Source organism: Tursiops truncatus, chromosome 14, assembly GCF_011762595.2.
Source record: "Tursiops truncatus isolate mTurTru1 chromosome 14, mTurTru1.mat.Y, whole genome shotgun sequence".
Lineage (NCBI taxonomy): Eukaryota > Metazoa > Chordata > Mammalia > Artiodactyla > Delphinidae > Tursiops > Tursiops truncatus.
This window is the reverse complement of record NC_047047.1, coordinates 27,377,449-28,209,792: the sequence shown is the minus strand read 5'-3', so window position 1 is coordinate 28,209,792 and position 832,344 is coordinate 27,377,449. Positions and strand designations below refer to the sequence as shown.

The following is an 832,344-nucleotide window of genomic DNA, read 5'->3' as shown; positions in this document are numbered from 1 at the left end:
GGCCCAGAGAGAAGCTGTGACCTGTCCAAGGTCTCTTCTGGAACCAGAGGGAAGAGCTGGACTTAGCACTTGAGTCTCCTGCTTTTTGTGTCAGGGTAGGCAGAGATGGAGGAGGGAACGCAACTAGGAGAGGAGATACAATGTTACTCTGGCCTCCCAGCTGCTCTCCTGAAAGGAGGGAAGCCAGTGGCGGCTTCAGTTCAAAAAGCAGGTGGTCTGGCGTGGGTTCCCATGGGGGCCCCTAGGAGGCACTCACTCCAGACCGCCCACGGTCTTGCTACCCCACCTACCCACATTAGTTCTGATCTCTGTGTCTTTCTCCTGTCATTTTAAAGTGGTCTTCTAAACACTGCACCGTCTCCAAGCTTTCCTCTAGGTCACCAGAGGGGACCTTTTAAAGCAAAATGTTCTTTTCTCCTTAAAAGCGGTCAGCAGCTCCCTGTTGCCCTCAGGATGGGGCCCCGGGCTGGCACTCTGACTCCAGCCCCTCCCCCAGCCTCAGCTCTGGGGCTCCCTCCAACTCACCCAGCCTCTTCCGTGGCAAAAGCATGACATACACTTTTACACTTCTAGGTCCTTTATTTGGACTTCAGGGGCAGGAAACTGATCATCATACCCGTCAGTTGCTGTATATTTCAGTCAGCGCAGGCTTCACTCGTTTCCCTTTCCCCTTTGATCCCCAGCCCTCACCTCCAGACCCGCAATCCATCGTGGTGGTATGTGCGCAGGTGATGTGTGTGCATCTTTGAAAATAGTGCGATCTTTTGTATGTATGCATTTTTAACTAACATAAAAGATCTTGCAGTATAGATCTTGTTTGTTTTGGGTTTTTAAAAATGTAGCACTGTCTTTGATATCTGTTTATGTTGCTTTATGTACTTCTAGTTTGTCACTCTGACTGCTGTAAAATATTCCAAAATATGTATCTACCACATTTTACCCTGGACACCTAGATTTCCTCCAACTCCCTATTTCTACAAACATTATGCAGTGAATGTCATTTTCTCTGGGCGTTTAACCGGGAATGAGCCTACAGGGTCCTACGGGATGTGCATTTTTAAGTTAAGTTCTGCTGTGTGACTCCAGACAGGCTGCACTGGTCCACATTCATCAGCTGTGAACAAAGATGGCTGGTTCCCCTCATCATAAACAACACTTGCATTATTCCATTTTCTAATTTTGCCAGTCTGATCGGTATAAGGTAACCTAAGCCTGTACACATACCAGTTACCACTGTTTTGAATATCCTTCTGCTTTAAATATCCTCCTCTCATTGAATGGTAAACTCCTACTTACTTTTTTTTTTTAATGAATTTATTTATTTATGGTTGTGTTGGGTCTTCTTTGCTGCACGTGAACTTTCTCTAGTTGTGGCGAGTAGGGTCGTTGCAGTGTGCGGGCTTCTCTTGCAGTGGTTTCTCTTGTTTCAGAGCACAGGCTCTAGGCATGTGGGCTTCAGTAGTTGTGGCACGCGGGCTCAGTAGTTGTGGCTCGCGTGCTCTAGAGCACAGGCTCAGTAGTTGTGGCGCATGGGCTTAGTTGCTCTGCTGCATGTGGGATCTCCCTGGACCAGGGCTCAAACCCATGTCCCCTGCATTGGCAGGCGGATTCTTAACCACTGCGCCACCAGGGATGTCCCTCCTACTTATCTTTTAAAACCCAATTCAAGTATCATATTATTTGTGTGGAGTTTTCCAGTTTGTTACCCTTTCCTTGGTGCTCCAGAACATTCTGTACATTGTATCCTAACGTTTATCATCTCACTGTAATCCTTTCTCTCTTCCTCATTCACACACTACCCTCTACCTTGGCCATTAAGGCAGATATGGTTCCTGCCTTTTGGAACCATTGGAAAGAGGAAGGAAGAAGAGTGAAGGAGGGGTGGGCTATATCAGTGGGAACTGGGAAATCGGGCAATTCACGACATGCTCATTTTTCTTGATAGATTAAAATTATATCAAGTACAGAAACTGTGCACTCTTGCTCTTCATGGTCCTAGTGTCTGTGCTCTCAAAAAGTGTTTTCCTGAATAAGTCCTGTCTTGTGTACTCCAGGACCTCACTCACTTCAACCAACTTTATTCTAGCCATTTCTAAACATTTCTTTCCTTCTGCCTGTGACCAAGCCAATATCTCTCTTAGCCTGAAAAGACTTTCACTTGATGCCAACGAACTCTGGGCTGATACCTTATAAAGCACGCATTGGAAAGAACATGATCATCAGAATTAAAAGACCTTGAAGAACTCAATCTTTCCAGGTCTCCAGTTTACTGATCTGTACATCAGAGGTAAATTAGTTGTGAGGATTACATTCACCATTGGACAGCACTCTGTGCTCAATCTGTTTCCTTCATCAGGCTTCTGAAGGATATGTCCCAAACTGAATTCCTCATCTTCCCTAAAACCAACCCTCCTCTGGAATCTCTTGTTTCCAGCAACCTTGTCATTTTTTTACAATAAATCAAGGAGACATTAACTTGACATCTCCCACCTCCCTGGCTGTTTAGTTAACCAAAGTCAATTGGTTCACCTTCCATGTGGGTTCCTGAATCTACCCCTCATCTCTGTTCCCATTTCCACTGTCCTCGGAGTAGAGGAATCTTCAGGATGGTTAAGAGTTTGTTTAGAGACAATATATACAAACTAAGTATGCTGGTAACCTATGTTCTCAGGTTACTTCCCACCCTAACTGCTTCTCCCCATCCACACTCATCTGAGGGCTCATAGGAATCACAAACCTCAATGACCAGCACTCTAGCTACTTCCACCTACCCCAGATGAAGTTAATTTTACAAGTTATGTCAAGGAACAGATAACCCTTAATACACCAAAGCAAAAAAAAGAAAAAAAAATAAGATTGCTCTCAAAAAAAATTCTTCCTGAGTACCAAAACAAACATTTTGAAGGCAGCACAAACACAGTGTTAGTACAGACGAATCTTACTTATGAATATTCATACAAAAATCCTAAATTAGATGGTACTAAATAAAATTCAGAAGTTCACCAAAATAATAATATATCATGACCAATTTATGGTTGAACCCATAAATGAACCAAAAAGATGTTCCAACATTAGGACTTTACTATATGAATAGGCGAAGGAAAATGCTGAAAAAAGCATTTAGTAAAGTTCAACACTAATTTCTTGTAAAAGCTTATAGTAAGCTAAGAATAGAAGAAAACTCCCTCAACTTTATAAGCCTATAGCAAACCTCATATTTAATAACTAAACATTAGAAGCATTTTGATTAAAGCAAGAAAAGAGACAAATTCTTACCATTACCACTAATATTCAACACTGTCTGGTTGCCTTAGCTAATTAAATGAAGAAAAAAATCAGACATGCAAGGGTAAATAAAAATTATGAGTATAAATGCTCTTATAAATACTCTCGCTTCCTGGGTCAATCTTGGTAATATATATTTTTCTAGAAGCATCATCCATCTTTCTTTAGGTTTATGGACTTATTTCCACAAAATTACATAGATTATTCTCAACGTTACCTATATTTAAACTATTATTTAAACTTCCTTTTCTGTGGTAGTTTCCATTTTCTGATTCCTAATTTTGTTTAGAAATCAAGATAGTATCTGTACTTTTTTACATTGTTTTTCCTTGATTAGGTTTGCTTAGTGATTTGTGTGTTTCATTCCCCCACCAATAAAGTTTTTGATTTACAAAGGAATTGGAAATTGTCATTATCTACAGATATTAGGACTGCCTACAATAGCATATCCCAGATAATCAACTGAAAACCTATTTGATCTAATATAAGCATGCAGTAACTTGTTCAGACACATGACAAATATATAATCAATAGCTTTCTTGAATGTTAGCATTAATAAAATTGAAAATTTAATTTAAAATATGTAGTGAATAATATGAATATTCATGTGGATTTATATGAGTAATGCAAATAATGTGAATTCATGAATAATGCAATAGTTACGGGAAGAAAACATAAAACTTTATGTAAGACATAAAAGAAGACTTAAACAGAGACTCACCATGTTGGGAGTCAGTTTCTCCAAAATTGAATAAATTCAGTGTAATCTGAATCAAAATCCCCATGGGATTTTAAAAATAAAACTTCACAAAATAATTCTAAAGCTCATCTGTGAGAATAAACATACAAGAAGAGCCAAGAAATTTTTGGAGAAGGTCAATGATGGAAGAATTTCCCTACTAGATATCAGAACACATTTTAAGGTTACAAAAACTAAAATGTTTCCTATCGGCACAGAAATAGACAAATAGACCAGTAGAATATTGAGTCTAGGAATAGACCCATGCATTGCAAATCAGTGAGAAAAGGATTGACCAATAATATGTGTTTAGGACCTTCAGATAGCCATTTGAGGAAAAAAAAAAAAAAAGGTAAGATCAGCATGTTATATAACCCCAAAATAAAATCCAGAAAGGTTGAATATCTAAATGTAAAACAAAACTATTTTTATAATATGGGGGTGGGCGGTGGGTAGGAAAGCCTTTCTAGGTTAAAGGAAAGGACTGACAAACTAAATCAAATTTCAGAATTCTGTATGAGGAAAGCTAGTATAAACAATTAAAAATAGATGAAAGTGAGCGTATGGGTTAACAATTCTGAAACTGTGTACTGGGGTTGAATAAATAAGTAAATGGCTGGTAGATGGCGGGAGCCAGGTTCTCACTGAACCTGTGTCCAATGATATATGTATCATACCATACACACATATACACATAGATGTATAGATACAGAAACAGTTATAGATATGTGTGTATATATGGGTTATCATACATAATAAAGTATCTAGCTCTGAATGCTGAGAGCCAAAAAGATGACATCTCAATAGCAATGAGCACACCAAGCACCCAGATCTTGGTTTCTAAATATCATTCTCTCATAAAATGAACCAGGGCTCCACGAAGAACTGGTTAATTCTAGGGCTGGAACATGGAAAGGACAAGATAATCTTAAAACATCTTGTAGTTTTATAAAGCAAGGAAATATTTTTAACAAAAGAATGGGGGGTTATCAAAGGTACACTGGAGCCAACGTGAAAGAGCTCCCATTACCAAACCTGTAATTATCTGAGCAATAAAATAAATAATATAACACTGGATTATAACACAAAAGATAAAATAAATATATAAATCCAATGGATAGATGTATAATCAATGGAACAGAACTGAGAGTCCAGAAATAAACTTATGCATCTACAGTCAATTGATTTTAACAAGGGTGCCAAGACTATTCCATGGGAAAAGAATAGTCTTTTCAACAAATGTGCTGGGACAACTGGATATTCATATGTAGAAGAATGAACTTGGAGCCCCTAACTTATACCACATAAAAAAATCCAAATCAAAATGGATCATCAGGGGCTTCCCTGGTGGCGCAGTGGTTGAGAGCCCGCCTGCCGATGCAGGGGACACGGGTTCGTGCCCCGGTCCGGGAAGATCCCATACGCCACGGAGTGGCTACGCCCGTGAGCCATGGCCGCTGAGCCTGTGCTCTGCAACGGAAGAGGCCACAACAGTGAGAGGCCTGCGTACTGCAAAAAAAAAAAAAAAAAAAAAAAAGATCATTAAAAACCTAAGAGGTAAAATTAAAACATTCTTGGAATAAAGGCATAAATTTTCATGACTTTGGACTAAGCAACAGGTTTTTTTTTTCAATATATAAAAATCAATTTTCTTTTCTCTTTTTAAAAACTTTTTATTTTATATTGGAGTATAGTTGATTAACAATGTTGTGATAGTTTCAGGTATACAGCAAAGTGATTCGGTTATACATATACGTGTATCCATTCTTTTTAAAATTCCTTTCCTATTCAGGTTGTTACATAATATTGAGCAGAGTTCTCTGTGCTATACAGTAGGTCCTTATTTGTTATCTGTTTTAAACATAGCAGTGTGTACATGTCAATCCCAAACCCCCTAACTTCCCCCCTACCCACCCTTCCCCCCAGTAACCATAAGTTCATTTTCTAAGGCTGTGAGTCTGTTTCTATTTTGTAAACAAGTTCATTTGTATCATTTCTTTTTGGATTCCGCATATGAGTGATATAATACGATATTTCTCTTTCTCAGTCTGAGAAATACTTTCTCTTCACTCAGTATGACAATCTCTTGGTCCATGCATGTTGCTGCAATGGCATTATTTCATTCTTTTTAATGGCCATTGTATATATGTACCATGTCTTCTTTATCCATTCCTCTGTCAAAGGACATTTAGGTTGCTTCCATTTCTTGGCTATTGTAAACAGTGCTGCAGTGAACATTGGTGTGCATGTATCCTTTCGCACCATGTTTTTATCCAGATATATGCCCAGGAGTGGGGCTGCAGGATCAGACTTTGAATAACCAAAGCAATCTCAAGACAGAACAACGGAGCTGGAGGAATCAGGCCCCCTTACTTCAGACTATACCTACAAAGCTATAGTCATCAAAACAGTATGGTACTGGAACAAAAATAGAAATATAGATCAATGGAACAGGATAGAAAGCCGAGAAATAAACCCAAGCACCTATGGTCAATTAATCTACAACAAAGGAGGCAAGACTGTACAATCGGGGAAAGACAGTCTCTTCAAAAAATGGTGCTGAGAAAACTGGACAGCTACATGTAAAATATGAAATTAGAATATTCTTTAACACCATACACAAAGATAAGCTCAAAATGGATTAAAGACCTAAATGTCAGACTGGACACTATAAAACTCTTAGATGAAAACATAGGCAGAACACTCCCTGACATAAATCACAGCAATATCTTTTTTGATCCGTCTCCCAGAGTAATGGAAATGAAATCAGAAACAAATGGAACCTAATTAAACTCCAAAGCTTTTGCACAGCAAAGGAAACCATAAACAAAACGAAAAGACAACCCACAGATTGGGAGAAAATATTTGCAAATGAAGCAACTGACAAAGGATTAATCTCCAAAATTTACAAACATCTCATGCGGCTTAATATCATCAAAACAACCAACCCAATAAAAAAATGGGCGGAAGATCTAAATAGACATTTCTCCAAAGAAGACATAAGATGGCAAAGAGGCACATGAAAAGATGTTCAACATTGCTAATTATTAGAGAAATGCAGATCAAAACTACGAGATATCACCTCATACCAGTCAAAATGGCTATCATCAAAAAATCCACAAAAGGGGCTTCCCTGGTGGCGCGGTGGTTGAGAGTCCGCCTGCCAATGCAGGGGACACGGGTTCGTGCCCCGGTCCGGGAAGATCCCACATGCTGCGGAGCGGCTGGGCCCATGAGCCATGGCTGCTGAGCCTGCACTTCCAGAGCCTGTGCTCCACAACGGGAGAGGCCACAACGGTGAGAGGCCCGCGTACCGCAAAAAAAAAAAAAAAAAAAATCCACAAAAAATCAATGCTGGAGAGGGTGCGGAGAGAAGGGAACCCTTCTGCACTGTTGATGGGAATGTAAATTGGTACAGCCACTATGGAGAACAGTATGGAAGTTCCTTAAAAAGCTAAAAATAAGCAACAGTTTCTTAGAGTCTTAGCTATCACACAAAAAGCACAAGCAACAACAAAAACAAAAGATAAATTTGGACTTCATCAAAATTTAAAACTTTTTTGTATCAAATGATTTTTTCCATTGAATGATTTGCAATATAATAAGGGTCTAGTATCCAGAATATATGAAAAACTCTTATAACTCAAAATCAAAAGACAAATGACCCAATTTTAAAAGGAACAAAGAAATAGACATTTCTCCAAAGATAATATACACATGACTAATAAGCACATGGAAAGATTCTCAGTGTCGTTAGTCATTAGGGAAATGAACATTAAAACTACAATGAGATAGCACTTCATACCCACCAGGATGGCAATTATTTAAAAAAAAAAAAAGTAAACCAGAAAATAGGAAGTGTTGGCAAAGATGTGATGAAATTTGAACCCTCATACATTGCTGGTAGGACTGTAAATAATGCTGCCACTTTGGAAAACAGTTTGGCAGTTCCTCAAAAAGTTAAATATAGAGACCTAGCAGTTCCTCTAGGTATGGACCTAGAGAATTAAAAACACATGTTCAAAAAAAATTGTACACTAATGATCATAACGGCATTGTGCATAATAACCCCAAAGTGGAAACAAGTTATTTGTTCATATTTTTTGGACTTATCTGTCCATTTGTTGATGCACAAAGGTCCATCAACAGATGAATGGATAAACAAAATGTGGTATATCTATACAATGGAATATTATTTAGTCATAAAGGGAATGAGTACTGACACATGCTACAACATGGATAAACCTTGAAAACATTATGCTAAGTGAACAAAGCCAGACACAAAAGGACACATATTACTCTTCCATTTATATGAAATTGTCCAGAATGGGCAAATTAATAGAGAAAGAAAGTAGATTCGGGGGATAGGGAGAGAGGGGAATTGGAAGTGATTGTTAATAAATACAGCTTTTCTTTTGGGGTGATGGAAATATTCTGAAACTAGACAGTGATGGCTGCACAACATTGGGAGAAGACGAACGTACATTGAATTGTACATTTTGAAATGATGAATTTTATGTTGTGTGAGTTATATCACAACAAGAAATTACAAAAAATTTAAAAAGCCTAAAACCGGTGCAAAAACATGTACATGAGTTCACACTGATATAAATAAATGATTTAAATTAATACATGAGGATGAAGAGACAAAAATTCCTTTTAGAAGAATTCCAAAGAATTTATTTAGATACCCTTTCTAGAAGGTAAAGCTTAACACCCCACCTCTCCCTGTCACCATCTTAAGTGTGGGCTGTAATTAGTGACTTGCTTCTAATAAACAGAATATGGAAAGGGATAAATAGCAACTTTACTGTGGGGAAACCTAGCAGACGCTGCCTTACCCAAGTGATCAAGGTTCACATCATTAGTGATGTCACATGGACATCATGTAACCTCTGATATATAATGGGAAGAACACTTCAGCTGTGTGGTATTTGCTCAAAAGACCCATAACCCCAGTCTAATCAAGAGAAAAACATCAGAGGAATGTAGACTGAAGGATGTTCTAACAAAATACTTGACCAGTACTCCTCAAAGCGGTTAAGGACATGAAAGACAAGACTGAGAAACTGTCATGGACCAGAGGAGACTAAGGAGCTAGGAAAACTCTGTTGGTTTTTAACATTTTCACAAATGCACATGGTAATATGTTAATGGAGGAATCTGGGTGAGGGATATAGAACTCTGTACCACTTTGCAACTTTTCTGTAAACTTAAAATTATTCGAAAATTAAGTTTAAAAAATGAGTGAAAGGCTGGGAGAAAATATTTGCTCATATATAACAAACACAAAGCATCAACTGGATCACTGGATTGAGGATATTAGACCCCCTCTCTTGACAGCATTCATTCCCCATGACTTCCCTGCTATCAGGACTCAGACTGGCTCAAATAGTGGTCCAGATCCCTTGATCTCCCGTCCCTATCCCAGCTTCATTTATCTTTTCATTCATGCATACAGTTAGTTGATTCAGCAAAATTTATTGAACATATTCTATGTGGCAGAAAGTCTTCTAGGCAGTGAGGATAAAGCTGTGAACAGAACCCCTTGCTCTCATGGAGCTTACAGGGAATGAACCCTCATTGCTCTAAATCAGACATCATAGTCTGGCCGTGATTGGTTTGGCCATGATTGGTTTAGGGGTGGCTATGTGATTCAATTCTGGCCAGTAAGATGTAACTGGAGGTTGGGACTTCCCTGGTGGTCCAGTTGTTAAGATTCTGTGCTCCCAATGAAGGGGGCCTGGGTTCGATCCCTGGTCAGGGAACTAGATCCCGCATGCTGCAACTAAGACCCAGCACAATCAAATTAAAAAAAAAAAAAAAAGATGTAAGTGGAGGTAATATAAAGGGATAGTGTTAAATAGCAATTTAAATTTAAGTAATTCTGAGAATACATAATCTTAGGGTAATAAATATTCAAACGTAAAGAAAGATGAAAATCACAGGCTTCTAAGAAAGGGACAGATTCGATCTGCACAGGCCTTTATCTCTTTGTTTTTCCTTCTTCCTCCTGCCTGGAAAGTGGATGTGATGTCTGGAGGTGATGCAGCTGCCCTGTGCCTGTGAAGTGATAAGCATGCTAAGGATGACAGAACAGGAAGACAGAAGATGCCTGGGTCTCTGCTCCTCAGATGCTCTAGTCCTGTATTGCTTGTGCTTCAACCTCCAGAATTCTTCTTATGTCAAAACGAAACACCAAACCAAATAAAGAACGACAAAAAAACCCTACCTTATTCTTTACCGTACTCATAGTCCATTTTCAATTACTTGCAGCTGAACATACTTCGAACTGATAAAAGCATCAACAGGCAATTTCTTGAGAATACTATAAATGGCTGATGAGACATGAAAAGATGATTCAGCCTAATAGAAATTAGCAATTGCAAATTAATAAACCATTTCTCCCAACTCCGGTTTGACAGTCTCACTGAGGGTGCTGGGAAATAGGCAATCTCCTATGTTGTTGGTGAGAATATAAATTAGTACAGCCTTTATGAGAGACAGCTGGCATCGTCTAGCAAAATATAAAATGTATACCCTTTACCTAATAATTCCACTACTAGGAATTACTAGGAATCTTATAGAAATGTTTGTACATATGCAAAAAGATATCAAAGGTGCTTGCTTCAGCAGTTTGGGTTATAATTAGTAAGTGAAAGCAAGTTAAATAAATAATAAGGAAATGGCTAAATTAAGGGGTAGTCCCACCACAGAATACTATGCAGCCACTAAAAAGGTTGAGACCATTATGTAGACTACAAATCTATTTGTAAAAACATTTCAACATTTTGCCGTGTTCATTTCAGATTTTTAAAAAAGAAATTAGACTTTATAAAGTAAAAAAAAAAAAACCCTCTGTACTCCAGTGAACCTTATTTTGTTCCCTCTGCAGAGGGAACTTGGTGTTTATCATTCTCCTGCATGTTTTCAAAGTTTAAATTGTATTGCACTGTCATTCTTCAACTTGCTTTCTTACTCAACAACTTTTTAAAGATGTTTTCATGTTGACACATGTAGCTATAGTTCATTTTAACTGCTGTATAGTATTCTATTAGATGAATATATCACAATTTATCTATTCTCTCCTTAGTGGACATTTAGGTTATTTCTAACTTTTCGTCATTACAAACAATGATAGAGTGAACAATCTTATACATGTCTCCTTGTGCACATGTGGATAGATTTCAAGAGAGTAAGACAATTTTTATTAATATTTATAATATTTATAGGCTTTAACCAATCAATTCCACTCCTGAAATTTTATGCTATAGAAATACCTAAGCAAGAAGGCAAAGATGTATACAAATGTCTTGAAATATTGTTTGTAATTGTGAAATACTGGAAACATCCTAAATACCCATTGATTCACAATTAAATAAACTCAAGGTATATACAATGCAATGGAAATACTTATGGGTTTCACAAAGGATAAGATGTCCTATATGTTGCTACTAAAGATGTTTAAGATACATTAAGTGTGGAAAAAACCCTGTAATTTAATACACTATAATTATAATTCTTTTAAAGAAAAAAGTCAGTATATATGTAGTAAAGTGATCTGAAAGAACATCACCATCCTGTTAGCAGTGATTATATGTGGAAAATGGGATTAGGGCTCAGCGGGGAAATCCTCCAGTAGTTCTGTCAGATACCTGTGTACACACGTACATATACATGTACACACACGTTCAACACCACCACCAGGACCACATTCTGCCCATCAGGAATTAAACTGCTACTCTGATTTCTCACCTTGCTCAATCTGTTTTCAACCTGTTCCTTATTCCATGGCATACCAAGAGTGGAGTGGTACATATCTGCAGAGAATTTTACACGATAATAAAACTGGCTTAACGTTGGTTTGCTTTTTATTACCACCATATGCTTTCTAAAGAACGTCAGTGACAAAATATTCCTCCTAGCAAGGAGTGCTGCTTGCACAGTCCCCTCCCTTGGTAGCAAATCACTACCAAGTGTGGTTGATGTGGTCATGAGTGCCCATGTGCCATTGGCTGGGCAAGGTGCTGCAAGAGTTTGACAGGCGTGTGATGTCTTTCCTGCCTTTGAAGAGCAGGGGTACCAGACAGGTACTCAGACACTAGAAACCATCAGTCTCTCTGTGGTTCAATTTACTGCCTGTATGACCCGCTTCCCCAAAGCAGCTTCTCTGCCGGCTGCCCTGGATGGGCCCTATCCTCACCCTTCCTAACTTGATGCCCTCAAGCTGCCCTGCACTTGAAGCCTTACCGTTTTTCCTCATCCTGGGAAAGAAAGAGACTCTGACCCTTTGGTCTTACTTTCTCCCATGCCCATATTTGCCTCCCTTTGTCTCCAGTGTCCAGATCACCACTTAACCCTCCTCTTTGCTCCTGAGTGGTACCTGAAAATGCCTTCCCTAAAACCTTGGAAACATACCTGGGGGAACAAAAGTGAAATGGTTGCTCAGAACTGGCTACCTGAAAAACCTATAGCTGGGCAGTCTGAGGCCCCTTTCCTGTGCCCATGGAAGTGGTGTTTCCCCAGCAGTCTTCTCTGGAAAAGAGGTTCACTGGAGAGGGCAGGGCGTTACTCCATCAGCTTTAAAAATAAGCACTCCGTGGAATAGAAAGAAAGAAAAGCCATCCACCCAGCTTAACCTGAGCCTTGTAACAGAGAGGGGAGTGTGTGAGGAGAACAAGAGGGAGATACAATTAATTACCCTTAGAAGCAAAGGTAAAAGTTGAAGATTACGAGACCCATTTACAGGAGGAAATAGACCCATCATTGAGCCTAGAGAATGGAAGGATTGTTTAGGGCCAGAAAAGCGTCTCAATGTTCAGATTTCATTCCTTTTCTGGAGCTTTGGAGAGAGGAAGGTCACAGCTTGGGCTTGGAAGGTACACTTAGCAGTGGGCTCAGACCGGGAGGGGGGCTGCTGTCTTGGGCTCGGTTCTGGGCCCACAGACTGCCCCCTCCCTGAGGGAACAGGAGCTGGAATCCTCTCCAGGAGCCCATGTGGGCTGGCCGGCGCGAAGGGGTAACCCTGTGTGAGGCCCCTGCATTAACATCACAACAGCTGATGTCACAGACCCCGCAGAGCAGCTGGGGCCCCAAATGCAGGGTAACCCTAACCCCAGCAGTGATGGAAACAGATAGAGGGGTGGTGCCCCCCGCACAATGCCTGGCCCCCACCTCACCCCTCCTCCTCCCTGCACTTCCTCAGGAGCCTTTGTCTTCTGGTCTCTTGGGCCTGGAGTCTCTCTCATTCCCAGCAAATATTGTCCATTAAATTCAAAGCTGAGGCCTCCGGGGAAAGGGTCTGGCACTTTTTCTCCTCCCTCCCCTTATCTCCCACTAGCCATTCCCCACCCTCATCTGCCTGGATCAGATGAGACAAGGGGCAAGCTGGTGACGGCTTCACATCTGTCCCTGGTTTGGTTCCCCGCAGAGCCCTCTCTGGACAAGGCCTTGGGCAAGACATTGTCCCGGTCAGTGCTGACTCAGAAGCTGTGGGAAACATTCGGGGGGGGGGGGGATGAGTTGGGTTCAGTTTGGCTTTGACAGCCCACGCCTCTGTACTGGACCCTCTGGTTTGCCATCCCCTCAACCAGGTGGAAGTCTCTGTATTCTTAGAAGTACAGGGTCCTCGTGCCTCCCTCAGTACCTTGAACTGGTTTGGGGAGATCAAGCTTAGGAACGGTGGTTGTACCGGCCTTTAGGTGTGACCTGGGGATCGTGTGAGGGTTCCTGGAAGAGGGGGGCCGCAGGGCTGCAGGTCTTGAAAAATCTCCCTGCCAGAACTCTACGAGGCAGGGAGAGGAGGTAACTGCTCGGAGTCTGGCTTTTCCTCACGGGGAGATCTATACTTCCAGAGGGATTTGGTTATTATTCAGGATTTCAGTCCTGAATCTTCCTTAGACATTGATGAAAGCCATGTACCTTCTAGCCAGAAAAATGAGTGGATGCAAGCCTGCGCGCCTGTACGTGCATTCACACACACACACACACACACACACACACACACACACACTCCAAGGGTTCATGGACCTCTGGTCAAGAACTCCTGAATTCTAAAAGGAGGAATACATTGTGGCAGAGAAGGTCCCAGGTGGAATTCAGGGGCAGATTCTACCCGAAGGACTGGCTCAACTCTGAGCCAGGCAACTGGCTGGCTGATGTGAAGGGCTTGTTCCTCTGTGTCTACACAGGTGCTCGAGGGGCCTCAGTACCATTAAGCCTGTGATGGGCTTGGGGAGTGGAAGCCAGGTGGCAGAGAAGCTGTGGACACTTCTGTCCAATGCTCAGCTACAGCATGTTGTGGAATCTGAGGGGAGGGAGGGAAAGGCCTGAAAGAGTTCGTGTGCTGTGGCTAGGAACTGGCTAGGCATATCGACCACGCATAGGTCATTTACACTTCACAGCACGCCTGTCAATTAGGCACTAGGTTCTGCTTTCACTGAGGATTACGAGATTTAGGGAGTTAATTGTTCAAAGTCATCCAGCTAGTAAGTGGCACAGCAGGAAGTGAAGCCCAGGTCTCTGAGGCACCAAAGCCCAGTTGCAGTAGTCAGACTTGTTAATAACTGAAGAAACTCTCTCCAGCCTATTCCCATGGCTTCCATGCCAGCCTCGGGGCCAAGAAGGCTGGGTGTTGTTACACAGACATTTCGGGCCTTACTCACCATGGTTTCAGATAGGCCTACCAGGTCCCCCACTCTCCTCCCAGCGTACACCAGACTTGTGCCAACTTTTCACTCTCATGTGGTCGGCACCATATTGAATTTAATTCCTTCAAGGCCCAGCTGATGAACATCCTGATTTCCCTGTGCTGTCTTCCCTGACCAGACCCGTTCCTACACCAGACCGTGATGCCTGTCCCTCTCCGCCACCGAGCTCTAAGGCGGGCTCATTTCGCTCCTTCCTCTAGATAATCCCTCCTGGCTCCATCTTACCCAGGAGCCTTTCCACGGCAGGGCTGGTGTTCAAAACACACTGAGCCCCCAGTTGCCTAGCCCAGCTCCCCACAAACCAGGCATGTCAAGGGTTATTCCTCTTGATGATGATGCCAGTGTTAACTGTAGAGACAGGAAAGCCTGGCCCAGTGATTTGGAATGTTTCCAAGGCCACAATTCGACTCCTTGCCTTGTCTGGCAGGCAGGCTTTCTCCTCCCCACCAGGCTTCTGCCTGCTCTAGTCCTCAGTCCGGTTCAAGGGGCGCAATGGCCATCATCCCGATCGCCAACCATGGCTGCAGTGAGCAAAAGGGGCGGGAGAACAAAACACCGTGAGACGACACCGTGGCTTTTGAACAGGTACGTAGGCTGTCTTATTTAATAGCAGTTAAAAGAGGAAAACGTACAGGAGGAATAAACATGCTCTTTCCACGTAAGAGGTTTTCTACTAACCTTGAGGCCCATCTGTATCAGTAGCTTTACTGGTTTTAAAGAAAAAAGTTCCCTTTAGAGTTAAAAATGGACTTTCCTAAATATCCCCCATAAATGTGCAAAATAAAAAGGCCATTTCCAACACATTAGTGAAAAGTAACTGCAAACTCAGGCAAAAGAAAGAAAAACAAAAGAGGCAGTGGAAGCAGCCAGGTGGAGTCTTGGGAGAAGCGAGGCTACGGTGAGGGGGATTTCTGCAGCAGGCCCCAGGGAGTGTGCTCGGAGGCCTCATGGGGAGAGTCATGGGCAATGCCAATCTTGGGGATAAAGGGCCCTGGGCCTGGGATTTGCTGAGCAAGCACTTGTCAGGTGTGCAGGCTGACTTGGAGGCCTGGGAGACAATGAAAATACTGGGAACTTCTCCCTGTAGGCCTGTATATTCCCTTTACCAGTGGGGACTCTCTGTTGTTTCCAATTTCCAGGTCCTGTTCTTCCCCATCCCCAAGAGATTCATGTACAGTCTACTCAAAGGGATTTTGCTATGAGATACGTTAAAACTGTACCAGCTGCCTAAAGTACTACTGAAACCCACTAGGGTCCCGAACCTGACTGTCCCTTCAGGAATATGGACCTGGTTTTCCCAAGAACTCGGCCAACTAGAAGACGGAAAGACCTCCAGGCACCCATGTTCTCGCCTCTTACTGAGGCCTCCAGGGCACTTCTACACCTCTGGGCATTTGAGCCCAGATGTCAGGAGTCTGAAGGGCATGGACACCCATGCTTTGTACAAGTCCTCGCAAGGGCTGGCGCAGCTAGAGGCCTACAGACAAAACTGAAAACTCCTACTTCACCAATTCAAACAGCTTGGACATTGCTGGTCCCTGTTGTTTTACCTTTCTCTGCTCACCAAGAGTGCGTCCCCACAGACAACTCAGTAGCTGCATGTTGGTTTCATTAGGGAAGGCTGAGGCAGATCGAGAGGGAAGAAGGGATCTAGCAAAGGATCCACCCTGTGAGTCTTGGGCTGGAATAAGCTTTCTCTGTAGAGGGACCTCTGTGTGCAAGGGGCAGAGTAACCCCCGTTCCTCCACCCTGTTCACTTTCTCTTCTATAGCACTGTTTCTCCAGGGTACAGGTTTTTTTTTGTTGTTGTTGTTGTTTTTTTTGCGGTACGCGGGCCTTTCACTGCTGTGGCCTCTCCCGTTGCGGAGCACAGGCTCCGGACGCGCAGGCTCAGCAGCCATGGCTCACAGGCCCAGCCGCTCCACGGCATGTGGGATCTTCCCAGACCGGGGCACGAACCCGCGTCCCCTGCATCGGCAGGCGGACTCTCAACCACTGTGCCACCAGGGAAGCCCCAGGGTACAGGTTGGAGACCAGGCCAGCAATGATAACAGTTGAAAAATATTGTGATATGCTTAAGGTTCTCTCCATTCCACTTCAAAGTCTCAGCACGCAAAGCGGAAGAGATCTCGCCGTAAACTGGCATCTAGTGAAGGAGGGTGCTGGGGGCCCTTCTGAAGCAATGGGATTAGTGTGGTCGTTTCTCGTTCTTTTCTAATAAAGTCCAGAGCCTGAGAGATGGTAGTTTGGGTCTCATTCCCATGGACCCCTGTGTTTCCTTGGCTATGGAAGTTCTGGGTAGCAGCACTCATCTCTGAGCCTCGTTCTGAGACCTGGGCAAACTGCCTAGCCCCTAGGATGAGCCTCAGAGGGCTTCTGCAGAGCCCACACGCAGCCTGGTCTCCAGCTTTGAGGAAGCCTGCCTGTCGGTGTGCATATTCCCTTCCTCATGGTTTTTAAGTCGTGATACAATATTTGGTGGGGGTGTGTGAAAAAGGAAGCACTGCCTTCCCTAGAAGCAACTCAGCAGCTGACAAAGGGAGTGAAGAATTCTGTCTGATGAGTCTTTCCTTCCACTAACCCAAGCTGGAAATGACTGTGTGGCTTATTTGTCGTTGTTTGGTGATGCACAATTATACTTTTGCCAGCAGGCTTAGTAGCATCTTCCTGAAATGTCTTAAAGGGCAGATTCCTCTGCCTGACCTCATAGTGAAGCCCTTGCATTAAGTCTCGGGAGCCCATTTGGGACAGAGGACACAGCCTCCAAGCTAGCTGGTCCAGGTTCCTTTGCAAACTCCAGAGCTTGAGGGATAGGATTACAGGCAATCCTTCTCAGATGAAGCCAAAAGATAGCTATGGGGATCTCAAAAGGGGATGGAAGCTTTGGGCTAGAGCAAGAAGAGCTTATCCAGGATATGACTTAGTGAGGGACAGCTGTGCCATGGGTAACAAACCACTAGCCACGGCTGACCCGCTCTACTTCACGGTGACAGTGGTTCCATCCCTAAAGGCATCCAGTCCAGCTACAGCTGTCCCCACAGTTCAGAGTTGATGACATTTCCTTTAAAGATGGTGGCCAGAAAGTTGGCTTTAAAACACAAAGGAATGATTCCAAGGTTTTACCTAAGGGTAAAGTAAGGGCCATTTTCAGGCTTCTGGAATCTGACTATCCCAATGACACTGCTGGAAGAGGCCAAGTCTGAGACTCTCTGTCTATGGAATAACTGTTGACCTATGCCCTGAACCAAGTACCCTGACCCTGAAAGAAGGCAATGAGAGGAATGGGGAAGGGCTGGGGCTCTGATTCCATTTGCACTGGCTTTCAAGATCTCCTCCTGGTGTGGGGCAGCCTATAGTTAGTCATGAGGTCCAATTCTTCCCGCTGCATACTCAGCTCTACCGGGCCCCAGAAAACTTAGAAGTAAAAGCATTGGGTCAGATCTAGGCTAAAAAATGCCATCCTTGCGGGGACTGGAGCGAAGCCGTCATCTTGCCACACAGCATGCTTGTTCACTGGTCAGTGAAAGTCAGTGGACTGAAGAGATGAACCTCCAGAACTGTGTGCTGGTCTTTGATAGACTAAGTAGTAATGTTTTCCAGGCCCTTTCCTTGCATAAAGAAGAATCGGCCTCACCTACACGGTGAATGGGGCACCAAGGAGTGAACAGGATGTACTTTATTATCCTTCTGCCTACTCACCTTACCTCCCAGTGCCAAGTACCCATTTTGTTTGTGTGGTTTCTGAGCCCCAGATCTAAGCTCTAGAGCCACAGATGAAAGGTGGTTTATCATACTGGACCGATGACACCGCCATCTCTAGGAAAATACAGACAGTGTAGTGTGACTTCCCCTGAAGCCTAGCAACAGCTCGTGGACTTGCTTACCCTCGTGCCTCTTTCACTATAGGGAAAGGTTATGCGAATACTGTACATAGGTTATTAAAAAAATACATTTGCTCTCTTTGAAGAAGAATGCACAAATGCAGGGCCAGCCAGTGCTGGGGTCCGGACTCTGGGGCTGCAGCCAGCAGCCTCTGTGGGCCTGAGGCCTGCCTTCATGAGTGGTGGCTGCTGATGAGTCCCCGGAGTTGCTTGGCCACAGTGTCAATCAATTTCTGCTTGTCTCGCTCATTTTTCCGAAATTGTGCAAACATGTTGTTCTTGCGGCTAGTGTCCTTCATCCTAAACAGAGAAGGGAAGAAAGAGAGCAAAGTGTTTGAGGCGGCAATGGTGGCTAGTGTGTCTTAACCACCACCCGGAGTTGAGAGAGTCCAGAACACTTCCCTGTCAGGCGCATGCTCACCTACTACTGTTCACGACGCTGCCCTCCTGGCACCCAAAGGCCTCCCCACTTCAGTCACCTTTGGAGAACAGTCAAGAGCCGGCCATGGCCGATCGCCTCCTCATCCATACCCACCCTACCTACTTCCTTCCCTTCTATACCCCGGTATGCCTCTGTTGTAGGTATCTGGCACCTGCTGCAGCCCTAACGGTCAACAGGACCTTAGAGAATGTCTAAGGTCTTCTCATCACCTCATAAACCTACTAAATCCTGCTGGGACCTTACAGCTGGTATTTGAAAGGTAAAGCAGAACGCTGCTCTTAACTAGCAATTCCGAAAGAACATGAGTAACTGAAAGCCACTGTGCATTTCCAAACCCTACTCTACCTGGTTGGTCTATCCTACCGCTAACAAAACCAAGGGCTTGACTGATCTCTTTTCCTTTGCCTCGGGGTAGGGGCCCAGGGGCAGTGAGGTGGCCAGAGGGCATGGCGCTGAGGAGAGCAGGTGCCAGAAGACTGAGCCAACCGGGGCTTTAGGCAAGGCAAGCCCCTAAGTTCTCAACGGCTGCTATGTCTTCAGATCTTGACCTTTGGAAAACTTTCTAACTGGCTCATGCTAAAACTCCAGGGATGGAATATCCCTAGAGCACAAACCATGGGCAGTTCTGGCCACCAGTTCCACCAGATGGAAAGACCTAACTGGGAAGCATGGATGGAGAAAGTCAAGGCCAGGCTGAGGTCGCCAGAGCAGCCCCCAAGCCCGACTAAGCCATTGTGACAGATCCCAGGAATCTGTTATTCCCCAAAAAGGGCCCAGAGCCCCTGACATCTGTTGGTGATTGTTAACTCTGGCCCCAGCCTCTGCACACTGGACCTCCAGCCCACGGCTAGTTCTAGTGGTAGAGAATTAAGGACACTGCCCAGACTCATTTCTCCTTGGGGTCAGGCTAGGCGGTTCCTCACCACCGTCCCCCAGGAACTTGGCCAGCTCTGACTTCACAGTCCCCTGGCCTGCACGGAGATAGGCTAGGAGAGGGGATGGAAGGAACCTGGCACTGGGGAGTAAACTGCTTTCAGGCAGACTTCCCAGGGCCTTTGGCCAATCCTGGCCCATGTTTTTTTTTTCTGTGGGGTGGCCATGTGCAGAGGGACAGACTAGAGGCCAGTCAAAAGGCCAGAGAGCCCATAAGGACATTTATATCCATATGGTAGGGAGGTTCTAATGAGCACCATTGCTTTATGGCTCTGGCTGACAGTGACAGCCACAAACGAATTGAGACTTCTCTCTCTGACCTAAGCTTTAGGGCCGTCAGCCTGGAATTACTCATCAAGCACGCTTAGACACTGTGAATAAGGTACAACCACCCACATGTGGAGGCCTGTGCTTGGACGGGAGGAAGAAGGAGAGATGACAGAGGTTTAGAGGTTTAGGTTGTAAAGAAAGCACAAAGGTCCCCAAGGCTATGATGATTATTGTATTTGGTCCCTTAAACATGAACTGCACAATTATGTTTGTGGAACTGGCTTGATTTAGTATTATTTATCCCAGAGAACAGCTCCTTTACCTTTTCTGGATATACCATAAATCTAAATAAAACCAACACAAAGCAAAACAGAAAGAAACGATAAGGGAATAAAAACACTTCCTACCTTTATAAGACATTTCATTTAACATCCTATGTGATCATTAGTTTCATGACTCCTCAAAGCAGCCCAGAGATAGGCAGCCAGAGCCGGCTTTCAGCTCCCATAGGGAAGTTCCAGAAGTAAGGGAGGAGAAAGGGAAAAAGAGGGTGGTCTCCAGGCCCCAGAGGCCAGGATGTTTTAGCCATGAAGACCTGGAGTTGGGATTACTTGAAAGAGAAACTCAGGTGCCCTGAGGGCTGATGGTGGCCTGCTGGTTTGTACCCTGGAACGCTCTAAAACCAAAGGAGAGCCCTCCCCACGCCCCACTGCATTCTGTAAGCCTAGGATCTGGGTCTACTTTGGCTACGGCCACCTCTCAGTGACCAGGGGCCTCTTCTCTTTCCTGAAATGTCCTCGTCAGGTCTTTGGGTCTTTCCATGTCTCACCCTGCTAAGAAGTGTCAGGTTGAAAAGGAGAGAGTGTCAAGGGGAAAGCAGGAATGGGTCAGGTAAAGGGACTGATTCCTATGAGGCTGGGAAATACAGATTTTAGTGACCTGGGTGGCCTTTGGCCCTGTTGTGTTTGGAAGGGAGGTTTTAAACCCTGCTGATCGCTTGGGCTAAGCACATGGCTCTATTACTGGCTAGGCCTCCAGAATGCTCCCGAGAGGCTGATTATTTTAGCCTATTGTTGATGCACAGGAAGTAGATGAGCAGTACTTCTTGGATCTAGAGATTCTCAGGAACAGAGGAGTAAAGGACGGTGGAGAGGCAACGGGCCAAAGGGAATCCTAGAGCCCGTTTAGACACATAATGAATATGACATCTAAGCACCAACGCAAAAGCCATTTCAGCTGGGTACTGAGAACTCTGGGATGAGGCCTTGCCTCTAGTAAAGGGTCTTCGACGGGAGATCTTAAAGCCATGGGCCTCACCACTGGGAGGGAGGGGAGACTGCTGAGGAGCTCCCGTGTGTCAGGGCTAGGCCCTGGACTAGCAAGGGTTTTGCGTGTGCCAGGAAGCTGGCTGGGAACAACCCTTCACCTGGCACCGATGGGGGAAAATCCCTGTTACCACTCCCAGCCCCAAAGGAACTGGTAAGCCAAGGGTCACTCTAAGGACCAAGGAGAGAGGAGGCGGCCAGCCAGTTGGCACCAGACTGGTTTAGTAGATTAGTATGTCAGGGTGGGGACAACTCACAGGGTAGGGATATTAGTGTAGTCATTAGTGTCAACGAAAGAGACCGGAAGGACTTGCCTCAAAGCGATGGAAAAGGCCCAAGTGAATAATATACTTACTCTCTAGATATCCTAGGGAAGAAGGTCATTGGGAGAGAGAACCATGGGAAACAAAGTCAAAATGGAAACATCAGTCTCTGTCTTGACCTGGAGAAAGTCAACTCTGGGCTCTTAGTTTCTTGGCTCCAAACACACACCTCTGCCCCTCCCCTTCTCTCCCCTGTCATATTGCACAGTAGGAAGGTACACCTCAGCCTCTGCTTCTGTCTAAGGCTCCACTCTGGCCTCCTGGACTCTGATCCTTGCCTTGCTAGGATTTGAGGCCTGCTTGGCTGGCTATATCCGTAGACTTGCTACACTGTCGAGGTGCAAGGCACTCTCCTAGGAAGCTGCTAAGAAGCCAGCGGTTATCTAGTTTGATGACAAGAAAAAGCTTCCCTTTTACATGGGTCTTAGTCTCTGGTCTGCCAGCTCTCAACCAGGTAAGCTAAAGCCAGAGCCAGGCTACAATGAATAGCAGATTCCAGCATCTGGGTGACTTATTGGTTAGTGAGATGCTCCGGACCTGGCTAACTCAATCTCAGTGGAAGCATCTCTCCGTCAGAGATGCTACAGCCCTGTAGCAGGACTTCTGCGGGCCAGTGACTGCCTAAGGCAAGAATGAGGCACCTCCAACACAGCTTTCTTGGGACAGTCAGCACAGTAAAGCTCAGTCTGGCAGGGGCGGGGCTTGGAGGGGCAGGTGAAGGTTTCAGTAATTTCAGGAGCTTCTCTGCTAGGAACCAGAAGCCGTCTGTTCTGTGGGGCTGTCCTCTACCCATCATCATACTCTAGATGGCTGGGGCCAGGCTCACTCTGTTCACAGGCTGAACTGAGCCCCAAACTAAGGCATCTTCCTTTCTCCTCTTGTCATCTCTAGGTAAGCTCTGAGGTAATGTCAGAGCCCAGTTGACCCATACTTGCCCTAGCTTGTCAAGGCTCAGGAATTAAGAGGCCACAAGAGGAAGACTGGCCTGCCAAATCCAATGATGGAGACTGCCGAGAGCACCTATGGAGACTTTAAGAATGGGGCCTCTTTGCGGTCTTTTCAAGGTATTGGCAAAGAGAAAATTATCCTCTATACCAACCCGCCATCCCCATTTCCCCACCCCCCAACACAGACCACTGGATGGGTACTCACTTCTCAAGCAGGGTCAGAGCTGTCACAGGGTTTACCCGGAGGTACTTGCAGGTGGGCTGACCATAGTCAGCAAGGTAGGTTGACCAATCCCACTGGAGGAAGAGATCTAAAAGCTGTAAAATATCATCAGACAGATAAGACAAATCAGGATCTCAGAAACCCCTCACATCCTTCACTACCATCTACAGTAGACTTGAAGAATAAAATTTAAAACATAGTAAGAGAAAGAATGGCTACAGACTGTATTGCAATTAAGAAAATAAATGAGTAATCACTATAGGCAGAGTCATCTCTTCCATAAGCACTGTAATGTTGCTAAGAGTACACGCTGCTAGCAGACAGCTCTCAGAGGCAGGCCTGTGATGAAACTAACATCGGACTGAATCAAAACACAAGACTATCCTAATAATCACTCATTTGCTTAATAAATACTTGTGAAATGCCTTCCATGTGCCAAGCACCATTCTAGGAGCTCAGAATTCAACAATGAACAAATAAAGGTGGATGTGTCCAGTGCCACATATGCAACTCTATGAGCTTTCAGGTTGGAAGGTCTGGGTTCAAGTACGAGTTTCAGGACTTGCTGCGTTGACTTTGCCCAAATTACTCCGTTGATATAGACACATGCACATGCCAGAAACAAACCAGACACACAGACAACACAGAAACACTGAACCAAGGCATAAATGGGCCATGCAATATTTACATGAGGCAATATATTACACCTATGTGGACACTGGCTGAACAGATGGAAACCTGTTAACTAAATACATTTTGTCAAAGGCTTTCTTTCCCAGCCAGCTTTAGCCGCAGGTATCACTCTAATAAATATTTTAAAATTGTAACTGAATAAAGCTAAAAAAGAAAAATGAAATCAGTGCCTTTCAAAGGCAAGGGTGATGAAAGGGAAGGTGCTAGCTCCCCTCTATAAACTTCTAGAGGGGTCACCATCCCAGACTCACATCATTACATAGAAGAAGGGCCTTCAAGCTGGCTTTCTAGCAATGAGATACATATAAGTGCTTTTGGACTCAAGACATTTCTTTACTTCTCCCTTTCCAAGAGATAACAGTTGATGAAGATTGTAGATGGCTATCACTCTGTGCAGAACAAAGAGAGGCCTAGAGTCAATCCAATGCCAGAGCCTGGGCTCTTAGGCACACCTTCTTCCCTTGTCTGTCTTCACTGCCCAGCTGGGTAAATGGGCAGTGTGGGCCTTGCCCTACTTGGCCAAGCTTCCTCTTCTATCCACTCTCTTAGAATGGCTGTTATGAACTTCCTCAGACAGGATGGGAATTGGCTGAAGTCCCCCAAATTTTGCTAAAACAGAGAAAAGCCCCTACACCCTCAGCCAGGAAAGGGATGCTAAAGATGAGAGGAGAGGGGGAGAGAGACAGACACGTCGGTTGGCCTGGGTCAGCACGGCCCCAAAAGGCCCTCTCAGGTCTCTTTTAGGTCACGCCTATGTTAGTTGGCAAGTAAAAGGGCTTCTACCACTTCCTTTTGCTGTCCCCAGGCCTTGCAGGGCTCTCCTTTAGAAGAAATATTTCCTTGACTTCCTATTCTAATCTTAGTATTTCTATCCTATGGTGTCCAAAGACCCGTCAAGACAGTTTCTCCTAGGGAGCGTGACAGACACTTGGAGTGTCCCTTGTTCTAAAGGTTGTCTACAAATATGATTACGCTTTTCCTCCAAATCCCAAGGAAAAAACTATGAAAAAGATAGCATTTTCTTAATTAAATTTTTTTCTCAGAAAATTTAAAAAACCTTTTACTGTTTGCATGCTAGGGAGCTAACAAAAGAAAGGTGAAAGAAAAACAAATAAGTTTAATTGGAAAAACATGATTTCTTAAAGCTATTTCAGGTATTACTTTTCAGATGTGGACATATATATGCATTTAATAAAACTACCTTCTCTACTATCGAATTCCTAATTTCAGTGATGGAATTAATGGTATCAGTATTTTCTGATTTACTGAAAAGAACACCATGTCTTTTGGGGCCGATGAAGCCTGGGTAAATCACCAGTGGGGTGTGGAGGGCAGTTCATTACTCAGCTCTAAGTTTTCTATTTTTAAATTCTTGCTAAAGTCTCTCAATGCCAGTACTGAGACTAAGAGCTCTGGGATGACAAGCTACCTAATTTATCCCACTCCAGGCATGGAAGCTACACAAACTCTATTAAGCTCAACCAGTATGAGCCTGTAGCTCACACTCTGCGTCTGTGCTGCTTTCTACAGTTCTTTTCAGTGGTCTGTACCTAGGTCTGATGGCCTCCTCTGAGACAGATGGACACATACTAGAGTCTGGGTGGGACTTAACTAAGTTAACTGCCTTGGGGTGCAGTTCTACTGGATTCCTTAGAAACAGTGTTAGAATAAGAGAACAAGAAAACTGGCAGGCCTGTTTATCAATACAGCACTTTGGTCTCCAGACTGTGACTTTCAGAGGTGAACCAGGCCCTCTCAGCCTAGTTCTCTGCATGCAATGGCCTTGTTAAATCTCAATAAAGTCTCTCTCAAGGATGCAGAACATTCAGTCATCACTAACGATCACATTCTTTTTTATTTTTAAAATTTGTCATTTGGAAATAATTTTCAATTTATCAGAAAGTTCTAAGAATAGATGTAGTATAAGGAGCACCATATACCCTCCTCCCAGATCCATCCATTGTCAACATTTTACCCCATACGCTCCATCATTTGTGTTCTCTCTCTCTTTCTTTGCACACACGGTGTCTCTTTTTGGAGTCTCTTGAGAGTAAATTACATATATCATGACCCTTTATCCCCAAATATTTCAGTGTTCCTAAGAATTAGGGCTATTCTCATACATAATCACGGTATGGTTTTTAACTTTAATAAATTTAATATTGATACTGTCCATACCCTAAGTTTATAAGTTGACCCAATAAAATCCTGCATAGCCTTTTTGTTTATTTAGGATTAGGTATTACATTTAGTTATCTACTGAGCCTACTTTAATCTGGACTATTTCCACAGTCTGTCTCTTTCTTATATGATATTGACATTTTTGAAGGATGTCAACTCTTCAAAAGTTCCCTGTCTCCTTTTTCCCCCCTTAGTTTTGGTTTTTCTAATGCTTATAATAAGATATAAGACATGCATTTCGGGCCGGAATATCACATGTGATGTTATGTCCTCCTCAGGGCATCACATCTGGAGGTATACAATATACAGTGTTCATTTGTCTCTCATTGGTGATATTAATTTGGATCACCCAGTCAAGACGTTGTCTGATTTCTCTACCGTCTAGGTATTATATTTTCTTTTGCAACTAGGAAGCAATTGAGGAGGCAATTTAAGACCATGTGAATATACTGCTCCTGGTTAAAATTTCCCCTTAGATTTAGCATCTATTGAGGATTCTTCTTCGCTTTGGTCTTTACTATGATGGTCTCACACTGATGACATTCCAATTCTATCCTTCCCTCCACGTTTATCAGTTGTCACTCAGCATTCTACCATAAGCAAGTGCTCTCTCCTTCTCCCCCATTAATTTATCTATTTTATTATGGGTATGGATTCATGGGTTTCCATTTTTTCAATGGTTTATATTCATTACTATACCTAATTACTTTGATGCTCCAATTGTCCCAGGTTTGGCAAGTGGGAGATCTGTCAAGCTGCAGCCTGTGTCCTTGTGACATGCCCCCATGATTTTTTTTTTCAGGACTTCCTTACTTTCTGGCATAATAAGGTGTTGCAGGTTCATCTTGTATCTACCATGCCCAGCTCTGAAATCAGCCATTTCTCTGAACAGCCCTGGTTTCTTTTAGTGGGAAGGTTATTAGAGATCAAGATTTGGGTGCTAGGTGTGCTCATTGCTACTTGGGGACAATCTATGGGGAGTTAAGCCCTCTCAGCGGACAGAGCTAGGAAATATATGCATATAATCCACATATACACACGCATACATATACATACGTACATCCATGTGTACTTATATAAGCACGTATGCACACACATTTTAGAGATCATGAGTTTACACCAATACCTCCAATTCTAATCATTCTCACAGAGTTCTTTTTTGCCTTCCTCTATCCCACATATGCTTTCTTCCACAGTGAGAATCCTGGCTCTCAATGACATCATCTCATTCACTAATTTGCTTAATCCTATAATATATCTAAAATCAGTTCAGAATTGTTTGTATATACCACTACAAAAACAAAAAAGCCTGCTAAAAAGAGTTTGAGATTTGTTTGCAATTTCCTCTCCCAACTTGAGTGTGTATCATCAAAGCCTATGCTCGTAAGCCACTTGGATTAGTCCTTTTTAAATTTTCCCTTCAGTTTGGTTATGGTATTCATCTAAATACAACTGGGTTCATTTGTTTCCATTTGCTTTTAGTTTTAGGCTCCTCCCTCCCATCCTTCTTAATTTTTTACATATGTAGGACATTAACATGCTTCCAAAAGTCAAAACAATACAAAAACGTTAACTCAGAAAAGTGTCACTCTTTCCTTTGTTGTATCCCTTTCACCCCAATTCCTACCATGCCTTATAGGTACCCAACTCCATTGTTTTTGGATATGTCCTTCCTATGTTTCTATTTGTAAAGATATGCAGATACACGTATGCTTTCTTCTTCCCTCCTCTTTCTTTCACAGAAAGTAGCATACTATATATGCATTTTAAGGCATCTTACTTCTTGATGTTTGTAAGTAGGTGGTGGATGGAGAAGAAGAAAAAAGAGGAGCATCAAAGGTGGGACACTGAACTTAAGATCACTATTCCTCAAACTTTATTGAGTATCACTTTTGCAGTTTTTACCACATCCTCATGCCACATGTGTTATTATTAACTTAACATTTTTGTTTGTATTGATTCATATTTTGGTCATAAAAATTTTGTAAACAATACTTTACATCATTTTCACAAATGGGAAACCATTCATACTTGTCAGAAATAGAAGATAACTCAAATACTAGCACCACAATGAGACGTTCCCTTTGGCATCACAAAGACTATAACATGATTTAGTGTTTAATGGTTATTATTTTGAAATAATTTTAGACTTACATACAGGTTGCAAAAATAGTTTAGACAGTTCCTCTATACCCTTCACCCAGCTTCTCTAATGTTCACATATTATATTACAATGATCAGAACCAAGAAATCAACATTGGTACAATACTATTAACTAAACTATGATTTCATTCCATTTTCACCAGATTTTCTACTAATGTCCTTTTTCTGATCCAATCCAGTATCCCCCATTTCATTTAATCATCATGCCTCCTGAGACTCTTCCAATGTGTTATAGTTCCTCATTCTTATTTTTCAAGACCTTGATACTTACACTTTACTTTCAGTCATTTAATTTTTTTTTTTTTTTTTTTTTGTCTGTGCCACACAGCATGCAGGATCTTAGTTCTCCGACCAGGGATCAAACCTGTGTTCCTTGCAGTGGAAGTGTGAAGTCTTAACCACTGGGCCGCTGCAGAAGTCCCCAGTCATTTATTTTGCAGAATGTCCCTTAATTTGGGTCTGCCCAATATTTGTTTATGGTTAGATTGAGGCAGTAGTTCTCAACGAGGGGAGATCTTGCCTCCCATAGGACATCTGACAATGTCTGAGACATTTTGGGTTGTAACAAGGCTGGGTGATGGTAGTGGAGGTGATGCTCCTGGCATCGAGTCAGTAGAAGCCAGGAATGCTGCTAAACATCCTACAGCGCTCAAGACAGCCCCACAACAAAGAATTACCAGCCCCAAATGTCAGTAGTGTTGAGGTTAAGAAACTCTGGATTGAGGTTATGCATTTTTTTTTTTTTTGCAAAAATATTGTAGAAAAGGAGTGATACTGCCCCTTTCTCAGTGCATCATATCAGGTATATATGATGCCCACATACATATCTCATTATTGATCATTTGGTTAAGGTGGTGAGTTTCTCTACTGCAAAGTTATTACTTTTACCTTTGTAAATAATTAATACATTTCCTATGGGAGATATACTTTAATACTATGCAAATATCCTGTTTCTCCTCAAATTTTTGTCCACTAACTTTAACATCCATTGGTGGATCCTGCCTACAACAATATTTATTATTAATATTGATAATATTAATAATTTTAATATATGTAGTTATTAAATGGAATTCTCCTGTGAGGAAAAGTGCTGTCCCTTTTCCTCCATTTATTTATTTGTCCAATTATTTATATCAGCATGACCTCACAGGTATTTATTTTATTTCGTGGGTTATAATCTAATACAATCATTATTCATGTTATTGTTCAACTTATTCTGGCTTTGGCCATTAGGGACGCCTTCAGACTGGCTTTCCTGTGTATTTTCCACCTGTCCCTATCCTTTCTTGAACAATTCCTTACTTGCTGGCACTATAAAATGTTCCAAGCTCATCTTGCACTTTCCCTGCCCTTGCTTTGGAACCAGTTACTTCTCCAAGGAGCTCTATCTAGTTCCTTGTTTTGGGGAATGGTTTTTAGAAACCAAGATCTGAGCACTTAGCATGCTCAGTTCTACTGAGGTGTTATTGCCTCTAGGCCCTCTCAGTGGACAGAGCTAAGAAACATATGTATGTTTATTAACACATCTATATCTTTTGTGAATATATTTTAAAGTCATGAGTTCATATTTGATGTCTATGATTCCAGGCAAACACCTGAGGATTCATTCTCTCCTTCCCTCTTTCCTTATTTATCACTTCTTTCTCTGACAATGAGAAACCTGGCTCTCATTATATTTTACTTATTGGTTCAGTCCTAGTGCAGTATAAAGTAGTTTCAGAATTGCTAATCCACACCCATGTGAGAAAAACAAGTTTACTAACTAGAGTATAGTATTTTCATACAGTTCTTTTTTGTCTTTAGCCTTACAGTTGCCAGTCAGAATACTGGTTTTAATTTTTTTAATTTTTAAAATTAATTAATTACTTAATAGCTTTATTGGAATACACTTGCTTTACAATGGTGTGTTAGTTTCTGCTGTATAACAAAGTGAATCAGCTATACATGTACATATATCCCCGTATCTCCTCCCTCTGGCGTTTCCCTCCCACCGTCCCTATCCCACCCCTCTAGGTGGTCACAAAGCACCGAGCTGATCTCCCTGGGCTATGCGGCTGCTTCCCACTAGCTATCTGTTTTACGTTTGGTAGTGTATATATGTCCATGCCACTCTCTCACTTCATCCCAGCTTACCCCTCCCCCTCTCCGTGTCCTCAAGTCCATTCTCTATGTCTGGGTCTATATTCCTGTCCTGCCCCCAGGATCCTCAGAACAATTTTTTCCTTTAAGATTCCATATATGTGTTAGCATACAGTATTTGTTCTTCTCTTTCTGACTTACTTCACTCTGTATGCCAGTCTCTAGGTCCATCCACCTCACGACAAATAATTCAATTTTGTTTCTTTTTATGGCTGAGTAATATTCCATTGTATATATGTGTCACATCTTCTTTATCCATTCATCTGTCGATGGACACTTAGGTTGCTTCCATGTCCTGGCTATTGGAAATAGAGCTGCATTGTGGTATATGACTCTTTTTGAATTATGGTTTTCTCAGGGTATATGCCCAGTAGTGGGATTGCTGGGTTGTATGGCAGTTCTATTGTTAGCTTTTTGAGGAACCTCCATACTGTTCTCCATAGTGGCTGTATCAATTTACATTCCCACCAACAGTGCAAGAGGGTTCCCTTTTCTCCACACCTCTCCAGCATTTGTTGTTTGTAGATTTTCTGATTATGCCCATTCTGACCGGTGTGAGGTGATACCTGTAGTTTTGAGTTGCATTTCTCTAATGATCAGTGATGCTGAGCAGCTTTTCATGTGCTTCTTGACCATCTGTATATCTTCTTTGAAAAAATGTCTACTTAGGTCTTCTGCCCATTTCTTGATTGAGTTGTCTGTTTTTTTGATATTGAGCTGCATGACCTGTTTATATATTTTGGAGATTAATCCTTTGCCCACTGATTCGTTCGCAAATATTTTCTCCCATTCTAAGGTTTGTCTTTTCATCTTGTTTGTGGTTTCCTTTGCTTTGCAAAAGCTTTTAAGTTTCATTAGGTCCCATTTGTTTATTTTTGTTTTTATTTCCATTACTCTAGGAGGTGGATCAAAAAGGATCCTGCTGTGATTTATGTCAAAGAGAGTTCTTCCTATGTTTTCCTCTAAGAGTATTATAGTGCCCAGTCTTCCATTTAGGTGTCTAATCCATTTTGAGTTTATTTTTGTGTATGGTGTTAGGGAGGGTTCTAGTTTCATTCTTTTACATGTAGCTGTCCAGTTTTCTCATCACCAGATATTGAAGAGACTGTCTTTTCTCCATTGTATACCCTTGCCTACTTTGTCATGTATGAGTTGACGACAGGTGCATGGGTTTATCTCTGGGCTTTCTATCCTGTTTCATTGATCTATATTTCTGTTTTGGGGCCAGTACCATACTGTCTTGATTACTGTAGCTTTGTAGTATAGTCTGAAGTCAGGGCGTCTGATTCCTCCAGCTCCGTTTTTTTCCCTCAAGACTGCTTTGGCTATTTGGGATCTTTAGGGTCCCCATACAAATTTTAAGATTTTTTGTTGTAGTTCTGTAAAAAATGCCATTGGTCATTTGATAGGGATTGCTTTGAATCTGTAGATTGCTTTGGGTTGTATAGTCATTTTCACAGTATTGATTCTTCCAATCCAAGAACATGGTATATCTCTCCATCTCTTGGTATCATCTTTAATTTCTTTCATCAGCATCTTATAGTTTTCTGCATACAGGTCTTTTGTCTCCTTAGGTAGGTTTATTCCTAGGTATTTTATTCCTTCTGTTGCAGTGGTAAATGGCAGTGTTTCCTTAATTTCTCTTTCAGGTTTTTCATCATTAGTGTATAGGAATGCAAGAGATTTCTGCGCATTAATTTTGTATACTGCTTCTTTACCAAATTCATTGATTAGCTCTAGTAGTTTTCTGGAGGCATCTTTAGGATTCTCTATGTAGAGTATAGAGATGTTATCTGCAAATAGTGACAGTTTTACTTCTTCTTTTCCAATTTGTATTCCTTTATTTCTTTTTCTTCTCTGAATGCTGTGGCTAGGACTTCCAAATCTATGTTGAATAATAGTGGTGAGAGTGGACATCCTTGTCTTCTTCCTGATCTTAGAGGAAATGCTTTCAGTTTTTCACCATTGAGAATGATGTTGGCTGTGGGTTTGTCGTATATGGCCTCTATTATGTTGAGGTAGGTTCACTCTATGCCCACTTTCTGGAGAGTGTTTTCATAAATTGGTGTTGAATTTTGTCAAAAGCTTTTTCTTCATCTATTGAGAAGATCATATGGTTTTAATTCTTCAGTTTGTTAATATGGTGTATCACATTGATTGATTTGTGTATATTGAAGAATCCTTGCATACATGGGATAAATCCCACTTGATCATGGTGTATGATCCTTTTAATGTGTTGTTGGATTCTGTTTCCTAGTATTATATTGAGGATTTTTCCATCTATACTCATCAGTGATATTGGTCTGTAATTTTCTTTTTTTGTAGTATCTTTGTCTGATTTTGGTATCAGGGTGATGGTAGCCTCATAGAATGAGATTGGGAGTGTCCCTTCCTCTGCAATTTTTTGGAAGAGTTTGAGAAGAATGGGTGTTAGCTCTTCTCTAAACGTTTGATAGAATTCACCTGTGAAGCCATCTGGTCCTGGACTTTTTTTTGTTGGAAGATTTTTAATCACAGTTTCAATTTCATTACTTGTGATTGGTTTGTTCATATTTTCTATTTCTTCCTGGTCCAGTCTTGGAAGGTTATACCTTTCTAAGAATTTGTCCATTTCTTACAGGTTGTCCATTTTATTGGCATAGAGTTGCTTGTAGTAGTCTCTTAGGATGCTCTGTATTTCTGCGGTGTCTGTTGTAACTTCTCCTTTTTCATTTCTAATTTTATTGATTTGAGTCCTCTCCCTCTTTTTCATGATGAGTCTGGCTAATGTTTTATCAATTTTGTTTATCTTCTCAAAGAACCAGCTTTTAGTTTTACTGATCTTTGCCATTGTTTTCTTTTTTTCTATTTCATTTATTTCTGCTCTGATCTTTATGACTTCTTTTCTTCTACTAACTTTCGGTTTTGTTTGTTCTTCTTTCTCTAGTTCTTTTAGGTGTAAGTTTAGATTGTTTATTTGAGATTTTTCTTGTTTCTTCAAGTAGGCTTGTGTTGCTATAAACTTCCCTCTTAGAACTGCTTTTGCTGCATCCCATAGGTTTTGGATCATTGTGTTTTTGTTGTAATTTGTCTCTAGGTATTTCTTGATTTCCTCTTTGATTTCTTCAGTGATCTCTTGGTTATTCAGTACCATATTGTTTAGCCTCCATGTGTTTGTGTTTTTTACGTTTTTTTCTCCTGTAATTGATTTCTAATCTCATAGCGTTGTGGTCAGAAAAGATGCATGATATGATTTCAATTTTCTTAAATTTAATGATGATTGATTGGTGACACAAGATGTGATCTATCTTGGAGAATGTTCTGTGTACACTTGAGAAGAAAGTGTAATCTGCTGGTTTTGGATGGAATGCCCTATAAATAGCAATTAAGTCCATCTTGTTTAACATGTCATTTAAAGCTTGTGTTTCCTTATTTTCATTTTGGATGATCTGCCCATTGGTGTAAATGAGGTGTTAAAGTCCCCCACTATTACTGTGTTACTGTCAATTTCCTTTTTTATAGCTGTTAGCAGTTGCCTTATGTATTGAGGTGCTCCTACATTGGGTGCATATATATTTATAATTGTTATATCTTCTTCTTGGATTGATCCCTTGATCATTTTGTAGTGTCCTTACTTGCCTCTTATAACATTCTTATTTTAAAGTCTATTTTATCTGATATGAGTATTGCTACTCCAGCTTTCTTTTGATTTCCATTTGCATGGAATATCTTTTTCTATCCCCTCACTTTCAGTCTGTATGTGTCCCTAGGTCTGAAGTGGGTCTCTTGTAGACAGCATATATATGGGTCTTGTTTTTGTATCCATTCAGGGAGCCTGTGTCTTTTGGTTGGAGTATTTAATCCATTCACGTTTAAGGTAATTATCCATATGTATGTTCCTACTACCATTTTCTTAATTGTTATGAGTTTGTTTTTGTAGGTCCTTTTCTCCTCTTGTGTTTCCCACTTAGAGTACTTCTTTTAGCATTTGTTGTAGACCTGGTTTGGTGGTGCTGAATTCTCTTAGCTTTTGATTGTCTGTAAAGCTTTTGATTTCTCCATCGAATCTGAATGAGATCCTTGCCGGGTAGAGTAATCTTAGTTGTAGGTTCTTCCCTTTCATCATTTTAAATATATCATGCCACTCCCTTCTGACTTGTAGTGTTTCTGCTGAGAAATCAGCTGTTAACCTTATAGGAGTTCCTTTGTATGTTGTCATTTTTCCCTTGTTGCTTTCAATAATTTTTCTTTGTCTTTAATTTTTGTCAGTTTGATTACTATGTGTCTCAGTGTGTTTCTCCTTGGGTTTATCCTGCCTGGGACTCTCTGCACTTCCTAGACTTGGGTGGCTATTTCCCTTCCTACGTTAGGGAAATTGTCAACTATAATCTCTTCAAATAATTTCTCGGGTCTTTTCTCTCTCTCTTCTCCTTCTGGGACCCCTATAATGCGAATGTTGTTGTGTTTAATGTTGTCCCAGAGGTCTCTTATGCTGTGTTCATTTCTTTTCATTCTTTTTTCTTTATTCTGTTCCGTGGCAGTGAATTCCACCATTCTGTCTTCCAGGTCACTTATCGTTCTTCTGCCTCAGTTATTCTGCTATTGATTCCTTCTAGTATATTTTTCATTTCAGTTATTGTATTGTTCATCTCAGTTTGTTTGTTCTTTAATTCTTCTAGGTGTTTGTTCTTTAATTGTTCTAGGTCTTTGTTAAAGATTTCTTGCATCTTCTCGATCTTTGCCTCCATTCTTTTTCCGAGGTCCTGGATCATCTTCACTATCATTATTCTGAATTCTTTTTCTGGAAGGTTGCCTATCTCCACTTCATTTAGTTGTTTTTCTGGGGTTTTATCTTGTTCCTTCATCTGGTACATAGCCCTCTGCCTTTTCATCTTGTCTATCTTTCTGTGAATGTGGTTTTTGTTCCACAGGCTGCAGGATTGTAGTTCTTCTTGCTTCTGCTGTCTGCCCTCTGGTGGATGAGGCTATCTAAGAGGCTTGTGCAAGTTTCCTGATGGGAGGGACTGGTGATGGGTAGAGCTGGGTGTTGCTCTGGTGGGCAGAGCTCAGTAATACTTTAAAGTGCTTGTCTGCTGATGGGTGGGGATGGGTTCTCTCCCTTTTGGTTGTTTGGCCTGAGGCAACCCAACACTGGAGCCTACCTGGTTCTTTGGTGGGGCTATTGGCAGACTCTGGGAGGGCTCACACCAAGGAGTACTTCCCAGAACTTCTGCTGCCAGTGCGCTTGTCCTCACGGTGAGCCACAGCCATCCCCTGCCACTGCAGAGGACCCTCCAACAGTAGCAGGTAGGTCTGGTTCAGTCTCCTATGGGGTCACTGTTCCTTCCCCTGGGTCCTGATGTGCACACTACTTTGTGTGTGCCCTCCAAGGGTAGAGTCTCTGTTTCCCCCAGTCCTGTCAAAGTCCTGCAAGCAAATCGCACTAGCTTTCAAAGTCTGATTCTCTAGGAATTCCTCCTTCCATTGCCAGACCCCCAGGTTGGGAAGCCTGACATGGGGCTCAGAACCTTCACTCCAGTGGGTGGATTTCTGTGGTATAAGTGTTCTCCAGTTTGTGAGTCACCCACCCAGCAGTCATGGGATTTGATTTTATTGTGATTGCACCCCTCCTACCATCTCATTGTGGCTTCTCCTTTGTCTTTGGATGTGGGGTATCTTTTTTGGTGAGTTCCAGTGTCTTCCTGTCAATGATTGGTCAGCAGTTAGTTGTGATTCTGGTGCTCTCGCAAGAGGGAGTGAGCACACGTCCTTCTACTCCGCCATCTTGAACCCATCTCATCATCTTTAATTTCTTTCATCAATGTCTCATAGTTTTCTGCATACAGGTCTTTTGTCTCCCTATGGAGGTTTATTTCTAGGTATTTTATTCTTTTTGTTGCAATGGTAAGTGGGAGTGTCTCCTTAATTTCTCTTTCAGATTTTTCATCATTATTGTATAGGAATGCAAGAGATTTCTGTGCATTAATTTTGTATCCTGCTACTTTACCAAATTCATTGATTAGCTCTAGTAGGTTTCTGGTAGCATCTTTAGGATTCTTTATGTCAGTCAGAATACTGGTTTTTAAATTACTTAGTTTAGTTCTTTTCTTCCTCACTCCTTTCAGTGTGATTATGCTATCCTTTCATAATTTATTTAGATTTATTTTTCACTGCTTGTATTCAATTTGGACCCCCTCCCCACCACATACTGGTTGGTTTAAATCATTTATTTTGGGGAATGAGTCAGAGCTACATAAAAAAGTATACTCAGGGGGCTTCCCTGGTGGCGCAGTGGCTAAGAGTCCGCCTGCCGATGCAGTGGATGTGGGTTCATGCCCTGGTCCGGGAAGATCCCACATGCTGCGGAACGGCTAGGCCTGTGAGCCATGGCCGCTGAGCCTGTGCGTCCAGAGCCTGTGCTCCGCAACGGGAGAGGCCACAACAATGAGAGGCCCGTGTACTGCAAAAATAAATAAATAAATAAATAAAGTATGCTCAGAAGTATCGTTCCCTCCTCATCCCAGCTAAGCTGTTCTATTCTCCCCATTTCTTTCTACATCTTTCCTATCGACCCTTCACAGGGTTCTGGTTTGTCCTTCTTTTACTTCTTTTGTACAAATGAGAAGATACATGTGAATTTTCTTATATCCTCTTCTTTCTCACCTGAAGGGTAGCATGCAATAGATACTCTTTTGCACTTCTACTTTTTTCACTTAACCGTCATCCTAGAACTCACTCCAAAAGATGCTAATTCCTTATTAATGATCGTATTCTTGATTTATTCATATACATGTGGTTTTTGTAAACTAGATAAGTCATTTTCAAGGGACACATCAGACATTATGTTTGGGGGCATTTTACCATTTAACTGGTGGAAGAGGAGTGTTAGATATTTTCAGAGTAGAACATACTGATAAATGTTATGGCTACTTCAATCAAAAGCAAACTCAACCAATCATTAATGATGCTTTGACCTCAAACACAGGGTTATTTGTTTATGGTATTTATTGGAACAGGAGAATTAAACTCATGTAGTAGTTGATGTGACATCTTATAAACTACATAGGTTAATAAAAATTGTAAATTATGTGATTATTGGTTATTATACAAAAATGTGTACAAGTAGGAAAGGATAGGACAAGGAAAGACATTTGAATCAGGTTATACTAAACAATCTACTATGATGGAATATCTGTTTTCTTTTTTTTTTTTTTTTTTTTGCCTCCTCTATGACTTTTATGTCTTCTAACTAGGGCTTTGGCAGTTCTAAAGCTGCCTCTAATATATTTCTGTTATTTCAGAACATGCTCATGGCTTAATAGGACTCAAATTACAATTCTGATTTCATGCGGGTGGGGGAGAGGGAAGGACAAAGACCCAGAAAGGATGAGCAAAGTGCTGAAAATCACAAAGTAGACAAGTGGTAGAGATGGCTTGATGGTTTACATTCCCCAAGACACCATAGCTGTTTATTTTTCAAAATCTTCATTGATTCAGCCTTTGGGTAAGGTACTTGCCTAAGGCTAGGTCAAACTTCTGAACAGACTTTCTTTTGTGCAATGGTAGCTAAGAAAGACTAGCAAAATCCAAATGAGTCAAAGTGAAAACTAGTCCAAGACCAGAGAGTGAGTTAACTGGACAGAGTGCAGATAGCATTAGAATAGCAGAACAATTGCAAACTTCTAGGAAATACCTTCGAAATGAGATACTAAGATAAAGTAGGACTCGTTGATCCTTGTTCATGCGTATCAACATACATACTTCTCCAACAGAAGATGTAGAAGTGATTTCAAATAGATGAGTTGTTCACAGGTGAAGGAGAATTATAGATTAATATGCAAGCAAATGAACCTGAGGGTGCCCCTGTGTTCTCATAGGCAGAAAGGATTACCCACAGAACTCAGAAAGTAAAAATGAAAAGACTGGTGAAGAATGCCCAGCTTGTTCCCACTACTAGACTAGTATTTGTTACCAAAGCAGTTCATATCATGCCTAATTTTGGTGAGGAGAATTGTTTTATATATTCTCCCCTTTACCACTAATTCCTGAGATGTGAGCCTCATCACCCATGTAGACTGGGAGCTTCCCAAGGATGGGGATCATGTTTTCTCCTTCGACTACTCTACAGCATGGGCCAGCATAGGGCTAGATTACTAGCAGGTAGTCAGTAAAAACATGTTACATAGAATTAAAGTAGGTAAACTGACAATGTTATAGGAACAACATTGGATAGATGGTGGGAAGGACTTATAATCTGTGTTTCTCGCAACAATCTTTCCAAATAGACCAAACCTAGGGTCCTTCTGACCAGCACTAGAAGGAAGGTTGTCTGAGGAAGAAGGAAACATCAAACAGGGTGATAATAGCTACGACAGATGAGTGGGAACCCAGCCCTGGATATTTGGCTCTAAGGTCCCAGGGGAAGATCCTATGACTAGTGAATGGGAATTCAGCAGATGTTTGGCTTCAAGGAGTCATCGGGGCTGGCTCCTAGCGGGCAGCATGGGGCCTACCTCATGTTAGGGAGAGCCACCTCTTAAAGATGCCATGGGAAGCAAAGGACCATAGGAGCGAAGGTACACACAGACAGACACAAAGACACACTGACAATAGCCATACCTCTTTCCCCCAGGGGTGATTTTCTTTACATGTTTTCTTTTGAACAGGCACACTGAGTCCTGTAGAGAATTGTGTTCCCAAAGTAGGTATGTCCTTGAAGTAAACTTGATTTACGGAAATCTGAACTTGCACTTTATATACATTCCAGAAGAAATCTTCATGTTAAACAGGTTAGACGGCAGAACGATTTCAAATAACATGCTCCTCTGGAATACTTAACATATAATCTAAATGACAAAATTCTAAATATGCTACCTCTTCAGAACACAGCTACCATATAAAGCATAGTCTACTTACTTACTTAAGAGAACAGTAAACATACAGAACACTAAGCCAGGAGATTGTTTTTTTTGGTCCACTCCCAGTCTTTGACAGGATGAAACCAATCGCACCATTTTAAAGTATTTTTCATAAACACTAATGCACAGGTGCCTTTTAAGAGGCAGTTTAGCACAGCAAGAAGACCCTCAGGCTGGGGGTCCCCTGACTGACAGCGTGACCCCAGATAAGTCACCAAATCTGTTTTTCTCATTCGGATATGGAAACATAACAGCTCCTATCAATAGCTGAGGACAGATCAAGAGGACAATTGTGGGAAGTCCACCAAAAGGCATGGACTTGACTAATGACTCATTTGTGTTTATTGCCCAAGTTTCCCCCAACGCCTTGTCCCTGGTGCTGGGTCACTCTCATTCAGAGAAGACCATCTGTCTGCCTCCCACGTATCCTCAGGAGCACTTCCTGACACAGAAATCTAGGCAAACACAGGAAAGAGAAAGCAGCAATTATTTTAACAAACACAAACTGAGTACCAACAATGTATCAGGCATTCTTCTAGGCACATGAAAGGATGAATAAGACATCTCTAGTCTTGAGGAACTCAGTCTAGTAAATAACAGAGTGATGTGAGCGCTCTGAGATGTACTCTAACAAGGTGCAAAGAAAGTTCAGAAGAAGGGCATCTAAGCTTGAGTCAGGTAGGTGGGGACTGCCTTAAGAATAAGCAGTACGAATGAAGCAAATGATAAATGGCCTCATATGCTAACAAGCTAAGGAGATTGAATTTTAGCCTGGAGGCTTCTCCACTTGTTTTCATCAAAGCTGCTATGTGCTTTCTTCTAGATCATGGGCAGGAAAACTACAGCCACCACTTGTTTTTGTAAATAAAGTACTGGAACACAGCCACGCTCACTGGTTGACATATCGTCTATGACTGTTTATGTGCTGTAACAGCTGAGTTAAGTAGTTGTGACAGAGACCATTATAGGCTGAAAAACCTAAAATATTCACTATCTAGTCCTTTACAGAAAAAGTTTGCCTCTAGATCCAGGCCAGGGAGGGCAGTGTGGTCTGAAATTCTCTCAGATGTAAAATGTCTAATAGCCACTAAATTAAAGAAAAGAAGGAAAGAAAATGGTTTCAAGGAGACCATTCTGATTATAATGAGATGGCAAAAACTTCATCATCTTAACATTGGGCATTGGAATTCTTTTAGGATAGAGAAACCTGTTTGGGGGAAATATCTTGCTCTGTAAGATCCCCAAGGTGCCAAGACATATGGTAGAGAAGGGGGATGGAATTTGTTACTCTGGTTCTTGAGAGGCAGAGAGCTAATCTAAAGAGAGGAGACTTAACTAACATGTATGAGAAGGGTTAAGAAGGGAATTCCTATTGCTAGTATGGCCCCAAACATCTTTGGAGATCTGGGATGTCTGATAAGTGACTTTAAAAAAAATAAATTTATTTATTTATTTATTTTTGGCTGCATTGGGTCTTTGTTGCTGTGCGTGGGCTTTCTCTAGTTGCAGCTAACGGGGGCTACTGTTTGTTGCAGTGCGCAGGCTTTTCATTGTGGTGGCTTCTCTGGTTGCGGAGCACGAGCTCTAGGCATGCGGGCTTCAGGAGTTGTGGCACGTGGGCTCAGCAGTTGTGGCACGTGGGCTCTAGAGTGCAGGCTCAGTAGTTGTGGTATATGGGCTTTGTTGCTCCGTGGCACGTGGGATCTTCCTGGACCAGGGCTCGAACCCGTGTCCCCTGCATTGGCAGGTGGATTCTTAACCACTGCGCCACCACGGAAGTCCTGATAAGTGACTTTTTCAAAGCTGTTTGCTGTGTAGTATGTGATATAAATCCCTAAAAATCCATGCCCTGAATCCCATTCTTTAGGTAAATCTACTGGGTTCTTAATTGCTTGGGTGAATGATTTTTTTTCCCCCTCTGAACTCAGAAAGGCTGAGTTTCACACTTAGAAAGCTGAAAAACTACACCGTGTAAAGGGGAGCCCAGGAAACAAGAAGACTGGAGGTCTAGGGATTCACAGAAATTTGAAAGAGCCCTTTGGATATTTCACAGGCTATGAAGCTGGGGTGGGGAGAGGTTCCAAGTTTCTCTGGATCTCTATAGGTTAAAGGAATCTGGCTTATACCTGAGTTTTGCAACAATGGCCACTCCATAAGCTGGCACCGGGGCCTCCCAGAAAGCTCTGCCCTCCTCCTCTTTTTCCCCCTGGCTGAGTACAGGCAGGCAAAGGGTAAGCAGTGGCTGTGCTGATCCCTGATTTCCCTCCAGCCCAGCTGCCAGGTGGGTTCATTCAGCTCTTTATCAGAGACCAATTGCAAATCGGCAGCTCTGCCTGAAAGGAGATGTCGCTCTGAAAAATATTTATTTGCCTCATAAATGTTGGTTTATAGGTTTGCTATCTAAACTTTTCACCTCTGAGACTACTCTGGTAAAGAGAAAAAGAAAAATAGGGAGGCTTAAGGCTCTCCCACTGTCATCAGTTGGTGTCTGAGGGAAGATTTCCAAAATTTAAAAAATCGAACACCAAGCATTCCATTGTGTCAGAGGCTGTCCTATAAGGCCATTTCTCATTGATGACAGCATCTATCCTGCTGCAGGGTGATAATAACCATACTGTACATACATGTTCAAGGGGAGGATGGGAGACCTCTGCCCTGGGCTGACTGAGTTGCCCCATGTTGGGGTGGGGAAGCGGGGAGGCAGGCAGGTGTCAGTTTGGGATGGAGCTGCTGCCATAGATGTGGTAGAAGGAGGCGGGAGCCGTGGGCCAGTTTCCTTCTGGGATATTGTGATTTGTTAAAGGTTGCTAGGTGAGCGGACTAGGGACTATACTACTGAGTTTTAACTAAACTACCCTCCCTCCCTCTCTGGCCAAAATAAATAAGTGGTTTAAAAATACCCCTGCAACTAAAGCACTTATACTCCAATTTTAAAAATAAATAAATAAAATAAAAATACCCCTGCAAAGACACCATGAATTGAAGACAATATTAACAATGTAAGTATGAGCAAACATTAAGAAAACGGCAGAACTTACAAGTCTCCACATCACGTGCAAGCTCTTCGTCATCCACATTACAAAGTAAAAACAATGATGACTCATTAGATTTGATAAAGTAGTCCTCCAAACTTGAAATTATAAAAAGGCGATTTAAAACACGATTTGCATCCACTATTGTGAGCAATGAACTTTACTTAGCTTAAGTACATATTGTGCCTTGAAATAGTAATGATAGTAACATGAGTCTGTACATGCACATGGGCATACACACAAGCCGACTTCCAAAGGTAATAATAATGTTCTGTTTCTTTTTTTTTTTCTTTTGCGGTATGCGGGCCTCTCACTCTTGTGGCCTCTACCGTCGCGGAGCACAGGCTCCGGACGTGCAGGCTCAGCGGCCATGGCTCACGGGCCCAGCCGCTCCGCGGCATGTGGGATCTTCCTGGACCGGGGCACGAACCCGTGTCCCCTGCATCGGCAGGCGGACTCTCAACCACTGCGCCACCAGGGAAGCCCAATGTTCTGTTCCTTAAACTGAGGTGGGGAGAAGGGTGCGTGTAGAACTATTTCATAGCTGTTCAGTATCTAATACGGCGTTATATAGTGATGGTACCTGGTTGGTGATTGTTACTGGCTGGTCGCTGTTTATTGGTGTTGTGGTTATTATGATTACTCCTGGTAATTAAATAAAAGCGTGCTAAAGGTGAGAGTAACAAGGAATGACAGGAAGTATAGTCTGATAAGGACTTCTTTGCTTGAGATCAGTTTGGGGAACTTAAGTTGAATAAGGGATGTGGTTTTCGGTAAAATGTTTTCTAGTCGCATTAAGTCCAAAAGGGAGGATGCTGATTTTTGGCTCATTGATAGGTTTAGGTGAGGAGGCAGGCGATGCATGATGGTGGGGAAATATCCTAAGAGACTAGAGAATGTAAGGGTATTTGAGGGGTAGATAAATTTCAAGTTTTGTGTGTTCAGGTTAATGCTGAGTGCCAATATGAAGCCTAGGATGGTTACTGCAAGGGCCGTTAGTTCTAGATGTAAGGGTATGGTTATTAGGGGGACTGTGGTTGGGGGGATGTTGTTGGAGATAATGAATCCGGCAAAGACACTTCCAATTAGTAGGCGTTTGATGGAGTTCATGAAGAGGGGGTTGTTTTCATCGATAGAGGTTAGGGGAGAGAAATGAGGTTGTCCTAATAGTGTGAAGAAGACAATTCGGGTACTATAGACCGCTGTGAGGGAGGTGGCAATTAGAGTTATTAACAGGGCTCAGGCGTTAACGATCAAGTCTTTAGAATACAAGTCGGTGAGGAACGGCATTCCTGTCAATGCCAGACACCTGATATTCAGGGCTGTTGCGGTGAAAGGTATATATAGCCTTGAATAGGCCTCCTATTTTTCGAATATCTTGTTTGTCGTTCAGGCTGTGAATAATGGATCCAGATCATATGAATAGCGTGGCCTTAAAAAAAAGCATGTGTGCAGATGTGTAAGAATGCTAGCTGGGCTGGCTGATGTCGATTGTTACCATTATTAGGCCTAATCGGCTTGAAGTGGAGAAAGCAACACTTTTTTTAATGTCATTTTGGGTGAGAGCGCATACAGGTGTGAATAGGGTGGTAAGGACTCCTAAGCACAGCGCTATTGCTTGAATAAGTTTGTTGTTTTCTGTTAAAGGGTAAAATCGAATAAGTAGGAAGACTCCTGCCACAACTATTGTGCTTGAGTGGAGCAGGGCTGATACAGGGGTGGGGCCCTCTATTGCTGAGGGGAGTCAAGGGTGAAGTCCAAATTGGGCTGATTTTCTGGCTTCTGCTAGTATGAGTCCTATAACGGGGAGGGTCTGAGGGATTTAGGTCGAGTATAAAAATCTGTTGCAGGTCTCCTGTGTTTGAGTTAAACAGGAATCATGCTATTGATATAATGAACCTGATACCCCCAATGCGGTTATGTAGGATTGCTTGGAGAGCAGCTGTGTTTGTGTCTGCTCGCCCATATCACCACCCAATAAGCAGGAAGGATATAATCCCAACCCCCTCCCAACCAATAAAAAGTTGGAAGAGGTTATGGGCAGTAACAAGGATTAGCATGGTGGTGAGGCAGAGGAGTAGGTACTTGAAGAACCGATTAATGTAAGGGTCTAAGTGTAGGTATCATATTGAGAACTCCATAATGGGCCATGTAACAGATAATGCTACTGGTATGAATATTATTGAGAAGTAACCTATTTTGAAGCTAAGTGTTAATTTAAGGGTTACACTTAGTGATTGAATGTCAGTTCGAAATAATTATTTCTTGGCCTGTGTGGCAGAATATTACTGTTGGAACTAGGCTGGTAATAAAAGCATATGAGACAGTATTTTTTACATATGTTGGATATTTGTTGCTTTTGTAGAAATCTGTGTTAATTATTATAATTGGGATGATTAGTATAAGCAGTGTGACCAGAGCAAAAGAGGAAAATCGGTTTATTACTTTTACTTGGAGTTGCACTAATTTTGGGGCTCCTAAGACCAATGGATAACCATTATCCTTTAAAAGCCCGAAAAAGCCATACTGTTAGGCATGGGGGCATGAATTAGCAGTTCTTGCAATACTTTCTTGGTGAATAAGAAGTCTCAGTCTTCTGTTACTAGATTCACAATCTAGTGTTTTTTTTTTTAAACTATATTTACAATACAGGGGGCCTAGGATGATTTTGGGATTTAGTGACAAGAGTAGGAGGGGCAGAATGTGGAGGGTTATAAGGGCATTTTCTCATGTGCAAGAGGGTGTAATATTATTAATATGGTGTGTGTATTTACTGAGTTGTGTCGGAATTAGTATATATATAGAATATAGGGCTGAACTATTTCCAATAGCCAGGATATGGAAGCAACCTAAGTGTCCATCGACAGATGAATGGATAAAGAAGATGTGGCGCATATATACAATGGAATATTATTCAGCCATAAAAAGAAACGAAATTGAGTTATTTGTAGTGAGGTGGATGGACCTAGAGACTGTCATACAGAGTGAAGTAAGTCAGAAAGAGAAAAACAAATACCGTATGCTAATACATGTATACGGAATCTAAAAAAAAAAGAGAAAAGGTCTAAAGAACGTAGGGGCAAGACGGGAATAAAGATGCAGACCTACTAGAGAGTGGACTTGAGGATACGGGGAGGGGGAAGGGTAAGCTGGGACAAAGTGAGAGAGTGGCATGGACATATATACACTACCAAACGTAAAATAGATAGCTAGTGGGAAGCAGCCGCATAGCACAGGGAGATCAGCTCGGTGCTTTGTGACCACCTAGAGGGGTGGGATAGGGAGGGTGGGAGGGAGATGCAAGAGGGAGGAGATATGGGGATATATGTATACGGATAGCTGATTCACTTTGTTATACAGCAGAAACTAACACAACATTGTAATGCAATTACACTTCAATAAATATGTTAAAAAAAAGAATATAGGGCTGTAATTACAATGTCAGTTCCTATTAAGATAATGGTAAAATTTGATCATGAGAAGGTTGATATAACTACGAACTGATTAGATTAATAGTTGGGGGTAAGGCTAAGTTTGTCAGGTTTGCCAGTAGTCATCGAGTGGCTATTAGTGGGAGGAGAGTTTGTAGGTCTCGGGCTAAGATTATAGTTTGGCTGTGGACTCGCTCGTAGTTTGAGTTTGCTAGGCAGAATAATATAGATGATGTGAGGCCATGGGTGATTATTAAAGCGGTGGCTCCTACGTACTTCAAGGAGTCTGGATGAGAATAGCTGCAATAACAAGTGCTATGTAGCTGACAGAAAAATATGCGATAAGTGATTTTAGGTCTGTCTGGCGTAGACAGATTGAACTGGTTATGATTATTCCTCATAAGGAAAGCATAAGAAAAGGGTATGCTACGAATTCTGTCTGGGGGTTGAGTATCGCTGTAATTCGTAGTATGCTGTAGCCCCCGCGTTTTAGTAATACGGCTGCAAGGACTATAGAGCCTGCGATAGAGGCTTCTATGTGTGCTTTGGGTAGTCAAAGGTGGAGGCCATAGAAGGGTAATTTTACCATAAAGGCTATTATGCAGGCTAGTCATATAAAGACGTTGGATCAGGAGTTGGAATGCTTGGGTTCAATGTTGGAGTACTAGGAAATTCAGAGAGTGTTTTGGATATATACTAATGCCACTAATGGTGTTTTGGATATATACTAATGCCACTAGCAGTGGAAGTGATCCGACTAGTGTATAGAATAGAAAATACAGCCCTGAATTGAGGCGTTCTGTTTGGTTACCACATCGAGTGATGATGATGAGTGTAGAAACTAGTGTGGCCTCGAATATAATGTAAAATAGAATTACTTCTGTGGTGGTAAATGTTATGATTAAAGATGTTTGTAATATGATTAGTATAGTGATGTATGGTTTTTTTCAGGTCAGCGATTCTTTGAGCAGGTGAGACTGACTGGATGTTAATATCAGAGGTAGGGGTATATTGTCAAGAGTAGTAGTGGTGCAGATAGGGAGTCGGAAAGAATATTAATGAGAAATTAAGGCTATTAAACTAGCTAAGAAGAAGCAGGTTTGTGAGGCTAATCAGCAGGCTATGGGTTGTAGCATTAATTCAAATGATATTATTTTTTGATAATCAAGTCAGGGGTATTAGTATAGTAGGGATAATACATTTTAGCAATGGAGGAGATAAAGGTTTTGTACATAGTGCCATACGTATTTGATACTATTACTAGCAAGGATAATCTGAGTGTGGCTTCGCAGCCTGCGAACACCAATAGGATGATTGCTATTATGCTGGCTAAGGTGAAGTGTACGTTTAGGATTATTAGGGATGCCATGACGAATAGTGATAATATTATGCCTTCTAGACATAATAGTGAGGGCATTAAGTGGGATCGATATATTAGCAGTCCTACAAGGGATATTGTGAAAGCTATAATAATATTTGTGTACACTAAAGACACTTGGTAGTTATGAGTTTAGTCATAATCTAATGAGTCGAAATCATTTGTTTTGTTTGAAACTAAATACCATATTCAGTTCATTCTAGTCCCTTTTGAGTTCGTTCATAGGCTAGGCTAATTGCCAATAATGAGATTAGAAGTAGAGCTACCGTGAGTATTGTTTTTAGACTATTTGTTTGAGTTGCCCAGGGGAGGAGCAGAGGAGAGCAATTTTATTTATTAACAATTTGTTAATAAATTGTTATATATATACATATATTGGGGGTGAGTCCTAAGATTTCTTTGTCATCAGTAGTGGCCAATCAAAAAAGTCTGGAGACACTGGTTAGATAATCTGCAGGAAAAACTATCACAAATTCATAATGAAAATGGTTTGGGTTCTTTTTTGTAAATGGATAAATTAGAAACATTAGTTGTCTTGTCTAATATGAGTCATTACAAATTACAGTCCAGGAACTTCATGATCGGCATAAGAAAAGATATCTGACATCAAAAGGACAGTTAAGCAGGGAACATCCTTATACCCTGGATAAGTTTAGAAAAAGCTAGACTCTCCATGGCCCGGGAAATGAGCGTGCATCTGGACAAAAGGCTCAACACTAGATGGCTAACTTCTTAAGACCCTTAGCCCAGTCAGATACCCATTTAAAATCTATTTTGTTCTGTGCGTGAGGGGTTGGAGACTGAGTAAAACTGCAACTCAGATTCCGCTGTCAAATTTTGGAACTAATCAATAGACCAGTTAAAGAGGTATTTGATGATAAATGGTTCTCAACCACCAAGGGTTGCTTTTTGTTTGTTTGTTTCCCCTCTATAAGCTCCAAACTCCAAAAGGTTTCCGCCTCCCAAAGACTGTGTTAAGTAAACACTAGCTCCTAGGAAGGCTAGAGACTCAGCCCCATGGGGTTGGTGTAAATATTTGCTGGTTCCCTTTTCATTAAATTTCTTTCCTTCCTTTCAATTCTATTTTCCTAATTATATTTTATGTACCATTTTAATGAGTCACCTCAAGGCCATTTTGGAAATAGGTGGAATTAAACAAATTTGATAAAAAGTGCTTTGAGCATGGCACTTGCGCTTAGGAGCCAAATGAAGGGCCCTGGGGAAGCGAGTGCAGGATGCATTCAGGACAAGGAAAGATGGGAGAGATGGGAGAGGCCCAGAAGATTTCAAGTTCTAGTCTTTCAAAAGGATGGGCACAATTTAGATGAAACAGAGAAGAGGACGGAAGGAAACAAAGAGACTAGTGGAAGCCAAGGTGCAGAAAGCGGAGTAGCTGAGATGTGCTCAAGGGAAGAAGGAATGGGGCATTTCTTGAACACCTACTACGTGACAGATGCTCTGCTGGGCCAGGCAACTTACTCATCTATTTCATTTCATTTCCAGGAAAATCAACAGCCTAAGAGGTTAGTATCTCTGTTTTACAGATGAAGAAATGAGGGCCCCGAAAGGTTAAAAGAATGGACCAAAAGGAACATATTCAGTAAGTGATAGAGTCAAGACCTAGACCCAGGATAGTCTGACCCCCAAGATGGGGCCTTTCCCTCTTTTCCCTTTTGGGCTTCTCTCAAAGGCCTAGACGAGCAGAGGTGGCATATAGAGGAACAGGAGTGGGAACACTGAAGAGGCAGTAGTTGAGTTAAGACTACGAAGAGTGCTGATTGCCCTTATAAGGATTTTTTAAAAAATTTATATGCCATGGGGAGTGGTAACATTTCAGTAGCAATTTATTTATTATTTTTTGCGGTACGCGGGCTTCTCACTGTTGCCGCCTCTCCCGTTGCGGAGCACAGGCTCCGGACGCGCAGGCTCAGCGGCCATGGCTCACGGGCCCAGCCGCCCCGCGGCATGTGGGATCTTCCCAGACCGGGGCACGAACTCATGTCCCCTGCATCGGCAGGCGGACTCTCTACCGCTGAGCCACCAGGGAAGCCCAGTAGCAATTTATCAGTAAGCTAAATGGACTTGAGGAGAAAATTTTCAGGCAGGAAGATCTGAGGTAATGAGGATCTAGATTAAGATGGCAGTAATAGGACGACAGGATGGCTACTGACTTTATCGGGTCCAACTGAAGGACTGAAGGCTGGCTGAGTGTTGGAGGGGGACAGGGCAGACTAAATGGTGATCACAAAGCAGAGTTTTCAAAATCGGTATCCTCCAGGGACCAGGCAAGTCATACAAATGAATGAATCAAGCAGGTGCTTCCTATAACCATTCTCATTCCAAACAAAAGCAGATGAATCAATATGTCTCTGAGTTCTCACACCTGCCTTTTGCTTAAGCTATGGAGGAGGGAAATACACGCCCTGCATTTCCCTTCGTCCTTGCTCACTGTGAGTTTTACAGGTAAGAGGGTCAGGCTGGCCAGGGGCCTGTGGCAGGTTTCAGTGTGACTAAAGTCAGTTAAGGCGGAGAGAGACAGGGGAATCTTAGAAATTATCTAAACCCTAGAGAGCCTCTTCTCCACCTCCATTTCCACCCCCGTCCCCAACAACCATGAATGGCCTTCCTTTTTCTAACAGAATCTCCTTCTAAAACTGTCCTCATGTCAGAAACTGTCACAAAGTTACTTCTCAGAATTTTCCTCTGAAGGAGGAACAATTTTTGCCTAAATTATGCCTGGCATTTTAAAAACACTCAGGATCCCAAACCTTTCTGGTTTGTTCTATGTTATCTGCCTCTTGGTTAGTAAACATACCTTTAGCCACCCTGCTTTCCTTTGCCAGCTTTAGATGTATTCCTTTGGCTTTTGAAGGGTTTTCATACTGCCAAAATAAGAGACAGACGCCTAGCACTGTAGCCCTGGATCTACCACTAGCAGAGAGTCCTACTACTAAGTAGGACTCCTCTAAAAATCACACTTGCTGATGACCAACGACATTCATGTCCCTTCCAGCTCCAAGATTCTAAATCTAGATAATTCCTTGTCAGGAAGTAAATAGCTACAGGACAGAGAGAGTAATTCTCATCACTTAGCAGGAGAGAGCCTGCTAAAATGGCAAACTGTGAGGAATCGCAGAGAATAGGACCGTCCTTTCACCTTACAGAGGAGGAAACTGAGGTCCAGAAAGATTTCATGATCATACGCAAAGCTACTATGAATGGATGTGGGATTAGAACATAAGCCCTTGCCTCCTGGTCTGCTTTTCTTTCTACTATGAGGTGCAATTTAACCAGCTGGTGAAGAACCAAAACCTATGAGAACAGAATGCAAGTCAGATGCCTAGAGAGATGAAGGAGAAGGAAGAGAGGCTTTTTTTTTTTTTTTTAATTAAAAAAATAAAGTAGGGCTTCCCTCGTGGTGCAGTGGTTGGGAGTCCGCCTGCCGATGCAGGGGACACGGGTTCGTGCCCTGGTCCAGGAAGATCCCAAGTGCCGCGGAGCGGCTGGGCCCGTGAGCCATGGCCGCTGAGCCTGCGCGTCTGGAGCCTGTGCTCTGCGATGGGAGAGGCCACAGCAGTGAGAGGCCCGCATACGGGAAAAAAAAAAAAAAAAAGAGTCTTGGCCTGGACTGAGTTTCCTCTGTGCCACTTGCTGTGGTATCAGATTCAGGGGGTATTTAAGTTGGCCCATTACGTGACCTGACATTTTTACATCATTTCAGATACGGATGGACTGATAACTCCTTTCTCACTATACTCACCTAGAATGCTGCCTATTCCCTGGGTACAGGCAAGCCACTGCAGGGATTCCCTATCAGCCAGAAACACAATTGTGCAAATTCTCATCATTAATGAATTTGATAAATACAGCGTGTATATTTCAGTACACTTATACCGTGGAGAATACTGTTTAGCCATCAAAATCAATGAACTAGGTTTACATGGATCAACGTGGATAGATCTTGAAAATGTAATATTGAATGAAAAAAGCAAGTTGCAGAATGTTGTGTACAATATTATAATATATATGTAAAATAAAACACAAAACATTACCATTTCTCTAGTAAAAGCATGAAAACATGTAGGAGACACATAACCAAATCATGATAGTGGTCTGTATCCTCCAAGAAGGCAGAAGGGAGGGGGATTTCACCTTTATTTATAATGTTTTCTTTCTTAAAAACAAAGGGAGGATCTAAAGTAAATTAAATGCTAACAAAATTTTAACATTTGTTCACTAAGTCACTAAGATGGACTTTATATTCTTATTTACTTTATTTATTTATTTATTTTTTGCGGTACGCGGGCCTCTCACTGCTGTGGCCTCTCCCATCGCAGAGCACAGGCTCCAGACACGCAGGCTCAGCGGCCATGGCTCACGTGCCCAGCTGCCCGCAGCATGTGGGATCTTCCTGGACCAGGGCACGAACCCGTGCCCATCGGCAGGTGGACTCTCAACCACTGCGCCACCAGGGAAGCCCAGGCTAAGACTCTTAAAGAGATAACTAAAAGGATCTCCATCTCTCCTTGAGAAAAAACATGCAGAGGAATAAAGAAAGAAGCACGCCCACTGTGACTAGAATTAAGATAAACACAAAATATTCCTTCTCTGAATAGTAATGTCAGGAACTTACATCCCTTTCTGAGTCTTTGGGAATGGATCAGGAAGTTTCCACAGGATTTTCAAAGATATTTGAGGTTGACCTGGGATGGTAGAGAATGGCAAACTCTGCTTCCATAGCCATTATCCTCTATCGCCTTAAACTTGGAGCATCTGAATGCCCATTAGCTAGTGTTTGAGTTGGGTGGGAAGGAGAAATTAGGAGAAGAAAGAAGCCTCCTTGTGGGAGAGTTTGGTGTCATTCTCAGAGATCCTAGAATGGAAAAATTTCTTCTTTTATTTTTGCAAAGATAAACTCAGTCTTCTGATTCCTTGTATCGCCAGAGTAATAACGTCTTTAGTCCTTGATGGCATGGGAGCCTTTATCCAACACTAGATCTTTGTGTTTATCATCTCTGGGTTATAGTATGGCTTGTTGTGAGGTCTCAAACAAATCATTATGTTTTTTTGACTCAGTGACTCAATCATTGATGTGAATTTGTTAAAAAAAACACCTTCTTCAATTTATTGCATAAAGGTATGAAAAGAGATATAGTATGTGAAAACACTTGAAAATTTCACATTGTTATAGTTAATAACACTCTTATCACAGCGTATCATTACTATTCAAAGACATTTTTAAAAAGCAACTAAACATTACCCTTCATGAACTTTAGAGCAACAACAATTGTCTGACTTCTGCTTCAATGTAACATTGGCTGGAGCCCCTGGCTTTCATTCAAGCTGCAACTCTCTTCTCCTGACCCCCGGGCCATCATGTCCATATTCTCTGTGAGCCAGGGGCAGATGGACATTCTCCAGATTAGCATTTGTCCATGTGGCTTGTTCCCTGGGAGCAGAGTTCCTTCAAGGGCCAGATCATAAGCAATGGTTTTTAGGAGGGGACCACCCACATTTTAAACACCCTGGGCAAGCTGTGGGAAAAACAATCTACTCTTTTACCTATATAAATAAAGTATATTTACTTTATTTATAAAGTAAATAAATATATTTCTATATATAGTAAATAAAGTATATTTCTATAAGAAAATAACCCCAAAAGAGATACCACAGTGCACTGGCAAATCACCATCATCTTGTCACCCCTTAACTATTCCTCTCCATGGACTAACCCCTTTCCTGACTTGAAAGTGTCCTCTTTAACAGCTAAATTTTCTCAACACCTTCTCCTGTCCCCTTTGTGGATCTCAAAAACAAACACTTTACAACACTGGGCTGGGGGCAGAGGGAAGGGGGTTAAGAAATCTTCAGAGTTATAAAGATGAGTGGTGTTGAGGCAAATCCAAGTCATTCTGCCTCGGAGCTATAGTTCAGAATTTTCACTGTTTCTCACTTCTATGGCCCCGGGGGAGATACCAGCCTCTCATTAAAGTGGAAATAATAATACCTACCTTGGTAAAGTACTCAGCATAGTGCCTGGCACATAGTAAGTGCTCAGCAAGTATTAGTTATGATGATGACAATGACAAAAGAAGGAGAAGAAGAAGACAATGAAGCTGACCAACTCATTTCTGCCCTCACAATGCCTTCATGCTGTTCTCTGATTTGGAATACCTCCCCTTTTCTCTTTGTCCTATCCAGATCCTTCCCTTTCTAAAGAGACCCTTAAGAAGGCTTCATCGCAATATTTCATTTGGTAGTATCATAGCCCATCTTAAACTCCTAATTATTATTAGGTGCTCCAGGTATAATATCTCACTTGATAGTACCAAAGCCTATCTTAAACTCCTAATTATTCTTATTATTATTTTTGTCTTGCTTCCTCAAGGAGGTTATAAGTTCCTTAAGGACAGGATCTTTCTCTCTGCTTCTACCTGGCACAGGTCTGGGCCCATGTTAGCTATGAAATACTCAGCATCAAGTGTAGTTAAAGAGGTTTCTATTTCCTGGTCACAGAGTGGTCCCAAGCACAGTACAAAGGGAATTTCACAGCTGAAGACTGTATCTTCTTGGCGGCTCAGGACCTCCTTACTACCTCATACTACTAAAATGGTCCTATGTTGGCTGAAAGCTGGGAAAGTCCACGTTCCCTAAATACTCCTCAAATGAGTAAGGGGTTCTAAAAGCTGGTTTGAGGTTTAACACTTGCCACAGATAACTCACTAATTATTAATTCCTGCCCTGGATACTGGAATACTAATTACACTCCCACATTCCAAGAGGGTACAGCAGAGGTATGTTCCTCAAGCACATCTGCACTGGCCCAGAGGCTCTGGACTCCCAAGGAATTGGGCTTATGGCAAGTGAGAGTTGGTCACAAATCATCAAGCAGCCACGGCTCTACCAAAAGCTGTTGATGCTCAGACGATGGGCCCCCATACTGCCCGCATATACTGCCTCTGTAAGCTTCTGGAATTCTCCGGCCTGGAGACATGTCTGCAAATGGGATGGAAACCAAACACAGTCCTACGATGGAGGGGAACTTCTGACAGGGTCCTATCCAGAAGCTGTCGTCACCTTTCTCTGGATACCAGCAAAGTCCCCTCCTTCATCCTCCTACCTCTAGGGCCAGATCATAGGGCCTCTCGCCTTTCAGCCTGTAAGCACCTTAGGGCTCATCCGTGTTTGTCTTCTTAGTGTTTAGCACTGTGTAGCGGGGCAGAAAAGAAGCTCAGTAAATGAATGCTGACTGACGGTTGTCAGAAAGCAGCACAAGAGGCCAGAGTGCTGGAGGCCCTGCATGCATGACAGCAAACACCTTGGTCTGCGGTCTTCTCCAGGGCCTCCCCTGGGCCCCTGGTGGTTCTCTGGGGGCACTGGATGCTGCCTCTACTAGGTGCTAGTGTCTGCTTTCTGTTCCTTCATGCTCTCCAAAAGGCGGAGAATGGGTGGAAAGACTCAGCTACAGGATATTGGACTGTTTACAGTTGGCCAGGCCAAGATTAGCGTGAGCACAACATATGCCAAGTTCATTGGAAGTTACATTTTCCCTTTGTTTACACATTAAACGGGAGAAGACCAGAGGAAAAAAAAAGCAGGTGACCTCCTGTTAACCTCACCCGTCTGCAAGGCTGCTGCCCTCACCTCTGAATGAACTTTCAGATTATCTCAGACAAGATTCACCTTGCGCTGAACTTGTACGCCTGCTCTGAAGCCCCCAGTCACGTAGCTGTGATTAAACATTACAGAGTGGCCATAAATTTACAGAAGTATTATTGTGGCTTGCTTTCCTCTTTCTTCTTTGGGAGAGGAAGAGAGCTATGGGTTTAGGGTGGAGGGAGTTAAAAAAAGGGAAACTCATAGTCAAACAAACAGTTCCTTTTCACAGCTCTGAACAAAGGAGAAAACATTGCATAGGTGTCCCAGAAAGAAGGGGAAAGAAATTAGGCCATGTGAGAGAAATTAAAGCTCTAGAAGGCTCAAAAGCCCCCAACTCAACAGAAGAGATGAGTTGCTCTTGGTCCCATTTCCAGGCAATCTGCAAGTTTGCAGGTGAACACAAACCTGTTGTACCCTTGCTCTGGCTCATCGTGAAGGGTATCCCTGAAGTCATACTTCTGCCTGTGAGAGAGAGATGCTCTTCCTTGGGTTTGCTATAAAGTATGGGGCAAGCTGACAGGGCAGCAGGCAGGAGAAAGAAGCCTGCAAGAAAACACTGCTTGTTTTGTTCTTTGAGCTGCTATGAGATGAAGATGCCCTAACATCTGGGACGTTTAAACGGCGACTGTACAAAGACTAGATCGTACTCTAACGGAAACACCCTGTAGCTGTACCCGGGAGGCTGACCAGATGACCCAAGAACATTTGTTTCTATGATTCACTGTTTCATGCTTAAAGTAAGAACAAAATGGATATTCCACTGAAGTAAAGTTTGGCATCTAGGATTCCAAAGCCAAGATATGCTTGCAAAAGGCCTGTACTAACCATTAAACAATGAGACCTCTATAATCAGAAAAGGCCATGGAGTACTCTATTTGATCCAAAAGAATTGTAAAAAGTGGTCAGGAAGCCCAGACTGAGGCGATAGGCTCTGGCCAGCAAATTCACCTTTGGAAAGGAGTTGTTCTGTCTCTGGTTACCCTACAGCAGAGACAGGGGTGCTAAAGAGGCTCATTGTTCCTACGGTTGGCAAGGCCTTGACCATAAAAGCAGCAAAGAGCAGGGTCCATCACATGAGAAAAGCAGCTGACGGCTTAGCTCAACTTCTACTCTAGGCAAGATCTCTCTCTGCTTGTAAGAAGAATGAGGCCTTCGGAAACGCTTCGGCATTGCCTCTGACACACAGAGCTGAGTGGGGAAGTGAAATGGCCATGGAGCCAGGACAGTACTGGGGATATTTAAGTTTGGCATGGGAGTTCTGAAGTCATCATCTGTTCTCAGGGGGCAACTGGTGTCCAAAGCTTTAGGCTGGACTTGGAGAAGAAAGAAAATAGGTTCCTGCCTCTCAATTCAAGTTCTGTGTTTGGTGGTGAGTCCAGGAGTCTGAACATATGGAGGCTGGGATATGAGAATCACAGGAAAGTGGAGTGAGCAATCAGCGGGCTGTACTGAAGCTGACAGTCTGAGATCAGGCAAACAGTTGCACAACACATAGATACCGGCCAAGGGCGATGAGACAGACTCAACAGGGCAGCTAGGAACTGAAAAGGCAAACCTGAGAGGAAGAAAGGCAAATAAATCTGTGCCAAGAGATAGAAAATAGGAAATAAGACCACTGGGTGGAAACTGGGGGATGAAGGGGTGGGAAGCATAATAAAAGTTACGTTTGTTGAAAGCTGAAAGTGGGCCAGGCACTATATTAAGTGCTTTTGGGGCACTGTCTCATTTAATGTTATTCTAAGAGGAAGATACTCTTACCATGCCCATTTTAAAGATAAGGAAATTGAGGCATAGAGCAATTAAGCAACTGCTCGAAAGCTCACTGCTAATAAAGAAGTCAGAATTTGAACCCAGGTTTATTTGATTCAATGCATCTTTAAATATGAGAGTAGAATCTTAGAACCAGGAAGGAAACATACAAAAGTTCATGCCGGTAAGATTGAGTAAAATGTGTTCCTCCTTTTCCTACCATCCTTTAAGATCCTGCTTAAGTCCTTATCTCCTTTAGGAGAGCTTGAATACTGCTATCAGCTTCTTAGATTTATCCTTTCTCTGAACTCCACTTGTACGTATTGTTTATGGTGCACAGGAAGCACTGTATCACATATTTTTCTATTCTTCCAACTGTTTGTCCCTCACAACTGAACAGTTGATTATGTCGGTAAACCAGATGTTGATATAGAGAGAAACCCAAACCTAAGGGAGATAAAGTCTCCCAGAATAAATAGAAAGTCAATTCTTTGCAGTCTGAGATCCACAATGCCTAATACAGCAAGGGACACACAGTGGGGCCTCAATGCATTTGTGACTAAGCCCCCAGAAACCAACAAAAAACTCAATGTACAAAATGGGGAAGCATTTTATAAGGAAGAGAGTTGTTCGTCAGTGGAATGTGCTGGAGTGGAGGGTGTAAGGGATATGTATGTGAGAGTAGAATGAGACCTACTTCTTTTGAGTATACTTTTTTCCCCAAATGATGTAGCTTTATTGTGTATTTCTTCATAAAAGCAAAAAATGCTCTCTGTAAAAAAATTGAAGAAAAACTTCTTTAACTCAAAAAAGCATACTGGAAAAACTACCATCCATAATCTCATCTCTGAGGGATAATAATTGTCAATGATTTGGTAACTAGCCTTAAAGACTTTTTTCTCACCAAAATAGAGCAAATTACGCGTACTTTCAAAAGCTGATTTTTTTTTTTTTACTAATACAGCACAGACATCTTTTACATGTAAGAGAACTTATATAGATGAACGTAATCATTTTAAAGACACCAAAGTATCTGTTTTTAATGGCCATACACCATACTAAGTTGAACAAATGCCTTGCTGGTAGCTATTTTGGGTTCCCCCCAATCCTTTCCTGTATTACTCAATACCTTGATGAAATACTTGAATATACATCTTTGTGCGTTTCTTCAATTGTTTCCTTAGGAAAAAACACAAGTTACAATATAGTACAGTGGTTAAAAGTGTTGACTCTGGATCTAGACAGCCTAACTTAGATTGCTAGCTCTTCCACTTACCAGCTTTGTGACCTTGGGCAAGTTATATAACTTCTCTATAATCCAGTTTCATTATCTATGTAACAGGGATAATAATAATACATATCATAGCATTGCTGTGAGGACTGAATGAGTTACTTCATGCAAAGCACTTAGAACAGTGCCTTTCACACAGTAAATGCATGACAAACGTTAGCCATAATGATGATGATACTTGATGATAATTTCCTGGGAGCAGAATTCTCAATCACAGCTTTTGATATCCATTGCTAAACTGCCCTCCAGGATAGTGTATCAATTTACTCTCCCATTAACATATATCAGAGTATTTTTTGAATGGAAATACCTGAATAGAGCCTAGATGAATGAAAAGCTTTAGGGACCTCAATGATTCTTATCTACCATAAGATCCCACGTTTCCTTGCCCTAATTCCTAAATCATATAAATGTACTGAAAATCCAAAGAACCCATTGAAAATACCTGGAACATTTTGGAAGGAGAGTACTAACTTGCATTTATATAGTGCTTTATAATTTGTAAAATATTTTCGAATATATTCTTATTTTGTAGTAAAAACAATACGTTTCCACAGTAATAAGTTATTGGCTATGAAAACTCATACTTTCCAACTGGGACAACTGAGGGATGATTAAGTTACAAAATAAAATGGATGCCAAGTCTCCTCTTAACTCAGTTTTCTAGATCTTAAGACCCAGCCCTGCACCTCATAATGCTATAGGCTCGGGGCGCCTCTGCCCTTCACCTCACATCAAAAGCTCTCTAGGGTTCTCTCGCCTTTCACTGCCACTAATCAGGCATTCAGAATCGTCTTCTCTTTGGATCTTATCTTGCAACCACAGCTATTTCTCTCTATTCCATGGTAACTCATATATCAAAGGGACACACAGGCAAGGAGTTAAAAAAGATACAATCTTGTTTCCTGAAGTAGCTTGAAATATTTGAGTTTACTTGGTTGTCTCTCCCTTCATCAAGGGTGAGCATTTACTAGAATTTAACAAGTGAAAGTTCCTTAGTTGCTTCTCTCCTGATGCTCCCTGCTCCTCCCAAAGCCCTTCTTTCTTAATTTTTCAGGTTCTAAAGAAGCAAAGCTCAGCCTGGTGTCTTCAGGACCTCTCTAAATATCTCTACCTCAGCACCCTCCCCTGCTAATAGCTATATGTGTTTCAGCCAAAGACCCAATGCAGACTTAAGCTCATAGCAGAAAAGAACAAGTGGCTCATTTAAAAACTGGGCTGTAGGGCTTCCCTGGTGGCACAGTGGTTGAGAGTCCGCCTGCTGATGCAGGGGACACGGGTTTGTGCCCCGGTCCGGGAAGATCCCACATGCTGCTGAGTGGCTGGGCCCGTGAGCCATGGCCGCTGAGCCTGCGTGTCCGGAGCCTGTGCTCCGCAGCGGGAGAGGCCACAACAGTGAGAGGCCCACGTACCGCAAAACAAAACAAAACAAAAAAACAAACAAAAAAACCCTGGGCTCTAGTTACATTTCTGATCATTACAGTATTCTCTGAAGTAAAGACTTAGGTCTACATTAGAGCATGAGTGCTATAACGTGTGTCCTGAGTGTTAAAATCAAGACAAGTGCACTGAAAATATAATTGTGAGCATCTGAATACAATGGCCACAATCAAGGCAATCCTTCTTTCTTAAAATACATGGTATTTAATTTTGGTCTTCAATGATAATGTATTTTATGACTGCTCTTCACATTCAAATACGATGCACCTCATGATGCTGTTATGCATGGATTATGCAGACTTACATTTTAAAAAACTACTGTAAATAGTAAAGTTTTCTTTTGGTGGGTATCTGGAGGTGCCATCTCTTTTGGGTCCTAAACTTTTGCCTGCTATCAGCCTCCTCCCTAATTCTCTTTGGTTGTCTACAGATATGATTTTTTAGGATCTAGTTCATCACCCTTTGAGTATTTTCTCTGCACTTACCATCATGTGAAACGCTATGAGGACTACAAAGGAAAAAGTACTACCTCTGCCCTCAAGGAGGCTACCATTTAATTGGGGATCCAGACCAACATATTTAAGTAATAAAAATACTATGTTTATGGATGGCATATTGTTAATTTTCCATTGATGCTAAATAAAATGAGCACATTGGTGTGCCGGAAGGTATGGATCACCACAGGTTTAGAAGAAAGAGCAGTGGACAATAACACTATTTGGTTCATACCACATACCCATTTCCTAGAACAGTGCCTGACACATAGTAGATAACCAATAAGTATTTATAGAATGAATTCCCCTCCCTCCTGACCTGCCATCTATTTCAAAGCTAAGGGACCAGATGTTTCCCAGGACATCTACCTTCCCCAAAGGGCCTCTGAGTCATTACAATTTCCATAAGGTTGTGCAGTTTTCTGGCAGCCATCCCAGAGGGGGTATGCCTCACGTAGCAAGTCAGTGTATGCTGCTTCTCTGGGGACAGTGCCCATGGGAGCTTGGTTTGCGCTTCTAATGAGACTGGGATTTTTGGTGGGTGGTGATACAGGTTTGCAGTGGTGAGGCTTGTTTCCTCAGCAAAACATGCACACATCCCCATGGAAACCCTGTGACTTGTACCCCTGTCAGCCATTTGCTGACCGGGAGAGGGTATTCAGCCATGAAATCTTTGATATTATAGCTGAGTTACAAGACAGCCACACTAGTTTACGAGGGCTTTTTCTCAAAGTGTTTTCACTGAGCACTTATTTGAGGGTGCTGATTAAGAAAGAGAGCAGCAGGCTGAGTCAAATCGTCTCTGTAGAAGGCAAATACACCACCTCTCACCCTCCCGAGGCAGCCACAGTATCCTCTTGCCAGAGCTGATGCAGGAAAGGGTTAGCAGTTTTACTCTCCTCCCTCTCTACCTGAAATGTGTCCTGTCTGCACCAAATGCCCGGGCACCTGTGACCTCTAAGACTCAGTCCTCTGTGGACCAGTTTACATGCCTCTCTTGCAGAGATTCAGTTACAGATGTACTGACAGGCGATGCTGGAAAAAGTCATAATATTTCTGGACTCAATTTCCCCATCTGTAAAATGAAGTTTGGGGGCTAATTGATTTCTAAGGGCCCTTTAAATATGCCGTATTCACCAATGAGAGATTGAGGTGGGAAATTGAGCCTTCCTCTTCTGCTAAAGCTGTACTGCCAGGGAAAGTAAAGCCTTTCGAGAAGTCAGGTACAAGGTCAGGACTAAGGTTGGCAGAGTTATTTCCACACATGCATTCATTTTCTCATCTACTCGTTAATGAAGACCTATAATGAATGCCTACCATATGCCCCAAAGAGTGCAAAGCCATAACAGAAACAAAAACCTGGTCGCTGCTTAAGATGGAACATTACACCACACCCACCATAGGACAGGTTTTATGGAGATTTGAATGAGGCATCATGCATCGCAAGGTTACTAGAAGGTGATGTGCAGACTTATGGATGATTTTTAATTATCCAACTCCCCACTTCTCACTGTAAATTTATTATGTTGTCAGGTAGCATAATCAGGGATTACTATGAAACCAGTGTGATTTTGGATAAAAGTATTTTTTGTTTTGTTAACCTCAGAGGCTGTGTGAAGGATTTAGGAGGTTGTATATATATCAGTTTGGTTGACCTGTTCCTTTGGTTTGGCTTTCTCTGCCATCCAGTGTTACCTTAAACTGTTTAAAGTTTTATCCCAGTGATTCTCAATGGTGGACTCTTCCCGAACCACAAAGCCCTTCACTGCCCTAATGAGTCTCTACCACTGACAGGAGTGTGTGGAATCCCTTAGGTGTGTTGAGGTGGAAAAAAAGAAAAAGGCTCCATTGCTTTGGAATATGTTTCTCCCTTTGGCCCAAGAATGCTGAGTCAAACGAGTGCTGTTTCAGAGGTAGTTGTCTGGCTAGGTTGGTGCCTCTCTTTGTAGAAAGGTGGCATTTTTGCCCGCAGGGGGACCTGAAGCACGTCTAGATGCAAGGAGCAGAAACTGTTTCAAAGGGTGTAACAGGCTGGATGTATCAGCTACCAACACAGCTTTTTATCTTTGTCTGATTCAGCTCTTAGTGCTCTCCATAGTTCCACTTTCTTGGGGCAGGTCAGGCCGTTTTATGGCTTGTTGTAGAGATTTGCTTTAATTACTAACATGTCATAGAGATAAACCCAATTTCTAACACACACAGGAATAGAATAGCCCTAGAAAATAATAGCCCTATAAAAGAGGACTTGGAGTTGCTGGTCCTGAGAAGGGATAATAGAATAGGGTAATAAAATAATTAAATGTCAGTATCAAGCATATTAACTGAACTGAAAATCCCTGTGTGGATAATAAAACACCTTTAACTTAATAATAATAAAAATGCATTTGACTTAAATAACGGGGAAAATGAACCAAGAATTTGCATCTAGTTTCCTTCCAAGTTTTTCCTCACAACTCCTAGTCTTACTTAAGCAGGGTTCAAGCCTATTGGATAATCAGCCTTTCAGGGACGTATGAAGGGATAATGACTCCCATATTCTCCATTTCCAGTAAAAAGTGAACAAAAAAGCATGAATGCCAATTGCAGTACACAATGCTTTGGTTACATACAAAACAGTTCTTGCCAGAGCAGAACCTGAGGCACTGGAAGGAGTGCATTAGGTGGTGTAGCAGATTGTGTTTCAAAAGATGGTTACAACAATATCTCCCATGCCATGAGCTCTTTTGAATAGTAACCTTTCCACTCCTGCATGAAGAAGTGGAGTCTATTCTTCTCCCTTTGAATACAGGTTAGCCCTAGGACTTGTTTTCATCAAAAGACTACCATGATGCTATATATGTACCTTCTGTAGTTGGGCCTTAAGAGATCATAGCTTCCTCTTCACCACTTGGAATACTCATTCTTGGAATCCAGTTGCCATGTAAAGGTTAAGCTATCCATGTGAAGAAGTAGAGAGACATCCTAGCCTCCTAGCCAGCTCTCCCAAGGTGCCACACTTGTGAGTGAAGCCATCCCGGTACTCCAACCCCAGCTGCCATCTGACTGCAACCTCATGAAAGACACTAGCTAACACCATGTAAAGCAGAAGAACTGCCCAGCTGAGCCCTGGTCAAATCTTTGACCTACAGAATGGTGAACAAATAAAATGATTGTTTACTGAAGTCACTAAATTTGGGGTAGCTGGTTAACATTAGCAAAAGATAATCAAAACAGGTGGAAATCTCCCTCCTAGATAAATTCTAGCAACAGGTTAGATAGTCACAGTTTTGGGAACTCAGTCAGAGAGAGTCTGAAGTCTCAAATTCACCCTTCTGGTTTTAACAATCTACTGAACATGGGGAAAAAGGAGGAATGAACTCCCTTAGATTCTCTATAGTAAGTCTTGTTAGGATTTCTGAATGGCACTTACTGAAAGGAAGCCTTCAAGGGAAAATTGACTTTTCTCTGTAGGCTGGTAGCTCTTGAAACAGAAACTCTTCATTCTTGCTCAAAAAGGGGCTCCAGGGCTTCCCTGGTGGCGCAGTGGTTGAGAGTCCGCCTGCCGATGCAGGGGACACGGGTTCGTGCCCCGGTCCGGGAAGATCCCACGAGCGGCTGGGCCCGTGAGCCATGGCCGCTGAGCCTGCGCGTCCGGAGCCTGTGCTCCGCAACGGGAGAGGCCACAACAGTGAGAGGCCCGCGTACCGCAAAAAAAAAAAAAAAAAAAAAAAAGGGGCTCCAATAATGCTCTTTTGCCCACCACCCCCTAGAGCCTCTTCCTTCTGCGGAAAACTTAAGTCAAGAATGAGTCATTTCTGTTGATCTTGTCATTTGCTATTATTGAGAATTGTTACTGGTGCCTGGGGCACAGGATGTGCTCACAAGTACCATCCCTGATGACCATTTGTTACCACATACCACTGTGGTAGCCCAAGCCCCTTTTCAGTTCTGTTTCTGACTAAGATTCCCTAGCCAAACAACCCCGCTTCCATGGAATCATCTCTTCTATTTCCTTCCTGCTAGCCATACTTTCCACTCATCACCTGATGTGCAGTTAGACTGCATCAGGCACATGGAGAGGAGGCCACTTGCAGGCTTCCTTCTTTAAGATCATACCAATGCCATAGGTGGAAGAGTCCCACCTACTCTAAAGGGTTGATTTGATTTAATGAACAGAAGCACAGGCTGAGGGCTCAGGAGAAGCTTTCCCAAAGGGTTTGGTTCATGCTATGTTTTTGTATGTGAAAATTTTGCTTTGGGGTTGTGAACTCTTTAAAACAAACAGTTGAGGTCATTGTTAATGGGAGACAGGATGACTCGCATAGCTTCTGTCAAGACTGACTGCTTTTAGGGAGGAAATGCAGCAAACAGGGTTGGGCCTTTTCACAATGATCCATCTTTTAAAAGCATTAGTGAATGCCCTATCACATTAATCACAGGAGTCTGGCTTACATGGGAAATGGGGAGCAACAAGAGCTACTCATGAGGACATCACATGTGTCCTCTTGCTGAATAGTGAGAGGAGGCCAAATAGTCTCATCTCCTTCCTACTTGCCTACTCAAGAACACCTCTCTGGCCTGGCTGGGCACAGAAAGAAGGCACAGATGTTCAAGTTAATAAGTCTTATAGTATCATGTTTCTCCTCTGAGGTAAGATGTTATGGAGGAGAAATCTTGTTTCACTCTGGCATTGCCCTGGGCTGGGCACAGGTTCCATCATGTCTCTTTGATTTACCACCTTACCATCACCCAGTAACCAAGAAGACCAAAGCAGATGTATCTTCTGCCTCACATCACCTATGTAACACGTCTTACTCCCCTACTAAACACAGTGCTTATTAACTAAACTTAACTTCCAAGAAAGAAACCCTTATACTACATAAAAATGACCAAGAAAATCAAAGCAGAGTAAAAACTTCGAAGGAAGGAACAACTCTTGAACCTATCAGACAGCTGAGGTTGCAGAACCAACTCACCTGAAACCTAAAGAAAGACAGGCACCTTCAAGCAGATGGGGGACACGGACATGAGCATTTACTTACCTGGAGCAGAGGCTGGGTGCCAGGCAAGCTGGTAAGAAGTCAGCTAAAATTGTTAACACATCCTTAAAGGCTGAGTGTGGAGGAGCAGGAGAGTATGCAACCTCTGGGAGCAACATATGCAAGAGGAATTTAGGAGACTCTTTCTCACAGACCTCACCACTCAAGGGAGATTGGGAGCAGAACAGGAGAGACTAGAAAAGGTTTCTTTCACGGTGGAGGCCTGGGGAAGATGTGTAGTAGCCACTTCAAGAAAGGCACAAAGCCCTGCCCTAGGTGCTTCTACCCTTTCTCCACTACAAAGCAAAAACCTTAAGCTGTTTAGGAAAGAAAGGGCAGCATCCAGGGCACAGGAGATCTAGTACAGCTGGGGGAAGGGAACAGAAAAAAACAAAAAACAAAAAACACCCTGTATCCATGGGGGAGAGAGAGAAAAAGGATCTTGTATCCACGATCATTAGAGATTCCTTACTGCTGAGGGAGGGACAGGATTACTGAGAACAGAAAATGTGAACACCTCCACCCCTCATCACCAAGCTAGCAAATAATGAATAACCAATGCCTGCACAATGCCTGCAGTAAACTGCTGGAGGACAGACACTCTGAGATGAAGCACAAAGCGAAGACCTAGAATCAGGATGGCCACTCCTACAGTTCTCTTCGACACTGTAGTGGAGGTTTCTGGCAAGGCAATAGGGGAAAGGAAGGAAGGAAGGAAAAGAGAAAGAGAGAAAGAAAAGAAAGAGAGAGAGGGAAAGAGAGAAGGGGAGAAACAGCACTACTCACATATGATAAGATTATCTACATAGAAAATCTCCCCAAGATCTACAAAAAAGCTACTAGTACTAATAACTAAGTTCAATAAGATCACAGGATACAGGATCACTATACAAAAAGATCCACCCTACTGCTGTATGCTAGCAATAAACAATTGGAAATTGAAGTAAATTTATTAAAAAACAACACCAAAAACTGTGAAATACTTAGGTGCCAGAACTGTATGATGAACACTACAAAATGATGAAAGAAATCAAAGAAGACCCAAACAAATGTAGAGATATACTGTGCTCATGGATTGGAGGACTCAAGGTTGGTAAGATGTCAAATTTTCCCAAACTGTAGGTTAAACACATTTCCAATTAAAGTTCCAGCAGGAACTTTTCAGTAGAAATTGACAAGCTGATTCTAAAATTTATATAGAAAAGCAAAGAAACTAGAAAAGCCAAAACTATTTTGAAAAAGAACAAAATTGGAAGATTCACGCTACCTATTTTCAAAACTTACTATAAAGCTACAGTGATCATGACAAAGTAGTATTAGTAGTATTAGTGAAATTACAGACACACACGTCAGTAGACCAGAATAGAAAGTCCAGAAATAGACCCAACACATACGTGTGGTGATTGGTTTTCGATAAAAGTGCAAAGGCAATTCAATAGAGAAAGGAAAGCTTTCTCAACAAACGCTGCTGGAAGAAGTGGAGAGTCATTATATTAGTTTCCTATGACTACTGTAATAAATTACCGCAAACTGAGTGGCTTAAAACAACAAAAATTTCTTTCTTCTCAGTTCTATAGACCAGAAGTCCAAAATCAAGTTGCTGGCAGGGCTGTATTCCCTCTGAAGGTTCTAGAGGAGAATCTGTTCCTTGCCTCTTCCAGCTTCTGGTGGCTCAAGGTATTCATAGGCCTATGGGCACATCACTCCAATCTCTGTTGCTGTGGTCAAAATACCTCCTCCTCTTTGTGTGTTTCAAAAAAAAATCCCTCTGCCCCTCTCTTATAAGGATACATGTGATTGCATTTAGGGCCCACCTGGATAATACAGGATAAACACTTCCTCTCAAAATTCTTAACCTAAACACATCTTTTGCCTCATAAAGTAACTTTCACAGTTCTGGGGGTTAGGACATGGACATATCTTTTTGGGGACCACCATTCAGCCCACCACAGATGCATACAAAAAAAAAGAGAAAATTCCAATCTATACATTATTACACCATGTACAAGAATTAACTCAAAATGGATAATGCCTAAAAATAAAATCTAAAACAATAAAACTTCTAGAAGAAAATCTTTGTGACCTTGGCTTAGACAAAGATTTCTTAGATATAATACAAAGTGCATAATCCATAAAACTAAAAAATTGATAAATTATACTTCATCAAAATTAAGAACCTCTGCTCTTCAAAGGAGAATGAAAAAACAGCCACTGACTGGGAGAAAATATTTTCAAATCGTATGTATGATAAAGGACTTGTATCCAGAATTAAAAAAAGACCTTTCAAAACTCTATAATAAGAAAAACAACCCGTTTTTTTGTTTTGTTTTGTTTGTTTTTTTTGCGGTACGCGGGCCTCTCACTGTTGTGGCCTCTCCTGTTGTGGAGCACAGGCTCCGGACGCGCAGGCTCAGCGGCCATGGCTCATGGGCCCAGCCGCTCCGCGGCATGTGGGATCTTCCCGGACCGGGGCACGAACCCGTATCCCCTGCATCGGCAGGCGGACTCTCAACCGCTGCGCCACCAGGGAAGCCCAACAACCCGATTTTCAAAATGATAAAAAGATTTAGATGGACATTTCACCTAAGAAGGTACACAGATGACAATAAGCACATGAAAAGATGCTCAGCATAATTAGTCATTCGGGAAATAGAAATTAAAGCCACAGTAAGATCACTACACACCTATTAGCTCAAATTAAAAACAAAATTGTACATCCATTTTGGAAAACACCTTTGCAATTTCTCATTAAGGCTTAACATACAATTCATACATACAAATCCTACTCTTAGGTATTTATAAAAGCTAAATGAAAACTTATTTTCAGAGCAAAACCTGTACGTGAATGCTTAAAATGGCTTTATTCATAATTGCAAAAAACTGGACACAATCCAGATTTCCTTTAACTGATGAGCGGATAAACAGACAGTGGTACACGCATACAATGGAATACTGCCCAGCAACAAAAGGCATGAACTACAGATACATGTTACAATATGGATGAATTTCAGATGCATATGCAAGTGAAGAAGCCAGAATGAAAAAGCTCCATAGTGTATAATTCCTTGTTTTTCTTTTCCATTATGGTTTATTATAGGATATTGAATATAGTTCCCCATGCTATACAGTAGGACCTTGTTGTTTATCCATTCTATATATAATAGTTTGCATCTGCTAACCCCAAACTCCCAATCCATCCCTCCCCCACCCCTCCTCCCCCTTGGCAACCACAAGTCTGTTCACTATATCTGTGGGTCTGTTTCTGTTTCGTAAATAAGTTCATTTGTGTCATAATTTAAATTCCACACATAAGTGATATCATATGGTATTTGTCTTTCTCTTCTGACTTACTTTACTTAGTATGGTAATCTCTAGCTCCATCCATGTTCCTGAAAAATGGCATTATTTCATTCTTTTTTTGTGGCTGAGTAGCATTGCATTGTGTATGTAACACACACACACACACACACACACACATATACATATACATGTGTATATATGCTTGTGTGTGTATATATATACATATATACATACCATATTTTCTTTATCCATTCATCTATTGATGGACATTTAGGTTGCTTCCATGCTTTGGCTATTGTAAATAGTGCTGCTATGAACATAGGAGTGCATGTATCTTTTCGAATTATAATATTGTCCACACATAGGCCCACCAGGAGTGGGACTCCTGGATCATATGGCAACTCTATTTTTAGTTTTTGAGGAACCTCCATACTGTTTTCCATAGTGGCTGCATGTATAATTCCATTTATATAACATTCTGGAAAAGGTACAAATACAGGGACAGAAAACAGAGCAGTGATTTTCAGAAGCTAGGTGTTGGAAGTGGGGGCGGGAAGAGAAAGGGTTTGACTACAAAGCAGATGAAATAATTCTTTAGGGTGATGGAACTGTTCTATATCTTGATTATGGTGGTGGTTACATGACCCTAAGTTCTTGTCAGAACTGTACAGTAGAAAGATTAAATTTTGCTGTATGTAAAATATACCTCAATAATACTTTTAAAAAAGGACAACATAAAAGTTGTGCCAATTTACACTCCAAGTAGTAGCGAATGTGAAAGCCAGTCTCTGTACCTTTTCCAGGATTAAATATTGTCTTTTAAAAAATTTGCTAATTTGATAGAGAGAAATGTTATCATTGTTTTTATTTTTACTTTCTCAATTATAAGGGACCTCATATACTTCTTGGCTTCTTATTTTGTGACTTTCCTGTTCACATCTGTTGCACACTTTTCTGTGGACTTTTTCCTATTGATTAGTGAGAGCTCTTTATATATTCTGGATATTAACCTGTCAATTACAGATATCGAACACATTTTCTTCTAGTCTGTTACTTGTATTTCAACTCTGCTTAAGTTCTCATCAAACTTCAATTAGTTTTCAATTTATTCTTACGTTTTATTAGCAAACAATTATATTGTTTATAATTGAGGACAATTTTTTTTTTCTTTTCCTTGCCTCTTATTTCTGCTTGTCACATTCATTAACCAGAATATATAGTACCATGGTACTGGTGACAGTGGGCATTCTTGTTTTCTTACCTGGTGAAGAAGTAAGTATCAGTACCATCTACTGATAATGTGAAATATCCTTGTGTTTCTCAGATAAATCCCATTTGGTCAAAATAGATTATTCTTTTAAAATGCTGTTGAATTCACTCAGTGTTGTTTTATTTGAGATTAAAAGAAATCCATGTTCTAATTAAAAATGATAGTTTGCTTTTCTGTATGTTTGTTTGGAAATGTAACTTTTAGAATTAGGCTAATTTCATAAAGTGAACTGGGAAAATGTTCTATTTTTCTTAAGTTCTGATATAATTTAAATAGTGTTGTACAGGAGTACATTAAATAGAATTATTCACTAAATATGTAGGAAAAAAACCTCATCAGAGCACCGTTCAGCCCTCAAGTCTCTATTACTTATTTTAAATTAGTTTCTTTCTTTTAGTAAAAACTTTGTTCCTAATAACAATCTATTAAGTTGTTTACCTATAATATACATAAAATTGATTCACAGTATAACATCAGTATTACCAACTATAATGAACTTATGAGTAAAATTTAAAAGATTTTTTGCAGTCCTTTTGTGGAAAGAACAGAACTGTTTTCAAAAGTAATTTGAAATTATTATTTGTTCTACATGGTTATGTTATCAATTTAATATACAATTAAGTTATTTTGGTTTTCATATAATTTTTGAATCTGCTTTATTTTTTCCCTTTTTGAATTAAATATTTTACACTTTGAAATAATCACAAACTTACAGAAAAGTTGGAAGTACAGTACAAAAATTTTTTTTTTAATTTCCTGAACGGTTTGAGAGTAAAATGCCAATCTGATGCCCTATCTCTAGCAAATACTTTAACATATATTTCCTATAAACAAGGACATTATTCTACATAAGCACAATACAACCAGCAAATTCAGAAAATTACAATGATAGGTTACTATCATCTAATCCTCAAATCCCACCTAAGTTTCACCAGTTATCTCACTGTCTTTTAGAATGGAAGCATCCAGCTGAGAATTACAAGTTGCATTTAATTGTCATTTATTTAGACTCCTTGAATTTGGAACTGTTAGTCCCTTGACTTTACTTGACTTTCATGACCATGACACTTTTGAAGATTACAGACAAGTTACTTTATAGAATGTCTCTCAATTTGGATTTGTCTGATGTTCTCCTATGATTAGATTCAGAAGATTCATTTTTGGCAATACTGTACCAGTGATCTTGCTTTTTTCCTCAGTGCATCCTATCTAGCGGCACCTGATTTCAAACTGCCCTGTTACTGATGATGTTCACTTTGATCACTTGATTAAGGTGACGTCTGCTAGGCTTCTCCAATGTAACGGCATAGTTTCTCCCTCTTAACTAATAAGTATTTTGTGGGGAGATACATACTTTGAAATTACAGAAATATTCCATTCCTCATCAAACTTTCAATGTATTCAGTTTTTTATTTGTATCTGTATTGACTTGTGATTTCTTATCTTTTCAATATAATTTGTTACTCTAATAATTTATTTTGGTGCTCAAATTATCCCCAGTTTAGCCAGTGGTGGTCCCTTCAGGCTGGCTTCTGTATCATTCTGACATATCCCCATCATTCTTTGAGCACTTGATTTCTGGTACAAAAAGATGTTCTAGGCTCATCTTGTACCTTCCCAGGAAATAGTCATTTGTCCAAAATGCGCTGGTTCCTTTTAGTAAATTATACTGAGAAGCCAAGATATAGCACTAGACATGCTTGCTCATTGCCATGGGGGTATTACTGTTCCCAGACCAGCTTAGGGAACATATGTATTATATATGTTCCTATGTACGTATACATAACACATATACTTATTTACTTCTATATTTATTTCTATATTTATCTATAATAAAAAACCATGAGTTCACACCATAGGGTTCATTTGACTTTTTTCCCTCTCCATATCTGTAAACCCCTTCTCTGACAGTTAGAAACTGGCTTTCATTATCCTTAATGTATTCACTTATTTAATCAATTTTCCTTTATATAATGAGTTTCTACCTTCTCCGTCATGCGCATACCCTCCTTTTTGTGTTGGGCTCTGACTCCCTTATGCTGCCCCTGTGCTCTGATTGCCCATGCCACGCCACTCCTCCAAGTGTGTGCTTTCCCCTGCTAACGTGGGTTCTGACACCTGGAGCCAGACTGCCCCCATGCACACACTCCTGCCTCACCCTGCATGGGCTCTGACAGCCCACCCCAGGCCAGCTCTCTGTGGGGAGGCCTTCCTCACCCTCCTGCGGCCCGGGTCCTTGCGCCAGGCTACCCTCCAAACGGACAGCCTTCTCAGCCTGCTCAGACTGATATGCCTGCCAGGCCAGTCCTCTGCAGACGCCTCCTCACCTTTAATTTTATTTTTTGAATATACAGATGCTTAAGGACTACTGGAAAATAAGAAGCATGGAGTTGACCAAATGTTGTCTCAACGTTTTTCAAAAAAGGGAAGAAAATGGATGCTGAAAACTAAAATTGACATTTCATATACTGTCACTGATATTCTCTGACGCCATAATTTTATTCTTGATAGCTTATAGTACTAAACCACCTGACATGCTTTGAAAAAAGCATTACATACCAAAATGATCATTACAGATTTTATTCATCATAACTTAAAATGGGCAACATTCAACAATAAGGGAACGTTAATGTAATTTACAGTACAGCCATGACAATTTTAGTTATGTTTGTAAAAATATAGGAGAAAATGTTCTTAAAATAGTCGGTATATGAAAACCAGCATATAAAATTATATATACAGAATGAGCTCAATTATACATATTACATATTAGTGAGGAAAGAAGATACACCAAAATATTTACAGTGATCATCTCTGTGTGGTAAAACAATGGGTAATATTTTTTCTTTCTGAATCACACCTTACATTTTCTAAGTTTATTTAATGAGTATTTATTAGCTTTAAAATTGGAAAAATAAATCTTAAGACATTAATTAGCATCTATTTCCACAGCACTGTAACGAATACAGAGTTAAGTAAGGACAGATTCTGCTTTTTCAGAGCTGGTACCGTAGCAGGTACTCTTACCCATGACCAAGAAAGAGTCTTCTTTACGGGAAGGTTGTCACCTTTGAAGCAAGCACAGAACCTCAGAAGCCCTGAAGAAAAACACTGTCATCTGACTAGTAGTAGTAGTAGTAGTAGTAGAGTAGTAGTAGCAGCAGCTTACATTTATAGACTATTAACTACATGCCAGGTATTGTTCATGTATCTCCTTATTTGATCTTTAGTAGCTCTACAAGAGTCTATTATCATCTTCTTCTTATAAATGAGGAAACGGAGGCACTGAAAAGTTAACTTACTCATGATCAGACAGCTAGCAGGGCCAGGATTTAAATAGAGGCAATTGATTCCATAGACTACTATAGACCGCACAGCTCATAAATGAAAGAACCCTGATAATCAAAGGAGGGAAAGATATTGAAGCACAGTGACCTTATAACCTTCTAATCTGGCAAAGACAGGATACTCACACGCAGTTCCACGTACAAGGTAGAACGCAATAACTGTCGAAAGAGAGAACTATGGTTATGGGATCTTTGATCAGCAAGAGATGACTTCCACCTGACAGCAACATGGAACATATCATCCAGCGGACAGTAAGGCTGGCAGCAGGGAGATCATGAAGAAAAGTTGTAGCAAATGAGGTAAGGGAAGAAGGTGGCCTGAACTGAGGTGTCTCTCTCTGCTCCTATAGGCCTAGCTTTGGGGATTAAAGGTGTACACTGTGCGCCTCCATAGACTCCCACGATTATACCCTGTTTTCCCACTGCAGGCATGCCTTGGATAATACCGATATTTGCAGGTCATGAGAAGTTAAGGATTAAAAACATTATGCAATTCTGGTACCTAAATCGCACAATCTCTCCCTCCTGGCTACTTTTTCTTTACTCAGATTAGGATAAGGAACGAGCATACAACAAACACAGAGGAGGATCAAGAAGTTGGTATAGCATGGCTACCGAAGTTGGACTTGCAAACTCAGTGGCGTGGAATGAAGGTATTGATTATCTCTGCTGCATGTAGTCCCCTCAGCTACAAAATGGAGCTGGTGTAAAAGGAGTGGGTGAGCTCCGTTTACATTCAGAGAACTCACTGTGGGCAAGACTCACGATGTACCAAGTGCCTGCAGTGCAGGAAGGAAAAGTTCCCCAACCGGGGAGATTCTGACCTAGTGGCCAAGACACAGTCTTTTACCGTAGGGGTATTCCTTGTTCAAAGTAGGATAGAGGGAACTTGACTTCAAGAGGCCAGACAGAAGAGTGGAAGATGGGGAAAGAGATACAAGACAATCACAGTGTGAGTATGGGTGCCTGAGTGCTCAGGCACATTGGGTCTGCTTCAAGGGACTGATATCAGGCGTTTTTAGTTAGGAATTTCCAGGAATTGAAGAGAGGATGAGCATCTTGAAGGTTCCTTGGTTATGCTTTATTTTCTTTGTGCCTCAACTGCCTTGAAAAGGACCTAGCAGACAGCAGGCATTCAGTAAGTGCTAAGTGTTAATACGGTTACTACGTGCCAGACACTGTGCTAAGCATCTTTATATCTCGTTTTAATTATCCTCAAAACAACCCTATGAGGCAGGGTTTATTAATAAGCCCACTTTACAGTTGAAGAGAATGAGGCCAGAGAGGTTAAGTAACTTGTTCTAAATCACTGAAGGACTCTTTGGAAAAGGAAAATGCATGCTACTAGGAACAATGAAGGTAGAAACTTTTGCCGTTAACAAGTCGGTGTGTACTCAGAGGAAAAATATTGTGTGCCTTGTGTCAACCAAGAAAACACCTCATAAATGTGTTTGTTATTTGTGGATGTGCGCAGTAAGGCTTATAGAATGGCTACTTAGTGTTCAGCTCCTCAGCAAGGTGAATTTTTCAGGTAGCTTCCTGCTCTAGTAGCTATAGAGCTTTAATTCTAAGCATAAAGACATTTTACACTTCAGCTTTTATGGATATGAATGAATTCTTCGATCCTATCTTAATTTCTAGGGACTCAACCTAGAATAAGGAGGCCACCTAACAAAGGTCTCATAACATGGCATATGTGTGAGTGTGTATGCACAAATGCATGCGTATGTATGCATTTTCATCTATAACAAATTAACCTGATTAGTAATGATTTATTTGTCCACTGTCCTCCAACACTGCTCATCACCTTGCTGAGTTTTTATTTGTTCCCAGGACCTTTCTTTTGCATCTATCCCTCATCACTTACTCCAGTTTTTATATTTCCTTACAACTTCAATTCTACTCTTATATGGCCCAACTTTAAAAAAACAAACAAACAAAAAAACCAGAGGGGATGAAAAGAAGGCTGTTTTAGCAACTTGACTGTACCTGCAATTGCTTGTATCTGGGGGCCTTGCTTTATACAGGCAACAAGAGGCACTGGCATTTGCCAGTGATGATACTGAAAGAAAGGGCTGGTCTGGAATTCTCAAGGCCAGACTAGAGAGGGACGAAGGGAACGCCAGCTGCAATCATCAAGTGGTCAGCCAGTGCGTGGATACTGACAACCAAGTAACGGTCTCATTTTCTAAAGCCTGGCTTAGGCAGCTGCAGGAGGGAGTGGGGTGGGGAGCGGATTGGGAGGGAGAGAGTGCAGGACTACATGATCTTGAAAGATCATTACCAGATCTGGGACACAGACCAATGGTTTGGACAGCAGAATCCAGCTAGCATCCTCTGCTCTGGAATTTGAAGCTTCTCCCTGTATGCTGCAATACTGCTTGAATTCAGATAATGATTCTTAGGTCGAGATTAGCAGTTTACTGCTAATCTTGGGAAGACTCGTAATTTTACCTCTTTCATTTCTCTCCTCCTAGCATTACTCACTCTTTTAATCTTTAGTTTACTACTTTCTGTTTTTCTTCTCTTCCCTACTCTAATCTAAGCTGAGTCAAACAAGCAGAAGGACTCAGTTTTGTTAAAGGGTCAGCGATAGGTTGTCTCTTTTTCCATTTTTTCCACTCTGGCCCCAAACAAGTAGCACTCCCTAAATATTAAATACTGAGGTTGCTGATTCCTTCTGCCTTAATCCATTACCTAATTATAACGAGCATTATAGCACTTTCAGTTTGCCTTGTTTTATTTTCACAATCGTTCTTTGGAATGGGTGGGACGAAGATCATTAGTGTCTCATACATACATGAAAAACTAAGGCTCAGAGAGGTTAAGTGATTTGTGCTGGTGGGACCATGGTTGAATACTAGCTCACATACTGTGGAATTACTGGGGACCTGACTCACGGTACAGCCTCAGGTAAGCCACTTAACCTATTTGTGTCTAATCTCTAAAATGGGGATGAAGGTACCAACTTGCTTCCCAGGGAAGCTGCAGAGCTTCATTAGCCAATACATAGTTGTAAAGGGTTGTGGAGATTCCAAGTGTTACATATATGTTTTAATAAACTCTGGTGAATGTTAAGGCTCTATTAGGTACCCAAGTGTGGAAATGAGATGAATTTATCTGTGAGTGCTCATACTTTCCAGGGTCTACGAAGTATATAAACTGGACTGAGCTTAGGGAATACACCCAGATCTTTCTAAACTGCTGCTAGGTGATGGCCCTGCTACTTGCAAGTCCTCTCTCTGCTGGCCCTCCTCACTTGAACCAAAGCAGATGGCTGCCTGCTAACCGGCCAAGACGGTGAGAAAATACCAGAGGAGGGCTGGCTCTTCATGCCCCTTGGGGCAGCAGAGATGATCACAAGCAGATTCCCTACCGACCTTCCAGATGGGCACTCTGACCTCTAGGAAAACATCCTAATAATTTCCAGGGCATTCAAAGCATGTACAGTGTGGCAAAGCTGCTAAGAAATGACCAGACTTATGTCTAGGGTCTCCATGCTATAGTTTCCCCCTCTTCATTTAAATTCATTTAACTTGTTTTATAACAAGTGTAAGTACATAATATCACGTAGGGAAACTGATGACAATTTAATATATCAGAGAAAATATCTGAAATCAATTTACAAGGGAAGAAATCTATCAGCCCCAAGGAAGACAAACCCTGTGATGACATATTAGTGCAGTGCTAATCTAAAAGATTGTGGCCTGCTCCATGTTGTTCAGTTTCATGACTCTAAGGAATTTAGTTCCCCTTTCCTTTATGTGTTTTACTTTTCCCAATCTGTAAAACCAAGACAACGGCCTCTGTCTAAAATCTACCTCAACGGACGGTTGCTTTAAGCCAAAGCTGATATTCAGCTGGTATAACCAGTTTCTTCATTTGAAAAAGAAGAAGAAAACAATCTACATCAAATTGCTAAATTTAAAAACGCCTGCAAACTTTAAATGATAAACCATGGCTCTCCCGTCACCTGGAACACTGCTCTTCTCTCAGGTACCTGCTTGGCTAATTATATCATCTCCCTCAAGGTGTTGCTCAAATCTCACCCTCAAGGAGGCTTACCCTTTCTTATTTAATACTGTGACCTGTCTCTCCAAATCTCCATAGTTTCACCCCCCTTTCCCTTGTTCTACTTTCTTATTCTTTCCACAATCCTTATTACCCACCTGCAAGTATACACTTGATTAATTATTCTACTTATTTATTTCCTCACTCCTCTATCCTAAATTGTAAGCTCCATGAGGTCAGAAATCTTGGTCTGTTTTGTTCACTGATATATCGCAAGTGCCTGGCACACAGCAGAGGCTCAGCAAATATTTATTGAATAAATGAACGAATGAACCTCTAAGAATAACTTACTTTTAAAGTACTTAAGGGCAGAGGCTACCTTCTTTTTTTTTTTTTTTTTTTTTTTTGCGATACGTGGGCCTCTCACTGTTGTGGCCTCTCCTGTTGCGGAGCACAGGCTCCGGACGCGCAGGCTCAGTGGCCATGGCTCACGGGCTCAGCCGCTCCGCGGCACGTGGGATCCTCCCAGACCGGGGCACGAATTCGTGTCCCCTGCATCGGCAGGCGGACTCTCAACCACTGCGCCACCAGGGAAGCCCCCGAGGCTACCTTCTTTTGAGTGTCACTGTAATCAACTCAGCGTTTCGGCCCAGAAGATGTCTGAAAACACATCCTATTTGACATATGTATCTGAAACCCATAAATACTCTGTGACTGCCTTCCTTTATCTGTCTTCTCCTTGGTTTGGGGAAACACTTATGAATTAACCAGCTGGTAAGAGGGTCAAGCTGGGGAGGTGAGGCTGGGCAAAGGCAAGGGATATGAAGCAAAAGGTAAGGGATAACTGAGCAGAGATCCAGAATAACTGAGAAACAGCCGGTATTCTCACAATAATGAGACAAGTCATTAAGAGCTTCTCAGAATCTGGGAGATTCACTAATGAAATAGCCAAAGAAGATGGTATTTCCTTTAAACATTTACAATTTCTGTCCTTTTGTTGTCTGGACCCCACTACCTGGTGTGTTCTGGGCACTTGAATAACAAGTCCTATAAGACACAGAGAATTCTGTGATTGCCACTGGAAACCAGAGTCAGATCTAAAAAAAGAGAGGCAAGTGCTATATCCCAAGCTGACAAACACCTACTCACTGCAGTAGGGAAATGCCATATATGAGAAAAGTTCAAAAGGCCATCTTTGTGTCCAGAATTTATCAGAGAAACCTTTCTACAGGAAAGGTAGGCCTTAAAGTATGGAAGGAAATATTTCTGTGCAGACATGAGAACAACTATGTAATAATTATATTTTTAAGGCATTGGACAATTTATTCAAGAAGCTTCTTAATCATTTTTAATATAAAAACGTTACGATATATTTGAGTAGCACTGTACCTAGTTATAGAATCTCAAAGTCAAACAAACAAACAGCCCTAGGCTAGAAACTGAGCTAATTATCAGCTGGGAGAGCACGCAGAGCACACAGCCTTTCTTCTTGTGATAGAGTATTTTGTAACTGAGTCCTTCCGGGTACACTAGTAGCTTTCTCAGAAGTATCTGATTCTGGCCTATGTCAGAGAGAGGTCATGGGGTTCCCTGGACTACATGAGTAATTCTCCTGGAAAATGCTATTATTGCACAATGAGTTGTGTATATCATTGAACATATGTACAACACTTCAAATAACTCATCACAAGCTACTCTGAACCCTAACTGGGCAGAGGGGACTTTCATGCTAGGGGTCCCTTCATGTATTTACCATTCCTTAATAACTCAACCAATAAGATGAGGCTGGTGGCTAAGACACTAAGAGGAGAAGAGACACTTACTTTCATGTGAGACCTTGCAGTACACTCACTCTCTCTTCAGAGACTAGCTGCTTTCTGTGTGAGTCACCAGCACAGAAAATGTGTGGTGGCAGCAGCATCTGTGTTCAGTATGTCTAAGGTCCATCTCCTCTGCCCTGCATCCCTCCTGGCAAAGAATACCACTGTCTTTTCCTTGGTCACCAGGCTCCACTCTAATTTTGTGAGACGATAGAAAGAGCCCCATAGGCAGATAAAGTTATAAGGGTTAACGGATTGCAATAGCTAATAGCCACTGAGAAACCACTATTCAGAAAATGCAGTGGGGAAAAAAAAAACCCAAAACAAAGAGATGCCTTCAACTTGTTTTAAATCATTGGACCAAACATTTAAACTTTGGGAAAGTGAGTAAAGCACCAAGTTATGAGTGCAGTTTATAAAAGATAAAGATCTGAGTCATCCCTTTGTGGTTACAGATTATGAAACCATTTCAGGCTCTCCCTAGACAGTATTCCCCATGAATGTCAGATTGCAAACAGAGCAAGCAGAAGGGATAGCATCTTTGATTACGGCCGCTGTTAAGGTCTTCTCCTAAGCATCCTTGTATAGTTTACAATTTAATTTTTTTCCTTTGTAATCTTTAGCCCTTGTGTATATATCATCTAATGAAAAGGCCTTTTTTGAATTAACATGGTATTTGGAAAAAGAACATGTGTTTCTATTTTATTATTAAATACATTTATAAAGAGAGAAAATGTTCTCAGATCTAGTAGATGCCTGTTTTTTGTTTTTTGGTTTTTTTTTAAGAGCCAGAATGCTGTAACACTTCAGGATAACAGAATCCTTAATGTAAACATTTAGATGGTGAGGGCCATGGTAAGTTTTTGGGTAGAGAGTAATTGTGGAGCTTAGGAATTCAGATTTGCCTCATCTGACCACCTTGGGGGTAAACACAGTGCTCTGCCTTTTCCCAGCTAGCTGGTGAGCTTTGCATCTATTAAGCAGGACATTCTGGGATACAGACCATTCCAATTACCACAATGGTCTTGTGTTTCAAGACTGCTTGTTTATAAACACAGCCACTTTCTAGTTTAATTTCTCTCCTTTTTTCAGTTTGTTTAAGCTCCAAATATTTTCAGAGTGCAAAAGCCTAAATAAGGATTTTTTTAGATTAATGTCTGGTGATCTGCATTATCAATCTAAATAGCAATAGTAGGTCTGACAGCACACAGAAAACTAGAAAAAGCAATTCAACAACAATAGTTAATGTTTATTGGGTACTGTGGATCAGGTATTGAGCTAAATTCTTTGCATATATTATTCTTCATTTAATTTTCATATTCCTAGGTGACAGAGTAGTTTTTTACATTGATGTAAAAAGTCATTATCAGAAACAGGGAGTAATGAAAAATTCATTTGGTTGTCCTAGCGTGCAGGGAAGTGCCTGAAGCTTGGGTTTTCAAGCCCACATGGGGACTGGAGACAATGACTTGGACCTGTCTATGCAGCCTGGTTAGAACTGAGATCGCTGTGAAAAGACAAGACTCCTCACAGGCTGAACCTTAGTGAAAGGGCAGGCCAGAAAACAAATCTAGTAGGAATAAGGAAACCTTTTATCAAAGCATATTAAATACACTGTTCTGAATTTTGCTTCCCCGTCCCCACTTAATAATATACTGGGCATCATTTCCTATCAGTATATAAAACTTCTTCATTCGTATCCTATTAAACAATTATAAATAATGATGTAGTAAATAACCTAGTACATGTGCACAAGTATATAAATCTGTAGGACCGAGTCACTGGAGGGGAACTGCTGGATTAGAAGATATACACACTATATTCCCTCCTTATAAGTTGTACCAGTTTATACCACCACAGCAACATATGTGACAGTCTCTCCATATCCCAGGAAACCTGGTGTGTTGGTAAGTTCTAAAAGAACAGAAATAGAATGCAAAACCATCAAACTAAAGGGAAAAAGACGGAAAGGAGATTTAAAAAAAACAATCAAATAGAAGGCAGAGTCTAAGGAGATAGGATGACTAAATGCAATGCAGTATCCTGGATTGGATCCTGAAATAGAAAAAGGACACTAGTGGAAAAACTGATGAAATTTGAGTAAAGTCTATAGTTAGTTAATAATAATGTGCCAATGTTGATTTCTTAGTTGTGACAAATATACAATGGTAAGAGAAAGGATGTTAACATTAGGGGAAACTGGGTGAAAGGCATACAGGAACTCTCTGTATTATCTTTGCAACTTTTCTGTAAATCTAAAATATTTCCCCCCATACTTTACACAAAAAACAGGGGAAAGGTGAAGGACATCCCAGCAAGGGAAGAGGGTAGTAAAAGCAAAGACATGGAGGGGGAAACAGCACTATCCATGCAAGGAACTAGAGGTAGCCTCGTGTTGCTGGAGAGTAAAGGTGCATCCCTGAATGTGTGAGTTACTGAATTATTCCTTTTTCTATAACATCCCTTTAAAATATCTTGATCTTGGGACTTCCCTGGTGGTGCAGTGGTTAAGAATCCGCCTGCCAATGCAGGGGACACGGGTTTGAGCCCTGGTCCTGGAAGATCCCACATGTCGTGGAGCAACCAAGCCTGTGCGCCACAACTACTGAGCCCATGTGCCACAACTACTGAAGCCTGTGCGCCTAGAGCCGTGCTCCACAATAAGAGAAGCCACTGCAATGAGAAGCCCACGCACTGCAACAAAGAGTAGCCCTGCTCGCCGCAACTAGAGAAAGCCCGCGCGCAGCAACGAAGACCCAACGCAGCCAAAAGTAAATAAATAAATAAATAAATTTATAAAAAGTAAATAAATAATATAAAATATCTTTTTTTACATCTTTATTGGAGTATAATTGCTTTACAATGGTGTGTTAGTTTCTGCTTTATAACAAAGTGAATCAACTATACATATACATATATCCCCATATCTCTTCACTCTTGCGTCTCCCTCCCTCCCACCCTCCCTATCCCACCCCTCTAGGTGGTCACAAAGCACCGAGCTGATCTCCCTGTGCTATGTGCTGCTTCCCACTAGCTATCGGCTTTACATTTGGTCGTGTATATATGTCCATGCCACTCTCTCACTTTGTCCCAGCTTACCCTTCCCCCTCCCTGTGTTCTCAAGTCCATTCTCTAGTAGGTCTGCATCTTTATTCCCGTCTTGCCCCTAGGTTCTTCATGACCATTTTTTTTTTTAGATTCCATATACATGTGTTAGCATATGGTATTTGTTTTTCTTTTTCTGACTTACTTCACTCTGTATGACAGACTCTAGGTCCATCCACCTCACTACAAATAACTCAATTTCGTTTCTTTTTATGGCTGAGTAATATTCCATTGTATATATGTGCCACATCTTCTTTATCCATTTATCTGTCGATGGACATTTAGGTTGCTTCCATGTCCTGGCTATTGTAAATAGAGCGGCAATGAACATTGTGGTTCATGACTCTTTTTGAATTATGGTTTTCTCAGGGTATATGCCCAGTAGTGGGATTGCTGGGTCGTATGGTAGTTCTCTTTTTAGTTTTTTAAGGAACCTCCATACTGTTCTCCATAGTGGCTGTATCAATTTACATTCCCACCAACAGTGCAAGAGGGTTCTCTTTTCTCCACACCCTCTCCAGCATTTATTGTTTGTAGATTTTTTGATGATGGCCATTCTGACCGGTGTGAGATGATACCTCATTGTAGTTTTGATTTGCATTTCTCTAATGATTAATGATGTTGAGCATTCTTTCATGTGTTTGTTGGCAATCTGTATATCTTCTTTGGAGAAATGCCTATTTAGGTCTTCTGCCCATTTTTGGATTGGGTTGTTTGTTTTTCTGATATTGAGCTGCATGAGCTGCTTTTAAATTTTTGAGATTAAACCTTTGTCAGTTGGTTCGCATGTTTTAAAGAAAAAATATGAATTTAGGTTTTATGTTCACTTTGATTAGCTCTTAATACCATCACCAAAGCACTGTCATTCTGGTAGTAACTGCAAAGGGACTAACTTCATTCAATAAGTCAGCAGACTAGGTACATCAGTGAATTGGTATTCACATTATGTAAACAGCCAAGTGGTGTTGATTATATTAAATCTGACATCTCTGTCATTCAAATAAATAATGGCAAAAGGAAAAATGAATATCTTGAAATTAGGGATTTTTCTGCCTTCTTAACTAGAAGCAAGTTGTCAGTGTATTTGTCAAGTAAATAGGAAGCAGTAGAATTGACAGCCATTATATAAAAGCAAAAAAAGATATAATCCTTGATATGTGTGTAAAGACTGAAAGTGATTCCAGGTGTAAAATAGTTTAAAAAAATCTGCGTTCTATAAATTCATATTTGTAATGCTAACATTTTAAAACCAAAATATAAAAAATAGAAAGCAGGAAAGGATAAAAACAAAAAGAAACAAGGAAAAGGCACGGTAAATAGCACAAATAAGATGTTAGAAACAAAAATGTGATTGCAGTGACCTAAACTAATCAGTTAAAAGATAGAAGTTTTCATGTATTAATAAGCAAATACAACTGTATGCTGCTTATAAGAGATAAATCTAAAAATAACTATGAGGACACAGAAAGTTCAAAGTCAAGCAATGGAAAAAGACATACTGAGCAGATACTAAAAACAAAAGAGAAAGTAGGTGCAGTATAGACTATAAGACAAAAAAACAATATGCAGGAATAAAGAGGGTCACTATATACTGGTAAAAGAATAATTCACCAAGACATAAAATTTCTAAACTTTTATATACCCAGAGCACAGTCTCAGAATATACAACAAAATATACAAAATAAAAACTGACACTATTATTAAGAATAAAATGATACACCACAATAATAGAGGGAGGTTTTAACACTTTTCTTTTGGTAATTGGATAAAGCAGGTTTTATACAAATTAGTAAAGATGCAGATGATTTGAATAGCACAGTTGTTAAGTTTGATTCACTGGATCTGTAACCCTGCATTTATTTATTAGAAAATACACATTCTTTTCAAGCACGTGTAGGGTGTTTACAAAAATAGATCACAAAGATGCCCCTAAGCAAACCTCGAAAACTACCATATTCTTGGAATCAGTGCAATAAAATCATAAATAACTTGAAGCTGCCTGTATTTATTTTTTAAACAAGACAATCTTTCATCAGGAAGCTAATAATTTTACTCAACTTAGAAAAACAACTTGGTCATTTCAGCATTACATAAGTAATGTTGCTCACTAATAGTATTCATCACACCAACAAAAGGGGTATTGCTGGTGGAGGAACACTTTATAAAGGTAAAAAGATATGAACGAGCAAGACATTCAGGGTGAAAGTCTGATTGAAGCATACATAGGATGAGAGGGAAAAGGTAGAAAAGAGGCTGTGAAAGTAGACTAGAGTCAGCAAGTTTGGATTCTATACAGGAGAAGGAAGTTTGGATTTTATCATTTAGACAAAGGGAAGTGATCAAAGATGTCTAAGTGTGGAGTTGATAACTTTGGTCATTCTACTCCATTGTGGAGGATGGACTACACTGAAGAAATAATGAAAAAAGTGATAAGTTGAAAGAGCTTTAATTGGGGTTAGAAGTAATAGAGATACAGAGTAAACAACTGGTTTGAGATGTGGTAAGGGCATAGCGTTGACATCACTTGAAAATCTACCCTATACCCAGGAGAATGAGTAGTAAGTGGGAGAAAAAGAGGAATCAAGGATAAATTTAAGATTTTTTAGTTTGAGTGATGGATTGGGTAATGATGCCATCAAAGGGGAGAAGGAATGGAGAAAAAAGGAAAAATAAAGCATGAAATTTAGGCTATACTGCATTTGAAGTACTATTGGGACATCCTGGAGAAGATCGAACTCTGACAGTGATGGGAGAGTTTACAGGAAGCAGCATCAAGCAACGGAGGAAGCAAGTGGAGATTACAGGTTAGAAAGATTCAAGTTGGCAGAAACGGAGCAACCAGAATCAGCCTGCCATTTGCAATCTTTATGACAACAGGACAAGTTTAGTCCAACAATTTATGGTCTATAATAAGCAAGACAACTCTTTCCAGGCCTGGAAGAAATCAGGTATTTATCAGAGGGGTCAAGGCAGGGAGTTCCCCAATGGAGGCTGCGGAACATCACACAAAGGGAAGAAAGGAGGAGAGAGGCAATTCACAAATTCAAATATCTGTTCCATTTTCATTCTTCTATAGTTAATACTGCATGAAAATGTATATTATAGAGTCACTTGCAATAGCAAAAATGATAAATCATCTAAATTCCCAACAAAGATTCAAATTGGTAAATTTTGATATACTAACTCAAAACATTTCTTTTAGAAAAGCTGTCTGTTTCAAAGCAATAGATACCACATGCCACTTAATAACATTCCTTAAAATGATAAAGCTTTGGCTATTTTTGTGGTAGTACATGTAATTATATCAAGACAAGAGATTCTTTCTGACAAGCATCCCCATCTCAAGGCATCTTATAATGGCAGGATCACCTTACTGCACAATATACCCTAGATAGAAAACCAAAAAAGGAATATAAGAAGCAGGAAAGAAAGGGGTGAGTGCAGAGAGAAAGGAATAGAACAGCACTATTTCCCAAAGTACGTTCACAGATTCTTTGTGGGAAAAAAAAAAAAAAAAAAAGTTCTGCAGGCAGTAAGTTTGACTCACTACCTTAAGTACCATATTAAGGATTCTGAGAATTTCTGCTGTAAAGAAGCCCATTTGAAATTTGTTAAACTCTGCATGTCCCAAATTTATTTACTATGGAACTCTTTCATTGCAAGACACTTATTAGCATGCTATGGAACTATGGTTCTGTTGAACATACTTTGATAAATACAAGCTAAATTTTAAAAATTATTTGGCAACAAAGTAGCTTTGGAAAGGTAGCTAGTAGCTAGTAGAAAGACAAAAGTAGCTAGTAGAAAGACAAAAGGACTGAATTTGGGAGGTCTTACTTCTGAGTGATGTCTTTAAGTAACCCATGGTACTTTTTTGCATTACAATTCTTTCTTTCTCGTGTCAAGTGGGGAAAGTAATTCATTTTGCCTTGGTCTTATAGAGACCCTGATACTAGCTGTGTGAGATGCTGGCAGAGAAGGTGGCAAATACATAACAATGGATTCTCTGCATTCTAATGTTTTAGCTGTTGACCTGATCCATATATTTAAATGAGATTAAAAGAAAATCTCAGTGCTAGGTATGAAGGAAGATAAGAAATAGTCTCTGCAAGAAGCTTACAATATCTGGTAAAACAAGATTTACATATGGGATAAAATGAATGAAAGGGTTCAATTGTTACGTATAGATTATCAGTGCTACTGGAGTTAAGAGGACCAAACAAACCTAGCTGGAAGAATTAGGATCTGATCTGGGTATTGAGGTTCTACTGGGAGACGACTAGAAAGAGGGCCTTTCAGGCAAAAAGCACTATGAATGAAAGCAGGAATAAAAATGACATATTCCTAAGAACGAAGAAACAGGCCTTACAGGTATGTGTCAGAAAGTAAAGGTTAAAAAAAAGGAGTCAATACGGAAACAGTTAAAATCTTTTCCCATCAATGAGAACAGCTGGAGATAAAGAATAACACTGATTTGACAAAATCAAACCCACTGAGAATGTTTGATTTAAAAGTTCCCACCGAAAATAGAACCTAGTTCTGGTTTAACATGGTGGAAGATTTTCCCAACTTCCTATCTTCCATGAAAACAGCACACACACACACACACTCTTTAAGTAGGTAGCACTGTAAATTTAAAAGACAGGGTTGCCAAATCTGGGGAAATGGATTAATCAACAATGGTGCTGGGAAAATTAACTGCATGAAACAAAAATAAATTAAATCCTAATTTCAGACCTTTCCCCAAAATAAATTCTAGATGCATTTACAATATAATTTTCAAAAAATGGAACAATAATGAAGAAATGGTGGTATTAGTCTTACTTCTGATCGTGGAAGGACTTTTGAAGAATAAAATAAGAGAAATTTCATATTACTACATACAAATTTACAGCTTTAATATATGTATATAACAAAAATAAAAGGCAAAGAAACCATGGAAAATGTCTTCAGTATATATGACAAAGAAGTAATTACTCTATGAAGAGCTACAACTGATAAGAATGTAATGCTCCTATGAAACATGGGTAAACATATTTTTCAAACTTTCTATAATAAACATGTATTACTTTTATACTCAGGGAAATAAACCTTACTAAATATGATACACTTAAAATAGGACAATGCAACCAAGAACCTCAAAAGATCAAATGACTGTGGGATCATATTTTGTTTATTAAATGAAAGGGACTAGGAAATTTAGGCAGAATGGATAACTATGGCTTCTAAATGGTGCTATCTAGAAACGGAGTGAAACATAAGGATAATCTCACTTCACAGGTGTATGGGGCTTTCGGTTTATAACTTCCTTTACTCCAGCCCTCTTTCCCAACCATGCTTTTTGGATATGTTGTCCTTTCTACAGGACAGTCCTTCTCCTCCCCACTTGCTGCATGGTTAAGGCCCTTGGTCTCTCCAGGCAGTCTTTCTACACCATTGCAGCCTTTGCTATCACCTCTTCTTCCCAATGCTTGTACCACTTACTTGGCATTTATCATACACCACCTTGTATTGTGGCTTATCTTTTTACAGGTATATTTTGCCTCCTTCATCAAGAGGACTGTAAACACAGCCATACAAAAGTGCTTAACAGGTATCAGTTGATGACACAGCTTAAAACATCTAAGAAATACTGTATTAACCATTTCTGACCATTCCTGAGAAGAAAGGATTCCTACTTACATTTTTTTTTTTTTTTTTTTTTTTTTTTGGTACACAGGCCTCTCACTGTTGTGGCCTCTCCCATTGCAGAGCACAGGCTCCGGACGCGCAGGCTCAGCGGCCATGGCTCACGGGCCCAGCCGCTCGGCGGCATGTGGGATCTTCCCAGACCGGGGCACGAACCTGCGTCCCCTGCATCAGCAGGCGGACTCTCAACCACTGCGCCACCAGGGAAGCCCCCTACTTACATTTTATGGAAGTGAAAATTAACATCTAGAAGAGTTAACTTACTTCCCTTAGATTCTCGAGCTGAACCCAAAAGAACTAAGAATGCTTCTCTCCTGACCAGATCAGGCAGCCTATTGGCAAATCAAAGTATCTGATCCCTTCAGTACCACTGCTTGCTTACCAGCATAGCTGGTATTGACTTATGTTTGCAGGCACATGGCAGTTGGAGAATAGGTCTGTAATATTAGGCTACCCCATACACAAGAGGAGATGAAATGGTTTGAAATATTCAGAATCCTGGTTTTCTCTGAGCTTGGAAAATAACTCTCTGTATACACTATTTTGAAGGCAAGGGGAAGTAAATCACATCCTGGCACTGACTTGTCAGTACTGTCTTGAACTTAGACTTCTAAAATCACTAAATATTTTGGCTTTCAAATACAATGTAACTTTCAACACACTTTCCTGCAAGACAGCTACCAACAAATTCAAGTATTCTTAGGTTCTGCAGAATGCCCTGGAAACTTCATACCAGCATTGTCCCTGTCTTTGAATTGTTTTGACATGTTTGGCCCATGATGACTCAATCAGTTAGTGATGCTATTCCACGGCAAAGTGGCTGGGATTTCTGTGACTCAGCAGAAGAGTCTTGTAAGATGTAGTTAGTTTCCTGGCAACTTTTGACTTAACTATCATTTAGCCAGATCTAGTGCAAACAGATATACAGTGGAATTGCCAGCAAAGAGTGACATCAAAATTCAGGAGACCACAAGGGTCTCCATTTCTCCTATACAATTTCAGGTGATTCCACTGCTCTTTGGCAAAGTCAATGCTGTCTCTGGTCACTATCAACAGCAGATGACTAGTCTCATATTTAGACACAGAAGAGTAGTAATCATGTTTTTCTTTTCTTCCAGAATGATTTTCTACTTGCAGGGTAGACAGATGACATGGCTATAAACTCTAAAGAGAGTCAATATTTCCTGAGACTTCAAGGCAGAAAGGCAGGCTTGGAAATGAAAAAGGCATAGTGGCCCAGAGAAAAGAAGACAGTGGAAGCATCAGTACTAGGTAGAGGCTATCCAGGTAGCTCATTCATTAATTCATAAATATTTATGGAGCACATTAACAGGGGTTAGGCATTTTGTTAAGTAGTGGAAATGGAAACTATTAAGCTCCTAAAGTTAAATATATCACTAAGATGAGTAAATGCCAAGACCAAACTAGGAAAGCATGTGTGCTGTGTGACAGGCAGCTGGTAATTGAGACTCTATCTCCTTTACTTCTGATCGATATTTTTATCATTGGCCAAATACACTTTGCTCTCTGAGAATACAGTCATGAATTTGAAAATATAAGCATGCAAATTTCAATCATACATGTTTCCTAGAAAAAGAGGGCAAATACTACAGGGGCACAAAGAGTCAATAGATATGCATAATAAAAATATGCAAAGAACTCAACTTGTAGATTAGGAACAAAACACACAAAAACTGGAAACTGGAGTATAAATGAAGTAAAGCCTCTAGCAGACAATATAAAGCAAGCTACATGGCAAAGAGAATTTAAACACATTCCAGAGTCAGCCTGTCCTTCTTCTTACCCTCGCCCCCGGCCTAACCTCTAAGTGTCTGTGCAATTGCCAGTTTGTGTCGGACTTCACATACTATGACTTTTTGATTTCTGATCTGCATGACATATTTCTACAGAGTTTGACATTGTGGCAGCAGGGGCTGTAAACTGAGTGCTCCTTGGAGGCTACTGGCTTGAAGTATGGGTGGAGAAGAAGCAGGAGAAAGCCAAGGCCAAAGAAAGAAGGAAACAAAAATTTCTCTCACTTTTGGACTTGAGGAAACATTTTTTTTTTTTTTTTAACAATTTAGCTAAGATACAACTCACACACCATAAAGTTCCCCCACTTAAAGTGTACAACTCAATGGTGTTCAGGATGTTCACATAACCGTGTGCCAAGCACCACAATCACTTTTAGAACATTTTCATCAGTCCAGAAAGAAACCTTGTAGCTATTTTCAGTAGTCATTTTGAAATACTCCTAGAGCATTCTGTTCTTAGCAAGGCTTGCTCTCAAGAAAAACTATTTTGTAAGAACCTAACTGGGGTTTTATCAAAGCCTAACAATCCTGGGGAAAGGAAATGCTCCAGACTGTTCCCAGCTTTTCCTTCCAGCCTGGGGGAAGGAAAATACTGGACTCCAGCCCTCTCTAGCCTTCCTGTTCCATCAAAGTTGGTGGGGAGAGCTGAGATGTGCTTGTGAAGGTAATATCCCAAGAGCAAAGGCTCACTAAAAGACTAAGACCAAACTCCACGACTGTAGAACACTTACCCTCTCCCCACACTTTGTGACCATATCAATAGAGCTCCTGCATAATAAAAGAGGAATATAACTGAATGAATAACATATCTCAGGTGTTATTTAAAAAAAAAGTTTCTAGGGAAAACCAAAGACAAGGGAGACAAAAACAAGGACACCAGAGAAAATTTTAGCCTCTGACACACCTAAAGCAAATAGTAAACACAACCTAACTCCTATCCAGATATTCATAAAACCTGACACTAAAGGCATATTACCTCAGTTTATTTTGCCCTGTACATAATGTCTGGCTTACAACAAAAAAATTACAAGGCATACTGAAAGGCAAACCACACAGACAGATGAAGAGACAGAACAAGCACTGGAAACAGACTCATATGACAGAAATGTTGAAATTATCAGACAGGGAATAAAACTACTATGATTAGGATGCTAAAGGCTCTAGTGAGGAAAGTAGACAACATGTAAGAGCAGATGGGTAATGTAAGCAGAGAGATAAGAACTCTGAGAAAAAATCAAAAGGAAATGCTAGAAATCAAAAGCCCTTTGGAGCAGAAATGAAGAATGCCTTTGATGTGCTCATCCCTATACTGGATATGCTGAGGAAAGAATCAGTGAGCTTGAAGAAATGTCAACAGAAACTTTCAAAATTGAAATGTAAAGAGAAAAAAAAATGAAAAAGAACAGAATATAGGTCTATTCCACTATCTGAAAGCAGAGCATTCCTATGAAAACTTTTATAAGCCAAAATGGCATAAAGTGAAGACTTATCCCATGCTTGCCAAAAGTTCGCATCATGTCACTTTACTTTTATGAAAGACCTATGGTAGTATGGTAACAGTTTTTTAATTTGTAAAACCAAAAATTCCCTTTGGATTTATTTTGGTTAGTGAAAACAGGTTCTAATGTAGGTCTTTTGTAAAAGCAAAATGGTGTAACATGAACTTTCAGAAAGTGGGGTGGGGGTTCCGGTATCTAAGAACTGTGGGACAATTACAAAAAGTGTAACATATGTGTAATGGGACCACCAGAAGGAAAAGGAAGAAGGAAGAGAAGAAATAGTTGAAGTAACAGTGATGAGAATTAAAGACAGACATAAAACCACAGATACAGGAAGCTCAGAGAACACCTGCAGGATAAATATCTAAAAACCACACTTAGGCATATATTGAAACTGCAAACAATCAAAGACAAAGAGAAAATCTTGAAAAAAGTCAGAGGAAAAAACATCTTACCTATAGAGGAACATGGACAAGAAATATTTTGAACTTCCTAAAAAACAAAAAACAAAAAACCATGCAAGCAAAAAAAGAGTACAATGAAATATTTAAAGCATTGAAAGAAAAAACCTACCAACCTAGAATCCTGTACCCAGTTCAACTGGCCTTCAAAAAATGAAGGCGAAATAAAGACTTTCTCAGAAAGATAAAAATGGAAGGAATTTGTTGCCAGTAGTCCTGCTTTGCAAGATATTTTAAAAGAAGTTCTTAAAAGAAAGAAAATTATATACATCAGAAAATCAGCTCTAAATAAAGAGCATTAGAGAAGGAATAAATTAAGGTAATATAAAATCTATTTTCTTAACCTTAACTGATCTAACAGTTTGTTCAAAACAGTAATAGCAACATCATATACCTTATGGGTAAGTGACATAAATTGACAGAAATGTTACAAGAAACAGGTGGGGGAAACTGAGAATACTTTGTTATGATGTACTTGTACTACCCATGAAGGGACACTGTTATTTGAAAATGGACTTGGAGTCATAGTAAATTTATATTTCAAACTCTAGGGCAACCACTAAAAAAAGTAGTATAATTGATATGATAAGACAGGAGAGAAAAAGGAATCTTTAAAATGTTCAATTACAACCACAGAAGGCAGAAAGAGAGGAAAAAACCCACAAAAATAAAAATAAAAAACAAATACAGAACAAGGGCAATGAGTAGAAAACACCAACAGATACGGTAGATATTACTCTAACTATATGAATAATCATTTCAAATGTAAATGACCTAAATATCGATTAAAAGGTAGAGATTAACAGAGTGGATGAATTTAAAAGATGCAAATATATGTTATCTATAAGAAACTCACTTTAAATACAGACACAGACAGATTAAAAGTAAAGAGATGGAATAAAGCATATTAATTTCAGACAAAGTAGACTTCAGAGTCAAGGAAAATTATCAAGAATGAAGAGGTCATTCAAAGCAATCTACAGATTTAACACAATCCTTATCAAATCACCCAGGGCATTTTTCACAGAACTAGAAAAATAATTCTAAAATTTATATGGAACCACAAAAGACCAAGTATAGCCAAAGCAAACCTGAGGAAAAAAAAGAAAGCTGGAGTCATAACCCTTTCAGACTGCAGACAATACTACAAAGCTACAGTAATCAAAACAGCATGGTATTGGCACAAAAATAGACATATGGATTAATGAAACAGAGTAGAGTGCCCAGAAATAAACCCACACACTTATGGTCAATTATTCTTCAATAAAGGAGGCAAGAATATACAATGGAGAAAAGACAGTCTCTTCAGCAAATGGTGTTGGCAAAGTTAGACAGACACATGTAAATCAACAAAGTTAGACCACTCTCTCACACCATACCCCAAAATAAATTCAAAATGGATTAAAGACTTAAATATAAGACACAACACCATAAAACTCCTAAAAGAGAACATAGGCAAAATATTCTCTGACAGAAATTGTAGAAATGTTTTCTTAGGTCAGTCTCCCAAGGCAAAAGAAATAAAAGCAAAAATAAACAAATGAGACCTAATCAAACTTAAAAGCTTTTGCACAGCAAAGTAAACCATAAACAAAATGAAAAGACAACCTACGGAATGGGGGAAAATATTTGCAAATGACTGAAAAGGGCTTAATTTCCAAAATATACAAACAGCTCATACAACTCAATATAAAAAAACAAACAACCCAATCAAAAAATGGGTAGAAGACCTAAATAGACATTTCTCCAGAGAAGACATACAGATGGCCAACACACATGAAAAGATGCTCAACATCGCTAATTATTAGAGAAATGCAAATCAAAACTACAATGAGGTATCACCTCACATTGGTCAGAAGGGCCATCATCAAAACATCTACAAATAATAAATGCTGGAGAGGGTGTGGAGAAAATGAACCCTGCTACACTGCTGGTGGGAATGTAAGTTGGTACAGCCACTATGGAAAACAGTATAGAGGTTCCTCAGAAAACTAAAAATAGAGCTGCCATATGATCCAGCAATCCCATTCCTGGGCATATATCTGAAAAAGATGAAAACTCTAATTCAAAATGATTCATGCACCCTAATGTTCATAGCAGCACTATTTACAATAGTCAAGACATGGAAGAACCTAAGTGTCCCTGGACAGATGAATGGATAGAGATGTCACACACACACACACACACACACACACACACACACACACACACACAATGGAATATTACTCAGTCATAAAAAGAATGAAATAATGTCATTTGCAGCAACATGGCTGGAACTAGAGATTATCATACTAAGTGAAGTAAGTCAGCATGATATCATTTATTTATGGAATCTAAAAAGATGATACAAATGAACTTATTTTGTGAAATCAGCTATACTTCATACTTCAATTAAAAAAAAAGAATAAAGAGGGCATTGCATAATGATGAAGAGGTCAATTCTCCAAAAGACATAGCAATCCTTAGTACATACGTGTCAAACAACAGAGCATAAAATATGTTTGCCAAAAACTGATATAACTACAAGAAGAAACAGACAAATCCACTATTATAACTGGAAACTTCAACATACCTCTATTGGTACTGACAGATCCAGCAGCCAGAAAATCAGTAAGAAAATAGTTGAAGACCTAAATAGACATTTCTCCAGAGAAGACATACAGATGGCCAACACACATGAAAAGATGCTCAACATCGCTAATTATTAGAGAAATGCAAATCAAAACTACTATGAGGTATCACCTCACACTGGTCAGAATGGGCACCATCAATCAAGTGGATCTAATTTGTATTTACAGAAAAATTCGTCCAACAAGAGCAGAACAGATTATCTTCTCAAGGTCATATAGAACACTCACTAATATTGACCACAGTCTGGGCCATAAAACATATATCTTAACAAATTTAGAAAAACAGAAATCATACAAAGAGTGCTTCAAGACCATACTAGATATCAAAAACAACATACCAAAAACAGAAAAATGGCTGAAAAATCCCCAAATACTTGGAGATTAAATAACACATTTCTAAATAACATTACCCAAAGAAGAGGTCTCAAGAGAAATTTAATATTTTGAATTAAAGGAAAATACAACTTTTAAAAATCTGTGGGATTCAGTGACAGTAGTTCTCAGGGGGAAATTTATAGCACTGAATGAGGATATTAGAAAAGAAGAAACAACTAAAATTAATAATCAAACCTTCCACCAAAGGAAACTGGAAAAACAAGAGCAAATTAAATCTGAAATAAGCAGAAAAAAGAAATAATAAAATTTAGGAAAAGAAACCAATAAAATTGAAAACAATAGATAAAGTAATGAAAACTTGGTTCTTTAAAAAGATCAATAAAATTGATAAACCTCTAGCCAGGCTAAGGAAAAAAGATTGAAGACACAAATTGCTATTATCAGAAATGAAAGACATACAGATGGCCAAGAGGCACATGACAAGCTGCTCAACATCACTAATTATTAGAGAAATGCAATTCAAAACTACAATGAGGTATCACCTCACACCAGTCAGAATGGCCATCATCAGAAAATCTACAAACAGCAAATGCTGGAGAGGGTGTGGAGAAAAGGGAACCCTCCTACACTGTTGGTGGGTATGTAAATTGGTACAGCCACTATGGAGAATGGTACAGAAGTTCCTTAAAAAACTAAAAATATAGCTACCATATGATCCAGCAATCCTACTTCTGGGCACATATCCAGAGAAAACCATGGTTCAAAAGGACTCATGCACCCCATTGTTCATTGCAGTGCTGTTTACAATAGCCAAGACATGGAAGCAACCTAAATGTCTATAGACAGATGAACGGATAAAGAAGACATGGTACATATATAGAGTATTACTCAGTCATTAAAAAGAATGAAATAATGCCATTTGCAGCAATATGGATGGACCTGGAGATTATCCTACTAAATGAAGTAAGTCAGACAGAGAAAGACAAATATCATATGATACTGCTTATATGCAGAATCTAAAAAAAGTGATACAAACAAGCTTATTCATAAAACAGAAACAGACTCAGACTTAGAAAACAAACTTATGGTTTTCAAAGGGGAAAGGTGAGGGGGAGGGATAATTTGGGAGTTTGGGATTGATATACACACACTACTATATTCAAATAGATAACTGACAAGGACCTACTGTATAGCACAGAGAACTCTGCTCAATATTCTGTAATAACCTATTAACAATAATGGGAAAAGAATTTGAAAAAGAATAGATATATGTATATGTATAACTGAATCACATTGCTGTACACCTGAAACTAACTCAACATTGTAAATCAACTATAGTCCAATATAAAATAAAAATTAAAAAAAAAAAAGAAATGAAAGTGAGGTTACCACTACTGATACCATTGACATTAAGAGAATAATAAAAGGTCAGCAAAATGGCAGAACAGGTGGTCTCTGACTTTAGCTCCCTCACGTAAAGACAAGTGGCAAATATGCAAAGACAAGACACCTTTGTGAAAATCCCAGAACTCAAGGTAAGGCTGAAGAACCCCTTGGACACAGAGACAAAGAAGGAATGCAGTAAAAGAGTAAGAGGAGTGGTCTCAGTTTGACTGCATCACCCTCCTGCCACAGGCTGGCACAGTGCCACCCTGAGAGGGCCTGCCTGGACCTTTGGTTTCCCCAGTGGGAAAAAGAGAGCCCAAGATGGACATCCAGTTTCCCCAGCATTGATGGACGATTCCCACGAGACCCCCCTTGGGTGTTACCCCACCTGGGGAATCTGGGGGAATCACATATAGATGAAGAAGAGGGTGCCGCTTAAAGCAGCCAGCGTTTTGATCTTGGCAGATCATGTTCCTATTGGCAGTGGCAGCACTCAGCAGAGATTCCAGCCAGTGACTCTGCGTATTTGCATAGCTGTGCTGGTGGCTCTGTCTGGCCAGGGAACTCAAGTGGCATTTCTGCCTGGTTTTAGTCCCCAGTAAATGAATCGTACAGGCTGTGGAGCCCTTTAGACAGCACTACCTGGACAGGAAAGCAAGTCAACAGCTCCACCCAAGTTCTGAGTATATAGTCTCAGCCCTGCCCAAACAGGAAGCCTTGCCAGAGACCCCAGGCAGCCAAAGAGCAAATCCTACAGCTCCTCTTGGGGAAAGAAGAAAACCAGCTGTCCTTTTGCCTACCTGACCAGGGACACTGAAGAGTCATCCTGGGGAGCCTTGAAGGCCAGCCTACGGCCCCACCCAATTGCTGAGCAGACTGCAGCCTTACTCAGGCAGGGAGATGAGCCAGTGATTCACCCAATCGTGCACAGCCTGCAGTTCGACCTGATCAGAGAACCTGGACAGCAACACTGCTTGACCATGGAGCACAGCCTCTACCCTCACCCAAATGCAATGTATAGCTGGAGTCCTTGCCTGACCAGCGGGTGCAGCCTTAACCTCATCCCACAGTGGAGCACAGTCAACAGCCCTTCCAATAATGGAACCCAGCCTGCAGCTCTGCCCAATTTTAGTGCACAGACTGCAACCTCACCTGATCACAGACCACAGCCTGAAGCACTGCTCTATTGTGAAGCCCTCCCTGTGGCCCTTCCTGAACCCTTGAGTTCAGCCTGTGACACCACCTGGACAGGCAGCACAGCCTGAGGCCAAGAATGACTGCAGAGCACAGAATGCAGGCCTGCCTAATCACAGTGTCCGGCTAGTGGTGCTGCCCTGCCAGGGAGCACAGCCTGCTTCCCTGTCCAACCACAGTTAACTACAAGGCTAGCTACTGGCTCCATCTGACCACAGAGCACAGCTCCTCCCAACCAGTGAGCACAGATAGTGGCTTTGATTGAATGTGGAGCACAGCCAGAAGACCCTCTCAATCATGGATCCCAGGCAGTGCCCCGCCTCCCTTGAAATCACAGAGCACGGGTAGAGGCTTCAACCAACTGTAGACCTCAAAATCAAGCCTAGCCTGCTCACAAATGCTATCAGATGACCTGTCCAGAACACCAAGCTGAGCTGATTGGTGAAGGCCTTTTCACAGAAAAGTGAACACGTGAAGTATGGAGGAGGAGACCACTTCCTCAAATGTATGTATACCGACACAAGGATACAAGGATCACCAAGAATCAGGTAAACATGACACCACCAAAGAAAAATAATAAGCTCCAATAACTGACCCTAAAGAGATGAGGATCTATGAACTGTCTAACAAAGAATTCAGAATAATCTTCTAAAAAATTCAGTGAACTATAAGAACACACAGATAGACAACTAAAAGATTAGGAAAACAATGTATGAACAAAATGAAAAGTTCAACAAAGAAAAAGAAACCATAAAAAAGAAACAAAACAAATCAGTGAAGAATGCAATGACTGAACTGAAGAATTCAGTAGAGCTTCACTAGCACACTGGACCAAGCTAGTGTGGACTAAGAAGAAAGAATCAGTGAACTCAAAGCCAGATCATTTAAAATTAAATAGTCAAAGGAGCAAGAAAAAAACCCGAAAATTGTAAAGAGGGCCTACAGGACTTACAGAACACCATTAAAACAAACAATAGGGACTTCTCTCGTGGTCCAGAGGTTAAGACTCCATGCTTCCACAGCAGGGGGAAAAGGTTCGATCTCTGGTTGGGGAACTAAGATCCCACACGCACAGCCAAAAAAAACCCACCAAACAATATATGCATTATGGGGATCCTGGGAGAGGAGAAAGAGAAAGGGACAGAAAGTCTATTTAAGAAAAATAATGGCTGAAAACATCCAAAACTTGGGGAAGGAAATGGGCATCTAGATTCATAAGGCCCAAAAATCCCCAAATAGGTATCCCCCAAAAAGGATATAATGAGACATATAATTAAATTGCCAGAAGTTAAGACAGAAAAAAGAAATTTGAAGGCAGCAAGAGAAAAGCAACTTGTCACATATAAGGGAGACTCCAGGGACTTCCCTGGTGGTGCAGTGGTTAAGAATCTGCCTGTCAATGCAGGGGACATGGGTTCGAGCCCTGGTCTGGGAAGATCCCACGTGCCACGGAGGAACTAAGCCTGTGTGCAACTACTGAGCCTGAGCTCTAGAACCTGTGAGCCACAACTACTGAGCCCATGTGCCACAACTATTGAAGCCCACGTGCCTAGAGCCCGTGCAACAAGAGAAGCTACAGCAGTGAGAAACCTGTGCACCACAATGAAGAGTAGCCCCCACTCACTACAACTAGAGAAAGCCCGTGTGCAGCAACAAAGACCCAATGCAGCCAAAAAAATAAATGAATAAATAAATAAATTTAAAAAAAAAAGGGAGACTCCAAAAGACTATGAGTGGATTCCTTCAGCAGAAATCTGGCAGCCATGGAGAGAGTATGATGATGTATTCAAAATACGAAAGAAAAAATTGGCAAGCAACAATACTGTCCTTGACAAAACTGTCTTTCAGAAATGAAGAAGAGATAAAGACTTTCCCAAACAACAAAAGCTAAGGGAGTTCATTACCACTAGATCACCTTTATAAGAAATAGGAAATTCTTCAAGCTAAAATGAAAAGACTCTAATCAACAACAACAAAACATAGAAATGTTTAAATTCACTGATAAAAGTAAATATATAGTCAAAGTCGACTCTCTGACATTGTAATTGTGGTGTGTAAACAGCATTTAACGCTAGTTTAAAAAATACTAAAATAACTATTACTCTAATAATTTGTTATTGGATAAATAATATAAAAAAGATGTAAATGCTAACACCAATAACCTAAAATATAAGGGCCACGTGGAGAAGTAAAAGTACAGAGTTTCTGTATGCTATCAAATATAAGTTGTTATCAGCTTAAATTGGGACGTTATAAGATAATTTGTATAACCACAAAGGAAAAACCTGCATTATATACATAACAACTAAGATAAAAGAATCAAAGTATACTGCCACAAAAAGTCATCAAATCACAAAGGAAAAATGTAGTAAGGAAAAAAGGAGCAAAGGAACTACAAAAACAATTGGGAAATGACTGACAAAATGGCAATAGTAAGTCCTTATCTATTAATAATTATTTTAAATGTAAATGGATTAAAGTATCCAATCAAAAGACACAGAATGGCCGTATGAATAACAAAACAAGATCCAACAATACACTGCCTACAAGACATTCACTTTATCTTGAAAGACCCACATGGGCTGTAAGTGAAGGGATGAAAAAAGACATCCCAAGTAAAAGGTAACCAAAGGAGACCAGAGGTACTTAGATAAAATAGACAAATAGGCTTATAGCTAAAAATGGTCACAGGTGACAGATAAGGTCATTATATATGATAAAGGAGTCGATTCATCAGTAAGATATAACAATTGTAAATTTTATTCACCCAACACTGGAGCAGCTAAATATATAAATATAAAGCAAATACTAACAGACCTAAAAGGAGAAATAAACAGCAATACAATAAGAGTAGGGGATTTTAATACTCTACTCTCAACAATGGATATCATCCAGATAGAAAATCCATAAGGAAAGAGTGGATTTGAAGAACACTACAGACCAAATGAAACTAACAGACATATACAGAACATTTTTCCAATAGGAGCAGAGTATACATTTTTCTCAAGTGCACATGGAACATTCTCCAGATTAGATCATATGTTAGGCCATAAGCCAAGTCTCAGCAAATTTAAGAAGACAGAAATTATACCAAGTATCTTTTCCAATCACAATGGTAAAACTAAAATTCAATAACAGAAGGAAAGTTGGAAAATTCACAAATACATGGAAACTAAACAACACACTCCTCAACAACCAATGGATCAAAGAAAAAAATCAAAAGTGAAATCAGAAAATATCTTGAGACAAATGATCATGGAAACAACATACAAAGATTTATGATACGTAGCAAAAGCACTTCTAAGAGGAAAGTTTATAGCTATAAGTGCTTACATTAAGAAAAGAGAAATGAAATTGAGTTATTTGTAGTGAGGTGGATGGACCTAGAGTCTGTCATACAGAGTGAAGTAAGTCAGAAAGAGAAAAACAAATACCGTATGCTAACACATATATATGGAATCTAAGAAAAAAGAAAAAAAAAAGGTCATGAAGAACCTAGGGGTAAGACAGGAATAAAGACACAGACCTACTAGAGAATGGACTTGAGGATATGGGGAGGGGGAAGGGTAAGCTGTGACAAAGTGACAGAGTGGCATGGACATATATACACTACCAAACGTAAAATAGATAGCTAGTGGGAAGTAGCCGCATAGCACAGGGAGATCAACTCGGTGCTTTGTGACCACCTGGAGGGGTGGGCTAGGGAAGGTGGGAGGGAGGGAGACGTAAGAGGGAAGAGATATGGGAACATATGTATATGTATAACTGATTCACTTTGTTATAAAGCAGAAACTAACACACCATTGTAAAGCAATTATACTCCAATAAAGATGTTAAAAAAAATAAAAAAAGAAAAGAGGAAGATTTCAAATAAATAATTTAACACGGCATAATAAGGAACCAGAAAATGAAGAAAAAAACAAGCTCAAAGTTAGCAGAAGAAGAAAATAATAAAGATTAGAGCAGAAATAAGTGAAATAAATAATAGGAAAATACTAGAAAAGATCAATGAAACTAAGAGTTGGTTTTCTGAAAAGATAACCAAAACTGACAAACCTTTAGCTAGACTAATGAAGAAAAAAAGCAAATTCAAATAAATAAAATTATAAATGAAAGAGGAGACATTAAAACTGATACCACACAAATACAAAGGATCATAAGGACTACTATGCACAATTATATGCCATTAAATTGGACAACATAGAAAAATGGATAACTTCCTAGAAACAAACAATATATCAAGACTGAGTCATGAAAAATAGAAAATCTGAACAGACCAGTAACAACTAAGGAGACTGAATCAGTACTCAAGATCTCCTAACAAACCCAGGACCAGATGGTTTCACTGGTAAAATAGAAAATCCTAGAGTCCACTAAAAGACTTAGAACAAGAAAATTAATTCAGTAAAGTTGCAGCATACAAAATCAACATACAAAAGTCGTGTTTCTATAAAGGAACAACAAAGTATCTGAAAAAGACATAAAGAAAACAATCCCATTTACAAGAGCATTAAAACTACAAGACACTGATAAAAGAAACTGAAGAAGACACAAATAAATGGAAAGCCAACCCATGTTCATTAATCAGAAAAATTAATATTGTTAAAATGTCTGTACTACCCAAAGCCATCTATAGATTCAATGAGATCCCTATCAAAATTCCAATGGCATTTTGTCAGAGGAAAAAAAAAATCCCCAAATCTGCATGAATATAAAAGACCTGAATAGCCAAAGTCATCTTGAGAAAGAAGAAAAAAGCTGGAGGTATCACACTTCCTGAATCAAGCTATATTACAGAACTACAATAATCAAAACAGTATGATACTGGCATTAAAACAGATACATAGACTAATGGAACAGAATTGAGAGCCCAGAAATAAACCCAAGCACATATGGTCAACTAATATTTGACAAAGGTGCCAAGAATACTCAATGAGGAAAGGGAAGTCTTTTCACAACCAGTGCTGGGTAAACTGGATATTTACATGCAGAAGAATGAAACTGAACTCCTACTTTACACCACTCACAAAAATTAACTTGAGTTGATTAAAGACTTAAATGTAAGACCTGAAACCATAGAACTAGAAAGGACCTAGGGAAAAAACTCCTTGTGGCAATGCTTTTTTGGATATGACACCAAAACCACAAGCAACAAAAGTGAAAATAAACAAGTGGGACAACAGCAAATTAAAAAGCTTCTGTACAACACAGAAACAATCAATAAAATGAAAAGGCAACCTATGGAATGGGAGAACGTATTTGCATACCATCTATATGATAAGGGGTTAATTTCTGACATACATAAGGAACTCATACAACTCAATAGCAAAAACAAACAAAAACCTCATTAAAAATGGGCAAAAAATCTGAATAGACATTTTTCTAAAGAAGATTTATAAATAGAGAACAGGTACATGAAAAGGTGCTCAACATCACTAATCATCTGGAAATGCAAATCAAAACCACAGTGAGATATCATCTCACACCTGCTACAATGTCTATTATCCAAAAGATAAGTGATAACAAGTACTGGCAAAGACACGGAGAAAAGGGAACCCTTGTGTACTTTTGGTGGCAATGTAAATTGGTACAGTCACTATGGAAAAGAGTATGGAGGTTCTTCAAAAAAATAAAAATAGAACTACCATACAATCTAGTAACCCCACTCTGGGTATATATCCACAGGAAATGAAACCACTATCTTGAAAAAATATTTGCATCCCAATGTTCATTGCAGCATCATTTCCTATGGTCAAGACATGGAAATAACCTAAGTGTCTGTCAATTGATGACTGGATAAAGAAAATGTGGTGTATACACACACACACACACACACACACACACACAATGGAATATCATTCAGCCATAAACAAGAAGGAAATACTACCACTTGTGACAATATGGATGAACCTTAAGGGCTTTTTGCTAAGTGAAGTGAGTCAGACAGAGAAAGACGAATAATGTATGACCTCACCTATATGTGCAATCTAAAAAAGCCTAACTCATAGAAACAGAGAGTAGATTGGTGGTTACCAGGGGTTGCAGAGTGAGAGAAACGGGAAGATGTTGGTCATGGGTACAAACTTCCAGTTATAGCATGAAAGAATTCTGGATATGTAATGTACAGCGTGGTACTTATAGTAAACAATATTGTATTGTATACTTGAAAGTTGCTTACAGGGTAGATCTTAAGTGTTCCCACCACACTCACAAAAAAATAGTAACTATGTGAGGTGATATGTGTGTTAACTAACCTTATTGTGGTAATCATTTCACAATACATATGCATATCAAATCATCATATCACACATCTTAAACTTATACAATGTTTTACGTCAATTATATCTCAATAAAGCTGGGAATAAAGGAATAAGAAATCAGTATTATAGGAACTAATAAGCAACTGTATAGCAATTTTTTTCCCTAATATACCAGAAATGATGAATTAAAATTTCAGACTAAAAATACAATACATTACACTTACAATTACATTAGCACTTCAAAAGTGAAATACGTACATATGAATGTAACAAAACATGTACAAGATTTGAATAAGAAAAACTATAAAACTCTGATGAAAGAAAGCAAAGAAGATATAAATAATGTAGAGATATTCCGTGTTCATGGACGGAAAGACTCAATATTGCCAAGTTGTCAGTTCTTCCCAAGTTGATCTATAGATTCAGTGTAATTCCAGTCAAATTCTTGCAAGTTATTTTGTGGATATCAACCAACTGATTCTAAAGTGTATAGGAGATGGAAAAGCCCCAGAATACCCAACATAATAGTAAAGAAGAACAAAGTCAGAGGATTCACATTATTTGACTTCAAAACTTATTTTAACACTATAATAAACAAGACAGTCTGGTATCAGAAAAGAATACCCAAGTATAATAGATCAATGGAATGAAATAAAGAGCCCAGAAATAAACCCACATAAACATAGTCATCTGATCTTTGAGAAAGAAGCAAAGACAATTTAACAAAGAAACGTTAGTCTTCTTAACAAATGTTGCTAGAATAACTTGATATCCACATGAAAGAGAATTAATCTAGACACAAATTTTACACACTCTATAAAAATTAATTTGAATAGATTATAGACCGAAGTGTAAAATGCGAAACTCTAAAATTACTAGAAGATATAACATAGTAGAAAATCTAAGTGACTTTGGGTTTGCCAGTGTCTTTAGATACAATGGCAAAAGCATGATTGATAAGTCGCACTTCATTAAAATTAAATGCTTCAGCCCTGCAAAAGACATTTTTAAGAGAATGAAAATATAAACCACATATTGGGGTAAATATTTGCAAAACACGTTTCTGATAAAAGACTTATATCTAAAGTATATGAAAAAGAAAGAAATAAAAGAAAAAAAATTATATGAAGAGCTCTTAAAACTCAGCAATAAGAACACCATCAACCTAATTTAGAAATGGACAAAAGATATGAACAGACACCTGACCAAAGAAGATAAACAGATGGAAAATTAGCATATAAAATGATGCTATATGTCATCAGAGAATTGCAAATTAAAACAATAATGAGACACCAATACAGGCATACTTCGGAGATATGTGGGGTTGGTTCTAGACTACTGCAATAAAGCAAATATCACAATAAAGTGAGTCACAAAAATTTTTTGGTTTCCCAGTGCATATAAAAATTATGTTTATACTATACTGTAGTCTGTTAAGTGTGCAATAGCATTATGTCTAAAAAACCCAATGTATGTACCTTAATTTAAAAGTACTCTATTGCTAAAAAATGCTAACCATCATCTGAACCTTTAGCAAGTTATAGTAGTAACATCAAAGATCACCATAAAAAAAATAATAATGCGAAAGTTTGAAATATTGTTAGAATTACCAAAATATGACAGAGACATGAAATGAACAAATGCTGTGAAAAATGGCAGTGACAGACCTGCTCATCGTAGGTTGCCACAAACTTTCAAAATACAAAAAGGTCAGTGTTTGTGAAGCACAATAAAACAAGGTATGTTTCTATACATCTATTACAATGGCTAAAATCCAAGACTCTGACAAGATGTGGAGCAATAAGGACTCTCATTTATGGCTGCTCCGAATGCTAAATCATATAGCCACTTTAGAAAACAGTTTGTTTCTCGCAAAACTAAACATAATCTTAGGATACAATACAGCAATTTTGCTCCTTGGTGTTTACTCAAATGAGTTGAAAATTTATGTCTATACAAAAGCCTCTACATGAATGTTTATAGGAATTTTATTCATAATTGCCAAAACTCGGAAGCAACCTAGGTGTCCTTCAATAGGTGAATGGACAAACATACAGTGGTACATCTATACAGTGGAATATTATTCAATGATACAAATAAATGGGGTATCAAGCCACAAAAAGACATGGAGCAACTTTGAAAGCATATTGCTAAGCGAAGAAATCCAATCTGGAAAGTCCACATGCTGTATGAATCCAACTGTATTACATTCTGGAAAAAGCAAAACTATGGAGACAGTTAACAAATCAGTGGTTGCCAGTGGTTCGGATGGAGGGAGGAAAGGAAAAAACAGGTGGAGCACAGGAGATTTTTAGGGCAGGAAAACTATTCTGTATAACATATAATGATGCATAAATGTCATTATACATTTGTCAAAACCCACAGAATGTACAATACAAAGAGAACCCTAACGTAAACTAGGTTAATCATAATGTATTCATATTCGTCCATCAATTTTAACAAACGTACCATACTAACAAAAGATGTAAATAATAGAGGAAGCTATGGCAGGGAGAGGAGAGAAGGAGGTGCGTGGGAACTCAGTACTTTCTAATAAATTTTTCTATAAATATAAAACTCTAAAAAATAGCCTTCATTTTTTTTTTTTTTTGCGGTACACGGGCCTCTCACTGTTGTGGCCTCTCCCGTTGTGGAGCACAGGCTCTGGACGCACAGGCTCAGCAGCCATGGCTCACGGGCCCAGCCGCTCTGCGGCATGTGGGAACTTCCCGGACCGGGGCACAAACCCGTGTCCCCTGCATCGGCAGGCGGACTCTCAACCACTGCGCCACCAGGGAAGCCCTTCATTTTTTAAAAGGTGAAATATTTCTGTTTTATATCTACCATATCTCTTTTAAATATTAGATATGAATAATCAAGGAATCAAACTCGCATTCTCCTTAAATATTTTCCTCCTTTTCTGTTCCTTATCTAAATAAATAGCATCACCCTTAATCCAGTTGCTCAAATTAGAATCCTGGATGTATGATCATGTGTTCATTTATTCATTCAAACATTATTTAAATACCTCATATATGCTACATACTAAGGATACAACAAAAACTAAACACATCTTAACAAAGAAAACAGAGCCTTCTCAGAACTCATGGTTTATACACTATACATCATCCTTGATTCTTTCTTCTTCCCTGCTTCTCAGTCTTTCACCAAATATTGTCAATTCTACTTCTTTCTAATTCACCCACTTTTCTTTACCTCTATTGCTATTATAGCAGTTCAAGCTTTCCTTCCTTCCTCCCTTTCTCCCTCCCTCTTTCTTTCTTTCCTTCCGCCTCCCCTCCCCTCCCCTCCCCTCCCTTTCCTTCCTTCCCTCCCTCCCTCCTTCCCTTCCCTTCCTTTCTCCTTCTTTCCTTCCTTCCGTTTTTTTCTTTCTTGCTTTCTTTCACATTTGACCTACTGCAAAAACCTCCAGATTGGTGTCTTACATTTATTCCTTTTTTTTTATTTATTTTTTTAAAATTTTATTTATTTATTTATACAGCAGGTTCTTATTAGTTATCTATTTAATACATATTAGTGTATATATGTCAATCCCAATCTCCCAATTCATCCCACCACCACCCCACATTTATTCTTTATTTCCCCAATTTGTAGTTATAGTGATTTTTTTTTTTAAATCATATTACATCAGTGCCTTGCTTAAAACTCATCAAGGGCTTATTGCTTTTTGGATAAAATTTTTTAAATTTTAAAAATTTAACATGGTCTACAAAGCCATGACCCATATGCTGTCTATAAACTCATCATCTATCCATCTCACTGAGCTCTAAAGATACTGCATTATTTTAGCTCCTCATACGCACCAGTCTATGTCACCCTTCATTCTGAAGACTCAGTTTAGACGTCTCTTTTTCATAAAGGCCATTTCCAACTCCTCCAGATTAGGCTAGGTAATTATAAATTACACTTCTGTAATTTACACTTCTGCTTTTATAGCGTTTGTCATATTCATCACATATTGCCTGTTTTATTTTCCAGAATGTAAGTTCCATGAAGGCAGGGCCTGTAGCTCTCATTGTTATATCTGTAGTGGCTAGCAGTAGGTACTCAGGACTAGTTGACTGACTGACTGACGATTTGACGTTCTGGAATAGGTTAATTTAGGAAGCAGCTGATACCCTCTTCCTGGGGACAGAGCTAAACAGATCTGAAATACTGGGTAAGAGACTGAACAACATTTCTCTGAGATCATTTTCCATTGTAAATCTATGAAAGCAGGGAGCTGAAAGATATGACCTTCTAAAAACCTGTTTTGTTGAGGCTTTTGAGTTTCCACAACATAGTTCCCCATAGGAACAATTTAACAGTTATTTACCTACAAAGGAAAGTGGCCCACATGGTACCAAACACACATTTCTAGAAGAGGGTAGCAAAAACTGCTACCTAAAAATGCAGTAAGGCAAACATCAAGATGTCATCAAGAAGATGAAGAGAATGTGTCTGATAAATGTTTTAAAATTAACGAAAGAGATTCTGTTCTGTGGGGTGATTATTTGGTCAATCTTACCCCTGTCTCAGGAATGAAGTGGAAAGGCAAGACATGGGCAGATACCAGGAGTTGTACTACTGATACCACCATGTGTACAAGATAGGGAATTATGACCCCTCCTGTGAGAAGCCAGAAGTCTTTGAAGGATTCCCCTGAAGTAGTAGCGGAAAAAATTCAGCAGAGACTACTGTCTGAGAGAACAAGGACACTTGAGGATGCTATCATTATCATACAAATGCTGTTGTTTGCTTAGTGCGTTTTAAAAGTTTCTAATCTTCCTCTAGCTCTTCTTCCAGGGTTTCCCAAGGATAATATACTGTGCTGACCTGATGGTGTGCCTCTGGCCTTTCCAGCTCCGTCCAGATGTCAAAGTCCTCCCTCTTAGATCTGCTATGAAATTGAGACACTTTTTGGCAGGCTGAAGTTTGTGACTGTAACTACTCATGTAAACTCCCATCTCCTTTTCTACAGCTGCCTTGGAAGGCAAATATGGGAAATTTGCAAATTTATCAGAACATGATGATTGGCTCATAGATGAGATTCTTTTTGGGGGGAGAGAGGGGAAGGATGGCTAGTAGTTTTGTCAAATAGAAAAGAGTTAGATTTAAAAAAATTTAAAAATAGGAGAGAAAGAAAGATGAACTGGGAATCTGGGTAAATTTATCACTGTAATGGAGAATTAAACAGCTTTACTGGCTTCCTAGTTGCCAAACAAAGAGAAACACACTAAATTTCTAGTTTCAGTAGAGTTCATCTGAACAGTCAAACATTTTCATGGTATTGAATTCTAGGAGAGAAATTTTTTTGCGTGGTGGACAAAAAAGTATACAGGGTTTCTGACTTTAATTTTATAAAAGATTTGTAAAATTGTTTCCAAATGGATATTTCTTATATCAGCATCAAAAGTCAAATGTATATGGTTTATTTTCACCATAAAACTTATCACTACCTGATAATTTATTGTTTATTTGTATGGTCATTTGTTTGTCTCTTTCCATCAGCTTGTAAACAGAGTGGGGATTGTCTGTCTTGTTCAGCATTGTATTCCTGCCTCATGAAAGAATGCCTGGCACAGAGAAGGTGCTCAATAAATGCTTGCTGAAAATACAAATAAATTTAAGTGGGTTAACTATTAGCCAATGGCTTTACTTGTTTCTTATAATCATTTCTAGTTTATAGAAATAATGCTATTTAAATAAATAAATAAAGCTTAAATAAGTTTAAATAAACAAAAGTTTAAATAAATAAAGCTATGTTAATGGCACAGAAAAAATGCACACTTTCTTTGGTATGGTAGGTAGGCATTCACCCAATTAATAGCTGGTTAAGCTGCATGAAATTGGTGTTTTCACTGACTATTGGTGGTTTTATACGGTTCAACCTAATATAATAGCTGTAGCAAGTTATTTAGGTTAAACATCAAGAGTGAGTAAGATCAATTTTGATTGATATTATTTCGAATGTAAGCTTCCTGAAAATAATGATTTGGCTTTGCTTGTTTACTGCCAAATCCTTACTGTCTGGCATATAGTAAGTATCCAAAAATGCTTTGTTGAATTAATGAATGTTCTACTCCTTGAGTTATTTCAAGGAAATCTTCCATTCACAAAGTAACATAAAGCTTAAAGGACAGGGTAAAAAGATTGATGATCAAGCTTCAATCAGTTTTTATAATTCTGGGGATAAAAGCAGTCTCTATATAAGCATGGCAATCAAAGTCAGAATGTGTCGCCCCTATACAGTCTCTATTATGTTGAACCAAACAGATTGGTACCTTTCTGATCTTGACAACACTGTCTAGATATGCACATACTCTGCAAAAGTCAGATTTTTGTAAGTGAATACATTTATTTGGTTTTAAATCTATTATGATTTGGGGGAAATTTTATGGTTCCTTTTCCTCTTATCACTTATTAAAGACTCAATTTCAATTTGTTTTCTGAAGATGAAAGAAGCATGGGTCTTCATTATTTCACATGCTTACTTTCTATTTGATATTGCCAGTGTCTTCATACTTGCCTTTCCCCTCCACCTCACCCATCTACTTAATCCTTAGCATGCTTTTTCCTGATCTTATTCTTTGATGAACTTTTCCTACTTGGATTCCAAGTCTTTCATCATAAACTAACCTCTTAGTATAGGTTTTCTAGGCACAAAGAATGGTTCAAAGTGTACATGGGAATTTATGTTTAGGTAACAAAATTTCTTCTTCACCAGAGTCTAATAATCTAAAAGAAGTAGCTAATTTAAATGCCTTATACAAAAGGAGTAAGTATGATGATGACATATCTGCTGTCAAATGTGAACTGGGTTATTTCTCCATTGGTAAGCATAGATATGAACCAAATCCATTCCCACTGTTATTCATTTGAAACTAAAAGTGTCAAGAGGTTAGTTAATGAGATATATGTGTAAGTTTGAGGATAGCATTTTAATTTTAATTTTTCTAAGTAGGACAAATGACGTGGATGAGGTTTGAAACCACTTCAAAATCACTTGAGATAACTGGGTCTCAGGAAAATATACTTTACCCATATTGTGATACTCCCTACAGAGAAATGTATAAATATACTGGTCATTGGGTGTGACGAACACTTGACTTAGCATTTCCTCAGTTCTACTCTTTTGTAACTTTATTTATTAAGCCTAATCATGATTAACACAGCTATAACTGAAATAAAATCTGACTTTTCATTTAACATTTAGCAAATGTAAAGCTTAAATAATTTCACACCTGATCAACATCAACATTAGACAACTATTTTTGTTTATACCATTTTATCACCACCAAATCTATTAGCACTTGCATCCGTATCCATACCTTCTGCTTCTTCCTCTGTTATAATGAATGAACTATCCTTGCTCCTTCACTTGCACACTAATCCCACTCTTTTTTGTCTATTAAAAAGCTTTGTTCCTGCCATTATCCCCTCTTTCGCTCTAGAATCAACTCTTCCCTCTTTATTAATCCCATCACCATGTAAACAGTGTTGTATTATCTCTCAATCTGATAACTCCTGAGTAAAATTAGGGCACAGGAAAGGGGAGAAGGGCATTGGAGCCACAGAAGGGGTTTTAGCTATTTTTGGAAGTTATACAACTTTATTTAATTGTATTTATATAAACAAGGATGAAATGTCTGTCACTGTTGCCTTATGTAGACATTCTTTCTTCTTGCTCAATCCTGTGTGTGCGCGCGCGCGCGCGTGTGTGTGTGTGTTTTGGTTACGGGGGACTGGTGGGGAGAGATTATTTTCACAAAAAAACATGCAACTCATCTACTCTTGATTACCACTGGCTCAATCTAGATTTGTACCCACTAGCCAGAGGCGAAATACCATGAAAAAAGAGGGCCCACCATAGATCTTTCCTGGTTAACCCATTTCTATTTCTGCTGGCTTCTGCTGAGATGGTTGAATGGATCAATGAGTCACATACAGAATCTCTTCAGCAAAAGGTTATCCAGGCACACCCTTGTCTTTTTCCCAAGAGCACACTTTCCTAACAGTAAATTTCCTAATTTTGGTATTCTTTTTGGAATGGAAATGCTTATCGTGTGCCTGTCCCACCATAGTATTCTGGAAACAACTTATTTTCTAGGTTCATAGAGCCATAGATAGGAGTTTTGCTCCAGTACGTCTCATACCCAGATTCTCACCCACATCTGATACAGATGATTTAGATGATGAAATTTGGGACTTTTGAGCTGATAATATTTAAATGAGATTTCAGACCTAGAGTAAATGTTGTAATGGGTTGAACTTTTGGAGATGTTGGAGTAGGGTGAATGTGTTTTACATGTGGGATGGATTTGAAGTTTTTAAAGCCAGAAGGTGAAATTTAGTGGGTTAAATGATGATCCACAAAAAGATATGTCCAGGTCCTAATCTCTAGTGTCTGTGAATATGACCATATTGGAAAAAGGATCTTTGCAGATGTAACTTAGTTAAAGGTCTTAAGAAAACATCATTCCTGGATTAAACAGATGAGCCTTAAATCCAATGGCAATTATCCTTATGAGAGACAAAAGAGGAGAATACATGGGGAGAAGAGAGGCCATGTTAACACAGAGGCAAAAATTGGAGTAATGCAAGCCACAAGCTAAGGAACCCCTGAACTACCAGAAGCTGGAAGAGGCAAGGAAGGATTATAGGCTATAGGCTGTGGAGACAGCATGAGCCTTCTGACATTTGATTTTGGAATTCTGGCCTCCAGAAATGTTAAACAATAAATTTCTGTTGCTTTAAGCCACCAAGTTTGTGGTAATTTGTTATAGCAGCCACAGGAAACTAATACAGCAAATAAGATAACATTCTGCAGATAAGGTAACTAAAATTTAAAGAACTTAAGTGATTTCAGTTTAAAGAAAAAGCATGAAACAGATGGTCTCTGCAACTGTTGCTTCAAGGTAGAGTGAAAAGGCACTGGAATGAAAATTAGGAGACTGGAGCTCTAGTTCTGGCTTTAGCTGTAGGACTCTGGAAAAGTCATAACTTCTCTGGGCATTAGTTGCCTATTTGAAAAACTGAGAATGAGAATGATGAGTACTGGTGAATACAGTTCAAAACTGGCTGATCAACTGAATCACATGGGAAGCTTACATAAAACTACAGATTCCCAGCCCATATCACACCACCCCTGTCCAACCTGCTAACTCAGAATCACTGAAGCTCTGAAATCTATCTATCTTTTAAAAGTTCCCATAATTAAAGACCACTAAGTTTGGGAATCACAGGGAGAGATGATTATTAAATCCCTTCTAGTGCTAAATTTTATATTGGATTAGAGACCTATTCTCATAGTTTTCAACACTTAAATGTACGGATGGTGTGGACTGTGTGTATCTGTGAACATAAAGAGGCTGAATGTAAAAGCGAGTATCTGGAACCTATTTATTCCAGGTTCCAGGGGCATGGAATTTGGGCCTAAAGTAACCCTTAATATCCTTTGTTCTACATAACTAGTCACTGTCCCTAGGCTGACTCCCTCCTGTCCCATCTCATCATGTTCTGTGAACAAAATGACTATGTATTTTCTCTCCACAAAGGGAAAGTACATACGTGACACAACACGGGCCAAGTGAAACAGGTATTGTTCAAAGTGTCTGTATATAAACTAGTACTGCCAACGTGGATTTGTCACATCTGAGAAGAATATTCACAAAATCTTTTCCATCTTTCAGAAGTCACACAGCTTTAAAAAAGAGAATAAAACACATCTTCCTTCTTAGAAAAAAGGTCGAGTTTGACTAAATATGGTTTTGTTTGTTTGTTTTCAAACCCAGGCTTGAGTTATCTTCTTGGCTCTCAAGTTTAACATTTTTTTTTTCTCCTGAACTTAATGTCTAACTGCAATAGTAGGTATGGAAAAATTATATTTGTATTAGAGCCTAAAATTAATCATTAAAGCTTGTTGATCCTGAGTGAACCCAATCTTAGCAGAATGAAAAATCACTATGAATCCCTGGTCATTAAGTCAACAAGGAAGGAAATGTATTATTCTGATGTTTACCATTTGCTGAATACCATGTGTTAACAAGGCCTGTTAACATAGAGAGCCTGAACTACGTGTCTGTCAGCTACAGAAGATCACAGGATTTGTGAATTCTGCAGAATTAGGAAGACCTAGAAAGATCAATGAAACACGGATGCCTCCTTATCTTGAGGAAGATCAAAGCAGGAGTTACTTCTTCTGTTTGTTCCAACCACCCCATTTTCCAGGGCTGGGCTAGTCACCAAAACCTACACAGTCACAGGACAGTATGAGGCTGATGGGGAGGAATCACATCATCCCAGACAGCATTCTGATTCCTACAACTCCAGTCTCTTTGAAGAGTTAAAGTTAAATGGGCACAGAAATATCTCATTCAGGCAACTGGGACTCTTCCCACGGTTCTGTATTCAGTCCTACAAAATGGACACCCTCTGGGAACTTCTATCCTGAGATTTTCAGAAGGAGGCTGGTTCACTCACTAGATTTCACCTTTAGAGTCTTTAAGTACTTTACAACTAAAATCCTACTTTGATTAGATTCTTATGCATTCTTTTTTAAAAATCTTTATTGGAGTATAATTGCTTCAGAATACTGTGTTAATTTCTGTTGTACAGCAAAGTGAATCAGCCATATGCATACATATATCCTCATATTCCCCCCGCCCCCGCCTTGAGCCTCCCTCCCACCCTCCTTATCCTACCCCTCTGGGTCCTCGAAAAGCACCGAGCTAACCTCCCTGTGCTATGCTGCTGCTTTGCACTAGCTATTTTACATTTGGTAGTGTATATATGTCCATGCCACATATATGTCACTTTGTCCCAGCTTCCCCTTCCCCCCCACCCCCAACTCCGTGTTCTCAAGTCCATTCTCTATGTCTACGTCTTGGAATCTAAAAAAAAAATGGTACTTATGCATTCTTTAAACCTAAATGGCTTAGCATTCTTTCAATTATTTATTATTAAATTCTCAGACTACTAAGACAAAGAAGCAAGGAAACAAAGATGTTTTTCTTTCAGAAAGTTAAGTATGAACAGCATGGAAGCATCTCTTATCTCCCCTATTAGACTGTGCGCTCTTTAAGGGCAGGGTTTGTTTCTTTTATTCTGGTGTTACCAGCAATTAGACCAGGGATTGATGCAGAGTGGGTACTCTACGAATGCTTGTTGAATAAGTGAATGAGTGAATATAATAATAATATTAATAATAATAATAATATTAACAATAATAGTATTAGAAGGCCCTAATATATACAGACTGAGACAGTAATTACTCCATTGAAAATTTTAAGGTTCGCTTTTCTTGTCATTGTGTCTATTAATGTTTCTCAACTATCCGTACCAACATTTTATAAAAATTTTCAAACATATAGAAAAGTTGAAACAATTTAACAATGAACAACTATATACCCATCCGCTAAATTTTACAATTTACATTTTATTATAGTTGTTTTATCATACACATATTCATCAATTATTCTATTTTTGGTGTGTTTCAAAGTATTTGTAGACAATTTCATCATGCATATCATTCATTGGAGTTCGATATTTGTTTACAATTCTACTTTTTTTTATGAGATAAAATTTACAAGTAATGAAATGCACAAATCTTAAGTGTACAATTTAGATGAGTTCTGACAAATACAAACACCTGTGTAACCCCAATCCCTATGAAGGTAGAATATTTCCATCACTCAGTCCCTACCTCTCAGAGGCAACCACTGTTTTGATTATTTTCCCACCTTATTAGTATTGCTTGATTCATGAATATTGTAAAGTAGATAGTCATCTGTTGTGAAATTTCACATAAACAACAGCATGCAATATTCTCTCTTTTACATAGGATTTCTTTCGGTCAGTATCATCTTTTGGAAATGCACCCATGTTGTTGTATGTATCAGCAGTTCCTTTTTACTGAAGAATGATATTCCATCACATGAATATACTACAGTTTATTCATTCTCCTATTGATGGACACTTGGGATGTTCCAGGTTTTTACAATTACGAATACAGTTGCTATGAGCATTCCTTTTAAAGTCTTTTTGTGGACATATGTTTTCGTCTTGGATAAATACCTGGGGGATTGGAATTGCTGGGTTATAAAGTAGGTACATGTTTACTTTCATAAGAAAGTGCCAAACCATTTTCCAAAGTGAATATCATTTTACATTCCCATCAACAATGTAGGAGCATTCTGGTTGCTATAATCAGCCCTTTTTTTTTTTTTGCGGTATGCGGGCCTCTCACTGTTGTGGCCTCTCCCGTTGCGGACCACAGGCTCCGGACGCGCAGGCTCAGTGGCCATGGCTCACGGGCCCAGCCGCTCCGCAGCATGTGGGATCTTCCCGGACCGGGGCACGAACCCGTGTCCCCTGCATCAGCAGGCGGACTCCCAACCACTGCGCCACCAGGGAAGCCCATAATCAGCCCATTTTTTACTGAACAATTTAGCTCCAGCTAGTGTCACCCCAGTATGACATTCTGGACTCCTTTGTCTTAGAAGAGTAGCAGTGGTTGAGATCCCCCTTAAGTTTATAGCTAATAAAGTTTATAGATAATAATAAAGCAGTACCTTTAATTATACCTTAAAGAAATGCAGATATATGAAGGGAAATTTAACTGTGTGTGCATATCCAAGGGGAATGCTGGGGTCCATGGAGACTTTCAGGCTTTCATCGATATCATAGGGTGAGGTAAGCCTGATTGGGGCATTATGAAAGAATGGCAATCTACTTTTGAAAATTTGCTTTGGAGCAAGTCTGTAGGATAACAGAAATCATATCCAGTTTTGATTATGTGAAGCAACAATTGTGAGCAGAGGGTCACTAGCACAACCTCTGTGAAGTTGGAAGAGATTGTTTTAAAATATGTTGCCACAGAGATCAAGTTCAAAGATTCCCTTTCCCTGCCCCATGGCCAATAATCTAGACAGGATTTCAAACACCCGGAAAGTGTAATGGGAAAGAATCTCATATAAAATGTGGGCTCCAGCAGATTTCAGAAAGGGGAGTGGGGGAAGTAAAAAAAAAAAAAAAGAAAAACCCAGCCATCCAGATAATTTGATAAGAGAACAGAGAAGATCTTGGCAATTTCCTTGTAATAGCTGCAATTCTCGGTAACTTAATCCTTGGGGGGATGGTGAGGTGAAGATATTCCCACATGCAAGAGCATATTCCAACAAATTTCCTATTAGAGACACTGTCCACCAAAACAAAAGTCTTACTTTCTATCTGGTGATAATCTATAGATTTTTTTTCCCTAAAACACTGACTTAAGAATATGTTACTAAATTTATCCAGTTTAGAGACTACTACAATTCTGCTTGACTCTGTGTCTGCTGCATGACATCTGTGATATCATGAACCTCCTCTGTCTGTTCTTCAGAGAGATGTGAAGATGAATAAAGAGTTTATGTTGACAAGGACTATAAACTAATACAGCTCCAAACACACTCCCCCAGGCACCCAGAATACAAAGAAAAAAGTGATCACTCCAAATGACCCCCAACTATTTAGAATTTCATACCATCAAGTCAGATGAACCAAAATTGCTACCACCTGTAAAGATTCAAAGAAATACAAAAATCACTAAGAAGAAGAAGAAAAAAAAAAAAAACGTGGCAGATGTGCTTGGAGGGAGAGAGAACAAGCAGAGGAAGAACAAGCTTGGAGCACCCCCTCCAGGGAACATGTGATCATATCAGAGACTGAGAAGTTCTGCCAGATTCAAAAGTAATAAAACAACATGTTTTATCTATTCTTCCCATGATTTCAAGAAAAGTTTGTTAAAACATATGGATCTTTTAGGATGATAGAAGTGAAGGGTGGAAGGAGTTTGACTTTGTCTACTCACAAAATCATGACTTTTAGCTTGGGAAGGGACCTTGGCAATCATTTAGTATAATTTGCTACCCAATATAAAACAGCCCTTATAAATGTGAATCTGTTTTCTGCTTGCATGCCTCAAGTTATAGGAAATGTGGTCTGCTACAATTTTTGAGCTCTCTAGCTGTTGACAAGTTTTTCTCTGAGAGGAAATCTGCTTCCCTTTAACTTCCAATCATGGGTCCTAGTTAGCAAAACAGAAGTAAGTCTACTCACAGTTCTCTTCAAGTTAGGTCCTCATATATTTGAAACTGGATATCATAAATTTCCTGAGTCTTCTCTTTTCCAGGTTGAAATACCCACAGTTCTTTAAATAGGTTTTCCAGATTTCTTGATAACCTGATTAATTTTTTCTTCTAAATGTACTTTATCAGTGTCCTGCTTAAAATGTGGTATTCCAAATCAAATGCAATGCCTTAGGTATGGGCTTATTCTCACAGCTAACTGTCTCCAATGACAATTGACAAGAAAGGTTAGATTACTTGTTCCCATTTACTCAAGAAGGTAGTGGCAGAGACAGAAATAGGAAATGAATCTATTTATTCTTAGGTCAGAATTCTTTCCATATATCATATTGAAAATAACCCGTTGGACAGAAAAAATATGTTTCTTCAACATGGATAACAGAGTTTTTGTGATGACAAAAGGAATGAATGGAAAACAATGAGTCTTAGGATCAAGAACTTCCTTCTTCTAGGCCAGTTTAATTTCCTTACTTGGGTCTCCACTCCTGTCCACAAAGGAGAAGAAAATATAGGCTTACTTAACCTCTCTGGATAGAGGTCTTAAAGGATCTAGTAGCAGAGGATCAAAACATCTGAGTGAGCATCCCCTGGTCTTTGTTTCAGAGGTCGAGTACAGCCCAGATGGGTTTCCTGCACCTCCCAACTGAAATCCCAACACTTACTCCCCGACATTAAAGACAGATCATAAAGAAATTCAAGACAATTAAATATTGGCCCAGGTGGTAATAGGTGAAGTTCTGGGATATAAACTATACTCACCTTTTAATCAGAATTTTGAATATAAAATATATATAGCAAAGGTGCAGAATGAAATGATGTATATTACCTCTGGGGTAGTAGTTAAAATTAAGTTTGAGAGCATTGGGCAAAATAGCATTCTGTTGCATACTGGTTGAGTTTTGGCTTATGTGCTTTCTTTTTATCTTTCCTACCTCCCATAAGTTCTGAATTCATCCCTCAAAATACATATGGAATTAATTCAATATATACTTACTGCAAATCAACAAGACAAAAGGCACTGAGAATTGAAACTCACAAAAAAGAGAATGAGGCCTGCCTTAAAGGAACTTAGCAACTGATGTTAAAAAGACAAACATGCAGACAATAAACAAGCTATGCTGATATGAGAAAAAAATGGATGCATAAAATATAAACACACCTATACTGAAGCTTTTCCTCCGAAAGCAAGATCCAAAGTTGGGGGATAATTTAAAATTGGGATTAATTTATATTTGACATCAGATTGAAAATTACATGAAAGCCTCTGAACACAAAATATCCAGAAACTGCTCTTCTTCTATCAGTGGAATAAACTTGCCTTATGAAATTAACTGGTCCCTAGGATGAGCAGGTTTGTACAACAGGCTGCTAGAGCCGGTTAACAGGAGGACAGCAGCCAGTGTCAGACTTGGCCTGCATATCCCAGTATGGTCAGTTCTGCAGTACTTTGACTCTGATATACCTGAACTTCCTATGACTGAAGATGGGCTGCTGTGAAGAGACTATGCTCCATGGTCAAAAGTGACACTCAATCCTTGTTTGTTTGGGAGTGGGGCACTGCTATGTTTGAAGTAGAATATGAAAAGAACAATAGAGATAGGGCCAGGGCAAGCCATGTTGTGCTTCCCCTCCTGTCACCAGGTAGACTAGTAAGCAAAAAGCTATTATGCTGGACACAAGCCATTCTTATCCCCAAAGTGATGGATTTTACAAGCTGAATAACAAATAGAAACCAAATCTAGGAATGTTCAATTCACTTTGAGAAATCCAAAAGAGAAACATCAATCGTCAATTGTTTCCCAAAGGGGTTGGAAGGAGAGCAGAATAAAGCAATTCTATAAAATGCAAACCAAAAGCCCTCATTGTTTACTGCATGGTAAATCATAATGGCAGGAGTGGTCTTATCATGTTACGCTGGAAAATGAGCTAAAAGAAGATAAAGTCATAGCCACAGCCACTAAATAAAGTACATAAATACTTTATAAATGCAGCAGAATGCCCAGACAATGCACAATCTTGCCTTTCTCAGCCACTCCTGCAAAGGGGAATTCTCTCTTTCAGGTTCTGCTGCAGACACCACAATAAAGCATTCTGATGGACAGCTGGAATATTATGAAGATCCCGAAAGCAGTTTGCTTAGAACACCACAGAGCTGGCTGATGTTTGAATCTGGGGCATAAAACATTTTATTTCCTTTTCCTGAATTAAGGAATGGGCCTATCCCCACGTGTATAAAAAAGGGATAATGGACCAATAAAGATGACATATATAATCCACTGAACCATGTTGATCTCTCCTGCCTATAGAGCTGAAGACTGACATTACATGTTGAATGGGAACAATGCTATAGACAGCCATAGGAGCCAGTCTCTCGTTTCTACACTCTGCATTGACACTATCCCCACCTTTCTTCTCTTACTGTAAACACACACTGATGGTTTCACTTGGGTTCATCTCAACATATAAAAATCTCATGTGCGTCAAGACAAGACAACTCAATGAGCCAGTCATTTTACTTCTAGGTATGCTTTTAGGTATAAACTCTCAAGAAACACACATATGTATGCACAAGGAAACAAACAAGAATGTTCCATGAAATACTATTTGGAAAAAAAATAATAAAGTGGAAACAATTGAAATGTTCATCAATAGCAGAATGGAAAATAAAATATGGCATAGCAATTAATGGAATACTACATAACAGATACAAGGAACAAATCAGATCTCATTATTAGCATGAAGAAATTCTGAAAATACTACTGAATGAAAAAAATGTTGCAGAATGATACACGGCATGATCTACATACATTAACTTAGAAAACACACAAAGCAACATTACATATAATACCCAGGCACTCATAAATGGCTTAAAAATATTAAAAAAAAACTGAAAGGATAAATGCCAAATTCATGGCAGGAATGGGCTTGCCTCGGTATCAGGTAGGATGTTATCTATGCTACAATGTTTTGCTTTCTTTTATTTATTTTCATGTAACTATTTTTCCTTTCTTTTTCTATTTCTTACCAATTGTATAAATTTTTAAATAAAAATAAAAATGACACAAACAAACAAAAATGATAATTTTCCAGTCTGGATAGTAGGGATATAGTATTTGTTATATTTAAATTTATTTAAAAAATTAGGTCTCAAAGGGGCCAATCACTTGACTGTATTTACTTTGAGGTATGGAAAAATGCATCTGTGGGATGTCAGGAATTCTAAACATAAGTAAAAACTTAACACCGTTTAATGTTTCCTCTGAAACTTAAAGGTGGAGAGTTCATGGCTATCTGAATGAACATTTGCTACTTCAGACATGGGCCAGCCATTCAGCTATACTAGTTCTAGGCAAGGTCATTGGCAAGAGGAGGCAGAATAGCATAACAATTAAGTAGCTTTGGCATCAGACAGATCTGGGCTCAACTCCCGGTTCGGCCACAAAGTGTGACTTTAGCTATGCTGCTTAACCTTTTTGAGCTTCAGTTTCCTCATCTATAAAATGGAAATAATAATTCTTATCTCACATAGTTTTTGGAAAATTTTCTGAGCTAATGTATGAATACACTGCTAAGTTTTTGCCTAGCACATAGGAAATATTCAAAGAATGGTCAGTGAAAATGAAAGGGATGAGGGACCATTTATTGTAATATATGGGCTTTTTAAAGTTAACCATTCTTTTATTAATTTTACATACATGATGAATATGAGAGGTTTCCATCATAATAGTGGGAGATATGAAGGGGTGAATAAGTAAGTATAGGATGTGAGCTGGTGACCAGAGACAGGAAGTCTTCTAGATGTGCCCCAACCCCCAACCCCCACCCATCATCACTGAGAGTCACTATTCTAGTTTAGCAGAATCCAGGCCTGGGAATTTTAGGCTTCTAGAACAACAGAGGTGTAGCTGGTAGCTAGGTACTCTGGATCACTGCTCCCCTCTGGGAACCTGGATTCCAGAGATCACAGAAATGTGATACTTTCTGTTGGCAGCAGCTGAGTCCCCTGGGTGGACAAAATTCTGGGGCACTGGAAGGTGATGGCGGCTGGTACTCTTTCTAAGCAGCCTAGTGGTCTCAGGGGATCCCACCCTGAATTACAGGGGAGGAATCCCAAATGAAGGCCAACAGATTGTCCTAAGATATCTGTCCGCTCCAAGTCTCGCTTTCCTCCTGAAAAGGGACAATACTCTATACCTCTTTCCTCCAAATATCAATAAAGGTTCAGAATAAAAACCTAAAAAAATTTGAGCTCTTCAAACATATTAAATCACAAAATTTGAAGAAGCCTCCAAAGGAGTCCATCTGTCTACCTATCCTTCCTTTCCCACCTTCCCGCCTGTGCTATCCAGAACACATCACAAGCCACTGTCAAAAACATAATAAAACTGCTTTTCTTAGCTGTTTACATTTTTCAACAACATTTTCTGTCAATGAATCCAACTTTGCCCCAAAATTATCAGTAGCAGGTACCTATTTTCCTCTATTTATTAATCTTCAAAAGTCACAGTGATCAGAAAATGAATAAAAGTTACTTTCTTGTGTATTAAGCCTCACCTAAATGGCTCCTTCCCTAGACAAATAGGTGGCAGGGCATTTCTAGGCTAATCTAAGTATTTCTTGCTGAAATTTAAACCTCTGCTCTCTTAATTGTCTTTGTGTGTACAAAATACTTTGGAAGGAAGAAATCAGCAACCCAGCAATGTTTTTTAGTAATTCTCAAGACAAAATTGCTCGAGCAATACTCTCCAGATTTTCATCTTCGTCCAGAGACAGTGCCTATCATTTTAGCAGCCAGGTGCTTTGACATGTTTCCTATTACGTTTAGAAAATGAGGTAACAGATGGTGGGAGGGATTAAGTGACATGATTGAGGCCAAGAGTAAGGGTTTTAGAACTCTCTTCCTTTCATTCGTTGGGATATGTTCTTTCTGCACACTGGCGTGCATACTCTCAAGAGTCTAAATTAAGTAGGCAAAGATCGTGGTGAATGCTGACTGTTTGTGAGTAAGAGTTAAAATCCCAGCCTTCTGAATATCTTGCCTGTCACTGAATCTTTGAGTGAGTCTGCCTACATTAATCAGTATCTCCTGAGGAGGGAACCTTGAGAGTCAAGAGTTGGTTTGTCAAATGAGGTTTTTCACAACAGAGAAGCATAGTCTATCAAAGGAGGGGGTGAAGGAAGGAGGGAGTGAGAGAAGGTGAGAGAGGAAGAGAGACAGATTGAGGGAGGAAGGGAGGGAGGGAGAGAAAAAGGGAGGGAGAGGGGCAGGGGGAGGGAAGGAGAGAATGCTATTTTATCCTTCCATTTTTTGGGGAAAAAACCCACTTATGTTGTTGGTGCTATTACAATGTAAAGTGGTCTGTGTACCTATGAGGAAAAGCTTCATTTTCGTCTTGATAAATACTTCTGGGTTTGCACATATACTGCAACAGATTATAGTTCAAGATCAAAACTGCACCTGCGGTTCACAATGACCTATTTTTTGCCCCAGTCCCCCAAAGTTGCTCTGTAGCAAAGCCAAGTCAAAACAATGCTCAACAAAAGACTGCAAGTTCCTGGCAATTTCCCTTCTACTCCACATGCTGCCAAGGTCACCTAGAGGTGAAGCTGAACTCTCCATTTGCCTTTTGTGCTTTTTCCTCCCGATTTCCCCTCCCTCTACTTACGTACATACTGATATGGTTTATAGCCTGTACCTCAATAGCATTATCACCCTGATTTCTAACAGACCTGGGGTCAGGGGAAGCAGGGAAGGAGACTGGATGTGAGGATGGGTGTGGCAAGGTCCTGCTGCCTTATCAGGGAGGTAAGAACGGGAATCCACCTGGTATGCTTCTGGCTATGAAGTATGGTGAGGTGAGCCAAGGTGCCAGGGGGTCACTAGGAGTTCACTTTGGATAAGTGCCCAATGTTTGCAGGACTTAGCGTATCAACTTTTCTAATTTGCAAAGATATATTTCCTGTTGGGTTTCTTCTTCCCTGTCATCTAGGCAAAACAATCCAGTGTGCAGCTTGTTTGGTGTGTACAGGAAACATCCCCCCCTTAATTAAATCCAATTACGGTAATTCATTCAGAAAATCTGTGGGATCACTGGCACAAGTTAAACTGCCCAGGGTGGAAGTGTTGGGTGTTTAGCCAAGGTTATCTGTCAAGGATACCTGGGTGCTTTCCTCAGCACTGCACTGACCTGTACCTGAACCTTCCCATCATCATTTCACAAACTACATGACCTTGGCATGCCTTGTTCTACTCTTCTGTAAAATGGCAGTTCTCACTATTTATTCCTAAGCTGCTTCTCTTACCTGCTTAGAGAGCCCTGGCGGGTAGAACTAAGTCTCAGTGACAGAAAAAGAAACACAAGATCAAATTTCAAGTTTGTGCTTTCAGTTCTGGGGGCTGAGGGTTGGCTGATGGAGAAGCCCGGTGGTTGGCCCTGAATAGGATGTTAGTGGCATTCTTCTCTTATGCTAATTTTGGATAGAATTGGCCATTGCTTGGGTCTTACTGGAGAATAATTACAAAGCAGGTGGGAATATGGACTAATTCCCTCCTGTTAAGGTCTTGGCTGAAAATATTTCAAAACACTAAGGAACAGTGTTCATTTTCTGAAGCTCACATTGCATTAAACAGAAGGTAAAAGGTGAGACTAAAGACTCTACCCTTCTTGTTACAGTCAAATTGTGCTTACACCTATCTGACCTACTTTGCAATCTAAGTGTGATCAACAACAATGGTAATAATCACTTCCACTCAAACTAGAAGACTTTCTCCAATCAAAGTATTCATGGTCAAGACACATTTCAAGGGACTGGATTCTCTGCTGAAATACAATAGAGCGGTGTGTCCCCAGGCCCCTTAGCAAGTAGTTCATATATTGACATAAAAGAAGGACATTTATAGATATAAAATAACTTTAATTTAAAGCATCTCTCTCATTGGAGATTACTTGGCTTTTAAAAAATTTTCATTTAAGAAAGTTCATTTGTTCATTCATTCATTCATTCATTTGACAAACATTTATTTACTGAACAGCTGCTATGTGCCAGGAACCAAGGTAAGGATATAAAAACGAGGAAGGCAACAGTTTCTATCTTAATTAAACAGTGCACAGCTAGTAGTGGAGACATATAGGAAAATAAATACAGTATAGTAAGATACGCTGTATCAGAGCATTGTGTAAGGTGTTAAGGAGGTGCAAAGAGCAGGCCAGTCCCTGCCTGGGAGAGTCAGGGAAGGTTTCCAAGGGGAGGAGACATCTGAGTCTTAAAAGTTGAGTAAATGTTTGCCAGGGGTATAAGTGCCTAGCTAAAAGGAAGACACTTTGCTATGTCATGTTGGGTGAACGGCAACAAATTTTGTGCGGGTATACCAAGGGAGTGGTAGAAGACACAGCTGGAAAGGCAGGTAGGAGCTGGCCTAAAAAGATAGTTATATGCAAGTGCTTTCTCTGGGCTTTCTCTTTCTTCCCTGCAGATGATGGGCAGATCCAGAAGAATGATCAATCAAATTTGTATTTTAGAAAGGTCACTTTGGCAATAATTGGAAGGGAGGGGCTAACATGAAAAAGTAGAGGAGTCATTGAGACAAATATGTAAAATAACTACGATAAAGTTTATAAGTGCTGATATTAGTGTGGATACTTGCATAAGTTATGTCATGTATCTGCCACCATTATGAGTGCTACAGAAAATCAATATAAGAGTTCAGAGGTTGGAATGGGATGCTAAGGAAAGGCTTCACAGAGAAGGCAGGCAGACAGATACAGTCGAAGCTAGGATAGGGTGAGCATCCCAGATTGCAGAAATGGCACAAATAAAGTGTGATGCTTCTAAATACAGGATAGAAACATGATGTACCTGTGAACTGGAGAACACCTATCAGACTGTTGGGGAAAACAAGAGGAATAAAATTATCTGAGGCCTTATACATTTAGGCAGGTATTTCAAGTTACACCAAAGTCCATCAAAATCTATATGGCACCCCAAAGTGGGACTAGGCAGTCAATCACTGTGGACAGTGAGGCAGTCAACCTCTGTTGACACTGAGCTGACATGATCATACCTAAAACTATGGTAGAGGGTTTAGTCTATTTCTAAGTTTGTGCACTGGATTGAGATTAAACACGCTGGGCAAATACAAAGCATTTTCTTTCAAAAAGATAGATCCCTCTGGTCTGTTAGCAATGTTGAACCTTAATCACCAACCAAGTGAAATGCATTAAGTTGAGATGAGCCTGGATTACTGGTTTTGTACCTTGTGAAGTTTCTTCTTCATTTAAGTATACTATAAGAAATACAAGTGTATATAACATAGGCTCCTACTAAAAAAAAAAGTTGGGAAGGCCAAGAGTGTTTTTATATGTGTCCTAACTGAAACTTGTTTTGAAATAGGAAAACCTCCATGTTACCTATACTTTATTGCTTAAACTAGGCAGAGGTGTGAACAATTAGATCATTCCATGAATGAGTAATCCCACCCAGTAATAAAACCCCATTTTGGATTATTATTCTTTGTTTAATAAACCAACAAGAGCATTCATTCTAGCCAGTCTGTCAAAAGCACAAAATGAACCAAACACTTTGTTTAGTCTAACAATAGGTACTCTCAGCTAAAACAAGGAGGATCCCCAAATTTTTGCTTTTGTAAAATGTGACTTTACCATGCACTGATATTGTATAATGAGAGGGAAGAGATGTGAAGACAGAAGTAGCAGAATAATGCAGTTCGTTTTTACTCAGTGTGACAAGGGATGACATGGATTTCTTGCCAGTTTAAAGGCACGACAGGGTACACCTTATAACCAACTCTGTCAATAAATTAATTGTTTATGGTATTCCCTTAACCTAGGACATACTTGACAACTGCAGTACCATTATTCAATTCTGTTGATTATATAAGGCAGTAAGCTGCACACTTCCTTTAAAATAATATTTCATGGACAAGAGAGAGTTAAAGTTTATCTCTGACTCATTCATTCAACACCATAAATGAACTCACCATCCCTCCTTGTCATTAACAATGCTAAGTTACTGCTGTATAATTTTACCTACCTCATTTTGAATAGTTCCATAAAGTTGTCCAAACCATGTGTCAACAGACCACTTGGACTTCGAGCAACACTTCATAGCTCTCAGCTGGTAATTACAATGTTTTCCTAAACATGTAGATAATATATGATTTCCAAATTGCAATAATCTTCCTAGGCCACTATCTGGCTTAGTAATCTTTCATCACTTCAGGAATCAATTCACCAAGTGGGCAAGTCATTTTCCTCAGCAGTTGTAACAAATTTTATGTTTCACATAGACATGGATGGTCAAAACTCATTTTTATTTTCTGATTAATGCTGCTCAATTAATCCTCAACTCTCTTAAAACAGGCACTAAAAGAGACATAACCTTCTTTCTAAAAGTACAACTGGCCCTGGACATATCCTGATTTCACCTGTTCAGGTCTCTGGGTATTCAATAAAGCAAGTTCAGCCGCTGTGCCAAGAGGCCACACAGAGTTCAAGGTAACACCTCACAGCCATCAGCAGGTTAATTATAATTTCATTTTCAAACACACCGACTGCATGCTTGTTTCAACTCCAAATGACCTTACCTGCTTAATTTTTTTGGGGGGGTGGGGGGTTGTCTACATGGAGTAAATTTCTGTCAGCAAAGCTGAAAGGCCACTTTGAGTTCATGGTAACAATTCATATTTTTAACAGGTTGCTCAAACCTAAATCCTCACCTTCAAACATTCCAGAGGGAGCACTTAGTAGCTATGAAGGTAGAAGGGAGTGGGGGATAAGGAAGGGAGAGGGTAGAAAAGGGAAGCAGAGCTATGGCTCCTGCCTTCTGGAGTTTTGAGACGTTTGCTACCGATGGTCATCTTAGCTGATTCTGGCTCGTTGGGGAAGGCCCTGCACTTTTGGGGTGGAGCCTTACAGGAGTTTCTAGATATTTCCTTAATGATTACATCACTGCCAGAAACAAAACTGGGTCAAAAGCAGCCTTGTATTTTCATTTTTAAGTGATCACAATGGTGGAAGCTTGATTCTGCATTGGAGGCAACTGGGACAGATGCTGATTTCCTTTTGCTTCCTCAGTGAGTAGGAACAGAAAAGGAAGTTTCCAGAGGGATGAATGTTTTCTACAGACAAGCGCTCTTTTTCTTACAAATCAGGTTGAAGGAGCCCAGGTAACATCAACGAGAGGAGTCATTTCAGATGTGATTTTTCTTATCTCTGCTGCCTATATTGTACCACATGTCAGAATGACAAGTTTTGTGGGAATGTTTTATAAGACCAACTGACCCATTTTCCCACTTAAAAATAACCAAACCAAACCAAAAACAAGTGGCCCCAAAGCTTTTGCTCAGGAATGATTTATGCATAACTCATCAGTCATCTGCATGGAAATCTTGTTTTCCATTTCACAGAACTTAGCCATGTTTTGTTTGTTTTGTTTTAATTCTTTTATCTTTTCAAACTATCTAAATGACTGAACTGCTTAGTGTTTATTCTTCATACTATGAACTGTCTTGGAGAGACAAAAAATAAGTAGAGACCCCACTAGCATATTTCATTCTTGGCCATTTACTCCCCTTGAAACAATTATTAGTTGCATGGTACTCTGCCTCAAATCGTTTAAGAGAAGTCTTCCCTGGCATTTAGATCCCACTTGGCTGGGCTGCATCTGCCTTCTTACAGCTTGATCTATCTTGTCAATCCCTTTTGACAAAATGAAAGGACAATTTCTATAATGTTCACTCATTCCCTCTTCAGAGGATCCTTTCTTGGCAAATAAGTGGGCGGTGAAACAACCCTTTTCACTCTCAAAACTTAACCGCAGATTATCTCAATACTGCTTTTCAAATGAGGGAAGTAATTTCTGGTTGCTGCAGGACCACAAAGAATTTAGATGAGTGCCCCACCAGAGAGCCTGAATGTTTTGTTATTGTTGCATAGCAATATGATTTAAACTTTTTAGTTGCAGAGCCTGTTTACTTCTCCCAAATGAATCTTACGAAGAAGCCCAAAATACAAAACATATAATATCAAAGCTGCTTAGGCGAATTTAGGATAAACCACCCAGGAACCTATCAGCTCAGCCTGTCTACCTCCCCCATTTCCCCAACTTCTACCATCACAGCACAGAATCACACCCAAGGGAGCTCAACAGAACCGTTAGCTGCCACGCAATACAGCTTAAAAGCTACTAAGACTTGGTGTTGGTAGGAATTAGAAAGCAGGTATTTGTAAGTGGCAAATCATTTCCTCAAACTTAATTAACTCAGAACTATGTGAATGATGATGTCAGAACTTTTTTTTTCCATTAAATGACTATCTCTTGAAGACCAGAGCTTCGGCTTGTTTATATTATACCCCCCACAATACCTAGCTCATCCTAAATGTTTAATAAATGTTGCACTACAATGCCTCAGATTGGAAAAAATTATTTTCGGTGCAGAACATGTTTTAAGGGGGCAGAAATGATATCTGCCCCCTCTCTCACTCTGTATTCACCCAGAAATCCTAGTCATCATATCAGACTCTCTTCATCACTGAAACACTCCATCTCACCTTCAGACAAGGTGACAACCGCCACACATCTCAGCTTTCCTTACTGAGAAATGTAGAATGACAACTGAAAGTTGAGGCCTTCAATAAAGCTTATTTGGTCTCGACTTTCCCATTTATAAATGGCAATAATCAAACTAATCATTTCCCTTGGCTGGCATTCAAAAAGGAGGTAATGAGTGTTAAACTGAAGCAAGGAAGTCATTTGAAGTCTGCCTTTTATTTTAGGAAAATTGTTCCTTCTCAGTCAACAATCAACCAAGTATTTACTGATATCCTTTGTGTTTCTAAAAAGAGCACTGAACTTGACGTTAGAACACTGGAGCCCGAATTTAAGATTGTTACTTCATAGCAGTAAGATACTGCTTGAGAGCACCTTGAGTATTTGTTTTCTCACCTCTGTAAGTAGAATAACATTTGCTACCTCACAAGATTATTTTCAAGATACAAAAGATAATATTTATGACAATATCAAGCACTTTTCCTGGTATATAACTGATTCAGGATCCTGTGCGGGATCCTAAGTACGTCAAGAGTAAAAAGAGAGATACGAAGGAAATGTATTGTGATTTTGTAAATCAACTGCCATAAGGTGAACATCCAGGCAATTTGTATTTTAATACCCAAGGGGCTCAGGGGTACAAGTTTAGCTTTAGGGGATTAAAGTTGTGCGATGGGGGTGGGAGGGACCCAGAGCTCTGGGTTTGTTCCAAAGTAAGCCTCAGGATATATCAAATTGAACTGGATTCAGTTCAATTACTAAGATTAAAGGCAGAAGCAGAGCCACATTTACTTTGTAGGGAAATCACACTAATAGTTGCTCCACGATATGAAAAGTACTTTCATTTCAATCCCCACAGCTTTCCCATCCTGACCAGGGATCGAACCTGTGCCCCCTGCAGTGGAAGCACAGAGTCTTAACCACTGGACTGACAGGGAAATCCCTCTCTTTCCTTCTTTTATACCTGAATCAGGACTGACCTGGAAGTAGAACAGAGTCTAGATATTCTCAGAAGTGAAGAAGTCATAGGCCTATTACCAGTGTTAAGATCTGTTCCTTTAGTTAATTATTCCTCTGCCAAACTTTCTGGAGTCACAAAGTCACATTTTTAGATTCCGCTCAGGGATAATCTGACCCAGTCCTTTAGATCAGAGTCAAGACGGCTATGGTAAGTGACCTGGTGGCTTAGAAAATCTGACCTTGATCCACACAAAAATTATATTAGGGTTCAAATGCTAAAGAATTGCTTTTTGTATATGATAAAATATAATTCTGAGCTGGAAGCCTTTTTTTTTTTCTTTTTTTTTTTGCGATACGCGGGCCTCTCACTTTTGTGGCCTCTCCTGTTGCGGACCACAGGCTCCGGACGCGCAGGCTCAGCGGCCATGGCTCACGGGCCCAGCCGCTCCGCGGCATGTGGGATCTTCCCGGACCGGGGCACGAACCTGTGTCCCCTGCATCGTCAGGCGGACTCTCAACCACTGCGCCATCAGGGAAGCCCTGGAAGCCATTTTTTATTCCTCTTAAAGTTCTGATGACAAAGGAACTTTAGCTAAGCTAAGCTTACCCTTTCCCTCTGGATCAACATTAGTGAACTAGCGAAATAGATAATTTTCCTAAAGGTACTAAGTCATCGAGAAACAGATGACTGGGGAACAACGTCATTATCAACAACAATGACGACAACAACAACAACAAAACCCTGCTTTACTGAACCAAGCAATGCTTCCTAAACGTACATTTTTCATTTGTCTCATAGCAAGCATGTATCAAGTACTTAATCTGCATAGGGTCCTAGTCATTACAACCTCTGGTCATCATTAATTTCATCTTGTCATTCTAGTTCAATTTTGCTATTTTCTCCTTTCTGTACTTTAAAAAAATGGCATGAGAACACAGCAATTGTTTATGAGATAGAATCAAAGAACATATCCTGACATTCCTTTTTGTACTTTTATTTCCCTATTACATCCCATAATCTTTTTTGGGGAGACTTCATTGCCTATGACTGGTTCACAAATTAATTCAAATATGTTTCAACCATGGAAACTCACTATTTTTTCTTTCTATTCACATGTTTTGTGCTCATAACCCTTTTTCTAATAAAGTACCCCAAGATAAAACAGATGTTAGAATTAAGCAAAAGAAATGACCATTTCCCATACACCATTAAAGTCCATGACGTTTACATGAAAGAATCATTGGAAGTTAAAATTAAATATACCTCAGAAATCATTTAGTCAGAGACATGGCTGGGAACCCCTGAGGCTTCAAAGTGTTCAAGGTGGTAATGGCATCACTAAGAATTTCTATTTTAAATCAATAAACAGGTTTTTGAGTATAATGAAGTAACTTGAAGCAGACCAACACTTCTGCCAAAAACAATTAGAAAAGCCAGAAGCTAAATTAAAAAAAAAAAAAAAGCATCAGCTAACTACTGAGGCATCCAGATGACAAGATTTGGAAGAAAAAGAAGTTTTTTGAGATGAATCCAAAATTCTGTATACCAGGTTCTTAGTGTTGGAAGAAAGGCAGAGAAGCCAGGAGAACTTCCGGCAAACTCACAGGGCTGGAAAGATGAAAACTGAAGTCTGGTGCTACCAAGGGAGAAAGAATTTAAGTAATCAAGATGGCAGAGGGAAGCGAGGGACAGAAAAGTGAACCTACTGGCATGTGCTGATGCTAAGCTGTAGAAGGCAGGGGGCTGAGAAGCCAAACAGATAATGGCTGAGAAGTAGAAAAGAGTTTTCTACAGACTCTTGGTGCTGAGGAAATAAAAATTAGAGTTTAGGTCCCGCCTAGGAGAGGCCTGACTAAAATGTCCTAGGCTCTCAGTTAGGACACAAAGAGCAATACCTATAATGGTAGATATGAACAAAGTGTAGGCTGAACCTCATAAAAACTGCATCCCAGACACAAGTCTGCAAAGTTTGTGAATGGATCATGGTGATGTCCCCCACACTCTAGATACCTGCCAAAAGACAAGATGAATCTCTGGAGTAGAATATCATCATCCAGAACCACTAACATTTTTTCACTCACAATGGCTGGGATTCAATAAAAATTTAGATATGCCAAAAACAGGAGTAAGAGAAAACTAGACAATAGAAACAGTCCTACAGGTGAACAAAATCAGAAATGGGCTTTAAAATAACTGTGACTAACATGTACAATAAAATAGAGGAGAAAATGCAGAATTTCACCATACAATTGAAATATTTAAAAAAGAAGAAATTCTAGCATTGAAAAATAACTAAAATTAAGAATATAGTAGTGGATTGAAGAACAGATTGTACATAGATGAAGAGAAGATTAATAAATTGGAATAGTAGTGAGTACAAAATATCTAGATTGAAGCAAATTCATAGATTGAAGCTAAAAGATAGAACATATGGGACATAGTGAAAAGAGCCAAAATATGAGTCTCTGGAGTCCTAAAAAGCAGGAGCTAGAGAATGGGAGAAGGAAAATTTGAAGAGATAATAGCTGCAAAATTTATAAACTTATAAAAGGCACCTAGTTACAGATTCAAGAGGCACTTTAAACTCCATAGAGGAAAAACACAAAGGAAACCCCACCATGCACATTAGAGTAAAATTGCCAAAACCAAAGACAAATCTTCAAAGGAGTAGCTACAAGACTTACACTTGACTACATCAAGAAACATGATGGAAATCAGCAAACAATGGAACTGCACATTGACATGTTAAAAGAAAATAACTGGCAACTTAAAATTCATTACCCAGTAAAAATATTCTTGAGTAATGAAGGCAAACCGCCCCCCCCACAAAAAAAAACATTTCAAGACAAATGAAAGCTGAGATAATTTATTATCAGCAGACCTACACTAAAAGATATATTAAAAAGAATGTGCAAAGAGACAAAAGGTTAAATATGTAGATACATATAAACAAATGTTATCAGTAATAATACTAATGTTCCTTTGGATTTAAAATATTTGTGAAGTTAAAATGATAGTAAAAATAAAAAAGTAGGAATGGAGTAAATTAAAGTTGTTTTAAGTTCTAGCATTTTTGTGGGGTTTAAGTTATATCAGACTCTTAATAAGTCAAAGGTACCTGTTGTAGTGTTTAGAGGAACCACTTAGAGACTATAACAAACAAGCTAATAGAGAAAAAAAGTAGAATAATAAAATATAATTAAGTTTTAAAAGGCAAGAAAGAAGGAAAACATGAAAAAAAAAAAAAACCAAGAGAGGGCAAAAAGAGAAAACAAGAAGTAAAATGCTATGTATAAATCCCAATATATCACTAATTAATTGAAATGCAAATTAACAAAATACTCCAATTAAATAGCAAAATTTGTTAGAACAAACATTCTACATGCCACTTATTAAAGCACACCTTAAACATAATCTTGAAAAGTTGAAAGTAAACTGATGAAAAAACATGTACCATGCAAATACTAGCCAAAAAGAAAGCTGATGTGCCTATGTTAATATCAGACAAAGTAGACTTTAAGGTAAAGAGCATTATTAGAGATACAGGGGGACATATTACAATGTTAAAAGTCAATCTAACAAAAAGATGCAACAATCTTAAATTTATATGTCCCCAGTAATATATGCTTCAATATACTTGAAGGAAAAATGGAAAGGACTAAAAGAAATAAATCCACAATAATAATTGGAGAGGTGCACAAAACTCTCAAGGACTGACAGAACAATTAGAATAAAATAAAAAAATCAGTAGAAATATAGAAGATTTACTCATTATGATGAACAAATTTGATCTAATTGATGTTTATAGAACACTGCAGCCAGTAACTGTAAACACACACATTTTTAAAGGGCATGTAGAATATTTACCGACATTGATCAAACACTGAACCAAATGTCAGGTCTCAACAAATTTCATAGGACTAGAAGTCATTCTATTATGTTCTCTGACCACAGTAGAATCAAGGTAGAAATCAAAAACAAAAGACAGCTAGGAAAAAAAGACAAAAAAAAAAAAGACAGCTAGGAAATCTAAAAATGGAAAATAATGCCCTACTGAATAACTCATGTGTCAAAGAAGCAATAAAAATGGAAATTAGAAAATATTTTGGGCTAAATATTAATGAAAATATTATGTACCAAGATCTCTGGGACAAAGGTGTCTCAAGGGAACTTTATTGCCCTAAATGAATACCTTAAAAAAGAAGAAAAACTGAAAAAGAAAGAAGATAGATCTAAATATGCATCTCAACAAGTTAAAGAATAGCAAACTGCTGCTGCTTGTACTGCTCATAGCAGAATAAGAGAAGTAGAATACATATGAAAAGTGGAATCAATAAAGTCAAAAATGGCTCTTTGAAAAGACTACTAAAAATGACAAAACTCTGCATCAACAATTATCAAGAAGAATAGAGAGAAGGCACAAATTACCAGTACTCAGAATGAAAAGGGGAATATAACTAGAGATCCTACAGATATTAAAATTATAATGAGAGAATATTATGAACAACCTTATGCCAATACATTAGGAAATTTAGATGAAACAGACAAATTCCTAGAAAAACACAATTTTCCAAAACTGACAGAATAAATAGAAGATCTGACTAGTCACTCGTGTATTAAAGAAGTTGAGTCTATAATATGTTTCTCAGAAAGAAATTTCCTGGTCCATATGATTTCACTGGTGAAAGCTTTATAACACTGAAGGAAAAAAATAAATAATACTAATCTTACACAAATTCTTCTTAGGAAAGAAAATGAGGGAAAACTTCCCAACTGTTTTTAGTAGATTGGCATAACCTTGATATCAAAACCCCAAAAGGCCATTATAAGAAAGGAAATCCAACAGAAAATTGGGCAAAATAGTTGAACTAGCACTCCACAAAAGAAGATATCAAAATGGCTAATTAACATATGAAGAGGTTGCTCGATATCATTAGTATTAGGGAAACAATACAAATTATCATGTTATACAATATATTATAATATTATACAAAATAAACTCACAATGAAATAGCAGTACACACCCACCAGAATGGCTAAAATTAGAAAGAATACAATACCATGTGTTGTTGAAGATGTGGGAGCAAGTTGAACTATCATCACTCTTAGTGTAAACTGATTACAATCACTTTGAAAAACTAGTGGTATCTACTAAAGCTGACATATATATCCTAACATATGACCAGCAATTCCAACCCTAGGTATATTTCTAACAGAAATGGGCACATCAAAATGCATCTACAAGACTATTCAAGGCAGCACTCTTCGTAAAAACCCCAACCAAGAAATATCCCTAACGTCCATCAACAATCAAACAGGAATGAATAAATTGTGGCATATTTGTATAATGGAATGCTTCACAGCAATGAGAAAATGAACTATTGCTTCATGCAACAGTTTAGATGAATCTCATAAACAGGTCAGACTATTCAATGCTGAAAGAAATAAGCAGAGTGACTACTATCGGATGGGACGTATTAGGGACTGGGAGTAGGTATAATGGGAACTTCAGGGTATGTTAGTAATGTTTTATTTTTTTAATCTGGGTTTCATGGGCTCATTCACCTTACAAAAACACATCAAGTTGCATAATTATGATTTATAGCTTTTTGTGTTCTACAATAACCTTTACTTTAAAATGTCAATAAAAGGAATAAAACTTTCCTCCTTTATTTTTTTCTTCACAGGTAGAATTTATTAAGAAGTAGATGTGAATTGTTTGTTTTTCTAAAAAAATTTTATTGGAGTATAGTTGATTTACAATGCTGCGTTAGTTTCTGCTGTACAGCAAAGTGTATCAGTTATACACATACATATATCCACTCTTTTTTAGATTCTTTTCCTGTATAGGTCATTATAGAGTATTGAGAAGAGTTCCCTGTGCTATACAGCAGGTTCTTATTAGTTATCTATTTTAGATATAGTAGTGTGTATTTGTCAATCCCAGTCTCCCAGTTTATCCCTTCCCCACCATCCCGCTCTCCCCTCTGGTAACCATAAGTTTGTTTTCTACATCTGTAACTCTATTTCTGTTTTGTAAGTAAGTTCATCTGTAAACTTTCTTCCTTTAAATCTGTATTGCTTGAGATCCTCTAAGTGGGTGTAGAGTAAGTCACGAGTAGCAGCAAAAGGAATTCAGAAGATTGTGTTCACGATCCAGTCACTTGGCTGGTTTTCCCCTCCCCTGAATGCAGCTAGGTTCTGTGATATCTGAGTGTGTGTGTATGTATTTTTACCATCATAAAATTTGAAAATGTCTTCATTTTTACTCATTGTGATGGTTAATTTTATGTGTCAACTTGGCTGCATCAGACGTATGGTCAAACATTACTCTGGGTTTGTCTGTGGGAGTATTTCTGGATAAATATCAACATTTAATCGACAGACTTAGTAAGGCAGATTGCTCTCCCTAATGTGAGTGGGCCCTATCCAGTCAGGTGAGGAACTGAATAGAACAAAAAAGGCTGGCCCTCCTGCAAATAAGAGGAAACTCCTGTCTACCTGCCTTGAGCTGGGACATCAGTCTTTTCTGGCCTTTGGACTGAAATGAAAACATCAGCTTTTTGGGTCTCAAGCCTGTTAGCATCTTATGGAACTATACCTGTGTCTCCAGCTTGCTGACTGCAGATCTTGGGACACTTGCCAGCTTCCATAATCACATGAGCTAATGCATTATAATAAGTAAATAAGTATATACACATACATACACATACACCTTACTGGTTCTGTTTCTCTGGAGAAGTCTGACTAATACACTCATATATTGCTTAATTTTTGCCCAAAATAGATTATTTGTTAAATGCAGAAAACATGAGAAATACTGAAAAAATAAAAATATATAGACTATAAAAATGATTATAATTTTGCAAATAAGTCTGAAATATGATCTTGAACTTGTAGTTGCATTCATTGATCAAACTCCTTATAAGGTACCTAAAAATATTCTTAGTCTTTTAAAAACTGATATTTAAAAAGAGGAAATGTGTTTAATTCAATTTGACTCTGTATTTATTAGGATTTAAGATTATCAAGGTGACATTTATTTTTGAAAAATACTTGCACTTACTAGCATGAAATAGCTTTTCTTATTTTATTTAGAAACACAACTTGAAATTTAAAAAAATCGGTTTTTAATATTCAAAATTAAAAATTTCAAACAACACATCATATAAGTAGATTTGGATCTAATGTCTACCCCTAAATTTTACAGATAAGGAAATCAAGACCCAGAGCAGTTAAGCAATCAACTAAGAATACAGTTTTAGTTAGTGGCAGAGTCAGGGTAAACACTCAAGTGTCCTGATTATTGGGCCAGAATTCTTTGCACCACAGCATTAGATATCTGTCCCTTCTAGCACTATGGGTCATATTATAGCTCCTCAAATGATTTTTTTTTTTACATGCACAAAAAGAATCTGGTCAACTCTAGCTATTAAAAGGTTGCCATGTCTGACTGAGAAATTCACAAATATAATGGTTCTTTACATTTTCCTCCACCTTCAGTAAATTTGGCTTTCACCAGCTAATGTCTGAAAACATCTTTGGATAATTTTCAGTGAAGAAACAATAAATCAGGGATGTCAGTGGCTGAGAGGAGAGGGCTCTTCCAATTTTCATAAACAAAAACTTCAGTGACAGCCGCTTTCAGGTTTTGGATGTAATTTTCCTAACTGATGTCTTCACTGTGGTGTGCCTTGGCTGTCTTCCACTCACTAGCCAATCTTGGGGGAAACATGATTTATGTTGATGCCACATCAATGTGAAAATCTAATCAAGTAAAGTAGAACTCTGTAGCCTAACTGGGGAAAGCTGGAAGCAAGTCACCATTCACATGTAGATAAGGCAAAGACAGGGACCATCTATAAAAGTACTACTGGGCTTCCCTGGTGGCGCAGTGGTTGAGAGTCCGCCTGCCGATGCAGGGGACACGGGTTCGTGCCCCAGTCCGGGAAGATCCCACATGCCACGGAGTGGCTGGGGCCGTGAGCCATGGCCGCTGAGCCTGCGCGTCCGGAGCCTGTGCTCCTCAGCGGGAGAGGCCACAACAGTGAGAGGCCCGCGTAACGCAAAAAAAAAAAAAAAAAAAAAAAAAGTACTACTGCCCTGCTTCTGGTTTAAACTGCCAACTGATTAGTAGCTAAAGACACAGCCTCAAGACACTTCCCATTGAAATGGCTATAAAAACTCTGAAAAAGGTAAAAACTCTTAACAATGTTAAAATCTAAAATGAATTAAACTATTGGTTAAACTATTGCCAAAATTCAGAAGGATTTTCAAACTAACAAGACTAAAGCAGAATTGAGAATCACAATACAGGGCTCATACAGAATAAACCTACCCCTGCCTCAGAAACCAGGCTCTATAACACTGTTTTCCAAAACTGGCCAATTTTCTGCAAATACAGATTCCTTGGCTCCATTTCTAGAGATCCTGATTCATAGGTCTGGTGTTGGGGATGGGGGCAGGGGGAGTTGTCCAGAAGTGAATACTTTTTTTATAAAGCACTTTACATGATCTGATGATCTCCCAGGTTTGAAAACTACTGGTCTATACGAATTACAAAAATTGGGTGGACATCGCTCTGTTGCATACTTGTTGCTTTTTTTAAAACCTAATTTAAAAATTTTGAAATAGACTCATGAAAAGTTTCAAAAATAATACAAAGGGTTTCCATAAACCTTTCAACAAGCTTACCCCAATGATAATACCTTATATAACCAGAATACTTTGTCAAACACGGCAAACTGACTCTGGTATAATACCATGAATTCAGGTGTAGACCTTATTTGGATTTCACCAGTTTTTACACACATTCTCATATACATGTGTTTTATACGCACTTGTATGTGTGTATGTTGTATACAGGTGCATAAAAATTTATCACATGGAGATTTATGTAAAGAATGCAAAACTGTTCCATCACCATTAAGGAGCTCCTTTGTTTTACTTCTCACAAGTCAAACCTTACCCTACTCCCAGCCCCAACCTCTGGCAACCACTGATTTGTTCTCCATCACTGTAACTCTGTCACTTAGAGAATGTTATATAAATGAAATTCTACAGTATATAACCTTTTGAGATTGGCTTTTACTTTTTACTTGGCATAATGCCCTCAAGAGCCATCCTAGCTTTTGAATATATATTAATAGATCAGTCCTTTTTACTGTCAAGTAGTATTCCATTGTATAGATGTATCACAGATTGTTTATCCATTCATTCTTTGAAGTACATTTGGACTGTACATTGGAAGTACATTTCCAGTTTTTGGTTATTACAAATAAAGCTGCTATGAACATTCATGTACAGGTTTTTTTGTAAACATGTTTTCACTTCTTTAGGACAAATGCCCAGGAGTGTGATTGCTGGTTTATATGGTAAGCATATATTTAATTTTATAAGAAACTGCTAGGCTGTTTTCCAGAGTGACAGTACCATTTTATATTCCCACCAGTAACGTATACATGAGAGATCCAATTGTGCTGCATGCTTCCCAGCAGTTCGTTTACCAGTTGCGGCTTCCTGAGGTGCGCAAAGCTGGATATCTTTTTTTCTCAGCCCCTACCTAGTACTTGTGTTTTTATAACATGGCAGAAGGCAATAGGACTTGAGTGATGCAAAGCATTATGGAGTCACAATGTGGATACAGATTAAAGATCTCAGTAAGAGGACACATTGGGGCAATGCATTTTCCTTCATCTTCTGGTTAATGTCAGAGAAAGAGACAATGTGGGTATAGGCTTATGATAAACCATGTTGCATTTGATGATAAACCATTCATGTTGCATTTGATGATAAACCATTCATGTGGCATTTGATGAATAATTGCTAATGGTGAGTTACTTGGATAGGAATTGTGTATATCAATGTGTTCTCCAGCTATGGACCTGAGATGAGGCTAATCACACTCAAGAACAGGGTAAACAGGTGTCTGATTTTTAAAACTGAAAGTCTGGTATTTGAGCTTTTGGCCTAGAAATGACTTATGGTGATGTGGCCTATGAGAACATTTTTTTCCCTCTAGACTTATAATACATGCTACTGTGCTGACTCCTAACTTAGATACAAGAGCATGAACGTTCTTTCCTGATATTTCTTGGGATACTATATGGCAAACAAACCCAAGTAAACAGGACCATAGTGAACTATGTATCTTGTCTGTTGATATACAGAATGCATCTAAATATTCCTTCCATGATGGATAATCAGGGGAAAAAAAGAACTACGGAAGAATACTCTAGGATCGTAGAAGGGACTATCATTCTGAAGTAAAGAGAAAAGGCGTATTTCTAAAAAAGGTTTAATATAGAAACCAGAAAGAAATTTAAAAAGCTAATTTGCATTCTTAATATAATGCAAGGAAGCAGAAGTCCACAATGAAAGTAATCATGATAAGGGAGATAGTGGAAACTGCAAAAAAATGCAATAGTAGAATTTCAATAAATATTAAAGGTAGTAATGATCATAACTTCAGCAATTTAAATAATAGATATGAAGGACAAACCTGAATAACTTTCATAAGAGTGCTGAGATGAAAAAAAGAGATAAATAGAAAGAGAAAATGATTTGTATGGGGAGACAAGACCTAAAAATTGAATGAACAATTATTTATTGTTTACTCTCCAAAGTTAACATTAGAGTCATTCTCTTCTCCTGTCCTCAGTTTGACTCTTCACAATAGAAACAGACCATTGAGAATTTGTTAACAATTGCTTAGCTCTAGAATTCTGACCAGTGTGGCTCTCATTTCAAGGAATTAGGAAGGCACATGTTGAAGATAGGCAATAATCACCTGTGTCTGACTTTCTTTCCTCAGAAACTTGGGTATATTCTGCTGCTCTTTACTAGACTTTCTTATTCTTCCACACATTTATGCACTAACCCAAAAGCTAATATACTATAACCTCCAGAGAGTATTTACATGTTTACTACAATGATAGGCCTGAACAATTTTGCTTCGTCAATAACTCAGTAACAATGTTCAGTGAAATTAAATGTAGTTGCACTTAAATTTCTTCAAGTAAAAATCAATATACTAACTCCTAACAAGTTAAACAATTTTAAGACTACAACTTACACTTTCCGTTAAATTGTATTTGCTTCAATTTTTGCCTTTCATTTGTCTTTTAACATCTCCAAGTTACTTTTTGATATCTGGATATTTAAAAAAAGCCAGTCTGAGTCTTTCAGTAGGGACATTTAATCTATTTACATTTATTATAATAATGAGTATGTTTAGTCTTGTATTATCTGTTTTTGTGCTCTCTGCTTTGTTTTCTTCTTTGTTGTTTCCTTTGCTACACAGAAATATTCTTTGATTAGTTTTTGCTAATGATTTAGAATGTATACAGTCTCAATTCAATTTTTTAAATGTAAACATAATTATCAGTGTCAAGAATAAAAGAGCATTTATTAACCCTACTCTTCTTCTCCCAATATGATTGATATTATTAGGGATTTCAGACCAGTTTCTTAAAGTATTTTTAAGTATTTACATATAAAAATATCTTAAATATTAAAAATATGTCTCTCAAAATTTATTCAGACATCATGCTTAAAAATACTTTAATGTTCCCTACCAGTCCTTTTACACAATCACATCCTCTTACTTAAAAAAAAACACACACACATATTTCTATCGATCAAAAACATGAACATGAGGACACCGGGAGTGGGAAGGGTAAGCTGGGACGAAGTGAGAGAGTGGCACAGACATATCTACACTACCAAATGTAAACTAGATAGCTAGTGGGAAGCAGCTGCATAGCACAGGGAGATCAGCTCGGTGTTTTGTGACCACCTAGAGGGGTGGGACAGGGAGGGTGGGAGGGAGATGCAAGAGGGAGGAGATATGGGGATATATGTACATGTATAGCTGACTCACTTTGTTATAAAGCAGAAACTAACACACCATTGTAAAGCAATTATAGTCCAATAAAGATGTTAAAAAAACAACAACATGAACTTGATTATTATTATAGAGACTTTTTTCCTTTACCAGTTTGTAAAGATTTTCACTTTCTTGCATTTAATACTGTAAAGGCAGGAGGAGGTGGCAAACCTTTTTTGTAAAGGGCCAGATGGTAAATGTTTTAGATTTTGTGGGCCATATATTTAGTCTCTGTATCAAGTCCTCAATTCTGCCATTGTAGTGTGAAAGCAGCCACAGACAGCAGGCAAATGAGTGAGTTCCTATGTTCCCATAAAAATTTATTTCTAAAAGCAGGCAGTGGGCCACAGATTGCCAACTCTTGCTACAGAGAAAAGGTGTGGGACCAGTCTAGTTGAGTTCAACCTTCCTCTAATGTTAGATGATAGTACGTGAAATGAGAGGCACAGCTCTATCTATGCTCTCTACTCTTCTGTTTCTCTTATAATAGAGACTGGACCATAAGCCTAGTAGATCTTGTCATTATTTACTGTGATTTTTTTAAAAAGTAAAACCATAGCTTCAATGAGTTAAAACCTAAATGACCAAATATGTTCTCTTTAAAGCACAAAATCTCTTGAGAGTCTGCTTAATTTCTTTTGACATGCTCATTCTACCAGTAGAAAACTTGGTTTTTCTGTAAAATAAAAGCAGGCCTAAGAGTCTGTCCCATGTCCCATTCTGATGACTACAGAAACAACAGGGCTTTACTTTAGGATGAATCCTAAAGGTTCTGTAATTCTTTATGAGTAAGACAAACCCAGACCGGTATACAGAATGAAGAGTAATAACTTCAATCTTGTCTGCTTCCTGAACTTGACTGGAAAAGGAATATAGAAAGATTTGCACGCATCTTGCAGTATAATGATATGTATGAAGCTTTCAATGATTCTAATGGGTGGGGTTCTCATTGTCACCAAATCGGAACTGTAAGAAAGAAATTGGAATTGAAATTATATCAGGAGATGTATGTCTTCCAGATGGTAGGAGGAGAAAGGGGGAGAGATAAGGAGTCAGTTACCAGGAAAGTAGAGCTTTGGGACTCCTAATAAATCCAGAGAAAGATGCATCACAATCTAGTGGGACCAGTGTACACTGCAACTGGATGCACAGCCAGGACAACGCCTCTGAGTTCAAAATACCATTTAAAAAAAGTACAAGGACACTCTCTTGATTTTCAGAGCAGATATCCTTGGTTTGCCTCTTTTTTCATCTCTCCTAAATTTATAGCAGATCTGCCAGAATAAAATTCTTATTAGGTGTTTATATCTATGTACATATTTCTCTATATACATTTGTACCTACCTATCTATTTATATATTTGAGGGGATGTCTAGGACCTATATTATAAAAATGTAATCCTGTAATCCCTCTGTATTAACCAAAAAAAAAAAAAAAAAAAAAAAGAGTGAGAGACTGGATAAAATGGATTGCAAACAAAAAGCAAAACTAACTTTTATATGAAATATCTGTAAAAATACCTGAAATTAAGGCTGTCAGAACCACAGAGGTAGAAAAAAACTACACTAAAAATTCAAAGAATGCCTTAAGCCACATGGTTTAAGAGATAGAACACAGATTCTAGGAAAGGCTAATGAAGTTGGGGAGAATTGAACCTTGAGAAGAAAGGATGAAAGGAAAATTCCCTAAGTGTATGTACCTGTTTAGGTATATACAGTGGTATGTGTGTCCATTTCCAATTGTGATCCAAAATTAAAGCAATAATAGTTTTGAATGGCTTGTGAGCTCAATCAAGGCCAGAATAACAAGAAACAGGTTTCAAGTGAAGGGCTGAAAATACTGGAATAAAGTTACCATGAGACTGCAGAATCTCTTTTCTCAAAGACAGTGAAAACCATTCCCTCCCACCTAATAAACTGCCACCCTAATTTTCTAAGATAGGTAAACTTCAGGATGACCGAGAGAGAAAGAGATTCCCTTGCTTTATTCCTCAAGAAGCCCCCTTCCTTACCAAAACTGATCTGATTTGCTTTCTTGTTTCATATGTACATCTTCCAATGGTAACAGTGTTCCAATGGTAACAGTGCTCCAGGACTGCCTGGTTACTGCCTGGTTCATTACAGGTGGTCATTACAGGTGATAACTTTCTGTAGGAGAGAAATAAGCCTAGCTTTCAACATGTATTGATCTAGTTTGAAAGTGAAGATGTTTCATCATCTACATGAGTTTCTGTATTACTTTTCAGACACGTGTGCCTCGGTTTATCTTTTATCCAACCTTTTAGGTCTAGAGGAAAGAGGAAGACATGAGGAATATTTGGTTTCAAGGTTCTGCCAGGTGATTTGCTGAATCAATCCCTAGTTTGAATCCTGGCCCTAGGTATGAATTCGGCTGACTACAGATTGGTATAGTTCTTAAATCTCTATAGCTAGAGGTAAAATTTTTTGTTTTTGATAAGAAACAACTGGATATTTGCTGTCATGTGTCTGGTCATGTCAGCAGGTAGGTTATTAGTACTTCCTTAAACCCAGACTAGAATAAAAAGGTAGAATATGGGAAAAGTGAGGGGATTAGGTTCCAAAAGACCGACTTCCGTCTTGCTATCATACTCTCTTACCCATTCACTTGCTTGCTCTAATGAAGCAAGCTGCCATGCTGTGAGATGCTCTAGGGAGAGGATCATGTGATAAGGAACTAAAGAAGGTCTGTGGCCAACAGCTCTTGAGGAACTGAGGTCTCAGTCCAACAACCTATAAGGAAATGGATCCTCCAATAGACAACTACTAAGTAAGCAAGGAAGTAAATCTTTCCCAACAGAGCTCTGAAATGACTGCAGCTTTGTGGGAGATCCTGAGCCAGAGAACCCAGATAAGCCACACTCATTCCTGACCCCCAGAAACTGTAAGACAAAAGTGTTATTTCATGTCACTAAGTTTGGAGTAATTTGTTATGCAGCAGAAGATAACTAACAGAAATGATTAAGGGGTAAGTTAAAATTGTCCATTAAGTCTAAGGAATGTTCATACGAGTAGATACTGAGCTGTTCTCTATGGTCAAGGAGCACCTGAGTAAGTGTTTATTAAAACAGTAAGAACTGGGACAGGGCTTAAAGAACTACTTCCTCAATCTCAGGGGTCTCATGCTAAATGACTGAAAAAGGAAAGATGTGAAGTTTTCATCTTCCCAGGTTTTTCAAAAAGAGAAAAGATGACTGTCCTGGGTTCTTGAAGCACCTGCTTACCCAATTATTAGAGCAGATGACATTGTGAAGTCACTTCTAGTATATCTATTTTAAAAGATTAGATGCCTGAATATAAAACAAATTAAGAAGAGAAAAGCAGACTTACAGTATGTATTTTTTCTAGAATATAGCGAAATATACTGTATAAAGGAGAAGGTAGAAGTTAAATCTTTATAAGGAGTCTTTGTAGTAAGAATTATGCTTCATAATTTCTCTGTGAAGTAAATACAAAGATATCCTCTTAAAGATGAAGAACTGAAGGATTAGAGCAGTTATGGGTTTGTCCAAGGGTACACAGAAAGAGAATCATAACAGAATCCTGAACATGTATGTCTCAATTTTACATGATATTAAATAAAAATATATTAAATAAAATATATTTCCTTCAGAATAAATGAGTATGTACTACTGAAGTGCTGAATATAAGATTATATTCATTCTGGCAGTTTCTAATATAAAACAGGAAGTTTCTAATGTAATATAGCTTGAGCTAGCTGAAATGATACCTTGATATGCTTGGGGGAGAAGAAACATGTGTCTTTCAGATTTTTCCAGTGGAAAAGCTTTCTGAGTTGCCAAAACCATAAGGTCAAATTTCCTTGACCTTCCTAATAACAATACCACTGTTCTCTTTATAGCACACATGGACAGGGAAGAAGGGGAGTTCAAGAGAGTCCCCTAAATATTTAAAGATGATTCATTCAGTGTTTATTGAGGGCCCCTTTAAATAGTAGATGAGAGTAGAGCAGATAGATGAAGATATCATGATTTATTATGGCTATTTACCTATTTTGTCTGTTCCCAAAAAGTGTTCTAGGTATTTCATGATAAGAGATATGTGTACACTATACTACAAAGCTACAGTAATCAAGACAATATGGTACTGGCACAAAAACAGAAATATAGATCAATGGAACAGGATAGAAAGCCCAGAGATAAACCCACGCACCTATGGTCAACTAATCTATGACAGAGGAGGCAAGGATATACAATGGAGAAAAGACAGTCTCTTCAATAAGTGGTGCTGGGAAAACTGGACAGCTTTCATGTAAAAGAATGAAGTTAGAACACTCCCTAACACCATACACAAAAAGAAACTCAAAATGGATTCGAGACCTAAATGTAAGACCGGACACTATAAAACTCTTAGAGGAAAACAGAGGAAGAACAATCTTTGACATAAATCATAGCAAGATCTTTTTTGATCCACCTCCTAGAGTAATGGAAATAAAAACAAACAAAAAAAAACAAATGGGACCTAATGAAACTTAAAAGCTTTTGCACAGCAAAGGAAACTACAAACAAGACGAAAAGACAACCCTCAGAATGGGAGAAGATATTTTGCAAATGAATCAATGGACAAAGGATTAATCTCCAAAATATAAAAACAGCTCATGCAGCTCATAATTAAAAAAACAAACAACCCAATCAAGAAATGGGCAGAAGACCTAAACAGACATTTCTCCAAAGAAGACATACAAATGGTCAAGAGGCATATAAAAATATGCTCAACATCACTAATTCTTAGAGAAATGCAAATCAAAACGACAATGAGGTATCACCTCACACCGGTTAGAATGGGCATCATCAGAAAATCTACAAACAACAAATGCTGGAGAGGGTGTAGAGAAAAGGAACCCTCTTGCACTGTTGGTAGGAATATAAATTGATACAGCCACTAAGGATAATAGCATGTAGGTTCCTTAAAAAACCAAAAATAGAATTACCATATGACCCAGCAATCCCACTACTGGGCATATACCCAGAAAAAAACATAATTCAAAAAGACACATGCACCCCATTATTCACTGAAGCACTATTTACAATAGCCAGGTCATGGAAGCAACCTAAATGCCCATCGACAGATGAATGGATAAAGAAGATGTGGTACATATATACAATGGAATATTACTCAGCCATAAAAAGGAACGAAATTGGGTCATTTGTAGAGACGTGGACGGACCTAGAGACTGTCATACAGAGTGAAGTAAGTCAGAAGGAGAGAAACAAATATCGTATATTAATGCATATATGTGGAATCTAGAAAAATGGTACATAGGAACTGATTTGCAAGGCAGAAATAGAGACACAGATGTAGAGAACAAACGTATGGACACCAAGGGGGGAAGGTGGCGGGGAGGGTAGGGTGGGACGAATTGGGAGATTGGGATTGACATGTATACACTAATATGTATAAAATAGATAACTAATAAGAACCTGCTGTATAGAAAATAAGTAAGTAAAATTCAAAATTAAAAAAAAAGATATGTGTACAGTAATGCTTTTAAAATGGAAATAGAAATGACATGATCGTATGATGATTCTCCAGGTATTTAAAACGTGACTGTCAAGGAGGAGAGAAGAGTAAAACATCTCAAGAGACTTTAACTAGGTGTAATGGGATGAAATTAGGCAAAAGAAAAGGCAGGATAAACAGAATGTTTATTTTTCCTAAGTTTTTTCCTAAGTTTCTACTTGTGAACTAAATTCCCTGAGGAACACGGTTTGCAGTCATGTGAAAGACTGCTCTTTTCGTACTATTCTACAGAGAATACACCTGCAGAAAAAAGAAAGAAAAGAGATGAACAAAATTATTCTACAGAAATTTTCCACCTCTAAATTTATCCTCTATACTTAATTGCATTTTGAAAAAGTATGCAAGGAATATGTGAACAAATTCTCCAAAGTTTAAAGAAGGATAACAAGTAAAAGTTGAAATTCTCCCTTTTCTCCCTTCCTCAAGAGGAAAGGATAATTTAACTGTTAACAAATATAAATATGCATAATATAAACAGATTTTTAGGTGTAGATGGGATTTTACTCTAAGTATTGTTTGGTGACTTATGTTTTTAAACTTGATTATGTCTTGGAGATCTTTTCATGCCAGTATATATATGACTGTTTCAACTTTTTCAAGGGATATATAATAACCCAATTAGAAATGGCTCATAATTTAACCATTCTCCTACTAATGGATATTTGTTCTAATTTCTCACTCTTACACAGAATACCTTAATGAATAATTTATACTTATATTCTTGATACATGACAGTTTCTCTTTAGAATAGATTCTTAGAGGTAAAATTACTAGAGACCAAATGGAAGGTGTAATTTAAAATACTGATAGTTGGGACTTGGTGGTCCAGCGGTAAAGAATCCACCTTGCAATGCAGGGGATGCAGGTTCCATCCCTGGTCAGGGAACTAAGATCCCACATGCCGCGGGGCTACTAAGCCCGTGCACCACAACTTTTGAACTCGGGCACCTCAACCAGAGAGCCTGCGTGCCGCAAACTACAGAGCCCACGCGCTCTGGAGCCTGTCCGCCACAACTAGAGAAGCGAAAACCTGCACGACACAGCTAGAGAGAAGCCCGCCTGCCACAACGAAAGGTCCCGCGGGCCTTAATGAAGATCCCGAGGGCTGCAACTAAGACCCGACGCAGCCAAAAAAAATAAGTTAATTAAATAAAATTTTAAAAAAAGGGAGATTGAAAAGTGTTTAAAAAAATAAATAAGATGAAATAAAATACTGATAGTTACTTCCCAAACTGTTCTCAAACATGCTGCACCAATTTATACCCTAATTTACAGCTTCAAATAGTATCAGTTTCTTCACTCCTTTCTGAAATGCTAGATATTATAAATTAAAACTTCTTTTCTAATCTGATAATCAAAAAATGATACTTCATTATTATTTAGTTTCCATTAATAATGAAGATAAGTATCTTCATTTGGGGTGGGGGGACTTTTAGTTCCTATTTTAAGTACTGCCTGTTGATTATCCTTTGATCATTTTTACTAGGTTGTTAGCATTTTTTTCTAATTGAGTCCACAGAGTTTTATCTGGATATTAATCATTGTTTCATTATAGATATTGCCATTATTCTCTCAGATTGTGATTGAACTTTGTTTACACTGTCTTCTGCCATATTAGTCTTAAATCTTGTCAATCTTTTATTTTATGGCTTTAGATTTTGTATTTTAGTTAGAAAGTCTTTTCCCACCTTGAGCATATAAAAATATTCTCCCAATTTTCTTAAATACCTTTTATGTTTAGGTCTTTAATACATTTGGGATTTATTTTGGGGAATGGTATGAAGCAGGGATTTAACTTAAGGTTTTCCCCAAAGAGATAGTGAGTTGTCTTAGTACCACTTACCAACATTTTTCTGATTGATTTTAAATTGCCCCTTTATCATAAATAAGTTAAATTCCCATGGACCTAATTTATTCTATTGTGCTAACTTTATTCTTGCATAAAATCATAATTTTTAGTTTATAGCTTTATATGATGTTTTGATATCAAGTGATGAATCTATTCCCTTAGTATACAAGCAGTAGTGTAGTGGTTGAACAGGGGCTAGAATCAGACAATTGAAATCTCAGCTCTGTCATTTACTAGTTGGGTGACCTTGGGCAAATTACTCAATCTCTCTGTACTTTTCTAGTAGATATGATCTGAAAAATGGTGATACTAATAGTTTCTACATTTTATTACTAGTAGGATTAAAAAAGAAAAGATATGTAAAGTACTTAAATCAGTACCTAACACATAGTAAGAATTCAAATATGATAAGCCATTATTCCAAATTTTTTGGCTATTCTCACACATTTTACCTTCAGGATAAGGTTGAGAATCAGTCTATCAAGTTTCATAAAAAAATTCCACAGGGTATTTGTTTAATATTCCACTAAAACTATCTCTTGATTAGTTTCAAGGAGCAAGTACTGACAAAAATATTGACAAAATTCCTAGATCTTCCAATCCAGGAACATGCTGTGTCTCTCCATTTCTTCTTTTTTTTCCTTCAGCAAAGTTTTATAATATTTTCCCTACAGACGTTGTACATTTCTAATTAGGTTTATTCCTCAGGATTTTTATGGATTCTGTTTTTTAAAAATATATATTTATTGGAGTATAATTGCTTTACAGTGTTGTGTTAGTTTCTGCTGTACAACAAAGTGAATCAGCTATATGTATACATATATCCCCATATTCCCTGGATTCTGTTCTTATTATAAACGGGACTTTTTTCCCCTCTACTGGTATTTTCCATTATATAAGAAAGCTATTTGTCTTAGTATATTAATTTTATGTCTGACCGTCTTGCTCACCATTTTTTATTAGCATATTAATTTTCAATCAATTCACTTGATATGTTTAGGCTGCTGATGATATACTCTGTTAATAAGGACACCTTTGTTTCCTCCTTTCAAATATATATATATATACATATTTATATTTAGTCAAAAATGCTGAGATGGGCTTCCCTGGTGGCGCAGTGGTTGAGAGTCCGCCTGCCAATGCAGGGGACATGGGTTTGTGCCCCTGTCCAGGAAGATCCCACATGCCGCGGAGCAGCTGGGCCCGTGAGCCATGGCTGCTGAGCCTGCGCGTCCGGAACCTGTGCTCCACGACGGGAGAGGCCACAACAGTGAGAGGCCTGCGTACGGCAAAAAAAAAAAAAAAAAAAAAAAGAAAAAAAATGCTGAGAAAAAGCCATTATTTCTCCCTGTCTTTTGGTTGAATGACAGTAGTCATAGGGTGACAGATACTTCACTAGAACTTCTGCTCCATTTAAATACTGCATGGCTCAAAAAAAACACACAAGCATCAAGAAATGTATATAGTGCTTACTATATGCTAGGTATTCTTCTAAGTGCTTTAAATATATTAATTCATTTAATCCTCACAACAACCCCATGAGGTTATCTAACTGGAATTAGTCTCCCCAGATAGCATTCTCAAAGAAAGGAGATTCTGACAGTTTCCCCTTTAAGGAAATCTGTTAGTTATATCTGAACACCCCCATCTAAGGTGTGTTAAGCAAGTTGCCACTTGTCCTCTAACCCCAAGGCTCCTTAATTCCAAGTAAGCAAGCCTAATCAGTTTGGGCTCTAGAATCTCATCACTCTTACTCAATCAGAATAAAAACAAGGCCCATAAGAATCTACTTTGACAGCCACATGGACTAAGAGGAGCTGAGGTAAAATCCTTAAAACTCACCACCATTAAATAAATCTCCCAAGGTCATATATAACCCAATTCTGACTTATTGCCAAGGAAGCCGGGCGTTAGAAAAATCAGGCTGTATATCTGGCTCTGCACTTTTTAACAAATATTTTTAATATATCTCTCCAGACCTTTTAAAGTGACATCATAGATAATTGTGTTATGACCTATTTTCTGTCTTAACAATATATTGTGATCAATTAGAAAATAAATAAAAGTAGATTTAAAAGAATCATTTTTAACAAGTGCATCACATTCTGTGATTTGAATTTACCATTTTATAAAAGCATAGTGATTACTATGTACTAGACACTGTTCTAAGCGCTTTATAAATATCAACCCACTTAATCATTACATCTGAGGTATGTTCCATGCCATACCATATGGTATATATGTATCATAATTTATTTAATCAGATTAAAGAAATCAAATTTTGATTCAATAATTTAATCCAAACTTGGATTTAATAAATCAAATTTTAATTTAACTAAATTAAAATTTAATCAAATTACTCCAAATGTTTGTCATTATAAACAATACTGTGACAAACTTCTTGGTACATACAGCTTTGTGCAGATGTGTGATTATTTCCTTAGTCTAAATTAAATGGGTGCCTTTTCAATGGATTGAGATTAGTGGCAAAGAGAGAAGAGAGAGTAGAGACATGAAACCAGAAAGGCACAAAGTGTGCCTGGGAAACCACAACTGCAGAAAAGGGAAAAAATAAACAGTTAATGAACATTTACTATTTACCAGACACTATGCTAGACGCTTTGACATACATTGACATGCTCAATCCTCACAAGAACTATTTGCAGTAAGGTACAATGCCCTTTTTATAAATGAGGAAATTGAAAAATAAAGAGGTTAGTCATTTGAGAAGGTTACACAGCCAGTAGGTAGCTGCGGTTCTGCAATTATCAGCTAAATTATGTTAAACAAATTGCTTAATCTCTTTGGCTACATTTTAGTTTAATTGTAAAATGTGACTCAAAAGAGTAACATGGAGATATACATTAAGGTAATGTGTGTAAATTATAAACTAAATACTAGAAATGATTCAACACTTTAAATGATTAAAAAAGGACTGAGCCCAATCTCTCTAAGAAGGTCAAAATCTTAAAGTAAAACAGTATTTATAGTTAAACACTGTAAGATGTATGCATTTACACATTTTCACTTGATTCCATGTTAGAGAGAGGTACATAAACTGGACTACATGCAACAAAAGGACCACCAAATGATAATATGTTTGGGTGGGAGGATACCTCCAAGTCACCCATGCAATCTTCCATCAGTGAGGAATTCTTCATACAGCATTCTCAAATATGGCCATCTGGCTCCTGCATTTTTATAGTGAGGATTCCTCAGACAATGATGGGAATGTTAACAATGCCCTATTTGCCCTTCCTCAGCTTCACATTAAAATTCTCATGAAACTACAGTAAGTGATGACAAGTTTCAACCTGATTAGAAACTAAGACACTTATTTGTCAGGAAGAATTCACAATATTCAAAGCATGGATACGGCCTTAAAGCATGGACAAGGGCATTTCAAGACTATGATTCCCAATGAAGCGGATCAGAATATGCCACTCCAAAGTATACCACTTTAGTATTATTTAGGATTGTTTTGAGCTGAAGGCAAATGAGAAACAGCTTACACAGGAAGAACACTCTGCCCTCTCACTTTCAGCCTCAGAGCAGGGCATAAATTTTCCTTTGTAAAGATGACATAAATTTCCATTTGTAAAGGTGTCCCCCCTCTCCCACACCCAGAAGACCAGATACGACACCAGATGAGTCTGCGTAACAAACCTTGTTAAACAACCCTTAACTATCATACATTTTCAAATCACTGTTCCGCAAGTCACCACCCCTAGGATCCCAAATTCCCTTTCCTTTACCTAGTCACTTCTCCACAACTTATCACCCTTTGTTAAAATGGTATATAAGACACTGAATCTAGCTGCTTCTTCCGGTTTTCCATTCTTTTCTGTGAAGCCTCCACGTATGTAAAAATATTAAAAGTGAATGCCTTTTCTCCTGTTAGTCTGTCTTTTGTCAGTTTAATTTGTAGGCCCCCAAACAGAACCTGAGGGTATAAAATAAAAGTATTTCCTCTTCTACACCAGTAATACAACATAGTTTGAGGCTGAAAGAGCAAAGGGGTACAGCTTTACCTCTGAGTGAAAAGTTGTCAACAAGGAGATGAGCCTGGAAAACCCATGAGAGTAGTGTATTCTGTAGGTTATTGATTCCTGCTCCTCCCCCAATTTTTATAGCAAAAGAACTACAGATTGCTTCCCTATATAAAAATAATCAAGCAGTTAATCAAATGGGTCTAGGTGATGCTTCTATCAATCATCCCGGAAACTTGAGATTATATGTATTCTAATAGCATTAATGTAGACTTGTGCTTCTTAAACTTTAATATATATATCAATCACCTGAGTATCTTGTTTAAGTAAGTCCAGAGTAGGGCAAGAGATTCTACATTTCTAACAATTCCTGGATGAGAAGTGTGCAGACCATGCTTTGGTAATTATGTGACAACCTGTTCACAAGCAAATAATAGATCCAAACAGACCTTTCTTTTCAGAGTTAGGTATACAGTTTTAAGGAAAAGGAAGAAAAGAAACATGGAACACATGGAAAAATTTGGTAACTTAACAGAATATACATGGAGTTTATAATAAAAAGAAAGTAAACTATAGAAATAAACTTTAGCACAGAAGAAAATTTTAATGTTTTCAATAGATTTCAAGGAATGATAGATTCTATGTGGGGAAGAGTTGAAAAATAAAAATACAGAACACAACAGAAAGAGTATTAGTTTCATGGAATTCTAAAATGAGGTAGATGATACAAGAGATGGTAAAGAAATAAAAATGCAAGTAAAACTACAATCTGCCCTACAAAGTGAAGTGTAGAATCAATATTGAAAATAGAAAAACCCAATAGATTTAACCATTTGGTTGGAGATGTTTCCTCTGAAAGCAGAGGAAAGGACAGAAAGAACATAATAGTGAATATAAAGTTTTGATGACATATAGATTATTCAAATCTATGAAGAAGACAAGAGCATGGAAAATAAATTAATAAAATAGAAAAAATAATTGAGCAGTGCAAAGCCCTAAGCATACAGAGTAGAAAGATTCACCATATAACTAGCAAACTTAATGAAAAGAGATCAATACCTGGATATATATCCTGGGGAATCTGTTAAACTTCAAGGATAAGGAAATAAGCTTATAAATACGTGGGCAGCAAAAGAGGTAAATTACCAAGTAACAAAAATCAGGCTGGCCACAAAGCAATGTCCAAGAGGAAAAAAGGATATGACCCAAGAAATTTATACTCTTCAAGTTGTTATTTCCATGTGACACTAAAAAAGAGAGATTTTCAAGTAAATAAATACGTACAAAATCTACTTCAATCTACTCCTGAAAATATTACGCAAAGACACCCGCTAGTCTACCAAGAATTCATGAATGGAAAAATCATGTTATCAATGTGGTCTGTGTTCTGATAATGAACACAGAAATCAGTCAAACATATTAAATCTAAAAATTGTTATAAATATAACTATAAAACAGGACACGAATGCCAATACTATTTCCTGAAAGGACTCCCATCCCTAATTCAGGTTAGGTGTGTACTGTGTGCCCTGATTTCCTTTTATAGCATTTGTCATACTGTATTGTCATCTCCCGTTTAAACTTTCTAGTTCTCTCACTAAGCAACTGTCACTTACCTACCCCTCCTCTCTCCAGGTTTCTTACTGACAATATATATATTTTATATATCGGTATACTACTATATGTATACTACTGTAGTATATATACAAGTATCAATAGCAAAACCAAGGTTGAGGGAAACGACTAGGAGAAGAAAAATCATGCTTATTTATTCAGATGGGAGAGGAGCATGAATAAATAGATAATGTCTCATACATGAATGAGAAAATAAAATTAAGTATGGTAAAACTAAAAATTAGTAGAAATAAAAGTATAACACATATCTTCTGTTTACTAGAGAAAATAAAAAACAATGAAAACATAGTAGGCCAAAGAGCAAAAAGAGCGGAAACAAGCAAAATAGCAAGAAAATATAAAAATATTAATATAAAACAAGATAACAAAAGCTAGTCATTCATGTACTTTCCTTCCACTAAGGAGAGAACAACAAAGACCTAGTCACTGCCTCCTCACCCAGGAGGTTTTCTTTGTGATTCGGGTCCAAAACTGAGTATTGGGCAAGGGTGGGGGTGGGAAGCAGTTCTGAGCAATAATTTTGGGGAAATATTTATGATCAAATATGTAGTGGAAATATCAGGTTCAGTAACCAAGAAATTGATCCTTTATCTCCAAATTAAAAATATCTAGATTAAAATAAAATACCAAAACAAAGAATAAAATACCTACCATACCTCTAGAACAGTTATGCCTCACTTCACTGTGGGCGAAGAGTGTATCTCATGCCCTAATTTGCCATAGCACACCTTGAGTTCTAGACTGCTGCTTCTGAGAGATGCAGAAGACCTAAGTCCAGCTGATCCAAACTAGGACAAATTAGGTAACTTCTCATTTTTCTAATGCGGTAAAATTAAAACAAACACATACCTTTCAGTGTTATGTGATGATCTGTCTGTTGCCTACGACCCATCTCTTTCTAGCCTGTCAGTAAGTAGGGCTCTCAAAAGTCACGCTAAACTAAATAGAATGGAGTAGATGGAGTGAACTTTACATAGCAGAAAGTCAACTTGAAGATGAACCCTCTAACACAAAATCCTTTTTGTGATATGAAAAGGTTAGTCAGCTCTGCACTCAACAGGACGCTCACTTTTGGTCACATCAGTTCTATTATAATTAACCTCCTTTACCCAAAATGGGAAACTACTGTTTTGGAACCTGACAGCTTTTAAGTTGCAAGGGCTCCTAGACAACAAGGAACAAATTCAGTAAGACTGAAGCTAGGTTATTTGGGTCAATATCAGGCAGCTGAGATTGAGAACAAGGTTTCTTAAGAAAAGTAGGCGGGGCTTCCCTGGTGGCACAGTGGTTGAGAGTTCGCCTGCCGATGCAGGGGACACAGGTTCGTGCCCCAGTCCGGGAAGATCCCACATGCCGCGGAGCGGCTAGGCCCGTGAGCCATGGCCACTGAGCCTGCGCGTCCGGAGCCTGTGCTCCGCAATGGGAGAGGCCACAACAGTGAGAGGCCCGCTTACCGCAAAAAAAAAAAAAAAAAGAAAGAAAAGTAGGCGTTCAGAGGCACCTGGTAGAGAGGCTGGGAGCAGATGTATCATACATTTTTTTCTTTCAATAAACCCAATGTGTGCATATATCTAAAGGATGAAGGAGTTTCTGAACAGAACAATTACAAACATTTTTTCAATGTTTATCATATGACAAGTAGTATGCTAAGCACTCTGCATGGATTAGCTTATTTAATCATGACAACAAGCATGTGAGGTAGCTACTGTTATTATGTATACTTTACAAGTGAAGAAATCGAAGCACAGAAAGGTTATGAACTTGTTCAGAGTTATATTGCTAAGTTTATGTAGGTGAATGCCAGGTTAGCTTTGGCTCTGAGGCTAGTGGGGGAATGATTTCGTGGGAATGCCTAAAACAATTAAGTTGAAAAAATATATGGTGTAAGAGTGAGTGTCTGAGTGTGTGTTTGTAGGTATGTGTATGACGTTTTTTTGTTCCTCTCCAATGTTTGATCAGGTTATATGCTTTATACAGTTGTTCCCTTTGAACCCTGTGGAGAAAGGTTAGGGGATTTGTCTTCATGGAATGTTAACTGTGTTCATGTGAATACTAAAATTATATAGTCAAATTATCCACCTAAGACTGCAGCGTTAACTAGATTACAGTGCTAAGATAGACAGATTCTGTGTTCAACATGAAGGATCTATACGAAGATACTTCCAGCATATAGTTACACAAAGCTTCCCTCTAATGTATTCCACCAAATTACTTGTCTGCTCTAATAAATAGCAAGTTTCAATATATTATTATGCTCCTAATTTTTAGGAAACTAATTTCTACTGATTCTTCAAATTAATTTAGGTTTGTTAAAACTCTGAACACTAGCTGATTAGATTCAAACTATCTCAAGAAGCCAGTGAAATAAAAAGATTATATTTCTAGGGCTCAGAAATCTGTTCTAATTTTTATATATAGACATGACTGGGCCTCCTGTCTTGTTCTTCTATTCCAAAAGGTGGAGCAAGCAGCAGGGTCCCAAAGACCTAAAAATTCTGAATGTTTTTCCTCTTGGGAAGAGCAGGCCCAGCTGAAGGAAAGGAAGAACTTTTCCTACTCCCAATAGGCTGACTCATATTAAGACATATCTCAAGATATATTCATATATATTGCCCACTTAAATATATTTACAAAAAAGGGGGTAAATAATTCATAGATCAGAATATGTATACCTTTATAATCCAATATCCTCATTTCACAGTTAACAGAACTGAGTCTAAGAAACATAAATGACATAAATGTTTCCTATGTTTACTACTAAAAATACCTTTTATATAATTGTATCATTATGGATGTGCCATTTTCTGATTTTTAAAAAATTCCTTTGTTGTACATTTTACGTGTATTATTCCCCTCACATGCACTAACACAGTCCACAATTTTGTGATTTTAGTTACAATATTCAATTTTGATTAACACACAACAGTTTAACTCCTCAACTGTTAGATATTTATACTGTTTCTCATTTTTCTTTATTAAAAATATTGATGGTGCAGCTACAAATATCTTAACGTATAACAGTACTCCTCTTTTACCCCCTGTGTGTAATTTTATGAAAATAAAGAGTATTTTTAGGTCAAAAATAGTGGTCATTTTATGATCTTCATTGTATACTGCTAAATTCCTCTCCAAAACGACTGGCAATTTACTCAATTACGTCTAAGCCTACATCTCCAAAAATCCTAGTCTTTTCTTGTAGCTGGTAGTGAGTTTCCATATGCTCTCAATCTCTATAATTCTGGGAAAATGTGATAATGGTTCCTAATTACTAGTTATGAATTTCTAGATAATGCCATTAAAACTGAATTTGATTTTATTTAAGATATTTACATCTATGTTTATAAATGAGATTCCTCTCATGTCGCTTTTTTAGGTGCTCACTTTAGCACACATTTTAGGATCAAATTTATCTCACATAATAACTAAGGAACCTCCTAGTTTGTTTTCCCAAGTCTGTCAAGCCCTCCTTCAATTCCTCCACGTTGCAATCAGAACGACCTTTTAAAAACTCAAGTCTCACAGACCTACTAGAGAATGGATTTGAGGATACGGGGAGGGGGAAGGGTAAGCTGGGACGAAGTGAGAGAGTGGCATGGACATGTATACACTACCAAATGTAAAATAGATAGCTAGTGGGAAGCAGCCGCATAGCACAGGGAGATCAGCTTGGTGCTTTGTGACCACCTAGAGGGGTGGGGTAGGGAGGGTGGGAAGGAGGGAGATGCAAGAGGGAGGAGATATGGGAATGTATGTATATGTATAGCTGATTCACTTTGTTATAAAGCAGAAACTAACACAGCATTGTAAAGCAATTATACTCCAATAAAGATGTTTAAAACAAAACAAAACAAAACTCAAGTCTCATTATATCCCTTTCTTAATATCTTTAATGGTCTCCCATCCCGTTACTTTTATGATACAGTCCAAAAATCTTAACTTGGTCTATACAGTTCTGGAACATCTGGCCATGTATATCTCATTCTCTCCTACTTTGGGGTCTTCAAATGCATGCACCTTGGGACTGCCACTCCCTCTCCCAGCTAAATTTTATGGAGCTACTCTTAAATGTCACTGAAGTCCACCACTAATTTAGAGCTCCCTCACTATCCAGCTCACCTTATTCAAAATTACTTATTGAATGTCTGATCCCTCTGGTAAACTGCAGAAAAAACTATAAGAGCAAAGACCCTTTTCTCAGGTGAGCAGTAAGCAGGCATTCTTTATCTCAGGAGTTTGAGAACTTGATACTGTATATACTGTCTCCCTACCAGTGTATATACCAAAGATAAGGACGAGTTCTTATGTATCTTGCACCCAAAGTTTAGCACAGCATCTTACACTCAATTAAGAGTTCAACGGATTTATATCAACATGTAATACAAAGAGCAAACTTAGTAAAGTCTGTGTCTGGCAAATACTCCTTAATATTATAACATAGAACATTATAAATATGTTTATACAATAGAATATAATTAGAAGAGGCAACCACACATCACAAAAACATAGCCATACGGACTTCTAGAGTCCCTTGTTGAAAATTCATCAGAAATGCTGAGTTAAAGTAGTTGACTCATTGGAAAGACTTATAAAATTGAATAAGTTAAGTTCTTTAAATACTTTGAAGTGAAGAAATCTCCTCTGCAGAGACTTCAAAGAAGAAAAACCCAGCAAAGATCACAACACCTAAATATTTTCTGCTTTTCCCACTTGCTTTATTATGTCCAAATAATCCTAAAGTCTCCAGGAAATGCCCATGTGTCCACTGGCATATGCCCAACCAGAACTATCAACCCCAAACACTACCTCCTTTCCACGACAGTGGATCATCTCTTTAAACATCTCATCCTTGGATTCTAATGTTTTATGGCATTATTAACTTTCAAAATCAACTCTCATTTATTGTAGATACACTGAAAGCCTAAACAAAGAGATCTAAAAAGGTAAAAGAGGGACAGCTATGGAATAAATAAGTAATGGGATGGCTATGGAACAGGTAAGTAGCAGGGAACACATTAAAGTAAAACAATGTTTCTAACTGATCAACTTCTGCTACCAAAAGCACATCTGTACAGTGACAATAACAGAAGTATTCACCTCACAGAGGTATTATAAAAAATAAATGAGTTAACACACATGAAATGCTTAGTGTCTGGCACTACTATCATGTTATTTTTTTATTTCTCATTAGGCAGCTAGAAGTTATAAAGTAAGTTAAGTAAATAAAAACCTGGGCCAGCATTCTGGGCCAAGAAGAGACCTCCTAGTTTATTCATGGCTGACAACAGCCTCTATATATGTACATTTCTAGGGAAGTTCCTGATATCCCAACATTATTACTTTCCCCATCCTAATAGGCAGGAAGTTCCTCATAACATCTAAAACTATTTTAGTTAAAATTTTTTGTCTACTTCTTTTATTTTTTATTAGTAGGAAAAGAAAGGTGGTTTCTGTCATTTAAATGAAAATGATGACTTTAAATGTATAAGGGAAGTACGTAAATCAAATTGCTTTTATTGTCATTAGAAAAAAATAATTTCTACTAACATAAAAAGATGGCAAATCTGATAGAAAGAAAAGTAATAAAAAAAACCTTAGGAAATAAGTCACCTCAAGCAGAATCATGGGGAATCAAAGAATAACCTTACATTATAGACTGAATGTTTTGCATCTCCCTGTCAATTCATCCTAACCCCTGATGTGATGGTACTGGGAAATGGGGCCTTTGGAAAATAATTAGGTCACAATGGTGGAGGACTCATTAAATGGAATTAGTGCCCTTACAGACAGCTCCCTCATTCCTTCTGCCATGTGAGGACACACCAAGAAGACGACCATCTATGAACTAGGAAGCAGGCTCTCACCAGACACCAAATCTGCCAGTGCCTTGATACTGGACTTCCCAGCCTTCAGAACTGTAAGAAATAAATGTTTGGGAACTCTGCCTAAGGCACTGTGGTAACCTAAATGGGAGGGAAGTCCAAAAGGGAGGGGATATCTGTATGTGCATGGCTGATTCATTTTGTTGTGCAGTGGAGGCTAACACAACACTGTAAGGCAACCACACTACAATAAAAATTAATAATAAAAAAAGACATTATGTTAGCCTTGTTAAGAAACTGAAACTTGATTTTAAGTGCAATGGGAAACCACTGGAGGATTCTGATCAAGAAAGTGACATAAAATGTTTTTAAAAAAGGAGAGAGAAAATTGGTCATAAATTAGATATAAACAAAGGAAAAAACACTTGAAGTTCATTTTTTAAAAATACAAGTAATTTGTGTTTTAAGACTGCAGAACCTATTGTACAATAATCTAATCTACTAAAGTTGTCACTAAAAACAGGTTGAAATAATTTCAATTTGAAGTTAGATGAATTGCACTGATTAAGCTCTTACTAGTACAAATATATTACAACCCAGGAGGGCCCTGAGTGAGAACAAGCAATTGGCATCAACCTAAGGAAAATACCTCTTACTCAAGAAATTTAATACCAATTGAAAGTACTTATAAGATACGTACTGGTAAGAAAACAACTGAGATAAATTTGAAAGCGCTCAACTAGCCTGTTTTGAGCACTGACTGACTTTGGACAAGTTGCTTAATCTCTGTATGCTGTTTCCTATAAGTTGAGACATACTAACAGCCTGTAGAAGAGTCAATGTATATAAAGTACTCAAAAGAGTATTTGGCACAAAGCAAGTGCTCAATAAGTATTAGCTGCTGCAATTTAAAAAAAAAAAAAAAAGAAAGAAATTGTTGTTTAAGTGATCCGTCTGTGATATTTTTGTTATGGCAGCCCTAACAGACCGAGACTCCCTCTGACCAAGAGGTGATGTTGCTTTCTACAGCAACACAAAACTGCCCTGAAGTTTTCCTGCTTTCATTTTTCTCTACTTCTGTGATTGATCCTAAATGGCCACCTAATGATTTTTATAGAAGAAAAGACATACAAAAAACAGGTAGATTGGAGAGAGAAGTTGGAAGGAGGAGAAGATGATTTGGCTACTATAGGGGATTCATTTGGCTCCATTTGGTGCCAACATGATGATAATCTTCTAATCTCTTCAGAAACGTTGCCTTCAAGTGAACCTCTCGTTATATACCCCTCACTAAAATGTGGAGTTATTGAAAATTAGTCTGAACATGCATCCTTACATTTTTGGTTCCTGCCTAGTTCCTTTTGCTTTCTGTCTCTATGAATTTGGCTACTTTGGATATTTCATATAAATGGAATCATACACTTTAGGACCTATTGCATCTGACTTCTTTCATTTAGCATAATGTTTTCAAAGCCCCTCCATGTTGTACCAGTATCAGTACTTCATTCCTTTTCATAGCCGAATAATATTCCATTGTATATATAATACATTTTGTTTATCCATTCATCAGTTGATGGGCATTTGGGTTGTTTCCCCTTTTGGCTATGGTGATATTGCTGCTATGCATAATCAGTACACGTTTTTGTTTAAACACCTGTTTTCAATTATTTTGGGTATGTACTCAGGAACAGAATTGCTGGGTCATATGGTAATTCTTTTTAACTTTTTGAGGACCCACCAAACTGTTTTCCACAGAGGTAGCACCATTTTACATGCCCACCAGCAATGTACAAGGTTCTAATTTTGCTATATCCTCACCAACGTTTGTTATTTTCCATTTTATTGATTAAAGTTATCCAGTGGGTACAGAGTAACATTGCACTGTGGTTTTAAATTTACATTTCCCTAATGGTTAATGATGTTGAGCATCTTCTCAGGTGCTTATTGGTCATTTGCATACCTTCTCTAGAGAAATATCTATTTAAATCCTTTGCCCATTCTAAAATTGGGTTTTTTTTAGTTAGGTTGTAAATTCTTTGATATATTCTGGATACTAGTCCCTTAGCAGATATATGATTTGCAAATATTATCTTCCATTGTATAGGTTGTCTTTTACTTTCTTGATAGTGCCTTTTGAAACAAAAAAGTTTTAATTCTGATGAAGTCTAATTTATCTATTTTTCTTTTGTTGCTTGTTTCTTTGATAGCATATTTAACTATGGTGCTTCTTTTGATAGCTAAAATATGTCAATGTTGGCTTTAATTTTTATTATATTAATCACTATAATTATCAACTTACTACCATATGCCAGGCATTTTATATGTGCTCTTTCAGTTCCTTCTCTCCCCGCCCCCCCGCCCCTCTTGCTCTTACTCTCATTCTCCCTCTCTCTGACCTAGTTGGTATTGGGCCATTTTCTAGAGAAAAAAAAAAAGTTCAAAAGGGGAATTTTCTCAAAGTCATTCAGTAGGATATTGATAGAGGCAAGATTCAAACCCAGCTTTGTCTAATTGTACAGACCCTACTCTTTTTTCTCTACTGCACTGCATTTCATTATTAAATAGCATAGTATAAAGTTTTTGATTTTGGCAACAAAAGAGGAAATGCATGTTGTATTAGTTTTCTATTGCCTCCATAATAGACTGCCACAAATTTAGTGGTCTAAGCAACACAAATTTATTATCTTACAGTTCTATAGGTCAGAAATACAACACGGGTTTCCACCAACAAAAATCAAGGTGTTGGCAGGGCTGCATTCCTTTCTGGAGCCTTGAGGGGAGGACTGGTTTCCTTGCCCATTTAGGTTGTTGACAGAATTCAGTTTCTTGCGGTTATAGGACTGAGATCCCCATTTCCTTGCTGGCTGTCAGCTATTCCTAGTCATTCCTAGCCTCTGGAGGCCACCTGTACTCTTTTGCTCATGGCCTCATTCTTCTACCTTCTAAACCAACAAGGTTGGTCAAATCCCTCTCACACTTTGAATTTCTCTTTTTTCTTCCATCTTGTCTCTCTCTTCTGCTTTTAAGGACTCACAGGATTAGATGTGACTCACCCAGATAATTCCAGGATAATCTGCTCAAGGTCCTTAACATCACAACATCTGTGAAATCTCTTTTGTCCTAAAGGTAGCATGGACAGGTCACAGGGATTAATACGTGGACATCTTTGGGGGAACAGGGCATTTATTCTGCTGTACACGCACACACACACATCCCCTTATATTTTTTCCTCAGCTAGGTAAATATACAGAGTAAGAAGAACAGAGAACTAACAGAACTGATAGAACAGAAGACTGGTAGAGCCCTTGAAGTACAATATTAAGGGATAGGCAGAAGAAAAGAAACCCACCCACTCCCGCCCCTCAAAAAAGAGCCTGAGAAGAAGCAATTGAAGAGGTAGATCCAGAGGTATCTTAAAGATTCTTGTGTGAAGTTTTGCCTGCTCTTGACTTACTGATTTCCTCTTTAAACTTGGAAACAATTCTCTCAAAGCTCTTTTGCCCAGTCTTTTACCTCCTAATCCAGCCATCGGTAATAGTGCTGATTCTTGGGCAGTGACCAGACAAATTTCAATTCTGCACATAATATCCTGAAATATCTCAGAACACTGAGCCAATGAATTGCTAAATTGGCTGAACATTCAGAGACCTCTTTTCCAGGAACATCTTGCTCCAGGCAATAGAATAATAGATCATGCTAGAACTCCCTAAAGCAAGGTAGCTGTGGAAAGCTGCAATACCTTGATGGCAGATTCCACTGCTGGCAAGTAAGATCCTGACCTCAGGTTTTCAAAAGGAGAAACTAAGCAGGGAATCTCCTGGTGTCAATACTTTTTCCCCCCAACTGAGTCAATAAGTTCTATGAGATACAGACTTGTGGAGTGATAAGTATTAATTTAACTAAAAGATTTCAGTGGATCCTGTGTTATAAGCTGAGGATAATCAGTGACAGTAAAGCCAAAAAGCTTCCTATTAAATACATGCTATCTTCTAAAATTGAAATATAGGCATATAGGAATTCTAAGCAAGTACATATGGGAAGTTAAGGAAGAAACCATCTTGAAGAGGACAAGTTTAAAGCTAGTAAGGATGAACCAAAATCAGAGGACACGAGAGATCAAACAGAACATGAAGATTAACCTAATCTTTTCATTTTACTTTGGGGAAATTAAAATACAAGCAAGCGACTTTCCCAAAATAACCTGGTTGCTGGCAACATCACAGATATCCTGACTTCCCCTTCAATATTCTACATCCTGGGATGGTCCATAGTGGGTGGCTCTACTATCAGTTGCTAAATGGATTCTTTTCTCAGCCACTTTATCCTGGGACCTCAGTGAGGATGACAAAAATGTGGGTGAAGCACTGCCACTCACAATGCTTTAACACTGTGAGCAATTCTAGCCTCGCTCTACTGGAAACTCAGTTCTATGACCTCTGAGGCTAAACAACATCTTTTCAAATGTATTAGGGGATGCCTTAGGAAAACCAATGAACTGTAGGTCGCTCCCAGGGGCTAGCATGCCTAGAAGACCAGGAGACAGTACACAACTCAAAACTCAATAGCTCTGCATAAGAGATTTTGAGGGGTGTGTATGAATGTAAAATTACCACTAGATTCTGGGGAATGAAAGTGGGAAAGAGGAAGTAGGAAAAAAGGTGAATGGTTTCACCTCTGCCACTTCTGATCTGTGCCAAGATTTTTTTGGTTCTATTACCTCATAAAAAGCGGGAGCCACAATAAAGAAATCTCTGAAACTTACGCTCCCCAGCACACTACAGGATACAACTAACATAAAACCACAGCTATTTTCTTCTGTTCCAGACTGGGAAATTAAAAAAAACAAAAAAACCACATTTTAAGGAGTCAGTTGGCCTATCTAGGCCACCCAACCCTAGCATCTATGCAATTAGCCAGTCACAGATTTAACAATTAAATCCTATGATCCCTGTCCAGGCAACTTGCTACTTAAGGATAGTGAGCTGTTGCCAGTTGCCTTTTGTAAAAGAAGTGGGAGATCTCAGCAGGCTAGATCCTCCACAGATCACCCTCCTTTCTCTGGGTTTTTGTGGGCCTAAAGCCCTCCAGACACAAACAACTGTATTGAGAAAGGACATGAAGAAAAAGGACATGAAGAAAGCCACAAAGGGACTAAATAGCCTTGAATATCTTATTTCAGATTTCTCTGCCACTTCTCAGGATGAGCTACTGAATTTATAGATTCTAATTGTAGGTTACACAGTTAAAATATCTCTTGCTGTTGTTGTTATACAAAATACTGTATTTGGACTACCACAGTGCCTCTCTCTCCTTGGTACATTCACACTCATTATCCAGGGTGTCACATTCACCTGGTATCCTTTGATTTCCCAAACTCTCCATATCTCATCATACTCTACTGTACTCTGCTGGAAAAAGAGGTTACTCTGCCCCTTCATAACACTAAAAGTCCTCTGTAAAAGTCACAACACGCTTTTGCAATCAGGAGTCAATTTTCCATTTACCAAAACAGTGCTCCCCAACATGTTCTGTTGACTTACTTTGACCATTTTTAAGTGACTTCTGCATTTCTTGATAAGCTGGGTTGTCTCAAGTCTCACTGCCAACTTGTGATCAGAAACTGTGGCACCCGGCTCACAGTTTACCTCTCCAGACTTAATATCATCATCATCACCAACATCTGGGTAATATGTGATTAGAGAGAGACACTTATCAGCAGGTATCTATCAATCTATATTATGAAGCAAAGAAATCCATAACCAAGAACACTTTTAGGAAATATCCTTTTTCTACTTCATTGAAAGGTAGAGTCCAACATGTACAACGCACTTTTAAACTGCTGATTAAAAACTTTCTGGAAAAAAAAAAAAAAAAAATCTGAAATCCCTACTTTTAATGGTGTATATCAGGTTGCTTTGTAGAACAATTCATGTCTAAAGGTTATTAACCTGTAAATACTTAAAACTAAGGCAAACATGTAGAGATTACATTTTTTGCCTTCAACAATACTTCCTGAAGCCCTACCATATGCTAGGAATTGTTCTAGGCACTAAGAATAAAGTTGTTCACAAAACGGGCAAAATCTCTACCCCCATGAAATCATTTTCTAGTGGAGGGAAAACGAATTAAATAAGATCTGTAAGATATATAATATACTAGAAGATAATAAATCGTTCAGAGAAAAATGAAGCAGGGAAAAGGATAGAGTTTTGCTTTGGTTTTGGTTTGGTGGTGGGGTGGCAGGGGTAGTGGGAGAGTGAAATTACAACCTTAAATAGGAAAGGCCTCTATGAAAAGGTGAACTTTAAATGACTTGAATAAAGACCTGAGGAAGATAAAGGAGCAAGAACTACAGGTATCTGGAAAAGGGCCTTCTAGGAAGAGTCGATATCAAGTGCAAAGGCCTTGAGATGGGCCTGTACCTGACATATTTGAAAAACAATAAGGAGGCTATCAGAGCCAGAGCAGAGTGAGGAGAAAAGAAGTAGGAGATGAGGTCAGACAGTTAAGAGGTAGTATGTGTGTGTGCCTGAAAATTCTATAGTATCTTGTAGGTCATTAAAAGGACTTAGGCTTTTACTTAGAGTGAAATGGGAAGTCATTGTGAGGTTGTGGACAGAGGACTGATGTGATCTGACTTCTGTTTTAACTGTTTCATGCTGGTTGCCATATTGAGATCAGTCTATAGAAGGGCAAAGTCACAACCATGGAGACTAGTTAAGAAACCACTGCAAGAATACAATGAGAAATAATTATTACTTGAATCATGAGAAAAGAAATGATAGTTATAAATGGCTGGTTTCTGGATATATTTTGAAGGGAGGGAAAACACGGCTTGCTGATAGACTGGATGTGGGATGTGAGAGAAAGAAAGGAGTCAAGGATGACTTCAAGATTTCTATTCCTAGAAGAAAGACCAGAATTGCCATTAATTGAGGTGAAGAAGACTGCAGAAGGAACAGGCAGGAACTTAGTTTTAGAACATTTTAAATTATAATAGGATATAACACATTAAGTTTTTTTTATTATTTATACAGGATGAAGATAAGTATATTTCTGGCATGGAGAATAAGGCCATGTTACATTTTCAACGCATTAATCACTTTCATTCAAAATTCCTAACTGCCTCAGCAGGAATTATTTGTAAACAAGAAGTCATTCTAAAAAAGATTTCAACATCTTGAATTGGTTTCAGAGTTTGGACTGACATTCTGGCCTAATTTTGGAGCTCAGTTAGGTGGGATACATGCATCTCAGACAGATACAACAAGGATGAAATGCTGGATGAACTCTAAGGGTGCACATGCATTAAGAAAAATGGCCCCCATCTGGGCACAGACATAGAAAGGGAACACCTGATACTTGAACCCAGGTGCTCACCAGGGTTGGAAGAATATGACCAAGTGTTTCATCTGAGAAGTTATCTCCTGTTGAAGCAGTGAGAATAATTTACCAGGTGAGGAGCTATTTTCCTTTTCAGCATGAACCTTCTAGCTGCATGGTGCTGTTCCTAGGTAGGCTTCCCTCTTGACTCTCACTATAGAACGTCCTCCCTATGCTAGGGTACAGGGACTACCAGCTAAGTTCCCTTTCCCCATATTTGCTCCTTCCTTTCCTCAGGGTTGTGACCTCTGCACTTCATTTAACAAGATTAAAGTGAAAATGAAGAGCATGGTGTGGGAGGAAAATAATGAACACTATTTATTTAAGGGAGTTTGAGTACAAATATTATTCAGAAATTCAATCTAATTCCATTTACTTCTGAAATGACACAAAACAATATTAAGTCAATGCATTCAGAAAGCAGTTATGAAAGCATAATACCTAATAGGAACTATGTTACCCACTGGAGGAGGGGGAATTTGAGGATAAATGAAACAGGGATCCTGCCCTTGGTGAACTCAGAATCTAATGGGGAAGGCAGATGATTAAACAAGTAATTACAAAGGAATTAGTAATGAAGGGACATATAAAATGTCAGGGATCCAAAGGGGGAACAATTAAATCTGTCTGAGGAGGTTGGGAAGAATTTATAAAGGAGATGACATTTGAGCCAAGCAGTTTAGGAAGGGAAGGAGTTTGTCACTTTATTAAGGGAGAGCACTCTGTGACAGGTAGAGGGGGCCTAAAGCTTGTCCAGTTTTTGGATCAGGGAGGTGTAAAGAGTGGTCCTGGTAGAGATTACAGGGGGAAAAATGACAGGAAAAGGAGATGAGAGAGACAAGCTGGGACCAGACTTGCTTTGCTAGGAGTTTGTCCTTTGTTCACTGGGCAACAGAGAGCTCTCAGGCTTTTTAAGCAAGTAAATGACGTAATCATAATTGTGTTTTTAAAAATCAGTAGGTAGCAGAATGAAAGAAAAGAAATAAAAGATGCTCAATGGTAGTAGCATAAGACAGATCAAGAGAAGAAGTAAGAATAAAATAGTTTCATACTTAATAGAAAGAACCATGAACATACCCACTATCCACTTCCATTCGCCTTCCCCATTCCCCAAGCCTATCATTACCTCCTCCAATGAAATTAACTGTCTTCTTTCACTATCATTTCATCAAGCAGACAGGGAAAGAAAAGAGGTTCACACAGATAGATAGATGTAGGAAGGCAGCATTCCAGAGAAAACACATGTAAAACCACCTTCTCTCTTTTAATGATTTCAATCAGAGGCTTTAAGGGAAGGAAAAATTAAGAGCATCATATGGAACTCTAATCACACTTGGATTTAGAACAGGGAAGCACACACACTACAAATGCTATATTGACAGATGATTAGCAGTATACACTCTAAAAGGAACGATACGTCTCCCCTTGCCTCATAACACACATTCACTTTCAGTGATGTTGTTAATTTACTACTGCCTGAGATAGTCCTTTTTAATATAGCCTTGGTGTGTACCAGTAGCTTCTGAGAACCACTTTCTCCCCACTGTCTCTCCAAGTCTCTTGCGGTGCTAAGTCACAGAATACTACAGACTATACTAGCAGTAGCTTTTAAGGCAGCCAGAACATTGCTGTAGAGAACCTGCTACTTGTCTTCATCAGGCCCAAAGCATCAGAACTCTGGGAAGAATCTGGGAGGCCTCTTTCTGGTTGATGTTTAGCTTAGGTGAACACCCACACCTCAATCTTCAGATTAAGTCTCTAGAGCATATTTTTTTAGCATACTCTGGAAAATAGAGACCTCACACCTTAGCTCTTCTAGCCAATAGCCGGCTAATTTGCTCTTTCTATAGTAACACTGGAGACAAACAATGGTTTGAACATTTTTTATTATTAGCAGGGAATTAAATTTCACACACAATTTTAGAGACATCATGAAGAGTGAATCTCAAATGTTTTGGTCACAGAATGCTTTTATAAAACTAAATAAACAAAAGAAACAAAATCAGCTCCTACTGACCCATTAACCAGAAAGGCAAGAATCATCACTTCTAATGGCTCAGCAATGTCTCCCTCTTTCAAACTCATGCAATGCTTGCACAATACTTAATTTGTTACTTAAACATATACATTTTACTAGTAGTTAACTTTTATAAATATCAGTCTTGTATTTCTTACTAGATTGTAATAAGCTAACGTTAAATTAGAGGTGCATCAAATCAGATTGCAAAAAACCTACCACAGGACAGGGCAATAAGAATTGAAAACCAGACATTGATAAATTCATGCCCTTACTGATGTTCATGGGCTACTCAATTTTTTTTAATGTGTAGCAAAAAACAGACATGGAATAAAAAAATAAAGGTACCCTCATACCTATCGTATTAACCAAACACTTAAAATTTATAATTTATAGACTCAGTGTTGGTCAGGCTGCTGTAAAACTAGTGCACGAATACACTGCTAGGTGTACTTTAATTGGTATAATAACCCTTTGTTATAGGAACCAACAATACATTTAAAAGCCATAAAAATGTTTTTATAACTCTTACATAAAGAAAAAAGAAAAAGAAAACATTAGAAATAACTTGTAAGTTCAAAAATAATAGTGGCTAATTAAATGATGGGATATAAAACTGATGTACCATTCATAATAAAAACTCTAAGCAAATTAAGAATTAAGAGAAACTTCCTCAACTGATGAAGAGCATAAAAAACTTACACCTATTATTATATTTAATGGTGTAAGACTGAATACTTTCCCATTAAGATCAGGAATAAGCAAGGATATCTGCTCTCAGCACTTCTATTTAACATTGTACTGGAGGTCCTGGTGCAACAAGGCAAGAAACAGAAGGCATCTACGTTGGAAAGGCAGAAGTAAAACTGTCTTTATTCACAGATGTCATAACTGTCTACCTAGAAAATCCCAAAGAATGTATAAAATACTACTAGATCTAATAAATGAGTTCAGAAAGTTTGAGATTCAAGATCAACATACAAAAACCAATTGTGTTTCTATATACTAGCAATGAACAATTAAAAACTGACATAAAACAATAGCATTTAAAATGTACATGAAATACTCTGATTAATTCTAACAAAATATTTGCAAGATTTGCTGAAAAACTACAAAGCACTGATAAAAGAAATCAAAGACATAAATAAATGGAGAGATAGACTATGTACATGGATTAGAAGACTCAATATTGTCAGAATGTCAATTCTCTCCAAAGTGATCTATGAATTTGATAAAATCCTAGTCAAAATTCCATCAAGGTTTTTTTGTAGGAATTGACAAGCTGATTCTAAAATATATATGTAAAGGACCTAGAGTAAATAAACAATTTTGAAAAAGAAAAAACAGTTAGAGGACTCATACCATAGTACCTGATTTCAAGATTTAAGATAAAAGTAAGATCAAGACATAGCAAAAGGATAGACACACAGATCAACGGAACAAAGTATAGAGTCCAGAAATAGAACAATACATATATAGTCAGTTGACTTTTGATAAAGGTGTCAAAGCAAATCAATAAAAATACATACTCTTTTTAACAAATGGTGCTGGAACAACTATACATTCTATATAAAAATATGAATCTTGACCATATTGTACATTATATTGAAAAATTAACTCAGAATGTGTCAACAGAGATGAAATGTAAAAAAACCTAACACTATATATAACAGTCCTAGAAGAAAAATAGGAGATAATCTTTGTGACTTTGGGTTAGGCAAAAATTTCTTAACATAGGACACATGGAGCAGGAGCCATGAAAGAAAAAAATGATGTCACTGAGAACTGTATTTTATTAAGATAAAACACTCAAACTTTTAGAGAAATACTATTAAGAAAATTAAAAGCTACAGACTAGGGGGAAAATGTTGTCAAACACATATCTAATAGTGAACTGTTAATCACGATATATAAAAATCTTTTACAACTCAATAATAATTATTTTTAAAACTGGATGAAAGATTTGAACAAACACCTCACAAAAGAAGAGATACAGATGTCAAATAAGCACAAAAAATAATGTTCAGCATCAACAGTCATTACATGAATGCAAATTAAAACCACCACAAGATACTACAACATACCTACTAAAATGGTAAAAATGAAAAGAAAATTGACAACACCAAATATTAGCAAGGGTGCAGAGCAACTGCAACTCTCATATATCGCTGGTGAAAATGTAAAGTGGTAAAGCCACTTTGAAAACAGTTTGATAGTTTCTTATAAAGTTAAAAATATACTTACCATATGACTCAGTAATCCCACTCCTAAGTACTCTAGAGAAATGAAAACATATGTCCACATAAAAACCTTTACACAAATCTTTATTGTGGCTTTTTTTCATGATATCCCCAAACTGGGAACAATCCAAATATTCATTGACTGGTAAATGAGTCAACAAATTATCCCCATAATGGAATATTATTCTGCAATAAAAATGAAGAAACTACTAATATATGCAACAATATGAATGAATCTCTACTAACATATGCAACAATATGAATGAACCTCAAAAGCATCATGCTAAGTGAAAGAGGCCAAAATGAAGAGTATGGTTCCATTTATATGCATTATTCCATTTAAATGACAAAACTGTAGCATCAGAGATCAGAACAGTCATTGCCAGGAGCTGGGAGTAGAAAGAGGAGACTCATTGCAAAGAGGCATAAAGGAATTTTCTGAGTAATGGAAACATTCTGCATATTGATTTGGGTGGTAGTTACACAACTGCACAAGTTTGCAAAAATTTACAGAGCTGTATGTCTAAGAAGGATGAATTGTACTATATGTTAATTATGACTCAACAAACCAACAAACAAATAAAAGACTGTCACACCAAGTGTTGAAGAGAATGTGGAACAACTGGAACTCTCATTCACTGCTGACAGGTATGGAAAATGGTACAACCACTTTGGAAAATAGTTTGACATTTAAAAAAAAAGTTAAATGTATACTTCAACAATTCCACTCCTAGTATTACTCAAGAGAAATAAAAACATATCAATATATCTACACAAGCACTTGTACATGAATGTTCATTAGCCTTATTCGTAACAGTGTGAAATTGGACACAACAAAATGTTCACAAATTTAGCAGATGAATGACCAAATAAAGTATGACATATCCATATAAAGAATATCACTCATCAATAAAAAGGAATGAACTATTGATACATCCAATACCATGGATGATCTTTTTTTTTAACCTGTGTATGTTTATTTATTTATTTTCTTATTAGTCATCCATTTTATACACATCAGTGTATACATGTCAATCCCAAACTCCCAGTTCATCACACACACACCCCCACCCCTTGCCGCTTTCTCCCCTTGGTGTCCGTGTTTTTTCTCTACTTCTAGGTCTCAATTTCTGCTCTGCAAACCGGTTCATCTGTACCATTTTCTAGGTTCCACATATATGCATTAATATACGATATATGTTTTTCTCTTTCTGACTTACTTCACTCTGTATGACAGTCTCTAGATGCATCCATGTCTCTACAAATGACCTAATTTTGTTCCTTTTTATGGCTGAGTGATATTCCATTGTATATGTGTACCACATCATCTTTATCCATTCATCTGTCAATGGGCATTTAGGTTGCTTCCATGACCTGGCTATTGTAAATACTGCTGCAATGAGCACTGGGGTGCATGTGTCTTTTTGAACTATGGTTTTCTTAGGGTGTATGCCCAGTAGTGGGATTGCTGGCTTATATGGTAATTCTATTTTTAGTTTTTTAAGGAACCTACATGCTGTTCTCCATGGTGGCTGTATTAATTTATATTCCCACCAACAGTGCAAGAGGGGTTCCCTTTTCTCCACACCCTCTCCAGCATTTGTTGTCTGTAGATTTTCTGATGATGCCCATTCTAACTGGTGTGAGGTGATACATCATTGTAGTTTTGATTTGCATTTCTCTAATAATTAGTGATGTTGAGCAGCTTTTCATGTGCCTCTTGGCCATCTGTATGTCTTCTTTGGAGAAATGTCTATTTAGGTCTTCTGCCCATTTCTTGATTGGGTTGTTTGTTTTTTTAACATTGAGCTGCATGAACTGTTTATATATTTTGGAGATTAATCCTTTGTCTGTTGATTCATTTGCAAATATTTTCTCCCATTCTGAGGGCTGTCTTTTCGTCTTGTTAACTCCTCCCCAGTTAAGAGGCTGATATAGCTTTTGCTGTGGAAAAGCTTTTAAGTTTCATTAGGTCCCATTTGTTTATTTTTGTTTTTATTACCATTACTCTAGGAGGTGGATCAAAAAAGATCTTGCTGTGATTTATGTCAAAGAGTGTTCTTCCTCTGTCTTCCTCTAGGAGTTTTATAGTGTCTGGTCTTACATTTAGGTGTCTAATCCATTTTGAGTTTATTTTTGTGTATGGTGTTAGGGAGTGTTCTAATTTCATTCTTTTACATGAAAGCTGTCCAGTTTTCCCAGCACCACTTATTGAAGAGACTGTCTTTTCTCCATTGTATATCTTTGTCTCCTTTTTCATAGATTAGTTGACCATAGGTGTGTGGGTTTATCTCTGGGCTTTCTATCCTGTTCCATTGATCTATTTTTCTGTTTTTGTGCCAGTACTATATTGTCTTGATTACTATAGCTTTGTAGTATAGTCTGAAGTCAGGGAGTCTGATTCCTCCAGCTCCGTTTTTTTCCCTCAAGACTGCTTTGGCTATTCGGGGTCTTTTGTGTCTCCATACAAATTTTAAGATTTTTTTGTTCTAGTTCTGTAAAAAATGCCATTGGTAATTTGATAGGGATTGCATTGAATCTGTCCATGGATGAATCTTAAAACATTATGCTGTATGAAATTCCCTTTCTGGAATTTTACATAAATTTGAGAGCTGGATGTATCAATAGTTTATTCTTTCTATTGACGAGCGATATTTCTTTATATGGGTATAGCATAATTTATTTAGTCATTTACCTGTTATATTTATGAACTAACCTACTGGAAACATTTCTTAGGCTATAAAAATAAAGGTTTTATAGCTTATAAGACTTATAATCCTGGAGTAAGCATTAAATATTTACTGGAATTTGCAGCTACAGGAGTCCCATTTTCCTGATGTTTAAGGAGTTGAGACAAAGAAGGGAGACACTAGAAGTTTAATAGGCCAAAAAAGAGTTTTCTTTCTCCATCCTTAAGGGGTTTGGAAAACTGCTTACATAGCAGTTAGAAGAGACTCCAAACAGCTCTCTGCTAACCTACTGGGAACAGATCCTAAATCCTTGGATCGATTGGGATCTTGCCTAGATAACTAGTCACCAGAGCCAGTTTTTCTTTTCCACTGGATATTCTTAGCAAATGTTACAGTGTAAAATATCAAAAGGCAGTATCATAAGCTATTCTAAGAAAGTGAGCTGTCCTTTGACACCAATGCTATCCAGAAGGGCTTCAAGCCCAAGTTTAATTTCATTTCATGTGTAAGAATCCCTTAGTCACATCTTAAAATGCCGTATCATCTCTCTCTCTCTCTCCATATTTGCAAAGAGTTATTTTGCTCCTGAAATGAAGAAAGACCAAGAAGGAAATAATCCTGGCTAATCAAGGAGGGACTATTTTAAGAGACAAGCGTCCCATTGATATAGCTGTGTGATTGTGTAGGAAACTTGTTCCTTTGCAGCTCTCTGCTTGCTGATAGGTGTCCTACAGAAAGACTCCTTCCTGGGTATGGCTGCCTCAGAATCAGTCTTTCTGGATTGTCCCTTTGCCTCTTCAACTCACTCACTCTGGCTTGCTTCCCACTGTAGTTCTTTCTTTCACTTGGTTCCTGTTCCATCTTTGCTTGCCCCCTTGGGACTTGACACTTCAGTCCTTTTGGTTCCCTGTCTTTACTGATGCTGTCTGGTTCCCCTTTCATAGTTTGTTCTACGTCATTTCTTTACTGGTTTCTGAACTTGCCTAGTAGGAGGGTTTTAACCCTCAGATCAGGGTTCTGGACACTCTTTTTGTTCCTTGTTCCCCAGGCGCCTATGCTTGTAATGGTGGCTCCCAGATAGCTAATTCTCTTACAGCTATGGGGGGCTTCTTTCTTGGCAAACTGAAATATGCCCCAATTCCCTACATCTAGCCCTTTGTTGTCACTCTCTGCTGCCCTCCAGCGGCTATCAGTAGGATACACTTGTCAGAAATTAGTTCCAAGGCCTGGCTCTACTGTCCTTTCTGTGGCCTATGAGCGTCCTCTAATAGGACACTAGACAGTGTAGTTAATGCAGATGAGATTTGTGTTCAGAACCCAATAGGCTTTAACTCAGCCAGCACTACCACAACAGCCTCTGATTCCACTGCTACTCCCAGGGAAATTCATTGGTGATGACTTTCCTGTCCTTTCTCTTGAAGATGTGATTATCTGAGAAATTCACAAATTCCAGGTTTATGGGTATGCATATCCATGCTGTGTTGGAAGTAAGAAAGAGACCTCCTGAGTTTCTGAGGCTTGGCTTCTTGGGAAAGCAGAGAGCAGTGCAGTGGCTCAGGCTAGCCTAGCAGCTGGCCTCACAGACTACCTAGGTCTTTTATTGTTTAGCACGAGGATCACAAATGCTGTCTATGAGCTAAGGTAGAAATAACCAGGTGGCTTACTATGCTACGCTTATTAGCTCTTCACACAAGAGTTGAAATGGAATGCAACTCTAGCCTCTGAACTGAGAGACTTTACTATGAGGCTATCTGGAGTGATGCTGGCACCATGCCCACATTAAAAGTTACAGCTGTTTTACTGGACCAAAGGGGTAGCAGGGTTGTCACAGACTAGACTCACACTTCTGGAAAAGGTCCTTCTAGCCACTGCTGGAAAGGCTGTTCTATACTCTGGTGAAATCTCTAGGTGGCAGATCTCTCTGCCTCCAGTTTAAAGTCGGAAGTGGTGGACAACTCTGTTGACCAAGCTTTAGATTAGGTTAGCCATCTAACCCAGGACTGTACCAATATGGGTTGCCAGTAACAATGGATAATCTTAGCCTGGGAGGCCCATAAGTCAAAGGCCAAATCCAATGCATTATTCATGGGAAAATACATCAAAAGTCTGGTGTTTTGTCTCCTGCTACCCAAAAGATTGTCCACAACCCCTCTAACTGAAGGTTCTTCACCCATTGCTTATTTCCACATATCTGCCATTAATTTAGTTTAAAGACCCTGTCATTAATGATTCAGCATTTCCAGACACACCTCCTCCCCAGTTAAGAGGCTGGTATAGGTGAGACAAAGTCTCAGCAGTTCTAGAATAAATTCTCCTCCAATCAACCAAAAACACTCAGTAAATCCCAGAATGTGTTACGTATTACTGGCAATTCCTTCTATAAATTTTCTATGGTGGCTCCAGTTAATAATGTCCCAAGCAAAGTAAGGGGATCTATCTGATTTGCAGAAGCTGCAGCCACATCCCATAGCTGAAGACCTTATTCACCTGTGCCCTATCCTTGTGTATGCTGATCTAGTGTTGGCTTATATGAGGTCAAAGGTCTAGCTCAGTGGAATCTATTCTCAGAAATGTTCCCAATTTTCCTCTTCTTCTTCTTATTCTACAAAACCGGACCCAAAGGTGTTAGCTCTTTTCTACTTGGCAATAGGAATTATTTGCTGTCAGAACTTCCTTTAAGGTTAGAGGTATCACTGTGAAGGTTATAAGTGTCTGTCAAAACAACATGGGCAAAACAATTTTGTTAATACAGCCAGAAAAACCTGCTTTCAAAAACCAAAGGACTACCTTTGGAAAGGAAGTATTTCAAGCTGACCATCTTATTTATGCCAGGCTGCCAAACATAGCTAAACGTTTTTTCTGAAAGCCTGCTTATCAGTATACAGCACATTTGGCCTTGTCCTGGGGATCTTTCCAGAAAATTCTGCAGCTGTCCCTAAAACTGACTAATAGAGCATCAATACAAAAAATAAAAATCTAGACAAAGTAGCATTTCCTCAAAGCACCAGGGCCTCCTGAAGAGAGATTTTGGGAAGGGCAGAATGTTAAAAAGGCCTATGTTACAAGCATGGGCAAACTACACCAGAATGTAAGCTCCACAAGGGCAGGGACCATATTTTATTCACTACACGATACCCTCTATGCCACTGTACCCACTACAACAGTGCTAGGCATAGTGTTGAATGAATGAATACTTCCTGATTAAGGAGGTCTATATCTACATTTAAGCGCTTGCTGTGCCTATGTCAAGGCATGGCCTATAGTCTGCAGGAACTTTTAGTGGCTCTGTATCAGCAGAGATTTGTGCAGGAGTTCTAATATATTAATATTACTACATCCTCTTCTAATCAACAAATGCCTTTGGGATATGATAACCTCAGATTTCATTTCGGAAATGACATCTACCCACATATACATGCTATATATGCTACCATATCAGTTGTGCAGATAATCTTTTCCAAGATAATGTGCTTTATGGCTTAAACCATTCCTTCTAACCCCACCATTAACATCAGTTATAGAAATGACATCTTCTAACTTCATGAGTTATCAAACTGTTTGATTACTAACTCTGGTGCAGATGACTCCCAGTTTTATAGGCCATTATTCAAGATCAACAAAATATTTCAGTTGAGCACCTGGAGAGTATTTCTACTGACAACATTACTGATCCACACACTTCACTACTAGAGGGTTCATATACCACTATATTTTCCTCCACCAAGAATATCCTTTCATAAAAACTTTCCTCTACTACCTACACCCACACCTCCCTTCTTTACCATGACTCACTGACAACTGCTCAGTAAATACTTGGGAAAACTACAGGCCACCACCCTTCCCTACTAAGAAGTACATGTGGGGGATGGCTTTCTTCCAGTTTAATATAGCTTAAGGGTTGTGATGAAGACTGATCCCTGAGGCCTTTTATGTGGGCCTGCCCTACCCCCACCCCAGCCTCCTATGTAATCGCCTGGTTAGGGTGAAATATTATAAAAGAAATTCTATTGAGCCTCATTTTGATATGTGCCATATCAGACAAAATCAGTTTTTGATATAAATGGATGTTCTACTGAGGCTAAAATATAAGCACAGTTAATATTTTTTCCATAAGCGCCAACAGCAGTCATGCAAAGGGGACATGTTCCTCTTAATGGGAATATTGTTCATTAGACTTGAAGGTAAGGCGAAAAGAAGGGAAGGCAATTTTATTCAAAAACCAAAATTTTATTGAATAGGATCAAGATAGGAGGGGAAATAAAAGGGGAGGTGTCTACACAGTCAGATTCTTGAGTGGTCCTCAGGTTTCCCTACCTGATGCTGACTAACTGAAAGTACTGATTTTACCTTTATACCTCTAATAGGCATAACATCAGAATCTGTTCAACGTCTCCAAAGAAATATACAATTATTTCTCTTAGGTTCTATAGCTGTTTTTAAGGCAGTTTAAGTGCCTGCAATGGAAATGCACTGCATTTACTTTAGACTGACGGTTTAGAAATTGGGGAATAAGTGGCCTAGAGGGAATGTCACCAACTCAATCTAAAAAAAGCCACAGATATCTTGGGATGGCTTTGCTGTATAAGAGTTGTTGCCAACAAGCTCCATTCAGGAGATCTGATGCAACGTCACAACCTAATTCATTCAGCTTTATAAAAACTTACGTATATTGGAAGTAAAAAACTGTTGGTGCCAAGGAACAGAAACGTTTCTAAAGAACATATTCAAACCTCTTCCTGTTGGTCAGACATGGAAGGTGAACAGCTAAAATTTAATAAATAATGTAATAATTATCTGGGGAAGTTAAGATTCTCTCACAATGAATGGAAAAACAGAAATGTGAAGTGTTTCAGGGTAGCCTGTAATAAGCAGCATTTGATGAGGAGATACAGAACATAAAAGAGAGGTCCATGAAGAAGCTGGAAAGTAAAAGCAAAGAACAAAGAAGAGGAATTAAGAAAAGGGGATTTAAAGAGATTAGCTTAATACTTAAAGGTGGCAAAACAGTCTAGATCCTGGTTAAATCAATACACACACACATGCACACACACACACAGACACACACAGACACATGCATACAAACACGCACACACATTTTTACAAACAAAACTTAAATCCAGCTCTTCTCCATGTTTGAAATACCTTTACCCCTCATCAACACCTAACTTCTTCTCAGTTTAACTCTCCACATTTTCCATGAAATATTTTATAACTACTCAGGCCTACAAAGACCTCTGTACTTCATGGCCATTTTTTGTACTTAGAGATTCAATCTTGCTCCTGATTTGCATTGTTTATGTCACATGATTATATAAAAGTCCTATATTCCAACTAGAGTGTAAGTTGGAGTCTCTTTTCCCATTCCTCGAATTTGGGCTGGCCTTGTGACTAGCTCTAGCCAACAGAATGTGGAAGAAGTGATATTTCAAGCATGGGCCTCAAGAGGTTTTCACACTTCCTCTTGCTCTCCTGGAACCCTGCCAGGAGGCCACGTGAATAAGCCTGGACTGGGCTGCTGGCTAGTGCGAGATCACAGGGAGCAAAGAAGAGTCGACTGAGCTAAGGCACGCGACCTCAGGCAAGCCAAAGCCCAACCGGCAGCTGATCTCAAAGTATGAGTGAGCTCAGCTGAACCTAGCCAATCTGTAGAAACTTGAGCTAAATAAATGGTTCTTGTTTTAAGCCAATGTTTTTGGGTGATTTGTTATGCAGCAAAAGCTACTGCAATAATTGAAACATACACAGTTGTTTTAGCATTCCAATGAAATACTTAATCATACTGTGCCTTATATTAGAATCAAGTATTTGCTGTTCACCTCTTTGTTACTGGAGGGCAGAGACTGTATTATATTCATTTGTGTATTCCCACAACACCTAAGTTGTGCTTTGTTCACAGTAGGCACTCAGAGTTTGATAAACTGAAATGAAAATCATCTGAAGTTCAAATTCCGGTGTTCATCAGCATAATTTACTTAATGTTTAACAACAGAAGAAAATACAAACCATAGTACTGCTTAAGAATCAAATAACTACTGAGGATCTACTATTGGCCTTGTGTTGTTATTCTCAATTATGAACCATTAAGGGCCAGCAATTATCAGTACTTGGAATATAAATGCTACTTCAAGATAGTTAATAAATGAGCCTTTAAGTTGTCCTTCTCAAGATTTAGCATTAACCCAAATTTGGATTTTCATAGAAATATGCACATAGATTTGATACATGAATGTGAAGTTGTACTGCAATCGTACTTTTATGAGCTTGGGAATATAGAAATTGTAAAGTGGCAAAGAAGAAGATTTTGATTTGCACTAATTCACATTAACAGCTGGTTTTCTAAACCCAGAAACCTGACAAATGAGCTATGTAGGTAAATATACTTTAACTTTGACGTGCTATAAAAGTGTAAAATATCATGAAAGCTGTGTATTCAAAATGTCATTTCACTTTTTTCCTTAAGAAGTAGAAAAATTAGAATAGACAGGACGGCTCAGAAAGGATGAATAGTTTTGCTATCCACATCTAATTTGCTTCCTAATAAAATTCTATGGCTTTTAAATGACACTCTGCTATTATAGTCTATACAGAGATGAGTTCATCAAATATTCCATGTTTTGAATATTTTAAAAATTATCATTCAATTGATAGAGCCTGAAACACTGTAAAGCAAAAGAACATGAAAGCATGATCAGAATGAATATATTCATAAACCAATGAAGAAAATACACTCAATGACAGTAAAAGAATATCCTTGCTGCACTGCACCGGGGACAAATCCCCTTTTTGCATGGGTGCGTGTATGTATCCTATAACTTGCCTTAACTTTAACTTCTTCCTTTAACTTCGGCCATTCCTGATTAATACTGTTATCTTTGACTTATAAAGGGCATAATGGTTAAATCAGGTAGTAAGGTGGATAACTGAGTCAGGACCTTAAAAGGTTTAGACAGGCTAAATAAATAAGAATGATTAAAATCTGGTTTGTTAATAGAATGTCAAAAAGGAAAACGCAGACCAAAGAGAGTAAAGTCTTCAATTGTGCTGTATAAAATCAACCACATAAAGACTAGATATGGAATGAGTAACAATGCTACACGTGAAAAAGATTCAACTACTAGCAGATGGAAGCTCAATAAATCAGGATAGAAAGCCTGTCCCCCAAATTGGAGTGCATTAATAAAAATACAAAGAGTGAAAGGGTCAAAGTTAAGTGAGACATATTTTAGCCAACTTAAGAAATACGTTTCTTTTTTTTTTTTTTTTTTTTAAGAAATACGTTTCTTATAATCAGATTGTCTTGAGGTGGACCCTGCTGCTTTGGGGAAGCAAGTTCTCTTCAAGGAGAATATTCAAGCACAGTCTAGGGTGCTGTACAGGGATTCCAAGTATCAAGCCAAAGGTTATATTACATGATTTTTAAGATTAGCACCCAGCCCCCAAATTCCATAACTCTATTTTAGGATTGCAAAGAGTACAGGCAAAAGGACACATACTCAAGGACACCTAGTCATGTCTCATTTGAGGTCAAGCTATCTCCTTTGAAACCACACTTCCAGACTTTCTATTATAATCGGCACATCTCTTATAGTTCATTAGCTGCTCACTTTAAAAATGATGGTCACTTTAAGTTATGAGAATGACTAAGATGAACTGCAAAGAGATAAATATTTTCAGCACGGGATGTGGAAAGATAATTTTTGTCACACTGATTCAACCTACCTGAGGCCTGCTAATAATGAGCTAGGCAAGTTTTTCAAATGATCTAAGAAAAATGTAAGCTGCTTTAATAGAGACAGACATGAATAGAAATTAAGTGATAGATTGAATAGCAAGAGGCATATTCTTTCATGACTCAGTGAAATTTTGGAGTTTTGGTTTCTACTACTAAAACTTCGTAATCGGAACCCTCAGAACAAAACTGTAACAGAAAATAGGAACTTAAGCATAAGCAACAGTGCTCACTGAGAGCTCACAAGTACTTGAGCATTCATCCCCAGCTCAGATCCACCTTATTTTGGCTGTGTTTTCTAACTTACTCCCTTAGTTAACATTTTCTGTGTTGCTTTCCATAGGGACCAAAACCACAAACTCGAGAGAATGACCACACTTCCTTTCCATGAAGAGTGAGAAGGGAAAAATTTTTCCTTGGATGTGTTTTTCCAATGAAATTCAATTTCTGCTTTCCAAGAAACGCCAATTGGCTCAGAAGTCTCTGAGAAGAAACAGTGCTGGGAAAGTCAAGCAGATACCACTCCACAAAACCATAAAGCAAAATCCCAATCTTTCAGGTTTACATCAGCCAAGGGGTTAAAACCTGAACATCTCGGTTAAGTGGCTGAATCCACAGGTGGAAGGTGTTAAGTGTGGAAAGAGATACTCAGCTGCATTTGGGACCATGCTGGGAAAGCCTTTATGTGTAAGAGAACCCCCACCTCAACTCCTAAATATTAAGTTGACACACGTTTCTGGGACGCGGCCTGAATCCTCAAACTTTGGCGGGTCTATAGAGACACAATTTTCTGTTTTCTGCTTAACAGGGCTTTCCAGAATTGTCATCAGATGACAGATTACACCACCCATCCACAAGGATTCAGGGGTAGCTCAGGCCATCCATTATGGGTTAAAAGCTGTTCTAGCATGAATCGAGTCACAGTAGTAAGGAGACTACCAATACAAGGGGTCCTACAGCTTTAAGAAATACCCTGGGCATCTAAAAGTTCTCAGAATGCAAACTTTGTCAGCTCTGAAAACAAGAGGCACTGCATCATTATGGCAGGAGAAACAAAGCCAGCCCCCTTTTAAAAAACAGACAAAAAAAAAAAAGATTGTTTTAATAGGAGAGAAGCATCAGTCATTGATTCTTACTTCATTCACACTTTCTATCCAACCCCATCCATCTTCAGAGTGAAGAGATGACAGAGCCCAGTTAACTCTCTCCCTTTTTCGGCCCCCGCCCATACTGCTCCTCTATACCCAATCCACCAAGGCCTACCAACCCACCCTTTTCAATCTGCAAGCAACAGCTCTATCGCACGACTCTTTCTATCTAATGGGCTTGCAAAGCTCAGGTATACCTAAGTACCAGCTTTCATCACATTACTTCAGTAGGGTCGCCTGTCAGGTTAGCATGACTGGTCAGGGCCTTTGCTAAGTATCTAAAATGACCACTTAGTCACTCATGGCTGACCGCATTCTACAAAGGAGGGGATGGGAAGACTTAAGGCAACAGAAAAAAGTCAACAAACCAAACCAACAATCCAGAATGCAAAATATTTCATCTTTCTTAAATGCTACTGCCCTCATTATCTGCAAACAAAAGTCCTCTGGGCAGGCAGTCTCTGCATCAGTGCACCTGCTTAGCATTGGTTTGCTGAGCTATCTTTTTGCTGTGTCTGCAGAAGCCAACTATAGCACAATGGGTCACATCACTTGAGGGTCACTTGAGTCCCTCTACATTCTGGGTCCCTCCTCCCACCTCCTGCCTTCCCTTCCACCCACAAAACCTTTAACTCCACCATAGCTAAGGATCCCAGATAGCTAAATAAAAGAGGTGGCCTCAAACACAGGGAAAAACCCTTAGGTCTCCAGTGTGAATCGCCAACGCCAATCCCCCTCCCCTCCCCTTTTCCTTAAGACCTGATGGTCTTCAGTCACACATCTTAAAAGAAAAACAAAAAACAAAAACACAAAGACTTACTTGTCTCAAGTCGATGAAGGCCAACTGCAGCGTGTCCTCCTGGAACCCAGGCACCGGGCCGGATCTGGCAAACTCTGTGGGAAAGAAAAGAGGATAAAAAGCGCCTTTAACTAACCATGGACAGGGAGATTGGCAGACGGATGACAGGGAAGACAAGAGAGGCTGGGGGAGAGGAGGACCAAGCTTCTAAGGAGTCATGTCTCTCTTCCTTCAGCTTCTTTGTTTGCCCTTCAAAATTCGTGTCATCAAAACACCATTAATTCCAGCATCCTGACAGCAAGGAAACTGTACTAATTCGACCTGAAATTTATTCCCATGAGCTGCGCTGGGCTTCAGAGTATTTGTTTTGTGAATGGACAAACAACTTGCAAAGGAGGAGGGAGTGGGGGAGAGAAAAAAGTTTTTCCTCTCAACACAATAAAATCTTCAGCTGTGAAACTCTTTTCAGTTCCGAAAGCTATTTATATTTTAGATCGCTGAAGGAATTTTCTAATTTCACGCCTGTCACCTCATTCCCCAAGCATTTATCAAAAAATATTCCCTGCCACATCATTAATTATTCCCTCACTGATTATTTGTATTATCTCATGAGTGCATTATCGCCAACACACACACAGACACACACTCACACACACACACACCAGCAGCAGAGGCTGCCCCAATCTAGTGCTTGGCTCTTCAGTAAAAGAGTACTGCAGATATGAAAAGATCCATCTAAATAAATCTCACAGCAAAAACTTAGGAAACATTTGTACATGTCCATCCTTCTAGTGTATTCTTTGTTCTTGACTTCTATTCCACTCTCAAAAATTCTTTTTTCTCTTCCTTCTATCCCAATTTAGTCTTAGGTCAAAAGAGACCACATGAATGCTATTTGCAATTTACAGTAGCGCCTTGGGTACATGCTCAGTTTATGACTCTGGCTTCTACATTGTTAATAAGAAGATAACTGCACAGGGCTATAGGGACAAATACTAGTAACAGTTAAGAATGTCAGATTTTATTGTCCCTAAGCCCTGCTTATTATGCAATCAAAAGGTCTTGTTTAAGCCCCTACATACTCACAAGACACACACACACACGTACATACAGAGCAAATTCAAAAGTTGGACAGTTACTAACTATGCCTTGAATTCTCTCTGTGAAGCCAAAGTATGATAAACATTTAACATCAATCTATTATTTACCTCAAAAATAACAAGTATCTGCTCAAAGCAAATATGAAAAGGAATGTTTTCCTTTCAATTATATTTTTCTTCAGGAATGAATTTAAGAAATTATAGAAAGTTGGTATCATATTAGTCTTTTGAAATTAAATAAAATCCATCAAGATATTTGCATATATGTCTGGAAAATTACTTCAAACAACTAGTAACTGCACAGATTCAAATGATGATTTATGAACAATGACAGGAATTTCTGTTCTTTAAAAATATTTTCCATCTAGGAAATGTCTACTAGGTTTTCATAAAATCCTTGACCTACTTTAAAAAATGTTATCAAGGTAAGTTGCAGGGAACACAAAAACATTATGTGAAATGAAATTTAAAACAAGTTATTAAATGAATTGTATAGAACACAAAGTGTTGTACAACTGTAACACAAAATATTCTTCTTCTAGAGATTTTAAATAAAAATGACTCAAATGGAAGGAGATAAACGATATAGAATGATTAGCACATTAAGTTTCTATTTACTTTGGAAAGAAAATTTATATGCCATTTATAAATGAATTCTATATGTATAGCCCAAATGATTAAAGTTTTAAAAAAGTAAAGTTCTAAGACTATACAAATACATGATGAGAGCCATGTTAATAAAAGCTTGACAGAATCCATCCTTCATATCTTACAATAGCCATTATCTGTGATAACCTTGTATATGGCCACTGCTCAATTACAAGTACAACTTTCCCATACTATGCTCCTGTAGAAAGCAGTTCTTTGAATTATAGCCACAGCCACTCTTTTTGTCTTGATTGTCAGGTGGTCAGCTTAAATAAGCTTCCCATGCCGGGTAGTTTCATCCAAGGTTGGTAGATTATCACTGTTGCTCCCGTATGACATAACAGCTATGCTGCATCATCTGAAGTCCTCTCTGTCAGTAGGAACCCTACCTGAGTCAAGATGCAGCAACTATCACGGTGTTCTGCTGCCCTACACATGTTCAGTTCAACAGGATTGCCCTATGATACATGGTTTGAATGCTTGAGAGGTGGCTACACATGCTTGAATCTCCTTATTGGGCATGCCCCCTGGGGTTGACATCATGCTGATGAAACCACTCAGGAATCTGGATGTGATACATATTTAGTCAGAGCTGTACTTTATAGACCTCATTTTATGACACACTGAATCTTCCAGGTTCCCAGAGGACATGGTGGCCTTTTAGATTTGATTTTCCTTTTATAAATCAGGGAATGAAAATTACATCATGTGTGACAAAGTAAAGAGATTAATTTTTGTGTATAGCTTATGGAAATGTTTAATTACTATATATTCAACTTCATATTTACATTTTGTTCTCATTGTTTTATATATGTAATTCTTGTCTTCCCATGTAGGCAGTAAAGTCCTTAGGGATAAGGACCATATCACAGAACGTAGCAAGTATTAAAAACAGTAGATGTCCAACAAATACTTATATATTAATTTACAGAAATAACAAGATTAACTAATTACACATATTCTTTACTGCCAAGGAAAATCTTTGGATTGCAATAGTAGGGTGCCTTTAACCTGAGTATCAATAAGTAGGCTTTAGGAATTTATAAGCTCCCTAAAATTAGATGCCCAATGATTGAGGAGATGGGCTTTGGGTCATAAAAATCAGTTTGAGCTCCAGTTACTAGCTCTAAGGCCATGTGCAAACTACTTAATCTCCTTAAAGCTTCAATGTCTTTATCTCAAAAATAAGGGTAACAGTATATTCCTTATAGTGCTGCTATGAGGATTAAGTGAAACAACTATGTAAAGCAGTTGGCAGAGTACCTGGCATATCATAATTGATTATCATTACAATTAGTTTTTTGTGGGAATATGTGTTTCTCTGTGAAGAAGGTTCATATCTTTTATTGACTTCTCAGAGGGTTGGTGACCAAACAAAGGTCAAGAGACATTATTCTATACCCAGGACAAAACATTAGAAGAAATTCAGCTACTATTCAGTTATGAGTTAGTGAGTTGGTATTGAAAATTTATAGGCAAATATTTAAGTGCTTCACTTAAAGGAAGCTGATATGACTAACTACTAGTGTATTAGCCACAGCACAGTAATTTTCACTGGTATTATTTTAGAAATCAATAAATGCATGAAATAGGTCTCCCATAATTTTGTGATTCAATTATTTCCTTTAAAACATGACTGTTCTTCTACAGCCAATTTTTTCCATATATGAAAAATGTTAATAGTGTAAGAAAGTGTGAATATTTTTTTAAATTAAAGTTTGTATTTAGTCTGACGTCAACTATGTAAAATACAATATGAATAGAAAACACGACAGTAAGCATTTATTTCATAATATTAACTGAGGCTGTTAAAGAGAGGAAGATTACAAGGGATTTTATTATTCTTTACATTTTATAAACTTTAAAAATGAGTAGAGACCACTTTTATAATCAGAGAAAAGGAAATAGAAGGACACACACACACACACACACACACACACACACACACACACACACACCCCTAAAAATTATTTAGTGCTATTTTCTCTAGTAATAAGAGATAGAACTTGTTCAAGATTTAGAATTATAGGCAGCTGGGATTGATTTGCACACCCATGTCCTCAGAGGCTGCTTGATAGAGAGAAGGAAAACTGCACATGGGAGGGGACAAGGAGCCCCAAGTCTGCGGACACATATACAAACTGATTATATGTACACACAGAAGCTTTTCTTTAGAATCATGAATAAAAACTTTCCTTCTTTTGACATCATAAAAAGGAGTACATGTCTGTACTAGTGGCCAAGTGGAACCAATGGATATATGGGGCACAGTGAAAAAGTCTCTTTCTGGACTTGTCTCTGGATTCCAAGGTCTGTGGTATGTTTTCAGTCTCTAAGTGGCTTAAGCCAGTGCCAAAGTTTCCAAAGGCTGGAGTTTGACAGAGTGGCCCTCCACTTAACACAGAACCAAATCCTACCTTTGACTACCTTATGTTGTGTGGGGACTGAATCAAGGTTCCAATGAGGCTGGCAAGAAAGCTTCCTCTCGGAAAACTTGTTCAGGTTAGTGGAGCCCCTGACCAGCACCCAGCCATCCTTCAGAGAGCTCGGCTCTCCCCAGCAGCTCTTCCCTGCCCTTGTCCAATCACAGTATGGACAAGAGTTGAAGCTGGGATCAGGGCCTGCCTCCAAGATCCAATTTGCAAACGTGAAAAATCTTTTAATGAGATAAATTTTCATTTTAAAAAAATTAAAAGGAGGTGTACAAAGTTATAGGAAAGAAGGCATATTGTTAAGTGAAGGTATAAAGAGGGAAAGAAAATAAGAGGTATAAAGGTATAAAGAGGGAAAGAAAAAACCCCTCACTTAACAAATATCCAACATTCCTTCACATTCTCATACACACTTAAATCGATGAGGTGTGGCAATTGTTTTTAAAGCAATATTAATTTCTCAAAAGTATCCTATAGTTTTACATTTCTAATAATCTTCATATAATAATGAAATAAAATTGCCAAAGTAGAAAAAGGAGGGATTCCACTAATTTCAAAATGCTTTCTACACTGCTTGAAGGCTGGTCTTAAAATTAACTGCCGCTTAGATGGGGGGAGGAAAAAAATGTTTAAATCAATTTAAAAATTATCTGGTACATTCATATTTGGCTGAGGAAAACAAAATATAAATTTTATAAAGAGCAGAGAACCCTAATGAGAATAAAACGGGAAAGTCAGAGTTAGAAGGGGCTTTGAGGAATCAAAATGACTGCCTTACAGCCAGAGAAAAGTACTCTGGTTTTTCAGAGTTCAAGGCCTTGAGAGAGAAGAGGGAAGTGAATGAAACTCAGAAAGGTTAAAAGGCTATAGGGAGGGGGAAGAGTAAGCTGGGACGAAGTGAGAGAGTGGCATGGACATATATACACTACCAAACGTAAAATCGATAGCTACTGGGAAGCAGCCGCATAGCACAGGGAGATCAGCTCGGTGCTTTGTGACCACGTAGAGGGGTGAGATAGGGAGGGTGGAAGGGAGACGCAAGAGGGAGGGGATATGGGGATATATGTATACGTATAGCTGATTCACTTTGTTATACAGCAGCAACTAACACACCATTGTAAAGCAATTATACTCCAATAAAGATGTTAAAAAAATAAATAAATTTAAAAAATAAAAGGTTATAGGTGAAGTTGGCTGGTGAGGACCTGGAAAAGCTTGACTTATGCATTCGTCTCACTCTTTTTTTTTTTTTTTTGCCCCTACTTGCATGTAGGGTTCCCAGGATACAGGACTTTTGTTTTTGTTTTTTTTTTGCGCTACGCGGGCCTCTCACTGTTGTGGCCTCTCTCGTTGTGGAGCACAGGCTCCGGAAGCGCAGGCTCAGCGGCCATGGCTCACGGGCCCAGCCGCTCCTCGGCGTGTGGGATCTTCCCGAACCGGGGCACGAACCCGTGTCCCCTGCATCAGCAGGCGGACTCTCAACCACTGAGCCACCAGGGAAGCCCAATACAGGACTTTTAACACTGGTGTGGTAAAAAAACGTTGCCTGCTATTTCAGTAAACAAGAATGTTGCCTGCCATTTTGGTAAACAATGAATGTTACCCACCATCAGCCACCAACCATTGCATCCACCCTAGACAGTGTGCCCTGAAGAGATTTCAGGATGAAGGAAAACAGGATACTGGCCCTGGATAGTTAAGATGCATATCAAAGGAATAATTTCTATGAGTCCAGACTCTTGCATCTTTCCATACATAGAGAAGCACTAAAATCATTAATTTGAGATGTTTGCTTTTTGTGATTAGCTATAATCTATTGATGTTTGACTCCATGTTTGTTTGTTTGTTTCCAGCAAAAACTCCTATATGCCCTGACTCCTCCCTTTACCTCTTTGGAACAGTTCTATCTGAGAGGTGTCTCCCGGGCTTTAGTTCTCAGTAAGGTCACCAAATAAAACATAACTCTCAAAAAAAAAAATGACTGCCTGAGTCTGTAATCTGTATATCTAGACAGGACATTTGAGAATTTATCAAAAGCAAGCTGTTGGAAACAGAATATAAAAGTAATTCTTCTGAATCTTTGCAAATTGTCCATAGAACAAGAATAATTTTCAAAGGAGATGAGCAAGGTAAAATTTATTTCAGAAAATCAAAACTAGTACAATATCTGGGAAATAGGTAAAATAGCAATTCTTAGAGGAAAAGCTAATTTGCTCAAATAAGAGAAAGTTGAAAAGGTAGTGGGCAAAATTTTAACCAGGTTCCTGGTTAGTATCATATACTATTGCTCCCAGTGAAGTTCCAGGTCAGACAGTGGACAAGATAGCATCACCAGCCTTCACTGAATGGATTAAGGGTTTGGTTTTTGGCCAAAATGTCAGGTAAGAAAGAAAAGTCAGTACTCTGGAGCCCAAAGTATGTTGGGTACTTGTTTATATCTTAAGATCATGTCAGGTCACATGTGGTTTTTGTGGGATTAAAAAAGTAAGAGCTGCTGTTGCTGTATTAATATAATGGTTTCCTGGTATCTGGGTCCCTGGAGCAACAGATAAGGAGTATGCTAGACTACAAAGTGTGGCTCCGGGGAAGCTAAAACCTTCTTGCATCACTTCACAGTGGCTCCACTAAGCTAATTAAAGAGAAGAGTTGATGGACTCCACAGGGACTTCACTCGAGGCCCTGCTGGTCAGAGAAAGGTCAGCCAGAACATAAGGAAGTAAGTACTAAGGAGAGAGCTATCAAGGAGACAGAAAAAGGGAGGGAGGACTGGTGGGAGGGAAAAGTTCCTTGGAGATTCAGCTGACTATACTTGTATAAGTTTACTTGTATGAACACGTGATCATAAAAAATAGTTACCTTAAAAAAAAAATAGTTACCTTTAATTATCTAGGGTACAATTCTGTGATGTAAATTTTTCTTTGTTTTTACATATTTTAAATAGGTAACTCACTAGATCTCCTACCTCAAGAAGGGCAGAGAAAAGTCCAGTCTAACTAACCTATTCTGAGTTTCCGTGTGAGAAATATGATTAAAACTGATAATAACAAAGTCTGATAGCAAATGCCAAACCAGTACTCTAAACAGATTTATAAATTGTTTTCAAAGTTTAATTCTCCTAACTCCTTTTGCTCTAAAAGACAACTGAAAACTAGGACAGATAGACATAGCTTTTTAATTAGTAAGGGATTAATCCCCTACAAGCTAGGAAATGGCCACAAGCATGAAGAACTTTCATGATGATGCTGAGTAAATAAGCCAATCAGTCTCCATCTGGCTGTCCTTTATACTGTACCACTGAGAGGAAATGAGGGTTCAGGTACTGGCAGTGACTGGTGTCAATGACAATATACATTCCCCTGGAGAGAGTAGCTGTCTTATGTGGAATAAACCTAGAAAATTCGAGAAGCTGATTTCTATGCCTTGCCTAGCGTACCTAACATATAAGAAAAATCTGTAAACAGTTTAATGAAATTAATTGGTTGAATCTAGCAAAGCAAATTAGAAAACAATTTTATTCGAGATTTAAAAGAAGGAGATGACATAAATTCCTACCATGTCATGGAGTCCAGGAGGCCACTGGGTACTGTTCTTTGTTTAAGGAAATAATATTTTAAATGGTGGATAAGAATACTTTAGCTGTATTCACCAAATTAAACAGAGTATCTTTTGCACTGCAGAGGAAGAAGGTTAAGGAAAGCCAAGACCATAACAAGTGGCAGAACAATGTCATGCCACATGGCACTGGACTTTCCCTTAATATTCCACAAATAATCACCAAAAACATAGCACAAGATGTCCTAGCACTTGCGTTTACAACCTAGAATCCTAAAGCTGAAAGGAGCATTTGTAATTACTGAGGACGTTTACAGAAGAAAAAATTAAAAAGCAAAAAAGGTAAGTCAGTGAACCAGATAGAACCTAATCCCTCTGTCTTTCTATTATTTCAATATGCATCCCTGATCTAGAATGTCTAAAAGCAAATATTCACTCTACATGTTCCATATATATGTATATATATATATATATATACACACACACACACACATATATGTATATATGTATGTATCTATATCTTTTTCATTTAGAGAATAAAATCATAAAAATATATAGATCTGTGTAAAGCCACATTATTCCTCTGAAGTTCCCAAATGCTTTGCAATTTTGCAAAATAAGGGCCAATTTCATAATAGATCTTTTAAAAGTATAGTGAAAAGAAGCCTCTCCCAATTAGCAATCAGCAGTGCTTCTGTGCATCTCTAAGAAAACTGAGGATCTGCCATGAAAGGCGTGGGTTTCCTGAGAGATGAGAAAGACTTGTGTTCTGAAGTAGTAACTTTGTATCCTTGATATTTTTACTCTGCTTTCAATGACTTAATCTTATCCGTGTGTTTGTTCAGCACTGATTATTCTGCTGTATGAACATAGACTCAGAGCTAAGCTATCTGAAATTTTACATTGAGAAGGATTCTGTAGGGCATTTAACATAACGGTGAAAATCAATTCTCTAGAAAAGCACTGTCCAAATAGAAGTGTGAGCTGCATGTGTAATTTCAGAATTTTTAGTACACAGGTTAAGAAAACAAAAATTAATTTTAGAATTAATAATATTATACCTTGTTTTACCCAATATACCTAAAATATATTAATTTCAACATAAAATTAGTATTTTAAAAATTTTTCATGAGGTTTTTTCAAAATCCAGGATGTATTTTACACTTAGAGCACAACTCATTTCTGAGCTGCATGTCAAATGCTCCAATAGCCACTTGTGGCTGGTAACTATAGTACTGGACAGCACAGCTTTAGATGATGTTGACTGTAAAGAATGAAAACTAAAATGAAATGTGCAAAGAATGATTTCAGACTTTGAAATGACAAGGAAAGAGCACTCCCCAAATTCATAACAATATGAATTCCATTTTTACATTGGCTATGAAATTAGTATTGAAGCAAATATTCCTGACACTACACAATGTCTTCTATGCAGCCCATATTTTAAAAATAGGTCAACCTCTGAGAGAGCTATATACTTTGTATGCTCTTCACTGTGCCTGTCAATAAATTTTTATATTACCTCTCTATTAATTCTTATGCTAGTATTCTCACCTTTCTTCTCTTCATCCCATTTTCTTTTCTTATATCTAATTTATTATTTTTTTCAACTTATCCTACTGAAACTGGTCTCAAATCATTTTTGGAATGATTCGGGCATAATTAAAAAAAAATAATAATAGTTGAGCAGCATATGTTTCTGGACAAAGCTCTTGGGTCCTCCATTTCCCCAGCAAGTGATACCAGTAGCAATCCTGATCTATAACTGCAAAATGTTTTGTAAGTATACAATACAAAACAAATGCTGACTCATTAAAAGGAAAAGTATCAAGACACTGTCAGCGCTCTTGAACAGGGTGGAGGTATGTCACACAAAGCTATGAAAAACACTTAAAGAGAAATGATTAAGGTAGGTTCCACATAGGATGTTTCCCAAGCTAAAAGAGCTAGATTTTTTAAAAAGTCAATTATGATTCTTTCTAAACTGAAAGCAGATAGTTAATGCTTCTTTGGTATACATATCATGGATAGTCTCACAATTTGCCAGGAAAACTGAGTCTCATAGTCTAAGCTGATGGATGTCCACAGAAAATGGATATACTAGCTAAGGTAACTGGGATTCCAATCCTTTCTAGAATTTACTTATGTGACCTTGTGCCAATCACATAAGTTTTTAGTGCCAGATGTCTCCTCCGTAAAATGAAATTAATAATATTTCACTTGCTTAAAGCTATGCGACTGAATCAAATATACTCTTGAGGTCTATTGTATAACAAGGAATATATCTGGTCTTTGGTCCCAGTTCCTGACACAGAGTTTCAAATACCCTTGAAAGGTCCTGAGCAATAGGAAAGTTCCTGAGCAATTCACAATCAGCTCCTTTTGACCATACCTAAGTTTATGCTGAAATGACTCCTGTGGGCCCCTTGGTAGTTTTAATGGAGGGGCTGGACAAGCCAGAAAGACCAAGCCTGTGACTAGAGGTTTGAAACTTTAAGCCCCACCCCCAGTCTCCAGGGAGGGGAGGGGAAGGTGATTGATTTCAATCATGTGGCCAATTATTTATTCAATCATGCCTATGTAATGAAACCCCCATATAAAAACTCTGGACACTGAAGCTCAGTGGATCAGGAATTCCTGATGGGTGAACATGCTGATGTGCTGGAAGGTTGACATGCCTGGAATCCTAAGGACAGGTCATGGAAACTCTGTTCTGCCCCCTCCTCCCTAGGATCCTGTCCTATGCATCTCTTCCATTTGGCTGTTGCTGACTTACCGCCTTTATAATAAAACTGTAATCATAAGTACAGCATTTTTGGTGAGTTATGTGAGTTTTTCTAGTGAATTACTGAACTGAAAGGAGATGTGATGAGCCCCAAATCTGTAGTCAGCTAGGAAGAAGTACGGGTGGCTTGAGGTCACCTGTGACTTGTGGCTGATGCCTGAAGAGGGGCAGTCTTGAGGGACTGACCCCTTACCCTGTGGAGTCTGCACTAACTCCAGGTAGTTAGTGTTAGAACTGGATTAAATTGTAGAACACCCAATTGGTGTTGGAAAACTGTTGTTGGAACACAAGGTCCAATCCAGATCAAGCACATTACAACTTGATATTGAGTCCATTTTAATATCTAGGTTATAGCCAGATGTGTCCCAGCATAAGTAATGTGAAATTTACTGGAATTGGATACAATAAAATAATACTATGCTTTTTTTTTGCCTACATGGTCACTTCTTCAATGAATCAAAAAATTTAAAGATATTACACTAAAGCAAGTCTTCATTATGAGAGATCATTTTTTAAAAATTAATTAATTAATTAATTTATGGCTGTGTTGGGTCTTTGTTTCTGTGCGAGGACTTTCTCTAGTTGTGGCAAGCGGGGGCCGCTCTTCATCGCGTGGTGCGCGGGCCTCTCACTATCATGGCCTCTTGTTGCGGAGCACAGGTTCCAGACGCGCAGGCTCAGTAATTGTGGCTCACGGGCCCAGCTGCTCCGTGGCATGTGGGATCTTCCCAGACCAGGGCTCGAACCCGTGTCCCCTGCATTGGCAGGCAGATTCTCAACCACTGTGCCACCAGGGAAGCCCCAAGAGATCATTTTTGATATGGCAAAATAAAAAGTTCTGCATATCTTGCCCAGAGAAAGATATTTTCTATATTCTCTAGCTTTGCTTCATATAATTATTCTAGTATTAGTTGGGAATTCCACCCCCTCAATGGAATTATAATGTAAAGTATTAAAACAATGGTCAACATCCATGTTAAATGTTTGTGAAAGATCAATATGAACATAAATACTGGTCTGCCATTATGGTTACACAGACTAATGAATTTATTTTCAGAGGTCAAGATCTATCTTAGTAGAGAATATAAACTTTGCCACTAAGAGCTCAGTTTGGGGTGTGTTTTCCTTTTCTTTTTTTCCCCTAAAACAAACAAAAACAAAAGAAGGAGAAAAAGAGAATCTCTGTCAGTGAAACCCGAGACCTTAAGCTGGTAGTTACAAGATCAGGGAATTGACTGCAGACACAACAGGAACGCTAGAGGAAGCATTAGGCATTTTTAACTCCTAGGCACTGGTAAGAGAGGGGGAGATTAGTGTTTTAAGAGAATTTAGGTTAGTTGGAGAAAAAGGAAATGAAAATAGTTGTTTCTTAAGGTACCTAAGCAACTTCTTTCCATGATAAACGGGTGCTTTTAAAGGAATATCTTAACTACTAGGAAGTATAGGAGATAAATGAGCATCTCAAGTATTAAAAGCACTCCTGTCTTTAAAATGTTTAAAAGCCCTCAAAAATGCTTTTCTACAGAAGAGTACAGAACCTCATCCTTTCCCCTGGTTAATTGCCTGGGCAGGGGCTGATGCTACACCTTGTTTCCATCCATTGACAGGCAGACAGCTGACAAAGAGATTCCTGTGAGTCAGAGGGGAAGGGCAGGCCTTAAGCCATGTGACTGCTGGGATGTGGTGAAAAACTGAGGAGCCTTGAATTTCTTCAGAAAGGCACATCATTCAGGAAGAAAGGGCAGAAAAAGACAAAAAGAAGAGAAAGATTACCAGGCAAATTTTACTGACACCCACAAAGAAAATAAAGTGTTATTTTTCTCCTATTCTTGGTTACATTATATAAAATATTTGGTGTTATTTATAATTAAACAGTCCCAATTATTAGGCTTAAGAGAGGCAACTAAATAAACAACCTTTTCTTTCCTCTCTTTCCATGTCAATTTCTGAGTCTTTTACAAGCACTGATTCAGCTTCTTTATCTTCCATTCATCCTTCAACTCTCAGCAGTCTGGTCTATCACCCTACTTCCATTAAAAGTACTCTCTCTAAAATCTGCTTTGGATCCACTAACAATGATTATGTCTCCACATTTCCTTCTGGCTACCCCACTTCATTTCACCCTATTCTCTAGTCATAATGAACTAGTTTTAGTTCCCTAATATGCCATGTTCTTTATTTCCTCCCAGAATTTATACAAATACTTGCTTTTGTCAGAACACCCTTCCCAGCCTACCTCATCGTACTCGAATGGCTAATCCCTAGCCATGCAGTCCAATGGGATACCCTAGTCCAAACCACTCACATATAACAAATGGGTAAAAAGATTTTGAAAGATTTTTAAGTGTGTTGTCCAAATTCACAGCTACTTAGTGATCAAAGACAAAGGCCTCAATTCACCCATACAAGTGTACATTATCCTACCAGAGACCCTACCATAAACCACCTTCTCCTCCCAGGAAAGGAGTAGAATATAGAAGTAAAATATAGATCAACCATCATTATAGAACATTATAGGTAAGACTTTAAAAATTCTATAAATTGACTCACTAGTTTCTGAAGACTTCAGCTTTTCTAAATGGAAGTGTTGGCAATGATATTTTCTTCACGTTTTCTAAATTCCAGTCTTAGAAACATGAAATTGGGAATGCTAAGGGGATTTTGTGGTGCCTCTCTCTCTCTCTCTCTCTCTCTCTCTCTCTCTCTCTCTCTCTCTCACACACACACACACACACACACACACACACACACACGCACATAAAAGGGAGGAAGAGAGAAAGGATAAATTTCTAACATTTGTAATAGAAAAAGTAGACTACATAGATGATTTAATTAAAACAACAGAACTCAAATCAGAATTTGTTAACTGCTGAAATACTAGAGCAGGTAATAGTGGAAAGGACTGAAATTTATTTCTTTTAAAATGTCTCATAAAAATTAGGACTTTAGTCAGTTTTTTAAGATGTATAAGGTACTGTTTCCACCTAAAGGCAGCAGATGGCTAGAATGTTACAGGAATTTCTTGTAGGCTTGAGTAGAAGTCTGTCAACTTTCAACTATTATAATAATTTTTAAATAGACATGGTATTTAATATGATTTCCTGGTTTACACCTTATAAAATGGCCCAGTTAAAATAAATAGTTTACTGGCCTCAGCCCCAAAGACATGAAGTGAGGGCCAAAGAAAATATAAAATGTATAAAATGTCCCAGTGTAAACACCTTGAGACAAGAGCAGTGAATGCATCAGATATTCCTGGGAGAGTCTGGCTTACTACAAACATTAGGATTTTAGCCTATGTGAGTAAAAGGGAGGTGCAAATGGCTTGATGGAATGAGGTAGCGGTGCTAAAGAAATAATTTTCAGCTGAGGTGATGTTTGTAGCTAGCTGATATAGCAGAAAGAGATGGCCATACGTTGCTCTGGTGCTAATGGTGAGGTAAGGTCTCTGGTTTGCAATGATTAAGACAAGCTATTGTTTCAATGGGCTCATTTCTCCATGAAAATGCTTCTGGGTGTTTTCAAGCAAATCATGAGGATTAATGAAAATTTTTAAATAATTGTTTTATAAAGTTTCTAATAAAGGAATAGTAAAAAGGCTTCGGAGATTATGAAATTGTTATAACATACTCCTTTAACTTTAGGGAAAGTCTTTTTACCAAGTCTGGAACCAGGCTTAAGTAATAGGAAAACAGCAATAACCACAATATATTTTTAAACTTTTTCTTCTTTGAAATGGCATTTCTTAATCTTTCTAGTCCCTGAAACTTCCAAAGTGTGTAAGGTCTCAAAGAAAAATCTAAACAGTTTCTAAGAGGAATCAGCCACTGTCCTTATTTAGAGCTGGGATAAGTACCGCATTTACCAAAGAGCCAAACAGAATTTAGGGTATTGGGAGGTTTGCCTCAGATAAAGAAGCTTAACTGGGTATTATGATTCTTCATGTAGCAGGTCCTTTGTACTTCCTCATCACTTAAATGCCTCACAAACAATCCAAGGTAACATTTGCTACCAGAAAAAGTACTTTGTCTCTGTTGGCCAATCTCTGGAAGCCAAGAGCAGGGTTTGACAGTGATATATAACAAGGTTAGAGCAGCATGATCCATCTCCATTCGCTTGACAAGGATGGCATCTTAGGCCATGGTGAGGAAGAGCAGGTTGCCCGCCTTCACTGCTCAGGTTGGCAGCACCTACTATCAAATGACTGGGTGTCTGGCAATGGGTTCAGAGAGACAATGACTGCCTTATCTCCTGGAATTCAAGGAACTTCAGCTCAAAGACCAAAATAACTGCTGAGTGGGCACTACTCACTGATCCATGTCTGAGAAAAGTCCTTCCGGAGGGTACAGGGTCCATCATCCACAGTCAAAGAGAAGTGACATGGCCATTTAAATGGCAGGGAAGCCCTCTGTTTGGGTTTTTCATGGCTAAGAAAGGCACATCATAATAACATAGCATAATAGCATAGCACCTAGGATGACAACTACTGCCTGTTTTTGACAGAAGGAAGATATTTGCAGTTTGTGCTCTTCCCACACCATTTTAGAGCTGAGAATCCAAGCTCAATCCTGCTTTTAAAAAGAACGGGTAAGGGCCTGGGAAGTGGGAGAGAGACAAAGCCATACAGTCCATAAGTATCTGGGGAAGCTTTTGCATAGATTGACTGAGAGCTGTGTGTCTGAGAAAGTACCAGACTATGGCCTCTATTTTCATCCTACAAATTCCCACTGCACTTGAGTTTTAAATCTGGTTTCTTGTATAGAATATCTACAGTGTTCCAGGTCTTGCAGAGAAAACAAGGAATGAAGAGAATGAATGAAATGTTGATAACCATAACTATATATAATATATATACATATATAATTGCCAACTTAATGATTCTCCCTTCCAAATTTGTAAGTTTCACTGCAAATACTGAATCAAAATGAGAATTAGAAACAAGAATACAGAACATAACTGAGAAAAGGGGAAAACAAATGATAAAATAAATAAAGAAGGATGTGCTCTAACAAAGACTGGCTACCCAAATCCCTATATCCATTTAGAGAATAGAGAATGAAAGCATTTTTGTAAAGAAGAAACAAAAAATATTTTTTCTGATTCCATTAACCAGTCAATCAACCAAAAGACAAAATTCATTAGCCATAGAGCTTGTCTCATAGAACAAGTTATCGTCTCCATCACATTAAAGCAACAATAACTAATTATCCTTAGATTTTCACATGTGCAGAACACTGCAAATTATAGGAAGCAAGTTTATTTTTCTGCATACAAACTCCAAGTCTATCATCAATCTTTTTACCTTAATGTTTCTCAGATGGAAGAAGGCAGAACAGGAAAGCTTGTTTTAAAATTATAATTCAGAAAGATGAGGCTGAGGATAGAAGCTAAGGGATCTGAAATCAATGATACTGAAACACACAAAATGTCCTTGAGTAGTCTACAACAGGAAATTTGCATCTTCAGGAATTACATATCCTCAAACGAAGGAGGCATCTGTTATTTTGATATAACCTAGGAGATGAGGTTTAAAATTTTACTGGGCTCCAACTTTTTCCATTTGTCTCTCTTCAAACCCTATATTCTTAAAATGGCTCTCTTTTTAAGACTTGCAGAGGTACAATTAAGATAATTAAGATACAATTTGAAAAGTGTTATTCTGATAAAATATAAAATATATACTTTAATTGGAAAGGAAGTATTTAAATTCAAAACTTTTCACAAGAGTCCCACAGTATGTAATGATACCAGTTGCTACAACAATTTAACATTTCTAAGATTGAAGTATATCTCACAGAAAGCCAACTTGTCTTCTTTAAATCTATCTGTCATATCAGTATTATATTAGTACTCATGTCCTAATAACTAAGTTTCCAAAAGAAATGTATTCATACTCTTTAGACTCTTCTGAAATTCAGGACTGCTTAAGTAACACGTTTCATCATGGCAACCCTGATCTTATCCACAACCACACTGACATTTCTACAGGATACTATAGTGCTTTAGGTCTTCACTAGACAGCTTGCTTTCTTCCTAAACTAATATTATCCAAAAGTAAGTACCATAAAGCAGACTCTGAGAACAATTATAGAGAAAGTTTCTTTGAGAAAAAAAATTACTGACCCTATTCCAATGGTCATTAAATTTATGAGCTCCTGATGGTAATCACTCAAAGCCTGCTTTCTGCTTCCATATATTCTAAGTCTCTGATGAACATGTTATCATAATAACTATAATTAAAACTATAATAAACATACTTAATATTTACTAGTGGTTACAAATATATGTGTATTAGGATCTGTAAAGCATTTCATATGCATTATCTCATTTAATTTTTAAAACAACTTTCCATACACATGAAAATATCCACACAATCTTCCCTCCCATGATAAACTGTAATGTCTTAGAACTAAATGGAAACTCAGAAATCATCTAGCCAAGTGTTCCCATATTATAAATGAGAAGCCCAAAGCCCAAACAGGTTTAATGAATTCCTAAGATCACACAGCAAGTTGGTGGCAAAACTTGGCGGCAAAACAGCTTTCCTTCCAGCTTAGTACTCTTTCTGATGATGATGATGACACTTGACAATGAGGATGGCAGCTAGCAGTTACTGAGCATTTGTTATGTGTTACTTAATCATCTCAACAAGTCTGTGAAATAGTATAATTGTAACTTCATTTTATAAATAAAGATACGGTTAAGAAGAGGAATAAAGTATGCCCAAACTACTAAATATAATATATGATAACAAAAATCAGAGATGATAGAAACAGATTGGTTTCAAAGGTCAATCTGTTTTTATTACCTCTGATTTTAATTATTATATATTATACAGATGATATATTGAGAATTGACTGTTGGTGGCAAGAACGGCTTGATAATCCATAGAAGTTGGTGGTAGGATATGTGTACTCAAGTTGCCAATTGTACATCCTCCTAAGAGAGTATTCCTTAGGATTCCAACTACATCCTTGCTATTCATATCACATGACTTCCATCCCAAGCCACTTCCTACTTCTACTCCCTTCCATCTTCAGAGCTGACCAAAAAGATCCAGAAACTTAGGTAGTTGCTAATTGAGTCATTTTTATTCATTCAACAAATATTTATTAAGCAAGTACCATATGTCAGGCACTGTGCTAGAGGCTAAGGAGACAGGAGTGTGCAGACATGATCTGCTGTTTACCTTTTTCTTGGATCCTATGAAATCCATATATTCAAAATAAGCCCTCCTCTTTTCTTGAACTGTTTTGAATAAATTTTTGTTCCTTGCAAATAAACTTAATTTAATTAAGACAGATTATTATGGATTGAGCTGGCAAAACAAAGACTTCAGAGAAAATGCAGAATATTTGGAACTCGTTAACAGGTGATGGCAGGGAAAAGGGCATTAAGACATCATTTCATTTCCCAGGATGAGAAGTCAACAGTCAGTGGAATGTGGCAGCCAAGCTCATAATTAAGGTATTATCTTATGTCACCTGGGAACAAGTTCCCATTGAGGGTGAAGCTTTGGAGGACTAGGTTGTCCTGCCATTGCTCAATTTAAAGAAACTGAAGAATATGGAAAGCTTTCATGTGAAAGCTTTTAATAACACTGGGCAACTTACAATGAAAATGGGGCACTCTGGTCCTTGCTAGAATGCATAGCTCAAAAATCCAAGAAAACACAGAACCATCATGAGGCACTACTATAATAATCCCCTTCTGTCTGCAGCTGGATAGCTGGGTGAGCTGAAAATCAAGAGCACAAACTGATCTATGAACTGATACACCAGCTGTCTTCATACTTTTACCATATTTCCTTGATAAATGCAAGGGTGCTAAGCGAAACTGTGAAAGCTTGATCCCTCAGCCTTCTCCAGAATGCTTTCTATTGTATCTCCCTTGCCAGAGAAGGGTAGCACTCTGCTCTGCTCTATCCCTTATTGAATCTTGTCCTGTGACTAGGACCTAAACACAACATGGGCTCAAGGGTGATAGCAAAATAAGAGTAGGGGAGAAAAGAATTATACTCAGAAGGGAATGTAAGAGTTTTCTAAGGAATTGCAGGAAAAAAGACCAAACAAACCTGTGTGGGTACGCATTTTGTACTAGTTATTCAAGGATGACTAAACATAATTTTGAATGACAAATTAATTACTATTGGGCATCTTATCGGAGAGGCTTGATTTAATGTACGAGCTGGTAGTCACTTTAACAGTTTGTTTGGTAGGCTGATGCAGTTTGGGTTTAGTACTGGCTTAGTTATTAAGGACCAAAACTCCTTTTGCAAAATGTAAACTTCAAAGGCTGCAAGAGAAGAATGATAGTAAGACCTGTCACATTTGCTTCCCTTACGCTTCTGACCAGGGTCCTGAGGACTCACTTCTCTTCTGTCTCCCTCACATCAGGAAGAGATTGGTAAAGGAATGCCTGAAGGCTTAAGACAGACTCTTGTGGGGAATGACCAATGGTGGATAATTAACTATATGGACGTGGAGAGTCAAAGATAGCTGGGATCAAGTAATGGAGAAAATAAAAATAAGTGAATACAGTTACCCCCAAATGGCAGGTGTTTGGGCCTGGTACTTAAGGTTCAGAGAGATCGCTTTACAAAGATTCCTTAGTTCAGAAGCCCCAGTGCAAAATCATAAGCAAGCCTATTAAGGTTTGCCCGATTAAGATTTGCTAAAACATCTCACACCTGAGTCAGAGGAGAGCCTGCTATACCACACAAGGGAACTTGCAGCCATTTTTTTTTAGTGAATATATACTAAGAGTTGGAAAATTCAAACTTCTCAGTCCTGGACTATTAGATCCTGACTTTTTTTTTTTTTAGCCTTGAGCTAAAACTACTTCTCTAGGGATGCAGAAAGCAATCTGATCTTTCAGTTAGAGTGGGGTCTATGGAATTAAGTGACAAATGGTGTTCTGCTAATATTTTATATCATAGTAGGCTCAGTGAGATCATGAATCTACTCTAAAGTTGTTTCATTAAATCCTGAGCTTAGGCAGATTCTCCACATTGGTTTCCTGACCTGTAAAGTAAGGGCTATTATGGTAAGAAGGGTGAAATGGAAGGCTTTGGAGTCCTTGTTCCCAAGCTCATATTAACTTGACCATCAAAGAACTGAGAATTTGCCAAGATGCATTCTATTACCTTTCTGTACAGGGACTCGGTCTATTCTGTGCAAAAGGCGATGGGCCCTGCGAAAAGATGGATTACACTAAATTTTAAAAGATGCAATTGCTGCTTCATTTCCTCACAACCAAATGTCCCCTGGATTTGGATTAATTATATTATATTTTAAATATGCCAATCTTTTGAATAATATAGGAACCTGAGCAGACAACTAAAAACTGAAATATTTAACATTATAAACCATATAACAATGGAAGTGGGAAAGAAAACAAGACAAAAACACATGAAAGCATATGCATAAAGAAGTGAAAACTGTAATAAATAAAATTTCCATGGCTGTTGACAAATGATTTTATGCGTAGTATCTTATTTGACTTCATAACAATACTGTGAGAAAACTATAGCAGGGATTAATATTTCTAGTTTACTGATGGACTCAGGGAGGGTAGATGAGTTGATTTATTCACTCCAATGGCTTGAATTATGATGCATAAATATGCTGAAGCTTCCAAATCATCTCCATCATGGATTACTGCAACAGCCTTATAACTGATCTCTGAGGCCCCTGATAAATTGCAGAGTTCCTTCCAAAAGCACAAATCTAATCAAGTCACTCTCCTATTTAACACCAATGGTTTCCCATTTTTTTTCAAGCTTCCAGCATGGTACTTTGCATGTAGTATCATGCAAAGTAGGGGTAAGGGCTCCACATATATTTGCTGAATAAATGAACAGATTACTGAATAAGCGCCGTTAACAAGTAGGTGAGCTGGAATATGAACCTAGACCTCCTTATCTTTAGAATATACAAAGAAAAAGGTTTGGAAATTCCAAATCCAGACACAGACTGAACATCCTAGTACATGAATGCTACAGTAGCCCAGGTCTGATCAAGGAGGTAAGTATTAGGTCATCAAGACCTGCTAGTATTTAAAATCCAGTTTCCGAACATATGGAGATACAAGATGAAATTCATACAGAGCAGAAATACCCAGAGGTCACTGTCAATTTTTAAAGGGAAAGGAATATTTTCTTCACATCTCCTAAATCCTAATAATCTTCACCATAAAGGTACTTGGTTTGATTAGCCTGTCAGTAAGAATCAACAACACTCCTATTAGATAGTGGTATCCAAAGCAGTAGTTACCATCTCTAGTAAACATCTGAGCCAACTAATTGATTTCTTGCAAAAGCATAGGCTGAGAATTAGAAAATCATCAGTTCTGGATGGTAACTTTCAGAACAACTACAGAAGTTCGACAGATAACTACAAAAAGCAAAACTTACATTGAATAAAAGGGCATCTCCAAACCTAACTGATTCACAAACTACAGACAAAGGTCTGCGTGGTCTGCAAAAGACCTTCTGAGAGTTGCTGTATATTTATTACTGCTGTTGTTACTGCTGCTGATAATGATAACAGGAGAAGCTACTCCTTATTGCATATTTAATGTTTTGCCAGCCATGAAATAAACCCTTTTATGCATTATCTCATTTAATTCTGACCCCATTCCTGTGATATGAGGTTCTATTATTATTCCTATTTCATAAATGGGGCTGTGAGAGGTTAAATAATTTATATATGGTCACACTAAAAAGAAGTGGTGACTTGAACATCTGACTGAGCTGACTCTCAAATCTGTGTTCTTAATGACTACACTATACTAGCTGAATATCTCAGGCTTGCATGCATATAATTCCTGTATGTATTTGGGATCTAACAAAGCGGCAGCCCAGGCCTCAGAGTCAAACACTCAAGATACATTCACATTCTATCTTGTCCAAAGTTTTATTTCTTTCAGGACCTATACACAGTTCTTCCAATGACTCACAGACAATAGCAAAAATACCTCACGTACACACCACTGGGTAGAAAGATGTAAGTGTTAATTATCTTGTCATTTGGGGCTGCTTTTATACGCCTCTGTATAGTTATGCGAATCTTATGTATCATTTCTTTAAGATTTTTTATAGACCACTGAGCATGTAAAGAAGAAAATGAGGGGGATGGTATAGCAAAAGACATAGAATTCTTTCTTTTAAATTAAAATAAATGTCCATGGAAAGTTTTTTGACAGACAAATTAATGCCAATCAGAAATGAAACATTCAATTCTAAATCAATGAACCTTAGTGGCTCTAAATATATGGGGAAAAAATTTCAGTGGTAATATGGTTATTAGAGACACTGCCATGCCTCACAAATGTTAGTGTCAAGCTGATCCTAAGTCTGAAAGGCTATTACAAATATTGAATGGCTTTTCAGGCAAGACACTGGCTCTCTGGAAACCCTCTGCCATAGTTAACAAACTATTTTCATAGTTTCCACCTTTTCATTAAATGATCTCTCTACCTCTTAGTCAACTGAAAGCTGGCTCTCTGCTAAGGATACCAATTCGCCTATAGTTCTCTAAAGTAGAAGCTGTTCATTCTTCTACAAAAAATGTACTTCAGAATCAGGCTATAAGATGGGCATTTTCCTTATTCATTGGTGCTTCTCTCAGACCATTACTCCTCTTCCTCAAGGCTCATATATTTTAGCTTATTACCCTCCATCCCTCTTTACCTTTTAGCTCTATCAAAAATGCAGTCACTTTGATTGAGTTATCATCAGGCTTTGCCGTTCAACCATTGGTAATGGTTGGTCACCTACCCCAAAGCCTTTTTCTCCCTTTTATTTATATCAAAATGAGGTTCTACTATTCCTCAAGACTCGGAAAATGATGACTTTGTATTCAACATTAAGAATCAATCTTGACTGGTTTAGCCAACCATTATGTTTTCATTCTCCTGGGAAGTAATTGGTTAAGACAGAGCCACGTAAAACAATTCTGGTTAACTAGATGCAAAGAATCCAGTGGATGGCTTCTAGAAACAATTCTGTGGCTGTTGGATGTTATCATGTCTGGATGTAATCCCTGTAATTGTACTTATTTCTTTTTTTTTAAATCTCAGATACCAGTTCTTTTTTTTTTTAAATTAATTAATTTATTTAATTAATTTATTTATTTGGCTGTGTTGGGTCCTCACTGCTGCGTGATGGCTCTCTCAAGTTGAGGCGAGCGGGGGCTACTCTTCATTGTGGTGCACGGGCCTCTCACTGCGGTGGCCTCTCTTGCTAAGGAGCACAGGCTTCAGGCGCGTGGGCTTCAGCAGTTGTGGCGCACGGGCCCAGCAGCTGTGGCTCGCCGGCTCTAGAGCGCAGGCTCAGCAGCCGCGGCGCACGGGCCCAGCTGCTCCGCGGCATGTGGGATCTTCCCGGACTAGGGCTCGAACCCGTGTCCTCTGCAATGGCAGGCGGACTCCCAACCACTGCGCCACCAGAGAAGCCCTGGAATTGTACTTATTTCTGAATGATGAGATAATTTTTTTGTTACTTTTTTCTCCCAAAATTTCCACAAAGAGCAGGTATTACTTCTATAAAAAATAAAATTAAAAAAGAAAAACCGGGCTTCCCGGTTCTAGGAAAAGAGATATTGTGGTAGACATCTTTGAACAATGTAATCTGCACTGTAGAGCTGGGTTGACATCTAGTATAATTTCCTTTCAACGTGAAAAACTACCTTTTAAATGTGTTGTGGTATAGATCTTCTGGTGACAAATTTTCTCAACTTCTGTTTATTTGAAAATGTCTATATTTTACCTTTATGTTTGAAGGATATTTTTCACAAGATAGAGTTTTCAGGTTAAGGTTAACAGGCTTTTTTTTTTCTTTCTTTCAGAATTTTAAAGATGTTCCTCTACTGCCTTCTGGTTTGCACTGTTTCTGATAAGAAATTAGCAGTAATTCTTATCATTGCTCTTTATTATATAATGTGTCTTTTCTTCTGCTATTAAGATTTTCTCTTTTATTGCTGTTATTTTTAGCAATCTGACTACAATGTGCCTGGGTGTGGCTATATGTTTATCTTGCTAAAGATTTGTTGAGCTTTTTGAATCAGTGAGTTAATACTTTTTTTAAATCAAACCTGGAAAAAATTTCCTCCAGTCATGCATTATATCCATTTTTTCCTTTAAGTTATTGAATATATTTATATTCAGTTTTTTAAAGGCCCTGTCCACTATTTCTAACATCTGTATAATCAGTGGGTTTATTTCTATTGTTTATTCTTTTCTTCTGTTATGGGTCATATTTTCCTACTTTTTTGAATGTCGAATTTTAGTTTTTTGATGTGAAATTGTAGATGCTATACGGTTGAGAATCTGAAAACTTTTTCACGTTCCTCTTCCTTCAAAGATTGTTGAGTGTTTTGGCAGGCAGTTATTTTACTGGCAGATTACCTTTATCTTGTCAAGTCTTCTTATTAGACTTTATTAGGGTGGCTCAAGATTAGCTCTTACTCTAGAGCTTGAATAGCATTCTTAATGCCTAACCTTCTGGGGTATTACTGAATGCACAATATGTTAAGGTGGTCTCTGCACTCTAGTTGGTCAGAATTCCAGTGTTTCCTAGCACTCTGTGACTACTGGCATTCCTATTCAGCTCATAGATCCTCAGTGGCTATTCTCCGCTAAGCCTCCCAGAGTTTCACACCACACATGGCAACTTGGTTTTTGATCAAAGACTCAAGGGCTCTCCAATGCAGATTTCTGGAGCAACTTCTTTAAACAACTCCTTGCTCTCAGGTACCTTTCTCCACAAACCTAAGCTGCCTCAACAGCCTTATAAGCCAATTCCTGGGTGGGGGGGGTTTCTGTGCAAAACACTGCTTTTTATTGGAGCTGTACTTTCCTGTGCTGTGTTTGGATAGTGCCCCCAGACAGAAAACAAGAGTAAATGTCAAGCTTACCTTGTACATTTCCCCTCTGAAGGATCATAGCCTTGTGCTCTCTGCTGTCTAATGCATGAAAAGAGTTGTTTCATACAGTTTATCCAGTTTTATAGCTGTTTATGGCAGAAGGGTGACCTTGATACCTGTCACTCTGTGATGGCTGGAACTGGAAGTCTTAATTAATTAATTAAAAATAGTATAGCCAATTAAGCCTTAATTTCCAGCCATCAAAAGTCAACCAAGCAGGAGAATTCCCTGGCAGTCCAGTGGTTAGGACTCCGTGCTTCCACTGCAGGGGGCCCAGGTTCAATCCCTGGTCAGAGAACTAAGATCCTGCAAGCTGTGTGGTGTGGCCAGAAAAAAAAAAAAAAAAAAAAAGTCAACCAAGGGAAACCAATAAACAGTAAAAAAAATTAAAAGGTGGGGCAGAAGTATTAGCAGACTCATGTAATTTTCCACTATGTTAATTTTCCTAGAATCAGAAAAAAGTTTCCAGGAATCATATCATTTTTGTTCATTTTCATTTCTCACTGATGGCACAAGCACCACAACACTCTTCATTTGTTCCTTCTTTCTTGCTAACCAGAGCCTGATTTTGTGTTTAATTCCAAGTAGACAATTCATGATAAATCAACTATGTCAATAATGATGCTCCTCTTTCTCTTTGCCAGATACTCAACCTCCCAGTCTCCCTGAGAGCTGGAGGCAACCACACAACTATATTTTGACCAATGAGACACACAGGGAAGTTTGTTAGGGGTTTACTGAAAAGATTTTAATTTTTTTAATAAAAAAACAGGTGATGCTGGCACCTCCCTCCTGCATTGAATGTGAGTCCCTTCTGACTATAATATGTATGAGGAGGAAAATTCTAAGTATGACAGAAGAGAGGGAACAAAAGAGCCTGGGTCCTTGATGACATCACTGAGTAACTAAATTAATACAGCAACTCACTGCCTCTAAGAAAAATAAAACCTATTTAGTTTAACCACTCTCTCTAAGGTTTTCTGTTTCTACCTGTCATAGAAAGCATTTCTGACTGATAAATGCATACTCCATTTGTTCTTTAGACTAAGAAGAGTTTGCAGATAAGATGAAAAAATAGTTTTCAAATACAACATAAAAAGGAAATGGTTGAGAACTGCATTCTTTGAAGTCTTTGAACTAATCAGGTTTTCTTTGGTGTGTATTAAATGCATGTCTGCCTTGTATCCCCCTCTAGACTGCAAACTTCCATGCCAGGGATCTTCTTTGTTCTACATATGGGCCTAGGCACTCTTGGGTGTTCAAATTAGCTTGGTGACAGACTCTTATTTCTAGTACTCTTTGACTCCATTAGGACCAAAACCCCACAGACCTAAAACTTTTTTTTCCACAGAGGTGAATATGCAGGTAAAACAAATAAGCGAAGAGATGGTTTACTGTCTTACGTTCACATTCTCTGACATCCAAGTTGAACTGCTGTAATGCTCCCAGGGTGAGCTGCCTTACTTCAGCTTCCAGCAAAAGTTGCATCAAGGACGTGGCTAAATGCTTGCAAGCTGACATACATGCTGTCTGGGCCACCTTTCCCTGAAATACAAGAATGTAAATCATAAGGCTGATGGATTAAAATCAAATTCCAACGAAAATTAAAATCATTTATTTTTCAATTAGCAATTTCTTTGAAGGTTTTCTCCATCATGATAACCCTTGCATTCAAATAACTTTGAAATTAATAGGACCTCATGGCAAAAATCTTAAATATTTAGCTCCATTACCATCAGTCATGTCAGTATAACACTCAGCTAAAATTCATAAAGCCCAGCTATTTATTTACGAAGTGCTTTCTTCCTAAATCAACAATAGATTAACAATATTCAAAATCTTAATTAAACTGAGAAGGAATGTTTCCACAGAGAATAAATTTCAAAGAGTCCCTTCTAAAAATACCATAATTCTTAAAAAGCGAATGTAAACAATTCCTAACTTATCTTGAAACCAAAGTGTTTACTACTTTATGATTTAACACATATAAAATGAAAAGAATGGTTTAAAACAAAATGGTTTTCTGAAAAAAATAATTAAAAGGATAAATTTTGTTTTCTTAAAAAATAAACACTGAGGTTTATGAACACGCACTCTAAGCTAATTTTTTAAATACTGATATTAAAATTAGTATTTTACCATCTTCTTTAAAAGATTCACTTTACACTAGTGAATTATATCTTAGTTCCAGGTCTGAGTTATACATCATGAAAGATATATCTATTTCTTCCCCAGATATATACCCATTTTATTTTTGTTATCATCTAGTCTGAAAAACAGGATAAGTTTGAAAAAGTCTGAGTCCTCATATTAGTCAGTGGGTCCTTCTTTTTTGAAATCATGAAATACTTCAGTCATTCAGAAAGATATATAGAATTATATGATGAACACTTATGTACATACTAAACATTACAAATATAGTTAAAGCCCTTATATGACCTCCTTAAATCATTTTATTCCTTCTCCCCAGAGGTGACCGTTTCTTGTGTTGAGTATACCATTTGTATTATAAAAATACTATATGACAAGTATATAATAAGAAACAATATTTTTATTATTTTATGTATTTGAAACTTTCTGTATTACAAAGGATGTCCTTCTACAACTTGCTTTTTTGGTTCAATGTTATGAATGTGAATGTTTATAAATGAAATACATGTGGTTGTAGTTTATTCCTTTAATTATTCCACAGTATTCCATTTTAGGAGTATACCAGAATTTATTTGTCCATTCTTCTGTTGTTGGAGATTTAGGTTGTTTCTTTTCTTTTCTTTCTTTTGCTCTTATAAACAGAGTAGCTCATAGAGTAATGTCAGTCTTCATGAAAATGCCAGATTCTGACTGTAGTTTTTTTTTTTTTAATATATATATTTTTCATATGTTTCACTGGGTCAGGACCTTCCACAAAAGTTAGCAGGCTTTAAATGGAAAAACATATAACAAATAATACCAGAATGAATTTTAAAATTTGCATGACTTTTTATATACTTTGGATAATTCCTTTAAGATTATTTCTCAAATCTACTAGAATGAGGGGTATCAATGTACTGTGATTCAGAATGCACATGTGTATACGTGAAGAGGAACACAGGTGGAAGCCAGATTTCCAAATATCTAACTATAAACTGCTTTGCCTACGGTATATTCTGATTTACAATGTCCCTAGATATTTCCTAGAGTATCACTTAATTGCATAATCACCAGCACTGAGTACTATTACAAATTTTTCTACTAATTAAACAAGAGATACTTTATGATTTTTGTCTTTGATTATTTTGTGAGATTGAATATCTTCTAAATTTTCATTTGACTAAAATATTTTATAGAATAAAAATAACAGTAATAAACAATGATCTATTATATTACACATTCTAAAAATGTTTCTCCTCTATGGTTCTGTTTGTAGGTTCTGAAGACCCACACTCTGTGGGTGATTTAACACAACAAATGGAAATACTTAAGTAGGGAATGCCGTAGAGACCAAGTCGAAACGAGGCAATGGAAGCGTAAAGAATCCTAAAGAGAAAAGTTACGTAAAAGAAATCCATATTAAATGGCATGCTTTCAACTAAACCCACTGGAGACCTGGAACAGGTATCACCAAGGAGCCATAGAGTTCAACATAATTGTCAGGCTATGCCCCATGAGAAGAATCAGAGGGGGCAGATCAAAGTTGTGAGAAGCCCTATGGCTTTTCAACAGTGAGAGTGGGAGTGCAATGAAGAAATGAGGATAGACTAGAGCAGATGTCCAGAGACAACACTGCAGATCAGAAGGCAGAGAAAAGGGGAAAGAAACTACTGTCTCTTGGACACTACTATATGCCCAAGATGTGCTATACTTAGGCAGCTGACATCTTATGTTATTTCACTTAATTCTCACAATCAACCCAAGCAGTTGGTATTATTCCTTTCCTGTAGATGAATAAACGAAGGTTCTCCGTAAGGTTAAGAAATTTAGACAAAGTCATACAGCTATTTGTTACTTCTACCCAATCCTAAATCCGTATCTTTCCAGTAACTCATCACCTAAAAAGCAACACTAAATTTTATACTGTCTTATACTGGAACAGCTGGGGAAAAACAGATCCAGATAATAACAGGGTTAACAGGTTATCCAAGACATAAAAACTAGGTCCAAACAGGTAAGACAGTTGTAGTTCAGGAGCCAACTCTTCAAATACTGAGTATCTGCTGGGGCATGCTTTTTAACTGTGGTCCAGCATAACTATCTAGGCCAAGGCCAACACTTAAAGGTCCTAACAAACTGAACATGGAGATGTTGTAAAAATCAAAGAGCTAAAAGCCCAATTAAGCTGGAGGCTGAGAAGACAGCATTTGAAAGGCTTGTTTCCAGTGGTCAAAACAGATTGCCAAGGAGAAAGGAAACTGGCCTAATAAAATGAAAATAAGATAGCTCACAGTCAGAAAGTCCCAAGTTTGAATTTTTATCTCTACCACTCATTAGAAGTGTAATTTAGTGTAAGTTAGTTGACACTTCAGACTCATTATTCATCTCAAAATATTAAGCAGCTTATTAACTTTAACATGAAACAAATCTATATCAATCAATAGAGCCAAAGGCACCTATACATGATCATATGTTATACTACCCTAACATACTGAGTTACTTAACTGTCCTCCAATCATTTTCCACCCTACTTCCCCTCAAGCTAATTCTTTATTTCCAAACACAGTGATAATTGCAGAAATGTATATTTTCATTGTTAAATATTTTTCTAATTCTAGAAAGCATTTTGGAGCTTTGCTAATTCACAGTCTGCTATCCATTCTCTTTTTCACTTCTGGTTTCCATTACTACCATGGTATCCATAGATTTTCTAAGAAAGGATAAACAGAGACCCAGGCAATAACTATCAACACACTAAGCAATAAAAATTGGTGGTTTCACCCTCTTCATGGAGCAGATTCTTTCTAGGAACAAACTGCCAATCTCTAGGACAGGGTAAGAATTTGGAACAAAGCCTAAACTGACCCAAACCGCCTTTGCGTATACCTCCAGGAACAGTTTCAAATCAGTGATAATCACAACTAGATTATATCTTATGAAGCTATGATAGTCGCAGTGTACAGAGACTACACAAGAAATAGAAACAGAATGCCAAAGCTGAAAAATGACCTAAGTATTATCATCATATTTTGAACATATGAGGAACCTGGCATGCAGGGAGATCTGAGTCACAGTATCTTACAACTAGCTCTACAGGCAACATCATACTGCCTCTTAATGCAGCTACAATATTTCTGTATTCCAAGACAGCCAATAAATATCAACTGAATGAACTGAAAGTCAACTACCAAAGCACTTAAATAATTCATACTACTTCTCAAGCCTGTTAAAATACCTTTTTAAAAAAAGTTTTGGGAAGGGAAGAAGAGTACATTGGTGACTAAATTCATGTTGTTAATTCAAAGTCAGGCTTATGACCACAGTGAGAACCATCACTGGGCATGAGTCAAGATCTATGAAAATACTTTTTTGATTTTCACCACGTACCTCTTTGGTAATCAACTCATTTACTTCAAAAATATACCCAGATTCATATCTTCTAATTTGAATTATTCCATCTACCTCCTATTCTCTATTTACTGTCTTAACTTGTACCATAAAACTTTGCACTAGATGATTTACTGCACTGTCATTTCATGCATTTATGTTTCCTTGAAAAGTACATGATTTGCAAGGAAAGAAACTATTGCATTTTTATTTTGGTATATCTAAATGAAGCATAGCTCTAGACTGCAAAGTAGGTACACACTGCCGCCCAACTTTACGCCTTGGAGGTATCTCATTCTCTTCTACACAGAGGGAGATATCATCCATTGTTTCTTACACAAAAGCACAATTTAACACAATTAAGACAAATAGGAATCTTATAAATTCCTTCTTCAAAATACAGAAAGCTCAGTATTCATTACTTTCAATTACTATGTACTTCAATTACACAATACTAAGTGTTATGTCATAGTACTAAATACAAGTGAGCAGAGGTGAAGAGCTTAGAGAAAGCATTATCATCCTCAGTATCACCACAAACTCTACCACCATCACCAGAGCAGCTGCTTCCATTTATTGAGCATTGACTATGTGCCAAATGTTTTGAAAGTATTTTCTCGCATAATTCTCACAAGAACCCCATGAGGTATTTAACCCTCTACTTATAGATAAGGACAGAGAGGTTAAGCCATCTGAATATACCTTATAAGTTGTGGACCTAGGATGTGAATCCAGCCTTGTCAAATTCCAAAGGCTCTTAACAATCATTTGATCCTGCCTCCCAGTAAAAGGCCTTGGGGTAGTTGCTACATTGTCCTGTTGCTTTGCGACTTTGGGTAAGGGAATGAAGAGGACGAGAAGAAAACATTTTTTTTTTCTCCCTTCTCCATCTAAGGAAGCATCAGAAGAATGCTGGATTCACAGCAGATATTTAGAATGGACTCCAACCACAGCTCTCTGTCAACCTACTGGGGTCAGATCTGAGTTCCAGATCATCAAGAATCTTAACTAAATGACTTAAGGGGCCAAAGCCAAATTTCTCTTTCTCTGGATAATCTTAACAAGTTTCACAGTAAGGAATGTTTAAAGAGAGCCAGGAAAGACAGCTGTCTTTTCACACCAAATTTCTCCTCTGCTTTCTGAGTAACACGCCCTTGCTTACATTTTGGTGTGTCAAATTTTATCTTTCTTTAGTTATTTAATGAGTTATGTCACCATGAAATAGAGAAAAGTTCAGACACAGAAACTGATCTAGCAAGGCAAGTAAGAACTACTCAAAGTAAAGTAAAGCCACCCTATAAATTGCTAGTTCTTTCTGTGTACCTATACCTCTAATTCCTTAACCTTCTACCCTGACCACTACTGTAGACAGTTTCTTTGGCCTGCCCCTTCCTTCACTGAACAAGGAAGCTGTCTTGTTCCTTTTTCCTCAATATCCCATGGCTATGGGTGAGGCCACTTCATTCCCATAGTACTAAGCCTCCTATTTACTTAGGATGGACATTAAATAAGCCACATTCAGAGGATAGAGTTCTGGATCTTCCCATATGTTCCTGTTATCTGGGACCCATGCTTGGAACTGTGGTTCCCATGTGCTGCAGAAACCCTATGACAAAGTCTTACTTTATCTTTATACCTAAACAACCTTAAAAATCACATATCCTCTCCAAGTTGATTTTCCCACAACTGTACCCATGTCTTAGGAAGGATTACAATCCTACTTAAAGAACATTCTTAAATTTAAATTAGAGAATTTATACAAATATCCACTCATTAAAAGATTCACAAATCCCTATTTTAGACAAACAAATGTTCCCTAACAGCTAAAGAAAATGAAGCCCAAGGCTGACAGTTAATATATCTTGGGCAAGATATTTGGTATTATTTGATGACTTTAGTAGAGCCTACAATGAGATGGTGAACCTCTAATAAATCAAAAATAAGAAAAACTAACAAAAAGTAAATAGGGCTTCCCTGGTGGCGCAGTGGTTGAGAGTCCGCCTGCCGATGCAGGGGATGCGGGTTCGTGCCCCGGTCCGGGAAATCCCACGTGCCGCGGAGCGGCTGGGCCTGTGAGCCATGGCCGCTGAGCCTGCGTGTCCGGAGCCTGTGCTCCGCAACGGGAGAGGCCACAACAGTGAGAGGCCCGCGTACCCGAAAAAAAAAAAAAAAAAAGTAAATAGAGGTAAACAATCCTTACTTAATTTGTCATGAAAAAATTAAGAAGCTCGAAGGAAAAAGCATAATCAAAAGAAAACTGGAAGTATATACTCAGGATGTAGATGGAAGGAGGTGTCAGAGGAGGGATGTAACAGATGGCATAAACCTGGTTCTCAGACTTATCCACTTGTTTCGCTTTCTTATTCAGTCATTTTTCAAGAAACACAGAAATCTTTTTAAAAACACTTTTTGCTATGCATGCTTTTATTGAGGTATAATTACAAACAGTACATATGGAGCTCTTAAGAATATACAGCTTGATGACCTTTACATATGTAAAAACCTATAAAACTGCCATCCAGATCAAGATAGGAAATATTTCCATAAACCTGAAAGTTCCTCATGCCCCTTTCAAATCAGTAGATCCACCCACACCATGAGGTAACTTTTCTGACTTATAGCCCCATAGATTTGTTTTGCCTCTTTCTTGAACTTCATATAAAAAGAACCCTACAGTGGTGTCCTCTTTTATGCTTAGCTTCTTTTGCTCAGTATGTTTTTGAGATTCATCCATGTTGCTGCATGTATCCATAGTTTCTTCCTTTCTATTGCTGAGAAGTATGAATAAATCACAATTTGTTTATTCATTTTTCCTATTGATATCTATTTGGGTTATTTCTATTGGGTGCTATTATGAATAGTCTTTAAGTGGAACTATTTATTTTCCTTGGAAAAATACCTAGGATTGAAACTGCTGGATCATAGAGTAGTTGTATGCTTAATTTTATTAGAAACTGCCAAAATTTCAGAGTGATAATACTATTTCATATTCCCACCAGCAATGTATGAGAGTTGTTCCATATCTTCTCCTATACTTGGTATTATAAGTCTTTTTTTTTTTTTTAATTTATTTTTGGCTGCGTTGGGTCTTCGTTGCTGTGTGCAGGCTTTCTCTAGTTGCGGTGAGTGAGGGCTCCTCTTCGTTGCGTTGTGCGGGCTTCTCATTGTGGTGGCTTCTGTTGCTGTGGAGCATGGACTCTAGGCTTCTCTTGTTGTAGAGCACAGGCTTCAGTAGTTGCACCACGTGGGCTCAGTAGTTGCAGCATGCGGGCCCTAGAGCACGTGGGCTTCAGTAGTTGTGGCACATGGGCTCAAGAGCACAGGCTCAGTAGTTGTGGCACACAGGCCCTAGAGCACGCGGGCTTCAGTAGTTGTGGCACGTGGGCTCAGTAGTTGTGGCTCGTGGGCTCTAGAGTGCAGGCTCAGTAGTTGTGGCACACAGGCTTAATTGCTCCACAGCATGTGGGATCTTCCTGGACCAGGGATCAAACCCATGTCCCCTGCAGTGACAGGCGGATTGTTAAACACTGTGCCACCAGGGAAGCCCCTAGAAGTCTTTTTAATTCCTGCTATTTTACCAGAGTATAGTGGCATCTTACTGCAGTTTCAATTTATATTCCCTTATACGTAATTCTGTTAAAAGCATATTTTCATGTGCCTATTGGTCAAATGGATATCCTCTTTTGTAAAGTACCTGATCAAGTTTATTGTCCATGTTGGGAGTGGGTCAAAGTGCAGACTGTCTGTTTCTTTAGAGATTTGTACAAGATATTTGTCTTTTCTGGATGACTGCTTTGTCACATAGATGTATTGCAAATACTCTCACATGTTCTGTGGCTTGCCTTTTTGCTTCCTTAATGGTGTTTTTTGATGATCAGAAATGTACAATTTTGATAAAGTACAATGTATCAACTTTTCTTTTCATGGCTCATGACCTTTGCGACTTGTCTTGAAGATATTCTCACACATTTTTAAGACAATTTACTGTGTTAGTTTTCACATTTAGCTCTATAATCCATCTTAATTTATAGTGTAGGGTAGATGTCAAGATTAATTTTCTTTTCAATTCAAATACTGGATTGCTTGAACACATCTATTGAGAAGACTCATCCTTCTCCCACTGCATTGCATAGGCACCTTTGTTGAAAATCAAGTGACCACACAGGTGTGGGTCTATTTTGAGACTCCCCATTCTAGTGCACTGATCTTTTTGTCTAATTTTATGCCAACACTTCACTGTCTTAATAGCCAAAGCTTTAGAGTAGATATAGAAATCAGGCAGCATCAAGTTCTCCAACATTATTCTTCTTTTTCATGATAGTCTTAACTATTTTAAGCCCTTTGAATTTTCATATAGATCTTAAAATCAGCTTGTTAACATCTACATTCATTCCCTCAAGATTGGTATAGATAGTATGATTTTACATGAATATAAGAAATGTTAATTTATTATATATAATGGATGCCTTAGAGCATTAAGGCTTAATTCCCACCCAGAAGCCTGGTGAAGAGCTGCCATAGATTAGTTTTGGGAGAACTGACATTTTAACAATATTGAGTCCATAAATATAGTATACTTTTCCATTTAGTTAGATCTTTAATTTTGCTAACAATGTTTTGTAGTTTTGAACGTACAAGTTTTGCACATATTTTGCTTATTACAAAGTACTTCCTGTTTTTTGATGCTATTTAAATTATACTGATTTTTTAAATGCCAGATTCTAATTATTTCATTATTAGTACATAGAAATAGAATTGCTTTTTGCATAGTGACTTTGTATTCTTTGATCTTGCTAAACTATTAGTACTAATATCTTTTTTTTGTAGATGTCTTAGGATTTTCTACATAGACAACAGTGGGTTTTTCTTGGTTTGTTTTTTTGTTTTGTTTTGTTTTGTTGGTTGGTTGGCTTTATGTACTGCAAGGCTTCTATGACTTTGTAGCTTGATTTTTTTTTCACTTTGTGTACTGTGTATTTTTTTTTTTAATAAATTTATTTATTTTATTTTTGGCCACATTGGGTCTTCGTTGCTGTGTGTGGGTTTTCTCTAGTTGTGGCGAGCAGGGGCTACTTTTCTTTGCGGTGCGCGGGCTTCTCATTGCGGTGGCTTCTCTTGTTGTGGAGCAGGGGCTCTAGGCGCACGGGCTCAGTAGTTGTGGCACACGGGCTCAGTAGTTGTGGCTCACGGGCTCTAGAGCGCAGGCTCAGTAGTTGTGGTGCACGGGCTCAGTTGCTCTGCGGCATGTGGGATCTTCCCCGACCAGGGCCCGAACCCGCGTCCCCTGCATTGGCAGGCGGACTCTCAACCACTACGCCACCAGGGAAGCCCCTGTACTGTGTATTTTGTAATGCAGAAATTTTAACTTTTTATGTAGTCCAATTTGTAAGTCTTTTTCTTGTGGTTTACTTATTTTTTCAATAAATATTTTGTAAGAATAAAAAAAAAACCAGTGTTATCTTTAAAAAGAAGAATAAAGTTTAATTCTTCCCCCTTTCAAGTATCATGCTTTTTATTCCTTTTACTTGCCATATTGCACTAACCAGCTCCAATAGGATGCTGAACTGAAATGGTAAGAGCAAACATACTTGCCTGTGGGGTAAAAATTTCAGTCTTTTGCCATTAAGTAAAATATCAGCGGTAGGTTTTTCATAGATACCCTTTATCAGATTAGATAAGACTAGATTAGTCTGCTGATAGTTTTTTTCATGACAATTAAATGCTTCCTCTGCATCTATTGAGTTGATCACATGTACACACAGACACACACACAAACATACACATTGAATGAGCTTATTTCTAATAAAGAAATTGAATTTGTATTTTAAAACCTTCCCACAAAGAAACTCCAGTCCCTGATTATTCCCTAGTAAATTCTATTGAATATTTATGGAAGAAATTAAACCAATCCTAAACAAAATCCTTCACAAAAGAGATGGGGGAGAAAACATTTCTAAACTTATTTTATGAAATCAACATTACCCAGATAACAAAATAAAAGGCAAAGACAAAACAAGAACAGAAACCTATAGACCAGTATCTCACATAAACGCACACAAAAATTTAACATAATAATAGCAAGTCAAATCCAGCATCATATTAAAAAAAGATGATGCACTATATCTATATAAATGTGTCTATTACTAATTTTCAATTTATTTCTGTTGTGGATGGCAAAATAGTCAATATGATTTTACTCCTTTTAAATTTATTGAGACTTGTTTTATGGTCCAGAATATGCTCTAGCTTAGTGAATGTTCCGTTTACACTGGAAAAAACAAGGCTGCTGTTGGTGGTGGACTGTCCTATAAATGCCAATTAAGTCAAATGGTTTGATATTGCTGTTCAAGTCTTCAATATCCTTACTGATATTCTACTTGTTTTATCAGTTACTGAAGGAGTGTTAAAATAGCTAACTGTAATTGTGAATTTGTCTGTCTTTGCAGTCCTCAGCTGTTTTTTGTTCATGCATTTTCAAGATCCATTGCTGAGTGCAGACACAGTTAAGATTGTAATATATTCTTGATGAAGTGGCCATTTTATTGCTATGAAATGTCAATCTTTATCCCTAGAATATTCATTCTTCTGAGATTTACTTTACCTGATATTAATACAGAAACTCAACTTTATTATGACTATTGTTTACTTGGTATATCTTTATTCCTTCCTGTTACTTTTAACCTATCTGCGTCGTTATAATTTAAAGTGAGTTTCTTATAGGCAGAATATAGTTGAATAATTTCATTCATCCAGAATAATCAATCTCTGCCATTTATTCAGAGTGTTTATACAATATAAATTATAGAAACAATTTATTGTTTTGGCTGGATTTAAGTCTATTACCTTGATCTTAGTTTTGTTTTCATCCAATCTGCTCTCCCATTTTCCTATTTTTCTGCCTTCTTTCGAATTAACTGAATATTTTTATGAATCTAACTCCACTTTTGGCTTATTAACTACAGCTCCTTGTTTTATACATGTGGCGTTACTCTAGGCTTTATAATATGCATCTTTAACCTATTGCAGTCTCTATCTTGCTGAATTTCTTTAGAGAGTGTTGACTTCTGTTGTGGCAAACAATTCCATTTCTTTTGTTTCAGTTTGAAATTTTGAGGTTTGTTGGCATGCACTTTTATGTAGGGATTAGAATCATCTTTTCTCTAGTTACTTCAGGCCCAGTATAAATGATATTTTAGAACCCTCTACTAGTCACTCTTCTGGCAGCTCTACTGAATGCTTCAGGAGTTCAGTGGGGGCTTTCCCATCTTACAAGTTGGAACTTGAACATCTCCCTTCCTTCTGTGAATTCTGGCAATTGTGCTCAGCTTCTGTGCCCTAGAAGTTGTTTTTTGCCTGACCTCATGGATTTTTCACCCTAAACATGAACAGTTAGTATTCAGCCAAAGACTCAGTGGGATCCCAATGCTTGTCGAACTTCCAAAATCTGTGGATTGATGCAATTCTTTAGATATAGAAAATGCTCAAGCATTCTTTCTTTAAGTAGTGCTTCTGTAACATTTTCATTCTCTCCTCTCCTTCTGACACTCCAAAGACACATATGTTACACCTTTCAACTACGTTCCATTTCTCTTTTATGCTCCTTGTCATTTTTAAAATTAAAATTTTTATTTTTTCTCTCTGTGTTTAAGTTTAGATTTTTTTTTGGTAGATCTTTGAGTTTACTAATCTTGACTTCTGCTTTGTTGAGTCTGTTGCTAAACCCATTTAACGCATTTTTAAAACTTCACCTAATGAGTTCTTCATTACAGATTTTGTATTTTGCTATTCTAGAATACACATTTGCTTCTTAATATCTGTACAAATAATTTTTTTGGTATTTTGTCCATTCTTTCGTCTTTAACATATTAATCATAGTTATTTTGAAATCACTGTTTGCTAGCATAAATATCTGGATTATCTAATTATCTGCTTCTATTGACTGTTTTAACTTTTGATTATAGTTCAGTTTTCTCTGCTTATTATCATGTTAAGAAATTTTGTTTTATATGCCATACATTGTAGATAAGAAGCTATAGAGGCTCTAGATTATCTTATCTTCCTCAATAGAGTTTTGAGTTTTGTTTAGGCAGGCAGTTAAATTATTAGTGGACCATACTGATTTTGTCAGGCTTGTTTTAAAAGTTACACTGATTTTGCCCTTACTCTTAGGACATTGTCCTTAATCCCTGAAAACGGATTGACTGATATTTAAACCGAAAGGCCACAATGTTCATCAGGTCTCTCTGTGAGTCCAATCTGCAATGTCTCTGCTGTGCAACTTCTAGAATATTTGTTCAGCTATCACTATCTCAGCAACTGATGTCTTCTAAAGCCCCATAGTGTGCCCTATCATATGAAGCTTAGAAATTGACCAAGGACTGAAAGGGAATTTTATAAAGACACTGGTGGGGGTGGGGTGGGGTGGGAGTTGGTCCTTTTTCTGTGTTTCTTTCTTCTTTGATATTCTATTTCTCTACAACCTATTCTTATTGGCATCCCAAGCATTGATTCATTCTTTTGACAATACCTGACTTTATATTTTGTCCAGTTTTTATAAGGGTTTATGACTAGAGTATAAGTCTGATACTAGCTATGGCATGACAACTAGAACCCCCAAACAACCTTCATTTAACAATACATATCAAGGAGAAAAAAACTGTAATAGCCATTTAAAGAATTTCTCTCCAGCCAATTATTTTATATGCCCTAGTCTTGATTTCCTTTATCAGCCTGTCAATCATTTTTGCTTTATAAAGAAAATGCATACATATATGTGTCTTTTGAACTCAAATTTACAACAAGGGATAATGGATATAGCCAATAATCAGTACATGCCCATTACAAAACAACAATACCACCATCAGCAAAAATCTTAACTTGTATGTTCTACTGCCATAGTCCAAAACAGTGTCAGAGCAAAACAAAGAAAAATATGTAAACGTAAATGGAGAAAGTACAGATATGTGGTTTAATGAAAATCAATATACACATTAAATACAATGCCCCATAACAGTAACTTTAACCTTTGTCTCAATTTCATTATCTGTAAAATAGGACTGTTATAATGGTTAAATAAAAATAATTCCTGTGTAGTATTTACCACAGTACCTGTCTTATATTAAGTATTCAGTAAATGTCTTATGATTATTATAATTTTTATTCCTATGAGCCTGAATAGGAAAAACAGTAGAAAAAAACATTGGGTATACTTGCTTAAAATGTAAGTATTTCATGAGTGCATAATATTTTCTAACCATTTATGCATTTTATAGAGTCAAATGACTTTCTTCTTTTAAGCCAAAAATTCTGTCATGAAAAAAGTGGAAAGTGTATTCCTATTCTATAGCAAATCAAGGACAACATGCAATTAAGTGCAAAATAGAGCAGAATAAACTCTAAGTACTATATGATTTTAGAAGAAAAGCTTATGAGGCCAAAATAATCAGAGAAGTCTTCACAAAAGTGGTAGGATTTGCTGGGTGACCTTCATTGCATCCCAACAACAACAACATGGAATTATTTAAGTGACTCCCAATTTGAAATGAGGTAATATACAGTACTCTACAAATAACAACAATTATTACTATGCAAACTTCCATAGAATAAAAAGTCCTCAGAATGAGAAATAAGAACTTTTCCTTTCCCTTTTCTCAACTGCTATTCGGGTTAAAGGTCAATTTCATCAAGTCATCTCATGAACACAGAAATATCTTTAAGGGCATTCAGTCTTTGCCATGCTTGACATTTCACCGTACTGCAACCAAGATGCCAAAGAATCAGATTCAAATATTAATGAGCAAAAGGTCATGATGAGGTAATCTCCAAAGTTCTATTAGTTCCTGTTTTCTGACCCTATCCAATTCCCTCTCCCTTTCCAGAGTCCTCTCTTACTACATACATTTACAGTCACTGGCTTAGTTTCAAGATATACCCTCTAAACAGTAATTTCACTTGAAGTGCATTTTAAGTGGAGGCCTCCCAGATGCTGAATTCCCAGTCCAAGGGTGATTTGCAGAGGTATAAAGTTAAAATAAAAAGAAGAGCAGGAATCAGCTAAAAATTACATCCAATTTTGATATTTAACTACTAGAACAGAAAAAGAGAGGGAGAGAAAAAGAAAAATAGGAAAAATAAAAAAGAAACCCTCTCTTTCAAACCTTCCAATAAGCTATTTAATAATGTGACAAAGCAGAGCATATTAAAATATTAACCAAAGCTTCCAGGAAAACCTCTATAATCTCAATTGTTTATTCAAGACCTTTACAAACCTCATAAAAAATTAAGTGGGCTTGGAAAAAACACACCACAGCCATAGGAGAAAGTTTACAAAACACAATGCTACAGACGCCTGACTGTCTGCCAGCCAGTCGCTTTAACTTCCACATACAACTTATTACTCAGTTCTCTAACTGGTCAATACCCTAAATAAAAGCATTTCTCCACCCAAACACCTCATTAGCCTGAGTTTCTTTTTTGCTTTTTTGAGCTAACATATCCTGTAGGTACTTTGGTTCTTTACTTTGTGCCAATAACAAATTGTTTCATTTCAATGCTTCATTTCAGAATATTTAAAACCTTAGGTTTCTCTGAGGAAGATAATTTAAGATCTTCTTTACAAGAATTTAATTAGCTCTATAATTAACCTCACTATTGGGAGAAAAGTGCATGAACCATCATATCCATTTTATGGTAAGTGGTAGTGAAAGCAAGATAGGACTAGAGTAGAAGTGAAACATAGATAAAGAACTTTGGTTCATATTAACTTAGGCTCAAATCCTGGCCCTATCACTTAAGTGACCATTAGGAAAGTTGTTTAATCTTGGTTAGACTCAGCTTCCTCATCAGTAAAATGAATATAATGATATCAACTTTGCAGAAAATGTATGCTATAAATAATATAATATAGAACCCTATACAGTGTCTGGCACATAGTAGAGGCTCAATGAATGGTAGGTACTTTATGATAAAATATTCCTGTCATTTTGAGGAGCACTGCCCATAGTTCGAGGAAAATTTATTTGGGTCCCAGGCAGAATTAAGTGTGCCACATTTCTTGGAAAGTGGTTATATAAAAATTCAACATACAAATTCTAATGTGAGCTGGACTAAATCAACTTTTATACAACTAGAAATTCACTCCGAGTTACTCATATTGTAGGAAATTGAGCATAAAGTAAGACTATGTCTCAGTTTGGGAGGATAAATGCTCTTAAACCATTTATATCTCAAGGAAACATGCTGCATATTCTTCCCATCCCTGTCTTTTTCCCTTCTCAATGGCCCTACAGGAGCTATAAAGGAGGAAACTTTTCATCACAGTGTATCTGTGAAAGCACCAAAATATGTTAACAATTAGAGAAGAGGAAACCTGAAAGACTGCCTTGTTAATTAAGGAACTTGCTATCAAAGAACTCATTAAGAGGTAATGAAACCAAATGGCTATTAAAATAAATACCCACTGAATAAAGGTTGCCTGGCTAACAGCCCCTCAATATAGCTTTTTACAAACACTTCCAATAGTAAAGACCCAGAAAAAGATGAAAAGCCACAATAATGCTAAAACCGAGACTGACAAACCCAGAGATGAAGTTATCCTAAGTAGAAGGCAGAAGATGACTTAAAAAAGCCTCTTAGAAATTCAGAATATAAGACATCAAGCATTCTTTTAAAGTCCTCTACCATCTATCCCTTGCTCTCAGAGACTCTGATCATTGCCTAAAACAGAGCTAGGCAGCTGTTCCTCTTTATACTTTGCTATGCCTAGCCATTAAGTTAGAATGTGGTTCTCCCTATTCCTACTGAGACCCTCACCTACTACCTGCTGCCTGGTTACTTTCTTATTTAATCAGAAGCTGCAAATCTTGGCAATGGCATAAAGTTTGGTTGAAAAAAAAAAAAAACTAGTGGAATGGAATGTGATCTCAGAGTAAAGTTCCTTGAGCAAAGTAAGAACAAGAACTGAAGGGGCTTCCCTGGTGGCACAGTGGTTGAGAGTCCGCCTGCCGATGCAGGGGACACAGGTTCGTGCCCCGGTCCGGGAAGATCCCACATGCCGCGGAGTGGCTGGGCCCGTGAGCCATGGCCGCTGGGCCTGCGTGTCCGGAGCCTGTGCTCCGCAACAGGAGAGGCCACAACAGTGAGAGGCCTGTGTACCATAAAAAAAAAAAAAAGAACTGAAGGATCTCTATAACAGGACATGCTAGATATTGATCATTCACATCGTATTCCACAAGTTCAGAAAATTTCCAGAGAACCAAACATTGGTGATAGGAAGAAGATGCCGCCACTGAAGAAAACAATATACCTGCAGAATGTTAGTTGCCTACTCATTATCCATGCTCCCTTCTACCTTAACAAAATAATACTTGGCAATATAAACAGGATAATTAATCGCTCAGCCTCTCGTCAGATGTGGAAGGCAAATGAATTAAAAGTAGAAATGTCTTCAAGAAGCCCTCTGGCCTGATCTTTCCTTCTTTCTGCTGTCTAAATGTGGATGTGATAGCTAGAATTCTAGCTACCTTGGAACTTTGAGGAAAAGATCAAGAGAAAGGCAAAGACCTTAGCCCTGATATTCCTGAGCCTTTAAGCCATTATCATTTCTGGAGTTGTTATTATATGAGGAAATACACTCTCAGGTATTCAAACTACTGAAGTTGGTTAGCTGTTATTATTCATAACTTATAACCAAATGAAAGCCAGTAGAATCAGGAAATTGGATGAGAGATGTGTACATCATTATGCACATAAATAGTTTGGAGAAAAGGATAAAAGGATACCTACTTACCTTGTTTTTTGACAAGTATACAGTGTGTAAAGGACTTCTACATCTGAGGTCAAGTAAGGAGGAAAGTAAAAAATTAGCACACAACCCAAGTAAAAACACTGCAAAACAAAGGAAAGGGCACAAAATCTGCAATGGTTAATTTCATGTGTCAACTTGACTGGGTCATGGGCTGTCCAGATATTTGGTCAAACATTATACTGGATGTGTCTGTAAGAGTATTTTTGGGTGAGATTAATATTTAAATCAGCAGACTAAGTAAAACAGATTGCCCTCCCTATTGTGGGTGGGCCTCATCCAATCAGCTGAAGGACTGAATAGAAAAAAAAGGCTATCCACCTGTAAGAGGGAACTCTTTCTGCCTAACTGCCGTAAGCCTGCACATCAGTCTTTCCAGCTTTCAGACTCAAACTGAATCATGGCTCTTATTGGATCTTCAGCATGCCACCTTTCAGTCAGGAACTTATACCGACTTTGAGCCTCGAGCTTGCCATGGCAAATCTTGGGACTCCCCAACCTCCATAACTGCATGAGCATATCCCTCATAATAAATCTCTTAGATATATATACACATATCTTATTGGTTCTATTTCTCTGGAGAACCCTGACTAATACAATATCCAAAAGACTAGGAGAATTATCAAGCCTCAGAAAATTGTATATTAGAGGACTGATAAAAATTTTTTCAAAAAACTCTTTGGCATCATCAGCTAGAGTATAAAATAAAACATTTCCAGTAAAAGAGAAGCATCGACCACTGAGAGGGGTGGGATAGGGAGGGTGGGAGGGAGGGAGACGCAAGAGGGAAGAGGTATGGGGACATATGTGTATGTATAACTCTTTCACTTTGTTATAAAGCAGAAACTAACACACCATTGTAAAGCAATTATACTACAATAAAGATGTTAAAAATAAATAAATAAATAAAAGTGGACAAATTTACATTAAAAAAAGAGAGAAGCATAAAACAATAAGGAGAAAATAATGTGAGGTGAAATGACAGCATGATAAATCAAAAAGTCAGTTAGAAATATAAAGGGAGATGAATAAGATAAGAGTCATTAAGAAAACCAAAAGCATAGTAATTAGTTTAAGATCCAAATGAGAGAGAATAAGTTTAGGATTTATGCTGTGAAAAATTACGCAAGTTATTTGAAAAACAAACATGAAAAAATTTCCCAGAACTTAGAAAACTAGTATGAAGCTAAAAATCATAATAGAGAAGATGATCAGTTTGAAGACAGAAGATTAAGTTAATACCAGGTCAACTGATGGTTGTAAAGGGGAGCCAAGAAAAAAATTAAACACCAAGAATAATCAACATATCAGAGGAAAAAATTTACAAAATAGTACAAATATTCAGGCAGAAAAGTTGGGTTGATAACCAAAGAACAAAATTAGATTGCTCTACTGCAACACTAAAACCTAGATGACAGTGAAACAAAATGTACGGAGTATTGAAAGGAAAAATGTAACATAAAAAATTTTTAATCAAGCTAAAAGGGGAGAAGAAAGCATTATGAAATACATAAGAAAGGCCTCATAAAATATAAACAAATATCTTTACTTGAAGGAATACACTGTAAAAGCCATGGTCTAAAGTATGGAAGTTAATTAAAAGTGAGATGAGTTTAATAACTGTCTTAAAACTAAATATAAGTTTCAGTGTTTACTGTTGAAAAAAGACATATAACAGAGAAAACAATGCTGTAATAATAACACTCTTGATCTAAAACAACTTAATATATTTAAAAATATAGGAGAGGAAGAGTGAGAATAAAAATGTATTATAAACCACTTATTTACTATGTCACAAATAAAACTCTGCATGTTTAATTCCAATGCTTAGAGAATTATAAGTTGAAGAACACTTTGAAAAAAATTAAAGGACTTATGTCCCTCAAAGCTCTGGGGATTTGCAAAACTAAAAAATATGGCATATGAAGCAGAACAAAGGAAACAAAAGAAACATTAAAGAGAGAAAGAGTAAAACAAAATAACACAGTTACAGCCAATAAAGAGCACAATAATTGTATATTCTTTAAATTATCTTATTAAAAGACAAAGAAAGACAAGACAAAAAAAACTGATGAAACTGACAAAATAACGGGTAAAGGCATAAAAGAGAAAAGCAAATACAAAAGAAGAGATAGTAACATATTAATAATAGATAAGCTCAAATTCAAGGCAAAAGTTATTAAACAAAAGAGTCATTTCCTATTAGGATTCTGCAAAGATCTGACTACCACAAGCCCTAAGACAACATATATATTGTATGAAAATACATAAAGAAAAAAATTGTAGGTAAGAGAAAATACCAATAACCATGGGTAGCACAATGATAGTAAAAGGTCTTAACAAAATATACTGAGACTGACAGATCAAGTAGAAAAATTACAATGATAAGTGATAACTGAATAATAATGCAACAATATGGATTTTAAAAATATACATATATTGAACTTTGTATATCATGGTCAGGAAATATGTCTTCTAACTGATAATTTCCAATGAACTACTAAAGGATTTTTCAGAATTAATGCTCGAGCAAGTAGATAACCACATAGCTAAACATAAACCTCAACTATTTTTTCAATGTTATACAAAAGTAAATATCTAAATGGATCTTATATGTAAAGCCAAAAAGTTAGTTATAAATCTTCTAAAAAAAAATGTAGGAGAAAAATTTCTAGAACTTGGAATAGATTTCTTAGATAGGACACAATAAAAAGGCAAGGACTCACCATATATAAAACTGAAATAGAACTGGTATATATAAAATATTCTTATAACAATAATTAGAAAAATAAATTAATTTAAAATATGGGGAAGGATGGTGGGAGAATAACAGAAGTAGATGAGGGAAATTAAGAGGTACAAACTTCCAGTTATAAAATAAATGACGTACAGGTAAGAAATGTACACTATGGGGAATATAGTCAATGATTATGTAACGTATGGTGACAGATGGTAACTTGACTTATTGTGGTGGTCATTTTGAAATGTACAGAAATATCAAATCATTATGTTACATACCACTAACTAACAGAGTACAGTAGGTCAAATACACATCAAAAACAAATAAATTCATAGAAAAAGAGATCAGATTTGTGGATAAGGGTTATGGGGAGGGAGAACTGGATGAAGGTTGTCAAAAGGTACAGACTCCTAGTTATAAGATAAATAAGTACAAGGAATATAATGTACATGATAAATATATAGTTAACACTGCTATGTTATATATGAATGTTGTTAGAGTAAATCCTAAGAGTTTGTATCAAAAGGAAAAAACATTTTTTCTTTTTCTTTTATTTTGTAACTATATGAGATGATGGATGTTCATTAAACTTATTGTGGTAATCATTTCATGATTTATGTAAGTCAAATCATTACACTGTATACCTTAAACTTATACAGTGTTGTATGTCAATTATATATCAATAAAACTGGAAGGAAATAAAATAAAATAAAATATGGGGTGAAGATTTGAACAGGGACTCGACAAAAGAAGATATATGAATAGCCACTGAGCACATGAAAAATGCTCAGCATATTAGGTATTAGAGAAATGATAAAACCACAAGGAAATGCCAGTACATATTCATTAGGGTGACTAAAATTAACAACAAAAAAAATGACAATACCAAATGTTGACAGGAATTTTGAGCAACTGGAACTCTCATACATTGGTTTTGGGAACATAAAATTGTATAGATACTTTCAAAAACCACTGTCAGTATCTTAAAAAGTTAAAAATATACATTTACCAAAAGACACAAATGCAAATTAAAATAAAGTTGAACCCATGGATTAATTTTAACATTACAAAAACAGAGAAAAACGAGACATGAGTCTCCAAATTCAGTGCAATTAGAAATACACACAAATATCTATAAAGAATTTTTGCAAAGTTACATCTAACCATCTGTTTAAAGGAAATACAGAGCACACAAGAATATGTTAAGTAACATCACAGGAATGCATTATTGGAAACCTTATAAAACAAATAACTTAGTTACTTTAACAAATAATTGGCAAAGCATTAAAAAAAAGGTAGACTACCTACAGACAAAAAGAGACTTAAAGAGCCTTCATTGACAATGCAGCTTATATAAAACAAATCTTCCCACCAAGACCCACTGTAAAACTTGATAAAATAACAGAAACAAAAGAAAGAGAGTTGTTTGAAAGCATCAAAGAGCAATCAAAAACATAAGAATTTAGGGAAACAAAAGGCAGAAGTTAAACATGAGGTGACCTGGAATTTCTCCAATGTTTCTTCCCCTCAGGGAATTTTCTTATTTCCAACACAGGCCATGGAAACTGAGAAGAAAATAGGAGCCTTTCAATAATGTGGAATTGAAGAATAATGGAGTTCAGTACTCTCACCCCCAGGTCCTCTCCCCAGCAAAGGCAGTCAAAATTAGGAAATAGGGCTTCCCTGGTGGCGCAGTGGTTGAGGGTCCGCCTGCCGATGCAGGGGACACGGGTTCGTGCCCCGGTCCGGGGGGATCCCGCGTGCTGCAGAGCGGCTGGGCCTGTGAGCCATGGCTGCTGGGCCTGCGCGTCCGGAGCCTGTGCTCCGCAGCGAGAGAGGCCACAGCAGTGAGAGGCCCGCGTAGCGCCAAAAAAAAAAAAAAAAAAAAAAAAGAAATAAAATGATGCTGGAGTACAGTGCATTGTAGAGAAATAAGAATATTCTTTATATTGTTTGCCTTTATTTAATCCTAAATGAAATATGAGGTATGAAACAACAGTAAGGAAGCACCTGCTAAGAGTTGAGAAAGCTAAGCAGAGTTTAAGCAGACTCACAAAGCTGGGCAGAAAATTAGAGATCAGGTTCTACCAAGGAGCAAGGACCATGGTATACAGCCCAGGATTCAAGCTGAGATCCCAGCAGAACTATGCCCTATGACTAAGTGTAAACCAGAAATAGACCAATCTTTACAAAGCCATAAGGATATCTTACTTTGCAGGGAGAGTACATGATCTAGAACTATAAAAAAAAAAATTTATACGGGCTTCCCTGGTGGCATAGTGGTTGAGAGTGAGTCCACCTGACGATGCGGGGGGCACAGGTTCGTGCCCTGGTCCAGGAAGATCCCACATGCTGTGGAGCAGCTGGGTTGTGAGCCATGGCTGCTGAGCCTGCGCATCCGGAGCCTGTGCTCTGCAACGGGAGAGGCCACAACAGTGAGAGGCCCACATACCACCAAAAATAAAAAAAAAAATGTATAGATGATTTTCTGTATTCAATAGACAAAATTATCAGAGTTGAGAAAAGAACTCTGATAATTTTGTCTATTGAATACAGAAAATCATCTATACATTTTTTTTTTTTTGGCGGTATGTGGAAGGTGGTGAGGTGAAACAAGATAAAAAATGTGATTCAGTGGAAATCAACTATAGTTCAATTAAAAAATGTGATTCAGATATTGTAATTATTACACAAAATAATTTAATATGTTTACAAAATTGGTAACAAGATAGAGAATTTCACTAGAGACTTGAGTTCTATAAATATAAAATCAATGAAATTCTACAACTAAAAACCACAATTTCTGAAATTAAGAACTCAAAAGATGTTTTTAATGACATATTAGCCATAGCATAAGAGACGACTGGAACACTGGAAGATAGGTCCAAAGAAAATATTCAGCTTCAAGCACAGATAGAAAATCAGACGTAAAAGACAGAAAATATTGTAAGAACATACAAAACACAGTAAAAGATAAAATATGTGTGTAACTAAAGTCCCTGAAAGAAAGTAAAGAGAGAGAGAAAGGGACAGAAATAGCTGATGGGATATTGGCTGGGAATTTTCCAAAACTAATGAATAACATTAAGCTCCAGATCCAAGAAGCTCTATGAATGTCAAACAAAATAAATAAGAAGAATCGCACATCCAAGCATCTTAATACAAATGCAGAAAAGTAAAGACAAAAAGAAATAATAAAAGTAGCTAGAGGAAAAAAATTATAGCTACAATAATATTGACAGCTGACTTTTCAATAGCAATGATTGATGTAAGAAGATAACTGGATTACCACTTTAAATTGCTGGGGGTGGGGGTTTTGGGGAATGAGGTGTGAACAAGTGGCAACCTAAAATTTAAAAAAATCCTTCAATTTAGGTCTTCCACACTTTTTTTTTTTTTTTTTTGGTACATAGGCCTCTCACTGTTGTGGCCTCTCCCGTTGCAGAGCACAGGCTCCGGACGCGCAGGCTCAGCGGCCATGGCTCACAGGCCTAGCCACTCCACGGCATGTGGGATCCTCCCGGACCGGGGCATGAACTCGTGTCCCCTGCATCAGCAGGCAGACTCTCAACCACTGCACCACCAGGGAAGCCTTTCCACCCACTTTTTGATTAGGTTGTTTGTTTTCTTGATATTGAGCACATGGGCTGTTTGTATATTTTGGAAATTAGTCCCTTGTCAGTTGCTTCATTTGCAAATATTTTCTCCCATTCTGTAGGCTGGCTTTTTGTCTTGTTTATGGTTCCCTTTGCTGTGAAAAAGCTTTTAAGTTTAATTAGGTCCCATTTGTCTATTTTTGTTTTTATTTTCATTACTGTATGTGGTGAATCGATAAAGATCTTGCTATGATTTATGTCAAAGAGTGTTCTGCCTATGTTTTCCTCTAAGGATTTTATAGTACCCGGGCTTACATTTAGGTCTTTAATCCATTTTGAGTTTATTTTCATGTATGGTGTTAGGGACTGTTCTAATTTCATTCTTTTACATGTAGCTGTCCAGTTTTCCCAGCACCACTTATTGAAGAGGCTGTCTTTTTTCCATTTTATATTCTTGCCTCCTTTTTCACAGATTAGGTGGCCATAGGTGTGTGGGTTTATCTCTGGGCTTTCTATCTTGTTCCATTGATCTATATTTGTTTTTTTGTGCCAGTACCATACTGTTTTGATGAATGTAGCTTTGCAGTATAGTCTGAAGTCAGGAAGCCTGATTCTTCCAGCTCTGTTCTTCTTTCTCAAGATTGCTTTTGCTATTCAGGGTCTTTTGTGTTTCCATACAAATTGTAAAAATTTTTGCTCTAATTCTGCAAAAACTGCCTTTGGTAATTTGATAGGGATTGCACTGAATCTGTAGACTGCCTTGGGTAGTACAGTCATTTTCACAATATTGATTCTTCCAATCCAAGAACATGGTATATCTCTCCATCTATTTGTGTCATCTTTGATTTCTTTCATCAGTATCTTATAGTTTTCGGAGTACAGGTCTTTTGCCTCCTTAGGTAGTTTATTCCTAGGTATTTTATTCTTTTTGATGCAGTGATAAATGGGAGTGTTTCCTTAATCTGTCTTTCTGATCTTTCATTGTTATTGTATAGGAATGCAAGAGATTTCTGTGTATTAATTTTGTATCCTGCAACTTTACCAAATTCATTGATGAGCTCTAGTGGTTTTCTGGTAGCATCTTTAGGATTTTCTATGTATAGTATCATGTCATCTGCCAACAGTGACAGTTTTACTTTCTCTTTTCCAATTTGGTTTCTCCAAAGAAGAGATATAGATGGCCAACAAACAAATGAAAAGATGCTCAACATCACTAATTATTAGAGAAATGCAAATCAAAACTACAATGAGGTATCACCTCACACCGGTCAGAATGGCCATCATCAAAAAATCTACAAACAATAAATGCTAGAGGGTGTGGAGAAAAGGGAACCCTCCTACACTGTTGGTAGGAATGTAAATTGATACAGCCACTATGGAAAACTGTATGGAGTTTCCTTAAAAAAACCTAAAAATACAGCTACCATATGATCCAGCAAATTCCACTCCTATCCTAGGCATATATCTGGAGAAAACCAGAATTCGAAAGGATGCATGCACCCTGATGTTCACTGCAGTACTATCTGCAATAGCCAGGATATGGAAGCAACCTAAATGTCCATTAACAGAGGAATGGATAAAGAAGATGTGGTACATATATACAGTGAAATATTACTCAGCCATAAAAAGGAACAAAATAGTGCCATTTGCAGAGACGTGGATGGACCTAGAGTGAAGTAGGTCAGGAAGAGAAAAACAAATATTGTATACTATTGCCTACATGTGGATCCAGAAAAATGGTACAGATGAACTTATGTGCAAAGCAAAAATGGAGTCACAGATATAGAAAACAAACTTATGGTTACCAAGGGGGTTGGGAGGTGGGATGAACTGGGAGATTGTGACTGACATATATCCACTACTGTGTATGAAATAGATAACCAATGAGAACCTATTGTATAGCACAGGGAACTCTACTCAGTGCTCTGTGATGACCTAAATGGAAAGGAAATCTAAAAAAGAGTGGATATATGTATACGTATAACCGATTCATTTTGCTGCAAAGCAGAAACTAACAAAACACTGTAAACCAACTATATCCAAACAAAAATTAATTAAAAAGAATCAAGAATGAAGAAAAAATAAAAAAAACTTTTGACACACAAAAATAAGAGAATTTGCTACCAGTAAAGCCACACAGACAAAAAATACTAAAGGGAATTCCCTAGGACATAAATAATACCAAGAGGGAAGTAAGATACTACAAAAAGAAATTTAAAATGAGGTTAGTGCATAGACTGTAAAAATAGTAATAATAAGGTTTTAAAAGTTTTGAAATAAATGTAAAATTAACATACATGACAACAGTACCACAAAAGGCAGAAGGAAGGTAATGGAGTAGTAGTATTACAACATTCTTGCACTATTCAGGCACTGGCAAAATTACTTATTTGTAGTACATTTAAAGAATTATTTATTTATTTATTTTTAAGATTTTTTTTTTTTAAAGTGTGCCATTTTTAAAGTCTTTACTGAATTTTTTACAATATTGCTTCTGTTTTATGTTTTGGTTTTTTGGCTGCCATCCATGTGGGAATCTTAGCTCCCTGACCAGGGATTGAACCTGCACCCCCTGCACTGGAAGGCGAAGTCTTAACCGCTGGACCGCCAGGGATGTTCCCAAACAATTTTTTAAATGCATGTTGTGATCTCTTGAGAAACAACTAAAAATAGTAAACTTATGTGAAAAGCTAATATAGGAGTACAACAGAATACTAAGAATTGATTAAATCAAAAGAAGACAAAGAAGAAAATGAAGAAACAAAAAACAGGGGACAAATAGAAGCCAAAAAGTAAGGTAGTAAATTTAAACAGAAATGCTACAGTAATCATATTAGAAGTATGCTGAATAAACAGTACAATTTAAAGAAAAACTGTCAAAATAATTTTTTAAAATACATAGCAATACATACATAATATGCCTCTTGAAAGAGATGCACCTTTAAGTAATGACACAGAGATGGAAAAAGATACACTATGTAAAAATTAAAAGAAAGTTTGTGTACCTTAGCAAACATCAGAAAAAGATTATAAGGTATGAAAATATCCGCAGAGATAAAAGGGTTAATCCAACGAAAAGATATAATAAATCTAAATTTATATGTACTTACAAGCTTCAAAAATATTAAAGAAAAATAACAGAACTAAAAACAAGATTAATCCAAATAAACCAGAAGAATATAGAATATTCAAATGTCACAATGAAAAAACTTAACCTAATTGTCATATATAAAATAATGCAGCACCTAACAACTGCAGAATATACATGTGTTTCAAGTGCTCATATAAGTAATGGGTCATAGCATAAATCTCTATGAATTTGATAGTATTAAAATTTAATAATGATTTTGGTCACTGGCCATACTGGAATTAAGCTAGAAATGGATTTTTGAAAAAAGACACCAAAAAAAGAAATCCCCTCCCGACAGCAACAACAACAAAAATTGAAAATCAAGCATATAATCTATTGGCCAAGAAATAAATCACAATGTAAACTAAAAAATACTGTGAGCTAAACTAGGATAAAAATATAATGTATCAAAATTTGAGGAATGCAAGTAAAGATATGTTTATAAGATTTACAGCCATAAACATATATAGGTTTTAAAAGGCTGTACATTGGTCATCTAAGAACCCATCTCAAAAAGCTAAGAAAAAATAGGAAATTGTATTTTAAAATATATCAATAGGAAATAATAAAAATAAGAACAAATATAAATGAAATGGAAAAATATACAATAGAGAAAACTGACAAAACCACAAGTTGGCTTTTGAAAGCATAAATCAAGTTATAAACAACTTGATGGCTGGCATAAATAATATCAAGAGGATTTAAGGCATCAATAGTATCAGTAATGTTGAAAAACAGGACATCACTATAAATACTGACACTAAAAGGAGAATATTATTAACAAATAAACACCAATAAAATTAACAAGGTAGATGAAATGAATAAATAACACAACTTACCAAAATTGACACAAGAAGAAAATCTGAATAGCCTTAACGTGTAAAATACATTGATACTGTAATTAAAAATTTTACACCTAATCAAACTTTCCTTGAAAGCAAAGGCCCAGGTGGCTTCCCTGAATCTTCCAACAGTAAAGAAACAAATAATATCTATCTTACACAAATACTTCCAGATAATAAAACATTTCCTAACTTGTTCTGTGAGGCAGAATAACTCTAATACCAAAGTCTGATAAAGACATTACAGGGAAGAAGCACAGGGCAATCTCTCACATGAATATAGAAACAAAATTCTAAACAAGATATTAGCAAATGAAACCTAGTTTCAGATAAAAATGTATCACAATCAGTTTATTCCAGGATTGCAAGAGTCATTCATTGTAATTCATCTTATAACAGAATAAGGGGAAAAAAATCACATACTTTTTTTCAATAAATGTAAGAAAAGAAAGTGAAGAATTCAATAACAACTGATGATAACAACTATTCATAGTCTTCGAGTATCAGGAAATGTATTAATCTGATAAGTGTTACTACCAAAAATCAAGCAACCAACAGCTGCAGAAATATAGAAAATATCATACTAAGGGTGAAATATTTAAAGACATTGTAAATGGAATGGCTTTCTTGCTTTCCATTTTGGATTGTTCACTGTGAGTGTATAGAAACAAAACCGGTTTTTGTATGTTTATCACGTACCCTAAAACTTTGCTGATTTTGTTGTGAATTCTTTGGTTTTTCTATATAGAGAACCATGTCATCTGCTGATAGAGATACTTTACCTTCTTTCTTTACAATGTGGATGGCTTTTATTTATTTATTTTCCCATCTAGTTGATCTGGCTAGAACTTCCAGTTTAATGTTGAACAGCAAGAGTGAAAGCAGGGATTCTTGACTTGATCCTGCTCTTAGGAAGAAAGCTTTTAGTCATTCACCATTGAGTATGATGCTAGCTGTGGAATTTTCATAAATGCTCTTTATCATATTGAGGATGTTCCCCTCTATTCCTAGTTTTCTGATTTTTTTTTTTTCCACAAAAAGGTGTTGTATTTTGTCGAATCACTTTTCTGCAAGAATTGAGATGATCATGTGGTATTTTTGCTTCATTCTATTAGTGTAGTGTATTACACTACAATGATTGACCCTCTTACACTGAACCACTATTGCATTCCTAGGTAAGATCCCAGTTGGTAAAGGTGCATGAAACTTTCAATATTCTGTTGGATTCACTCTGCTAGTATTTTGTTGCCCTGATCTCAGGAGGACATAAGGCCAGAATTACCTAACAGCTACATGTTGGATTTTAGTATCAGCACAGGGATAGGCCTTGGGTTCTGCAGAAGGAACAGGGATATAAACTAGGCTCCTGCTTAGTCACCTCAGATTGCTACAACAAAGTACCATAGACTGGGTGGCTTGTAAACATCAGAAATTGATTTCTCACAGCTCTGGAGACTGGAAGTCCAAGATCAGGATGCCAGTATGATTGGGTTCTGGTGAGAACCCTTTGCCAAGCTGCAGACTGCCAATTTCATTGTATCCTCAAATGGTGAGCAGAGAGCAAGCTAGCTCTCTGGGTTCTTCTTACAAGGGCACTAATCCATTATTCATGAGGGCTCCACCCTCATTCCTAATTACCTCCCAAAGGACCATCTAGAAATACCATCACATTGGAATTTAGATTTCAACATATGTATTTTACGGGGACACAAATATTCAGTCCATAGCATGTGCATATTTTTGAGACCTCAAAAAGGCTATACTTTCAGTGAAATGGAATCAGATTAAAGTGACATGGAAGCTTCGTTTTACCTGTGCACTTGGCATTGGGAAAAAAATAGTCTCCCATGAGAAATCAAACTCCAAGTGTTGATGTGCTGTTAGAATTTACAAATTTACAAATTTACAAATTTACAAAATTACAAATTTACAAAATGTAGTACAGGAAGCCCTAGGCTAAAATATGAACAAAAAAACTGGTCCTAGATCAGTGAAACCTCTGAGAAAACCAGGAAAAACAATTGTAAAAGAGCTCAACATGGACACTTTTATAATCTAAGAAACATAAATGAGTTCCCAAGGAAAAACAATTCATGTTAAAGATAAGCTCACAGTCAAAATTAAAAACTGCATAAAGAACTGATTTTTCATGACGTAGAGTCTAAAGATCCAAAAGAATAAAAAGCAATAGGCAGAGACCTGAGATAAAAGAACTTTTTGGAAGTTAAAATAAAATACCTATGTTTAAGGTGATAAAAAAGATAAAAGAAATTCAAATCATTACAAAATAACAGAACGCTATGGAACAGACAGATATGAAAAAGAACAAAATAGGACTACTAGAAAAATACTGTCACTGAAATTTAAAACAGATTATACAAACAATAGACTGGACTATAAGACAAAAGATAAAGATACTTTTAAGATAAAAATCTTAAAAGTAACAAGAAAGAAAAGACAAACTGCCTACAAAGGAACAGTAAATAAGACTGACAGCAGCAAGAGGCTGGAAGACAGTGAAATAATATCTTCAATAGGCAGAAGGAAAATAAGGTTTAATTCATAATTCTAAGTCTAGCTAGAGATGAACAGAGGTGAAATAATAACATTTTCAGATAAGAGAGGTTCATATATCACTTAAATCTGAGAATACTGCTCTAGGTAATAACCAGAAGCTCACTGAGAATATGGTAACGTAGTGCAAGTCATAGATATATACTAAGTATAGAAAAGACCTTAGTTAGCAGCATTCGATTCAAACCACTTCACAAATGACTACTACAGCACTGCCCTTAAGAGGGTGTGCAGAACTTACACAAATGCCTCCAGAGAAGTGAAGGTCACTAAATCACAGAGACATCAAATAAAACTTTTGCCATGTTTTTTCAGCTAAGTCTTACCTTCTGGAGCTAAGACAGCCCTTTAGCTAACTGAAGGTCACAATTATATGCCTCAAGCCCCTAAGTTATCTTTTCTCTAGGCTAAGTAAACAAACATCTTTTTCAAATATCCCTATAGGATTTAGTTTCTAGTCCTTTCTATACCACAGCATTTTCTTTTAGAAGACTCCAGCTGGTCAGCATCTTTTTTAGACTACAAAATAATTGATCCAGAAATGCTCTGATTAGCATCAGAGAGGATTTTGTTCTAGATCAGTAGTTCTTAAACTTTAGCATACATCAGGATTCCCTGGAGGACTTATTAAAATACCCATTGCTAGGGCAAAAGCCAAGTTTCTGATTCCATATGTCTGGGATGGGGCCTGAGAGCATTCATTTTTAACAAAATGCTGACACTGCTGTTCCAGGTACCACATTTTGGAAACTGTTAGATAATATTCTTCTATAACAATATCTTAGAACGGTTTAGCTTTTTGGTAGGTCATCTTGCTTACTAAACCTGAATTTGTAGTCAACTTAAATTCTCGAGCCTTTTTTTACAGGCACAATTGATTTGAATAACCAACTAAACATTCCCATTCCTTGTTTTCTATCTCTATTGAGAAAATCAACAAAATGCATGTTACACATGGTAGACCAATAATGACATTCATATATGAAGGAGAGTATATTATTTTCTTATATTTTAGCTTTAGTTCATCAAGCTAAGAGGAGTTCCAGACCTCCATCATCTCTAATTTATAAGCAAGCCAGTTTTTTAAGATCTCTTGGTGTCCTTTACCCGACATTAAGAGAACTCAAAGGCTCTGGACTGAGCATTCTACAAATTATTTTTAATTCCATAACAGAATTGCTAATGATGTCAAAAGACAATGAATCAACCATATAATGCTTTCCAAAAACCCTTGAAAAATAAATGTTTCCTTTACAACTATATGAATAGTTTAACTAATTATGAGTCGTCCAAAAAACCAGTTTTATAAATGCTTACCCAAAACTGAAAAAAAAATTACTTTCAAATTTGAGCGCTTGACCCCAGTTAGGTAATGTGACATGAAGACAAAGAACCCTACCAATTCCACATAATATTGACAGAGGCCCTCTAGGCAGCGATATTAATATACTCGGAAAACAACCTTTCAAGACCAGATGCACTCAGTGTCAATTTGTTAAACTTTAGAAATTAATGACCTTCACATAGCTTGGCTTAGTTATTTTTTGTGCCAACATCTTGGGCACCAAAGTTCAATTCAAGTCAGTCTGACAGACTTAAGATAAATCCCAAGATAAATCCAAAATCTTCAAGTCTATAAAAATTTACCAGCTCATTGAAATGGCCCGCTCTGCTCATACTTACCTCAATTCAAGATGCTTTGGTTAGCAGAGGATCAATAGTCAGACAATTTATTAGATTACAATCTAAACTTTTTTTAACATCTTTATTGGAGTATAATTGCTTTACAATGGTGTGTTAGTTTCTGCTTTATAACGAAGTGAATCAGTTATACATATACTACAATCTAACTTTTATGACAGTCCTTTTTTCCTGGCCTAATTTAAGACTCCATGTCCACAGTCTTGGCTGAATTAGCCTGATAATAAACACTCCCCTCTCACTCACTTGGTAAAAATGTTTTTGTAAAGGATATGAACATGCTGTGTTTTTATATACCTTTCTTTTATGAAACATAATCAATGGCTGTAGCAACCCTGAAAGATTCTTAAAACTCAGGTATTCATTCATATTTTGAAGTGAGGAAAGATAATGAACCTTAAGGCTCTACAATTCAGCTAAATTAAAGAAACAAATTTCCTGTCTGCAGCTTTTGCCCCAATCTTCCAAACTCAGCTACGGAGTTCTGAAAACTTACAAGTCAAAGAGCAAACAAAAAGGAAAAAGATGCTGAGCCTGGGGTCCTCCAAAGAATACACTGATCAAAAGCCAAATCATTGTAGCTGTGGCAAGAGAAAGCAGTGGGGGAAAGTAGCAAAGTCTTCTCAGGGTACAAAAAACAAAAACTTAGTGTGAAAAGGATCCTGAAAACTCTTCAAAATGTACTGACACTGTAGTTTGAAAAGTATGGAGACATTTCCATGTGTTTTTTGACTGTAATCAATCATAGACAGCTTCTACAACTCACTGTCTCTAAGTGTCCAAAGTATGACAAACAAATGTAGATCACAGCTTCTAGAATTAACCATGCCAGTATAAAATCTAATTGAATAAAACTGTTGCAGAACACTGCTTCACTCCACTAATGAGAAGGAATAGGTAGCACAAAGTGAAATTTCTGACCTTATGACAAGTAGCCTTAAAGCAAGGTCAGCCTTCTGACCTTAAAGCAAGTAGGAGATTGGAACCATAAAAAAATAACAATAGTATACACGGTATATATGAAACAGTGCCAAATAGCAGTAATAGTTTTTACTCTATATCTTCTGTTAGTAAAGTACAGAGAAAAAGCAATTTCTAGGAGATTTTGGAGTCTTAGCATCTTCAGGATTCTAGCAGTAAACACAAAAACTTCAACCAATACTGATTTGTCAGACAGCTTATACTAGGTTATGCTGCAATAACAAATAACTCCCAAATCTTTGTGGCTGACAACTACAAAGATTTATTTTTTACTCATGTTACATGTCAGCTGGGGATCAGGCTGAAGAAGCAGCCCCTTTCTGGGACATGCTAACTTCATAGCAAAGGGAAGACAGCCATGGCAGAACAAGGTAATGCTTCTAACAGTTCTGCTTGGAGGTGACATCCATCCCTTCTGTTCACATTACACTGGACACAGGCAGTCATATGCAGTTATTCATATGAATTCTGAAGTTGCAAGGGACACTTGCCCTGAAAGTAGCAAACATTCCTTACTTGGGCCCTGGTTTTACGTTCTTGGGGTAGCTTCCTAATTCACTGTTTTCTGAGGCTGCTGGCTCTGCCCTCTAGGAGGTCATTCATTTTCCTTGATCCTCATTAGATCCACAGATAAGGTATTGAAGACTATGCTTCACTACTACTACCTTGGTGGTTGAGCAGTGAGCAGCTTTCTCAAGCTACTTCCCATTCACAGAAGGTAGGAGGCACACAAGTCATGAACAATCACAACCTCTTTTAGTAGAACCTACTAGCTCATTTGGCAGTACAACACTCTCAAAATCTTATTTAATTGCAGTCATCTTGTTAGGCCAATAGCCAGACTCACAAATCTTTTAAGGATATATATACCTCTTACTCTAGACTTAATTACAAGTTCCTTGAGGTCAGCAAGTTTCTATGGGATAACCACACACCCAGTGCTTTTTTTCCCTTCTGAGCCATGTCAATCAAATGGAGCAATTTACTGGGTACCTACTTTAATTGAATCTAAGTTTTTTTTAAAAAAATATGCTGCTTCTAGCCCTCATGTGGTCTTTGATAGATGGCTGAAATATAATAGGCTTCTGTCCATTCAAATAATTTTTCAATTATATAATTACCAGTTGAAAATGAGAAAGTTACGTATTTTGACCCTTCAATTCTTGAAATTTCTAGACTCTCCCCATTCCCTTTACACTCTGATTATAAACAGGCCAATTCTTTCCTGAGATCATCTCTATTTTGTAATCAGATGAAGCCAATAGCAACCAAAGAATATTCGTCAGAATTTTGTTTCCCAAACTCTTGTTGCTCAATATTGAGATAGGCTAGAACCCGGGACCATTTGCTGCAGTGCTGAATGCTTGCACCTGGACAAACCTCTCCTTGAGCAACAAAATACAAAGAAACTATATGGAACTAAAAATAACTGCATGCATGCACAGTTGGGGCAAATTCTGGACAAAAGATACAAAGAGACCAAAAACCCAACTGCCACTTCTGAAGAGCCAGGAGCAAAAACAGGGTGTTGGGAACAAAAGCAGGGTACTGTACATGTCCCCTGCACACACCACCACCTAAGGGGTGGGCAAAACACCTAAGCCATCCCTCCAGCCTGACCCCTGGGCACACCCCTACCCTCACCCCATATAAGGACCAAGCTGCTTCCCCCTCAGTGAGCAAGCGAGCAAGGGAACCTGTCGCTTGTTCTCACTTCCCGCTGCTGCAGCAGGGGCCCCAATAAAGCCTTGCCTGAATTTCTTGTCTGGCTTCTAGTCAATTTCTATTGATGGGGGAAGGCCAAGAACCCTGGTCAGTATCAATATTACATACTCATCTGGTACATTATCTGATTTCCGGCTATCTCAAGGGACAACTTCACCAGAAGTTTTATCCTGAGAATCACCTTTTGCCTAGTCCCAAAGTCAATGTCATTTATTTTAGGTATTTTTGTATGTGTGTTTATTACAGTAGTATCTCATTCAGTTATCAATTTCTGTATCAGTCACCTTATACTCAGTTATGATACAATAACAAAATAACCACTAAATCTCAGTGTCTTACAACCAAGGTTCAATCCTCCCTCAATATTGTTGGCCGAGGATCAACTGCTCTGCTTCATGACATTTTTATTCTAGAACAAAGTTGGAAATGAAGCAGATACTCTTTAGGACATTCTATGCACATAGCAGAGGGAAAAGAGTGATGAAGAACCACAAAATGGCTCTTAAAACTTCTTCTGAAAAGTAACGTAAGGTATTTATTTCACTAGCCAAAGCAAGTCACATGGCCAAGCCTGACACAGGGAAGGGAACTAATAACTGAAAATAATACAATCTACTAAAACAATGTAACACAACAGACTGAATGTAAAAGGATGTATAAGAATTCAGCTGTCTTCTCTTAAGCCAGAAAGTAAAGGGATTTGCAAAAATGTAAAATAGTGCTACTCAAGAGTAAATTTTTGCTTAGAAAATAGTAATTTTTCATTAAAGTGTTATTTATGTTAACACATTGGATTTATTATTGCTCTTTTAAAATAAAATACCACAAAAGATGTCTAAGACAATTTATAATATGGCATATATCGGTACATACAACAAAAATAAGCAAAAGTTCTTTGGGTTCCCTGATAATTTTTAGGAGTATAAATAGTTCCTGAAACCAGAAAGTTTTGAGAACTGCTGCTCTAAAGGACAAACAATAGTAGTGATCCAAGGATTTGGTAGGATTAAAGTACGTTATATACCTTTTTTATCTAATTTTGAGGTTGTCTGCCTTAAGTTCTATTTTATATAATGCCTTGCAGGACATCTGGTTTTGTCCAAAATGACCATAAGACATTTGGTCCACGCCAAAAGGTCCTTGAAATATGATCCTATCCAAAACACCCATAAGCATGCCAAATGATTTTGAATAGGACAAAATATCAAGGACCTTTTGGCATGCACCTAATGTTGTATGAACATTTGGAAAAGGACAAAATGTCTGCTAACCATATAATGTTAATATGCTTTCTTTGTCTTAGCACCAGCCTCGACTATTTCTCACATTTATTTTATATTGTTCTATTTTATGTTATTGGTAGTATCTCTCGTAAACAACACAAAGCCAAATTTTTGTATAAAGTAAATCTGGCAACCTCTATGTTGAAAGGAAATTTTACTATTTTCATATTTAGTGTGATCTTTAATGCATTTTGGACTTATTACTATTACCTTATTTCACACTTTCTCTTTTTTTAAATTTAGTAATGAAGTTTAATTTTTTTAATATTTTAATTTTACTGCAGTATAGTTGATTTACAATGTTGGTTAGTTTCCTAGGTACAGCAATGTGATTCAGTAATACATATACATGTATTCATTCCTTTTTTTAAAAATCAGTACATCATTCCTTTTTATGGTTGAGTAATATACCATGGTATGGATGGATCACATTTTTTTTTTTAACATGTTATTGGAGTATAATTGCTTTACAATGGTGTGTTAATTTCTGCTTTGTAACAAAGTGTATCAGCTACATATACATATATCTCCATATCTCCTCCCTCTTGCGTCTCCCTCCCATCCTCCCTATCCCACCCCTCTAGGTGGTCACAAAGCACCGAGCTGAACTCCCTGTGCTATGTGGCTGCTTCCCACTAGCTAGCTATTTTACACTTGGTAGTGTATTTATGTCCATGCCACTCTCACTTCGTCCCAGCTTACCCTTCCCCCTCCTCATGTCCTCAAGTCCATTCTCTACGTCTGTGTCTTTATTCCTGTCCTGCCCCTAGGCTCTTCAGAATCATTTTTTTTTTTTTAGATTCCATATATATGTGTTAGCATATGGCATTTGTTTTTCTCTTTCTGACTTACTTCAATCTGTATGACAGACTCTAGGTCCATCTACTTCACTACTATATTCATTCTTTATTAGATTCTTTCTATATTAGATTCTTTCTTATATATATTCTTTCTTATATTTCTGTTATCACAGAATATTGGGTAGAGTTCCCTGTGCTATACAGTAGGTCCTTGTTGGTTATCTTTCTTATATATAGTAGTATGTGTGTATTCAACCCAAGTGCCTGATTTATCCTCCTGCCGATGTTTCTTGTTTGGTAACCATTTGTTTGTTTTTTTTTTTTGATATCTACAAGTCGGCTTCTGTTTTGTAAATAAGTTCATTTGTATCATTTCTTTTAAATAGATTCCACATATGAGTGAAATCATTATTTGTCTTTGTCTGACTTACTTCACATAGAATGATAATTGCTAGGTCCATCCATGTTGCTGCAAATGGCATTATTTCATTCTTTTTCACAGCTGAGTAATATTCCATTGTATATATGTACCACATCTTTATCCAGTCATGTATTGATGGAAACTTAGGTTGCTTCCATGTCTAGGCTACTGTAAACAGTGTTACAATGAACACTGGGGTGCGTGTATCCTCCTGGATTATGGTTTTCTCCAGATATATGCCCAGGAGTGGGATTGCTGGATCATATGGTAGTTCTATTTTGCTTTTTAAGGAACCTCCATACTGTTCTCCATAGTAATTGTACCAATTTACATTCCCACCAACAGTGTAGGAGGGTTCCCTTTTCTCCACACCCTCTCCAGCGTTTATTGTTTGTAGACTTTTTGATGATGGCCATTCTGACTGGTGTGAGGTGATACCTCATTGTAGTTTTGATTTGCATTTCTCTGATAATTAGTGATGTTGAGCATCTTTTCATGTGCTTTTTGGCCATCTATATGTCATCTTTAGAGAACTGTCTGTAGATCTTCCACCCATTTTTTGATTGGGTTGCTTGCTTTTTTGATATTGAGCTGCATGAGCTGTTTGTGTATTTTGGAGATTAATCCCTTGTCAGTCGCATCATTTGCAAATATTTTCACCCATTCTGTGGGCTGTCTTTTCATTTTGTTGATGGTTTTCCTTTGCTTTGCAGAAGCTTTTATGTTTAATTAGGTCCCATTTGTTTACTTTTGTTTTTATTTTCATTACTCTTGGAAGTGGATCATAAAAGATATTGCCATGATTTATGTCAAAGAGTGTTCTGCCTATGTTTTACTCCAAGAGTTTTATATTGTCCAGCCTTACATTTAGGTTTTTGACCCATTTCTAGTTTATTTTTGGGTATGGTGTTAGGGACTGTTCTCATTTCATTTTTTACATGAAAGCTGTCCAGTTGTCCCGGCACCACATACTGAAGAGACAGTCTTTACTTCATTTTATATTCTTGCCTCCCTTGTCATAGATTAATTGACCAAAGGGGTGTGAGTTTATTTCTGAGCTTTCTTTCCTATCCATTGATCTATATTTCTGTTTTTGTGCCAGTACCATACTGTTTTGATTACTGTATCTTCGTAGTAGAGTCTGAAGTCAGGAAGCCTGATTCCTCCAGCTCCGTTTTTCTTTCTCAAGATTACTTTCACTATTCAGGGTCTTTTGTGATTCCATATAAATGTTAAAATTTTTTTGCTCTAGTTCTGTGAAAAATGCCCTTGGTACTTTGATAGGGATTGCACTGAATCTGTAGATGGCCTTGGCTAGTACATTCATTTTCACAATATTGATTCTTCCAATCCAAGAACATGGTATATCCTTCCATCTGTTTGTGTCATATCTGATTACTTTCATCAGTGTATAATAGTTTTCTGAGTACAGGTCTTTTGCCTCTTTAGGTAGTTTATTCCTAGGTATTTTATTCTTTTTGATGTGATGATATATGGGATTGTTTCCTTACTCTGTCTTTATGATCTTTCATTGTTATTGTATAGGAATGCAAGAGATTTCTGTGTATTAATTTCTTTTTTATTTTTTTTTGCGGTACGCGGGCCTCTCACTGTTGTGGCCTCTCCTGTTGCGCAGCACAGGTTCCGGACACGCAGGCTCAGCGGCCATGGCTCACGGGCCTAGCTGCACTGCGGCATGTGGGATCTTCCCAGAACAGGGCATGAACCCGTGTCCCCTGCATCGGTAGGCGGACTCTCAACCACTGAGCCACCAGGGAAGCCCGGCAGGTGGATTCTTAACCACTACGCCACCACGGAAGCCGATCTTGTACATTTTTATTGGTAATATTTTAATTTAATATGTAAAAGCATCTTATATGCTCTTAATATTACATGCTCTTAATATATAAGAGTATTTTGTTTTTTAGGAAATTAGCCCTGTCTGTCCCTACCGGACTTCTGACTGATTATGGTAATTTTGACAGAGAAGTACTGAGTTTTCATAATCAAATTTAACAGACACTTCTTTATGGCCCCTGAGTTTTGTTCCATGCTGAGAAAATCTCCACTCCATTTCTTCTAGTACTGTTATGACTTTTAAAAACATATATTTAAATCTATGGTGTAAGGGCAGTGAAAGGAATCAATTTTTCCCCATCTTAACTTGGTTGTTACAACATTTATTCCATAGTCCACCCTTATTCCCAGTGATCTGAGACATCTCGATCATATATTAAATTCCTGAATAGTATTGGATCTATTTCTGGATTATCTACTCTATTTCCAGGAACTATATATTCATATCCTTGCAAGTGCCTAATGTTTGAATGACTCTAACCTTCCAGATTAGGTACGAAAATGGTGTTCTCCCTAATTTTCTTTCTTAGAATTCTACTGATCATTCCTTTTCTCACATTCCTTCTTCCAAATAAATTTTACCTAATTATAAGTTCCAATGCAATTCCCACTAGAATTTTTATTGAACTGTACTGGATTACTGGATAACAGACATTATTACAAACATCTCACCACATATAAAAAGATTATTTTATGATACTCAGAGTTTTATAAATTCCCTATTATTCACATATTTCATGTTTATTACTAAATGTTCCAATCATTTTGTTGCCATTTACTAATGCAATCCTTTCACTCTTACATTTTGTAGGTTTTGGTTTATTCACAGGAAAACTACAAATTAATGTGTTATTAATTTATGTAATTTTTTGTTTCTAATCAATTATTCCTTAGGTAAGTCTCATGGTAGTCCAGATACTGGACCATATAATCAACAAGTAGTAATAATTTTACCTCTTCTTTTCCCAATATTTAAATTAGTTGCTATTACATAATTGCTTTAGCTAGCACCTCCAGAGAAAAAAAGCATTTAATAATAGTGTTTGTCTTGTATTAAACACACACATTTATTTTAAGGTATTATTTATCCATCCATGGAAATATATAAAATCTAAGGGTTTTATATAGAAATGAATATTCAATTACATCAAGTGTTTTCAGGTATCCAAAAATTTAATCTTTTTTTTCAATATAGCCTGAAAATTATACTGAACTAACCCTGCATCCTAGAATGACTCTTACTCGGCCATGGCCTATGTTGCTTTAATACAGCACTGTATTGCATTTGCAAAATTTTTAAAGATTATCTTCATCAATATTGTGTGAGGTGGACTTGCAGATTCTTTTTGCTTTTCAACATCATGTTTTTGTATCAATATTACGTTGTCTCATAAATGTAATTATTAATTATGCCTTCCATCTCCATTATCAAGGACAGTTTAAACAGCATTAATATTATCTGTTCCTTGATAGTTAAGGACAATTCACCCACAAAGCCATCTAGAAGGCATTTTAATTAAGAGGTATAAGCTATTCTTTAGAACAGCTTTATTCTTACCATTATGGGTTTCTTTTTTCTGTTTAAATATTCTATCTCCTTTTAAATTTGCTTAAAATTTCCCAGAAAATCATCTATTTCCAACTAAAATTTCAAATTTGTAGACAGATTTGTGCAAAGTTGCAGCATTCAATGTTCTCCCAATTCTTACTTTTATAATTTTGTATATTTTGTGCTTTCTTCATTTCCTCAACTTTAGACTAATGACTTTTACATTATCAATGAAAAAGCTATTAAATCTATCAATTCAATTGATATTTAATTAATTAATGGTTTTGTCATTATTAATTAGTTCCTGTTGCTTTCCTTTTGTTTCTGATTTTTTAAAAAAATATTCATTGGTGGCACAGTGGTTGAGAGTCTGCCTGCCAATGCAGGGGACAAGGGTTCGAGCCCTGGTCTGGGAAGAGATCCCAAATGCCACGGAGCAGCTGGGCCCGTGAGCGACAATTACTGAGGCTGCGCGTCTGGAGCCTATTCTCCGCAACAAGAGAGGCCGCGATAGTGAGAGGCCCTCGCACCACGATGAGGAATGGCCCCCACTAGAGAAAGCCCTTGCACAGAAACGAGGACCCAACACAGCCATAAATAAATTAATTAATTTAAAAAAATATTCATTTTGAACTCCTGTTAGATTAAAACTGGAAACAGTCAGGTTATGAATTTTCCTTGAAGAATGCTTCTAATTGTAGCTCATCGGCTATGAGATATTTTGTTTTTATTACCACTAGTTTTAAAATATTCTGAAGTTATATTTTTGATTTCTTTTACAATCATAGAATTGTTTAGTAGAAAATTTTCTAATTGTCCATGTTATTATTACACAGATAATTTGATTGACTTTGCAATTTAAACACAAGTCAGTGTGACTCCATAGAAGGAGCTCTCAACTTATTATTTTCTATTGTCTCCTTTAACAGCATTTCTTTTGTTTTCAATCTTTTGTTTTATGGTCTGTATTTTATTTTGTTTTATTTTTAATACTTTTTTTAAAATTTTTGGCTGCGTGGGGTCTTCATTGCTGCACATAGGCTTTCTCAAGTTGTGGCGAGCAGGGGCTACTCTTTGTTGCGGTGCGAGAGCTTCTCATTGCAGAGGTTTCTCTTGTTGTGGAGCACAGGCTCTAGGCACACGGGCTTTAGTAGTTGCAGCACATGGGCTCAGTAGTTGCGGTGCATGGGCTCTAGAGTGCAGGCTCAGTAGTTGTGGCACATGGGCTTAGTTGCTCCGAGGCATGTGGGATCTTCCCAGACCAGGGCTCGAACTCCATGTCCCCTGCATTGGCAGGCAGATTCTTAACCACTGTGCCACCAGGGAAGCCCTGGTCTGTATTTTATTAATTCTCTTATTCCCCTTATTCCCTTTAATCATTAATTTAAATAGTACAAAAAATTGTCAGTTTTAGTTCCATTAGTGATCACTTTAACGTTTAAAATATATATTTAATGCACTCAAAAATGTGAATAACTATAAGATGCATTGTTATTTTAAAATGACCGTGAAAGAAAATATGGTGCCAATTATAACTGTTAACTCACTATTGATTAGGAGATATATTCCAATTCCAGATATGTTAAAATGTAAAAAAAAAAAAAATATTCTTTACAACTGATGACATACACTAGTATGCTGAAGTCACATTTTTCCATTTATATACTTCAAAAATAAACTCCCCTAGGAATGATGAAGTAATTAGCATGTTAATATGACCTTTGTTTTCAACCCCATGCCCTAAAAAATCTCCATTTTGCTGGCTCTTTCTGAACTTTTAATCCCTGTTAACTAGCATCACATTTTTTCTAAATTATATATCTTCTATTTAAGAATTCAAACATTTCATTCCTGTTTTCCAAGTCTGTTTGATTCTGTGTTTAACATGTTCACCACCAGTCTTTCTATATGATAATTTTACCATTTATGGATTTCTTCTTTTGATTTACCTTCCAAGTAAATTTTTAGAAAGGGTTCATAAAGGCTGTAATTGCTTACTTTTTAAATTGTCATTTTTTTTCTTCAACATTCTATAGACATTATTACAGTGTCATTTGGGGTATGAGAAAAAAATATGAGGCCAACTTTAAAAAGGTGGCTTTGTTTTTTTTTTGCGGTACGCGGGCCTCTCATTGCTGTGGCCTCTCCTGTTGCGGAGCACAGGCTCCGGACACACAGGCTCAGCGACCATGGCTCACGGGCCCAGCCGCTCCGTGGTAATGTGCGATCCTCCCAGACCGGGGCACGAACCCGTGTACCCTGCATCGGCAGGCAGACTCTCAACCACTGCGCCACCAGGGAAGCCCTGTTTTTTTACTATAGTAACATTTAAGGAATTTTTTTAATCTTAAACGTTACCCGGAGAAGTCTAAGTCTTTATTACTTTTTCCTGGTATTTAGTAAACTCTTTCAACCTGTAGGTTGAGGTCCTTTATTTCAGGGATGATTTTTTTCCCTTCTGTATCAATAAATTTCCACTAATAGTTTTTAATCTTTCTCACTGTATTTTGTGTGATTTTTCTCAAGCATTTCCTTTAAGTCATTAAGTCCATCTGCTGCATCACTGACTCTACATCTTCCTGTATCTAATGTGGTTTTAATTATTTTTATAGTTTTACCCATCCCCCTCTGCCTGCTCTCTTTTAATCTAACTTTGGTGTCCTTTTATCTGTATCTTAATCTCTTAAATCTCTTCTTTGATCTCTTATCATAGAGTCTATGGTCACTTTTATCCCCTTGAGAATGTTGAAAATTATTTTTTCTTTAAGTGTTCTTTAGTTTCTTGAGGTAGTTCTTTCAAAATATATTCCTCATTTGCCTTTTATGTTCCATGTATTTTATTTATTTTTGGTAGCACTCATCTACAGGTTCTAAGCTGTGCCTGTCATTTAGCTAAGAAAAGGAGCAATTTGATTCTATCTGCTATTTATTATGATTAGCGTGGTTGGATTCTTCTGCTTCTCAGTCATTTTTTAAGACATACTTTATACTCTGAGCTGGAAAGCTAGAAATTGATTGGCTATAATGTCTGTGTTCACTCCTTTATATGCCCTGCAAAGGGGCGAGAGGTTCGTAGAAAAGAGTGAATCTAGTAGAGATGACCTAATCTCAAATATTTTATCTCCAAATACTTTATCAAATTGGATAACTCTCTTGTCCTGAATTGATTACATGTGGGTAGTTCAGATTTTAGCCATTATCTATTTCAGAGCTAGCAGCACAAGTGGAAGGATTTTTCTACAAAAGGAAGTTAGGTTGAGAAAAACATAGTACAGCATGACCCTCTAACAGCTTCACCCCCTGTCATCTCATATTCTGAAGTATGAAAATCAGCCCCAATTTGGTATTTGCCACTTGTATCCGTAATGCTTCTATCTCTAAGTTAATATCTAGAAAACAGTCTTTGCAATAAATAGAATGGAGCTAAGGTTACTCCTATAGTTTCATCTATAGCTGAAGCTTACATCTCTATTTTTGCTTCTTTATGTCCATTTCAGAGTGTTTCAGGTAGGGCAATCAGCTCAATCAGCCATCTTTCCTAGAAATCTCAAATTTCAATTTTCACATAAAAGTTGATGAAGCCAGATTTAAGGATATCAAATAATAGGTCTTTGTAATTAGTGGTAATTATATTTGAATTTTATGCTGATTTAGAGCGTTTTAATACAATTTCACTAATTTCATACCTTTAAGAGCAGAAGCAAACAACAAGAAAAAGTTATTTTTAGTTTTTGTTTGCTTCCAATGACACTGTCATCATTCTAAGAACTTTTCTAAAAATCATCATGGAGTCACATATCCTGATGTCATTACATTTGATGCTTAGAAATATTCTGGTACTTTCTGTCAAATGAGCACCCAATTGTTTTCAGTGGACTATTCCTGCCCTTACCCCAAATGGAAAAGGCAGATAAAAAAAATGAAGATATTGGAAGATAACTGAAACATTTTTTAAGTTAAAGATTGTTTTAGATGATTAAACAAGTCTGATTAAAAGCAAACAGGCCACATTAGGAGAAATGAATAAAGCATCGAGGACAAGTAATGATACAATACAAGCATAAAGTGGTCTAGTTCTTTTAATACACGTTTCAGAACTTAGGTAATGACAGGAGGTTATACAATAGTGCTAATCATTCTCCCAGTGTTCCTGAAACTTGTCTTTTAGAACAGTTTTCATGGCCATTGCTTTTATCATCTTCAGTGGTAGCAATTACTCACTGTCTGTGGGTTTTTTTTTTCCTTTTTAGTTTTTAATTCAGACATTAGAGCAGAGATTCCCAACTGGGAATGATTTTGCTCTCCAGGGACATTTGGCAATGTCTGGAAACATTTTTGGATATCACAATATTGGCAGGGGGACTACTGGCATCTAATGGGTAGAGGCCAGGGATACTGTAAAACATCCCACAGTGCACAGCCCCCTTAGCAAAGAATTACCCAGCCCAAAATGTCAATAGTGCCGTGGTTTAGAGCCAAGACTGAAGAATAAGATGGGAGATCGCTTAAGCATGGTTCCTTGCAATCTATAGGCATTTAACAAATATTTCATGGATGAAGAAATAACTAAACTGAATAACACTCTTTGGGATAATAATTACAAAATGACACGATTCACAAAGTGTCTCTAAATATACTGTTTTGGAGAAAACTGTAATAGCTTTCCAAGAAGACTATAATGAAGGACAAAATTTATTTAGAAGTATGTTATGATATGATTGCTTTAAAAACCACACACACACACGCACACACACTCCCCTGAGATCAGGTTAAATTTCTTCATCTTCTTACCTGTAGAGTTTTATAAGAAACCAAAAATAAACTGTTGATGTAGTCAACATCTTCTGCTCATCTATATAGTTGGTCTTTGCTTCCAAGTGTATGGATGGAAGAGATGTTTCTCCCTACAAGTCTTGAATACTCTTTATGATAAAGTCTGAGAAAAAAAGATGTAAATGGAAAATAGAACCTATAGAAACTCCTTAGTCTTGAAAAGTTACACCAGAGGGAAGTTTAACTTTGTAACTCACTTAGATATCATCTCACTAGCAACCAACGTCCACTGAACGAAATGAAAAATCTTAATTAAAGGGAAAATTTTAAAAGCAAGAAGAAATCTTGAATTTCTCTTTTGGTAAAACTGTTCAAAGAAACTGAGCTGCCAATAATGCCAATCCTGCCAATGAGCACTATAATACATTGTGCACTTAAGAGAACAAACTTTAGAGCCAGAGATTTGAGACTGATTTGGGGGCCAACCAATTCACGGCTATGGGAACAAGGTACTTTACCATAAGTGTCCTAAGTTCCTCCACTGTAAAAGAGGGATACTAAAATCTGTCTTGTCAGGTGTCGTGTACTATTATAATCATAAATCATAGTAGAGACCAAAAGATCAAATAGTTCAGCCTGCCTGATTTAACTTCCTAGAGCATTAAGAAGACCACAATACCATTTTTCAGTTATTGAGTACTCTTACCTAGTACAGAAACTCTCACTTTGTACATACTTTTCCAGAATTATTATCATGGCTTCAAATAAGTTTCACCAACAATTTCATAATAAATTAAAAAAAATTATTTTGAGGACTAGCTTAGTCCTTTAACTTTTACTGCACATTACCTCTACCAATACTGGACATGGAATTAAGGAGTTGCTCTTTTCTGATGTGGCTGTAAGAACAGAAGCAGGATCAGGTTGTGCTCTTACCTAGATCTTTAGTGAGGGCAAAGAATTAAACCCCAAGTAAATCTCTTTATTTACTGATATCAGCTTATCTTAGTGATGAATTACTTTTAAACGGCATCTTTAGGATTACTGGATTACAAATGCATCCTGTGCAGTTAAATCAGCAATACTCAAATCATTACACTATATTCTTCCTTGGAAAAGAGATTTCGTCTTTATTACCAGGCAGCACAGCATATCACTGAGCACGTATCAGGTGTTCAATAAATATTCGTTGAGCTAAATTTCAAATTCTAGGAGCTCATGTTATTCTAAAGTTATGCACATAATAATAAAATAGACTAAACAATGCAAAGGAAAGGTAATTGAATTAGAACTGCATTATTAGTAATTTATCTAAGGCATTAGACTATGAAGATACATTAAAACTTGATTGGAAAAACACCAGAGGGAAGAATATGATAATTCTGAAATTTGGGTCTGTAGTTATCAATATTGAGAAAGATATGTTCTTATAGACCAGTATATATACTTTTTCCTTACTCTTTTAGAAATCACCTTCAACTCACATTTAATGCATTCTCTTCTCATTAACACTTCAAATCCAAGTTGTTTTTTTTTAATTTAAGTATAGTTGATTTACAATACTGTGTCAGTTTCAGGTGTATGGCAAAGTGATCAAGTTATGTATAATTTTTAAGAATATTTTCCATTATAGGTTATTACAAGATATTGAATATAATTCCCTGTGCTATACAGTAAATCCTTGTTGCTTATCTACTTTACATATAGTAGTTTGTATCTGTTAATCCCATATTCTTGATTTATCTCCCCCGCCTCCCTTTCCCGTCTAGGAACCATAAGTTTGTTTTCTATGCCTGTGAGTATGTTTCTGTCTTGTATATAGATTCATTTGTATTATTTTTTGGATTCCACATATAGGTGATATCATATAATATTTGTCTTTCTCTGTCTGACTTACTTCACTTAGTATGATGGCCTCTAGGTCCATCCATGTTGCTGCAAATGGCATCATTTCATTCTTCTTTATGGTTGAGTAATGTTCCACTGTGTGTGTGTGTGTGTGTGTGTGTGTGTGTGTGTGTGTGTGTGTGTGTGTATGCATGTGCAGTTTTTAAGGAACCTACATACTGTTTTCCATAGCGGTTGCACAAATTTACATTCCTACCAACAGTGTAGGATGGTTCCTTTTTCTCCACACTCTCTCCAGCATTTATTATTTGTAGACTTTTTGATGACAGCCATTTTGACTGGTGTGAGGTGATACCTCATTGCAGTCTTGATTTGCATTTTTCTAATGATTAGCAATATTGAGCATCTTTTCATGTGCCTGTTGGCCATCTGTATGTCTTCTTTGGAAAAAGATCACAGTTTAGAGTTTTGCTACATGGATATCTGAAGCAAGTATACAAACACAGAGTCAAAGGACCAGAATTTTCATTTAAAATGTTTTCTAAAGCCTAATTTTATTTAACTTCCACAATGTTGTCTAGAGAAGCATTGGTTTTTAAGAAACACTAGGTTAATTCTGTAAAAGGTTGATGATGCTTTTACTCAGGAACTAGAGGAGCAAAATCCTACCTCTTCCACTTACCAGCTGTGTGACCTTGGGCAATTTAATTAAGTTCTCTACGCTTTAGTTTCCTCATCCATTAAATGAGTAAAATGCTACCAATCTCACAGGGTTCTAAAACAATTAATATTTGTAAAGTAACTTAGAACAGTTGGTGTATACTGTAGGTGTACATGTTTTTGTTAAATAAATAAAATCTATTTGGGGAGAAACAACCTCAAAAGGCTTATTTCCCAGATAGAGCAATGTAAAGATTATTGTAAAATCTATAAATCAAAACATTTCCACTTAACTCTTTCTGTTTTTGCATTTGGCCTCATTTAAGATATTTCTTTTTCTAAAATAAAAATGAGAGCCTTGAGTGCTATTCTGATCTGGAATCCTATTCCATCTCTTGTAAGTGAAAAAAGATACCTGGAATCATAATGACAAAGGTTAGTAATTCTTGCTATATAACCTACCACCAACAATATATAAAATATAGATGCTACTCACATCCTACAGAGTGAACACATTTAAGAAATTTCAATATCAAAAATATGCTTTCATTAAGTACAAGGCAATAACCTCTCCACTAGCTTTTCTGTAAAAGGACAAAGTTGAAAGACATAGAATCATATCAGTAAAAGGAACCATTTAGGTCTGTCTATTCCAAATATTTTACAAAATGCCATAAGCATAACACTGCAATCCTAAGAATAAGTACATATTAAACGACCTCACAGTTATGTCCAAATATAAATTCATTACCTAGTCCTAAAATTGCTCTTCTTTATAGGTTATCTATCTTATTGATACTGTCACCATCTCAACTACTGGATCAAAGCTTTCAGTCATCTATAACTCTCCTCTTGCTCAACACATCCACTCATTATCCACTTATATTAATTCTACCTCCATAATATCTCTGTTACTAATTCTCTCTTCATTTCTGTTCTGTCAAGTCAAACATTCTTCAGTCTAAACTAGATGTACTAGGAGGACATTCTGCAACTAACTCTTTTTTTAAAATATTTATTTATTCATTTTTGGCTGTGTTGGGCCTTCATTGCTGTGCAGGCTTTCTCTAGTTGTGGCAAGCGGGGGCTTCTCATTGCAGTGGTTTCTCTTGTTGCGGAGCAAGGGCTCTAGGTGCATAGGCTTCCGTAGTTGTGGGGCATGGGCTGAGTTGCTCCACAGCATGTGGAATCTTCTCAGACCAGGGCTCGAACCCGTGTCACCTGCATTGGCAGGCGGATTCTTAACCACTGCGCCACCAGGGAAGTCCCTGCAACTAACACTTAATTAGTTTTCCTATCCGTAATCTGTTCCACCTCCAATCCAATTTCCTGCTATCAAATTAATTTTCCAGAAACAAAGCTATTATTTTAACACTTCCTTATTAAAAACCTATCAGTGATTCTCCATTTTTCCTTTACTTGCTAGCTAGGGTCTTCCACAGCCTGGACGTTGGCTTTTCTGATTTATTTTTCCCTGCTGTCTTCCTTTACATAACCTAAGTGCAGGAAATATCAAAATGCTCATTATTTCCCACACAGACCCCAAGCTTTCAGTCATTATTACTTTTTTTATGGGGTTACTTCTATCTTAAAAGACCTTTTCTAAGTATTCTTCAAGACCTACTGCAGATGGCATTTTCTTTATAATTCCCAAACTTCCTCTTTCTCAGCTAAAGTCTCCTTGGACTTCCATTGTGCTTTATCTGTATCACTCTTAGGGCACTGATCACATCTTACATTGACCTATCATTATTAAAATACCTGTGTAGTGCCTTTCACATAGTAGGGGTTCAATGAACTCATTTGAATGATTGCTGAAAAATCACATCTATTTTAATCAGAAAATGGAGGTAAAAAGTTTTGAAGTTACCACTCCAAGAATAAATGAAGTGTTTACTTGCAGGGGACTTAACATATCAGTTATTTTCCTTTCACCTAGACCCTATCTATCTATCTATCTACATCTATATACATAAACACACATACACATACTACATATACGCACATATTATATACATATTCTCTTCACATATACATATATGCACATACATACACACATATGTGTGAATACACACACATATCACAGCTGAAAAAAATCTCAGAAGCAGTATAATACCTAAAAAGAGTTCTGGAGTAACAATCAGGAGATCTGGGTTTTAATATTTTTTGTTTGCCAATAAGCAATTATGATAGCTTGAATAAGTCACTTAAGGCCTTTGAGATTCATTTTCTTATCTCTGTGAAATGAAATATGCTAAATATCATGCTAGATACTATAGTAATATGAAAAGACAGAGGCTGCCACATTAAAAAAGACAATATTTTGCTGAATTCTCAACATCTAACACACAAGTAAGGTTGCCTTTTCCTTTATCTTCTACAAGATTATACAGTATATGAAACTGTACCTAATTTTTTGGATCCTCATCTTTTTAAAAAACATAGTTATGTTTGTCTACCTCTAGCTACAGAAGAATACATCCCATTCTCTATTTTTTTTAATTTTTATTGTATTTTTTTTGAATTTTATTTTTTTTAATATAGCAGGTTCTTCTTAGTTATCCATTTTATACATAGTGTATACATGTCAATCCCCATCTCCCAGTTCATCACAGCACCACCACTACCACACCCCGCCGCTTTCCCCCTGTGGTGTCCATACGTTTGTTCTCTACATCTGTGTCTCAATTTCCGCACTGCAAACTGGTTCATCGGTACCATTTTTCTAGGTTCCACATATATCCATTAATATATGATATTTGTTTTTGTCTTTCTAATTTACTTCACTTTGTATGACAGTCTCTATTCATCCACGTCTCTACAAATGACCCAAATTTGTTCCTTTTTATGGCTGAGTAATATTCCATTGTATATATGTACCACAACTTCTTTATCCATTCGTCTATCGATGGACAATTAGGTTGCTTCCATGACCTGGCTATTGTAAATAGTGCTGCAATGAACATAGGGGTGCATGTGTCTTTCTGAATTATGGTTTCCTCAGAGTATAGGCCGAGTAGTGGGATTGCTGGGTCATATGGTAATTCTAGTTTTGGTTTTTTAAGGAACCTCCATACTGTTCTCCATAGTGGCTGTATCAATTTACATTCCCACCAACAGTGCAAGACGGTTCCCTTTTCTCCACACCCTCTCCAGCATTTGTTGTTTGTAGATTTTCTGATGATGCCCATTCTAACTGGTGTGAGGTGACAACTCATTGTAGTTTTGATTTGCATTTCTCTAATAATTAGTGATGTTGAGCAGCTTTTCATGTGCTTCTTGGCCATTGGTATGTATTCTTTGGAGAGATGTCTATTTAGGTCTTCTGCCCATTTTTGGATTGTTTGTTTTTTAATATTGAGCTGCATGAGCTGTTTATATATTTTGGAGATTGATCCTTTGTCCATTGATTCGTCTGCAAATATTTTCTCCCATTCTGAAGGTTGTCTTTTCATCTTGTTTGTAGTTTCCTTTGCTTTGCAAAAGCTTTTAAGCTTCAGTATGTCCCATTTTTTATTTTTGTTTTTATTTCCATTTCTCTAGGAGGTGGATCAAAAAAGATCTTGCTGTGATTTATGTCAAAGAGTGTTCTTCCAATGTTTCCCTCTAAGAATTTTACAGTGTCCGGTCTTGCAGTTAGGTCTCTAACCCATTTTGAGTTTATTTCTGTGTATGGTGTTAGGGAGTGTTCTAATTTCATTCTTTTACATGTAGCTGTCCAGTTTTCCCAGCACCACTTATTGAAGAGACTATCTTTTCTCCATTGTATATCCTTGCCTCCTTTGTCATACATTACTTGACCATAGGTGCGTGGGTTGATCTCTGGGCTTTCTATCCTGTTCCATTGATCTAGATCTCTGTTTTTGTGCCAGTACCATATTGTCTTGATTACTGTAGCTTTGTAGTATAGTCTGAAGTCAGGGAGTCAGATTCCTCTAGCTCCATTTTTCTCTGACAAGACTGCTTTGGCTATTCGGGGTCTTTTGTGTCCCCATACAAATTTTAAGACTTTTTGTTCTAGTTCTGTAAAAAATGCCATTGGTAATTTAACAGGGATTGCATTGAATCTGTAGATTGCTTTGGGTAGTATAGTCATTTTCACAATATTGATTCTCCCAATCCAAGAACATAGTATATCTCTCCATCTGTTTGTATCATCTTTAATTTCTTTCATCAGTGTCTTATAGTTTTCTGCATACAGGTCTTTTGTCTCCCTAGGTAAGTTTATTCATAGGTACTTTATTCTTTTTGCTGCAATGGTAAATGGGAGTGTTTCCTTAATTTCTCTTTCAGATTTTTCATCATTAGTGTATAGGAATGCAAGAGATTTCTGTGCATTAATTTTGTATCCTGCAACTTTACCAAATTCATTGATTAGCTCTAGTAGTTTTCTGCTGGCATCTTTAGGATTCTCTATGTACAGTGTCATGTAATCTGCAAACAGTGACAGTTTTATTTCTTCTTTTCCGATTTGTATTCCTTTTATTTCTTTTTCTTCTCTGATTGCCGTGGCTAGGATTTCCAAAACTATGCTGAATAATAATAGGGGTGAGAGTGGACATCCTTGTCTTGTTCCTGATTGTAGAGGAAATGCTTTCAGTTTTTCACCATTGAGAATGATGTTTGCTGTGGGTTTGTCATATATGGCCTTTATTATGTTGAGGTAGGTTCCCTCTATGGCCACTTTCTGGAGGGTTTTTATCATAAACGGGTGTTGAATTTTGTCAAAAGCTTTTTCTGCATCTATTGAGATGATCATATGGTTTTTATTCTTCAATTTGTTAATATGGTGTATCACATTGATTAATTTGGGTATACTGAAGAAGCCTTGCATCCCTGGCATAAATCCTACTTGATCATGGTGTATGATCTTTTTAATGTGTTGTTGGATTCTGTTTGATAGTATTTTGTTGAGGATTTTTGCATCTATATTCATCAGTGATATTGGTCTGTAATTTTCTTCTTATGTAGTATCTTTGGTTTTGGTATCAGGGTGATGGTGGCCTCATAGAATGAGTTTCAGAGTGTTCCTTCCTCTGCTATTTTTTGGAAGAGTTTGAGAAGGATAGGTGTTAGCTGTTCTCTAAATGTTTGATAGAATTCGCCTGTGAAGCCACCATCTGGTCCTGGACTTTTGTTTGTTGGAAGATTTTTAAACAGTTTCAATTTCATTACTTGTGATTGGTTTGTTCATATTTTCTATTTATTCCTGGTTCAGTCGTAGAAGGTTATACCTTTCTAAGAATTTCTCCATTTCTTCCAGCTTGTCCAGTTTATTGGCATAGAGTTGCTTGTAGTACTCTCTTAGGATGCTTTGTATTTCTGTGGTGTCTGTTGTAACTTTTCCTTTTTCATTTGTAATTTTATTTATTTATTTATATATTTTATTTATTTATTTTTTTTTGCGGTACGCAGGCCTCTCACTGCTGTGGCCTCTCCCGTTGTGGAGCACAGGCTCCGGACGTGCAGGCTCAGTGGCCATGGCTCACGGACCCAGCCGCTCCGTGGCATGTGGGATCTTCCCAGACCGGGGCAGAAACCCGTGTCCCCTGCATCGGCAGGTGGACTCTCAACCACTGCGCCACCAGGGAAGCCCTGTAATTTTATTGATTTGAGTCCTCTCCCTCTTTTTCTTGATGATTCTGGCTACTGGTTAATCAATTATGCTTACCTTCTCAAAGAACCAGCTTTTAGTTTTATTGATCTTTGCTATTATTTTCTTTGTTTCTATTTCATTTATTTCTGCTCTGATCTTTATTTCTTTCCTTCTGCTCACTTTGGGTTTTGTTTGTTCTTCTTTCTCTAGTTCCTTTAGGTGTAAGCTTAGTTTATTTGAGATTTTTCTTGTGTCTTCAGGTAGGCTTGTATTGCTATAAACTTCCCTCTTAGAACTGCTTTTGCTACATCTCATAGGTTTTGGATCATCGTGTTTTCATTGTCATTTGTCTTTAGGTATTTTTTGATTTCCTCTTTGATTTCTTCAGTGATCTCTTGTTTATTTAGTAACATATTGTTTAGCCTCCATGTGTTTCTGTTTTTTATGTTTTTTTCCCTATAATTGATTTCCAATCTCAGAGCGTTGTGGTCAGAAAAGATGCTGGATATGATTTCAATTTTCTTAAATTTACTGAGGCTTGATTTGTGACCCAAGATGTGATCTATCCTGGAGAATGTTCCATGTGCACTTGAGAAGAAAGTGTAATCTGCTGTTACTTGATGGAATGTCCTATAAATATCAATTAAATCTATCGGGTCTATTGTGCATTTAAAGCTTGTGTTTCTTTAGTAATTTTCTGTTTCGATGATCTACCCATTGGTGTAAGTGAGGTGTGAAAATCCCACACTATTATTGTGTTACTGTCGATTTCCTCTTTTAGAGATGTTAGCAGTTGCCTTATGTATTGAGGTGCTCCTATGCTGGGAGCACATATATTTATAATTGTTATATCTTCTTCATGGATTGATCCCTTGATCATTATGTAGTGTCCTTCCTTGTCTCTTGTAACATTCTTTATTTTACAGTCTATTTTATCTGATATGATTATTGCTACTCCAGCTTTCTTTTGATTTCCATTTGCATGGAATATCTTTTTCCATCCCCTCACTTTCAGTCTGAAGTGGGTCTCTTGTAGACAGCATATATATGGGTCTTGTTTTTGTATCTATTCAGCGAGCCTGTGTCTTTTGGTTGGAGCATTTAATCCATTCACGTTTATGGTAATTATTGATATGTATGTTCCTAGTCCCATTTTCTTAATTGTTTTGGGTTTGTTTTTGTAGGTCCTTTTCTTCTCTTGTGTTTCCCACTTAGAGAAGTTCCTTTAGAATTTTTTGTAGAGCTGGTTTGGTGGTGCTGAATTCTCTTAGCTTTTGCTTGTCTGTAAAGATTTTGATTTCTCCATTGAATCTGAATGAGATCCTTGCCGGGTAATCTTGGTTGTAGGTTCTTCCCTTTCATCACTTTAAATATGTCATGCCACTCCCTTCTGGCTTGTAGATTTTCTGCTGAGAAATCAGCTGTTAACCTTATGGGAGTTCCCTTGTATGTTATTTGTCATTTTTCCCTTGCTGCTTTCAATAATTTTTCTTTGTCTTTAATTTTTGCCAATTTGATTACTATGTGTCTTGGCGTGTTTCTCCTTGGGTTTATCCTGTATGGGATGCTCTGTGCTTCCTGGACTTGGGTGGCTATTTCCTTTCCCATATTAGGAAAGTTTTTGACTATAATCTCTTCAAATATTTTCTCAGGTCCTTTCTCTCTCTCTTCTCCTTCTGGGACCCCTATAATGCGAATGTTGTTGTGTTTAATGTTGTCCCAGAAGTCTCTTAGGCTGTGCTCATTTCTTTTCATTCTTTTTTCTTTATTCTGTTCTGTGGCAGTGAATTCCACCATTCTGTCTTCTGGGTCACTTATCCCTTCTTCTGCCTCAGTTATTCTGCTATTGATTCCTTCTAGTGTAGTTTTCATTTCAGTTATTGTATTGTTCATCTGTATTTTTCTGTTCTTTAATTCTTCTAGGTCTTTTATAAACATTTCTTGCATCTTCTTGACCTTTGCCTCCATTCTTTCTCCAAGGTCCTGGATCATCTTCACTAACATTATTCTGAATTCCCTTTCTGGAAGGTTGCCTATCTCCACTTCATTTAATTGTTTTTCTGGGGTTTTATCTTGTTCCTTCAGCTGGTACATAGCCTTCTGCCTTTTCACCTTGTCTATCTTTCTGTGAATGTGGTTTCTGTTCCACAGGCTGCAGGATTGTAGTTCTTCTTGCTTTTGCTCTCAAAGTGTTTATTTTATAATTCTTTGTCTTTCATTCCATTCTTCTGTGCTTTTGTCTGGCTAATATTCCCATACTCTATGTTTGTTCTGCTTTCTGGTTCTTTTTTGAAATTTTAATCAATTAAAGTATGAACAGGCAGATGTTGGAGACATTACAGGTTCAGTTTAGACTGATGTAGATTCCTGTAGTTTCTCTCTTTTCCTCTTTTTTTTCTTTTCCTTTCAAAAGAGAGCAATGTGTGTGGTGAGCCTGGCCTCCAGCTGCTGGGCCCGACACTGACCCCATTCTCTATTAATTTAACTAACTGGTATTCAAATTGTGATTAGGCAACCATTTCAAAATCAACTCATGATGTAACAACTTTCAAAGAGACAACTAATATATTTTCTACATTTTCAACATATTTTCAATATTTTTTTATTTAATGCATTTTCACTTAAGGTTTATTTATTTATTTTTATTTTTTTGACCACGTCGCACAACATGTAGCATCTTATTTCTCTGATCAGGGATCAAACCTGCACCCCCTGCAGTGAAAGTGCACAGTCTTAACCACTGGACCGCCAGGGAAGCTCCCGAGGTATATTTAAAACAATAACTTGTGGGAGAAAAGTTTAGACATCTATTATCATTGATTCTCAATTAACAAAAGGATTTTTATTTTGGGATCACAGAATAAAAGAACAAAATGTTACACCTAACATATCATCCTAGACAACTAAAATAATGGCGTAAACATAAAATGAAAGTAGAATATAAAAATTAGCAAAATGACAATATGTTGTGATATAAAAACAATTCCCTTGATTTGAAGCATCTGGCTAAATCAATAATACGTTCACATCTAAACTGCTCAAATCTAAGTTCTTTATAAATATTGAATTCACTGCTGTCTTAGAACTTCTGGACAGGAGACTAACCATGGATCAGTTCACTTCAGGATAAGCTCTGCCCAGTATTGGAAAGGACACTGTGATTGTCACAACTGCATCTGGGAAGATGGCTAAGGACTTTGAGAAGAGAGTAAGTGTCATCAGCATTCTTTTATATATTCACAAATTTGAAAAGGTCATATGACATTCCATAGTGCCAAAAATGAAATAAGAGAAAAGCATACAATTTTAAGTCTATTGTTTCACTTATACTTAAGTCTAAAAGGAAAATAATCCTCAGCTTACATTATATAGATTTTGGAAGTCTTATACCAGAGCAGTAAACTATACATTATGTTCTCAGTCCTTTACCTTTGGTGTTTATGTTCCTCACTTCACTTTCCAATTTGTCTTATAGCATTTTTTCCATTGCAGTTATTGGAGGACAGAATTATAATGAAGCTTTAGAAGAGATCCCTCCCAATATGAAGTTCTATAACTATGTTGGATCAAATATAAGTATTTAATAACTAAATAAGAGTAATACAAGAAATATAAGGTGAAAGCAACTCCAAATTCAGGTCAATCAAAATTTATCTTTGCTATTAGTATAATTTCTAATATGCTTTTCAAGTTATTGGGTTGGATGACCTCTAAACATTATGCAGACACCATGATAAATTATACACCAAGTTATTCGTCATTTGTGGTTCCAGCACATAGAGGTAGAAGCACAGGAATCTCAGGGTTGGAAGACTCAGAGTCCTAGTCTAGCACTCTGTCCTATGCATGCACTGCCTTTACAGCAAGTGTCCCATAAAAATATTATCCTCTATTTTAATGCTGACCATGAATTAACTAGTTCATGCTCTATTTAACTTACTTCTCTCTAACTTCTACTTTTTAGATCCATTCAAAACAGGTCTAATCTATCTTCCATACAACCACTTTTTCCAGCATTTGGATTTCCCATTTCTAGAAGAGGAAACAGAGGTTATCCAAATTTTATTCTAAAATAAAAAGGCAGCAAATTACTGGTAAGAGTCAGGAACAATATTCATAGCAGCAAGCTATAAACTGCTTTATTTCTAAAACAATGTGAAAGTCTATCCTTTGGAAAAATAATAAACTCCAGAAAATTGTGGCAGGCTCCTCAGTATTCACATACTTTGTTACTACAGAGAGGGTAAAACAGACCGCAGAGAAATCTGAAGTAAAGAGGAAAAAGAAGCTAAACTCTGGTGTTTGGACAAGATCACTTTCTCAGAGTGCCCCCAGGCTTTTGGATAGAAGCAACTGAGCCAAATATCTGCTCAGGTTCCATGAAATCAGAGAAAGCATGTTTACCAGAGGGCCTTCAAAGGCAGAGATCATATACTGTAGATGGTATAAACATATTAAAAGTTAATCATCGGACTTTCACATGATATTTCAAAAGCAAATGAATTAAACAGTGACAGAGATTACTTATTAACTCATGGCAAAACAGAGTCAAGGTAAGTCATAAGAAAAGTAAATATTTGTGAGTTATCCATAAAGACATTGTGGTTCGGTAGTTTTCGGTAGTGGCAGTTTTTACTCAAAAGCAGATCAAATGCTATGTAAAATAGAGGAATTCATTGAATCAGACAGAAGATTACTAGATGTTCCTCATGACTCTCCACAGTTAGCATCAGTAATAAAATCATGCCAGGTCTAGCAATCTTCCCTCAATATCGTAGAATAGGTATGATTAGGGCTAATCATTGCCATATCATTTGCAGTAGACTGGGGCCATGAACTAAGATCAGACCTGAACTATTGAAACTCAACATGCTATAAAGCTTATGCTCATCAGACTCAGTCCCTGTCCTACACATGGGAGTCCAGGTTCCATGAGGAAGGTAAAGAGGTAAACAAAAACCACTGGATGCATCCCTATGGACCACTGTTAAAGGAAACCCTAAAGAAAGATCACAATCAAATGTCCCCTCAGTAACTGACCTTTCATATTTCCTTTATGACAAGGTAGCATATCAACACTATTCCTTCAATAATCTCAAATTAATGAATGTTTCTTATATACATACTATAGAAGAATTTTAAAGTTTTAATAATAATATGTTACATCTATTACATAAGATTTAGTATTATTTATTACAAACTTTATAGTTAATACTTATTAAATGTTTACCACATATTAAGCAATATTATTTACTCCATAAAAGTTTTCATGGTTTTAGGATAATCCTGAATAAATCATTACCTGAAATAAAACTTCTGCAGGCCTACAACTGTTAATGAAAAACTATCTGTGATCTAGAGGAACCTAACTTCACATAAATCGTTGAGATATAATTTTATAATCTTTCCCTTTTCCTCTCCAATCTACCAGTTAATATCATGAATGCTTCAGGTTACCTGTGATGTTTGAACCATAAAGTAAAATATAGTAAATACATATAATTAAAGAATGCAGACCGATAAGAAGAGAGATCATACACATCAACAGTACAGAATGGAAAACTCAATATCACCAAGAAAACAGATGTGGCACAGAGAAGTAGAATAGGGAAATGATAACATGAACAACTTGTCATGACCAATACTTCAATCCCTTAGGGAGAAAAAAGGTTTAATTTTGAAAATTATATTTAATAAGAAATGTATACTTCTCAAAGAGCAATACGTACCACCAAAAGACATCATTAAGAGAGTGAAAAGGCAAGCCAAAAACTGGAAGAAAATATGTGCAGTACAGGTATAAAAGACTAGTAACTAGAACAGTAGTTCTTGAAGTGTAATCTGCAGATGCCTGGGAGTCTTTCAGACTCTCTCAAGGGTCCACAAATTCAAAACAATTTTCACAATAACATTAACATGCTATTTGCTTTTTTCACCATGTTGAAATCTGCACTGATGACATTTCCCTCGTGTTGACATTTGCAAAAGTAATGATGGGCAAAACAACTGGTGCCTTAACATGAATTAATGGCATGGCACCAAACTGTACTGGTAATTCTTGTATTCTTCAATGCCAGGCATGCACAATAAAACAAATGCCAGTTTTGTGTAAGAATGTCCTTGAAGAAGCAGTAAAAGTTATTAATGTTATTAAATCCCAACCCTTGAGTACGTACGTCCCTTTTATATTGTGACAAATTGGTAAGTATGCATAAAATATTTATGCTGCATACTAAAGTATGATAAAGAAAAGCACTTGCATGATAGTTTGAGTTGCAAGGTGAACTAGCTCCCTTTTTCAGGGAACATCCTTTTCACTTGAAAAAATAGCTGACAGAAAATTTATGGTTATTCAGACTTGGGTTTTTGGTAGGGATTTTCTTGAAAATGATCAGAATGAGTCTGCCACTTAAAAGAAAACAACTGACAGTATTAGTTGCCAATGACACAATTCAAGCTTACAAGCAAAATTTTGAATTTTGAAAAACTAGTATCTGCCATCATGATATAGCTCACCAGTACTTAAAGACTTTTTAAATGAGACTGGTAGTAATAATACTGAGTGTGATTTTTTTATATTATATACTAAAATATGTCAACATTTGGAAGATCTGGATAACTCAGTGGACCAATATTTTCTAAATCAACAATGTATGATGCTACAAAATCATGCATGGGTAAAAGATCTATTCAAAGTACAAAATAGACCAATGAACTCTAAGGTTACAGAATATGAAAAATTCATTGATAAGGTTTCAGATTCTACATTGCAACTAACCTATAAGAATCTATTATATGTCAAGTTCTGCTATAGTATCAAAAAGTATAAAAAATTATCTGAAAAAGGCTGTTAAATACTCCTTTATTCAACATATCTACGAGGCTAGATTTTCTCATATACTTCCACCAGAACAATGTATCACAATCGACTGATGCAGAAGTAGATTTGTGATATCCAATTGTCTTCTATTAAGCCAGACATTAAAGTTATATATTAAAAAAAAAGTAATGTCATTCCTCTGACTAAATTTCTTTGGTTTTGGAAAACAGAATTATTTTCTTGAAAAATGTATTATTCACATTAACAATAATAGGTGTATTGTTATTTTAAAATAAATAGATAAATATTTTTAAATTTCTCAGTATTAATTTCAATATGATAAATATTGATAGATATGAAGAGCATACAAAAAAGCTCTTTGGATTCCTCAATAAAAAGGAGTCTGAAGACCAAAAGTTTGAGTACAGCTGTATTAGCTTCCTACTGCTCCTGCAGCAAATCAGTACAAATTTAGTGGCTTCTTACAGTTCTGGGGGTCCGAAGTCCAAAATAGGCCTTATAGGGTTAAAATTAAGGCAACTTCCTTCTGGAGGCCCTAGGAAAAAATCTGTTCCTTGCTTTTTTCAGCTTCTAGAAGCTGCCCACGTTTCCCAGCTCCTGGCTATATCACTCTGACCTTTGCTTCCATCATTACATCTCCCTTTCTGACTCTGACACACCTACCTCCCTCTTATAAGGACCCTTGAGATTACACTGGGTCCATCCAGATATTACAAAATAATCTCCCTAACTCAGGAACCTTAGCTTAATCATATCTTCAAAGTTCCTTTTGCCATTAACATACCACAGCTGCTTAACTAAATATATCCTGAACAGAAAATCTTTAATAAAAAGGCAGATAACCCAGTTAAAAAATGGGCAATAGACTTGAACAACACTTCACAAAGAAGTATATACAAGTATATACAAGTGGCCAATAAGCATGTGAAGTGTTGTTCAATTTCAAATGAAATATCAATGCAATACCACTATATATCCAATAGAAAGATTAAAATGATAGAGACAAATAAACCTAAATACAGATCATATAATTCTTTGGAAAATTGTTTGGCAGGAAACTGAACATTTTCATACACTATGACACAGCAATTTCATTCCTAAGTATGTACTCAAAAGAAATATGTTCACCAAAATACATAAACAAGAAGTTTCAAAGCAACACTATTTCTAATAACCAAAAACTGGAAACAACTCAAATGCCTAAAAACTTTAGAACAGATAACAAATTATGGCATATTCATATAATGGAATATTATATAGGAATAAGAATGAACAAATGCTAGTTATCACAGATTAATTACGGTGAACCTAAGAAATGACACAAAAGAATACATATGACACAAAAGAATGGAATTTGTATCATTCCACAAATAGGCAAAATCAAGCTATAGTATTAGAAGTACAGATAAAGATTACCCACAGGGAGAAAGGTGAAGATTTGACAGGGGAAAGGCTAGAACGGTCTTCTGGGAAACTGGTAATATTCTGTTTCTTGGTCTTCGTGCTGATGACACAGGTATGTCTACTTTGTGAAAATTCATCAAACTATGTACTTATGATTTGTTTACTTTTCTATATGTTTGTTATTCTTCAATTAAAAATAAGTAAATAAACTTATTTCCTTTTCTCAAGGATGGAGTATTTTTAAAAAAACACATATCTTCAAGGGCCTCTTACATAAAACAATGAGCTATAGGGGTCACCATGTCTGTTTTACAACAGCAGAAATATAGATATGGTCAACATGGCACCAAAAATACAGTTCTAGAGAACAATCCTTAGATTTTACACAGTTCCAGTTGGATCTATATTCACATATAGGAGAAACAGGCATAGAAGAAAACTACCTTCACAAAGGGTTCATGTTAGACTCCTTGAGCCTACAGAGTTGGGGCCTGTTTGTCTATTGAAAGACAGCTTCCCATTTTCAGGTCCTCGTCAGTTCTTGATCCTAAGACTATCTTCCAAAGGAGTTATCAAGATACGAAACAATGAAACTTAAAATAAAAACAAAAGCCAGCAATTCACCAAAACAAAACACTCATATTCAAAGACACGACATAAAACGTCCTCACTTTGTTAGTTTAATTGTCACTGTAAGTGTTGAAAAAAGTCTCCATCTTGGAACAAAGGTAGTAAATAATTCATTTGCAGGAATATTGTAAGGGCAATCAAATTATCCTAAACGAAATGAAAAGAAAAAGTAGATAATCTTAACATAATCAGAAATGCATTGTTATATTTTTAAAATATATTGTAATACATTCAGGGAAGTATTTCAGGGTAGAAAATTCATTTTTTGGCTTTGTGTGTGTATATGTTTGTCACAAAAATAATTTTTCAAGATGGCAGTTTTTCCCTAAGAAGAGCCTGGACCTCATCTACAACCAGGGAGCTAAAAAGCAACAAGCCTGCAATTCCTAATTCAAAGTAGGAGGAGTCCCCAGAGGCAAGTATGCACTGTGTCTGATTTCCAATAATGTGTGTTATTTGTTTGGAGAAGTTCAAGCACTTACTAAACCATATTAAAACTGTGGCTGTAAACCACCATGAAAGTACTGCAGAACAGTGGCATGTGCCAGATTCCTGTTAATTTAACTGTGAACTCCTCACCCCATAGTATGTGCACTAGATGTGCTAGAGTATCTTGGCACCAAATGGCAGGCTCAAATTTACCATCTTGTCAAAGAAGTAAAAATGTAGTTTATAATGATCTAACTGCAATATTCCTAAGCAGCGGTGATTTCTTCCTTGGGAACTTGGATAAATACATTTTCACTGCTTTCCCAACCTCATTCTTATGAAATGGAATTGTAAAGCAAAATAAATTGTAATAAACAGCTGTAATCAGAAAAGATGTCATGTGATGGCGAACAGTCATTTGAGTTGGAGGTCACTGTTCCATACATGATGTCCCTTTTAGACATATCCAATCTCTTCATGATATTCACTGGATACTTACTCAGTGTTCGATATATTAAAAAGTCTAAGACATTTTCTTTCAAAGAACTTGTAATCTGAGTTGATGATAATGGGAATATATAGAAAAAGTAATAATTAAAGATAATATATCTTAAATTTCAAATAGAGAATGGACATAATAAGATCTATAGATGTTTACAAGAAAGTCAAACCCTTGGGATTTTTCTCCCTCTGGAGAGGAAGGGGACCAGTCCTGAAAGACTTCATGGGGAAAATAGGCTTTGAATTGTATTTCAAAGGAAGGAAATATTTTAAAGTGAGATGAGAAGTCCTTCCAAGGAGAAAGAAACGTATAAACAAAAATCCACAGCCAGGAATAAGCATAGTATGTTTAGGAACAATGAATAGATACACTTGGCTGAAGTCAAATGGTTTATGTAAAGGAATTATGGGAAATATACATAGTATGGACAAGAGTTACACTAGAAGGCATACGAATCACTAAAAATTGATGAAAACAGGGCATGACAGACATCAGTGTTTCTGGAGTACACATCTGGAAATACATTGGCATAAAGAGAAACTCTGCCTTATGCTCTTCCTTTAACAACCACATACCCTCAGTTGTCCTCAGTTATGATTTATTATCCCTGATCTAATCTTGATCATGGTTCTCAGTCCTCTTGCCTAGAACTTTACTAGGATACCTCAACTCTACAGCAACCCTACATATTCCAAACATCTTCTTTAGTCTGAAATTTTAGGAAAAAGCAACGCGTTTACTCTAGTAAAGGATCATGGGCTTCAGCATGAGAGGCCTCTCTGTTCTACCATGTATTACTTGTATGATCTTGGGCAATGATTTACTGTCTATACCTAAATTTAATCTGTAAAAAGGGGTTAATCTGCAGATTGAAATGAGCTAAATGAAGAAGACCAGAACATAAATAAACCTTAAAATGTGGATTTTTTTTTCTTTCACTGTTGTATGAGCAATGGCAAATATGAACTGGAAGAGGAGCTATGAAATCTCAAGATTTTTTAAAAATATTTTTTAAAATACCAATAACAAAAAATTATAATATACACACAATTTGAAAAAGATTAGGAAGCCCTACTACAAACACAAATATTTACATTTAACATAGTTCCTTCTGAACTTTAACATGTTTTTAGAGTTTTACATACCTGTAATCATTTTGCTTACAAAATTTTCATTCTGCTTCTTTCATTTAACATTATATTATAAATATTTTGCAATGTTATTTGATATTCATAAAATTCATTTTAATAAATGCATAATAGTTCATTGAGCAACAGTATTATAGTTTATATAACCATTTACCTATTATACAATTAAGGTTGTTTTTAATTATTTGCTATTATAAGCTATATAGAAATAATTGTTTTGTCCTCAGAAAATATCCAGTTTCCCATTACCCCAGCACCAATGAGAAAAATCAGAGCAGCCTCCTTTCCATTTTATAAAGGTATCCAAGATATTAAGATGGTCAGATACAGCAGTAGCCAAGATGTTCTCACTGGTATCTCTGACTCTTAAACAGCATATCAGATATGGAGCGTTAAAGTTGTAGGATTTTATAGTCCTTTAAGCTCTAGATTCTCCTTATTTTCTACTTTATCTCATCACCAAATAAAGAATTAGAAGGATTAGTATTTGGACTCAAACTTTCTTACTCTTTTATTTAATAATTATAAGAGCAGGAGATAACCCAGCGACCAATATCATTAAAGGGGCAAAGGACTACTGGCTGAATACTACCGGAAACAACGGCTATGGCTATTGCTAATAGTAGTTTTATGGGGGGAAAGTGCTAAGTAATAGCTCATACAAAGATACCTCTGTAGAAATATGAAACTCCTAAGGAATGTAAGTGATTAACTGAACTCACAACTCCAATACCACACTAATAATGAGCTAATTTTATTTCAAAGTACTCTATGCAGCTCAAATAGCCAAAATCTTAACCGCACAGAAAAAGGGAACAATTTCTCAATAGACAGAGAAATCATCAGTAAATCTGTAAATTTTGCTCCAAGAGAGGAAAAAAATACATGTCTACACTTATATATACACACGTACATATATGATATACATACATTCTCATTTATTCCTTGCAACAAATTCATACGCACAAACACACACACACACAGAAAACATGCTTAATATAGTACCTGGTACATGATATGTACTCAAAAGATAGTAGCTATTATCAAATATTGAGAGACAGTTTTATATGGTGGAGAAAGCATGACTCAGAGTAAAAAAACCTAAGATTTACCCCTACTAATGATTCATTTTCTGACCTTCCGCAACACCACTTTAGGTCTCAGTTTCCATATCTGTCCACAAGGAAAAATAATAACTATTCATACATCATAGAGGTTGTTTAAAAAACCAAATGAGACAATGAGAATATGCAAAAGAAGTTTGAATATAATAAAGTAATACACAAATGCAAGGCATTATAAAAATAATTAAAATTCTGTCACTTGAAGAACAATTACCTTCTTTATTTGGGTAAGCAAGAGAGAATATGGAAGGAAAAAGACCAATTTAGAATTTTAACCCAAACAAACCTTTGGTCCTTATCTCAGAATAATAGTTTATGACTTTTATTTTTAATAATTAAATGATTGCTTTTAATAATGTATATGATCCCAAAATGGTTTTTGATCCCCAGGTAGGAATTTACTTATTTTATAATTCAAAACAAGAACTCTACAAAAACTTACTGTGTACCATTTCATGGGAGATGCTGAACTGTACACAGAGATAGAGATGAATAAGACAAAGTCTCCATCTATCCAGAGTTCAGCCCTACATCTGGCAATCAATCTAGTAGGTAAGATGGTAAAATGGAAAAGTTTTAAATTCAAATAAATCAGTTTAAATCCTGACCCTGGCACCTATATGCTGTATCTCTTACAAAGTACATTACTTCCCTGAGTTCATGTTCTCATTACTAAAATGTAAAACTTATCTGATTGAGGCATTTTGAGTCTTCATTAACTGGATGACATATAACACATGTAAAGCATCTGGCACACATACATCTTAATTACCACCCTCCCATTTCTTGAAGTAAGCACACAAATGAAGGACACAACCCACCCAAGACCGAATTAGGCTAGTGCCGTAAAAGGAGTGCCACAGAAAAGGAAGATGTCACATCTGGTTAAGTGAACTGGAGAAGACTTCATGGAAGGTGTGGGATTTCAAATGAGTCTTGAAGGATGGGTAAGATTTCAACAGATACAGGTAAGGGGCAGAAGCAGTAAAAGTAGACAAAAGCACGAAAAAACACCAAGGGTAGAAAACAGTAGAGTGTGCTTGACAAACAGCAATACTTCAGTCTTGGGCTAATAGAAAACTGAGACAAAGACAAAAAGGTAGTGTGGGGGTCGTATTATGGAAAGTCTTGATGGTTACAGAGCAGATTTTGTACTTAATGGAAGTCACTGACAGTTTCTAAATAGCAGAATCATTTGGTTAGTCTTGAGATGGCAGCAGTTCACAGAATTAAATGGTGTGCCACCAGAAATGCCTGTTTTTAAAGGGTTTTAGACAGGAAAAATTTCAGGAACTTGTATGTAGAAAATAACTTTCCCTTAAAGATAAGTCATCAAGTAACTGCCCAGGAAGGATGACCAAGGACAGGTATCACTGTATTTTCAGACAAAGAAACTAAGGCAAAACAAGGTGGGTTAACAGAGATCTTGCCCCAGGTCATATAAATTAACATTAACAGCAGACAAAGAAAACTAACTCAAGATTCCCTCCTCTGGGTCTGTTACTTGAGACAGTATTTCCTCTCTCTCAAGCATTTCTGAAAGATAATTATCAGAATAACAAGGATAAGCTCTCAAAAGTATGTTCTTATGCTGAGCATGCAAAATGAGTGGCTATGCATGCAACTGTAAATTATACAATTGGAGCCTGATAAAATGCTTGTGTGCTTACCTCATCTGTTAATTCAAAGGATACAGCAACATTTTAGAAGTCTAACTGTGGAAACCTTATTATTACAATGATTTGTGGGTGCCTCATGAAAAGAGCTAAGCTACCCTGGTCACCAAAACTTCAAGGGGAAAATAGTTACAAATTTCAATAATTTTCCCCTAATCATTCACGGTCTAATAAAGTGTAATCTAGGATATCATCTCTCTCTCTCTCTCTCTCTCTCTCTCTCTCTCTCTCACACACACACACACACACACACACACACATTAACATACCCCTTTAGCTTTGTCGCTATTGTGGTGACAAAACATCCCTGAGAAGTAAGAAAAACCGGGGATTTCAAAATGTAAGAGAACGAGACAGTCTTTGCTGTTTTCTTTACAGTTCTTTCCATATCCCTATTTCCTATCATTCAATCCTCTTTGACAGAGAGTCACTATTGCTAGGGAATTTTTTAAATGAAAAGAAGTATTTATATTTATTAAAAGACAAATGACTCTGGTTCTTTCTCAGAAATAGCTAGCTCCTTCCTCTCTCATCTTTCGCTAATAATGTACAAGAGTGAATTTTAGACACAGCTCTGTTTTGCTAATACATTCTACTAAAATGAGGTTCCATGAAGAATTTATCTAGCATGCTGGGGAACATGAACATATATGCTGAGTCATCTAATTTGCTCCCTGAGGAAAACCAGAACAAGGGACAGTTTTAGAAATCATACTAATTTGATTCTAATGAATACAATAGTTGGTGAATATGACTACTTTTTGAACGTGTGGTTTCAGAAAGACATCTGTATATTAGACAAGACAAAAACATGGCAATTATGAAAGCCATATTGAGGATTCAGGGATGTGAATTACCTCTGACTTCAATTCTGAATGGTAAGTGGTAAGGTGATTATGAATGGTAGGATCAACTCAATCTACACTGAGAGGTTACTGTATAGTATTTAGGTAGCAATGGTAGCTTAGAATAAAAAAAAAAAAAAAAAAGGAAAAAACCCTCAACTAATTACTTACAATATAACCCTGTACCAAAGATCACATCACTATAGGTGGAAAAAGCATGTATTTGGAGTTAGACAAACATGAGTTTAACTCAGAGGACTACTTCTAAATTGCCTGGATGTTAAAGTAAGTATGGTATTGACATATGATAGCTCCTGTATATATAGGAACCACTGTATTATATGACATGTATGAACAGTAACACTTAGTATGAGGGTTGTTTTCATATTTTAAGAATAGAGAAATAAAAAAAACAAGAAATTTGAATATTAAGAATACCTATACAGGATGATTTTGACTTGCAGTATTGCATTTTTACCCTATGATACTCTAAAATCTTACTCACTCAAATAACTGTACAATGCTGGGGGAGACATAATGACCAAAATACTACTGCCCATTTTCCTTTCAAAATATGAAACACATCTAAAAAAATCTTTCATCAATAAAAGTGGTTTTTTTTAATATAAATTAATTATCAAAGACAAAATAATCTTGAGATAGAGAATAATGCTTCTAAACATCACCTTCTCCCAAGCCAGGATTATAAATATTTCATGACAGGAAAAAATACTTTTAACACAGATAAACAAAAGGGAAAAATTACAGACTAAAGATGAGTACAGTAAATCAGGGAGTATTTAATTCTAGATTTTTACTATATATAATGTAGATGAATAATGCTCCTATATGTATATTAATAAAAATGAGATCATATTGTTACAGTTCGGGGTTTTTTTTTTTTTTTTTAATTGTGGCCACGCCAAGTGGCTTGCAGGATCTTAGTTCCCTGACCAGGGATTGAAACCGGGCCCTGGCAGTGAAAGTGCTGAGTCCTAACAACTGGACAGCCAGGGAATTCCCTTTTTTATTTTCTTAGGTCCCAGGCTTCTCTATTTAAGAACAAGGTGATGGGAACTTCCCTGGTGGTCCACTGGTTGAGAATCCATCTTGCAGTGCAGGGGACGGTTTGATCCTTGGTCAGGGGACTAAGATCCCACCTGCCGCCGGGCAACTAAGCCCGAGTGCCACAACTACAGAGCCCATGCACTCTGGAGCCCGAGTGCCACAACTAAGACCCAATACAGCCAATAAATAAATAAATAAATATTAAAAAAAAAAAAGAACAAGGTGATGAGTGATGTGGGGATTAAAATCAAGAGCATCACTGAACTTCACTTTGCCTCCAACCAGTTTGAAAAGCAATCTGCTTTTCAAATTAAGAGATGAATAATATATTTTTAAATGAATAAATATCATCTAAATTAATTTAGTGAATGACTGACATCACATTATGTGAATATATAATACTTTATTTAGCTAATAAATCTGTTACTGGACTTTTAATTTATTCCCAAATCTTTACTATACAAAAGATAACACTATGATGAACATATTTATATCTGAATTTTATAATATACCTATGATTACTTCAGTTAGATTGCTATACATGTGATTGCAGGATAAAAGGTAAACAAATTTTAAAAGATGAGAGATATTGAAAAACTAACCACTAAGAAGACTATACCCATTTACACACCTACCAGAAATGTATCAGGAGAGCTATTCCCTGAAATATTAATCATAAATATTGAACGTTATCATTTTCTTATTTACTTTTGGCAAGTTTATAGGCAAAAATACACCACAAATTTATATATATCTTATTACTAGAATTACATGCTTTGTTCATGTTATCACTAGTCTTATTTTTCTTGTCTTCTGACTGCCTTAATACAACTTTTGTAAACTTTTTCATCAAGTTGTATCTTCTTATTAAATTTGAAAGAATGTGTGATTTTGTTATATATTATAGATATTAACCTTTGGGAATATTTATTGTAATTGTTTTTACTGATAATCTTACATTCTATTTTCTTAATTAATACCATTTAGGTGCATTAAACCTAACTGGTTAAAAATCATTTTTTATAGTCAAATTATTAACCTTTTCCTTAATGATTTCAGTCTTTGGTGTCATCCTTATGATGGTGAGTCACTTTCAGATTATAGAAATATTTGCTAATATTTTTATTGGTTTCCCCATAATTTCTTTCTTTTAAAAATATGAACACAAATTTGATCTAGAATTCATTTTGATATATGAGACAGAGTTAATATGCTTTTTACCCAAATGAGCAGATAGTATTGGTAACAGCAATTGCTAAATGCCATCTTTATCATATACTAAATTCTTACTTATACTTTGAAATATTTATAGATTTTGTATTTAACTATTCCTTTAATCTACCAGTCTATTCCAGTGTAAGAAGAATATTAAGTTATTTTGGTTCATAATAACCTTTCTATATTTGAAAAGACCACACTCATTAATTTTCTTTTTCATATTTTTTTGGCAAATATTTTCCAATTTTGTCTCTGAATGAACTGTAGAATTATTTTGTTAAGATAACCCACCACCATCAAATCCACTTGATATTCATTGCAGTTAGATTAATTTCAGAGAAACTCTGTACAATATGAAATATTCTCATCCTAGAACACATATATGTGTACATAATATGCATATATTTGTACATAATGAAGTATCTTTTAAATTACTCTGTGACATGTTTTTCACATTTGTGTTATACATTACTTGTTAAGTCTACTCACAGAGATCTTATATCTTATGCCTCAATAGCAAATAGGGCACTTTTAAGGCAATACTTATATGAGGGTTTGCTAACATAAGAGAAGCTGATTTGTTTTTTAAGTGTACCATGTAACCAAAAGTATTATTGGTCCTAATTATTTTTCAGTTGATTTTCTTGAGTTTTCTAACCACACAATAATAACCTATGAATAATGATAAGATACATGGCTCATTGTACTATTGGTAATTTATTCTTTTTTTTACCATAGTTATTTGATAAAACTTCTAAAGCAGTGGTGAGAACAATCTTCACCATTCTTCTGAAGTTGATGCAAATAAATGTTTTTAGTTTCCACTGCTAAGTCTATGGTGGCTGCTGAATTTCACATAGATGCTCTTTAACATGTTATTGAAATATTATATTGCTTGTATTTTAGTAACTTTTTTTAAAAATCAGAAATGCAGGCTGGATGTTATACAATGTCTTTTTAGAATATATAAAAGTGTTCATATACTTTATCTCCTTCACCTAGTACTGTGATATTATTAGATTGTTAAATATCAAACCATCCTTGCATTTCTAAACTAAATCCTACATCCTAATGCTAAATTACTTTCTTAAAATATTTTGGAATTGACTTGCTAAATTTGTTTTCATCCATAATTGTGAGATTGGTTTGTAAGTTTTGTCTTTTGTGCTACTTTCTCTGGCTTTGGTATCAAGATGAAGCTTGAGGAAATGACCTAGTTTTCTACAGGCCAATACTCCCACCCAAAACTAGAAAAGGTAGTAAAAAAAAAAAAAAGAGAAAACATATATTTAAAGACACCAGAAGGCTGGGAAGCAATGAAAACTAAAGGGAATAAAATTGCAAAGAAGGCAGACCTGTTAAAGGTGAGCTAAGGATCTGAAGCTGTCCCTGGAGGCATTTGGCAAACCTAGGAACAGAAACAGACTAAGAATCTGGGTTAGGTCCAGGCAGAGAGTAGCTACCAGGGTGAAAAAAAAAAAAATCACTGAATTTTTGTTGCTTCCATGGGGCTGAAGTGCCAGAATTAGAGATCTCAGAGCCAGCTTTCTCCTCAAGACATTTTCTGAATTCTAAAGCTACACAGCTGAGGAAAATAAAGGTCTAAGCCAAAATCTTTCAAAAGCAAAGTAAGATTTCCTGCAGTCTCACAGAGTTTGAGAAAAAAAGACTCACTAGTGGGAGGATTCATGAGAATCTCAGGTGGAAGCTTGAAAGCTCTTCAGGGAGTAATGAATTGATATTGACAGTCTCTAACCACATTTTTTCCTGTGGGCAATTGCTGACATGGGTAAGACTCCTATTCAAGATATTTGCCAAATTCTAAAATTGAAAAAAGCAGAAGGCTGAAGAGATAAGTTTATCTGAAAAGGAGAAATTTCCGTAGTCCTCTCAGTACTGAAGAGACAATAATGTGCCAGGCTCATATTAAAAACTCAGAAAACCCACATCCCAGCAACAAAGGTAAACCAGAAGAGACATTCAAGATGGCAGAAGAGTAAGAAGGAGATCACCTTCCTCCCCACAAATACATCAGAAATACATCTATATGTGGAACAACTCCTACGGAACACCTACTGAATGCTTGCAGAAGAACTCAGACAGCCCAAAAGGCAAGAAACTCCCCACGTACCTGGGTAGGGCAAAAGAAAAAAGAAAAAAAAGAGAAAAAAGAATAGGGACGGGACCTGCACCACTGGGAGGGAGCTGTGAAGGAGGAAAAGTTTCCATACACTAGGAAGCCCCTTCACTGGCAGAGACTAGGGTGGCGGAGGGGGAAGCTTCTGAGCCATGGAGGAGAGCTCAGCAACAGCGGTGCAGAGAGAAAAGCGGAGAGATTCCCACAAGGAGGATCCATGCTGACCAGCACTCACCAGCCCGAGAGGCTTGTCTACTCAGCTACCAGGGTGGGTGGGTGCTGGGAGCTGAGTCTCGGGCTTTGGAGGTCAGATCCCATGGAGAGGACTGGGGTTGGCTGTGTGAACACAGCCTGAAGGGGGATAGTCTGCCACAGCTAGCCGGGAGTGTGTCGGGGAAAAGGTCTGGAACTGCCGAACAGGCTAGAGACTTTTCCTTGCCACGTTATTTTGCGGTGCGTGAGCAGAGGGGATTAAGAGCACTGCCTAAACGAGCTCCAGAGACAGGCGTGAGCCGCACCTATCACCGTGGACACCAGAGACGGGCATGAGATGCTAAGGCTGCTGCTGCAGCCAGCAAGAAGCCTGTGTGCGAGCACAGGTCACTCTCCACACCTCCCCTCCTGGGAGCCTGTGCAGCCCACCACTGCCAGGGTCCCGTGATCCAGGGACAAATTTCCCGGTAGAACGCAAGGCGCACCTCAGGTTGGTGCAATGTCATGCCGGCCTCTGCCGCCACAGTCGTGCCCCACATTCTGTACCCCTCCCTCCCCATGGCCTGAGTGAGACAGAGCCCCCTAATCACCTGCTACTTTAACCCCGTCCTATCTGAGTGAAGAACAGATGCCCGCAGGCGACCTACACACAAAGGCGGGGCCGAATCCAAAGCTGAACCCCAGAGCAGTGCGGACAAAGAACAGAAAGGGAAATTTCTCCATGCAGCCTCAGGGGCAGCAAATTAAATCTCCACAATCAACTTGATGTACCCTGCATCTGTGGAATACCTGAAAACACAACGAATCATCCAAAATTGAGGTGGTGGACATTGGGAGCAACGATATATATATAAATTTTTTTCCTTTTTCTCTTTTTGTGAGTGTGTATGGGTATGCATCTGTGTGTGATTTTCTCTCTATAGCTTTGCTCCTACCATTTGTCATAGGGTTCTGTCTGTCCGTATTTTTTTTTTTCTCAAGTAAAGTTTTTAGCACTTGTTATCATTGGTGGATTTGTTTTTTGGTTTGGTTGCTCTCTTCATTCATTCTTTCTTTTTATTATTTGTAATAATTATTTTCCATTTTTTATTTTAATAACTCGATTTTATTTAATATTTTCTTTCTTTCTATTTTTCTCCCTTTTCTTTTGAACAATGTGGTTGACAGGGTCTTGGTGCTCCGACCGGGCATCAGGCCTGTGCCTCTGAGATGGGAGAGCCGAGTTCAGGACATTGGTCCACCAGAGACCTCCCAGCTCCACGTAATATCAAACGGTGAAAATCTCCCAGACATCCCAGTCTCAACGCCAAGACCCAGCTCCACTCAATCACCAGCAAGCTACAGTGCTGCACACCCCATGCCAAGAAACTAGCAAGACATAACACAACCCCACCCATTACCACAGAGGCTGCCTAAAATCATAATAAGGTCACAGACACCCAAAAACCACCACCAGATGTGGACTTCCCCACCAGAAAGACAAGATCCAGCCTCATTCACCAGAACACAGGAACTAGTCCCCTCCACCAGGAAGCCTACACAACCCACTGAACCAACCTTAGCCACTGGGGGCAGAAACCAAAACCAAGAGAACTACGAACCTGCAGCCTGCGAAAAGGAGATCCCAAACACAGTAAGTTAAGCAAAATAGGAAGACAGAGAAACACACAGAGGATGAAGGAGCAAGGTAAAAACCCACCATACCTAACAAATGAAGACGAAGTAGGCAGTCTACCTGAAAAAGAATTCAGAATAATGATAGTAAAGATGATCCAAAATCTTGGAAATAGAATACAGAAAATACAAGAAACGTTTAACAAGGACCTAGAAGAACTAGAGCACAAACAAACAATGATGAACAACACAATAAATGAAATTAAAAATTCTCTACAAGGAATCAATAGCAGAAAAACTGACGCAGAAGAACGGATAAGTGAACTGGAAGATGAAATAGTGGAAATAACTACTGCAGAGCAGAATAAAGAAAAAAGAATGAAAAGAATTGAGGACACTCTCAGAGACATCTGGGACACATTAAACGAAACAACATTTGGATTATAGGGGTCCCAGAAGATGAGGAGAAAAAGAAAGGGACTGAGAAAATATTTGAAGAGATTATATTTGAAAATTTCCCTAATATGGGAAAGGAAATAGTTAATCAAGGCCAGGAAGCACAGAGAGTCCCATACAGGATAAATCCAAGGAGAAACATTCGAAGACACATATTAAATAAACTATCAAAAATTAAATACAAAGAAAAAATATTAAAAGCAGCAAGGGAAAAGCAACAAATAACACACAATGGAATCCCCATAAGGTTAACAGCTAATCTTTCAGCAGAAACTCTGCAAGCCAGATGGGAGTGGCAGGACATATTTAAGGTGATGAAACAGAAAAACCTACAACCAAAATTACTCTACCCAGCAAGGATCTCATTCAGATTTGATGGAGAAATTAAAACCTTTACAGACAAGCAAAAACTAAGAGAATTCAGCACCACCAAACCAGCTTTACAACAAAAGCTAAAGGAACTTTTCTAGGCAGGAACAAAAGAGAAGGAAAAGACCTACCATAACAAACTCAAAACAATTAAGAAAATGGTAATAGGAACATACATATCGATAATTACCTTAAACTCAAATGGATTAAATGTGCCAACCAAAAGACACAGACTGGCTGAATGGATACAAAAACAAGAAGCGCATATATGCTGTCTACAAGAGAGCCACCTCAGACCTAGGGACACATACAGGCTGAAAGTGAGGGGATGGAAAAAGATATTCTATGCAAATGGAAATCAAAAGAAAGCTGGAGTAGCAATTCTCCTATCAGACAAAATAGACTTTATAACAATGACTATTACAAGAGACAAAGGAAACTACATAATGATCAAGGGATCAATCGACGAAGAAGAAATAACAATTGTAAATATTTATGCACCCAACATAGGAGCACCTCAATACGTAAGGGAAATGCTAACAACCATAAAAGGGGAAACTGACAGTAACACAATGATACTAGGGGAATTTAACACCTCACTTTCACCAATGGACAGATCATACAAAATGAAAATAAATAAGGAAACACAAGCTTTAAATGATTCATTAGACAAGATGGACTTCTTTGATATTTATAGGACATTCCATCCAAAAACAACAGAATATACTTCCTTCTAAAGTGCTCATGGAACATTCTCCAGGATAGATCATATCTTGGGTCACAAACCAAGCCTTGGTAAATTTAAGAAAAATGAATTCGTATCAAGTATCTTTTCTGACCACAACACTATGAGACTGGGTATCAATTACAGGAAAAAATCTGGAAAAGACACAAACACATGGAGGCTAAACAATACACTATTTAATAACCAAGAGATCACTGAAGAAATAAAAGAGGAAATCAAAAAATACCTAGAAACAAATGACAATGAAAATACGATGACCCAAAACCTATGGGATGCGGCAAAAGCAGTTCTAAGAGGGAAGTTTATAGCAATACAATCCTACCTTAAGAAACAAGAAACATCTCAAATAAACAACCTAACCTTACTCCTAAAGCAATTAGAGAAAGAACAAAAAACCCCCAACGTTAGCAGAAGGAACAAAATCATAAAGATCAGATCAGAAATAAATGAAAAAGAAATGAAGGAAACAATAGCAAAGATCAATAAAACTAAAAGCTGGTTCTTTGAGAAGATAAACAAAATTGATAAACCATAGCCAGCCTCATCAAGAACAAAAGGGAGAAGACTCAAATTAACAGAATTACAGTGAAAAAGAAGTAACAACTGACACTGAAGAAATACAAAGGATCATGAGAGATTACTATAAGCAGCTATATGCCAAGAAAATGGACAACCTGGAAGAAATGAACAAATTCTTAGAAAAGCACAACCTTTGGAGACTGAACCAGGAAGAAATAGAAAATATAAACAGACCAATCACAAGCACTGAAATTGAAACTGTGATTAAAAATCTTCTAACAAACAAAAGCCCAGGACCAGATGGCTTCACAGGTGAATTCTATCAAACATTTAGAGAAGAGATAACACCTATCCTTCTCAAATTCTTCCAAAATATAGCAGAGGGAGGAACACTCCCAAACTTATCCTATGAGGACACCATCACCGTGATACCAAAACCAGACAAAGATATCACAAGGAAAGAAAACTACAGGCCAATATCACTGATGAACATAGCTACAAAAATCTTCAACAAAATACTAGCAAACAAAATCCTACAGCACATGAAAAGGATCATACACCATGGTCAAGTGGGATTTATCCCAGGAATGCAAGGATTTTTCAATATATGCAAATCAATCAACGTGATACACCATATTAACAAACTGAAGAATAAAAACCATATGATCATCTCAATAGACGCAGAAAAAGGTTTCAACAAACTTCAACACCAATTTATGATAAGAACACTCCAGAAAGTAGGCATAGAGGGAACTTACCTCAACATAATAAAGGCCATATATGACAAACCCACAGCCAAATCATCCTCAATGGTGAAAAACTGAAACCATTTCCACTAAGATCAGGAAAAAGACAAGGTTGCCCACTCTCACCCCTATTATTCAACATTGTTTTGGAAGTTTTAGCCACAGCAATCAGAGAAGAAGAAGAAATAAAAGGAATCCAAATCGGAAAAGAAGAAGTAAAGCTCTCACTGTTTGCAGATGATGTGATACTATACACAGAGAATCCTAAAGATTCTACCAGAAAACCACTACAGTTAATCAATGAATTTGGTAAAGTAGTAGGATACAAAATAAATGCACAGAAATCTCTTGCATTCCAAATACTAATTATGAAAAATCTGAAAGTGAAATTAAGGAAACACTCTCGTTTACCACTGCAACAAAAAGAATAAAATACCGAGGAATACACCTACCTGAGGAGACAAAACACCTGTACTCAGCAAACTATAAAACACTGATGAAAGAAATTAAATATGATACAAACAGATGGAGAGATATACCATGTTCTTGGATTGGAAGAATCAACATTGTGAAAATGACTCTACTACCCAAAGCAATCTACAGATTCAGTGCAATTCCCATCAAACTACCACTGGCATTTTTCACAGAACTAGAACAAAAAATTTCACAATTTGTATGGAAACAAAAAGACCCCGAATAGCCAAAGCAATCTTGAGAAAGAAAAACGGAGCTGGAGGAATCAGGCTCCCTGACTTCAGACTATACTACAAAGCTACAGTAATCAAGACAGTATGGTACAAGCAAAAAAACAGAAATATAGATCAATGGAACAGGATAGAAAGCCCAGAGATAACCCCACACACATATGGTCACCTTATATTTGATACAGGGGGCAAGAAGATACAACAGAGAAAATACAGCCTCTTCAATAAGTAAGTGGTGCTGGGAAAACTGGACAGCTACATGTAAAAAAATGAAGTTAGAAAACTCCCTAACACCATACACAAAAAGAAACTCAAAATGGATTAAAGACCTAAATATAAGGCCAGAAACTATCAAACTCTTAGAGGAAAACATAGGCAGAACACTCTATGACATAAATCACAGCAAGATCCTTTTTGACCCACCTCCTAGAGAAATGGAAATAAAAAGAAACAAACGGGACCTAATGAAACTCAAAAGCTTTTTCACAGAAAAGGAAACCATAAATAAGACGAAAAGATAACCCTCAGAATGGGAGAAAATATTTGCAAATGGAGCAACTGACAAAGGATTAATCTCCAAAATTTACAAGCAGCTCATGCAGCTCAATATCAAAAAAACAACCCAATCCAAAAATGGGCAGAAGACCTAAATAGACATTTCTCCAAAGAAGATATACATATTCCCAACAAACACATGAAAGAATGCTCAACACCATTAATCATAAGAGAAATGCAAATCAAAACTACAATGAGGTATCACCTCACACCAGTCAGAATAGCCATCATCAAAAAGTCTACAAACAATAAATGCTGGAGAGGGTGTGGAGAAAAGGGAACCCTCTTGCACTGTTGGTGGGAATGTAAATTGATACAGCCACTATGGAGAACAGTATGGAGGCTCCTTAAAAAACTAAAAATAAAACTACCATATGACCCAGCAATCCAACTACTGGGCATATCCCTGGGAAAACCATAATTCAAAAAGAGTCATGAACCACAATGTTCATTGCAGCTCTATTTACAATAGCCAGGACATGGAAGCAACCTAAGTGTCCATCGACAGATGAATAGATAAAAAAGATATGGCACATATATACAATGGAATATAATTCAGCCATAAAAGGAAACGAAATTGAGTTATTTGTAGTGAGGTGGATGGACCTAGAGTCCATCATACAGAGTGAAGTAAGTCAGAAAGAGAAAAACAAATACCATATGGTAACACATATATATAGAATCTAAAAAAAAAAAAAAAAGGTCATGAAGAACCTAGGGGCAAGACAGGAATAAACACGCAGACCTACTAGACAATGGACTTGAAGACATGAGGAAGGGGATGGGGAAGCTGGGACAAAGTGAGAGAGTGGCATGGATATATATACACTACCAAATGTAAAGCTGATATCTAGTGGGAAGCAGCTGCATAGCACAGGGAGATCAGCTTGGTGCTTTGTGACCCCCTAGAGGGGTGGCATAGGGAGGGTGGGAGGGAGGGAGATGCAAGAGGGAAGAGATATGGGGATATATGTATATGTATAGCTGATTCACTTTGTTATACAGCAGAAACTAACACACCATTGTAAAGCAATTATACTCCAATAAAGATGTTAAAAAATTAAATTAAATTAAATTTTAAAAAGGTAAACTAAAGGTACATTACAACTGCAACCCAAGCTCAACCCTGATCAATCCATGATTGGATTAAGATGATAAGGCCCAAACCACAACCCACCCACTCATTCTAGCTACTTAGTAAGGGAAAGGATGAATTGATTCTGGTGGCTGTTGATATCATTTGGAACCTCTACATATTTTAAAGACAATGTCTAATATATACCAAAAAATGGTAGGAAGAGATAGGACCATATGACTGAAAACAACAGCAAAAAAACCGAAAAACCAAAACCTCAGAAACAAATCGAACCAATATGTAGGTGAACTACACATAGGCATTAATAAATGTCTTTAAAAGAACTGTAGAGGAGGATCAGGATAGTGGATTAAGAGGACATGGAGCTCACATTTCCCCATGAACTCATCAAAATACATCTACATGTTGAACAATTCTCACTGAAAACTAACTGGAAACTGGCAGAAGGAATCCGGTACAAACAAGGCTGTAAGAAAGATACACAGGTAGTCAGGCAGAATGGGAAGAACGTGACCGGGTTGGGCCCTGTGTTCCTGGGAGGTGACTCAGAGTAACAGGAAGAATACATGGGTGGACACCTGCCCTGGGGAGTGAGTGGTGAGAGCCACAGATTGGATGCCCAAGTCTGGGGTCCTGTGCAGGAGAGACAAGACTCCTTGGCTGGTTGGAGGACCACTGGGACTAACAGGGGAGTAGTGGGAAGCCTGAACACTGCTCATGAAGAGCACATGAGTGCTGGGTTGCCCTCAAGGCAGGGTGGAAAGAGTTCTGCTCTAGTGGCTGCCAGGTTTCCCACAACCGCCTCAGTGCGTGCCTCAGCCTGAGCTGAGCCAATGCACCAGTGCTGCTCACTCCATGTCACAGCAGGGCATTAAATCTGGGGTGGTCATGACCAGGGAGAAAACTCGATCTTGGGATGCAGAGACAACCTGGCCTTTGGGCGGAGCCTGGGTGGGATTGGGGTCATTGTTAATGCTTACTCAAGCAGAACATCACAAGCAGCCCAAACCTCTGATGGCAGCACTCGAACATAGCTCAACTCCTGATACTGAAAGTCCACATAGACAACAATAGCTCTATAGTGTGGTTCCACAACAGGGCAGGGGCAGCAGGGACGGGGGCAGTAACCAGCTGTGAGGGAAACAATTGTGGGAACCTATACAGGCAGTGTATCAGCGACAGCTTGAACCTCTGTCTGCAATCAACACAGGCCAAGAGACCCTATGGACCCAACTTACTTCAGCACTTCCCGCCACTTGGGCAAGGCTCTCGTGTGGAAAAAGGGGGAAGCACAAAGGGAACAGAGCTGGCCCAGGCCAGACCCTCAGGGCTTCTGCTCCAGGAATTTGGGATCAGACCCCACCCCTCATAGGGTGGTCATGGCCATTGAGCAGAGGGGAAGTCCCACTTCACACCTGGTGCCAGCTCTAGCTCCTCCATCTCTAGCCCCACTCCCTACCAAGCTGATAGCTACCAGCACATCCTGAGGAAAGATGTGACTTGTTTCCACACCAAATCCAGCTCTCCCACCAAAGGCACTGGGCACACATAGGGATGCTGCCACATAAGAACACCCCTTCAAGACCACAATAGGTAACTGTTTCACCTAAACTCATAGAAACAGAGAAAGTTAAGCAAAATGCAATGGCAGAAGAACTGTTCTCAATTGAAAGAGCAAGAAAAAACAGCTGAGAAAAAAATGAAACATAAATAAACGATTTACCTGAAGAAGAATTCAAACCATTGGTTATAAAAAATGTTAACTGAATTAGGGGAAAGAATCTATCTATACACTAATAACTTTAATAAGAAACTAGAAAGTATTTTAAAAGACCCAATCAGAAATGAAGAATTCAACAGCTGAAATTAAAAGCACACTAGGAGGAATGAATAGCAAACTAAGTGATACAGAAGAATGAGTAAGTGATCTGGTAGAATAATGTAAATCACCCAATCAGAACAGCAAAAGAAAAGAGCAAATTGTAAAAAATGAAAACATCTAGGAGTTCTCTGGTATATACTACTAAAGAAAATCAACAAAACCACAAGGGAAGAAACAAAGAGAAGAACTACATGAACAAGCAGAAAATAAGTGACAAAATGGCAATAAGTACATAACTATTAATAATTACTTTAAATATCAATGGACAAATGCTCCCTCAAAGGACACAGGGTGGCTGATTAAATGAAAAAACAAGACCCTTCTATATGTCGCCTAAGAAACTCACATACACAAAGAAGGTGAGGAAATGAAAAAAGATATTTTACGCAAATGGGAACAATAAGAAAGCCGGGGTAACAATACTCGCTTCAGACAAAATAGACTTTCAAACAAAGCTATCACAAAAGACAAAGAAGGGCATTATATGATGATAAAGGGATCAATACAAGACAAGGATATTACACTCAGTGTAATATTAGGGGCACCTAAATATATAAAGCAAATATTCACAGACATAGAGGGAGAAATTGATGACAATACCATAACAATAGGGAACTTTCATACCTCACTTACATCAATGAACATATGATCCAGACAGAAAATCAATCATATAACAGTGGTCTTAAATGACACACTTGAACAGTTAAACTTAAAAGATATCTACAGGACATTTCATCCAAAAACAGCAGAATACACATTCCTTTCAAGTGCACATGGAACATTCTCCAGGACAGATCACACACTGGGCCACAAAATAAGGCTGAACAAATTTAAGGAGATAGATATTAATATCAAGCATTTTCCCCCACTACAATGGTATAAAATTAGAACTCAATTACAGGAAGAAAAATGGGGAAAAGCATGAACATGTGGAGACTAAACAACATGCTACTAAAAAACCACCTGGTCAATGAAGAAATCAAAGAGGAAATCAGAAAATACGTTGAGACAAAGGAAAAAGGAAACACAACACTCCAAAATCTATGAGGTGCAGCAAAAGCAGTTCTAAGGGGGAAGTTTATAGCAATACAGGCCTTCCTCAAGAAATACGTAAAACCTCAAATAAAGTACCTAACCAACCACTTAAAGAAATTAGAAAAAGACAAAGGCCAAAGTCATCAGAAGGAAGGAAATAATAAAGATTAGAGAGGAAATAAATAAAATAAAGATCAAGAAACAACAGAAAAGAGGGAAAGAGGGAGGGGCAAGACAGCAGAAAGGGATTAAGAGATACAAAACTACTATGTATAAAATAGATAAGCAACAAGGATATATCATATAGCACATGGAATTATAGCCATTATCTCATAATAACTTTTACTGGAGTAAAATCTGTAAAAATACTGAATCACTATGCTGTACACCTGAAACTAATATTGTAACTTTTTTTTTTGGCTGCACCGTGAGGCATTCGGGATTTTAGTTCCCTGACGAGGGATCAAACCCATGGCCCCTGAATTGGGAGCACAGAGTCGTAACCACTGGACTGCCAGGGAAGTCCCTAATATAATATTGTAAATCAACTATACTTCAATTTTTAAAAGTCTGTGATAAATATGCTCAAGAAAATAGAGAAAAGATAGACAAATTGGAAAAAGGATGGAGAATTTCACCAGAAATTTGAGGATATAAAAAAATTTAAATGGACATTCTAGAATTAAAAAATACATATCTAAAATTCTAACTCCTAATTTTCTATTCTACTTCTACCAAGGCATTCATTATATGTTTGTACTAATTACCTTGAAGTTAGGAGGGATATAAGTAGCATAATATTAGGAACCATTTCCAGAATAAACAAAATGCAAATGTCAATGAGAAAATGAGAAAGAGGTCTTTAAATCTTGTTAAGGGATGATAATTATAGTGTGAGCTTTTATATCCACAGCTTTCTGGCTAGTTAAAGCAGAAACAAACATATTTTACCAATCTAGATTTTAAGAAACCTTTTTTCTATATGATGGACAAAGTAAAAGCAATGGTCACTTACAGGAAGGTGTGTGAAGACAGCAAAGGTGCTACGGAGAAAGGCAATGAGGTCTACTAGGTAATCACTAGCTTTGTTGCCCAAATCTCCTGTCATCCAGTCATAGTCAGCCAGCTGTAGAAACTGGTCAATCTTCTGGTTTAAGTTGGTATAAATCTCTTCTTCAGCTGCATGTCTGGCATCCTGTGAAATACGAAATTTGAATAGTCATTCAAAATTCCAGTATAAGCAAAGCAGAAATCTCTGCTTGGAGACATCTCAAACTAAGTAACATAATTGAGAATATCAAGTAATATCACAGTCTCCATTATTTTTCTTGTTTTCAAAAGCTCAGTAGAGTCCTTTCTATTTTGTATCTGCAAGACAAATTATTATATTGATTCACCAAATAGAGAAACTGCCTTCACTGCCCTCAGCTATCTGCATCCTGTACCTTCTTACCTATGTTTAAAACTACACTCATTCTCAGGATCCTGTTCTCTTTCTTCTCTTCTGGAATTCCAAGAACCTCCCTTCCTGCAATATCAACCTCTCTTATAGTTGCTAGTCTCTTCACTTTGCTTATTTTAAGTATCCTGAAGTTTCTAATTTAATGCTGTATGTTCCCACTAGTTACTATCCTACCTTTCTAGATTCTTTATAATCAAGTTTCTTCAAAGATTGGCACACATTTCCTAAAATATGCTCTAATTAACAACAGTCCTGAAAAATGCTTAAATGACAGCAAAAAAGTTCCTAGATCAATTAAGTCTGAGAACCCCAGTTTAAAAGAGTCTTGATTTACACTGGCATATAAAAGGCTCTAAGAAGTGTTATGGGACTAAAGCTCCAAGCAAAACATTTTTAGGAGAAAACAGTCTACGCTGCAATCTAACAATCCATCAACATGGACTGGTCCAGGGTAATCCATGACCGCCAGGCTACCATATCCAATATCCATTTTTCAGTCTCATCTTACCCTGTTCTCTGTTGGCTTTCAGGACATAGTTTTACTTTTACTTTTCTGGTCTCTAATCCTCTCACTTCCGCTGGATGATTTCATCACCTCCTATGGCTTCCACTATATCTGTCCAAACCCTTTCTTCTTAAAGACCCATATTTCTGATTGTTTCCTGCACTATGGCTCACAGAAACTTTGAATATTGTAAGTCCAGGACAAGAATAATCATAATTCCCACTCTTCACCTGTTCATTTCAGGCCAAGGCAGAGATTTAAGCAACATATTAGATTCCATTCATTCCTTCATAGGCACGGTGTCCTATAAATTCTACCCCCAAAACTTTACTCGAACTCATACCCGCCTCTCCATTTTCACCTTTTTAATGGCTGCATAATTTTACAGGTATTTACATACTATAATATAGGCATTGACTATGTTTACTTATATGAACACAGTTCTAAGAGCATTTCTCTGCTTACATATTTACTTACTTGTATGATAATTTAATATTGTCCTTGAATTCCCATTTTACTAAGTTTTCTTTTAATTAATAAACATTATTTTCTAGAAATCTGGGCTTAAAGAAAAATTGAGCAGAAAGTACAGAGCATTTCCAGATACTGCCCGCCATCCCCTTCCCACTGTTTCCCCTATTTAAAAAACCTTGCATTAGTGTGGAACATTTGTTACAATAGATGAACTGATATTGATATTTTATTATTAACTAAAGTTCACAGTTTGCATCAGGGTTTACTATTTGTGTTGTACAGTTCCATGGGTACTTACAAATGGATAATGTCATGTATTCACTATTACAGAATCGTACAGAATAGTTTTCTTGTCATAAAAATCCACTCTACTCTATCCATCCCTCCCTTGCTCATCCCCCAAATCCTGGAAACAAACCATCTTTTTACTTTCTCCAGAACTTTGCCTTTCTACAATGTCTTATACTGGGAACCATGTATGTAGCTGATTGGCTTATTTTACTTAGCAATGTGCAGTTAATTTTCCTCCATGTCTTTCTATGGCTTGATATTCATTCCTTTTCATCACTGAATAATATTCCATTGTCAGGACGTATCATAGTTTGTTTATCCATTTACCTATTGAAGGACATCTTGATAGCTTCTAAGTGTAGTCAATTTTGAATAATGCTACTGTAATGATTTATGTGTAAGTTTTTGTGTAGCTTAACATTTCAATTCACTTGGATAGTTACCAAGACGCATGACTGGTGAATTGCATGGGAAGACTATTTCTGTTTAGCCTTGTAAGAAACTGACAAACTGTCTTCCAAAATAACATTACCATTTTGTATTAGCACCAGCAATGAATGAGAGCTGCTATTGCTCCAGCATTTGTTGTCAGTGTTTTCAGTTTTAGTCTTTTTAAGAGTTGTACAATGGTATCACTGTTGTTTTAACTTATAACTCCCTCTCCATCCTTTGGTGTGGTATCTATTCAGATCTTTTGCCCATTTTTAAAGTGAGCCCACATTAAACCCACTTTTTAATTTTCTTATTGTTGACTTTTACCCATTCTTTGTATATTTTGGATATGTCCTTTATTAGATATGCATTTTACAAACATTTTCTCCTTCTTTTCATTCTTTTAACAGTGTCTTTTCTACAGCAGAAGTTTTTCATTTTAATGAAGTCCATCTTATCAGTATTTTCTTTGATGGACTGTGTTCTGGTTGCTGTACCTTAAGTCATAGTGAAACCCAAGGTTACCAACATTTTCCCTTATGTTATCTTCTATGAGTTTTATAGTGCTGTGTTTCACACGTAAGTCTGTGATCCCCTTTGAGTTAATTTTTAACTCAATTTACTCAATTTTTTTTGAGTTTAACTCAAACTCAAATTTTTAACTCAATTTTAAAGTGTAACATCTGTGTCTAGGTTCATTTTTTTTTTCTTTTTTGCAGGTGGATGTCGAGTTTTTTCAACATTTATTGAAAACACTTTCATTTCTCCATTAAACTGAGTTTACTGCATGTCAACAATCAGTTGACTATATTTGCGAGAGTCTATTTCTGGGCTCCTATGTTGTTCCCTTGACCTAATCATCATTTTTTTTTTCCCCCAATACCACACTGTCTTGATTACTGTAGCTTTATAATAAGTCTTGAAGTCAGGTAGTGTCAGTTCTCCAACATTGTTCTTCTCCGTCAATATTGTGTTGACTATTCTGGGTGTTTTGCCTCTCCACATAAACTTCAGAAACAATATGTCAATATCCACAAAATGAGTTGCTGGAATTTGGACTGGGACTGAATCTTTAGATTAAGTTGAAAAGAACTGATATCTTGATAAAATATTGAATCTTCTTATCCACGAATATGGAACATATCTCCACTTATTTAGATCTTACTTCTTTGATTACTTTTTATCAGAGTTTTACAGGTTTTCTCACATAGATCTTGTTTATCTTGTTAGGTTTATATCTATTTCTTTTTTCAATGTTAATGTAAATAGCATTATGTTTTTAATTACAAATTCCAGTTATTTGTTACTGGTATAATGATAAAGCAAATAACTTTTGTATACCAATTTTATATGCTGAACCTTGCTACATTCATTTATTACTTCCAGCAGTCTTTTTGTTATTGTTAATTCTTTCATATTTTCTACTTAGACAATCATGTCATCTGTAAACTAAGTCAGTTTTATCTCTGTCTTCCCAGTCTGTAAGTCTTTTATTTCATGGCTTACTGAATGTTGAATAAGAGTGGTATAAAAGGACATTCCGGCCTTTTTCATGATTTTAGCAGGAAAGTTTCTAGTTTCTCACTATCAGGTATGATGTTATTTGTAGGACTTTTGTAGATGTTCTTTACCAAGTTGAGGGCATTCCCCTTCTATTATAGTTAGCTGAGAGGTTTTTATCATGAACAGGTGTTGGATTTTGTCAAATGCATTTTCTATATCTATTAATATGATTCTATAATTGTTCTTCTTTAGCCCATTAATGTGATGAATTACAATACTTGATATTTGATGTTGAGTAAGTCTTGCAGACCCACTTGGTGGTAGTATATAATTCTGATACATTGTTGGATTCAATTTCATAATATTTTGTTGAGGATTCTGCATCTAAGTTCATGAGAAATATTAGTCTGTAGCTTTCCTTTCCTGCGATGTCTGGCTGGTATTATGGTAATGCTAGCCTCATAGAGTGAGTTACGTAGTATTCTCTCTGCTTCTATTTCCTGGAAAATATTATAGAGAAGTGGTGACATTTCATCCTTAAATATTAGGTAGAATTTCTTTCAGCTTAATTAGCGTATAACTGCCAAGTTGTCAGATATTTAAAATGAAAAACATAATGACTAAATATAGGTATACACTGCAAAAGGATTCCCGACATCAAGTTAATTAACACAGCTATCATCTCACATGTTTACTTTTTTGTTTGTTTGTTTTGGTGAGAACACTGAAGTTCTACTCTCTTAGCAATTATCATTTATACAATAGTGTAATCAACTATAGTCACATTGTTATATACTAGATGCTCAGACTATTCATCTTACAATTGAAAGTTTGTACCCTTTTATCAACCTCTATTTCTTTACCCCCCAGCCCTGGCAATAATGTTTCTACTCTCTGTTTCTATGACTTCAACTTTTTTTGTTAGATTCCACATATAAATGATACCATGAAGTATTTGTCTATCTGGTTTATTTCATTTTGCATAATGCCTTCTAGGTTCATCCATGTTTTTGCAACTGATCAGGATTTTCTTCTTTTTTTAATGGCTGAATAATATTCCACTGTGTGTATGTGGTGTGTGTGTGTGTGTGTGTGTGTGTGTGTGTGTAACTTAGCTATTCATCCATTAAGAGACACTTAGGTTGTTTCCATATCTTGACTACTTTGATTAATGCTGTAATGAATGTGAAAGTATACATAACTCTTCAAGATACTGATTCCTTTGAATATAGACCCAGAAGTAGAATTGCTGGATCATATGGTAGTTCTATTTTTGATTTTTTGAGGAACCTCCATACTGTTTTCCATAGTGGCTGTACCAGCTTACATTCCCACCAACAGTACACAAGGGCTCCCTTTTCTCCACATCCTTGCCAGCATTTGTTATCTCTTGTGTCTCTTTTTCTTAATAGAAGTATAGTCGATTTACAATGTTAAGTTAGTTTCTGGTGTACAGCAAAGTATAGCTATACATATATTTTATACACACACACACACACACACACACACACACACACACACACACACACACATATATATTCTTTTCCATTATGGTTTATTACAAGATAGTGAATATAGTCCCCTGTGCTATACAGTAGAACTTTTTTATCTATTTTATATATAGTAGTTTGTATCTGCTAATCCCAAACTCCTAATTTATCCTTCCCCCATCCCCTTTCCCCCTTGGTAACCATAAGTTTGTTTCCTATGTCTGTGGGTCTACTTCTGTTTTGTAAATAAGTTCATTTGTATCATATTTTGGATTCCACATATAAGTGATATATGGCATTTGCCTTTCTCTGTCCAATTTACTTTATTTACTAGTATGATAATCTCTAGATCCATCCATGTCGCTGCAAATGGCATTATTTCGTTCTTTTTTATGGCTGAGTAGTATTCCATTGTATATATATACCACATCTTCTTTAACCATTGATCTGTTGATGGACATTTAGGTTGCTTCCATGACCTGGCTATTGTAAATAGTGCACTATGAACACTGGGGTGCAAGTATATTTTCAAATTAGAATTTTCTCTGGATATATACCCTATCTCTTATCTTTTTGATGATACCACTCTACATGTAAGGTAATATCTCATTGTAGTTTTGATTTGCATTTCCTTAAAGATTTGTGATGTTGAACATCTTTTCATTTACATGTTGCTCATTTGTATGTCTTCTTTGGAAAAATGTCTATTCAGTTCCTCTGCCCATTTTTTAATCAGATTGTTTTTTTGCTATTGAGTTGTATGAGTTCTTTGTGTTTTTTGGATATTAACCCCTTCCTTACCAGATATATGATTTGCAAATATTTTCTCCCATTCAATTGGTTGCTTTTTCATTCTGTTGATGGTTTCTTTGCTGTACAGAAAGTTTTTAGTTTGATGAAGTCCCACTTGTTTATTCTTGATTTTATTGCCTTCGCTTTTGGTGTCAACTCCAAAAAATCATCTCCAAGACCAATGTCAAAGAAGTTACCCTCTATGTTTTCTTCTAGGAGTGTTATGGATTCAGTCTTACATTCAAGTCTCTAATCCGTTTTGATTTGATTTGTGTCTATGGTATAAGACAGAGATCCAGTTTCATTCTTTTGCATGTGCCTGTCCAGTTTCACCAAACCCACTTATTTAAGAAACTATCCTTTCCTCATTGTATATTCTTGGCCCCTTTGTCATAAATTAATCGACCATATATGTATAGGTTTATTTCTGGGATCTTCAATCTGTTCCATTTATCTATGTGTCTGTTTGTAGGTCAATACCATACTGTCTTCATTACGATAGCTTTATAACATAATTTGAAATCAGGAAGTGTGTTGTTTCCAGCTTTGTTCTTTCTCAAGATTGCTTTGGATTTTCAGAGTCTTTTGTGGTTCCACACAAATTTTAATATTTTTTTTTCAATTTCTGTAAAAAAAAGTACCATTTTGATAGGGATTGCATTGAATCTGTAGTTCACTTTGGGTAGCTTGGACATTTTAACAATATTAATTCTTCCAATTAATGAACATTGAATATCTTTCCATTTACTTGTGTCTTGTTCAACTTCTTTCAACTGGGCCTGGTGTTTTCTATTTTCGAAAGCCATTAATTATTGATTCAATTTCTTCAACAGATATAAGGTTATTTAGATTATTACTCCTTGTGTGAGTTTTGGTAAATTGTGTCTCTGAAAAAATTATGTAGGTTGTTAATTTGTGGATATAGAGTTGTTCATAATATGCCCTTATTAATATTTTAATGTCCATGGAATCAGTAGTGATGGACCCTTCTTCATTTATGATATTAGTAATTTGTGTCTTCTGTCTTTTATTATTGGTCAGCCTAACTCAAAGTTTATCAATTTTATTGATCTTTCTAAAAACCCATGTTTAGTTTCATTGGTTTTCTCCTTTGCTTTTCTGTTTTCAATTATTTCTGCTCTAATTTTTCTTTTCTTTTGATTATTTTGGATTTAATTTGCTCTTCTTTCCCTAGTTTCCTAAGGTAGAAGCTTAGATTACTGATCATGAAATTTCTTCTTTTGGAATTTATGCAGTTAATGCTATAAATTTCCCTATAAGCAGTGCTTTCACTGATGCCACAAGTTTTAGTAAGTTATACTTTATTTTAATTTAGTACTGTTTAATTTCTCTTGAAACTTTTTCTTTGACCCAAGTGTTTTTCTGAAGTGTGCTGGTTAATCTCCAAATATTTGGGGATTTTCTAGCTATCTTTCTGTTATTTATTTCCAGGGTTTAATTCCATTTGGTCTGAGAGCAAGCTTTATATGATTTTTATTCTTTAAAATTTTTTAAGATGTGCTTTAATACCCCAAACGTGGTCTGTCTTGGTGAATGTTCTTATGAGCTTGAGAAGAATATGTATTACGCTGTTGTTAGATGAAGTATTCTATAAATGTCAATTCGATCTAGCTGATTGATAGCACCATTCAGTTCAACAATATCCTTACTAATTTTCTGCCTCCTTGATCTGTCAATTACTGATAGAGGGGTTCACTAAGAGATTTTATCAGGAAGAGATGTGGCCTTACATAAAATACCTTTTTAGTATCTTTTTAAATACTCATGCATTTTTCCTCACCTGATCTATTACAGTAGTGAATAATTTTAAACAACTTTCTAATACTAATCATCCTTGCATTCTTAACATTACTTTATCCCTGCTTTCTATGCACTTCTGGATTTTGTTTGATATTTTATTATTTATGATTTTTACATCAATATTTGTCTTTAATTGCTCAGGGATTTTATGGTTTCTCTAGTTTTCTTTTTAAACTTAATTTCAGCTACTATATTTTTTTCCATAGTTTTAACACCTTTATTAAATCTAATAACTTTCATAAAGAGCCTGGCACACCTGAGGGAACCATGAGCTTATTAAATATTAGCTAACCTCATTTTATGACCAAATCTCTCTTTTTCTGTTGCTCTAATATTTATTTTATCAATTGCTATTATCTTTTTTAAAACATCTTTATTGGAGTATAATTGCTTTACAATAGTGTGTTAGTTTCTGCTTTACAACAAAGTGAATCAGCTGTACATATACATATATCCCCATATCTCCTCCCTCTTGCATCTCCCTCCCACCCTCCCTATACCACCCCTCTAGGTGGACACAAAGCTCTGAGCTGATCTCCCTGTGCTATGTGTCTGCTTCCCACTAGCTATCTATTTTACATTTGGTAGTGTACATATGTCCGTGCCACTCTCTCACTTCATCCCAGCTTACCCTTCCCCCTCCCCACGTCCTCAAGTCCATTCTCTACGTCTGCGTCTTTATTCCTGTCCAGCCCCTAGGGTCTTCAGAACTTTTTTTTTTTTTTTAAGTTTTGAATCATTGTTATGTTGACTTCACAAAAATTAACTGAGATATTTTCCATTTTTCTCTACGGTATGGAGTAGTTTAAATTATACAGAAATTATCTGTTTCGTGAAAGCCTGAATGAATTCACTGGTAAAATCATGTGAATCTTCCCCAGTTTTAAGAAGTCTTTAACAACTTTTTCATTTTTTTCATAGTTATGTCAATTTTCTTTATCTTTTCTTTTTTTAATATTTATTTATTTAGCTGGTTGCACTGGGTCTTAGTTGCAGCATGTGGGCTCCTTAGTTGTGGCTCATGGCTCCTTAGTTGTGGCTCACCGGCTCCTTAGTTGCAGCACACAGGCTCCTTAGTTGTGGCATGCAAACCCTTAGTTGTGGCATGCACCTGGGATCTAGTTCCCTGACCAGGGATTGAACCCGGGCCCCCTGCATTGGGAGTGCCAAGTTTTATCTACTGCACCACCAGGGAGTCCTCTTTATCTTCTTGAATCACCTTTTTAATCACATATTTTCCTATAGATCATTAAATTTATTAGCACAGAGTTATACAAAGTATTCTCGGTATTTCATTTCCTCTGATTATGAATTTCAAGTAATTGTGATTTATTTATTCCTTCCTTTCTTTTTTCTTGTCTCATTCCTTTCCTGCATTCCATGCTTTTATCATTCCTTCCTTCCTTCTAATTAGGCAAAGTAAATGACTATTTTTAAAATTGCAACACATCCTTGCTTGAAGTCTCTCAAAGACTTTAGTAGGATAAAGTCCAAATTATCTATCATTATAAAACAAAGTGCTTCACAATTGATATTTACCTACTTCTCTATGTCATTGCTACCCTTATTCTACACCAGAGAAGTATGATTTTATTTCATTATTTCATCATTTTACATGAAGTTGCCTCACCTAAAAATGTCCCTTACTCCCTCCTCATCCTTTCTCCACCTGGACACTTCCTGCTGGTCCCAAGATACTCCTGCTGGACACCTCCTACTGGGCCTTTTCCAGTAAGTCTTCCCTGAAGGTCTCAGAACTGAGATAAGTACCACTCACCTCTTCTTCTAGACCTGTCAACGTTGATTTCCCTTGGAGCTCAATCCTCACACCTTTTCTCTATCTATATTAAATTCCCAAAAGACAGCCAGCTCCATGGCATAAAATACCATCTTTACACTTATGAATTCTAAATTTTTATGTCCAGCTAAGACTTTATCCTGTCAATTTAATCGCTATGATAAATGACTAATAAATACCTCAAGCTTTATATGTGAAAAATGGAAATCTTGATTCTACTGCCACTCCCCAAAACTTATTTTCTTGCTGTTCCCCATCTTAGTTAATCCAGTTTGCTTAGTTTAAGTATCCTGGAATTATCCTTGACTCCATTCTTTCTCTTATTATCTCATACCTAATCTAGCAATAAAACTTGCCATCTCTATCTTCAAAAATATTTCATACCACTTCAAACCCTACCACTGTAGTCCAAGTGACCATTATCTCTTACCTAGACTACTGCAATGACCTTCAAATTGGATTCTCTTCTTCCACTCTTGCTGACCTATAGTATATTTTCCACAAAGCAACTAGGGTTACCCATCATAAATCAGGTTACCACCACCATTTCTAATCTTCTAATGACCTCATATTTCATTTCAAAATAAAATAGAAAGCATTTACTGGGGCCTACAAGTCCAGAAATCATATGACTCCTGACGATCTTGTCTCTTATCACCCTTACCAATGATAAATACTTCACGGCCAGACTGACCCCCTTGCATACTGATCACCTTGAATACACCAATACCTTCTACCATATTGTTACCTCTGACTGGACTGCTTATCTATCAGAAATCCAAGTGATTCAATTTCTTATTTCATTCAGGTCATTTATTTTTCTTCCTAGCTCTTACCACTACCTCACATTATATTAAATTTTTTGTTTCTGTATCATCTATCACCCTCACGAGAATATATGCTGTGTAAAGTCAGGAGACTGGTTTATTGCCTGGTATGTAGCAGATGCTTTATAAAAACTTGGAGAATCAGTGAGAGATTTAATGTATTTATTACATTATTCCAGCATTTTTTGCACAGTTCTTTATAGAACTTACAGTGTCTGTCTTCCCCGTAGATTATAGACTCTAAATCCAAGGACTAAGTATTTTCTCTTCCATATTTTATAGTAGGTACACAAGCAATATTTGTGATGGGGTAAATTAATAAATACCTTCATTCTATTTTGAAGTGAGGGAATTCTTATAAACAAGGAAAGCTAAGGATACCAGCTTGATTAGGTCACATATGGTAGAAACAAGAAGGAACTCTGCAAGAAAATACCTTGAAGACCTTCTGATTGTTTTTGCCCCTTTTTCAGCATTAAGGTTTCCATCTGCAAGTGAAAGTTTTCTGGAAACAGTAGCTTAGGAAAATACACAATATGTAGCTGTTATAATTGCCATGTTTATACTGAGTTCTGGGTTAGTTGGTCTGAAACAGTCCTGGTAAAAATAAACTTTCAATGTGTTTTAAGCAATCAGTGTTTCCAATAAGCACTGTCAACATGACCTTTAGTGGTCTCCAGAACTTCTCCTTTACTAAGTATTTAACTAGCTGCTCAACCTCTATGGCTTCCTGTCTGCCTTTAATTTTCCCTCAGCAATTTTAATGCTGGAACAACAAAATACACAAGCCACCCTTTGGGAGGATTTCTGACCATAATTTGAAAAGCCCTTGAAATAAGAAAATTGAGATGGATTAGGGGAAGAATAGCAGTACATATTACATATTCCCCATAGGATAAACAAGTATAAATGAACATCATATTCTAACTCTCTAAATCCTATTTCCTATTGAACACTTAATTATAAGCATCTCCCTCATTTTCTTTCCTAGAGAAATTTTGGCTTCCACATGTAGAAATCATGTAGAAATATTTTTGATAAAATTATTACCCATGCTCCATAATAATGCTAATATTAAGAGTACTTATAATTCCTTTAAACTATCTAAGGAAGGTCATCCTGAAATTCTTAAAGCTCTTGTCATATTTTCATACTAATAATTGGGGCCTCTTTATGAAATAAGTCTTTCCCTCAGTAAAATTGTATCAGTATTACTACAAGGAGACATCATTGAAAAGTTTACAAGTAAAGATACCAACATAATATCATGCATAATTAATTCTGTTGTAAGTAATTTTATAGGGAGTTTTAAACAACCCATGGTCACATCATGAATGTGTAACTCATCTAGCAACTAACCTAATCATAAACAGATAAAGAATATCTTGTTGTTACACATCTCACTTTTTCCATTTTTTCAGCTTCACTGAGGTACAATTGAAAACAAAATTATAAGACATTTAAAATACATATTGTGGTGATTTGATATACAAATATATTGTGAAAGGATTTCTTTTCTATCATCTAGTTATTTAACACATTCATCACCTGACATATTTATCTTTTTTTTTTTAGTAAGAACATTTAAGTTCTATCCTCTTAGCAAATATTATACAATATGGTATTATCAACTATAGAAACCATGTTTTACATTAGAGCCTCAGACCTTATTCCTCTTATAGCTGAAAGTCTGTACCCCTTTTACCAACTTCTCTCTTTTGCCAAACCCACTCTCCCAGTTCCTGGCAACCACTTTTCTACTCTCTGTTTCTATGAGTTTGAATTTTTTTAGGATTCAAATGGCAGGATTTCCTCATTTTACATGACTGAATAATATTCATATATATATCTATATACACACATATATATGGATACATATATGGAGAATATGTATGTAACATTTTCTTTATCCATTTATCTGTTGATGGATACTTAGGTTGTTTCCATATCTTGGCTGTTACGATTAATTCTGTAGTGAACATGGAAGTATACATAACTCTTCAAGATAATGATTTTGATTCCTTTTAATACACACTCAGAAGCAGAATTGCCATATCACACAGTAGTTCTATTTTTAATTTCTTGAAGAAGCTCCATACTGTTTTCCATAGTGGTTGTACCAGCTTACATTCCCACCAACAGTGTACAAGTTTCCCTTTCTCCACATCCTTGCCAGTATATGTTATCTCTTGTATTTTTGATGATAGCCATTCTAACATGTGTTTATCTCAGGTATTATCTCACTGCAGTTTTGACTTGCTTTTATTGAAAAGACTATCCTGTCCTCATTGTATATTCTTGGCCTCTTTGTCATAAATTAATTGACAATATATGCATGGATTTAATACTGGGTTCTCCAATCTGTTCCACTGATCTATGTATCTGTCTGTATGCCAATACCATACCGTTTTGATTACTATAGCTTTATAATATAATTTGAAATCAGGAAGTGTGATGCTTCTAGCTTTGTTCTTCTCTCTCAAGATTACATTGGCCAGGATCTTTCATATTTTTTTTCTTGGAACAGAAAAAAGAGCAGATCATACCAACAATTTTTATATGTCTTAAAATATAATAAGCAATATGAATCAAATTGGGTTTCTTCTGTTAAATCCATTCTCAAGGGAAGGTACCAATAAATAGGCAAAGAGAACAAAATGATCAAAAAAAGGAGATACCATAAACATAAATCATGATTTCAACTCTACCACTTCATATCTATTAACAACTTCTAGATTTCAAAAGGGTGACATAGATTTGTTTCAGAACTAAAATAATCAAACAATAACAAACTCCCAAAGCATACATGTTGGCCATTATGTCAGAATCTACCATTTTAGTTTAAGATATTGCCCTGCTTAATATTTATTTAAAGCTCACATGGCAATATAAATGAGTTTCCTAAGGCTCTTTACTCTCCAGAAACTCATCTACCATCAAGTCTTCTTTTGCTCTATAAGAGCGTCATTTTTTCATTTAATCCAACACTGCATCAAAACTAGTCCTGTGGCCTTGTAAGATGATTATAAAATTGCTAACTACAATAGCAAGGGACAGAAATTCCACAATGAAATGTAAAGTTAAAAGAAAAAAAACTGGACCCAGGACACAGAAAAGAAAGGATAGCTAAATTAAAATTTTTAAATTGCTGTTGATTTCAGCTGCAACCACTCTTTTCTAGACCATATTTAAAAATACTTGCCTGTCAGGTGGTCAACTGAGGAAACAGTCATTTTCATGAATGAAATATAAGGAAGATTTAGTGGACACAGCTGTAGACCATTTTTAGTTTAAACACCCCAAAATTAGCACTGAAATTTGTTTTTCTAAGGAAATCATAATCAAATCCTTTTTCTAAGGAAGACCATATATGACTTATGGGAGAAACAAAGTCATGTTAGGTAGAATGCCCCAGCACACCAGAAGCACTTCTACAGTAATGTAGGGCTTTCTCACCTTAAAAGTCGTGGTGCCATACAGTTTGGTGGTGTGGACTGTCTCTGGAAGCACATTAGTGATATTGGTGATGAATTCTTCCAAGTACTTACAGGATTTCTCCAAGTGTGTTGTATTGATAATAATCTGGACAAGCTGGAAAATAACAAGAACATGTAAGAGTAATTTGACTATTCACCCTACGATGAGTGGCTCAGTATGAATCTGATGGTACAACAAAAACAAAAGACATAATGGCAGAGGCCATCTGTATTCTATAAAAAGTTAATGTTAGAGCACAGGCTTAGGTATCACTTCCTCTGTGAAGACTTCCCTGACTTCCCAAAGCAACTTGTATTTCCCTCTAATATAGGGGGAACAATAGGAGCAAGTGTCACTATTTTAAACTTGTCTTCTTCTGTTCAAAATAAAGACTAAACTAAGATCAAAAACTGAGAGTGTTTAGCATAGTACCTGGCAATAAATAATTGCCAAATGCATGAAATAAATGAACTCCAATTAAAAGAACAAGAATGACTGAAATGTCAAGAAGTTTCAAAATTAGGCATGATGAACAAAGGAATGTTGGAACAGGTTGCAGTATATTAACAAACTACATTAGTTTGTGAAAGAAAAAAACATGAGCACTGAAGTCAGAGAAACCAGGGAGCAAATACTTATAAAATTATTGATATTGAGAAAGTTACTTAACTTCTCTAAGCCTCTTTCTTTAACCGTAAAATGTTAATAATAATTTCTAAATCACAGACTTATTATGAAAATTAAATATTCTTTAGTTAATACTATTTTCCTTTTCTTACAGAGTAGATCCCTAAACAAGGCAGTACTGGTAAGATAAAAACTCATCTATAAATTACTTTGAGAGGAGGATAAGGAAGAATACTACTGTCTGTATAGAATTAAAGTCTATAAAGCACTGCACAATTCATTTTCTTAGATCACCTCCCAGCAACCAGAAGAAGTAAGTTAAGTGGGCATAATTATTACTTCCATTCTACTATAAGAGAAAAAAGAAAAAATGAACTGATTTACTCTAGATCATGTAACATTAAAACTGGGATTCAAATCCAAGTAATCAACCTTCAAGTTATGGAGCTCTTTCAGATTTGACGGAGAAATTAAACCCTTTACAGACAAGCAAAAGTTAAGAGAATTCAGCACCACCAAACCAGCTTTACAACAAATGCTAAAGGAACTTCTCTAGGCAGGAAACAAAAGAGAAGGAAAAGACCTACAAAAACAAACCCCAAACAACTAAGGAAATGGTAATAGGAACACACATATCGATAATTACCTTAAATGTAAATGGATGAAATGCTCCAACCAAAAGACATAGACTGGCTGAATGGATACAAAAACAAAACCTATACATATGCTGTCTGCAAGAGACCCACTTCAGACCTAGGGACATATACAGACTGAAAGGGAAGGGATGGAAAAAGATATTCCATGCAAATGGAAATCAAAAGAAGCTGGAGCAGCAATTCTCATATCAAACAAAAGAGACTTTAAAATAAATACTATTACAAGAGACAAAGAAGGACACTACAAAATGATCAAGGTATCAATACAAGAAGAAGATATAACAATTGTAAATATTAATGAACCCAGCGTAGGAGCACCTCAATACATAAGGGAAATGCTAACAGCCATAAAAGGGGAAACTGACAGTAACACAGTAATAGCAGGGGGCATTAACACCTCACTGTCACCAATAGACACATCATCCAAAATGAAAATAAATAAGGAAACACAAGCTTTAAATAACATTAAACAAGTTGGACTTAATTGATGCTTATATGACATTCCATCCAAAAACAACAGAATACGCTTTTTTCTCAAGTGCTCATGGAACATTCACCAGGATAGATCATATCTTGGGTCACAAATCAAGCCTTGGTAAATTTAAGAAAATTGAAATCATATCAGGTATCTTTTGCGACCACAGCACTATGAGACTGGATATCAATTACAGGAAAAAATATGTAAAGAATACAAACACAGGGAGGCTAGACAATACACTATTTAATAACCAAGAGATCACTGAAGAAATAAAAGAGGAAATCAAAATATACCTAGAAACAAATGACAATGAAAATACGACGACCCAAAACCTATGGGATGCAGCAAAAGCAGTTCTAAGAGGGAAGTTTATAGCAATACAATCCTAACACAAAAAACAAGAAACATCAGAAATAAACAAGCTAACCTTACACCTAAAGCAACTACAGTAAGAAGAACAAAAAAGCTCCAAAAGTTAGAAGAAGGAAAGAAATCATAAAGGTCAGATCAGAAATGAAGTAAAAAGACATGAAGGAAACAACAGCAAAGATCAATAAAACTAAAACCTGGTTCTTTGAGAAGATAAACAAAATTGATAAACCATTAGCCAGCCTCATCAACAAAAAAAGGGAGAAGACTCAAATCAATAGAATTAGAAATGAAAAAGAAGAAGTAACAACTGACACTGCAGAAATACAAAGGATCATGAGAGATTACTGCAAGCAACTATAAGCTAATAAAATGGACAATCTGGAAGAAATGGACAAATTCTTAGAAAAGCACAACATTCTAAGACTGAACAAGGAAGAAATAGAAAATATAAACAGACCAATCATAAGCACTGAAATTGAAACTGTGATGAAAAATCTTCCAACAAACAAAAGCCCAGGACCAAATGGCTTCACAGGTGAATTCTACCAAACATTTAGAGAAGAGCTAACACCTATACTTCTCAAATTCTTCCAAAATAGAGCAGAGGGAGGAACACACCAAAACTCATTCTACAGGGCCACCATCACCCTGATACCAAAACCAGACAAAGATGTCACAAAAAAAGAAAATTGCAGGCCAATATCAATGATGAGCATACATGCAAAAATCCTCAACAAAATACTAGGAAACAGAATCCAACAACACATTAAAAGGATCCTACACCATGATCAAGTGGGGTTTATCCCAGGAATTCAAGGATTCTTCAATATACGCAAATTAATTAATGTGATAAAACATATTAACAAACTGAAGGAGAAAAACCATATGATCATCTCAATAGATGCAGAAAAAGCTTTTGACAAAATTCAACACCCATTTATGATAAAAAACTCTCTAGAGAGTGGCATAGAGGGAACCTACCTCAACATAATAAAGACCATATATGACAAGCCCACAGCCAACATCGTTCTGAATGGTGAAAAACTGAAAGCATTTCCTCTAAGAACAGGAACAAGACAAGGTTGCCCACTCTCACCACTCTTATTCAACATAGTTTTGGAAGTTTTAGCCACAGCAATCAGAGAAGAAAAAGAAATAAAAGGAATCTAATTCAGGAAGGAAGTAAAACGTCACTGTTTGCAGATGACATGGTACTATACACAGAGAATCCTAAAGATGCAACCAGAAAACCACTAGAGCTAATGGATGAATTTGGTAGAGTAGCAGGATACAAAATTAATGCACAGAAACCTCTTGCTTTCCTATACACCAATGATGAAAAATCTGAAACAGAAATTAAGGAAACACTGCCATTAACCACTGCAACAAAAAGAATAAAATACCTAGGAATAAACCTACATAAGAAGACAAAAGACCTGCATGGAGAAAAATGTAAAACACTGATGAAAGAAATTAAAGATGATACAAACAGATGGAGAGATATACCATGTTCTTGGATTGGAAGAATCAACACTGTGAAAATGACTCTACTACCCAAAGCAATCTACAGATTCAGTGCAATCCCTATCAAACTACCAATGGCATTTTTCACAGAACTAGAACAAAAAATTTCACAATTTGTATGGAAACACAAAAGACCCCGAATAGCCAAAGCAATCTTGAGAAAGAAAAATCATGCTGGAGAAATCAGGCTCCCTGAGTTCAGACTACACTACAAAGCTACAGTAATCAAGACAGTATGGTACTGGCACAAAAACAGAACTATAGATCAATGGAACAGGATAGAAAGTCCAGAGAGAACCCCATGCACATATGGTCATCTTATATTTGATAAAGGAGGCAAGAAGATATAATAGAGAAAATACAGCCTCTTCAGGAAGTGGTGCTGGGAAAACCTGACAGCTACGTATAAAAAAATGAAATTAGAACACTTCCTAACACCATACACAAAAATAAACTCAAAATGGATTAAAGACCTAAATGTAAGGCCAGACACTATAAAACTCTTAGAGGAAAACACAGGAAGAACACTCTTTGACATAAATCACAGCAAGATCTTTTTAGGTCTACCTCCTAGAGAAATGGATATAAAAACAAAAATAAACAAATAGGACCTAATAAAACTTAAAACCTTTTGCACAGCAACAGAAACCATAAACAAGACGAAAAGACAACCCTCAGAATGGGAGAAAATATTTGCAAACAAAGCAACTGACAAAGGATTAACCTCCAAAATTTACAAGCAGCTCATGCAGCTCAATATCAAAAAAACAAATAACCCAATCCAAAAACGGGCAGAAGACCTAAATAGACATTTCTCTGAAGAAGATATACAGATGGCCAACAAACAGATGAAAGAATACCCAACATCACTAATCATTAGACAAATGCAAATCAAAACTACAGTGAGGTATCACCTCACGCCAGTCAGAATAGCCATCATCAAAAAGTCTACAAACAATAAATGCTGGAGAGGGTGTGGAGAAAAGGGAACCCTCTTGCACTGTTGGTGGGAATGTAAATTGATACAGCCACTATGGAGAACAGTATGGAGGTTCCTTAAACAACTAAAAGTAGAACTACCATATGACCAAGCAATCCCACTCCTGGGCATATCCCTGAGAAAACCATAATTCAAAAAGAGTCATGTACCACAATATTCATTGCAGCATTATTTACAATAGCCAGGACATGGAAGCAATTTAAGTGTCCGTCGACAGATGAATGGATAAAGAAGATGTGGAGATATGTACAATGGACTATTACTCAGCCATAAAAAGAAACGATATTGAGTTATTTGTAGTGAGGTGGATGGACCTAGAGTCTGTCATTCAGAGTCAGTAAGTCAGGAAGAGAAAGACAAATATCATATGCTAACACATATATATGGAATCTAAAATTTTTAAAAATTGGTTCTGATGAACCTAGGTGCAGGACGGGAATAAAGTAGCAGATGTAGAGAACAGACTTGAGGACACAGGGAGGGAGAAGGGTAAGCTGGGACGAAGTGAGAGAGTAGTATTTACATATATACACTACCAAATGTAAAATAGACAGCTCTTGGGAAGCAGCTATATAGCACAGGGAGATCAGCTGGGTGTTTTGTGACCACCTAGCAGGGTGGGATAGGGAGGGTGAGAGGGAGACGCAAGAGGGAGGGGATATGGGGATATATGTATACACATAGCTGATTCACTTTGTTTTACAGCAGAAACTAACACAACATTGTAAAGCAGTTATATCCAATAAAGCTGTTAAAAAAATAGTTTGAATTTAGAGACTTTGAGTTTTGGACACAAATTCTATCACCTATAAAATTACCCAAAACATCAGCTTTTTAACTTTAGAGATAAAAAAACACCCACCAAAATAAGCAATTCCTCACCTTCTTCCTTTCAACATGTTTCTCCTTCAGAGGAGGACAAAATTTTTAATATTTAAATTTAAAAATTTAAATTGTCTACATTAAATCACTCTTCTTCATGAGTGGGAAGGTGGCTAGTGGCAAGGTTGTCATGATAGGGAAGCCAGAAAAGTAAGAGAGTTAATTTGGGGAACTGAAAATTTTCTATTTTAAAATGAGCATTACCTATAGGGAACACATTCTATCTATCAAAAGAAATCCTAATAATAAGGAGGAATCGTGTCATGTTATAGAAATAAAAAACAGTGGCAGTCAAAGAGAAAATTGTCGTGTTTTGCAGGATATTGGCAGTTAAAAAAAAAAATAAAGAGGCAGCTTCACTGGGTACAGTAGTAATTTCCCATGACTTTTTAAAGATCTGTCAACACAAAAGATCACCATGAATTACATCAATTGGCTGTCAGTCACTTTTGAAATGTTTCATTGCTGAGCATAGAATAGACTATTAAAACACTCTAGGATTACAGTAGATACCATGTCATTTTCAAAGGGAATATTGTCTGTTAATGAGGTCTAAGTGATCTCTACTCCTGAATGACAGCTAACCAAAATCCTTAAAACGGCATTTACAAATGTGAAGCCAGATGCTTTGGGGGTAATTTTGAACTTAAGGGTGAAATGAAGCAATTTCAAGTATCAACTTCCATCAGAGTTTGAGCTCCTTTGATATTTTTAGCCCCTACTTCCCCCTCTCTTACAAAAATATATCACTGTAGCCATCCAAACTGTCCTTATTGTTTCAAGGACATGGAACTAACAATGTATTAAGATACTGGTTATATCTTATATAAAGTGGAGTTCTGTGAAACCTGTCCAGAAGAAAAGAAAACACTATAAAGCAAACAAACACCTCTCACAGCTAAATGACAGAAGTCACTTAGGCTAAAAACCATTAAGAAGCAGAAATTTTTTGTCTCTCCTTCCTAGTATCAGAGAGAATCTAATAAGGAAGGCACAGACTAGACTGTGGCAGTCACTTCTTTTCCAACCCTGCTCCGATTACCACAGCAGAGTCTGAACCATGATCACAGAAGATATTCGTATTTTTGACCAACTCCAGGGAAAAAAAAGGCTTCATCTTCTTCAATAGTTCAAAACTAAGCCCTAAATTCCACAAATTTAGGTGTCCATTCCCAATTATAAATTACTTCTGGGGTATACACATCTACTTGTAATTAGGATCAGTATTATATTGTTTCCCAAATCAGAGAATTTAGTACATTGGAGCTCCAAATAGACTAATCCAAACCAAGAAAATGACTCCTCTCCACACCACCAATGCCTCTCAAATGGTGATTTGCAGGAAGATGAAGAACTAAATAACAGCCTTGGTTCTCATTCACAAAAATAAGCTATCCATAAGACTTCAAGGAATTTTATCTCCATTTCACCCCAGCAAGGGTATAAAAAGCTGTGTCAGCTACTCATTTTATACCCTCTCCAAGGCAAATACATAAACTGCTAAAATACTTGGAACTCCTGGTTGCAAATTCAAAGGTCTAGTACAGAGCTCATATTTGAAAAGACTTACGTATAAAATGTTTTAAAATACTAGCAACATCACTGCTGTTAACAATTGGGGATGAAGACAAATGGTATGTGGGAGATATGGTCATCAATCCAGACTATAATAAAAACAAAGGGTGAATACAAATCATTGGTCATTTATTCAGGTCTTCTGGGGCATTATTATAATCATAAAAATATAAGTATTCAAAATGGTGTCACTACCAGGACCTCTAAATTTCTTTAACTTTGCCCTAAGAACCTACCTACCTACTTCTTTTTTTTCTTTCTTCTCTCTTTCATTAATTAATAACTCCTATGTGCCATGGAACTGGGATAGAGCTGTCCACAGTTATACACAAGACAAAGTCCCTGGCTTCATGGATATTACAGTAAACACATACACATCTAAACATATAGTATGATGGCAGATGGTAATAAACACTGGAAATAGAAGGGAGGATAAAGAGTTACATGGGGATGTTAGATCTGAGCTATTTTGAGATAGGGTGGTCAAGGAGGACTCCTTAAGGAAATAACATTTGAGTAGGGACTTAAGTGAAGGTATTCTGCTATCATCTGTAATAAATTAGTTCTTTTAAATCTAATTTATATTTTAAGACTTTCTATCAATACATTCTTCACAAAGAACCAGAGTATCCTTTGATTCATTGTAAACCTTCCAAATTTAACTAATTCTCTGATATTCTGAGATTAATAAACTAGTGGTTTATTTCCTTTGTCTCCATGATATCATTTTCAAATTAGTCTGGTGAAAAAGCAAAGGTTTAGAAAAAAAGAAATCTTATTTTAAAACTTACTTCAAATCTTTTTTTTTAAAATTATAGTTGATATACAATGTTGTATTAGTTTCAGGTGTACAGCAAAGTGATTAAGTTATACATACTTATATATATATTTTCAGATTCTTTTCCCATATATTGATAGGTTATTACAGAGTATTGAGTAGAGTTCCCTGTGCTATATAGCAGGTCCTTGTTGATTATCTATTCTTTATATAGTAGTGTGTATACATTAACCCCAATCTCCTAATTTATCCCTCCCCCTCAACTTTCCCCTCTGGTAACCATAAGTTTCTAAGTCTGTGAGTCTGTTTCTATTTTGTAAGTAAGTTCATTTGATTCATTTTTTTAGATTCCACATATAAGTGATCATATGATATTTGCCTTTGTCTGACTTCCTTCACATAGTAGGATAATCACTAGGTCCATCCTTGTTGCTGCAAATGGCATGATTTCATTCTTTTTATGGCTGAGTAATATCCCATTGTATAAATATACCACATCTTCTTTATCCATTCATCTGTTGATGGACATCTAGTTTGCTTCCATGTCTGGACTATTGTAAATAGTGCTGCTATAAACACTGGGGTGCACGTATCTTTTCAAAGTATGGTTTTCTCTGGATGTATGTCCAGGAGTGGGATTGCAGGATCATATGGTAGCTCTATTTTTAGTTTTTTAAGGAACCTCCATACTGTTCTCCATAGTGCTGTACCAATTTATATTCCCACCAACGGTGTAGGAGGGTTCCTTTCTCTCCACATTCTCTCCAGCATTGATTAATTGTAGACTTTTTGATCTTATTTTTTTTTGCGGTACGCGGGCCTCTCACTGTTGTGGCCTCTCCCATTGCGGAGCACAGGCTCCGGATGCGCAGGCCCAGTGGCCATGGCTCACGAGCGAGCCCAGCTGCTCCGCGGCATGTGGGATCCTCCCGGACCGGGGCACGAACCCGTGTCCCTTGCATCGGCAGGCGGACTCTCAACCACTGCGCCACCAGGGAAGCCCATAAATATCATTTTTATGCTCCCAACTTTTTATCTCCCAGCCGAACTGCCTTCTCAAACTCTAAACTCATATATACAACTGTTAACTCAGTATCTCAAACTGTATGTCTAATAAACACTACAAATTGAATATGTCCAAAACCAAATTCCCAATCTTCCTCCACCCCAAATTTAGCTCTAATTGAAGATTTTGCCATCATAGCACATGGTATATGCAGCCTTCTAGTTGATCAGATAAAAAAAATTGGGGGGTTATCTTCAATTCCTCACTTTCTTGCTTCCTCTACTTTTAACCATCAGGAAACTATGCTGGCTCTACAGTCCAAATAGGACCACTTGTCACCACCTCTATCACCCAAGTTTCCATCAAGTCTTGCTGGATTACTGTCATAGCTTCCTAACTGGTCTCCCTGCTTATACCCTACAGTTTATTCTCAATACCTCAGTCAATGTGATCCTTTTTGAATATGCCAGATGATGCCACTAATCAAATGCTGCCATGGCTCCCACTTCATACAAAATAAAAGCCAAACTCTTTATAATGGCCTACCATGAACCCCTGGTACCTCTCTGATCTAATCTACTGTTTCTCTTCCCCTTACTCACTCAATTCCAGCTACCCCAGCTTCCTTATTATTCCCTAAACTTGCCAATAACTTAACTACCTTCAGACCTTTGCTCTAGTTCTAACTTCTGTCAAAAATGCTCTTTTCCCTTCAATAATAGCTTACTGTCAAGATGTTGCTCTTTTTAATAAGACCAACCTTGAACCTCCACCAGATTCCTGATTTCCTTAACCCAGGTTCTTTCTCTTTCTCCACAGCATTCACGACCTTTTATCATACTAGATGATTTACTTATTTATTTTCTGTACCATTTATTACCTGTTTTCTGCCACTAGAATATAAGCAAGAATCTCTTTTGTTGATGTTCTTGTTGTTTACTTATTTATTCTTAAGACTTAGATCAGTACCTGTCACATAGTAGGCACTCAATAAATATTGTAAAGTTAATTAACAGGACACCTTATTCTAATCTTCTGACTTCTCTTATTTGAAAAACTCCATTTCTATACTAGCCCTAACAACCACTGTTTACCTGCCCAGATCTCTTTCTTAGTAATAGGCAATATGCACTGAGTATTTACTGTGAACCAGGCACTATTCTAAGCACTTTACAAGTTCATTTAATCTTCACAGCAATCCTATGAAATACATGCTACTATTGTCCCCATTTTACACATAAAGCCAAGCAATCTGCCCAAGAACACATTTATTAAGGGGAGAACCAGAACTGGAACCTGGGCAGTCTGCTTTAGAACATATACTCTTGACTGACCTTCTTCTCACAGACTTGGAAGAAGCAGCCCTAGGAAAACAGCTGTGTCTGCTGACTGAACTAGAGATCATCACTTAGGGTCTGAGAATACAAGGCTTTCAAGTTACAGTAGGTGGTAGAACTGAAAGGTAATGCAGAGTTGGCTTAACATGGGAAAGTAAAGAAGCCATGAGAAAAGCATGAAAGCCAGTATATAGAGAGAAAGATAAAAGAATAGAGCATATGGACAGAAAAAATAAGAGATAAGATACCATATAACCTCAAATCAAGACAGGCAGAAAGACATTAGCTTATACAAACTTTTAAATACTAAAAGAATTGTTTATCTGGTAACCAGAAATAGGATTCTGTGAGTTTTGAGTGCTTATAATACTTTTATCATTTGAGTGGATATCTGCTCCCTGTTACAAAATCACCTCTAACTAGAACAATTTCAATGTTACTATGGACCTCCTGTAAATATCTCTATCTTTGTTATGACAGAATAATTAAATCAATATGGAAAGTAGTACACTATAGTAAAAGTGAGTAAGTTTGGGGAAAAAAATAACCTGAACTTAGGTCTCATTTCTATCATTTTGCTAGCTTGGGCGTTCTCCTTGAACTTTAATTACACCTTCTATAAAATGGAAATAATAACACATGCCCAGCCTGCTTCAAATGTTATTGTAATAAATAAGGTGATTATCTGTGAATGGACACTGAAGAATATAAATTGTTCCACAAACACTGCCCATTACTGATGATGATTCCAGATGTGAAATCACTTTAGTTACCTATAAAGAAGGATATAATGTCCTCCCTTTCATAAAAGGTGAATAATAGAGTTAGTCAAAGATTTACTCGTTGGTGATGAAAAAAATCACTGGTTTTGTACGTGTCTATACAGGTACACACCACCATCATAGCCAAAATAAATAAACTTGTGTGGATGTTCCTTCATTCATATGTAAAGATTTTGATAACAAAAGTATTTTTGCCGAAACAGCTCCAATGACTTAGGAATAACATTTAGCATTCACTGAAATTATGTCAAGAACTATGATACAGTACTTCTTGATAAGCTCCTACTGCTTCTTCCTATTGTTACTTGATCTGTACAGTGCCTTTGAAATGGACAATGGAGTCAGGAAAACTGAAGAACTGAGGAGTTAGGTCTTCTTTTAAGATGCTACAGTAAAACAATGGCATAGTCACATCTAAATTCCAGAGTCTTCTGTGTCCAAAGCTGTTTCTATCACACCATGTTCCTGCTATGCTACTTGTTTAAAACAGATTTATTTTTGTACACCTGAAACTAACACAATATTGTAAATCAACTATACTTAAATAAAAATAAATTAATTAAATAAAATGGCTTTTAAGAGATTGATAGATCAAATGGCCTAAGAAGAATTATATCGAGAGTTTTAATGTAGAGGTAGTTCACAAAATAAATTTTCTGTCCTACTTGGGATTCAGAAAAGGAGAAGAGAATAATCTACAAAAGCATAAGAACCTCCAAATTTTCAATCCAACTTTGCTTTTCTGTAGCATTCCTGATTACAAAAGAAGTTAGCCTATTCTCAGACACATAATGGCAATGCTTAATATTTCTATACCAGGCAAGAGAAACGAAGCTCTGCAAAATGAGGGGATTGTCCAAATAATGTCGAATGTGACTTTAAATTATAAAAAAAAGTTGGTTATAAGTAGAATTCAATCACTGCCAATGTCCCATATTATAATACAGTATTTAACAGTGTTTTTAAATCTTAACACAGGAAAAGAAACAATCATTCCAAAATCAGAAATAGATGTTCACCTGTCTTCCAGCTGTACTCATCTATGGGTCAGCATCGTTAACCACTTACTGACGTTCATCCTTGATAACGTATATCTGAAAATGTCAATTTTTCCTAGACCAACTGACTTTGAAACTATACCACCTCTAAAAACAGATGACCAACAGCCCTTCCCTTCACCTGTGAAGAAAAGTCCTCCAAGCTCTCTCACACTTGGCACTCTAATTTCCATAAAATGAGAGGTTGAGGCTCCCATACAAACCTGGGTTTCTAAGAGAAGAGAAACGTCGCATCTTTCTAAGTTTTAGGACTTAAGCCAATACGTCAAATCTTCAGTTTGCCAAGATACTGTTCTCAACCTATGTACAATAACTCTCCACCCTTTGTGAGATTGTGTAAGCTTCCACAGAAATGTAATGACTGCCTTTCTCTCACATTTCCTCAATCCCAAATCCCCAGACTTACATGCTAATAAAGAGTAATTTACCACTCATACATGTGATGTATCTCAAAAACAAAATCTAACGCTAACCAGTGACTATGAATGCCAATATCCCTGGCATCAATGACTTACGTAGGCAAAATGTGATTTCATGCTGTATGTTGTATTTGAACTGCCGTTATTTTAAATAGGACACTGATGTTGACTCTATTCTCCAACTAACAATTTTTTTATATAATCAATGGCAAATAATACAAATTTAACCCAACAACCTCAGAAAAGAGAACCAGTTAAACTAGAGAAGACAATGAGAGAGAGAAAAAAAGTGACTTTTCCAAAAAATAATGGATTTCTCCAAGGCACTGAATGAAAAACACAAGGAATTTATTTTGCACTTTCACCGTGAGTCCATCAGAAAGAACATGACAGAGCACATAGAAAATTATAATTAATTCACACACAAGCCCCAGAGCTTAGGACATCTGTTCACAAATTGCCTTGCTGCCTCCAATAAGAGCAGCTTTACCTCAGTAAGTCCAATATTCTTCCTTTTAATGACATTCTGCAGAGAGCTGCTCAGAGTCCTAGTTAGCAACAGGTTTGTAGATTTACGAATCATGTCATCAACTTCAGTTGAACTGAAAAGGAAATGTCAAGAGTCAATCATACCAGGTAGGAAAATTATTTTGCAAACAAACAATGTGCCAGTGGTACTCATGGTAATAATAATAGTGATAATAATGGCAACAAGAAATAACATTTATTGTATATCAGAAATTAGATTCCAAGTATTTTAATGTATCAAAATTCATTTAACCTTCATAATAACCATATGAATTAGTTTTAGTATTATCTCTACAGATGAGGAAATGAAGGTAAAGAGAAGTTAAGTAACTTGCTGAAGGTCACACAGTGAGTAGATAGCAAAAAAGGATTTTAATACAGGCAGTGTAGCTCTAAAGGCTACAGTATTTAAATACTATGCTATACTGCATCTCAGGACAGAGTTCTCTAACATGATTCTGCATTCTGAAACCATTATTTCTCCCATACATTCAAGTTCCTTCACAGTTAATATTTATAATTTTCAACCTGATCTCTTTGTAGACTTTCTGCACAATTAGCTGATAAAGTCCCTAAAAAAAAAAAAATCTCTGCTCTTATGTCATCATCTTTCATATAATGTCTATTTAGCTCTCATTCCAAAATGGATGTTTCAAGCCAATAGTTACTTTTTTTGGACTTTTAAAAAAGTGATTTACAAGATTTTATAATTTTCAGGTGTACAACATAATGAATCAAAAAATTTAAAGATTATACTCCATTTAAAGTTATAAAATATGGGTGATATTCCCTGTACTATATAATACATCCTTGTAACTTATTTGTTTTATACATAGTAGTGTGTACTTCTTAATCCTCTACCTCTATCTTGCCCCTCCTCTCTCCCCTCTCCTCACTGGTAACCACTGACTTTGAAACTAAACCAGTAGTTTAATTCTGCATAAATGTTTTATAACCCTTACTATTCCAAAAATGATCGATAATGACATTTTCTATTCAGTAAAGGAAACTAAACGTAAAAAAAATGATTCCAAAGCTATCTTTATATGCAAAGTTTAAAAAAGAAAACAACAATCTTGCAATCAACAAATGAAATTCTAGACCTATACATCCTTCATAAGCCCCTGAAAGCATCACCCAAGATGGTTTCTATAAAAGATATCCTTTTGAGACAAATATTTCTTCAATAATAAAGTTAGTATTGTAATGATACTTCTTTATCAAGAAATAAATGTAAAGATTTGTGAGCAGTTCTTTTTCAATAATTTATTGCTTGTGAACAATGGTCACAAATTTTATCTCATTGATTTTTTTCTACAGAATAAAATCAGAGGCTTAGTATAGTTCAATTAAAAATCTTAAAATACTAAATATACAGGCTAGCTACATTGTCATGCTATGTGGAGACAAAAATATTAGAAATAAATAAGACTACAGAATGCAAGGAATTCAGTTAGGAAATTCAGTTAGAAAAAACGATACCTCAAAATATTTTTACAGGGTCCATGTAAAGATATATTTAATTGAACAATAACCTCTGGCTTATTGCTACCCTTTCAAAAACTATTACTGAATTTAAAACTTCATTCCAAAAATATATAAGGTGCTGGGCATTGTGTTGATGGAATATTGAAATTACAGTGGTGAAGAAATAGTCATGGTTCCTACATTCATATGTTAAACTCATAATTATATCATATCAATTGTAATATGAGTTATGAATAAGTACAGGCTTCTATAAAAGTGATTAACACAGGTGTCCAAAATAATCTGGTGCCCCGATATTAATCACTCTCCTGGCATCTCTACTTATTACTTATTTCTATTATGCTTTATGAAGATCTAGTAGAAGTTCCATTCTTGGATATGATGTAGAAGATTAAGAAAAACTGTCCCTACCTTCAAAAGCACAAGAAAGCTAGATCTAAGCTAAAAGCTGTATATTCCTTTAATGTTAATGAAGTATAATGAACACAAAAAATGTATAACTGAATTAAACTGCATACTGGGATAAAGCCCTTGAAAGATAAGCAAAGAGTAGCAGCTACTTTCATATCTAAGGCCAATTGCCTAATCTGGGTACACATAGATGAGGGAGTGAAATACTCATAGGCTGAGAGACTCTGGTGGGACAAAAAAAAAATCATCCAACCCCTTAACAGTGTGGGCTGCTATTACAGATTGGAATCTTGGAAGAGCCCCCAAACAAAAATAATAGGAGAGAGTTGCACAACAGCTCTCGCCTATAAGAATTCTGTTCCATAAGAAATGGTAGGGGTAGTGCTAGAAATCAGAGAGAAGTCTTGCAAATTTTGAAAGGGATTTAGATTCCAAGGGATTTGCAAATTTTGCAATTTTTGAAAGAGATTTAGATTCCAAATTTTGAAAGGGATTTAGATTCTACTCGAATTCAATCCAAAGGAGAGTAAAAACTAACTAAAGCTGAAACCCAGCCCAACTCAAATCCTGTTAAAATAAAAGATAAGTCCCTGGATAAAAGCTTTGGAATTTCAGAGTCTTAAAGACAAAAAGACTTCTACCATAGCATTTGTAGAATTGAAATCAGAAGTAATTTGAAACTAATAAAAACTGAGACTCACATTCAGTTCACTCAAGTAATGATGAAATCTGAATGATACATCAAGTAGCTAGGAATTGCAGAAGAGGAAGAAATGAGAAAAGAGACATATATAAGGATAAATTGGCAACATCATCTCCAAACCTAATAAAAGATCTCAACCCACAGATCTCAGAAGTTTAACAAAACCCCAACACAATTAATGCAAATAAAACCTCACACAGGAAAATCACAGTTAAATTGCAAAATGCAAAGACAAAGAGGAAACCTTAAAGGCAACCAGAGAAGAAAGGCAATACAGTTAGAGGAACAACAATAAGAATAATGGCTTATTTCTCTTCAGGAACAATGAAAGCAAACAGAGGAATAACATCTTTAAAGTGTGGGGAAAGGGAGGACTGCCAGCCTAGAATTCTACATCTTAAAAAATATATTTTTGAAAACAGATGAAAAAAGATTTTTACACAAACAAAAGCTAAGAAAATCTAAACCAGCAGATATATACTAAAAGAAGAGCTAGAAGAAATTTTTCACACTGAAGGAAAATGATACCAAAGGGTAACACAGATCTGTAAGAAAGAAGGACAAGGCTTGGAAATAGCAAATATGAGGATAAATATAATGAACTACTTTTCTTTCTTAAATTTTAAAATACTATCAAATGTTCAAACAAACAATAACATATTTTAGTGTTTAAAAACAAGTGTATAAGTAAGTATATGCCAACAATATCAGAAAAGGAAGTGAAAAGATAAATTACACTACACTGCTGTAAGATTCTTAAATTACATGTAACTGTGATAAGTTAAGGATACACACTATAATTCCCAGAGCAAACACACAAACAGATAATAAATAAAACTAAAAGTTATACTCCAGTAAGCCAATACGGAAACTAAGTCATAATACTAATAAAACTTAATCGAGAAGCAGGAAGGAAAAAAGGAAAAAAAGGAGCAAAAATAAAAATGAATGGAACAAATAGAAAAACAACAGCAAGATGAAAGGCTTAAATCCAAACAAATCACTAAATATATTAATGTAATGGAATAAACATTCCAATTAGGCAGAATGAATAAAAAACCAATACCAAACTACTTGTTGATTCTAAATGACACACATTTAAATACAAGGAACATGTCTAGATCTTACTGTCAAGATGCCATTCAGCACTAAAAAGAACTGAGCTCCTTGAAAAAATGAGTAATATCATGGTTAAGTTAGGAAATGTCCCCAAAGTGATAAGAACACATCAACAAGGCACAGGAGCCAGCATGAAGTGGCTCACACTAGCTACATCTGGGACAATTTGAGTATCAAAATGAATAAGGTCATTAAAGGAATAACCCAACTGAATGAAGTAAGAATCCATGAATCTGATATGATAATAGGAAATGATAGGTAGGTAGGTAGGTAGCTAGCTAGCTATATAGATAGATAATGGGGAAGGACTCCTTAATATGGAATGCCAAGTAATACATATAAAAGGAATAAAAAAAAATAAATTAGTTAAAATCATATATTAATGATTACTAGAGAAAAAAACTGATTTCAGGCAAGAATCACTAATGAATACTATAAGAGGTAAAGAAGTGAAGGACATCTGGTAACTAACAAAATAAATACATGGTCTCAACGTATTTCAAAACAAACAGTACTTATTACAAAAGGAAAAATTATAACTATATGGAGAAAACAGACAACATCTTAAATAGTTAATCAAAATGAACATAAACCATAAGGGATTGAAATACTACACACACACACACACACACACACACACACACACACACACACACACACACACAGAGACAGACAAAGAGAGAGGGAGGAAGTAATAAAGCAAACATGGCAAAAAGTCAAAAATTGGAGAATTTCAGTTCATCACAACATTTTCGAAATTCTTCCTTAATGTTGACATTATTTGAAAATAACATGATAAAAAAAGAAGAAAATGTTATAAGTAATAGAACAGACAAACGTATACCATAAAAGAAAGTAATGGTTATATTAATATTAGGCAAAGAAGACAATGATTATTTTAATTTTTAACACAGATAAAGAGGGACATTTCACAAAATTAAAAGGATGAATACAATAAGAAGATATAACAATCAAACTGTGTATGAACTTAAAAAGATATATTCAAAATAAATGAAGCAAACTTGAGAGATCCCACAAAAAAATAGACAAATCTACAATCATAGCTGGATAGTTTAACACTCCTCAGTAATTGACAGAAAAAGTAGACCTAAAAAGGGAAGGATACAGAAAATTTGTACAATACTATTAATAAACTTAGTCTGTCATTTAGAGAATACAACACTCAACAACTACAGAATACACATTCTATTCAAGTGTACACGAAACACTGTTGTAATTGGATTTAAATTTACCACCTTGATGGTTGATTTCTGTTTGTTCCACCTGTTCTATATCCCATTTAACTCTCCTTGACTGTTTTTAGATTGAGTGTTCTTTTTATGATTCCTTTTTATCCTCATTATTGGCTTATTACTTTCACCTGTTTCATGTTTTTTTGACCATTTTTTCAGTGGTTGCTATACGTTATACTATATATATAGAGAGAATATAACAGAATATATTTTCAAATAATATACCACTTCATGTATAATGTAAAAACCTTAAACAGTAAATCAAATTCCTCTCTCATATCATTTGTCCTATTATTACCATACATTTACTTTTACATTTACTTTTCCTTTACTAGACACTGTTACTTTTTTTCCTTTACACAAGCAATTTTCTTTAAGAGCAATTAAAAATAAAGGCATGACATTAGAAATGACAGAACAGGAAGTCCTGCACATATATCCCTTCTCAGCAACAATAATTTGGCAGCCAAGCAGAGACAAAAGTACTCTTGTGGAACTCTGGATTCAGGAAGGAAGACTGCAAAATCTGGCAGAGCCCAAGACTAAGGAGGGTTGCTTTCAGAAGGCAAGCCCAAACTCAAGCAGGTGGCATACTTGCTAACCATAGTCCTAGCTACAGACACAGGAGCTGACTCTGGCCCCTGACCACCTATGGACACAGCCTGTTTGGCCTTTCCATCATCACCATTTGCCAAAGGATGCGGTAACAGGCATCCAGGGTAACAGGGTAATAGGCCCACCAAACTCAGTTCTACCTGTAAACACTGAATTGTTCCATGACCCAACTCCAGACGCTATTAGCTGTCAACCCTGCCTGCATATGACTGGGTAGAGACATGCCTGCCCATGAACCTAGGCAAGTTCTCCAACCTCAGTCTGATTGCAAATACTAAAAAAATCCCTGTAACTTGACCCCATGTTCACATAGCCACAAACCAGGAGTACTCCAGTCCACTCAAGGACCTGTCGGGCCACATACCCTTCCATGCACCTGGAGGTAGGGCTGCCAACCTCAAATCTGACCATAGATGTTGAAGTGCCCCATGACCTCACTCCAGCCCCTTGTAGCCATGGATGGGAGGCAGTCCTGCCTGCCCAGGGATCCAGCAGGAGACACGCTCATATGTGCCCCTAGAGAGAGGCCCACTGACCTCAGTCTCACTGTGGATCTTGAAGTGTCTCTGGAATCTGGCACCAGCCACTCCCAACTATGGTCCAAGAGAAACCCTATTTGCCCAGAGACGCACCACAAGGAATCCCCATAAGCACCCCCAGATGAATCCCTCAATGCAATTACACAGCTGCAATCTATCAGTCATTCTAATTGTGAAACCTGAAGTGGTCCTGTGTTTTGACTCCAGACCCTTTCAGACATGGTATAGGAATAGTCCTTCAACCCAGGGACCTGGAGGGAGACACATAACTCCATGCCCCCAAAGACAAGCACAAAGGCAGAGCCATCAACACAAAGCTACATGGATCACAAAGACTTGACAACCCATCTGACACCACCAAACAAACCAAATAATGTTCTAGTAATGAATCCCAAAGAAACAGAGACATACAAACTGTCTAACAAAGAATTTGAAATATCATCTTAAGCTCAATAATATGCAAGAAAACACAGAAAGACAAGAAAATTATATCTGGAACACTATGCACAAACAAAAAGAGAAGGTTAATAAAGATATAGAAACCATAAAAGAGAACCAAACTGAAATCCTGGAGCTGAAGTATACAATGATAGAACTGAAAAATTCAGCAGAGAGCTTCAAGAGAAGACTAAGTCATACAGAAGAAAGAATCAGGGAATTAGAAGACAGGCCATTTGATATCAGAAAGAGGAGCAAAGAGAAAACATAAATAAAGAAAGCATAGGGACGTATTGATTACCATTAAAAAACCAAATATACACATTATGGGAATCCCAGAAAAAGAAGAAAGAAAAAGAGAAAGATTACTTAACGAAATTATAGCTGGGAGAGACCTTCAAGATGGTGGGGGAATAAGACGCGGAGATCACCTTCCTCCCCACAAATACATCAGAAATACATCTACATGTGGAATAACTCCTACAGAACACATACTGAATGCTTGCAGAAGACCTCAGACAGCCCAAAAGGCAAGAAACTCCCCACGTACCTGGGTAGGGCAAAAGAAAAAAAGAAAAAACAGAGACAAAAGGAAAGGGACGGGACCTGCATCTGTGGGAGGGAGCTGTGAAGGAGGAAAAGTTTCCACACACTAGGAGCCCCTTCACTGGCGGAGACGGGGGCTGGCAGGGGGGAAGCTTCGGAGCCACGGAGAAAAGCACAGCAACAGGGGTGCAGAGGACAAAGTGGAGAGATTCCCGCCCAGAGGATCGGTGCCGACCAGCACTCACCAGGCAGAGAGGCTTCTCTGCTCACCTGCCAGGATGGATAGGGGCTGGGAGCTGAGGCTCCGGCTTTGTAGGTCAGATCCCAAGGAGAGGACTAGGATTGGCTGTGTGAACACAGCCTGAAGGGGGCTAGTGCACCACAGCTAGCCGAGAGGGAGTCCGAGAAAAAGTCTGGACCTGCCTAAGAGCCAACAGACCATCGTTTCAAGGTGCACGAGGAGAGGCGAGTCAGAGCACCGCCTAAATGAGCTCCAGAGACAGGTGTGAGCCGTGCAGACACCAGAGATGGGCATAAAACGCTAAGGATGCTGCTGCAGCCACCAAGAAGCCTGTGTGCAAGCACAGGTCACTATCCACACCTCCTCTCCCAGGACCCTGTGCAGCCTGCCACTGCCAGGGTCCCGTGATCCAGGTACAACTTCCACAGGAGAACACACGGCACGCCTCAGGTTGTTGCAACATCATGCTGACCTCTGCCGCTGCAGGCTCGCCCCGCATTGTGTACCCCTCCCATCCCGTGGCCTGAGTGAGCCAGAGGCACCTAATAAGCTGCTCCTTTAACCCCGTCCTGTCTGGGTGAGGAACAGACGCTGTCAGGGGACCTACACGCAGAGGCAGGGCCAAACCCAAAGCTGAACCTCAGGAGCTGTGCGAACAAAGAAGAGAAAGGGAAATTTCTCCCAGCAGCCTCAGGAGCAGCAGATTAAATTGCCACAATCAACCTGATGTAACCTGACTCTGTGGAATACCTGAAGAGACAACATTTCATCCCAAAACTGAGGCAGTGCACTTTGGGAGCACCTGTAGACTTGGAGTTTGCTTTCGGCATCTAATTTGTTTCTAGTTTTATGTTTATCTTAGTTTAGTATTTAAAGTTTATTTTCATTTGTATATTTGCTTATTGATTTGGTTGCTCGCTTCTTTTTTTAATATATATATATATATAGGTATATAAATTTTTTTCCTTTTTCTCTTTTTGTGAGTGTGTATGTCTATGCTTCTTTGTGTGATTTTCTCGGTACAGCTTTCCTTTTACCGTTTGTCCTAGGGTTCTGTCTGCCTTTTTTTCATATAGTTTTTAGCACTTGTTATCATTGGTGGATTTGTTTTTTGGTTTCGTTGCTCTCTTCTTTCTTTCTTTCTTTTTTAAATTAATTTTTCATTTTTTTACTTTTAATAATTACTTTCTATTTTAATTACTTCATTTTTATTTTTTCTTTCTTTCTTGATTTCTTTTTTTCTCTCTTTTCTTCTGAGCCACGTGGCTGACAGGGTCTTGGTGCTACGGCTGGGTGTCAGGCCTGAGCCTCTGAGGTGGGAGAGCTCAGTTCAGGACATTGGTCCACCAGAGACCTCCGGCTCCATGTAACATCAAATGGCGAAAGATCTCCCAGAGATCTCCATCTCAATGTGAAGACCCAGTTCAACTCAATGACCAGCAAGCTAAAGTGCTGCACACCCTATGCCAAACAACTAGGGAGACAGGAACACAACCCCACCTATTAGCATAGAGGCTGCCTAAGATCATAATAAGGTCACAGACATACTAAAACACACCACTGGACATGGTCCTGCCCACTAGAAAGACAAGATCCACCCTATCCACCGGAACACAAGCACTAGTCCCCTCCAACAGGAAGCCTACACAACCCACTGAACCAACCTTAGCCACTGCGGGAAGACACCAAAAACAAGGGTAAGTACGAACGTGCAGCCTGCGAAAAGGGGACCCCAAACACAGTTAGTAAGGAAAAATGAGAAGACAGAGAAACACACAGCAGATGAAGGAGCAAGGTTAAAAACCACCAGACCAAACAAATGAAGAGGAAATAGGCAGTCTACCTGAAAAAGAACTGAGAGTAATGATAGTAAAGATGATCCAAAATCTTGGAAACAGAATGGAGAAAATACAAGAGACGCTTAACAAGGAACTAGAAGAACTAAAGAGTAAACAAACAATGATGAACAACACAATAAATAAAATTAAAAATTCTCTAGAAGGAATCAATAGCAGAATAACTGAGGTAGAAGAATGGATGAGACCTGGAAGATAAAATACTGGAAATAACTACTGCAGAGCAGAATAAAGAAAAAACAATGAAAAGCATTGAGGACAGTCTTAAGAGACCTCTGGGACAACATTTAAATGCACGAACATTCGAAGAAGAAGAGCAAAAGAAAGGGACAGAGAAAATATTTGAAGAGATTATAGTTGAAAACTTCCCTAATATGGGAAAGGAAATAGTCAATCAAGTCCAGGAAGCGCAAGAGTCCCATACAGGATAACTCCAAGAAGAAACATGCCAAGACATATATTAATCAAACTATCAAAAATTAAAAGCAAAGAAAAAATATTAAAAGCAGCAAAGCAAAAACAACAAATAACATACAAGGGAATCCCCATAAGGTTAACAGCTGAACTTTCAGGAGAAACTCGGCAAGCCAGAAGGGAGTGGCAGGACATATTTAAAGTGATGAAAGGGAAAAACCTACAACCAAGATTACTCTACCCAGCATGGATCTCATTCAGATTCAATGGAGAAATTAAACCTTTACAGACAAACAAAAGTTAAGAAATTCAGCACCACCAAACCAGCTTTACAACAAAGGCAACAGGAACTTCTCTAGGCAGGAAACACAAAAGAAGGAAAAGACCTTCAATAACAAACCCAAAAGAATTGAGAAAATGGTAATAGGAACATACATATCGATAATTACCTTAAATGTAAATGGGTTAAATGCTCCAACCAAAAGACACAAACTGGCTGAACAGATACAAAGACAAGACCTGTATATATACTGTATACAAGAGACCCACCTAAGACCTAGGGACACATATAGACTGAAAGTGAGGGGACGGAAAAAGATATTCCATGCAAATGGAAATCAAAAGAAAGCTGGAGTAGCAATTCTCATATCAGACAAAACAGACTTTAAAATAAAGACTATTACAAGAGACAAAGAAGGAAACTACATAATGATCAAGGTATCAATCAAAGAAGAAGATATAACAATTTTAAATATTTATGAACCCAACATAGGAGCATCTCAATACATAAGGCAAATACTAACAGCCAAAAAACAGGAAACTGACAGTAACACAATCATAGTAGAGGACTTTAACACCACACTTTCACCAATGGACATATCATCCAAAATGAAAATAAGTAAGGAAACACAAGCTTTAAATGATACATTAAACAAGGTGGACGTAATTGATATTTATAGGACATTCCATCGAAAAACAACAGAATACACTTTTGTCTCAAGTGCTCATGGAACATTCTCCAGGATAGATCATATCTTGGGTCACAAATCAATCCTTGGTAAAGTTAAGAAAATTGAAATCGTATCAAATACCTTTTCCAACCACATGCTATGAGCCAAGATATCAATTACAGGAAAAAATCTGTAAAAACTACAAACACATGGAGGCTAAATAATATACTACTTAATAACCAAGAGATCACTGAAGAAATCAAAGAGGAAATCAAAAAATACCTAGAAACAAGTGACAATGAAAACACGACAACCAAAAACCTACGGGATGCAGCAAAAGCACTTCTAAGAGGGAAGTTTATAGTAATACAATCCTACCTCAATAAACAAGAAACATCTCAAATAAACAAGTTAACCTTACGCCTAAAGCAATTAGAGAAAGAAGAACAAAAAACCCCCAACGTTAGCAGAAGGAAAGAAATCATAAAGTTCAGATCAGAAATAAATGAAAAAGAAATAAAGGAAACAATAGCAAAGCTCAGTAAAACTAAAAGCTGTTTCTTTGAAAAGATAAAATTGATAAACCATTAGCCAGTCTCATCAAGAAAAAAAGGTGAGAAGACTAAAATCAATAGAATTAGAAATGAAAAAGGAAAAGTAGCAACTGATACTGCAGAAATACAAAGGATCATGAGAGATTACTACAAGCAACTACATGCTAACAAAATGGACAACCTGGAAGAAATTGACAAATTCTTAGAAAAGGACAACCTTCCGAGACTGAACCAGGAAGAAATAGAAAATATACACAGAACAATCACGAGCACTGAAATTGAGACTGTGATTAAAAACCTTCCAACAAACAAAAGCCCAGGACCAGAGAGCTTCACAGGTGACTTTTACCAAACTTTTAAAGAACTAAAACCTATCTTTCTCAAACTCTTCCAAAATAGAGCAGAGGAAGGAACACTCCCAAACTTGTTCTACAAGTCCACCATTACCATGATAACAAAACCAGACAAAGATGTCACAAAGAAAGAAAACTACAAGGCAACATCACTGATGCATAGATGCAAAAATCCTCAAAAAAATACTAGCAAACAATCCAACACCATATTAAAAGGATCATACACCATGACCAAGTGGAGTTTAACCAGGGAATGCAAGGATTTTTCAATATACGTAAATCAGTCAATGTGATAAACCATATTAACAAATTGAAAGAGAAAAACCATATGATCTCTCAATAGACGTAGGAAAAGCTTTTGACAAAATCAACACCCATTTATGATAAAAACCCTTCAGAAAGTAAGCATAGAGGGAACTTAACATAATAAAGGCCATGTAAGACAAACCCACAGCCAACATCATTCTCAATGGTGAAAAACTGAAAGCATTTCCTCTAAGATCAGGAACAAGACAAGGATGTCCACTCTCACCACTATCATTCAATATAGTTTTGGAAGTTTTAACCACAGCCATCAGAGAAGAAAAAGAAATAAAAGGAATACAAATCGGAAAAGAAGAAGTAAAGCTGGCACTGTTTGCAAATGACATGAGTATCATAAAGAATCCTAAAGATGCTACCAGAAAACTACTAGAGCTAATGGATGAATTTGCTAAAGTAGCAGGATACAAAATTAATGCACAGAAATCTCTTGCATTCCTATATACTAATGATGAAAAATCTGAAAGTGAAATTTAGGAAACACTCACATTTACCTTTGCAAGAAAAAGAATAAAATACCTAGGAATAAACGTACCTAAGGACACAAAAGACCTGTATGCAGAAAAATATAAGACACTGATGAAAGAAGTTAAAGATGATACAAACAGATGGAGAGATATACCATGTTCTTGGATTGGAAGAATCAACATTGTGAAAATGACTAAACTACCCATGGCAATCTACAGATTCAATGCAATCCCTAGTAAACTACCAATAGCATTTTTCACAGGACTGAAACAAAAAATTTCACAATTTGTATTGAAACACAGAAGACCCCAAATAGCCAAAGCAATCTTGAGAAAGAAAAATGGAGCTGGTGGAATCACGCTCCAGGAATTCAGACTATATGACAAACCTACAGTAATGAAGACAGTATGGTACAGGCACAAAAACAGAAATATAGATCAATGGAACAGGACAGAAAGCCCAGAGATAAACCCACGCACATACGGTCACCTTATCTATGATAAAGGAGGAAAGAATACACAATGAAGAAAAGACAGCCTCTTCAATAAGTGTTGCTGGGAAAACAGGACAGCTACATGTAAAAGAATGAAATTAGAACACTCCCTAACACCATATACAAAAATAAACTCAAAATGGATTAAAGACCTAAATGTAAGGTTAAACACTATAAAACTCTTACAGGAAACAAATGCAGAACACTCTATGACATAAAGCACAGCAAGATCCTTTTTGACCTACCACCTTGAGAAATGGAAATAAAAAGAAAAATAAATAAATGGGACCTAATGAAACTTAAAACCTTTTGCACAGCAAAGGAAACGATAAACAAGACGAAAAGACAACCCTCAGAATGACAGAAAATATTTGCAAATGAAGCAACTTACAATGGATTAGTCTCCAAAATTTACAAGCAGCTCATACAGCTCAATATCAAACAACCTAATCAAAAAATGGGCAGAAGACCTAAACAGACATTTCTGCAAAGAAGATATACAGATGGCTAACAAACACATGCAAGGATGCTCAACATCACTAATCATTAGAGAAATGCAAATCAAAACTAAAATGAGGTATCACCTCACACCAGTCAGAATGGCCATCATCAAAAATCTACAAACAATAAATGCTGGAGAGGGTGTGGAGAAAAGGGAACCCTCTTGCACTGTTGGTGGGAATGTAAATTGATACAGCCACTATGGAGGTTCCTTAAAAAATTAAAAATAGAACTGCCATACGACCCAGCAACCCCACTCCTGGGCATATACCCTGAGAAAACCGTACTTCAAAAAGAGTCATGTACCACAATGTTTATTGCAGCATTATTTACAAGAGCCAGGACATGGAAGCAACCTAAGTGTCCATCAACAGATGAATGGATACAGAAGATGTGGCACATATATACAATGGAATATTTCTCAGCCATTAAAAGAAACGAAATTGAGTTATTTGTAGTGAGGTGGATGGACCTAGAGTCTGTCATAGATAGTGAAGTAGGTCAAAAAGTGAAAAACAAATACCGTATGCTAACACATATATATGGAATCCTAAAAAAAAAAAAGTGGCTCTGAAGAACCTAGGGCAATACAGGAAAAGACACAGACATAGAGAATGGACTTGAGGACATGGGGAGTTGGAAGGGTAAGCTGGGACGAAGTGAGAGAGTGGCATGGAGTTATAAATGCTACCAAATATGAAACAGATAGCTACTGGAAAGCAGCCGCATAGCACAGGGAGATCAGCTTGGTGCTCTGTGACCACCTAGAGGGGTGGGGTAGGGAGGGTGAGAGGGAGATGCAAGAGAGAGGAGATATGGGGGTATATGTATATGTATAGCTGATTCACTTTGTTATAAAGCAGAAACTAACATACCATTGTAAAGCAGTTATACTCCAATAAAGATGTTAAAAAAAAAGAAAGAAATTATAGCGAAAACCTCCCAAATTTTGGCAAGAATATGGACATACAGATACATAAATCTTAAAGGACCTCAAGCAAGATCAACCAAAGGAAGATTACAGCCAAAAGTATTATAATGAAATTATCAAAAGTCAAAGACAAAAAGAGAATACTGAAAGAAGCAAGAAAATACGTGCAACACTGCAGCTAAGGAAGCAGTGGGATGATATACTCAAAGAACTTAAAGAAAAAAACAGCCAAACCAAAATGGTATATGCATCAAAGCCGTCCTTAAGAAAAAAAGGAAAGCTAAATATTTTCCCAAACAGAAGTGGAGGATTTTCATCACCACTACACATATCTTATATGAAATGCTAAAGGGAGTTCTTCACATTGAAATTTTAAAAGGCAAAGTAACAACATGAAAATGTATGAATGTATAAAACACACTGGTAAAAGCAAATACACAAATTCATAAGAGCATAACACTGTAATGATGGTACATAAGTCAGTTTGAAATCTACTGTAAAAGTTAAGAGACAAAAATATTAAAAATTATTATAAGTACGACAGTCTGTTAATGGATACATATTACCAAAAAATATACAGAATGGTATCAGTAGCACAAAATGTGTTGCGGGGGGAGAAAAGGGGTAGAGTTATTGGATTCAATTGAAGCTAAGTTGTTAACAGCTTAAAAGAGACTTTTTTTTTTTTGCGGTACCGGGCCTCTCACTGTTGTGGCCTCTCCCGTTGCGGAGCACAGGCTCCGGACGCACAGGCTCAGCGGCCATGGCTCACGGGCCCAGCCGCTCCGCGGTATGTGGGATCTTCCCAGACCGGTCACGAACCCGCGTCCCCTGCATTGGCAGGCAGACTCTCAACCACTGCGCCACCAGGGAAGCCCTTAAAAGACACTTTTTAAGATGTCTTATATAAACCTCACAGTAAAAACAAACAAACAAAAAAAAGCTCAAGAAGCCAAACTAATGTTAAAGAAAAGGAATCAAAGCATACTTCAAAAAATCAACAAACCTACAAGGAAGACAGCAAGAAAGGAACAAAGAAAATACAAAACAATGAGAAAACAATTAACAAAATGGCAATAATTACTTCTTCTCTATCAGTAATTACTTTAAATGTAGATGGATTAGATTCTCCAACCTAACTACACATCATTGCTAATGGATAAAAAAACAGGATTCAACAATATGCTGCCTACAAAAGATTTTCCTTATTTTTAACAACACATATAGGCTGAAGTGAAGGGACAGAAAAACATACTCCATGTGAATGGTAACCAAAAGAGAGCAGGAATCACTATACTTATATAGAACAATATACACTTTCACTCACAATCGGTCACAAGAGACAAAGAAGATCACTAATTAATGATAAAGGGATTAATTAATCAAGGGGATATAAGAACTATACATATTTAAGCACCCAACATTGGAGCACCTAATATATAAAGCAAATACTAAAAGAACTGTAGGGAAAAATAAACAGCATTATATTAATGGTACAGGACTTCAATATTTGACTTTAATCAATAATCAAGATAGAAAATCGGTAAGAAAATAGTTGACATTAATGACACTAAAGATCAAATAAAGTTCACAGACATACAAAGAACATTTAAACCAACAGCAGCAGAACACATATCCTTCTAAAGCATAGAAGAAACAATGTCCAGGATATATTATATGTTGTGCCACAAAACAAGTTTTAAGAAATTTAAGAAGACTGAAATCTTGTCTCTTTTCCAGCCACAATGGTATGAAATGAGAAATAACAAAAGGAAAATTGGAAAATTAACATTAAAATTTAAAATATTTTTTAATCCTAGTACCATCTAAATAGATGCAGAAAAAGTATTTGACAAAATTCAACAACCTTGCAAGGTAAAAACTCTTAAAACATTAGATACAGAAGAACATACCTCAACATGATAAAGGCCGTTATATGACAAGCTCACAGCTAACAACACATTCAACAAAGAAAAGCTGAAATATTGCCTTCTAAGATCAGAAAAAAGACAAAGGTATGCACTCTTACCACTTCTATTCAGAAGTCCTAGCCAGAGTCATTAGCCAGAATTTAGAAGTCCTAGCCAGAGCAATTAGACAAGAATAATAAATAAAAGGTATGCAACAGAGAAAGGAAAAAGTTGTCTTTGTTTGCAGATAACATGATCTTGTATATAGAAAACCTTAAAGACTCCACCAAAACAATATCAGAAATAATAAACAAGTGCAGTAGAGATGAATGATACAAAATCAATATACAAAAGTCTGTTGAGATTTTACTCACTAACAAGAAACTATATAAAAAAGAAACTTAAGAAAACAATATCATTTAGAATAGTATCAAAAATAGAGGGGCCAAGATGGTAGAGTGGGGAGACCCTGAGGATACATCCTCACAAAAGCCCAACAAAATTATAACTATATATAAAGCAACTATCTATGAGAACTACCTAAAGACTAACAGAAAAGATCTGCCACAACTAAAGATATATAAAGAAGTGAGACAGGTAGGAGGGACAGAGACTTGGTATAGTCAAGACACACAACCACAGGGAGGCAACCCACAAATCAGAAAATAATCACAAGTGCAGAGGATCTTTCAAAGAGGCAAAGGGTCTGAGCCCCACATTGGGCTCCCAAGTCTGGGGGTCCTGCACTTACAATATGATACCCTAGAATGTCTCATTTAAGGCCAGTGAGGCTTGTGTATGGGAGAGCTAGAGGGCTATAGAAAACAGAGACTTCACTCTTAAATGGCACACACAAAGTCTCTCATGCTCCAAGGCCCAGTGAAGAGGGAGAGATTTGAAAGGAACCTAGTCAGACATACTTGCTGATCTTGGAGAATCTCCCAAAGAGGAAGGAGGCAACTGGGACTCCCTCTGGGAACTGAGACACTGGCAGGAGCCATATTTGGAAGCATGTTGTACGACAAATACATTGGTACTGGCAAGCACCATTTTGGACTCCTCCCTCTAACCTATTATCCATGGGGGCTTATGCCCAACATCAAAGCAGCACGAGCCCACGGGCCATGGAGTCCTCAAGACAGCTGCACTGAGACACTACCCCACCCACAAGCCCACCAGTCTAGGGACCCCTGGGGCCAAACAGCCAGCTGCCTCAGGATGCCACTCCACCAACCAGTAGGCTGGCGTTAGTCCCAAGACGCTTAAGCTGAGCAGCCACTGACACCAGGAACCAGGCCTGGCTACCAATAGGTCAGCACCAGCCCTGTAAGATCCCAGGCCATACAGCTAGCATTGCCAGAACCTAGCACAGTCCATCACAAGCCAGCAGCCACTAGACAAGTCAGGGCCTAGCAGCCAACTGTGCCAGGGGTCAGCCTTTCCTGACAGAGTACCCACTGCAGTCAGCTGCAAAAGAAGGGTCCACTTAGTCCACACAGGGGGCCGCCCTAGAGCATATATCTCAAGTGAACACATGGGAGTGTGCTGCTGGGCCCCATAGGAAGTTCCCTACGTGAGGCCACTATAAGATTGGGAATGTAACCAACCCACCTAATGTATAAAAATAAACAGATAATAAGACAAATTGAGGAGGCACAGTAATGTGTTCCAAAGAAAAGAACAAGACAAAACCTCAAAAGAACAAAAAAAAGCAAAGTGCTTATCTCAAGCAATCTACACAATAAGGAGTACAAGGTAATGGTCATAAAAATGCTAAACGAACACTGAAGGAGAATGGATGAACACAGTTATAGATTTAATGAAGAGTTAAAAAAATATATGAACAACTGAAGAATAAAATAACTGAAATAAGAAATACAATGCAAGGAATCAACAGTAAATTAGATAATACAGAAGAACAAACCAGTGAACTGGAAGAAAGTAATAGCACTCAAAATGAACAGGAAAAAAAGAAAAAAGAATTCGCAAAAATTGAGTATAATTTAGGGCTTCCCTAAATTATATATGGTGGCGCAGTGGTTGAGAGTCCGCCTGCTGAGGCAGGGGATGCGGGTTCGTGCCCCAGTCTGGGAGGATCCCATATGCCGCAGAGTGGCTGGGCCCGTGAGCCATGGCCGCTGAGCCTGCACATCCAGACCTGTGTTCCGCAACGGGAGAGGCCACAGCAGTGAGAGGCCCGCATACCACAAAAAAATTAAAAAAAAAATTGAGTATAATTTAAGAGACATCAGGACAAATAATGCATACTAACATTTGCATTATCAGGGTCCCAGAGTGGAAAGAGAAATAGAAAAAGGCACAGAATTTATTTGAAGAAATAATAGCTGAAAATTTCCCTAACCTGGAAAAGGAAACCTAAATCCAGATCCAGGAAACAAAGAGAGTCTCAAAAAAGATGAACTTAAAGAGGACCACACCAAGACACACTATAATTAAAATGGGAAAAGTTAAGGAGACATTATTAAAAGCAGCAAGAGAAAAGCAACTAGTTATTACAAGAGAATTAGTAAAAGACCATAAGCTGATATTTTTAGCAGAAACTTTGCAAGCCAGAAGGGAGTGATGATATATTCAAAGTGCTGAAAGGAAAAAAACTACAACAAAGAATACTGTACCTGGCAAGGCTATAATTCAGATTTGAAGGAGAAATGAAGAGTTTCATAGATGAGCAAAAGCTAAAAGACTTCAGGACCATTAAAATTGCTTTAGGAGAAACAGTAAAGGGACTTCTTTAAGCAGGAAAGAAAAGACCACAATTAGAAACATGACAATTATTAAAGAAAAACTCTCATTAATAAAGGCATACATACAGTAAATTCAGTAGATCAATCACTTATAAAGCTCATAGAAAGATTAAGAGACAAAAGTAGTAAATATCATCTATATACACAGTAAGTAGTGAATGGACACACAAAACAAAAAGATATAAAATATGATGCCAGAAACATTAAATGTAGAGGAGAGGAAAAATGAAGGGTTATTAGAATGCATTCAAGGTGAGAGATGTTCAATTTAAAATAATCGTGTGTGTGTGTGTGTGTGTGTGTGTGTGTGTGTCTGTGTGTGTGTAGTCACATATGAATCTCATGGAAACTACAAACCAAAAACCTATGATAGACACACAGGCAAAAAAATATAAATGAATCCAAACATAACACTAACACTACTCATCAAATCACAGGCAATAGAGCAAAAGAAGGAAGAAACAACAACAATAAAAAAAACTACAAAAACAACCAGAAAACCAAAAAAACCACAATGAATACAAACCTACCACTAAATACCATAAATGTAAATGAACTAAACTTACCAATAAAAAAACACAGAGTGAATTAATGGATTTAAAAAGAAAGCAAGTGATCAATGAAGAAATCAAAGAGGAAATCAAAAAATACCTAGAAACAAATGACAATGGAGACACGACAACCCAAAACCTATGGGATGAAGCAAAAGCAGTACTAAGAGGGAAGTTTATAGCAATACAATCCTACCTTTAGAAACAGGAAATAAACAACCTAACCTTATATCTAAAGCAATTAGAGAAAGAAGAACAAAAAAACGCCCAAAGGTAGCAGAAGAAAAGAAATCATAAAGATCAAATCAGAAATAAATGAAAAAGAAATGAAGAAAATGATAGCAAAGATCAATAAAACTAAAATCTGGTTCTTTGAGAAGATAAACAAAGTTGATGAACCATTAGCCAGACTAATCATGAAAAAAAGGGAGAAGACTCAAATCAATAGAATTAGAAATGAAAACGGAGAAGTAACAACTGACACTGCTGAAATACAAAGGATCATGAGAGATTACTACAAGCAACTCTATGCCAATAAAATGGACAACCTGGAACAAATGGACAAATTCTTAGAAAGTGCACAACCTGCCAAGACTGAACCAGGAAGAAATAGAAAATATGAACAGACAAATCACAAGCACTGAAATTGAAACTGTGATTAAAAATCTTCCAATGAACAAAAGCCCAGGACCAGATGGCTTCACAGGCGAATTCTATCAAACACTTAGAGAAGAGCTAACACCTATCCTTCTCAAACTCTTCCAAAATATAGCAGAGGTAGGAACACTCCCAAACCCATTCTATGAGGCCTCCATCACCCTGATACCAAAACCAGACAAAGATGTCACAAAGGAAGAAAACTACATGCCAATATCACTGATGAACATAGCTGCAAAAATCCTCAACAAAATACTAGCAAACAGAATCCAACAGCACATTAAAAGGATCATACACCATGATCAAGTGGGGTTTATTCCAGGAATGCAAGGATTCTTCAATATACGCAAATCAGTCAACGTGATACACCATATTAACAAATTGAAGGAGAAAAACCATAGGATCATCTCAATAGATGCAGAGAAAGCTTTCGACAAAATTCAACACACATTTATGATAAAAACCCTGCAGAAAGTAGGCATAGAGGGAACTTTCCTCAACATAATAAAGGCCATATATGACAAACCCACAGCCAAAATCATCCTCAATGGTGAAAAACTGAAACCATTCCCACTAAGATCAGGAACAAGACAAGGTTGCCCACTCTCACCATTCTTATTCAACATAGTTTTGGAAGTTTTAGCCACAGCAATCAGAGAAGAAAAAGACATAAAAGGAATACAAATTGGAAAAGAAGTAAAGCTGTCACTGTTTGCAGATGACATAATACTATACATAGAGAATCCTAAAGATGCTACCAGAAAACTACTAGAGCTAATCAATGAATTTGGTAAAGTAGCAGGATACACAATTAATGCACAGAAATCTCTTGCATTCTTGTACATTACTGATGAAAAATCTGAAAGTGAAATTAAGAAAACACTTCCATTTACCATTGCAACAAAAGAATAAAATATCTAGGAATAAACCTACCTAAGGAGACAAAAGACCTGTATACAGAAAATTATAAGACACTGATGAAAGAAATTAAAGATGATACAAATAGATGGAGAGATATACCATGCTCTTGGATTGGAAGAATCAACATGGTGAAAATGACTCTACTACTCAAAGCAATCTACAGATTCAGTGCAACCCCTATCAAACTACCACTGGCATTTTTCACAGAACTAGAACAAAAAATTTCACAATTTGTATGGAAACACAAAAGACCCCGAATAGCTAAAGCAATCTTGAGAACAAAGAATGGAGCTGGAGGAATCAGGCTCCCTGACTTCAGACTATACTACAAAGCTACAGTAATCAAGTAATCAAGATAGTATTAGCACAAAAACAGACATATAGATCAATGGAACAGGATAGAAAGCTCAGAGATAAACCCACACACATACGGTCATTTTATCGTTGATAAAGGAGGCAAGAATATACAGTGGAGAAAAGACAGCCTCTTCAATAAGTGGTGCTGGGAAAACTGGACAGGTACATGTAAAAGTATGAAATTTAGAACACTCCCTAACACCATGCACAAAAATAAACTCAAAATGGATTAAAGACCTAAATATAAGGCCAGAAACTATCAAACTCTTAGAGGAAACCATAGGCAGAACACTCTATGACATAAATCACAGCAAGATCCTTTTTGACCCACCTCCTAGAGAAATGGAAATAAAAACAAAAATAAACAAGTGGGACCTAATGAAACTTAAAAGTTTTTGCACAGCAAAGGAAACCATAAGCAAGACCAAAAGACAACCCTCAGAATGGGAGAAAATATTTGCAAATGAAGCAACTGACAAAGGATTGATCTCCATAACTTACAAGCAGCTCATACAGCTCAATAACAAAAAAACAAACAACCCAATCCAAACATGGGCAGAAGATCTAAATAGACATTTCTCCAAAGATATACAGAGTGCCAACAAACACATGAAGGAATGCTCAATATCATTAATCATTAGAGAAATGCAAATCAAAACTACAATGAGATATCATCCCACACCAGTCAGAATGGCCATGATCAATAAATCTACAAATAATAAATGCTGGAGAGAATGTGGAAAAAAGGGAACCCTCTTGCACTGTTGGTGGGAATGTAAATTGATACAGCCACTATGGAGAACAGTATGGAGGTTCCTTAAAAAACTAAAAATAGAACTACCATACGACCCAGCAATCCCACTACTGGGCATATACCCTGAGAAAACCATAATTCAAAAACAGTCATGTACCAAAATGTTCATTGCAGCTCTATTTCCAATAGCCAGGACATGGAAGCAACCTAAGTGTCCATCAACAGATGAATGGATAAAGAAGATGTGGCACCTATATACAATGGATTATTACTCAGCCATAGAAAGAAATGAAATTGAGTTATCTGTAGTGAGGTGGATGGACCTAGAGTCTGTCATACAGAGTGAAGTAAGTCAGAAAGAGAAAAATAAATACCGTATGCTAACACATATATATGGAATCTAAGAAAAAAAAAAAAGGTCATGAAGAACCTAGGGGTAAGACGAGAATAAAGACACAGACGTACTAGAGCATGGACTTGAGGATATGGGGAGGGGGAAGGGTAAGTTGTGACAAAGTGAGAGAGTGGCATGGACATATATACACTATCAAACTGAAAATAGATAGCTAGTGGAAAGTAGCCGCATAGCACAGGGAGATCAGCTAGGTGCTTTGTGACCACCTAGAGGGATGGGATAGGGAGGGTTTGAGGGAGGGAGATGCAAGAGGGAAGAGATATGGGAACATATGTATATGTATAACTGATTCACTTTGTTATAAATCAGAAACTAACACACCACTGTAAAGCAATTATACTCCAATAAAGATGTGAAAAAAAAAAAAAGCAAGGTGCATATATATGGCACCTATGAGAGGTTAACTTCAGAGCTAAAGACACACACAGAATGAAAATGAGAGAATGGAAAACATATTCTCTGCAAATGGAAATGAAAACTGGGGTAGCAACAGAGATCAGACAGGAGAGACTGTAAAATAAAGATGGTAACAAAAAACAAAGAACATTATATAATGACAAAGGGGTCAATCTTGCAAGATTTTAAAATTCTCAATACATATGCACGCAATGTAGGTGCATATAAATACATAAAGCAAATATTAAGCAATAATAATAACAGGGGACATGAACACTCCACTTACATCAACGGACAGATCATCAAGACAAAATCAATAAGGAACCACTTACTTTAAACAACACATTAGATCAGTTGTACTTTATAGATATATTTAGAACATTCCATCCAAAAGGAGAATACACATTCTTTTCAATTGCACATGAAACATTCTCTAAGATAAATCACATGCTAGGCCACAAAACAAGTCTCAATAAATTTAAGAAGACTGAAATCATGTCAAGAATCTTTTCTGATAACAATGGTATGAGACTAGAAATCAAGTACAAGAAAAAAACTGCAAAAGAACACAAACACCTAGAGACTAAACCATATGCTACTAAAAATTCAATGGATCACCGAATAAATGAGGAAAGAAATTTAAAAATACCTAGAAACAAACAGAAACAAAACCAAAACAATCAAAAATCTATTGGATGTAGTAAAAGCAGCTCTAAGAGGGAAGTTTATAGCAATGAAAGCTTATCTCATGAAATAAGAAAAATTTCAAATAAGCAACCTAACCTTACACCTAACGAAACCAGAAAAAGATGAATAAATAAAACCCAAAGTAAGCAGAAGGAAATAAATAATAAAGATTAGAGCAGAAATAAATAAAATAGACACTAAAAAACAATCAATAAAACTTAAGAGTTGCTCCTTTGAAAAGACAATACACCATCAGCCAGATTCATTAGAATAAAAGGTGAGAAGGCACAAATAAATAAAACAGAAATGAAAGAGGGAATCTTACAACCAACACCACAGAAATTAAGAGGATCATAAGAGACTACTACAAAAACTTACACAGCAATAAAATGAACAACTTGAAAGAAATGGACAGATTCCTAGAAATGTACAATCTCCCAAGAGTGAATCAAGAATAAATAGAAATATGAACAGACTGATTACAAATAAAGAAACTGAATCAATTATTTAAAGAAAGCCCCCTACAAACACAAGTGCAGAACCAGATGGCTTCACAGATAAACTATAACAAACATTTTAAAAGAATTAACACCTATCCTTCTCTATCTAGTAAAAAAAATTGAAAAGGAAGAAACACTTCCTAAATCATTCTATGAGGACAGCATAACCCTGATACTGAAACAAGACATAGACACCACAAAACACCCCCCACAAAATTACAGGTTAATTTCACTGATGAACACAGATCCAAATATATTCATTAAATTATTAGCAAACTGAATTCAATAATATATTAAAACGATCATACTCCATCATCAAGTGATATTTTCCCCAGGGATGCAAGGTTACCTCAACATCTGCAAATTACTCAGCGTGATATACCACATTAACAAACTGAAGAATAAAATTCATATATGATTGGGAAAGGAGATCAAGATGGTGGAATAAAAGGATGTAGAGCTCACCTCCTCCCATAAATACATCAAAAATACATTGACATGTGGAACAGTTCTCACAGAATATCTGCTGAACTCTGGCAAAAGATCTCTTGCAATCAAAACTACAAGAAAGATGACCACGTAACGTAACAGGGTAGGAGGAAAGGGAAAAAAGGAACGTGCATCTCTGGAAGGAAGCTGTAAAATGGCAAAGGTTTCCTCACCTGGGGCACCCCCTTCACCAGCTGGAGATCAGCAGGAACAGAAAGGGCATGACATAGGCTCAGAGAAGAGTGTAGCAGCCAGCTGGCAGCAGGTAGAACATAGAGAGACCATGACAGGTGGTCCTGGCCACCTCCCTGCACTCCCCAAAAGAGATGTGCACACACCAGCAGGTGTGTGTGATGCCTGGGTGTTGAATATCCAGATTTAACAGAGAGACCCAGGAAGAGGACTGGAGTAGGCTGCGCAGAGATACCCTAAAGGGGCTAGAGTGTGGTCCAAGCTGCAACCAGGTGTGTGCACAGGACGAAGCCGAAGTTTGATAATAGAAGCTCCATTGTTAACACACATGAAGGGAGGGGTGGGGGCCCACCAGGGCAGCATCATTCTCACTTTATTTTTTATTGCAATATAACTGATTTACAATGTTGTGTTAGTTTCAGGTGTACAGCAAAGTGATTTAATTATACATATATGTGTATCTATTCTTTTCCGGATTCCTTTACCCTATAGACTATTACACTGTATTGACTAGAGTTCCCTGTGCTATACAGTAGGTCCTTATTGATTATCTATTTTATATATAGTAGTGTGTATATGTTAATCCCAGCTGCCTAATTTCTCCCTCCTGCCCCCCACCTCCCCCCTCTGGTAACCATAACTTTGTTTTTTAAGCCTGTGAGTCTTTTTCTGTTTTGTAAGTAAGTTCATCTGAATCGCTTTTTAGATTCCACATACAAATGATATCATATGATATTTGCCTTTCTCTGTCTGACTTCATAATCTCTAGGTCCATCCATGTTGCTGCAAATAGCATTATTTCATTTTTTTTATGGCTGAGTAATATTCCATATGTACCACATCTTCTCTATCCACATCTCTGTAGATGAACAACATTTAGGTTGCTACTATGTCTTGGCTACTGTAAATAGTGCTGCAATGAACACTGGGGTACATGAACCTTTTCAAAGTATGGTTTTCTCCAGATATATGCCCAGGAGTGGGATTGCTGGGTCATATGGTAACTCTATTCTAAGATTTTTTGGGAATCTCCATACTGTTCTCCACAATGGCTGTATCAATGTACATTCCCACCAACAATGTAGGAGGGTTCCCTTTTCTCCACACCCTCTCTAGCATTTGTTGTTTGTAGACTTTTTGATGATGGTCTTTCTAACCAGTGTGAGGTGATATCTCCTTGTAGATTTGATTTGCATTTCTCTAATAATTAGTGATGTTAAGCATCTTTTCATCTGCTTTTCAGCCATCTGTATGTCTTCTTTGTATGTCTTCTTTGGAGAAATGTCTATTTAGATCTTGTGTCCATTTTTTTAAAAATTAATTAATTTATTTTTGCTGTGTTGGGTCTTCGTTTCTGTGTGAGGGCTTTCTCTAGTTGTGGCAAGCGGGGGCCACTCTTCATCGCGGTACGTGGGCCTCTCACTATCGCGGCCTCTCCCGTTGCGGAGCACAGGCTCCAGACGCGCAGGCTCAGTAGTTGTGGCTCACGGGCCTAGTCGCTCCATGGCATGTGGGATCCTCCCAGACCAGGGCTCGAACCCATGTCCTCTGCATTAGCAGGCAGATTCTCAACCACTGTGCCACCAGGGAAGCCCTTTCTGCCCATTTTTTGATGGGGTTGTTTTTTTGATATTGAGCTGCATGAACTGTTTGTATATTTTGGAAGTTAATCCCATGTCAGTTGCATCATTTGCAAATATTTTCTCCCATTCTGTGGGTTGTCTTTTCGTTTTATGGTTTATTTACTATGCAAAAGTCTTTAAGTTTAATTAGGTCCCATTTATTTATTTTTGTTATTTTCATTACTCTAGGAGGTGAATCCAAAAAGATATTTCTGTGATTTATGTCAAAGAGTATCCTGCCTATGTTTTCCTCTAAGTGTTTTATAGTATCCAGTCTTACATTTAGCTCTTTTATCCATTTTGAGTTTATTTTTGTGCATGGTGTTAAAGAATATTCTAATTTTATTTTTTTTTTACATGTAGCTGTCCAGTTTTTCCAGCACCATTTATTGAAGAGACTGTCTTTCCTCCATTGTATAATCTTGCCGCCTTTGTCATAGTTTAATTGGCCATAGGTGTGTGGGTTTATTTCTTGGCCTTCTATCCTGTTCCACTGATCTATAAGTCTGGCTTTGTGCCAGTACCATACTGATTTGATTACTGTAGCTTTATAGTATAGTCTAAAGTCAGGCAGCCTCATTCCTCCAGCTCCATTTTCCTTTCTCAAGATTGTTTTGGCTATTCAGGGTCTTTTGTGTTTCCATACAAATTTTAAGATTTTTTGTTCTAGATCTGCGAAAAATGACATAGGTAATTTGATAGGAATTGCATTGAATATGTAAATTACCTTGGATAGTATAGTCCTTTGGATAATATTGATTCTTCTAACCCAAGAACATGGTATATCTTTCCAGTTGTTTGTGTCATCTTCTATTCCTTTCATCAGCATATTATAGTTTTTGGAATACAGGTCTTTTGCCTCCTTATGTAGGTTTATTCCTAGGTATTTTATTCTTTCTGATGCAATGGTAAATGGCATCGTTTCCTTAATTTCTCTGATATTTCATTGTTAACATATAGAAATGCAACTGATTTATGTCTGTTAATTTTGTATCCTGCAACTTTACCGAATTCACTGAGAGCTCTAGTAGTTTTCTGGTAGCATCTTTAGGATTCTGTATGTATAGTACCATGTCATCTGCAAATAGTGACAGTTTTACTTCTTTTCCAATTTGGATTCCTTTTATTTCTTTTTCTTCTCTGATTGCTATGGCTAAGACTTCCAAAACTTGTTGAATAAAAGTGGTGAGAGTAGACATCCTTGTCTTGTTCCTGATCTTAGAAGAAATGCTTTCAGTTTTCACCACTGAGTACGATGTTAGCTGTGGGTTTGTCATATATGCCCTTTATTATGTTGAGGTAGGTTCCCTCTATCTCCACTTTCTGGAAAGTTTTTTTCATAAATGGTTGATGAATTTTGTCAAAAGCTTTTTCTGCATCTATTGAGATGATCACATGGGTTTTATTCTTCACTTTGTTAATGTGCTATATCACATTGATTGATATGTGGATACTGAGAAATCCTGGCGTCCCTGGGATAAGTCCCACTTGATCGTGCTGTATGAGCCTTTTAATATATTGTTGGACTTGGACTGCTAGTATTTTGTTCAGGATTTTTGCATCTATGTTCATCAATGATATTGGCCTGTAATTTTCTCTTCTTTGTGGTGCTATTTTTGTCTGGTTTTGGTATCAGGGTGATGGTGGACTCATAGAATGAGCTTGGAAGTGTTCCTTCCTCTGCAATTTTCTGAAACAGTTTCAGAAGGATAGATGTTAACTCTTCTCTCAATGTTTGATAGAATTCTCCTCTGAAGCCATCTGGTCCTGGACTTTTGTTTGTCAAGAGTTTTTTAATCACAGTTTCAATTTCATTGCTTGGTTGGTCTGTTCATGTTCTCTATTTCTTCCTGGTTCAGTTTTGGGAGACTGTACCTTTCTAAGAGTTTGTCCATTTCTTCTAGGTTGTCCGTTTCGTTGGCATACAGTTGCCTGTAGTAGTCTCTTATGATCCTTTGTATTTCAGTGGTGTCAGTTGTAACTTCTCCTTTTTTCATTTCTAATTTTATTGATTTCAGCCCTCTCCCTTTTTTTCCTGATGAGTCTGGCTATAAAGGTTTATCAATTTTATTTATGTTTTGAAAGAACCGGCTTTTAGTTTCATTGATCTTTTCTGTTGTTTCCTTCATCTCTATTTCATTTATTTATGCTCTGATATTTATGATTTCTTTCCTTCTGCTAACTTTGAGTTTTGTTTGTTCTTCTTTCTGTAGTTGTTTTAGATTTAAGACCAGGTTGTTTATTTGGGATTTGTCTTGTTTTATGAGTTAAGATAGTATTGCTATGATCTTACCTCTTAGAACTGCTTTTGCTGCGTCCCATAGGTTTTGGATTGTCTTGTTTTCATTTTCATTTGTCTCTAGGTATTTTTTGATTTCCTCTTTGATTTTTCCAGTGATCCATTGGCTACTTAGTAGCATATTGTTTAGGCTTCACGTGTTTGTGTTTTTTACAGTTTTTTTTTCTTGTAGTTGATTTCTAATCTCATAGTGTTATGGTCAGAGAACATGCTTGATATGATTTCAATTTTCTTAAATTTCACAAGGCTTGCTTTATGGCCCAGCACGTGGTCTATCCTGGAGAATTTTCCATGTGTACTTAAAAAGAATGTGTATTCTGCTGCTTTCAGATGGAATGCTCTATAAATATCAATTAAGTCCATCTAATGTGTCACTTAAGATCTGTTTCTGTATTGATTTTCTGTCTGGATGATCTGTCCATTGATGTAAGTGTGGTGTTGAAGTCCCCCACTACTATTGTATTACTGTCAATTTCTTCTTTTATGGGTGTTAGCATTTGCCTCACATATTGAGGTGCTCCTATATCTCTCTCCTTCTGTTGGGCCATTAGTATAAGTAGTTGAACTGGGTTTGGGTTCTACTGTTGCTATGATTACCGTCAGTGCTTCATAGATTTCAATTTTTTCTAATGATAGCATGGGCCTATGTGTGATTACTGGGGTCCCAGAAGGTTTTTCAAGTTTTTCAAAAAGTTTCTGCATCATCCACATTTTTCAGCTATACCTACATGCCTACAATACAGAATTGATCTCTCTTTCCCTACATTCTTGCCCATCACCTAGTGGTGCTACCACTTGTTACTTAGTTCTTACTGGACTATTAGTGGAGATCAAAGGACTTACTCTGCTGTCCTGGCCAGCTTCAGTTTTAGACTGGTCATGTGTCCTGATGCTAAGGGATGGAGCTTGCTCAACATCCTTGTCCTTCCTTCCAGTGGCAGCCAAACTCTGCCTTGTATATGTGGTGGGTCTAATGCAGAAATTTTCTGCCCTCTTCCAGTATTAGAAGACCTCTAATGGTACTGGTATAAGACCCTAAGCCCAGGACTATTTTCTGTCCTTCTCCCAAGAGTTGAAAGGCTTTTTTTCTTTTACCTTCTCCACGGTTTTAACAATTGGTCTTTACCTGTGTTCTGCAGAAAGAGTTTGCTGCCCATCCCCCAGTGTCACAAAGTTTTTGGTCTACATGAGTGAAGGGTCCAAACTGGGGGCGGCGGGGGGGCCTTCATGCCTTTTTCAGAGCAATGGCGGATCCCATCCTCTATGCCTGTAACATCACTGATGGCCTTCTCTGATCTCTTACCCAGCTCCCAGTCTTTCTCATGAGCACTCAGTGGAGGTCCATGGAAAAGGCCATATGAATGAGTTAAATTCCTCCTAGATCTTAGCTCCAACTAAGATATTACTGATCCATTAACTCTTTAGTTGATTTCCTCTTTCTCACCTGTGTGATAGCTATGCCTTTCTTCTTTGCTCTGTCACAAATGAGGGAGATCAGGGCATCCTGTCACTCTCTCCTGAGAGGGGCTAGTCTCAACTTGGATTTCCAGGTATTTGGCCACTCCATAACTCCAGCTCTCTAATGGGTTCCAGAAAAGTTTTCATTTTGTAGTTTATCTGTTTTGATTGGGAAGAAGCAATACTCTTTCCAGCTTTCTATACTGTAGACATAAGTAGAAGTATCTCATAGCAATTAGCTTTAAAAAGAAAAAAAGTGCTGTGCATGTATTCACAAGGAAGAAAGACTAAAAAAAAAAAAGAAAAAAGAAAGAAATTCTCATATAGAAAGAGTGGTTATTAATGTGGTAGACTTTTGGGTCATTTACATTTTTCTTCTATGTGCTATTCTATATCTCTCAAGTTCTTTACAGAGATCTAATTTTATAACTTAAAAAAAAGATCTGCATATATATATGTGTATTCTATTTTTTAAGTCAAGTGCAAATGATAGATTATTTTACCATAGAAATGCCATTTACTTGCTGTTTTTAAAATAAACTTTCAAATAAATTTTGTGTCCTCAGAATTCATACAATTACATATGTATTCAATATCTGTAATCTTTCTCAGTATCCTCTGTTCAATGTAAAAGACAAAATTCTTGCTAGGAAAAGAAATTAAAGTTTGATTTATGAAAATAATTATGCTTAAAGCTTCATAAGAATCTATCTTTTTCTTATAAATTTATTTATTTATTTTTGGCTGCGTTGGGTCTTTGTTGCTGTGCGCGGGCTTTCTCTGTGGCGAGCGGGGGCTATTCTTCATTGTAGTGTGCAGGCTTCACAGTGGCTTCTCTTGTTGTGGAGCACGGGTTCTAGGCGCATGGGCTTCAGTAGTTGTGGCATGTGGGCTCAGTAGTTGTGGCTTGTGGGCTCTAGAGCACAGGCTCAGTAGTTGTGGCACATGGGCTTAGCTGCTCCATGGCATGTCGGATCTTCCCGGACCAGGGCTCGAACCCGTGCCCACCACATTGGCAAGCGGATTCTTAACCACTGTGCCACCATGGAAGTCCCCATAAGAATCTCAATACAGTAGTTTTTGCTGTTTTGAGAGCCTTGTGTTAAAGAAAACTAACTGTTTTTATTCATATTATGTCTTACACCTCATAATATAATCTCCCCACAATGACAGCTACGATTGCCAAAGTGATTTCTGTCACTCCAGGTTATAATGTAAATGTAGCCCAGGAAATAAGATAAACAGCAATTGAAGAGTAAAAGGCATCTGTAAACCAACCCCCGCCAAACTGAATATTTTTTTTTAAACTGTCAATGTTAAACATATCAAAGGAGTTTTCAGGCAAAAACTTAATATAGTTAAGCAGTAAAAAGACTTCTGAACAATTTACTCAGATTGTCCCTTTACCATATTACCTTTCCTCCAAAAAAGGATAGAAGAAGTCATCATGCAATGAACTTGTAATAATTTACATACAGTAACGTACCAAAAAGTACCTTAGAGACCATTCTCTGGTACTAAGTAATTTGATGGTGGTCATTTGAAGGGTAAAAAAGTTTTGGTTTATAATTTCCAAAGATAATCTCATTTCCAAAAGAACATTTCTATGAAATCAATCTCATTTTCAGAGAAAAGAACTAATTAATTACACAAACCTTGTGTTTCATTTTTTTACTTAGTAAGAATGGCTATCAAGCAAGTAACCAAAACTATTTTCCAATTGTCTATTTTCAGAGTTGTGTGGCACACCATACATCCACTCACTTCTTTCTTTCCTTCTTTCTTTCCTGTTCCTTCCTTCCTTCCTTCCTTCTTTCCTTCCTTCCTTCCTTCCTTCCTCCCTCCCTCCCTCCCTCCCTTCCTTTAAAATTTACTAAGCTGGGTGCAGAGGATATTGTGCTGAACAAAACTTAAAATGTTTCTACCCTTCAAGAGGCCTTTTCTTACATCCTCAATTTGTCTCAGACTCGGTTCTTATTTTGTTGCTGTATATTTTCATCACTTAATAATAATTGCACAGTTCCTCAATTACAGTAGGTACTCTTCGAAGACATGCATTTTCAGCAACTTAATGTCCTTACTACCAAGCACCATCTCACAAATAATAGATTACTCACAATGCATGATGAATAAAACAAATAAATAAACAAAGGAGCTTATAGTCTAGCACACACAGAAACGCATAGATACAATAAACGCATAGAGCAATAAAATCTAAGATGAGCTCTAATGACAGTATTCAGAGATTACCGAAGTAGCACAAAGGAGTCAGCAAATCAACTCCATTAGGGGTGGAAGTGGTCAAAAAGCTTCATTCAGCACATGATATTTAAACTGAATCTTGAAAGATGGTTAGAAGTGAGTCAGGAGCTTCAGAAGAGAAGAAATAACTTCAAGTAGAGAGAAAATCATGAGCAAATTAAGAGAGTTAAAAATAGCATGTTATGATCAGAAAATAGCAAACAGGCTGGTATGACTGAAGCATGGGGTGACAGGGAAATTACCCTGAGATATGAATCTGGAAAAGGTACAGGGGACTAGGTCAAGGAATGGGGGAGGAGGCAGACAGACAAATATGTCAGGCTAGAGTATGCCATGAGAAATCTCTGCAAAGGTGAGAAGAATAAAGTTAAATGATAAGATTTGATTTTAGAAAACTTACTCTAGGGGACATACAGAATAGAATAAGGAAAACGAAAGGACAGATGGTTGGGAAAGTAAAGTTAGAGGTAAAAGAACAATTAGGAGACTACTTAAATAGTCCAAGACAAATATGACTACAACATGAATTAAAGCTGCCATACTGGGAAGAGAAAACTTTAAAGAAAAAAAAGAAAAACTGAAAAAAAGAAATCGATGTAATTTTGTCCTCAATTAGATTTAGAGAGGCTCATTTACAAATGAGTACTGCCCTCATTTGTTAAATGGTAATAATTAGTGCTTACCTCAAAGAAATATTATAAATTCCTGAGATAATGCATGTAAAATACTTCACAATATGATTGCCAAAGAATAAGGTTTATAAACATGGTAGTAATTATTTTGTTGATGCTGATGCTGATTGGATTTGAATCCTGGCTTGAATACTTACTCCCTGTGTGACCTTCATGAAGTTACTTAATCTCTCCTTCCCTCACATTCCTCCTCTGTAACAATGGAGTATGCTCCCTAGTACCTCATAGATAAGTACTATTTTGAGCTTTATAGATGTAATAACATATTCATGAAGGGTTTATAAAAATTTAGACCAATATCTGAAACTTTATTTTTAAGAAAAATAGTTATTAATAGAAAATAGGAGTTGAAAATGATTCTCGGATTTCCAATATGGGCGAACGGTGATACTCACTGAGAGGAGGAGGCTCCTTTAAAAAGCCAATCATTCTCCTTCAAATTCTTTAAGATGAATTAAGTGTTCTTCTCAGTGTTTTGCAAGCACACTATACATATTACAACACTCACCAGGGTATATTTTAACTGTCTATTTTCATGTCTATTATCCTCAGTAAATACTGATGATATCTAAGGGCAAAAAACTGTCTGTTAATCCTGCATCCCCAAAAAGCAGGATGCTTCTGGTATATAAACAGGCTCAATATACGTTAGTGAAATAATTAAACTTAAAGGAGATAAGAATTCCTTTAACAAGTCCAGAGAATATTTGGAAAGAATGGTATTTCCAAAGAATTTTACATGCTACTCCCCTACAGGCCTTAAATTTTCATCAAATAGAATGTAAAAAATAGTATATTATACTATTCTTTTCTAGTGAATTCTCACTAGATAGTGTTGAAATGCAAATCTGTAAAGAAAATAGCAGAGAATAAAGTAAATAATATAAACAAAAAGAAATTATTCAAGAGTTTCCAACTTTCCCTTTCACCATGACCATATACATATAGCAGTGCCACACTGTAAAGGGTTAATATTAAGACTTTCAAAATAAGAGCTAAGGGAACATCAAAAGTATTCCAGAATATTTATGTATATGGAGCCATAATCTCACTATCTGTTGTATTTCCATTGTTTCATACTATACCTTAGATGAAGATCTTCTGAAAACTTCAGACAGGCGTAGATAAATTCTTTAATTTGGTTGTAAACTTTTGGCACAAATTCAGAGAATGGAAACTTTTTTGGAAATGGTTGCTGTAAAAGCAAGAATTAATGAAAGCCAAGTCACAAACCAACATACATTGAAAATACCTATAAATTAATTAAAATGCAAAGGAAATTTTCTTCCACACTGTGAACTGCCTGCTTAACAATCTCAAACTAAAAGAAATATATTTGTGAAAGTTTTCTGATACTAAAAAGAATAAGATTAAATTAAATAAACAATAATTCAAATGTCCTCCAAAACCTGATAAATAAATTGTGATACATTTTCAGCAATAAAAAGTAATGAGTTACTGATACATGCAACAACTTAGATGAATCTCAAAAGCATTATGTTCAGTGAAAGAAGCCAGTCTCAAAAGGTTACATACTATATGATCCCATTTATAAGGCATTCTAGAAAAGGCAAAAGTGATGGATAGCAACAAGACTGGTGGTTGGCAAAGGCTGGGGGTTAGAGGAGGAACTGATTAAGAAGGTGTAGCATGAGGGAATTTTTTGGAATCATGGAACTGTTCTGTATCATCATTGTAGTAGCACATACATGACTCAATGCATTGTCAAAACCAATACAGTTATATAGTATGGTAAATTCTACTGTATGTTTTGGGGATAAAATGTCCTAAAAGTATAATAAAAGAAAGTATTTGAAAGTGTAAGCCAAAATGGAACACTTCCAGAAATCCCCCAAACACTTCAGAGGTGACAATACCCCAAAGCCATTTACTGATTCCCCAAACAGGAACTTCTGCTCTTCTAAGCCCTTCTAAGCCCAAAAATCATCCTTTGAAGGTGTTTTAGATTTCTAACCCATTGAGTTAGAAGTTATGCCTTTAATGAGACTGATACAAAGAAAGTTTTAAGGGGATGCCAAATCAGAGAAATTTATTTTAAAGTGTTCCTTACCTTTTCCAGCTCTGTATCTTGGAATGGGAATTGTCCTACCACCTTTTTATATATCTCTTCACTTGTTACTGGTATAGGACTGTAGTTGTCAGAATCAAGTATGTTTCTATAAAGAAAATAAAAGAAGAAAGGAAGGGAGGAGGTAAAAAGGAAAGAAGGGTTAGTTGATCACTACAGTGATCACAAATAATTTTCAGATGAGCTCCAAGAGTTGTATATCCACCTCAACCCAAAATAAATATTTCCCAGTCCCTAATCTATTCCTTTTATAATACAGCTATTTGGTCTCAGGAAAGGACATCTTTAAAAAAAAAAAAAAAAAAAAAAAGGAATATTACATTCTAAAACAAATGGAACACAATTATAAACATGACCTCATAGTATTTGAGATTTACAGGTCAGACAGAAAATTTTAAGGCAACATGTTGAAGCCTTAAGGCAAGTGAGAAGTAAATAATAAAAGAATGTGAGCTCTGGAGAAGGCAAAGAGGTTTTATTTGCTTTTATTAAAAAATAAGACATTTTTGATTATGTTCTTTAATTCTGTACTAGATCTAACTTTCAAAACTGGCAGATGAGGAGAAGCAAGTTCTATAATAAATCCAAATTATGTTCATTTACTTCATCTACTGCTCTACATTAAGAATGACTTTTTCTTCATCCATAGCTTTCGCCTCCTTAACTGGACTGGGGGTTCTCTAAAAGCAGAGAGCATACTACCAAAATCAAAAAAGAAATTTACTGAAGGCATCAGATCAGATGCTCTTAAAACCATGGATATATCATGTTACTAATTTTCAAGAGATAATCCTCCTCTAAATAAAACTGTATCATTAATAAACTGGGCTTTTAGAAACACAAATGCTTATATTAATATATAAATGAGTTGCACTACACGATTATCAGAGACATGTTCATAAAATGTGAAGAGTAAGATTAAAGGGACAATGTAATATCTTAAAGCTATACGAACCTGAAAGTAGGGAAAGCTGATCTGGGGAAGAGGTCTTACAGTAAGCAGAAAGATCACTTTAAGGAGTAAAGGTGCAAAAGGAGAAGAAACAAGTGAGCTGACATGAGTTGTGTGCCAGGAAAACAGTGCAAGGAAACATTTGTAAGTGGAGGTGTAATACAATAATTTTCTTATTGTTGTATGCATGCTGCAGTAACTATTTAAATAATATGCTTCAAATACTGGATTGTAATAAATCTCTTCTCTGGGTATAAGAGAATAAAGATGATGAGGAATCACATGAGTGAGTCTTCAAAAAAGTTCCAAAAAAACTAAATTACTTGAAAGGGCTCAAAAGCCACTACCTTACAAGTGAGACATAGACTGGGCATGATCCTCAAAGAGAAAATCAAAAAACAGATTAAGAAGACACAAGGTGATCTGGTTGGTATGAACCAAGGTATATGACATTCATTCAAGAAAACAAAAAAGCCAAAATGGGATCTGGGGACTCCTCACATAGTAGGTACTAATATACTGAGACTGGATATCTCAGGAACTTTATTTGGGACACCACTACACCTTATTTGAATTCTTAATCATAACTGGGATCAGAGCTAGAAAAAATAAGCCACATATACTTATTGCTTATTACATCTGAAAAACCTTATGTATAAAGACGTGTGTACACACATGCATGCACACACGTGCGTGCGCACACACACACAACTAGAGACAATTTCTCACCTGAAAATACCTGACCACTTCTTTAGCAAAGTTTCACTATATTGATCTCTGATTTCTAACAGCATGTCAAAAAGCTGATTTACAGGAAAACCATACACCTGAAACAAAATAAGAAAATAGCTTCATTTCATAAGGTGATTTTTTTAAGCAACATGAGAGATTAGGCACTGAAAGATGTTTTTGTTCTTTGGCCAACAATTTAAATAAAACCATGATAAGAAAAATCTTTCATTCCCACCTAATATCTAGTGTTCATTCTTAAGAATTAAAAGATATATACCAATATAAGCCAGTCAGAAAAAAATTAAAAGATGAACATTAAAATTAATATATACTGGGTATAAATGTCAGCTAAGTTTTCCCTACAACTCCTTCTGTAAATCTTAGCAACCTTCAGGAATAGGGAGAGAAAATGAGAATGCTACCAATCTCACCCACTTCTAATGCTATTCTATTGAATATAATACGTGGTTCATTATTTAAAACAGTAGTTATGAAACTCCAAAATCACTTAGACATTAGATCTGAATTAAGGACATTTTGAAGAACTAAGGTAGTGAGTTCAATTAATTGATTTGCCTTGAGAAAAAAAGGGGGATGAGAACAATTTATGAGAACATAAACGGTCAAGGTGATGAGCAGGAAATGCTACAAAGAGATAAAAAGTTCTAGCTCTAGGAAAAGAAGAAACACAACTAAAAACTGAAAGTTACTTACTCAAGCTTAGATAGACAATGAAAAGATTTAGAGATGATGAAACACTCATCTAGATAAGTCTGTGTAAACATAAACCACAAACCTGAAGTGTGTCAGCAAAAAGCACAATGAGGTTCTTCAAATCTAACACGAGGTTTGGATCAGAGCAGTAAGACTAAAGGAAATAAAAGACAATGAGGAAAACCACCTTTATTAAAAATAAAAGTAAATTTTAATTTACTCAACTGCTTAATGCTGCACCTGGTAAAGGCTCTCTGGAAAACCTTCCTGGTTTAAAGTAACACCAGATTCAGCCAGGGAAGAGTGAGTAAAGACTCCAATAATCCATGATCTACATTTTTAACACTTGGAAATTTAAAAACACACTTCTAAATAACTGTTTGGTTAAAGAAGAAATCAAAATTGATATTGCAGATTATTTAAAAATGAACAGCAATGAAATAGTTCAAATCAAAACCTATGGAATGCAGCTAACACCATTTTAAAAACAAATTACATCTTAAATGTGAACATTAGAAAACATAAAAGATTTAAAATAAACAAACTAAGCCCTCAACTCATGAAGCTAGGCCAAAAAAGCCAAAATAAACCATAAATGAGAGAACAAAACTGATAAAATAAAAAGCAGACATTAATGACATAGAGAAGACATGAAAGATTTGATCAATGAAACCAAAAGCTCAAGTTAAACATAAAATCAATAAAATAGACAAATCACAGTTAAGTCCAATTAAACAACAAAGAGAAAACAAAACAATACAAAGAATACAAAAACAAACATAAATACAGAGGAAAATACAAATTACAAATAAAGTCTATGTATAATCTCTTATCAACAAATTTGAAAACTGAAATGACATGGAAGATATCTTCTGTGGACAAGCTACAAAGATGTATATGGCACTATTTTTCAGTGACTTTGATAGTCAAATTCTCTTAATTATAGTTTGATTACTTGCCCTCTACTTAATTGCTCAGTTCCTGAAGGAGTGTTAAATTCTCCCACAATGGTGTGGTCCCTTGGTTTCTCTTCCTACTACTTAACAGTTTTTGTTTATATACATACTGATGCTTGCTTGTCCCCAGTAAATGGGTTATTGTCTTTTTGGTGGGTTAAAAATAATATCAAAACAAATGTTCCTCTCTTCTCCCATTTAATGGTCTTTAACTTCAATCCAATTTTCTTGAAGAATATTGCCCTTTTTGCTCCCCATTCTTTATTTTCAATCTTTCTGTGTAATCTTAATGTATGAATCTCTCTTAGTAACCAAACTATAATACTTTCCAACTCTGGCATTTCTCATGAATACTTACATATTTGGACCTATTCTAGCCATCTTATTTTAAGTTTTCTATTTTCAATGATTTCTTCTTTCTTTTTTGTTTCCTTTCCTGTTTTTCATTGGATCAGTGTTTTCAGATTATCTTATACTGGTTATTAATGTTATATACTTTCTGCCCACTGTTTATTTGAAATAATCTGGGGTTTTCATCTAAAAAATGTTTTAAACTTAAGCTTCTCCTCTTTTAGGGATTCTTAATAGCATAAACTTTACAAATAATCAAACAATCAGTTATTTAGATTTATCTATGAGTTTTACTCTCATTTTTGCACCCATTTATTTACTCCCATCCCATCTTGCATTTAGAATTTCTTTTTCATCTTTGGTAAAACATCAGTAAGACAGGATGGGTGAAAAGTAAACTTTGAACCCTCATGTGTTTGGAAATGCCTTTCTTTTGCAGCGCTCAAACTAAAATACACAATTTCAGATGCGAGAAAACTGTCTGCCCTAATTTACCCTGCCTGACCAAAAAAATGCATCCTTTCAACTGTAATAATCTACTCTTTCTTTAATGCAGGGAAATTTCCCTCTTTTATTTAATTATTTAAGTCCCCTGCTTTGTGACTGTTCTTTCTTTCTAAATCCCTATTAGATACAACCAAAAATCTACATCAATTATCCATGTTCCTTAACTTTCCATTCATATTTTCCATCTCTTTGTGTCTTCACTCTATATTTGGGGATATATATTTGATTTTGTCTTCTTGATCACAGAATGATATGCCGTTTTATCTATTTAATCTTTGAATTAAATTTCTCTATTATGGTAGTCATAAATTTCCAAGAAAGCAATGTTTATCTTTGATTTCTATCCTTCTGTGGCTTGCTTCCTTCCTTTTCCTCCTTACCACGTTTTTTAAAATTGTGAATATAGTATACATAAAGAAAATAATAAATAAAACCTATATGTACAACTTCACCAGGCAAACAAAACTAAATAGCACCAGCATGCCAGAAGCTCCAAAACAACTTCTTTCCTCTCCATTCAGGAAAACATTATCATGACATTTATGATAATCATTTCCATGTCTTTCCTTCATGTTTTTGCTTCTTTGTACTTTTTAACTTAATAAACTTTATTTCTTAGAGCAGTTTTGTATTTACAGATAAATTGAGCAGAAAGTACAGAGTTCCCATATATCCCTTCACACAGAAATTCATGCACAGATTCCCTTATTATAACATCTTGCATTAGTGCGGTAACATTTGGTACAGCTGATGAACCAACACTGACACACTGTTATTAACTGAAGTCCATAGTTTACATTAGAGTTACTCTTTGTGTTATATAATCTACGGGTTTTAACATATGTATAATGACATATTCCACCATTACAATATCGTAGAGAATAGCTTCACTGCCCTAAAAATTCCCTGTCTTCCACTTATTCATCCCTCCATCCCTCTCCCAAATCCTGGCAACCCTGATCTTTTTACTGTCTCCATAATTTTGCCTCTTCCATAATGTCATATAGTTGGAATCATATGAGTATATACCCTTCTCAGATTGGGTTCTTTTACTTAGCAATTGCATTTAACTTTCCTCCACATCTTTTTGTGGATTGATAGACCATTTCTTTTTTGCCACTGAATAAATATTCAATTATAAGAATGTACCAGAGTTTATCCATTCACCTGCTAAAGGACATCTTGGTTGCTTCCAGGTTTTGGCTATTATGAATAAGCTGTTATAAACATGAGTGGGCAGGTTTCTGTGTTAACATAAGTTTTCAACTAATTTGGCAAATACCTAGAGTGTACTTGCTGGATCATATAGTAAGAGTATGTTTCATTTTGTAGAAACTGCCAAACTCTCTTCTAAGCTGGCTGTACCATTTTCCATTCCCATCAACAATGAGAGTTCCTGCTGTTCCACATTCTCTTCAGCATTTGGTGTTGTCAGTATTTTAGCCATTCTAATGGGTGTGTGGTGGTAGCTCATTGTTGTTTAATTTGTAATTCCCTGAGGACATATGTTGTTGAGCATCTTTTGTATGCTTTCCTGCCATTTGAATATCTTCTTTGGTGAGGTATCTGTTCAGAATTTTTGCCTGTTTTTTAATTGGGCCCGTTTTTAAATTTTTTTCTTACTGTTGAGTGTTAAGAATTCTCTATATATTTTCAGTACCAGACCTTTATCACATATGCCTGTCAGTTCATTCTCTTAATTTCATTGCTTTGTAACCATCTAAATACTCAGTCTTACTCAATATTTTCTTTCTCAATATGATGTAAGTAGAAAAAATCTGTATGTATAAATTTCTGTCTTGCTTTTATAATTCAACATTATACTTGTGAAACTCATCCATGCTACTGTATACAGCTATAGTGTGGGCATTTTCATGCTGTATAATATTGCATGTTAGGAGTTTAACCCAGATTGTTCATTTTATTACCAATGGACATTTAAGTCATTTTTAATTTTGAAAATTCAACAATGCTGGAATGAATATTCTTGCATGTGTATTATGGTGCATTAGGGCAAGCTTCTCTAGGGAATATAGTTAGGAAAAGTATTTCTGGTTCATGAGGATCTTCGATTTTAAAAGATGATGCTAATTTTTTTCAAAGGGGTTCTGAATACTTCATATCCTTATCAACATTTGTGTTATTAATTCTTACATAATGTTATCTCATTTGGTTTTAATTTGCATTTCAATGATGCACTAAAGTTGAGCATCTTTCACGTTTCTCAGCCAAGCGAATTCCTTCCTTAGTGAAGTACCTGTTTAAATCTTTTGCTTGTTTTTTCTATTGTCTGTCTCTATTGTCATGATGAATAGTGAAATTTTTGTATTTTTTGTTAGTTCTTTGCTGATTTTGTGTTGAAAACATCATTTCTCATCATATAGCTTGTTTTATCTACATCTTTCATTTTTTTGTTTTTTCTTACAGCTTTAACGCAGCTTAATGTTTAATGTATGAATCTTTTCCTTTCTGGTTAGTGCCTTTGGTATTTTAGTTAGGAATTCCTTCCCCAACCTGAATCATAAAGATATTCTCTTATACTATCTTCTGAAAGATTTATGGCCTTACATTTTACATTTTGATATTTTATCAACCTGAAACTCATTTTTTGGTATATTATTTCCCCCATACTGATAGTCAACTGTCCCAGTACTATTCATTGAAATGTCTGTCCTCTACCCACTGACCTGCAATACTATCTCTTTTATAAATATCAAAGATCTTTTTTGGAGGCCCTATATTCTGTTTCATTATTTATCCAATGACAGTACCGGAGTGTCTGGTACTCATTTAATAAGATTTCTAAATTAAGTCTTGATATCCAGCAGAGAAAACCCACCAACCTTATCTCAGTCTTAAGGAGTCTCTTAGCTGTTCCTGGCTTTTGTACTGGCTTAAGACCATAATTCAAAAAGAGCCACGTACCAAAATGTTCATTGCAGCTCTATTTACAATAGCCAGGAGATGGAAACAACCTAAGTGTTCATGATCGGATGAACGCATAAAGAAGATGTGGCACATATATACAATGGAATATTACTCAACCATAAAAAGAAACGAAATTGAGTTATTTGTAGTGAGGTGGATGGACCTAGAGTCTGTCATACAAAGTGAAGTAAGTCATAAAGAGAAAGATAAATACTGTATGCTAACACATATATATGGAATCTAAGGGAAAAAAAAATGTCCTGAAGAACGTAGGGGTAAGACAGGAATAAAGACACAGACCTACTAGAGAATGGACTTGAGGATATGGGGTGAGGGAAGGGTAAGCTGTGACAAAGTGAGAGAGTGGCATGGACGTATATACACTACGAAACGTAAAATAGATAGCTAGTGGGAAGCAGCCGCATAGCACAGGGAGATCAGCTCGGTGCTTTGTGACCACCTAGAGGGGTGGGATGCAGAGGGTGTGAGGGAGGGAGACGCAAGAGGGAAGAGATATGGGAACATATGTATATGTATAACTGATACACTTTGTTATAAAGCAGAAACTAACACACCATTGTAAAGCAATTACACTCCAATATGTTACAATCAGATTGCAAAGGTACTCATCCTCCCAAAAATAAGATTATTGAGATTTTGACTGCCACTGAATTAAATTTATAGATCAATTTTAAGAGAACAGATATCTACAATAATAACTCTTCCAATCAATGAACATGCTATTTCAATTTTATTTAGGTCCTCTTTAATTCCTTTTCGTCTCTCAAAAACATTTTAGAATTTTCTCCATGGAGGTCTTGAACATATTTTGCTAGATATATTTCTACTACTTTTAATGTATGCTATTGTATCAATTTTATCTTTTAAAAATTTTAACTTTTCAACTTTTACTCCTGGTTTATAAAATGACAGTTGATTTTGCATAATGATTTTGTATCAGGGAACATGCTAACCTTTTCCATTAATTGTAATAAATTTTCTGTAAATTCTTTGAATTTTCAATGTACAAAAATATATCATCAGCAAAAATGACAATTTTGTTTCTTCCTTTCAAAGTTGTATTTTTTAATTTATTTATGTTTCTATCTTTACAACAGTAAGCACGACTTCAAATACAATACAAAATAGGAGTAATGGTAATTAAATATGATACTTATTATAGGTTTTTGAGGATAGATTTTTATCAGTTTAAAGAAATTCTCTTATGTTTTCAATTTACTAAGAGATCTTACCATGAATTTATGGTGTGTTTTATTAAATGCTGTTCTGTATCTATTGAAATGATTACATAATTTTTGTCCTCTAATCTATTAATTCATTAAATTATGTTAATAGACTTTGTAATATTGAACTAAGCTTGCATTTGCAATGATAAACTCAACATATTAATGCTTTTTGTAAACTGCTGAATTCTGTTTTCTAATATTTTATTTAAGATTTCTGATCTATATTTATGAATAAGCCTGTATATTTATGAGTTTATGAGTTCTTATACTATCCTCATCTGGCTTCATTATCAAGATTACACACACCTCATAAATGAGTTGGTGTTTCCTCTTTTCTATTCTCCAAGAGTTTATGTAAGATAGGAATTCAAGAAAAAAACTCCCTAGACCTGAAGATTTCTTTAAGGGAAGAATTTTGACTGCTTTTTGTTTACTTCTGATTCAGTCTTAACCTGAAAAGAATAGTTCTTTCCAGTTTAATGTGGGGGAGGGCACCATATTAGACTCTCCATCCCAGATAGGCCCCAGAGACTATCAAATCTGAGTACAAATTGCCTGGACTAACAAGTAACCTCAAGGCAAATGCAGCTTAAGTGTTTAAGTCTATCTTTCTGGACCTCTGGACTCTCAATCTCCCCTGGATTTGGCCTGGTAATTCCTTAATAACCTTACTAAGCACTCTAGATTTAAACAACATCTTATATGCAGTACATAAAGCAGTACTTTTAGTTGTTTCAAGCTGAACAGCTGCTATGAATGACCTAGCTTCCTATATTCCTAAAATGAGAAATAATTATTACTTTATAAATTTATCTCCCAGTCCATGAGTTATTTGTATTTGCTAAAGAATAGCTATGCAATTTGTTTATTATTGTCTTCTATTTGATGTAACTGGTTTTCCTCAAATATTCTACAACTCGGCATTTGTTTATGTTTAGAAATGAAGGACTAGATTGACTAGTATGTATAACCGGTATGGGTTTCACCCTCTGCAGCTTTTAAGTCTGTTTTCCAAAAACTGACTACAGGCTCTTTGTAGGTGGGTGGGGCAGATGAATCACCTTGCTCAAAAAGTAGTACTAGAGAACTTCACTAATCATGTTATCATCTCTTTATGTTGATGGTAAGGTTGGCCAAAGGAATTGGGTAACCTGCTGTCTAGCCAAGATTTTTAGAAGGTAGACCTCTAAATAATTTCCCTTAAGATTTCTCGCAGCCTCATTCCTGCTCATAACATTTGCTGACTGAATTTAGAGTGTTCCTAGATTCCATTTGGAACAATGTTTCCTACTTTGACAATACCCTCTACACCATATTTAATGCAATATTTTCTTTTCTCAGGTGGAGTCATTATTCTGATTCCTTCTGTTTTCTAAATTCAAAGAAATTTTTCAAAACTTCTGGCCTACAGAGGTACTTTGCAGTGTTTCTCTTTTTAGTTTTTCTTACATGTTATTTCAATAGCAATTTGGTTAGAGAGCTGCACGACATATATGCTTAGTACACCCTTTGACTCAAAGAAATCTAAAATATGTGTGTCTGTGGGGGGGTGGGTATGGATGTGGGTGTGTATAAAACCATATTACAAAGCATGGAGCTGATCTCCCTGTGCTATGCGGCTGCTTCCCACTAGCTATCTATTTTACATTTGGTAGCGTATATATGTCCATGCCACTCTCTCACTTCGTCCCAGCTTACCCTTCCCACTCCCTGTGTCCTCAAGTCCATTCTCTACGTCTGTGTCTTTATCCCTGTCCTGCCCCTAGGTTCTTCATAACCTTTTTTTTTTTTAGATTCCATATATATGTATAGCTGATTCACTTTGTTATAAAGCAGATACTAACATACCATTGTAAAGCAATTATACTCCAATAAAGATGTTAAAATCAATCACACACACACAAAAAAACCCCACTATTACAGTATACACTCTTGTCTGCCCATCACATAATAAGAAAAAATGTCCAATATTTAATAGCTACAAAACATGAGGAGTTTTGGCCACACAAATTATATTGTTCCATAATTTTAAATAGTAAAAAGATACCTCTGTAGTATTATCAGATGATCTGTTTATCATTCTATTGGCAGTCATACTAGCAATTATATTAACAGATCTTCTAATATTAAACCATTCCTGATATGAATTCTTTGTATTAGAATATTATTCTTTTAATATACAGGTACTGCTAAATTTGAATTCTAAGTTAGATGGATTGTATAAGATTGCATAAGATTTTTATCATGTTTTGAAATCAGCACTGAGAATATTATATCTTTCAAAATGTTTCCAATTTATGCAATGACTGATAATTCAATCAGAAAATATAAAAAGTTTTAATTAGTGACACAGAAAGTTAGAAAAATATACAGATTTTTTATAAAAAATAACCACTCAGATATAATGTTTCCTTTTCAGATTTGTTTTGATGTTTAGGTTGTTCTTATTTTTCTTTCTTGCTGATAACGTAACACAATAAATAGTGTCATAAAATAGAATTGGTATCTGTGGCATCAACTACTTTGTCTCATAATGGATAAAAATGGTTCAGTCAGTAAATGTACGTGATGCTGAGTTCTATTTTAATGGTTCTGTTGAAATACAATTCCCATACCATACTACTCACCCATTTAAAGTATGTAATTCAACAGTTTTTAGTTTTTTAAATATTTTTGCAGACATGTGCAAACATAACCACAGTCAGTTTTAGAACATTTTCTTCATCTCAAAGAGAAACCCTGCCCCTTAAGCTATCACCTACTTATTCCTCGTATCCATTCCCAGCCCTAGGAGACCACTAATTTCTTTCTGCCTCTGTAGACTGATGCTAAACTATTTTTTTAAAGGTATTTTTGTTATTTATTCTTCAGTTCAAAAGAATACACAGTAGATCTACAAGGAAACATTCCATTAAGATTAATTTTCTCCATAGATATACACTTTAATCAGCACATTGTAAAGTGTCCTATTCTTCATGACAATAAGTATGGTTGCATAATGAGGAAAACAGTATATTTTCCTGCTGAGAGACTCCTATAGATTTGTCACATTCTCAAATGTGAAAAACCACTGCTTTAAAAGAAGAAATTGTTTGGAAGAAATCTAAGTTTTCTAAAAGAAAAACACCTTTTCCCAGGAAAAAAATAAAATTGGTGAAATCAGGGAAATGGACAGATATAAAATAAACAAAATCAAAGACTTCTCTCCCACAGAATGACAGTAATACTAGTTAATAAATATGAATCAGAAACAAACCTTCCTCAAAATACTACCTGAAATAAACCATAAAATACCAAAAATAGGACTTAGATAGGGAGCACATAAAATATTTTACCAAAAGATATAAAAGCAGGGCTTCCCTGGTGGCGCAGTGGTTGAGAGTCCACCTGCTGATGCATGGGACACGGGTTCGTGCCCCGGTCCAGGAAGATCCCACATGCCGCGGAGCGGCTGGGCCCATGAGCCATGGCTGCTGAGCCTGCGCGTCCGGAGCCTGTGCTCCACAACGGGAGAGGCCACAACAGTAAGAGGCCCGCGTACCGCAAAAAAAAAAAAAAAAAGCAAATAAGTGAGAAAAATACATATATTCCTGTTGAAAAATACCAGATGTTGAAATATGTCAATTACCTCCATTTAAATTTGCAGATTTACTGCATACTAACACTATAGGTCAGTTTTAGGGGGAGGTAAGAGGTGCAAGGGATGTGACAAAGTGATTCTCAAATTAACCTAGAAGAATAATAAGGAGGTAAATAGTATATTTTAAAAAGAGGATTTTATAGGACATATATGTCATATAAGAAATTAAAGCATACTATATCAGATGTAATAATCAAAACAATGTTGTACTGGTTCAAGACATATAGAGAGAAGGAAGGGGGCAGGCAGCAATCAGAGCCTAGAAACAGATCTTAGTATTTATATAACATATTATGATAAATGTGGCCTTCAAAATAGGTTGGGAAAGGACAGACATTTATGAACTGAATGCTGCATTCCCCCCGAAATTCTATTTTGAAGCCCTAGTGCCAGTGTAGCCTTGTTTGGAGAAGAGGCCTTGGAGAGATAATTAAAGTCAAATGAAGTCATATGGGTAAGGTCCTAATCTGATGGGATTGGTGTCCTTATAAAAGGAGAAGACACTAGAATACATGCTGAGGAAGGGCCATGTGAGAACACAATGAGAATGTGATCATCTGAAACCCAGGAGGGTCCTTACCAGAAACCATGATGGCACCTTGATGTCAGACTTTCAGCTTCTGGAACTGTGAGAAAATAAATTTCTGTTGTTTAAGCTACCCAATCTATATATTTCATTATGGTAACCTGAGCTGAATAAAACAACAGATTATCACAATAATGTTATTGGAGGTGATGAGTCATTTTCAAAATAAAGTCCAACCTCACACACAACACTAAAATAAACTTTTAGTTTATGAATTATATGTTAAACAAGTAACTACAGAAATACTAAAACTAAACATAGGCAAATAATTACATTTATTTGGAATAAGGAAGACATAAATAGTAAGGTTAAAGATCAATAAATTTAACTCCATTAAAAATTTTAAACTTCTGTAAAGCCATGGAAAAGAAAATCAAAGGTTAGAAACACATGAAACTAAGGAAATATTTACAACCTATACATCAGACTAGAGATTAACATTCAGATTAAGGTTAATGTTAAACATTAACATCCATGTGTTACTAATAAATATAAAATAAAACGATTAAAATACAAAATAAAGGCAATGCATAGGAACAGGAAATTCTAAGAAGATATACAAATAACTAAAAAGGTGTGAAGAGATTTTTAATATCAGTATTAAAGAAAACCATTAAATTAATTTCTGACATTATTATTATATTGAGAATGACTTATTGTTTTTAAACGTAACTTTCTGCGGAATAAAAGGAATAGGGAAATAGGAATTCTAACAGATGATGCTTAGTGATGCTAAATGGTTCAATCTTTTTGTATAGCAAATTAGCAATACACATCCAGAGCCTCAGAAATATACAGATCCTTTAACTCACTAAATTCACATCTAAGAATTTATCCTAAGTATAATTAATGTGCAAGGATATGTTAATAAAAATATTTACTTCAATGTTTATAACAGCTTAAAAAAACTTTTTAAAAAAGTATATCAAGTGAATTAATTTTTTAAAATGGTGCATTCCTAAAAATGGACTATTATACAAATGCACATTAAAACTAATACAAATTCATTAGATATTAAATGAAAAATACAGCATGTTTTACGTAAAATATATATTGTATATCATGTATTCATTCACAGAAAAAGGGGTCTTGAAATTTACATATAAGAAAGCTAATAATAATCATGCCAGGGATCATGGCCAAACTCGTTACTATTAATAATCAATATTTCCTAACTATCTTTTAATAACCATGTTATCTTTGTATAACTTTATTATGTAAGAGCACACCATGCAATGGAGGAAAGTAAAGCATTTAAAAAATGATCCTAGGGGCTTCCCTGGTGGCGCAGTGGTTGAGAGTCCGCCTGCCAATGCAGGGGACACGGGTTCGTGACCCGGTCTGGGAAGATCCCACATGCCGCGGATCGGCTGGGCCCGTGAGCCATGGCCGCTGAGCCTGCGCGTCCGGAGCCTGTGCTCTGCAGCGGGAGAGGCCACAACAGTGAGAGGCCCGCGTACCGCGCAAAAAAAAAAAAAAAAAAAAAAAAAAAAATGATCCTAGGACAATGGATATACTATTGCAAGAAAAAATAAAACGAGATCTTTAATCATACTCTAAATGACAATAAGAATAGGTGGTAGTAACTATATAAATGTGTAACAATCAAGCCATGAAATAGTTGAGACTGTTTTTTAGTCTCAGAACAGGCAGAACTTTTAAAAAATATTTTTTAATTTTTCCAGACTTTATTATGACACAAGCATATTAATGGTAAAAATGTCAGGTCAAGTCCTTGGACACAAATAAGCAATGGGAGACATTTTAAAATAAGATAAATATAATTAGATACATAAACATTTAACATTTTAAATACTAAAGAAGAAACCACCAACAAAAATAAAAGGAGAAAAATATTTGCAACACATTCAATAACGACATACCCTCTTTGGTTTCAAACTCATACGTTAATCAATCTCCTAGAACCTACTGCTTGAACAGCACAAAAAGTATCTCAAAGTAATCACAGCCAAAGATAACTTACGACTTCCCCACTCCAAACCATCAAAACCAACACTATCATCCAAGGAAGGAAACTATAAACCTAGGCATTAGCTTGATACTTCTTTCTACCTTACCTCTTGTATATTAAACCATCAGAAAGTATAATTAATCTTACTTCCTAAAAATCTCTCAAACTCATCCACATCTCTCTATATCTACTATCACCTTGGTTCAGCAATCATCATCTCTTGTCTGGAATACTAGACTAGCCTACTAACTGTTTTCCCCACATCCATTCTCAACCCTCATCTGTAATTTAGCCAGAACAATCTTTTAAAAATAGAAATCTGACTTTCTCACTCCAATTTACCCTACTCCTGCCCCCAACACACACATACTCACTCAACCCACTGCTTAAAGGGTCAAACAGGTCCTAAATAATATGACACCTACCTACTTCTTTATTCTCACTTCCTACCTTAGTTGCCTAGCTTTCTATGTTTATGTTCTAACCACTCGGGACATCTTTCAGTTTCCTAAAATGGCTACAATCCCTTCAATTATAGATTTTACACATGGTATTTACTCTAGAACACTTGCTAATGACTAGATAAAGAGAGTTGAAGGGTTATGAATGACTTTTAAGTTTCTGGCTAGCATAACTAGATGTATACTATTCTTGAAATTTTTTAAATACCAAATTATCTTCTATTATTAACTCCTCACTATTATTCCTCAAACACTTCAGACATAAAAGTACCTCAAAGTCCTTGTACTACTGTTCCTTTCACCTGGAATGATCTTTTAATTGATCTTTACACAAATAGTTACTCCTTGATATTTAGATCTCAGAATGCCACTTCAGATCAACCAGTCAAAAGCAGGCACCTTGTTGCCCTAATCTATCACTCTATTTTAATTGTCTACATTGTATTATCACTGTCTGATATTCCTATTTATTTGTTTATTGGGAATCTCCCCAATTAAAATATAACTCTCTGAGAGCAAAGACTTTATTCTTATTCATTCTTGTATTCCCATTGCCAACATGTAATCCTTGTTTAAGAAATATTGAATGAATGAATAATTCAGAGCCAGCATTCTCTGCTTGTAATAAAGTAGATTATCATCAACAATTGATGCTATCATAAAATATATCAATAGATCATGGGAACTCATAAGTAAGCAACTTACTGAAATGTTGTAGAGTAAGAATAAATCTGTGAACTCCAAATCAGTATTAATAGGCATTACGAAGGCAATATGGAGTAGTGGCTAAGAACATGGGCTCTGCAGTCACACAGTCGCGGTTTGAATCCAAGCTCCACCACTTACTGGGTGACATCAGGCTGGTTACCTAACCTCTCTGAGGTTCAGTTCCCCAGGCTATAGGGTAAATATAACAATAGCACGTGCCTTATAGGGATGAAGTGAGGATGAATTATATATGCAGTACACAATAACAATATAATAACAATGCCTGAGACATAGACAGCAATCAAATGTTAGCTGCTGTTTTCTTATTGCAAAGAGCATTCACAAAAGTGGGCTTAGTGTTAGAGAACATGCAGTTTGAAGTGACTACTTCCATACATCTTTGAAGAAGATGACTCCAAATGGGTGATTTCAAACAATACACATATGATGATTTTAAAGCAGTAGAAGACTGAATAGCGTATAGATAATTAGCTTGAAGTAAGAACTTCTCTCGTGCTTCTTACATACCGAGTGAGTACGGAGTGCTGCGATGGTTTTTGAAAGTGCCATTTCCCACAGTTCATCGATGTAGGCTCTATTTACTAAACCCTGGGTTGTATGTAAAATGTGATCTTCAACCACAAAAAAGCTAAGATTGAGGAAAAAAGAAAGCACAGCTGTCAGAAATTACAGTTTGACTACTATCATAAGGGGATGACAAACATTAAGAGTTGTCATCAAATTGGAAGTTAATACTAGTCATTTTTTCTTAAAGAAAGCCGTTTGGTATCACAAACAAAATCAGATTTCTTAGACTTGGAATTATACCTCTGATCATGATATCATCTTAACCACTTCTTTAGAAATTGGAGTTACATTCCTATTAAATGTTAATCATGGTATCTAGAAATTTTAAAGGGAAGAAGAAAAATGTTTATAGGTAAAGAAGGCTAATTTCACTACATTAAAATCAACAGCCCATTAATACATTTTAAAAAACGAATAGAATCTAAAGAGATAATGAAAGTTAAAGCACGCATTTTTTTAAGAATCCAACACACAAAATACCAAAATAATTCCGCTTATATAAACTTTCTCATCAAAGTGCTGAAAAGATATCTTACAAAGGTAAAAAAAAAAATACACACGTATTTTTTAACATTCTTCTGTGGCTTCTTAATTTTTATGCATCTAAAATGTATCTTCAGCTTTCTTGCCTAAATATTCATACAAATTAAAACAATTCTTTAAATAGGGAATTGTTATGATACATTTTAATCAAAGGTATCAATTACATTGCAACAATCTAAACTTGGAAAAAAAAGAAATTTCATGGAACAATCCAACTTATTTCCCTTCTTTTTAACTGCAAAGTCACTATTTTGCAATTAGAATAAGCTGTCTATATTTGGGATGTTTATTTGGGAACTGCAATTCCATACTAGTATATATACTCCAGATGAGGATGGCAAACTATACAGTCCATGGAACAAATCTGGCCCACTGCTTGTTTTTATAAACAGTGTTTTATTGGAACACAGCCATTGTCTTTCATTTACATATTGTCTATAGCTGCTTTCGTACCACAACAAAGCTGAATAGTTCTAACAGAAACCGTATGGCCTGCTGAGCCTAAAATACTTTACTATTTGGCCCTTTTAGAAAACAACTTGCCAACTTTTGCTGATTATTTGGTTCCCTCTTAACAATAATGAAAAAACAGAACATCACATATAATGACTACAATTCAATATTTTTCTCCCTTTATCCATAAAAAGGATTCCTCAACAATATAGAATTATGTTCCCCAACATAATTCTATGAAACGAATAGACATTCCTTTAAAATCATCAGATATTCAAAACAAATCTTGTCTTAAGAATTTAGAAAAGAAAAAAAATTTCCCAAAGAACACGATATACTTTTCCAAGTCTCACAAAAAGTGTATAAACAATTGAAAGTGTATAAATTTAAAACACACACACACATACCCACCCTACAATTTGATTAAAATACTTCCTGTAGCCATCTAAAGTTTCATGCTGCAACAAAGCAAAGAGAAAAAAGTTATTGTTTCTGTTTTGACACATTAAGACAGTTAAAATCAGCTAATTAATTTCTTAAGGCTCAATTCCAAAGACTATAAAGTAAATATAATAATAGTACCTACCTTATAGGATTACAGTGAGGATGAAATGAGATAATACATATCTAGTACTTAGAACAATGCCTGACACATAGCAAGCAACAGATGTTAGTTGCTACTTTCTTAATGCAAGTCACATCCAGTGGTCCCAGAGTGACAGTTTGGGGTGGAGGTGGGGGGAAGCCCAAATGGAAAATAATTAAAAGATACCAGAGAAGAAAAGTGAAAAAGGGAGAAAAGTAAAGGTGGTGATCCTACCATGTTAGAAGGAGGCTGGAGCACCAAACGAGCCTGTTTTCGCCTCTGTTTTCGGTAGTAGTTCTCAAACGTTTCCCGGGCACCCTGTTAAACAAACAAAAGGAAATGGGTTGATACATTTGGACCAATTACTCTAGTATTTTATGGGAAATTCCCAGGTCAGGAATTGAGGCAGCCCCACATTTCTCAAAATCTGCTACTTTAACACTGATAATCTTCGGAAAAATAAAAATAACTTATTGAACCTTACTTACAAATACCAATAGAGATCGATACAAAAAATTCTTAAGAGGAAACTACCAGAACTCAGCCTCCAACACACCAAAGCTGGTTTCTGAATCAATTATCACAAATTCACAAGAAAGACAAACCAACATTCTCATAGGTTATAACAACAGTTTAGAAAATGGTTCTTAAAAAAAAAAACCTCACAGAACATTCCAGAATAAAAACTAGTCTCAAATAAATCATGACCAAAAGGCCAAAGGGAGGCAGGAAAAAGGCAGGAGCTGAGAACATTAAGTCAGTCTTCTCAGACAGAATATAATCTAGCACAGGATTAATACCAAAAAGGAAGAAACAAAGCCCTGAAAAGTCTTAGCACACAGTTTCTACTTTTCATTTAGGGTTTCTGGGCTTAAACTGAAAGGTGCTCTAGAGAACAAAAGCTAACTCATGAGCTCTATAACTAGGGTTGAATAGTGTCCTCTCAAAATTCATGTCCTTCCCAGGACCTCACAACATGAACCTATTTAGAAATAGGGTCATTACAGATGTAATTAGTTAAATTAAGATGCAGTCATACTACAGTAGGGTGAGCCTTAATCCAATATAACTGGTGTCTTCATAAGAAGAGGAAAATGCTATATGAAGGCAGAAACACAGGGAGAACACCATATGGTGCCACAAGCAGAGATGGGACTGATGCAGCTGCAAGCCAGGGAACACCAAGGACTGCTGGCCACCACCAGAAGCTACAGAAAGGCAAGGAAAGATTCTACCCAGAATCTGAGAGGGAGGATGGCCTTCTGTCATCCTCATTTTGGATTTCTAGTCTCCAAAACCGTGACAGAACAAATTTCTCTTATTTTAAGCCACCCAGTTTGTGCTACTTGATTATAGCAGCCGTAAGAAACTGATATAAGCTCAAAGCTTTTAAAACATGATGCTTCCCATTATTAAACTCTACTCTCAACCCAAGACTTTTCTAAATAAACAAGAGTAGAAAGGGAAAGACAGCATTACACAGTGGTTAAGAGTACTGATTTTAGAACCAAATGATTTTATTCAAACCATGGCTCTGCCCCTTACTAGCTGTATAACTCATATGACTAGCTATATAGCTTCCCTTTCATTATTTTAACTTCCAGTATTTAACTCTTTACCTTTCACTAATAGATGTGCTATGGTTTACTCATTTGTAGAGATGCCAAACTCACATGGTTGTAATAAGGATTTAGAAGAGTTATAAAGCTTTTAGAATAGTACCTGATAAATAATAACCACTATGCAAGTACTTATTTAAAACATAAATAAGATGAAATCAGTGATGAAACAGAAAGCCCAGCCCATGTGAACATAAACTCCATGAAATACCTGGTTCAGTTTTCTTCACCTTCCCAAAAGTCTGAAGAATTTTACTCAATATGACTTCTTTGTTAGATCCCTAAACCAGGAAAACTGTTTAAGGTACTAAATCATGCAGCCTCAATAGTGTAGCTCAGGCGTGGGCAAATGTTTTCCATAATGGGCAGGACAGTAAATAGGCTTTGGCGAGCCATCCAGTCTCTGATGCTACTACTCAACTCTGCTGCTGTAGTGCAAAAGCAGCCATAGACAACTCATAAATGAGTGTGGCTGTGTTCCAATAAAACCTGATTTGTGAAAACTGAAATTAGAATTTCGTATCATTTTCACCTGTCATGAAACATTACTCCTCTTATGATTTTTTTAATGAATACCAACCATTTAAAAATGTAAAAGTTCACCCAGGTCATACAGAAACAGGCAATAGGCTGGATTTGGCCCATAAGTCACGGTTTGATGACCCCTGGGGTAGCTTAAAAACAAAGGTTTTAAAACACTAAAGTTATTATAACTGTACACATCTGAATTTTTCTGCCTAAAAAATGAAAACAAACATTAAGACAGCTATTTCAAGGCTTTCTTAGTCTATAAGTTAGTGAGGTAGCAAATAATTCTATTTAAGAAATAAAAAGTGGAAACTGCCTCTTGGTTTGTTAAAGCTGTTCCCCACTTGTCACCATTTCACAGCATAGAGGTATTATTAAATGTCAATTACATTCTATACACACTGAATGGCTTTTCATTTTAAGGTTAACAGCCCTAAAGGCCCTTTATTATTTTAGTGTGACGTTACACTTTCAACATGCTTTCTAGCCAAGATACACTTAGCTGAGAATTTAGGGAAAGCCTTCTAATTAGAACACACTATATTAACTTAATTATTTGTTGTAAATGGTAGAAAATAAACAAGATGAAATTCTATATAAAAACCAAATCATGAACCTCTACTTAATTCTAAAGTATATACATTTTGCTTTTTCAATAAAATTAAAACATAAGAAAAAACCAATTTATCTAATAGGTCTGGCTTCCCCATTTACAAAAATGAGCTAGATTTTCCCTAGTGGGTGCTAAATAAATTCACCTCTGATTATTCTATTTCCTTTGCCAATTTTGTCAACTCAATGCTTATTGGAGAAATTTGAGAAATAGAGGTCTGACCAATCCAGTTGAGTAAATGATGAAGTGCCTGTCTATTCACAAATAAGTCAACAGACAGTGAACTATAGAGTTCTGCCACTTCAGTCTCAAGCTCCTTTAATCACTCAAATGAAAAAACAAAACACAAACCAAAAAAGCCACCTCAAAAGCTACTGAAGGTATAAACAAATAGATATAAAACAATCGGCAGGCAAGCAAAAGTTGTTCTGTTTTTCATTTTATGTCATTAGTATGACAGTGCTACAAAGGCTGTATAATAATTAATGAACTAATACAATGTCACAGAAAAATTAGTCACAGTGTTTATAAAGTGCTCACCATGTGATAGACACTGAGAATCTCCTCATTGAATTTATAGTCTATGGTGGAAGACTAGAAATTAAACAAGCAATTATATAAAATCCTATTAAAATTATATTAGAATCCTATGTATTGAAGTGGGATGTATGTCTGAGTGTGTGTGTGTATGCGTGTGCGCACGTGCACCTAGGGGGTGGGAGGAATGTTAGAGAAAGATTCTCAGGAAAAAAATGACATTTATACTCATAATTGAAGAATGACTCAGAAGAATAAGCCAGGTAAACAGAAAGAAAAAAAAAAGTGTTCCTTGTAGACACAGAGAAGTTCAAAGAAAAAAGGTATCACATTTCCCATGAATTGAAAGAAGTTCTTCATGGCTGGAACTTCAGGGTGTAAAGGAGAGGGATGACAAGAGACGAGGCTGGAGGACTTTGTAAATCGTGTTAAGATATTTGGACTTCAACTCTAGGTTTAGACACCTGGAAGTTGTAATATAGTGAGTAGAATAAAGGAAGGAGAAATTAGCTACAAAAAGATCAGTCAGAATCTGATATATATTTAGGAGGCATAAGCCAATTGGATATATGTGGTAAAGGACATGAAGGAAAGAAGGCTGATGTGAGGTTTCTAACCTAGTTAACTAGTTTGGTTGGTGGCGTCATTTAATGAGAGAGGAATCAGAAGAAAATACAGTTGATTATTACCCATGGTTTCCTAATTTGCAAATTTGCCTACCTGCTAAAATTTATGTGTAGCCTCAAAATCAATACTCGTGGCACTTTCATAGTCATTCAAGGACGTACACAGCGTGGGGAAAATTTTGCGTTGCCCGATGCACATGTTCCTAGCTGAGGCCGAACAAAGCAACACTCTTCTTTCTTATTTCACTTCACACACTATAAACAATTATTCTTTTCATGGTCTATCTAGTGCCACATTTTTCAAATTTTTGTGCTTTTTTAAAATATTTGAGGCATAATTGACATAACATTATATTAGTTTCAGATGTACAACTTAATGATTCAATATTTGTGTATACTGCAAAATGATCACCAAAATAACTCTAGTTAACATCTATCACCATGTAGTTATAAATACTTTTTTCTTGTAATGAGAACTTTTAAGATCTGCTTTCTTAGCAAGTTGCAAATATATAATACAGTATTATTAACTATAGTCACCATGCTGTACATTCCATCCCCAGGACTTATTTATTTTATAACAAAGTTTGTACCTTTTGACCACCTTCATCCAATTCCTCCAACCCCTACTCCCTGCCTCTGGCAACCACCAATCTGTTCTCTGTAACTATGGGTCCAGATGGGTTTTGTTCATTTATTTAGATTCCACATATAAGTGAGTTACAACAGAGTGTCCGTCTTTCCCTGTCTGACTTATTTCACTTAGTATAATGACCTCAAGGTCTACTCACGTTGTCACAAATAGAAAGATCTCTTATTTGAAATCTTTATATGACTGAATAATATTCCATTGTGCATATATGTACCACATCTTTATCCATTCATCTACTGATGGATATTTAGGTTGTTTCCATATCTTGGCTATTGTAGATAATACTGCAACATGGGGATGCATTTATCTTTTCGAGTTAATGTTTTTATTTTCTTTGGATAAATGCCCAGAAGTGGAATTCTGGTTCATATGGTAGTTCTATTTTTATTTTTTTGAGGAACCTCCACACTGTTTTCCAGAGTGGCTGAAACAATGTACATTCCCACCAACAGTGTAAGAGGGTTCCCTCATCCCACATTCTGGTAGCACGAAAAAGGAGAATCCATGCAGTAGAGGGGTGAACAACCAATCTATTCATCAATTCAGGATTGTATTTTCAATCCAGAAGGCATACCATGGAAAAGGGATAAACTGTCTTTTGACTTTTAAGGTTTGCTCTGTTGATGACAGCAAAACACACATCACTCAACAGGTGGATTTCTCAATCCATTCTACCAGCTCTAAATGTAGAGAAAATTTATTCCAATTTGGACAACGTCGTGAATTATCAGCCTTATTTATCAATGAGTATTGTAAATTTTCAGACTTTAATATATCTAAAGTATATTAGTACTAAGTTAAGAAACACTTAGGTTTGCAGAGAGACCTTCAAGATAGCAGAGGAGTAAGACGTGGAGATCACCATCCTCCACACATCTACATGTGGAACAACTCCTAGAGAACACCTACTGAATGCTGGCAGAAGACCTCAGATTTCTGAAAAGGCAAGAAACTCCCCATGTACCTGGGTAGGGCAAAAAAAGGAAGAAAAAACAGAAACAAAAGAATAGGGAAAGAACCTGCACCTCTGGCAGGAGGTTGTGAAGGAGGAAAAGTTTCCATGCACTAGGGAGCCCCTTCACTGGCAGAGATGGGGGCTGGCGGGGGGGAAGCATCAGAGCCACGGAGGAGAGCGCAGCAACAGGGGTGCAGAGGGCAGAGTGGAGAGATTCCCGGAAAGATGATCGGTGCCGACCAGCACTCACCAGGCTGAGAGGCTTGCCTGCTCAGCCGCCGGGACGGGTGGGGGCTGGGAGCTGAGGCTCGGCTTCAGAGGTCAGATCCCAGGGAGAGGACTGGGGTTGGCTGTGTGAACACAGCCTGAAGGGGGCTAGTGCGCCACAGCTAACTGGGAGGGAGTCTGGGAAAAAGTTGGGACCTGCCTAAGAGGCAAGAGACAATTGTTTCGGGGTGCATGAGGAGAGGCAAGTCAGAGCACCGCCTAAACAAGCTCCAGAGACGGGCATGAGCCATGGCTATCAGAGCAGACACCAGACAGGCAAGAAATGCTAATAAGGCTGCTCCTGCAGCCATCAAGAATCCTGTGTGCAAGCACAGGTCACTATTCACACCTCCCCTCCCGGGAGCCTGTCCAGCCCGCCACTGCCAGAGTCCCATGATCCAAGGACAACTTCCCTGGGAGAAAACACAGCATGCCTCAGGCTGGTGCTACATCACGCTGGGCTCTGCTGTTGCAGGCTCGCACCGCATTCCGTACCCCTCCCTCCCCCTGGCCTGACTGTGCCACAGCCCCCTAATCAGCTGCTGCATTAACCCCATCCTGTCTGGGCAAAGAACAGACGCCCTCAGGTGACCTACACGCACAGGCGGGCCAAATCCAAAGCTGAACACCAGGAGCTGTGCAAACAAAGAAGAGAAAGGGAAATTTCTCCCAGGAGCCTCAGGAGGAACAGATTAAATCTTCACAATCAACTTGATGTACCCTGCATCTCTGGAATATCATCCCAACATAGAGGCTGCAGACTTCGTGTGACTTTCTCTGTATAGCTTTGCTTTTACCATTTGTCCTAGGGTTCTGTCTGGTGTTTTTGGTTTTTTGTGTTTTTTTAGTATCGTTTTTAGTGTTTGTTATCACTGGTGGATTATTTTCTCGTTTGGTTGCACTCTTCTTTCATTCTTTTTTTTATTACTTTAAAATTGTTTTTATTTTTAATAATTTTCATTTTAATAACTTTATTTTATTTTTTTCTTTATTTTTTTCTTATTTTCTCCCTTTTCTTCTGAGCCATGTGGCTCACAGGGTCTTGGTGCTCCAGCCGGGTGTCAGGCCTGTGCCTCTGAGGTGGAAGAGCCGAGTTCACGACATTGGACTACCAGAGACCTCTCGGCTCCATGTAATATCAAACGGCAAAAGCTTTACCAGAGATCTCCATTTCAATGCTAAGACCCAGATCCAACCACCAGCAAGCTACACTGCTGGACACCCTATGCCAAAAAACTAGCAAGACAGGAACACAACCCCACCCATTAGCAGAGAGGCTGCCTAAAATCATAATAAGATAACACATACCCCAAAACACATCACCAGACGTGGTCCGGCCCACCAGAAAGACAAATCCAGCCTCATCCACCAAAACACAGGTACCAGTCCCCTCCACCAGGAAGCCTACACACCCCACTGAACCAGCTTTACCAACTGGGGGCAAACACCAAAAACAAGGGGAACTACAAACCTGCAGCCTTCAGAAATGAGACCCCAAGAGCAGTATGTTAAGCAAAATGAGAAGACACAGGAACACATAGCAAATGAAGGAGCAAGGTAAAAAACCACCAGAACAAACAAATGAAGAGGAAATAGGCAGTCTACCTGAAAAAGAACTGAGAGTAATGATAGTAAAGATGATCCAAAATCTTGGAAACAGAATGGAGAAAATACAAGAAACGTTTAACAAGGAACTAGAAGAACTAAAGACCAAACAAACAATGATGAAAAACATAATAAATGATATTGAAAATTCACTAGAATGAATCAACAGCAGAATAACTGAGGCAGAAGAACACATAGGTGACCTGGACCATAAAACAGTGGAAATAACTATCGCAGAGAAGAAAAAAGAAAAAAGAATGAACACCATTCAGAACAGTCTCAGAGACCTCTGGGACAACATGAAATGCACCAATATTCAAATTATAGGGGTCCCAGAAGAAGAGAAAAAGAAAGGGACTGAGAAACTATTTGAAGGGATTATAGTTGAAAACTTCCCTAATATGGGATAGGAAACAGTTAATCAAGTCCAGGAAGTACAGAGAGTCCCATACAGGATACACCCAAGGAGAAACACGCCAAGACACATATTAATCAAACTATCAAAAATTAAATACAAAGAAAAAATATTAAAAGCAGCAAGGGAAAAGCAACAAATGACATCCAAGGGATTCCCCATAAGGTTAACAGCTGATCTTTCAGCAGAAACTCTGCAATCCAGAAGGGACTGGCAGGACGTATTTAAACTGATGAAAGGGAAAAACCTACAACCAAGATTACTCTACCCAGCAAGGATCTCATTCAGATTTGATGGGGAAATCAAAAGCTTTACAGACAAGCAAAAGCTAATAGATCTCAGCACCACCAAACCAGCTTTACAACAAATGCTAAAGGAACTTCTCTAGGCAGGAAACACAAGAGAAGGAAAAGGCCTGCAATAACAAACCCCAAACAATTAAGAAAATGGTAATAGGAACATACAAATCAATAATTACCTTAAATGTAAATGGATGAAATGCTCCAACCAAAAGACATAGACTGGCTGAATGGATACAAAAACAAGACCCATATATATGCTGTCCATAACAGGACCACTTCAGACCTAAGGACACACACAGACTTAAAGTGAGGGGACAGAAAAAGATATTCCATGCAAATGGAAATCAAAAGAAAGCTGGAGTAGCAATTCTCATATCAGATAAAACAGACTTTAGAATAAAGACTATTAGAAGAGACAAAGAAGGAAACTACATAATGATCAAGGTATCAATCCAAGAAGAACATATAACAATTGTAAATATTTATTCACTCAAAGAGGAGCACCTCAATACATAATGCTAACAGCCATAAAAGGGGAAATCGACAGTAGCACAATAATAGTAGGGGACTTTAATATCCCACTTTCGCCACTGGACAGATCATCCAAAATGAAAATAAATAAAGAAACACAAACCTTAAATGATACATTAAACAAGATGGACTTGATATTTATAGGACACTCCATCCAAAAGCAACAGAATACACTTTCTTCTCAAGTGCTCATGGAACATTCTCCAGGATAGATCATATCTTGGGTCACAAATCAAGCCTTGGTAAATTTAAGAAAACTGAAATCGTATCACCTATCTTTTCTGACCACAACGCTATGAGACTAGATATCAATTACAGGAAAAAATCTGTAAGAAATACAAACACATGGAGGCTAAACAACACACTACTTAATAACCAAGAGATGACTGAAGAAATCAAAGAGAAAATAAAAAAAATACCTAGAAACAAATGACAATGAAAGCAGGACGAGCCAAAAGTTATGGGATGCAGGAAAAGCAGTTCTAAGAGGGAAGTTAAGAGCTATACAAGCCTACCTTAGGAAACAAGAAACATCTCAAATAAACAACCTAACCTTACAGCTAAAGCAATTAGAGAAACAACAAAAAAACGCCAAAGTTAGCAGAAGGAAAGAAATCTTAAAGATCAGATCAGAAATAAATGAAAAAGAAATGAAGGAAACAATAGCAAAGATCAATAAAACTAAAAGCAGGTTCTTTGAGAAGATAAACAAAATTGATAAACCATTAGCCAGACTCATCAAGAAAAACAGGGAGAAGACTCAAATCAATAGAATTAGAAATGAAAAAGGAGAAGTAACAACTGACACTGCAGAAATACAAAAGATCATGAGAGATTACTACAAGTAACTACATGCCAATAAAATGGACAACGTGGAAGAAATGGCACATTCTTAGAAAAGCAACACCTTCTGAGAGTGAACCAGGAAGAAACAGAAAATATGAACAGACCAATTACAAGCACTGACATTGAGACTGTGATGAAAAATCTTCCAACAAACCAAAGCCCAGGAACAGATGGCTTCACAGGTGAATTGTATCAAACATTTAGAGAAGAGCTAACACCTAATCTTCTCAAACTCTTCCAAAATAGAGCAGAGGGAGGAAAACTCCCAAACTCATTCTACAAGGCCACCATCACCCTGATCCCAAAACGAGACAAATATGTCACAAAGAAAGAAAACTACAGGCCATTATCACTGATGAATATAGATGCAAAAATCCTCAACAAAATACTAGCAAACAATCCAACAGCACATTAAAAGGATCATACACCATGACCAAGTGGGCTTTAACCTGGGAATGCAAGGATTCTTCAATATACCCAAATCAATCAATGTGATAAACCATGTTAACAAACTGAAGGATAAAAACCATATGATCATCTCAATAGATTCAGAAAAAGCTTATGACAAAATTCAACACCCATTTATGATAAAAACTCTCCAGAAAGTAGGCATACAGGGAACTTACCTCAACATAATAAGGGCCATATATGACAAACCCACAGCCAACAACGTTCTCAATGGTAAAAAACTGAAACCATTTCAGTTTTTCAGGAACCAGACAAGGCAGTCCAGATTTACTGTGGCCCTGAACCAAGATGGTGGAGTACAAAGGCATGCTCTTACTCCCTCTTGTGAGAACACCAAAATCACAACTAGCTGCTGGACAATCAACAGGAAGACACTGGAACTCACCAAAAAAGATACCCCACATCCAAAGACAAAGGAGAAACCACAATGAGACAGTAGGAGGGGTGCAATCACAGTAAAATCAAATCCCATAACTGCTGGGTGGGTGATTCACAGACTGGAGAACACTTATACCACAGAAGTCCACCCACTGGAGTGAAGGTTCTGAGCCCGTCATACTTCCCAACCTGGGGGTCCGGTAATGGGAGGAGAAATTCCTAGAGAATCAGACTTTGAAGCCTAGTGCGATTTGATTGCAGGACTTAGACAGGACTGGGGGAAACAGAGACTCCACTCTTAGAGGGCACACACAAAGCAGTGTGCATATCGGGTCCCAGGGGAAGGAGCAGTGACCACAGGGGAAACTGAAGTAGACCTACCAGCTAGTGTTGGAAGGTCTCCTGCAGAGGCGGGGGGTGGCTGTGGCTCACTCTGGGGACAAGCACACTGGCAGCAGACGTTATGGGAAGTACTCCTTGGCATGAGCCCTCCCAGAGTCTGCCATTAGCCCCACCAAAGAGCCCAGGTAGGCTCCAGTGTTGGGTTGCCTCAGGCTAAACAACCAACAGGGAGGGAACCCAGGCCCACCCATCAGCAGTCAAGCAGATTAAAGTTTTACTGAGCTCTGCCCACCAGAGCAACAGTCAGCTCTACCCACCACCAGTTTCTCCCATCAGGAAACGTGCACAGGCCTCTTAGACAGCCTCATCCACCAGAGGGCAGACAGCAGGAGCAAGAAGAACTACAATCCTGCAGCCTGTGGAACAAAAACCACATTCACAGAAAAACAGACAAGATGAAAAGGCAGAGGGCTATGTACCAGATGAAGGAACAAGATAAAACCCCAGAAAAACAACTAAACGAAGTGGAGATAGGCAACCTTCCAGAAAAAGAATTCAGAATAATGATAGTGAAGATGACCCAGGACCTCAGAAAAAGAATGGAGGCAAAGATCAAAAAGATGCAAGAAATCTTTAACAAAGAACTAGAACAATTAAAGAACAAACAAACAGAGATGAACAATACAATAACTGAAATGAAAACTACACTAGAAGGAATAAATAGCTGAATAACTGAGGCAGAAGAACAAATCAGTGACCTGGAAGACAGAATGGTGGAATTCACTGCCATGGAACAGAATAAAGAAAAAAGCGTGAAAAGAAATGAAGACAGCCTAAGAGACCTCTGGGACAACATTAAATGCAACAACATTCACATTATAGGGGTCCCAGAAGGAGAAGAGAGCGAGAAAGGACCAGAGAAAATATTTTAAGAGATTATAGTCGAAAACTTCCCTAACATGGAAAAGGAAATAGCCACCCAAGTCCAGGAAGCACAGCGAGTCCCATACAGGATAAACCCAAGGAGAAAAATGCCGAGACACACAGTAATCAAATTGGCAAAAATTAAAGACAAAGAAAAATTATTGAAAGCAGCAAGAGAAAAATTACAAATAATATACAAGGGAACTCCCATAAAGTGAACAGTTGATTTCTCAGCAGAAAATCTACAAGCCAGAAGACAGTGGCATGATATACTTAAAGGGATGAAAGGGAAGAACCTACAACCAAGATTACTCTATCCGGCAAGGATCTCATGCAGATTTGATGGAGAAATCCAAAGCTTTACATACAAGCAAAACCTAAGAAAATTCAGCACCACAAAACCAGCTCTACAACAAATGCTAAAGGAACTTCTCTAAGTGGGAAACACAAGAGAAGAAAAGGACCTACAAAAACAAACCTAAAACAATTAAGCAAATGGTAATAGGAACATACATATCGATAATTACCTTAAACAGGAATGGACTAAATGCTGCAACCAAAAGACACAGGCTTCCTGAATGGATACAAAAACAAGACCCATATATATGCTGTCTACAAGAGACCCACTTCAGACTGAGGGGACGGAAAAAGATATTCCATGTAAATGGAAATCAAAAGAAAGCTGGAGTAGCAATACTCATATGAGATAAAATAGACTTTAAAATAAAGAATGTTACAAGAGACAAGGAAGAGCACTACATAATGATAAAGGTATCAATCCAAGAAGAAGATATAACAATTACAAATATATATGCACCCAACATAGGAGCACCTCAATACATAAGGCAACTGCTAACAGCTCTAAAAGAGGAAATTGACAGTAACACAATAAGAGTAGGGGACATTAACACCTCACTTACACCAATGGACAGAGCATCCAAAATGAAAATAAATAAGGAAACAGAAGCTTTAAATGACACAATAACCAGATAGATTTAATTGATATTTATAGGACATTCCATCCAAAAACAGCAGATTACACTTTCTTCTCAAGTGTGCCCAGAACATTCTCCAGGATAGATCACATCTTGAGTCACAAATCAAACCTCTGTAAATTTAAGAAAACTGAAATCATATCAAGCATCTTTTCTGACCACAACACTATGAGATCAGAAATGAATTACAGGGAAAAAAACGTAAAAAACACAAACACATGGAGGCTAAACAATACGTTACTAAATAACCAAGAGATCACTGAAGAAATCAAGAGGAAATTAAAAAATACCTAGAGACAAATGACAATGAAAACACGACGATCCAAAACCTATGGGATGCACCAAAAGCAGTTCTAAGAGGGAATTCTATAGCTATACAAGCCTACCTGAAGAAACAAGAAAAATCTCAAATAAACAATCTAACCTTACACCTAAAGGAAATAGAGAATGAAGAATAAAAAAAAAACCAAAGTTAGCAGAAAGAAAGAAATCATAAAGATCAGAGCAGAAATAAATGAAATAGAAACAAAGACAACAATAGCAAAGATCAATAAAACTAAAAGCTGGTTCTTTCAGAAGATAAACAAAATTGATAAACTGTTAGCCAGACGCATCAAGAGAAACAGGGAGAGGACTCAAATCAATAAAATTAGAAATGAAAAAGAAGAAGTTACAGCAGACACCGCAGAAATACAAAGCATCCTAAGAGACTACTACAAGCAACTCTATGCCAATAAAATGGACAAGCTGGAAGAAATGGACAAATTCTTAGAAAGGTATAACCTACCAGACTGAACCAGGAAGAAATAGAAAATATGAACAGACCAATCACAAGTAATGAAATTGAAACTGTGATTAAAAATCTTCCAACAAAAAAAAGTTCAGGATCAGATGGCTTCACAGGTGAATTCTATCAAACATTTAGAGAAGAGCTAAGACCCATCCTTCTCAAACTCTTCCAAAAAACTGCAGAGGAAGGAACACTCCCAAACTCATTCTATGAGGCCACCATCACCCTGATACCAAAACCAGACAAAGATACTACAAAAACAGAAAATTACAGACCAATATCACTGATGAATATAGATGCAAAACTCCTGAACAAAATACTAGCCAACAGAATCCAACAACACATTAAAAGGATCATACACCATGATCAAGTGGGATTTATCCCAGGGTTACAAGGATTCTTCAACATACGCAAATCAATCAGTGTGATACACCACATTAACAAATTAAGGAATAGCAACCATATAATCACCTCAATAGATGCAGAAAAAGCTTTTGATAAAATTCAACACCCGTTTATGATAAAAACTCTCCAGAAAGTGGGCATAGAGGAACGCTACCTCAACATAATAAAGGCCATATACGACAAACCCACAGCAAACATCATTCTCAATGGTGAAAAACTGAAAGCATTTCCTCTAAGATCAGGAACAAGACAAGGATGTCCACTCTCACTACTATTATTCAGCACAGTTTTGGAAGTCCTAGCCACTGCAATCAGAGAAGAAAAAGAAATAAAAGGAATACAAATTGGAAAAGAAGAAGTAAAGCTATCACTGTTTGCAGATGACATTGTACTATAGATATAGAATCCTAAAGATGCCAACAGAAAACTACTAGAGCTAATCAATGAATTTGGTAAACTTGGACGATACAAAAGCAATGCACAGAAATCTCTTGCATTCCTATACACTAATGTTGAAAAATCTGAAAGAGAAATTAAGGAAACACTCCCATTTACCATTGCAACAAAAAGAATAAAACACCTTGGAATAAACCTACCTAGGGAGACAGAAGACCTGTATGCAGAAAACTGTAAGACACTGATGAAAGAAATTAAAGATGATAGCAACAGATGGAGAGATACACCATGTTCTTGTACTGGAAGAATCAATATTGTGAAAATGATGATACTACCCAAGCAATCTACAGATTGAATGCAATCCCTATCAAACTATGAATGGCACTTTTTATGGAACTAGAACAAAAAAATCTTAAAATTTGTATGGGGACACAAAAGACCCCAAATAGCCAAAGCAGTCTTGAGGGAAAAAAACGGAACTAGAGGAATCAGACTCCCTGACTTCAGACTATATTACAAAGCTACCGTAATCGAGACAATATGGTACTGGCACAAAAACAAAACATAGATCAATGGAACAAGTTAGAAAGCCCAGAGATAAACCCACACACCTATGGTCAACTCATCTATGACAAAGGAGGCAAGGATATACAATGGAGAAAACAGTCTCTTCAATAAGTGGTGCTGGGAGAACTGGACAGCTACATATAAAAGAATGTAATTAGAACACTCCCTAACACCATACACAAAAATACACTCAAAATGGATTAGAGACCTAAATGGAAGACCAGACACTATAAAACTCTTAGAGGAAAACATAGGAAGAACACTCTTTGACATAAATTACAGCAAGATCTTTTTTGATCCACCTCCTAGAGTAATGGAAATAAAAACAAAAATAAACAAATGGGACCTAATGAAATGTAAAAGCTTTTGCACAGCAAAGGAAACCATTAACAAGACAAAAAGACAACACTTAGAATGGGAGAAAATATTTGCAAACGAATCAATGGACAAAGGATTAATCTCCAAAATATATAAACAGCTCATGCAGCTCAATGTTACAGAAACAAACAACCCAACCAAAAAATGGGCAGAAGACCTAAATAGACATTTCTCCAAAGAAGACATACAGATGGCCAAGAAGCACATGAAAAGCTGCTCAACATCACTAATTCTTAGAGAAATGCAAATCAAAACTACAATGAGGTATCACCTCTCACTGGTTAGAATGGGCATCATCAGAAAATCTACAAACGACCAATGCAGAGAGGGTGTGGAGAAAAGGGGACCCTCTGCACTGTTGGTGGGAATGTAAATTGATACAGCCACTATGGATAACAGTATGGAGGTTCCTTAAGAAACTAAAAATAGAATTACCATATGACCGAGCAATCCCACTATTGGGCATATACCTGGAGAAAACCATAATTGAAAAAGACACATGCAACCCAGTGTTCACTGCAGCACTATTTACAGTAGCCAGGTCATGGAAACAACCTAAACGACCGTCGACAGACGAATGCATAAAGAAGATGTGGTACATATATACAATGGAATATTACTCGGCCATAAAAAGGAACAAAATTGGGTCACTTGTTGAGCCGTGTATGGATCTAGAGACTGTAATACAGAGTGAAGTAAGTCGGAAAGAGAAAAACAAATATCGTATATTAAGGCATGTATGTGGAACCTAGAAAAATGGTACAGATGAACCAGTTTGCAGGGCAGAAGTTGAGATACAGATGTAGAGAATAATGTATGGACATCAGGAAGGGAAAGCCGCAGCAGGGTGGGGATGGTGGTGTGATGAATTGGGCAACTGGGATTGACATATATACACTGATGTGTATAAAATTGATGACTAATAAGAATGTGCTGTATAAAAAAACAAAAGAAACTTCAAAAATTAAAAATAAAAATAAGACAAGGTAGTTCACTCTCACCACTATTATTCAACATAGTTTTGGAAGTGTTAGCCACAACAATCAGAGAAGAAAAAGGAATCCAAATCGGAAAAGAAGAATTAAAGCTGTCACTGTTTGCAGATGACATGTTACTATACATAGAGAATCCTAAGGATGCTACTGGAAAACTACTACAGTTAATCAATGATTTTGGTAAAGTAGCAGGATACGAAATAAATGCACAGAAATCTCTTGCATTCTTATACACTAATGATGAAAAATCAGAAAGAGAAATTAAGCAAACACTCCCATTTACCACTGCAACAAAAAGAATAAAATATCTAGGAATAAACTACCTAAGGAGAGAAAAGACCTTTATGCAGAAAATTATAGGACACTAATGAAAGAAATTAAAGATGATAAAAAACAGATGGAGAGATACACCATGTTCTTGGATTGGAAGAATCAACATTGTGAAAATGACTATACTACCATCCCAAAGGAATCTACAGATTCAATGCAATCCCTATCAAACTACCAATGGCATTTTTCACAGAACTAGAACAAAAAATTTCACAATTTGTATGGAAACACAAAAGACCCCGAATAGCCAAAGCAATCTTGAGAAACAAAAACAGAGCTGGAGGAATCAGGCTCCCTGACTTCAGACTATACTACAAAGCTACAGTAATCAAGACAGTATGGTACTGGCACAAAAACAGAAATATAGGTCAATGGAACAGGATAGAAAGCCCAGAAATAAACCCACACACATATGGTCATCTTATTTTTGATAAAGGAGGCAAGAATATCTAATGGAGAAAAGACAGCTTCTTCAATAAATGGTGCTGAGAAAACTGGACAGGTACATGTAAAAGAATGAAATTAGAACACTTCCTAACACCATACACAAAAATAAACTCAAAATGGGTTAAAGACCTAAATATAAGGCCAGACACTATAAAACTCTTAGAGGAAAAAATAGGCAGAACACTCTATGACATAAATCACAGCAAGATCCTTTTCTGCCCACCTCCTAGAGAAATGGGAATAAAAACAAAAATAAACAAATGGGACCTAATGAAACGTAAAAGCTTTTGCACAGCAAAGGACACCATAAGCAAGATGAAAAGACAACCCTCAGAATGGGAGAAAATATTTGTAAATGAAGCAACTGACAAAGGATTTATCTCTAACATTTACAAGCAGCTCATGCAGCTCAATATCAAAAAAACAACCCAATCTAAAAGTGGGCAGAAGATCTAAATAGACATTTCTCCAAAGAAGATATACAGATTGCCAACAAACACATGAAAGGATCCTCAACATCACTAATCATTACGGAAATGCAAATCAAAACAACAATGAGGTATCACTTCACATCAGTCAGAATGGCCATCATCAAAAAATCTACAAACAACAAATGCTGGAGAGGGTGTGGAGAAAAGGGAACCCTCTTGCACTGTTGGTGGGAATGTAAATTGATATAGCCACTATGGAGAACATTTTGGAGGTTCCTTAAAAAACTAAAAATAGAACTACCATATAAGCCAGCAATCTCACTACTGGGCATATACCGTGAGAAAACCATAATTCAAAAAGAGTCATGTACCACAATGTTCACTGCAGCTCTATTTACAATAGCCAGGACATGGAAGTAACCTAAGTGTCCATCGACAGATGAATGGATAAAGAAGATGTGGCACATATGTACAACGGAATATTACTGAGCCATAAAAAGAAACGAAATTGAATTATTTGTAGTGAGGTGGATGGACCTAGAGTCTGTCATACACAGTGAAGTCAGAAAGAGAAAAACAAATACCGTATGCTAACACACATGTATGGAATCAAAAAAAAAAAAAAAAGAGGTTGTGAAGAACCTAGGGTCAGGACAGGAATAAAGACGCAGATGTAGAGAATGGACTTGAGGACACAGGGAGCGGGAAGGGTAAGCTGGGATGATGTGAGAGAGTGGCATGGACATATATACATTACCAAATGTAAACTGGATAGCTAGTGGGAAGCAGCCACATAGCACGTGATGATCAGCTTGGTGCTTTGTGACCACCTAGAGGGGTGGGATAGGGAGGGTGGGAGGAAGACACAAGGGGGAGGAGATTCGGGGATATATGTATATGTATAGCTGATTCAATTTGTTTTAAAGCAGAAACTAACACACCATTTTAAATCAATTATACTCCAATAAAGATGTTTAAAAAAACCCCACAAAAACACAAAAACAAAAAGATACATGCATCCCAATGTTCACAGCAGCATTATTTGCAATTCCCGAGATATGGAAGCAACCTAAATGTCCATCAACAGATGAATGGATAAAGAAGATATGGTATATACATACAATATGTATGTATGGTATATACATATATACAATATGTACAATACATACATATTGCTCAGCCATAAGAAAGAATGAAATTCTGCCATTTGAAACAACATGAATGGACCTGGAAAGTATTATGCTTAGTGAAATGAATTAGAAAAGGGAAGATAAATATTGTATGTTACCACTTATGTGTGAAATCTAAAAAATAAAACGAATGAATATAACAAAATAGAAAAAGACTCACAGATATACAGAATGAACTAGTGGTTACCAGTAGGGAAAGGGAAGGTGGGAGGGGCAAGAGATAAGTGTAGGGATTCAGAAGTACAAACTACTACAGTATATATAAAATAAACAAGCTACGAGGATATATTGTACAGCACAGGGAACATAGCCAATATTTTGTAACAACTTTAAATTGAGCATAAGCTATAAATATTTTTAATCTCTATGTTGTATACCTACAACTAACACAATATTATAAATCAACCTTCTTCGATTTAAAAAAGGTCATTCATAATCCCCATCACCTGGAGATAACTACTGCTTACTGTTTGGTGTACTCCCTCACAAATGTTTTTCTATTCTAAATAGACAGATATTTTACCTACACACATATGTGCATATATACATATATAAATAGGATCATACTATACATACTCTTTTCACTAACCTTTCCATGCAGAAATCTTTTTTAGAACATCATAATTCAGTATGATCCACTTTTACTGCACAACACTGTTCTAACTCCCTTTCTTCACACACATGCTATAAACTGTCATAGAAATGCTAGAACAAACATGGGCTTTGAATAAATGTTCAAAAATAAAAATAAAAACACAGTGATGACTTTGAAGTCCCCATGTATGTAGACACTTGTCTGGATATAAACATAAGATAACAAACACAGTATTGCCACTCAATGTGAGCAAATGAGTGAAGCCTTTTGTTTTTGTATATAAAAGTGTTAAAATTCATTGCTAACAAAGCTCAAAGTCAAATTTTAGTTGCTATAGGTCACAAACATGCACCAGTAATCAAGTAAGTCAGGATCATGTGATCCTTGCTCTTCCTGGGGAAAGAGAAGGCCAGATGAAAGACCTTTCCTGGATTTCTTTCCTTCTTAAAAGGTAACAATGTACCCTATGTACACAAATATCCTGAACATTTCATACAATTATTGATCCCCATGCCTCCAAACCTTAGTGGAATCTACATGTCTAGCTTCAAAGAAATAAAAAAAAAACTTACGCTGGGACACTACTACTTCGTATGGGCAACATGTCTACATAACAGGGAAAGAGGAACAGACCTTGTATATTCTTCATTAAACATTTACTATGCCATTATTTGGCTAAACAGCTCTTCATCTAGTGTATCTTTCCTGGTAGAGATTGATATGAGGTCTGCTGGAAAGTAGGCAGAGACCTTCCCATCTATCACAATAACAGAAAGTTAACCCTTGGATTGAGAAACAGCTAAGGACAAGTACACAAAGACAAGAGGGAAATGGAAGGAGGGAAGCACACACCATTGTTCTTCCGGCTTTGCCTACAGGAAGCAATATTTCCATTTGGTCTTAGGCATAGCCTATAATTTCACCACCCTGACTGCAGCTGGAGAACTCCCTTTTAACTGTCCCAGCATCCAAGTGAAGACAGGTTTATTCAGAGTGTTTAAAAAAAAAAAAAAAATCTGAAAGGGCCATTTTAATTTGCTTCCATGCGAAAAGGGGAGCACATATCACAGGGCTCCATAATGACATTCAACGGGATATTACACTTCACCATATGGCTAATTTGCACAGCAGGCCCAAAGCAGGACTTTCTTTCATTAGAAGTGCCCTAAAGATCAGACTACAGAAACACATATAAAGAACAAACCCAAGATGCCCCCTATTGCTTAAATCTAGAAACATTTATTTGATTCCCAGATGTAAAAGCCCATTCGGAAAGTTTCCATGGCAAGGTCATTCAAGAGTCATGAAAGTGGTATGTGTCACAGCTCTGCTTACCTATATTAGGGCTCTGAAAAATGTCTAAAATTCAAGAACCACAACAATGTCAAACACCTCAAAAAACATCTATGTATGAGGAAAGGATAATTACTCTGGTAGATAATTTATTATGAAAAAAGAACACATTACTTTCCAAATGCCCCAATTCTTTATATCACTCAATTAGCCTACAAAGTAAATCTACATAAACTTCTGATCCTTTTTGAAGAGGAAAGGCAGTCTGACGTTCTAACAGAATCCTGTTTATTTTTAAGATGCCCCTTTTAACTTATGTTTGTCTTGGCATTTCCTCTTTCTGCCATACCCCAAGCCTGAGCCATAGAAAAGAACATCCCCTCCGGGAATGACCCAAGTCTGCAGAATTTTAAAAAAGAAAAAGAAAGAAATCTGATGCCTAATGATTATGGAGTAGTTGAGTCTGTGCTTTTGAAGAAAGTAAACATTATGATTAACAATCTTGGGCTTTGTAATTAGCTTCCCCCCTTCCATGAGAGAGTGTTAATTTATTAAATATTTTAACAAAGAGTCTTTTATTATCAGATTCAGTTTGGCTGGCTCCTTTCATAGCATTACCAATTACAACCAATAAAGCTTTAATTGATGACTACTTTTTATAACCTTTGACCCAAGATGATAAACAGTTGTACCTTAGAAGTGAAAGGGTAAACCTCAAAGGGAACGGTGTCTTAATCATGCTTAGCAAACTGCTTAAAATTACAACCTACCTACCTGGCTAGAACAAAAACCCAGACTTCCTCTATGATTAAGGTAATTGATCAGGAAAAGACTTGGATTTCACTTTTAAGATGTGTCCCTTTTGTTAGAAAAAACTTAGCTTGCATAAGCTGCAGATAACTGTGCACATACAATTATATGCACAAATAATATGCTAATTGTATATTATAATATGATTTAATCAATTTGTAGATAATTAGCAAGAGAATGTTCTTCATATTTTTTTCCAGTTTTACTGAGAAATAATTGACTTACATCTCTGTATAAGTTTAAGGCATACAGCATGATGGTTTGATTATGATGTTTAGAAGCCTCTTCTAACTCACACTTGTCAATCTTTTAAACAGCTGAAGTGCTTCAAAATTCGGAAGTTTAAACCTCTTAATCTGTTTCATGTTTCCAAAATGAATAGGACCTCTGAACAATTACTAAAGAGAGCACAGAAAAATGTAACATCTAAAATTGTAAATAAAAATAATATCGTGATGTCACAGTTGTTACACACAATCACTTCAGGGAGATGAAAGGCAATGAGAACTAATAGTTCTCACTGTTAACAATAAGTAAATAGAAAGTGCTGGCTTAACAGAAGACACAATATAAGATTTTATACAAGAAAAACTAGACAAATAGCTTTTAAGTGACTTCCCATGTATATTAAAGGAAGTCAATGCCAGGAAAAGCACAAAATCTGAGGCTCAGTCTAAGTACTTTATAAACTGAAAGAGCTATACACGTTATTTTTATGATATATAAATGTATGTAATGGCTGTTTTATTAAAGACACATGGCTGCTCCTTGCATTTCAAAATAAAATTTGCCACACACACACCCCAAAATAGCCCTTTATATAGTTAAGTGAGGATTGGGGAAATTCTACATAAATAAATCTATGCTTTTTCTCCCCCATTAACAGAAACTGTACAGAAACAGACAACTTTAGAATGTAAGAATGAAAAAAAATTGTCATAGTGAACTTCAGATGTTTAGAAAAACAAACAGAATATCTAAAAGCAAGAAAAAGGACATATATTCAGCTGATATTTGGTAGAAAAGAAAAAGTAAGAATATAGCTTAAGAGAAAAAAGGAAACTGAAAGTTGAATAAAATTTGCTTCAATACCAATTTTTTAATTAAACTTTTTATAATGAGAAGATTGTAGATTCACACACAATTATAAAAAATTAGAGACAGGGACTTCCCTGGTGGTGCAGTGGTTGAGAGTCTGCCTGCCAATGCATGGGACACGGGTTCAATCCCTGGGCCGGGAATATCCCACATGCCGCAGAGCAACTAAGCCTGTGCGCCACAACTACTGAGCCTGCGCTCTAGAACCCACGAGCAACAACTACTGAGCCCGCGTGCCACAACTACTGAAGCCCACGCGCCTAGAGCCCATGGTCCGCAACAAGAGAAGCCACCTCAATGAGAAGCCCAAGCACCGCAACGACGAGTAGCGCCCGCTCGCCGCAACTAGAGAAAGCCTGCGCACAGCAAAGAAGACCCAATGCAGCCAAAACTAAATAAATAAAATAAATTTATAAAAAGAAATAATAGAGGCAGATCCCTTGTTCCTTTACCCAGGTTTTCCAATGGTGAACATCTTAGAAAATTATAGGCCACTATTGCAACTGGGACACTGACAGTCAGTCAAGGTGCACAATTCCAAAACTACAAGGATCCCACAAGCGTCCTTTTTATAGCCATACCCACTTCCCTCCATCCCTACCTCCTACTGAACTCTTGGTAAGCACTAATGTGTTCTCCATTTCTATAATTTTCGTCATTTTAAGACTGTTATATAAATGGAATTTTACATTACCTCAACCTTTTGAGATTGGCTTATTTCATTCAGTATAAATCTCTGCAGATTCATCCAGGTTGTTGCATATATCAGTAGTTCTTTCCTTTGTATTACCGAGTAATATGCCATGCTGATATGGTATAAATGTACCACAGATTAACTATTCACCTACTGAAATATATCAGATATAATAGTTTGGTGCTATCATGAATAAAGCTGCTATCAGGTATGTAAAATACCTGAAATAATTTTTCTTTTCTCTGGGATAAATGACCAGGAGTGCAACTGCTGGGTCACATGGTTAGTTTTTTAATCTGCCAAACTGTTTTCCAGAGTGACTGCACCATATTATGTTCCCACCAGCAATCGTAATGGTATTTGGTGTAGTCATTACACTGATAGGAGTGTAGTGATAGCTCATGGTGGCTTTAATCTGAATTCTTTTTTTTTTGTGGTAGACGGGCCTCCCACTGTTGTGGCCTCTCCCATGGTGGAGCACAGGCTCCGGATGCGCAGGTTCAGAGGTCATGGCTCATGGGCCCAGCCGCTCCGCGGCATGTGGGATCTTCCCGGACTGGGGCACAAACCCATGTCCCCTGCATCAGCAGGCGGACTCTCAACCACTGAGCCACCAGGGAAGCCCTGAATTCTTTTTAATGACTAATGATGCTAAACAAAAGATGTTCCCATGTGCTTATTTGCCATCTGTACATCTGCATTGGTGAATTATTTGTGTCTTTTGTCCATATCCTAACTGGATTATTTTTTATTGTTGAGTTTGGAAAAGTCTTTATACATTCTAGATACTAGTCCTTTGTTGGATATGAGGTTTGCAAACATTTTCTCCCAGTCTATAACTTGGCTTTTCATCCTCTTAACGGGGCCTTTTAATTTTGATGAGGTCCAATTTATCGATTTTTTTCTTTTGTGGTAAGTGCTTTTGGAGTAAAGTCTAAGAACTCTTTGCCTATCTCTAGCATCTGAGAATCTTCTCCTATTTTTCTCAAAAGTTTCACAGTTTTGTATTTCACATTTAAGTCATGATCCACTTTGAGTTACTTTTTGTACAAAATGTGAGAAGTAGCTCAAGGTTCACTTTTTTGGTGTATGAATGTTCAATTGCTCTAGCACCATTTGTTGAATTGCTTCTGCAACTTTGTCAAATATTTTTTTATTTCTGAATTCTCTATTCTGTCCCATTGATCTGTCTAGCCCTTTTCCAATTCCACACATTTTTTTTTAAAGAAAGCTTTTTATTGAGCTATAACTGATACATAACATCATGTTGGTTTCAGGTGTACAACATAATGATTAGATATTAGTATACATTGTGAAATGATCACCACAATAAGTCTAGTTACCATCTATCACCATACAAACGTAATTCTTAGGATTTAATTTCATGGCAACTTTCAAGTATGCTCTACAATATTATTGACTATAGTCACCATGTTGTACATTACATCCCCAGGACTTATGTTATAACTGAAAGTTTGTACCTCTTGACCCTCTTCACCTAATTAAACTTAAAAGCTTTTGCACAGCAAAGGAAACCGAAACAAGGACAGCCTTCGTAATGGGAGAAAATATTTGCAAATGATGTAACCAACAAGGGCTTAATTTTCAAAATATACAAACAGCTCGTATAGCTTAATATCGAAAAAACAACCAACCCAATCAAAAAATGGGCTGAAGACCTAAATAGACATTTCTCCAAAGAAGACATACAGATGGCCAATGGGCACATGAAAAGATGCTCAACATCACTAATTATTAGAGATGTGTAAATCAAAACTACAATGAAGTATCACTTCACACCAGTCAGTATGGCCATCATCAAAAAGTCTACACATAATAAATCTTGGAGAGGGTGTGCAGAAAAAGGAACCCTCCTACACTGTTGGTGGGAATGTAAATTGGTGCAGCCACTATGGAGAACAACCTGGAGGTTCCTTAAAATACTAAAAATAGAGCTACCACACAATCCAGCAATTCCACTCTTTGGCATAAATCCAAAGAAAACTCTAATTCAAAAAGATACATGCACCCCAATGTTCACAGGGGCACTATTTACAATAGCCAAGACATGGAAGCAACTTAAATATCCATCGAGAGAGGAATAGATAAAGAAGATGTGGTATATATATATATACAATGGAATATTATTCATACATAAAAAAGAATGAAATAATGCCATTTGTGGCAACATGGATGGATCTGGAGATAATCATAGTAAGTGAAGTAAGTCAGACAGAGAAAGACAAATACTATATGATATGACTTACATGTGGAGTCTAAAAAAGATACAAATGAACTTATTTACAAAACCAAAATAGACTCACAGACATAGAAAACAAACTTATGGTTACCAAAGGAGAAGGAGGGGAGTAAATTGGGAGTTAGGGATTAACAGATATCCAGTGCTATATATAAAATAGATAAACAACAAGGACTTCTGTACAGCACAGAGAACTATACTCAATATCTTATAATAATCTATAATGGAAAAGAATCTAAAAAAGAAAATATATATGTGTATATATCTACATACATGTATGTATAATGGAATCACTTTGCTGTACACCTGAAACTGTCACAACTTTGTAAATCAACTATACTTCAATTAAAAAAACAATTTTGTAAAAAAAAAGAAAAAAGAAAAATGTCCACAATCAATAGTGATTTTTTAAATGCAAATGAAATTCACCAATGTACCCTTTGTTTTCCTGCAACCAAGTTAGCAAAAGAAAAAGGACAATACTCAATATTATTGAAAGTATGGTAAAACCGCACTCCTAAATTCTTTTGTTAAGGAATGCAAATTGTTACGAAGTTTTGAGAGATTAGGTATCAGGAAGCTTAAAATGTGTATGCCCTTTAACTCACTTTAATAATCATCAGACCAGTGATTTTTTAAAAAATGCTTAAAATGTACACAGTTGAAAGAACTTGGGTTCATATTCTTACAGTATGGGTTAGAATCCTGGCTTATTCCTAACTCTGTGATCCTAAGCAATTTATTTAATCTAAGTGTCAATTGCCTCACCTGCAAAATAGGGATATTAATATATATACTTGTCAGAATTGCTATGAGGATTAAATAAGACAGTGTACGCAAATCATATAATATGATGCCTAGCATATACTAAGTTCTCAATAAATGGCAGCCATCATCATTATCATCGCTGTCATGATTGTCATGATTAATTACATTAGATTAAGTAAACCTATATAGGGAAAACAAAAACAATAATGTTGGATCTATATTTATTGACATGTACAGATTTTTGTGATATGGTGTATGTTAAGGGGAGGCGGAAGCAAAATATAAAGAAATGCACATAGTATAATTCAATTTATGTAAAAAGTATATCAAATGTGTCCAGAGAATAAGGTCTGCAAGAAGTATACCAAAATTGTGGTATTGCACAACTTGTGAAATTGCAAGTAATTTGGTTTCTTCAAATTTTTCAAGTTTTTTAAACAATGACATTTAGGTGAAAAAAGATATTTCTTTAGTTCCCTTTTATCAGAGGCATCACAGTGTCCGCTGACTGATCTCACCAGGTCAGGGCAGAAAGAGCCTAGAGCAGACAACAGTGGAATGATAAGTATAGAAACTTTCAGATCCCAAGATAAAGAACACAAGAAGAGAAAAAAATCAGTGCTTTCTCCAAAGTTGATAGGTGAGAATAAAAGTGGCTCCTGTGCTACGCCTAGATTTCGACACAGTTAGAGTGACAGTGCTGGCACCTGGAAAGGAACTCACTGTCCTGGTACCAATAAGAAAACCATAAAACAGATACTTTATGGACCCTGTCATCTACCACTTGTGACTACAGACAAGGTGCCTGGCTATCTGAAGACTTCTCCCTGTAAATACCAAGTATGCAACTCTACAAGGATGATTTCAGGCAACAGAAGACATCCTGCACTGTAGAAACTTTCAACAAAAGGTCTTTTGAAATAGCCAAATATCTGAAAGCTTCCCTTAAGAGAGTAATAAAGCTATGCCTGGAAAAAGGGGAAATTTTTGCTCTTTTCTGAATGGGAGGGTCCAAAAGAAGCTTGTTCCTGGAACAAACTGCACAATAACCTGGCACTATGAAGGGCTATTTGGCAGCTCAAGGAGGGATGATCTACCCTAAGACTAGTCCAGAGTGAGTTTGGCTTTGCCTAACTTAGGGCTGTCAATGATCCTTTTAAAACAGCCATATTATCACCTGACCCTCCCCTCTTGATTTTCCCAAGCCAGGTTTAGAGTAAAGAGCAGAGAGAGAGCACAGGATAATTTCTAATTAAAAATAACCCCTTAGGGGGCTTCCCTGGTGGCGCAGTGGTTGAGAGTCCGCCTGCCGATGCAGGGGACACGGGTTCGTGCCCCGGTCCAGGAGGATCCCACATGCCGCGGAGCGGCTGGGCCCGTGACCCATGGCCGCTGAGCCTGCGCGTCCGGAGCCTGTGCTCTGCAGCGGGAGAGGCCACAACAGTGAGAGGCCCGCATACCGCAAAAAAAAAAAAAAAAAAAACCCTTAGGATGAACTGTGGAGAACTATCCCAGCAAGGCTGCAGTTTTACATGACAGTTGCTGAACCCTGACAGGCCCAAAGACACCTTGTATGACGACATTAACACATTATTAGAGTTCCTCATACGCCAATACTCCTAATCTAAGGAGCAAAATATTAAACATACTTTGTCCATCTTCTCTCTCCACCCCAGTCATTTTTCTAAGTCAAAACCTATGTGGTTTATATGACTGAGTTTCTCCAGGTCCTTATATCTGATTTCCAGGTCTTTGCCAATATTAGAAGGAAGGGCATAACTATTATTTTCAAAGTAGTTTTTTTCCATAAATTACAAGAGCATGGCTTTCTTAATTAAAACTTTTATAAATTTTTCTTTCTCCTCAAACTTCAGAGACCAGATATTAATGCAAAACAATGCCAACGTGTTTATTTTTTAGTAGTATGTTCAGAATGTATAGTTATGGAAAAAGTCTTTTTACTTACTGCACAAATTTTGCCCCTGAAACAGAAACATTGATAATACAGAAAAGTAATAAGAGGTTTCAAATACAACTCAAAAACAAGCTTGGCTCCTATTTCTGCCAATCACTAGTGCTGTGATCCATTGGGCAGCTAAATTAATCTTGCTGAGCTTCAGTTTCCTCAACCACCAAGTCAATATAAGATGCTCACTATAAAACCTGCTATGTCAGAGTGGTATTCTGAGGCTCAAATGAGATAGTGTGTGTGAAAGTACTGTGGAAAAACACAAGGCTCCTAAACTCAAAAGAACTTAGCAGTTTGGGGTGCTGACTGTAGAACACGTTATGGATACAGCTAATGTTGTCAAATGGAGAAAAAACAAAAACTAACCTTCCTTCTAATGAGGATTACAGTTTGATCCTTTTCTATTTTCATACTTGCAAGCACTGTTTGAGGAGAAGACAGATATCGCTCTAAAAGTTAAACTGGATCCTCTGTGCTTGCCATTTTCGCAAAGGATATTTCACAGAAGCCACAAGGAAACAAATATTTTTAATTATTTTGAAAAACAACAATTGAAAACTGAAATAATCTATGCTTCAGGTTTTAAAAAGCATATAATAAAATTTTCTCTTAAAGATGGTATGTTTTAACTATATACTTCATAAAAATAAACTTCACCTAAGAGTCTTGAACAGGTACGGGTTGGATTTAAGACTTGATGAAATGAAAGAGGCACGTGTACAGATGCTTTAAGAAATATTTATTACAAAGAATTAATATATACTGAGCAACGACTACACCTACTATATGCTTTGTAAAAACAATTTTATTATCTCATTTATTATTCTCAGCAATTCTTTAAAGTATATTTTCAGGGGTGAAGTCAAAATGGCAGCATGGGAGGACACAGAGTTCACGTCTCCCCACAACTAGGGCACCTGCCAGACGCTGGTGGGGGACCTCAACGCCCAAGGAGATGGGAGGAACCCCCAAGCAACTGGGTAGGAACTGGTGGGGAGCGAGGGGGGAGGAGAAATGGAAGCCAGACAGGACCGGTGGCCCTGAGGGGTGGCTGTGAGAACGGAGGGGTTCCCATGCCTGGAGGGACCCTCAGGGGCTCAGAGGATCAGGGGGAGGTGTGGCTAGTGTTTCCCCTGCCCAATTGGCCCCGGGGAGCCTGCTGGGCTCTCGGGCCTGGTCCTCCACCCTAGGAGGCCCCTTCAAGTTGCATAGGTCCTAGAGGTGTAGGAGGCAGGGAGGAGGCGGGAAGAGGAGGAGAGGTGAAGGGGTTGCGGGGGGACCTTCTGGGACCAGAGGGCCAGGGGAGGTGCAGCGGGCATTTCCCCCAACAACTAGGGCTCCGGGAAGCCTGCTGGGCTCCCGGCCTGGGTCTTCCGCCCTCCAAGGACCCCTCCAGGCCACGTTGGTCCTAGAGGCATAGGAGGGTGCGGGGGAGAAGAGGAGAGGTGGACGGGGAGGGGCCCTCTGGGATCGGAGGATCACAGGAGGCATGGAGCGTGTTTCCCCTACCGACTTGGGCCTGGGAAGCCTGCTGGGTTCCCAGGCCTGCTCCTCGGCCCTCTGGGGCCCCCTTCGGCCACGTGGGTCTTAAGGGCATGGGAGAGAGGGAGGAGGGGGGGAAGAGGAATACAGGCGGACTGTGGAGGGGGGACCCTCCAGGACCGGAGGATCAGGGGAGGCACAACGGGCATTTCCCCCACCCACTCGGGCCCCGAGAAGCCTGCTGGGGTCTTCCACCTTCCAGGACCCCTTCCAGCTGCTTGGTCCTAGGGGCATGGAGCAGGGAAGATGAGAAAAGACAAACAGGGAGAGGCCCTTTTGGATCGGAGGATCAGCAGGGAGCATGCCTAGAACTCCCCCTACCCACTCGGGCCCCAGGGAGCCTGCCGGGCTCCCAGGCCTGGTCCTCTGCCCTCCAAGACCCCCTCCAGCCACATGGGTCCTAGGGGCATGGATGGGAGGGAGGAAGGGGGGAAGAGGAGGAGAGGAAGACACGGGAGTGACACTCCAGGACTGGAGAATCAGGAGAATTGCTGTGGACGTTTCCCCCTCCAACTTGGGCCCCGGGAAGCCTGTTGGGCTTCTGGGCTTGGTCCCCTGCCTTCTGGGGCCCCCTCTGGCTGCGTGGTCCTAGGGGCACAGGAGGGCAGGGGAAGAAGAAGAGAGACCAAAGGGTAGGGACCCTCCAAAATCACAGGATGGGGGAAACGTGCCTAACATTTCACCTGCCCACTTGGGCCCAGGCAACCTGCTGGGGTCCCAGACCTGGTCCTCTGCCCTCCAAAGCCAGAGACACTCCTGGGTCCCTCCTGCCGAGCTGAGCCTAAGCCCCACCCCCGACACCCCCAGGGCCTCTTCCGGTCCTGTGGGTCCTAAGCATAGGCCCCACCCCCTGCCTAAGCCCCACTCCCCACAGCCAAGGCCTTTTCTGGCTTTTTTTTCCTTTTCCTTTTTCCTCTTTTTTGCTACAGTGGCTCTGTTTTACCTTCTGGTTGTTGTTTCAGCTATATTTTTATTTTTTATAACATACCTGTTAGTTTTTAATCTTACTTTATTTCTTACTCTTTGTGACTGTTTCTTCTCCTTTTCTTTGGTGGCTCCATGCAGCTTGCAGGATCTTGGTTCACGAGGCAGGGGTTGGGCCTGAGCTTCTGTGGTGAGAGCTCTGAGTCCGAACCACTGGACCAACAGAGAACCTTAGACCCCAGGGAATATTCATCAGCGTGAGGTCTCCCAGAGGTCTTCATCTCGGCACCAAGACCCAGCTCTACCCAACACCCTACAAATTCCAATGCTGGAAGCCTTAGGCAAAACAACCAGTAAGACAGGAACACAATCCCACCCATAAAAAAAAAAAAAAGAAAAAAAAAATGAGACAACAAAAAAATATGTCACAGATGAAGGAACAAGGTAAAAACCTAAAGACCAAATACACGAAGAGGAAAGAGGCAACCTACCTGAAAAGGAATTCAGAGTAATGATAGTAAAGATGATCCAGAATCTTGGAAGTAGAATGGAGGCATGGATGGAGAAAATACAAGAAATGTTTAACAAAGGTCTAGAAGAAATAAAGAACAAACAAACAGAGATGAACAACACAATAGCTGAAACGAAAAATACACTAGAAGGAATCAATAACAGAATAACTGAGGCAGAAGAACGAATATGTGAGCTGGAAGACAGAATGGTGGAAATAAACTGCCAAGGAGCAGAATAAAGAAAGAAGAATGAAAAGAATTGAAGACAATCTCACAGACCTCTGGGACAACACTAAATGCACTAACATTCAAATTATAGGTGTCCCAGAAGAAGAGAAAAAGAAAGGGTGTGAGAAAATATTCAAAGAGATTATAATGGATAAATTCCCTAACATGGGAAAGGAAATAGCCACCCAAGTCCAGGAAGCGCAGAGAGTCCCATACAGGATAAACCCGGAGAAACACACCAAAACACATATTAATCAAACTAACAAAAATTAAATTCAAAGAAAAAATATTAAAAGCAGCAAAAAAAAAACTTACAAAGGAATCCCCATAAGGTTATCAGCTGATTTTTCAGCAGAAACTTGGGAGTGGCAGGATATACTTAAAGTGATGCAGAAGAAAAACCTACAACCAAGATTACTCTACCCAGCAAGGATCTCATACAGATTCGACCGAGAAATCAAAAGCTTTACAGACAAGCAAAAGCTAAGAGAATTCAGCACCACCAAACCAGCTCTACAACAAATGCTAAAGGAACTTCTCTAAGTGGGAAACACAAGAGAAGAAAAGGACCTACGAAAACAAACCCAAAACAATTAAGAAAATAAGAATAGGAACATACATATCAATAATTACCTTAAACGTGAATGGATTAAATGCTCCAACCAAAAGACACAGGTTTGCTGAATGGATACAAAAACTAGACCCATACATATGCCATCTATAAGAGACCCACTTCAGACCTAGGGACACATTCAGAATGTAAGTGAGGGGATGAAAACAGATATTCCATGCAAATGGAAATCAAAAGAAATCTGGAGTAGCAATACTCATAGATAAAATAGACTTTAAAATAAAGACTGTTACAAGAGATAAGGAAGGACACTACATGATGATCAAGGGATCCATCCAAGAAGAAGATATAACAACTATAAATATTTATGCATCCAACATAGGAGCACCTCAATACATAAGGGAAATGCTAACAACCATAAAAGGGGAAATCGACAGTAACACAATAATAGTGGGGGACTTTAACACCCCACTTTCACCAATGGACAGATCATCCAGAATGAAAATAAATAAGGAAACACAAGCTTTAAATGACACAACAGAGAAGATAGATTTAATTGATATTTATAGGACATTCCACTTGAAAGTGGCAGAATACACTTTCTTCTCAAGGGCACATGGAACATTCTCCAGGATAGATCACACCTTGGGTCACAAATCAAGCCCCGGAAAATTTAAGAAAACTGAAATCATACCAAGCATCTTTTCTAACCACAACGCTATGAGATTAGAAATCAATTACAGGAAAAAAAAAACTCTAGAAAACACAAATACATGGAGGCTAAACAGTGTGCTACTAAATAACCAAGAGATCACTGAAGAAATCAAAGAGGAATTAAAAATACCTAGAAACAAATGACAACAAAAACACCATGACCCAAAACCTATGGGACGCAGCAAAAGCAGTTCTAAGAGGGAAGTTTATGGCAATTCAATCTCACCTCAAGAAACAAGAAAAATCTCAAATAAACAATTTAATCTTCCACCTAAAGCAACTAGAGAAAGAACAAAGTACACCCAAAGTCAGTAGAAGGAAAGAAATCATGACGATCAGAGCAGAAATAAATGAAATGGAAATGAAGAAAACAATAGCAAAGATCAATAAAACTAAAAGTTGGTTCTTTGAGAAGATAAACAAAATTGATATACCTTTAGCCAGACTCATCAAGAAAAAAAGGGAGAGGATACAAATCAATAAAATTAGAAATGAAAAAGGAGAAATCACAACTGACACCACAGAAATACAAAGGATTATAAGACACTACTACAAACAACTATATGCCAATAAAATGGACAACCTTGGAGAAATGGACAAATTCTTGGAAAGGTACAATTTTCCAAGAATGAACCACGAAGAATTAGAAAATATAAACAGACGTGTCACAAGTAATGAAATTGAAACTAATTAAAAATCTTCCAACAAACAAAAGTCCAGGACCAGATGGCTTCACGGCCGAATTCCAACAAACATTTAGAAAAGAGCTAACACCGATCCTGCTCAAACTCTTCCAGAACATTGCAGAGGGCAGAACACTCCAAATCCGTTCTACGAGGCCACCATCACCCTGATACCAAAATGAGAAAAAGATATCACAAATAAAGAAAAGTACAGACCAATATCACTGATGAAAATAGATGCATACCTCCTCAACAAAATACTAGCAAACAGAATCCAACGACACATTAAAAGGATCATACACCTTGACCAAGTATGATTTGTCCCAGCAATGCAAGGATTCTTCAATATACACAAATCAATCAATGTGATACACCATATTAACAAATTAAGGAATAAAAACCATATGATCGGGACTTCCCCAGTTGCGCAGTGGTTAAGAATCCGCCTGCCAATGCAGGGAACATGGGTTCAAGCCCTGGTCCGGGAAGATCCCACATACTGTGCAGCAGCTAAGCCCGTGCACCACAACCACTGAGCCTGTGCTCTAGAGTCTGCGAGCCACAACTGGCTCTGCGAGCCACAACCACTGAGCCTGTGCTCTAGAGTCTTCAAGCCCTGGTCCGGGAAGATCCCACATACTGTGCAGCAGCTAAGCCCGTGCACCACAACCACTGAGCCTGTGCTCTAGAGTCTGCGTGCACCTAGAGCCCGTGCTCTGCAACAAAAGAAGTCACCACAATGAGAAGCCCACACACTGTAACCAAGACCCAATGCAGCCAAAAATAAATAAATAAAATAAATTTATTTAAAAAAAAAACCATACGATCATCTCAATAGATGCAGAAAAAGCTTTTGACAAAATTCAACACCCATTTATGATAAAACCTCTCCAGAAAATGGGCAGAGAGGGAACCCACCTCAACATAATAAAGGCCATATATGACAAACCCACAGCAAACATCATTCTCAACGGTGAAAAATTGAAAACATTTCCACCAAGGTCAGGAACAAGACAAGGATATCCACTCTCGCCACTCTTACTCAACATAGTTTTGGAAGTCCTAGCCACAGCATTGCAAAGAAGAAGAAGAAATAAAAGGAATCCAAATTGGAAAAAAAGAAGTAAAACTGTCACTGTTTGCAGATGACATACTACTATACATAGAAAATCCTAAAGATGCCACCAGAAAACTACTAGAGTTAATCAATGAATTTGGTAAAGTAGCAGGATACAAAATTAATGCACAGAAATCTCTGGCATTCCTATACACTGACAATAAAAAATCAGAAAGAGAAACTAAGGAAATAATCCCATTTACCATTGCAACAAAAAGAATAAAATACCTAGGAATAAACCTACCTAAGGAGGCAAAAGACCTGTACTCAGAAAACTATAAAACACTTATGAAAGAAATCAAAGATGACATAAACAGATGGAGAAATATACCATGTTCTTGGATTGGAAGAATCAATATTGTGAAAATGACTGTACTACCCAAAGCAATCTACAGATTCAGTGCAATCCCTACTTAAATTACCAATGGCATTCTTCACAGAATTATAACAAAAAATTTTACAATTTGTATGGAAACACAGAAGACCCCGAATAGCCAAAGCAATCTTGAGAAAGAAAAATGGAGCTAGAGGAATCAGGCTCCCCAATTTCAAAATATACTATACAGCTACAGTAATCAAGACAGTATGGTACTGGCACAGAAACAGAAAGATAGATCAATGGAACAGGATAGAAAGCCCAGAGATAAACCCACGCACATATGGTGACCTAATTTATGACAAAGGAGGCAAGAACATACAATGGAAAAATGGCAGCCTCTTCAATAAGTGGTGCTGGGAAAACTGGACAGCTACATGAAAAAAAATGAAATTAGAACACTACCTAACACCATACACAAAAATAAACTCCAAATGAATTAAAGACCTAAATGTAAGACCAGAAACTATAAAACTCTTAGAGGAAAACATTGGAAAAGTACTCTTTGACATAAACCACAGCAATATCTTTTTTGACCCACCTCCTAGAGTAATGAAAATAAAAACAAAAATAAACAAATGGGACCTAATTAAACTTAAAAGCTTTTGCACAGCAAAGGAAACCATAAACAAGATGAAAAGACAGCCCTCAGAATGGGAGAAAATATTTGCAAATGAAGCAACTGACAAAGGATTAATCTCCAAAATATACAAACAGATCATGGAGCTCAATATCAAAAAAACAAACAACCCAATTAAGAAATGGGTAGAAGACCTAGACGTTTCACCAAAGAAGACATACAGACGGCCAAGCAGCACATGAAAAGCTGCTCAACATCACTAATTATTAGAGAAATGCAAATCAAAACTACTATGAGGTATCACCTCACACTGGTCAGAATGGCCATCATCAAAAAAATCTACAAACAATAAATGCTGGAGAGGGTGTGGAGAAAAGGGAACCCTGTTGCACTGTTGGTGGGAATGTAAATTGATACAGCCACTATGGAGAACAGTTTGAAGGTTCCTTAAAGAACTAAAAATAGAAATACTATTTTTAGTACTACTATAAAATAGAACTAGAATCCCACTATGGGGCATATACCCTGAGAAAACCATAACTCAAAAGGACACATGTACCCCAATGTTCATTGCAGCACTATTTACAGTGGCCAGGACGTGGAAACAACCTAAATGTCCAACAACAGATGAATGGATAAAGAAGATGTGGTACATATATACAATGGAATATTACTCAGCCATAATGGTACAGATGAACCTATTTGTAGGGCAGGAACAGAGACGCAGATATAGAGAACAGACGTGAACACAGCGGGGAAGGGGAGCGTGGGACAAATTGCGAGATTAGGATTGACATATATACACTACCATGCATAAAATAGATAGCTCGTGGGAACATGCTATAAAGCACAGGAAGCTCAGCTCTGTGCTCCGTGACGACCTAGATGGGTGGGACGGGGGTGTGGGGTGGGAGAGAGGTCCAAGAGGGAGGGGATATAGTTCTGATTCACTTCATTGTACGGCAGAAACACAACATTGTAAAACAATTATACTCCAGTTTAAAAAACTTATATTTTCTTTCCCCTATAAGGAAACTGAAAGCCGAAGTTACAAAATTCATGGATAGCAATACAAATTTGTCTGATACCAGCTCATACTGTTTGCAATATACCCTTTTCTATACAGGTTTTTCTGTCTAGTTCCATAGATTCTACTTGCAGGAACCTAATAAGGGTAGGGTTTTTTTTTCCCCTCCATGAATGGATGAAGATTTTCTTGTGAAACTCTCCCTTCCACCAAATCAAACTTTCCAGATTAAGTCACATTAAAGTTCAGGGGAGGTAGACAGGTCCATTGTGGTTTCAGGAAACTTCCATCAAATCGTTTTAGTGAAAGAATGTTTTACGCATTGGTTAGAGATGAAAAGCTTAAAAAGAAAAACTTGCTAATCATATCATTTACATCTCTTTCCCTCTTTAAGAACAAGGACCTTCTCAATGTCATTTACGTTTAGAAAGGCGCTGAGACTTTCAGCAAGTAACTTTTTTTTTTTTCCCAAAGCAAGAAATCCCTGATGTACCTCTTCAGAGTCTGGTGTGTTAATTGGTTTAAAACTCACTCTTAAAGAATAAAATATATTTGTAATAAATATTTGTTGAATGAATAAAGTAGACTGTATTAAAGCATTAGTTACTTATTTTTTGGTATACTTGTTTTCCTTTGAAAGATTGACCTTTAAAGAATATATGATGACTAAAAATCACTGTAGGAATACAGATGTGTACACACTCTTTGCTGTAAGCATCAAAATCTTTTCTATTTTGATTCTACAAAATAGATAAAGAAAACAACTTTCTGTGGTCTGACACGTACATTAATGACCTTAAAAAGAACTACTGGTTTTCAAGCTGCAGAAAAGAAAAAGAAGTATACAAAACCTTCCACCTGCGTTTTGTGGCAATTTTGTCAAGATTTTCAGGGTAAAATAGTTCTACAGGAAATTCCCAGCAGCCTTTTGATAAATGCTAATGGAATTTCTCTGATAATGTGACATTCAGGTAGAAGCAGTTTAGAGCATTTTATTAAGGGCATCACTTGCAAAGAACTGACCTTATAATACTACCCCAGCTCAAGACATACTGTTGAAGTACGCAGTATTACTCATTTTGATTTTTTTTCTTTTATACCCCATTCCTAATTTCATTCCCTTTATCAACACAAGCACCCATCCTACTACATATGACATGTCATTCAAATGAAGCTTTTATAGTTATTTACGTGTGTCTTTGAAATAAGTATGTATAGTATTAGTTTATGGATTAATTTTAATTTATATAAATAATATTAAGCCATCAATTATACTGTTTCTTACTCCGATCCCCAGCACCATATTTGAAATCTTTACAATATATTGTTATATAAGAATATTGTTCGGGCTTCCCTGGTGGCGAAGTGGTTGAGAGTCCGTCTGCCGATGCAGGGGACACGGGTTCGTGCCCCGGTCCAGGAAGATCCCACATGCTGCGGAGCAGCTGGGCCCGTGAGCCATGGCCGCTGAGTCTGCACATCCAGAGCCTGTACTCCGCAACGGGAGAGGCCAGCGTACCGCAAATACATATATATATATGTGTGTGTATATATATATATATATATATATATATATATATGTAGTTCATCATTTACAATGCTTGGTATGTGTTTCATATTACATTCAATCATATGTAACTACCAATTTTACTCATCTAGTCCCCTAGTGATGAATACCTAGATTGCCTCCACTATTTGCTACCTTAAACAATGCCAAAATAAACACTCTCATAAATGTACCCTTGTGGAAATAAAGGAGAGCTTTTTGTGGGGTAGAGGCCATCATAATGTGGCCTCAAGTATTGACAGCAAGCCATTAGTCTATACATATAGCACAGCAACTTTGATGAATTACAAGAAGGACCACAAAGTTACCAGAAACTTCCTATATTGTGATTATTATAGGAATTTCATTAATTTTACTAATTAAATTAGGGAGAAATTGACAATTTTACAATGTTCAGACATCCTATTAAAAGAGTATCTATCTCTTCATTTATTCAGTACTTTCATCATAAAGGCCTTGTACATTTTTCAGGTTAATTTCTATATAACCTATTAAAGGGTTTATTTATTTTCAATTGTAATTTCTTGATGGATATAATTGATTTAGAGAACTGCTATTGGGTATGCTGTACAAGTTTTTAAATCTATCTTCTTCTCTTTTTTATCTTTTTTCCTTGGCCTAGAACCTTGGGAATAATGATCATGATGGCTGGCAGTCGGCATCTTTCCCCTAGTATTTGTCTTTGTCTTCTTCTTGACTTATTGGGAATCATTGTAAAGTTTAGTCACTATGTATGAACTCTGCTGTGGATTTTTCATAGATGCCTTTCACCAAATTAAAAGACTTCCGTACATACTGGTAGTTATCTCTTGTCTTATCTATATCAATTTTTCTTTTTTTTTTTAAGGAATTTATTTCACTTTGTTTTATTTTTGGCTGCACCACACGGCATGTGGGATGCTAGTTCCCCAACCAGAACTCGAACTCATGCTCCCTGCATTTGAAGCATGGACTCTTAACCACTGGACTGCCAGGCAAGTCCCAGTATATCAATTTTTCTTGAATGTAAGAATATGTCTCATACTTCTTTGTCTCTCCTCAATGTATAAGACATAGTAAAAACAATATTCTCAGACTGACTGGTCTTTTTCCCAGTAAGCTCATTGCAAAGATATGTCACTACCAGGTAACAAAATAAACAAAAACAAAAATGAAAGAGAAAAAAAGGATGATAATTCCCATTCTGGCTTCCTATTGTAGAGCTCCAGATGAATATGATTCTTCTTGGCTAAAATCCATGCTTCTACCCTCTGCTTAAGCAATTCTACAGCAGAAGTTTGTTTGTTTCTCCCCTCCTTTAAAGTTGCCCACAACTTCATTCCTCATCAGAACTGTTCTCTGCTGGGGCCTCGAGTCATAGAAGTCCCTACAGCCCTGAAAAGTATCTATACCACAGTTGAGACTTAGAGAGGTTAAAAACTTTCCCAAGTTCATGTATGCCACTAACACCAAATATGACTTACCCAATGAAAGACAAACTAAATCCAAACCATGGGTCTATGATGACAAAAGATGTTAATACTGCCACAATCATTTGCAGAGCTCCAAAACTAGTATATATACATTGTAATGTAAACAATGAAGATTTGGATTCAAGCCTCTAAAAAATAAAGCCATCTGTAGGGCAATGAAATACTTATATCTTGGCAGCCTTCCCAGGCCATGAAAGAACCAACATTTCCAAAGATGCAGCCAGGCAGCCATCAAAAACATTTCCCCAGTCTCTTCTCCTCAAAGCAGAATGCACCGTGGATTTCAGCAACAAAAAGTAATCTTTACAAATAAGTATTAAACATGCACTGCATCATTCTGTACTCACTTATCATTTTATAAATTACTAAATGTTCAAGACTAGAGATGAGTTCTTCTTTCTTTCATATTTTACAACTCATGCAATTACCATGACCTTACTTCCCTGTAGCTAGAATAGTTAAAAAAAAAACAAACAAAAACAATGGAAACTTTCCTTAAGGTTTTAGTAGCTTATATAAAAGTTCTAACAGAATTCATGAGAACACTACATTTAAGATTTCTGACCAATAGTTACCATTTTTACAAATGTCAGCTTGTTATTAAGGTATTTAAATGCTCAGAAACATTCATCAAGATTCCAAATTTATTCATAAATGACATACCAATTTGACAAGAACTGATGGTATTTTTGAGATGTACTGACCATCATCAAAATTGAAAGAAAAAAAATGAGGGTATAGTAATTGTGGCTGATTAGTCTTTTATATAAAAATGCTAAACATACTAATATTAGAAATGACCAGAATCACTTCATGTAAGAGACGGGAGAAAAAAAATACTCAGGGTTCATATTTGATGAGCAACAATGTTTGAAGAAATATAATACAAGTCATAAATGTTAGTCACATATGCAATTTTTAAATTTTCTATAAGCCACAGTAAAAAAAGGTGATATAAAATTTAATTTATTGATATATATTATAATTAATATTTAATAATATACTTAACCCAATATATCTAAAATATCATCATTTCAATTTGTAATCAATATAAAAATTATTAATAAAGTATTTTGCACTTCTTTTGTACTAAGTCTTTGAAATCTGACGCGTATTTTATACGTATATCTTGATTCAGACTATCCATTGTTTCAAGTGCTCAACAGCCACATGTGGCTGGTGGATACCATATTGAACAGCACAAGTCTAAATCACCCAAAATGAAAATCCTACCCAAAGGCAAAAAGCTGGATCATGTGCTCTGCATACAGTAAGTATGCAATAAATATTTGTTAAATGGATAAATGAACGAAATGAGTAAAGTGAGACAAAACCCTGAAGCAACAAAAAAAGTGCAACACAAGCATATAAACGGAAAGATAAGCCATCAAAGAGGACTTGATTCTACGTGGAGTCCTCTGCATCAAGCATCTCTGGCCTGTTATGCTATTACTATAGTTCTTAAGTTATAGAAACTGAGCTCTGTGGATAAGCCTCTTGAGTTAGGGGTAGACACTGAATGAAATAATGACTCCCAGGTCATGACCAGAGAAGCCAGTGAAATATAACGATGTCTCACTAAACCCCAAATACCATTTTTTTATTAATGGGATAAACTCAAAGTATCTAATTCACTAGAACACACCACTATCCATAATCGCTAGAACACACTACTATGCATAAAACTGAAGCACAAAAGCTGTCCCCAAAGCCCAGAGTAGGGCAAGACCTCCAGCTGACAAAACAGCCTGCCCAAAACTGCTTGATTTACCAGTAAAGCAAAGGCAAGGAAAAAAAGGTGTGTGGGGGTGGTATCTAACATACTTCTTCTGCCCTGTTATTTTTACTCCCCATGATGACAAGACCTTTGTGAGCAGGCAAGCGAGTTGAGAAGAGAGAACTCAATCTCTGCAGTCCAGGCTGCTTCACATTTTTCAGAAATTACTGCATGTTCAAACAATGGAATATTTGTCAAAGTACAACTTGATCACCAGAATTCATCTGTTTTTCATAACCACATTTGACCTAAACTGTGCTGACTAAACAAGGTAACCTGTGTTTCACAGTCTGGAAAATGTGGCTCCCACCATCATTTTCAGACCACACTAAAGCCTCTGGCCCCTAGACTACAGCCGCTTGGTAACTAAGTGCATTCAGATTAGGCCAAGGATGATGTCTGCTGGCTTCCCTTGTTACATCAACCACAGATTTTCATTTTCAATTCATGTTTTGGTTAATTTCTCCTTTTAGGTATCTATCAAGAGAGCATAAAGAAGCTACCAAATCTTTTATATTTTTCTCTCCCTATGGGCTATGTGCATGCATATAAATTCACATATATAAACACATATACTCTTTTAACTTTTTATTTGGCAATAATTTCAATTTATAGAAAAATTGTAAGAATAGTATAAAAAAAACCCATATACTCTACCCAGATTCACCTACTGTTAATATTTTGCCCCATATCCTTTATCATGTGCTCTTTCTACATATTTTTCCTTAGCCATTTGAAAGTATGTAATATACAGCAGATCTCTTTACTCCTAAAATACTTCATTGTGTATTTCCTGAGATTAAGAATAATTTCTAACAATAGAATATTTATCAATTTTGGAAAATATAACATTTTCCTAATCTCCTGTCCATGTTCTAATTTTGTCAATGGACCCAAAAATGTTCTTTATAGCATGTTTTCCTTCAAGCACAAGATTCAATCTGGGAAAGGGGTTGGTAAACCATGGCCCATGGGTCAAATGCCATTACCTGTTACGCAAATAAAGTTTCATTAGAATACAGCCACTCTCACTTACATATTGTGTCTTGGCTGCTTTTGAGCTGTAACAGTAAACTTGAGTGGTTGTGACAGAGACCCTATGGCCCTCAACGCCTAAAATATTTACTGTCAGACCCTTTGGAGAAAATGTTTGCCAGTCCAAGGTCTAGGACATTTAGTTAGTTCATGCCTCTTTAGCTTCCTTTAGTCTGAAAGAGTTTCTCAGCATGTCTTTATCTTTTATGACTGATATTTTTGAAAAATATTCCCTCCCTCCCTCCAACTCTTTCTTTCTTTCATAATAGAATGCTCCTCAGTTTAAGTTTCTGTTATGTTTCCTCATAAATTGGATTCAGGTTATACACTCCAGGTCAGAATAGTACATAAGCAATGCCATATCCCTCTCAGGGCTTCTCATTCAGAGGCACACAGTGATCCTCAATTGTGATGTTAATTTTGATCACCTGGTAAAGATGGTGTCCAGTTACAATTTTTGTCTTGTTATTAATAAGCAATCTTGGGAAGACAATTTAAGACCACACAAATAAACTACTTCTTACCAACTTCACCACTAGATTTAGCATCTATTGATGATTCCTGCCTGAATAAGTCTTTATTATAATGACTGCAAAATGAAGAACCATAAAGAGTCTGAGATTTTACCCACTTGCAAGCCAACAAATTAGCATGCCACAGTTTCAAGGATGCTAGCAGAAGGCAAAAAAAACCCTGGATCCCCGGATCAGAGACAAAGGACTTTATTACTAGTATCAACAGCATTTATACTTGCACCAATTCCCAGAGTCCCAATTTCCACATGGCAATGCAAAGGAATCCAGGTGACACCTGCACACACAGTGGTTTGCTCTAAAGGTGAGGAACCCTGAGGGTAGAGAATCAAAATATCTTTATTCCATAGAAAAACACTATCTCAATCTTCCAAACATGGAAGCACACCTGCTTTTTCCTCTGGTGAAAGACATTATCCCTACCTTATAAAGCCACTGACTACCCATTCTTGAAAAGAGGGTCCAAAACAAAGTCAGTGCCTCTGCTCACAAGATGTAGAGAGATACAAGACATCCATAATTGTCTCCCAAAAGTCGACATGCAGCACCCTACTATGAGTAAGATCACAGCCGTCTTCTCTATTTATGTATGTACTTAATGTATATATGTAATCATTCATTTATATACCTGTTTACTACTAGTATAGATTCACGGTGTTCTACTTTTTCCCCAGTAAAAATACCCATACTCACAAATTTTCCTATTTTTCTATTTTCCATTAAGATTTTAAAGCCCAACTATACTTTATTGTGTCATTTGATGGAAGAAATTATGCTTGTGAATAATTTCTGAATAATGTAGGAAAACCTAGAAAGACAATAGGCCAAATGCAACTAAAACTTAGGGTAATGTCCTCAAGGCCTTCCTAAAAACCTGAATAATAGCTTAAAAAAACTCACAAGTAGTTGCTGTTGATAGCTTAAGCCCCAAACCAGTTGCAGCCAACTGTGGTCTGGTGTGGACTATTCACTCTATTATAGATACCGGTTTCAATGGCATCTTTTTATATTACAAGAAAAAAAAAAAAAAGAGAACTAGGAAGCAAACAGACCATTTTTATGGACGAAAAGTAACTGACCTTACTAAGAAAGGAAAATCCTGTTCTTTTCCTTACAACAACTATGGTCATCAGGCCTTCCCATAAGATGGTTCTGGACAACAGAGTAAGAATTTTGACAAACACAGTCACATAAAAACTGAGAGTACAGAACTGTTGAAGTATATACCAAAGGCAATGCTGAAAAAGAAAAGTTTTTTTTCTTTTTAAGATAGACTAATAAATATATTATAGAAAGCTTTCCCACCTCCATCCCTATTTGCAATCATTACTGACAGGAAACCAGGTCTAGTCCATTACTGTAGTGGAATAAGAAAAACCATGGGTTAATTAGGTTTATAAAGTTCATATATCTATTCTATACCATATTTGGGTACAATATCATATACTGATTAACTTAACACTTTTAAGTGCTTAGAATAGGACATCACACAAAGTATGATAAATTTAACTGCTTTAATGATAATGAAAACTGATGGAGTAAAGAACGCAAGACAGAGAATTTTTAGTTCCAATTCTGCTATCTACCACTAGGTGACTTTAGGTGAGTAATTTAACTGCCCTAGGCCAAGGTTTCCCCTTCTGTGAAAAGAGATGACTAAAAGGAAGGGTATACAAAGGCCTTTCTCTCCCTAATATATCATGGCCTTTAATCTCTAGATTAGAATTTTTATAAATGTAACATTAAATGGGGATGGGCTGTGGGAGGAAGTGTACAGGTTTTCTTGTATTGTTTCTTATATCTGCATATGTATGTCTACACATGCATTAGTCTAGTTCCTAGTCCCTTACTCCTTCTGCATTGCATTCTTTAAAAGTCCTTTTTATAATATAAAAATTTGGTGATGGGGGATGGTGAGCAGAACATGTACAAGTTAGAAGGAGAAATATTTCTTTAAGATTTGGCTAGTATGCCAGGTGTTTTTACATATACTCTTTCATTTCATTTTCACAGAAACACTGTGAGATAAACACTATTATTTGCCTTTTTAAATGGGGAAATTGAAGCTATGAGAAGTTAAGTAATGTATGTAGATCAAGATCTAGATTCAAGCTTATCTGATTTGTTCCCAATTTTTAAAAAAACACCATGTTGACTAGAAATCAATAGGCTTTTAATTTTGTTTTTAAAATTACAAAAGAATTCAACATTTTTACAAAACCTTTTATTTTTTGACTGAAGCTACTGTTTTCCTGACAACAGAAATAGACACAGATGGAATGCAGCTTCTGCACTTTGGCCTTCCCACCTGCTTTCTTTCTGAAATATGAAAATGATCCACCTTGAAAGAATGAAGACAAATTAACTACATGCTAAAGAAGGAGGACTGGAACAACTAAAAGAACCTAAGTCTTTGCTGACAGTGTGCAGCCACCATACCAACAGTGAACTGCCTACATCTGGACTTCTTGTCATATATAAAGAAACTCTGGGCTTCCCTGGTGGTGCAGTGGTTAAGAATCCGCCTGCCAATGCAGGGGACACGGGGTTCAAGCCCTGGTCCAGGAAGATCCCACATGCCGCGGAGCAACTAGGCCCATGTGCCACAACTACTGAGCCTGCGCTCTAGAGCCCACAAGCCACAACTACTGAGCCCGCGTGCCACAACTACTGAAGCCCACGTGCCTAGAGCCGGTGCTCCGCAACAAGAGAAGCCACTGCAATGAGAAACCCGCACACCGCAACGAAGAGTAGCCCCCGCTCGCCACAACTAGAGAAAGCCCGCGTGCAGCAAGGAAGACCCAAAGTGGCCATAAATAAATAAATAATAAATAAATTTATTTTTTAAAAAAACCTCTGTATTCATTTAAACCATTATAGTTGGGTTTTAGTTACACATAACCAAATACAATCTGAACTGCTACAAACATCACCATTAAACATCATACATGACCTAATTTTTCACATCTAAAATAATACATTAACACATCTCACACTTTGTTTCAGGGCAACAAGAAGTCCCAAATCTTAAATAATAACACTCTATATAATAAATCAATTAACTATATTAATCTTAATCAAAACAACTAAATCTTCTTAGACTATGGCATATTTTATAGTCCTTTTATAGGTCTCTATTTTTTACTGTATTTTCTTGAGGTATTTTGACAATTCATTTGTTCATTCATTCATTCCACAATTATTTGTTAAGCTCCTTCTATGAAGTGGGAATGACACAGTACTCTGAGATTTCCAGAAGCTCTGAAGAAAGGAACTAAAATGAATTCTGCCTACATTCCCTGAGAAACTCTGAGGTGTGGAGAGGCAAAGAGTTTGAGTTTCTACGCCAGTGTTAAAGTCCTACACTACTTCACCTCAAGATTGTGGTCTGAGTTTTGGAATCAGAAAAAGTTAGAGAATCTACTTCAGTTTCAAACTCAGCTTTTCAAATCCCCCACAATTTAAAATAAATCATTTACAGTCATACATTAAAAACAAACTCTTCATTACACCTGCTACAACCAACCACAGAAAAACACAAGCTCCAGTATTTGTTTCTGATTAGAAGATCATTTTGGCACATGCAGCTTACATAAATGAATGACCAAATTTCCCCTACAAAACAAAAGGAAATTCCTTCCCTACATGCCCTTTTGCTTAGATCACAAGGTTCCGGCAACAGTTATTTATGCCCCCCACAAACATCCAAAACTATTGGGGCAATGTATTAAACTAAGTACCTAGTATAGAAGTCATTTTAGAGAAGGAAACAAAAAAAACCTAAAATTTTAAATTTAAAAACTGAAAACAAACAAAAATCCTGGCAGGCACAACCAAGAAAGAAAGGAAAAGGAAGAAAAAGATGTAAGAGATCTGGATGGATATATGAGATGAGGGAGAGAAGACTGTAAATGCCAAATCCAGAGATCATAGCAATGAAGAAATTTGGCATAATTAATAGGAAGGAACATCAAAAGAAAGAAAGAAAATATGAAGTATGTTTCAGGAAAGAACTGCCTGTGCAAAGGCATCATTATGAAAGAACACTGGGGCTGTACATCTGGAGCATAGACTATGAGCAGGAAGGAGGAAAGGAGCAACTAGGAAGGAGGTAAGAGAGATAAGCCAAGGATACAATATGGAAAACTATATAGACCAAGTTAAGAAGTTTACTTTATTCTGAGAACAGTAAGAAAGTAAAGTATTTAAAGCACAGTTTTGACATGATTTCAACTGTGTTTAGGAAGATTACTGGGCATTATGCGGAAAGTTAATTATTTCTTGTTCATTTTGTCAGGGCTTAAAAAATAGTTATATTATTGTGGTATCTAAAGCTGTTTAAAACGTGAGATATTCCTGTTTAAAAAAAGTAAGCACACTTGAGAAGTTCAACGTTCCCAAAGTAAGCATTTTGAAAAAAAAAATGCAAGCATGTTTAGAAAAAAAAAAAATTTTATTACTTTTTTTTGCCTCTTGTTTTATTCAAAGCCAAATGATATGTATGCCCATGGGTAATAAGGTCACCAGGTTAAAAGAGCAATATGACAATTATAAAAAGTTAGATTACAGCTACTACAAACCAGGGCCCATTAGCCCATACTACAGGAAAGTTATCACTATAAATGGCTTTTCCTGTGTCCTTATCAATGCAGTGCACAAAGTATCTCACCCTCAGCTTTTCTCTATGATCTATGTTTATGCCTATCTAACCTCACCAGGCACTGGTAGGTCAGTAAAACTAGGAGGCAGTGAGATATGGCAGGAGAGTGATGAGACAATCTGTTAAGTGTCAAAGATGGACTAGGAGTCACCAAATACTTCAGGGCAAAACTTTCCACATTAAAAAAAAAATATCTCTAAAGAAAATACTTAAAATACATTCTTATTGCTCAGAAGTACTCAAGGTCACCATGGAAACAATCAGGAAAGCTTCTAGCTCTGTTCTAACAGCATAAAGATGTGAAAATAGTACCTACTCATTTCAAATTACAGTTCTCAGGAAGGCTTTTTGATTAAAAGTTCAATCTTTCTTTTCGTATTTCCCAAATAAACATGATAGATTAAAAAAAAAAAAAAAAACAGGCCTCTTCAGAGTCTCTTACAAAGGAGATTTGCTCTAGATCCATTAAATTATAAACTTTTTGATCATCAAAACGTTTGATAATCAGGAAACATTCTGATCATCTTTACATCTTTCACTGTATTAGGAAATGCTTGCTTGAATAAAATATAACATGTTCATTTTTTGCAGATCTTCTCAGAACATACTCGAATATACTAGTGTGAACTGTAAAAAACTCAAGACAGAAATAAAGTACACACAGCTTCAATGACATTTGAAGTAGGGCTCCCCTCCTTTTTTTTCAAACAGAAAAAAACAGATCAACTGATGAAAGTGGTGTTCCCCAGAAATACAGCTCCAGAAACAACTTTAAGGAGACCTAGATCATTAAGCTATCTGCCTCTGGCTATGCTGAAATTCCATATCCAAAATTTCCAATTTCATGTGACCAGCAAAATCAAGTGATGTTTCCTTCTCTCTGTACCACCATCTTTGGAAATGTCAAATAAGGGGAAAAAAAACAAAACACCTTATTCACAAACTCTAAGCATCTAGAATTTTGCATATAGGCCCTATTCATTTGTCTTAATTTCTACCATTGGAGTAGTAAGTGATCCCACTTGTATTTACACCCAAACCAAAATTTAAATATTCATTCAAGTGTCTTTGTAAAAAACTGAAAGAGTTTAAATAATGGATTTTTACTACAGTTATATAAATTAATAAAAATCAATAGTCTGTTTAAAGTAGAATCAGGATAGCTTTAAAACATAAACCAGGTTATGGTAAAAGTACAATTCTAATGAACACTAAAAAAATCAGTCAGAGCTCTATTTATTTATTAGCATTCACTGCTAGATCAATGGTCTGTGAGAAGCATTGTCAAAAGTCATGTGAAGTTGATGTATGAATATCTTTTTTTTCATTTGCCAATCAACTATCTTAAAATCAAGATGTAGCCGAGTTGTTTTGCTGTTTTTTTAAAGGGGGTCTCATTTTTTTAAATCAATAACAACAACAACAAAAAATCTGACCATCAAAAATACACCCAATCCTTCAGATTTGCTTTAAGTCTATGTTCCAATTCTTGCTACTAAATTTACTTGGTTATTAAAGAGCTAAAGTGCCTTTTGATAAAAGTACAGAAATAAGAATCCTAAAACCTTACCTCTGGTAGCAATAAAAGAACTATTTTGGAGTGAGGCTAGCCTCTACCAAGTGAGATGTTTTCCTCATTTAATGCAGTCAAATTTATATAGCACTATGAGACTGCTGGACAAAGTACTATATAAAATCCAAGATAATATTATTATAAATACATGCATAAGAAACAACACTTCAACTACCACTACTCAAAAGGATCTCGAAGTCTAACCTTGAGAATGCCAAAACTAATCATTTTTCTTTAATTGAAAACTTCAATAGTGTCTTAGACCCTTCAAATATTTATTCCCCAAGTACTTTTATATAATAGCCAATTGTTACCACAAAGTTCTTTAAGTAATTTCATTAATTCCCTTAACACTGCAGAAAACTCATGTCACTTAGAACTGCTAATATCTTTTCCTTTTTCCACACTCCAAATCCTTTCCTTGCTATATCTGTAGTTAATGACGATGGATTTTGTAAATTCTCCCAGCTGCCAGTACAGACCATACCAATAGATCGCAAAGGGATTATATCAGATTATAAAGGGAGAAACATGTTCCAGGAATATTACTGCCCACCCAACCTTCCCCATCCCCTGCCTCAACAATAATTATGAAGGACTGTAAAGAAATTGTGGGTAAATTCTAACTCTTCTGCTTATTCACCTCTCCTAATTATAGCCAAGTACTTAAAAAGAGATATTATTAAACGCAAGTAAGAGGTAAAATATTCTGAAATTTAACACAGTTAGTTATATTCGGGGAGATAAACTACTAACTCCAGTTCTCATAATTATTTATAAATCTCTGCTCTGAACCCTTCTAAGCAGAAGAATTCAGGGGACAACACTATTAGTTTAGATGCTGAGGCTAACTTACTCTTAGCAGAAAAACAGGTCACGAGCTTGACCATATATAATGGTCCCAGGGAATAAAGATTTAGGACAAAGAAATAAGGTCACTTTGAAATAGGCTTTTAAATTTAGATTTTTGCAAGGTTTCCAAATCTAAGAAAAAGACAAGGTGGTAGGGAGTCCCTAGGAGGCTTATAAAAGGGGATACTCAAACGGAATGGGGTAAACCATTCTGGGGCATAGGTCTATGGTCAGTAGATACCTGAAACCTAATTCAGCTTGTAGTTCCCTTTAGACGAGGAATTCTTTCTAGGCCTACGGATAAGATTCAGGAGTTAGGGAAGCCTCTGAAATTCGAAGCAAAATATCAGGTGCATGTATATACGTGCATTTTGTCTGCAGAAAGGGTTCACAGCTCTCATCTAATTCTCAGAGGCCTCTTGCTGAAGAAAGTTTAAAAGAAATACTGTACTTGCAGTATTATATTGCCTTTTTAATAATGAATTCACGGAACAACAACATTCTTCTTTCCTTATATCTTAGGCTGTTTTACAGTGTCCTTTAGTGACTGAAGGAGAATTAGATAAAACTAAGGTTCTGATGATTTATGTAATACTGAGGGGTTGCTGCCTACTAAGAAAAAATCCATATATTGCTCTAATAGCTATCCCTAGACCCAAGATGTCAGAAATCTTTAAAGTAAACTTTTCATTATAGTATAACACACGTGCAGAAAAGTACATAATCAAAGGTGTACATTTGTCAACATTTTTTAATCTGGGAATTTTTTTTAATTGTTCATGAGCAGATGATCATTAACAACAATATAACACAAGAAGATCATAAATGAGGCACAAACTAGGGGTAAAGTTATACTTACAGGTTTGCTCCCCCAATCTCTTAATGATACCCAAGATCCTTGTTAGGGGACATATATACACCCTTTCAGTGACAGAAGGGTGAGTGAGCAGCAAATTTGGAGAAAAGTCAGAAAAATGTTATAGTAAATAGAGAAGCTTAAAGTACATACAAATCTTTGTCCAAATTGACTGGAGTTCGAGGCTTGGAGCCCATAAACATGGCTGACATCACTGGATAGAGTTTTTTAAAAATCTGTAAGACACACTGGTTTCTGTCTTCATTAGACAGATAGTCCATCCATCTTTTTAACTACAACTACACTATGTACAAGAACTTCAGATTATTATTATTCATCATTCCCCTTCCAATAAAATTTTTACTTTATGTTATTTTCTCCCTTCCTAAAAAAATTATCTATAATGACTGTAAAATGCTTCATATCCTGTCCCTTACCTGCCCATCTCCAAACTGTACAGGAAGATTTAAACAGTATAAGTTGTTTAAAACAATTCTATAAAACACACCTACCTTTGCCCTGCACACTTCCATTTGCATTACTACATCAAGGACCAAGTCTCAATTAACCACTATCTGACCCTTGTTCACTTTCTTCCCTCCCCTCCTTCTGCCAAAGTTTGCCCTTCCTGCCAAAGTTCAGCACTTCCTAGAAAAGTCTCACAGCCTGTTTGATATTGTACTTCACTTTAGTCACCAAAGGAAGAATTTACAGGTGCTTGCCCCATCTATAAGACCATGACCGAAATCTGACCTCCTGTTACAATACGTGAACTCCTGCCCTACTGATAAGGCTGGCAGATATAAGTAGGATTTTTCAAATAATCCTTTGGGAATTTATAAGCAGCACAGCCATAAAAGGGGGGTGAATGGAAGGTCGGTTTCACTAAAAATAATAAATATTGCCATGTTTATTCAAAGTGTGCCTTGTTATCCTCCAGGCCAAAAGTTCAGATAAACACTATTGTAAATGACAAATATTAGAACTTTTTGTTACTTCTGTTATGATCCTTCCGTTGGACACCAATAGAACTGTTTTCCCTTGTATAAGTCCCAGCTCTGATATTGTATAACACTGACTGAGACTAGAATGCTGGATTCATTTGCAGGTCAAAAGGAGGGTAGCTATCTTTCAAAATAAAAAACAAACATTTATTTAGTATTATATACTACTAATTCTAAGTGCAAAGTGCTAGGACTAAAAAAAATGAATAAAATATGGTACCTGCCCTAAAAAAGCTTATAGTCTATTGAGGAAAAAGAATGCCTATTTAGAATACAATGATATAATACAGTAAGCACTAATGTAACTATGTACTGAGTCCTATAATAGTGCAAAGAGGAAGAGGGTCCACTGTGCTCAAAGTGAAACATCAGGAAAATTTGCTAGAGGACATAAAAAAGAATTAAATATGAATCAGTAAAATAGAAATGGGAATAGTAATTCAGGCAGAAGGACTAGCATGAAAAAAGGATGAGATGCATGAAATAACATAGTACATTCAAAGAACTGGAAGCAGTTCAGTATCATTAAAGCACGGTGGTAAGCAGCAGGAAATATGGCAGACCAGACATGGATATGTACTTCCATATGCTGTATCTTCTTCTATATTTTACTCCACAGATGACCAATTAGAGCATTTTAAGGAGACAACATTGGTCAGATTTGTGTGATAGATAGATTATTAACACTACAGTGAGAAGTGAGTGAGGGGGTTATGATACAAGGTAGGGAGAACATTTAGGAGACTGTTTTCAATAATCCTGATGAAAATCTGCACTAGGGCAATCATTTTAGGATGGGGAGGATGAAGTAGAACTACATTTAAGAGGTAACATTTGCAAGATTTGGAGATCTGGATATGTTATTGAGAAAAAAGGAAGGGATTAAGAGTTTTAAGTGGTAAACTGTCAACATAAGTCAAAAGCAGCTGAAAAGTCCAGTAAGATACAGAAACAGCGTAGTGGTATGAACAAAGATAAATATCCTGGTTTGATGGGAGAATGAAGAGTAAAGAAGTAGAGACAAGTATAGGAATGGAAAGGAATGAGAGAGAGAAAAACTACTTTCTCCTCAGTCCTCTAATAAGCTTCTCTATTTCTCTATTCCTAAATCTCTTCTTAAAGCCTAATGTTAATATTAAGTACATCAGGAAATAAGAAAATATTACGAATATTGATATTAAATATCTTTGTCATTAACATTATGAGGAGCTACCTTTCATTATACAATAATACAAATTAGTGATTTGAGAATGGGGAAACAAATACAGAAAAGTGATAAAGTACTGCCCCCAAAAAGCTGTGAAAAGTCAACCCTAGAAGTTATACATGCTGTGGCCCTCGCTTTAGCAAATGAGATATTTGAGTTATTTAAATTCCCTATAGGAATGGAACAGCGACATCTAAAAAATAAACATGTATTCCAGAAAAAATAGAGCTGAGTTCTTATCACCTTAGTTGAGACAGGGTGTTTCTTCAAAACTCAAGAAACGTTATGATTGGGAGAAGAGGCCAGTTTCTGCCATATAAACAATGCTTTAAAATTTATGAACAATAAATATTTTAATATTATTGAATACCAGTGTATAGAATTTATTTTGAAGTGGGCAGTTTAAGGTCTCCCTGTTTTGTCCTCACAATTTAAGATTATATAGGCTTTGTATATTTAAGAATGTGTGAATTTTAAATAATTGATAAACTTTGCATGTTGATGGCAGAAACTACAACCTCTATCAACATGTCTATACTTTGTCATATACTTTGAAAAATACCAATAACATGTCTAATGACCACATCAGAGACACATAATTTTTGCCATATTAACTACCATTTATTAAATGCCAACTATGTGCCAGAGATAGGCACCGTTCATACAATATCTATAACTGCACTAAGTGGTAATTATTATTGCATTTTATAAATGAGAAAGTTAAGGTTTGGGTGACTTGCTTAACACCACTAGTGTGCAAATAAATTACCTCAGTACTCTTATGAATCACTACTAGAATTCTCACTTGAGGAAAATTTGTTATATTTTCTATATCATTAAATCTTAATAAAGCTTAAAAAACTAGCATACACACAGTGATGATATAGTACTGTCATATTATAGTCATTCAAAGGTTGTAACTTCTTTCCTGATATATTATAGTTTTGTAAAAGCATAAGTCCTTGACTTATCCATCTTTAGGTACCCCTTATTTATCTATTCATTCAACTAATATTTATTGAGTACCTACACTAAGTACTGTTGTAAGTACTGAGGATATAGCATTAAACTAAACAAACTACCCATTTTCAAGACTTTACACTATTTGAAAGGAAATATGCACTTGATTTTGCAATTATGAGGCTTATAAAACTTTATATGAGCAAATATGGTTCTTTAACCATACATACTATTGAAGAGACTAAACAAAATCATGCAGCATGGAAGCAAGATAATAAGGGAGAAAGGAGAGGGAAGTACATGGCAAAGGAAAAATGTGTATTACTGCATATGTGATTTCTATTCAACTTTCAATAAATAGATAACTTCTATCTTACACAAAACATTTTATAAAATAGAAAAAAGGGAAGAATGTTCAACAATTCTAATGAGGTTAAAATAACACTGACTTACAAACCACATAAAGACAATGCAAAAAAAAAAAAAAAAGAGAAGAAAAGAAAAGGAAACTATGGCCAGAAACACAAAAAAGATTAAAAATAAAATAAATAAACAAAAAGCAGTTGAATTCCACAGGGTGTTAAAAAAAAAAAGGCAGTAATACATCCTCATCAAGTTGGATTTATCTAAGGAATGCAAGGATTGTTTAATATCAGAAATATCTATCAATGAAATCCATCACCTTCATGAATTAAAGGATAAAAACCATAGCATTATATCAGTATATTTGGAAAACAAAATCAATAAAATTCAATACTCATTTATGGTTTTATAAAAAATTATAAGAAGTCTAGGAATAACTAAAGAATATTTACCAAAATCCTATTGCAAACATCAAGTTAATGGAGAAACTTTAGATACTTTCTCTTTGAAATTAGAAAACAGAGAAGGATGTCCACTATCACTTTACTAGACAACAAAGTAATGATGATCCTGGTCAATACAACAGCACAATAAGAACAAAGAGATATATGGCTAGGAAGAAAAGAAACAAAGTCAATATCTGCATATATTATGATCAACTACACAGAAAACCTATCATAAACCAAAAAAACAAACTACAATAACTAGCAGAAGAGTTGAGCAGGTTGTCAGATGTAGGTTAACTTACAAAAATCAATAGTGTTTCTCAATATCAGCAATAATATTAGAAAATAAAGTAGAAAATAGCAACAAAAACTATAAGCATTTTCTTGTTAACTTAAAAAAAAATGCCCTAGGCTATTAACATAGAAACACATCTTAATTAAATAACTTTAAAGTAGATCTTATTCTTCCACAAATGGGATAACTTACCATTATAAAGTGGTCACTTCTTCCCAAATCTTATCTATAAATTCAATTGATTCAAACAAATATTCTAAGAAATTTTTTCTTATAAAGTCAAACTGACTATAAAATATATATGGAAAAATAAAGTTCTATAAATAGTGAAAGCAATTTAAAAGAGGAAAAATTAGAAGGTACTTCTTTTACTATATATGTAGATATATTACAAAACCAAATATAACAAACTATAGAGCTGAGAAACAGATTCACATAAATATGAATATTTAGTGTATGCCAGATGTACTACCAGGAATTACTGAGTGATGTACAGATTATGTAATAGATGGGATTAATAAAACTGAATTCCTCACATAGAAAACAATTGAGTTGGACCCCTACCTCATACCTATACATACAGCAGTGAAAACAAGATGGATCAAAATCAAAATGTGAATGATACAATGTTAAAGGTAATGGAAGAGGAATGCTCTATGACCTTGAAAGAGAGAGGGATTTTTTAAAAACAAGAATCAAAAAGTACAGATTCTAAGGTTAATACTGATTGACTTGATTATATTAAAATCAAAGAGTTCTGTTTCACAAAAGATAACACAGACATAGTTTAGAATCTGGTGGCAAACTGGAAAAAAGATATCTGTAATATCTTAAACTGTTAATATCTACAATATTGGAAGAATTTCTGAAATGTCTCTTTCCGGCAAACAGAAAAGACAAAAACAAGAAATCCAATTAAAAAAACTGAACAAAGACCAAAAGTAGGCCGTTCAGAGAAGAAAAATCTTAAATGATTAGTAAGTCTATAGAGAGAAGCATAATGTTACCAGTCATCAGAGAAATGCAAATTAAAATGATATCAATATCCATCAGGTTAGCAGAAATTAGAAATTGGTGAAATTAAATATTATATTGATACATATACCTTATAACCCAAGAATTTCATGCCTAGGTATAAAAAACATAGAAACTTACACACCAGTCCATAAGAGGGTACTATTTGTTACAGCAGAATATTATAGGCAATTTAAGTGTTATCACTAAAGTAATAGATAATTAAATACAGCAAATACAAACCATCAATTAACTATCACGTTTAAGTGGGAGGCAATGAACTAGATATACAGACTATAAGGAGGACAGATATTAAAAATAGCGCTAAGCAAAAGATATAAGAAATAGAACTAGGTCCATAAGACAATACTATCTGAATAAGTTAAAAACAAATACATATACAAGTCACTATATATTTTTCAAGGACACAAACACAACCATGATCATATATTAAACATATTAGAGTTAGTATACTTGGGGATGAGAGACAAATGGGCTTATGGACATGGGATGAATGGAAAAAACATGATAAAATAAAATACAACAGGGGCCTTGTATGAAATGATGAAAAGAGTGTGTCACAAACCAAGATGTTTATAATTTATTTAACTCTCTGTACGTGATATTGAAAAGAAACTGTGACTTATTTTAGATGCCTTGATACAATTTTATCTATATCTTGCTTCATCTATATATAGCAAGAATGATAAATGGAGAGAAGAAATAGAGAGTGAGAAAAGAGGGAGAGGGAAAGAGGGAAGCAGAGAGCAAGGAGAAATGGGAGGAGGAAGGAGAGGAGAGGAGAAGAAACTATCAGTTCTTTGCTCAAACTACTGGAGATCACCAAAAATACTTCAGGCCATAACGTCCACCCAAACCATCTGCAGTAATGACTAAGTGACACTATGGTAAATATATGAGGAAAGAAAATGGATAACACACTGGGCAATAAGACATATTCAAATATACTAAAAACAACATGATAGAAGTTTCACTGAACTTTGCTATAAAATATATCGATAATGGACTTGTCTCATCAATTTGTCTTTGATGATACTTTAGCTTCATAGTTTAATTTTTTTATTGAGCGTATGTATCTGTGTGTCTGCATGTAGGTGTACTACCAAGAAGGAGAAAGCGCCTTTCTTAGAATCCCATTAATACCTATAATATTTCTCCCCAGAGAGGTTCCTCTTCCCATATGTGTTATACGACAAAGGAAGAATTATCAGGAATGATAAAGCAAACAGTTTTTACAAACATTATTTTAATATGTAAAGATAGGCTATTGTATAAATAACTACATTATTAAATTAAGAATAGAAATCTGAATTTGTGTGTCACTATTTCTAGGTATAATCTAATAATCTATTGATGACTGATAGAAATTAACATTACTAGCTATAGCATATCACATGGCAAACACAAATAAAAGATTCAAGAAGAAAAGAATTATTTTTTTAATAATTGATACTCCTTAAGTAACAGTTTCTTATTCCTTACTCTTAATACTAAACAGAAAAACTATCAAATATGAGAATGCAGAGTTTTGAATTCAATATAAATTTTTATTAGGCAGAGCCAGATAAAGACTCACCAGGACAGAATATATGTGTAGACATCGATAAACAGGAGAGAAATCAACCAAATCTTGGGCCCCAGGTACCTGCAAAACAACCAAGACTGTCATAAAATATTCAAACAAGGCTATTAAGAGCAACTGTACTCATTTTTAATACTCAAGTGCTAAAAAAAAAAGTATGCTTCCAGACACCTAGTTTTGGCATTTCAGCCATGGCATTAATAAGCAATGAGGATATCACCAATGTTGGGACACAGAACAGAAACAGGTGTAACTGGTCCTGCATCTGCTTTTAGAGACAATTTGGAGGCTGCAGGAAAAAGAAGGAAAAGAAAAAGGTGGAAATGTGACTTTGCTAACTTGACTTTGTCTTCTTAGATACATGGTACCCTACATAAAAAAACTAAGTTTCAGTGGTCAAAAACAAAACTTGCCACTTGAATGGCCTTCCAGGCAACTTCTGAAGGGCATAAGAATCAGTGAATATTTAAGTCAGCATGCAATCAAAATACAGAAATATGCCAGGAAGAGGGGGAGATGATTTTTTTTTAAAATTTTAGTTAGTTAGTTGTGCCAGGTCTTAGTTGCAGCCGGCGGGCTCCTTAGTTGCGGTTTGCAGACTCCTTAGTTATGGCTCGCTGGCTCCTTAGTTGCAGTACACATGTGGGATCTAGTTCCCTGGCCAGGGATCGAACCCGGGCCCCCTGCATTGGGAGCTCGGAGTCTTAACCACTGCGCCACCAGGGAAGTCCCTATATTTTTAAAAGTAAGATAATGAATGGAAAACCAAACCTAGAGTAATATCAAAAAATTGTAATATGAACAATGCATACAGATTAATCCTAGACATCAAAAGAGAAAGTAAAACAAAAAACATCAGGTAAGAACTGCAGTATAGTCACAGTGCTAAAACTGATTTGTTACAATCGTGACGATGAATAAGTCACACTTTACTTTGACCTCAATTTCCTCATCTGAAAAAAAAAACTATCAAACTATCCAGTTGACCCATAGAAATTTAACAAAAATAAAAGGAAACACTGAAAGCAAATATTAAACAAAATAAAACAAAAAGGACAAAATCACATAAAGAAATACAGTAGTCAAAATAAAGACCTAGCTGAAGTTTTTACTGTAACACTAGTAACTGTATCATTTATCAGAATATAGGCAGCAGGCACATCTAAATTGGGTTGGGCTGATTCATGATTACAAGGTCAGTTTCCTTTACTTCATAAAGTAAGCCTCATATCTTCTTTAGGTAACAGATTCTTCATCAAGATGCTGTTCCTAATGAAATCTACTCATTCTGCAATTCAACAGTACAATACCTACTTTCTCTTCCCTCCAAAACCATCGCATCTCTCTATATATTGGTTCAAGTTTATTGACTATTCTGTTCATTTGCTTTGCATCCATGAGAGTAGAGATTAAATCTCTATGTTTGGGAACCTCATTCTATACAGTGTACACTCTGTGAGCACTCAAAACAAACTTTTTGTGAATCCAAAGATGATAAGGTGCTTAAGATCCTACACCATGGCCAAAGCGTAGTTTCCCTTTAAAAAAAAAAAAAAAAAAGGCATTTAGAAAAGTTAGTAAGCATTGGACTTCCCTGGCGGTCCAGTGCTTAAGACACCATGCTTCCAATGGAGGGGGCGTGGGTTCGATCCCTGGTAGGGGAACTAAGATCCCACATGCCGTGTGGTGCGGCCAAAAAGAAAAAAGAGAAAGAAACAGTTAGTGAGCATTGCCAAATTACTGAGAAAAACATTTTATGGACAGATGGGCACCATGTAGGCAAAGAAAAGTACGACTAAAAAGCATGTAAAATTTCTAACTTTAAGAGTACAATGGATACTCATTTTCATCTTAACACAAAAAGAGGCAGCAGGTGATCATTTCAGGCATTCTTATTTGAAATGACCACAATATTAAAGCACGTTTACAGTCACTCCTCTATGAAGTGGAGATTTCAAGGAAAGTTATTTTATTTTTCCAAAAAACCAGAGCCTACTAGTGAAAACTAGAGCTAAGTGGAAAACAATCTCAAAAGAAGAAACAATAGAAAATTTCCATTAAATTATATTTACAATAGTATTTAAATTACCTAAAAATTACATGTGCATATAAAAAAAGACAAGAAAGAAATGCATAAAAAAATTTTTTTTGATCTGTATAGAAAATGAAACTTTTTCCCTTTATTTAGAATTAACAATTATAAAGTTATTTTTTAGAAATATATACTTTAAAAAAGTTTAAGAAAACTTTACCTAATTTTAAACAAATTTCATCACAACTTTGTTTATATGCTCTTCTTCATGCAGTTTATTTATTTTGTTTTGCTTTGAACTCAGAGCCCTGGTTTCATTCAAAAGGAAACTGCTTCTAACCATTGCTCAGACAGAGCCTTGGTCCTTTCACAAGTCAGACCCATCCTTACAGAATGAACATCCACATTAGGGGACAGTTTCCCCAGAAATCTGTGACAAATAACCTAATGGGGCCCTTTACTAATGTTCTGAGAAGACTGGTTTCTGGGCCAAATAAAAAATAAATATAATTAGAGAGGAGTCAAAGGCTTTTCCTGTCATCTCCACCAAATATTTATCAAACCTATTTTCTATGAGGCTGTCTTGACATCATCATATTCAGCTTCAAACTGTTTAAAGTACTCTGACCTGGAAGTACTGGCTCTGCTATTTCTTAGCCTCTGAAATCATAATCCAGTTAAGTCCTCCTAAGCAGCACATGCTTTCCTGCTTTGAAAGTGGTACACAGAAATCTAGACAAGAAGGAGCAGAATGGGGCAAACTTTATTTCCACCCTCCAAATAGCCTACTGTTTAGAAATCATTTTTCCTCCATGCTCCCTTCTGTGAGGAACACTAGGAACACTGTGAGGAACCCAGAAGAGTGCTGTGAGAAGAAAGGTATGTAAAGCATGCACTGACTCATGTTGCTTTGAGCTAGATGTGTTTTCTCTGCTTCCACTAATGAAAAAGAATCACTTACATCTTCAGAAAGGTGGAAGGAGGAGAGCAACATACACTGTACGTGAAGGAATGCTACACGTTTGAAAGGATAAGAAATGAACTTTCAAAAACCTAAATAAATGAGAGTGGGGAAGGAGTACTAGAACAAAAGGCAATGTTTCCTAACTCACATAAATAGTCTATTTCAAGGTCCACATTTTGCTCCCTATTTAAAAAATGCTAAATCTCTGTCAGAGCTGTCTTCATTCTTCTCCATTGCCCCTGCCTCCCCTCAGGTTGCAAAGAATGATCCAAGCAGGTTTAGGTTTCAGCTGGGGCAGAGGGAGGGGTCCAAGGACACTTTCCTAAGCTAACAATGACTGCCTCTAATGGTTTCTGTCTCCTAACAAAAGCCATGACTCCGTCTTTATCAGCTTCATCTAATTTTTCCTTTCCAAAGTAAATAACACAGCCCTTGCATTTTACACATGTCCAAGTTTGACAAATCATTATCGACTGAGACTATAACTGATAAGAGATAACTTTGTGGTAGGACATTGTCATTTCCTCTCATAAGGGCTTTCTTTCTGAGATACAGAAACATGATTAAAATAGTTAAACATTTCCTCTGCATGGCAGTCAGGAACTCAAGACATTAAGATACTGGAGTCTGTATTTTTCTAGTTCAGATAGATCTATCTTCATACCAACAGTAGCCACAAACAATACACTTAAGATTATCCTGCTTTTTTAACTAGTTGTTTTCCTTAAGAATTCACATGAAATGATTTCATCACCAAGGACAGCAGCTGCCTAATTCCCTATATGGTTTCTGAATGGAGTGCCTTCTGCCAGCTCAAACCTCTTTATTTTCAGGGAGAAGCAAATAGTAGGTAAAATTTTAGATTATGTACCTAAGAAATCTATGCCTGAGAGCGCATTATAATATTATATAAATTACAAGAACTTTGATATATTTTAAAATAACAGATAACAATAAGCTGTTAAAAGAATTTACAGGTGACTGTCCTACAACATCCATAGGCAGATGTCATGGAGGCAACAACTACGTTCGACAATTAAACATTCACATACCCACTAGAGATTGTGTACTGTTAGATACCAATATATATGGCTAATCTGTCTGTTTCAACCTTATATTTCTATGATAAATATTAACAGCTTCAGTCAAAGAAATACTCCCTAATTATTGTCTATAGACTATTTGCTGTTAAATAGCATTACATCCGTCAATATACCAGCTATCACATGATGCCACTAAATAGATGGCAAAAATAGTCCGGACAGAGGATGCTGCAAAGTAAGAAAAGTAAATTTATAAATAGAACTAATGAAAAGCACCCTGAAAAAAATAGGCTTTTGAACCTCTGTACACAATATACATTAGAGAAGATATAAAGATTCAGAGGAAAAACGGGAATATTAGATGTCAAGAAGAAAAGAAACATGAGTATTTCTGATTATGAAAATTCTTGCAAAACATCAGGATCTGATTTTTATATGTTTTTCTTCTTTTCTAATACATCTTAGTTCAAGTCAAAGGAAGTTTCTGAAAATGGAAAGGTTAGTGGGTAAGTTCGTCTCATATATGATAAGGAAAATGTTAATTTTTTTAAAAAAGGAGATTTTGATTTTAAAATAATGACATTCAAGTTTTAACAGATACACTCATTTAATATTTATTTTCCAAAAAAAAGGAGTTAGAAGTTAGTTCTTTCCACTACCTTTAAAGGCTCACTAACAACCTGGTAAATCTACCTGCTTTACTACTGGGTAAGCACATCATTAGAAAAGGGGAATAGAGTACAAGAAACCATCACTTGTCTCCTTCCACTCAAGAAGAGTAGCAAATGTACTAAGAGAGATTTACCTAGGCTGCTGATAAAGACAGTACATGAAAACAGAAATGCATTAGGGTGCTCTAGTTCTGTTGTTCACACAGCTGTCCGAGGAGATACTGACACACAAACACACACACACAGAGGCCATTTATTTTTCTCTTACGAACCCTTTTAAAGTAGGTGGATCTTCCAAAAAGAGTATGATAGAAGTTCGCAAGGAATTTAGATATGCTTCTCACTAATTATTTGAATCATTCTCCATCTTGAAAATACTTTTGATTACCACTTAAAACAGTATTTTGGTATTTTGGTTTCTTGGTATTGGTAAATGAATCTAGGGACTTGGTGCCTATCTCTGAAAATTAGTTGGATCTCAAGTCATTAAAATACACCAGGCATTTTTCTCAAAGGAGAAAACAACAAATGATTAGCTAAAGGGGCATTGCCTCTGAATTCAGAGGATCAAATTTGACTGCCCATATTATGTTTGGAAGCCAGGAAATACCCGTCAAACATTTTCTACCAGTGTACTTTTCTGAACTACTTGACTTCCAAATTTCAGAGAAAAGAAGGGTAGAATTCATTTGGACATAAGCTTTAATAAAGCTGGACTAAACACCACAGACACACAAACTAGAAGGCACAGGATTCTAAGTGACTAGAATTGGCTAAAGTATAAAAAATTTTCCAAGCTTTTAAACATATAAGAATACCCTGACCAGAGCCCTATCCTGAAAAGTACAGTATTTTTCTATTGAGCTTCTCACAAATTATTAGAATTCTTCCTGAGAAATCCCTCAGTAGATTACCACTTAATTTACTCAAGTACTTGCACTAAACAGAAGAAATCAGGAAAAATATCGGCATTTCTCCTTACTGAGACATTGCAAAAAACCTTGTGGCCAAAATTAAATGAGGGTCCCTCAAGAATTCTCTGCTTGAACCTGAACACTTAGGAAATAAAAATTCAACTGGTCTTTATTTAACAATGGTCTACTATATGCTAAGAAACTCTAAACTATTAGGCAAAAAGGAAATTTAGCACGAATATGGTATTAAATATAAAAAGTTCTAAGAGAAGGAAAAGTTAAGGTGATCAAAAGTAGGTAGAAGAAAATAGTATAATATTATAGATAAAGAACTAATATCCCTAATATATAAGGAAATCATAAAAATTGAAGGGAAAAAAACCCAAAATCATCAGAAAAAAATGGGCAAAAAAAAAGAGCAGATAGTTTTTTGGGGAAAAAAGATACAGATAGCCCTCAAACTTATCAGATACTACATTTCACCCACAGTAAAAGGAATGCAAACTCAAACTATACCATTTCTCATTTATGCAACTGGAAAAATTCAGTAACTTAACAAAATGGTCTCAAGGAAGCTATAAGAAAATAGGCACCTCATACATTGCTGGTAGGGTGGAGGTATAGAAAATGTTACAACCTCTATGGAGCACAATTTGACATTAACAAAACTACATATGCATTTACCCCTTGAATCAACAATCTAGAAACCTACCCTGAAGAAACATCTCCAACTATATGGAAAACAATTCTCAGGTTTTGGGGTTTATTATGAAACTTTTTTTAAGTTTTAAGGTGTTTTACATAGAGTAAAACCCATCCTTTCTAGTGAACAACTCTGTATGTTCTAAAAAAAATCCATATAGTCCTGTAATCACTATCACAATCTAGATTTTAAAAAAGGGTTCCACCACCCCCAAAATTTCCCTCATGCCCCTTTGTAGTCAAATTGTTCCCTAATGCTCAGCCCTTGACAAACACTGATCCATTTTATGTCCCTAGAGTTTTGCCTTTTCAAGAATGTCATATAAATAGACTCATACCATATGTAGCATTTGAATCTTGCTTCTTTCATTTAGCATAATGCATTTGAGATTCATTTATGTTGTTTCATGTATCTATAGTTCACTTCTTTTTATTTCAGAGTGATACTCTAATTATGGATATACCACCGTTCATTTATCCCTTCACTCATTGGAGGACACTTGGGTTGCTTCTACTTTCTGGCAATGTATGAATAAAGTTGCTACAAACATTCAGGTAGAGGTTATTGTGTGAATATAATGGGTAAATTCCTAGGAGTGAGACCGCTGGGGTCATATGGTAAGTGTATGTTCACCTTTATAATACACTAACAGGCTGTTTTCCAAACTGACTGTACCATTTTGCATTTTCACAGCAATATTTAATTTGTTCAGCACCCAGCCATTACTTGATTTTGTCGGTATTTTGTTAAGCTAATTCAAATAGCTATGTAGTAGAGACACTACACTTTCATAGGAAAAGACTGGAAATCATTAAATGCCTACCTATAAGAAATTGGCTGAATAAACTATGGTTCATTCAAATAATAGAGTACAATTTGGCAATAAAAATAGAATGAGAATGATTTCTATGAAGTGATATGAAAATTACTATTTTCAGGATATATTTTCAAGTGAAAAAACAAAGTACAAAAAATATATATGTATGATGCTATTAATGTTGTGTAAGGTATGAGAAAGGGTAAGTACACACACCACAAACACACACAAACTCAAAATACTGATTATTTACAAAGGGTGGGTAGGATCAGGAAGGGAGAGATAAAGAGGAAAATGGGATTTCACTGAACATATCTTCTTACATAATTCTGCCTTTTGAACCATGTTCATATTTTACATAGTCAAAAAAATTAAATTAATAAGGATGGGGAACCCCAAAAATAACACAAAAGAAACAAATGAACCTAAGAATATATAAATTTGGTAACAATCACACACAAGAAAATAAAATAGCCAAGAAACATCTGAACAAAATACTCTGAACTATATAGCTCTACTGTATTGTAAGATGAGAAGAACTGCAAAGAAATCTTGAACTTAATAAGTTTATTGCTTTTAGTGACACATGCATAGAAATTCTGAAACTATTTTGTGTTATATGATTAGGCAAATGAGTAAATATATTAATACTCTGGGAACCAGGATTCTCAGAGATACAAATATGGAATAGAAGAAGAGGAAGAACTATGATATCAGGTTTAAATTAGAAGCATCAGGTTTAACTCACAATTTATAAAAATGCCTATGTTGGTATAGCATGTGTATTTCTTAACTCTGTCCACAAAAGGAGCATACCTAATGCCCACATCTCAGTTTCTAAATATCACTATCCAGTAAAAGGAACAAGAACTCTTTGACAAAATAGCTAATACTGGGGGCTGGGGCAAAACCTGGAGTAGACCAGGAATATCTTGTGCCAGAAAAAAAAGGAAGTGCTCAAAAACTGATGAAGACAATGGATGAGACTCCCACTAGCCAAATTTGGAACAACTGGAGAATCAAAATGAAAGACAAGAATGGACTATAACCCTTGTATATAAAAAAGAATATATGTGACAACAATGACACAAAAAAAAAAAAGAAAGGGAGAAAAGTAAAGTTCTTTAAAGAATAATGTCAACTAATCAATGTGAATGAAATGATAAAGATAGAAAAATCACTATTTTTATAATCACCACAGTAACATATGATTCAGGAAAAAAATATCAATGAATTCTAAACCAACAGGTGAAAAACAGGGAACAGGATAGCTGCATGATCTAAAAGTATCACTCTATAGATCACTTATTAATTACGAAGGAGGAAAGGCACCTTTACAGTGGAGAAATCTGGTAGACACCACCTTAACCAATTGTGTACATCCTGATATGATGCACTGAAAAGAACATAATACTACTTTTGTTATATTCCTGCCAAAAATGATTAACCTGAATCTAATCATGAGGACGCACCAGATATGCCTAAATAAAGGGATATTAAAGGAGAATAAATAGACATAAAAATTAAATGCAATGTGTGATACTTGTCTAGATGTGGTTGCAGGAAAAAATAAAAGAAAAAAAACTGCTGTGAAGGACATTATGGGGAAATTTGTATACAAGTGACATATTAAGTGGTAGTATTATATCAAAATTAAAATTCCTGAGTGTGACCATTGTATTGTGGTTATGTGGAAGGATATCATTCTCAGAAAACTAGAAGTTTCTGTATTGAGAGTTCAAATATGATGGATGAAATATGCCACTTTCTTTCAAATGATTCAACTTTAGCTGGGGCAGTGGGAGAGGGTGGAGAATAAAATTGACTTTCAAAATCAATTTTTTGAGAGAAAAATCTCCAAATCTAATAAGTATTTAAGTGAAGGTATATGTATGTTCATCTTACCACTCTGGTAAGTTTTCTAAAGATTGAAAATTTCTTTTAAAAAAGCTTTTTAAAAGAAGATATTACTCAAGAGGTGGGAGTTGGGGATGGGCAAGATGAGTGAAAGAGGTCAAAAGGTACAGATTTCCAATGATAAAATAAATGTCATAGCATGTAATGTACAGCATGGCAACTATAGTTAATAATAATGTATTATATACTTGAAAGTTGTTAAGAGAGTAGATCTTAAAAGTTCTGATCACCAAAAAAAAAAAAAATTGCAACTATGTAGGGTGATAGATTAACTAGACTTACTGTGGTGATCATTTTGCAATACACAGAAATATCAAATCATTACATTGTACACCCAAAACTAATATGTTATATGTCACTTATACTGTAATTAAAAATTCTTATAAATAAGTAAGAAGAGGATGTTACAGAAGAGGTGAGATTGACCTAGTCCTCAGGGAAAAGTAGAATTTGATATTTTAGACAAGGAGTGGTGGGGGAGTACATTCCCTAGTTGGGGTTATTAGCAACTTAGCACAGAGTGAAGGTGGTAGTTGAATAAGCAATGAGCACATAAAGGAGAAATTCCAGAAGACCTGAAAAGGCAAGTAGACTTTTATAATTAAGGCAAATAATTTCAAAACAAGAACTTTATACTATCAGAAAATGAAAAATTTTTAAAAATCTTAAATCAATGAGAGCCATAATAAATCTCTGCCAATGGACAGACCCAAAAGATCAAAAAATAGGAATAAGAAAAGCAAAACAGAATATCTAAGCATGTCATAATGTTTTCATTCAACTTTTTCAATTGTCTTTATTGCCATTTGGTTATAAATACAGGTACCTACTTTTCATCTGACTACATTTATCCTTAATAGACCAGCTTTCATCAAGAATCGAAATGGAGGGCTTCCCTGGTGGCACAGTGGTTGAGAGTCCACCTGCCGACGCAGGGGACGCGCCTTCGTGCCCCAGTCCAGGAAGATCCCACATGCCGCGGAGCGGCTGGGCCCGTGAGCCATGGCTGTTGAGCCTGCGCGTCCGGAGCCTGTGCTCCACAACGGGAGAGGCCACAACAGTGAGAGGCCCACATACCGCAAAAAAAAAAAAAAAAAAGAAAGAATAGAAATGGAAAACTCAAAGGAGACAGGGGTCAGCGGGTACAGGGAACCAGCAAAGCAGGCCAGCATATTAAACTGTATTCTTTTAACAGACATACTTTGTATATGAAATATCTAGGACTACTACTTATTTTTACAATGGAGTATATTCTCATCTTTTTTTTCCAAACATGTGGTCCTGCCAGTGTATCTTCCATTTTGCCATTTTTTAATACACACTCAGTAAAAGTAATATTTCCCTCAACAACTGCACAAATATGATAATAAATGGCAATATCCAATGTGCAGACACAACCGGGATTGTGGCTTAGTGGAAAAACCATATCCTTGGTAGCAACCTTGAAGCTCAGGACTAGTATATTACTACCATGCTTAGAAAGAGACTAGGTTGGAAATACAGATTTTTTTATGTGAATTCAACTAACTTTTAAAAGTTTGAAACTAATTTTAAAACTTTTAAGCACTGTACAAGCCAACAACCATTCTGTAAGCTGTTTCTGGCCCATGGGCTGCCAATATACAACCTCTAATTTAAACTCTAAAGTCCTAACGGCACCTTTTATTTCACTTTAACTTGTTGAGAAATAACCCATTTTGTTACCTTCCCGTCAATAGAAAGTTCTGCAATAAACAATTTGAAATTTGGATCAAATATCATAACCAAAATTTTACATAAGCAATTTGACATTAATTAATTATTGTCACTATTTTATAGGTGAGAAAAGAGATGCTTAGAGAAATTATAGGACTTCCTCCAACAGCACAAAAGCTGACAGAACTTACACTTTCTATAGACAAATCTTGTGTTTTTTTTACAATCACCTTATTATGGATTGAATTGTGTCTCCCCCAAAATTCATATATTGAAGCCCTAACCCCCATAGTGACTGCATTTGAAAATAGGGCCTTTAAGGAGGTAATTAAAGTAACATAAAGTCATAGGGTGGGACCCTAATACAATAGGACTGATGTCCCTATAAGAAGAGGAAGACACACTTGGGGCGTGCAAGCAGAGAAAAAGCCATGTGAGGACACAGCAAGAAGGTAGCCATTTGCAAGCCAAGAGGAAAGGCCTGAGGATAAACCAACCCTGCTGGCAATTTGATCTTGAGAGTATCACCCTCCAGAACTATGAGAAAACAAATTTCTGTTGTTTAAGCCATGCAAACTGTGGTATTCTGGTATGGCAGCTCTAGCAAACAAATACAACTTGTTACCTCAAAATTAGTAAAGTACCATAATCAAAAAGACATCTCAGAAGGCTTTATATTAAACACATGACATTTGTATGTAACTTAGCACTTCCATCGTGTTAATTACATATTTCAAAAAAGACACCAAAATCTTAAGAGTTAAACCTGACATGGGTCATTTGTTCAACAAACATTTATTTGATCCATACTCTATTAAGAGTTTTGTGGATAACACAGTGACCACTGGTCACTAACAGTATGTAAACAAATTAAGAGAGATATGTGCCAGAAATATGACACCAATGAAGTGTTCTAAGAATACAGAAGCTCTGAAGTAACCTAGAAACAAAGAAGAAATCATAGGTCCTGCTTCTTCAAGCTATTTCTTACTCAATACTGCTTTATTTCAGTAGATTTTTTGTTTACAGTAGATTGTAGTCACCACTCCATGTAAATATACATCATCAAAAACTAGGTCAAGATATATTTCACCTTTATTCCAAAAAAAGCACACAGTCAGAATGCCATAATAATAACTATTATATACTGGTAGCATTGTATGTGCCAAGCACTATGACAGAAGCATCATATAAATTACTTCAGTCAATCCTCACAACGACCCTACCCTTAGAAGGTATTACTGTCCCCTTTCTCACAAATAATATATCACCTTAAGTGGTTCTTTGTACTATGTGTTCCAATATTTCAAAAATAATATTTCAGAAAAATCTAATATATTCTCAAGCTAAAATGTTCACTACTTCTAAAAATATTTTTTAAGTTCTGTCTAGACATGTAGAGAAAAGCAATAACATCTGCATATACCACAGTATGACATAAAGATTCAAAACAGATTTCCAACATCAAAACCAGGCCGGCCAAGTGCACCACTCCCCATCCTCCCCATGAAGCAGCTGAGGTCCCACCACAGCTGGAGGGCAGGTGCAGCCCACATGAGGGACAACCCTTGAGCACCTGGCTCTGGTGGCCAGGGAAGACTGTGCTTCCAGGCCCCAAGGATCATACCTTATACAAGAACACTCCTTTAAGACTGAGAGAGACAGCTGTTTCACCTAATAACATATAGACAAACACAGAGAGCCAGGCAAAATGAGGAGACAGAGGAACATATTCCAAACCAAAAAGTAAGACAGATGCCCAGAAAAAGACCTTAATGAAATGGAGATAAACAATCAACCTGATTAACAGTTTAAAGTAATGGTTATAAACATACTCACCAAACTCAGGAGAGGAATGAATGAACACAGTGATATCCTTAACAAAAAGATAGAAAATATATGAAAGTACCAAACAGCAGTTATAACTCAACTGAAATATACACTTGAGGGGTTCAACAGCAGATTGGATGAAGAAGAATGAATCAATGAGCTGGAAGAAAAGCATGGAAATCACCTAGAAAAAGCAGCAAAACGAAAAAAAAATTTTTTAAGTGAATATACCTAAGGGACCTCTGAGACAGCATCAAGCAGAAAAACATTCACATTATAGAAGCCCCAGAAGGCAAAAAGAAGAGAAAGGGTCAGAAAAATTATTTGAAAAAGTAATAGCTGAAAACTTCCCTAATCTGGGGAAGGAAACAGACATCCAGGTCCAAAAGAGTTCCAAGTAAGGCAAAACCAAAGAGAACCACACCAAGACACATTATAATTAAAATGGTAAAAGTAAGGACTAAGAGAGAATCTTAACAGCAATGAGAGAAAAGCAACTTACTACATAGAAAGAAAACCTCATAAGGCTTTCAGCAGATTTCTCAGAAGAAACTTTGCAGGCCATAAGTGAATGGCATGACATATTCAAATTACTGAAAGGAAAAATCTTCCAACCAATAATTCTCTACCCAGCAAGGTTATCACTCAGAATTAAAGGAGAGATAAAGAGTTTTCCAAATAAGCAAAAGCTAAAGAAGTTTATCACCACTAAACTGGACTTATAAGAAATGTTACAGGGAATTCCCTAAGTTGAAAAAAAATGGCACTAATTAATAAGGAGAAAACGTAAGAAAATTCACATCTCACAGGAAAAGGTAAATAAGAAGGTAGCAGATCAATCACTTATAATGCTACCATGAAGTTTAAAAGACAAAAGAAATAAAATTAGCTAAAAATACAATAATTTGCTAAGGGAACATAAAATAAAAAGATGTTAAATGTGACATCAAAAACATAAAATGTAGTGGGATAGTAAAAAATGTAGAATTGTGGAATGTGCTCAAAGTTAAGTTGCTATCAACTTAAAATAGACTGTTATATACATGGGATGACACATGTGAACCTGATATACATGGGATGATACATGTGAACCTGATAACTACAAAGAAAAAACTTAGAGTAAATACACAAATGAAAATGAGAAAGGAATCTAAACAAAGGCACTAAAGAAAATCAACAAACCACAAGGGAAGAGAGAAAAAGAAACAGAGAAACTATAAAAATAGCTAGAAAACAAATCACAGAATGGCAATAAGTACATACCTATCAATAATTACTTTAAACATAAATGGACTAAATTCTCCAATCAAAAGACAGAGTGGCTGAATAGATTAAAAAATAAAAACAAGACCCATCTATATGCTGCCTATAAAAGACTCACTTCATAAGTAAGGACATAAACAGACTGGATGTAAAAGGATGGAAAAACACATTCCATGCAAATGGAAATGAAAAGAAAGCTGGTATAGCTATACTCATATGAGACAAAATGGCCTCTAAAACAAAGACTGTAATAAAAAACAAAAAGAAGCACTACATAACAATAAGGGGGTTCATACAGCAAGAAGATATAACGTTTATAAATATGTGCGAGGCAAATGTGATAACCACTACACTACGGAAACAACACTTAAAATATGTATGCACCCAACACAGGAGTACCAAGATATATAAAGCAAATATTAACGAACTTAAAGAGAAAATTAATAGCAATACAATAATAGTAGGGGACACGGACACCCCACTTATAGCAATAGATACACCATCCAGACAGAAAACCAATTAAGAAAACATCAGCCTTAAATGACATATTAGATCCGATGGAATTAACAGATTTATACAGAGTACTCCATCTAAAAGAAGCAGAATACACATTCTTCTCAAGTGCACATGGAACATTCTCCAGGATAAATCACTTGTTAGGCCAAAAATCAAGTCTCAATAAATTTAAGACGACCAAAATTATATGAAGCATCTTTTCTGGCCACAAAGCTATGAAAATAGAAATCAATTACAAGAGGAAAACTGAAAAAAAAAAAAAACCCACAAAAATGTGGAAATTAAACAACATGCTACTAAACAACCAGTGGGTCACTGACGAAATCAAAAGTAAAATCAAAAAATATGTAGAGACAAGTGAAAACAGAAATATTACATACTAAAATCTGTGGGGTGCAGCAAATGTAGTTCTTAGAAGGAAGTCAACAGCAACACAGGACTACTTCAAGAAACAAGAGAAATCTAACTTTACACTTTAAGGAACTAAAAAAAGAAGAACAAACAAAGCCCAAAGTTAGTAGAAGGAAGAAAATAATAAGATCAGTGCAGAAATAAATGAAATAGAGACTAAAAAGACAATAGAAAAGATCAATGAAACTAAGAGATGGTTCTTTAACAAGATAAACAAAATTGACAAGCTTTTAGACTAAGCAAGAAAAAAAGTGAGAGGGCGCAAATAAAATCGAAAATGAAAGAGAAGTTAAAACTGATACCACAAAAATACAAAGGATGATAAGAGAATACTATGAACAATAATATGCCAACAAATGGGACAACCTAGAAGAAACAGATAAATTCCTAAAAACATACAGTCTACCAAGATTAAATCATGAGAAAACAGAAATGTTAAATTGACTGATTACTAGTAAGGAGATTGAATCAGTAATCAAAAACCTCCCAGCAAACAAAAGGCTTAGACCTGATGGCTTCACTGGTGAATCATCCCAAATATTCAAAAAAGATTTAATACCTATCCTTCTCAAACTCCTCCAAAAAAAATGAATAGGAGGGAATGCTTCCATACACTTTTTAGGAGGCCAGCATTACCCTGATTCCAAAACTAGACAAGGGCAACACCAAAAAGAAAACTACAGGCCAATATCTCTTATGGACATAGAGGTAAAAACCTCAACAACATATTAGCAAACTGAATTCAACAATACATTAAAAGGATTATACACCACAATCAAGTGGGATTTACTCCAGGGATCAAGGATAGTTCAACATCCACAAATCAATTGATGTGATATACCACATTAACAAAATGAAGGACAAAAATCATATGACTATCTCAGTAAATGCAGAAAAAGCTTTTAAAATTCAAGAGTCATTTATGATAAAAACTCTCAAAGTGGGTATAGAGGGAATATACTTCAACATAATAAAGGTGATATATGACAGACCCACAGCTAACACCACAGTCAACAGTGAAAAGCTGAAAGCTTTCCCTCTAAGATCAGAAATAAAACAAGGATGCCCACTCTCACCACTTATACTCAAAAAAGTATTCAAAGCCATAGCCACAGCAATTAGGCAAGGAAAAGAAATAAAAGGCATCCAAATTAGAAAAAAAAAGAAGACAGACTGTTACTGTTTGCAGATGACATGATACTATATATAGAAACCCCTAAAGACTCCACCAAAAAAACATTAGAACTAATCAATGAATTCAGCAAAGCTCCAGGATACAAAATCAATATGCAGAAATCTATGACATTCCTTGTACAATAGTATTGAAATATCAGAAAGAGAAATTAAGAAAACAATCCAATTTACAATTACATCAAAAAAAAATAAAATACCTAGGAATAAATTTAACCAAGGAGGTAAAAGGCCTATACACTGAAAACTCTAAGACTGATGAAAGAAATTAAAGAAGACACAAATAAGTGAAAAAACATTCCAAGCTCATGGATTAGAAGAGTTAATATTGTTAAAATGTTCATGATACCCAAAACAATCTACAGATTCAATGCAATCCCTATCAAAATTCCAGTGGAATATTTTACAGAACTAGAACAAATAATTCTAAAATTTGTATGGAACCATAGAAGATCCCAAATAGCCCAAACAATCTTGAAAAACAACAAAGCCAGAGATACCATGATCCTAATTTCAAACTATACTACACAGATATAGTAATCAAAACAGAATGGTACTGGCCTAAAAGCAGACACACAGATCAATGGAGCATAATTAAGAGCCCAGAAAAAAATCCACACATATGTGGACAATTAATTTATGATGAAGGAGCAAAGAACATACAATGGAGAAAGGACAGTCTCTCCAATAAGTGGTATTGGGAAAATTGGACAGCTACAGACAAAAGAATGAAACTGAACCATTATCTTATACCATAAACAAAAATTAGCTCAAAATGGTTTAAAGACTTGAATATAAGACTTGAAACCATAAAATTCCTGGAAGAAAACATAGGTGGTAATCTCACTGACTTCTGTTTAGTGATGTTTTTTGGATCTGACTCCAAGGGCAAGGGAAACAAAAGCAAAAATAAACAAATGGGACCATATCAAACTAAAAAGCTTCTGCACAGCAAAGGAAATCATCATTAAAACAAAAAGGCAACCTACTGAATGGGAGAAGATATTTGCAAATCGTATATCCAATAAGGGGTTAATATCTAAACTACACAGAGAACTCATACAGCTCAACAACAAAAAAACAAACAGCCCTATTAAAAAATGGGGAAATGATCTGAATAGACAATTTACTAAAGAAGACATACAGATGGCCAAAAATCACATAAAAAGATGTTCAAGATCACTAATTACTAGAGAAATGCAAATGAAAACCATAATAACAGGTGTAACCACCTCACACCTATTAGAATGGCTTTAACAAAAAGTTAAGAAATAACAAGTGTTGGAGAGGATATGGAGAAAAGGGAACCCTCACATACTGTTGGTGGGATTGTAAATTGGTGTAGCCACTATGGAAAACAGTACAGAGATTCCTCAAAAAGTTAAGAATAGAACTACCACATTATCCAGCTATTCCACTTCTGGGTATATATACAAAGAATATGAAAACACTAATTCAAAAAGACATACGGGGCTTCTCTGGTGGTGCAGTGGTTGAGAGTCTGCCTGCCAATGCAGGGGACACGGGTTCGAGCCCTGGTCTGGGCAGGTCCCACATGCCGCGGAGCAACTAGGCCCATGAGCCACACTACGAGCCTGCACGTCTGGAGCTTGTGCTCCACAACAAGAGAGGCTGCGACAGTGCCCGTGTACCATGATGAAGAGTGGACCCCACTCACCGCAACCAGAGAAAGCCCTCGCATAGAAACGAAGACCCAACACAGACAAAAATAAATAAATAAAAAATACAATTTGCTAAAAAAAAAAAAAAAAGTAGAGGAATTAAAAAAAAAAGATATATGCACCATGTTCACTGGAACGTTATTTATAATAGCCAAGACAGGGAAAAAAACTAAGTGTCCATCAATGGATGAATGGATAAAAAAGATGTGGCATATAGGTGTAGATAAAGGTATAGATACAGATCTAGAGATACAGATATACCCACAATGATACTATGCAGCTATATAAAAAGAATGAAATCTTGCCATCTGGGATGATATGGATGGAACTGAGGGTATTATGCTAAGTGAAATAAGTCAGAAGTAAAAAGACAAATACTGTATGATTTCATTCATATGTGGAATCTAAAACAAAACAAAACAAATAAATAAAACAAAAACAAACAGTTACAGGGAACAGATTGGTGGTTAACAGAAGGGAAGGGGGCTGGGGGATGCAAGGCATTAAGGGGGTCAATTGTATGGTGACAGATGTGACCATTTGGTGCGTGATCACTTTGTAGTATATACAGATCTCAAATTATAATGTTGTACACTTGAAACTTATATAATTTTTTTTAATTCCCCAAATCACACATATTTCCACTGAAAACCAATTGAATTAAGTTGTTGATGAAAAACGGTCAAATATCAGTAGTTTATATAGTTCAACTGTAATATAAGACAAGTTAAAAAAAAACTTACCTTAACTAAGGCGACCCTTTCATTAGTTTAGACAAAAATAAAATACAAATAGGAAGAGAATTTACAGGGGAGCAGTTTTCCTGCAACACTTCTCAGCAATCAAGAGACTGACTCTGTCAGTCAGCTCAACATGTAGTCAGTTTTTTATCCAAGATGACAATTCACTTCTATGACTTCATCTTCAGTTCCCCAGGCTATTAAGTTTTTCCCATCTCTGGCACAAACTTTATTTCAGTTTAAAAATATATTAACTATCTGTTTACTATGTGCAAAGCTATTTTCTAGGTGTTTGGTTTTCCTTACCCATCTCATTCTATGGTCTACTATTAAGTATTATCAAACTAAAAACATACTAAATAATGTACAAATGTCACTTGGCTCAAAGAACGTATTAAGTACACTTCCATTAAAAGCACAGGAAAGGGCAAAAAGTTCTTCAGAGAATGAAAAATATACCTAAACTTAAGTATATTAAATCAGAATCATAAAATTTCATAAAAAATAATGCAGGTAATCTATTACAAGCAACAGATTTTAGAAGACAAAATATAACTTTCTCTTCAAGTACTGTATTCATTGCTGGAAAAATGTTAGGACATGGTAATGAAAAAGCAATAGGACACCTAAACATTCATGAGTTTGTTTGCTTTATGTACTAAAAATGCTTCCTCGTGGTCCACTATAGCCTTGCAACTCAAAGTGTGCCCAGGGTCCAGAAGCACCATCCTTACCTGGGAGCTTGTTAAAAATGTAGATTCTCAGATTCACCCCCCAATCTGCAGAATCAGAATCTGCATTTAAAGATGATTCCAAGGTGATTCCTATGCACATTTAAGTTCAAGAAGCACTTTCTCTACAACATGGCTCTTAACTCAGGTCCTAAGGGCAACATGAGTTTCACAAATTCCCTGAAATTTCATACAGAACTTTCTGTGAGTGAATATACATAGATTTTACTGGGTAAAGGCTCCATATTTTTTATCAAACTCTCACAGGAATATAACGATCTCCAAATAGATTAAGAACTACTAGATTCTATGGCACAGTTTAAAAGTCAAAATATTTCAAAAACTATTTACGCTACTCTCAATGAGGTCTGTTGAAGAATGACAAGAATGAAGGTCAGAACGTCACAGTGGGTCACGGAAGACCTTATCTGAAGAATTTATTCACACCATGCAAGAACTATGCCAAGAAACCAGTTTGGAGACATCTAAATAAATAATTCTCTACATGAGGTTTGAGATTAAGAATGTGCACTTGAAGAAGATTCAAACTGAGAAGTAAATAAATATAAGGTAGGATTTTTTTTTTAAGATAGGATGCCATTAGATGACAGCAAAGTGCTGAATTCTTGTTGTAAGAGCTCAATCAGCAAATCTCTAATACAAATTCTGTTTGATTTGGGATACAGAACCATTTTAAAATGTTAACTTCCAAGTACATTCTTACAATATTTCCTTTATGAGGGATCCCAACACGTTTTACTAGTCGTACTTTCTTCATCCTCTTTGGACCTCAGAAGACAAAACAATGAAGAAATATGGCACAAAAATTAAAAAGGACTTGCCCAGTATCTTCAGTGAGCTAATGATAAACAGTAGCTCATATCCAGAAGGTTCTCACTAATATATGAGAACTGTGTACGTTTCATGCTTTCATCTTATCACATAACCATCTCTTTGGGGTGTGTATTATCCAGGGGCACAGACAATGTTTAACTTGTTTCCTTAAGCCATAGTGCCTGATAGAATTTAATTTCCTTAATGGGCAACCAAACTGTAAGTTTACAATGTTAACTGGATTTATCTTGATCCTGATGTTTTATTGTACTACTACTGTAATTTTTCATCTGTGATGGGTCTAATCCCTGACAATCTTATCTCCAGGGTGGATCCATGTCCAACCATACCAGTCATTCCAGGCAAGAGAGAATGCTAAAAAATATTCAGGGGATCAAGATTACCCTAAGATTACAAAGTTAGACAGTGAAAAGTTTGGGGCTGTATTTTGGCATGGAGAGGAGAGTAAGAAGGTTAGTAAGTGCATAACAAAGAACAATGATGGAGAAGAAACACTGAACCCAGTTTTATCTGGAGAAATGAAACAATGAAAAGGAGACAAATACTTAAAGATAAAACAGATTACTGAGAACAGGAGTAAATGGTTCCTTGCACATGTCAGTGAGCATTTGATAATGTAAATAATATGATCATTAATGACAATTTTTACAGTAAAATAAAATAAAATGGCAAAACCAATATCTGAATGCAGTCTGTAAGTCTGCAAAGCTCATGCACCTAACCACTATACTCACAAAAAACTGATCCAGTTTATGCAAATGATAAGTAGTTCAAAAATGTTTTAACTGGAAATCTCAAATGTCATAGTAGTTTTATTTTTAAAAACACATTAAACATATATATTTCCAACAACAAAGAAGGATATAAAAAAATGTACTAGTTAAGCCACTTAATCTTATTCTTTACCTGAAAGTGTCATAGAACTAAGAGGTTAGGGATATATCACAAAATTCCCAGATACCCTATAATTACTCATACATTTATTTCCTCCAGAAATGTGTTCTCAACTTTCTGGAACCTTTTTACAATTTCAATCTGAACCATTTCTCAAGCCTAAGAAATCTCTGTTTACTCCTACTGTTTAAAGTAACATCTTTTATTTGTCTGAAGTAACTTTGTTCCAGCTTCAGTGGAGATCATCTATCAATAGATCTCTTTTTCTAAGTCAGGTAAACTCTACTCTTCCCTTAATGTAGTACCCAGTCAGTATACAATCAACAAACCCTGAAACTTAAAAAAAAAAAAAAAAAAAAAATGGATGAGTATATTTAAAGTCTAAAGAATTAGAATCTAAGATATCTTAGTACATCTTCAGTTTCCTTAAATCAGGGAACATTTGTATTTAAAATGATATTTAATATCCAGAAGATAACACAGCTATGTTATATGGACAAATTCTTCATCACATCTCAAACATACCATATTGAAACGTAACAACAGGTTCACTTCCCCGGTTCAAATGTTAGTTACCTCTTCATCATCTTCCTCATCTTCAACATCCAGAATTCCTGAATCCTGTTCAGACTTGGGGCTAGTGCTTCCTATCTCTGTATCAAAAATTGTATATGCATCTTTCTTAGGTTTTCTCTTGCTACCTATCCTGGGTTGTTGAAAGATGATGTTATCCAGGTTTCTTTGTTGTTGGGCCTAGGATAGAAACACATACACGCAAATAAACAAAAAAAGAAACAAAAGAAACAGAACTTAATTAAGTATTCAAAGAACTTCTAATTTTGAACTAATTGGTATCTTAAAAAAAATACAACAAAATCCCTTAATACATAAAGTTTTAGTGCCAGAAATAAAACCAAACATATTAATGTATAGATTTTTAACCCTGGAGCTACCTATCTTTATTCGTTTCCCCAGTTTCCATAGAAAAAGAGATAATCGGTGAATACTATCATGAGACTTTTCAAATACAAACACTAAGTCATCACAAAAAAGAAATCTACTGATTTGTACCTAAGTAGCCAAAAGATTAGTAAAAATGACTGAATATTTATCTCTTGAAAGATAAGTGCTATACTAGAACCACTGTGGTTGGGAGAAGAGGGACAGGAGCCTTTAAGCTTAGGGGACTCTTAGAAACACATATGTGGATACAAGAGACAAATAAATTTTAATCAGGATGATAAAATATCTTAATAGAGTAATCTGAACTAACTAATTAAACAGGATCTCATGAGCTTAGTCTGTGGAAAACAGAGTTTTAAGCATTTCTTTTTCTAAACTTTTATAGAAAAGTATAATTCCCTCAACTTAACAAAATAGACTCAAATGATGGTGTGGTTTCCATAGATCCAAAGAGGTGGAAAGTGTGACTATACAGACTCAACAAAAGAAGCTAAACCAAAGTATTAGAGCTGGAAGGGACCTTAGTCACCACTCAGGAAATAGGCTAGAAGACAAAGGATTTGTTTGAAGCTACAAGGCTAGTAAGTGATAAATCAGAAGCCCAAAGTGTGATCTCCTAAATTCCATATCAGTGATCTTCCCACTATACCAACAGTCCCTCAAAGCATGACGAAAATGTTTCCCCAAAAACAAGAGTTCTGTGGTCAAATAAACGGGAAACACTGCATGTTATACAAGCCTTCTTGTAGATATACGATGCACATTAACAGAATAAAAACTGGGAGAAGTCCTATTTTAAGGAAACTTCTTTAATATGGTTTAACCCAGCACATTCCAAAAGTATTTCACAGTGGAACTTTCCTTTTCAGAAGAAATAATACTAATACTTAGTATCATCTGAAGATACAAAGCTTAAGAAATGTGACCTCCCAGAATATACATTGCTTAATCAATATATGATATTTCTACTCAGTGACAAGTAGAAATTAGTTCAGGAGAAAAATCAGAATCTCCAAATATTCTGAATGAGATTAAGGAATTCTAGATAAATATTCAGTATAAGGTGTTAGTCCAGGTACTGGTTAAATGAGACAATTATAACAAGACAGAGAAAAACTTGAACTATGTGAGCTAGTTTCTGCCAAGAAAATGAAAAGAATCTACATTCCAGAGATTTGAATCAATGGACTAACTTGTTTCTCTGCATAGTACTTGTTGATATTTTGGTTTGACTTACATAAAATACATGGCTTCAGTAACAAAACTGAGAGAGAAGGTATCCAAGCACATTTATGTTTGTACACAAGACATACATACCCTCCAAGCATTTGAGACCTCAAATTAGATAGAACACTCTACTTCTCTCAAAAGTAAGAAGTTCTCCCCCACTTACTTCCAATGCAAACCACACAAAAAGGGATCCAGGACTCTAGAAATCTAACGCTTTCATATTTAAAAAAACAAGCTCTCAACTAGAGAGTAATCACTTGTCTCTTTATCCTCTCTTTCAGTACAGCAAAACCAAAAGCTTTCATAAGTTGGTCTTATTTTATTGAATCCAAAGTTAAATATTTTTCCTTCACAATCACTAAAATACTATCAGTGTACCAAAAGCAATCAAAAGGAGCCACACTTAAGCACTATCATTTATACTTGAAATGATACAAATCTGAAAGTATCCTACGGAAGTAATTTTAGATCATCTATGATTTGTTCTTTTTAGGTGTGTCTGGTTTACCAATCAATTTGATGGAGCGCAAAGCAGTTTAGGCCAAATCAGCAAATTAAAATAGCAAACCCTATGCTAGAAATGAGAGCACGGCAAGTTTTATTCCAAATCTCTATGAGAACCCGGGCTCTCTGTCAAAATTATCAAGGCTTCTCCAGTCTATAAATGAGCAGTCAGGGCAGATCTGCCAAGAAAGAACTGGCCAAGTTGGAAATACTAAAACAGGTAGAACAACTAAATAAATACTCAGTTATAACCCATTAGGAAGCAAAGGAAAACTACCATCTATTCAAAATGTATACTATGGGACTGGCAGGAAGTGGAGAAGAGTAAACGTAGATATAAATATGTAAATATATGCAATATATATTAAAATTAACATGTGACTCTAAAGTCCATAAAAAAAAATAATAATAAAAGCTCTTCAGAGCTCTTTTCTAACATGCTAAGCCACCTCACCAGGACCATTTATTCTGTCCCTCCAAAGACAACCTTGGAGCCAAAGAAGCAGCTACTGATTTCTGCTGCCTAGGTTGGAGTAGAGGTAAAAGGGTATCAAGCACACAAATAGGCTTAAGAAAGCATTTAGGCTTTTTTTTTTCTTGGTTGTTCATTCTCTTTGTGAATAATCTTTACACATTTACCCACCTCTTCCTCAAGATTCCTCACATGTGTTCTTCTCTGGTTTCCTAATACACAGAAATTAAGCAAGGTTTATTCCTCAGCCCCTACTCTTCTACCACTCTTTCCCCTCTCCCAAGATCCAATAGCATATCTCTAGTTTCGTATTACTACTGTGTGTTCTACCATCACTTCACTTCCAACATACCTAAAATGGAACTCATCACCTTCTCATTAAAATTCCCATGCATATTGCAGCCAGGCTCTTCTTAAACCACATCATTCATCGCACCAATTAAACATGAGGTAAACTGGGGAAAACAATTTGAACAAGTACAAATTCAAACTCCATAACCTTATCACTAAGACTCCACAATAATGGAAGCTGAACTTAATTTTCCAATGTATTATCCAATACTCTCCAACGTGAATCTTCTACTTGGATCAGAATCTACCTCATAATATACTAAAATTATTTCCACTACTGTATCTTTGCTTATGCCATTTCCCTTCTAGATGACCTCTCCCTGCCTGTATCCAACCTTTCCTCCAAAACCCAAGTAAAATTATTCTTCCTTTAGGAAGCCTCCTCTCACTGTTCTAACTCACAGTGTTTTCTCTCTGTATCCCTACTTTCAGGCAAACATGTATTGAATATCTACTTGGCACCAGATACTGCACTGAGTATACAAAGAATAAGATGGATTCTCTGACTCTTGAACCTCACATCATTCTATTGTAAGAAGTAGGTAAGCAATTGAGGGGCTGAAATTCAGTGCAAAGAGTATAAAGATAGAAATAAATACAGGTGCAGTGATTAGACAAAGGAGAAAGTAATCATATCTGCTTGTAGGGATGTAAGAGGAAGAGGTAGCAAACTGTGCTCTTAAAAGATGAATATGGGGCTTCCCTGGTGGCGCAGTGGTTGAGGGTCCGTCTGCCGATGCGGGGGGCGCGGGTTTGTGCCCCGGTTCAGGGGGGATCCCACGTGCCACAGAGCGGCTCGGCCCATGGGCCATGGCCTCTGGGCCTGTGCGTCTGGAGCCTGTGCTCCACACTGGGAGAGGCCGTGGCAGTGAGAGGCCCGCGTACCGAAAAAAAAAGATGAATATGATTTTTCCAAAGGGAAGTACGTAGAAAGGGTAACCATTCCAGAAGAAAGAAACCAGATGAGAAAAGACCACCACATGTGAAATAACATTATCCACACAAGGAATAAATAATTTTGTATAAGAACATAGGTTATGAAGGACTAACAAGAGATAAAGTTAAAGATGCCATACAAGGCAGTTTCAAGGTTAGCTAGTAGGCAATGGAGAAACAACAGAAGAATGTGAGCAGGGGAAGAACAGGATCAGCTTTACAATTTAGGCAAATCCCCTAGGAGCGGAGGAATGGTCAACTAGGAGAAGATAAAAAATAGAAACAGGAAAACCAATATAGATCATGAAAGGAGTCCAAATAACAATGATGAGGACTTGAATTAAGGTAGCAGCAGCTACAGAAAAAGTAGAAGCAACAGAATTTACTGATTTAAATGTAGTACATGGGAGAGGGGAAGGAAATAAAAATAACTCCAAGTATTCTGGTCTTTATGACTAGATGGTGGGATCATTCCAAACAATAGGAACCGTAGAAATAATTAGTTGAAGGTAGGATAGAGAAGATGAGTTCAATAAACCTGTCAGATATCCAAGTAAAAAATAACAGTATGGCACTTCAGTGTATAACTCTTCTCTTCTTTAGGACAGGAAACATACTTCACCATTATGAGAATCCCACAAGCTCAGATACAGTGACACATACACAGTAAATTCAGATAAATGTTTACTATATAAAGGCAAAAGATAACAAAAGAAACTTATTTAAGAATGAGATTTGGCCCAATAAAAGAGAGGGATATCTGTAAAAGACATGATTTGGATATTCTCCTACCTATTAGAAGGTGGATGGGGGGGCGGGGGTGGCAACCCATAAGAATTACCTAACCTGAACTATTCACCTAAAAATGTAGCTACTAAAACTTTTACAACTGTCATTACACATGCTATTAAATAAAGTTTTGTTGTGAATACAACTTCCAAGGGTTCCTAGCAATAAGACTCAGAGTTAAAATTCTGTGAATCAAAAGCCAAAGGCTCCTTTCTTTATCAGCCCAATACTGACCTCTAGTGGACTACAAGAATACATAAAATTGAGCTTGAAAATCAGAAACGGGTTGAAAAGGGAGAGAGGTGTAGGCTTATAGGTTCAAGACCTGATATAATTAACTACATGGACTTCAATTACAGGGTGCTATACCAGAAAAGAAAAAAAGAAGAAGAAGAAAAAAAACCTTCTTGGAGTAAGACGGGTCTTTAAATCTAAGCTCTGCAACATATTAATTCTATAACCATGGGCAGGTTCTTTTCAAACCAACATCCCACCTATTAAAAAAAAAAATAGGTTAATAAAATGTACCTCAGAACTGCAACAAGGATTAAATGAGATAATACATGTAAATTATCTTGAATTAAAAGATAAGTCAAAAGAAAAAAAAAGACACTAAAAATTTAAGTTCCACCTGTCTTCCCTCTGAATATGAGATAGGAATCTTGTTTCACCGTCTATTCTGGAAGAATTGAAGATCTAGCAATACTTAGATACATAATCATTAATGGCATCTAATACTGCTTCACATTGCCATTCTATTTTGTATTTGTGCTACATGCCAAGTATTAGATATCTGTACTGCACACCTCTTGTGCTCCATTTCAGATCTTCTCAGCCTCAGCTCTTATTCCACGTAGAACATCAGCAACCTGTTCTGGGCAGCCCTGGAAGTGTCATATAGGGTAAACTGAAACCAGCTCTAGCATTTACACCACACCTCTAGCTTCCTGCCCAGAGGTTTTTCAGGCATCACAGTGTGGAATCCCACCAGAACTACTTAGCATTCATGATTCTCAACCCAGAAGTGAGGCAAACCTTGACCAAAGAACTGACAGATAAATGCTCCCCATTGCATCCCTCCCACGGTGAGTTCCATATAGCTTCTTAATGGATTAAGGAACCAGACTGCCCTACAGTGTACCACGGTAGTTACTCTACAATTTTTCTTTTCACTCCTCCTGACCCTTATGCTTGTATATGCCACTCAAACACCAACTCCTCAGGTTTCTCCAAGGAAATCAAGGTTAAAATAACATCCCATACAAAAATACAATGAAGTAGGATTATGACCCCATATCTGAAGCCCAAAGGATGTCCATTAAAATAACTGGCAAGACCAAGATATAAAGACTCCAAAGCTACCATCTTCACTTCTCACCAATCAAAAGAACTACAAGACCTGTAATTTCAAAAAGGTTTCTTCATGCTTATTAGCACTAGCTCTGGCAACTAGTATTCTTCGGCGACTAGCTCCAATATCAGATCTTGTTCAAACAAAATAAAAACAAAACAAGGATAGTGAGTTAAAATGAAGGAAATAGAACATATCAAGACCATATCCAAAAAGTTATTTACATATTAGTGTACATAGGGGTGTATACATGCATTATATATGTGTATTTTGTGTAATATTTTAAAAAAAAGATAAAGTTTTTCATACAACTTAATCAGGTTCCAAAGAATTTCCATCAGTAGAATGAGAAATCTAGGATTATGATATTCATAGAAATTTTTTTTTAATGGAAAAAGGTAACTGAGATCCTTAGCTGTTTGAAAGTCTACAGTTCATATTTAAACGTATAGGGCTTCCCTGGTGGCGCAGTGCGTTGAGAATCTGCCTGCTAATGCAGGGGACACGGGTTCGAGCCCTGGTCTGGGAGGATCCCACATGCCGCGGAGCAACTAGGCCTAGGAGCCACAACTACTGAGCCTGCGCGTCTGAAGCCTGTGCTCTGCAACAAGAAAGGCTGCGATAGTGAGAGGCCCGTGCACCGCGATGAAGAGTGGCCCACGTTTGCCACAACTTGAGAAAGCCCTGGCACAGAAACGAAGACCCAACACAGCTCTAAATAAATAAATAAATTTAAACCTATATTTCATAGAGGGGAAAAAGTCTTTGCACTAACAAAATTCATTTCAACAAGATGTACTAGACGTAGTGTATTACAATTTGTATAAAGCAATAGTAAAAGTTAAAAGAATTCTCTTGTGAATTAGGATAATCCCAGCTTTTTAAATACTATCTTTTTCTTTTGTCAACATATATACACCACAAGCACAATGTTAATTGTAGTTAACTGTAAATTACAAAATAAACATAAAGAAAAAAATGGAAAAAAAAATCTAAAATTTCCATTCAGTAATAATCAGTTACTTGATGAATTACAACCCAGCCTATTTTCTGTACATATATAAAGATTTCTCTTTTTGCTCATCTGTATTTTCTATTTATCTGCATAATTGCTAATACATTTATATTGGTATGCCAAAAAGTATCATACTTAAGTTTTTAAATCTGCTTTTTGCTCAAAAATATTTCGCAAATATCTTTCTTGACAAATAAAAATACTTACGATAATATTTGCATTGTACTACATTTCAAAGAATGGATATTTATTTGAATATATTCTACTATAGGACATGCATATTGCTTCTAATATTTTGCTATTTAATAACTGCTGCAAAGACTAACTCCAGAGCTAAAATTATGTGGATATCCTTAATTATTTTATTAGAGGAAGAAAACTACTCCCTCATATGATTATTCACCCCAACTCAACTTTACAGTACAATTTATCTTTTCCCAATTTGTTTTATTTTAAATGTCTGCAAAATGAATATAATTTCATGGTTTAAAAAATCTAGTAATACTGAAAATATTGTAATAAAAAACAGTAGACTCCCTCTTATGCCTTTTTCAATCCCCAATCCTGCTCTGTAGAGTTAATATTTTTATACCCATGTTTCTAATAATACCCTTAATTTCTGTTAAAAACTTAGATCATTTAAAAATATAGACTCCCTTACACTACTGCTTCTTAAATTATATTCTCAACAAAGTATTTTAAGTAAAAGCAATAATCAATATTAATCATCATGTCATGTAACCAAACCATCTTACTACAGAGTCAAGTATATATGCAATGATTACATAGTTGATTATAGTTCCTTTCTGGTACAGCTTTTTGTTTTTCTTGGAGTTTCAAATTGCCTACATTTTCAAAAAATTCTCTAATATTCTAGCTACAACAATCTTGATTTTTTCCAAAAAGCTCATCATAATAGACATTCTATCCAAACCTTATTATTCCTAAAGGCATAACTTTGGGTGACTGTCCTATAAGGACTGTCCTATAAGTCCTATAGTAGTCTATATTCAAAAAAACATCCATTCTTTGAAATGTAGTACAATGCAAATATTATTGTTAAGTATTTTTATTTGTTGAGAAAGATATTTGCGAAATATTTTTGAGCAAAAAGCAGATTTAAAAACTTAAGTATGGGGGCTTCCCTAGTGGCGCAGTGGTTGAGAGTCCGCCTGCCAATGCAGGGGACACAGGTTCGTGCCCCGGTCCGGGAGGATCCCACATGCCGTGGAGCGGCTAGGCCTGTGAGCCATGGCCGCTGAGCCTGCGCGTCCGGAGGCTGTGCTCCGCAACGGGAGAGGCCAAAACAGTGAGAGAGGCCCGCATACTGCAAAAAAAAAAAAAAAAAAAAACAACTTAAGTATGATACTTTTTGGCATACCAATATAAATGTATTAGCAATTATGCAGATAAATAGTCATTCTGGAGGGGACTTACTTTCATTTCAGTTTCAATAATTCCATATCTATATTTCACTTAATCCAGACTCTCATTTTGTTGGCACACATCTTCAGATAATTCTTAAGAATTAAGAATTAAATTTCTTGAATTCTTCCATTCTAAAAATGACTTTAATCCTTCTCCAAATAAACTATAGAGTTCAAGGTTGACAATAATTTTCCCTTAGGTTATTGAAGGCATTCCTCACACTACTGTCCTATATTACCCCCTATTGCTAGTGGAAAAAGCAATGATATATTGATCTTCATTCCTTTATATATTACTTTTTCTGTCTGGAAGCTTTTCAAACCTTTTACTGTATATGTTCTCAGTTTCTCAGGGGATGTACCTTGGTGTAGGTCTTTAACTTATTCATTATACTCAGTAAGCAATACATGTGGAAGTCCTGAGATTTTCTTATATTAATGCTCTGATGATTTTCTCCCCTTGTCTAGAACTCCTAATCGATACTGAATTCTCATATAACTCCTCCTGATGATCTTTGTTTTTTTTAATTGAAGTATAGCTGATTTACAATATTGTGTTAGTTTCTGGTACACAGCAAAGCGATTCAGTTACACATATTTATATATATTTGTTTTCATATTCTTTTCCATTACGGTTTATTATAGGATATTGAATATATTTCCCTGTGCTATACAGTAGGACCTTGTTTATCTATTTTATGTATAGTAGTTTGTATCTGCTAATCCCAAACTCCTAATTTTCCCTCCCCAATCCCCTTTCCCCTTTGCTAACCATAAGTTTGTTTTCAATGTCTGTGAGTCTGTTTCTGTTTCGTAAATAAGTTCATTTGTGTCATATTTTAGATTCCACATATAAGTGATATTTATTATACAGTATTTGTCTTTCTCTTTCTGACTTACTTCACTTAGTATGATAATCTCTAGGTCCATCCTGTTGCTGCAAATGGCATTATTTCATTCCTTTTTTATGATTAAGTAGTATTTCATTGTGTATATATACCACATCTTCTTTAACCATTCATCTGTTGATGGACATTTACATTGCTTCCATGCCTTGGCTATTGTAAATAGTGCTGCTATAAACATTGGGGTGCATGTACCTTTTCAAAGTAGTTTTCGTCTTTTCCAGATATATGCCCAGGAGTGGGATTGCTGGACCATATGGCAACTCTACTTTTAGTTGTAGTTTTGCTGCATTTCTCTAATCATTAGCAATGTTGAGCATCTTTTCATGTGCCTAGTGGCCATCTATATGTCGTCTTTGGAGAAATGGCTATTTAGGTCTTCTGCCCATTATTTGATTGGGTTGTTTGTTTTTTTGTTATTGAGTTGTATGAGCTGTTTGTATATATGGAAAATTAACCCTTTGTCAGTTGCATCATGTGCAAACATTGTCTCCTAGTCCATAGGATTTTTTTGTTTTGTTTATGGTTTCCTTTGCTGTGCAAAAGCCTATAAGTTTGATAAGGTCCCATTTGTTTATTTTTGCTTTTATTTCTATTGCCTTGGGAGACTGACCTAAGAAAACATTGGTACACCTCCTGATGATCTTTGTAATATTTTTCTATAACAAACTTAATTTTTGAGGATACCAATGAATTTTTCTGACATATTATTTTGTTTTCTGCATTATTTGCTCCATCTAGGTACTTTTTATTGTTGTTACTTCTTTTCTCATATTGGTATTTTTATCTCTCTCTTTCCAGTTGGATATTTTCCTCAAATATCTATTGATCCTTGGCCAGTTATTCATATTTAATAATAAATCACTTAAGAGTTTACAGGAAGGTCTATGGGCATAGGAAGATTTGTCAAGTAGCAAGCTTCACTTTAGGGAATTCTACAAAGGAAATCAACTCTTTGATGGGGAAATCCAAATGGCACTTTGTGGCAGTCCTTTATTAATTTCTCTAGAAAAGAATTTTCCAATCTCCCACTTAAGAATATAAGTACAAATATTCCATGCAAGGGAGAGGAGAAGTAGAGGAATTAACTGCTTTATACCCACATCATCTATAATAATTCACACCTCCAAAGATTCAGCTTGTCTGGAGTTGTCTGTATTGAACTGTTTCCTCCATTCCAAATGAACCTGTTTATACTTTCAGTTGTGGCTTAATACACCCTGCTATATATAGTGGTAACTATGTATATTTACCACTCTTCCCTCCACTTTCTTTTTTGACCTTCCAGCTATATTACTGACATGTAATTAATACAGAAGTTAACATTAAACAACGTGCTGACTTGACACACGTATATATTGCAAAATGACTACCAGAGTAAGTTACCTTATATCTCTATCCCCTCGTATAATTATCATTTTTGTATGTGGTGATAACATTTATGACCTACTCTCTTAACAACTTTCAAGTATATAATAAAGTATTGTTAATTATAGTGACCATGCTGTACATTAGATCTTCAAAACTTACTCATCTTATAGCTAGCTGTAAGTTCATATCCTTTGACCAACATTTCCTTATTTCCTCCACCTCCCAGTCCCTGGCAACCACCATTCTACTCTATTTCTATGAGTTTGGGTTTATCGATTCAACATCTAAGAGACACCACGCAGTTTTTGTCTTTCTCTATCTGACTTACTTAACTTAGCATAATGTCCTCAAGGTCATTCCATGTTTTGCAAAAGGTAGGATTTCCTTGTGTCATGGCTGAAACATAGATATATAGATATATACATATAGGTATATATAGATATATATTCTTTATCTGGTTATCTGTCAATGAACACTTAGGTTGTTTCTGTATCTTGGCTACTGTGAATAAAGCCTCCAGCTTTGTTCTTTCTTAGAATCTCTTTTCTATCCAGGGTTTTTTGTGGTTCCATACAGATTTTAGAATGTTTTTTCCTATTTTTTAGAAAAATGCCATTGGAAATTTGATAGGAATTTCATATAATCTGTAGGTCACTTTGGGTATTATAGACATTTTAACAATATTAATTCTTCTGATCCATAAACATGGGATATCTTTCCATTTATTTGTGCTTCTTCAATTTCTTTCATCAATGTCTTATAATTTTCAGTGTACAGATATTTCACCTCCTTGGATACATTTATTCCAAAGTATTTTTTTATGTTTGATGCTATTATAAATGAGATTGTTTTATTTCTTTTACAGATAGTTCACTGTTAGTGTATAGAAATGCAACTGATTTTGTGTATTGATTTTGTCTCCTACAACATTATTGTATTTATTTATTAGTTCCGGTTTTTTTACGGAGTCTTTAGGATTTTCTACATATAAGATCATATCATCTGTAAATAGAGAATATTTTACTTATTCTCTTTCAATTTGGATACATTTTATTTCTTTTTCTTGAATAATTTCTCTTGCTAGGATTTCCATTACTCAGTTGAATAGGAGTGGTGAGAGTGGGTACTCTTGTCTTCTTCCAGATCTTAGTGGGAAAGATTTCAGCCTTCCCCACTGAGTATGATGTTAGCTGGGGATTTGTCATATATGGACTCTATTATGTTGAGATATATTTATTCTATTCTAATTTGCTGAGAGTTTTACTGATGAAAAGATGATAAATTTTGTTAAGTGCTTTTTCAGAATCTATTGAGATGACCATATAATTTGTATCTTTTCTTCTACTAATGTGGTATAGCACATTAATTGATTTGCGTATGTTGAACCATTCTTGCATCCCAGGAATAAATCACACTTGATCATGATGCATGATACTATTAATATACGGTTGATTTCTGCTTGCTCGTACTTTGTTGACAGTTGTTGCACCTCTATTTACCAGGAATACTGGCCTGTAGTTCTGTTTTCTAGTAGTGCCCTTAACTGGCTTTGGTATCAGGGTAAGACTCACCTTGTAAAGTAAATTTGGGAGTGTTCCCTCCTCGTCAATTTTTAGAGGAATTTGAGAAGAACTGATGTTAATTCTTCTCTAGATGTTTGATGAAATCATCCAGTCCGGGGGTTTTCTTTGTTGGGAGGTTTTTGATTACTGTTTCAATCTCTTTACTCATAAATGATCCTTTCAAATTTCCTATTTCTTCCTGTTTCATTATGGCTAGGTTGTCCAGGAGTGTGTTGTTTACTTTCCACACATTTATGAATTTTCTAGTTTTCCATCTGCTACTGACTTCTAGTTTCATACCATTGTGACCAGAAAAAATATTTAATATGATCTCAATCTTCTTACATTTGCTAAGGCTTCTTTTGTGAACTAATGTATAATCTACCCTGGAGAATGTTCTGTGTACACTTGAGAAGAATGTGTATTCTGCCACTGTTGGGCGGAATAACCTGCATATGTTTTTTTAAGTCCATTTGGTCTAAGGTTTAGTTCAAGTCCTGTGGTTCCTTACTGATTTTCTGTCTAGATGATCTATTCATTGTTGAAAGTGGGGGTATTTAAGTCCCCTGTTATTATTGTATTGTTGTCTATTTCTCCCTTCAGAGCTGTGAGCATTGTTTAACATATTTAGGTTCTCTGATATTAGATGCACCTCCACTCTCTTTCTGCCAAAGATTTATTATGCCCTCTTCATTCTCATTATGAATTAATGAAAAGACAGTAAATATCAGCAGAGAAATAAAAACTATGTAGAACAACCAAATGTAGATTCTAGAACTAAAAACTGTACTACCTGAAATAAAGAATTCATCATTTAATGCACTTAACAGTCAAACAGAGATAACAAAGGAAAAGAGTCAGTGCACTTGAAGATATATGAACAGAAATTATCCAGTTAGGAAAAAATCAGATTAAAAAAAACAAACAAACATGAAAAACAGAGCCTGAGGAATATGGGGGATAATATCAAAAAGTCTAACCTAAGTAGAACTAGAGTCCTAGAAAAAAAGGAGAAATAACATAGTGAAGAAAAAATATCTGAAAGAACAATGGGTGAAAATTTCTCACATTTTATAAAAGACATAAAGTACCAGAGTCAAGAAGCTCAGTGAATCCCAATGTGAACATCATAGTCAAACTATTGAAAATCAAAGATCAAGAGAAAAATTTGAAAGCCATAAGGGAAAGAAAAACACCCATTACATACTGTGGAAAAACAATACAAATGACTATTGATCTCTCATCAGAAACTACAGAGGCCAGAAAGCAATAGAAATGAAAACAAAATTGAAAAATTATCGACCTAGAATTGTAAATCCAGAAAATATCCTTCAGAAATTGTTATGTGCTGAACTGTGTCTCCTAAAAAGAAATGCTGAAGTTCTAAACATCTTAGAATGTGACATTATTTGGAAACAGGGTCACTGCAGATGTATTCAAGATCAAGTTATACTGCGGCAGCCTGAGCCTTTAATCCAATAATGACTGGTGCCCTTATAAGAAAAGGAGAAGACATACAGGAGAACATCAGGTGATAACGGAGCCATATACTGAAGTGCTGCAACTGCAAGCCAAGGAATGCTAAGATTGCTAGCAAAACACCAGAATAAAGGAAGACACAAGGAAGGATTCTCTCCTGCAGGTTTCAGAGGGCGCATGACCCTGCTGACACTTTGACTTTGAACTTGTAGCCTCCAGACCTGTGAGAGAGTAGATTTTTTTTTTTATTAAGCCACCCAGTTTGTGGTGCTTTGTTATGGCAGCCCTAGAAAACTAATACAGGAATGAAAGCAAGAGGAAAACATTTTCAGATAAAAGAAAACTAAGGGAATTTAAGACCAACACACCTGCACTATAAAAGTGCTAAAGGAAGTTCTTCAGGCTGAAGGGAAATGATTCCAGATGGAAACTCAGATTCTCAAGAATGAATGAATAAATGAATGAATGGCATCGAAAATGGAAAATAGTTTAGCAATTATAAAAGAAGAAAAGAGAAGCTGCTTTTTTAATACAGAGTGATCAAGAAGAGTATCTTTCATAAAGTGGCATTTGTGTTTCAGACATTAGTGTTTATTTACTTAATACTGGTAGAGATTTAAGAGACATACATGTAGTTAATATTTTAATCCTGAATTCTTACACAGATTTTATACTATTGTAAACATTATAATATATTCTAATACCTGGAAGGACAATATCTACCATGTTAATAATATTTCAAGAACCCCTCAGTCATTTTCAAATACAACATTCTTTTAGAACGCCAATAACCTAAGACAGGAGCATTATGGTAGGCTTGCTAAATGTCTAGCACACTAAAAGATCACTCGAGATCATATATGCATCATTCTAAGATAGGCTGGTCAATGGATAAAGTAAATTTCAAGATAATCTTTAACATTATTTTTGAAAATAGCATTAACTTTTCTCCACAATTTTTTACCACATATCAGTTTGAGTTTTACATCCTTTACCAATGTCAATTTTTAGGTGATTATAAAAATGACCCCCAAATATCAAAAATGTAAGTAAAGTTGGGAAGAAAAATAATCTAGGGTAGGAAGTAGTACTAGCTTCTTAGTATTTTATTAACCGAGTCTCCCAAGAAAGATAAGTCATATATAAGCAAAGTTTCCTCCAAGGACCACCCCATCTCAATTGAAAAGGGCCAGAAATAGTTCTAATTTAAACTACTGGTTCAGTCCATTTTTCAACTGAACCAATAGTTTCAATTATAACTATGGTATCAACAAAGATGCCAATTTTCCATCTGACTTCTAGGCTTTCATTACAACAAAGAATAAAATTATACCAAAAAAGTATTACTTTTATGGAACCTATTTTTGGTTCAGAAGACAACTGCTAAAATTGGGGGAGAAAATTATAGGCATATATCCCTCTACACCTATTCTGTGGTCAATTTTAACAACTCACATAACTTATAAATAACTCCTCTCAGTCAACCCAAACTAAAGGAGATCTAAAAAGTAAACACCTAATAAATATATTACAGGGAGTCCAACCTGGCAGCATATGAAGATCCTGAACTCACCTCCTCCCGTGGACACACCAAATCTTCAGCTACATATGGATCATTTCCCTATGAAAAAGATCCGAAAATGAGATGAACTTTTCTCCACGATAAAGGATAGAAGAACCACATCAAGATGGATAGGAAAGGCAGAGACATAGTCTTGGCAAAAACCACAGCTCAGTGCAGCAACACACAAGATGAAGGGATCTCACCAGTCCAGTGCTTCTCCTGGAGGAGGAAGGGGTTGGTGCCCCACATCAAGCACCTTAATCCCTGGGATCTGCACCAGAGAGACAAGCACTAAAAACATCTTGCTTAGAAAACCAAAGGGACACAAAGTGCTGTAGGGAACCAAGATTCCCCTTTTAAAGGGCTAGCAGATGGGCTTACTCACCAAAGACCCAGCAAAAAAACAGCACTTTGAAAAGCACCTGGACTATATGTGAAGGATACTCATTTACTAATCTAAAAGCGCCTGCAGGAGGGGCAGGAGATGCTTGAATCTCTCTCTCTGGAATTAAAGGAACTGGTAGATGCCATTATTGTATTCTCCACCTACCCTGCTAGCACAGGCAGGCAAGTTTGGACAGCACCTTCCCACCACCTTGCTAAGACAGGCAGGGGCAAGCGGTCACAGCACTATTTTGTTGCCTTCCTGAAGCTGAAAAGCATGGGCAGTTGTAGCACACCCCTACTCCCTGGCTCGGATGGGACAGTAGAAGCAATTGTGGCATTCTCCCACTCCTGGCCTAAAACTGGCACACATCCACAGACAAGGCATTCTCCCACAGCACTGCAGAAACATATGCAAGTACCACACAGTCAAGATATTTTCTCACTGCTTTTCTGAAGCTGGTTAGCATGACTCAGCCCTTTTAGCTATTAGCTGCCTTTGCTAAAGCCAGCGGGTGCATGCAATCCACACAGGGGACACTACTTGATTACCTGACCTTGGTGGCCAAAGAGACTTGAGCTACAGAGCTCCACAGAACAGTAACAATCAGAGAGACAGTTCTTGGCAGGTCACCACTCTCAGGACACTACACAGACAGCAAACTGAAATACAACTCCAGTCTTCCTGTGAAAAAGGTCTATTTACTTAGCCTGGAGCTTCAGTCTGAGGGACAAGTTTCAGATTTCACATACATCCAGGGATAAGAAGGCACTCCCAGGTAATATAAGCAGAAAGACACAAGCCCTGGGCATCCCTCTGGCCATGATACAGCTCAACAAGACCTCCCAGAAAGGAGATTATAAACTCATCTGGAGCCCTGAATTTTGCAACTGTCACCCAGGGGACATGTTCCAGATCTCTTGGACTGGTGGCCAGCAGGGATTACGATTCTGGCCCCAAAGGAATGTATACATTTGCATACTTTAAAAGCTGCTGCCTGAAGATTTGGTTGCCAATGAGCCTGAAAATAGGTGCTAAGTGATATTCCTCCCCTGGGCACACACTTACAGGCCTTGGTACACTCTCATCAATGAGGACACATCAAGAATAAATCAGGCAGTTCAGACAACTGCAAAGGTTTGAAAGACAACGAACAGCTAAGGCAAGGTTGAACAAGAAGGTTCCTCACATCCACAAGTCCACACCTTCAAGACTGAGAGAGTTATCTGTTTCACCTAATATAAAGAAACAAATACAGAAAGTCAGGCAAAATGAGGATGCAGAGAAATATTCTCCAAATGAAAGAACAAGACAAAAACCTCAGGAGAAAAACTTTAATGATACAGAAGTAATCTACCTGAAAAATAATTCAAAGTAATGGTCATAGACATGCTCACCTAACTCAAGAGAAGAATGGATGAACACAGTGAGAACTTCAAACAAGGAGATAGTAAATATAGGAAAGTGCCAAACAGAAGTCACAGAGCTGAAGAGTACAATAAATGAACTGAAAATTACACTAAAGGGGTTCAACGGCAGGCTAGATGAAATAGAAGAACAGATCAGTGAACTGGAAGACAAAGCAATGGAACTCACACAGAAAGAACAGTAAGATGAAAAAAAAAATGTTTTTAAGAAAAATAAGGGACCTGTGGAACATGATCAAGTAAAATAACATAGGCAATATAGGTGTCCCAGAAAAACAAGAGAAAGAGCAAGGGCAAAACTATTTGAAAAAGTAATGGCTGAACCCTTCTCTAACTTAGGGAAGGAAACAGACATCCAAGTCCAGGAAGCCCAGAGAATTCCAATAAGATAAACCCAAAGAGATCCAACCAAAACATATTATAATAAAAATGTCAAAAGTTAAGACCATCAGCAGATTTCTGAGAATAAACTTTGCAGGGCAAAAGTGAGTGGCACAACATATTCAAAGTGCTGAAATGAAAAAACTTACAACCAAGAATACTCTATCTGGCAAGGTTATTATTCAGAAATGGAGAAAAGATGAAGAGTTTTCCAGATAAGCAAAAGCTAAAAGAGGTCTCTACTAAACCAGCCTTATAAGAAATGTTATATGTCACTTCTCTAAGCTGAAAAAAAAGGCACTAATTAATATCGAGAAAACTTATGAAAGTAAAAACCTCGGGGGAAAGGGTAAATATATAAGACGGTAGACCAACCATTCATAAAGCTACCATGAAGCTTAAAAGATAAAAGAAGTAAAATTAGCTAAAAATACATTAATGTGTTAAGGGAACACAAAATAAAAAGATGTAAAATGTGACATCAGAAACATAAAATGTGGTGGAGGGTAGTAAAAATTGTAGAATTGTGTAATGTACTCAAACCTAAGTTGCTATCAACTTAAAATAGGCTGTTATATACATAGGATATACATGTGAACCTCATGATAACTACAAAGAAAAAACTTATAGTAAATACACAAATAAAAATGAGAGAGAGAGACGAGTCAAGATGGTTGTGTGGGAAGACCTGGAGTTAGTGTCTCCCCACAACTAGAGCGTCTGCCAGCTACTGGTGGAGGACTCTAACCCCCAAGGAGATGGGAGGATCCTCCCCCCCAAGTGAACCGGTAGGTTGAAGAGGGACCGACGGGGGAGGACAAGTGGAGGCCAGACAAGATTGGTGTCCCTGAGGCCGGGGAGAACAGGAGAGGCAGGGGAGATCAGGAGAGGCAGGTGGGAGGGACTCTCCGGAAAGAGCGGGAGAGGAGCAGAGGGTGATCACCTGTCCCACAGGGGCCAGGAGGCCTGATGAGCTCCCAAGCCAGTCCCCACCCCCCCCCAACAAAGCCCTATCCAGGCTACATGGGTCCTGGGGGTATAGGAGGGAGTTCAGGGAGATCAGGAGTGGCAGGTGGAAGGGGCCATCCAGGAGGAGCGGGAGAGGAGCGGAGGGCAATTACCCTGCTCACTGGGGCCCGGGGAGCCTGCTGAGCTCCCAGGCTGGTACCCTGCAATCTAAAGCCCCCTCCAGGCCATGTGGATCCTGGGGGCATAACAGGGAGGCTGGGGAGATCAGGAGAGGCAGGCAGGAGGGGCCCTCCCAGACGCCAGGCCAGAGAAGCAGGAGAGGAAAAGAGGGAGTTTGCCCTGCCCACTCAAGGCCAGAAAGCCTGCTGGCTCCCAGGAGAGGTCCCATATCCTCTGAGATGGGGGCGGGGAGGCGGGGGGGGGGGGGGGGGGGCGGTGAGAGCATGTGTGGGCCTCTTCTGTTCCTTGAGCCTAAGCCCCACCCCCCACAGCCCCCAGAGCCTTTTCCAGCCCTGTGGGTCCTGAGCATCGGCCCCACCCACCACCCAAACCTTGCCCTTGTTTAGGCCCCCACTCTCCACAGCCAAGGCTTTTCCCCCACCTCCTTTTCTTTTTTTTTCTTTTTCCCTCCTCCTCTTTTTTACTATTGTGGTACGGATGTACCTTCTGATTGCTGATTCATCTATATTTTTATTTTTATATTCTTGCTAACATATCTGTTATTTTCCTACTCTAATTTTATTTTTTACTTTGTTATTGTTTTTTATCTTTTTTTTGCCACCCCATGCGGCTTGTGGGATCTTGATTTGCAAGCATGAGGTCGAGCGGAAGCTCCTGCAGCGGGAGCTCCGAGTCCAAACCACTGGACTAACAGAGAACCTGAGACCCCAGGGAACAGACATTAGAGTAAGGTCTCACAGAGTTCCTCATCTCAGCACCAAGACCCAGCTCTACCCAATAGCCTACAAACTCCAGTGTTGGAAGCCTCAGGCCAAACAAACAGTACAACAGGAACACAATCCCACTAAAAAAAAAGAAAAAAAAAAATGAGACAGCAAAAAAAAAATATGTCACAGATGAAGGAGCAAGGTAAAAACCTACAAGACCAAATAAATGGAAAGGAAATAAGCAATCTACCTGAAAAAGAATTCAGAGTAATGATAGTAAAGATGATCCAGAATCTCGGAAATAGAATGGAAGCACGGGTGAAGAAAATAGAAGAAATGTTTAACAAAGATCTAGAAGAACTAAAGAACAAACAGAGGGCGTCCCTGGTGGTGCGGTGGTTGAGAGTCCGCCTGCCGATGCAGGGGACGTGGGTTCGTGCCCTGGTCTGGGAAGGTCCCACATGCCGCAGAGCAGCTGGGCCCATGAGCCATGGCTGCTGAGACTACACGTCCGGAGCCTGTGCTCCACAATGGGAGAGGCCGCGGTGGTGGGAGGCCCGTGTACCGCAAAAAAAAAAAAAAAGAACAAACAGAAATGAACAACACAATAACTGAAATGAAAAATACACTAGAAGGAATCAATAACAAAATAATGGAAGCAGAGGAACGAATAAGTGAGCTGGAAGACAAAATGGTGGAAATAACTGCCGAGGAGCAGAATAAAGGAAAAAAAATGAAAACAATTGAAGACAATCTCAGAGACCTCTGGGACAACATGAAACGCACCAACATTTGAATTATAGGGGTCCCAGAAGAAGAAGAGAAAAAGAAAGAGTCTGAGCAAATATATAAATTATAGTGGAAAACTTCCCTAACATGGGAAAGGAAATAGTCACCCAAGTCCAGGAAGCACAGAGAGTCCCGTACAGGATAAACCCTAGGAAAAACATACCAAGACACATATTAATCAAACTAACAAAAATTAAATTCAAAGAAAAAGCATTGAAAGCAGCAAAGGAAAAACAAAAAATAACATACAAAGGTGTCCCCATAAGATTATCAGCTGATTTCTCAGTGGAACATGTGCAGACTAGAAGGGAGTGGCAGGATATACTTAAACTGATGAAAGAGAAAAACCTACAACCAAGATTACTCTACCCAGCAAGGATCTCATTCAGATTCGATGGAGAAGTCAAAAGCTGTTCAGACAAACAAAAGCTAAGGGAATTCAGCACCACCAAACCGGCTTTACAACAAATGGTAAAGAAACTTCTCTAGGGGGGAAATACAAGAGAAGAAAAAACACAAGAGAAGAAAAGGACCTACAAAAACAAACTGAAAACAATTAAGAAAATGGTAATAGGAACAACATATCGATAACCTTGAATGTAAATGGTTTAAATGCCCCAACTGAAAGAAACAAACTCACTGAATGCATACAAAAACAAGACCCATATACATGCTATCTACAAGAGACCCACTTCAGACCTAGGGACACATACTGACTGAAAGTGAAGGGATGGAAAAATATATTCCATGCAAATGGAAATCAAAAGAAGGCTGGAGGGCTTCCCTGGTGGCACAGTGGTTGAGAGTCCACCTGCTGATGCAGGGGACACGGGTTTGTGCCCTGGTCTGGGAAGATCCCACATGCCGCGGAGTGGCTGGACCCGTGAGCTACGGCCACTGAGCCCGCGTGTCCGGAGCCTGTGCTCCGCAATGGGAGAGGCCACAACAGTGAGAGGCCCGCGTACCACAAAAAAAAAAAAAGAAAAAGAAAGCTGGAGTAGCAATACTCGTATCAGATAAAATAGACTTTAAAATAAAGACTGTTACAAGAGATAAGAAGGGACACTACATAATGATCAACGGATCAATCAAAGAAGAAGATATAACAATTACAAATGTTTCTGCACCCAACATAGGAGCATCTCAATACATAAGGCAAATGCTAACAACCACAAAAAGAGAAATTGACAGTAAGACTATAATAGTAGGCGACTTTAACACCCCACTTACAACAATGGACAGATCATCCAAACAGAAAATAAATAAGGAAACACAAGCTTTAAATGACACAACAGACCAGATAGTTCTAATTGCTATTTACAGAACATTCCACCCTAAAGTGGCAGAATATACTTTCTTTTCAAGTGCACATGGAACATTCTCCAGGAAAGATCACATTTTGGGTCACAAATCAAGCCTCGAAAAATTTAAGAAAATTGAAATCATATCAAGCATCTCTTCTGACCACAACACTATGAGACTGGAAATCAATTACAGGAAAAAAACTGTAAAAAACACAAACACATGGAAGCTAAACAGTGCACTACTAAAATAACCAAGAGATCACTGAAGAAATCAAAGAGAAATAAAAATATACATAGAAACAAATGACAATGAAAACACCTATGGGATGCAGCAAAAGCAGTTATAAGATGGAAGTTTATAGCAATTCAATCTCACCTCTAGAAACAAGAAAAATCTCAAGTAAACAATCTAACCCTACACTTAAAACAACCAGAGAGAGAACAAAGAAAACCCAAAGTCAGTAGAAGGAAAGAAATCATAAAGATCAGAGCAGAAATAAAGAAAACAGAAACAAAGAAAACAATAGCAAAGATCTATAAAACTAAAAGCTAGTTCTTTGATAGATAAACAAAATTAACAAGCCCTTAGCCCGACTCATCAAGAAAAAAAGGGAGAGGACACAAATCAATAAAATTAGAAATGAAAAAGGAGATATCACAACTGACACTGCAGAAATACAAAAGATTATAAGACACTACCACAAAAAACTATATGCCAATAAAATGGACAACCATGAACAAATGCACAAATTCTTGGAAAGGTACAATTTTCCAAGACTGAACCAGAAAGAATTAGAAAATATAAACAGACCTATCACAAGTAATGAAATTGAAACTGTAATTAAAAATCTTCCAACAAACAAAAGTCCAGGACCAGATGGCTTCACAGGCGAATTCTATCAAATATTTAGAGAGGAGCTAAAATCAATTCCCTGTAAACTCTTCCGGAAAATTGCAGAGGAAGAAACACTCCCAAATTCATTCTACGAAGATACCAAAACCAGAAAAAGATATCACAAATAAAGAAAATTATAGACCAATATCACTGATGAACATAGAAGCAAAAATCCTCAACAAAATACTAGCAAACAGACTCCAACAGCACATTAAAAGGATCACACACCATGATCAAGTGGGATTTATCCCAGAGATGCAAGGATTCTTCAATATACACAAATCAATCAATGTGATACACCACATTAACAAATTAACTAATAAAAACCATATGACCATTTCAATAGATGCAGAAAAAGCTTTTGACAAAATTCAACAAACATTTATGATAAAAACTCTCCAGAAAATGGACATAGAGGGAAACTACCTCAACATAATGAAGGCCATATATGACAAACCCACAGCAAGCATCATACTCAATGGTGAAAAACTGAAAGCATTTCCACTAGGATCAGGAACAAGACACGGATATCCACTCTCGCCACTCTTATTCAACATAGTGTTGGAAGTCCTAGCAACAGGAATCACAGAAGAAAAAAAAATAAAAGGAATCCAAATTGGAAAAGAAGTAAAACTGTCACTGTCTGCTGATGATATGACACTATACATAGAAAATCCTAAAGATGCCACCAGAAAACTACCAGAGCTAATCAATGAATTTGGTAAGGTTGCAGGATACAAAATTAATGCACAGAAATCTCTTGCATTTCTATACACTAACAAACAATGAAAAATCAGAAACAGAAATTAAGGAAACACTCCCATTTACCATTGCAACAGAAAGGATAAAACACCTAGGAATAAACCTACTTAAGGAGGCAAAAACTTGTACTCAGAAAACTATAACACACTGATGCAAGAAATCAAAGATGACATAAACAGATGGAGAGATGTACCATGTTCTTGGATTGGAAGAATCAACATTGTGAAAATGACTATATTACCCAAAGCAATCTACAGATTCAATGCAATCCCTATCAAACTACCACTGGCATTCTTCACAGAATTAGAACAAAAAATCTTACAATTCATATGGAAACAAAAAAGACACCGAATAGCCAAGGTAACCTTGAGAAAGAAAAAAGGAGTTGGAGGAATCAGGCTCCCCGACTTCAAACTATACCACAAAGCTACAATTATCAAGACAGTGTGGTACTGGCACCAACAGAAATATAGACCAATGGTACAGGATAGAATGTTCAGAGATAAACCCACGCACATATGGGCACCTAATTTACGACAAAGGAGGCAAGAACATACAAGGGAGAAAACAGAGCCTCTGTAATAAGTGATGCTGGGACAACTGGACAGCTACATGTAAAAGAATGAAATTAGAACACTACCTGACACCATACACAAAAATAAACTCCAAATGGATTAAAGACTTCAATGTAAGACTAGACACTATAAAACTTTTAGAGGAAAACTTAGGAAAAACACTTGTTTTGACATAAACCACAGCAAGATCTTTTTTGACCCACCTCCTAGAGTAACAGAAATAAAAACAAAAATAAACAAATGGGACCTAATTAAACTTAAAAGCTTTTGCACAGCAAAGGAAACCATAAGCAAGACCAAAAGACAACCCTCAGAATGGGAGAAAATATTTGCAAATGAAATGACAAAAGATTAATCTCCAAAATATACAAATGGCTCATGGAGATCAATATCAAAAAAACAAACAATCCAGTTAAAAAATGGGTGGAAGGCCTAAATAGACATTTCACAAAGAAAGACATACAGAGGGCCAAAAGGCACATGAAAAGATGCTCAACATCATTAATTATTAGAGAAATGCAAATCAAAACTACAGTGAGGTATCCCCTCATGCTGGTCAAGATGGCCCTTATCAAAAAAGCTAGAAAAAATAAATGCTAGAAAGGATGTGGAGAAAAGGGAACCCTCCTACACTGTTGGTGGGAATGTAAATTGATACAACCACTATGGAAACCAGTATGGAGGTTCCTTAAAAAGCTAAAAATAGAACTACCATATGACCCAGCAATCCCACTACTGGGCATATACCCTGAGAAAACCATAAGTCAAAAAGAGACATGCACAACAATGTTCACTGCAGCACTATTTACAATAGCCAGGACATGGAACCAACCTAAATGTCCATCGACAGATGAATGGATAAAGAAGTGTGGCACATATATACAATGGAATATTACTCAGCCATAAAAAGAAACAAAATTGAGTTATTTGTAGTAAGGTGGATGTCTAGAGTCTGTCATACAGAGTGAAGTTATAAAGAGCAAAACAAATACTGTATGCTAATGCATATATATGGAATCCAAAAATGAAAAAAAAAAATGGTACTGATGAACCTAGTTGCAGGGCAGGAAAAAAGAGGTAGACATAGAGAATGGACTTGATGACATGGGGTGGGTGGGCGAAGCTGGGGCGAAGTGAGAGTAGCATTGACATATATACACTACCGAATGTAAAATAGTTGGCTGGTGGGAAGCAGGAGCATAGCACAGGGAGATCAGCTCGGTGCTTTGCAATGACCTAGAGGGGTGGGATAGGGAGGATGGGAGGGAGGTTCAAGAGGGAGGGGATATGGGGACATGTGTATGCATATGGCTGATTCGCTTTGTTGTGCAACAGAAACTAACACAGTATTGTGAAGCAATTACACTCCAATAAAGATCTATTCAAAAAAAAAGAAAGAGAGAGAGAGAAAGGTATCTAAACAAAGCACTAAAGAAAATCACCAACCACAAGGAAAGAGAGAAAAAGAATTGAGAGAAACAATAAAAATAGCCAGAAAACAAAAAACAGAATGGCCATAAGTACACACCTATCAATAATTATTTTAAACATAAATTGGACTAAATTCTCCAATCAAAAAAAAAAAGCCCCATCTATATGCTGCCTACAAAAGACTCACTTCACACATAAGGACACAAACAGACTGAATGCAAAAGGTTGGAAAAACACATTCCATGCAAATGAGAATGAAAAGAAAGCTGGAATAGCTATTCTCATATGAGACAAAATGGACTCTAAAACAAAGACTGCAATAAATGAAAGAGAGGCACTATGTAACAATAAGGGGGTTAATCCAGCAAGATATAACATTTATAAATATGTATGCACCCAACATAGGAGTACCAAAATATATGAAACAAATACTAATGAACTTCAAGAGAAAATTAACAGCAATATAACAATAGTAGGGGACTTTAACACCCCACTTACAGCAATGGATACATCACCCAGACAGAAAATCAGTAAGAAAATATCAGCCTTAAATGACACATTAGATCAGATGGGCATAACAGATTTATATAGAACACTCCATCCAAAAGCAGCAAAACACACATTCTTCTCAAGTGCACACAGAACATTTCCCAGGATCAATCACGTTAGGCCAAAAATCAAGTCTCAATAAATTTAAGAAGACCGAAATCATATCAAGTATCTTTTCTTACCCCAATGGTGTGAAAACAGAAATTACAAGAAGAAAACTGGAAAAACCACCAAAACATGGAAATTAAACAACATGGTACTAAAATACTTGCCTCACAAAATAAAAGCCATATATGACAAACCCACAACTAACATCATATTCAACATTGAAAAGCTGAAAGCTTTTCCTCTAAGATCAGGAGCAGGACAAAGATGCCCACTCTCCCCACTTTTATTCAACATAATATTGGAACTCCTAGCCACAGCAATTAGGAAAGAAAAAGAAATAAAAGGCATACAAGTTAGAAAGGAAGAAGCAAAATTGTCACTATTTGCAGATGACATGATATTATATGTCAAAAAACCTAAAGAGTCCACCAAAAAACTATTTGAACTAATAAATGAATTCACTAAAGCTACAGGATACAAAATTAATATTCAACACTCTGTTGTCTTTATACATAAATAACGAACTATCAGGAACAGAAATCAGACAACCCCATTTAAAATTGCATCAAAAAGAATAAAATATCAAGAAATGAATTTAACCAAGAAGGTAAAAGATCTGAAAACTAAAAGACATTGATGAAAGAAATTGAAGAAAACACAAATAAGTAAAAATCATTCTATGGTCATGGATTAGAAGAATTAATATTGTTAAAATGTCCATACTCCCCAAAGCAAGCTACATATTTAACACAATACCTATCAAAACTCCAATGGCATTTTTCACATAATGAGAAGAAATAATTCCAAAATTTGTATGGAACAATAAAATATCCTGAATAGCCAAAGCAATCTTGGGACATAAGAACAAAGCTGGAGGTATCACGCTCCCTGATTTCAAACTATTCTACACAGCTGTAATCATAAAAACAGCATGGTATTTGCAACAAAACAGACACATAGATCAATGGAACAGAAAAGAGAGCCCAGGAATACACCCATGGATATATGGTCAATTAATTTACACAAAAGAGGCAAGAATATACAATGGGGAAAGGATAGTCCCTTCAATAAAGGGTGTTGGAAAAACTGGACAACTACACACCAAAAAATGAAACTGAACCACTATCTTATACCATATACAAAAAATAACTCAAAATGGATTAAAGACTTAAATATAACACCTGAAACTATAAAACCCCTAGGAGAAAACACAGGCAGTACTAAGCTCATTAACACCAGTCTTAGAGATTTTTTTTGCATCTGACTCCAAAGGCAAGGGAAACAAAAGCAAAAATAAATAAATGGGACTACATTTATTAAAAGGCTTCTGCATAGGAAAGGAAACCATCAAAAAAATGAAAAGGCAACCTACTGCATGGGAGAAGATATTTGCAAATCATATATCCAATAGAGGTTAACATCCAAAATACATAAAGAACTCATATATCTCAACAACAACAAAAAGCAGCCCAATAAAAAAATGGGCAGAGAATCTGAATAGACATTTTTCCAAAGAAGACAAAAAGATGGCCAAAAGGTGCATGAAAAAATGCTCAACATCACTAATCATCAGGGAAATGCAAAGTAAAACCACAATGAGATATCACCTCACAACTGTCAGAATGGCTACTATAAAAAAGACAAGAAATAACAAGCATTGGCAAGAATGTGGAGAAAAGGGACCCTCGTGCACTGTTGGTAGGAATGTAAATTGGTGCAGCCACTATGGAAAACAGTATGAAGGTTCTTCATAAATTAAAAAATATGTATGATCTAGCAATTCCACTTCCGGGTATTTATCTAAAGAAAACAAAAATATAATTTGAAATGATATATGCATCTCTATGTTCATTGCACCATTATTTACAATAGTCAAGATATGGAAACAACCTAAGTGTCCATTGATGGATGACACATCAATGGATAAAGATATGGTGTGTGTGTGTGTGTGTGTGTGTGTGTGTGTGTGTGTGTGTAATGGAATACTACTCAGCCATACAAAAGAATAAAATCTTTCCATTTGTGACAATATGGATGGACCTTGAGGATAAAGTTATGCTAAGTGGAATAAGTAAAACAGAGAAAAACCAATACCACATGAATTCACTTATATGTGGAATCTAAAAACAAAACAAGCAAAGCAAAACAAAACCCAGACTCATAGCTACAGAGAACAGATTGGTGGTTACCATGGCGAGGGAGGGAGGAAGGACTGGGATAGAGTTGGGGGGATCGTGAAGTACAAACTTCCAGTTATAAAATAAATAAGTTATGGGGATGTAAAGTACAGCATGGGGAATATAGTCACTAATATTGTATTAACTTTCTATGGTGCTGGATTGTAACCAGACTTACGGTGTTCATTTTGCAATGTATACAAATGTCAAATCACTATGTTGTACACCAGAAACTAATATTGTATGTCAACTATATTTCAATGAAAGAAAGTGTTACTAGGTAGCACAGTCATAGTATATCACCAAAGTAGACAATAAGCTATTATTCTCAATGAACCTTTCATTTCTTCTACATTAGACAGGCTTATGGAAAAAATGTCTTCTTTTTTTCTATTCCATTTACAATACTTACAGTCAAAAGCCACTTAAGGAAAACAAAAACACAAGGATAAAATGAAGAACTGTAGTGGTAGAAAGTAAAATCAATAGCAACTTGAGATCTATTCCTGAACAGGAAGAATTATTCCAAAATTATCTCTTCTACTGATTCGACCTTTCAGAAAAATAAAAATTCTTTATATATCTTTATCAATCTTTATCCACTGTCTTCCTTCTAGGAAACTAGGTAATTCTTGCCTTTTGCCCATACCTTTAAATTCTGGAATGCATTTGTAATAAAATCCAGAGTCTCAAGAGCTCTCAGAAACAGAGGAGATACCAATTTTTCAAAAATGTCTGAGGTACAAGTCATTTATTCAAAGGCAAGTATTGTTACCACATTTCTTCATCCCTTCCAAACTCTAATGATTGTTTGTTATTTGTTTGAGTACAGGTGAGAGCAAGAAGGAAGCTGAGAAGGGTAGGGAGTAGGAGGAGAGGAAATGTTAGGTAAATCTAAAAAACAAAATATCTAATATCACTACTAATAGAACCCAAAGGACAAATGCTTCTCATTCTATCAACATTACATTGAAGATTCCAATCCAGTATAATACTTCCTTTCAAATGTACCATTAGGGTTTTCTCTCTGTAGTAACCTATCATAAAAAGAAGAATCCAATTAGGCCCCAGTTTTTAATTGTCTGTCAGAAAGAATTATTCTTCATGATAGATTTCTTCACAAGTTAAAATTAAGGAATTAGTAAGACAAAACAACAAAACAGCATGACCAAAAAAAAAAAACATACTGGACAGAGTCATGAGATGTAACTTGTAGTTCTAAGCACTACTCATTACTTGTATGACCTAACATGATTTTGGTTTGCTTGCTGAAAAGAAAATGAAAATTTTGAGTCTCTAAAGATAATTCTAGCTTGAAAATTATAAATACATTTATTATTTCAACACCTGAAACAACATAAGCTCATTAAAAAAGGGGTAGAATAATTATCCAACTTTGAAAATAAAAAAATTTTAAAAGGGATCAGTTTTTTTAAGTACCGTAACTCTTTCTGACAAGATAGAAGATACAAAGTTAATAACTGCTGTAATAATTAATATCTAAAAAATCTGAATCAAAACTAGTCACCATAGTTCTAAGTAAATGGCAAATTTTTCTCCCTTCCATCTTCTTCGACAAAATATTACAAAGTGCTCTGAGTTTCTTAAATATTATCAAAATGGAAAATATTCAATAATATACACTGAAAATTTGAAAAACTTAAGCACATTGTCTAGATGAAGAAAACTATTCTTTTGTTTAAAAAGTAAGTTTTAAATTTTGGAAAGGAGCAGGATGTTAAGGTATATCTGTAATTACTTTGTACCCAATAGATCCAGTAAGACATACTGTCTGCCTAAAAATTAATTTTCCCCTAGCAAAATTAAGAGAAGTCTAAAAACAAGTTGCTCTAAGTACGTGCACTGAGTTACCAGAATTACTTCCCCATGTCTACCTACATATGCTCTTCTCCTCATGGCTTTGCATCAAGAAAATGATTTCGCAGATCCAACATAACTTACTTGACATGGTATTGAATGAAAAAAAAATGATGTGTTAGAAACCCACATTTGGATTTAAACATTCTGTTTCAAATAAAGGCTTCTGTAAGAAGTCCAATGCAAAGAAGAAATTTAAAGACCACATCAAAGTGAAGGGCAATACTCCAAACTGCCCTCTAAAGAGAGGAGAATGATGAAGGAAGCCAATTTTTAGCAGAGGAAACCCATACCTTTAGTGTGGTTTACTAGGAAAGCCAGGGTATGCTTCTCCTATCCTGTAAATTACCTTGACTTTGGGGCATGATCTTGGGACTGTAGTAAAGTTACTGGATATAATTCATTGGCTATGTGGAGTGCTAACGAGACCAAGGATGGGGGAAGGCAAATACATATAGGACAATTACCCATACAGAAAAACTCCATAGAAGGAAAAACTTGGTTATGGTCCTACTAAAATTTATGCATTGTATTAACGACTGGTAATAAAGCAAATCTGGAAAAATAATACAGATAACAATGTAGTTTATAATATAAATAGGAAAGTTATGAAAATACTAAACATAAGTCCATTTTCTAACACAAAGACTGTTTAAAGAAAAGCTACTAAGAGATCCAATCTATGAAGTATGGGAATATTTGCAAAAAATTACATATGTTACTATTCTGTACTTGATTCACATCTGCTGGAAACAATAAAAATTACAAAGAAAATACTGCACAAATTAACTTTCCAAAGCTAAGCTTCAACCACTTTGAAAGTTTTCATTAAAATGTCAAAGGTTCTAAGCAAATCATCTAGCACTGTAACTGGCACACAGTAAAATGTGAAATGACATTTGAAAAATAACAGTTTCTTTCTTCCTTCCATAACATAACATTTCCTTGCTTTATCAATTGCTTTCTATCAACACAGAAGATACGTTTTTCATGAACCACACTAGGCAGGTACGAAGAATATCAGGACAGCAAGAGCATATCTCTACTACCCACTTCTTTAAGAAGTACCATAGGAAAAGAAGCAGCATAATTGCAATTTAGTCACCCTAAGAAAGACGGTTAAACGTAACAACCATGAGCTAGTTCATAAAAACGAATTAGAAAACTGAACCCAATTTCCCACAACATTTAGTTTTGAAAAACCACAGTAGGCAGAGTGTTATGGAATAGAGAGAACATATCTCTACCTCCTACTCTTAAGAAAGTGCCATAGGAAAAAGAATAGCAATAATTGCAAGTTAGCCAATCTATGAAAGACCAAACATTACAAATATGATCTAGTTTATGAAAATAAATTTAAAGGCTGATACAAATGTTACACAAAAACTGAGTAGTAAACTGTAAGATTTAATCTCAATGACATTATTAAAATTTCCAATTTGGACTGTCCATCTAACAAATGTGATTTTAAATGCCTCATTCTTACCCACAAAAGAAGCTAGAAATGCTAGTTTAAAAAAAAAATTAATTTGCTGTTTTGTGATGATCATTGCAAGATGATTTACTATGAATAGCTAGAAGAGGGTTAAGATTAACTCTGTGGTTCTAATTACTGCGTATTTTGTGTTACGATGTTTTATGAGTCTTTTTAATGGGCTGAGACACACTATTTTAAGACACCCTTTTACAATATATATGGAATCGTATTTTTTTTTAAATATCAATAGTACAAAAAGCAGGCATTCTATAAGAAGAAAAAGAGAACAAAGTTAATAAAAAAATGACAGCAAGAATGGCTCAGGGCCAAAGACCCATTTGAAACTTATGAAATCTTCCTAAGATCAGACCGACATGTGTTCTCTTATTGCTAGGTGTAAAACTATACATTTACACAAGCTTCTGTTTCCAGTTTTAACTTAAAAGCCAGGTGTTTCTCAACATATTAAAGGTTCCCAGGCATCCTCCCCCAAAAATTCAATTTTTTATCACAGCACACATCACAGCACATCTATCCCAGTAAGGATGACCAAGTTTATATTTATAACGTGTAAAGTAGAGGGTCTGTAAATAATTTTGAATCTAGAAATAGCACTATGTAGCAAATAAAAAGAAGGAATATAAAATGTCTACTAATAGGGAATTGGATCAGAAAAACTAATGGGAAATTATATAGCACAAATGTGAAGAAATATTATTCAACAAATATTTTTTTTTGAAAAAATTTTATTCTGTGGGAGGGCTTTCTCTAATTGTGGCAAGCGGGGGCCACTCTTCATCGCGATGTGCAGGTCTCACAGGCTCCAGACGCGCAGGCTCAGTAGTTGTGGCTCATGGGCCCAGTTGCTCCACGGCATGTGGGATCTTCCCAGACCAGGGCTCGAACCCGTGTCCCCTGCATTAGCAGGAAGATTCTCAACCACTGTGTGTGGTTGAGGGAAGGCCCTCAATAAATATTTAAAAGACATGTCTTTAAAGAATATTTAGTTACACAGAGAAATATTCTTTTTTGTTTGTTTGGCCACACTGTGAGGCATGCGGGATCTTAGTTCCCCAACCAGGGATTGAACCCGTGCCCCCTGCATTGGGAGTGTGGAGTCTTAACCACTGGACCACCAGGGAAGTCCCCGAGAAATATTCTTAATATTATGTTAACTTAAAAAAATCAATATATAATTTATATATACAATATTAAGATTTTATAAGACAGATGCGGATATAAACAACTGTAAAGGAATATCCACTTCAGACAATGGTAAACTAGATAATTTAGATAAAATTAACTAAACAAAATATAAAAGCCATCTGCTTAAAGACTTCAGAAAGCTAAATGATGGTGAAAACTTATTAGGTAGGCCAGAATCCAGGAAAGGGAAGTGGCATGAGGAAGAGACACCAACATCTGCAGCCATTTTTCCTTTGAGAGCATTTACCAATACTGAAAGGGTAACAGACTGGCTAAATGGCAATCTTTGCAATACCAAAACATTAGAAAACAGGAATAAAAGTCTCCATCAGGGAGGAATGGCCTTGGGTATACCTTTCTTAATGGCTGAAACCTTGAATGTTGCACCCTTTGACAAGGTTAAGTCAGGATCAGACAGGCCCTTGTAGAGACTCATACTAAGCATTAATTGGATTAAAGTGAACCAAAGAAAAGACATAAAATCAAAAGACAGGCTAATAATATAATTTTTAAAATAAAAATAATTTTGTTAAAAGAAAATTTTTTCAAAAAATAATTTGATGTAGTAAAAGAAACAGTAACAGAGAAATTAAGAAAACATAAGTACTATAAAACAAGTGCTCAAAGAAGAGAAACAACATGCCAAAAAAAGGGAAAATGTCAGAAGAATATTTTTTTTTAAGAGTGATGAGTGTTAGTGGAAGAAAGTGAGTAAAATATTAAAAGCATTACAGAACTGAAAGCATATTAGAAGCCAGAAGCAATACACCATGTTAGGGGCAAGAAGCAGAGAACTGACATAAATTAAAGGACAAATACACATATACATAAGATAACAAAGATATGAAAAAATTAGTGAAATGATGATAAATATAAAGAACTAACAATGAAACGCTAACGAAATGGTAAGTACTATTTCAGATTAAGAAAAAAAACAAGTAGAATATAAAAATGTTGAAGGATAAAAAATTTTTAAAGTTCTAAATTTCTACGTCAAAGAAAACTACCACGTTCCCCCCAAAATAATCAATACCAAGATACAGCTTAGTAAGATTCCAAAAGTTTAAGTCTAAAGATCTTATCATTATCAAGTCAAAAGAAGTCAAGCAGATCTCAGGCTTCTTCTCAATAACAAAAGATAAGGGGGCATTAGGAGAGAGAAAGCCCAGGAAGGACCTGTTCAAAGATAATATAAAAAGCCAAAATGGAATAGACTTCCAGTTTCAGCTCTGAAGGGCAAAGAGCTTAGAAGTTGTTACTCCCGTCCTCATAACAAGAAAAAAGCTAAAAAACAAGAAAACAAACCTACTCTTCTAAATCCATTAGCGAACTGAGGTCACAAGGCAGACTGCCACCCAAGAATTAGAGAGGTAGACACAGAGAATCACAGCTTATCAGAAGGAGAAGTGCCTAAAGCCTACCCAGTAACTGGTAGGAAAACTTAAATAATAATTGAATTCCTGGAGGCTTGGGTTTGAGATAGCTTAAGAGTTGAAACTCCTGGGGACCCGGTGATAGGAGGGCCCCTACACATCCATGAGTTTTACCTCCAGAAGCCGTCCAAGGTTCTCATGGAGAACATCCAAGAAAAACTCCCTCATACTTATGACAGGGGAAATGGAAAAGTAACCATTTTGAAATATGCCCCCTCTAGCCCTGCTTTATCACAGAGGGGATTAAAAAGAAAGGGTAAGAAACTCTGAAGGTCACAGCTCAGAGATTTTGTCCAATCTAAAACAAAACAAAAATGGAGATCTAATCATCAAACTACAAACTACTTCCCTTCCCCAATACCTTACCACCACATCAACAGGGCTCCAGTGTACTTACAGTGAATTACAACTGAGAGAACTACAAGAAAAAGACTCTATTTTAAAAGAAGGAAGTAGGGGGCTTCCCTGGTGGCGCAGTGGTTGAGAGTCCGCTTGCTGATGCAGGGGACACAGGTTCGTGCCCCGGTCTGGGAGGATCCCACATGCAGCGGAGCGGCTGGGCCCATGAGCCATGGCCGCTGAGCCTGTGCGTCCAGAGCCTGTGCTCCACAACGGGAGAGGCCACAACAGTGAGAGGCCTGCGTACCGCAAAAAAAAAAAAAAGGAGGAAGTAGGGAAACCCAAAGACAAAAGGTCAAACAAAAGCAAGACAAAAATTGAAGCCTCTGACAACTACAGTTATAGCAAACATTAAATACAGCCTAACTCCTACCCAGATAAACATAAACACTCATTAAAATCCTGTTTTCCTTAGTTCCTATTATATGATACATCACGTCTGCTAGAGAGAGGGTAAAATGAGGAATAAATGGGTACAGGGTTTCCTTTTGGGATAATGGAAATGTTTTGGAAGTAAACAGAGGTGGTGGTTACACAACATTGTGAATGTACTAAATGCCACTAAATCATTCACTTTAAAATGGGTAATTCTGTTATCTGAATTTCACTTCAATTTTTTAAAAAGATTTTTTAAAATTTTATAATAATAGGTAAATGTATTAGGTTATTACAGTTAATGGGTAAGGGAAATGTACAAAAGCAATGATGATATATGGGACAGAAGGAGGACCTAGGAATACTCTGTTTTAAGATATCTTCCCAACCTGTGAAGTGTTATTTGAAAGTGGATTTGATTAATTATAAATGTATATTGAAAGTGCTAGAGCAACCAGTAAAAAAATTTTAAAGAAAGTATAATTATTTGTTGAGAGAAGAGAGAAAATGGAATCATAAAATACTCAAAACTATAGAAAGCAGAATTAGAAAAAGTTTTTCAAAAACAAAGAACAAATGCAATGAATTGAAGAATCACAAATATGATGGATATTAAGCCAACTATATCAATAATCACTTTAAATGTGAATGGTCTGAATATACCAATTAAAATACAGAGACTGAAAAATGGATTAAAAAACAAGACCCAACTTTATGTTACCTACAAGAAACCCACTTAAAACATAAAGTCACAGGTTAAAAAGTAAAGAAATGGAGAAAAATATACCATGCTAACACTAATCCAAAGAAAAATGAAATAACTATATTATGTTCTAAAGCTGACTTCAGAACAAGGAAAAGAATAAAGAGGGTATTACATAATTACATACTTCCTAAACTTAATAAAGAACATTTATTAAAAACTTACATAGCACATTATAGTTAATGTTGAGAAACTATATGCTTTCCTCCTAAGATCAAGAAGGAGGCAAGGATGTTCCCTCTTATTCAACACTATATTGGAAGTCCTACCTAATGCAATATGGCAAGAAAAGGAAATAAAATGTATACAAATTAAGAATGAAGAAATAAAACTGTCTTTGTTTGAAGATGACGTGATTGTCTATGTAAAAATTTCCAAAGAACCAACAACAACCAAAAAACCTCCTAAAACAGATAAGTGATTACAGAAAAGTTGCAGGATAGAAGTAAATGTACAAAAATTAATTGCTTCATAAATTCCTGAAATGAACAATTGGAATTAGAAATTTAAACACAACACTACCTACATTAGCACCCAAAAGAAATACTTAGCTATAAATCTAACTATGTAAAACCTATAGGAGGAAAACTACAAAACTCTGATGAAAGAAATGAAAGATCTAAATAAATGGAGATATAGTCCATGTTCATTGATAGGAAGATTCAATACTGTTAAGATATCAGTTCTTTACCACTTGTTCTATAGATTCAATGCAATACCAATAAAAATCCCAGTAAGTTATTTTGTGGATATCACCAAACTGGTTCTAAAAGTTGTAGAAAGGCAAAAGACACAGAACAGTCAGCATAATACTGAAGACAAAGAACAGTATAAGAGAACTGATAGTGTCCAACTTCAAGATTTAGTATAAAGCTACTGTGATAAATACAGTGTGGTATGGGCAAAAGAACACACAAATATTGGGTTGGCCAAAAGGTTCGTTCAGTTTTTTTCCATAAGATGGCTCTAGTAGCACTTAAGTTGTATTTAACTTCATTCGAAACAATTTTGTTAGATTGTACTGTGACAACTGTCATATCAGTGTGCATTAAAAAAAACAAAACAACTTATCAAAATTAGTGAAATTTTGTGTAGACATTTTAATATTGAAGATGTTAGAAAAAAAGCAACATTTTTGGCATATTATGCTTTATTATTTCAAGAAAGGTGAAAATGCAACTGTAACGCAAAAAAAGATTTGTGCAGTGCGTGGAGAAGGTGCTGTGACTGATCGAATGTGTCAAAAGTGGTCTGTAAAGTTTCATGCTGTAGATTTCTTGCTGGACAATGCTCCACAGTTGGGTAGACCAGTTGAAGTTGACAGCGATCAAATCGAGACATTAATTGAGAACAATCAACATTATACCATGTGGGAGATAGCCAACATACTCAAAATATCCAAATCAAGTGTTGAAAATCATTTGCACCAGCTTGGTTATGATCATCACTTTGATGTTTGGGTTCCACATAAGTTAAGAGAAGAAAACTTGCTTGACCGTATTTCCACGTGCAATTCTCTACTTAAACTTAACGAAAACGTTCCATTTTTAAAACGAATTGTGACAGGCGATGAAAAGTGGATACTGTACAATAATGTGGAACACAAGACATCATGGGGCAAGCAAAATGAAGCACACCAACCGCACCAAAGTCTGATCTTCATCCAAAGAAGGTGATGTTGTGCATATGGTGGGACTGGAAGGGAGTCCTCTATTATAAGCTCCTACCAGAAAACCAAATGATTAATTCCAACAAGTACTGCTCCCAATTAGACCAACTGAAAGCAGCACTCAACGAAAAGCGTCTGGAATTAGTCAACAGAAAATGTGTAATCTTCCATTACAATAACGCAAGAACTCATGTTTCTTTGATGACCAGGCAAAAACTGTTACAGCTTGGCTGGGAAGTTCTGATTCATCTGCCATACTCACCAGAAATTGCACCTTCAGATTTCCATTTATTTAGGTCTTTACAAAATTCTCTTAATGGAAACAATTTCAATTCCTTGGAAGACTGTAAAAGGCACCTAGAACAGCTCTTTGCTCAAAAAGATAAAAAGTTTTGGGAAGATGGAATTATGGGACTTCCCTCGTGGTGCAGTGGTTAAGAATCTGCCTGCCAATGCAGGGGACACGAGTTCGAGCCCTGGTCCGGGAAGATCCCACATGCCGCAGGGCAACTAAGCCCGTGTGCCACAACTACTCAGCCTGAGCTCTAGAGCCCGCGAGCCATAACTACTGATCCCGCATGCCACAACTACTGAAGCCCATGCACCTAGAGCCTGTGCTGCGCAACAAGAGAAGCCACCGCAATGAGAAGCCCACACACTGCAATGAAGACCCAACACAGTCAAAAATTAATTAATTAATTAATTTTTTAAAATTAAAGGTATAATTGATGGTCAGGGAACAGAGAATATTAAAAGAAAAAAAGATGGAATTACGAAGTTCCCTGAAAAATGGCAGAAGGCAGTGGAACAAAATGGTGAATATGTTGTTCAATAAAGTTCTTGGTGAAAACAAAAAACGTCTTTTATTTTTACTTAAAAACCAGAGGAACTTTTTGGCCAACCCAACAGATCAATAGAACAGAAAATAAATTCCAGAAATAGACCCACACAAATATAGTCAACTGATCTTTGACAAAAAAACAAAGGTAATTCAATAGAAAAGGGAGAGTCATTTCAACAAATGGTACTAGAACTACTGGACATCCACATGCAAAAAGAATGAATATAGACACAGACTTTAATAACATTCACAAAAAAAAAAAGAAAAGAAAAATCAAAATGGATCATAGATCTAAATATAAAATGCAAAAATGTAAAACCACTAGATGATTAGAGAAAAATCCAGGTGACCTTGGGCTTGGTAATAACTTTTTAGTTAACAATACCAAAAGCATGATCCATGAAAGAAGAATTGGCAAGTTGGAGTTCATTAAAATTAAAAACATCTTCTCTGTGAAAGGCCCTGTTAAGAGAATAAGAAGACAACTTGCAGATTAGGAGAAAATCTTTGCAGAACACATATCTAATAAAAGGATTGGTATCAAAATACATAAAGAACTCTTAGAACTCAACAAAAAAAACAAACAACCCAACTTAAAAATGAGCAAATGTTCTGAATAGACACCTCACCAAAGAATATATACAGATAACAAATAACCATTTGAAAGGATGCTCAACATCATCTGTTATTGGAGAGTTGCTAATTAAAACAACAACAAGATACCACTACAGACCTATTATGGCTAAAATTTAAAAAAACAAAAAACTGACAATACCAAATGCTGGTGAAGATGGGGAGCAATAGGATCTCTCATCTATTGCTGTTGGTAATGTAAAATGGTACAGCCACTCTGGAAGACAGTTTAGTGGTTTCTTACAAAGGTAAATATAGTCTTACCATATGATCCACCCAGAATTTACTCCTAGATATTTACCCAGAAGAGTTTAAAATTTACATACACACAAATGTTTATAGCAGCTATATTCATAACTGCCCAAACTTGGAAGCAACCAAGATATCCCTCAATAGGTGAAAGGATAAAGAAACTGTGGTACATCCATACAATGGAATATTATTGTAAAATCAAAAGTAATGAGCTATCATGCCATGAAAAGACACAGAGGAAACTTAAAGGCATACTGCCAAGAGAAAAAAGCAGTCTGAAAGCCCACATATCATATGATTCTAATTATATGACATTCTAGAAAAAACAAGACTATGGAGGCAATAAAAAAATCAGTGGTTGCAGAGATTTGGAGGTGGAGGAAGGGATAAATAGTTATGAAGCACAGAAAATTTTTAGCCTGGTGAAACTATTCTGTATGATATTACAATTATGAATATGTGACATTACGCATGTCTCAAAACTTACAGAACTGTACAACACAAAGAATAAGCCCTAATTTAAATTATAAATCTTATTTAATAATAATATATCACATTGTCACAAATGGTAGGATCTCCTTCTTTCTCGTGGCTGAATAATATTCCACTTTATTTATACACACATACACACACACACACACACACACACACACATACATACATACATACATACATACCACACCTTCTTTATCCATTCATCCACTGACAGACACTTAAGTTGTTTTCATATCTTGGCTACTGTGAATAAATCATGTAATAAACATGGGAGTACAGTTATCTTTTTGATATCTTATTTTCATTTCCTTTAGGTAAACCCTTGCTAAGCAAGATAAGTCAGACAAAGACAAATACTGTATAATATTACTTATATATGGAATCTAAAAACCAAAATCTAAATTCATAAAACCAGAGGATAGAATGGTGGTTACCAGGGGCTGGGGGTGGGGGAAATTCGGGAGATACTGTTTAAGAAAAGAGTACAAACTTGCAACTAGTAAATAATCACTGTAGCATAATCACTAGAGCATAGCACAGTGATTATGGTCAGCAATACTGTATTATAAACTTCAAAAGTGCTTAGAGACTAGATCTTAAATGTTATCACCACGAAAAAAGAAATTATAATTATGTGACATGATAGAGGTGTTAGCTAAAGCTATGGTGGTAATCATACTGCAATATTATAAATGGATCAAGTCCACACATTGTACACCTTAAACTTACACAATTACATCTCAAAAAATCAATACTGATTCATCAATTGTAACAAATATACTCCACTAATAAAAGATATTAATAACAGGGGAAACTGTAATGGGGAGAGAAGGGGTATATGAGAACATTCTATTTACTCAATTTTTCTATAAACCTAAAACTTACCAAAATAATACAGCCTATCAATTTTTTTAAAAGCCAAGAAGTTATTTTAAAATCACATATATTAGGGGGATGTATTCATATTTTTTAATCCCTGGGGAAAAATCACATTTTATGAGTCCTTCTTGAAAACCCTACTTGAAGTTAGAAATGCAACTAATCTTGATTTAAAATAAAGTACTTGTGACTGAAGAAGTTGGCTATTAAAGGATTAGTAGAAAGACTAATTCTTTTAAAATTGAATTAGCTCTAAATAATTTACCACACATTGATAAGACAACATGAAACTGCTATATCTAGAAGCTTTATATTACATAAAGATTATAATATATTTTAAAACTTCATATTACATAAAAAGAACAATTAATTATAATTATAACCAGAAATTATGCCCTCCAAAACAAAAAAGGTAAGAATAAATAAGATGAAAAGAAAAAGGATATAGTATAAGAGCATTAATTTCTTTATCCTGCATTGGGACAGTCATCAAATATTCAACAATAAGAGTGTTGTGAAAAGTGAAAAGCCAAGTTGTGGGCACACTGTGAATGCCAGGGTAAACTCCTGTAGCACTGAGTACATATCTCTATTAAAGCATCTATCACTTAATATGATAACTAGACGTACTCTTCTTCACCAACTGGAATATACATAAACTCGTAGAAGACAGAGGCCATAACTCGTTCACCTTTGTGCTGAGCACACAGTATGCAGGCCTCAGTAAATATAGAATTGAACTGAAAAACATCAAAAGTATCACTGCTAAAGCATTAAAAAGAACTATAAAGCTAAAGTTTCATTCAAGAGGGAAGCATGACTAGAAGAATTTTCTTTTTTTATTCTTTAATTATTATTATTACAGAGTACAACACCAAGTTTGTGGGCAGAGGGAAAAGGGCCAACTAAGGGACTGAAAATGTAAGGAAGAGGGATATACTATTGAAACAATGTTTTAGAAAAATCAGGAAGAAGCAAGATCAAAAAGCTTGTAGCTATTAGCCTCATTATGGAAGCCAGGCACTTCTTTCTCTGAAACAGGAAAGGAAGGGTGATGACCCAGAGGGAATTTGAAATAGAAAAAAAGAAACTTGAGAAATGGCCTAGATCTCTTTTAAACTTCTACCTAATCACCTCCCTTTTCTAGGTAAAACCTCACCTGCTGAAATACAGAATAGAGGTAAGGTCGTGGGATTGAGTAACATAAGAAAAGTTTAGAATAGTCACCCCAGGAAAAGTAATCAGGACTTGTGAGATAATTATAAGTATTTATAAGTAGACATAAATGTCTAGGTTAGTTCAGGTAGCATGATTATAATGGATACAATCTGGATAATTATATTACCTTTTCCAGGAATAAATTCTCAGTAGCAGTAATTTTTTTCTTGTTATGGAACTTCCTGCCTAAATCTCTTGTTTGTTCAATAAAACCATCATACCTCATGTGAGGAAGAGAGGGCAACAATGAACATAGTGGTTAATAGTAAGTAGAACATTCTCTCACCAACAGAACAGACAAACCATGTTGACAGCTCCATATTCTCATGCCTGTCAATTAATTAAAATCTTATCAAATAACTGGTTGTTACTTCAGAACCCATTTGCTATATAAAAGACTGCTTATATAGTATAGCACTCTGATAGGAACTTTAATTCCTACTAACTCTTAGTAAATTCAGGCCCAATGTGGTTTCTTTTAATGCCCAGTGTGTTTTTTATTATAAATACTACATACAATTCCTGTTGTATATATCATCTTTTTATCACACAGATTACTGACTTCTGCTAACATATCTGAGACATACAAACAGAAATGAGCCCCATATTCAAAAAGAACAGTCTGCAGAGACTAAACAGCAACGCAGCCTTAGATCAAAATTAAGCATTCTTCCTCCCCATTCAACATCCATGAATATGGATTAAATTAATCAGAGACATCAATGTATAAAAATGACAGCTTCTAAGAGATGGTGGCACATGAATTTTGTGAGAACAAGGATCTGGCTTTAAACTGAGTCTTTGACCAAAAAAGTGGGAGGGGAGGAGAAGAAAAGGAGGAGAGAAAGAGAGAGAGGAAGGAAGGAAGGAAGGGAGGGAGGGAGGGAGGAAAGAAGGGAGGAAAGAAAAAAGGAGTAAGAATGAGAGAAAGGAAATAATAATAAATAGTCAGGGTTAACTTGTACATGGACAGATGGATTTTTTTTAAGCACTTTCTTTTCCACCAGGGAATATCAATAGCCTTTAAAGCAGTCTCGCATTTATTTAAATGTGTGTTCTGACAGTCATGTCAGAGCCTGGGTAAAAGCTTTTTCATGGAAATCATTAAAATGAAAAGATCCAGACAAGAGGCCTGTTTTTTTCCAGGGAGTGAGTGTGGAACAGAATTATGTCAGTTTTAAAAGATGGAAGTACCTTAAATACCAATGGGATAGATGAAGCACTTCCTTCTCCTCCCATCCCTCCCCTGCCCCCTTAAGTCCCCCCACACCTGAAAAGTTTTACCTGCTGCTGGCTAGAATACTCTGTTATAAATAGTTAAGGAACCTTGGGGGTAGGGTTAAGAGTGAGAAGAAAAAGCCTACAACTGTACATCAGCCTGTGATTCAAAGCAGAAGGGAATAGAGCAATCCCAGAAGTATTCCAATGGAGCTGACCCTCCTGGGTCCTATGTTTCCAATGTGGTAACTCACAAAGTCTCACAGCTCTCAACTTTAAACTGCTGAATCATTTCAGCAAGTGATGTGTACTTATCTGCTGGTGAGAAATAACAGTCATTCCCTGCTTCAACCATCATTTCCTTGCTTCCCACTGATAAGTGATATGCTGCCCACTGTCAAGCACTAAAGCAATGCTGACTGACTCTCCTAGGAAAACCTGAAGTTGAGCCAGCCAGCCATGGAGGTCAGTTTATATCTTGGCTCAAATGCAAGGCCCTCTGCAAAAGATGTTTTTTGTTCCTGAAAGACCACAGAGATGCTGGTATTTCCCTTACCCAAGTTAACAACTTTTCAAGGACTTCCCCACCCACTACATTTTTCCCTTATAGTCTTGGACTATTTTCCCCCCTTAATATCAGGAATGGATTCTTGATATGTTAAAATGTTTTCTTTACATTTATATGTTCCATCAAGAGAGTTTCTGAACAATTATTAATTGTGCCAGAAAAAAAAAATCTTAGACTTATTAGCATCTGGTCACTTGGTGCTGATGTAAGTTTCTGTCACACTGATCTTCTAGATTCCCCAAATGACTTACTGACTCTAACCTTCTTAGGAAGAAGTATAATACAAAATGCAAAATCAGTGTTACTGAAATAGATCTCATAGATGTCTGGAGATTTTCCCATGAGAGTTAGTGTTATTCATAGTCTTAAATTCACTACAAAAAAACTTGTGAATAAACTCTGGTTTCGGGTCCTTCAAAAATACTTTAAAATTTTCACTCTACCCTTAAAATGAGGAAAATCTCATCATTTTTTGCCTTAAAAAATAATTACAAACAGGAATCCTATAATGATAATAAAAATGTTTATGTATGCTCTTTATACACCAGGCATTATACTAAACTCATAACCTGGATAATTTTATTTAAACCACAAAAAACTCTATATAAAGTAGATACTTTTGTTATTCCCACTTTGGAGAAGAGGAATCTAAAGGTTAGAAAGGTTCTTTAAGTGACCACAGATTACAAACCCCAGAGAGTGGCACAACCAAGATTTGAAGGCCAACTAACAATAATGGCTGTATACTTAATCATTACAACTATATTCTCATGTGCATAATAATTGGACATCTCTTGCTGATCATATCAGGCTATCTTATATTAAAATTATTTAATTCCAAATCTGGCATATATTATACCAAAGAGTGAGAGAAATTATTTAAAAAGAAAAAAGTCTTTCCATTCTGTAAAGATAAGCCTTTACACAAATTATTTCTTCAGAATCACTCATTCATTTACTCAATTTCCCAATCATTGACACCATAAAAAAAGTAGTGGTAGCCCTATGTATTTAATTATTCAGTGGTATGTGTATAAAAACACAAGCATCTCTTAATGCACTTAAGAATCTCATAAAATCTGAAAGCAAAACACTACCTATAAAGGTTACAATTAATCTCCAATTCACAGAGAGGAATACTAAAACCCCAAGATAAGAAAGCATGTCACTTAATCAATTTAAATTGTGAAAAGAAAGTGGGGAGGGCTTCACAACTTCCAGTCCCATCTAATAGTCTCTTCCCATTCTTATTTTGATTACATAATTGTTCTCTTAGGACACAGGAAAAGCATATTGTAAGTTTTTACTAGTTCTCACTATATCATATTAACTTGTCTCAGAAATAAGAAGAACTAAACTGTTTTCTTTGCATTTTAAGTTCACAAAATGTCTGCAATAAGAAAAAACCTTTACTCTTTTTGTTGTTGTTCTTCAGTGGGAAGGATCACTCAGGTGGCATTTCAGGAAAGGTTACACTAGTACACCTATGTAAAAAGCCTGATTCATTAACTAACCCATTCCAGGCAAACATCTCTTAGGAAGCTTTATTTATATGTTCTCAAAATTCCTTTAAGCCTACTTTTTTCATTTAGCCCTCACAAAAGATGAAATCACAGTTAATGAAAAATATTACCATAACCAAAAATTCATGGTAATTAAATTAATTCACAGTTTCATAACTATCTTTTATCTCAATCCAATATCACTAAAGACAATAATATTGGCATTTATGTTATATCGTAGAATATGTGAATAATAACTCAGAACCTATTCACCTTGTACAACGACTTCAGATTAAAACTGAAAACACAAAGCTGTATTTACTATTCATGTAATGCCCTCTACAGGCCATCAGTGGATGAACCAGAAAAAGAGAAATAAAGATTTTTCAGATTATTATGCATTAGTACAATTTTATTTTCTAGATAGGCCAACAGTTATTGCTCTCATTTTTAATCTACATAAATTTCAAACAAAACATTCTATGTGCTTTCAACTCTTTAAACAAAATCTTTCAAGGGTTCAATTAGGTAATTTACCAAGCTTAAATTCAGTGTCCTATTAAGATAAAGGGATTTATATATACTACGTGTGTGTGTGTGTGTGTGTGTGTGTGTGTGTGTGTGTCTGTATATACACACACATATATACACACACATTCCACAAATAAATACACACACATACTACTGGACAGGCCTATGGACTAAACATTAAAAATCTACTCCATATTAGTAAAATCTTCCACCCACCCTCCTTCCAAAATAAACCAAATATTAGTAATGATTCTGTAATATAAAGTTTAGAAGATAATCACTTCCCAAAAATATAAATACAGTACATTCACATTCTTTTAACCTAATGTTACCAAGATTTAATCTACCAAATATTCCAAGTATCAAACTTAACAAAATCACCCTCTTGACTAATACATATAACACAACAAAACAAGAATTTATTTCAGTGAAATTATTTTCTCATGTCATTTTAAACATATTGCCATTCTCAGAACAGCATTAAGGAAAGAGACTGAACACAAATTACAGTATAAAAAAGTTATTTCCCAAATACCATTAGATTTGAACCAAATCTAACTCTAAATCTCAAGTTATTTCCCCAAATAATTAGGACAGTCTTGTGTCTCATAACTTATTGAAAATATGACTATCCCCACCCAATTTTTAAAATCACCTATGTTTTAGAAACTCTCTCAAGACCTAACATTTTTACAAATACATTATAATGCTCAATCCAAGTCTTTAGGTGGATGCTTGAAAAATATATGTTATACCTTAGAGTGCAGTCAGTCATTCCCTGGTCCACAGATGGAAAAAAAAAACAGTCTTCCCTTTTAATGAGGTTTACATGGTAATTGGATGATTAATAACATGATAAATTTTTCTAACTTCATAAAAATGTATATATAAGTTAACTTTTCTAAGATTCTTCAAACATACTAAGTCAATTAAATGCCCATGTGTTGGTATCACTTATATGTGTAACTTAAAAAACAAACAAAGGGCTTCCTTGGTGGCGCAGTGGTTGAGAGTCCACCTGCTGATGCAGGGGACACGCGTTCATGCCCCGGTCCAGGAAGATCCCACATGCCGCGGAGCGGCTGGGCCCGTGAGCCATGGCCGCTGAGCCTGCGTGTCCGGAACTTGTGCTCCGCAACGGGAGAGGCCACAACAGTGGGAGGCCCGCGTACCGCAAAAAAAAAAAAAAAAAAAAAAATCATACTCGTAGAAATGTGGTTGCCAGGGACTGCATGGTGGGGGTGGGGGAAATAGGAAGAGGTTGTTAAAAGGGTACAAACTTCCAGTTGTAAGATGAATAAGGTCTGAAGATCTAATTTATAACATGTCTATAGTTGACAACACTGCACTGTATAACTGAAATTCCTAAGACAGTAGAATTTAAATGTTCTTACGAGAAGGAAAAAAAAGAAGTAAATATGTGAGGTTATGGATATGTTCATTAACTTGATGGAAGGAACCCTTTCACAATGTGTACGTATATAAAAACATCGTGTTTTACACGTTAAATATCCTACAATTCTGTTTAACAATTATACCTCAATAAAGCTGAAAAAAATGTCCATTTGTGAAGAGAGAAATATATATGTTTAAAAAAAGAGCCAACACATGATAAGCCAAATATTTGATTGTATTCAATGTGACAACCTAAGAAAACCTGGTTATAATACTGTTAGAAAGCTAGCCTGCTAGCTGACAGGTCACATCCAACACATCCAATTTTTGAAGACATCAGATAGAACTATCGTAAGATTTTCTGGTGGGTGGTCAAAAGCCTAAAACTGAAATATTCATAACTGTTGGATGATGGAATGAAAAGACTAAGTATGAAAGTTTTACTATAAAGAAAGAAAAAGATTTCTAATTCAAAGTGAACAAAACACATTAATTACCAGAAAAGAGCCAAAACAAATGGAATATTATTTAAAGAAATGACAGTTTATATAGGTTCAGCAAATATGAAAGAAGGGCATCATCAAAAATAACAAGTTTAAATTAACTAAACAATGCTATTTAGACCTGAATGCACAGTGCTAAATAAATGAAAACAGAAAACAATATAAAAGATTCTAAAAATTCTCTCCCTGAAATCTTGAGTTTCATGTATCTCCGAGTAGAGCAGTAATATTTAGTACAAAAAAGCCCAGAGCTTTAAGGAACTTTTAAAACCCTTAAGGACTTAATAAGTTACTCAGTACCATCACAAAGAAGGTATTAAAGGGAAACAGGTGTAAAAAGCAGAGAATAAGGGACAAACAATAAAGTCTCAAGATTTCTAGATACTAAAGATAATTAAATTCTAAAAGTCCTTCTTGTAAGGAGTAAAAAATCTTTGATCTTAGAAATCATTGAGTAGTTTTACTGACTAATGAATTTTCACTCATTAGAAACAACTGAGTAAGATCTTTGTATTCCTTAGATTAATGGTTTAGTTCTTCCTGTGAAACCCAGCCTCATATCTTCTCCCCAAAATAGTCACATATGCTCAAAATCATTACTGAACCAAAGAGCCTTTACAATTTCATTTTTTATTGTATATACATAGACACACACACACACACACACACACACACACACACACACACACACACAGGAGCCATGAGATTTGGGGCTATTTTCCCTGTACATTAATGTTTTTACAAGCAATGTGAAATCTGAAAGAAATTTTTAAAAACTAAATTCAAAGAAAAAAAGGAGTTTCAATTCTAGTTATGCTATAGAAGGCCACAAAAGACCACTGCTTTCACCATACCAATAACAAGAGTAAAAACACATACCAGAAAGTTAATATGTATTTTTTTCTTTAAAAACATACAGGAGATGTGCATGAAAAACATCTAAATGGACAAAGTACCAGAAAGAGACAAGCTCTTCTCAAGGTTAGCAAACAATTGCATCCATTATCCTCAGCAGGGAAAGTTGTCAAGTCTGGGTCACAGGTGAGAAGAGGAATAAGCCTACCACAGATAGAGGCACATTGCTGGAACAAGGAAAAACCACTCAAATTTTTAATATTAACACTTAGGCTGATATGAGGGGTTGGAACCTAGAGATGTTCCAAACACAAAGCTAGTTATCCTCACCCATATGATTACCACTTCACACCCTACCTCTGCTCACAGAGTTGCTCACATAACTAAGTAAGCAACATGTGGGAAGACATGGATGGTATTGGAAAACACAGGGAAATCTAGAGCCTCACAGTTCTTACATCCTAGAGCCCTGCTAGAAGAGCAAAGAATCAAAAATTACGAGACATGGAATAACAAAAAAAGAAAAAAAAAAAGGACCTCACATTCAGAACTAATGCACATAGAAGACCCATAGATAACTTAATTATCCAAATTAGCAGACAAAAATTTTAAAATAAGTACTACGAATATGTAAAGAATTTAGAAAACTGGAAGAAATTCAGCAGAGAAATGAAAACTCTACAATGAGACAGAAACCTTTAGCCGGACTCATCAAGAAATAAAGAGAGAGGACACAAATCAATAAAATTAGATATAAAAAAGGAGAAATCACAACTGACACCACAGAAATACAAAGGATTATAAGAGACTACTACAAACTACTATATGCCAATAAAATGGACAACCATGAAGACATGGAAAAAATCTTGGAAAAGTACAATTTTCCAAGACTGAACCAGGAAGAATTAGAAAATATAAACAGACCTTTCACAAGTAATGAAATTGAAACTGTAATTAAAAATCTTCCAACAAACAAAAGTCCAGGACCAGATGGCTTCACAGGCAAATTCTATCAAACATTTAGAGAACAGCTAACACCAATACTCCTCAAACTCTTCCAAAAAATTGCAGAGGGGAGAACACTCCCAAATTTGTTCTACAAAGCCACCATCACCCTGATACCAAAACCAGACAAAGATATCACAAAAAAAGAAAATTACAGACCAATATCACTGATGAACATAGATACAAAAATCTTGAACAAAATACTAACAAACAGAAACCAACAACACATTAAAAGGATCATACACCATAATCAAGTGGGATTTATCCCACAAATGCAAGGATTCTTCAGTACATGCAAATCAATCACTGTAATACACCATATTAACAAATTAAGGAATAAAAACTATACGATCATCTCAATAGACACAGAAAAAGCTGTCAAGAAGACATACAGATAGCCAAGAGGCACATGAAAAGATGATCAACATAACTAACTATTAGAGAAATGCAAATCAAAACTACAATGAGGTAGCACCTCACACTGCTCAGCATGGCCATCATCAAAAAATCTAGAAAAAAGAAATGCTGGAGGGTGTGTAGAGAAAAGGGCACCCTCTTGCACTGTTGGTGGGAATGTAAATTGATACAGCCACTGTGGAGAACAGTATGGAGGTTCCTTAAAGAACCAAAGATAGAACTACCATATGACCCAGCAATCCCACTACTGGGCATACACCCTGCGAAAACCATAACTCAAAAGAACACATGTACCCCAATGTTCACTGCAGCACTATTTACAGTGGCCAGGACATGTAAATGTCCAGGACAATCTAAATGTCCAACAACAGATGAATGGATAAAGAAGATGTGGTACATATATACAATGGAATATTACTCAGCCATAAAAAGGAACAAAGTTGGTTTATTTTTAGAGATGTGGATGGACCTAGAGTCTGTTATACAGAGTGAAGTAAGCCAGAAAGAGAAAAACAAAAAACACATATATGTGGAATCTAGAAAACTGGTACAGATGAACCTATTTGTAGGGCAGGAATAGAGACGGAGACGTAGAGAACGGACATGTGGACACAGCGGGGGAAGGGGAGGGTGGGACAAACTGGGAATTAGGATTAACATATATACACTACCATGCATAAAATAGATAGCTAGCGGGAACATGCTAAAAGCAAAGGAAGCTCAGCTTAGTTCTCTGTGATGACCTAGATGGGTGGAATGGGGGGAGGGAGGTCCAAGAGGGAGGGAATATAGGTATACATACAGCTGATTCACTTCATTGTACAGCAGAAATTAACACAACATTTTAAAGCAATTTTACTCCAATAAGAAAAAAAAAGAATCAGAAATTTTAGTGATGAAAAATACAGTATCTGAAATGAGGAATGTATTAGATGGTCTTAAAAGCAGACAGAACGAAACAGAAGAAAGCACTAATGAAATCAAACTATCAAAGGTGAAAAAAAGGATCAGAGATCAATGATCAACATCTAACAGCATGACAGATGTATAACTGGATTCCCAGAAAGAAAAGAGACATGAATGAAATATGAAGCAGAAAAAATATCTGAAGAGATGCTGTAGAAAAGTTTCCCAAAACTAAAAAAATATTTCAAACCCGAGATCCAAGAAGCTCAGTAAACCCCAAGAATGAAAAAACTGACACACACACACACACACACACACACACATATCCAAAAACCCTCACCTGCACACTGCACAAACTCAACAATAAAAAACATATTAAGAACTGCTAGAAAAACAACACATACTGCATTCAGGGGAGGAATAATTAGAATAGAACTTTTTTAAAATTAATTTTTATTGGAATACAGTTGCTTTACAACATTCTGTTAGTTTGTGCTCTACAACAAAGTGAATCAGTTATACGTATACATATATCCACTCTTTTTTAGATTTCCTTCGCAATTAGGTCACCATAGAGCACTGAGTAGAGTTCCCTGTGCTATACAATAGTTTCTCATTAGTTAGCTATTTTACACATAGTAGTGTATATATGTCAATCCTTGTCTCCCAATTCATCCCACCCCTCCTTGCTCTCTTTGTAACCATAAGTTTGTTCTCTACATCTGTGACTCTGTTTCTGCTTTTCAAATAAATTCATCTGTACCATTTTTCTAGATCCCACATATAAGCATATATGATGTTTACAACTGACTTCTCATCAAAAACAATGGAAGCAGAAAACAATGAAATAACATGATTAAAGTGATAGGGAAAAAAACTAAACTGACCTAGAATTTTATATCTAGTGAAAAATACACTTTTAAATGAAGGTGAAATAAATGCATACTTAGACAAGTAAAAACAGAAAGAAACTTGCCAGAAGACCTGCACAATAATAAATATTAAACTAAGTTCTTCGGGCTGAAGAAAAATGATCTTTGATGGAAACCCAGTTATGAAGGACAAAAAAAAGCACCAAACAGTTTAAATAGGTGGATAACTATAAAAGACTTCCTGTAAAATTTATTTAAGAGATTATTGGCTTTAAAAGAAATATAGCAATAACATATTAAGGGATTTGTAAAATATGTAGGAATAAAATACAACTATAGTACAAAAAAATGAGAGTGCAGGTAAGTGGAATTATACTGTTGTAAGGTACAAAAATTGTTAACTAGTACTATATGGGATAGGCTATGATAAGTGAAACATACATATTAAAATTTTAGACTTACCAATAAAAAATTGGTATATAGCTAAAAATTGAGACTACGGCCAAAAAGCCCATTGAGAAGATGAATTGCATTTCTAGAAAATGCTGAAAGGACCCAAAAGAAGTTAAGAAAGGAGGAAAAAATGAATAAAGAACAGATATGACAAGTAAAAAAGAAAAAAACAAAGATTTAAACACAACTATATAAGGATTTATGATAAATGCAAATGAACTAAGAATACCATGTAAAAGTTACTGTCAAAATGGATTTACTAAAACAAAACAAAAAAAAAGAATGACTAAAACTTGCTATCTACTAGAAACACACTTTAAATAAAACAACACAGAGAGGCCAAAGTTAAAAGATGGAGAAGAGATCAGTCAAGATGGCAGAGTAGAAAGACCCAGAGCTCACCTCCTCTAATGACACACCAAAATTACAACTACTTCCAGAACCCACTGATGAAAATGATTGGAACCTATCAGATGAGATCTTCTATAATTAAAGATATAAAGAAGGAACCACAACAAAATGGGCAGGAGGGGCAGAGTCACAGTATAGTCAAGTCCCATACCCTGAAGTGGGTGACTCACAAATGGGAGAATAATTACAATTGCGGATGTTCTCCCCAAAAGTGAGGGATCTAAGCCCTGCAGCAGGCTTCCCAACCCAGGGGTCCTACACCAGGAAGGTAAGTTTCCAGAACATTTGGCTTCTAAGGCCAGCAGGGCTTACTTCTGGGAGTCCCAGAATGCTAGGGAAAGAGACATCACTCTTAAAAGGCACACACAAAATCTCATATGCTCCAGTACCCAAGGCAGAAGCAGTAATTTGAAAGGAGCCTGGGTAAGACCTACCTGCTGATTTTGGAGAGTCTCCCAGACAGGTAGAAGGCAACTGGAGCTTACCCTGGGGGAAAAGAGTGGCAGCAGCCATTCTGTGGAGCTTGTTCTACCATGTGGACATTGGTGTTAGCAAGCACAATTTTAGAATCCTCCCTCTAGCTTATTAGCCTCAGAATCCAGATCCATGCCCACCCAATGGCCTATAGACACCAGTACTGGGACACCTCAGGCCAAGCAATTAACTGAGCAGGTGGGCACATAGCTCCATCCACCAGCAGAGAGGCTGCCTTAAGACTCCCTGAGCCCACAGCCACCCCTGCCCAACAGAAGGGCCCAGGACCAGCCCTGTATACCACTGTACAAACACTAGACCTGGGACCCACAGGAACCTGCTGACAGAGACCACAGAACCCACCTACACACACCAGTGGGCAGGCACTAGCCCCAGAATTCCTGGCCCTACCCACCAGCATGTCTTCTCTAGCCTCAGAAGTAGTCTCACCTATCAGCAAGAGTACACCAGCCAGAGGACAACTACAACCCCAAAACCTGAGGACACAGCTGACCAACCATCAGGCCAACACCAGATTCAGGAACCCTGGACCCCACAGCCAGTTACGTCAGGACCCAGTCCCACCCACTAGCAGTCCGACACCAGCTCTGGAACCCCTGGGCCCTGCAGCCAGACCCCAGTACCCAACTCTGCCTGCCAGTGGGCCAGCACTAGCCCCAGTGCCTGGCTTCACCCACCAGTGGGCAGGCACCAGCCCTGGGATCTCCTGGACACAAACTCCACTCACCAGTAAGCCAGTGCTAGCCCTGGGTTGCTCCAGGATTCCTCAGCCAGCTGCAGTATGACCCAGTCCTGCAAATGAGCTGCCAGCAGCCTCTGCACAAGGCAGGGCCTGGCAACCAATCAGACCGGGAGCCAACCAAGCCCACCAGACCACCCATAGTAGTCAGTCCCACAAAACAGAAGAACCCACACAGACCACATGGGGGCATCCCTAGAGCATATAACTGTGGTAACCAATGGGGAGTGGGCTGCTGGTAAACATAGGATGTCTCCTACAAAAGACCACACCTCCACAGTTGGGAAACATGACCAACCTACCAAATACATAGAAATAAAACAACAAGTTAGGCAAAAATGATGCAAGAAAGAAACATGTTCCCAACGAAGGAACAAGATAAAACCCCATAAGAAGAACTAAGTGAAGTGGAGATAACCAAACTACTGCAGAAAGAGTTTAGGGTAATGATCATAAAGATGACCAAAGAATTCGAGAGAAGAGTGGACACACAGAGGGAGAAGACAGAAGTTTGTAACAAAGAGTAGGAAAATATAAAGAGCAACCAAACAGAGATGAATAATATAATAACTGCAATGAAAAATGCACTAGTAGAAATCAAAAGTAGAATAAACAATATAGAGAAGCAAATCAGTGAGCTGGAAGACAGAGCAGCAGAAATCACTGATGCTGAACAGAAAGAACGAAAAAAAATAAAAAGAAATGAGGACATTTTAAGAGATCTCTGGGACAATATCAAGCATACTAACGCTTTATAGGAGTCCCTGAAAGAAAAGACAAAAACGGGGTGGGGGGGGGAGCAGACAACATATTTGAAGCCATAATAGCTGAAAACTTCCCTAATCTGGGAAAGGAAACAGACATTCAAGTCCAGGAAGAACACCTAGACACATTTTAATTAAAACGGCAAAAGTAAAAGATAAAGAGATTATTAAAAGCAGCAAGGGAAAAACAACAAGTTATGGATAAGGTAACTCCCATTAGGCTATCAACTGACTTTTCAGCTGAAACTCTGCAGATCAGAAGAGAGTGGCACAATATATTTAAATTGATGAAATGAAAAAACCTACAACCAGGAATACTCTACCCAGCAACGCTCTCATTCAGATTTCATGGAGAGATGAAAATTTTACAGACCAGGAAAAGCTAAAAGAATTCAGCATCACCAAACCAGCTTTACAAGATATGTTAAAAGGAGTTCTCTAAGCAAAAAAGAAAAGGCCAAAACTAGAAACATGAAAATTGCAAAAGAACAAAGCTCATCAGTACACACAAATATACAGTAAGGTAGAAAATCAACCACATACAAAGCTAGTAGGAAGGCAAAAGGAGTAAGATCATCCATATCCACAATAAGCAGTTAAGGGAAACACAAAACAATTGGATGGAAAATATGATGTCAAAAAACAGCAGTCATGAGGGGAGGAAACTACAAATGCAGGACTGTTAAAATGCATTTGAAGTTAAGAGATAAGCAACTTAGAACCTCACAGTAATCAAAAACCAAAAATCTATAATACACACACACACACACACACACACACACACACAGGGAATGGAATCCGAACAAAACACTAAAGACAGTCATCAAATCCCAAGAGAAAAAAACAAAAAGAAGAAAAGGAACCAAAAAGAACTACAAAAACAATTTTAAAAATGGCAGTAAAAAGGTACATATCAATAATTATTTTAAATGTAAATGGACTAAATGCTCCAATCAAAAAACACAGAGTGGCTGAATGGAAAACAAGACGCATATATATGCTACAAGACGCATATATATGCTACCCACAACAGACTTATTTCAGATGTAAAGACACACAGACTGAAAGTGAGGGTAATGGACAAAGGTTTTATCATGAAAACAGAAAGGAAAAGAAAGCTGGTGTAGCAATACTTATATCAGACAAAATGGACTTTAAGACAAAGACTGTTGAAAGAGACAAAGAAGGCCATTACATAATAATCAAGGGATCAATTCAAGAAGAAGATATAACAATTGTAAATATATATGCACCCAACATAGGGGCACCTAAATGCATAAAGCAAATATTAACAGACATAAAGGGAGAAACTGACAGTAACACAATAATAGTAGGGGACTTTTAACACCCCACTAACATCAATGGACAGATCACGCAAACAGAAAATCAATAAGGAAATACTGCCCTTAAGTGACACACTGCATCAGACAAACTTAATAGACGTATATGGAATACTGCATCCAAAAGTAGCAGAATACACATTATTTTCAACATGCATATGGAACATTTTTCCAGAATAGGTCACATGCTAGGCCACAAAATGAGCCTCCTTAAATTTAAGAAAACTGAAAGCATATCAAGCAACTTTTTCAACCACAATGTTATGAGATGAAACCAACTACGAGAAAAAAAAAGCAAAAAACACAAACATATGACAGCTAAAAAAATCTGCTACTAAACAATCAATGGATGACTGAAAAAAATCAAAGACGAAACCAAAGAATACTTTGAGACAAATGAAAATAAAAGCATAGTGCTCCAAAATCTACAGGACACAGTAAAAGCAGTTCTAATAGGGAAGTTTATAGCAATACAAGCTTACCTCAGGAAACAAGAAAAATCTATAATACACAGTCCAACATTACACCTAAAGTAGCTAGAAAAAGAAGGAACAAAACTCAAAGTTACTAAAAAAAAAAAAAATTAAAAAACCAATAGAAAAGAATCAATGAAACTAAGAGCTGGTTCATTAAAAAGATAAACAAAATCAATAAACCTATAGCCAGGCTCACCAAGAAGAAAAGAGAGAGAGCCTAAATCAATAAAATCAGAAATGAAAAAGAAGTTACAACCGACATCACAGAAATACAAAGGATCATAAGAGATTACTATGAACAACTATATGTCAATAAAATGGACAACCTAGAGAACTGAATGAATTCCTAGAAATGTACAGTCTCCCAAGACAGAAACAGGCAGAAATAGAAAATGTGAACAGACCAGCTACCATCAATGAAACTGAAGAGAAATTTTCAAAAATTCCAACAAACAGAAGTCCAGTACTTCTGAGATGACATCTACCAAACATTTAAAAAAGGGTTAACACCCATCCATCTCAAACTATTCCAGAAAATTGCAGAGGGAGGAATGCTTCTGAACTCATTCTATAAGGGCACCATAACTCTGATACCAAAACTAGACAAAGATATCACCAAAAATAAAAAATTATAGGCCAATATCACTGATGAACATACATCAAAAATCCTCAACAGGCAGACGAGGGGAAGATGGCGGAAGAGTAAGACACGGAGATCACCTTCCTCCCCACAGATACACCAGAAATACATCTACACGTGGAACAACTCCTACAGAACACCTACTGAACGCTGGCAGAAGACCTTAGACCTCCCAAAAGGCAAGAAACTCCCCACGTACCTGGATAGGGCAAAAGAAAAAAGAATAAACACAGACAAAAGCGTAGGGACGGGACCTGCACCAGTGGGAGGGAGCTGTGAAGGAGGAAAGGTTTCCACACACTAGGAAGCCCCTTCGCGGGCAGAGACTGCGGGTGGCAGAGGGGGAAAGCTTCGGAGCCGCGGAGGAGAGCACAGCAACAGGGGTGCGGAGGGCAAAGCAGAGAGATTCCCGCACAGAGGATCGGTGCCGACCAGCACTCACCAGCCTGAGAGGCTTGTCTGCTCACCCGCCGGGGCGGGCGGGGCTGGGAGCTGAGGCTCGGGTTCAGTCTGAGCACAGGCACAGGACTGGGGTTGGCGGCATGAACACAGCCTGCCGGGGGTTAGCGCACCACAGCTAGCCGGGAGGGAGTCCGGGGAAAAGTCTGGACCTCCCGAAGAGGCAAGAGACGTTTTCTTCCCTCTTTGTTTCCTGGTGCCTGACGAGAGGAGATTAAGAGCGCTTCTTAAAGGAGTTCCAGAGACGGGTACGAGCCGTGGCTAAAAGCGTGGACCCCAGAGATGGGCATGAGACGCTAAGGCTGCTGCTGCAGCCACCAAGAAGCCTGTGTGCGAGCACAGGTCACTATCCACACCCCCCTTCTGGGGAGCCTGTGCAGCCCCCACTGCCAGGGTCCCGGGATCCAGGGACAACTTCCCGGGGAGAACGCACGACGCACCTCAGGCTGGTGCAACGTCACGCTGGCCTTGGACACCGCATGCTCGCCCCGCACTCCGTACCCCTCCCTCCACCCGGCCTGAGTGAGCCAGAGTCCCCAAAGCAGCTACTCCTTTAATCCCGTCCTCTGTGAGCGAAGAACAGATGCCCTCCGACGACCTACACGCACAGGCGGGGCCAAATCCAAAGCTGAGCCCTGGGAGCTGTGAGAACAAAGAAGAGAAAGGGAAATCTCTCCCAGCAGCCTCAGGAGCAGAGGATTGAAGCTCCACAATCAACTTGATGAACCTGCATCTGTGGAATACCTGAATAGACAACCAATCATCCCAAATTGAGGAGGTGGACTTTTGAGAGCAAGATTTCTTATTTTTTCCCCTTTTCCTCTTTTTGTGAGTGTGTATGTGTATGCTTCTGTGTGAGATTTTGCCTGTATAGCTTTGCTTCCACCATTGTCCTAGGGTTCTATCCGTCCGTTTTTGTTTTGTTTTTTCTTTTGAAAATAAAATTGTTTTCTTAATTATTTTTTATTTTAATAACTATTTTATTTTATCTTCTTTCTTACTTTCTTTCCCTCCCTCCCTCCCTCCCTCCCTCCTTCCTTCCTTCCTTTCTTTCTTTCTTTTCTCCCTCTTATTCTGAGCCATGTGGATGAAAGGCTCTTGGTGCTGCAGCCAGGAGTCAGTGCTGTGCCTCTGAGATGGGAGAGCCAACTTCAGGACACTGGTCCACAAGACACCTCCACATAATATAAAATGGCAAAAATCTCCACATAATATAAAATGGCAAAAATCTCCCAGAGATCTCCATCTCAACACCAGCACCCAGCTTCACTCAACGACCAGCAAGCTACAGTGCTGGACACCCTATGCCAAACAACTAGCAAGACAGGAACACAACTCCACCCATTAGCAGAGAGGCTGCCAAAAATCATAAGTCCACAGACACCCCAAAACACACCAAGAGACGTGGACCTGCCCACCAGAAAGACAAATCCAGCCTCATCCACCAGAACACAGGCACTAGTCCGCTCCACCAGGAAGCCTACACAACCCACTGAAACAACTTTAGCCACTGGGGACAGACACCAAAAACAATGGGAACTACAAACCTATAGTCTGAAAAAAGGAGACCCCAAACACAGTAAGATAAGCAAAATGAGAAGACAGAAAAACACACAGCAGATAAAGGAGCAAGATAAAAACCCACCAGACCTAACAAATGAAGAGGAAATAGGCAGTCTACATGAAAAACAATTCAGAATAATGATAGTAAAGATGACACAAAATTTTGGAAATAGAATAGACAAAATGCAAGAAACATTTAACAAGGACCTAGAAGAACTAAAGATGAAACAAACAACAATGAACAACACAATAAATGAAATTAAAAATACTCTAGATGGGATCAATAGCAGAATAACTGAGGCAGAAGAACAGAGAAGTGACCTGGAAGATAAAATAGTGGAAATAACCACCGCAGAGCAGAATAAAGAAAAAAGAATGAAAACAACTGAGGACAGTCTCAGAGACCTCTGGGACAATATTAAATGCACCAACATTCAAATTATAGGGGTTCCAGAAGAAGAAGAGAAAAAGAAAGGGACTGAGAAAATATTTGAAGAGATTATGGTTGAAAACTTCCCTAATATGGGAAAGGAAATAGTTAATCAAGTCCAGGAAGCACAGAGAGTCCCATACAGGATAAATCCAAGGAGAAATATGCCAAGACACATATTAATCAAACTGTCAAAAATTAAGTACAAAGAAAACATATTAAAAGCAGCAAGGGAAAATCAACAAATAACACACAAGGGAATCCCCATAAGGTTAACAGCTGATCGTTCAGCAGAAACGCTGCAAGCCAGAAGGGACTGGCAGGACATATTTAAAGTGATGAAGGAGAAAAACCTGCAATCAAGATAATTCTACTCAGCAAGGATCTCATTCAGATTTGATGGAGAAATTAAAACCTTTACAGACAAGCAAAGGCTGAGAGAGTTCAGCACCACCAAACCAGCTTTACAACAAATGCTAAAGGAACTTCTCTACGCAAGAAACACAAGAGAAGGAAAAGACCTACAATAACGAACCCAAAACAATTAAGAAAATGGGAATAGGAACATACATATCGATAATTACCTTAAATGTAAATGGACTAAATGCTCCCACCAAAAGACACAGATTGGCTGAATGAATACAAAAACAAGACCCATATATATGCTGTCTACAAGAGACCCACTTCAGACCTAGAGACACATACAGACTGAAAGTAAGGGGATGGAAAAAGATATTCCATGCAAATGGAAATCAAAAGAAAGCTGGAGTAGCAATTCTCATATCAGATAAAATAGACTTTACAATAAAGACTATTAGAAGAGACAAGGAAGGACACTACATAATGATCAAGGGATCGATCCAAGAAGAAGATATAACAATTGTAAATATTTATGCACCCAACATAGGAGCACCTCAATACATAAGGCAAATACTAACAGCCATAAAACGGGAAACAGACGGTAACACATTCATAGTAGGGGACTTTAACACCCCACTTTCACCAATGGACAGATCATCCAAAATGAAAATAAATAAGGAAACACAAGCTTTAAATGATACATTAAACAAGATGGACTTAATTGATATTTATAGGACAGTCCATCCAAAAACAACAGAATACACATTTTTCTCAAGTGCTCATGGAACATTCTCCAGGATAGATCATATCTTGGGTCACAAATCAAGCCTTGGTAAATTTAAGAAAATTGAAATTGTATCAAGTATCTTTTCCGACCACAACGCTATGAGACTAGATATCAATTACAGGAAAAGATCTGTAAAAAATACAAACAAATGGAGGCTAAACAATACACTACTTAATAACGAAGTGATCACTGAAGAAATCAAGGAGGGAATCAAAAAATACCTAGAAACAAATGACAATGGAGACACGATGACCCAAAACCTATGGGATGCAGCAAAAGCAGTTCTAAGAGGGAAGTTTATAGCAATACAATCCTACCTTAAGAAACAGGAAACATCTCGAATAAACAAACTAACCTTGCACCTAAAGCAATTAGAGAAAAAAGAACAAAAAAACCCCAAAGTTAGCAGAAGGAAAGAAATCATAAAAATCAGATCAGTAATAAATGAAAAAGAAATGAAGAAAACGATAGCAAAGATCAATAAAACTACAAGCTGGTTGATTGAGAAGATAAACAAAATTGATAAACCATTAGCCAGATGCATCAAGAAAAAAAGGGAGAAGACTCAAATCAATAGAATTAGAAATGAAAAAGGAGAAGTAACAACTGACACTGCAGAAATACAAAAGATCATGAGAGATTACTACAAGCAACTCTATGCCAATAAAATGGACAACCTGGAAGAAATGAACAAATTCTTAGAAATGCACAACCTGCCAAGACTGAATCAGGAAGAAATAGAAAATATAAAAAGACCAATCACAAGCACTGAAATTGAAACTGTGATTAAAAATCTTCCAACAAACAAAAGCCCAGGACCAGATGGCTTCACAGGCGAATTTTATCAAACATTTAGAGAAGAGCTAACACCTATCCTGCTCAAACTCTTCCAAAATATAGCAGAGGGAGGAGCACTCCTAAACTCATTCTATGAGGCCACCATCACCTTGATACCAAAACCAGACAAGGATGTCACAAAGAAAGAAAACTACAGGCCAATATCACTGATGAACACCGATGCAAAAAACCTCAACAAAATACTAGCAAACAGAATCCAACAGCACATTAAAAGGATCATACACCATGATCAAGTGGGGTTTATTCCAGGAATGTAAGGATTCTTCAGTATACGCAAATCAATCAATGTGATACACCATATTAACAAACTGAAGGAGAAAAACCATAGGATCATCTCAATAGATGCAGAGAAAGTTTTTGATAAAATTCAACACCGATTTATGATAAAAACCCTGCAGAAAGTAGGCATAGAGGGAACTTTCCTCAACATAATAAAAGCCATATATGCCAAACCCACAACCAACATTGTCCTCAATGGTGAAAAACTGAAACCATTTCCACTAAGATCAGGAACAAGACAAGGTTGCCCACTCTCACCACTCTTATTCAACATAGTTTTGGAAGTTTTAGCCACAGCAATCAGAGAAGAAAAGGAAATAAAAGGAATCCAAATCGGAAAGAAGAATTAAAGCTGTCACTGTTTGCAGATGACATGATACTATCCATAGAGAATCCTAAAGATGCTACCAGAAAACTACTAGAGCTAATCAATGAATTTGGTGAAGTAGCAGGATACAAAATTAATGCACAGAAATCTCTGGCATTCCTATACACTAATGATGAAAAATCTGGAAGTGAAATCAAGAAAACACTCCCATTTACCATTGCAACAAAAAGAATAAAATATCTAGGAATAAACCTACCTAAGGAGACAAAAGACCTGTATGCAGAAAATTATAAGACACTGATGAAAGAAATTAAAGATGACACAAATAGATGGAGAGATATACCATTTTCTTGGATTGGAAGAATCAACATTGTGAAAATGACTCTACTACCCCAAGCAATCTACAGATTCAATGCAATCCCTATCAAACTACCACTGGCCTTCTTCACAGAACTAGAACAAAAAATTTCACAATTTGTATGGAAACACAAAAGACCCCGAATAGCCAAAGCAATCTTGAGAAAGAAAAATGGAGCTGGAGGAATCAGGCTCCCTGACTTCAGACTATACTACAAAGCTACAGTCATCAAGACAGTATGGTACTGGCACAGAAACAGAAATATAGATCAATGGAACAGGATAGAAAGCCCAGAGATAAACCCATGCACGTATGGTCACTTTACCTTTGATAAAGGAGGAAGGAACGTACAGTGGAGAAAGGACAGCCTCTTCAATAAGTGGTGCCGGGAAAACTGTACAGGTACATGTAAAAGTATGAGATTAGATCACTCCCTAACACCATACACAAAAATAAGCTCAAAATGGATTAAAGACCTAAACGTAAGGCCAGAAACTATCAAACTCTTAGAGGAAAACATAGGCAGAACACTCTATGACATAAATTGTAGCAAGATCCTTTTTGACCCACCTCCTAGAGAAATGGAAACAAAAACAAAAATAAACAAGTGGGACCTAATGAAACTTCAAAGCTTTTGCACAGCAAAGGAAACCATAAACAAGACCAAAAGACAACACTCAGAATGGGAGATAATATTTGCAAATGAAGCAACTGACAGAGTATTAATCTCCAAAATTTATAAGCAGCTCATGCAGCTCAATAACAAAACAACAAACAACCCAATCCAAAAATGGGCAGAAGACCTACATAGACATTTCTCCAAAGAAGATATACAGACTGCCAACAAACACATGAAAGAATGCTCAAAATCATTAATCATTAGAGAAATGCAAATCAAAACTACAATGGGATATCATCTCACACCAGTCAGAATGGCCATCATCAAACAATCTAGAAACAATAAATGCTGGAGAAGGTGTGGAGAAAAGGGAACACTCTTGCACTGCTGGTTGGAATATGAATTGGTACAGCCACTATGGAGAACAGTATGGAGGTTCCTTAAAAAACTACAAATAGAACTACCATATGACCCAGCAATCCCACTACTGGGCATATACCCAGAGAAAACCATAATTCAAAAAGAGTCATGTACCAAAATGTTCATTGCAGCTCTATTTACAATAGCCCAGAGATGGAAACAACCTAAGTGTCCATCATCAGATGAATGGATAAAGAAGATGTGGCACATATATACAATGGAATATTACTCAGCCATAAAAGGAAATGAAATTGAGTTATTTATAGTGAGGTGGATGGACCTAGAGTCTGTCATACAGAGTGAAGTAAGTCAGAAAGAGAAAGACAAATACTATATGCTAACACACATATATGGAATTTAAGAAAAAAAAAATGTCATGAAGAACCTAAGGGTAAGACAGGAATAAAGACACAGACCTACTAGAGAATGGACTTGAGGATATGGGGAGGGGGAAGGGTAAGCTGTGACGAGGCTAGCGAGTGGCATGGACATATATACACTGCCAAACATAAAGTAGATAGCTAGTGGGAAGCAGCCGCATGGCACAGGGAGATCAGCTCGGTGTTTTGTGACCACCTGGAGGGGTGTGATAGGGAGGGTGGGAGGGAGGGAGACGCAAGAGGGAAGAGATATGGGAACATGTGTACATGTATAACTGATTCACTTTGTGATGAAGCAGGAGCTAACACACCATTGTAAAGCAATTATAGTCCAATAAAGATGTAAAAATAATAATAATAATTGAAGTGCGGAACGTAACAGGTGAAAATTGATATTGATTTCTTTCCTCTAATATTTGGAGGAGTTCTAAAAGGTAAATAAAATGAGATAACAAGACAAAAAAAAATCCTCAACAAAATATTAACAAAGCAAATTCAACAATACACTAAAAAGATCATACATCATGATCAAGTGGGATTTATCCCAGGGATGCGAGGATGGTTCAATATCTGCTATGTACTAACACAACATTGTAAATCAACTATACCCAAATTAAAAAAATGTTTTAAATACCTGCAATGTTAATGATATACCACATTAACAATCTGAAAATAAAAATCATATAATTATATCAATAGATGCAGAAAATGCTTTTGACAACATTCAACATCCATTTATGATAAAAACTCTCCAGAAAGTAGGTATAGAGGGAACATATCTCAACATAATACAGGTCATATATGATAAGCCCAGAGCTAACATCATGCTCAATGGTGAAAAGCTGAAAGCATTTCCTCTAACATCAGGAACAAGACAAGGATGCCAACTTTCGCCACTTTTATTCAACATAGTTTTGGAAGCCAAAGCAATCAGACAATAAAAAGAAGTAAAAGGAATTCAAATTGGAAAGGAAGAAGTAAAACTGTCACTGTTTGAAAACTACATGAAACTATACATAGAAAATCCTGAAGACATTACCAGAAGACTACTAGAGCTCACCAATGAATTCGGTAAAATTGCAGGATACAAAATTAATATACAGAAATCTGTTGCATTTTTATATACTAACAATGAACTATCAGAAAGATAAATTAAGGATACAATCCCACTTACAATCACATCAGAAAGAATAAAATACCTAGGAATAAACTTCCTAAGGAGGTAAAAGACTTGTACTAGAAAACTGTAAGACACTGATGAAAGAAAACAAAGAGGACAGAAACAGATGCAAAGATATACCATGTTCATGAATTGGAAGAATACTGTTTAAATGACCATACTACCAAAGGCACTCTACAGGTGCAATGCAATCCCTATCAAAATATCAATGGCATTCTTCACAATACTAGAATAAATAATTTTAATATTTGTATGAAAACACAAAATACCCTGAAACCAAAACAATCTTAGGAAAGAACAGAGCTGGAGGTATCACATTCCCTGACTTCAGACTATACTACAAAGCCACAGTAATCAAAGCAGTGTGGTACTGGCACAAAAACAGACACATAGACCAACGGAACAGAATAGAGAGCCCAGAAATAAACCCATACACTTATGGTCAATTAATCTATGACCAAGGAGGCGTGAATACATAATGGAGAAAAAACAGTTTCTTCAATAAGTGGTGCTGGGATAACTGGACAGGTACATACAAGAGAATGAAATTAGAGCATTCTCTTACCCCATATACAAAAATAAACTTGAAATGGATTATAAACCTAAATGTAAGACCAGAAACCATGAAAGACCTAGAAGAAAACATAGGCAGAACACTTTTCTTTTTTATTGACATAAATCCTAGAAATTTTTTTTGGATCTTTCTCCTAAGGTAAAGAAAACAAAAGCAAAAATAAACAAATGGGACCTAATTAAATTAAATTAAAGGTCTTTACACACCAAAGGAAACCACCAACAAAATAAAAAGACAACCTACTGAATGCGAGAAAATATTTGTAAATGATATGACTAACAAGGGGTTAATATCCAAAATACAAAAGCACCTCATACAACTCAATACCAAAAAAACAACCTGACTGAAAAATGGGCAGGAGACCTGAACAGACATTTTTCCAAAGAAGATATACAAATGGCCAACAGGCACATGAAAAGGTATTCAACATCGTTAATCATCAGAGAAACGCAAATCAAAATCACAATGAGGTATCACCTCACACGTGTCAGAACGGCTGTCGTCAAAAAGACCACAAATAACAAATGCTGGTGAGGCTCTGGAGAAAAGGAAACATTTGTACACTGTTGGTGGAATGTAAATTGGTACAGCCACTGTGGAAAACAGTATGGAGGTTCCTTAGAAGACTACAAGGGAATTCCCTGGCGGTCCAGTGGTTGGGACTCTGCACTTTCACTGCTGAGGGCCCTGGTTCATTCCCTGGTCAGGGAACTGGGATCCCACAAGATGCATGGCATGACCAAAAAAATAAACAAAAAAAAAAAAGAGAGAGAGAGAGAGACTACAAACAGAAGTACCAAATGACCCAGCAATTCCACTCCTGGGTATATATCTGAAAAAAACAAAAACACTAATTTGAAAAGACACATGCACCCCAATGTTTGTAGCAGCATTATTTACAATAGCCAAGATGAACGGATAAGAAGATGTGGTAGATATATACAATGTAATACCACTCAGTCATATAAAAGTATGAAATTTCACCATTTGCAACAACATGGATGGACTTGGAGGGTATTATGCTTGTGAAATAAGTCAGGCAGAGAAAGACAAATACTGTATGTTATCACTTATATGTGGAAACAGACTCACAGATCTATATAGAAAACTAGTGGTTACCAGTGGAAAGAAGGAGGAAGGGGCAAGATAGGGCTAGAGGATTATGAGATACAAACTACTATGTATAATAAATAAGCTGCAAGGATATATTATACAGCACAGGGAATATAGCCAATATTTTAAAATAACTGAAACATATAATTTTATAAATGAACTATATCTCAATAAAAAATAAACTAAAAAAAGATGGAAAAAGACAACACACAAACAGTAATCCTAAAAAATAACTAGTGTGTCTATATTACTATCAGGCAAAATTAATCTCAAGACAAAGCCTACTACCAGAGATAAAGTGGTAGATTTCATAATAATAAAATGGTCAAACCAATTAAAATACATAATGAAACTTAATCTACATGTGTGTATTCATTGGTTCCACACATACACAGTGCAGCTCTTTCTACCGAGGGACTAGAAGCAATGATACCCTAGCAGCAATGAGCAACCAGATCTTGGTTTCTAAATGCCATTCTCCAATAAAAAGGAACCAGGGCTACCCAGAGCAATGGATGATTCTAGGACTAAGACAGGAAAAATAAAAGATGAGATTGGAACATCTTGTGGTACTAAAAGGTAAGAAACTGCTAAAAAAGAAATTTTAATGGGAGTATATCAACAGGATATAGAAAACAGCCTTTAAAGAATTTACAATGACCTAAACCAGAATGATTTGAGAAACTAAATAAATAATACACTTTTGGATTACAGTTCAAAGTATAAAATATACATGAGTCCATGCTGATATAAATAAAGGATTGAACCAATAAATTAATGATAGGGGAATGAGAGGGACAAATCTTCCTTACAGAAGAATTCCAGATAATTTATGTAGATACTCCTTCCAGAAGGTGAAGCTTAATTTGCTCTTCCCCACCCCACCCCACCACACAATACCACCTTAAGTGTAAGCTACACTTAGTGACTCACTTCCAAAGAAGAGGAAGGAAAGGGAAAAACTGTAACTCTTCAGTGAAGAAACCTGGCAAACATCACCTTATCCACGTGATGAAGGGTCACATCACCCGTGATGCTATGTGGATACCACACATTCTCCGATATGATGAGATAAAAAGGGAAGTTGACTTATGTGGTATTCTCTCCACAAACCCACAACCCCAGTCTAACTATAAGAAAAATATCAGACAAACCCAGATTGAGGCACATTCTACAGGATACCTAGTCAGTAAGTGTCAAGACTGCCAAGGTCATGAAAACCAAGGAAAGAGTGAGAAATTATCACAGATCAGAGGAATATGGGGAGACAGGACAACTAAACAATGTGCTACCCTCAACTGAATCAATGAACAGAAAGAGGATATTAATGGAAAAACTGGTGAAATACAAATAAACTCTGGCATTTAGTTAACAGTGATGTGTCCATGCTGGTTTCTTAGTTTTGATAAGTGTAAATGTAAGATGCTAACAATGGGGGAACTGGGTGAGGGGCATACAAGAGCTCTCTGTATTATCTTTGAAACTTTTCTGTAAATCTCAAACTATTTCCCCAAAATTATAATTACATTAGTAAAAATCAAACTAACTAAATAAATGTTTAATAGCAAGAGAACTGGTAAACAAATTATGGTACACCAATATCATGGGATACTATGTGTAACCTTTAAAAATGTTTATAAGGAATTTTAACAATGTGGTAAAATCTTACTAAATAATGTTTCAAGTGTGAAAATCAAGATTAAAAACTGTATAAGTAATATCTAAATCTTATAAAATGTACACACACACTGGCAATAATGCACAGAAAAAGGAACAAAGTAAATTAAAGAAATCTATATATTTTCCACATAATAGATTTTTAAAAATTCTCTTCTTGGTGTACCAAGTATGATGAGCACCACATGCCTGAAGGTAAAATTTTCAATTCTATGACCTCTCCTTTGAGGTTTCTACAAAAGTATCATCCTAAATGAGGCAGATTTGACATTTGCCTATCCGCGATCAATTCTCTCCTTCCATTCTAAAAGATTTCCAGTTTTATTAAAAATAGCAGTGTGCTTAAGTAAAAAACTACATTTTGATTGTATACAAAAATCATCTAGGAACACTCTTTAAAAGGGTAAAGACCCAGCTAAGTTTGTGTTCCCCTTTACCTCTTACCCTTCTCTTCTTGACATTACACTGGTAACAGAACAGTCATCGTGAAATTATGAGAAGAAAACATGTGGGTAAAATCTACATGTTACGGATTTCTGAGCAGAAAGACAGAAGAAGCCTGGGCCCCAACTGCAACAGCCCTGAACTGCCTACCTCCCTACTTTGTGTTACAAAACAAAAATAACCCCCCCACCTTTTTTTAAAGCACCACTGTTTCAAGTTTTCTCTTCTGAGCACATGTATACAATCCAAACATTAAAGAACTGATTCCTGTACCCAAATTTTTCTTATTATATGTCCTGAAAAGAGAACAAAATCTACTTTTAAGAAAGTCATTCAGCTCAGTAGTATTTGGTATTTTTCAAGCCACAATAAATACTGGCTTAGGTTCCCTGGGATAGGTAGAAGAGGAACTGTTCCATCCTTGTTTGGGGGAAGGCTAAGGACAAACAACTTGAGTTGTTTTATTATTAAAACAATGACAATAAAATCAGAGTTAAACCTCTCAATTTACTTTAACTTAATGAGTAGTGTTTATATAACAAAACACTTTATTGAGCAGGCATTTGTTATGCAGAGGTCATTTGGAGTGAAAAAAGAATAAAATAAGATCTTCTCTTACTTTCTCTTCAAGAAGCTCCTCCCTTTAAGTGCTTTAAACTGTCTTAACAAAATGAACCATGATGGGAGACAGAAACTATTTCCACTTTTTTTATTTGCTATACTACTCAGTTACAATCAACAACAAAAACAAATAGCTGAGGGGAAAAAAAACCAATTCCCAAATAAGGAAGTTAACTGAAGAAACTGTAGTACAGTAAGACAAAGAATATTATATATTCATTAAATAATAAGTACGGAGATTGTGAATAATGTAAAATAAGGATCAGAAAGGGTCATAAAATCTCAAACAGGGAATGTTTTGCCTTTTTGTTCATATTTCACTATGTATTACTAAATATGAAATGATAAAATAAACATGAATCTGGCCATATGTATATATACTCTGAAATGTTCCTACTGCAAAACACCTAAAATGCTGGATAGAACAGAAAATGTACTTTTTAAATTTCATATTAAAATGAATATTAAGCTTTCCTGGAAGTGAGAAAAATTCTAAAAGAGCCAGGAATGAGAGCAGCAGAGAGGAAAGCTATCTTAATGGCCTAAAGCAGGGGTTGGAAAACTATGGCCCACAAGCCAAATCCAGCTTATAGTCATAAGCTAAGAATAGTTTTTAAATTTTTTAATAGTTGAAAATAAAAAAGAAGAAATCTTAACAAAATTTATGAAACTCAAATTTCAGTGTCCATAAATGAAGTTTTTTACAACACACCTATGCTCATTCATTTAAGTATTGTCTACAGCTGCTTTCATATCACAACAGCAGAGACTGTATGACCTGCAAAGCCTAAAATATCTTCTATCTGGCCCTTTACAGAAAAAGTTTGCCAACCCTTGGCCAAGAGCTTCACTTTTAATAAATACACAAAGGGGACAGGAAAGAAAGCCTCTGGCTCACACAGGGCAAGGAACTAAACTGGAGATGTGGTAAAAAGGCAGTAACAACAAAGGGCTACACACTTAATCACAAGTGAACTAGAGAAATATATATCCCACAAAATCATATAGCATGGACCCATGCCTGCTTCCACAATAACTATTCATGGACAGGGGACCAGGGAATAAGAAGAGGACTTTCCCTGAGCATTTGTGGCCACTACACAGCCTGCATATAGATCTGGGGCTCAAAAAATACCAAGCTGAAAATTTAATTTACATTGGAATTAAATAATCAATGTCCCTCACCCCACGAGCAGCTGCTAATACAATTTTCTCATAAGGACTATAGCATCCATAAATAAAGGTCCAAAGAAACTGAGTTAGCACTAACAACAACAACAAATCACAACAGAAATTCTATTTTTAGTACCAGAGAGCTTGGTTACTCAAACCAACATTTCTTCTTAAACAAGTAAATGTTAGCTAAAACATTTAAAACATCACGTAAAAAAGCAATGAAGTGTTAATAAGCTACTGTGAAAACACCAGGACAAATTCCAGAAGAAACCTGATACCCAGAGAAGTAAGGAGAATACCAGAGCACCAAACTGATTTTGAACTGAAGACATTTCCCAATTACAATTCTAGAAACTTGAGGTTCATCTTGGGAGCCTGAAAGGGCAAGGAAGGCAGAATGACTCAAATCCATCCAAGAATCCAAGATTCTCCCCACAAAGAGCTTCAAAGGACAACTACACCCTAGAAGTAAGGATAGATCACTAAATCCTTACCATCCAGAGGGGAGTCAAAGGCAAGATACCTTGGTGCAGAGCAGAACACAATATTAACAACAACAACAAAAATAAGGCAGGGAGTTAGGTCAGGGAGTAGAGGAGGAAAACAAAAACAAGATGCTGAGGAAGGTGTAATCATAGCCAAAGCCTCACAAGAATTTGAAGCCCATACCTTGATGGATCACGTGAGTTTGGTTTAAGAAACTCCCTCATTGGCAGTGCTACTAGGTACCTGACAGACCTCAAGGAATACACACACACACACACACACACACACACACACATTTTTCCAATGGTAATAGTCATGACAGAGTCAAAGGAAACTAGGCAAAAAAGAAAATCAAGATCCATGAGTATGAACAAGCAGAAAAATACCCACAAAGACTTCAGGTATTAGAATTAATAGGCACAGATATTACAGCTATTCTTTATCTGTTTTAAGAAAATAAAATTGTTGACAATATCTTATAAAAATAGAAAACTATTAAACTGGTATATACAGAATGGATAAATAACAAGGTCCTACTATATAGCACAGGGAACTGTATTCAATATCCTGTGATAAACCATAATGGAAAAGAATATGAAAAAGAATGTACATATATATGTATAACTGAGTCACTTTGCTGTACAGCAGTAATTAACAACATTGTAATTCAACTATACTTCAATTAAAAAAAAATTTTAATAGAAAACTGTTAGGAGGGGAGATTCCACATTTGGGGAAACAATAGAAATCCTAGAAATGGGAAAAAAACACAAATTTTAAATTCAGTGTATATCACTGGTAATAAGACACAGCAGAAGAAAGAATTAATTAACTGGAAGAAAGATCAGAAGAAATTATAGAGAATCAAGTCAGAGAAAAATGATGAAAAATATAGAGCAGGAAATAACAAACATGGAGTTTAGAGTGAAATTAATCTAATATGCGTTTAATTAAAATTCCAGAAAAACAGAGAGATTGAGGCAAGGAAAATATTTTAAAAAAGAACAGCTGAGAATTTTCCAGAACTGATGAAAGACACTAATCAAACATGCAATAAAATCAAAACAGTATAAATAAAAAGGAATTTACTCACAAACATTTCACAATGAAGCAGCTGAAAACCAAAGACGCGAAGAAAATTTTAAAGAAGACAAGGGGAAAAAAGAAAAATTACATTCAAAGTGGGAGTCAGACTGACAGCTAATTTAAAACCATCAAAAAAAGAAGCTAGAAGACAGTGCGCTACTATATGATAAGTACTAAAGGAAAATAACTGCAATCTCAGAATTACATTCCTACTTTTAAGAATAAGGGTGCCATGATCAGCTCAGTGCTTTGCAACCACCTAGAGGGGTGGGAAAAGGAGGGTGGGAGGGAGATGCAAGAGGGAAGGGATATGCAGATATACGTATGCATATAGCTGATTCACTTTGTTATACAGCAGAAACTAACAACACTGTAAAGCAATTATACTCCAATAAAGATGTTAAAAAAAAATAAGGGTGAAATAAATTTCAAGCCAAATAGCAGAAAACAAAACTAAAAATGTTAGTTGCAGACAGACTTCCATCAATGGAAATTATAAAGGACATTCTTCAGGCAGAAGGTAAGTGATCTCAAATGGAAGGCTAATATAAACTAACATTTATTTTATGAAACTACAATAATGTCAAGCAGGAATAAAAAGAAAATTAAAATATAGAACAATGATACCACAAATCAGGTGGAAGGTAAACGGAATTTAGGTGTTCTGAAGTCCTTACCCAGGAGGAAAGTAAAAGTTTAATTAACTTTAGATTTTCGGAAGTTAAGGATGTATGTTGTAATTTCTAGGGTAACCACTGAAAGAACAGAAAGTGTGTATAACTTTCAAAGAGGGAGAGATAATTGAGGGACAGTGAATAAAGGATTTTTAAAAATCAATCCAAAAAGAGGCAAGAAAAGGTGAGAAAGAAACAGAGAAGAGCCAAAAAACAGAAAACACAAATTAAAATGATAGATAAAATTTTGAATGTACTAGTAGTAGACTAAATGTAAACTGAATGCCTCTGTTAATAAATATAGACCTAACAGGACTGAATACCTCTGTTAATAAATATAAATAGCACTGATAATAGATCAAACTGGATTGTTTTAAAAGTCCAGCCATATGCTATTCACAAGAGACACACCTAAAAACTTATTTTCAAAAAAACTGAAAATAATAAAAATACTAACCATACTTACATATATACTAGCATAGTTCTTTTAATATCACACAAAATATCAGGCAAAATCATTACTAGCGATAAAAATAATATTACAATGAGATTCGAACACCTAATAACACAGCTTCAAACTAAATAAAACAAAAAGTGATAGTAAGCACTATAATATAATACACACACACACATAACCTTTATATATATAATTTTATATATCAAACCATACTATACTACTTTGAGGTTATCAAACTTGAGCCATCCTCAAATGTCCACCTTCAGATGAATGGTGAAGTACCTCATGATATTTTGATAGAGCAAAAAAAATAAATGAGCCACAAAGACACAGACGATTTGTAGCAACATAATGTTGAGTATAAAATACAAGCCTCAAATACGTTACCCTTTTCGTAAGGATCAAAAGCAAGGAAAAGTAAATAATACAGTATATATGGTTAGACACATAACTACAAAAAACAGAAGTAAATGATGTACACAAAATGTAGCATACTAGTTATATCTTGTAGAGGAAGAAGCAGGGATATGATGAAATTGATCTACTCAGAGGGCTTCAAACTTGCTGATAATATCTATCTTAAGCTGGAGAGCAGGACAAAGATGTTTATCTTACTTTTATGTTTTATAATTTTCATATATTATACATTTATTATATATTTTCATATATTATATACTTTAATGCATTATATATTTTATAACAAATGAAAAATATAGTCTAGACATCCAATAGTCTATTTAAAAATATTATGTCTGTTTTTAATAAATATGTGTCTTTATATATCTCTCAAAAAAGTATAATCTGTTAAAATGCTAACAATCTCTTTCTGGCTGATACATCATTATTGATGTGTATTTATTCATTGTACCTCTTAACATTTTCCAAGTTCTCTAGAATGAACATATATTACTTTTATAATCAGAAAAAAAGTTAGTTTCCATAAAATTAAAAATAGAAACAACAGCTCAAGGCAAATGTTTGGAAAATTTTCTGACTTATTGTTCACTGGAATTGCAACTGATTTTAATAAAAAAAATATGGTTGCAATTTTAAAAACAACAACAATGACACTTTTCTGTTCTACATAAGGGAAGTTCCAATAATGTAGCTTTTGGAACACTTTAAAAAATAGTGGAATACTGAAATGGTCACAATGTTCTTAGGCCAAGAGCCCCATAAAAAACCAAAAGATGTGGGTAACAAACTATTCCAAACACCCACAACTGAAACTGGATGTAGAAAAAAATTAGATGTAAAAAAAATTTTACTTCTGTCTTTTATAAAGCCAAAAACACATGACCCCAAAGAACATATTGTGCAAATTTATAATTAACTGTCTACAGATGTTACATAGCATTTATCATTTCCATGCAAGACCAACAAAGGTCAAAAAACAGGTAGGCAACTTACTAAAACTAAGGTATTCTCAAGAGATAAAAGGTGAAACAGAGGTTGACATCTTCCTGTCTTCCTTCTTTTTATCCCCTGGAGTATGTTATATTCTCATAGTCATGGAAGGGGATAAAATCACAGAAGCAATCATTTTAGTGTCAGTTATCATAAGAAGAAGACTGCGGCTAAGAAAAATCATGTTAAGAAAATGCAGGTACATGTAAAGAATAAGAAGGCCAAATTTAAATAGAATACAAAGTCAAGTGACAGTGAAGACTGAGCCTAAAGGTTTATACTAGAATCTACTGTTAAAAGATCTAAAAGGTCAGGGCTCTCACTCTCAAAGTATTTAGCAAGTATTCTCAGAATTGCTGATTCTGCTGGCAGTTCTCATAATTTTGATCTATTCTAGAAGGTAACCACATCACGTGATGGTTGGGAAAACACATTGAAGAAGTTTAAATGACTTCACTAAAGTCACAAGCAAGACTAGGGCAAAACTAGAACCTAATACACTCATAACATTCTTCTTCACATGTTAGTGCAAACTGCTTAGGATCTACACACAATCTCTATTATATACTGACTCACACATATTCTCATGTGAGTAAAATTGGAAATGACTGCAAACAAAAACAGTAAAAATTAATATGGTAAAAATTTCACTCTTGGATAATACCACTCTCAAAGAAGGCAGAGTAAGCACAGAATGGAAAGCTAAACACTTTTTTTTCTTCTTACTGACAAATTTGGTAAGCACAAGGCTAATCCTGTCATTTTCTCATCCTATCCAATATAAATCATAAAGATGTGACAGGGATTAAACTGTCAATGCAAAGCACTTCGAACACTAGTAGATTACAGCTGTGTAACAAATGTGTAGGGTTGTTTTCAGAGTTCTACTTGCCAAGTGTCCAAAAATGCAGGGGGTATTTTTCTTTCTTTTTTTTTTTTTTTTTTTTTTTTTTCAGTATGCGGGCCTCTCACTGTTGTGGCCTCTCCCGTTGCGGAGCACGGGCTCCAGACGCGCAGGCCCAGCGGCCATGGCTCACAGGCCCAGCCGCTCCGCAGCATGTGGGATCCTCCCAGACCGAGGCACGAACCCGTGTCCCCTGCATCGGCAGGCGGACTCTCAACCACTGCACCACCAGGGAAGCCCCAGGGGGTATATTTGATCAGATTCAAAGAGCTGTAAAACAATTTGGCAGGATATGGTAGGGATATTGTTAGACTACAGGAATAAAGTCCTGACGTCATCAATGTCAAAGGGAGAAAACTGACAACAACAACAACAACAGCAACAACAAAAATACAAGGGCAGGGGCAAGAATTAGCCTGTATAGAAAATAGAAAGAATCACCAAAGAAAACATAGGCTAAATGAATTCCCAAGAAACCTTAATGAAACCCAGTGGTATGAACAGGTGATCATAAGAAAAAGCAAAGTATGAGAGAATACACGAAGAACAGATCAAGACAAAAGGTAAATATTTATAAAAGTATTGATGATGGCCTAGCAATTTCCAATAACATGTATTTACATTGGTCCATGGAGACTCTCCGCATTAATTGCCAGCATTTCCAGATGAGAAAACCAAAGTTAAAAGATACATATTACTGGTCCACTATCACTTAGAAAAGCAGAAACAAGATGTGAACCACCACATCCAATATACCATGCTTCCAGTAAAATACTATAAAAAGTATTTTACTTACCTTAAAATTACTGATTCCATATTTAGAAGAATAAATGAAACATTTCAAAATGGGCTATTTTAGCAATGAACTTGTCCACATGTACTTCTGTTTAGTTTCATTTCTGTGTGCAGTGAAAAAACTCACAGCTTCATATCAACAAATTGAATTCATGTAACACCTACCAAGACAGCAACAAGTATATGACACATACAGTGGCTAATACTAGAAATATAAAAGTGAATATAACAATTCAGCTCAAACACACAAACGTCTATTAAATACCTACTGTGTGTGAGGCACCCTGTCAATGCTATATGCCAATATCACTGACATGGTCTTACCCTCAAATAGTCCAACTGACTGGGCAAGACCAACAAAAACGAATCAGTGCACTGAAGACTAAGTGCAATGACAGAGGTATGTACAGGGTACCACACTAGCCCACAAAGGGAGGAAATGGGAGAAAGAATTCTGGGAAGGTTTCTAAGATAAGGTGACCTGGAACTGAATCTTCTAGGTTTGTTCAGCCAAAAGGGAAGAATATACCAAGCACAAGAGAGAATATGAGGAAAGGTACAATGGCAAGAACACAGAAAAAGAAGATTCATGGGCTAAGGCAGGACACCAAAAGTGGATGACAAAGGAGCCCATGAAGGAGTTAAAAAAACGAATGCTCACATAACCAGTTTCTGTCTAAATAACTTCAGAAACCATCAACTTTACAGGTGCTAGAATGAAAAGAGGCACAAGAAGTGACAGGAGAAGAACAGGAACTAGACAGGAACCAGACAGTAATGGACAGCCTTGGATACTGGGTTAAGAGCCTGGATATTATTCCCAAGTGTTGGGAACTACTGCTATTTGAAAAACGTTGCTCTTTAGTGCTGTCATCCTAATGACTATGTAGAGAATGGACCTGAAGGAGGAAACAACAGAAGGCTGTAAAGTTTGTTAACCTAGGATAATAACCTAGTCTAAACTGGGGCATTAGTAGTATAGGTGGATATGAGGTGGAAGATTCAAAAAATATCTTCAAGACTTGGTAAGAGCAGACACCTGCTCTTAAAACCTGCCAAGCTCCTCCACTCTCTAGCTGTATGATCTTGGGCAATTTCTTCATCTGTAAAATAGGGATGCACCTACTTCATAGGTGTACTGTGAGTATTAAATGAGTTAACACATGTAAAGAGCTCAGAATAGTGCATGCCAAAGCATGAATACTGAAAAATGGTTTGGCAACTGTGGCAGTAGCAGCAGTAGTAATGGTGGGGCAGACTGTAATAATGAAGTGCATGTAAAAAGAGGAAGAGAGAAAGATGAATGTCTAGGTCCCTAACCTGAAAGACTAGTTAGTGCAGCTACCAAATGAGAAAGAAAAGAGAAGAGAAAGCTTTGTTCAGCCGTACAGGGTGAATGAATATGAGTTTAATTTCAGACAATTTGAGTCTTAGGCACCATTTTGAGTTTTGAGTTTCATCAAGATGAAGCTGTCCTGCAGTCAAAAAACAGGAGTGGAATTCAGGTAAGAGTTCAGAGCAGACAAAGATATTTAGGAGTCAATGATACATAGATAATAGTTGAAGTCCTGACAGTTTTCATGTTTCCTTAGGCAGAAAGCCTACAGTACAAACCAAAAAAGTGGCCAACGACAAAACCTGGACATTATTACAAGTGCATCAAACCAGGTTGTAGAGCCCTTTGGGGGACAAATGCCCTATATATTTTTTTAAATGTTCTTAAAATAGCTTAAACCACTAGGAAATCATGGAGAAAATAATGGAAAGACGGGAAAGGCAATGAAAAGGGGGAATAGAAAACATGGTAGCCAGAGGGGCATAAGTGGGAGAGAGACTAGGAAACCCTAAGCAGTACCTAGCACAAGACTATTAAGAACAATATACAATGCCAAACCAAGCTGGTTATGGAAAGAGGAAGAAAGAGAGAGAGAGACAGAGACAGAGGAAAAAAGAAAGGAGGAATAGATAGAGATGAAGATAGAGATGGAGATGAAAAGAAGGAAGCCCACTTCTGCCCATAACTCTTTGTTTCCATTCAACTGCCCTTATCAAAAACATCATTTTACTCCTTCCATCTTTCCTGCCAACACCTCCTACAAAAGAATCAAAATGTACTACTCACTGACACTGATATAGCCAATCTGAAGCAGTAACATAAGAAGGAGACACAAGCTATTCATTTAATGCAACGTTTTTAAATACCAATTATGATCAAGACATTGGACAAGAAACCAAAGATGAAATGAGGCTCAGGAGGATAATCATTCATTGAAAGAATTTAAAACCTCATTATAGAGTCAAGGCAAATACATAAAGAAATAAGATTCAATTTTTAGAAAATCACATGAAGATTACCAAATTAATGATCAGAGAGTAAATGCTATTCTCATTCAAATGAAGGAGGATTACTATAGACTGGAGTGACGGGGAAGCAAACTAGTAGAGTGGAGGAAAAAGAAATGTAGAACAAGAATTGCTGAGTTTCTAATCTGAGCTCTGTTCCTCAATTTCTTTTTAAACCCCTGAGCTCAAATCTAAATCTATTAAAAGTAGAAAATAATACCAACAGCTATACCCCATAAAATTCTTATGAGAAATCAAGTGAGATGATATATATAAAAGTATTTTGCCAACTGCAAGTAATGTACAAAAGTTAACTAACGGAAGATTAAGTTGACCATGCTTCTCCCTATTCCTTCAAATAAGTAGAGCTAAAAATTTTGGATATTATGTATAAAACAAACATGAAGATTCTGAAAGGTACAGAGAAGGAGAAAGGCTGCCTAGGGACCACAGAAACTGAGGAACATCACAGAGGTTAAGTTCCCTGGGGTTTTTTGTTATTATTTTTGTTTTTGTTTTGTTTTGGTCTCATATATCCCAGAGCAGGTATAAGAGAAACTAATAACCAAGAAAAACCAACCAAAGCAGACAAAGTCAAAGAAAAGCCCCTTCTCTCTAGCCAAAGGACTAGGAAAGGGTCAATCTAGCAAGATAGTACACTTTTAGAAAGTAAGAATCCCACTCCAGCCAAACACCCTGGGGGAAAAATGCAAATTCCACTCCCACCCCAACAGAAAAGGCCAAGTTGGGAAGAGACTCCCACCCTCATCAGGCAGTAACAAGGCCCCTCCCCATGGTGTCAGTGGAGGTTATGAGGGGATCCTAGATTTCAACCCCAATAAAGTAACAGTGAGGTATTCCTCTCCCGCACCCCAACAAGGTAGTGTCAAAGGAGGCCCAGTGGGGAAAGTCAGAACTTTTACCATCATCCAGTGGTAACAAATCCTTCTCCCACTGCAGGGTCAGTACAGGCCACTTGAGGAACATTATCAAGGTGTCTCTCCCCTTCTCAGCCAAGAAAGTGTCAGTGAAAGCCTGGGGGAAACCTGAAATCCTACCTTCTTCTATTAGTAACAAAGCACTCTTCTTCCCAGGGTGTCAAAGGAGGCCAAGTGGGGAACCCAAATTTCTACTACAACTGGCAGCAAAATGTAACCAACTTCTCTGTTGAAACAGTCCAGCACAGCTAAAAATATCTGCTAAAATTGAAAATTTAAATAAGATCTAACCTCATAATATGTAAAACACACATAATAAATAAAAAATCATGCATAATATCAAGAATCAGGAAGCTTTTAACTTGAACTTAAAAAAAAAAAAAGGACAACCAATAGACACCAAAAGTAAGATGACACAGGGCTTCCCTGGTGGCGCAGTGGTTGAGGGTCCGCCTGCCGATTCAGGGGACACGGGTTCATGCCCCGGTCCAGGAGGATCCCACAAGCCACAGAGCGTCTGGGCCCGTGAGCCATGGCCGCTGAGCCTGCGTGTCCAGAGCCTGTGCTCCCAACAGGAGAGGCCACAGCAGTGAGAGGCTCACGTACCGCAAAAAAAAAAAAAAAAAAAAGTAAGATGACACAGATGTTGGAACTATCTGACAAGGATTCTGAAGCAGCCATAAAAATGCTTCAACAAACAATTATAAACATGCTTGAAACAAATGGACTGTCAACTGTAAAGTACTACCCAAAAGCTAACTCATGAAAAGGATGCACTTCTCCTCATTCCTCTCACTACGGAGAGCTAAAAACATTTTTAGAACTAAAAACTACAATAACCAAGAAATTTAAAAGTCTCAATGGATAGGCTCAATGGCTAACTGGAGAAGACAGAGGAAAAAACAATTAGTTAACTTGAGAAGAAAACAATATATACAACAGAGAGAAAATAGACTATAAACAAATAAATAGAGCCCCTGGGACACCTGGAAATATATTCTTAGCATTGGAATCCCAGAGGAAAGGAGAAAGACAGTGGGGCTGAAAAGTATTTAAAGAAATAATGACTAAAAACTTCCCATATTTGGCAGGAGACACAAAATGCAATTCAAATAATACTACTGTATATCAGAAACTATGGAGGACAAAGGAAATGATACAATATCTTCCAAGTGCTGAAAAAAAAGAACAGCCAACCTCAAATTTTATATCCAGTGAAATTATCCTTTAAGAGTAAAGGGGAAATGAAGAGATATATGCACCCAAAGTTCACTGAAGCATTATTTACAATAGCCAAGATATGGAAGCAACCTAAGTGTCCAGCAACAGATGAATGGAAAAAGATGTCTGTCTGTCTGTCTCTCTCTCTCTCTCTCTCACACACACACACACACACACACACACAGTGGAATACTACTCAGCCATAAAAATGAATGAAATTTTGCTATGTGCAACAACATGGATGAACTTGGAGGGTATTATGCTTAGTGAAATAAGTCAGAGAAAGACAAACACTATATGCTAACACTTACATGTGGAATCTAAAAAATAAAACAAACTAGTGAATATTAAAAAAAAAATTAAAGATATCAAGAACAATCTAGTGGTTACCAGCCGGGAGAGGGAAGGTGGAGAAGGGCAAGATAGGGGAAGGGGATTAAGAGGTACAAACTATTATGTAGAAAATAAGTAAGTTACAGGATATATTGTACAGCACAGGGAATACAGCCAATATTTTATAATAACTAAATGGAATATAAAATTTAAAAATTGTGAATCACTATGTGGTACACCTGAAACTTTATACTGTAAATCAACTACATCTCAATAAAAAATAAATAGATAAATAAATAAATAAATAGCAAAAAAAAAGTCAAGGGAAAATCATGTCAGATATTGTCATCAGAATGTCTCAAAACATAAAGATGAAGGAAAACTAAGAGAATCTGTCACCACAGACCTACCCTAAAAAATGCCTAAAGGATGTTCTTAAATAGAAAGGAAATGATAAATGAATGAATCTTGGAACATCAGGAAAGAAGGAAGGAGAAAAAAGAGAAAGAGAAAAAACATGAATAAGTACAATAGACTTTCCTACTCCTCTTGAGTTTTCTAAATTATATTCAATGATCAAAGCAAAAATATAATATGGTATTGTCTGGTAGGGATTTCAACACATAGAGAGGAAAATTTTAAGACAACTATACTATCTTCAAGGGAGAGTAAAGAGACATGGAGAGGAGAGATTTCTACACTTTAACTGGTAAAACACTGATACCAGGAGATCTCTGTGGTGATGGAATAGTTCTATATCCTACACAAATGATAAAATGACACATACTCATCCATACATACTCACTGTACCACTGTCAGTTCGCTGGTTTTAATACTGTGCTATAATTATGTAAGATGTGACCAATGGGAGAAAATGGGTAAAGGGTACACAGGACTTCTTCAAACTATCCCTGCAACCTTTGTAATTCTATAATTATTTTAAAGTTTAAAAATTTTACGAAAGTTAACTGAAGATACCAAGAAACCTATATGAAGAAGGTAGCAATTGACTGGGATCTGAATATAGTGCTAGGTTTTACTTACAAGCAAAGGATTTAGGAGGCCAACTGAGGTCCTGAGATGTTCACAGGACAATCTGGGCGGGAAGAGAATGTTTGAATAAAGGAGAAAAGGACAATGAGATAAGAGAGAGAGGCTGTGACAAGCTGTGGACAGCATTGATGGCTGGTCTATGTAATATGTAACTATTCTATAATCAATAGGAATCTTAGGAATAAGTTCAAACACTTATGAATAAAGTTTCATTAACAGTATGGCAAAACTAAGATTTAAAACAAAGCAAAATACCACTAAATATAGGAAATATAAATGATGTGGCTAAAATACATATCAGAGTATCAAATTTTAGGCAAATTTCAGTAGGTACTGAAGATTGAGAGAAGCAAGGACTCCAGCCTGAGAAAATCTGAGGAACACTCACAATGTGATAAAGCAGTACCCTGTTCTACTATAAAAGCAGTAATATCCCTAGAAAGTAGGTAGCATTAACCTTTTCTTTTCCCTATGTCTCTTCTACATATGTGTCCAAATAATAAGAATCTCAAAGAAGAAAGATCAAAAAACAAGAAATATTTTTAAATAATTATAACAGTGAAAATACTAGATATTTAGAGAACCTAGTATGATGAAAGAAGTATGTGATACCAGTTTAAGATGGGTCTGAATTCTTGCTGTACTAACTACCAGGTATGTGACTTAGATCAAGTAATGTTTAACTTTCAAAGCCTCAGTTTTCACCTTTATAAAAATGAGATAATATCAACCTCACAGAGTCACTGTGAAGTTAATGAAATTATGTGGAAAGCAACAAACACATAGAAGGATAAATAATTCAGTGCCTGTATTATTTTTCATCTGCATACTTTATGTTTTTATGACTCAGGTTTTAAAAAATCTAAGGGGCATATGAATATAAACTCCATAAAATTTTTAAAGGACAAAAGAAATAAAGTGAAAATTCTTTGTTAACTAAAAGAAATTAGGGTGATTTTTTTTAAATGGTCAAAAAAGCCAAAGGTCAAAAGAGGTCTAAGCTAGATATCAATGAAGATGGCGTTATCTGTTGATGTTTAATAAATGTTAATTAATATAAAGATGCAAACATTATTCAGGGTAACCAAATTCTATGGGCTGAGTTTTGTGTACCAAATTATCTTTCGCTTGCACCTAGACTCATAAATAGAAAATCAAAATTTGGGGAAAAGCTCTAATCTTACTGTCTCATTTATAGGAATGGAAACAGTGATAATGTACTATTTAAATATGATCTGCTTAAATATTTGGATACAGTCCAGAAAGGAGGCACAACACTACAGTTTCATATATATCCTCTTCATTAGTCTTTGAATCAAAAAAGGTAAAAAAACTTTCCACAGGAAATAACTATAATTTTTTCTTAATTTTGCAATTCACTGGCTCTTTCAAAAACCACAGTTCATTTCTGGGAATAAAGTTCAATAGGATAGAATATAAAATGAGATATTCTTAAGGTTAAAAAAATTGATTTTGTTTACTCAATCTCAATTAAAACCATCAGAGATACTTTTTTAAATTAATTTTTATTGGAGTATAGTTGCTTTACAATGTTGTGTTAGCTTCTACTGCTCAGCAAAATGAATCAGCCATACATATACATATATCCCCTCCCTTTTGGATTTCCCTCCCTTTTAGGTCACCACAGTGCATTAAGTAGAGTTCCCTGTGCTATACTGTATGTTCCCATCAGTTGTCTATTTTATACACAGTATCAATAGTGTATATGTGTCAATCCCAATCTCCCAATTCCTCCCACCCCACCCCTTTTAAATTAAAAGCATATCTGTATGAATATTTAAGTCAGATTAAGATCCTGTTTTTTACAACTTTGTAATATATTTATAAGATCTTTGAAAGAGCCATTTGACCCTAATATTTAGATTGGAAATAATTTAAATGCCCAATAGTAGAGAAATGGTTCAATAAATTGTGGCACATTAATATGATGACACAATCACTTAAAAATATACTGTGTTCGGTCCTCAGTAGAATGAAGACTGAAGATATAAAGAGTAACTCTATATTTTCTCCCCTTAGAACAAGGTCAGAAAATCTTATTTACTGTATTTTACTTTAAAAAGCATTTATATATAGTACTGACCATTTGCAAGGCACCATTCTAAGTACTTTACAGTATTACCTTATTTAATTTTCATATCAACCCTATGAAAGAAGAAACAGACACCAAGAGGTTAGGTACCTTCCCCAAGGTCACACATAATGTAAGTGGCAGAGTAAGGATTTGAAACAGCTTGTCTGGCTGCAGAGTCCATACAACATTAACCACTACACTCTTCTACCTCCTAATCAATGATAACAGCCTGGTGGTCTGTCTTTCCATATCTTTTTCCATGCTCAGGAACATATAAAGTTTTTCTTTTCTATAAAAAGAGACATAAAAAAAAAGACTGTTTTAACATTCGTTCACTTATGAAATTTCAAATGAGACAGTCTTTTCATATTTGTCTGTAATTATATAGTCAAGTACATGTCCAGAACCCTGAATATAGCTCTGCTAGGTTCACTAATTTCAGTTATCTCTCACACAAAATTTATTTCCAGATTCCGAAGAGGGACTGGCCCCCTCTCCTAACCATCAAAGGAGGGCAAGGAAACGTCAGTTTCTTGTTTCTCCTATTGTCCTCATTCCAGCAGCTCATGAAAAACTCTCCCATGTAACACATCTGGAAAAAGGACTTTTTTTTTCCCCATAATTTGCTAACATATGCCAAGAAAGGCACCAGGCCATACCAATTACCTCCAAATTCCTGCAGTCTTGTTAAAGATCCCAAACGTCATGCATTCTCTTGGGATTCTTAGTCTTACTGAATTGTATAAATATCAGTGGGTATTCCTATTCTCCTTCCATTGCTTCAAGACCACCACAGCAGATCCATTACAAATCTAACTTCAGGAATACCCTCATCTCCAATTCACATTTGGTCATCATTTACAGTAAACAATGGTTTCAAATGAATTTACTGTGGATTTTACAAAATTATAACTCTTCCATGGTTTCAGAGACTAAACTTACATGTTCTGGCTACTCTCTAAAGTTTCTACTAATCTATCCCTCCCTTCTGAATTCACCTTCATTCAGAATTTAAACAGTAGTCCTTCCTTTCCTACATCAGGACTACTGCATAAATCAAGTAATTTAAAGATATACTTCTCTCCATCTCCCAGAACACCTCACCAAATCTAGAAAAAAATAATTTAAAATTCCAAAACACATGTTTTTTCACTTTAAAAGAATAAGGCATGATGGAATATGAAAATATCCTAAGTTCACTCTTATAGATGAACTCATTCATATTCAACAATAGAAATGCTTGGGTTTTTCAGCATTTATCTAGCTGAGAAGAAGAGAATAAACACTAAATGGTTATAAAAAAGAGAATACCAAAGACTCTTCATAGTATATAGTTCCTCTTAAGATAATAAATAGGTGGCATAATAGCTCTGAAATCTATTTTGAGGAATATTTTATGATTTAGCCTCATCCAAAGAGGTAAGTTTCCAATCTTTAGAGGTATCTGACTGTATGGTCAACGCTTAAGTGGGTTATTAGACAAAATGATTTTTGGGGTCCTTTCAAACTATGAGACTGTGAATTCTCTGATTTAGCTTTCCTTGACCATTCCACCAACACTGTTAGAGAGATCTAACAGTGATCTCTCCCTGTACTGATAACCTTTACTACACATTGCCTATAACATTTATTTGCTATTTATATACTACCATTTTAGTTTCTTTCTATGTATAATAGTTTTGTCTTCCCACATAGACTATAATAATATTAAAGACAACATCATGACCTTTTAATAAATTTTTTGGCATCTAACTTGCACAATACTTTACACATACTATTAAACATGCTAAGTATGAGGAGGAGCTTTTTCTCTTCCTGATACCCTATAATCTACTTAAATGGGAGAAAACCTCTTTTTGCTTTTATATTATTTTTAAATATGTTTGTTTTTATTTTTGTTTTTTTGCGGTACGCGGGCCTCTCCCTGCTGTGGCCTCTCCCGTTGCGGAGCACAGGCTCCAGACGCGCAGGCTCAGCAGCCATGGCTCACGGGCCCAGCCGCTCCGCGGCATGTGGGATCTTCCCGGACCGGGGCACGAACCCGTGTCCCCTGCATCGGCAGGCGGACTCTCAACCACTGCGCCACCAGGGAAGCCTTAAATATGTTTATTTTAAATACGTGGGCTAACGTTTGCTCCCTTCTGGGCAATGATCTTAATTAAGATGATTCTGATCTATGCCTTATTAATATTCAGAAGCAATTTTAATTTCTATTTAATGAGGCTGATGGAGTATTCTACTGCACAGGGTGGGCTGATTGAAGATTTAAGGAAGAGAGCAGTATCAGACGAATATCATATGTTTTGTAGTTGAGTAAGAAGAGACTGTGCTCTCAGCTATTATGAAGATAGGGTGGGGACAGAATTCATGCACAGGCTTTTAGTAAGCAAAATGAAAAGTTAGAGTCTTATTATTTCTCTTTAGCTGTTCTGCATGCAAAATTGTTCCTTTCTTCATCTCTGCTTCTCAGGTTACTAAAAGTCAGGGCAAACTACAAACTAAATTCCTTCTCTAATTGAGTCTAAGACCCTACGAATGCACATATTAAAAACACTCTCCTTTTCAGCAGTGCTTCCTTTACTGGTGCCACATTAGAGATCACTGCCCAATTGTATAATAACTCGCCACTCATAGAACAGAACCTTTGTAATTTAACAGACTATGCTGTACACTCTTATGCAACCAGTGCTCCATCCACAACAAACATTCCTGAGGTAGAAAAGCTTTTGGATGGAGCTAGCTTCAAGTATTTAGAATATGTTATGTTTTTATATTCAAAGAAAAAAATCATTAAAGTTACTAATAAAAGCTCTTACATGAGCTGTTAATGAAAAGCACTGGTTGCTTCTGCTTCTGTTATTCAATTGCCATGCATAATTTGGCTACCTTGGAAGCATGTGCTCTGCAAAGGCCTGGCAGAAGTCTTTTTTTTTTTTGAAAGAAAATGATATAGCATATCCCTGGTACTTTAGGTCCTTGTAATCAGAAAATGCCAAGATTGGAAAATCTGCTCACAAGAAACACAAAGATGTAGTGTATAGAAGGTTGAGGTTCCTCGGTTTCTTATTTTTTGTTGAGGTATTTTTGTGATAAATGTATCCCTGTAATGCATTTTTTGTTCTTTGCTAGTTTTGTAAAAGCAGGATGTAGAAGCCATTTGATGTAGAGGATTAGCTTTTAAATGTAATTTTATGCAAATGTGGAATTAGCAAATTTGTAAAAATATTTTATATTATAAAAATGTTTATACACAAAATTATTCTTAAAGTAATATTTAACGTATAGGGTGTTATAAGGATTATATGATGTAATACATTTAAAGTATGAAATGTCAGTTCCTATCCTTTCGCTTTCTTCCTGCACCCTAATCTTTCCCCAAACCCAAAGCTTGTAACCATCTGATATGATGCCATTATCGGTGCCAAAACATTACGATTCTAATTAATTTTCCATGATTAACGCTTTCAAAATACAAAGCCATATCGATGGCCCCCAAAGTTTTCTGTTTTCCAAATTAAAAACACCTTTTAGTCCTTTAACTACTCATCATATCCAACAGTGTTTTGTTGGATAGCTACTCTCTTTCCATTTCCCTGAAGATGTTCTACTTCACTTGTAGCCTATTAGAGTGCTGCACCAAAAGCTGAATATAACATTCCAGATGTATTCCAAACAGAATACCCTCATTCATTAATAAACTACTCATGCATCCTTGGCTTTTCTGAATGACCAGATTGCTACACACACACACACTGCTTACAAAATTTTCTCATACTTTTCTTAACAGTTAATTATTATAGATTTAAGAGCAGTGCAACGTACTCAAGATAAAATTTCAACTCAAGACAAAATTTTACTCTACTGGATGAAGGCAGATTCATCACCCTATAAAGAGCCTTCAGAATCTTGTTTCTCATATTCATCCTATTCATTACATCTTTATTCTGATGAAAAAGCCAATACTCAACACAAAGGACCCTACTATACAATAGCAGCCATCTTCTATTTGTACAGATTCATTTATCACTGCACTTTTTATTCAACCAGTTATCTATTTATTGGTCTTTTTACGCAACTCATAGTTCACTGTGTATAAACAGTAACTAAACTGCCAATGATATAAAGCAATGTGAAAAATGAGGGATAGTTACAAAAGTGAACTACTTTCCAGTTTCTAAATGCACCATCTTCTCTAGACTTCAGGCCTTTATAAACTCCGTCCTCTACACACAACAGGCCCTACCTACCACCCCACCTTCATCAGACTTCTTTGTCTCAGTGAATACACCTCTTTTTATGGGAGGTCTTCCTTGATCACCCAAATCTAGGTTAGTTATCCCTCTTCTGAGATTCAGACACTTCCCCTATTACAACATTCACTGTACTTTGTTATAATTTCTTCTTTACTTGTGTTTCATACTCACCAGACTGCAAGCCTTTATTTGGAAGCACTTTTAGCTATGGTATCATTACATCAGGCCAAGCCTCAAAGAGCCAACAAATTCAGAAAGAAAGATTCCAGACCAGAGCAAGAAATCTAATTACCCACCATCATTTCATAGGCTTCATGTACAAATTCTATCATGCCTCACATCTATTTACCTCAGTAATGAAGCCTAACCTTCTTTAATCATTCATCTCCCTCTAGACTGTCATCCCCAAATGCTCTCTAGATCTCCTGAAAGATCACAAATGTATGACCTGCCAATATTTAGAAATTAAGAGAATTCACACAACATCTGGTAACACTGAGCCCCACTGAAACAATCAGCTAGAGCTAATAGTAGCTAATCCCCTTAGAACCACACAATCCTCACCATACTCATTTACACACCTGCTTAATTCCTGGAGTTAACTGAATATGCAATATCTGTCCTGGTACAATCTAGTCCTATCCATGTCCATGACCTCTTCCCCCAACCCTTCCACTGTGACCTCCGAAATCTTATTCTGAGATCACCAAACTCTTACATACTCTTCTGCATTGTACAATAAATGTGTGTATGTTTTTCCAAACAGAAAAAATAAATAAATAAAACATTTTACATTTTTGAAAATAATAATGCTGTCAGAAGTTAGGAAATATAGGATTACTTCTCAAGCTAAATAAGAGAGGAAGGAACTCCCAAGCTAGCTAATTAAACAATTACAGTAGAGAAATGACAATCCTAAAGCATATTAACTGTATTTTTGCACTGGAAAAAAATTTCTAATGCTCAAGTGAAAATCTCAGGAGGAGGTAGCAATATGACTAATAATGCTACACTAGTCAACCCTAAAGGAGAAATGCTGGCACCATATCTAATCACCAAACGAAACTAAATAATCCCAAAGTGGTGTCCTAACATAGCAAACTACATAACAGCACATTCATCATGACTTTGCATTACTATCACTAATCAGAACATCCGACAAAAATTAACTTTTATTTATAATGGAAAATATATCACAGTGTGAAAAGGTAATATAGCACGGTTAATATTCCTTCAGAGTTCTAAAGCATAAAATTATGTGTGTGTGTTTATGGATGTATGTGCATATATGTATATCTGTGTGTGTGTAAAACAATGTAACGTAAATGAGTAAAGGTGAATTATCCATAATCCCACATCACCATTATATAGAACCCTACTGCTCTACTCTAACTCCTGACATCAAACCAGTAAAAGTTAATGCACAAACACATGGGCATGTACAGGAGTCAAATTCATAATAGAATGTAAGGATAATCCAATAATTTTTACTTTAACCGCACAACAAAATAAATTCCAAATGGATTAAACAGTTAAATTAAGGGAGAAAAACACTCAAAACTATTTTAAAAAATAGGATCAAATATAAATATCCAAACATAAAAACAATAAGAAATCCCAAAGAAAAAAGAATAGAAGATACTACATGGAGTAAACATAAATTGATGATTTTAAAAAAACAAAAACAAAAAACCTAGGTACTATGTCCCAACAGAATAGAAGAATGAGCAAGGGAAATGAATACACAATTCACAAAAGAGAAATATAACTAGTGGATAAACACATGTTAAAATGTTTAGTCTTACTAGTGATTAGAGAAGTGCAAAGTAAAACAATGCCTATTAAATTTTAAAATACTGAAAAAATAATAATACACTCTACCGACAAGAGTACAAGGAAACAGAAACTCTCTGAAAATATCAATAAAATGAGAAAAATCAATTTAGAACACAATTCTTTAATATGTAGCAAGAACCTTGAAGATATTTATATTGTTTAACTCAATAATTCCATTTCTCAGAATCTATCTTAATGAAATGATCTTAATATGGAAAAGGCTAGGGCACATCGTTGATATTTTAATATTCAAAAAAACAAAAAATAATCTAAATATCCATCATTTAGTAAAAATAATTAATATATAGCATAATGACTCTCTAGATGAATACAAAACATTCATGGAAAGTGAAGTTTGCATGGAATAAACAATGTGAAAATACTTATAAGTAAATGTATAAAATAAGATACACAACTGCATATACAGTATGATTGAGAATATGCTTTTAAAAGCACAGCCATGGAGACAAAAATTCTAGAGGAAAATAAGCAAAAATTCAGTAACAGTAGTTCTTACATTATTAGTTTACCCCCTACTTCTTAGTACCCAATGTTACATCTAGTAAGAGACTACACTAACCGGCCCCCAGGAAGTAAATCCCAGACACCACCTTCTGAATTTACACCCTAGCTTCCCAATGAAGGAAATGGGATGTGAACAAACTTCTTTAAACTGTCCAGCTAGAATGAATTGTACCCTCCTCAGTATATCCATTGATATATCCTTTTTTATTTTAGCATTTATTTAACTCTGCCTCATTAGCAAATTATAAAACACAAAATTTGTCTCTCAGACCAAGTATTAAGCCGCTTAACAAAAAGTACTCTGTCTGCCAGCAGGTGGAGGTGCAGGGATTCTAAACACAGGAGCACATTCCTGGCCACCTGTCTTCCTGCCCCCAAACTGGGGAAGGAAATAGGATCATATAGCGTTTGGTTTTGCTGTTGTTGTTATTTTAATATCACTTCTCCATTTCCTATTGCCATCAAGATTCTGAGGCCTCAGTGAGAACCGCTGGTGTAATTAAAAACAAAATAAGTCTGGATTCAGGCTACCACCCAACTCTGGTTGGTTCTACCTCTCCAACCTTAAATGTCTTTAGCTCGTAGAGGTTCAGCATCCTCACTTATAAAAAGGAATAACAATGTTTGCCTTACAGATTTATATAAATAGTAAATTAGCAAACATAGGTAAAACACCTAGAACAATATCTTGGAGCTGAGTCAAATGAAAATTTCAACTTCCCCTTAATAAACTGCTGAAGTGTCAACTACCGGGTTAAGCACTGAAATATTGTTCTAAGGGCAGTGTAAGGTGGTGAATAAAACAGACTGGCGGCGGTGGGGGGGGGGGGTTCAGTTCCCCCCGAAGAACGTACAATTTTGTAAAAATAAAAACAGGGTTTAAACAAACAGTCACACTTACAAAATTTAGAATAAGATATCATCATAAGCACTATAAAAGAAAAGTTTAGAATACTGTCATAAGCACTATAAAAGAAAAGTTTAGAATAATCATCATAAGCACTATAAAAGTTAAGAATCGTCATAAGCACTATAAAAGAAAAGTTTTATGAAGTAGTGTAGGGAATCTAACTTAGACTGCTAAGGGTCAAAAAAGATTGCTATTAAAAGGTGATGTTTAAGCTGAAGTCTAAAGGATAAACAGGAGATATGGAGGGGAACAATGGAGGTAAGAATGAGACCCATTAAGAAAGTGCATATTTGAAGGTCCAAAGACAGGAAAGAATTGGCAGGTTTAAAAAAAAAATCCAGTGGCTGCAATATACTGAGTCACCAGGAGAAAGACTCAAGATGAGACTTTAAAAACAGAGGCAGCTATCATATTGGCAAACTACAACCCATGACCCAAATTCACTCCATAGTCTTTCATATAGTCCTAGAGCTGAGAATGTTTTTTAACATTTTTAAGGATTGTACAAAAAAACACCATAAAACAATGAGATACCACTACCCACCTATTAGAATGGCCAAAATCCTGAACTCTGGCAACACCAAATATTGAGAAGGGTGTGGAGCAACAGGAACTTTCATTCATTACTGATGGGAATACAAAATGGTACAGCCACTTTGGAAGACAGTGTGGCAGTTTCTTACAAGACTAAACATACCCTTACCATACAATCCAGCAATTGCACTCCTTGGTTTCTATCCAACAGAGCTGAAAACTTATGTCCACACAAAAACATACATGAGTGTTTACAGCAGCTTTATTTATCACTGCCAAAACATGAAAGCAACCATGATGTCCTTCATTAGGTGAATGGATAAACTGTGATACAACCAGACAGTGGAACATTATTCAGCAGTAAAAAGAAGTGGGCTATCACGCCATGAAAAATCATGAAGGAAACTTAAATTTATATTATTAAGTGAAAGAAGCCAATCTGAAAAGACTACATACTTTACAATAACAACTATATGACATTCTTCTGGAAAAGGCAAAGTTATGAAGTTAATAAAAAGATCAGTGGTTGCCAAGGTTTGCAGTGGTGAGTGGAGAATAGACAAAGCACAGAGGATTTCCAGGGTAGTGAAAATATCCTGTATGATACTATAAGAGTAGATATATATATATAAGAGTAGATATAAGAGTAGATATATTCAGTAATCAAAGTGATTACTGAACTACTATTGAGTGATTATGATGTGTTAATACATGTCCATCAGTTGAAACAAATGTGCACTCTGGCGGAGGATGCTGATAATGGAGGTGGCTACACATATGTGACAGCGCCATATATGGGGAATCTCTGTAGCTTTCTCTCAGTTTTGCTGTGAACATAAAACTGCCCCCAAAAAATGTCTTAAAAAAATTAATAAGAAAACCAAAACAAAAAACAGGCTTCCGGGCTTCCCTGGTGGCGCAGTGGTTGAGGGTCCGCCTGCCGATGCTGGGGACACGGGTTCGTGCCCTGGTCCGGGGGGGTCCCGCATGCCGCGGAGCAGCTGGGCCCGTGAGCCATGGCCTCTGGGCCTGCGCGTCCGGAGCCTGTGCTCCGCGACGGGAGAGGCCACAGCGGTGAGAGGCCCGCGTACCGCCAAAAAAAAAAAAAAAACAGGCTTCCACTTCCAGTAAGATAGAATAAATGTATTTTTCCTACTTTTGCTACTAAGTACAGCTATAAATTCTAGACATTACATACAGATTCTGAGAGGAGGAAAGAAAGCAGCAGACCATCTAGGGAGCCAACAAACAACATGGCAGTGGGTTCCCTGGGTTTTATTTTGACTCACATACCATACTGGATACTAGGGAAGCCAGCAACCTGGAAAAGCCAATGAAAGCTGATCAAAAGAAGTCCAAAAAGTTCCCTGTCTCTAGCCAAAGGACTAGGAAAGGAGCAGTCTACCAAGACAGAAAAAGAAAACTTACACAGTAACCACTCTACCCTAGCCAAACACCGCAGAAAAAACTGCAGTCCCACTCATCACTGCCTCATCAAAGGCCTAGTGAGGAGCCAAGACTCCCACCCCTCCAGACTATAATGAGGTGCTCTAACTCCTCCCTCATTTAAGGATGCTGTCAGAAAAGGCAGAGTAGGGAGCCAGAGCAGTAATAAGGAACCCCTGCACGGTGCCAATGGAGACCGTGTGATAGAATGGAAAAGAGAAACAGACAAATTCACAGTTATAGTTAGAGATTCAACACCCCTATCTCAACAAGTGATAGAACAAGTAGACAGGAAATAAGCAAGGATATAGAAGAATTCAAAATGTCATCAACCAACAAGATCTGACATTCATAGAACACTCCTCACAGTAACAGCAGAATACCCACTCTTTTCAAGTACTCACAGAACACATACTAAGACAGACCATATTCTGGGCCATAAAACGCATGTCAACAATTTTAAAAGAACTGAAACAGGGTGTAATCTCTGAAAATAATCAATCTCCCACACCTTGGAAACTAAGCAAAACACTTCTAAACAACACAAGAGTCAAGAGAAAGTCTCAAAGGAAATTCAAAAATATACTGAGCTGAATGAAAGTGTAAATAAAGTGCATCAAAATTTGTGGGATAAAGTAGTGGGGAAATCCATAGTACTAAATGTATACATTAGAAAAGAGGAAAAGTCTCAAATAAATTAAACTCAAGAAACAAAAAGAGCAAAATAAACCCAAAACAAGCAGAAGGAAGAAAATAATGATAAATGCACAAATCAACTAAATTGAGAACAGGAAAATAATAGAGAAAAGTCAATGAAACAAAAAGGTGGTTCTTTGAAAATATCAGTAAAACTGACAAACTTCTAACAATACTGACAACGAAACAGAAAAGGAGTAAATCACGAAGGAACCGGGGGATATCACCACACACTATGCAGGCCATACTACAAACAACTCTACACAACTAAGGTGAAACTAAGATGAAATGGACCAATTCCTCGAAAACTACACACAATAAACAAACTGTGGTGTATCATAACATAAAACACTATATCTCAAGAACAAGGGAAAAAATCAATCCCAAAAAATCACATGCTATATCATTCTATTCATATAAAATTCTCAAAATGACAAAAATATAAACAGATTAGAGACTTCCAGGGGTTAGGGATACTGAGATGAGGAGGTGGGCATGACTATAAAGGAGTAGCATGAGGGAGTTCTTTGCAACTGATCAGATAATTCTGTATCTTGATCGCAGATTGAGGTGGTAGGTACAGGAATCTACAGATGTGATAAAATAACACAAAACTCTACACACACATACCAATGTCACCAATATATGAAGTGGTGAATTACAATGTGAAATTAATATAATTATGTAAGATGTAACCACTGTAGAAAGTATGTGAAAGGTATATGAGACCTCTCTGTATTATCTTTACAACTTTCTGTAAATCTATATTTATTTCAAAGTAAAAAGTTAGAAATATATATATTTATGACAGACACTGTGCGGCCCCCAAAGCCTAAAATATTTACTATTAGTATTTACTCTCTTGCCCTTGAAACAAAATATTTGCCCACACCTGATGTAGGATATTTGGAGAATGGATAGAAGAGTGACAAAAACAGAAACAAGAAAATAATTTAGGAGAGTATTTCATCTTTCTTGAAAATCTTACATATATGCTAAGCAATAAAATCCAGAATCCTTAAATTTAAGAATTAATGTTATCTAAAGACTAGTATTACCCAAGTATTAGTGAATGAATCAAACCAATGATTAAGTAAATGAATAATAACAACAGCAGCCAATTTTTACTCAGTGTTACTATGCACAAGGAATTACACTAAACACTGTCTATCTGCTTTAAACCTTCAACTATCCTTTTAAATTAGGTTTTTTACCTTAAACTGTGGATCACAGAAGTTAAGTCGCTTGCCCAAAGCCTCACTACTAAGAAGTGGGAAAGCCAGGACTCAGAATTCATGTAGTCTGATCACAAAACCTGCAGTTCTGTTCCATGATTCAATACTACCTCTACTATACTACCTTCCACTTTTATCTGGGAGTGAACAACCAAGTAAGATGCAAGAAATTAAATTTAAGACTGAGGTAAAATAGCTGGACCTGAATTGATATAAATTTAGTTGACCTTTGAAAAGGAACTAGAAAGGAAAACCTCTGAAGATACAGTTGTCATAAGTATAACTAACTGGTTAGTAGAAGATGTTACAGTAATTTCTTATTTAGTGGGCATTACATTACAGTTTGTAATCAGACGCCTATGCTTATTAAGTCTTAAAAAACTATGATTCCATTCTACTCGAAGACAAAATATAACTATGACACAGTGATACATAGATCCAGTTGTAATTTGGGCTGCATCTGGCAAGGTTATGAATTAAATACCTTCTAAAAATCTCTCTTCCTAAGCGATCCAAAATCTATAATTAGAATTTGTTAATTTTATAAATAAGTAAATATTTGTTACTTTTGCAAATTTCTATAAAACAAAACCACGCATTGCTAGGAAGAGAATTTTGATATACACTTATATTAAATTTCAAATCTGTTCCCCAAAATAAGAAAACAAAACGATTATACCTAATAAACACCGTAGTGGGAAAGTCAATCTTTAAAAGAAGAAAAGGGGAGTGGGGGGGGTAAAAAAAAGTGTAACCATCTGGCAACCATACAATATTTGAGAAAATGTTAATGTTCTAATTGAGATATAATTGAGTTTGATTTACTTGTCAAGATAATTGCTTCAGTATTAATTAAATATGTCTCCTGCAGCTGCACAGAAAGCTAAAGCTTACATTCTGCTGATTATATAGGATACACATCACTCACTCACATTCAAGTCAACACTGCTAGGCTCATGTTACCCCCAGAATAGCTCTCTATATATTGATTATTAACATCTCAGATTTTGACAGAATTTTCTCCATACATTTAAGACTAAAATTTCTTGAATCTTGAGAGGAAATTGGTGAGGCTACCTTAGAGATTAGTCAGAAAACTATTCGGTATCAACAATATTCAAGTCTGAACGGCTTTTTTGGAGGAGAAATTTTAGTTTTAAATTTCCATAGTATCTGAGGCACTATGATTATCTGTATTTTATTGACTGACAAAATAAACACCAGAAACCACGTTTACAAGTATTTTACAATACTTCTCTACTTACAAGGATTTTTACAAATTAAAACAAAAGTTGGCACTTCCCATTGCTTCACATAGTAAATAATTCCAGGATTTACTAGCAGTCATTAAGTTTTCCCCCATATATTGAATTTAAATTCTGCTACAGAATCAATCAAATTATTTTTCCTCATGAAATGGTGGCGAATAGTTGATCAATATTCTTAGAAAATTAATTGTGCATGCATGTACTTAAATACAGCTTTAGACCATACTGCTAACATTCAGGCTACTCATAATTTTCTAATTCCTTTAACTTTGCCTCATTGTTTCTACTTTCTAGCTCTTTAAATATCAGGGTAATTCTCCAAATTCTTTCCAAGTTTAACTTCTCGTAGCACAAAGAAGTAAAGAGAATTCTAGTCTAACCAGAGCAGGTTACATGAGTTATACTTAATGGACCATACATCAATGCATCTCTACATCTCATCTTCATGTTTCATTTTTCATCCATTCATTCATTCACTCAGTCATCAACAATTATTTCTGAAGCTCCCACTCTATACCAGGCACTGATCCCTACCCTCTGAAGGTTTATAGTCAAATGGGTAATACAGACAAGAGGCAACTAAAATGCAGTGCGGAAGGTCCTATGATAAGAATGCCATGTAAGTACACAGAAAGAGTGCTTAATGTAGAATTAGGAAGTAGTAGGGGAGGAAGCACCTTAGAAAAAGCTCCCCAGAGGAAACATTTATGCTGAAGTCACTAGGAGTTAGTTAGGTCAGGGGTGAAGTGGAAGGATAAGCCCCAAAAATCATGGGGGGAAAAAAAAGTATTCAGACCTGAATGGTGAAACTAAAATACATCTTACATGATTTAAAATAAAAGGAGCTCAGAATGTCTGGAAAAGTAGAAGTGGAGAACTATGAAAGATAAGCAAGAGAGGTAAGAGTCTGGATTTTACTCTGGCAGCTAAGGACACATTAAGTGCTTAATGATTCAATTTTTAATTTTATAAAGATTATTCTGCCTGTTGAGTAAAGAATGGATTGGAGGGGAACCAGATTAGGAGTCTATTCCAGAAACGGAACAGTGAGATTATAACAGACCAAATTGAAGTAATGGCTGAAGGAATGGCAAACAAAGGAAAGATTAAAGAAACATTTAGAAAGTAAAATTGATACATCTTTACAACTGATAGCATGTGGGAGATGACAGAGGAGAAAGGAATCACCTATAGCTTAAGCTTTTAGTTCTCATGTTGAACCTGAAAAGAATTTAAGTCTTCTTCTACCTTACCTTTTTGTTTTTTAAGTTGTTTCAATTTTTTCCTTTATTTAAAAATTTCATTATGTAAAGTTTTAAAAACACATTAACAAAAGAAGAATAATCACCCATATCTCCGTCATACAAAACAACCACAGCAAGCATTTTGCTGTATATTATTTCAACAGTTTTACAAATGAATGTTACTTATTTCACTTATAAGAGTGGAATCACATTATAAACACTTTTATAATCTGTATTCTTTCCTTAAATATTTCTCTTAAAAAGTGGTTCTCAAAATATGGTTCCCAGACCAGCAGATGCTGATCAACTGCAAACTCATGGCCCCCACTCCAGACCTGCCAAAACAGAATTTCTGAAGATGGCGTTCCGGGGATCTAGTAATTCTGAAGTACATTCAAGTTTGAAAATCACTGGTCTAGAAAACCATTTCAGCATATTTTTCTACTGTATAAACATACAATAATTTATTTAATGGTGGGACATTTAGGTGGTTTCCAATTTTTAGTGACATAGGGCAGAGTATAACCTTATAACCAGATCTTTGCACACACCCTTGATCATTTTAACTGGGATAATCTGTCAACCTTTAAATTCTAGACAAAGGCTTTAAAGCGTTGATGTGTGTCCTCAAATTTTCTTTTACTCACTAATATTGATACTTCCTCCAATCAGAAATATGTAAAAAAAAGGTTGTTTCTCTATATTTTGGTCACAGTACATTATCACTTTTTGAATATCTCTGCCAACTCCACAGGCAGCAAATAACATCATATTAGAACTTTAAAGTACATTTCCATTATTTCTACTGAACTTGCCTTCTTTTGTTCATATTCTTTGCCCATTTTATGAGGCTCTTTGTCTATAGAGTTCTCTAAAACTAAAGATATTAACTATTTTTTTTACATTCTACAATATAAATGTATTCCAGTTGTTCTGCCTTTCATTTTTTTAGGCATTTTTTTGATTGAAGTTAATTGATTTACAGTGTTGTGTTAGTTTCAGGTGTACAGCTAAGTGATTCGGTTATACATACATATACATCTATTTTTTTCAGATTCTTTTCCCTTATAGGTTATTACAAAATATTAAGTATATTTCCCTGTGCTATAGAGTAGGTCCTTGTTGGTTATCTGTTTTACATACAGTAGTGTGTATCTGTTAATCCCAAACTAATTTATCCCTCACCCCCCTTTCCCCTTTGGTAACCATAAATTTGTTTTCTGTGTCTGTGGGTCTATTTCTGTTTTGTATATTAGTTAATTTGTATCTCCTTTTTTTTAGATTTCATATATAGGTGATACCATATGATATTTATCTTTCTCTGCCTTACTTCACTCAGTATAATAATCTCTAGGTCCATCCATGTTGCTGCAAATGGCATTATTTCATTCTTTTTTATGGCTGAGTAATATTCCATTGTATATATGTACCACATCTTCTTTATCCATTCCTCTGTCGATGGACATTTAGGTTGCTTCCATGTCCTGGCTATTGTAAACAGTGGTGCAATGAACACTGAGGTGCATACATCTTTTCGAATTATTATTTTCTCCGGGTATATGCCCAGGAATGGGACTGCTGGATCATATGGCAACTCTACTTTTAGTTTTTTAAGGAACCTCCATACTGTTCTCCATAGTAGCTATACCAATTTAAATTCCCACCAACAGTGTAGGAGGGTTCCTTTTTCTCCACACCCTCTCCAGCATTTATTATGTGTAGACTTTTTATAATAGTCATTCTGACCAGTGTGAGGTGATATTTCACTGTAGTTCTGAATTGCATTTCTCTAATAATTAGTGATGTTGAGCATCTTTTCATATGCCTTTTGGCCATCTGTATGTCTTCCTTGGAGAAATGTCTATTTAGATCTTCTGCCCATTTTTTGATTGGGTTGCTTTTTTGGTATTGAACTGTATGAGCTGTTTGTATATTTTGGAGATTAATCCCTTGTCAGTCACATCATTTCCAAATATTTTCTCCCATTCTGTAGGTTGTCTTTTCATTTTGTTTATGGCTTCCTTTGCTGTGCAAAAGCTTTTAAGTTTAATTAGGTCCCATTTGTTTGTTTTTGTTTTTATTTCCATTACTCTAGGAGACGGGTCCAAAAAGATATTGCTGTGATTTATGTCAAAGAGCATTCTGAGGCATTTTTTTTTAAAACTAACATTTTGCATTGGTGTGGTACACTTGTTACAACTGATGAACCAATAATGATAAATTATTATTAACTAAAGTCCAAAGATTACATTAAGTTTCACTCTCTGTGTTGTACGGTTCTGTAGGCTTTGACAAATGTATAATGTCATGTATCCATTATTATAGTATCATACAGAGTAGTTTCATTATCCTAAAAGTCCCCTATGCTCCACCTATTCATCCTCTCCCCCAGCTCCAATCCCTGATCTTTTTTATTGTCCCTCATAGTTCTGCCTTGTCCAGAATAAAATATAGTTGATGTATGTAGCCATATGTATGTAGCCTTTTCAGACTGGCTTCATTCCCTTAGCAATATGCATTTAAGGTTCCTCCATGTCTGTTCATGGCTTGACAGTTCATTTCTTTTTGGTGCTAAATAGTTTTCCACTGTATGGATGTACCACAGTTTATTTATCCATTCATCAATTGAAGGACAACTTGGTTGCTTCCAATTTTTGGCAAGGATGAATAAAGCTGCCATAAACATTTGCATGCAGGTTTTTTTGTGCGAACACAAGTTTTCGACTCATTTGGGTAAACACCCAGGCACATGATTGCTGGATCATATGGTAAGAGTATGTGTAGCTTTATAGGAAACTGCCAAACTGTCTCCCGAAGTGGCTGTACCATTTTGTATTCCTACCAGCAATGAATGAGAACTCCTGTTGCTTGACATCACCAACATCATTTGGTGCTGTCAGTGTTTTGGATGTTGGCCATTCTGTTAGGTGTGTAGTGGTGTCTCATTGTTGTCTTACTTTGCAATTCCCTAATGACATACGATGTAGAGGATCTTTTCATATGCTAATTTTCCTGTGTGAATGTCTTCTTTAGTGAGGTGTCTGTTCAGCTCTTTTGCCAGTTTTTTGAGTTGTTTTACTGTTGAGTTTTAAGAGTTCTTTGTATATTATGGATACAAGTCCTTCATTGGATATGAAATATTCTCTCCTGGTATGTGTTTTGTCTTTCACTTTTGATTTTAATAAATAAGACACAGGTTTTTAATTTTATAATGAAATTTACTAAATTTTCCCCAAACGTTGTTATACTTTCTCTGGTATCAAGTTTAGAAGCCCCTCCTGACCCCAAGACTAATAATAAATCATATTGTCTGTTACTTTGGTGGACTTCTTTTTATATAAATTTATTTATTTAATTTTTTTTTTGGCCACGTTGGGTCTGCATTGCTGTGTGCGGGCTTTCTCTAGTTGCAGCGAGCTGGGGGCTACTCTTCGTTGTGGTGCGCAAGCTTCTCATTGCGGTGGCTTCTCTTTGTTGAGGAGCATGGGTTCTAGGCACGCAGGCTTCAGTAGCTGTGGTGCACAGGCTCAGTAGTTGTGGCTCATGGGCTCCAGAGTGCAGGCTCAGTAGCTGTGGTGCACAGGCTTAGTTGCTCCGCGGCATGCGGGATCTTCCCGGACCAGGGCTCGAACCCATATCCCCTGCATTGGCAGGCAGATTTTTAACCACTGTGCCACCAAGGGAAGTCCACTTTGGTGGATTTTATATTTACTTTTTCAATCCACTTGTAGTGTCTGTGTGCCACAGCGAACTCCTTCAGTCTTCCTACTAGTAATTTAAAATGCTTCCTATCATATATCAACTTCTTACACGTACTAAGGTTTGTTTATGTACTTTCTATTCTAGTCTTATGTTCTGTCATTACTGTATGTTATAGCATTATATATTTTCATATGTTAGCACCAAATCACAAATACATACCACAAAAGCCATACATCCTTATTCAGTAATGTGATTCCAGTAATATGACTGTAGTTACTCCACCAAGTGAATTCTGAAATCACTTTTTCATTTTATCCAAAAGAATTTCACATTTCACTGCAATCTTCATTATAACTATGTTAATTTATGATTTCCCATCCATCAACATGGTCTCTTCATTTATTAAAGTCTTATTTTATGTCCCTTAATAGTGTTTTATTCTCTTCTTCACATAGATTCTGCATCTTCTTTGTTAGTTTAATTTGTTTAATTGTGTCTTATTTTTTCCAAGGAAATATATACTTGAGTACACATAGTTCTTGTCAGTGCACTTGTAAATGGCATCTTTTTTCCCATTTTATTTTTCTGTTATTTCTTGCATATGGTAAAGCATAGAATTTTATATATTTACAGCTAGTTACTACTCTGTATTACTAGTTCAAATCATTTTCCAACTGATTTTCTTGGGTCTATCCCATAAATGGCATTACATTGCAAGTTTAAAACATCCTGTTCCTTCTTCATTTTTTACACAACTCATTTCATATTATTCTTTTATTGCAGTGATCCAATTTCTATTAAATGTTGAACAGTGGTAATGATAAAGAGTACACTGTCTTATAGAGAATGGACTTGAGGACATGGGGAGGGGGAAGGGTAAGCTGGGACAAAGTGAGAGAGTGGCATGGACATATATACACTACCAAGTGTAAAATAGATAGCTAGTGGGAAGCAGCCACATAGCACAGGGAGATCAGCTCAGCGCTTTGTGTCCACCTAGAGGGGTGGGATAGGGAGGGTGGGAGGGAGACGCAAGAGGGAGGAGATTGGGGATGTATGTATATGTATAGCTGATTCACTTTGTTATACAGCAGAAACTAACACACCATTGTAAAAGCAATTATACTCCAATAAAGATGTTAACAAAAAGAGAAAAAGGGTACACAGTCTTATTTCATAAAATTAAGGATTTGTATTCTATAACAAACCCTACGTAGTTTTAATGAAATCATCTTTTAATAAACCATTGAATTTGTATATAGCTTATGCCTAACCTATACACATTTCCTTTCTCTCTATTCTTATTAAGTTTGCATCTATGTGTCTTTCTAGTTTGTTCTGACTTTATAATAAGTTCAAATCCTATTATCCAGTGATGGACCTGCCAGCCTCTTCAATGTGATATCATACTTACATTTATTTAGCTCAGTAACAAAATTACCGACCAACCACACAACGATTACCAACTCCTTGCTACTGCTTGTTCTGCAAATATTAAAGTTAGAAAACTAAGGGAAATTATAACACAGAGTGACAGTTTCTATAGAAAAAGAATTCTTCCTACCTATAATTTTTCCTGATTAATCAAGTGAAACTTTGCAATTATCAGCAACGACCTAATGATAAAATTTTTCTTATTTGTTGCTACACCAAATAAGCTAATTATAATCTCTATTGCTTACCTAAGTGAAAAAAATTCCACAAAAACAATCTATATATATATATATGTATACATATTCTTTAAATTTTTAATTCTTTAAATTTATAGGTTTTTTAAAGATAAGCTAAAAGGAAAAATCAAGCAGACATAAGACTTCTACCATAAATGCAAGAAGACAATGGAGGAAAATAAATACATTATGAGGTGGTAGAAACATGTGACACAAAATTTCTATTTTCAAGAAAGTTGTTATTTGTGAGAGAAGGAAAAAGGGTTGTGTGTGTGTGTGTGTGTGTGTGTGTGTGTGTGTGTGTGTGTACAGAGGGACGGTGGGGATGGGGGAGGGGAGGGCCCACTTTCGCTAACCAAAAGAAACCGGAAGATTTTCACTTTTATGGAAAAAAGCCATTACCATACTTTCCTAAAAGCAAAGTGGTATAATGTGAACTTTCAGAAAGCAGAGTACATATTCTTCACTTTATAACATTTAGGCTCACAAAGGTTTCATAGGAACGCTGTATTTTCAGATAGTAGGGGGAACCTGTATATACATATATTATGTATATATCATATATAATTATAAAACATTTCATATAAGTGTATGTAATTCTATAGAGAAAAGGAAAAATTACTTACTCTTTTATAATCTGCTTTTTTCTAGAAAGCAATGTGAGAGCAATACCTTTCAACTGACACTGAGTTGAAAGACACTTTAAAAATCATCTAATTTTACTCCCTAATCCTGAATATATAAATACTGTCTAAAGAAGGAATAACGTTAATGGGCTGAGCAAAGTTATTAATTTGATACTTAACATTTGAGCCTAATATTTGGCAGAGGCTTTATCAAATATAAATCTTCCTATATATGTGCTTCAGTGCAATATTCCAAGCTTCTATAAACAATGGTCGTAGCATTGTTAGAAATGAATCTAAAAGGATATTAAGTATTAATAACATTGAAAGGATTGTAAGGCTATCTTTGAAAACATACCACTGCACAACATCCTGCATTTAATTTTTAAAAAACACTTTTAGACATCAGATTTTCTTCCAGCTTTCAATCTACATAGAAGTCTTTAACAACTGTCTTCTAACAAGTCTTATCTTATTCCCAAAGGGTTCATATATCGCATATAACTGAAGTCAGTTTCCAAATTTCTCTCATGTTTATAATTAGCTAGGTTAACGAAGAAAAAAACCCAAAGGATTTAACAACAATCATTTGGGTTGAGGGGGAGATAAGATTTTTAAACTGACATATAGAGTTTGTCTGATTTTGTCTTATTATTTTTGACTCCTCCAGAGATGAAAATTAAACAACTAGGTGCCTTTCTTCCTTTCTGAATACATGAAATATTTACATGCTGAACACAAGGATGAGTAATTTCTTTTTCTTTCGCTTTCTGTCGTTTTCTTTCTTCCTTTTTTTTCTTTTTTTTACCTTTCTTGACCACCCAACTTTATGCCAGGATTATTTTAAATTCAAAGCCCTCAAATATAATTCTCAACAGCTGTTATCACCCACATATCAATATAGCCACAAATGCTCCAACCACAAAACTCTCTCAGCAAGTTAGCAGGCTGTATGATTTTATAGGTTAATTGAGCAGAAAACAGGTTGAACATGTTTTCTTGGGTTTTACTCTACATGAACTACCTTAAACACTTTCCAAAAAAGAACAGGAATATACTGATTGAAAACAAATAGTACCACATATAAGTAGTAAGAAATAATTACTTCATTTTTTTTACTTACAAGTATATTTATCTTTTGAAAAACAAATCTGGTTTTCTTACTGACTCAGTATCCAGAATTACTGGATCAATGATTCAAACAACTAAGCAGATTTTAGTAACTGCTCTACACAAAGCACTACTAGGAGCACTGAAGTTTATGCAGAAATAACTGTAACTATGATCACCTCAGTAGCTGGGAAATATGAAGGTCAATAAAAAATTTAGAAGTACATATTACAAATAACTGTATGCTAACTTATTCAAAACTAACCAGGGTCTTTTCTTTTCTTAATTCTTTACATTTATAGATATTTTTAAAGGCAAGCTAAAAGGAAAAATCAAGCAGATAAAAGCCTTCTACCATAAATGCAATGAGACAATGGAGGAAAATAAATACCTTCTGAGGTGGAAAAAACATGTGACACAAAAATTCTGTTTTCAAGAAAGTTGTTATTTGTGAGAGAAAGAAAAAGGGGTAAAAAAAATTATACAGCTATACAATAGTTCCAAAAGATTTTCATCCATGTAAATTCCATTCCATGTACACTTAATGAAAAAGTATTCAAAGATGCCCTCCCATATATAAAAACTAATCAAAATAAGAACCCCAACGTGGAGAAACTCTAGTATCCAACGTCTGAATATGAACACCAAAATATTTAACAAAATAGATTCCAAAAAGTTATTGAAAGCATGATGACCAAAATTACAAATTTCTTTTTATGTATAAAGTGCCTTTCTAATTTAGTAATACTGAGCTAGTTAACTATCCCTGAGATATTTTGCAAAGGTTCCCAGTTTAAACTTACATATTTCCTGATAATATCTTGGTCTATAAAACTTAATAGACATAAAAAGTCCAGAATAAATGAAGATACATATTCTTGGATGTGATGCCTCTACTGCAAAAAGTCTGTTCATCCACAAGTTAAATTAGAAATATAAGGTAATTCTTTTCAAACTTTTAACAAAGTCCTAATGAAACATGACAATGTTTTCTAAGACAATGTTGGAAATGAAGAAATAAATAGATGAAAATGCTCAAAATCATCTTGAACTGAATAATAATGAGACGGAAGCTAAAATATCAGATGTTAGAGTATACGTAAAGCGATAATAGTTAAAATAGTGTGCAATAGACAGGAGAAAAAAATGAATAGACTAGAAAGTCCAAAAACAGCCTAAAATTATAAAGGTAGTATCTCAAATCAGTGAAGAAAAGGTTAATTATTTAATAAATGGAATAAATGAATAAACGTTGGTGAAAATATACAATGCCAGGTTTCTATCTCATACTAAAACAAACATACCATAAAAAAAAAAGGAGAATAACTTTTTCATCTCATAATGGAGAAAGATTTCACAAGAGAAAACAAAGGAAAAGCTCATCAAATATGATTACGTAAAACTAAAACATCTACAAATAAATTTAAGGGACCAAAAAAAGGCAATTCACAAAAGAAGAAATAAAATAGTCAAAAAATTGCAAGTCAAAAAATAAGATATCAATTTTTCCTTCTTATATCACAAAAACGTTTATTTAAAAAAACAAAAACAATGCAATCGAAAAACAGACAGAGGACCTAAATAGATATTTCTCCAAAGAAGACATACAAATGGCCAATAGACACATGAAAAGATGCTCAACATCACTAATTATTAGAGAAATGCAAATCAAAACTATAATGAGATACCACCTCACACCAGTCAGAATGGCCATCATTAAAAAGTCTACAAATAGGGGCTTCCCTGGTGGCACAGTGGTTAAGAATCCACCTGCTAATGCAGGGGACACGGGTTCGAGCCCTGGTCCAGGAAGATCCCACATTTGGCGGAGCAACTAAGCCTGTGTGCCACAACTACTGAGCCTGCACTCTAGAGCCCGTGAGCCACAACTACTGAAGCCTGTGCACCACAACTACTGAAGCCCACGTGCCTAGAGCCTGTGCTCCGCAACAAGAGAAGCCACTGCAATGAGAAGCCCGTGCACAGCAACGAAGAGCAGCCCCCCAGCTCACCACGACTAGAGAAAGCCCACGTGCAGCAACAAAGACCCAACGCAGCCAAAAATAAATTAATTAAATAAATAAATTTTTAAAAAATAGAGATCAAAATTTAAAAAGTCTACAAATAACAAATGCTGGAGAGGGTATGGAGAAAAAGGAACCCTCCTACACTGTTGGTAGGGATGTAAGTTGGTGCAGCCACTATGGAAAACAGTACAGAGGTTCCTCAGAAAACTAAAAACAGAATTACCATATGCTCCAGCAATCCCACTCCTAGGCATATATCTGGACATAACTCTAATTCAAAAAGATACATGCATCCCTACGTTCATAGAATGACTATTCACAGTATGCCACAACATGACTATTCACAATAGCCAAAACATGGAAACAACCTAAATGTCCATCGACAGATGAATGGCTAAAGAAGATGTGGTATGTATATACAATGGAATACTACTCAGCCATAAAAAAGAACAAAATAATGCCATTTGCTGCAACATGGATGCAACTAGAGATTATCATACTAAGTGAAGTAAGTCGGAAAGAGAAAGACAAATACCATATGATATCACTTATATGTGGAATCTAAAATATGACACGAACCTGTCTACAAAGCAGAAACAGACTCAAAGACACAGAGAACAGACTTGTGGCTGCCAAGGGGGAGGGAGGGTGGTTGGGGGTGGGGATGGCCTAGGAGCTTGGGGTTACTATTACATATAGAATATGTACTATTACATATAGGACAACAAAGTCCTACTGCACAGGGAACTATATTCAATGTCCTGGGATAAACCATAATGGAAAAGAATATTTTAAAATGTATATATATGTATAGCTGAATTACTTTGCTGTACAGCAAAAATTAATACGACATTGTAAATCAACTACAGTTCAGCAAAAAAAAAAGTCTGCCAACAGTGTAGATAAACAGCCACATTCATTCACTACTGATGAAACTAAAAAATCTTCATTCAAGGATGTTCATCATAGAACTGTTTTTAAATTTTTTTAATATATAAAACTGCCACCCAGAGATGAGTACTACTATCACTTTGGTGTATGTCCTTCCAGACCTTTTTAATCTGTGTGTGTGTGTGTGTGTGTGTGTGTGTGTGTGTGTGTGTGCACACAAATACAGTTGCATACATACATATACTAATTTAATCGTCCCTTGGTATCTGTGAGGAATTGGTTCCAAGACCCCCTACATATACTACAATTCATGGATGCTCAGGTCTCTTATATAAAATGATGTAGTATTTGCATAAAACCTATGTACGTCCTTCCGTATACAGGCATACCTCATTTTATTGAGCTATGCCTTTATTGTGCTTCGCAGATAATATGTTTTTTACAAACTGAAGGTTTGTGGCAAACCCTGCATCAAAGTGAGGTTATGGGTGCCATTTTCCAGTAGTATTTGCTCACTTTGTGTCTCTGTATCACATTTTGGTAATTCCAGCAATATTTCAAACTTTTCATTATTATTAAATTTGTTATGCTGATCTGTGGTCAGAGATCCATAATATTACTATTGTAACTGTTTGGGGACACCACGGACTGCGCCCATAATAGACTTAATAATTCTGTGTGTTCTGGCTGCTCTACTCATCAGCCATTCCCTGTCTTTCTCCCTTTTCTTAGGCCTTCCTATTCCCTGGGACGCAACAATATTGAAATTAAGCCAATTAATAACCTTACAGTGACCTCTAAGTGTTCAAGTAAAAGGAAGAGTCGCATGTCTCTCACGTTAAATCAAAAACTAGAAATGATTAAGCTTAGTCAGGAAGGCATCTCACAAGCTGTAACAGGCCAAAAGCTAGGCCTCTTGTGCCAGTTAGCCAAGTTGTGAATGCAAAGGATAAGTTCTTGAAGGAAATTAAAAGTGCTATTCCAGTGAACACACAAATGATAAGGAAGCAAAACAACCTCACTGCTGATATGGAGAAAGTTTTACTGGTCTGGATAGATATAATTGAAGAAGATGCCATCTAGGACTTCCATAGTTCAAGAGGAGAAGTCAGTGCCTGCTTCAAACCTTCAAAGAACAAGCTGACTCTCTTAGGGGTTAATGCAGTTGGTGACTTTAAGTTGAAGCCAATACTCATTTACCTAGGATTCTGAAAATCCTAGGATCCTTAAGAATTATGATAAATCTGCTCTGCCTGTGCTCTATAAATGGAACAACAAAGCCTGGATGACAGCACATCTGTTTACAACATGGTTTACTGAATATTTTTAGCCCACTGTTGAGACCTACTGCTCAGAAAAAAAAGACTCCTTCAAAATGTTACTGCTCATTTACAATGCACCTGGTCATCCACGGGCCTGATGGAGATGGACAACGACATTCACATTATTTTCATGCCTGCTAACATAATATCCACTCTGCTGTCCATGGATCAAGGAGTAATTTCAACGTTCAAGTCTTATTATTTAAGAAACATTTTGTAAGGCTATAGCTGCCACAGATAATGATTCCTAGAATGAATCTGGGCAAAGTAAACTGAAACTTTCTAGAAAGGGTTCACCATTCTCCATGTCATTAAGAACATTCTTGATTCATGGAAAAAGGTCAAAATATCAACACTAACAGGAATTTAGAAGAAGTTGATTCCAACCCTCATGGATAACTTTGAAGGGAGGAAGGAACTGCAGATGTGGTAGAAATAGCAAGAGAACTAAAATGAGAAGTGGAGCCTGAAGATGCGACTGAATTACTGTAATCTCATGATAAAACTTTAATGGATGAAGAGTTGTTCTTATAGATGAGTAAAGAAAGTCGTTTCTTGAGATAGAATCTACTCCTGGTGAAGATGTTGTGTAAATTGTTGAAATGACCTCAAAGGATTTAGAATATTACATAAACTTAGTTGATTGATAAAGCAACAGCAGCTTTGAGGGAACTGAGTCCAATTTTGAAAGAAGTTCTACTGTGGGTAAACTGCTATCAAATAGCACTGCATGCTACAGAGAAATTGCTGGTGAAAGGAAAAGTCAATCAATGCAGCCAACTTCATTGTTGTCTTACATTAAGAAATTGCCAGAGCCACCCCAACATTCAGCAACCACTACCATGATCAGTCAGCAGCCATCAACATCAAGGCAAGACCCTCCACCAGCAAAAAGATTATGACTCACTGAAGGCTCAGATGATAGTTAGCATTTTTAGCAACAAAGTATTTTTAATTCAGGCATGTACATTTTTTTAGACAGTGCTATTTGCACACTTACTAGACTACAGTATAGTGTAAACATAACTTTTATATGCACTGGGAAACCAAGAAATTCGTGTGGCTTGCTTTATTGTGATACTCCCTTTATTGTGGTGGTCTGGAACCAAACTCACAATATCTCTGAGATATGCCCATACTTTAAATCACCTCTAGGTTCCTTATAACACCTAATACAGTGTAAACGCTAGCTATATAAATAGTTGCTAAAGTACAGCAAATTCAAGGGTTTTTTTTGAAACTTTCTGTGGTTGTTGCCCCCAAATCTTTCGAACTGCAATTTGGTTGAATCAGAAGGCCAACTGTATATACACGCATTATTTTATAACCTGTTATTTTTTAATTAACAATATACATCAATATCTATTTTATTAACTATTTAGCCATATTACCATGACTGTTCAACATTAGGTCTTTCTTTTTTTTCTTTTGCCATTTTCAACAATTCTCCTCCTGGCTGGAATATGGCTAAGACAAATAAAATTCAGATAGTCATCTTCAACCTGAGGTAGCACTGACAGATGACAGAGCAGCAAGCTAGAAAAAGACTGGGTCTCTGATGATTTTGTGGGCTAAAGTCATTACATTAGTCTTGGAAAGCCTACCATAAGAATTTTACATGAGAAAAATAAAGCACTCAAGAAATATTAGCTATTATTTTTACAGAAGAATATTTTCTTACATTAAAAAATGTTCACACTACTAGATTTTAAAAGGTGGACGTATAAAGAATCATAAGAACACTATGAGAATATTATCAGTGGTAACATCTAAGTATTAATTATATGCAATTTTTATTTTATTTACTTCCCAGATGTCCTGCACTAAACAAGTATTACTTTCATAATCTGAAAAAAAAGATGTACAATTAAAATAAGGCAGTAAGTATTGGAAAATATCTAAAGAGCAGGTTAACTATCCGGTCCTGCTCTTTAGTTCTAACTTTCTCTATAAAAAATAAAGGTGAAGGTCACCTTCACTATACTGAAGGTCACACAAAAACATCTTCCAGGAACCAATACAGATATGTTCTTGACCTTTAAAAAATCAATGTACCCTGAGATAACTGAAGGGAAGGAGCAGCAGACAGACAAAATCAAAGATATCACAGTAAAAGCAAAACTAGTTTTTAAAAAAAATACAAAATCAACTGAAAATTTTTAAACCAATAAAGGTTCAACAATATAGAAGGACCAAAAAAAAACTGTTGGCAAAGTGCAACAAATTGTTTCTGTCTTTTAAAATAATTTGTAATTGTTAGTTTCATAGCTGAGCTCTCTTTTTTTCAAATATTATAATGGATTCAGGGAAAAGCAAAGACTCAGTTCCAGTTGCAATGTTCCCTCCCTCCCACTGCCTTTCTCCCATCACCTAATCCCTTGGCCTTCATAGCCCTGACACTGCGGTACTAGAGCCAAGAAAGAGCTTTTGCTTGCCTTTCGTATATGAATGGCCATTTGATGGTTACAATTCTGATGGGCAAGAAAGGGAGAGATCGAGAAAAAAAAAACACTTTCTAATAAATGTATATATTTTTATTAAGAGTTAGTAATTTTCATTCTTTTCACAAATATACCTTTACTATTTTTAACCACTGTTATTGTGTACCCTTCCCCCAATGATCAAGAGTAATATAGAGTTTAAAAACAAACAAACAAAAAAAAAACCCTCTCCATTCTCTTAGAAACTTCCAGGGGAAAAAGTTATACTTTTTATCTGATAATGATGAAAATTATGCAGCCCATGTTGACTTTTTTAACCTTAGCTGATCCTGTAGATCAATTTCCTGGTATAATTATTTCCTCTTCCTTTTCATTATGCCCCCTATCCACCACCATTTTCATTACTATATTACTGTTCATTTAACCCCAGTATTTGTAGGTCTATGCCTTTTCCCAAACGTACCTCAAATTTTTTTTGAAAGTAGGCAGAAACATACAATAAATTAATAAACAAACTGGAACATACACAATATGAAAAACATGCAGTCTTTTGACTATAGCCCAAATTCCAAAAAACAACCTAAAATGAGATATTATCTTCCCATCTAAAGACGATAAAGTCACACAAGAAGCAAATCTCTCCATGGGATCTCTATCCCCTCAATGAAGCAACTGCTAATCTCTTACCCACTGTATAACAAGCAAAATCCTTTCCACATACCCATGATTCACTTTTCACTGAATTGCTACAATTTTTAATTCCAATTCCTAATTATTTTACCATAAAAAAGAAAGTGAAAGAACTGTGAGCACAACTATATTTTACTGCCCTGAGCCTACATAAGGGTTTTTTAACTTGTTACTCAAATGCAAACAGATTCTGTGAAGATTTTTTTTGCATCCAAAATTTCTCTATTGCAGTGACCACAATGCTGGCAAAAGCCTCTTGAGCTGGAAGCAGAACAAGATTTCAAATAATTTATAAATAATCATTTCAAGAACATAATCTTTTCTTCTTTTATCCCACAAAAGAAAGTATTTTGTTCAAGACCCACAAGCTGTCAACTTCTCAGCATACCCAAAATCCCACTTAGTTCTCTATTGTAAACAGTGTAGTATTTCACTACCACATCAATAAATAAAATTCTTGAAAGAATCAATTTTGTGTTTGATTCACATTTGTTCTGCATATGCCAATGAACCTAAGGTATTTGTAATGTTAAACTCTTAAAAGCCTCAGCTTACTAAAGGGCAATCTGAAAACAGCAAAAGGTCTATCCCATGTAGATCAGTCTGGACAAACCCCAAAATGAGCAATCACAGCATAAACTGGTACAGTGGTCTCCTTTACTAAACACTATCTCACCCTCTCCTTTTAGTAAACATTTTTTAGAGTAAGAGTGAAGGATTAGCTTTTAAAACTCAGTCTGCCGATAGGCAGTACTATCCTAATTCTTTAAAACTATGACTGGGACTTCCCTGGTGGTCCAGTGGTTAAGAATCTGCCTTCCAATGCAGGGGACACAGGTTAAATCCCTGGTCAGAGAACTAATATCCCACACGCCGCATGGCAACTAAGTCCACGGGCCGCAACTACTGAGCACGTGAGGCACAACTAGAGAGCCAGTGTGCTGCAACTATAGAGCCTACGTGCGCCACAACTACAGAGCCCATGCACCACAATTAGAGAGAAGACCGCACGCCACAATGAAAGATCCTGCGTGCCACAACTATGACCCGATACAGCCAAAAATAAATAAATAAACATTTTTTAACATATACCATGTTCTTGGATTGGAAGAATCAATATTGTGAAAATGACTATACTACCTAGAGCAATCTACAGATTCAATGCAATCCCTATCAAATTACCAATGGCATTTTTTACAGAACTAGAACAAAAACATCTTAAAATTTGCATGGAGACACAAAAGACCTCGAATAGCCAAAGCAATCTTGAGGGGAAAAAACAGAGCTGGAGGAATCAGACTCCCTGACTTCAGACTATACTACAAGGCTACAGTAATCAAGACAATATGGTACAGGCACAAAAACAGAAATACAGATCAATGGAACAGGACAGAAAGCCCAGAGATAAACCCACGCACCTATGGTCAACTAATCTATGACAGAGGAGGCAAGGATATACAATGGAGAAAAGACAGTCTCTTCAATAAGTGGTGCTGGGAAAACTGGACAGCTACATGTAAAAGAATGAAATTAGAACACTCCTTAACACCATACACAAAAATAAAGTCAAAATGAATTAGAGACCTAAATGTAAGACCAGACACTATAAAACTCTTAGAGGAAAACATAGGGAGAACACTCTTTCACATAAATCACAGCAAGATCTTTTTTGATCCACCTCCTAGAGTAATGGAAATAAAAACAAAATAAACAAATGGGACCTAATGAAACTTAAAGGCTTTTGCAAAGCAAAGGAAACTACAAACAAGGTGAAAAGACAGCCCTCAGAATGGGAGAAAATATTTGCAAACGAATCAACAGAAAAGGATTCATCGCCAAAATATATAAACAGCTCATGCAGCTCAATGTTACAGAAACAAACAACCCAACCAAAACATGGGCAGAAGACCTAAGCAGACATTTCTCCAAAGAAGACATACAGATGGCCAAGCAGCACATGAAAAGCTGCTCAACATCACTAATTATTAGAGAAATGCAAATCAAAACTACAATGAGGTATCACCTCTCACTGGTTAGAATGGGCATCATCAGAAAATCTACAGACGACCAATGCCGGAGAGGGTGTGGAGAAAAGGGAACCCTCTTGCACTGTTGGTGGGAATGTAAATTGATACAGTCACTGTATCAACTGTATGGAGGTTCCTTAAAAAACTAAAAATAGAATTACCATATGACCCAGCAATCCCACTACTGGGCATATACCCAGAGAAAACCATAATCCAAAAAGACACATGCACCCCAATGTTCATTGCAGCACTATTTACAATAGCCAGGTCATGGAGCAACCTAAATGTCCATCGACAGACGAATGGATAAAGAAGATGTGGTACATATTTACAATGGGATACTACTCAGCCATAAAAAGGAATGAGATTGGGTCAATTGTAGAGACGTGGACGGATCTAGAGACTGTCATACAGAGTGAAGTAAGTCAGAAAGAGAAAAACAAATGTCATGTATTAACGCATATATGTGGAACGTAGAAAAATGGTACAGATGAACCAGTCTTCAGAGCAGAAATAGAGACACAGATGTAGAGAACAAACGTATGGACACCAAGGGGGGAAAGTTGGGGGGGGCGGGGGGGCGTGATGAATTCGTAGATTGGGATTGACATATATTCACTAATATGTATGAAGGATAACTAATAAGACCCTGCTGTATAAAAAAATAAATAAAATTCACACAAAAAAAACTATGACTAATCTAATCAAAAAGCTGGGAGGAAAAAGCCTGAAATAATTTAATTATCTTAAATATAGTTAACAATACATACTTATTGCACATACTTCCAGGGACATTTGTAGACTGGTATTCAGAAAACACTCTCCTTTCTCAGCCTTTTGACAATTAGGCTTTTTCTATTCTCTTTAATTAGTAAAAAAAATTATGGGGACTTCACTGGTGGTCCAGTGGTAAAGAATCCGCCTTACAATGCAGGGGACGCAGGTTCAATCCCTGGTCAGGGAACTAAAATCCCACATGACGTGGGGCAACTAAGCCCACGCGCCACAACTACAGAGCCCACACGCACTGGAGCCTGTGCGCCACAATTAGAGAAGAACAGAAAACCCGCAAGCCACAACTAGAGAGAAGTCCGCGCGTCACAACGAAAAGCCCACATGCTGCAGCAAAAGATCCCGCAAGCCTCAACGAAGATCCTGTGTGCCACAACTAAGACCCAATGCAGCCAAAAATAAATAAAATAAATAAATAAATCTTTTTTAAAAATTACAGAAACGTAGCTCTTTCTAATGGCACAACAAAGATGAATTATCTACAGTATCCTTGAAATTCCCCTCAGGAGCAATGTACAAATGCTATTCTGATCCAATGTCTTCTAACAACAACTTTGTCTCCATCAATGTATTTGCCTATTAATTGATCTATCACAGAATATTTTGTTATAACTATGGCAACATCATGAGTTTGTTCATTCTTGATTATTTAGTCTGTACACAAGAGAGATGGCTTAGCTCAATCTCTGTAAAATTCCATTAATGGAGTCCAGTTCCAGGTAAAATGGAGTAAACATATTCAAACCTATCTCTCCTACTTGCATATAGCTATAAAATATGGACAGAAGGCATACAGCAGCTATTTGAGGACTTTGAAAAGTAAATAGTAGCAGGCTGTACTTTTTTTTTTTTCCCTTCTGGTATCTCCTAGCCTGAACTCAATGTACCATAAACTTGGAAGTGGGCCACGAAGCTTCAGGATCTGCCCTCTGATTTTGGCCCAAGAAACAGGAAAGGGACTACCTAAAGTTCAGAGAGTACAGAAATATCCCATCTTTTTTCTCTTTCTTTTCTCCATCCCACCATAGCCTATAAGCAATTTCTAAACAACAGTGGCACTGGTCACTAATGAGATCCTACAGGAGCTAAAACCCTTAAGCGAGAAGAACCTTTCCCTCCATACAGTGGAGCTGTGGTTCTTAGAGGGTGGGGCCAAACCAAGTGCTTTTTTCTTTCTCTCTGTCTTCCCACTGTTTGGCTCAGGATGAGAGGGCAGGTGGGGAAGTCCCACAAGAAAAGCCCCAGCTTTCTAGCTAGAGGATTAAAAACAAAAGCCAGGGAACTGAAAAATAGCTAGTCAATGCAATAAAACAAGAATGGGAAATTAAAAGCATACAGATTAGAAAGAAAAAAAAAAAACTGTTGCTATTCACAGGTGACATGATTATCTACCTAGAAAACATCAAAGAATCCTTAAAGGGCTTCCCTGGTGGCGCAGTGGTTGAGGGTCCGCCTGCCGATTCAGAGGACATGGGTTCATGCCCCGGTCCGGGAAGATCCCACATGCTGCAGAGTGGCTGGGCTCGTGAGCCATGGCCACTGAGCCTGCGTGTCCGGAGCCTGTGCTCTGCAACAGGAGAGGCCACAACAGTGAGAGGCCCACGTACCAAAAAAAAAAAAAAAGAATCCTTAAAAAAGAAAAATCCTACGACAAAAAAGTGAGTTTGGCAAGCTTGGAGAATGTACTATCAACACACAAACATCAACTGTACTTCTATAAACTATCAATAAATAATTGGAAAACAAAAAGTTTAATATCACTTACAATAGCTTAAAGTAACTGAAATATGAAGTAACTGGTATAAATCTAACAAAATATATACAGGCTCTGCATGTTGAAAACTACAAAATGCTAATGAAAGAAATCAAAGGAGACCTACATAAATGGAGAGACATACCATATCCATGTATTATTAAAAGAGCCAACAATATAAAGACATCAATCCTTCCCAAACTGAACCACAGATTTAATGCAATTACAATTAAAATCCCAGTGGGATTTTTTTGTAGCTATTGGACAAGCTGATTCTAAAATTTATGTAGAAAGGCAAAGGAACTAAAATATTTTTTTATTTTGGAAAAAGAAGAGTAAAGTGAGAAGAACTATACTACCTGGTTTTAAAGACTTACTTTAAAGCTACAGTAATCAAGACAGTATATTATCGGTGAAGGGATAGACACATACATCAATGATCAGAAATGACAGAAATAGACTCATATCAATATGGCCATTTGACTTTTGAAAAAGGTCCAGAAACAATTCACTGGAGAAAAACATAGTCTTTTCATCAACTGGTGCTGGAACTCCTGGACATTCATATGTACCCCTCCCCCCCTCCCAAAAAAAAGCTTTGCACTTAACTTTTTACCTTATACAAAAATTAAAAATGAATCATAGTCCTAATTGCAAAACCTAAAACTATGAAATGTTTCATAGAAGAAAATATTCACAGCCTAGAGTTCTTAGACATGACACCAAAATCATGATCCATTTGTTTAATCTGAAAAACTGAACTTCATCAATATTAAAAACTTTTGCTGTGTGAAACACACTGTTAAAAAAAAAACTTTTAAATGAGCTACAGACTGGGAGAAGATATCTGCAAGTCACGTATCTGACAAAGGCCTTGTTTCCAGAATACGTAAAGAACTCCCAAAATCCGAAATAAGAAAACAACCAACCCAATTTAAAAATGGGCAAAATATTTGAGCAGACACTTCACCAAACCAAACCAAACCAAACAAAAATCACCTGGATGTCATGAAAAGATATTCAAGATCATTAGCCAGTACAGACAGGCAAATTTAACCATAACATATCACTATATATCTAAGACTTCTAAGGGTGGGGGTGGGGTGCAGGGGGAGCTGACAATACCAAGTACTGTGGAGGATGTAGAGAAAATGGAATTTTCAGACATTGCTGGTGGGGCATATTCTAAAAACAGTTTGACCGTTTCTTAAACAGTTAAACATACACCTACCCTATAATCCAGCAATCTCATTCTATAGCATTTTTCCTAGATTTATCCTAGAAAACTTATGTTCATATAAAATCCTGTACCTAACTGTTTATAGCAGCTCTATTTAAAAAATGAAAACAACCCAAATTCTTTCAAAAGTTGACTAAACAACTTGTGGTACATCCATACAATGGGGTAATATTCAACAATAAATAGGAGTGAACTACTGACACATGCAACAATTTGGATGAATATCAAAGACATTATGCTGAATGAAATATGCCAGTCTCAAAAGTGTACATATGTATGATACCATTTATATGACATACTCAAAGAGATGAAACTATAGTGCTCTCAGGGGGGAGGACTATAAAAGAACATCACAAGGGAGTTTTAAAAATCAGTAACAGAAAGATAGATGGAAAAATCCCAAAATAATTGGAGATTAAAAAACACACGTCTAAATAACATATGGGTCAAAGAGGAACTCTCAAGAGAAATTTAAAAATATTTTGTACTAAATGAAAATGAAAATATAACTTATCAAAATTTGTATGCTGCAGGGCTTCCCTGGTGGCGCAGTGGTTGAGAGTCCGCCTGCCGATGCAGGGGACACGGGTTCGTGCCCTGGTCTGGGAAGATCCCACATGCTGCGGAGCGGCTGGGCCCGTGAGCCATGGCCGCTGAGCCTGTGCGTCTGGAGCCTGTGCTCCGCTACGGGAGAGGCCATAACAGTGAGAGGCCCGCATACCGCAGGAAAAAAAAAAAAAAAAAAAAAATTTGTATGCTGCAGAAAAAGTAGTGCTTACAGGGAAGTTTATTTCTATATGATTCCAAATTCATGACATTATGGAAAAGGCAATATGGGGACAGTAAACAGATCAGCGGTTACCAGAGGCTGGAAGAGGGAGTGAAGGAGGGATGAATAGGTGGCGCACAAGAGATTGTTAGGGCAGTGAAACTCTTCTGTACGATAGTGAATGGTGGATACATGTCATTATATATGTGTTATTTATACTGTTGAAGAAAAAAGCCATAGAATATACAACACAAAGAGTGACACTAATGTAAACTATGGACTTTAGTTAATAATAATGTATAAATTTGGCTCATCAATTGTAAAAAAAAAAAAAGTACCACACTAATGCATGATGGAATTTACGGAGTATATGGGAACTCTCTGTATTTTCTGTTCAAATTTTCAGTAAACCTAAAACTGCTCTTAAAAATAAAGTCTATTAATTTATTTTAAAAAATAAAAAAGAGAAGAAGCCACCCATTATTCGAATACAGAAAAACAGTTATAAATCCTGGGAACATGAGTGATCAAGAACAATGCAGCAGGCAAAAGTTCCAACCACTTCAAGAGGCCAAGAAATCCTCACAACGCTCAAAAAACAAGTGGAAGGTTCACTGTCAAGCTTCTCTTACCCAAATGTAACTGTAATCTAAGATAAAGACCATTCAATTTTTAATAAAATAAGAGATAAAAACTAAGTCAAAGAAATGATTCTGATTTATAAAGAGAGTGGGTACTGTTTTCATCAATTTGTTTTTACATGTTTCAGAGCTCAAAACAAAATATGAGGAATTAATACTACAATAAATATATCATTAACCCTGGGATCAGAAACTATTTAAATGTGTATCTATACAATTATAGAAACACCAAACCAAACAGTACCATTTCCTGATGATTCATAAGAAGTTCCAACATGACACTATAATTCACCATAACTTTCTCCTCAAAGTTCTATAAAAAAAGAAAGAGCACCAGACACAAAGAAATCAAACATGCTATTATGCCTTAAACTAGGGATCTCCATGCTGTGTGAGTGTTGAGGATGAGGCATTTAAGAAATCTGTGGAGGAGGTCTGGTTATCACTATATCCAGACACTACTGGCCATCAGTGAGCAGGGTCAGAGATGCTAGACATTCTGAATGTGTCAAATAGTCCTACAAAAGCAATGTCTGCGGTCCCAATCACATTCACGTAAGCAAAAACTGTAATTAGTTATCAGAACCCATAACTTGAAGGTTTTAAACAGCTTTAACATACACTGAACTTTCACAAATGCAATGACCATGTAAATTAAGGGAAAACTGTGTTCTGTGGTTTGTCCAGAACCTCACAAAGAGTTGTTCTCCAATTCAGAAAATTAAGCATCAATAGTAATGCTGCTTATGGTATTTAAGTTGCACACACAGTGTGCTGGTATGAGTCTGCATTTATAGATATAACATACAAGGTTAACAAGTATCTAACCATTTCATTATGCCTTCAATATATTCCACTATGTCTTCAAGCATTTTTAGATAAAAATACATAATTTTTCACCTATGGAACTTTTTGTGTTTATTCATTAGAAGATCCATAAACAACATTTTATACAAATCTTAAGCAATTCTTTTACAAACATGTCCAGAATTCGTAATATTTTATAGAAACAATATATAACAGACCTAAGAAAAGGAAACAGCTTCAGATTGCTGGGATAAAAATAAGACCCCCATCCCTAAAGCAAAGACCTCACAGAGGGAGGAGCAGGATCCACCACAGTAATACTTCCTACCCTCATTTTGTAAACACTCAACTCCCAATTACTAATTGTTTCCTCAAGGTTGTAGTGTCAGAAGAGACAAAATGGAGAGATGTCTGGTAGGAGCCCCACTGGAGTAAACTGCTTAATAAACATTTTTTTAAATACACAGGCTCAGATTCACATCTGTAGGAATTATACAGTCTTAATGGTGCCTGCTCCAGAGTCACTCATGCACACCTGGATGAGTTGTAAAAAAAACACTTTACAAGTCAATAAGTTATATCATAATACAATTTTTATGTTATGATAATATTTTATTATGTTACTTTCCTTTTATTTCTCCTTTATATTACAGTTAGGTATTATATTAGTTTTTGAATTATGTACAGAGGTAGATTACATTATCTACTTATTTTATCAAGAACTGCAAAGGGGGCATTACAAAATATTCCTTATAAAAAGGCAGCATTAGCTCTGACAGAGTTGAACCAGTATATTAAACTATACCACCTCTCCCTTGAAATTCTTCAAGTCTCTCCTTTTTCGTTTAACCTGGCCATCACACTGCTTACCAGCAAGCCTACCCAAAACACAAACGTGGTCATGCCCATCTGATGCTTATAAACATTTTACAGAGCTAAAGGAAAAAGCCCAAATTCCTCAAAATGGCATTCAAGACCCTATATAATATGATACTATTATTTGCCCAACAATATTTCTTTTTAGGAACTTTCTCTCTCTCCCCTCATACTGAAAACTTTCTTCATTATAAAAGAACCTGTAACACCTCTCTCTTCTGGCTCTCCTACTTCTTTATTGAATGCTATAGTTAATCTGTTTTGCTAGCTTCACCTCCTTTCCTCATCCTCTCAATTTTGGAGAAGTTCCTGTGCTTAGTCCTTAGACATCTTCTTTATCAACACTTTCCCTTCAGGTGATTCCATCCAGTTCTGTGATGAGTCTCAAAATTATATTACAAGCTGAGGCCTCTCTCCTGAACCGCAGACTCATAAATCTCCCTACTCAACATGTGTACTCATAAGTCTTACAGGCATCTCAAACTTAACATACCCAAAATCAAACTCTTGACTCCCTCTCCCAACTCCTCCTCCCCCACCAAAAACCTGCTCCACCCACATTCTTCTCCATCTTGGTAAACAGCGATTCCATTCTTGGAGCTATTCAAAACAAAAGCCTTACAGTCATTCTTGATATCTCTCTATGCTACAACCCTACTTAATCCACCTACTGGTTCTACACTCAAAATATATTAAATCCAGAGTATAAGCCTTCTCCACCACTATAGTCTTATCTAAGCTACAGTCCTCTCATGCCTTCATTATTGAAATTGCCTCCTACCTGGTCTTCTTATTCTACTTTTACCCTCTCTGTCTATATTCCACACAGCAGTGAGAGTGATGTACCCAAGGGTCAAAAAAGTGATCAGGGCTTCCCTTGGTGGCACAGTGGTTAAGAATCTGCCTGCCAATGCAGGAGACACAGGTTCGAGCCCTGGCCCAGGAAGATCCCACATGCCGCGGGGCAACTAAGCCCATGCACCACAACTACTGAGCCTGCGCTCTAGAGCCCACGAGCCACAACTGCTGAGCCCGCGTGCCTAGAGCCCGTGCTCTGCAACAAGAGAAGCCACCGCAACGGGAAGCCCGCGCACCACAACAGAGAGTAGCCCCAGCTCACTGCAACTAGAGAAAGCCCGCATGCAGCAATGAAGACCCAACGCAGCCAAAAATAAATAAATTAAAATAAAATAAATTTTAAAAAGTGATCAATTCTTTCCTGGTCAAAACCCTCCAGGGCCTTCCTTCTCACTCAAAAGTAAGTCTTTATACTAATTTTCAAGGCCTACATCAGCATTAATCAAGACTGGATACTTAGAATCAGTTGAGAAGCTTTTAAAATATACCATTGCCCAGGCCCCATCCTCAGTGATTCAGGTTCAACTGGTCTGGAGTGTAGGGTATTGGTATTTATGGAATGAATGAAGTGACTGTCAGTGATATGCTCCACCCCAACGGTGCCCATATGACACGGGCTAGCCAGAGTACCCCATTCTTCTGGTAATAGTTTAAGACTGAGCATATGACTCAAGCTGAGTCATTTTCTGAGCTTTTATTGAAGTTATCTGGAGAAGTATTGGCTGTTTAATATTATATAAGCCTAGAGCTGCTGGCAGCCATCTTTGCCACCTGGTAGAAAAAAATCTCCCTAAGTCATCACAAAGAAAAGCAGATATAATTAGCACATTAGATCCATCTGTGGATCCATTCCTGGAACTTTCAACTATGTACACCAGTAAATTCCTCCCCACTGGCCTTTTTTTTGTGAAGGTAATTAGAGTTAGTTCTCTATTACTGGAAAGAAAATAGTTCTTGGGACTTCCCTGGTGGCGCAGTGGTTAAGAATCCGCCTGACAATGCAGGGGACAGGGATTCGAGCCCTGGTCTGGGAAGATCCTACATGTCGTGGAGCAACTAAGCCCATGCACCACAACTACTGAGCCTGCGCTCTAGAGCCTGTGAGCCACAACTACTGAACCTGCGTGCCACAACTACTGAAGCTTGTGCACCTACAGCCCGTGCTCTGCAACAAGAGAAGCCACCGCAACGAGAAGCCTGCACACCACAACTCAGAGTAATCCTCACTCGCCGCAACTAGAGGAAGCCCGCGCACAGCAATGAAGACACAACACAGCCAAAAGTAAATAAATAAAATAAATAAATTTAAGAAAAAAAGAAAATAATTCTTATCACAAAATTATAAGCATGTATTTAGTTTTTAAGTTCCTAAAGATTATTCTTTCTACACCATCAACACCCAATTACACAGTAAAATTCATGAGAAGACTGTATTTCCTTCACAACTACATTAATAATACAGTGTCTGACACATAGCAGACAATAAGTCTTTATTGACTGACCAAAGGATTTCTTTTTTTTTAAACATTTAAAACTTCCCTTCAATCATTAGTAATACTGAAGAAGGACTTTTGCATTGGCAGAAAGTTTAGATTATATGACTTAAAAGATATCCTTTACCACTTTGATTTTATGAAACTATGACTTCTTTATTTCAGTGAGTTTCACTAGGAAGTCCCAGTTACCCCAATTCCCTATTTCCCGAGTTTGGTCCTTTGTACCTCTATCAATCAAGCATATTCCCAATCTCCCTTCAACAACATCACCCTTCTTCTGAGATTTCTCTCAGATCTTGTTATATAATTAGGAAAGTCCTGTCTCTTATAGACGATCAAGCTCTCCACCTTCAATATTCTTTCAAATGCAGAGTCCCAAAGCATTTCATTAATTAATAGTCTTGGAACCAGTGCTATCTCAACTTCCAATGTTCTCCACTTACTTTTCACACTCTTGTACACACAAAGATGCATTTCTACAGATGCCCATTTATTTTAATCATTTATATCTATCCAATAGTAATGATTCATGTACCTTTAAAATGGCTGTGCATCTGACTGAAAACCAACATTAAACAATGTTTATCTGTTTTAGCTTACAAAGTCCTAGAAAACAGATACTGTCAATTTAACTATCTAAATTGCCCAATACACAACAATAAGTGTGTTTAATAATGATACTTGAATGCTTCTTAAATATATTCCTTTCATATCTTTAGGTTAACAGCCACTTCAGTTGTATATCCCATCTACAAAATCAGGTTGACCATGTTTCTTTATATACCACTCAAAACAGGCAAAACTAAAATATCTTGCTCTGCCATAATTTATACAGATATGTACAGAGCATAGTCCAATCCTGAGGAGTGTTATTGATAAATGTCATATGATCAGGGCATATCACTAACTGGTTCTTTGAACTTTGTTTTGACTTTCATACCTGGAATTCCATAATGCAAAATTTCTATAGCTGATTAAAAAGTTAAATAGATAGAATAGAATAGAATAAAATAAAATAAAAGCTGAACATGATCTCTCCCAGTTTAAAGATAGCATTTAAACATTCCACTAGTCTGATGTCCTAAAGCTGGGATTCTAAAAAAAAGCTGGGATTCTCTATAAGTAACTGATTATGCAAAATGAGTCAATTACTTAAATACTTATGTTGTGGAATTTTTATAGCTCATAAGCTCCCCTGAGGCAGTTTCAAGCAGCTAAATGCCTTCAACTCACATGTCAAACATGAGGATCAGAAAAAACAATGTGCAAAACACAAACTTCTCTACGTATACTCTATCTTTGGCTCAATACAGACACCTACATAGTGCTTTCCTCTATGTTCTACTAGTATGTCCCTAGTACCTGAATCAAGCTATAACTTCCTCTGCAGTAGAATTTAAACACAAACACACACACAAACACACACACCCTCAATGGCTTTTTCCAAAGAAATTCTCATTGACTAGAAGGTAGACTCTGGAAAACAACCCTTATGAAAGGGCTGACATGAATAAACAAAGCTCTGAACCAATATGTATTCATCTCATTCTAGTTAAAAAAGAAGTAGGTTTTCTATTTTTGAGGGAAAAAATTAGCTTTGCTTATGATAAGCCATTCTTAGTCTTTAGAGAATGCCCTGGCCATTTTCTGTCTCTCAACTCAACCTTTCAAATAATTTTTTTTAAAGGTTCAAACACTACAAAGCATCTGATTTAGTGAAAAGCACTTTAAATACCTCTCCAAGTACTCCCCACTGGATCAAAATGTCATAGAAATGTTGTAAACACTATCAGTCATGTTCCAGAGAACAATTTAAACAAACATTGTTTTGCTCTTTTGTCTGGAAAAGTAATTTCTGAAGTGAAGAGTTCAAAACTTTTAGCCCTACGTACTATGCAGTAAGAAAAAAAATACATCTTTTAAGCATCAGAAGCAGAGTACACAATAGGCTTTGTCTTGTTAAACAAAAGAACAGGCTTTTCCTTTCGATCATTTCCAGCTGTATGATCTGGCCTTCATGGAATCAGAAATTAACAGCATATGGCATCTGGCTACCTGCACAGGCTGCACATAAAATCTCAAGTCTTCAATAAGGTTAACAGGTCTAGTGGTTGAGAGTAAAAGGGGAACCACCAAATGCTATTTCCAAAACAGAGGCAATAGCTCTAACTAAAAGAAGGCAAGAAAAAGCATCTTTATCTAATCAGATGTCAACTGTATTCAGAGAAACAGTCAGATCACAAGATCTTCTGCCTCCTAGACAACTGAAAAAGGTAATACCACTGACTACAAAACTATCGTGGTTCTCAAACAGGGAAAGAACTATACAAAAAAAAAAACACCCAAAACAAAACAAAACATAACCCCAAAACAAAGAAGTTCTGAGTTAGCCCACATGATGACACATCAGAGTTTTGCTTTGGATCCAAATGAGCCAGAAACAAACAAACCAAAAAAATTCAAATGACTTACTGTTCTTACCATAAGGTCCACTAAGTCTTAGTACCAGAATATCAAAATACATAGAATCTTGGACTAAAAGATCTTCAAGGATCTTCTAAAATAAAACCATTCCAGACAAAACATTAAATTTACCTTTCTTATTAATATCCCTGGACCAAAAATCTGCTAACTTTTGGAATATATTCCAGTGTTTCAGAATCCATACAGCCCTAATCTCTAACCTGATTCTCAACTATCAGAGCACAAACCCTACACCTTCCTTTCTGCAGTTCAGCAAAGTGGAGACAATGAGTGCACAAGAGTAAAGAATAATTAAGTACCTTCAAACTTATAAGAAATAGATCCTTATAACACTGATAACTGATCCTTTCCAGCCCCTCCCCAATTCTTTCTTTTACAGCTTCAGGCACTCAACACCTTCAAGCCTACTCTTCACACTTTTAATCCTGTTTAACAGTTTTATCTGGACCCTCTCCAAAGCATTACACATTGAGCTTCAGTGGGCCCGAAAGTCAAACAGTGGTATATTCCTTGACAGTTTACTTCATAATTCCTAGAGGAGAAAGAAAATATAATTTATTAATAAATATTATGAGAAGTGGGCTTAAAGTAATTTCATCAATAAAGTTTCATTCTGCCCTCAAGCATTTGGATCTCATAAAAGAGTTCCTCAACAGTGCCTTAAGTGAAGACAGAGGAGGAAACCCAAACACATTCAAAGGAGAATTAAAATCTCATAAAGGCATACAATCCAGAATAGACAAAATTTTAAAATGGGCAATCCATGAGAGAGATAACTGCTTTAATATTTTTAAGGCATACATGGTCTGAGAACAATCAACTATTGGAATTTCTATATCAAAAGCTCTTTCACTGACTATGGGAATTGCTAGATTCCAGTAGGTCTATCTAGATTTTAAAAAAAAAAAAAAACTTAAAGGAACAACAAACCTATTTTCATCTCTTAGATTCTCCCTCTCTCCATACTTCTCACCAGGACCCTGACAGCCTGATGACATCAATGTATTATACACCCTGAGGCGCTAGGTCAAATGCAGGAATCTATCTATCACAGCTGCTAATGTTTTATCTTCACTTGAAATTTTAGAAATGCAAATGCAATGCACCAACAGCTGTTTACACTTTCAACTTTTTCTTGTAAAGCTGGTCATGAAATGTGGCTTGCTGAACATTTGTAACACAATCACCAATTTCTGTTTCAATGCTTATAAATGCTGCTGCCACTAGTGTACAATCTGATTTCACTGCCCAGTAGTAAAACAGTGTGGCTGGTTGGGCACTGGTTCCCTAGAAGAGGTGGCAATGAGAAGGAGACAGTGCTGCTTATTAAGGAACTGAAGCAGGCTAACAGCTAAAACATACACAATAGCAGTCTGTTTAAATTAGGAACATAGAAATACTAACATGTACATGTGTACCTATCAAATTGACATGCAGTATGAATTCTCAAAAAGTGCACTTGATTAAAATTTGCTAGGACCTACTGTTTTGTTGTCTACTAGGATTTCATAAGACACACACACAAAAAAAAAAAACCCCAAAGATGTAATTTCTCTCCTCTAGAAATTAACAAACTAACAGGAAAATTCTTAAAATCATTCTGGGCTATCAACTACTTTAAAACCCCAATGGAAGGTAAGATCACTCTGTCCAGAAATTATTTGCAAATACATATAATATTGCAGAGGGTTAATGGACCTACAGATCATGGACCACAGACTAAAATTCCAGTAGGCACACGAAAAGATGCTCAACATCACTAATTTTCAAAGAATGCAAATCAAAACAACGAGGTACCACCAGTCAGAATGGCCATCATTAAAAAGTCTACAAATAACAAATGCTGGAGAGGCTGTGGAGAAAAGGGAACCCTCCTACACTGCTGGTTGGGAATGTAACTTGGTACAGCCACTATGGAAGACAGCACGGAGGTTCCTCAGGAAACTAAAAATAGAATTATCATATGATCCAGCAATCCCACTCCTGGGAATATACCTGGACAAAACTATCATTCAAAAAGATACATGCACCTCTATGTTCATAGCAGCACTATTCACAATAGCCAAAACATGGAAACTATTTAAATGTCCATTGACAGATGAACGGATAAAGAAGATGTGTTGTGTGTGTGTGTGTGCGCACACGTGTGCATGCATGCATGCGTGTGTGTGTCTATAATGGAATACTACTCAGCCATGAAAAAGAACAACATAATACCATTTGCAGCAACATGGATGCAACTAGAGATTATCATACTAAGTGAAGTCAGAAAGAGAAAGATAAACACTGTATGATGTCACTTATATGTGGAATCTAAAATATGGCACAAATGAACCTGTCTACAAGACAAAAACAGACTCACAGACATAGAGAACAAACTTGTGATTGCCAAGGGGGAGGAGGGGACGGAGAGGGATGGACTGGGAGTCTGGGGTTAGTAGATGCAAGCTGTTAACATTTATAATGGATAAACAACAAGGTCCTAATGTATAGCACAGGGAACTTTATTCAATAACCTGTGATAAACCATAATGGAAAAGAATATAAAAAATGTACATATGTGTATAACTTAGTCAATTTGCTGTACAGCAGAGATTGGCAAAACACTGTAAATTAACTATACTTCAATTTAAAAAAAAAAGAATTCCAGTTCTAAAAAAGGACATTTTAAGGTAAACAAAGGAAATGTGGGTCTCTTAGTTGTAATCTGTCAAGATTATGTTTTTAGAAGTGTATTTTCCAGGAGAGAAGAAAGGAAGTTCAGGAGAAAGAATAAAATTTCTAACATTAAAACATCGGTGGGGCTTCCCTGGTGGCGCAGTGGTTGAGAGTCCGCCTTCCGATGCAGGGGACACGCATTCGTGCCCCGGTCCGGGAAGATCCCACATGCCACGGAGCGGCTGGGCCCGTGAGCCATGGCCGCTGAGCCTGCGAATCCAGAGCCTGTGCTCCGCAACAGGAGAGGCCACAGCGGTGAGAGGCCTGCGTACCGAGAAAAAAAAAAAAAAAAAAAAAAGGTAATTTCATGGGACTTCACTGATGGTATAGAAAATGTGGGAGAAAAGGATGGAAAAGGTAAAGTTTACATTTATAATTGGAGAAAAAATTCTGAAAAAGAGAAAAACAGAACCTTGAAATTATTAAATCTTTGAATTGATATAAATGGTGACAGAAGATTTCAAAAGAAAAATCGAATAGAATCAATATTTGGCTGGAGACAATGATTCTGATAGTACTAGCAATGGTGAACAGCCCGTGGGAAGGCTGTACAGTATAGAGATTAAGAGCACAAACTCTGAACAGGTGATCGTGGACTGGATTTGGGGCCAAAACAAATGTTTTTCTTTTATAAAATTTTAGAGAGCTCCTGTCTATCTGCTAGATTGGATGCTGCCTGATTCATGAATCGCTGAATAAAGCCAATAAGATCTTTAAAATTTTTTAATTGAATAAGGTTTGTAGATTGGATAATATGAATATTAATTCCCTGATTTTGATAATGTGATTTTAAAAGAGAATATATATAAGATATATATATATTATATAAGAGAATGCATTTTTAGAGGAGGAGTTATGTCTGCAACTAATCGTTTGGAAAAAACTAATAATATGTGTAATTATATGTAGAGAGAGATGGGTAAAGCAAATATGGTAAAACGAAAACATTTGGGCAATATGGATAAAGTGTATATATACTTATTTGTACAACTTCTGTAACTTTTCAAGTCTGAAATTACTTTAAAAAGTATTTAAAAATATGTGCTCTGAGCGTGGCTGTCTAGGTTCAAATTCTGGCTCTGCCACTCACTATGTGACATTAGACAAATAAGTTTTTTAACTTTGTCTCTGCTTCTGTTTCCTCATTTGTAAAGTAGGGATTAATATAATACTACCTCAAGTTGTTGTAAAGAATAAAATGATAATGAAATAATTCATGTAAAGTGTTTATTAAAACAGTATCTGACAAATAAGAAGCACTCAAATCTTAATCACTATTGTTATCATTCCTTTCCAAACATCATTCTTATTCCTGCCCCATTTCAGCCCACCACTCTCTGCCTTAGACTAAGCTAATTACAGAAAAAAAGAAACAAACTGGGAAAAGTCATGGTTTTTCATCTTTAGCTTCAAGGTTATTGATCCTTTGTGTGGGCTCCCTGTCTCCAGGCTGGTCATTCTTTAACCTATTCTCTGATGGCTGTCAAGCGGGATTTTTATACATATAATTCTTTATACATACAATCTGATAAGTTGATACCATCCTTAAAATCTTCAATATTAGCTTTAAATAAAATTGTAACTCTTTTAACTTATTATATAAAGCCCATAATGATTTAGTTACAGCATACCTCTTTGTTCTCATCTCTCAACACACTTCCACAAATATACCCTTCACTCAGGCCTCAGCGTAGTTCTCTGAATACAAACCTTCAATCCCTAAAACAGATGATTTTTTTCTGCCTAGAAGAGGACCTCACCCTTATTCATCTAGCCAACTCATATTCTCTCTCAAAACTTATCTCAGTATGATGTAAATGCCTCTCTGAGCAGGCAAAACCCTACATGCACACCTCCACCACGGTATCATACTATAATCACTGATTAGTCTATCATGCTCATTAGGTTCTAAGCTTCTTAGGGGTGGGAATTCCCTGGCAGTCCCGAGGTTAGGACTCTGTGCTTCCATTGTAGGGGGCCCAGGTTCGATACCTGGTCGGGGAACTAAGATCCCACAAGCCATAGCATGGCCAAAAAAAAAAAAAAATTTAAGCTTCTTAGGGGCAAGAGCTATGTATTTTAAGTTTTTTAATTCCAAGCACAAAACCTGATATAATATAGGCTTTCAATTAGTGTTGAGTGAATTAATCTCTTGATAAGAATCTTGACAAGAAATTCCAGTATGTCAGTAGACAAAGGATAATCTATTGAGTAGCATATGAAAGCATTTGTCCAAGGCAGAGGACTAATGTTTAAGTAAAATCTATACTTTTAACCAAGTATATAAAATGTTAGCCACGCAAGTTTTCATCTTTAAAAACCAGCTACATGCCTCAAGATCTCAGGAAAAGTAGACGGCAGTGTAGTTTGGTAAGAAAGGGCATTTCCCCTAAAAACATGTTCACTGATTTCCTAATATACACCAGTAAAACAATATTGAGTTCTTAATTTATTAAAAACAATATTAATAATTGAAAATACTTTTGCTGCCAGAGGCATACACCATATGAGATGACAACTTTCTAAGTTCCTTCTCTCCACTAGCAGTGAAACAGGATGGCCTAATTTCAGTTCATAAAGTTATTTCTAAAACTAGAGTATCTAAAAAAAGAGAACTAACACAATTTGTCTGTGAAGCCTTTTAATCTTGCTAGTCACAATGCCTGGTTAATTCCTATAATCAAAGTCTTGACCAGAGTTCTTTTTGCACAATGAGTTGGGAAAAACACATGGCCAAATAAAAAAGGTGCTGGAAATAGGCCCTTGAGCTGTATTAAACACAATGGAAATAACATTTGAAAATAGTATTCTTCCCAGCTGGGTAAGAAACACAATGGCTCCAACCATCTGCTCTTTCTTCCTAAGATTCCTTTTTCACAAATGGACAGGCTGACATTATTTATTCCATTCAAGAAACAAGATCCCTGGAGTTGAAGATCACAATTTAAACCAGATAAAATTCAGACAGTAGTAAGATTAGAAGTGTACAAACTCCTAGACATATTTTATCTTTTTTCTATTTATATTATTTTCTCCACCTCCTTTGCTATCCCTTCTGTAAGAAAACTCTGTAAGAAGATTCTTGGAAGAAAACATGTTTTGGAGTACTTTTGAAAGGAGAGATGATGGACCTGAAAATAAACCACAGGGTAACCGTAAGAGATAAGGAGAAAGCACAGGAGAAAACCAACTGTTCACTTATTCAATGATTTTAAAAGACTTATGTGATCTGGTAACAAAGTTACCAAATAGTAATATTTGAACTGGTTTTGTTCTGACTTTATAAACATAACTAAGAAGAAAACTATAAGGAAGAAATCCATCTTGATCCCATATTAAAGTAGAAAGGCTATGAAGCTATTCTGTGGTATTGTTTTATAACCTAGATCTTCAAATACTATCGTGGGATTATATGTAAACACGGGAAAAGACACACCCTCTAAAATTGTTCTTTCTTTCAATGAGCCCCCATAAAGTTCTCATGCAGTTCTAGGGTTCTGTGGAACCACATATGAAAATCGCAGGAACAGTTTTTTACTCCTAACTGCAACTAGTTTTTACAATACTTCTTAGAATACCAAACTCTATCAAGATTTGGCAATCTTTCTGCCCAGGTATATCAACAAAGGACTGAAAAGCAATTGAGTCATATTAAACCTGACTTAAAGAGTTTTTGCACAAACCACCACACACTCAAAGTAAGAAAAACACTTACTTTGAAAGCTTTTAGCATCTGATTCAGTTTCACTGGCTTATGAGTTCCTAGAAGGCAGAACTATGTCTTTTTCATTTTAGATTCTCTGCCTTCCTTAACCTTGCCCACCCAGTGCCTAGTATAAAGCTTTGCATATTAAGAAAAAAAACGCTACTTTAAAAATATTAGAAACAATGCAATGTCCAGAAACAGAGGAAAAGTTATATTATGGTATTTATATAATTATATAATAACTATTTAACTGTATAGTTATTATATAATTATATAAATACTATATAAAATATTTTAAATGATTTGGTATACTTATGGACATTATGTCTAAGATGTGAATAAAAGGCTATATAGTTTGTATATATAGCTTAAGTTCATTTTTGCAAATATGTATATACTCACATGTATATGTATTATACAAATGATTCTCATTTATCCATAGATTAAAAATATAAAATCTTTTCACCAAAAGATTATCTGTGAGTAGTGGGATTTTTGAATGATTCTCACATTCCTGGTCACATACATCATTATAGAGTATATGAAATTTTTAAATAACAAATATTAATCCCTCCCATGGATATCAAAACAATTTAAATGTTTTTATGTTGGAAAAAAAAGTCAACTAAATTTATCTCTCTAAGCTAACTACTATTCTTTTTCCCAAATCCCTGAAGTGACTTCAGCCCTGGTAGCCCTCAGGTCCTTTGTCACCTGCCTTATCACTCTACCTTTCTGTCTTACTGTCCTTTGTGTTTTCTTTACTCACAGCTCCATCCACATCCAACAGCAGGGCAGAAAATTCACTAGGTAAGCTGTTACAATTTGGTTTTATGTCCCTTCCATCTCTTATTTATCATTCCCACATTAAAACAAAAATAAATGTTGAACACAATGAGAATACTATACACCCATCAGAATGACAAAAATTAAAAAGGCTGGCCACAACGAATGTTAGCAAGGAGGTAGAGCAATTGAAACTTTCACATATTAATAGAATGTAAAATGGAACAACCACTTTGCAAAAAGGTTTGGCAGTCTCTCACAAAATTGTGACCCAGAAGTCCACTCCCAGGTATATTTACCCTGGGAAATGAAACATGTCCACAAAAGACTTATAAGAGTGTTCAGAGTACCTTTATTCATAATAGCCAAAAACAGAAACATCTTGAGCGTCCATCCATAGGAGAATGAATAAACACTGTTCAATTGATGTAAAAGAATAAAATTCAGCAATGAAAAAGAATGAACTACTTAAACATGTAACAATATAAACGCATCTCAAAATCATTATATGTGAAAGAAGCCTTATATAAAAGAGTACATATTATATGAATCCATTTATATCAAGTTCTACAACAGGCAAAATTAATCTATAGTGGAAAAAGTGGTTGTCTCTGGGGAGAAAAGAGTAGAGGACCGAACAGAAAGAAGCATGAGAGAACTTTCTAGGGAGATGGTAATGTCCTATATCTTGACAGGGGTTAGGTTAAACAAGTGGATATACTTATCAAAAACTCACTTCAAATTTGTGCATATTATGGTATTTTAAATTTATCTCAAAAAGAATAATCAAATGAATACTGAACTCTAGCTAATGTTATGCATCCTGAAGTATTTAGAGATTAAGTGTACTGATGTTTCACACTTACTTTGAAATGCATAAAAAAAGATGTGATGGGTTGAGGAATAATAGATGACAAAACAAGTATTGTAGAATGTTAACTGTAGAATCTAAATATGGGTGTTAACTGTACAACTGTACAATTCTTCCAGCTTTTCTGCATGTGTGAAATTTTTCAAAATAAAATGTTAAGAAAAAAGTAAACTTTGACCTGCAACTCAAATTACTTTTTGCTCAGTCTCCAGAGATAGCCTTATTTGGGGGCAAGTAAAGTCCAATTTCCCTCTACTGAGACCATTAGACAGGCACACTCAATATGCTACTTAGTAGTGGAGTCAAAGTGGTAAATCAGCAAGCATGCCTGGAGGGAAGACCAGTCCCAAAGGATGAGCCAAACAGGAAACTCACTGGTGCAAAGCAATCAAAGAGCTTCTACACTACTACTAACTGTAACAGCACCTTTGGTGACTTCTTTCTTGCGCTAAAAAATCAAGAGCACTTTCAACCAGTACAAATCCTCTTTAGGGGAGTCTGCCACCACCACCCAAACGTTCTTAGGCAGCTTTTCTTCCTAAGTACAACCAGAAGTACCTTCTAACAAAAACACACACAGCTTTGAATTGCAGCATGGGACAGATTTATGGAATATGGAAGACATTAAAGTATTCACTTTCTCTCTGAAAATAAAGAGCACAGACTCATAAACAATGCCTGAAAGGCATTTCAGCAGCTTAATCCACGCAGGACATGTTTTGCTTTTTGAGACAATCAGGAACTGTTGGGTACAGGAAGCCATAAACAACAAGAATTTGGCTTAAGACGGAGAACAAAATAAATGTTTTTTATAGAGATCACTTAACATTTTTTGAAGGGGTTTATTTATGTGTGACAAGGTCTACAAGACACAACTTGTACATAAGCAGCAGCTCTTACAATACATCTAATATTGATTGACTTCTTACAACAGTGGCACCAAGCAGGACCAGTCTGTCAGCATTTCCATCAATAATTACATTTGCTGGGCTTAATAATTCCCTTTTTCCAATTTTCTCCAGACAGAGAAAACCACTTAGCTGGTTCTCAGCATTCAAACTCAGCCAAGAGCTTTTCTTTAAGTTCCATCACACTTGAAGCTAGAGTTTTGGAAAGTGGGTTTCCTGAGGAAGGCTCACGCTTTTAAGTCTAAGAGACAAAAGAGTCATGATAGAAAAACCACCCACAGAATTCTGTAACTTAACAAATATGCCACATACAAAATTCACTGAGTTAATACAGTCTAAAATAGAATAAAACACACAATACCATGGGTGATGGAAGAAAGATATTCTCTTAGGGAAAAATTACTAATCAACAGGTATCTTAGAAAGTACAATTATGATCTGATAATCCTACTAAAGTAAAACAATTTATGCATATGGCACAGATTTTTTTGCCAAGGAGTAGTATCTGAAAAAGTCCAGGTTTCAGAAATGAAGGATTAGAGACTTCTATGTAACCTGTTTGGAGACTTCTGTGTAACCAAAGCAAGATTCTGAATTCTTTATTCACCCCATCAATAAAATTAACCAAACTTTCTAAGTTATTTATGTTTAAAGACTTTGAATTTCTCATATACGTAACAGTAAATAAGTACTACTGCTATAGTCCTTTCTTCCGACTACAAAAGAGGCCCTGTACAATATACGTAAGTACATCCCAAACAATGAAACTCAGCACAAATATCCTACACAAATAGAGAACACATATCCCATGCCACTAAAACTGTAAGATCTTAGTTTCTTCCCCAGCTTTCACTTCTGTGTTTTTCTTACTCAAGAGCATTTTATGAATAGTCCGAAAAGAAATAATCGCTTGGAATGTTTTCCCTCAGATGCTCAGAAATATATAATTTGTTAACTACTGGGGCACTATACACAACCTACCATTTTATTCAATACTGCTGGCTGTACAGCCTTCTTTTATTATATTTTCTTTAGTGAAAACTACTTCTATGATGGCAGATTGAGCATGCACTGAGCTAAACTCCTTCCTCAAAACTCCACTAAAATAAAACTGAACAGCCTTTTTTTTAAAAGGCACAAACGTACAAAAATCAAAGAGTACAGAAGAACAAACAACAACAAAATGCTGGAAGCTGGAAAGTAGAGGGCCCAGTTGGTAACCAGACCAAGTAAGTAATGGGGAAAACCAAGTGGCAGCCTGACTTGCACCATATCAGTAGCACTAGGTATCTCTGGAAGGGAGAGTAGAAAATGAAGCTTGAATAGGCTTAGTTGAAAGTATGCTTAAGAAGCAATTAGACTCTCAGATTCCCCTTTCTAAATTCATCTGGGCACCACCTATCCTTCCCTCATCACAGCAAAAGGCTAGAAAGTCTCTGGACTGGGGAATAGCTGTCACAATTGAGAACATAAGAATCATTCTGAAAATGGGAGATTAACCATGAGAGTTTACTTACTAAATGTTGAGATCCCCAATCTTTTCCTCCCACTTAGACTCCTTAAAATGCTGGCAAGCAAGAAGGATTCTAGAAGCTCCTACTTGGGATAATTTGACCAGCCGCCCCCCCCAAAAAAAAAAAATCACCAAAAGATACTGACAAAGGAAGTTTCTCCCCAGAGAAATTGTCCATCCAGATCACCCTACAGGTGGGGGGAACAGAAGAGGGAACAACTTCAATGGGAGTTGGAGTTAAGTGGCTATGTAAGTATGCTTTGTCTTGGATCTACTAGAAACTCACATTTATTGCTGAGTATGTATAGAAACAGGTTCCAGACTTCTCATTGCTATTGATTATTGTCTTATTTTAAGATCCCCCAGAGACAAGCTTTTCAGTCCAAGGAATTTATCTGGGAGAAGACACCGGGAAGGATTAGTAGGGACATGAAGAAGTGAGACAATGAAAAGAAAGAAGCCAATAAAGGGTCTATTATCAAGCAAGTTAGGTCAACTGAAACTTAATTCCGTGGAGTACTCAGATATAGTATAGAATACTTACCTCAGAAGTATTCTATACCATCCTCCCACCTGATGGTCAAGGGAGCTGACGTATTTACACACCAACTTCCATCAGCTATTGATTGAGGGCTACTGGGACCAGGGACATTGGGGTGGGAGGAGTGGCATTAATTCCCTGTCTCTGGCATCCAAAGAAAACCCTTAGGCAAAGAAATGCAGGTGCTGAAACTGGAGGTTCAGTAGGCACACACTGAAAGCGTAAGGTCTAAAGGGATATAAACAGGGCACAACTGTATTTGCTACATCCATCATGATAACTGAGCTTATTTGTGTCACTATCTTATCCAATGTAAAACACTGTCTCTTGGAAGTTCACTCTTGAATCCTTTTCTTAACTGTCTTTTAGAAAGCTAATAACTTAGTAGTAAGTGACAGGGGTCCCAAAATTATCAAGCACTTTTACAAAATTATCTAGTCAAAGCTGTACATTATTTTGGTTAATGATACTAACCTCATCACTCTGTATGGTAATCATTAACCACCCCTACTTCACCAACGAGAAAATGAGTCTAAATCAACAATGTGATACATTAGGTCGAAAAGTAAATTAAGGTGAAATTTAAGGTCCAAATTTAAATTAAGGTCCAAAAGTAAATTAAGGTGAAATTAAAAGTTAAACTCATGGCACCCATTTTATTTTGTTTTTTTAACATCTTTATTGGGGTATAATTGCTTTACAATGGTGTGTTAGTTTCTGCTTTATAACAAAGTGAATCAGTTATACATATACATATGTTCCCATATCTCTTCCCTCTTGCGTCTCCCTCCCACCCTCCCTATCCCACCCCTCCAGGCGGTCACAAAGCACCGAGCTGATCTCCCTGTGCCATGCGGCTGCTTCCCACTAGCTATCTACCTTACGTTTGTTAGTGTATATATGTCCATGCTTCTCTCTCATATGGCACCCATTTTAAACTTTCAAAACATACTGCCTGCTAACTTTCACATTCACATTATGCCAATTCCCAGCTCTAAGAATTTTAGCCCAGAGCAGCTAGCTGGCCAGAAAGGTCCATTACTTTATTTCACAATTAAGTAACAAAAACTAAAAAGTACACCTGGCTGCAACATTAAAACTCTGAAAGGTAAAGGGGCGGGTGGGGAGGGGTTGTGGGGCTGGGGCCTCGCTTCCCCTCCTCCCCCCTCCCCTGGTCCCCTATCCCTGGGGCCGTTTGTTAAAAAAGAATAATAAAAGGATTAAAAAAATTAAAAAAATAAATAAAAAAAAAAAAACTCTGAAAGGTAAATGCAACCTGAATGTCCCCTAAGCCCATTAACTGAAGTATCCTACTAGGCTATTCTAAAGATATTATATCTCTAAACCCAATGGCTCAAAAACTTCACTTATCAAAGTGGGAACTTCAGTTGCCACTCATACTCTCACTCACAGTCCACTTTGTAGGAGTCTCTCTGTTCTTTATAGAAATGCCTTCTCTTTTAATATCTAGTTTGTTTAAAGATGGGTACCTCACAGTAGAAGAACTGGGAATCCTAATGATATAATCTTAAAGTTTCATATCCTAAGGTATACAACTGCTTGGCTCTAGAGCAAGGTTAGGAAGAAGACTAGGTCAGAATGGTTGGATCAATGCTCCTTTCTAATATTCAGGTCCTGTACCAAAGTCTGGCTCACTGTGCCAGGATCCTTATGCACATGCTTGTTTCTCCTAGGGGCTCCAATGTCTCTCCTTGCAATCTGATCACCTTATCCCAGTTTAAGTATGCACAATTGTGCACATGTGGTCCATAATGTACCAGACAAATAGGGGACATAGCTAGGTGCTGCTTAAGTGTCCCTGAGATTTCTGGGACAGTCTTAAACAGACTGTCTGCCCAAAACACATATAAGACATCCAAGGGAATATTGCCTAACTTCTCATTCTAGCTCTGACTCTGCCAAGACAACCTGTTATACAAGTTTGAAATCTTCGTGCCAGGGGGGCAGAGGTGGTTTATTAAAACCCAGGAATTAAACCTTCGATTCAAATCAGTTTATTATCAAGTTCTATAGCCAGCCTGCCCAGATAAGTTGCTTTTCCCCACAGCCTAAGGCAGAGAAGGAAAAAACACTGACCTACTTCACAAAAATAGCCAACAGTAACCTCTAAACAGATGTTTCATATCATCAGTAAACTTTTCATCATTTGAGTACCATCTGGGTACATGATAGCCAAGAAGAGCAACATTATAATTAACTAATGACAAGTTAACAAATGGCTTTCTTCATATCCCCATGCATATTCCAATAATTTCATTTCCATGAGACAAGAAATAAAGAGGAGTATCTTATTTTCTAAATTAAACTAACCTAATCATTCCTTTATTCCCAAGTTGCCTCAATAGTTTTATTAGTTGATCATACATCAATTCATCTTCCCTGAAAAGGTTCTCAAGGGATTCTTTCTTTTGAGCCTTTTGACAATACCTAATGTAAGTCCTTGTACTTAATGGTCACACAAAAAATGTCAATGACTACTACTGATTTGTTGACTGAAGTTAGGCACAGCTTGTTGATGAACACTAGTAACAAATCATGAATCAGTCTTTTTAATCAATTTGACATCTTTGTGTATACTGTATTAGCCTGAGTTTCTTAATATAGAGCCTGTTATGCCTACTTAGTTTTTATCCATTTTTCATAAAGTACAAAGTTTCTTATGCTAAAAATTTCTGGTGTGTTTAGAGCTCATTCCTTGTGGCATGACAATACAGAGAAAGCTGCTAACAAGGGCATGCCAGGCACTCAATCAACTTAAATTCTACTTTCGTGGGTTAAATTGTGTCCCCCCCAAAATACATGTTGAAGTCCTAACTGCCAACCTGTAAATATGATCTTATTTGGAAAGTGTCTCTTTGCAGACATAATCAAGTTAAGATGAGACCATCAGGGTGGGCCTTAATCTAATATGACTGGTGTCCTTATAAGAAAAGGAAAAGGGACACAGACACACAGGGAGAATGCCATGTGATGAAGGATGCAGAAACTGGAGTTATACTGCCACAAGCCAAGGAATGCCGAGGATTTCTGGCAACTACCAAAAACTAGGAGAGGCATGAAACAGACTCTCTAAGGCCCCAAGAAGGAATTAGCTAACCCTGCCCACACCTTGATTTCAGATGTCTGGCCTCCAGAACTGTGAGAGAATGAATTTCTGGTTTTTTTAAAGCCACCTTATTTGTGTTACTTTGTTACAACAGCCCTAGGAAACTAATACACCTACCTTAAGAAATTTAACTATAAACTGAGGGATCACACTAAAAAGAAAAAAAAAAATTAACACACAATACAGTTTAGCTATAAAACTTATAGAAAAACTATGATGAATATGCAGTTAAATGTACAGAGCTCTAAAAAGAATGTCAATTGATAATATGTTATAAATAACTTTTATTCTATTTCTGATTAACATTTCAGACAACTTTAAAATGCAAGGGTAAAGATAAACAAAATTTTAACAGGAATGCTTGCAAAAAGAAAATATAAACTAGCAAGGCTTCCTAGGGATAAATACAAATGTTCTAGAGCTTCTGAGAAGCATTTCTACATATGAGTCCTCTGGGATCCAAAGAATCCCTTAGTTCCCACAGAAGGAGGGTCAGTAAACTTGCTCCTAAATAGCCAGATAGTAAATAGTTTAGGCTTTGCAGGCCATACAGTGGCTACTGCAACTATTCAACTTTGCCTTGGCAACACAAAAGTAGGCAACATGTAAACAAATTAGCAAGGCTGTGTTCCAATTAAGCTCTACTTAAAAAAACAGGTGGTTCACCCATATGCTGTAGTTCCAACCCTTGCTACAGAGTAATGGTTTTTAATTGTCCTGGAAACAGACACATAGTTGTAATGAGTCGACTTGGCTAGGCCAAACTACATGTCCCCCAGTTGCCCTCCCTATGTGTTTCTAGTTAAGGTGAGGCACAAAAGATATTCCTGTGCAAGATGTAGGGAGTGGAAAGGGAGCAGCAGCCATTTTGTAGCTCCCACATGTTACACTTATCTGCTAGTTAAGCTTGTTGGCACAGGACAGCAGCCAAACCTGCCAGTTACTCCACTTTCCCCCCGAACTGCCTTCGGCTCCTCCTAGGCCAGGTGTGTTTAGCTCCAAGATGAAGGGCACCATTTCTCCTGCAGTAATATGCAGATCATCAAAATCAAAAGCAGCCAGAATTAATGGGTTTCAGTCCATTCTCCTGGGTTCCAGCTCGTACCTGTGAGTTCCAGCTTGTCTTTGCTCTCCCCTATTTTATATCTTCTTTCCCTTCCTGACTACCTTCCCTTTGGATTTCAAACTCCAGCATCAAACACAAAGATAACAGCTCTGCTTAGGGACTGATTTATGCAATTGTGGGAACTGGGTAAGTACTCTCCTAGTGGTTCTACTCCTCTGACTAAACCTGGACTGATACATAGACGGCTTTGAGAGGATATGAAAGTTAGGAACCAAGATAATGCACATACACACACAAGGACAAAATATTGAAGGCACTTCAAGGGGTTCAACAAATCCATCTCAAAAACCCTATTACAGAGTAGAAAAGTAAAAACTGCAAGTATCAACCAAAAGACGGACTGGTTTGAAACTTTTCAGCCCTGAAATAAAATAGTACAACATAAACGTGTCTACCAATCATCTAAAAACTACAACAAAAAGAGGAAATACATCCAAATCCACTTTTCACCTAATATATAAATTTATAATGCATAAGAACTTCTTTAAAGTTTCAAGTACTTCTTTTTTAAAAAATTGGATATTATTATTTGGTGACCTGCTGTTGTATTTGGCTTTACACTAGCCAAAGGTACTATGAAAAACACGGACAAATACAAAATTTTATACCAATTTACTTAAAAATAGCTGCTTATAGTCAGAATCTGGGCTACTGAAGAAGCAGAAGCATTAAGTGCTGCCCCCCAAAGATAGCCTAAACTCTAACAAGATAATGAGTTTTGGCTGATGTGAAGAGGCAATGAATCTTGAAAATACAAAATTTAATTTTTAAGTAGCTATAGAACACTAAAGGACAGAACACCTTATCCAATCTCAAAATAAACAGCTAAACCTTCCCCCTTCCCCGCTTGATTTCTCAGCATAGCAAATATCACTATTTGACAAACTAAACTGACTTGTTTTTAATACACACTCAATAGGTATTTATTGACTGAAATAATAAATGAAGTGTAAAGCTATTAATCTTGACGTTATACAATTGTGGGAACTGGGTAAGCACTCGATATTAATCTTGACTTCTTTAAAACTATTCAAATTCTGAGATATTTCTAAATAAGGATAATCTTTGACACATAAAATAGTGAAATGAATGTGTTATATAAGGAGAATACTATGTGATTACTAACAAGTTCCATATTCCTTTTCTATTATTCTTCCTTCTGTTTTACAACTCTGACTACACAAAGAAGTGTGTAGAATCTTCCTCTTCTGTTTTCGTAGAATTCTTTATCAATTAAGATTACTTTACATAAAATGAACCTTCCATTTAGTAACTGACCCAGTGAAACTCTAAGATAATCCTTGGAAAGAAATGGCATTCACTAAGATTGGTGGCTAACTACATTCCAGTTGCATTTTTCTCCCTGTGCAAAATATGCTACAAAAGCCCAGGAGAGGAAGTTAAGTGGAATCTTAGGTTTCACACTTCTTTTACATGAAGTCAATACTAATATCCTCAGGGCAAATCCTATTTGACCCTACCAAAACTCTAGCAAAGAGAAAAACAGATTATCAATCTCCCAACCCCAAACCACTCAAATAAAAGTTCTGTGGAAAATATCCTTTAGAAATAAGTATCTTCATGACTGAAACAGTGAGCTTTAATACCAGAGGAAAACAAAGAAACTGTATGAAATTCAACAAAAGCTCCAAAATAGTAGGCAAACAGCCAGCATTTTCTTTCTGTTCCCTGCATATTCTCCACCCTTGTTTCAAAAGAGTACAAAGGAGGAGAAGCATGAGGAGGAGGGGAGGACAAAATTTAACAAAGAAATAGGATACATGATAGAAAACACTTAAAAGCAAAACAGATCTGATGGTCTCACCTGGAAAACTGAAATATATCCATATGTATAGTGTTTGCTTTTTTTGTGTTTGTTTTTTATATAGAGTTTATAAAAGCAAGTTCTGAACAATAAAATGTATTTGTTTTCCCAACCCAGGATCTGCTCTACACAGTGCTTTTCTTTGCCTGTGAAGTTGTTCAACTTATGCTTCCCCACCTCAAATATAACCTGGGTGATAACAAAGTTCTATACTAAGTCCCCAAAGCCATCTTTTGGGCCATTCTGAGAAACAAAAGGATACTGCAAAGGATCAAACAATTCTTCATTCTCTAGAGCAGGGAATGAATGTGATGAAATACATCAATGTCTAGTGGGGTTATTTAAATCCATAAATCGATATAATTGTGGCTACTTTTTGTTGATATTTCATACCCACTCCACCTTTTGTAATCCCTAATATTTGTTCCCTCTGATCCACCCATGAATTAGAAGCCTGACTGATCTCTTTATTCACCCTCCTCTTTCTACCGATTTCTTCAATTCTTTCTCCTTCTTCGTTTTTTATTCCTGCATGTGTGCCACTTACCCTTCTTACTCCTCTAAATTCCTTACCTTTTCCTAACAAAATGTCTAAATCTCTTGAAAGAACTGATGGTCTCTCTATCCTAACTCATAAAAGTAGGGCAAGATGTCTAAGGAAATGTGACCTGAGATACTAATGTTGTTTATGTTCCCTCTGGGGAAGTGCTGATCTACACATAAGATAAAAATACATACTTCTTTTTAGAAAGAAATCCTGAGGAGATCTTGAACCTAAAAACCTCTGGACACAAACAAAAACCTCTGGACACAAACCTGCTTTGTAAAAGTTTGCTTCCTTCAACAATGACATTCATAAATCTCATCCCAAAGACCCATAAATCTAGCTTCAGAAGGTAGATAGTTCTTCCACCTCTGTCTTTAGTCCAAGTTAGGTTTTTAATAAATGTTCAATGGGAATGGCGAAGTGAAGGACATGGTAATAAGAACTATTATTTCCATGTGGATTTTGCTGTTGTTGTTTAAAGGAGAAGGAAAATAAAAAGGCTTTCGTTCCTGTTAAAATGCGATAGGAACAAAGAAGTTACTAAAGAATCCTGGATGCTCCACAGGCTGTGTATGTATTCGTGCCCAGAGTCACCTTTCCTTCTGCGGGCTTACATATTGCTGAGATAGAATTCAGCCCTTCCATTTGTAGCAAGACATTTCTCTGTATGTCATTTGGCAGATGCAGTTGTGGGGCTCTGCCAATTCACCCTGGAGCCCTCTATTTTAATCAGTATCACATAAAGTTTAACACATGCTTTGAAATGTGCACCAGATCCAAAGCTTTGCCTGGGGACGGGGGTGGGGGTGCTTGCTGCAAAAACACATACCATCGCAGCCGCTACTCCACAAGCAATTATCTTTCACCTTTGGCTGAACCAGGAGAACTGTCAACACCAGCACACTGCCAACCAGAAGAGAGGTTATGGGGTCAAAGCAGGAAAGAAGGTTGAATGCTTTAGGTTCAGCTTGGCTATTTGTTAATCCTGCTGGCTGCATGGAAGAAGCACTCTCCACAGTCACCAAGACACAGAAAAGCACACTATAAGAGAAGTAGCTGTGAGTACACCAGAATTTTAAAAACTCTTTTCAAGCAGTAAACTCTTTAGTAAAAGCACAAAACTCCAGCAGTACAATAGGACAATCATATATCAAAAGCTAAAGAACTCACATCAGCAAACTCTCATACATCAGGAAACTTCAACTGTGAACTGAGTTTTGTAGAAACAAAGGATTAAAACAAACCTCATATGTTAGACATAAACACTTGTTTTCATCTCCTATCTAAACATAAGTTTAAAATATTCAATATATTAAAATATTATTAAAGTTTCTTTGAATATGGAAACCAAAGGAAAGTTACCACTGATGATTAAACAAAAAAGACAATTACTAAAACAGAGATGGAAGGCCATTATCTCCCCAAGTTCCTCATACAAACCCCCAAAACACACACATACTGTTGATAAGATCTTCCCCAAATGCCAACTACAAAATATATGAATATTCTACCTCTTCCACAAGTACAATTAATCTCTTATAACCAGAATAACAGCCACATTTTATCCCATGTGCCATCTATGATCCATTTGTGAAAGATGGCCTAGATCACTGCTGGCTTAGTCCACTGAGAAGGACTCTAACTTAGTCTAGTACCGCGGCAAGACTGCCATGCTGAATCACTGATTTCTATCAGAGTGGACACTAACAGGCACAGATTTGTGGCACATAACTGTTCCACATCAGTTAGACTGATCGTCTCCAGAGTGGGGCGGTGTCTACCTGGAAGGTTATGCAAGAACAATACATTAGTACTTATATTTGTTTTTATCTTAAAAAAACAAAGAAACTAAGTTACTAATATTTGATTTAAGAAATGACACTGACACCCTCACTCTCTGACAAAGAGTCAAGTACCAGATGTGGAATTCACAATATATATACTGAGGAAAAACAGTGCAGAGTGGTTGATAGTAATACCCTCATTTGTTGATTTTCTTTCAGTTTATTGTGATGTGTTGCAGACTACATGTGCTCAGTTAAATAAAATTAGATTATACTATCTAGTTTTAGTTAAACTTGTAGAAAATGGGCAAATGGTTTTAATGTTTCCCTAGATATACACTGTGGTTTGAAATAATACTAAAAAATAGGGTTAACACCTGTCTTCATCCTGGTGTGGTAAGACCATTATAATATTGGTCCCCAAGAATCAAGCCTCCCTGTGTGCATGCCCCTTAGCAATGTGACTCCGCTGCTTCTATGAAGAGGTAAAGACCATTTCTCCATGCTCTTCAATCTGGACTGGCTTTGTTACTTGCTTTTGGCTAGCAGAAGGTGATGGACATTGCCAAATTCTGGACTCTGGGTCCTAAGAGGCCCAGCAGCTTCAGCTCTCTTTCTCTGTCTGAGCCCATGCTATGAGGAATGCTATGAGGAAGACCACCATGCTATGAGGAAGCTCAGTTTAGCCTACTATGGGGTGAGAGTTCAGGTACAGAACCAAGACAACAGCTGGCACCAACTGTCAGCTAACCACATGAGTGACTTCAAGGTGAGGACAGCAGACAAATGCATGGAATCATAAGAAAAAATACATCAGGGAATCCCCCGGTGGTCCAGTGGTTAGGATTCCACGCCTTCACTGCCAAGGGCGTGAGTTCAATCCCTGGTTGGGGAACTAAGATCCTACAAGCCACATGGCACAGCCAAAAAAAAAAAAAAAAAAAGCCGAGAATTAACATGAACAAACCTCTTTTTTAAGCCTCAGCTATGCCACTGAATAAATATTTTTTAAAAAGAAAAAATATATCAATATTATCTTTAAGCCATTAAGTTTTGAGGTAGTTTGTTAAGAGCAATTGATAGCTGATACACCTGGTAAGAGCCCCCTGTCAAATATATCATGTGGCAAATATAAGGATGATCAAAGCAGATCTGACCGAAAATAACACCCCAAATTTGAAATATAAAAATGACTATTTGAAAGGGGAATTTAAATGCATTATTAACAATGACTCTCTCCCTAAATATACATCCTGCCCAGAGACAGTAGCTAATAAGAGTAGTACATATGTATACCACTTATAAGAAATAACATATACATATATAAGGTATATATGCACAAAAATGTTTTACTGAAGGCAGTCCATAATCAAAAAAGTTTAGAACCATATGTGTATTACTACTGAAATTAATATACATATATAATTTTTAAATACAAATATACAGCTACTGGGTATAAATGTTCAATTTCGTTTGAAGATAAGGGTGTCAAATTTTTTGGAAAAGTTTCAGTGAGCTGTCATGCTCTAGTACGTGTAGTAAAAGTTGAAAAAAGAGCCTCATCAAGCTATTTAGTCCACCTCTATTTCCAGACATTACAAGCTCCAAACTATCCCAGGAAGTAAGAATCTCCATGGTTCTAATATTCTGCTTTTACTAATACAATGCATTTTTACTTTACAATATTATGAATCCTCCCCCCATCCCACAATATTTTACTTACTATGCTACTTACTACACTTAGATTACCACCCAACTATCAAATTCCTTAGCATCGCAGATTTCTATCTTGGATGAACAGTGATATCTTTCAATAAGACAGGAAATATGGAAGAAAAGCATTGGATGGTTTGGTGACAGGGAGAGGGATTACAGTGGTAAAGCCAATGAAAGGGAGACCTGAGCATGTCAACTGTAAAGTGGAAGGAGTCAGTGAAAGGGAAAGGTTGAAGAAAAAAGGAAGGAAGAGAAAGATGGAACATTTGACAGAACAAAGAAATAAGACTGAGCACAAGTGGAAGAAACAGTCTTAAACAGGAGGAATAGCCTCTTCCTCTGAAACTGGAATTGAAGCAATAAAGAATGGTGGAAACATATAATTAAGCAGTAAGAGTACTGAAAGCCAAGCAAATTTCTGCTTAAAAGTCCTGTTTCTCTAGGACATCGGTTAAGGTACAGAAAAAAGGAGTATTTTCTCTATGAAGAAAAAGGTGAATCTTCACCGAAGTATTATAAAATGCCTTTTTATGTCTACTGAATATGACCAATTTTAAGTGTAAGTCATACTGAATATGCCATTTTAAGTTTACTCATATTATGCTATCACTAGCTATTTCAAGTTAAAATTTATTTTCATTGTTATTTTGCCCTTCTCTATTTCTTCTGTAGTACCTATACAACAGAAGTAAGAAGAAAAAAGAAGTAACAAAAGCACAGGAGAAATCACAGGCAAACCAAAGTTTGGAAATACAACCTTATCCAACTTTCACAGTATACAATATAGGTCAACGTATTCTCAGACACCTATCTACTATCTAAACTGGGCAAGTCAGAAAAATTTACCAACATCTTGAATCTACCTGTCAGTGTGTTAGTAAAAATAGCATCCATTTTCACTAATGATGTAAAATTGAACTGTGAGACTGTTATAATTTTATTCAAGCTTTTCCACTATGTATTCTTCACAAACCATGATGAAACTAGAAAAGGAGCATCTCAGAATACACTACTGAATCTAATACTCATACTGGATCTTAACAGTCCAGATGGCTCCCACAAGGATATATTTCACAGAGTACTCAAATCCTCTGACATTTTATGAAAAATTTGTGTCCACACAATAATTTTTCTGAGGAGAGGGTTCATGACTTTCATTGGATTCTCAAAAGGTTTACGTCCCTAAAATGTTTAAGAACTACTGCTATAGATATCTCTCCTCTCCACTGTTAAAAGACCAACTCTGCTTTAAAGACTTACCAAGAAAGACAAACATAACACATGCCCAGATAGACCACAGCCTCTTCATCAGGGCAGCTAAGAGATTCATATGTTTAACAAACTGAGGAGAGCTGAAGTCATTCTGTTGGAAAGTAGGCCGTACTATTTTTTGACATTTGCTTGTTTTCTTATATGGGAAGTAAGGGAAAGGTACAAATTAATAACAGACTTCAGCCTAAGTCAAAAAATAAGATTATAGTACCGAAAAAAAAGATACTCCTTATCCTTAAATTCTTTGACACCAGAATAAAATCACCATACTCAAGGGCACAACCCTCAAAAGAAGATTAAGACCACCACGGTTCAAGCCAGCAAGTAATTACACGAAAAACAAAACCTAAGGTAAAAATATAGCTTTCTATTTGTCTTGTTAGTTACAAAGACTACAAAAATACACACACACACACACACACACACACACACACACACAGACTAGAAATACTTTCAGAGAATAAGGGCTACTCCAGTTGTTGCTTCTGAACAAATTTCTCAAGGAAACTAAAGAAGAGAAAAACCTATCTATAAAATTCAAGAACTACAATCTATTTCTTATTAAATTAAAAAGCTATTGTGTGAATTCCGGTTTTGCTTTTCGCCTTTTTTTCTTCCCTGGAAAGAGATCGCAAGTTCCTCAACACATATATAAAAGATTTTATTTGTTCAGTCAGTACTGGAGCACAAATCATAAGCTTTTAATTCACTGGTTACAGGGTTTCAGTTTTAGAAGATGAAAAAGTCCTGAAGATGGATGGTGGTGATGATTGTACAACAGTGTGAATGTACTGATTAATGCCACAAAACCGTACGTTTTAAAATGATTTAAGAAGGTAAATTTTATGTTATGAATATTTTACCAAGAAAAAATAGCACTGGTATACAGAAGTGAGAAAGTTTCACTGGAGGAGAATCAAGATAAAATTATACCTAAGTGAAAAAGTTTCAGCTGGTTCTTCAAAGATAATTTGCAACCCGAGATATCAAAATTGAACATAACAGTTACAGGTTTCATCAGCAAATTAAGAGCCTAAGAAGACCAGGAAAATATTAAAACTCTTACAATATCCATGGAAATTCTCTGTCCTTAAATGCAAAAGTGCCCTGCCAAAGGAAAAAAAAGTGTATGTATGTATAATATAACAAAAATTTGCTGAATGCCTAGTTTGTACAAAGCAGTGTGCTAGGTTCTATGCGAACAATAAGATGAAGCCAATTCAGACATATGCCCTCGAGAAAATGCCAGTAAATGATTATCATCTTAGTTCCACTTCCTGAACTCTATCCTAGCTATAGGTTCCCCTCCTCCAAACAAGTGTCCCAGATCCCTTTTATTACCTAGTATTCTACAAGTGAGTCCTCTGTGATTTATGGTGGTGTGCCACAGAACACATCTTAAGCACTGGCATTGCAAGACTTTAAAAATAAGGGCTCTTAAATTCCCTACTTCCTTCCCAATCTCATTAACATCTCAACTGGTATAGGGTAATCATCTCCCCTGACAGCCCACCCTGATTTGTAAAACAGAATTTTCTCAATTTTAAAAATTTCCAAATACTTAAACATTTATATAAAGATCCATTATCACTGTTCTGTTTTAATAGCTAACCACACTAGAGGCCTCAATGGTTGGCTGACTTCTGAGTTTAAGCAAACACACACATGCAAGTAGGCACTACAACATGACAAGGCCTTTTCTTTCCCCCCAGACAACTGCCCCAATCTGCAGAGCATTTTCTCCTCTGCATGCACACACAAAGTAATAATTGAAAGCTGTTCTAAATCTGCTGTAGATGTGCAATTAGAAAATTATGTCAGGAAGGTAAAGTAGCCTGAACTTGTCAACAAAACAACTTTTTTGCAAGCTTTCAAAACAAATAAAATGTAGTCGGTTGAAAACTTCCGGCTCACAGTATAAACTCTTGCCACTGCTTTGTTCAATAGCCTCTCACAAAGAACAAAGAACAAAAGAGTCTATGAGTGAAAAATTCACCTCTAATGATCTAACCACTTCCCATACTTCCCAGTCCAGAGTTTTATTCCCTAGCCATCTTGGTGCAGGCATTTATCCATTCACCTCCTAATGAAGACAGAAAGAATTCATCCCAGTACAGTCAGGTTCAGAGGTCATAAAGCCTCTAAAGCTTAGAATCACATAGACCTAAAAAAGCAGCAACTTAGGTGGTCATCTGTCACTATTCAATTGCAAAAATTTAATTTTTCTGCGTTTTTAGTTTGGGGTTCATTTCTCTGTTGAGATCCTAAACAAGAAGGAGTAAGAGAAATGTCACATTCTCAATCAGTGAGATAATAATTAGCAATAATTAATTAACTGAAGTTTCTGGTAGTCCTCATTACCTGTTCAATATGCTTCCCAACCTATACTTTTGATAAACTTCATGACCAATGGCCAAGGGGTTAGGAATAGAGAGATGGTTTGACTACAAAGGGGTAGCACAAAGGAATTTGGGGGGGTGATGGAATTGTTCTGTTTGTGGTGGTGTTTACGTGAATCTATGCATGTTTAAAAAGTTATGGACACCAAAAGAAAGATATATTGTATGTAAATATTTTTAATTTTGAAGCTACTCTAGGGTTACTTGCTAAAACTTTTTAGCAGGGAGATCTAGTAGGATGTGAGAAAATAGATTCCTCTTGTTCTAGAACATCCTTAGGTCCACATCTCTGGCCCTCCTGAATATATTTGAATATTTCTTTTTCTTCCTTTCTTTTTATTTCCTCACATACCAGTTCCCTTACCATTATTTTGATGGAGTTTTTTTGCTCAGTAAAGAAAACATCTGGCAGAGGACAAGAATAAAGCACTCACTGAGAGCACAACAATCCTAGGAATTCTCAACTGGATTTCTCCAGGGCCAGTAAGAACTATCCCCCAGGTCAAAGGGCACACCACGGGGATTCGGGGAGGGCTCTAAATCCAAACCTCAAACTTGGCTCCACTACACTCTGCACACGTGGCAGGCATCTAGAATTGTCAAAAGGGAAGTACAGCATACCAGTAAACTGACTTGTTCATACCAAGAAGTATCAGCACAGGAGATGAGAAAATACACTGAGCTCAGAGTATAGCTCAATCTAGTAACTGAGAAACACGATCACCACATGCATAGTGAAGTTACTTCAAGAGACTGTAGAAAGACTAAGAACCCAAAATACAATTTCCATCAACAAAATAAAGATATCCATTTAAGTCTCACTAATTTCTAAGGTCTGAATTGCCCATTTAAGCAGATGTAAGGTTTGGTTTCTCACTGACATTAAAGCAATTATTGCAATATAGTACAAAAAACAAAACAAACAAAAACCCTGCATTTCTTAACACTGAAGCCTGAAAAAAATAAGGAAAACCTTCAGGTTAAAAAAAATTTTTTTCCCTCTAAAAGTAGTGGCTCATGCTTTCCCAAATCAGTTTGTTTAAAACTACTTATGAAAAAAATGTAGTTGCAATGATTTAATGAGAAGATGGAGAGGCAGAAAGACAGCTGGTATTAAGCTATCAATACCCAAGCTACCCCAACTGAAGACTAATTGCCTGATAAAATCACATAGATCTCAAAACAAAAAAATCCAAAAATGCCATATTTATTAAGTGCCTACTGTGTGTCTAAGTACTTTACATACATGATCTTATTAGACACATTAATAAAAGAGGAAAATAAGGCTTAGATTAAGTGTTTTGCCCATTATAAGTGAGAAGTTTCAACCCAGCTTTCTTGACTCCAAACCTATGCTCTTTAATATTGAAGACACTACAAAAGAAATTTTCTACAAGAAAGACTTGACTACGAATGGATATGAGCTAATTTTCTCTAAAAATTATTACAAAGAGAGTTGACTGCTGCTCTGTATTCTCTATTATCACTACAACTGCATGACAAAGATAAGGTAAGGCACCACCTCTCCTAGTCTGCAATTAGTGCAAGCCAAGTTGATAATAAGTAAATGCCTATGGTCCTTGAGAGAGTCAGCAATGGATCCAGTCTCCTTTCTCCCATTTAAGGGTCTACATTCTAAGACCACTATCTCGAAGTGTTCTTATAACCAATATAATCAAACTCAACCTTTTTAAAGTAAAAGTAGCTTTGATTGGTGCTAATGCCTCTTTGATTATAACATTTTATAACTCATAATTCTCCTACTTATAAAACGTTACAGTAATTTTTATAGTCAATTACATGAGACCAATTTTCTTGGGTATTAATGATCCCTGCTAGCCCAATGAAAGCATTAAAAAATAAAAGACAGTTGAAATGACCAAATGGCCAGATCTCTATGAGATCTATTTTATAAAATGATATTAAACAGATCTAAACTTGGGGTAAAGAAGCACGAAATGTGAGAAAGCGTTCGCCAAATTTAAGATGCAGTTCAAACAGTAGAATAAATTACTATCTGTAGGCAGGGCCCAAGGATTAATCACATTTAAGTAAAAATATGCAAGACTTAACAACCATTTTAAAACATGTCTTTAGTGTCCTTGTTTGCTTTGTACATTCACTGTGTTAATATAAGATTAGATATTAGAATCTAATTAGAATTACTAGTGAAAGCATATCAGAACATCAAGAAAATCTGAGATCTGGGAAGAACCAGAACTGATGAGTTCTTATCCTTGAATTTAAACCCTTTAAAAATGTCAAACTTGGAACTGTTCTTTAGACCAAAGAACCATTATCCACACAGCTAAACATACACATAATAGAGAGCAAATACCACGATTCTCAAACTTTATTATGGTTTCAGATCTTATATCATGGTTGACTTTTTAAAATAAAGATTCTCAGTTGGGGTGGTCAGCATGTAAGGCTGCTCAAGATGAAGCTGAATTCTCAGGTCTTACAAGCAGGATTTCTAGAACTAAGAGAGAGGCAAACAGAGAAAGAGAAAGAGAGAGAGAAAAAAAAAAGAGAGAAATAGAGAAAAAATAAGAGAAGAAAAAGGAAAGGAAATGGAGAGGGGGACCCCAACCATATAAAGAGATGCAAGTAAAAGAGAAGCAAGTCTTTGTTTTAAAATATCTATTCCATATTTCAATCATGCAGTTGTTATATCTGACTTGAGAAAACATCATCCATACACAAGCAGAGTAAGATAGTACGCTCCTCGAAAAGGCAGAGGAGTGGCGGCTGCCCGAGCTGCGCACCACAACGTGCTCCTTCCCGCTCCCCCACGCCGGCACCGGCCCACTGACCCCCTCATCTCACCGACTGTAGAAAACGGTGAAAGAAACCACTTATGATGTTTTGGGGGTCAAACCCAATGCCACCCAAGAAGAACTGAAAAAGGCTTACAGGAAACTGGCCTTGAAGTACCACCCTGATAAGAATCCAAATGTAGGAGAGAAGTTTAAACAGATTTCTTAAGCTTTCGAAGTGCTCTCTGATGCAAAGGGAATTATATGACAAAGGAGGAGAACAGGCAATTAAAGAAGGTGGAGCAGGTGGTGGTTTGGGCTCCCCCATGGACATCTTTGATATGTTTTTTGGAGGAAGAGGCAGGATGCAAAGAGAAAGGAGAGGTAAAAATGTTGTGCATCAACTCACAGTAACCTTAGAAGATTTATGGTGCAAAAAGAAAACTAGATCTGCAAAAGAATGTGATTTGTGACAAATGTGAAGGCCGAGATGCTAAGAAAGGAGCAGTAAAGTGCTTCTCAATTGCCGAGGTACTGGAATGCAAATAAGAATTCATCAAATAGGACCTGGAATGGTCCAGCAAATTCAGTCTGTCTGCATGGAGTGCCAGGGCCATGGGGAGCAGATCAGTCCTAAAGATAGATGTAAAAGCTGCAATGGAGGGAAGGTAGTTTGAGAGAAGAAAATTCTAGAAGTTCACATTAACAAAGGCATGAAAGATGACCAGAAGATAACATTCCACGGTGAAGGAGACACCAAGAACCAGGACTGGAGCCAGGAGATATTATCATCATTTTAAATCAGGAGGACCATGCTGTTTTTACTCGACGAGGAGAAGACCTTCTCATGTGTATGGACATACAGCTGGTTGAGGCATTGTGTGGCTTCCAAAAGCCAATATCTACTCTTGACAACTGCACCACAGTCATCACTTCTCATCCAGGTCAGACTGTCGAGCGTGGAGATATCAAGTGTGTGCTAAATGAAGGCATGCCAATTTATCGTAGACCACATTAAAAGGGTCGCATCATCGATGAATTTAAGGTAAACTTTCCTGAGAATGGCTTTCTCTCCCCTGATAAACTCTCTTTGCTGGAAAAACTCCAACCTGAGAGGAAGGAAGTGGAAGAGACTGATGAAATGGACCAGGCAGAACTAGTGGACTTTGATCCAAATCAGGAAAGACAGTGCCACTACAATGGAGAAGCATATGAGGATGATGAACATCATCCTCAGGGTGGTGTTCAGTGTCAGACCTCCTAATGGGGCCAGTGAATAACACTCACTGCTGGCATTTTATTTGCAGTAGTGATTGAGTGAAGAACTATAATCATAATATGCTCACTACTTGCTATTGTTGGTTTTAATATTCAACTATAGTAGTGTTTTAAAAGTTAAATGAAGAATAAACTCAAATATAAAAGCGCTGACTTTGCCCTGTATGTATGATGACTTCAGTGTGCAAGATAAGTTGAATACTTGTAAAAACTACTTTAAAAAATTTCCCCTAGCATTTGTTAGGCCATACTTTGTAACTGATTTCAGCTATGTACATGGAATAGCTTAGACTGAAATGCCAGGTATATGTATTGACTTCAGTGTATGACCCTTAATTGTTCAGCTATGAAGTTAAAACTGGATTTAACTGGCAGTCAGAGAATTTGTAGAGAAGTGTTGGTCTGTACAGTGGTATTAAGTGGGATTCATTGTGATGCCTCTGCCTTTATTCTATTGCCTCAACTGTTACTTGAAGATGGCATGCTATATAATTTAATTTAGCCTGTGGTATCAGTGATAGAAATGATACCTTTCTAAAGAAGGGGTTTATCATATAACATGCTGCTTCTTGAGGGCTTGCATTTGTTGAACTGCATTCCCTTCTGCTGGGCCATCTTTTTTTAATATATCTAGTTATTGGTCCTGGTTACTTTTTTTTTTTTCCTTCTCTTTGGACCACAGTAAGCCTTAAGAGTAGTGACTTCTGGAGCAGGGTAACTTAGAGGCTGGAGTGATAAGACCTTTACATGAAGAAGTAATTTGCATGTATGAGTTAGGAAGGTGTTTTGCAGGTATATTACAGGCTTACTTTAAACCATTTAACTTATGCTCCAAAGAAACTGTAATTTAATGTTGGTAGTATAGCAAACTATGAATAGCTTTAATTGTATGTTTAAAGTCATATTCTCACAAGCTTAAATCTGGATATCAGAATTAAGCAATTCTTGAAATGTATGAATCTCTCCTTAATATACTGATTACAAAGCAAAAAAAAGAAAGAATACTAGTTCGTTCAGACCTGTAGTGAGAGATCACTACCTATTAAACATAAACTTTAATAGTTCATTCCAATGAGATGAAAATACATCTTGCTTCCATTCATCATTTAGAAAGGCAGAGAGAGGCTGTGTCTGAACAGATCTTAACTTCATCTGATAATGGGAATTCCCTGGTGGTCCAGTGGTTAGGACTCCGTGCTTCTACTGCCAAGGGCCCGGGCAAGCTGCGCTGTGCGGCCAAAAATAAATAAGCAAATAAATAAAGGCTTGGGGCTTCCCTGGTGGTGCAGCGGTTAAGAATCTGCCTGCCAATACAGGGGACACGGGTTCAAGCCCTGGTCTAGGAAGATCCCACACGCCACGGAACAACTAAGCTCATGCGCCACAACTACTGAGCCTGCGCTCTAGAGCCCGCAAACCACAACTGCTGAGCCCACGCACCACAACTACTGAAGCCCACATGCCTGGAGCCCTGCTCCGCAACTAGAGAAGCCACCGCAATGAGAAGCCCGCTCACCCCAACTAGAGAAAGCCCGCGCGCAGCAACAAAGACCCAATGCAGCCAAAAATAAATAAATAAATAAAATTTGAAAATAAAGGCTTTTTAAAAAATAATAATAAACTTAATCTGATAATAAAGACAATAAAGTGGTTGTTCTTGGCCCCCTGTACAGTAATATTTAACAGCACTTAGGCTGTATATTTACATATTATATTTAAGGCATCATTTTAAATAACCTTTCATATCATTGCATATTTCAGAGGCTAAATTATATAATAAAAACACAAACAGGTAGCATCTTATTTATGTCAATAAGATCAATTCATTTCCACCTGATAAGTTAGATTGAAAGTGCTGGTCTCAAGTTCAAGTCAAAAGTGAGTTCAGGGGGCTTCCGTGGTGGCGCAGTGGTTGAGAGTCCGCCTGCCGATGCAGGGGACGCAGGTTTGTGTCCCGGTCTGGGAAGATCCCACATGCCACGGAGCGGCTGGGCCCGTGAGCCATGGCCGCTGAGCCTGCGCGGCCGGAGCCTGTGCTCCGCAACGGGAGAGGCCACAACAGTGAGAGGCCTGCATACCGCAAAAAAAAAAAAAAAAAAAGTGAGTTCAGTGACCTGAATTTCATTTCCACATTAGTGTGGTACAATTTTTCATGATACTTGGAGGCTGCAGGAAATCCCAGGAATATTGTAACGGAATGAAGTTCAGTTATTGTACGAACTACCGAAGAAAAACTTCATAGTGTAGGTCATTTTCCTTTATTGTAAATTTAACAGAAAGTTAACACTGGCTCTCTCCCACAAAACTCTGAGGCCAAGTCAAATTATATGTAAGCTAGCCTATCAGCACTACTTTCCTTCACTGCTCTTTTAACTCCCTCTTTCCCCATCTTCTCCTGCAGCAGCACAGGGACTACTCATTCACCAGAACACATGCCCAAGTATGAAATGAGTGTGAACCTGCAACAGTGGCAGGGGTGAGGTAGTGTGACATTTTGCAACCAAAGGAAGGTATTGAAGAACTCATATTCTCTTCTGAACAATGGTAAATATTTAACTTAAGAATTCAAGGCAAGGGAAAGAGAACATTCTGGTGATCACAAATTTGCAACCTTTATCATCACTTTCAAGATTTTTATATTTTTTTTAATTTGCTTTGTTGCCTATTAAATCAAATTTATCTGTTCACTTCTTTAATAAGGCACACAATACAACAGAGATTTGAATGGACCTCAGTTTAAGTTACAACTAACAAATAATTCCTTTCCCACCTTGTTACAGCTATGAATCTGAAGACTGGAGACTCCTCAATTACCCACATAAAACAGAAAAGAAAATCAATAATGCCATAGATAGGTATAAATAGTCCCTTAAATAAGGGAACGCTTCCTCTGTACCCTGAGAGTTGGAACATTTACTACCTCATATCCAGTCCACCAACAAATCCCATGTTATACACATACACCTAATCTGACTTAAGTTTCTCTTCTTTTTGTGTGTGTTCAATATATCTTCCCTAAGTTATACATGCAAAACTATGCACAGTTAAGTTATACATAAAGAGTTTATTATGAGAAACAACCGTTTCCTCCTCTCCTCTTTCTCCCCAAATCCTGCTCCCCAGAAGCAACCACTCTTTTGATGCTTACATCTTTATCTCTACATACCATGCTTATGTGTGCTACTGCTTACTTCTGTAGGTTTTTTTAATTGTGGTAAAATTTATGACATAAAATTTTCCATTTTAACCATTTTTAACTGTACAGTTCTGTGCCATTAGGTACATTCACCTTGTTGGACAACCATCACCACCACCCATCTTCAGAACTTCTTCATCTTCCCCAACCAAAACTCTGTACCCATTAAACATTAACTCCTCATCCCTTTTACTGCTAGCCCCTGGAAACCATCATTCTACCTTCTGTCTTTATGAATTTGACTACTTCAGAACCTCAGATAAGTGGAACTATACAATATTTGTCCTTTCATGCCTGGCTTATTTCACTTAGCGTAATGTCTTCAAGGTTCATTCATGTTGTAGCATGTGTCCAAATTTCCTTTTTTAAGGCTAAAAAATATTCCATTATATGTATATACCACATTTTGTTTATCCATCCATCAATGGACACTAGGATTGTTTCTGCCTTTTGGTTATTGTGGGGTTTTTTAGTTCTAAGCATTATCTATTGACTTTCCACCATGGAAGACGGGGGTTTAAGGTCTCTTTCACATTCCTTTTTTTTTTGCGGTACGCGGGCCTCTCACTGTTGTGGCCTCTCCCGTTGCGGAGCACAGACTCCGGACACGCAGGCTCAGCGGCCATGGCTCACAGGCCTAGCCGCTCCGCGGCATGTGGGATCTTCCCGGACAGGGGCACGAACCCGCATCCCCTGCATCGGCAGGCGGACTCTCAACCACTGTACCACCAGGGAAGCCCTCTTTCACATTCTTAACACACCAGCACCAAATATCTGTGCAGTGTCCATTCACATATCCCTCTACAACAGAGATAAACCAATGGATTAATTACCTATATTAACTTTTAGCATTTAATTATTATAACTGTGTAAATGCAATACATAGCCAAGCCATATAAGATATTGTTTTTAACCTCTAAAGACATTTAGGATTTTCACTTTGACCTCTGGCTTCTGAAAATTCACAATATGGCTTTATATAAGCCTCTTTTCATGCCTTTTGTTGGATACTTGGTGGGTCCTTTAATCTGCATGTTCATGTCTTAGAATTTTGGGAAATTTTCCCATATTATTTCTGTGATGAATTCCTTCCCTTCATTTTTGCTTTATTTTTCTAAAATGCTTAGTATTCAAATGCTGGATCGCCTAGACTGCCCCTTAATATTCTTATATCTTTTCTATTTCCCATGTTCTATCTCTTTTTCTTTTTACTCTTCTCTCTGGAATATATTTTTAACTTTATTTTCCAAACCCTCCTTTAAGCGTTTTCTGCTATCATATTTTTAATTTCTAAAATTCTTTTTGTTCTCTGCACTTCTCCTTTTATGCAGCATTCTGATCTTGCTTTTTACATGTAATTTATTTTCTATTATCTTTCTAATGCTACTGACGATAGTTTGGGTTTTTTTGCCTTTTAGGTTCTCCTCTTCTTGCATAGTCCCTATCTTCTCCAAGTTGCTTCTTTGTATGTGTTTGTTCTGACTCTACTTTCATGTTAGAATCTTTTCTCAAATATCTGCTGATCCTTAGCCATCCGCTCAAATATTAAATTGGGAAACTAAAAAGCTGACTGAATGTACATCAGTCTAGTCTACTGTGGCCTTCAAAGTGATCTGACTTGCCCTTTTTACTAGGGACTACTCAGTGGACATATCTTTAGGATACTTCTCTTGGGCTAATCATATTATTCAGAGTATTCAGATTATCTTCCAATCTCACACCTGAAGGGTATAAGCCTGGTTCTGGGAACCAAATCAGAAAAGAGGGCTGTGAGATTTAGGATAAATCTCAGTATTTAGTATATAAACTTTCACTGTTTTCAGTTTGTGTCTATTGTTCTCTGATCTTCAGCTAGAGTTGAGATCAGGTAGTTAACTGATAGGAAAAAGCTGGGTAAGGAATCCAGATGTCTAACTGGTTCTGAAATAGACATTCAACCAATCTTCCTGTTTGGCCATCAATTTTACCCCCTTTCCCTGATGCCAGCAATTTCTTAAACATAGGGGTTCTGCAAAACACTAAAAATTGGGTTGTTCTCATTTTCTTCTACTACTGGTTTAGGACTGAGTTTTCTTGGATATGTTAGGACAATTATCACACATCTTTTTACTTTCCAATTTCCAAAAAATGTTGCTATCACCTGCTCTCCTAGAGTCTTTATGTTTGGGAGCTCGTGTTTTTTAAAAAAATTCCCTTAGCTGTTGTTTTTATGAGTTTGGAGAGGTGGAAGATAGAAATATATGTGTTCGACCCACTATCTTTAACAAGAAGTTAATTTGATCACTTCTTAGTACCTCCACAGTATTTTCAGATAGTTTCAAAATCCATTCAAAGTGCAATTTTAATGTTTTCATATACTTAAGAATATAATTGGAATAAGCGATATACCTTAGAATATTAAAAAAAAGGATGGCTTTTCCTGAAAAATGTTAAGGTGTAGGTACATTAAATTTAATTAAATACACAATTAAGAGTAATTAATTGATTTATTAACTATCTACTATGACCAAGCACTATGCTAGCAAGGTGCTGAAGATATAAAGGTAAAAAACATACCTCTGTCCTTACAGAGACCATAAACTGGTTGGGAAGACAGATAAGTAAAGCAGCAGTCATGCTAACAGCATTCCCTAGTGCCATGAGATGCTACCTTGGAGGGCCCTAGTGGCTCTCTACCTTCCCCATTCTCAAAGCTTAGCAATGAACTGGTAAAACTAGTTACTAACTCAATAGACTGAGTCAGCTCATCTGAAGAATACTAAGTCTCTTTAGCTAATCTAAGAGGCATTGATAGAATTCCCCTAGCCAAGTCATTTCTCTGACCAGCAAGGATCCACCTAGTACATATTGACTAGATGTTCTTGCCCTTCTCCCAGCTTCCCTATCAATATTACAAGAGCAGGGTCCTTCTCCTGAGGCATGTCCCACTGTTTATACAGCAAAGTTGAACCCATCAGGCCCCTCCACAAAATGACAGGAAGATGGTATTCTCAGGCACTGTTCTGACCTTTCTGCCTATCAGGTTTACTGAGGAAAAGTTACTTTATACCTATATGGCATAATACTAATGTGTGTGTGTCTATGCCTCTTGTATAACACTACCTTTATCACTTATTAAATTCTTATACTATACATTTGGGTCAATTTCTGAACTTGTATTCTGTTCTACTCAGCAGTTTATTCTTATGATACCATATTGTTTTAAATTAAGTATTACTGCTTTCTAGTACAAGCCAAGGCTCAGTAAAAGGAATATTCTCAAAAGAATTTAATCTTAAAATAACTGAAACATATATATATATATGCATATATGTAGTATATTTGTGGGAGATGGTGTAAGTATTGCAATAGCTGCTGTTCCTCTAAAGTAATGGTCTATTTTAGGATGAGCACACTAAAAATCCATGTTCACAAATTATACTGAGAACCCATATGACAATTTTCTCTTAGAATTTAATAACAAGAAAATTTCTCCTGATAAGCTGGTATGCTTTGCTTAGCCAAAGCAAATAAATAATATGTTTATTATATATACACACACCATATAGTTTCCTTTTTATCCTGAAGAAAACTCAAAAGCAAACTGTAATATTGCCATCAAATTAGATTTAAGGAATAAATTCTCTTTCTTCTTTCACTCAACATGAGTCAAGGGTCATTGATCTTTTAAATTTAATTGTCATCTTTTTAACTGAACTCAGGTTCAAAATATTTTAGAAGTGTATACAATAGAAATAATTTTTATGGTAAGGAGAAAAAAACTGATTAAAAATGAGATCTAATTCAAGGCTGAAAATTGTCACCGAAAATTGAATTTTAGGAATAAAATTAAAAGTAGTTCAATCATCAAGTTTAACTCTAATTTTAATCTTCTCCTTCTCCATACTCTTAGAATCTATTTACGTTCACCATTCATCTAGGATGGTTCTTTTTTTTTCTTTCTTTTAATTTAACATGTATTATAAGCCTGGGACTAAGCTAAGTACTTGATTTCCCTAAATATTTCCACATCTTTTCAAAGAAGATTAAAAATTCCAACTGTACAGTTGTGAAGACTGAATGTGATGTTTAGTAACTTGCCCACTGTCATACAGCTAGCAAATGACAAATCTAGGAGTTTAATCCAAACTCCAAAGTCTATTCTGTTAACTATCATATTACTGAACAGTAAACTAAATCCCTACTATCCTCTTCAGATTCTAAAATTGTACTATCTATCATAAGCTCAGATTCTAAAATTGTACTATCATAAGCTCAGATTCTAAAATTGTACTATCTATCATAAGCTCAGATTCTAAAATTGTACTATCTATCATAAGCTACTCTGATTGTTGCCTACTTCAAGAATCCCATATAACACAGCTCTCACATTCCCCCACCTTACCCGCAGGCCATCCATATCATCAAAGAATAAGGAGCAAGAATTAGTACAAACACAAAAATACCAAAATCAAGAAGAAAAGAAAAGAAAAAGTAAATCCAGGAACACCAAACCAAGTGAGCACCAACTTCTTTGACTCCAAAGGCCATATTCTGTGGAAGTTTTGCATAGCATCCAGCGCAAAAGAGATTTCAACAGCAATAATGCTTTTATTTGGCAGTCATTGCATGGCCTATGTGAACTCAGTTGGTAGTACTATGCCTGATCTAAGTCAAAGATGTTCTACACAATAAATAAAACAACACATTTTGCTCTAGTCAAGACTTAATCAAAGAAAGTCAAGGGCTGAAAGAACCACGGTGACAGTTAATCTCACCCAAGGAGCAGTTTCTTTAAAACTAGTTACTAAAGGAAGAATGCCTGGGGAGCCTTCCATTTCTTTTATAAGCAAGCAGTTCCTTTTCTAAGCATCAGTCATATAACCTATATAATTTGGCAAAGCCAAGTTAGAATTTTAAAAGCAAGTAAATCCTTCCCTTTGTTAAAGGGCCCCACATAGAAATCAACCTAGCCAAGAATGTTTACCTTACAAATGTTATTTAGTCCCACAAAGCCTAAGGCAAACTAACCAAAATAACAAATACAGAACTTCCCTCCTGCACAAATCAATTCCATAACAAGTGAATTACAGAAATCAATTTCAAAAGGAGAACTAAAAAACAGCAGACAATTAACGAAGAACTACTTTAGACATTTTTTATAAAACAGTTCAAGCTAAGTTGATTATTCAAAAATAAGACATACACAGTATTTTGGAAGCACACTGTAAGAATATCAACACAGAAAATGGAATAGGATAAAAGGGAGGGTTTTTCTACTTGCTTTAACTATGGCTCTACTTCCCATGGCAGACTCATAGGTGGGTCCATTAAATGCTTTCATTACAATACCATGTTAAAAAGATATATACAGGAACATGAAACGTTTTTTTTTTGTAAAATAAGACCGCTTGACTTAAAATTCGATATGGTAATACACAGTAGAATGGACAATTTTTAAATTCCTCCTCAGATTCTGCTATATGATTGAACTTCTATCCTAGTTTTCATACTTATACATTTTTCTTACTTTTCTGCAGCTTCCCAGGTATTGTATATTGGAAGACAAGTGAAAGACTCAGAAACTTCTAGCTTGACACCTTTTAAACCAGACTGACTATACCATTGTTTCCTAGACCCAAAGGCAAAATTAAAATAAAAATGTACAGTTTAGTAAAAAGTAATTCTATTCAAGACCAAAGTAACAGAGAGTATTAGTTTTCTACTGCTGTGTAACATACTACTATAAACTTAGTGACTTGAAACTACACACAATTATTATCTAAGTTTCCATGGGTCAGGAGTTCAACATGTTTTTGCTGGGCCTTCTGCTCAGGGTCTTGACAGGCTGAAATCATGATGTCAGTCAGGTCTGTGGTTTCATCTGGAGCTCACAGTCTTCTAAGTTCACTCATACTGTTGGCAGAATCCAGTTCCTTGTGGTTGTAGAACTCAGGTCCCCATTTTCTTGCTGACTGTCGGCTGGGGATAGCTCTCAGCAACTCAAGGCTGCCTACAGTTCCCTGCCGTGTGGCCCCCTCCAAAGCATGGCATTCTGTTTCTTCAAGACCAATAGTAAAGCATCTGCTGCAGTTTTTAATCTCTCTAACTTTATATCTGACCTCTAGACCCTCTTTTAAAGGTTCTCACCTTACATATTAGGTTCACACGCTCAAGGGAGAGGATTTTACAGGATGCACAGACCAGGGGGCAGGAATCCTGGGGACCATCTTAGAATTCTGCCTCCCACATGTAATCAAAGCAAAAAGCTTCCTACAGATAAAGCTTTATCCAGAGACAATATAATAGTTGGAATACAGAGAAATGTATAAACTACGTATCCTTCAGGTCTTCCTCAAACACTATTTTTGCATCATCCTCAAATAGTATTTTTTGCATCATATCTCTTGATAAAATTGGACAACTAACAGTTTGAGATTATAATCTCAGGTAAAAGTCTGGAGCCAAATTTGCTCATTAAACCCTAATTAGGGTGGAGTCCTTCTGGTAGTTTAACTGGTATATCCCAAAGATAAGCCAATCTACCAACTGTCTCCATCATTTCATTGTACTAAGGACAAAGCCCCACCCATCGGTCAATGCAGCAACTCAGGATAGGGTAAGTGGAAAAAGAAAACGGGAGATGTCCACCAAGAAAAAGCACAATCATTTACATAATTTCCAGAAGCTCCCAGACCAACTATCAATGTTAAGTGATATTTTCAAATCTGTTTTCTTGTATGATTCTAAAGGCTACTTAGAATTTTTTTTAAGGAAAAGAACACATTTTTAAGGCCAAAACTGCAGTTGCTGAACTAAAACTGATGATGATGATGAAGTTCTGAATAGTGGCATAGACAATGCTAAAAACTGGATTAGTAAATTAGAAAGCAAACATATGGGGGAGAAATGTCAAAGAGATGAAATTGTGAAGAAAAACAGACAAGAGACACGGAAATATGTATTTTTCTAAGCTCTGTAATAGCAGGTTGTAGCAGACTAGCTAGGTATTCACCAAACGTATTTCCTCTTTCTCCTGGTCACACAGATAGACTATATTTCTAATCCTCGCTTGCAGTGTATGAGCTTCTGCTGATGTAATGTTGGCAGCAGTCATATGTATCACTTACAAGCCTGGTCAATTAAAAAAAAAAAATCTCCAGGCATTATTTACTTTTTTCTCTACTGCTGTAACATTGAAAGCCACATGTTGAAGTGATAGAGCCACAAGTTGGAAGAGTCCTGGATCCCTTCACAGTCACTTAAAGAAGAGCTACCCAACCAGGAACATCCATTTTGGACGTCACATGAGCGAAAAATAAAATTTCTACGGTGAGATTTTAGAGTTTAGCTATTACAACAGGCATCGTTATTTAAAGAAACAGGCACTGGCATTGGAAGAATGGTGTTGCCATAACAAAAAAAACCTAAAATAAATGACACCAGTTTAGAGGTCAGGCAGTAGGCCACAAGAATATATATTTAGCAAGTCAAAGGCCTGAAAAGCCCTGTGATATAGTGGCAAAACAACTGGCAAAACCGGAACCTGTAATAAATGAAAAGGCACACCGCATGTCTATTGGGTCTGTAGCTCTATATGTGAATGTAGAGAGAGAGTTATAGTGTATATTGGCATTTGCTTTCTGCTTTTACCAAGGTTTTACACAAAAACGATGAGCACAGAATTTCCTACTTTGAAAACTGAAATTACAGGGAATAGCACAAGGCCAGAAACTTGGGCCTCAGAGGGTTAGAAAGCTGAACACATATAGATCCCAAATAGTAAAAGAAAAAGATGGTAAATTTTGAGCAATTAAGTCCAAAGGAGACCTTCTTGAACAAAGTGACTTAATCCTGAGGCAAAAATTAGATTCAGGTATGGTTTTCTTACCCGTTATTTCATATAGCCTCCAAGTAGGGCCTAAGTAAGAAAGAGACATGAGGCAAGGGTTATGCTCCCCCAACTCTACTACCTCCCCAAACAGGGAAGAAGAAAAAAAATCATTCCTGAAAATTATATTTAGAAAAGAACAGTGGGTATGGTATCTAAATAGAACCTATTGGAAAGAGACAGATCAGAGGTCTACTAAGTTTTGAGTTAACTGTAATGTCAAAACCCCACAAATCTGGACTAAATAAAACTCTGTTCAGAACCTTAAAACAACCCTTGGGCTCCTAAACTTGTAGAAGCAGAAAGTAAGCACTGAAAGATAGAGATATAAATGTGGTTGTAGATATAAGTGTAAATGTAGATGTATGTGTATATCTACAGAGAGAGAGAAAGAAATCTTCAAATGAAGGTATATTCCCCAGCACACACTTCAGAAATGTACACAGAAAAAAATAGGGAAAGAAAAACTAAGATGCAGCCAAGAGCCCAGGAGAACAATGCGCAAAGGAGTTCTTTCCACAGAATCAACATCTAGACAAGGAAGTTCCCCTACTACTAAGGCAGAAAGATTTCCCAATGATGGCCCAAAAGGATTACATGATTTGCTATGAAGCAGGTAATACTGCACATCTCCTGTTCTTCCCTTTTCTAAATGGAAGTTTTTGTTGTAGCTATTCTGTTCTAGCTTCTCCATGGTATACTGAGGGTGGGAGGGCCACAGGTGCAGATAACCTATCTTAGTTCCTGGTCATCAGCCCACTGAAGAGCCACATCTGGATCTGATGGAGAGTACTGAGCATCCCTGGAAGGTATCGTACTTTGAGATGGATGTAGTAACTAGATGGGATATTGGGTTGTATTCCTTAGGGAAGGGACAAGTATGTTCTATGGATGAGAGGAAGAGTGAACAGATATGGAATTCCCTGACGGCGCAGTGGTTAAGAATCCCCCTGCCACTGCAGGGGACACGGGTTTGAGCCCTGGTCCGGGAAGATCCCACATGCAGCGGAGCAACTAAGCCCGTGTGCCACAACTACTGAGCCTACGAGCCACAACTACTGAGCCTGTACACCTAGAGCCCATGCTCTACAACAAGAGAAGCCACCACAACGAGAAGCCCACACACCACAATGAAGAGTAGCCCCCACTTGCCACAACTAGAAAAAGCTCACGCGCAGCAACGAAGACCCAACACAGCCATAAATAACTAAATTTATTTTTTTAAAAAAAAGGAGCGAAGAAATATTTGATGACCAAAAGGGTAGAACTGTGCCAGAGACTAGCTACTATGCACCAAAACTGTGTTCTTCTCTTAGACAGAGTGAGATTATATTCCCCAGCATCTCTTACAGGTTGCTATGGCCATGTTATTAAGTTCTGGCCAGTGAAATCAGAAAAGTGGTGATGTGTCACATCCATGCCTAGCCCTTAAAAACCCTACCACATGCAATACTCTTTGGTCTTTCCCCTTTTGCAGCAATCTTCAAAACCATATTAAAAATGACAGACCCATATAATGGAAACTTTCCTTAAATCACCATTGCAAAGAAAACCATCACAAATCAGAAACATCATTTTGGGCTTGACATAAGTGAGAAATAAACCAGATCTCTCCCTCTTTTCTAACATCCATGAATTCAAACAAATATGTACTGAACACCTACTACGTACAAAGTATATGGTAGTTTCTCTCCCTCCTACTTTCCTTACTTTTTAGGTACTACAAGATTTTAAAATGTGTAAGATATCTTTATTCAATGATCTTATATATCCCATAGCATAGGATAGTAATACATGCAATAAGAGCTATACTTGAGATGAAAAATGCTATAGGAGGAATAAAGGGTTATCAGTTAATTAAAAAGTCCTGAATTCACGAAAGGTTTCTTCACCGTTTCTTTAAATGACAAAAATACAGCCAACAGTTAACAGTTTACACATTTTGAGTGCCATAGCAGACAAATTCATCTCAGTCTAATCTGAATTCTACTACAGAATCTGACCTTTACAAGCTGTCTGAACTTGAGCAAATCACTTCCCTGGCCTAGGCCTTAATTTCTTCAGATAATTAGGGGAGAGACCAGATATCTCACATTAAATGAAATAACAATATTCTTCATGGAATCCTCTCTTTCACCAAAAAGGAAGTAATTTCTCAAGCAAAGGCCTAGAAAAAGCAACTTTGTACTATACTCTTGTATATTTTGAAAAATTAGTAAAAATTTGTCAACCACAATAAAGACTTGTCTTACAAGATACCTTCATTCCTGTACTCAAAATATACACAGCAAGGCAAAAGTGTATTTTCAATGATTAATTTTGTTTCTTCATCACTAAAAAAAATGACATGATATGATTATTTCCATCAGGGTTTATCATCAACTAGTTTTAAGCTTTCCACTTCGTAAAGTATAACAATAAGGAAATTAAAAGAAGAATTGGGAAAAGAATATGTGTATTCCCTTAGGAAAGGGATTTCCAAAGAGGCAGATCTCTTTTGCAGAATCAAAGACATATCTAAAAGATTACCAAGGCTAGTTGAGACCAAAAATATGACCTACTCCCTCATTCCTCACAGAATTAAGAACTACAAATGACTTATTCAAGAACACAGTTGTTTATAGAACCAAAAAAGACTTTCCATAAACAGCTGGATCTTCTACTTATTGTTACAGGTTACATCATAAGGTATACTGAGAAATTTTAATAAAAGCAGTGTGACTTAAATTTCAAAAGAGCAAGTAATACTGCAAATTATTACTGTTCTTTATTCATAACGACAAAGTACTTCTGGACGTTCCTTGTGGCTTTCATAACTTAGAGATGAAGTTATTGAAAGAAAAAAATCAAAACACTTTCAACACATTGTTAATTTATAAGCTATAAACAAATTCCTTTCTGTGATCATAATTCCCAGCATTTCCCAAAAGGTCTTTTTTCATTGATACCCATTGATATCAGAAATAACAGTTATAGAAATATTCATATATAACATGACATCTTGCTTAATTACATAGTAAATAATCAACCAAAGGTACCTGCAGCACAATTTAGCTCATTAACTAGAAAGAACTTTTAAAAATCTTGGGGGGAAAAAAAATCTTGGGCTTCAAATCATACCCAAAGTCAAGAAAAGTATTCAAAAAACAGAAAAGCCTCTTCAAAGCACCAATATAAACCATCACAATCAATCAGTATGTACTGAATATTCACAGAGCAAAACAATATACTAGTAAATAATTCACTGCTCTGCTAAGAAAATAAAAGATATTTTAAAATCATGTGTTCCCATAAAGATGAAGGACTTCCCTAAAATGACAAGAAACAATTAAGACATTTAGCAAAAAGAAATCTGTGTTTAACAGAATACTTGCAAAGTCATTGGCCAACCTATCATAAACCCAAGACCTACTTGCTTCATGGCAGTCTCTCCAATTTTGTCTGAATGTTTGCGGATACTCTCCAGAAAGTCTTTGAGATCAGACATAGAAACATCCTTAATTTCTTCTCGAAGCTTGGGGATATTGTCCACCATCACCTTGCAGAATCGATAATGGCTTACTTGAGGCAGATAGGTATGCTCTAGATGTTCCAGAGTTTTCAGTGCAGGATAATGCCTATAAAAGGAATTGCATCACCTTTAGCTCAACTCAGTCTTCTTTAGGGCCACAGATATATTCCTCAGGCAAAATTTCTAGCCTGAATTAGTTTTCACTGTACATTAAGACAAATCCAGGATTAAGTTTCAATAAAAACATGAATGGAAAAATTAATGTAAAATTATTAAAAATCAATATATATATTACAGGACTTAATAAATTATAATCAAAAAAAGATTTTTCCCAAGAATACAGAAAACTTTGAAAATCCACCAATGAAACTCATTACATAAAGAATAAAGGCCATTGCTAGGAAAAAATAAATAAAGGGAAATATAAAATGATCATATCAATGCCACAAAAATCATCCCATAAAATAAAGTACCCAAGGATAGACTTCCAACTATGGCACACAGAAGAGCTTAGCAAATCTTCTACCCAAAAAGCAAATATAAACTAGACAAAACTGTCCCAAACAACCATTTCAAGATTCCGGAAATTGGAAAGGACTCTGCAGAGGAGAACAACAAATTGAGAAGGGTTTATTCATGAAAACTGCTAAATAGAGAGGGACTTTGTGGTATTCTTGCCTGGGGCTACCTCCATCACCCTCTCCACCTCCCCTCACCCCATCACTGGTTATGGCTTGTCAGGAAAATCAGCAGCTTCTCTTCAGTTAGGGGCTGACATGATTTGGAGCAGAGGGTGAAAATCTTATATGGAGTGGTGTTGTTAGGAAAAGTAGCAAACTCATTTTAAAAAAGGAAGAGAGTGGGGGGAACCTCCAGCTCTAATGGGCTGAAGTTCGTCTAGGTTGGAACAAAGAGCAGACTGGAGGACTAACCAAAAACTTAACAGGGAAGTCCTGGAAATAAGAGACCCATAGAATAACCTGATAGCTCTCTGAATATCCCTAGCTGACTGAGAAGCTGTGCACAAATGCAGGGGACACCTAAAAGGGCCTAAGCACTCCACACATCCTTAGCTGACTAGGAGACTGCAGGCCTGCACATAGGAGAAGGCTTGGCAGAATATAAAAGCTCAGCAGACTTGAAAACTTGCCTGAATTTTGAACACACTCCCTAACCCACATACAAGTCCACTAACAAAGGGTAGACACCTTTCTCAGCTCAAGTTTCTTTGAGCACCCAGGACCAACCATTAGCTGATGACTAGCCTTTAAAAATGAAAATGAATTATATTCCCAGATAAACAAAGACTAATAGAGTTCCTTGCTAGCAGATCTGCCTTACAAGAAATACTAAAGAAAGCCAGAAAGGAAATGATAGCAGATAGTAACTTGAATTCAGAGGAAAAAAAATGAAGAATATAGGAAAGAGTAAATATATGCTAAATATAAAAGACTGAATAAATGTGGGGTTTTTTCTCTTTTCTTCTTTGACTATCAGTAAAAGACAATAGTTTTTAAAGCAATGATTATAACACTGTATTGTTGGGTTTATAAAATATAGAGATATAATATAAATGACAACAATAGCACAAAAGAAGAGGGAAGAAATGGAGCTAAGATGAAAGCAAAACTACTTCTATATATTATATCAAAACTACACGAGCAATGACCTAAAGTAGACTGTGACAAATGAAGAAGATTATAATCCACAGAGTAACCTCTAAAGAAAAAAAACCTCAAAAAATACATTAAAAGGTTTACGGAAGAATTAAAATAGTATACTACAAAATAATACAAAAAAGGAGTAAAAGATAAATAAGAACAAAAAAGACATGAAAAACATAGAAAGTAAAGAGCAAAACCCAACCATATTAATAATTATATTAAATGCAAATGGACTAATAAGCACGCAAATCAAAAGGCAGACACTGGGGCTTCCCTGGTGGCGCAGTGGTTGAGAGTCCACCTGCCGATACAGGGCACACGGGTTTGTGCCCCAGTCCGGGAAGATCCCACATGCCGCGGAGCAGCTGGGCCCGTGAGCCATGGCCGCTGGGCCTGCGCATCCGGAGCCTGTGCTCCGCAACGGAAGAGGCCAAAACAGTGAGAGGCCCGTGTACCGCAAAAAAATAAAAAAATTAAAAATACATGTTCAGGGACTTCCCCGGTGGCGTGAAGGTTGAGAGTCTGCCTGCCAATGCAGGGGACACGGGTTCGAGCCCTGGCCTGGGAAGATCCCACATGCCCTAGCAACGAACAGTGGCTTCTGCTCGCCATAGCTAGAGAAAGCCTGCATGCAGCAGAGAAGGCCCAACATAGCCATAAATAAATAAATAAAATTAAAAAAAAAAAAAAAAAACATGTTCAAAAGGCAGACACTGTCAGACAGAATTTAAAAAGCATGATCCAGGGACTTCCCTGGCGTTCCAGCGGTTAAGGCTCCATGCTTCCACCGCAGGGGGCATGGGTTCAATCCCTGGTTGGGGAACTAAGATCCCGCATGCCGCACAATGCGGCTAAAATAAAATAAAAAATAGGGCTTCCCTGGTGGCGCAGTGGTTGAGAATCTGCCTGCTAATGCAGGGGACACGGGTTCGAACCCTGGTCTGGGAGGATCCCACATGCCGCGGAGCAACTAAGCCCGTGAGCCACAACTACTGAGCCTGCGAGTCTGGAGCCTGTGCTCCGCAACAAGAGAGGCCACGATAGTGAGAGGCCCGCGCACCGCGATGAAGCGTGGCCCCCGCTTGCCAGAACTAGAGAAAGCCCTCGCACAGAAACGAAGACCCAACACAGCAAAAATAAATTAATTAATTAATAAACTCCTATCCCCAACATCTTCAAAAAAATAAATAAAAATTAAAAATAAGTAAATAATATAAAAAGCATGATCCTGGGCTTCCCTGGTGGCGCAGTGGTTGAGAGTCCGCCTGCCGATGCAGGGGACACGGGTTCGTGCCCCAGTCCGGGAAGATCCCACATGCCGCAGAGCATCTAGGCCTGTGAGCCATGGCTGCTGAGCCTGCGCGTCCGGAGCCTGTGCTCCGCAACGGGAGAAGCCACAACAGTGAGAGGCCCGCGTACCGCAAAAAAAAAAAAAAAAAGCATGATCCAACTATACGTTGCTTACAAGAAACCCACTTTAGAATCACAGATACAAACAGACTGAAGTAAAAGCTAGAATAAGATATACCCCAAAAGTAACCATAAAAGTGCTTGAATGGCTATATTAATATCAGACACATTAGATTTTTTTGAGGGATTTTTTTTTAAGCAATGAACGAAGAAAAGCCACAAAAGAGCCCCCAAAATGGCAAACACGAAAAAAAAAAAGTTGAACTGATGTGAAGAAATGAAAATAAAAAATAAAATTTTGTCACTCAAACTGCCAACAATTTCTTAAAAAATAATGGATATTATTATCAGGGGTTTTAATAAATGAGAATTCACAGCCTGCTGATAAACATATTTATATTAATGATTCACGTTTTCAATGAAAAATCTCACCAAACAAGTATTCTAAGCAGTTGCATTCTCCCCCACAAAAAAATTACATGTACAAAAATATGTATAAGCCTCTTGAACTGTAGTTATTTATATTAACAAATAAAAAACTAATCTAGAAGTCTATTAACAAGGAATTGGTTAAACGCATTATGATATATCCATGTAGTACCTATGTATATTCAAAGAATAATAAAACAGCGAAGTGTTTACAATATTGTTGAGTGAAAATTATTTCAAAAAAATTGAACTTACAAGTATGATAATGTTTTTCAAAATTACAAATATTATACATGTGTAAATTATGTATACATATGTATGTACGAGCTACACAGTACTAAATATAAACACACACACAAATATAAGTACATAGAAAATGACTAAGAAAATATATACAAAAATGTTAACCATGATTTTTCTTTCCTTTGGATAGGAACATTATGGGTAATAGTTTTCGTCTTCACGTTTTTAATTTCTACATTTCCCATATTTAGTATAGGAAAAACTCAGTTTTGATCCTGTAAGTAAAAGACTTATAGTTCTATTTCAGGTTTTAAGAATGAATTCCATGGGAGATACTTAAACTCTTCTTACTCCAATGCACGTAATACCACAAACACTAAAGATTAGAGGTTGGATTTACTTGTTTTCTTTGCTTATGTTTTTCCCTTCTGTGTTCCAAAAATCAAAATCTTAGTCCAAATAAATGAAGGGAAGAAAGAATTATTTCCCCTAAATTAAGAAATAAAATTACAAATATAGTTTAATCTGAAATGGTTGCTTTTATTAAAATTTTACAGACTCACAAACAATACAATTCACATGGTTTAGTATAAACAGAATGGTGTTTATACTACAATTAGGTACAAAGAGCTATGTGCAATAAAATGCATTTCCTCTAGAGAGAAACTTTAGAATGGATATAAACCTAGAAATTAAGCCAAAAAGATAAACACACTTTAGGGTTTAGTTATATTTTGGAACATTGTTTATAGAATGAGAAAAATCTAACAATGTTGCCTGCAGACACAAGGCACATTCACTGATGAGACACATGGCTGCACAGTGAAAACATCTGGTCTGTCAAATAACTCCACATTTTTCAAGGCTAATTAGTACAAAACCCAGTGATTTCTGGCAATAAAGAATGTTACTTTATTTCCCCATTGTCCTTTCCCTAACACACTCATACTCCAACTGTAACAGATCAATAAGATTCATTCAAATTTCTAGTGTACTTCAATATCAGTGACAGGTTAAAGAATGACAGCCAATTAAACACCTCTATAGCAGACACCAAAAGAAAAGAATTCTATTTCCAGGGGCCATGGAAATCTAAAACAAGATTTTGACATTACTTTTGACAACCTCTAAACATTAAAACTGAATCAAAAGCCAAATGTGCTAGCTCTCCCCCTCCCCCCACCGCATGCAGGCTCCCTAATAGAGATGTGAGCAGAAAGAAAGTAAATGAAATAAAACCAAGAAATTTTTTAAAATAAGGCAGGAAAAGATGTCTAAATAATCCTAAAAATTGGATAACTTAAGGTCAGAATAACTTAGACATGGTTGAATGCTATCCTGAGAAGAGGGATGTTGATTCTAGGCAAATTAAATTTTGGAACTTTTTTGTCATGGTATGGAACTCGTTCGCAATGATGGTTTTTAAAATTCTAATAAGTAATCTTTCAAAGTGGATTACAACTACCCATGAGAAATTTCTTAAAATTCAGAGTATGATAAGAATATAAAACAAAATCTTTCTGCACAGAAAATATTAGTGTCTTTCCTAATTAAAGAGCATCATTAAGAAATATTTAATCCCTTCTATGTGCTAGAGCTAGAAAGATGGTCAGATATCTTTCCTCAGGGAACATAAAACCTAGTAGTATAATGAGTATTTATAGCTTAAAAAAAAAATAACTAGGCTTCCAGCCATTAAGGAATAACAAAGAACAGACATGAACTCTCACTCTTAAGAAGTAAAATACTGGCTAAAATACATAAAACAACTGCTTTCACATAGTGAACATCAAGTAACACAGAACTGTGATCTCCGAAAAAAGAGAAACAAACAAGGTGAATTTAATAGTTATCTGGGGGGCTTCCCTGGTGGCACAGTGGTTAAGAATCCGCCTGCCAAAGCAGGGGACATGGGTTCGAGCCCTGGTCCAGGAAGATCCCACATGTCTCTGAGCAACAAAGCCCGTGCTCCACAACTACTGAGTCGGCACTCTAGAGCCCGTGAGCCACAACTACTGAGCCCATGTGCCACAAATACTGAAGCCCATGCGTCTAGAGCCCGTGCTCCGCAACAAGAGAAGCCACTGCAATGAGAAGCCCGTACACCGCAACGTTGAGTAGCCCCTGCTCACCACAACTAGAAAAAGCCCAGGCGCAGTAACAAAGACCCAACACAGCCAAAAAATAAATAAGTAAAATAAAAAATAGTTATCTGGGTTATCTGACTGAATGTGATTTCTAGATCATGGACACAGTCAGAGAAAACCCAAACAGAGCCCAACAACTTAGCAGAGTTAGCATCAGAGACAGGAGTTCAGGAAAGCTTGTGCACCTTAAGGTTGTGCAGCAGAATTCCAAAAAAAAAAAAAAAAAAAAAAAAAAAGAAGCAATGCAGAAAAAAGATGCAGAAATTTACATAAGGGTTCCCTTGAGTCTTTGCTAAGTACTAGGCCAGGCATAGGAAAAGTGAAATTCTGCATGAACAGGCATAAAGAAGGGAGGGAAGGAAGAGAAGGAAGAGAAGGGAGGGAGAAAAGGCAAGGAAGGAGAGACAGACAGACAGCAGCAAGATGTAAGAAAAACACTTCAAGGAACTCAGACAAGACAGAGAAACATCTGAACTCTGAACAGCCAAAGTGAAGAGTCCCTGGGGGTTTCTGAGTTTTTCAAAGTAGATGAATACTACCCACAGCAACCCCTGGAATGAAGGAGGGCCTACCAAAGCTTAAAAATGGGGTCTGATGGGATTGGGATCAAGTGGATCTGAAAACAACTAAACTATTTGCCAAAACAAAGACCAACACCCTCTAAGAAAAAAAAGCTCCCCAAAATCCAGACACTCAACAACATAATATAATGACAATTATCCAATCAAAACTTATAAGACATGATAAGAACCAAAAAAATGACATGTAACTAGGAAAAACAAAATAATCTTCAGAGAAATCCAAAATACCAGAAGTGACAGAACTAGCAAAGAAGTACATAAAAACAGAAATTAGAGCTCTGTTACAGGTATTTTTTAAAGATGCAAAACTAACAAAAGAAATTAAACATAAAAAACTAAATGGAACTCCTAACGATGAAAAATATATCATCTGAAATGAAAATTTCACTGGATAAGATTAAAAGATTAGACAATGAAAAAGAAAGAACACAGCAATAAAATCTATCCCATATAAAGCACAAAGAAAAAAGACTGGAGAAAAAGAAGATCCTCAAGTCACCTGTGGGATTATGTGAAGTTGTCCAACATAGATATAACTGAAGTCTCAGAATGAGGATGGAAAAAGGACAAAAAAAAGGTTTGGAAAAATAATATCTGAACATCTTCCAGATTTTATGAAAATTTCAAAAAAAAACCAAGCAACTAAACAAACCACAAGCAGTATAAATATACACACACATTCATGCATACAAACATATTACACCAAAGCATATCAAAATCAAATTGCTGAGAACAAATTATACAGACAAAAGTTTTTAAACAGCTGGAGAAAAGACACATTAAGTAGAGTGACAAAAAAGTTAAGGCTGTTCATATACTTCTCCCTCAGAAACTACATAAGCCAGAAGACAAAAAAATGATATCTTAAGAACTAATGAATCTATAAACCTAGAATTATATGCCCACCAAAAATATATTTCAAAATTAAGGTGAACAACGAGATAGCATTTCACACCCACCAAGATGGCCATAATCAAAAGACAGACAGTAATAAGTATTGGCTAGGATGTACAGAAAATCGAATCCTCATATGCTGCTGGGGGAAGGTAAAATGGCACAGCTGCTTTGGAAAACAGGCTGGCAGTTCCTCAAATGGATAAACAGAGTTACCATGATCCAGCAAAATTTCATTCCTAGGTGTATATAGCTAAGAGAAATGAAAACATATGTCCATACAACAACCTGTAAACAAAAATGCATAGCAGCATTATTTGTAAAAACCCAAAATTGTAAACAACCCAAATGCTCATCAACTAATGAATGGATAAATAAAATGTGGTAAATCCATACAGTGGAATATTCAGCAATTAAAGAGATGGGACTTCCCTGGTGGTGCAGCGGTTAAGAATCCGCCTGCCAGTGCAGGGAACATGGGTTTTAGCCCTGGTCTGGGAAGATCCCACATGCCACAGAGCAACTAAGCCCGTGCGCCACAACTACTCTGTACTCTAGAGCCCACAAGCCACAACTACTGAGCCCACGTGCCACAACTATTGAAGCCCACGTGCCTAGATAGAGCCCGTGCTCCGCAACCATCGCAATGAGAAGCCCGCACACCACAACGAAGAGTAGGCCCCGCTCACCGCAACTAGAGAAAGCCCGTGTGCAGCAATGAAGACCCAACGCAGCCCAAAATTAATTAATTAATTAATTTAAAAAAGAAATGAAATACTGATATATGGTACAACATGGATTAACCTTGGAAACATCATGTTAAATGAAAGAAGCCAATCACAAAGAACGATATATTATATGATTCCATTTATATGAAATGTCCAGAATAGGCAAATCTGAAGAAACAGAAAATAAATCAGTAGTTCCCAGTAGCTGGCAAGGGGGGCAGGGGACAGGAGAAAATTGTGTGCTGATGGCCAGGGGGCTCAGAGTTTCTTTTGTGAAGAATAAAAACATTCTACAATTGATTGTGGTGATGGTCACAGAACTCTGACTACACTAAAAGCCACTGAATTGTATACATTAAATGAATGAAGTGAAAAGTAGGTAAACTGTGTCTCAATGAAGCTGTTAAGAATATTTTAGAAAAAAGGATATTAAAAACAGACAATGTAAAAATTAAAAAGAAAGCAGCAGTGGCTGGCTGCATTAATACCAAACAACACATATTTCAGAAAAAAAGAAAAAAAGAAAAACAACACATATTTCAGGGATAAAGAAGAACCTTCCATAATTACAAATGGGTCCTTTCGTCAAGAAGATACAACAATGCTTAATGTATATGCATCCAATAAGAGAGCTTCAAAATACACATAGCAAAAACTGAAAGAACAGAAAGAAGACATATGCAAAGCCAGTTATAATAGGCAACTTCAACACTCCTCTGTCAACAAATAACAAATACAAAATCATAAGGATAGAGAAAACCTGCACAGCACCAAGTATATCTAAATGACAGTTAAAGAATGCTCTCCTCAATAACAATATATATTATTTTGAAGTGTGTATGTAATTTTCACCAAAACAGACCATATGCTGGGGCGTAAAACAAGTCTCAAAATATATAAAAGGTTGCAATCATACGTTTTACATTTATGAACACAATGAAGTGAAATTACAAATCAATTTTGATAAATCTGGAAAATCCCCTAATATTTAGAAATTAACCAATGAACTTCTAAATAAGTTGGTGAAATAAATTCTAAAAATTACAAAAGAAATTAGAAAATATTTGAAATAAATGTAAAAAAAAAACCCACAACATCAGAAAACATGTAAGATGCAGTCAAAACACTGCTTAGAGAGAAATGTACAGCTTTATACGGCTACATTAGAAAACAGAACCAAAATCAATGCCCTAGGCCTCCACCTAATAAAGCTAAAAAAAGAGCAAATTATTTACAATAGCCAAGACATGGAAGCAACCCAAGTGTCCATCAAGGGATGAATGGATAAAGAAAATATGAGATATATATTATGAGATATATATATATATATATATATATATATATAACTGAATCACTTTGATGTACACTTGAAACTAACACAACATTGTAAATCAACTATACTTCAATTTGTAAGAGCAAATTAAACCCCAAGTAAGCAGGAGAAAGGAAATACTAAAGATACCAGTGAAAATCAGTAAAATAGAAAAACAAGGAAAAAAAACTCAATAAAACCTAAATTACTATTTTCAAAAAAATCACAAAATTGACAAACCTCTAGCCAAAATAATCAGAGAGACAGAGACAGAAACAAAGAGAGAAAAGACAAATTATCAACATAAGCAATGAAAGAGAAAGTATCACTATAGATCCTACACTGTTAAAATAATACAGGAATATCATGAATAACTTTTGTTAAGGAATTCAAAAACTTGGATGACATGGACAAATTATTTGAAAGATACAAATAAGCAAAATTTACTCAAGAAACACAAAATGCAAGCAGCCATGTATTTATTTTTATAATTAAATTTTCAGTTAACAACTTTCTCACCAAAAACAAACAAATCTCCAAGGCCAAGTGGTTTCACTGTTAGATTCTACCAAATATTTAAGGAAGGTAATTGCCAACACTGCACAAATTCTTCTGGAAAACCAAAGAGGGAAAACTTTCCAAGTTATTCATGAGGCCAGCATTAATCTGATACCAAAAACAAAGATATTACAAAAAACAAAACTACAGACAAGTATTTCTCATGAACATAGATACAAAACTCCTCAACAAAATTTTAGCAAATCAAATACCACATCATATTTAAAAGGATAATTTACCATGACCAAGTGGGATTTATTCCATGAATGCAAGTTTGGTTTAACATTCAATATAATTTATCATATTAATAAACTAAAAAAGAAATATAAAAAAAAACATATGATCATCTCACTGACATAGAAAAAGCATTTGACAAAAACAATATTCATTCCTGATAGAAACTTTCAACAACTAGAATTAGAAGGGAACTTCTTCAGCCTTCTAAATGGCATGTACAAAAAGACTGTATCTAACATATATGACTTAATGGTTAAATGCTTTCCCCCTAAGATCAGGAACAGGGCAAAGATATCTACTCTCACTACTTCTATTCAACATTGTACTGGAGGCTCTAGCCAGTTCAGTAAAACAAGAAAACCAAACCAAAAAGAAAGCATCCCAATTGGAAAGAAAGAAATATACCTGTCTTTATTTGTAGACAAGATAATCAGCTACATAGAAAATCCAATGGAATACACAAAAATGCTACTAGAATTAGTAAGTGATTTAGTAAGGTTGCAGAATACAAGATAAATATACAAATTTAATAGTATACTAGTAATTAATGACTGAAAATTGAAATTTAAAAAGCAACAGCATTTTTTTTAAATTTTTTTGGTTGCACTGCTGCAGCATGTGAGATCTTAGTTCCCTGAACAGAATTCAAACGCATGCCCCCTGCATTGGAAGGGCAGAGTCTTAACCACTGGGCCACCAGGGAAGCCCCAGCAATACCATTTAAAATAAGCATCAAAAAATACAAAATAATAGGGATAAATATGACAAAAGATAAGACATTCACTAAAAACTAAAAACATTGCTGAAAAAAATTAAAGAAGACCTATATAAATGAGAGCATTCATACTGGTGGGTGAGGGGTAAGATGGACCAGCATGGGATACAAGAGACCTAGTGAGGTAAGACTGTCTGTATAGGAAGGCAGCATTGCATGGAATGTCAGAGCCAAAGAGGGATGAGGAGGGCATTCAGGGAAGACAGAAGCATAACACAGGGTATGAGAGCCCAAGTAGAGTAAGGAGGATACAATATAGGAGGGCAACTCAGTGTGCAGTGTTGATACAGCTCAAAGGAGCCCAAGACATATAAACCTACTCTTTGTGCCAGAAAAAGGTTGAGCTAGAAATACTGGTGAACAGTACTTATGACAGCCACTCAAATTAAGAGGAGAAATGTGGGTTGTTCATATAATGGGACTACTATACAGCAATTAAAATAAGTGAACTAGATCTCTATACATAAATTTAAAAGCTCTCCACTAATACGTAAGCCCCACAGCAGCAGATATTTTTGTCTATTTTGTTCAGAGCTATATTCCCAGCACTAAGAGCAATGCCTAACAACACAGTAAGTACTCAATTCATTTTTATTGAATGAATGATTCTCAAAAAAACAAGGACTGAGAACTATTCATGTAAATGTTTCTAAAAACACAAAATACAACATATGATTTATGGGTATTAAAAACATGGACTAGAAGGACACACCAAATTTATGATACTAGTTTCCCCAACAGAGTAGGGAAAGGGATAGGACTGAGGAAGGGGATATGAGTTTTATCTATAATTTTTTAAAATGTACATTTTACCTCTTTCTGTCCATATGTGTTTATATATATGTCATAAATATTTACATATATATGAATCAAAACTGGAATTGTTGCTATCTGTTAATTCAGAGAAGTTGATACTGAAGCTTTTTTTTAATCTCTGTAATTTTCTATAATTTTAGAACTTCACAAAAAGGTTATCAGGGAAATAATATTACTTTCTATCTCACTGAACAGAATTTCTCATACTGTTCAACCTATGTTCTCTTATATGAATGTATCCTCCCAGGGAGAAGGCAGTCTGGGAAATAATCTTAAGAAATTCCAAAAATATTGATGCCTCATGCTTTAATGTTAAAATTCTTGAGAATTTATCATTTTTATTCACAATATTTTTAATCTTATTTCAGTATTAAATACATTTTAATTCCATACTTTTCCCCTCAAAACTAGGTAAAATTAACATTCCAGGAAGATGTGTCCTGTTTATCTTATAGCTTCACATACCCCCATCATACCACAGGGTACTCCAGGGCAGAGAGGGTGGAGATGCTTACTCTAGTTTGGGAAGAAGAGCCAAAGGTCACTATCAAGTTTCCTGTGGAATAAAACCAGATGAAAATAACACACAGGAAAAGACTCCTCTGAACTTAACCTTGACCTTGTTCCTTGTGATGGTTAATTTTATATATCAACTTGGTTAGGCCATAGTACCCAGAGATTTGGTCAAATATTATTCTGGATATTTCTGTGAAGTTATTTTTTTACATGAGATTATTAGCACTTAAATCAGTAGACTGAGTAAAGATGAACATTCTCCATAATGTGGGTGGGCCTCGTTAAATCAGTTAAAGGCCTTGATAGGAAAAAGACTAAACTCCCCAGAGGAAGACGGAATTCTGCCAGCAGACTGCCTTCAGACTCAGGCAACAATAGTTACTCTTCCCTGACACTAGCCTATCAGCCTACTATGCAGATTTGGACCTCCATAATCATGTGAACCAATTTGCTAAAAAAATCACTCTCTCTCTCTCTCTCTCTGCACACACACACACACACACCACTGGTTCTATTTCAACGGAGAACCCTGACTGATCCACCCCAGCAAAACCAGTAACTATTTTTTCTACTATAATACTAAACCAAAGCATGTTTCTCAAATTAACTATCACTAAAACAGTTACATGCTTTTCCCCTAAAAAGCTGGGTCTTCTAAAAATCAAACTACGTGTAGTGTTTTTTATTAAACATAATACATGACAAAATACATCAGCATATGTAAATAACTCTCAGGATGAATCAATAGATATACAAAAGGCAAGAGAAGATGTTATATGGACTTAATTATTTTTTGAAAGGTTATGCTAAATATGGACTTTTAAAAAAATTCTAAATAACAGAAATTTTAGATAATACAAAGTATTCAACAAAAAAATATCTTACCTTTTAGTTTTCATCTGGTCCCTCAGTTTGCTATACATCTCCAGGACTTGAAAGAGAAGGGGAAAAAGAGCACACAAGCATTATTTAGAGAAAGTGAAAAGACTAATTAAAGCTAAAGGAATTGCATCAAGAATTCTATTCTATTTCCAGTTCCTCACCTGGAAGACACAGCATTAATTTATCAACAGTGGCAGAAATATTTCTCTGTTGTAGTCGACACTGCTTCAGCTCTTCCATTGCTATTACCAGCTTAGCAAGAGGGGAAAAAACTGAATTATGCCAACAGCTGTAAATAAAAAGCTTTCAGTCACATTTTTCCACCCTATGTTCAATTCATCAGAAAATCCCAGACAGTTTCATAGTAAGATCTGCCAAGTGGACTACGGAACTGCCTTTCTCAACCAGTAAAACATCCCTGTATGGTTTCCCACTTTCTCCCCAAGATGCATACATACTACATTAGAAAAGGCTAGGTGAAATGAAATCTTAAAATTCAGGGGCTATCCAGGAGAAAAGAAAAAGCATGCATATTTGCTCCACACCCTCTTCAGACTCTTCATGATTTATATTTCATCAATCTTCTAAGAAGATCCTATATTTCTGTCATCAGTGCTAGACTCCTAGAGGAAAACAGTTCTTCCTATACAGCTTCAAATGAATCTTGAAAATAATCTGCAACTAAATCTGTATTTCAACAAATAAACCACACAGTTAGAAGTTGTGGCTTTTCCAAGAGTTCCAGTTTAATGAAGAGTAACTCACTTTTCTTCTCACAACATTTTAAAGTCTTCCATCTGAAGTCATACCACAATAAAACTAGAAGAAACTGCATTCTTTGCAAAAACTTAAAATATGTGAGACAAATTTTTAAAAAGCAATAATCTACATGGCCTCTTGTAGTATTTATCCCATACCCTTTCCTAAAAGTTATCTACTTAGATACTACGCAAAAAAGAAAAAAGGGAATGGTCCTGATTAAGTTACTGATAAGACAATCAAAGGCTAATCTTAAAGATTATTAAAATTAAACATTAAGTAAGTATTAGGCAATGAGGAAGGTATATGATACAGAGAACGGTAATAGACTGTAAGTCAGAAAACTTGGGTTTTAGTCCCAGCCTTCCAATTACTATGTAAACTTTAGCAAATCATCTGTTTTAGTTTCCTAATCAATAAAGTAGTGATAATACCAGTCCTGACCTTGTCATAGGTCTGTCATGAGGATTAAGTGAGAAAATGGATGTAAAATAATCTTATAAACTATGATGATTTAAATGGTGAGTATATCAATTAACAGAATCAAAGATTCTTTTTTTTTTTAAACAAATACTTATGCATATTCATGTTGTGCCAGTCACTGTTTAGGCAGGTAGAGGGGATATGGCAATGCAGTTAAAAAAAAAAAAAAAATCCTGACCTCATGGAGCTTAATTTCTAATGGAAAGAGACAAACAAAAAACAAACATATAAGGAAAACTGTATAATACCAAAGCATGATAGGTGCAATGGAGAAAAATAAAGCAGGAAAGATAAAAAGAATACATGGCGTGAACGTGAGACTGCAATTCTAAATAAGGTGGTTAGAAAAGGCCTCATGAAGGAGGTAACATGTGAGGAGCAAAAGTCTGAAGTAGGTAAACATGTGGGAAAGAACATTCCAGGCAGAGGAAACAGCATTGGCCATATTATGACTACTCAAGTGATTTAAAAACACAGCTAAGGAAGGCGGCTACATACTCTCATTAAGCTTTCTAGTGCTATATTCATTTACTTCAGATAAACATTAGGAGAAGCAAAGATAATGTCCAAGTTCCTCCAACATGCTGCTTATGGTCTTACAAGCCACTAAATCAAGAACACAGTTATCAAAGAGAATGACAGGAAACAGAAAAGATTTTTTCAAAAGGTAAACTGGCCTTACTTCCTTTCCCTCATGTTGTAGTTTTCTATTAGTATCCGTCACTTGATTCTGTGGAGAGAAGACAATTTAAACTCATAAAAAACACTTAGATAATAGTTGGATAAGATCAAAATTTTAAATGAAAAGACTAAGAATAGGTATTCAGATTGTTTCCATATTCCACCACATTTTGGTTTAGTGGTGTTCTCTTGGGATGAAATTATATCAACTTTTCTACTGAACATTTGTATGACCTTTTGAACAATAAAAAAATTACTAAAAAATATGTTCAGTTTGAAATATTACAAACTAAAATAACATAACTAAAGATCACACTTTCATTTCGAAAGGAAAGAAAAAATATAATAGAAAAAATAACCCACAAAGAACCTTACCATCTCTACTATGTGTACAAAGAACAAATTTTTTCATAGATAGTCCTCACTTCACCAATGTATTCCTGGAAAACTTGAGTATAAATTGAACTTTTTAACTCAGGTCAAATATTTCTACTTATCTAATTTTAGAAAACCTTTTATCTTAATTTTTTGGATTATTAATTCTTAATAGTTTCTAACACTTCCACATTCCCATTTTTCTAAATTAATCTCTCGATCACACAGTCAAAATCAGGTGAACAAGCTTTAAAATTAGGTACAGTTCATAATTTAAAGGAACTGGCACCACTTATTTTGGTAGCCACTTTTGAAGAATCAACTGATATAAAAAAATTAAGTATATAGAATAGTAATTTCCTCACTTTCTTAAACATTATCAAAATATGAGCAACATTAACTTCTAAAGCTTTCTTTAATAGAAGCTTTCCATACTTCCACCAATAACTGCGACTCCTTACGCTTTTAAGACACTACCTTAACCCAGCATTTCCTATTATGTCTCTTGGAACACCAAGAAATGGTAGTTAAAAGGTACTCTGCACTCTGTACATACACACACACACACACACACACACACACACACACACACACACACATCGATATGTATGGGAAATACCACTAAACAGGTTAGTTTATTCAGGACTTCCTGAAGCCCAAGGAGATATCATACAGTGTTTTCCAACTTATTTTATGTAACATCCTTTTATTGAGGATCATCTTAAGAAACTAGTTTTTCAGGAACACACCTTTGAAAACTTTGCCCTAAACTATACACTATACACTATACCTGGACTATCACTTTCTGAGCAGATTACCACATGCACTGCCATTGTAGCAAAAATGCAGCCATAAACATAACATAAATGAATGGGCATTGCTGTGTTCCAATAAAACTTTATTACAAAATTAGGAGGCAAGCTGGATTTGGCCTCAAGATATAGCTTGTTGATCCTTGGTCTAGAATAAGTGAGATTGAAAAGTTTATTATTCAAACCAATAAATGAATGTTATTCAAAAATGGGATTAATATCAGCTCAATACAAGAAAAAGCTTTTAAGCGATGTGAATAAAAATGGGGTGGGTTGCCTTGAGTGATCATTGTTCAAGAATAGATTTTTTTTCACATAAACAGATTTCAAGAAATTCAACCTTCCATAAATACTACTAAATTCAGCATTGCTGTTTCTACTAAAATAACTTGTTTACCATTTCTGAAAATTTTTTTACCTCAAACTCATTGTAAGAAATATATTTTACATTGCAACCCAGTACACAAGTATAGGGAATGCAGACGCGTGCACACACACACACAGAGAAACAAAATTTTTAAGAAACAATGTTTGGACTTACTGCATGTAATACACTTCGTTGCTTCCTTTTTTATTCTATTTCAATTTTTATTAAAAATACTGATCATGGCCCACTAAATTGATTTCATGCAAACCAGAGTTCTAAAACATCCATAGGAGCCTAACCAAAGCTTCTGATAAGAAAGGTAATTACTATTTCAATACTATTTGAACATAACAATGGGAGGAAATCTATACTGCCTGTCTAGGATGCTACTTGTTGCTTCAGAGAACATATATATGTATGTGTGTATATATACACACACATGTACCAACATACATACTGTGAATCAAAAGAAATAATGGACATCCTAGAGAGAGTAGGATTTTTCATTGTTATGTTCAAATAGTACTGACAGTAGGTAATACTTAACCTTTTCCATTTTCTAAACTCTTTTCTCAAGTTCAAGAATTTCTAAGTTCCATAGGCTCTTAACACAGGTTGAATGGATGTCCCCTAGAGCAGAGTCTCCCAGGTGTTAATGGTGAGCATTATGGGCAATATTCAGGTACTTAACCACATGACTACTTCAGTAACCAGACACAGAGCACCCCGTTGCCCATCATGGACAAAGAGCCCAAGGAGCAGAGGGAGAGGTTTTGGAATACAGGCATCAAGAACAGCCCAAGGTGAAGATGGATGGGAAGCTGGGATGGCTGAGTGAGGACAAACAGCACACACAGCTCCTGGCAGAAGCCCTATCTTTGTTTTCACATATTTCAGATACTTCTGTCCATCTGACGCTTTTCAGCCCCCCAAAACTCAGTATAACTTTTTAAATGGAATCAAATTGTTCATACTTTTTAATCTGCTTTATACATTAAGCAAACATTTCTAATGCTTTCCCATGTCAGATATCCTTCTACAATATATTGTAGTTTATTACTCTTTTAAATGGATATACCATGATTTATTTTACTAATCCTCTAGTACACCACTTTCAGGGACATCTTAAAGTTTTAGTCATTAAAAAAAAAACACATGAACATCTCTGTACATGCACCTGTAGCTGTAGAATAAATCTTAAAACTATGTGGTGTTTTTAGTATTGATAAATAAAATTGCTCTCCTTAAAAGTTGTAACAGTCTACATTCCAACCAGGCATTCCCAGGTTGATAGGTATCATCTCCAATCTTAATATTTGTTTCATATTTGTCATTTTATTAGGTGGCACTTTATTGTTTAAATTTGCATTCCTTTAATTCTAAATTGTAGAGTCCCCTTATATTTCTTCTTATGTAAACTGTATATTAACATGTATTTCTCAGTTTTCTATTAGAGTGTTCATATTTTTCCTATTAATTTGTAGGCTTTTTCTATGTTAGGATATCAATCATTTGTCATGTGTATTTGTAAATATTTTTATTTATTATTTACCTTTACATTTTTAACTTCTACGTAGAAAGTTCTTTCATTTTAATGTTGTCGTACCTATCAATATTTTCTTTCTGGCTTAGGAACTGTGTTTAGAAATGTATCCCTCACTCCTAAAAATCACATAAATATTCATCTATATTTTCTACTAGTTCCTCTATGGTTTTTTTACATTTAACTCTTTAGTTCATCTGAAATTAAATTTGGTACATTGACTGAGAAAGGAATCTAAGTTAATTTCAGTTAAAATAGTTAAGCATTAAAGAACATTAAGAACAAATCAGAAGAGTTGTTACTTTTGGAGGGGAGGGTGGAGAGAGTCACTGAGAAGGATAGAAAAGAGAGATTTAATTTTGTTGGCAATATTATATTTCTTATGATGATTGGATAGTTGTTGTACAGGTCCATAAACTCTTATCTGAAATCTTGGGACCCAATGTGTTTTGGACTTCAAAATTTTGGAAATTTTATAAAGATAATATGGTATATATTGTTTATTATGTAACAATGGGCACTAGGACAGCATCCCATAATCAAATACAGTAATATTTCTGTATCAAAGTCAGTTACCCAAGATACGTGAATTTGCTATGCCAGGGACAAAACCAATATAGCTAGCCTCTTTCCTGAACTTAAATCTGTCATATCAAGAAAGAACCTTCATGCTTTGGTAGAAGACATTCCCCAACTAACACTAATTTTATATTTCCTTTGGCTCAGATTGCCTTGCTGCGAAGACTTCTACAGCCATGCCTTGCAATTCTGTCATCCAATAGTGATGGCTTTCATCTAGCAAGGAAGCAGACAGATGACATGAAGAGTCAACCGAGTTTCTGTGTGAAAGAAACTGATTCTTGTCATTGGTTCTCATCCACACATAGTTATCCCAAATAAATTTTAACTTAAAACAGTATCCTTTCCAGCTAAAAGCCATAATCCCAGTTATCTATGTTGCAGTATAAACTCCTTTCTTACTATTCAAAAATGTTTAGTACAAATATGTCACCTGCAATGTATTCCCCACTCTTAATGTTCATCAAAACCCCAAGACAGAGAGAAACAAGTCTTAGAGTCTCCTTACTTTGAGTTTCTGGGCTTCTCCTCTTACTTTCAGCAGTTCCGTTATAGAGTCCACAAAGCCCTGGTAATGAAAGTTACACATTTTCTCAATTTCTCGGTCATGATTGCGGATGCGAGTTTCAAGCTTCTCCATGAATCGTCCATGTTCCTCACCATCATAGACAGACCTTTTAAAAAAATGGCATGGAGATTATACCAGATTTACAGCTAAGAAAGAGAAACAGAATTACAAACCCAGAAGCAAATTTATTTGGAAATCAGGTATTTAAGTTACATAAACCACAGAGTAATCCAATTGTATTAATGTTGCCCCAATGCTAGATGAGTATTTTTTTTAGGAAAATCCAAAATTTTGTTTCCTTATTTACTGAAAAATATGTAAGTGTTTGACAGTATCCATCACAGAATTCTCATCATAAAATGAAAGGACTGAATTACAATTCCTCCGTACCTTTCTTTCTCAATTAAACTAATCTAGAAAAACTTAATTTTGGATAAACCCAACTATACATTTACTCCAAGATTATACCCAAGAACCTGACACTGCTGGAGAGAAATCACGTAACTGTGCTGCTAGACTCAGTTTAGCTATCTTACGACAAATTTAAATTGGGCAGCCAGACACCAGTTAAAAATAATGAAATTATCCCGCCAAATACCACCACCAAAAAATCACTTTGTAGTCTCCAAAATGTGTGAAAACCTTACTTCTCCTCTCCTCAAATGTCTACCCTCTCTCTGGCTCTCAGCTGCACTTCACAGGAAAAAAAAATTCCTCTCCTCAACCAACCTACTTACATCTGAAACTCCTATTCTGTCCACCCTCCTATAACAATGGAAAAAGTATTTCAAGCTCTTATCTACAGTCATTCTTGTTGTCTCTAAGAACTTTACTCCTGCAGTTATTCCCTTTTATCCCTATCCTGTATTATATATTTCTCCCACTCCACTAAGTCATTCTCATGGCTATTTAAACATGACTTTAAGAAACCTGTCCTTACCTACACATTTCCCTCCAGCTACCATCTCATTTCTCTGCTCCCCTTCCCAGCAAAACTTCTTTCTACTTCCTCAACCCCCATTAGTTAGCATCCATCCTACTGTACCTAAAGGCAGCATTTGTTATGGTTTAAATATACCTTCCTTCTTAAAACACCATTTTCTCTAGACTTCAATGATACCACACTAAGAGATTTTCATCCTTTTACTGACATGCCTTCTCAATCTCCGTCCTGGGCTCCTCCTCCTCTATTCTTTTTCTAAATATTCGTAAAAGCTCTTCTCTTCCCTACCTATGCCCTCTCACCAAGAAATGCCAGCTAATCCCATGTCTTTATAATACTATCTATTACAGTGGTAGACTTCCTAATCTGTACCTTCAATTCTGAGCACTAGACTCAAATACCCAGCTATAATTTAACAACTCCAATTGGATTTTCAAAAGCCATCTCAAATTTTAACATAGAAAAACAAGAAAATCATCTATCACCAAACTATCTCCACTCCCAAACCTGATGCTCCCCACCACTCAGCTACCCCATCTCAGCTAATGGTACTATCCAGTTGCCCAAGTCAAAAATGCAAATCCAGGAATCACTCCTCATTTACCTCTTTCCATCATACACCCCATCCAATCCATTAGTAAGTCCTGACAACTCAACCTCCAAAACATATCTTAAAATTGACCACCATCCCTCCATTTCCACTAAAACCCTAGTCTAAACCTGTATCATTGGCACACTGGATCAATGCAATAGCCTCCTAAAAGTAAAAGTCTCCGTTCTGCACTCTTCATCCCCTCTACTCCCTGTCCCAATGCAGATACTCTCCACACAGCAGTAAAAATGGTCTTTATGAAGCAATAGTTCAGATGTAGCCTCATGCTTAAATCGCTCCAATTCGTTCTCTTTACAAAAGGAATAAAAATCACAAATCCTTACCACGGCCTATAACATACCACATAATCTAACCTCTGATTAGCTCTCTAACCTTGCTTCTCTCTAGGTCCCACCCCCTAACCTTGCCTTCCTCCATCCTCTATGCTCCTGCTACAGAGGAGTTTTTTTTAGCCTCTTCCTGCCTCAAGAATTTTGTTTTTACTGTTCTTAGGCTAGTAACACTCACCCCCTATATCTTCAAGCAACTTTCTCCTTCTCATCATCCATAGTTTGTTATCTATCTTCCCCCCAACCCATCCCAATTAGATTGTAAACTCCGGGGCAAGAACTTTGTCTGCCAATTCACCACTGTACCTCTACAACAGTGCCAGACAGGTAATAGGCAGTGAGTAAACGTTCATTGAGTAAATAAATAACATTATCTCTAAGAACACTTTGATCTCTGGTATTTATTCAACAAATATACATTTGCTCATTACCAACATTTTCTGGTTCTATAATCATTTGTAGGTACCAGATCACCACCCTGGTCCTGTGGATAAGAGAGCACCCACTCCTCAGCAGATCACTTCCACTACCCAGAACTCAAGCAGTAACCATAGAAAATATATATACAAGTTTGGATTCCGGGAAGAATTCTGAACACTTACTTCAGAAAAACCAGAGCAATCCAGATTCATTCTCCTTCATTTCAAATAAAGGGACAAGATCTTCAAATAAATTATAAACAATCCCGGCTTTGACAACTAAGACATACTATAGCATAACCACTTGCCTAGAAGAGCTATTGGGAAACACAAGACAGAATCTACTATTGACATTTCAACTAACCTCAAAAAAAACATAACTTTTCCCCTTCCAAAGGAAAGGAAAAGAAAGATTTCCAGGTAAAGGCACCAGTATTCCTTGCCATTTGAAGAAGAGGAATAACCACGGAAAATTCATCAGTCTAAATGGCATAAGAAGATTATTATTCAATACTGAGACAAGCCTCTTGGTTTCAAATTCAGTTATATCTTGACCCATTAATACTTTTAAGTTAGGTAGTAAGTATACTTCCTTCTACAATGTAAAACTTTTTATTTTTCTCCCTCCAAAGATCTACATTAATATGACAAAAGATAACCTCAAGGAGAAGAAAATCTCATAGCTAAGAAATTCATAATTTATCCTAGCTCCCTGAACTTTCTATAAAAAAAAAAGTATAAATCAAAGAAAGGAAGAGTGGATTTTTGCTGCCTGACTGCATGGCCTTGGTGTTTAGCAATGTAATTAACTAGCTATGAGTCTTTGGTCAATTCAGTTAATCTCTCTCACCCTCAGCTTTCTCATTAGAAAATAGGAAGCAATCAATTAGAAATCCTCTTTAGCATCAGCCTAGCTCTAAATTTCTGCAATTCACTTCCACTTTCAAGTCCAGTCAGCAATAATGTAAAGATCATACATTTTTCAGAACAGTGTAAAGAGGTAGTTCAAAACAAGTTAATGAATTTTCTACATCCTTATCACTAGGCCCCACCTGTTTCTCCTATTTTAGGGTCTTTATGATTCTAATAGTCTCTTCAATTATAATAATGTTGAATAACATGAAAGATTTATAGTGAATCTCCTGAATATCTTGAGAATTTTAAAAGTTAGAATAAAATGTAAAACCCACACATCTAAAACAGGAGTTTTGGACTATATTTAATTAACCTGTGTTCCATGAGTATGCATCTGGAAAACCACAATTTCCAGATTTTATGTGTATAAGCAGAAGCACATATGTGTAATTTTTAAGGAAAACATCCACAGTTTTCATCTGGTTATCAAAGGGTTAAAAACCACTGATTTAAAGGTTTTGTTTCAAACTGCCTAACAGGAAAAGGCAACTATAATTAGTACCTAACAGTTCAACTCACATCAGCATTTCACCTGTATCTCAGACTTAGTGCTAACCAGCTATCAGATATAAAATGCTAAAAACAAAAATAAACAAGTCTTAAATTCTGGAAAAGTCATAGATCTCCTGAAATTAACCTAATATTGGTAATCAACATTGCACCTGAACAGTTATCTCCCTCCCCCACAATAAATGGATTAAACTGGAGAAAGACTGCCATCTAGTGATGGCCCATTTCCAACATGCTTTGAAACTTAAATTTGATGTGACCAAGCAAAGAGAGGCTGCTTAAAAATCTAAAAACTATATTCTATAATACTTGCTAGCCAAAGTCTTATAACTTGTCATTAAATGATATTTTACATAAAGTACTCTAATGTTTAAACATCCGTTTCTAATAGAAAGCAGGATCTTGAAAACAGTCATATGCTTTTGACATGTGTGCCATAGGTATGTCACAATTAAACAAGACTACAAAATAAACTGCACCACTGGTTTAATTATTTGTGATAATCCAAAGAATATTCTGGTACCTAGTGAAATGTAAACAATAAGATATGTTTGGAAACTAGCAACTTTTAATAGCCTAAATTTTTACTCAACTACATAAATGCTGCCTTGTGGAGTCTAATTTCCAAAAAATCCCAAGTAAACCACAGGTTTTTGCAAAAAGTAAAATGTTTTACCCTAGTGTCCATATCTGACACATACTTCTAAACATTCCACCTAGATTAAGAGAGAGATTTTAATTTATAAAACACTTCAGGAATTCTATTCAACAAAAATATTTATGATTCCCAAGTACTGAATCATTACAGGATTATATCACTTGCAAGAACTTAACATCAGCTCCAATCTGTCAAAAGAGAAAATAAATAAATAATGTAATGAGCATGTGTTATCTCATTTAAATCCTAGGCACCTTATAAATTAGACATTATTCCCATTTTATAACTGAGGAACTTAAAACCCAAGAAGATGAAGTAATTTGCCAAATCCACACAGCTAGAAAGTGTTCTCTGTAGTACATCAGTCTGTCTCCTTTTAGAGCAAAGGAAAGTAAGAAAGTCACATGGACCCCTAAAACGTTAGAGTTGAAAGAGGTCTCGGGGATGGAATACAAAGCTTTTATTGTACAATGGAGGAAACTGAAGCCAAGAAAAGTTAAATGCCTTAATCAAAATTATATTGCTTGTTACTGATACACCTGGGCCTGACTCCCAAAGAAAACAGGAAAAACTAATGCAATATGAAGCCTGACACAAAGCTAAGTGGTTTTTTAAAAGACACACACACACACACACACACACACACACACACACACACACTTTATGATGAGTTTGCTCCCTAGCAGTTGTGCCTACACAACAGCTATTCTATTCTTCCTGCTGGAAGAGTTCCAATTTGTTCTGGTATTTCACCTTTCCATCCTACCGCAAGGGGTAAATACTAATTTAGACCAATCATGGTAATTCCATTCCCCTTGTCAGTGACCAATTAACAGATGACACAAGTCACTGATGGAAGTAAAGGGAATTTTGGAAGTGAGGATCCAAGGAAAGGTTTCTTTCCTGAAGGATGCAGGAAAAGAAACTGCTTTTCCTACTTTGGACATTGTCCTATACAATGCTTAGGGATGAAGCAACCATCCTGAGAAGAGAGGAGATATTGCCAATAATCTGAGGATTGCAAAGGGGAAAGATGGAAAACAACTGGGTCCTTGATGATGAGCCAATCCTGAAACAGTCCTATCTCCAGCCTTCATGTTATGTGCATTAATAAATTTCCTATTTTAAGGGAAACTTCCTATTTCCACTTTGTCTCAATAGTCTGCTACTTTCAAAACAAAGTATCCTAAATGCACAACACTGTTCATTCTTCAAAGGTAGCAGGCAAATCAAAGAAACAACCAGCAACCAGTCAAAGTCTAAACATGGCTAAGGAATCCTGTTTCCAGGACCTAGACTGCTCTTTCTGGTTTTCTTCTTAGTTAAGAGTTAACTCTCAATCCACTCTTCAAATCTCAGCTTGCACCTTACTTTTTCTGGAAACCTTCTCTAATCACATAGACTCTGTTATGTGTTCCTCCTTTGTTATTAATGCCATCACAGAATCTATTTAACTATATTCTGATTACCCATTCACTTGTCAGTTTCCCCACACCAAAATGTTAATCTCCTGTGTGTTGAGACTGTGTCTTACCCATTTTATCTCCAGCTTATAGCACAGAGCCTGGCGCAGAGGAGATCCTCCATGTATGCTAAAGATAGAGAAAGAGAAGTAAGGGTAGGAAACTAACATGTGGGTTTCTGACTGCCTCAAAGATGGATGCAAAAGAGTATCATATCAAACACAGTTTATCTGTTGAGATGTTTTCAGAACCAAGGAGAACTTCAAGACACAAAAGACTGAACATTTTGCTTTTGTTTTTGATTAGTCCAAGAAAAAATTCCAGAATTTTTGTTCTTTTCTTTTTCATATATATGTTTTTTAACTTCTGTCATGGTTTTAGTCCTGAAACATTTTCTTCTTATTAAGCTCCATAAAAGCATCATTAGTATTTCTGTTTATTCCAAAAGTTAAAAATAAAGTAGAAAAACAGATTTGAGCAGGATGTTGAAAGAGAAACTGCAGGAGGTCAAGAGGATTTTAAAGTCCCCTTCCCTTCCTTACTTCAGTTTGTCTATCAACTTAATTCAGACCTTACTATGGTAATTTGGATGCTCTGAGTGCAAAATGTGAAAGTAGATCACTGTATATCACCATCCATGACAGGGGAAGCATATGCTAATTGATGAAGTCTAAGCTGAAGACTACACCCAAATGTTTTTGTACTGCCACAGGAGACCAAATACATTCAAATCCTTTTCCCACTTTGCAAATACCAAGGTATCCAACTGGCTTCACTAAGATAGCCCACGCAACCAAAAGTTGTGATGGAACTCTCCCTCAAGGCAGGAAGGGAACCCCACACTTCCAGGATGGCTATTTTCAAAGGGATAAAAACAGGGTAGAGAAGTTTCAAATGGCACCTAGCCAAAGAGCCTACTAAAACCCAGGTATTGGTTAAATAGCACAGGAAAGTGGAGAAGGGGACCTTGTCACAAAACATCAGTCAAATCAACAACAGACTATTAGGAAATAAACTAACGAAAGCAAGAAAACTCCAAATTAAGGATATGAAGACTGCTCTAACTACTACCATGATAATGTCACACTGTTAGAACAATTAATCAGCATAAGCAACTGAAGACACAAAAGCACTACAAGATATGTTAGTGGCTTCATCTTGGCCTCTGTATCAATTTGCATTAAGTGCAATAAGATTTATTTCATTGCAGCTTTCAGTGGTGGTCATAAAATCTGACAGCTAAAAGTTGGGTTTCAGATGCTACTGCCAAATAAAAGAAATACTCCATCTACAGCCTGGTGATACTGATTGAATCTAATACGGTTGGTATATACAGGGTTATAATTAACACTGGTAGATTAGCTCCAGTTTCACTGCATGGAATTCAAAGTGTCAAGTTTAACACTTAAACAGGTAAAGCTAGAACAAAATGAAACTACTGATTCACTTACTATCCACCACCATCATAATGTGTCTGAATCTAGTGTATGTTAGTAGAACTCTTCAAGATCCTTTACAAAAGATTTAAGTATTTAATTTAAATAATTGCTCTGAAGAGCTATGAAAATATTGTAAAAGACTGCCTATTAATTGAAGAAATGCTTCAGATTCTCCACACTTAAAATTATCATTATGGTTCCAGTGACAGCGATCATAAAGGTATTCACACAGAAAAACAAACCAATGGGGGACAGGTATTAGAAACACTTAAGTGAATAGTCCTGGTCTCCTTATGCATGTAGATTTAATGTGGGTCTAACAAAATTAGACCAGCCAAGTTTCCCAGAATCACTAAATCAAACTATAATAAATGTGACGTCATTTGTAAATGTGTATGTTGTGTATAGTATGTATGTATCTACATAAGTACACATTATATACACATATATGTATGTTATATAGTGTGTATGCTATATGTATGCATCTGTGATACACACACACATGCATGAAACAAACACACACGCACATACTTTTCTGATTTTCTGAGAAAGAACCAGACTTGCCAACATCACATTCAATTCCTGGTCTAATTTCACACCCCATGGCCATAAATGATCACAATTTAAGACACCTTAAGTCTATAAGCAATGAAGACCCTGAAAGGAGGATGGATAAAAGGTATGAGAATAGTTTCCATCCTAAAACATGATGGAGAACTAAGTAGGCAAAACAGGATAAAGTTCCATGGACAATATGTAAGACTGGATATACCATGAAAAACCTTTCTACTACTAAACTTCTAAAACTGCTGCATTAAGTTTCTAAATCTTTTTTAGTGCGTGGCTAAGCAAAAAAGAAAATAAGGAAAATTTCCAGAGGCTAAAACAAAACTAGAACAGGACTCCAGATTCTACCAATCCCTTATAACCTAATGCTTCTTTTTTTTTTTTTTTTTTTTTTTGCTGTACGCAGGCCTCTCACTGTTGTGGCCTCTCCCGTTGCGGAGCACAGGCTCCGGACACGCAGGCTCAGCGGCCATGGCTCACGGGCCTAGCCGCTCTGTGGCATGTGGGATCTTCCCAGATCAGGGCACGAAGCCGTGTCCCCTGCATCGGCAGGCGGACTCTCAACCACTGCACCACCAGGGAAGCCCCTAATGCTTCTATTTTATAGCTATATAGAGAACAAGAGACAAAACCTAGGGCCCACAAGAGACGGGGAGTCCAATGAGAGGCCTCCAAGTGAATAAAGCCAAGACACCCAAGGGCTACACCCTTAGTGAAAGATGTAGAAAAATTCTTCCCCATAAAAGGTGGCTGAAAGGAAACTTCCTTGTTTTGGGCAGGGAAGCGGGGAGACGTACTCCTGGGATAATTTGAAGCCACAACCTGGCCTTCTCACCCAAAGTGAGGGCCCATGTTCATACTTAATATTACCTGTGTGGTCTGAGATATCTCAAATTGAGAATTTATTTTAAAAGTCTGGTTGTTAGTACCCCAGAAAACTGACTGAAGAAAAGGAAAAGCTTCTCTAGAGGAATACATCTTAACAATAGTTCTAATTATTTTCACAAATAATAACATTCCTTTGAGCTGAACTCAAGTATCAAAAACCATGAAACACACAAGGAAACAAAGCATATAAACAAGAATCAACAAAAACAACAGAATCAGACCTGCTTGAAATTAAATATGTATAAATTAAAAATAAATGTGTAATATATTTAAAGAAACATGAGGGAATTACCAAAACAAAAACAGACACACTGGAAAAGATAGAACTTTCTGAATAAAAACTATAATTACTGATATTTAAAAATTTAATAAATGGGAAGGGACAATATTTAACTAGGAAGTATGCGTAAAACTTATACAAAATGCAGCACAGAGACAAAAGATGTAAAATGTCTTAGTCTGTCAGGCTGCTATAACAAAATACCATAGATTGGGTAACATAAACAACAAAAATTTCTCTCTCACAGTTCTGGAGCTGGAAGTCTGAGATCAGGGTGCCAGCATGGTCAGGTGAGGGCCCTCTTCTGGGCAGCTAACTTGTATCCTCACAGGGCAGAAAGGGCAAGCAAACTCTCTGGGGCCTCTTTATAATAGCCCAGAAAACTAATCCTGTCCATGAAGCCTCCACTCTCTTGACATAATCACCCTCAAAGGTCCCATCTCTTAATCCTCTTAATACCATCACCTTGGGGGTTAGGATTTCAACATATGAATATTGATGGGACACAAAACACTCAACCTATAGCAGGAAACAGTAAAGAAAGGTTAAGAACATGGAGAATAGGATGGGTTTAATGGGAGCTCTAGTAAAAAATAACAAACAGCTTCCCTGGTGGCGCAGTGGTTAAGAATCTGCCTGACATCTGCCTGCAGGGAATACGGGTTCAATCCCTGGTCCAGGAAGATCCCACATGACTCAGAGCAACAAAGCCCGTGTGCCACAACTAGTGAGCCTGCACTCTAGAGCCCGCGAGCCACAACTACTGAAGTCCGTGCACCTAGAGCCCGTGCTCCACAACAAGGAGAAGCGACTGCAGTGAGAAGCCCGAGCACCGCAACGAATAGTAGTCCCACTCACCGCAACTAGAGAAAGCCCACATGCAGCAATGAAGACCCAATACAGCCAAAAATTAAATAAATAAATAATTTAAAAAAAAAAAAAAAAACATGTAATATTCGGAGAAATAGCTGAGGATTTCCCAGAATTGATGAAAGATACAGGAAGTTATCCTCAAAGTAAAAAGACAAACCTATAAGCCTCACCAAAAGAAGTCCCCCAACAGAGGAAGAGCACTCTTCTCTATTCAGCTCTATCTACCAACATTTAGAACTGGCTGCCATTCTCTTTATGACTCAACTACAGTTGTGTGTAGAACCTTATACTGATGGAGCTAATTATACAAATACATGAACCGTTAGCAGCATCCAAACATCTGGTGTGTCTTTTGCCAACTCATTCTTCCACGACTAGAACATTTATTCCAAACTATTGCCATTCTCTTTAAGAGTCCAACCTTGATCCAGCAACTTACTTTTGCCACCTAATTTCATAAAGAAAATACAAGCTTATTAGGCATGAATCTTCTTAATTCCCTGCATTCCAATATACAAGTCTATCTATATCTCTATCTACCCTTACATTTGTGCATTCCTATCTCAATAAAACAGACAACTTACCTTACTTATAAGACTAATCCTATGTTCTAAAAATCTCCTTTCCCCTGTACCCCATCAATACTTTTTTAAATGTCTGTACTTTTCATGTTTTAGCTCTACTGACTTCTTTTTCTTAACAAAACATGTCCCCTCTTAACAAAATAACTTGGCGCTTTTTGTGTTTTTTAAATGAAGTACTATTAAATTAAAATCTCTCTTCCAATAATTTTAATCTGGTATCCTTTCTCTTTCCCTCTTTCTCCTTTCACAGTTAAGATTCTTAAAAGAGCAGTCTATACTCACTTCCTCCATTTCCTCAAATTGGATTTGCTCTTCGATCCAGTGTAACCTGTTTCTTACCCACATCCCCCCAATGAACCTATTCTTGCTAAGGTCAATAAAAGCCTACTAATTGTCAAATCAAATCATTTACTTGACTCCTCTTTTATATGTGCCATCGCTAACCACCTCCTCTTTCTTAAATATCTACTCCCAGGGTTTCTATTACATTCCCCTTCTCAGTCTCCAATAATTCTTCGTCCTTCTGGCCCTCAATACCTGCTTGGACTTCATCTCTTCTCATTCTTCATATTCCCTCGGAGATATCACCAATACTTCAGCTTTCACTGTTAATTAAACATCGTTGGTTCCCAAATCAATAACAAGGCATATCTTTCAAATCCTGTAAACCTGAATATTCAACCACCATTCATCCTCAAATACATCTCAAACAGTGCATGTCAAAAGTTAAAATCATTAACTCTTCTACCCAAACCTGCACATCCCTCCTATATTCACCATCTCAATTGAAACAACCAGAGCCACCCAGTTACCGACACTAGAAATACATAAGTTATCCTTGACGCCTCACTCAACCTCACACCTCCCTCCAACTAATCAATCAATCACTAAGGCCTCCCAATCTAATTCCATAATAGCTTTTCTATGTTTTTCTTCCTCTCTATCCTCCTCTGCTACTGCCTTGCCCTGCGTCATTATCTCTCCTCCAAGCAACTGTTTTCACCTCCCTCTCCTTACTTTCCTAAAAATCCATGTTCGATACTTCTCTCACAGTAATCTTCTTTAAATGAAATATAATCATGAAACACACACACCACACACACACACAAACACACACGCACACCACAATTTAGGATTAAGTCCTGCCTCAGGATCAAGTCCAAAGTCCCTAGCATAGTATGTAAGACCCCATCCATGTACAGATTTATCTCTGAATACTCCCCACACTCACTCTACAACTCTGCTTGAAGTTCCCTGAGTGTGCTATGTAGTCCCTCTGCCTAGAATCTCCTTATTATCACTTTATCTGGGAAATTCCTCCTCATCCTTCAAGATTCAGCTCATAACACACCCCTACTATAAAACCTCCCTTCCTACTACAACTACTATACCCTAATATAGAAACTCCCCTCCTTACAAACTAGGCAGAACCTAAGAAACTGTTCATAAAGCCAGCAAGAATTTAAGCTTGCACTCTCTGGAGACATTTACACCAAATAGGACTGTGAGTCCATTCTTTGAAGATTCATACTGAAGGCTACTTTTCTCCTGCTTACTGATATGCTGATATTAGGCATTTTTTCCCAAAAGAAGCCAACTTCAACTACATTAAAAACCCGTTACATCAAAAAATCTACAAACAATAAATGCTGGAGAGGGTGTGGAGAAAAAGGAACCCTCTTGCACTGTTGGTGGGAATGTAAATTCATACAGCCACTATGGAGAACAGTATGGAGGTTCCTTAAAAAACTAAAAATAGAATTACCATATGACGCAGCAATCCCACTACTGGGCATATACCCAGAGAAAACCATAATTCAAAAAGAGTCATGTACCAAAATGTTCATTGCAGCTCTATTTACAATAGCCAGGACATGGAAACAACCTAAGTGTCCATCAACAGATGAATGGATAAAGAAGATGTGGCACCTATATACAATGGAATATTACTCAGCCATAAAAAGAAACGAAATTGAGTTATTTGTAGTGAGGTGGATGGACCTAGAGTCTGTCATACAGAGTGAAGTAAGTCAGAAAGAGAAAAACAAATACCGTATGCTAACACATATATATGGAATCTAAGAGAAAAAAAAAATGGTCATGAAGAACCTAGGGGCAAGATGGGAATAAAGACACAGACCTACTAGGGAATGGACTTGAGGACACGGGGAGGGGGAAGGGTAAGCTGTGACAAAGTGAGAGTGGCATGGACATATATACACTACCAAACGTAGATAGCTAGTGGGAAGCAGCCGCATAGCACAGGGAGATCAGCTCCGTGCTTTGTGACCACCTAGAGAGGTGGGATAGGGAGGGTGGGAGGGAGGGAGATGCAAGAGGGAAGAGATATGGGGATATATGTATATGTATAACTGATTCACTTTGTTATAAAGCAGAAACTAACACACCATTGTAAAGCAATTATACTCCAATAAAGATGTTTATAAAAAAAAAAACCTGTTACAGCATGTAATAGCCTATTTTTAAGAAATATATTTAAAATTCTATTTTAAAAAGATGAAGAAACAAATTCTGTTAAAACACCTAGACCTATCCTTGATAAGTCATATAAGATAAATGGTACCCCTTTACAGTCACAGTATCCTCATTTACCACCTGTCTCTCATTTTGACACTGTGCAAATCTGAACCATCCTTGAACCTATGAAACCATGTGTAATTTGAGGTAAATTTCACCAGAAGTACTATCATCCTGTTTTGCCTTAAAGTTCTTGAACAAATGCATGATAATATCCTAGAAATTAATGGGCACCACCACTATTGACATTCACTGATGGAAAGCTGAATTGATACTCTTTTGTTTTGAAATGTTTATTTGTTCATATTGTTGAAAGGGTACTACACTGAGCACTCTACACAGTAATGATTTATTTACATGTCTATATCCCCTACAGGACCATGAGTAATGCCCACCTCCCACAGAGAAGACAAAGTGACAAAGGGCCTAAAGCAGTGCCCAAAAATGTTTCAACATTTAGACTTTCTCCAAAGACAAGCACTAGAGTTAATAATAAACATTCTTGCTTCAAAAGTAAATTCAAGTTCTAGCAGTGCAAATAATTTGTACTTCAGCTAAAATGCTAAATAGAAAAGGAAGGAATTAGAGGAAGAAGGGACTTAGAAGGTTCAAGGAAATCTACTGTAGCAGTGTCTGGGAATAATTTATTTCCCTAGCTCTCCTCAAACCTTCTCTGGAAGCTAGGAAAAGGAAGATGATTAAATTGCAACAAGACCTGGCTCTGAAGGGAACTGGTATTTCTGGCCCTTGTTGCCAATAGAAGGGGAAGGGTGACAGCAGTCCCTAAGGGCTTTTAGAAAAAAATTGCTTCCAGGTGGAAAGTTTTTATGGTACTCTGCAGCCTGGAGCCATTTTTTGCTTTCTTTCTTAACTACTGATGATTAAACCATGGACAATCAGACTGCAACAATGGAAACAGCTCCCAAACATCATGGTTATATGCTCCAAATTACCAAGCTAACTCTCAAAGGAGAGAAAAAAATTTGTTGGCAAAGTCTTTCTTTATTTAAGGGGGAGGGCAGGGTGGAGTCTGTTAAAGATTTTTATTTGGTAGAACATAAAAGTAGTCAAGAATTCTGTACCATAATGATAAACATTAGTCTCATACCCAGACTAGACACCATAATGTACAGTCACGGAGAGCTGAACAAAGGGCAATGCTAAATGCCCTGCTATTTAGCAACTTTTCATTATTCTATTTTGACCTGGATCAAGTGTTCTATTAAATGGTTATCACAGGGGTATGCAGAGAAATCCTACCACACATCATATGGAACAGGTAAGTTGATTTATACCTGATCATGGTTTTGAAAAAACTCTGAGGTGCAAGTCTGAGTTTGTAATGATGGCTCAAGAACATGAGGGGGAAAGTTACGTATAGTACCAATTCGTAAGAAAATTAGAGGCCAATCATTCAACCACCCAGCAACTCTGTCTAGGAAATCTTACTATACCAATATCACCCAGAACATTAAAGGATAAATCCAGCTCAAAATTACAACAGTAAACATAAGCATTTTAAAAATAATGTACCAAGCCCTCTGTTGAACATTTTACATACACTAACTCACTTACTGCTCAAAAATAATCCTACTGGAGTAGTTACCAATATCATCATTTCACGCATGAAGCAACCTTTCTGACCTTGCCAGTACACAAAAACATCTACCTTCCCCAGGTTGCTACAGTTATATCAAGGAAAAGATGAAAGAAAAAGGATGAGAGGGAAGAAAAGGAAAATGGGACAGAGGAAGATGAGCACAAGAGGGAGGAGGCAGAGGAGAAAATCACCAAAATAATACAAATAATACAAATGGCAAAATGGTTTGAATGGTTCAAATGGTTTGAATAAGGCAATTGTGACTTTCTTGTACTTCTCTAACTTTTTATTTTCTTAAACATGTATTGCTTTTATAATTGAGAAAAGGAAGTGCATTTTTAAAAGTCTAGAATAGTACCTGGTTCATAGTAGATGCTCAATAAAATATTAATTAAAATTAAAAACCAAACAAGAACAAACACTTCAGAGTAACCTGGGGCCTAGTTTTTAATAATTATTCAAAAACAATTATGTAAAAAAATAGAGAAGAATTTCTTCTCACAATCTATCACCTACAAACCCAAGAAGCAATCACCACTGATCAGAATTTGTGGGTTTTTTTTGGTCACGCTGCCGCAGCTTGTGGGATCTAAGTTCCCCGACCAGGGATCGAACCCATGCCCCTCTGCAATGGAAGCATGGAGTCCTAACCAATGGACTGCCAGGGAATTCTGGAATTTTAAAAATTCAGTATCTCTTCTATATTCTAACCTTCTCATTACTGATCATAACTTCAAAATGTATTTAAAACATACATATATTTGACACACTGAAATTTTTTATTCGAAAACTCACACAGCAGTTTCCTAGAGCCCTTCCATAGCAACTATGAACCTCACCAATTAATGTTCTTTCATGATCCTTCAAATGGGAGGGGAAGGGGGGGGGCCTCAATGGTTATTACCATGGAACCTCTGATCTATTACTCAATTTAAGTAACTTGATTTGTGAATTGGAAAAGTAAGCTATTTTCTGTTGTTTCCTATACCACTAACATGATATGCAAAGAACTCCCTACCAATATCATAAAGCTATTTACAAAAAACCCTTCATGTTTTAGATGAAAATAAATGAGGACACACCCCCTCCTCTCACACCATGTTTCCATTAGGAATCATTACTGTGCCTTTTTTTCACAGAAGCATTTGCTTAAGGGCAGTATACACTAGGCCATTTTAAAGATCTCTCTTTAATATGGAAATATAGAAATGTACCAAAAAAAGGAACCTCAGAAATGATTGGCCTTAATTCACAAATACAAGTTCAATTTTTTTTAAACATCTCTATCACATACTTGTGTCTAGCTTCCACTGAAACAGCTCTAGTAAGGGGAAGTTCATTACAAGGCAACCAATCCCATTTCAATAGCTGTTGCAAAGTTCTTATAAAAAATAAAATTTGCCTTCCTATAATTTTCACCAATTATCTTATTTTTGCCCTCAAAGGACCACCAAAAACGAGTCCTTGGTCCCTCCTTTCCCTTCTCCAGACTCAACAATCCAAATTATTCAACTATTCTACATACAGCCTTTCAATTCAGGCTTTTACCCTCTAGACACATTCTAGTAGTCAACATTCTTAAAATGCAACAAAACAGGCAGTGTAGTACAGTAGTCAAGAGCACAGGCTTCAAAGTCAAACTTCCTGGATTCGTCTTGGTTATTAATTTTGTGACCTTGGGAAAGTTATTAAACTTCTCTATAGTTTAGTTTCCACGTCTATAAAATGTAGATAATAATAAAAACCATTTCATACAGTTGCTGTGTAAAGATTAAATGGCATAATGTAAGTAAAGCATTCAAAACAGTACATGGCACACAGAAAGCACGCTATAAATACAAGCAATTTTCAGATCAAACATGGTCAAACTAGGAAAATAAGACTCATCTCCTTTAACTTTGTTACTCGGCCTTATTAAAACAGCCTAATGCTTTAGTGTTTCTGGCAGTTATACTGTACATTGAGCTTAAAGTCACATCAAATCTTTTAATTTGTTTTTATGATACATTGCTATATTCATTCAGTTGATAGTCTGAATCTACTACTTACTATCTATTACAATTATAATCCTTTTTCCAGTCTTCTGAGATCTTTTTTTTTTTTTTTGCGGTACGCGGGCCTCTCACTGTTGTGGCCTCTCCCGTTGCGAAGCACAGGCTCCGGACGCGCAGGCTCAGCAGCCATGGCTCACGGGCCTAGCCGCTCCGCGGCATATGGGATCTTCCCGGACCGGGATACGAACCCGTGTCCCCTGCATCGGCAGGCAGACTCTCAACCACTGTGCCACCAGGGAAGCCCTGAGATCTTTTGAGACATAATTTTGTCATTAAACCTTCCATGTTCATGTTTTGCTTTGTTAAGTAGGTACATGAATATTTTCACAAAAGAAAACTCAACTATGAGGAAGGGCAGAAACCCAAGCAACTCTAGGACCTAAGAAAGGAGAACCCTGGAAAACACCAGCATATGAGAGATTTTCTGGTTCCATTTTAAGGGGGAAGGAAGAACTGTTAATCACATAAGGTCAAGTAGAGAGCTTGAAAAAGTAAATGTTCAATTTCAAAAAAAAAAAAAATCCAAGATACAAAAGAAATCACCAACCCCACTTTCTTTAGCCAAGATTCAGCCCCCCAACTGTGTCCAACTTGGAGAGAACTTGCTATGAGCCAAAGCTTTTAATGTCCCTCTTTTTTGAAGGCACAGTGGAAACAATTCCCTAGAACAAAGGAGTTGTGTCAGCGAGCTCTCTGCTTTTTCAAGTTGGAAGGACAGTTGATTCACACCATGTGTCAGCAAGAAACACCAGCTAGAACCAAGTGAGATAAATTTTAGGGCTCCTGAGCTGTTTAATATTAAACTGTAATAAACCGTCTTTACAGCAAATTATTAACAAAATATTTGTTTACCCTCCCGTTTATATGCTTCCTTCCCTTGAAAAGAAATTCTAAGACAATTCATAATTCCAAGGTCACATATGCACCACCAAGAAATCATTTTCAAATGTCAGCATCCAGAACCAATGATCTGGATCATACTCCCAAAACATTGCCCTGGCATATCACAGTCAGCCTTGCTATACAGTCCTTTGTGTTCCAAGATAGGGCTAGAAATGCTGGTCACTGTGTTTGATTAAGACTTTACTTCTGTCATTAACTCTCTCTACATAGAGTCATTTTAGTATCCACTCTAGTCAATAAATTTACTTTATGCCTAGACCAAGAAATAAAATACATGTTCAACTACATAAATGACACTAAAATGATCTTATTTTTAATACTTTGAAAGATAAAAAAAGATCTGAAACAACCTTGATCTATATGGACTTATATGGAAAAATGGTTCTAAAACAATCAAAATAAAATTTAACAGAATGAGTGACACCAAAACTCACACGATAAAAAAAAAGACTGGAGACAGACTAGCTTAACATGTTAAGAGACATTTTTCTGAAAACAGAGGTCACTAAAGCCAAATGATTGGTTCAATACAAGGAATTAAGTAATTTACAATGGGTAACTGGGAAAAATTAATTGCCTGCCTTTCAGAAATGACCCTATGATTAAAGTTTGTTATATAATTCGTTAGATATCTACCTGAGGCCTAATGCATATTTTCATTACTTATCTATCATCAATTATATATTATCATTTAATCTGGCCTAGATCATATGACTTCTTTGGAGAATCTGACACCCTACACAGGTCAATTCTCAGTTAACAAAATGACAATCTAATATGGCCCCAAACATCACTGAAGAAACAAATATTGCTTACCAGTAAATTACTTCTCCATAGGGTTATGTTTAGGTCACTCTCCAAAAGCTATGGAATATGCTTATCACACTTCAGTTCTCCAATCTAAGGAGTAACTTGATTGTTTACTTAATGCGGGGAAATGGGAGTAATTTTCTTAAATGTTCATGATACACTAAACCAGAAGAAATAAACTTTTAAAAGGCAAGAGAAATATGACTACTAAGTAATAAAATAACCAAATAATAAAATAAAATGACCACAGCAAGTTAAACAAAAACTGTTTTCTCAGGCTTCCCTGGTGGCGCAGTGGTTGAGAGTCCACCTGCCGATGCAGGGGACACGGGTTCGTGCCCCGGTCCGGGAAGATCCCACATGCCGCAGAGCGGCTAGGCCCGTGAGCCATGGCCACTGAGCCTGCGCGTCCGGAGCCTGTGCCCCGCAACGGGAGAGGCCACAACAGTGAGAGGCCCGCGTACCACAAAAAAAAAAAAAAAAAAAAAAAAAAAAACTGTTTTCTCAGAAACAAGAAAACTGGCTATACCAGGTGGTTTGGACATTTTACCATCATAGGCTCACTTAGTAAGCATTTATTGAGAATTTACTAAAATGAAGACAAGAATGTTTCCCTTTGAGGAAGCACATACTATAATAAGAAACACACAAGGAAACACAATTGAAGGTAATTATAAATCTGTATAGAAATTAATATAATGTTTAAATCTGTACACCTAAATCTGTACAGCATTATAAAAACGTAATGTTTGCTGTGGAATTGGATTAATCAGAAAAGGCTTCTTGGAGTTGCTGAAAAACAGTAAAAAAAAAAATGAGGGGAAAAAAAAAACTTAAAAGGATACAGAGGAGGGAAAAAAGAACACAAACAAACAAACAAAACGACTGCAGATTTGTCATCCAAATTATGTAAGCAAGAAGACAATGGAAAGATATCTCCAAAGTGCTGAAGGAAAAATTGTAGACCTAGAATTCTATAGCCAGCAAACATATTCTCCAAAACCTAAGGACAAAGATTTTCTTTTTTTCAGACAAAATCTTAGAGAAGTTGTTGCCAGCATGCCTGCACTACAAGAAACATTAAAGTAAGTTCCTTAGGTGAAAAGAAATAAAATCAGGTCAAAATATGGATATAAACAAGGGAATAAAGAGCATAGGAAATGATAAATATAAAGATTTTTATCATTTTTTAAATTTATCTAAAAGATAACTGAAAGTTTAAAGCAAAAATAATAGCAATGAATTGTGGAATTCATAACATATGTAGAAGTAAAATACATGCTAACTATAACTCAAAGGTCAATGGGGGAAATAAAAGTATACTGTTACAAGGATCTTATGTTATATATGAATAGGTATAATATCATTTGAAGGCCAACTGTTGTCTTAATCAGTTCAGGCTGCTATAACAAATTACATAGACTGAGTGGCTTCATAAAAATTTATTTCTCACAGTTCAGTAGGCTGAGAAGTCCAAGATCAAAGCACAGCATATCCAGTGTTTGGTGAGGGCCAGCTTCCTGGTTTACCAGACAGTCATCTTCTCACTGTATCCTCACATTGCAGAGAACAGAGAGAGAGAGAGCAAGCTCTCATGTCTCTTCTTACAAGGGCACAAATCCCTTTCAAGAGGGCTCCACTCTCATGACTTCCTCATGAATTAATTAACTCCCAAAGGCCCCACCTCCTAATATCATCACATTGGCAGGGGGAGTGGGGGGGAAGGGTAAGGTATCAACATATGAATTTTGAAGGGACACAAAACATTCAGGCAATAGCAAATGTAATAAGTTAAAGATGCATATTGTAAACCGTACAGCAACCACTAAAATATATATATAACAAAAAGGTATACTGAATAAGACAATAGTGGGGGAAAATTGAATCCTAAAATATATTCAGTTAATCTAATTTAGTTAAGGAAAGTAAGAAAAGAGAAAACAAGGGACAAAGAACAGATGGGACAAATGAATAATAAATAACAAGATAACAGACTTAAACCTAGTCAAATAGGTAATTATATTAATGTAAATGATTTCCTCTTTTCCTGCTTTCTTTTTAATTAATTAAGTATAATTCCATTTCCCCCTTCCCATCTTTTGAGCTATTATTGTGATTCCTTTTGTGGTGCCTTGCTGTAGTTTTGTTGCTTGTGTTTACCCTGCTTGAGGATCTTTAAGCTTCTTGGATTTCCATTTTAATATTCCAGAGAAAACCACTTGGAGCTTTTTAAAATGTTTCTGGTCTTAATTTTGTGGAGGTAAGCCCATATCTGTAAAACATATAATAATATTGCTTTTTTTAATCAGTTTAGATATTGTCTTTCTGCTATAATCAGAGCAGATTTACCTCATCATACCATATCACTCCCCCTCCCTCTCCTCTCAACATACTTATACCACTTTTAGTTTTTCTAAAGGTTATTTTTGTAATTTAATATACTATGCTTAATATTGTACTTTTATTTCTTAATAATATACTTATGCTTTTATTTCTTACATCATCATCTATGACTACCTTGACCCCCTAATTGTGCAAAGTGAGGCATTAGCTCCCCTTTACTTTCTCTTCATTTGTTTTCCTCACTTTCTTCCAACTGTTGAAGTGAATTTTACATTGACTGGGTTGGGTTAATAACATATATATTCTGTTCCAGAATCATAATTGTCTTTTATGGTTTACCAGTACTTTGTCTTTAAAACCAATAAACAACATTTGTATTAGTTTAACTATATAAATATTCTTCACTTTTAAGCCAGGTTGTATACTAAGATTACCATTCCTTTCTTATGGGAATCTCCCCCCCTTTTTCTGGAAAACTCTCTCTTGATGCTCCCATTTCCCCTGCTCCAATCTGAACTGACACCTATCCAGGCTTTCTGCATACCTATTTTTGATGTTCTTTCTTGGTTGACTTACAGAGCTGCTAAGATGATCAGAAATTAAGGGAACAAAATGCTGGAGACCAGGGGAAGAATGAGAAGGGGTGTGCCAACATTCTTTAGTCACTTTTTCCCAAGATATTTGCCAAGTCTGCACACAAGAGGCTAAGTTTCCAGTGTAGGAATCAAGCAGAAGAGGTAGAGAAATCAGCTTTTGACAGTTTTGTGGCACTGAAGTGACATAAATTAGAGACAAGAGGTAAAGATCCTAGAGAGGAAAAATGGTAAAAAACACAACACTCTTCTGTTTTTCCCTCAATACATGCGCTGAATTCTTAACCTACAGCGGGCAAGAGGCTAAGACGACAAGCATAGAAGCAGAACAGAGTTTTAGGTAGTCTTGAGGTATGGAGTAAAGATTAGAATGCAGTGTCCACCTGAGGAAAGGGGCCCTAATCATCACTCCAACGCTGTTTGGAAAATGTGAAGGACTATAGCAAAAGGCAGTACTGAACCAGAGATAGCCATAGCTCTGACCCTGACTGGATTCAGATCACTGCCACTCTATCCACCTTACCGAAAAAGACGGGGTTGGGGGGAGTTTAACCTTCTCTTACGGAAGAGAAGGTTACCCAGAACCTCCAAGAGTTTTTTATCTCCATGCAGTCCAAAATTACCAAGCATGCCAAGGGGGAGGACCATATAACTGAAAATCAAGATCCACAGATGACACAGATATTGAAATTATGAGAAAAGGACTTTGAAATGTCTATGATTAATATGATAAAAAAAATAAAAGGAAAAAGAACAAAATAGACAGAAAGATGGAAAATTCACCAGAGCCTTGAAATCTATGCTATTTAAAAATTGAGAAAATTCAGAAGTGAAAATGTTATTTTTAAAATTAAGAGCTCCATAGATAGTTTATCAGCAAGAGGAGATTAGTGAAGATAAATTAATAGAAAATATCCAGATTAAAGCATAAAGAGGAAAGTAGCACGTGGTTTCTAAAGCTGGTCGCAGGAATAGGGCGTTCTCTTTGTCGCACAAGTGGCACGGCTCGTTTAAGCCAGTAGTGGAGGCGCTGAGGGAAGCTGCAGTGGGAGTGTTCAAGGATTCACTCTGGGTCCCCTAAGGTGTTTCAGGCAAAGGTTAACAGGCTAAATGATGTGGCACAGGGCCCTCCCCATGCAGGATGTGCTTTGGTCAGTACATTTAAAGTTGAAGTTTGCTGCTAAAGATGGCAGATCCAGATGTCCTCACCGAGGTTCCTGCAGCATTGAAGCAGTTAGCCAAGTATGTGATCCGGGGGTTTTATGGCATTGAGCATGCTTTGGCCTTGGACATCTTGATCCGAAACCTCTGTGTGAAAGAGGAGGACATGCTGGAGCTGCTCAAGTTTGATCAGAAGCAACTTCGATCACTCTTGAATAATTTAAAGGGAGACAAATTCATCAAGTGCAGAATGAGGGTGGAGACTGCTGCAGATGGGAAAACCACTCACCACAACTACTACTTTATCAATTATTGTACTCTTGTTTATGTGGTAAAATATAAATTGGACCACATGAGAAGGAGGATTGAAACTGATGAGAGAGATTCCACCAACCGGGCCTCCTTCAAATGTCCCATCTGCAGTGGTACTTTTACAGATTTAGAAGATAATCAGCTCTTTGATCCCATGACAGGAACTTTCCGCTATATTTTCTGCCACACAGAGGTCAAAGAAGATGAATCAGCAATGCCCAAAAAAGATGCACACACACTTTTGGCAAGGTTTAATGAACAAACTGAGCCCATTTATGCTTTGCTTTGAGAGACAGAGGATGTGAACTTGGCCTATGAAATACTTGAGCCAGAACCCACAGAAATACCAGCCCTGAAACAGAGCAAGGACCGTGCAGCAACTGCGGCTGCAGCTGCTGGCCGAGCAGGTGGGCACCACCAGGAAGCATGGGCCACCAAGGTCCGTCTTATGAGTACTTATACACTCAGAATGTTGTCATTAACATGGATGACCAAGACGATCTTCATCGAGCCTCACTGGAGGGAAAATCTGCCAAAGAGAGAACTATTTGGTTAAGAGAGAGCACTATCGAAGGAGCACATAGTTCTGAAGAGATGAAGGAAGGTGGCTTAGATATAGACTCGTTTCAGGAGCGTGAGGAAGGCCGTGCGGGGCCAGATGATAATGAGGAGGTCATGCGAGCACTGCTCATTCATGAGAAGAAGACCCCCTCTGCCACAGCAGGCTCAGTGGGGGCAGCTGCTCCTGTGACCACTGCCAATGGCAGTGACTCTGAGAGTGAGACCAGTGAGTGAGACAATGACTCTCCACCCTGTGCGGCAGCTGTGGCTGCACATCATGGGGAAGAGGATGAGGAGGAGGATGAATTTGAGGAAGGAGCAGATGACCCCATTGTCATGGTGGCTGGCCATCCGTTCTCCTACAGCGAAGTGAGCCAGAAGCCAGAGCTGGTGGCCCAAATGACACCAGATGAAAAGGAAGCGTACATAGCAATGAGACAACGCATGTTTGAGGACCTCTTTGACTGAGCTTTCCCTACCTTTTCCTCCCTTCTCTAATGCTCATTTCAAAAAGAAATTCCCTACCTTTGAAGGAAGTGTTTAGTGGCTTTCTGCCCCTCTTGATGTAAATCAACTGTTAATCTTGTGCAAAGAGTAATGGGAGAGAAAGTTTGATTTTTATGCCAGAAACTTCCCCACAATGTAGGTAGCATTCCCTTTCCTATTACTACAGTATTAATATTTTGCTGTATTTCCTTATCTAATTTTTTTCCTTTCCCTTTTAAGACACATTTTCTCCCTTCTGAAATGAGTGCGAGAAGTCTAAAGGTAAATTCTTCATGTCTGCCTGTAGAAGCTCACTTTGATAGGTTACAGTAATTCACTGACCACATCCTTCTTATATATTCTGACCAAGCATTCCAAACAGCTCCTGATATTGCTGCCAACCAAGCAGCTTGGCAACAGGCAAATCATTGATGAAGGAAAAAAAAAAAATCTTAAGACTTCATATTGCTTCACAGTTTAGGATGGAGTCAATATGTAAGGGGAGGTGGGAGTGTCTGTGGAAGAAGGATGGTTATGTGTAAATCTCAAGATTAATACTTAAACCAAAATTGGTGTCTTTAGAACTGACTTGACTGACAGATATTGTTTTGCTTAATGCCTTTTGGTTTGTATGTTGGATAATAGAAAACAGAAAGTGTGTTTGGTAAGCCCTTAGGAAGAAATTAGAGAAAAAACAGGGACTTAGGACGAGGAGTCCATGTAAACGGTTGAAGAGTGGAGAGTACTGGGAACAGTACCTTTTAACACTGTCTGAGTTTGTGCTGACTTGGAAATCCTTTATATAAAGCTGAGACTGGTCCCCTTCTTCAGTTCTTCCACAGTGCTATAATTGTTTAAAGAGGCCATTCCAGCAGAAATCAGCATATGACAATTGATTACTCCTCTCTCTTTTTTTTTCTCTCAAATTATTGAAGGCCTTGTCTCTTCTGATTCTTGTCAGGCATGGTACTTTAGAGTTCATCCAGTATATCGCTGAGCATTGTAATCTCAAGGAAAATGCTTTATTTTTGGTTCTGATATGCAGCATGGTATTATTCCTTAAGGCAGAACTTTAAAGAACTTTCATACAAGGGTCTACAACAATTGTATTTTTATAATATTTCCCTTGCATTGTCATTTTAAGTATTTATCATTTTATAGTACATGTGTAAAGTTAAGATAGATTTTAAACATCTGAGCCTTGTATAAAGTAATGATTCATTTACCTGGGTTGTATTATGACTGAATATTGACAATAAGTCTATTTTATACTGACTGAAATTTGTTAATCTAGCTCTGTAACACCTTGGAGCATAATTAAAATGCCTACTCTTCCCATTTAAAAAAAAGCATAAAGAGGAAAATAAAAATATATAAAATACAGAAGACTATAAAAAATATGAAATATATGGGATAGAGTCAAAATGCCTACCCCAGCAGTTCTCAAACTGTTTGGCTTAAGGATATTTTCATACTCTTAAAAAATATGGATCTCCCCAAGAACTTTTGTATACGTGGTTATATTTATTGACATTTATCACATTAAAAATTAAAGCTGAATAAAAATTTAAACATAAGAATACACAAGCATATATTACATTAGCCATTAAAACAACGACTGTCTTCACATATCATATAGCCTCTGGCGTACTTCACTATATTCTCCTGCAAGAATGTGAGTAAAAGAAGAAAGCAATATCTTAGTGTTACTAGGAAAATAGTTTTAAATTTGTGACTCTGCAGAAAGAGGTCTAGTCTTTCTATAATGGGGAAATGGCAATATTTAAAACATCAGAGTCAACTATTTCCCAAAACTAATGAAAGACATCAATCCACAGTTTCAAGCTCTACAAACCCGACAGGATAAATACAATGAAAACTATACGTAAGCACCTCATAGTAAAACTGCAGAAAAACAAAACCATAGTAAAAAATATTAAAGGAACAACATTAAGATTAAGAGCTAACTTTTTAACAGGAAATATATGTCAAATAACAATTGAATTATATACAGTAAGTGCTGAAAAAAAATAAACTGCCAGCCTAGAATCCTAAAACTAGTTTAAAAAAAAAAAGTCCCTTAAAAATTAAGGCAGGCAATGTAAAATGGTACATCCACTACAGAAAACAATTTGGCAGTTCCTCAAAAAATTAAAAATAATTTACCATATAATCCAGCAATTCTACTTCTGGGTACATACCCAAAAAAAGTGAAATCAGGGACTCAAAGAAATATTTACACATCTATGTTCATAGCAGCATTATTCACAACAGCCAAAAGGAGGAAGCAATTCAAATGTTCATCGAAGGATGAATGGATAAACAAAATGTGGTACACATACAATGGAATATTATTCAGCCTTAAAAAAAAAAGGAAATTGTGACACATGCTACAACATGGATGAACCCTGAAGACATTATCCTAAGTGAAATAAGCCAGTCACAAAAGGACAAATACTGTATGACTCCACATATATGAAGTACTCAGAAGCGTCAGAGTTATAGAGACAGGAAGTAGAATAGTGGCTGCCAGGAGAAGGGAAAGGGGAGAATGAGGAATTATTGTTTAATGGGCACGGAATTTCAGTTTGGGAACATGACGAAAATTCTGAAGATGGATGATGGTGATGATTGCACAATAATGTGAATATACTTAATGCCATTAAACTATACACTCAAAGATGGTTAAAATGGTAAATTTTGTTATGTATATTTTACGACAATTTCAAAAAATTAAGGTAAAATAAAGACACTTTTCATACAAACAAGCAAAAAAATGAGAGAATGTGTCAGTATTAGGCTTGCATTCAAAGAAATGCTAAAGAGAGTTCTTCATGCAAAAAGAAAGTAATCTCAGAATAAAGCACAGAAATGTAGGAAACCAAAAAGGGGTAAACATAAATGAATGCTGACTCTACAAAATAATAATGTCTTGGGGGCACTAAATGACATGTAAAATTAAAATTCATGACAGCAGTAGATTAACAGATGGGAAAGGGTAAATGAAAATGAAGTGTTATATGGTCCTAGTAGTATCAAGGAAATGATAAAAGAATTAATTTATATTATACTTTAATGAGTCAAAGATGCATGTGGTAATCCTTAGAGTAATTCCTATAGATTAGAAAAAGAAGAACCAAAAGACAGCAAAAGAAAAAAAACAGTCAATAATCAGGAAAAGAAAATCTAGCAGCCATCAGACCTTTCCACAACACCGAACACCAGAAGACAATACTCAGGGAAACAAAATATGAGTCAAAGTTTTAAGTTCAATGAAGCTGTCCTTTGAATGTACAGTCTACAGAGCAGCCATTCTGAATATACAAGAACTCAAAAATTATTGTTTATATAAGTCCATCTGAAGGTAACTGGTAGAGAAAAACTCCAACCAAACTAAATAACAAGAGAAACGTCAACAAAAAAGACTGGAAGTAATAAGGGAACATATTTAACTGCAACTCTAAGACAAAAAGATCAGATTAAGAGTGACAAAATATGGTATATAAAAATAGCATGTGGGCTTCCCTGGTGGTGCAGTGGTTTAGAGTCCGCCTGCTGATGCAGGGGACACGGGTTCGTGTCCCGGTCCAGGAAGATCCCACATGCCGCGGAGCAGCTGGGCCCGTGAGCCATGGCCGCTAAGCCTGTGCGTCCAGAGCCTGTGCTCCGCAACGGGAGAGGCCACAGCAGTGAGAGGCCTGCGTACCGCAAAAAAAAAAAGAAAGAAAAAAAAATAGTATGTGATAACACAACATTGTAAATCAACTATACTCTAATAAAAATTTTTTAAATAGTATGTAAAAATTATACAACTAATAAAAAGAAGAGAGAAAAGATAGAAAGTAGTATAAGCTGGTGACGCTTCATACCTCATAACTGGGAGTCAAAGCTAAGCAAATCAGGTACAAGTCTACAATTCCTAATCTAAAACCCTTGGGGTTTAGTTTAGTAACATTAGTAACTCTGCAGCAAATGTAGGAATATTCACACAAGTGGTAAATATAAAGACTATCACTATCTCACAGCAACTCACATCAAGTTTTGTTGCCAAATGAATTCGGACAGCTTTTGACGACAAATGGTTTCAGAGTCTTTGGAATTTTCATATTGCAAATGAGAGATCATGGGCTAGCAGAATTCTAAACATTTTAAGACTATAAAGTAAAACACTAACATAATATTATTGACTAATACTTGTGGTCACAGAAAAGAGAGGGAAAGAAAATACAGGAAATTCTACTGTTTCTGTCAGATGAGGAACCAATAAATACTATCTTCAAAAAAAGGGGGGGGGAAGGGGAGACTGAGGATACAATTCAAAGGAACCACAAGAACAAAAATATAATTTTTAAAAAATTATAAGACAAAACAGATCATGAGATCTTCACAGTAGTATCTTCCTCCACCCCCCCCCAAAACAATCCTTTTAGTTGATACTAAATTATTTTTAAATGATGACTACAGTGATCCAAATTCCCAACTTGTACTTGCAGAATAAACTGCTGATGAGCATAAAAGTCACTAGGGGGCAGCAGAGCACAAGGAGTGTCCTCTGAAAAGCAGTGAAAACTCCAAAGGACTTACATAGCCAGTTATCCACTACTCAAAACCTCTCAGTCATTCACGAGCACAAAAAGACACTCACCAATTAATCTGTAAAATCCACTTCTAAGAGATTCATTACATTACTTCATAATTTTTTAATTTTTATTTTGAAATAACTTCACATTGTACAAATAATAGAGAACTCCTATTTAGCCGTTATACAGAATTCACCAATTTGTAATGTTTTTGCCACATTTGTTTTAACACTTTCTCTTCTACATATATGTACATGTATGTTTAGAATATGTTGCATGTATTATACCCTTAAAACTACAATGTGTATTTCCTATCTTACCTAACTATAATACAATTATCAAATTCAAAAAATTTACATTGATACAATTATAATCTAATCCATAGTCCATATTCCAGTCCTGTCAACTGTCCCAATAATGTTCTTTAGAGTGTTTTCATTTCCTCCTGGAGAGTATCCGGCCCAGTACCATGTATTACATTCAACTGTCATGTTTCTTCAGTTTCCTTTCATCTAAACTATCAGCTCTCCAGCATTTTAAACACAATTTTTAATTTTTATACTATTAAATATTAAGAACCCTAAAGAACTTTTGTTTACATTGATTTATATATATATCAATATTTACTATATTAGAAATTAAAACTGAAAATTAGAAAATATTAATTCATTAATATTAAAACCCAATAATATTTACATGTTAAAGAATATATTTTATGAAAAATAATTTTATATTCTGAAATAAACAAATAAAAAATAGTTGGAAGAGTCTTTTGCATTTGTGCAAATATCTTTAATGTCTGCAGAAGATATCTGGACTCTATAACCACTTCTACATTAAATCTATTAAAATGTGGGGTTTTGGTTACAGTACGTAAAGAAAACCCAGCCTTGCACATATGTAGTTGGAAAGGGGAGAAAGTATTTTTAAGCCTTTTCAGAAAACTTTATATATATATACACACACACACACACACAAAAATTTATGATACAACCTCAAAACTTGATGAGTTCTAGATTAAAATTCATTGGTCTATCTTATACTTCAAATGAATCTTTTACCCATGTATGATTTTGTAACATCAGGTATTGTTCATTTGAAAAATACTGGTTCGCTGGGTTTCGCAGGTTTTGCAAATGTTGATATATTTCATTATACAATTCAAAAAATCACATTCATTATATCACCACTCAGTCCCATAAGAAAAGTTTATAAGTACTGGCGATCTTAAGAGGGCGACAGGCTACTATTGACAGGCAGCAATAGTAAATTCCACACAAGTAGTGCAAATAACAAATCGGTCATTCTGCAGAGCACAATAATAAAAACAGACTTAAAATCTAGTCATAATATGATTCATACTAGTAATGAAAAAACTGTCATTTTATATATTGATAAAGAGTCCCTGGTTGATCTTTAGTCTGTTTATACCAAAAAGTCATCTTTTCAATTCAGGAAAGGGATATACAAATTTCAATAACCAACACGTTCAGCCATTCATGGGTATTAGTCATCTCCTATTCCTTCTGAACACATCACATCTTTGGGTTAAAGGCTAGCATGCTCAAGGAAAGGTTTTCCAAAAATGCCATGTTTCAGAGGAAAGTTAAGATCACCAATGAACTCTAAAGTTTATTTCCTTTAGGTTTGTCAGTTTTCTAAAAGGTGTTAAAGTTCAAAAATATAATAAAGAAAACAAACAGTTTAGTGAAGAAAGCAAGATACAAAGTCCTTAAGTATCTGTCCATATATTAACACAATATATATATATAGGGCACGTGTACATTAATAATATAATATAAACATTACAGTATTTATAATAACATTTAGTCCATGTTCACTACTTATAAAGGACTGTTCTAAACACTCTGTATGTACTATCTTGCTTAATTTCAAAGCCATCCCATGATATAGAGTAACAGTATTATTTTCATTTTACATACAAAGAAACTGACTCACAGATAAGATAAATTATTTGCCAAGTCACAGAGCCATGATTAAAGTATAAGTATACTGACACGGAATCCCACACTCATCTACTTCTCTATCTGCCCATAAAAAAAGAATATATAGATACTTCCCTGGTGGCGAGTGGTTAAGAATCTGCCTGCCAATGCAGAGGACACGGGTTCAAGCCCTGCTCCAGGAAGATTCCACGTGCCACGGAGTAAATAAGCCTGTGCGTCACAACTACTGAGCCTCCGCTCTAGAGCCCGCGAGCCACAACTACTGAGCCCGCGTGCCACAACTACTGAAGCTCGCACACCTAGAGCCAGTGCTCCGCAACAAGAGATGCCACTGCAACTAGAAGCCCGCGCACCGCAACGAAGAGTAGCCCCCGCTCACAACTAGAGAGAGCCCGCGTGCAGCAACGAAGACCCAACGCAGCTGAAGATAAATAAATAATTTTTTTCAAAAAAGAATATATAATATACATATATGAAATGTACATATTATAACTTGCTGCCCCAATACAAAATATACATAACTTTATAAATATACACGTTATATAAACACATTGTTTGCATTTTTCAACTACACAGAAAACATTTACTAAAAATGTAAAACACATTGCCAAGAGAAAAACACAAGAGTCCCATGTTGCAGTCTTACCTAATACCAGCTCACCCTGTGTCTGCAGATGCCTGCTCACAGTAAGCTAATATATTAAACTGTTCTGCTAAAGTTAATTCACATAGAGTTTCTATAACTTGCAACCAGAGTCCCAAGCAATATAAACATGTATTATTTTCATAATCAATAAAAAGGCAGAAAAATATTTCTGTACTGTTTATTTCTTTTAAAGAAATGGTCTATATGTGAGATGTTGTATTATTAAAATATAAACTCCAAGAGAAAAGGAATAATTAACAGCTTAATAAATAACAAAACAGGCCTGCAATGCAATGAATTTTCCAAATTTCTAAAGGCCGCTATGCCAGTAAAATCAAAACAAGTAAAAAAGAACATTCTTTCACTAAAGCCAAAAAGGATTAGAAGAACAAGTTTGTCCATCACTTTACAAAATAACCTGATTATACAGGAATTTTCTACAGCATTTTTCGTTGTTATTATCATTCTTCTTTTCCTTCTATGTATCTTCAAAACATCATATATGCAGGATGAAACTGCTTTAAGAAGCCTGAAGGATTCAGTACCCTAAAATATTATATTTTAACCTTGAGGAACTGCTATATCCTCTCAGCTGCATTCATGTAACTTGGCAAACTGACAAAGGTTTCCTTCAGCAGATATATAGCAGATGAAGTAACAGGAGATGCAGTAAGACCGAATTCTAAAGTGACCATTTTTCCACTTTAAACTACCTTAGGCTACCTGACACCAAATTTCACTGAGTTGATGGCAGTGTCTGATGTGTTTGCTTTACCTAAAAAAGAGGAAATCAAAGAAAAAAAGAAGGAAATAAAAAAACTGGCCCTCAACTATCACAACTCCCTTTACAATGATGTTTCCTCACTTGTATAAACAGCTCAAATTACAAAAAATCTGAGGTTGCTATTAAGCATTAATGGCACAAGAAATTAAGTCACTGCAACTTATTAAGGAAAAAAAACCTCCATTTAAACCACTGTCAGTCCAGTTTCCAGGGACTTTTGTTTTACAGAGATCAAATTCCTGACTCAACGAATGCTCCAGCCTTTCTATAACTATTGGCAGATTAAACTTTTTACCATAAAGCTCCCACCATACTATTCTTCAGTCCCTCAAAAAAAATTGTTAAGTCCTGATTCCATATTGAGGATTCTAAATAAAATCTAAACATCTGAGCTTAACAGTCTCATACTTTCACAACAGTACCCTAACATTCCTATCCATCTTTGTTCCACACTACTCCTGTCCATAAGGTTTCTTCCTCTGTGAGCAACTGAAATATTTTTCCTATAAAGAGCCTGACTGTCAGGATGAGCTGGATTATACTACTATAACAAACAACCCCAAAATATCAGTGAATACAGATTTATTTCTTTCTGATGGCATATGCATATGTCCACTGTGGGTCAGCACGAGTCTCTGCTCTACAAAATCCTCACTCAAAGCAGCCAATATCCAGAGCAGCTGTCAACAAGACTTTTCTATAAATGGCCGGATAGTAAATATATTCAGCCTTATGGGATATACGCTCTCTGTAACAACTATTCAACTTTGCTGTTGTAGTGCAAAAGCAGCCATAGACAATACATAAACAAATCACGATGGCTATGTTCCAATAAAACTTTATTTACAAATACAGGCAGACCATATTTGGCCCACAGGCTAATCAGAGCACTGCAGATCACTGTGGCAGAGGAAAAGAAAGCATAGTGAATGCACGGATTCTTAAATCTTCTATATGGAAATGACTCAGATCACTTCAGCTCACACATCATTGGTCAAAGCAACTTACATGGCCACACCTAACTTCCAAGGGGCAAGGACATGCAATCATAACATGTGACTGGGAAGAGAAACAGAAATTTTGGGTGGATAACCCTAATGAATAACACAAATTATATTTTCTTGGTCACTTACTGTTTCCACCTACTAGAATGCCCAATCTCTCCTTTTTTACCAATCAAAATACTAGCCATTTCTCAAGATTCAGTTCAAATGTCACCTTCTCCAGAAGCACCTAAATCTCCAAACCCTATGCCTCCCATCACCTCCCAAAGCCCTCTTGTCTAACCTTTCTTACATCAAGTGTTTTCTACATTAACAAATTCCAGTTTCTTGGGATAGGTATTATGTATTATTTATCTCTTAAGGCATAGGACTCAGGATTCAATAAGTACTTGGAGGATAAATGAAAATACCACTGGTTTCTAGGTTTTTGTCTGGTTTTTAGTTAGTTTAAGGATCTAAAGTGGCATATAAAGACATAAACAATACAACATTAAATAAAATTAAAAACAGGAGAGCAATAATCGATACAAAGGGCAGCAACATAAGACCAGAAGTGAAGATGATACACAAGATGCATATCATACCTTTTCTGAAGGTGAACCACAAATTTACCTCTAAGTATTCTAGTAGACAAACAGAAGAAAGCAAGCAAGATCCATCTTACCAGTCACAGTATCAATGAGCTGTTGCTTAAGATAGGCGTATCATAGAAATAAGGCCCCTTTAAATAAAATATTTGGATTTTTTTAAATATAGTGAGACGTTCTGTAAAACAAGGGACCAATAAATGCTTTTCTAAAAAAGAACTACCATGCAGAAGATACTGAAAGGCTAATAATAATCAGTAAATATTTTTTAAGGATGTTCTTTGCATCAGCCTGGATAACAGAAGGAATACAAAGAAATTATAAGACAGTCTGTAACCTAATAGTTGGAGGAACAAAACATACATACATGACATGATATAGAAAGTACTAAGACTATACTATACTTTAAACTTTTATGGAGCACTTACATTCCAGATTCTATATCCGACACTGAGGATAAAACAATAATAAATAAAATACTATCGCTGGTCTCAAGAAATTCACAAACAGTTAGAGGAAACTGATACAAACAACTATAATAAAATATAATAAATACTCTGATAAGGATTTTTATAAAGGGCTACGGGAACCAGGATAAGAAAATAATTATTTCTGCTTCTAAGGAGTGATCAAGGATGGCTTCATTGGACAAGTCATTTGAACCGTTATGGTATGCTACAACTTGACTACGAAAAGCCTGAGGTAGGCAAAAGAGAACCAGCAAAAATCAGACCTGAATTTTCGAAAACGTTTATGGCAATGGTATGGAAAACGGACTGACCAATTAGTAGACTATACATTCTGCTAGGGCAAGACAATGTCTGTCTTGTTTACTGCTGATATACCCAATGCTGAGCACAGCGTCTCACACCTAGCAGACATTATTAAGTACATATTTGTTGAAAAAATAAAAAAGCATGCAGCAGAGAAACAGTAAGGAAACTGTTGTCCAAGAAAAACATAAGGGCCTGAATTAGGCCAATGACAGGGGGAGGTAGGTATAACATCAACGCTGAGTTAGTCTTTATTTAAATGCTAAGTTCTATGTCCTATGAACTATAGGAACTTAGAGAAAACAGTTATAGAGACTAAAGAAGCAATCTGGTCACAAAGATGCCTCACAAAGAACTCTAGGAACAACTACCTGACAACGTATTACATGTTATTAGAAAGCAATTCTCTCAACTAGCACCGACTGCGAATTCATCTCAGAAGATCTTTAAAAAGCCTTCATGCCTCAATCTCTAAGGTTTTCTTCTTTCTTATATTCCATAACAGTTTTAAGGGCAATTCAAGATTTTAATTTACTTTTAATTATAACACAAACTTCAAGAAGGTTTTAGCTTAGATCCAGAAAGAGACTACTAGTCTAATTTCTAAGATTTGGCACTACAAGTTCAAAAGACTAAAAGGAAGACTCATCAAGCCATCTGAGCTAGATAAGAGAGACATGACTAGGGACTTCCCTGGCGGTCCAGTGGTTAAGACTCCGTGCTTCCAATGCAGGGGAAAAGGTTCGATCCCTGGTCGGGGAACTAAGATCCCACATGCTGCGCGGCGTGCCCAAAAGTCAAAAAAAAAAAAAAAAAAAGAGAGAGATATGACTAAAAGAATTTCTTAATACTTGATATTCACATTTTTCCTATTCAAGTTTGACCTTAAAAAATAATTTATTAGAAAAATGAGATAATACCTACCTTACAGTGTTTTTCTAATATAGCACAATGGTTTGGATACAGCACAGCAGTCAAAAGCAAAAACACTACACCTAGACTCCTTAGATTCAAATTTCCGTTCCTTTGCCTAACCATGATCTCTGCATTACTCTCTGAGTTGTTTCCTTATCTACCTCATAGGGTTGTTGTATTAAATGAGTTAATATGTGTAAAACTGCTTAGGATAGGGCCCGCACAAAGTAAGTACTCAATAAATGTTAACTGCTCTTATTATCTAAAATATCTAATACAAATATAGGTATTAAGATGAATGTGAAGGCTAGTCATTTAGCCTGTGTATGAGCCTAGCAAACTACCTTACATCAACATTTATATTAGCAGTGTTCTGGAACTGGAGACTCTTAACAACATATATCCTTCAGGAATAGCAAGAGTGTCACACATTACTAATGCTACCACCGGTAAAGCCCTGAGCAAGAACCACATTCTTGGCCTGAGCTTCTTCCTTAGATCATTTTTTTTTAAAACATCTTTATTGGAGTATAAATGCTTTACAATGGTTAGTGTCTGCTTTATAACAAAGTGAATATAAATTCAAATATAATATAAATTCAAAGTGAATACATATACATATATCCCCATATCTCTTCCCTCTTGCATCTCCCTCCCTCCCACCCTCCCTATCCCACCCCTCTAGGTGGACACAAAGCACCGAGCTGATCTCCCTGTGCTATGCGGCTGCTTCCCACTAGCTATCTATTTTACGTTCAGTAGTGTATATATGTACATGCCACTCTCTCACTTTGTTCCAGCTTACCCTTCCCCCTCCCTGTGTCCTCAAGTCTATTCTCTAGTAGGTCTGTGTCTTTATTCCCGTCTTGCCCCTAGGTTCTTCATGACTTTTTTTTTTTAGATTCCATATACATGTGTTAGCATACGGTATTTGTTTTTCTCTTTCTGACTTACTTCACTCTGTATGACAGACTCTAGGTCCATCCATCTTCCTTAGATCTTAACGTCAGCTTTTTCTCTAGGATCCTGGGATGAGTCACAACCTCTCCACTGAATTCCTGATTTAGACTCTTTAATGGGGTGTGCCGGGCTGATTCTGGGTGTGGTGCCATGTTTGGCATCATCTCTTCTAAGAATGCTGATGTGGTGGAATTCAGCTGTATTTAGGCTGGTTTAGCTTGTAATTTTCCACTGGTTTTTTTTTTTGAGAAATTATTGGACTTTATTATAAGCAAAGATTTTAAATTGCATAGTATGGTTTACATGTAGGCCCTTATTAATTACTTAATTTTTTAAAATTTTTATTGGAATATAGTTGCTTTACAATATTGTGTTCAACCATACAGAAAATTGATTCAGCTATATGTATACATACATCTCCTCTTTTTTGGATTTCCTTCCCATTTAGGTCACCACAGAGCATTAAGTAGAGCTCCCTGCGCTATACAGTAGGTCCTCGTTAGTTACCTATTTTATACATAGTATCAACAGTATACATATGTTAATCCTCCTCTCCCAATACATCCCACCCCCCTTCCCCCTTGGTATCCGCACCCTTTGTTCTCTACATCTGTGTCTCTATTTCTACTTTGCAAATTAGATCTTCTATACCATTTTTTTAGAGTCCACATATATGCATTAATATACAATATTTGCTTTTTCTCTTTCTGACTTACTTCACTCTGTATGACAGACTCTAGGTCCATCCATGTCTCTACAAATGACCCAATTTTGTTCCTTTTTATTACAAATGAGTAATATTCCATTGTATATATGGAATTTTTACTATGTTAAATTTACTATGTTAAAGCACATCTTCTTTACTCATTCCTCTGTTGATGGACATTTAGGTTACTTCCATGTTCTGGCTATTGTAAATAGTGCTGCAATGAACACTGGGGTGCATGTGTCTTTTTAAATTACGGTTTTCTCTGGGTATATGCCCAGTTGTCAGATTGCTGAGTCATATGGTAATTCTATTTTTAGTTTTTTAAGGAATCTCCATATCGTTCTCCATAGTGGCTATATCAATTTACATTCCCACCAACAGTGCAAGAGGGCCCCCTTTTCTCCACACCCTCTCCAGCATTTATTATTTGTAGATTTTTTGATGATGGCCATTCTGACTGGTGTGAGGTGATTCCTCATTGTACTTTTGATCCACTATTTCTTTATCAGGGTGAGGAAAAGCACAAAACATGACTACAAGTTCTTCACTTAGCACTATCAAATCCCCTGAAATCCCAAAGGAACTAAGACCTTTGTCAACTATCTCCTAAGAAGCAGTATTAAGTCCCACCCAGACTGCCAACCATGTGAGACAAATAATTTATCCAACTACAAGATGTTAAAAGAACCGTTTTTCACCTGAGATCTCTAATTTAAATGTACCTGATATACTGTCATCACAGTGACCTAAAAATAACAGGTGTTTTTTTTTTTTTAATTCAAAAATACTCCTTCTCTACTTACTAGCAGTATGTGACTCTGGGCAAATTATTTAACTCATCTGAACCTAGTCTCCTCAGCTATAAAATGCGGATAGTAGTATCATAAGAACATTGCTATTATTATTAAATGAGCTAAGATATATATCTAGCTCCAATCAATAAATGCTAGTTTCTTTCTACACTTCTCCCTACTTAATCCCCACCTCCAGGGAGTATACAGTGAAAAAGTTTGGAGGACAGACTAGCATGGGTGTGCATGGTTAATTTGCTGAGGCACAGCTTGGAGACACTGGGGTTCTTGACAACAACTCAACATCTTCTGGGCTGAATGTAAATTAATGATATCAATCTCCTACTTCCTCATTTTAGGTGTGCCTCCCAAGTTCCTAAAAGGTAGGTGTGGTTATATGTTTAATGTTTGTATCATGATTAACATCAAGAAGAAAACTTCACTTTCTGACTCCATTTTCTGACTCAGAAATCAAAATGTTCTACATTTCAGGAATAATGTGAAAATCAGAACTACTAACTGGTGGACATCAACCTGAATTTTCTCTCAACTATGTAATAAAAAGCCAAAAAGGAAAATGTGTATAGATAAAGTAAAAATGGCAAATGTTAATTATTGAATCTAGGTGATTGGCCTATTTTTCTGTAAATTAGGAATTTTGCTGAATAAAAAGCTGGGACAGCAGAGGACAGAGGGGCAGTACTTGACACACTCATACACTAACACTCCCAGAGTTCAGGGGAGAAAAAAAAAATTACTTTTTATAGCATCTAATTAATAGAAAGCAAAATCTCTCTGATTTTTTCCTGATTAACTCTTATATCAATCTACCTAGATGTTCACAGACCCCCTTAAGAGTGCCACACTCAGAGGAACAGCAGAAGGCTAATTAGAACAAGGAGTTTCCACCTGGCAGCCATAAATCTGTTCTAACAGTCAGTTGAAATGGACTGGTCTGGTGAGTGTATTCCCAAGCTTCTACCATGAATAACATCTCCACTCCAAGGTAGCACTAGAAACCTTTACTGAGATAATTTTTTTAATTTTTAAAATCAAGAAAAAATGCTGAGTACAATCAAATAAACCTAAGAAAAAGCAGTTATGGAGAAGCAGGAAGTAGTGAGTTTCTATGGTTGTAGAGTACAAAAAGTAAGTTGTAAGCAGCAAAAGTAAGTAGAAAAAGTAAGTACAAAATAGGTTGTAAGTAGCAAAAGAGGGATTTTTTTTCCATTAAACAGAAATAAGAAAAGAACTGTGTATTTAGTACTCATCAATACCTCAACTTCAAAGGAGACCTAATCCACATTATGCTCTTAAACAGGGAACAAATTAAAAATGTGAAAATGGGAACTTTATTTAAAGCTTGATAATTAGCTTATTAAAAGGTCTCTCATCGGGCTTCCCTGGTGGCGCACTGGTTAAGAATCTACCTGCCAATGCAGGGGACACGCGTTCAAGCCCTGGTCCGGGAAGATCCCACATGCCATGCAGCAGCTAAGCCCGTGTGCCACAACTACTGAGCCTGCGCTCGAGAGCCCGCGCGCCTAGAGCCCATGCTCTGCAACAAGAGAAGCTGCTGCAATGAGAAAGCTGCGCACCGCAACAAAGAGTAGCCCCTGATCAACACAACTAAAGAAAGCCCGCGTGCGCGGCAACAAAGACCCAACGCAGGGAGACCTTCAAGATGACGGAGGAGTGAGACGGGGAGATCGCTTTCCTCCCCACAAATACATCAGAAATACATCTACATGTGGAACCACTCCTATAGAACACGTACTGAACGCTGGCAGAAGACCTCAGACTTCCCAAAAGGCAAGAAACTCCCCCATGCACCTGGGTAGGGCAAAAGAAAAAACAGACAAAAGAATAGGGACGGGACCCACACCAGTGGGAGGGAGCTGTGAAGAAGGAAAGGTTTCCACACACTAGGAAGCCCCTTCATGGGCGGAGACTGCGGGTGGCGTAGGGGGGAAGCTTCGGAGCCATGGAGGAGAGCGCAGCAACAGGGGTGCAGAGGGCAAAGTGGAGAGATTCCCACACAGAGGATCGATGCCGACCAGCACTCACCAGCCCGAGAGGCTTGTCTGCTCACACGCCAGCTGGAACGGGTGGGGGCTGGGAGATCAGATCCCGGTTGGCTGCGCAAACACAGACTGAAGGATGCTAGTGCGCCACAGCTAGGCGGGAGGGAGTCTGGGAAAAAGTCTGGAACTGCCTAAGAGGCAAGACACTGTTGTTTCGGGGTGCGCGAGGAGAGGGGATTAAGAGCGCTGCTTAAAGGAGCTCCAGAGACGGGTGCAAGCCGCGGCTGTCAGCACGGATCCCAGAGACGGGAAATAAACGCTGAGGATGCTGCTGCAGCCACCAAAAAGCCTGTGCGCAAGCACAGGTCACTATCCACACCTCCCCTTCCCGGAGCCTGTGCAGCCCACCACTCCAGGGTCCCGTGATCCAGGGACAACTTCCCCAGGAGAACGCACGGCGTACCTCAGTCTGGTGCAACGTCACGCTGGCCTCTGCTGCCGCAGGCTCACACCACATCCGTACCCCTCCCTCCCCCCAGCCTGAGTGAGCCAGAGGCCCCTAATCAGCTGCTACTTTAACCCCCGTCCTGTCTCAGTGAAGAACAGATGCCCTCAGGCCACCTACACGCAGAGGCGGGGCCAAATCCAAAGCTGAACCCCGGGAGCTGTGTGAATGAAAAGAGAAACAGAAATTTCTCCCAGCAGCCTCAGAAGCAGCAGATTAAATCTCCACAATCAACTTGATGTACCCTGCATCTCTGGAACACCTGAATAGACAACGAATCATCCCAAAATTGAGGCAGTGGACTTTGGGAGCAACGATATATATTTTTTTTTCCTTTTTCTTTTTTTGTGAGTGTGTATGTGTACGATTCTTTGTGTGATTTTGTCTGTATATATCTTTGCTTTTACCATTTGTCCTAGGGTTCTTCTGCCTGTCCGTTTTTTTTTTTGTTTTTTGGGTTTTTAGTATATTTTTTAGCGCTTGTTATCATTAGTGGATTTGTTTTTTGGTTTGGTTGCTCTCTTCTTTCTTTTTTCTTTTATCTTCTTTATTTTTTAAATTAATTTATTATTATTTATTTTTAGTTGCTTTGGGTCTCCGCTGCTGCGCAGGCCCTCTCCATTTGAGGCAAGCGGGGGCTACTCCTCGCTGCGGTGCGCGGGCCCCCCACCGCAGTGGCCTCTCCCGTTGCAGAGCAAGGGCTCCAGGCATGCGGGCCTCAGGAGCCGTGGCTCGCAGGCTCCAGAGCGCAGGCTCAGTAGTTGTGGCGCATGGGCCCAGTTGCTCTGCAGCATGTGGGATCTTCCCGGACCAGGGCTTGAACCCGTGTCCCCTGCACTGGCAGGCAGATTCCCAACCACTGAGCCACCAGGGAAGTCCTTTTCTTTATTGTGAATAATTATTTTTTATTTTTTAATTTAATAACTTCCTTTTTCTTTCTTTCTTTCTTTCTTTCTTTCTTTTTTTCTCCCTTTTCTTCTGAGCAGTGTGGTACTTGGGCCAGGTGTCAGGCCTGTGCCTCTGAGGTGGGAGAGCCGAATTCAAGACATTGGTCCACCAGAGACCCCCAGCTCCATATAATGGCGAAAGGTCTCCCAGAGATCTCCATCTCAACACTAAGACCCAGCTCCAATCAACGACCAGCAAGCTACAGTGCTGGACACCCTATGCCAAACAACTAGCAAGACAGGAACACAATCCCACCCATTAGCAGAGAGGCTACCTAAAATCATAATAAGGTCACAGACCCCCCAAAACACACCACTGGACGCAGTCCTGCCCACCAGAAAGATAAGATCCGGCCTCATCCTCCAGAACACAGGCACCAGTCCCCTCCACCAGGAAGCCTACACAACCCACTGAATCAACCTTAGCCACTGGGGGCAGACACCAAAAACAACGGGAACTACATACCTGTCGCCTGCGAAAAGGAAGCCCCACACACAGTAAGTGAAGCAAAATGAGAAGACAGAGAAACACACAGCATACGAAGGAGCAAGGTAAAAACCCACCAGACCAAACAAATGAAGAGGACACAGGTACTCTACCTGAATAAGGATTCAGAGTAATAATAGTAAAGATGATCCAAAATCTTGGAAATAGAATGGAGAAAATACAAGAAATGTTTAACAAGCACCTATAAGAAATAAAGAGCAAACAAACAATGATGAACAACACAATAAATGAAATTTTAAATTCTCTAGAAGGGATCAATAGCAGAATAACTGGGGCAGAAGAACGGGTAATTGACCTGGAAGATAAAAGAGTGGAAATAACTACTTCAGAGCAGAATAAAGAAAAAAGAATGACAAGAATTGAGGACAGTCTTAGAGACCTCCAGGACATTACATGCACCAACATTCGAATTATAGGGGTCCCAAAAGAAGAAGAGAAAAAGAAAGGGACTGAGAAAATATCTGAAGAGATTACAGTTGAAAACTTCCCTAATATGGGAAAGGAAATAGTAAATCAAGTCCAGGAAGCACAGGCAGTCCCATACAGGATAAATCCAAGGAGAAACACGCCAAGACATATATTAATCAAACTTTCAAAAATTAAATACAAAGAAAAAATATTAAAAGCAGCAGGGAAAAACAACAAATAACATACAAGGGAATCCCCATAAGGTTAACAGTGGATCTTTCAGCAGAAACTCTGCAAGCCAAAGGGGAGTGGCAGGACATACTTAAAGTGATGAAAGGGAAAAGCCTACAACCAAGATTACTCTATCCAGCAAGGATCTCATTCAGATTCAACTGGGAAATTAAAACCTTTACTCACAAGGAAAAGCTAAGAGAATTCAGCACCACCAAACCAGCTTTACAACAAATGCTAAATGAACTTCTCTAGGCAGGAAACACAACAGAAGGAAAAGACGTATAATAATTAACCCAAAACAATTAAGAAACTGGTAATAGGAACATACATATCGATAATTACCTTAAATGTAAATAGATTAAATGCTCCAACCAAAAGACAGCCTGGCTGAATGGATACAGAAACAAGGCCTGTATATATGCTGTCTACAACAGACCCACTTCAGACCTAGGGACCCATACAGACTGAAAGTGTGGCGATGGAAAAAGATACTCCATGCAAATGAAAAACAAAAGAAAGCTGGAGTAGGAATTCTCATATCAGACAAAACAGACTTTAAAATAAAGACTATTACAAGAGACAAAGAAGGACACTACATAACGATCAAAGAACCAATCAAAGAAGATATAACAATTTTAAGTATTTACACAACGAACGTAGGATCACCTCAATACATAAGTCAAATGCTAACAGCCATAAAAGGGGAAATCGACAGTAATACAATCGTAGTAGGGGACTTTAACACCCCACTTTCACCAATGGACAGATCATCCAAAATGAAAATAAATAAGGAAACAAAAGCTTTAAATGACACATTAAGCAAGATGGACTTAATTGATATTTATAGGACATTCCATCCAAAAACAACAGAATACACTTTCTTCTCAAGTGCTCATGGAACATTCTCCAGGATAGATCATATCTGGAGTCACAAATCAAGCCTTGGTAAATTTAAGAACACTGAAATCGTATCAAGCATCTTTTCTGACCAAAACGCTATGAGACTAGATATCAATCACAGGAAAAACATCTGTACAAACTACAAACACATGGAGGTAAACAATCCACTACTTAATGACCAAGAGATCACTGAAGAAATCAAAGAGGAAGTCAAAAAAATACCTAGAAACAAATGACAATGAAAACACAAAACTTACGGGATGCAGGAAAAGCAGTTCTAAGAGGGAAGTTTAAAGCAATCCAATCCTACCTCAAGAAACAAAAAACATCTCAAATAAACAACCTAACCTTACACCTAAAGCAATTAGAGAAAGAAAAACAAAACAAACAAAAAAAAAAACCAAAGTTAGCAGAAGGAAAGAAATCATAAAAGATCAGAGCAGAAATAAATGAAACAGAAATGAAGGAAATAGCAAAGATCAATAAAACTAAAAGCTGGTTCTTTGAGAAGATAAACAAAATTGATTAGCCAGACCATTAGCCAGACTCATCATGAAAAAAGGGAGAAGACTCAAATCAATAGAATTAGAAATGAAAAAGGAAAAGTAACAATGGACACTGCAGAAATACAAAGGATCATGAGAGATTACTACAAGCAACTCTATGCCAATAATATGGACAACCTGGAAGAAATGGAAACATTTTTAGAAAAGCACAACCTTCCGCGACTGAACCAGGAAGAAACAGAAAATATAAACAGACCAATCACAAGCACTGAACTTGAGACTGTAATTAAAAATCTTCCAACAAACAAAAGCCCAGGACCAGATGGCTTCACAGGCGAATTCTATTAAACATTTAGAGAAGTGCTAACACCTATTCATCTCAAACTCTTCCAAAATACAGCAGAGGGAGGAACACTCCCAAACACATTCTACGAAGGCACCATCACCCTGATACCAAAGCCAGACAAAGATGTCACAAAGAAAGAAAACTACAGGCCAATATCACTGATGAACACACATATAAAAATCCTCAACAAAATACTAGCAAACAGAATCCAGCAGCACATTAAAAAGATCATACACCATGATCAAGTGGGGTTTATTCCAGGAATGAAAGGATTCTTCAATACACGCAAATCAATCAGCGTAATACACCATATTAACAAATTGATGGACAAAAACCATACGATCATTTCAATAGATGAAGAGAAAGCTTTTGACAAAATTCACACCCATTTATGATAAAAACCCTGCAGAAAGTAGGCATAGAGGAACTTACCTCAACATAATGAAGGCCATATATGACAAACCCACAGCCAACATCGTCCTCAATGGTGAAAACCTGAAACCATTTCCACTAAGATCAGGAACAAGACAAGGTTGCCCACTCTCACCACTATTATTCAACATAGTTTTGGAAGTCCTAGCCACAGCAATCAGAGAAGAAAAAGAAATAAAAGGAATACAAATTGGAAAAGAAGAAGTAAAACTGTCACTGTTTGCAGATGACATGATACTATATGTAGAGAATCCTAAAGATGCCATCAGGAAACTACTAGAGCTAATCAATGAATTTGGTAAAGTTGCAGGATACAAAATTAATGCACAGAAATCTCTTGCATTCCTGTACACTAATGATGAAAAATCTGAAAAAGAAATTAAGGAAACACTCCCATTTACCACTGCAACCAAAATAATAAAATACCTAGGAATAAACCTACCTAGGGAGACAAAAGACCTGTATGCAGAAAATTATAAGACACTGATGAAAGAAATTAAAGATGACACAAATAGATGGAGAGATATACCATTTTCTTGGATTGGAAGAATCAATATTGTGGAAATGACTATACTACTCAAAGCAACCTACAGATTCAGTTCAATCCCTATCAAATTACCAATGGCAGTTTTTACAGAACTAGAACAAAAAAATCTTAAAATTTGTATGGACGCACAAAAGACCCTGAATAGCCAAAGCAGTCTTGAGGGAAAATAACAGAGCTGGAGGAATCAGGCTCCCGGACTTCAGACTATACTACAAAACTACAGTAATCAAGACAATATGTTACTGGCACAAAAACAGAAATATAGATCAATGGAACAGGATAGAAAGCCCAGAGATAAACCCACGCACCTATGTTCAACTAATCTATGACAAAGGAGGCAAAGATATACAATGGAGAAAAGACAGTCTCTCCAATAAGTGGTGCTGGGAGAACTGGACAGCTACTTGTAAAAGAATGAAATTAGAATACTCCCTAACACCATACACAAAAATAAACTCAAAATGGATTAAAGACCTAAATGTAAGATCGGACACTATAAAACTCTTAGAGGAAAACATAGAAAGAACACTCTTTGACATAAATCACAGCAAGATCTTTTTCGATCCATCTCCTAGAGTAATGGACATAAAAACAAAAATAAACAAATGGGACCTAATGACACTTAAAAGTTTTTGCACAGCAAAGGAAACTACAAACAAGACGAAAGACAACCCTCGGAATGGAAGAAAATATTTGCAAACAAATCAACGGACAAAGGATTAACCTCCAAAGTATATAAATAGCTCATACAGCTCAATATTAAAAAAACAAACAACCCAATCCAAAAATGGGCAGAAGACCTAAACAGACATTTCTCCAAAGAAGACATACAGATGGCCAAGCAGCACATGAAAAGCTGCTCAACATCACTAATTATTAGAGAAATGCAAATCAAAACTACAATGAGGTATCAGCTCACACCAGTTAGAATGGGCATCATTAGAAAATCTACAAACAACCAGTGCTGGAGAGGGTGTGGAGAAAAGGGAACCCTCCTGCACTGTTGGTGGGAATGTAAATTGATACAGCCACTATGGAGAACAGTATGGAGGTTCCTTAAAAAACTAAAAACAGAATTATCATATGACCCAGCAATCCGACAACTGGGCATATACCCTGAGAAAACCATAATTCAAAAAGAGTCATGTACCACAATGTTCATTGCAGCTCTATGTACAATAGCCAGGACATGGAAGCAACCTAAGTGTCCATCGACAGATGAATGGATAAAGAAGATGTGGTACATATATACAATGGAATATTACTCAGCCATAAAAAGAAACGAAACTGAGTTATTTATAGTGAGGTGGATGGACTTAGAATCTGTCTTACAGAGTGAAGTAAGTCAGAAAGAGAAAAACAAATACCATATGCTAACACATATATATGGAACCTAGGAAATGGTACAGATGAACTGGTTTGCAGGGCAGAAATTGCAACACAGATGTAGAGAAAAAACGTATGGACACCAAGGGGGGAAAGCGGGGGGGGGGGGGGGTGTGTGTGATGAATTGGGAGATTGGGATTGACATGTATACACTGATGTGTATTAAATGGATGACTAATGAGAACCTGCCATATAAAAAAATAATAAAATTAAATATAAGGGAAAAAACAGTATTAGGTACCTTAGAGTATTTGAAAAGTATTTCAAAAACATTTGTTCAACTTGATTTCCAAATAAAAAGAGAGATTTTGGGGGCCTATTCACTAAAAAATAAAAAAATAAATTAAATCTAAAAACAAAGAAAATGGTTATAAAGAACCTACCGGGCAGGACAGGAATAATGACACAGATGTAGAGAATGGACTTGAGGACACGGGGAGGGAGAAGGGTAAGCTGGGACGAAGTGAGAGAGTGGCATGGACTGATACATACCACCAAATGTAAAATAGATAGTGGGAAGCAGCCGCATAGCACAGGGAGATCAGCTCGGTGCTTTGTGACCACCTAGAGGTGTGGGATATGGAGGGTGGGAGGGAGACACAAGAGGGAGGAGATATGGGGATATACGTATATGTACAGCTGATTCACTTTGTTATAAAGCAGAAACTAACACACAATTGTAAAGCAATTATACTCCAATAAAGATGTTTAAAAAAAAAAAAAGACCCAACACAGCCAAAAATAAATAAAGAAAATTTTTTTAAAAAGGTCTGTCAAATAGTTTCTGGGACCCAAAGCAGTCCCACCAAAAGCTATGCTTTCAGCTTACTCTGGTCTCCCGAATTCTTTAAGCTGAATATAGGGAACAAACTGTTCATAGCTCCTTTCTTAAGTAATGTAGGAGGCAAGACAAAAGTGGCTCATTTTAATCCAAAACTTCTCAGTAGAAAACAAAATAAGAGTCTAGAAAGTCAGAGGATTACTATTGGCACTAAAAGCAATCTGGAGCTGGGGATGTACATATTGATATCACTGCAACCTCTCTGGGTGGTTTTTAAAAGCCACTTTATCTGTCTGCTTAAATTGAAAGCAATACTAACCATACTTTCTGAACTGAAAATAGGCCAATTAAAAATAAATTTAAAACCAAGGGCTAAATAAATGCTTATTAAGAAATAATAATGATGAGAGAACAAACACAGCTGGGAAGGAGTCAATACTCAAAGGATATGTACATAGTGGAGGATAAGCAATTCTTGATGAAGTCATCTTTTCAATCCTTGGAGTATACTGTAAATCTGATTGCACAGCATCACATCTGGCTTCACTGCAGTAAACACCTAAGACAGTGAGGCACACAATAATTCAACATGAGACGGTCTTCAGCAACCAACCCTGTAAGTTTTTGCTTTGTAATCCTGAACTCACTGAAAATTCCAAATAATTTCCTCAAATCCCAGTTTTGGCATTCCAGAATGGACCCTGTTAAATGAGAATTAATCCTGGAGGCCCAGAATAAACTACAGTAGTTTAACCAGACTCTGCCACATAGCCATAGAAAAATGGAGTCCCTCCCTGGAAACGGATATAATCTAATGTTCTTCAATAGAACTTTCTCAGGATATATCTCCATTAAATACTTCGGCGAGCATTTACATGTACAATGAATGTAGACTACCAACTATTTTCTGGCAACTTTCAAGTCAAATTTAATCATTAATAACAGCACAGTGGAAAAAAATCTTGATTCAAATCCCAGCTCTACCACTTATTAGTTGTAGAACCCTGAGAAAGTTACCTAACCAATCTGACATAAACTGGTAATAATGACACCTAAAGCCACAAGATATGGATTAACTCTGGCTGTTAAAACTGAATCTTTGGTCTCAGGATTATTTTGAAGATTAAATAATGTACCCAACTAGCAAGACATATGACACAAAGCAGCAGTAGCACCTAAATGTAGTTTCCTTGTCCTTATCATTATTTCTAGATTTTCTTATTTCAATTCCATCCACTTTTTTTGAACTTTATCCTCCCTACCAAAAGCCTATAGCATCTACTTCAAGTCATGGTGAGAGAAATATAATAAGGAAAATATTATCATTTACTTACTGTTAACTATTAGCCAGACACTGAGCTAACTGCTTTATATAGTTTATCTCTCTTAATCCTTGCAACTTTCATAAAGTAGTTATATTATTCCAGTTTACAGTTAAAGAAACTGAGGTTAAAAGGTTAGATAATTTGCCCCAATTCACTTGGTCACTAGAATCATTACTTTTGCCCTACTGAGAATCCCTCCCTAATCACTACCTCACATTCCTTGCCCCGAAGGTAACCATTACCCTGAGTTTGTGATAATCATTTCCTTGTTTTCCTTTATATTTTACCATATACATATGCACTATAAACAATATTGGTTAGTTTTGCTTATTCTTGAATATTATGCAAATGGCATATAAGACTATTCTTTTGTGCCACTTCTTTCAATATTACATAAATAATGAGCTGAATCCATGTTGTTCTACCTTACCTGTGAGTCATCAATTTTCATTACTATATAATGTTCTACCAAACAACTCTATTGTTTTTGTACATCTGAATCATTTCCATGTTTTAGTTATTATATACATTGATGCTGCAACCATTTCCTTGACATGTAACCTGATGTAAATGCAAAAGATTTTCTTTTATGCAGTGACCTTCAAACAGACACATACCTACACAAAGAGTACACAAAGAACACACAAAAACTTTCCAAATAGTAAATGGGCATACTGTTTCTCAAGAATCCAACTCAGACCCTAACACCCATATATGCTATTTCCTAAAACTGATCTGCCTAATAACAGGCTACATTTATAATACAGTAACCTTAGAAAATAAAGGTTTACTCCTCACCCATCCCACATATTACTATGATGCATTGGTTCCAAATATAAAACTCACAGAAGGGTAAAATGTTTAGTCTTGAAGGGAAGAAAGAATTGACGGGTTAGAATAATGTTATAAATTCCACAACAGAGATACGAACAATGTTCTTTAGAAGCAAAGAAAATGAACTACTTAACTACCTAAAGGAGTCAGGAAAAAAGAGATGACACACCTGAAGTGGGCCTTGAAGAGTAGGTATGGTTTTGAGGTGGAAAATGGTTGAAAGGACAACCCTTACAAACAAGTCAATGAGATGTAAGAGGAAGTCATTAGGTAGAGCATCAGGAAAAACTATTTTAAAGGCGGATAATTCAACTGGGAGATGAGCCCCTTTTGCCACTGGGAAGATAAAGATCTACTAGAAACAAAAAGGTACACTAGAAAACAAGATGCCTGAATAATTTGTACCTAGAACAACAAATATGACATGGACAAAAAGTTGGTAGATAGTATGTAAGGCATATTAATAAAATGGAAGAGAAGGAACACTGAGAAAACTAAATTCAGCCTCAGTCTCTTCACTGGAGCCATGGTGTACCAGCAGAAACTACTCTAAATCTCACTCCAAAAGGGAGGTGTTCCTTGGTATTACAGATGAGAGATGAATACTAATTTATGAACAACTAATTGCCCTCCCACTGACCACTGCCATGTTGCTCAGTATACTCATTAGCCGTGATATAAACAGAGAAATCCTTTCTCATGCTATATACATCCACCCTTGTTAGGAGCAGCTAAATTCTGGTAAAACATAGATAACCCATCATTTGACCTTTGATTTGGAGCTCATATTTGAAACTATTGTTTCTCTGTGTATGGCATCTTAAATATGTATGACATGACTCTCCAAACTGGCAGTCACATGGGCCTCTTAACCTAACTCAGTATCAGCTGCTCTGCAATGATTATCTAGTTTTCAGGTGATCCTCCCTCCAGAGCTCCCCAAAGTCAATGTCAAACAATACCAAAGGTAATTTTGAAATTTGGTGAATGTCACCCAGATACTTTGATGAGATGCGGAGCTACAAACAGAAAAAGAAAGTTTATTCATTTAAAGTACACCAATAATCAAAAACAATTTAATCATTTCCTACCACTTTATAAATCTCTTTCCTTTATTCACTTCCTAGAGAAGGTACTGCTATGTTATGACCTAAACATAAGCAGATGAATGAGTTCAGTGACTTTTATTTGACAAATGATCAAAATAAACACTGAGCACCTAACATGACTCATTTACTGTAGTAGGTGCTAGAAACAAGGAATTCATAACCTGCTCAGGAAACAAATGTGAACTAACCATAATGAGCTAATTGCTATAACAAATAATAAAAAGTGTGAAATCTAAGTGAAAAGAAATAAGAGAAGTTCTAATAGGAACTAAGTAAGGGAAACATCACAGAAGAGGCGCCATCTCACTTGGGCCTCGAAAAAATACTGGGAGTTTATCCAGTGGAGGTGAGGGGAATAAAGGAAAAAGATGAAATCCTCCAGGAATAACAATCTAGTGCGGATGAATCAGTGATTCTCAACCCTGGCTGGAAAGGGACTGAGTCTTGGATATATAATTTTATACCATTTCACAGATGTTTCTGAGGTACAGCCAGGTTTGAGAAGCACTAAGCTAGAAAGATTACTTGGGTTGGGAGATAGGGTCGGAGGAAGGGGAGAGCTAGAGTTAGACTAGGGCTAGACTGAAAAGGCCTTCAAAGCCAAACTAGCCCTCTAAGAGGCCATCCCAAAACTATTACAAAATTTCTACGTGATCATTATTATAGTGAAAGGAATCATACATTTCATCACATTTGGATTCTGCCCCCCCAAAAAAATCTCTTTTGTTAGCAATAAGGTAACCAAGTTTTTAAACAGAGGAATGACATAAAAACTATCCTTTCCGGGCTTCCCTGGTGGCGCAGCGGTTGAGAGTCTGCCTGCCGATGCAGGGGACACGGGTTCGTGCCCTGGTCCGGGAAGATCCCATATGCCGCGGAGCGGCTGGGCCCGTGAGCCGTGGCCACTGAGCCTGCGCGTCCGGAGCCTGTGCTCCACAACGGGAGAGGCCACAGTGGTGAGAGGCCCGTGTACCACAAAAAAAAAAAAAAAAAAAACAAAAACTATCCTTTCCTGTGGTAAGCAGTGTAATGGCCCCCCCAAAGAGGCCCATGAATACACTAGGCTACATGTCAAAAGGGAACTAAGGAGGAATTGAAGTTGCTAGTCAGCTGTGAGATAGGGTGATTAACCTGTATTATCCAGGTGGACCCAAAGTAATTATAAGGGTTTTGAAAAGTGGAAGAGGGAGAAAGAAGATGGGACTCTGAGAGAGAGGTATGAGGATGGAAGCAGGGTCAGAGAGAGGGGCTCTGTTGCTGACTTTGAATACAGAGGAAGGGGGCCACAAGCCAGGGAATGTAGATGGCCTCCAAAAGAAGGAAAAGGCAAGGAAACGAATTCTCCCCTGGAGCCCCCAGAAAGGAACTGCTGACACCTTGATTTTAGCTCAGTGAGACTCATGTCACACTTCTGAACTACAGAACTATAAGATAATAAACGTGTGCTGTTTTAAATTTGTGGTAATTTGTTACAGCAGCCATAGGAAATTAATATGCTTCCTTATTTAAAAATAATTTGAAAAAAAAAAATAATTTGAGTTCATTATCTCAGGTGCAGCTCAAAAAGTACCTCTCCTTCAAAGAATTAATTACTATTTTATCTGTCTTCCCTTATAAATACATATACTTATATCATAATTAGATGTTTACATAATCCTCTTCCCCACTAGACAATGTGCTCTTCAAGAACAGGGACCTATTTTATTCATCTCTCCATCCTGAACACATATTAGGCACTAAATAATTATTTGTTTAACAAATGAATCTCTCTCTTCACCCCTACTTTCATGTCTCTGTATTCCTCTTCCTTCCCCTACCAATACATATAGGCCTTCTACCAGGACAATCCCTATGCTACTCTACGTGGTCAAGATTTGGAGGAAGAAGTCTCCCAGGCATCCCCACTGGTCTCTTATTGCCAGAGGACACAACTAGCTCAATTTGCAACCAGAAGCAATTTCACTTAGACCACAGGAGGAGAGCACCCATAAAGAGGAGATAATTTACCAAAAGGGAATAAGGCTACACTGCAGAGTAAACTTCCCAAAAAAGCATGTCTAATAATGTATAAATATACCTCAGGCTACAGTACTTCTAAGGAGAAGAGGTATAGAGTAGATAAATTAAGCTTCTGGGAGGATAAATTAATTGTAGGAGGGGACTTTAGACATAAACAATGGAAGGAATGAACTGAGTCAGAGGAATGGCTTCCTCTGGAAATCCCAAAACTGGTATCATCATGCCTGACGCCACCAGCACCACTGATCACTCCATCATTTTCTTTGGTACATCCTTTCCCATACTAATCAAGCAGCATTAGTCTGGTTCTCTTCCTCAGCAAGGGTGGTTTATCTGAAGGGACAAGGGAAGAGCTGTTTATATATCTCAGTTTCTTGCTATACCTGGTCCTGACAAAAATGTCCCTTTTTTCTCTGATTCCCTCATTAAAGGAAGAAACTCTAGCTAGACATAAAGAACTTCCCAAAATTGTTTAGCTCAATGTGGGTAATAGACAAGAAAAGATAAGAGAAGGTCTCTATATAGAAGAATACAAAAGCAGAGGAAGGGTAAATGGTCTAGAATTTGAATATTTTATTAGAGGAGGAGGCGGGACTAAGTTTGAGATGAATTTGGAGGGAAAAGACTAAGTTAAAAAACAGAAATTTAAGAACTCTCTCAAGGAGTCATTCCAACATAGCCACCACTAGGAAAAATTATCATAAACTCAAGGCTATACAAAGTATAGCTAAAACAATATACTTTGCCAATAGAAAACACCAGAAGAATTCTTAATATATTCTGTGTATTGAAAAGAAAAAGGAAAACATGCTTAATGTTAAGTAACATATTATTTCCATGTTCATTTTTAATAATCTATTTTCTCATCTCATTATTCAGTTAATTCAGAACTAAATATTAATTTTACCAAAACACAAACTGAGTCAAATGCTAAATCACAAAGAATAAATTTACCACAAATTAGACCAATACATTTTCTAGACATACTAAACTGGATCAAAATACTATATCTGTCAAAACAATATTTCATTTGATCCAAGTTCTAGATTAACTGAATCTCTCACCATGTACCTATCATCCAGCTTCAGTTAATTTTCAGCATATGGAGAATTTTGTTTCGTCCTTATCCCCACCCCAACAGAAAAAAACTAACCACAAAAAGGATGATAAAACTAATTTTACTTCCCATATTTATATTTTGTGAACAGTTGTTTTCCATGAAAAAAAATTCTGACATTATAAAAAAATTACTCAAACGTAATTTTTCAACTTAAGAATCTGCCAAAGATATTCCCAATAAACTATGTTCTCTAATTTTTATCTTCATGTCCCTTGGGACTAACAGTAATTGACAGAGTAGACATTTAAGAAACATTTATAAACCAAACAATTAAATTTAAAAGAACACTTCTAGAGATGTAAACTTAGTAAACTTTGCCATTTTCCACCCCAAAAATTTACCTGTTGGAAAAGACAAACATAAAAGATTAGAATCCCATTTTGTGTAACTCTATGGAACAAAGAAAAATAAGTATATATGATTTTTACGATTCTTAACTTTATCACAAATTTAATTTATGAATCAATTCACCTTACATAAATTCAAAAGAAAAAAAGCATATAAAAATTGAATACTTTTAACTTTTAAAAAGTTAAACTCAGATCTGTAGCACGTTGACTTAAAATAACAACGTGCTACAAATAACAAATGTTGGCGAGAATTTGAAGAAAAAGGAACCCTTGTACACTGTTGGTAGGAATGTAAATTGGTTCAACCACTAGGGAAAACAGTATGGAGGTTGCTCAAAAAACTAAAAATAGAACTACCATACGACCCAACAACTCCACTCCTGAGTATATATCTGAAAAAAACAAAAACACTAATTCGAAAAGATACATGCACCCTAATGTTCATAGCAGCATTACAATAAGTCCCCTACATAGGAACCTTCAAGTTGTGAACTTTCAAAGACACGAACGTGTGTTTGCATGTCCAATCACTAAGTTAGTTCTATTTGAGGAGGCACTGTTAGTTTTTGAGGCACAGGACCTGAACGTAGAACAGTACACAAAGGTTGCAGCAGCCGTTCAGAATGCAATCCAGTGCTACCATGTCATCTATGACAAGAAAAAAACAGCTACTACCCAGATATCACTAGATCATTTTTTCAAGAGGGCAGATAGAACTGAATTCAGCAAGGAACCAGAACCTGTGCCATCAACGTAAGGCGTGAGTGAAATTGCAGCTTGCCCTCTGTCTATTGCTGATGATCCTTCAGCTCTACCATCTCCCCCCTCCTCTCCCTCCTCCAGTCAGTAACTCTTCTTGCCTGTTCACTTGATGCCAGCCCCGTATGCCAGCTGTTGTACTGTACTACTGTACTTTTCAAGGTACTGTGCTGTAAGATTAAAAATGTTTTCTTTATTTTTTGTTTTTTTAATGTATTATTTGTGTGAAAAGTATTATAAACCTATTACAGTACAGTACTATATAGCCTATTGTGTTAGTTGGGTACCTAGGCTAACTTTGTTGGACTTATAAACAAACTGGACTTACAAACAGGCTCTTGGAGCAGAACTCATTTTTATGTAGGGGACTTACTGTACTTACGATTGCCAAGATATGGAAGCAACCTAAGTGTCCATCAACAGATGAATGGATAAAGAAGATGTGGCATATATATACAATAGGATACTACTCAGCCATAAAAAAAGAATGAAATGTTGCCATAAAAGCCTATGCAACTAGGTAAATGAGAAAAAGTTGACAGTAATATAAAAACAGCAATGAATTTATTTCCAAGTATTATTTTATGTAGTCATTTGGCCTAACATTCAATATCATTTGAAATGTGTTCTAAATTAAGGTTTAAAATTGCATTTTAATGTCAAAATGTATGTAAAAGAAACTTCTTTTGTTGTTTTTTTGGCTGCTTTGGGTCTTCGTTGATGTGCATGGGCTTCCTCTAGTTGTGGCAAGCGGGAGCTACTCTTCGTTGCAATGCGCGGGCTTCTCATTGCAGTGGCTTCTCTTGTTGCGGAGCATGGGCTCTAGGTGCGTGGGCTTCAGTAGTTGCAGCACACGGGCTCAGTAGTTGCAGTACGCAAGCCCCGTAGTTGCAGCACACGAGCCCCAGTGTGCGCAGGCTTCAGTAGTTGTGGTGCGTGGGCTCAGTAGACGTGCCTCACGGGCTCTACAACGCAGGCTCAGTAGCTGTGGTGCACGGACTTAGTTGCTCCGTGGCATGTGGGATTTTCCTGGACCAGGGATCGAACCCATGTTCCCTGTATTGGCAGGCAGATTCTTAACCCCTGTGCCACCAGGGAAGTCTAAAATAAACTATTTTTGAAATGTTTACAAGAAGAATAATCTTGGGAATTCCCTGGTGGTCCAGTGATTAGAACTCCGAACTCCGCGCTTCTACTGCAGGGGGCATGGGTTCAATCCCTGGTCAGTGAACTAAGATCCTGCAAGCCACGTGGCACAGCAAAAAACAAAGAATTTTTTCTTTTTGAAGAAATGGGACAAGCAAAACAAAACAACTGGGCTTCCCTGGTGGCGCAGTGGTTGAGAGTCTGCCTGCCAATGGAGGGGACGCAGGTTCGAGACCTGGTCTGGGAGGATCCCACATGCCACAGGGCAACTGGGCCCGTGAGCCACAACTGCTGAGCCTGCGCGTCTGGAGCCTGTGCTCCACAACAAGAGAGGCCGCGACAGTGAGAGGCCCGCGCACTGCGATGAAGAGTGGCCCCTGCTCGCCGCAACTAGAGAAAGCCCTCGCACAAAAACGAAGACCCAACACAGCCAAAAATAAATAAAAACAAATAAATAAATTAAAAAAAAAAAAATTACATCTAACAAAGAAGCAAAATAATTATTGTTTAGGGTTCATAGTATCTCAAAATTATAGAATACTACGTAGACATTAAAAATTATAAATATAACAAAATAAAAACATTAAAAGAATTTACGAAATAATTTGCTTTAAAAATTAAAATTTACAGGGCTTCCCTGGTGGCGCAGTGGTTGAGAATCCGCCTGCCGATGCAGGGGACACGGGTTTGTGCCCCGGTCTGGGAAGATCCCACATGCCATGGGGTGGCTGGGCCCGTGAGCCATGGCCGCTGAGCCTGCGCGTCTGGAGCCTGTGCTCCACAGGAGAGGCCACAACAGTGAGAGGCCCATGTACCGCAAAAAAAAAAAAAAAAAAAAAATTGAAATTTACAAATATGCTTTCAAGTAACTGTAAAGAATAAAATATATAGATTTCATTGATCTCTTATCATACCCAGGCATTCTTCTAACCTCTATACATGTAACAGTTCATTTAATTCTTATGACAACTTTAAGGCACTATTATTATCACTCACTTAAATGATAAATAACCAGAGGCAAACACAAGTTGATTTGACCAAGGTGATATAGCTAGTAAGTAATAAAGCCAGGGTTCAAACCCAAGCAGAATTCCAGAAAGATATGCCATTCTGCCTGTCATAAAATACCAAAATATCTGGTGGGAGATTTATAAGTGAATTTGTCAAGTTTTAATTTTAAGTTAAATATTCCTTTTCATATTACTTTGAAGTTAATTTAATAACAATGAATCAATAGTAGTAACAATAGCAAACATTTAATAGAAGCCCTGACTACAAGATAGACATTATTTCTCACAATAGCCCTCATAAGATGAATGCTCTTACAGCCCCATTTTACAGGTAAAGAAAGTAAGGCACAAAAAGGGAAAGTAACTCACCCAAGATCACACAGTGAATAAGCAACAGAGCTAGAAATGGAATCCAACTAGTCTAACTCCAGAGTCTGGGACTGGGTTCTAAACCACCACACTAAAACTCAGGTAATAAAGAGAAATGAGAAGAGATGATTTCTACAATACTTTTATAAACTCTATGGTTTTGAATAGAACTGGATCTAAAGTCAAAGTAACATATGCTCTGGGCTTCCCTGGTGGCGCAGTGGTTGAGAGTCCGCCTACCGATGCAGGGGACACGGGTTCGTGCCCTGGTCTGGGAAGATCCCACATGCCGCAGAGCGGCTGGGCCCATGAGCCATGGCCACTGCGCCTGCGCATCCGGAGCCTGTGCTCCGCAACGGGAGAGGCCACAACAGTGAGAGGCCTGCGTACCAAAAACAAACCAAAAAAAGTAACATATGCTTTATCAAAGACTTTAAATCCATCTACCTAACGGAACAAATAAAATCCTCTTCCTTCTCATTCTCCACTGTGGTGATTACAAGTAACTGCAGTTTTTCAGAAGTAGCTAAAGAAACATAAATTGCATTATAAGGTTCAGGAATAAAATATCAAAATAGGTATTTGGGCTTGGTAGGACTATGATAGGTATAAAAATTCAGTTCAGGTATATGCCTCAAATCAGGAAGCCCCTTGTTCTCTGTAGAAAATGATGCTTAAGAAATAAACCCTGCATAGAGCAGCAGTTTCTATAGAAGTACAGAAAAAAAACATTAGCATCCTTACTATCAATATCCTAATCTCATTCTTTTAAATTTCTATTTTTCTGTGTATGTTTTACAAAATATATACATACAATATTTTAGTACTTGCATATAATTTATAAATAAATATACTTAAAGAGGGTAAGTGTGCTCATTGTTTACTGATAGGAATACATGGTCAAAAAATAGACAACTAGCAAAAAAAATTTTTTTTTACATCACTGTAAAGATGGTTTGACTTTTATTTTAAAGGTTTCCTTTTACACCCTAAAGTTTCAGGATATTTTTAGTTGTTTAACTGGTCACCAGATGAATTCCTAAAGCACCATGTTGACTGTCCCTACCCTGCAATAAAGGTCCTTCTCAGAAACTTTCAACAAAACTTGAATGAAGGACAAATAATGCAGTTGTCATCCAGAAGGGGATGAATATAAAGGCATCATGAATATAAAGGTACATCTGGGACAGTGTTCTGCCACTCACCAAGATTAAGTAATCTTATCAGAACTATGATGAAATTTGAAGGGATAGAAAACTAAAGACTCTCAATCCCAGAACTATTAGAATTAGACATTGTCCATCTTAGAAAAAACATTTTCTACCATACGAAGAATGGAATAAAGTAAGTTACTATCTTTAAAACCATTTCAGTTTCCAGGCAAAACCTGTGGAAGCTTGTTGGAAGTGTTAATTCACTACCTTACTGAAGGGCAATTTGGCAATACATATCAAAATTTTAAATGTACATCTCCTTTGACCTAGCAATACCATTTCTTATAATTCATAAGATGATTAGACATATGTACAAAAATGTAATATAAAAACTTAAAACTGCTAGAAAATTGGAAACAATCTAAATGTTTACCACTATCATTGATTAAATAAATTGTGCAATCTATATAATGGAATACTAATTTGATGTACATCTGTGTCTATGTATATTGCTGAATTTTAGAAATAGATTACAAAATACCAGGTATAAACTGAATCATTTTAAGTGAGATTATAAATGTATATGAATGGATTGAAAAACATCTGGAATGAAGTATACCAAAATTAGTTTACTGTATTGATAATGGGATTTTAAGTATTTTTTTACTTTTATCTTTAAACGTTTCTTTTTAGTTTGAATTTTTTACTATATACATATATTATTTTCAAAATCAGAGAAAAAAATCCCTTTTCATCTTATAAAGAAAGAATTCTAAGATTTGGATACTTTTTTCAAAGACCTGAACCTATTTCTTTTCATAACAGATGCTAAGTACTATAAATTTAGAGAAGAATAAGACAATTTTATCTTAGAGCAGTGGTTCTCAAAGTGACTAGCAGCTGATCAGCATCACCTAAAACTAGTTAGAAATGCAAAATCTCAAGCCCCACTCCAGACATACTGAACTAGAAAATCTAGCGGTGGAGCCCACATCTGTATCCAGTTGGTTCTGATCCATTCTCCAGTTTGAGAACCAGTGTTTAAGATGAACTCAAAACCTGGCAATCTGAAAGGCCAATTTAAACACCTCTTGGTATTGTTAGTGCCACATAAATCCAAACAAATGGAGGCGATGTCTCCATCAGGAGAGCCTTCTTTTTTTTTTTTTTTTTTTTTTTGCGGTACGCGGGCCTCTCACTGTTGTGGCAGGCGGACTCTCAACCACTGCGCCACCAGGGAAGACCCCAGGAGAGCCTTCTTGCTGATAAAATTTGGGAATAAAGACCTGAAAAATACTCGAAATATCAGAAATGAAGCAGCAATCCCACCTGAGCTATGACTAATCCTGTTGCAAACAGAACAAAACTTCCAAGCCCAACATTAGAAACAACAGCTCCAGATGGTGAATACTATCAAAAGCCTAGTGCTACCCAGGGCAACCTTCTGAAAACTCTAAGCAATAACAAATGGACTTGGAATCCTAACTGACCACACACTGATAGAATCACAACTAAGTAATACCCAGCCCTCTGGCAAAGATATAAGGTTTATTCAACATACAATGGAGCTATTAACAGGATCCAAGCATTAAGTCATCTCAAAATGTCAAGAACGTCCATATTAAGGCTTCAGAGTTACTTAATTATGAACAAACTAAACACATCAAAAATAAGTCTGAAACACTTTCACAGTAAATTCACTTAAGAGCTCATTTCTCCAGCAGAAGGGGGGGGAAAAAAAACACCATCAGTATTAAAAGAAGGAAAATGTGGGAGAAATAATAAATACAGCAAAGAGGGGTTAAATATATGGACAGTGCACTTAAAATTATTGCATCTATAAATACAACTTAAAAAAAGAGTTCTCATTTACAGTTTTGCAAGAAATTTTTATATACTTAAAAATAGGGTCTACATTTGTCCATATGGTATCTTTCCCCTCTTCAAGATACTTGCCTGCCATCTGCTGGAAAACTGTCCTAATGAATGTATAAACCTACATTATATATGCTATAAATGGTATCATCATTGATATGGCCCAGCTATGCACTATACAACCTGCACAAGTGTGCAAAGCAAACACGCTTAAGAATTAGCCTAATTTAGACCATATCTGAACCTCCACAGTGAATCAGAAATCTTTAAGAGGTCTGACCATAAAGCTGACAGAGGACAGACTGACAGGAGTCTCCCCACTACATACATAACCTATAACCTCATCTTTCCAAGTAACTAATGATAAAACTATATAGCTCTGGGGTTCCAGCCTCAAGCGGATAAAGAACAGCAGGTAGTTCTCTGACGCTTTGCTTTTCCAACAAACAGGATGATGCTGCTTAGACTATGGATTCTAGTACATAGAAAAGCAAAATTAGTTGAGAATTCTGCTGCAGATTCATATTCTTCATCTGCTTCTGAGTCTATTTAATTTTTACTTACTTTTTTTTTAATAGGTCTGGCTGCCTATTTTGTCTGTTATATCTCTAAAACCAAGAATACCACAATAGACAAAGGTCTGATACAGCCCATCCTAAGGCCACAGAGAAATGAGTGGTCTGATTGCTAGCAATTAGCTATTTTACTGACAATATACTAACTTGAATGAAATATTCTTTAAATTTTTTATATGATGAACAGAACCTAATGGTGCAAAACCATAATACCAGAAGTAAATCTGCTCAGGTATATAGCAATTTGCAGTATTCTGCAGCCCCACTTTACTCCAGACCAGACAGATGAGCATTTCTTCTTCATTTAACTCTTAAAAGAGCTATTCCAGAGCCATCTCCATGTATGATTGGCCTTAGAAGACTAGCAAACTGAGGAAAACCAAAAGGATCAAGTGAGTCTTTCACAGTCTTTCTAGCAACTTGTAATGCAATGATACTTTTACAACTCTACCTCAAGTATCTTGAGAAATTTCTCCCTGCTTCTTCGATCAACAAACTGTGGTTATTTAAAACTGACTGAGGGACTTCCCTGGCGGTCCAGTGGTTAAGACTCCACACTCTCAAGGAAGGAGGCGCAGGTTCTATCCCTGGTTGAGGAACTAAGATCTCGCATGCCGCAGGGTGCGGCCAAAAAAATACTACTACTACTAACTGGAAGTGACATGGAATTTGTCCTCCTACTTTGTCAAAGACTGCCAGATAGCAAAATGTAAAACTTCTGACCAAGTTTACGTAATGACATAGGAAATAAAACCACAAAAAGGATACCTGGGAACTTTTTAAAGAATTAATTTATTATAAACTTCTGACTTTTTTTTAACAAGTCTGGTTAACAAGGGCAAATTCTGGGTCATGCTGTCCAAATTTGATAATGGAGACAATAACAGTTTAAATCTGGTATACCTTTGGGAGGTTGTTTTCCCAGCTTTATAAATTCTCAGAACTTTGTGTACTGAAATGAGGCCACTTCAAAGTACTGGTCACATGCCCCCATACTGTACAACTGATTTAAAACTTCAAGCTAAATAAAGCCTTAGAAAGATTTTCTTCCTCCAGAATTATCTAAGAACCACTTTGCCAATTTACCTCCTCCACACAATGGTCTTTCTGATTGGACAGTAGGGCCTGAGTCACTATTTTAAAGAACAACATTTTGATCATCCTCAGTAAAGAAAAAAAAAAAAAAAGCAGTACATTACTAAATAATCCATTAGCATTATACATACTAAATAATTCATTACAATTACATGCCAGCATCCTCAATGAATGCAATGAATCATAAGAAAGAATATCAATTGCATGAGGCTTTTATGGACCCTTAAGACTCTCGGTAAAAACTTTATGAGCTCAAAAAAAAAGTAGTTAGAGTCTATTCCTAAAATTTGGCACAGGAGCTGGGAACTATAGACAAAGTCTTCTGAAACATCAGATGATAATTTTCAGTGAGATAAATAAGGACTTCTTTTATTGTTATTTAGTCTTATACCCTAAAAATTTGAAAACTCTCTTGGTTGAGCTGAATGTATGCCTTTCTTCCCCTTTCTTTCCTTCCCCATCCCCACCCCCAAAGAGAATGGAAACAAAAGCTGTATCTTATATGCTTAAACAGTTTTAGGTGTGACCTCAGAAAACTGACCTTGCTGCCTAATTATTGCCAGAAAGGATAATTTCAGACCAACTACAGGCAGTCCCTGATTCACTTAATAAATAAGTTCCTGGGAGCGTATGTATGAAGCAAATATTTGTAAATTAAAGCAATAATTTCCAGAAGTAATACAGCTGATTCTGAATGTTTATGGATGAACTGATATGATGTCTAGGATTTACTTCAAAATTAGCCAAGGTTGCCATGGGGAGAAGGGGTAGGCAGTGACAGAATTAGATGAAACAAGATTGTTATGTGTTGATAACTGTTAAGACTGTGAGAAGGTTACACAGGAATTTATTGTACTATTGTCTCAATTTTGTTTTAAATTTTCCACAGTAAATTAATTTGGAAAGAAAAAAGAATAGGGCAAGAATTGACTGTACCTATCAAAGTTTTAAATTTACAAAGCTTATATTCAACAAGCCCACATTTAAGAATCTATCCTACAGAAATACCAGTATCAATATGTAAACAGATATTTATGAGAATACAAAATTTTCTGTAAGAACAATGTGGGGAGGGAAAAGGAGACCATCTAAATGTCCATCAAGAGAGGAGTATGTAATTCCTACAACAGAATATTCTGCAGTCATTAAAAAGAACAAAAGTAGAGCCAGAAGTTTCAATTCATAAAAATACCAGACATATTTATATGTTGTTAAGTAGAAAAAAATAAATGTGTATCAAAATGTATATGGTAATTCCCAGCTAAAAAGAAAAACTATAAGACTATGTATGTATATATAAATGTATGTATATACACATGCTTATATAAGCATAGAAAAAAGTCTAGAATACTACCCATCAAACTACTAATAATGCTTTGAAGGGGTAACTTTAAAATGGGGAAGAGAGGAAAGTTTACTTATATACTTCTCAATTGTTACTTTTTTATAATAAACTTATAAAATTGTAAAATATTTAAAGGCCATTACAAGACTTCCCTGGTGGCATGGTGGTTAAGAGTCCGCCTGCCAGTGCAGGGGACACAGGCTCGAGCCCTGGTCCGGGAAGATCCTACATGCTGCGGAACAACTAAGCCTGTGCATTACAATTACTGAACCTGTGCTCTAGAGCCCATGAGCTACAACTACTGAGCCCATGCACCACAACTACTGAAGCCCGCACGCTCTAGGGCCCGCGTGCCACAACTGCTGAGCCTGCATGCTGCAACAACTGAAACCCACGTGCCTAGAGCCCATGCTCCACAACAAGAGAATCCACTGCAATGAGAAGCCCGCTCACTGCAACGAAGAGTAGCCCCCGCTTGCCGCAACTAGAGAAAGCCCGCATGCACCAACGAAGACCCAATGCAGCAAAAAAAAAAAAGCCATTACAGTTTAAAAATAAAGTACCTGGAACATAAAAGTTACTCAATTAATGAGAGAAAATTTTAAAAGAATTGCCTAGGGACTGTCACACACTCACAGATATGACAAAATAATTTCACATAAAATAGAAATAATAAAGTTTAAAGGAAAACCATTTAAACCAATAAACTTTTGAAAAGTTTGTTTCAAAAATATGAAAGAAAAAGAAGAAATGCAAACACTGGGACACATATATGAATAAGACTTCTACAGGATAATCATGGATAGAGAAAACTGAGGTACACTGGATAAGAAATGACTAGCAGTGAAAAACAAGGGAAGAGGGAAAAAAGACAGAAAATATGTGGAAGGAAAATTAGGAGATAGTGAAAGAGTTCCATAAATGGGAGAGGGTCACCACATCGTATGAAAACAATATTGAAAAATGAGGGATGGAGGACAGGACAGGGCAGTTAGTAGCTATGGAAAATCTTTAGACTTTTCCTTCATTTTTAAAACTCTAGTGAATATCCACTATTTAACATATACTGGCTTCAGCCTAGAGGATAACAACTTGAGCCAGCATGAGTTAACTCTGGCTTCCAGAATTCTATTTCAGTGTGATGAAACAACCACATGCATTTATCTTCCTCCCTTCTGAGACCCCATTAAAGGAAAAGAACAAGAAAAGAACCTGTAGCTAACAAGATATAGCAACAAATTTCTGGAAGAAAAGCTGTCCAAAGCAGTAAGGATGAAGCAGAATAGTACAAAAAAGAGCCTAGAGTATTTGCCAAGGGAATGAAATCCAAAAGGGAGTCTGGGTACCAGCCATAACCATGGAGAAGGTCAGGATTTAGAATGCCAAGAATAATGGAAGCACTGAAAACAAACAGATTAAATGAAAGACTTAATACAGAACAGTCAGACCCCTACACATGCACCCCATACATGGGTATTCCAGCAGCCAAACACCTGAAAAGGTATCAGGGGATTTTTCTCTGGAGAAATTATGTAGCCTGAGAATATATTTAAAACCACTGAATTGTACAGTTTAAACGAGTAAATTGTATAGTATGTGAACTATATCTCAATAAAGCTCTTGTGAAAAAGGACTAATTTTCCTTTTCTTCCATAATGGGAAATCAATTAATACTGCCTAAAATTGAATGTAATTTTTTAATCACAAATATAGAAGCTGACTTTTTACTCTAAGTTTAAAAGATCTTTTAAAAAGGAACATTATTTGTGATGAAAATACATTTATCTGAAATTCAATAATTATATAAGTTTCATTTCAGTTTCCTTTTCAAGTAAAATTAAATGTAATACTTTTTATTAGAAATAGCATTATAGTATATCCAATTTTCATGAAAATTATTTTCTTCTTCTCATCCTTCTATTTGTATATTTGTGTGACGTGATGTTGATCTGGAATGATGATCACCTAAAGTTAATGATGGTTATTTCTCAGAAACAGATTTCTGCCAGATATGTACTTGTGTCTTCTTTATACTCTTCTGTACTGCTTGATTTTATTTTTACTAATAAGCATGCAGCATACTTATAGAAAGAAAAATAATTTGAAAATTAAAAGGCTTATAATAAGACTTCCACTTCTGGAAAGATGCAGCGACATAGTTTTTCCTATTCCTCCCAATAAGTATAACTAAAAACTCTAGACATTATATGTAAAACAAAAATTAAAAAGTCTGAAAGGTGGAAAGAGGGCAGCAAACTAACTGGCTTGGGACCTCAGGACAAAAAGAATGACACAATGGTGAGTTTCCTCTGTTTTCTTTTTGCCTCATATCCCAGACTTGGAACTGAAGAGGCTGGCAACCCAGAAACACGAACAGGTGCAAATAAAAAAAAGCCCCAACAAAAGCTTGCTCTCTCTAGTCAAAAGATGACAAAAAAGGCAGCCTAAGACAGAAAATATTTATACAATCACCCTTCCATTCAAGATAAACACCACAGTGGGCGGGAGCGGGGGGGGGGGGGGGGGGGGGGGCGGGGACTGTGCCCCGCCCATACCCACATCACCACAGGCAGAAAGAAAACCTAGACTTCCACCCTCACAGGTAATAACAAAGCACCCAACACCTCAGTCAGGGTGTCAGAGAAGGCCAAGAAGCGATCTGGGACTTGCATCCCCACCAGATGTTTACAACCCACACCACGGTGTCAGCAAAGACCAAGTATGGAATCAGAACTGCTATCTCCAGCAGTAATGAGGGGCCCCTCTCAGGTGTCAACAGACACCAAGTGGACACCTACCTCTGCCAAGCAATAATGAAGCAGTAACCCACATCTTCTCCTGCCAAAGTGGTGTCAGAGAAAGCCAGCTAAAAGAATAGATTTAAATGAGAGCCAGAGTCGCATAACATAATACAAAAATGTACAGATTTCAATTAAAAATCATTCTTCATACCAAGAACCAAGAAGTTGCCAAACTAATGAAAAAAGATAATCACTAGGTGCCAAGACTGAGACAACAGAGAAGTTAGAATTATCTGATGAAGATTTTAAAGTCGTCATTATAAAAATGATTCAACAAACAATTATGAACGTGCTTGAAACAAAAAAAGAGCCTCAGCAAAGAAATTCAGGAAATGATAACCAAATGTAGAGTTCAGAACTGAAAAATACAATAACTGAAATTAAAAACTCAGTGGATGGACCCAAGAACAGAGTGGAAGGGACAGAGGAAAAACTCAAGCGAAATGAAAGACAGAACAGGAGAAATTACATTATCAGAACAACATGAGAAAATAAAGTGAAAGAAATGAACAGAGCCTCAAGGGCTGTTGGACTATAACAAAAAATCTAACATTCATGTTACCCAAGTCCCAGGAGAGTAGAAAGAGGGTGAGGCAAGAAAGTACTTGAAGAAATAATGGCTAAAAACTTCCCAAATTTGGCAAAGGATATAAACCTACAGATTCAAAAAGATCAGCAAATCCCAAACAGGAAAAACCCAAAGAAATCCATGCCAAGACACATCATAATTAAATTCCTGAAAACTAAAGACAGAAAAAATCTTGAAAGTAGCCAGAGGAAAATGACATCTTTCCTACAAGGAAAAAATAATTTGAATGACAGCAAATTTCTCATCAGAAACCATGGAGGCCAAAAAGAAGTAGCACAGCACTTTTCAACCAGAATCCTACACCCAGGAGAAATACCCTTTAGGAATGAAGGGGAAATCAAAACATTCTCACATAAAGGAAAACTAAGCCATTCCCATGTAAAGAAAATGTGTTGCCAGTACGCCTACTCTAAAAGAATGGCTGTAGGATGTTTTCTAAATGGAAAGGAAATGATTTTTTTTTTAAAAAGGAGACAGATAGAAAAGAAAAGCTTGGAACATCAGAAAGGAAAAAAGGACACAGTAAGCAAAAATGTGGATAAAGGGATATAAAGGGAGGTAAGGTTTCTTTTTTTTTACAATTAACATTTTATCTATTTATTTATTTATTTTTGGCTGTGTTGGGTCTTCGTTGCTGCACGCAGGCTTTCTCTAGTTGCGGTGAGCGGGGGCTACTCTCCATTGCAGTGCACAGGCTTCTTATTGTGGTGGCTTCTCTTGTTGCGGAGCACAGGCTCTAGGCACACGAGTTTCAGTAGCTGTGGCACGCAGGCTCAGTAGTTGTGGCACACAGGCTTAGCTGCTCCACGGCATGTGGGATCTTTCTGGACCAGGGCTCGAACCCATGTCCCCTGCATTGGGAGGCGGATTCTTAACCACTGCGCCACCAGGGAAGTCCCAAGGGGAGTAAGTTTTCTATACTTCACTCAAAGTGGAAAATGATGACACTAGTAAAATGCAGGAAGTTAAATAAAAACAACGCTAACGCTAGAGAAACCACCAAAAAGGGTACACTCAAAAACATTAGATGAATCAAAATGGAATTCTCTAAAAATGTTCAAGTAATTCAAAGAATTACTTTGACAAAGAAAATAGAAAAACATAAGAGAGAATAAACAGAAAACAACAAATGAAACAATAGAATTAAAACTTAGCATATCAATAATTACATTAAATGCAAATGTTCTAATTACACCAGACAGAGACTGACAACATAGATGAAAAAACACACCTGTATGCTATGAGCAAGAAAGTCACTTCAAATGAATATATAATGATATAGGCAGGTTAAAAATAAAAGAATGGAAAATGATATATCATGTAAACAGTAATCAAAGGAAAACAGGGGTAACTATATTATCATCAGATAAAGTAGATTTCATAGCAAATTACCAGAGACAACATAGGTCATTATATAATGAAATACTCAATCCACTAAGAAGACATAGCAATTCTAAATGTATATGTACCAAACAACAGAGCTGCTAAACATGTGAAGCAAAAGTGGACAGATCTGAAAGGAGAAATAGACAATTCCACAATTATACTTAAGAGACTTCAACACCTCTCTTTTAACAATTGAGACAGAAAGTCAGCAACGATACAGAAAAAATACAACACCATCAACCAATGGGAATCTAATCGACATTCATAAAACACTCTACCCAACAGAATATACATACTTTTCAAGAGTCCACAGAACATATATCAAGAAAGACCATACTGTGGGCCATAACACAAACCTCAACAAATTCAAAAGAACTGAAATGATACACAGTATGCTCTCCAACCACAATGGAATCAACCTAGAAATTGATAACATGAAATAGTCAAACACTTGGAAACTAAACAACACACTTCTAAATAATTCATGGGTCAAACAGGAAATCTAAAGGGAAATCCAAAAATACACTGAACTGAATGAATATGAAAATACAACATATCAAAACTTATAGGACACAGGTAAATCAGTGCTGGGAGAGATATTTATAGCACTAGAGATATTTTACAGCATTATAAATATAGAGATATGTAGCATTAGAGATATTTTATAGCATTAGAAAAGAGAAAAAAACCTCAAATCAATCTTTGAAGCCCCCATACACCTCAAGAAACTACAGAGCAAAAACAAACAGTAGGAAGGAAATAATAAATATGAGGGTAGAATTCAGTATAATAGAAAACAGAAAAACAATACATAAAATCAATGAAAAGTCTGATTCTTTGAAAATGCCGATAAAATTGACAGATATCTAACAAATTATCAAGATAAGGAATGAAAGCACAGACATCACTACACACCCTGTAGCCATCAAAAGGATAATAGGGCTTTCCTGGTGGCGCAGTGGTTGAGAGTCCGCCTGCCGATGCAGGGGACACGGGTTCGTGCCCCGGTCCGGGAGGATCCCACATGCCGCGGAGCGGCTGGGCCCGTGAGCCATGGCCGCTGAGTCTGCGCGTCCGGAGCCTGTGCTCCGAAACGGCAAAGGCCACAGCAGTGAGAGGCCCGCGTACCGCAAAAAAAAAAAAAAAAAAAAAGGATAATAAAAGAGAACTATAAACTCTTTTGACATAAATTTGACAACTTAGATGAAATAAACCAATTCTTCAAAAATCACAAATTATCACAATTCACCCACTAGAAAATAGTAATTTATATAGCCCCAGAACTATGAAGGAAACTGAATTTGTACGATCTCCCAAAAAATAAATCTCCAGGCCTAGATGGTTTAATTGGAGAATTCTACAAAATGTTTAAAGCAGAATTAATCTAATTATGAATTAATTCTAAAGTCTCTTCTTGAAAATAGAAGAGGGAAAAAAATAGAAGAGGGAGGAAACACCTTCCAATTCATTTTTCTGAAGCAACCCTAACGTCAAAACCAGACAAAGACAGCAAATAAATAAATAAAACTACAAAACAATATCCCTCATAAAAATAAACACAAAAATCCCTAAGAAAATATGGGCAAGGAGAATTCAAGGTATGAAAAGAAATATACACAATGACTAAGTTAGCTTTATTCCAGGAAGGCAGGCTCATTCAATATTCAAAATCAATCAATGTAATCCACACGACTAAAGAAGAAAAATCACATGATCATATCAATCAATGCACTAAAAGCACTGGACAAAATTCAACACTTTTTCATGATAAAAACTCTCAGAAAATAGGAATATAAGGAAACTTCCTCAACTTGATAAACAGCATTTGCAAAAATTCTATAACTTAACACTATACTTAATGGGTGAAAGACTGAATGCTTTCTCTGGGACTCGGAACAAGGTAAAGATGTCCACATTTTCCAGTCTTATTCAACATAGTCCTCAAAGTTCTAGCCAGTGAAACAAAGTTAAAGAAAAGGCATACAGATTGGAAAAGAAAAACTAAAACTGTCCCTATTGCACATGACACTATTATCAACATAGAAAACTCCAAGGAATCTACAAAAAAGTCCTAGACTAATAAAGTTACAAAGATACAAGATAGACATCCAAAAATTAATTGTATTTCTACATATTAGCAATGAACATAATGACACCAAAATTTAAAATACAGTACCATTTACAATCACTTTTTAAAAAAGAAATACTGAGGTGTAAATCTAACAAAATATGGACTGAGTTTGTATGCAAAAAAACTGCACAGTGCTGATAAAAAGAGATCAAAAGGGAGCTAAACAAATTGATAAACATACCATATTTGTGACTGGAAGACTCATGAAGTAAAGAAGTCAATTCTCTACAAATTGATATACAGGTTTAATACAACTCCTATCAAAATCTCAGCAAGATACTTTTGTAGATATAAACAAAATTATTCTAAAATTTATATGGAAAGGCAAAGGAACTAAATGAGCTAAAACTATTTTGATAAAGAAGATTAAAGTGGAAGGAATCAGTCTACCCATTATCAAGACTTATTCTATATAGTTACAGTAATCAAGACTGTGATACTGGCAGAGGGATAGACATATAGATCAACAGAAAAGAGAGACCCCAGAACAGACCAACACAAATAAGCCCAAGTGGCTTTTGGCGAAGGTGCAAAAGCAGTTCATTAGAGGAAAAACAGCCTTTTCAATAAATGGTGGTGGAACAATTGGATATCCATAGGCCAAAAAAAAAGGAGGGAGAAATTTTGAAGTCTCATTGCTTATACAAAAATTACAAAAATCATTTCAAAATGAATCACAGGGGCTTCCCTGGTGGCTCAGTGGTTAAGAATCCACCTGCCAATGCACGGCACATGGGTTTGAGCCCTGGTCCGGGAAGATCCCACATGCCACGGAGCAACTAAGCCCATGTGCCACAACTACCAAGCCTGCGCTCTAGAGCCCGTGAGCCACAACTACCGAGCCTGCGTGCTGCAATTATTGAAGCCGGCGTGCCTAGAGCCTGTGCTCCGCAACAAAGGAAGCCACCGCAATGAGAAGCCCGCGCACCGCAACGAAGAGTAGCCCCCTCTCGCCACAACTAGAGAAAGCCCGCTCGCAGCAACGAAAACCCAACGCAGCCAAAAATAAAATAAATTAAATAAATGAATTTTTTTTTTTAATGAATCACAGACTTTTCATTTTTGTAAAACTATAAACTTTTAGGATAAAAAAAATCACCAGGGAAAATCCTCAAGATCTAGGGCTAGGCAGAGTTCTTAGAATTGACGCCAAAAACATGTTCCATACAAAGAAAAATTGGTAACTTGGACTTCATCAAAATAAAAAACTTCTGATCTGTAACAGACCTCTGTTAAGAGGGTGAAAAGATAAGCCACAGAGTGGGAGAAAATGTCTACAAGCCACACATCCAATAAAGGACTAGTATCTAGAAATATAAAGAATTTTCAAAATTCAACAGTTAAAAAAATCCAATTAGAAACTGGGCAAAACACATGAAGAAGCAATTCAACAAAGAAGATATACATATGCCAAGTAAGTACATGAAAAGATATTCAGCATCATTAGCAGTTAGAAAAATACAAACCACAATAAGTTAAAAAAGTTAAAACCACAATAAGATACTACTACACCTGTATCAGAATGGCTAAAATAAAAAATAGTGATACCAAATGCTAGCAAGGATCTGGAAAAACGAACCCACCTACATTGCTGGTGGGAACGTAAAATGGTACCACCACTTCAGAAAACAAGTTTAGTAGTTCTTCAAAAAGTTAAACATAGAGTTACCATATGACCCAGCAATTCCATCACTAGCTATATACCCTAGAGAAGTGAAAATGTTTGTTCACACAAAAACCTTTACAGAAGTATTTATAGCAGTTTCATTTTAATAGCCAAAATCCGGAAATAAGCCAGATGTCCTTTAATGGGTGAATGATTAAAAAACTGTGGTACAGCTATACCATGGAATACCATTCTGCAATAAAAAGGAACAAACTATTGATACACCACAACAATTTGGATGAATCTCCAGGAAATTACATTGAGTGAAGCCAATTCCAAAATGTTACATACTGTATGATTCCATTTATATAACATTCTTGAGATGGTAAAATTATAGAAATGGAGAACAGTTTAGTGGTTTTCAGGGGCTAAAGAGCAGATAGGGACAGAAGGAAAATAGTTGTAGTTGTAAGAGGGCAACATGAGGGATGCTTGTGATGATGAAAATATTCTGTACTTTGACTGTCACAATGGCAATATCTTAGTCCTGATATATTGTACTACAGTTTCTCATGATGCTACTAGTGGAGGAAACTGTGTAAAGGGTACAGGGGATTTCTGTATAATTTCTTACAAGTGAATTTCCAATTACTTCAAAATGCAAAGTTTCATTTTAAAAAAATCAAATAATAAATGTATAGAGTCAGATCCATATTTACCATTTAAAAATGCTTCCAATAGCCTATTTTACTATTTCCAGAGCTCTTCTCATTTCATTTTCCTCTTTCTTTTGCTATTCCAATGCCAAAAGATCTTTGTTGTACACTTTTCCCTTACAAATGTCAAGTAATTCTTTTACCTCATCAAAAACAAAATGTTTGGCTAGCTCCCTTATTTCTTTCCTTTTTTTTTTTTAATGTGTTATACAAACATGTCTTTCCTAACATCAAACTCCATACCAAAAATGTTTCATAACATGGATTCAGTCAAGCTCAATGTCTGCTGTTTTTATTCATTCATATTTCTTGGTAAGATCACATTTCATATCAATACCCTTAAAATGTTATTGTTTATTGGCACCAGAGCTTCCCTAGAAAGTGAAAGTTAGTCGCACTGCAATGATTCTTGCTTGCTTAGATGTTTCACAGAAAGCAGAAGGGAGATACAAAAAGCAAGCACAAATATGAGGAAAGAAACAAAGCCACAATTTTTAAAGGAAAAAAACATAAAGAAACACTTTTTAAATATAGAGATATTGAGAACAATAAAAGCAAAGGTTCTGACATGCAACAAGACGTTAGTGCTCCACTATACAAAATCACAATGCCAAAAGATACACTTTCGTCCCAGTTTGTCATGTTCCAAGTATATAAAAACACAATCAAAATTCAAAGCCTGTGTTACTCCACAGCTTTTTAATCAAAAACAAATATGCAAAAGAGCCTTATTTAATCCAAATCATCATTTTTGGCAAATGGCCTTGTCACTTATCTAATATAAAACAGAACATTTGTCCAGCTTCCTAAACACTGGAAACATCTAAATACCCAAAAAATGACAGAATTGTTCTTTTAAAAAGTTTGCTATTGTCATTGTTTTTGCTTTTGCTTTTATCAAATCACAGTAGTACCTGAAAGTAAATTCACTACAGTGCAAGATACATGTCAATCTGATGATCTCCAAGACTGTGAATGGGAGGCATGTATTTTAACAGAGTCCTAGTCCATATGTATCATCACAAATCACATTAAGGTAACCTAGTTGGTTGCAATGTGATAATTCTTGCTCACTTAGATGTTTAACCAGGCGATGCACGTTTTAAAGTTTTTTTATGCAAATATATATTACACGCTTAAATTTTATTTTATCAATCTCTGTGCTCTTGAGACTTATACATCTCAATTTTTTTTTAATTATAAATCCAGAACAGGGTAGGTTCCAGACATTCCAGGTAAATAACCTCCTTAATAAGGCATACATTTTCCAGGAAGTATACTCTAAATTACACAGACAAAACATCTATGGTTACTTTATTTGTTGGCAGTTTTTTAAATGGCCAAGGTGGGTTGGTCTTTAACATCAAATTTAAGACTGTTAGGAATAAAATTTTGGTGGCTTTAACGGCATTTCTTTCTTTCTAGAACACAACCCAAATAACTTCTAAAGAACCTTGGCCCTATCCTTAAGTACTCTCTCTCACTCTACTTCTTTTGAAGGAATAGAGTGGCTTATCCAGGTTCTTCAACTTTCATAAAAAAATAATATTCCAACCCACAGCTGGTTTACTTTTAAAGCACATACAGGTCTTACTTAACCTAGAACACATGCAAGTGATACATTCACAAAGAAAGGCAAAAAAATATAATCTTGAACTCACTGATACTTGTCAGTTATCAAAAACTTTGACTACTAAAAGCAGTATTTATGAAGACTTAACGTACATGCAAGGCATACACTCTTCTAGACTAGAAATTATGAAGACTGGTCACATGCATTTTACTAAGGAAAGGGTGTATAGCATTCAAAAGATTCTCAAAGTGATCAATAATCCAAAAAAGGGGGTAAGCGGGATAATGCACCATCAACTTCCACTGTAGGTATTATAAAATCTATGCCTTGATTAAGCCAAGACAAGCAGACAACTGCATTCCCTTGACTCCCTGCAGAACTGCTTTTACTAAATTGTGCTTTGGTTATGCCATATGCTTTCACTAAAGGACAATATAAGAAACAGCCTGTCACATATTGCTGCATTTACTATATGGCTATTAAAGTTACATTATACAGGGCCTTCTTTGTGAGGACATATGGGAGAAACAGTTCTCAGAACCAAGAATAGCTGTGCTTCTCCAAAGTAACTACTTTTTAAGTTTACACCATAACTCAAACAACAAAGCGTATCTCGTTTTTGCACTAGCTGCCGGAAAGCCTAGAGCCAAACTGATGGCCTACCTTAACAAACATAATCTTTTAACAGCTCTCACTCTTGACTTCATATTCTCTTTCCTACCTTTGTTTTCCCTCCCCCCAATTTGCTCACCACCTTTGATGTATCTATTACAATATCTTTTTAAATCATGTAGATTTTTGGAAACCATCTAATTCCTTTCTACAAGGCAAGGGGAAAATCAGAGAAAAAGAGAGAGAAAGAGAAAACAGTCAATTGTCAACCAGAATAAGAGGGGAAGGAGACTGAGAATAACCCCAAAACAGAGTTAAGACAAAATTAATCACCCTTCAAAAAAATCAGTCAAAATGTGAAGGAAATATTAATGTTACCCGCAATTTGAAAGAAAACATTTAACATTCCAAGGACATCGAGGAACGTAAAATATAACATAAATATAACTTACAGATACACATCACAAATTGCTTTCTAAAATAGCCAAAATAATAAAATATTTCATTATCACTATCTCTTAACTGACCTCTCCTTACTTCAAATATTCAAACAAAGTCCATGTAACATCAGCTAGTCAGCAAACTGTCTTGTTTTCTAAATACTCCAGCAGATACTACTACACTGCAAAAAAAGGCTTTACTCTTTTTTCCCACAGCCATAGCAGACATCTCTAAGAAATAAGCTATTAATCACATCAGGTTTAAGCTCAGCTTTATTTTTAACTCAGTTTTTACTAACTCCTCCCCCCTCATTATTTTTGCTATCTCCCCCAAGCAAATATTAAATGTCATAGTTGCTTAGCATCTCAACCCAGATTAACATGTTTCATAGAGAAGCTACTCACTAATTTTATTGCTTCAAGTTGTTTTCAGCTGGAAGCTTGATTTTGTATGTGAGTAAATAAATTACTACATCATTAGCGAATACTAAAATCTATCAAATCCAACGATGTAAAGAATCAAAATATCTTTATTTTCCTCAATGACCTAATCAATATTCATACATATCATATTCCAAACTAAAGCTACGTCATAAATGTCCTCTAAAATTCTAAACTGCTTCCAAAACCATACTAAATAATTGTCCTTATCAATAATTTTTTGCAACTAATTCATATACTAATTAGGTAAATGCTGGAAATTATGTAAACATGTGAATACATACCAGAACATTTTAACGTAAAGAATTTATTAAAAGGTTGACATCCTCTGATTTGCTAAGAACTGTATTTGTATGTGAAGCAGCATTATCTAATAATGTTACTGCATTCCCCCAAAAAACCTTCTGATTTCAAATTATCATAGCCTCTTGGTATAAGATTTTTTTTAATTCTTTTAAAATGTCTGTTTATTCATGTTCCTTTATAACTAAAACAACAGAAAGGCAGGTTTGAAACTTTCATTCCATAAAAAACAATAGTTTCTTTGTTTTAGTAATCACAACCCATTTTAGTTTGTACACTCCTGATGCATTTAAGCAAAGCATAATTATCAAAGGTTCTTTACTGGTGCTCCCAAATCAAAGAGAAAAATACCAACCCTATAGAAAAATAATCAAAGGACACGGACAGACAGTACACACACACACACACACACACAGTCTTTACACATATGAAGAGATGTTCAGCCTCACTCATACAGTACAAATAAAAACGCTGAAATACCATTTGTCATTATCATATTAGCAAAAACTCAAAAGTCTAAAACACACTTTGCTGAAAATGCTATGGAGAAATGAGCAATCTCATAGACGGCTAGAAGGAGAACAAAATGGTACAACCCCTGTAGAAAGTAATACCTACCAAAGTACAGGTACACTCATTATTTTACCCAGCAATCCCACTTCTGGGAATCGATCCTACAGATACAGTAGGAAATGTACAATAAGAAATTACAGACATTCAAGATTATTCACTGCTGCATTATTTTGTCCAACAAAAGACTGGACATAAGCCAAGTATACAGAAATAGGGAACTGGCTGAATAAACCATAGTATATTTACACTATGTAGCTGTAAAAAAGAATAAGGGAAATCTCTGCATACTGATATGGACAGATCTCCAAAATATATTGATGAAATAATATAAAACTAGGGAGGGTGGGAGGGAGGGAGACGCAAGAGGGAAGAGATATGGGAACATATGTATATGTATAACTGATTCACTTTGTTATAAAGCAGAAACTAACACACCATTGTAAAGTAATTATACCCCAATAAAGATGTTAAAAAAAAAAAAAAAAAAAGAAATAATATAAAACACTAAGCTACAGAACTGCATATACAGTACACTGCTTCTTTTGTAAAAGGGGAGGAGAAAATAAAATCATATATGCCTATATTTGCATTAAAAATACAATGGAAGAATAAACAACAAACTAATAAAATGAGGAATAGAGGGAATGGGAAAAATACTAGATTTATGGTTCATATCATTTTCTTTCCACTTTTTAAATATTTCAAACCCATACAAATAAAGATAATTTACCCATTCATATTTTATTTTCAGAATTATACTAGGTAAAATTTCCAGATGAGTTTCACCAGCACTATATATTTGATCTAATGATAACTAATAAATTCTTCAAATTCAACATAGGAATGATTGCCAAATGCTACTCTCCCATTTAATTTCCCTCTGTGACTACTAATTTTTCTATGGCTTGAATCTAATTGATCAGATAACACACCAGAATAACCTTCCACTGGAAGAGCTTCAATGAAAATTTTTGTTTATTTAGCTCGAATAAAATCAGACTTGGAGCCCAATGCTGATTGAACCAAACCAGCACTGTCTTATCAGCTACAAGAGGGCTTTTTCAGTTTTTCATTTTTCAATTTGCTTGACAAGTCAATGAAGTTATTAAAATAAAACCTAACTTTTCTTTATTAAACCACAAAAAATTCATTATCCTATTCCATATTGTAATTGAAACTTATTTAACACTGTCCACCCCTTTTCCCAAATGTACAAAAATTTTAACTTATTACCAAATGTTAAGCTTTATTTATACAATGTGTACTTAGATCATAACATTTTAGTCACTAAAGTTATCATACTTATATTTGAAAAATTTTAACAATACTGCAAAAATATTTAAGATTCACAGGCATTAGAGGCCAATTATTTTAGATTACGCTTTTGCTGAAGAGAAAGAGGAACTCTAAAATCATATGTAATTCCAAAAAATAAACACTTCCAGCACGCCGAGGTTTTCAAGATTTTCAGCAGTTTTATTTTTTCCTCAAAAGCCTAGTCATATTTTTTAAGACAGTTAATCTACAAATCATTTAATTAACCCCCAAATAATTAACAGTTCATGGTACAATTATTTTATTCTTCTATTCATTCAACAAATATTTATTGAGTACCAACTGTATGCCAGGCACTCTTTCAGGTTTCCAGGATACAGCAGCAAACAAAAGAAACAAAATTCCTCCCCTCCTGGAATACATATTCTAATGAAGGAGACAATTAAAAATTATATCCGTCAGGCAATAGTAAGTGCCACGAAGAAAAATAAAATTCCTCCCCCTTTATTCTCTATTCTAATAAATGGCACCACCATTCACCCATTTAGTTAGGCCAAGAGCCTTGGAATCATGCTTGATTCCTCTGTTTCTTTAACCCCTATAACTAATCCAATATTTTGGCTCTGCTTTCAAAACATATTCTAAATCCAACTACTTCTCATCATCTCCTCCCCAACATCTTACTGCATGCTACAACCATCTCTTAGTCCTTATTACTGCAAATATCCCTTGACTGGTTTTCCTGTTTCTTCTCTTACTCCAATCTTCACACAGCAGCCAGAATGTTCTTTGTTTAACTTAAGTTACAGCATGTCACTTTCCTGCTCAAAACTCTCTTGTACCTTGCCATATCACTTAGAAATAAAATCAGTCTCTTTCTTTGTCTACACTATGTGGACCCTCACTAATTTCCTACCATCACCTCCCATTATGCTTCTCCTGAGTCTTCACACTGTGCCTGCTGTCTGGAAGGTACTTCTCCCAGAGAGCCATATGGCTTGCTCCTTCACTCTTTTCAAACCTTTGCCAGAATAACTTTTTCTAATCACCTAATCAAAACTAATACCCCATCATATGTAACACTAACAACTAAATAACACTATTATTTTATGTATCTATGTGTTTGTTTATTCTGTGAGTGCTCCGCTAGAATGTAAGGTCCAAAAGGGCAGGGACATGTCTATTTTGTTCCCTGCTGTACCCCAGAGCCTGGAAGAGTACCTGGCACATAGAAGTTGTTCCATAAATATTTGTAGAATGAATGCATAAATTAATTCATGAATGAAGCCACCAAAATAATATAGATATATAATACATAACAATGTATAAAACTGTATATAATATGTTAACTGAAAAAGCAAGACACAACATGATAATATTCTTCTAATGTAATAAATATGGAAAAAGCTTAAAAGAAATATACAAATATAAGATTGTGACAGGGTGGTAGGATTAAGTTTTTTGTTGTCTGTTTCTTCTTTTTACAAGTCATTACCTTACATTTATAAATTAAAATATAAAAATTTTATTTTTAGAAGGGAGCTACTACTAAAAAATAAGCAATTAGCAATGGGAGATCATTTCTTTCCCCTCACTGATTGTCAAGGACGGAGTATATCAGTCACCTGAACTGCCTTTATAAAATTGTTTCCCATCTCCTCCTCCATTCTCCAGTCTATATCAAAGTAACCACTTCCAGGGTCTGATTATTGATGAATATTATATCCCTCAGCTGTATGAGTGGAAGGGGAAAAAAAAAGTCAAGAACCACTCCAAACACTAAGTTTTGTAATTAACGTAACTCCAAAAACAGAAATACCTAAGTCCACATAGCAAACTCAAGGGTAAAAGGCAGATGATTCACATTATCGGAGTTACTACTACCTAGCAGGTACAGTGAAGAACGCTTTATCTCCTTTTTTTTTTTTTTTGATACTGTTCCTGCAATGTAGGTGGTATAATCCCCATTTTAAAGATGAGAAAAATTTGCCTACTAGGGTGGTAAATTGCTTATAAAAACAAGTAATTAATTGTTTAAAGAGGTCCATGCGGTGACCAATAATGAGACAGTGTCATAAACCAAGGATTATGATTAACTGGTTTCTGTACAACTTAGGTAACAGGGGAGAGCAGAGGATGGAAAACAAAGCCATGTGGCCAAAGGCACAGAAGTAGTAAGTGGGGAAGCCAGTTCCCCATATTTAATTATCAAATGACACTGAGCTAAACAGCTTTTGAAAATATTTCCCATATTTCTTTTCTGTAAGAGGCAGCTTTACATACAACTTAATTAAATAAGCAAGAGAGAAAATTGTTACTGTACCAAGAATACAGCTTTTTAACAACAAAATACATAAAGCAAAGGTCTAAAAGGAAATGCACCAAAACAACAGCAGCAGTGTTATAGGAGTGTAAGTAATTCTTAATATAGCTTCCAAAATTTTTAAAATGTTGACATAATAGCTTTTTTAATGTTTCAACAATGAAAAAGATCAAATAGGTAAGATTCTATCATTAATACACCTTATGTTAATCTTAAAGCTGAGCAGTATAACACAAAACCATTCCATGAGGTAAGACAAGAATCAGTCCCTAAAGTAAAGTGCTTTACCAAGATCAAATATAGCAATCACATCATTCTTATAACACAAGAACCTCAGAAATGGAAGGCAGCAACTAAGCTAAAAAAGAGAAAACCTTTACCTGAAAACATTAGAGCAAACTTCTTCCCAGGTGAGAGCACTCAACAAGGGAGGTCAAGCTGAACAGCAAAGTCAAACAAACACAATGACAGGGTCTTGAAGGTTACATTTCTGCTACAAATAAGGAATATAAATTTAATGGCAAAAAGACCAAGATAAATCAACCAGAAACATATCTGGGTTAGAAAAATGGCAATCAACAAATGATGCTAGAACTGCATATCAACACGTAAAAGAATGAAAATGAACATCCTTCCTTACACTATAGGCAAAAATTAACTCAAAATGGATCACAGACCTTAATGTAAAGATAAAATTATACAACTCAGGAAAAAAACAAGAGGAAATCTTCATAATCTTGGGTAAAGCAAAGGCTTCCTAGATACAACACCAAAAGCACAAGCAAAAAAATAAAAACTAGATATACTGGACTTACATCAAAATTTAACTTTTGTGCAACAAGAAAAATGAAAAAACAAACCAAAAGAATGGAAGAAAGTATTTGCAAATCCTATTCCTGGTAAGAGACTTATATCCAGAATATATAAAGAACTCTTACAACTCAATAATAAAAAGACAACCGAAGTAAAAACTGAGCAAAGGATCTCAATAGACATTGCTCCAAAAAAGATAAATAAATAATAAGCACATGGGCTTCCCTGGTGGCGCAGTGGTTGAGAGTCCGCCTGCGGGTGCAGGGGACACAGGTTCGTGCCCCGGTCCGGGAGGATCCCACGTGCCGCGGAGCGGCTGGGCCCGTGAGCCATGGCTGCTGGGCCTGCGCGTCCGGAGCCTGTGCTCCGCAACGGGACAGGCCACAACAGTGAGAGGCCGCATACCGCAAAAATAATAATAATAAGCACATGAAAACATTAACCATTAGGGAAATGCAAATCAAAACGACAGTGAGACGCAACTTCGTATCCACTAGGATGGCTAAAATAAAAAAGATACTAACAAGTGCTGACAAGGATATGAAGAAACTGGAACACTTACACATTGCTGGCAGGAATGCAAAATGGTACAGACATTTTGTTAAACAGTTTGGCAGTTCCTCAAAATGTTGTATGATTCCATTTATACAAAGTGAACAGAATAGGCAAACCCATAAAGACAGAAAGTAGTGACTACCTTGGGAAGGGGGACAGAATGAAGAGTGAGTGCTAATGGGTATGGGGTTTCTTTTGGGGGTGATGAAAATGTTCTAAAATTAGACTGTGGTGACCGTTACACAACTCTGTGAATACACTAAAAAACACTGAATTGTATAGTTTAAATGGGTGAACTGTACGGGATATGAATTATATCCCAATAAAGCTACTGTTTTAAAGGCAATGTATTTCACTGTTAAATTTAAAAGTCTGTTTTAAAATCTTAAATAGCAATTAAAACTGAATGTTAATTGCTAGCACCCAGAGAGCAAAGTGAGGAAATGGCTTATTCTGAATAACTGATGTGAAAGAAGACTAGAGATATGTAAACGTGATTTGAAAAATGAAACTATGAAGCTATTGTTCATGAGTGATTTGTGATCACTATTTTAGCATTAGCACTACAAGGCAAGAATCAATATTATTTTAAAAACAAGACATGCCCTAACATCTTATGGGCCTCTTTCCTCATCTGCAAAATCAGGACTTGTAGTTAACAAAATAATTTTTGAGATGAAGACAGAGAAGAAAGAGATGGCTGCTTTCCCAAAAGAATTTGCTAGGCAACAGCCTCTATATGCATGGATAAGCTTGGGACTTTCAGAATTACAGTAAGTAAGGAAAGGCACTCCTTATGATACATGGGAATCAACTAACATTGCATTTACTGTTCAAGCTTAAATAAGGTTAGTTATATAATGAAAAAGTCAAGCCACTGTGGCTCCTCAAACAAAAAGGGATAAAACTGGAAGAATAATTTGGTACCACAAATTATTATTATCTAGTTCCTCTTCACTTACAAAACCTTTCTCAGGAACAGCTAAGAACCCGGTGCCTTAAAAATGCTACCTCAGAAGAAACAGGAAAGACTATGAAGAGGGATAGAGTTTGAGATTTACAGTTAAGAGTAAAGTTAGGGAAGAGAGCCTACGGCCTTTATCAAACCTGTTTAATAACTGTGATGGAAAACCAGGAGATAATGATTATGGAAGTGCACCCAGGGTAAAGCATGAGATGTGAAACATCAAGTCTGTGCATGCTGCTGCCTCTGAATGGAATAAGAAAGAAAGATGAGATCGTCCCCTGTGAATATGGGAAGAACAAGCTAGACTAAAGACAGAGACAGTGTATATTACTTGTATTATAGGATGTTCTAGTAATTGAATCTTGGGTCTGATAGTAAGATTTAGGGTTATCCACCAAAGACCAGACGAGGCCAAAAATGAAAAGCCCCTAATAATGATAAAAAGGAGTCAAGAAAAGCAACTAAAAGTAGTAGGATAGTGCAGCGGTTTTCAAAACTTTTTTTTTTTACCATGTCCCCTTAGGACAAAAGATCCCTAATCCATATACCCCAACAAAACCTGACTTTCCAGTGAAAAAAGAACTCAGTGATAACAATGAGGCAAATCTGTGGGAGAATGGGTAACATATTTTAAACATAATATGTATACTCTTCAGACAAGATAATGGAAAATTACAGGCCAAAATTCAGTTGAACAAATATGCACTACTATTCAGTGGAGAGCTAACATAACAAATCACAACTAAATTGATAACACTAAATTAAGTCATTTATCCTATAAACCAAGAACGACAGCAATTAAAAACCGCAACCAACTCAAGACAACATTAATGGTGTTCTGATGAAGAATCCTTCCTCAAAACTCTGGTAATCCCAACTGTTCCAGCAGGAGCTTTGCTTGGCTGCCAACTATATAGCTCAGCAGCCAAATTTCTTAGTATCCTCAGTAACTCTAATAACATTTTGTTTCATGAAAACCAAATATTAATAACCATTAATAATGTACATAGAATATCAGTAAGTAGTCCTTAGTTTTTATAAAAGTAAAGATAATGAAATGAGGGTCATTCACCCCTAAGAACTCAAGAAAATGTAAAAAGAGAGGAGCATGACGGTCATGATCATAATGCAGTAAGAGACAAAAAGCAAACTACTAAGGATGGTCATGTCCCATGTCCAGGGATGGCACTGGTAAAACTGTGCTAACAATATGCCCTGGAGAAGGAAGCTGTGCGGCTGGAAATGAGGAGTCTAGTCTCCAGCCTGCCCCTCCTTCAAACACTTTCATGAGGCAACTCTCCCCATGAAAAAACAAAGCAGTGAGTAATAACTTTTTTGAGGGGAGGAACAGCGACCCAAGACTGTACACGGCGGGTAAGATAATTCTCTCTGTTGGCTGCATGGAGACCAGAAGGTGCCACAGGAAGGACGAAGATAAGTTAGTTCTAGGGCACTAATAAACTGAGGGGAAAGAAAAAGGTAGTTTGAAATTGCGCTTGGTGAGTAATTAACATAAAGTACTGGTAGATGGTGATCCCCAACTGAGGCAGAAAAACAGAGATTAAGAATGCAGACTCTGGATCCAGAATGCGTGAGCAGGAATCACGACTCTCCTAATTTATTTTCTCTGTGACCTTGGGCAAGTCACTTAACCTCTCTGTGCATCATCTGTAAAAGGAGGGCAATAATAGTACCTTCCTAATAGGGCTGTTGTGCAGTTTGAATAAGTTATACTTGTAAATCGCTTAATAAATGTCTTGCACTTTACATAGTAAGTGGTACCTAAGTTTTGTTAAATAAGTTGAGGTGGGTGGCGGCTTGTTTTGACAACTCCAAATAAAATGGGGGTGTGTGGGCAAAGTAATGGTCACAGGGAACGGAGGGGAGATAACGTCTCTTCGGTGAGGAGTACCAGGAGGCTGCACACTTGGGGAGGTCGTCCTCCTGACAGGGCTCAGCGAGCACCCGCTCACAGGAGACGCTGAAGGAAACTTCCCTCCTTCCAGGCCTAGGATTTTCAAGAACTCGAATCTGAGAAGTGGTTGTGATTCTGAGGCAAGAGTTTAATTTCCGAGCAAGAGACCGTGGGGTGAATTCTGTTTTGCCTGAAGAGCAGGTCTTGGGTCTAGGGCAGGACGGGGTTTGAGTCGGAGACAGAAGGGTGATGTCCTCAGTGGGAAAGCTCTGCTAAAAGCCACCACCTGCCGGGCGCGCTCCCGCTGCCCGCGCCGGTCTAGCCTCGGAGGGAGAACGACGGCTGCCCCAGCCCCAAGGGAGGCAGGAGCCTACAGAGTAACGGGGCTGCCGGCGCCGACGGTCGGGAAGGGACCCCCCCGGCGAGACTGCGGAGGGGGACCCGCCTCACCGAGGGTGGAGGTCGCTCGCCTGGCTCTCCGAAGGGAGGGGCCGGCGCTGGCCCTGAGTGTGGCCGGCCCGGCGCACAGCCCGGAGGAAGCCTGCCCCCGGATCCCGCCCGTGCCCGCCCATCTGTGGCCCCGGTACCCAGGGTACCTGAGCGTGGGCCCGATGCAGGCCGTGTCGGTGCTCTCGATCTCTCGGAGGATCCGCTCGTGCTCCGCCGCTGTCTCCAGGCTCTCCGCCTCCGCCATCTTACCCCGCTCCATAGACTGGGGGTGCCCGGCAGCGCGTGCCCTCCTTCAGCTCGGCTCACCTTTCGCTCGCTCGCGCTCTCTCTCTCTCCCTCTCTCCCTCTCTCTCGCTCTCTCTCTCTCTCTCTCTCTCTCGCTCCTCTCTCTCACCCCAGTCTCCAGAGCCTCCTGAGCCTCCTGCTACCCGCAGGACGACCCCTCCCTCACATGCGGCACGCCCCCTAACGTCCCCGCGTCCGCAGACGTTCCGCGCAATGCCCGCTGGGATTGTAGTTCTCTGGGAGATGGGGTTCCACACGTTATTCATTGAATCGGCAAACGTGTTAAAAGCTCCGCTCTAAGGCAGGAACAGTTAAGGACTTCATATGCAACGGAGATTAAGTCCGGCAATGGCACTAAACCTACAAATTCTTAAGACCCATGCCTCAAAGTGCAAAAGCCTCTATACGCACGAATATTAAGAAAGGACGAACTAGGTTTCTGCGGACAGCGATCTTACAAGTTAACAGGGAGGAAAAGCTCAAAACTAAGAAACCCGAAACTAAGAGATAAGGCATAATGTACCTGTAAGCCAGTTCAGAGAATCGAGCACAGTGATCACTTCTGGCTGCGAAGGATTCATTGAGAGACTAAGCCTGAACATTTTTTAAAGATGTGATTGCAAGGTGTGAGGAGCACCCAGAAGGCCAACAAAAACTTCATTTGCACTGGTGTGTAGAGAAGTAGTAGCAAGAGATGGGGCTGGAAAAGCATCTTGGAAAAGGAATACTGGGAAGAGAAATTTGTACTTTATTCTAATGGCTCCACTGGTCCAACAACCAACTGCATCAAAAGCACCTTGGATCCTTTTTTTTAATACAGACCAAAGGTCCTACATATGGACATTCTTATCCAGGCATCTGCATTTCATAAATTCACCAGATTAGAATTTTTAAATCATATTTATTGATCACTGCTTGAGTTTTAAAATATAACACAATGACTGGGAATCCACTGAAGGTTTTTAAGAAGAGTAGTGACACAAACCAAATCTTGGCCTTAGGAAACTTGATCTAAAGCAAGTGTGCAAGGTGGACAGAAATAGAAAATTTGGAGACAGGAAAATGCGATAGAAAATGTTAAGGCCTAAACCAGGGAAGTGGCAATGAGAATGAAAAAGAATGGACAAGTAGGAAAAGCATTGTAAAAGCAGAATTGGCATGATTTACTAGGTATGGGGAAGGAGGATGTTTGGTATTACTCCAAGGTTTGGAGCAGAGTAACCGGGAGAATGGTGCCATCAACAAAAAAAGGCATGTAAGAACCAAACTGGAAGTTGAGGCTAAATAATTTATGCCACGGATAATTATGCAATCATCAAGGAGAAAGAGAAAAGACTCTATATTCAGATATGAAACTGTCTTCAAATTGTAGGGTAGAGTGAAAAAATGCATGAAACAGTATATAGAGCATGTTTTCATTTAAAAAAAAAATTCAAGCAACCTAAGTGTCCATCAGCAGATGAATGGGTAAAGAAGATGTGGTATACACACACACACACACACACACACACACACACACACACACACACATAATGGAATACTACTCAGCCATAAAAAAGAATGAAATGTTGCCATTAGCAACAGCATGGATGATGGACCTAGAGGGTATTATGCTAAGTGCAATAAGTCAGACAGAGAAAGACAAATATTGTATGATACCACTTATATGTGGAATCTAAAAAAATAAAATAACTAGTGAATACAAGAAAAAAGAAACAGACTCACAGATATAGAGAACAAACTAGTGGTTACAAGTTGGGAGAGGGAAGTGGGGAGGGGCAAGATGGGAGAGGGGATTAAGAGGTACAAACTACTATGTATAAAATGAATAAGATACAAGGATATATTGTACAGCACAGGGAATATAACCAATATTTTATAACTATAAATGGGATATAACCTTTAAAAATTGTGAATCACTTTGTTGTACACCTGAAACTTATATAATATTGTACATCAACTATACTTCAGGAAAAAGAGAAAAGGAGATTAACAGCAAGGTCATACTGTATAGCACAGAGGACTATATTCAATATCCTATGATAAACCATAATGGAAAAGAATATTTAAAAAAAGAATGTAGGCGCTTCCCTGGTGGCTCAGTGGTTGGGAGTCTGCCTGCCAATGCAGGGGACATGGGTTCGAGCCCTGGCCCGGGAGGATCCCACATGCTGCAGAGCAGCTGAGCCCGTGTGCCACAGCTACTGAGCCTCCACTCTAGAGCCCACGAGCCACAACTGCTGAGCCCACGTGCCACAACTACTGAAGCCTGCACGCCTGGGGCCTGTGCTCCACAGCAGGAGAGGCCACAACAGTGAGAGGCCCGCGCACCACAACGAAGAGTGGCCCCCACTCGCCACAACTAGAGGAAGCCCACGCACAGCAACGAGTACCCAACACAGCCATAAATAAATAAATAAATTTATTTTTTTTAAAAAAAGAATGTATATATGCTGTACAGCAGTAATTAACACAACATTGTAAATCAACTATATTTCAAGGGAAAAATGCAAGTGGAATTGATTGTAGAATCTTTTTGTTTGGTTGAATAAAAAACTGAACAGATATATTTGTTGAAAAAAAAAAGGAAAAAACCAAAAAGAATACTGTATCGCATAATTGAAAGTAGCTAATTGACTAGATCTTAAAAATTCTCACCACAAGAAAAAAAAAAAGTTCTGTAACTACGTATGGTGACGGATATTAACTACACTTATTTCACAACATATACAAATATCAAATCATTACGTTGTACACCAGAAATTACTAATGTTGTAAGTCATTTATACCTCAATTAAAAAAATCACGGGACTTCCCTGGTGGTCCAGAGGTTAAGACTCCACACTCCCAATGCAGAGGGCCTGGGTTCGATCCCTGGTCAGGGAACTAGATCCCGCATGCCTCAACTAAGAGCCCGCATGCCGCAACTAAAGATCCTGCATGCCACAACTAAAGATTCCACTCGCCACAATGAAGATCCCAAGTGCCACAACTAAGACCCAGGGCAGCCAAATAAATAAATAAATAAATATATTTTTTTTTAATCACAAAGAAAAAATTCATATATATGCCTATATATACATAAAATACTACACAGATAGAATATTTCTGAAAGGATATCCAAGGAACTGTCAACAGTAGTGGCAGCCAGGAGAGAGATTGGGAGGAAGGGTCCTGAAGTAGGAGGAAGATAATTTTTACTATGTATGCACTTTTGGAATTCTTTCCCTCATGTATGTACTGCTTTTTGTAGTTAATAACTACAAAAAAAATTGTAGTTATTCATTAAAAATACATTTTAAAAATAAACCAGTAGTGAGGAGAATGGATTACAAGTCCTGGTTTGCAAGGAACTGAGCAAGTGGCTAAACCTGTCTGTTTCTAGATAATCTCTGGCTGTCCTCACCTTGTTTCATTACTCATGCTTAAACAATTTCAGACAGACATAGGAGAGGTAGGGAGAGTATGGAGCCTTCTGTATTTTTAAAGACCTCTTGAAATATATGAAAGAAGATCCCTTCAATCATCAATTTTAGCGTCTCACTCGGCAAAAAGCTTTTTGTATGTACATCACAGGAAGAAGACGAGTATGTAGACCAGAAATGTATAGTAGTGGTTAAACTAGCTTCTGCCACTGTCAGCAGGGGTTTTTTTTAGCCCCCTCAGAAGCCAGAGATCTCACATGAGTTCTTACCAGCAAGGGTGTGTGAGTTTGGAGTGACTAGTGTAGGAAACTCGAATGAAGATGGCCTAACATGAATGCCCTCTAAATAGAATGTCAGGTCAGTGTGGAATGACCAGAAGAGTACCAGACTAAGACTTGGGGCCCTTTAGTTCAGTTCCAGTTTAGCAGTTAAAATGTATTGGGCACTTTCTGGTGCCAAGCACAATACAGAAAGTAAGCACTTCATATTCACCATTAAGTCCTTACAACAATCCTTTGCTATAGATATTATATATCTCATTTTACACATGAGAAAGCTGAGAGATTAGGTAATACCTCAAGCCTCACAGTGTAAGTGATCACACTGATATTCAAACTCAAGTCAATCTCATTCCAAACTCTATTTCCTGACCATTCAGCCATACTGTCCCACCCACCCCCTCCATTGCCACGCATTTATTGTGTGAACTTAAGCAAATCATTCTGCCTCTCCGCATCTGCTTCCACATTAGTATAATGGATTGTATCATTTCTCAGACCCCTTCCTGATCACTTTGAAGCCCTCTTCAAAGAACTACCTCTTTCTCCTCATTCACTGTAAATGAACCGATTTTTCGTCTCCTGCCTCAGTAGATTTACAGCCTCTCAATACTCTTCACTGCCATGTTTAAACTGTTCTTCTGACCCCCTAATTTCTCAGCCTTCCTGATGAAGTAGGGCACCAGATTGAGCTGTGGTCATGCTCCTCAGAAATTCAACCACTTGGCTCACAGATTCCCTATCCACCTCATTCTCTGCCATCATCCTGAGACACTTCAACATCAACATGGATAACCCACCCAATACCTTGACTTCATGGATCCCAACTATGCCAACCATGTTCCTCATGCCACTTAGGCAATGCATTCACAGCCTCACTTTTTCCTTTACGTTCTATTAACATTGCTCTATTGGCAAGACTACAAGCTCTGAAATTCCTCTCTGTGCCCCCTTTCCATCCACCTCTTCCTCTGCTTAATTTCCATGGGGCCTACACATTACTCTAATCCTTGTCTTCATTTCTGATTTTTATAAAATCTGTTGGCATTTTGCCCTTCTATCCTGAATTTTCTTCTATCCAAGCTTCCGATTCAGAGAGATCTGAGTTTGATCCCTGGCTTCTCCATTAATCAGCAGGTGAGTTTGAGTAAGTTATGTGGCTTCCATAAGCTACAGTTTTCTCAGGTATAAAATGGAGTTTATAATATCTACCTTAGGCATTTGTAAGTATTAAGAATACTTAATGTAAGGGGCCCAAAACAGGGCTTGGCAGAATAAAAGTTAGAAGCTACTCACCCCGTGTTTCCATACTTCCATGAGCCACCAATTTGACTAAACCATTTCTAAATCTTTAGCTTCCTTTAACATCTTGATCTTCATCATACCAACACTGCCAATTCCTCCCCCTTCTGTCATGGAGACAAAAGGTTGTGACCATGGCAACTAGCACCACAGCACATTTGTGTTGCTCAGTATCATTTGGACCCTCAAGGCTATTCAACCATCCTTTGACTTCTATTTCCGCTCACAGCACCCATTTATAATCCTTTCCTCTCTACTTAAAATCCTAGACCTGCTTCTATCCTTCTTGCTCTTAGAAAAGACATTTGCCTCCCACTTCACTGAAATGACCACCATTCATTATGAAAACTTCAACTTCCCTACTGTTCACCATCTTTTCATCCAACTCTTCCTCATCTCCTGTGTAAGAGAAATGGGGATCACTGTCACCTGCTGAAGTCAACTTCTCCTCTGGGAAAAGTTCCCACAACTATTTACCTTCCCTCTTACAGCTTCAGACGTTCCTTCTTTTCTTTACGTTGATCAGTATACATATGCTTGAGTCTTTCCAAATAAAAATCTCTCCTTTCAAACTGGATAACCAAATGCAGAAGAATGAAACTGGACCCTTATCTTACATCAGACACAAAAATTGACTCAAGATGGATTAAAGACCTAAAGGTAAGACCAGAAACTGTAAAACTACTAGAAGAAAACACAGAGTAATTGGTCTTCGTAACAATTTTTTTTGGATGTGATGCCAAAAGTGCAAGCAAAACAAGCAAAAATGAACTAGTGGGACTACATCAAACTAATGATTTTTTTCTCTGCCCAGAAAAAAAAAAAAAAAGCAGAACAAAAACAAAACTATCATTGAAATGAAAAGGTAACATACCAAATGGTAGAAAATATTTGCAAATCATATATCTGATAAGGGGTTAATATCCAAAATAAAGAACTCATACAACTCAATAACAAAACAAAACAAACAAACAATAAAAAAACCAATTGAAAAATGGGCAGATCTGAATAGACTTTTTTTCTTCCAGTTTTATTGAGATATAATGGACGTACAACACTGTATAAGTTGAAGGTGTACAGCACAATGATTTAATTTACATTCATCATGAAATGATAAGATTAGTGAATATCTATCATACCATATAGATACAAAATTAAAGACATAAGAGAAAAACTTTTTTCTTATGATGAGAACTCTTGGATTTACTCTTGGATTTACTTTCATATATGACATACAGCAATGTTAATTACATTTATTATGTTTTACATTACATATCTTTTACTTGCTTATCTTATAACTGGAAGTTTGTGCTATTTGACAACCTTCATCCAATTCCCCCTCCCCCTATCCCCTGTTTCTGGTAACCGCATATCTGATCCCCTTTAATATGAGTTTGTTTGTTTGGTTGGTTTTGAAGTATAATTGATTTACAACACTATGTTAGTTCCTGTTTAATGACATAGTGATTTGGTGTTTTTATACTTTTCAAAATGATCACAACAGTAAGTCTAGTTGCACTACGTCATTATAAAAACATACTAAAATTATTGGCTATATTCCCCACACTGTACATTTTATACCTGTGACTCATTTATTTTGCAGCTGGAAGTTTGTACCTCTTAATCTCCCTCACCTATTTCTTTCCTCCCCCATACCCCTCCCCTCTGGTAGAACCATGTTTCTTCTCTGTATCTATCTGTATCTATGAGTCTGTTTCTGTTTTCTTTTTTTTTTTTTTTTTGCGGTACGCGGGCCTCTCACTGTTGTGGCCTCTCCCGTTGCGGAGCACAGGCTCCGGACGTGCAGGCTCAGCAGCCATGGCTCACGGGCCCAGCCGCTCCGCGGCATGTGGGATCTTCCCGGACCGCAGCACGAACCCGTGTCCCCTGCATCGGCAGGCAGACTCTCAACCATTGCGCCACCAGGGAAGCCCTGTTTCTGTTTTCTTATATTTGTTCCTCTGTTTTATTTTTCAGATTCCACATATAAGTAAAATCATACAGTATTTGTCTTTGTCTGACCTATGTCACTTAGCATAATACTCTAGGTCCATCCATGTTGTCACAAATAGCAAGATATATATGTGTGTGTTTATTATATATATGTGTATGTCTTTTTTATTATTCATATATATATATATATATATATATATATATACCACATCTTCTTATCCATTCATCCATTCATGGGCACATGGGTTTCTGCCACATCTTGGCTATTGTAAATAATGCTGCAATGAACATACGTGTGCATATAACTTTTCTAATCACTGTTTTTGTTTTCTTCAGATAAATATCCAGGAGTGAAATTGCTATTTTTTGAGGAATCTCCATACTGTTTTGCACAGTGGCTGTACCAATTTACATTCCCACCAGAGTGTACAATGTTTCTCTTTTCTCCACATCATTGACAACACATGTTATTTCTTGTCTTTTTGATAATAGCCATTCTGACAAGTGTGAAGTGATATTTCATTTGCGGTTTTGATTTGGATTTCCTTGATGACTAGTGACGTTCACCACTTTTTCATGTGCCTATTGGCCACGTGCCATCTGTATATCTTCTTTGGAAAAATGTCTCTTCAGATCCTCTGCACATTTTTTAATCCAGTTGTTTGTTCTTTTGATGTTGACTTATATGAGTTCCTTGTATATTTTGGATATTAACCCTTTATTTAATATACCTTTTGCAAATATCTTCTCCCATTCAGTAGGTGGCCTTTTGGTTTTTTTGATAGTTTTCTTTGCTATGCAAAAGCTTTTTAGTCCCACTTGTTTTTTTCTTTTTTGATTTTTTTTTTTTTTTTGGCTTTGAGTCCCTTGCCTGAAGAGACATATCAAAAAAATATTAGTAAGCTGTCAAAGGGAGTATTGCCTATGTTTTTTCTTCTAGATGTGTTATGGTTTCAGGTCTTACATTTAAGTCTTTAATCCATTTTGAATTTATTTTTGTTCATGGTATGAGAGAGTAGTCCAGTTTGATTCTTTTGCATGTAGCTGTCCAGTTTTCCCAAAACCATTTATTAAAGAGGATGTCATTTACCCATTGTATATTCTTTCATCCTCGATTGTAGGTTAATTGCCCATATAACTTTGGGCTCATTTCTGGGCTCTCTATTCAGTTCCATTGATCTGTGCGCTTGCTTTTGTGCCAGTACCATATGGTTTTGATGACTGGAGCTTTGTAGTATAGTTCAAAACCAGGGAGCATGATATCTCCAGTTTTGTTCTTCTTTCTCAAGATTGTTTTGGCTATTTGGGGTCCTTTGTGTTTCCATACAAATTTTAGAATTATTTCTAGTTCTGTGAAAAATGCTGTTGGTATTTTGATAGGGATTGCATTGAATCTGTAGATTGCCTTGGGTAGTACAGTCATTTTAGCATTATTAAGTATTCCAATCCATGAACATGATATATCTTTTTATCAGTTTGTGTTGTCTTCAATTTCTTTCACCAGTGTCTTACAGTTTTTTGAGTGCAGGTCTTTTACTACCTTAGATTTATTCCTAGGTATTTTATTCTTTGTGATGCAATTGTAGAAGAGACTGCTTTCTTAATTTTCCTTTCCAATAGTTTGTTGTTATTGTATAGAAACACAACAGATTTCTGTATATTAACTTTCTATCCTGCAACTTTACCAAATTCATAGATGAGCTCTAGTAATTTGTTGGTACTGTTTTAAGAATGTTCTATGTATAGTATCATGTTGTCTGCAAACAGTGATTGCTATGGCTAAGACTTCCAATACTAAGTTGAATAGAAGTAGTGAGACGGGGCCTCCTAGTCTTGTTCCTGATCTTAGAGGAAATTCTTTCAACTTTTCACCATTGAGCATGATGTTAGCTGTGGGCTTATCATATACGGCCTTTATTATGTTGAGGTATGTTCCCTCTATACTCACTTTGTTGAGAATTTTTATCATAAATGCAAGTTGAATTTTGTCAAAAGCTTTTTCTCCACCTATTGAGATGATACACAATTTTTATTTTCAAATAGTTTACGTGGTATATCACATTAACATTGCAGATATTGAACCATCCTTGCATCCCTGGGATAAATCCCACTGGATCATGGTATGATCCTTTTAATGTATTATTTAATTTGGTTTGCTAGTATTTTGTTGAGGATCTTTTAATGTATGTTCATCAGTGATAGTGACCTGTAATTTTCTTTTTTTTGATATCTTTGTCTGGTTCATTAACCTTTTCTTTTTTTTTTTTTTTTAGTCTCTGTTTCTTTTATTTCTGCTCTGATCTTTGTGATTTCTTTCCTGCTACTAACATTAGCTTTTATTTGTCCTTCTCTTTCTAGTTCTTTTAGGTGTAAGGTTAGGTTATTAATCTGAAATTTTTCTTGTTTCCTTTGGTAGGCTTGTATCACTATAAACTTCCCCCTTAGAACTGCTTTTGCTGCATCCCATAGATTTTGGAACATTGCATTTTCATTTTCATTTGTCTCCAGGTATTTTTTTATTTCCTATTTGATTTCCTCAGTGATTCATTGGTTGTAGCATAGTGTTTAGCCTCCACATCTTTGTGTTTTTCTTTTCTTTTTTTTTTAATAAATTAATTTATTTATTTTTGGCTGTGCTGGGTCTTCATTGTTGTGCACAAGCTTTCTCTAGTTGCAGCCAGCAAGGGCTACTCTTCATTGCAGTGCACAGCCTTCTCATTGAGGTGGCTTCTCCTGTTGCGGAGCACAGGCTCTAGACACATGGGCTTCAGTAGTTGTGGCATGCGGGCTCAGTAATTGTGGCTTGTGGGTTCTAGAGTGCAGGCTCAGTAGCTGTGGTACATGGGTTTATTTGCTCCGCAGCATGTGGGATCTTCCCAGACCAGGGATCTAACCCATGTCCCCTGCATTGGCCGACAGATTCTTAGCCACTGTGCCACCAGAGAAGTCCCCTTTTTTTTCTTATGGTTGACTTCTAGTCTCATAGCTTTGTAGTCACAAAAGATGCTTGATATGATTTCAATTTTCTTAAATTTATTGAGACTTGTTTTGTGGCCCAGCATGTGATCTATCCTGGAGAATGTTCCATAGCACTTGAAAAGAATGTTTATTCTGCTGCTTTTGGATGGAATGTTCTATATATATCTACTAAGCAACATGGTCTAATATGTCATTTAAAGCCAGTGCTTCCTTACTGATTTTCCGTCTGGATTATCTGTCCATTGATGTAAGTGAGGTGTTAACATCTCTTACTATTATTGTATTATGGTCAATTTCTCCTTTTATGTTTCTTAATATTTGCCTTATGTATTTAGGTGCTCCTATGTTTGGTGCATATATGTTTACAATTATTACATCTTCTTATTGAATTGATCCCTTGATCATTATGTAATGTCCTTATTTGTCTCTCATTATAGTCTTTGTGCTAAAGTCTATTTTGTCTGGTATAAGTATTACTACCCAAGCTTTCTTTTGATTTCCATTTTCATGAAATACCTTTTTCCAGCAACTCACTTTCAGTCTGTATGTATCTTTAGATGTGAAGTGAGCCTTTTGTAGGCAGCATATATATGGGTCTTGTTTTTATATCTCTTCAGCCACTCTATGTCTTCTGATTGGAGCATTTAATCCATTTACATTTGAAGTAATTCTTGATAAGTATGTTCTCATTGTCATTTTTTTCCTTGTTTTGGGGTTGTTTTTGTAGTTCCTTTTTTGTTCCTTTTGTTCTCTTCCCTGGTGATTTGATGACTATCTTTAGTGCTATGTTTGGATTCTTTTCTTTTATCTGTGTGTGTATCTATTTTTTAAAATTTATTTATTTTATTTTTGGCTGTGTTGTGTCTTCATTGTTGCACGTGGGCTTTCTCTAGTTGCAGCAAGTGGGCTACTCTTTGTTGTGGTGCACAGGTTTCTCATTGCGGTACCTTCTCTTTGTTGTGGAGCACAAGCTCTAGGCACCTGGACTTCAGTAGTTGTGGCTCGCAGGATTTGTTGCTCCGTGGCATGTGGGATCTTCCCAGACCAGGACCCAAACCCGTGTCCCCTGCATTGGCAGGCAGATTCCCAGCCACTGCACCACCAGAGAAGCCCTGTGTGTGTATCTATTATAGATTTTTAGTTTGTGGTTACCATGAGGTTTATACATAGCTATCCTCCTATCTATTTATCTGTATCTATATCCATATCTATTTATCTATCTACATGATTATTTTGAGTTATTGATCTCTTAATTTCAAATATATTTTAACAACCTTTCATTTTTACTCCCCCCATGTTTATTGTCTTTGACACTGTATTTTACATCTTTTTGTTTTGTATATCCTTTAACTACTTATTGCAGATATAAATGATTTTACTACTTTTGTCTTTTAACCTACCTACTACCTTTATACATGGTTGACTTACTACTTTACTGTGTATTTGCCTTTACAATGAGATTTTACCTTTCATACTTTTCATTTTTCTAGTTGGTGCCTTTTCTTTTTTGTTTAGAGAAGTCCCTTTAACATTTCTGGTAAGTCTGGTTTGGTGGTGCTGAACTCTTTTAGTTTTTGCTCGTCTGTAAAACTTTTTATCTTTCCATTGAATCTGAATGGAATTCTTGCCAGGTAGAGAATTCTTGATTATAGATTTTTTCCCTTTCATCATTTTAAATATATCATACTATTCCCTTCTGACGTGCAGAATTTCTGCTGAAAATTTAACTTATAGCCTTATGGGAGTTCCCTAGTACATAACTTGTTGCTTTTCCCTTGCTGCTTTTATCTCTCTTTATCTTTCATTTTTGCCATGTTAATTACAATGTGTCTTGGTTGGTCCTCTTTGGGTTGATTTTTTTGGGACTCTCTGTACTTTCTGGACCTGGATGTCTGTCCCCTTCCACAGGTTAGGGAATTTTTCAGCTATTATATCTTCAAATATGTTCTCTTCCCCTTTCTCTCTCTCTTCCCCTTCTAGGACCCTGCAATGTGAATGTTAGTAAACTTGATGTTGTCTCAGAGATCTCTTAAACTGTCTTCATTTCTTTTTATTCTTTATCTTTTTTTCCATTCAGCTTCAGTGATTTCTATGACTCTTGTCTTTCAGCTCACTGATATGTTTCTCTGTTTTATCTAATCTACTGTTGATTCTTTCTAGTTGATTCTTTTATCATTTCAGTTATTGTATTCTTCATCTCTGTTTGGTTCTTCTTTATGTTTTCTAACTCTTTGTTTAAAACGTTTAACTTCTCAATCTGTTCATCCAATCTTTTCCCAAGTCCTTTGAACATCTTCACGATCATTACCTTGAACTTCTTGTCAGGTAGATTACATATCTCCACTTCACTTAGTTTTTCTTCTGGGTTTTTTTTTCTTGTTCCTTCATTTGGAACATATTCCTCTGTTGCCTCATTTTGCCTAATTTGCTGTTTTCACTCTATATATGTGGTAAGTTGGTTATGTTTCCCAACCTTGGAACAGTAGTCTTTTGTAGGAAATGTCCTGTGTGTCCCAGCAGTGCACTCTCCTCTGGTCACCAGAGCTATATGCTCTAGGGGTGAGCCCTATTTGAGTTGTGTGGTTTCTTTTGTGGTAGGCTGACTACTATGAGTGGTCTGGTAGGTGTGGTTAGTTCCCAGTCCAGTTGGTTGCCAAACCTTGCATCATGCTGAAGCTGGTGGCCACTGGTAGGCAGTGCTGGGTCATAAGGCTGCTGGCTGAAGGGCCCCAGGTGTCCCAGCGCCAGTGCTGGTGACCCACGGATAGGCAGAGCTGGGTTCTGGAGTGGGTAGTTGCATGACTGGTGGTCCCAGATCTAGTGTCAGCATGCTGGTGGGCATAGCTGGTTCCTGTCATGGTTGGCTGTGGGGTCTGGTATTTCCCAAATCTGATGTTGGCCAACTGAGTGGTCCAAAGTGTCTCAGAGCTGGTTTCAGCAGGCTGGTGGGCAGGGCTTAGGATGGGGGAAGGTCCCAGGGCTGGTGTTGGCCTGCTGGTAGGCACGGCCAGGGACAAGGACATCTGGAGGCTCCAGCCAGCTCACTGGTGGGTAGATCTATGTTTCCAGGTCTCTGGCTGCAGTTCCCTAGAAATCCCAGATCCCGCTTGTGAGCAGGGCCAATTCCTAACATGTCTGGCTGTGGGGTCTAGTGTGTCCCAAAGCTGGTGTCAGCCCCACTGGTGGGTGGTTGGGACTGGATCCTGGGGCAGCTGGCTGAGGGACCCAAAATGTCCCAGAGCTGGCATTGGCCTGCTGGTGTGCAGAGCCAGGGCCCAGGGGTCCTGGGGCTTGTGCCTGCACACTGGTGGGTGGGGCTAAGGCCCAGGAGTCCTGAGGCTGGTGGGTGAGGCTGGCCCTGGGGTTAGTGCTGGCCCATTGGTCGGTGGAGATGGGTCCCAGGGTCTCTGGCTACAGGGCCCTGGGGGTTCTGGGGCTAGTGAAAGCACACTGTTGTGTGGGGACAGGTCCTGTGACCTCTGGTGGACAGGACCCAGTCCTGGGGTGGTGGTCAGCTCAGGGAGACTTAAGGCAGCTGACCTGCTAGTAGATGGGGCTGTGTCTCCTGCCTGCTAGTTGCTTGGTCTGAGGCATCCCAATACTGGTGGTGACAGGTTGGTGGGCGGGGCTGGGCCCTTGGAGCTAATAAGCTAGAGGGAGGGTCCAAAAATGGCACTTGCCAGCACCAGTGTCCACATGACAGAATGAGCTCCCCAAATCGGCTAGCACCAATGTTTATGTCCCCAGAGTGAGCTCCAGTTGCCTCTTACCTCTCCAGGAGGTTCTCTAAGATCAGCAGGTGGGTTTGCCTAGGCTTCTTTCAAATTACTGCTTCGGCCCTGGCTCCTAGAGCATGTGAGATTTTGTGTGCACCCTTTAGGAATGGAGTGTCTGTTTCCTTCAGTTGTATGGCTCTCTGAAAACTAAACCCCACTGGCCTCCAAAGCCAAACTTTCTGGGTATTTGTCTTCCTAGAGCAGGTCCCCTGTGCTGGAGAGCCCAATGTGGGGCCTGGACCCCTCACTTCTTGGGGAGAACCTCTGCAATTGTAAGTATCCTCCCATTTTGGGGTCGCCCACCCAGGAGTATGAGTCTTAAATAGATCATAACTCTGCCCCTACTACCCACCTCATTGTGGTTCCTTCTTTGTATCTTTTGTTGTAGAAGATCTTTTCTGCTGGTCTTCCAGTTTCTCTCATCAATAGTTGCTCTATAAATAGTTGTAATTTTGGTGTGCTCATCTGGGAGGAGGTGAGCTCAGGGTCTTCCTACTCTGTCATATTGGCCAGTCCACTCTGAATAGACATTTTTTTCAAAGAAGACAGACAAATGGCCAAGAGATACATGAAAAGGCACTCAACATCACTAATCATCAGGAAAATGCAAATCAAAACCACAATGAGATATAACTTCACACTGTTAGAATTTCTATCATTAAAAAGACAATGGGGGCTTCCCTGGTGGCGCAGTGGTTGAGAGTCCGCCTGCCGATGCAGGGGACGCGGGTTCGTGCCCCAGTCCGGGAGGATCCCACATGCCGCAGAGTGGCTGGGCCCGTGAGCCATGGCCGCTGAGCCTGAGCATCCGGAGCCTGTGCTCCGCAACGGGAGAGGCCGCAGCAGTGAGAGGCCTGCGTACCGCAAAAAAGAAAAAGACAATGGATAACAAGTGTTGGCAAGGATGTAGTGAAAAGGGAATATTTGTGCACTTTTAGTTTGTACGGAAATTGGTATGACCTTTAAGGAAAACAGTATAGAGGTTCCTCAAAAAATTAAAAATAAAACTACCATATGATACAGCAATCCCACTTTTGTGTATTTATCCAAAGGAAATAAAAAGAGGATCTCAAAGAGATATTTACACTCCCATGTTCTTTGCAGCATTGTTCACAATAGCCAAGACATGGAAACAGCAACCTAAGTGTCTGGAAATAGATGAATGGATAAAGAAGATGTATCTATATCTATATATTATATATATACCTATATCTATATCTATCTATCGATATATATATAATTCAGCCATGAGAAAGGAAGAACTCCTGCCACTTGCAGCAACATGGATAAAACCTGAGGGCATTATGCTAAGTGAAATAAGTCAGACAGAGAAAGACAAATACTATATGATATCACTTATGTGTGGAATCTAAAAAGCCAAATTCATAGAAATTCATAGAAACAGAGATGGGATGGGAGATGGGGAAAATGAGGAAATGTTGGTGAAAGGGTACAAAGTTCCTGTTTATAAGATGAATAAGTTCTGAGTATGTACAGCATGGTGATTATAATTAATAATATAATAGGGAAGAACAAATCTGACAACACTAGACCTGTTCTTTTTATTTTAACCTTACTTTAACCTTTGTCCTCTGTCACCTGTGTTTAGTCTTGTTGGCTCTGTATCTTTTGCAAAAGAATGCTGCCTATAGCTTGCAATATACAGGATAGCCTATTCTCAAGGCTATGACCTTTAAAAGTATTACACTTTTAGATTAAAAAATGCAGAACAGAGAATAACATTTATTTTGTTGGAGGTTTACAGGAACATCATGACCTGACCATGACCTGACCTACATGAACAGCTACAAGAACAAGGATTTCTGCACCAAGAAGTTTGCAACAACCAACCACACCCCCTCCCATCCCCTTTCTTATATTAAAAAAGCCTGAATTCTGACTGGGGGAAGATGGTTCTTTGAGACATTAGTCTGCATCTTCTCAGTCTGCTGGCTTTTCCGAATAAAGTAGTTATTCCTTGTTCCAACACCTTGTCTCCCAGTGTATCAGCCTGTCACGTGACGATCAGAAAGAGCTTGGACTTGATAACAATAGTACTATATTGTATACCTGAAAGTTGCTAAGAGAGTAAATTTTAAATGTTCTCATGGCAAAAAAGAAATGGCAATTATGTGACATGATGCAGTTACTAGTTAAATCTACGGTGGTAATCATTTTGTAATATACAAGTGCATCAAACCATCACTTTGTACACCTTAAGCTTACACAATGTCATATCTCAATAAAGCTGGAAGAAAAATTAAAATTAAAAAGAAAGTCTCTCCCTTCAGTCCTGCATCCCTGAGCTACTCCACTTCCTCCATTTCCCTTACTACTTGGAAATGTATTTTATATTCACTCTTTCTCTCCACTTCCCCCTTATCCTTAATGTCTTGAATCATTCCTGGAAAATAGCTTTTCAAAGGAAATCGTAAACTTTCTAATTGCCAAATCCAAAGGCTTTTTCCAGCCTTCATCCTACCTGGTCTCTATCCGTTATTTGACAATGTTGACCCCAGGTGCTGAGTGGAGCCAGGAAATAGGAAGAGAGGAGAGTAGACTTCCTTTCAAACCCTTATCTCAGGTCTTCACAAAATATTAGGGAGCAGGCCTAGTTGACTACTTGTATGTAGTTCATTGCATTATTCTTCCCAGTGCTTCACTTTTCCATGTAACTTTGCAATTCCTCCCACTACAGGTAGAGTGTGTTTCCCTGATCCTTGACTTTGGGCTCAGCCATGGGACTTGATTTGGCCAATGGGACAAACAAGTGATAAGCAGAGGCCTAAAATGTACTTACATGGTTGGCTTACCCTCTTGCCTTTCTGGCATGACTATGAGAAAATCATGCCTAAAAAGCCCACTGGTCCAGGAAGAAAGAAAGACATATAGAACAGAGCTACCCAGCTAATCTACACACTGTAGCCTGAAACAGAGCCACTGCAGCTGACCACAAACTCATAAGTGAGAAATAAATACTTTTTGTTGTGTGCCATGCCTTTTGGGTTGGCTGGTTACACAGCTTTATTGAGACAATAGCTATGTAATACACCCTACCTTCCTTCATAAAAGTGTCTCCTCCGTTAGTTTGTAGGACACTTAACTCTCGTGGCTCACTCTTACTGTCCTTGCATTTTCTTAATCTTCTTCACCAATTTTTTTTATTCTATGTATCCTCTTGGTACCCTTCTCAACCTCCTTTCACACTGTCTCTCTCTGAGTCATCTCATTTAGTCCTCGAGGATCAAACATAATCTCTGCTATTGACTCCTAATGCTCTCCTCAAAACTTCAGACCCAGATTTATGGTTACCTTCTGGATATTGCTGCTTAATATGCTCCTACTACTTCAAACTCAATATTTTAAACAAATTTCTAAAGTTCTTGATAAAATCAGCTCTTACTCTTTCCCACCTTCCCTCTGACAGATAACAAAACCACCCACTATTTAATCAATACCAATAAACTTGTATAGGTCCATCTCAGTCCTGACAAAGCCAAGGACACCTGGGGTGAATAGCTGCACCTAAGGTGACCCACAGATTGGATGCCTTCTGCCAGCATGATTGGGTCCGAGATCAACCTCCAGAAGCTTACCCTCTGAGCTTCATTCAGAGAGTAGAACCAGAACAATTTCTTCTTTGCTTTTGATCCTAATCACTCTTGACTACTTTTCAAATTGCATAAGCCTCGGACTGTCTCACTCCCTTACTTCTCTAGAATTCTTACCCAGTGCTGACCTCTACTTTAAGCCAGACTCCCTCACGTTTTCCCAGAACAGTCCTGCCAGTTCCTGCCTTGAATAAGCTTTGACTTCCCTCTGAGGACACTACCTTCCTTATAGCCTTCCTGAGGCAAGGTTGACAGTCCTATTCTTCCATCCTATTCTTCCATGCCTGGCTCTCGTTCGTCCACTGTACTGCCTTACAAACCCCAACTGTGAATCAATCACCCTTCATTCCTACACCTGAAGTGCCAAGGGCAACTAGAGAAGAGAGTGCAAACATACAAACTGTTGTTGCCACCAACCCAAAGTACCAATCTCAGCAAAGATCTGTGAGTTGCCTACCCCCCAACCCCGCAATTCTCTTTTACCTATCCTTAGTCAATTCTCACATTTTCCTCAGCAATCATTTGCCACTTCAATAATCTTCTCAATCCCTAAAACTCCACTACACACACACACACACACACACACACACACACACACACACACATACACACACGATTGCCACAACTCCCCTTCATTAAAAAATATGGTAATAAAAGACATTATTAGGTTAGAACTGCTTTGTTCCATTTACTATTGCTATGCTACAAAACAGCATAAAGCAACAGTTTTCTTACTCTCACAGATTCCTTGATTCAGTGGTTTTTGGTATATTCAAAGAATTGTGCAACAATCAGCACAATTAGTTTTAGAACATTTTCATCACCTCAAACAGAAACCCTGTGCCGGTTAGCAATAATCTGCATTTCAACCAAACTTCCCCAGCCCTGGGCAACCACTAATCTACTTTCTCCCTCTACAGATTTGCCTAATGGGACATTTCATATAAATAGAATCATACAGTATGTAGTCTTTTGTGGCTGGCTTTTTTTACTTAGCATAATTTTTCCAAGGTTCATCTATGTTGGAGCGTATATCAACACTTCGTCCCTTTTTTAGCCAAATAATATTCCATTATATAGCCATACCATTTGTGTTTATCCATTCATCAGTTGATAAACATCTGATGTTTTCCATTTTTAAACTATTATGAATAATGCTGCTATGAACATTTATGTAAATGTTTTTGTGCAGACATATGTTTTCAATTCTCTTGGGTATATACCTAGGAGCAGGGTTGTTGGGTCATATGGTAACCCTATGTTTAACATTTTTAGGAACTGTCAGTTTATTTTCCAAAGTGTTTGCACCACGTTACATTCCCACCAGCAGTATATGAGGGTTCCAACTTCTCCATATTCTTGCCAACATTTGTTTTTGTATATCTTTTTCATTTTAGCAATCCTAGTTGGCGTGAAGTAGCATCTTGTTACTGTTTTGATTTACATTTCCCTAATGACCAGTGCTGTTGAATATCTTTTCATGTGCTTATTGGTCATTCATACATCTTCTTTAAAGCTATGTCTATTCATGTCCTTTACCCATATTTCCATTAGTTTATTTACATTTTTTCTGTTGTTATTGAGTTGTAAAAGTTCTTTATAAATTCTTCATCACATATGATTTGTAAATATTTTCTCCCATCCTGTGGATTGTCTTTTCACTTTCATTATAGTGTTCTTTGAAGAACAGAAGTTTTTAATTTCAATGATGTCCAATTTATCTATTTCTTCTTTTGTTATTCATGCTTCTGATATCATATTTAACAACCATGCCTAACCCAAGGTAATAAATACTTATTCTATGTTTTCATCTAAGAGTTTTATAGTATTAGCTCTTTTATTTAGGTCTGGATCTAGTTTAAGTTAATTTTTGTAAATGGTGTGAGGTAGGGCTCCAACTTCATTCTTTTACCTGTGGTTATCCACTTGTCCCAGAACCATATATAAAAAAACCTATTCTTTCCCTATTGAATTGTATTGGCACTCTTCTTAAAAATCAATTGACCATAAATTATTTCTAGACTCTCAATTATATTCCATTGATCCATAGGTCCAGCTTATGACACTACAGCATTGTCTTTGTTACTATATCTTTGTAGTAAATTTTGATATTAGGAAGGGTGAGTGAGTCCTCCAACTTTGTTTTTTTCAAGGTTGTTTGGCTATTCCAGTCCCTACATTTCTAATTGAATTTTAGGATAACCTTGTCAACTTCTGCAGAAAAAAAAAAAAAAGGAAGCTAGGCTTTTGACTGGGATTTTGTGAATCTATAGTTCAGTTTGGGGAGTATTGCCATCTTAACAATATTAACTTTTCTAACACATGAACATGGGATATCTTTCCATTTATTTAGGTCTTTCTAAATTTCTTTCAACAACGTTTTGTAGTTTTCATGTACAAGTCTTACACTTCTTTTACTAAATTTATTCTTAAGTATTTTTTTTTTATTTGGGTCTTCTCTTTGTTTTGCAGTTGGGGAAGAGGTCAGTCTAGCTAAAAGTTTTTCAATTTTGTTGAACTTTTGAACCAACTATTGGTTTATTGATTGTCTCAATCATTTTTCTATTCTCTATTTATTTATTTCTACTCTGTTTTATTTCCTCCCTTCTGCTTGATTTAGATCTAGTCTGCTCTTCTTTTTTCTAGTTTCTTAAGGTGAAAGTTCAAGTTATTGATTTGAAAACTTTCTTCATTTCCAATATAGGCATTTATAGCTATAAATTTCCCTCTTAGTGCTGTTTTAGCTGCACCCATAAATTTTGGTAAATTGTGCTTTCATTTCTATTCATCTTGAATTATTTTCTAATTTCCCATGAGATTTTTTGACGCACTGGTTATTAAGAATATGCTGTCTAATTTTCACATATTTGTGAATTCCCAAATTGATTTTCTAATTTAATTCCATTGCGGTACAGAAAACATACCTTGTATTATTTCCTCTTACATTTACTGATAGTCTATCCTATAGGGTGTTCCATGTGCACTTGAGAAAAATGTGTATTCTGCTGTTGTTCAAGTTTTCTTTTCCCTTATTTCTAGCTGTTTTATCCATTATTGAAAGTAGGGTAATGAAGCCTCCAACTATTATTGTTGAATAGATATTTGATCTTAAACATCTCCCACATACTTCAAACTCAATTTGTTCAAAACTGATTTTATACTCTCTCCCTTCTCAAATCCATCTCAGTTAATGACAGTAGGTGCTCACACCAGAAACTAAGGAGTCATTCTAGATTCTTTCTTTCCCCTCATATCTTACATCCAATAGGCACCAAGCCCTGCTAATTTTACTCATCTGTTCACTTCTCTTTATTGCATCTATCCCTGCCCTACATAATTCAGGTCCTTGCACCTCATATCAGGACTATTATAGCCAATCTAATTGCCCCCATTCTTGTTAATGTTGTTCATTCTACCAGGAACAACACATTCATTCTTTAAGACTTAACTCCATAGTCACCTTCTCCTATGGGGAGTCTTTACTCTATGATCTCATCCCTCCATTTGGGCTCTCAGTCTCCTGTGTATTTGTCAGTCCCAAGAGTTACCACATGATTTTACCATTTATTGCCCTCAGGATAACTTAGTCTCTTATAGCAGAGTAATTAGGACACTCTAGAGTCAGACAGTATAGATGAAAATCCTGACTCTACCTGTTTCTAGCTATGTGATTGGCAAATTAGTCATCTTTCTATGCCTCAGTTTCCTCATCCATAATGTGGGGAAGATAATACTACCTACCTCATGGAGTTAAAATTAATTAATATATACAAAGCACTTAAAATAAGTATTAATATTCATACTGTTATTCACCCCTGGGACTTCAGCAGTTCAGCAAAGCATTCGGATTTATTTTTGTGTATGGTGCTAGGTAGTGTTCTAATTTCATTCTTTTACATGTAGCTGTCTAGTTTTCCCACACCACTTATTGAAGACACTGTCTTTTCTCCATTGTATATTCTTGCCTCCTTTGTTATAGATTAGGTGACCATAGGTGTGTGGGTTTATCTCTAGATTTTCTATCCTGTTGCATTGATGTATATTTCTGTTTTTGTGCCACTACCATACTGTTTTGATTACTGTAGCTTTGCAGTATAGTCTGTAGTATAGTCTTTGTAGTATAAATTGATATTTATAGGACATTCTATCCAAAAACAACAGAATACACTTTCTTTGGCTTCACAGGCGAATTCTATCAAACACTTAGAGAAGAGCTAACACCTATCCTTCTCAAACTCTTCCAAAATATAGTAGAGGGAGGAACACTCCCAAACTCATTCTACGAGCTCACCATCACCCTGATACCAAAACTAGACAAAGATATCACAAAGAAAGAAAACTACAGGCCAATATCACTGATGAACATAGATGCAAAAATCCTCAACAAAATACTAGCAAACAGAATCCTACAGCACATTAAAAGGATCATACACCATGATCAAGTGGGGTTTATCCCAGGAATGCAAGGATTCTTCAATATACCCAAATCAATCAACGTGATACACCATATTAACAAATTGAGGAAGAAAAACCATATTTCAATAGATGCGGAGAAACTTTTGACAAAATTCAACACCGATTTAAGATAAAAACCCTCCAGAGAGTAGGCATAGAGGAAACTTTCCTCAACATAATAAAGGCCATATATGACAAACCCACAGCCAACATCGTCCTCAATGGTGAAAACCTGAAACCATTTCCACTAAGATCAGGAACAAGAAAAGGTTGCCCACTCTCACCTCTATTATTCAACATAGTGTTGGAAGTTTTAGCCACAGCAATCAGAGAAGAAAAAGAAATAAAAGGAATGCAAATTGGAAAAGAAGAAGTAAAGCTGTCACTGTTTGCAGATGACATGATACTATACATAGAGAATCCTAAAGATGCTACCAGAAAACTACCAGAGCTAATCAATTAATTTGGTAAAGTTGCAGAACACAAAATTAATGCACAGAAATCTCTTGCATTCCTATACACTAATGAGGAAAAAATCTGAAAGTGAAATTAAGAAAACACTCCCATTTACCACTTCAACAAAAAGAATAAAATACCTGGGAATAAACATACCTAAGGAGACAAAAGACATGTATGCAGAAAATTACAAGGCACTGATGAAAGAAATTAAAGGTGATACAAATAGATGGAGAGATATACCATGTTCTTGGATTGGAAGAATAAACATTGTGAAAATGACTCTACTACCCCAAGCAATCTACAGATTCAGTTCAATCCCTATCAAACTACCATTGGCATTTTTCACAGAACTAGAACAAAAATTTCACAATTTGTATGGAAACACAAAAGACCCCGAATAGCCAAAGCAATCTTGAGAAAGAAAAATGGAGCTGGAGGAATCAGGCTCCCTGGCTTCAAACTATGCTATAAAGCTACAGTAATCAAGACAGTGTGGTACTGGCACAAAAACAGAAATATAGATCAATGGAACAGAATAGAAAGCACAGAGATAAACCCACGCAATATGATCACCTTATCTTTGATAAAGGAGGCAAGAATATACAATGGAGAAAAGACAGCCTCTTCAATAAGTGGTGCTGGGAAAACTGGACAGCTACATGTAAAAGAATGAAATTAGAACACTTCCTAACACCATACACAAAAATAAACTCAAAATGGATTAAAGACCTAAATGTAAGGCCAGAGATCATCAAACTCTTAGAGGAAAACATAGGCAGAACACTCTATGACATAAATCACAGCAAGATCTTTTTTTACCCACCTCCTAGAGAAAGGGAAATAAAAACAAAAATAAACAAATGGGACCTAATGACACTTAAAAACTTTTGCACTACAAAGGAAACCATAAATAAGATGAAAAGATGACCCTTAGAATGGGAGAAAATATTTGCAAATGAAGCAACTGACAAAGGATTAATCTCCAACATTTACAAGCACCTCATGCACTCAATATCAAAAAAACAAACAACCCAATCCAAAAATGGGCAGAAGACCTAAATAGACATTTCTCCAAAGAAGCTATACAGATTGCCAACAAACACATGAAAGAATGCTCAACATCATTAATCATTAGAGAAATGCAAATCAAAAGTACAATGAGATATCATCTCACCCTGGTCAGTATGGCCATCATCAAAAAATCTACAAACATTGGACTTCCCTGGTGGCGCAGTGGTTGAGAGTCTGCCTGTCGATGCAGGGGACATGGGTTCATGCCCCGGTCTGGGAGGATCCCACACGCCACAGGGCGGCTGGGCCCATGAGCCATGGCTGCTGAGCCTGCGCATCCAAAGCCTGTCTCCGCAATGGGAGAGCCCACAACACTGAGAGGCCCGCGTACCGCAAAAAAAAAAAAAAAAAAAAAATCTACAAACAATAAATGCTGGAGAGGGTGTGGAGAAAAGGGAACCCTCTTGCACTGTTGGTGGGAATGTAAATTGATACAGCCACTATGAAGAACATTATGGAGGTTCCTTAAAAAACTAAAAATAGAACTACCAGACGATCCAGCAATCCCGCTACTGGGCATATACCCTGAGAAAACCATAATTTATTAAAAAAAAGTACCAAAATGTTCATTGAAGCTCCATTTACAATAGCCGGGAGATGGAAACAACCTAAGTGTCCATCATCGGATGAATGGATAAAGAAGATGTGGTACATATATACAATGGAATATTACTCAGCCATAAAAAGAAATGAAATTGAGTTATTTGTAATGAGTTGGATAGACCTAGAGTCTGTCATACAGAGTGAAGTAAGTCAGAAAGAGACAAATACCGTATGCTAACACATATATATGGAATTTAAGAAAAAAAAAATGTCATGAAGAACCTAGGGGTAAGACAGGAATAAAGACACAGACCTAATAGAGAATGGACTTGAGGATATGGGGAGGGGTAGGGTGAGCTGTGACAAAGCGAGAGAGAGGCATGGACATATATACACTACCAAACATAAGGTAGATAGCTAGCGGGAAGCAGCCGCATAGTACTGGGAGATCAGCTCGGTGCTCTGTGACCGCCTGGAGGGGTGGGATAGGGAGGGTGGGAGGGAGGGAGACACAAGAGGGAAGAGATATGGGAACATATGTATATGTATAACTGATTCACTTTGTTATAAAGCAGAAACTAACACACCATTGTAAAGCCATTATACTGCAATAAAGATGTTAAAAAAAAAAAGAGTCATGTACCACAATGTTCATTGCAGCTCTATTTACAAGAGCCAGGACATGGAAGCAACCTAAGTGTCCATCGACAGATGAATGGATAAAGAAGATGTGGCACATACATACAATGGAATATTACTCAGCCATGAAAAGAATCGAAATTGAGTCATTTGTAGTGATGTACGTGGACCTAGAGTCTGTCATACAGAGTGAAGTAAGTCAGAAAGAGAAAAACCAATACTGTATGCTAAAACATATATATAGTGTGTAAAAAAAAAAAATAGTCATGAAGAACCTAGGGGCAAGACAGGAATAAAGACACAGACCTACTAGAGAATGGACTTGGGGACACGGGGAAGGGGAAGGGGAAGCTGGGACAAAGTGAGAGAGTGGCATGGACATATATACACTACCAAATGTAAAATAAATAGCTAGTGGGAAGCAGCCACATAGCACGGGGAGATCAGCTTGGTGCTTTGTGACCACCTAGAGCGGTGGGATAGGGAGGGTGGGAGGGAGGGAGACACAAGAGGGAAGAGATATGGGGATATATGTATAGCTGATTCACTTTGTTATAAAGCAGAAACTAACATACCATTGTAAAGCACTTATACTCCAATAAAGATGTTTAAAAAAAATCTACAAACAATAAATGCTGGATAGGATGTGGAGAAAAGGGAACCCTCCTACACTGTTGGTGGGAATGTAAACTGGTATAGCCACTATGGAGAACAGTATGAAGGTTCATTAAAAAACTAAAAATAGAGCTACCATATGATCCAGCAATCCCACTCCTGGGCTTATATCCAGAGAAAACCATAATTTGAAAAGATACATGCATCCCAATGTTCATTGCAACACTATTTACAGTAGCCAGGACATGGAAGCAAACTCCTTCAAGAGAGGAATGGATAAAGAAGATGTGGTGCATACATACAATGGAATATTACTCGGCCATCAAAAAGAATGAAATAATGCCATTTATAGCAACATGGATGGATCTAGAGATTGTCATACTGAGCAAAGTAAGTCAGACAGAGAAGGACAAATAGCATATGATATTGCATATATGTGGAATCTTTTTTTGTGTGTGTGGTACGCGGGCCTCTCACCGTTGTGGCCTCTCCCACTGCAGAGCACAGGCTCCGGACGCGCAACCCCAGCGGCCATGGCTCACAGGCCCAGCCGCTCCGCGGCATGTGGGATCCTCCCAGACCGGGGCACGAACCCGTGTCCCCTGCATCGGCAGGTGGACTCCCAACCACTGCGCCACCAGGGAAGCCCTATGTGGAATCTTAAAAACAGGTACAAATGAACTTATCTACAAAACAGAAATAGAGTTACGGATGTAGAAAACAAACTTATGGTTACCGGGGGTAAGCGGGGGTGGGATAAATTGGAAGATTGGGATTTACATATGCACACTACTATATATAAAATAGATAACTAATAAGGTCCTGCTGTATAGTACAGGGAACTCTACTCAATACCGTGTAATGGCCTGTATGGGAAAATAATCAAAAAAGAGTGGATATATGTATATGTATAATTGATTCATTTTGCTGTACACGTGAAACTAACACAACATTGTAAATCAACTATACGCCAATAAAATTTTCTTTTAAGTACTTGGAATAGAAGACACTTAGCTCATGTAGCTTGAGTGGACCTGAACTGAACTGAACTGAGGTGCTTGTGCTTTTTTTCAGTTTTTGTATATGCAATTCTCTTCCTTCTATATGAAATACACTTCCCCTTCTTCCTCCTTGCTCACTTGCTGAAATCATTCTTCAAGATCCAGCTTGTGTGACCTTCTTCTGTGAAGAGGAGCCTTCCCTTCCTAACACAGGCAGTCGAACAATGGATCCTTTGTCAACATCTCTATCTTGTATTAATAGATGACTCTATATTGTCTCTGTCACACGGTGTGACCTTGAGTAGTGGCAGTAATAACAGCTATCGTTTATTAATACCTGCTGGGTTCCAGGAACATAATACAATTTCTCTCATTTCATCTTCACAGTTACTCTGCTATAGGACAAAAATTGTTGTCTCCATTTTATTGATGAAGGAACTGAAGCCCAGTGTGGTTAAATAACTTGCCCGAGGTCAAATGGCTAATCACTAATTGACAGACTGAGGTTAGTAGCCAGGCCTAACCTCAAAGCTCATACACTTCCTTTTATTGCTTTTATTAGTTTTCAAGTCCGTCTCATCACCTATACCATGAGTTCCTTGTGGGCAGGAACCTGTCCCAGCAGATGGCTCTCTTATGGGAAAAAATACGTCTCCCCATAAGGTCTAAAATTTACAGGGAGCAGAGCATCAATGCTCCTTCCTTCTTTCTCCCTCACCAGTGCTGAGGTAGGCTTCTATACTGGTGGAAGCATGAAAGAAAAGGATAATAATTGCACAGCAGATAAAAGCAGCTCAGTCCCCTGGGTCCCCTTGGTCATGTTTGCTGCTCCAGCATCTTTGGGGACTGTGACGAGGCCTCCCTGGAATCTGAGCTCACTGGATCCTCTGGGCGGTGTTGTCAGCCTCCTGCTCTGCCAGGCCCCAAAGGTCATAATCACACTGACGTCACCCTTGATTCCATGGGGCTTCTTAGGAACTCAGACCCACACGTCCCTGCCTAAGACAACTTTTAACCATGATTTTAGGGATCCGTTTCTTTGCCCAGAAGTCTCTTTCTATGTATGGACAGTTTTCCTTTTTGTTTTTCACCATAACTTGCCTGCACCTAAAACTGTAATCTTCGCTCAATACTTTGCTATGCACACACACACACACACACACACATACACACACACACACACTGCCTGGAATCTCTGACACACCAATATAAATCAGGAAACACAGTGAATTATCCAAAAACAGCGACAACAACAAAAAAACACTCCTCAGTGTTTTCTTCAGACTGGAAAATGGAAAAGTTGAGGAAGAGAAAATTAGAACAACTTGTCAAATTTTCCAGGCTCTGACTCTCACAGACTTGGAAACGTAAAAGGGCTTCAACACTGAACTTTTGGGTTTTTAACTTCCCAGTCTTTGCTAGCCATAAGGAAGCCATCTCCATAAAGGGATTCTTTCCCTCCATCTACCAACCCCTAGTTTAATTCAATTTGGCAAGGAATCATCAAACAACCAAACAGATAATCATTTCCCCTAATATTTAGCACTATGGGATATGGTTTAAAAGAAAAATTAGATAGGCACTCCTCAGGTTAAAATCCTCACATTGTTTCCATTGCACTTAGAAAAAAATTCGAACTTAAACCATGGCCCGGGACACCTCCCCCCGGCTACCCCAGCTTTATCTGGCCCTGTTCTTCCTGTGTTCAACCGCTCCAGTGCCATCAGCCATCTTTCAGTCCCTCAAACACACCAAAACCTTGACCACTTCAGGGTTTGCAATTTATGTTTGAGACTTGCAGGATGAGTCAGAGTTAGTAGGTCTTAGGTTAGTTACCCCTCAGAGAGAGTAGCAAACAGAATGTGACTGATGACTTGGGCATGGTGTTTGAGTATTAAAAGTTCAAATTTAAAATATCTGGCAGGTCTGTCCATTGCAAAAGGCAGCATCAGTCCCGAGGACTTGGGGTTCAGTCGAGGTGCTGCTCCAGCAGAGGAGCTGATGCATGGGCTACATTACTGCATCAAGTTCTTCTCCCTGACAGTGCTGCTTCGGGGCCAGCTTCTATGTTAGATACTTTGCTACTAAGATGAAGACCCTGTTCTTTTCCTTCATAGAATTCATCCCAATTTATACTTATATACTTGTTTGTTTGTTTGTTTATTTTCTTTCTCCCTCACTAGGCTGTAAATCCAAGGGGGCAAGGACCATGTCTGAATTTAATGTATACCCAGTACCTAGATCAGTGCCTACCACATAGAAGGTGCTCAATAAATCTTTCTTGGCCAAACGAATGATAAAAAGTGATCCTTGCATTTAGAGAGTGTCTCTTCTATTCGGGGAAGCTGACTAGCACACCTAAAGCAGGCATAAACTTTGCTTTACAAACTGGGTAAGCAAGAAACAGTGCATTAATTTAATTCCCTTCAGTCAAATTAAATCTACTTCCAAATTCTGAACCTTCTGGTTAGTGAAAATTCAATCTCAATCCAGTCTTGAGCAAAGGCCCAGGAGGCCTTCTGGGAGCAGCACTGAGATGCTCATTGTTCCAGCCCTGGGGGACCTGTGAAGTAGCTCCACAGCCTCCAGACCACTTTTCCCCTTAGGAAGCATTGTAGGGCTGGCAACCCTGGAGCCTGGGGTGCACTGTGTGCTATTCCTTTCTACTGTTTCACCACCGCTTCAGGATGCCCCAATGGGACAGGGCTCTTACATGTTTAAGAACCCCTAAGTTAGCCCCAAAATCTTGCAGAACTCTTTCTTCCCCTCTGCCCTCTCCACTTTAGCCTTATCCCTTCAGACACTAACATGCTCCCTCTTTCTGTAGTCTAGTATCAACCATCAAGGATCTTAAACTTGCCTCTGACTACTTTCATTTCTGTCTTGACATACAAATGGCTCTGAGGCAATGGTACCCAAAGCTAGACTGCCCCCTAGGAATGGGAGAAGGAAATCAGAAGAATGAAAGACAAAGTAGAAGCTCAATTACATTATTCTGCTCTACATCAAATAGGAAAATTCATAAAGACAGAATACAACAATGTGCTAAATTGAAAATAACCAAGTACTAAAATGTATGGCGTCATCAGGAGTGTTTGGGGTTAGTTTTCCCTTCACCTCCTTGAGGTCTGTCTCTAAGCCCCCTCTCACAACCTATGTGCCTATCCCAGACAATCTAATTTTCTTGTACATTAAAGAGACATTCCTGAATACACATTTACACCATGAAACTTGTCATTTATTCTCCTTCTGCAGTGGCCTGAATCCGCCCACCCTTTGTCTATCACCACTGCTAGTACCAGAAGTCAAGGTCTAACAACTTGTGCCAGGACAATAGTCTACCAACTTATTTTCCTAAAATCCTCCTTCCCCATCATTCATTCCTTTACTCTTCTATTCAAAAAATATTTTTTGAGCAACTAAGGTGACACTGTGTGACCTTGAGCAAGTTGCTTAATTCCCTGTGCCTCAATTTTCCTATCTGTAAAATCATGATAATAATAATAATACCTCTCCTATAGAACTGTTATATTGTTATAAAACAGCGCCTGGCACATAATAATGTTGGCTATTTTATTTGTTGTAGCTACTGTCATTATTGTTGTTGCTCATATTACTTGCCAGGCACTCTTAGGTGCTGGTAATACAGTGGTAAACAAGATCCCTGTTCTTATGGAGATTACAACATAGTTGGTAGAGGCAAAAATGTATGTGTGTATAAAATCTCAGCTAGTTACAAGGGCTATGTAGAGAACTGAAATGGAATAATATACCACTTCACACACATTAGTATGGTTATTACCAAAAAACAAAAAATAACAAGGGTTGGTGTGGTTGCAGAGAAACTGGGACACTTGTGACTGTTGATGGGAATGGAAAATGGTGCAGCCACTGTGGAAACCAGTATAACAGTTCCTTAAAAAATTAAGCATAGAATTACCATATGATCCAGCAATTCCACTTCTGGGTATATACCCAAAAGAATTGAAACCAAGAACTCAAACAGATACTTGCCATGTTCATAGTCACATTATTAACATTAGCCAAAAGATGGAACCTACCCAAGTGTTCATCAACAGATGAATGGATGAGCAAAATGTATCACATTTTATTTTTCCATTTATCTGTTTTACATATATATATATAAACATGTATGCATTATATATATGAATATTATTCAGCCTTAAAAAAGAATGGGATTCTGACACATGCTCTACAACGTGGCTGAAACTTGAAGACATGATAACTGAAATAAGCTGACACAAAATGACAAACGTTGTATGATTCCACTTATATGAGGTACTAAAATAGGCAAATTCATAGAAACAAAAATTAAATAGTGGTTGCCAGGGATTGGGGGTGCAGGAGGAATGGGGACCTTTTGTATGATGGACACAGAGTTTAAGAAGATGAAAAAGTTCTAGAGATGGATGGCGGTGATGGTTACACAACGGTGTAAATGTGCTTAATGTCACTGAATTACACACTTAAAAATGGTTAAAATGGTAGATTTTGTGTTATGTATATTTTACTACAATAAAAATAAATAAATATGTTTTTAAGTGGAGTGACACAGCAGAGGCCACACAGGTAATTTCTACATTGATCATTAGAGAAGGCATCTCTGAAGAAGTGATGCTTAAGCTGAGCTCTGAATAACAAGAAAAAGCCAGCCATGTAAAGATTGTGGGTGAAGGGGAAGCAGTACAGGCAAAGGGTACAGAGAGTGCAAAGTCATAAGGTAGAAACACAATTTGTTACCGAGTCCAAGCTTGCTCTGCTTGCCACATGACAGGCCAATAAATTTGGAGACGAGGTGCTGAGGCAAGGAATAGCAACTTTATTTGGAAAGCAGGCAGACCAAGAAGATGGTGCACTAGGGTCCCCATATCAGGGACTGGATGCCAGTTTCTTTTATAGAACAGAGACAGGGAGGAGGTGAGGAAGTAAAGTAAAAAGGCCAAAAAAAAAAAAAAGGCCATTTATCTTGCAAAATAGGAGGGAATGTGTTAATTTCTTCTTTTCTGCAGCCATTCACAGGTGGGCAGGATCAGAATGTCTCTCTGTAAACTGAATAAAGGCTTTTTAGTTTAACAGTCAGGCAGAGGGGCAGGGTTCCCTGTGGCAGGCCATTATGTATGCTTAAAGCTATAGACAGTGATTATAATAACAAAAACAATAAAAAGCAAAGGATAAAGTAAAAGAAACAGATGTAACATGGAGTCAGAATTGGCTCTTCCCTGTTACAATAAGGCCCCTTATAAGTCACCGTGTTGAACTTGGGTCAAGTCACTGAATTGAACTTAGGTCCACTCACCCACCAGGCAGCAAAGCCAATTTACTGACACCAGATTGTGGTGAAGGAAAGTACAACGTTTATTGCAGGCACGAAGTAAGGAGAATGGGAAGCTCATGCTCAAAAGCCCCAAACAACCTGATGGATTTCAGAGAAGGGCTTTTAAAGACAACATTTGAGGTGAGGGCTGCAGGATACATGACTTTCTTCTGGTTGGCTGGTGGTGAGGTAACAGGGTAATGTTTCAGGAATTTTAATCATCAACCTTCTCGTTCTAGCTAGTCTGGGGTCTAGTGCTTGTGCTCAGCATGAGGTCACCATCCTCCACCTGCATGGGTTGGGGGCAAGTCTCAATTCCTACAGAACACCTTGAAGATTTGTGTCAGATTGTTATGTATATCCCTTGAGGAGAAACTAGGACTCTGTCTTATTGCTGAACTATTGTCATTACCTTTCTTGATTAACTGCTTTTCCTTTGTTTCTGCATTCCCTCACTTCCCTAATTAGTAACTGCCTGTGTGCCTGCTCTTTGGAACTCAGAAAAGACCAAGGAAACTAAAGCCTTTTTCCTACAGGCAAGAAATGGGAGACTCAGAGGGGATTTTGTACCCAGGAAGGCCCCACAGGGTCCTGCTCAGTTTCAGCTTCACATTGGTCCCACCTAGGACATGTTGGGCAATCTCCCATCTAAGATCCTTAATAACACCTAAAAAGTCCCTTTTGTCACATAAGATAACATTCACAGATTCTAGGGATTAGGACATGGACATCTTTGGAGGCCACTATTCTGCATACCACACACTATTATAAACCTGTAATATTGTGATTTATAATAAATATACATTTTGGTCTTCCACCATGGTTCCTGGCTCACAGCTCCCAAAATCCTTAGAATTTCCTAAATGATTGGAACAATGACATCATCTTTTGTGATAATATTTGGTCTTTTGTTTTTTTTGTTTGTTTTTGAGGTACGCGGGCCTCTAACTGTTGTGGTCTCTCCCGTTGCAGACCACAGGCTCCGGACGTGCAGGCTCAGCAGCCATGGCTCCCGGGCCCAGCTGCTCCGCGGCATGTGGGATCTTCCCGGACCGGGGCACGAACCCGTGTCCCCTGCATCGGCAGGCAGACTCTCAACCACTGCACCACCAGGGAAGCCCAATATTTGATCTTTTGTCCTCAGTTCCTGAAACATAAATGTGAAATTGATATCTTATTATTTGTAACAAGCCCTTTTAACCACACCTGAGTTCATGTTAAAAGGTGACTATTATAAGGCTCTCCAGGCAACCTGAGGATAAAGTCTGGTAGCCAGAGGAGCCAAGCATGTGATTACAAGGTTAGAACTTTCAGCCCCACCCTCTGACCTCCAGAGAGGACAGAAAGGCTGGAGACAGTTCAATCACCAATGGCCAATGATTTCAGCGATCATACCTAATGAAACCTCCATAAAAATACCTGGACTATGGGGTTTGGAAAGCTTCCAGGTTAGTGAACCAGAATGCATCCATGTGCCAAGAGGGCAGTGCACCCCAAACTCCACTGGGGTGGAAGGTCCTGTGTATGTCTTCATTTGTATCCTTTAATATCCCTTGCAACAAACTGGTAATCTAGTAAGTAAACTTATTTCCTGAGTTCTGTGAGTTGCCCTAGCAAATTAATTGAGGAGGGGTTTATGGGAACCTCTGATCTGTAGCTGGTTTGATTATAACCAATGTTGGGAGGATGTGGGGAAAGAGGCATTTCCTACATTGCTGGCAGGAGTATAAATTGGTTCAACATCTAGAGAAGGCAATTTCACTGTATTGACCAAAATGACAAGTGCCAACGCAGCCGGTGAACTTAAGGTTCTTTCTTCATCACAAAAGAATTTGGAGACAAAGTGATAGGTAAAAATCAGATTTATTTAGAGAGAAGCACACTCCACAGACAGAGTGTGTGCCATCTCGGAAGGTGAGAGAGCTTGGGAGAAACACTCCACAGGCAGAGTGCAGGCCATCTCGGAGGCCTTGAAATATGGCATGGTTAGTTTTTATGGGCTGGATAATCTCATAGGCTAATGAGTGGGAGGATTATTCCAACTATTTGGGGGAAGGGACAGGGATTTCCATGAACTGGGTCACCGCCCACTTTTTGACCTTTTATGGTTACCTTCAAAACTGTCATGGAGCATGTGGGTGTGTCATTTAGCATGCCAGTGTATTACAATGAGCGTACAATGAATGAGGCTCAAGGTCTACTGGAAGTTGAATCTTCCAACTTCTTGGACCTAGTTGGTTCTCACTAATTTTCATCATGTACTGTGACAATGTCATTCTTTTTTTTTTTTTTAAATAAATTTATTTCTTTATTTATTTTGTTTTTGGCTGCACTGGTTCTTCATTGTTGTGCTCAGGATGTCTTTAATTGCAGTGCGTGGGGTACTCATTGCGATGGCTTCTCTTTGTTGCAGAGCACAGGCTCTAGGCACGGGCTTCTGTAGTTGTGGCTCATGGGCTCTAGAGTGCAGACTCAGTAGTTGTGGCTCACGGGCTTAGTTGCTCCACAGCATATGGGATCTTCCCTGACCAGGGCTCGAACCAGTGTCCCTGCATTGGCAGGCAGATTCTGTGCCACTAGGGAAGTCCTATGGCTATGTCATTCTTTTAAAAGTTGTGCCCTGTCCCCTTCCCTCCTGTTTCACCAATATTTTTTAATCTAACAATAGCACTTCCAAGAATTCATCCTACAGATATTCTTGCACATGTGTAAGTGTGATATCATTCATGTACCGTTGTTTGTAATAGCAAACAGATTGGAAAAAACCTAAATGTCCATCAGTAAAGAAATGGTTAAATAAATTACAGTAAATCCATCAATGGAGACTATACAGTAGTAAAAACAAGTGAGGAAGCTCTCTATGTACTGAGATACATATTTTTAATAAACTTTTAACTTTAGGATAATTTTAGATTTACAGAAAAATTGTGAAAATTGTGCAGAGAGTTCCTGTGTATTCCTCACTCAGTTTCAGTTTCTCCTAATGTTATCATCTTACATTACATAGTACATTGTCAAAACTAAGAAACCAATATTGGGACATTTCTGCTAACTAAACTCCAGACTTCATTTGTATTTCACTGGGTTTTTCCATTAATGACCTCTTTCTGCTCCAGAATCCAATCCAGGACACCACATAGCATTTAGTCATCAGGTCTCTCAGTCTTTTTCAATCTGTGACAATTTTTCAGGCTTTCCTTGTTTTTCATGACCTTGGTGGTTTTGAGGAGCAATACCGGTCAGGTATTTCGTAGGATACCACTCAATTTAGGTTTCGCTGATGTTTTTCTCATGACTAGACTGAGGTTATGAGTTTCTGGAAAGAATACCACAGTGGTGAAGTCGCTTCTCATTGCATCACAGTAGGGGACATATAAATCCACACATCACCCATGATGTTTACTTTGATCACATGATTAAGGCAGTGTTTGCCAGGTTCCTCCCCTGATAGTAATGTTACTATTTTTCCCTTTCCAAACTCTATTCTTTGGCATACAGCCAGTGTCAAGTCCACCCTCAGGTGTGGAAGGGGAGCTAATCTCTGCCTCCTAGAGAAGGGAAAATTGGTGTATGATAAATGAATTTTCAGGGGGAAGATTTCTCTCCTGCCCCCATTTACTTATGTATTCAAACATATATTTTCATCACTATGAACACATGTATGTTTATTTCATGTTTTGGATAATAATTCAATACTATATTATTTTTTTTATTGCTCACATTGTTCCAGCTTTGACCACTGGGAGCTCCTTTAGATCAGTTCCTGTGTTCTTTTTTTTTTTTTTAAAGCAGATGTTAGGGGTAGGAGTTTATTAATTAATTTATTTTTTGTTTTGCTGTGTTGGGTCTTCATTTCTGTGCGAGGGCTTTCTCTAGTTGTGGCAAGCAGGGCCACTCTTCATCGCGGTGCGTGGGCCTCTCACTATAGCCGCCTCTCTTGTTGCAGAGCACAGGCTCCAGACGCGCAGGCTCAGCGGCCATGGCTCACGGGCCTAGTTGCTCCGCAGCATGTTGGATCCTCCCAGACCAGGGCTCGAACCAGTGTCCCCTGCATTAGCAGGCAGATTCTCAACCACTGCACCACCAGGGAAGCCCCCCTGTGTCCTTTTGATACGCCCCCATCCTGTTGTTTTTTGAGCACTTTCTTACTTTTGATTCTATTGCTTGGAGGCCAGTGGCCAACCTCCCTCTCTTGGCACCTGGTTTCTTCCTCCATGGCCTCCAGCTTTTCCTGTCCTTTGGCCTGTAGCCCCCCTAAACCCTTCCCTCTGGCTGGGCTAGATTAGCCCCTTGTGGAGAGCTAAAGTCAGAAAACATCACACCTCAGCTGTGTCTGTCACCAAGATAGTTAAGAGGCCCTGCTTGAGGAGGTTTGGGTCCTACTCCCAAACCTCCTTCCAACTGCAGTGCCCCGGGTCCTGGGGACATGGAGGTGGGGGCCTATGTGTGTCACATGACCGCTGTTGCCATGGCACTCTGGTGCAGCTTCTCTAGGGACCAGGACTCAGGGAGCTGCTTGGTTTCCTGGGAAGCAGCTGGCTGGCTTTTCTCCAGGGTTCTGAGGGAGGGCCTGGAGAGATGAAGTTGAATAGATTTGTTGACCTAGAGTGACCCACACCTTGGGGTCTCACTCTTCTCATCTCACCTATTGTATGTTTATCTCCTTACCCCAGTCCACCAGGTCCCTGAGTTCTCCCTCTGAGATGATTGACAGAGAAAATCTTCCCTCCAAGGTGGAGAGAAAGTATAAATGTAGGTGTGAGTGTGTACGGAAGGGTAAGCATGGTCACAGGAAAATAACCTTATCTTTGTGTTGTAAATGCATCTTTCACTCCTCTCCCCCCAGATTCTAAATAGGTCTTCTCTTCATCCAGGCTGCCACCACCCTCATGCCACCATCATCTCTCACTTAGGCCACAGCTATATCCTTCTAACATGCTTACCCCGCTCCACATTATTTTGCAGACAGATAATCTTTTAAAACACAAATCAGGTTATATCACTAATCTGTTTCAAACTCTTGAATGGCTCTCCATCACTATCATGACAAAGATCAAAAATTTTAACCCCATCAACCCCTGATCTTATCTTGCGCTTCTTGCTCCTACTGTCAAAGTTCCAGCCATCTCAGCTGTCCCTCACGCTGGCCCCTTACCCTGGGGTGTTTCTCCCTCCACTGCAACACCTATCTCTTCACTCCCCTTCATCCTTCAGACCAACTAAGGGGTCTATTAAATGAATGTAACATTGCGGGGTCATTTCCCTCAACAGTCAAATTCAGAGGGGAAAAACCCCTAGAGCTTGTCAAGGGCTGGGACAATGGGCTATGGGGAGATGATGGTAGTAGGAGGGGCTGCCACAGTGAGGCCCCCCTCCTTCAAAGTCGGGTCACCCGCTCTCTGTCCATCCCACACTGCAAGAGCATAATTTCTCAAATGTTTGTCTGAGGTGTCATGAGAGGGTGGTTGCATTGACAACAAGGACCTTTGTAGGGTGGGGCTTCACCCAGCTATGGAAGAGCATCGTGGTCAGGAGCAGAGACCCAAAGGAGCCCTGGTCAGAAAGAGCACCATGGGAGAGAAGGGGCCACAAGGAGACTCACCCTCTGCCCTAATCAAACATAGGAGAAGCGGCGGAATTTTTCTGAAACAGTCTAGATAACCCTTCTGGCTTTTTTTCCTTCTGGGGCTACACTCCCGAGAGTCTTTTCCAGAGCCACAGGCACTTGTATCTGGCCAGAGCTCATTGCCTTCATGAAGATGGTGAGAATTGAGCACAGTGGGGAGGGATGGAGGAGGGGTAGCATTCCACTGCCCCTGGTGCCAGCTCCAGGAACCTTCAAATTCAGTATCTCGCTGTTCCACAGGACTGTCATAGGTTCAGCTTCATTGTGTGTTAAAAGGATGTTCTGACTAGCAGTCCTCAATACAGCTTCTTTTATTTATTTATTTTCTAAATTTTTTGGCCGTGCCATGCAGCATATGGGATCTTAGTTCCCCGACTAGGAATTGAACCTGTGCCCCCTGCATTGAAAGGTGGATTCTTAACCACCGGACCACCAGGGAAGTCCCAGGGTAAAACCAAGTCCCTTGGTTTTATATAAGTTACATCTTTTTTTTTTGCAGTATGCGGGCCTCTAAACTGCTGTGGCCCTCCCGTTGCGGAGCACAGGCTCCGAACGCACAGGCTCAGTGGCCATGGCTCACGGGCCCAGCCACTCCGCAGCATGTGGGATTCTCCCGCACCGGGGCACGAACCTGTGTCCCCTGCATCGGTAGGTGGACTCTCAACCACTGCGCCACCAGGGAAGCCCTATAAGTTACATCTTGAATAGGACTCAAGTACAGAAAATTCAGTGTGTTAGCAACAGTGATGTCTTTTTTTTTTGGCTGCATTGGGTCTCCGTTGCTGCATGCAGGCTTTACTCTTCCATGCGGTGCACAGGCTTCTCATTGCAGTGGCTTTTCTTGTTGCAGAGCACGGGCTCTAGGTGCACAGGTTTCAGTAGCTGTGGCACACAGGCTTAGTTGCTCCATGGCTTGTGGGATCTTTCCAGACCAGGGCTCGAACTGGTGTCCCCTGCATTGGCAGGCGGATTCTTAACCACTGTGCCACCAGGGAAGTCCAACAGTGGTGTTTTATTGCAAGCCAGTTCTGTGTTTGCTCACTTGTGAGGAGCAGCGCAGTGGGATGATGAAAAGCAAAATTTGAAGCCAGACTAGTGATCAAAGGATAATGAGGACAAGGAGGGCTCCTCTACCTGGGCAGATTCCTGTAGGGCAAGAAGGGGCTGGGCTGCATGTCAGTGAAAAAGCTTCAGATTCTGCTGCCACCTTATGGCGGTCAGACCACAACACGGTGTTGTGCTGGGCCTCCTGATTTTAGGGCCAAAACGTCCAACGCAGACATACATATTATTTTGTATATGCATACAACAAGAATGGAGAAAAAACACTTTTAAAAGCATGGGAGAAAAATACTTTAAAATTACTTTTATTATAAAAATACTTATAATACTTTTCGTAGCATAATGATAAGACCAGTATCTTTAGAGCCATACAAACCTTATTTAGGCTTGACTTTGGGCTAGCTATGTGATGCAGGGCAAGTCACTTTAACCCATCCATGAACCCTGTGTATTGCATGGTAATAATAACAGTATTTCCTGCATGATAAGAGGTTAGCTGAGATAATGATTGTTTGGCACTGAGTCCTTAGTATATGGTGCTCAGTTGCTACAGATGATTGATTATAGGTAGCCAAGGAAATCAGGGTAGTTCCTTTCTGGGAGTCTTTTTAAAAAAATTTTGGGTGCACAATTTGAATTGATCAGAATCCTTGATTTATAATGCATGTTCATCACTGGTCATGGGACACATAAAAAATGTACTTTTGGGCTTCCCTGGTGGCGCAGTGGTTGAGTGTCCACCTGCCGATGCAGGGGATGTGGGTTCGTGCCCCGGTCCGGGAAGATCCCACATGCCACGGAGCGGCTGGGCCCATGAGCCATGACGGCTGGGCCTGTGCGTCCGGAGCCTGTGCTCTGCAACGGGAGACGCCGCAACGGTGAGAGGCCCGCGTATCGCAAAAAAAAAAAAAATGTACTTTTGTGTTGGGATTGTATGGTTAGAGACTATCTGGATTCAACAATTTAGAATAATTCTAGGAGTGAAAGTAAACCACACACACTCATACTTGTGCACACATACAAAGTTGTAAGCACTTTCCAACTGGAAACTCCCATCATCCTGCTGTCATCCTGCAGGAGGACTGTTCCCTGTCTCAGCTGGGCTCTGTAGGTGTGGGAACTTTGGGATTTTAAAGATTACTTTAAACCTTGCGGGAGCAAGCTCTAACCTACAAGGAAGGGTGTATTGTGACTCTCCTTTGAGGGGCACAGTGGGCAAATTGGAGGGACGAAAGGGCCCTTGGATGGCTTAGTGTTTTCTGAAGGACAAGGTAAGTAGGAGGTGTGTATTTTGCATTTCTCTTAGTGTAATTTGTCTATTAGTTTTTTTTTTAACTTAACTCTGTACTTTTTTCTGATTAATTTATTTCTGTAGTTATTTCTTTACTCCTTTTTAAATGATTTTTTGTTTTTCTAAAATTCTAAGCGGAATATTTAGTTGACTCTCTCAGCTAACAAAAGCATTTAAAACTACAAATTTATATGTGAAAACACAACTTTGTCCATATACTTAGACTTATTATGTTGTGCTTTCTTACTTATTCTTTCTCTAAAAAATCTTATATTGTCATCTTGATTTCTCTATGACTCTAGTGCTGTTTAGGATATTTTCCCCCTTTTATGATTTCCAAGTGTCTGGATTTTCTTGTTTTGTTTTGACATGTTTATTGGTTACAGAGTGGCTACAGAATTCAGTCTATACAATTTCTGCTTTTGGAATGTATTAAGGTTTTTTTATGCAATCAACTTTTATGAATATTTGTAGCTGATATGCATTTCACAGGCAGATTCAAGTTTGGTAAAACAATATGTAACTTTTTATGTTACAGAACTTTTCCTCTATTTTGAGTTATCTATTACTCCTAATGGCCATGAAAAAAAAAAAAAAAACTCACCAACCACACATAAATATTTGTCATTTCCAGGTAAACTCAGCCAGTTCTGCTTTTTCAGGATTTTCCCAATCAATTATAATTTTCCCCTTCCCACCTTCTTACAGGAGGTTGCATCTAAGTCAGGAGGAACTTTTGTAGCATTACAGGAGGGTCATCTGAATGCTCTGTTCATCACCTGCCCACTTTGGCATCCCTTGAGATGTACATCGACTTCCCTTCCCAAGCCTGTCACCTGCCACAGACTATGCAGACATTAGCTTAGTGGCCTGTTTCCTACACTTTGCAGTTTTAGTACATACATTTCTGGCCCAGACCTCAAGGCCACTTCCATTCTTCCAGCCCTCTCCCAGCCACCTTTGTGGAACCTTTGCATTCTCAGGTTCTCTAGTCCCTTGACAATCTTGATACCTTGCCAGGCTGCCTGGACTCATTTATGCAAGACTTGCTGCCTCCCTGTTCTGCCCAGAGAATCTCCACTTTTGGATCTCACATGCCTAACAGGGGACTGCAAAGGAGGGGTGTTCATATCCCCTTAAGGGGAGTTCCGACCCTGGGGGTTGCGGGCAGAGGGCAGGGAAGGCCCTTTCTCAAGAGACCTACAGCAGTGTCTGGTTCTGCTTTACTGACATGTCTAGTCTGAGGCTGCTGGATCCAAATCCACCAGGTCTGCTTGCGCTTTGGCACCACCCAGTGGTGGTGTGACAGGCCGGGCTTAAACCCTGTTTGGGATGATGGCGCTTTTGCAAATGACCCTCCACCTGCCTGGGACATCTCTGAGAGCTACGGGTCTTCCCAGAATCTGCCCAGTTAGATGGCGCCTGCTTTGTTGGGTGATCTGGGACACTGGGCACCAAGAATACTGAGGACACGACCTTCCACTTCCCGGTTTCCAAAATAAGGTGGTCTGCGTTTTCACTGCCTGACCTTTCCCCGACCCTACCAAGAAAGATAACTTTAATCTCCACCTTGGCCCTTAGAGAGTAGCAAACATTCACCACATTGCTCTATATTGTAATTCACACTGTAGTGCGAGCGTGTTACTGTGGGGGTTTCCTCATCATCGCTCTGTTGCAGGAAGGGGGACCCCTTCCAGAGCCCGAGAGTGGGCTCTTGTCTAACACTCGGAAATGAATTGTCCTAGGACACGTGTCCTGACAAAGCAAGAGACTTTATTGGGAAGGGGCGCCCAAGCAGAGAGCAGTAGGGTAAGGGAATCCAGGAGACCTGCTCTGCCACATGGCTTGCAGTCTTGGGTTTTATGGTGACGGGATTAGTTTCCTGGTTGTCTCTGGCCAATCATTCTGACTCAGGGTTCTTCCTGGTGGTGCATGCAGCACTCAGTCAAGATGGATTTCAGCTAGAAGGATTCTAGGAGGTTGGTAGGACGTGTGGACTGGCGTCTCCTTTCTCCTTTTGACCTTTCTGGAATTCTTCCAGTTGGTGGTAGCTTGTTAGTTCTGTGTTCCTTACCAGGACCTCCTGCTGTGAGAGAACTCATGCAAGTGGCTACTATCTTGCTTGTTCCCTGCGGGGCGGTTTCAGTCAGTGTTTCCCCTAACAACTCCACATGTGCTGTAGGCACCCGGAAAGTGGTAATAGCCCCTGTTTGTAAATATCTGATTCCCCCTTCCCAGACAGGTGGGGATGGCAGGAACCAAGGCAGCAGACAGAGGAGCAAGACCCAACCCCAACACGTCTACTCAGCCGACCCTAACGCCCAAGGGAGGGAGTGGAAGGGAGAGAGAAACAGATGCTGGAAGGGAGAGAGAAACAGATGCCTGAAGGAGGTGGGAAGACCCTACAAGAGCCCAAGCATTCAAAGCAGCAAACAGGAGACAGGGCTGGAGGGGCTCCCTGATTTACAGTGGCTAGCATTTTCAAAGGGAATTGCTCCTGCGAATATAGGCACATTTAATTTTTTGGCTTAAAATTTATTTTGTCTGATGCAAAATTTGCTAGCCTTCTTTATACTTACATTTTAAAACAATATAGCTTATTGTGAAAAAAATATGAAAATTTGGGGGAAATATTTTGTATATTTTCTATATCTATCCACCTATCTTTATTTAGTGCGATTACTCTTATTTGTGTGTGTGTGTGTGTGTGTGTGTGTGTGTGTGTGTGTGTGTGTATGTTTCCTATGGCTGTTATAACAAATTACCACAAGCTGGGTGGCTTAAAATAACAGAAATTTATTCTCTCCCAGTTGTGGTAGGCCAAAGTCTAAAATCAAGGTGTCAGTAGTGTGGACAAAAAAATGTTGCCTGCTATTTCAGTAAACAAAGGATGTTGTCCGCCATCAAGCCATCAGTCATCGGGCTGTCAGGCACTGCAGCCACCCTGAGGGGAATTCAGGATGGAGAAAAAAACAGGATACTGGCCCTCAATAGTCAAGATGCATATCAAAAGGATAATTTCAATGAGCCTAGACTCTTGCATCTTCCCATACATAAAAAAGCACTAAAATCATTAATTTAAGACTTTTTTTGTGATTAGCAGTAATCTTTTGATGTTCAACAACATTTTTTTTCAGCAAAAACTCCTATACATCCTGGCTCCTCCCTTACCTCTTGGGAACAATTCCTCGGAGCTATTTGAGAACTGCATTCCTGCGCTATAGTCCTGAGTAGTAAGGTCCCTGAAAAACATAACTTGCAACTTTTAGGTTGTGTATTTTTTCTTTCAGTCTATAGCAGGGCTGCACTCCCTTCAAGATAAAAGAGAATAGTTTCTTGCTTCTTCCAGCTTCTGGTGGCTCCAGGCATTCCTTTGCTTGTAGTTGCATTACTCTAATCTCTGTCTTCACATGGTCATGGCCTTCTCTGTGTCTGTGTCTTCTCTTCTGTCTTTTTTAAGGACACTGGTCAATGGATTTAAGTGATGAGGATAATCCAAGATGATCTCATCTCAAAATTATTAATTTAATTATATTTACATCTACAAAGACCCTTTTCCCAAATAAGGGCATATTCACAGGTTCAGGTGTTAGGTTATGGATACACACACAAACACACACACATTTCCCATTTTTCTCAGGTGTTAGTTACATGCATAAATAAAACTTTTAAACTGAATTTAATTCATAGACTCTAAACAGATTTTATTCTATTTTTCCATAGTGAGTGTTTTTGTTCTTTAAATATTAATCCAAAATATAGTTATAGTGGATGCATCATAGACCATCTTAAGCATACTATATTTCTCTCTCTCTCTTTATTTATTTATTTATTTATTTGGCTGCACTGGCTCTTAGCTGTGGAATGCAGGATCTTTATGCCAGCATGTGGGATCTTTTAGTTGTGGCATGCAGGCTCTTAGTTGTAGCATGTGGGATCTAGTTCCCTGACCAGGGATCAGACCTGGGCCCTCTTCACTGGGAGCACAGAGTCTTAACCACTGGACCACCAGGGAAGTCGCAACACTATATTTCATTTATCCATTCAGTTAATATTGAGAACTCATAACTTTATGGTACTATAAATAAATGCTATAGTGAACATCCTAGCAAAAAATCTACCCTCAAAGGGTGTGTAATGGACAATTTGTTGTTTTGCCACCCCATATTCATTGCCCCTTCCTCTGACAGTACTACTCCAATTTTTCATGGGGAACTAACTTTTCCCTATTGGATACTGCTTGGTGAAACTATCAATGAAGATGCACTGAACTTTTCTAGGTTAAGAAGTAGACATGAAACCTGATGTAGGGTAATTTTATGCTCTCTCCATGGCAACTAAATCTTAAGCAAAATGATAAGACTGGAAACAGCTGGAGCTGATTCATCTAGTAGCTGATTCATTCTGTACTGGTTCACGGCTTTCTGTTTCCTGGTTCAGAAAGCAACCCCAGAGCCACCTGGGGTTTCTGCCCTTTATGGACCTGTTTTTATAGCTTTCTCTTTCAGTGCTGTGAACTAAACCAAAATTTATTTTTTTGTTTTATTTTGTCTGATTTGATTTCTGTTTTTTGCAAACAAATATCCTTAACTCAGTGAACTCACTTCATTCATTTCTGTTTTGCTTTCTAATAGAAAATATTTAGTAATATAAAGTTTCCTCTGAGAAGAGTTTGCTAGTATACAAAGTGTTCTCATTGTTATTATTTAATGAACATATTTTTATTTCTACTTTTTTTTTTTTTTTTTTGCCGTACGCGGGCCTCTCACTGCTGTGGCCTCTCCCGTTGCGGAGCACAGGCTCCGGACGCACAGGCTCAGCGGCCATGGCTCATGGGCCCAGCCGCTCCATGACATGTGGGATCCTCCCAGACCGGGGCACAAACCCGTGTCCCCCGCATCAGCAGGTGGACTCTCAACCACTGCGCCACCAGGGAAGCCCTATTTCTACTTTGAAATGAGTTATCTGGCAAGATGTTTTTAGAAATTCAAGTGAATTTTTAAAATATCATTTGCTATTTTTTCATTTTGTTACATTGTGGTAAGAGACTTTTAGGGGATTTATAGAGATTTCTATGTTCACAATGAAGTTTTGTAAATGTTCTTTGGGTAATTAAAAGATTGGTGTTGTTTGGCTTCCCTGGTGGCGCAGTGGTTGAGAGTCCGCCTGCCGATGCAGGGGACATGGGTTTGTGCCCCGGTCCGGGAAGATCCCACATGCCATGGAGTGGCTGGGCCCGTGAGCCATGGCCGCTGAGCCTGCGCGTCTGGAGCCTGCGCATCTGGAGCCTGTGCTCCACAACGGGAGAGGCCACAACAGTGAGAGGCCCGCGTACTGCAAAAAAAAAAAAAAAGGAAAGAAAAGATTGGTGTTGTTTAGTTGTGGATACAAAATATTCTCTCTCGCTGACTCTCTACACACACACACACAGTATATATCTTTTAAGTCAAACTTGTAACTGTGTTGTTCAAATCTCCTTTACTATTACCCTGATACCAAAGCCAAGGACACTACAAGAAAACTACAGACTAATATTCCTTTATGAATATAAAAGGATTTTATAATCATGCCCAAGTGGGATTTATCCCAAGAATGAAAGGTTGGTTCCACATATAAAATTAATCAGTGTTATATACCTCATTAATAGAATGAAGGGGAAAATCCAACATGATCATCTCAATTGAACAGGAAAATTATTTGACAAAATCCAACTTTCTTTCAAGATAAAAAACACTCAACAGGGCTTCCCTGGTGGCGCAGTGGTTGAGAGTCCGCCTGCCGATGCAGGGGACACGGGTTCGTGCCCCGGTCTGGGAGGATCCCACATGCTGCGGAGCGGCTGGGCCCGTGGGCCATGGCCGCTGGGCCTGCGCGTACGGAGCCTGTGCTCCGCGGCGGGAGAGGCCACAGCAGTGAGAGGCCCGCGTACCGCAAAAAAAAAAAAAAAAACACTCAGCAAAATAGGAATAGAAAGGAACTTCTTCAACATGATAATGGCCATAAACAAAAAATCCAATGTGAAAGATTGAAAGCTTTTTCCCTAACATCAGGAAAAAACCAGAGATGTCAATTTTTACCACTTCTCTTCAATATTGTACTGGAAGTTCTAGCTAGAGCAATTAGACAAGAAAATGTTACCGAGCCCAAGCCTGTACTGCCACACAACAGGCCAATAAATTGAGAAAGAGGTATTGGGGCAAGAAATAGTGACTTTATTTAGAAAGCCAGCAGACTGAGAAGATGGTGGACTATTGTCCCAAAGAACCATCTTACCCAAGTTAGAATTCAGGCTTCTTTTACACTGAAACTGGATGGAGTGCGGCTGGTTTTTGCAAAATTCTTGGTGCTGGAATTCTTGCACTTGTCCACGTAGGTCTGGCCACAATGTTCCTATAAGCCTCCAACAAGGCAAATGTTATTTTCTGCATCTATATTAATGGAAAAGTGTTATACCTTTAAAGCTCAAGCCTGGGAGGCAGAGCCTTGAGAATGGGATATCATGTATATTTCAGGCTATAGGCAACAGAGCCAGCATGACTAAACACAGGCAACAGAGCATAAAGTTTAGAGCTAAAGGAATAGATCCAATATTGAGTCAGATTCATTCTTCTCTGTTACAAAAATGAAATAAAAGGCATCCAAATTGGAAAAGAAGAAGTGAAGTTATCTCTGTACATGGATGGTATAATCTTATCTGTAGAAAACCCTAAGAATACACATACCATACACATACATAACTGTTAGAGCTTAATAAACAAACTCAGCAAAATTGTAGGATACAAAATCTACACATAAAAATCAGTTGTATTTCTATACACCAGGAGCAAAAGTCCAAAAAGGAAATTAAGAAAACAATTTCATTGAAAGTAACATCAAAAAGAAAATACTTAGGAATAAAGTTAACTAAGGAGGCATAAGACATATACTGAAAATTACAACATTTTGTTGAAAGAAAACCTAAATAAATGGAAATATCCCATGTTCATGGGTTGGAAAGCTGATATACAGATTCAATGCAATTCCTATCAAAATTCCAATAGCATTTTTTGGTCTTTTTTTTCAGGAATGGAAAAGCCCATCCTAAAATTCATATGGAATCTCAAAAGACCCTCAATAGGCAAAACAATCTTGAAGGAAAAGAACAAACTTGAAGGACTCACAGGTCCTAATTTCAAAAACTTCCTACAAAGCTACATTTGTCGAAACAGTGTGGTACTGGCATAAAGATAGACATATAGACCAATGGAATAAAGTTGAGAGCACAGAAATAAATTCTCGCATCTGCAGTCAATTGATTTTTGACAAGTGTACCAAGACCATTCTGTGGGAGACAGGTCAGTCTCCTCAACAAAGTATTTTGGGAAAACAGGATACCCACAGGCAAAAAAAACAAAGCTGGACCATCACCTCACACCATACACATAAGTCAATTCCAAATGGATCAAAAACTTAAATTTAAGAACTAAAACTAGAAAACTCTTACAATTGTGCAGCCATCATCACAATCCAGTTTTAGAGCACTTCAATCACCCCAAAAAGTTCCCTAGTGTCTATTTGCAACTAATTCTTGCTTCTACCTTCAGTTTTAGATAACCATTGATTAGCTTTCTGTCTCTATTGTTTTGCTCTTTCTAGAAGTTTCATATAAATGTAATCATACAATATGTAGTTATTTCTGGCTTCTTTCATGAGGTTCACCTATGTTGTAGCATGTATCAGGACTGTTCCTTTTTATTGCTGAGTGGTATTCCATTGTATGTATATACCACATTTTGTTTACCCATTCACTAGTTGATGGACATTTAAATTGTTTCCAGTTTGGGGCTATCGTGAATAATGCTACTGTGAACATTTGCATGCAAGTCATTGTGGAGACATATGTTTTCATTTCTCTTGGGTAGATACCTAGGAGTGGAATTGCTGCTCAACAACCTAGATTCTATTATTAATAATTTACTATAGTTGTTTTTATCACATGCCTATTTATCTAGTTAGCCCTCTATCCTTCCATTAATCCATATAATTTTTTGGATGCATTACTTGGACCTAAGTTCAAGTAATTTTTTAAAAGAACAGAAGGGTTGATGAGTGGATTTTTTCCTAAGAGTAATTTTTTAAAATAAATTACTTTATTTCTTTTTGGCTGCATTGGGTCTTCATTGCTGCGCATGGGCTTTCTCTAGTTGCAGTGAGCAGGGGCTACTCTTCACTGTGGTGCACAGGCTTCTAATTGTGGTGGCTTCTCTTGTTGCGGAGCAAGGGCTCTAGACATGGGGCTTCAGTAGTTGTGGTACACAGGCTCAGTAGTTGTGGCTTGCAGGCTCTAGAGCGCAGGCTCAGTAGTTGTGGCGCACGGGTTTAGTTGCTCCACGGCACGTGGGATATTCCCAGACCAGGGCTCGAACCCGTGTCCCCTGCATTGGCAGGCGAATTCTTAACCACAGCACCACCAGGGAAGGCCCTAAGAGTAATTTTAGATTGACAAAATAAATTGTGACAATATACATACATGCAGCTTCCCCTATTATTAGTATTTTACGTTAGTGTGGTACATTTGTTCACAACTAATGAACCAATACTGATACATTATTATTAGTTAAAATCAACACTTTATTCAGATGTCCTTAGTTTTTACCTAATATTTTTTTTCTGTTCCAAGATCCCTTCCAGTATACCATATTATATTTAGTTGTCATGTCTACTTAGTGTCCTTTTGACAATGACAGTTACTCAGACTTTCTTTGTTTTTGATAACCTTGATATTTTTGAGGAGTATTGGCCAAGTATTTTGTAGAATGTCCTTCTATTTAGGTTTGACTGATATATTTCTCATGATTATACTGGGATTATGGGCTTGGGGGGGGGAAGACCTTAGTGGTAAAGTGACATTTGCATCACATCATATCAAGGGTACATGCTAGCAACATGACTTATCACTGTTGATGTTGCTCTTGATATCCAGGCTGAGATAGTTTTTGTCAGGTTTCGCCACTGTAACGTCTTCTCCCCCAACCCTTTTCTATACTATACAATGTGGAAGGAATTCACTATGCACAGCCACATTTAAGAAGTGGGGAGTTATGATGCACCTCCTTACGGTGGTAGTAGCTACATGAATTATTTGGAATTCTTCTGTATGAGAAATTTGTCTATTCGCCTCCATTTGTTTATTTACTTAATCATTTATTTATAGCATGTAGATTCATGGAATTTTTTTTTTTTTTTTTTTTTTTTTTGTACGCGGGCCTCTCAATGTTGTGGCCTCTCCCATTGTGGAGCACAGGCTCCGGACGCGCAGGCTCAGCGGCCATGGCTCACGGGCCCAGCTGCTCCGCGGCATGTGGGATCTTCCCGGACTGGGGCATGAACCCGTGTCCCCTGCATCGGCAGGTGAACTCTCAACCACTGCGCCACCAGGGAAGCCCCATGGAATATTATTTTATGCTTTGAGTCACAATCCAGTCTACTTGGGTTTGTTGCTCAATTTGTTCTACTTTGGCCACTGTGAGCACTTTCAGTTGCTTCTTGTGTCTCTTTGACCTACCCCTATCATTGTGAGTGTTTTTATTTTTTTTAAGCATTTTTTTTACTTTCTGGCACTACAAGATGCTCCAGACCATTTTCTGCACAAGTTCTAAAATCAGCCATTCCTCTAAGGAGCTCTCGTTCTTTTTACTGGAGAATGGCTTTACAAACCAAGATCTGGACACTGGGTGTACTCGCTGCTACTGCGGTATCTTTGCTTCTTGACCCTCTCAAAAGAGAGTTTGGAAATACGTATACTCACATATCTATAATTATTTGTCTATTTATTCTTCTGTGTCTATATTATGCTAAATATGAGTTCAAACTGATACCGCCAATGCCAAGCCATTATCACATGATTCATTCTAGCCTTCCCCCCTGCTTGTGTTTATTGGTAAATTCCCACTCCAACAGCAGGTTTCAGACAGTGAAAGGAACATTGCCTTCACAAGACAATTGAGTTGATTACTTTGGCGGGTTCCAGCAAATGAACTTTGAGCTTTATCTTCAAGCTACCAAGAATTGCTGCTGTGTTGCTACTGTTATCTGCAAAGAAAATGTCAAGGCTTTCTTTCAGTCCAACAGCCTCTTGATGTGTAATAACTGCTATTTCACCTTGTTTGAACATCTTGCTTAAATACATGACAAAGCAATTCCAAGTATTTGTGTATCACATTGTTTGCTTTATCTGGAGAAGAGTAAGGAAAAGGTCTACTCTGTTTATTTCCAATCCATAGTGTTATCTTACATTTTTTAAAGACTTGGTTGTTTCTGCGTTTTCAAGTGTCTGATATACAGGATACAAAAGAAGCACATTTAATAATATCATTAACTTTTTTATACACAGCAGCCTTTAATTCTAAAAAATGTTTTTAGTAACATATTTTATAGAAGGAATTTTCTATCTTCATCAATTGTCAAAAATTCTTCATCTTTTAGCACTAAAAATAGTTGGCAGTCTATAGCAATATTTTTGTCAAGCTTTCTGTTTAAAGTTTTGCATGGACTCAAAAGTAGAAGGACCTATGTTCTTGAAATGTTTTTATAAAGTCTGTTGTTTTGAAATTTGATTAGTTAAGAGCAGAGTGGGCTTGGGATATCACATTTTTCTCTGAAACTTTCTCCTTTTATTCATAGTCTATATTCTTTGTTATATCTGGGTCAAAGTTGTTTCAGCATGGATGTTGCTTTACAGGATTTTAGAGTTTTCCTTCTTATAAAGTTTTGTGGTGACAAAGCTGATGTTCTTCTTGTGAGTCATTCTCACGTGACGTGATGAATTCCCAAATAGTCCATTTTCTTGAAAGACTCAAAGCTAAATAAAATTGAATAACTAAGAATTAAATTTAGTTCTTAAAGATTATTTTGTTTAATGTTATGAATGCTAAAATGCCAATCAAGTCTATAAAGATTCAAATTATGATATAATCTGTCTTTATTCTTTTTTTCTAGTACAGTTTGTTTTCATTCAAGAATCTATTTAATTTAATTCTGAGTAGAGAATACGTTTACATGGCTTAAAAAATCAAAATAATTCAAAAAGGTGCACTCTGAGTATGTTCACTTCCACCCCAAGTCTCCTCTCCCTCTTCTATAGTTGACCAATTTTATAATTTATTGGGGATCTTTCTAGTATTTAATATGTGACTGTAAAAAAAATCTAAGCATATACTTTTATCCTCCCCTTTTATTGCACAAAAGATAGCATAATATATACTTTTTTTCTGTTCCTCACTTTATCTTTTTCACTCAGTATATTCTGGAGATCCTCTCACATCAGTGCATAGAGAAAGTTTCATTCATTTTTACACCTGCATATTATTCCATTTTGCAGATGCACCATAGTGTATCTAACCAGGTCTCTGTTTGTAACATTTAGATCTTTTCCAATCTTTTGTTGTTATAAGCAATGCTACCATGCAAAACCTTTAACATAAGTTATTTAATACATGGGAAGTCTATCTGTGGTAAAATTCCATAAGTGAGATTACTGTCAAAGAGTAAAAACATTTGTAATTGTTTTTTTGTAATTTTTTGGCTGCGTTGGGTCTTCCGTGCTGTGCGCAGGCTCTCTCCAGTTGCAGCGAGCGAGGGCCACTCTAAGATGCAGTGAGCGGGCCTCTCATTGTGGTGGCCTCCTCCACTGCACAGCACAGGTTCCAGGCGTGTGGGCTTCTGTAATTGTGGCGCGTGGGCACAGTAGTTGTGGCGCACGGGCCCAGCCACTCCACAGCATGCGGGATCTTCCCAGACCAGGGATGGAACCCGCGTCCCCTGCACTGGCAGGCAGACTCCCAACCACTGCGCCACCAGGGAAGTCCCTAACATTTGTAATTTTGAAAGATATTTCTGAATCGCGTTTCATAGGGTTGTAATATTTTGGGCCCCAATCAGCAATGCATAAGGGTTCCTTGCCAAAAGTATGTGTTATCAAAATTTGGATTTTTTTTGCTAATCTTATACATGAGAAATGGTATGTCAACTTTGTTTTAATTTCCAGTTCTCATATTATAAGTGAAATTGAGTATCTTTCATGTGTTTAAAGTCATTTATAATTTTTTTCTGATAATCATCTGTTCATATGCTTTGCCTATTTTCATATTGTGTTCTTTTATGTCTTGATATCAAGGAACTCTTCATATATGGAGGAGATTAGCCCTTTGTCAGTTTTCTGAGTTGCAAATATTTCCTATTTCTCTGCCTTGTAGCTTTGTCTATGCTTTTTGCCATCTGATTTTTTTTGGTAATAAAATATATCAATCCCTTCCTATTTGGCTTCTGGACTTTGAATCATAGAAAGGCCTTTCTCACACCAATGTAGAAATTTGTTCATATTTTTTCTACTGCTTTAATAGTTTTATTTTTTTCCACATAAATCTTTGCTCTATTTGGAGCTTGTCTTGATGTATATAGTGTGAGGTATGGATCCCAATTTATCTTTTCCAGAAAGATATCTGGTTGTCCTAACATAACATATTAACATTGAGATATCTTCTTTATTATAGACTAAATTCTCCTATGCTTTTCATCTTTTTCTGGATTGCTCTATTCTACTTCCTCTTCTGTGTCTATTCAGGTGCCCAATGCACACAATTTCAGTAGTGTGTTTGTGGTAGGACCAAGTTCCTTCTATTGATCTTTTTTTCAGAATCTTTCTGTTCATTCTTTTCCTTAAAACAAACAAACAAATAAAACAAAAAAACTGTATTTGTAAATAAATTCAAATTTACAAATAATTACAGAAATAAAAATAGTACAAAGAATGAACATATATCCTTTACCCAGAATCTCCTATTGTTAACATTTACTTTATTATTTCACCTTTTTTCCCTCACACATCTTTTTTGCTGAGCCATTTGAGGGCAAGTTTCACACACCATGGCTCTTTAGCCCTAGATGTCCCTAACTGTGCATTTCCCAAGAATAGGAATAATCTCTTAGATAGACACAGTACCATTATCAACTTCATAAATGTACATTGATATAACACTTTTACCTGTTCTACCATTCATATTTCAATTTTGCCATTTGACCTAATGATGCCCTTTCCCCCATTTCTCCCACTTCCAGTACAAGATCCAGTCTAGCATCAGGCACACATTTATTTTCTAACTAGTATTGCTTGTTTCATTCAAAAACATTTTTTCTTTGTATTTTTATCGAGATTCTATTAAAATATTTTATTAGCTTAGGGAGAATTAACATCTTTGTGATGTCTTCTTGTTCAAGAACAATTTATACTTTTCTATTCTGGTCTATTTTTGTGTTTGGGGGGAAAGTTTTAGCTTTCTTTATGTATGCTTTCCATATTTCTTGTTCAAGTTTATACGTATGTATTCTCTTTTATGCACCAATCATATATGGTCTCCTATTTATGTCTTTTAACTAATTATCATTTAACTATGAAAACCATTGATTTCAGAAAATTTATTTTGTACTACTAACCTTACAAAATTTTCTTATTCTTTTAGCAGTTTTCAATTGTAATCTCTATTGTTTTGCCTGTATATACTTACATTTTAAATAAAGATTTATTGGACGAAAAAGTATACAATTTTATACCTAAATTGTTTATCTTACACACTTTCTTTTTTTTTTTTTTTGTGGTACGCGGGTCTCTTACTGTTGTGGCCTCTCCCATTGCGGAGCACAGGCTCCGGACGCGCAGGCCCAGTGGCCTTGACTCACGGGCCCAGCCGCTCCGCGGCATGTGGGATCCTCCTGGACAGGGGCACGAACCCATATCCCCTGCATCGGCAGGCCGACTCTCAACCACTGCACCACCAGGGAAGCCCCACACTTTCTTAATGTTGTACCAACTCAATCTATTCCCCCTTTTACTTGAAATCTCGTAACAACTGTTTTGATATTTAAAATTAACAGCTTTTACAGTCACCGTTAATTATCTCAGAACTTTACTCCTGCAATAATACTTTAAAGTGTAAGAGAATATTAACATATAAAGCATATAATGAATGATATTTCCACTCTAAGTTAAATTTTGCAATAGTTCTAAATGATGTGCTCCATTTGTATTATTGACGTTGTCAAGCTGACCTACATTTTTCAGGGAGGTTAACACTGGCATCTTCTAATCTGGGATGTGGGATCCCTGCAGAAAGTGTTGTAAGTAAGGACAGAGATTCCATAGATTCATAGAATCAGACAGTGGGAGAAGGATAAGGTGCTCCATAATCAAACAGATCCATAAGGAGAAAGCCTGTTACAAACAGGGAAACCCTGGATGATCCTGGGGGCTAAGGACTTTATGTTGCATTTCATCTATAAATGGAAGATGAAGATTCAACAATAACAGAACTGGATGATGAGTAGGTCTTAGACAATCTACATTCTGTCCTCAGCATTTTTCAATTCCTCTCATTTGTTCTCTCTTGAACCTACTTCAATTAAGCCTGTGTACCCATCATTCCACTGAAACTTCTCATGTGAAGGCCGCCAATGACTTCCATGCTGTTAAATCCAGTCACCAATTCTCTATCTACTTGACCTATCAGGAGCTTGTGACATGTCGATCACACATTCCTCCTTGAAGTACTTTTTAAACCAGGCTACTAAGACATCACACTCTGATTTCCCTCCTACCTTACGTGGTCTAGAAATGTCAGATTTAGCAAACAAAATACAGGATCCCCAGTTAAAGATGAATTTTAGATAAACAACAAATAATTTTTATATAAATATTTGCCAAATATTACATGAGATAATAATATACTAAAATTATATGTTCTTTATCTGAAATTAAAATTTAACTGGGTGTCCTTTATTTCATCTGGCAACCCCATCTCTCTTTCCTTTTGCTGTTCCTCCTTATCTCCTCAACTTCTTCTCTTCTCCATCTATACTCACTCTCTATGCGAACTCATCCTGCCTTGAGGTTTTAAAATTATCTGCTGAATACTCTCAAATTTATATCACCAGTGCAGACCTCTCCACTTTAATCCAAACATTATCCACTACTTAATATCTACCTCTTGGATGTCTAGTAGGCATCTAGACTTAGCATATGCAAAACCAAACTCTTGATCTCCCTGCAAAGAATCCTGTTCGTCTTGCAGCCTTTGCCATCTCCTGAGATTTTATCCTCCCAGTTGCTCAGGCTCCAAAACTTGGGGTCACTGTTGATTATCCCCTTTTTCATATACCCCATATCTACTTCCTCAGCAAATACTTTTTGCCTTTATCTTCAAGATATATCCTCAAATAAATCACATCTCACCACTGTCCTGCTAAATCACCCTGGTCCAAAACTCCACAATCACTCATCTGTATTACAGAAATAATCTCCTAAATGGTCTTCCTGCTTCTTCCTAGAATCTATACTTTATTCTAAAAATTGAAGCAAGAATGATCCTGAGTCCAAGCAGGTGCCTTCTGCTCAGATCCCTCCAGTGCTTTTCCAATGCTCTCTTAATAAAAGGAAAAGTCTACAAAGTCTACAAGTCCTATACAAATCTGGCCTTCCATGATTCCTCTGATCTCCCTTCCAGATTCCCTCTGTCTTTCTAACACTAATAAAACTACCCTGACCGTTTTCTGTTTTTCATACAAGCCAGGCACACTCCCACTTCAAAGCCTTTGCACTTATGTGAAGGAATATATATGCCTGAAATATTCCTCCTCTGGATTTCTGCACAGATCACTCTATCACCTCCTTCAGTTCTCTTCTCAAGTATTGTGCTTTCCGTGTGGCATTCTGGGGTCACTCTATATTAAACTGCAAGCTCCTTTCAGCCTAGCACTGATGTTTACCATCCTTGTTTTATTTTCCTTTGAAGCTTATCACTATCCAACATACTACAGGTTTTACTTTGCGTGAATGAGTGTGTGTGTGTGTGTGTGTGTGTTTCTCCCTACCAGCCTACAGGAAGCTTTGGGAAGACAGTAATTTTTGCCTTTTTTTAAAAAAAATTGAAGTATAGTTGATGTACAGTTGATTTACAATGTCATATTTGTTTCAGCCTATTTTTTAAACTGATGTATCCCCAGCACCTAAATGCAGGGTGGATGTGATGTCTTGGAAGGCTGATGCTTCATAGGCACTCTATAAATAGTTGCTGAATGAATGAAGCCAAAGAATACACATAGAGCAGCTGTCACCAGGTGGCAAACTATTAAGGAATCTCAGGTCAAAGAAAGCAATAAAGAAAAGGTGAGTTTTTAAAAAATTTTTATTTTATATTGGAGTATAGTTGATTTACAACATTGTGTTAGTTTCAGGTGTACAGCAGAGTGATTCGGTTATATGTATACATATATCTATTGTTTTTCAGATTCTTTTCCCATTTAGGTTATTACAGAATATTGAGTAGAGTTCCCTGTGCTATACTTCAGGTCCTTGTTGATTATATATTTTATATATAGTAGTGTGTATATGTTAATGCCAAACTCCTAATTTATCCCTCTCCCCCACCTTTCTGGTTTGGTAACCATAAGTTTGTTTTCTATGCCTGTGAGTCTGTTTCTGTTTTGTAAATAAGTTCACTTGTATCATGTTTTTTAGATTCCACATATAAGTAATATCATATGATATTTGTCTAGAAAAGGTGAGTTTTGAAGAGTAATGACAAGCATGGTTTGGCAGAGAGGAGGGCAGAGGGACTGGCTCTGATTTCTTTCCCTTTTTCTCAAGCCACTAAAGAGAGGTAGGAGCTGTCTGGCAATGACAGCAATGAAGTTGGAATGTTGCTATAGGGAAGGAAAGTCCACTTCCATAACCCAGCTCAAGAGCATGTGATTTCCATTCTTCCTAGCACATATATCATGTAATCAATTCTGGTTAATGGGATATGAGTGAGAGCTGTTTTCCCTCTTCTTCCTGAAGGCTGGAATGTATACAAAGTGCTGGTGAGCCAGACTGGACCATGTAGATGAGGACAACATCCTATCTTGTTGCCCAAGCAACAGGATAGAAGGATTTGGGCCCCTGGACAATCTTATGGAAGAGAGAGCAACCTACCTTCCCAGGAGAACACACCTACTTCTGACAGAGAGAAATACATTTCCATCTGCCGTCAAGTAATTCAACCATTATCATGGGGGATCCTATGGCCTCTCTCCTGTGTTTTATCTCTTCTTTTCTATATCCTATGCCTTTTTTTGTTGTTGCTGTTTATCTTATTTTAGTGTCATAATCATCAGGGAACTTCTTGATAAAGAGTATGTAAGAGAAATATTTTGAGACCTGTGTATCTGGAAAGGCATTTTATTCTACCCTCATGCACAATTAATGGTTTGTGTTGGTATAGAATTCATGTTAGAAATCATTTTCCTTCAGAATTTCTGGTGTGGCTGTCTGGAAGTCCAAAGGCTTTCGGATTACCATCCTTTATTTCTATATGATTTTTTTTTGCTTTTACCTCTCTCTCTAGAAGCTTGTAGGATCTTTCCTTTACCTTCATTGTTCAAAATTTATAATGATAAGCCTTGCTGTAGCCTATTTTCATCCCTTGTGCTGGGTACTCAGTGAAAATTCATGTCCTTTTTGATCTGGAAATTCATGTGCTTTAATTCGGAACATTTTTCTTGAATTATTCCATTAATGATTTCCTTTTCTCTTTTCCTTTCTTTCTGTCTCTCTTTATAAAATATCATTCAGATTTTGGATCTCCTGGATTGGTCCACTAACATTCTTGCTTTCTTTTTGCCTTATTTTATCTTTTTTTGCTCTACTATCTGGAAAAATATTCTCAAATTTATCTTCCTACCAGTCTGTTAATTTTTTTTTAATAGAACTTTTTTTGAATTTTATTTTATTTTTTTATACAGCAGGTTCTTTTTAGTTATCCATTTTATACATTTTAGTGTACATATGTCAATCCCAATCTTCCAATTCATCACACAGTCTGTTAAACACAGTCTGTTAATTTTTATAACAATTCTGCTATCATATTTTTAATTTCCAACAACTTCTCTGTTCTCTGAATATTCTTTTTTAGTATCTTCTTCTTGTTTCATTCATAGGATATTTTATATTTGGGGCAAGGGAACTAAAAATTTACCTGAAAGCGCTGAGTAACTGAATGGGGCTTGTTGACTTTGAACTTTATCATAGGTGATCTGGCTAGGCCATCTGATGGTGAACTCCTGATGTTAGGTATTTCCTCTTGGGGTGATCAGATTTTTCTAATCTGCAGTGTGAAGTATCAAGATCTGGGTGCCATCATTCTCAGGGCTCAGTGGGGAAAGAAGCCTGGGGGTCCCAGCCTTCAGTCTCATTTATCCACTTAATCTTGCCTCCTCATTCCCTCCTCCCCATTTATTAGGGTGTTCGTGCCCTCAGCTGTACTTGGTATTCTCTAGTCCAGAGATCTTATGTTTTTCCCTTTCCAGAAAATAAACCTTTAGTCTTTGTCTTTGACAGTTCAGGCTGCTATATCAAATTATCATAGCCTGGGTGGCTTAAACAACAAATATTCATTTTTCATTGTTCAGGAGGCTGGGAAATCCAAGATCAAGGTGCCAGCAGATCCAGCGTCTGGTGAGGGTTTGCAAACAGCCATCTTCTCACTGTATCTCACATGGCAGAGAGAAAGAACAAGCTCTGGAGTATCTTCTGAGAAGGGCACTAATCCCATTCATAACGGCTCCACCCTCATGATCTAATTAGCTTCCCATCGCACATTGGTGTCTAGGATTTCCACATATGAATTTTAGGGGGAAAAAAACTTTCAGTCCGTAAGTCTTCATCTGGGGAAAGGGAGAATTAATCAGTTATAGGTGTGGAGTGAGGGAGGGAATTTAGGATCTCACTGGGTTTTACATAGCTTTTACCCACTTGTTATTGTAGCCTGCCTCCTTACCTTTAATCTAGAGATAGTTGGTGTTGCCAATTCCTGATCCTTTTTAGAATTCTGCCAGTAGACTAAGTTGGATCTCAGCTCTGCCCACTGCTACCAACAATTTGGCTTCCTTGAGTCTCCTAAGTCATCCATATTATTTCTAGCCTCCAAAATTTTGTAATGAGCCCCTTTCCCATCTCATAATCCAAGTATGTTTGTATCTTTAAAAAGAACAACAAAACATTATGATAGTTTTAGTGATGTTTCAGGAGGAAGCAAGAGTAAATGTGTATGATTTTTTTTCTTTGTTTTTTAACATTTTTATTGGACTGTAATTGCTTTACAATGATGTGTTAGTTTTTGCTTTATAACAAAGTAAATCAGTTATACCTAAACATATGTTCCCATATCTCTTCCCTCTTGCGTCTCCCTCCCTCCCACCCTCCCTATCCCATCCCTCTAGGTGGTCAAAAAGCACTGAGCTGATCTCCCTGTGCTATTCAGCTGCTTCCCACTAGCTATCTATTTTACATTTGGTAGTGTATGTATGTCCATGCCACTCCCTCATTTTGTCCCAGCGTACCCTTCCCCCTCCCCGTATCCTCAAGTCCACTCTCTAATAGGTCTACGTCTTTATTCCCATCTTGCCCAGAGGTTCTTATGACCATTTCTGTTTTTTTTTTTAGACTCCATATACATGTGTTACCATACGGTATTTGTTTTTCTCTTTCTGACTTACTTCACTCTGTATAACAGTCTCTAGGTCCATCCACCTCACTAAAAATAACTCAATTCCTTTCTTTTTATGGCTGAGTAATATTGAATTGTATATATGTGCCTCATTTTCTTTATCCATTCATGTGTTTATGGACACTTAGGTTGCTTCCATGTCCTGGCTATTGTAAATAGAGCTGCAGTGAACATTATGGTACATGACTCTTTTTGAATTATGGTTTTCTCAGGGTATATGCCCAGTAGTGGGATTGCTGGGTCATATGGTAGTTCTATTTTTAGTTTTTTAAGGAACCTCCATACTGTTCTCCATAGTGGCTGTATCAGTTTATATTCCCACCAACAGTGCAAGAGGGTTCCCTTTTCTCCACACCCTCTCCAGCATTTATTGCTTGTAGATTTTTTGTTGATGGCCATTCTGACCAGTGTGAGATGATATCTCACTGTACTTTTGATTTGCATTTCTCTAATGATTAATGATGTTGAGCATTCTTTCATGTTTGTTGGCAGTCTTTATATCTCCTTTGGAGAAATGTCTATTTAGGACTACTGCCCATTTTCAGACTGAGTTGTTTGTTTTATTGATATTGAATTGCATGAGCTGCTTGTAAATTTTGGAGATTAATCCTTTGTCAGTTGCTTCATTTGCAAATGTTTCCTCCCATTCTGAGGGTTGTCTTTTCAGCTTGTTTATGGTTTCCTTTGCTGTGCAAAAGCTTTAAGTTGCATTAGGTCTCATTTGTTTATTTTTGTTTTTATTTCCATTTCTCTAGGAGGGGGGTCAAAAAGGATCTTGCTGTGATTTATGTCATAGAGTGTTCTGCCTATGTTTTCCTCTAAGAGTTTGATAGTGTCTGGCCTTACATTTAGGTCTTTAATCCATTTTGAGTTTATTTTTGTGTATGGTGTTAGTGAGTGTTCTAATTTCATTCTTTTACATGTAGCTGTCCAGTTTTCCCAGCACCACGTATTGAAGAGGCTGTGTTTTCTCCACTGTATATTCATGCCACTTTTATCAAAGATAAGCTGACCACATGTGCATGGGTTTATCTCTGGGCTTTCTATCCTGTTCCATTGATATATACTTCTGCTTTTGTGCCAGTACCACACTGTCTTGATTACTGTAGCTTTGTAGTATAGTCTGAAGTCAGGGAGCCTGATTCCTCCAGCTCTGTTTTTCTTTCTCAAGATTGCTTTGGCTATTCGGGGTCTTTTGCGTTTCCATACAAATTGTGAAATTTTTTTGTTCTAGTTCTGTGAAAAATGCCAGTGGTAGTTTGACAGGGATTGCATTGAATCTGTACATTGCTTTGGGTAGTAGAGTCATTTTCACAATGTTGATTCTTCCAATCCAAGAACATGGTATATCTCTCCATATATTTGTATCATCTTTAATTTCTTTCATCAGTATCTTATAATTTTCTGCATAGAAGTCTTTTGTCTCCTTAGATAGGTTTATTCCTAGATATTTTATTCTTTTTGTTGCAATGATAAATGGGAGTGTTTTCTTAATTTCACTTTCAGATTTTTCATCATTAGGGTATAGGAATGCAAAAGATTTCTGTGCATTAATTTTGTATCCTGCTACTTTACCAAATTCATTGATTAGCTCTAGTAGTTTTCTGCTAGCATCTTTAGGATTCTCTATGTATAGTATCATGTCATCTGCAAACAGTGACAGCTTTACTTCTTCTTTTCCAATTTGGATTACTTTTATTTCTTTTTCTTCTCTAATTGCTGTAGTTCAAACTTCCAAAACTATGTTGAATAATAGGGGTGAGAGTGGGCAACCTTGTCTTCTTCCTGATCTTAGTGGAAATGGTTTCAGTTTTTCACCATTGAGGACGATGTTGGCTGTGGGTTTGTCATATATGGCCTTTATTATGTTGAGGAAAGTCCCCTCTCTGCCTACTTTCTGCAGGGTTTTTATCATAAATGTCTGCTGAATTTTGTCAAAAACTTTCTCTGCATCTATTGAGATGATTATATGGTTTTTGTCCTTCAATTTGTTAATATGGTGTATCACATTGATTAATTTGTGTATATTGAAGAATCCTTGCATTCCTGGGATAAACCCCACTTGATCATGGGGTATGATCCTTTTAATGTGCTGTAGGATTCTGTTTGCTAGTATTTTGTTGAGGATTTTTGCATCTATGTTCATCAGTGATATTGGCATATAGTTTTCTTTCTTTGTGACATCTTTGCCTGGTTTTGGTATCAGAGTGGTGGTGGCCTCGTAGAATGAGTTTGGGAGTGGTCCTCCCTCTACTATATTTTGGAAGAGTTTGAGAAGGATAGGTGTTAGCTCTTCTCTAAATGTTTGATAGAATTCGCCTGTGAAGCCATCTGGTCCTGGGCTTTAGTTTGATGGAAGATATTTAATCACAGTTTCAATTCCAGTGCTTGTGATTGGTCTGTTCATATTTTCTATTTCTTCCTGGTTCAGTCTCGGAAGGTTTGCCTTTCTAAGAATTTGTCCATTTCTTCCAGGTTGTCCATTTTATTGGCATATAGTTGCTTGTAGTAATCTCTCATAATCCTTTGTATTTCTGCAGTGTCCGTTACTTCTCCTTTTTCATTTCTAATTCTATTGATTTGAGCCTTCTCCCTTTTTTTCTTGATGAGTCTGGCTAATGGTTTATCAATTTTGTTTATCTTCTCAAAGAACCAGCTTTTAGTTTATTGATATTTGCTATTTTTTCATTTCTTTTTCATTTATTTCTGATCTGATCTTAATGATTTCTTTCCTTCTGCTAACTTTTGGGGTTTTTTTGTGTGTGTGTGGTACGCGGGCCTCTCACTGTTGTGGCCTCTCCCGTTGTGAAGCACAGGCTCCAGACGCGCAGGCTCAGCGGCCATGGCTCACGGGCCTAGCCACTCCGCGGCATGTGGAACCTTCCGGGACCGGGGCACGAACCCGTGTCCCCTGCATCGGCAGGCGGACTCTCAACCACTGCACCACCAGGGAAGCCCATAACTTTCGGGTTTTTTTGTTCTTCTTTCTCTAATTGCTTTAGGTGTAAGGTTAGGTGGTTTATTTGAGATGTTTCTCGTTTCTTTTTTAATTTTAATTTATTTATTTATTCATTTATTTAATTTTTGGCTGCATTGGGTCTTCGTTGCTGTGCACGGGTTTTCTCTAGTTGCTGAGAGCGGAGGCTACTCTCTGTTGCGGTGCACGGGTTTCTCATTGTGGTGGCTTCTCTTGTTGTGGAGCAGGGGCTCTAGGCACGCGGGCTTCAGTACTTGTGGCTTGCAGGATCTAGAGCACAGGTTCAGTATTTGTGGTGCACAAGCTTAGTTGCTGTGCAGCATGTAGCATCTTCCTGGACCAGGGCTCGAACCCGTGTCCCCTGCATTGCCAGGCGGAATCTTAACCACTGCGCCACCAGGGAAGCCCCCTCTCTTGTTTCTTAAGGTAGGATTGTATTGCTATAAACTTCCCTCTTAGAACTGCTTTTGCTGCATCCCATTGATTTTGGGTCGTCATGTTTTCATTGTCATTCGTTTCCAGGTATTTTTTGATTTCCTCTTTTATTTCTTCAATGATCTCTTGGTTATTAAGCAGTGTGTTGGGGAGAGAAGCTTCAAGATAGCGGAAGAGTAAGACACGGAGATCACACTCCTCCCCACAAATACAACAGAAATACATCTACATGTGGAACAGCTCCAACAGAACACCTCTGAATGCTGGTAGAAGACCTCAGACTTCCCCAAAGGCAAGAAACTCCCCACGTACCTGGATAGGGCAAAAGAAAAAAGAAAAAAACAGAGACAAAAGAATAGGGACGGGATCTGCACCAGTGAGAGGGAGCTGTGAAGGAGGAAACGTTTCCACACACTAGGAAGGCTCTTCATGGGGGAGACTGCAGGTGGCGGAGGAGGGAATTTTCAGAGCCATGGAGGAGAGCACAGCAACAGGGGTGCGGAGGGCAAAGCAGAGAGATTCCCGCACAGAGGATCAGTGCCGACCAGCACTCACCAGCCCAAGAGGCTTTTCTGCTCACCCACCGGGACTGGTGGGGGTTGGGAGCTGAGGCTCGGGCTTCGGGTGGATCCAAGGGAGAGGACTGGGCTTGGCGCCATGAACACACCCTGAAGGGGTTAGTGCGCCACGGCTAGCCGGGAGGGAGTCCGGGGAAGGTCTGGAGCTGCCGAAGAGGCAAGAGACTTTTTCTTGCCTCTTTGTTTCCTGGTGAGCGAGGAGAGGGGATTAAGAGAACTGCTTAAAGGAGCTCCAGAGACGAGCGCGGGCCGTGGCTAAAAGCGCGGACACCAGAGACGGGCATGAGACACTAAGGCTGCTCCTGCAGCCACGTAGAAGCCTGTGTACAAACACAGGTCACTATCCACACCTCCCCTCCCAGGAGCCTGTGCAGCCCACCACTGCCAGGGTCCCGTGATCCAGGGACAACTTCCCCAGGCTGTTGCAACGTCATGCCGGCCTCTGCAGCCTCAGGCTCGCCCCGCATCACATCCGTAGCCCTCCCTACCCCCGGCCTGAGTGAGCCACAGCTCCCGAATCAGCTGCTCCTTTAACTCCGTCCTATCTGAGTGAAGAACAGATGCCCTCAGGCGACCTACACTCAGAGGCGGATCCAAATCCAAAGCTGAACCCCGGGAGCTGTGCAAACAAAGAAGAGAAAGGGAAGTTTCTCCCAGCAGCCTCAGGAGCAGTGGATTAAATCTCCACATCAACTAGATGTACCCTGTATCTGTGAAATAACTGAAAAGGCAACCAATCACCCCAAATTGAGGAGGTGGACTTTGGGAGCAACGATATATATATATATATATATATATATATATATATATATATATATATATATTCCCTTTTTCTCTTTTTGTGAGTGTGTATGTGTATGCTTCTGTGTGTGATTTTCTCTGTATAGCTTTGCTTTTACCATTTGGCCTAGTGTTCTGTCTGTCCGTTTCTTTTTGTTTTTTGGGGGTGTTCTTACATTAAAAAAATTTTTTTCCTAATAATTATTTTTATTTTAGTAACTTTATTTTATTTTATTTAACTTTATTTTATTTTATCTTCCTCTATCATTCTTTCTCTTTTTTTCTCCCTTTTATTCTGAGCCATGTGGAGGACAGGCTCTTGGTGCTCCAGCCAGGTGTCAGGGCTGTGCCACTGAGGTGGGAGAGCCAAGCTCAGGACACTGGTCCACAAGAGACCTCCAAGCTGCACGTAATATCAAACGGCAAAAAATCTCCCAGAGATCTCCATCTCAATGTCAAAACCCAGCTCCACTCAATAACCAGCAGGCTACAGTGTTGGACACCCTATGCCAAACAACTAGCAAGACAGGAACACAACCCATCCATTAGCACAGAGGCTGCCTAAAATCATAAGGTCACAGACACCCCAAAACACACCATCAAATGTGGACCTGCCCACGAGAATGACAAGATCCAGCCTCATCCACTAGAACACAGGCACTAGACCCCTCCACCAGGAAGCCTACATAACCCACTGAACCAGCCTTAGTCACTGGGGGCAGCCACCAAAAACAACGAGAACGAACCTGCAGCCTGCGAAAAGGAGACCCCAAACACAGTAAGTTAAGCAAAATGAGAAGACAGAGAAACACACAGCTGATGAAGGAGCAAGGCCAAAACCCACCAGACCTAACAAATGAAGAGGAAATAGGCAGTCTACCTGAAAAAGAATTCAAAATAATGATAGTAAAGATGATCGAAAATCTTGACAAAAGAATGGAGAAAATACAAGAAACATTTAACAAGGACCTAGAAGAACTAAAGAGCAAACAAACAATGATGAACAACACAATAAATGAAATTAAAAATTCTCTAGAAGGGGTTTCCCTGGTGGCGCAGTGGTTGAGAGTCTACCTGCCGATGCAGGGGACGCGGGTTCGTGCCCCGGTCCGGGAAGATCCCACATGCAGTGGAGCGGCTAGGCCCATGAGCTATGGCCGTTGAGCCTGCACATCCGGAGCCTGTGCTCTGCAATGGGAAAGGCCACAACAGTGAGAAGCCTGTGTATCACAAAAAAAAAAAAAAAAAAAAAAAAAAAATTCTCTAGAAGGGATCAATAGCAGAATAACTGAGGCACAAGAACGGATAAGTGACCTGGAAGATAAAATAGTGGAAATAACTACTGCAGAGCATAATAAAGAAAAAAGAATGAAAAGAATTGAGGACAGTCTCAGAGAGCTCTGGGACAACAATAAACACACCAACATTCGAATTATAGGGGTCCCAGAAGAAGAAGAGCAAAAGAAAGGGACAGAGAAAATATTTGAAGAGATTATAGTTGAAAACTTCACCAATATGGGAAAGGAAATAGTTAATCAAGTCCAGGAAGCACAGAGAGTCCCATACAGGATAAATCCAAGGAAAAACATGCCAAGCCACATATTAATCAAACCATCAAAAATTAATTACAAAGAACAAATATTAAAAGTAACAAGGGAAAAACAGCAAATAACATGTAAGGGAATCCCCATAAGGTTAACAGCTGATCTTTCAGCAGAAACTCTGCAAGCCAGAAGGGAGTGGCAGGACATATTTAAAGTAATGAAGGAGAAAAACATACAAAGATTACTCTACCCAGCTAGGATCTCATTCAGATTTGATGGAGAAATTAAAAGCTTTACAGAGAAGCAAAAGTTAAGAGAATTCAGCACCACCAAACCAGCTTTACAACAAATGCTAAAGGAACTTCTCTAGGCAGGAAACACAAGAGAAGGAAAAGACCTACAATAGCAAACCCAAAACAGTTAAAAAAATGGTAATAGGAACATACATATTGATAATTACCTTAAATGTAAATGGATTAAATGCTCCCACCAAAAGACATAGACTGGCTGAATGGATACAAAAACAAGACCCATATATATGCTGTCTACAAGAGACCCACTTCATACCTAGGGACACATACAGACTGAAAGGGAGGGGATGGAAAAAGATATTCCATGCAAATGGAAATCAAAAGAAAGCTGGAGTAGCAATTCTCGTATCAGACAAAATAGACTTTAAAACAAAGACTATTACAAGAGACAAAGAAGGATACTACATAATGATCAAGGGATCAATCCAAGGAGAAGATATAACAATTGTAAATATCTATTCACCCAACATAGGAGCACCTCAATACATAAGGCAAACACTAACAGCCATAAAAGGGGAAACGGACAGTAACACAATCATAGTAGGGGACTTTAACACCCCACTTTCACCAATGGACTGATCATCCAAAATGAAAATAAATAAGGAAACACAAGCTTTAAATGATACATTAAACAAGATGGACTTAATTGATATTTATAGGACATTCCATCCAAAAACAACGGAATACACTTTCTTCTCAAGTGTTTATGGAACATTCTCCAGGATAGATCACATCTTGGGTCACAAATCAAGCCTTGGTAAATTTAAGAAAATTGAAATCATATCAAGTATCTTTTCCGACCACAACGCTATGAGACTAGATATCAATTACAGGAAAAAATCTGTAAGAAATACAAAAACATGGAGGCTAAACAACACACTACTTAGTAACCAAGAGATCACTGAAGATATCAAAGAGGAAATTAAAAAATACCTAGAAACAAATGACAATGAAAACACGATGACCCAAAACCGATGGGATGCAGCAAAAGCAGTTCTAAGAGGGAAGTTTAGAGCTATACAAGCCTACCTTAAGAAACAAGAAACATCTCAAATAAACAACCTAACCTTACATGTAAAGCAATTAGAGAATGAAGAACAAAAAACCCCCAGAGTTAGCAGAGGGAAAGAAATCATTAAGATCAGATGAGAAATAAATGAAAAAGAAATGAAGGAAACAATAGCAAAGATCAATAATACTAAAAACTGGTTCTTTGAGAAGATAAACAAATTTGATAAACCATTAGCCAGACTCATCAAGAAAGGGAGAAGACTCAAATCAATAGAATTAGAAATGAAAAAGGAGAAGTAACAACTGACACTGCAGAAATACAAAGGATCATGAGACATTACTACAAGCAACTATATGCCAATAAAATGGACAACCTGGAAGAAATGGACAAATTCTTAGAAATGCACAACCTGCCGAGACTGAACCAGGAAGAAATAGAAAATATGAACAGACCAATCACAAGCACTGAAATTAAAACTATGATTAAAAATTTCCACCAAACAAAAGTCCAGGACCAGATGGCTTCACAGGCGAATTCCATCAAACATTTGGAGAAGAGCTAACACCTATCCTTCTCAAACTCTTCCAAAATATAGCAGAGGGAGGAACACTTCCAAACTCATTCTACGAGGCCACCATCACTCTGATACCAAAACCAGGCAAAGATGTCACAAAGAAAGAAAACTGTATGCCAATATCACTGATGAACATAGATGCAAAAATCCTCAACAAAATACTAGCAAACAGAATCCTACAGCACATTAAAAGGATCATACCCCATGATCAAGTGGGGTTTATCCCAGGAATGCAAGGATTCTTCAATATATGCAAATCAATCAACATGATACACCATATTAACAAATTGAAGGACAAAAACCATATGATCATCTCAAAAGATGCAGAGAAAGTTTTTGACAAAATTCAACACCCATTTATGATAAAAACCCTCCAGAATGTAGGCAGAGAGGGGACTTTCCTCAACATAATAAAGGCCATATATGACAAACCCACAGCCAACATCATCTTCAATGCTGAAAAACTGAAACCATTTCCACTAAGATCAGGAACAAGACACGGTTGCCCACTCTCACCCCTATTATTCAACATAGTGTTGGAAGTTTTAGCCCCAGCAATCAGAGAAGAAAAAGAAATAAAAGTAATCCAAATTGGAAAAGAAGAAGTAAAGCTCACTGTTTGCAGATGACATGGTACTATACATAGAGAATCCTAAAGATGCTAGCAGAAAACTACTAGAGCTAATCAATGAATTTGGTAAAGTAGCAGGATACAAAATTAATGCACAGAAATCTCTTGCATTCCTATACCCTAAGGATGAAAAATCTGAAAGTGAAATTAAGAAAACACTCCCATTTACCATTGCAACAAAAAGAATAAAATATCTAGGAATAAACCTACCTAAGGAGACAAAAGACCTGTATGCAGAAATTTATAAGACATTAATGAAAGAAATTAAAGATGATACAAATATATGGAGAGATATACCATGTTCTTGGATTGGAAGAATCAACATTGTGAAAATGACTCTACTACCCAAAGCAATGTACAGATTCAATGCAATCCCTGTCAAACTACCACTGGCATTTTTCACAGAACTAGAACAAAAAATTTCACAATTTGTATGGAAACACAAAAGACCCCGAATAGCCAAAGCAATCTTGAGAAAGAAAAACAGAGCTGGAGGTATCAGGTTCCCTGACTTCAGACTATACTACAAAGCAATGGTAATCAAGACAGTATGGTACTGGCACAAAAACAGAAATATAGATCAATGGAACAGGATAGAAAAGCACAGAGATAAACCCACACACATATGGTCACCTTATCTTTGATAAAGGAGGCAAGAATATACAGTGGAGAAAACACAGCCTCTTCAATAAGTGGTGCTGGAAAAACTGGACAGCTATATGTAAAACAATGAATTTAGAACATTCCCTAACACCATACACAAAAATAAACTCAAAATGGATTAAAGACCTAAATGTAAGGCCAGACACCATCAAACTCTTAGAGGAAAACATCGGCAGAACACTCTATGACATAAATCAGAGCAAGTTCCATTTTGACCCACCTCCTAGAGTAATGAAAATAAAAAGAAAAATAAACAAATGGGACCTAATTAAACTTAAAAGCTTCTGCACAGCAAAGGAAACCATAAACAGGATGAAAAGACAACACTCAGAATGGGAGAAAATATTTGCAAATGAAGCAACGGACAAAGGATTAATCTCCAAAACATACAAGCAACTCATGCAGCTCAATAACAAAAAAAAACAAACAACCCAATGCAAAAATGGGCAGAAGACCTAAATAGACATTTCTCTAAAGAAGATATACAGATTGCCAACAAACACATGAAAGAATGCTCAACATCATTAATCATTAGAGAAAGGCAAATCAAAACTACAATGAGATATCATCTCACACCAGTCAGAATGGCCATCAACAAAAAGTCTACAAACAATTAATGCTGGAGAGGGTGTGAAGAAAAGGGAACCCTCTTGCACTGTTGGTGGGAATGTTAACTGATACAGCCACTATGGAGAACAGTATGGAGGTTCCTTAAAAAACTAAAAATAGAACTACCATATGACCCAGCAATCCCACTACTGGGCATATACCCTGAGAAAACCATAATTCAAAGAGAGTCATGTACCACAATGTTCACTGCAGCTCTGTTTACAAGAGCCAGGACATGGAAGCAACCTAAGTGTCCATCAACAGATGAATGGATAAAGAAGATGTGGCATATGTATACAATTGAATATTACTCAGCCATAAAAAGGAACGAAACTGAGTTATTTGTGGTGAGGTGGATGGACCTCGAGACTGTCATACAGAGTGAAGTAAGTCAGAAAGAGAAAAACAAATACCATATGCTAACACATATATATGGAATCTAAAAAAAGAAAAAAAAAAAGGTCCAAAGAATCTAGGGGCAAGACGGGAAGAAAGATGCAGACCTACTAGAGAGTGGACTTGAGGATACGGGGAATGGGAAGGGGAAGCTGGGACAAAGTGAGAGAGTGGCATGGACATATATACACTACCAAACGTAAAATAGATAGCTAGTGAGAAGCAGCCGCATAGCACAGGGAGATCAGCTCGGTGCTTGTGACCACCTAGAGGGGTGGGATAGGGAGGATGGGAGGGAGGGAGATGCAAGAGGGAAGCGATATGGGGACATATGTATATATATAACTGATTCACTTTGTTATAAAGCAGAAACAACACACCACTGTAAAGCAATTATACTCTAATAAAGATGTTAAAAAAAAAAGTAGTGTGTTGTTTAGCTTCCATGTGTTTGTATTTTTTACAGATTTTTTCCTGTAATTGATACCTAGTCTCATAGCGTTGTGGTCAGAAAAGATACTTGATATGATTTCAATTTTCTTAAATTTACCAAGGCTTGATTTGTGACCCAAGATATGATCTGTCCTGGAGAATGTTCCATGGGCACTTGAGAAGAATGTGTATTCCGTTGTTTTTGGATGGAATGTCCTATAAATATCAATTAAGTCCATCTTGTTTAATGTATCATTTAAAGCTTGTGTTTCCTTATTTATTTTCATTTTGGATGATCAGTCCATTGGTGAAAGTGGGGTGTTAAAGTCCCCTACTATGATTGTGTTACTGTCCGTTTCCCCTTTTATGGCTGTTAGTGTTTGCCTTATGTATTGAGGTGCTCCTATGTTGGGTGAATAGATATTTACAATTGTTATATCTTCTCCTTGGATTGATCCCTTGATCATTATGTAGTATCCTTCTTTGTCTCTTGTAATAGTCTTTGTTTTAAAGTCTATTTTGTCTGATACGAGAATTGCTACTCCAGCTTTCTTTTGATTTCCATTTGCATGGAATATCTTTTTCCATCCCCTCCCTTTCAGTCTGTATGTGTCCCTAGGTATGAAGTGGGTCTCTTGTAGACAGCATATATATGGGTCTTGTTTTTGTATCCATTCAGCCAGTCTATGTCTTTTGGTGGGAGCATTTAATCCATTTACATTTAAGGTAATTATCAATATGTATGTTCCTATTACCATTTTTTTAACTGTTTTGGGTTTGCTATTGTAGGTCTTTTCCTTCTCTTGTGTTTCCTGCCTAGAGAAGTTCCTTTAGCATTTGTTGTAAAGCTGGTTTGGTGGTGCTGAATTCTCTTAACTTTTGCTTCTCTGTAAAGCTTTTAATTTCTCCATCAAATCTGAATGAGATCCTAGCTGGGTAGAGTAATCTTTGTATGTTTTTCTCCTTCATTACTTTAAATATGTCCTGCCACTCCCTTCTGGCTTGCAGAGTTTCTGCTGAAAGATCAGCTGTTAACCTTATGGGGATTCCCTTACATGTTATTTGCTGTTTTTCCCTTGTTACTTTTAATATTTGTTCTTTGTAATTAATTTTTGATGGTTTGATTAATATGTGGCTTGGCATGTTTTTCCTTGGATTTATCCTGTATGGGACTCTCTGTGCTTCCTGGACTTGATTAACTATTTCCTTTCCCATATTGGTGAAGTTTTCAACTATAATCTCTTCAAATATTTTCTCTGTCCCTTTCTTTTGCTCTTCTTCTTCTGGGACCCCTATAATTCGAATGTTGGTGTGTTTATTGTTGTCCCAGAGCTCTCTGAGACTGTCCTCAATTCTTTTCATTCTTTTTTCTTTATTATGCTCTGCAGTAGTTATTTCCACTATTTTATCTTCCAGGTCACTTATCCGTTCTTGTGCCTCAGTTATTCTGCTATTGATCCCTTCTAGAGAATTTTTAATTTCATTTATTGTGTTGTTCATCATTGTTTGTTTCATCTTTTCATGTTTAGTTCTTCTAGGTCCTTGTTAAATGTTTCTTGTATTTTCTCCATTCTATTTCCAAGATTTTCGATCATCTTTACTATCATAATTCTGAATTCTGTTTCAGTGAGACTGCCTATTTCCTCTTCATTTGTTAGGTCTGGTGGGTTTTTACGTTGCTCCTTCATCTGCTGTGTGTTTCTCTGTCTTCCTATTTTGCTTATCTTACTGTGTTTGAGGTCTCCTTTTCGCAGGCTGCAGGTTCGTTGTTCTCGTTTTTGGTGTCTGTCCCCAGTGGCTAAGGTTGGTTCAGTGGGTTATGTAGGCTTCCTGGTGGAGGGGACTAGTGCCTGTGTTCTGGTGGATGAGGCTGGATCTTGTCTCTCTGGTGGGCAGGTCCACGTCTGGTGGTATGTTTTGGGGTGTCTGTGGCCTTATTATGATTTTAGGTAGCCTCTCTGCTAATGGGTGGGAATGTGTTCCTGTCTTGCTAGTGGTTTGGCATAGGGTGTCCAGCGCTGTAGCTTGCTGGTCATTGAGTGGAGCTGGGTCTTGGTGTTGAGATGGAGATCTCTGAGAGATTTTTGCCATTTGATATTACATGGAGCTGGGAGGTCTCTTATGGACCAGTGTCCTGAGCTTGGCTCTTCCACCTCAGAGGCACAACCCTGACGTCTGGCTGGAGCACCAAGAGCCTGTCATCCACACGGTGCAGAATAAAAGTGAGAAAAGAAAGAAAGAAAGAAAGAAGGAAAGAAAGAAAGAAAGAAGATAAAATAAAATTAAAAAGTCATTAAAATAAAAAATAATTATTAAGAAAAAAATTTTTTAAGTAAAAAAAAAAAACGGACAGAACCCTAGGACAATTGGTAAAAGCAAAGCAATACAGACAAAACCACACAGAGAAGCATACACATACACACTCACTAAAAGAGAAAAAGGGAAAAAAAAATATATATCGTTGCTCCCAAAGTCCACCTCCTCAATTTGGGATGATTGGTTGCCTCTTCAGGTATCCCACAGATGCAGGGTACATCTAGTTGATTGTGGAGATTTAGTCCGCTGCTCCTGAGGCTGCTGGGAGAAATTTCCTTTTCTCTTCTTTGTTCGCACAGCTCCTGGGGTTCAGCTTTGGATTTGGACTCTCCTCTGTGTGTAGGTGGCCTGAGGGCGTCTGTTCTTCGCTCTGACAGGACGGGGTTAAAGGAGCCGCTAATTCGGGAGCTCTGGCTCAGTCAGGCCGCAGGGAGGGAGGGGTATGGAGTGCAGGGTGAGCCTGCAGAGGCCTCGAGCCTTCAGCCGCAGAGGCCCGGCATGACGTTGCAACAGCCTGAGGCATGCCATGTGTTCTCCCAGGGAAGTTGTCCCTGGATCACGGGACCCTGGCAGTGGCGGTCCGCACAGGCTCCCGGGAGGGGAGGTGTGGATAGTGATCTGTGCTTGCACACAGGCTGCTTGGTCGCGGCAGTGACCGCCTTAGCATTTCACGCCCGTCTCTGGGGTCCGCGCTCAGAGCCGCGGCTCACGCCTGTCTCTGGAGCTCCTTTAAACAGCGCTCTGAATCCCCTCTCCTCGCGCACCAGGAAACAAACCGGCAAGAGAAAGTCTCTTGTCTCTTCGGCAGCTCCAGACTTTTCCCGGACTCCCTCCCGGCTAGCCGTGGCGCACTAACCCCTTCAGGCTGTGTTCACGCAGCCAACCCCAGTCCTCTCCCTGGAATCCGACCTCTGAAGCCCGAGCCCGTCCCGGTGGGTGAGCAGACAATCCTCTCAGGCTGGTGAGTGCTGGTCGGCACGGATCCTCTATGCAGGAATCCCTCCACTTTGCCCTCCGCACCCCGGTGGCTGTGCTCTCCTCCATGGCTCTGAAGCTTCCACCTCTGCCACCCGCAGTCTCCGCCCGCGAAGGGGCTTCTAGTGTGTGGAAACCTTTCCTCCTTCACAGCTCCCTCCCACTGGTGCAGGTCCTGTCCCTATTCTTTTGTCTCTGTTTTTTCTCTTTTCTTTTGCCCTACCCAGGTACGTGGGGAGTTTCTTGCCTTTTGGGAAGTCTGAGGTCTTCTGCCAGCGTTCAGTAGGTGTTCTGTAGGAGTTGTTCCACGTGTAGATGTATCTCTGATGTATTTGTGGGGAGGAAGGTGATCTCCGCATCTTACTCTTCTGCCATCTTTAAGCTCCTCTCCTTGTGTCCTTTTGAATTATGGTTTTCTAAGGGTATATGCCCAGTAGTATGTATATAGTAGTTGTGGGATTGCTGGGTCATATGGCACTTCTATTTTTAGTTTTTTAAGGAAACTCCATAGTGTTCTCCATAGTGGCTGTATCAATTTACATTCCCACCAACAGTGCAAGAGGGTTCCCTTTTCTCCACACCCTCTCCAGCATTTATTGTTTGTAGATCATTTGATGATGGCCATTCTGACCAGTGTGAGGTCAGAATGTAGTTTTGATTTTCATTTCTCTAATAATTAGTGATGTTGAGCATCCTTTCATGTGCCCCTTGGCCATCTGTATATCCTCCTTGGAGAAATGTCTACTTAGGTCTTCTGCCCATTTTTTGATTGGGTTGTTTGTTTTTTTAATATTGAGCTCCATGAGCTGTTTGTATATTTTGGAGATTAATCCGTTGTCTGTTGCTTCATTTGCAAATATTTTCTCCCATTCTGAGGGTTGTCTTTTCGTCTTGTTTATGGTTTCCTTTGCTGTGCAAAAGTTTTTAAGTTTAATTAGGTCCCATTTGTTTCTTTTTCTTTTTCTTTTCATTACTCTAGGAGGTGGGTCAAAAAAGATCTCACTGTGGTTTATATCAAAGAGTGTTTTTCCTCTATTTTTCTCTAAGAGTTTTATAGTGTCTGGTCTTACATTTAGGTCTTTAATCCATTTTGAGTTTATTTTTGTGTATGGTGTTAGATCGTGTTCTAATTTCATTCTTTTACATGTAGCTGTCCAGTTTCCTCCCACCACAGGAGCTCAGGCCCGACCCCTGGCCCATGAACCAAGATCCTGCAAGCCTTGGGGGAGGGGGGTGGCAAAAAAGAGAAAAGAAAAAACGAGCAGAACAATAACAAAAAGTAAAAATAAAATAAGGTTAGAAAACTAACAGATTTGTCAAAAAAACACATAAAAATATAGATGAAACAACAACTGGAAGGTAAAACAGAGCCACAAAGCAAAAAAGAAGGAAAAATAAAGGCCAGAAAAGGCCTTGGCTGTGGGTGGGAGAGACTTGGGTGGGTGGGTGGTTTAGGTGGGGAGCGGGGTCTAGGCTTAGGACCCTTGTGGTCACCAAAGGCCCTGGGGGTTGGCGGTGGGGCTTAGTCTTAGTGTGGGCAGAGGGGCCCTAGAATGCCTCTAGCCTCTGAGGGCAGATGGTCAGGCCAGGACCTCAGCACACTCCCTGGGGGCTGAGTGGGTGGGGGAAATGTTCCCCCCCCCCATCCTCTGGTCCTGGAGGGTTCTTCCCCTGTTTGCCTCTACTCTTCTTCCCCCCCTCACTCCCACGCCCCTAGGACCCATGTAGCTGGAGGGGGCCTCGGAGGGCGGAGGACCAGGCCTGGGACCCCAGCAGGCTTTCCGGGGCCTCCATGGGCAGGGAAATGCTAGCTGCAGTTCCCCTGATCCTCTGATTCCAGAGGGTCCCTCCCCATCCACCTCTCCTCTTCTTCCCCCCCCCAACCATGACCCTAGGACCCACACGGCCGGAGGGGGCCCTGGAAGGCAGAGGACCAGGCGCGGGAGCCCAGCAGGCTTCCCAGGGCCTGCATGGGCGGGGGAAACAGCTGCGTTCCCTCCCTGATCCTCCAATCCCCACGGATCCCGCCTGGTGCAGGAACCCCTCCCCTAGCCACCCCTCAGGGGCACTGGTCCCATCTGGCCTCCTCTTCTCCTCCCCCCTCGCTCCCAACCCCCCATATCCTACCTGGTCATTCGGGGTTCCTCCCATCCCCTTGGGTGTCGAGGTCCCCCACCAGCATCTCCTAGGTGCCCTAGTTGTGGGGAGACGGGAACTTTGCATCCTCCTACTTCGCCATCTTGACTCAGCCAGAGTTAGTGTTTAAATACTTCTTTTCCATGCTGATAAAACAGTAAAGATATCAAAAATAATTCCCGAAGAGGACATAATGTATGAAATAAATATTATTAAGTTGAATCTAAAGGCCATATAAATTGTTTTTGAAAAGCTGGTGTATGGGAAGGTGTGGAGGAATTAAAATATGTTAAATCTCTCATAATATGGAGATGTAATAATAATAATATCTACTATTTATTGTATTATAAAGCAATAGACTAAGTGCTTTATATTTAGCTGCCTTATTCTACCCACTATGAACACTGAGATTGTCTGAGTTGCTCATCATTACATCTCCAGAGCCTAGCCCATTTCCTGGTTCATGTTAGGCACTTAACAAATATTTGTGCAATGTTGAGTAAACAAGTCTATAAAGTAATCGACCTTTAAACATGTCATTTGACCTGGCCAAGTTTTCACAGTAAGAGATAGAGCCGGGATTCCAACCAGGTCTGTTTGCCTCCAAAATTCAGTCACATTGTTTTCCCCAAAGTATAATGTTTTGGTTTTAATACTGATAGAAAAATAAACGTTCACACTTTTACAATTTTATTTCAAAAGTAACTATTGGTAGACTAAAAACAGAATCTGTAACTTCCAAATCAATAGGGGAAAAAATGGAACAAAGAAAAATAAATAAACAAAACAAAACCACAAAGAAGACCAGAAGTAGAAAACCTAATAGAAAAATGGCAAAGAGCATGAGTAATCAACTCACAGAAGAAATAAAAATAAATTACATCATTTTCTTCATTTTCCAAAAAATGTCATCATTTTCTTATGTAACCACATGCCATTATTACACCAAAAAATAACAATAAATCATTGACATCATCTAATACCAAGTATATTGAAATGTCCTCAATTATTTAAAATATATATTTTACATTGGTTTGCTTGAATCAGAATCCAAACAAGATCCATATTTTTAATTGAGTTGTCATGTCTGCAGAAAGTCTCACATTCTGGATTTTCCTGCTTTGTTAATTTATTCTTCAATTTTATTTGTCTTTTTAACATTGAGTTGTAAGTATGGTTAATTTTTTTTAAGTTTCTATTTAGAAATAATTTCAGACCTTTAAAAATTGCAAAAATAGTATTAAGAACCATATACCTTTAACCCAGCTTTCGCAAATGTTAATGGTTTACTACGTTTGCTTTATTCATTCTATTTTTGTTCTGAAACTTTTGAGACTAAGTTATATATAAAGGGCCCTTTACCTCTAAATACTTTAGTATATTTCCAAAAAGAAGGACATTCTCTTACATAACAATAGTTCAATGGTCAAAATCAGGAAATGATACAATATCAGTAACTAACCTACAGATCTTATTCAAATTTCACTAATTTTTCTTCTAAAGGCCTTTATCAGGTTTAAGCTTTTAAATTTATTTTAACATATTTCTTACCTTTCAGGCATTTGTACCCTTAAAAAAAATGTTACTGCCAATTGCTATTGCAGTAGTTCCCAAACTTGTTTGCACATTAGAATCACCTGGAGAGCTTTTAAAAATTTCTAGAGAAAATTCTTGAGAAAAAAACAACAAAGTTGAAGTCATTATGCTCCCTGATTTCAAACTATATCACAAAGCTATCATCATTGAAACAGTATAGTATTGGCATAAAAACAGACTCACAGATAAATGGAACAGAACAGAGAGCCCAGGTATAAACCCATAAATTTGGTTAATTAATTTATGACAAACGGGCCAAAAATACACAACAGGGAAAGGACAATCTCTTCAATAACTGGTGTTGGGAAAGTTGGACAGCCACATGCAAAAGAGTGAAACTTAACCACTATCTTACACCATACACAAAAAATGAAATTAAAATGGATTAAAGACTTGAATGTAAGACTTGAAACCATAAGATCTCTAAAAGAAAACATAAGCTGTATGGTCCTTGACATTGGTCTTGGCAATGATTGTTTAAATCTGACGCCAAAAGCAAAGGCAACAAAAGCAAAAATAAACAAGTGAGATGGTATCAAACAAAAAAGCTTCTGGGGCTTCCCTGGTGGCGCAGTGGTTGAGAGTCCGCCTGCTGATGCAGGGGACGCGGGTTCGTGCCCCAGTCTGGGAAGATCCCACATGCCGCAGAGCAGCTGGGCCCGTGAGCCATGGCTGCTGAGCCTGCGCGTCCAGAGCCTGTGCTCCGCAATGGGAGAGGCCACAACAGTGAGAGACCCGCATACCTCAAAAAAAAAAAGCTTCTGCCCAGCAAAGGAAACCATCAACAAAACAAAAACACAAACCCACTGAACAAGAGAAATAATTGCAAATCATATATCTGATAAGGGGCTAAAACAAACTATCACACAACTCAGAAGCAAAAAACCAAACAATCCAATTTAAAAATGGACAGAAGATCTGAATAGACATTTTTCCAAAGAAGACATACAGGTGGACAACAGACACATGAAAAGATGCTCAACATCACTAATCATCAGGGAAATGCAAATCAAAACCACAATGAGATATCACTTCATACCTGTTAGAATTGCTATTATCAAAAAGATAAGAAACACGTGTTGGTGATGATGTGGAGAAAAGGGAACACTTGTGCACTGTTGGTGGGAATACAAATTGGTGCAGCCACTACAGAAAACAGTATAGAGGTTCCTCAAAAAAATTAAAAATAGAACTACCATAAGATCCAGCAATGCCACTTCTGGGTATTTATCCAATGAAAACAAAAATACTAACTTGAAAAGATATATGCACCCCTGTGTTCATTGCAGCATTATTTACAATAGTCAAGATATGGAAACAACCTAAGTGTCCAAGGATGGATTCAAAAATTGTGGCATATATATACAGTGGAATATCATTCAACTGTAAAAAAAAGAATGAAATCTTGCCATTTTCAACAACATGGACGGACCTCAAGGGCATTATACTAAGTGAAATTAGTCAGACAAAGACAAATACAATATGATCTCTTTTATATCTGGACTCTAATAACAAAACAAAACAAAACCAAAAACCAAGCTGAGAGATACAGAGAACAGATTGGTGGTTGCAAGAGGCTGGGGGTGGAGGTGGGAGAAATGGGTGAACTGGGTTTGTTTGTTTTTTTAGGTTAAATAAATTGAGTAAAAAATTCCCAAATCCAGGCCTGTGGGACAGAAGCATCAGTGTTTTGAAGTTCCCCAGTGACTCCAATGTGTAGACAAATCTGGAAACCACTGTGCTACTGTTAAAGGAATTCTATGGGTTGTGTTGCCCTTGAAATATTATTCACAAATTACTGAAATATTACTTGAAATAAGACTGACAGTGGGAGGAGGTGTATGGCAGATAATCATCTTTCTCAGAAAAGAAAAATTTTCCAGTCTCTCTCCCAGTCAAGGCAAACCACACTCTCTTCGGGTGCTATTTCCAAATGGTTCCTCCTACAAGCAGCCAGGTTTAGAAGAGGCTAGGTTTGACTTTTAGCCATCCCTTCATTGTTCCCTCCTTTCTTCAAAGCCTGGCACAAGGTAGAAATTCAATAAATGCCCAATGAATGGATGGATGGGATTGTGCTTTCACCAACCTATTTTCTGAGGCCTGAGAGCAGGGAAAAGCTATTAAAATTTATTTAAAGAGTAGGCCATTGGGGCAGTACAGGAGAGTTTAGCTTTGGAGCAATCAAATTTAAAATCTGTATCTTCCATCCTTAATAGATAAGTGAAAAGCAGGAAAGCCTCAAATGATATACAGCTATACATAGTCCTACTTGTGTTAAAACATCAAAAGCCTCCTCACCTCTCCTGAGACCCACCCCTCCACAATCCAGCACAATGCCCTGGCTGTTAAATGTTTTGACCATCACCACTGGGTAAGAATTCAGCTATGCATCATTAGTGGGAAACAAAAATGCCTACACCCATGAGTGATGAAAATCTTGGCAAACTGGAGGACAGTCTCCTTTCCAAGAGGCACTATTGCTTACCTCAATCAGAACCCAGTTTGCCAGACATTCCTATTACTCAAAAGAAGCTGGAGATTCTGATACTATGTAAAATCTTCCACTTTAGAAATGTCACCTCAAATTTTAAAAGAAAAAAGAAAGCCCTATTGGCCAAACAAAACACAATTGTAGACTTAATCCAGCACCACTTTAATGTCTACCACTGTTGCAGGGAGAACTCTTAAAAAGGATTGTCATAGTGTTACCGAGTCCAAGCACATGTTGCTTGCTGCACAAAAGGCCAATGAATTGAGAGTAGAGGTGTTAGAGCAAGGAATAGCAACTTTATTCAGAAAGCCAGCAGAGGGCGCTTTCCTGGTGGCGCAGTGGTTAAGAATCCACCTGCCAATGCAGGGGACACTGGTTCAAGCCCTGGTCCAGGAAGGTTCCCCCACGCTGCAGAGCAACTAAGCCCGTGCTCCACAACTACTGAGCCTGTGCTCTAGAGCTGCGAGCCACAACAATTGAACCTGCATGCCACAACTACTGAAGGCTGCATTCTGTAATTACTGAAGCCCACATGCCTAGAGCCCATGCTCCGCAACAAGAGAAGCCACCGCAATGAGAAGCCCATGCATCTCAACGAAGAGTAGCCCCCACTCGCCACAACAAGAGAAAGCCCACCACGTGCAGCAATGAAGACCCAACACGGCCAAAAATAATAAATAAAAATAAACTTAAAAGAAAAAAGGCAGCAGACTGAGAAGATGGTGGACTAGTGTCCTAAAGAACCATCTTACCAGAGTTAGAATTCAGGTTTCATTTATACTAAAAGGGGTGGGGGGTGTGGCTGGTTGTTGCAAACTTCTTGGTGCTGGAATCCTTTGTCCTTGTGGGTGTCCAGTAGGTCTGGTCTAAATGTTTCTATAAACTTCCAACAAGACAAATGTTATTCTCTGTTCTGCAGCTTTTTATTTCTATGTGAATAAGAGTGATATACCTTTAAAGGTCAGAGTCTTGAGAATGGGCAATCCTGTATATTTCAGGCTACAGGCAACATTCTTTTACAAAAGGTGCAGAGCCAGCATGACAAAAGCACAGGCAACAAACAGAGGACAAAAGTCAGAGCTAAAGGAAGATTCAATATGGAGTTAGGTTTGTTTTTCTCTGTTACAGTAGGTATTGGAGAACCAACACATCAGAAGAGAAAATGGTAAAAGTAATTTTAATGTAAGTAATACATTGTAAGTAATTACAATGTATTACTTACAATGTAATACAATGTAAGTAATACATTAAAATTAAATTAATGTAATACATTAATTTAATTTTAATGTAAGTAATACATTAAAAGTAATTTTAATTTAATGGTAAAAGTAAATTCTACAATTTTCTGGTTTCCAATTCAAACAACTTAGAGATTGTTCCCTTAACTTTCTTGAATTCATTCTTGGTCTCTTTTCTCTAACACTGAAAATCTTGGCTCCTAACATCAGTTAGCATAATCACTTGTTTTCTTTGTCATATTTTACATAAAATAGTTTCAAAATAATACTATGCTATGTTAACAAATAATCTACTAAATTTTGCAGTTTCATTTTTTCTTAGAATATGTTCCACAGTGATGTACAGTCTGGGCTGTACATTTTACAAAAAGCTTGTGGTAAAGGCACCTAAGTGGAAAGTGAAAAGCTTCCCTCAAATTGTTCTGGTGTTTATAATGACAGCCCAAAGAACAAGGGAGCAAAACGCATTTTGCTAGGAGCCTTGAAAGGCAATTTTGCTGTCTGTCCCCAGGACAGGAACAGCACTGTGAGGACTTGGGCTGCGCTATGGAGGTTGCTTGCTGCCCTTGCTAATCTCTTAAGAGACTCCTTTTTTAAGGAGATCTGGGGCTGTCTGCCAACTTTCCCATCTTCCCTCTCTCCTTGAAAAAAGCTGGAAATGTGCGTTTTCTGAAGCACAGGCCTGGACGTACAGACTTAGATGATCATTTGCGAAAACTCGAATGTGGGAGTAGATGGAATTGCCTACTAGGAAGAGCGTAGCATGAGTGGGTGCAGGATCCCTGGGAACACAGACCGTTAGGGACAGAAGGAGTGAGAAATCTCAGAGGCAGGGGAATCAGTGCGATCACAGAGCCAAGTAGGGAGAAGAGGTTCTTACATCTGATGGAGGGGAGACTTGTGTTCTCCCAAAGGTCGCTCCCGGGGGCGGTGAGTTTCCCTAGCCCAGTAGGGTCCCCAGTCCCTAAACTGGCACGTGCCACGTGCAGGGATGCCCAGCAAGGAGCAAGATGGCCTGACCTGGGGGAAGTCACTTATGCAAGAAAGTTGGGTCTGGACTTCGGAGGAGAATGCATCCCAGCGGGGTACTGAACTGACTAGCGGGGTAAAGGACGAGGCCCGCGCTCAGCACTGGGCTAGGATTTCCGGTGGGGGCCGCGCCTCCCGCCCTTCCGGTTTAGTGCTTTCGCGCTCTGTCGGAGTTTGCAGACAACTCCACTTCCAGTGCCAACTGCAAAAGAAAGTAGGGGCGGCCGGTCTCTGCCCGAAGCCTTAGGTTCCCGCCCGCACCGGGCGGGGCCTCCTCCTCCTCCCACCGCGGCCCCTCCCACCGAGGCCGCCCCGGCCACTTCCGGGTCTTGGGACGCGGCTCAAGATTGCCGAGGTAGGAGGTATGGAGGGCTGCGTCGGCAAGGTGGGAGGCCTGGGGCGCGCTTTGTGCGTGCTGACCGGGGCTTCCCGTGGCTTCGGACGGACGCTGGCCCATCTCTTGGCCCCGCTGCTGTCGCCTGGCTCCGTGCTGGTCCTAAGCGCCCGCAGTGACGAGGCGCTGCGGCAGCTGGAGACCGAGCTGGGCGCCGAGTGGCCCGGCCTGCGCCTCGTGCGGGTGACCGCCGACCTGAGCGCCGAGGCCGGCTTGCAGCAGCTGCTCGGTGCCCTGCGCGAGCTCCCCAGGCCCGAAGGCCTGCAGCGAGTGCTGCTCATCAACAATGCCGGTAAGACGCCCGCCGGCGTGTGAGCGCTTGGCATACTGCTTAGCGTCCAGTTCTGTTTTCCCTCCCTTTCACCACCCCCGCCTCTTAGAGCTTTAAAGGTGACTCCCAGAAGTCTGAAAAGACGCCTGAAAGCCCTAGTTTCAGCGGGGTGTGGAGGAAGACCTGGTGATGTCTGGGGCTCGTTCTCTCCCCCTTCTTCCCCCACTCACCTTTCAACGCCAAGAACTTTTCTGATCGTCTTGCTCAGCGCTCTCTGGCGGAGGCGTGAGTTAGGGCATGGGGTCTCCCAGCAGAAGTAAATTCCCCCACTTCTCCAAATGGCCCCCAGAGTTCCCCCGAACCCCAGCCCCAGAGAAGGGCATGCGCTTTCTCACTTTGAAGCTTCAGGTGAGTGGGTTCCCCAGGTATTCGTGTCTGCAGAGCTGGGAAGAGGGAGGTGTCTTCAGAAGCACTAGGGAGACTCCTCCTTTAGGTCTGGATGGGAAGGAGGTGTCTGGAAGAGTTTGAAGAGGGCTGGGAGAAGAGAAAACCCCGCCTGCCCTGAGTGATTCCTAAGGTCTGTTTTTTCAGGCAGTCTTGGAGATGTGTCCAAACGCTTCGTAGACCTGGCTGACCCAGCTGAAGTGAACAACTACTGGGCTCTGAACTTGACCTCCATGCTCTGCCTGACTTCCAGCATTCTGAAGGCCTTCCCGGACAGTCCTGGGCTCAGTAGGACTGTGGTTAATATCTCGTCCGTCTGTGCCCTGCAGCCCTTCAAGGGCTGGGCACCGTACTGTGCGGGGAAGGCTGCCCGTAACATGATGTTCCAGGTTCTGGCCGCAGAGGAACCTAGTGTGAGGGTGCTGAGCTATGCCCCAGGTAGGTGAAGCATTACTGCCATCCCTGTCCCCAGAATCGGCTGGTTACCCTTTGGAGACTGGGCAAGGAGCCTTCTCTGTCTCCTCCAGGAAAGGACCCATAGAATATTTTGTCCTTGAATCATGACCCATCACTCCTTAAGGGAAATATAGGCTGCAAGAAAGTTAGTGCTGGCAGGGGCAGGGAGCTCTAGTTATCAGGTATGGATTGAGAGTGGGCAGCTGCCTGAACTTGGGGGTGGGGCCAGAAAGTCTGAGATGTTAAAGTTTGAGAGATGATTAGGATTTGAATTCCAGGCCTGTACCTCATTTCTTCGTGTGAAACGGGGAAGATGCTACCTGTCTCACAGGGCAGTTTGTAGGACTGAATGAGGTAAAACATGTGAAAGTGATCCCAAACTGTGAAGGGCTATCTAATTGTTAGCATTTGTAATTGTTAGATAGGACTTATCACACTGTATTATCTTTATATCTATATATACTTCTCTACTTCTCTCTCTGCATAGGAAAGCCTTGAAAGCAGGCATTATGCACTATTCATCTTTATATCCCCAGCACCTAGTAAAGCACCCCACTGAGCCAGTCCGCAGTGAATGTTAGCTGAATGAAGAGCAGACAGACATTGTTGAATGCTGACCATCCCATGCTGAACTGTGCTGGAACACTGGGGAATGCTGAGATAAATAAGATAGAGCCCCGTCCTCATGAAAGTTAAAGGGTAGGGGGTCTTGTGGTACTTGGTCTGGTTTCTCATCATCCTACCATGATGCCACTGTACACCTTTGTTAAGAGTGAGGCTTCTGTTTTCAGCTTGAGGTTGCTGGAATTAGAAGGTGGTGACATAGCTGTTGCATGATGTCTGAGCAACTTAGATAGAGATCCAGTAGTCTATTCCCCTTGGAACCCTAGCGGCAAAGAGGTAGATTAACCCGACCAAAGTCCAGATGCAGCATAGCCAGGATCAAACCTTGCCTCCAAGGTCATGATCAATGCAGTTTCTACTTCCTTATGCTCTCTAGTACCCAATCCTCCTTCTGTCCCTCCCTAATGTAATTCAGTTATTCTTGCAGCTAATATTCAACTCAGCACCCACCCTGAGCTCAGCCTAGGACTCACTCAGTCAACAGAGAGCAAATGGAAACCATAGTCAGGAGCAGAGCAAACTCTAGAGTGCCATGTGACTGGGTTACATTTCAGGGGGCTGCCCTGGACATCGTGAGGAAGTTGACAAGCCCACAACTAATATACTCAATGGTGAAAAGCTAAAAGCTTTTCCTCTAAGATCAGGAACAAGACAAGGAAGCCATTCTTCCCACTTCTATTCAACATAGTATTGGAAGTCCCAGTCAGAGCAATTAGACAAGAAAAATAAAAGGCATCCAAATTGGGAAGGAAGAGGTAAAACTGTCTCTATTTGCAGATGACATATTATATATAGGAAACCCTAGAGACTTTACCAAAAAATTGTTAGAACTAATAAACAAATTCAGTAAAGTTGCAGGATACAAAACAATGTAAAAAATCAGTTGCATTTCTATACACTAATAATGAAGTATCAGAAAGAAAAATTAATAGTCCCGTTTACAGTTGCATCAAACAGAATAAAATACCTGGGAATAAATTTAACCAAGGAGGTAAAAGACCTGTAAACTGAAAACTATAAGACATTGATGAAAGAATTTGAAGAAGGTACAAAATGGAAAGATGCCATGCTCATGGATTGGAAGAATTAATATTTTTAAAATGTCCATACTATCCAACCCAATCTACAGATTTAATGCAATCCCTATCAAATTTCCAATGGCATTTTTCACAGAAATAGAACAAACAATTCTAAAATTTGTATGGAACCTCATGAGCCAAAGCAATCTTGAGAAAGAAGAACAAAGTTCTCCAGCATCACTCGCCTTGATTTCAAACTATATTACAAAGCTACAGTAATCAAAATATTACGGTATTGGCATAAAAAACAGACACAGTTTACCAGTGAAACTATCTAGTCCTGGTGTCTTGGAGAAGATAATTTGGGGTTGAAATATTAGCTTCATAAACTTGGATGTGCAAATCTCTTCTCAGAGATTTGGGAAGTTCTCAACTATTATTTCTTTAAGCTTTCTGTTCCTTTTTTCTCTCTGGGACTCCATAATACAGAGATTGTTTCTTTTTATGGTAATCCTTAGTTCATGTAGTCTTTCTTCACTCTTTTACATTCTTTTTCCTTTTTGCTCCTCTGACTAGATAATTTCAAATGCCCTGTTTTCTAGTTCACTAATTTTTCCTGCTTGGTTGAGTCTGCTATTGAACTCTTATCAAATTCTTCAGTTCAGTCATTGTATTCTTCAACTCTAGATTTTGGTTTGTTTTTGTTTGTTTTTTTTCAAATGGTTTCTGTTTCTTTGTTGAACTTCTCTTTTTGTTCATGCATTGTTTTCCTAATTTCATTTAGGTGTCTGTGTTTTCTTAGAGTTCACAGAATTTCTTTAAGAGTATTATTCTGAATTCTTTGTCAGGCAGTTCATACATCTCATTTCTTTAGGGTCCGTCATCAGAGTTGTATTACTTCCCTTCAGTGGTGCCATGTTTCCTTGATTATTCATGATCTTGTGGCCTTGTGTTGGTATTTGTACATTTGAGGAAGTAGACACCTCTTCCAGTCTTTATAGACTGAGTTCAGTAGGCAGAGCCCTTCACCAGTCAACTCTTTTAGTGATTCTGGGTGGGCCATCTGGTGATGTCTGTGGCAGTTTTGCCACTAGAGTCCTAAGGCAGCCTGTTGCTGGGGTGGGTACAAAGCCTGGGTCCACAGTAGTCATCCTGGCACTAGACCAACTGGGAGTCTGGTTTGAGAGTGCCCACCTAAAGCCTAGGTTCACAGACACTGCGACCTACAGGAGCCATGTAGGGCCACGGGAGTTGGCTAGTGCTGGGGTGTGCCAGAAGCCTGCGTTCATGGGAGCCTGGCGCCATGGGAACCACTTGAGGCCATGGGAGCCAGCTGGTGCTGGAGTGGATCAGGGGCCTGGCTTCTCAGGGGCCCTCTAGGAGCCTGGAGTTCCAGGAGCCGCCTGGGGCTTTGGGAACTGCCTGGGGCTGCTGGGACCACTGGAGCTGGGTGTCAGGATGAGCTGGAGGCCTGGGTTCATAGGCAGGGCCTATCTCTGGAGGCAGGCCCTGGGCCACCTCGGGCCATGGGAGTTGGCCTGGTGCTGGAGCAGGCTGACTCGGGATCCCCCAAGGAAGTTGGGTGCTCACTTCACTCTTCTTCTCCCACGGGGATGGTGTCTCTCTCTGCACTTGGCTGCTGGGGCTTGGGGAAGGGGTGATAGGGTAGTGTGAATCTGTAGATTTGGTGGTCTAGAGGGACCATGTTTAGTGGACAGTGAAATTTGAGTCTGGAGCTCAGTGGTGACAGTGTGGAGCCTTGGTGATCCTGACCATGTGTCAGCCAAGATGAGGCGTTGCCTCTGGCCACACCTGACTCCACCCAACTCCACACATACATCATGGGCCCCTGCCTCATCTTCTTCTGTTCATCCCCTAGGTCCCCTGGACACAGACATGCAGCAGTTAGCCCGGGAGACCTCTGTGGACCCAGACTTGCGAAAAAGGCTGCAGGATCTGAAGACAAAAGGGGAACTTGTGGATTGCAGGATATCAGCCCAGAAACTTCTGAATTTGCTGCAAAAGGACAAGTTCAAGTCTGGAGCCCATGTCGATTTCTACGATGAATAAGCCCACGTCCTTGGTTCTTAGGACTTTCTTTCCCCTCTCAGGCATGCCCAGGAGTCCTGTGCCTCCCCACATCCTGCCACAGTGGCACTGCCAACACTGCCTTACGCAGATAAGCACTCATGCTTACTGTCCTGCCCTCGGATCCAGCCAGCTGTGAGGGTGCCAGGGGGCTGGAGTTCCCAGTTCTCAGGAGTCTGTATTGACCACCTTGAGTTAGGAGTAGGCTTAGGAGAGACAAGTTATGGCTGCTGGTGTTCTCTCTCCCCAGGAATAGAATTTTAGGGATGGGAAAAACAGGACAAGAAGCTAAAACACTGAAAAAAGGAGGATGGTTCTGCCCATGGCAGGAGGGAAGAGTCCATGGGGAAGAGGGGATGAGCTAGGGCCAAATAGGAGGGCCTGTGTCGATTCACAGATGGCCTGGAGGGAAGGGAGGACAGCGCAAGTCTCAGCCCACAGGGAAGCTCCTTGCTCAGGGTAGCAGGACCTTCAGGTGAACTCTGTATCCTAACTCTAATGCTTCCTCCCTCCAGAACCTACCATGTATCCACCAGATGGGGGAAGGGGCCCCGAGAGTTTATGTACATGTTAAAGGCAGATACAAATAAAACATGGATTGTCCTTTATTTTTTATTTTGTTTTATTTTATTTTATTTTTTGGATTGTCCTTTATTAATGCCTGCTTTCGATTCTGGTACAGGTCCCATGACTAAGTCCCTGGTTTGCTGGACCCAAGGGGTGTTCCTGAAGCAGTTAATCCAAACTTGGGGTGCTGCCCTTATGTCCTGCAGCGTTGTCTTGGGGCTATCTGCCTTTTCTCACTGAGCTCCACTCAGTAGTAAGCCCAAGTTCAAACAAAGTTGGCCTAGGTGACTTGCCCAGACACCTGTTCCTCCTTTATGCTTTTGCCTATTCTTACCCAGTCTTTATTACCCTTTCCTCACCCTTCACCTGTTTAAAGAGTATCCAGCATTCAGGGCTTGACTTGCAGCTACCCCAGCCCTTGGGGAAGGGTACTTTCCCTGGCTCGCTTGGATTCCCAGCTCTGCCCTTTATCCACATGGCAATGCTCTGAGTGGATCCCAGCTCTTAAGGGGGCCTTTTGTGGGCCCTCCTGGTAACGTCCATCTGGCCCACGGTCCTGGTCCTCAGTGGGGTGGACTTAGGACCAACATGCCTTTGGGGGAGGTGGACAAGATTCTAAGAGGGAGAAGCCCTGAGAAACCAGGGGTGCGACCAAACCCATCCTTCTGTGGATCAGTAGATGTGGGCCAGGCTGGGAGCTCTGCAGTGGTGGTGGTCTACAGCCAGCCAGCCCATTGTCCCTGTTCCTTATTTGGAAAGAGAGACCATGGTCCTTGCCAGCCGTCTCAGGACTCAGCCCTGCATCAGATAGCAGGACAGAACTCTCTGTTCCTCCTCACGCACGGCAGAGGGCGCACCGAGGCCGTGCCTCCTGGAGAACCAGTGGCAGGGCCTATCTCTGGAGGCAGGCCCTGGGCCAAAGCTGGCAGTGCCCTGCTAGGTTCCCTGGGAGAGAGTGAGCAACTCATGCTCTTTCTTCGTCCAGCAGAGCCTTTGCCCTCAGTGGAGTCAAAATCACTGTTCTCAGATCCCCGCTTTGCCACCCAGGGCAAGTTGTTCCCCTTGCTTCAGTTTCCTTGTCTGAAAAAAGTGGGTTATATTGGTGCCTCCCTCAAAGGGGCATTGTGAGTATTAAATGACCTCATGTTTGTAAATGTTTAGCACAGTGCTGGCATTGCAGTAAGTGCCCATAAATGCTAGTTTATTTCTTTTTAATATCAAGATCCAGATCGTCCCGGAGCCCCATTTGTATAGCCTCATCTCCACATGGCCCAGATGCCCTCCCCCTTGCTGACCTGTGGCAAGAACTCTCACTGCGCCGCCTCTAATCCGGGCCTCAGTGGGACTGGGGTTCAGTGTGGACAGCTGGTCCTGGATTCACCAGACCCTCAGGAAAACGCTTGAGCCTTGGAGTCGAACCCTTAGCCCCACTTCGCTCTGTGTCGGAGATACTGTGGGTCTTGGGCAGGGCCTTATCTTTGGGCTTCGGTTTCCCTAGAACAGATGAGCTCTAAGATTCTTTGCTACAAACCTTTCTCTAAGTGTGGTCAGGCTGCATCTGCTGGCATCAGATTTGCCACTGCAGGTGGGGCTGTGCAGCCTGGGCTACCCCTTCTATCTGGTGGGTGTGGGACAGATTTCCTCACCTGGCCCTTGCTCCCATGGGAGTGTAAGGGCGGTATAAGTAAGCACAACCCTACGTGATGTCCCGTGGGGTTGACTCCCTCTCCAGAGGGCTGGTTGGCCAGGACTTCGGAGGAGGTAAGGCCGGGACTTCATGAGGAGTACCACATGTCCCCACAAGGTGGCGAGGCCCTCCCACACCTGACATAGCCTCTCTGAGCTCAGAGATTTAAGAGCCTTGGAAAAGACCCTGGACCTGTCTCTCTTCTGGACTCTCAGGGGCCCCCAGGGAACTGGGGAGGCAGAAAGAGCTGGGATCACTCTCCCCGGCAGGCTTCCCAGGCCTCCTAAGTGATCCATGGGCTCTGGCCCAGATCTTGCTCCTTAGCCTGGACTCAGCCTCCCCAGGTCCTGCACCACTGGGGCAGGGAGACTTTCTTGCCAGCCTCCAGGGACAAGCCACGAGTGTTCTCAGAGTGCACAGCCTGGCCTCGGCCACCACACACAGGAGTGCACGCGAACACACACACAATACATGCCTGCACGTGCCCAGAGCTCAGCTGCTTGCCGTGCAGGGCCTTGGATTAGCCGAAAGACAAACAAGGTTTCTTTGTCTGTGGCGTGAACGAGCTGGTAGTTTTTCGGTTTTGTGTTTAATATCCCTGAGCTGGAGGCCAGCAGCTGGCCTGTGGGAGCAGGAGAGTGAGGGGAATATTCCAGGCCCACCCCAGGGAGCTCCAGCACCTCTGTCTGTGAGCATGACCAGCTGGGACTGGGCTGGTCAGAAGCTCCCTCCCCACCCCCAATTCCTGTCCTTTGTCCCCTGAATAAAATGCAGGCTGGTGCTTGAGTTCACTGTTAGCTGAGGCTGGAGGTGCAGAGATGCTCCTACCTCACCACTCAGGAAAACCCCGTGGGGCGGTGCTCCACCCTGCTCTCTCCGTGTCTCACCTCAGAGCTGGGCTCTGGGCTACTGCCTTCCGGCCTCCCCTCCCCCAGTCTCTCCCCACAGAACACAGCCCCCTGTGCTGATGTGTGTGCAGTAATTCCCACTCACAGTGCCCAGCCATGCGCCCTCACCACTGGGGTCCTATGTGGCGACAGGAAGGTGGGCGAAGGGCACTGCCAGTGGCCGGGGCGGGGCCCCCAGAGCAACTGACAGTGATCTGGGGTAGAGGAGCGAAGGGGTGTGGACCTGAAGCCACTAGGCAGCTTGCAGGGACGTTAGCTGAGGATTCACTCTGAGCCTCTGGGACCAGCATGGGGAGGGTCAAAGCGTGGCTGGAGAGAGGAGGGAATGAGCCGTCCGTGCTCCCCTGCCCCGATCCCAAGGTCTTCTGCCTGCAGTGCTGAGAGATGGGACTAATGCTGGATGTTCTCTGGGACTTTTGAAGTAAAGCCCACCTCCCCAGCCCCACCCAAATTATTGTTACTCACAGAAAGACTCCCCTAGCACCCCCTTTGTCTCCCATTTCACCCATCCCGTCAGCCCTAACTGTCCTTAGTGTGAGCTGGGAGAGCCCTGACCTTTGATTTTCAGGAAGGGGTCAGGAAAAGAAAGGAAGGGAGATGGAAGTTTCCTTTTTCCTTTGGGGGATCCACCTCTCAGGCCCACCCCCAGCTGACTCCACGGGCTCAGATGATTCCTCAGCTGACTGACCTGCAAGCTGTCTAGTGGTCTCTTAGCCCAAGGCCCATGTCCCCCAACCCCACCCCCAGGGCAAGGGAAGAGAGGGGCCTAGCTCCCACTTTCCAGGCCCGGTGCCTCCTCTTGGGGCCACAGGAGTCTGTCTGGCCCATACTCTGGTTCAGGTCTTGGTCCAGCTGCTGCAGAGGTCTTTCCTGCCAGGCCCTGCCCTTCCAAGGCCCAGCTTGACCCTGGGGATCCAAGGTCTCAGGCTCAAGGGGCTGTGTGTATCCCACAGACCTTACCCAGACTTAATCCACTGGGACCTTGTTGAGTGTTTGATGAAAAATGAATGAGAGAGTGAACAAGTCAGTGCTCTAGTGGCCCACTGCCAGGTGTATAGTAAAGCATTTGAAAGGGCTTGGGTGTGATGACCGGTGCCTGGGAGTCAGGTCCCTGCAGACAAGCCCCCACCCAGCCCAGGCATCCCCTGCGGGGGTTCAAGCCCCCCTTGGATTGCCCCTTGGAATCCCTAAAGGAAAGCCCGCATGTATGTATTGTGGACAAAGGTAAGACTGGCCTGTGTCAGAATCACCCAGCGAGTTAAAAAAAATCGCTCTCCCATTGTTTCTCCTTTACCGCAGACTCCAATTCAGTGGATCTAGATATGTCCCCACTTGCGCTACAGCATTACAAAGTGAGCTGTGAAAAGTCATTAATTAATTTAAAAAGTGAGCTGTGAACCTTGCAAACCCAGGTGGTATTGGCAGAGATCAAAGGAGCCAGCCCCTCAAAGAAAGGGAATTTCAAGGGACAGAGTCAGGCTTAAGGGTTGGGGTTAGTCTGAGGTCAGAACTAGTGAGCAACGTATGGCCAAGGTCAGGGTCATTGTGAGTCCAGATCTGGGATCAGCACAGGGCCATGGCTAGGCTTAGCTTGTGCTGGGAGTTGGGAATAACAAGAGGGAGATTGACAACTTTGGGAAGCAAAAGAGGCCTGCACATAAATGATGAATGGCAGGGTAAGCTGGCTCAGTAGGAGAAGAAGGCCAAGCCTGAAGACTGTGACCAAGGCAGGGAGGGAGGAGCTGCTCTCTTGGCCTCGGGATGGCTCCAGATTCCACCACTCTGTCCCCCTGGGCAGGAGCCCTGTGCCCAGGGCAGGGGCAGCTGCATTGTCCTCTGAAACAAAGCGGGCTTTCTCTAAGGGTCTGTCCTTGAGGCCTGCCGGGTGTGACAGGAAAGGGACCAGGCTAAGCGAGGGAGCGGAGAGGAGGCAGATCTCCTCTCTGGAGCATCCAGGACACACAGCGAGGGTGAAAGACGGAGGCAGAGTGAACAGGACAGTGAGAGAAAGATGGAGAAACACAGGGAGGAAAACAGACAGAGACAGAGAGATTTGAAACATAGTGAGACAGATTTAGATGGAGGGAGAGAGAGCAAGAGAAGCCACACACACTCACACACACCCGGTCGTGCGCTCACGCAGCCGCCCTGAGCCTCGCTGGAAATAATCCCACTCCGACACAGGGCCTCAGCTGCACAGGCGGTGCCGAGCTGTTACCTTGCACATCTGTCAGCTCCAAATGTAGAAGCTGTCATAGGGTTGTGTGTGTGAGTGTGAAAGCGTGTGCATGTGTGTGCGCCTGTTCCTCCCAGAGGATGCTGAGGCCTTCGGAGATCCCAAGGGCCCGGAGGCTCTCCAGGAAGTCCACACCCAGGGAAGCAGGCCCACTCCCTCCTGGCCCGCACGGGGAGAGGCCCAGCACCAGACTTGGCGTCTGTGGCCTGATTTGGCCTCTTACAGCCACATGGCCCTGGGCAGCCGGAGCAGCTGGGTGTCCTCACTTTTCAGGTGGGGATGTAAAGTAGCCAAGCTCCCTGGATCCCACAAGGGTGGTGACGAGTGCTGGCCTCACGCGTGTCTGTTGCTCCTGGGATCTCAGGGATCCTCTGCAGCCTCTTATTATAGCTGGGGATTCCTTCTGTGGCTGACTCCTGACCTCCAGGGATGCACCCAGCATGCAGCTCCCTCTGTGAGCACTGAGGCCATTGCCCTGCTCTGGCTGGCTCTTCTCCCAGCTGATTTCCCTGCTGGGCCCGGGGATGTGCTTGGACACTGACTCTGGGCTACAGAGGTCTGAGAACCTCAGATCCTGAGCAGGGAGAGTGGGCATAAGGCCGAGGGAGGCTTACCCCTTTCTGGTAAGGACCCCCGGGTGGAGCTCTGTCTCCCTTCTCTTTGCTGAGCCTTTCCAGGTTTTCATCCCCGGCCCGCTACGTCAGGAAGTTCTTTTTTGTGTTTGCACGCCCTCCTGCTTTCATCTAAACTTATTGTAAAGAGATTTTACAGCAATGAGGAAGAGGCCTCAGAAACTATTCAGAAAGGAGAGCAGCCTTTTCAGCCTAAGAAAACAGGAACCCTGGTCAAAGGGACCCAGCCCCTGGGTCAAAGCTCTTCCCACAGTTCCAGGCCCACTAGTGGAAGCCTCCCCAGACCCACAGAACTGACCCTGTCAAGATATGGGGAGTCCAAAGGCCCTGCCACCCAACCCACCCGCCGGCAGCCTCACCCGTGACCTGCCTCATCAAAGTCCATCATGACCCCCAGGTTATCTCTCCCTCCTTCCCCAGATCCACCACCCTTTCTGCCCAAAGGTTGGACGGGACATTGTAGACAGGCTATAGGTGCCTGTGTTTCTCAGAGCAGGGTGTTCCGAGAGAGGACATGAGGCCTAAGCCCTTGCGTCTGTGGCTCCAGACCTGTGTTCTCAGGGGGGTTAGTGGCCGTCATGCAGGGTGTGTTCTTTCCTGGGGCTAGGGTCTCTGTATGCACACATATGGACACATATGAAGACACACGGGCCTGCCCTGGCCCCAGCCAAACGTGTGTGGCTGTTTGCCGCCTTAGTATCAATATTGGTTATATGGATGCTTGACTATTTGGCTCTGCTTATGCGAGGAGGGGGAATTTGTGTAATCGTGTGTATACCTGTGTATAAAAGTTTTGATGTAAAACTTGCCAGATAACAGTGTTTGCATGCAAATGTTGGTCTGGGTGTCTGTCTACACATACCTAGAAGGCAACTGTATGAAGTTGAGTGTAAGTGTAAACTACTGTGAGTGCACACCTGCATTTATATTTGCATCACAGTTGGTTTGTATGTTTAAACCATGTATGCATGCAGCAATGTGCAGACGTGATTACGTGTGATTGTGTGTAACCACACGTCCCTGGTTGCTCTCAGCTTATAACTGGGAGTGCATATGTATACATGAGACAGGGTATGACCTTGCAAGCCTGAACCTGTGCAAAGCTGTGCATGAGATTCAACCAGCATGTGTGTGTGTGTGATTTTGACAAATGCAGGTGTACTTGAATAAAGGGGTGTGTTCGGGCCTGTGACTGAGGGACAATTGTGTGCTGACAAACTCCAGCCACCCCTTAAGCCATGTCCAGTGAGAAGGAAATGTATAAATGTGTTTGTTAAATACAAAACAGAAAGCAACAAAATGCCAGGTCCTGCAGTGGTAAGAATAAATCAAGTAAGTTTCTCTCTCTCTCTCTCTCTCTCTCTCTCTCTCTCTCCCTTTCTTTCTCTCCCTCCTCTCTCTCCCTCTCTCCAGCATCTCAGCCCCTCTCTGGCGTTGTTCCCTCACACCTAAGCCCAATGGTGTTTTGCAGTCTTTCAGCTGTTACCTCAGTCCCTCCTCGCCTCATTCCCGATTCACTCCGTTGCTATAGGTATGTTTGAAACCCCAGCGTGGTAGATTTTAATTAGTCTTCCTACAGATGGCCAATTAACATTCATTACTTTTGCCTTGAGCGATTAATTATGAGTTTGGATAGAAAAGGAGAGAAGAGGAGAGGAAGATGGGCAGGTGAATGAAAGAAGAAAAGAGATGGGGGTTTGATTGGGAGTTTGGAATTTTTACACAGAGCAGGCTGGTGGGGGAGAGGGTGGGAAAGAGCCGTTTGAATCCCCTCACTCCCAGCAGCCTCCCTCTGCCCACAGCTGCTCCGGGCCCCTAATCGGCTCGGCTGGCCCAGCCCTCCAGGAAAATAGAGCTCACACCCTCCTTTGGGCATCCTTAAGCCTTTGGTGTTCCCTGACCCCAGCTTCTTTCATAATACTGGCCCTCTTCTCTTTCGTACCAGAGCTGGGTGGGAACTGTGTCAGGAATCGTCCAAAACGCAGCAGATAACCCAGAAATGAAACTCTGCTGACATTCACTCATTCCTCGAAACGTAGCAGCTCATTGTACAGATGAGGAAACTGAGGCTCAGACAGGAAATGACTTCTGCTAGTGCATCTCTGGAGGAGAGTCCAGCTCTATTGACCCCTGGCCCAGCTCCCTTTCTGCTGCCACCAGGGTGTTTATAAAGACTTTGTGCAGCGTTTAACCTTACAGTCTGTGACATACTCATCTGCATCAGACAGAAGTGTTCTTCAGGGTTTCCAACATAATTCACATCCTCCAGTGCGTGCCCGACTGCCGAAGGCTCACGTGGCCTCCCAGCTCATTAAAAGGCTCCCTGGGTGATGTTGCCTGGTTTAGGCTGCAGCTATGTTCCTAATCCTAAATTCATTCCAGGAATGGAGGATAGATTCTAAATGTAAACAGCAGTCTTTCGGGTGGGAGGATCACAAATGATTTTTGTTTTCCTTGTTACAATCATCTGTATTTTTTACTTTCTCCAACACAAATATATGACTTGATCTATATAAAGTATATTAAGTATGACTATATGTCACTTGAAATTTCTTCAAAGTATATTTGTAAGAAGAAACAGAAAAGGAGTTCATATTTGATTATGATCTTTTTTAAAAGACCATAAATATGTACAACAAAAAGTTAACACTGCTTATCATTCAAGTTGCTTACCGGCTGCCTGGATTCATGTCGCAGTTTTGTCTCCTACTTAGACCATCTTTCAGTTTCCTCATCTATCTGCTAGGTTGAGTTACTCATCTACTCGTGTCGTGAGGATAATGCATGGAAACTATTAGAATAGGGCCTTGTACCTAGAAAGAGCTCAATAAATATTAGCTACTATTAGTATTAATAACAGTAAGATTTTTACAATAATGATATCTGAGTGGTGGAATTTTGAAGAATTTTTATGTAGCACTTTTGGCTTTACAATATATTAAAAATTTTCCACAGTGAAAATTCATTTCCTTGGCAATATGAATTAAATGTAATGAGAGAATAAACAGAAAGAGAGAGAAAGAAAGAAGGAAGGAGGGAAGGAAGGATTTATACTGTTCAAAGCAAATGCAGCTCTGCTGTTTTTTCTATCAAATGTCTACTGTTTTGCTCATGCTGCAGTGAGTGCAGTTGTAAGACCCCTGGAGGTCTTACACCGTGACAAACACTCTTATCTCCAGGAAACTCCCTCCCTCTCCTCTCCTGGGTGACTAAGTCTTCCCGATTCTTCACATCCCTGGCGGCCTCCCTTGACCTATCCCACTCCTTGCTTAAGCTCGGCCTAGGGGCCTGTCTTGTTGGGTCTCCTTCATTTTGGGGTTGTATGGCTCACACAGTGCAGACTATGATTGTTTGGACCAAAGTTTCCTCAGATCGGGGTTTGGGTGGAACAAGGAATGGTTGGCATCTTTGATATTGTGCTCCTACCATGTTGCTCCCAAAACACCTCCTGCCACCCACTCAACATGGCTCACACCGTACCATCAGTGTCTGGTTGCTTGTTCTGTTTCACCCAACATGCTATGAGTTAAGCTCCATGACAGGGCAACCATGCTTTGTTTCGCTCACTGCTTTGTTCTCAGCACCAAGTACAATGCTTGGCACGTAGCGGGTGATCAGTAAATATCTGTCGAATATTGGGAAAGTGCATAATCACACCATTCTATACATTTATAAAGGTCTTACAGAGATGCAAAAGGCGAACACGTGTTACAGAATCATTTGTGAGCGTCAGACTTCTCTGGAGAGAGCTGGTAGATCCAGGCTGAGTTAGATTTAGAGTAGTCAGGGAGGCTTCCTGGAGGAAGAGCACACTGCACTGAAAGAAGTGAGATAGGGCTTCCACTGCAGCAAGAGAAAGCTTGTCTTAGCATGTCCTGGCCTTTTTCGTGGTTCATGTCTAAGCAACCAGAAATTCCACCAACCACAGTGTCAGCACTGAGCACATCAGACGGGGTCAAGGTCTGGAATCAGCCTCCCAGAACACAGGGAATGGGAGCAGCAATGTTGAGACCTGAGCGGCAGGTGGCAGCAGGGTGGGAAGGGCAATGCAGACCCAGTGGTGTAACTGAGAGGACAAAGTCTGTGATCCCTTGAGAAAGAGAGGGGGTCTCCAGAAGAGCTGCCAGCCAGCTCATTAGGATAACGAGAGGCTCACCCCAGCTTACTGAGAGTTGTGGGCTCGCCACACCTGAGCGCTAATGTGCTCGTTAAAGTGTGGTTGGCTACCGGGTGCTGGGGGTGGACCCAGGCTGACGCTGCAGCATCAAGGAGAGACAGGGTGTCCCTGGGGCTGGGTGGAGGTGAGTGGATGGGCTGCAGCCTGGGAGAAGCATCCTGTGCCTTTGCAGAGGCAGAAGGAGAGAGAACACCTCAAACCACAGGCCCCCTGGACATGGGAGGTGGAGGTCCAGAAACCCAGACATGGATGTGGGAGAAAAGAACGTCTTCTGGCTCTCCTATCTCGTTGGGGGACGAGTCATGGAATGAGGCAAAAAGGGGGTTGAGGAGGGCCTAAGTGGCTGGTTGGGGAATCAAGGGCAGTGGCTGCCTTGTTCTTTTCATGCTATGGCCCCGGGGAGTCCTGGGTTTGTGCCACATGCCTTTTCTGAGTTAACAAATTCAAGTGTGAGTGGAGGCCTGAAGACTCCAAAGGGCACCATTTAGGGGAAGGCGGGTGGGGAAGGCTGCCTGGGAGAAGTGAGGTTAGAAGAGGCCTTGAAAGTTGAGCAGGGTTCGCATCGATGGGAGGTGGAAGGCAGAAGCACTGAGGGGTATGGTGTGTGAGGACAGGGACACCAGCTAGCTGGGTGGCCCATGGTCTATTAAGAGTGGATGAGGCCACATGGCCGATGTCTTTGAAGCACTGGGGCTGAGGCACTGGGCTCACACGGGGCTGCTCTCCTGGGGATGAGTGTCTACATTAACAGGCCCCCATCCTCAGCCCCAGGTTCCTGAGACTTCTCAAGTCTGTCTCACGGTCTTCTTCCAGGCCCCTCCCTGCCACTGATATCACCAATACTCAAGGCCACCTGCCAGGGGATCCAGTACTAGGTCGAGAGTCCTCTCCTGAAGTATCTATCACACTCATCACATCACTCACCCAGCAAATTTCCTAACTGTCCTCTTATCCTAATTAATCCATTTACCAAGAAGCCTGGTGAACATCTGCAGTAGGAGGACACGAGATAACAAAACATGAGTGCTCTCAAAGACTAAAGGAGACAGACACAGGGGGAGCAGTCCCACGATACGCCTGTGCTCCTGACCTTAAGTACAACAGGCCCTCGGCCTGAAGCCAGGATGGCCTTTCTGCATGGGCTGCTACCCTGGGCTCACTCGGAGGCCCAGCCTTCAGGGGCTCCAGGCACTGTCCCCACCTTCCGGATTGCTGTACTCTCTGCCCCTCTGCCCACTACCAGGTGTCATTTCCCTCTGAGTCACTTAACTCAAATGCCTGAGAGACAATCTCATTGTTTGAGCCCAGCTCCAAATCAAGGTCACGAGCAAGCTTATGGTGACCACCTGAGTCCAATCAGCTGTGGCCAGCAGGAGGACCCGTGGTTCACCCAGGACAGTATGGATGTATGGAAGGGCGGGCATGGCAGGCACACTGAAAATTCTTGCACATTTTTAGCTTCATTTAATATACTGTTCCACAAGATAGTGTTTCTGAAATTTCTTTCATTTTATTAACCAGCTATTACTGGTTTTTAAAAATACAAATTTAGCAATATGACTACTATTTATTAGAAATAAACACTTATTATACTTTTTTATGAAGTAGCGGAAACGTCTTACCTGAATTACCGTGAACTTTTTTTTCTTAAAACAACTTTTCCCACTTTGAAATCCTTGGGGATTACTTTTTGGCATAACTTCTCCATTCTATCCCAAATGGTTTTGAAATATTTATCACTTCTCTCAGATGATAAACCATAAAATTTTGCTTCTAACTTTGATGCAGAGAAAAATGTCTATAGCTTCATTGAAAGCGCTTTTTAGGAAAAAAAAAAAATGCCTGCAGTGCTTATCCCTTTGTTTAAAATTTGTTAAAATTTGTAAACAAAGGTGAATTCAGATTTGGAAACCAGAGCCAGCCTCACCGCACCAGCCACCTGCGCATTTCAAGAATAGCTTGATACAACTTCCCATGTTTGAATAATCTGCAGAAGTCCCTCAGTCATAACCAACAATCCAACATGTTTTCAACAACCTTGGAACTTCCTGTATGTTATGCCTTCACTCCGCTTACAAATGTTTTGAAAATTTGCCAGCTTTTCAGAGATGCATGACTACTGTCATGCAAAGAATTGACAGTACTGAGATCACTGCGGACTTCTTTCATATCCCAACAAACCTCAACACCATTAAATCCCCAAGACGTGCATGACAATATGTGCATAAAGCTCTTGGCTCATCCTCCGTAAACGTTGTGGCAACAACATTAAATCTTTCACTGGTGTCAGCAGCTCCCATGTAGATATAGCCACGCATTTTATTAAAATCAACTTCCATAATAATCCCATGTAAGAGCCTTCCCGTGATGTCATCTATAGCCATGGCACCCAGGAACATCTGCTTAATTAAGATGGCCTGGGACATTTTCTGCAGGAAGCTTGCACAGGTTGAGAGTTTAGTGTTATTATACCATCAGTTGTCTTATTGTATCTCATGAGTAATTTAAGGAAACAATGTCTATATTATTTTATTAATAATTCTAAATACTTGCTATGTGCTAGATACTATTTTATGTGCTTTGCGTTTATATTCTCAAGGCAGGTTCTATGATTTATTCCCATTTTTCAAAAAAGGAAGCTGGCACTGTAAGATTAAGCAACTTGCCTAAGTTTCATATTAAGTGTGCACAGTTTGTAGAAACCAACTTAAATTAGTTGATATTTCTCTTTGATTTCCAATTCAAAACAATTCCTTTTGTTCACAGATTAGATTCCCTATCCCCTTGATACACACAGTTTTCATTTTCAACTGTAGATACATTCTACTTGCCTCGTTATGCTTCAGTTAGTCAAATAAAAGTTTATGAGACAGTGTCACCAAAAAGTAGATGTTTACTAAAAAACTATACCACATTGTTTCTGGTTGTCTGAAATTTCCAGTAATTTTTTCAAGTTTTTTCATTCCTGAATTCTTGTTAGCAGAATAAAAAAAATACCCATTCCATAGAACGGGTAAAAATTAGCACATCTTTTACAATGCTCTGTCCCATCTATCAGCAGTCTGGATACAAAGGTTTTAAAAGAATATTCTAATTCTCCTTGAAGTTTTTGTACTTTGAAGGTAGTTTCAGATTGAAAAGGCTTATTACTTTCTTTCATAAATTTCAAACCATGTACAGAACCTTGGCTTGAAATGTGTTACTCTCTATACCAATCCTCATGTCAACCCTGATTAACTCTTGATGGTGAAATACGTGATTACTCCTCACAGTACTATTGGCATCATAATTTGATGGTAAACTCTTAGAAATTTTTGTGAAATATAGAAACTCAAACTTTTGTTTTGACATCACGTTTTAATTTCCTGTGATTTAAGTATTTATTTAGAATAGCTCAGTGATTGTGTTCCGTCTCCAAGAAGAGAATGCCAATGACAGATTCTCTAACACTTCTTATTATGACACTTTCCATGTTTTCTCAGTTATTTTCTAACCAGATTAATGTCCCAAAGCAGGGCTCTTTCAGCCTAGTGGCATTCTACTGCAATAGCCTAGAAACCATGGATTTCAGATTTTCCCACTGACTACAGTTTTTATTAAGAAGATGTTTTATTGTTCTTTAATTATCTTTCATCCTAGATTTTGAAAATTCTATTTTTTCCTCTCTTACTAATTTGGAAATAATACACTGTTTCTGTTCTTTTGGTGGTTACCCTAGACATCTTATCAGGCATATGTAACTTCCAAATATCTAAAGTTAATCACTCTCTTTACCTTTTTTCAGAAAAATACATGATCCAAATATGCTTTAATTGGTTACCACTCCACCCCAACTAATGTGCTATTTATTGTTCAATATTTAGAGTTTTTTTAGTCCTACAAATTATACAGGAACATTAAGGTTTTATAGTCAACATTTATATTTTAGATTGGTGTGTTGCAAAGTTTTTATTTTGCCAGAAAGACATATTTTAGGATATACACACACTACTTGCTATGCCATCATTTATTTATTATTTATTTTAAAAATTATTTTTATTATGGTAGAATACACATAACATAACATTTACCACCTTAACCATTTTTAAGTGTACAGGTCATTAAGGTATTAAGTACATTCATACTGTTGTTCAACCACCACCACCATCCATCTCCAAAACTCTTTTCATCTTGCAAAACTAAAATTCTCTACCCATTAAAAAATAACTCCCTGTTTTCCCTTCTCCCCAGTCCCTGGCAATCACCATTCTAATTTCTGTCTCTATGATTTTGACTATTCTAAGTACCTTATAGAAGTGGAATCATGCAGTGTTTAATTTTTGTGATTGGTTTATTTCATTTAGCATATTGTCCTCAAGGTTCATCCATGTCCTAGCATATTGCAAAATTTCCTTCATTTTTAAGGCTTAATAATATTCCATTGTATGTATATACCACATTTTGCTTATTCATTCATCTGTTGATGGATACTTGAATTGCTTCTACGTATTAGCTATTGTGAATAATGCTGCAATGAATATGGATGTACAAATATCTCTTCACAACTCTACTTTCAATTCTTTTGGGTATACACCCAGAAGTAGACTTGCTGGATCGTATAATACTTCTATTTTTTAAGTTTTTGAGGAACTGCTACGCTGTCTTCCACAGAGGCTACCGCATTTTACATTCTTACCAGCAGTGCACAAGCCTTCCAATTTCTTCACATCTTTGCCAACACTTGTTATTTTCTGTCTTATTGATAGTAGCCATCTTAATGGGTATGAGGTACTGTCTCATTGTAGTTTTGGTTTGCATTTTCCTAATGATTAGTGAAGTTAAGCATTTTTTCATGTGCTCGTTGGCCATTTGTATGTCTTCTTTGGAGAAATGTCTGTTCAAATCTTTGCCCATTTTTGAATCAGTCAGTATTTGTTATATTAACTTTACTCACCATTCATCCTTTCATCTCAGACATTCCTTCTGCAATAATTTTCCTTCTGCCTGAAATTCCTTCAGTGAAAGTCGGTTGGTAGAAATTTTCATTTTTGATTTGCCCCAATATGTCTTTATTTCACTCCTTTTCTTGAAAGGCCACTTTTGCTAGCAATACATTTCTGGATTGTAAGTTAATTTCTCTCAGTACTTTGAAGATATATTCCACTCTCTCCTGGCACCCATTGTTGACAGTCGCTTGTCAGCCCTATCGTCATCGCTTTGTAATAATCTGTTGTTTCCCTCTGGCTACTTTTAAAATCTCTTTTCCTTATGTATTCTGCAATTACATTGTCTATGTGTGGATTTCTTTTATTTATCTTGTAGAAATTTGATGGACTTCCCTAATGCAAGTATTGGTGTCACTCAACGATTTTGAAAAATTCTTAGCCATTAGCTCTTCAAATGATGCCTCTGCCCCATGACCTCTATCCTCTACTTCTAGAATCCTGATTAGATATAATCTTCATGGACCACCCTACATATTTCTTAACCTCTCAATAATTTTTACATCTTTGCCTCTCTTTGTGGTGTATTTCTTCAACTCGTTAGGTCTTTCAGTTCATGATTTCTCTCTTCTGCTATGTCTAATCTACTTATTTCCTATAAATTGAGTTTCTAATTTCAGTGATTTTTTTAAAATTAATTAATTAATTTATTTATGGCTGTGTTGGGTCTTTGTTTCTGTGCAAGGGCTTTCTCTAGTTGTGGCGAGTGGGGGCCACTCTTTATCGTGGTGTGCAGGCCTCTCACTGTTGCGGCCTCTCTTGTTGCGGAGCACAGGCTCCAGACGCACAGGCTCAGTAGTTGTGGCTCATGGGCCCAGCTGCTCCGCGGCATGTGGGATCTTCCCAGACCAGGGCTCGAACGCGTGTCCCCTGCATCAGCAGGCAGATTCTCAACCACTGCGCCACCAGGGAAGCCCTAATTTCAGTGATTTTAGTTTAGATTTCTCCCTTATACCTTTCCAAATTGACTAGGTCCCTTTTGTTTATACCGAGGTAATTTACATATTGTAAAATGCATAAATCTTAAGTGTACTTCATGATGAATTTTTACATATGTGTGTATCCATGTAAACACCACAAAATTTATTTACTTATTTATTTATTTTTAAATATTTATTTAGTTTTGACTGCATTGGGTCTTCGCTGCTGCACGCAGGCTTTCCTCTTCGTTGTGTTGCTCAGGCTTCTCATTGCGGTGGCTTGTCTTGTTATGGGGCACAGGCTCTAGGCGTGCGGGCTTAAGTAGTTATGGCTCATGGGCTTAGTTGCTCCACAGCATGTGGAATCTTTCCGGACCAGGGCTTGAACCCGTGTCCCCTGCATTGACAGGCGGATTCTTAACCACTGCGCCACCAGGGAAGTCCCCAAATTTAAATACAGAACGTTTCTAGGACCTCAGAATGTTCCACTCTGCTACTTTCCAGGCAGGAATCCCTCAGAGGTAACCATTATTCTGACTTCTATCAACCCAATAATATATCTGAGATCTATCCATGTTGTTACATGATCCGTTGTTCATTTTTATTGCATTCAATTGTATGAATCTAATAATTTATTTGTTCACCCTACTGTTGATGGACATGTAGATTGTTTCAAGGTTTTGATGATTATGAATAATGTCTTTTTGTAGACATATGCACTCCTTTCTCTTGGGTATATACCCAGGAGTAGAATGGCTGAATGGGTACATTTTAATTTTATTTAAAATTGCCAAGGGAATTCCCTGCTGTCCAGTGGTTAGGACTCAGCGCTCTCATTGCTGGGGCCTGGGTTCACTCCCTGGTCAGGGAACTAAGATTCTGCAAGCCACATGGCATGACCAAAAAAGCCAAAAAACCCAACAAAGAAAACCTGCCAAATAGTTTTCCAAAGTTGTACCATTTTCCACACCCATGCTAGGTATTTTTAGTTTCTTTTCTTTTCTTTTATTTTATTTAAAAAACATATTGTTTAAAAAACATATTAAATTTTATTTATTTTATTTTAAAAACATATTAAACATAATTTTTTATATTCTATATCTGAGAGTTCTAACATATGCTGTCTGCAGGTCTGATTTGTAGTTTGTAGTATCTGCTAACTCTCATGGTAGTTTATTTCCCTGTGTATTTTGTGATTTTTGACTGTGAGTTTAGCTTCCTTGGAACTTTGTCTGGGGAAGTTATTTAAAGTTTGGCTTTCAAACAGAAACAGACTCACAGACTTAGAGAATGAACTTCTGGTTACTGGGGGGAAGGGGAACGGGGAGGGATAGATTGGGAGTCTGGGATTGACATGTACACACTGCTGTATTTAAAATAGATAACCAACAAGGACCTACTGTATAGCACAGGGAACTCTGCTCAATACTCTGCAATAACGTAATGGGAAAAGAATTTGAAAAAGAATGGATACTTATAAATGTATAAATGAATCACTTTGCTGTACACCTGAAACTAACACAACATTGTTAACCAACTATACTCCAATGTAAAATAAAAATAAAAAAATAAAGTTTGGCTTTCAAGTATATTCCTCCAAAGAAGCTTGTTTGCCTCTGCCAGTGGATACTAAATTTCAGCTTGGAATCTTTTAGGGCCTCCTAAAATTTTTGGCCCCAAATCCAAGTATACCAGGGCTGTGGTTAGGACCTCTCCAGAAAACATGTTTTCTTTTTTTTCCTTCCACACAGAGCCAAAGCTAACCCAGATACATATGTCTACCACCTCCTTTTGCGGCAGGTGAAATATTTTCTCATTCACTCAGTAAAGATGTCGCCTTTCAAAGGTCTCTGATCTGACTTCCTGTCCCATTCTTTGTCCCCCTCTCACTTGTGGCCCTTCAAAGCCCAAGTTCTGGACCACCAGTGAACTGGGATTTGTTCCAACAGAAACTCCAGCTTCAGAACTCACTTCCTTGTCTCAATTCAAGTTTCTATAATTTCTGGGCAATTAAGGATTTTTCCTTATTTTTGTGCCAACTCAGCCATCATTCAGAAAGACGTTTTTAAGTCTCTGGCAAAAGATTGATAATTGAAGTTGAGTGATAAACAAGTGGAGATTCATCATACCATTCTCTCTACAAAGTGTGTTTGAAATTTCACATAATAAAATGTCTTGGTTTTTCAAAAAGAATTCCCTATAGAGCTTCATAGTGAGATATTTAGAGGTGAAACATCATGATACCTGTAACCTACTCAAAACTACTTCAGAGGAAAAAGGATGAAGCAAAATGGAAAAATGTTAGTAATTGTAAAATCTAAGTGACAGGGAATATGGGTGGGCTATACTATTTCATCTACTTTGGGGTATGTTTGCAAGTTTTTATAATAAAAAGTCAAAATATTCTTTCTGGATTGATATTCTGAGTGGGTATTCAGCAGAATCAGTAGCTCAGTGTGGGCTTTGGCACTTCTGGTCAAGACCCCTCTATCAGTGGGAGGTGAAGATAAGGTCTCCCTGCCCTTCATTTTCCAGTTCTGTGGAAAAACTGCTTGAATAAGAACACATCCACACTCCCAAGAAAGAGCTCTAATTTTCAGGGACAGAGCAGCCTAGACCCATATGTTGAAAAGAAACATTTCCCTGAAGCAATAGTAATCTGCAAAGATACCATCCTATTAGAGAGAAGACGTTTATATCATTACGCAGAACACTGAGTCATGGGATCTCTAATTGCTCTGTTTAAGAATTAAGTCTTTTGTTTGTCTTTGCAAAAGTAAGGCAGCCATTGAAGTGGTCTTCCCAGAAGATAGAGATATTTGCTCCAAGTTCACACATTTTACAATATAGAGACACACTGGAAAATTTATAGTCCTCCACACTCAAGAGTTTAGGGAATTAGTGGGCAGGGTTCAAATTCAAAGTGTCTGGGATTCCTTTCCCATCAGTTGGAAGCTCTGAAGAAGAAATCTTCCAAGAAGAGGACTAGGTCCAACTCTCCTTTCATCACAGGCCCCACAGAGCATGGATCATCTCTTCATTATGTTCTACGGTGATGAGAATTTACAGTTTTAAACTGTCTCAGAACAAACATAATCTTAAATTATGCTTTTCAAATTGATATGTTCAGTCAACAGTTTTGAACGAGCGTCTATTATATGCCCGGCAATTATGCTGGGTATTGGGAACACAGCAGTGAACACAATAAATGAAGTTCTCATGAAGTTGGCATTCTATACAGTTGACTTCATGCACTTTTGACAATTTTCCTCCTCTCGGAAGATGGACTGACATATGCTCTAGAGTAACATTTTTGAGCAAGGCTAGCAGGGGAAATGTGTAGGGAGTGCACAGAGAGCAAGAGGTCTCT

At 37.5% G+C, this 832,344-nt stretch overlaps 2 protein-coding genes and 2 pseudogenes across 14 annotated transcripts; 3 read left to right on the top strand and 1 right to left on the bottom strand.

Annotated features, from left to right (window-relative positions):
* Window positions 1–15,304: 15,304 nt before the first annotated feature.
* EXOC6B (exocyst complex component 6B) lies at window positions 15,305–726,015 on the bottom strand. 13 transcript variants are annotated; one of them, XM_033838288.2, is made up of 24 exons: window positions 725,713–726,015; window positions 661,476–661,587; window positions 640,870–641,035; window positions 636,687–636,734; window positions 634,924–635,014; window positions 634,766–634,811; window positions 621,472–621,676; window positions 467,293–467,340; window positions 451,941–452,117; window positions 430,490–430,558; window positions 373,220–373,303; window positions 372,811–372,857; window positions 371,344–371,464; window positions 357,542–357,613; window positions 356,743–356,840; window positions 355,044–355,149; window positions 354,058–354,167; window positions 319,814–319,925; window positions 306,809–306,943; window positions 292,973–293,152; window positions 210,010–210,151; window positions 184,186–184,259; window positions 23,060–23,172; window positions 15,305–18,914 (listed from the first exon to the last, which is right to left on the bottom strand). In XM_033838288.2, the coding sequence occupies exons 3-24, from the start codon at window positions 640,999–641,001 to the stop codon at window positions 18,788–18,790; spliced, it is 2,337 nt and encodes a 778-aa protein (XP_033694179.1). In that variant the 5' UTR covers window positions 641,002–641,035; window positions 661,476–661,587; window positions 725,713–726,015; the 3' UTR covers window positions 15,305–18,787. The 13 variants fall into 13 exon arrangements, 11 of the variants coding, with proteins under 11 accessions (XP_033694179.1, XP_033694177.1, XP_073647356.1 ...); XM_033838286.2 differs by lacking the exon at window positions 661,476–661,587 and having other exon boundaries at window positions 725,713–726,013; XM_033838291.2 differs by lacking the exons at window positions 15,305–18,914; window positions 661,476–661,587 and adding an exon at window positions 171,803–171,834 and having other exon boundaries at window positions 23,075–23,172; window positions 725,713–726,014.
* Window positions 606,255–607,029, top strand: LOC117307909 (dnaJ homolog subfamily A member 1 pseudogene; annotated as a pseudogene).
* Window positions 663,397–664,753, top strand: LOC109551118 (general transcription factor IIE subunit 1-like; annotated as a pseudogene).
* Window positions 726,016–807,812: 81,797 nt separating the features above from the next.
* Window positions 807,813–813,473, top strand: SPR (sepiapterin reductase). Its single transcript, XM_019943225.3, has 3 exons — window positions 807,813–808,255; window positions 808,826–809,116; window positions 812,657–813,473. The coding sequence occupies exons 1-3, from the start codon at window positions 807,934–807,936 to the stop codon at window positions 812,845–812,847; spliced, it is 804 nt and encodes a 267-aa protein (XP_019798784.2). The 5' UTR covers window positions 807,813–807,933; the 3' UTR covers window positions 812,848–813,473.
* The last annotated feature ends 18,871 nt before the right edge of the window (window positions 813,474–832,344 follow it).

Excerpts from the sequence above, each read along its gene's own strand:
- SPR (XM_019943225.3), top strand. The coding sequence starts at position 807,934 with ATGGAGGGCTGCGTCGGCAAGGTGGGAGGCCTGGGGCGCGCTTTGTGC. Across the intron at positions 808,256-808,825 it reads GCTGCTCATCAACAATGCCG|GCAGTCTTGGAGATGTGTCC; the intron begins GTAAGACGCCCG and ends CTGTTTTTTCAG. Across the intron at positions 809,117-812,656 it reads GGTGCTGAGCTATGCCCCAG|GTCCCCTGGACACAGACATG; the intron begins GTAGGTGAAGCA and ends TTCATCCCCTAG.
- EXOC6B (XM_033838286.2), bottom strand. The coding sequence starts at position 725,825 with ATGGAGCGGGGTAAGATGGCGGAGGCGGAGAGCCTGGAGACAGCGGCG. Across the intron at positions 430,559-451,940 it reads ATGAGGAAGATGATGAAGAG|GTACCTGGGGCCCAAGATTT; the intron begins GTAACTAACATT and ends GTTGTTTTGCAG. Across the intron at positions 210,152-292,972 it reads CTGTCTTCACACACCTTCCT|GGAAAGGTGGCCCAGACAGC; the intron begins GTAAGTGACCAT and ends CTTGTATTTCAG.